Raw genomic sequence first — 1,139,489 nt, forward strand, 5'->3', positions numbered from 1 at the left:
AAAAATGATAATGATAAAAAAAAAAAGCTCTGCCCTTATATAGCTCTGTCCTCCCTCCTTTATTTTGTTGTGTCACAAATACCATCTATATAAATTGTGTGCCCAGTTACATAGATTTATAATTATTTTTTATGTATTTGTCTTTTAAATCCTGTAGGAAATAACAAGTGGAGTTATACATGAAAAATATAATAGTAGCTTTTTATTTGTCTGTGTATTTATCTTACTAGGCATCTTTATTTCTTTATATAGATTCTTGTTACTGTCTAGTGTCCTGTCATTTCAATCTAAAGGAATCCTCTTGACATTCTTGTAGAGCATGTCTAATAGTACTGAGGTCTCTCAGCTTTTGTTAATATGGGAATGTTTTGGTTTCTCTCTTATTTTTGAAGGACAGTTTTGTTGGATGTAGAATTATTGGTTGAAAAATTTAAATTTCAACAGTTTAAATATGTCATCCCATTGTCTCTGGCTCCAGTGGTCTCTGATAAGAAATTAACTGTTAATCTTATTGAAGGTCTCTTGTATGTGATGAGTTGCTTGTCTTTTGCTATTTACAAGATTCTGTCTTTGTCTTTCAGCAATTTGATTCTAATGTGTTTTCAGTGTGGATCTCTTTGAGTTTCTCCTACTTGGAGTTCCTTGAGCTTCTTGGATTTTTGGATTTGTTTTTCATCAAATTGGGGAAGTTTTTAGCTGTTTTTTCTTCAAATATTCTTTCTGCTTCATTCTCTCTCTTCTCCTTCTAGGATCCTCACAATGTTGCTGTGCTTGATGGTGTCTCACACGTCTCTTAGATGCTATTTATTTGCTTGTTTGTTTGTTTTTTTCCTGCTCTCTAGACTTGATAATTTCAGTGGTCCTATTTTTGAGTGAGAGAGACAGAGCACAAGTGGGGGAGGGGCAGAGTGAGAGGGAGACACAGAATTGCAAGCAGGCTCCAGGCTCTGAGCTGTCTGCACAGAACCTGATGTGGGGCTCAAACCCATGAATTGTGAAATCATAACCTGAGCCAAAGTCGGGTTAGCCGACTGAGCCACCCAGGTGCCTCTCAGTGGTCCTATCTTTAAGTTTGCTGATTTTTTTTCTGCCTACCCAAATCTGCTGTTGAACTCCCATAGTGAATTTCAGTTATTTTAGTTCATGAATTTCTGGATGTCTCAGCAGACTTCCAGGAGTGTTAATATGGTATTAACATGTGTTAATGAGATTTTTTTTCACTTTGGCAGTGCCATAGCACCAATTTCCCTTAACACTTTTGCTCTCAACCCAGTAGCAGCTACTTTCTGGCAAGCCTCGGGCAGTCCTCTTCTACCCATGTATAGCCTAGCCGTCAACCACAGATTTACAAGGAACCCCTCCATTGACCAACTGGGCTCCATATGTATACAGCTCTATTCTCTCCAAAGACCTAACTTTCAGATGGTAGCTCCATTAGCTGCTCTAAACTATGATCTTTGCCTCCTCATCTTAGTGGTACTACCATGCTCTACTTAGACTTTAGCTCTTTGAAACATGATTGGGCAATTGGCCTCAGTCAGACAGCTGTATGGTTGAGTGATTGTGCAGCTGACCTTATGAGTTTTCCTTCTCTCAAGGATCAGTGTTTATTATTATTATTTTAATGTATATATATATTTTGAGAGAGAGAGCAAGAGACAGAGCATGAGTGGGGGAGGGGCAGAGAGAGAGGGAGACACAGAATCTGAAGCAGGCTTCAGGCTCTGAGCTGTCAGCACAGAGCCTGATGTGGGGCTCAAAATCACGAACCATGAGATCATGACCTGAGCCAAAGTAGGACACTTAACTGACTGAGCCACTCAGGTGTGCCTCTCAGGGATCAGTCTTAAACTTCCTGCTGTCCCTGCCTGAATCATATATATTTATATATGTCCCTGCCTAGAATCATATATATATTCTAGGTTTATAGTTGTTTATGGTGGGAGGGATAGAGTGCTGTTAGCTACTCCATCATAGTTACAGGCAGAAGTTTTCCTCTTTTTTTCTTGATGAAGTGGATCATGTGTTGGCAAAGATATTGAGACAGATCTCAGGCAGAGCCAGTCACTTTCTCTGACCCTTTGCCTTTTTCAGGTTCCTATGGACAATAGGGTGATCACTTGTTAGGCTCTTCAAGTACACAGATATATGTCTTACACCCCCAATATCCTTAGCATACTCCAAATGAAGAGACTTATACTACATAAGCACTGATGGCAAAATTCTCTTGGAACCTGGAAGCCATTCCCCTTATTGTTGTTGACAAATAATATGTTCATTTCTCATTAAAAACTTAGTTCTGCCTGTATTGCCCTTTTGCAGCAAGGAAGTTAAGGTTGCCCTGTTGCTTGGTTGAGGGTGGATGGGAGCATAACATTTTCATAACGGTCTCTTTGGCTTCTTTGCTGCTGTGATTAGCACATGGACCAGACCCCTGGCCTTGGGCCTGCAGGCAAAAAGCCATATAATAAACCATGTTCCAGAAGAGAAGGACACACAAGGGATGTCTTTCAGCCCATTAGAAAGGAGGCACAGCCAAGTCAAACACCAAAACAGAGAAGTTACTCTGAGACATGCTGTATCTACAGAGGAACATGAAGCTTGGCATCTCACCAAGCTCCAAGAGCCCGCAGGCACCTCATTCATTGAAGAGACACTTAATGATTGCCTATACTGAGCCAGGCCCTGTATTGGGTTCTGTATGTACAGGATTAGGGGAAGATTCATCAAAGATATGATGCTGGAGTTGGCTTCTGGGGTCAAATCTTGGTTCCAAGGAAAACTGAGGAAAAACATTGCAACAGGCTCATCTTTCCCACGTTTCTACTTGAATAAAAGAACATACAAACTGAATGTATTTTCTAGAAAAGTACCCAGAGATTTCATTTTGGAGTGAAGCACTGTTTTGAGGTGGACCTCTAACCTTGTTTAACCTACCCATATACTCTTAGAACAGGCCCTCTCAAGAGCTCATGCCTGGTTATGTTTCCATGGCTAAAGACATGAACATGATCTGGCCTTTATGGAGTGCTGAGGACTCTTTCTTTCTCCAAGAGGTAGATGTTTAAGGTTGAGATGCTCATCCCATGTTGTAAGGTCAGGTGTGGACCTTTGAACTCCTTCCCTGAGTTACTCGTCGGATGGGGCCGTCTCTTCTTGCCCTCCTTTCACCTTTGGTTTGTGGTTGGGTTTCTCATAGGCAGAAAAGGGAAATTTCTATTATAGATGCCATGAACCTCCCTCTAGAGTGGGGACACTGCTGGCCAGCATGAACATTGCAGATATAGAGGTCCTTTGGATAAGTGAACCCACCACCCTCAAGTAAAGTCTTGGTGTTTTCTCTGAAAATGCAGTTTCTTTTGAAGCAAAGTCTTTGCAGGACCTAATGGTCCTAATGGTCCCAAGACTCCAGAGAGTTCCTAGGTTTCCAAAGATGATTTCTGCACATAAAATTTTTTTTAAAAAAATGTTTATTTATTTTTGAGAAAGATAAAGAGTGTGAGCACAAGCAGGGGAAGGGCAGAAAGAGAGAGAGAGAGAGAGAGAGAGAGAGAGAGAGAGAGAGAGACTCTAAAGCAGGCTCCAGGCTCTGAGCTGTCAGCACAGAGCCTGACATGGGACTCGAACCCACAAACCATGAGATCATGACCTGAGCTGAAGTTGGAGGCTTAACCCACTGAGTCAGCCAGGTGCCCATGGACATTTTAAAAAGTAGGTTTACAAATATATCTCTGACTTCTTTTCTCAGTCATGTTCCTGTGAGCCCTCTGGCTTGGGGGCCTGGAGTCATAGAATAAGGGAAGTCAGGCAGGGCTGTCTTGCCTGCTGGGTGTCATTTTTGGGTTCTCTTGGCCACATTGGTAGATGAAGCCTCCAGTTCTGGACCACATGCTTGTACAATGCCCTTGACCATTCCTTGTCCTGGTTTTCCCATCCTCTCTCTCTGACCCTTCCCCCAGGTTCCATAGCTCTTTTTTACTTGTATCCACTGTCCCTGGCATGATGATGCTCACATATACAGTGCTCTTCCATGGGCAGGCACAGAGTTTTGAGGAAACACAGATTGTTTTTTGGGGGCTGAGGAAAATCCATTGTCATAGATTTTGTCTGATTGTCAGAATTAACTATGATGGAAATTTGTTGATTTAGAGATGAAATAGGGGTGCCTGGGAGGCTCAGTCGGTTGAGCGTCCCATTTCGGCTCAGGTCATGATCTCACGGTTCGTGAGTTTGAGCCCCATGTTGGGCTCTGTGCTGACAGCTCAGAGCCTGGAGCCTGCTTCAGATTCTGTGTCTGCCTCTCTCTGCCCCTCCCCAGCTTGCACTCTGTCTCTCTCTTTCTCCCTCTCAAAAATAAAACATTAAAAAAATAATAAAACATTAAAAAAATTTTAAAGATGAAATATTTCAGTCTGGAAAAGATATCTTAGAAGAAGTTCTCTAAGTGGAAATATGTGGTCTGCGTGCTATGCTGTGTCTTGTAGTTGGAATGGGATTGTTGAATCAGGAGGCCAGAAGCTGCCCTGAGAAGCAGAGGGAACTGAATCACCATCATTAAAGGTTGGCAGAAACATGAGCTGTGACATTCCCAAGTGCTGGTTACAAACCTCCTCTTGGGAGAGTGGGTGTGAATCCTTGTCACAAAAGGGATACTTCTATCAACCTGCTCTGTCGTACCAAACAAGTAAACCACTTGGTAATGCTAACCAAGGCTCATCAGGGAGTAATGAGCCCAGGCTTAGAAAACGTGCTTGGCAGGAGGCGGGGCGCCTGGGCGGCTCATTTAGTTAAGCATCAAGTCTTGATTTTAGCTCAGGTCATGATCTCATGGCTGGTAAGTTTGAGCCCCATGTTGGGCTCTGTGCTGACTGTGTAGAACCTTCTTGGGATTTTCTCTCTCTCTCTCTCTCTCAAAATAAATAAACTGAAAAGGAAAGAAAAGGAATGAAAAGAAAAGAAAAGGAATGAAAAGAAAAGAAAAGGTGCTTTGGACTCTCCAGGAATGCCCCAGAAGGGGAGAGGGAGGGAGAGAAAGGGGGAATTTACAATTGCTTCTGACTCAAGTAAAAAACAACATACCTCCCCCTAAAGAGTTGCACCCACCCCAATAAATAAATAAATAAATAAATAAGTAAATAAGTAAATAAGTAAATAAATAAATAAAAATACTGAGATGTGAGCCAGTATTGGCCAAATGTATTCAAAGCATTCTGAAAGGCCAGACTTTGAGGAAAGGGTTTTCATGATGCATGAAGCACTCTAAGCCCTAATGAGTCTGATCCCTCCCTTCTGGCTCTCCTGGCACAGTGAGAGGAGGATTTTGTATAATTGGCCCTTGAAACATTATTACAATCACTTTGTGGCCTCCTTCAGCTTATTTTTAATTACAAGTTCTATTGCATTGTTAAATTATTAACTCTGACAATTACTTATCTTGGCATTTTCTTATCTTGATGAAAATGAAAACAGCGAGGTCATGTTAGCTCACTTGAGGGTTTGGTCCGCTACAAGCTTAAATTAAGCTGGGACGACTCAGCAAATGTTTGCAGAGCAGGGATGAAGCGGGCTTGCACAGGGTCTGTTAGTGGAGTCTGGGCTGAGAGGTCTCGGCACCCAAAGGTGCTTGTTTTGGGGTGGTTGGGGCCAGACCTGAGGAAGGGGAGGGGCTCTTGCACATGATGGGGGTTACCTGTGGCTTTTGCCCCTCCAACCTTGAGGAAGGGGCCTGTGCACAGGACCACTTTGAGCAGCTGTGAGAGACAGCTGGGGGCAGTCAGGAAGTGCAGGGCTTATTTGTGCCTCTCCTGATGTGTCCCAGCTCTGCTCTGGCCATCATCCCCCTTCTGTTTCTCTAAGTCCCCCTCACGTGGGGTGTGTTAGATCTCTTCTTCCCTGACTCACACTGACCCCTGGTGCCTTGCCCACAGCAGGCTCTTGGCACATGTCCACAAGTGCTGGCCATGGCACTTGTTGTCATGCTGCCTTCTGTCCAGCAGGGGGTAGTGTGACTACACTATAAAGGGGCTACCCTTTACCGATGTTGTCCGAAAAAGTGAAACTTTGGAGCTTCTGCAGGTCCTGAAAGAAGGCTTCTGACTCTAACAGGGGGGTCCGAGGCTCCCGCAGGCAACAGGGTGAAATGATTCACAGCTACATTCCCGCCTGTCCCCCAGGCTGAGGCACTTGGGGTCTGTCAGTAACAAAGTCACGTCATTCTGTGTTCAGTTCCCAGTTTCCTCTGATCCCATAGAGGCCAAAGGGCATGAGCTTGGAGAAAGAGCTTTGACCTCTGTTGGCAATGCAGATTCTATGGCAAGCACTTGGTACCTTGCTTCCTTAGAGATACACAGGTTCCCAAACCAGAGAGCCACTTAGTAGGAATTAGAGATTGGGGGTGCACCGATGCCCAGATGTGTTATATACGTCAGTGGAAGGCATACAGTTGGAAGATTGGTTGGCCATTTGGGATGATAGGTAAATCCCTAGGCTGTCTAGAGCTTCTTAGTCAGAGGCCTGTGAAAAAGTCCTGTTGTCCCCACAGCCTGGGAGCCAATTGCAACCATGGTATCATTCCCAAAGGGGAAGGGATGAGACGACTATGCAACATGGTTGGGTCAGCTCTGACTTCTTTGCCTGTGGAGGGCCAAGGTGAGAAGGTGAGGTGAGAGCTGGCTCTCACTCTGGGCAGTTTCTGTTGACCCAGCTGTCTCTGTGGTCTCGTGCTTTTGGGGAACAGGCAGGAGCGTCGCAGGAATGACTCCACAGACATTTCTTATAATACCAGGGCCGGCTCAGGACTCTGAAGGCTGACTTTCTACTTTGAGGAGGAATTTTCCGTGTCTGTGCCCAGCAAGGGTGGGGCTAGGAGACCTCCTGGATTAACTTCCATGAGGGTTCATGTCCTGGGTGCCTCCATTCAGCCCACATTTGAGGCTCTAACTCCGATGGACTTGCAGATTGATGGGGCTGCCCAACCTCTGGGTTGTAGAAGTGCTTTGGGTTCAGATGTTCAAAGTGGCCCCAAATTATCTTTATAGCTTCTCCGAATTCCACTCCTATTTTCTAGGCCCCTGTGAAAAGAAAGTGCTAATCTATCGCAGAGTGCTAACTCCCCTCCCCTCTCCAGCTATCGGCCTACTGGTAGCCAGTAGGAAAAGAGCAGTCAGAAAGTGTACCAACTGTCAAACGTCTGCATGGTCAAGGTGATGCCCACATTCTGGGCCTTTTGGTTCCTACCACCAGGCCTCACCTCGGACTGGCCTTCGCTGCACAAAGTTCTCGAATTTCAGGAAGCCATGTGTCTGTACACATGCTCAACCCAAGTCCTTTTTGAGAGATTTGCCATTCAGTGCCTGAGTAGCAGCTTAGGAGGACATATTCCCTGATTCCTGACCTGGTAGATGGGTTGGGACCTGGTTTAAAGTAATAAGAATAATGGCAATAATAATGATGATATTGATGTCTGGCAGTTTTGAGCACTTTAACACTACTTGCATCACATGGATTACCCACTTTAATTTTCACAGGAGCCTAGGATGCACCTGCTATATATACTATAGATAATATTATGTATAGATACATTAAATATATATATTAAAATATATCTTATCTACTTTCTTCAAGGTCTCCATTATATAAGGTGGAAACTTAAGTGTGGAGAGTTTAACTGGAAGGTCTTTCAGGGAGACAGTTTCTGAGGCACCAGCTGGGGAAAAGGCCCAGAGAAGGCAGGCATAGGAGTCAGAAACAAGCTTCAGATCTGTCTCCACCCCAGCTGGTTACACCCATTTGATGTGGAGCCACATGGGGCTTGGTAATTATAGCACAGCCTAGAGCCAGTGGCCAGAAGCTAAGCTTCAGTCCCCACAGTGGAGAGCCGTGGTCTCTCATGAGGTTGCCCAGACTTAAGCCAGTTCACATCAGCACAAACCACATGGCTGAAGGGGGTTCTTGGACGCATTGAGGAAGAAATCTACAACAATGCCACAACATATTTAAGTGTGTCCTGTAAACATACTCCTTCCCCAGTGGGGTCCATTGCCATTTACCAGGGGGAGTGTAGACTAAGGAAATATACAGTCCTTTTTGGGGCCACTCGACACAGAATCTTAATTTTTACTAAATCCTGGGGACTCAAAATGGCACTGTAGCCTACCAGTCAAAGAAAAGATTTATGGTGGTCAGGTGATGAATGAAGTTTTGAACAAACTTCATCTCACGTTGAGTCCATGGCATTACTCTGTGATATTACCTTAGTCTCCAAATGTATAGTGGGCAGAGACACATTCTGAAACTGGTGGAATCATTACGTAGCATCTTGACCTGTGAGTAAGAACTATTATGAGCTCTCCCCTTCCTACAAGGATAGTAAGCCAAAGCAATACTGCATTTTTGACAGGAGTTGGGGATAGGGGGAGGATTTCAGAGATTAACATGAAAGGTCCTGAAGGGTGTAGGGATAGTGGTTACTGTCATATATCTATTTAACTCATCTATTTGGCCAGTGCAGAAAGATGGTGGGTCTTAGAAAATTACTATGCATTATTGTAAACCTAAATTAGTTGGTGATTCCAATTGTGGCCACTTTTCTAGTTGTGGTAACTTTATGGGCACAGATCAACACAAACCCTGGCACCTGGTATGTAGGTTTTCAATCTGACACATACTTTACTCGTCAGAAACCCTGTTGACAGGGCACCTTGGTGGTGTCATCTCAGACTGTAATGTGGACCGTAAGGGTCGTGGCCATCTTCACATGCCACAGAACATCACATGGATCCACTGTCCTGATGAGAGCTTGCTGGTTGGGCCTGATAAGCTGCACATAGCGTCTTAGAAAGCTTCAAGACACATAGAAGCCAGAGGGTGAGAGAGTAACCCCGTGAAAATTCTCTTAAGTTTTTTGGAGTCCAGTAGTTTGGAGAATATGGGGATATTCCCTCCAAACTGGAAGAGAAGTTGCTCCATTTGCATCCCTGACCTTTAAAGAGGCACAGTGCCTTGGGGCCTTTTTGGATTTTGGAAGCAGTATGTACTACATGCTAGGATGCTGCTCTGACCTATTTATTAATTTATAAGGATTAAAGTCTCGCGCAGAGCCCAGAGCAAGAGAAGACTCTGCAGGAGGTCCAGGCAGCAGTACAAGAAGCTCTGACATGCAGCTTTAGGACCCAGCAGATCAAATGAACTTGAGGTTGTCTATGGTAAATAAGGATGCTGTGGGGAGACTCTAGTAAGCCCAACTTGGGGAATCAGGGTATCTACTGTTAGGGTTTTGAAGAAAAGCTGTTCTTTCTTTTGTGAATAGCTATTCTCTAGGACTTGAGAAATAGCCCCTGGCTTCCTACCCCTGATAGACTAGATGCTTGAATAGTCAGTGTGAGCTGCCCGTCATGCACTGGGTATTATTTGACCACCACTCCTAAGTTGGGCTTGCACAGCAACAGTCCCTCAAGTAGGGACTCTCCCTGAAAAGAAGTGGAGAGTACACATAATTGAATGAATAAGTAAGGCAAGAGTAAGTGAGTAGATACTCTTACTGCATTTCCTCCTTTTCCTCAATCTGCACCTATGGCCAAATGGGGACTTTCTTATAACGTATAGTTGACTGAGGGAAAAGAAAATTGGGCGTAGTTTACAGAAGACTCCGGAAGTTATGCTGGCACATTCTGGAAGAGGATTGCTGCAGCAGAAACTGTAATAAGGAATATTTCTGAAAGAAAGTGGTGAAAAGAAATTCTCTAAGTGGACAGAACTTCAGAAAAAGGACTCAGAGGTTGTTCTGGACTCAAAGGTGGCCTGAAGTGTGAATCTACTGTAATTCATGGGTAATGGCTAATAGGTAGGCTGGATGATACAGGACTTGGAAAGAATAGGGTCAGAAATTGGTGGCAATCTGGATAAGAGGTACATGCATAGATATCTCAGGAAGGGCACTGAGCATGAAGACTTTTGTGTCTCCTGTGGGTGCTTACCAAGTTGCATCCACTACAAGGAGGCTTTCAGTAGTCAGGTGGACATGATGACATGTTCTGTATAGAAGTTGTCAACCTCTTTCCCCAGTGAGAACCCGTGATGGAAGGAACGGAGACAGCACAGAGACTCCAAACCTGAACTTGTCTTCTTCAAGGCTGATCTGGTTATCACCACCGCTGCTAAGTGCTTAACCTACCAGCAACAGAGACCAGTGCTAAGTCCCTGATATAGCATCATTCCTTGGGATATTTGACTCCTTCCACCATGTTGGGGATCACAATTTGGGATATGGAATGCCTTCTAAGTACCACTTAGTACCACTAGTACCACTAAGTACTTCTAAGTACCACCAAGGTACTCCTCCAACATTGCTTCCCACTAAGGAACTCACTTCAACACTGTAAAAGAAGCACTGCAGTGGGTGCATACCCAAGGAATTCACTGGTCTCATCATGTGCCCCATTACCCAGAAGTAGTTGGCCTGATAAGAGGTTGAACCATGTGAAATTGCTAATGTTCAATTGTTTTTGACTTATAAAATCAGTGATTTCGATGATTCAACTCAATGTAATAGTGGAATAGCCTTTTGAATATTCATGATTAGCGCCAATTGGGAGACAACATCCTGAAAGAATGGGAATCTATCTTATTAGATGCAGTGTTTGCTTTGAATCAAGGACCAACCATGCTGGGTTCTCAGAATCCAGGGATCTGAAAATCAAGAGGTGAATGCGGGAACAACTCCCTTCACTACTCTACCCAGTACTCTCCCGGAATGGTTTTTGCTTCATGGCCCTGCAACTTTGGGCTTAGCTTGTTTTGTAGTCTTGATTTCTGAGGGAGGAATGCTTCCACCAGCAAACAAAACAATGATAACGTGTAACTGGAACTTGAGACTGCCACCTGGCCACTTTGGACTCCTCAAGAAGCTGAGCCAACAGGTGAAGAAGGAGTTTACTATCCTGGTTGGGAGGATGGATCCCAGTTACCAATAAATTCTTTGTTCTGCTTAAGTCACTTGGAGTTGGTTTTCTGTCCTTTGCAATAAAGATATACTGTAGGAGCTCTCATTAAGTACTGAGCCATAAATTAGTTTCTCTTCAGTCTCTTTGGGTTGCTCCATAGTTGGACCACAGGATACCTTAGGTAAATATTTTTTTTTTTCTCTCTTGGTGGGAGCCTCCTTTCTTGACCACACCTGGAAAGGCAGGTCGGATGACCGTGCCACCTGGAGAAAGCAGCAGAGAAGGAAGCCAAACTTTAGGTTCTCATTTAAAACATGAGAAATGAGAAAAATGTAGCAATTTCACAAATAGCAATTTATGTTTTATTCCTCTCCCAGAGCACTCAGCAAGACCTCTAGAAGCTTCTGCAATACAAAATTTGGAATTGCTTCTTTATTTCACACCTTTGCAAGCAATAGCTTAAGGTCTGAGTCAGAGCTCTAAAAGAAGTTGACATCCCCCTCTTTGCCTTGTTACAATGTCCAGTGATGCCATTAATGGGCCAGAAATGAGGTCCCACATGTCCATGTCAGGGCTTTGAGAATCTTATCTGGTGGCACAACTTTTACTCAAAATTAACGCATTGTGTGGTTTAGGGGATGAATAAACTCATTAGGGGAGCTAGCTGATGTCCTCGTTGTCACCAAACAGCATTCATTGTGTGTGTGCTTAGAATAATGTCTTTCCTAGAAGCCAAATGGGAAAATGCTCTAATGTATTTCCCTGAATTTGGCCTGCCACTATTGTAAATTACCTTGCTTAATGGACTTTGGGATTCTGTTATCTATTTGGAAACTTCTGAGCTCCTGGAGAACCAAATCAAGTGCTTTAGTCCCCAGGAAGGGAAGGCAGGCTTAGAAGATTTACAACTCCGTGAACATCATTATTGATGTCTGTTGTGTTTTGCAAACAACTTTCCTGTGGAATAAGTGCTTATGATGAGGCCGTAGGCAATTTTTTTGATAAGTCACCCTGAAATAATGACTACCAGGGCCCATAAATCTCCTCTGGAAATCAACATGCCAGGAAGGTATCTGGCAATGATCCCACCCCCACCCCCACTCCAGCTGTGTGTGGGAATCTTGCCAAGGCCCTCGGCAACCTTCCGGTCATTTACTAAGAGCAGCTAAAGTAATCATAACCACCACCACAACCACCACCACCAAAGCCCACAGCTGTAGAGCACTTTACAGCTGATGAGGGATTCGTAGGCCTTATCTCACCTGATGAGATGGGAAACTGAGGTCTGGAGAGGTCAGCCAATAGTGAGGGCAGGAAGCAGGTTGGAGGCTGGGCCTCCTGACTTGCTCCTATATAGCGTCTTTGCCCTTTACACTGGGGTGGTTAAATTGTTGGTTTTTTTTTTTTAAGTTTATTTATTTATTTTGAGAGAGAGAGAGCGAGAGCACGAATGAGCACAAGCTGGGGAGGGTCAGAAAGAGGGAGATGGAATCCCAAGCAGGCTTTGTGCCATCAGTACAGAGCCCAATGTGGGGCTTGAACCCACAAACTGTGAGATCATGACCTGAGCCAAGATCAAGTGTCAAATGCTTCACCGACTGAGCCTCCCAGATGCCCCTGGGGTGGTTAAGTTTATGTTTCAACTTAACTGGGCCATGGGTGCCCAGAGATATTGGGTCCAACATTACTTTGGGTTTCTGTGAAGGTACATTTAGGTGAGATTAACATTTGAATCAGCAGACTGAGTAAAGCAGATCGCAGTCCCTAATGTGGATGGACCTCATCCAATACTTTGCAGGACTGATTGGAACAAAGCCTGGCTTCCCCTGAGTGAAAGAATTCTCCTGCCTGATGACCTTTGAACTGGGAAATCGACTTTACAGATTTTGGACTTGCCAGACTCTATACTCATGTGAGTCAATTCCTTATGATAAACTTCTCTCTCGCTATTTATATCTCCTATTGGTTCTGTTTCTCTGGAGAACTCTAATATAACCATTTCCTCCTGGAATGTAGGTATAGGACATGCCCCGCCTGCTGGTCCTTGAGCTGGGGCACAGGCCTGAGCTTGGGGTTATGAGAAGGCCAAAATTGGTTGTGAGAGTAAAGGTTTTAAAAAATTGTTTTTAATTGTGGTGAAATACATATAACATGAACTTTACCATCTTGACTATTTTTAAGTGTAAGTGCGGTAGTGTTAAGTATATTCACACTGTTGTCTAAAGTTCTGATTAAGATTGGACTCGATAGGACTTTTTACTACCTGAAGATGAGATCATCCTCACAGTGAGAAATCATCCCAAAAGTTAAGGGATTTGCCCCAGAGGGCTCTAAGAGACGGGAAAGGAGAGCCAAGGGGGTGTGTATGCAGGTGGGAGTGAGAGAAAAATTAAAACTAAAGCTGCTGTCCATTTGTCTCTGTGGAGCAGAGGCCTTTCTTTAAGCCAGGAGCAAAGCCAGCTGCAGGGCCATGATAGCATCAGGGGGAGGAAGGGGCAGGCACAAAAAGGAAGCTTGGGAGAAGGGGGGCGGGCATCTGAGTCAAACATGGAAGGATACTGGGGTTTGAATAGTTGGAGATGGGAGAGGATGAAGGGGACTTGAGGTCGAGTGAAGTGTGAGTGATGGCCAACCTCAGCAGGTACATGGGCCTCCTCCCCTCCAGTTGCCGGTTGTGTGTCCTTGGGCCATGTGCCCCTTGGCGACCATCCACATTTCCTCCAACCTCTGCGCCCTGAGCCCAGGCCTCTGGAGGCTCTCCACTTTTGGAGGAGCACCACACAACTCCCCTTGCCCTTCCAATCCATGTCTGAGAAGCAGCATCTTATAAATAGCTGTGTTGAAAAAACTTAAATATAGCACCCCCGGAGCTTACTGACCCAGTGGCAGAGCTGTAAGTAAGTACCATCTGGGGTGTGACTAGTGGTGCTGGCGGTGCAGGAAGGGGCAGAGGGTCTGAAGTGTGGCCAGTCAGCCCTGCCTCCAGCTTCCCTGCCCCTGCATCCTGAGCATTTCCAGCAGGACTGGCCTGAAGGAGTGAGGTGGGGACCCACCAGGAGCAGGCCTACCTAGTACCCCATCACTCTTCTGATCAGAGAGACACCCTGGGGTCCTTTGTCTTGAATGGCTTCTTCTCAGAGACCATGAGATAGCAGAGGCCACAGATGGGGCTGTTTGGGGAGCAGCCAGCTTCCAGGGTCAGGCCTGGGACCTGCCAGAGGATTCCAGCTGAGCATTTAAGTCCTGGGAAGTGGGTTGCATCTCTGGTCTGGGGGGTCTGGCTCCACCCTGTTCTCAAGTACCCCCCCTCCCCACTACTGTCCTTTCCACACTGTGGCCACAGGCACTTCTTTGGGGACCTCACAAGCAACAAGCCCAGGCTCCACACGTTGTGCCTCTCCCTGCCCAGAACCCTCTCCTCTTCTTGCTTCCTCCACATCTCAATGTAAATTCTTTCCCTGACCACTGCACCCCTGCCCTGGCTGAGGGCAGGACCCCTGGCGCATGCTTGAGAGGCTCTATTTTTCCTGGGTGCCTCAGATTGCAGTAGTTATGAAGTACTCCTTGGTGTGCTGCTGGCTGAATGTTTGCTACCTTTGCAAGACCAGGAGCTCTGTGAGGGCAGGCTGTATGTGGCTTGCCCCTCCCTGGATCCCTAGCTCCTAGCACAGGGCTTGGCATGCGGTGGGTGTGCAGTCAGTGTGCAATGAATGGAAGAAAGAATAACTAGTGAAACTCACACTTCTCACACTTCTCTAGAACCAGAAGCACCCATACCCCACAGCTGAGACCTCTTTCCACCTCCCTGGAAACATCTGGCAATCTCACCCAATGAGTCCAGCTGAAGGGAATGGAAAGGGCCTGCTGGACCCCCCGAGGCCAGCAAGTTCTGAAGACACAGAGCTGGGTGTTCCAGGGTGAAGTCTTGGCCAGTGAGGGCAGTGGACGCATCACTGGCTCATGGTTGGTGCCATTGTGTCTGCCATCCATGTGGTCCCAAAGGGGACAGGGAGACCGCCCTCTACCTATAAGGCAGGCTGTGTGTGTCTGGGGGCGAGCTCCTGGGGAGGGGCACCTGTGCAGTGTAGGCCATCCAGGCTTCGGGGGGGATGTGCGAAGCTCTGGGGCATGTCAGGAGATGCAGAGATGGGCCTCAGTTCTCACATACGGAGCCTTGCCTGATGAGTCCAGGCTTTGCTGATTATGTTGGCAGCGTGATGACATGGTGATTTAGATCCTCTGCTAGAGAGCTGGATGTCTGGCACCCCTGGGCAAGCCACGACCCAGCAAGTTCCAGGGGCAAGGAAGTTTAGCCAGCAGGGAACAGCTGGTCCACCCAGGGCCGCAGGTCTCCACAGCTTACGGGGCTCCAATGTTGGAGAGGAGGAGGGTGGTGGGGAGGAGGGGGAGGGGCACCCTGACCTTGGGTCACTGGGACAGGCCCTGTCAGGCACATGTGGCCCCAACCCTGCTCTTGGAGAGGCAGGGTCCTGCCTGGAGCCAGGGCAGGGAGCCCTCTGGCCTAAGCCTCACATTCACAATCACCTCTCACATTTAGACTTCAGGAATTATTCCAAGTGAGGTTTTAATGTTAAAAGCAGTAATTTGTTAAGTGTAAGCATTTGAAACATGCCAGAGGTTTTATAGCTCCATCTTGGCATGTCTTTGGTCTTCCATCTACCAGAGGCCCAGAAACAGTGGAAGTGATCCAGACAGACCCACTGGCTGTGGGCAGCCTGGCTCAGAGGGCCTTGCTCAGGGACAGAGCCTTAGCCATGGGAGCCCTGGACCCAGTCCTGCCTTGCACACAGTTGCCTGGTGTCTCACCCACACCAGCTCTATCCAGGCCCCCAGCCTCCCTCTTGAGTTTTCACTGCCTCTTACTTACCCTGTTGGTGACAGAGGGATTCCCACCCTAAGATGCTGGCCAAACCCACAGCACCTGACACTGGACAGGTGTCAGTCATACAGACACAAAGCCTGGGGAGGGAAGACACAGCACACCATACAGGGCCACTTGGGGGTTGCATGTGGGAACAGAGTACACAACCAGGGTTTGTGAGAGGCAGGCTTTATAGCATCAAGATGATGAGGTGGTCTCCTGCTTCCATGGGAAGATGTGATTGTCTTGTTTGAATAATTGAGTGGACTGGCAAGGAACTGACACCTGCTACTCACGTGTCAGGCAGCATGTAAGATTAGGCCTGCCTTGAGGGCAGGGCGAAGGGTACAGACCAAGACTGAGCAGATAGCCATGTGTTCTGGGAGCTCAGTGGGAGCTTGGGAGGGGCTTCTGGAAGCTGCCAGGGCCCAGGAGGTCACCTAGGAAGACAAATGAAAGTTCTCCTCTTGCTGGGTATGTTCCTATGGGTACTTCTTGAGGCTGTTCCTGCTGTATTTGAACCAAGTCAAACTTATTCCCAGTAGAGGACTGCCCCATTTTTCTGGCCTAATGGAGAGCACATATGTTGGGGTATCCTTGGGCCAGGGTCTGAAGGCTAGAAGCCCAGCCATCAGGATGGTGACTGACCCTAGTAAGTGCAAGTTCAGGCTGCTGGGAGTCAGGAAGCCCCACACAGTGTTCTTTCTCCCCACTGCTCCTTCTGCCCTGCAACTCTGGATCCAGGCTCACAGGATGGCTTTGGGGGCCAGGGGCCGGGTGGAGAGATGTGGCCTCAGGGTCACACACTGCATGTGTCCATGGTTCTGCCCTGTGATCAGGATTGTTGTCTTGGCTGCTGTTGACTCTGATAAGTCAGCTCCTCCCAGTGCACCCGTCACCCTAGCAGCCTCCACACCGCCCACACCATGCCTCCTGCTTGTCTCCGCCCTGTGCAGGATGCACAGACTCTCCTGTGTCTTCCCGGAACTCATGCTAAGACTCTTCTGCCCTCCACTGGCCTTTCCCAACTCCTCTGACACTGGAGCATCTTCCCTGCAAAGTCTCATGTCCTTGTTATACCTTCCTGAAGTGTGTGTAAAAACACACAGTGCAGGGACGGTTTCTTAGGACATGAATCTGTTTTGCTTTCACCGAAAAGCTTAGGGAACTTTTCCTAAACCTGGGAAGGGGCTGGTGGTTTGGCCTGAAGGTTTTACAAGCAGCAAAAACCAGGGCCCCAGGCCTAGGTGCCGCCTAAGAACAGGAACCCAGGGAGAATGGCTGCATGCTTGGTTTGGCTGACGTCCACTCTAAATGCCAAATTGGAGTAATCAGGGAAGACAGAAGATGTTAGGATCCTTCCCGAACCTTCTGCTCTGTGCAGGACCCCCCAAGAATATGACATGACTCTAGGGAAGTAAAGAGACCTCCCTAAACCGAACAGATGCTGTGTTTCTCATCAATGTTGGTGAGTGGCATGCTTGTGAAAAAAAAAAGTAATTTGTCTTAGAAACTTTGGAAAATGTGGAAAAGTACAAAGACAACCATCCTCCCCAGAACTCCACTGCCCAGAGGGAAGCATTGTTGCTGTTCTTGTACCTCTCCCTCCAGTCATACTTGATGCACATTTATATATATGTATATATGTATATATATATATATATATATTCATTAATACACATATATATATTTTTAAAAATGTTTAAACATGCTTATTAATTTAAGAGAGAGAGAGAGAGAGAGAGAGACAGTGCGAACAGGGGAAAGACAAAGACAGAAAGACACAGAATTTGAAGCAGGGCTCCAAGCTCTGAGCTGCACAGAATCTGACACGGGGCTCAAGCCCACGAGCTGTGAGATCATGACCTGAGCCGAAGTCAGAAAAGCCCATACTTCATGAGCATTTAGATGTGGACATGTCCAGGTCACAGGATGGGGATTCCATGGGAAGGGTTTTGCTTGCTTACTTTGAGTTAACAGCTGCACCATATTCTACTCTGTGGATCTGTAATCACATAACCACTTCCCCTATTTTAGGTTATTTGGGTTGTTTCCAGATTTTTTTTTGCAATTATTAGTAATGCTGCAGTAAATATCCCAGCACGTCAATTTTTAGGTATGTCGCCAATCAAGTGATTTGTCAAATGACACCCTGCAAAGACCACCACTTGGGAGTAAAGGGGATCTCCTGACCTAGAGGTCCAAAGGCAGAGGCATGTGCCTATTTCCAGAAATCTTCCCCACAACGTTGTGGTTTTTTTTTTTAGTGGTCAAAAGTTTCCCTTTCTTGGGGCTGGTGTAGCAAGTAGGAATCCCTCTTGTCTGGCAGCCCTAACCTCACCTCATTCCACTTCACCCCACCTCCTTTTAGTTCTCCATCACTAAACTGGAAGCTAGCTATGCCTAACCTGAACAGAGCTTTGGAGACTTTGAAGAGAGAAGGGACAGGAGACAGACATTGGGGGTGAATGGAAAACCATTCTGGTAGCATTCCCTAGCCTCCCCCAAAAGCTTTTAAGGTGGATGCTTTTCTTGCCCCCAGTCGACAGATGAGAAAACTGAGGCACCAGACAGAGGCCGATTAGTTGCCCAAGGCCACAAAGTGAGTAAATGGCATTTCTGGAACATAAAAACAAGACCAACAAATCACCCCTTCCCCTGCCCCCCACATAGTGCAGAGAGGGGCTCTGATCTGAATGCAGATCATATGGTCTCTGGCAGGCTGGCTCCCGTACCCATCCGGCCCCTCCTGCTGCATTTTCTCTGCCGTGTTTCACACACCCCATCTTTCCGGTGGGTGTTCAGAACGCTCCCAATTCAGGACTGTTGAGCCTGACACTTCCTCTGCATTCATGTAGCTCAAAACTGCTGTCCACCTCCACCTACCACATCTGAAGCTGTGAGAAGGAAACTTGAAAATGCTACTGGAGCAGGAACGTCACGCTTTCCAGTGCGGGACCCATGTGACTCACTGTTGGGCTCTGAGCCTCTGGCACTGTTCCTCTGGGCGAGGGGGTCGCTGTGGCCAGAGGAGCTTTGTGAGGCTGAGATCTTTCCCGACCCACTCCCAGAAGAGAGGACACCCCAGACCTCCAAAGCTTCCTCCATAAATGCTCAGAGGAGAGGGATCCATACTGAGGGCATCCTCAGTGGCCACCACACAACCTGCACTTTCCCCAAGCCCAGGATCCTGCAAAGCTCCTGGGCCATCTTTCCAAAATTTTCTTCCCATCAAAGCCTAAGAAGCTGATGAAGAAAAAGCAGAGTGCATGGGAAGTGCTGTGGGTTGAATTGTGATCCCCAAAAGATATGTTAAATCCTAACCCCTGGTACTCCAGAATGTGATGTTATTTGGAAATAATCTGTAGATATAGTTAGTTAAGATGAAGTAATACTGGATTAGGGTGGGCCCTAAAGCCAAAGACCACGTGAGGATAAGGAGGCCACGTGAAGACACATGGAGAAGATGTCTGTGTGGTGAAGGAGAGGCTGGAGTGATGTAGCTGCGAACCAATGACTGCCACAGATTGCTGGCAATGGCCAGAAGCTAGGGCAAGGCAAGGAAGGATTGTGCCCTAGACACTCTGGAGGGAGCGTGGCCCTGCCAATGCCTCGACTTTGGATGTCTAGCCTCTGGAAGAGTGAGAGAACAAATACCTGTTTTTGTTTTTTTTTTTTTTTTAGTTTATTTCTGAGAGAGAGAGAGACAGAGACAGAGACAGAGACAGAGAGGGAGTTGGGGAAGGGCAGAGAAAGAGGGAGACACAGAATCTGAAGCAGGTTCCAAGCTCTGAGGTGTCAGAACAGAGCCCGAGTCAGGGCTTGAACTTAGAAACCCTGAGATCATGACCTGAGTCAAAGCCAGATGCTTAAGTGACCGAGCCACCCAGGCGCCCCTAAATTCCTATTGTTTTGAGCCACCTTGTTTGCGGTCATTTGTCATGGCAGCTCTGGGACACTAATACAGAGGGTGAATTGGGGTGCTGACCCCTCTGAGGCATTCCTGCTCCTGGAGGCTGTAAAGGTGTCCATAAGAGAGGAGAGAAGTGTTTTTAGAGCATGGCACCTGAACTCAGCCTCTTGGCAATCTTACTGTTCCCTCCTGGGAGTCTCCCCATCTCTTCAGAGTCTCCAAGGTGCACTGGGCCTGCTGGTGCACACCTGATGACCAAGGATTAGTCTGGCAGAGGAGTTTTTGTATGTGACAGGATCAATACTGAGATTGGACTTTGTATGTCCAAACCTGAGGGTATAAAGAAATTTTCTTTAAATCACCTTAAAAAGTTTCTGATTAGAATTTTAAATTTGTTGGGGCACTTGGGTGAATCAGTCGATTAAGTGGCTGACTCCCGATTTCAGCTTGGGTAATGCTCTCAGGGTTTGTGAGTTCGAGCTCTGCATTGGGCTCTGTGCTGACTGCTTGGAGCCTGCTTGGGATTCTCTCCCTCTCCCTCTCTGTCTCCCCCCTACCCCCTGCTCTCTCTATCTCTCTCAAAATGAATAAAAATAAACCTAAAAAAATTTTTTTTACCTTTATTCATTTTTGAGAGACAGAGAGAGACAGAGCACAAGTGGGCGAGGGGCAGAAGGAGAGGGTGGCACAGAATCCGAAGCAGGCTCCAGGCTCTGAGCTGTCAGCACAGAGCCTGATGTGGGGCTCGAACTCACAGACTGTGAGATCCTGACCTGAGCTGAAGTCAGACACTCAACTGACTGAGCCACCCAGGTGCCCCTAAATAAAAATAAACTTTAAAAAAATCATAAAAAAAGAATTTTAAGTTTGTTTATCAGTATAAGGGACTCTATATCACTCTCTATTGCCCCCCTTCCCCATCTTTGTCTCTTTTCACCAGAAAGTTAAAATAGTTAATTCATCATCATAGTTGAATGGGGGAACTACCTGATTCTCCTACTCTTTTCTTTCTCTGGGAACTGCTGGCCAGGGAGGGAATACCTGGATATTTGTACCGATGGGGAAGAACCCTGGGTCAAGCCCAGCTTAGGCCAGAGTGAGTGTTAAAGCATAACACAGTGGGGGCAGAACCTTCCCCTTTCTGAAGCCAGCCCACAACTCAGATGATGTGGATCAGGGTAAAGTTCTCATCTTCCTCTTCCTTCTTTTGTGATTTGTCAGAGTTTGAAAATCCTTCATCCCCTTTAGATTTTGGACCTTATTGGCACTGACCCACCATTTGCTTATATGCAGGGTTTTTATTGTGTCCGGCTACTCTGAACTGTAGGTCCCAGGAAGGCAGGCTGTGTCTCCAGTGCCTAGCGCATGCCTGGCACATATAAGTGATCAGGAAATAATTTATTGAGCCAATAACTTAGAAAAAGATTGTTGCTTTACAGAGATGCTTACTAACTGTGAGCTCAAATCCATGTGGAAGGCAACAGGGAGGACACAAACCCTTTTCTCTGAATAAGAACAATCATCAATACCATATACTTAGAGTGCCTTTAACTTCTTCAAAGCACTTTCATAGGTGAAATGTGGGTAAAGAGGGTGTTATAATCACCATGTCACTAATGGGGAAACTGAGGCTGTGTGGAGTGAAACGACAGACCGATGAGGACACAGGCCTGGGCAGGACTGGGACAGGAAGCCGGATCTCTCCGCTGGAGGCTGGGCCTGGTAGCCTGGATCAGTGAGGAGTGTTAAAACAGTGCTATTGACTTTGACATTGAAAAATAAAACAGTTGGCTCATTCAGCATTTTCTGAAATCTGTCCTAAGAACTTTGAGTCCTCCAAAAGCTTTGTAGGTCAGCAAACTCTGGTCTGTCTCATAGAGAATATAAGAGAATGTGTCACATTTATCTGTCAGAATCTCTGACAAGTCCTGTCCTAAGGGGCCCATTTAACCTCTTTGAGTGCTGTGTTGTCCTATGATTTTGGGCCTTAGAAACTTCCCTGACTCCTTCCTCTTTCCTTTCATTTCTAGTAATAAATAAACATTCTGCAGCAGACACCTTGCATGCTGTCAATTCTTTGGTTTCTTCCTCACAAGAAATGCTATTATTTGCCATTTTCAGACGATCTCATGAAGGGGAGGAGGGCACAGGGCAGAAACCTCATGGTTAGAGCCCCAGACGAGGCCAGTCCTCCCAGGCTCTTGGACTTAGTGATCTTCCTGCTCCCCAGGAAGGCGGGTGTCTCAGGCATAGCTGGGATCCTGGGCAGTAGAGAGAAAGAGCCCACTCCCGTCGTGGCAGCTGCCTTCCTGGAGTCCAGTGGAGCAGTCTGTAGTTAATTATTTGCTTCTCCTGGATAGCACTGCCTACGCCAACCTGCGGCTCCCTGGGCCGGATCGCACTACCCTCTCCATGCAGATTCATCTCGAACTTGTTTGATGCTTCTCCAAAGAGCTCCATCTGGTTCCCACACCATTTCTGACAGGTGGCTAACACGGCTCTCTGAAGCCCCCAGAACACCAGGAGGCATCTTCCGCAGGATTGACTTGGCTTTCATGTCATATTTCTGTCTCCCTGTCGTGTATTTGCCACGACCACAGACATTTGTATGAAAATGGAGTGTGTGTTTGTAAGGGCTCATCTGCTCAGGCTGCAGGGTGAGGAGGCGCTGGGGGGCAATCTGCGCAGCCCAGCACCCACCCACGCAGCTCTGCGGTTCCCCGCGTGAGACTTCTCTGGCCTCTGAGAGAGGGGGACGCCATCCGGCCAGGATTTATGGCCTGAGTGGGGCTCCCTGGGCCACAGTAGCATCTGCTTCAACATTGAAACAACGTCACTCTGTCTCCAAGCATATGTCCAGACCTGGGCCTTGTGGGCTGCGGGCTGCATTGTGGAGTGCTTGGCTGGACAGCAGGGCCAGACTGAGGGGCCAGGGAAGGCCAGTGGGGAGTCCTAGGGCCAAATGATTATAAACAGGCTGTTAAGGTTAGAGATGAGCCACTGAAAACACACCAAGAGAGTGTCAGGAACTGGGTGGGAGCCAGCACAGGCCCCAGCCTGATGCAAGTCAACAGTGAGTGCATCATTGCTGTCATCCTTGTGAGCATGGAACATTAGCGTTTTCAAAGCATCTTTACCTCTGTTTGGTGTTTTCGGGATGGGGTGTTATGGACTAGAAGTCCGTGTTTCCCTCAAACTCGCATATTGAAGCCCTGACCCTGCAATGTGATAGTATTTGGAGGTGGGGCCTTTGGTAGGTAATTAGGTTTAGATGAGGCCCAGAGAGTGGGGCCCCCACAATAAGATCAGTGCCCTTGTAAGAAGAGAAAGAGACAACACAGCTTCCTCTGTCCACCAGGTGAGGACACAGTGAGAAGGATTTATCTGTAAACCAGGAAGACAGCCCCCATGAGACCCTGACCATGCTGGCAGACTGATCTCAGACTTTTAGCCTCCAGACCTGTGAGAAGTGTCTGCTGATTAAGTCTCTGAGTCTTTGGCATTCTGGGACAGTAGTCTGAGCCATCTGAGGTGACAGGAAAGTGCAGCTGGCAGATGGAAGATGTCTATCTCTTCCAGGTCACACAGGCCACGTTTTCCAGCCCCAAACTCCAAACTCCTTGCCTTGCACCCGTGGGTCTTGGTCAGGGAATTGCAAGCCACAGAGAATTCCAAGGAGGGCCAGGATGGGGAGGGGCACCTCGAGGGTGGGAATGGGGGATTGTCCACTCTGATGATGGGGGCCCACTCTGTGTCTGGTTCAGAGCAGGCCTGCCTCGGGGAACCTCCTCCCCTCCATTCTCAGTCTGCATGGCTCCCCCCCCCCCCCCGCCCCCTCCAATTTCACCTCCCAGAGTGCATTAGCCCTGGCCTGGCCACCTCAGCAAATGCCTGCTGAGCACCTACTACGTGGCACTTGCTCTTTAGGGGCTGGGGATACAGCAGTGAAGAAAATAGGCAAACTTCCTTGCCTCTGTGGGGTAAGCATTCTTGTGGAGGAAGAAAGACAATAAACAAAATCAGTAAGTGAAACATCGACTGTGTTAGAAGAGTAGGGATGGTTGGGAGAAAAATAAAGGTGAGCAGGGGGAATGGGGTGTAATGAAGAGGGAACTGAATTGTGATGACAGTCAGAGAAGGGGACATTTGAGTGAAGACTTGAAGGAAGCGAGAGAAGAGCCCTGCAGAAGTCTGGTGGAGAGCAACTGACAGAGGGCACAGGAGGTGCAATGTCCCTGGGACAGCAGCACGTGGGTGCTTTTGAAGAATGGCCTGGCACCTGCAGTGAGTGGAGGCAAGGGAGAAAGGATTTGGAGGTGGGGATGGGGGAGGATTTTGGTTTTACTCAGGGGGAGATGGGAAGGTGCTGGGGGGCTCTGAGCAGACAAGTGATGATACCTCACTGTGTTTGACAGGAGCACTCTGCTGAGAGTGGGCAGTAGGGGACAAAGGTGGAAGCAGGAAGGCATATTGGGAGGCCGCTGTAGTGCAGTCCAGGTGAGAGATGGCAGCAGGAGGCCTGGACCAGCGAGAGGTAGTTGAAGGAGTCAGATTTTGAAATATTTGCCAACCATTTGGATGTGGAATGAGAGAGGAAGTGAGGATGCTTTTGGCACTAAGCAAATGGAAGGATGGATTTCCACTACCTGAGAGGTAGATGGATGTAGGAAGAACAGGCTTGTGGCAAAAAGACAGGATTTCCATCTGGGCAATCAAGGTTTTCAGCATTTATTTGAAATCCAAGTGAGGCTGGCGAGTGATCCCAGAGCTCAGGGGTGAGCCTGGGCTGGAGACATACAGTGGAGAAGGTAAGCACAGGGAGGACACTGAAGGTCATGAGACTAGAAGATACCACAAGTGGGTGATTGTCGCCAAAGAGAAGATGCCAGAGCTTGTGAGTATCCTGAGCTGGTCAGTATTAAACAGCGGGGGAGGGCGTGCCTGGGTGGCTCAGTCGGTTGAGCATATGACTTCATCTCAGGTCATGATCCTATGGTCTGTGGGTTCGAGCCTCGCGTCGGGCTCTGTGCTGACAGCTCAGGGCCTGGAGCCTGCTTTGGATTTTGTGTTTCCCTCTCTCTCTTCCCCTCCCCTGCTCATGCTCTGTCTCTCTCTCTCTGTTAAAAATAAATAAACATTAAAAAAAAAAACAGCGGGGGAGAAGGGGGAGAAAACCAGGAGGATGTGCTTGCTGGAAGCTAAGACTTGTGTTTTTCATTCCTCTGGCAACCGTGCTCGGTTCAGGCACATGACCCACGTGAGTCTAAATAGAGTATATTCATGGCTTTTATTGGAATTCTAAGGAATACGAAGCTTTCTTCCACTTCATGGTGCTTAGTTGGGGGATCTGACTGGAGTTGTTGGTAGCCGTTTTAGCCACTGGAGTGAATAGCCAGTGCAGAATCAAAATCACAGACAAAGAAGGAAACACAGCTCTGATAGACATCATCTGATAGAAAATCCTGGAGTTATAGTTTCCCAGTTTTGCTGAAGTCAGTTTGAACTGGATTTCTGTCATTTGCAACCAAAGACTTTTGACCAAAGCAGTGAGGTGTGCCCCTATTCTGATATCATTCATGTGGAAAACCACCTCACCCCCCCCCCCATTTTGAGGCTCCCCCTCCCCCAAGTTGAACCCCTGTCTTGTTTGGCATTTCTCCTCTTTCCACAGGGACATCTTACAGTAGTCAACCTTTATTTGGGGCTGAGCAAAGGGAGAATGAAGAGAAAGTCATGGAGAATGATTGAGGAGGATTTTTTGTTTGTTTGGTGGTTCATTATTGGCTTTTAAAAATTATTTTTAAAATGCATTATTCTTCATTTTTTAATTCACTTTATAATGTTTATTATTTTTATTATTATTTGCTTTATTTACTTATTTATTTTTAGAGAAGCAGATGACAGGACCATACCAGTAGTTTGACAGAGGTGAACTTGAGAAGCCGAGGCTCCCAGGCTGGTGAGCTCCTAAACTCAGGAATAGGCAGAGTGATGGCTTCAAGAGAAGTAGAAATCTTGGAGTCATGACATATTGACCTGAAGGGTTGGCGGGGAGATGGAGTCAAGGAGAACTCCTATTTTTGTTTTTTGTTTTTTTTGTTTTCTGTTTTGTTTGGTTTCTGTTTTGTCTGCAGCACGTGGGTGGACCGTGGAAAGCCACTGAGTCAGAGCAAGGGTTGAAAGGAACCAGCCCCTGGGAAGGCCCAGAGGGCCCAGTCCAGGCCTGGGCCCTTGCAGCCCCCTCCCCATACTGGCAATCTCTTGCTGTGTCCACATGTTTGCTTTTGAGGGACGTTTTCCCTCCATGCTTTGAAGCTACTTAATTCATTAGTTCTTCATCATTTATGTCCTATTTCATTATGTTATAATCTTTACAGTTGTTAATTTGCATTTCATTTCCTGCAGTGACGAAAAACCCCCAAAACTCTACCCATGAAAAATGTTATTCTTGTAAATATTAATACAAGTCACAAATGATCACCATCCAGAGCCCATTTCACGTAGCAACGGCTCCCTTCGTCTGAGGCTGGGAAGATTGCAGTAATTACCAAACTCAAGAGCTCTGCATGCCCTGAGGGCTGAACGAGGCAGACCCAGTCTTAAGCCCTGAGATAGTATTAAAAGAGGCAGAAAAAACTGCACCTGAGGACAGCCACATCCCACTCTTGTACCTAGTGTCACTCTTTTTTTTTTTTTTTTTTAAATTTTTTTTTAACGTTTATTCATCTTTGAGAGACAGAGACAGAGCATGAGCAGACAAGGGGCAGAGAGAGGGAGACACAGAATCCGAAGCAGGCTCCAGGCTCTGAGCTGTCAGCACAGAGCCCGACGCGGGGCTCGAACCCACGGACCGCGAGATCGTGACCTGAGCCGAAGTCGGACGCCCAACCGACTGAGCCACCCAGGCGCCCCCCTAGTGTCACTCTTGACCCAGACCTCACACAGTCTGCACCTGGGCCTCTCAGAGGCTCAAGAGGGACAGATGGTTGTCTCTATGCCCCACAGGTAGAGGAGAGCCTGTGCCCAAGAGGACAGAGGAGGAGAAAAGCCAAGATGAGGTGAGGCGGCCCTGGGAGGAGAGGACAGGGTGGGCAGTGGAGGAGCTGCTGTAAGTGCTCCAGTTCCAACCACCCCCCCTCATATCTTCTCTCCTGGTCCAGAATAGGACTTGTGCTTTGTGCCCTTTTAAGGAAAACCGTGTTGCAAAGAATAACTTCTTTGCATTGAAGACCAGAGATAACCAATACTTCTAGCCCCTGAACGAGTTGCTTAAGTGTCTAGACCTGGTAAGGAAAACCTGTCAGTCCTGAAGCAGTTTTGTGGCCCTGTAGGAAGTGCTGGAGCAAGCCAGGGGCTGCTGAGTCACAGCTCTGCCCGCTGGGACCCAGTGCTGTGCAGGGAGGTTAAAGCTGCAAGTGCATCCCTGCTGTGGGCCTGTGACTTAGTACTGTTCCAGACCATACCTGGGTCCCAGGTCTAACCACTGACTGGCTCCTGCCTGCACCCGACCCCAGGATGAGCCCCAGCTCTGGTTGCAGACCTGTTTGGACCCCACCTCTGATGAAGCCCTTACCCTGGGCCTTACTCTTGATCCAGTTACTGGTTCCAGATAGATTCCCCCCCCCCCCACCCCATTCCATTCACTTTTTCCCAGTATAGCCTTGGCTTTAGTGGAATGCATGGATCTCCCTTGTCACTCACATCAAGTTCACAGGTTGGTCAGACAGGGGCAGTGGCTGCTGGAAATCCCTCCCCTGGGATCCCTTTTCTCAGTGTTTGTAGTGCCCATCCCTATTCCTCCAGAACACCTTCTCCAGTCAGTCCAGCCCTCATGGACTTGTCCCGCCATGGGCAACCGGAGGGCTGGTCCCCCCTGACTTTCTGGTTTTGTGTGGTTGTCTTGCTAATATTAACAGCCCTATGGATTCTTCATAGTCCTTAGCCTCTAATCTTCTCGAAGAGGTCAGGAGATTGAAACCAGGTCATTCCATTGTGCAGAGGGCAAAGGATGCAAAGGAAGTTGCTCAAAGTCATACAACATGTAAACCACATATCTAATGGGTTTGAACCAGGTGGTCCGTGCTCTCTTTTCTTTTAAAACATTTCTTCCTTTTTTGGGGCGCCTGGGTGGCGCAGTCGGTTAAGCGTCCGACTTCAGCCAGGTCACGATCTCGCGGTCCGTGAGTTCGAGCCCCGCGTCGGGCTCTGGGCTGATGGCTCGGAGCCTGGAGCCTGTTTCCGATTCTGTGTCTCCCTCTCTCTCTGCCCCTCCCCCGTTCATGCTCTGTCTCTCTCTGTCCCAAAAATAAATAAAAAACGTTGGAAAAAAAAAAATTTAAAAAAAAAAAAAAAATAAAACATTTCTTCCTTTTTTTTTTTTTTTTGGAAGATGTTAACCCCATAGAAAAGTTGGAAGAACTGTGTTCTCCTGTTAATCGGTTGCCTTACCCACTCCACTTTTCTCTCTTTATATACAGACACCATTTACTTTTACCAAATCGTCCAGAAATGGGCTGGGACATTTGTGACACTTGACTCCTAGATGCATGGGATTCTCAAGAGCACAGATCTAATTCAGAGTCTCACTGGGCATTGAGGCTGCGAAATGGCTGTAGTGCTCCTCAGTTGAGGGCAGGCAGAAAGTCGGCTCTTTGCAGAGTCTAGAATGGTGGTCTGTGTAAGGTCTCACAATCAAAATTTGTCGGACTACTTCCTTGTGGTTAGATTCAAGCCAGACAGCTCTGTCAGGAACACTAACCGTGTAGGTGCCTCCCACTGCCCACAGGCAGGGGGCTGGTGCCTGTGCTCTTGTGGAAGTGCAGCCAGCCTCCTGGTTAGTTTGGGGGTTGCCCCATCACTCCACTGCGAACTCACTGTTCTCCCTCCTGAAGGGCTCAGGACCCACCACACACTGAGGTTGAGTGATACCCTTTTCCCCTTGATAGGCTTATTCCTGCTAGTTTTCGTGATTCTTAACTGACCTAACATTTCTAGTTCTGTCGTCTCTTCTACATTTATTAGTTGGGATTCTCTTATGAGAGATTTTTCTTTTTTTCTCTCCTTTCTTCCTTCCCTGGCCCTCTTTTTTGGAGTATCACTGTGGACTCATAGATCCCCCCCCCCCACTTCCCCCATTAAATGTGCTAGAATCTCCACAATTATCATTCTTCTTCTCCTTCCTCTTTCCTACTTCTCCCCCTCTCCTCCTCCTCCTCCTCTTCTTCTTCTTCTTCTTCTTCTTCTTCTTCTTCTTCTTCTTCTTCTTCTTCTTCTTCTTCTTCTTCTTCTTCTTCTTCTTCTTCTTCTTCTTCTTCTTCTTCTTCTTCTTCTTCTTCTTCTTCTTCTTCTCCTCCTCCTCCTCCTCCTCCTCCTCCTCCTCCTCCTCCTTCTCCTTCTTCTCCTTCTTCTTCTTCATCAGTAACCTCTCTGCCCAGCATGGAGCTCAAACTTCTGACCAGGAGATCAATAGTTGCATGCTCTACTGACTGAGCCAGCCAGGCACCCCATCACTATTCTTTTTGATGCTAAATTTGTCCCAAATTCTTGTGTCTTTTTAAAAATGTTTATTGGGGCGCCTGGGTGGCGCAGTCGGTTAAGCGTCCGACTTCAGCCAGGTCACGATCTCGCGGTCCGTGAGTTCGAGCCCTGCGTCAGGCTCTGGGCTGATGGCTTGGAGCCTGGAGCCTGCTTCCAATTCTGTGTCTCCCTCTCTCTTTGCCCCTCCCCCGTTCATGCTCTGTCTCTCTCTCTGCCCCAAAAATAAATAAAAAACGTTGAAAAAAATGTTTATTTATATTATTTTGAGAGAGAGAGAGAGAGCAAGCACATGCATGGGAGAGGGGCAAAGACAGGAAGAGAGAGAATCTCAAGTAGACTCCAGGCTGAGTGTAGAGCCTGACGAGTGCTTAATTCCCATGACTGTGAGATCATGACTGAGCCAAAATCAAGAGTCAGCTGCATAACTGACTGAGCCACCAACCCAGTAACCCCGGTTCTTGTGTCTTTGAAACATGACCCCATTAAGTCTTTGATAAGTCCCTTGCTTTCTGGTCCAAGAGCTTCCAGGTTTACTTTGTACTCTCTTTGCTCTAGAACTAGCTAGCTGCTTTTCCAAGAAGCCCTAGTTTTTTCCCCCTTTGGTCTCCTCACAAGCTGGATATAGAGAATATACCTATTTCTTATAGAATGGGCCTCTCAGAGAGATCTGTAATATAGATCTTAAATCACTATTTGAAGGTGATATCTGTGGTGATGATGGTTGTGACAAATGGAGATGACCTTTGGGCAGTAACAAATGACCAACTAGAATGCTAAGCATGAGCTCGGTTACCCATAAACCAAGGTACTGAGTGGGTTGAGCAGTGCCCCCCAGAAGATATTTCCATATTCATATTATCAGACCTGTGAATATGACCTTTTTGGAAAAAAGGATCTTTGTAGATATAATTAAGTTGAAGATCTTTTGAGGAGAGCATCTACCCAGGTCTACCCAGGACTACCCAGGTCCTAAATCCAATGATTTGGATCCTTATGAGAGAGAAGGCAGGTACAGACACTGAGGAGAAGGCCATGTAAAGATGTTACCAGAATCTACGGTTATCCAGAGATTAGTGCCTGCAGCTGCAATCCAAGGAGTGCCTAGAGTCACCAGAAGCTGGAAGGGACAAGGAATTCTCTCCTAGAGCTTTCAGAGGAAGTCTGGCCCTGTAAACAACTTGATTTTGGATGTCTGGATTCCAGAACTGTGAGAGAAGAAATTTCTGTCGTTTTAAGCTACCCAGTTTGTGGTGTTTTGTGAAGGCAGGCCCAGGAAGGTCACACTGGCGCCAAGAAAACAAAATTTGCCTGAAAAAGCATCAAGGTAGTTAACATAGAGGAAATCACAATGGTGTCAGACCTCCGTATGTTTCCACTATAGTATTGTTTTTACCTGAAATCACTGCTCAGATCCTCTAAGGTCTTGACTCAGCTCTGCCCCCATGATCCTGGTGGCTGGTGCTGTGGCCGTGGCTCTGTGGTATTTGCCATGGCCAGCAGAATGGCTGACAGAGTACCCCCAGATAGAGGGACGGCCTGCTCTGGGCCCTGCATCCAGGCATCTGAGGGGCCGCCTCTATCAGGTAGCTGACGGCCCAGCCCGACACCCCCCCCCTCCCCCCAGTGCAGAAGGCCGAGTGGCTAACTGCATCACTGATTCCCTGGTCTGTGTGCGCAGGGCCACATAAATGGAGAAGCAACACAGAAGGGTTGTGGCCTAGGGGACAAAACTAAGGTGATGCCAATGTGCTGATCTGGAGCCACTGGTAGCAGCCCCCACGGCGCAGGTTTGGGGTCCAAACAGCAAAGCTAGGTGGGGGCCGGAGGGCTAGAAGGCGTCTGATGGAAAGCTGGTGTGGTGGGGTTCAGTGGCTCAGTGCACCTGATCTAATGTGGTGAGGGGGTCTGCCGGAGGGTGTGGTGCCAAGCCCCAAAGAGTTGAGAAGGCGGGCTTGTAGCCAACCCATCCCGGTGATCGTCTGGTCTGACTCAGGGGAGTGATGGCTCTTGTGAGCGCCATGTTTCTCTCAGAAGAGTCAGGGTTAATTTCAGGTAGAGTCGTGTGTGACCTCAGGCTCTGCAGAGTGTTTTCGTCCCCTGAGTGTTTTGGGGCTTTTGAGAAGGTGGGTCTTCGAAACTGAACCAGGTCGGGGCACCTGTGTCTGGCCTCGTGGTCCGGGCCATGGGCATGAGGGAACTCCAGAGGAGTGTTTTCTGCAGAAGCCTCCCACCCCCCACCCCTGGGGCATGCAGAACGTGGGCCTTTAGACTAGAGGAGGTCAGGGGGAAATGACCTTGTGCCCAGCTCTGAAATAGTGACACTGCTATGACCCGCCTGATCTCCACTAACGGCCAAACAGAACCATAAATTCCGATTAGGAAAAGATGCTGGTTGGCAATGACATACAAAAAAGTTTGTGATTAGTGAACTGTAAAAGCTAACATGACATGCTCATAATTGGGATGTATTTACTGCTTGAAAAACACCACACTGCCATTGGGACAAAGTGACTTTGAGGGAACTTTCTAAAGGAGGCTGACACAACTTCCCTCTTTTGCTTACCAAACAGCAGTGACCATTATTGATGGTGCTTTTCAAACAGCAGCTACAGAGAGAGAGGAGCTGTGATTTCTTGTCAGAACTACTTTACGGTGTCGTATTTTCCGGGTGTTTAAGAAGCCCTGTTCATTTGCAGCATTACCCTGGGTGATTTATGGACCCTCAAAAAGCTTACTTCATTTCAATGTTTTAGACATTTCGCTTTTTTTTTTTACAACAAACCTTCTTCCAATATAATCAATGGAGGTTTCTCCATCTGGCCTGGGAGGGGAGTGCCGTGTGGGTTTATAGCAAAATCAATATGAGGATAAATGGACAGCAAAGAAAGTCCATTGTCAGGGTGGAAAGAGGCTTTTAAGTCCCTGGCCCAGTGGCAAAGCCGTCGGCAGGGGATGGTCTGGAGGCTGGCCCTGCTCAACGTGGTTGCGGTGTGGTTTCCTCACTGACCAGCCCAGAGGGGTTGGGGACAACAGCCAGGCGGTGCAGAGAGGGCTCTGCCACTCTTTAATTAAATAAGTTTCTTTGTAAACAGCCCCACTGCAAGTCTCGTTAATGTTTGATGTTGTTTGAATCTGAGTTTTCTAATTAAAGTAAACAGTGATTCCCAAACATATCAATGTTCCAACATTTGCTTTCTAGGGGATGAGAAAGCAGATGAGCAGTTCATGGTTGGGTCTAATGTCTCCTGGAGGAGACCTGGCAGCAGCAGGGGCCCCTGGAGGAGCTCCCCCAGACATGTTTGCTCACCCTCGCCCCTTAGTCAATGCCAGGGAAATCCCCTGTATTTTCTCTGAAGACATGGAGGGGCACAACATCAGGCCACTGCTTCCAGGGGGGCATAGAAGTGGAGGAATGTGTGGGGCACCCGGATGGGACCACTGTGAAGCAAATGAGGTCATTTAAGACAAGTTAAGAGTTTGCTTTATTGGAGAAGGAAAATTACAGGCCTCTTGAGGTCCCTTGGTGGAACACAGTAAATATTGAATTAATGAGCAAACATAGGACGTTCAGGTTGGAAATAAAATTTAGTTCCAGGCAGATTAGACACACATGTAGGGGATACTTCTCCCCTTGGGCAGCCTCATGGTGCAGACAGTTGCTCACTGTCCCATCGGCTCGTCTTATGTTCATTCACTCATGCGTTCACTCTCTGAACACGTGGGACAGGCCAAGGTCTGCCCAGGGCCTTGCGGACACAGTGTTGCCTAGGACAGATAGGGCTTTGCCCTCATGGAGATCATAGTCTTGGGCAAGAGTAGATTCTGAAGAAGTGAGCACAGAGACAAACATATAATTACCAACAAGAAGTATAACGAACAGCCCACTTAGCTCCCCAGTCCCCGTAAGCACCCCCAAAATCCTCCGGCCAGAGAGACCACCTCTATTCCTAATGCTTGATGGATTTTGTTCTGGCCCCTGCCAGGCTCTGCTTTCTTAGAGACTTGCTCATTTCCCTCAGTCTTTTGCTTATGAGGGAGAATTGTGTCCTTGCCAGAGCCGGTTGCAGAAATCGCCATGGATTGCTTATTTATTTTGAAACTTTACATTATAGAAATACATATACAGAAAAGTAGAGGGAATAGTATAATGAACATATATAGTATAGTGTATGTTATAATAGTATAACAGACACCCTTAGGTGTACCACGTATCTTTACTGTTTACATTCTAACATAGTTGCATCTTCTCTTTATTTCTGAAGTGTTTAAAAATAAATTACAGATATCCCTACATTTCACCCATAATGATTTCAATTTGCACCTCCAAAAACAAAGGAGATACTCATATATAACCATAATGCCATTGTGTTAGTTAGGGTTCTCCAGAGAAACAGAACCAACAGAATGTATGTAGATGCACAGAAGGAGATTTATTGTAAGGAAGTGGATCATGCAGTTATGGAGATTGAGAGTCTCAAGAGTTGCAGTTGGCAAGCTGGAGACTCAGGAGAGCTGATGGTATAGTTCCAGTCTGAAAGCCAGCAGGCTCAAGACCAAGAAGGAGCCAATGTTTCAGTCCAATGTTCCAGTCAGACAGGAAGCATTACCCCTTATTAGCAGGGTGTGTGTGTGTGTGTGTGTGTGTGTGTGTGTGTGTGTGTCAGCCTTTTTAGTCTATTCATTCCTTCAACTGATCAGACAAGGCCCACCCATGTGAGAGAGGGTAATCTGCTTTACTCTATTCAGGTATTAGTCTCATCCAAAAAACTCTCAAAGACACACTCAGAATAAGATTTGAGCAAATGTCTGAGCACCCCATGGCCCAGTCAACTGGACACATAAGATTAACCATCTTGGCCATTATTTTGCCTAAAAAAATTAACAGTCCCCTGATCTAATACCTTGTCTATATTCATATTGCCCAAACATTCTTCAGACTAGTGTCCAATCAAAGATCAAGCACTGCATTTGGTTGTTGCCCATGACCTTATGAAAAGCCCAGAAGCCAGGGTCAGTGACTCCTCCAGCCTTGCGGGGGAAGATGTTTGGATGTGGAATTTGGCTGTGGGTCTGAGAAGATAATTGTTTATTACTGAGAACAAGCACAAGTGAAGCCTCATAACACCCAGGGCTGCATGCCTGGTAATTTATGGGCTTCAGTCACAGAGCAGTTATGTCTCTAAGTGCTTTACATCGTTAATTAGCCACACCCGGGAATCCTAGCAAGGGCGAGTCAGCGTGACCAGGGTTACCTCCAGCAAAGCATAAGAAGCTGAGCTTCCCAGTAAAGGTCACCAAGCAGGTCTGAGGCTGAGTGTGGGGCAGAGGTCCCCCCAAAAGAGTCCAGGACTCTTCTTCGAGGGCTGAAGCCAAAGCCCAGCCAGAGAGGGACTGGGTACCAGGCAGCCTTGATCCAGTGTTCCCAGACTTAGGACGGATTTAGCTTCCTTCCCTACAGGGAAGCTTGGCAGGCCAGCAGCAGCAGGTGCCTGGCCCAGGGCCACATGTAGCTTCCGATTCCAGATCAGGAGAGGAGACTCCTTCTTGGAGTGTGCTCCTGCTGAGGCAAATGGCCTCTGGCTCTAGAAGGCCCTCATTCCTCTCTCTGAAGAGCAGTTCTGAGTGCCCCTGCTTGGAATTCACAGCCAGTTGCCTTTACTCCCCCTGCCACATTATTTTTCAAAGCAATGACCCAATGAAGCAATTACTGTTCCAATCGGGATGAAGATCTCTGCAGCCAAGCATGGCCTCTGCAGCATCTGTTACCCTCCTTATCTCTTCCTCAGCCTCGCCAAAGACCTTCTCCATTTTCATGCCCACTCAGATCTACGAAGGCTCCCAGAGCAAGGCCAGGGCCCCCTCGGAGTGGACACTTCCTAAGGAAGGGAGCTCCATGTTATCCAAGAGACTTTGTGAAGAAGCATTGGGTTCCATCTATGCTGTTTGACTCTGGGTGCTTTTCTCCCCTTGGAGAGCAAACTTAATTAAAACTTACATTTTATTTATAGACAAATTGTGACTACAGTCTAGAAAGAACAGTTGATGCTTGGATTGATCGTTAGTCTATGAAATGGCTGCTTGCTCCCAGATACCTTCAAGCACAGAAAATTCTGGAGCAGAAGGAGATAAGATGGGGGAGCCCACAAGTTGCTTCTGCACTGACTCTATGGCTGCACAGTGCGTGGACACTGCCACCGAAGAGGAGAGGACCGTCTTTTGTGGTGGAGGTGGAGTCCCAGCCCACTTCAGAGAATGGAGATGTCAGGCATCCTAGCGGCAGGGGGAATGTGAAATGAAGTTATGGGACCTTGCACTTGGAAACAGGTAGGGTGGGCAGGGACATTGATGCTCGGCCTTTCTCACGAGGCCTTCCGATTCCCCCACCTTTCCCCAGAAGTGGCCCCTTCAAGGTGCTCGGCTGGCTCTAGGTCAGACAGTCCCTTCTAGGCTCTCCACGTCTGCTTAGAGGAACTGGGAACAGCTGTGAGCAGCTGTGCTGTTCTGGATAGCTGCTCAAAGGAAGTTCCAGTTCCAGAAGGCTGTATGCTCTGTGACCCCATGGGCCTTAGCCGTATCTGAATGAATATGGACCAACTAGGACATGGACAACAGAGTCCTTGCTCCCCCTCGGCTGGGGTGTAAGTGCAGATGTTCTTGAGCCTCCAAAGAAGTTATAAATCCATGTGGTCACAGGTTGCTTTGCTGGGCAAAGGGGTGTGTGAGGGACCATTTTCTGACACACTGCAGAATTCCATCTAGCTGCCCTGCCTGAGGCCGCCCCAATTGCCTGCCAAGTGGGACGCAATGGGCACCCAAGCTTACAGACAAATCCCAAACCCCCGCACTTAGGACACCTAACTTCTCCCAAAGGGGGCCTGGCTTTAGAGCTGTCAAGACAATGAAGTGTTTTTGAATACTGTTGCCCGGGTGTCCCTGCAGGAAGTCTCAGAACTGTGCTCTCCCAAATCAGAAGCCAGAGCTGTGCGACTGTCATCACATTTTGTTATTCTCTGCTTGGATTTACATAACATTTCTGCAAAGTGCTTTATAATCATTTCATTAGTCATTCATTTGCTTAATTGCATAGCCTTCAATTCAGTTAGAAAATCTGAATTTAAAGTTTATTTATTTTATTTTAGAGAAAGATAGCACAAGTGGTGAAGGGGCAGAGAGAGAGGGAGAGAGAGAATCCCAAACGGGTTCCACACCCAGCATGGAGCCCGACTCAGCTCTCAGTCCCATGACCATGAAACCATGACCCAAGCTGACATCAAGAGTCAGATGCCCAACAGACTGAGCCATACAGGTGCCCCCAGTTAGAAAATCTGATTTTAAATTCAAGTTTTCATGACTGCAAGTTTAATTCAGAAAAACTTTTTTTTTTTTTTTTTAATGAAGTGGAAACATTTCCAAATTTTGAGCCCCTTCCCACCAGCAGGGACTGGTTTTGGAGTACAGAGTGAGACATCAAAATTTTAATTTTTAATTTTTTTAAATGTTTTGTTTATTTTTGAGAGATAGCGTGAGCAGGGGAGGGACAGAGAGAGAGGGAGACACAGAATCTGAAGACAGACTCCAGGCTCTGAGCTAGCTGTCAGCACAGAGCCCAAAAAAGGTCTCGAACCCATGAACTATGAGATCATGACCCAAGCCAAAGTCGGACACTCAACCGATGAGCCACCCAGGGCCCCTTAAAATTTTTTTTAACGTTTATTTGTTTTTTTGAGAGAGAGAGAGAGAGAGAGAGAAAGGCAGAGAGAGAGGGAGACAGAGGATTCAAAATGGGTTCTGTGCTGACAGCAGAGAGCCCAATGTGGGGCTTGAACCCACAAACCGTGAGATCATGACCTGAGCCAAAGGCAGACGCTTAATCGACTGAACCACCCAGGCGCCCCAGAGTGAGACATTTGAAAGCGGTGGCAGTGGTGACCTGCTTCTAAGATCTAATTTAGAACGGCCAAGAACCCCTGCGCACCACCTTGAAACAGCAGGAGCACCAGGGGGAGCACTCATGTGGCAGTCAGAACGAGTTCCATTGCTAAAGACTCAAAGGACCCACAGGGATCTATGGTTTATTGAGGGGCAAGGGTGCAACACAGCAATGGCATTATCAAAAGGAAATGTATCACTGCCAAAGGCTGCCTCACGGCACCAGGCACTACCGTCTGGAGAGTCCAGGCCTGAGCTCCAATTATCCTCTTTGTGAAAGATCATTCTGGATGCACTTTATCTCTTGGACCAAGAATCTTCAACGTGTGCACAGAACACTTCAGAACTGGGAAGTCTGAAATGGAGCCTTGGCCATGGCTTCTTAGGCCCTGCTGGTCATGTAGGCATATTTCTTTCTGTGGTACAGGCCTAATGGTAGAGGCTTTGACGGAGGTGGGGGGGGGGCAGGGAGGGGAGCTCATTGAGACCAACTGCAAATCATTAATCTTGTTGTTATCAATAAATGATGCCGTCAAGCTGGTACATAGTGCCCTGAAACTCCTCTGACTCATGGTTGCAAAGCAACGCCATTAATCAGTGAGTTTTCTGCACTGATCACGAGGTCAGCACTGTGTAGGGACACCTCTTATTTCAGTAACGTGGCTCAGGCCAATTCTAGGCCCTGCTGGAATTAACCCTCCCAGCTCAGCTCAGGGTGTGCGTGTGACCAAGAGAGAAGAGGGCATAGGTCTACTCCACCCTGCCAGAGTGAGCCTGACCGTGACTCCAGGCTGCAGTCTCTCTCCCTTCCCCTCCGGTCTCCATGTGTCACCCCCACCCCACTCTGAGCACGCAAATTTCGTTATGTCCTTACTCAGATGCCAGCCTTTTAGCAAACCCTTTCATGCATGCCCTAGTTTAAATTGTACCCCTCCCACACACTCCCTGTTCCATTTCCCTGCTTTGCCTTTTTTTTCATGTATAACTAACATATCTTGCTTATTGTCATCTATCCCACTAGAGTGTAGGTGCCACGAAGCAAGGGTTTTATCTGTGTGTTCACTGTGTCCCTATACTTAACTCAGTGAGTACCTGGCATGCCTCTGGAATGCCATGGAATGTCTCTGCTTGTTGCCTAAAATCCATCTTAGTCCCCCTGGCTTTCAGAACCCTAGACTGCACCCTCTCAAGCTGAGCCCAAACTGCCTTTTTGGTCTTTTTTTCCATTGGTTATTCCATCCCACCCAACACATACCTGCCATTTGCCAAATGCTTCCTGGTCCTTTTACACCATTCCCGCTGCCCGTCCCGCCACCCCCCTCACCTCACACATGCTGTTCACCAGCCTGGAATTCCCTCCCATTCCCCCTCTCCCTGTCACCTCCGGCACCACTGCCCCAACCCCGCTCCTCTGGCTCCGGTCCCTCCTTCAAGGCCCAGTTGGAATGTCACTTCCTCCCAAATGCTTCCTCCTACCCTGCTTCCCCAGAGCATACCCACTGTCAGAGCCCTCTCTGCTGGCCCTGCAGCCCAGCCCCACCTGTGGCTTGCTGTTCTGTGGAACACCTGCCTGGTGGGGATTGTGAGGCTTTGAGGGAAAGGCTAGGATAGGTTTTACAGGCACTGTGATGGCCACCACCATCAGGTGCCAGGCATTGGGCTGAGTGCTTGATCTGGATGATCTCATTTGTTGTGCCCATCTCCCCCCGAGGTAGGTATGTCACTATTCCCATTTTATGGAGAAGCAAATGGAGGCTCAGAGAGGCCAAGAACTTTACTGAGTGTCACACAGCTAGTAAGTTGTGGGGACAAAAGTCAGGGCCAGGTCTGACTCCAAAAACCTGTGCTCCTAACCACTCCTCTCCTGCACCTTGTCCCCCTAGCTAATGTTTTCTGTCGCCATGCTGTCGGGGGGAAAACACCACTTCTTCATACCAGTGGTTGCCCCCACCCCCAGCCTCTGACCCCTTGTTCCAGCCCCTGCTCCTGGCTGACAGATTCAGGAGAGGAAGGAGGTGTGCATGCCCTGCCCCTCTCCATTCTCTTGGTCCTGGGAGGCAGTGTGCCCCCAGACAGCATGTGCTCCTGTCTTCTCTCAGTCCTGTGGTTGTGTCCCCACCTGACAGGCTGGGAGAGCCTACCCATTTTGAGGTGGAGTTTCAGAAAGCCACTTACCATCAGATCCAAGTCATGGTCCCCAGTTCAGCCTGTTTAGAAATAAAGGTGACCTTTTGGTCTCTCCCTCGCTTTAGTATCTCCTGTATCAATTGGTTCAGGGTTCACTCAGATGAGGGGGCTGTTATCTACTGGCCCTTGAATGTGGGCTCCATCAAATATTTCCTGAATGAACTAAGGTGGGGGAAGAGAGTATGAGGAGCAGAAGGCTCAAGGCAGGGAGGAGGGTGCCTTCTTAGGTCCACAGACCTAAGGAGAGCCCTGGGACAAAGGAGAAGCTGCAGTGAGGTTCTGGGCTGGGCTCCTGAGCCCCAGAGGAGCCCATGATGGGGCTTACTGAGAGGGCGGCCAGGGAGCAGGTGGTCCCTGCAGGGCATCTCCACATGGCATTCTGAAGACAATCTCATGCATCTCTTGTGGGCCCAGCCTCCCTCTGGTTAGTGTATTGCTGGAGGCCATGGCCAGTCTGCAGGAGCAGGCGGAAGTACTCTGGGTCCTGCCTGTATGTGCTGCACCTGCCCCAAGCTCAGGCCTGGGCTTTGCAACCTTCCAGCTGGCTTATGCCTGGTATTCCTGGCTGCTCCGGCCTGTGAGGCCGTTTGGAGCTCTCATGACAGTGTCTCACCTTGCGGTCCCCTGGCCTACCCTGAGAGCAGGCTTCCTAGTCCATCTGCCTGGCTACACATGGCTGGACTGTCCTTGGAGGCTTGGAGCCTCACGGAGCCCAGAGCTGGTGGTCTAAGGTGAGGATGCTTCCCTGCGCGGGCACGACTGCTCAAAGCTGGGCACTCAGAGGCTGGGTGGCCATCCTCTCTGCCAGGTTTAGTCTGGGTGCTCGGCCCTGGGGCTTGGCAGGTGGAAGAATGCAGAGGCTCAGGGGCTTACACAGCTCAGCCAGAGCCCCCAGAACTCCCCCTCTTCCCTCAAAGAATATCCTCCAACTTTTAGTAAGGCTTATGGTGTGCAAAGCACTTTACACACGGCACCTGATTTCATTCCCGCCCCACCCCCAAGCCCTTGTTCTCCCTTTGTGGCTGGACCTGGGATCCACAGCCAGCACTGCCCTCTGGAGCTCCTGCTTCTCTCTTCCAGCCCAGAAGTGTCCCAGGCTGCTGTGGTTTCTGTGAGGACTGCTTCAGACTCATTTCATTTTCACAATGGCCATCACTTGCAGTGAGTCTACTCCGGCCAAGGGTGGGGGGCACAGTGCGGTCCAGTTCTCCAGGCGGAAGTTGGCCTTGTAGAAAAAGCCAAAGTACCTCACTTACTTTTCAAAGCAGTCTCACCTTTGGCCTATTAGTGAGCTCACCTGGCAGCATCTTTAGCAGGTGTTAGTGCTTCTCTTTTTGTAGGTGAGGGATCTGCGACCAGGGAGCATGCAGAGCCCATGGTGGCAGTCGGGGTCCTGAGGGCAGTGTTTCTCCCACCACACCTTCCTGCCTTCCACTGTGGTGAGATGTGTGTGAGGCCTGACAGGCCCCACCTGGAGCCCAGGTGTGTCTGCCCGTGGAAAATTCTGGCCAGGACTGAGTCTACCAGGTCTCCATTTCCTTTTTTGAGGGGCTGCTGTCTGCTCCTCATTAGATCCCTGATCTTGTAACTGTCACTCTGTACCTGCCTCTGGAGCCTGCGGAGCTGGAAGAGGGGGCCAGAAAGTATTGGTCATAGCCCTTGGGGGTACCTGGGATTGCTCAGGGCAAACACTTCCTACTGAGACAGAACATCCTTGACATGTCAGTGTGTTAAATGAGTAATGCCTTAAAGTTGATTTCTTACTCATGCCCAGTCCATTAGGGGTAACCCTGGTCAGGTAGCTGACTCAGTGATTCAGGGACCCAGGCTCCCTCCATGTCGTGACTCAGTTGACTTTACTGATCCACAGTCACCAAGTGGCCATCACCACTGTAGGCAGAAGGGAAAGCAGCAGGGTGACTCTCCCAGGCTTGTAAGGGGACATGTCACTTGTGCCCACTCTCTATTGGTCAGGACTCAAATGCATGGCCACATCTAACCACAGGGGCAGTTGAGAAGTGCCATTCAGCCGAAGGCTCAGTTGGGGTGGAACGCAAGTTTTGGTGAGCATACGGTTCTCTACCATAAGGCCTGGCTTGGCTATGTGGGGGCCAGCTGCAGTCTCAGCTCATGTGTCTTCCTGCTGCTTCTTGGGGTGTCTCTCAGGCTGGGTGAGCCCCTGGCTGTGGGCCTGGTGCCTTGGCAGGATCAGGGGCCCTGAGTGGTAAAGGCCAGGGTTGGGCTGGGCTCCTGCCCTGAATATATGCAGGTGGACACAGGTGAGGCCTTGTACCACTCATGGCTCCAGTACGTGATGAACCCAGCCTGCCTGTCAGAGTTGTCAGGGGAGCAAGTAAAAGTGCCCAGACAAACAGAAGGGAGGAGGAAGCAGGAAGAGGAAGTGAAGGTAGGTCACAGCTGGGCATGCCCCACGGAAAGGCTGTGGACACCCTGCCCCTAGGATGCCCAGGTAGCCAATTAATATGGCTCATTAGGCACCGCCCTGCCTTCCCTGGCCAGGCCATCCACCTTGAGCCTTTATCTGTTTATCGTGTGCTGTATACTGATCCTCCCGGGGGATCTTAACATATCAGTGGCATTTGATCCAGCACCGTTCTCCTCCAGTTAAAAATAAGGCTCATAAATTGAGGCCATGCCCTAGGGGACAACAATGTTATAAGCTCATCACCTGATGGTGTTCAAACCTAGTTACAAAAATATACAGCACCTCGGCACCAGGGAGTGAGTGACCTACTTATACCACGTGGACTGACACTAAATTGATGGGGACAACATCTAGGCCCTCATTGTGTTTTGAAATTCCTGATAACCCCATGGTCTCTGGCTCATGGCTCTTCTTAAAGCTAGAAGCCCCTAACCAGTGTGGTGTTTTTTGGCTTAATGCCACAGCAGGCCCAGTTTTGGGTCCACACAGCAAGGTGGACCCAAAGAGCACGGGTCCTTTGGGCATCTGACCAGGAGGGTTCTTGGGTGTCTTTCCTGTCTCTGCCACCAGGGTGGTGGTCCCCTGGAGTGAGGAATGAGGACTTCTAGGCATATAATCTCTTCCCTTCACTGTGCCTGGTGCCGAGGTCCCTGCAGGTTGGGGCTCTGTTGTCCTTGTTCCCATTACTCTAGTATCTATGGTCTACTGTGAGAGACCTCCTGCCTCAGAGCCTCCCCTGGGTCCAGAGCCCGAGGACACACAGAACCATCTGCTCTTTACACATTCCTTCAACAAGCGTTAAATATCTTTATCAACCTATATAGACAGAGAGATGGATAGGTACACACACACACACACACACACACACAGACATGACAGGGGTCCATGGGGGGAAAGGGAGGCACACACATGGCATGGTGTGGGGAGGTTTGCCCATGTCACTGAAGACAGGGATGGCTCCTGGGAGGAAGTGATGAAGATACCAAGCTTGAAGATGAGGAGGAGTGAACCAGGTTGGGGATAAGAACCAGGAAATGGGCTATGGATCAGAGCATGGTAGGTCAGCCGAGGTCCTGCATGGGGCCACCTAACCATAGCTGCGTGTGGCTCCTACTCTCTGTTTAAGGACCTGTGCCCAGGGCCGTGTCTTCTGACACTGCTCCTTCAGTACTCCTGGATCCAGCAGCCTGAGACACGTGTGCAGCACTCTTGCTGGGCTGAATTCAAGAATAGTTCATTTTTGGGGGCACCTTGGGTGACTCAGTCAGTTGAGCTTCTGACTTCAGCTCAGATCATGATCTCACGTTTGTGGCTTCAAGCCCCGCATTGGGCTCTGTGCTGACAGCTCGGAGCCTGGAGCCTGCTTTGGATTCTGTGTCTTCCTCTCTCTTTCTGCCCCTCCCCCTCTCACATTCTGTCTCTAAAAAATAAACATTAAAAAAGAAAAGAATAGTTCATTTTTTTAGTAACCTTCTTGAGTTCTCAAGGGTTATGTAGCTTCTCTGAGGCCACCATGTAGCTCAGAATCACCTGTTTGGTTGAGGTTGGCAAAAGTGGGGGCAAATGCCCAGGATTGTCTCTGTTCCTCCTGTGAATTTCTAATATACTCTTGATGTTCATTAAAAAAAGGAAGATCTTTGTTTTCCTGGCCAAACAAACTACAAAACCGTGAGGAGATTGCTCACTTTGGGAGTAGGGATGCCCTCCTATGTGGCATGTTTAGAAGTTGGGCCTGAGAATTTGAATTTCTTTCTGCCTGCGGCCTCCTGGTTGATCTAGCTGCCTGCACATCAGCATGTGGTCACATGGCTCTGTTGTCCAGGCCGTGGCCAGCGTGCTCTCTGTGCCAGGGCTGGCCTGACATGGCTCCAGGAGGAAGGTGCTTGGCTCCTAGGTGTTGCCATGTGGCAGAACCCTCCGGAGGTGGTCCTGTACATTGTGGGTGGGGGACTGCGATAAGGTGAAGTCGCCCAAGGCCACACAAGGAACCCACGTGTCCATCTGCAAGGCCAGCTGTCAGTCCAGCATAGATGCCTCTTCTCATTCCACGCCATAACCGCAGCACACAGTGCTTAGTTGAGGAGGGACCTCACTGTGGCGCTCGTTCTGAGGCATCCTACAGCCTGTCCACGCTGGGACTGGCCTCACCACCCCTCTTGTCATTTCCAAGGCTGCACCCAGCCTGTTTGTGGAAACACCCAGCCTTTCATACCGGCCTTAGCCAGGCAGCCTCCCCGGAGGAAGAAGCCCTCCCAAATTCTGCCCTTGCAGGACCCCTGGAAAACCTAGTATGGGAACCAGAAGAGGTTTGTAGATCTTGAAGGGCCAAACCCTGGCGTTAGGGGGCAATTAAAGAGATCATTACTGATACTAGTGTTTCCTTTGAGGAACGGTTAGATTATAATTAGGTAAATAAATGAATTGCATAACATTGGTTTTATCATGTTAAATTTATACTTTGCAAAGAGCTTCCCCAATTGGGCTGTCATTTACTTCCCTCTAACAGGATCCTATATGCCATAGGACACTATGGTTTTATAGGGTACTATGATATATAGGTACTATAATCTTATTTGGCAAAAGAGAAACAGGCCAGAGAGGCTGCTTGACTAGCTCATTTTCTCGTCCCTTCCTGGCCAAGCTGTGAAACCCTAACGCACAGCGCGCCTGTACCCATGTCCTCAGCTGTTCATCCGGGAAGCCGATCTAATACAGGCAGGGAGGTATTTTCTCTCTTCCCTCTGTGTCTCCCGTTATCAAAGTCGCAGAATGAGACAGGTGGTGGAGTGGCTCTTCTCCAGCAGAACCGCTTCAAGATCTCACCTGAGAGGTGGAGTGACTTTTGGAGTCATATGTAGTCTCTGGCCTCCACACACATTTCCCTGGACAAGAGGAGGACCATATCGCCTAACAGTGAATGTGATGGCCCCACAGCCAGACCCCCTCCAGCTCTGAGGAGCAGAAGCCAGTGTCTGGGCTTCCTCGTTCTGTTGGTTCATGACCCAGACAGGACTGAAGGGTCAGAGGGGCAGATAGAATGGTCCTGGCCCAATGTGGAAGGCAAGACTTGGGGACACCTGAAGAGAAGCAGGGACCCTTGAGGTTGGAGCATACCCTTCCCCAAAGAGGAAACACAGGCATGTCTTGGTGCAGACCCCTGGCAGTCCTTGCCAGTGCACTGCCCATCCCACAAGGGGCCCAGGGAACGGGGTTCTCCCATCTGGATGCTCAGACCTCTGTGCTTTTGCCCTCCAGTCTGCTCTGCCCAATGCATTATTAATGAGGCAGACTTCATTTCCAGTTTTTGGGTAGCTAATTTGTTCCTACAATCATGATTTCAAATATCACATGAATAATTCAGAAAATTATTTTACTGTAGTTAGATAAGCCTGTTAGCTGTCACACATCTGAATAAATTAGTTTCTCCATCCCATGGGGCATGGAGAGGAGGTGCTGGCCATGCAGCAGGGGGTCTAGCCCAGACCAGTGTAACACTCAGAACTGGGCTTCAAGAGGCCAGGTCTGCCCCGGGGACGAGGGGATAATAGGCATCGTAATTTGTCACAGAGGAGCTTGGTTGCTGCTCAGTGAGAATGGGTCAGTCACAGATGGCCATCTGTCCCCTCCACCCCCGTTTGGATTGGAGATGTGTGTGGTTGCTTAACAAGCCCTGGGTGGTACAGCCCTGTCCTTTTCCAGCTCAGAAATGCACAACAGTGTCCATCTTGCATGTGTGAAGCAGCAGGTAATCAGACAGAAAAATTCCCCCAGCCTCATCGTTCAGGAAGTTGGGCCCAGATAGAAATCTACTTGATTTTTTTTTTTTTTATTCAGCTAAGAGGAGTGATCTGGTTCCATCCCCTTATTAAATGTGTTATATTTGGGAACTTGCTTCCCTTCTCTGAGCCTCAGTTTCTTTATCTGTAAAGTGAGCACACTCTTCCTAGGATGCCTTAGCCCACGGAATTTTTGTCAGAGACTAAAACGAAGTAATGGGTGTGCAAAAACTTTGCAGACTACAGAGGGCTGCAGGGATATAAAGGTTACTGTGTACCTGCCTCCTTCAGGACAAGGACATCTCCGTGTCCCTCCTCAAATACCCAAGAAAAGGCAATTCTAGCCTTCTCCCCAAAACCCATTCTGGGATTTGAGAACCTGCCCAGTTCCCTGTTTATGGGGCGATCACTGGCCACAGGCCAGGACCTGTCTCTGACTCTGTCCTTGCATCCTTGGGATTCCATTCTCAGGAACACCCCTGGGTGGGACAATTGGTCATCTGTGCCAGAGGCAGCAAAGCTTCTGGCCCTGGGGACCGAGCTGGCTCTGGTGTAACCTTCTGTCTGAGATTCTCAGAAGAGTAGGATGCCATAGCCCCTATCAGGGAGCAGCCTGAGCATTAGAGGCAAAAAATAAATAAATAAATAAATAAATAAATAAATAAATAAATAAAAAATAAAAAAAAGGGAGAGAGAGAGAGAGAGAGAGAGAAGGTGTGGCCTGGTGGCACTTTTGCTTGTGTCTGGCATGAGTCTGGCATGATGATGGCAAGATCAGGGGCTCATTGGATGCCTGATCCAATGAGCATCCAGCTTGGTTGCTGCTCAGTGAGAATGGGTCAGTCACAGATGGCCATCTGTCCCCTCCACCCCCGTTTGGATTGGAGATGTGTGTGGTTGCTTTCACGCATCCAATTGGATGCCTGAAAGAATGACAAGTCCCTCAATGCTGTTGGGGGAACCTGGGCCACTTGCTGGGTTCCTGCTGAAGTGCAGCTGGAGTGAAAGGGTGGGGAACAGCTCGGCCTGGGCATGGGCGCAGCAGGGGAGGGGTGAGGTCAGTTGTGGTCAGGGCACCTGGCTGAGGGTAGGTGGAGGTCTGGGGTTCCCTTGGGGGAGGTGAAGAAGGAGGCTTCAGGGGCAGCAGCCAGGAGGGACAGGAGACAGGACCGGGGCCGGGGCTGTGGGGACCACGTTGAGTGCCAAGGACAGTGAGGGGAGGGGAAATGGTCAAGGGCAGCATGGCCCAGAGGTTTATCACACAGGCTCTTGGGTCAGTCCTAGTGCCACCAGTGGACAAGAGCTGTGACTTCTCTAGGCTTCCTTTTCTGTAAAGTGGATGGCACTCATCTCTGCACACTGGGCATTTGTTCTAAGAGATAACGCCCTGACAACAGTCAGCACAGTGCCTGGCATATATGGGTGCTCAGTAAGCATCAACTACCACTACTCCCCTCATCCTTGTACCTTTTCTTATGATCATCATTAGTTTTGAGGTGCTTCTCTGCTGCCCAAACGGCAGAGTTTCACCTGGTGGCCAGCCACGGGAATGGGATGTGCACGAGGCTGCCCCTCTCAAGACTCCTCCCGTGGCTGCAGGTCAATGTCGTGTGTCGCACAACCCAGATCCTGGGAGTCCAGAACCTTCTTGTTGACTCCAATCTTTGCCTCAGCTTGTTCTCAGCTCAGATGCCCCCAGGCGTGTGGACTCTCTGTATCCTTAGAGGTCCTAGGCGAATTTAGCTAATTTAGATTGTCTACTGAGGTGCCCGGTGCTGGACAAACTGGGGCCGATGGAAGATGTCCTGGGGTGTCCTCTCTTTTAGGAGGCTCCAGGACAGAGTCAGGAGAGCAGACCAGCCCAGGAAGGAGGGGTCTGCGTGGCTTTGCAGAAAAGGGGGAAGGCTCAGCTGAGATTCTGGATGCTTGCAGGGCTGCTGAGCAAGCCATTTATCAAGATCTTGGTGACAGGTGTTTAAAAGGAAAAATATTTGCCTGTGTATATTTTTTCAAAATGATTAATATTCAAATTAGTGTTGGAGATCCAAATTGGTAAAGTGTAACTAGGCAGAAAACTTCTCTCACAGCTTGTAATTTTCAGTCCATTCCACCATCCTCCTTGCCCCCCACCCCCTACCTAGTTCCCGCAAATATCTCCGGGCTTCTACAAACTTGGCCTGGAGTGGAGCAGCTCCCTGGGAATTCAGTTCTTGACTCTTAGCATGCTGTGGGCACCTGACCCTCCAGGTGGAAAGAGTGGCTTCCTTGTGACCTAGAGCCCTTGATATGCCCACGTCCTGAGAGGCTCCCCCCACCCCACTCAGGCATCTCGTGCACCCATCACCATCCAGAGGTGCCAATTCTAAGACACGGCTTTAAACATCTCACCCCCTGTTCTAGCAACATCAGTGTTACCCTGTTGCTTATGGAACAAAGCCTGAATTCCTTTTTCTGGAAATCATCATCAGGACCCAAACTAGCTTTACAGCCCTCCAACCTCCCTAGCCTCGGCTTGTCTGCCCCCACCAGCCACGGCACCCTGGGCATGAATGTATTTCCCGACTTCATGCTGCTGCTGTGGCATGGGTGTAAGTGCTTTCACTGGCCCACTTGCCCTCAGCCAAATGTAATCCCACTTGACAGTGTATGAAATGAACCAGGCGGAAGGTAGTGACTCTAGCTACTTCTGTTTCTCAGGTTTAGAGCATGTGCTAAATGTGCATCCCAGTTTAGAGACTGTTCTGAATCTTATAAGATACAAATGGAGGAAGGAAGTTAACTGCACACTTGGCTTGATAAACTTTGACAGATCTTTGTTTCTACCTTTGACTGCTTTTGTCTGAGGGGAGTTCACTGAGCATGGGCCCCATGAACCAGCCACTGGCAGACTGGTGCTACCAGTTGTCACATGCTCTAGTCACTGGCAGTCAGTGAATCCTTCCTCCATGCTGAGCATTCCCCAAGGACAAGTGTACTTGTCAATCTCCACATCCCAGCACTTAGCATCCATGCACCCATCCATCCATCCATCCATGAATCTAACTAATATTTATTAAGATCTTAATGGGTTTTAAGCCCTTTGCTAGATGTTGGGAATAGAGCAGCTAACATCCCAAATCCATTTCTTGCCCTCAAAAAGTTCCTTGTTGAGTGGCAAGGGCAGAGAGGCAAACAAGCAATTACCATACAGTATGTCAGAGGACTGTGGGAGCCATAGAAGGTGCAGACCCAGGTAGGGTGGTTGGTGAAGGAGCAGAGGGGAGGGGACAGAGAAAACTTCTAGAACCAGTGATGTCTAGGCCAGAAGAATGGGTGTTTGAGAGAGGGGGCTTTGGACTTAGGTGGCTCTGGATTTAAGCCCCAGTTCTTCAAGGTGAGGGACTATGGACCAGTGGATTAACCTTTCTGAGCCTTGGTGTCATCTTCTATGAAATGGAGATAATAATATCTATCTCCTCTGGTTTCTGGAGTGATTTAATGAAAAAATATGTGTCAGGCGTTTAGCACAGTGCCTGGCACTCAACCCTATTGAGCTGCAGCTTGAAGGGTGTGTGTCAGAAATGGCCAAAGGCAGAGTGCTTCAAGTAGCAGGACCTCCCCTAGTAGCTGGTGAGGGCAGAGTGGGGAAGATCTCAGGAGGCTTAGGCCTGGATCAGACAGCAGAGGGCGTCACTTTTGGAGTTGGGTTGGGTGTTCTGAAGCAGGTGGCTTAGTCTCCTGGAAGTCACTGGAGATGGGTAGGGAGCCAAGCCGTTCCACATCCTCGTCTGTGTAGTACTCAGAGGGAGGTCTCCAGGCCTCCATTGTTAACTGACAGATTTGCACCCAGCCACTAGCTTCAGATGGGGAGAGCAGGTGTCCTTTTCACAGGTGTGACAGGGATGAAAGCATACAAATCCTCTTAATCTCACCCTGCTCCCTGGTGAGTCCTCCCTGGCTGGAGGACTCAGCCTTTGTATGGTAAGGCCAATAGGGAGCTTTTCCCTGCCAGAGAACTGCAAGTTGAAAGCAGAAAGACTGGTGTCAGGAGGAGAGTCAGAGGAGATCAGGGGCCTGCGGGACCTGGATGGGAGAATATTTAGGGGTGGACCCGGCTGCAGGTAGGCAGCATGCAGACAGAGTGAAAGGTAGAAAAAAAAGATTTTAAGAATTTTTGCTTTGCTTTAGGAAGGGTTCTCCCTTTGGACCTAAGGGTTTAGCTTGCTTGGCAATCATATTTAATTTTTTGGGCTGGTACTTTTTGGAAAGAAAAGTTATACCCAGACTGGCTCAGGGGTCAGGCCAAGTCTACATGGTTTACATGTGAGGGCACCTGGCCCAAGAGGTAGGGCAGGTCCATGGTGACACACATGTTCAGCCAACACTCGTACCCATGCACCCCAAACTGTGCCATTTTCCCTAGAGCATGCTGGGCTGTGGGTGAAATTCCATCTACCACATTCCCAACCATAGCACAAGGGGGTTAGAAATACATGAAAAGTAATCTCGGGGTATTCCACTGAATGACATTTAAAAAAGTTGTCTTAAGGGATGCCTAAATCAAGAAGAAAACCCAGAAAAAATTGGAATAATTAAAAAAAAGCACAAACTATCAAAACTTATGGGATGTTGCCAAAATAAGACATTTAGAAAAGCTGCCCAATTCTAAATCCCTGTGTCACCAGGAAAGATTAAAAAGAAAAACAAAAACCACAGACACAGTGAGCTGCATCTCCAGATTAAAGATTTTCAGGATGTAAGAAAGAGGCTGAGAAAATTCGGAAAGCAAGCAATAATAACTCTGGATAAACAAGGCAGGAGAAATGAGTATTGATGGACAGAACCAATAATTAGGCCTTTGAGAAAATCTGCAAAGCCATTAGTCATAAACTGATCAAAGAAAGAAGAAATGTGTAAACAAATAAAACCAGAAATAGAGCATGAGATGCAACCAATAATATGAAAGACATTTGTAGGATCTTGGGAGAATACCAGTTTTATTTATATGAATAAATAGATGGTATGGATGTATATCTCCAAAAAGCCCAGAGTACAGCACCTAATGCCACTGGCATACTTGCAAAGAAAATGTGTCTTCTTTGTCACTGAGTTCTCTCAGGGCTTGAATTGTGTCCTCTACCCTGACCCTCCCCTCCCCTGCCGACCCGTCGCTCCAAATATGTTGGATGTCCTAACCCTGGTGTGTGGGAATTATGACAGTACTTGGAAATAAAGCCTTTGTTGATATAATCAAGCAAAGATGAAGTCATTAGTGTGGGCCCCATTCACGATGACTGATAGCCTTATGAGAAGAGGGGAGATGTGAGCACAGACACACAGCGAGAGCGCCTACGATGATGGGGGCAGAGATGGGAGAGATCCAGCTGTGAGCCAAGAACACGGAGGACTGACAGCCCCATCAGAGGCTAGGAAGAGAAAAGGATGGGTTCTACCCAGAGTCTACGAGGGAGCATGGCCCTGCTGACACCTTGCTTGTGGCCTGTGGCTTTCAGAACCATGAGGGAATAAATTTCTGCTGTAGCCACTCAATTTGTTACAGCAGCCGCAGGAACCTAATACAGATGCATTCCTTCCACGTGTCAGCTATTGGACCATGCAGGTCATGTTTCTATGGTCTTTAGTTTATTAGCCTTCTTGATCTGTCACTTAGGGGGGCAGAATGTACAGTCAGGGGGTATTTCTGCGCATCTTTCTTGCATCTATTTTGTGGCCTTTGTGAGCCCCATGTTTGTGTTGGGTCACCATTGTTGATTCATTGAAAAAAAATACTATTGTAACCTTGTGTATTTCATAAAATTCTTTGCTACCAAATCTACTTTATCTGCTATAATGTAACTTGTTTTTTTTTCATAGACAGTAAATATTAGGGCAATATTTTAGCATTTAGTATTTAGGGTTAGGGTTTGGTAAGGGTTTTGTTAGTCTTTCTTTTGGTAGAACTGCATGCTTATTTTGCTTTAGAATTATTCATGAACTTTCTCAAGGATGGCTTACCCAGAAGGTATTATGTGCACACACAGGATTGGCAGTAGGGACTTGGAGATGACCCTGAGTTCCTAGCTTTGCCCTCCCAGACCTCAAAATCCAAGGAAATTCTGCCAGTGGTGGCTCTTCTTTACGTAGAGAGAGGTCAGCTCATCTGCATTTCGTGTTAGAACTCAAACAGGATGGAATACTCTGCCACTGCCAGTAAAGAGAGCACGAGCAGTGGAGAAAAGCAGGATGAAAAAACAGGAGGGCAGGAGAAAGGAAGAGGGGCAAGAAAAGGGAAGAGAAAAGGAAGGGCTTGGGATCTTTGAGGATATTTAGAGAAGCAGTGTTTTCTTGTAGCCAGAGGCTTAACAGGTGACATCCTTGCTCCTGTCCAGTGGATCAGAACTAACTTGGCTGAGGTGGGATTAGTGCAGTGGGGAGCTTGCATTCTTCTTTCTAGCATCTTTATATCTAAAGTCCACTCCTGTGTGATCCATGGTCTCTGCCCTCAGGGCTCAGGGTTCATATCATCCTCTGTTCTCACCTCTACAGTAAATGGGATCTCCCAAGTCTCCCCTGTCATCATGGCTTGGAATCCCCTGGAAAATCCGTCTCCTCTGGAGCAAGGAAGTCCCCTGAGGAGACAAGGCATCTTTGGAGAACATTGCCTCATGATCTCATGTCTCTCACACCCCTGCCTTGAAAAAGCTGTGGCTCTGACACGAGAGAGAGGGCCCCACATGTCACTGCCCTTCAGGACTGTTCAGTTCAGCTGGCATGGCCTGAGCAGCTCGTGGCTGCCAGTGACAGGGGCCTGGACAGAAAGGTACTCTTCTACAAACCCAGCACTGCACACTCAGCCCTCACTTTGATTTCCAGCTCCCGTCCAGCCATAAGAGTGAGTGCATCCATCACCCCTACAGCTTCTACCCTGGAGCCTTCACAATTTAAGAGGCCTTTTCTGAAATATGCTCTATGAATAGAAGCCGTGGGTGCAAGTCCTTGTCTGGCCTTTTCTGGACTGGAATTTTGAACTTAGCCAAAAATATTTATCCTGATCTTCATGGGCCATGAGGGGGTGCCCCTAAGAGCCCATAAACTGAGCAGCATGGGAGAAGGGTGAGCAGCTCAGAAATAAGTCACCAAATTGATGGCTCTGTGCTCTGACCCTGAGCTTGTATTCTTTGAGTCCCTTCTCCACACCAGCCAGACCTACTCAGAGGGAAGAGGATGTCCATCAAGTTCATCTGGCTCTCAAGGTCAGTGGCCTGGCGAGTGAAAGGCCAGTAGACCAGAGGTGGGGCCTGGCTCAGTGACACTACCCCTTCAGGCTTGTCCCTCTGTGAGCACCCCATACTCCATCAGCACTTGAACCCCAGTTCCTGCCATCCTCAGAGACCAAACAGGAGTCCAAAGGCCAGGAAGGGGTTCAATCTGCCTGTAGTCTGGCCTCCAGAGTATCTGTCTACACACAGTTCCAGAGGGCAGGTGTGGGTATATGGCTTCCCTGGCCCCTCTTCAAGCCATCTCCCCTAGCCTCAGCCCCCTGGACCATGGCCCAAGACTCTTGCCACAGATTATCCAGAACAGTCACTGATGCTACCACTGCAGACACAGAGGGTGGCTTTGGGATACACCTAGGATATCCATTGCCATTTTTTATAGCTGGTGAACACCCATGTAAGTTTCCCTTCTCTGAATTGCCAGACACTGATAAGGGCCAGAGAGACACAGAAACCAGAATGCAAGTTAAATGTTATTTCAGATAATCCACACTCGGGAGAGATGGTGTCCCTGACAGCTCTGAAACTTTGGGAAAGCTCTGGATAGCTTAGAAACTCATGGGGAATGAAAAGGAATTCCTGTGATTTAATGCTGGGCTGTTTGTGTCAGTTTCTCAGTCCTCGTTATTCTATTTTGACCTCTCTGAATCTCCCAGGGGACCAAAACATGATCAACTTGAACTTTGGCATTTTGATCTCCCCTCATCAGACTCTTCATCCTGAGTGAGACACCCAGAGCTTTGGAACTCTCAGATGCGTTCAGTGTCTGCCTTACTGTGTGTCTAAGAGACCTCTAGCCTCTGTGAATGTGGGGAGGTGAGAGGTGGATTTGGAGGAGGCTGATGGCTGGTCACTGAGCTCCCTAGGGAAGATCACCTAAGAGGTCTGAGCTGGGCAGCCCTGTCTTGCTACCCACCCCTCCACAGCAGCACGTGCAGCCCCTGAGCCTGCCTGCACCAGGATGTCCCACCTCTGCTGCTTCCTCCACAGACTCACACATCTGCAGTCTACACCCCAGCACGTCCTGGAATGTTTGCAGTCTTGGAAGTAGTCAGAAAGCGCTAAAAATGCAGTGACAACAGCCGTTTTTGTGGGATATTTTTAAGGGTGATAGGATCGGAGAGTCATTAGTGCCAGAAATGTGGGTCTCATCTTATTTTTAAAAACAAAGTGCCACATCTCCAGATGCTCCAGCCTACACCTCAGGCCATGTCCTCAAACAGCCACACCCCTGGTGTGTGCCGAGGGCTGGGGACACGGTCAGAAATCATCCTTGTGGGATGCGCGTGTTGGTTGGGTTCCATGTCTTCACTGTTCCACCTGGGACAGAGATCCCTGTGTGAAGAGGCAAGGCTTCTCGTCGAAGCCACTTCTCCTTCCAGCTTGGGTGCATTTCACTTGAGGCTTACTCAAGGGCGTGGTGATGTTTGGGGCCCTCTGAGCATGAAGACCACACCAGGCGGAGGGGGTCCCACATGAAGCACGCATGGAGGACCCCGGTGGTCAGTGTCCAAGGCCCAGGCCCTCAGGGACTGAGCTCCATCAGCACAAACTGGAGTCCACACTTCCTGGCTCCGGAGGAGGACACAGCCCTCTTGCTTGCTCTGATGCACAGGAATAAGCAAGGAGTTTGGAGCTGGGGAGTAAAGGTTTCCCTGCTTCTGGTCAGAACTACTTCTCAGATGATTTTTTCCTCCAGATCAGTACTGCCCTACACAGATCTAATAGTGAGCCATGTAAGTAATTTAAACATTTCTCGTAGTCACATTAAAAAATGTAGAAAGGAACAGGTAACAGTAATTTGAATAATACATTTTATTTAACCCAATCTATCCAAAATGCTATCATTTCAATCTGTAACTAATATACAAAACTGTTAATGTGATAGTCTGCTTCCTTTGTACAAAGCCTTTGAAATCTCCCATGTATTTTTTTATTTCTTAAATTTTTTTAATGTTTTTATTTATTTTTGAGAGAGAAAGAGAGACAGAGACAGAGACAGAGACAGAGAAAGCACTAGCAGGGGAGGGGCAGAGAGAGAGGGAGACACAAAATCCGAAGAAGGCTCCAGGCTCTGAGCTGTTAGCACAGAGCTCGGTGCGGGGCTCGAACTCATGAACCATGAGATAGTGACCTGAGCGGAAGTCGGACACTTAACCAACAGAGCCACCCAGGCTCCCCTTCTGTGTATTTTATGTCTACACATAAATATGGTCTAGTCACCAATATTGGCTCAGTAGCCAAACATGTGGCTAGTGGTGCCCTATTGGACAGTGTAAGTCTAAAGCCTGTGCTAGGTGGGCATGTGGGAAGGGCAGCAGATGAGATGGGAATGGTCTCAGCATCTGGAGGGGCAGATAACCCATATTCCCTGGTTGCCTTTCCCAGGGGACCGAGACAGCTGGTGGTGCGGTGAATGTTGGGGCTAGTCCTTTGCACACCCTGTTTCCTCTCCAGACGACCATGCTCAGGGCAGGGTGGGTGTGGCCACGGAGCCGGTCCGGGGCCTCCAGTGGTTCCTCACACAGGCTGGAAAGGGTTCAGAGACAGCCTTGCTGGGGGTGTGGCCCTGTGAACAGAGAGCTGCTCTCACGTGGCTCTCTTTTCTCCCACAATACTGTTTCTCTGTGAGACCAGGAGCAAGGTCATTCACTCTTCAACAAATACTTCAAAGCACTGGCTGCGTGTGAGGCCCTGCTCTAAAATCTGGGAATAAATAGAGCAGTAAAAAAAACAACAACAAAAAATAGACAAAACCCCTGCTTTTATGGATTTTACTTTTTAGTTAGGGAGAAGGTGCCTAGAAAGAGACAATAAATGTTTATTGGTAGTGATGAATATTGTCTTAGGCTGGTGTAACAAAATACCATAGACTGGGTGCTTTTAAACATAGGAATTTCTCTCTCACCGTTCTGGAGGCTGGCAAGTCCAAGGTTAAGGCACCGACTGATTCAGTGTCTTTTGACGACTGGCCAGCTTCTCACTATAACCTCATGGGATGGAAGGGTCTAGGTAGCACCCTGGGGCCTCTTTTATTTATATTTTTACGTATCGTTTTTTTTAAGTGTATTTATTTATTTAGAGAGAGAGAGATAAAGTGCACACATGAGTGGGAGAGGAGTAGAGAGAGAGGTGACAGAGGATTCCAAGCAGGCTCTGCATTGTCAGCATGGGGCCCGATGCAGGGCTTGAACTCACCAACTGTGAGATCATGACCGGAGCCGAGATCAAGAGTCCAGCACTCCACTGACTGAGCCACCCAGGCGCCCTTGGGACCTTTTCTAAAAGAACACTAATCCCATTCATGAAAGGTCCACCCTCAAGACCTAATTACATCCTAAAGGCCCCACCTCCTAATGCCATCACATTGAGGGTTAGGTTTCAACAGATGAATTTGTGGAGAGACACAAACATTCAGTCCTTAGCAACCATTGAGAAGCAAAATGAAATAAGGATAGAGAAGGGGAGTGCTCAGAGGAAATGCTTACATCTGTATGTGGAGAAGCATGAGGACTCTGTAATGATAACACTGCTCAGAGACCTGAAGGGATGGTGGGAGAGAAGCAACCTCACAGAAGTCTGGGGATAGCCTGAGAGGCAGAGGGAACTGCACATTCAAAGGTCCTGGGGCAGAAGTGCACCTGGTGTGTGTGAAGAGCAGCAGGAGGCCAGGGAGCATGGAGGAGAGCAGGGGGCGGTGAGGTCAGAAAGCAGAGAAGGGCCCACATCATGGCCTTTGTAAGGATGTTGTTTTTACTCTGGGTCAGATTAAAGGCTTCTGAATGTGTGTGTGTTTTTTTTAATTAGGGCACCTACTTTATTTTGAATAAGCAAATGGGGTAAACAACCCTGAGGACTACCAGGCTGATATGAGAGCTCACACCCAACAGGACTCCCCACTTAGTTTTGGAAGGGAAGTATCTTCTGTGTGGCCAGTCCTGTCATCTACTATGACACCTTCTTATAAGGCAGGCATGGCACCAACTGACATTTGCTTCCAGTCAAAGAACCAGGTCTGGATGGGGCATTTTAGCCCTTAAATTTGGGGAGATGCTCTCACTCAAGTTAAAGTTGAATGTGTGTGGAGACATAGGGCCGCCGACTGATCTTGAAGTAGGTAAAATGAATGTGGTTTGTTCACATTCCCACAGTTGCTTTCCTATAAAAACCTTTTTTGTTTTAATTTTAGAGAGAGAATATGTGAGAGTTGAGGAGAGGGACAGATGAAGAGAGAGAGAGAGAGAGAGAGAGAGAGAGAGAGAGAGAAAATCTTAAGCAGGCTCCATGCTCAGAGCAGAGCCAGATGCAGGGGCTCTATCCCACGACCCTAGGATCATGACCTGAGCCAAAACAAGACTTCGACACTCAGCCGACTGAGCCACCCAAGTGCCCCTAAAAATCATTTTTATAATAAAGTTCACTTCATTACAACATACTCTGATCAAATAATCGGGCAAAGGAAAGCTCACGTGGCCCCAAGTCTACAATATAGAAGCAAGGAGAGAGGATAGGTTCTCTGCTGTGATCATGTTCAGGACATTCACAAGGGTGAAGGGTGAGCTAGGCCCTGGGACAGCTGCTACACTGTCTGCACCCAGAATTCCACATACTACCCCCCCCGCCCCACCACCCCCAAGCCTCAACACGCTGTCCACACCCATTCTCCCACAGATAGCCGCATGGCCTTCGTGTGGTTCTTTCCTCCAGGGTGAAGCGGTGATAAATCCCTGCAGGAAGAGTTATTATGTTTCCTTTTTTATGAAAATGTGGACCCACTTGTCCTCTTTATCTCTCACTTCATAGTACCCACTGCCATCTGGTCCGACAGGTAGTGGATCTCATCATCCAGGTGCAAATGCTGCTCAAAGAATGTCTTAATCTTTTCTTCATAATTTGGGAGTTTATCTTTGCATACGGTTATTAGGTCCATCCAGGAGCCCTTTTCGCTTTTCAGATCTTTTCTAATTCTGGATCCTTCTCATATTTTGCAGCACCCAGCTTCCAGTAAAGAACTGTGAGCTGGCACAGCTGTCCCCTGTGCCCCAGACCCTACCCCAGCACCTCCTGCTCCACCATGCCCCCCTCCCCCTCCCTCAACTCCAGCCACCTTCACCTTCCTCTTCATCAGGCTCCTCCCCCTCATCCTCTCCTCCCCCTCCGGTTGCTCCTCCCCCTTGTCCTGGCTGAAGGACACAGTGGAGTTGATTTGGGGGCAGCCCATTGCCAGAGTCTGTGTGGGGGTAGCATGAGGTGACTGCAAGCTGCCTGGACCAGGTTGTGGGGACAAGGAGGAGAGGCGTGATGCTGCTCCTGTCCTTGTTTTTGGCTCCCAGCGATAGGGCAGGGGGACCTGGCTGCCTATGTTGGGGAACCCTTGGGACAGAGACTACCTTGAGGGCCTTATGTGAGCTGAGGGGACCATCTCGGAGGAAGGCCTGTGTCTGTGACCTTCACAGTGCTCCTTTTGTGGGGCTGTGTGGTAAGTAATGTCATTAAGATGAATGTGTGTTTTGGTAAAGGGTGTAAATATATGAATAGTGTCCTCTCCAGCCCCATACATCACCCTGTGTTTATTCAGTGCCTGGTGCATAAGCTAGGAGGCATGCATTGCTATTTGGGGCTGTGAGTTTTAAAGTACATTAAAGGAGTTTACTGAAAACTCTTGGCAAACAGATAAAATACAATTACTCTAATTCCCAAGGCATTGCAGACAGAATGTCCTGGAAACCTGCAGTGTAATAATTCACAGGGAGCCGTGGCAGGCAGCCTTTGAGGCATCAGATACGCTGCTTTTGTAAACTTCAGAGGCGGCCAAGAGCTGTCCCTCGGGGGACCCTCGTGGTGTGTTTTATTAACCTCCCTGTTTCTGGCTGAGTGTCTGTGGAGGGAATCTAGCTGGCAGGGCCGGCTGCCGTGCTCAGGAGTTCTACAAGGGTCACCAGGGAGATAGGAAAGGATGGGACCTCCTGCTTCCTCTGGCTGCACCCTGCCTGTCCATGTGACCGTCAGTCTTAGGCTCTGTTAGCTAGCTGTCGGCTTGCATGATGGCAAATTCTCACTCCCTATGAAGTGGCTAAGACTCATAGCTCCTTCCTGGGAAATGGAGGCTTTTGGTGGGACACCTGGACGGAGGATCTTAGTGAGTAGATGTGTCAGCTTCCTGGAGAACTTGAGGTTGACTTCTAAGCTATATACAAAGGACCCAGGACAATTCCTGATGGCAGGGGTGAAGAGGCCACCTCATGGAACTTGGGCAAGATTCCATAGGTGCTGTGGCCTGTCTTGCTTTTTCCAACTTGCCAGGGAGATGGGGAATGCCCCCAGAGCTTGCAGACTATAGGTGCTCCTGAACACTCAGTCATCCTGGGCACCATTGCTGTTTTCCAGAGCCCAGGAAGGGCCTGGAGCTTACTGGGCAGGAGAACTTAGCTTAGAGGGTCATCAGGGGACAGCCCAGCCCCTTGGGTGAAGGCGCCTGTGCATTACTCCATGATCAAGTTCTCAGAGAAGAGCAGACCCTTGTGGGAGAAGGGCGTTTTATGAACGTTGGACACTGCATTGAAGAGACATCACAATAGCTGAAGGCTAGACAATAGCTTGAGCAGACATGTTGGGGCACCTCGAGAAGAGTGAGGTGGGATGAAAACTGTGGGAAGGGAATTTCTGGAACATACACTTCACCTGCATCAATAGTTCACTGGGAAACCGTGATCTCGCCTGTGTTGCAAAAATGTGATAATCATATCCACTTCCCCAAAGGCAAACGGCTGGGATTTACACAGCACGTGCTTCCCGGGGGGCTCTGAGAGCTAGTGAAGGCCCAGAGAGAGAGCCTGGAACCTGTGGCTGCTGTCAGGGCATGCCACATGCGCTGTCTCTTGGGAGGTGGCCCCATGGCCTCCAGCCAGAGTCCGATGTTGATGTCTCTAAACTTGGCTGCTTGTTTTCTTTTTCATTAAGGCTGTACATGAGGCTTCCAGTGGGAAATGAATATTAACTTAGTGCTGTCTAGTCAGGTGTCCTGCTCAGAGCCCAGGCAGGGCCCTGTTGGGTGTGGGGATGGGGAACACTCCACGTGGCCCACAAGGATCTAACCAGCTTCTTGTTCCAGTCCCGGGCTTATGGGGGCCTGGGAAACGGATGACTTCGGCTGGGATTGAATTGCTCCTGTAGAATGATATGTAGAGTCTCTCGTGGGAGATACAGAAATTAGGCCTACTTAACTCGACTGACCCCTTCTTAGCCATAGCCTCTGTTTGAAAGCGTTCTTTTCCATCACCAGCGAGAGTGTGTAAGTGGTGTTGCTTAAAGTAGTTGTTCGATGGGGCTACTTATTAATCTAGCATTAGTTACGGTAGTTAAGCTTTTAGAGATAATGAAATGTAAATGTGCCTCCAGAACATGCAGCGTTCTCGGAGACCAAACATTCGTGAAGAAAAATGGCTGCAGTAAGATTATGAGAATATTAATTGTGTGGATTTACATACTCTACAGATGGCAATGCAGATGCAGGGTCCAGTCAGGAGCCAGCTCAGGCCAGCAGGAAAGGGGAGCGGGGGCTTGCTTTGCTCGTCCCTTTGGGGATACCACCTTCGCTTGTTGCAGAATGTTTCCCACTGGAGTTTGACAAAAAGAGTTTACGAAGCCCTGTCCGAGGCCACATGGGGGTCCGAGGCGGAGCTGAGCCTTGGGGCTGGGAAGCCTGACTGTGAGCTCTGGCTCTTCACCAGCTGTTCCCCAGGTATGCCCCCTGGCTTTCTGGGGGGTCCACCTCGGTCCCGGTGGCAGCCTCCGTGAGTCGTGCCACATCCATCCTGACCACCTCCCTCCTCTGAGAGCCCCTCCCACCTCAAGGCAGAAAGAGCCAGCAATGATTATTCTTTAATCAAGTGTTAATTACTGAGTGCCTATGCATGCCAGGCACCGTGCCAGGCTTTGAGGTTGCTCTTACAGAGCGGACTCTAAGCAGCCAGCAAATCACCACCAAGCAGACATGCAGCTACCAACTGCGAGAAGGGCTAGGGAGGCAAAGCAAAGGCCATGGGAGGTATAGGATGATGGCAATAATAGTAACAGCTGACACTGATTATTTACTATGTGATCCACATGGTTCCAAGCACTTTAGGTGGATGACATCCTCTTATTAGCCCCCAAATTCTGTGAATTAGCTCCATTTTACAGACGAGGAAGTGGAGGCACAGAAAGGTTAAGTAACTTGCCCACAGTCACAAAGCTAGTCAGCGGCAGACCTGGGATTTGAACCAGGAATTCGGACTCCAAATTCCCTGCTGCTAAGCACTGTATTTATTGCTTCTTAAAAGAGAGAGTACATTTGGATTACACAGGAGGTAGGGAAGACTTCTCAGAGGAAACCTGTTTTTTTTTTTTTAATTTTTTTTCAACGTTTTTTATTTATTTTTGGGACAGAGAGAGACAGAGCATGAACGGGGGAGGGGCAGAGAGAGAGAGGGAGACACAGAATCGGAAACAGGCTCCAGGCTCCGAGCCATCAGCCCAGAGCCTGACGCGGGGCTCGAACTCACGGACCGCGAGATCGTGACCTGGCTGAAGTTGGACGCTTAACCGACTGCGCCACCCAGGCGCCCCTCAGAGGAAACCTGTTTTAAACTGGCCCTGAAAAGTGAGCTGGCCAGGTAGAAAGCCAGAGTGTTGGAAAGCCCTGGGAAAGGGAAGAGCTTGGAGCCTTCTGGGAGTTACTAGCATCCCTGGATGAGGCTGAGAGAGCTGGCCAGCCGGGGGAAGGTCAGTGACAAGGCCTCTGAGACTGGTGAGCTGGTAGTTCTTATCCACATGAAGTCAGGGGTTTAAGCAGGGAAGTTCAAGAATCAGTCTTTCCCTAAATAATTCCACAAGAAGGAGGTGAGGTTCTTCCTTCCCTGGATGGCAAGTCATTTTGGTGAGTTGGCATTTGGTTCATAGGTAGAGCATCTAAGTCAAGGGCAGACTGGGTGCAGAACAGGCATCTGTCAGCTTGGACAGAGTCTATTTCTAGACTTTGAAAAGGGAGGGGAGAGCCAGGATACATCACACTCAAGGTGGCACAGCACTAGTGTGGCAGGAGGGTGAGAGGCCAGTCAGCCCTGGGAGGGGTGTGTGTGTGATGCCTTCTGAGACAGGACAGTCTGTGAACACGTTAGGCACCGGCATGCACATTTATCTGCGAGGGAACTGTCCGGCTATGGCTTATTTGAAAGAAACACATTGGTTACCTTGACCTCTGGTTTTTGAGTCCGAGGACTCCTGCCTCTTAGAGGGAAATGATTCTATTTGTATCATAGAAGGAAGGGTCTTTCATGTTAAAAATGAAAAGCTAGGGCACCTAGGTGACCCAGTCAGTTAAGCATCTGACATGGGCTCAGGTCATGATCTGGCAGTTCACAAGTTCGAGCCCCCCCTCGCGCCCTGTGCTCACAGCTCAGAGCCTGGAGCCTGTTTCAGATTCTGTGTCTTCCTGTCTCTCTGCCTCTCCCCGACTAGTACTGTGTCTCTGTTTCTGTCTCTCTCTGAAAAATAAATTTAAAAAGAAGTTAAAAATGTAATTAAAAAAATTAAAAAGACTACAATGCACATCTTGCTGGCTGCCATGCACTGAAACTCAGTTGGAGATGGGGATTGTGGAAGCATCTCATTCTGGCCTAACGTGGGGTCTTTGGTGGGGAGATTTCTGTTAGTGCATAATTTTGTCAAGCTCAGTGACCAGGCCAGGGTGTGAGGCAGTGACCGGAGTGGGTGGAAAGCTGAGAATGTACAACATACTTAGAAAAAAGAGAGATATATCTGTACCTTTATATGTGTATAGAGATGTATATACTCTTATACAGTATAAGAGGTGAGAGGAAGTGAACTCTCCAGGTATAAGAAGATAGAAGTCTGGGAGTGCTTCCTGGAGGAGGCAGTTTTTGAGCTGGACTCTGTGACTCTCAGGACAGTGATCCTGAAAGCCCCAGCAGAGCAGAGGCCTAGCTCTGGGAAACATCCTACTTGTGTTAGATTCTCATGGGGTTCCATGAGTCAAGTTCAGATGGCAGCCCTCTGGACCAAGTCCAGACCCCTCATTATGCCCACTAAGGTGTGGGACTGCTGTCCCCACCTGAAGGCTCTGGAGTTCCTGTGCAGATGGAGAGGCTTAGGGGCAGGGGTCTGTGGAGGAGCAGGACAGAGACTAGCTGTATTTGTGTGGCGATTCACATCGAGGCAAACATCAAAAGTAGGCTCATCAAAAGTAGGGGCAATGATGGAGCTTACTTAGGGGTTCCTAAAGACCCCCTACACCCACCCTTTGGCTCCACTACTGTTCTAAGGGGCTGCTGCTCTGAGGCTGTTGCTGGGCTGAGGGATGTTCCCAACACCAGCCCTCTCTTCTGTTCCACGACCAAGGACACAGACAGGCACAATTTTCAAGCCACCACAGGCTGTTCTTGAAATAGAGCAACCTATATTCTTTGTCCAAATCCTAGCTACTGGCAGGACTTTTTCCTTCCACTGACTATGAGGTCCGTGAGTGCAGGGATTCCTGGTTTCATTCCCTGACAAGCTCCTAGCACATAGAACAGAGTCTGGCATGTGGTAGGCACTCAGGGAATATTTGTGGAATGAATCAATGAAGCTTTCTTATTCCTCCAGCCTTGGGACTCCCAGCAGATTTTCACGAACCTCAGTTGGCATTTATTGAGTTCATTCCTGTGCTGGGTTGAATGGATTTTTAGAGCTACAATAATGGGGACAGTCTTGGACAAACTGGAATGACTGGTCACCTAGGGCTAACATGGTGCCTGGTGCAGGGTTGGTGCCTGATAGATGGTGGCAGTTGTGTCTTGTGTGTGGGAAAAATACATGGGCAGGTAAAGGTGGCATTTGCAGGGATTTTGTGCAGGATGAGCCTGGAGTTGTATAGGAGAGGACTGATGAATTGGAGCCTTACTCTCTGGGCAATAGGGAGCCACGGTAAGTCTCTAGAGCTGCAGAGTTTCTTCTGGGGAGGCTTGGGGATTCCTATGCCAGAATCCCTGTGGGCTCCCTCTGGGCCTGCCCTTGGGAAGCTTGACAACCTGCCAAGGAGTGGGTCTCCTGCCCCTAGGTCGCAGCAAGCACCTGCTGGCCCCAGGGAATTTCTTTCTGAAACCAAGTGCCAGGAAATCCTGGTTTGGCCAGTCACCATTCCCCCATTTGAATATTCTGAATGGAGCTGATTGCCTAAATTGAAGGTATTATGTTATAATGATTGTTATAATTAAAACTATTATCATCTGAAAGAGACTAGAACATGGGAAACCACTGCAAAGACTTTTAAAGCTTTTAAAGCATGTTTTTGAACCAGATAAAAAGCGCCTTTGTGTGGAGTGTTTTAAAGAAAGGGAGTCTGTGAGTGGGCACCTGTGGGCTCTGCAATGCAGCTCCAGCCGTGGCCAGGACAGGAAGCCTGGTTCTCAGAGAGTGGGTGGGGAGAAGCGGGGATATCTGGTCAGAGTGTGGCAGTTGCCCCATTGGCCCAGGCTCCAGATGTGGCCCTTGAGCAATGGGGGCAGAGGGGGAGCTCCCGTGAGGGCTCAGGCCCAGCTGGGACTCCGCAGAAAAGCACTGTTGTGAATATGTGGGCCTGTTGAAACAGATGCCTTGCATCTATCCACATTTGGGAAGGAAAGCCCAGCCCTGGTGGGAGACAGGGGGCCCTGTCTGGGCTGGGAGATGATGGGGCCTCAGGGCCTCCCGATGGCAGTAGGAGGGGACGTAGTCACAGAGGGGTAGGCTCAGGGAGGGCCTGGGATGGCAGGACCCGGGTCCCCAGCCGTCTCCGGACTGGGCATCCTGGACCCCCATGTTCAGGCGACAGGGCTCTTGGACCTGAACCAGTGGGGATGCAGCCTGAGAGGAGCTGGGGCTGCCCCCTCTTCTAAGTCTGGTTCCTTTCCCTCTGCTTCCTACCCCCACACAGTACAGGTGTGGAAACTGAGGCTCGGAGTGGGAGACGCAGGTGAGCCGGTAGGTGGTAGGGCCGGGCTCTGGGCCCCAGCTCCAGGGTGCTGTGCCTTTCACCTTGGACCTCTCTGGCATCTGGTGATGGTGGCCATGCCAGGCAAGGTCTTCCTGGGGTTGTTCCTGTGTGCCCTGGCTCTCGTTTTGCATAAGCGCTTTGTTACCTTTTGCCCCACCTTGGCCTTAATTTTCCCGCCACCCCATTTCCTTCTTAAAGAAGAAGTTAAACAATGAATACATGAAATACCCGTTGATTTCTTGTTAAGCGATCAAACATTTTGGATGACAATGGTGAACACAGCACTGAATTCAGATGTGTGTGGGTGTGTTTGTATATATGTGTATGTAACATGTAATCTTTATGCAACCCTATGAGGTAAGTATTATTATCCCCAGTTCACAGAAGAGAAAATGGAGGGCTACATAGCTGGGCTTAGCACCCGGTTGCCTGGTCCAGAGCCTTCGTATTTGTCTGCTGTGCTTATGGAGAAAGAAGTCCTGAGGATACTTTCCCACCACCTTCCCAAGTAAAGACCACAGTCACTCTTGGGTATGTTTTCTTTCAAACCATTCTCATGAATTTACACATACACAGAATTTTTTTTTCTTTTTTATTTGAGAGAGAGAGAGAGAGAGAGAGAGGAGACAGCGAGCATGCGCACATACAGGGGAGGGGCAGAGGGAGAAAGAGAATCTTAAGCAGGCTCCACACTCACCATCAAACATGAGGTTTGATCCCACAGCCCTGGGATCATGACCTGAGCCAAAATCGAGAGTCGGATGCTCAACCGACTGAGCCACCCAGGCACACCCACATACACAGAATTTTTGTGCGTGTGTTTATGAACATAAATAGTATCACGTGGGGGCACCTGGGTGGCTCAGTCGGTGGAGCGTCTGAATTTGGCTCAAGTCGTGATCTCCCAGCTGGTGAGTTTGAGCCTGCGTCAGGCTCTGTGCTGACAGTTCAGAGCCTGCTTTGGATCCTGTGTCTCCCTCTCTCTCTCTGCCTCTCCCCTGCTTGTGTGCTCTCTCTCTTTCTCTCTCCAAAATAAATAAATAAACAGTTAAAAAATTAAAAAAAATAGTATCATTTGGTATTTATTGTTTGCAAATTGCTTCCACCACTGAACAATACATCTTGGAGATATTTTCATGCTAACACATGCCAACACCTTACTTTTTAAATGTTGCAGTGTATTCCTAAGTTTATTTATTTTTGAATATATTCCAGTGCCATAGACTGAATGTTTATGTCTCCCCAAAATTTAAATGTTGAAACCTAGTCTCTAAGGTGATAGCATTAGGAGGTGGGGCCTTTGGGCCCACAAGGGTGGGGACCTCGCAAATGAGATTAGTGCCCTTATACATGAGACTCAGAGAGCTCCCTTGGCCTTTCACCATGTGAGGACCTAGGTCAGCTGTCTATCAACCAGGAAGCGGGCCCTCACCAGACACCAAATCTGTGAGCACCTCGATCTTGGACTTCCAGCCTCTAAATCTGAGAGATAAATAAATGTCTGTTGTTGGTAAGCCACACAGTCTGGGGTAATTCTGTTATAGCAGCCTGAACAGAATAAGACAACTAGTAATTATGAAGATGTAAGTTTAGAAAAGGAGATATAGCTTTGTCACCTGGCAGTTTGGCAAACATGAGAAGGATTGCTGCCATTAAGGGTCAGCAGAGTGAGGGAGACTTTCCCACTGCTGTTGACAGCATACCCTGGGCAGCCCTCTCAGAGGACAATTTGGCAGTGTCTGTGAAAATTTAAACTGGTGCCCTTTGGTCTTGGCCACCTAGCTTCTATGTCTCTAATCTAGAGACAGATGGGCATATGTCAGCAAGGAGGCATGTCCAGTGATGTCCCCACAGCACTGCTGGTAACAGTGTAACACTGAAAACAACCTGCTGTCTTTTCTGCTCTTTTGTCTTGGCTGGATCGTAAGCTCTCCAGGTCAGATGCTGGGTCCTTGGGTGGTGCACAGCCTCCCCTGGAAGTGGGTACAGACCAGCTTTGATGCCAGGAGATCAGCAGACAATTTCTGTTTTTTGGCTTTTTAAACTTTTTAAGTCCCGGTTTGGAGTGCAAGTTTCAGAACCCAAATAGAGGCACTGGGCTTACAGAGAATGATGGTAGTGCCCTGCCCCCCTGTTCTCTGTACCCAGCTCCTGGGAACCAACAGCTTTCAGTGTTTAACTGAGTTTTTCTTCTATTTCATGTATTTTCTCCATATTTCTATACTAGTTGATTTAACTGCAATTTCTTGGTTTAAAAAAAAATTTAGATATGATCCTTTGATTTTCTTTTGTGGAAGGGGGGGGGGATTTGTAATTTTATAATGTACACAGCACCCTCTCCTGCTACCCTCTGCCCCCACCCCTGCCCCCCAGCTTTCCCTTCTCCTGCCCCTTTGAGAATGTTAAGTCTTAATTTTGGGTTAAGTCAGTATTCAGTGTTTACATTATTATCACTATGTAGCTGTTATTCACAGAGAACCATATGTAGTATGACGATTATTGTTTCTTGTACCATTTCAAATTTTCTCAGAATGATTGCCTCCATTTTTCTTTGTTTTACTTATATGAACCAATTACAAATGATTTCCCAAACTCCGTGACAGAAATGAACATCTCTGAATATTTCCAACCTATCCAGTGATGGACTTGTTTTATTTATTTGTGTATTTTTCTTTTTTTTTAAGGTTATTTATTTATTTACTTATTTTTGAGAGAGACAGAGAGAAAGAGAGCAAGTGAGTGTGAGCAGGGGAGGGGCAGAGAGAGACAGAAACACAGAATCTGAAGCAGGCTCCAGGCTCTGAGCTGTCAGCACAGAGCCCAATGCGGGGCTCGAATTTGGGAGCCATGAGATCATGAACTGAGCCGAAGCTGGGGGCTTAACAGAATGCACCACCCAGGCGCCCCAATCTGTGTATTTTTCACACAGCCCTTGTGAACCTCTGACCTGCAGGTCTTGTCCAGACAATTCTCTGTATGTAGCACCCAGATTCTTACCTGTCTCCTGTTTCTAGAGCATCCCCTACACCCTGGATCCCACTTCTTCCTCTTTGTTGGAATTTTCTCTTCTTGTCTTCAGTAACTGCCTGAGAAAGGGTGACTAGGAGGTAAGTTTTTGAAGACGTTGCTTATCTGAAAATGTCTTTATTGTAGCCTCACATTTGACTGATACTGTGGCTGACTCTGGATTGGAAATCATTTCCCTTCAGAGTTTGAAAGCATTGTTCTATTGTCTCCTGGCTTCCATTGTTGTTGAGACATCAGACATGTTTCAGATCCTGGGGTTTGTATGTGACCTGTTTATTTACTTTGGAAGATTTTAGGATTTCTCTCCAGTTCTTTGTTCTACATTTCATGGTGATATTCCTTGGAAAGGTTTAAAATTAAAAAGTTTTAAATTGACTTTCAAAGGTTAATTCATGGTGCCATACACTCGGAGGATCTGTTAAGTCTCGGAACACATTTCTTTCCATTCTGGAGCAATATCTTGTGTTAGTGTTTGGTAACTGCATCTTCTCTGTTACCTTTATTTTGTTTTTTAGTAACTTCTATTAGATGAAGGATAAGCTTGTTCGAGTAATTCTTGAATTTTCTTATCTTTCTTATTTTCTACTTTTTTTCTATTTGTTGAAGGTTTAAAAATATTATTTATAAACTGTATATATATATATATATATATATATATATATATATATATATAGTATGTGTGTGTGTGTGTGTATGTGCATGAGCAGGAGAGAGGGGCAGAGGGAGAGACAATCTTAAGCAGTCTCCATGCTCAGTGTGGAACCCGATGCAGGGCTCGATCCCATGATCCTGGGATCATGACCTGAGCCAAAATCAAGAGTTGGACGCTCAATGGACTAAGCCACTCAGATGTCCCTGAAGACTGTTTAAAATTTTTAAGTAATCTTAAAACCCATTGTAGGGCTCGAACCCACAACCTCAAGGGTCAAGTGTTGCATGCCTCACTGATGAGCCAGCCAGGAGCCCCTTTTTTTCTATTTAAAAAAATTTTTCTTATTTATTCTTGAGAATGAGACAGGGTGTAAGCAGGGGAGAAGCATAGCGAGAGGGAGACACAGAATCTAAAGCAGCCTTCAGGTTCTGAGATGTCAGCACAGAGCCCAACGCGGGGCTCAAACTCACAAACGGCGAGATCATGACCTGAGCCGAAGTCGGACACTCAACTGACTGAGCCACCCAGGCGCCCCTCTATTTTAAATGGAGATTTTTTTCTACTTTTTCAAATATTCCATTGGTGAAAAAAATTTCTGCTATCATTTTTAATTTCGAAGACTTTTTTCCCAAATGCTCACTTTATAGTCCCCTTGTTCTTATTTTATGAAATGCAGTAACTTCTAATTTTTCTGTGGGTATTAAAATACATACATTATATATTTTTTCTTCTCTTTCCTGCCATCTCTCTATTTTCTTTGGAATTCTTTTATTTCCTGTTTGCTCTCATGTGACTTTCAGTTAGAGACTTTTCTCCAATGTCTGGTGCTCTCTGGCTCTCCACACGTATCTAAGAGAGAGGCACCAGGTGCCTGCTGGAAGAAACTTGTGCTTTGTTGAGGCTTGATGATGAGTGTGACTCTGTACAGGGTGACAGGGTGGGTAGACTTGGCTATTTTCATATGGGATTCCCTGGTATCAGTATGTTTAGTTCTTTTCTCTTGGGGTGGTCATTTTCTCAAGAGAGAAATCCTTCTCTTCCCTGCCTGGAGGAAGAGCATAGGTTTGGCTGAGAACTTTCCAGAAGTTTAGTGAGAGAAGGTGGCACAAGTCTTTACCATTCAGTGTACAGACTTAGCCTTATTCCCTCTGTTTTTAATATGGTCCTTCACTCCTGTGCTCAGCTCTGTCTGCCATCCTTTAGTCCAGAAACTCTTTGAGCTCAAATCTCCAGAGAGTTGACCTGCCATCTTTGGGGAGGGTGGTCATCTTGTTAGGAGGTGTGAGTAGGATTCCTAGTTCTCATCTAGACTTTCCATGAGTCTTCCTGTGTTTAGCCCTATCTATGCCTCAGAGGTATTTGCTGCTGCTTCAAGTCCGGGGCTTTTTCTGGGTTCTGAATGGGCTTGTTCACCCAAACTCAGGCTTATGTTTCAGTTTTCTCTCATCTGCAAAGCCAGTTGGCATCTGCTTTCCAGCTTCCAAACTGTTGTTATTATATTTGTCATTCGTCATCTTCTCTTTTCTTTATCCTGGTAGGTTTCTGTCACTTTAGACCTTCACTGCTACTTTAGAGGAGTTTTTTGAGGGGTAGGAGGCAGAGATAAAGGTCTATGTTTAGTCCTCTCTATTTACCCTGAAGATCTCATTTCTTCTCTATAATGGAAGCATGAGTAGAGGCACAGCTCATCTATTATGTGTCCTCACAAGAATGGCTGTTACTATTTCCTTGCGGCATGCTGTTGTATGTTAGTAACAGAAAACCCAGCTCGAATGGCTTACACAGTAAAGGGATTCATCTCATCTAATGAGACTGTCTGAGGTGGGGCAGCTCCAGGTTTGGTAACAGTGTTACTGAGGGCACATATTCTTTCTATTCTGCGCCCCCCTCCCCCCCCACTACTGGCTCTCCTGGTCACAAAATGGCTGCTGTGTATCCACCCGTCCTTCATGTCCTTGTATAACAATGTGTGCAGGCAGAAAGCATCCTTTTATTGTTTTATTCTCTTTTTAAAAAATGCATAATCATTTTCTAGTCTGTGCAGGCTGATGTAACAAAATACCATACCCTGGGAGGAGGGCAGCTTAGAAACAGCAAGCAGGTATTCCTCACAGTTCTGGAGGCTGGTGTGTCTGGAATCATGGCACCAGAAGATTCTGTATTTGGTGAGGGTTTTCTGGTTCATAGGTGGCTGTCTTTTCACTGTTTCCTCGCTTGGCTGAAGTGAGTCTCACTTGGCTAGGCAGGGACTCTTTTATAAGGGCACTAATCCTGGGCTCTGTCCTTATGATCTAATTATCTCCCCAAAGTCCCACTGCCCAAATAGCATCACCTATGGGTTAGGATTCCATCACAGGAATTTTGGGGAAACACAAGCATTCAGATTATAGCAGATTGTTTGAATATATGTTACACAACCTGGCAAATCTAAAACACTTAAAAGGTATACAATAAAAAGTCTCTCTATTACTCCTATCTACTTACTAATAGGACTTTCTTGTTTATTCTTCCAGAATCTTTTTTAAAAAAGATTTTATTTATTTATCCTTTTATTTTTTAGAGAGAGAGCATGCATGAGTAGGGGAGGGGAGCAGAGAGAGAAAGAGAGAGAGAGAGAGAGAGGGAGAATCCTAAGCAGGCTCCACGCTCAACACAGAGCCCAACACGGATCTTGATCTTACGGATCACAATGCAAGCCAAAATCAAGAGTAGGACACTTAATAGACTGAGCCACTCAGGCGCCCCAAAGATTCTTTTAAAGTAATCTTTACATCCAGTGTGGGACTCAAGCTAACAACCCCCAAATCCAGAGTCTCATGCTCTACCGACTGAGCTCTACCAGCTAGGCTCCCTCTTCCAGAATCTTTTTATATAATGAGGCATATTAAAGCGAATATGAATGTGTGGTTTTATCTACCTCACGTCCATTTTTTTCCCCAAATGGTAGCGTACTCTAAAAATTTTTGGATACTGCGTTTTTTTTTCCACCTAGTGAAATATTTTGGTATACAAGGTACATCCTTAATATTTTATAGCTGTGTCATATTGTGTTATATGCATGTAATCTAATTTGTTGAACCAGTCATCTCTTGATAGACATTTCAGTGGTTTCCATATTTGCTATTATAATACCTTCTACAAATTTGTTAGTTTTCCTCCAGGATAAATTCCCAGAATTAGAGCTGCTGGGGCAAAAGGCATATGTATTTGTGACCCTGACAGATGTTGCCAATTGCCCTTCCTGGGGTTTATACCAGTTTATCCCACCAGCTGTGTACAAAGGGCCCGTTTCTCATACAGCAACCGAGTATGTTCTCAGCTTTTTGGATTCTTGCCCATCAAATAGGTGAAAAATGGTCCTGTGTCTCTATTTAAGAGCTAAGAAATCATTCCCGGGAGCTTCTCTGGCAGATTTGTTCTCCTGAGCAACGTCTCCTTGATCAGAATTTTGTAACGTGCCTCTTCCTAAACTGGTTGTCAGCAAAAGGAATGAAATGACTAATTGGTTTAAGGTTAATCCAGATTAACATCCTGTGGTGGGGCTGGGACAGGGGCCAGCCTTCCTACTGTATGGGTGTCTGGATGATACTGGGTTCTGTTAGCAAGGGAGATGCAGCCAATGCTATTGGTAGCATCCAGCAGTGTGTGGGGCCATTTTCCTGGTGCACCCTCCTGCTAGAGAGCTTGGCCTCCCACCCGTGCCTCCAAGGTCAGGCAAGGCTGCTTCTAGGAATCCTCATTCTCATGTGCTCAAAGCTGCTTGGCTGCCTGGGGTAGGGAGATGCTCTGCGGTTGTGGAAATAGCCTGATCTCTGATCAGATTCAATATATTCATTGCATAAGCCAGGTCAGAGAAGCATCTAGGCTTTAGAATTGGCAGAATTGGCAACCCTGGGTTCAAAGAGCCTCTCTGAGCCTCAGTTTTCTCAGTTGTAAACCTGGGCTGGGAACTTCTACTATAGTGGCTATAGGGAGGTTGAGAAGTATGTATATCATGCTATTCAGCAGAGGACAGGTCTCCTGTCTCCCAGAAGGCAGGAAAGAATATTCCAGCAGCTGTGGCCTTGGGTCTTGAGCTCAATTGTCCATGTCCCCAGGCTCAGCCAGAACCTCAAAAAAGGTGCTTGATCTATGCTTGTTGAATGAATCAGAGAACAGGAATAAATTAGTGCAAAAGCTGCTGCTACACATCCTGACAGTATTTGGCTTTTCGGCCACACTGAGGCAAAATTTCCCTTGATACCAATCTGCATTGAATCATTTACACATGCCGTGCCTTCCGATGATGTTCACTGTTTATCTACACCATCAGCTCCATATTGATTTATCAATGCCCATTTTGCACGAGGATCAATGGCTTAATTGTGTCTCTGCAGACACGAGTATACAACCTGCGTGTCGTGTAGAGCACAGCCCTGAGTTGAATATTTGCCGAAGCTTCTGTGTGCTTCTTGTGAGTTTCCCTCATGGTGCTGCTTCAATGGACAGTTCCCAAGACTTGAGTGACCAGCCATCAGCACTGTCCTGGCAGAGGTCAGGACCCTGAGAGACCTGGTGACTGTACTGGGTGTGTGTGAAGGTGTCCAAGTGGATGAGGGAGAGTCACCTTATCGGAAGAGCTTTTGGTGGGGGGTGGCTGCAGGGCTCCTGTGACCCTTCCTGGGGTGCTGTTACCCCATTTAGTGCTGCCTCTCTGGTCATTTTTCCTGTAGACTGAACACCTCAGAGCAAGGATATGTTCTAGCTTGTCTGTCTCCCCAGGATCTTCTACACACATAGTAGGGACATAATGAAGTCTGGCTGAGTGCTTGAGGATGAAACGCACCTTTTCTGGGTTTCCTTGAGGTGCTTCTAGGTGGTAGGGGAACTGGTGAGCCGAGGTGGTGGGGCTCGGGCAGTAGGTGGCGCTCTGTCAAAGTCTGCGATCCATGTCTGGGAGGAAAGGCATTCGCGAGAGCTTCAGAATTCACCCAACTTTAAAATTAAACAGAAAATGATGATTAAGCATTTTTAACTTTTTAACTCTTGGAGTTAATATTGAAAAGTCTTATAAATGGTAGGGAAGTGCAATCAATCAATTCAGAAAATGTCCATTTATGAAGCCCCTACTAAGTGCCAGGTATGGTATTAGTCTGTTAATTCTGAAGGGAGTATTCCTCTTTGTGTAACACAGCCCCATGACTAATCTATCTGTATTACTTACCTTTTAGAGGAATACATTGATGAATTGCTCTATTAAAAGAGAATAAAGGTATTTAAAGTCTTTAACGGGAAAGGAATCGCAAAGGAATTTTTAAGGCTAACTTGGAATTGTGTAGAACTTTCAGCCCATTATGTTAATTTTTTTTTGCCCCAGAAGCTGAACAGCTTAGAGGGGGAAAAAAAAATCAACCTGTTCTCATCTTGTTGCAGAAGCCGGGTAATCTTTGTCTCATCAATGCTAACAAATAGACCCCTAATAGCAGTTTGTGTTTGTAACAGTGAGAATGCTTCTCTGGAAAATATTATTAGCACTTATATTACCTTACAGATTATACTCTGGCTCAACAGAGGGTCCTAGTAAAAATATAATAGCAGATTGCAGCCGAAGGGCTCTCTATTTTTTATGTTAGAGATGCCATTATTTTGCAAAGTTGAAAGAAATTCTTGAAAACAGAGGCCCGGCACACATACAGTTGCCAGAGCCCAGGTTTGCGAGGGGGCCTGCGGCTGGGGGTGGGACTGTGGCCTGCTGTGTCCTGGGGCATCTTCTCTTGCACGTAGGGGAAGCTGGGGGAGCTGGCAGAGTCTGTAGGGGTAGAAGTGGCGTCTCCTTCCGCAGGACAGAGTGAGGATGGCTCTAAGCAAGCCATCTGGCCTGGTCCTGCTCAATGGCCATATTCCTCCCTGGACTGGCCACTGCATTGCCAGTTCCTGCTGTTGCCTCAGTACCAGTGGGGTGCTTGGTACACCTCAGGGCCTTCGCATTTCTGGATGACCCAAGTGTTGAAACTACAAGAGAAATGGGCAGAGTGGCGTGGCTAGACTAGATATCACTCAGGGACCCAGAAAGCCCTTTTCTGTGTGCCTGGGGCCACCTCTTAAATCCAGGGGCAGGAAGGAACCCAGGTTCAGGCTCATCTGAGGGCAGGACTGAGGAGGAGGAGATGTCCTTGGCCCGAGGATGCTGGTGGTGAGGCAGGGAAAGGTTTCTGGGGAGGGCAAGGGCATAAGCAAGAAATGAAGCAGGCATGAGGTTAGGGGTGTATGTAGGCCAAGGCGCAGGGTGGGGCAGGGCAGGGCAGGGCAGGCTTGACACGTTCCCAGGCTTCCAAACCCCAGGTGCACCTAGCCCAAGACCCATTTTCCATTCTTTTTGTCCTTGGATGAGCACTTAGGGCTTTTCTCTGTGCACAGACCCCTTTCCAATTCTGAAAGGGCCGTTCTCCACCTGCAGAGTGGGGGATGAAATGAGGAATGTCTCCACAGACTGCAGTGCCAGCTGATAGTGGTTCTGTGAACACGTTTTACCTGCAGAGCGTGCCTCCTCTGCAGGTGTGCTGGTTGGGCGGAGGCCTGCCCCCAGGAGCTCACAGTCCAGTGAGGAAACAGAATCACCATGTGGGGTGTTGCGGTTCACATAGGAGGCTTAGCTTGTCCATTTCTGAGTTCCCTGGTGAAGTGCAGAGCCTGGGCCACAGCGAGTCCTGATCTTGGTGACCTGAAGTGTCCTGAGGCCTTCATGAACCACGGGTGGGGGCTGGAGCTGAGCCACTTCATGCTTCAGGTAGGCAGAGGGTTGATAAATAGGAGGGGAAAGGTGTGCTAGGGGAGTGCAGCGGCAAGTGCTAAAGACTTGGCGGTGGAAAATGCAGCCATGTCAGGGGTAACCAGGCTGTCGGATGCCTGGGCTGCAGGAGCGGGGGCATTGCCTTTGGGGCCTGGATGCCAGAGTGATGTGTCTGTACGCACTTCTCCTCTGCTTTTCTGCTTGGGGACCTAAGTAAGATGTGCTTAGATGGGGTGGCATCCTAAGGCCAGAGCAACAGAGACCCCCGAGGATGCAGCTACCCCCCTCTTGGCTTCCTGGGAGGGCCTAAGAACTGCTTGGGGGACAAAGTGCTCCAGCCTGAGGCTGCCTGGCCTTGCAGACTTGCAAACCGTGACCAGGACCCCAAACCTTATTCTGGAAGGAGGAACAATACGTGGTGGTCTAACGTCAGTCTCCTGCAGGGCCAGGGGCTGCTTGTGGGGCATCACGCCCCTTGGTTGGTCGGGGAAGGAGTTCTGGCTCTCTGGGAGGAGCGTAGGATCTGGCCGCCTCTTGGCCCAGGTAACCCTATGCTGCGCCGCTGTATCTGCATGAGTGTTCTCCCTCAGGCTCTGCAAACACTCTGGAGTCTGCTGCAGAAGATGTTCTGGATGCCCAGAACTACAGGGCTGGTCAGGGGTAGGCCCTGAGAAAGGGCCCTTCAGGCCGCAAGCAGGCTCCAGACCCTGCCAGCCCACCCTGTGTGCAGTGTGAAGTGTTTTGAGGGCAGGGGTGGGAAATCAATGATCCAGCTCTGTTCTTTGCTTACAAATACGAGGCTGAACGTCCTGCCTCTCTTCAGTGCCACCACAGGTAATTTACCTCCTGGTGCTGAAGTCAGGGAAGCATCCAGGATGGGATGATTGCTCAGGGAAAGAACAAAGAAAAATAACCACCTTTTACCAAACAAGGGAATGGGGAAGGAGCTCCAGTGGAGCAAGGGAGTTGGTAAAGTGGGAGAGAGTAATGGTCACTAATCAGCTTTGGAGCATGAGAACAAAACTGGGAACAGCCAGTTTTTGTCTGAGTGACAGCATCGGAAACTCCCCACTCAAAGCCCTTTTGGTTCTGGTTCTGGTCACTCCTCTCTCCTCCCCTCACCCCAAGTGGCTGCTCTGACTTTCCCAGACCCACACTGGCTTGGTCCGGCTGGCTCTCCAGAGCAGAGGAGCTCTGATGGTTCCTTCTGGACCCAGAGCTCACCCTGTCCCCTGTGGGGACACTGCATGATGGTTGGGTCTCTGGGGTTTGGGACTATCATTTTTTTTTTAATTTTTCAATGTTTATTTTTGAGAGAGAGAGAGAGAGAGAGAGAGAGAGAGAGAGAGAGAGAGAGAGAATGAGCAGGGGAGGGGCAGAGAGAGAGGGACCCACAGAATTCAAAGCAGGCTCCAGGCTCTGAGCTGTCAGCATAGAGCCCTAAACGGGGCTGAACTCATGGGCTGTGAGATTATGACCTGAGCTGATGTCTGATGCTTAACAGACTGAGCCACCCAGGCGGCCCTAACATGTTTTTGTCTCTTTAGCTCCAGGTCTTGCCTGGGGTCTGCGATGATGCTTGGGGTATGAATGAATGAGGTAGGAGGGGATAAATTGTGACAATTTGGGGGTGACATAGCCAGCAGCGGTGCTGTGCAGGTAGTGGGGCAGGGCAGGTGTCCTGGCACAAAGTGTGAGTGCACAGTGCAGAAACACAAGTTCTCTGGAGGTTCTGTGTGGCTTGTGGCTGCTTGACATTCTCCTCTCCTATGGTAACACTGGGGCTGTTTGAGGGCATATATTTTTTCTCCCCAGCCCTATATCATCACAGTCTAGTTTAGGACTTGACAAACAGGAGTCAGTAGGAGATCAATAAATGCTTGGTGGCTAAATGAATGACTGATTGAACTTGGTGTGTTGTAAATGTATGCAAGTCCTGTTGTCTGTCTTGGCCTCCGTTTCTCCATCCATACACAGACACCGAGTTGGAGGGAATCACCTAGCTCTGTGAGGTCCCTACACTGTGACTTTGACCCTGGGCTCTGGGTGCTGTGGATTTCTCCAAGTCTCTGCCACCCTTCCTCTTCCCCCAGGGCCTAGAGAGGGTGTGGAGGGGAGGGGGAGGGCATCGTGGTTAACTTAAGGGGTAGGGATAGACACTGCAGGCCCCCAAAAGTCCCCTTGGATCCCAAGAGCTGAGCCTTGGGGCATAGCTTCCACATCCTTCTATGGCACCTACCAGGATCTAGGTGCTCAGACTTGTTGGAGGGCTGTGCCCTGGAACACATGATGGGGAGGGACGGCGCCTAATGGGGGGGCTGCCATGACTAGCTGGGCTCTGAGGGCTCATGGCTATAGGGGAGGGAAGGAGGCAGGAAAGTGGGCATAAGTTGTTTTTGAGGCTCTTCCTTTCTCATGTTCCTGGGGTGAGGCAGGGAAGAGCAGAGTCCACGCGATGGCTTAGCAAGGGGGAGAAGGTGTCTGAGCTGCTGGGACTCTGTGCCCTGCTCTTTCGGGAAAAGGGTCAGACTATCCTGATGTTCTAGGAGGAGGTGAATGGAAATCAAAGCCCCGTGCCTAGAAGACCCACAGAGCCGTACACGTGTTGAAGAGTGAGGTGCTAAATAGCACACTGGAAGTGCGTGTGTGTGGTGTGTGTTGTCTAGCAGTGGGCTTCACTGAGGATACTTGGAATTGAGTGGTGTATTAGTTTCCTAGGGATGTGGTAACACATGACTACAAACATTTCTGGAGGCCACCATCTGAAATCAAGGGGTCAGTAGGACCACGTTCCCTGAACAGCCTCTAGGGGACGATCCTTCCTTGCCTCTTCCAGCTTCTAGGAGGCTCCTGGTAGTCCCTGGCTCACGGCAGCACAGTCTCTGTCTTCACATGGCCATTGCCCTTGTGTCTCTGTATCCTTTTCTGTCTCTTTTTTTTAAAAAAAATTTTTTTTTTTTTTAAATTTTTTTTTTTTTCAACGTTTTTTATTTATTTTTGGGACAGAGAGAGACAGAGCATGAACGGGGGAGGGGCAGAGAGAGAGGGAGACACAGAATCGGAAACAGGCTCCGAGCCATCAGCCCAGAGCCTGACGCGGGGCTCGAACTCACGGACCGCGAGATCGTGACCTGGCTGAAGTCGGACGCTTAACCGACTGCGCCACCCAGGTGCCCCAAAAAATTTTTTTTTTCAACGTTTTTAAATTTATTTTTGGATAGAGAGAGACAGAGCATGAACGGGGGAGGGGCAGAGAGAGAGAGGGAGACACAGAATCGGAAACAGGCTCCAGGCTCCGAGCCATCAGCCCAGAGCCTGACGCGGGGCTCAAACTCACGGACTGCGAGATCATGACCTGGCTGAAGTCGGACCCTTAACCGACTGCGCCACCCAGGCGCCCCTCCTTTTCTGTCTCTTTAAGGACACTCTCATGGGGCGTAGGGCCCACTTCAGTGAGCAGGGTGGTCCAAACTAAGACCCGATTTCCAAATAAGATCACATTCTGAGGTTCTCGGTAGTTGTGAATTTTGGGAGAACTCATTCTCCCCGTTGCAAAGAAGGACCCTTATTTGTCTGTATCTGTAAGCCTCTTTTCCTGGGTGGCAGTTCTCCTATGAGCCGAGTTAACTATGTTTTCAGAAATAGGCAGGGGAAGGGGGCCGGGATTTTTACCACTTGGTAGGTAGACTTCTACTTCATTTATTTTCCTGTGGGCTCTACACTCAGCTGGGCCTGGGGCCCCAGAGAACACCCTTCAATCTCCCAGGCTTCTGCATATGTGTGTGGTGCGGCTCTCAGCTGTGGAAGGCAGGGGAGGGTGGTGGGGATCTTGATGCTATTTTTAAATTTATTTTATTTTTTTAACGTTTATTTATTTATTTATTTATTTATTTTTTTTTTTAATTTTTTTTTTTTCAACTTTTTTTTTTTTAATTTATTTTTGGGACAGAGAGAGACAGAGCATGAACGGGGGAGGGTCAAAGAGAGAGGGAGACACAGAATCGGAAACAGGCTCCAGGCTCCGAGCCATCAGCCCAGAGCCTGACGCGGGGCTCGAACTCACGGACCGCGAGATCATGACCTGGCTGAAGTCGGACGCTTAACCGACTGTGCCACCCAGGCGCCCCAACGTTTATTTATTTTTGAAACAGAGAGAGACAGAGCATGAATGGGGGAGGGCCAGAGAGAGGGAGACACAGAATCTGAAACAGGCTCCAGGCTCTGAGCCATCAGCACAGAGCCTGATGCGGGGCTTGAACTCACGCACCGCAAGATCATGACCTGAGCCGAAGTCGGACGCTTAACCGACTGAGCCAACCAGGTGCCCCGATGCTTTTTTTTTTTAATATTTATTTTTGAGAGACAGAGTGTGAGTGCGGGAGGGGCAGAGAGAGAGAGAAAGAGGGACCCAGAATCTGAAGCAGGCTCCAGGCTCCGAGCTGTCAGCCTAGAGCCCAATGCAGGGCTCTAACTCATGGTTTGTGAGATCATGACCTGAGCTAAAGTAGGACCCTTAGCTGACTGAGCCACTCAGGCACCCTCTGATGCTTTTTATATAGATTTTCAAGTAGTATTTCTATTTTGAATGCCCCCTGCACCCTTAGTGTCAGAGGGGCCTGAGGCCTCTGACTTCAGGGCCCATGTGGGATTGAGGAGGTGCAAATGCATTGCTCTAAGCCTTTCCCTGCCTCTGGCTTAGACCTGGTTTTCTCTGGTCAGTCACCATCTGGTTTCTAACTTCTCAAATTTTGATGCTGTTTATCTTCCATTCAGTTTATACCTTTGTGGGTATTATCCCTTTATGGTCACTCTACTAAAATCCACCAGCGGACTCTGATCACACTTAGAAGGATGCACAAATTCTGGCCATGGCCAGCCTCCCAGCCTGGGCTTCCTCACATATCACACACAAGCCCTCTGATGTCCTGAGCTCAGCCTTTGTCCTCCTCTCTCCCTAAAAATAGCAATCTTCAGAATGACCTTCCTAGCCCATTCACCCAACCATCTTTTTATTGTACTGATAGAAGGAACACGCTTCTGTGCCAGGGAGCTGGGGGGCTCCCAGTTCAGCTGAGGAAAGCAGCCACGTGGCCATGAGCTCCTCTTGGTGTTCCCTCTCCTCCTCTTCTCTCACTTTCCTTCTGCCAATTTCTCTTCTCCCTCCCCTTGTCTGTCCGGGTCTGGCCAAGAGAGATTGGAAATTTCTGGAAGGGTTCTTGGGGAGGCTGGGGAATGGGACCCTTCCCCTTGAGGCTTTCAAAGGAGCCCATACAACCTCTTTGGGTTCGGGTTTCTGTGACACGTGTAGAATGTAGAAGCTGATGATCATCTATGAAAATTCAATAAACCCGGAAAACAGCATCAGGGTTGATATCTGTAATTTAAAATAATGGATACTCAGAAATTGTTTCTCATTTATCTTTACTGCTAAGACTGTGGCATGAAAGAGACTTCATTAGGCGTAGATTTTTTGTGTGTGTGAAGAAAAAATAGTGTCATTTATCTCAATCAATGATGGATGCAGGAGGTAGCTGATGATTGTGGTTAATAAAACCCAACCAACAAAAGCTTCCATTCGTTCACAGTTTGGGACAGCTGAAGGGAGCCACGAAAACCACAGTGGGAGAGGTGCGGAAACTTTAAGTCTCATTCTGGTGTGAAAGTACTGCTCCTGGTTTTTTTAAGCAGCACACCTGGCCTGCAGTATTCAGAAATTAGGGGAGGGGGAGGGGCTGCAATATGATTGGGCCTCAAGCTGCATCTGGTCAGAGCCCCACCCTTCCCAGTATTCCTCCCTCCCCACCCAGGAGCCTTGAAGGGAAGCTGCAGGTGCAGGCCAGGTAGCAGCCCTCAGCTCCCCCCATGGGCTGTGCTTGGCTGGAGAGATGCCTCAAGTGCGTGTAGGTGTGTGTGCATGTGTATATACATATGCGTGTTTCTGCGTGTGTAGGTATGTGTCTGTGTTGTGTCCAGGATTCTCCCTCATGAGTCAGGAGCCAGCATTCCTTCATTTGCAGTATTTCCACCCCGAAATTAAAAAATCTCAGAGTTTCGTTTCTGCAAGTGATAAATTGGCAAAGTGGAAGAACATGCATGTGAGAGTGATTAATTAACTCCCCTTTGAGGACAAAGAGCACTTACTCGCCGTCTTAAACTCTTCCACACTCCCTGCTTGGCTGGAGATGGAGGGCAAGGTCCAGATCCTGCAGGGAATCTGGAAGGGGAGGTTCCACTGAAGCCCCCAAGTTTGGATCCTGTGTTGCTTTGAACATATGTTGCTTCTGTTCTGTGTGCTAGGCATGGGCTGCCCAGAGTCACTTGGGGGTGACTGTGATACAAGATGATCAGGGGCACCTGTAGTCCCGTGGGCGCCTAGCTGGCAGGGGGTTCACAGGGCGATGTCCGTTTGGCTAACTTGCGACCTCCTGTACGTCTCACCCCTGCTTCCCCCTCTTCCTGCCTCACAGGCTGCTTGTATTTCTGATTTGTTTTAGATGTGGGTCATGTGTGTGAGCCTCTTTGCCCCCTGTGTGTGCGTGCGCACACAGACACACACACACACACACAGACACACACACCTCGAAAGAGCAAGCTACAGAGGCAGGGACATCCTACTGTTAGGACATGGATCAAAGAATATTAATTGATCAAATATTAAATGCCACTTAAACGCCGCACTGAATAATTCGCCTTTTCTCATGTGAGCAACTTTGCAGCAACTGGAATGGAAGGCAGGAGTTTTCATGCTGATAACGGTGTTAGCAGGGGAGGGGAGGAAATGTTGTTTGTTTTCCTGAAGTGTTGTGAAATGTGTGAGGACCAAAGTTTTCACTTATTAAATTCAGTCCTGCAGGAATACGGTGTCACGATTTTCCATCTCAACCTGATTTTCAAAGAGTCAGGTGATGGCGACATGGAAGGCATTGAGAGGAGGAGGTGGTGGAGCCCTTGGTGGGAGCAACAGCTGCCGGGATGTGAGATGCTTTGCCTGGAGACGGGGAGACTCTAAGAACAAGCGGGAACCACCATGTAGTAGGCTGAAGCATGCCCCTCCCCAAGATATTCTTATTCTAATCCCTGGAGCCTGTGACCATGTTCTGTTACCTGGCAAGGGACTTTGCAGGAGTGGTGCAGCTGGCCCTGAGTTGGGGAGGTCAGCATGGATTATCCGGGTGAGCCCAAGGAAATCACGAAGGTCCTTTAAGAGAGAGCAGGACTTTCAGAGTCTGAGAAGGAGGTGTGATAACAGAAGCAGAGTTTGGGGTGATGCTACTGTCAGCCAAGGAATGTGGACAGCCTCCAGAAGCTGGAATAAGCAAGAAATCGTTCTCTAGGGTCTCTGGAAGAAACACAGTTGTGCTGACACGTTGCTCTTAGTCTTGTATGATTCATTTTGGACTTCTGACTTTCTGAACTGTAAGGTAATTTGTGCTGCTTTAAGCCACTAAATTTATGGTAATTTGTTACAGCAGCAATTGGAAACTGATACACGCACCTTTGAATCTCCCTGCAGCTTGCTGTGTGTCTAAAATAACACCACTGGACCCATTCTTGTGGGGGCACCTGTTGGAAGCAGGTATTCGTTATTATAATGGTAGTTAGTAATATCTGTAAGCACTTATTATGTGCCATGCTCTGTATTATATTAAGAGCTCTCCTTGGGTGCACCTGGATGGCTCAGTTGGTTAAATGTTCAACTTTGGCTAAGGTCACGATCTCACCATTCATGAGTTCGAACCCCACATCGGGCTTTCTACTGTCAATGAGGAGCCCACTTTGGATCCTCTGTACCCCTCTGTCTGCTCCCACCACCGCTTGTATTCTCTCTCTCTCAAAAATAAATAAACATCAAAAAATAAAAAGCTCTTCTTACATTAGCCTATTTAGTGCTCTTGTCAAGCCCATGGTGTCAAGCCCACTGCTATCCACACCATGTTAGTTATCCATTGCTGCCTAACAAAGTACAATTAAAAAGCCCAAACATTTATTGTCTCATATTTTTTGTGAGTCAGGATTCTGGGAAAAGCTTAGCTTGGTTGTTCTGGCTCAGGATCTCTCATGAAACTGCTGTCACCTGCCGTCAAGGTGTCTGCTGGGGTCGTCTCAAGGCTTGGCTGGCAGTGGGGCCACTTCCCAGTTCATTCACATGGTGGCTGGCAGCCTCCAGGCTCTCTGTTGTGGGCTGGAGGCTTCAGTTCCTTCTCCACAGGGGTGCTTACAGCATGGCAGCTTGAGAGAATGGGAGGGTGGGAGAGGGAAGGAAGTGGGGCAGGGGGAGAGAGAGAGAAGAGAAAGAACTCAAGAAGGAAGCCATAGTCCTTCTATCACTTAGTCTTGGAAGTGACATTCTATCATTTCCACCATATTCTATTCTTGAGAAGCTAGATTCAGGCACACTCAAGGAGAGGGGATCACACAGGAGCGTGAAAACAGGAGGTGGAGAGCATTGAAAACCATCTTAGAAACTGCCTACCATGCCCACTTTACAGATGGGATAACTGAACTCCAGAGATGTTCAGCTAGTAAGAACTAGAGCTAGAATTGGAATCCAGCTCTGGGTGAGCTCAGAGCCCATGTTCTTAACCATCAAGCTGTCATACTTTTATGAAGTCCATGTATTTAAATACTCCTTCCTGTGTCTTTAAGTGCTCCTGCCACCTTTAGATCTTGAAGGAGAGACTAGAGGTCTCTCCTTGGGGTGGTGCCCGTGGCCCTCAAGTACACCTCAGACCTAGCATGGACCACTGGGCACTGCTGTGTTTGGTTTATTGTCTGTCTGTCCTGCTGGAAGGAGTGGGGAGCCGAGTGCAAGGTGGATGCCTTTTTGCATGAATGAATGAATGAATGAATGAAGAATGAAAAGACAGACTCAAAGAGAGAAGGGTGTCCCAGCAACATGGGGCTGCAGGATGAAGGGTTTTTCTGTGATTGGGGGGGGGCATATGTTTCTGTTTGGTGGGCTCTCTGTGTGAGGTTTTCCTGCAGCCTCAGAAGCTTGCCCCTTGGCAGCTTGGTCCACCAGACCTTTGTCTCTCTGACACTATCTCTGTGGGCACCTCAGCACAGTGGGAGGAGGGGGCAACGTCTAGGGGTTAATGGGCCTTGGAGGGGTCATTCTCTCAAGGGAGAGGATCCAAGTCTGCGAAGTGGTATTTATTATACATCTCACGTGCCTCCTTCCCCTTTCCTTTTGCGGGGACGGGTGAGAGAGGGACGAAGCTCACCTGGAAGGTCACACCTAGAAGGATCTAGAAGAGAGGGAGGGGACTTCACTAGGGAGGAGACTTCTTCCTCATTGACTTAGCACACTGAAGCCTTGGTGCCTTCTTCCTTCATACCAGCCGTTGGGAACTTCTAGGCCAGTAGTTCTCAAGGTATGGTCCCTGGACCAGTAACAGCATTACTTTTCAGCCTTTTCACACTATACCTTCTGAATCAGAAACTCTGGGGTTTCTCGAGTCTGGGACCCAGGAGTCTGTCTTAATAAGCCCTCCAGGTGATACTGACACATGATAGAATCCAAGAGGCATCTCCAGGCCCTTATAAATCCTTTCAAAGCTTTTACAGTTCTTAAAATAGGACTTACCCAAAGTGAAAAATCTTCAATAAGTGAATGTGTTGGAAAACCCAGGAAAGCAATAGGATGTCTACAATTACCGAGAGTTTAGTATTAACTTACTGGTGTGGGTCACCTCATTGTTATGGGATTATGTGTGTATTCATAAACATAACATTTAGTAAAGTTGCAGTTTTACTATAAATATTGTTTCGTGTTCTGCTCCTTAAGCATTTCTGCACGTCCTAAACACTTATCCATGGCATGACTCCCTCAAAGCCCCATAGCACTCCGTTGTTGGGATGTACCTTAACTGACTGGTTCCTGGGCTGACGCATCCACTGATGTTGGCTGTGAACTCTGCTTACATAAAGTTAAAATGTAGACAGTGAATTTCTTCATGTCCCTGTCCCTTTGGGCTTGGAGGGTAGGACTGGTGAGGAGGCTCGTGAAAGTATAGGCATGGAGGCCTGGACACGGCCATGACAGTGAAGAGAAAGGGATGGCTGCCACGATTTCAGTGAGTCTCCAGAGTCAGTTTTGGGGTGAGGGGAGGCAGAGATTCAGAGTCTGTGTGAGCAACAACACACTGTAGTAGGAAGACATCTGATTCTAGTTTTGCTTGGGGAATACACCCTAAAAGACAATACCGTTCTTTCTATGCACAGAAAAATGTGTGGAAGGCTATAAACCAAAATGTTAATGTAATTTCTGAGTGTTGATGTGATGAGATATTTTCATTTTCTTCTTATTGCTTATCTATATTTTCTGAATTTTCCATAATGAGCATCCATTACTTTTGTAATAAAAACACTGAAAAGAAGACAAGGGAAGTCAGGAGGAGTAGTCGACTTGGGCAGAAGATGCTGGAAGGTTCTTTTTCAGTTTTACTGATGTGATGGCTCCTTGGGTTCTTAGACCGAGATGCAGGTCAGGATTGAAGGAGTGAATTTATGAATTTTTCTTCTTGAAATTCCCGGGAGGTCAGGGGCCAGCCAGGGCATTCTAAGGCTGGGAGAGGGCCATGGACCTCCTGTCAGTGGATCGAAGGACCCTGACTGGCTCAGAGAAAGTGCTGGTAGGGAGGGGCTCTGCAGCCGGTGCAACAAACTCTTAGGCCTGCTGTGAGTGTGTATACGTGTGTGCGCGCGTGTGTGTATATGCGTGTGTATGCACATGTGTGTGTGTGCTGATGGGGGGAGCATGGAGGCCAGCCCTGATTAGGGCTGCAGAGATCCTGGGGAACACTGTGGTGGGCCGGCAGGTGTCTGAGCCCAGACTCCTCTTCCAGATGAGGCTGATCAGGAGGGAGTCAGGGCTATTAACCTCTCCTTCGCTTGGGCTCTCACTCATCGCAATGCCCTGTGGAAGGAACCTTGAAAGACACCGCTCAAATGAGTTTCTGTGACATCTCATCTGCTGCTGTAGGGGCAGTGCTATTTATTTTATTAAAGTTCATTACTTTCAATTATGAAAGAGACAGTTTGGCGGGCTTTTGTCTTCAAAGGAATTAAACCATTTGCCGGAGACCTCTCCTCAGTGCTCAGCATTCCCGCCCTTTGGTGCAGGAAACAGTAGAGAAAACTTTTCTTCATTTGAAGGAAACACTTATCCTCTAGGGTGTGGAGAATTGAAGAACATGAACAGGCTTGGTTTGGGTAGGGGAGGAAGCAGAGGCTGCACAGAGCCAGAACATTCCCGGGGTCCTTTGAAATCTGATGCCAAAATCCTTTGTTTGCCTGGCACCTGGAGGCTGCTCTAACGGGAGAGCTTTAGAAGGTTGATGGAGCTGGCTGGAGGGACAAGAGATTAGTTGTGAGACAGCAGATCTCTCTCTTTCCCTCTTCCCTTCCATCTTCCTGACAAAATTTCTGAGTTGGGAAAAAGTGACGATGGCTGGAGCTCATCCTCGAAAGAGGCTGTGGGGTTTCCCTTAGCAGAAGCCTGCAGGGGTTTCAGCTAAAGCGTTGGCCAGGGGCCGGGGCATATGGGGCAGTGTGCTGAGATTGCACTTGTGGTCACAGGTTTGCTTTGTAGTGTTCCTCCCACAGCATTTCTGCAGAAGTCCTATTTCAGAAGCTGCGCAATCCAGGGAGTGGGGAGGGGTGGGTTTGGGCAGTAGGGTGAGGGGTTCTTGAGGCCAGCACTGCGTGTGGGAGGGGAATTGGGAGGTTGCTCTTCCCTCCCTGAGTGGAGACTCCTCCGCTCCCTCCTTTTGCTGCAAAGAGCTGGTGGTACTCATGTGACATCTCCCCAGACCACAGCCCAATTGAATGTGGCAAAGTTAGAAGTAAAGCTTGGATCATCTCTACCAAGTGGGCTTGGGGTCTTCAATTACTTTGTTGCCTTTTATTTGGACATGAAGGAAGATGGGGAGGAGGGGCTCAGGAGGAAGGGTCTGCTATTCTGTTGTGGCTGGTGGAGACACAGACAATGGTCCTGTCGCTGTCATCTGACTTCAGGCCCTGCTCATGAAAGCTGACCTTTGCTCCCTGGGACCTGTCTCCCCACCCCTGTCACTTGTTCCTGGTACATTGTACCACCTGGGCATCCGTGTTACACAGATGAGGAGACTGTCCCTAATGGCTAGGAGTGGCTCTTAGCAAAGATGTCCAGGACTAAGCAGGCTCCCAGCAGAGGGTGAGGAGGGTCTCAGGAGGGGACTTCTGTGACATACAGGAACTTGGAGTCAGGGAAGGTTTGAAGGTTGAGGAAGCACTTCTCCTGGATTCTGTAGGATCTGACAGGGTCATCTTCAGAAGGTGTTCCACGTTGCGGGGCTAGCAAGGGAGAACCCTTGGATGTGGTAGGGGGTGCAGGAGCAGGGAGAGATTCAGTGCTGGAGCAGGGGAGTGAAGGGCAGAGATAAAGTTGGGTCATCTCCCTCCCCCGTTCATGCTCTGTCTCTCTCTGTCTCAAAAATAAATAAACGTTAAAAAAAAAAAAGTTGGGTCATCTGATGGGTACTCTGGAAGGATGATAGGGAGCCTTGAGTACCATTGTAAGGAGATTTGTCATCAGACCAAGGAAGAGTGGACCCTTGGGAGGCTTGTGAGTTTGTGAGTGCCTTGATTAGAGATAGCTCCAAGATATATAGCTCATTTGATAGACTGGCCCCTGGGTCTGGGGCTGGCAGTGAAGTGAGAGGGTGTGGGCTGAGAGAAGTACCTTGGAAGCTTCTTGGAGAATGAGTGCCCTGAGCATCACCATGGATGGCATGGCCAGTGGTAAATCAGCCACATATGTCCCTAGTACCCTGACTCTATTGTCTGGAGTCTTAGCTTGGGGCCTAGGGGCCTCAGTCCTTAACTCCACTGTTAACTCTGGACCCTGAGCGACTGGAGCCTCACTGAGGGCTCCTCTCTTGTCTTGGAGAACAAGAAACCTCTTGATTGGTTGCCTGCATATCTCCCTGGGTCCAGGCCTGGAACTACTAAAGCCATCCACCCCTTCTCTGGCCCTTGTCTTCTGCTTCCCCTGTTCAGGGCCCTGAGTGTCAGATGTCAACATCCCAAGAAAACGTTTGGTGCTCTAAAGACCCGGCCAGAGAGAGGGTTCTTGGTGAACCTGAGGATGGTGGGGTGGTGGGGATGGGGGAGCCCAGGGCTGGCACTTGAAATGTGTCATTGTTTTATTAAAGTTTAAAATTTAATAAAAAATTTATGGGGAGATGTTCCAGCTCCACATACATCATTTGGTTTCTTGCTGATGCAGCATGTTGGGTACACAGCTGTGCCTCCCTGTCTCTGGACATCAAAAATGGTAGGTTTGGTGGTTACAGAGGCCTCGTGGGGTGGAGGGCAGGCTGGTGGTATGGCCCACACTTGCTAGGGCTGGCAGTGCGACTGAGCTGGGCCCAGGTCAGGCCGGGCCAGTGTCATGCCTTTGGTGCTGTTGTTGAAGATCTCAGACCTCCATTCAGGTCACCTGATGTTTCCATCTTCACTGTAGCAGCTGGTGCTTGACCAGGTGTTGGGGCACACTGAAAGTCCTGGGACACTCACATGGTGGGGCTAAAGCTGAGGAATAAAGGGACAGACTGCAGAGTCAAGCAGCAGGATCCCAACTCTGCCAGTTACTTGGTGGTGTAGTTTCTGAGCCCTTCTTCACCTGCAAAATGGCAATCGCAAGAGATACTCCCTTATTGGGTTATGGCCAGAGAAACTCGTGGGGTGCTAGGTGTGGAGCTGGCACTCAGTAAGCACTAAATAAGTGGGTTTTTTTCCTTCTTTTTATTATGGACTAGATGCCACTGGGCATCAGGTCACTGTCCCACAGAGCCTTCAGTGAAAATGAGGAGGCAGGTTCATGGACACTTGGAATACTTGGAGGCATGCTAATTACTGAGAGGAACTAAGTGTGTGCATATAATCTGGGGAGGCTTCTAGGAGGAGGTGATTTTTGATGTGGTCTTTTAGGGAGCAAGGAGGATTTCATTGGAGAGATCTAGAGACACCTGAAAAACACTATATCAGCCAGGTGACCATGGTGACATCACTGGTTATAAATCAGGTTGATGGTGTGTACCCTGGATATGTGAAGGGCACTTTCCCTCCCTAAGCCCCATCACCTCAGTCTAAACATGAGAAAAACATCAGATATATTCCAGTAGTATGGCATCCATCCTGCAAAATACCTGACCACTACCCCTCAAAACAGTCAAGGCTCAAGGCTGCTAATAACCAGGAAAGTCAGAGAAGCTCACAGCCAAGAGACTAAGGAAAGGACTAATTGTAATGTGATATCTAGATGTGATTCCAGAGTAGGAGAAGGACATTGGATGAAAACCAATAAAATCTGAGTCAAGTATGGACTTCACTTAAGGAAAAAAAAGGCTCTAAGGGGATGCCTGGGTGGCTCAGTTAAGTGCCGACTCTTAATTTCAGTACCGGTCATGATCTCATGGTTGGTGAGTTGGAGCCCCACATGAGGCTCTGTGCTGGCAGCATGGAGCCTCCTTGAGATTTTCTCTCTCCCTCTCTCTCTGCCCTGCTTGCTCTCTTTCTCTCAAAATAAATAAATAAACATAAGAAGAAACAAAGGAAAAAAGGCTCTAAGCCCATTTTTCTGAAAAAGAGCACCTGGGAAAAGACGAACATAAGACTTTCGCTGGGGATGGGGGACTGGACTGGGGGTGGGGGTATTCACAGAGGTTGAAGTCTTCAGCTGAGAGCTGGGATTCCAGCCACCACTGACGTTAATGCTCACAATGAGAACTACCATAACAATAATAATAGCAACAGTGACTAACAAGCTTGCTAACTCAAATATCTGTTGCCTTGGGCTCTATGTTTCTCAGGGTGAAGGCCCATCAGGAAAGTTTACTGACAGCTTACCCAGCATGGGGCAGGGCTTCTTGACCCCCTGACTGACCTCCAGAAGTCACAACCTGGTGAGGAGACAGGCCTCCACAGGGGGTGTGATGGGTGTTGTGGAAGGGAGCACCGCCCTAGCCCTAGCGGGAGGATGGCTGGCAGAGGGGGAACCCCCTGCCTGGTCCTGAGCCTGGCAGCCGTGAGCATGTGCATGGGTCTCTGGGAGAGTGTGCTGGGGCCCGGCACCTGCTCAGAGGCCTCCCCTCCTCAGATACACCCATATCACCTGGAACCCCGCATAGACTCTCAAAGCAGCCAGGTGGCAACGGTTTTTAAAAATCAGAGAAGTGAGTACAGTTTGGCCCAGATTCCCAATGCTGAGAGAGCAGTGAGACATTTGCATGAAGGCCTTGGAGGGTCTGGAGCTCTCTGCCGTCGTTCGTGGCTTTCCTTTTAATAGCTATTTATTTTTAAATATCTGTCTAATGTATAATACAAGCTTAGGCTCTTGAGGCCATCGTCTCCCCTTTCAGCTCTGTTTCTGAAATCCCATTTATGGAGGACAAATAGCTTTTGGGTACAAGAGTCTTTGCCTCTTCAAAGAAGCAGTTAGCGGGCTGCTCTCTTCTGGCTGTCTATCTGTGGTTAGGGCAACAAAGTGAGATTATTTTAATTCCATTTAAACTCTCTGGGGGTCTGGCTGTCTAGGGAGGCAGCTGCTGTCTTTGTTGGCTTGTTTTCCTCATAAAAGGTAGGTTTCTTGGGCATGTAGGGAGGGTAAGGCAATGGCACCAGCAGGGGGTCTGTCTCTGCCTCTTGGCCCCCATCAAGGCCTGAAGAACTGGGCCTAGCATTTCTCTGAACTTCAAAGAAGCTCTCAGCAGGATCTTTGTGGTAATGACTCAGGAGGGTATGTTTACGGAGTCTGTGATCGGTTGTGCATGTGAGTGCCCCAGGCCATCTGGTTGGCTGGATTTGTTAAGAACCTCACTCATTTCAGGAGCCACACTTTGTGGAGCACCCACTGTGCCAGTTACAGGCCACATGGAGATGCCAAGTCACTCCCCAGCTTGGTGGGGTGGTAAGTCCTAGGATATGGGAAATATGGGATGTTGGGAGAGTTCAGAGGAGAGGCACCTGGCCAAGCTGGGGAGGGCTTCCTGGAGGAGGCGGTATGTAAATTGAGCTCTATAGGATGAATAGAGGTTGTCCTGCTGATGCTTGTCTCCTCCAGCAGTGAAGCATGGGGCATAAAGTCTGCCATGGGCCTACTTTGTAAGGCGGGAATGTGCCCAAACCCATGCAGCTCAAAGGACTGTGGAGGTGATGGCGAGGGGCTGCTGGCATCAGAGTCTGCCTGGAGTGATGGGGTTGTCTCAGGCTGCGGAGAGGAGACTGAAGGTGGTCCTTAGCCTTAGACCCTTGCAACTAATTACTGGACAGAATAGTTTGGAAACAAATGGTAGTTATCCCCCAGCAAGGAGGACTCAACCAAGAGGTGAGGTAGGGGGGCCACCAGGGACCTCAAATGGTATTTCCTGTGGGGATCCTCACTGGGCGATCATTCGGGCTGTGATGACAGGTCTCAGGTCTGTAGCCAGAATTTGGGGGGAGATGGCATGGTCATCAGAACTAGCTTCCCTTTCCCCTTGTGTGAAAGGCTCTTCTTGCTTTTGTTTGACCTCACAGTGGCCCCTTCCAGTGTCTGGGGGTGCTTGATTCCTGGCTGGGGTTTGGAAGATGTCTTTTCTGGGGACCTTCTCAGGAATGTGGAGACTGTGAGGACCCCTCGCCTGGGCTCTGTGGAGTATGACTGAGACAAGACAGATGGCTTTGGCCTGGTGTCTGGAAGCCACTGGGGCACTGGTAGTGGGTTCACTGCCCCCTGGGAAGGCCAGGCCCTTGAGCTCTGTGTGTGCCTGGGCCAGGCACTGCCCTTTAGTGCCCAGAGGGGAAGCCAGGGGTGAGTTGTCGGCTCATGGTGTCTCTTATTGTGGCAGCATCATAGGACCAGGTATTGGAAAGCCCAGGACCTGGCTTAGGGATTCACTGGGTTATACTGTCAGGTCACGTAGCTTGGCTTTGCCTGTTTCTTCTCCTCCCTCAGTTTTGTCATCTTCAAATGTGGGTAACTGATAGTATGTGTGCCATTTTGTGCTTTGCCAGCATAGGATGGTATTTCAGATCTTGTGCCCCTGTTGTGCCCCTGCATTCTGCAAAGTCCCCCTCCCCCAAATCCCTACTGAACCTCAGAGATTCAGTATCCAGAATACCCACCAAGGTCTGCCTCTCTGGTGACTCTGCTCTTGAAGCACTGGAAAAAGTCAGAGCAAAGGACTTGAAGATGAACCCTGCAGCAAGCACCTCAGAATAGCTCCTCTGAGAGATTGGGATGGGCGGGCAGCACTAATTTTATCTACTGACATTTGCTCGATTCACAATGACAGCAAAAAGCCCTTCCCTGATAGGGCCAGATCCTTCTTGGTGGTTTTGGGGTGGGGGTAGAGCCTCTGCTCGCCTGGCGGACCCCCGGACACTCCGTGTGAGTATAGAGATGCCCCTGTTGGAGCCCTGTGGAAGGCTCTGGCCCCACACCAGGGAGCTGGGCATTCTTGATGGAAGATTCTCTCCAGTTTTCTGTTTTGCAGGGAAGTGAAATAGCTTGTTTCAGGTTATGTTGTTGGCAAATAGAAGAGCTGAGGTTTCCAGTTGGGACTCCCACTGCATACAACAAGTTTGTTTAATGTTTTGTGGCTGCAGTTGGACTGAATTTTGAAGGGGGCTGGTCATGCCTCTAGGCCCTGTGGTGAAGTGGATGGAGGGAAGGAAAGGGTTTTGAGAGAAGGCCAGTCCTGCTGGACAGGAGGGTGGTAATGACATAGGTAATGACCCTAATATTGGGGTGTGAAGTAGGTTGCACAGAGGCTGGCACTGGGTGTGGTGACTGCTGGGGTGAGGATCCCAGTCTGAATTTGGGTTCCCTAGCCAGTGTGGGATACCCAGGCAGACTCCTATCTGGTGGACGTGGCCACTGACAGCTGCCATGACTAGTAGATGAGAATTCATTGGCCAACAAGTCTGGAGGAAATATACATTTTCTTCTCACTGCTCAGGTCTTGTTCCCATTGATGATTTCTATAAGATGAGCATATAATGGAAAGAGAAATATGGTGAGACTCAAGCCTATTTCCTCAGCCCAGGCATAAATAATTCATCTTCCTTTTTATGTGTCTACACGGAGCTTGACCATATGCCAGTGACCATTATTTCAAGGTGGCTTGGTCTGTCATCTAGGGCCTGGTGTCAAAGACCCCATTCTGTCTCCCTTCTGTGGGGAGGGACAGCCTTCCCCTGAATGCCATGACCTGGCATCCTCCAGCTGGAAGGGCCTTGTTAGCCCCCCTCCTGCCTTTGCCAGGGACATGGCCTTACCTTGTAACTGTTGGGTCCACGGGGTCAGCAGCCACTGGCCTCATGGGCATGCAGGGCAAGGCTGTTTAGTTATCCTTTATGTTTTATAGATGAGGAAACTGAGGTTCAGAGAATAAAAGAAACTTGCCCAAGGTCACACAGCCAGTAGGTGATGGAGCAGGATGTTGATCTCAAGCGTGTGATTCCTGAGGCTGTACTCTTAACTACTCTGCTATGGAGAACACTCTAGGAGAACAGAGGAGGGTGGGCAACCCAGCCAAGGGGTGAGCATGAAGGAGAGAAAGAGGTGTTACTGGAAGTCTACTTGAGCTCTGTTCTGGTTACCAGTAACCAACCACCTACACCCCATGCTGTCAAACCACAGTCATTTACTATTATCATTTCTCCTGGTTCAGGGGGCTGGGGGTTAGGCCAGGCTCATTTGTGGGCTCTTGTTCAGGGACTCTTGTGTGGTTGCAGTTGGTTGGTGGCTGGGACAGGGTTCCTCCCTGCAGGCTTCCTCACTCACCTGTCTGGTGACAGAGGCTGGCTGCTGGCAAGGACCTCAGCAGGGGCTGTGGTAGCCTCTCCATGTAACCAGGGCTTCCCCATGCATGGCAGCTGAGTGGGGAGAAGGGTGGCCCCACGGAGTCAGGACAAGCTGCATTGTCTTTTCTGACTTAGCCTTGGGAGCAATTCAGTGTCACTTCTGCTGGACTGTTTCACTAGGAGTGAGTCACTGAGACCAGCTCATGTTCAGAGGGAGGGGAATGTGACCCCACTTCTCTATGGGGGGTGTCAAGGAATTTGCAGATGCTTCCCACAAACTCAGGATGAGAGGATAAGTGGAAGGATAAGTAAGAAGATAAGCAGAGATAAGGAGAGAAAGAGGAGGGGTGTTCCTGGCTGAGGTACCCTGAGAGCAAAGGCTTGGGAGGGAGCTTGGTGGAGTGGAGAATACTGGCGGGGTGGGGGTGGGGGCTGAGAGGCACCACGTGGGCCCTGGAAGGCAGCTGGCAGGAGAGTGGGTGTTGTCTGGTAGGGGAGGGAACTCATTCACAGCTGTGTGGTTTAATTCTGATGGGTCTATTTCCATGTAGACTGCACCCTTAACACCAAAAGCCAGTTTGTTGAATTCCTCCCTGAGCCTTGAAAGCAGCTGGGGGCCCTGGTGACTTATACCCCAGGGTTCCTGGGCAGTAGCTCTGGGCTGGAAGCTTCACCAAGGAAGATCCCATGCTGAGTCCACTGAGCTCTAGAGGGGAGACCTGGGCATCTGCCTGTTCCCATCACCTACTGGCCCACTTCCGATGTGGTGTTCCCTCCCTCCTAGCTGCTCCCGAGTGTCCAGAACCAGGGTCAGGGAGTAACTCACTGGGTAGTGGGGTTTGCTTTTTCCTGGTAATTGGGGGAGGTTAGAATAAAGGGATGGGAGCTTTTGAGGAGAAGCTGAAAAAAGTTTGAGGAAAGGCATCCTTTTGTTTGGGTATGAATCACTGCCCCTCAGCTTTTGAAAATACCTCTTCCATGCTGTGCTAACCCCTGAGGGGCTGCTCCCCTGTTCTTCCCTCCCTGGCACATACCTCAGTGCCCGAGCCAGCTGCTTCCTGACCCACTTCTCTGCTTGGCCAGGACTGGAGGCTTGGTCTAGGGAAGAGCCAGCAGACCCTCCAGGGCGTGTGAGAGAAGGGGTGTGGGGTTGGATCCTCTGTCTATACACAAAGTAGACAGTTTTCACATGGAGGTGTGATGAGGGCATTCCAAGGTGGCCCTAAGACTGCACCCCCTGTGTACACATGCTGTATAACTCTCTCCCCTTGAGTGTTAGTAGGACTTGTAAATATGATGGATGGCACTCCAGTGATTGTGTTACATTGTGTGATTCCCCGGAGGAGCATGCTGGAGAGAGGGTCTTCTACTAGCTTTGAAGGAGTAAGCTGCCCTGAGGTGGGGAGGGCCAGGTGGCTAGGACCTGAGGCCAACTCCTGCGTGTGACCCCTAGTTGATAGCCAGGAAGAAAATGGGGACCTCAGTCCTAAAGTTCAAGTGCCATCTTGATCTTGGCCTTGTGAGGCCCTGAGCAGAGAATTTGTCAGATCCGTGCCTGGACTTCTGACCTACAGAACTGTGAGGTAGTTAATGGGTGTTGTTTCAGCTGCTAAGTTTGTGGTCATTCATTTGTTATGCAGCAGTAGGAAACAAATACAGCAGGAATGCTGTGTCTGGGTTGAGGGTGGCATCTGGGCCCTTGGCAGTTAGGGCCTACAGGGGCTGTGGCTTGGGTATGGTTTGCATTGTGGCCATGGTGGCTTGGTTTGGTGGCCAGTTCTAGACCCTTGGGCCTCATGGATCACTTCCCATAGAGGCCCCGGTCACATGGCGACCCACTTTTTATGGCCTGGAACAGCCACATTTTATTGTCGAATTAGTAGGAATAACAGCAGCATTTTAGTGGCTGATTGGGAGTCATATATTAGCCATCGTATTAATAAGTGCACAGTGACAGGAGACCAGTGAGAGTGAGGAAATGAGACATGGTATTTATCCCCAGTGCAAAATCTTTTTTATTATTAAAGACACTGGGTTAACTGAGAATAGATTTAATGCCTGCCAGTAATTTTATTGGATAATCAGCAGCCCAGGGTCCCCACTCCACCATAGCCTGAGCTCTGGAACCCTTATCTAGGTCCACTGGATTCTTTGGAGGAGCCACGGGGCTGGGAGGTTACAAATGTGGGCACTTTCTTGGGACTTCCTCCTGGGCCTGCAGGTGTGCAGGCAGGACCCAGCCTGTAGCTACCTCTGGGCAGATCCTGAGCAGCCCACACAAGACAGGGAGAGTGTCTCACCCATTTGGAGATGAGCAACATGAGGTCAGGGCAAGTTCTGAGGCATCTGAAGAGAAGGATTGCAGGGAGGGCATCAGAACAGGTGCACCCAGCAGAGGGCTGTGCAGCTGGAGACAGCCAGACTTTGTGCCTCACCCTGTGCTCTGTCCCTCTGTGCTTAGCTGAGTCTGCTGCCAATGGCTCAGCCTTGGAAAGGATAGGTGTGCCTGGTACTGGCTGGTGGAGCCCCAGTCCCTGGGATGGAGGAGTTTGGGCTGTGGCCACTCCAGCGGGGGAGCATGCATTCTGGGAAGGTGACTGCACTGAAGCCCCCAGTGAGCTCTTAGGCTTTGGAATGCTGGAGAGGAGGGCTAGAGGACACAACACTAGACAGGAGACAAAAGTATAGAGCTTCCAGGAGTTGTCCAGCCAGGTCTGTTTCCTATGAACACATAAGCCCTGCAAACCTGCTTTTCTTGAGCTCTGGTCCTGCTCCCTTCCCTGCTTCTCTGTGGCTCTCATCTGAAGGGTCAGCCCTTCTTTCCTCCAAGCCTTCTCAGGGACCCTCATCTGACCCTCTCTTTGTGCCTTCTACCACCCCTTATTGCCCCCACCACAGCAGACCCTGGGAAGTAGAAGACACGTGGGGATAGGTGAGAGACTCCCTGTGGCACCGGTGACAGGGAGCATGGCATGAGAGAAAGAACATGGGCTTTGGAGTGTAAGTGCCATGGGTTTATACCCGACCCTGCACTGTGCTGCCTGGGTGACATTGACCCCAGAGGCATTGATTTCTTCGAGTCTTACTGCCCTCAGCTCCCAGACACGACTACCACCTCTACCTCCCAGGAGTTGGTTATAAGGACCAAAAGAGAAAATGAACATCTGTAAAGGACTTTGTATACTGTCTGGCACATAGTAGGTGCTTATTCTGCAGAATGTTGTTACTTCTAGAAGGACTCAGACTCCTGTTAATAAGCACCTACTATGTGGTTAATTTGCTAACTTGTTTGTTCTTTCGGCAAGTGTGTGGTTCTGGGGTTGGTGATACCATGTGTGACAGGTAGCAGGGGCTCAGTGAGTATTTATTGAGGGGATGGAGACAGAGGTTATAGACAAAGTTCCTCCTCTTTGGGGACTCAGCCTGGGAGAAGGGGTTGTGCTTGTGCTTGTGAGTGCAGATATTTTCTGGGTTTCCTCTGGCCATTTGATCTTATTTGGTGCCCATTACCAAGGAAGCCTCGATGATGTCTCCATCACTATGAGCCTGAGAAACTGCCTTCCTTATTCCTCTGTACCCTGACATGCTTTTGACCAGAGATTTTGGGGAGAGGTGACTGTGATTGTATCTTGCTTGGAAAAGGAGTGCAGACGTCAGCCCAGTGGCAGGAGGTCAGTGGAACCTTGTGGACATAGACAGCATTAGCTTAGCCTCCTGTGGGTACTAGGAGGTCTCCGTTCCCCCATGGCCCCCCAACCATGCAGTTCCCCTGCCTCTGTCTAACCCAGAGCAGACACAAAACTGCACAGCCAGTGCTCAGTTGAGAACGGAGAGATGAGCAGTCATTTTGGGGAAATCCTCATGTGCTCCTCTGGGGAACGTGAGCAGGGTTTCTGGAGAGAGGGGCCCTTTCAGGATGGTTGACAGGAAATGATTCACTTACCTTTACACTTCAGTTATTTTTGGAGTTCACATCCTTGCCTCCAGGTTGTGTGTCCTGATCTCAAATCCTGTGTAGACTGCCAGCCTGGCAGTGTTCGGGCTTGAATAGCCAGCCTTGGAAGTAGTCCATAAAACAAAGGTTGGCCTGCCGCCTGCTGCCCTGAAGTTGAAGAGAGCAGATCGAAAAGTGAGTGACTGTGGCTTGCTGGGCCTGTGAGCATGTGGAGGGCATCTCAAGGGTCCCGGAGCTGGCAGCCTCTGGGGCCCCATCGACCTTCACTTTCAGAGGCGGAGACTAGCAAGTGTCCAGAACCCCGTGATGGTTTAGCCATTCTAGAGCTGAGGACTGGAAAATCTGTGTGATTGTTTATTGCCTCCATTTTTTATTATCAGCAAAACTTTAATTACAGCTCTCACTAAACCTCCCACCTTCTGCCAGCATTTACAAGGCAATAAATTTCCCCTTCTCTCCTTACACAATCTGAACCTCCAATAGGGCAGTGCATATGCGCTGGAAGATATTGATTCCCTGAAGAAATTATAACAGCGTTTGTTCTCAAGTAAACACACAGAGAGGCTATTATAACACTGAGGAAGAGTCGATTGTCTTTGCTTTATTAAACAACTCAGCTCTCAATGGGAAGCACATCTAAATTATCAAGAGATTGGGAGAACAGATAGGCAGCGCTGCCTGGAATGAGGCTTCAAGTGGGAGAACTCTTCCCAGCAGAGGTTAGAAGGAAGGCTTTGTCCCTTTCTCCTTGCTTCTCACTCCCTCATCAAACCCATTTGCTCCTCCACCCCTCACCCCTGCAGTCCTTGAGCACTGAAGGGGCATTGATCGTGGCTCTCAGCTAGGGAGTGGGCAGCTCCCTACAAGCTGGCAGAAAAGAAGCTTGCATAAAGCCTGCCAACTGGCTAATGGCCCCATGTGTATTGGCAAACACTAAACACAAGCCTTTTAAAAACTTCTTGTTGTGTTACTGGCAGGTGGAAAAGGTTGATGCATTCATCAGCCTAATTTGGAAAATGGTACACGGCCCATCTTTTTGCTTCCAAACACCCAGAAATGCATCCCACTGAGCAAAAGAGTGATCAGCCATGACCTCGCTCCCACTAGGCAATTTGAGACAGAATATTTTATTATAAACAGCTTGGTTCCACAGTCCCACAAGAGCAGAGATGGAATCAGAAGTCTGTGGATGTTCTATTCGATGTTGATATGTTCTATATAATGTTTATGGGGTGTTAATTGGCATCCTGCTAAAAAAGAATAACTTCCCCCAAATCCATTTTCCATGATTAAATAAATTCACGAGACAAGGATGAAAAAAAATTAAACAAATACCTTTGCTGCAGCACTTTTCAGAGGCTGTATGTTAATATGCATTAAGAATCTGGAAGAGGGGAGAAATAATATGTACAGTTCTCTGTGTATATATATATTTTAACAGAATTCACATCATGTGGGATCAGAGTTTTCACAGGGCAGTCTGTGGGAAGTACTGAGCTGAGGGAATAAAGCAAGGATAGACAAGATCATGGAGAAGCGGTTTGGATTTTCTTTACTATGTTGGGTTGGAGAAACCAGTCATAGGAGTGAGTCTGAGTTGGTAGCAGGAGAGTCAGGTTGTGTCAGTTAGAGTGGCCAAAGCCTTGTGAAAATGGTGCCTGAACTCTCACTGGGTCTCTGAGAAGATTTGCCCAATACTGATCTGATAAGTGGTGCCTACTGGAAGGTGGGTTTAGCTGAACTAAAGGAAGAACTCCAAAACCAGAGATGTCCTTCACCAAAACATAGTCATGGCAGTCCTACCTTAATTAAAGACAACTCCAAGTTAATAGAGAAGGAATTACTATGTTTGGAAATGACATTCTAGTTTCTTTTGGACCAACCTGCTATCAACAACAAGTAGAGAAGCTGTGGTAGATTATATTTTCCAGATGGCCATATCAACATCTATTCCACACTGCATGCCCATGCATGTTATATCTTCTTACCACATGGCATTGACACTCCTGCACTGAGAGGTGGGTTTTATGTTTCTTCCCCTTGAACATGGATGGAACTTTGTAATAGTCTGGATGAAGAGAATGTGGTAGAAGTGAAGCTGTGTGACTTCTGACACTACGTCATAAAAGCTTCCACTGCCTCTCCTTTTCTCTCTTGCCATGGGAGCCCTGGTGTGACTTAGAAGTCTAACTAACCCGAAGCCTCCATGTTGTAGCAGTCACACGGAGAGACTACATGGAGTGAGAGATGCCTGAGGAGCCAAATGCCTGGCTATTTCAGTCTTTCCAGACTAGGTACCAGGCATGTGAGTGAAGGAGCCTAGCCAAAGACACCATATCACTGCAGCCTTATGTGGGCAGGCCAGAATCGCCCAGCTGAACTGTTTCTGAATTCCTAACCATAGTCACTGTGAGAGATAATAAGTGCTTGTTCTTTATTTGAAGCCACTGAATTTTGGGGAAATTTGTTACGCAGTCATAATTACTAGAATACAGCCCCACAAAATTAATGCAACCTGTTGAAGGCTTTGGAAAGCTAGCACAACAACAAAGGCTTGGCTCAAGGGAGCCAGTATTCTTGAAAGAAGGGAAACTCCAAAAGGAGAGCCAGACCTTTGGTGCTACTTTTACCCTCAGGTTAGTTGTGGACTCAGATGCTGAGGGGTGGATCAGAAAGTGGCTGCTGAATGGCTGAGAAGTTGAGCATAGCTTTTAGAATTTTCATGGGTCTCTGAGGGAAAATTTGCAGTTCAGGTCCCGCCAAGTAGGAAGAGCCCTGGTAAAATCCCCAAACTTTGAGCTGTAGTTCCTGAATAATAGTAAAGGTGAACCTAAAAAATGTTAGCCCTCAGACCAGCTGAAGCCTGCCTTTAAATCAGCTCAGCCACTGACTGGGGTAAGGTTATCTGTCCCTACTGTGTCTGTTATCAGAAACAAAAATGAATTTTCTTTTGAGCAAGGCAACATGATCTGGAAACTCATATTATCTCCACTATCTGGAATTTACTAAAAAATAACTAGGTGTAGGGGAACCTGGGTGGCTCAGTCGGTTAAGCGTCCAACTCGATCTCAGCCCCAGGGCATGATCTCATGGTACATGGGTTTGAGCCTTGTGTTGGGCTCTGCACTGACAGCGTGGAGCCTGCTTAGGATTCTGTCTCTTCCTCTCTCTCTGCCCCTCCTCCACTGGCACATGCACACATGCTTTGTCTCTCCCTCTCTCAAAATAGATAAACTTAAAAAAAAATAACTAGGTGTATACAAGACAAGAGCTGACTAAAAGCCAAGAAAAAATATATGATAAAATAGACTTGAAGGGAGTTTGGCAACTGAAATGATCGGACATGGACTTTAACCAACTGTAATTAATATGTTCAAGAATTTAATGGCAACAGAGAGAATTCCTCCCAAGAACTGGAAACTGTAAAATAGTCACATGGCAATTTGGGAATTGTGAAACCAATAACTGAGACTTTAAGAGAGAGATTTAACTGCATATTAGATATAGTGAAAGAGCAGATTGGCACACTGGAAGAATGATGGGTAGAAAATTTCTCATTTAAAGGATAGGAAAAAATGATAGAAAATACAGAAAAGAGCATAACAGACATGGGATATAATGAAATGGTCTGACATTTGTCATGGAGTCCCAGAAAGAGGAGAGCAGGGAGTAGAAGCAGTATTTGGAAAGATAATGGACAAGAATTTCTCCAAACTGACAGGAACATCCAGCCACAGACTCAAGAAGCATTATGAACCCTAGGTACAATAAATTGAAAGGCATACACTTAGGCGTATTGCAGTGAAACTGTTGGAAGTGAAAAGGGAATCTTTTGGAAACTGTTGGACGTGAAAAGTGAAGCATTCAGAGGGAAAAAGGACCTTCTCAGAGCAACACTGAGCATGATACTGGTTTCCAAGGAGAGGATGGAAACTTGAAGGCAGTGAAATGATGTTATTCATGATGAAAGAAAATTACTTCTGTGTTAGTCAACCTGGGATGCTAGAACAAAATACCATAAACTGTGAGGCTTAAACAACAGACATATTTTTTTCATAGTTCTGGTGGCTGGGAAGTCAAAGATCAAGGTGCTGGTAGATTTGGTTTCTGGTTAGGACTCTCTTCCTATCTTGCAGATGGCTACCTTCTTGCTGTGTTCAAACACTGGAAAGAGAGGGAGTCCTGGTGTTTTGTTTCCTGTTTGTATAAAGACACTAATTATATCATGGGGGCTCCACTCCCCATGACCTCATCTAAACCTAATTACCTCCCTAAGATCCCACCTCCAGATACCATCACATTGGATATTTATATCACATTGTAGTATGAATATCATCTGTGTTAAAGGTGTGTCCCTGGTCATCATGGAGTCCTGGGATCCAGGCAGTGTGTTCTTGCAGGCAGCAATGCTATGTCATGTTGAGGTGGTTATTTCTTTTCAGAAGGTCAGGAGCTAGTCTAGGTGACTTTTATTTGGTAGTAAGAGCAAACCTGCCTGAACCACCTGGATCCTTCTCAATTCACTTTTTTGTTTTTTACAAGTTGTTTTGTATTTTTACATAAATAATTTATGTTCAGTATAGAAAAATCTGAAAAAAATGACAAGTCAGAAGAAAAAGAATCACTCATAATCCTTCCCCTAGAGGTAATTTTTATGGTATTTCATTCCAGTCTTTCCTTATTTTCCAAAACAGGCTCTAACTACATATTATTTGGTGGCTTACTTTAAAAATTTTTTAATTATATCAAAAATACCTTTTAAAGTCAAAAAATATAGATTATACTTTTTAATTTTTAGTACCGTTTAATGTTTTTTTCTTATTCTATAATAATATGGAAAATACAGAAAAAAAGATAATTTTTTATTTAAATGAGAAGGTCAATGCTAAATGCTTAGCACAGTGCTTGACACAGTAACTTTCAATGTTCTGCACCTATTGTTACTATTATTATTCTTCACATCAGTACAGAGCTTTTTACAGCACAGGAAACATTGGTCTTAGTTTTTTATTTTTATTTTTTTTTAAAGTAGGCTCCATGCACAGTAAGGGGCTTGAAATCACGACCTTGAGATCAAGAGTCGCATGCTGTACTGACTGAACCAGCCAGGTGCCCACAAATAAAGGATTTAAGAAAATTGACATCTCTAGAGATTACTTCTATTTTTTCGTGAAAATTTCCAGTGTTTTTTTTTCATGTATATATATAATTTTTCCCTTTTTTCCCCTGTCCCAAACAAAACTAGGCTCATTATGCATGGCAGCCTTACTTTTAATGGCAGAATAGTATTCCATTGCATCAGTGTGCTATGTTATATTTACATTTCCTAACTTTTGTTCATTTACTTGTTTCTAATATTTCTTTTTTTCTTTCTTTTTTTTTTTTGCTGTTGGAAACAATGCTGCATTAATCAGTTGGGTCATCTATATTTTGTGGTGCTTATCTAGTTTTTTTCTAGAAAAAAATTCTTGCAGTTTAATTGTTTGGTCAAAGAGCATGCCCACATTTGTGTTTTTCAATTTATATTGCCACATTGCCTTTTAGAACAGTCACAATAACTTACATCCCTATTAGCACGGGGCCTCTTTACTCCTTATTCTTCCCAATATGGGTCATGGTCTTCCTTATGAGTCTTTACAAAGTTAGTAGATGGAATATGGAATCTTGATCTTTACATAGGTATATTCTGATCTCTAGTGATGTTGAACATTTTCTTATATGTGCATTGTTTGTTCGTATTTCTTTTTTTGTTAATTTCCTGGACATTCTAGGCCAATTCTGTGAGCTCAGTATAGGGACATGACTGACCTCTTTAGGTGAAGGCTTTTATCAAAAGTCTAGATTGAGTTGTGTTCAAAGTTCTTTTCTTTTTTGTTTGTTAGATCCAAAAGGATTTGTTCTAAATTGTCTGGGTTTCAAGTTATATCTGGTTTTAGAATATCTGAATTGAAAGAGCTCATGGAGGACCTTTTTTCATCTCCTGGCTTTATAGATGGGAAGATTAAGACCCAGAGAGGAAAAGGAGCATTGCCCAAAGTCACATGGCATACTTCTCCACTTCTATCTGCCTCTTTCTTTCTCAATCATGTGTTATTAAAATGTGATGCTTGGAATGATTCATTCTGTCTGGAAACATCTGCTATTTGCCACCTGTCACTTGGGCTATAGATGGAAATACTGGGTATGAGGCTAAGATTCCCTAACTGTCAATCTCATTGAATAGGACATAATAGGAGAAAGTCTAGTTTGAATGTCAATCTCCTTGAAAAGGAAGTGACCCTAAAAATTCATTGTGATTCTAATTAGATTTAGGAGATGTTGTCAAGTTTCAGAATATTTGGGGTTTGCTTTAATGAACAGATTAAAATAATTTATGTATAATTTGTGATTTTAATGAAAATAGGTAGTATAAAGTATGTTTAAAGTATTTTTGAAAAATCATTTTTCTTAATAATACTTTAATATTGCACTTTTGTCTGTTTCTCTAATTCAATTAGAAACATCCTTTGTACACAGTTTCAGAAAGGATAGGCTAGGTTTGCTGCAGTAACAAATAGCCAACAATATCAACGGCTTAAACAACAAGAGTATATTTCTTGTTCGCTCTACGTGTCCAGTGGACACTGATCATAGGCACTCATGGGCCTGGGCTGATGGAGGCTCTATCTCCACACATGTTTCTGTGTTCATCTTGGCAAGGGCAGGAGGTGCAGCAAACCACTGATTTAAAAAAAAAAGTTTGTTTATTTTGAGGTGAGGAGGGGCAGAGAAAGAGAGAGGAGAGAGAATCCCAAGCAGACTCTGCGCTGACAGAACCGTGAGATCATGACCTGAGCTGAAATTAAGAGTCAGATGCTTAACCTACTGAGTCACCCAGGTCCCCAGATCACTGGGGGTTGCCAGGGGTTGGCCAACTAGGACCTTTGGGACACATCTGACCTGTTGCCTGTTTTTGTACATTCTGCAATGTGGCAATATTTTTTATATTTTTATATTTTCAAATGGTTAAAAAAAATCAAAAGAAGAATCATATTTCATGACACCCCAAAATTATGTGAAATTCAAATTTCATTGTCCATGAATAAAACTTTATTGGAACATAGCCATACCCATTTGATTACATATTATCTATGCCTGCTTTCCTGTTATGACAGCAGAGTTGAGTAGTTGTGATATTTATCATACGATCCACAAAGCGTGAGATATATACTCTTGGGCTTTTTGTGGGAGAAGTTTGCTAACCCTTGTTTAAAAGCACCTACTAGAAACTAATACATGATACTCACCTTCACGTTTCATTAGCCAAAAGAAATCCCTTGGTCTTGCCTAACTTTGAAAGAGAGGAAAAAATGCACGTAAGGGGGTGCTCTGGAAATATTTGGTCAATAGTACTAACAACTACCCCACAGACAGAGGGAACGCAACCTTCTCCCTGGCATTGTGCTGAGAACTCGCCAATTCTTAATTAATTGAATCTGAACTAAGGATAATTTACTATAAATGTCTGTCAAAAGCCCAAATTGCCTATGTTTGTGCAGACCCTGCCCTCCCTCAGAATCACTGCAATCGATCTGTGATTATTCTCATAACTGCAATTTACAGCTTGATAACAACAGCTAGAGAAATTTATAAGCAACCCAATGAGCACTTTTAAGAAAAAAATCAATTCTAGTTCTCCGGAGTACAAGGGGACATTTAATACTGTAAATTGTCTGAGCTCAGCTAGAAAGGGAAAAAGAAAAGCATCTATTTTCTTATTCACAGACTCCTTTAGAGTAAGCGGTTTGGACCCTTATCCAGGAATGCTGTTTCCCAAACAACGCAGGAGGGGAACTATCCAGGCAGGCCCTACTTCCTGAGACAGAATAAGCCCCTCCACCTGCTTCAGATAAGTCCATCAATGCTAAGTAAACTATTAAGTAAACGAGAAATGTAATTTAAAAAAGTGATCTCAGAGCTGCTGGATTTAGACACCTTCTTACTTGCCATGAGATGCAGACACATTTTCTCCCTGGAACTCTGTGTTCACTGACACTTATGTATTTATACCACAAACAAGTGGCTTAGGCATGCCCTACCCAGGCCACTTTCTGTCCCTCAGACACAACAGAGAGCAAGACTGAGCTCCCTGCCTGGGCGGTTCCAGAACAACTGAGGCCACTGAGTCGGCCTCACTCATTAATGGCTTGCTGAAGATGTTTCCTCCCTGTCCTCTCTCCTACAAATTACAATTCCTTTCTTTTTAAAAATCTGAAAGCTCTTGTGCTTTTGCAAACCACAATTATTTGTAATGAATCATCCCCAGAGGGCACGTCTTCATGAAGTCTTGCCTACTTCCTTATGGTTCTGGCAACTGAGTAATCAGAGGATATAAGAGCCCTTATTCCCTGCCATAAAATAAGTTTATAGAGATATAATTAGCAATAGTATTATCTTCATTTGGACTTAGCCATGCTAAATGTCCTATAAGAGTTGTTTACGAGGTGATATGAATGGTAATGGTATTAATAACACTATTAGCCAGAAGTATCAATATTTCCCACCACTTGCTGCCTCCTAATGAGGCTGCGTGTGGAGTTCTGGGACAGGAATGAGCTGGTAGATTTATAGAAAGTTGTAAGGAAGCACTTAAGAGTCATTAAAAGGAATTTGGTAACCTCAAAGTGTGGGGGGCCTGTTCTTCCTTGAGTTAGTGGCACAGGGCAGGTCTCCACGTGCACAGATTCCAGTGGCCCTGGACCCATGCTGCTCTTTGCTCTCTCCAGGTCTTTGCTGATGCCCTTCTCCTGTCTGTGATTCCTGCCCACTGGTCCATCCAGACACACCTCTTTCCTTCCATGGGGCCTGGTTCTCTTGCTACCACTTCCAGGAAGCACTCGGAGAATTATTCCACCCTCTGTCGTGGACAGTCTTGGCTCATGGGCTATCTCATCTTCCTAGCAAGAGTGTGGGATCTTTGAGATGGGAGCCATGTTTCCCATTTGGTATCTCTTATAGCTCAAAGGAAGAAATAAGTACCCTCCTTTGAGATCCCACCTCCGTGCCTTTCAGCACTTTGCCTGGTCCTTATACCTCCCAGATGCCCCTGGAGATGCCCTCAGATGAAATTTAGTCTAGCAGGTCACTTTATAGATGGGGAAACTAAGGCTCAGAGCAGTGATCTATTTTGCCAGGGCCCCACACGGTGAGGGGCAGGGTGTGGAACAGTTACCAGGCCCAGCTTCTGAATGAGTGGATGGGAGTAGAGAGGAGAGTCCTTGAGCAAGTTCCAGGGTCAGACCAACGGTGATTCCGCCATGCCTCAGGATCCCAGATGTTCACCTAACTGAGGAGGACTCTCACAGAGGTGGCAGAGCAACACAGAGGCGGGAGCCCTGGGACTGGAGGCAGGAGGTCAGCGTTAGGTGCTTGCTCTGACCCTTTCAAGTCTGGCCCTGGCTGAGCCTCAGTTTCCTCCTCGGGGAAGTGTGGATGACATTCCGTCTGATGGTCTCCCTTGCGCTTGTGGGAATCCCATCCTAGGCTTGGTGGGAAAGTGCTTTGGGCTTCTGTGCTCCCCTCCCTCCCTGTCAAGTCTGAGTGGGGACAGAGGGGGAGTGTGAGATCAGATGGCAGGGTCCCTTTCCTAAGGCCCTGTCCATTCGGTGGCTAGTGGTGGCCCTCCACTTCCTCCATGTGGCAGCATTCCCAGCCCAGGCCCCTGGCAGCTGCTTCTTTTCCTGCCGAGTGGGCACCCTGGGGAGCAGAGTGGCGTGTGGCCAGCTCATCTGAGACTGACTCTGACCCATCTTCCTGATTCATGGTCAAGAAGCCTGCTGAGTTGAGGATTAGCTCATCACCATGCTGCTCCAGCTCCCCATCGCCTGCCCCTGAGCCTTGACCTCAACTTGGGCATGCAGGCCTGAGCACAAGGGAATGCTATCGGCTGCTGTGATAGTCTCATCAGCCCATCTGTCCCACAGAAGTGGACACACGCCTGTTGATCTTACCACTGGAACCCCTTTTGGGGGTCATGTCAGGAAATTCTTTGGAGGGTGTCTGAGGGCAGAGCTGGGCCAACCCCTTGTCTCCATCCAGGCAGCCTGGGTTATGACATTGGGAACTCTGCCCCTCATAATGGGTAGGGGTCTTGTCCAAGGCCTCTCTGGGAGCTTTGCTGGACCCACAGGCCCAGTGGCAGAGGGACCATGGCTGTGAAGGGGGAGGAAAGATGACGGCTCCCCACCCCTGCCCTGCAGCAGACTCCAGGGCAGAGTCTCTGGGAAAGCCGCCTTTCTTTGGCCTAGCAGTGGAGCTCTGGAAATGGCCTCTTAGGGAAGACCAGACTTTGTACAAAGAGTAGTCATGAGGTTCTTCTGTCATTTCCCAGGCTGGGCCTTTGGGAAGCAGCAGTTTGGGCTCCTTCCTATTACTCCAGGGTCAGTAGGGAGAGTGGAGCCCCCAGACCCCAGACCCAACTCCTTTGACAGCACCAGGAAAGTATCCCTCAGCTTGTGAACTCCTGAGCATTGGCCACTGTGTCAGAGTCCTCCCCCTTGGAGGACTCACCGTGGCCACACAGTAGGTGCTCAGTACACAGTAGGTACTGATTAAATGAATGAGTTAGGGCAGCACTCAGAGGAAGGATTTTTGGTCTTTGGTATCAGAAACAACCAAAGAATGTTCGAGTCTTTTCCTGGAGCAAAGTGAAAAACTCCCTCTGAGTCTCACCTAAGGGGATAGCACCTTTCTGAGGTCTCAGGTGGGTGGTTTGGGAGGGGAGTGGGCTTGAGAAACCTCACTGCCCTCTGGTCTCCCTTTGCTGTCAGGCCTGCCTGCCCCTTGTATATGGCTCCTCTTAGCCCGCTCAGATCTTATTACGCCAACATAAATTGAGTTACTACATCAAAAGCTCTTTGTTTAGCGAACCAAGCACTTTGTATTAGTTACTACATCTGTCTTGTTATTTTGCGTCATCTTTGCTGGAAGCCTGCACAAGTATCCTCGAGGAGAAAACTATAAAGACTTAAGTGATTTGTGAAATCTATTTGGTTCTTTTGGTTATTCTTAAATGGGATAAACAGCATCACTAGGGCTCCAGTGTTTGCAGGGGGGAAAACTGCGAGTCCACTGTCCCCACCCTGGTCTGGGAGGATTGTGGTACCCATGCATGGTACCCTGTACAGAAGTGGCTGAGTTTTCCCTATAATCTAATTAGGCACAGGCTGTTACCAACACTTTGTTCTTACAGAGTAGATGCAGGGAGATGAGAATTATTAAAATTGCCAATTCTTTGCATTTGTACAGTTTAAAAAATAGCACTTTTCCACGTTATAAAAATAATATGTACATTATAGAAAATATTATGTACCGTATATAAATAGACAAAGCCCAGTGAAGAACAAATCCCACATCCCAGCCCTGAGGATGAAATACTAAGGCTTCCGCGGGCAGCCTTCTAGAGGTGCTTCCAAGCATTTGTGCCTGCGTGTGTGAGTGTGAATCTATACTTCTACGTATGTACTTAAAATTGTTACAAGAATGGGATCAAAAGTATGTTTGCCTTTTATCCTCACAGCCATGGTGTCTTTGGTTCCCCAGGAAGCTGCCTGACCTGTCAGTTCACACAAAGCTTGCCTTCTTCTTGGCCATTACCCTCCCCTTGGGCATCTGTTCCAGTTAACATACAGCAGGGTGACTAAAAGCTGACTATGTGTCACCAATACCCAATACTCTCTGCCTATGGGGGGATCCAAATGAGACAGGGTTTGAGACTGAGTACCCTATGGCTTCCCTTGATGGCTTCTGAAGCTGTTCTGAGCCTCTTGGTAGCTCTTCCTTGCCAAGGGTGCTGGGATGGACATTGATGTGTCCCTGTGTGGCTGACCTCTAAGGCTTTGTGTTGAATCCTGATCCTTGAGCCCCACAGGGCCCCCAGTTGTGTCTGTACATCCTGCTCCATCCTTTATCACCCCTGGATCATTGAAGATGACCTTCTCCTGCTTGAGGATGGCCCCAGGGAGGTGTGTGACCAGCCTTGCATGCAGGGTTCAGAATTTGGGGTGGTGTGGTGTGGAAGAAACCCATGGTTCTGTGGGCCTTTTCATCTCAGGGTAGAAAACGATGCTAGAGGAGTCTATAGACTCATATATCTTCCTCCTGGCTTTAGGAAAAACTTGCCTTTTCTTTTACTATCCACTCACAAGTGATGTTAAAGAATCTCTGTCTTTCTGCTGATATATAAGAGAGTATTTGCTCAGTGTCCACCTTCCATTTTCCTAGAGAAATCAATCCTCCTTGTCAGAAACACATAGTTCCGAGACTATACATATGTCAATATCAGCTGAGCTCAGGGACAGTGTGAGGGAGACAGGCACTTGCTGGGTGGGGCACCACACTCCCTGTTCAATATTCTTTGACCTCCAAGCTCACCCTGACTTTGTTCAGTCGATTGTCCCCCTGCCGTCAGGAAGGCCTGCCCTTGAACGTGGCTGAGCGATTCATTACCTGTCAGAGGCAGCCAGGTGTGTGTGCACATGGCTGCACTGGGGGCTTGTTTAGTTGGCTTAGTAATTAAAAGCAAACAAAGCTGGGATGGAGGCCTATTGGTGTTGCTGGGGGCACTGAGGCAGAAACATGTGGGCAGGCAGCCAGTTTCTGAAGCCCAGGAAGACGAGGTGTCATGAGAGGTGACAGATAGAATGCTGGGACCTCGGAATGGGGGAAGCAAATGGGTCCAGTGCAGACCATCTTGCAAGACATATGAAGCTCTCATCCCCATCTGGGCCCGGGGTGGGACTGTCACTGAGCCTGTAGTTGGACCTTCTGTGGTGAGAGAGAAGGAGGATCAGGTCTGTTCTCAGATCACAGCCCTGCTGGGCCCTTTATTGGAATCAAACTGGGTGTTGGTGATATCCTAAGAAAGGATTGAATTTTAGTTATTCAGTTAGTAGCAGAGGTGGGATTCAAACCCAGAGCATTGTGATCCCAATGGCATTCTCTTGTTGGTATGTAATGTATTGTGTGGGTGGTCCTCCAAAAGTTATGTCCACATACCTGGAACCTGTCAATGTGACCTTATTTGGAAAAAGTATCTTTGCAGATGTAGTTAAGTTAAAAAATTTTTTTTAATGTTTTATTTATTTTTGAGACAGAGACAGAGCATGAGCAGGGGAGGGGCAGAGAGAGAGGGAGACACAGAATCTGAAGAGGCTCCAGGCTCTGAGCTGTCAGCACAGAGCCCGACATGGGGCTTGAACTCACAAACCGTGAGATCATGACCTGAGCCAAGGTTGGACGCTCAACCGACTGAGCCACCCAGGCGCCCCGCAGATGTAGTTAAGTTAAAGATCCTGAGATGGGGTGACTATCCTGTGTTATCCCAGTGAGCCCTAATGCCAATGACAAGTGTCCTTCTAAGAGAAAGGCAGAGGGAGAGTTGGTACAGACAAAGAAGAGAAGACACAGACAGGACAGGATGAGGCAGTGTGACCACTGAGGTAGAGACAGGAGTGATGTGGCCCCAAGTCAAGGAACATGGAACCACCAGAAGCTGGAAGGGGCAAGGAACAGATTGTCCCTTAGAGCCCCCTGGAGGAGTATGGCCCTGCCAGATTGCAAACTGCTGGGGCCCAGCACTGAGAGAGGCTACATTTCCGTGGTTGGAACCCACTCAGTTTGTGCTGATTTCTTATGGCAGTCCCAGGACACTGGTGCAGAGTGGCTTGGTTCATCTTAGAAGCTAGGGATTTTCAACTCCTCCTTTGCAATCTAAGAGGCATCTTTTTTGGATTTCGGGGCAGTCCTGTCCACGGTGTGGCCTGGGTGTGGAGCCATGCCTCCAGGCCTCTGAGGACATCCATGATGTCACAGACTGCCATGGTTTCAGTGTCCTTCTCCTGTCCCCTGGAGTCCCCAGCCCCAGAACACAGCAAAAGCTGACCTGATGTTGCATCTATGTTTTATGAGTGGATTTTGCTCAGCTCCGAGGTTGCTTATTTCTTGCCTGGAGGCAGCAGCAGGAAGTTGGTGCTGTTTTGGGCCTTTTGCCCCAGAGTGGCCCACTCCCCCTCAAGCTTCACTGGCAGGTGACCTCACAGGGAGGTTATAAATAGCAGCTAGGGATGGCTTCTGAGTGCCTCGAAGTGGAAGCACAATCACTTGATGACAGTTCAGTGCAGGGGGAGACAGCAGGATGCTGGGGGCTGTCTCCTCTCCTCTTCTCTGACGGTAATCAGAGCAGGCAGATGTCTCCGACAGCTGGGGCTAATGGGCTGTCAGACAGGGCCGGACCGGCCTGGGACATCCTGTGTGCTCCTTGGCCCTGGTCCAGTCCAGACCAAGGGAAATCAAGCATGGGGCCGCTGAGTGATACTGCGGACATGCTTGCAGAGAATCTGCCCCTTCTGCTGCCTGGTGAAGCCTCTCTGGGAGTTGGGGGGGGGGGTCTGCCCCATCCATCCTGGACAGTTTTCTTTTTCATTTGTGGGAAATGGTCATTTGAATTATTGATGAGAGATTAAAACTAAGCTAATTCAGTTCAATTTCTCCAATAGACAAAACTATTTATAATTAACCTAGAAGCAAAGGTCAATGCAGTCGTAAATGGCTGTGGTGGCAGGAGGAATTAAAATGAGAATCCACTTTGTGCTAAGGTGAAATTTATGCAAGGACCATCTTGAGAAGGGCTTTGAGATGAATTCGTGATTCTAGACCAAAGGATGGTACCACCTGTGAGACCTTCATCTCAGCCTTGGGATGTTTTAAGCAAAGGATGATCTGGGCTTGTTTCTTCACTATGTAGCCTTGAACAGCGAGCGAGCTGGTGGCTTCTGGGGCATGTGTCCTCCAAAGCAGCAGAAGAGCCGGGGAGCCGGGAGGGCTGAGGTCTGGTTTGAGAGCCCCTGAGTCCCTTTGTGCCCTCATCCTCTCTGTCCGTGAAACGAGGAGATGGGATCAGTGTGCCAGGCTGCTCCCTCTCTGCCACCCCACACTCCGATCCTGTAGTTGTGATGAGTGATTCTGGGGATGATGGGAGGGCTGATCCTCTGTTGTCAGATACTCAGTGCCCCCTTGAAGTTGGGGTTTTGTCTTTGGTGGTAGTCCTGGACTCACCTACTGCTGTAACTGTGACAGGTGAAAGCACTCTGCAGTCTGGCAGGAAGTGTCCCTATGTATCCCTTGCAGGTGCCCAGGTCTGCCTCTCCCTGGCCTCCAGTGTCTGCATGCTTTGGACACAAGAAGCTGGGCTTGGCTAGTTTGGCAGTGAGCATCTTGGTGAGGGGCTGGTGTGCAAGCCGTTACCTCCTGCTTGTCATAGAAAGGCACAGGGTATTCTATGCCTTGACTCTTTGACTTCCCTGATGGAGCTGAGCCATGGATCACTTGTTGTTTAATGCTGGGAAAATGTATTTAAATATTCACCACCAAACTCTAGAAGTGGCTTTCAAACATGTGTCTAGCAGCACAACCATTAAAAAATGAAGCCTTGCGAGGAAATTCAGTAAATAAGACAAAAAATAAAAGGGTGGGGGGTGCTGCTTGGCAGTGGGGAAGAAGTAGGCCTACAGTTTTCCTCTCCCCAGGGGCAGACTGCCCTCTGAGGAAACAGGAGGATTTCAGTCCCCACCCCAGTCCCAGAGGGGAATGCTCACCTTTCAGAAAACCACCCAGTGATAAGATCAGCCTCCTGATGTTAAAGCAGACAGACCCGAGACTCAGAGAGGGGAGTGGACTGGCCTGAGTGTCCCATGGGCTCCTTGCCAAGCAGGACCCTCTTGGCTTCCAGCTTGGGAGAGGGGAGTGCAGGGGCGGATGTTCTGTTTGTGACACCACACTGCCTCTCTGCATGCCGTTCTCAGCCCTGCTGGGATGCAGGTCTGATGCCTAAGGACCTGGTCTCCAGTAATTCTCCCAATGGCGCAGACCATTTGGCCTTTCTCTGTGAGGTTAATTATTTGCTTTTTTCTTTTCTTTTTTTGGCTTCCTTTTAGATGGAGTTAAAGTTTGTAGGTCCCAAGAAAGGGTATTAATATAAGCTGAAGGAATAGAAAACTGTTTCTTAAAGATGGGATCCATATTCTTTTTGAAGCAATGCCTTCCCCAGACAGATCTGTGTTTTCATGGCGGTCCTTGGAGCAGCTCCCCTGCTTCATGGCGGACCTGTGTTATTTCATGCATCTTCTCTCTCACCTCCTTAGGCTTCTGCAGTTTTGAAGTCGGCTCTCACCTCTCAGTAATGAGGAAATAAACACCGCTGCTGTTTGTGACCTCCGATTTTAATTGGATTTTAGAGCGGTTTTGAACGAATGAATGAAATTCCTGGGCTCTAAGAATAAGCTCTTCTAGTAATGAGCTGAAACTATTACATTAATTTCCTAAGGACCTCTTCCTTCCTTTGCTCAGATTGTTTGCAGACACTGGTCAATGCTGCAGATAAATTGAGGTCTCAAAAGGCTAAATTAACAATTAATCGGAAGCATCTCTCAGCCCCGCAAAATGGAAATAGTCCCTCAATTGTGAGAGGAAATCTACCTTCAGAGACCTCTTGTTATTGAAGAGGTGCACCTTGAACACATCTGGGGAGTGTGGAGTGAACTCTTGTTTATAAGGGTCTGAAGGGGCAAGGAGTGTTCATACATCAAAGACATAATTCTTCGTGTTTTGTCACATCAGCTTTTCTCTTTCTTTGTGTTAGCGCAAAGTCTGGGAGGAAAGTCATCCCCATCACTCAAGCAGGGCAGCAGGTTTGATTCAGAAATCTGCATGGGTGGCCCTCACGGTCACTGGCCTTCACTCATCCCTTCTCAACGTACCCTTCAGACTCCTGTAAGGTCCTTGGCAGCTGACACCCTGCCTTTTGTACTCCTCCCCCTGCACGCATGCTCCTGTACCTGGATTTCTGGCTGGTCTCCTTGCTGCCACTGTCTCACTCCCCATCCTGTGTGACTACGTGGCCTGTAGTTGTCTCACTCCAGAATCATCAGTGGCTCCTCACTGCCCCCGGGGAAGAAGCAGGAGCTCCTCCATGGCTTCCAGGCCCCCTTTGATGCAGTCCTGCACTTCCTTCACAGCTCCCTCTCCTCTTTCTCCGGATGCGCTCAGCTGCCTGCTGGGCTGGCTCTTCACAGTGCTCCCACCATGCCCTCACCCTTCTTCTAGTTCCTGCCCCCGAAATTTTGCTCCCACTATTTCATGGTGGCCCATAGTATTTATTGTCCAAGCCAGGGCTGTTTTGATAATGAAAGGGGACATTGTTAATAATTATGCTGGGACAATGGGTATAAGTTGGGTGGTCCCAGGAAACTAGGACAAGCATCACCTGAGCTATGTCCTCTCCTTATTCTCTTCACTTTTCGTCTCCTTTCCACCACACCCACCCCTGGCCCCAGCCTCCATGCCCCAACTAAGTTCAGCTCAGATATTCCCTGGCCTTGATGGCTCACTTCTAGGAAGCTTCTCTCGGTCGTTGGTGTTTCTAAGTTGTAAATATAAGCCTCCATGGCAGAGACGCTTTGTTCGCCTTAGCACTGTGCTTACTGTCTGAGCGCCTCCTGGGATGTGAGTGATGGTACGCGGAATAGGAGCATGGATTTTGCAGCAGGGAGAGTCCTTTCCTGTTAGTACCAAGAATGGAGCCACAGGTACAGGCACAGAAGGTCACTCAGGTGTTTTCATTCACATCTGTATTATGGTCATTTGTTATTCTTTTTGGCTTTCCAGTTTGTGCACCTCCTTATTCTTAGGGGCATTTCCACATTTTAAGGCAGAGCCTCTCTTACTCTATACAGTTGAAGATGCCCGGTACTTACTTTCTGGCTTCCCTGGTGACAGGGTGCAGGAAGAGACCATCTGGACTCCATCCTGGTGACAGCACCAGCCACGACCATGGGCAGTGGTCCTAATTGCGGCAATGCCTTGTATTGGGCTCCAGCCAGGTGTTTGAGCCTGGCCCTGGGGCACCAGTGATGAATTTTGGGGCCTAGTTCTGGAGCAGATGTGAAGATCTGTTCCTGGTAGTGTGCCTCCCAGGCTGGTTCTCTGGCCTTCTCGGGGACTGTGGGAGCGATTTAGCATTCTTTATTATAAAAAATGTTAACCGGGGGCACCTGGGTGGCTCAGTCCATTACGAGTCTGACTCTTGGTTTTGGCTTAGGTCATGATCTCACAGTTTGTGAGTTTGAGCCCTGCGTTGGGCTCTTCACTGACAGTGGGGAGCCTGCTTGGGATTCTCTCTCTCCCTTTCTCTCTGCCCCTTCCGCACTTGCTCTCTTTGTTTCTCTCTTAAAATAAATAAATAAACTGAAAAAAAAATTTTTTTAAATGTTAACCATAACAAATGTTAGAGAAAAGAAAATCACATAATAAACCTGAGCCCCTACATACTCACTGGGCAGATTCAACAATAATTTTTTTTTTTAAGCAATACTAATTTTTAAATGTTTATTTATTTTTGAGAGAGAAAGAGAGGCAGAGAGAGAGGGAGACACAGAACCAAGAGCAGGCTCCAGGCTCTGAGCTGTTAGCACAGAGCCTGATGCGGAGCTCAAACCCTCGAACCACGAGATCATGACCTGAGCCGAAGTCAGATGCTTAACCGACTGAGCCACCCTGGCACTGCAGATTCAACAATTATTTAAACTTTGTCCACCACTCCCCCCTTTTTTTCTATCATCCCCCCTTTCTTTTATCTCTTTCTGCCTAAAGAATTTTAAGAATATCTCATTCCTAATACTTCAGCATGAATTTCTAAAAAGTAAAGACTTTTTTTTTTACATAACCTCACAGTTTTCATCTTACTTAGCATGATTAACAGTAATTCTTCAATCTCACTTAGTATCCAGTCTATATTCCCCTGATTGTCTCAAGATGCCTTTTTATAGTTGAGTTTAAGTCTGGATCCACCCAGGGTCCACACTGTGCATATAGTTTTCTGTCTCAGAGGTCTCTTTCACAGTAGAATCATGTCATGTCACCGACTTGTTTTCCTGAAGAAACCAGCTCGGTTGTCCTGTAGAAGGTCTCATGTTCTAGATTCACCTGATTATTTCCTGGTGGTGGTGTCTCTGCTTGTTCCACTGTCCCTGGCCCCTCCAGTAAAGGAAAAAAAATTGATGAAGAGACTAGGGTAGATTCAGGTTTAACTGTTTTGGTAAGAATATTTGGTAGTGATGCTGCGTCACGGTGTTTGTGTCCCTACTTTTATGGCTACTGGTATGATTGGTGGATTCAGTTGTGACAGCCCGAATCCTTCATCACAAAATTGGACTTTACTCCTTACAACAGCAGGTAATCTTTGGACACTAATTTTGCACCCTCTGACTAACCAGTTCTCTAATTTTTTGAATATTTTCGCATCCATTGACCATCATTGTCTAGTCAGTGTTCTTTAGATACATTTCTTTTCTGCTTAAATCTACTAGAATGATTTGCTTACAAATAATAAGTATAAACAGTGCGGTGCCTGGGTGGCTCAGTCGGTTAAGCCTCTGACTTCAGCTCAGGTCATGATCTCACGGTTCGTGAATTTGAGCCCCGTGTCGGGCTCTGTGCTAACAGCTCGGAGCCTGGAGCCTGCTTCAGATCCTGTCTCTGTCTCTCTGCCCCTTCCCCACTCACACTCTGTCTCTCCCCCCTCTCAAAAATAAATTACATTAAGAAAATAATAGTAATTAAATTTTTGTTGTTGTTGAAAAAATTATAACAAGTGCTGGCTGTTTTACATAAAAGTATGCTATACAATCTGGGCAAAATTTTGTAGAAATAGAAATGCTTCAGTACCTCCTTGCACATCTTCAGCTATTATAAATCTCTGCTTGGTTATATTGGACTTGGTAGAACAACTCACTGTAGTCTTGTATTTGTTGTGGCAACACTAGCTGCTGTGAAAAATCAACTTCCAGATCTCAGTGGTTTTACTTCAATAGAAGCTTTGTTGTTGTTGATGTTCTTGGTTAGCAGGTAGCTTTTCCCCATGGTGTTCAAGGCCCCAGATTCTGCTCATCTGGATTCCTCTGTTCCTGAGGGCCATGTTGTTTTTGGTGTCTAGCTGGAAAGAAGAGAGAGTGGAGAATGCACACCTCCTTCTTACCTACAAGGGAAGGACGCTCATGTTTTCTTAGTCTGTTTGTGAGAATTAGTCACATGGCCAGTTCTGGATGCAGACAGGGCTGGGAATGGATTCCCTTGCTGGGTTGCCACTTCCCAGGGACCCTTCTGCCTCGTGGCAGAGGGAGCTCACATTTGCATGGACAGTTGGTTTGCTTTTCCTTCTTTAGAGCCTGGCTTTCATATATGCAATCACATATGGAAACTCACGGTGCTAATATCCCTGTCCACTGTCCTTTGTCACAGCCTTGGAGAGTGAAACTTTCATTCTGTCCCTTGGTGTCCCTGTGTCCTAGGCAGGGTCTCTTTCCAGCTGAGGCTTGGCAAGGACCAGATGAAAAAGAGATTATAACCTTTTTGTGAAAAGTCAGAATGTCATCAGGCATCCCTCAGGAAATTCTGTTCCTACTCAGAAGAAAGTTCCTTAAAAAGATTTTTTTTAAATTTATTTTTGAGAGAGACAGAGACAGAGTGCAAGTGGGGGAGGGGAGAGAGCGAGAAGGGGAGACACAGAATCTGAAACAGGCTCCAGGCTCTGAGCTGTCAGCCCAGAGCCTGATGCAGGGCTCAGACTCACAAACCACAAGATCATGACCTGAGTGGAAGTTGGAGGCTTAACTGACTGAGCTACCCAGGCGCCCCACAGAAGAAAGTTCTTTTAAGAGAGGCTTTTTCCCTTTAATTAGTATTTTCACACCTTTTTTCTTTCTTTGCCCCCTTCGTTGTGGATTCTCCAAAGTTTGACAACAGGCTGTAACATAGTTGGTATTCAAGTTTTAGAGGAAAGCCTTAAAACAAGTTTTTAGAACAGATAGCTTTCAAATAGAAGAGTGGCTTCTCTTCCAACTTCCTTGCAGGTCTGAAACTTCACCAATTAATGCCTTCTTGGAACATAGAACTTTTTTGTTAGGATATGCTATTTATTTGTAATACACCTTGCCTTGTTCTGTAATAGTTTATATATGTTTTTCTCTCTAACAAGTTGAGAAGTCCCTGGTGAGCAAGGAGATATTATGCGTCTCGGTTTCTCCTTCATCCCCAGCTCAGGGATGACCCCAAGACTGGTGAAATGCTTGCTTTTCAGTTGCCTGGAAAAGTCAACTGTGAAGCCTGAATACTCAACTCATAAAAGCTCGAGCTGTGTGTGCTTTTTGATTTGGTGGAGCGTTGTGGATTTGGGGACCTCTGGCATATGGTTGTCCCTGCAAAGTCACTCTCTGTCTTCTCTGTTGCACGGAGGCTGACAGACTCTGTAACGTAAACATCCGACCCTGGGAATGGTTGACACTGAAAGACCAGTCGGTTGTGTTCCACAGTAAACAAATAGCCATTAAGTAGGGTAGGAGGTGAGGAGGTAACACCAGCAGCAGACAACCAAGATAGTGTCCTGAGGGTGCTTCCTGCCTGAGGGGGAAGAAAACCAGCTTCCAGCATAACCAGGAGGAATGTTCGGCAGCATCTGATGGTACTATAATAGCATAAACAATGACAAGTTCCATAAACGTCACAAAAGACAGAATTTGCCTTGAAGTTCCTTCTGGGATCTAATTTGAGGGAACATCTTGGTGAGGCTGAGGTCACAAGGGAAGTGGAAATGAAAGCAGAGCAATGCGGTGTGACAGCTGGGTTCTCCCTGGGGCGGCTCTGTGGGGGAGGGGATGCTCAGTGGGAAGCCACCCTGGAGTAGATATGACTTAGCAACTGCCAGCATGCTGACCTCAGGCTCCTGCAGAATAGGAGCTCCTGCGGGCTGGGCAGAGAGAGGTTTTGGAGCAAGAAGAATGGAGTTTGAGTCTTACTTCTGCCGTTTCCGACAGTTGTGTGACCATGTGTGAGTCACCATGCACACCAGTCGACTTCACCTCATCTGAAAGTGGAGCTGAATGCTTGCTCAGGCTGCTCTGGGGATTAAATGCAGTCCCCGCTCCAAGTGCAGGAAGTGTGGCTGTCACACTGTCAGTTGATGATCAAGAAGGTGCTGGCCAGGGGAAGTTAATATTGGGTCCCCAAGCCTGAATATACTTCCTGCTCAAGGCTTTATTTAGGCTTTTAGTTTCTGAAAAACAGACCCTTTTTTCCCCCCTCAATCTGAGGTGGCAACTTGATGTTGGAAACAGGGCGTCTCATCTAGAATAATGTGTGTGGGCAGCCTGGTTTCATCTTGATCTTTGGATGTGCCATGAATTTCTCGGATCACCTAAACCTGTCTGCAATTCGAGCACTGCCATGAGTTTCGCAAGTAAAGAGCCCAAAGACAAAGACGTGTCCATTAGAGCCTGTGGATCCAGGGGCCTCTCAAGGCTGCTCTTCAGCCTGCGGAGAGGGGAAGAGGGCATTCCAGAAGGCCAAACAGAGGGTCCTGCCAGCTTAGCAGTGATACCTTGTGCTTCTCAGCCCCTGCCGAGCAGAGTGAAGAAGCAGGGTTCCAGCAGAGAGCTCTGGACATCACTAGAACCTGTTGCCTATAAACGGTCCAGGGCGAAGGTGACTCCCCAGCGGCCTTGCACCCACAAGCTATTTTTGTGCCTTCCCAGCTGGTGGGAGACAGTGTGCGTGCGTGTTTCTTTTCAAAGAGAAGTTGACTTCAGTCTCTTGTTCCAGGCAGTTCTTATTTTAGCTGAACTATGGTGTCTCTCCTCAAAGTTAAGGGAGGTGTTCACTGAGTACGTGAGACAGGGAAGCTGCAGGTAGGGAATGAAACATTGGGACAGGATCTAGAAAGCTGTGTGTGAGGGGTGGGCATGTGGGCGGAGGGCTGGACACACCTGCTTACTTCAAGAAGTCCTGTTGATCTTCCTGGAAATTGTGTGTGTGTGTGTGTGTGTGTGTGTGTGTGTGTGTGTGTGTGTGTGTGTTTTGTTTTCAGAAACATCTTTTTCTTGGAATTTTTTGCAAGGGGAGGGCTGGGTAGGGGGCTCTAAGCCGAGCCCGCTTCGGAGATGAGTGGGGAACTCTTTGTACCCACAAATGAGGTCTAATTCCTCCTTCCAGAAAAGGAGTGTGGAGAGAGAGAGAGTTTGGTGTGGGGCACCAAAAGGGGCAGGGTGCACTGACCTGTTCTGTAAGGCAGATGACGCTCAAGCCTGCCCTGGAATCGATAGAACACATTTGCAGCCTCTGTGGCCTGGACGATGATGATGTAGCTCGCACAGTACGCTTCACGAGTGGGCCTTGGGAGCTGAATTTAATTTTATGTTCGCTGGGAGATTCCAGCAGTGTGTTTCGGAGGTGTGGAATCATTATTTACAATGAGGCACTTACAGAGAAGTAGTAAAGTTAATGGAGGTTTCAGAGGAATTAGCCATGTTGCATTCCCCAGGGACATAGCTGGCTCCCCTCTTCTGGAGCTGGATCTGCTGTATGCAGAGCTACTGGGTTACTGGCCCCATGCTGGGGTTATCTGAGAATTGAAGGGCCTGGGAGCCAATCAATGAAATTGGGAAGGACCCAGAGTGGAAGAGCCCTGGGCCTTCAGACACTGGCCTGGGGCTGGGCTCTGCTGCAAAGCTGCTTCCCTGGCCAGCAGCCCCATACAGACTTGCTGCGGGTTCTGGCAGCGTGAGTGCTACTAATGCCATTGCCCCTGGTTGGCTCTGGCTGCTGCTGTGGATGGTGAGGTGTGAGTCAGCCCCGCACTCACTGTCCCTGAAGGAGTGACTGGGTGGCACCGTGGGGATGGTGACCCACTCCAGTAGGCCACATGTCGTGAGGTCCTTGGGTCGCAGCTCCTAGGGCAAGGTTGCCATGTCTACGCCTGGTTCCAGGTGTACCCGGGGTTAGGAGCATGGCAGATGTGGGTTGGAATATGAATTCTCCTGGATGACCTTGAGCATGTTATGTGGCCCCTCAAGTTTCATTTTCCATATCTCTCAAATAGGACAGTAATGATGCCAGCAGCACAGGGTTGCTGGAACGAATATGATGGACGGTATAGAAAACACTCGGTACGATGCTAGGTGCCATAGAACTCTGCTGCTTCTCCACTTTTGTCTCTCAGCTCGGCCCTCCATCTGTATGTATTTCTGGACCCTGAGTCCATGGTCTGTGTTTCCCAGGCTTCTGTGCCGGTGACTTCTTGTTGGGTTCTGTGTTAGGAGGCTCAGGAGGCAGGAAGCCTAGGGAAGCCCAGGTTTTCCTCACTCCCTTCTTCCAGTGGTGTCTCTGGGGTTGGGCAGCTCCTGTGCTGGTGGTCTTCCTCCCTGCTCCCAGCTTTCAGGGCTGAAGCCCCTCCTCTCTGCTCCGGGTAACATCATCTCCTCTCTTTGTGACCCCAGCCCCTGGGGAGGTATTGGCTCCTTGCATTTCCTGATCTCCGGGTCACCTTACCTTCTCCTTCTTGCTGTCCCAGCACCCGTGTGAGTGATTTGCTGTGTTAAATCTCTGTGTGAAGGACCTGCCATGGTTTCTCCATCCTTAACTGGACTCTGATGGATACAGTGGAACCCCCATTAATTATGACAAGAGCATGGTCTTGGAATCAGACAGGGCAAGGTTCAAATATCGAGGCTCCACCCCTTCCTCACAGTGTGACTTGAGCCTCCACATGTGCCTGTGTAGAAAGGAGATGATAACAGACCCCACTGGGAACATTTAATGAGAGAACAATAGAAGTAAAAGCACCACATGTTGTGGGAGTGGACAGTCACACAAGAGGGTATGTTTTTAGAAGTGTTTGTTACTTCCCCAGGTTGGCCCAGGGAGTGTGGGGGATGCTGCTGGAAAAGGATGTGAGGGATAGGCTTGGGCCTGGGTATTCGTGGGCAGCAGGGAGCTGTGTGGGGCCTGGAGGGCCTTGTGGAAAGAGACTGGAGCAATCTTTTTATTTTTATTTTTTTAAAGTTTACTTATTTTGAGAGAGAGAGAGGGTGAGCACACGGGTGGGGTAGGGGCAGAGAGAGATTCCCAAGCTGGCTCTGCACTGTCAGTGCAGAGCCCAGTGTGGAATTCTATCTCACGAACCATGAGATAATGACCTGAACTGAAATCAAGAGTCTGATGTGCAACCGACTGAACCACCCAGGCGCCCCTGCTGGAGCAGTCTTAATGTCCTCTCCAAGTTTAGCTTAGAACTATAGCTAAGCACCAAGGGCCAGGCCCTCCCTGGGGCCACTCTAGGAGGAGGTCACCATAAGTGCTATGGCCTCTTCTCTAAATCTCCAGGGCTCGGATAAGTGAGGATGGGTCAGTGCCTCAGCCTAGGGCATCGCTGGTAGCTGGCTTTTAAAGTCTACTTAGTCATTCATTTTACCTAATTATCCAATGACCTAACATCAGCCTATAATGTTATTTTCTGCTCAGAATGACACCCATGGGGTTTGGAGGGCTGGAATATTTTATCTGCTGCTCAATGGCCAGACTTCCTAGCACTTGCTTGCTCAGGAACCCCCCCTCCCCCCGCCCCCTCTCCCCCCCACCCTGGGGGGGCACTGGCCCCACCCTGGGGTTATCTGAGAATTGCAGGGCCAGGGAGACAATCAATGGGCCATCCCTCAGCCTCCCTGGAGTGCTGGGTCAGCATCCCCTTTGTAAATGGCTTTTCCTGGGCTTTTTATCTCAGGGAGGGGGGTCATGATGAACAGTCAGAGACTTGGCAAACCTTGTAAGAATCTGAATCAGCAGAGTTGAGACGATTTGCATCCTAAGCAGTAATGTGGCCCCACCTGACTACACCCTGTTGGGCTCTTTCTCCAGGGTGGTCCTGGAGAGCTGGAGCAGGGACTGTGTGTTCAGAAGAGCTCTGGAGGCCCAGAGTGCAAGGTCCTCCCCTACTACCTGCTGTCCCCATGGGGACGCACCTGCCTGGAAAACACCTCTCCTTTGGACAGGCCAGTTCTTGGGGTACATCTGTGCCCCCAGCCTTCGCCACACCATACACCTTGCTGGCTATGCTCTCTCCTTCCCATGAATGCATATCCTAATATTCTTTAAGGCTCTTGGGAACTTTCCCTGGGTGTTCAGATGCCTACTGACTTCCCTCCTTGCTGCTTCTATATTGTGTAACAAATACTTCATTAGGTTTTGCCTGACACGATTTTCCAGGTCTTTGCAAATGTCAGGCTGGAGTCTCTGTTGGCTTCTGTGATGCTTGGGATTGCATGACTGGCTCTATAGGGGTGTGGGTTTCCCCTTGGTGCCTAGGATACAATTCTGGGTACTCTTTCCAGAAAGAAGGGGTTTTCAGGATATTGCTCTGTGAGATAATTGCTAGTCTTTCTCTGCTTGTGGGTAGGAAGCAGCACAGACCAACGATTTCCTAATCTGGCTTTGTGCCAGAAATGCCTGGGAAAACGTTTAAAAATACAATTCCTAGACTTCACCCCTAAACATTCTGTTTTAGTAAACCTGGAGGCAGGGCCTATGAGTGTATGTTTTCAAGTCAGATTGCCAGCTAATTCTGATGTCCACATGAGTTGGCCAATCAGCCTTACAACTATGCTGCAATCTGCATTTTTGGGAATAGTCTTTTTTCAAGTATTCTGTTCCATTGCTCCCATAAGCCACTGAAATAGTCCAGAACCCTCCAGGTTTTGTTAGCCAAAGTGAATGTCTTGGGCCACTTCTCAAACATGAATAAGGTAGCAGATGTCCTCTAGGCTTCAAGTCCTGAGTTGGGAAATGGGCACTTACCCATTGAAACGATTTAATCATGAAGCTTTTGATTGCTAATTCTCTTGGAATGTAGGATTTAGCAAAGAGTAGTTCAAGAATCTCCTCTACATGATTCAGTCAGGAGGAGGCCATGGTTATACTGTGCCTGACTTGTTAGACCCTTTTCTGTCCATCCCCTTCAGCCACCAATCTTATGTTAGTCTCCATGAGCAGTGGTTTTCAACCCTGGCTGCACGTTGGAGCTGCATATGGATATCCAGGCCTTTTGCCTTGAGATTCTGATTCCAGTGGTCTGGGTGAGGCCCTGGTCTTGGTTCTGATGGGAACCTGGAATTGAGAGCACCTGGAACTAGCCATGTTCTTACATGCATCTGTGAAGTACAATGAGAGATAAATAGGAGTGAAATTTAAGAAAACGTGAACCCTTAGGTACGGTTCAGAACTTGCTTTACTAAACTCTCGTTATTCCTCATCACTGAGGTACTGTATACAGTTTTCCAGATAATTTGAAACTTTCTCTTAGCATTTTACGTTTCAAAATGACACTGATGGTGAACGTGCCCCCCGCCTCCTGCTTGCTGACCTCCCTGACCTCTGCTGTTGACCTTCTTACTTTGGCTGCTGCTTTCCCCTACCTCTACTTTTCCCTGTCTGAGCTCCTTCTGGCCCTAATTTTTTTTATTATGGAAAGTTTAATTTTCTGGTCCTCCAAGTTATCTGAGTGTCCTCTCGCCAGAACATCACAAAGAAAGGAAAGAGAGAGGCAAGTCTGTGGCCATACTTTGTTTAGCTTCACTATCCCCTTTCCAATCTGACATATCCCTGAGCTGGCTGGTATCATCCTCAGTGTGAGAGGGTCCCTGGCATGGAATAAAGATCCGTTAATCCATTATTTCCTCCACTCCTAACTCCTGTGCAATTTGGCTTCCAAAAGAGGGACATGTTCTTTATGCCAAACTTTGGAAGATTTTGCTTTTTTAATCAAGTGTGGCTTGGAGGGAGGAGTCAACATGGTGGAGAAGTAGAGGGGCCTGAAGTTCCCTTTTCCCTCAAACACAGCAGTATTGAGGCCAGAAGACTGGAATTCTAGGAATCCGGGCTACAGAGTGACAGAGACATCTCCAGGTGCCCACGGGAACAGCTTGGCAGGCCATAGGTGCATGATTGTGAATTGAGAGAGAGAAAATGGGTGGCATAGGCATTGAGGGGAGGGATCCCCTTCTGTGGAGAGACAAAAGGAAGAGAAAGAGAGGCTATGGAAATGTAGGACTGTATTTGGACAAGAGAAAAACCTCTCCAGACCACGGACCAGGGAACTGAAAAAACGGAGAAAGAATCAATCTCTAACAAGATCCAAGGTTGTGGGGCTTTCTCTGGACTGGGGCCTGCCATCCTGTACACATGCCTGGGGATGGGGGAGGAGGAGCTGGCCCTGGGCTTGGTAGTGAGCTCAGAGGTGCAGTAAGAGAGAGCAGTCTCCTACCTTGAGTGTTGTGGGAAGAAGGTATATAGTCCCTCCAAGGACAAAAGTCCCTGCAGATGACTGCCAGCCAGAGGCCCTTTGTCAGCTGGGCAGAGTGGCACTACCGTGGTGGGGCATGTGGAGAGGATCCTTTAAGACATCAGGGTTTGAATCCCAGCCAAGCACCTGGGAGGCACAGGAGACTGTGGAGTGGGACAAACTGGCCTGCTCACGCCCCCATGGCACTGTGAGGATGGCCTGAACAGAATGGTCTGGGACATCCAGTCTGGGGAGAAGAGACTGGGATGTCGCCATTTTTCACCCCATCACCAACAAGGTGGGGCTTCAGGGAACAGAAAACAGGCCGTAGTGGAGGCGGGTCCCCCCTACACCAAACCACGCCTCACCATGCCTGGTAACTGCTACCTCCTGGAGCAAGATTGACACTGAACAGACCAGACAGCCCCACCTCCAGACCAGCATAGCCACCAGTTCCAAGGCACTGTCAGATATCGGTCCAGTGGTTTTGCATTTTTATGATTTGATTCTTGGTCTCTCTCTCTGTCTCTCTGTCTCTGTCTGTCTCTCTATATAAAGAATAAATATATATTTGTGTATATATATGTTATACATATATATATATTATATATATGTATATATATGATTTTTTTCTTTATTTTCTCCCTCTTATTTCTTCCCTTCTCTATTCTGTTTGTTGGTTTGTTTAGCAGACATTTAAGTCTGTTCTTTTTGTACCTCTTCTGTATCTCCTTCTTTATTTTACTCTCTGTCTTTGGATTAAGCCATATAGTTTCTCTGATTCTCTGCCGGGTCAATTTCTTTTTCTTTTCCCCTGCCCCTGTAATTTCTCTTTTTGTATGGGATGAGTCTCCTTCCACCACCACCACCCCCTTTTTAATTTTTTTCCAGGGTTATTTCAATGAACAAATCAAAGCATACCTGGTGGAAGGTCCAAACCACCACTACAAATAGGGAGATAAAACAACCAGAGTTGCAACAACAGAGAGCAGGCAACACACTCCAAAAACACCTCCCAAAGGACTAGGCCCTGGACAAGATATGACCCTTTTTAATATAGTAGTGCTCACAGGTGCAGGACACATAACAAGCTATTAAAACATGTAAAGGACAGAGAACTAGCCAAAATGATGAAACAGAAGATTTTCCTCAAAAGAAATCCCAGGAAGAAATGACAGATAGAAAACTGCTCAAAATAGATATAAACAATATATCTGATCAAGAATTTAGAATAATAGTCATAAGGTTAATAGCTGGGCTTGAAAAAAGCATAGAAGACAGCAGAGAATCTATTGCTAGAGATCAAAGAACTAAGAAATAGTCACGACGAATTAAGAAATGTTGTAAATGGGGTGCAAAGTAAACTAGATGCAGTGACAGGAAGGAAGGAGGAAGCAGAGGGGAGAATAAGTGAAATAGAAGATAAAATTATGGAAAATGATGAAGACAATAAAAAGAGAGATAAGAAAATACTAGATACGAGGGGGAGAATTAGAGAACTAAGTGATTCAATGAAACATAATACCCATATTATAGGGGTTCCAGAAGAAGAAGAAGAAGAGAGAGAAAGGGACAAAAGGTTTACTAGAACAAACTATAGCTGGGAACTTCCCTAATCTGGGGAAGGAAGCAGAAATTAAATCCAGGAGGCACAGAGAAGTCCCTTCAGATTCAGTCAGAATAGGTCTTCATTACGGCATATTGTAGTGAAACTGGCAAAATACTAAGATAAAGAGAGAATTCTGAAAGCAGCTAGGGACACACGGGCCTTAACCTACAAGGGTAGACACATAAGGGTAGTAGAAGACTTGTCCACCGAAATTTGGCAGCCCAGAAGGGAGTTGCAGGAAATATTCAATGTGCTGAATAGGAAAAATATGCATCCAAAAATCCTTTATTCAGCAAGGCTGTCATTCAGAATAGAAGGAGAGATAAGGGCTTTCCCAGACAAAAACTGAAGAAGTTCATGACCACTAAACCAGCCCTGCAAGAGATCCTAAGGGGGACTCTGTGAGTGGAATGCTGCAAAGACTACAAAGAACCAGAGACATTAACACAAGCATGAAACCTACAAATAACACAATGACACTAAATCTATAACTTTCAGTAATCACTCTGAATGTAAATGGACTAAATGCTCCAATCAAAAGACATAGAGTATCAGAATGGATAAAAAAGATCCATCTATATGCTATCTACAAGAGACTCATTTTAGACTTGAGGACACCTTCAAATTGAAAGTGAGGGGTTGGAGAACCATCTGTCATTCTGTTGGAAGTCAAATGAAAGCTGAAGTAGCCATACATATCAGACAAACTAGATTTTAAACTAAAGGCTGTATCAAGAGATGAAGAAGGGCATTATATCATAATCAATGGAGTCTATCCATCAAGAAAAAGTTAACAATTGTAAATGTTTATGCCCCCAACTTGAAACACCTAAATATATAAATCACTTAATCACAAATATAAGCAATCATATTGATAAGAATATGGTAATTGCAGGGGACTTTAATACTCCACTTACAGAAATGGACAGATTATCTAGACAGAAAATCAGTAAAGAAACAATGACCTTGAATGGCCATTGATACACTGGACCAGATGGATTTGACAGATATATTCAGAACTTTTCATCCAAAAGCAGTAGAATACACATTCTTCTCGAGTGCACATGGAGCATTCACCAAGATAGATCACATACTGGATCACAAAACAGCCCTCAATAAATATAAAAGAATTGAGATCATACCATGCATATTTTCAGATCACAATGCTATGAAACTTGAAATCAACCACAAGAAAAAATTTAGAAAGCCTCCAAATGCAGGGATGTTAAAGAACATCCTACTAAAGAATGAATGGGTCAACCAGGCACTTAAAGAAGAAATTAAAAAATATATGGAAACAAATGAAAATGAAAACACGACAGTCCAAACCCTTTTGGATGTGGCAAAGGCAGTTCTAACAGGAAAATGCATTGCAATCCAGGCCTATCTCAAGAAATAAGAAAAATCTAAAATACAAAACCTAACCTCATACCTAAAGGAACTAGAAGCAGAACAGCAAAGAAAGCCCAAAGAAGAAAAAGAGAAATAATAAAGATTAGAGCAGAAATAAACAACATAGAATTAAAAAAGACCCCAGATCAATGAATCTAGGAGCTGGGATTTTGAAAGAATGAACAAAATTCATAGCCAGACTTAAAAAGAAAGTAGAGAGAATGCAAATAGATAAAATCATGAATGAAAGAGGAGAGATCACAACCAACACCACAGAAATATAAGCAATTATTAGAGAATACTGTGAAAAATTATATGCCAATAAACTGGACAACCTGGAAGAAATGGACAAATTGCTAGACATCCACACACTACCAAAACTCAAATGGGAAGAAATAGAAAATTTGAACAGACCCGTAACCAGTGAAGAAGTTGAATCAGTTATCAAAAGTCTCCCAACAAATAAGAGTCCTGGGGCAGATGGCTTCCCAGGGGAATTCTACCAGACATCTAAAGCAGAGTTAATACCTATTCCTCTCAAACTGTTCCAAAACATAGAAATGGAAGGAAACCTTCTGGACTCATTCTATGAAGTGAGCATTACCTTGATTCCCAAACCAAAGACCCTACTAAAAAGGAGAATTACAGACCAATATCCCTGATGAACATGGCTACAAAAATTCTCAACAAGTATATTAAAAGAATTATTCACCGTGATCAAATGAGATTCATTCCCGGGCTGCAGGAATGATTCAATATTCACAAATCAATCAATGTGATACATCACATTAATAGAAGAAAGGATAAGAACCATATGATCCTGTCACTCGATGCAGAAAAAGCATTTGACAAAATACAGTATCCTTTCTTAATACAAACTTTTAAGAAAGTTGTGATAGAAGGAACATACCCACAGCTAATATCATCCTCAATGGGGGAAAACTGAGAGCTTTCCCCCTGAGATCAGGAACGTGACAGGGATGTCCATTCTTACCACTGTTGTTTAACATAGTGTTGGAAGTCTTGGCCTCAGCAGTCAGACAACAGAATGAAATAAAAGGCATCCTAATTGGCAAAGAAGAAGTCAAACTTTCACTTTTGCAGATGGCATGATACTTTACATGGAAAACCCAAAAGCCTCCACCAAAAAGCTTCTAGAACTGATACATGAATTCAGCAAAGATGCAGGATATAAAATCAATGTACAAAAATCAGTTGCATTTCGATACACCAATAATGAAGCAACAGAAAGAGAAATCGAGAAATTGATCCCATTTACAATTGCACCAAGAACCATAAGAATATATACCTAGGAATAAATCTAATCAAAGATGTAAAAGATTTGTATGCTGAAAACTATAGAAAACTTAGGAATGATATTGAAGAAGAAACAAAGACATGGAAAAACATTCCATGCTCATGGATTGGAAGAACAAATGCTGTTCAAATGTCAATACTACACACAGCAATCTATACATTCAATGCAATCCCAATCAAAATTGCACTGGAATTCTTCTCAGAGCTAGAACAAACAATCTTAAAATTTGTATGGAACCACAAAAGACCTTGAATAGCCAATATAATGTTGGAAAATAAATACTAAGTGGGAGACATCACAGTTATGGACTTTAGCTTCTATTTCAAAGCTGTAATCATCAAGACAGTATGGTATCGGCACAAAAACAGACACATGGACCATTGGAATAGAATAGAGAACTCAGAATTGGACCCACAAAATGTATGGCCAACTAATCTTTGACAAAGCAGGTAAGAATATCCAATGGAAGAAAGAGAGTCTCTTTAGCAAATGGTGCTGGGAGAACTGGACAGCAACATGCAGAAGAATGAAACTCGACCACTTTCTTACATCATACACAAAAATAAATTCAAAATGGATGAAAGACCTAAATGTGAGACAGGAAACCATCAAAACCCTAGATGAGAAAACAGGCAACAACCTCTTTGACCTCAGCTGCAGCAACTTTTTACTCAACATGTCTCCGGAGGCAAGGGAAACAAAAGGAAAAGTAAACTATTGGGACCTCATCAAGATAAAATCTTCTGCACAGCAAAAGAAACAATCAACAAAACTTAAAGGCAACCGATGGACTAGGAGAAGATATTTGCAAATGACGTATCGGATAAAGGGTTAGTATCCAAAATTTATAAAAACTTACCAAACTCCACACCCAAAAAACAAATAATCCAGTGAAGAAATGGAATGGGCAGAAGACAGGAATATATAGTTCCCTAAAGAAAACATCACATGGCCAATAGACACGTGAAAAGATGCTCAACATCACTCATCATCAGGGAAATACAAATCAAAACTACATTGAAATATCACCTCACACTGTTCAGAGTGGCTAAAATGAATAACTCAGGCAAAAACAGATATTGGTGAGGATGTGGAGAAAGGGGAGCCCTCCTGCACTGTTGGTGGGAATGCAAACTGGCGTAGCTGCTCTAGAAAACAGTGTAGAAGTCCTCAAAAAATTAATAATAGAGTTACCCTATGACTCAGCAGTAGCACTACTAGGAATTTATCTGAAGGATATAAGAATGCTGATTCATAGCGGCACATGTACCCCAATGTTTATAGCAGTGCTCTCAACAATAGTCAAATTGTGGGAAGAGCCTAAATGTCCATCATCTGATGAATGGATAAAGAATATGTGGTTTATATATACAATGGAATACTACTTGGCAATGAGAAGGAATGAAGTCTTTCAATTTGCAGCAACATGGATGGAACTGGAGAGTATTATGCTAAGTGAAATAAGTCAGTCAGAGAAAGATACAATATGTTTTCACTCATATGTGGAATTTGAGAAACTTAACAGAAGACCATGGGGGAAGGGAAGGGGAAAAATATTTTCAATCAGAGAGGGAGGCAAACCATAAGAGACTTTTAAATACAGAGAACAAACTGAGGGTTGATGTTGGGGGGCGGTGGAGAGGGGAAAATGGGTGATGGGCATTGGAGAGGGCACTTGTTGGGATGAGCCCTGGGTGTTGTATATAAGCAATGAATCTACTGCTAAATCTACTCCTGAAGTCACGAGCACACCATATATACTGTATGTTAGCTAACCTGACAATAAATTGTATTTAAAAACATGTTAAAATCAAGTGTGGCTTCCTTACGATCTCCAAGGGGAGGATGCACGTCTTGTCTGTGCTCCCTCTTGCTCCTTTCTGTCCCTGAGCCTTGTACTAAGACCCAGCCGGCCTCACAAAACACTCACTGTATTAAATCCAGTTGAATTTCTTTCTCTTCTCCCACTGGGCTCACTCTAAGAGGCAAACATGAGGAATATTAGTGTCCAGGTTGTATGTCCTCACTTCAGCAGGCTGTCTCTGTCCTTGCTGGTGACACCCCCTAGTTTCACACTCTCTGTTGTTGGGTGTTTACCCCAGGACAAAAAGCTTGTTGTAGGAGATTTTGGTGATCCAGGGATAGGAACTGTTAATGTGAAGGTGTGCGATTCTGGCATACCCTCAGATTTCCAAATAAATCTCTTCTCTCTTTGGAATTGTTCTCTCCCTTTGCAACTGGTTTATAGGACTCATTAATTCTGCTATTAGAAACAGATCCCTATTAAAGTCAGTTAATCAACTGTGATAGTCTCTTGGTGGGCCTGGAGCCGGGAATACAGGAGCCTGATAACAACAATGTCATAGGGGAAATGCTGCTTCTGTTTTTTGGCAGATATGGGGTGACTCCTATACATGCAGAAAAATCAAGGTGCTGCAAAGGGTCTGTAACAGAAATTGAGGGAAAAGAAATAAAAATCAATGCAGACTCTATGTTTTAATCTAATGCAGGAAAACCATCATGTTAAAAGATTTGACACATGAGAACAAAATGCATTCCAGATTTGACATAATGCTTTTCTCAGTCTACTGCAGGTGAAGCTAGGTTATTCTAGAGCTACACTGTCCAATGCAATGGCACTTGAGACTTGGCTAGTCCAAATTGAGATGTTCTGTAAGTGTAAAATATATACTCGAGTTTGAAGACTTGATAGAAAGAAAATATGTGCAATAGCCGATTAATTTTTCATATTGATTCAAATGATAATTTGATAGATTAGGTTACATAAGCTACATTATTAAAATTTCACATTTTTCTTTTTTCCTTTTTAAAATGTGGCCACTGGACAATTCACTTACCTCTTTGGCTCCATTTGGGCTTGTATTATGTTCCTCTTGGATCGTGTGGAAGTGAGCTGTCCCCCTGTCGGACAGGAGGCTGATGACTTCTCCCAGAGGTGGGGATGGCTCTGTGGTTGAGATTCTCCCTAGCTGATTTGGCCTCTTCTTTGCTCATGAAGAGTCTGCTCTTCCTGGAAAGCCAGTCCCCAGAAGGTTGGTGAGATGGCCCATGGGGAAGCATCACCCATCAATTTTTTTCTGGAAGCCCCAGCCCAGCTTGTGCTTTCCCTTTGTTCAGACCAGAGGTGATACCTTGCAGGACCCAGCCTTGTGATCATACCACAGAGTGCAGAAAATATCCAAAAGACCTCTATTAAGCTCCTGCTAAGTGCAAGTTACTGTGTTGGGCGCTGGGATGCAGCGGTGAACATAGTGGATAAGCTTCAGCCCTCTTGGATCTTACACTCCAGTGGTGAAACCAGATAATAAGCCAAGTACCTAAGTAAATGAATAAGATGCCTTCAGGGAGTTATAGCTGCCTGGATGTAGGATAAAAAATGGACATTGAGTAGAAAATTATGGAGGGGGATGTGGAGAGCTATTTTAAGTTGGGTGATCTGAGGGCGTGACTTCCAAGTTGAGATCTGAATGACAAGAAGGAGCCCATCACATGGAGATGTGAAGGCTGAATGCTCTTGGCAGAAGAATCAGCTAGTGAAATGGCCCCAAGACTTGACCTAGCTTGGTGTTTGAGGACTGGGAGACTAACCAGGAGCGGTGTGATAGAAACTGAAGCTGAAGAAGTATCAGGGACAGATCGCATAGGGCCTGTGGCCACATGAAGTCATTCGGGGTTTAGTGTAAGAGACTCTGGGAGCCTCTGGAGAATTTCAGGTAGGGTGTTGAGACCATCACTCTGGCTCCTTTTTTGAGGATGGACAATAGATATGCTTGGAAGAACGAAGAACAGTGGAGGAGGTGTTTCCAGGCAAGACATGCTAGTGAGTGAACCAAATGATGCAGTGGAGGTGGAAGGAGGTGGGTTGGATTCAAGAGTTATTTTGGACATAGAGCTGCCTGGAGCAGCCAACTGTTTGGCTATGGAAGGTGAGGGAAAGAGAGACATCATGGCTGATGCTTAGATTTTTTTCCTGAGCCACTGTTTAGATGGATGGTGGCATCCTTCTCTATCTCTAGTGAAGTAGAGGAGCCTCAGAAGGGATGAGTTTTGCAAAAGGTGGGAATTAAGAGAGGATCAGGAATGCACTTTCAGACATGTCAAGATAAAGATTGCTTTAGATGTTCTTTGTGGACACGCTGAGGAGGATCTTGGGTCTGTGACCCTCGGTAGAGCTCAGGGGAAGTTCTGGGCCTGTGATGTGGAACACGGTGCCATGGGTACCTGCATTTAAAGGCACAGATCTGGCCAGGATCCCCAGGGTCTGGTGGAGTACATAGAGGTGGAGCAGGGGAAGAGGTACAAGCACAAAGGAAGGCAAATTTGATTAAAGGTGAAGAAGCCAAAGCCTCTGTCATGTTGTCTCCAGGTATGAGCTCTCAGGTTCTGGCCCTTTGATATGTGTGTTTGAGGAGTTCCTAGGGAGGCCTTATTCTTGGGCAGAGAAGAGGCCATGGCTGTGGGGATGCCACAGGCAGCTCTCTTATGGTCTCTGTATCCCAGGGTGCTCTTCAGATGCTGTGGAAACAGCTTTTGTTCAGGATAGGATTTCAGCCAGGTCTCCCTTTTTTTTTTTTTTTTTAAATTTTTTTTTTCCAATGTTTTTTATTTATTTTTGGGACAGAGAGACAGAGCATGAACGGGGGAGGGGCAGAGAGAGAGGGAGACACAGAATCGGAAACAGGCTCCAGGCTCCGAGCCATCAGCCCAGAGCCTGACGCGGGGCTCGAACTCACGGACCGCGAGATCGTGACCTGGCTGAAGTCGGACGCTTAACCGACTGCGCCACCCGGGCACCCCCAGGTCTCCCTTTTTGAGACCAGTATAGGAAAGCTTCATGGAAGAGGCAAGCCCCGAATAAGCCTTGAAGGGCAGGGAGGTTTAAGATTGGAGAGGGCCTCAGGGAACCTGGGTGGCTTAGTCCATTAAGCATCCAACTTCAGCTCATGTCATGATCTCACGGTTTGTGAGTTCAAGCCCTATGTCAGGCTCTGTGCTGAGAGCTCAGAGACTGGAGCCTGATCTGCATTCTGTGTCTCCCTCTCTCTCTCTGCCTCTCCCCTGCCATGTTCTCTCTCTCTCTCTCTCAAAAATAAATAAACATTCAAAAAATTAAAAAAAAATTGGAGAGGGCCTCATAGGTAGGAAACCAAAATTAGAGGCAGGAGTCAACATGGCATGTGTGTGTGTGTGGGGGGGTTGTGTGGGTGGGTGTGTGGGTGTGTGGGTAGGAGGGATGGGGAGAAAAGGGACTTATGAAGAAATCTAATTTAGGTAAATGAGACAAGTTGGTAAGTGCCTATATCAGAGCTCACTAACATCTTTTTTTCCAAAAGTAGTGGTTTTATATGGGTGTGTAAGGGAAATATGGCTGGATAGGTTGGTGCCTGTGTAGACATACTGTAGCACTTTTGAGGAGTGGAATGATGACATAAAGGTGGTATTTGAGGCTGTTTAATCTGGCATGGGGCAATGGGAAAGGTAAGAGAATTTTTGAAATGCAAGTATTGTAGCCATCGTGTCTAGGAGAGATCTGTAGGGCTGGAGACAAGGCATCAAACAGGTTGTTCCAGGTTGGCCACAGGATCTGATTAGCCTTGAAGTTCTGGACCAACCACCAGGTGTCCTCTGTGGGAGAGAATGATGGCCTCAGGTGTCAGGTGGTTCCAGGATTCAGATCCTTGGAAACCAGAAGCCCTGCACGGTCAGCTCTGTACAGACGAAGGCCTGAGGTGTGATTCCCAAGCTCTCTTTGCTCTCAAGAATTGGACCTGTGGAGGGAAAGTGACCATACATGGCACCCTTTATAGCACCTGTCACAACTGTGAGTGTATTGAGACTCTTCGTGTAATTATTTATAGAATGTCTCTATCACCATTCCAGCCAGACTGCCATGAGGGCACCCCAGCCTGTGTGCATCATGGTATGCCCAGACCCTAGCACTGGGTTTGGCAAATAACAGGTGCTCAATTAATGTCTATGAGTGGAAACCAGTGGTGCCCTCTAGGTCTGGACTGTCAGGCCTGGGAAGACATTTATACATAGCAGTGAGCCCTACCTTCCATGTTGCAGGCAGCTCCATATGGGAAGGAAGGGAGAGAAGAGGGTAATGCTTCCCGTGCTTAGCTCTTAACTGTCACAGAATGTCCACGGGGAGTAGAGTTCTCAGGCTCCTTCTCCCATCTTTTCCTGGGCTACGACTGGGTCTCATCTGGCCATACGGTAGTTTGGGATTTATTTTTTATAGTATTTTTAAAAATAAAAGTGTTTTGGGGTCACCCTGACTTAGGGGTGGGCATTGTTACTTTGAGCTTGTGAAACCCCAGATCTTGTTTAGACAAATTCTACTGAAAGCAGAATGCAGACCCAGGAGGGGTTGTTGGAACCCACCAACCAGCACCTGTGGTTAGCAAGAAACACTCCTGCCCTCCCTCCCCTCATCCCCCAACACTGACAGCAGCACCCACATTACCCTCCCAGGCTGCTTTACATTCTGCTAAGAAATGGTCTTTCTTGCCTCTGATCTTTGTACTTGCACTGATGCCACGCATTCTAAACGAATGCTCTTGACCAGCAGACTGAGAGCCAAGTTACTATGCCTCCTGCAGACCAAATAATTCTGGTGGTTTCACTGAATTCACTTGTTCCATTCGATTTTCCAGGTTCTGTTAGGTCTCATGTGCATGGGATGTGGGGAGGCTAAGGAGTGAAGGGCAGACTTGCTTTTGGTGAAGTTTGAGTTGTCCTGAGGTTCCGGGCTCTCTGTCTTTTCCCCCCAGTGCACAAGCACAGAGAGGACAGCTGAGTCCAATCCAGCTTTTTCCTTGACATCTTCTTTCAATGACTTTGGAGGAGGCATGAGGGAAAAAAATTCCAGAAGGCTCTGTTTCACCATCAGGCTTTCAAAGTCACTCTGAAGGATACCAGCCAACATAGCATGCTTAACGGTTCTCTTTAGTTTTTTATTTTATTTTTTTTAATACTGCAAAGTTTACACTGAGGTCTCTTAACATCTGGTCTTCCAGCTGCAGGTGTTCTCCTTGGTTCCCAGCCCCACACTAGCCCTCAAGCCTGGATGGCTTTGAGGCCAAGATGATGAGACTCATGTCTGGTAGCAGTTAACTGGCTTGGATTATCAGGACTGGAGACTGTACTTCACCACGTGTATCCCAGATCAAGCTATGTGCTTTCAGTCCACTTGAGCCTGTTCTGTCCTGGAGGTGCTCCTTCCTTCTGTCCATCTTCCCTGAATTTCGTCCTGTGGGTCCCATGTGCCCTCAGCACCCTGGCTATTTAGGAAAGCTGCATGGTGTGTTACAGGAAATGTGCTAAGCCTTAAAAATGACAGAATCTTGTGTTCCAGTTTGGAGTGGAAAGATTTATAGAAGTTTAAAATCTGACACAAGAGTTAAATATTTGACTGTGTTAAAAAATAAAATCTCAGTTGAGGATTTCATATTTTATGTCTTAAAAATGAAGTTCAATGTGTAACTGGCAAGGATATATTTGAGGCTGTGTGGTGGGGAAACCCCTACTTTCAAGGAGTTCATAGTGTCTGGTGGGTGGAGAAGCGGGGGTGGGGAAATCAGAGGTGAGAATGCAGTGTTTGAAAAAGCTGAGTGCAGGAAGTCTGGGGGTGGAGCTGGGGGTGAGCAGGATTCAGGGTGGAGACTGCAACATTTCTCCCAGAAGGTGCCATCTGGAGCATGACAAAAAGACACCATCTTACCATCAAGGGACAAGATGGGCTCATACGTGAGCAGATGCTGTCTTACTGTATGACTATGCCTCCCTTAGTTTTGTCTGGATTTTGCCATGAGAAGACATGACACTGTGTCCCTGGAAGCATCAAGAGGCAGCCCTGTGGTCCTCTTTCCCTCTTCACCTATTTACTGAAGGCCTCTGGTTTCCACTGTGTTGCTCCAACTGACCAGGGATCTATAGCTCTTTCCTGGCTACAGAGCATTCTCACTGGCTTTCAGAGGTGACAGTCAGCCAGTGGAAAGAGAGGGAACACACTTCCAATGGAGAGAAGCAGCATGACCAGCTTCTGTAAATTTTGAACATTGCCTTGTTCGGTTAAGCTTCTGTTTGCAGAACATCCTCTTTGATTATTGCGATTGTCCTCCATTTAAAGTGTGAGGAGCCCTCTTGACCCCATACAAGCCAGTCATAAAAGAATGTTTTAAGAACAACTCTCTGAAGTAGAATTCTATTTACAGAAGTGCAATTTGAACACAGTCTCCATCTATACAGGAGGGGGAGGCGAGTGGGGAGGTGAGTGGCACTCGTGGGTCATGCTTGCATTTGGAACACAGCAGCTTCCCCCAGAAGGCATGGTGCATTTTAGCTGTAATAATAAATATTAGCCCCCATCTTCCTGTTGGGAGACCAAGGAACAGAGAGAGGAGTTGTGCACATTCTTGCCAGCCTCCTCTCCTGACCCACCACACTGCTTGATGTTAAGAGGCTGTTTAACAACAAAAGGAATCCTGTTTTTGTTGCTAGGTTGATGGGATGCTCATGAATATCCATGGCACTTAAACATATTCATGAAGCGAGAGTGTGATTGACAGCCTACACCTGAAATGTTTCCTGGAGAACCTTCAAAAGGCCTCTCAGCCTTGAGCGTGGGTGTCTGCCCCCACCCAGATGGCTTCTATAAGGACTGGGCTCCTTCAGGTTACAGCTGCCTGGAGGACCACCTGGGGTACTTGTCTTTCCATTTATGCCCAGTAGATGCCTTCCTTTATCCAGGTTGTTCCGAGTCCTGCCTAGGGAAAATAAACATTTCCCCCCGTGCCTCCCCAGCTGTGGGTGGCATAACTGGTGATGGTGGCATAACAACTGGTGTGGCCAGCCTAGCAGCACCCAGGGGCCAGTTTCTCTCTGGGTCACAAGAGAGGAGGAGGTGAGAAGGCTGGTGCTCTGCAGGTGGGCACCTGTGCTTTCCTCACTAGGTATTTCTTCTAATTTGGGGTCAAAGGCAAGCTATATGCCTTCCAGGTACCCAAACTTTGGGCTCAAGATAATTCCATTTCCTTTTTCTCCAAGCAGCTCTGAGGCCTGAGAATGAAGCTACTCAGTGGTCCAGATCCTGCCCGTAGCCCCTAGTTGGAGGTGATAGGAGAATGTAGCTGTTGTGGAGGTCTCTGAAACCATGGAGCACCTGTTCTTCTTGAGTGTTGGTTTCACGGGCAGCTTCCACTCTCTGTTCCCTCATGTTTGAAACCTCAGCACTTTCTTTAAGTTTTATTTTAGAGAGAGAGAGAGAGAGAGAGAGAGAGAGAGAGAGAGAGACTGCAAGCAGGGGAGAAGGGCAGAGGGGGAGAGAGAGAGAATCTCAAGCAGACTCCATTCCCAGCACAGAGCCTGAAGTACACAACTGTGAGATCATGACCTGAGCTGAAATCAAGAGTTGGACACTGAACTGGCTGAGACACCTAGGTGACCCAAAACCTCAGCACTTTCTGAGTGAGCTCTGAATTTCCTGCATGTCCTAAAGTGGGTAGGGTAGGCGGTTCCACACATGCCACAGAATGTGTGGAGTTCTGCCACTTGATATATTGGTCAGGGTTCTCCAGAGAAACATATATATATATATGTGTGTGTGTGTGTGTGTGTGTGTGTGTGTGTATGTGTGTATATATATATATATATACACACACAGATATATATGTGCATATTTGCATATATATGTATATATATATGTATATATGCATATATATGCATATATATACATGTATATGTACACACACACACAGAATAACACAGAATATGTTCTTTCTGAGAAAGTTACTGTATAAATATAAGAGGAACTTAGGCTATCTGGAATATCAGCCTGGCTATCAGAAGGAATTAGATAAGTTGGCCCAGCAGGAAATCTTGTTCAAAAAGCCTGCTACAGCATCAGGTAAAGAGGCTTAACATCTCTAAGCAACACAGCAGTCTTCGACTGTAGTAGGTCCCAAAGCCAGTGACTTAAGAATCTTGATCTTCTCCGTTTGCCGGAAGGCTGCCTTCCTTTTCATCTGGTACTCTAATCCTCCTTGTTGCACATGGAAATAAACCAGTTTTGCAATGAAAAATAAAAATTATAACATATATAAAAAGTATATATATTTATTCTTATGTATTTATGGATGATAAGACAGATTTTATTTATTCAAGGAGCTCTTTCAATGAAATTTTGTATTCAAGGAGAGAGCTCAACTCTCTAGATGTTTATTTTAAGGAATTGGTTCACATGATGGTGGGGGATAGCAAGTCCAAAATCTGCAGGGTGGGCTGGCAGGCTGGAGACCCAGGGAAGAGTAGACAGTACAGTCGAGTCCACCAGCTACTGCTGACAGAATTGCCTCTTCTCAGGGGAGCTCAGTCTTTTTCTGTCAGGTCTTTAGCTGATTGGATGAGGCCTACCACATCATGGAGAGTAATCTGCTTTACTCAAAGTCCCCTGAGTGACTGATTTTTTAAAAAAGATTTTATTTATTTATTTTTTATTTATTTTTATTTTTGAGAGAGAGAGTGCAAGTGGGGGAGGTGCAGAGAGAGAGAGGGGGGGACAGAGGATCCCTCTGTTGACAGCAGAGAGCCCCTTGTGGGGCTTGAAATCATGAACTGTGAGATCATAATCTGAGCCAAAGTTGGATGCTCAATCAACTGAGCCACTCAGGTGCTCCTAAAGATTTTACTTTTAAGTAATCTCTGCACCCAGTGTGGAGCTTGACTCCCAGATCAAGAGTCACATGCTCTACGTTTTGAGCCAGCCAGGTGCCCCCTATGGCCCCCTGATTTAAATGTTAGTGTCATCTAAAAGGTACATTCACAGAAACATTTAGAATAGTGTTTGACCAAATATCTGGATACTGTGGCCTAGTCAAGTCACATCAATTTAACCATCACACTTGTCTTCCCTGACACTTGATGTCCGAGACTTGTTCTGACCCTGGGGTGTTACTATGTGCTGCTGGTAACTGAGCTTGACAGGTGTTTCCATAACCAGCTTCTTGGCATAGATCTTTTCAGTTGTGTTTCATCCTGGAAGAAACACCTTCCGTGGTTGGAGCTCCCAGTTTTACCCTGAGTTTGTAGCAGAGGTGATGTTCCCTCACCTTGTTTTCTTCCTGTATGACACCTTCTTGGAGGCTAGGGTCTTGGCTGATGCATCCTTGCACCTTCAGTACCTAGTACCAGAGTTTGTACCAAGGAAGAGCTTAGTAAATACTCTGGGTTGACTCTGGCAGGAGCAGCTCTGTGAGAAGTTCTCTTTATGGTTGTGGGACTTTGAGGTGCCCATGCCTCTAGTCAGTGAGCCATGTCTGCCTGCTGCCATCAGGCCACCAGTCCCTGTCCTGCATGGCCACCCTTGGAAGACCATCTGTGGGTTTTGCGCTCCTGTTGCTTGGGCCGCCTGCCTCTGATCTATTTTCCTAAGGGTGAGGGGCACATCCTATCCCTTCCGGCTAGCCTCAGCCCTGGGACCGGACCCCTGAACGTGCAGCTCATGAAAGGTTTACTGCTGTGGCTCATCAGAGAGCCAGCCCAGGCTGCATTAATAGGAAAAAAGTTAGCAAGAAGGGACCAAGAGGGTGAATTAGTCACAGAGCTTTCTGAGGGGTAGAAGACTAAACAATCAGGGTAAAATATACTGTGATAAGGAAGGCTGTCCTTTTGTTGACTGACATGCATCTCTGCTTCAAGCTATTTTAAAAATGACTATTTCATTGATAAAATGAATGTGTGGAGGTGATAAAAGAATGAATGGAAATTTACCTGTGAACGTCTCTATAATTGAGTGCCTATCTGCCAGATGAATAGTGGAAGCAAATTATCCATGATGGGACAACTCTCTGCTTTTCTAGGACTGTGCATTCTATTTTTCCTGCTCAATAGAGGACATTGTCTGCTTCACCAAATTAGCCAAACATAGATAATGTTGTCAAAGAATGGCTCCATTAGATTTCACAGACGCCTGACACCAATACAAAAGCCTCTACCCTCACAGCATTTCAACTTCAGTTTTTTCTTACATGACTCAAAAAACAAATTATTTTTGTGGGGCAGACATGATGAGTTTGACAGCTTTTTAGGACAAGATAAAAGAGGAGTTATCAATATTGGTTGGGGATCCCAGCAAATTCCATTAGGCTGTATAACTTGCGGAGGATGGAATGGGTGGGGGCACCTCTCAGAGGGGTATTTATTTTTCTTAAATGTTTATTTATTTATTTTGAGAGAGAATAAGAGCAAGTGGGGAAGGGGCGCGGGGGGCGGAGAGACAGAGAATCCCAAACAGGCTCTGCTCTGTCAGTGCAGAGCTCAATGTGGAGCTTGATCCCACAAACCGTGAGCTCATGACCTGAGCTGAAAACAAGAGTCAAATGCTTGACCCACTGAGCTACCCAGGTGCTCCTGAGAGGGATATTTCTATTCTACCCAGGGAAAACATGTTTCTGCCCATCTCTGAGAAGGAGTGAGTAGTGTGCTTCCAATGAATTTATCCCCATTTAGAAGGAGAGGGCAGCTGGAACTCCAGAAAGTGCTCCTGAACCTGGGAGATGGACACTGTAGCTCTTGTGTTCAGACCTTCCTGAGTCCTGAGCGTACAAACACAAGGCCTATGGGGTAAGTGTATCTCTGGAGATTGTGTTGAGGTGTAGGCACTGGACACAACTGAGATTTTTCTTCTTCCGTATTACTGTGGCATGGCCAGGTCTCACACTCAGATTGTAATCTTAAAAACTTGGCATAGAGTTGGAAGAAGACACAGACACAGGGGTCATTCTTGGGAGCTCCTGACCATAAGGGGTATATTTATCTGGACTCCCTATTATAAATAACAGGCAAACCCACTGGAGCCAAAAAGGATGTATACTAATTCATGTAGCTGAGAAATTTAGGAGTGGCTGCCTTCAGGCAAAGCTGGATCTAGCAATGTAAATAATGCCCTTTCTCTCAGTTTCTCCTTCTCTTGTCCCTGCTCACTCTGATGTTCATCCGAGTCTGGATCTCATTTTCTCTTAGTGCAGGTGGGCTTCTTTGACACAGTTGGGGAAGATGGCTGCTAGCAGCTCCAGGCTCGCACAATCCTAGCTTGGCCAATCAGTGGAAAGCAAGCCTCCTCTCCACATATGAGTATCTAAGCATGGAAATGATTGCCCTTGCTGGGTCAAGTGTCCACATGGACCAATTACTATGTTTGAGGAGATGCGGTACTGTAATTTTTTCAGCTTGGCACACTGCTGTGGCCAGAGGCTGAGACTGGGGCACTACGATGGATAGCCCCACAGAACTGTATGGAGAACAGGATGGATGGTTCCCCAAAGGAATCGAAGTTGCAGAAAGAGCAGCCTATTTCCGGAGTCCAAAAGAACAGGAAGAGGCTTGGGCTAGGATCATGGTGACCCGAGGCTGAGAAGAAATGACTTGTGAGAGCCCTCATCTTGGTCAGCTTCATCTCATATGTACCCAGGCATCCAGCCATGTCCTCCCTCAGCTCTGTGAAGGCTGACCAGTGTCCAGCAGGTGTAACTGAGATGGGAGCAGTTAGACATTTCCCTGGAGCATTACAAAGCTTCTTGCTACCCCCAGTTATGTTGCATTTGCCATAAACTTATTTTTAAATGCCATATTTGGCCTCTCCCAGGATCTTGTGTTTGAGGAGAACTAGACTTTTCAGCTGCATGGGTTTTATGGTGAAATGTACCCTGTTCAGAAAGGATCCAAATTTTCTCTCTCCTTTTTCCTTTCTTCTCGATTCCTTGGCTCCTGGCAACTTCCTACTTAAGATTTGCAAAATTATGCATTTACTTTATCAATATTTACTGAGAACCTATTGTAAGAAAGGCCCTGGGATCAGCCTCAAAGCAAACAAACCAGCCCTGGCCTCAAAGACCAGCAGAGAGGTCAGATAGTCAATGAAAACAACACCATCGCCCCATTGGTGAGTGCATTACTCAGTGGCTCTTGGATATGTGCTCCAAAGGGGCAGCATGGGGTGTTCAGACCATTCAGGACTGACTTGCTCATGGGGCAGGGAGGCTTCTTTGAGAAGGAGACGTTGAGCTGAGAGCTGAAGGGTGGCTGAGTTTTGGATTTTGATGAGGGGAAAGGGGTGGGGACGGGGAGAGTGTGTTTGATGCCAGGGGTCTGTGTAGGGAAATAGGAGCTGCTGCCTGGAAGGGGCTGGGTGAGTAGGCAGGATGTGGTTTGGAGGTAAAGCTGCGGGCCTCATGGATGGAGTTGGAGGGGGTGTGGTGGTAAGGAGAAGGAGAACAAGGGTGATTACAAGGCTGCAGCCCGGTGATGGCAGTGCCATTCGCTGAGGTGCATAAGGCTGGGAGGAAGCTTCTCTGGAGGAAATACCCTCAGGTGCATGTGTTGTATCTTAGACATTTTGTGTTTGAAGAGATGCCAGAGAAGCAGCTGGGTATATGGATCTGGGCCTAGAGACACAAGCGTGGGAGCTCTTGGCCCAGAGATGGTGAGGGAAGCCATCGGCACCTGTGTGTGGAGTTGGGGGAGACCAGGACTGGGTCCCCAGGAGGTGAAGCGTTTGGAGGTCAGCGAGAGGAGAAGCAGTCAGCAAACGGGTAAACCCGACTGGGCGAAGGCGACAACCTGCCTGTGATAAATCATGCCAGTGCTGCCCAGGCTGCAGATGTGCACTCTGAGGGCCCCCCAGGCACCAGGGGCCTGTCGCTGGGTGATGGATGAAGGCTGCTCCCACCCACCCACCTCCCTCCAGCGCCTACTTCCTGCCACCACCAGGTAGTCCCTCGGGAAGAGAGAAAATAGCTGAGTAGGCTCATCGTGACAGCCTTTTAAAAGTGACTTTTAAAACTTGTTATAATTGTGGATTAAAAGGCCCATTGCTCTGTTTGTGGTGGAAGAAGTCATTTTCGAAGAAATTTCTGGGGAGGTGGAGTGTTCTGGCAAATTGGCTAGGTGGCGTTTGCAGCTCCAGGCTTATATTTCAAAAGCCACTAAAAGCCCCTCAAGAAAGTGCTGCAAAGTAGTCATTTTGAGAAAGGGAAATATTTTGTGTGTGTGGTGGGGGAGGGAGGAGGAAATGCCCGCTGTCGTGCAGGTGCAATGGGCAGTGGGAGGAGGAATCGGGAGGCCCTAAGTCGCTCACACCAGGGTGCCAGGCCCACAGGGTGGCTCCTCCAGCTCTCTGCGCTCCCTGTGCATACTCCTGCCCCACCCTTGCTGCCACTGTTCCCCCATTTGGAATGACCACTTCTCAACACCATCCTTTCCAAAGTTAACCCATTTTGCGGACTCCTTTCCCCCAATCTCCCTGGCTCCTAATAGCCTTCGCTGACATCTGGGGGCCCATGACCTCTGTATGACTGCACATGTCAGTCACCCTACTGCTGCTCTCGATTGCGTACCTCTGGTTTTCCACTAGCAGGCTGTGGTATGTGCTGAGAGAGAAGGCCATTGGGGTGTGGGTGAACTCCACAGAACCTCACTGGATGCTTTTCTCCTTGCCAAGGGGTCAAGATGCTGTGAGGTTGCTGGTACTTGGCATGCATCCTGTCTCTGTCCGGGACCTTGTTACTCTCACATGGGGCTGCACCAGCAAACACAGGCAGGATGTGTGTGTGTGTGTGTGTGTGTGTGTGTGTGTGTGTGTGTGTGTGCGCGCGCACGCGCGTATGTGCGTGCGTGCACGTGCTTGGCTTTTCTATGGTTGTCAACATCAGGAAAGCTAGACAAGCTGGCCAGGAGAGGACTGCCCAGCAGAACCCCATGGGATTGAGAGATCATTCAGAGTTTGCCTATAAGCACACAACTACCTCCAGCTGGGGACCAGGCAGGAAGGGAGAATTAGGGCCTCCCCAGCCATGGCACCAGGTGTCTCCGGGTCCCAGTGGGATCCCAGGACCTGCCTCAGAGCCTTGTGCTCAGGGTGGCACTGCAGCCACCTGGGCAGGCTTCTGGGAAGACAGAGCTGCTCCCCTGCTAGGAGCTCGAGAGAGGTACAGAGAAGCAGTGCCTATGGACACTGGCTTTCAGGCCTGGAATCTCCTTGAGCCCCTGCCATGGAGCACAGTGGAGTGCTTTAGAGACCTCATGAGTTCTCTGCTGAAGATAGCTTGAGTGGCATTGGATACTGCAGCCAATTTCTAGAGTTTCGGACTAGAGAGATCCTCAGAGACACCTCAAACCCAGACTTTGTGAAGACGCCAAAGGACCCAGTGTTGGCTCCTAGGTATTGGAATTGTGAGGCTGGTGCCCACAGGGGTCTGTGTAAGTCACAGTGTCACGAGACTTGTGGTCATTTAGTCCTAGCTCCGTTCTGAGGTGAAGGGGGACCAGTGGGTCAGGTGAGGCCACAGCTGCCTACATCCTCTTCCTCCCTCTCTCCCTTTCTTCCTTTCTCCCTCTCCTTTCTGCCTGTCCATCTGTCCAACCATCCACTCTAGGCCTCTAGGCTGAGGATACAATGGCTAAGGTCCATGCCCTTGAGTGGGGGGAGACAGACAGGAACCAGACAGTTACGTGGTCTGTGTGGAGGGTGCCACTTTTGCAGAGCATGGGGCTGTAGGAGCCCATTGATCTGGAGGGACAAGAGGCTTCCTGGGATCTCAATCATCCCGGGACCTTCCCTGGTAGGACTGGGTACAGCCATCACAGGCTTTAGTGAGGGTGGTTGACCAGGAATGGAGGGGAGACCTGATATGTGCCCCTGTGTTTATAGTTTTTGTTTTGTGGTCCTCTTGTAAATGTAGGTTTGTAAGTTTTCTCTCTCTCAATGTCTCATTGTTGAGCTGACCTAAAGCCATGTCCAGGAACCACATACACAAGAAGGGTTCATGTGTTCACAATAATGAAATCTGCTATTTTTAGACACTTTCCTGGGCAGACACGTCCTCTCAGAACTGGCTTCCCTCAGCTCTCTCTCCCAGCTCCCCTGGGAAATGAGGCAGCTGGGTTAGCTGAATTTCAAAGATGATGACATTCTGAACCTCTAGAAAACACTTTTTTGGATTCCCAAAGCGCATGAATCAAAATGTTATTTTTACTTCTTTTCAGCCTGTTGAGGGGAAGCCTGTGAAGGGGCACAGCAGCCCACAGGGAGAAACCAGGCCGAGCAGCTGTGTGGGAGCAAGCCTGCATCTGAGGGTGAGTGGGGCCTGGTTAGGTTAGATGGGGGGCTGTGTTGATTTGGCTATAGGTGTTGTGGGGTCTCCACATGAAGGAAGTGCTTTTGGGCCATGTGGTCCTTGGGTGAGGAGCGAGGGATAGGGAAAAGTGTGGAATGTCTGGGCTTCTGTATGCTGGGTTCCAGAGCTTTGCTGGGTGTTTGTGGACTGTTTGACCTGAGGGTATATCTGGAGGAGGAAATGCTGCCCTGAGGTGGACCTCTGGATCAGAGAGAAGGAGCTCAGATATAGCCAGGGGAGATGGACATGAGCTGCTGCCACCCTGGGGACAGACATGGTTGAGAGTGACCCCTAAGAAGGACTAAGAGGAAGAGGGGTCATGAGGGGGATGAGAAGTCCTGGACTCAACACGGTCTGGTCTTCAGTAGAGTTAGGGATGGGCACTGTTCATTTTGAAGCTTCTTGGTTTTGTTTGTTAATCTGATAGCACGGATTATTTTTCTCTGTGGTTACAAAACACACTTTTGTGCTTATCTGAGAGACAGCTGTGTCAGGGACAATTTGGAAAGTGGTTGGGGTGGAGAATCACTGGTAAGCAGGGGTGGAGGAGAGCAGGGAGAAAAGGGGGTGCATGGGGCAGGGTCTGGAGGGTCTCAGGGGGTGTCAGCATCTTAAGTGCTTGGGAGCCGCCGTGATTCCCAGAGTACTCCAGGAGACTCCCCTCCCGCCATGACATACCTACATTCCCAAACCACCTGTCCATGTGAATACTAGCTTGGGTACTGCATTTTCCTTACTCACTGGTGGTCATTCTGGGTAGGGAACTTAAGCCTCATAGAAAAGGAGGCCTGTTTCCCAAGACCTCACAGAGACTTGGCTCCTGTGAATGTTTGTATCTCTTTCCTGAACTTCCTCTAGATAACATTTCACTCCATTCAGAGGGTCCTGTTGGGTATAAGTCTTGGGAGATGCTCTTTCAAAGCTGCCTGTGGCCCTCTGAATGATACTGGGAAATGACATATTCTCTGCTCCCGTCTTGGACATTCTTAGTGACCTTCAGTGTATCACGGGATCTGGGAAGTCCTTCTGTAAAAGAAATCTGTTAACCTTTCTTTCTTTTTAAAATTTTTAATGTTTATTTATTTTTGACAGAGAGAGAGAGAGAGAGAGAGAGAGAGAGAGCATGAGCAGGGGAGGGGCAGAGAGAGAGGGAGACACAGAATCCAAAGCAGACTCCAGGCTCTGAGCTGTCAACACAGAGCCCAACACGGGGCTTGAGTTCACAGATTGCAAGATCATGACCTGAGCCGAAGTCGGACGCTCAACCGACTGAGCCACCCAGGTGCGCCCCCACTTTTTAAAAAAATGTTTATTTATTGATTCTGAGAGAGAGAAAGAGAGCACATGCACAAGTGGGGGAGGGGCAGAGAGAGAGGGAGAGAGAGAATCTCAAGCAGGCTCTGCACTGTCAGCACAGAGCCTGATGCAGGGCTTGAACTCACAATCCCATGAGATCGTGGCCTGAACCAAAATCAAGAGTCAGGTGCTTATGCAACTGAGCCACCCATGTGCCCCTGTTAAACTTTCTTCAACCTAGTGTTTCCCAAATATATTTGACCACAGATCCCTTTTGTTACAGAAAGCCTATGAAAACCCTATGCCAGTCTCCTCCCCCAACATATGCATCTTGGAGGGCTTGATTACTCCCTCCTCTCCTGCTAACTACACTTTGAACTCCCAAGCTCTGAATTTCCTCTCCCATGGTGGAAGTTAGGCAGGGCATTTATCATTGGGCCTGCAGTGGCCTCCCCTGAGCTTGTGACGGTCCTGTGAGAGCCAGGGCACAGACGCATCTGTTCAGGCAGCACGACTCAGCTGCAGCTTGCAGGCCAGTTGCTTCCTGGTTCAGCCAGAGCAGCTGGCCCAATGGCCAATGTGTATGTTCACCTTCATGGCCAGGTGAAGCTCACCTCAGCCCAGAAAGCTCCGCAGAGAACAGGACGTGAGCAGAAACACTCCATCTGTCCAATCTCCTCTCCCTACTGCAGCAGCCCAGGCCCCAGGCTGTTCTGACTGCCTTGTTTTGCATATAGCGATGAAATATTTAAGGAAATTCTTCTCATTTTGAAAACCTTTTAGTCAAGGCACCAGGGGCAGCCTGAACATGTGACAGAAATCCCTGAAGCTTGGAGAGAGGAGCAGAGGGACATAGAAGAAGAAGGAACCACTTCAGAGGTTGGGGCTTCCACCAGAGGGGTCAGGAATGGTTCAGGGGTGGCCGTCTTCTCCCATCTTCCCCCTGATGGCCATGCAACATGGGTGCCACTGACCTGGAGCCTGAGTGGACATGGTTCTCGTGAGTGCTGGGATGGAGTCTTGGCTTGGGAGGCTTATAGTGTGTCCCTGAGAAGTAGTTGTCTCTCTCAGAGATTGGGTTTCTCCACTGATAAGACCACATGATAGTCCAGATGCTCTCTGGGGCTCCAGCATTCCATTTGGAAGCTGGTTTGTCTGTTTACATTGGTTTGTTACCAATGCTGCCTCTATTCCCAATGAGATGAATTGAATCCAGTGGCTGTCCTGGAAGGGAGGGCTGTACCTAGAAGGCTCACCCAATTGTCACCTGCGGTGGCTCACACAGACCTGGCTTTCCTGCCCACAGGATGGGGCAGCTACATGTAAGGGTCATTGTGGTGCCACATTTGTGTGCTGACCTTCTGGGGATAGCTCTATGACTTGACTTATTTTGGGTGTCCTCACAGTGTTATGTCTGCAACCCTGACTGTGTCAGGGATGGGGTCTGCTCCTGGCAGGACATAGCATTTGTAATACAAAGTGCCAGCCTCTTCAAGGCTTTGCTTGGCCCTCTGTCCTGCTTCTCCACTGCCCTGGCTCCTGGCCTGGGCAGACCTGACCTGACCCAAGTCAGAGGTGACCCTGGAATGGCCAGAGCGCCTGCAGAGCCCGAATCTGTGTCTCTCTGGTGATGCAGCCTCTCCATGTTCAAGGGCACGTGCATGCCCATCTCTCAGGGAAGGGGTGAGCAGCTCCCCCTCGGATGATTGATTAACATCCTACATTTCCCTTTGCCAAGGAGTCTCAGAAGCACACAGGCAGATGGCTTCTCTGGGAATTCCTCTGGGGAACCAGGCTTCTACAAATCCACATGTGGAAATCCAATATTCAAATGAGAGAAGAAATTGGGAAAGAAAATATGCTCTTCCCCTCTCTCAGTTAAAATCTGAATGCAGAGCTGGAGGGATCAGAAATAGCTTCCACTCTCCCATGGCTCCCCTCCCTGTCAGAGGAAGAAGAACAGACCTGGGGCTGCTTCTAACTCAGTCTGGCAAAGAGGCCTCCAAATGGCTACTGCAGGGAGATGTGAGTCCGAGGAAGGTAGCCCCAATTCAATTGAACAGGCTTTGCTTAAGCAACTGCTGTGCACTGGGACTGAGCTTGACCTAGCATGGGATCAGGTCCCATCATGTATGGCTTAAAAAGCACAGACTCTTGGCATAGATCTAGGTTCTAGTTCTGGCTCTGCCTGTTCCAGCTGCGAGACCTTGATCTAGGAGCTTAGGCTGTCTGAGCTCCAGGTTCTCAGTCTGTAAAATGGGCTCGTAATATCTGTCTCACAGGGCTATTGAAAGGATCAAATGAGTGCATGCATATGACATGTTTAGCACAGGGCCTGGCTTGGATTATAGCACACTCTCATCAATCACATGACCCCCAGGACCCCAATAGTCAGAGGAGATGTGCTCTGTGTTAGCAATGACAGAACGGAGCCCGAGGTTGGATGAGTTTTCCTAAAATCATGTGGGCTGTTACTGATAAAACAGTGCTGGGATTGGGGTCTGTCAGTTTTGCAGTAGGACAGATGTCTAGATGGGGGTCCCTGCCCAGGTGTCAGGTGGTCTCGGATGAAGAAGACACTGGTCAAGGTTGGGGGTATGCTCTGTTGTCCCTGCTTTTTGGCAGAGATTGGGCCACTAAGAACACATTTCTTACTTTAAGTGTTTTCTTCCTCCTCAAGGAAAGTGTTAATAGAATTCTCAGGCATTAGAATAGCTATCTGGATCCATTCCCCTAGGTGGGCAAAGGCAGTCTCTCTGTGGCAGGAGAATTTGGGGTCCCTTTCCCCCGAGCCCTGACCTTCCCCATCCTGCCCTGCACCCATGTTTTATGGTGTGCTGCTTGCTCTCTGGCATTTGCCTTCTCTTGTTCCTTTCCCTGAGATTTGGTCCCATTAATGTTTATGACCAAATAAAACTTGGATTGCTGCTTTGGGCCATGGGATCACTGCTGACTTGGGGAGGGACATCTAATTTAACATAATCCTGCTCCTTTGACTTTCCATGACTTCCACTGTATTCTCCTCTGGGAAGATGAGCAAAAGGAGTGGAAATGTGGTTAAAGCATAGGCCTTGCCTTCCTCTCCTTTCCTTGGTGCTGTCAGTCTGTTGCTAGGTGGGGGTGAGGTGGGACAAGAGTCAGATGGAGTGTTGGAAACACAGATTTTGTTGTATGTGGATTCCCACATGGACACAGACATGCAGGGATGAGGACCTTTGGAGACTCATGAGCTCTGGGGTGTCATGAGTGGTGTGTCAGTTGGTTTCCCGCAGAACGAGCAGGGCTGGTGGATATGTTTGATCACAGGCATGAGGTTGCCCCATTCCTTCCCTGGAGCAAAAAACTGAACAACCTAAGTCATTACTTCAAGGATAAAATCTAGTCAGACTGGTGTGTGGGACCATGTATACCCTCATGTTTGTGCCGTGTGTATCATTTTTATTTTCCTAAGTGCACAGAGTCCTGTTTGGGCTTCTTTCCAGGACTTTGGAGGAGCAGTCTTTGGGGGGGTAGGGTGGGGGCTGAGGGAGGGGAGGGCCGCACAACAGCTGCCTCAGGTGAGAAGCTGCACTTGGCTGCATCATAGAGTTGCATCTCGAGGACGGGCAGCATATTCCTTCTGGGGCCGTTGACGGGGCTGTGAGCCAGGCAGGAGGAAGGTAATTATATCATTTCATGTCACTCTTGTCTCAAGGGGCCAAATTAGCTGACTCTCCAAAACTAGGGTTTACTTTTGACTTTTTAATTTACAGTCTGATGCAGATGGATACTAGTTCACTCTTAAATTTTTTCTGGAACAGCTGAGGTGTGCCTGGCACAGTGAGCAAGACTGAGGGGAACAAACATGGGTCTGAACCCTGAAGATCTCACAGATTAGCAGGAATATGGGACAGACCACACCTGTGACAGTACTCAGGAGGATGGGAAAATGGGTGGAAGAAAGGTATGGGGAAAGTCAAGGGTAGGCACTCCTAGGTAGGATGCATAGTCTCCACGGGGGTCCGGCAGGTGGGCTGGCCTTTAGAGGACACACTTCATTTCCATAGGAGGAGAGGGGATGGTCAAGTCTTCAGGGAATGGTCTGCCCAAAACAGGTGTGCATACAGAGAGACAAGGGCTATTTGTTAAGAGGTTTTGTGGAGGAGGGTCCTGGGAAAGTGGCTGGAAGAGGTGACACCCTGAGCATTTGCAGATGCTCAAGAGGGTATTTGTTGAAGAGGTATGTGAATCAATGGATGAGCCTTCACTTATCTGACACATATTTACTGAATGAGTACTATGTACTGAACACTTTGCTAGGGGCTGGGTATGCTGCTATAAACAGGTAAATATTCTAGTAGGAGAATATAGCACACAAGTAAACATAACACATAAATAATATACGCAGCATGTTAGGAAGAACTAAGTAAGTATAAGGGGAAAAGAATGAGCAGCACCAGGTAGGGGGATGGGAGCATCAGGGGTATACATGTGTGTTTGGGCAGAGACTGCAGTTTTGACCAGGATAGCAGGGTAGGCCTCTTTGACAGGGTGACATTTTAGCAGTTGGAGAAGGATGCAAGGAATGATCTAGATGCATATTTGGGGGAAGAGCCTTTCAGGCAGAGGGAATAGCAAGTGTGTGAGAGTCTGATACAGGAGTGTGCCTGGTGTACTCAAGGAGCAGCAGAGGCCGGTGTGGCTGTAGCAGGGTGAACAAGGAGGCAGTGGTAGCAGGGAAGGCCAGAGAGCCCCTGGGGGCCTTGAAGGTCAGCATAGGGTTTGGACTTCACCCTCAGTGATGTGGGGAGCCTCTGGGAGATTTTGACTGGAAGAGAGAGATGATGTACCTTCTGGGTTTTTTTTTTTTAATGTTTATTTTTGAGAAAGAGAGAGAGAGAGAGAGAGAGAGAGAGATATCCAGGGAGGAGCAGAGAGAGAGAGGGAAACACAGAATCCGAAGCAGGCTCCAGGCTCTGAGCTGTCAGCACACAGCCTGATGTGGGGCTCGAACTCACACCCTGAAATCATGACCTGAGCCAAAGTTGGACACTCAACCAGCTGAGCCATCCGGGCACCACTGTAGCTTCTGTTTTAAAGGCATTATTCTGTGTGATGTGTGAAAACCTGACCTTTTGGGGGGGCAAGGGTGGAGGCAGAGAGGCCAGCTGGGAGGCTGCTGTGGTCTCTAGGTGAGAGGTGATGGTGGCCTGGGCTACAGTGGTGTCGTGGAAGTGGTGAGAAGTGGTTCCATTTGGGACATAGATTTCTTAACAGACTGAATGTGAGTGTGTGAGATGGGGGAGTCTAAGATCTGCTCGGGCTTCAGCCTCAGCAGCTGGGCCTGGCCAGGCTTTGGGTGGAGCACACTGGAGTTGGATCAGAGCTGATTTGATGGGCTGGAGATGCCTGTCTTGTATCTGCATGGAGATATGTGTGTGTGGGGTAGCTGGCTTTCCTCATCTAGAGTTCTGGAAAGAGGGTGGGGCTAGAGACATGAACTTAGAGGCTGTTGACTTTTAGATGGTGTTAAAGCCATGAGATGGGATGAGACCATGGGATGAGATGGGATTATAGAGAGAGGCTACCATGTTATTTAGTTTTAAGAGCCACACATTCTGTTAAGCACTTCCCAGCATCTCTGTCTTTGTCTCCACCACAACCTGATGAAATAGCAGCTATTATTTTCCCCATTTAGTGAAGAGGAACCTGAGGATCAGAAGGGTTAAGTAAATGACTCAAGATCACACAGCTCCTAAAGGTCAGAGCTACGGGTACCTGAGGGCTCAGTCAGTCGAGTGTCTGACTTTGGCTCAGGTCATGATCTCACGGTCTGTGGGTTTGAGCCCTACATCGGGCTCTGTGCTGACAGCTCAGAGCCTGGATCCCACTTCAGATTCTGTGTCTCCCTCTCTCTCTCTCTCCCTTTCTCCCACCCGCACTCTGTCTTTCTCTCAAAAATAAACATTAAATTTTTTTTTAAAAAGTCAGAGCTAGAATTTACATGTAGATCTGTCTGATTCCAAGTTATTTTTTAAATCATTGTACTTATTGGCCCTCTAAATTATAGACCTAATTCTGTGCTTGGTGGGCAATCTACTGAGGTATTTTTTTTTTCCCCACTGTGGTTTTTGAACAGAGAAGGGACTCAAAACTGTGGGCTAGCTAGGAAGATGCATCTGGAACCTGGGGGGCTCCTGAACAATGTACTGGGGAGAGGAGGTGGAGAGGTGGAGACAAGGAAATGAGTATAGAGAAGGTTTAGACCACATGGTGGGAGTTTAAAAAGGGGCCTGGAGGATGGATTTCCTGGAGGGGAGAGCCAAGTTGTGGCAAACCCAGTATTATGAACTGAATGTTTGTGTCCCCCTGAAAGTCATATGTTGAAGCCCTAACGTCCACTATGGCAAACCAAGAAAATAACTAAGGTTAGATGAGGTCATTAGGATGGGTCCCTGTCTGATATGGTTAGTGTCCTTACACAAAGCGACGCCAGAAAGCTCAGGTATGTGCTCTTTCTCTGTGTTCACACACTGAGAAAAGGACCTCATGAGGAGGAGGCCATCTGTAAGCCTGGAGGAGACCCCTCACCAGAGACTCAGTTGGCTAGAAGCTTGATCTTGGGCTTCCCAGCCTCCAGAACCGTGAGAAGTAAGTGTCTGCTGCCTCCCAGTCCGTGGTGCTGTGTTATGGCCTGAACAGGCAAATACACCCAGACCCTTTGGTAGTCTGGCTTTTTCCAGAGCTGTGTGCTTCTTGCCAGGCTGCAGGGCCTAGCAGTGTGGTAACTGGTTTCTTAAAGGACTTCTTCCTCCCACCCCCACTAAACAATTCAGTGGATTTGAATGGACCGGAAGACTTATTGAACAATTATCTGCTGATTAGCTTCCTTGTGGAGTCTAGAGAGAATTGTTGGAAGAAAATTGGTAAATTCTTTTCATTCTTAATAAAACCTAACATTATCTTGCTAATGCCTGATATTAAGAGTTCAAAGTCATCTCTACACCACTGATCTTCAAAGGAAGAGATTGCCTAATTTATTTGACAAGGCCTGAAAAAATATGGGTGAAGCTCCTTTCAGATGGGGATTTTATTTAATTTTTTAAAAATCTTTTAAGCATTTTTTTTTGTATAAAAATTGGTGTAGTTTTTTTTTTTCCATTTGAAAACACCAGCATGTGGGGGAGAGATGCAAACAAAAAACAAAAAAGATACTTTTATAACATTTTCACTGTTGAGAAAAGAAAAAAGTCATTCCACTAGAATTGAAAAGTCCAAAGATGAAATAATCTCATTTTCTTCTCTTAAAGGCTATAAAAGACCCTGCTTATGGATTCCATCTCTGTGTCCAGAGAAGCCATGTTACTCTTCAGTGGCCCAGGAGTTCAGGATTACAGAAAGATCAACCCAGGTTTCTGGGCACATAGTCTAAACAGAAGGGTGGAAACATCAGGGGATCCAAAACCTTGCCCTGCAGAAATATTGTGTGTGTGTAGGGGGGAAGGTGTGTCCCTGAGCCAGAACCCTAGAGGTACCACATCTGCTTCCTTTTACCTTCCAGAATATTGGGTTAAAAAAAAAAAGTCAAAGTGACATACTGTTTGGGGAAACTATTTTAGGAGTAAGAAAAGCTTTGACAGATTTTACTACAGATGGAAGAAGAAAACTATCAAGAAGTTCCCACCACAAGGCAAACATACTTCACTTTTCTGGAACTCCTGTAGTATAGGAGGTCAGTTTTGATTTCTTTTCCCAATAGACTAGATTGGTAGAGTAGGCATTTTGGCTAATAACCATAGGATAACCACAACCCAGGGCCCAACTCCCTATAAAGTCACCCCAGTGCCAACAAATGGTGTGTTGGTTCCTTATATCCTGCAACTGGGAAATTTCCTAATGCTTTAGATGGGAATTTAGAACACTGAATAAATTTGCAAGATGGCTGACTCCCCACTACCCTTGCCACGTTCTCACTCTTGGCTTCCACTGAATCTGCGTGTTCAGTTATGGCTTGTGCGTCCCTGAGCATTCCAAGGTCACCGAGGGGCAGGAACCCCTTCTGGGAAGGCTGGGATCCTTGCTTCCATCCCTGGTCTGAAGGGTACTCTGGTCTCATGCTGTTTGATTGAGCTACTTTTAAAGAAGGTGCAGAGAGGTAGGTGCACTCAGTGTGGTCAGCATCTTGGGAAGTGGATATTTCTGGGATCTTAATGTTTTCTCTCCTTTTCCTGAGAAAACCCTTTCTTAAAAAAAATGAGTTGTCAACTGCTCTTGAGGCCCTATAAATTGGTTCTGGCTCTGTCCATTACAGGTAGCTTCTGTGTGAAGAACCTGTATAAATCTTACTCAGTCAGGGAGTGTTTAAAATGGCAAATTTCAGAGTAAAGTTTAACAAAAACCATAAATAAAACTTCAGAAGTAATGGAAGTGTTTATAAGCATCTGTGGAATTCTGTGCTAGAACAGTGGATGCGGTTCATGTGCCAAGAGATTGACAGAGGGCTGTGTTTATGGTGGGAGAGAGAACATCCATCTTTATTTGGCCTCTGCTCAGAGGCTGGACTTGGAGAAGCGTTGGCTGTGAGCAGGGCTCGTGGCTAGGCTCATGAGGGGAGTTTATCACTGTCAGGGGCCATGGCAAGCCTGGACTCGAGAGTCGGCCAGTGGGAGAGAAACTTGCCAAGGACCAACGCCTTGAACCCACCAAGCTTCCAGACCTCCTGCGTGCCTTGCATGATGGGAGATACTAAAGTCACGGTGATCTCGGGCGCATGAGTGGTTCAGTTGGTTGAGCGTCCGACTTTTGCTCAGATCGCGATCTCACCGTTCACAGGTTTGAGCCCTGCGTCAGGCTCTGTGCTGACAGCTCAGAGCCTGAAGCCTGCTTCGGATTCTTTATCTCCCTCTCTCTGCTCCTCCCTACTTACGCTCTGTCTCTTTCTCTCTCAAAAATAAATAAACAGTAAAAAAATTTTTAAAAAATCATGGTGATCTCATAATTCTGGCACTAAGCCATGGGGCATTTGAAGCAATGTGTCTGCTCCCTGTTTTCTAGCTAAGGAAACTGAAGCAAAGGGGCGTTTGTGACTTGCCCAAGTCCTCCAGCAAGCCGCTTTTGGAGGCTGGAGTACAGCCAGTGGTTCTCAGTACCTAGCCTGAGTGGTACCTCCTACGTTTCCTTCCTTCCCATTTAATTCCACCTCTCTGAACAGTTACTGAATCTGCTCCATGCCTGGAGCTGGGCTGGGTACCAGATTGTAGGAAGATGCATCAGCATGCAAGGGTTTTTATTTTGCCTCCTTTGGTGTGCTCTCTTCCCTCCGCTGGGACTTGCGCACATAGAAGGCAGTGTAGAACAAAGCCATGGTAATTGTCACTCATCCATTCACTCATCCATTCATTCAACAAGCATTTGATGAGCACCTGCTATGTGCCAGGTTCTATGCTTGGTGCTCAGTAAGTAATAATGGGCAAGTGTTTGGTGCAAGGGAAAAGTTTGAAGGTTGGCCCAGAACGGGGGAAATTGGTGGGTGGGTGGGAGTAGGTGGAAGCTTCCTGGAGAGGTAGGGCTGAGCTGGACCCTCAAGGAAGACAGGGTTTGAACAGATGGGCAGCTTCCAGGTGGGAGAGGCAGAGCAAGCCAAGGCCCCGGGTATGAGTGTGTGTCAGATAACCAGACAGCAGGTGGGCCACTCTGGTCACTGTCACCTGTGGGATGGGGCGAGCTCAGTCCTCTGGAGCTTGTTGCTCCGGCCATTGGACTCCAGCCCGGAGTCCTTTTTTGGCTGCACCTGGGAGCTGAAATATGGGCCTCTAGTGCTGGGGGTGGTGCATGGGTGTGCTGGTGGCGATAGCTCCCTTTTTCTTTTTAATGTTTATTTATTTTTGAGACAGCCACTCTGAGACAGAGCGTGAGTGGGGGAGGAGCAGAGAGAGAGGGGGACAGAGAATCTGAAGCAGGCTCCAGGCTCTGAGCTGTAAGCAGAGAGCCCAACGTGGGACTTGAACTTACAAGCTGTGAGATCATGACCTGAGCCAAAGTCAGATGCTTACCTGACTGAGCCACCAGGCCCTCCTTGGTATGTAGCTCCATTTTCTTCTTACTCTTGCTCTTCTGGGAACGGTGCAATGTCCCGGTTCTGCCAGAAAACTATTGCATTGTGAGGCTCTCACACCAGCAACCTTTTGCTCTCTACCAGGCAGATTGGGGTCAGACTGTGACCTTTGTTCACCCTTGTCTCTTGTCCTGGTGTCCATCTTATTTCCCCCAGGTAGCCTGGGTTCTCTGAGGGTGGTCTCCACTAATCCCAAAGAGCCCAGCGTAGGCCTGGACACATGCTGAGTGTTGCCAGGTAAAACAGAAGATATTCAGTTAAATTTGAATTTCCAATAAACAGAAAATCATATTTTAGTATAAGTAGGTCCCAAATATTATATAGGTTATTGCATGCAATGTTTGGGACATAATTATATGAAGTAATTATTTGTTATTTATTTGAAATTCACATTTAGCTGGGTATCCATTAAAAAAATTTTTTTTTTAAATGTTTTTTGTTGAGATGGACACACACACACACACACACACACAGTGCAAGTGGGGGAAAGGCAGAGAGAGAGGGATTCACAGAATCTGAAGCAGGCTCCAGGCTCCAAGCTGTCAGCACAGAGCCCGATGTGGGGCTTGAACTCACGGACTGTGAGATCATGACCTGAACCGAAGTCAGACGCTCAACTGACTGAGCCACCCAGGCTCCCCTGGGTATCTATTTTTTTAAACTAAATCTGACAACTCAACCCTAAAAGGCTTGCTGATTAGTTATTGAAGCTCAAGGATTTCTGGGTTCATGGAACACACACAGTTTTAAGAATTAGATGCACCAAGAAGTATAGAATGGAGCAGAGATTAGGAGCCTACGTTCTGAATAAGACTGTCAGGTTCTCATTTACTAACCACGGGGCATTGAGCAAGTTATTTACCTGTCCAAGCCTCTGTTTTCTTATCTGTGAAATGGGAACAGTGATAGTCCCTATGTCATGAGTCAGGAATAAATGAGATAATGCCTTGCTAGCATAGTACCTGGCACTTGAAAGTCTTGACAGAGTGAAAGGCACCATTACTATTGTTACTGTCATTTTTGTTTTTGCTTTTGTTACCCTACGGGGCAAAATGCAGGTGCTCTCTAGCCGCCCCCCAAAAATCCTCTGTTCTCTCGACTCCTGCCTTTCTTTTCCTGTCCCTTGAGTGTATTTTCTAAGTGAGGCAGCCTTGGTTTCCTGAGACCTGTCAGATCTCTGTCCCTGCTGCCATGCCTCCACCTGGTATGGCTAAGTTTCTGCCCACACGTGTGGCTTGGGTAGCAAATCCTTCAGTACACTTTATAATGGGACATAGATCATTACAGATGGGACTCAGGTTTTACAAAATATTTTAGGAGGTAGATAAATTAGATCATGAAAAGTGCATAAGGGACATCAATTATGCAGGAGCCAGAAGAATGATTATAAAGTGATCTGGCCTTAGTTTTGGCCCATGAAACATTTAATGGCTGCCATTAAAGTAGAAAATATTCCTTGCTTCCTACTTGAGAGAAGTGGGCTGGTGGGGTCACCATTTTGCCCAAGGAGGGATTGTAGACCACATGATGACCTCCTTTGCCTGTGGGCGTCTGAGGAGTAAAAGGTCACTTGGGAGGAAGAGAAAACTGGTGCTGGACTTTTTGAGGTGGAGGAGTCCTGGGGCTCCAGGACCACATGGGGCCAGCTGAGGGCCTGGCTGAGAGGCTCTCCTGGCTCTCTTAATCCAGGGCAGAAAGTGCACACCAGAGTATCATGGTGGAGTTGTTAGACACCTTGAGTCCTGGTCCTCAAAAGTTCCCTGAAGCTGTCATGTTTGTCCTATCTCCTGCCCAATAGCAGTGCAGACCTGACCCTCAGTGGACTGTCACCTGCCAAATTATCTGGGCCTGGAGTCTGCTGGAGAATATGGGCATCCAGGGAGAAGGGCCAGGTGATCATGATCCCGTGAACAAACTGTCCACATCGTCTTTCTCCCCGAAGATTTGGCAAAACCATGGCTGGCCCACACATGGTTTCCATGATGGTGTGTTGTGCTTCTTCCTTTTCTCACTCCTGTGGGTGTTGGGCTGGACACGTGGCACCCCAGTTGAGCCTGTTGTGGTGTGAGGGTTTGTTACCAGGTGAAGGTATCATGACAAACATTCCCAGGCCTGCCTTCATATGGTGGGTCACTCTCGGCCATTCGGTGTCTTTTGGAATCAGGGTGTATTTCTATGCTGGTCCCTTGGAGCATAGCTAGTGACAGCCATTAGAAAGACAAGGCAAAGTGGAAATGGTGGTGGTTGCAGTACTTGCAGCCTCCAGCAGTATGCCCTTCGTGGGAGAGCTGAGCATGGTTTGCTGAGTGAGTATGCAGCAGAGTGGAGGAGTGCTTTGTGAGGGGAGACAGAATGGGAGGCGGGTGTGCCCTGTGCTGCCCACCTGTGCTACCCAGTGATGGTCTGTTCCTGCTGGAGGTCACAGGTGCGGGAATATGTTCTCATCTCCCCCGTGATCCCGTTCCCTGGAGCCTCTAGTCCTTCCTCCACAAAATCACCATTTCACTGAGTCCTGCTTATTTCTGCCTTGATGCTGGGCAAGAACACAAACTTTTTCTTGGAGCACAGGAGGCAGTGATGGGCAGTGCTCACTACTACCCCAGGCTCCTAAGATGGCAGCCCTGTGCTACCACTTGCAGGTTGGGTGGCCTTGGATAAGTTAGTCTCAGTATTCTCCACTGCAACATGGGGATACAATGGTGCCTATTGCTTATAGTGCTTACGAATTGAATTCTCGGTTGGGTGCTCTTGGAGGAATAGTGTGTTCTCTGCAGGTAGAAAGGTGGGTGTGGGACCTTTGGCCTTGCTTGGCCTTTTAGAGATAGGGGTTTGGTGGTGGGCACTTGGTCTTCTTGGCCTAAGTCTACCCATCCTTATGCTAGACTTAGTAAGTTGTCAGATTTCCTTAAATATCAGCCAGTCAACTTGCACCACTGGGTCATGAACTACTATTATTACCTACAATAGCTAACATTTGTCTAGAGCTTCTTTGCACCAGGCTAAATGTTCTGCCTGCTCTCTTTTATTTAACCTTGGAACTCGGTAGACAGGCAGCTGAAGGCTAGAGGTGTTCAGTAATGTGCTCAAGGTCACAGAACTAGTCAGTGCTGGAGGTTGGATTTGAACCTGGAAGTCCCTCTCTAGGGCAGAGAAATAACAGACATTCCTGCCCAGGAGGAGATTTCCCAAGTCCTGCCTGTAGCACACCATTCTAGAATGGGGTAGCCTGTGGTAGGGGGTGGGGGGCGGGCAGGAAGGAATTTCTACTGTTTTCTCCAGACATGGCTGAAGGAGCCCCGTGAAGGTGAATTCATTTTCTCTTGGGGTCCATCATCAGTCAACTTTCTGTAACTTGCTTTGAACTAACAACCAGTCTAGAGAGAGAAATGCTTCCCCAAACCACTAAAGGACGCCAACATGCTGGAAGGGACAAGGTGGCCCAGCACACACATGAGAGGAAGGGCACAGGGCTGCCTCAGCCATTCTGTGAGCTGATGACTGAAAAAGAATTTTAGATTTTGCTCCTTAGGCATTTTGCACAGTGAAGGGAAATTTAAGAGATTTTGCATGGAGTCCCAACAAGGCAGGAGAACTGCCATGTTGAAGGAAGCAAGGAGATGCATGAAGGTCTGTGTCTGTGGGGCTGGCATGGGTGGTTTACAGATTTCTATATAGATGATGCTCATTTACTGCCTTTGAGAGGGAAAGGTGTTATTGATAATTATGTTGAGATAGTAGGCACTAAACTAAGACTGTCCTTGGGCACAGTTGCAGATTATTGCTATTTATTTATTAAAGCAGCCCTCTGGTCTCTGATGAGTAGGACCCCTTTTGTCTGGTTTGAGTTGTGTGCCTGTTTAGAAGTCATGTGGCACATCACTTAGCTGCTCTGAGGTGGGCCATTAAAAGGCAGAGAAAGTAGGCAGAAGAAAGCCAAAGTTTCTTCCAAGGCCTGGGGGGGTCCATGCAGCATGAGCATTTAGCAGTTTTTGTGCTTGGGTTTTCCACCTACGGGGGGTTTGCTAGAGGTTTGGAGATCACTTATCACCATAAACTTTGTACTCTTGTGTGTGTGTGTGTGTGTGTCTGTGTGTGTGTGGTGGTGGTGGTGGTGCCAGTGCCGGGCACCAATGGTGCAAAGCACTAATGGAATTCTTACGGAGGGGAGTTGCCCAGCAGCTCTGAGGTCTTTCCCAGCTCCCTAAGGACGCAGGGTTCTCCCACCACCCTGCATTCTACCCAAAGAGCAATGTGAGGGCCTGATTCTAAGCTCACTTCGGGCTCAGGAGTGGTCCTTCTGACTCAGCCTGAGATGAAAACTCAGGCAAGTTCCCATTGTTTCTAAGAGCAAAAGCAGGGCTGGTTGCTGTGGCTCAGGCACCTGTTTGCTCTTGTGACAACAACCCTAACCAGCTGTATCTTGAGCTAGGTCTTTGGTTGTGCAAACCCATGTGTAAGCGTCACTGAGAGTTTGACGCAGTACGGTCACTGCTGGTTTTCTGGCTTGCGTCCTCCATCTTTGCCACTAGAGAGGGACTGAAGCGGTCCTTTCTGTCCCAGATTGGAGTCCCACAGGGAAGTGTCTTATTGGCCTGTCTCTGACCAAGCACTGAGGACAGCACGGGGAACCGCGAGGGGCCCAGCTCAGGACAGAGTTGTAGTTCTCACCATGTGCAGTAGCTGGGAATGACGGAAAGACAGAACATAGCAGCTCCACTTCCCGTCGTGGCTGCAGAGCGGAGAAGTGGCTCCTTGCAGGAGGGTGCACTTTCCAGAAGAGGGAGGGATATATCCCAGGAGGCTGTGGTGGGCCAGCACACACTTTTATCAACAGCACACGGTGATAGTTGTACGTTTTGCTGATTTGATCGAAGGGACAGTGTTTGATTTAAATGTGTATTTCCTGATTACTAGTGAGGCTCAACATTTTCCCACAGATTTTTTTTGGATATTTGCATATCTTTTGTGCATCACCCATCTGTGGCCCTTTTCTATAGCTGAGTATTTCAGAGTAGGGGTGGGTGAATCCGAGTTTGCTATTTTCTGCCGCCTTTGGTGGGTAATTGCGTCAGCTGTATTTACTCCTGCTTAGCACAAACCCATCTAAGCCTTCGGGAGACCAATGTGGAAATGCAAGAAAAATACTCTCCTCTTAATCAAATTTCTTGTATTATGAATGCTTATTAAATATTTTATGTGAGGATTGTAATTACTGATTAAGGCCAATATCAATAGCCTCGGATAATCAGTGTTTAACACTAATTAGAAGGTACTGGGTAACCCCCCAGTGAGTTGTCTATAACAGTTTGGGGATTGCCATAATTATGGGCATGCTGGCTGGGGTGTGTGTCTGTATCAAAGCCTAGTTGATGAGCAGGGTAAGTGCAGTGTGGCGGGAATCACTGCTGAATTGGGGTGCTCCCCTCAGATGAGCTGTCTTGCCTGGGGGAGGCACGGCGGTCAGTACTGTGCCCTCCTGTCTCCAGTCATGTGGTATTTGGGTTAATGAGGTTTTACTCTGAATGACGGGAGGTTTCCAGCCTGAGAAGTGGGACATAGATCACTGCCTCATCTATCTGCCTATGTGCATGTGTCTCCCCTTCCCTCCTACACACACACACACACACACACACACACACACACACACACACAACTGTTTAACCATTACTGGCTTTGTTCAGAATGGTTTCTTTTTGAGAGTTTTGCTCTGCTTCTAGAGAGGGCGATTGGACTTGTTGCAGCAAGGGACCCTGGCTGTAAAATGTCTGAGTCACACTAGCATCCCAGCTCTGGCTGCTCAATGGCTTACAGAACTTGTGGGTGGAGAAAGAGGGGCTTGGCCCTGGGGCTCAATGGCTCAGTGACAGTCCCTCCTGAGAGACTTCCTCAGCCATGGGACAGCATTTCCCTCCTTCCTGGGAAGTGGGCTAGAAACAGCCACCCGGGACCAGTAGGGGAGTTAAGAACGTGCAGTGGGGAGCCACAGGAGGAGGGACCACTCACGCTACCCATGGGTGGCTGAGTATAGTGTCGCCTCAGTGGGGAACGGGCTTTGGGGTCAGAATCCCAGCCTCACTTCCCTCCAATTCTGGGGCTTTGGAAAAGCCTTGGCACTTCTTTGGTAGGCACCTTGAGGTGGGATGTCATGGTGAGGTGAGGTCATCTGGAGCCACTCAGCCGGCCTGACTCCCTGACCACACCTCTGCCCTGCTGTGCAACTGTGACAAGTTGATTCACCTCTGAGCCTCAGCTTCCTAACATGTAACATGAGAACACTACCAGTATGTACCTCATTGGGTTATTTGGAGGATTAAGTGAGCGGTAAGGAATTTTGAGTAGTGAATAGCACACGAGTGCTCATCAAATGGAAATCCGGTAATCCCCCCCTTTACCATATAACTACCATGTCAGTTATTTGTGGTCGACTGCGGGCTGAAAAACAGATGATCTTCTTTCTGAGAAATCATCAGAAGGTCAGTGGTAGCCTAATGCCACATCACAATACCTACATTGTTCTCCCCTTTTTGCCTCACCATGCAGGCATTTTATCTGCTCATATCATCACAAGAAGGAGGGGGAGTACAGTGCAGTAAGATATTTTCAGAGAGAGAGACCACACATAGCTTTTATTACAGTATATTATTATAATTATTCTATTTTATTATTAGTTACTGTTGTTAATCTCTTACTGTGCCTAATTTATAAATCAAGCCTTATCATAGTTATGTATGTGTAGGAAAAAAATGATATATATGGGATTCAGTACTAATGACAGTTTCAGGCATCCCTTGAGGGTCTTGGAACAACACATCCCCTGTGGATAAGGGGGGATTACTGTGAATAAAAAGTTATATAAGTCGGCTGAGATGTGCTAGGCAGTACTCACCAAGTGCTCAAAATACCCACTGTGCTGGTGCTGGGGCCACAAGGTGTGAATGAGCCACACCATCCAGTGGGAGGCACAAGGCCAGCAAATAACCAGATGGTTACAGACGGTGGTTTGTGTCACAGAGAAAACTATCACTAAATCAGGGTGAGGTGGTAAAGAGTGATGGGGTAGGAGGGAAGGTTGTTTCTGGTAGTTGGAGCCAATGACATTTGAATGCACACCCAAATGAAAGGCAGGAGGGAGTCCTGGCAGGAAGCAGAAGAAAAGCAGGGGCAGAGACCCTTCACTGATGCTGGGGCTTCTCTGCCCATGTGCCTGCATGTCCCTTCCCGTGCTCTGCTCACTTCTCTTGCATGTTCCCTCCCAATCGCTTGTCCCTGTGGTTCTGTGTTGGCAAACTGACCTTAAGCTCCTGGTACTGCTTTCCCTCCACATGGAGATCAAGGATGTACCTGGGGACTTCCAGGGGGGCAGCCCTAACTGATAGCAGAAGGCTCCAGGGGTGTGCTCACCAGTTCCTTTGTTCTGGTGGGGGGTGGCCCATACTTTCCAGGGCTCCCCAGAAGTATCGTGTCCCAGTCACCCTCGGTGGGATTTTGCTAGATGGTGCTCACTCCCCTGGCCTTGTCCCCTTCTGCTCCTTCTTGCTCACTTTTTCCCCTGGTGTTTTGTGGGAATGCTTTCCTAATAAGTCCCTTTCACATGAACCTCCTATTGGCTTCTGCTTCTGGGAACCTAAGATAGACCCTGAGTCAGAAGTGAGTGTGACATGTTGAAGGGCAACTGGAAAAAAGGGTTGAAGGTAGGGAGAGGTTGAATGCAGGGGAAGCTGGAGAGGTGGGCAGGGCTGGGTCCATGGGGCCCTGTTGGCTGTGATAGATTTGAGTTTTTCCAAGAGCAATGGGAGCTTATTGGAAATTTCTAGGTGGGGGAGTATGTTATGTAATTTGTTTTATAAGGAAGGACCTCTCTGGCTACTGTGTAGAGTAGATCATTAGGGACAGGAGCGGAAGTGGGGAGACCTAGCAGGCTGCAGTGGTCACCTGGGAGAGACGGTGGGTGCCAACTAGGAGGGTGGCCAAGGGGACAGATTTGGGATTTGTTCTGAGGATTGGTAGGTGATCAATGACTGTCATGTTTAGACGCATGTGTTTTCCCAAAGTCATAGCAGGTTAAAGATTTTGAAATGAGGGCTGTGGGCCTGTCGTGGTCTCGTGGTGGTCCTGCTCCATGGGTCCTTCCCCAACCCCACCACAGACACAAGCAGAGGCCTCTCCCTCCCCCTGAGCCCTGGAGACCCTGTTGGAGCCTTTCTAGGGCATTACTTTCTACCTTATCCCAGCCGCTGGGCCCTGCCTGCGGGACTTTGAGGAGGGGTCATGTGGAAAGGCTTTGGGGCAGGATGTGAGGACTTGGGCAGATCTGGCCTCTCCCTGGGCCTGTCTCCTTGCCTTGGGCTGAAGGGAGTCAGAGGTGGGAGTGCTGAGGCCCCACGGAGGCCAATTCAGGGGCTTTTCAAAGGGATGTTTCGGAGACACCTTGCCTAGGGTGTGAAAGGCCAAGGGCTTCTTCTCTCACAGAGGGGCCCGCTGAGACCCAGCCTTAGTAAGATGGATAGAGTGGATCTAGCGTGTAGTTCAGCCTCGCACAGACGTGGAGACTCTGTGGCCTTCCTAGGGGACATTCCTCTGAGAGCAAAGGCCAGACAGAGCCCATGTCAGCTGAGATTGGGTTGCACTGGAATCCATTTTGCTTCTTCAAGTAGAGACACCATTTCCACAGAAAGCAAAACAGTTCTCAGTTCCCTTTCTTTCAGAAATTAAGTCTCTGGAATGTTAAAATACTTGGTTCTGACTTTCAGGTCCCAGGGGACAGTTCCTTAGGGAAAAAAAGCAAACAAACTCTTTACTGCATGAGACATAGAGGTCTTTGGTGAGTTTCAATGGGAGGTGGGCTGTCTTTGAGAAACCTTTTTCCCCAGGCTACACATCTTTTCATGATCTGAATATAAATAGGATGCTGCCAGGTCTATGGCTTGGTTCTCAGAACACATCTGGTGGGCAGACATGGAGAGACTGTGTTCCTGGGTGCTAGGATCTCTCCACTCGGAGATCCCCAAGACCCCAGGGAAGCCAGGAAACTCAACCTCAAGAACCTCTAGAATCCTCTGGCCGGCAAAGATCCCCAGTTTCCCCAGAAGTCATCAGTGGTGTCTGGGGAGATCTAATCTGTCTATGGGAACTTCTAAAATTAGAATATCCAAACCTCCAACCAGAAATTCCACTTCTTTTGTGTCTAGTCTAGAAACATAGTCCTAATGTGTGCAGAGTCATTTATGCAACTGTTAAGTGCATTTTGGTTCTAACAGGGACAAAATAGAAACAACCCTAAATGTCCTGAATATTAAATAAACTGTGAAATAGCCATATTAGGACCTGCTATTTAAGGTTGAAGATCCTTAAGCTAGATGTGTTTACAGTGTTGTAGAAAGACCCCCACGCTTTATTACTCAGTGGAGAAAGTAATTCACAGAATAATTTGTGTAATGTACCCTTTATGTTAAAAACCTCCCTTATATGATAACTTCATTTCTCTACATACACAAGAAGCCAGCCGAAGACAGTGATTCTCTTGGGAGGGACCTGGGATTGGGGGTGGCATCCTCAAGGGGGACTTGCGTTTTATACCTACAGTTTGAGTATTTTTAAAATGAGAATATTTTTCAAAACTACTTGTATAATTGAATAGGTTATAACAGGACATAAAGTAATTGATGCTGATTATAAGAAAATTTTAAATACAGAGAAATACCCTGTGTCCCACTATTAGCATTTTGGTACACTATTGTCTGATCTGTTTTTCCCTTATGCATTTTTACATGGTGTTAAGCATATTGGGTGTATATTTATATAAACGCATAGAATTTTGTACCCTGCTTTTTCCTCGTAGTATTTTGTCATAAACACTTTCTGTCCTGTTTCAAACTTTCTATAAATACCTTTAATAGCTGCATAAGTTTCCATTGTGTATATTTAGCCATTTCCCATTTTTCCTTACCTAGGAAATCTTCCACCAGTCTTGTGAGACACCTAAAATAGTTTCTCTTCCCATGGCTGGTACAAGGCTGGTACATGAAATGCAATCAGTGCATGCATATGTGTGATGGGAGGCTGAGTCACTGTCCTAGAGGTGCACTAGTCATGGCTCTCCTGGGGTAATTGAGGCACAAGAGTTTGGACCTCACATTCAAGCCAAAGTCTGGTGATTCAGATCAGTGGCACCTTTTGGATGCACAAGTGTCTTCTGTGAAATAATTGACAGTCGATGGCATAGAAGTATTATGGGACCCTAGAGTCTTGGATTGGAGACCTATCTCAGTACCACTTCTGTCCTCCTCTCTGGAAAACCTTTGTATGAGCCTGCAAACCATTTTATGATCTGAATACAGAAAAGGAGGTTTCTGGAGGTGTGTTCTTTAGATGATCAGTTCCATGCAGAACTCTGTGGTTTGCTCCCCAGAGGGGCCCCCTGTGGGCAGGCAAGGAGCAGAGCCATGCCCTTCCTGCCTCTAGATCTTAGTTTTTCCACTCTGAGAAATGAAGTTGCCTATGTCAATTAGGATCTCAGCAGGGAAGGTGCAGAAAACCCAAAAGGGCAATGCAAGAGAGGTTCAAGAAGTGATTGTTTACAATGACATGAGTAGTAAGGTATGGTGATGCACCCACAACTCAGAAACCATTAGTATCCTGGGCTTGAAAGAGATGGGGAAGAGGCTGTTAGGAACCCAAGGAGAAGCTGCTGGATAGAATCTGGCCATAAACTGTGATTGTAAACTGAGATTTGTCATAGAAGCAGCTGGGGGAAATAAACCTGACAGCCTCTCTTTCCTCCCATTTCCCAGTTTCCTGCTGTTATGCCCCTTGGCAAACCCAATTAAGAGCCAGAGGCAACACTGCCCCCTGGCCGGTGACCCGAGGCCCAGAGCAAGGTGGAGAAGGGTGGAGAGCACATCTGGAGGAAAAATGGAAAATATCTAGCACATTCAGCCCCTGTTCTATTCCCTTGTCAGGGAAAACCCATGGGCCTAACACCACGGAAACACAAAGTTTCATTGGCTACTGGATCTTAGTGTGATGAGGTCAATTCCATTATACTCCTGCCAGGAATCTAATGAAAATGTCACCATCTACTGGTGCCCTTTATCTAAGGTAGTGGGAAAAAAAATAAACAACCCAAAACATAGGTGTTACAGTCTACTCTGTAGCTGGTTATGAGGAATAAGATGATAATCAAAGCTTTGGTTGTTCACCATCCATTCCATGTGTCATTGATTTCTGCCGACACCTTGGCTGGTTGGCTTATATGTTTAAAAAAATTTTTTTTTCAACATTTTTTATTTATTTTTGGGACAGAGAGAGACAGAGCATGAACGGGGGAGGGGCAGAGAGAGAGGGAGACACAGAATCGGAAACAGGCTCCAGGCTCCGAGCCATCAGCCCAGAGCCTGACGCGGGGCTCGAACTCACGGACCGCGAGATCGTGACCTGGCTGAAGTCGGACGCTTAACCGACTGCGCCACCCAGGTGCCCCGGCTTATATATTTTTAACTTGGTCATGTGACCTACAACCTTTGTTCATATAGGATCAAGATAATGTTGAGTACATGAATGAGAAGCCTTTGCTCCTGCCACCCTGGCTACCTTTTACATGGGCCTATTGATCAAGTGTGGGGTGTTTGGAAAAATCGGTGATTGGCATACATAAAGACAGGTCATTTCATCCATCTGATTACTGAAAGCCTTTTGTGCCATGAATGCCCTTTGGTAAGGATATCTGTGGGACATGGATGTCTTCACACATACTCTAAATTCACTCTGAGTGACTCATTCTTTGTCACCAATATTTCAATCTTAGTCTTTCTTTGTTTCTGACTAGCTATCTACCTACTAGTGACTGACTAATCAGTATAGATGTAATAGGCTTTTTCTCCTTCCATGTGATATGGACACTTACATGCATTTCTTGAGTTTCTGAACAGGGAAGATTTCCTCTCACCATTATCTTTCAGGGTCACCCTTGAGTGGAATTGCAGTATATTCTCCATTTACTTCTGACTTGTTTAGTATACTGTGTAAGTCACCAACAAACCAGGCCATACTCACCTCCACCCCACTCTTTATTGGTTATAGAGCACTCCCTCTGAGGCGTAGGTGTGGGTTGAGGCAGGCATAGTGAAGCAGTAGGAGTAAGTTCCCTGGGAATCTGAGCTATCTGCTGTATAATCTACTCTTACCTTCTGGACCTGATCAGCTTGATCTTATATCTTGATCTATACACCATTTCCATTTGACAATGGAATTCTGTGTACTTCAAATTTTATGGTTCAGCATATCATATAGCACTCAGTTCATGAAGGATGGTTTGTGACAGAGCTACGTGGTATCTGTGGTCTGGTGTTGAGTCTTTTCCATGGCTTCCATAGGAAGCCAGAAGCTGCTTTACACATGGAGTACTATTATTAGCAGAATTATTATTCTAAAACCCTGGGGCCTGTGCTGTAGTTTTCCTATTAGGGCTTGGTAAAGACTCTATATGACATCTTTGTGTGCCACAGAATTGAATGTGCTGGGCCACCAAATAACAGAACATCAGGGAAGCTTATAGCCAGGAACTTCTCTAGAAACTTCTCTTGATCCAGGCTTCTCTCAAAACTGTAAGAGTTACCAGTTATCAAGCAAGAGGTCAGAGCAAGATGCCCAAATGTGTTATGTGTTTCCTCTACAATCCAGAGTGTCCCACTCAAGTGTTTTGCTCTTCTTTATGGTCAATGGTGGAAGGAAAAAGCAGCATTTTTGTCATTTTAGAGGGGATGTACCTAGATGTTCTAAACTGCTATACCCTTAGAAATTTCACTTATGTGTCAGGTTCTTAAATTTTTGCAGAGTTTATCACTTGTTTTCTGGCATGCATATGCCTTGCTAAAATATGCATGGTGCTTACTCATTCCTTCTCAACAGGTCCAATTAACATAATTATACAGATATAATAGACTATTGTGATTTTCTATGGTATAACAAGACATAAATTGAGACTAAATTGTGACAGAGAACAGACTATTGTAACAGAACGGGAGAGCTGGCAGAACTTTAGGATAAGATTGTGAGAACATACTGCTAACCCTGCCATGTAAAAGCAAATGGCTTCTGATTTTTTTTTTTTTTTTAATGGACTAGGGTTAGCTACATAGTAACTGCACACCAGACTTCTATGCAAGGGAACTCTGGCCCCCTTTTATGAAGATTAGGATCTGCTTCAACCAGTGTGGAAATTTGAAGAGGATACAGGGATTCAAAGTTCTCATCTCCCCCTCCCATGTACCAGGGTCTTATATGGTCTCCGCCAGTTGCCTTTACCCTAGCACAGTGTTTTACAACCTCAACACTATTGAGATTTTGGGCTAAACAATTGTGTGTGTGTGTGTGTGGGGGGGGGTGGTGGGGGTGGGAGTGGGAGAGTGGCTATTTTGTGGATTGTGGGATATTTATGGCACCTGTAGTCTCTTTCCACTAGATATCATCAGTACTGGCCACAGTTGTGACAATGCAAAATGTCTCCAGATACTACCAAATGTATCCTGGGAGGCAGATTGCTCCCAGGTGAGAACCACTGCCTTAGCATAAGTGACCTGGCAGTGATACCTCTTAATTGGTACTAAACTCTGTAATGCTTATACTTAGGCTTTATGCCTGACCCTCAGCCATATCTGCTTTGCAACATAGATAATGAGATGCTCTGTCAAAACCTGCTGTGAAATCTTCCTGATTTTCTACCTGTTCTTTTACTCAGGGATTCAAGGTTTTCATTTTGTCCTTCTCTGCGTGAATTCTCCCTACAGCAGTCAGAAGCATTTGGGGGCACCTGGATGGCTCAGTTGTTTAAGCGTCCGACTTCGGCTCAGGTCATGATTTCACAGTCCAGGAGTTTGAGCCTCACATCTGGCTCTTGACTGACAGCTCAGAGTCTGGAGCCTGCTTCAGGTTCTGTGTCTCACTCTCTCTCTCTCTCTCTGCCCCTCCCCCACTTGTGCATGCGTGCCTGCTCTCTCCCTCTCTCTTTCTGAAAAAAAAAAAAGCATTTGGCTCATCTCAGGGTTTTTGCAATCACCACTGTTACTTGATGACACAGTACCAGAGCCACCTCGGCTCCCGGCACTCTCTTCCACCTGCGGTCCATCATGTGTCATCCCGGTGATTTGAATAATTGTAATGGCATTGCTTACCACAGATTATTTCTCTCCCATCTACCCTTACAAAGAAGCTTACCCATGCTTTCATCAAATTGGTGACTAGTGCAATCCCCATATCCCATTTTTAGGGTCTATTTCCTGGGGCCACTTCCAGAACCAAGTAAGTGAAAAATGGCAGACTCAAAAAAGTGAGTAAAGAGTGGTAAAGGAAAGGTGAACCCATGAACGTGAGATCATGACCTGAGCTGAAGTCGGAAGCCTAACCAACTGAGCCACCCAGGACCCCCTAAAAATTTTTTTTATTTGAGTAGAATTGACACACCATGTTACCTTGATTTCAGCTGTACAGCATAGTGATTTGACAAATTTAGATGTGATGCTGTGCTCACCACAATTGTAGCTACCATCTGTTACCGTACAAGACTGTTACAATATCTCTGACAGTATTCCCTATGCTGTACCTTTTATTCCCATGACTTATTTGTTTCATAACTGGAAAGACTATATCTCCTTCTTTCCTTCAGCCATTTTGCCCAATCATCAATCTCTTCTGTCTATAATATGAACATTTTTTGCACTAATTTAATCTTGCAGCCCCCAAAAGAATTTTAAAAGTTACTTAATCATTTTTGGCTGGTATGTAATAAGGACATAATTTTAACTTCAAAAATGCGACCAGTATTATTAAAGTTTATATCAATTTTATTCCACAACTAGAATTTACCGATATTAATTACCTATTAGAGATTTAAAATTTTTTCCCCATTTAACAACTGATAATAATTTAATAATAATAAAAATAATAGCTAACATTTATTTTGTGCTTTCTATGTATTAGGTGTCATAGTAAGTACATCGCTGGCTTTAATTAATTTAATTAAAAATTTTTTTAATGTTTATTTTTTGAGAGAGACAGACAGACAGACAAAGTGAGAGTAGGGGATGGGCAGAAAGAAAGAGGGAGACACAGAATCTGAAGCAGACTCCAGGCTCTGAGCCATCAGCACAGAGCCCAAGGTGGGCTCAAACCCACAAACTGTGAGATCATGACCTGAGCCAAAGTTGGCTGCTTAACTGACTGAGCCACCCAGGCGCCTCTTAATTTTTAAATTAGCTAAGAAAAAGTATGCTTTGCCAACAAATTATGACATTGGTCATGTTTGTTTGGGATTGAATATACATTAAAGTGCAGACTGCAATTTAACTATGTGGTTTGAAATCCAACAGACAAAAGCCACTTTCATGACCTGGTGTTTTGGATTCCCATATTTTGCACTAAACAAATAACCCAGTGATTTATTTTGGCAATGTTTGTATTATGTGTTAAATGAAAAGATAGGAGAGACGGCATCATGCTGTTATATGCAAGCACTTGGCCACTAATAACATACTGTGTGTATGGGTAGTTATTCTCAACAAGTGAAAAGCCAAACTGGATATAATTGTCACTACATTTTCTTTTCAAACATTCAAATTTTGAAGGACTAAAGATAGCTAGATGTACTATATGTGATTTCTGATCAGATGGCTGCAACTTACTTACCTGGCAAAAAACCATCCTATGGTGATTTTGTAGAATTATTATAGTTTTTTACAGTCTTCATTAATTTGTTGTATTTTAACATCAGTGTTTCCTATGCTTCCTGACTTTAACCAATGGCCCATTATGAGCATAATGAAATAATGTATGGCTCAGAATAGGACATTTAAAAAGAGTATAATGATCGAACCCACTGTGGCAATTAGCACTTTTTCAGCTAAGTTACAAATCGATGGAGAAACTGATTTGTTAGCAGATTCATCTGACCTCCGCTATGGGCCATTCTTGTTCCTCAGTGCACATTAAGGAGCTCTTTAAATTTTAAGAAATTATTTTTTTAATTAATTAATTTATTTTGAGAGAGAGAGAGAGAGAGAGAGCATAAGCAGGGGAGGAGCAGAGAGAGAGGGAGAGAGACAGAATCTCAAGCAGACTCCGTACTGCTAGTCCAGAGCCTGATGCGGGGGTTGAATGCATAAACTGTGAGATCATGGCCTGAGCCGAAATCAAGAGTTGGACACTAGGGGCACCTGCGTTGTTTAGTTGGTTAGGTGTCTGATTTTGGCCCAGGTCATGATCTCGCAGTTTGTGGGTTTGAGCCCTGTGTCAGACTCTGTGGTGACAGCTAGGAGCCTGCAGCCTGCTTCATATTCTGTGTCTCCCTCTCTCTCTTCCTCTCCTGCTCACATTCTCTCTCTCTCTCTCTCTCTCTCTCTCTCTCCCTCCCTCCCTCCCTCCCTCTCTCTCAAAAATAAAGATGAAAAAAAAAAAAGAGTTGGACACTTACTGACTAAGCCACCCTGGTGCCCTGAGGAATTATTTTATGTATTATTTTAAATTGAAGTGGAATCCTTGTTTATGAACATGAGCCCTTGCTACCATCTGTAACCCCCAAAAGGTTTGTAGGTGGCTATTTGTGTAAGGCCGCACAGGGGTGCCTTTGGGCCTCCTCTGGTTTTGCCGCAGAAGATGCTGTGGACCACGTACTAGCTTTGCAGGAGGCAGGGCAGGGATGCTGCAGTGCCGCACAGTAGGGAGGCAGCTCCCCAGAGGCCAGTGTCCAGCCTACCAGAGCTGGAAGAGGCGCTGGAGTCATAGGGTCTCTAGGCCTTAGATATTCTATTCTGAGGAGGAAGCAATCCCAGAGATTTAGGTGTCAGAGCTGTGATGAGAGCAAGCACTGTCTCTTCTCTCCTTATAAATGATTCCACAAATGTTGGCTGTTTTGTACATTTTCCACCTCCCCTGGGGATCTCACATGCTCATTTCCTGTGTCAGGCATGATGGCTGTCTGGGTCAGTTGTGCCATGAGGTCGGCGGAGGCTGGGTGGATGGCAAAGGTGGGCATTTATCTCCGGAGTCCAAGAGTGATTTCAAATCCTCACCTCTGATGTGCACCTGGGGCCTGTTGAGCAGATTTAGGTACATGGGGTTCTCCTGTGGATTTAGACGGCAACACTCAAGGAACCTTCTTTGAAGCCAGGAGCTGCTGGTAAGGCCAGCAAGAAAAAACTGAGATGAACAAACTCTGTCCTATTTGGAGAAGCAGTGTGGCTCTCCACACAACAATCTTTGTCATCCACAGAGGACAGACCCAGAGAACCTTGAATGCAGGCCACAATGGCTATCTTTCTCTAGCGTCAAGGTGCCCCAGCAGTGGTGGAGCTAACTTCCTTGCATTGAAACACTTTTCAAAGCCTTTTAAATTGGATCTTTATTCTCTTTTCCCTTTTTTCCATAACAGAAGGCTCTCTGTTCTCAGAGGAAAGATTCAGGGTAATCTTTCTGCTGGAGGGTGGCTCTGTCTGCAACCCTGCATAGCAGATAAGCCAGGCCTGCGGTGGTGGTGCAGGCATAAAGAAAACTTTGCACAAGGATGAAACTCTCTCTGCACTTGTGCCCCTAGCAGTGGCGGGTCAAATGTTTTGGTTCTGATGGTTTTCTTCTGCAAAGTTTAGGGAAAATTCCACTTCCACTCATTCAGGGAGGTCTCTGGTCTCTCTCTTGCTCTCCCAGCTCAGGCTCAGGCTGAATGTGAGCTCAGGGTGGCTGCTGTTTCACTGGTGGTTCCTGCCCTTTGTGGGTTCACAGAGCCCTTTGGGAGTCATGGAAAGTCATGGAATATCTCCTCCACAAAATGCTCACTGCACAGGCGCACGGGGTTCTGTGAACACTTCGGCCATGGGGGTCGGTGGACCTGACCCGAGCAAAAATACAAGACAAATGGAAATCTATACACTTAGGTTGATGACATCCACAGTAGCACAGGGTCGGATCCACCCCCAGAAGTAGGCCGCTACCAGCTGCCTTCGGATGGACGGAGGGTGGCGCGGCCGGATGTGGGCCCCCTGTGGAGGATTGCCTTATGTTGAGAAGATCTGGCTGTTAAAAATCCTCTGCTTGGCGTTTCTTTTTTTGGGCTCCCAACTTTTCTTCTGTTTCACTGACTCATATTCTTCCTCCTCTTTCATCAACACAAGTATTTTTCACAGTTCTAGTGGTGGACTTTGTCCCCCCTCTCTAGATCTTCTCCTTTTTGCTATTGACTTCCCAGTGTGTTTTCAGTCCCACGTTCTCTCTTGAGCTCCACACTATTTCTACGTGCTGTGAAGATGCCTCCTAAACCCATCTTACCTCCCAAGCCCCCACCTGTTTTGTAGCCCACCTGCCCTGTCCTTTCTCTGCATTGCTTCTCCCTCCTCATGGCCTGCGGGAACCACGGGAGTCACCCCAATGGCTTCCTGGGCCACCCTGCCTGTGTGTGTGTGTGTGTGTGTGTGTGTGTGTGTGTGTGTTCCCTTCTCTCTGTCCCAGTATCATGGCCTGGTTCCCACCCCACTGTCACCCTCTGGAAAGTTACAGAATTCTTCCGTGCACCACTTAGCTGACTTATCCTTGGAATCCTATTCTGAATTGTGGCCCTGCTACCTCCTCCAGGCTTCTAAACCTTCTTTGTGCCCCAGTCCCTGTAGACCAGGAGGACCCTAGCACAGGTGCACTCAGGGCTCCCCAGGATCAGGACCCGCCTTAGCAGATGCAGTGGACCCGTGCTCATATACCTTATGTCTCAGTATATCATCACATGCACTGCCCTCCGCCTGCCAGTATGTGCGTCTCTGTGTCTCAGCACCCACTGCATGGATGTGTAAATAGTGGCTCTGGCAGCAGAACCCACTCTGCCAGGGCAGAGGGTAGGCCAGAGGTGCCAGGGAGCTAATGCCTCCCTCAACCCCCAGAGCAGTCCTCAACACCGGAATGACCGAAGAGATTGGGGCACCTGGATGGCTCAGTCGGTTGAGCGTCTGACTTCGGCTCAGGTCATGATCTTGTGGTTCATGGGTTTGAGCCCTTCATTGGGCTCTGTGCTGATAGTTTGGAGCCTGCTTGGGATTCTCTCTCCCTCTCTCTCTGCCCTTCCCCCACGCATGCTCTGTCTCTCTCTCAAAAAAAAAAAATTTAAAAAAATGATCAAAGGGAGCTGACATGTAAATACCCCACCTTCCATGTCCCTTGGGTGGGATAACTCTGAGAGGCATGTTCTGCACTGGGTCCAGAGTTGGCAACAGAGCTGAGTTCCAGCAGCCTTCAGGGCTCTGGTGTTCCCTGGAATGTTCCAAATATCCTCCTTACACTCAGGTGCTTATTTCAAGGTCTGCTTCAGTGGCAGGGGTGGGGGCGGGACCCAAATTAAGTCACCAACTGACCTTTTACTAACTACCGCCTCACAAAGGCTTTGCCATTCCCTGTCCATGGTTTAGTTCCGTTTGTCTTGTATTTTTGCTCAGGTCAGGTCCTCTACCTGGGCTGTGTTCCTGCCTCTGCCTTCTGGAATCTTACCATTTTTTGACTTCACTTAAAAGGTGGTGTCTTCTGGGAAGCCTTCCCAAGGACTCCAGCTAGCACTCCCACCACACTTACTGCTGACTTCCTTCTCTTCATTACACTGTTGTTTATTGGATTTGGGGTCTGTCTTCTCTGGAGGCATAAGGCCTTTTAAAAACATGTTTTTATTCACCCAGAGCCTGGCATTTGGACCTTCGAAAAGTGCTTGTTGAATTAAGCTCCCTCAGGTGCCCCAAATCATTGTGACTTCCTTACTTTACATTCTGAGACTTAGATTCTGAGACTCCTAGATGGGTGCCCTGCATTTTTTCTTAACTTGGAGGCAAGTTAAGTCTTCCCTTCTGAATTAACCTCCAAACTAGAGGCAACCAGTATATTCAGACAGCGAACTATGCATTAGGTGTAGGGGCTGAGGGGATGATAGGAATGCACAAGGGTGAGTCTTAAATTCAAAATGGTTACTTAAACTCCTTAGTCCAGGAGTTGGCAGACATTTTCTGTAAAGGGTCAGAAACTAAATAGCCTGACCTTTGTGGGACACACAGGGTCTCTGTCTCTTCTTCTTCTTCTACTCCCCTACCTCCTCCTCCTCCCCTCTTCCTCCTTCTTCCTTACGACTCCTTAAACATTTAAGAACCATTCTTAGTTCTCAGGCAGTGCACAAACAGGCTGTGGGTTGAGCCCTGCATCGTTCAGTGACTCATGCAGGCAGCATTTATTGAGCGCCTACTCTGTGCCTGGGCCCTTTTTGGCAAAGTTATGCCTTCTGACGCGTCACCTCTGAGCCTGGGTACATTCCTGGCAGGGTTGGAAAGATCCCCACGAAGCTGAAATGAGTTGGTGCCAACCATGGCCGCGGGCTGGGGACAGCTCAGGGAAGACCTCCTTTCCTGCACCATCCCTGTTCTTTCTCTGCATGACCAATTTCTAGCAGCATGGCCTGCTCAACTCGAGTGAGATTTTAATTTCAGCTGGAGGTCAGTGGTCCCTTCATTCATAAAGGGCTGTGCCATCTGACTGTATTTTCTGTGTAATCGTGTAATCTTATCTCTGCTTCTACTTTAGAGACAGATTCTGTATTAACTCCCTAACAGGCCCCACTCCTTCACCTCTTCCTGGCCACATTTGCTACATGTGTTCCTCCTGTTGTTACTTGCTTCCTCATCCAGTGTTCTCCACCTCTGCCCCTCCTTTCCTGCCTGTCAGGACACCCAGGGCTCTGCAGTGTCACAGGCCCAGATGTCAGCCTGGGCTCACAGCTGCTCAGTGACTGATGACGTGTCCATTCATTGATTGCAATACAGTGCTGTTTTGGACTCAAAGTTCCCTGAATGTTGGAGCCCTGCCCTGTACTATCCACCATGGCGGGTGCCTTTGTGATACACTAGATCCCTGGGTGTCCTTGCCCTCTTCACCTCCAAGGATTGAGTCATGCACGGGTTCATTTGGTCTTCGAAATAGGTAATGGAAGATAACATTTTCTTCAAAAAAACCTTCTTAGAGGCACAGATGCACAATTAAGTAGAAGCCTTCTGACTTAAATCTACCCTACCTCTTGGCTTTCTTCACTTAGTTACCCATTCTACAGAAATCCACTCTCACAAAGAGGAGAAATTAATTTGCACATCCCAGAGTTTCCCTTGGTTTGCCAGAGAATTAATTCATTGCCAGCTTTTATAAAGTAGTGAGTTCCCTTAGTGCATTTTAAGTGGTTTTTATTTGTAAGATTTTGATTCAGGTATAACTTTTCAGAAGCACAGGGAGTGCATAAAATGCGGCATATTCATGCTCACCTGGAGAAAATTGTTACCCCACATATGTAAGGAAAAAATCATTTGCAAGTCTGATGTGGATATTCTACCCCCAAATCCCACAGGGCAGTTCGTTCACATTCCAGAATGCAGATTTCTCCTATTCTTTTATCTTAAGAAGCTCACCTGTAGGAATCTGTCTTTGGAATGCAGGAAAGTCAAGATCTGAGGCTTCGGGTTGAATGCGATTTATGATCCATTGAAGGAATTCAGCAGATCATGATGGTTTTTGGACAGACCTTTTCGAGTGCTCTACCCACTGAAGAAGGCCTTGCATCAGATTTCCCTTTGCTCAGAGGTTCCTAACCTGGTGTTCTCAGACCCCAAGAGGTCCACCTCCGTGCTTCAGGGACCCACCAGCCATCTAAGAAGGCATGCTGTTTCAAGTGCCTGTGTTTATGTGCATTCTTTCAGGGAGAGTCTAAGACTTTCTTTGGATTTGTAAAGGATTTGAGACCCTAAGAAAAACTGTGGCACAGTCTCAGGAGAGGACATGCTTCACGATGTGGCCAAGAAGAGGTGATCTTTTGGCTTGTTCTCTGTGGGGTCCCAGTTCCTGGAACAGTGCTTGGTGCCTAGTCGGTGCTCTGTGCACATGTGTGTGTTGAAAGCTTCAATATGTGAATGAATAAATTAGCAGCACCAGAATGTGAACCTTGGCTGCTCTGTGATTTTAGAGTACTCTGGCAGGTATTCCTTCCAAAGGAAAGAGGCTACTTTGGATTTCCAGGAAGGCTGGGCTGGGGGCTGTGCACAGAGGAGAGAGGAAAGGCTATATCCACCAAAGACTCAAAGTGTGAATCAAAGACCCAAACTGCCTCACAAGAAATCTCAAAGCAATAATGAAAGCAAAGACTGCAAGAGGAAAGGCAAATTGGATTTCCTGAAGCTCTCTCTCTCTGAGCAGTTCCCTCTGAGCCTGGGAAAAGTTGAGCTTTGGCCAGCCCTGATGCCGGCGGCAGGGAACCTAAGAAGGTTACTTACTTCTGAGGCAACTGTGCTGGAAAGCAGCTGCCTCAGGCTGGTTTGGGCTCTGACTCTGGTGAGGAGAGCCTGGGCCAGGCTGATGCCATGTGCTTCTGTTCCAGAAGTGAGCACTGCCAAGGGCTACCTTGGGCACTGAAGGAGGCAGTCTGTTGAGGTAGAAGAGGCCCAGAACCAAGGGTCACAGGGCCTGGCTTCCAGGTTTGACTCTGGCTCATGGAACACCTTGGATCACCTGCTTCCCCCTCTGGATTTCAGTCTCTTCTATAGAAGAGTTAGCAGAGTCTGTTTTTATTCTTTCCAGGGTTAGTTGGGGGAGGTGTGCAGGAGTTGTGACTGGGTTTTATAAACCATAAACTGCAGAAGCCAGAGGTGCTGGGGAAACAGGAAACCAGCTACATGTGCTGGGCAGGGGTCCTCCTGTCTGGGGCCTGGGTCAGTGTAGTCAGACATTGTAGTCAGCTGGTCAAGCAGATGCTCCTGGTGAGCATGGGCTGTGTGAGAAGAGCATGCAGGGCAAAGTTGGCAGGAGTCTGGGAATTCATGAAGGGGGCTCAGAGCGGACGTGGTACTGTCATGAGAGACTCATTGGTTACTCAGGTGAATGGACCTTGGGCTCCATCCTTGCCCACAGCTGATCATCTTGCCCTTTTTAGAGAATAAGAGTTAGTTACTAGAGCCACTTAATTCCAAAATGCTGAGCTGAGCAAGACTGGCTTAGCCCACTCATGATGACAGAGCAGGTGCTATCTCTTTTCAAGGGTGAATGTGGCCAGTGGCCCGTTCCAGAGTTGTGGACATATTCCAGTTCATAGAAGAATTTGTGCCCAAAGTATCTGGGAATTGCCTGATTCAGAATCCTGGGAGGGAAATGAGTAATTCTCAGCATCTTGAGGTTTGGTTTAGACTGAATGACACTGTAAATAGTGCTCTTGAACCCTGAGGCTGTTTCCAAGGGGGAGGGCAGCACCATTAGGAATGGGATGAGGCCCCACTGACTTGGATGTTTAGAACCATCCTGCTAAGAAGCAGGAGGAGATAGACATTGTGATTGCTCACCAGCACCCATCCCACCTTCCCCCGGGCATAGCAGCCTCATGGTTTGGGGGACTTTGACTTGTCCAAGTCAGTCAGGGAAAACCCACTCCCTACCCTGCTCAAAAAATAGATGGAGAAATGGTTCCATCAGAGTGAAGTTTAGGGCTTTAGTTCAGTGGTCTGAGAAATGGCACTCTCTTTCCCTTTGGATGTGAAAACTGAAGTGTGAGGTCCTTGTTGTTATTGGCAGCCATTTTGTGATTATGAGGAAAGCTGATCTGAAGACAAAATTAATACATGGAGGACAGCAGAGCACATAGGATCACAAAGAAATGGAGGTGGACTTCCCAGAGATATGAATCAATAAATCTCCTTTATCATTCAAGTCAATTAGAGTTGGCTTTCAGACTCTTGCATTGAGTGCTTTCTAACTGACACACGTGGACTTGTTGGTTCCTCAGTATCTTCTCAATCCTAGAAGCCAGTGATTTGACTTTATAGTTTAATTTCCTGGGTTAGAGCCAAAAGCAGGTAGAAATGAGCATGTGCGACTAATGTTCTTCTTGGACACTGGGGCTTTGTGTTGGGGGTTAGAATGCTGGAAGCTAAATTGTGCTGGCACCTCTTTGATCCTGTCATCAAAGATATCTCTAAAAGCTTGGAGAGATGCTCTTTACATTGTTTGGACACTGGGGTCTAGAGGCTGGTCTAGCCTGTGGTTTGTTGGGGGCTGGAGATGGTCTAGCTCTAGAAGAATCCAACCTGAAAATTTACATTTGTTCTTTAAATGGTCTGTGTATTGGAAACTACTAGTGAATTGAGAAAATGATCTCTTCTAAGTTGTGTTCTTACCTCCCGGAGTCAATTATCCGTAAGTCTTAGAGCTCACTCTGGTACTTAAAATTGCACAGTTCCTAAGCCCGTATGTCAGAGGAAGTGAAACAAACAGGCTTCTGTTTTACAAATCCTCAGACGTTTCCACAAAGGCTTCCTTAACTGTCTCTGACAGTAAGAAAATTAATAGATGCAGCTGACAGCGTGTAAAATGATCATGTGTGTCGAGGTCTCAGAGGATAACATAATGTCTTCACTAGAAACGACTGGTGTGTTGTGGGCTAGTAACGCAGGAGATGGATGGATAGGAAGCCTGCCATGGGTTAAATGCCATCATTACAGGCTCTTTCAATCAGGAAATGCTGGCAAGCATCCTCAGCCTTCCTAACACTGGGCTGGGGATACAGAATCCAGGCATGCTGGATGATGGTGAAGGAGGAAAGCGTCCCTTGACCTTGAGGAGCTGCCTGGCCAAGCGAGAAAGAGAAGGCACACATACCCAACAGTCAGACACACTTTGTGGCTGTATGTGTTCTCAGAAGTCTGGAAGAAGGAAACAATTGTTGAGATCTGGGCTTTCTCAGGGGAAATGGGGCTTGAATTAGACTTCAAAGGAATTGAGCAAATTACTATTTGGACTGGAATTATGTATTATCGAATGAACCTTGAAGCAGCCATTCATTGGCTAGAGCTTGGAGATTTTATTTACCGAGAATGTTGGAATAAAATTTATTATAACAAGAATTGGCCTGCCCTGTATTTGTCCTATATTTAAAACATGTAATTTTTCACAGTAACAGCAGAGAACATGAAATTTAAATGTAGGCTTCTTTATGGAGTCCTGAAAATGACTTTTCTTCCTGGATGGAATTGGACTATTGACTGTGTTAGGTTTGGAAGTGATTGAGCAAATAGTATTTTCTATTTGATCTTATTATATTTTAATCACATTGCAAGAAATGTCAGAATAGTACAGAATGAGAAACTTCACAAGCTCATATTTCATTATGAAGTCAGTTTGTACAGAGCTTTGGAAAGGACCTCACTCACATTGATTTGCTGCGGTGATCAATTATAGCTCAGCTCTAACGGGCTGAAGCCAGTGTGCAAGGAGCTTCTACCATGCTGAGCCTGAAGGTCACTTCTCCACATCCCTCTGCCTGGAGCCAGCCATGCTCTTCCCTGTTTTATGGGGTGACTTGAATCTGGAGGCCAGTGGATGAAATACCTCTCACTGTGGCTCTGGTTTGCTAACACATTAAGTCATCACAGCTGTACAAATACTGCCTGTGGGTTGAAATATATTTTGAGACACTCAGTTTTCTTGCCCATTTTCCTCTCTTCCATATCTTCTTCCCATTCAAGAGGTAGCAAGCTTGGGGCTCTGTTGTCTCTGTGGAACTGCATGGCCAGGCTGTGAGCAGACATTGCTTTCATGACTTGTTGTCCTTTCTTTTCTAAAACCCAGAGCACATGGTGCAAGATGGGGTTTTAGCAAAAAAGGCAGAGTGCATGGGGGAGGCAAGAGGAATTCTACCCATCACCTTTAAGTGGAGATTTCCCTGTCTGGGTGCCTGAGGGCAGGTGAAAAGTCACAGATATGATGTGTCTATAGAGGTGGTGCTGCAGCCTCAGGGTCCCACATCCCTCCGTGATGGCATTGAGTAGGCAGAGAGCAGCAACTGTGCCAGACAGAGGAGGTGATGAAGTCCATGGCTAGCCAGTGATTCTGGTGGGCCTGGGAGAGTAGGAGATCCAGAATGACCCTCTGGACACTTGATGGCCAGTGACTCTGTGACTTACATTTACCACTGAAGGCGCTGTGGCCAAGGCTGACCATTCTGGTATCCTTGGTCCAACCACTCCTTCCTTGGGAGAGCCCACCTCTGCCAGCCCCTGTAGTCTCCAGGAGCAGCCTCTGTCATTCACTGATTTTCAGCAAGCTCCAGGGAAGCAGGGATGAGGATGAAGGGGGAGGGTGGAAAGGGTGCTCAGCCTGTCTGGTTCTTGCAAATACAACATTCAGTGGTGTTTTTCCTGCTGTGCTTATTAACCAGAGAAGCATAATGGGAAATGCAAAAATCATCCCCTCATGTCCTCTACAGAAGAACATAGAGTGATCTAGTGCTCAAATAGTGAACTAGTAGTTCACAGGATATCTAACAATGTTGAGGATCATTGTGTTTCTCTCAAAAATTTAAAACATTCTGGGGCACCTGGGTAGCCTCAGTTGGTTAAGCTTCCGACTCTTAATTTTGGCTCAGGTCGCGATCTCATGGTTCATGAGTTCGAGCCCTGCATTGGGCTCCATGCGGACAGTGTGGAGCCTGCTTGGGATTCATATTCTCTCTCTCTCTCTCTCTCTCTCTCTCTCTCTCTCTCTCTCTTTCCTTGCCTCCAAAGAAATAAATAAACTTGAAAAAATTTTAAAACATCCTGTGGCATTCTATCAGTGTGCTGTAGCACCTTGGGGGTGCCTTAGTGCACAGTTTGAGAATCTTAATAATAGGATTCTATTACATGAAGGTTCTGTATATTTTTTGAAACTTTTTGAATAATTGCATGGTGCTATATTTGTGTGTACCACATATGGCTTGACCCTATTGTTGGACTTTGAGGCCATTAACAACTTTTCTCTATTACAAATATTGCTACAATATATACTTTGTAGGTTAATCTTTCAGCACATTTCTGATTTTTTTTTGCAGCATTAATTCCTGGATTGGGGTGGCTAGGTCAAAAATAATCACACATTTAGGGCTGTTTATGTGAATTACCACATTTCTTTTTTTTTTTAATTTATTTTCTATTTTTTCAAATTTATATCCAAGTTAGTTAGCATATAGTACAACAATGATTTCAGGAGTAGATTCTTTAATGCCCCTTACCCATTTAGCCCATCCCCCCTCCCACAACCTCTCCAGTAATCCTCTGTTTGTTCTCCACATTTAAGAGTCTCTTATGTTTTGTCCCCCTTCCTCTTTTTATATTATTTTTGCTTCCCTGCCCTTGGGTTCATCTGTTCTGTGTCTTAAAGTCCTTATATGAGTGAAGTAATATGATATTTGTCTTTCTCTGACTAATTTCACTTAGCATAATACCCTCTAGTTACATCCACGTAGTTGCAAATGGCAGGATGTCATTCTTTTTGATTGCTGAGTAATACTCCTTTGTATATATATATATACACCGCATCTTTTTTATCCATTCATCCATCGATGGACATTTGGGCTCTTTCCATACTTTTGTTGACAGTGCTGCTATAAACATTGGGGTGCATGTGTTCCTTTGAAAAAGCACACCTGTACCCCTTGGATACATATCTAGTAGTACAATTGCTGGGTCATAGGGTAGTTCAATTTTTATTTTTTTGAGGAACCTCCATACTGTTTTCCAGAGTGGCTGCATCAGTTTGCATTCCTACCAGCAGTGCAAACGAGATCCTCTTTCTCCTCATCCTAGCCAACATCTGTTGTGGCCTGAGTTGTTAATGTTAGCCATTCTGACAGGTGTGAGGTGGTATCTCATTGTGGTTTTGATTTACATTTCCCTGATGATGAGTGATCTTGCACATTTTTCATGTGTTGGTTGGCCATCTGGATGTCTTTGGAGGTCTATTCATGTCTTTTTCCCATTTCTTCACTGTATTATTTGTTTTTTTAGGTGTTGAGTTTGATAAGTTCTTTATAGTGAATCACCATATTTCTCTGATAAGTTTGTGTCAATTTATATTCACACTATGTACGTACAGGAGGGCCTATTTTCCATATTCTCACCAACGCTTATGTATCATTCTTTTTCATCTTTGCCAGTCTGGGTCTGAAGGCAACAGCTTGTTAATTTGTGTTTCTTGGGTTATGAGGAGGCTTGAGCTTTTTTGTATGGGTGTTAGTCTTTTCTGAATTTTCTGTTTCTTTTACTCATTTTCCTATTAGAGTATGCCATGGTTTTAAAATATACCTGCACAGCACTGTCGACAATAGCCAAATTATGGAAAGAGCCCAAATACACATCCAATGGAATATTACTCAGCCATCAAAAAGAATGAAATCTTACCATTTGCAACAATGTGGATGAAGCTAGAATGTTTTATGTTCAGTGAAATAAGTCAGAGAAGGACAAATTCCATATGATTTCACTCATATATGGAATTTAAGAAACAAAGCAAAGGAAGATAGGGGAAGGGAAGGAAAAATAAAATAAGATGAAAACAGAGGGAGACAAACCATAAGAGACTCATAATTATAGAGAACAAACTGAGGGTTTCTAGAGGGGAGAAGGGTGGGGGATGGGCTAAATGGGTGATGGGCATCAAGGAGGGCCTTGTGATGAGCACTGGGTGTTGTATATAAGTCACAAATCACTGAATTCTACTCCTGAAACCAGTACTACACTACATGGTAACTAACTTGAATTTAAATAAAATCTTGGAAGTGAAAAATAAATAACTAAAAATAAAAATAAAATAAAATAAACTATACCTGCACATTCTTTGTCACTTCTTTTTCCCCAAAAGGTGGAGGCTGAGTCCCGACCTCTTAAATGTAGGCTGAACTTAGTGATTCACTGGTAAAGAACAGAATGGCAGAAGTAACAGGTGATGACATGTGCCTTCCAACTCTTGACCAGAAAAGACATTGAAATTTTTACTCTCTGAAATGGTTTGCTCCTGGGAAAGTTAGCTGCCATGTTGTGAGGACATACCAGCAGCCTTCTGAATAAGTAGTGAAAACCACATGGAGAGGAACTGAGGTCTCCTATCTAAAGGCACCATCAACTTGCCAGACACATGAGGTAGCCATCTTGGAAATGGGTCCTCCAGCCGCAGCCAAGTCTTCAGGTGACCACAGTCCTGGTTGACGCTTAACTGCACTGTCATGGGAGAGGAGTTTAGGTAAGGCCCCAGAGGTGGAGAATAAGACCTTAGCTGCCAAGTACCTCATATTCTAAAGCCAGGGGTTTGACCTGTGTTGTCTAGTACAATAGCCACCAGCCACACATGGCTCCTGAGGAGTAAATGTGACTAGTCCAATCTGAGAGACACTGTAAGTATCAAGTATAAGTTTAAAATGCACACTGGATGGGGCGCCTGGGTGGCTCAGTCGGTTAAGCGTCCGACTTCGGCTCAGGTCATGATCTCGCGGTCTGTGAGTTCGAGCCCCGCGTCGGGCTCTGTGCTGAATGCTCAGAGCCTGGAGCCTGTTTCAGATTCTGTGTCTCCCTCTGTTTCTGACCCTCCCCCATTCATGCTCTGTCTCTCTGTCTCAAAAATAAATAAACGTTAAAAAAAAATAAATAAAATGCACACTGGATTCCAGAGATGTTGTATGAGAAAACCAGTTGTAAAATATCTCATTGGCAAATTTTTATATTGCTCACACATTGAGATGGTAATATCTTAGTTTTATTGGGTTAATTAAAAAAAGTCCAACAATAGGGTCCAGTAATATGTGATATTTACAAATGTAGCACATGCTCAATCCTTTCTACCTGATTGTTGATGATAAGACTACTTTAACAGTAACTAAAAATGGGTGAAGTCAGTGATACACTGATTCTTAGCCTGCCTGGGTTAAATTCTCTGAATCTCAGCAGCCTTGTCTGCAAAATGGGGATAATAATAGTACATGCCTCAGTGGGTGGGTTATGAGGATGGAATCAGAGAATCCATGTAGAGTTCAGTGCAGTGCCTGATATATGGTAAACATGTCATAATATTTATAGCTTTTGTTTTTACTAATAATCAAAGGAGAAAATAAAGCCAAGCATCATCTTTATTTGCTTCTTTGACTTGGAGTAACCAAACTGTGTTTTAAGAGGATATGCCTACAGTCCACCTAATGAGATGCTTTATCAGCTCTGACAGAGCTCCCGGATGCCCTCATTCCATAACAGTGAGATTCATCTGCCTTTCTGATGTGTCAAGCCCTTGGATTTGAAATCCCTTGTATGCTGTACAAATTAGTTAGCTTTATTTTAAATTGTACACATGTGGAGTTACCACCTCTTGACTTCAACATTCAGATGTATGTGAAAATCATGCAAATGATGCTTCCCTGAATCAACTAGAGCCCTGGGCATCTCTGTCTGAGGTCTCTACTGCCTTGCACACCACGTTCTGTGTTTACCAATTCCTTCAACTCAGGGAAGGCTCAGGGCACCCTCAACCATCCTCCCCACTGTTCTGGCTGCTTCCCAAGGGTGGGGCCACCAGGCTCAGTTAGCTCAGCAAAGATGTGTTGCACAAGGTGTGTTTTCCTCTTTTCTCTGGGTTTAGCTAAGGCCGCCAGAGGTGGAGAATAAAAACCTTAGTGCCAACCTCATGTTCTGAAGCCAGGGTTAGACCTGCACCATCCAGTATGGTAGCCATCCAGCGAATGTGGCTGCTGAACACTGAATACAGTTAGTCCAAACTGACAGGCACTGTGAGTGTAAAATACACTGGATTCTGGAATCTTAGTATGAGAAAAATGGCTATAAATGATCCTACTAGAAATTTTTATATTGATTACACATTGAAATGGTATCTTAGCTCTATGGAGCTAGGTACATAAAATAAATTATTAAAATTAGTTTCACCTGTTTCTTTTTACATTTTGAAGGTGGCTGTTAGAAAATTTTAAATTGTATGCAAGGCCCACATTATATTTCTTGTGAACAGCACTGTGTTAGACCATCTGTTCAGGACTTGTCAAGGAGGGGGTTGCCTGGAGGAGGGGCTGAAGCTTCTGGAGATTGTTGGGGCAGAGGTCGCCCATAATAGGAAGGGAGTCAGATGGGGGCAGTGTGAGAGAGCCCCATGCAAGAGCACTCTCTGAGAGAGGTGAGCTGAACCCCAGCCCTATGGCTAGATCCCAGAAACTCCTTGCTTGGGGAGGGGCTGGAAGTGGACAGCAGGAGGAAGCACTGGTTATACCAGAGGACTGCAGGTAACAGATCCTTTCTCCATCCAGTGATAGGTAAAGGTATTTTTGAAAAAGAAAAGTAACTCTGTCCCCCACAGAAGAACTTAGCATTTAAGACCTGCTTCATCCAGACAGCACCAGAGACAAGTCACAGTGTGCCTTTTCTGCTTCTAACTTATATTCCCCTGTTCCCCCTCAAACCTGGAGGGCATTTGTGTCTGCTGGGCATGTGAGGGGAGCAAGTTGGAGTATGGAGAAGGCCCTGTTAACCCCTTTCCCACGGCAGACCAGGGCTAGGTAAAGGGGAGCCCTTGAATTGGACGAGTTTAGGTTTTTATTATCACACTGGTTTTTTGTTGTGTTTTGTTTTTTTCTTTTTGTAAACCTGGCAAAAAACCCTATTCACTTATTATGCTGTCCATGTCTTAACTCAGTGGCTGGAGTGAACCTGCTAATATGTGGGTTGAATCAAGTCCCTCCTCTGCTCAGACTGCTCCAGAAGCTTCCCTCTCACTATGAGTAAAAGCCATAGTTCTCTGACAGTCTCCGGGGCTCCACATGAGCCAGCCCCCACAACCCTTCTTTGCCACGCTCTCTACTGCTGTCCCTCCCACCCTAAGGCTAGCGCACAGGCTCCCTGGTGTCCAGGCTCATGCTCAGCCCAGCACCATGCACCTGCCCTGGCTCTGCCTGGAATGCTCTTACCTGATGTAGCTGTGCAACCTGCTTCTTTTCTGTCTTGACTCAAACATGGCTCTCCCAACCTGACTGAAGATAACCCCACTTTCCCAGCTGCCTTTCCCACTCCCAGATTGCATGTTGTTTCACTGTGTATTGCCTTTCTAACCCCTGGCATGTAAACTGTGAGAGGGCAGCAAGGTTGTTTTGTTGTGTTTTGCTGCCTGTTTTGTTCATTGCTGCATTGATGCAATGTGGGACTTAGTAGGTGTTCAGTAATATTTGTGAGCAGATGAATGGTGGCCAACAAACAGCTACAAGATTTGCCAGAGGTTTCCTCCTGGGGCAGGAAAGGTGGACTGAACACAGAAATGATTAAAGGAAGCCTCATGAGCAAGAAGATTGTTCTATGCTTGCACCCTGTTACATGCTCCTTGTGGGGTCCATAGCATCTCAGAAAGGCAGTCTGAGCCCTGAAGGTGCTCAGGACCCTGTCAACATGTAAAGCAGTAAGAACTATGACCCAGGATGGGAAGGAGCTTTGGGAAGTGATGTAGGGGCTAGAGTTTGAAGAAGCAAGTAGAGACCCATCAGGCAGGAGAAAGGGAGTCCACATTTTAGTCAGGGATGTGTGCTCAGATTTAAGGTATGCTGAGATATGGGGTGGGGTCTAGAGTGTGTGAGAGGCAGGCAGGGAGGGGAGGAGAGGACATGGGGTCTGATGGAAGAAGGCTTGTATTTTGCTGAGTTGGGTTCAGGGCCATTTCTGAGTCCAAAGAGCTGGTGAAGCAGATAACGAGAGCATCCAGGGTTTAGCAGGTGGAGGGGTAGGCTCATTGCTGCTTCTGTTGTCACAGGACCAGCTCTTGGTCATTAGAATGTTTAGAGGGAATAAAAATGATATTTATAGCCAACTGGGACAGAGGCAGGGTGCTAATCTGGTGACGACACTCCATTCCCAGGAACAAAGACCTGTAATCACAGTTCAGCACTGAATGGAGGTCCCACTAGGGGATGTGGTAAGATGTTTTCATGGCTGTGTTGTGGCTTGATGATGCACCCGTGAGAGTCGTGGCAGCCATGACCTCTCACTGGCCGACGCCGTAGGTGATTGGCTCTTCCTTGTATTCAGGTTCTCATTGGTGGCAGGCACCTAACACCCTTATTAATATATTAATTCTATTTGGAGAGGGTGGTATTCTTGTGGCACCTTTCTCAATATGGATGAAGGAAAATGGGGAGATTGGGATGAGTGTTAGTTAGCTGTTGCCATAATAAAGCTTTATAACGAAACTTCAGCAACCTCAGCGCTTGGCCACAACAAGCCCTCTCAGGCTCAAAAATATTCAGGTTGAATGTGATTCACTTCATGTAGACTGCACACGGCTAGGTGGGGCTGAGGGCACTCCATTAGATTCATATCTATTCCATGTGTGTTTCTCCTGGGGCCCAAGCTCAGAGAACAGCAGTCACCCAGAGTGGGCTCTTCTAGTGGCTTATGAACAACATGAATCAAGCTAAGCTTCATTCATCTATTTAAAACCTCTGCTCAGGTCACTTCTGCTAATCTTCTCTTGGGAGAAGCAAGTCACATGACTAAGCCCAGCACCCCAGAGGCAGGGAAGTATACTCTGCCCAAATTGGAGGGGAGGAAACTAATGGCCAAATTACCACAGGCTGCAGCACGGAGAAAGGATCACCAAGTTTAAAGATTAGGGGTCTTGTCTCAGACATTAGCAAATGCCTTAGTCTCTTTCTCGGGGACTGCACTAGGCTGAACAAGCGATTCCCAAACTTGTCCTTGTCCTAATCCCTGGAACTTGTGAATATGCTGTGTCACCTGGCAAAGGGGACTTTGCAGGTGGGATTAAGGTGAGGATCTTGAAATGTGGAGACAGGATTCTGGATTACCTTGGTGAGCCTGATATAATCACAGGGACCTTTATAAGAGGAGGTAGGAGTCAGAGAGGAGGCTGTATGACCATGTGGTGACAGAGCAGAACTGGAGAGAGAAGTCTTTTGCTGGTTTTAAAGATGGAGGAAGTAGCCACCAGCCAAGGAGTGCAGTCAACCTCTAGAGGCTGGCATGGAAGTGGATTTTCCCCTGGAGCTTCTGGAAGGAACCAATCCTGCTGATTCAACCAGCCCTTAGAGAGTTTAGCTCTCTAAGATGTATTTCTTCTGACCTTCAGAACTATTAAGAGAATAAAGTTGTATTGTTTAAACCAGTGAGTTTGTAGTAATTTTTAAAATGTGTATTTTAGTAAATTTTAGCAGACTCCCAACCTTGAAGATCCACTCCCCCACCCCCAAAATCCTGAAGGTTGAGGTACTATGAGTTTGGTGGTGTATTTTGGGATACATGTACGGTTGAGGGGCTTGGCATTTTCTCCCCTGTCACACCACACAGGGATGCCCTCCTGCTCTTGTGTGCAGCTTCCCTCCTCCTACTGCAAATGTGGAGTCATGTAGGAATAGTGGTTCATCAGTTCCCCTCTGTCCATGATGGGTGATTGGCCTTATTTTCCCTTCTCATTGGTGGAATGAGCTTAAAGCCTTATTATCTTTTGCATTCTACTAGCATTACTGGTAAAATTTGCCAATTGTATACACACCTGGAGGTAACTTGAATGTGCCATCTTACCAATGGTGGAGTATGGATAAAGCAAGGAGGACTATTTGAGAGTATGGCTCAAGAGCTGGCCACCTGAAGAAGACTGTTCTACCTGACCACAAGCACCACATATGTTAGGGAGTTAGAACCATTAAAACCTGATCTAAGATATTATGGAGTCTTGTAACTTCTTTCCTTCTTCCTTCCCTCCTCCCCTCCTTCCTTCCAGCCTGGAATAATATAATCTGATATGTTTTTTTTTAAAAAAGCTAGCTAACTGATGACTCTGTGAGGCTGAGTGGAATGGACCAAGCTGACCAGGAAAGGGGCTGGCACACTAATCTGGTGAGGGGGCAATGAGAACTCAAACCAGGACAGTAACAATTAAGACAGATTTTCTTTTTTCTCAAATTTTTTTTTCTCAAATTTTTTTTTCAACGTTTTTTATTTATTTTGGGGACAGAGAGAGACAGAGCATGAACGGGGGAGGGGCAGAGAGAGAGGGAGACACAGAATCGGAAACAGGCTCCAGGCTCTGAGCCATCAGCCCAGAGCCCGACGCGGGGCTCGAACTCACGGACCGTGAGATCGTGACCTGGCTGAAGTCGGACGCTTAACCGACTGCGCCACCCAGGCGCCCAAGACAGATTTTCAAAGTAGAATCATCGGGACCAAATGAGCTTGGTTTGGGGCCTGTTTTATTTGAGGCATGTGGTGGACAGTGCCCAGCTCCCTTCCTCAGGATGGAGGCCCTCATTCCCTCAGCTGATCTGGGTGTAGGTTGATAATGGTCCACAACTGCATCCTTTTCTTCCCTTGGCTCAAAGGAGCTTCATTGCCCAAGGAGTCATGGAAACTTGGAAGAAATGTTTCCAGAAGGATGGGAGTGAGAGTTTCTGCTGGATTTGGCAACATTGAGTCACCAGTGACTTCATCAAGAAGCGTATGAGGAGGGGCCAGGTATGAATTGTAGGGGCATGAAAAACGCATGGGAAGAGGAGCTGGACTAAGTCTTGAAGGAAAGGTAGGAATCAGGGCATGGGAATGCCTGCCAGGAAGGGGGGGATAATGTAAGCGAAGCTGAAGAAGCCACCTGGTTTGACTGGAGAGTGGGGAAGTTAGGAAGGATGGCTGGAAAAGTGGATGGTGTCCAGGTATGGCTATCTTAAATGGTAAGCTCTGGAATTAGAGCAGGATCAGACAAACTATCTCCATGCATGTGCAAATTCTTTTTTTAAATTTTTTTTTTCAACGTTTTTTATTTATTTTTGGGACAGAGAGAGACAGAGCATGAACGGGGGAGGGGCAGAGAGAGAGGGAGACACAGAATCGGAAACAGGCTCCAGGCTCCGAGCCATCAGCCCAGATCCTGACGCGGGGCTCGAACTCACGGACCGCGAGATCGTGACCTGGCTGAAGTCGGACGCTTAACCGACTGCGCCACCCAGGCGCCCCATGCATGTGCAAATTCTGTTGGGTTCAAGATACTATTCTCTAGTAGGCGCTGGGCATTTGGTCCCCAGAATGTGAAGCTGGCTGTTCACATGGATGTTTTGACTATGGTTCAAGAACTCCATGTTTATGAATGCAGGTGTCATGAATTTTCTGAAGCGCATTCCATTAAGCCCATTGAATGCCTTGATCACCTTCTTGTCCTGTCCAGTAAAACTGTTTCTAATAATTTTTACTTTAATTTTAATAAAATTATTTTCAGAGTTTAATTCTGTTTTGTGTAAATTACACAGGAAGGATTTAATACACCTATCAAATTGTATCCATGATAACTTCTGACATTCTGAATTTTTGTGTCTGTGACCACTGTTTCTATCAAAACCAATTTTCCTGGACAAATATTTGCAGATATAAATTTTAACAAGACATTTTGGTCTTTATATGTATACATAATCTCTAACAAATTTTTCAGTGTGAAATTTTAACCATTATCCATTCTATTTGGAGGAGATTATTTCTTATGATACAATTCATTATGACCAGAATACAAGGTTGATAGTTTATATTTATCTCTTCATTAATTTATTACAAAATTATGAGAGGCCAGTTTGCTGTCTTGTCTAGGATTTGGTGATTGAATGGTAAGTGCATTTGATTACTCTGTGTGCTGTGTAAATGGCCTCCTGTGTTGAGAGCAGGAAGTAAGGACACCCTGAGGGTCCTCACAGAGGGCGGGACTTCTTGCCTCAGCTCCACACCACTCTCTAGCATTGAGCGCTCACTCTGCAGTCATTGTGCTAACAGTTCACAGACATCTCACCCACTTCTCCACTCTTATCCTATTTTATAGAGGGACAAACTGCGGCATAGAGAAGTTAAGTGGCATAACTGGAATTGGAACTAAGGTTTGCCTGAATCCAAAAAGTCCACTCTTGAAACCATTGGATTATGTGGTATCTCACTGCTTAGTGGGCACTCACTTACTTCCTGGTGCTATTTGTGCAGGGAGTTGGGAGTGGGTCATGGCCAGAGAATATCTGATCCAGATCCTCGATATTGTTTTACACACACACCCACACGCACCCACACCCACACACTCACTTACTCCAAACATAGACACAAAGGCCCAGGGGAGAGAAGGGAGGAGCCCAGGGTCAAACAGCTATTGGGTGGCACAGCTGGCTACAGCCTAGGTTTCCAACATCCCCAGTGCTAGCCTCTGGTGGTGGTTGCTGCTCTGCTTAGCTCAGCTTTCTGCACAAGTGTCTTTGAATCTTCTCCAGTTCACTGCACAGCCAGTGTGATGAGGGAGGCAGGCAGTGTGAGTAGCCTGAGGCTGGGGATTCTTGGATCCCAATTTCCTTTTTGTCAGGGAAGTTGGGAGAAAATGCCCCAATGATGGGGACAGTTAAATCATCGGCTAGAAGTGACTATGTCTGTCAGTTGCCACATGGCCTTCCTAGGGTCTGACTTGTTCATTAGAAGGAGCTGAGTGGGGCCTCCAGACCTCTATCCCCGTTTATGGGATGTCAAGCAGGGAACAGGGGAGAAGGCTGCCGCTTTAGTTTGGGGGCCCAGGGACATACATCAGTTGCATTTCCCACCTCCACTGAGGTCCATTGAGTGAATAATGCACTCAGGGACTTCTGGTGTTGAAGCAATCACAGAGAAGCCTTTTTCTTGGTGCCATTATAACATATTTACTTGTTCTGATATATAAGGAATGCTGGCTCATTGTAGGACAGTTTTCCTATTTCATAAGGACCATCCTAAGTAGAATCATAACAGTATGTGGATGAGAGAGAGGTCTTATTTTTTCCTTTCTTTCTTGAAAGCCCACATTTGCACAAAGAAAGGAAGCGTGGGGCTCAGAGCATGAGAAAATTACTGCACACTTGACCTAATTAGATGGAGAGGAAATTGACTGGCTGGTAACAGGCTGGGGTGGTTTTCTCCATGTGGAATTCTGGGGTATCTGTGCTGTCAGCTCTGACCCCCAATCCCATTGTCCCCCACAATCCCTGAGCTGTGACAAATGGTCACAATTGTATATGCAAGGGAACAGCGTTTTCAAAACTCTGCATCTCAGATATTTTCCACTAGTGCTAGGAGGGCAAGCTGGTTGTGAGAGGGGGGATGTAGCTGGAAGGTCACTAAGAGAACTTGTGCGGTCAGCCTGGGCGTCCTTGCCTTTCCTGCCCTTCCTCTGCCCCCTGGGAGTCTGGGTAGGAGCCTGCAATGCTGCTAAGTTAATCATAAGGTGATGACTTGGCTCTCTGAAGCTGGACATGCTCCTTCTGGCTCTAATAGTCCACCCAAAATGAGGCCCCACATCCAAGCACCGTGTTCCGACAGACTGTTTTTAGCCTGTCAGGCAAAGGTAACCCCGAGCCCTTTTTTGCTGGTCTGCCTTCTTTGTCATCCTTTCTGGGGACCACGTGGACTTTTCCCTGGCTTGGCATCTCAGGTAACCGGCTGTCTCAGGACTGTGCACACCATCCCCCAGCCTCTCAGCAGCCTGTGCCATCCTGGAGACCCCAGGCTCCGTTAGCAGCAGAGCCGAGGAGGAAGTCTCACATCACTGACCTGCCGGTGAGTCTTCCTTTGTTTAACTCCATTAGCAGCCAACCTATTAGACTTGGGGAGATAAAGATTCCAAAACCCACCTGTGCTCCGAACAGCTTTCAGCAGAAACAGTTGGTCTGCGTTCCTTTTGCAGATAGCTCTGGGTGGAGAAAGAAGAAATTGCTGTTGTATCTCCCAAAAGCATTTTGTAAAAGGACTATTTATTGTAGGTACAGTCTATTTTGCCCGACACCTCTCAGACAGTCAATAATTCCAGTTTGTTTATGATTATCCCCACGTCCTCCCCTCCATCTGCCTCCTGAGCTTGTGCCTCTTGCTGCAGCCGCCCCACAGAACGTGGGAGCATCTGTCTCTCTAATGACCGGCCATGGCAATCTCGGCTATTCAATATGGCTAGATGAAGAAAACATTTAATTTCTACTATATGGGGCACTCCAAAGCCAGATTTGACAACTGTTCCATTGAACACTGATATTTCACAATTTCCTTTGATAACAAAAAGAAACAGTTCTTACTCCTGGAGGAATATATTTACAAGATGGGAAGTTGATAACCAGGCCACTAGAATGACAAATGGTTCTAAAATACACTGTGTATTGACATTGATGCACTACCTTCTGTGAGATGGAATTCTTCCATAGTGTCTTGTTCACAGCCTGAAGGGCCTGCGAAGCAAGGGCCTGAGTCCTGTCGCTGGGGCCTTCTTGGATTGGAGCAGAGAGCTCTTGGGTGAGGTCCCCTGGGTCAGGCATGAGTGGTAGGTATGAGCACTGAGGGAGGGAGATCCCTGGGGGCTGGGGGGGGTCTTGGGTCAGAATAATCTTCATATAGAAATGAGGTACCCTTAGGGCAGTGAAGGATGGGAAGGCCCTTGGTAAGTAGGGAGTTGCAGGGACAGGGACATGAAGGTATTCTATTTCCTACAGCCGAAAGTGAAAGGTGGTCAGTTGGGGGCCTGCACGGAGGGAGCAGCTCTGTGGGTAGGGAGAGGACTGCGGATGACTCTCAGGGCTGTGGTCTTCTGCCCGTGGCTGGGATAGATAGGTCATGGTCATGTGTGCAAGCAGAGGGAAGATATGCCTCCTGTCTCAGCTCTGTGGCTGCGGAGGGAAGGATCCCAGAGACAGGGACTAACAAGACCACCATTATTCAGGCATGCTTTTGTCCTGGGCCCTGGCTCAACATGTTGTAAGGCCAATTGACATGATGGGAGCCTGGGATGGTGGGGTGGCCATGCTTCTTGGAGCCCTCTGGGGTGGGGTTCTTGCTCCCATTCTAGAGACTTGTTTTCCTTCATGCTCTTCTCTTCCCATGAGCCATGACCGGCCCTGTGACCCAGAGAGGCACAGCCACCCTCGCCTGCCCATGCTGTTCCTGTTCATGCCATCCCCTGCCTGTCTTTCTGGGACTACACATCAGATGCCTGGGCTGTGATGGAAGGAAGTGAAATCTGGAGTCAGAGAATCTCCTTTTTTCCTCATGAAATCGCAGATATCCTCTGAGATTGAAGCGGTGAGAAATGGGCACAGAGAGTGTGCAGAGATTTTCCAAAAAAGCACTTTCCACCAACATTTTGCTTCAATTCCCCACTGCTTTGTGCTTTTTTGAATAATTAATTGGTGAAGCAAACACCTGCCCTGGATTTTTTAGGTAATTAGTAGGTCAGGCACCTACCAGAAAAGAGGATTTTTTAGGATCCCTCTGGGTACCATGTTTTCCTGGCAACACTTTGTGAAGAACCCACCTGGCTTCAACTTGCTTCTTGGGTCAAAGTAAGATTCTATTCCGATTCCCCACACCTCCCAGTAATCTTGGTCAGCTCACCCTGTGGTGGAGCGAATCCCTACAGATCTGGATTGGGAACTCCCAGAGAGAATAGGATTTTGTGACCTATTTGCCTTTGCAGCACACATTTAACTTAAGGCGAAGGTGGATTAAATAACCTTTGTTAAGGGATTTTTAACATGTCTCTTGAGCTGTTATAATGCCAGCCTTAAATATTTCTACCCTAATCTCTATTCAAGTCATTTCTAAGGCTCAGGGTGATTAGTGATTTAGTGATACTTTTATTTTTGATACTTCCACCTTAGGACAGAGCTGAGAAGGGTGGCAGGGCTTGTGGGAGGGAGCCATGCAAGCCTGGCTCCCAGTTCTGGCCCCTCATCAGTTAAATAGGCTGGTGATCCCCGCTTTATCCCCTCCACACAAGATAGGGTGTGGCAGCTTTGGGAAGGGCAAGATGTGAACATGTTATTAGGTATCAGCATCATGTGGATGGGCCTCTGCCCTTCAATTTCAGCTGTTATTTCACTTAACAGCTGGACACTGGAGCAAGCTGTGCACTGCTCAAAGGTGCTCAGCTGAGGGAGCAAATGGGGTCTAAAATCTGGTCTACACTGTGATACCAACCTGTGTGGTGGGTTATGTCTGCCAAGGGTGGTGGCACATTTTCTGATTCATACAAAAGAATAGGTTGGTGGTGGCACTGGCTAAGAACCCTCAGGCTGGTCTCAGAGCAGGGACTGGTCACTCAGAAGTCCTTACCTTGTGAATCCTGACAGGGCACCTATGCCTGAGTCCATGCACTCTGGTTCTCATTTGCCCACCTGCCCCCAGCGTTCTGCCTGTCCCCCAGTTGCCCATGCAAATTGTCTGAAGTCCACTGTCACTGCATCCCTGAAGTGCCGGGAGCCCAGCTGATGGCCTCTGCTGGGAGGTGCTGAGTGTTCAGGATGAGCTCCTGTGACTCATTGTCTACCCATAAGCAACCCACTGCCCCCAGAGGTTCCTTCACCTCTGACCCCCACCTCCTCCTGCCCCAAGACCTGGTGCTAGCACCTTGAGATGCCTATGGGTTCCTATAGTCTCATGTCTGCCCTCCACCGCGGCCTCCAAGTTTGCTCCTCCAGCTCTATCACAAGAGAGCAGCTCTTGAAAAATTTCTTACCTGTGGTCCCAGCTCTCTCTCCCTGCCTCCTTCTGCCTGTTCCCCACATGGCTGAGCAGGCAGGGCCTGGTGCTGCTACCCCCACAGTTGGAAGGCCTGATTGGGCCATGATGTTGGGTTTGTCTGTATTTAAGGAGAATCGCTTGGCTAACTCTGCTGCCTTTGGCCCAGAGCAAAGGGCCTTTCCATCTGGCCCATCTGCCCAACAACCTGAGCATCTCTCTGGGAAAGCATGCAAATCCCCAGTTAGCAATTTAGAAACTTCCTTTTGTCTTGTATGCATAATTTTCCCCCAGCGACTCCATAGGGATGGGGCAGGGGGAGGTGTCATTGGTTGAAGGCAGGGTTTAGGGGCTCAAAACTGAGTAGCTCAGCCTTTTAATTGCCCCTTGGGACTCCCTATCCATTCCCCACCAATGTGACCTAAGTCATCCTCTAGCCTCACTCCCAATTTACCCCAGGACCCAGGCAAGGTCTGAGGCCAGGAAGAAGTTGGCGGTGGCCGAGGAGCAGGGGACAGGAACTCAATCAAGGGCATACAGAAGTTTGCCAGCAGCTCTTTAGGTGCTAATAAAAACAAAAAGAAAATTAACCTACATTCATTCTCTAATCAGTAGATCTTATTAGAGCCTGGTTACATAATCTATCTTGGTTTATATTCTCTCTTAACCTTTTTTTTTTTTTTAATTGGTAACAATAGAGCTTAAGAGCCTCATGTTGGACTCATACATCTGGCTGGGGTGGGCTGATTGAGGCACTTTGTTGTAAGCATAATTCCGGGAGAACCAGAGGTCTCTGCACAAATGAGAGGTTGTTACTAACAGTGGTTGCTTTGTGTTATGGGAGTTGCAATCAGGATTGATCAGTGTTGCAGTAAAGGGCCACTAAATTACCAGGTGCCAACTGCTCTGATAGAATCATTGGGGTTGGGTTCTGTGTCCCTTAGCTATGGGCCTGCCAGAGCTAGCTAAAGAAAGTTGGAGAGGGGAAATCTTATGTTTTTATAGAATAACAGGGGTGGCACGTTTAGTACACTGGACTAGCCCTGTGCCCCAGCCTCCTAGGTCTTGCTTTCTCTGCTGTCACTGCAGTAGATGGCAGGAGGCCTCAGTCCCCAGAGGACACCTGTGGGAGAGGGCCCACATTAGGCACGATGAACAATGGGGAAAACCTGGCAGGGCTAAGGTATGGCCTCTCAGCCATGTGCTTTCATGGTCAAAGAGAAGCTTCTCATCTCTCTTCACAGCACCCCTGGTGGCCAGGAGGACTTACTGGAGCATTTCCTTCAGCCCTCAGCCTGGGGCAGAGGCTGTTTCTTCTGCTTTTTATTCTCACAGCTGGGCTACAGCGGTTGCCGATGGTCTGCCATTGTTATTTTCAATGGCTAATTTGGTCATTTTATTACCTAAATGTCTATTCCACTTCTCTCTCTCTCTTTTTTTTCTTGGAACACAGCTCTTTGCAAACTGTCGATGTCTCTTTGCAATACCCTTCTTCCTTCTGCTCTGGTTCTTATTCATTTAGGGTGGAATTGGTGTTTCATTTGATCACTGCTAGCAGTTTGGCTTTTTGGGCCAGAAATTATTTTTTTTTCTGCCTGGGGGAAAAAGTCACTATATTTAGAAAGCAATTTTCCCAGATTCAGGAGCCAAACTGATTTTGTGATTCAGAAATTAAATGGAAAAAAATTTTTTTTTTGCTTTGTAAATTTCTAATTTTCCTTCAGAAGAAATATATGAATAACTATGTGCATGTATCTGTCTGAAAGGACAGAGCCATGTTCATGAACTTTCATTTATAATCATCTCCAGTGGCCTATAAATGAGAAAGAATGACAATCACATACACGTTTAAGGCCTGTTTGCTAACTGATGTGCTCCTCAGAATGACGTATGTCTACACTTTAGAATCCCTGATTTGTAGATCTAAAATCCTTTGAAACAAGGAGTGATAAGACAGGCCTCTAGTACAGAGCCTTACTATGAGTGTTTCAAGGATAATGGGGTTGTCTCAACTGAGTGGAGTTCTTACTATTAATTTTCTTTGCTTTATTTTTTGAGGCATCAAAAAACTTGTTTTGCCTAATATATTAGCATTCATTTCTAGGCTTTGAAAACCAATCCTACTTTGAAAGGAGAGTTTTAAATTTGAAATATGAGGCCTGTATAGCGGTGCCTTGAAATCATTAACTGTCCCTTCGATATTAATTGCGGGTATATCCATCATGGGGAACTTGTTTGTCATTAATGTGAGGGGGATGCAGAAGCAGAGGCTTCTGGAACCCCTCCAGAGGTAATGTTGTCACTCAAAACTTTGTTGTGGAATCGATTTGACCTCAGAAATGGGCTGTCCCTATTGACAAAATGACAGTTGGTAGTTTTAACAAAGCTGACTAGTGGCAGTTTCAGCCAACGGGATGGGAGTAGGTTTGTGGATGAATCTGCCAGGCAGCTTCGGCCCCAAGCAAAGTTTTTGTGGGCAAGTCTCATGAGCCTGAGGGGTCAAAGGGCAGGGCACCTTGAAATTGATGTTTAATTCTACATTTCTGCCAAGGAGATGACTTATTAGCAACGCAGCCCAGCTGTCACAGGCTTGGGGAAGGTGGTGTTTATATTTGTTTGGACTGCTGGCGAAAGGAACGTCAATCTGTGTATATTCTCTATGTGAATTTAAAAATTGCAACCTGGGGTGCCTGGCTGGCTCAGTCAGAAGAGCATGAGACTCTTGATCTCAGGATTATGAGATCTACATGTTGGGTGTAGAGATTACTAAAAAATAAATAAAAACTTAAAAATTGTAACCATCCCCTCCTTTCCCACCAAGAGCCTCCATGGGTTGTTATTCTTATGTGTTTATTGACTTGCATACTATTGATTCCCTGTTGGGGCTGGTGACTTTTTACTTTTTGTTCTTATTCAGCAATTTTGCCTGTTAAATTCTAATCCGGGTCTAAAACGTTTTCCAATAAAGACAAAGCTTGGGGATCATGCAGTTGGAAGGGGAGCTAGATCCAGAGAGGGCCTGTGGGGTATATCCTTGGGAAGGGCTAAGCCTGCCCTGATGAGCAAATATCTTCACTCTGCAGACCTTTCTGGTCAAGCAGAATGGGCCAGAAGTGAGTGTCTCTTTTGAAAACGGAGTGTTTCTTTTGTACCTAAACAACCCTGGTTTCTTAAAGAATTCCATCTTCCTGGTACACATGGAGGAAGCAGGCCAGAGCTGAGTCCTCATCCATGAGAATCAACAGCCTTGATCCCAAGGATGGTAGAATTTCCCTGCCACTAACTCTCAGATTGTCCCTTTTTCAGGCCAGAAAATTTTCTGTGGCAATGCAGTCCAAGTATAGGAATATCCAATGCACTTTACTCTTCAATAAATTCAATTTAACAAACACTTATTGAGTGCCGGCTCTGTACAATTACCATGGAAACCCAAGTGGAATGTTTAAAATCCTCTGGGGGAACCATTCAGTTCCCACATGCATCCATTCTTTAGTGGACAGGAAGGTGCATCTTGGTCCAGCCCAGGCCTGGCTGAATGCTTGCATTTAGCCCAGACAGCAGAAAGGGGAGACAGATGGAGGAAAATGTGTCAGCTGATAATATGGCTTTTTGTCCCTGGTGGTGTAATGCTGGACTCCCAGGGAAGAGGGGTGAGGAGCCAGGGCTTTGATTTCTATTGGAGCAAAGAGCTGAGTTCAGTTACAGCTGCCTCTGCTTGATAGTGTCATCGCCCACACGCTCTGCATCAGGGCAGGACCTATAGAGGGGTGTCTTGGTACCTAGTGACGGCCTCATCTGTGGGCCTTGCAGCACAGCAGAGGCCATAGGCTTTCAAAGATCAAAGCCTCAATTATGTGAGGCACTTGTCACATAGGGAGAGCAGGGCTTGTGTCTGACACAGGGCTAGAAACTACAGAGTCAAGGTCCTGACAGGGGTCTTAGAAAAACCAGAGAATATCATGCCGTTTATTCTTTTTTTTTTAAGTTTATTTATTTATTTATTTATTTAGAGAAAGAGAGAGAGGCAGAGAGAGAATCCCAAGCACGCTCTGCGCTGTCAGCCCAGAGCCCAATGTGGGGCTCAAACTCACAAACTGTGAGATCATGACCTGAGCCAAAGTTAAGAGTCAAAGTTGCTCTTTGGTAAAGCCAAAGTTGCTTTACCAACTGAGCCCCCCAAGTCCCCCATGCCATTTATTCTTCTTTTTTTTAATTTTTATTTATTTTTGAGAGAGTGAGAGACAGAGTATGAGCAGGGGAGGGGCAGAGAGAGAGAGGGAGACACAGAATCTGAAGCAGGCTCCAGGCTCTGAGCTGTCAGCAGAGCCTCACGCGGGGCCTGAACTCACTAACTGCAAGATCGTGATCTGAGCTGAAGTCAGATGCTTAATGGACTGAGCCACCCAGGCGCCCCCGCCCACCCCCCTTAGCACTTATTCTGAAGAAGAGGATAGTTCCAACTGTGCTTAGCTAAGTTCCAGCTTAGAAAAGTGGAAGGTGGGATTTGACATTTAAGATCATTGTAATGATTATGAATATTTGCATTGCAAGTGACAAAAAAAAAAAGAAAAGAAAGAAAGAAAAGAAAAAAAAAGAAACAATCAAACTGGCTCAAACCATGAAGAAAATCTGCTGGTTCAGTTAATAGAAAAGTCCAGATATAACTTCAGGTAAGGATTGATCCAGGAATTCAATAATGTCACTGGGGATGCAACTTCTTTCCATTTTTCTGCACTTGCTTTTGGGTGCCTCCCTAAATGGGCCTAAGATGGCTGCCAGCAGGTACTGGGGCTCAGGCTTCCTCATCCACATCAAGCAGGAAGTAGAAACATCTTAGTATCCACTTTTCTGGCAATCCCTGAGATTCACCCTCATTGGACTAGCTTGGCTTACGTGACTGCTCCTGAACCAATCGCTGGTGGACAGAAGGAGCTCACAAGACCTACCCTTGGGGTACACAGCCAGCTTTAAGAGAACTGAATGGAAATGAGGAGCTTTTTGAGGGGGGTAAATTCCAGAAGGCAAACAATAAATGTTTACCACAGTTTCACAAAGGACGTGACTTGAATTTACTCCTACCCTTGCCTCCTAGTATCTGTTTACAGATAATGATAAATAACTTTGATTCCTAAACATCAGCAGCTACCATTTATTTGGGAATATACTATTAGATCTAAAAGAATTTAATTTGCTGAGCGCTTCATCTGAATTGCTTCATTTAATCCTTATACAAATCCCTGAGATTGTGATCATGCATGATAATCAGTCCTTTTGTACAGGTGGGGAAACCACGTTACAGAGAAGTGAAGTAATTTTTCCAAGGTCACAAAGGCAGTAAGTTGTAGAGATAGGCTTTGAACTCAGGTCTGTGACTCTGAAGTCCATGCATTTGAAGGCAGGATGCCAGAAGCACGAAGCACTGTGTCATGAATATCACAGGCTAGGGATTTACTACTCAACAGAAGGTTTGAGTCTTTTTATAGATCCTCTGCCCTTTCCAGAGAAGTGTTCTCCAGATTGCTGTGGTCTGGGGCTATTCTTGCCACTAACCTGCCCTAAGACCATGTGTCTCTGCCTTCGCTTGAGCCTGAACCACCTCACTTGTGAAAATGAGAGCTTGTATTCTATGGTTTTGCAATCATTTCTTTCTCTCTCTTTTTTTAGTTTATTTATTTTTGAGAGAGAGGCACACACACACACACAGAATCCGAAGCAGGCTCCAAGCTCCAGGGTGTCAGCACATAGCCTGACACAGGGCTCCAACTCACAATCCACAAGATCATGACCTAAGCCAAAGTCAGACCCTTAACCAACTAAGCCACCCAGGCGCCCCACTTTTGCAATCATTTCTAACTCAGACAGCCAGGGTTCTCTGCATCTGAGCTGTACTTGGGTGATTTTTGCTCTTGGGCATTAGGAGGGATTCTCCCTACATCTGGTATACTTATTCTTGGGAGAGATGATTCCCATATCAGGCTCTTGTTTTTTTCAGATAAAAAGAATACTCAAATATTTTCTTTGCTAATCCTATTGAATCTAAAAGTAGCAAATAAATCATACCCACAGATGAATTTCCAGGGGGATGATGATAAATCTGTGTGAGACACATCACATTTCAGCCTGTGGACTTTGATCTCCACTGTGCATGCTCCTGGGGTCAGTTAGCCAGCTATCTGCCTGGACACCCTGATCTCCCACCTGGTATGCACATCGTTGCCCCAGGGAGACTGCAGAGCCCACATGGACCTCTAATTCACAGGGTCCAAATGGAAGAGCCATGAGTCCCCAGAGGAGGAAACAATTTAATTTCCAGTAGCTCATTGAGACTTTCACTTGGCTTTCTCTTCATAATGTCCTTTCCACATCTCTGTCTCCTTAGGGCCACCCCTCTGAGGACTGAGAGACTCTCATTATCCAGGCATACTATGCGCTCCCATGAGTGGGTCTGCTGTGCCCCCATAAGTGGGTCTGCTGCTCCTCTGTGTGTACCAACTTTGTATAAAGGTCTGCCTGACAGCAGTTCTAGCTGAGATTTCCCTACCCATCACTGTGTAGGTATCTTTGTCACCTTGAAGACAGCTTTTATTTCTTAGTATATCATGACCCTTTCTTTTGGCACCTTGACTTTTCTTCTTTTGGAGTGGTGCTTTTGTGCTCAGCCAGTGTTTATGAGCCAACAGACTTTGGGGAGCTGAGCTTTGTGAGCACGGAGGGCATTTGTGATGATGGCTGGATGTATCCTGCCCCAATGCCTGTGTGCTCATTCCATCTCACTGGGCAGCCTTGCTTATCCCTTGGCATCATGTGGGCCAAGCACCAAGATTAATGACTGTATTTGTGTTCAGATTAATGAGCTGCTTTCTCACCATGTAGACTGACCTGAGGTTAGAGGGTGCAGGTGTCCATAGCACTGATGTCATGACCCCCATGAGAGATGGCTATGTGGGCAAAATGCCATGTTCACACTTCCCTTCTTCAGTGTCTAGAAGCAGCAGTTAATGGGATGTGGTCTATCATGATATGGGACTTTTGGTCCTGGAGAGGTGATGGTTCTTAGGATAGATAGTGCTGGAGTCTTCCAAAGATTTTAGAAGCCAATGACGAGTTGCAAAGTCCTGAATGTCTATGTAAAGACAGAAACATCTCCTAAGCCACATCTTATATCCATCTTCATTCACAAGGGCTCAGAGAGAGGTCACACTGACCCACTGTGCCATTTTGGATTAGCTTTAAAAATTTTTCTGTGACACTTTTTATTTTATTTTTTGAGAGACAAAGAGGGGCAGAGTGTAAGCAGGGGAGGGGCAGAGAGAGAGGGGACACAAAAACCAAAGTAGGCATCAGGCTCTGAGCTGCCAGCACAGGGCCTGAAGCAGGCCTCAAACCCACGAACATGAGATCACGACCTGAGCCGAAGTTGGACACTCAACTGACTGAGCCACTGGGTTGGCTTTTTAAAGAATGACCTGTGGAAAAAGGAATGCTTGAGACCACTCAATAGAGCAGGGGGGTATTGATACCACCTGTCATGTGTTGCGACAGCCTGAGCATCTTACCTGGGGGGGTGGGGGGGGCGGGCGTATGACTCTTTGGGCTCTCTGGCTCTTACAGTGTATGAAATGATGTGTTGGTTGCTCTTGGTGCCCGTCCTGACTACCTTTCCTACCAGAGTTCCCATTCCCTGGCTGCTGTGTGTTGTGAGTTCTCTAGGAATTGTGCTCTGCCAACTGGGAGCTACCTTCTCCCAAGATGTTTTACCCGCTCTGCTTCCTCCCGGGCCAGTGGCTGACAGACAAAGGGGTACAAAAGATCAGCCCACTTGACTCAAGGTGAGACCAACTTTGTGGGGGCAGTTGGTAGCACAGTGCCCAGCTGAGGTCAGACCGCAGCTGCACCCACATCCTCGCTTGCTCCTTCCTCTGCCTTGTCCTGCTCCCTAACTCTTCCCAATGCTATTTGTTGAGTCTAATAAATATTCCTGAGAATAGTTGCTCTGTAGATCACATAGACCCAAATACTGTCTTAGTTCTTGTTTCTAGGGAATCTTACCTAAGTTACCTGGTTGCCATTGACCAGGATTGTGTCATCAGCACAGGATTAATAGGGCAGCGTCCTCCATTTACGTTGGTCATGCCAGCTTCTCCTTCTTTATCTCCCCAACCCTTTCTCTCTTTACCCTTCCTTTGCTGTTTCATATGCCTGCCTGTATATTTGCCTACCCACCCATCCACTCATCCATCTACCCTTCTGTCCATCTGTCTGCTCATCCAGCCATCCTGACCTTCAAACTCTCCAGTAGGGTAAAAAGATCAGGATTCATGTTCTTCCCAGATGGAGACTGCTTGGGCCACCTATGTCACCTAGACTGGGCTTCCTTTCTATTCCTCTAGAGAATGAGTAGGGCTGGGAAACACAAGGACAGGTACCGTTGCTTCCAGCCAAGAACAGCACCTATCCATAAGGTGGAACTGGCCGTGTGAACCCAACACGACTACCTTTAGTACATTCTATACCATTTCACAAGCCTTTTATCTTAGAGGCTCACCACCTGGCCCTGGGTCACTGGCAGAAGCAGGATAAGGGGTGTTTTTCACTTATAAATGGTGTAGGAAAAATCGAGGTGAATTATCCGGCTGCTGCGTGAGTGCTTTATTGATTAGAGAGCGCCAATCAAATTAGCTGTCAGAGGAGAATGCAGATGGCACCATGTGGAATGGATTTTCTATATCCCCTAATTGCATTATTTCAATCAGTGGGTGAACATTGCATGGCCTGCGGTGGGATTTGGTGAGGGATGGAGGTGGGAAATGGGGGTGGGTTGACACACACTGTCTGGACCAGGCTGAGGATATAGGTTTGAATGTCACAAGTATTTTAATATCAAGATTGAGGTATTAACAAAATGGATCTGGGTTGGTTTATGGATTAATGCAGGGCAGGGGCCGGACTTGAAGCATGTGCTTACAGGAGAGTATGCCTCTCCTACTTTGGAGTTTGGACATGTGTCAATTTCTTGTATAAGCAGATTGAAACAACTCTCTTCTACCTTTGAAAGGTGGTATTGCTCAACATTTAGGAGCTTACATTTTGATGCAAATCTCTGTTCTCCTCCTTAACAGTTGAGTGCCCTTTAGCAGACTGCTTATCCTCTCTGATTCTCAGTTTTCTCATTTGCAAAATGGGGCTGATAATTGTACCTTCCTCACGGAGCTGTTGTGGGGATCAAAGGCAATCATGTATGCTAAGTGTTTAGCACAGCACCTGGCCCACCCTTGATGCTCAGTAAATGTGAGCTGTCTCTCCTGAAGGGCATTTGTCTTTCCTTTGGACTCTTGGAAATTTACAGGAGTTCCCAGATCAGACTGTGGGATGGCTGGTTTAATGATGGGTAAAGACCTAGAAGCGCGATTTCTGCTCTTCTCAGAAATTCTTTTTGTCTATTTATTTAATTTATATCCTTGTATTTGTTCATTTGTCTTTGGATTTGGCTCCTGCCATGAGTGGGCAAGATAAACATGTGAGCTCTTCCAAGAGACCCAGTCTGGTGGAACCTCACATCTCCTGATGGTGGGTGTATAAAAGTAATGGGAGGTGTTTTGTCGGCAGTGGTGTGGCCCTCCTCCTGCCTGGCAGTGGAGTCTGAGAGGCACAGCTGCCTCCATAATGGGATGGTGCTGGGGAAGACAATTGATCAGTGAGCTCCAACACAGTGAGTTCCATGACAGCAACTTTTCTTTGCATGGAGGCTGCTGCAAGTCCCCAGCTGAGGACCCCTGCAAACTTCTGGGCAGTGAGAAGGAAGAGGGGTAAGATCTGTGGGGCCCTAGTCTAGGCTCTGTCACCTCATTGACGTAAAAGCTCCATTTGTATCAGTAGCCTTGGGCCTGGGGTGGCAACCATGACTCCTATATGCTAGGCTCACACCTCTGGGATATCTTCAACTGTCCACGTTGTGGACACTTACTTCCTGTAATCAAAAATTGCTTCACCTCCCACTGGAGAAACTTATCTGTTCTTGGACAAGTGTGTTAGCTCTTCCAGAAGAAAGGAAGTGGTGGGTAAGGAATAGCTATAATGTGGTATCAGGAAAAGCAAGGTAAGTTCTTGGATAGTGAGAGCTACTTTCATCTCCATCACCACGGCCAAGCACATCTGGGTGGTGCAGGAAGAAGAGGGAACTGGCAGTCTTGCCAAGCTCACAAATCCTCATCCATGTGATACATCCTCAGGCACTCGGGTCACAACGGTGGCCCTGCCCAGGTCACAGAAGGAGTCAGACCACATCCACATCCCATACCCTTCACAGGTGGAGTCCACAGCCTGCAATTTGAAATGTTCTTTGTCTTACAAGAAAACCCACAAACAAGCAAACTCTAGCAAGTTCACAGTTCAGAGACTAAACTCTTCAGAGAGAAACCTCCAAGGAAATCTAATTAGGAAGCCTGTAATCCAATAAGTCTCTGTGCTCTGGGACTGTGTATCAGAGAGAAAGGGAGAGAGAGAGAGAGAGCGAGAGAGAGCGAGTAAGTGTGAGCAAGCAGGGCAGGCTGGGAGGCAGAAGCCCAGTGACTCTTTCTGTTTGGCTTGGTGAGGCAGCCTGGTCAGGACATTGATGGAATGCTCCCAGCCAGTGAACCATAGAAGAGGTGAGCACATTTTAGAGCTGTCTGGTTACCCTGAGCCCTGAGAAATGTAGACACTGCCTAGGAAGGCCTCAAGCATATCCTCAACCCCTCCTTTCCATGCACAGTAAAACCCTACCCCTCTCCACGTCATCGTAGGCACATTACCAGTGGAGGGATGCCGACTTCTCCCAGAATCATTGTCTTACTTTGTGGGATCCCTGTTTCCCACTGGCAAGGCTGGACTCTATCTGAAATCTGTGTGACACCCCGCAGCTTGGACAGCAGCAAGTTGCACAGGCAGTCAAGAGACTGCTCAGCAAAAGCAGGAGGACCAAGGGCTTTGGTTCTACTTCCCTTGTGGCCTGTCTGTTCCCTACTTTCCCTCTCCACTAGCACTTTCCTGGCTCACACACTTCTGGCACCTCTTGTCTGGTCTGTGATGCTGTGGCCCATTCACTGTGAATCCAAGTGAATGATGAAAGGGGTTACAGGTGATACAATGGATAAATAGCTAAAGACCAAAGTTCCAAAATAATTTACTTTTTTCTCACCTGGCAGATTCAAGGTTGTTGCTTTAAATCTCACTTTCCTTCTGCTGTTGTTTTCTCCCTCCCTCCCTCTCTTTCTCTCTTTCTCTTTCTTTCTTTCCTTCATTCTTTTTCTTTCTACCCCTTCCTTCCTTCCTTCCTTCCTTCCTTCCTTCCTTCCTTCCTTCCTTCCTTCCTTCCTTCCCTCTCTTTCTCTCTCTCTCTCTCAAGAAAGAAAGAGCATGCAAGCAGGGGAGGGGCAGAAGGAGAGAGAGAGAGAGAGAGAGAGAAACAGAGAGAGAATCCCAAGCAGGCTCCCTGTTCAGCACAGAGCCTGAGGTGGGGCTCAATCCCACAACTCTGAGATCATGACCTGTGGTCAGATCCTGACAGGTCAGAACCTGTGGTCCAGAAATGCCCACAGAAGTGGATCAGCCTGGGGCGCATGGGCAGCTCAGTTGGTTGAGCCTCTGACTCGATTTTGGCTCAGGTCATGATCCCAGGCTTGTGAGTTCAAACCCCATATGGGGCTCTGCACTGAGCATGAAGCCTGCTTGGGATTCATTCTCTCTCTCTCTCTCTCTCTCTCTCTCTCTCTCTCTCTCTCTCTCTCTCTCTCCTTCAACCCCTCTCTCCTGCTTGTGCATACTCCATCTCTCTCTAAAATAAAATTAAAAAAATTAAATAAAAAAAGAAGTGGGTCGGGTATACAAACACTGCTGGAATTAAAGTAATAACTGGTGTTCCGGTCTTCAAAACAACAAGGCCTAAGAGGCCTTCTTGCCTTCATTCTTACCTCTTCCAATTCATCCTCCACATTGTGGACAGAAAGAATTTTTCTAGAATGCAACTGAGCATGTCCTCCATGATTTTCTTTCCCAAAGGGTAAAGCCCACCCTCCCCAGAAGCCTCCCTGACATGGCCTGCTAGACTCTGTGTGAGGGATTTCAGTCCTGCTACCCCCAGACACAGTCCAGGTCTGTCTTTGTGGCCCCTGTTAGCGTTAAGGTGAAGGATGGTGGGGTCTGGATAAACAGGCATTTCTATCCACCATTTCTTTCTCTGCATTTCCAGCCCCAGAGACTGATGTCCTACCTTAAAGAGTCCAAAAATTGGTGGTGAAGTGAATGCTAGCTTTGGTGGTCCTGTCATGACTTAGCTTTATTTTCTCTCTCCCTCTATCACGTGAGCTGGAGCACTCATGCAGGTCTTCACAAAACACATCCCCAATGCTTAGGACCTTATAAAATGAGGGGTAGTAAAAATTCAGTTCTCTCCATTATGAAGACGTGCAGTGCTTCCTCAGTTTGCAGAGGCCCTGGTTCGCTCATGATGAAACAGACCTACACTGGCAGGTTGGCAAATATGCTTTTCTACTGCTGCAGTTGCAAAGAAAATTTCAGACCCTTGTTAACAGACTGCGACTCACAGGCAGGAAGGGAGAAGCAGAGATTAAAAATGGCAAAGGTTGTTTGGGGATGGAAAGGACAAAAAAAGAAATAAAATGAAAATAATAGAATAAAATAAAATAAGCCAGCGCAGAATGTGCTGTGGCCTTTCCTTTCTGAACTCCTTTTGATTGTAGGGGGGAGTCAGGTGCAAGGTGCCTCTGGGGCTCTGCCAGGGGACTCACTTCTGATGGATGCTGGTGACAAGGGACTCCTTGGACACTGTGAGGCTGTCAGGAGGAGAGGGAGTTCCTGAGGGGCACTTCTTGATAAGAAGCTGCTTCTGACAGCCCCACAGGGAGCCCGTGCTTTTCAAGGTCCTGCACCCACTTAGTGTCACACTCTCTGCCTGGTTTACCTAGGCTGCTGCTGATTACACACACAAGACACAAAGGAATCCAAACAGGGAAAAGATGAGAGACCTGGAAGGCAGAGAGTGAAGTTCCGGGGCTTTTGGAGAAGTGAGCAGAGCAGATGAAATGGAAGGAATAAAGATATTATAGAAGAAAACACTGAGCAGGAGAAGACACATATGTGCACATTGAAAGAACTCACCGTTCTCCAGACAGCATAAGTGAGATCTACCGCTAAATACAGCCTGGTAGCAGTTGAAAGCAAATTTTTATTATGAAAATTTCAAACATACACAGTTAACAGTAAATTCCCTTAGGAAACTGCCACCCAGATTATGACAGTCATGAAAATTTGTCCCATTTGCCTCGTTTTTAAATCTTGTTCTTTTTTCCTCTTTCATTTTGTTTCCTTTCTTCTAATTTCTCACTGAAGTATTTTATTTTTTTTTTACTGAGGTATAGTTGGCACATAACGTTATTATTAGTTTCAGGTGTACAATGTAGTGATTCGATATTTGTGTGAACTGCAAAGCAGTCACTACAATAAATATATTTAACATCTGTCACCATACATAGTTGTGAATTTATTTTCTTGTGATGAGAACTTTTAAGATTTACTCTCTTTTTAAAAAATGTTTGTTTGTTTGTTTGTTTATTTATTTATTTATTTATTTATCTAGAGGGAGGGAGAGAGAGGAGGGGCAGAGAGAGAGGGAGTCACAGAATCTGAAGCAGGCTCCAGGCTCTGAGCTGTCAGCACAGAGCTGGACACAGGGCTCAAACTCATGAACCTCGAGATCATGATCTGAGCTGAAGTTGGACAGTTAACTGACTGAGCCACCCAGGCACCCCACAGAAAATATCCATGTTTTTAGAGATGTATCCTAAATATGCAGAGAGGGGGTGCCTGGATGGCTCAGTTGGTTAAGTGTCCAACTTCGGCTCAAGTCGTGATCTCAGGGTTTGTGGGTTTGAGCCCCAAGGTGGCTCTGTGCTGACAGCATGGAGCCTGCTTTGGATCTTCTGTCTTCCTCTCTCTCTTCCCCTCCCCTGCTCATGCTCTGTCTCTATCTGTCTGTCTCTCTCTCAAAAATAAATAAACGTTAAAAATTTTTTTAAAAAAGTAAAAACATGGATATTTTCTCTCATAGCTACAATGAGATGATCATACCTACTAAAATTAACAATAACCCTTGGTATTGTCTAACACCCATCCATAATAAAATTTCCCTGAGTGTTTATAAAATGTCTTTACTGTTGGTTTGTCTTTATCACATTCCAAAACCCAAGTCTGTACGCCACCTTTGCTCTGGTGTTTTTAAGCTATGTCCTCAAATTTTTTCACACACCATTTTTTGAAAAGGTGGACACTAATTCCCCTTGCCTTGCACGTGGGCTGGATTCAGTGCTTTGCTTTTAATAAGGAATGTGGCACAAGTAACAATGTATGACTTCCGAGGCTGGACCATACACGACTGTGGATCTTTCACCTTGTGCTCTCTTGGATGGTGCTCACCATGAGGAAGCCACGTGTCATGTCTTGAGGACGCTCAACAGCCCATGGAAAGGGCCATGTGGGGAGGCACTGAGGCCTCCTACCAACATGGACTATATGCTTCCCAGCCATGTGAGCGAGCAGACTCAGAGGTGCCTCCTTGCTTCCAGCCAGACCTTCAGGTGAGTCCACGTCCTCAGCTCCCATCCTGCCTGAATCCTCATGAGACACTCTGAGCTCCCACCACCTACCTAGTATACTTCCCAGTCCCTGATCCACAAATATTTTGAGATAGTAAATGTTTATCATTGTCTGAAGCCACACAATTGTGGGGTCATTTGTCATACAATGACAGAGAAGGAAGAGTTGCAATGTTTAAAAGTCTGTTTTAAGGTAGAGCAGGCCCCCTTTTTAAAAAAATATCTTTTTTTTTCATGATATAGAAACTGAATCAGTTGTTTTACAGAATGTCCCATCATCTGGGTTGGTCTGTTAACTTCATCATTTGACTTGTTCTTCTGTCCTCTGTGTTTCCTGCAAATGGAAGTTACTTCCAGCACCTTAATTTTGGGTCACTATTTTTGACAAGAATATTTCACACGGGGTGGTTTGTGCACGAAATGATGAGTGTCAGCAAGTCCCCAGGTCTGGGTACATCACACTTAGTGGTATGAAGACTGACCCGAAGTTCAGAAGGTCTGGCAACATTTTTCAACTTCAAGGACAGAAGGGAGAGGTCCTGTATGGAAGCAGGTAGTTGGAAAAACTCAGTTTCCACCCTTGGGACATGGTTGGAATTTAAGAATTTTTTTTAATTAAAAAAAATTTTTTTAACATTTATTCATTTTTTGAGGGACAGAGGGAGACAGAGCATGAACAGGGGAGGGGCAGAGAGAGAGAGGGAGACAGAGAATCTGAAATAAGCTCCAGGCTCTGAGCTGTCAGCACAGAGCTGATGCGGGGCTTGAACTCACAAGCCATGAGATCGTGACCTGAGCTGAAGTCGGGCCCTTAACCCCTTAACCCAGGTGCCCCTTAAGAATTTTATAACCAACCAAACTGGGTGTTTTTATTACCTTTTTAAAAAAGTAGGCCTCATGCCCAGCATGGAGCCCAAATGTGGGGCTTGAACTCACGACCCTGAGATCAAGACCTGAGCTAAGATCAGTAGTCGGATGTTTGACTGAGCCACTCAGGAGTCCCCAAGCTCATGCAGAATGACTGATTCTGATAGGGAAAAGTTCAAAAATACATACCAACCACAGAGACTTGTTGGGAGAAGAATACCTTGAGGATGTATGTCATCTATTCCTGCATGTGTTAATTCAACAAATTTTTCAGAATGTCCCATGTGCTTACATAAGGGCTAGAACTTGAACTGTCCAGGAAGGAATGAAGTTAAGGACTTGAGCATAAAGAAGCTGTGTATGAGATGAGGGTCACATGGTGAGCCTGAACCAGTGACCCCCAGTGAGACCTTCGAGCGATCACCATCCATGTGCCTGGAAACTGTCCTGTTCTGGCTGCTGTGCACAGCCAGTTCAGGGGATCTCCACCTTCAAGGGTATGTGATGGTGAGTGAGGCTGGAGAGCTGGGGGAAGTCTGGGCTGTGAACAGTACTGTTTGAGGGCCTGGACGGGTAGAAAAAGAAAGAGCATCACTGTGGGAGAGCACAGTGTTCAGAGTTGGACAGGCAGCAAGAAGTGAGGGGCCGATCCCAAGTGGGCAGGAAGGGGATCCCTGGAGGAAGGCTGTGCAAAGGGAAGTGTGTGTGCTGTTCTGGTGGAGGACAGAGCCTACTGATTGGCAGATGGCTGGACTTTCTAGAAATTTCCAGCCCTGGTCCTGGGGCTGGACTAGGGATGGGAAAGGACAGTAAAAATGCTGTGGAGCAGACAGGCCATATAGATGTACAGGTAGCAGTAGCGATGGCCTCCCCAGTGCCCTCTTTATCTGCCTGATATCTTTTCTGTCAGGAGCTGTAGGGCCCTCTGACAGTGAAGTTAAATGCCCTGCAGGGCTGTCTTCCTAAGGGCCCCCAGTACTGCCCCCACAATGCAACAGGCCCTGGTTGCAGGCTCTCCCACAAGTGCTGTCATCTTCTTAGGTTAGTGAACAGGCCCAGGAGAGCCCTGGGGGGTCACAAGCTGCCTGACAGATTTCCTGCTCCTCCAGCAACTGGCTCTGCATTGACTGTAGGGGATTACACCACTGGGTCTGAGCCACCAGGCCCAGATGGCCCCTTGGGGAGCACATGGTTGGTTGCTCATGAATCCTTGGGTACCCCCCTCAGCAGCAGGGGAAGGGAGCTCATCAGATAATGCCTGAACTGGGAACAATCCTGCCCTCTGGGAATGGGGCTAGGGAGAGCTTTAGAGAAGCCAGGATCACAGATTGAGGGAGAAGACAGTGCACCCCTAGAGATAATTAGAGAGTACCCTGCTTTCTCTGAGAGTGAATCTCTGATGGGACATAAAGAAAGGGGCCAGCACGCTCACAGGTGCTGTCTTTGCTTTCTCTCTGGGTGAGCTTCTTCATGCACCTTCGGGGGATGCTCTCCCCTACTGCCTGCCAGTGTTCCTTTTGTCTTGCTTTATCTCAGTCCCTTTTTTTCTTATTGCTCCTTTCAGGAGGTAGTGTAAAAATGACTGTGACTCTGTAACTCCCTTGGCCTGCCACTCTAGTCAAACTCCAAATCCCAGGTCTGTTGGTTGTTTTTTCCCCCCTGCATATGTGTAAACTCCCAGCCTATCAGCTCTCTGAGAAACTTCCCTTCCACTTTCTAGATGCCGTGTGAAACGAGATTGGACCAGGTCTTAGAGTGTTTCTGTTTGCTGTGTGGCCTTGGGACATCTCTTGACCTCTTTGGTTTCCTGGGATGTTCTCATCTTCAGCCTGCTCTTTCTCCTTTGCTGTGTGCAGCAGTGCTGATTGACAGTGTTTTGAATCTTCTCCAGAGCGTGGATGGCTTGCTTTGTGTCCATTAATGTTTTCAGGCCAGGGCTCATCCAGTCCAGCCTGGACCAGACCAAAGTGTGAACAGGCTGTTGTTGGAAGACGTTGGATACAGATGACTTGGTCTCAACCTCCCTGAGAGTTTCCTGGGTGGGCCCCTGTGTCAGGCAAGGAACGTGACATTGTGCTATTGTGTGGTTTTTTTTTTTATCCCTTCTCTCTGCTGCTTACATGGAGGGAAACTGGGTCAGCCCTTTGCCCTGCTCCCTTACGTACACTACCTGGGGGTCCCAAGGCAGATAGGGGCAGAGCAGCCCCTGGTTCGAAAATGTCCCACTCAAGCCCAGCATCCGCACATCTAATCCTATGATCTAGTTTCCACCTCTCTTCTTCTCTGGGACACATCCAAGGCCTTAAGCGTCTCTTTCTTGGTTGTATTTCCCATATTTTGTTGTTTGTTTGTTTCATTTTCTGCTTTTTAAGTTCTACCCTGTTCTCTAATTGTTCCAGAAGCCAGACAGATGGGCTGATTTCTTTAGCCAAAATGAAATTTAAAAATCATCCAAAGTAAATGGGAGGCTCAGATGTTTCAGTTAACTTGCACGCCTCTTCACAATGGCTAGTTTGCTGTCACAAGAACTTCCTGGTTTAATAAGCCATCTGGGCCTGGCCATACCTTGCTCCAGAAGGCGTCTAGCAGCTTTGCTGGACTTGGCAAAGGACACTGTTGGCCAGAGATGACCAGATGGAATGTGAGTCCCTCCAACTTGTGTAGAATTGGGGGTGATTCAGGCTGAGTAAGACATGCCAGATCATTCTGTCCCACATCATGCATCCATTGTGTGACTGTGGGACCTGCAGACCTGAAGGGCAACACGCTGCCCTGGATCACACAGCTGGGAATAAAAGCTAGGTCTCCTGGCTTCTGGTTTAGCTCCCGTTCTTTTACATCATGGGGCCTGACACAGAGAAGTGGCTTAATAAGATCTTTCTGGAAGAAGGAACGAATGATCTTCATTAAGGGAGTTGGTGAGGAGAGCATGTTTTTTTTAATGTTTATTTTTGAGAGAGAGAGAGGGAGAGGAAGAGAGACAGAGAGAGAGAGAGAGGGAGAAGGGAGGGGAAGAGCGAGAGGGGGACAGAGGATCCAAAGTGGGCTTTGCACGGATAGCAGAGAGCCTAATGCAGGGCTAGAACTCATGAACCATAAGATCATGATCTGAGCCAAAGTCAGATACCTAACTGAGTCACATACGTGCCCTGAGAAGAGCACGGTTGACAGATGTGATCTCTTACCCTCTCTACTTTGGAACTTTCCAGCCACTTCCTTAGAAATAAGACAGGGATAAAAGTGTATCTTCCCATACCACTTTAATAAATAGCTGTTCTTTAGTTGCATGCCCCAGGGCCTCAGTTGTTTCATATAAAGGAGAATCAAGTCCTAAAAGAGGTTGCATCAGTCAGGTTAACTTCACATGAACTTTAGATTTGTGCTATAAAATTTAATTTCCTAATTATAAGTGGACAAGAGGTCTACCAGATGACCAGGTGGTCATGTTGCTCTGGTGGAGGCTCTGAGAGGCTATGGGACTGTTCTAATCATCAGAAGGTTGTCCAGCAAGCCCAGAATAAGAGCTAGGAGTGTTAGGTGTTGAGGGACCGTACCACCAATTTCATTTCTCTGCTCCTGAGATCCCTCCTAATAGCCAGGGACAGGTCTTTGTTGGAATCTGATATCCATCCCTCTGGCTTGGGGAAAGGGGTCATATAAAGAATAGGAGTCTTTCTCTATCTCCTTGCTTTGTGGTCATATCATCTTGAAATGTTCTTTTTTTTTCTTCTTCCCTACTCCATGATGTAGTAAGATGTGTCAGTTATGGTGGGCACATTGACATAACTGTAGTTATGTAGTTATGTATGCAGTTAGTTTAGTCTGTAGGCAGTAGAATATGGAGATGGGAGAAATGAATGTTACCCTGAAGTCTAGGGCTTGAAGTTGGATGTGGTAACTAGATGGACTCCAGGCTGTTTCCTGTTGCAAAAGGATGAGGTGGTAGTACCATGTTAGATGGGGGCATTTTTTGGCGTATACATGAGGAAACTCCATAATTAACACTTACTGGTCATTTACTGGGTTCCAGGCACTATGTGAAAAGTTCACGTGCGTTATTTATTTAATCCTCCCAGAGAGAGCATTGATAGGGATATTATCCCTCTTTTATGAATGAGGAAATACTCACAGGAAGTTTATTTAAAATTTTTTTTAGTGTTTATTTATTTTCAAGAGAGGGAGAGAGAGAGGGATGGAGTACAAGGAGGGGAGGGCAGAGAGAGAGGGAGACACAGAATCCGAAGCAGGCTCCAGGCTGCGAGCTGTCAGCACAGAGCCTGACATGGGGCTTGAACTTACAAACTGTGAGATCATGACCTGAGCTAAAGTCAGATGCTTAACTGACTGAGCCCCCAAGCACCCCTAGTCATAGAAAGTTTAAATATCTCTGCCACAGTCATACATTGGTCAAGCCAGGATTCAAACTGATGGCTTGGCTCCAAAGCCCAATGTTGTATGACTGTCTGGACAGTGTGTGTATGTGTGTGTGTGTGTGTGTGTGTGTGTGTGTGTGTGTGTGTGTGTACCAGTGTTCCTGAATCTACACGTGCATGTGCTAGGCAGCTGAGTGGTTGTAGGCAATGGCCTCTTTTATTTCAGGCACTTGGCATCTCCTTTACTCATTTGGTAAGCACCCCTCTTGTATTTGGGGGAGCTTCCTCTACCTGATTTCAGGGTTTGTTGCTCATAGCACTAGGCACAGCGGGCACATTCGTGGACGTTCTCCCGTGGACGTTGAATCCAGAGTGGAGTTGTTGGCATCGTGCCCTGAGGAGGTAGCCCAGGAGCTCATGCTACCCAGGGCACCACCGAGGCCGATTGGATTCCTGTCCTCCCCAGGATCTTGGATTCTCTGAGCTTCCCTTTATCTTTCTGATAAATGCCTCTTTCTTTTTTATCTTTTGTATTTCCTCAAAGCCTTTCCTTGTCTTTTCTCTTCTTTCTTTTCTCTTCCTCTCTCTTATTCCCTTCCTTCCTTGCTTGCTGCCTCCTGATAGGAATTGCTTATAGCTAAAAAACCCTATGTGATACTTAAACCGCTTTTTTTGTTTCTTCCTTTCTCACTGGTTCAGTCTGGTTGCAGACCATCCCATCTCTCAGTCACTCTTTACCATGTTGCACCTCCTAAGAGGAAGATGACCTCATCAAGTACAGTGGTATGTCTTGTAGGCTGTTTCCAGTTCTCTTTCACAAAGGAGTTTTCCTTCAAGGAAAAGGACCTCTTTTTTGTTGCATCTTCTCAATCCTATCCCTCACTGTCTAGAGGTGTCTTTCTTCTGGAGGAGCATGAGGGGCTGCTTCCAGTGATACAGTTGGGGGTAGCTTACTTACTTCAGCCTCAAATCACATGGCATTCTGCGTCTCTTTTGGGAAGGTGTCCTGATTGAAGGTGTATGGATCCCCAGGCATCCTAGCCATTCTGGCTCTGGCTAGGACACCCGGGGGCTCTGAACCTGCATCTGGGAGAATTTTGCTTCCACTGGCTCTCATCCTGAGATCCTTGAGCAATGAGGGCCATTTGGCTCTTCAGCAGTTGTTTGCTGAACACTTATGATCTGCTAAGTGCTGGAGAGGAGTCCTTCTTATCCATTCTTCTATCTCACGTGGCTCTGCCAGGCTTGGAACAATACCAGTCTGTTGAGCTAATGGTGAGGCTCCCTTTGCCAGGCCGGAAAGCCTTCTCCTCTGCAGGCCCCCTCTGCACCCACATCCAGGCTGTGGACAGAACCCCCCAGAGCTGTGGAACCTGCCATCCTCACCTTGGCCCTCTTCACCTTCCCGCTCTTCCTTTGTGTGCACGAAGGGGCAGCAAAACCTGCCTGTGGGTTACCGACGCTCCTCTTTTCTCATGCTTTTCCGGCCAGACCCTTAGTTCCCGATTTCCAGGGGTTTCCGGGGGTGGCACTGGGTTCCCTCAGGCCTGTACCTGTCCCATCCTCTTGGTTCCCCTAATGCTGTCTTGGAATCCTCTAACCACCACTTCAGCCTCTTCCTGTCTGCAGGCTCCTCACTGTCTCGTAGGTGCTGTGTTCCAAGCGTTTATTTCAGCAGGATGCACCTGCCCTTTTAAAACTAGTGTGGAATGGTTCCAGGGCCTGATTTGGGGAAGAAGTTTATGTCCTGCCATGCAGTTTTCTTCCTGGCCTCAGAAGCTAAGGTGTTGGCTGGTCTTCACCTCTCTCGCCCCAGCGAGGCCTCCTCCTCCTGCCTCCACCTCGTAGGACAGCCTCTCCTGGTCCCTGGGCTCTTCAAGAGAGCATCCACCAGACTGTCCCTTTACAGCTACCCTTATCCCACAGCCCTGGGTGACTGCTGCCCAGGTCTGTCCGGTAGGGAGCTGGGTAAAATGTGAACGACTTTCTCCTCTGGACGATGGGGATACACCTACCCCAGCAAGACCACTGCTTCAGGCACAGAAGAGGAGGTCACGGTGGCTTTTATTCACTTTAAACTAACGTTCCATTCTGTCTGCCACAATTTCTTAACCCCTGAGGGAGTAGCCATCTCTATTTCAGCTTCCATGAGGGTCAAGCTTAAACTCTTTATAGTCATTAAAATGCTTTTTGTGGTTGCCAAGTTTGCTGCCCATTGGAACTCTTTCCTTTCATTCTCTGTCATTCTGAAAGTTGATGGCTCTGTGGGTCCCTGTATCTTCTCTTTGTCTGGGGCGTAGTTAGCGCTGGATGTAGGATGTGGTTTATATAATGTGAAAACATGATTGAGGATAAAGCTATGGTCCCCCACCTGCCACCCGGCTTTGGAATGTATAGTTAACACACCGACAGGCCGCTGGCTCCCATTTGCAGCTCGGTAATAATTCAAACATTAACACTGGCAGCTCCAGGCTTTGAAAAAAAATGAAACCGCTTTTATATGAAACAGTGCTTTATCTTGCATGTGAAGTGGTGATATGCCTTTCTTAATTTCATTCAGCAAAGGCTGGGAGTAAGAGAAAGAATTGTTCAAACTGGCTTTATTTTCAATATTTGAAGTCTGATTGGTTTTACAAATTGAATCCCTTCAAACTTTTTTTGAAGCCGAAAGTGCATTATTCATCTGGGACACTCTTCCTGCACAAGGAGCTCTATTTGGAGCTGACTGCCCTGGCCCTCTTGAATCTATCCCTTCATTATTTCCAGAGACACAATGCTAAAATATGTTAAACCCCACAACTGAAAGAAATGCTCCTAGAATCTCTCTCTCTCTCTCTCTCTCTCTGTCTCTCTGTCTCTCTGTCTCTGTCTCTTTCTGTCTCTGTCTCTCTGTCTCTCTGTCTCTCTCTCTCTCTCTCTCTCTCTCACACACACACACACACACACACACACACACCCTTTTGGCTTATCTATGGGGATAAGGGAAATTGGGATAGTTTCCATAGCAGGAACATTTCCTGGGGGAGAGTGAGAATCGCCATGCCTTGGAGAGGTAGAGCTCCCCACAAGGGGCATGGATGAGAAGCTGCCTTTCTCTATGAATGGGGACCCCCTAGCTTCAGGACCACCTTTGCTGAAAGATTGTTTTCAGGCATTATCAGCTATGTTGTGCTCAGGAGTGGATGCCATCTCTGGACAACAAGTATACCAGTGTCCAAGAGGGCTGGCACTTTGGGGGTTCTCAGTTAGGTGTTGGTGACTGAGTGCTTGGCCTCGGTGGCTCATGCAATCACGCTTTAGTCCGGCTTCCTCCTTGTATGTGTGGGTGAGGTGGGCTCAGTCCCGGGGATCTAGCACAGGATACTGACTCACTCCTAGGGGTATGAATTCCACATGGGGGAGGTAGCATTAGCTACTCCCTGATATTTTCCCAGCTAACAGTGAGTAGAGTCACTCAGTCTATTAGAGAAGGTAAAAGTATAAGGATTGTCTGATGATAACATGTATTTATCTGGTTTGATCTGGGTTCTGGGTTTCAGAGCAAAGACCAAGGGAGAGAGATGATGGGGTGGGGAGTGACTGTCTTTTAAAGTTTTATCTCCTTAGTGATGTGGGTACTGACCAAATTCCCGATCTAGACCCTGCCCTCTTGTTTTTCTCGAACTTGTCTCCCCAGTGTCAACAAATGGAGGTGGCTCTGACACCCAACCAAAGTGAGACTGCCCTTTTTCAGGTGATTGACTGCAGTTTCAGAGTCCTGAAGACAGCTTCAGTCCTACACATCTGGTCACCCTCTCTCAAATCTTATGAAGGGTGCCATTAATGACAACCCCTTACAGTGGTGCACAGCTTCAATCTTTTCCAACTCTCCACATATATCACGGTGTTTTATGATCACCATTCACACTCCTGTGAGCGCCGGTGTGTGGTCCAGGCCTACTCAACCCGAATTCAGAAGACTCCAACCAGTAAACGCAAGCTGTTAGCCAGGATTTGGTAAAAGGAGGGAGTGAGGCAGGATTTTGAAGGTTGATTGTCTCTAGGATTAACTAAATGCATGGCATGTGTGCCTTAAAGATATCCCTCTCCAAAACAAAACAAATCACAGATCTGAGGAGTGGGTGGCTCATGGAGAACACATCTCTGGGTAGAACAGTCATTTACTGACAGCCTAGTGCTGCACCCCAGTAATAGGCCATTTTCCCCATCGCTGCACAGAACTAACCAACCTCCAACCTGCATCTCACTTGCATCTCTGGATCTGGTTTGAGCTTTTTTTCTGGCAAAGTCAACACAAGTGAAACTTACTATACTTCGAAGTACCCTTCAAAGATGGCGTTCTAAATTTAATATGAATGTGGAAATGACCTAGAATAGCTAAAACAATTTAGAAAGAGAAGAACAACCTCGGAGGATGTACACTGCCTGACTCTAAGACTTACCATGAAGTTACAGTAATCAAGACGGTGTGGAATTGGCAATAATTATAGACATAGAGATCAGGGAAATAGAATAGGGGCCGGAAGTAGTCCCTCACATAGGTGGTGAATTGGTTTGCAATAAATTTGCCATGGTAATTTGCTGGAGAAATGATAGTCTTTTCATCAAATGGTGCTGAAACACCTGGATACGCATATGCAAAAAAAAAAATGATCCTCAACCTTGTTGTACATAAAAATTAACTCAACGTGGGTCACAAACCTAAATGTAAATGCTGGAAGTATAAAACCTCTGGAAAAAAATGAAAGAAAAATCTTCATGAGCTCAGGATAGGCAAAGATTTGTAGGATATAAAAAGCACAGACTTGAGAAGGTAGAATTGATAAATTTGATTCCATCAAAAGTGAAATATTCTGCTCTTTTGAAGACACTTAATGAAATGAAAAGTCCAGGTTCAGATGGAGAGAGAATATTTTCGATATATGTTTCTGATGAAGATATAGTATCCAGAATGTATAAAGAATACCAGCAAGTCAACAGTACAAAGACAACCTAATTTTTTTTTTTTGATTTCAGGAATAGAATTTAGTGATTCATCACTTACATATAACACCCCATCACCCATTTAGCCCATCCCCTTACCCCCCTCCCCTCCAGCAACCTTCAGTTTGTTCTCTGCATTCAAGAGTCTCTTATGGTTTGTCTCCCTCTGTTTTTGCCTTATTTTTGCTTCCCGTCCCCTATGTTCATCTATTTTGTTTCTTAAATCTCACATAGGAGTGAAATCTTATGATATTTGTCTTTTTCTGCTTGACTTATTTCACTTAGCATAATACCCTCTAGTTCCATCCACGACAACCTAATTTTTAAAAGGACAAAAGATTTGCACAGATACTTCACATACTCACAAATATGCATGGCCAATAAACACATGAAAAGATGTTTCACATTATTTGTCACTAGGGAAGTAGAAATGAAAACCACAAGGAGGGAGATACTCCTACATGCACTTTGGAATGGCTACAATTAAGAGTTGTGGAGGGTATGGATCAATTGGACCCTTATACTTCCTCGAATGTACAAGGGTACAACTACTTTGTAAAATACTTTGGCAGTTTCTTATAAAGTTAGAGATACACTGATCATGAGACCCATTGCTTCTATTTCTGAGTATTTACTGATGTGAAATGAAGGCTCGTTCATTCTAAAACTTGTGCCTGAAAGGCGATGGTGGCTTTATTCATAATAGCTCAGGGCTGGAAACAATCCAAATGTCCAATCAGTGAATGGACAAACAAATTGTGGTATATCCACATAATGGAATACTACTCAGCAATAAAAAGGAATGTATTACTGATACGTGTAACAACATGAATGGTGCTCAGAAACATTATGTTGGGTGAAATTGGCCAAGATGCAAAGAATACATATTGTATGATATTGTTTAATTGAAACTCTAGAAAAAAACAAATGTAATCTCTGGTCACAGAAAGCTTATCAGTGTCTGCCTGGGCTTGGTGGCATTGACTGGGACAGGGCACTTGGGAACTTTTCACTGTAATGGAAACTTTCTATATTTTTATTGTAGCTGGTTACACGAATGTACACAAGTTATGTGTAAAATGGTTACATTTTATTATATGTAAGTTATGCCCCAGTAAAGTTAATTTTGAAAAAATGGTATAGTACAAAGCACATTAAAAAAATCAGTGTGTTTTTGTCATTCTATCAAAACAATAGTATTATCCTGAAGATGAGAAGCTGTTTCTCTTATAGACTTCTTTGGTGCTTCTGAAGTCAGAGCCCTATCAGCAGTGTCGTCTGTGGTAATGAGTCCCCAGGGCTTGCTCTCCAGATGGGAGTCAGAGAAAACCATTTATAGACACAGGGCAGATGCTGTAGGGTGACTCTGGCTGAGGACAGGCTCTGATTTTCAGGGATCAGGTCGGGGGATTTGCCAAAGAGCCAACTGGCCAAGTGATAGACACAGACTGAATGAAATACTGGATTAAAGGATCTTATTTCAATTTAGTTTCCCTTAAAAAAAAAGGAATTAGATTTTGCAATTCCTAATAGTTAATATTTGGGATTGATTTCTTTTTGATGATAAGCCTCATGAGAAGAGACTTTGTTGTTCTTGCTTACTACTGTATTCTTTGTGCTGAATGGAGTGCCTAGTACCTCATGGGCCTTTAATAAATATTCCGTAAATGATTGCATGAGTATACGAAGTCAGGATTCAGTAATGAATCAATTTATCCAATGCATTAGTGAAGATAAAATAGGTTGGGCTGCAGTAGTAAACACCCCCCGAAGCTCGGTGTGACTGAGACAAAAGTTTATCTTTTGCATGGAACTAGTTACATGGTCCAGCCTGACTACAAGGGGCTGGGAAACACAGTTTTCCAGGTTCCCGGAAAAGGAGGGATACGAAATGAGATCTGGTGAACACATAGCATTATGTCTGCTGTATTAAGTCTAGACTGGGTTACATTTACGTCTTAAGGCAAGCCTCTGTTGATGGCCTGAGGCTTTTTGGAAAAGTGAGACTTGCATGAAAAGAATGCAAGTCTTTCTGCCGGTCTTTATCAGATGCCATGGTCACTAGTGCTTTTATACTTTAGCTGGTGCAGGGTGCCTGGGTGGCTCAGTTGGTTTGAGAATCAGACTCTTGATTTCAGCTCAGGTCACATCTCAGTGTCATGGGATTGAGCTCTGCTTAAGATTCTCTCTCTCTCTCTCTCTCTCTCTCTCTCTCCCTCCCTCCCTCCCTCCCTCTCTCCCTCCCTCCCTCCCTCTCTCCCTCTCTCCCTCTCTCCCTCTCTCCCTCTACCCCTCTCCCCATCTTGTGCTCTCTCTCTCTCTCAAAAAATTAAAAAAAATATATATATATATATACACATACACTTTAGCTGGTGCAGTTCTTTCCATGTGGAATGCTGTCCATTTTCTTGTTGGATATGCTAAAATTCTGGTCCATTCTTAGACACTTAAGAGTAACTCCTTCCAGCGATCCATTCCTGGTCCAAGGCCATGATCAACTACACTGGATCCAGCGCTTGGTTTTAATTAACCCCTTGGTTTCTAAGGATGGTCTTCTCAATTAGTCCGTAAGCTCCTAGAGAGCTGGCATGATCCTTTCTTTCTTCACCTCACTCCCTTATCCAGCAGAGGACTAAGCACAAGGTGGATACTCAGTAAATTCATGTTTTCAGCAGACCTTGGTGTAATAAAGATGGGCAGCCTCTGCTCTGAGTTGCTGAGCCAGGGGAGCAGCCCACATTTAGCAGGGGTGGGCTGTACACAGGGCTCCTTGCCATTCTTCCAAAACTCTTGGGGCAGATGTCACAAGGCCTTCCACGATGCGACGTGGAGGGGGTATTTATTTATCTGTCATACACCCTCCAGTTCTCACTGAACCAAAGCAAACCTGGTGAGGTCAGAAGAATAAAGAGTCCTTTGGGCTATGGCTGTTTGTCCTCTGAGACATTTAAGAGCTCTGGCCTTGGGTCCCTTCATTACCATTCTAAGTGACGTTAATCTGCCCCCTGTCCCCTAAGTCTAGGCTGGAGCAGAATGAACAAAAGGCTTAATCACTCTGGTATCAAGATATTCCTTCCTGTCTGTGCAAATGTTCTTGGGTGTGTAATGTGAACATGCTGCACTCATTTGGAGCCATTGTTCTCTCTAAATGAGAAAATGCAAATGAGGCACTCAGGGTACCGCACCATAACTGGCTGCATAAAATTCTTGACATCAACATGAAGCTACTTAGCATAATTTTCCTGTTAATAAACTGCCAATTTAGTCGTTTAGGATTCAGCTTCTAAAGAATGCAACAGCATCAGGCAGGATTTTTTCCCCCCTCCTATAAGCCTGAGTTCATTATTTTGATGTTTATGTTAAAACATAGGAAATTGGAGTTTACGCGATTATTTGGACATCTTCTACTCTAATTTGTTTACTTTCAAAATTCAGGGAATCTCTGCTCATTTGAAAAGCAAAACATAATTTTTCTGAGCATTTTCTTCTACTCAGGACAAAATTTCCGTATTTAAAATGACTGAGAAACACTTTGAGGTTGTGACTGAGTACAGCCTATGCTGAAGGCATTGAACCGGGGGCTATGGCTACACTGACCCCTGTGGAGATCCTAGAGGGGACAGGAAACTTCAGAGTCAGAGGGAAGCCTTGGATGTGCTGGGGGTTCCCTGTTGCTGTGGAGGCCTCATTTCTGGAGTGCCCTTCCCAGCCCACCTTATGCTCTCTTACTGGCCGTGGGTTAGCTGTGCCAACCTCTTTGCTGGCCATCTGGCTCTTCCTTCCAGGAACATCCACTGTGTACCTGCTGTTTGCTAGTCATGGAGATGATACTGGGGAGCACATACCCTACTCAATGAATCATATGACCATAAGTTGAAATGCAAAGGAGGAGAGCAATGGTTCTCTGGGAGAGTGAGGCAAGGATCTAAGTTCCTGCCTTCAGAAGCTCATAGTCAAGATTTACTCATGTAATCATGGCTTGGCAGCAGTTTCATGAAGCTCAAATTATCTGCTTGGTTTTTCTGCTTCTCCAGATTATCACGAATAACTTGCATAGATGCAGCCTAACTAGAAATATTAGATTTTTTTAATCCTTATTTATTTTTGAGAGAGACAGAGCATGAGTGGGGAAGGAGCAGAGAGAGAGGGAGACACAGAATCTGAAACAGGCTCTGAGCTGTCAGCACAGAGCCCCATTAAGGGCTCGAACTCACAAACCGTGAGATCATGACCTGAGCTGAAGCCAGACGCTCAACCAACTGAGCCACCCAGGTGCCCCAATATTAGATATTTTTTCAGCAGCAACCCATGCCCCACACTGTTCCAGCCACCAGATATGCAGAGCTCTCGGTTTCCCAGTGAGATTGTTGGAGAGCTGCCCAGTCTGGCTCTTCGGATCATGGCCTTCCAGGTTAGGAGAGCCTGAGTTAGAACCCAGTCTACACCACTTCTCAAGCATGCATCTTGGCTCTCCTGTGTGTAAATTGAGTAACCAAGTCATGGAGTTGTCTGGGGATTAAATGGGATGGTGTAGCTCAGTGCCCAACAGGTGTACAGGACTTGATTAAGTGATAGTTACTCCATGTTCCCAGGGAGGAGGGAGCATGTCCGTTGGAAAAGAGCCATGCCTGTTGTTTTGGGTGTCTCCCATGTCAGGGCTGAGCAGGTGGGTGGTCCTTGTCAAGCTGCCTCGGATCATACTATTATTGTGTGGTTCAAACCTGGAGCTCACCTGGGGTGAGAGGGCCCCTCCTGACGAGTGCCTGGTTACTGTGGGGCACTGTGGCAGCCACTCTCTGTGGGTCTCCAGGGTCCTCTCTGTCAAGGTGAGTCAGCAGCCAGGCCCCCTCTGCGGGCTGGCCTGTGGGGTAGCATGCTGTGGGTGTGCACTGTCCACCACAATCGAGTAGCGAGGGGTCACGTGGCTTCATCCTGGCCACTTCTCTGATTTCAGCCCTGGAAGAAAACAAACATCCCCTTGCTCTTAGTTTGGTGGTTTCTATTGTCTGGGGTCTTCAGATCTTACTCAAGGAGGGAGAACAAGGCCTTGACTCCCTCCCTTCTCCCACCCCTTCCTTCAATCTAGGACCCAGCAGACAGGGGGTTGGACTGGTCCAAACAGGAGGCATCCTGGAAAGATGGAGGGATTCCAGAAGCTGTCTAGTAGTTCGCTTGAGCTCATGGTTCCTGGATTCAGTGTACCTATCCTGCTTTCCTGGGAATTATGTGGGCTCTCTGTTGCCTATTTATTTATTTACTCTTTTAATCCTAGGTTCACTTTGTCACCGTTTGTGTACTTGCTTTTGACAGTGCAAAGGGAGCATCTCTGGACCTGCAGGGTGGTGTAGCCTGGCAGGCTTAGGGCAGCTGAAGTCAGGCGAGGGAGGAGGGTCCCGAGCCATTACCTTCCCATCAGATAATGCACTTTGCTTTGTTTTTTTTTGGGTTTGTCCAAAGTGAATGCTGGAACGATTATGACAACCCACAATTTATTATCTGCTCATTCTCATAATTAACAGATTTGAAATTATCACATAAATTTACATAGATAAGCTAAAGATCAATATATCTTTATAGGTTTTAGTTTTAATTTTCAAGATAAAGTCTCAATAAAAGCTTTCTCCGAGCCCCAATCTATTTTGTCCCTGTTTTCAGCAGTGTATTCAAAGTGGTCTTTTGTGGCCAGTACCTGTTATCCTTGGAGAGCAGGTACCTCCTGGTGGATTGAAATATTGATGTTTTGAGTAGGACATAATTCCAGCCTTCCAGCGAATCTCAGACACCAGTTCTATGCTCATCTGTTCTGAGCCAGGGAGAGAGAAAGAGGTGGAGCAGCTTCTAGAACCATGCATAAGCCATGGGGCCTCCTGCAGGGGTGTGTCCTGTGCCTATGTTGACTCGAGGGCAGCCGTGCTCTGCCTGGCTTGGAGCTTGGCCACCCACTGCTGCCGGGGTCCAGCCTTCCCCCCAGCTTCCCGGGCACCTGCATCGCCCCTTGGGCATTGGCCTTCCAAGTGGCCTTGTTGGAATTGCAACCCTCATGCTGGCTGGGCCTTGGTGTCGCAATCTGCAATGGAAGGTCCCCCGGACAAATCCAAGACAAACCTAATGACTTGTAGGTTCAGCTTGTCTTTGTAGCAAAGGAGGTGGTTCCCTCCTAAATGGTCTTCACAGGCCTTTGTGCTTCTCAGTGAAGCGCAGCTTTACCTCCCGGCAGCTTTACCTCCTGGTCAGAGCTTTTTGCACGGTGACTTAACCCCCATTTTACAGACATTGAAACTGAGCCTCAGGGCACTTCTCCTGAGGTGCTTCCCAGGTCACACAGCTGGTGAGGTCGGGGGCTGGGCTCTGGATCCAGTATCTGGCTCTGGAGTCTGGACTTTGGCTCACTCTCGGGGCACCGTGCCCACCGCGGGAGCATTGAGGACAGGCTACGCCATTCAGACTCTGCTCCTCTTTCCAACCCCACCAGGCCTGGGTATGAAGTGCTACAATTGCCATATCAATACTGGGACGATGTCATTGATTTTAGTGGCATTTAGATCACAAGAGCCTGTCTGGAGCTGTGCCCCGAGATTTATGCTCCCCACATCCATTAGAGCTAATGGGGAATGTCTGCATAAATCATGAATGGCAATGGGGAGTTAGGGCTCTGAGCTGCCCTCGATGCATTTTAACTGCCAGCTCTGAATCGGAACGCTCACCCTCTCTGGCTATCATGTATTCCCTTGTATCTCACTTGGTAGTTTCCTGGAGAAGCTCCAGGTTTGGGGAGAAGAGTGTCAAAGCACCAGGTTGGATGTTTTGTAGCTGTGTGACTTTGGGTAAGTTACATCACCTCTCTGAGCTGTCCTCAGTTTTCCCCACCTGTCCTATGAAGTGAAGACCTTGGTGTGCTGCTTCCAGAAGAGTCAAAGCCCCGAGCCCAGCAAACGTGACCACTCCCTTTACTTCTGTACATTTTCCTTTCAGTGCCGGGGACCCAAGAAAGGTTACGCTGCCCTTTGGTACCTAGCTCCTCTGGCTGGGAGAATGGCCAGCTGTACGTGCTGTCCAGATCTGGAGAGCCTGTCCAGGTCAGAGGAAAGATGGGCTCTGTGTGCACCCAGTGCAGGGAGAGGCAAGGATTTCTTCTGTTCACTTGCTCATTTGTACCTGTGTTTATTTATTCATTCATTCATTTTGCAAGTTTTATTGTTCCTAACAGTATTTACTTGAAGTTTGGGGAAAGAAGTGAGGTGTGAAAACTTGGACGTTAGTCTGCTCTCACTGTATACCAGATTGCCCTGAGCGACTCAGCTGTCTGGAAGCTGGTCCTTAAAGCCTGGTTCTTTGTCTGTTTGCTTGTACACTTACCATGTTTTGGACAAGCCAGGTGTCCAGGTCCGAGTCATGCTTTTTAACCAGCTCTCTGGGCATCCCCTGCATGGTCAGGCTGGGGTGGAAGGCTGGGGTACAGACTAGTAGTTGAGAAAGGAGAAGGTGTGGGCACCACCCCGGGAAGGTGGATTTGCACCCCCTGAGCAGTAAGGAAGTTTGTATGTGATGGGTGCCCATGAAGGTCCGGGTTAAGAAGAATGAGAGAAGTGGTATCTATATATTTTATCCAGATCGGCACACTTGAGTGGCAGGGGCACTATTAATAAATACTGTGGACGGGAGATGTAAACCAGGATGGGCTCCAGCAAACTGGGACATCTGGCCTCACCATCATGTCAAGCTGAGAGGTGAAGGACGGCTTTGTGAAGAGAGGAGACTGGGCTGAGCCCGGCGGAGGGCAGCATTTGGTGTTCAGATAGCAGTTTCCCAGGAAGGCCTGGTTTGGGCAGATGCAGCCAACTGTCCTAAAGGTGAGCTTTTGGGGGATCTGCTCTTCTCTTTTTGCAAGGAACAGGCATCTGAGAGGGTTGGTGGCTGACATTTGACATGAGCACTGCCTTTCTGAGTGTGGGGCTGGAGTGCTAACTAACCCCTGCTTCTGGGTACTCCTCCCGGGGCCCTCCGTGTCTACCTCACTTCTGACCCAGGGCCCGGGATGCAGATCTTCCCGGGCTGCAGAGCATTTTAAGAAAAGTCCCCAGACTCTGCAGGGTTGTTTCTTAAACTCAGCGTCTTTCTGGTCCTCCTGCCAAGAGTGCCCCAGGGAGAGCACATCGCTTCCACAAATTTACCGAGATGTGTCACAGCCCCTTCATCTCCAAGCCAATAAAAATAAAATTGATGGCCCACATAAAAGTGACTAGACGGCCATTCTCTCAGATGGGTCCTTTCAAGCTGGCTGGGGGCATGAGTATTATGGATGAGGCTGTTGTGTCCAGAACCTTTTCACAGTGGGGTCTCTGGCCTTCCAGGTGGCTTGGGATGGGGCCTCTGGGCAGTGAGGAAGGAGCAGAATGAAGGGACAGCATGATCAGGACAAGTCACTGTCCCAGGAAGGCTGACACAGTGTGGCGCAAGCCATCACTCGGTGACACCAGCTGTGGCTGACGGCTGCCTCGCTATGCTGCACTGGGGAGAAGAAACATGTCTGAAAGTGCCCTTCCTGCTGCCAAGGCAGGAAAAATATACTGAGGAAAATATACTAAAGGAGCCAGTGTTTTTAGGATAAGTGAAGCTGGTCCCTGTAGAGGTTCTATCTCAAGTAGAAGTCAAATGTGGAGCTTGTACACAAGCAAGAGACAGGTTTTTCTGACAAAACTGCCAGCTGGCATCTCGAGATTGGAGCAGATTCTAGTGAATAAATGGGCCATTCTTTAGGGGGAACGTTTGGTTCAATCACTGAAAAAACACTCATTTCCTCCCTTGTTGTCTCAGCTCCTCCTAAAGTGGTCAGAATGAGTTTGACATGGGTGGTCTGTAATCTGGAAAGATTTCCTTCCTGCCCGTTTGTAACAGCTCTATTTCACTTTGATATTGGCCATGCATCTAAAATTTTGTGTGTAGAGTGATTTGTAAGTCATATCCCTTTTTAATTTTTATTTATTCCTAAATGTTTATTTATTTTGAGAGAGAGAGAGAGCACGTGAGCGGAAGAGAGGCAGAGAGAGAAGAGCGAGAGAGTCCTAAGTAGGCTCCATGCTGTCAGCACAGAGCCCAATGCGGGGCTCTGTCCCATGAACCGTGGGATCATGACCTGGACCGAAACCGAAAGCTGTATGCTCAACTGACTGAGCCACCCAGACGCCCCTGTTGTATCCCTTTTTAATGCTCTGGGGAGTTTGTTATGGATTGATACTATCATCAATAATGATAGATAATATATATTGAGTGCCTATAGCGTGCCAGGGGCTGCTGGGGGCAAATGTAATGGTGAACACCACCCCTCAGACCATGTTCTCATGGCACTGGTTTTCCTTTGAAGCAGAGAACCTTTGCCAGCTTTTCTTCTGGAAATTAAGGCTGAGTCCAGTTTTCCACAAATCCCATCTCAGAGAAACCCAGACGAAGGCAAACCCTTCCCCACCCCCCCCCCACCCCCGCCCCATGTTTGGGCCAGATGGGTGAGTTCCCAAGTTGTAAAAGGTAAGAATAACCAAAGGCAATGATGCAGGACACAGAGCTCTGTGCTTGGGGAGCATGAAAGCGGGATCATGCCCAGTCCCTGTTCTGAGGTCTCGTGGCCTGTCCTATGGGCCAGGTATAGCTAGCAGGCTGTGGCGCAAGGCCTGTGCAGGGGAGCAGGACAGTGGCCGGGGCCAGGAGGGGTAGGTCAGGCCCATAGGTCTGCTTCAGTGTCAGTCCAGCAATGATGTGGCTCTTGGGTAATCAGGGCAAATATCCAAAGACGGGCTGCAGGGGATGTGGCCCCTACTGTATCCCCTCACCCTTGGAAATAGAGCAGAGACCTACCCACAGGTGGAGGGGTGCCAGAGCAGGGTACTGAGGAGGTGAGAAGGGCATTGCCAGAAAACCTCCCTGGAAGGGTCTGTGACCGAGGTCCAAATAAATGCAAACCACCTATTTTAGAGAGGAGTGAAGCCACCTGGACATCACCTCCATGTCTTTAAAGAACTGAATTTCTTGCTCTCCTTCCCTCTTCCTTCCCTCTTTTCTTTCTACCCCATAGCTATTTATGGACATGTTGCACACCAGGCTCTGTTCTGTGCATTGAGGATACACATTTCTAGCTGTCAAGGAACCCACAGACAGGTTTCTAACCCGACAATCAAACAAGCCTTATGGGAGCACAGACGGGGCAAGCTGGGAATGAGGAGCTCTAAGCAAGGACGCCTCCCCTGAGGGCCGGCAGGGGGTGGGGGGTAGGGGCTGAAGCCTGGACCAGGGGAGGGTTCTGCAGTCAAAGCTCTCAGGAGGAAGCGAGTGGGGCCTATTTTGTAACCTTACCGCTGGCTGAGCCCACGCTGGGAGCTGCTGGGCTGGCTATGCCCCCCTGTGGAGTTTTACAACGGATGGATGCCTGGCTCCACCTGGAGAGGTTGCTGTAATTGGTCTGGGATGTGGCCTGTGCACTGAGTTTTAAAAGCTCCTCTGGTGAGTCTAATGAGCTGCCCAGGTGACAGCCATTGGTCAGAGTAGGGGGCAGGTTTATGTGAGTGTCAGGGAGAGAACAGAGTTCCAGTGGGGGGTGGGGAAGCCAACAGTCAGTGCAAGAGGAGGAAGAGGAGGGCCGCCAGGTGAGGGCGCTGTACGTGCAGGAGCGGGGGTACAATGAAGAGAGTCCCACAGGCCCCGGGTAGGGTTAGGAAGGAGGTAGAGGGGGAGGTGAGGAAGGGGAGGGGCAGTTGTGGCCAGGAGACGGCGAAGATCTCTGGTGAGCCAAGGCAGGGTCCTGAAGAACGGCCAGGCACACTGAGCTTGGTGTCAGGCACGGGGTAGGGCAGGCCCTTGCTGGAGACCCCCAACCGGCTTGTTGCAGATTCCCAGGAGGGAGGCCGCTGTGCAGAGTTTCAGAGGTACGGTCCAAGGCGTAATTTCTGTCTCCATAAAAGCCCAGAAAGAAGGAGGAATGTGGGCAGGGGCTGTGGGGGGCGGGTCGTATTTTCTGAAGCAAACAACTGCCTTTCATCTGCCTGGGAGGCCACGTCCCTTGGCTCTCACAGCCTCATGGAAAGCAAGGCTTAATGGTTCCTCACTTGGTCTGAGGCTGTTCCCCGCCCCACAGTGAGCTGCAATCCCAAGAGCTGTCCTCGGACCCACCTTTCCGGGGTGTGCTGTGACTTCTGTGGCATTCCTTCTGACCTTTCATGCTTCCTCTTCTAGAGAAACTTCTGGTGAGTCCTTACAGTATGTATCCCAAAGCCAGGTCACTTCTTCAGGTGCAGAGGGAGGAAAGGCGTCCTCTCTGCTGACAGCAGAGGCAGGGTTCAGTCCCGAGCTCTTGGCTCCAGGGCCCTTCAGCCTGGACCAGGCTGGGGACGTTTTACAAGCCAACTATATGTAGACTTCCTCCTGCGCCAGCATCATTCATTTTCCCCGAGTGTTTGGCATTATTTGGTTTTATTGTTGCATTTAGGTCCTGGGAGATGATTATGTTCCATGAAGTAGCGTGATTGATTGACCTTTTGAAATGTCAGCGGTAGCTCCCCAGCTCTAGGGGATTTTGTGGGCTTCATTAGCCCTCGCCTCTTGGGCCATATGAGCAAACCTCTCTTGTCTGTGATGGGCAGGGCCTCAGCGAGAAGGGAGCTTCCAGCAGGCCGGGGAGCGAGGCAACTGCTCACGGGCAGGATGCTGGAGGAACAGGGGCACCAAATCATCCCTGTCATTGAAAGAAATCAGGATCGGGTTAGGGAACAGGAGGGCGGCGGCAGGAAAAAGAGTGAGTCAGGAGATTGCCCAGATCTGCTACTGAATGGGCGCTCATCTAGTCCTGACACCCTTCTCTGTGAAAAGGGAAATACACCTAAACTTTGGGACAGTCACGGAGGCTCAGCTCCTGCTGGAGGGAATGACAGTGTGTTTATGAGCTGATAATGATGCATTGTGAGACTGTGCCTTTCCCTGTTTGCTGCTCCCAGGCCACCCTACACCTTCTCGCCTGGATGGGGGAAATTGGCTCTCCAAGGTGGGCTGTGGCTTCCCAGGGGCTTGAGGGAGACCTGGTAGGTGCCAAAGGATCAGGGTGTTTGCTTTTTGGCTGGAGGCTTCTCTGCATTGCTTCGTGTCCTTCTTCCCCTGAGCAGCACACAATGGTTTCCAAACTTGAGGGTTGTGGCACCCCAGGAGGGAGGGGTTAAGCCACCCCATTGCTGCTGTGTTGGTTGCAGGTAGAAAAACCACGCAGAAGGGGGCTGGCTGGAAGTACGTGTTTGTGAGTATTTACGTATGTACAAGTCTGTAATTCACACAGCGAAGGTTGGGTGAAATCTTCCAGCAGTCAGAAAGCTCTATTGGGTGACATTTGTGAAACTTCCCAGCACAAGAGGTGACCAAAAACCTTAGGAGAGTCCTAAATGCCTTCAGATTCATCAACGTGTGTGTTGTAGATGTTACTCTAGTCCTTGAAAAATTAGTAATTCTAGTGTGGCCACTCTGATAACTTTCTTTTAACCAAGATGATAATCAGAACACTCTTTTCCTGACTGTGCCCCATATTATCAACTTTCCATTGTTGATGGTAATGATGATACACAAGTAATTATAAGCACAGTGATAGATACCATTTCTTGAATGCTACATGTAAAGCAGGCCCTATGTGCTAAATACTTTGGATGTATTTCATTAATCATCGCAACAATCCTATATAGGCACGATTATTCCTGTTTAGCAGATGGGGTTCGGGGAGATTAATGCATCCACGATCACACAGGAAGGGCGTCTCCAAATTCTGTGCTTTTAACTGTTATGCACACAGCCTTCCCCATGCAGTGTTATTGGACACCTACTCTGTTGGCAGATGTCATGAGCACGATTGAAGGGGGCCCAGGCCCTGCCTTGAGGTCACATGCAAGACAGGAGCACACAGAGGAGAAAGGAAACAGAAACACTGCACTTGAGGTTCCTCACCATGTGGACGATTCCAATAGCTAGAATTGCCAGAGCTACCTGGTGTGTGGGTGTGCGCGTGTGTCTGAGTCAAGTTTCTGAAAGAGGGGAAACTTGATTGGGACCCTGAAAAGTGCAAGGGAGATAGTGACGACATGGGTGAAGGCTCTGGTGGGGCTCAGGGGACTGATAGCAGGTATAGAGAAAAGACAGAGGCTGTTGCTCAGGCAGGGATTGGTTTCTGTGCTGCAACCCCACATACCTGGCTTGGTCCTGATGAACCTTCCAGCAGGAGCCCTGCAGGATCAGCCCGGATCCTATGAGGGGTACTTGTGACCCAACCAAGGCAGCTCCAGGGCCAGGAGGAGAATGGGATCCATACAGAAGCCTGGTGGTGGCCAGGGCGTGTGGGAGGCAAGGCCCCTGTTGGAGAAGGAGGTGTGTGGAGCCTGTAGGCAGCCTCTTTGTCATTTCTGCAAACATGGCTAGAGTTCATGTGTGAAACACACATTCTACTAACCTTCACATCCCACCTCGGGCCTCTGGTACATTAGCAAGTATCTGGGTGCCTGTGCGATTTAGTCCCACAGAAAGAATGCATTGTCACCTGAAGTTATAACTCCCAGGGAGTGAGCAGATGCCTTTTTGTGTTCATGGCTCACAGATAAACTCTGATGGGTATGTCACTCAGATCCAGCATGCCACCTGCCTGACATCATGCCTGGCAGGCGGTGATTGTGGCATTGGTGACAGTGTGTGACCATGCCAAGCTGGCATGCTTCCTGGAGGAAGGGCGCCCCAAGCTGCTATAAATTTGGATCATGAGATGCCCCTGGCTGCATGTGGGTGTTGCCCGGATGCTTCTTGCTATGGGTCAGAAACAGCCTTGTTCCTGTTGCCCTTTTGGTGGGCATCCAGGATTCAGGACCAGCATGCTGCACCCCTTGCCCGGCCTTGACTTGTAGAGATACAGGAGTCTCATGAGCTTGGTCTCCTGGTTCTCCACTGCCCTGCTCTGCATCAGAGGGCTGTGCCTACAGGATCTCAGAATTGCCAGTTGACACTGTTGGTTAAATCAATTTCTTGGCATGGTAAGCCAAAAAAATCGAATGAATGAATGAATGAATGAATACCTTCAAACAAGTTAGTTATAGGATTGAATGCCCCTGTTTTCCCCTTCATCATGCAGATGCAGCTTTTTCCTGAGCTCTCCTCACATTTCCATTCACGAGGCTCATCTGTGTGTTTTGCCTGGCTTTGCCACACTCAGGCAGTGCTGCCCTCCTCAGCCCAGGGTCTGTTCTCTTCTCTCAGGGTCATTTTCCTGTCCCGCTGAACGGGCCTGGATGGGCCCTGCAGCTCCCACCTGTCGCCTGCCCCCCCTCCAGCGTGGTGTGCCTGCAGGTGGTCTGGAGAGGCAGAGAGGCCCCTTCCTCTGCTCATCAAGGGCTCTGCTCTGGTGGTGGTGGTGGAGAACCTCTGTGCCCTGCCCTCCCCCTGGGACAGCCCAGCCGCCATCTCTGTTGTAGGCAGTGGCTGCCTACAAGTGTGTTTCAAACAAAGTGATTTGCCTTGGTACTTTGTTCCTCTGTCGTCTTTCAGTGGAAGAACAAGGAGCCTGAATGGAGGAAAGAGAAGATCTTGCCCTTGTGCTAGTTGTGTGACCTGAGGAAGCAGCAGCTCTGCTGGGCCCCAGGCAGCTTCCCTTGCCCTCTCTGTATCCATTCCTCTGCGGTGCCTCCCTCTCAGGAAGTCCACCAGGCTTGCAAGCCAAGGGCCCTCACCGACTTCCTGACCTTCTTTTCATGCCCTGATTCTGCAGAGCCTCACGTCTCATTTTCTGTACTTTGAGGCTGTGTGTGAGGGTCCCACAGGGGCCCTGAGATCTTCTTTCACGTCCGGTTCCATCTCCTGTCTGCAGGTTTCCCCAGGTACCAACTCCTCCTCCATCCTGCTGGCCCCCGGGTCTGGCTGGGGCCGACTGCGGTCTTTTGCACTCCTTGTCATACAGAAGTGTCTGGGGAAGAACACAGCCAGCAGAGCCTCCTGGATGATCGTAAATGGAAGGGGGTGTGATTGGCAGAGGTGGGCCTGGGTGTGGAATCTTGGCTCTTGTCTAAATGATAGTGCAGAGACAGAAGGACAGAGCTCTGGGAGGCTGTAGCTGGGCCTGACCATGGCCTGGTAAATGTCTTTTCTTCCCTGGCACCTCAAAGTTGATGTCTATGCGGGAGCCCCTTTATAATGATCTAATTGGAATGGTAACGGATGTAGCATTCTGCCGCGGCTAACAGCAAGATTGGAATTGGAGGAGACGCAGAGACAAATTACCTCTGAATTTTCTTGCAGCCATAAAAGCTTTTACTGTATAGTAATTTTCCATTTCTGCTGCAGGCATATTTGCATATTGCTTAACAATTTATCTCCCGTCATTTGTCAGATATTATCCATCTCCTGTTAATAAGCTAAGACAGGTCACATTAAGACTGCAGGCCTCCTGTGCTCACCGCCGGCCTGGCTCTCCTGCCCACAGGGCCTCTCTGCTGTGGGAGCAGGAGTGACACAGCTCCATCTTGGTTCTGCCTTGGCTGCTCTGTCTGCAGCCCCTATTGCCCCTGTCCCCATGTAGACAGAACATGGAGCCTTGGCGTGTCATTTCCCTGTTTGTGTCCTTCGGAGGAAGCTCTGGTAACCCAGCTCTCCTGGAGTGGGAGCCAGGCTCTAGATTCCCCTTGTGGCTCTGGTTCCCAGTCTTTCTGAGATTCTTACCTAACTGCTTTCCCTCCTTGGACCTCTATTTTCCCACTTCTAGAACAAGGATTGTAGCATAGAGTAAACTACCTGGTTAAATAAATAAAGGCACCAAGCACCCTTTCTTCCACACTAAGATTTCCATGGAACCCCAGTATATAGAACAGGCAACTGGTGAGCTGTGTTGGGGGATAAATGGAGAATGAGGTCCCATACTTGTGCCCATTTCTAGTGACCCCCTCTTGCTTCCCCACACAGAGAGGCTCTGGGGGCCCTTCTGGCCTCTTGGGGCCGCATGGATCAGAGGTGAAGGGGCCTGGGAGAGCGTTGTCGCTGTCATCTGCCCTGACGTTCTGGGCCACCAGGCCATCAGCGTGCATGTTCAGTACCTGCTGCCGGCCTGGTTCTGGGCTTAGGCTGGAGAGTGATTTCATCTTCCACTTCTCACACTTAAGATGCTAGGGTGCTGCTCCCTCTGAGCACAGAATTGGTAGTCGCAGGTTCAGTTGGCCATCGGTGGGTAGGTTTTGAGAGGAAAGAGGAACGGTTTAATGCTGAATGTGTGATTGGATTTGCATAATTGAATTGAAATAGAATTAAAGGGTCATATGTTTACACAGCGATGCCTAAAATCAGATTGCAGTGATATGTGCTCAGTACTAAAATACTCCTCAGGGACATGTGGGTATCTGTTTCCTAGAACCTCCACAAGAGTTAGTGAAGAGTCCCTGGGAGGGATGGTGTGGGGATGCCTGTCAAGGGGTGGAGGGGTACTAAGGACAAAGGCCGAGTTTCCTGAGCCTTTCTTGCATGCCAGGTCATGTGGTAAGCGCTTGACATAGACATCCCTGTCGAATCCTCACAATGTCTGTGATGTAGGTACTGTGATTGCTCCCCTTTGATAGATAAGGACACTGAGGCTCAGAGTGGTTAAACTAGTAAGAGAGGGAGGCTGCCCTTGAACCCAGACACTGATGCCATAGAACCTGTGCTCCTAGCCATTGTCTGTGGAATGGAGTGGGGGTGAGCTCAGGCGTTCTGCCGGGAAAAACATGCAAATGTGTTCTGCTGTGTGTGCTTGGTGACCGATTCTGTGCTTTTTGCAATTCTGCTTTTGTTCCCACTTATGTGTTTGATCCCTGCTATTATTTTGATCGGGCAACAGAATGTCAAAATGTACTAATCAGAGGATGTGCGCGGGAGAACTGAAGAGAAACTGAAGAAGTGTGTGCTTCTCTGACCAGGCGCTCACCTGGCTTTCACAATCAGTCCTTAGTGTCCTCCGTAAAGCCGAGCCCTGACAGTAGTCGTAATCATGACAGAGACATGGGCATTTCTCATTGACACGAAATGTGCCTAAGGACCACTCTGTGTCTAAACTGTCAAGAGAAGCCCATCCTTCTCAAGGATGTGAGGCAGCTCTGCCATTTTGTCATTCTGACACCGTCTATGTCTGGAGGAGAGTCACGATCCCATGAAATTTCCAAACAACGGCTCGGGGTTCTTCCTACTGTACCACTGGATGCCTTCAAGGAATCTTCACACACCACTTCGTTTGGATCCTTATGAAGCCCAGCAGCCTAGGTCATGCCATACCCAGCATGTGGATGAGAAAACTGAGGCCCTGAGAGGTGAAGTGACTTCATGGAGGTCACATGGTCACTGCAATAGCAGATCAGTGAGGAGAATGGGCTTCCTGGGTTCACCTCTTGTCTCTGCCCCTTGAGAGCTGTGACCACCATAGACTGAGGTATTGTCTGGGGTCTGCCCTCCAGCCTGGGATAGAATTATATATCTGTGTCCTTGGCAAGGCAGAGTACCCACTTCCCTGACCACCGTTAGGGATACTTGGCTTGGCTGTCGCCCTGTTAGTGAACATAATGTGAGCAGAAGCTTTCAGTGTGCTGCTTTCAGTCAGCTTGCTCTCCTGTGCTACGTGATCTGCCATTTGGAAAGCTCCCTCGGAGGATGCTGGTCCTTAAGCATAGACCACAGAATGAAAACCCACACGGGCAGATGCAAATCTGACCGGGAGTCTGGAGTCCAGTCTGGTGTGGCCGAGTCTGGACTAGATGAGCCAAATTGTAGCCAACCTGCAGACTGAAAAACTAAATCGTTATTCTTATAAGGCCCTGAGATTTTTTGAAGTTATCTGTTACTCAGTAGGAACAGACTAGCACAGCGTCCTTGGGCAAATAACTCTTTGGCGCCTCCATTTCTTTGTGAAACAAATAGAAGCATGAATAGCAACCTTGCGGAGTAGTAGGGAGGCTCAGATGAAAGAAGCATAGTTCAGTTCCTGGCATATAATAATCACTCAGAGTTTTGTTTTCTGTGTGGGTAAAGTTTTCCTCAGGGTAGATTTTGATGCTAACGCTGTTGGTAGCAGAGGGGGATCCCTGACTTACGAGTAGAGGCTGATTCCAATCGATTTGGTTCCCTCCCAGCCTCCAGTGGGCCTGGGGCACTTATTAAGCACCCACTTGTACTTAATACACTTGCTGGAGCAAGTGGAATCCAACATGGATTCTTCAGACCTTGCCTGGGACTCTGGTAAGCCTGAGTGACGTCATGGTGAGTCCTTTTCCTTTTCTCTTAGTTGTTCTATATGTCCTACCCTTCCCCCTCAGAGAGGAAAAGGCTGATCCAGAGGCTGAGCTCTGGGATCCTGGGTCCCATTAGGTCTCAGGTCCCTGGGACACCACTAGTTGCCTTTCTTCTGTCTGAGTTAAGATTCTGTCCCTCGAGGCACTGATCTCGTCACCAGTACCCAGGAAAGGAGAAGTCAGAGCCATTAATGCCATGGCCCCAGGAATAAATCTCTCCCTCTGAAGAGAAGCCTCCCTCTGTGCATGCAGGCTGTGGATTTGTCTCCTTTGAGGGAGACACACCAGATCTCATGAAAACACAGCCTGGCCTCCCTGAGCCTCAGTCTACCTTGTTGGCATTGGTCACCCCTCCAGCCAAGGAGGGAACTTTGGACATCCTCTTGAGTAGATCTAGAGCCGAGGGTTCTCCAGGAGCTTTTGAGGACAGACCTGGGACCTTCTCTCCTTCCTAATAGCTTCTAATTAAGCTACTTTCCACATACTGACTCTGTGGCTATTAGGCCACACAGGCTATAGGCATGATCGTGTGTGACAGTCACAGCCCCTCCATCATGTAGTACTGTTTTTATGACTGTTTTACAGAAGAGAGAAAGGAGGCTAAGAGAGGCAAAGAGCCTTGGCCAGGGTCACCCAGCTAGTAAGTGGCAGAGCTGAGATTTGGAGGAAGGTTTGTGACTTTACACCTTACTCTTCATTGATTGTCTGCATCTGTCCATCTTTCTTTCCCCGACATCTATTAGGTAGGATCCAGCCCTTCAGTATGGATGCTCTCTGCTCTCTCTGGACGTTTCTCACTTGTGGAACAGTGTGCCTTTCATTCCCTTGATGTTCTCCTTAATACTGCCTGAACACTTCCTGGAAGCAAGGAGGGTGTGAGTTATAGTAAAGGTATGAAGCTATTGCTTCCTCTCTGTGGCTTTGACTTTGACAGTCTGGGGTTACATACTGTTCCCCCCTGTTTGGTTTCTTCTGTGGAACCATGTACAAGTTGGTGCTTAATAAGTGCCCATTGAGATAAGCGGACAGGAAAGGAAAGAGATTGTTTTCAAGAAAATGATAGAACTCCAGCTTTACACTGAAGGAAAAGGCTTGGAGTTGTCCTTTTTTGGAAAACTTTTCTTCCCCTGGTGACAGGGACAGACGCTGGGAGGGTGTGATGAGCCACTTGTTCTTAAGCAGGGAAGGAGCTGTGGCGTATCTCGGCTTGTTCTGGCATCTTGGTGACTTCACGAGGCTGTGCTGGTGCGTGGCCTCCACGTGGTCTGGAGCATGGTGACCCTCCCTGGGGCCACAGGCAGCTGGCTTTCACTTTCTCAAGCCTCCGAGGGCCAGGCACAACAGTGCTGGCCGAGGAACTTGTGTCATGCCAGAGGGGGTCTGTTTCCAATTGAGTTTATAAATTCAGCCTGTTGAAAAGAAAGAGATTCTGACAAGTGGAGCTTCAGTTTTCACTCCTCATTAGCTGTTGATGTGTCTTGGGTTTTCTTGGTAAATTCATGTGATCAGGGGAGGGGAGGGGAGCGGTAACCATCTTTTCCAAAGCTTCTGAGCACAGGGGTTGAATGTGCGTGTTCTGGGGGAGAGACACCAGCATGGCCTGGGGCAGGGGCGAGGCACTAGACTGTCCACTGTGGATGGCTGAGAGGTTGCTCTAGGGAGGGGGTGCCTAACCGGGCAGGCTGGCTTTTCCCCAGGCTTGCCAGAGTGGATCTTGGCTTGGGCTCCCTGAGGCCCTCCACATGGTGGTGGATGGGGAGAATAGGATTCTTGGGCGGTCCCTCCTGGCCCTTGGCCTGCCAGTGATGCGGGATCAGTATGCCAGGGAGCACATTTGCTGCTTATGTAATGCCTTTGCTATTCACTGGCAGAGACAAAGAAGAGTGCCACACAAAAGATGTGCCCACAGTTGCCATGGCAGTTGCTAAGCCCCCCTCACTGCCCTCTACTAAGTCCTCCTAATTGTACTGTGTTTTGAGCATTGCAGCTGAGGTGTGTGTTGTAGAGCCCCGGAGCCTCATGCTAGGATGTCAGAAGTCCTTTCCCACAGAGGGCCCTCTTAGGCAGGTTTGGGGTCAATTTAGGCTTCAGGGCTCCAGGCTATGACTCAGAAAGGGCTGCCTCTCAGCCTTGTATGTACATGTGCAAGTACACCCACACACACGCACCTAGTGCACCAACCGTTGGGGAGGTACTCGTCCCTCAGGGGGCTGCCCAGCTGGGGTCTCCTTCTCCTCCCTCCCTGTGGCCCTTCTTGCCTAATCCAGATGAATTGGAGCCGTGTGGGGAAGCTGTCCATCTGCCCATCTGTTTGCATTCGCACGCACATGCAGATATGCAACAGATCTTTCACTCAACACATACTCTTTTGAGGCTGGTCACATGTCAGGGATGTGTACAACACAGCGGTCACAGCGGTCACAGTGGACTTTCTGACAGAGGAGCTGGACATGAGTAATTAAAATGAGTGCAGCTAAAAGGCGAGTGCAGACCAGGGGCTGTGGGGCCTAGAGGAGAGGGGACCACCTGCAGGGGCCGAGGTGAGGCCGGGGAATTCTAGGAAAGGGGCAGCAACTGGGCCTGTTCACGGTCCTGTGAGCAGAGCCCCAGAAGGACAGCCACCAGGGCATCAGCAGGACCTAAGTCATAGCTCAGAGCCAGGACAGAGTCAGGATGGCCAAAGACCAAAGATGTCCCCTCCCTTACAGCCCCTACAACCAGGAGTGAACGAAGCATGTGGGGAGGGGAGGAAGGACATTGTAAAAGTCAAGAGCTTTTGGAGGCAGACAGACCTGAGTCGCCCTCCCCACGTGCTAGCTGTGTCTCTGTGTCCTCATAGTGAGGGTAAGAGCCACTTCACAGCAGCTGTGAGCACAAAGATTAAATTAGATACTAAATGTAAAACTCAGGGCACAGACTGCCATGGTATTTCAGTAGAGATGGAGCTCTGGTTGAGGTCTTATCTCCGAGGGGAACGGGTGGGAGCAGGAACCCTGGGTCAGATCACGGATGTTGCCACCCAGAACAAGCCCTGGACCGCAGGCTTTATTCTGTAGGAGGGACAAACCCTCCCAAGCTGACCTCCGTGGAGGCCGCTCACAGCCTTGCCTTCCGCGTTGCCTTTCCCACATTCTTTGCTCACTCCTGGTGTGCAGAGATGGATGTCTGTGGTCTTGGCTGTCCTGGCGGTATCCTGGAACAGAGCTGTGCTTGAGGCTCTTGCCCATGACAGGTGCAGAGGAGGGTGTGGCCGAGGTGGGTGTCTGACCTGAGTGTCAGGTGTTGTGGCCCTCAGCCCCGTCCCTACTATGGCCACTGCCCTGTAAATTCTGGGTTGTTGGCATGGAGCCTCTGAGCTCCTTGATCTTAGCAGGGAGGGCCACCTAGGTGGGAGCTACGTTTATGTACAAGTCCCTTGAAGAAAGTGATGGCTTCAGGCAAATACAAGTTCTACCTGCTTTGATATCTGGGCAGCCCACCTTTCCCTCTGACATGTTACAGCAGGGGCTATGCCTCCCTGTGCTTTGAACTTGCAGCATGGTGAGGGTGCTGGCTGTGGTGCGAGGCGCCAGTGCCTGCTAGGCGCTGTGGTAAGAGGTTGGAAGCCAGAGGGCAAGATGAGAATGTGATCACCTGGCTACATTGTTAGTGGGTGCTCAGGAGTGGGTAGCTATGACGATGTTCATGGTGATCCTCACAGGAATCCTCAACAGGCTGACTGAAGAGACCCGCGGTCGGCCAACTGCAACATCACAGCCAGGCTGCTGTGTTCACTCCCCTCTGCTGATGGGAGGGACCTGGGGATCCCAGCAGTCACCTGACACCACAACACAGGTGGCTCAAAACAAGATGAATGGTAACAGATGCTGGAGGAGAAGTGGGGACATGGAGCAAGAGGGGCGCCCTGGGTGCCTCCCGTGCATAGGGCTCCTGAGTCCGTAGCCATGGGAGAGAACACGGATTGGCACCTGCTGCCCCTGCTGGGCCCCAAGAGGGCGGGAGCCACGCGTTTCCTTCCCCACGGTGCCCCCAGCACTAGGGTGGTGCTTGGTCCATAGCACATGCTGAGTGAGTGCCTTGTGAATGAGTGTTGAGTGAGGAGAGGAGACCAGCGAGTTCCCACAAGGTAGGGATGGTGGTGCAAAGGGATCTGCGGGTCACTGAGGCCACAGACAGCCTTAGGTTCTGAGGTGCATCCAGACCTTTGTAGTGCTCACAGATGAGACTCGCCAAGGGCCCAGGGGACAGTGAGTCATGGATGTGACACCCCTTGGAAGGCAGGTCCTGTGTCTCCTTTCCTACACACTCCCCTGCACTAGACCCACAGAGCACCCTAGCACATAGGACTTGATGCTTTTCATGGCTTTGCATAGGATCAGAGGGGGCTCAAATCTGGGATTTGGAGTCTTCAAGCCTCCACACAGAACTCTGCTGGGGCTCGTGTTGCTTGGCCCAGGAAGCATTTATTTACAGCATGGTGGCCGTCACAGCACTTGGGAGGACAGAACAAGAGCAACCAAGTCAATCCATTTATCAGTAAAACGTGGCTGCTGACATTAACCCCTCCTGATCCCCTTCAAACTATCAAATCAGAATCCCCTCCTCCCTCTGGGTAGAAACAGATGCAATTTCCCCCAGGAGATGCGTAGGGTATTGTAATTTGGGAGGACTTAACATTTTTTTTTTATAATTGTATAATTTGTATATAATTCCTTGTAATAAAGTGTGATGATTATACTTGTGTTCTCATAAAAAGGCTCCCTAATCTTCTAATTATGAAAGGATGTTTTCTGGGCTCCAGAATGGGCCCTCATTAAAAGTTTTTTTTTTTTTTTTTGCTTTTACATTAAGAAAAAAATTTTTAACTTCATTTTGGAGAGACAGAGATGGAGCATGAGTGGGGCAGGGGCAGAGAGGGAGACACAGAATCTGAAGCAGGCTCCAGGCTCTGAGCTCTCAGCACAGAGCCCAATGTGGGGCTTGAATCCATGAACAGTGAGATCATGACCTGAGCCGAAGTCGGACACTTAAATGACTGAGCCACTCAGGCGTCCTTACATTTAAACAAAATTTTTTTTATGAGAGTCAGTGTCAAGTTTGGATTCTGCTAGCTGGCATATGCTTTTCAGTGGGTCCACATCTTCTTGACAAAGAGGAAATGGCCCTGTCTAGCCTCCAGCCCCATCACCCAGGAGGATGGGCCAAGAAGAAGAGAACGTTCTCATAATTGGAAATGTTTCCATATCTGCCAGAAATGTTATCACCTGAAACAGAGTCCAAAGTGGCTGACTTGGTTCCGTATGCATGAAGCAAACATTGACTGAGCCCTTGCTGTGTGCCAGGCATGGTTGTAGGTGTCCCAACATGGCATTCCCCATGTGAGCATGGACAAGACATGAATCAATATAACCATGCTAAGGAATGTGACATTGTAGCTGTGATATGAGGCACACAGTGAAACAAAAGCAGGTGATGGTGGACATGATCTGGTCAGGAAGGTCAGAGGGGGCCCCCTGAGGAAGTGATACTTGAGTTGAGCTGTGAAGAATGAGTAGGAGTTAACTGAAGAAAGGATCATGGAAGCCCTCTAAGCTCAGGGAGCAGCATGAGGTGAGAGGGAGCCTGACCTCTTCTCTTCTGAGACTTGTGGAAGACACCAGTTTTTTCTCCTCTCCCAACCTGTGGCCAGAGCAGCAAAGATCTCCTCTTCCATCAGTGTCTTCCAAAAGGAAGTTTCTGAGTTTGTTCATTTTTTCTGCTTTGCATGGAGCCATGGCTCTGGGGGCCAAATCAAGCTCTTGCTGTATCAGTCTGGGCCACCATCTCTTACCAGAGCCAACTTGGATTTGACAACTGCCTCTTCACTATGTTGCACAGCCAAAGAGATGTTCTTGTAGGACAAACGTGATCACATCATGGCCCTGCTCAAACTGCACAACAGCCTCCCACCACCACCAGATGCAGTCCTGCCAGCCTTAGAGCTCCTCAGTCTCAGGGCCTCTGTTCTGCCCACTCCACACACCCAACTTGTCTCAGACTGGGGGATGTGTCAGCTCTCCTGTCCTCAGGGCCTTTGCACATGCCATTTACTCTCCCTGGAACAGTGTCTCCCTGGTACCCCCCATTCATCTGGCAAATTCCTTCCCATCCTCCACTTCCTAGCTTAAAGTCACCTCCTCCGGGAGACCTCCCATGACAACTGCCATAGCTCCTTTCCAGCTCCTTGATCTAGGTCTCTGCTGCCCTTTGCCATAGATGGTTGTTTAGTATTGGTTTTCCCATTCTGGCCTCTCATTTCTGTGAGATCAAGCACATGTCTGTCTGATTCGCAACATAGAATGTCTTCAATGTCTACACAATACCTGTCACATGGTACGTGCTTGGCAAATGAGTGAGTGATGAAGTTACAGCTCAGGGTGATTGTGTCCTGCCTCCTCCCCCTCCCTGGGAAGTTTAGCAGAGCCCCTCATCCCTCCACAGATTCTTTCTGTTGACATCGTCTGTGGAGCATTTCTTTGCTTGAGGGGTGAGTCAATCTGGGGCACAGACAGCTCTCCCTGCAATGACCGTAGCCCCAAGAGTTCATCCACGCAGGGATGGATGGATATGAGCAAGTTTTGGCGGGAGACTTGAACCTGCAGGGAGGTCATTGGTGGCTCAGCCTTGAATCCTCTCTGGGACAGAAATGAGGAATTCAAAAATAAGTAGGAAAATGACATGAAAGGTCCATGCACCCAGGCTGTCTGCTCTGGCCATCTCAGAACTTAGATGTGAGTCAGAGCCACCTGCATGGTCACCGCTGACTTGCTGGCAGGACAAGGCCAGCTGGACGGGCCATCCATCTGGCAGAGTCTGGCCCGAGTGTTGCCAGCAATGCAGCCCCCTGGGAGAGACATTAGAGACACATTGTTTCTGGAGGCTGCAACAGAGTATATGGCTGGCAATTATGTATTTCTGATCCATTAAAGAATGCTTTGGCATAGGAAATACAGATTAGGAAGGAAATAGTAATATAATCAAATTGCATTTTTATGGAAAGGACTACATTTTTCTCTAAATAAAATTCAGTAACAAAATTTTATTTGCTTTTCCCCAGAAATGCCTTTCCAAATTGATTTTCCACAAAAACTGTGGAAAAGCAACGTGGTTAAGGGGAAGGACGATCTAGACTGGAGGAATCCGATCCAAGCATGGCATGGTTAGGACTGGCAAGCTCAAGACACCTGGGGCTCATAGCTTCCCTGATTCCCACAACACTTCTGGCTAGTTAGCTCATCTTTCACAGAGCTCTCTTTCACAGGCATACATTCTGAGCGGCCCTGTTGGGGTGGAGGAAACGTGACAGCAAAGAATGGCTTGTTCTTTCTGAGTCATCCCACTGTAATGGAGTAGCACACAGTTGTTAAGAGGAGGATTATTAGAAGAAGCAGATGGGAGGGTTAGAGTTGGAAATTGCTGGAGAGGTTGATGTGCAAATGGCCATCCCTTTGGGCAAAGGTTTGCAAAAAGGATTGTCAGTTGTCCATGCGTAGCCCCAAAACATGAATATGGAAAGTCGAAAATTCAGTTTGTCCTGCCATGGTTTGCCCTGCATCTTTATGTTTGGAAACATCTGGATCGTCATTAGAATTTATCATTCCTCCAGATGCTTCATATTCCCTACATGGGGCCAGCTGTAGGCACACAAGCAGGAATTGAAAATGATTTATTCTTTTTCTAATAACTATAATAACCTGCCAGGTTTTCAGGAGCTGTCATCACCCATCAGGTAGTTATTGATCTCTTATGCTAGGCGTATGCACGGTAAGAGAGACATATGTCATGATCCCTTTCTTAAGTGTCATCTTGTTGGAAAGACAGAATCAGTAAGCATGGCATAATTCACATTTGGTTCTCTCTGTGGTCCTAACCATGGAGGTCCTTTTTGGTTGTATGAGAGTACCAGGGGAGGCTGGTCTTTTGGACTTGGAGAACTGGATCCATACCTGATCTTATGAATGGAATATAAGATAATGAATGGGAGGAGGGGACCCTTTATGTTAGGGGAAGAAGATGGGCACATTCACAGCAGGGCACAGATAGGAAGTGAAATGTCCAGGGGGAGGTAAGAGCGCTGACCCCACTAGCCTCACGATGGCTGTGGTTGAACTTGGGGGAATAAGGAATGGTAAGCTGGACTATATGGGGTGGGGCCAGATGGACAGGGACTCAAACCCCTCAAAAAAGCTTTCCCTATATTCAGGGGACTGTGGCCCTAGAGCTGGCTCAGTTTGTGCGGGGGATCCCTCCGTGCCATAATCATAGGACTGTCTGCAGATGGAATAAATAATAGTGTGTACACATGTTCCCACACATGTACCTGAGTCCACAGAGGCTGTTGTGAAAAGAATGGAATTTTACTGAAAAGATTCACTAGGTTTGGACTAGCTGTTTGCCACTATGAATTGTCTTCAGCACGGGTTTCCAAACCTATGTAATTACTCTCAGTGGAGGAGTTTGTCTGGCCTCAACATGGGGCAGCGCTGCCTCAGGTGTTTGGACAAGGTGGGCTGTCAGGGTGTCAGGGTTCTAGAGCCAGGTCCAGGGCAGGTTGGAGGACTGGGAGAGAGGAGACTGGCCAAGAGGGCCACTTGCAAGAGAGTGGGGTGTGAGGGGCTGGGGGGGTGAGGCGGACAGCAGGGAAGATGTGAAGGACCAGGGAGAGGGGCAGATGGCAGGGGCATTGGCTGTAGTGCTCTGCTCGGGGGGACCAGCATATCAGCACCCCTTCTATTTCTGGGTGGCATCTTTCTCCAGCTGGGGCTCCCGCCATCCACACCAGGAGCTAAAGGACCGAGCAGTGTGATGGACCCGCAGGATTTTGTTTTCCAGGCTTTGTGTACTTTGGTTGCCCTTCACCCACCCACGCATCTCAGCGCCATGTTGTGGACCTGGCTTGGGGCTACTGAGGCCCCTCGGGGGACAGCACGGAAAGTCAAGGGAAATGAGTGGCCAAGTACAGGTTTCCACCCTGAGGACCATCACAACTGTGGCCCTGTAATATTTCCCATCAAAGTCACATGTTTACTGAGAAAGTCAGAGTAATTTAATTTTGTAAAAATGAGTCTCAAGTCAGACCTATTTATTCCCCTTGAAGGTTAAATCCAGTTGTCTGGCTTTTGTGTGAGCTCTGTCGACAGAATCTTTGTTCTGTCCTCAGAATGGCAGGGATGAGAAAAATGAGCAACCACTGTTTTCAGGTGAAGTCATAAAGCATTTTCAAGTCAATGACAAAGCCCAGGAATCTTTTTTTTTTTTTTTTTCTCCCAGAGAGAACAAGTTGTCTCCCAACATACATTCTCCTCATTTCTGGAACCATCACTTTTCAGCTTGGGCCCACAGCCCCTTTTCCCAGCTTTCGTGCCAGCTACCCCTGGCCATTTACTAAGTGCTGGCCTGTGGGATGTGAGCCCAGTTGATGTGAGTGTCTCCCTGGATGTGGCCTTAAAGCAGGTGCCTTCTATTTCCTCCTTTTCTCCTTCCCTTTTTGTCTGGAGTGCAGGCATGGTGGCGTGAGCTGTCCAGGACCTGAGCAGTTGGGGTGAGGGGGCAGTCACATAGAAGGAGTGTCGGTCCCCAACACTGTGAAGCCACTGTGCCATCCTGGGCTGATGAGGACCAAATAGTGGTTCAAAGGAAAATAGATGTCTCCCTAATGATGCTCCTGTTACGTTTGGATCTCTATTCACAGCAAGATCCCTTTCTGAGTAAGCATGTAAGAGCCTGGCACCATTAACCTAGATTCTCCATTATAATTCTTTTATTTGAAAATTGAATGTATACAGCTGGACAATAATAACGGTACATAAACAAACCACCTCGAGGTTTTGGCAACTCAAAACTGTTTGGGTTTGCTTCTTTTTTCTTTCTTTTCTTTTCTTTTCTTTTCTTTTCTTTTCTTTTCTTTTCTTTTCTTTTCTTTTCTTTTCTTTTCTTTTCTTTTCTTTCTTTTTGTTTTTACAACTTTTTCATTTATTTTTGAGAGAGAGAGAGAGAGACAGAGTAGGGGAGAGGCAGAGAGAAAGAGGGAGAGGATCCCAAGCAGGCTCTGCACCGTCAGCACAGGGCTCAACACAGGGCTCAAGCTCACAAACCATGCGATCACAACCTGAGCCAAAGTCAGCCGCTTAACTGACTGAGCCACCCAGGTGCCCTAAAGTGAAAGGTTTTCTAAAGCCCTGGTTTGCGGTGAGTTTTGGAAGCTCAACATCCCGGGAAGCACCTTGATTATGGGCTGATCTTAGTCCACTGTCTACCTCTGGCTATCACTGCCCTGGCCTGTCATCTCTTGCTGGATTGAAATGTAAACTCCAGGAGGACAAGGCCCTTTGTTCATGGCTTATCTCCACCCCACAGAGAGCACCTTGCAGATAATAGATGCTCAAGAAATGCTGACTGAATTAGTATACACAGAGCTCAAATTTTGTCTCCCAGCCTCTGGGCTAAAATGGCTCTCTTCCCCTCTGTCTGTTCTACCCAGAGCCATTTTCCTTAATCTTACTATCCTGCAGATCTTACCACCCACTGCTGTTCTTGCCCTAATCTGTCATTGGCTCCCTGCATGGTAGAGTCTACACTCCTTTTTTTTTTTTTTAATATATATTGTTTCATTTACATCCAAGTTAGTTAGCATATAGTGCAACAATGATTTCAAGAGTAAATTCCTTAATGCCCCTTACCCATTTAGACCATCCCCCCTCCCACAACCCCTCCAGGAACCCTCTGTTTGTTTTCTATATTTGAGAGTCTCTTATGTTTTGTCCCCCTCCCTGTTTTTATATTATTTTTGCTTCCCTTCCCTTATGTTCATCTGTTTGGTATCTTAAATTCTTCATATGAGTGAAGTCATATGATTTTTGTCTTTCTCTGAGTAATTTCGCTTAGCATAATACCCTCTAGTTTCATCCATGTAGTTGGAAATGGCAAGATGTTATTCTTTTTGATTACTGAGTAATACTCCATTGTATAGATATACCACATCTTCTTTTTCCATTCACCCATCGATGGACATTTGGGCTCTTTCCATACTTTGCCTCTTCTTGATAGTGCTGCTATAAACATGGGGGTGCCTGTGTCCCTTCAAAACAGCACACCTGTATCCCTTGGATAAATTCCTAGTAGTGCAATTTCTGGGTCATAGGGTGGTTCTATTTTTAGTTTTTTGAGGAACATCCATACTGTTTTCCAGAGTGGCTACACCAGCTTGCATTCCCACCAACAATGCAAAAGAGATCTTCTTCGTCTGCATCCTTGCTAACATCTGTTGTTGCCTGAGTTGTTAATGTTAGCCATTCTGACAGGTGTGAGGTGGTATCTCATTGTGGTTTTGACTTGTTATTTCCCTGATGATGCGTGATGTAGAGCATTTTTTCACGTGTCGGTAGGCCATCTGGATGTCTTTGGAGAAATGTCTACTCATGTCTTTTGCACATTTCTTCACTGGATTATTTGTTTTTTTGGGGTGTTGAGTTTGATAAGTTCTTTATAGATTTTGGATACTAACCCTTTGTCTGATATGTCGTTTGCAAATATCTTCTCCCATTCTGTCCATTGCCTTCTAGTTTTGCTGATTGTTTCCTTTGCTGTGCAGAAGCTTTTTATCTTGATGAGGTCCCAATAGTTCATTTTTGCTTTGGTTTCCCTTGCCTCTGGAGACGTGTTGAGTAAGAAGTTGTAGCCGAGGTCAAAGAGGTTTTTGCCTGCTTTCTCTGGTAGATTCTATACTCCTTGAGTTATGACTCATGGATCCCAGTTCCTGCTGTGTGTGCCCTAGGGCTACTGGCTTGGTCGCTGGTAAGAATTGCAGCTCACAGGCTGGGGTGCCCTTTCTTGCACCCCTACCTGTGTGGGTGCCCCCTGTTCTTGCAGTGCCAGCTCTTCCCCTCCAGGCAACTTCTCATCCTCCACTGCTGGGCCCTTGGTGGCTTTTCATCACCCACCACTGTCCTGCAGAGCTGGCCTTCCCTCTCCCTTGCTGCCCATAACACAGGTGCATTTCCATCAGAAAACTGTCTTCCTTTGAAGTCATTTCTCTGGACTCTGCCCATCTGTCACCATGGCTGCCCAAGAGCCAGACCCAGGTTACCTTATCCTCAGTTCCTGGCCCCTGAATCACAGTAGACATCAGTGAACATAATCGATGAGTAAAGGGACTCTGGTTTTATTCTCTTCTTGTAATCTCGACTAAGTCACCTCCATTATCCTCCTGGCTTCAGTTTCTTTGTGTGTGAAATGGGGTTACTAATAGTCCTTTTGACCATCTCATGTGGCCTGTGTAAGTAGTGAGGAACATGCATGGCTAAGTGTCCTCTTCTGCATGGTGTGGACATACACAGTTTTCCAAGCTGTGATAGCTTCTGAACCACATCCAACATCAACTCTGACACTGACTCACCCAGAGGGTGGGCTGCATTTATTTGTAGAAACACTTAGAATCACTTACTGTGTGTCACACACAGCTGAAACATTTTACACTATTATCTCATGTGATCCTATCTGCCACTCTCTGAGGTGGGATCTTCTCTTATCCCCATTTAATAGATGGGGGAAACTGAGGACAGCTTGCACCCATTGCTTGAGGCAGAGGTAGTGAGGAAAGGAACTGAGTCTAAATACAGGCAGTCAGTCATGCTGTGCAGTCCAGGCTGTTAACCTTTTTACCAACTACCTTTCCACAGCTCGCAAGGGCCACGGGGCTGGTAGCAGTGTCATGGCACATGTGAAGGATGGTCACAATTGTGACATCACAGGAGAGAACGGAAACTCCTAGACCGAGTCCCACATGCTGTCCAGGGGGCTCCCTACAGATGTGGCTCCAGGCGATTTCACCATAATAAATGCAGACCTCTTAATCAGGTGGTCTGACAACTATGCCATTTGCCAGGGAAATTATGCCCCTCTAGAAGTGGTTGCGGGGAGAATAAGAAAAATAAATGAGTCGGGAGTATGTCAGAGCTGATAAGCTTCAGGGGCCTGGCTGGAACACAGTGAGGACGGGCTTTTTAAAAGCAGTTGCTTGGCACAGCCATGGGAACTGGTTTCACATGCATCCATCACCAGGGAATTGCAGCCGGCTGCCTCTTGCAGTGCTGGTCGTGAGCCTGCCTCTTCTGTCTCATACCTGGCTGATTGGTCCAAACTTCCATTACTGTTATGAGTGCCTTGAATGCCCCATAGGGCTTGGGTGATCCCACTGAGTGGTCTGTGCATGAGAGAAAGCACCAGCAAGCAGCACGAATGTCCTGACTTTGCCACGTCATGGCAACAGCAAAGCGTACTGGTCCCCCTTCCGAGTGCACAGCGTTTCATGGTTTCCCAGTACGCGCACATCCCTGGCGTCATCTCCCACACTGAACACCTTGGATTTGTTTGCTTCATGTGGACACAGCCTGTGCTGGGCCCTTGGTGGCCAATGCTGTTGGTCAGAAGTTTTATTCTTCGGGCCATTTTAGCTTCTGCTAAAAGTTGTCTTCCAAACTCAGCCAGCCAAGTACTTTGCCCCAGGGTAAGGTGCCGTGTTCCTTTTGAGGTACCATATTGAAAGCCCATGAACTTCTAACTGAGTGGGGAAGGGTTAGGGTTTATCATCTCCATCCCATTTTTCTAGCAGAAGAAACAGTATTGCCATCCAGAAGCCTGGTGGCGAGGTGCTGAGTCCCTGGGGCAGGTTGTTGTCCTTTGACAATTAGACCCGTGTTTTTCTGTGGGCACTGGTTGACTGACCTTCCCAGGGCTGGACTGGCACTGCACGCTTGGTCAGGGGTTCACTGCTGCCCACTGTCTGTTAGAGAACAATTTATAGGCTCTTCAAACAAGTCCTCCGGGTGTAGAGTAACGTGACGTGGCTGCCATTTAAATCTTGTCACAAATACATCTCAGTCCCTGGAGCTTCTCTTTGGGAAGAAACAAGATGCCTAATAAAACAATGAATAATAATTCGGGGATGTTCATTATTTACAGCTGCCCCAGGTCATTCGTGAATTATGCAGCCTTCAATTAGGCTTGATTTCTTCCTTCCATGGAGTCATCTCTCCAGACTGCCATCACTGTGGGTGATATCCACACACCAGCTAATTGTACCATGAGGGCAGTTTCCCATTTCTTAAATGCTTCAAGTCCCTTGGCTGAATGCTTATGTTCCACAAACTCTACATCTCAATGATGAGTCCCTGGATGCTGAGAGGCAGAAAGAAAGACCAGAGATTAGTCTTGACAGAGAGAGTACATGCTTCTCTCTGCCAGGCATCAATGAAAGGCTTCACTGGGTACATGGGGGAGAGAATTTTAAAGGCTCTGTTGGAAGAGCCACCGGGTGAAGGAGAAGGTCAGTGCCAGTTGTCTCTCTGAGCTTGGGGAGCTCAGGGTGGCTGAGAAGCAACAAGCCAGGAAAGGGTGTGGGGTTGAATCACTTCCCAGAGCATGCCACCAGTAAGTGGCATTGGGGTGCAAGCCCTGGCTCCCCGCTGATGCTCCCCTCTCTGCAACACTCTGGGTGGATGGGGAGTGTTGGGGAGGACCGGAGGTGGGGGTGCTGGGCAGCAGCTAGCCAGGCAAGGTGAGCATCCCCCCCCCCCCCCCGCCCCACTGTCTTTTGCTTACCCGTCACTTTCAGCCCCGCGTTTGGCATGTAACTGAAAACAAGACCTTTCCCTAATGCGCAGCTTAATGATCCCTTTAATGCCGGAGCTGTAGCATCACTTCTCACTCGCGCCTGTTCCCTGTCAGCCATGGGGCATTAAACCGGTGATAAAAATGCCTTTTTGGCATGGTCCACAAACTCACCAAGAGGCTCCTGGTAGCAGTATAGCCATCCAGCATGAAATCAAGAGGCAATCACCGCAGACGATGCGAGATGAGCTATGCGCAGGAGCAATTAGGGGAGCCCACGTCCTGGGTGCTGTCCTTCAAGGTCTCCTTGCATGTACCCACTGCCCTGCCTGACGGGGAGGACTCCCACCCTGGAATCCGGCAGCCTGAGTTAGGTCCTCAGGTGAGCACTTCTCCGTTCCCTGTCTGCGTTCAGGGCAGTGGAAGATGCATCCTCACGTCTTTAATCCGATCAAACACAGCATTCCTGACCCGGAGTGGTGGGGGGGGGGGGCCCTGGGAACGCACATCCTCGGTTATGTTTTCACTCCAGAAAATATAAAACACAATCGAGAAAAAAAAAGGAGAGAAATGCCCAGTTATGAATATGCATTAACATGATGCTGCATTTGGCGCTGGAGGCGGGAGCCATTTATTTTAAGCAGATCGGATCTTGATGCATGGCCTGTGAACGTGCGGACTTCTCTGTCATGCAAACGCGCTGGGCGAGTTTGATTTATATGGTGTGGCTGTGAGGTTTTGTTCCCAATTAAAAATGAACCGAGAAAAATCATTAATTTAACTACTGTATATTAAATTTGCATTAAAACATCCGTTTGTCTATATTTATATGTGAGTTATCGAAAATGTGAGCTCGTGAATTCTAATTTTTGAGATCACATGCCAAATATTGAAGATAAATTTTATTTATCTCTGCAATTAATTCTATGAGAACAAATAGCTCTAATTTAGGGGATGGCAGATGTAACTGTCCACCAGTGCCCTCCCTGCATAGCAAATATAACATTCATCTTTTCTCATTAGGGTCCTCCCGTGCCTGGTCTCAAGATCTGCAAACCTTGGCCATGTTTCTGTACCTGGTGCTTCTAACCAACCTCAGCAGACACGCCTAGAAAATACTTGGGAAGTATGGACCCTGTCAAATCTCGTTTTTCTACTTCTCTGTGATGTGCAAAGACTTCAACCACATTCCAAAGGCTAAATAAACCTTTCTTCAAAGGTTATCTTGATATTAGCTACTCAGGTGGAAGGGTTGGTGGCTTCAACATCAGTACATGGATGGTAGGGAAGGGAGGCTGTCTCCCGATCTCTCTACCAGGGCACCAGCATTTCTGGTTAAACCTAGGACTTTGCATTTCCCCATTCTCTTTCTGCAGGAGCCACCCCACCAGCCTACTTTTCCTGGGCTGGGCACAGGTTTTGCAGGTGATAGGGCAGTCATGGGCAGTCAGGATGAGGTGCTTCTTGAGGCACATGAAACTCAGGGCTCCAGTCACATGGCTGCAGTGACCAGTGGTGTTCCAGTTGTGTTGTTCGCAGAAGTTCTGTCCATGGGACAGCCAGCCACTGTTTGCCATTACCCAGACATGTAGAAAGGGACAGCGTAGTTACTCTAAAGGCTTTCTTTAGGTGGACGGTTGCACACGTTGCCAGCACTGGTGTCTGGTATGTAAGGACTTAGGGTCTTCGTGGGCTTATGCTATATTTAGCCGTTAATTTGAGGCAGTCCCTGCCCCCAAAGAGCAAAATAGTCCATGACAAATGCAGTGTGTCGGGTGCTGTGATTAGGGCCAGACTAGGGGAGTTGGGAGCTAGAAGAGGGGCACACTTGTTCATACTTGGGAGGCTGACCACTGATTGGGTAGCTGAACTCACACTTCTTCCCCTGAAGGGTTTTCACTGCACTGAGAGTTTCTTAGAGCCATTATGATGATTGTCATGTTGGTATAAGGGCTGAATTGCCATATCCCTTCATTCCCAGACAGAAAACTGTGGGTGGGCCTTTGTGCAGAGTATGGTAGTTAGGGTAGGAGGAGTGTGTGTGTGTGTGTGTGTGTGTGTGTGTGTCAGGGGTGGGGGTCCTTTCATTATACCTTAAAATACAGTCTCACATGCCCACTGTCTCCTCTGCAAGCAGGGCTAAGCCCTCTCTTCCATGGACCCATTAGCAAAAGGCTCCTTTTCCATGCTGAGAATTGATTTCCTGTGCATGGTAGGCTGATCTCACCCCCTGAGTCTGATTCAAGGGCAGCTCTAGAGGTAGTCCTGGCCTTGGCCTCCACCGGGGCCAAGGAGCAGCTCCCCGTAGTCTCTCTTACATGAGAGGGACCCAAGTCTGAGTTTAGATTGCTGGATTCTTCAGAGACTCAGGCTACCCTGCGGCAGGTCACGGGTCATTGGTGAAACTGATCATTTTCCAACACAGTAGCTACCGGCTCTGGGAACTTTCCCCCGCCTTGCTCCTCTCTCAGGGAGGCCACTTCCTCCTTCTGATTAGCAGCATTGCCAAAATCACACTTTGTAATAATCAACCCCAGGGACACTGAGTAAAGTACCACACGTTATCAATGACAATTGTCATGTCAAGACTTTTCTTCATTTCCCTCAGTAACAGGATGATCAGACAGCTTCCCCTTTGATTTTTAAAGAGTAGATCACTCTTATATTTGGCTTTAGTACACATTAACGTGTCCGGGAACCATCACAGACTCCAGGTGGGGCCGTAGCTGAATCCTCCCCCTTGGCTCCATATGGGAAACATCTGACTTGGGGCTGTTGGAGTCAGGAAGGGGTGCAATAGTCACCTTTTATTCCACTGAGGTTGGCCAACATTTGTCTGTTTGGCCGGAGGCTGGCTCTGCTTTTGTTACCCCTCCTGGCCCAAGCATCACATCATTCAGGGGCCACTCCGAAAAGCAGGGGATAGGCGACCACTTGTCACGGCCTGGCTGGGGTCTGCCGTCCCTGGACAGATTGACAGCTGGAGCCAAAGCTAGAAGGAGGCTGAGGTTGTGGCTGGTGCACACGCCTGCTGCCTGGCCATCCCGCATTTGCCCTGCTCCGGATGACTGATGCTGCACCCCACAGGCATATGAAAATTACCTTAGACTCACACTCTTTTGGGGTATGCCTGTGCTGAGCTCACCTCGGCTGCCCTGGCTGCCCCTGCCTCCTCCAGACATCCGGGCCTCTCTAGAGAGGCCACAGCCCAAAAGGAAGGACTCTAGCTCAAGTCCCACAGATCCGGGTTCACTTCTGACTCTGCCCACGACCAGCTATGTCACCTTGAGCAAATCATTGCCTTCACTAAGCTTCAGTTTCCTCGGCTTAAAATAGGGGTGACAAATGGTATCTTTTATGAGGATAACGGGAACTAATGCACATGCCATTATCAGCGGAGGGGCTAGAACTCTGTGAGTCCTTGCAAAGGTGGGCGTTGTGATGGCAGTATTTATTCTGCTGTAAGCAGATCACGGCGTCACTTGGTGTCCACCGTTCCTCTCAGAATGTGGGACAAGGGGCCTGTAAGGTGGGGACTTCTCCTGTGGGGCTGGTAAGAGGATTTCCTTTGTTGTGTATTGAGGACTCACTGGGAATCAAGGTTGCCTATAATCATCAGTTGTTTCTTGTCCTTAGCGAGACCTTGGATGAAAAAAGATCAGAGAATGAGATCCGGTAATCCTCTAAGAAGTGGGACCATGTGTCAGGGGAACTCTGGGTAGGATGTGCTCACTTACGTTGAGAGACATCCACAGAAGTCTGCCTGGAGGAAGTGGGGCTGGAAGGATGAGGGCCACCTCCTTGGAGAGGATCCTGTGTTTGAAGCTGTACTTACTGCCCTTATGCTCAGGTGTTACGTGCCTGCTGGGTATCCTTGTTTCCCAGGTGGGGGTGGGGAGAGGTGTTGAATAAATGAATGAAAATGTGAATGGATGGATGGATGGATGAGTGGATGGATGGATGGGCGAGAAGGCCTAAAAATCTGTGCCATTTTTGTGGAATGCATTCTGGGATTCTTTATGTTGATTGTGGTGAGCCAGCAAAGAAAAGTTTTTCAAAGTGATCAGACTTAGGATTAATGGAATCAAAATAAAACAGGACTCCTACCTGTTACTCTGACATTCCAGCTCATGTCACCATCATGACTTTTTTTCTGAGCTCTCTTGAGTCTTATCCATGTATCTTACCTGGTTGGGAGGGAGAGCTCAAGGATTCTCCTGCACAAAGATTCCTCCCCTGCCCCCCAGGGCAGACCCTTGGGAAGGTAGAGGCAGGAAACTATGTGGTTTGAGGGTGAGGGAGGCAGGGTGCCCAGGGTAGAGATGAAGGGCTATCACCGTTGTCCAGGAAAGTGGGGCCTAGAATCTGGATGGGCCTGGGGCTTGAGGGGGTCAATGGGGCTAAGAGGCAGGCAGGGGCCTACATGCAGAGAGCTCCTGTGGGGAAGGGCCGCTCCCACCCACTGAGGACCTGAGTGGATACCTGTTCTGCAAATAGGTGACTGACTGGGATCCTCCTACAGGCACTCTCAGAGTTGACTTCCAGGGATTCTCATGTGAGGCCTGGAGTTAATCGAGTCCCTTTTATATCTCTGGGCCTGTGCCCCGGAGGCCCCTCCCAGCTGCACAAGGGACAAGCCTTTCTTTCAGGGCTTTTCAAGAACTTGGGTGCCCAGGTTGCTGAGAACCACTTCAAGAACATGGTCTAGTCCTCATGTTCAAGGCATCACACTTCCCACTGCAGAAAGGAGTTAACATGGCAGGCCCAACCCTGCTATCCTTAGAAAGCCCAGCTTGTATTTTTGTACTTGGGTGGTACCTGGGAACTGGGCTGGTCAGCACTTCCTTACACTGATCTGGAACTTTCCTTAAATGATGAAGGAGGCTTACTGTTCCTGGGGTGTTTGTGCCAGTGTGGTTTGTGATGAACACTTGGGTTCCTCCCAGGAATGTGGAATTTTGGTACAGGCTAGACAGAAAGAGTCTGTGTGACCAGTCCCTGCTAAAAACCTTGCTCTCAATGAGATTCCTAGGGCAGAGACATCACACAGGATACTCATCTTCCTCAGTGGGGAAAGATTAAGCTCTTGGTGAGCCTGGTGGGAGGGAGAACTCATAGAAAGTCTGCACAAGGATTCCTCCAGACTCTGCCTGTGTCTTTTCCCCGTGGGATCCAGCAGTATATCGTTACCATCCCGTCGTCATGAATCTTAGCTCTGAGCACAGCTCTGCGCTGAGTATTCTAGTGAATCTCTGAACAGGATCCTGTGGCCCTGCCACCACCAGCTTCTCCTTCTGCTGGGCTACATGTGTCTGAGGATAAGAGGCCTGCCTGCAGTCCTGTCTGTACCCTCTTCTCTTCACCTGGGCCACACATGCCATGATGGCCCATCCTGCTTGATGGGGGCTGATCACTAAAGGCCAGTCTGATGGCACTGTGAGGTGAGACCAGGCAAAGCTTATCTCAAGGATGAAAGTAATAATAACAACAATGATAACAGCACTAGTGGCAGCTACCATTTATTGGCACTTTTCTAGGGAAAGGCTTTTTGGCCCCAGAATTCCAGATCCAGTAGTGGAGGCTCTGCCCTCTAACAACATTTGATAAACTTGACCGTGGCTTCCTCTCATCAGAGTCCAGTTAGGATCCCATCAGGGAGACTGAGACCATAGCAGGGTGTTGTGCTTGCTGTGTTTCTACTGATTGTAACGGCAGAAGGCACTAGGATCCCCATGGCAGGGGACCATAGGAGACAAAATTAGGCTGTGAGAACCTGGTGGCTTGGAGTAGGCTTTGTGGGGCTGGGGCTCAGATATCTGAGGAGGGACACTGCTCAAATGGTATTGGAATCAATGGCCACTGCCAAGGTGAAGGTTATTACCGGGTCAGGCTGCCCTGAACAAGAAATTTCCTCCTCCAGACTTCTCACTTCTCCTTAGCGCCTCCACTGGTAGAACCTAGCAGGAATCCATGAGGCACAGGGGCACTGTAGTCTCCCATCCAAGCGCTGGCACCCCTTTGGTGCAGTCTACCCCTTTGGTAATGCAGTATACACACACACTTCCACACGCATGTGCGTGCACACACACATACACACACAAATTCGTGTACACATTTGTGAACTTCTGTATGACTTGGGTGCTCCCCTAACAAGATGCAATTGTCCTTGGTACAAATGACTGTGCTCTCTCCCCAGAAGGGGGAGACTCAGAAGCTTAACAGTTGCTGTATCCATACCTGGCAAAACTGATTAGTCTTTTAATTCAGTTATGATTTCACCTATCCATGCTGTAAAGGCTAAATTTTGAAGTAAATGACCACTAGTAATTCTGCTTTTAAAATATGGGAAGGAAGGGCAAAGAAAGATGAAAGTAGTTATTATGTATACATATAAAGAGGCAGGAAGGAAAATAAGCACAGCTGCTCTAGTTTGTGTTTCAGTAACTGGCCACAACTCCACAATTGATAAATACAATTCTTTTTTTTTTTTTTTTTTTTTTTGAGAGCATAAGTGAGCAAGAGGCAGAGAGAGCGAACATAAATGAGTGAGAGGCAGAGAGAGAGAGAGAGAGAGAGAGAGAGAAAGAATCCCAGGAGGGGCAGAGAGAGAAGCAGGACTCACTTGAAGCAGGGCTCAAGCTTACCCTACATGGGACTCAAACTCACAAACTGTAAGATCATGACCTGAGCCAAAGTCAGATGCTTAACAATGGAGCCACCCAGGCACCCGATAAATATAGTGCTTTTCTCTTGCTGTCTTTCCCATATTCCCTTGCCTTCAACTAGTTGGGCTTTTTTATGGATGGGTGTTCCAAATCCTAATTCCTGAAGGTGTTAATCCGCAAGGGTCCTGTCTTTTTCGGTTATAGTAGTTTTCCGTTACCTTGGGGCAGACGTGGAAGTACCAAGAAGTGCTGCAGAGAATCCCCTGATTCCAGATAGACTTTCCTACCCTTCTGGGGAGTTAGGACACACTTTCCCTTCGGCCAACAGGATCGATAATCCCAGCCCACCAGTGTTCTGTTAGTTCTAGGAGAGCCTCGTTGGCCAAGGAGCTGCCTCACCTTCCGGTTCAGCGGCATCATCGTTGCAACTGTGGTGGACATTCTTCCCTTGAGTTCTCTGACTTCTGAACAGCAGAGATCAAATCTACAAGGGTAGAAAGAGAAATTTTGTGAATGAATTATTCAGTGTAATGAGAAGAGCCACTTCATTTCTACCCTTTGATTCCAGACCCATATATTCTGGCTGTGGGGGAAATAATATCATGTATTGGTTACTGATCCACACTACATACCGCTCCCTGTAAGTCAGAATCCCAGCCTTTCTGGGCATTGTCTTAACAAATGCCCTAACTCTTAGTTTTCCACTTGCTCCCCCTACCCTGATCCTACCCTGCTATTTCTTCATGGCCTCTTTTGCTGGCTCCTTCTCTTCTCACCAGCCTCTGAATGTTGACTCATGTAGGCCTTATTCCCTGGTTCCCTTTTCTTCCATAGCTTCGCTCTATCTCCAGGTGATCTCCTTAGTCTCAGGGCTTTAAATACCTTATATACAGGGAGGATTCCCAAATTTTTATCTCCATCCCTGCCTTCTCACCCTGAAATCCACACTGATAGACATAACCAACCCTCTACTCAAGAGCTCCACTTGGATTTCAGATAGGCTTCTCAAAACGAACACGTCCAAAACTGAGCTCTGGGTCCCCCCCCTCCCCCTCCCCCTCTGTGTGCTGATGCACAGCCCTGCCCCTCCCCCGGGCTTCTCCATGTGAGTTACTGGTATAGATGGTCATATGCGCTTGTGCTCAGATCTATAATCTTGGGATTATCCTTGCTTTTCTTATACTCCCCCTCCGAGCCCTCAGCAAGCACTCTCATCTTCATCTTCAAAATAAATCCAGAGTCTGACTAGCTCTTAGTCCTCTGCTGTTACCCTCCACCCCTGCAGGGCATCATTTCTTTTGTTCGAATCATTTATTACAACAGCCCCTGAACTGGTCTCCCACCCCTGCCTGTCAAGCGTTTGTTCTCGACACAACAGCCAGAGTGATCCTTTAAAAATGCTTCTTCCTTGTACTTGTCCCCACCCAACATAATCTACATTCGTTTGTCACATTAAATTGTCTCCTTGCATTAGAACGTAAGCTCCAGGAGAGTATTGCTCTGTTCACTGCTGTCTTGGCAGCGTCTAGAATACTCCCTGCCCTGTTGTAGGTTTTCAGTAGTTATTTGTCTAAGAAATAAGTGAATAAACGCAACATCTTCTTCAGTCCTCACAATGACCCACTGAGTGGTTAAGTAACTTGACCGAATTCACTGAACTATTAAGTAGCAGATTCAGGATTTGAATTGTCTTTGGAGTCCAAAGTTATAGGTCTTAATGCTCTGGTAGACCATTCCTCATCTGTGTTTATTCCCAGCCTGCTTGGGCCCAAAGAGGATACTTCCCTAGGATCAGAAATGAAGGATGTAAATCTCTATTTATGGAGCTTTATTTTGTTTACTGGCAGGATACATTTCACAAGCCTGTGGTTGGTGTCTCCACTGAGTGGGATCCACCTCGCTCTTTAGCTACTGGTATTTCCACAGTAGACCCCTCTGGTTTCTAAATGGGCCGCTCCCTGTGAGGGCTCTGTGTGTCAGAGACCTTGGATGTTATGAGTATGCAGTCCTGTGGGCTGCCAGGGCAGAGGGCATTCCTGATTCCATATCCGTGTCCCTGGTGCACAGCTCAAGTTGTAGATAAAGCTGCTCAGGTCCTAAGGAATTCAGCTCAATGACCTCCAGACCTCAGGACGTGGGTGTTTAGATTGCCTCCCTGGAAAAGAATCTCAGCAGAAGAATTTTTATTTGAGGGCAAAGTAAATGTTTTATAAATTCAGGCTGACGTGTGTGAGAATGATTCTCCATTGGAGGGTTTCAGCTTTTCAACAGAGGCACAATTTGTCAATTTTGGTTTTACTTTTACAAGCACTATCTTTTCCGAAGTCTAAATTTGTGTGAGCACGAATGTACTAATGAAACATGACATTTTCCTCTATGAAATGCACCTTCTCCGGGGAAGGGTTTTAAAAGAGTTCATAAAACTTCTCATGGCATTTGGGAAAGCACATCATTATATCTGTAGATGTTTGGAGGCAGGACTGAAGCCCTCGTGGTGGAAAAGTACTCTGAGTAATTTAAACTATTAACATCAGAAGTCTAAACAGAATACAGAATTAGACAGGAGAAGTAAAGGGATACAAACTCCCCACCCCCTTTCCAGATTCTGATAATGGACTGGCTTGCGAGTATAAGAAATTCCCATTATGGCAATAATCACAATTTAATTTTCAGGTTGACACAAACTTGACTCAGTTTTATCGTAAGCAGCCCAAAAGAACAATCTGTCTTTTAAACATCTGAGCCTGTAGATTGAGTCAAAATCCAAATCTCATGGTGTTCTTGAATCTTCATGTAATAGAAAATTGGCAATATTAATACTAATGTTTTTTGCTGTTAGGCTCCAAATTGCTTATTATCCAACTCTTTCTAAGGCTGAGGAGAAGGCTTTCCTAAGAAAAAAGAAAAATGTGGGGAGAACAGTTACATTTCAAAGCATTTTTGAAGAGCTGGAATCTTGAAAGGAGAAACTAATTAATAAAAAAGTCCTGTTAAAAGCGGGGTTACTTTTGGAGAGCTAAGAATACATGCAGTTTAAAGTGTTTTTAACAAAAGGCATTGTTATAAGGTTTCTCTATCTGTCTGGAAGTGATTGAAGAGTATCCAGAAAAATCCCAAAGGCGGTGTTAGTCCATGGGGTTATAAGATAGCTAAAAAAAAATGTAAACCTCGTTTTATTCATACAAATTTCAGTGTTAGAATATCTTTCAGACATCCTTAGGAGAAGATACTTCTTGGAAAACAAAGAAGATGAAAGGATATTGATGCCCTCCCCTATTATTGTATTTTGCTGTGGTCTCTACCTGCCTCATATACTGTGGACAAGTAGACATTAAACATGATGATTAACGCATTCATACATTTGAGGCGCCCCCCCCCCATTCCCCTGGGGCCCGGTCATGGAATCTGGGCCTGGAAAGGGTTGTGTCTGGATGTGGAAGTCACCACGGGTGGCTGGGGCTTCAGCCATCTCAGCTGGTCCCAGAGCCTGTCAGACTTCCTGGGGCTTACTCTGGAGTTTTGCCAGGCCTTGAGGCCAGACAGCAGGGCTCCCCACTGTGGAAGCTATTGGCAAATGTGGGTGGCTCCTTTCGCCCCTCTGCTGCCAGTTGAGATGCTCACTGAGATTCACTTAGATCAGGAGTATCTTTTCACTGACACCCCCACTCAATTTTTGTGTATTTCTTGTTTTTATGCATTCCCAGTCCCGGCCAATTTAGGGTGAGGGTGATGGGCTTCTTTTGCAAACCAGCCTCTAAGGGTCACGTCTCAGGTCCTGGGGATGAACGTGACAAAGGGCTCTCTATTGGCCCAGCAAAGGAGGTAGCTGAGACCCTTTTCTTCCTGTCACCAGGCTCTGCACAGGGCTGGGCACTGACAGCAAACAGCTCTAACGCTGATACAACAAATCATCTCATGTGATCTTTAGCAACACCCCTGTGGGGCAATGGCATTAGCCTTCTTCAGATGGAAACGTGGGACGGAGAGGTGAGCAACTTGCCTGAGGTCCAGCATGAGCAGGAGGCCCAGTCTTTTCTGATCCACATGCTGTCACCGCCATCTGGGTTTCAGGGAATGAGAGGCTTTAGAATGGTGACTTCTGCTCACTCCTTCACGTAGTGATTGGGAGACGCTGACACAAATAACACCTTTGAGTGTGTGTCAATTTAAAATCATCCTTTTTCCATTTTAAATTATTCCATGTTGCTCTTTTCATTCTAAGCCCTTTGTCACATTAGAGCTTTTGTGCAAGTGGTTCCTTCTGCCCTAATGCTTTTCCTTTAGAACTCATGGAAAGAACCTGCTAATCATTCAGGTCTCTACTTCAGTGTCATTGCTTGGAGAGGCTTTCCTGGACCCCCTAGTCGGACCTACTCCCCCAGGTACCGTCACATCCCTGTTTGATTTTTTTCATAGGACTCACAGCCTGATTTTTTAAAAAACATGTTTTAATGTGTATTTATTTTTGAGAGAGAGAGAGAGAGAGAGTGAGTGAGCGCATGAGTGGGAGATGGGCAGAGAAAGAGGGAGACACAGAATCTGAAGCAGGTCCAGGCTCCCAGCTGTTAGCACAGAACCTGACTCGGGGCTCAAACTCCCAAACCATGAAACCGTGACCTGAGCTGAAGTTGGACACTTAACCGACCAAGCCACCCAGGCGCCCCTCGCAGCCTGAGTTTTAGGTTTGCGGCCTCATTGTCTGTGTCAGACCAGAACGCAGCCTCCAGAAGGGCTTGCTCACTGCAGTAAGCCAGCTACCTAGACTAGTGCCTGAAACATGCCACGGGCTCAATAAATGTGTATTGACTAGATTTCTTGGCTAAATTAATGAATATGTGATTCTAATGAGAAATCCACCAGCTCATGTCCAGAAGAATATTCCCTTTTCTCCCCTGATGCCTATGAGCACGTTCCCTCTTCTTTACCCATACGACTCATGTAATTGCTCTAAGTGTGTTCAGTTTGCACTTGTTGAGGACCGTGTGCCAGACTTGGCATTCTGGTGTATACCATCTGTGACCTCCAGGCAGCTGAAGGAGAAAGGTCTCTGCTATTTCACATCCACGAGGCTCCTTGGTCTTTACTGCTTCCTTCTCCATGTGTTTTGTCAAGATTTCTCTTGTCTTAATGGGATCTGTATTAATAGAGTTTTGCTCTCCTTATTTATTGCAGTATATGCAGGACTTTTTCCTTACTTTACGTGTGAGGTGGGTCCTTACGGTTGCCAGTGGTAGTAGAAATGATAACACTACGGCACCCTTTTATCTGAAGGCCAGAATTGCAGTGACCTCCACCATTAAAAAGATAGCTGAAAGCTTTGAAGTGCGTGAGGAAAAATATCTCATGGAGGACAAATTATCGTTATGCAGCTGATGCATTTACTTAGTGGCAAGGCAGAACATTCCTGAGTATTAGGACAGTGTGTGTCCTAGAAGGTAGTAGGATAGAAGCAGGAGTCCGTGGACATCAATGTGCAAGCCTTTCACTCACAGAGACAGCTGGAAGGCCCTCACGGTAGAGCCACTGGGAGCTCTGGGGCCATCACCACCCATCCCCCAACAACACTCATCTGTTGTTGCTGTATCACTGTCTTGCACTGTTATTACTGCTATAGTGATTATAAAAGTTTTATTAGGTTCCTAAACGCTGTTATTGAGACAAAAGCAAGAACTGCATGGTAGAAAAATTATAGTGAAAGCACAAATAGACCAGAAAGTTCTGGCATGGAGAGGAACTTGGGAGTTTGAATCTCACCCACCCTGTTTTGTTACTGCCTTTGTCCCTCTCTTCCAGCCCTTATCAAACTTGGCCTTGAATTATGGCCCCTTTTACTTATATCTTCCTCTCTTACTAGATTGCAAGTCCCTGGAGGCAGAGAGGATGTTTTATTTATTTCCTGGCCATAGCTCTGTGCACATAATAGGCCTTAGATAAGCATTTGTTGATTTGCATGGAATTAAAGTTTGGTATCTGGAAAAGTCACTTAAATTGGAGAATTCAGCGTGGAGGTTGATGAGTTGAATTTGAATTCCCAGTGGCTGATGGACCTCTTGAGATGTCAAATTAAGGGCCTCCGTTGGTTGATCAGGTGATCTTGGTGACTTGAGTTGAAGAGGCTCAAGTGGCAGGAATGCTGAGAAGCTGTGCTAATTTTAGAGGAGGAAGACCCAGCTGTGTGCAGACACTAGGGTGGCTGAGGTGGGAGGAGACACCCCAACCATGGGAGGGACCCCCGGTTGCATGAACAGTCCAGGACTGCTTAGCTGCCCAGTGCCTTGTTGAACCTCCTGAAGCACAGACAGAAGATGCTGGAGGGACCCCTCCACAGCCTCTCCCCCCTCCCCACTGCCCCACGCTTATGGCCAGGCTGGTAGGGTCTGCTCTGAGCCCGTTCTGCCAGACACCTTCAGACGGGAGGCAGAAGCCCGGCTCTCCTCCACTCTGCCTAGATGCTTTGCCTAGCAGCATTCTCTGCTGGGTGCATAGCTGAGTTCTGTGGCAAGAGGGAGGGAATGTGGCACATTGTACTTTTCTCTTATGTTCTCTCTCCTGGAACTGACACACATTGCTTCCACCTGAACATTTATTTATGTATTATTTTTATTGTTATTTATTTTTGAAGGAGAGAGAGCATGAGCAGGGGAGGGGCAGAGAGAGAGGGAGACAGAATCTGAAGCCGGCTCCAGGTTCTGAGCTGTCAGCCCAGAGCCCGATGTCAAGCTCGAACTCACAAACCATGAGATCATGACCTGACCCAAGGTCAGATGTTTGACTGAGCCACCCAGGCACCCCTCCACCTGAGTTTTGTTGTCCAAATCAGGTCCCAAGATTTCAGTCCCACGAAGTGCTTAGAAAGAGGATGGGAACAGGAAAACAGATGGCTAAAAAGCCATTTGCAATACCTGTATGACCTTAGATAGCTATGAAACTTGTTCTAAACCTTAGCGTTATCTGTGTTAGTATTTTAGTCTTCCCTAAAATAGGGATAATAACAGCACCCATCTCCTAGGTTGTTGTGAGGACTTCAAAAGATGATGCATGTGTATCAGTTACCTAGTGCTGTGTAACAAACAGTGGTGGCTTAAACAAGCACTTATTTAGCTCACAGTTTTACAGTCCAGACAGGGTTCATCTAGACAGTTTTTCGGGTCTTAGTTTGACTGTCTCCAGTTTGTGTGATTAACTGTAGGTCATCCTGGTGACTGTTTCTGGAGGTTGTCTGACTGTCAGCTGGGGGTCCCCAGCCATCTTTCATGAGGTATTTCATTCTTCAGCAGGCTAGCCCAGGTTTATTTTCCTGGTGCATTCAGGCAACCAAGAAAGAGAGCAAAAGAAAAGAAGGAGTCTTGAAGCCAAGGCTTGGAACTAGCACACCATCACGTCTTCTACATCTTATCAGCCAGCAATGCACGTTCACAAAATTGACCCAGAATGAAAGGGTGTGGATATGGGTGCCACATCTTGGACAGAGCTGTAAACCCACACTAAAAAGCTTGTGGAGACAGAGTTGGGGCCATTCGTGCAATCAGTCTACCAAAGTCTGCCCTCTGGTCAAAATTACTCACATCCTTTTTACATGCAAAATAGACTCATTCCCTTTGTTATCTAGTTAGGTCATAATGCTCAAAACCCAGGATCTTATAATCTACATAAACCCCAGATATTACACTTTAAATATAGAGACCTAATGAACAAAAAAGACAAGTGATATTTCTCTCACTTCCCCAATGTACAGTGATAGAGCAGGGACAGCATAACAGGATGGCATAATGGCCATTAATGTTCCCATTCAAAACAGAGTAGCTACTAATCCACAATCATTCTGAAATCCTTCTGGGCAGTAAAGTTGCCTGAGTTCTCCAGTCTGGGGCAGGGAGTGTTCCTTGATTTGACCATGATTCTTTGCTCTGTGAAAATGTTGCCCCAGTTCATTGTTTTCCATAGCTCTTGGCTTTACCATTTGGACCCATGGCTATGCTCTCTGAGGCATGCTTTCTTTTCTATCACACTCCAAAAAGGTCTGTGTTGGTAGCTCAGAAGTTTCCTTAGCCTGTGTCCTGGGCAGTGAAGGTCAGGGATACAGAAGACTTTTTGCATTTGGGATAGCCTTACTTCCTATTGGCCCAGGCTCACAGCACTTTAGTGGTACAGCTCATGTTAACAACATTATGGAGTATCTATATATTTTATGATAGCAATCTTCACACTGAAGAGCCACACTCATAATTATCTCAGTGTATACCTCTCTTTCTAGGGTTACTGCTGTGTTGAGATTAGGCTTCTGTAGGATCTTGCCGTTAAGCTTCCTAGAGCCCATTTGTTCATCTGGAAAACTCTACTGGGATGTGTGCTTATTCTTTCACATGTTGTAACAAAAGATCTTATAGCCGCATGCTGATTTGACCTATGGCCCCAAGCTTCATTATTTTTAATGGCTTTACTGAGGAACACTTGACATACAGTAAAGTGCACATATTTAAAAACATAAGTTTTGACATATGTGTATGCCTGTGACATCGTTACACCAATGACGATAATGAATGTATGCATGATACCCAAAAACTTTTTTGGGGACCATTTATATTACCTTCTTGTCAACCCCCTGCCCCATCCTATGCAAATACTTTCTGCTCTCTGCCCCTGAGGTTTGTGTTGAGCAAATAGCATACAGTTGCATTTCCTAGGCTTTCCATTTCAAACAGAATCATATAGTTCATAGAACTTTTTGTTTTGTTTAGATTCTTTTGCTTTAGCATATTTATTTTGGGATCATCCATATTGCTGCATTTATCAATACTTTATTCCTTTTTATTGCTGAATGGTATTCCATTGCATGGATATAGCAAAATTTGTTCATTCGATCATCTATTGACAGATATTTTGGTTGGGTCCAGGTTGGGACCATTACCTACAGAGCTGCAGTGAATATTGAAGTACAAGTCTTTTATTTCTCCTGGCTAAATGCCTAGGAGTGGTGTGGCTGGGGCACATGATAGGTATATTTTTTAATTTCTTTGTTTTTGATTTTTAGAGAGAGAGTGCACCAGCATATGTACAAGTGGAGGAGGGACAGAGGGAGGGAGAAAGAGAATCTTAAGCAGGCTCCGTGTTGTCAATGTGGAGCCTGATGCAGGGATTGATTCCATGACCCTGGAGTCATGACCTGAGCTGAAATTAAGAGTCAGACATTTAACTGACTGAGCCACTCAGACACCCCTGAATTTTTAAAAAACTTCCAAGCTTCCAGCTCTTTTCCCAAAAGAGCTGTATAAGTTAACATTTTTCACTGTAGCTAAGAGTTCCAGTGGCTCTCCATCCTCCCTGGCCCTCAGTATGGCAGTCTTGTAAATTATAGTCATGCTACACGTGTGTAATGTATCTCACTGTGGTTTTCATTTGCATTTCCCTAATGGCTAAAGATGTTGAATATTTTTTTCAAATGCTTACTTGCCATCCCTGTATCGTCTTCCAGATGATGTCGGGTCAGATTTGTGCCCATTTTAAAGTTAAATTGTTTGAGAGTTTGTACTGAGCATTCTTTATATATTGTGGATACAAGTTCTTTATAAGATACATGATTTCCATGTTCCCTCCCAGTCTGTGACTTGTCTTTTAATTCTTTTAATAGTGTTTTAGGAGAACAGAAACTTAATTTTGAAGGAATCCAATTTTTGTCAATTTGTTCTTTTAAGAGTCATATGTTTACCATTGTATCTATGATCTTTACCCAAGGTCATGGAGATTTTGTGCTGTGATTTCTACTAGAAATTTTGTAGCTTTAGGTTTTATATTTATAGGTCTGCTATGCACCTGGCTTAAATTTTTCTGTACAGTGCAAGGTATGGACCAAAGTTCTTTTTATTTTTATTGGTTGAATAATGTCACGTGATATCCAGTTGCTCGATTTCATTTGCACACAGACTACCCCTCCCCCGATGAATTGCTTTTGCACTATTGTGAAAAATCAGTTCACTGGCAAGAGCACTTCTTGACAAGGACTTCTGGAGATCTACTCCCCCACAAAAGCCATGAGAATGCTGGTAAAAATTGTCAAAATTAACTCTTTCTGAACTCTGGAAAGCAGCCAAAGGCTTGGAGCGATATGAGGCGTATTTATTAAAGAAGAACAGCCAAATCTCAGTAAATAATAGCCTTTGCTGCATTTTAACTTACTCTATCCCCATCTCCTTCTTCTTCTGTTTCCATCCCAACCCTCAGAAGCAGGACTGAAGCCCTAGCTTCAGTTACTAGGGACCTTAGATGGAGACTGGATGCCTGGCCGAAGAGAGCACCCAGGTCCTTCCTCCATACTTGGGCACCTTGGGGCTGTATGTTTAGCTGGAACACAGGGACCTTGTGGGCTGTGGCAGGGAGGGGGCCTGAGAGTGGGCTGGACCTAGGTCTTGTGCAACTAGATATATCAGGCCTGTAAGTGCGCCTTTATCAGGGAGGTGAATGGGAAGCTTTTTTTGACTGTTAACTGAGAGCAGAGAAGCTCAGCCCAGTACTTCAGAGTCCCTCTGTGTGTAATGGGGAGATCAGCCTGGGGCATGGAGTGGATGGGGTTCTAGTCCCAGGAATACCTAGGCTTTCTCTGACACAGGCTGGTGAAATCAGATCCTCAGAATTATTGCTTGATCTGGAGATAATCTCTTTTGGACTTGTCTTGGTATTGTCAAAGTGTGAGGGTGGGTACTTGAGATAACACAATAACAGGAGCCTTTACATCTTTCCGAGGCCCTGTAGGAACCCGGCTGAAGAGAGGCAGGGGGACCAAGTGGGTCTTCCTCTGTGCCCCAGGCTGGAGCTGCTCAGAGGGCAAGACATGCTGCAGCCCTTCCTGATGCCATACCACTGCAGACTGTCACAGCCCTCTTGTGAAATCACAAAAGCATAGTCCTCCTGAGTACTTTGGTTTTCAGTAGAAACAGGCCAGGGTTGTGAAGAAGACCTCAGAAAGGATGAGAATCTTGGATGCAGGTTGGCTGCCTGGAGCCTCACTTTCCATACTCAGCCTCTGATTTGGGGCCCCCTCTTGCCTCCCCCAACACTTGCCAGAAAGAACCAAGTGGCCAACCCTCCTCCCTAGGAATGGGAATTTAGAAGAGGAGCCAGAGAAGGGTCAGCAGTGTCTAGCCCTAGTGGGTGACCTTAGGCTATTGAAGAAGCCCTTTTAGAAAAGAGATTTTTTTTTTTTTTGGTGCTCTTTAAATCCTATCAGGAAAGCATCCAGTTATGCCACCTATATGACTCTCTAATTATTAAAATATCCTGAATTGTGATGCTAATAGCAAATTTGTTAAATGGAAATGAATTCTTAATGTCATAATTTGTCTTTTGCTTTTCATCTGATTCATTTTCTTTCTAGATGTCATTTCCTAAGAGCGAATGAAACTTGGAAATATTTCTTGCCCTTTCTATTGGAAACATATTTAGTAAGACTTCATTCCATCTTGGAATTTAGGGGGTCTTGTCTGAGGGCAGCCTGCCTGATGGGCTCATGCTCATTTGTTTTGGTGTCAGCTGACGCCACCCCCAACAGTCACAGCCTCATCTCCAGTGTGATGATGCCATAGGCAGAGCTGGATGTCAGCCAAGAGGGGACCCAAGCGTCCCCAGGCCCATCGGTCTTCAGTTGCTCATGAGCCATGTTAGCCAGACCTGTATGTTAGAAGGGCTTGCACAGCCCTAGCCACTCAGGCCTTTCCTGCATGTTTCAGCAGGTCCCTGGGTGTACCTCATGGACTTCCAGACCGGTTCACGCCTGCAGCTTGCTGAGCCTGAAGGAGACGGGGTTGCGTGGCATTTACAGCAGAGGAGAGAAGCTGCTTCTGTCTTCTTCATGCACCCGTCTGCAGGAACAGGTGTGCCAGCACTTAGTGAAACAAATCTCCATCTTTAGTTACAGCCCTCTCCTGGTCAGACAAAGGAGTTGGAGAAGGGTCTGATTTCCATGGTATCCACACGTCTCTATACAGAATCACTCCTACCCTCTGACACTTGCAGCTCTTTGTTCCCGCAGGATAAGTGGTCTTGCAGGGAGTCCCTCAGTCCCTGATGTGACAGGCTTGTGCTGATCCCTCCCCAAATGAATGAAGGTGCCTACAGTGACTGACCCTGTGCAGTGAGCCCGGCTCAGGTGCAAATTCCACGATGTAGCACACAGCCCATAAATACATTCACATGTTGAAAATATTCCTTAAAGTTAGATCAAGTTAGGACAGCTTTGCCTAGTGCTGACACACGGAGCCTCTTGGCCACTCACTGGTTCACTCAACACAAATATGAAAGTGAGATGAGCTGTCAGGCATGGAAGGTGAAATGAGGCCCTGATTAATCCGGACATATTGATTCACAACTGAATAGAATTTTGTTCATTCATTCAACAAATATTTATTAAGTATCTACTGTGTTACAGGCACTCTTCTAAGTGAGTGCACATAGAAGTGAGCAAAAAAGATAAAAATCTCTGCCCTCCCCTGTGTGGGGGGAGGTTATATTCTAGAAGGAAAAATAAGAAACATGTACAATATAAAGCGTGTCAAATGATGATGAGTAATATGAAGAAAGATGCAGCGGGGAAGGGAGGAGGGCTGGGAACAAGGATGTTGGACCTAGAAATAGTCAGGATGACACTGGAACAGAGACATTGTGAGGAAAGAGAACCTTGCAGATATCTGGGCAAGAGCACTCCAAGCAGAGGAACAGCCAGTGCAAACGTCCTGAGGTGGAAATAGGCCTGGTGAGCTGGAGGAGCAAACTTGCTCATCTGAGCTGAGTTGAGGAGACCTACAGGGGATGAGGTTGTAGAGAATTTTACGGGCCATTTTAAGGACTTTGCTTTGATGCTGGGTGATGTCAGAAGCCATAGGAGGTTTAGAGCACTGAGGAGACATGATCCTATGTTTTAATAGGACCATTCTGGCTGTGGTGTTAAAACGAGACTGTAGGAGGACAAGGTCAGACTCAGGGAGAAAGAAGTCCATCACAAAGATTTAGGCAGGTGATGATGGTGGCTTGGACTAGGGTAATAATGATGGAAGTGGTAACAAAAGGTTACGTTCTGGACATATTTTTGAAGGTAGGGCCCACAATGCTTACCTGATGGGTTGAAAGTGGAATGTGAGAGTAAGAGCAGAATCAAGGGTGACTGCAAGGCTTTTGCCCTGAGAAACCAGAATCACAGTGCTGCCCTTCACTGAGATGGAGGAGTGGGGGGAGGAGCAGGGTTGCAGCCCCTCAGGAACTAGGTTTTGGACATGCTCAGTTTGCAACGCCAGGAGATAACCTAGCACAGATACTAAATAGGCAATTGGCTATGTCAGCGGAGAACTCAGGGGTGGAGATGGGCATTTGGGAATCTTTAGCACTTTGATGGTCTTCATGGCCAGGGGACCACAATAGATTAGAATTCAGATCCCAGGGAAATAATGATTTTTTAAAAATACAATTCTATCCATGTTTTCAGCAAGGAAAGGGAAGCACTAAAGAAATGCTTTTCAGGAGTGCCTGGGTGGCTCGGTCAGTTAAGCGTCTGACTCGTGGTTTTGGCTCAGGTCATGATGTCATGGTCTGTGGGATCCAGCCTTGAGTTAGGCTCTGCGCTGACAGCACTAAGTCTGCTTGGGATTCTCTCTCTCCCTCTCTCCCTGCCCCTCCCCAACTCGTACTGTCACTCTCAAAATAAATAAGTAAAACTTAAAAAAAAAAAAGAAATGGTTTTCAGGATGGGAACAACTCTCTTAAATTGTGTTCTGTTTCTTTGTTCAGCTGTGTGTTTTCATTCTGAATACAAGGGAAAAAAGTTTTCACTGTTAGGGAAGGGAGATTAGCATGGAATTGCTTCAAAATCCAATTCAAACTGTGATCCCCACCTGAGGTGTTTCAGAGAGGAGAACAGCCCAGGAAAACAGGGCATTGCAGGAGAAGGCTCTTCTGTGCAGGTACGAAAGGGGGAAATGGTGCTTAGAGCTACCAGGGTTCTGGAAATAACTTTTTTTTTTTCTCAAACTGAACAGTTGAGAAGAAGCTTTTAACATTTTAAATATCCCTTAACCATGGATATTTATTTCTGTGAAGTGATTTACATATAATTATAATACCTACAGTTTTTAAGGGGAAAATACATCTTATTCTGAGCTATAGAAATAGAGTGTTGGAGGCTTTTCAGGGAATAGAGAACAATAAAATAGAAGGGAAAATATCAGAGTTCACTTTCTTTTATAATTCATTATTTTTAAGGCTCCCAAATACATTTTTTAAAAGTAGTTATGGGGACACAAGTCTATATTTTCCATCAATTTCCTAATTAAACAGGATTTGGAAAGAAAAGTGTTTTGCTCACTGATAGGATTCTTTACATTGAAGATACTATAACGTGAGTTTTATAATAGTGTAATATAATATCTGAGCAGCTTGACTGGTTCACTTGCAGATAAGATTCTGCTGCATCTTACAAGCTATTCCTTAAATGATTTATCTTTTTTTTAATTGGTGAGAAATACAACATGTAGAATGGTTTCTTATAAAACCAAACATAGTCTTGCCATATAATCCAGCAACCACACTCCTTAGTAGTTGCCCAAAGGAGTTGAAAACTTATGTCCACACAAAAATCTGCACACAAATGTTTACAGAAGCTTTATCCAGAATTAGTAAAATGTGAAAGAAACCAAGATGTCCTTCAGCAGGTGAACGAATATATAAACCATGGTACGTCCAGGCAACAGAAGATTACTCAGCACTAAAAAGAAATGAACTATCGGGCCATAAAAAGACACGGAGGAATCTGAAATACATATTACTGAAATATGAAAAGATTACACCTTCATGATCCCAACTACATGACATTCTAAAAAAGACAAAACTATATAGATCATTGGCTGCCAGGAGCAGGGGGGAAACCAGTAAGTGGAACACAGAGGATTTTTAAGGGCAATGAGAATACTTTGTGTGATACCACAATGATGGATATAGTCACGATACATTTGTCAAAACCCATAGGATGTACAACATCAAGAGTGAGCCCTAATGTGAGCTGTGCACTTGGGGTGATCATGATGTATCAATATAGGTTCATCAATTGTAACAAAGGTACTTCTGTAAAGGGGGGTGTTGATAATGGGGGAGATGATGCATGTGCGGGGGCAGGGGGTATATGGGAAATCTCTATCTTCCCTTCACTTTGGCTCTGAACCTAAAACTGTCATGAAAAAATAAAGTCTTAAAAAAAAAGGACGGAAGGGAGAAGAAAGGAAGGAGTGAAGAGAAGAAGAGAAGGAAGGAGGAATTCTTTATTCCTTCTCCTCTTCCTGCTATGACAAGATAAAAGGGGATAGGGTTGATTTCTGAGTCACCATGAAATGTGGCCTGACCCACCTCATTGGATCCCTGATGTGAATGAAAAATAAACTTTTGTTGGGTCCAGCCGCTGAGATTTAAGGGTTTAGGTATTACTGCAGCATAGCAGATCCTATCCTAACTAATACAATTCTTTTCTCAAAGCTATTCTCACACTTTGTGGAGTCTTAGGCAGTGGTGTGGTCTGGTTCCAAGAGAGCATATGTTTCAGAGAGGGGCCTCCTATGACTCCGTTTGGGCCATCGCAACACTGTTGATGGCAAGATTTCCTGAGTGGTAGTTACCAGATGGGTGTTAGAGTCAGCCTCTTCGCTCTGGCCAGGCGGGTGCATGGATATGTTGATGAGATTCAGTTTTCATCTTTTGCATGGAATTGAAGTGGTCTCAATCCCTAATCAAGGAGACATGATCTTCCGTAGAAAGAACAACATCTCATACAAAATTGTGTGTTTTGGGCCATCTTTCATCTACCTTTGAAGTGATTCATGACTCTCTAAGCTAATAAAACACCTTGCTGAAATAAAACGATCTGTCCAAGCAAATAAAAACTCTGACAGAGTTACTGGATGGCATTTCCTAGGGAGCTATAACTATGATAGCTAGTTCATTGAGAACTAAGTAGAAAACCCAAACACTGACAAAGCTGCAAAGGAGAAATGGATCCCCACTGGGGGGAGTCTGTGCCAGGAAGCACTCTGAGGTCATAAAATATATGGACTCTCAGTGTGAGAGGACTTCAAGCAGGCACCCGGGCTGGCTTCTTGCCTTGGGCATGCCACAGCCATTATTCACCAGGCTTCACATATTTACAGAGCATTCCTTTTGCATCCACCTCGTGCCAGGCTCTGTGGGGCCGAGGAACAGAGGAGGCTGTATCTCTCTTAACAGGATGCCTGTAGATCTGCTGGGGAGGTGACATTTATTTGGAGACACAATGAACCACAGAAGGGTTAATGGGCTCAGCAAAGCAGAGACATACTAATGAAGTTAAAAAATTAAAAGGGAGCTGCACTTCAATGAAAAGATCAGGGTCACCCACTTCCAGTGTCCTCATTGTCGGTATCATCTTCTCGGAGTGGGATGGGGGACACTTGATTGGGACCCCTTACAGATTCTCAACAGATGGTCATTTGATCTATGCTCACATATTTCCAGTGTCTGGGAACTTATTACCTGTCAAAGCAGGTGTGTTGGACAATTCTTTATATTGAGTTGAAAACTGCTTTCATCTAACTTCTACCTACAGATATAAGACTTGCCCTCAGGATTAATATAGTGCGAGTCTAATCTATTTCCCACACAACAGTCCTGCAGATATTTGCTCCCAGCAACCAGGCCATGTCTCCCCACACACCTTCTCTCCAGGCTGAGCTCCCAGCTTTATTCAGAAACACAACCTGGCTTCCAGACCCCTCAGCTCTGATGGCTTCTCTGGCTTGTGTGGGCTGTTAGAGGCCCTGGTGGGAGTACTGCTGCTTACATTTACCTTGGTTGCCCTGCTGACTCTCGCCCACAGCAGGTGCTAGAGTACTTGAGGCTTGAACAGTTTTACTGCTTAAACTTCTCTATTGCAGAGTGAAGCTCCTGGAAAACTCCCCTTTCTGAACTAACTCCTCCATTGTTCAAGCACGACAGAAAGGCAGGCCATGCTATTAACACCACCTGTGTGACAGCTAAGCCCACTTTCCTCCTGCCAGTAATACAGCTAAGGCCTGTGTTAACATTTCTGTTCTCAAGTGAGGAAAGCTGTTCCCTTGGCCCAATGGAAGGGTATTGATGAAGGATATTGATATCTTTTTTTTTTTCATTTACTTACTTATTTTGAGAGAGGTGGGGAGAGAGAACAAAAGAAAGAGAGAGAATCCCAAGCAAGCTACACTGTCATGGAGGCTGAACCCACGAACTGTGAGATCATGACCTGAGCAGAAACCAAGTCAGACGCTTAACCAGCTGGGCCACGCAGGTGCGCCAAGGATATCAATATCTTTAAAAATATTTTTTTAATAGTTTAAGTCTCACAAGAATTTGTAAAACTAATGCATAGATCTCATATGCATCGTTCATGCAGCTTCCTCCAGTGATAATTATGCTACCATTATGCAATGTCAAAACCAGAAAAATGGTATTGGCATTTATAACTCAGTTACAGACCTTCCCGGGATTTTACCGGCAATCCTGTATGTGTGTGTGTGTGTGTGTGTGTGTGTGTGTGTGTAGTTCTGTGATGTTTTATCACATGTGTAGATTGAATAACTTACCACAACCAGGCACAACACTGTTCTGCACACCAAAGAAGCTCTCACATTACCCCCTAGAAGTCACATCCTCCCCCCAACCCTAACCCCTGGCAACCTCTGATCTGGTCTCTATCACCATAATTCTGTCACTTTGAGAGTGCTATGTCAGTGAAATCATAGGGTATGTAAGCCTTTGAGATTGCCTTTTTTTCCCTACTCGGCATAATGCTCATGGGTATCTTTTGCTTACATGTACTCATGATCATAAAGAATTGTCTGGTTTCATATTCTTGTTTTGCACAATGTGACAAGGCCGCCTCAGTGTATACAGTTAAATAAATAAGCCATTGAGTTGAGAGTGGGAGAGTGCCTCGTGCCCCCACAGCCGGTACCTTGAGCATTGGTAGCATGAGCTGGGTGATCCCATGAGGCTCTCCTGGCTGGGCCTTGCAGGGCTCCCCTGGGCTCTGGGACAGTGAATGACATAACCCAAACTTCTGCCTCTCTCTACTGTCTCTGTCCTTTAAAACGGTAATGGTGTTCATGGCCCGAACATTTCAGTATTTTAAAAAGGCAGGCATAAAAATCAAGAGTAATTAAACTTGTCAACCTATAGGTTTTTTTCAGGGAAGCATTTTAGCAGGGACAATGGGCTGTCATATTTCTAACTCCATGGTACATGCCTTCAAAGGGGGTCTGTATTCTAAAATTGTCTGATCTAGAGAAAAGTTGTACAAATTCAGTTTCTAACCTGACTTTGTTAAACTCAGAAGTGATTAGCCTTGGAGTAAGAATACACAAAACGATTTGGCAAATAATAATATCACTGCTGAGTGTTCCCAGTGTAGATGAAAAAGTAAGGTGTGTAAAAATTGAGGATTAGATAGAAAAGAGAAATGCTCATGTTTTAGGAATGTGAATAATTGTTTAGTGGGATTATCTGTTTACAGCATTGCACTCTACGAAGAATTTGTTTTTCCCCACCTTTTGAGAAATCTGGCAAGTTTAATGGAATGCAAATTTTCTAAAGCAATCCTCAAAAAGTACATATTTCTTGGCTATAGATCAGCTAATGTGTTTCATAGGTGAATCAAAGTAAAAATCAAGGCATTTTATAGATATGATCAAACATATGTATATGATCAAGCAAACAACATAGATTCTGAAGATACAATTATTTTTTAAATTCAACAAACATTTACTGAATGCCTACTTTGTGAAATGCCTGTCTGCTAGGCATCCAATAAATATTTGTTGAACAAATGAATGAATACACAAGGACAAGTTAATAAGAATGCGACTAGATATCTTGGATTTTAAAATGAGGCAAGTGATGGCAACTTCAGGATAACACAGGAGTCCTTAAAGAATGTGTTGTGATCCACATACTTAATCACAAAGTTGTCTTTATGAACTAGAGCTTTTTGTATTTTGTTCAAACCGATTTTAAGAAAATGATTAGTAAGCAGTATGGGTTAGGTGTTCGGAATCCACTGGAAGCCACTTTGCATGTTTTCTCACCAGAGAAAACAGTGATGCTACCTCTTTTGTTGGTATGTCCAAGTTGGGCTTGAATAATAGTGCTAACTTCAGGGGTGTTCCCCAGGTCACAGTGACAGTAAAGGATGAAATCAGGGTTTGCATACAGGTGCTCGTCTCCAAAGCAGCATCCCATACCCTCTACCATTCCTATTCTTTTCTGCTCCTGTTTGTTCAGTGACGCCAGTGTGGATTGCATTTGAGGTGGGCCTCAATGGATTTGCTGTAGCTCCTCAGAAACAATAATAGCTCCTTATTTTCCATCAAAGATTTACCCCCTCAGACTCCTCCTTTGATCAGTCTAAATTAGTGAGTGCAATTGGGGATAAAGAAAATTAAGATCGCAAGCAGGTATGGAGGCAGGTGAAGCGGAGAAGTAGGAGGGCCTCGGGACCCAAGTGGTCACATTGACATCAGTTTGCCCTTACCCACTGACACAGCCTGGGGAGATGGGACAGGGTGGGGACCTTGTGAATTTTGGGTTTGTGTACTGAGAAAATGGGCTGTTGCAAGTGGCTCTATGCCAATGCAAGCCCTGTGGCCTTGACCGCACCTTGACGCACAGGATGCAGAAGACCAGTGGCCAGCAGCATGGCAGCAGTGAAGGCCAACCTCTGCTCTTGGCACCCACTGGCAAAGGAGTTCAATCCTTCCAACCTCAGCTTAGACATCACTTCATATGGAAGGATTTGCCTTGCTGGATATTCCTGAGGTGTTCTGTCTTCCCCTGCTCTCTTGTCATTACTTTTTAAACCATCTATGTTGACTGTGAGTTCTAGGAGGGCAAGGAGACCATCTGCTTGTTCACAGCTTTGTATTCAAGCATAAAAGAGGGCCTAGGGGCACCTCGGTGTCTCAGTGTGTTAAACATCTGACTCTTGGTTCCAGCTCAGGTCATGATCTCACAGTTTGTGAGTTTGAGCCCCATATCAGTCTCTGCGCTGACAGTGTGGAGCCTGCTTGGGATTCTCTCCCTTTCCCTCTCTGCCCCTCCTACATTCTGTCTCTCTCAAAATAAATAAGTAAACTTAAAACAAAAAAGAGGGCCTAGAACAGTGTAACTTCTTAGTTAATAATCATGAAATAATCTGTAATGTTTTCCCAAGCAAGGGAAGAAATAAATGTTCTGGAGACATTTCATTTACAAGGAGCAAATGAAACCTGGAGCTTCTCTTGCTCTCTCAGTTTGAACATATTGGGTATGTAGGACTCCTGGCTTTATTCCCTCAGACCCTCATTCTTTTTATGGATTTTATCTGTTTTTCTCTCTCTCTCTTTTTTTTTTTCCCTGTTCCTTGCTAACCTCTTGCTCCTTCATTTATTCCCTTCCTTTTACCCTTCCATCTCTCCGTGTCTTTGGTTTGATTTTGTCTATTTCTCTGAAATTCTTTTTCTGGAGTATAAACATACATACTGATAGCTTAAGAAATTGATAAGGGATAAAGCTATTGTTCTTTTTTTTTTTAATTTAAAAAAAAAATTTTTTTTTCAACGTTTTTTATTTATTTTTGGGACAGAGAGAGACAGAGCATGACCGGGGGAGGGGCAGAGAGAGAGGGAGACACAGAATCGGAAACAGGCTCCAGGCTCCAAGCCATCAGCCCAGAGCCTGACGCGGGGCTCGAACTCACGGACCGCGAGATCGTGACCTGGCTGAAGTCGGACGCTTAACCGACTGCGCCACCCAGGTGCCCTAAAGCTATTGTTCTTAATAACTTAGGAACAACTACTAGGACAATAAAAACAAAATGTATAATTTTCACACCAGCTGAAGAAAATTACATCCACCCAGCAGAATATACACAAAGTAAGGGAGAAAAAAAGCAGGTATGTAAAATTGGAAGCATAAAAAAGGCAGAAATAAATATTATAATATTTGTAATAAATATAATATAGTTAAAATTATAATAAATATAAATAGTTAAAACTTATTAACCAAAGTATAGACTCTCTAATTGAATTAAAAAGATAAAATCAAGCAATATATTGCTATAAGATCGATAAAACCAAAAATATACAGAAAGGATAGAAAAAATTTACCCAAAATAAGTCCAGATAAAGATTATAATATCAAAGTAATAATTTAAGACATTAGATATTACAAGGGGAAAAATAAAGGTGTTATATATTGATAAAACAAATAATATATCAAAAAATATAGTGAACATGAACATATATGTCCTATACAATATAAAGTCAAAAAACATAAAGCAACAACTGATAAATCTAGGATGAGAATAAATCAAAAGCATAGTTGAAGATTTTAAATACATCCTCTCCAATGACAGTAGTTGAAGCATATAGAAATAGGCAAAGATAGATGATCATAGTAATGTAGTTTATCTTTCCCAGTCTATCCCCAAGAAAAAAAGTACTTTCATATATACATGGAACAGACACAGATTACATCCTAGTCTACTTTAGTAAATGTAAAGGAATCAACATCATGTACACAACACAATGTTCCTGACAATGATGCAACTAAATTGAAAAAGTCCTATATCTCTAGACATAGGAAAAATACTGCCAAATATCGTTGGGCTATAAAAGTAATCAAAGAGAAACTATTAAATACTTAGAGGTGAATGGCAATGAAAACACCACACATCATATTTTATGGCTCATATTCAAATTTACTCGGAAGTAAATTTATAGCTTTAAATACTGCAGAAATTAGGAAAGAATACAAAAACAGAGTAGGGCTTTCAACTTAGCACATTCAAGAGAGAAACAAGGTAAAACCAAATAAACAAGAAGGAAGGACCTAAATAAGAATGCAGGCAGAAATAAATAAATCTAGAGAACAAAAACAAATGGGAAATGAGCAAAACTCAAAGTGTTCTTTAGGAAGACTAATGAAATAGATAAGCCTCCGGCAAGACTGGTAGGAGAGGGAGAGGAGGAAGAAAATGTGAATAAACAAAATATAAGTGAAAGAATGTGTGTACAGCTATGTGCTAATAAATTGGATGCTCTGATGAGCTACATAATATTGCAGAAAAATGTAAAAATGCTAAAAGTGGCCTGAGATCTTAGAAGTGTAACCCTTGAAGAAACCGAAGTGGAATCTTCATCACCCTTTCCAGAAAAAGCCCCAGCTCCCAATAGTTTTACAGCTATGTTCAGTCTTTCAAGGAAGAGATAATCCCATTCTTACAAAGTTGCTATAAAAAAATAGGAATGGAGAGAAAACTGTTCACATAATTTTATCCGATTACTGTGACCTTGATTCCAAAACTGGATGAAAGCAATTCAGGAAAAAGAAATTATGGGCCAATTGCACTATAAACATAGGTGTGAAAATCCTAAATATGTGAGCTAATTAGAGGTAATGGTTTAAATTGAATTTATCCAAGGAATTCTAGAAAGTTAAAGCTTTAGAAAATCTATTAATGTGATTTAATGTATTAATGGAATAAAGGAGAAAAATCGTGTCACTTTAGTAGACGCATGGGAAGCATTTGAGAAAGTTCAACTTCATGAAAAAAATAACATTATCTGAGAAAATCTGAATAAAAGGAAAATTTCCAATCTTAAAGGCTATCTACTAAAAACTTATTATTTTTTTAATGTATTTCTTACAGCATAGTTTGTGAAGGAGGAGTTTGAGGCAGCCCAAGAGTGTTGCTTTAGGAGAATGGATAAGAAAATGTAGTCTATACATTTATTTCTTAAAAAAACCCACTACACAATAATTGGTAAAAATAAACCAGGTTTATATGTGGTCATGCAAATAGAGCTTAGCACAGTGTTGAGGAAAGGAGAAGGAAGTAACATTTTGAATTATCACAACAAACATATATAAAACAACATTATATAGTTTTGTTGGATACCCCATGTCTAGTGGCATTAATGAATATGTTAGAGATCGTACCTAGCACAGGGCAGAAGAGATATGGAAATACGAGGCGAGGGGAGAGGATCAAAAAATAAAACCAGAAACGAGTCTGCACAGTGAAGCGTATGAACTGTATGATTGAAATGAACTGTGTGACTCATTCAACTTTGTGCACTCAGGACCAGAAGAAAATATTTAAAACTCCTGTCTATTCATTGAAGGTGGTAACCTAGGTACACCCCAGTATCTCCTTGGGGCTAACTTTTCTCCTGAGCACCTGGGCTCAGAGTTTCCTATCTTGCTACGTTCTGGCTGCCCACAGTGTTTCTGCATCCACTGTCCTCTTCCAGGCCGGGCCAGCCCTTCACGCCACATATATGCTGGACCCTGCCCCAGGTGTCCGGGAGGGGCTCTCCCAGAGGCCTGGAGCAGTGGAGAGGCAAAGGAAGGTGGGTGGTCACAACATTGTAACAACCAAACTCCCCATTGAGTTCTAGACTCGTGTGGCCAGCAGTCCAGTGACAGACACCTCAAAAATTTTTATTATTTTTTTAACGTTTTTATTTTTGAGACAGAGGGAGGGAGGGAGGGAAAGAGAGAGAGAGAGAGAGCGCCAGCCAGCCTGGGAGGGGCAGAAAAAGAGGGAGGCACAGAATCTGAAGCAGGCTCCAGGCTCTGAGTTGTCAGCACAGAGCCCGACACGGGCCTTGAACTCACGGACCGCGAGATCATGACCTAAGGGAAGTTGGACGCTTAACTGACTGAGCCACCCAGGCGCCCCAGATGCTTCAAATTTTAAATGTCCAAAAGTGACTTCTGGATTCTCCACCTGCTGCCCTGCACTTGTGACTCCCCTAACCCTTCCATCTCAATAAATGACTCTTCTCTTTCACTCAGACCCCACGATCATGGCATCGTTAATTCTTATCAAGTGTAAATTCACTCTATAGCCCAAATCCAACCACAATTAAAACGCCACCCTGTGAGACTATATTGCTAAGTGAAATAAGTCAGAGAGAGACAAATACCATATGATTTTACTCATATGTGGAATTTAAGAAACAAAACAAGTGAGCAAAGGGAAAAAAGAGAGACAAACTAGAGAACAAACTGATGGTTACCAGAGGGGAGGTGGGTGGGGGATGGTTGAAACAGGGGATAGAGATGAAGGAGGGCACGTGCTGAGATGAGCGCTGGGCGTGGTATGTAAGTTTTGAATCACTATATTGCACACCTGAAACTAATACAATACTGTATGTTAACCATACTAGAATTAAAAAAAAACAACAACAACAGTATGGCACACACACACACACACACACACACACACACACACACACACAAATATGCCACCCTAGTCCAAGCCAACTTGTCTGTCATCTGTACTACTGTCATGGCCTCCTAATTGGTCTCCCTTCTTTTGTTCTTGTGCCCTCCGTCTGTTTTCCACCCAGTGACCAGAATGATCTTTTAAAGACATAAACTTACTCTCTTGCATGAAAACTCCCATGGCATCCCCATCATATTTGGATTAAAATGCCAGCTCCTTTTCACGACCTATGCGGCCCTATGTGGTCTAGCCAATAGCATCCCCTCTGGCTGCTATTCCCACCACACAGTCCGGTTGAGTCCTCTCCATGGCTTTGCTGCCTGCATACACCAAGTCTGCTCTTGCCTGGCGGCCTTCACACAGGAGTCCCCTCTCCCTGGAATGCTCTCGCAGCTGCCATTGGTGCCTTTGCCACATCCCCTTGGGCCTCCACATTTCTGTGCACACAGCCTGACTTCAACCTGCCAGCAGCTGCCTTTCATTACCTGGGCAGTTTCTCTCAGAACAGGTTTCTCCTCTGCTTGTGCAAATGGCGAGTCAGACGTGCCAGAGAATGAATTCCCCCATGAAAGCAGTCCTCCAACAATGACAGGGGAGTTGGTGCATGAATACTGTAGCTCTGGCAGCCCTTTGGGTGGAAGGAGATTTGGAGGCATGTGTTTTACACTGGATCCCAGAGGCCCCAGCAGGATGAGGTTCCATGTACCCACAGGGCTAACTGACTTGATGACGCACCCATGCGAAGCTCCCTTCCCTTCTCTGTTTCACTTTCCTACCCCCCCCCCCCAACCAGGGCTTCCCGTAACTGCCTCTTTTAAAAAAAAATTTTTTTTTAGTGTTTGTTTATTTTTTAGACAGAGACACAGCATGAACGGGGAGGGTCAGAGAGAGGGAGACACAGAATCTGAAGCAGGTTACAGGCTCCGAGCTGTCAGCACAGAGCCCGACGCGGGGCTCGAACTCATAGACTATGAGATCATGACCTGAGCCGAAGTTGGATGCTTGACCGACTGAGCCATCCTGGTGCCCCTGGAACTACCTCTTAAACTGTCTGCCCATGAATCTTTGTTTCAGTTCTGCTTCTGGGAGAACCCAGACCAACACAGTACCAACTCCAACAGGTCTCCTAGAGAAGCGACATCGCACAGTGGTTAGAAGAGTGGATCCTGGGATTAGATTGCCGGGGCTTAAAAGCCTGGCCCTTCTGCTTACTCGGTAAACTTGGGCTCTTGTGCTCTATTTTCTCATCTGTCAAATGAGAAGTGATCAGAGCTATTTCAATGGGGGTGTTCAGGGGTTACAAGATACCATTTATTGAGTGTTTACTACATGCCAGGCTATGTTCTACATGAAACACGCTGATTAATGCTTTTGATCCTCATAGCAACACATTGCTGTCTGATACTATATTCCATTCACTTTGTTCACTCTTTGGTGACTGTCTCCCTCAATAGGGCCCCCAGTCCACAAGCATAGGGACTCACTGTGTAGCTGACCACTTTATGCCTAGCTCCTAGTACACTGCTCACAGCAGACACTCACGGCACATTTGTGCAGTAAGTGACTCTTAATCAACACCATTCTTAAAAGGACCTTGAAGGGTCCCCACTGTGTACCTCTCGCTGGACAACAAGATGGCATGGTTTGAAAATTGCTTTTGAAAGCATCATGTGCTGTGAGTAGGGGTGGGCATTGTGGGCTTGACTTCGGCTGTATGTGTGGAGACAGGAGTCCTGTTGGAGGCTCAGCCTTAGTCTAAGTCAGATTAGAGGTGAAGATATATAGGAAATGCTGATTCCTGAACACAGGTAGCAGTTATTGGGAGGAAGGGGTGGGCCTGATAGGTGAGGGAGGAAAGAAGGGAGATTCTGGGGTCTGAAGCCTGCTTCCAGACTACATGTAGATCCATAACAAACATAGGAGGAAACGGGTGCGGGGAAGAGATGCTGAATCTAGTTGGAAATGTGTTGGCTTTGAAGTCTGTGGGTCACCTGGTGAGGGCAGAAATACGGTCTGCAGCTTAAGACTGAGGTGACATGTGGAGATGTAAATTTGTGGGTCTGTTATGGCATGGAAGAGGTTGAAGCAGTGGAAGGGAGTGGGATCACCATGTGTCCAGAGAGAAGCCTTCTGGACTTCTTCCTCTGGAGAGAACACCAGACGGTTCGTTCTGAAGATCTAGATGGGGCCAGGGCAGCCCTGAGGACTGTGTACCCCCTGGGAAGGGCCTGAGCCCTGCCTTCTCTGTGCCTTCCTTTGCACTAGTCCTAGGTACTCTGCCTCAGGGTGTTTGCCATTTTTCTCTTCTTTTCTGTCCTTTGCCTGGAATCCCCATGGCTCTGCACTCAGCTCTGGGAGGCCTGCAGGGCAGGTTAGGGGAAATCCCTTTCATAGGACCAGCCCCATCAGCAGAGGTCCAGGAGGAAATAGAGCAAGAAGACTTCACTCAGAAGCACCAACCTTGGAAAACCTCTGGGGATATAGGCTGTGACCATTGGTGACCCAGAGCAGTGCAGAGACAGGTAGAATCACTGGCCAGGGCGCCAGTGCATGAGGACTGTCCCCAGGGGTTGGGGGGTGGTGGTGGTGGTTCAGGATATGAGCGCTGAAGTTTGGCCACCTTGACTTTGAATCTCTATTTTGTAGCCTGGTGTCTTCTGGTAGGTAACTTCTTTGAGCCTCCCAATTCTAGTATGTAAAAAAAGCAAAAGAACTGTACTCCAGAGGGCTGTCGTGAGGATTAAATAAGGTAAGTGCCCTAAAGGATTCACTATGTTGTAAGTCTCAGTCACTGGTGGCTGCTATGATTATCAAGCACACCGTTTACTCAAAGGGAAAGAGAGCCTAGAGTTAGGAACAGGCTGGGTAAGGCCACTTGGCCTGGGAGAGGCAGGGCAGTGGGGGCTGTTAGGAATTGACTGTTTGCCTAGAAACGAGTCAGTTGAGCTCCCCCGCCCCCCACCCCAACCTTTTTCCTGCCCAGGCAAGACTCTTTTTTGCAAGTGCAGAAGCAGAAGAGGAGAGGTTGAATGAGCACGTGAATGAAGGCATGAAGGAGTAAACAAGAAATAATGAGCCTTCGGTTATGGCCTATCAGCACTGACCTTTCTCCGATTTCACAGCACTGCTGAGTGTGGGGGTCGCAACTGAAATGAGGTCTGGGGAGGTCTCTCATCAGTTGCATGCGTGTGCGTGGGTGTGCGTGTGCATGCGCGTGTGCGTGCTGGCGCCTGTTGAGATTAACATGGGAATAAATCACAAATGTTTAATCTTCTTGGTCCCTTGACAGGCCAGTTAAGCAGAAGTTATCAAAGACATAATTTTACTTGTGCTTCTATTTCAGTTTCCATCCATCTTAGCGCAGACAGTGGGGGACTGTAAAGTGTCTCATGAATTAGTAAAGAGACATCAACGTATTCAGCCTTTACTGCTGTATCGACTTCATTTTAGGATTTGACCACAATAAACAGCGAAGAACTCATTTCCTGCCCAAGATGCAGAACAGTTAATCCTCAGCAGGAGAGAGAAGATTCTAGGCAGGGGCCTGAGTTGGAGCAGGGAGGGATCCTTTCCTGAGAAAGAGAGTTTCCCAGGCCGGTGTTCAAACAGGGGTGTGGGCTTATAACCCAAAGAGTTTGGGTTTCTGTGGAGACTTCCGACTTGGCCGAGTTGCCTTGCTGTGTGAGCTTCCCCTCAGAAAGCCTGTCTACTGAACAGACAGGGTCACAGGGACGAAACACTGTGTGATCTATAGAAGTCTGTGAGTCAGGATGATGAGATGTTTGAACTGGAGGGGATTTTAGAATTCCTGTCACTCCCTTCACCTTAGTTTCCCACCCACAGAAGGAGGAGGCTGAGCTCCATCACCGCTAAAGGCCCTTTTGCACTAACAACCCACGCCTTGACTCAGCCCTCATGTGCTTGGGGGTATGACCGTGCATGTGTGTGGGGGTGTCTTGTTTTGGGTAAAGCCTAAGGCAGCATTACTTGACACAGGGAGTGAGCATGTATGTACAGGGTAATTTCTGGATATATGAGCCCACTCCAGGCGTGGACTGTGGACAATTTTATAATCAAAATGAAACACCTAAAAGATGAGATGTGGGCAAGGTGCCCGTTCTTGCCATGATAGCTGTGGGCACGTCTTCTTCTTCTTTTTTTTTTAAAAAATTTTTAAACATTTTTATTTATTTTTTAGACAGGGAGAGACAGAGCATGAACAGGGGAGGGTCAGAGAGAGGGAGACACAGAATCCGAAACAGGCTCCAGGCTCTGAGCTGTCAAGCACAGAGCCCGACGCGGGGCTCGAACTCACGGACCGCAAGATCATGACCTGAGCCGAAGTCAGCCGCTTAACCGACTGAGCCACCCAGGCGCCCCTGTGGGTACGTCTTCTAATTGGTCGTGTCTTTGTCACATTTGAGTTTATCTAATATATTGATTGGAATACAGTCTGAATATCAGTGTTAAATAGCAGGAGTGGGGATTTTTGTTTTTAATTTTTAAAAGTGAGTGCTGAGTTCCTTTCTGTGGCCTACAATGTTAGTGCCTAGCAAACCCTTTGAGGCCAGAGGACATGACGCTAATGAGAATCCTGTGACTCAGGAGGCAACCGTGCTTAGCTTCTTCCTTAGACTTGTACTGGGAGGGGGACACCTGGGTGACTCAGTCGATTAAGCATCTGACTTTGGCTCAGGTCGTGATCTCATGGTTCGTGGGTTCAAGCCCTGCGTCAGGCTCTGTGCTGACCGCTCAGAGCCTGGAGCCTACTTTGCATTCTCTGTCTTCCTCTCTCTCTGCCCTTCCCCCAGTCATATTCTGTCTCTCTCTCTCTCTCTCAAAAATAAACATTAAAAAAAAGGAAAAAAGAACTACTTTTTTTTTTTAAAAAAGAATTGTACTGGATATACCCTATGTGGTAGATCAGTGCCTACTTTATTGAGTTGATATGTGATCCCTCTTTTGGAGGGATGGGGGGAGGGTGTTAGCCCAGAAAGGAATTGATCACCTTGGAAAAGTTGGGTCCTGACAATGTTTTGCCCAGAAGTGGGGACCACCAATTATTAAACTACACAGCAACTCCCTAGGGCTACTGAATTACATGGGAATGTTTGCCCTGGCACTCCTTGGCCCCCAAGTTTTTCAATTCTTATTTCTTCTTTTTTAATTTCTACTTACCACCTCCTTTACTCTCTTGCTTTTAGCTGCCACTCATTGGCATGTACCCGGTTCTAGAATTACCCCTCATTCCTTCATGGCTACTGCCACCTGTTTCTTATGAATTGGAAAATCAGATTATCAAGAATGTTAGAATTGTGTATGGCCTTAAAATAAGAGATTAAATAAACACTAAAGAGGGCAGAATGAGGCTAGAGTAAATGGATTTCAGGATTTCTGAAGAGAAATGTGCATAAAAGTTTGGCCTTTGGCACAAGGCTATGCATGTATGTTTGCCTCTTCTTGGTTCTTAGCTTTGTGCTATAACCTAGAAAGGAATAAAGAAATGACCTATGGATGTAAGGTGATTTTTCAGAAGGCTCCTCCAGAAAGACCACCATCTAGGATTTCAACATAAGCCTTCAGTTGTCTTATAGGTCCTGTGTGTGCTCGGTTATCACAGATTTCTTTATCTCTGCTCCCTGGAAGGTAAATAAGTAGTTGAGGAGTGTTTAGACCAGTGGACATTCTACCCTTTTCTGGGGTCACTTTCTCAGAGTACTTATGGGGTGAGGGATGTTGGGAGTGGTAGTCAACCTGCAGAACTCAACTTACTGAGGTGGCATGGTCATAAAACATAGACTGTTCGGTAAGTAGTGGATTGTTCAGGTATTCAGGATCTGTTTCTCAAACACTGTCTCCCCCATACCGTCTCATGGTGCCTCCACCAGAGTTAAGCCCATGGTGAGCACATGGTAGAGCCAACTGGGTGGGGTATAGATGTTAACAAATTAGATCCCACTCACTGGAAGCCTCCAATTACAGGAGACTCTTGATGCCACATGAGATACAGGACAAGCGTCTCCTTTAGAAGACCCCCTTCCCTGCTTGTGCAGGTTTTCTATGCGCATTGTTGTGTAATGATGTGTGTGGTGTTGGGGGTTAGATCTAGGTGGCCAGTGGTTCCAGTACCCCATTCGTAGGAGCTGGAGTACTTTTCCTTGGGTCCCTAAAACAACTGAAATTGGGTTAGGTTTCCATATCTGGAAAGACTTTATTGACATGGTAAAGGATGTAGGAGGACATTTCCAGATTCCTCTCTGTGCTATTGTCTTCCTCACCATGTCCATCTTCTCATCTCAGTAAATGGTACTGCATCCGCCTGGTTACTCAATATCTTGGCATCATCATTCACTAATGTCTTTCTCTCATACACCACATCCATCGATTCTCCACAATTCTATCTCCCAAATGTGTCTTCAGTCCATCTTTTTCTCTCCATCTCTGAGGGGTCACCGTAGCCCATCTTCATTGCTTATCTAGAAGACCGCAGTGGTCTATTAACTGGCTACCCTGGTCTCTCTAGATCCCCCTCCAAGCTATTTCTCACCAATAACAGAAGGGATTGACATAGAACCTTAAATTGTCTCACAGCTTTCCAGCCTCAACCACCAGATGCCTTTTCACCACAGAATAAAATGCCAAGACCTTACTATGGCCCCTAAGTCTGTGTCCTGGCCCTCCTTACCCCTCTGACCACATTCCAGTGACACTTGACTTCTTTGTTTTTCTAGAACATGCGAGTTTGTTCCCCACTTCTGGGCCGTTCGTTTGTCTCCTCTGCCTGGACACTCTTCCCTGAGAGCTTACTTTGTCTGGCTACCTCTCATCCTTCAAGTCTAAGCTCAAAGGTCACCTCTCAAAGATGCTTGCCCTGACCACCAATCTAAATAAGGTACTGTACATTTTCCTCTCAGTACATGACTGAATACATTACAGTTTGTAATGGTTTCTCTTTGTTTAGTTTTTCATTACCTGTTTGTTCCCCTAGACTATATAGTCAAAGTATAGGGACTATGTATGTGTTGATTACTGCTGCATCCTCAGAACCTAGTGTATGAGTTTCCTAGAGCTGCCATGACAAAGTACTGTAAACTGGGTGGCTTAAAACAGCAGGAATTTGTCTTCACACAGCTATGAAGATCTTAAGTCCAAAATCAAGATGTCAGCAGGGCCAGGCTCCCTTCCAGGGCTCTAGTGAGGATCCTTCCTTGCCTCATCCAGCTTCTGGTGGCTCCAGGCACTCGTTGGCTTGTACCTGTATCCAGGCTCTGCCCCCACAGTCACATTACTTTCCCCTCTTCTTTCTGTCAAATCTCCCCTGTCCCTCACTCTTTTACAGACACTTATTATTGTATTTAAAGCCCACCCGGATCATTCAGGATAAACTCCTCCTCTCAAAATTGTTAGTCACCTCTTTTGCCTTTTAAGGTCATATTGACAAGTTTTGGGGATTTGGATGTGGAGTTATCTTTTCATGGGCTGCAAGTCAGCTCACTGTACCTAGTGAAGTGCCTGGTACCTGGTAGGTGCTCCAAAAAATGTTGAATGAATGAATAAATCATAACAGCCAGGACTTCTGTGATCAGAGAAGCGAGGCAGTTTGCCTCATTGACCCTCACTCGTGATTCGACATATTTGCCTAAAGGCAAAAGGTGTCCTTTCCAAGTGAGTGCTCAGCCTGCTGCATTAGCATTTACCCACACCTCAGGTGTGTGTTTCGCCCATCATGCCAGCACCAGTGGTATCTCTCGGGCCTTCTCTTTGTTCAGAGACCCTCTGCATCTCCCATGGAGGAGGAAAAAACAGACTCCCTAATGCAAAAGGAAAGCCGATATATCAGTTAGGATCTTGAAAGGAAACAGGTTTCACCCAGATGGATCAAAAGAAGAGGTTTTAATGAGAAGACTACTGATATTGGTATGGGAAAGGTGAAGGGGAGAAACAGGGGTGGTGAGGTCACCAGTGGAAAGCTATCACCACCTTTAGGACCAAAGGGGAAGGGGGAGGATGTAATGTTGACAGAGCCCCATGAGAGCTAAGCTATGGAGGAGGAGCTATGGTCGGGGAGAGATGATGTAAAAGCAGGGGAGGAGTAGAGAAAGACCCAGCCTCTCTCTACTGGTGCTTTGCATGGGCAGAACCCAACCAGAGCCAGAGGACAAGGGAACTGGTAGGTGCTGCCCATGGCTCATAGAGGTCAGCCTCCTGGGGCACAGAGCTGGGAAGAAGACAGGGCCTGGGCCTGGGTGAGAAGCAAGTGGAAAATAACAAACAAAGCAGGTCACCAGTAACAAGTCTGGGATCAGAGAAGCAGGGGGAAGAAGGGGCTGTCACCTGCTCTAATACAAGTGAGCAGTAAATAAGAAATGTGGGATTGATCTCTCCTTTCCTCCTTCCCCTCCTATTGCCACTTCCATGTAGGCAGGGAGTCTACCTCAGTGGTTCTAACAGTGGCACTACTGTTGTCTTCCCTCTGAATGCTGGGGATAGGAAAAGCCCAGCCACCGAGCCAGCTTTGCAAAGGCTCTGGAGGATGCAGATGCTGAACAGTGGCAGAGGGAGAGGCTTGTGGAGAGCAGGGGCTGAAGCCCACCAAGGCGATACTAGTAGGCAGGGAGGGGGCTTCAGCAGGAATTTTCATTCCACTGTGGGTTTCATGGGGTCAATCCCTGTCCCTGCTACAGGATTATAAAGAAAGAGAAAACCGTAACTTTTTACTTGCATCTTGGAGCAAAGGAGAAGATGAGAACTAGAATGATCTTTCTCAGCGAGCCAGAACTTGAGTGACCAAAGAGCCACTCCAGCTGAAAGCATAGATGAGGTGTCTCCCCGGAACAGCCTGGCACCGAGCCGAATGCACGCTCCATCTCCTAGCAAAGAACATCCCTGTGGCCCTGGGAGTGACACAGTTGACAAAGTACGACACCCTTGCCCTTTCTCCCACTGTCCTTTCAGTTTGATAAGTTGCATTTAAGGAATTTCTTTTTTTTTTTTATTTACTGGCACAATAAAATGAGCTTTGGAAATGTGAGAAAGGATGAGTTGTCTCCCCGTAAAGTGCTAGAGTTAGAAAAGCTTTGTTGTGTCCTTGGGTCTTCTCTGATGCTGTTTTGTGTCTTCCTGAATTGCCTGCCAGGCTCTCGCCTCCCTCCTGCTAAGCATGAGGTAAGACCAGCTTCACTCTGTTTTCTCTCTGATCCTTGTGAGCTCTGTGGCCTGTGCTGCCTCTGGGGCAGGATCTCACTTTATTAAGCAGGACAATCAATTAGTCTTGTTCATGCTGTACTACATCATGGAGCAGTTTCTCTCAAGACAGGGCGTAGTTCTTGGGTCTATTGACAGCTCTCTGGGAGGGACGCCTTCCACCGGGCAAGCCGCTCTGCCCCGGATTGTGGGTTGAGCCCTCTGTCCATTGTAAAGAACTCCAGAGGGCCACTGTGATAGTGTGTGCCAAGCCCCCAGTTTGGGGAGTCAAGACAGAAGCCCCACAAGGGTGGCCTGGTGGACACAAGGCCTGAAGGAACATCCAGGACAGAACAGAGGTCTCCTGATTAAGACACAATGGCCCCAGGTCCAGAAAAGCTCTGAAGAACCATCATACTTTTTCTTGATCGTAGAAATACCTTTAAAGTTTGGTGGTTATAATAGTAAGTAAAACTCATTGAAACAAGAATTGTTTGAATTTCAAACAATTCAAGGATATGTGGAATAGTCAATGAGATTCCTTTACCATCTCAACCCACAGAGCTGGCTTTTCAGCACTGGCAGAGTATATGTCCAATTTTTTAAAAATTTATTTATGTATTTTTGAGAGAGAGAGAGAGAGAGAGAGAGAGAGAGAATATCCCAAGCAGGCTCTGTACTGTCAGCGCAGAGCCCGACCTGGGGCTCAAGGTCACGAACCATGAAATCATGACCTGAGCCAAAACCAAGAGTCAGACGCTTAACTGAGTGAGCTACCCAGGCACCCCCCACGTCCAAAGTTTTTAATATCTGTATCACATACACACATATATGTATGCTTGAAAGCTGGGGTCAAACCTACAGCTACCTTCCTGTATCCTACTTATTCTACCTTAGAATGTATGAACCGTCTCTTGCTTTTACATATTTTTTCAGAATACATTTCTGAAATGATGCTCACAAGTTAAATATGCAAAAGTGAATAATTGACATACATTTTCTAAGGTGATTGGTATCTCACAGCTCTCAATTATTCTGCCATCTTGTTCATATTTTCACCATTTGTTCTTACACTTTGCAGGTGAGCGCAAAGTCCAGAAGCATAAGTCCGATGAGTAACAAATCAAGGCTAAAGACTTTCTCCTTGTGGTGCCCCAGTGATTTGTTTCAATTTTATTAAGCCTCTAAAACCTTGTCTTCTTGTTGTAAATATCAACATTTTAATTTCTCTTCCTATTCACTTTTATAAGGCAACAAGGGCATGATGTGATAAAACATTCAAGGATAATTGTACAAACCTGCCTGGCCATGCTCTTTAACCTGGATTGAGGGCTGGCAGTCAGTGCCACCCTGCAGCCCTCGAGTGTACCTCCTTCTGTTGAGTTCTGAAAGTCCAAATCCAGCACCAGAGTGGCGACTTATGGGGTCCCCATGTGTGGTATTCAGAAGTGTGGTCTATTTGCAAGTTGAAATTGTGAAGTCAAGGATACCTATATCCTAGATGTCTTTCCAGGCAGTGCAGGCTAATTCTGCTCCTTAAGAAGAAAGGAGCTTAATAGAAGCAGATCAGGCGTCTTGCAGACATGTTGGGGTCAAAGAACTGTGTTCGGAGCTCTGCTTCGAGGAACTACGGCCAGACCCATGCTGCACAACTGCCCTGATAAGAAAATGCCTCCAGGAAGCCCTAGGTGCTGCAGTTGGCCCTCCTGGGACTGCATCCTAGCTGGAATCATCCCTGCCGCTAGCCCTGATACTACTTATGTGTCAGAAACTCAGCCTTACAGGTTCTAAGGCAGGCAAGCTCCACCATGCTCCTCACTAGTAAAATGCTGCCCATCTCTGAGCCTGCTTCCGCATTTCCTTCTTGAACTGTTGTGTGTTGCAGCTCATTGGCAGAACAGGTTACATACATACCTGAGTCCTGGCTGCAAAGGAGGCTGGGAGGTGGGACTTCTGGCTACTATCCTGGGGAGAGGGTATCCTAACACAGTTAATTCCCCAAACATTAGAAGGATGGGAAGCAGCTGTGAATGCAGAGAGAGAGAGAGAGAGAGAGAGAGAGAGAGAGAGAGAGAGAGAGAGACTTCTACAAGTACTCGTAGCTGTCGTGCATGATTTTAAATACTTCATGGTATTTCATTTTATGCATATACTATAATTCATTCAGCAAACCCCTTAACATACATTCAAATAATTTCCTTTATCTTGCTATTGAAAATTAAAAGCCAGGGACACCTGGGTGGCTCAGTCAGTTTAGCGTCCGACTTCAGCTCAAGCCACGATCTCACGGTCTGTGGGTTTGACCCCTGCATGGTACTGTGTGCTGACAGGTCAGAGCCTGGAGCCGGCTTCCGATTCTGGGTCTCCCTTTCTCTCGCCCCTCCCCCACTTATGCTCTGTCTCTCTCAAAAATAAATAAAATTCTAAAAATTTAAAAATTAAAAGCCATACTACAATAAACGTCTTTGTATATATGTGTGTACCTACACACACGCACACACACACACACACACACACAAATGTATTTTTATACTTTGACTTATTTTTATAGGGTTAATTCTCAGGTTTAGAAGCCCCGGTCACAGGATATTTAAAATCTTATTTTTTGATATATTGTATAACAATGTCTTCCTAAAAGCTTATTGAAGTGGCTTTCAACACAGGTCATATTTAGAGGAGTTGTCAAGTTTGGGGGGTTTTAATGATAATCAAATAATAAAATGATTAAAACATGCATATTTTTATAGAGTAGAAATTAGATATTATTGTAATTGTTAGTTATTATAACCAGAATATTTTGAATAAATGGAGTGGCCCCTTGCCCTCCTAAGGCTGGTAACGGAAAGTTAACTGTACTAGCAATTCATAGGTCTATGCATGGATTTTCCAGTCTGTCAAAAAGAGCACTGTGTGTGGGGTCTTTGTGATCCATCTCTGTGATGCTCCCATAAGCTCTTAGGAATATTGACTCCAAGTTGCTCAAAGACCACAGGGTTGCTGCTTATGGTTGTACAGTAATGATCCCATGGCTTCAGGAGGTGCTTTTTCACACTGTTCTCTAGGGAAATTGTGCCCATGGAGTTGTGCAGTGCACAACAGGTACCACATAGTACAGAGCACCTCTGCCATGCAAAGCACAAGGAGTCACTTGGAAGAGTCCTTCCAGCACTCTTTGTGGACTTTTAATTCATTTGTCTACGGTAACTGATTATGAAACATTAAGCCCGTTTCCCTTCCAGAGCAGCAAGGCAGCTAAGGTGACGGCTCCTAAGTACATAAGAAATGCATCTTGAATTCTGTGACATTTTACATTCCCAACTTTGCCCAGCGGCCAATGGCTCCTTCTTGCAAGTGACATATTGATTGTACATACGTGCAGGGTGACTATATCATTCTCCATATTTTGAGCTCATCATCTGTTATCCCATTCTTATTGTCATCCTCGGTCCAGACAGTATCAAATTGGAAGCAGTAGTGTAGAAAATTACGAACAAATCAGAAAAGACTACAGCTGTGAAATGAGTCAGGCCATTGCTCTCCACGTTTAGCATTTCCTCTGTTGTAAACACCCCACTCCTTTCTGTGCCCTGTTAGGAAGTCCCAGAGCCAGGAGGGTGCTGGGATAATCATAGCTAAACTCTGACCTTGCTTTGAAGTTAGGTATAAGGTGTCCCTGAGAGCAGCAGATTCTGCTGTCCTAGAAACCGTGTCACATCTTGGAGACCATGGGGTGGCTCACCAAGGTGTGACAGTGAGGAAGCAGGGATTGACACATGGTGATTTATGCCGCTATGAATGGCAATTTCACTCTTATAGGGCACCAGGGATGGCCTGTTCCCCCAGGTTTTATGAGATTCGCATTAATCACACCCCTCCAGGTGGGTTTGTGACCAAGGGGATAATGAAAGGATGCCATGTTGCTAGTTGGCATGAAAGTAGGCGCCGCTCCGTCAGGGTGGATAATTTCACGCATCATCAGAGTGAAAAGCCTTAACGATGGCATGTGGGCAAGGCGCACCTTGTCACCGTGAAAACCATAGGCTCCTCTGTCATTGTTCCGTGCCTGTTGTCACTTTTGTGTTTGCTTAACGTACCTGTGGTGGATGTGAATGGGGCTTGCATTTTAATGTTAATCAGAACCAGTGCAGAGTCCTTCTTCTTCGAAAAAGTCAGTTCTACTCTTTACACTGGTTCACAGAGTCTGGGCAAGGAGAATGGGGCTGGGGAATGTCCCTGTACCTGGTGCTGATCCTTCTGCATTTCTCGGAAATAACTGTGGCTGGGGATGGCCGTTTGTCTCCCACCCGGCTCGGTCCTGGACTGGTAGCACAGAGACAGTAGATGAAAGCTTGTGTGTTCCCCTTGTTGTGGGCCCACCTGAGGCTGAGCTGTGAGAGGTAGTGTAGAGGGAGAAGGAACTCCCCCTAAGAAAGGCCTGGCTGCAAGCTCCATTCCATGTGGGCTCCTCCTGTGCATTGCCCTTCCCTGCCCTTAAGAGGCCCTCCCCTTTTTCTCCAAGAGATCCTGCCCTGCCTGGAACTCTCCAACTTGCCTTAGAGCTCTGAGTTTGCTTTGGAAGCAAGGCAGGCTCTGAGGACAGGGTGAGGGCCCCTCTCACGGAAGGGGCTAGGGTTGTTACGACCTTCCAGTGTCCTCCAGGGTTACCCTATGAGCTTCATGCATCTTTTCTGTTCACTTAGGGTTGGGGAGAACCTGATGGGCTATCCACAGACCCTCCCCTCTCTGAATCTGAATGTCCTCATTCATGTATTAAATTATCCAATCAATATATACTTATGGATCTATTGCCACACTCATGTCAGGATTGAGGACACAGTAATCAACTAAATATATAAAAGTCCAGCTTTAATGGAGCTTATATTCCAGTGGGAAGAGATCAACAAAAGCAAACTATAGAGATGGTTGGAAGAAAATAAGTATCATGGGAAAAGAATAAAGTAGGGAAAGGAGACAGGCCATAGTAGGACGGGGAGGAGTGGAGGTTTTAAGTAGGCTTGTCAGGAAAGGCCTTGTGGAGTTGCAGAGCTTTGCAGAGAAGGGAGTTAACTCAGTGGGTGTCTGAGGGAAGAGCATTCTCAGGCAGGAGGGGTCTGGAGCCTGTAGGAATCACCATGAGGCCAGTGTGGCTATAACAGAGTATGGAAGGGGGAGAGAGGAGGGCACAAGTCAGAGCAATGTAAAGCTTCATTGTGGAGGGTCTTATAGACCCTTGTGAGGACTTGGGATTTTCCTTGGGGTGAAATTAGAAGTCTCCAGGAGAGGGGTGAGGAAGGGGAATGACATAGTCCAACTGATGTTGGAGAGGACAACTCTGAATTCTGTTATGAGAATAGTCCTGGGTGGGTGGATGGAGCAGGAGCTCAGTGATGCAGCTGCGTTGATGGTGGCTGGCAACAATGGGGGCATGGCTGCAAATGCAGTGACAAGCTGTCTGGTTTGGGGGAAGAGGAGCTGAGAAGATTGGCCGGTAGATTGGATTGAGATGTGAGGGAAGGGAAGAGCGAGGATGGCATTAGGGCTTGGACTGAGCCACTGGAAGGATAGAGCTTCTCTTCACCAGCTGATCTGAAAAATATTATGTGGTGCAGCTTTGGGGGTAGCCAGGCCAGGAATTCAGGCTTGAACCCCCTAAGTCCGAGATGCCTGTTAGCTCTTCAGGAGGAGATGCTCAGGGAGGTTGGATGCTGCAGCTCAGGAGAGAAGTCTGGGCTGGAGACACAAGTCTGAGCTTTCATCTCATACCAGGGGATGAAGGCCATGGAGTGAAAGCACTCTACGACAACATAGTGGGTGAAGACAGAGAAGAGATCCCAGATCTAGGAGCCAGAGTTTGTCAACATTTAGAGGAAGGAGATATAACAGGAACCAGCATAGCAGACTGAGCAGGAATGACCAGGGTACCAGGGAGAAAGAAGCCCAGGGAGAGTGATATCTCAGAAGGTGGGTGGAGGAAACATTGCTAACACAGGAAGCGATAGGCTGATCACTGGACTGCAAGTTCATGTGCACAGGGACCTTATTATGTTCTATTCTATGCTTGATCTCCAGCCCCTGAAGTAGGACCTGGCCCCTAGCAGCTGCTCACAAAAGAACATTGTTGAGTGAATAAGCAAGTCAGGTAAGATGAGGATGGAGAATTTTCCCCTAGATGTGGCCACTTGGAGGTTGTGCATGACCGTACAAGAGCAGTTTCAGAGGAGTAATGAGGATCGAAAGACTGTTTGGGGCCAGTGCAGGCATGGGACAGAGAATCGAGAAACGAGCTTGTAGCTGGAGGAGGTAAGACGTCAAGTCCATTCTGACCTGTCACATCATTAATGGGGCCATCTTCCAAGGGCTGGCTTTCATCTTGTCACTGCTGCTCTTCTATAGCATAAAGCCCAAACTCCCCTGCCACACTCCAGCTGCTATCCATCTTCTAGCCTTTGCTTTTTGCTGTCTTTCTACTCACGCTTCCATTCCAGCTGAACAGTAGATCCAGCTGTACTCATTACCAGCTGTGCAACTGTGAGCAAGTCGCTTAGCCTCTCTCTAAGCCTCAGTTTCTGGATAATTACAGTATTTTCCTCATGCAGCTGTTAAGGGAATTAAGTGCTGGTATTCAGTTGGTATTCAATAAATAACAGAAATTTTTATTCCTGTTTTTGCACATTTGCTTTTGCTGGTTCCAGTCTCCCCATAGTCCATCTATCACCATCCTCTCCAAGATCCTATTCAAGACTGTCCATTCATTTCTGCATAGTAATAATAATAGTGGTAGCAGCCAATACTTACATAGTGCTTGCTTTGCACTAAATGAATACATATATGAATTTATTTAATTCTCAGAGCAATCCTAAATGGTAGGTTCTCTTATTGTTCTTGTTCTGTAGAAAAGGAAACTGAGGCACAGCGTAGTTAGATGCCTTGTCTCAGGTTGCATAGCTTGCCAGTAGAAGAGCCAGGTGGTTTCATTCTTTTGCCATTCAGTAAGCCTTTACTGAGTGATTGCTTTGAACCAGACCCTGTACTGGACATTGGGAGTTTAGAAATGTTAAGACTTTGTCTGTGCCCTTGAGGAGCCCACAGCCTCGCCTTCCTGACCACTTAGGGCCAAGGCATATCTTTTGAACTCCCACAACGCTTATGGCCTGTCCCATTCATGGAGTGCTCAGGCTGCTGAGCGTTCCCCTGATGTTTTACTGGGTAAGCAATTTGAGCTTGGGTTTCTGTTCTGGGGCTTCTGAGTCTTAGGGTCTGAATCTTATCTTGCATATCACCAGGACTCAGTAAATATCTTCTATAAAGTGGTCGTTTGTACCAACAGTCTAAGTTGTTTATTCATTCATTCATTCATTCATTCATTCATTCAACACTTATTTATTGAGGAACTGTGATGAGCCAAGTGCTAATGTGGGTCCTGGGGACTCAGTGGTGGACAAGAGGGAGGCCCTGCCCACATGGTGCCATGCACTAAGAGCTGGCACTGGACTGCAGGAGTTTACTGCCTCCTACCCTCACACACGGTCATTCATGCCCACAGTAGGGCTTTTTCTTCTCTCTCCATGTAACTTAAATTGTACTCCCTTGGATTTTGTTGGGGGAAGAAGGAATGGTGGTAATTTCACTGGTTTTGCAAATTTAGGAGGGAGGAGTCAAGGAAATTTTAAGGAGCTGGTAGAATTCCAAATCCACACGTTTCCATGTATGAACAATGGGGATGTGTCTTTTCCAGATTTGTTGTGGAAACAGTTGGATTATTTCACTTAAAAATCACCATTATCAAGCATACAAACACAGTACTCTCTAGAGATCATCTTGTCCTCTCTGACCGTAGGAGTCCTGTTGAGTTTTAGTTATTTCATCCCCTTGCAGAATTCTGATCCTCAGAGTACATCATGCCTACGACTTATCATTGAGGCCTCCTAAAACCAATGCATTCTTACTTCTTAACTACCTTCATATGTGAAATAGCAGGGAGCTGCTTTCCACTCCAACTTTGACCTAAAGAACACATGGGATGGCAGTAAGATGTCCATGATCTCCTTCCTATGTTTTTTTTTTAAAAGAATAAAATGGATCAATAAAATACCAAGTAGAGGCAATATATGTAATGTATATTACATATTGATTATATATAAACCATGTATATTCATGTGTGTGTGTGTGTGTATATATATATATATATATATAAAACGCTAAGTTCTTGGGGTGCCTGGGTGGCTCAGTTGGTTAAGAGTCTGACTTTGGCCTAGGTCATGATCTTGCTGTTCCTGAGTTCAAGCCCCACATTGGGCTCTGTGCTGACAGCTCAGAGCCTGGAGCCTGTTTCAGATTCCGTGTCTTCTTCTCTGTCTCTGTCCCTCCCCTGATCATGCTCTGTCTCTCTCTCTCAAAAATAAATAAAAATTAAAAAAAATTATAAAAACCTAAGTTCTTGGTGAAGAAGACAATCGTCTATAATCCATTTGGCCTGCGGGAAATCTATTTTCAGGCTGCTTGCTATAGAATATGAAGGCCCTCTCTGCAGAAAGACAGACAAAAAATGTAGAGGGACAGGACATGAGGACACCACTGTACAATTATTTTCTTAATAACATGTCTGACATATCACTAATCTCAGCCAATATCATCTGTGTCAATACCTCTTGACTGCTGGTATTCCAGAGGATCCATAACAATTCAAAATTATTAATTCAAAACAATGAGTGGATTTCCACTTCTGGGAAGATAGAGAAGACAGATTTTTTTCTCTACTCTTTCCTCTAAGCACAACTTAATAACCTTGGACGATATATATGAAACAAACATAAGCAGACTCTGGAAGGTGAAGAGAAGAAGGCAGATGCATAGTACTCCAGGACTGAAGGAACATCACAGTGGTGAGTTCTCTGGGTTTTCTTTTTGCCTCATGTGTCCCAGACTTGGAACTGAAGAAGCCAACAACCTGGAAATGCCAGCAGGTATGACTGAAAAGCCCCAACAAAAGCCAGCTCTCTATAGCATAGAACCAGGAAAGGAGACAGCCTAACAAAACAGAAAACTTTTAGACACTAAACATTCTACTCCAGGCAAGTACCATAGAAAAAAGCCTATTAGCCCCACCCCATCCCTGTTCACACCAATAAAGTGTAAGTAGGGGAACCCAGATTTTGATAAGGTGCCACAGTTCCCCTACCAGAATGGTGTCAGAGAAGGCTAAGTAGGGAGTCTGGGCTTCCACTCTACCTGGCAGGAACAAGGAACTCCTTTCTTGCTGAGATGGTGTCAGAGGAGGTCTAGTGGAGTCAGGACTTTCCACCTCTGTCTCTCCCTTGGTGACAAGGTCACACTCTTTCCACCTCTCCTCACCCCATGATGTCAGTAGTAAGCATGGGTGGGCAGTAATGTGGCACTCCATTCCCTCTCTGCCAGGGAAGCCTAAGTGGGAAGTGGAATTGCCACCCCTCCTCATCAGCAATAAGGAGTCCTCCTCCGCTAAGGTGTTGGTGGAAGCTGAATAGGGAGCCTGGACTTCTACACCCACTTGACATCTATGACACCACTCCCCCTTCTTTTACTGGACCAATGTCAGAAGAAGCCAGCTAAAATAAATTTCAGTAAGATTGAGGAGTGTTGATTAACCTGACTATGGTAGTCACTTCACGAAGTTTACCTATGTCAAATAATCACATTGTACTTTAAGAAATAGAATATTCTGTTTGTCAGTTATACTTCAATAAGGGTGAAAACAAATAAGATGCACAGTGTCAAAACATAACATCCAAAATATACAGGTTTCATTCCAAAATCATTAACCATACAAAGAACCAGGAAGACCTCAAACAGTGAAAAAAATCACAGATGCCGATACTGTCATAATGGAAATATTAGAATTATCTAAAAAGATTTTAAAACAATCATGATAACATTTCAGTGAGCAATTATGAACATACTTGAAACAAGGAGAAACAAAAAACCTCAACAAATGGGTAGAAGATACAAAGAAGAACCAAATGAAAATGTTAAAACTGAAAAATATAATAACTGAAATAAAAATTTTAATGGATGGGCTCAGCACATAATGGAGTGGACAGAAGAAATGATGAAGACAGAACAATGGAATCCTCCATCTAAACAATATACAGAAAATAGACTGAAGTTAACAGAGTCTCAGGAAACTGTGGGACTATGAAAAAAAACTCTAACATTTGTATTATCAGAGTCCTGGAAGGAGAGCAGAAAGTGGTCAAGGCTTAAAAAAAGAATGCCCAAAGAAATAATGATGGAAAACATCCCAAATGGAGTAAAAGAGTTAATTTATAGATTCAAAAAGGTTAGCAACGACAAAGATGATAAATCCAAAAAAAAATGCATACCAAGACACATCATCATAGTCAAACTTCTGAAAACTAAAAACAAAAAATCTTAAAAACAGCAAGAAAAATTATACTTTATATGTCAAAACAATATGAATGACAGAGGATTTCCTATCAGAGGTTTAAGAGGCCAGGGGGCGCCTGGGTGGCTCAGTCGGTTAAGCGTCCGACTTCAGCTCAGGTCACAATCTCGCCGTCCACGAGTTTGAGTCCCGCGTCGGGCTCTGGGCTGATGGCTCAGGGCCTGGAGCCTGCTTCCGATTCTGTGTCTCCCTCTCTCTCTCTCTGCCCCTCCCCCATTCATGCTGTGTCTCTCTCTGTCTCAAAAATAAATAAACGTTAAAAAAAAATTAAAAAACAAAACAAAACAAAAAAAAGAGGCCAGAAGGAAGTGGCACAACATTTTGGACCAGTGAAAGAAACCTGTTGACCCAGAATCCTATAACCAGAGAAAATATCCTTTCAGGAATGAAGAGATAATGAAGACATTCTCAGGAAAAGGAAAAATATCTCAGGAAAAGGCAAAGAAACTTTGCCTCCAGTGGAACTACTCTTAAAAAATCTAAAGAGGGGCGCCTGGGTGGCGCAGTCGGTTAAGCGTCCGACTTCAGCCAGGTCACGATCTCGCGGTCTGTGAGTTTGAGCCCCGCGTCAGGCTCTGGGCTGATGGCTCGGAGCCTGGAGCCTGTTTCCAATTCTGTGTGTCTCCCTCTCTCTCTGCCCCTTCCCCGTTCATGCTCTGTCTCTCTCTGTCCCAAAAATAAATAAAAAACGTTGAAAAAAAATTAAAAAAAAAATCTAAAGAAAGTTTTCTAAAAGGTAAACAATTAATAAAAAAGTAATCTTGAAATATCAAGAAGGAGGAAAGAACATGTGAGCAAAAATGTGGGTACATACAACAGATTTTCCTTCTCAAATTTTCTAACTTATTTTTCATGTTTGAAGCAAAGATTGTTACAGTGTCTGATGTAGTTCTAAGTGTATGTAGAGAAAATATTTAAAACAATTATGAATGAGAATGTAAAGAGATGTAAAGGAAAGTTCCTGTACTTGAACTGATAAAATTGCTAAACCAATAAACTATATAGATTATGTATAGATGATGTAATATAGCAACCACTAAAAATCTGTATAAAGAGATATACTCCGAAACACAGATAAATCAAAATGGAACTTTAAAAATATGTGTTCCTCACAAGAAGGCAGGAAAAAAAAAGGGAAATGGAAAATGGAATACACCACAAAAAATAAAATGATAGGCTTAAACATTAACTTATCAATTAAATTTCAATAGTCTAAATATACCAATTATAAAACAGATATTCTCAGAGTAGATTAAAAAATGATCTACTATATGCCATCTTTAAGAAACTCGCTTCAAATATAATGATATAGGGAGGTTGAATGTAAAAGGATGCAAACATTATTGAAAGAAAGTCAGACTGGTTATGTTAATAGCAGATAATATAGATTTCAGAGCAAAGAAAATCTGAGAGAGTCATCATATAATGATAACAGGTTCAGTTCACCAAGAACACATAGCAATCCTGAATGTGTATGCACCAAACCACAGAGGTGCAAAATATGTGAAACAGAAACTGAGAGAACAGAAAGGAAAACAGACAACTTCACAATTATAGTTGGAGATTTCAATGCCCCTCTCTCAACAAATGATAGAATAATTAGATAGAAAATCAGCAAGGGTATAGAAAACTCAGCAGCACCATCAACCAAGAGAATCTAATCAACATTTATAGGACACTCTTCCCAACAATAACAGAATACACATTCTTTTCAAGAACATGAACTAAGGTAGACCATATCCTGGGCCAAAAACAGACCTCAGCACATTTAAAAGAATTTAAATCACGCCTTGTGTGTTCTGCAACCACAGTGGAATCATACTAGAAATCCATTACAGAAAGTTAACAGGAAAATTTTCAACACTTGGAAACAAAATAACATATTCGTAAAAAACCATGGTCACAGGGGAACTCTCAGGGAAGTAAAAATATATATTAAACTGAATGAAAAAAACAGCATATCAAAATTTGTGGGACACAAAGCAGTGGTGAGAAAGAAATTTATAGTACTAAATCCATACATTAGAAAAGAGAAAGAGTCTGAAGTAATATAAGTTTAGGAACACCTGGGTGATTCAGTCAGTTAAGTGTCCAACTCTTGATTTTAGGTCGGGTCATGATATCATGGTTTGTGGGATCAAACCCTGCATTGGGCTCCATGCTGAGAGTGTGAAGCCTGCTTGGAATTCTCTCTCTCCCTTTCTCTCTGCCTCTCCCTCTTCCTCTCTCTCTCTCTCTCTCCCTCTCCCTCTCCCTCTCCCTCTCTCCCCCAAAATAAGCAAATAAACATTAAAAAATAATCTAAGTTTATACCTTGAGAACTCAGAAAAAGAAGAGTAAAATAAACACAAAGGAAACAAAGGGAAGTAAATAATAAAAGTAACAATAGAAACTGAAAAGAGAAACCAATAGAGAATAATCAATGAAACAAAGAGATGGCTTTTTGAAAAGATCAATTAATAAAATTGACAAGTCTTTATCAAAGCTGAGAAGGAAACAAACGGAGAAAACACAAATTACGAATGTTTGGAATAAAATAAGGGATATCACTGCATACCCTAAACAATGCTACATGACTAAATTTTACAGCTTGGAGGAAATGGACCATTTTGTCAAAAACACAAACTATTACAACTCACCCCAAATTACCACCAAATCTATGCAATCTCTTCCAGAAAATAGAAGAGAAGGGAACATATATTAACTCATTTTATAATGTTACCCTGATACCGAAACCAGACAGAAACACTACAAAAAAAAGAAAGAAAACTAAAGATCAAATTTCCTCATAAGTATAGACACAAAAATCATTAACAAAGTATTAACAGAAAGCTCAGCAAAGTATGAAAAGGATTATATACCATGACCAAGCAGGGTTTATTACAGAGATGTGAAACTAGTTCAGTATTTTTTAAAAAATTGATGTAATCTACCATAGTAACAGGCTAAAGAAGAAAAATCACATGATCAAACCATGAATTCAGAAAAAGAGTTTGACAAAATTCAATGTATTCATAATAAAAACCTTTAAAAAATTGGAATACAGAGGAACCTCTTGAACTTGATAAAGATCACCTACAAAATATCTACTGTTAACCTTACACACAATAACAAAAAAATGAACACTTTCTCTCTAAGATCAGGAATAAGACAAGGATGTCTGCTGTCACTACTCCTATTCAACAACAGTGCCAGAAGTTTTATCCCATGCAATAAGGCAGGAAAAGGAAATAAGAGACAAATATATCATAAATAAGATGGCCCTATTTGAAGGTGACATGATTATCTACATAAAGAATTCCAAGTCATGTACAAAAAAATTCACAGAAATAATAAGTGAGTTCAGAAAAATTATAGGATACAAGATAACATACCAAACTCAATAGTATTTCTATATACCTAAAATTACCACATGAACACCAAAATTAAAAATACAGTACCATTTATAATTCCAAAAAGGGGGGGGCACCTGGGTGGCTCAGCCAGTTAAGTGTCCAACTCTTGATTTCAGCTCAGGTCATGATCTCACAGTCATGAGATCAAGCCTCCATGGGCTCCATGAAGGCATGGAGCATACTTAGGATTCTCTTTCTCCCTCTGCCTCTCCCTCACTTGCTTGTTCTCTCTCTCTCTCAAAAACAAAACAAAACAAGAAATAGAAGACTACAAAGTGCTCAGAAAAGAAATCAGAGCTGAAAGAAATAAAAGCAGATCTAAATAAATGGAGAGGCATGCTCAGCATAGTAAAGATGTCAATTCTCTCCACGTTGAAAGGCAGATTTGACACAGTTCCTATCAAAATCCAGGCAGGTATTTTTGTAGGTATATACAAGTTCATTATCCAATTATCCAATACAAATACTTAATTTTAAGACTTTCATAGCTATTGTGACCAAGAGTATAAAATATTGGTAGAGGATTTGACACATAAATCAATAGAATAGAATGGAGAACCTAGAAATAGACTCAGAAAATATGCTTGATTATTTTATTGTATTTTATTGAGGTGAAATTCATATAACATAAAATTAACCATTTAAAAATGAACAAATAAGTGGCATTTAGTATATTCACAGTGTTATGCAAATACCACCTTTATCTAATTCCAAACATTTTCATCATTCCCAAATAAAACCCCATAACCATTAATAGTTTTTCTTTCTGTGAGTTACCTATTCTTAGTATTTTATATAAATGGAATCACACAATGTGTGATCTTTTGCATTTGGCTGCTTTCACTTAACATATTATTTGTAAGGTTTATCCATGTTTTAACGTGTATCAATACTTCATTCCTCTTTATGGCTGAATAATATTCAGTTGTATGTATTTGCCACAAATTTTTTATCCCCCCATCCATTGATGGAGATATGTGTTGTTTCTAACTTCTGACTCTTGTCAATAGTGCTGCTATAAACATTTATATGCAAGTCTTTCTTTGAGAGCCTGTTTTCACTTTTTTGGAGTATATAACTAGGAGTGGAAATTTGGGGTCATATAGTCATTCAATGTTTAACTTTTTGACGAATGACTACACTGGTCTTCACAGCATCTAAACCTTTTTGCATTTCCACCAGCAGTGTACAAGGTTTTCAATTAGCCGTGTCCTTGCCAAAACTGGTTATTCTCCTTTTATTTTTTTTAAACATTTGTTTATTTTTTAGGGAGAGAGAGACAGAGAGAGACAGAGACAGAGAGAGAGAACAAGAGGAGGAGGGACGGAGAGAGAGGGAGACAGAGGATCTGAAATAAGCTTTGTGCTGACAGTAGCGAGACCCGATGTGGGGCTTGAACTCACAAACTGTGAGATCATGACCTGAATGGAAGTCAGATGCTCAACCAACTGAGCCACCCAGGCACCCCTCTCCTTTAAAAAAAGACAACAAACTTTTATAGCCATCCTAGTGGGTATAAAGTGGTATTTCATTATGGTTGTGATTTGAATTTCCGTAATGACTAAGAATATTGAGCTATTGAGCATCTTTTCATGTGCTTTTGGGACATTTGTAGTATCTTGTCTGGAGAAGTATCTATTCAAGTACTTTGTCTCTTTTAATTGTCTACTTTTTAATTGGGTTGTTTGTGTTTTTGTTGTTGAGTTGTAAGAGTTATTTATATATTCAGTATATTAATCACTTATCAGATACATGATTTGCAAGTATTGTCTCCCATTCTGTAAGTTGCCTTTCCATTTTCTTGATAATGTTCTTGCATTGAATGCATAAAAATGTCAATTTTTGATAAAATCCTATTTATTTATTTTTTGTTGTTGCTCATGCTTTGGGGTCATATCTAAAAATCCATCGCCAAAGCCAAGGTCAAGAAAGTTTACCCATGTGTTTTCTTCTAAGAGTTTATAGTTTTATTTCTTATATTTAGGTTTTTGATCAGTTTTGAGTTAATTTTTATAAATGGTGTGAGATAGGGGTCCAAATTAATTATTTTACATGTGGGTATGCAGTTGATCTGGTGTTACTTGTTCAAGAGACAATTCTTTTTGTGTTGAATAGTTATGGCTCCATTTTGAAAATCAATTGGTGATAGAGGCATGTTTCTGGAATCTCAGTTCTATTCCATTGGTCTATATGTCTATCCTTATGCCGGTACCACACTGTTTTGATTATTGTAGTTTTGTGGTGAGTTTTGAAATCAGGAGGTGTGAGTCCTTCATTTTTCTCTTCTTTTTAAAGACTGTTCTGGTTTTTAGGACCTTTGCAGTTCCTGCCAAACTGAGTTTTGACAAAGGAACAAAGCAATTCAATGGAGAAAAGATAGCCTTTTCAGAAAGGATGCAGGGCAATTGAACATTCTAAGGAAAAAACAAAAGTGAACCTTAAGTCTCAGACCTCATACAAGAATTCGCTCAAAAGAGGTGACAGACTTAAAGGTAAAATATAAAACTGTTAAGCTTTTATTTCAAAAAATACCTGGGATCATGGGTTTAGATTTGATACCCTTAGATATCTTTAGATATAGATCTTAAAGTAAGATCTATAAAAGGAAAAATAGATAAATTTGACTATATCAAAATTAAAAACTTTTGTTCTAGAAGATATCCTATTAAGAGGATGACAAGTAGTAGACTGAAAGAAAATAGTTGCAAACCACATATCCACAAAAAACTAGTATCTAGAAGGTATAAAGAACTCTCAAAACTCAACAGAAGAAAAACAAACATACAAAAAAGAAACCCCAAGCAATCAAATTAGGTAATGGCCAAGAGACACAAAGAGACATTTCACCTAAGAGACTATACACATAACAAATAAGCATGTAAAAAGATGTTCAACATCATTAGCCATTAGGGAAATGCAAATTAAAATCACAATGAGATATTACTACACACCTATCGGAATTACTAAAAATAAAAAAAAGTAACACCAGCAAATGCAGGCAAGAATGCAGAAAAACACAATTGCTTATGCATTGTTGGTGGGAATGTAAAATGGTACAGGTACCCTGAAAAGTAGTTTGACTATTTCTGTAAAAACTAAACATGTGACCATCATACAAACCAGCAGTTGCCCTCGTGGGTATTTATCCTAGAGAAATGAAAAATTATATTCATAAAAAACCTGTATAGAAATGTTTACAGGAACTTTATTTGTATATAGCCTCAAATGGACATAACCCAGGTGATTAAACAGATGTACTTCCATACTGTGAAATACTACTCTGTAACAGAAAGGGATAAACTACTGATAGGGGAAACAACTTGAACAAACCTTGAGGTCATTATGCTGAGTGAAAAAAGCCAATATCCAAAGACTGCATGTTGTATCATTCCCCCAATATAGTATTCTTGAGACGACAACATTATAGAAATGAGGACAGTTTCGCGATCACTAGGGGTTAGGGATGAGGAGGGAGGGGCAGAGGGAAGGAAGACACATGGTGGCTGTAAAAGGGCCATAGGAGGGATCCTTGTGGTGAATGAAAGATTCTGTACTTGGACTATATCAATGTCAATATTCTGGTTGTGCTATTACACTGTAGTTTTACAAGATGTAAAAAACAAAAAAATAGGAGGACACTGGGTAAACAGTATTTACTCTGTTTTTGATGACTGCTTTTTCTTACAACTGTATGGGAATCTGTAATTATTTCAAAATGAAAGGTTTAATTAAAAATCAGTAAGTGATACATTATTTAATTTTCTTTTACATTTGTAAGAAAAGACAGCGAGCTTGTCAGTGTATAACAAGTGAGCACACACAGTGGTTAGGTAGAGTTTAAATGAGGACAGTCATGGCTCCATCACTCGGTCTATTTCTTGGCTGAACAGCACTGACTGCAAGAATGGTTGAGACTCTTATATTTCAAATTGTTTTTCTTCTTAGACATATGTTTGATTTACGCTCATAATAGATTGTGTTTAAAGACTAGAAACATAAGGAACCTGATGATGAAATACAAGATAATTAAGAGCAAAAAATGGGAAGACTACAATCTTACTTCAGAATCACCTTCGCCAATCTGTAAATCACATTCATCTGATAAAAACTCTTCTACGGAACATCAAGATGTCTTTGGTACTTCAAAAACAGTGTTAAGGAGAGAAAATAGAGTGACAATTATGTCCAATTTAGCTTTTCATTTATTGAGAACAAAGGCTCTATCCACACCCACAATGTGCTATTTGCAGAGTGCTTGCAAATAGCGGCCTGAAATCTTTCCCCTCCTGTCATTTATAAACAAAACATGGAAATTGTAAAAATAAAACCATAGTTTTTTTAAGCATGAAATACCAGAATTTCATACATCCAATTCTTGGAAACCAGTTTCTGCCTATACTTGATGCTGTATTATGGAGTAAAACCCCAAAGTACTTTTTAGTATACATTCAGTCCCCAAACCAGATATGACATATCATTTTTTAGCATATTTATCAGAAAATTATGTCTTCTCTTTTATGATTTAATAAAAATTAAACATTGTCCACCCGTCATTAAATGATATAAAGTGAAGGGTTTTTTTGTAATGATTGTGTATTATGAATATTATTAATGATTGCATTAAAACAAACTTGAATACAGTATTTAATACAATACTCTTAATTTGTTTAAAATTTCAAATCACTCATTTGTCACATATCACACAAAAATGGCAAAGCCAGTTTAAGTTTTTTCAAGGATGGTTGTAGTGAAAAGTGTTTGCAAGTCACATATGGCTATGCAGTGATAACTGACATGTGTGCATGCATTTGTCAACTTTACAGCATCCTGTACACATGTCACTTGTTATGTGTCCACTGCCTTTCATCTAGGGCAATTAGGAAATGGAGGTTCCTGCTTAATTAAATGTTCTCCACAACTGAAAATTACTCTCTAAATATGAGCACTGGATTGGAATCCAGAGTCTTCAGTCTTTGACTAGCCTGGGGTTCTTAGATAAATAAAGTGGGACGATGACAATGTTAATCTTTCATGTTGTGTGTGTAAAGGCAGTCAAATAACGGATCAGGTTTTTGTTTACATTTTGGCTTCTTTCTCATTTGCTATGTTTTCTGCTTCAAGTAACAAAAACTCCAAACTCAACTGATTTAAGTCATGAGGAAAATAGAAACCCGAGCTAAGGCAGCTTCAGAATTGGTTATTTTAGAGGCTCAGTGACATCATTAAGGTCTTTGGCTCTTTCCCTATTCTGCCATCTTTCATGGGTCACCTTGGCTGCTCTTCGGGAAGATGGTGACCATGGGTGTAGGGGTTCCTTGTAGTTAATGATAGTATCAAGAGGGAAAAGAGGCACCATCTCTTCCCCGTGCATCTCTTTATGGTGACTTTCTGTCGCCCGTCCCTGGCCAGAACTAGGCCCCCTGGTCTCGCCTTAGCCAGTTCCTAGCAAAGAGAATGGGAGCCCCATTATTGGCTTAGAACATGCTGGACAGAATGGACATCCTGTAGGCAGGGAAGAGAGAAAGACCACATGTTGGGTTTTGATATGACAAGGGATCAGGTGAGGACTATTAAGTAAATATGCCAATAGGTTCAGAAAAGAAGCTTCTCTAGGCACCTAGTCATAGGACATGTATTTTGAGATATGTATTAGGTGCCACATATGTATACACTGTGTGTAACTGATGCAGAATGGCGTACGATTATGAGGGCAGGCTCTGAGTCAAATCCTGGCTCTGCCGTTTGCCAGACAAATTGCCTTAGATAAATTGTGTAACTTCTCTGAGCTTAACTTATCAAATGGGGACCTTATGGAGCTGTGAAAATTAGGTGATACAACACATACAAAGGGTTAGGCCCAGTGCCCAATTCATAGTTAGCAATCAATAAACGTAAGGTGCTGGTGTGGTGCCAGCGATGATAATGAGCTAAACACAGCTTTACCTCTCAACAGCTGAACAGCTGCTTTCACTCCCCTAGTCTCTCTGCCCTCCACCCAGTCAATTCTCCATACAGCAGCTAGAGGGATGTTCATGACATACAGTAGATTACGACTGTCTCCTGCCCTAAACTCCCCAATGACTCCCATCACACGTCAAATCAGATGTGAAGTCCTTGTTTATCAGAGCCTTCAGGACCTTTGTGATCTGGCCCTTGTCCTTGCCGTCTTCTTCTGCAACTGTCCACCTGGTCCCTGTGTTTAGCCACGTCAGCCTGGGTCACATCCAGCCAGATCTTCATGCCTGTTGAGCCGTCTGCCTGCATATTCTGCCCACCAGATCTTGTCATATCTTGTCCCCTCATTTCTTCACGTCTCTGCTCTAAGTGCCTCCTCATCCTCAGAATTTCTTCATCTGCCATCTATAAAACAGTCACCACTCATTTTTAAAAAAGTTTTTATTTATTTATTTTGAGAGAGACAGAGACAGCATGAATGGGGAAGGAACAGAGAGAGAGAGAGAATCCCAAGCAGGCTACGTACTGTCAGTGCAGAATCCGAAGCGGGGCTCAAACTCATGAAACCATGCGATCATGACCTGAGTTGAAACTAAGAGTCACGTACTTAATGGACTGAGCCACCCAGACACCCCTAAGACAGTCAACTTTCTTAGTCTGCATTCTCTGGAAAACAGAGCACGAGGCAAAAGCGTTACACCTTAGGAGAAGTCCAATCTCAGGAAGCAGGAACAATGAAGAAGAGAGAGCAGATATGGAAGATATGGTCCAGCTCTGTCAGCAGTACTCAGTACTTGGTCTCTGGGGCTGTCCTCAGACAGGACCCAGGGCACGGTGCATGTCAGTACAGACCACCCAGGGAAGGAAGGGAGAATGTACCTGCTGGCTTCCTCCTGTACCCTGTCTCCCACTGGTTGAGTCCTCCCCTCTGTCATGAGCTCCCCCACCCCTTTGGCTTGTGTGGAGCAGCTCCCACCCCCACAGCAGCCTCAGGGGAAGCCAGAACCCCCAGGGGTCCAGCCTGACCAGTGCACAGGCCAGTGTCTCCTTGTCAGTTGGTGCCCTGTGCAGGGGGGCTATTTGGTTTGAGGCAGTGGCAGCAACAGCAGAGGAATCTATCTCTGTGGCTGTGGGAACACCTCAGACCAGTTAATAGGGCCCCTGTGGCCAGGAAGCAGGGCAAGTGGGGGTGGGGGTAGGGGCAGAGAGAAGGTGTGGGGGTGGGGGCAGAGAGGTCGGTGTGGCTACTCAGATTTGGGGTGGTGTGTAAGCTAAGTCCAGCACCATCTTAAAGATCCCTGTCTGGCTTAGTGCTCTTCACAAAAATTAACCTTAATCCACCACAATACTGCATACGTGTTTGAATGGAGCATATAATCACAGGAATGGAGTGTCCATAAGGTAGGCACTCATCTTTCTGAATGATCTTTTTTTTTTTGTAGATTGGAATGTTATCTACCATTCTTTGATGAGTTGGAAAACAGGGTCATGGCAAATATTTGTGAGTCTGAATAAGTAAGGTTGAGTAAAGGAGGTTGGCCCCTCTCTTTGCTCTCCTCCTATCTTCTTTCCCGCTTCACCTCTCTCCCCTGTCCCCAGTAGGATGTGGTACTTAGTGGCTTGGAGGCCTGGCCTCCTCAACCCAAATTCTCCCTGTGCACATGGAGTTCCATGAGGGGCTGAGTTTCATTTCCTCCTATTTTGGGATCTTTCTCAGGCCCTGTGATCATCAGCCTGGGCCCTGGGAGTGGGGATGCGGTGTTTGTCTTGGGACTAACACCACCGTGAAGGGGCTTATTTTCCAACCCCTCCACTTTTACCATTCATAGTTCCCTTCCCCTCACTGTAGCTTTTCATTCATCCCAGCTTCTTAATTAAAATTTCCACTCATCCCTCCTTCATTGCCTTGAGAAATTTCCCAAATCACACTTAACCTCTTGAAGGAACACCTTAGTTATTTCCACGCAGTCTACTTTTCTCCCTAAACAAAAGTTAACAATTATTTCTTTACCTTTTTAAAAAATTTTTTAAGGTTTATTCATTTTTAAGAGACAGAGAGAGACAAAGCATGAGCAGGGGAGGGGCAGAGAGAGAGAGGGAGATACAGAATATGAAAGCAGGCTCCAAGCTCTGAGCTGTCCACACAGAGCTCAACGCAAGATCGTGACCTGAGCCAAAGTCAGACACTTAACTGACTCAGCCACCCAGGCACCCCTAAAGTTAACAATTATTTCTGAGTGTGATTTTAGGTCTAGAATTTTTAATTTATTGCCTCCATTCCCTTTATTTCTAGATGACTAAAAGGACCATCATTTAAGAAATGTTTAAGAAATCCTTAACATCACAGCTCTTTTTAGATCAGAGTGGCCCTAACTTCCATACATCCTAGCGAAATAAGGCATAGACTTGCAGAGTTGGAAACGGCCTCAGAAGTTCATTGAGTATGACCGCCTCCCACCCCGTCCACCTCCAGCTCCCACTTGAGACATGAAGAAATGAGGGCTGGAAAGGCTTACCCAGTGAGAGGCAGTTTTTGGACAGGCAGCAAGTGTTGAATCACAGAAAGAGCAGGAAGACCATTTCCCCTGCCTTTCCCCGCCTTCTCACTTGACCTCCCTTCCCATAGTGTTTCTGGGCACTGTCTGACCAGCCCAGGGGGACCTGACCCATAGCTAGTGACAGGGAAACACTGTGGTACAGTCCGGAGGAGGTCCCCTGCTTCTTCCTGATCCCATGCTTCTGTGTCACCTCTGGGTGGTCTGATGTGCAGCTGCAAGCCAAAATGACCTCCAGGAGGCCCATTGTTTGTTGCGTTTTTGGTAAGAGTAGAGCTAGAGAAAATGTTTTAAAACTGGTAAAGTAAATATCTATAGCAGATTGTTAAACTTCTTGGTCTTGCAAAAATACATCGGTAACTTTCTGTTGCGTGTGTGTGTCTGCCTTGTGACATCACTCACCAATCACTCAGACTAGGGGCTGGGGTAGTAATCTAGACTCATGTTTCCTTTTAACTTCTCTTTTCCAAACTTACTGAATTGTATGAATTCAAAATGTAACCTTTTGTTGTTGTTGTTACTTTGTTTTTGGTTTTTGGTTTGTTGTTGTTGTTGTTGTTTTTTTTTTTTGTTTGTTTGTTTTTTTTGTTTTGTTTTTTTGGCCAACCATCCCTGTTGGCTACTGAGAATCATCACTATGCTTGCAAGTTCTGAAACAGGGTTTCAGGCCAATTCCAAATGCTTTGTGTGGGAGTTAGCCTCCCTTGCATGTCCGGGGAGTATTTTTAAAGCAAGAATTGCCCTGAGAGGTCAAAGCATAGAGCAATGCAGAGAGGTGTCAAGGTCTACTGGCATCTGATGCCGCTTCCCTGAAGGCTTGTTTTATTTCGTCATTCACACTTCACCTTTTTTATTCCAAGGTGACTTTAATTCCACGCTTATTTTATGCACAGTAGCCACAACAGCTCACTTCAGATGTTAGCATTATCTCCAAAGGGCATTCTGTACATCTGGTTTGTAGCGGCTACATTCCCCCCTTACTCGGGAAGCAAAGGAAGTCTGTTGGAAGTCCAGTCCATGTTCACTGCACTAAACAGAGCTATTTTGGATCTTGGTCAATCTACAGACCTTGTCTTACATATGACCCAGAGTTATTAAAAAGACACACCCCAAGGCCTGCCTTGGTTATGTAATAGGGCCACTAGGCTGACTCAGGGACTTTGTGCTGAGAGCTGAGAACAGAAATCTGCTTTTTCAAACACCTCAAAGTGTGGGAGGGGAGCTAAACCCAGTCTCTGAGCTGTGGGGCTCCATCTCGTCCACGGACTTAGAATTAAATTTCAGAGGGAGGCATAGCACGTTTCCAAATTTCCTTGCTTCCTTTCATGTCCAGTCCTTCTTCTCTTTCTCCCAGGATGGAAAGTGCCATCCTTTCCCCAGTCCAGCTGCAGAGAATCTGGCCTCAAGCCAGCTTTGGAGGTTCAGTCATGGGTGGCCTTGGCAAAGACTCATGGTCAAATCTGAGAGAGCATCATTCCTGCCAAGGCCCTGGGGCACTGAGGATGGAATGGCTTTTGTCCTTTTGAGTCCAAATCACAGTTTCCACGTGGGAAGTCACAGCAACTGAGACCTGGAAGTCACCCAGGTCTCAAGCACTCCTCATTTTGCAAATGGGGAAACTGACACCTATGGCAGAGATATGACTGGCCTGGGTTACAGCCTGGCCGTGTAGGAGGGAGAGCCAGATCCCAGACCAAAGCGTGTGTGAGGGCAGGGACCAGGCTGGCTCATTCACTGATGTCTCCCCAGAACATAGCACGGGGCCTGGTACATAGCAGGGGCCCAGTAAATATGTGTTGAAGGAAAGAACAAATGTAATACCTTCTCCTCCATGTCAGTGTTTTCTTTTTCTTCTTCTCTTGACGTTTTACTAACCTTAAGAAAATCTCCTCTGTCCCCTTCTCCAGGCCAGAAGAGGTCACAGGGGCACAGACAAGGCACTGTTCCACTATACCACCAAGTTATCTGGTGCCCACCCAGCCTGAGCAGGAGGCAGTCCCTCTGAAAGACTCCTGCTCATCACCAGTCTGGCCTGGCTAGGGTCTCACGCACAAATTGATGCCAGACTTGGGCTACAGACAGACAATTGGTGGGGGAGAGGGATGCTAGTTGCTACAAAGACGTTTACAGTTTATTTGGGCACCAAGACTGATCTCTAGGTCAATTAATGAAAGCACATGACAGCTGGGTTGGGGTCTCCAAAAGCTCTGGAAGTTGAATAGGGATTCGGAAAGGTTTAGGCGTGGGGATGAGGTCAGGGCAGCAAAAACGTCTCCTTCTAAGGGAGAATAGGGGACCCTCTCATGGCAGCTTGGACGGGCTAAGTCAACATCACCTGGGACTGCCCCTGTATGCCCAGGATTTTGTAAGATGATCCTGCTGGGAGAGAGCAGATACAGAAGAGAGAAATAAAAACTTTGCTGTTTCTCAGGTTGTTGGCTGGGGGATGAGGGGAGGGTAGTGTCACTTGACTTTGCCTCTGGGGACACGTAAACAGGTAAGGTGTACTGGCCCTCCTGGGTTCCACAGCTATGGCGGCTGATTAAGACCAGTTGTGCATCTTGAGAGCACAGGCTGGGGAACTCGGTCCAGGAAGGAGCCGGAGGAGAGGAAGAAGGGGGTGTGTTGGGGAGTGGGAGGGGGTTGTAGCCTGCCGGCTTTACGAGAGCCTGGTGCGCTTGAGCCTGGGGCGGAAGCGCACACCCTCCCCCCGCGGGTGCAGAGATCGCCCTGGAGCGCTGGGAGTCCTCGCGCCCCGCGTGCGCGCCCGGCTGCTCTGCGCACCTGCCCCTGGCCCCGCTCGGGTCTGAGCAGCGGGCGGGCGAGTCGCGCACAGGTGGCGGCGATTGGGCAGGCGGGGCCCGGAGGGTGACGTCACGGGCTCCGGTCCCGGCGGCAGAAATAGGGCAGCCGCGGCGGCGGTGGTACGACAGCGGCGGCTCACAGAGCTGGAGCCGAGACAGCCTCCAGCGCGCCCGGGACCCGCCGACAGCCGGAGACACCGACCGAAGGACGCGGGGCCCGGTCGCCGCCACCGCCGCCGCGGATCGCGCCCGTCCGCCTTCGGACACCTTGTCTTCCTTCGGCCCCGGCCACCTCAGGTACGCGGGCGCGGGGAGGGTGCCAAGCCGCCGCCGCCACCATCCGGTCCCACTGCGCCCCTCTGGGGTCCCGGCGCCCGCGGCTCCGCGTCTTCCTGCAGGGCCCGGCGCGGGCGCTTGCTTGTCCTCACCATCCGCGCCGAGAGAGCCAAGTTTGCCCGGCCGGTGGGCGGCGGGCACGGGACCACGGGACTCTGGCTCGGTAGGGCTACCCGGCCCCGGCCAGGACTCGGGGGAAAGAAAGGCTCGAACGCCGAGGCTGCTGGCCCGGGTCTGCAGTAGGCACCGGAGTGACCCGGCCGGCGCGCGGAGCAGAATAGCTCGCGCCGAGCCCGCAGTCCGCGCGGGCTCCGAGACCCCGCAGGCGCCGCTCTCGGGCTTCGGCCCCCGAGCCGCCTCGGCGAGCGAGGCGAACGCAGCCCCTCCGCTCGGCTCTGTGCCCTTGGCCCGGGCTGGGGTGCGGAGCGGGCGTCCTCGCTGCCTCCTCCCTCCAGCTTTGCGGGGAAACTTGCGCGTCCGCGCTGCAGCCCGGAGGGCCCGCTGCGCCCCGCCTGGCGGTCGCTCCCCCGAGGTCCGCCGCGTCTGCACGTTGGGGCTCCGCGGAGGCTGAGGAGCAGGGACCCGGACACAGCCCCTTCCGCGAAGCCCGCTGCCCGGGATCTGCCCGGCTGGTCTCTGTTTAGAGAGAGCGGCTGCCGTTCCCTTCTGGGGAGTCACTAGGGAGCAGTTTGTTTGGGGGACATTCGGGCAGAGAGCTTGATTCTGAGAGAGCTTGTGCGGTGGATGATCTCCGCCCCTCTCTGCGCCAGCAAAGGAGACCCATTTCAAGTTTGGGGGCACCTAGGCGACACAGACAGAGCGCTGCGCTTTGGGCGCCTGTCGCCCTGAGTTGGCGGCCGAGCGCAGCGCGAGCCTTCCGGGCCCCCTGAGCTGACCAACCGGCTTCGCCGGCTCACTCGCCCGCGGCCTGCCACCTGAGGACTTCGGCGCCCGCCACTCCGGCAAGGGCAGAACCCCGCTGGAAGCAGCAGGATTTCTCACAGCGCCCGGGACGTGGCGAGCAGCCCGTGCAGCGCGCCCGTGTGCTGAAGTTCCCGGGGCCCCGCAGAGTCGGACCCTGCTAGGTCTGTATCTCGCTCGGCTAGTCAGTCCCCCTGCGCGCTCCGGACGACCCCGCTCCACATAACTGTCGCCGACGATGATGAATCGCGCTCCCGCAGCTCTCCTCCGCTCTCCTCTAGGTGTCGCTTCCTCCGAGGTTTCCCGCGAGTGGAAAACAGCGCCAGTAGCTTTGGTCGGTTCCCTTCCTAAATTTGTTGCAAGCTTGTGCACCGGGAATTATACTCGATGGGTCCCCGAGATACAAACATTCGTCGACGTTCTCTGGGCCAAACATAGACAGAATTTCATTCGGAGGTGGCACGGTAACTCTTAACCAAACGTGCACCGGGAATGGGCCTATATCGCAGTCTCTGAGGCATCGGGAAGAAATTCAGATGTTTCTCGAAACTCAAGTCCCAAGTTATTTTCCCACCACCAAGCTTAGAGGAAAGTCAGACATGACTTTTAACAGTGTCCTGTCAATCTTGGAGTGGGTGGGTTTCTGTGCTTGCCCCTTCTGGCTCTCAGGACAGGCTCAGGACTGGGTAGTGGTCAGGTAAAGGTCTCAACTGGCGAGTAAATGGTCGGGGGTGGGGGGTGGTGGTGGTGAATGATGGTGCTTCTAGGACACCAGAGCCCTAGTAACCCTAAGGCAGTAGCTCAAAGGGAAGCCATGAGCTGGTGCCCCACAGGGCTCATCTCTGATTTCCTTCCTGGTTTTGTGGGAAGGTACTGCAGCATTACTACACCATTTCTGTTTAGACACTTAAGCTGAATGTTAGCTTTCTTCCCATCCTAGGAATACAGACACCCCCTCTCCCAAGACTTTAGGCTGGGCCAAATGTCGTTCAGGATGATAGCCTACTTTATGTGTACTGTAATGTGTTGTTCCAGTGGTTTTTTGTGTGGTAGACATCTTTGATCATTTTCTATTTTTTGTTAGTTTCAGGAAAGCTATTTTTATTCCAGCCTATTCTCCTGGGCCTTGGGAGAACTTTTTTTTCCCCTCACCTGTGTCCTGGAGGTAGGTGAGGGAGGGGTAGGTAGGATTTTATAACCTTGACCCATTAGTTGCTCAGGATTCTTCTCTTGTCTTTCTCAGAGCTGCAGGATTTTTTTTTTTTTTTAAGTGATCTTCATGTTGTGATCTTTTGTTTGACAATACCATATTCCAGAAACTGGCATTGAAGAGTCAGGATTTCATAAAATCTACTTGAATTCCTACTTTACCTGTCTTGGTATTTCCCGGCCATTCAACTTGCTTGTGTTGCTTATGGGTGGTCAATTCTGTGCTTACTAACTTCGCGAAATTTGAAAGTTCTTTCAAGAGCACATCTTTTCTTACGTTTTCTTTCTCTTAATGTGTAATACAAGGCCTGGGACTTCAAGTGAAATAGAACTACAGTTGCACAAACATGGTATAATTTAAATGTTGAGACTGTGAGGGTTCCTGGAGTTCATAGGTGCGTGGGTTAAACTTCATGGTAAATAGGGGTGTCAAAGATTTACATACTGCACACAGACTAACTTAGACATTCAATTTATCGAATGTTGGAACAATTTATGAAAGATAAGAGCAGATAATTAATGGGAAATGCAGTGTAACTTCATTATGGCTTGCTGCAGGGTTAGCCTGGTCTCTTTCTGTGCCTAATTTCCTTTGGGTTGCTGTTTGAGGAACTATCTTTGGAAGTTTGAACCCCTTGTTTTTTTTCTTACAACACTCGCATATCAAAACTAGGGTTCTAAGCCTTTGAGAAGAAATGAATATGTGGGTTTGGGGTTTTTAGGTTAGAGTCAACGTGGCTTTTTTTTTTTTTTCTTTTAACTTTGGGCGGACCTACAGGGGGCTGCAGGATTTTGGCGCTCTCCAGGTGGTTTCCATCTGTTGATAGCCAACACCCCACGTGGAAAATGCAGTGAACCTAAGGTAATTGGCTAGGGCATACACTTGGTGAGTTGGAAGTGTTGGAAATTCAGGTGCCTCAGGGCCACAAACCTTACTGTTGTCTTCAAGGCTAGGGTGGTATTGCTTAGTTCTGCCAAGCCATGTTTGTAATTTGTGGTCTTGTTGGTTACAAAGAGAAGCCATTTCCATGTGGCTAATCCATAATGTCTAGTTGGGTAATGTTGCCATATTCTGGGAGAGTTGCTGGAAGAGAGTATTCAAGAATTAACTCTGCAAAAGCTCTGGGGTTCTGACTCCCTGCTGTTCCCCAACAAGGCAGGTTCCCAGAGGAGAAGGGAAGTTTGTATTAGAACCACTGCCAGGTTAGTGTCCCTGCCTCTCTCTGGCCTCTGACCCTGACGGCTTGCATGCTGGTGTGTCTTCTCTGGTGGGGCAGATTTGCAATCACCATATTCCTACCTGTTTCCCCCTAACCATTTATATTCTCAGGTCACATTTTTTCAACTTTCTTGAAAAAGCAAGTCAGTTTTCAGCATATCACATCATACAAAATCTGTAGCACATCTATAATTTTATTTATTTTTATTTATTTATTAAAAAAATTTTTTTAACGTTTATTTATTTTTGAGACAGAGAGAGACAGAGCATGAACGGGGGAGGGTCAGAGAGAGGGAGACACAGAATCTGAAACAGGCTCCAGGCTCTGAGCTGTCAGCACAGAGCCCAATGCGGGGCTCGAACTCACGGACCGTGAGATCATGACCTGAGCCGAAGTTGGCCGCTTAACCCACTGAGCCACCCAGGTGCCCCACCTCTATAATTTTAAATACAAGTAATGGCACAGGTATTGGCTTCTATTAGGAAACCAGAAAATCCTGTGCTTTACACCAGAGCAGCAGGCAGATGACCTGGTAAGCCCCATCCAGCACCAAAAAAAGCCCAGTTTGTCTTCTCCAAACAGAATGCACACATATTCCATATGTGTTTGTGATCTTATGGGGAACAAAGCCATTGTCTAGGGCTCAGGATGCCTGGATTTCAATCTAGGTTTGGCCACTGACCTGGCTTACACAGTGCATCACTTCTCTGACCTTCCAGGCCTGTGGTGTCCTGTCTGTGAAGCAGCAGCCAAGTTAGCAACTGATTTGTCTTGAGCTTGGGGAAAGTGAGGCCTGGGTGGAAAACCTCAGAGGAAGCGGGTCTTAAATATCAAGTGATTGTGCTTTATGAGTTGTTTGAAAGAAAAGGCAGTCCCTGCTCTTTTATGAGAACGATCTCCGATGGATTTATAGTCAGTCTTTGGACTCTAACATGGATTGAATGAAGCTTATAAACCTAAATTGATCTCAAAAGGAACTCTAGGTTGAAAAAGAGGGTTTGTGATATTATAGATGGTAGCTTCTTATTCCTGTAATGAGGAGATTCTTCTATTTTCTTCTGTCTGAAGGCCAACAGGGCTATTTGAAGGTGAGGAGTAATGAGTCAACGGCTCTACTTCCCTCTAAGTGCCTGTCTTCACCATGCTAGCATTGCCCGTCAGTTGAGAGGCTTCCTTGCTGCCTGGCATTCTGTACATCTCCTCCTCGTTCCTTTTCGCAACTGTATTTCTTCTTGGCCAATAAAGACAGCGGCTATGAGCACTGAGGACAGTGTGCCGAGTGGCCCCATTCTGCGGAGGGGTGCAGAGAGGAGCAGCTCGGTTCTTTCTTTGCGTTCTGCTCCTCCAGAAGGGTGCAGCTCTTGGCAGATGTCAGAGCAAAGGAGACAATCGGGGTTTCCTGTCTTGCTCTTTCTAGGCTTTCCCCGTCTTAGTAAAGCAGCTGTTTATTGAAAGAAAGTATTGCCAAGTATGGAGAGGCAGCAGAGGGTGGATGTTAAGAGCACACACCCAGAGTTCACCTGCCCAGCTTGGAGTCTCAGCTCTGCCATTTATTTGCCACGCGGCTCTGGCAGGGTACTTAGCCTCTCTGTGGCCTGTCTGCTGTGTCATCTGACGGGGGGATAATTACTGCCCTCTGCATGGAGTAGAAGTGAGGATTATGGGTTAATACCTGTAAAGCATTTAGGACAGTGCCTGTCACGTAATAATGGCTATGTTAAGTGCTAGCCTCTAGCTGGTTATTAGACAGATCATCAAAATTGATTGAGACCCAATATTAATTCTTTTTTTTAATGAACCAAAAACTATCATAAAACTTGAGTTGTAAATTTTTAGGCTGTCTCTGCTATAGATAAAATGAATTGTCAATCATGGTGAGTATAAAATGACAGTGAACATGCATCCACCGTGCAAATGAAGTCCAATCTGGTGGCTGCCGAGCTGAGCAAAATGTTACAAAGAAGCTGCCTAGGAATATTTGAGTAGTTGGTCTGACTCTCGGTTTTGCTGGTCTTTAAACAAAATCTTAGGGGAACCTCAACACAAACCCGAAAAGACCAGAGACCACCCACGTGCTGCGTGGCTGGAGCCCACACTTCCTAAAACACAATTCAAACAGCTGGTTTAATGCCAGAGGTCTGGGTGCACCCTCTAGAATAGTTTTGGAACTTGCCAAAATAACAACTGAAATGAGTGGATTTTATTTTTATGCTGTCCCATTAATAATAGAACACCAAATATAATTGGTCTTGGATTACTAGGCAAATTGAAAACTAAGTACTAGATTGCGTGGCTTGAATATTTCATAATTCCGGATGTTGACATTTATATGTTAAGTAGAGTAAGTTTTGATTATTTTGCTGTTTTTAGTTTATTTGGGCTGAAAAGCATGAAAAGGGAGAAAAGAAGACCTTTTGTATGTGTGCTTACCTCTCGAGCACTATTTGAAAGTGGAGAAGTAGGGAAGAATTACCAAAAACAAAGTAGAAAGTAATGTCTTTCTAGTTCTAGCCTGAGTGACTATTGGTACTTTTTTTTTTATTCCCAAAAGCCTGCTAACTGCTTTCTGCAGTTCTTGGGATGTGGCTCTGTGTTCAGAAGAGAATAATTTATGGAGAGTAGGGAGTTAGCCCATTTATTTTCAGAAAAAAACAGTTGCATGTAGGGAAAGACCTTTTTATTTTCTTTTAGTCCTGAATGTGATTTTTCTACTGGCTCCCCAGTCACTATAAAGAACTCACACACTGGAGCCAGAGTCCCGGGTCAGGTGCATGGGGTTGCAGGGCTGCTGGGAGTGCTCCACTCCCCTCTCCAGTATTAGAGGAAGTGGCACCCTTCCGCACAGCTGTGCCTTCTTCAGAGGAGCAGATGCTGATGGTGACGAGACCGTGACCTTCACACCGTATTTGCTGGCCACGCAGACTCTTTGCCCAGTAGTTCCAGCTTTGCCAACAGATGTCAAGGAAGAAGAAACAGATACAGGAGTGGGAGCCCATGGACTGTTTGTAAGACAAGAGACACATTCTCTTCAAAGACAGTCCTAATGTAGAAACTTGCTTTTCACAGGCCACCGTTATGCCGTAAGTTTTAGTCTGATTTCTCCTCCCTGTGGGCATTTCTGTCTCTAGCGAGGGACATAAAGCATATTTGAACAGGCAGCCAGAAGAAACTTGGGAGTCACTTTGTTGGGTGACCCTGGCATCAGCGCTAGTGATTTGTGGGATACCTCTGACCCTTCCTGTTTGAAGTAGGCATCCTTCAAAGCTGTTGCTGTGGGGGCGAACAGGGGTGGACTCCTCCATCAGCCTCTAATTTCCCTCAAGCTGCTCCTCCTTTCCCACTGGGTACCTGCTATAGACCAGCTTGAAGCCAGATCACATGGGGAATTGGCTTCCACAGAGCTCTGTGTCTTCATCTCCCAGCCAGGATCAGGATGCCGGCTGCACCACATGCAATTAAGCACTAAATTGTGTAGCGCTCACAGAAATCAATAACCCCTCCAGTTTTCTTGAGTACAAGTTGTAAATAGTCTGTGATGAGTTCTATCTACCTGGCTATGTTTCTTAGAGATACCGAAATTAAGGTTGGAATGGTTATGGTGGAAACCTTAAAGACAGACAGACAGACAGACAGACAGAGAAAGAAAGAAAGAAAGAAAGAAAGAAAGAAAGAAAGAAAGAAAGAAAGAAAGAAAGAAAGAAAGAAAAGAAAAGAAAGAGTATAGCTAATTGGACAAGTCTACTAGCCTGTGTCCTTGTCCCATTTGCACCATAGCTGGCACATGGTGGGAGTTGAGTATCTGTTGTAGCTGATCCTTAGGCCATGGGCCTCAGGAAACTTAGGTTACTGAAATTCCATTATCCATTGGGTGCTTGGACTCCTCTCCAGGAAGGAACAGTCTTGAAATGAAAATACTGAGCCTTACAGTGCCATGTTGAAACTCACTATCTTGTAAACTGAGATAGCAGCTACAAACAGGGTGCAGTACACTTAATATCATTCGTCTTCAGCATTTACTAAGCACTAATTGTATGCCTAATCCCAAAGGCTTCCTGGAAAGACTGAAGCCTGGATATGTGGTAACTGAACAGAGGTGACACATCTTCTTCACTCTAGTTCGTTCTTGGAGATGGAGTGGTAGCTGGCATGTTGGATGGGTTTGCACATAACAACTAGCATTTATAGTGTCACCACTGTGTGTCAACGCTGACCTCGTTGGCCTTCATAGCAACCCTATAAAGTACACATCTCAATGAGCCCATTTTGGAAGTGAATAAACTAAGCCTCAGAAGTACTAGAACTTCTCTCACAGTAGAACAGAAGGGTTGGTGGTAGGGTTTAAACTTAGGTCAATATGATTATATTTTGCAATACTTAATTCTGATCATTTGTCATTTTCTCAACAGACTGAACGAAATGAAACCAGGACACTTATGGCTGCATCTCACGCTGCTTGGGGTTTCCCTGCCAGCTGCACTGGGGTGGATGGATCCAGGAACCAGCAAAGGCCTGAACATGGGTGTAGGTGACTCACAGGCAGAGGTATAGTTACATAACAGATGATATGACATTCAAAACTGGCTGCTTTTCAGTGTTACCATATCTGATTTCTTCCCTACCTTGAGTTTACACCAGTTAAATTGCAGTGTGAATTAAAATTGTTCCCCGTTTTTGGTAGGGGACAGAAGGAAACATGGGTTGATATAGACAGGAGGTTTATATCACGTTGTAATAGTCTAAAATCTCTCCAATGCTAAGACTGTGCTCCGCAACCAAGCTTCTGTTGTATGGCTTGTCTTCCACAAAGACCCTCAAGAGAAGGGCCTTTTTGTATATTTAATAAAACTCTGAAAATGCAGACTCAGTGGTGGAGCACACCCATGTGAATTAATGAAGTCTTTTAATTATAAAATGTGTTTTAAGAGAGAGACTCCTTTTCACGTATACAGATAAAAAGAACCAGGCTGAGAAAGAACTGGCAAGTAGGGGTCCTAAGGGAGACTGTCTTAATGAACAGATAAGAATGATTAATGGCATGTTAGGTATATATAAATGCTTCTAAAGTGCTTGAAAAACTTATTCTCCAATGCTTCCCTGGAGAGTCTCCATACACTGCTAATTGCTTAGTGAACTTGGTCTTAAGTACTGAAGAGGATTCATCATCAATTGCAACCTAGCCCTGCTCAGGTAGTAGGCCTGATGAATTTGGAGCTCTGGGTGGGAGGGGAGTTTTTCTGCAGAAAATGCTTTGTGTGCCTAACTGTAAGAAAGAACCACAGCCTTTCATTAAAAGTACCTGGGATTTTTTTTTTGGGGGGGGGCACCTGGCTGGCTCAGTTGGTTAAGCGTCCAACTTCGGCTTGGATCATGATCTCATGGTTCATGAATTTGAGCCCCCCATTGGGCTCTGTGCTGACAGCTCAGAGCCTGGAACCTGCTTCATGTTCTAGGTTTCCCTCGCTCTCTGCCCCTCCCCCACTTGCTCGTGTACCTGTGCTTGTGCTGTCTCTCAAAAATAAATAAACATTAAAAAAGAAAGTTAAAAAATAGTACCTGGGATTTCCTTGATGATGTGGTAAATATGAAATTCCTACTTGAGCTTCTCAGGGCATTTCAGCTTCCATTGTCCTCTTTGACGCACGCCCTTTCTCTTTTCTCTGTGCTTATTTCCTATGTTATGGAAGGAGCAAGAAGAATTACCTCCAAAAGTCAATATTACCAGAGAGTGCATAACGACACACGGTATATGGACAGTAGGATTAATGCATTATTTGATCAAGAGATATGATTTCTTTCTCATTATCACTTAATTGTAATGCAATCCCAAGCCTACAAACCTTAGTTTTAGGGGAGCTTTGGAAGTAGCTGAATGCTCATGTTTGCTGTTGAAGTTTGTGTGGCTTCCTTTTGTGGTGCACAGATGATTTGAAGAGCAGCAGTATCTCTCTTGTCAAAGTCCACGAAGGACTTGACTTAACGCTCTTCGGAAAGAGCCTGGAGGCTGACTAGCTGGCTAGCGCAGCATTTCCCATATGGGAGTGGCTTAGTCATTGGACTCCTATCTACACCAAAGGAAAATGATCATTTCAGCCCTACAAACACATTGTTGAATATTTAATAACAAAGCAAACAGGCAAACACACAGATAAGCTTATTTAGTCTCCTTACTATTGGGGCTCCGTGGCCCACTGTTGTAAATCACTTATTTCAATTAAGTCAAGCCAATTAAGGTGGGATTTAGCTCGAGGTAAAGTGAAGGTAAGTTAATATCAGCCTAGGACATCTTTATCTCTGCTCTTAACACCATAATACTTTGTGCACCATCAAGAAAGCATAGATACTGCTCAGGCTGAGGAAATAAGGCTTTTTTTGGTTAGATCAGGGTGTTGATTTTCTCCTCCCGTCGGGACAGAGGCCAGGGGATGCACTTGTCTCCTGGGTCCAGGCATGTGGTTGCTTCTGAAACAGGAAGCGATGCCTCAGCAGACTCCCAAATGCAGGAACAGCTGCTTTATCGATCCAGTTCTTGTGGCTATAGATGGAATTTTCGCAAACTGTAATAACTTCTACTCACTGAGTCTGCTTTCATCAATGATTAAATGAGATGATGACAGTGCGCATGGGCCTAGGATACAGGACAGTAAATGTTCAGATAGAGCAGAACATTTATATGGAACTCTTTTGTTTGCTGATCTCTAGCATGCTTTATGCATAGCCTCTTCATGCCGTTAACTCACTAGGGTCCTCATGTCTGGGATGCCATCCCTTCTTTCCACATGTCTGAATCTTCTTCCTCCTGTGAGGCCCTGCTCTGGTTCTTGCCTTTTCTCTAGATCCCTCTTTGGGCACTCTTGGTCACATTTGATGTCTCATTCTGAACTAGTCTTTCTTCCTCTTGTTTTTTTTTTTTTTTTTTTAACTCTTTTTATTTTTAGCATGCAAATGAAGCCTAACTTACTTATGTTTCTCTTCCTTACAACGTCTAATAGTTTTTAGATCCAAGTAGAGACTCATTGTGTTTTTGAGCCAATTGGTATTCAACATTTGTTACTAGTCATGAGGTCACCCTCGTGGTTTTAAAGTCCAGATGGGACACCCAATCATTGAAGTGTGCCAGTGGGGACCTGAGTGGTCTACCCAACAAACCTGTAAGCAGTTTGCAGGCCAGGCCAGGCTGGGATCTCATCAACATCCAGGGTTTTCTTTTTGTGTTAGACATTTTGGGCAGTTTCTTCTTGGAGTTAGAGCTATTAATATATCCATAACTGACCAAACGATACCTAACTCCTCTGGCAGGTTCTTTAGAGTCTTACTTTGTGGAAGAATCATAACCAGTAGACTTTTTTGGGACTCAGTAAATAAATCAAAAAACCTTTTCAGGAGCTAAATGGTAAAATGTTTCTGTGTATGTTTCCTTCCTGATAGTAGTACTTAACAAAACATTCATTGACTTCAGAGTTTTAAGTACTGGGAAAGAATTAATAAGATTTGACTTGCCTTTAAAGGTATTTCAAAAATTACTGGAGTGTCCTAAAGGTAAATAAGGATTAAATGACCAGTGTGTATGTGTGTTCGCACATTTTTAAAGCAATGATAGCAAATGTAAATTTTGTTAAATTATTGTTTTATGTACAGAGGTGCAGTTGAAATAGCTTCAAGGAGTTTATCGTTTTACAATTGTAGATGAAAAGAAATGTAGCTGGGTGGAGTGCCTCTTTAATAAGAGCTGAGTGGCAGAATGTGGCCTAGAATACTAATGGAATTCTGAATTCAAGGGAAACAATTCTGAGAGATAGAACTTCGTGAAATTCTAAAAGAATTAAAACTTCCCCCCCTTTCCCTACACTCTGGCTGAGATAAATACAGTACTAAAATCAGTATTGGTAAAATTTTGTATCTGGGGAGACCAGGAAATTGAGAAGTGGCAGCCCCAAGGATGTGCCCCCTCCTGAGGGGCAGTCATTTGTGGAAGCGTCCCCCCTTAACTTTTTGGGCCCTGGATGTTGTGTTCCCACCATTGGCTGGGCTCTGGGATTGGCTGGTGGCCATCACACAGCCCTTAACATCCTTCTTGTGTTCTACTGTCCTTTCTCTAAATTGCTCTGACCTGCAGTTTCTAGTCCTGCCCTAAATAACTATAAACATGGGTTCCTTTTAAAATGGGCAGCTTCATATGCCCCTGTGCTTACAGACTAGAGAAAGGCTTTGAAGTCAAACACCAGGTGTTCTCAATGTATAGAAGATCTCACAGGGAAGTCTTCGAGGAATAAATGTGTCGGTGGTATCAGTAATCAGAGTGGTCACCCACCTTCCTAACCCCAGGGGTCAGCCTAAGAAAGCACAAAACGGCTCTTTGCCCTTCTTGCAAGTGTTGGTTCTTGGCGTTGCTGTCTGCTCTCAGGGGTGCTCCTGTCCCTGGGTAGATGTGGCTTCTAACACAGACACCTGGAGTGCCCTGACTCCCTTTTGCATTGGCTGGACATTCAAGAAGATGTGGGCTGCGAGACTGGGCAATAAGTTTTAAAAAATACTTCTTTGCTCTAATCCTTGTCCTTGTTCTTACACAGTTGATTGAATTTAAGACAATGCTCCCCAGCCCTTCTAGTCATGGTCTCCTCCCCATCCACAAACCATGCCCCACTCTTCTTTCTGACTGGTGACTGGGGAAGAGTAGCTGATCTTCTGCGGGCTGCGAGGTGTCTGTTAGTCACCTCTCCTTACTCTTGGCCCTCAGACTGTGGGTGTGGGGAAACCACCTCTCTCTTCCCTTTGAACATCCAAGTCCGGCTGGCATTTTCTGAACCTCATCTGCTGGCCTGAATGCATCTCTTATGGATGTTTTCTGTGGAGTCCCTATTCCCAAATACTCATAGTGCTAGTTCCAGCATTTAACTGGCTTGCTAAGATGAGATTCTTGGTCAACTATCTCAGAAAGAGGTCCAAGTGGGCTTTTCCTCAGGGTGTGGAGCATTGGGACTATACATCCTCTTGGAGGATCCAAGACCTCTGTTGCAGCTGTGGAGTGGGCATGGGGATTCAGGGCAGTCTCTTCTCTGGTTATTGAATATTCAGCCATGACTGTCTTCTTTTTTTAATTTTTTAATGTTTATTTTCGAGACACACACACACACACACACACACAGTGCAAATGGGGAGGGGCAGAGAGTGAGGGAACACAGAATCCAAAGCAGGCTCCAGGCTCTGAACTGTCGGCACAGAGCCCAACACAGGGCTCGAACTCATGAACCATGAGATCATGACCTGAGCCGAAGCTGGGTGCTTAACCATCTGAGCCACCTCGGCACTCCTGCCATGGCTGTCTTATGATTATTCTCTGTCAGCAGGTGTGGATTTTAGTTTCCCAGGTCACACTGGGGAGAGAGCACAGCCTCCCATCTGCAGATGTGTGAGTAAATCCATTCTAGGTGAAGAAGGGTGGCAAGTACCTCAAGTTCCCGCGGGAGATGAATGAGCCAGTTGCTACCTCCTGAGTTGGTATGGGCTATGGCCTACAGCAGCATCTCTTGAACTTGAGCGTCCTTGCAAAGGGCCAGGGGGTCCTGATCAAATGCTCGTGTAGTACATCTAGGATAGGGCCCCAGAGTCTGCGTTCGTCATCAGCTCCAGGTGATGCTGATACTTCTGCTCCCAGGGGTCGCTGGGTGGAAAAGCTCTAGAGGAGTCCCCCTATCCACTCTGTACACATCCAAGAAAGAGATTCTATTTAGTGATTAACACTAGCTTTTTTTTTTTTTCCTTAGCATTTGTCACTATGATGAAGCTGACTCTAGTCAGCAAAAGGAGAGAAACTTACAGGTTGCAGTCATGCTGGGAAATAGCTTGACACTAGATGGGCCTGGGGGTAGGGAGGCGAGTGGAACAGTGAGTTGAAATTGCCTGGGTTTGAGAGTCTTTTTCACCTATTTAGAAATGATCAGGTGGACAGGTAAACTTTGATCTCTGCACCCAAGGTTCCTCACTGGCTTGTGTGCAGGTGACTTAAATCCTGAGGGTCAGCCCAAGCTCCCGTGCTCCCACCTGTCACTGTCTCCATGTCACCCATGCTGGTGTCCTGCCGGGTACCTGTCCCCAAGGCCTCTGGTTTGGGGACACACTCACCAGGTTGGTGCTGTGTTGGAGGGTCTTGTTTTTATTTTTACCCTTGGACAGGGAAAGTCACTGTGTTTGTCTTTGTGTTGCATATTACTCCTCTCTGACTGCTCCCGGCAAGCCTCCTAGTCTCTACCAGTCAGTGTGCTGTGTGCCCCTTGTGTATTTTGAGATCGTAGTTAATAGAGTTTTAATTGGCTCTGAAAAGTTCTGTGACCCAGGAAAATGAACATTTATGAGTTCACAGAAAACCATTCTTCTTCCTCTTAATTTAGCATTTACTCATCTACTTCTTTTTATGCCTCTGCGGCTAAATAATCTATGCTTCTCTAGGAAACTTTCCACCCTTGTAATCAGGACATCAGGCCATGCGTTATAAATGGGGTTCTGATTTCCATTTTTCGGGGAGTTGGCAGCATCAAATCCGCCAGGCCCCAATCATCTGCGTGATTTATTCTCTATGACTTGCGGGTTATCTCTCTTGTTTACCATTTAGACCGAAGTAAATGCCGTGATGGTGTCAGACAGGCTCTAACAGGCACCCTGTGAGTGGGCTCTACTCTTCTGTCCTGCCAAACCAGGGTCATTGTCCTTCTGCTTTGACCACTGTGGTTTCTGCTACGAGTCTTCTGGGCCTTGTCTTGTCTGCAGCCACCGGGTAGGTGGAGGTCACTGGTCCCAGAGATGAAGAGGATCGGATGAGATAGGCCCTATACTCTGAGCAAGTGTCACCTGAGCAAACTGCAGTGAGACCCAGATACACTGGTGTTTGGAGGAGGAGGCATGCCCCTGTGGCCAAGAAGCCATTTGTCCATTCAGCTTTGCCTCTCTCCTGATGGGTGGCCACACGTATTTGCTTTTTGGCCTTAGGCCTTCCCTTGAGTTGGGAAGGCGTGGACCAAGAGAAACCCAGTCTCCTTCTTACTGGGATCTTCATCCTACTACTAAGAGGTATTTTAAAAAGTAAAACCTGGATATTCTCATTTAATACTTGGTCTTGATGGAGCCACTAGCTGACCCTGGAGACGAGTAGATCCTAGCCCCATGCTGTGCTTGGATGTTTCAAGGAGTGTCATGAAATTCAGAAAATAAAATTAACTTTGCTTTGGTTTAATTTTAGTCTGTTTGTCTGACAGCATTTCTGGGCTTAGTACAGAGTGGTATCACAGACTCCAGCTGTGAATAGACCCCTGCAGGGTAGAGAGGGGAACAGAATTCTGGTGGGGGTGTGGGGGGAGGGGCAGCTAGTGGTTTACCTGGGGCTTCCTCCTCTTCTTCTCCAAGGGACGGTGTCATACTCTCATGCTTTGGAGGAAGCAGTCCCCAGGGGAAGTATCTGTGTTGTAGTGAGATCTGACAGATAGGGAGGGGAGTGGTGGGGATGGGAGGGGAGGGTGGAGGCAGAGAGCTCTGAAGTATGTTTTTTGGGTCAGTAAGTGAGTGGAAGTTCCCAGCTCTGGCACTGGAGCTGAGGACAACATCAGGCATGTCCCAAATGCTAGTGATCCACCTGTGTTATCTGGGCTGGACTTCTCTCTGCGGTCCAGAGTAAAGCCGATTAGCCCTTTCACTCACTTCCAAAACTTGAAAGATGACCCACTGGGGAGAACCAAGCAGAGCCCCTTAAACACAGTAGTAATCTTCTAACTCAGAAGTGCAGTCTGCCTAAGGCTGCTGATGTCTGGGTAAGAACACAGGATGTCATTTATTCCAGGTCTAGCCTGGCACAAACTAGGTCCATGGACTTGAGTCACTCCCTTCTCTTCTCCACCCTCAGTTTCTTCATGTGGAAAGTGAGAAGGTGGCCACGATGCCAACTCAGATCCCTTTCGGTTTGTCTATAAATCTTAATGACTGGGCCCCTTTAAACTGTGTGATGGGGGGCGCCTGGGTGGCGCAGTCGGTTAAGCGTCCGACTTCAGCCAGGTCACGATCTCGCGGTCCGTGAGTTCGAGCCCTGCGTCAGGCTCTGGGCTGATGGCTCAGAGCCTGGAGCCTGTTTCCGCTTCTGTGTCTCCCTCTGTCTCTGCCCCTCCCCCGTTCATGCTCTGTCTCTCTCTGTCCCAAAAATAAATTAAAAACGTTGAAAAAAAAAAAATTAAAAAAAACAAAAACAAAAACAAAAAACTGTGTGATGAGTGTTTTAAGTGTCCTGTCAGATGCAGTTCTCCTCTTGTATTCTTGTATGGCCGTACAACACCCGGAAAATGTAAAGGTGTGGCCCATCCTTGTTTGTCTCAAGTCCTGTTGTGTGTCCCCCTTTAGGAAGGGTATAGCAATGAGGAGTTCCCTGTCACGTGATGGGGGAGGGGCATGGTGACCATTTGGGGTCTCTCTGACCAGCATTGCTTTCCTGTCGCTGCACACAGACCTGAGTCTTGACTGCAGTGTGCGTGGATGGTATATACTCCAGCACCCTGTGGGTGTCCCTGAGAGAAGGAGGAAGTTCTCAGAATACTGATCTGGAGAGAGGAACTTGAATGGCCTCTCACTCCTTGTGTAACAGGGCTAAATATTGGCCGTGAGCTGGGGACTGTGCCCTACAGAAGTGGTCCTGGACTTGGTGATTTTGCAGAGCAGAAAAATGAAAACCTTATTTTTAAAGATGAAGCTACTATGTACAATTCCTATCATCTCCTCATTTACACTTCTATTTATACTTTTTTATCTATAAAGGAAGTAAAGGCCAGACTTACACACGAAGGGGGGTGTGCCCCACAGTAGCCTTCTCCTGGTGCATGGAGATACTAGGTCTCCAGATGTAGATCCAGTGTTGTTCTCTGCGGTATCTGTCTGAATATCATGGTTAGAAAGATGTAGCTCCAAGATAGGAAAGATGGGTGCTTATCCCAGAAAGCGGTCCTTGTGCCCATGCATAGGCGGGGGGAGTCAACTTGCAGGTGTGTCACACGCAAGCACTCCTCTATGTTGGAGTGACAGGTGCGGCTGGATTTTAAAGGAAGAGTTGGGGGTGGCGCCTGGGTGGCTCAGTCGGTTAAGCGTCCGACTTCGGCTCAGGTCATGATCTCGCGGTCCGTGAGTTCGAGCCCCGGGTCAGGCTCTGTGCTTACAGCTCAGAGCCTGGAGCCTGTTTCAGATTCTGTGTCTCCCTCTCTCTCTGGCCCTCCCCCGTTCATGCTCTGTCTCTCTCTGTCTCAAAAATAAAATAAACGTTAAAAAAAATTAAAAAATTAAAGGAAGAGTGGGGTACAGGTTTCTTGATCATGGTCTTTAAAGTTTCTTCACTATCTCTTTAATCAGCTCGTGAAAAATGGCACAACACTGCTAGTTGGTTGATGATCTCTTCTGGTAAAAGGCAGTTTTATTTTTTTCCTAGCAGAGATGAAATGGAGAATGGAAGATATGTGGCCTGTGGGGTTCAGATATTCCCTCAATCAAAGGGGGCCTTTGAGCTCAACTGTGCCTGGGGCAAGGATGAGGAGAAGCTGGTGCTGGTGGGGGACTGGTGTTGACCAACACGGAATCACCTTAGAGATCACTGGCTTCCCCCATCTGTAAAAAATGCCAAGAAGGTATTTATGCAAGTGCTTGCTGGTTCATCTGGAAACCAAGTCCTTTGTTTTCCCCTCTCCTCACTGTTCCAACATAGCATTGAGTCCAATTTGAAATCTCTCTGGATGTCTTAGCTGGAGAGAAAAGCTGCCAGTGTTACTTTTGTTAAAATACTATAAAGTTTGAGTTTTCAGTTATACTCAGAAAGTGTGTGTGTGTGTGTGTGTGTGTGTGTGTGTGTGTGTGTGTGTTTTTAAGAGTTGTGAAGGAGAGGCACCTGGGTGGCTCAGTCAGTTAGGTGTTCCATTTCGGCTCAGGTCATGATCTTGTGGTTCATGAGTTTGGGCTCTGTGCTGACAGCTCAGAGCCTGCAACCTGCTTTGGATTCTGTGTCTCCCTCTCTCCCTCCCCTGCTCATGCTCTGTCTCTCTTTCTCTCAAAAATAAATAAACATTAAAAATTTTTTTAAACATATAAAAAAATAAAATAATAATAATAATAAAAAGTGTTGAGAAAGGAAGTGATCCCCCTATTTCTCACAGAAATCCTGGCCAGAGAACACCCCTGATCACCAGTGAGCCTCTCGTAGATTACTCAGTGGCTTAAGCAACCACCTCTGCTGGCCACCTACTCGTCAGCGAGGGTATTGGCAGCCTGGCCCAGCAACAGAGGTGAGAGGTGCCAACCTGACAACCCCTATTTCCGCCTCGGCCAGCGGCCTGGGCTTCTGAAGCATGGCCTCCTTTTCTGACAACATGTGTCTTCCTGCTCAGGTTGAGTCCTTCTCTGTGCTCTTGGTAGCTTGGCTGGCAGTGGGGCCGGCTCCTGCTGCGGGCAGCTCCCTGGGCCCTGGAGAGAAATGGCTGTTGCACCCCACCCCCTCCCAAACCCTGACCGCCCTACTTTGCTGACCCAACTCCGTATGTTTTCCCTTCCCCCTTTCTCCTCCAGGATGGTTATTTTAAAACCCCACAGTTGGTTTTTCCTGCTGAGGCCGATCACTTGCATGATGTGTACCTCTAGTGTCTCCAGTGCTAACTTTGCCTCCGGGGCTCCTCAAGTCAGAGGGCTCAGTGGCTCAAATCTAGTTAAGAAAGGCTCTTAGTCTTTCTGACCTCGAGGTTAGCAGTGAGTAAAATGCATATGATAACAGGGCTGATGTGGGAGTTGTGTGGTAGGACGGTGCGTGTAATACCTGGTGCAGAACGCGGCAGTCAGAGCTGCGGTTTTGTGTCCCACTAAGTCCATCAGGAGGACTGTGCACCTCTCCCTCACCACGGCCTGGCATGCCTGTCTCAGCTGTAGTACTTGCTGCTCAGTGTTGAGACCCCCGGGGGTCCTCTTTCTGGTGGAAGTTAAGTACCCTTGGGTCTGGAGCCCCAGAGGTGTCAGCGGCCAGCACGGCCTGGTACACAGTAACATGTTCAGATTTTTTTTTCTTTTTAATTTAGAGAGTGTGCACAAACGGGGTGGGGCAGAAGGAGAGAGAGAGAGAGAGAGAGAGAGAGAGAGAGAGAGAGAGAGAGAGAGAATCTTCAGCAGGCTCCACGCTCCGCACAGAGCCTGACATGGGGCTTGATCCCATGACCCTGGGGTCATGACCTGAACAGAGATCAAGAATTGGATGCTCAACTGACTGAGCCACCCAGGCACCTGGCATATTCAGACATTTAAAAAAAAAATTTTTTTTTTTAACGTTTATTTATTTTTGAGACAGAGAGAGAGCATGAACGGGGGCGGGTCAGAAAGAGGGAGACACAGAATCTGAAACAGGCTCCAGGCTCTGAGCTGTCAGCGCAGAGCCCGATGCCGGGCTCGAACTCACGGACCGCGAGATCATGACCTGAGCTGAAGTCGGACGCTTAACCGACTGAGCCACCCAGGCGCCCCCAGACATTTTTAAGGGAGTGAGTGAGTCTGTGATCTCTTATTCATTTTGGCGGCATTTCGGAATTTGGACAAGGTGACTCGAGTTTCTAGGACTCCTTACAGAAGAAGCCCCAGGAGAGACTGGACTCTGTTTGGTTTTGTTTTAGCGTAGAATCCTGTCACAATTTCCAACATCCTTAGAGTCCTGTGGGCTGTGAGTGTGGGAGGGGGTGAACCCCCGACTCACTTGCTGTCCCCTTCCTGCAGCGTTTTCTGGGGCCTGCCTGGCCCTGGCTGTCCCTTCTGTCAGGAAGCCAGCATCAGTGTGGCAGGCACATCACAACCTTGTCCCCAAGTGGGAGCCCAGAGAATGAAATGTAAGCTCAAGCAAACATAGGATGTTCTCTTTGTGCTCAGAATTTTCAGGGTCAGCAGCAGTAGCCTGTGGCTCGGGGGAGGGGAGCTGCTAAATGTCCCTACAAAGAGAGGAAGGGATGGAGGGCAGTGGGAACAAAGTTGTCTTTGGAGGTGTCATTTCATAGGTGCAAGACTCTCGATGGCTTTTCTTGATGCTTGTCTTAGGACTGTTGGAATAAAAACTTTTTAAAGCTATTCTATCATTCACATTTTGCTCTCTAAAGAAAGAAAATCACTCTTTCCCCATTCATTTCTTTTTCGAGCCTTGCATTTAAAACATGCTCAGTTTCTTCCTCTATGGTAAAGACTTCAGGTTCTGCTGATGGCACACTTTGTGCGTCCATTCCGGTGAAACAGGCTTTGATGTGGGCACACTGGGAGTTGTCAAATGGGAGAGGCCTGCCAGGTAGATGTTCTAATTGGAGTGCTTCTAGAATCTGCCCCACTGTTCCTTCTCCTCCCCCACTGTCCTCTGTTTGGTTTTTACATATGCTGTTATTTTCCCTTGAGCATTTGGCTGTGAAGAATGGGATTCTCTGCCTCATGCTTGGGTGTTCATCCCCTGGCAGTAGGGCTTAGGAGTATATCCTTGCGTCCCAAAGCACAGCTTCCTGCTTGACCTTCTCAGGATGCTATGTAGCTCCTACCTAGTATGGGGCCCTGGGCCCTGGGCTGTCTGGGTCACCTGGGGCATCTGGTGATCTTAAATCTTAGTAATCAGTATCCACTGAGCACCCAGCTGTGTGCTTGGCTCTGTCCGAGAACCAGGTGGTTGAAGAGAGATGACATCTATGAGTCTGTTCTTAGGGCTTGAGGACCCGTGGGCCAGGATGGGGTCGGGGACTGGGAGGGGGATGGAGCAGTCTGCTGTTGCTGAACGGAATCTGCATTAGCAGATGGAATTAAACACCTCTGTCAGTTGTTGATCTTTTATTACCTGTGTGTAGTGATTAAGTTAATTTCTCAATTGTAGCCTAAAGGAAATTAGGTACGTTTGTTGAGTAATAAAGGAGAAAGTAGCTGCTGCCTTCCCTGGTCCCACTGCTACATCCCTGGTCTCAGAGCAGGATGCTTGTTCTGTTAGTCCACACATTCCTCACCTCGGGTGTGACCGATGGCAGATCTAGTGTCACAGGTTGGTCCTGACCCATGATTTGGTGCTCTGGAGCCCTCAGAGGGTGGGTTGGAGGCTGGAAGAGGCTGGAGTGCCAGAGTGTCCCCCACATCGACTGGACATTATGTTGACTGCAGTAGCCACGTGGTATCCAGGGCTCAGAATTTCAACTGGAGCACCCCCAGCCCTGCAAGCTTCCAAAACTTGTTCCCTAAAACAGAGCCTCTATACCCTCTCCTAAGGCGGTCTTACCTGACATGGCCATGTCCTTTCTGGCTCCGTGCCTCCTATATCCCACCTGGATGACGAGCCTGGATGCGTGGTGGGGATGGCTGCTCACTGTTGCTGTGTGTCCTCTACCTTGCGGCACCACAGCATGTGGCATTTCCACCCCAAAGCCAGAACTGTTAGTCCAGAAGACTTAGCTGTCACACTAGGGCCCCACCTTGAGCCACATGTCCATTCTCGTCCAACTGGTTGCACCAATTGGCTTGGTAACTTTTAGTAATGAAGACCCTTCTGGGGCCATGCTCACTAGAACCAGATTATTGGTGATTCATGATGCATTCTAGATGAAGATGTATAACAAAATGTAAACCTAATCTCATTCAAAGTGACTGCTCTTGTGCTACCAGAAAAGATGGTCCTGAGCTGCATTCTATAGGAAATTCCTGTACGTGGGCTGGTGTCTCACCGTGGGATTATGAGAAGGGAGAAAGAATAAGCACAAAGAGCAATTGTAAGAAATCACCTGTATACTTGCAGTATGCTGAGCAATTAACAGAGTACAAGTCACGTTCCGTGAGCAGTAGGGGCCAAACCGTGGGTGACAGGAGGGTTTCGAGCGCAGAGGTGCTGGGAGGAGGGGAGGTTGGGAAGAAACTCATGGAGGTGGGAGGGCCTTGAAGGGGATGGTGGTGATATGTGTGGGTGGAGGACTCAAGTATGTTAGGAGGAGGAGCCCTCGAGTAGAGATGGGGATAGAATAAGACCCTATCTGGTGGGAAGGGACAGAGAAGAAATGCAGGGGTGGACATCCAGGCCCACTATTGGAGTGATAGATCAAGGACTCTGAGAGCCTGGAGCAGAATCTCCTTCCAGAGCTCACATCTAGAGAAAGGTCATTCTGAGGCCCCAAAGATGTCCTGGGCCCCACTGCAGGCCGCCTGTCACCTTGCTTCTTCCAGCCGCACTGTCTCCCGCTTCTGCTTCCTTTTCCCCTCCCTGATGTCTGTGGGGGCTGGCCTTCCCATGGAGCTGCAAACCCCTTCCTGTACCTTCACCCTCTGCCGCCAGCCCCATGGCCCTGCCGCCTCATGAGCCTACGGCTCCAGGGCCCTGGGCCACGCAGCCCAGGTCTAGTTGCTGAGAACCTGGTGCCTCCCCTCAGAGAAGCCAGGGGACGAGTCCCCACATGTGACTGGACATTTGGGAGCTCTGAGCAGGGGTGTGGGGGCAGGCCTGGGAGGCTCTAGTGAAGGAGTAGGAAAGTGGGTTAAAGTGGGGGACAAGGTGGCAAGGCTGAGAAGCCCACCTGCACCCTCTCGGTGCTCTGAGGAACATAGATGCAGATTGTTAGAAGTGTAGGCAGTTTATGGAGTTGAGCTTTGTGGTCTCGAGAGCCGTGCCCATGTGGTCTTAATTCTTTGCTCTTGTGCTTTGCCGGCCTCACTATCACTGATGTCTGACTCATCGGTGCCCTCCCCCCAGCCTCGCCACAGCAACCTGGCCTGTGTGTGCAAAACAGTTCAGAAGCCCAGCCTACCCATCCCTAGATTAGCCCCACAGACAGGTTGTAGAAAGAATGGCTGACCTCCACAGGCTGCCTCACCTCTCGACAGTCACCACCCCAACCCTCTTCTCCCTCCTGGGGCCTATGCTCCTGACACCTGGGGACTGGGTTCACGGCTTGCCCACTGAGCAGGCTCTGGGTCTTGGACATGGCCCCGTGACTCCACAGTCACGTCGCCTATGGCTGCAGGGAGTTCCTTAGTACACTTCCTCTGAGGCTTAGCTGGAATTGTTTTGGGAAGAAAGAAGAGCTCTGTGGGGGGAAGAGTCCTTGCTTTTCCAGGTGTCTCTTCTAAGAAAGTCTGCAGCCCTGTAGAATCCAGTGAGCAACATCATATTTGAGCTGTTGTGGGATAATTAGGCCAGTCATCATGGAAGGCAAGATACAGTAAATGATCTCCCAGTTGTGGGGCTGAGCCTTGCTCCCAGCCAGGTGCAAAGTCTTGTTGAATTAGCAACGTTTTTATAAAAATGAGGTCTGTTTCTGTGTAACCAGAAATTATGGAGTATTAGGGAACTGGAGACACCTCACGGAAGGGGATGACAGGGAAGGTGGCCTCCGGGGGTCTGAATGACTCTTGTTATCCTTTCCTTACAAGAATGAGGAAGTTCTCGATAGGAATTCTGGCTCCTGATACAGAATCCCTTGAATTCCGTAGTTATTCATGACAACAAAGTTAATAAGCAACTACCATTTTGTCAAAGCTTTAAGCGCATTACTTCACTGACTTCTTAAAAAGATTTTGTGAAGTTCTGTTAACTTGCTTATTAAAAAAATTTTTTTAATGTCTATTTTTGAGGGAGAGAGAGAGAGAGAAACAGAGCATGAGCAGGGGAGTGATAGAGAGGGAGACACAGAATCTGAAGCAGGATCCAGGCCCTGAGCTGTCAGCACAGAGCCTGACATGGGGCTTGAACCCAGTAGCAGTCAGATCATGACCTGAGTTGAAGTCGGCTGCTTAACCGACTGAGCCACCCAGGTGCCCCATTAACTTGCTTATTTTAAACATCTGGAGACTGAGGCTTCAGATGTAGGTCAGCTGTTTGCAGTCTCTCAAATATGACATGGTGGAGCTGGGGTTTGCACCTAGCATTCCAATGGTCACACTTATGCTCCTAACCACCACAGCGTGGTGTTTGAGGCTTTTCTTAGCCTGAAAAATACTACATGTATTTTTGAGGGTAAGAAAAGGACATTTGATGACACTGAGCTTGAAAGGCCAAAACAGAACCTATCAGGTAAGGCGTCCCTGCCTCCCAGAGGACAATGGAGCTTGAGGCAGCCTCCTGGGACTGGGCAGTGGGCAGTTTCTTGACATTCCCTGTGGAGAGTGGCAGAGCAGGTCCTGCCCTTACTCAGCCCCTGGCTCCCCAACATATACACCTTTTGCTTAGTTCTCCTACTGCGGGAAAGGGTTTCTAGGGCAGCCATGGATCCCAGCAGAATGAGCATGTCTTTGACCATTTCCTTCCAGTTCTACAAGGGGGTCTGGTGGGACTTTGCAGCCATTGTCCGGTGTGTCCCTGAGCATCTGCCCTCTTACAGGGCAGGGCCTGGCTAGGCTCACTGCTGTGCTCATGCATATGGCACTGTGGGTGTCTAGGCTCTGGATGAAGACCTAAGCATGATGATGGGTGGTGGTGTCTGTTTCTGCTTCTAAGAGTTGGCCTTGGGAAGTTCATAAGGGATGATGAAAGCTTTCTCCCTTCCTGAAGCTGGGCTCTGGGGCCTGAGGAAGGAGGCAGAGTCCCCACTCTGGTGACCAAAGAGATTACTGTCAGATAAAAGTTTTGGAGGGTCACAACACCCAGTGAGCAAGGGGGTCAGCACTGGGTTATAGCCAGAGGCAAGCTCTGTGCCTGCTCTGGAGGGGTCATCATGGAAGAAGGCGTTTGTCCCCACCAGAGGTGGGAGTGGGAGGGCAGCCCCAGGGACATGGGGCATGAAGCCTGGTCAAGCTGTGGTAGTGGGAGGTGCTTCTTCAGAGCTATGCCTACCTCATCTAGGTGGGTGTATTTACCCCAGGAGGTTGCAGCCCCCACCCCGTGGCAGGCAAGTGGTCACAGCCGCCTGTGAACAGGGAGAGAAGGTCAGCTCTGTAGGCCAGGCAGGACGCATGAAGGATACAGGAAAAGGAATCCTGGCACTGAATTGTGCTGGAGCCACTAGGCAGCCCAGAGGGTGAGAGAAACTCAGGTGTGATAGCCTAGGGTTGGTGTAAGAAGAGGTGTGAAGGGGCCCATACAGCCACGTGCTGATGGGTCATGGTTGACACTGTACCAACCACTGGAGCCTATGTACCACCCTGCCCTTCCGTGTCATTGCCCACCTGCCTCGGTGAACTCCTGCCCCCTCCTCCACTCCAGAGGCCCTGAGACATTGCCGAGCATCCTGGGCGCTGTACTCCGTGCTGGGGCATGGTGACGCCTGACGTACCCAGGATGCTGTCTGCAGGTGGGCACTGGTGAGCTACAGCAGCTGCCTGACATGGGGTGCTATTGGCTTCCCTCCTTTCTCACTTCTCACGACCATCTCCTAGCCACCACCCAGAGTCTGCTCTGACGGCCAAGGAAACAAACTCCCAGAGGCCAGTACCTTGTAGCCACTTACCCCATGTGCCGGGAGCCTTGTGGCTGCACAAAATCAGCTCGTGTGCTCCAGGCCAGTTACCCCACTCTCCCTGTCTTTGGAGAGACTTCGAGTTCTGGGTGCTGGGCCTGCCCTCCCCAGTGACCCCCAGTGGCTGTTGAGTTCTGCTGAGCCCTGGATGGCGAGGTGGCATTGCTCCCTGTGGAAAGAGCACGGTCTGCCCACACCATCTCTCTGGCTTTGCTTAAATCTTGCTGGAAAGAGAAATCTGTGCCATGGTGTGTAGGTCCTGTGCCAGTGACACCATCTCCTCTTGGTACAGCCCTGCCAGCCCCTGTGGAAGCCCTGGTGGTCCCTCAGAGGCTGTCCAGCACCACCATAAACCACAGTGACATAGGGAGTGTGAGCCTAATTTGGGGGAGAGTTCGTAAGATCTTTAGTTTGCCCAATGGTTCTCAAACACGTCTTCACATTGGTGTCACCTGTATATATTTAAAAATATACTGATGCTGGCCTGGGTCCCAACCTCAGAGATTGTCATTTAATTGGTGTGGGACACAGCTTGGGCTCTGGATTGTGTAAAGATCCCCATTTGGAAACCCCTGGGCTTGCCCGTGGAAGAAATGCAGGCAAAACAACTACTTCTCTCCTCCTTGTCCTTGTAAGCATCTGTCCTTCAGGGAGAGAGAGGATTCAGGCTCTTGGGGACACATCTTGTATGTGCCCTTGCCCTAAGCCAGGACCCCTTCTGGGAGGTGTGGGTGACTCAGGCTGACCTGGCTTCTGAACTGGCAGATGTAGGGCAGGCATTTCTCCAGCCAAGGAGTGGTGTTCAGTGTTGTTGGAACACCCCTGTTCTGTTCTCACAACCATCTCACAGGCACTGCCTCGAGTCTTGAAGCTGAGCTCCTAGAGCTGCCCACCTAAAAAGCAGGGGAAGGACAAAGTGAAAACACTGTTGGTTTTACCTGGAACTCTCAGACGGGCTAGTTACTAGGTGAATAGCAATCCAGCTATGCTGACCATGGGTGCCTTTCTTCCTGTTTGACTCTGTTATAAGCAAAAATTGAAAAAGAGCCTTATTGTGCCTTAAAGGCTTTTTAATTATATATAACTCATTTAATTTAAACTACTCTAAGTTCCATTTTTAATATAAGTTTTATAGTGGTACAATGAAAGTGCCTTCTAATCAAAGTGTGTTTGGGGATTTATCTCCCTGTACAAAAGCGGATACCCCCGGGAGGCCCAGCCAATTATTTATACAGACAGCAATAAAAAATCAGCAAGTACTGAGTGGAGGGCACGGTGGTGGAGGCTCGCAGGAGTGAAAAGGCATCAGTGAGGTTCCTTGCTGGGGGCGGGGCGGGGGGCTTTGAAGGTTGAAGGAGGCAAGTCAGCACACGCAAGCTGCCATTGTGATGGTCCCTGCCGTTTCTGGGACAAATGGTTCCCCTCTCGTTTCTCAATGCTCGTGCCTCAGCCATGGAGGGGGAAGAGCATGCAGAGTGGGGCTGGCTTCTTGGACATAAGCAATGACTGAACAGGGGAAGGTCAGGCTTAGGGACTGGTCTCAACTGTAGTCACAGCCCCCTGGAGGGGCCCTCCCTGACCACCCAGTTAAAGTAGCAAGCCTTGGGGCACCTGGGTGGCTCAGCCAGTTGAGCGTCCCAACTTTGGCTCAGGTCATGATCTCATGGTTCCTGGGATTGAGTCCCGTGTAGGCTTCTCTGCTCTCAGCACAGAGCCAGCTTCGGGTCCTCCCTCTCTCTCTCTGTTGCCCCCGCTCTTGTGCGTGCTCTTTCTGTCTCTCAAAAATAGAATACGCATTAAAAAAAATCTTTAAAGTAGCAGGTCCTTTTCCCTTCATGATTCTGCCCCCATCCCCTGTTTTATTTGTGACCCTGCTGCTTCTTACCCTGACATGTTCTGTAAATTTCATTTGCTTGTTGTCTGTCTCTTCCCGTCACATCATAAGCTTCATGGACACAGAGACTGTGGCTGTCTTGGCACTGCTGTCTTCCTAGGGCAGCAAATATTTATTGAATGAATACATGAAGGAATGAAGGGGTGAATAAATGTCAGGAGACCAGTCAGGAGCACTGCCAAGAGCCTTGGGTGCGGAGCTGCATGTCTTGTGGGGAATCACTGTGGTGGGCAGAGCAGGTGGTCCTCCCTAGGAGTCTGGGAGTGAGGAAAGAGAGGTGAAGAGAAAGTTCAGGAGATGGCCAGGAGGCTGGAAGGGCCACAGGCCAGGCTGGAGGGTGGGAGGGGAGGCGCCTGTTTCTGGGCAGAAGGAGAGAATCTGGTGAGGATGTGGAAATGGAGGAGGCTTGCCTGTCTCTCTTTGGGGGCGTGAAGTTTGCCTGTCCTTAGACATCTGCCGCTTGTGGGGTATTCATCCGTATTCCCATCAGGTGCCATTCAGGCTTGTCACCAGGCCCCCTTTTCCCACTTGACCCCACCCCACCCTGTGTCACCTACCTCCAGCCCTACTGTGTGTGGATCTGGAACTTTTAGCATCGTTATGTCAGATCATATCTGTGACACCCCTCCCCCCACGCTCCATGCAAAAAAAAGAATGAACTAGAAATTCAGACCTGAGGACTGTGCTTGGGCGAGGGGGCAGCCTTTTTTCCTGCTTTATCTTTTTATTTTCTAGACCTAGGTTATTTACTTTTTTAATAGTTTTCAGAGTGCAGGTCTGCCCCTTTCTTGGTTAAGTTTATTCCTAGGTATCCTGTTTGGTTTGATTGTACTTGGGATTGTTTTCTTTATTTCTCTTTCTTCTACTTCATTCCTGGTGTAGAGAAGTGCAACCAATTTCTGTACATGGATTTTGTATCCTGTGACCTTCCTGAATTCGTGTATCAGTTCCAGCGGTTTTTGGGTGGAGTCTTCAGGATTTCCTACATAGTGTTATCCTATTGTGTGCAAATAGTGAAATTTTTACTTCTCCTTTTCCAATTTGGATGCCTTTTATTTCTTCTTGTTTTCTGATTTCTGTGGCTGAGATTCCAGGACTCTGTTGAACAACAGTGGTGAGAGTGGACATCCCTGTCTCGTTCTTGCCCTTTGGGGGAAACTTCTCAGTTTTTCCCCATTGAATATGATGTTAGTTGTGGGCTTTTCATGTAAGGCCTTTATTTGGTTGAGGTATGTTTCCTCTAAACCTACTTTGTTGAGGGTTTTTTTTTTATCATGAATGGACGTTGTATTTTGTCAAATGTTTTTTCTGTATCTGTTTAAGTGATCCTATGGCTCTTACCCTTTCTCTTATTGATGTGATATATCACATTCATTGATTTCTGATTAATGAACCATCCTTGCAACCCAGAAATAAATCCCACTTGATTTTGATGAACAGTTTTTTAAATATGTTGTTGGATTCTGTTTGCTAATGTTTTGTTGAGGATTTACACATCTATGTTCATCAGGGATATTGGCCTGTAATTCTCTCTCTCTCTCCCTCTTTCTCTCGCTCTCTTTTGTTTGTGATGTCTTGATTGGTTTTTGGTATCAAGGTATTGCTGGCCTCATAGAATTAATTTGGAAATTTTCCTTCCTGTCCTATTTTTTTGGAATAGTTTGAGAAGAATAGGTATCAACTCTTCTTTAAATGTTTTGTAGAATTCACCTGTGAAGCCATCTGGTCCTGAACTTCTGTTTGTTGGGAGTTTTCAATTACTGATTCAATTTCATTGCTAGTAATTGCTCTGTTCAAATTGCCTATTTCTTCCTGATTCACCTTTGAAAGGTTATATGTTTCTTGGAATTTATCACTTTCTTCTAGGTTGTACAATTTGTTGACATATAATTTTTCATAATATTTCCTTATAATCTTTTCCATTTCTGTCGTGTTGGTTATTACTTCTCCTCTTTGATTTCTGATTTTGTTTGAGTTCTTTCTCTCTTTTGCGGAGTCTGGCTAAGGGTTTATGAATTTTGTTGATATTTTCAAAGAACTAACTCCTGGTTTCATTGATCTGTTCTATTGTTTTTTAAATTAGTGTCTCATTTATTTCTGCTCTAATCTTTATTTTTTCTTTCCTTCTGCTGGTTTGGGGTTTTGTTTGTTTTTCTTTTTCTAGCTCCTTGAGGTGTAAGTTGGCTTACGTATTGGTTATTCTAAACCTCATCTTGGTCTTACAGTTGGAACAGAGAAAAAAATGTGGCAGATTTGAAGATCATCTTAAACAGGTTGATGTTGAGTTATATCATCTATTGGATGGTACCTGGAGGGTATAATGAATAATTAAAATGTGAACTTCTGCCCCCTTTCCTCCTAGAGGCCATCTGTCTTCTCCTGAACACCCACAAAGTGCTCTTGATTTTCTAATGGTACATGGTCTGCTGGAACAGAGCCAGCACAGGAGAGATGCTTATTTGGTAGGACAACTAATGGACATGAAGCCTCCCAGAATGAGGAAGAGAAGGGAGAAGTTTCTGTGGAAACTTACCTAAAAAAGAGAATGTATAGGAAGTCAGGCTTCCATGACAACCAGTGTGCTCCATGACTGTCACAGAGAACCTCATTTGTACCCCCTATTCTCGCCAGGAGATCTTGAAATAATCTGATTTGATTCTTGCAATAAATTTGTTTAGGGTCTGCAATAGGCCAGGCTCTGTGCTGGGGTAAGAGATGAATGAGTGTGCACTGTGGGGGAGACAGATGCCACTCTAGTAATGGCAATCCAGTGTGCCTGTCGCTTGCTGTGGTCACCGAGCTCTGCACATAATGGGCAGCTGGCTGGTGTCCCTGGAGATTGAGGACATTTGTTAAAACCATGCCCTAGAGTGCCGAGTTAGAGCCCCATGCTGCTAACGGTTAGGATGGCCCTGCACACCATGATGGCTTGTTCTGAGGCGGAGATGTGCCTTACCTTCAAAATCAAAAAGTTAATTAGTTTTTAATTTGTTGGGTTGTCAGAGAAAGCTGGAAAGTGTCCCTCTTTCCTCCTTTGTCTCTTAATCTGACTGTGTGCAGGCGGTGGTGTTAAACTGATCAATGAGTCATTGACATTTAATCCCTCAGATGTGATTTTGTGTTTACTTGTACTGTCACTTGGGTAGGTTTGCCACAGAAGATGGCCTTAAATTCAGAGCCACCTTCTTGTTTTTAATGTCGTGAATAACCTTTAACACATAGCTTTAAATAATACCTAGAATCTAAAATCCCTAAATCCTCATAAAATATTCTATTCATTCTTTACTTACAAAATCAAGAAAATTATCATCCAGATTATCTCAATTTCTGAAGGCCTGGGAAATATCCCCATACTTTATTTCCTATCTGGTGTCTTATAATCACTATTAATACCTTTTCTCTTCAGAATATCATAGCTTTCTCCGATAACTGGTCACTCTGTGCTCCCCATCAGAAAGCACTGGGAAGAGTTGCCTAGGAGATACAGCCCATGTTTCTGAGCCGTCACCTAATTCATCCTGACTGGCTTGTCTAGTCTCCCATTTTACAGATGGGTAAACTAAAGTGGGAGTATCTGGGTGGTTCCCTCAAGGCTGTAGCTGGTGGAGCAGTCACTCATGAAATCAGATTATTCAGACCTTCTGGAAGCTGTGAGGGTCTTGTTTCACATTGTCCCTTATGGACATGATAAAACTAATGTCCCTCACAAGTATGCTACAGGGATAGTATTTGCAGGTTCATAATGATGATTTTTTTAAAAAATAAATGCCTTATACCTTAATGGTACAGAGGTTTCTTTGGTATTTTTTTCAAAATCGTTCATACATGGTCTCTTGCTTCTACCTTTTAAACTCTCTGTTCCTGTGTAAGCAGCACTTCCCTTACACAAATCGATTTATTGTTAGCTAGGACATAGAAGGGGCACAGAGTTGGCTAAGTGTATCTTTGTGGTTCAGCCCCAAAGTGTTGGAGAAGGTCACCTCCTTTGCCTGTGTGTGGCCCATGCCCAGTCCCACCCTTCTCTTTCTTGGTCTCTTGAGAAGCACAGGTGTGCTTCCCCTGATGAGGCAGTGTGTGGGCTCAGCTGGCTGAAGGTGGAAGGACCCGGCCCTGTGTCCACCTTCCAAGGCACATTGAGGTGCAGTGCTGTGATTCTGCCTCCTTTCACACACCTCAGAGGCATTAAGGCAGTGTACCAGAGAGGACACACATCCTTCTACCCTATATGGCTCCTCTGTTCTATGCGAGCTTCGAGGATAACTGCTGACCCTTGGACTAGGTGGTATTTCTCAAGAGCCCACATCTCCTTTTTTGGAGATGCCCTTGAGCACCTGCCGCAGGCTCCACATGACTGCAGGAGGCAGAGCGGATGTTCAGATTCTACCCTCCCCACGCCCCACCCCCTCAAATCCTGTTGTTTGCTGGATAATTCAGCTTGGCTTTTAAGCTAGCACTTGAGTTTAGGGTTAATCCCCTAATCCTCTTGTCATCTGGCTTTGAAGACCCAGATAGGATGTGCTGGGAAATCTAACAATGAGGCGGTTTTCCTCCTGTCTTGAACTGAACCATATAAATGAGATAAAGTGTACAGAATGGCTGGTTTGTGCTCAGTATATGGGAGTCAGTAAAGGAATATATGCTACAGAAGGCATCCCTTTATTTAGCTGTATTTTGTCAGTCCGAGTGAAGACTTTAATTGCAGAGTGGTGTCTTGCTAGCAAAAATGAGAGTGGTTAAAGTTTTTAAAATTCAAATGAATAAATGAAAAACTGTAAGAAAGGTTGTTAAAGAAGCATTAGTTTTGAGAGCATCTCAGCTCTGGAAAACTTAGAATTTAGTTGTCAGAATTTCAATAATGATTAGTTCTGTTAGCAAAGCTTTGATCTCAACAGGACCAAATGGTCTATAAATAGAGCTTGTGGACTTTGTTGTATAGCTTCTTCAGGCTTTGGGGGCCGGGGATCTGTGAAGCAGGGGCTTCTTCTGCTCTTCTGGTGCTGGGCTGAGACACTGTGTGTCCTGGGCTCACTGTCAGGACACTGGTGTGGGCAGAGGGCTGGCAGCTGGTGACCTCAGTAGCCTGTGCCATATCTGCACCAGATTCACATCTACTTTGTAAGTGGAGACCTGGCCATGTTCAGTTCCCCTCAGCTTGGTGCTTTCCTATCATTCTCTTCTTGGTAAAAGACAGGCTTTTGATCCCTGTCTTCCTAACCCACAGAGCCAGCATTTTCCCAGAAGCCACCAAATCCCATTAATATTCTGAGTGACAGACTGAGACTTTCCCTCTAACCGAGGATGGCTGGATGTGTGGATGAGGAGCTGTGCCTTCGGTCTGTGGCCATGCTCCACCTCCCTTTACCCAAGCCTGACACACGACTGAAAGCCTGAGCATCGCCTAAGGTGGACGTGACAAGGATCCAAGGATGGAATCTCAGGATCCTCATTTATACTCTTTGGTAGCTGAGACTCTGTAATAGATTTTTGGATTATGAAAAATATTACTCAGCACTCACATTATATTGATTCAAAAATAAAGATTATGCAGTTCAACTGCACAGTAAAATACAGCTTTATGGAATGGTAATTTTTTACTTAAGTTCTCCTACATTATAGTGGAAGATAATGGATTCAGGAAGGGTACAATGAGGAATAAAGCTGTTGTATTGTATTGGTTAAATGACATTTAAAATGATTTGGCTGTCAAATTCATGGAAAGGTTATGAACAGTGAATGAAAAATCTAAAATTAATTCCCTACTTCAAGAAAGTGTGATTTATACCATAATAAAATTAGATTTTTAGTTAAAGAAATTTAGTCATTAAGTAATGCCCATGCACTAACTCTCATTTATAACCATCTGGTTTGAAGCTTCTGTAGCAAATAATTTCTTCCTTAGGCAATGCATCCAGGGCCGTGGTGTCATTTATGCCAATGAATTTTATTCTATATCGTTCTGCTACAGCTTTCGGGGGGTTGCTTTTTCAAGTACTAGAAAGGCACGTTCTTATTTAGCTTCTTCAATAATTGATGGAGCTGTTGAAGTCATTTGCCTCCCCAAATGAGCCCATCACCTCTCTGCCTTAGTTGTCTTCATTAATGGTGATAACAATGACGATGGCCACCATTTGAGGACATCTATATGCCACCCACCATGCTAAGCATGGTGTCGGCTTATTATGACTTCTCTTAATCACCACAGCTATTCTGACAGGAAGTTACCATGCCTGCCTTATTTTACAGATGAACATGCTGAGGTTTAGGAAGATGAAGGAGTTCACCAAAGATGGCAGGCGCACAGCTGGCAGGAATAAGTCAGGATCCAGCCCAGATCCTCCAACTCAGAGTCTCAACGTTTAATCCCTGTCATATGTCTCCTGAATACTGGCTGAAATTTGCTCTGAGATGGCAGAGTGTGGGGGTGGGATTTCTGAGACTGAAGCGTAGCCCTGACTGGGCCACTTACTTACTACTCATGTGATGGTGAGCACACCACACCTTTTCCCTCAATAGAACCTTCCTCATATGTAAATTATTTATTCCCTCTATTCAACAGACTCCTGATTTGTACTGTTGGGTACTTTGTTCTATTTCACCTTTTATTATTATTATTATTTTTAATGTTTATTTTTGAGAGAGAGTGTGTGTGCATGCAGGGGAGGAGCAGAGAGAGTGAGAGGGAAATAAGGCAGAGAGAGAGGAAGACAAGGTCCCGGGCTATCAGCACAGAGCCCGACATGGGGATCGAGCTCATGAACCGTGAGATCATGACCTGAGCCAAAATCAAGAGTCGGACGCTTAACCTACAGAGCTACCCAGGTGCCCCTCATTTTTTAATTTTAATGGAAGCATATCCTATATAGAGCAAATTGTATATATCCTAAACGTAAGAGCTCAATGAATTTTTACAAAGTGGACACACCCATGTGACCGCCATCAAGATCACAATTTAGAACATTCTCAGCACCCCGGAAACCACCTATGTGTCCCCTCAGTTATAATCTTCTCAAAGGTGGCCACTAATCTGTCACCAGGAATTGCTTTTCTTTGCTTCTGAACATTAGAGAAATAAAATCCTACAAATTGTGCTCTTCTGTGTCTGCTTTCTTTTGCTTGACGTCAAAGTTGAAATCCTGTCTGTGAGGTTGATTTCAGTTATTGCGTATTGTATCTGTTCTCTGGCATAGCCATGAAGTTTTCCATTGTATAGATATGCCAACATTTATCTACGCCTTCTTCTTTTGGTGGGCATCTGGATGGTTCTTGGCTATTATGTGTTGCACTGTAATGGGCAGTTACATGCACTGTTTGATGCTCTTGCAGACCAGCTTATGTTGGGAACTTACCCAGGGGAGGAACCGTTGAGTTGGGAAAACAGAACTCACACTGTTTTTCTTTTAATAGAATTTAATATAGGGAATTGGTTGAACAGGTATTAAAGGATTAAAAAGGCCAAAAAAAGGAACCCCTGAGATAACTAACAGCACTGGCGGCAGGGAGCAGCTTTGGTCTGCAGGGAGGAGCCCTGTCGAACTGACACTCAGACCAGTGAGGAGACTCCTGCCAGTGCTGATTCCTCAGGAGTAGAATTAGAGTTGCTCTGTATCCTTGTGAGCATTTGATATTACTGTTTGGTTTTTTTTTTTTTTTCTGTTTGTGTATAGCAGTGTCCTGCTGTGGTTTTAACTTGGGAATTTCCTTTCCAAGGCGTTTGCTCATTTTTTAGTTATGTGATTTGTATTTGTTTATTTGCAAAACTATTTTCTATATTCTGCACGAGTACTTTGTGTACAGGTATGTGTATTGCAAATATATTACCCTTAATGGCTTGACTTTTCACTGTCTTAATCTTGTCTTATAATGAACACAAATCTTCATTTAATAAAGTCCAGTGTATCATTCTTTTCCTTTATGGTGCTACCTTTCACATCCCATTTAAGAAATTTTCACTTGCTTAAAGGTGGTGAAGATCCTCTATTAAGGTATCTTGTGGGAACATAATTGTTTTTTCTTTCACGTTGAGATCTACAGTTCACCTTGAAATACTTTTTATGTTTGTTTTAAGAGGTTTTTTTTTTTTTTCCCACATGGATATCCAGTTGATCTCCCACCATCTGTTGAAAAAAGCCATCCTATGAGCACTGGGTGTTGTATGGAAACCAATTTGACAATAAATTTCATATATTTAAAAAAATAAATAAAATAAAATATTTAAAACAAAAAAAAAGAAGAAAGCCATCCTTTTCCCATCGTATTGCATTGACACTTTTGTCATCAACCCAGAAGCTGCATATGTATGGTTTTCTGCTCAATTTCAAATTCTGTTTCCTTCCTCCCTCCCTCCCTCCCTCCCTTCTCCTTCTTAGGGAGGGATTCATCAAGTTTATTAATCTTTTCACAGAACCAACTTTTGGCTTTAAATTTTCATGGTATATATTTCCCCTCATTTTATTGATTTCTGCTCCTATCATATTTGTTTCTTACTACTTTTTGTGGACTTAAATTGTCCTTTTCCCAGCTTTCAGAGATAGATGCTTAGGTCATCGATTTCTATCCTTTACTGTTTTCTAACATATGCGTTTAAGGTTATATTTCCCTCAAAGCTCTGCTTTATCCACATCCCACACTTTCTTAAATGCCACAATTCAATTGTCATTCAGTTCAAAATGCCTTACTTCTTTTGTGATTTTCTTTTTGAAATTATGCGACATACTTATAAATCCATGGGTCAATATTTTGAGATTTTTCTCCATACCCAACTGTTATTGACCTGTAATTTAATTTCACTATAGTCACAAAACTGTATTTGTTTTCTATATGATTTTAGTAATTTGAAACTTGCTGAAACTTCTTGATGGCTCAGCATATGGTCGGTTTTTATAAATGTTGAATGGACAGTTGAGGTGAATAAGTAGTATGCAGTTGTTGGTTACAGCGTTTCATGTACATCTTTGTTATCAACCCCAAAATTGGATGTGTGTGGTTTCCTGCTCAATTTCAAATTCTTTCCTTCCATGCTTCCTTCTTCCCTCCCTCTTTCCCTCTCCCTCCCTTCCGCCCTTTCTTTCTTTCTTTCTTTCTTTCTTTCTTTCTTTCTTTCTTTCTTTCTTTCTTTCTTTCGCAATAGACGTAGGTCAAATTTGTTAATTACATGCTTGTTGAACCTTTTCCCATGTCCTTAATGTCTCTTAAACTCTTTTTAAAATTTTTCCTTCTTTATTTTCTCCCTTAAGATCTTCAATCTGATTATTTTCTGCTGCTCTAGCTTCTAGCTTACTCTTAGTTGTATTTAATCTTGTGTTAAATCCATCTGTTGAATTCTTTGGTGTTTAACTTTTAGTTCTAGAATTTTCACTTGATTCCTTTTTAATGGATTGCGATTTTATGATGAAATTCAGCATCTTTTCTTCTATTTTCCTGAGAAGATTAGTTATAATCATTCTAGAGCTTGTGTCTGATAATTCTGGAATCTGGATAAAGTATGAGTCTATCTTTGCTGTATATTTTTATTGGATTTTAGTCATTTGATCTCATCTCCTGCCATACCATAATTTTGTATTGAGTGTTGGAAATTATGTATGAAAAATTATAAAGCCTGTGGATAATTTTGTCTTCCAGAGAGGATTTACTTTTCTTTTTATTTCTTCTTTTTTAAAGTTACTTTACTTACTTTGTGAGGGGAGAAAGGGCAGCGATAGAAGGAGAGAGAGAGAATCCCAAGCAGGCTCCACGCTGTCAGCTCAGAGCCCAATGCAGGTCCTTATTCATGAACTGCAAGATTATGACCTGAGCTGAAATCAAGAGTAGGATGCTTAACCAACTGAGCCACCCCAGTGCCCCTTACTTTTGTTTTTTAGACCTAGAATACTGGCAGATCATCTTGATCTACTAGGAATAGAAATTCTTTGATAGTTTATGATCTCAACTAAAAGTCAGCTGCATTTATCAGGGTCACTTTTTCTTGGAAAAAGTCTTAGTTTTTTAGCTTGTTTGAGACTAATTTTTGCTTGTTTGTCATCCTCTTGCCTTTATATGTGCAGCTCAGACATAATCTTATAACTCAACAGGAAGCTGGGTGCAGATTATTGGGCTCACTTCCTTCTGGTTCTCCTTTCCAGGATTTCAGACCCTCAAGTTCTAGCTACTTTGATAGCCACAACTCTGGTATCTCTCAACTCAGACTTCTTTAAGCCCTAAACCATCACTTTTTTTCCCCCCAGCCTTTATGCAAAACAGTACCCTAAGAGGAAAATGTAGCACCTCAAAGGACTTTTATTCTCTCTGAATATTGACTATTTAAGTTCTGGCTGCCTTTGTTTTTCTCCCATGCCTTACAAACTTTTTTTTTTTTTTAAATCCAACTTTGCAAGCTCTTCTTTCATAGCCTGAAGTGAAAATATCTGTCATCTGATTTCACACTACCTCTATAAATTAAGTGTAGATGTGCGTAAGCTCTGTTAAGTGCATAAGGTTTGAAATTTAAATCCCAGCAGGCCACTGACCAAAACATGAGACGTTGGACAAGTTTAACCTCTCTGACCCTTTACCTCCTCCCCTTTTAATTAATATCTGAGAAATGAAGTTGAAGAAACTTTTAAAGATCTGATAATCCCATTTACTTAAACTATTTCAGAGCAGAGTTTAAGGAAAAATTCTGAATTCATTATATGAAGCTGGTATCATTTTAATTTCTAAATCTGAGAAAAATGGCACCTAAAAATAATATACCAATTTCATTTATGAATATTAATGCAAATACATTTACCATAATAACAGAATCCAGTAATATATTTTAAAAAGTGCATCGTGTTTAAGAAATGCTTATTCCAGAAACACAGAGACAGGTGAATACCATGAAGTCTATTAGGTAAGTCATCATATTAATAGTACAAGAGAGAAAAAGAATGCCATGATAACCTCCATAAATCCAGAAAAAATATTTGCTAAAACTCAACACACATTTTTAATTTTTTGTTCAACAAATAGTGAGCATCTGCTCCATTATAGTCCTGAGGATACAAGAATGAAAAAGATACTGGTGCCATCCCAACTGTCATTCCAGGGGAGGGAAACAGCCAATAAATAAACAAGTAAAAGGACAAGCCAGAACATACATTTATTTCAAAGACTCAATAAAATGTGCATGTATTTCATTAATAGGATCAACATGCCTTGGGCCAAAAGCCACCATTTTGTTTCCCTTAATAGGGAAACAGTAAAGATTTTCTTCTTAAAGTCAGAAACCAAACCAGTAGGCCCATGATGTTCACAGCATGTAACATTAGATTGAGGAATTAGCTAAAGCAATAAGACAAGAAAGACACAAGAGAACTAAGAATCGCAAAGAAAGAGAAAAAATCTTAGGTATTTGAAGATTATATAAATACATAAATGGAAACCCCAAAAGAAGCCATGGAATAACTATTTCAAGCAATAAGAAATTTAGTCAAATGGCTGGTTAAAAATCCATGTATAAAAATTAATTACAATCTTACAAACAAAAAGCAGTTAGAAAATATAATCAAAGAGAAATTCTATTTGTGATAACAAATGATATGCAAAAAAGGAATATTTAGAATACATACAGGAAAATTATAACATACTCTTGAAAGAAATGATAGTAGACTTGAACAAATTATTAAAGATACCATGTTGTTACATAAGAAGGTACAACATTGGGGCATCTGGGTGGCTCAGTCAGTTACATGACCGAATCTTGATTTCAGCTCAGGTCATGACCTCACATTTCCTGAGTTCAAGCCCCATGTCAAGCTCCTCAGCTGGCAGTGCAGAGCCTGCTTGGGATTCTCTCTCTCTATCCCTTTCTCTCTGCTCGTTCCCTGCTTGCACTTTCTCTCTCAAAATAAATAAACTAAAAAAAAAAAAAAGGAAATACTAAAACTACTTCTTTTTATTAAAAAAAAGAAGATACAGCATTATGCAGATGTCAGCTTTCCTTAATTTATCACTTTTGTGCAATTGCAATAAAACATCCATAAATTCTTCTTGAGGTGTACACATTGTTTATGCATTTCTCTTCTTCCAAAAATACTAGTTATTTCCAGGGATGTGGTGCCAACCCCTGGAGCAGAGAGCTGAGGAGCAGTATCAGAGGGGCTGGGTTAGCTCTGTGTATGACGTGCCTTGCAGCTTACATATCTGTCATAACACTTACCATTCTCTGTGTTCCCTCTTCTGAACCCTGAGCTGGTGAGTGCCCCTCCAGGAACTAGCATCCCGTAAGCTCATTTGTTTAACTGTGCTGTGCTAATGGGCTGCTGGCCTATAGCATATATTTTCCATTGGTCTCCACTTAGGCTTTTGGCTCATTACAGAGGTGGCAGTCTAAGAATGTAATTTGGGGATGGGGAACAAACTTTCCCTCCTCAGTTTCATCTCTCTTACTGCCTCTGCCTTCTGACCCCAAAAGTTTGCTAGACAAGAATGCTAAGTTGTGAAAAACATGTCGTTTGCTTAAAAAGTGCTGGTACTGAATGGTGTTCTTGGTTATGATGGTGAAAAGTTGGAGTAAGTTTGATACTTTATTTTCTCTTCTTTGGTTGCTAGCATGGCTTTTCAACTTACTCTCAACATTAAACTTTTTATCCTACACCTGTTATTTGTGCTGAATTGTGGGTACTGTTTGTTAGCTGTGAAACCACGGTATGTGTTCCCAGCCTTTTTCCCCATTACTTCTCACTGGGCCTCTTCCTGCTTCCTGAGCATACCCTGCCTTTTCTTAAGCCTTTCTCACTTCCCAGTGTACCCTCCTCCCTTACTCTTGTCTGAAAGCCTGCCCATTCTGCAGTGCTATTTTCAAAGGTTCTTTTAAAAAGGCTTTTCTTTATGTTTCCACCTGAATATGAATATACTGGTATTTTTTTTCAAGGTAAAACCACCCCTTTACTTCTCCGTAATTTGTATTTGTTCTGTAGCCTTCTGTTCAACTGTGAATGTTTTCAATGCAGAATTCTGTCTGCTTCACTTATGTAACTTCTCAAGCACTTTGCTTATTCACCTACACATAGCAGGAAGATGGGATTGAATTAAAAAATAAAACAAATCAAGGGCTTAATTTAGTTCAGTGGCACAGACTGGCTGTCCGAATTGTCTTTAGGATTTCATCCTTTGGAAACTACTGAATTGAGCATAGTCCATTGCTACATCATGCCATTGACCCACACAGGAGCACTGGGGGGTCTTCATTATGGCACCACAAATCACAACCTACTGACTGCAGGTCGGATAATTCTGGCCCTGGTCTACTTATGTTTTCCCCAAGTCCTACAGAACCTACAGTCTAGGTGGAAGATGTGGTATCAGTCTGTGACAAGGTTTTCCTTAACACTTGGTACCAGCCCAGGTTCCACATAAGGAAGACCATGAGAACTGGCTCTGTTCCTTAAAAACTGATTGATTAACAATATATTTGTTGGCTAAGCCCCCAAAGAAACAAGTTGTTTACATTTACAGATGTGTGTGTGTGTGTGTGTGTGTGTGTGTGTGTGTGTGTGTGTTGAGAGTTTAGTAGACCCAGCATTGCCGAATGTCATGTTCTTATGAGATTGTTCACCCTTTTGTGAATAAGTGAATGAGTAACAAAGGTGAGATCTTTGCAAGTATCTGTACCTATGAATTATTCTTCAGAAATACAAAATCTTTCTTTTCTTGCAGGAGTCCAGAAGCTTTGAAGTCACAAGAAGAGAAGGTAGGGAAAATGCATGCACACCCATTTCCTTCTCAGTGCTGACATTTTGGAAGTAGTCTGTTGAAGCTAAGATGAACTTCCACCTATGGGAAGCTTGTTCTTTGAAATTTCATGTGGCCTTTTCTGGGTGCTGACTGGTACTTGTCTCTGAGGACTGTAAGAACTGAAAGCCATGTTTGCTTGTGAAAATGAAGTTCTCTACCTTCAAGCATCATAGGTGAGGTCTAGGGAACTGGCTGATTACATGATCATGTTTGCAGTCTTGAGAGAAGCCTCATTTTTGAGTGAAGTTTGAAGTAATTATTTGATTTCATGAAGCGAAAACAACATCAACAATAAAAAAATCGTTTATGATTTGAAATATTTCAATATCTGGGAGAAGATGGCGTTGTGAAAAATATTTCTGATTAGATTTTTACAGCTTTAGCTAAGCTGAAATAGAAATAGCCAATTATTTTCCCTTTTGAAACAATTCCATGATGTTCATTTTCCCTACCAGTTCCTCTAGCACTTTTGTTTTCTGGTCTCTGAGGTAAATGTATATGGGTGGTGATTTCTGAAATGTCTTAGTGGAAATTGAAGTTTCCCTTACTCATTTGCAGCAGTACCTTCTGTCCATAAGAAGATGTTTTTCGTATGACTTGTGGAATCTTTGCCAATCATCTCTTTATTGCAGGGATAGAAAGATGAAGTCAGAAATCAAAGTGACTTCTTAATCTAGGGTCTGACCATGGGTTTTCGTTTTAACCACAAACTTCTCTGTAGCCCTGTCTCTAAAAAGAGTGGCAATCGAAAAAAATGTGAGCAAGTTTCTTATTGACTTCTAAATTAAATATATCCTTGGCTCATGATTAGTTCTTATTTTAAGCACCAGTATGAAAGACATAGAATGTCATGTTATCAAATTATGTTTCTAGAGCTTGGAAACCTAAGCCTTCCCTACTATCTGTATTGGTAAACGAATCCAACCTGTTGATTCCTGTTATTCATGGTGCTGGAACCCTGGATTCAAAGGATCTGGGTAATGTGGCCATAGGATGAACTTTGTGGCTTCCATTCCCCTTTGGCATCATCTCATGTTTCTTATTGATGACCATGTAAATTGGAAAGAAAATAGCCTTAAGCAGAGAAGTCAGCATGAAATTTGGTTTTGAATACTATTTAATTCATGTCAATAGCCCTGAGTATGAATTTTTGGAATTAATTTGCATTATGGAATCGCATATAACCCTGACTGTTCTGGAATTTCACTGTCCTTGTGTTCACAGTATGAAATGTCTTTAATGGTAAGGCTGGGATATGAGGAAATCATGTGTATTTTTGCTTAGAGGCATTAAAAGGCTTGATGAGACCTCAGGCTCCAAATCCAGTGAAGACTGACATTGTTAGAATATGAGCAAAGGTGTGGTTGGGCTGTGCTCTATTCATTCATAACTTCTCTTTGAAAGCAGCAGCTCTTACAACTGGCTGACTGGGAACATATACTTTGGGTTTCTACTGGCAAATTTGTCCTGACATCACGTAAACTTATTTTCTCCCATTGTGAACTGATGTCTTTCTTGCTTGTTTTTGTCAAAGTTGAGTGTTTGAGAGTTCCTGAAATAGCATACTGCCTGAATGCCAACGCATATAACCTGACAGGAAGGAAGGAAGGAAGAGTGGGACCTTACAGGTTGATTCCAAGTATTTTAAGTCCTGAGAATTCACTTGCTTGAATGGTGGGGCTGTTAATCTTCAGAAGAGTGGTACAAGTATAAAAATAATAAAAGTACTACAAATATTTCAATAAATGATTATTTCTACAGACAAAACTAAGACATTATTGGAGTGCCTGGGTGGCTCAGTTGTTTAAGTGCCCGACTTTTGATTTAGGCTCAGGTCATGACATCACAGTTCATGAGATCAAACCCCACATTGGGCTCTTCACTGACAGTGGGGAGCCTGCTTGGGATTCTCTCTCGACCTTTCTCTCTGTCCCTTCCCCTCACTCTCTCTCTCAAAATAAATAAATAAAACATTAAAAAAAAGACATTATTGTCTCATAACAACCACTTAGGGTTATTTCACAGCTAAAATTGAAAGAGCAACAATTAAGTAACACTGAATTTTTCTACCTAGTTTACCAAGCCCAGGAGATTTTGGAGAGCTCTGGAGGAGATAGCTTATGGGTCACACAATCCAAGATATTATCCCATTTAAAAATTTTTTTTTAATTTTTTTATTTTATTTTAGAGAAAAAGAGAGAGAGCATGTGCAAGCAGAGGAGAGGGGCAGAGAGGCAGAGAGGGGGAGGGAGGGAAGGAGGGAGGGAGGGAGGGAGAGCGAGAGCGAGAGCGAGAGAGAGAGAGAGAGAGAGAGAATCTCAAGCAGGCCCCATGTTCAACGCAAAGCTTGAAATGGGGCTCAGTCCCACAATACTGGGATCATGACCTGAACTGACATCAAGAGTTGGATGCTCAATAGACTGAGCCACCCTGGTGCCCCTCCCGTTTTTTGTTTTAATACTACATCTCCATCCCAGGTTCAGTGGTACACATGGATGATGAGCCACAACTTCATACTACGTGACTTTTCGAAACTGCTGGTGACAGACCAAGGCTGTGAAGTGAGAACTGAGAGAGAATTAGCAGTGGGAATGGAGTCTAGGCTAAATAGCAGTGGGGTTGGATATCATTAAGGTGACTCAAATGTACTGTGTGCCTTAGACATGCTGTCTGCCTTATTTCCTTCTGCGCTCCTCTCAGCCTTAGATCCCGTGCTGTTATGGTTCTCAGATTGTGGCCCACTTACTTGCTTCTAGCTTTGATCACACTGTTCCTGCACCCTGAACGCTCTTGGTCCCTAATCTTTGTGAAATGCCACCTCGCCCTCATATCTCCAACTGTCTTTTTTTCAAGTGTTTAACTTACTCTACCTTATCTTGGAGTTAAGGGATCCTATCATGTCATTTTCTAAGAATAGAGACCCTCACCTCATTCATCGCAGATTCTTCATGGCCCCAGTCCAGGGATCTAGTTGCTCAACAATTGTTTTCTGAATTAAGTGCAAACCACCCATTGCTAAATGTGTATTGTCTTTTCACTCTGATTCTGTTCCAGTGACACACAAGTGAGGCACTGAGTGCTTTGGTTTGAGAACGCAACTTTTTAAGGAGTGTTCTGTGGATATACATTGCATATTCTTAATTGATCAAAGTGTTCCACGTTCAGATAAGCTTTGCGTTATGGGTTGAATTGTGTCCTCAGAATAGATAGTTAATATCTTAACTCAGAACCTGTGGATGTGACCTTATTTGGAAATAGTTTTCTTGGCAAGTATGTAATCAAGTTAAGATTAGATTGTACTGGTTTAGGAGGGGGCCCTAATCCTATCAGTAATACCCTTATTAGAAGAGGGAAATGCTGGGAGAGCACCCTGTGATAATGGAGTAGAGATAGGAGGGAGGACTAGAAACCAGGGAATTTCAGAGATTGCTGGCAAGTACCACAAGCTATGAAGAAGCAAGGAAGAATCATCTAAAGCTTTCAGAAGGCATGTGGCTCTGACAAAACCTTGTTTTCTGACTTCTGGCCTCCAGAAATGTGAGAAAATAAATGTCTCTTGTTTAAAAACAGCCAGATTGTGGAGCTTTGTTGTAGCAGCCCTAGGAAAATAACGCACTTGGCCAATGCTGGACTCAATATTGCGCTGGTTGTTCCTACTTTGACTGCAGAACCTATTACACCTTTAAGATGTTAAATATGACTCACAAGTGGGTATAATATGTAACATTTCTCAAACTTAGTTTCCCATGGTGCCTTAATTTTGTTGGTTTTGACCATCTCAGGGCTGTCATCCCATGAATGTCCTTTGAAAGTCTACTCTAGGAAGTTCAGGCAGAAAGAGTGCTTCCTCAGTGCCCAGGATGAGCACATAACTTGGCTCATGTGCTTTCCATGTGCATTGCATGAACAGAATAGTGGCATAGTAATAGTAATAACTTATCAGTTCTCAAGTTTTCAGAGAGCTTTTACATTAGTCTTTCTGTCTTGTGACCCTCAGCAACCCATGACAGAGGAGAGAGGAGAGCATCTTACACATGAGACTCCTTCCTTGTTTTCCATGCTTATTTGTGGGAACTAGGGCTCCCTCTGGACCAATGTCCCTTTAATGCACTGATCCTCTCTTCTGTTCCTTTGTGCCCACTGCCAAGCCTAGAGAGCTAAGAGGGACTCTTGGAAGAAAACTGTCTGGGGGTCACTTTTTTCCAAGTTGGATTTGTGGTAAGGGCTCTCAGGGGAACCTGAAGGGAAATATATAGTATCAGGAGGTGTGGCAGGACTGCAAGACTTGTAGGATGTCTTTTGAGAAGGGCATATGCCCACCCCAGCTGACTGAGCCCTTCCTCCTTCAGGGCAGTCCTGTATCACCCTAGTTTCCCAGGACCCACCTGTGCTCACTGCGAGAAGACATGCCTGCATCTTCATCTGCTTTCCACTGCAGGTGTTCTTACCCCCCTCTAGGCATCCACAATTTAATTTCAACTTCGTCTAAGGCTTCAACCAAAGGTGCCGACTTCACCACTCCAAGACACTCCTGTGTCCATTGTGAGGGCCAGTGCTGATTGTGTCTGCCCGAATTCATCTACTCAAACCAGTACTTTTCTCTAACTGACTCCATCATGTTGAATTACACCATGAGAGAACACTTGAGTGAGCTGAGCAAGTGGCCAGGATAATTCAGCCCTTGTCAGCCATCTCTTAGGAACATGGGTAATCTATAAACTATCCCAGATGTCTGTGATTGTGTTGTGATTAGAGGCTATGAGTTTTGGGGTGGGCACCAGTGTCATACTGCATTATCCACCCTCCCAGTGATGAATCACTTACATGTTCCAGTCCAGACCAGCCTGGCCTCGCTTCCAGCAGGGCTGTGAGGGAGACCTGAGAGCAGGGATGCTGCTGTCTTCCCAGAAAAGAAAAAGAGAGGAGTGACAGTCACACAGCCCAGTGCCTCTGACTCCTTAGCAATGCAAATCGCCTAAATAAACATGACCTGCCAGTTCCCACTGTGTGACTAGAGCCTCCCTTTCTGAGAATTCTTGGAATTAGTCCCTAATTGGCAGCTGCTTCTAATAGCCCCCTTATAGTTCTCTGCATCTGGGTGAACTTCAGCTATCAAGAGTTGCATTCTGTTTACCATTAATTTTGATTTTGTTTAGCAGATGTTTTCTGGATCTCTCAGTTGCCTGCATAATCTGTCTTGGTATAATGTGAACTGGCTAATTCTCTTCTATAAAACAGATGAATAAACTCCTAGCTTCGTTTGAGGTAACTTCTTTAATGGCTGCAGATGTAGGGATTCGAGAAGGGAGCTATCTAAATTTGACTGGAGTAGTAGGTCCTTTTCAAATCAAGATTGCCATCTGGGCGAAGAGATAAAGTTTCCTTTACCATTCTACCCTCGCTCACATACAGGGGAGCTTACTAGCTCTCTCCTACAGTCAGGGGACCTCAGAAAGTTGAGTGACCTCTATCTCTTTTAGCTTCTAACCCCACAGAAATTGGCTCTTTCTGGGCAGGGCTGCCCTTTTTCAGCTGCTGGGAAACCGTATTGTACCCGCTTGCCCCAGCTCGAATGGGAAGTAGATGGCACATGTGGCACAACTTAGCCCATGTCCATTCTATCCTCTGTCAGAGTCTTTAGCATTTTGTTCAAATTTCTTGATTCCGCAATCAGAAGAACCAAACAACTCTCTTCTCCTGTTGCCTTTAAGAACTTAAGGACAACCCACCTAAAATTCCTCTCCCCAGATTAAGGTTCTCTGGCCACTGGGGTTAGAAATTGTCCTTGAGCATCACAGTCACCAACCCTTTCTATTTCCTTTCAATTAATGTTTCAGAGGAAAGCTCAGGGATTGAAGTTAGGGGCCTTTCTCAAGGATCATGCACAGCTTTAGCTAGAGGAATGTCACGCTGTGGGTCACCCCAAGCTTCTGTTCCCTGAACTTCCCCGAGATAATTCTAAGTGCCTGGGCCTGGAAAGATTAGCAGTGGACTAAGACAGCCTGAGTGAGCCTGAGTTCTCACTCCTGTCCCTATATAGGATATTCCTTGATCAGAGTTCTGCAAGGCTCTGGGTTTGTGGCTATTTCATCCTAGCCCTGGGCCATTTCAGCTCTTTGCAGTGATTTAAAAAAAAAAAAAAATTAACGTTTATTTACTTTTGAGAGACAGAGACAGAGCAGCAGTGGGGGAGGGGCAGAGAGAGAGAGGAAGACACAGAATCCAAAGCAGGCTCCAGGCTCTGAGCTGTCAGCACAGAGACCGATGCAGGGCTTGAACTCATAAACTATGAGACCATGACCTGAGCGGAAGTCAGATGCTTAACCGACGGAGCCACCTAGGCGCCCCTCTCTGCAGTGATTTAGAAGAAGCAGGACCTCGCTGGGTACAGCTCAGGACTGATGATGGCAGCTATTCGTGCTGCTGTTTGAATTGCACTTGTGTGACTCCTTGCCCGGGGCTTCAGCACCATAGGACACAGCATGGGTGGATATGGTCTGTGCTCAGAGCAGGGGGTGGTGGAGGGTGGGCAGCTCTCGTGCTGCTGTGCAGGATGAGCCCTGGGAGAGCATGGATCGTGACTCTTCTTTCTGGTCTCTCCTGCCTCTCACACAGCAAGCGCTGAAAAAGTGCTAGACGTCCGGCACATTCCAGGGCTGACTGGGCTCGATGTCATATCTGCACTTATAAGGCAAAATCACAGGTATAGGGGCTTCCTGGTTGTTTGGCTGTGGATCCCACAGCTTCAGGACGCCTTTGCCCTACCTGCTGCACTTCCTCTTCTCACCAGCGCCCTTGGAAGCCTTGCTCTCCTTAAATAGCATCCTCAGAGAGCTACTGTGCTCTTTCTGAGGACTTGTGGGTCCCTCTGTTAACAGGTACTTACAAGCTGCTGGTGCGAGTGAGGCAGATCTCTGTGGTTGTGATGGCAAGCTGTAGGGCCTTGGTAGGTCTGGACAGGGCAGTGAACTCCTGTGCAGTGAGCTGTGCTTCTCAAAGGAGTCTCCTCGGGGGTTGTGACTATACACTTTGAATATAGGTCCCTATCTGGAATGTGAGGAGGAAGAATTGAGTTCTCTGTGAAGTCATAACCCCCAAAGGATATGAACCACAGCTGATGTATCGGGACAGTGGGGTGAGGCCTTCACGAGCTCGCACAGCCGGAAACATGCTGAACTTGCCCACCTCGGCCTGAAGAGAGGGGATAATGGCACTCCTCTTAGGCCTGCTGAGGACCATCTCTGCCCTGCAGGCTCGCCTCTCTTTGAGATCCCACAGGGAAGGTTGACATTTGCCGTGTTCACCCCTTGCCTGGCCCACAACACAGAAGGAGATTTTCTGCTTTTCAGGAACCCTTGAAATTGTCTTCTCCATATAAAGACTGAAGCTCTCTTCAAACTTGTTAAGCCATTTGCCCTAGCAATATTAATGTGCCACTGGCAAGCCTCTGGGGTTAATTATCTGTGACTTCAAAATCATTTGTTTCTGTCTCTTTTGTCTCATTGCTGCTCAGTACTCTTTCTTTAATAGGAAATGAGGTACAGAGTCCAACTGACCATTATATTCTAATTCTTTTCTTGTCATCATAATTAATTCATCTTTTTAAAAGTCTTAAAAAAACAACAACCCTTCCTATTTTCAGATTGTGTTGTCTCTTAACAAATGTTTAATCTCCCCACTTCAGTGGGAACAGAGCCAAGACTAAAAATAAACTGCAAGGTGAGACATGTCATCGAAATGAGTGCGGCCTACTAGCGCTGTCTCCTGGCCCCCGCTCACTTTTAGGAACTCCCTGCCGCCCACATGTTGGCCCGTTTGTCTTGGGTGGCCGTGGTGAAGGCTTCCTGGTGTGTCCTTTTGTTCACATGCTGTGCTTGGTGAATGAGCCACAAATGCCCAGGGAGGGCTCTTGCAGATCAGGTTAAGCAAGACAGAGAGATCCTGTGCACGGCAACCCACCCAGTGGTTCTCTGCACGCGGTTTCCCTCATACTTCTTCTTGGCCAGGGCTGTCATTGGATTCCAAGAAATACGGTCTTCATGTAGAAAACTTCGTGCAAAATGTTGAATATTTCATGAAAGAAGATTAGCTTGCCTTGTGCTCTCTAGAAAGTCAGAGAACACATGCCACAGAAATGAGCAGGTTCTGCCTGACTTCTGGCTCTGCAGGGTGTTGACAGTGACCTGAAGCCTTTGGGGACAGGTGCAGTCAGCAGAGGGAGGTCTGAGTGTAGTCCAGTGGTGCCTGGTGCTGTTCAACAGGGCATCTAGGCCAGCCATTGCCCACCTGTCTTATTCTCTGGAAACTGCTGGGGAGTTCTTAGCCTCTCAGCTCCTGTCTCATCACAACAGTGTTTCTAAAGCAGTGTCTGGGAGCCTAGCATGACGATACTCCCCTGATGGTGACTTCAGTGCTTGTAGCCAGGAGGCTTCTCAGAAGCTTTCTTTTCCATTTTCCATTAGAGATACTGTTCTTTTGAGGGGGGGGGATAGGTTGGGGGGGCTTACTGTACTGGATGCTTCTAGATGGCAGCGGGCCAGGTGGGGGCACGGATGGAGATGGGGGACTTGGGCTTCACAGACAACCAGAGCTCTTGTTCAGGAGCCACCTTTTACTAGGCACCTTCTCGATTATCCATGCCTCGATTTAGGGTCAAAGCGTCGCTTCACTGCTTTCGTATAAATTCCTTAGAATTGAAGAGTTCTTGATGGAAACGATTTAACTTCAGTCCTTTACTTAATTCTCATGAACACCCTCTGATACAGGCATTGCAATTTTATTTTGTCAATAGAAAAATGTGGGAGACCCTTTGAACTCTACAGGAAACCGATCAAAGAATTTAAGTGGGCTTAACTGAAGTCTGGCAAGAAGGCACATTCTCGATGGAAATTCAGCACTGTTGGTACAGTTCTGATGGAAATTGTTCATATTCACAAACAGGAACTCGTCATTCCGCAGTTGAAGTGCAAGCAGGGTTGGGGTCGCGGGACCCCATGTGTGCTGCTGCCAGGAAGAAACAGAGACCTCCACGTTCTGAAGAAATGTGCTTTAAAGACAGAAAATCACAGGTCTGGGAAAATGAGTTGTTAGAGTAAAAATACATTTCAGTCTGTTTGTTTTACTAATTTTAGCAGTTATTTGCGTTCTCTCTCTCTCTCTCTCTCTCTCTCTCTCTCTCTCTCTCTTTTTCTGGAAGCAGCACTCCCATCCAGCTGTTCGGCTACAGCATTTGAATTTTTATCATTTGTGTAAGTCCCTGCCTATTTGGACACAAAATGGGAGTCCTGTGGCTAAGAGAGGACATTCATCTGATAGGGTCAGATCTAATCTCACACTTAGAAACTTCAGGTGAAAATAAAATGAGTTGAATTTTTTTTTTTTTTTGAGACCACAGTTCGGTAAAGCTGTGCTAGCAAATCGCTTTCCCCCTGTATACAGAATTTGGAATAATAGCACCTTATACTTGGATGGTGTCACCAGGCTGCTTTTTGCTCTCAAAGAGCTTTCTCATTTGTCATTTCATCTCATCATTGATGAGAACCTTTGTGTTAGGTAGAGGGAGGATGTTAGCATTGGTGTCTGACAAATGAGGAAACTGATGTCTACAGGTGGCCAGGGTCTCGTCCCAGGGCCCACAGCCATTTGGGGCCTGGTGGGAGATGAGGACAATCAGTCGGGAGCTCCTCCCACCTGGCTTCCTCTTTCAGTGGGAGTTTATGGCAGGGCTTTTCAAATTCAAACCCAATGGAAAAGTACAGGATTTTAGCCCTGTTTGGGCTCTTTTAAAAACAAATTATTGTAAAGACAACTTTCCTCATCTGTCAATGTAATGATTCTGTACTGTGGGGATTCAGAGTATTCAAAATGTGTGGGGAAAACGGTAAAAGTTAATCATTTTCACGGTACCTGTCTGTGGCGAGGTTTAATTATCACTTGACATATTTCACAGTTTAAGATGATGACAGTTTAAAATAGAGCCAGAGAAAGCCAGAAAATACCTTCATTACCGGGTGTCGGGTGCTGTGTCAGAGTCACCCCCAAATGCAGATGTCCCCCCCCAGACAGATAATTCTGTGGCATTTTCTGTTAGCTACAGATGTCCCAGGAACTGAAATCCAAACCAAGAACTCCATTCTGACCCTGTTGTCATCGCCCAGGGGGAGCATGGGCAAACTCTCGCAGTGCGGTTTGCTTTTTGCACCATCTTCCAGATGCTCACCTCCTCAATGCCCTCCCAGATCCAAATCTCTCATGGTCTTCTGCAGCACTACTAATGAACAAGACAATTCGCTGTGAAGTGGGCTCCGAATGAATGAATGAAAGCTATTTAGACTACAAGGGGTATGTGTCTCTGAGGGTGTTGCATGCCTTCCCGAGAGGAGAAGGCTGAGAAGCAGCTTCTGGTTGTGGTTTGCGCTGGTTGTTTAATAAGCGCAGAAAATAATTAAATAATTGTTTCTTTCCTGTGAGATTTCTGGAAGAGGAGCTGTCCAAGAGCAGACCCGTCTGTCCACATTTCAGATTTCAGTTTGGAGAGTCCCAGGAGAGGCAGCAGATGAAGCCATCTCAGAAATGCAAATGCTGTTTGACATCTATTAGTTCCATGCTTATCCATTGCTGACAGCCAGATCCATTAGGACGCCAGTGTCACGGATCAGAGACGCTTGGAATGTAGTGAGAGCCGGGCTGCCGCTGGCCAAGCCCTGTTGAGATGATCTAAGAACTCTCTGGGTGTGCCCAGCACTCTGGTCCAGGCCCCATCCCATCTCTGCGCCTCATGCTCTGGTTCCCAGGACCAGTCCCCTAGCCAGCCTTCCTGGCTGCACCCCTCCCACCGAGCAGCCTGCCTGAATGCTCTGCCTGCTGATACTCATGCCCTCCTTGAGAAGTCCGACTTGCATCTTGGCCCTGCCATTCATGGAATCTGCCATGTGATTCCCCTGCAGGTCTGGAAGGGCCCTGCAGGGTCACTCCTTATATTCCCAGGTGAGGACACAGGCTTGAACAGGTGAAGTGACCAGTGTCAAGCCCCATGGCTAGGGGGTAGCAGAGGTAGGATGTGAGGACTGAGCTGGGGTTCATAAACCTCAGGTCTCTCCATGGCTGGATTTCAGTACCTTCCCTCTTACCCTACCCTTGGGGGCATGTTTCCTTTCTCTAGAGAGGGGCACAGTGGCTAACATGCCCCAGATGCTCATCCGTCATTTCTTAGTGATGGACCTTCTGGCTGAGTTTTCTAGTTAAATTCTTGGCTTTCACTTGTGTTGAAAATATTTCTCCATATATTGTTTTCCTGTTGTGGGGAAAGGACAAAACAGGATGGGGCACATGGTGACAAATGTCATCATTAAAGCTCTCATAAGCTTCTCTGAGTTAACTTCCTTCAACCCTCTCCGTTGTCCAGCGTGGCCAGCTAGTGTGATCTTCTGTTTATAGAGGAGGAAACCCGCGCTTTTGAAGGATCAGTGGCCTGGCTGGTTGGGTGCTTCACTTAGCGGGCAGCCCTTCCAGTAGCCACTGTAATGAAATAGAGTCTTCTGTGTCTCACCGCTGTGGTTTCCTGAGGACCCTTGTCCCCAGGACTCTAGCAATAAGGCAAATCTCTAAGGCCTTTTCTGAACTGTCTGCTCTTGAGAAGCTAAGCAAGAGCAGGTGCCTCTGTGGCTGTTTGTTATGGGAGTGGGGGCAGCGGGAAGGATTGGAGGACTTGGAAAGTATACACCAGAGGCCACATACTGTGAAGCTGGGGCCATGCCTTGGAACAGAGGTGAGGGTGCTGGTCCCGACTCCTGATACAGACAGTGCCAGCTTCGTCCGGCCCCGCATTCCCGTGGCGTTCAGAGAGAGAGTCCATCTTGTGGGCTGGGAAACCCGATGGCAGAGACTAAATGGCCACTGTGGCTGCTGTCCAGGGAATGATGGGAGCCGGAAACTGTGCCCATAGGCTGCCTCACCCTGCACCCTGTGAATGCTGGGAACTCTGTGTTCTGCTCCTGTGTTTATGGCTCTGGGAAGGACTTTGGCCCACACCTGCCTCTCCTGCCTGCTGGCTTGTGTCTAAACCCACCATTACTGATTCAAACCCCTTTTCCACATAAACACTCCACAGAGTCATTTTGGATCCTAAAGGAGTCCCAGAACTCCCACCAAGACACTTCCTACCCTACCTGGGCAACTCACCAAGCCTATCTGCTTCTTTCTAAGGCTTTTCCTGAGACCCTGGAGCCCAGGGTCTGTTCTGTATTGGTTTTGTATGATAAGTTTCAAACTGGTGGTCCATGGGCCACATTCATCCTGTGGTCATACTGGACTTATACAATGTTGGTCTTCATAAGGTTTTTTTATTTTTACATTTTCAGTTGAATAATCTATACACACATGTACATACAGTGGAATATTACTCAGCAATCAAAAAGAATGAAATCTTGCCGTTTGTAACAGTGTGGATGGAACTAGAGTGTATTATGCTAAGCAAAATGAGTCAGAAAGACAGATATCACATGATTTCATTCCTATATGGAATTTCAGAAACAGATGAACATAGGGTAAGAGAAGGAAAAATAAGATAACAGAGCAGGAGGCAAACAAACCATAAGAGACTCTGAGAGAGAACAAACTGAGGGTTGCTAGAGGGGGAGGTGACTGGGGGGATGGGTTAAATGGGTGGGACATTAAGGAGGGCACTTGTTATGATGAGCACTGGGTGTTATATGTAAGTGATGAATCACCAAATTCTACTCCTGAAACCATTACTACACTATGTCAACTAATTTGAGTTTAAATTAAAAAATAATAATACAAATAAAAAAATAAAGGACAGAGTGAAATGCTTTGGTAACCCTGGGCCCACATGGCTTCATGTCAACAGCAGGCTGGAGTGAGCAATCGTGTGCTTAGAAAGTGCACATGCTCTTCTGTTTGCCACAGTCCACACTACTCCCTCGTGCCTCCTTGATCCTGAGACTAAGAGATGGAGTTTTGAAAAATAAATAAGATCAAGGTGAAATCCCAGAAGAACCATGCTTACTAAATTACCTTAGTGGCCTTCATAGGCATTTGAGTTTCCAGCTCATTTTGCACTCAGATTTATTGTTAATCACAGCACAGTAGAGCTAGATGTCACAGTTGGGGACAGTGACAAAGGGAGGAATTTAGTATGAAGGCTGAAGTAATCCTTCCAGACTCAGCCCTTCTTGAGCATCTCTGGTGTTAGCAGTGAGTCCTTTGGTTCAGGTGGTTAAGTGTTCCATTAAAATATCTACTTTTCTGATATTTATGCCTTGATCTGTACACGTTCACTTTAGGCTATAAGTGTGCAAGTAAGTTTCCAGCTTGCTAATTAACATTTGTGCCTCTTTCTGCAAGTTAGGTCTTTAAAATGGATCAGTTGCTTTAAGCATTTAAAAGACATTCCACATATATTATAAAGTAATTACTTTCCACAGATATTTCCCACTGATATTTGTTACATCTAAATATACATTTACAGTACTCACTAGACCAGAATAGTTCTGATTTATATATTTTGGTCCACTGAGCTTAAAAAAAAAAAAGAGATTAAAAAAAATTTTTTTAATGTTTATTATTAAGAGACAGATACAGAGTGTGAGCAGGGGAGAGGACAGAGAGAGGGAGAGACACAGAATTTGAACCAGGCTCCAGGCTCTGAGTTGTCAGCACAGAGCCCAACGTGGGACTCGAACTCACAAACTGTGAGATCATGATCTGAGCCGAACTCGGTCGCGTAACCAACTGAGCCAGCCAGGCGCTCCAAAAAGTGAGATTTTTAAAGTATCTTTTTAATCAGTGTATTTATTCCAAAGATTCCAAGATTCTCTTGGCTCCTCCAGAACCAGCCACATAGTATTAAAAAGATAATAAACATGGTGTGTTCTCAGAGCTGGTTTTGAATTTAATGAGAGATGACATTTCAGCCCAAGAGTAAGCATGGCTAACTTTTAATCTGGGCTCTGAAGTGTCCTGGATCCCAGAGGAGCTTCTTAACTCTCTCTGTGTCATGTTCTTAATGTGCAAAATTCAGATGATACACAGTTACTGCCCTGGTGCGGGGAGAATGAATGCTTGCTGAATAGCAAGTATTGTTTTAATAAAATAGTCTTAATTGTTTGCTTTGTACATTTTCTGCTTTATTATTTTTATTATTCTGTAACTGGTAGTTATTGGGTTCTCATTATTTCTTTATGAGTCATTTTATAAAGACCGTCTTGTGATCTATCGTTCCCTCCCACACTTGCTTTCGCCCACGTGTCATCCACAGAGGCAAGAGGTGGGCACGCAGCTTGTTCCTAATGGAGCTGGAGCCAGAAGCAACAACTTGTGGCTTGCCCCTTGCCTTCAGGAGCAGTGATTCCCAACTTGTTGGCTGCTCTGCTGTGAAGGACTGTGTGAAATCTGGGAGACTTATTTGAAAAACATCATTAGTAACAGAGAGCAAGCAGGGCCAACAGGATCTGCCTGAGGACGGTGAGCTCCCTGTTTGTCGAGAGGAGAAGATGTGCCCATCCAGTGCAGGACAGGCATCATAAGTGTGCAATGACCACATAATGTGGGGCACTGGAGAAAAGGGCAAGGAAATCATCACTGTATCATGCAAAGAAACTCACAGACCATTCTACGTTTAAGTCAGCTGCTCTGTAACGTTTCCAGCTGCCATATTACCTGAGGACTTGAACCTACTTGCCTTCCTCGTAGACTCACACATCACCTACGATTGTGTTCTCTAATCTCTAATCTCTGTGTGGTGTTGCAAATTGACGGAGACAGGCCTCGTGAGTGTGATCTAACTTATCAGCTGTGTTACTCTGGGCACGTTACTTCTGTGCTTTGGTTTTCTTACCTCTAAAATGGTAGTAATAATTGTATCTTATATGGCTGTTGTATTGATTAAATACACATAAAAAAGCTTAGCAGAGTACTGGCCAACCTTCTGAGCAGACCCCGTGTTAGCCATCATTGTTAGTGGTTATTCACCCACGTTGGGGTTGGGATTGGCTGGGATTTTGTCTTCTCAGTGAGTGGGTCTGTAGTACTGAGAACTAGGAGATCTTCAGTGAAATTAATTGGATTAGAAATCCATGGATTTAGTGGACCAAGTTACTTTCTTTCATCACACCTAAGTAATTAGATTGACCTGCTACCTTTTGAAGAGTGGGCAATAATACAATGGAAGCTTGAGAACTATTTGAGCAGGCTTTTGTTTCTGGTTGTATGGGAGACTAGTGCCTTGGCTGACTCTCTCACTTAAAGCAATTTGAAATGATGGATAAAACATTGAAATAATCTTTTAGTGACTTCATTGAGAAGACAGGAAGGTGAAGATTTCCTAAGAGCCCGAAAACTCCATGAAAGCTGAAAGTCAAGACTCTGAAGTTGCCTTTTGCTTTGAATGTGTTTGCCCAATGTGAGTGACCTTGATCTTTGATTCTTATGACCTCAAGAGAGATAGTGGACAGGAGCCAATCCTAGGATGTGTTGTTTTGTTGGGAACCCCCCTTCACCTACACTGAGACCGCAAGCGGCTACAGTTTTAGTATAAGGGTGGACTAGAAATAAATGTTCCCTGTCTCCCCTCAGGGATGAGTGAAGAAAATTTCCTCCCTCAAACTTTGGTCAAAATCTCTCCTTTCAGAACTATAGTCACTAGCTGGGTTTTCAGCTGCATTGATAAACAGGCTGGTCTGAGAAAACCTCAAGCCCAGAATTTAGTTAAAAGATGTCCTGGTTGGTAGCCCTTCGAGACACATAGTAAAGCCAATACAGGTCCTGTCCAGAAGAATCCTTCTTCAATAGAGGTCTTAAATAATTTTGACAGATTGCCATCCATAGAACATGAGCTCATAGTCAAAAATAAATATATAACAAAACTAAAAAGATACAAAAGTGAAAACCAGCAGAAGCAGAACTTCAGATATTAACAGATAAAGAAAAAAATGACCATGTGTAATATAAGATATAAAAAATGAAGGGGAACCTGGGTGGCTCAGTTGGTTAAGCGATCAACTTTGGCTCAGATCATGATCCCTTTGTTTGTGGGTTCGAGCCTCTCATCGGACTCTGTGCTAACAGCTCAGAGCCTGGAGCCTGCTTGGGATTCTGTGCCTCCCTCTCTTTGCCCCTCCCCCACTCACACTCTCTCTCAAAAATAAACCTTAAAAAAAAGATATAAAAAATGGAGCTGAGAGTAGAAACAAAGAGTAAGACTATTACAAATCACCTTGATTATTTGGAAAATAACCAAGTGTGATTTTTTAATTATTTTTTTTAATGACTATTTATTTTTGAGAACAAGACAGAGTGTGAGCATGGGAGGGGCAGAGAGAGAGGGAGGCACAGAATCCAAAGCAGGTTCTAGGCTCTGAGCTGTGAGCACAGGTTTGAGCAGGGCTCGAACTCACGAGCTGTGAGATCATGACCTGAGCCAAAGTCTGACGTTTAACGTACTGAGCACCCAGGCACCCCAACCAAGTGTAATTTCTTATTCAATTGTATATACAGTTGTATCTTATTCAATTGTATATACAGTTGTATCTTATTCAATTGTATGTACAGTTGTATCTTATTCAATTGTATATACAATTGTGTATACAAATGTAATTGTATATTCAAATTGTAATCAAAAATTGAAAAATCAGTGGATAGATTTAAGAGCAAATGAGATATAAATGAGAAGAACTTGGAGGAGTGGAAAAACAACCCTGAATGCATACAACACAGGGTGAATACACACGTTCCTCAGGTGCACAAAGAAAGTTGAAGAAGATTGCTGCAAGCTAACCCATAAAGCAATTGTTACAAAGTTACTGCCCTTGATGCAGTCAAGTAAAAAAATTTCTTAAAGAGGACCAGAAATACTCTCCTATGTTTGAAGATTAAATACTTGTCTACATAATACATGAGCGGAAGGGAAGAAAATGAGAAAAATCTAACTTAACAACAACAAATGCTACATATTACAATTTGTGGAATGCAGCTAGAGTGGAAATTAGAGCAAAATCCATCATCTTAAGTATTTCCATTAACATGGAAGAAAGGCCCAAAGTTAATGAATTAAACATACAACTCACAAAGGTAGGTAAAGACTAGTGGAGTAAACCAAGATAAAGCAGCAGAAAGTAAATACTAAAGAACAACATTAAAAAGAAATGGGTGAAATTAAAACAACAAGCACGCAGAAAGGATAAACAACGCTCGTTCTTTGAAAGGACTAATAAAACTGACAAAACTCTGCAAGAGTGTAAAGATGGAGGGAGGGAGAGAGACGGGGTAGGATAGAGAATAAATGCATACTATGAGGAATAAAACGATATAATCATTGAAGCTACGGACATTAAAATAATAACAGAATCTTTTTTTTTAACGTTTATTTATTTATTATTTTTTTTTTTTTTAATTTTTTTTTAACATTTATTTATTTTGAGACAGAGAGAGACAGAGCATGAACAGGGGAGGGGCAGAGAGAGAGGGAGACACAGAACCGGAAGCAGGCTTCAGGATCTGAGCCATCAGCCCAGAGCCCGACGCGGGGCTCAAACTCACGGAACGTGAGATTGTGACCTGAGCCGAAGTCGGACGCTTAACCGACTGAGCCACCCAGGCGCCCCAACGTTTATTTATTTTTGAGACCGAGAGAGACAGAGCATGAACGGGGGAGGGGCAGAGAGAGAGGGAGACACAGAATCGGAAGCAGGCTCCAGGCTCTGAGCCATCAGCCCAGAGCCCGACGCGGGGCTTGAACCCACGGACCGCGAGATCGTGACCTGAGCCGAAGTCGGACGCTTAACCGACTGAGCCACCCAGGCGCCCCAAGAATCTTTGACAATAAATTTGAAAGTTCTAACAGTCCAATTCCTAAAAAAAAGTAAGATAAAATCTGCCGAAACTTGAGTAGAAATTAAAAACCCAAGTAACCTTATAATCATTAAAGAAATAGATTAAGTAGAAATATTCCCATAAAGATGATACCAGATCCAGATACCCCTGGGTATTAACACACATTCAAGGACTAACAATTTCAATTCCCCATCAACAATTCCAGGGTATAGAAAAGGGGGTGTATGTATGAGACTAGAATATCCCTGATACCCAAATGTGGCAAGAAAGGTATGAAAGACAGGCAGGTTTTAAACATAGTTGTGAAAGTCCTAAGGAAAAAACCAGCCAACTGGATTTGGTAGTGTATTAATAAAAGGTAATGAACTACAGTAATTTGGGTTTTTCCCGAAAACAGAAGTTTGATCGCCACTAGAATTGTCCTGATGTATTTTACCACAGGAACCGTCTCAAGTGGAAAAGTCAGATGATCCTAGCACCGGATGTAGGGAAAGAATTTGAAAAATCTAATATTCATTCTTTCAGAAAATTATTAGAAAAGGAACACCAGCATAGAGGGGAATTAATTTAACTGAGTAAAACATAACTTAAAAAACCCAGTAGCAGACACATGAGTCAACGTATTGAATATAATAACTCCCTTAGGGAAGGGCATTATAAATACAGAACGAGGGAGGTCTGGGATGTACCCTTTGTTGTTGGACTGGAATTAGAAGTTATTAGTAAGAACTCAGTGTGTGTGCGCGCGTGCGCATGTATAACCTTTCCTAGCTTTGTCTGCTGAGACGGGTCAGAAGCATGATACTCCAACAGCAGTGAAAACTTTTAGCCCCTGGATTCTCCACTAAAAGGAACCAAGGCTTCTTGGTGAAATGGTTAATTCCACTGCTGGAGCAGAAAAAGTACAGGGTGAATCTGAAACATTATTTTGTTCCAGAAAGTAAGGCAGTGCTCGAACGATCATGGTGGCTTGTCAAAAGGATGTAATAGCCAGCTTGAAAGGGCTCCAAGGAGCCACATCTGGACAATTTGAGTCTAAAGAAAGAAAAAAGAAATAGTAGTGGATTTGTGGCAGACTGTATTTTCCAAAGACAGTTATGGTGGTATTTCCCCTTGTACATATTCTTCCTATGTGCTTTGGACACCCTTCACGCTGACAGGTATGGTTTATGTCCCATCTCCCTGAACCTGGGTGGGCTTACAGCTATGCAAGCGATGCTACGGGACTTCTGAGGCCAGATCATAAAGTCAGGGTAGCTGGAGCCCTGAGCTAACATATAAACTGTCTAACTGTCCGGAGGCAAGTCTGTTATCAGGAAGCCCAACTAGTCCATGTGGAGGGACCCTGTGAACATGTGACCAAAGAATAATGCTGCTTCAGCCGCCCTCTGACGACCACTACCTTAGAGCCCCTCAGTTAAAACCACCCAGCTGCTCCTTTGCCAAATTTCTGGCCTACAGAAATACGGAGAGGGGCGCCTGGGTGGCGCAGTCGGTTAAGCATCCGACTTCAGCCAGGTCACAATCTCGCGGTCCGTGAGTTCGAGCCCCGCGTCGGGCTCTGGGCTAATGGCTCGGAGCCTGGAGCCTGTTTCCGATTCTGTGTCTCCCCCTCTCTCTCTGCCCCTCCCCCGTTCATGCTCTGTCTCTCTGTCCCAAAAATAAAAAAAAAAAAAAAACGTTGAAAAGAAATACGGAGAAATAGTAAAATGCTTGTTGGTAGAAGCCACTGTGTTTTGTTATGATTTGTTGCATAGCAGTAGATAATCGCAGTAGATTTTAGGACCTGGGTATGGGTTAGCACCGTAACAAAAAATCAAAGCATGTAACGGTGGCTTTGGAAGGTAGGAGGAAGCAGAAAGGGCTTTGAAAAGATTACCGGTAAGAGCTTGAAGGGTCTGTGTGAGAGTGTAAGCAGAAACCCGAAAAACCCTGAGGAGGCTGTCAGTGAGAGCTTGAAGACAGTAAAGGAAAATGTTACTAAGAGTCAGGTAGAAGAGGACCCTTGACTGGGGTAGTGAATAGTTGGGCAGTATTGTGACCTGTCATAATAAAATACCGAGAGGGGTGCCTGGGTGGCTTTGTCGGTTGAGCGTCTGACTTCAGCTCAGGTCATGGTCTCACAGTTCGTGAGTTCGAGCCCCACTTCAGGCTCTCTGCTTTCAGCCCCGAGCCTGGAGCCTGCTTCAGATTCTTTCTGTGTCTCCCTCTTTGGATCCTCTGTCCCCCCCTCTCTCTGCTCCTCGCTCACTCATGCACACATTCTTTCTCTCTCTGAAAAATAAATATTTAAAAATAAATACATAAAATAATAAAACAGTGGGAAATACACCAAATGAACTCAGTGATCCAACTCAGCAGATGATCAGACAGAATACTGAAAGTCCCCCCCTGCCCCTGCACCAGGTTGCTTCTTACCTGTGATGAAACATGAGAGGGGAGCAAAGGTGCAAAGCTGTTAAATACGGAGGAGTCAGGGCTCACCACCTTTGAAAATAAAACTGCTTCTCATTCGTAACTTCTCAAAATGGCAAAAAGTGGTCACATTAAGAAAAGATTTCAGGACAAAGATAAAATCCATGAAGGATTTGTAAGATTCTTTTTTAAAACTTGAGAAAATTTTAAGGTAACAAGACCTTTCCTACCAGGGGAGAAAAAAGGTCTTTTAAAGATCTCAGGGGTGTGCCTTTCTGTTGAGCAATAGGGCTTCAAGTACCTTAAGAGGATGGCCCTCTAGCAACTTCACAGGGGGCCCAAGATCCAGCAGAGTTTATCCTGAAGAGGTTTTTGGGGTTGGCTTTTGTCTGCAAGAGTACGTATTACTCAGGCTTCTCTACATAAGCAGAACCAACAGACTGTGTTTATGTTGAAGGAGATTTAAGGAATTGAATCACATGATTATGGAGTCTGGCAAGTCCAAAATCTGATTAAGTAGTCTAGCTGGCTGGAGATACAGGAAGGAATTACAGTTTGAGTCTGCTCACAGGATTCCTTCTTGCTTGGGGGAGATGAGTTTTTGTGCTAGTCAGACCTTCAGCTGATTGGATGAGGCCCACCCACACTTACAGGATAGTCTGCTTTTCTTGAAGTTCACCAATTTAAATGTTAATCTCATTCAAAAAACACCTTCACAGAAACATCTAGAAAAATGTTTGACACACTACCTGGTCACTGTAGTGACTCAGCCAGGTAGATACACATAAACTGATACATTAAAAACTCACAGGTGAATTTTTTTTTTTTTAAAGAATTATATAAGTTTGGAATGAAAGGGACAGGGGCGGTATAAAATGAAGAGATCCCTGAATGCCCTAATGTCCATGGGTAGGAAGCAGGCTGAGAGAACTTTTAACTATAGATTTAGGCTAGTTTTTATGAAAAAGAAGGATGGTTCAGAGGGTGGGGCTGAGAGCCATGGAGAATTATTCCTGTGCAGTAGACTTGAGTCCTAATCGGGGAACTGGGAACCAAGTACCTGTTGGATTTCAGAACTGCTGTGGATCATCAGTTGAAATGTGCCTCACATTTTGTACCTTTTTAAAATGTAAATCCCTGTACATATAATTCTCCACCTATCCCACCATTATAAATTGGTGTACGTGGGGAGCAGAGTATGTATTTCCTTTGTTTGCACATCTTCCAATAAAGAGGAAGGATATGTGGACTCAAGGGACTGAACCCAAAGAGTCTTACCCGAGGAGCCTTATCTGAACCTGGACCTAATTCAGGGAACAAGATCCTAAGTTTAGTGCTGGTGCCCTAACGTGCTGGGGAATGCTAGGAAGAAGATTGCATGTGTGTCTATGGAAAGGATGTGAGTTCATATGCTCAGAGGAACGTAGCAGATTGTATTTTTTAAAGACGACCACAAGAGTATCTCTCATTACACATCTTCTCACAATGGGACTTTGAGTTTCCTTCCATCAATGGGATCTATTTCCCTCATCTTGAATCCGGGTAGCTTTGTGACTATGACGGAAGTGACGCTATATAGCCTCTAAGGCTTTGTCATGAAAAGTGACAAATCTTTAACCTTGCTGGCTGGATCACTCACATTGAAGCCCTGAACTGATGTGTAAACAGTCTGACTGCACGGAAGTTACCATCTTGTGAGGGAACCCAAATGAGCCAGTATGGGAAGACCACATGGAGAGTCTCTGAGACTACATGATGAGAGAGAGAGAGAGAGAGAGAGAGAGACTCAGCAAGCCCTCAGATGGCTGGTTCCTCACTCCTACAACTCTAGCTGTTAACCTGACTTCAGCCACACATGGGTCCTTGAGTCACAGTTAGTCCTTCCCAGACTCTTAGCCCACAGAAACTGTGGGCGATAATAAAGTAAATGTTGTTGCCTCAGCCAACTAGATTTTTGAACGATTGGTGGAGCCAAAAAGTACCTGGAACAGGATTAGAGCACATTGAATAAAATAGGGATCCATGAGTCCATCCTTACATAAATGGGTAAGTGGTGATAAAGGAAACCTGTTTACAATGCCAGATAAGAAATACAGAAGAGATGATGGTGTTAAAATAGTCATCAGTGGCTATTGACAAGCAATAGTCAGAATTTGATGAAGAACAGAATATTGACATATTCTGAAGGTACTTCTTCACCAATGAGTTTTTAATTACAAAGGGAAAATCTACCTCTACATTGGAGTCACTTGCTGGATACCAGCTTAAACATAAGATTAAAGCTAACATTGCAGGGCGCCTGGGTGGCTCAGTCAGTTAAGCGTCCAGCTTCAGCTCAGGTCATGATCTCTCAGTTCAGGAGTCCAAGCCTCACATCAGGATCTGTGCTGACAGCTCAGAGCCAGAGCCTGCTCCAGATTCTGTGTCCCCCTCTTTCTCTGCCCTTCCCCTCCTCATGTGCTGTCTCTCCCCCCACCCTAATAAACAAACAAACATTAAAAAAAAAATAAAAGCTAACCGCCAATACTGGGACAATCCAGCATCATGTGCCTCTTGATATGATGTACTGAGAGGGACAAAATATCAACTCTGTGATATTTTGTGAAAAATGTGTAACATTCTTGAGTCTTACCATGAGGAAACAGCAGTCGAATCCGGGTTGAGGGATATTGTACAAAATAACTTGGCTATGCTCTTGAAAAATATGAAGATCAAGAAACAAACAGAAAGGCTGAGGAACTGTTTCAGATAGAAGGAGACTAAGGAAACATAACAACCAAGTGCCATCTGTGATCATGGGTTGATTCTTGTACTAGGAGAGAACAGTAGCTCTAAAGAACACTATTGGGACAATTGACAAGATTTTAATATAGACTGTGGAATAGGTGATAGTATTGTAGCAATACTGATTTTTACAGTTGTACTATAGAAGGAGGTTTTGATCTTAGGAAATAAATGCTTTGGGATTAAAGGCATGTGGTGCTTTTCATTTATTCTCAGATGGTTCCCATAAAAGCATGGATATGTATTGAAACCATTCCCTTTGAGATGATGAGTAAGATAAGGGTACCTGCCTCTTCTGCTGAACAGTACACTGGAGGTCCTAGAAAAGGCAAGTAAGCTAAGGAAAAGAAATAAACAGTATCAAGACCGGAAAGGAAGAAACAAAACTCTGATTATTCACAAATTTTGGGGTTTTATAGAAAAGCCAAAAGCTTTGTGAACAAATTACTAGGATTAGCTCATGTATTTAAATAGCTCAAAATTAAAATACAAAATCCAATTGGGTTTATATATAACAGCAACAAAGAGAAATTGTAAAGATATTAAACTCACTGGAATCGAAAAGAAAACTTCCAAGAATCAATATAATTAAAATATGTAAGACGTCCATAGAAAATAGTAACAATTTATTAAAGATCAAATTAATGGATAAGAAAGCTTAATATTACAGTTTATTGTCACCTCAAATGATAAGTGTATTAACTTTTTATCAGGTTTGTGTGTACATGTGTATGTAATTTAACAAGCTCCTTCTTAAATGTAGGTAGAAAACAAAGAACCAGAAAGAGCAATGGCCATCTTGAAGAAAAATGAGGGTTCTAATATACTACCAGTGAGAACACATGTGGTATGACTCCTTTGAAAAACAGTTGGGTCTTATTTAATGTGGCTGATAGTGCTCATATGCCAGGACCCAGACATTCCACTCCCAGGTATATATTCTTAAAGAGTATATACATCCTTGTACATTTCTACTGGGAGACATGAATAGGAAAGTTCTAGAAGTTTTGTTTGTAATAGCTTAAAACCAGAATTTAAAGGTCTAGCAACAGAAGAATGTGTAAGTAAATTGCAGTATAGTCTATAGTGATTGCTATGGAGTCTATTATGATACTATAGTGATCTATTTTCTAGTGATATATAGAAGATACCTAGATGTGTGGTTAGACAGACAGTAGATAGGTAGGTAGGGAGTAGATATAGATATAGTGGATCTAGAATACTGTATCACATGGGAAATGAATGAATTACATTTACATGTGATAACATTGCTGTTATATTCTCAGGAGGGTAAGCAAAAAGAAGCAAGTTACAAAAAATGTCTTTGTATGTAAGTAAAAACTGATTTACATGGATGATCATTGTATTGTTATATGCTACTTAAATTTTATAAATATTTTGTTTCTATTCAAAAGTTAACTTTCTTTTCTTAAAATTTATTTATTTTGAGAGCAAGAGAGAGCGAGAGAGAGAGCACTCAGACAAGTGGGAGAGTAATAGAGAGGGAGAGAGAAAGAATCCTAAGCAGGCTCCACACTGTCAGTGCAGAGCCCGATGCGGGGCTTGAACTCAGAACCATGAGATCATGACCTGAGCCAAAATCCAGAGTTGGTCGCTTAACCCACTGAGCCACCCAGGCACCCCTAATTTTATTTTCTTAGAATGAATAGGTGCGGGATCTGAGGAGGGACAGGAAGAGGGAGAATCTCAAGCAGGCTCCACACCCAGCGCAGAACCCGACCTGGGGCTTGATCTCATGACCCTGAGATCATGACCTGAGCTGAAATCAAGAGTTGGATGCTTAACCAACGGAGCCACCCAGGCACCCCAGAAGTTAATTTTGAATTATTTTAAATAAATGTAAAATATTTATCACAGCAAATAATCTTGACCAAAATATTCATGGTACATCCATGCCATAACGTACCAAGCACCTATTGTCTGTGTGAAGCCCTCCGCCTGGTCCTAGGAAAGAAAGATGAGCAAGGCATGTCCCAGCCCTGGAGGAGCACAGTCTGTGTATAAATAATAATGCCGTGTCAGATGAACTGTTACAACACTCTCATGAATACAAGAGGGTTCACTGCTTCTTCTCTTCTTTCAGTCAACCAAAGTCCTGTAATTTCCAACCCAATTTCTTTTTTTTTCAATATATGAAATTTATTGTCAAATTGGTTTCCATACAACACCCAGTGCTCATCCCAAAAGGTGCCCTCCTCAATACCCATCACCCACCTTCCCCTCCCCTCCCTCCCACCCCCCATCAACCCTCAGTTTGTTCTGAGTTTTTTTTTTTTTTTTTAATTTTTTTTTTTTTTCAACATTTTTTATTTATTTTTTTGGGACAGAGAGAGACAGAGCATGAACGGGGGAGGGGCAGAGAGAGAGGGAGACACAGAATCGGAAACAGGCTCCAGGCTCCGAGCCATCAGCCCAGAGCCTGACGCGGGGCTCGAACTCACGGACCGCGAGATCGTGACCTGGCTGAAGTCGGACGCTTAACCGACTGCGCCACCCAGGCGCCCCTGTTCTGAGTTTTTAAGAGTCTTATGCTTTGGCTCTCTCCCTCTCTAATCTCTTTTTTTTTTTTCCTTCCCCTCCCCCATGGTCTTCTGTTAAGTTTCTCAGGATCCACGTAAGAGTGAAAACATATGGTATCTGTCTTTCTCTGTATGGCTTATTTCACTTAGCATCATACTCTCCAGTTCCATCCACGTTGCTATAAAGGGCCATATTTCATTCTTTCTCATTGCCACGTAGTATTCCATTGTGTATATAAACCACAATTTCTTTATCCATTCGTCAGCTGATGGATATTTAGGCTCTTTCCAGAATTTGGTTATTGTTGAAAGTGCTGCTACCAACATTGGGGTACAAGTGTCCCTATGCATCATCACTCCTGTATCCCTTTCCAACCCAATTTCTATCCTCTCGGGTCTCCTTACTTGCTCATTAAGAAGTGGGCTGATCCACGTACTTGAGGGCTGAAGAGCAGGTGGCATGGAAGGAAAGCCAGGGCAGCTGGGAGTGCAGAGGTTAAGACTATGATAGGGAGTGGCACCTGGGACAGCTGGAGGTGAGAGGGAAGGGAGGCGGGAGCAAAAACGGATGTGAGCAAATGTTACCATAAGTTGCAAATTTGTGTCTCCATAACTGTTTTAGAAAAAAGGCAGTAAAGCAGTTGTGTTATTTGTTAAAATTATTTTTGACCTTGGGGCCATTTTTCCTCAACCACATTATTCTTCCAAAGCTGGACCTTATGCGTTTGGGTTTAATAGCTACACAAGAATAGTAGTTAGCAATACGCAGAGGGTGAGAGTTCTCTAGAACTCTGTCACTAGGAATAAGAGCAATATGCCAAGGAGAAGAAATTGATCAGCATATGAGGAACTTGTTACTGTAGTTAAGTGTGTTAGACAAGATCAACAATAAATTTTCCTTGCAATTTATCCTGGGGCTTGGTCCTTCCCACTGCTTGGACCTGTTTCAGTTAGGACTAAATTGCAGACAGTAGAGCAGGACTTGGCTGAAGGAAATGGCAAAGGGCTTACCTACTGACCTTTTGTAAAACTCAGGTGATATAAAAATAATTTGCATCCAGGAGTTCAGGATGATTTCTTTAATACATAGACTGCTATTTTATAGGAGGTTTTCGTTTTTAATTTTTTTTTTGTTCTGTTTTTCACAAACAGTTCATCTTTCAAGGTGGTTTGTTCTGGCCTGTGGTCTCATTAAAGAAGTGTGGGTGAGGCGACGCAGCTCTGTTACCACAGGCTGCTCTGTCTGCAGCAGGAGGAGAGGACTGGTGGGGCTGGGGGGCAGCCAGTAGACAGAGAAGCCAGGGAGCAGGAAAGAGGGGTGATGCAGACAGGGGCTGAATCTGCCACCCCCTCTTCCTAACCGAGCATCTCAGTCAGTCTCCTCTGGGGTGGATGCTCTGGGAGATGCGTCTCTGGTGTGACGTGAAGGTGAGGGTGTAGGTCAGTGGCTCCTCAGGGGGCTTTGCTGCGTGTCTGTCCTGCCCACAGGAGGCTGGAGGAAATTGTGTGTGTGTGTGTTCGTTTCCTATTGCTGCTGTAACAAATTGCCATCAACTGGGTGGCTTAGAATAACATACATTTATTGTTAAAGTTCTGGAAGTTAGAAGTCTAAAATCACTTTCGCTGAGTAACATGAAAGTGTCAAGCCTCGTTGTGACCACTTTAATTCCATGATGAGGCTTTCTAGGCTCTCTTGTTTCCTGCATCAACTCCTTGGTCCACAGGTGCCTGCTGAGCAAGAAGTTCCCGGAACCACCTCCTGCAAGTTTCACAACAGAGATGGGGTCTGCAGGCTTTGTCCCCAGTAGGGGTGGGGGCCAACCGTGCTGGGTACGTTTCAGCCTCGAATGGCCTGTTTGCTCCAGGAACTCCAGGGCCTCTGACCAAAAGGCACAGTCAAGTTTGGTGTTCTAGGAGGCTGGCTGACCAGCCTCTCTGAAGCCAGCATGTCTGCGGATCATAATTGCCACTTCCAGCGTTGTTAATGAAAGCTCTGACCTTGGTCATCAGAGCAAGACCAGCTGTGTTTGCTGTGCAATGTGTATTTTTGCCCTCTTGTGTTGAGAGAATCAGAAGTCCCTAGGAGACAGATAAGGCTGAGTCTCAGAGCCCTCCCTCTGAAGCCTGGAGTCCTGTTTATGAGTGGTTCAGTGGTGATAGGGGTCCCAGTTCTTTCTAGTAAGGTCTTCCTTGGGAGCTCTTTACTAAGCAGAACATTGGGTTAACTAGAACACCCACCTCCCTGGCCACGTTATAGTGGATGCTTTGCCACATGACTCCATGTTGCTGCTCAAGATCAGGCCTGGAGATTATACTGCATAGGATTCTCTATGCTATGAATTCCTAAAACACGAAGCATGGAGGTGGTACTGTGTGGAGCGGTTTGTAGTGACTGCAGATTCCTGGAAGTTAAAATGGTTGGTCTTTGTGGCCTCAGACAAGAGCAAGACAGGGATTCCTTCTGGAAGCTCTAGGGGAGAATATGTTTCCTTGCATTTGCTAGTTTTTTGAGGCTACTTGCTTTCTTGGCTTGTGGCCCTACATCCCTCTGACCTCTGTTTCCCTTGTAATATCTCCTGACTCTGACCCTCCTGCCTCCTCCTTATGAGGACCATGATGATGACATTGGCCCCACCTGGGTAATTGTTCCCAAGCCCCTTAACTTAATCACATCTGCAAAGTCCCCTTTGCCACGTAAGGGAATGTGTACACAGGTCCTGGGAATTAGGTGTGGACATCTTTGAGGGCAGTTGTCTGTCTGCCACAGAGCCGGATCATGGACCATTTTCCATTGAAAGTGTATTCTGTACCCTGGTGTATTCTTGGTTTTTCTTGCCATGATAAAAAGATACAGATTATTGAAGTGTTACGTATTGTAGTGATGGCTGCCAGCAATGAGCTCACTAGAATAGTTTTTAATATCATTTGTTTGGGAATATGACTGTGAGCAAGGAGCCTCCTGGTTGCCATTCCTATCATTAACCTGTGATTTTATAAACTAAATCTTGACTGGCAAGTTGAAAAGGATCACCTTTCTATTTTCTCATTTCACACAGATTTATTTCAGGTCATAGCTCAGAATCTTAGCAAATACAATAGTCCCTCCCCCTTATCTGTGGGGGATGTGTTCCAAGACACCCAGTGGATGCCTGGAACCACAGACAGTACCAAACCCCTATGTATACTATGTGTAACCTGTACATACATACCTGTGATAAAGTTTAATGTATAGATTAGTCACAGTAAGAGATTAACATAGTAACTAAGAGTAAAACAGAATAGTTGTAACAATATGTGTTTTTAACAGTCGTCAGTTATGTGAATATAGTTTCTCTCTCCCAGAATACCTTATTGTGCTGCACTCGCCCTTCTTGTGATCATGTGAGGTGTTAAAATGCCTCCGGTGATGAGATGGAGTGGGGTGAATGATGCCAGTGTGTGATGTGGCCTCAACCCGCTGTTGCTTTCTGATCATAAGTCATAAGGAAGATCGTGTGCTTCCAGACACAGTTGACTGCGGGAGACTGAAATCAGGGAAAGTGAGACCACGGATAATGGGGGGCTGCTGTAAAATCATTTGATGCTCATTCCGTCAGCACACATTCCCCAGATTTGAGAGACCTGCTTGGAACCACGTCCCTCTAGGTAACTAGTTCAGCCTGGAGGGGCTGGGTTTCTGTATAGGGAGGCCCACACCACACCCGCTAAGCCTGGGTTCTTCCCAAGCCGATCTTCAGCAGCACAAGCAGGAAGTTCAAAGCCTCCTGAGTGAGTGACTGGCAGCAATAAATCTCAGGCTTGCGACAGGGGTCCCTCTCCTGCCGTGAGGGAGGTCCACGCCCCAGCCACCCCAGCCACCCCACCCACCTCTCCTTTCGTGCTTCTCTTGTGGTACTGGGGAGCAGGGGACTGCACTTTCTCCAAAAGTAGTACCTTGTAACACCTGGTGTATGAAAATGTGTCAGTCAGAAGGTTGTTAAGATTTTGATGGATAGATGTTGTAAGCAGCAATGTGAACACAGAGTCACATCAGTGGTCCCCAGAAAGACCCTAGGAGGGGGGTCAGTTGGGATGGGGGCGGCCCATCCTTTTTTGGGATTAGCACTCTGGTGAAGAAGCTGTCAGCACCCCTCAGGGTGCAGTGCTGTCTCTAGGTTTGTGTCCCAGGTCTGGATGCTGCCTGCTGCAGCCCGGCGACACTGGGGACGGGGGCAAGCCCTGCTTTTGTGTCCTTGCTGTTTGCAGCCCGGGTAAGTGTGGTAAGATTCCGGACCAGAGTTTGTGGGTGTTTGTGTCTACAACTCACAGACCCCACTTAGACCAGCTCATCTTGCCAGATCTCCACGCTAGGGTGCGGGCCTGGGTTCAGCTGTTACTTGGCCTTTCTCTGCCAAGATGTCTTGTGCATCTGGGGGCTTAAGGGGTCCTTGTGGTCGAGGTAGGGTCCCTAACTGTTGGTCCACCTAATAGCAGCCTAGACACACAGCAAGTTCTAAGAGGCGAAGACGGGATTCTATTTCTATAATACACTTGGATCTTCTCTGTGACACACGAGAGCATACAATGTGTGCGTCTTATCTTCTTGCCTAGACCGCCATCTCCTTGAAGCCAGGGATGATATTTTTGCTTAACTTGTGCTTGTTTACCTACCTTTCTCTTGAAGGTGCTGTTGCTAGTACAAAAATACACATTGTGTGACTCCGGATTACAGGTGGACCTGAGAACTGCTGTGGGAGCTGTCTTAGAACAGGCGAGGAGAAGGGAGCAGAGGAGGGAGCTGGGAGTCCTGCAAGGTGTTTTTAACCTGCTCTAACCTTGAAACCGAGCGTGAGCAGCGACAATACTTGGGCGGCAGTGCTCTGTGGATCATGCTGCAGTTTGGGGCTATGCTAAATTTGGGGATACGCTAAAACTATGCTGATACGCTAGTTTTCGCTGAACCTTTTTTCTTCGTTAGATCAGTGATTCCCACCCTTGGTTTTACAGCACCCCAGGGTGCCTCCAGTTGTCTCAAAGGCTGGCACAGAATTCTCAAACCATCTGCTTCAGACGAAAAACAAAAATGCAGAACACAGCAGTTTTAGCTGAGTTTGGAGGAGGGGAGGAAGAAAGTGCCACAAAATCCAAACCAGCAAATTGGGTGTCACGCTCCGAAGGTTGGAGTTGCTGCCTTAGAAAAGAGAAACGGTTATAGAAAGCCGGTGTCTCCTCGTCATGGGTTGGATCCATGTTTGGGGCACTGCTGCACAAAAAACCCACTTTACTGCTTTCTGTGCCTTTTCTATAGAAAATGAATGTTATTATAGATGAATAGTGTTGTACAAAAAAAGCATTTAGCAGAGATCTGAACCAGCAACTCTGAAGTGAATCTCTAGTGAAGCAACGCTTTCCCATTTGCTGGGTTTCCGGGGGCTCGGCTGTGGGTTTAGCACTGGAGATGCTCTGATTGGGTTTCAGGGTTTCCCAATGCTTGGTTGGGCACTTAGGGAGGCAGTGGTGCCTCAGTTTTCTCATCTGTACAATGGAGATGATGATAATACGGATCGCATGAAGTTAAGAGAATTAAACCTTAGATGGGGTGCCTCAGATCGGTGGCTCAGTCAGTTAAGCATCAAACTTCAGCTCAGATCATGATCTAGCAGTTCATGAGTTTGAGCCCCATGTCGGTCTCTGTGTGGATGGCTCAGAGCCTGGAACCTGCTTTGGAGTCTCTCTCTCTCTCTCTCTCTCTCTCTCTCTCTCTGCTCCTCCCCCACTAGTGCTCCGTCTCTGAAAAATAAACAATAAATATAAACCTTTGATGTGACCCTGGCACATAGTAAGCATTATAGAAGTGTGTGATAAATAAAATATTGACAGCCTACTGTGTACCAGGTTTGACGCTAGGCAGGTTCCTGGTAGCCCATGTCTGGTGGAAAAGGCTAAAAGACCGCTGAGTGACATACCCTGGGATGAATGCTAGTTCAGCACAGTCTTGTGTGAAGATTCGTAATTAAAACATAGATTCTGGTTCTGGCTTTGTTTGTTAATATTTTGGACAAGTTGTTTATCTTTTCCAAGCCTCCGCGTATTTATTAGGGTATGCTGGGTTACAGTGACAAATGGGCTCCAACATTTCAGTGCCTCAACACCATAGAAGTTTTCTTCTTGCTCCAGGAACGGTTCTGGGCAAGTGTTCAGATTGTCAAAGCAGCTGTCCTCTATGTGGTCATTCAGGGGCCCGGGCTGACAGCCGCTTCCAAGATCGCCTTGGGTGTCAGCGGCCCAGCCAGCCCCAGCAGCAACAATGGAGGCATGGCTCTGGGAGGTTCTCGCCAGCCAGACCTGGGGGTAGCACGCTCACTGCCATGCACATTCTGACTGAAAGGACTTACCACATCTAATGGCAAGGATGGGTGGGATAGATCATCCTGCTCTATGTTCAAAGAAAGAGAACAGGTGTTCTCTAGACATCTCCATTTGCGGATTTTTAAGGTGGAAGGTGATGTTCCCCACTGGGCTGACTTGCCCGGTTATTGGGTGTAATATCACCTGAGTTGAAATGAGCCAAGTGGTCAAAAGGAGCTGTTGCCTGGGATGTGGCGGCCTTGGCTTGCCAGAGAGCAAGGTGGGAGTAGTTTAGCCCGCATCTCAGCACCACCCCTGTGTCGTCCCCTGATGAAATCACATCAACAAATGTTGACAGAGAAATGTGCACCAGGCCCAGGCCTGGGTACTGGGAACAGAGTGGCCATATGACAAAGAGCATATATAATACAGAATCTCAGTACAGTGTGACACACACCATAAGAATACACATGGGGCATCCAGTTCAGACAAGACAGTCAAGACACCTTTCCCAAGGATGGGACGTCTACTGGAGGACAACAGAAGGGGTTGACCTGGCAGGGTCAGGGAAGGCAGGGCCAGGTGGGAGAAGGGTATCTGGAGCAGAGAGAATCCCAGGAGCAAAGCCCCGAGAGGATAAGAGTGCAGCTCGAGTGAGGAACTGAGACTCAGTGTGGCCAGATCTCAGGTCGGGAAGGAGAAGCCAAGAGACCAGACCGGGTGGTGGGCAGTGCAAAGTTTTGCAGGCCACAGTAAAGCCTCACAGGCAGCTCATCTTCCTAAGGGAAGTGCCCCTTTGTTCACTGTGGCTTATTTCTTGGAGCCACCATGGTATGTCCTAAGAATCATTGCTGAAACTGCATGTAAGCAGATGGTGTTTCACTTGCAGCCATTATTCTAGAATCACCTTCTGCCTGTCCAAGGTGGACACGGTTAACCACGTCCCTGAGGTGAATTGGCAAACATTTACCAAGGTTGTGTTGTGGTGCTTGGATGGAACCTGATGACCAGGGGTCACCCTCACTCTCAGCATAGACTAACTTAATGAGATCTGTGTTTTCACAGACTTGCAGGTAGGTGCCCAGTGCTCCTGGGTGTTGGGAGCTGAGGCCAAGCAAGGCTGAGGCTGAATTACCGTGTGGCTGCACCCCGGCCATCGGGCATCACCAGGACCCCCTTGCCTGGGCCCAGAGCTGCACCTGCCTCTCAGGGTGACGAGCCCTGCTGGTCCTCACTCCACCGTCCACTCACTCTGTTCGTGCTTCTGTTTATGTTGCACCTTAAAGTTTCTAAACAAGGAGAAAAAAGAAGGGGGAAATCAAAATGTGAATGACTCTTGCTACTCCCAGGTCCCTCAGCTATTCAGTTTACAGCTCTTACAGGATCAGTTCTGGCCTGCATTTCCAGAAATGATTCCTGGTTGTTTAACTGCAGTGTGTGTCTGGAATGCTTATAACATTGGTCAGTATTGCAGTGAACACTCACACGCACACACACAAACACACACGTGGTGAGGGAGGTGGGGATTACAACTGAGGCGGGGGGAGGGGAGAATGGGCACTGGTTGGCCCACCTGAGTTTGGGGTGAACCCTGGTTTTCAAGAGGAATGAAACAGTTTGAGAGTGATGTGTCTCGATGAGGCATCAAGCTGCATCAGTCTTCCTGGAACCTTGACTAATTTTTGATTCTCTGGTTCTGTTAGCCAAGCATTAGATGGAGTACAAAAATACACCCTTCAATTTACAGAGAAGTGGAAGGTATTCAAACACAGAAACAAAATAAAGGATAATTTTTCATCTTCCACCGAAACCTCTCATTTTCCAGCAGTGGAGAAACAAAACAAGAGCCAGTGGGAGCATGCAGTGACTGAGAAGCAGCATGTTAGCAGTCTTTTGGAGAGGGCTGCATGGGCTTGGTGAGGTGCTCTGGACAGAGCTCGGGATTCCTCTCGGTCCACATGGGTTGTGGCTTCACAGACTTAGAACGACTTGCTGCCTCCCCGTCCTTCTTTTGGGTGGAAGGCAAGGGACTGGGAAACACCTCCTCAGAGACCTTGGAAGATGAGGGGAGTCAACTGGCAACAGCATCCCCCTGAGCTCAAAATCCCAGCATGCCCACAAGCTCCCCCTTGGCCCTGCGTCTCCTATCTCCAGGTTGGCCGCCATATTTTGCTCTTTCTACTCCTCTTTGGATCCATCCCTCCTCTGCTTGCTGTCATCCCTGGTTCCCTGCAACAGCTCCTCTGCCCCCAGACTGCCACCTGGCACCACCCCACTACTTATCCACATTGTTTTTGCACACTTGACCAGCCTGGTGTAAGGTCAGAGCGTGTGGGATTAGCTAATTCACATGGAGACCTAAGTGGCTGTCGCATGGAGCTTGCGGGGAATCCTGCCTGCTCTTCTGCCCACATTTTGAGGCCATCCTTGGTGTGTCTTCATCTACCTCTCCATTGACAAGCCCCACCCTGCTCTAGCATAGTTCCTTTGTTCTGGCTCTGCATTCTGGCTTCCTCTCTTGGTAGAAAATTTCTGTTTCCTCCCAAGATCAGGCTAGAGTCTCCTCTCAGCTGCTCTCTGTTCATCTCTGTTTATCTCTCTTTTCCTCTCCACCCCACACCCACCCCTCATTGGTTAGTGCTTGGTGATGAGACTAACCCCTTGGTTTCATGAAGTGCCTCATCTCCCCAGCTATTTAGTGAGAATAAAAATAGTTAGGGTGTGTTGATTGCTTACTATGGGCCAAAGATTGGGTCCAGCCTTCCTCAAATAAATACACTCAGTAACTGTGTGGTGAATATCAGTGTCTCATTTCAGTTAGTAAAATCATACTGCCAGGAATCAAAGCTGTTTACCTGTGCTTTTAATCTGTGCCCTCACTGTGTATGCTACCTAATAGGTACTCAATGGATAGTTATTGAAAGAAGGAACAAGCCAGTATGTCTTCCCCAGGACCCTAGTGCCTGGCATGGTACAGAGCACATAATACATGCTCAACTAATAAATCTTTGTCTGACAATTTCTTTAAGTTTTTATTATAATTCCATTTAGGTAACCTACAATGTTTTATTAGCTTCAGGTGTACACCATAGTAATTTATTACTTCCATACATCACCTAGCTTTCATCACTCAACATATCTGAAGAGATTATGTGAGAATATCAACAACTCTCACTGGCTGGTGGAGTGACCCAGTGCTTTAGTTGTTTGCTAGGGATCCAGATTCTAGTCCTGGCACCCTATATTTGGCTGTGGGACCCTGGGCCCTAATCATCCTCTGACACAATTTCCTTATCTGTATGACAAGGGGTTGTGCACAGGTCCTGTGAACTCTGAAATTCTTGATGCTTTTATTTTCATTCCCTGAAGAGGTTAATTTGGACGAGGTGCTCTTTTGCTGGCAATTACACAGCTGAGACATCGCTTATTAGTGAGGATAGCATCATTGCCAAGGCCAGTACTGTTACTGATGACCGTTTACCGGTCTCAGGAGATCAGAGACTGTGAGGAGCTTGCTTAAGATGAATAAAATTTCCCCCCATCCACCATCAAATGAGACAGCTATAGATGCAGAGCTGGGGACATTCATGGGTAGGATGTTTTGAACCCACCTAATTTAGCCAGCTCTAATTCTTCCCTAAGCATCTGTGCATTCACACTGTGAAATAAAGGAGCTGCTTTCAAGTGGGACCTCTGCATTTCCATGAAGGGGAAGCCAGGATAGGCTGACCAGATATGGACACAGACAGTGGTGGGGAGAAGGAATCCAGCTCCTGGGAGCCTAGGCCTCATCAGACATCCCACTTGGACAGCTTGGTTTAGGGTTGGGATGTGTGTGATAAGCTAATTCACATGGAGATCCAAATGGCTGCCAAGGATAATTTGCATTTTTAACCGAAGAGATACATAATTAATAGAAATCCTCTAGACATCAAGTGTAATTGGACTTATCGACCCTGGGCCTGTTTTTCCAGAAGAGCAGAAAGGCTGCAATGGCACTCTTTTGGGAAGACCCCACATAGCAGGGCTTAAAAGGTGAAGTCTCACAGGTCTGTTTGATCCATGAGGTTATTGTGACATAGAGTGGTCAAGGATTCTTTAAAGCATTTGCAGACAAGTTAGCAACATTAGGTGGCTCTGAAGGGCTTTACTGAGTACAGTAAGGTCAAATTCAGTTCTGAAGTCTTATGTTCAGCAGATCTGAGTGGATGGCATCCTCCATGAAGTAGGCAGCACAGGTGAGAGACTCTGGAGGGCTTATGTTGGATGTGACCTTCTCGAGTTCAACTCTGCCTTTGAATCACTGCGGTATCACATAACCCACTTGGTGAGCTTTTCTGGAGGGTCTTCTTTGTGCCAGATATTGTGGTAGTGCTGGTCCAAAGTGGTGTGGTTTGGAGAAAGCTCAAGTTCTATGGAGCTCTGTCTGCAGCAGGCTTATCTAGGCCAGTCGGCTCTCCACCTCTATTTCCCGAACTCTGGCCATCTATGACAAGACAAGGCGACAAGTGGTACGTGTTCCTCATCAGCTCCTTGGGGTTGACAGTGTTCTGACCCTTCTGTCTTACACTGCCAGAGGCTGTGACTCTGGTTTTTTACCCTTCAGTCATCATAAAGTCTTTTCCCTTTGTCTTGTCAGACTTTGGAAAACCCCAGAGTAATGATAATAATTTATCTCCATAAGCCTTCCAGTGGCCTCCCATTATGCTGAGGATAAAATCCAATTTCTTCCCAGAGCCTGCAAGACCCTGTATGATCTCACCCTGTCTGCCTCTCCCCAGTCATCTCCTCCTGACCTCCCTCCCACTCCCTGTGCTCCAGATGCAATGACATACCTTCCTTCTGCCCCTCAAGTAGAACAAACTCGATTCCACCCTGGGCATTTGCATGTGCTACTTCCTCTGCCTAGAATGTCTCCCCTCAGGTGTTTCATGGCTGCTGCCTTCCCACCCTTGCAATCCCCTCAGGTGTGAACTCCCGGGAAGGGCCACTACTGACTTTCTCATCTCAAGGAGGCCCCCGTTGCCTTCCACCACGATTACAGTCTTTAGCTCCTTCACAGCAGCTGTTACCCAGGGTTATCTTATTTATAGCTTACGTCTGTCCAGTGAACTAGAATGTAAGCTCCAAGAGAAAAATGTCCTGTCAGAGTTGGTTACCACTATATTTCAGGTGCCTAAAATACTATCGGATGAATGGATAATTGAATGACAACGACTGCTGTTTACTGGGTAGCTATTACCTGTCAGGCTAATACATTTAATCATCATACCAATACCACGTGATGGTGCTATTACCCTTGTTGACACATGAGAAAAACAAGATTCATGTTGGTTAAGTTCACTGTCGCTTTTGTAGTAAACATAATAGCTAGGATTCAAACCCAGGTCTCTCTGGTCTGGAGACGCATGTACTATCTTTAAAGAACAAGTGGATAACTTTCTGTGTTGTCCACTTTGCAGTCAAACACTCCTGGCTCACCTGGCCTTACCTTCTTAAAGGTCCTTCCTCCAAATACAGTCACATGGAGGCTTAGGACTCAACATGTGAATTTGGGAGGGAGGGAACACAAATCAGTCCATATACCAGCATTTTCCAAATCCTTAGCTGTACCCAGCTGATTACTTCCCAGTGTCTCAGAACAAAGCATTGAGATATGTGGTCCCTGCCCTCAAGGAACGTAGAGTTGCAGGTGCTCAAATAATTGAATGGTGCGTTCTGTTAATGATTATGGGCTTTAAGAATGAATTGTGGAAGCCACTGTTGAAGCCCCTGGACTGTGAGGGGCCACTAGGGCACACACATGCAGAGAATGTGTCACTTGGGTAATCGATTAACTTAATGTTAACTGTGGCAGCCAATGAAATACTAAATGTGAAACATACTGCTGAAAATTGTTCAGGCTGCAAGTCACATCGGAGGGATGTCTGCATCGGCATTATGTCATGCTTTGGCCTCCAAAATTTAGGCAGAATGTGAAAAAGCTGGAGAGGGTCCAGAAATGCACAATAAGGGTGAATCAAGGGACAGAAAATGATGCTATGAAGGAAAGAGATAAGAGCTGTGTTTTTTATTTTTTAAATCCCAATGCCCAAGAGATTATGACAAATAGGTAATTTATTGTCTTCCAGGGTGGTTCAGGGAAGAATGCTGACCAGCTGTTTAACATTTTCTTGGAGAATTTAATAGGAGTCATGGGCTCAAGTTCAGCAGAAGAAAGGTGGAGGAGGCAGAGAAGTAATCATTTAGATTTTTAGTGTGATTAAATGCTGACTTGGATGAGCAGGAGAATTGCACTAGCTGTGGCCCTGCCCTGACAGCTATTTGTTTCGGGTGGTTACTTTGCAAGTAGACCTGGGCCTCTGTCGTTGCTCATAAATAATTTCCTCTACCAGTGTATGTCCCTGTGGGGACCTCTAGAGACCTGGACTTGTATGCCTTATCTCGCTTTTTGCAGTGTCTCCTGAAATTTTCACATCTTTGTCCCAAATGGAGCTTTATTTACATCATCTAACTGGGCCTCCTGGCATCTGTCCTCACTTGCATCACTGTGCTCTTGGGACAACCCTGCAGTTTATAAACCCATCGACGTGGAGGCAAGAGATTAAACCAGATGACCTGTGAAGCCTCTTTGTGGCCAAAACAGCTAGTGATTTTCTTGCTTAAAACTTAACAGTGGGTGCAGTGGGTGGTTGTCCACTCTGCCTCTCCATGAACGGGAATTTAATAAAAATTCTCACTAAGAATTAATGGCCATAAAGAGTTAATAGGGTCTCTCTCAGGGAGTTAATTTAGAAAGAGTTTATGGGATAATGGGCAACAAAATGGAAAAGGAAATGATGTTTATTGAGAATCATTTTTCTCTTAAAAAGAGCAGATTTACAAAGAAGCTACTGTTGTCTCCGCTTGCATCATCCATCCAGGGATTCCACAGGCTTTTGAGAGCCAGCTAGATGCCAGGCATTCTTACGGGTGCTGAGGAGAGGGTGGCAAGTGGTACAGAGTTCCTACCTCGCGGAGCTTGCAATTCCATATCGATTAGGATTTACAGTTGCAAGCAACAGAAATACAGGCGAAATTGTCTTAAGCAAGGCGAAAGGGATGTGTAAGTGGAAAGGCCGGTGACAACTGGATACAGATGTGACTGCATTCAGAGCTTAGTGGGGAAGCAAGAGATGGCCCCTTCCCTGCTGGGAGGACCTCTCCCTGGGCCACCTTGGGTCTTGGGCCCATCCTTGAACACCTCTTATGGGAGAAAAGGAAAGATCACACCTCAGTTCAAGTGGAGACCATGTTTTCCCACTGGTGCTGAGGATGAGGTCAGCACAGCCCAAGGACTAGAGCTGGTTGTTTACTCTAAAGCAGGTTCAGGATGATTGATGGGGGAAAGGGAGGAAGAGGGCACTTAGTTCCCACTATATCGTTCTTAGAGGAAGAAACAAGCTCCACAAACCTTAAATGATCCACTTGGTCACAGTAAGGAGCAGAATTCAACGTTGAACCCCTCTTGTCTTTCCCTGCCCTGTGCTCCTTCCAGAAGCAGCAGGGCAGTGTTTACCTAGTACTCTGGCAGAACAGTCTTCTTTGGTCCCTGTCTGTTCTTCTAGATGCTACAGAAACACCTTCACCCCTTCATCCCGTTGGAACTTGTCTTGCCCATGTCTCATCCTCCAGTGCCTAGCTCTTTGTTTTCCAAAATGGTGTGTAATTGTGTGTTATATATAATAAAGATATACATATATAATATACACACGTAAGACTTGACATGAGAACAACCCTGCTTTTCATTCATTGTTAAGTATAATTTGCATAGTGTTATGTTAGTTTCAGGTATACAACCTATTGATTCGACAATTTTATGCATTATTCTTTGCTCACCGTGATAAGTGTAGTTGCCACCTGAAACCATACCACATTATTATTACACCATTACTGACTACATTCCCTATGCTATACTTCTCAACACCATGACTTTTTTTATTTCATCAGTGGAAGTTTGTACCTCTTAACCTCCTTCATCTATTTCACCCCTGCTTTGACCCTTCTCCCCTCAGGCAAGCACCAGCTTATTCTCTATATTTAAGAGTCTGTTTGGGTTTTTTGTTTTGTTTTGTTTTTTTATATTCCACATATAAGTAAAATCATATGGCATTTATCTTTCTCTGTTTTCATGTAGCATAATACCCTCTATATCCATCCATGTTGTTGCACACGGCAAGATCATTCTTTTTAATGGCTGAGTAATATTCTATCATATATATATATAATGTTATGTATAAATCTAAATATATACGTGTATAAGTATATAAATATACAAACATTAATATATAAATATATAGATACATATATCATCGATGGATGGATGGATGGATGCTGGGTTGCTTCCATATCTTGGCTATTGTAAATAATATTGCTGTAAACACAGGGGTGGGTGTATGTATCTTTCCGAATTAGCGTTTTTGTATTCTTTGGGTAAATACCCAATGTAGAATTACGATCATGTGATATTTCTATTTTTAATTTTGGGGGGAAGCTCCATATTGTTTTCCACAGTGATTATACCAATTTACATTCCCACCAACAGTATACAAGGGCTCCATTTTCCCCACATCCTCGTCAACACTTGTTGTTTCTTGTCTTTTTGATGCCATCCGAACTGGTATGAGATGGTATCTCTTATGGTTTTGATTTGCACTTCCCTGATGATAAGTGATGTTGAGCATCTTTTGGTGTGTATGTTGGCTATCTGGATGTCCTCTGGAAAAATGTCTATTCAACTCTTCTCCCTATTTTTTAATTGGATTGTTTTTAGTGTGTGTTGAGTTGTATGAGTTCTTTGTATATTTTGGATGGTGACCCCTTTTCAGATATATCATTTGCTGGTATCTTCTCCCATTCACTAGGTCGCCTTTTCATTTGTTGATGGTTTCCTTTGCTATACAGAAGCTTTTTGTTTTGGTGTAGCCCCAATGGTTTAATTTTGAAAAACAACACTGTTTATAAAACTCCCTGCATTGAATACTTTCTACCCTCCACTCCTTCCTACCAGTGCCTGAGCTCAGCCCTACACTTTCTAGCAGCAGGAACCAAGCAGCTCCCCAGTTTAAGCACTTGGCACCATGTGGGACACACAGTAGGTATGCAGGGCTGTTTGCTGAATATGGAATATGCCGTTTTCTCCTCTGGGAGTACTGTGTTCCTCCTGAGAGTGGCTTGTGCCCTGTGGAAGCTCTGCCTGTCACTTGGTGCCTTGGCATATGCCCATCCCCACCTCTGCCCCCAACATGGAGCATCTCAAGGGGCAGCCCTGAGGTTGCTCTGGAGTGCTCCCCAACACCCTGCAGTGTGTAGTCCGCACTCAGTGTGTCATAGATGACTGGAATTGCTTCCCTGAGGCCACACAAAGTTGTGCAGGATTGCAGGGAGAGAAGCAGGCACAGGTCCCTCACCACTGCTCAGGATTCTTTGTTTTGGTGTCTGGTTACATTCTCTGAGAATTCTCAGCCCATCTCCCTTTCTGCTCTCTTCCCCCCTTCAGCCCCTGGTTTTGTTTTGTTTTGTTTTGTTTTTATGTACCTAAGTAATTCAACCACGTTGTAAAAGGAAAAAAAGAAGAAGGAAGGAGAGAGGGAGGAAGAGGGAAGAGGAAAAGGAAAAGAGTAAGAGAAAGAAGAGAAGAAAAATTGAGAAAAGAAATCTGGAAACCTATTCCCTGTTGCCACTTTGGTTTATTTCCTTTCAGGTTCTTTTCATGTGCATCTGTTTTATATTGCTACTTTTTTAACACAGTGGTGCCCACAGTCTAATTTAGCTGCTTGTTTATCACAAGTAATTTCATGTAATTTTTTCCTATACAAAATTTACTCTCAATCATCTGTAGCTCTCCTTGCTGGGGCTAACACCTACATCTCCTGCTTGAGTATTGTAATTAGACCCAGAATGGATGCATGTGACTTATGGGGTCGAAGGCCTGGTGCCCTCTCCTGATTAGAAGATCTTAAAGATGACTTATTTTGAATTCTTGTTCCCAACTGCGCCTGTTAGAGCAGAAATGATTCTTGCTAAACAACAAAATTCTCTATGAAAGGCAACTTGCTGCGGAAGGAGGGGTAATATCTGGTTGGAAAAGTACAGCCAGTTAATGCAGGAAAAATGCCAGAGGGGCACAGGCAACATTGTTACCGCTATTGCCCTTCTCTGAAAGGCATGCATCCGCCCAGCCGTCTCAGAATGGCTGGTGGCTGTCGGAGCTCTCCTTGGTGTTGCCGATTTGGGGAGAGCAGACTGCAAGAAACATGCCCCTTGGTGGTGGTGGCACTGCCCAGCACACACTTTTTGAGGCCAGGGAAGCACCTTGCGTGTGCCAGGTGCTGGGTGCTGGAGTAGGAGCAGACGGGGCACGGGCCCCTCACTCAGGGCTTGCACATCCGTGTGGCACCCAGCTCTGTGGGCAGCTGTCCCTGGCCCCTTAGTCATCGTGTGTGCAGGGAGCAGTGGGCATGTCCTGGCTCATAGAAGGGAAACATTTTTTAGAAAGTGCTGTAAAGAACATTGACAGGACAAGCGATAGAACACCACGAGGAGTTAGAGGTGACAGGGACACCCCATCTTTACTTGGAGGACCCTGGTACCCATGGGACAAGTAAGCCCTGGAACCCAGAACTTGGTTTCTCAAAAGTTTTTTCTTCTTTCTGGGTCTCGGCACTTTGATCTGTAACGTGGTGCCGACGATAGTCTTTATTCTCTGGCCGGCGTGATGAAAACCTACGAGGACTAACCACATACAAAGATTATTTTTAATTTTGTTCCGTGCTGTAGTGGCCAGGGAGTAATAGCCTTGGTATTGAGGTTTTGAGAGAGCTTTTTCATTTGTTTTCAGTTTCCAGACTGACATATGTGTATTTTAGTCAATTTTGAAAACACAACAAAATGCACAAAAAATATCTTTCAACTACCATGCAGGCATTAAACAGCATTACTATTTGCACATATGTCTCATCTAGGTTTTTTTCCTTACACACACGTAAAACTAACAAGCTTTTCGTACGTTTGTACTCATGGCCTCAAATACATATTCCCAATCCCTTTCTTAACATTGAGTTTGAGTACGGAAATTGTTGGGATTTGGAGAACATATCCAGAGTTTTAGATCTTTAGAAACGTAGTGTCAAGCTGCCATTTTGAAAGGTTATTTTGATTCACATCTCTACTAGAAATTCAAGATGATGCCATTTTCTCCTCACTAGTCCTTTGCTGGATGTTAATAGTCCTTAAAATCTTTGCTAATGTTAGGGCACCTGGGTGGCTCAGTCGGTTAAGTGGCTGACTTCGGCTCAGGTCATGATATTGCGGTCCGTGAGTTCGAGCCCCGCATCGGGCTCTGTGTTGATAGCTCAGAGCCTAGAGCCTGTTTCAGATGCTGTGTCCCCCTCTCTCTGACCCTCCCCCATTCATGCTCTGTCTCTCTCTGTCTCAAAAATGAATAAATGTTAAAAAAAAAATTAAAAAAAAATCTTTGCTAATGTTATATTCTGAAATGGTATTTCCCTGTATTAATGTGCCTTACTTTCATCATCAGTGATGATAAACATGTTTTTGTCTGTTTGTTGGGCACTTGTATTGATTTCTGCATGGCATGACTCTTCCTTTTCCTTTTTTTCTGTTGGTGTATCTCATCTTTTTCTCACTGATGTGTAAAGTAACAATTTAGTATATTAAAGACATCCACTTTTCAGCATAGATTTTGCAGATGTTTCCCCAATTTGTCGTTTGCCTTTTAATTTTGACTGTGATAAGCTTAACATACAGAAGGTTTTTTCCATGCTTATTTAGGCAAATTCTTCCATTTTTTTTTCTTTTTAGTATCTTGTAGGCTTAGAAAGTTCTTTCCAAACCAAGAATGATATAAATATTTATCTATACTTTCTTCTCATACTCTTACGGTATCAGTTGTTACATTTTTTAGTTTGTTGAGAATGTAATGTGTGCTGTAAGGCAGAGATCTAATTTAATTATCTCCCATGTGGTTAACTTGTTGTCCCAACACCATAAATTGAATGACATATCCTTTCTTCTTTGCTTTGAAACAGCACCTTTATCATTTGCACGCATTTCTTCATGGCTTTCTCCTCTTGTTTTGATCTGTCTGTTCCCCCTTCCGCGCCGCACTGCCCCCCTTGCTCTACCCCAGATTTTCATGTAGGATAAGTCAATACCCCATACTGCCTTTCCCAAATATTTTCTGGGAAATTGTTTTTGCATGAGTTTGAATAGTATTTGTTATATTCCGAAAAGAAACCCTGTTAGACATTTACTGGAATTGTGTTGTTAGAGGTTATGGAGAGAGAAAATTGACATTTTTACAATCTTGAATGTTTCCATTCAGAGACATAGGGTCCCTCCATTCAGTCAAGTATCCTATTTTTCTCAATAGACTTGTAATGTTCTTTGTATGTGTTTTGTATGTTTCATAGACATGTTATATTTTGGGTTTGCTGTCGTAAACTGGATTTTTTTTTTTTTTGCCATTTGATCTGCTCTTCTGTTACTTTATGTTTTAGTCAGTTGCCTGAGTCCTTAGTAAATTCTAAGACTAATTTTGTAAGTTGTGGATTTTGTCCAGAAGAGAGGATTCTTTTTCTCTCCCTCTGATGTATTTTGACTACCATTTTGTTTTCTTGTCTAATTGCAATGACTGGACTTTACAGAAAACAAAGTCATGGAATATAGTATGCGAGCATCTTTGTCTTAATGCTAAAAGTAAAAGCGCCCCTTACTTGGTGAGTCATGTTTAAAAATAATACTGTTTTTTATTTTGAGGTAGATAGTATTTATCACATAAAGCAAGCGCCATATTCCTACTTTACACTTTAAATATGTTGATCTGATACATTTACATATTATAAAATGATTATCAGTGTAGTATTAGCGAACACCACTATCTCATTATATACAGTTGCCTTTTCTTTTGTGTGACGAGAACATTTAAGATCTGCTCTCTTAGCAACTTTCAGTTATATGATACAATATTAACTGTCATCACTGTGTTGTACATTAATGATCACCAGAACTTGTTAATCTTCTAACTGGAAGTTTGTACCCTTTGATCATCTCCCTATTCCCCCCGCCCCCCCCCCACCCTCATTTCCTGTCCCTGATAACTATCACTCTACTCTCTGTTTCTCTGAGTTGGGCTCTCTAAGATCCCATATATAAGTTATATCAGACCGCATTTGCCTTTCTTTGTCTGACTTAGGTCACTTAGCAAAGTGTCCTCCAGATTTCTCCAAGTTGTTGCCAACGGCAGAATTTCCTTTTGTCATGACTGAAAAGTATTCCATCGGGTACATATGCCACGTCTTCTTTATCCCTTGATGGATACTTAGGTTATTTCCATATCTTGGCTGTTGTGAATAACACTGTGATGAACGTAATAAGTACAGATATCTCTATGAGATCCTGATTTCAATTCCTTTGGAGATATACCCAGAAATGGAATTGTGGGATCACAGGGTAGCTCTATTTTTAATTTTCTAAGGAAGCTCCATACCGTTTTCCACAGTGACTATACCCATTTACGTTCCCACCAACGGTGCACAGGGGTTCCCTTTTCTCCACAACAGATATGTTCCCTGTTGTTAAATCTCCTACAGGCAACCTTTAAATTTTTTAAGGCACTTTAAATCGATCTTCCTCTCATTCTGAAGTCCATTGAAACAATGTCTTTTGAATTTGAGTATTAATTCATTTTAATGAATTTTTAACCTCCTTTTTGTCTCCACTTTTTCTCTCCAGTCCTCTACTGCTTTTTAGTCCTTACTATTATTAGGGATTTGGAGCCAAATCAGTTTTTAAAAATTTTTGAGTCTGTCCTTAAAAAAAAAAAAAGCTGAGTTTTTCAGCCTATCAACCAACATAATAGTATTTATTTAGATTTATCTATTATTTATTTAGTGGTCTGGTTTATTGAGGATTCTTTTATAGTTTCAAGAAATCTTCTCTGGGGTTGATTGTATTAATATTACATTTTCAAACACTGCTTTTGAATGAAGGGTATGTGAGTGTCATATTGTCTGATATGTTACATATCCAAGAGTATAATCATTTTGTACATGAAACACAACTTTCCCAGCTGTATTTCTTAACTTATTTTCTCTTACAACTATATAGACATTGCTGTATCCCATCTTCCAGTATTTTGTGTTCTAGAATAAAAGCCTGAAGGAGGCCTGATTTTATTTCCTTGCAGAAAATCTGTGTTCTTCTTCTTTTGTTTTCTTGCTGCAACACTAGAACCACTTGTACTCCTGTTTGTTACTCAAATGTTTTCTTCGCGTAGGCATATATTGCTTATTTTTGTCTTCTGGAACCTGACAAACACTTCTAATCTATGCTTTGGTCTTAAGGAAAATTTTCCTCAACTGTGTTGTTTTGCCTTCTGAAATTATCTGTGTGGATGAGCTATTCCTCGCCTGCCCTCCACCTCTGTTTTCTTTCTTCTCTGTGCTTTGGGAAAGCTTCTAAAGTTTGTTTTCCGTTTCCCTGATTGAGTTCCGTACCATTTCAGTTCTGCTCTTCACTGGCTCCTATGTGGGTGTTAATTGTGCAGATTCATTCTCTGCTTCTTAAAATCTCCCCTTTTCTAAGCCACCCCACTTATGATATCCTCACCTAGTCCCTTCATCCTCTTCTATTGTGTTTTTAATTTGTTCTCTTGTCTTTTTATCTATTCTTCTGCTCTGTGGATTTCTGCTTTCTTTCAGAAACCATGACTTCTTGAGTGTTACTGAGAAGCATACATTTTGTTAAATTTTCTTCTAAATCCTAAAATAGATCATTTTCAGATGTGACTCTTAAGGATGATACTCCCTTGAGGTGCCGATTACATCCCTATACCCACCTCCACTCCTTTGCGCCAGGCCTCCTGTTGGGTTTCAATCTTTCACTCATCCCTGAAAGAGGAGCAGTGCATTCTCATTCATTGTTTGCTAATAGAGCGCTTAGATGCCCTTATCCTTGTTGGCTTTCTAGGTGTGTGGCTGGAGACAGGTGCATTAGAACCCAATCTCACCAGCAGGTTATAGGAAGAACTCAGCACCAAGTGTATCTTCTAGCCCTGCTGGGTGCTTCTCAGCCATGTAGAGCATGGCACCCATCTGGATGGGTGGCACCCATGTGGATGGGGGAGGGACGAACTGTAGTCACAGAGGGTACTACTGCTGGGGTCTCTGCCGCCACCCCCTGTGTCTAGGTGAGTTCATGGTGTCACTGCTTACATTCACAGTAAGCAGCGCTCTCTCTGACCAAAGGATGCAGTAACCTCTGTGCGGTAGAATAATGAATAAATGATGTTTCTTTGTGGAGAGTAACAGTTTTGCCCTGTTTAGAATATATATGATGTGAGTGTGTACATATATATGTGTGTGTGTGCGTGTGCTTAAAGTGTAGGATTAGGCATCATCAAAGTAAAATGCCCAGTACAAAATAGATTAGCAGAAGGTACAGCTCCGTGAAGGGGGTCCATGAGGTTGTGGAAAATATGATCCAGTTCCTAGGTATCGCTTCTTCAATCCAGTCCTACCTCTCTGTTGGTAACTAAGGTTTTTGCGGCATTCTATGCAAAACACATTGGTTTTATTTCTGAGTATAAAGGTACCTAAGTATATACATATATGTAAATGTACATATTTATCTTTTTACAGCACATAATACATAATTTATGATACAGAGTAAAAAGGGATTAAAAAGCACATGCGTGTTGCCTAAAGTGTTGTTCTGGATATGTAAAAATATAGTGGGATGATATGTACTATAAAAGTCTAATGTGTAAAACTCTTGGAAGAAGCACCCCTGTTATTTTGTGTCCGATCTGTTAAAAAAATAAATAGAAAAAAAATTCTGGATAGTCGCTCATTTCAAGTTCCACATCTCCAATCTATTTGAGATCCAAATCTTCTTAGGAAGACCACAGGTTTTTCTTCATAGGTGATTGTTCACTACCAATGTCATTTGCCAATCTGCAGTGTTTAGGGGATGCCTGGAATGGAGACCTATGAGCTGGGGGAAGTCTGTGTGGTCAGAGGTGAGTGTTGGCTATGTGTTGACTGTGTATGACAGAGACAGAGCCGAGGGGGACACACAGGTAAGAAGCCTGTGGCATCCGGACAAGGGTGAGCCCTTGATGGGGCAAAGCAAGCATCATGGGCTTGGGACTTCAGAGGAGCGATTAGCACCCCTGCCAGGTGTAGGACTTCATAGCTGGTCTTGTGGGCATTCTGGCTCTAACATCAGGGTCCAGGGTCTTTCTTAGTTAAGCTTGAAGAATGATATTGCTGTGAGGTTATATGAGGGGAGAAGGAGGCAAGGATCTTGCAGAATGCTAAAAACTCCGAGCTTAGTGGAGATCCAGAAACTGGAGCTGCACCAGGAATGCTTGGCTCCTGGGACCTGTGCAGCAGGACTCCACCTCCACTTCTCCTGCTGTATCCTCTTGCTATGTATGTCGCCTACTGCCCTGTATCTTTTCTGTGTCTCATGGCTCCTACATCCTCACAACTGAGGTCTACTCTAGCCCTTCTGGTTCCCCAGGCTCCCTCAAGACCTGTCCTGATGCTTCCTTTAAGTCTCAGATCTGGGTCAAACTGCATCATGCACTTGGTATTTTTCTCAGTTATGCATTCCTAAAATAGAAAAGCCACTTGATCCCCCTCACTTCTTCAGTATATCACCGAAGAGTCTTTGGATTTGCTGCCTTTGGGTCATATGTGCTCCTGGATCCAATTAGCTGTGGTCAAGGGAAGTCATGGCATACAAAGCATGGGTGCCTAGAGGTACCCTTTTAGCTGGGTCTTTGGTTGAGACAGTTTTCCTTAGAAGAGGCTGTGAGTGTACTGAGAATAGTGAGTGACAGGACTGGTGTAATTGAGGCAGCCTCTAGGAGGGCAGGGGCTCTGGCATAGTATGCAATCGTCTGCATTCTTGTTCTTAAGGATTTGGTTGGAAAGAAAAAATCACATGTAGCTTCATCAGTGACTGATGCTGGATATCTCAGGCTTCTGATCATGTCCTCTGTCAGGCTTGCAGGCCCATTGTAGACCACCTGTGCTGCCGAGGGATGCCACCCTAGGTTGTCGGCTGTCCAGGGGCCCTCAGTGGGCTTGGCTGTGGTTGTGATGTCCTTGACGTCACTCTCTCTGACCTTGATGGAACTCAGGGATTACATCCCAGGCCTAGTTAACTGAGTTTACAAAACTTCCTAGAGATGAACCTGAGGGTTTACCAAGCAATAGAAGTACCAGTTGCTACAGAGGCATTGTAAGAATGACTCCTACAAAGGGCACCACCCAAGAGCTATATAGCTGGCGTTCCTGTTCCCATTTTACAGATGGATCCCAAGGCCAGAAGAGATGTGTGTCAGAAGCCTGATATAATGGGATGCAGGTTTGGTTTACTGCTCTTCGATCAGTTCTGTGAGTCACCAGCAGAAACAGGAAGACAGAGCACAGAGCTTCCCACCTTCCAGAAAGGTTTCCCTAGGACTGAACAAAAACAGCACCCTCAGTAACACACACACTAAATTCTGTTCCTGTTTGCCTTTAAAATGTTTTGTTTTTTTCCCCTACTTCTCTCAGAACAAGAGATAAAATCTGGGTAGGGAGCTGAGTCTGTGGTTTTTCCTTCTGCTGGGAAAATTGATCTTGCTGAAAGCCTGTATGGCCTGTTCTAGGGAATGGCTGGGGACATTTGCTGGGTAGATACAATAATAAACCCTGGAATCATAAATTAATCATGGGCAGCTGGCAGGAAGCTACCACCTGGGTAACCAGAGCTTGTAGCCCAACCTAGGAATATTATGCACAGTCGTTGGGGCTTGAATGTTAATTTTTCATACACAGGTGGGCATAATCTCATTTGACTTACCACCTGATCTTTTGGGGTCAGTGGCTTTTGTCAACATATGATGCCTACGGGTTGTTTTGTAGAGAACCATTGTATATGGGATGTTGTTTTAGGCTCTAGCTTATTGGTTAGGAGCCCAGCACTGGGTGTCAGACAAACTAGGCTCCATAGCCTGGCCAGGCGACTTAATACCTCTGTGACCTTAGACACTGAACCTCAATTCCTCCAGCTGTGAAATGGGGCTAGTATTGGTGCCTGCCTCATAGGGTTATTGTCAAAACTAAAGGACATAAGATATATAAATATTTTGGTGCAGGGCCTGGCATTCAGTGGGCATTCAGATATTAGCTACCATTATTAAATATGGGTGAGTGGACCAGATGTCTTGCCTGCCCTCCATGTATGAATCGTGACATCTGGGACTTGTGCCAGACATCTGTCCCCAGAGCCATGTAGGCTTTCAACATGTGCATAGTCTCTGAGGTCCACGCCGGGGGTCAGAGCATGCCCGGGGTGCTGCAAGGTCAAGGCGCTCAGCCAGTGGGCACTGCCCAGGGCAGCAGGAGAAGAAGGGCTGGCACATGGTGCTGTTTCACACTGTCTTTGTGTCTTTTCTTTTTTCTGGTTGCTTACATATGTTATTGTATTAGGCCCATTATCTGTAATGAAACACTCAGTGTGTTTAGCAACCCAGATGCTATTGCAGTCCTTCGCTGAAGGACTCTGTTGTTATAAAATGAATCATTTCCAGAAGAACACAAGTGAAAGCTCCAATAGCCATGTTCCTAGGCTGAGAGCAATAACCATTTGAATAGCAAGAGGGAGCCCTTGGTGGTCCCAGCCCCTTAAAAGGTTTTCTTGGGATAAATTGGTACCTGCTGAGTGATTCACTTCTCTGTACGGGTATTTAGGGTGCTGGCTCTAATGAGTGAAGAGGAGGCAGGCACTGGGATGGCAAAGCCTCGTCTCTGATAAAGAAATTAGGAAAAGTAAAAATCTGAACAGAGCATGGAAATGAGGCAATGAGAAGGTTGGCCAAGTCTTTGCTGTGTGTGGTAAGGAAGAGAGGGCTTTGTCCCAGAAGAGTCCAGAAGCTCAGGGGAGATGATGTTTGCGGGGTGGGCAGCCCTGTGGCCATGGGCATAACTGCAGGAGGAGGGCTCCCCCACCACTGCGGGGAGCAGCTCAGCCATGGTTTGAAGGAGGCTCATGAATGCATTTTGGAAATCATTGCCAGATCTTTTGTTCTCATGTGTTGTAGTTACTTACTTACTTTTTTTTTTTATGTTTATTTATTTTTGAGAGAGAGAGAACGCAAGCAGAGGAGATGAAGAGAGAGAGGGTGACAGGGGATCTGAAGTGGTGTCTGTGTGGACAGCAGGGAGCTTGATGTGGGGCTCAGTCTCATGAACCACAAGACCATGATCTGAGCTGAAGTCAGACACTTAACCGACTGAGCCACCCAGATGCCCCACATGTGCTGTAATTACTTTCAAAAGAGGGCCTTGGATCATTGAACTGGTGAAGGCAGCTTCTGAGCTAATTCCAAAGCAGCCTTCTGGTTGACCTGCAGGGATGACCTCATGGGCCCCAGCTCTTTGCAGCCTGGTTGGGAAAACTGTAAAGAGCTCGTGCCACATGCTGCCTTGCTCATTCTTATCCAAACAAAACAGAACGAATTTTCATATCACCCACTTTTTGAAGGCCCAGCCTAATTTATATCAGATGAGCCTTGCAGAAATGCTTGCTTTTTATTTATTCAGACTGCTATTCCTCCAACAAACATGTATCTAACAAATGTTTATTGAATGACCACTTGTGTGCCAGGTACTGTTTTGAGTCCTGGGAAGAGAGGTGATTTCAATTTTCACCTCTGTGCCCATCCCCACTCTCAAGTGCACGGATATTTCTGTCATGTCTACTCTCACAGCAAGGTGGGGCAAGTGAGGAAGCAGCCTGAGCGAGGAGTAGTTACATAACTATCACAGTAAGTGGTAAATCAGAAACTAGAATTTTCATTCTTGTCCTCCATCCCTCCTGCCCACCCGGTTGAGCTTTCAGCCTTACTTCTTTCCCTCCTCTGCTCATCAACTCTTATCTGTCCCTTCTTTTGTTCCTCCAGAGCTGAGCCATCGACTTCTCAGGGTGACACATTGATGGGATCACCTCCTCTGCGCCTCTGCGTAGGCAGCTAATACTGGTTTTCTGTTACCCTTCTGTGTCTTTGCTTTTACCCTGGCTCAGGGTCAGCAGCTTGTCAAGTACATCTCTCATCTTTGGCCTCAAAAGACTCTTATGTTAGCTAGAGTCGTAGTTACATCTGGGACAAACTTTGTGACTAGGTATAAGCCTATTTCTGCCATGTCACAAATCCCCGGGAAGTCAAATGCATTGACACAGCTTTTATTTTTGGTAAAATAATCGTCAGTATTTTCTCTAAGAGGTGGGTTTGGGTGACAGCTTTGATGATCTTTCATTCCATGGGGACTTCCTGAAGTGAAAGACCCTCCCTCAGCTCCAGGGAGACCCCCATCTTGTTGGAATTGGCAGGCAGCCCTTTGCTCACCATTTGGGATCCTGCAGTTGTCTTGTCTTAAATGAACCTACTTGAAGAATGTATTTCCAAGCAAGTGGGATGGGTATTTTTGATGGGGATCGAGGAGAAATGTAGTTTATTGGATTTTATCTTGCACCTGATTTGTTTCTGCCAGACGTTGATATGCAGCCCTGATGCTGTGATTTCAGGCCTCGGGAGTATTAACGTTATAAACAACCCTCCATTGCTTCATCTGCTGGTAGGAACCTTAATTTATCACATAGATGTTAGAGTTGCAGTTTTTCATTCACTCGTAAAAAAAATCGGCAGCTATAGGGAGTGTATCCCCTCTTTTCAAAATTCACTTTAAAATATCTTCATCCCAATAGAAATAAAAATCCTGCTTAATGGCCAGGAATCTCCCCCGGGGCTTTGATTAAAAAGGAACTGCAGAGATGGGCATGTCTTCTCTTACCGTTAGTCCTTTGTGCTCATCTGACCTCAGGAAGGATATCTTGTCTTCGATCCTTACTGGGGCAGGTGCCTTCTGGGACACAGAGATTGGCCTTTGAGAACCTGCTTGCCAAAGGTGGGCTCTGAGGGCATTCACTGATTCGCCGACCTGCTGACCCCCGACCAGGAGGAAAAAGGCAGGACCCTCCTCTGTTCTTTAACTTCAGACAAGATGCCCCTTCTGCTGTGTCATTCTATTTAAAAACAGTAACGTTCATGGGGTTTTTTTCTGATTATAAAAACAAAACATGTCCTTTGTTTTAAAAAATGGAATATATAAATATATGTAGAGAGGAAGGCAAAAATTACTTGTAATCCCACCACCCAGAGACAGTCTTTGTTATCATTCTGATTTATACCTAGTCTTTTCTCTCTTAAAACATTTATGTTGTTTCCACAAAACCAGGATTTTCCTGTACATTCTATTCCATAGGCTGATTTCTTAAATTTGACACTGCATTTTTCATTTATTCTTATTTTTAAAAACATATTCTAGGGGCCCCTGGGTGCCTCATTCAGTTAAACATTTAGCCCTTAGTTTCAGCTCAGGTCATGAGCATGTGGTTCATCAGTTGGAGCCATGCATTGGGCTCTGTGCTGACAGTGTGGAGCTTGCTTGGGATTCTCTCTCTCCCTCTCTCTCTCTGCCCATCCCTCAAAATAAATCATACACACACACGCATCATATATGTATATACTGTATCTCTGCATGAAGAGACCAATGTGGTATCATGAGGCTAAAGCCGTGACTACATCCACAAGGACCTTGTCCTCATTGAGTGCTCATTCAAGGGCAAAGAGTCAGCATTAAACAAATAATTACACCAATAATCATTTGATTACAACTATAGTAAGAGCTATGATGGAGCAGAACACTAGCCTGTGGGCACCTGACCTAGTCTAGATATCAGGAAGGCTTCCCTGAGGAAGCAACGTGATGGCTAATTGCTGATAGTGGAATAAGGGTTGTTGTCTAAGTGAAGGCCTGGGGAAGAGAAGAAGGATGAGGACAGGAGCTCTGGGGGGAGCTGAGAGCAGCCAGTGTGGCTTAGATAGTGCTGAGTGGGTGGCACAGGATGACACAGGATATGTAGGCAGGGACACTACCACTCAGAGCCTCTATTAAGTGTGCTAGGTTTATCCCAAGGGTGGTGGTAAGCCATCAGTGGTTTCACTCAGGGATGTGACTTGTTAGGAAGGATTGTTCTGCTGTAAAGAATGGAGCTATGGGAAGTGGAGTTACTACAATAACCTAGAAGGGCCCAGCCAGTGATCTGGAATGGCATGGTGGTAGGGATGGAGTAAATGGGTGGCCCCTACTATTTCTTTACTGTTTAAGGAGCACTTTGATCACCAATGATAACTTGTGGTATATGGCAAGTGAGAAAGAAAGAGGCATCGAGGATGCTTCCTGGATCACTGCCTTTTGTGGCTGGGTAGAGGCCCTGGACGCTTAGGTGTGGAACCCTGGGGGAGGACCAGGACTTTGGGGGCGGGAGCTACAGGGCCCTGGTCCACATGTGCCACATTGGGTGTGCTATGGGAGAGGAGGCAGTCTGCGGGCTATTTGCCAGGTGGGATGGGAATATAACAGAGGGCCCTGGACTGAAGATACACATCTGGGAGTCATCAGCACGTGGGCAGCAAAAGAAGCCCCGAGTGGCTGAGATTGTCTGGGGCTTGAGGATGGGGTGAGAAGAAGAAGGCCTAGGACAGGGCCATCAGGCCCGAGCCTTCGAACTTCTCCATGGGAGGGTGGATGCATTAGGGCTGGCCCCCCCTGGCTCTTTCAGGCCAAGTGCGTCTGCGTTCCTTCAAGATAACTTCTCTTAGTTCTGCTTTGTGGCTTCCGGTGGAATGCTGAAGTCAGCTTGTACTGCCTCAAGGAAACTTTTCTCACATTTTCAGGAATTTTGTGAGCCAGTTGTTTAAAATTGGCCACTGTAGGAGCACTCACACCATAGACATTAGCAAATGCTACACATTAGGGCCTCTCTCTCTTTCCAGAGAGCTGGTTTTTAACCATTTACCAGCATACCACTGCTTATAACCAACCTCCATCTTTGTTTCTAGTGCTATTTTGTGGGTTTTTTCCATTGGAATCTGAGGAGAGTTATCTGTGATCTCTTACATATCTCTCTTGAAAGTCTCTGATTTTTTTCTAAATTACCAGCCCTTTCTGCTAAAAAAAAAAAAAAAAAAAGTGACTTGTTGAGATCGTGAACTTTCTCAGTCCGTATCAATTTTCTATTGCTGCTGTAATAATTTACCACAAACTTAGCAACTTGAAACAACACAAATTTGTTATCTCAAGGTTCTTAGGTTAGTAATCCATGCGGGCTTAGCTGGGTTGTCTGCTTAGGGTCTCAGAAGGCCAAAGTCTAGGGTTTCGGTTGGTCTGAGCTCCTGTCTTTGGAAGCTCTGGAAAAAAATCTACTTCTAAGCTCCTTCAGGCTGTTGGCAGGATTCAGTTCCTTGGGAAAGTAGGAGTGAGATCCCCAATTTCTTCACATGCCTTTATTTCTTCTCACATGGTCCCCCCATCTTCAGGCCAGCAACAGAATATCGAGTATTTCTCATGCTTTGAATCTCTGACTTCTCTGCCACCAGCCATAGGAAATCTCCGCCTTGAAGGGCTCCTGTCATTAGATCAGTCCCACTCAGATAATCTCCCTATCTTAAGGTTAATTGTCCCTGTCTTAATTTCCTAGGGTTGTCATAACAAAGTACCAGAAACTGGGTAGCTTAAAACATTGGATATTGATTCTCACAATTCTAGATGTTAGAAATCCAAAATCAAGGTGTCAGCAGGGATGTTCTCCCTCTGAAGCCTCTAGGGGAGGACTCTTCCTGGCCTCATCCTGCTTCTGTCAGCCCTAGACAGTCCTTATAGCAGCATCACGAGGGGTATCTCTGCGGCCATGTACATGTGACAGTCTTCCCTCTCTGTGTTTTCCTCTGTGTGTGTCTCTGTCTAAATTCTCCATGTCTTACAAGGGTACCAGTCACGTTGGATTAGGGCCTACTCTCATGACCTCATCTTATCTTGATTATATCTCCAAACACCCTGTTCCCCAATAAAGTTACATTCACAGGCACCAAGAGTTAGGATTTTACCATTATCTATTTGAGGGACCCAACTCAACCCATAGCAGTGCTATGTAATGTAACACAGTCATGGAAATGGCATCTCATCATATTGACAGGTTCCAAGGGTTAGGGCATAGACCATTTGGGAGGTGGGACATGCGTTAGCAATCTGCCTTCCACAGTCTCCTAAGATGCCCTTTAAGGAACTGGCTCATCTGCTGACTTACCTAAAAATAGATCCCTTGCTGTGCAGGGTCCTTCCCTGGATGGCATCATTTCACACCTGTTCCTCCCTCTTCCAACCTTCAATGCATTGTCTGCCTATCCCACAGGACTGTCTCTTAGCCTATACTTCTCTCTCTCCTGGCCTGGTGGAGGGAGGGGCAGGATCAGTAGAAACTTCCTGCCCGAGCTGATTAAGCTGCTTGATACAAGATCTAGTAATAAGAAGTAATTCTCCCATCCTTCAAATATGACCAATTTTGTGCTACAGTCATCAGCAAAGGGAGTTTACTCCTGTTTTTTTTTTAATTAAAAATAATTTTTTTAACGTTTTTTTATTTTTGAGACAGAGAGAGACAGAGCATGAATGGGGGAGGGTCAGAGAGAGAGGGCAACACAGAATCTGAAACAGGCTCCAGGCTCTGAGCTGTCAGCACAGAACCCGACACGGGGCTCGATCCCACGGACCGCAAGATCATGACCTGAGCCGAAGTCGGACGCTCAACCGACTGAGCCACCCAGGTTCCCCTTAAATTTTTTTTAAGACTGTGGAGTGTGTAACACATTGCTCCCCATTTTCCCTCATATGACTTTGGCAGGAGGACATTTTCCTTTCCTGGCTGCCCATAGCACCCCACTCTGCAGCTCGTGTGGAGGTGCATTTGTGTAGGCTGGAGTCGTCCCTGCTCCCCCTACCCATCCCCAACCATTTGCGGTCTCCACACTCTTTTCATCTTCCCTAGGAACACATCTCCCACTGTGAGGGATGGCCAAAATTACACGGTACCTGGTACCTCGAGGCTCCCTTTTATCTCCCCCTCCTCTAGGTGTCAAGCAAATTCAGAAGTTAGAGCACACGTTTTTCTGAAGCAAACCCGAGTCTTACGGGGATCTGTGTTTTACAGGGATGTTGAAAGCTGAGCGGCTTCCCACGGCGTGTCCAGTTTGTTCTCTTCTGGGCAATTTCCTCTGGAGAATTTAATTACGCCAGCTTATCATATGATCATGGGCTCTATCCAGAAAGGTTAGAGAGGAGAATTCGTCATTAGGAAATCCTTTTTGGAAATGGGTTTGGTTATTTTATCAGCTTTTATATCTTCAAAGGTTAACATGTTAATCAGTTACATTTTTTTTTAAGATGGCTATTTTGTGAAATAGCCTCGGAGCGTGAGCCTGAAAAATTAACGCCATCATGATTTTGTGTTTCTGCGTGCTGATCTTGGCACCCCCAGAGTCAGGAGGCTGGGACTTCTTGCTGCTGAGGCAAAGTTGTAGGCGTGTGTGCTCCGACCGGGATCCCTTAGGATGATCCTTTGTGGGTCATTCTGTGAAGACAGGATGAGGGACGGCTGCTTCTAAGAAGGGAATTGAACCCACACCCTGGTCTCCTGAACCCTTTGTTCAATGGCAGAGTCATGTAGTATGATGACCAGGGCTTGGTAAGTGTGAACAAAGTGTCAACTCTGAGGCTCATTGGTGTATACAACGGGGACATCAGCCAACTGCCACAGCCATTGTGTCTTTCTCTGCAAAGTGAGGGCTCAGGTTCTCGTGCGTGGACTTTGGGAGAGTCACAGGAGTTTGTCAAAGTGAAAGTGTAAGGAAGGCGGGGAGGAGGAGGCTGGAGAGCCAGAGCCGTGGGATGCCAGGTCCTTCCATTTAAAATGGAGTCCATGAAAGGCTCCTTGGAACTCCTTTCCTGTTCCTGTAGCAGAACAAAGATTATTCAATGCTCTAAGTGTTTATGATGCCCTCTTCATCTATAGCCTTTTGCAGGCCCATGAGAGGCGATAAAAGGAAACAGGCAGCATGGTCTGCAGCCCCTCTGGTCTAGTTGTAAAGATCAGGCTTGTACAGAGTAGGCACTAAATACGTATTGGTTGATTGAATCAAAGAATGTCAAACAAAATGGGAGAAGTCAGAATTTAGGTCCTGTCTTTCCAGAATCCCATAATCAAGCTAAAATGTGTGCTGTGGGAGGCAGGGATGGGCAGAGATCATTACCTCCTCGAGGACTTCAAAGGGATGAGAGAGAGGCATGGGGTGGCATGGCCTTCACAGCATGTCAGAGACCCCAGCTCCCCACCACGGGATTAATCTGTTGAGCCAGTGCTCAGTCATAGAAGGAATTTAAAATCCTGTAAGAGTGTGCTTCACTGAAGCAAATATAAATTGTCGCTGTTACGAAAAGCAAATTTTAAGCCGAAATGAAACCCTTGGAGGTTGTTTTATTCCTCAGTTTGAATTTGGGGGAAACAATTGGCAATTGTGGCTTGTACTGGAAGCTCCGCTCTCATATCCCTAATTGAGGAAATCTGACTTTTGCCGGGATCCACAACAAAATGAGCCTTCCACCTGTGTTACCAGAGGGCCCTACCACACATCCCAGGCCCTTTCGGGACCCAGAAGCGTGTGTAATGCTGAGAAGCCCCTGTTGAGTGGTAGGATCCCTCCAGAGAGTTTGGCAAAAGCTTGGCCTCCGATCAATCTTGGAGCTCTTTTCTTAGCTTTAAACCAGCCATTGTAGGACCAGGTTAGACAGTGATGTAAAGAGAGCTGCTTGGCAGATGTGCCGTGTGCAGTTTTTTAAACATGGCCTGGCCATGAGAAAGGCTGCACTTGAACCAGTCTGCAGTCATTTAGCTGAACTAGGCACTGATGGCTGGGATCCATTCTAACTGGTCACTGCTCATGTCACACTAGCTCAGTGTTTGGAAAATTACCTGTGGGTACAGGTAGTGTGTGTGTGTGTGTGTGTGTGTGTGTGTGTGTGTGTGTGTGTGTGGTGTGGTTTGTTAATGCTGCAAACCTGCTGGGCTTTGGGGATTCGAGGAATTCCTATATGCCCTGTTAGACATCCATGTACAATGATCATGTAGGCATTTTTACTAAACAAGGAAGACACATATTGGCAGAAGAGCTGGCAGTTTTTCCCCTGAACTCAGTCCTCACAGGCACCGCCCCTGAGCCCAGCTCTCTGAGGGAATCTGCCCATCACGGAACTCTCCAAGACCTCATTGGCCCACGAAGGAGGAGCTTTCCCTAGAAAACTCTGGACTCCAATGGAACTGAGTTCCAGTCCTCATTCTGCCACTTAAGTAGCTGTGAGACCTTGAAGTGCTCACCTTCCTTGACTTTGCTCCCTGTCAGATGGAAATAATAAAGCTAACCTCATAATAATGGGAATCATAATAATAAATGGAAGGCCCTTAGATCACTGCCTAAATGATAGTACACACTCAATAAATGGTAGCTATGGCTGCTGCTATTATTATTATTGTCATTTGCCTGATGGGCTGGGGGAGAAACCTCAGCCTGAGCCTAGGGAGTCCTGAGTTATTTCCTTGTCCCCATTCATCAGGCTTCTTCTCCCTTATATCCAGTCCTGGGGCACATAGTCCCTTCAATCCAAGGAAAAGGCAGGCTCCACCTCTGTCAGACCCCAAATCTGTGGTGTCATGTGCCCAAGAAGGTAGGCAGCCAGGGTGTTGGAGTCCACAGCCTCTGGCCTGTCATCAGGGAGCTCGGGTCTACAGGGCATTGACTTCTGGCATTTCTGATAAACCCAGAACATGATTCAGAATGAGACATATGCACATGTTCCCAGGGGCATCCATGGTCTGCCCATCCTGCCCCTGACTTTTTTTTTCCACGTTCTTTAAATGGAAGACAGAATAGAACATGCTTATACAACTTATTTTTTCAAGTAGGAGATGGTCCCAAGAAAGCCAGGATTTAGAGCAAGTTTAGAGGAAGGAGGTTTGCATGAAAGAATTTACCCAGAAGGTACTTCTGCTGAGCCCGTGCTAAGTGGTTTGTGCACCAGGCTTTTCTGTGACTTGTTGGGTCTGTTTCTAGGCACGGCACCCAACCTACACACTCATGGCACCTAGAGGTGGCTGGGGAGGGAGGCTGCTTGCAGCTCTCCTGTGACAGCCTTTAGCACCTCCCTCAAAATATACAATCAGAACAGCAAGTGTGCTGTGCATCAGGGCTTCAAGAGGAATCCTCAGGTGCCTCCCCTACCTCCAGGGCCACTGCCACCCAATTCCCCATCCTTAGAGCCTCTAGACTACCACTGGGGTTTATCCCACATTCTCTCACCTCTTTCTTCAGTGAAGTAAGGTATGAGAAAGTTTTCTGTCCCCAAGACACCCTATTTGTGGTCTTGCTTAGTAAGAATTGCCACAGAGATTGATAAGAGCTGAAATTATTACATGGTGCACCTGGGTGTCTCAGTTGGTTAAGTGTCTGACTTCAGCTCAGGTCATGATCTCCTGGTTCGTGGGTTTGAACCCCACATCAGGCTCTGTGCTGACAGCCCAGAGCCGGAAGCCTGCTTCAGATTCTCTGTCTCCCTCTCTCTCTGCCCCTCCCCAGCTTGTGCTCTGTCTCTCTCCCACAAAAATAAATAAACATTAAAAAAATTTTTTTAATTAAGAGAACTGAAATTATTACAGAGTCTGTGCATCAAAGTTGTCCTTTTAAAAGTAATATACCATGTCTTTTAAGGCCCTTTCCAATTTCCAGGGTCTTTTTCAAATTCCATAAATGGCCATTATTCATCCCTCCCTGCTTCCTCGATCCATGCCAATTCACCTACCTTTTAGTGAGCACCTGCTAGGTCTGTCTTGTGTGAGATGCTGCCCTGGCAGAACTAGAGACAGGAGTAGAAGCAAATCTAGCCACTGACTTGAGGGAGGCTCTTGGGAACCAGTACAGAACTTGGAGGGTAGTCCAGAAGGAGATGGGCGGCAGGAGACGCCGTGGCTGAGGTGATCAGGGAAGGCCCTCTGGAGGAGGAGGTAGGAGCCAGTCCCTGAGAGACAGGTGAGAGGAGAGGGTTAGGTTAGAGCTCCCCAGTACCAGAAGGTGGGCAGCTGGAGGGTATGTGAGAAGTGGCAAGGAAGAGTTAGGGTGGCTGGCACCAATGGTGGGGCTGGGGGTCGATTCTGGCCGGTCCCATATGCAGTGGATAGGAATGGGTGGAACGGTGCCATGTGCTCACTGGGAGTGGAAGAGGCTGGCAGTGTGGAACCCAGCTGAAGGTGGTTTTAGTTTCCTTGGAACCCTCGCCTCCTCTACAACACTGCCAGTCTGAAGTCATGCAGAGGCCAGCAGAGATGATATAGGACTCTCCTTGCTGCCCAGCCTTGTGTATGCATTTCCTATGGAGGCCTTCGCATCACTTCCATCATGGGCATCTATGTGGATATGGTGGCCAGAGAAACCATGTGAGAGAAGGTAAGGAGGCTTATTCCTTATCCTGGATTAATACATCATCTCTCTCAGCAAATGTGGATCTTTGCCTGTGACACAGGTCTCAGGTCTCACTAAGATTCCCTTGATTGGAGGGCCGTTGGCCAGATTTGGAAGAGAAGCCAAAACATCTGAAGCCTTAGACCTTAGACTTCTATAGACCCGGGCTCTGGAGAGGTTTAGCCTGAGAGATTGCACCAAGTGTCAGACCACAGGAATGAACAGTGCTTTCTGTCTTTCTAGGTTAGTATCCTAGAAAGCAATGTGCATTTTACCCACAAGATTGCTTTGTTTATTTAAATGTAGAAAGTGCACTACACGTGTACCACCCACCTTATTTCACACAATTATATGCCTTCTATTTAATTAAGTATAGATGGTTTTGGATTTGGAGGCGTATGTTGCAGAACTTGTATGATGGTGCAGATTGGCATGGGTGCCCAGGAGGGTAGCATCCCAAGTTGGATACTCTGGGCAGCATCAGTCCTTCTATCCCCAGCAGCAGAGCAGCCACACAGCACATCTGCCCCTCCACTGCCCCTGAACATCATGGAACCCAGAGCAACCCAGAAGACCCCTGAGCTTCCCTTCCTGAGGCCAGTCTGTGCAAATGCTCATGATTACTTGGGAAGAGAAACCTCACTCAGGGCCCAGTAACTCCTGCTTTCAACATAATTCTAACCTCCTCGATGATCTGGTTTCACAGCCTATGAGCAGTTAGCTGGAGGAATGGAGCTGCCAGAGGCAAATTCTGGCCACAGTGCAGGAGACAGATGGCAGCCCAAAAGCAAACTGCAGAAGTGGACAGAAGGTCACTTGTTTATGCAGAGTTGGCTCAGACCTCCCAACAATACTTTATTCACCCCTGGGGTGGTCCTGGCAGCAGACCTTGGGCTGATCGTTGCTGTTCACCGTCATGATCTCACTTCTCCATCTACCCTGAGAGAGTACTCAATCTCTCTCTGTAAAGGTGCTGGAATACGTAATGCCCTAGAGAAGGGGTCCTGTCCAAAATGATTTAGAATTACATTACATTTACATTACATTTAGAATGAAACAAGTTTAGGGGCGCCTGGGTTGTTCAGTCAGATAAGCATCCACCTTCAGCTCAGGTCATGACCTCATGGTTCGTGAGTTTGAGCCCTGCATCGGGATCCATGCTGACAGCTCAGAGCCTGGAGCCTGCTTCAGATTCTGTGTCTCCCTTGCTCTCTGCCCTTCCCCCACTCACCCTCTGTCTTTCTCCAAAACAAATAAGCATTAAAAAAATTTTTTTAATACAAAAAAAAAAAATGAAGCAAGTTTTGCTTGCAAAGGTCTTAAGCTCCATCGTCTGGATTATTTGCTGTCTCCTTAGAGATTTTTCACATGTGCCAGTTGTAGGATGCGATTGGTAGCACTGACTTCCCAGCATCACTATTGCCGTTCGTATCATTCCCCTCGGTGCTGGGAGCACAGCTTCTAGGTGTGACCCCTCAGGCAGATCCTTGCTCTTGCCCCTATAGTCACGGGAGAAGTAGCAGCAGAGTTTCCTAGAGCTCAGGATGACCCCCCCACCACACCCCAGCTTTGCCCTCCCAACATTGCCCTCCCCACAGGGCCCGGGTCAGGTCCCCGCCTTGCTTGGTAGTGTGTCTGCCATGTCTCGTCTCGTCTCGGCTGTGATCCCTCCATCCCAGCCAGTTTGTAAGCAAGCCAGCACTTGTGTGGGCCTTTCTCATCAATGATTCTGGCTGCTTGTTGCCCAGACTGATTCCCGTCAGGACGCTCTGGGCCGAGGCAGGAATCATCCCATCCGCATTGTTTGCTCAACACGGATATGTTTGGTTTTCTGCCTCAGAATGGAGACAGTTGCTTCTAGCCTCACCAGTCAAAATATTTACTAAGAGTAACCTGCAGCTCCAGGCCCGAGAGGATGAAAAAAACACGGTTCACTTTGCAGGTTGATCAAAGCATTTGCATGCGAGTCCCGTGCCTGTCTGTGCTTGGGACCGTGTGCTCCCGTGGAGGGCACGTGCCAGCCCCTTTTTCTCCAGGCACGGGCGGCCCACCTCCTTCTTCTACATGTTGTAACGGAAATAAATGTGTGCATAAACCAGACGATGCTCTTCAAAGGACATCAGGATTTCACACTTTTCAGATATGGTTTAGCCCCACGGAATTCAGACTAAGTTGATCTAAATCTACGCTAGGAATCCCATCAGGTCTGAGGACGCAGTTGTTGAACATTTTATCTTCAAAAACCACTACCTTTCTGTGTATTCTGTGTTGTCAGAGTATCAAGAAAAGTCTGTAAATATATTCTGAGTGTGACATTCTTTGTGTGCGGATGTCTGCTGGGGCATTGGTAACGGCACCAGTGATTCAGTGAACCTACTCCCCCTGTGATGCTGGCCTTGGAAAGCTTTCAAGGAAGTTAAATGATGCATTTGTGTGACACAAGGTTGCAAAAAAGGCATCACTACCAGTTATCACCTGAGGCAGGACAACCCTGGCATGAAGGCCTGGGTGGCAGGTAAAAGTTGCCCTCCTGTCACATATGAAATCCTCCACCATCTGAACTCTAGGGAAGTGGAAATGTCTTCCTTTTCTCTTTTCTGCTGTTGCTGCATGTTGTTAAACACATAGCAGCTGCCTGCGTTTTACCTCTCTGTTCCTCAGATTCCTTAACCGTCAAATAGCCAACAGGACTTACCTCATAAGGCTGTTGGGGAGATAAAATGTCATAGTGTGGCTAATGTGCTTAGAACAGTGCCCAGAGCATAGTAGGTCCACTGCTGTTATTACAGATGCTAGAGCCGTGTCCTTCACTGCTGGAATGGTCTTTCTTTTAACTTTGCATGGTTTGAAGCAACACCTAGCCGAGGGCTACTTTTTACCTCAGAAGAAAAGAAATACTGGGAAGAAGGGGCTGGATGATTCCATTCGTGACAGGAGGGTGATGTGAGTTGACACCAGACTGCTCCACTCTTCCTACTCCAAACATATGTAAATGCTCGGTAAAATATTAATATGAAAAAATTGTTTGTTTTCTAAATAGGCGGATTAACTCGAAGGTGAGGGAAATTCCTAGATGCCAGATGAACAGAGAACTCTCAGAGGCAGTGATGAGTGCGTGAAAACCAGCATCATGATACCCTGCAGTTTCAGGCCGCAGCGTCAGGTCTGGATATAAGCCATCAGGGTTGGTACCAGGGGCTTTAACATCCATGCCAAGATGGCAAGTGTGGCATTGCTACCAAAAGCCCCTATCTAAGACCAAAATCTCAGGGACTGCAAGCAACTAAGAAAATTTTACCTACTGAACCAATAAAGCGGCATGTAATCTGTGAGCTGCTGGAATTTGCTCCCCACATCATTGTAGGGGTCTGGATTTACACTGCTTACCTAGGGCTGAAATTCCAAACCTAGAATTAACTTGAAGACAGGTCCCAGATCAGTAGAACCATTAGGGATCCTGCAAGAAACACATGGCAAATCCATTTTATACTTTTTATGGATTAAAATGTTGGGGGTTTTTTAAATTTATTTTTGAGAGAGCTAGCGGGGGAGGGGCAGAGAGAGAGGGGGAACAGAGGATCAAAAGCAGGCTCTGCGCGGACAGCAGAGAGCCCAATGAGGGGCTTGACCTCAAGAACCGTGCGATCATGACCTGAACCAAAATTGGACACTCAACCAAGTGGAGCCACCCAGGTGCCCCTGAAAATCTAGTTTAAAGGAATACTTCCACACCAGAATTTATGGGCTGCCCATGGGAAAAAGAATACCTGAAGTTAAAATATAAGATTTCATAAAATAAACAGGCACCTGAGTGGCTCAGTTGGTTAAGCCTCTGACTCCTGGTTTCAGTTCAGGTCATGATCTTGCAGTTTGGTGAGTTTGAGCCCCACATCAGGCTCTGTGCTGACAGCATGGAGCCTGCTTGGGATTCCCTCCCTCTCTCTCTCTCTCTGCCCCTACTCTGCTCATGCTGTCTTGGTTTCTCTCAAAAATGAATGAATAAATTTAAAAAAATGTTTTTCAGATCATAAGGAGGTAATTTCCCATGAGGGAGAGTTACTAGGCTCAACACACTGGAGGGTTAGCTTCCCCAGAATCTTTAGATAATAAAACATTATAAAAGTTGCTATTTAATAATTCATGTTTGGAATGAATACAATAGTAAAAACACAGAGGGGATTTTTTAAAATTTTTTTAAATGTTTTTATTTTTGAGACAGAGAGAGACAGAGCATGAGCAGGGGTGGGGCAGAAAGAGAGGGAGACACAGAATCTGAAGTGGGCTCCCAGTTCTGAGCTGTCAGCAGAGAGCCTGATATGGGGCTCAAACTCACGGACTGTGAGATCATGACCTGAGCTGAAGTCAGATGCACAACCGACTGAGCCACCCAGGCACCCCCAGAGGGGAATTTTAAATAAAGAAATTGTAGAGGGGAAAAAAACAGGTAAATTTAGAAAAGTAGAGTTTCTAGAAATTAAAGTTATTAACATTGATAATGAATGAGTTAAAAAGCATGTTAGACATAACTAAAAAGAGAATTTTTTAGCTGGAAGGTAGCTCTGGTGGAAATTGTAAGAAAAGAACTCAGGGAGACCCAAAGATGGAAAATATAAAACAGATATTGAGAAAGAATTTTAAGACAAAGAGAGGAAACATTAGATGAGATAAAGACTAAGAATTTTTTAGAATTAAAAGAAGAAATAAATTCCTAAAGTAAGGAAGCACACCAAATTCTGAACAGGATAAATACTTACTATATCAAAGTAAAATATAGAATACCAAAGATTAAACCCAAACAAAGAGGAAAAAAAGATTAACTACAAAGGAGCAATTACGGATTCCAAACTTTTCATTGGCAACAGTGGTGGCCAGAAGGGAACTGAATAATATCTTCTAATTATGAAGGAAAATAATGAGAATTCTGTTTAATAATTAGGGCAAAATTATCTCCTGTCAGAGATGTGAGAGATTACCATTCACAAACCCTCTCTGAAAGAACTGCTAAAGCGTATACTTTTAGTAGTTTTGCGTTCCATAAAAATGGAATACAAATATCACTAGAAAGAAAGACCAGGAGGCAAACATAGGAGTAAATATAAATAAGCATTGACTTCTAGAAAAATAAGGAGTATTTGGAAATAGAAAAATATTTTTGTAGAAAAGTATCAATAAGATGAATAATTTGGGAGTGTTTAACTCTGATGTGGGAGGTGGTAAGGAAAGCATTTGAGAAGATAACAGACTTTAATAAACTTCAGATTTTAAGTAAAAATGCATAATAAAAATTTACAGGTGACTTGTAAAAGAAAAGAAACAGAATATCACTTCTGACACACAAGAGTGGGAAAGGGCAATTGGACAAATCACAATCAATTCATTGGAAGGCAGGAAAGTTGACAAAGTGAAGCAAAGGAAAAGGGAAGATTTAGTAATATACAGTAATAAAATAATACATAAATAAAATAAGATGGCAAAAATAAGTCTGAATACATCAGTAATAATTATTAATGGATTGGACTTACCTGTTAGTCAACAACAACTCTCAGATTGAATTTTTTAAATGTTTTATGCTTTTTATTATTTTTTTAAATATAATTTATTGTCATACTGGTTTCCATACAACACCCAATGCTCGTCCCAACAAGTGCCCTCCTCCATGCCCATCGCCCACTTTCCCCTCTTCCCCATCAACCCTCAGTTTGTTCTCAGTCCTTAAGAATCTCTTCAGATTGAATTTTTGAAATATAGAGATGTCCTATTTACCCATCATATCTAAATATGATGACACAAAATTTGAAATGAAATGAATGGGGAAAGGTATAGTAACACATAAATATGAGAAAATGCTTTGTGGTAGCATTAATATCAAAGTACAGCTGACCTTTGAATGACTCAGAAGTTAGGGGCACCAACCCTGCACACAGTCACAAATTCATGTGTAACTTTTGACTCCCTGCAAAACTTAACTACTAGTAACCTGTTGCCCAGAAGCCTTACCAATAACATAGTAAATTAACAACTGTCTTTTATGTTATATGTATTATATACCATATTCTTAAAATAAAGTAAGCTAGATGAAAAAAATGTTACAAAAATCATAAGGAAGAGAAAATAGTAGCTGTGTATATAGCTTATACACATACTGTAAAAAATATGTGTATAAGTAAACCCACGCAGTACAAAAGCCAACTATATACTTTAAGCGACCCTGTATTGGGTTTTTTACACACTGACAAAAGAAACAACTCACTCAGAAGACATTACCATTATGAACCTGCCTGCACTTAATATAGGTGCTAAATAGACATAAAGCAAAGCCTAGAGACTTACAGGAGAAAATTGACAAATGCACCATCATGATGGGACATTTTAACTTGCATTTCATAAAATAACCCAAGCAGACAAAAATTCATAAAAATATATATTTGGAAATTATTAATAAATATAAATAATAAGCTTACTCCAATCACTATATATGTAAGACTATGCACCTCGTATACATCCTTCACATATACAATTTAAAAAACTTACCACATTCTAGTCCAGAAAAAAACTTCTGCCCATACTAAGTAATTGATAAACCATAGTCTTTGACCAATATGTAGTAAAGTTATAAATCAGTAGCAAGAAGCCCACCACAAATCCATACATTTAGAAACTGAAAATATACTTCTGAATAATGTGAGGGTCAGAGAAGATGTAATAATGAAAATTACTGAATGTTTAGAATTGAATAATAATGTGTTTATTGTGTATCCAAGATTATAGGGTGATGCTAAAATGATACTTGGAGGGAAAGCTATGGCTTCCAATGTCATGTTATAAAGTTAGAAAAGTTGAAAATTAAAGAACCAGGAGTTTAACTTAAGAACTTTGAAAATAATAAAGAGCAGAAATTGATAAAAAAATAAAATAAACAGTAGTGATGATCCATAACAAAAATCTGGCCTCCTGAAAAAAAACTAATAAATTATGTTAAGCTCTGGTAAGACTAATAATAGTAATGCTCCTGTGCCAAAGACTTCTTTGTGCCTTATTATTATTATTTTTTTTTGCTTTAAGACTTTCTAAGTAATCTCTACACCCAACGTGGGGCTCGAACTTTCAACCCCGAGATCAAGAGTGGCATGCTCTACTGACTGAGCCAGCCAGGCACCCCTCTGTGTGCCTTATTTTTAATTCCCTTAAAAGTCAGAACAACCTAAGAGGAAGATCCATTTAATATTTCACCAACTACTGGGATGAGTGCACAACACTTCCATCGTAGGACAGTCCTTCATTTTTTTTTTAAGGCACCATATAAAAATTTTAAGCCAAAAATAAAAACCAACAACAGACATGAATGAGGCAAAAAGGGTGAGAGGTGACTTAGGAAATATACATAAACCAAGGCAGGTCAAATGCAGCTTAAAAAGAGAAAAGACAAATTTGACAAGGAGGGAGATGTCTTGTGGAATGAGATGATGGCTCCCGGCACTCAAGGTTAGCCTGGAAAAGGCCATTTCCTGGCAGGAGGGATGAGCTGTAGGAGATGATGTCATTGGCTGCAGCAACAGGCTGGAGTCTCACTCTCAGAGCAGAGGGAAGCTGCTGATCTGGCTTATGTGCCTGAGCACCCATTCAGGTGTCAGCGATGAATGGCTACTTGTCCTTCATCATCCACCATTGAGGGCCTCCAGGCCATGCAGGCAGAGTCAGGGAGTCCCCCTTGGACAACATGGAGCTGAGGAGCTAGAGGTTGTTTTGGGAGTGATGCATCGTATACCCATTGGCAAGACACAGTTTGTGCACTAAAAGGAAAGCTTTCTCCTGAGAATCTCGCCTCACTTCAATTATCAACTCGTGGCCAATCTCCTCTATTTTACACGTATAAACCATCATGTTTGAAATACTTTCATCTACGTTATCTCCTTTGATTCTCATAACAACTGTGAAAGGTAGGTTGTATAGTTTTACAGTAAAATTCTTTTGCTAACAAATTTTCATTTTAATATAAATGCCAGTTTTTAAGATAGTGAGGGAAAAGATATAAAGGATGCTAGTATGCCTTTATATGTGTCTTATTGGGTTTTGTGTATCCTAACTCATTAATAAAGGGGAAAGGAGGGGGGAAGAGAAAGCTCATGTTGGTCTCTTGAGAATGTCTCAGGAGTCTCAGCCCAACGAGGGGCACAGAGATGACAGAGCCTCTGGATGTGACCTCAGGGACACTCAAGAGTTCCTTACTTGGAGACTGCAGGCCTCCCTCCATGCCACCTGAGTTCGTCGCAGTGAAAGCCCCTTGCATACACATAAACAGCCATGTGCATATATATGATTATTACATGATCAGGTACACTTCTCCCTCACTGCACACAGTACTTGGACTTCCAACACTCACTGCAATGAGAATTTCCACTTTGGAACTAGGTTTCCACAGTGGACTAGGCTGGGTAGATGTTTCCCAGAGGTAAGTTTAAAAGGGTACTCCCCTGAGGATCCACTCCTTCATTTCTGAGGTCTAGAATTTAATGTTTGTCTTAAGAGTACTGGACAGTGCTGGGCTAGATCCCTAGCCCCCACTGTCAGGACAGGCTTCAAAGGAAGGAGGGCTCAACCTTCTAGTGACACCAGTTGTGTTCATTAAATGCCTACTGGAGGCCCCTGCCTGTGATCTGACACTCTGCCCAGTGAGGGCTTGGTGAGGTGGCCTTAGGGACAGGTCCTACAGCAGGAGCTCCCGGGTTCCTGGGCTCTGGGCATCTCAGATGGGCCATCTCCAGAAGGCATACCAGACACCAGAGGTGCAAGGTTAGGGGTCCAGAATCAGCGGGTGGAGTGAGGTGCTTGGCTTGGAAGTGGGGGACATCCTGGAGCGTGTGAGATCAGGGTGAAGCGGACCCTGGAAGCACACCAAGTTTGTTCAAAGCCTAGCTCCCACCCCCATGCCCCAAGGAGGTTTTTGCTTCAGTGTTTTCCTTTTCCTTAAGAATGAGATTGGTGCGTCACCTGGGTGGCTTAGTCAGTTAAGCATCTCACTCTTGGTTTCAGCTCAGGTCGTGATCTCAAGGTTCATGGGTTCACGCCCCTCATCAGGCTGAGCACAGAGCCTGCTTGCGATTCTCTGTCCCTCTCTCTCTGCCCCTCCCCTGCTCACGTGCACACATGCTATCTTTTTCTCTCTCTCAAAATAAATTAATAAACTTTAAAAAGAATGAAATTGGCAATGGTTTGGGAGTTTTTCTTCCAAATTTACATTTTTAATAACCTTTCTCACCCAGAGGTAAACACATCATCTCTACCCTACACTTGAAGGGAAATGCTCCATCACCAAAACTTATGGCTTTCTTACCTAAAAGACGGCTTCCCACAGTGACCATCTCATTTCTCTGGCCTTTTTAAAAATCCTAAATAACATGAGATAATTATATCAACAAAATCAAAATTATAAAACACCAGTTAAAAAAATTATAACACAATGGAATACTATGTGGCAATAAGAAAGAATGAAATATGGCCTTTTGTAGCAATGTGGATGGAGCTGCAGTGTGATGCTAAGTGAAATAAGTCATACAGAGAAAGACAGATACCGTATGTTTTCACTCTTATGTGGATCCTGAGAAACTTAACAGAGGTCCATGGGGGAGGGGAGGGGAAGGGAAAAAAAAAAGAGGTTAGAGTGGGAGAGAGCCAAAGCATAAGAGACTCTTAAAAACTGAGAACAAACTGAGGGTTGATGGGTGGGAGGGAGGGGAGGGTGGGTGATGGGTGTTGAGGAGGGCACCTTTTGGGATGAGCACTGGGTGTTGTATGGAAACCAATTTAACAATAAATTTGATATTAAAAAATTTATATGTATACATAGATACTCTAGCTACCAGTTCTTTAAAACACAGTTGTGTGCACAGAGATCCGAATTTGAGTTCCTTAACTGTCCCTCTGTGAGGCACGACCCTTGTCTCTTGGAACTCCAGACTTCCCATCTGTAAAATGATAGTGCTAGACTGGACCATTGCTTTTGGACCTCACATTCTGTAACTGGATCATAACAACAGACAGTCCGAGCCCCACAGCAGTGGAGTTGGAGGCAGACCCAGGGGTCCTGGCATTTTCTTGGGGTCAGAAACGGTCTGAGGCGCTAGCCCCCCGCATGGCTCCACAGAGGGCTCAGCCAAGCTAAGCACTGGGGCTGGCCAGTGGCGCGCGAGGGTCTGACTGCATGTTGGGGTACCTGCAGAGGGGGAAATAGCCTCCTCATGGCTGACTCCCCTTTACCAAAGCGAGGATTTGTCATCTACCGGGCACCGCGCTAAAATATTTCCATCACCAGCTCAGGACACACTTGGAACCACCTGATAAGGTAGAGCTTTGACGTTTAATAGTGAAAACCCCAGGTCCAGAGGCATTTGCACACCCGAAGTTCCAGAGATAGGCTGACAGCAGAATAGTTCCCGCAGACAGGGACCCTGCCATCATGTTCCCGGGGCCCCTGTGTGTGATGCCTCACCTCAGAGTGGCTCGTGTTCCATCATCTGCAAGGACAAACGGTGACAGCTCGGATTGCGCAGGGAAGAGAATAGCAAACAGGCAACAGCCACCAATCGTGGGCACCTGCCCACGGTGCGTGATCGCCCCGAGTGTGGCAGCCCTGGCAGCGGTGCCCGCTGGGCGCCAAGCGCAGGGAGACACAAAGGCATGGCTTGCGCAGCGAGACCACGAGTTTGTGAGGCCTCCCTTTGTTCATGTGATAAACTGCCCGAAGCGCAGCACCCTCATGAGCCCACCGGGCACTTTTGAAAGGCGTGGAGGATGTGTGTGGTGTGTGTCAGCCCCATTCCCCTTGCACACCGCCGCACACACGTAGGTGCTGTAAATGTATTGAAGTCCCCGCCCGGGCACAGTTCTGTCCGTTCCCAGCAAGTCACCCTGCCTGGGCCTCCACTTCCACATCATTTTCCATGGAGAACCTATTAGTGTGTGGGCTTTTGTGGAGCTCTAGTGTAGAGGCAGTGCCCACCAGTGTGGTCCGGGGCTCCTCCCTCCCCCACTCTCCCCGGCATGTGCCCATGGCCAGCCCATGGCCAGCCCAGCTCCCAGCCCCCGAGGCCCTTCCAGTGCCTTCCCTGGCTGTGGGCTTCAGCCCTCTCTGCAGGCCAGGAGCTGAGGCCGGGGGCTCTCTAGACCCTTCCGGTAATGCACCAGTCAGCTTTGAAGGGTCACCTGGGTGTTGTTCTTGCTTTCTTGGTGCAAGCCAGTGAAAGTAATGTGCATTGGGCGATGGCTTCTTCATAGGAAAACACATTTTTCTTCAACTTCTCTCCTGCCAAGCATTTTCAGACACTGTTGACCACTGAGCTACTTTTAAAGAAACTGAAGGACAGAACAGGGGAGGGAATGCTTGCTAGAATTATGTCCCCTTCTCCTGTTCCCTGGAGAACTCCACCTCTTTCTCCTCATCTGCCCACCCCCATCTCTCCTTCCTTCTCTCACTCGCCCTCTCTCTCTCTCTCTCCAGGTTTCCTCGAGGTCTTTCATGTTGCCTGTTCTCTCCCCATGCCCCTCTCTGCTCCTTGATGTGTCTTTCTCATAACTTCATGGTCTGCTTGTTCCTAGTCTCTCTCTCAGGGTCCCTTTCTCCTACCTTTCTGTCCCTCCCTCCCTTCCTCTCTGTGTCTCGCTGTATCTCTCAGCCCCCCTCACACACACAGACACACACGTGCATGCACACGTCCCTTGCTCAGTCTGTCTCTTGTCTGCGAGCCCATGTTTTACTAACGGTAACATGGAGATTACGTGGTCACGGGCGTGCGCTGAAGCTGCTGTGACTGCTGCTTTCCCTGGTGCCAAGCATTTTCTGCTCTCCATGGGAATATGTCCGTTTACCAGTAGGAAGACAGTCAACGTAGCCCGGAACTGGAGAATGTAGTCCATTGCCGCTTGAAGGACAGTTTTTCTTCTGCGAGAAGCCCATTGTGACAACTAATTGGTTGGGCTAAGAAGGATGCACTCCCTCAGTTAACCATCGCTCAGCCAACTTGTGCCCGTGCACAGTGGACTTCGACAGTTCAGCTTCCATCATCCACAGGCCCTGACAGCCGGAAACTGGCTGAGTTGTGCAGGGACGGGGCATTTGCCGAGAACCCGAGCTGGGTCAGCAGGCACACAGATGAAGCAGAGCCTGTGTGGGGCCTGGCTGGCCAAGCCACTCAGGCCCACGGCTTGTTTGTAGCCTCCCTGGTTCCTTCCGTTTCCATATTTGCTTCGAATGTGCTGATTGTAAATCATTTATCTCTTCTAAAGCAGGGTCAGAGGACCGCTGCAGGGCAGCGAGTCCTGGCCATACTTTCTAGTTTGAATTGCTGAGAAACTAAAGTCAAATTAGATTTCACTTTGAATGTTCCCAAATTCAGCCGCCGCTAACACAGGCCAGCCATCCTCCCAATTAGCTTCAATGGGCAAGGCTTACCTGTGTGGGAAGCAGCACCATTACCTGCCCATCAGGGCTCCCTCCTGCTTTCTCTATGAGTCTCCAGGCAGATATTTCCTTAGCATCTGTTCCCAAGAGCCAACCGTGAATGTGAACTCTGCCTCCTTACCTGTTCCAGAGCACATGCTGCTAGAACCAGTGTTCCTACAGCGGGGGCTGCTGCAGGGTCCTCTCTGTGGTCGCCAGGAGAAACTCTTGGGGCTTTGCAGTATTTCATAAATTCTTTTTTTTCTGGGTAAAGGAATGGCACCACCCAGGGCAGTCACATTTCATTTTTAAACCAAAATTCACAGTTACTGTCAAGGGTAATATAAATGTATTGAAATCTTTGACAAAGAGATGAAAACAATAGAAGAGCTAGGGAAGCTCTTTGGGGGGGGTTACCCTCCAGATCAGGCCCGAATTGAGGTGTAGCCTGAATTGCATAGCATCATTCCTGCAGCTGTAGTAAGAATGGTTACTTAGTAAATAAACAAAAGGTGCCTACATTTAGATAGCTCTAACTGCCATGTTCGTGATGTCGGTTTATCCTTATGACGACCACACAACATAAGAAGGAAGCCATCCCCATTTTACAGAAAGGGACGCTGAGGCCTTCATGCTGACATCATTTGCAGATGTGGGGCTAGCTCTGAAGTGCCCTGAATGCTGACCACAGGCTCTTATCACCGCATGATGTTGTCAGTTAAGAGACAGTAGATGAGGGGCGCCTGGGCGGCTCAGTCGGTTAAGTGTCCAACTTCAACTTAGGTCATGATCTCACAGTTCAGGAGTTCAAGCCCCGCATCGGGCTCTGTGCTGACAGCTCAGAGAGTGGAGCCTGCTTCGGATTCTGTGTCTCCCTATCTCTCTGCCCCTCCCCCGTTCATGCTCTGTGTGTGTCTCTCTCTCAGAAATAAACATTAAAAAAAAAAGTAGTGTTGCTGAGCAGCATGTAGGAAGTGCCATGGCCAAGTGCAGGTAAACTAATGGAGACCCTAGAAAGTAGAGGAGGTTGTCTTTCTGGTCAGGCACAAGCAGGTTGAGAACTTACAGGCAAGCTGTTTTCAACTTTACATGAGAGCATGTTTTCTTTGACACATGATGACTCTTATGAACATGGGAGAATATAGTTCTTCTTACATACAAGCTAGTGAGTGTCTTCTACTCTTCCTTCTTGGCTCATGAAGAAAACAGGGATTTTAAGTCTTGCTATTTCTTTAAAAAAATAAATTATCTCCTATTTGTGTAAGTGGCCTTTCTTCTAGTGTCCTCTTCAAAGTTTTATGCAAGAGGACTTTGAGTGGAAACATCCTACTCAAAAAGCTTTCTTCTTTCTACATTTCAATTTTCTGCAAAGTGGGGGCTCGGAGATGGTGATAGTACCACTTCTGGTGCCGCCTTCCATTTGCTTCCAGGGCCTGTGCCTGGGAGATGAAGAAATTGCCCAGTTTGCAGCACAGTGGAGAAGGTACCACACCCGGGGGACAGGGGAGCTGCCTGGGCCTGCTACTGAGCAGAGGGGCATCTGGGAGAGGGTGGACGGGGGCAGGGGATGGCAGAGCCCAGTTTGGGGGCACTGAAAGGCAGCCCTGGGGCTGGAGCCAGGGCATGGAGAGTGATAACTGGTGGAGGGTGGGGGGGTTGGAAGGAAGGGTGCAGAGAAAGGAGATGGGAGTGGTCGCTCCTCCTTGGTGCCCTGGCAGGCTGTGGGGAGGAACTGGGGGCGGTGGAAGCTGTAGCCAGCACCTCTGGTACAGAACGCTGGGAGGACTTGTCTGGGGGAAGGGCTAAGGGGGCTTCTTGTGTGCTGTGTGGCAGGACGGACAGCATGGATGGTTTTAGTCTTCTGCCGAGCCCCTGTCTGCCCTGCCCACAGGCTCTCCCACCTGCCCCAGACCCACTGGTGCCTCCCGCTGCCGGGCCCCACGTGCACCTTGCAAAACCACAAAAACCACTAGTGGGAGGCTCTGTAAAACAGCGGCACCAAAAGCAAACGGGCCTTCGCCTCCAGGATAAATAATGAGGCCAGTCTGAGACCAGGGTCAAGGACTGGTTGGTGGTGAAAGAACAGATGGTGGCTAGCTCGTTCATAGGGGACTTGAATGGCCTTGGAAGGTCTAGCGTTTAGAGTCCAGTTCCAGCCCCAGGCAGCATATCTCAGCCCTTGTTCTGGGGTGGACACTGGGCCTGGATGGGCTCGTCGTAACATGCACGTGCGGACGGGCATGTGTATAAGAGTGCACGCCATTTTCTGGGTGCTTGTGCTCTTTGTCTCTCTCAAGATGGCTTTGTTCCCAGAGTGCCTACAGGATTCTGTCCAGCGCCCCCGTGTGGCCCCTGTGGATTACCCCCATGGGGCAGAGGGTTGTCATTTCCGGGGGGGTGGGGGACACAGAGCCCTCTGTGGGCTTGCTCTGAGCCTCCCCCGTCTTGTCAAATTGCAGCTGATCCTTGTACTGGCTGAAGGATCCCCCATACCCTTGCCCTTCAAGGGAGGCCTTGGGACCCCCACCCTCATGTACCCCAACATCTTGCTCTCTTCTCCCTGCCCTGCAAGCCACGTGCTGTGATGGGAAAGCCCCCTTGCATCTGCTCACTCTCATGATAGCTGGGGCCTGTAGGACCTGTGTTCACGCTTGGATGGGGGACGAGCCGTGAGGTACTGCTGTGGGTAACCCCCTTGTTCTCTGGCAGGAAGTGATGGGTGTCGATGGGCAAGGCTTGGGGCCAGCCTCTGTCCGTACTGCAGCGTTCTCTGGAAGCAGGCATTTCTGTGGCTTCATGAGTGTCTGTGAAAAGCAGGAGTAACCCAGACTGACCTCTGGGCAGCCCCCACCCTTGCTAGTAATGCTTCCCAGGAGCCTGGCCATTTTCAACATTTTCTGACGTAGTCCTCACTTGCACGGGGTCAGTGCTGCTCTGCAGCATTATGCCAGGCAGGAGCCTGTATTGGACTTGGTGTCTCTTGGCATTGCAGTCTGGCTTCCTTGTTCTTTTTCAAACAAACACGTGCATGGCATTTTCTTCCCTTTTGCATCAATTAGCGTTAGCTTTTAGAGAAACTGGGGCTGAGTCTGCAGGCAGACAGTGCCTGACTGTAGTCTTGCTCATCTTTTTCAGATGTTTTTCTTTTCCACCTGGAGTTGGCTGCCTTCCCTTCCCCCCATCCCCTCCTTCTCAGGACAAATCATCCCTGGGAGCCAGGACCCAGTTCTCTTTGCCTGTTCTCATGGGTTTTTACTGCAGGGGCACCCTCTTAGATGATTTACACCCCCTGCATTATCCCTGCACTAGAGTGCCTTCTCCAGGAGCAGAACTTTGCCTCTTGAGGGTCAGTTGATTCTATCACTCCCTCCTGGTGGGGACTGCGTCTCACTTGTCATGGTTGTGAACCCAGGTGGTAGCATGGAGCCTGGCCCATAGTGAGCACTCAGTAAACACTTGTTCATTGAATGGAAAGATAAAATGTTCTTTGGAGCTGTGTGGCTAACCACCTGTGATGAATTCTTCCACAGTAATGATTGGTAGCTTGTGAATGATTAGGTTGAGAAAGAAAGCCTAGAGCCCAAACCCCAAGCGAGGGCTAAACATGTCAAGGCCGGAGAGACTTGGACTACAGGCTCACAGCTTGTGGGGGCACCAGACACATGCTTGCCCTCAGAAGTCCTCAGCAAACAGTGAGGTCCCCAGCCACTGGTGGGCTAGCTTATGAGGCGTGTTTAGCCAACAGCACTGTCCCCTCTAGCCTTGACTCTGGAGACACTGGAATTGCGAGACTATGTCCATGTCAGAGGCTGGCCCATCACACCTCCTCCAACACAGATGTATACACGGGCCTCCCATGCAGTGTGCATGGCCTACTTCTTGGTCAGGGGCCCTTCTCCTCTTTGGAAATATTGCTAAGACATGGGCAAAGACTTCAGGGGGGAGAAATCTCATTTAAAAGTCGAGTTTCTCTTCCCAGGAAACCAGAGCCCCATCATGTGCTGAAGCATTTCTTCAGGGTCATATGGAAGATCATTTGTAAGCAGAGGTTTAAGCATTAGGTAAGGGATTCTCAGGGCACTGCAGAGAGGCATCACTGGGGAACGCACAGGGACAGAGAAGGTCTATCTGGCTCTGTCAGGGCTCTATCACCTACCTTCCAAGAGCTGCAGCCACAGGCAGACATGGGCTTAACCTTGACTGAAGCCAGGCATGGCCAGGGCAAGGGGTGGCTCAGGTCAAATCAGAGAGTGCTTCCCAAAGCACTTTGTGATTTTGAAAGTTCCATGCTGTTCCAGCAATGCCTTTCACCCTTGATGCAGGAGGATGACCATGTGAGCACTTTGGTGGCATTTTAGCTCTTGAGATTCGGTGAAAAACTCGAATAGTAGTAATGGCAAAAGTTTATATTGGGCCTACTCTGCTCCAGGTTCAGATCTGAGGACAGCGATGTTGATACTAAAATCTCCATTTTATATAGTCAAGGAAACTGAGGCCTACAGAGCTAACATCATTTGCCCAAGGTCATGAACCAGTAGGTGGCAGAGCTTAGATGCAAATCCAGGCCTGTGGCTCTAGCGTCTGTGCCCCTCCCAGGTGCTTGCTGTCGGTGTGCAGGGGTGGGTATGGCCAAAGAGTCTACATTCCCTAAGATCCGTGGAAGCTTTTCCCTCTTGCTTTATGTGTTCAGTGCTTTCACAAACACCATCTCCTTTGATCCTCATGGAGAGGGATGGGATACTGTTACGATCTTTAAACAAATTTTTTTGAGTTTTGTATGCAATTCATTTTGTTTAAGCAGATGGAAGACATATTAGTTACATCACTGCATTTCCCAAAGACCCCAGAAAAAACTCATGGGATTAACATAATAGTTCATTTTTGGGTACCTGGGTAGCTCCTTCAGTTAAGTGTCCGACTTCAGGTCAGGTCATGATCTTGCATTTTGTGAGTTCGAGCCCCATGTCAAGGCATCACTGGGGAACACACTGTCTATATAGATTACCTCTTGGGATGTGTCATGTAAATGGGCTCACGCTTCCACTTTTTACCTATTGTATCATCTTCTCCGGATAGAACGAGAAACTAGGTCTCAAGAATCTTGTGCCCTCGTCACAGTTATATCATCAGTGGAGTCGGGCTAGACTCAGGAGTGACTCCTGGTTCATTCACTGATCTAAGCCCTTATATAGCTCCTTCTGTGTGCCTGGCACTAGGCTAAGTCGCGGGAGCCCTGCCATGCGCAACACACCGTGGCCCCTACTTTCCTGGGACCCCCATTCAAGTGGGGGAGACAGCAAGTAAACAAACTTATCAGACCATTACCTAGTGGTGAGTGCCATGAAGAGAGTAACATGAGAGCACGTAACAAGGCATTCCACACTTTTTCAGCATTTTTATTTTAAACTCCTCTAGATTTTCTTTCTGGTGCTTGAAATGTCTGTTTTACGTAAAGAGTTATGCAAATAATTTCACTTTACATGGAAAATGTTTAAAAGTTTGAGAAAGAAGAAATTATTTTTATCTGGATCCTTTGGGGACACACCCATGGGCTGCCTTGTGGGTGGGGTGTGGCTTCTCTCCACACGTGGTGGGGTCCATGCGCAACACCCCCCACACCAGGTTTTCCCACACTCCACCCCCACAGCCACCTGATGAGGTGGCCTCCTTTCCATTCCACAGTCTGGGCAGCTCAGGAGCCTCCAGCTGAAACTGCATTAGTGTATGTGAGCAAATTACCCCAGTTATCTGGCCATGTAGAAAGCTACGGTTTTGCTCTTCATGAAAATTTAAAATCTTGTCCTGATCTGATGGAAGGGAACAGATGAGGCAACTTGGGTGAACTCAGCCACTGTTGATCAAGCGGATGATCAACGATGCATTTCCTTGACTCAGGGGATCAATGGAGAATCATAAAGACAAAATCACAGAAGAAATTAAGATTACATTTGCAAGCTTGGAATATTGGGAATGCATTCTCAAACTGCAGCAAAATAAGTCTCTCTCTCCTGAAAATGCATTATTTATCCCCTGCCTGTTACCACAGTTACAGATGCTCCTTCCTGTGGTTTGAACCCGAGTCAGTTTTAGAGGCGGACCAGAGACAGACGACTTGTAGCTCACCAGTAAAGTTAGAATTTCAGATGAGCAGTCAAGATATTTTTAGAGTGCTTGTGTGTACAGTCACATCATAAATCGTGAGGATGAAGGTAGCTGCGTGAGCCTAAATCCAATTGGGGCCACAATGTGGGCTTTCCACAGCATACATTTTATTAAGGGAAAGAGATCGTGGGATGGGTTAGGCAGTTCATCCCCACATATCTTTCATTAGGAAAATCTTGGAGGGACATCAAGAGTGGTTTTTGGTTCAAGGGGGACCTTCGATGGAAGAACATAATTTGCTTCCTAATGAAACTCGCTCCTACAGTAATATGTACCAAATTGAGATTCAGAAAGGGAAAATTGTGCCACTGGTATTAACGGGTTGGCGTCTGCCTCAGACACCATCACTGTTGAGGCCACACAAGCCAGACGGTGGGGACTTGTCAGTATTTGAAGCATAGAGTAATGTGAAATGTCCCCCAATGAGAGGTGTGTACTTCAGTACCTGCAAACAGATTTATCAATTATCGGGCAAACTTCTGTCTGAATTCTCTGGAAAACTGGTGATTCTCAGGAATAAAAGGGGGGAAAAGCGGGGGGGGGGTGGATTTTGCCGATTTTGAAAGGTAAAGTTTGAAGAAGATTTCAGAAAAGCTGTCACTCAAGCCAATTAAAATTTCAGCAAGTTCTCTCAGAGAAGAGAGGCAGACAAAACCGTAAAGGGTCATGTCTGTTGCCCTGTATCTTCCTGAAAAGGGAAATACCAGGAATTGGCTAAGAGCAAAGGTTTGGGAGCCACACAAGCAGTTTGATTCCCAGCTCTGGCACTAACCAGTTCTGTGACCTTGGACAAGCCACCTCTGCTCTCCAGCCTCAGTTTCCTCATCTCCAAGAGGGGTGGCATCATAAGCCCTTAACTCCATGGGTTTGCTGGGAGGATTCAATGAGAGTATGAGAATCACAGAGCAGAGTAACCAGCATAAAGTAACTGCTCGGCATAATGGCAATCTATTGGAAAGACATGGAAGGAACAGAAATGGTCAAAATAGCGGAGAGAATAAGAGAAAATGGTAGAACTGTTTATTGATGGTTATGGCAAATTTGACTCTTTCCCCTGACAAATCAGAGCAATATTCTTACAGACCAACTAAGCTACTAGCAGATTTGAGGAGTGTGTTTAACACTGTCCCTCCCTTCCTTCCTTTCTTCCTTCTTAAATTTATTTTTTCCCCTCAGTGACAATTAGTGTGTCAGTTGGACAGGCACTTTAAACCGAATGTTATACCTAGTGGGTAAACACCTGTGTATCAATGGTATTAGTCTGTTGGCTTCTTGAGCAAAATGGTGATAACAGAACATGCAGAAGTCTTCAATAATAAAGTGACTTACTAAGTACATGCTAGGTGCCAGGCACAGCCCCAGGTGTTAAAACATTTTGCCAATGAGGTCAAGGTCATGGATGTAACCTTCAGAAGGGTCAGCTGGGTTTATGCTGATCTACCTGGAGGATCCCATGATGCCAGCCAGGGACTGAGTATCCTTGACCCAGGCTTATCTTGTTCCCTGACCTCATCCAGCCATTTCCTGAGATTCACACTGTGGCCCAAGAAGACACTTACCAATCAGTCTCCCAATGATAATTATAATATATGTGTGTAAATCTAAAGGTCACTCAGTGAGTGTCCCAGTGACATTGGATCAGTGAGGTCCACTCTCCATAGAAAGGGAAGCCCCTGGCTCCTGAACAGAAGAATTTGATGAGGTGGGGAAAGAGGGCTCAGGAGAACCTGGTGGAAATATCCATGGGACATCCATTGGTGAGGATGGCAAATCTGATATGTGATGTACTTTTTTCCGAGTTAGACTTTACCACAGAGCCTGGGCTATAAAATTTTCACAGAATCGTTTTCTCCACCACAACTCTGTAGCTAGCTTTCCGATCACTCATGAATATTTATGCCTCGTCTGCTTAAAATGCTTGGAGGGGGGAAAAAGAAAACTTTGTTCTCAGTCTCAAATTTTTCTGAGAGGTATAAAGGCATTGGTATAAGATGGTAACAATGTATTGCTAAACCAAGTGCTTAGACCAACACTCATTTAAAACTCACGCCTGCTTGGTATTAACACTGAATTATAATAAGGTCTACACCAGATAAGGAAATTTAGGGGGCATAAGCACAGTGCCCAAGATGTATCAGTCACTGGCTATCTGCTTCCTTCATCGTTTTGTATGGAGCTGAACATGATTTACTTAAAGCTACGTGGCAGAACTTCAGAGGGTTTTGGAGACCGATTCCATTTGGTTCAGGCCCTCACAAAGACCCTCGTCTGGGTGCTGTGCTCTTTGCTTTCCCCCAGGAAGGGAAAGCTTCTCCTCCTTTCGTCTTCTTTCAAGCTCCTTCCTCCTCCCTGAACTGGGTTCCTGCCTCCCCATGCAGCACCCTCCTGCCGCCTGCACCCTGCGGGGCAGATCCCCCCTGCTTGCCCAGACCCTTCTTGAGGGTGGATATTGAAAGGCATTTTTAATGCTCAGAGTTCCTAGAAAGCAGGAACTATCACACGCAGGCAGGAACAGGGTAGCAGAAATGGCTCGCAAATGCAGATTGATTCTCAGGCAAATTTTTGCAGTGAGGGGGGAGAGCTGATTATGCAGACCACTCCAAATTCAATCTCCTGCTTTATGTTATCGCTGGAGCCCGTGATGGAAGCACCGCCTGATAATTCAGACTTGCCTATTACTTATTCTTTATCTAGAGGAAATAAAGAGAAACAATTACCTTGGTGTGATATTCTGCCATCTCTACAAAGCCACCTGCACCTGAGACTTTGCCAGCAGTAGAAATAACGAGTTAAATGCTAAATATTTCATAGAGAAGAGAAGAGCAGGGCTATTGAAAATAAATTTAAAAGACCTTCGTGTATTCCGGTCATATATCCCTGGCATAAAACTAGTTTTCTGACAGAAGGGTTGTGGCCAGGGGAGGGGTGAGGCCCGGTGAAGGTGGGCAAGGAAAGTAGCCCTCGAAAACCCACACAAGTTCCCGTTCCCAGATGCGGGCGCCTCCTCTGCGAAGGCATCTTTGAAATGACTGAAGTCTGACTATTACTGTTGAGCCTTTTTCAATAATGAATTTTAAATTATAAATGACATTTTGTTGTGTGCTCTTCTCTTCCACCTGTTGGTAGTTAGCTGGGAAAATCGATGCAGTTGGTGTCTAGACTGAGCACGCTTCTCACGATGTTAAGCTCAGTCTCGTTTCCTTCGTTCTTAATTAAGAGCACTCCCAACGGTCTCTGACATGAATGTCTGCGCAGGCCAGGTCCTGGGAGCACAACCTCATAGCCCCCTTGACACGTACAAGCATTCCTTCCCAGTCTCTCCCTATTGGGAACAGGTTCTGGGAACTGAATATGAGAACGATTTAGGACCATGGGATGATTCCTCCCAAAGGTGGTAGGAGTGAGTACCAGCAATTAAAATTACAGGACTAGTCAGTGTTCAGTGAGACAGTTACCAGTCAAAACTACGAGGAAATTGCTGTTTGTTTATTGCATTTATAGGAAGCTGGTAAGACGGAGGAAAGATAATTTAAGAGTAATCACTGCTGTTCCAGCCCTTCCCACTGACCCTGGCTCTCCATTTTCTCTCATTGCATCAACCATTCTTGGCAATTAGGTGTGCTTTCCTTATTAATGCCAGGGTAAGGAAGCAGAAAATGAAGGCCCTTCTTCACAAATAGCTGCTTAATGTTGCAATGCCTGCCTATAAGTCATGAAAGCCATGGAGGTTTTCTCATCCCTGAGCACAGAATGCCCTTGATGACAGCTGCAGAATAGACTTATTAACTCAGATAAGCAAATCCTGGCATTTCCTGCTGGCCTGTGCACTTCCCGGACACGGGAAGTCTGAACCTATCTACTGAGCTGCCCTGTTCTCTAGCTGAGCCCTGAGCACCTGCTACTTCTCAGCAAATATTGGCTCCCTCTCCCCTCTGCCCTGTCTCCCCAGGCAGAGTGAGTCGAACTGCTGGGCATGCGGGGGGCGAGGGGTCCAGGGGCCAAAAACGGGGGCACAGAGACGTTGTGTGGGTGTCTGCCCCATTTCCTTTTTATTATCACCACTGATGCACAAAGAGTCAGGACAGGACAAAGTGGCTCCTAGCTGGGTGCAGGGTGTCCGTCTTAGGGCCTCTGTGAGTCAGAGATCAGGACTGACCAATCATGTTTGGGGAGAAAGCCATCTTTGGCAGCCTGAGGTGATGGCTGCCCAAGCGGCTAAGGGGTCAAGAGTCACCTCTTGATGCCACACTCCCCATGTCTCAGTTTCCAGGTGCAGCAGGTAGCACTGAAGAGGGGGACTAGCTCCCCTTCAGCCTCCCTGAGCCTAGAGCAAAGTAGAAGAAGAAGAAAGAAGCCTAGAAGAAAGTAGAGCGGGAAGAATCGAGGTCAAACCAGAGGCCTGTTTCCTTTATTGTAGAGTAGATCATGGCACCTCTGTGACGAGAGTTCTCCAGAAAATCTCACTCGGTTGTCACTCCTCCCTAAGTTCCCAAATGTGGAAGACACCTCTATGGATGCATCTCTAGGCAGAGGCATTGGCCTGGAGGCAGAGGGCTGGCTTCACTGACTCTTGACCCCTTAACCACTTGGGCAACCATCACCTCAGGCTGCCAAAGATGGCTTTCCCCCCAAGCAGGACAGGTCAGTCCTGATCTCTGACTCACAGAGGCCCTAAGAGGGACACCTTGCACCCAGCTAGGAGCCACTTTGTCCTGTCCTGACTGACAGGCCACGCAGTGCCCTCCTTTGCAAGCTCTCTGTAGACCATGAGTTGCAGGGATGCTTACCTGGCAGATCGCCACAAGCTCACATGCTTTGATGTGTCACTTCTACGTAGCATACCATTGATTTTTTTTTTCTTTTCATATCAGAGCCTGCCCAGTAGCATCCAGAAAGTACAGGCACAGAGCCCTAGATTGGAACATAGTGGACAGGCAAGGTTTTCTTCTCTGGAGAGGGAAATCGACAGCTGCCCCTCCTGGGAGGAAAAGTGTGTAAGAAACAGGGCAACGGGAGGTTTGTCAGAACCGGAGCTGGGTGATATAAGCTCTGCAAAGTCACACCAGCCTTCACTGAGAAAGCAGGGTCAGGGGAAGAAGGTCCACCTGCCACAGCTTGTTAGTGGTGAATGCGGGCAAGGTGAGCAATGTGAGAGAGAGGGCGCAAAGGGCGAGAATACAGGAGCCACGGTCGTTTTCCTCCAGTCCTTGCTACAGCCTGAGTGACCAGGGGAATATCGCCTTCCTGTGCGAGTTCTGATGAGCTCATCTTTTTTCTTTTAATTTTTTAACGTTTATTTATTTCTGAGACAGAGAGAGAGACAGAGCATGAGCAGAGAGAGAGGGAGACACAGAATCTGAAATAGGCTCCAGGCTCTGAGCTGTCTGCACAGAGCCCGACCTGGGGCCCGAACTCACGGACCACAAGATCATAACCTGAGTCGAAGTCGGATGCTTAAACCGACTGAGCCACCCAGGAGCCCCTCTGATGAGCTCATCTTAAAGGCTGGGGTTGTACTCCCTGGCCAAGATCTGTTCCCACCAGGGATAACATCTGGATGGCCTCTCCTCATCAGTCTGTAAACCAATTCTCAAAGCTGAAAACAAATAAATTGCATCTAATATTAGTATGAGCCTGGAGAGTCACATCATGTGCTAGTATTTCATACTGTTCTTTGTACATCCAGCACATGGACCCCTTGTGTCACTCAGTGGCCTCAGGTCCAGACAGAGTCCGGCTTTGCACCCTCCAACTGCTGCCTCTCACATATCCTCACATTCGTTCATATCATCTCTGTCGTCATCAGTTTGGTTTGGCTTAGTTTTTTTTGCCCAGAGTTCTCCTTCTGGAGCCCCTCTTTCGTGCGCCAACCTAGAATGTTCTTTTGGGTTGTACCACTCTTCCCAGGGTGTCTTGACTTTTCCATTCCTGGCTTCCATTTTCTTTTGCTGGAGTGCACCCTATGTGATTTCCTGAGAAAGTGTGCACAGGAGGTCGCCTTTCTGTTCCTCAAATGTCCGAAAGTGGTTTTGCTCTTTGTACTTGACAGCTTAGCTGGATGTAGAATTCCAAGATGGAAATTTTTCTTTTAATTGTCAGGGTGGGGTAACTCACATATCAGCGGCATAACAGACTTTGTTGTGCGCTCACATGGCAGCTGTGAAATGCTCTGCAATAGTGGGATGTGGAAGTTTTCTGCTCTAGACAATAATTCAAGGGCCTCTACAGACACTTTGTGTGTTGTGGTGTTCAAGTCACCGTGGGTAAGATGAGAGAGAGGCCCACCGGCGCTCGCCTGACCCAGCTCAGAAGCGATGGACGGTCCTACTCACGTTCCTTCTGTGAGAGCTGGTCAGATGACCCTGGCTAGACAAGGCATTAGGAAGTATCCTTTTGTATTCAGGAAGGGACAACCACATCATCATATTGGGCAAAGCCTCACCTTCAAGGAAGCAGCATCTCTGATAAAAGGCCCATGCGAGAGTGATTTCTCTTCCTGTGGGTGACCTGTTTTAATCCATCTGAAAGCCGTTAGGATCATTTCCTTATGTCCTTGAAGGTCCACAAGAGCAGGGACTTGGTTTAACTAGTGGAGCACCTGTGTCTGTAACACGGCTGGGATTAGGCAGGGGCATTGAGGCCTTTGTCTGCCAGCCAAAACCCTCTGGTAATCAAGAGAAATGATATTATAATGCAATATTTTACAAAATAAAAATTATTATAAAAAAATCCATGAAGAACAAAATAATAATAACCTTGGTGTAAGGAAATTTTGCAGGTAATATGTCTGGCTTTGTGGCCCCTTCTGTGGGCTCCTCAATCTAAGGATATGTCTCCTTCTCAAATAAAAGCAATTATAATCATTGCAGATGTTTTTTTAAACAATTCCCTTTTTCTGATTTATCTCTCCTGTCTTTCTAGAGGTCTTAGTTGGATATGTAACTTCCCGGATCAATATCATCTGCCTCGCCTTTTCTCTCAAAGTTTCTGTTTCCATGTACTTAATTCGGGAAAATTCTCATGGCTTTGCCATCCCACCTGAGTATCAGACTTTTTTATTCCAATAATCCTGCCTCTAACTTCCAAGCATACTTTCTCATTCTCCAGTTTCTAAAAGTAACATCTTGTTGAAACTGTTTGAGGATACTAGTTAGTAATTTTTTGTTTTACTTATTTATTTAAATTCGAGTTAGTTAACATACAGTGTAGTCTTGGCTTCAAGAGTAAAAACCAGTGATCCATCTCTTACATACGACACCCAATGCTCATCCCAACAAGTGCTCTCCTTAATGCCCATCACCCATTTTCCCCTCTCCCCCCATCTGCCTCCCCTCCAGCAGCCCTGTTTGTTCTCTGTATTTACGAGTCTCTTACGGTTTGCCTCCGTCTCTGTTTTTATCTTATTTTATTTTTCCTTCCCTTCCCCTAAGTTAATCTGTTGAGTTTTTCAAATTCCACATACAAGTGAAATCATATGATATCTGTCTTATCTGACTGACTTATTTCACTTAGCATAATACACTCTAGTTCCAGCCATGTTGTTGCAAATGGCAAGATTTCATTCTTTTTGATTGCCGAGTAATATTCCAATGTGTATGTGTGTGTGGGGGGGTGTGGTGTGTGTATATACACATGCACATACCACATCTTCTTTATCCATTCATCCATCCATGGATATTTGGGCTCATTCCATACTTTGGCTATTGTTAATAGTGCTGCTATAAACATGGGGGTGCATGTGCTTCTTCGAAACAGCACACCGTATCCCTTGGATAAATTCCTAGTAGTGCAATTGCTGGATGGTAGGGTAGTTTTATTTTTAATTTTTTTAGGAACTTCCATACTGTTTTCCAGAATGGCTGCACCAGTTTGCGTTCCCACCAGCAGTGCAAGAGGGTTCCCGTTTCTCCACATCCTCACCAATGTCTGTTGTTGCCTGAGTTGTTCATGTTAGCCATTCTGACAGGTGTGAGGGTTTTCTATTTGCTTTTTGCTTTTCCTTTTCCTTTGTCATGTGGATTATATTTGTGCATGGTTTTCTTCCATTGCCAGTTTTTGTTTATCCATTTGTAGTTTGCAGTCTTGCTCTATTTTATGTTGTGGGTCTGGAGATTCTCGGTTGACCATTTGAATGGGAGAATAAAGATGGTACAAATATTCTCTGGAGGCACTTGTTTTGGGACATGGCTTGCCAGTGGGTGGCTTCCACTCTAGGATGAGCAGCCTGTGAGCTGGTAGCCCTTATGTGCCAGGGTAAGGAAGGCACTAACACCCACATTAACCACCATGGTTTTCCTTGGATGACTTACTCCATTTCTGTTTTTTTGAATGTTTATTTATTTTTGAGGGAGGGAGGGAGGGAGAGAGGGAGGGAGGGAGGAAGGGAGGGAGAGAGAGAGAGAGAGAGAGAGCGAGCGAGCGAGCACAGGCAAGGGAGGGGCAGAGAGAGGGAGCCACAGAATCCGAAGCAGGCTCCAGGCTCTGAGCTGTCAGCACAGAGCCAGATGTGGAGCTCAAACTCACTAACTGTGAGATCATGACCTGAGCTGTAGTCGGATGCTGAACTGACTGAGCCACCCAGGCACTCCAGTTTATTCCATTTCTTGAGAGAAGAACCCTCCATGTGTTTTTCTGCCTAAAGGGAGTTTGGATTTCATTGTCCCCATCTGTGCCTCTGGGGAAGGTGTCTGTAGCTGCCACCTCTTGTGCACACATTCTAGGCTGTGGTGTCCTTTGCCCTGTCCACCAGTAAGATCCTTCCAGAAATGTCTTAAATCCCTTGCTCATTGAGTATCCCTCTCCCTTTCTCTTTATTTCTGTGAGTCAGTCTTTTAAGGTCATGTTACTTGAATCTCAATAGAAGGAAATCAATGCACGCGCTTACACCGTTGTTGTGAACCATCATCCTCTTTTGTTTCTAACCTGTTTGGAAGATGTGGTCTTCCAGTATCAGCGCTTGGCGTTTCAAGCTTAACATGCCCAAAGCAAAGCTGTTCTGTCCCCTCTGCCAGCTCCCAGAAGTATCTGTGTCTCCCTCAGTCATCCCCACTTCTAGGGAATGGCACTAAAATCCACCCACCTGCTTAAATTGGAAAACTGAGTCATCTGTCTGTCATCCCTTCCTTACCCGCCTCCGGTATCGAGTCCACTTGGCACCACCTGCTATATTTGTATCTCAGATCTGTCCACCTCTCCACCCTCACTGCTACCAGCCTAGACACACTGCCCCCACCCCACATGAAAGACCAGCCCCCTTCCACTGGTCCCCCATAACCCATTCTTGTGTAACAGAATGGCGGACCTGACAGCTGATTCCCTCTCATCTCCCCCAACGGCCTTTTCAGCAAAATCCAAATCCATGCTGGGCCCTTGTGCACGATCTAGCCCTTCCTACCAACCTCCTGAGTATCTGCATGTCCTCTCTGGGTGCCCACCACCCTGGCCGCCTCTTGTAGTGCCACACGGCACCCTCTTTCTCACCCTCATGCCCTATTTTAAGTCAACTACCTCTCAGTTGGTTACCTCTGAGCCACTGTTTTCTTATCACCACGCCGACTCGTTTTCTTCACGGCCCTTCTCCCAATTTGTGTTCACATGCACACCATTTGTATCGTGATGGGTTTGCTCACCCATTTATTGTTGGGTGGTGCCCTGTGCTCGTAGTACCCAGAGGGCAGGAATCGTATTGGAGTTCTTCTCAGGTATGTCCTCAGCCCCTGCATGGTGCCCAGGGGCTGTGCTCAGGAAAGGCTTCATGGGTGGATGAGGTGGGGGGCAGGCAGCAGATACTCAGCGTGGGTGGGTCTCAACCCAGCATTTGGGTCCTGGGCTCCCGGGCTGTTGTCTTCCCCTCGGGTGGACCTTTCTGGCAGGTCTTCTGCCTCTCCTGCATGCCCAGCAGGTGCAGCTGCTGGTCTTCAGAACTGGAGGTGTTGTCTATCCCTGTGCACAGAGGAGAATCTAGCTGCTTGCGTTGCCCTTCAGCCTTCTCACGTTCTGAGCCCATGCTGTTTTCCCAGCTCACACCCTCTGCTGCCCTTGCCCCTGCTCTCTGACCCAGGGATGCCACCAGTCTCCCTCACATCTTCTGTGCCACCAGCTCTCTGCATTTATTCACGTGGAGATGCTCTTTCTGCCGTACCTGCCTTGCCAAGCCTGCCCCTCTTTCAGGACTGGACAAACTGCTACCTCCTCCAGAGGTCCTCCCATATCCCTGCTCCGTAGGGGTACCCTTGCTTCCCACGTACCCTCAGCCCTTTCTTTGTGCATCTTGTTGGAGCTCATAGGTCACCCTGCCCTGTACTCGGGCCTTGGCTGTGTGACTGTGTTTCCCCTACTAAGCTGTAAGATCCGAGAGGTAAAGGGGATTGGAGCTGATTGCCCACCAAGAGCCCTTTGGTGGACGGGCAGCTCGGGAGCAGATGTGGGGAGTTTGCCCCCTGTTGGCATACACAAAATCTCGGGGCTGGGGCTAGTGTGGCTAGGGAGGTAGTGAGCAGCGATTCCGTGACTCAGTGCCCCCTCAGGCTCAGCAGGCAGCCTGAGCAAGCCTATCTGAGAAGCTGCAGGTGTGCCTCCACGAGAAAGGAGGTGATGGAGCCACGTTCACCGTCATCCATCCCTGACTCCTAGCTCTCCCTTGTACTGCTTATTGACTGACTGAGGAGTGAACCAAAACTCTCAAAGCCGTGAGCCAAGTCCAGACGGTCATTCCCAGCTGTCCTGGCCTGCTGGGCCCTGGGGCTCAGTCTAGCTCAACAAGTTGGAGCCTTCTCCAATCTGTGAGTGACCCCCTAGGCAGTAACACCCACGTGGCACTGAGGCAAGGCCTGCTAGCAGTAGCTGTCGCTCCTGGCTCACCCATGGTGGGAAGTAACTGTCTCTTCTACCTTCCCAGCCAGAGGAGCCACTAAGGGTCTGCGAAGTGAGGTGCTTGGCACCCAGCACACCTTTCTCTTGCCGAGACACCTGCCTGTGACAGGACAGGCAGATTGCGGCATAAATGATGAACCTGGAAGGAGTCTGCCAGACGCCTCCTGTGCGGTACTGAGGCTGTTCCCTGTGAGTGCCCCATTCTGAAGGCAATTAGTCTAATTACTTTTGTTATTTCAGAAAACAAATTAAACCACCCGAGTGTTTCAGGGCAGAAAAATGCCTGCAATGTGTAAGGAACATTTCAGGAGCGTTTAGCTCACAGCCAGGAGGGTCTGAACACATGTCCAGAAAGCAGGCAAAAGGGATGCATAAGGGACAGGGTTCCCAGGAGGTGGGACCTTGATGAGGTGAGCAGTCTGCCCATGGGGATCGGGGTCAGGGAAGGACCCTGCTTTTGGTCCTGCTGAAGCCGGGAAGCCACCCTGGACTCCTGCCCTCCCTCCCCCTGCCTGCTAGGTCTGTGGATTCTGTGTCCCTTTGCTTCTCCCCCTCAACACCGTTTGTGGCTGGGATTGGTAGACCAGCCACCAACTCAGCTCCTCTTCTCCCTCCCAGCTGCCCTCCTCACAGCCAACACTGGGGGCTACCTGAAACACAAGCAGATTCATTCCTAATCTGCTACTTTAAACAGCTCTGTGGCTTCTTGTACCAGACGATTCTTAGCACCAGGGAGCTAAGGAGCCAGCCTCCACCTGCAGGCCCAGCCTGCCTGCACGCAGGCCCTGGAAAACCTTCTAGTTTCCTTGTGTTTTTGCTCTGTGCTCCTTGCTGCTGGGCTTTGTCCCAGTGGCATGTGATGGGCACACGTGCGCACACACATGCACTCTGACCCTAGACCGCTGCCTGCTCCTCAGCCTTCAGACCAGTCCCCCTTGCCTTGTGAAACCTTCCCTATCATGGTGGAAAGAGTTGGGTATTTCCACCTTGGTGTGCCCTAGACCTAGGCTTCTCTCACGTGTATGTTGTGCGGTGTTCATTGTCTCTCTTTTGCCCTCACCTGACTGTGAGCAACTGAGAGGGGAAGGGCCTCACCTTGTTCATTTTATGCTCCTGGCAGGTAGCAGAAGATCTCTCCCTGCAAGAGAATTTAGCACCTGTTGCATAGAGGAGTGGATGGATGGCTGGTGAATGAATGAGTAGCCCTGAAGACTGGTAAATCCTCTTGTCCCAAGCAATCCATCCACGTGAACTCTGCCCCAAATCAGGAACTCCCCCCCCATAAGAGACACAGATTGAGTGACTCACTTGGGGGCTCTCTTCTCCACCCTGCACCAGCCTTTCCTATGTGGGAAGCGGAACGTGGTGAGCAACTTGTTCAGAGTGGGTGAGCCATTGGATGACAGAAGCCATGTCCTGTTTCCTTCCTCTCAGAACCGAGTGAGGTCCACTGATGAGACTTTGTCCTGCTCCTCTGCTAGAACAGCTGCAAACCCCAGCTCAGCCTCACCCTTAGGTGCCAGAGCCTGGTGGCTGTAGAGGTGGAAGTCTGGTCTCTTGAAAAGCCAACCACCCCCTTTGGTGTCCCCATAGGAAGATGCTGAAACACAGAGACATCCTGTTATTTCAAGTTTTCCTTGATGATGCATTTAAAAAAAAACAGAGGAAGGTGTAGCCAGGAGTTCTGTTCTCAGGGCTCACATGGTTGTCAGATCTGGAACACAGACCACCTTCACCAGAAGTACCGGGAGCATTCCTTGAAAATCAGTTTCTGGGGCCCCAGCCCAGTCCTGCTGAATCAGAATCTCTGGGATGGGATCCAGGATGGGTATTTTAAACTAGCATCCCTGGAGATTCTTCTGCAAGGGAAGGTTTAGACTCATTGCCTGAGAGATTCCAGTGGTAGTTGGAGAAGAATCTCAAATGACACAAACTTGAATCCCATACATCCTCTGTCCTCTCCGGGCCCCAGCCCAGGCCTGTTGGAGACCCATCCAGTGAGGTCAGCAGCCTTCGCCCCTTCTCTCTGAGACACTTCTCCTGCGTCTACAGAGACACATCCTGCCCCCCACATCCTCAAAACTACCTTCCGTTTTCACCATCGATATTAATTACTTGGAAGTACAGTATCCCAGTTAGAATCTATTTAAGTCATGCTTGTCTGCCTGCAGCTCTGTCAGACTCATCATCAATGCTCTTTTGTTCCCACCTTCAGCGGACGGCATTGTCCGTTAGTTTACCCTGTTCGGCTTGTTTCTCAGAACCCATGCTGAGGCCCGACTGGAAATAGCATGCCCCTTGAGTGGCAGAGGGCACTGTCCCCAAAACAGCTGGACCACCCCATGTTCCCCTGAGAGGGCTGGGCCAGTGGATGTGATTTCCCCACTCCTTCCCAGAGGAGGGAGGACTGGTTCTATGTCACATGCACCTGGGCAGTAAGGCTCTCTGTCCTTGCTAGTCTGCCTTTCCTCTAAGTCCCCCCACTGTGGGCTCAGCACCCTGCTGGGGGCTTCACCAGACAAGGGGCATGGGGCCTACCCTCAGAAAGCTCACTCTCTGTTTGGCGGGGTGGAAACAGGAAGTAACAGTGAGTAATACAGAACAGCACATGGTGCCTTCCACGTTTGTGTGCAACAGTTGTATGGCCTCAGGAAGCTCAGAGGAGACAGTTGTGGGCTGAGCCAGGTAGGTAGGGCTTTAAGAGGCAGTCAGAACTTGAGCCAGACTTTGAAGGGAAGAAGTGGTGTGGACGCTTCTGCTGGAGCTAGTGACAGACCAATGAGGTAACCAGCGTGGCATGGGCAGAAGCCAGGAGAGCTCAGCACCTGAGCTGGTGGCTCCTTTCAGGGACTAGTAGTGAGAAGTCATAGTGCCCTCTGGGCAAATTATCATTTCTCCTGAGGGAGGGGAAAGGCCTAGAAGTATGTTTTAGTTCCCAGACTATCCAAATCAAGGCAGGTCATAGAAAGGTTCAATTTAAATTACTAGTTCACTCAGCTACATTTTGTAGAAAAAGCATAAAATGTAAGAAAATGGCCTCCTCCTTCACATAACCTTTGAGAATTTTCCCATCGCATTTGGCAGTCAGATTCACCTTTTCTCTGGCCCCTGGCCACAAAGTCACCATCCCCTGCCTTCCTACACAGAAACTTCTCATCCTTTTTCACAGCTGATGCATGCATGGCTGATACTCCACTGTGGAAGTGTGGGGGCTGCTGGCTAGAGCAGGGCAGGGAGCATCCCTGGAGCTGCAGACAGCAGTCAGATGCACTTGCCCCTACAGGCTAGTCCCTCTGGTAAAGCTTTGTTGTGAAACTAGTCAATGTCTTTCTTCTGTGAAAGAGCAAACTCCTTTGAACAACTTGAACATTTAATTTTTTTTTAATGTTCATTATTTTTGAGAGAGAGACAGACAGACAGAACATGAGTGGGGGAGGTGCAGAGAGAGAAGGAGACACAGAATCCGAATCAGGCTCCAGACTCTGAGCTGTCAGCACAGAGCCCGATGTGGGGCTCGAACTCACAAACCACAAGATCATGAACTGAGCTGAAGTCGGACGCTTAACCGGCTGAACCACCCAGGCATCCCGAACAACTTGAACTTTTGAATCCTGGATTATAGTTTTGTTTAGGGTATTTGGTGGTGGAGTTGGGATTGTCTCATTATTTAACCAGAAAAACCTGCATACAGAGTCAGCCAAGAAGAATGGCTTTGCCTTTGGAGAAATGTAGCTGCTTTGAAGTCAGTCACCTGGGCTCTTTGGGGGCCTTGTCCCTAGTGTGATCGATCCGTGATCACAGCAAAGGCAGGTTCTGTGCTGTGGGTATTTTGCATGGAGGCAGGAGGGGTGGCGCTTCAGCAGCCCCGATTCAACTGTGCCACATGTGTCCAGAGCACAGCTTCCAGGGAGAACATGCGGGAGGCCTTGGAGACAAGGGGCAGCTGTGATGTGTCAGTGAACACATGCTGCAGGGATGGTGACTGTCTTGTTGGGAGGAGAGGGGACCTGAATTCAGAACAATGAACTGATGCAGACCTGGTGGAATCTGGGGCACACGAAGGCTGGGGGCTGTCCTGCTGAAGCAAGTGGGTGAGGCAGGTGAAGTCAGTCCTCACTTGCCTGCCTGCCCCTGCCTGTCTTTTTTGGTCCCTTCTATCCTTTTACCTGCCTTCAGGTGCTCAACACCTTGATTTATAAATTTAGTCATGTGCACATTCATTTGTATTTGTCCTCTCTGCCATCATCTGTCAGGAGAGGGCATCCACCATTTATACCTCACTGTATATTAGAGTCAAACTCCTTGAGATGGTATATTTGCACTTTAAACCTTAATTCTCCCAGGGGTGCCTGGGTGGCTCAGTCAGTTAAATGTCCCATTCTTGGTTTCGGCTCAGGTTACAGTCTCGCAGTTCACGAGGTTGAGCCCTGTATCAGGATCCACGCTCACAGCACAGAGCCTTCTTGAGATTCTCTCTCTCTCCTTTTCTCTTGGCCCTGCCCCTGCCCCTGCCCCTGCTCTTTCTCTCTTAAAACAAATAATAAACTTAGAAAAATAAAACTAAACCTTAATCCTCCTTGTGGTGGAAAGCTCTATCCCATATTGATATAATGATTCTGTACCAAGAGGTTGAGGAGCCAAGATGAGGTAAGAAAAGAGAGGACGCTTTGGGTAACAGACCTTTTCCCGAGCATTGCTATCTGGGACTAAGCCATCAGAAAGAAAAACAGAGGATGGATGCTGAGGGGCAATGAATGGTCAGCATTAAGGAGAAATTATTCTAACGCTTCTTAAATAATGGAAGGAAGATTTTATTTAAGACTATTGCAATAGGAGAGAGAGATTGAACTCAACTATAAACCAGGAGGGATGAGTAGGGACTGATTTATAGCCAGCAGGCAGAGTGATGGAGGGGGTGGAAGATTACTGAGGGGAACCTGGTTACATGTCAAGGGTATGGAAAAAGAGGAGTTTGATTAAATGTCGGGGGTGGGAAGAGAAGCTTGAGAGAATAATGGGAGTGGGGAGATTCTGGCCAAGTCTGCTTAGTAGGATCCTTTGCTTAGGACAAGGACAGAGCCTAGTGGAGAAGAAGGCTCAAAGGAGACTGACCAAAATTGGGTCCTGTCTTTGTCACCAGATGTTCACATGGTGGAGAGTCACCCAGAAGGCCTAGCACATTGTGGCTAAGGATGCTGGAATGGCCGCTGGCTGTTGTGATTCCTTACAGGTGCCCCATGCATGGGAAAGATGGTTTAATTCCTGAGGCCTAAAACAGACCTCCCACGGTGGTCCTCAGCCAGGCTTTGGACGCAAGTCAAGGCCAAACCCTGTTTGCTTGTGAGCTCCAGGTGAGCAAAGGGTCACTGGAGCATGTCTCCCATCCCTGAGACCCCAGGGCTTTGCCCAGGGACAGTTCATCCATTGTCTCAGGTTACAGAAGGCTCTACTCAGACTAGCTCCAACAGTAGGGCAAGTTATTTTCCTATTCCCTGTGAAGTCCTAGGGCTCCAAACCCCAGGCTACAAACCATCAATGATGTCATCAAGGCCCAGGCTCCTCACCTTGCCATCCCCTGCAGGCTGGCTGTGCCCTGCACCTGACCCTCTGCAGGAATCCCCTGCGAACAAAACAACATCCAGGGAAAGAAAAGACTCCCTCTTCTTCCTCTTTCTTCAGTGCCCGGAAGACTGCGCCTCACATTCATTGGCCAGGGTGGGATGTGTGCCCTTTTCCAAACTAATCACTGGCGTGGGAATGGATTTGGGGAGTGTCTTTCGTCTTTTGTGGGGGAAATGGAAGTTGCACAGTCAACCGTCACATCCTCACCTGTGCCACACTGAGCCATAGCGTGGAGTGTTAATAGGCTGGAAGATAAGGAAGGTGTTTTCTACCTGTTGGAATGAGAGAGAGAACAAGAGAGTCCTGGCATCAACGAGATACAGAGCTCTGCACTGCTCCTTAGGGAGCCTCCAGGGTGATGGAGAGAAGGGAGTGCCGAGGTCCCAGGCTTGTGAGCACGCCGCGAGCCCCTCACCCGGCCAGCTTTCTCTCTGAGGTTCCGTCTGCCATCAGAGCCCCAGGGATGGGAGAGCATGTCGTGGAAGCACATGTCACTGGCTCTCAGCCCCCGCTGAGGATGCAGCGGGCTGTGAGGAGCTACGTCTGTGTTTCCCCATGCCCACGGCCCCTACGTGGATGATGTCTCTGAATGACTCAGAATGAGGCCAGATGGTTTGTGAAAGTAGATGGCCCACTTGTTGCCTGACATCGCCATCACTGTGAAGTACATCGTACTTCTCACACTGTGGTTGCCAGAGGGGCTTATGTGCTTGGCGGGCTCTGCCTCCGAGCCCGCGTGGGCCTGGAGCAACTTGTCTCATGGCGGCTGAGCGCTGGAGGCGTCTCAAGTATGGTTATGGGAATGTGTGCTTCTTTTCTTATTTGAGCATCCTGGGTCTTTTGATCTTTTTTTTTTTAACTTTGTTTATTTTGAGACAGAGAGAGAGAGAGAGAGAACATGCATGCAAGAGAGGAGGGGAAGAGAGAGAAAGAGAGAGAGAATCCCAACCAGGCTCTGTGCTGTCAGCACAGAACCCAATGTGGGACTCGATCTCACCAACCATGAGATCATGACCTCAGCTGAAATCAAGAGTCAGATGCTTAACTGACTGAGCCACCCAGGCATCCCTGACCTTTTTAAATGTGTTGGGGGTGGTGGAGATCTCAAATGAAGGAAATTCATGAGATTTATTACCCAGGCTGATCAGATGGCATAGTAAGTTATCTAAATCGTATAAAATGCTTAGATAAGAATAGCTTAATAACAAATAACACTGAGCACCCAACCCTTCTCCAGGGGCACTGGTGTGAAATACGCAAACCCCCAGACTTGTCTGCTCAGGCTCCAGCAGGCTCCATGGTCTGTAACTGCAATAGAATTTTCCTGGAAATTTGGAATACTTTTGGTTTGGAGGAAAAACATCAAATCTGCATTTATCCTGAGATGTTTCAAGTACAGATTTGCAGCCACAGACTTTGCCGAGCTAAAACCGGGTGATTACACTGTGGAGTTGGGATAGGGAACAAGGAAATGTGTAAATGCCCCAATAAACTACTTAGGAATTGAATTAAGTCCCTTGCAAGAGCCCAAACTGCTGAGAATGTGCGAATCACCTCGTTGTTCCTGAAGAACCACTTCTGGAGGCAATCAGTCTGTTATGACAGAGGAGGATGGATGGCAGGTCCCAATATTGAGACACGGGATTGAAACCCACACTAGTTATGGCATTTTCCCTTTAGATTGGAAATTTTAATAGCAGAGCAGTGTCGACAGATGGAATTTGAGTAAGTGATTTGTGCAAGCAGTCCGCAATTCACAAGAGGGTTTTGTTCCCCACAGTCTGTCGTCTGCCTTCACGCCGTTGTTTGGACTTTGGAAAAGAAAATGCATTCCCCCCCCCCACCACCACAGGCATATTCCCTGGAATGTGGGTTGATTTCTAAATGAGTCTCCAAAGCTTTATTTAACCCTTAATGCAGTTAAAATTACTCTGCATATGTGGTTAATATCTGGAAACTCAGGATTATAAATAAAACAGTAACATTAAAGAGGAAATTAGGGTTTTTCCCCCCTCTTGGTCAGTGTAATCTGAAGGAAGGTGAGAAGCTAACCTTATAGGATGCAAGATTGCAAAGAGTTTGAGCTGTAGTTGGCTTCAAGCCCATATTTGTCAAATGAAGAAGCTTAGGTTCAGAGAGGTGCAGTGTTTGGCCTCAGGTCACACAGCCAGCCATTTGACTAGAGCCGAGGGCCTTTCCTGACCCAGTGCATAACACCTTTGAGAAGTTCCCAGAGAAACTACCAGATATGTTCAGGGTCCTTCAGGTTGTGTTGGGCCCCAGTGGGTATCTGTTTTTCCCAGCTTTACTGTCAGTATGCCCTGTTCCTTCATGTTGAAATGAGATGGGCCTACAACTACTATTAGGCTCCTGTAGGAATGCACCCTGGAGCTCACAGACAGAATGGAAAGAGATGAAATGTGTGTTTGTGTGAGAAACAACAGTGAGGTGAAACTGAGTGGCAACAGAAGAGTCCAGGAACTGAGACCGAGGAGGAGGCCGGTCTCCCAAGGAACGGGGGGCATTGCCTCCAGGGAGGACAGAGGGCAGACCCATCTCCCCAGCAGGTGGCACTGTCAGCCCCACAAAGCTTTGTTGCTGCCCTTGTAGGAAAGAACAGTGTGGCACAGAGGCCCACGTGTCCGTGCCGGGGAGTGGGAGAGTGTCACATGGGTCCCAGACAAAGGAAAGAGGACATGGTCACCCAGAAACATACTTCATTGTCAAGTGAAGAGCACATAGAGGCTACAACAAGAAATAAAAACCGAAGTATTTCATGTCAACAAGCCTAAGCCGGCCTTCACCTGAGCATGGCCCACTCATGGCCTCACTGTGGCCTCCTCTGTCAGATAGGCAGCCTCGGGCACCAGGAACCCACCCGTCTCTTTCCTGTCCTGTGTGACCCATCGCATCAGACTACACGCTGCTTGAGGCCAAGAGCCGTTTGGTCTTTAATTCTCTACGGTCCCCTCAAGCAGATATTAGACAATATCTATTGATTGGATTTACTCAAGTTTACAGCAGATTTCTGAGAGCAAACCAGTGTTTTTAAAATAACAATTTAAAATTTATTCTTGAACATCTAGGTAAATGATTCTTTAAAATCTAGAACTTAGGGGCACCTGGGTGGTGTCTTATTTAAGTGTCTGACTCTTGATTTCAGCTCAGGTCATAATCTCATGTGAGTTCGAGCCTCACATCAGGCTCTCCGCTGATGGTGCAGAGCCTGTTAGGGATTCTCTCTCCCTCTCACTCTCTGCCTCTTTCTTTCTCTCTCTCTCAAAGGTAAATAAATATTTAAAATAATAAAACAAAATCCAGAATTTAAGGGCCTAATCCTAATCACGTTTGGTTGCCCCAAGTATTGAGTGACTCTCCCTCTGGTATTAATTGCACCTGTCAGCTCTTGGGGCGGGGTGTTACTGATAGGTGGCCCCTGTTCCCACCCCTTCCCTGGATCCAGGGCTGTGGGAAAGCCTCCAGAACAGTTTGTGGGTTTGCATTGCTCTTTGTTTTTGGCTTCACAATAAACTTGCATGCCCTTGGTATCTGTTGGGCTGAGGAAACAGGAGAAAACAGCAAAATCTCATCAGTTTCTGGAAGTCTGCTGGCTGAAAGGTCCCCTGGAGGGTTCAGCCCCCGTACCACCCCCTCAGAGGTGGTTGGGGTCCTTTGAGAAGGGAGAAGATGACAGTGCACCCATTCTGAAGAAGGCAGAGATCTGAACTGTCTACCAGCATCAGCCCAATCTGCAGGCAGCAGAGGCTGGGATGCCTAATTTCTCTTGTGACTCTCTCACCTCTTCTAGAATGTGGCAGTGTGGGAACCTGTCCTCCACCCTCTGATGGTCTGGAGTTCCATGCCAGTGTCTCCTTCCCAGAGGGCTGGCCAAGGCCTAAGCACATAGCAGGGCGTTCAGGAAACATTTGCTCTAATCATCTAAAAAGTTGGACGGGGCGCCTGGGTGGCGCAGTTGGTTAAGCGTCCGACTTCAGCCAGGTCACGATCTCGCGGTCCGTGAGTTCGAGCCCCGCGTCAGGCTCTGGGCTGATGGCTCAGAGCCTGGAGCCTGTTTCCGATTCTGTGTCTCCCTCTCTCTCTGCCCCTCCCCCGTTCATGCTATGTCTCTCTCTGTCCCAAAAATAAATAAAAAACATTGAAAAAAAAAACATTTAAAAAGTTGGAATTTCGAACCATTGGACTTCTCAGTGGCCAGCTTTCTCTTCATGTGTAATAATACTCCTCCTACTGATAACAACAGTCACATCAGCCCCTCCTGTCTGTGAAGACACTCACTGGCTAACAGTTGCCTATCCTTTTGGGGGTACATCTCTGAGGCCTGATCATCCCTATTTTATAGCTGGGGTATAGACTTAGGGACAAATGTCATGCCAGTGTGGAGGGGCTGAGACCCTGACCTCAGGGTGCCTCTCTGGAGTTCCCATCAAGGAGAGCCCTTCTCCCCTCATGAAACACGTCAGGTGGGACACTGCCTTGGCCGGTTCCCAAAGTAACTCCCAGCTGGTGTGGAGATGGAACAGAAATGGGATGAGTGTGGCTGTGTCTACCTCAGGGTAGGGTGGTGGCGTGTGTTTCCTCCCCTGGGTACCAGCTGGCACTGTGAAACCCTGAGCAGATATTTCAAGGCCTCAATTACTATTTTCTTAAGGACAAAAATCATTCTTTTTTATTTATACATAAATAACTGTTTTCTTGAGCAGGCCCAAAGAAATGAAACACAGATGGCGATAATGTTGAAAATGTTTACCTATTTCCTCTCTGAGGACATCAGATTAGCCCTTTCTGTGGGTGGAATGTGTAATCTGCTGGAAGACAATATCATCCTTTTGATCTTGCAATACATTTTTCATATCTTTGCCGCAAAAGCTGATTATTATCGTGACATTTTTAAACAATGACTGTTCACTGTGCAGCATGGGAAGGGAAGGCTGAGCCGAACGTATAGATAGATGGATGCTTGTCGAAGGCCAGACTGTGGGAATGAATTTCCCCAGTGTTTCTTTTGCTCGGAGACATCAGCATTAACCCCTTCATCCTGTCTCGTGCACTAATTGGAATCTGATACTCAGCTGTACCAATTGGCTTTTTCTCACACTCATGAGGAGACCATTGATTAATGGCCTCATCCACTCCTTCCAAGGTTGCTGTGTCCCCTTTTCTTCAGGAAGTTAAAAATCCTTGATTACATGGCGAGAAGTGGATTGAATGGGGAAATGTATCAGGAAGGGCTTTTATGAACCATGTGGGGCATTGCAGGCTTGGGATGCTGATGATTCCTTTGTAGATGGAGCCCATAGGTGCAGTCGTTGCGGGCGGCTGCGGAGGGCTGATTGGCCCTGCTGCCTGGGCTTACCAACGGGGAAACTGACCTTTCTGAAAGGCTCCTTCTCACTGCTCACTCGCCTCCCTTCAGGGCTTTACAGCATTTCAAAGGGAAGGCATTGGATAAAGGAGAGCCCTGCAGAAGTGGAAAGAACACAGATTTCAAACATGATCCGTTCCATTTGGCTCCAGAGAATCTTGTTTGTGTGGAGGATGAGGGGGTGTCTTTCTGTGAGCCGGGTGTACCCACCTGCGTGCCCCAGGAGGCCAGTGATGTCCTGCCCAGTTGCTGAGATCCGCCAGATGCCAGGCAGGTAGCAGCCATTTGTGAGGGCTGGACTCAACCAGCAAAGGAAGGGTTAAGGTTGCCCAAACTGTTTGCATCTCCATGGCATGTGGCATGGGCACAGCCAGGCTATCTTGCAGAGTTAGAATCCCCTGCAGCCATGGGGAGGGAAGAGATAAATCATGAATGAGTTTGAAATTATATTTCCTTCTCTTGGCTTTCTTTTTTTGTTTTTTCCTTTTTCTTTTTTTTTTTTTCTTTTTGTTCCATCTCTTCCTCCCCACAATGAAAATACCCTGGGAACAATGTTACAGAAAATTGTAGGTTGTAAATTCCACCCAGTGCATTTAGCTGGAGCCTTGCTAAGGGTCTGTGGAATGGAATCTCCCCAGTCATATTTCATGAGGCCTGTCAGCAAGTTCCCACACTGTGCAGAGATCTGAAGGGCAAGAATATGAAGTCGCCAGGGTAGCAGCAGAGCCAGAGTTGGTAAGAGCACGCTCACCAGGGTCTAGGGCATTCTCCCACCTCTGTGAGCAGGCCAACGTGTGCACGGTACAGGCACATCCCACTTTAGAACCTCTCCTGTCTCAATTTGGACACAATTGGGCCTTGTTTCCTATGCTGGCCAAAGCCACAGGGAGGCAGATATCAGGCTTTACGTGGCTTGTCAACTTGTGATGCAGGATCTTTGTTTGTTTTTTAAAGCAAAACTTGGGGTGAGCTTGTACCTTGAGCATTGACAAGTCTTTCCAGGGAAGCAAAAAGGAAAGCTTCCTACTCTTGGCTCCTAACCCAAAGTCTCATTGACCACCCATTGTGGACAGCCTGAGTAGGAAAGGCCTATGTCTGGATCTCAGGCAGTGTGGGCAGGAGGCAGAGGATCAGCTTGTTGTCCACATTTGTGGCCTGGACTTTACTCACAGCCTCTGGGCTTCCTTTCTACCCACTGAGAATTTTAGTCTGGTGTGTGTGCACGTGTGTGTATGTGTGTGCATGTGCGTGCATGTGAATGATCTGCTCAAGATGTGACACAGAAATCAAAGTTACACAGAGTCCCTGAGGAATGCCTCCTAAGGCCTCTGGGGTCGTAATGGAATCAGGAAGTTATCTCCAAAAGCCTGTTCTATGTGGCTGAGGCTCTTTCTAGGAAATATCCACTGTCCCCAGAAGAATGACCCCTCCTATCCAGGACAGCACCTGTGCAACTTGCTGATGGCAGGATGCCAGGAGGGCTGCGGTCCTGGGGAGACCCAGGGACCAGTAAGCCCTCCAAGGGCCTCCCTGCACATTCAGTCTCAAGGCACTCCCTTCCTACCCCAGGAACAGGGGTCAGGACAGTTTTTCACCGAGTGGCGCCTCCCCACGAAGGAGCCCCTGTCAGGCACCGGGTCAGGAGTCCTGTTCATAGTTCCTCATCACCAACAGTCTGCCTTTGCCTTTTCACTTCTATCCCACGAACATGAGTATCTGGTTTCTACCTGACATAAAGCCTCCCCTGAGATTTTCCTCCGTCCTCCCCCTGGAGACTTTCCCTTCTGGCAGGCCTCCTTCAACGACCCTCTGCCCTCAGCCTCTGCTGGTGAAGTCTGCACGCCTGACCCTTTGTAAAAGGCCGAATTTATTTGAAAAGGCAATCAGTATAGGTTAAGAAATGTAATCAGTAAGATACATGCACATACATGTTTTAAAAACATTCCTTTCCTCTTTTGCTGTATTAGCAGCAGCCGCTACAGTGTGTCACCTCCGACCACAGGCCACCACGTCTGACAGTCTCCCATTTCTTCTTCTGGGTTAGGCATTTCCTGCCTAGTATTTTCTTGGGAAATGAAAATACCTCTGAAGATAATACGCCTGACATTTTAATATGATGGGTTTATTGTAGCAGGAAAACAAGGAAGGACCAAGGTGAGAAGCCTGGGAAGGTAAAGGAATGAAAAGGAAGGCAGGCCCAGCATGGGGGTTGCGGAATATTCCGTGCACACCTTTCTCTCCCCTCTCCCCCACCCCCCCCCCCGGCCCTGCCCACGATGCAAGCCGCTGCAGGAAGTGGCGTGTGTGTTGATCATCTTTCTGCCCCCCTCCCTCCGTGTGGAGCCTGCGGCTCACCCACCGGACCAGTCGTATAACACATAGACTTGCCCCTGAGGCACTCCAGCCTGGGGAAGAGATTGGCAGCAAAGAATAGTATAGAACAAAATACCGGGAGGAGAGCCCGGCCGATGGGACAGTGCCTGGGGAGCCCACATGTCTCTGGGTTGGGACAGTGCCTGGGGAGCCCACACGTCTCTGGGGCTCAGTAATTACAGGCTCATCCTGGCTGCTGAGGGGCTCCGCACCGAGCTAAGCCTCCACACCCCAGCCGGTGACGGGTGGCTGCCTTGTGGCCTCCCTACCCACCAGTTCCAGGGCAACGGTGCAGAGAGCTGCTCACAGCAGGGTGTAGCAGCCGTCTTGCCGGGGCCTCCCCGTGTTCCCGGCCTGCGTATAATTCCACAGCGAGAAGCATACATACCGATTCGGGGGGAAGAGATATTTTACTTGTGACAAATGGTTTGTATGTCCAGGCAGGCGTCTGCCATCTGTGTAAGCTCATGAACTCTAGCACTCGCTGCTGAACATTCAGAGTCAGGATGGAGGCTGGCGTCGCCGAGTTGGGTCTGGAGGAAGGGCTTCTTCGTTGGCACCGACTTATCATTAAGGAGGGAAAAAAAACCCAGCACCCTTTCCGATAGAGCTTGCCCAGGACTGCCTTGCCAAGTTTCATTTTTAAAAGCTCTGCAACTTTACTTAGATGTATGTGTTTTTGCTTTGTAATCAGATTTTTGCCAAACTGATATATCATTAAACCTTTGTTTTTACAATATATGCTTTATTGCAAAACTAATTTCAACAAAGTATTGCAGATGCAGTGTAATTTTTATGTCTTTGTTGTTGTTTCTTTTCTTTCTTTCTTTCTTTTTTTTTTTTTTTTTTTTTGTCTTTTTTGGTTGCTAGGGTACCAAACACTTTTGAGGAAGTAGCTTGATGGTATCTATAATATGGTGGTTTTCTGGATAAGAGATTGCATTATCCCCTTGTAATATATTTGAGCAAACTATATCCATCATGCCTCGGCTAGATAAATAAATTAAAACCTGCTGATTGAGGGAGAAATGTGATATTTCTATTACTGAGAATGGTTCGTGCTTCTCTTCCAACAGCTACTATGGGGCTGGGATGCCTCATCCTGACCCAGCTGAGGCATGTCCGCTCCAGATAGAAATGCACAGCGGCTTTCAGAGCTGTGAGAGCCCCGCCTTTGCAGCTGGCCACCCCCGCACCCCTAAGCCTGCAGCTCCTCACCCTGGCCGCTCTTCCCGTGTAGCCCTGCGATAGCTTCGGTTCCTTGCTGAGCGTGAACCGCATGCTCCACATGGTGGAGCGGGGAGCAGGGTGGGTACTGCCTGGGAGTGTGCTGGGGTCCCAGCCACGGGCTCTGAGAAGGTAGCCTGTTCCTTCTCTCCCATCTCCTTCCTCAGCTTGGCAGCCTGGGCTGGGCAGGAGTCAGGGCCAGCCCCAGTGTCTGCCCCAGGTCAGGTGCCCATCTCCTGCCATCGGACCTGGGCCCAGGAGGGCCTCGTCTTGACATGGCCAAGAGGGGCAGAAGCACAGTCTCCTGTGGGAGGGTTCTGTGCCAGGTGCAGGTGCAACTGCCAGGTGCAGCAGGGTATGGCTCCCGGGGACGCGAGTGACTGGGAGTACGTTCAAGAGTCCGTCTGGTCTCGGCACAAAAACTTGGAAAGCTGTAGTGCCGCCAATGTGCTCACAACATTGTCCCGTGATGGCCGTGGGGATGGTGATGGTGGTAGATTCAGACTTCTGGAGAGGGTGGCATGAGTAAGTCTCACCCCACTGAGGTCCCTCCCTTCCGTGGAGGTAGCCCTGCAAGAGAGAGGAAGAATCCCGTGTCCTCTTCTGCCTCCTCACAGCCTATGTTGTCATTGGATGTAGGAGAGCCACATAGGAGATACAGTGTAGCACCCTTAGATGATGGCTGGTCTTGGATCAGGATTCGTTCGTTCATTCGTTCATCCATTCATTCACTCGTTCATTCATTCGTTCGTTCGTCCGTTCAACCATTCATTCATTTTTGAGACACTGCTCTACGTTCAAGTTCACAAGGCACAAGTCACTGCCTTGGTTGCCTCACAGGGGTACTGGGAACATTGGATGACTGGTGGGACTCAGCACAGAGTGAGCCCATGGCGAAGAAGGCTGTTGTCACTGTCATGTCTGTGGTTTTGAGATGAGGTCTGAGGACAGCAGAGCTGTGTCGTGTGTGTCTCCCCAGGCAGGAATACCACCAGTACCCCCCCTCAGCTGCCTGCAGCCCTGCCTTCCAGGAAAAGACAACTCATCCTTTCCTCCCATGGCAGAAGGACTCAGAAGGCTCAGAGTGGCAAAGCCTTTCCATCCTTCCCTGTTGGAAAAGTCCCTTTTGGAATTTTTGTCCACAGCTAATTATGTCCAGGTCTATTAAAACTAACTAAATAAACCCCTCCCCAAACCAGCGGCAGAAGTCACTGGAATTGTGAGCCGTTCTTATGAAAGTTCATGTAATGCTTTCACTAGACTATTTATCATTCATGACACCTTCAGAGTTAAGCTCATGGATTCTGGGCTCAGAGTGCCTGGGTTCAAATCCTGGCTCTGCTGCTTTCAAGCTGAGTGATCTCGGGCTAATCACTTAACCTCTCGGAGCCTCAATTCCCTCCTCTGTAAAGCACAGCTAATAAGAGTACATACCTTATGAGGTGATTGTGAGGACCAAAATGAGTTCATGCACACCAACCTCTTAGAACAGTACCCAGCACCAGGGAAGCCCTGGATGGGTTAGCTGTTGTTTAGCGTTTCAGGAGGAGTTTCCATTCAAATGAGAAATGTCTGTAGAAATTGCCGGCACAGAAACCTCTTAGCTCAGGAAAATTTCCCCAGCTGCGGATCTCGCTAAGTGTATCCGTGTTGTTTTCCTCTCGTTGCTCAGTGCGACACGAACACCTTTGTCATCTTTTAGCAATTCACTTCTTTGGTTTGGTACTTGAGAGATAGGAGCAGAGGATGAGGGAACAACGGCAGTCTGCGTCTTAGACGAGCTTCCTCCTGAGCAGTCAGGCAAGAGTGACACTCGGCAGCACACCTGCAGTTACGAGTCTAGGAGGCGCTGGGCCAAGCGGCCATCCTGTGGACCGCCACCATCTCCATCTCCTGGTGGCCTTGGTGTGCAAAGGTGATGCAGCTCCTGTGGCTCCTGCGGCCAGGGTCCCGGCCGTGGCTCCTGAGCCCAGTGTTTTGCATACTCCCCGGGCTGCACCGGGGCAGCCGTCGCCCAGGGGTGTGCCGTGGCTCCCAGGAGGGCTGATAGGAGAATGGCCCTGCAACCTAGACCCAACTTGGACTTCTACGGCCACCACCCACTCCTCTGCAAGGTCAGGGGGGCTCCATCCTCTGTGTTCCTGTAGCCTGTGCATCGAGCTTATTTATGGCAGCCACAGGCACTCGGCTGGTTTGACCACCCCCCTTCCTGACACGGGGAAAAACCACGTGGCAGGCAGACAGCAGGACAGATGGGTTCTTGCCTCTGGCTCTGGCCACCTTGGTATTTGTTGCTCATGGCGCTCCTCATGTTCTCTTTCCTCGGCAAAGAGTTACAGTCATCTCGTCAGAAAAACACAAAATCCTGCCTGACCCCGACAGTTCTCCTTCCTTCTGAATTTCCCCAGGGGCCGTGAAGAAATCCCTTCCCCCTCTGCATCTCAGTTGGTCACCTCTAAGATGCTGCTGCTCTGTACCCAGCACAGTGCTCCCTGGATGCTGGCTGGCGGGTCTGTCTGCAGGTGTGTTTGTGGCTGTGTCTCAGTCCTGGTGACCTGTCGCTGCTGTTGACCTTCTCAGGCTCTCCTTTTGTACACGGCAGCCCCTCAAAATACTTCTTGATTGAAATGGAAGCCTTGGCCACTAGCCCATGCAGGTTGACCTAAATCGCACTCCTTACCTGCCAAGATCAGTTCACCCTGCCCTCCAGAGACTTTGCAAAACTGGGAGAAGACTTCCTTCTTCGGTTGCTCTCTCTCCCCTTTTAGGTTCCCTCCCTCCCTTTTCCTCCTCCTCCCTTCATCCTCTCTTCTCCCTGTCCCTCCCTTTCTTTCCCACCTGTCCCTTCTTCCCCTGTTTGCCCACTCTCTCCCTCCACTCGCCCCAAGCCCTCCCTGGGGCATGAAGAGCCAGACCACCTGGGAGTACCTGGAGCCAAGGTCTTGTCCTCATGGTCAGGGCGGGCATGGTGGGCCCCCTGTCTTGGTTAGTCTGCAGTCCCCTTTCCCCTCGTCTGTGAATGCCTTGACGGATCCGATCTGAAAAGGTGCTGGTAGGCTCCCGCATCAAGTCAGCTGCTTGCGGCGCGGAGATGACAGGTGTGATGTTTTCCTGGGGATGCCGAACTGGGAAAAGCACCATCTCCCGTCTTAATGGAGCTAATGGCGTTCCGCTCAGGACAGCTGCACTTACATCTGGTGTTAAACCACCGTTATTTAAACTTTATGATGCGAGAGGCTGCCAGCTCGTCCACTTGCAGCATATAAATTATGTCCATTGCTCATGCACTTTTTTTAACCCTGATTCTCCTGAATTATGGAAGATGGACAAGACTGGTGATGGTTCTCAGGGCTCCCTGGGGCCCTTGGGTTGTCAGAGTGCTGAGGAGCCCCTGCTGGGGTGCATGCCCGTGGTTAAGAGGAGGTGGCAGAGCTGGAGCCCAGGCCTCCCCTGAGCATGAAGTCTCGGTCTTGGCAAAGCTCCCCAGCTCTAAGGACCCCATTCCTCGAGCTCAGTAGGTTCACCCTCAGGTGACCTCTGCTTCTGCTGCCTCTTGGGGAGATCCAGACCATGGGTCGTCAAGAGGATGGGTCCTACAGCTGTCCTGCTTGTACAAGTGTCTCCTGATAGGAACTAGCTCAGTGGCTGTGGGTTTGCTTCCTGCATTTTTTCCCCAGAGGGTAGAAATCGAGGAAAGGCCGGTCTTGGTGTTTGGCAAAGAAACTGGGCAAGGCTCTAAGCAGAAAGAACTCTTCTTTCAAAGTCCACTGGCAAGTGGCTGTTCCAAAGCCACTTGCATGGTGTCTTCCCAGCAGAAAAAAACCCTTTCACCTGACCTAAACACAGGCACAGGAATCTGTATTGTAACTTCAGCTGGACAGCTGACTGCAACGTGTCCCCAGTAAAGGCCTAGTGGCACCCTAAGAGCACAGGGCCAAGGGGTGATTGCTATGGATGGATCCCTTTTCCTGGAGATGAAATCCAGTTTGCCTCCATTTCCTTTTCCTTGACTTTCCTACATTTGCCAATACTTACAAGACCTACTGGCAAAGTGAGTTGCACAGTGACATTGCAGGGAGGGGATGAGAAGTAGGTAAATCACTGGGCAAATGAACCATCTCAGGAAGCAGTGTGGGGACTGTTCATGTGGACCTTGAAGTGGGGGGTCACTGCTCACCCCAGACATCCCCTGGGGTGCGTTTTGTGGTAGGGTCTCTCCGGACCTCACCTTTCCAAGGTGTTTCCCACATTTTCCCCATGCAGAGATCACTCCTGGATACTTTATTGGGTTCCTAACCCCATTGCCCTAAACCAGCCCTAAAAACTGCCTCTCCCAGGACACAACCCATGACTCATGACTATAAAGAAAACCCACATGGCCTAGATTGTTTGGCAACTTGTGCCCTTGCCTCTGCTGTCTTCCTCCAACTCAGAAGGCTTCCACGGGGTCCCTGATTCCATGTGATTCTGCCAGCTATTGGGATGCCGCGAACACAGCCTCAGGGCCAATGCTCAGCCGAGCGTGGTAGGGGTCATCTAAGTGCTAACAGTCCATCTGACAGGGCTGGTGTCAGGAGAAGCGCTGAGGAACAGAGTATAGCAAAGGCACAACCGCCCTGCCCCGCATGACTGCTGTGGGCTCCGATGAGGTGGTGCCATGCATATACATGCTGCAGGACACACACCCGCTGGGGCGTCAGGGGACCCGGCTCTTCAGAGATGCACCCCTCCCCTTCTCAATATTGTCTCTATGCCTAGAGGCCACCATGAAACGTAAATGTTATCTAGAAGGGAAAACCTGTTAAACCATCGTCAGAATTACCTCCCAGTATAAATTAGTTGATCGGCCATTAAACATCTGGGTGTGAATTAGTCAGTCGATTACCTGAAACATTGGTGGCAGCTGTGGTTTTAAAAAGAGCCCTGTATGTGGGAACCTACATTTAAATCCCTATCTTACCTAATTTAGCGGATGGCAGGCTATATTGTGCACTTGGGGACTTTGCTCCAAAGACATGGCAGCTAGAGCCCCCCCACCCCCACCCCATCCTGAGATCCTGAGTCACCAGGTCATTATTTAACAAATACAGCAGGAGGCTGGGCCTCCCTCTGAGAAGCTCTGAGGAGCCTCTAACCTTGGAGTTGTCAGCAGTCTCTCTGAGCCTCTGTCTCTGCCTCTAAAGCAGGCGTGTTAAAGAGCTCCCCACACTGTCACGGGAGGAGACTACCACAAGCCAGGGGAAATGTGATGGAGGAACAGCCGTTACCTTGTGTGTGGCCCCACTGTGAGCCACAGGAGTGGGGATTGCCTGCCGCGTGCCATGTGTGTTGTGAGGCCATGCGTGAAGGTGTATGAGCCCCACAGCGCCGGGCACAGCCCTGGGGGGACAGGAGTGTTGCCTGAGGGTCCGGCGGCCCACGGCCATCTGTACACCTGTCCTCTGGGCAACGGAGCTGGCAGCCACACCAGGCAGGGTGGGTGCTGGGCCCCGGGCGCCCTTCCAGGTCCCTGAGGAAGGTGGCCAGGCCTGGGGAAGACAGAGCGTGCAGAGAAAGCACTTGAACCACTGTTATAGTCCCCAGAAACCCTTCTGTGGGGCAGCCCCAGGTGTTGGGGAGAGGGGGGCAGGGCAGAGAGAGGAGCACCACTGCAGCAGGGGCAGATGAGTACGTTGTTCTCTTCCCGTTCCTTCAGGACCACTGCTCACTGATAGTGTCTTCCTGGCATCTCAAGACCGAGCAAAGACTACACACAGCTCCTTTCATGCTAATGTATGAAACGTGGTATGCTTGCACATGCCGACAAAGGGTAGAAATAACAATGTCCTCATTGAAGCTATTTGAGATAAAAATCATGCCATCTGTTCCAAGGAAGAAAAAAACAACAAACGGAAAGTTCTGTTGAAAAATTAGGAAGTTTCCACCAGAATGGCGGGATTATGTAGCTCACGCTGAAATGGTATTTTAAAAATAATAGTCCTGGGCACATTGTTATTCCTTGTGCGTTTCTGTGAGCTTTATGGAATCTGAGCCCTGGGAACCTGACCCTGGATCCTGCCAAGCATATTGGCCTTGCCCCTGGGGGGCATTCTCTCAAGCATAACGTTTGGAAATTTCTGGAAGATGCATTGTATACTGCTTTGGTTTACCAAGTGAAGGTTTGCCTTGAGAATAGGCAGAATAGCACAATGGCTGAGAGGGAATCTTAGGTACCAGGTGGCCCCTTAAGCCCGTGCCTCAGCCTCCCTAGCTATAACATGGGCTGGTAATGACGCTGACCTCACAGGTAAAGCTTGTCACATGCCTAGCACACAAGTCTTTCTTGTACTTTGGCCATCACTGCTCTTCCTGCTATACCTCTGCCATGATCCCAAGGCTCTAGACCAGAACTTTCCACCTCATGCTTCCTGACCTGCCTCTGCTGCTCCACCCCTAATCGCCGGTGGTCTGAGTGCCTAGAGACTAAGGGCCAGGGAGGGGACAGGATAGATGTGCTGGGACACACAGCCAGTGAGGACCAGCTTGGAGCCTAGACCCAGCCAGAAGGAGGGGTCCAGGGGCATGCTCTGAGACAAGAAACTTCTTGAAGGACACTGGATGGGGCTGAGCCGTGGGAAGGCTGCCTGGGAGAGGACCAGCTCCAGGGCTCCCATGTGTGGGGGGTCCTGGGAGGGAGAGGCCCTGCGTGGCATGTTGGGGTAAGACTCTGCTGATAGGGGGAGACAGAGTGGGAGTGGAGTTGTTCAAAAGAATGAAGCAACTTGGGAGGAGGGATGTAGATCTGGAGCTGGAGCACATGCTCGCTAGCAGGTTCAGGAACAGAAGAGGGCAAGTAGCCTGTGGATGAGCCCAGATGGGGCTCACGTTGCTCTGAGTTCCCCACCCCCGGAATAGGGGTGGGTAGGAGGAGAGTCTCCTGTGGTGGAGAAATGAAGGTCATGACTGTAAGCACTTTTATGCCCTACAATCAATCCCTCGGGGAAATCGCTAGCCCTTGAGTTTATAAACCACATATAAACTTGTAGTATCCATTACAGAGAACTGCCAGGGGACACATGGTTTGCCTAGAACAGCACCCAGCCCCAGCCTGCCATCTGCTCCCGCATGTAAATTATCTGTGTTTTATAACCTTTCATGGAAGTTGTTTAAAGGGGGTTGTCTTTTTTTTTTCCTCTCCTTCAAAATTCAGGCATAAATTTGAAACTCAGTTAAATAATCCCCAAGAAATTCCCTCTGTTTTAAAACTGTCACAGCTCTGGCAGGCAAACAGGCAGGTCCAGGGGACCAGGAAGGCCCATACACTCTGGGGGAAGAAAGTCCCAGCTGATGCCCATTCTGGTCTACACTTGAAGAGATCAGTCTGCCTTAGCTGGTGTCTTAGAGCTTTGGCAGGTGGGGGGGGGGCACCTGGCATCTAGGTGAGGCGTTTTTCCCCCCAGGAGTCCCCTGGACAGAAGGGCCTGGCTGAGACCATGTCAGGCATCAGAACAGGCAGAGCCAGTGGGGTGGCAGCCTGGCTGTAGGTACCTGGGAGGGACAAGACTGCACCTGCACCCCATGGCCTGAGCTGCTCCAGGGTGGTAATCTGATGGCAAGTGCATGTCACATATATGGACGTCCCCACAGGGTGGTCCTTACCCAGCAAGACCATGCTGCTTGCAGCTGCCCCTCCCTTTCTCTGCTTGTTAAAGGTAGATGGTGCTCCCATGTCAGAAGAAAACAGACTTGCTCTTTAATATGGATGTAGAAACTAAATGGGATCAGAGCCAGATCTGGATTGCTGGGCCTTCAGACCGGGCTGTTTGAGAGGGGCTCAGAATTGGGGCTGGGACTTTGCTTTCTCGCTCTCTTTCTGGCCCCAGGTCTGGGCCGCCTCTCCTGCTCTGCAGCTATGCCCCAAGGTCAGTGGCAGCACTGGGAGACAGTGGAGGTTGAACAGAGATGAAAGCAGTCAGGCATTTGGCCTTCCTCCCTACTTGCACTCATGTCCTTGATTCAGAGACTTCTAGAAACCACACCAGGACAGACACCGGTTACCCACAGCTGGACTCTGTGCTGCACAGGGCTTGACACTGAGACTGTTTTCTTCCTTTTTCTCACCATCTCCAGGAAGAGGGCTGACCTTGTCTCAGAGACAGGAGGCCCGGGCCAAAAGGGAGTGTTCACCTGTATATATGCAGAGCCACTAGGAAACATGCCTCCCATCTGTGGTGCCAGGCTGGAGCCAGCAGACGTGTGGGGAACTGAGGAGTGAGGGCCAGATGTGGTTCTGAGACCGTGCAGGAAGCCCCCTTCCATGCTGCTGGGCCCTCCCTTGCCCCAACATCAGACAGTGAGAGAATTCTGCTCAAAGGTAGATGTTTAGAACATTTGGGCTTTTCCTTTCCTTTCCCAGGTGAAAATCCTTAAATGTTGTCATTTCTTCTTTAAGGCCCATTAGAAGAATCAAACTCCCCTTATCACTTTCTTGCACCTGGAAGAATCTCAGATAGGAACGGTTGTATATTTTTGGACCTTATGTGAATTTAAATTCCACATTTAGACACTACCACCCATGTTTGATTTCTAATTAGAAAGTCACACTTCCCTTAAGAACACAAGCCATCGTGCTGAAGACTTTCTGCAGAGGAGTTTGGGGATGGGTGGAAATAAAGTGTGGTCCATATGGAACAAGAATATTTCCTCAGGTGTGTTTAGTGGTAACAATTTTCTGATAAGTTGCATCTTCAGAAATACTCTCTAAAAACCATCAGATAGGACTTCACGCACTTTGTTCAATAACATACAAGATAACTGATGTTGGCTTAAGAAAAGTATGCAACTGTGTACAGCAAAAGAGTGAGGTAGTGTGTGCACTCGGGAGATGTTGGTGGTGTTAGGTCCGTGGTGTAATAGGACTCAGTGAGTGGTTTTTGTCTTGGTGACGCTGAAAGCTTGATTGAGCCTCTCTGAGTCAGGAGTGGGAGGACATGAGTTTTGGGGCCCTGTGATTATGAAGGTCACAGCACAGATGCGTGTTTGTTTTTTCTTCTCCCTTCTACCAAAGTTCAAGATGATGTACCAGTGCATGGGAGTTTTTTAAAAAAATAAATCAAAGAGCAACACCCAGGCTATATTGCATTGGTTTTGCTGAACATGCTTTTATTGACTCTGGTCAAAAACAGATGATGATTTTTCCCTTTAATCTTGATAAATAGAAGTAGGTGAAAAAAAAAAAAACCATCAACATCACATCTCTCAAGAAAAGCTGCAGAAGAGGATGATCAATAAACATGGACCTGACTTTGTACTAGCATGGACTTATTTTAGCATCTTTCGTTCTAATGACTTACTGGCAAGATATCACAACTGTGCAAGTAGCAACAGAGAGAAGCAATAGGGAGTTGAAATGGATATGTGGGCTATCATTTTGTGGTCTTATTGCTTCTTCTTGTAACCAGAGGGGGAGAGATAGCTATGATCCTGTTACCCCCTGGCACAGACATATAGCTGTCCTTGGCCACTTGGCTCTTGGGAAGTTATTCACACCTCGGATCTTCAAATGAGGCTGTTGCATGGAGGTGCCTTCTTTTTCTTCATGGAGGATCCTTCATGGCCCTGCCTCTGATGGGCATGGCTAGAGCACTTGTTGGAATTTTAAACTTAGGGAATGGGACTTTTCTAGGCTCTGCATGACAGATGGGAAGCAGGTCCCTGTCCCCATGAGCCCAGCTCACCGTCAGGGGTACAATGCCAGCAGCTCACTCGTTGACCGACAGGCTGCCCATAGCCACCCAGAGACATGACGTTTTTTCCTTGAGCATTCCTGTGTCCAAGGACCTGCCGACCTGGCCTGAAATCCATGCAAGAGAGAAGTTGTGCTCGCCTGGGAGACAGAGACCTTAACTGACCGTGCTGTTGGTGGGTGGAACGGTATCAACCAGCCTGTGAGCTGTGTATGGCTGGATATGAGACAGCGTCGCGAGCTCAAAGTCGGCAGATTTGGGTTCCCCGGTCCTGGACCTTGTCCAGGGTCCAATAGCCCTGTCTGTCACAGATGCTTGCCCCAGGTCTCCTGCTCAACAGTCTGCCCCTTGCCCTGCCCTCTGTGGGGATGGATTATCGACCTGTGACCCTCCCTCTCTGAAATTGCATATCTTTACTAAACAGTTTTGGGCCACTATAGCAGATGCCAGCAGTGCCCTGTCCTTGACACCTGGCTCTCACCCGTTCCTACACACCAAAGGCATCTAGTGCTGCCTCTCCCTTTGCCTTTCCCTGGATGCTGGGGCATGCTTGGTCTGGTCACAGGGCAGGCCAGGAGGTGCTGGGGAGTTAATGTCCCCAGGAGCAGCCCTTAGCCAACAGTGAACCTGAGGTGATGGATAAGTAGCAGCTCTGCACCCCTGGTGTGGAACCCAGAGGCATGCTCTACGTCCATCCCTGCAAGGTGCCTGCCCGGCATGTTTGAGCCCCAGTTGGCCATGGCGATAACCTGTTCGTTCATCTCCTCTCTGTCAGCCTTCATCTCTTGCTTGTTTTGTCTCCCCATCCTCTACCAGTGCTTCCTGGGATCACCTCCCATTAAACTACTTGCATTCATGTCCTTGATTCAGGGACTTCTAGAAACCACACCAGGACAGACACTGGTCACCCAAAGCTGGACTCTGTGCTACACTGGGCTTGACACTGAGACTGTTTTCTTCCTTTTTCTCACCATCTCCGGGAAGAGGGCTGACCTTGTCTCAGAGACAGGAGGCCGGGCCAAAAGGGAGTGTTCACCTGTATATATGCAGAGCCACTAGAAAACATGCCTCCCATCTGTGGTGCAGGGCTGGAGCCAGTAGACGTGTGGGGAACTGAGGAGTGAGGGCCAGATGTGGTTCTGAGACCGTGCAGGAAGCCCCCTTCCATGCTGCTGGGCTCTCTGCCATTCGCACTGTCCTTTCCTCCCTTCTCTGCTCTCCCTGCCCTCACAGAGGTTGTGTCTGCTAGTGGTCTGACCCAGGCCACCACCCTGATGCTATACCTCTAAGGAGGTGACCCCACCACTTGGAGAACCATTATACCCCTTGGCGTGGCCACCCTGGGCACCACTGCTCTGCAGACAGCAAGCTGATGCCAACGCCAACAGGTTCCCAGATGAAGTTGCTGTGTTGAGCAAGCCTGACGTTGTCCTGAGAAGCTTTGTCAACCAGGCAGGTGGAAGTGCTGAGTGCAGCCCCACGGTGGGTTGGTTGATTAGGGTTTCACCTAGGCCTGTGGAGCAGCCTCAGACAGACTATGATCCTTTCCATAAGTAGGTGCCTCGAAGTCCAAACATCTCCCTTGAATGGGCTGGCGAGACTTCTTGCAGGCATCTGTGAGTGCCCACCATCACTGAAATGGACAGACCCTGTTTCTGCACCCTCCACCTCACTCCTGGAGCCCTTCTCCCTTGCCAGAACCCAGGAGTTATTCAGCCAATAGGCAGGCCCCCACCTGTCCAGAGAAGCCTCCTGTATCCAGCTGGATGTGCCATTCTTCCTTGGCCAGGGCCTGCACTACAAGATTGTCCTTCCTTTCCCCCCCTTGCCACCTAGCTCATTCCCCATCTGCAGAGCTCTGCTCTCCAGAACTGTTGGCCCTTAGAGTGACTGAACAAGTCACATCTTCTTAGAACAGATGGATCAACATGTAACTCCTCCCAGGTGTCTGCACGCTGGTGAGAACAGTCCCTGCGGTTGAGGGACTGAATTCCCAGTGTAAGGATCTCTACCGTGTATGGTGCCAGGCTTAGGGCTGGGTCGGGGTGGGCCACACACATGAACACCCTTGTCCCCGTCCCCCTTTAGCAGAGCCCTCCATGTAGTATGGCTGCTCTGAGATGCACACCTCCCAGCCTGCCATACCATCGGGCACAGACCATCCTTGGACAGTGACACCATCTCTGCTGTCTTAGATATCTGCACCAGAGCTTAGAACAGCCATCATCCCATGTCCTTGCTGCAGAGACAAGGGACCTCTTGCCCCAGGAGGAAAGGGATGTCTCCCAGGCGTCCCATCAGTCAGCACTTGGAGATTCTTGAAGCTGGAGGAAGAAGGTGTTCTTCTTACTTGAACTTTTCTTTTCTTTTTTAATTTTTAATGTTTATTTTTGAGAGAGAAAGACAGAGCATGAGCAGGGAAGGGGCAGAGAGAGAGGAAGACACAGAATCCAAAGCAGGCCGCAGGCTCTGAGCTGTCAGCACAGAGCCTGACACAGGTTTCGAACCCAGGGCTTGAACTCACGAACTGCGAGATCATGACCTGAGCCAAAGTCGGACACTTAACAAACTGAACCACCCAGGTGGCCCTTACTCTAACTTTTGTAACTACTCCTGTCCTGAGCTATTTGTTTGTGGTTGTAGAAAGGACGGTCAGCCTCCCCCCTGACAGCAACAGGATGAAAACTGTAACATATGGTATCAATCTTCAGTCCCACCTGTGGCCTGAAATAACATTTGTGCTGATTGAAAGTAGAAAGTCATGGCCCCAAGAGTACCCAAATAATGACAGATCTGGGCCTGGTCGTGTCCAAAGGTTTCTTTTAAAAAATGCCTTATTCAATAACGGATAGATTGAAAGGGCTTACAAAGTTCTAGAAAAAGGGAAAAAAGCACTTCTAGTCCCTGCTCGTCTATCCCCACCCAACTCCACCACACCCTTGGGTGGCCAAACCGACAGTAGGAAAGCCTGGGAGGAGAGTCTGTCTCCTTGTCCTTCTCATCACAGGCTAGCATTTCCCCCTTTAAGTTTCCTTCTAGGCTGTGCTACCAGTCAGTGGAAAAAGAGAGACAATGTGACCTTACAGGTACATGATCTGTTACTTCCGCTGACCTCCTGCAGAGTGAGCAGGAGAGCTGAGAGAGCCATGTGGGGTCCCAGCCGTCTTTGAGCATCCAAGCTCATCCTGACCCTTTTGTATTTAGTAGAAGTTGTTTCTCAAAAAACTCTCTTCTTTGCCTGCAGCCTAAATACTTCCCCAAAGGCAGAGCTAACTAGACCACTTCTGTTCATCCCCCACATCTAATGCATTTAATTGGCTTGTGGTTTTTCCTCATGGTAATGTCATTCTCATGAAGTGAGAGGACATTCTCAGAATGCCTCATTCTCGGGATAGTCAGGATGATGGATTTGCAGACCCGCCTCCACTGAAACGTTTTCTCAGTCAGACTCCCTCTCTGTTCCTCACCCCGCTCACGTTTGTGATCATATGAATGCAAAGATTCTTCAGTGTCCACGCCATCCTCTTTCTCCCACTCGCTTGTCTGTTTCTCCACAGCATGTTAGTGACCTGTACATGCGTCTGTGACTTCGAGGACTTCACAGATTTCTATCCGCAACCCCATCACATGTCTTTCCACCAAGGCAGTGTATTCTCCTTCTGATCAGTACTGTCCAATCCATAGACACATCCTGGAAACAGTTTTGAAATTCACACATACACCAGAATTCTAGCATCCTGGAAGTAAAATCAAATCAATTCATGACTTCTTTCCTGTAAATATTGAATGCCAGAAGACATTGGAACAGTAGAGAGTTTTGAGAACTAAAGATTATGGTCCACCAATGTTGTGTTCTGCCTAGGTGGTACTCATGTGTGAAAGCAAGAGAAAGACATTCTCAGATATATAAGCCTTCAAATGTATATGACATCATCCTTTTTCTTATTTTAGAAAATGTACATTAAGTCATACTCCACCCCATTGATAAATGAGTCAAAACAAAGAGCTTAGAGAAATTGTGTCATAAAAGAATTGGTCATGAGATTCAAATGAGTTAAATACAGAATTAAGTATGTATAATTAGAGTAATATTAAATTTTATTAGTAATAGAGAAAGTGGAAAACTTGGCCCATAGAGCAGAAGATGAAAAAAATAATAAAGGAAAAGGACAAAGCAAGGCAACATTAGTGATAGAAATAATGAAAAAAATTTAAAAAGAAAGTTAAAGGAACAACTTCCCAATGAAAAGGCAAAGACTCCCAAATGGGCTGAAAAACAATAATGACTGGTGGCTCGGTCGGTTAAGCATCCAACTCTTGATTTCCACTCAGGTCATGATCTCACCCTTTGGTTTGTGAGTTCAAGCCCTGCACCAGGCTCTGCACTGACAGCATGTAGCCTGCTTGGGATTCTCTCCACTCTCTCTGCCCCTCTGTGCCACACTTGCTCGTGTGCTCTCTCTCTCACTCAAAAAAAATAGTTTAAAAAAAACAATAATGACCTATTTAATATTTGCATTGAATGTTGGGTAGTAAATATTCTTCCCTCAAGTGCTAATCTTAGACATCTCACCTTAGACAGTCTTCTCTTCTGACTCTGTGTTCTCACATCACCTCATCCAGACCCACAGTTTCAAGCACCACCCAGCTGCTGCAAGCTCCTACTTAGACCTCTGCTCTGATATCTACGACCATGAAGTTCAACTTCCTACTTGGTACTTGGATTTGACTGTCTCACAGGCAACTCAAACTCATAATATCCAAACCCAACCTAATGGTCTTTCTCCATCACCAACCCTCCTGCCAAAACAAAAACAAATACTGAGCACTCCTCAGCCAACATCTTTGTCTCAGTCAGTGATCCCACCATCCATCCATTTACATGAGCCAGAGATCCGGGAACCTTCTTCATCTCCAGTTTCTCTTGTGGCTGCTCAGTCCAACCCATCACCACATCTTTTTGCCTCAGACACATCCACATCTCTTCATCTCCACTACAACCATCCTCATTCAAAGTACAATTACTTCTCAGCCAGACTCTTGTAATCATATCCTAATCAATCTCCCTATATGCCCTCTTGCTCTCCCAGAGTCTCTTTTCCACCCAGCTACCAGAATGATTTCTTTTCAAAATGCAGTTGGTGATGATGTCAATCAGTGATATGCAAGTAAATGTTTAACAACCGGTTCTCCAGGGGGTGCCTGGGTGGCTCAGTAGATTAAGCAACTGACTTCAGCTCAGGTCATGATCTCATAGATTATGAGTTAAAGCCCTGCATCGGGCTCTGTGCTGACAGCTCAGAGCCTGGAGCCTGCTTCGGATTCCGTGTCTCCCTCTCTCTCTATTCCTCCCCCGCTTACACTGTGTGTGTGTGTGTGTGTGTGTGTGTGTGTGTGTGTGTGTGTCTCAAATAAACAACTGGCTCTCCAGGAAGGAAAGCTATGATAAGTTGGCATTTGCCAATTTTCATGGTGTGCACACTCCCACTATGGGTGATTTTGGGTGACCAATTCAATGATGTCCCTCCACACAGAATTGAGAAGAGAGGTGTACAGTTTTGCTCTTGTGTGCACAAGCCTTTGACACATCGTTCACAAACCTTCTGCTTAAAAACCCTTATTGACTTTTCATACTTGTAGAATCAAGGTCCAAATCCTCAGAAGGATACCTAAAAGGTGCTGCTGTATGCTCTGATCCCACTGAACCTTTCCAACCTCAACTCCTAGTGTATTCTATTTGTTCTCTGCTCCTAGCACCACCCCCCACTCCACCCCCACCCCCACCCCATCCTCCCCCTGCCTCTGGCATCAAGTTCCTTCTGGCCACAAGGTCATCCTCTGGGGTGCTCCCAGGGCCTACCACCACCATCTGGTTAACAAACACATCCTTTAGAGAATGTCTTATCCTCAAGAAAGGCTTTCCTGATCGCTGCCCCAAACTGAATGAAGTCATTCCATTATAAATGTTTGTAGCCCTTACTAGCTCATAATGCCATATACCATAAAATATATACCACCATTCCCATTTTATGTATGCTTAGGAAATTATCAATTCATGTCTGCCTTTCATACTACACTCATTTCTACGAGGGTGAGCACCATATTTGTTTTATGATTGCCATTGTTTTCCCCAATGCCTAACACTTGGTACATACAAAGTACTCTGTATATTTCTGGTGAATGAGATAATGAAAAGACAGATGCTTCATATCAAATGGCATGGGAATGGTAAAGGAAAAAAAGAGTGGGCAAAGATCTAGGAGTTAAAACACACATACACACACACACACACACACACACACACACCCCAAAGGTAGCCATTTTAGAGGCAAAGTACAATTCAAGGTAAAAACATTAAATGAGAAATAAGGAGGTTGTTTTATGGTGATAAAATCCATAAAGAAGATGCAATGGTCAAGGAGCTTTATGTACCACATAACATCAGCCATTACTGTTAGAAACAGAAGAGAAGCTAGGAGCACAGGGTTTGTCTGAGGATTGAACACACCAATGGAAACAGGCCAGAAACAAAGCTCAGGACACAGAACGCTAACAGGAAGACAGTATTTCAGATCTGTGAGAAAGGGCTAGATTATTTTCAGATGGTACTGGGACAATTGATTAAGTGTTTGTTTAGAAAAAGTGGGATTGGGGTGCCTGGGTGGCTCAGTCGGTTGAGTGTCTGACTTTGGCTTGCATCACGATCTCGCGGCTCGTGGGTTTGAGCCCAGCATTGGGCTCTGTGCTGACAGCTCAGAGCCTGGAGCCTGCTACAGATTCTGTGTCTCCCTCTCTCTCTGCCCCTTCCCTGCTTACCCTGTCTCTCTCTCTGTCTCTCAAAAATAAAATAAATGTTAAAAAGAAAAAAAAATTTTAAGAAAAAGTGGGATTGCACCATGACTCCAGTTGGATAAAACAGCTCTTCTAAAGTGCTTGTTCCAAAACATTCTTATTGGACATTAATGACCACAACAGGGAAAGCGTTCTGTAGTTAAGTAAGTTTGGGGAACACTATGGTAAGCCAGGGTAAGTGGATTTCTTTACTGCAGACATTTAAAAGTCTTTGTTGGGACTGTCTAGTAGATAATGAGAGAACTGTAGTATATCTTGTTCCCAGAATTACTGGACCACAGAATATCCCAAGACTAATGTTTTATATATTCTGCAGAAATCATTTGGGAAATGGTAGCTTCAAAAATAAAGAGTGTAGGGGCCCCTGGGTGGTTCAGTTAAGCTTCTGACTTCAGCTCAGGTCATGATCTCCTGGTTTGTGGGTTTGAGCCCCACATCGGGTTTTGTGCTGACATCTTAGAGCCTGAAGCCTGCTTTGTATTCTGTGTCTCACTCTTTCTCTGCTCCTTCCCTACTCAAACTCTGTTTCTCTCTGTCTCTCAAAAATGAATAAACATAGAAAAAAATTTTTTAAGTAAAGATTATAAAAGACCTTAAATATACACAGATATTTATATACTTGTATACAGGTGAGTGAGGCTCTCCTAAGCCAAAGAGAAAAGGAAGACACAATTAAGGAAATGGTTGATGTAGTTGATGACAGAAAATCTTTAGTCTTCTGAATATCATAAAGCAAATGAAAAACAGGGAGGGCGGAAAGTAGTTGGAGTTAGGAATGACTTCACTATGTAAAGAGCTCTTAGTAATCAATAACAGAAAATTGCCATCCAAATAGAGAAGTTGGTGAAGAGCATGAAAGGAGAGTGCATACCTGCAAAAATTCACACTTTCCTCCATGAAATATTCCTGATCACTAAATATTAGATGCTTATTTCACTAATAATCAAAATAAGGCAAGTGAAAATGGTAGCATGATACATGAGAGCATATCACAACTGATAAAATTCAGTTTGAGCAAAATAAAGTGAAATGGGAACTATCAAATGCAGTCAATGGGAATATAAAATGGTACCACCTCTCCTGCCAGTAATTTAACAGTACCTATTTATCAAGTCTCTTTTAAAAATGCCTTTGATTCGGTAATTCCACTCTAGGCAATTTATCGCAAAGAAAAAAAAGCATAGATTGCCTCAAGATTTATGTGCAGGGACATTTACTATAGCTTTGTTTATAGTAGCAGAAATATTGGAAGCAGCCCAAATGTCAACCAGTGATTGGTTAAAGAAATTATGATAGGCCCTATACGATGAGATATTATGTAGTCATTAAAAATTATAACTCATAGAAATATTCACAAAAAGAATGTTAAGTTTAAAAGCGTGATGTAAAACTACATCTAGATTCCGATTTTATAAATATATACGTGTTGGCTTATGTAACTGGAAGAGACTAGGGTAGAATCTACGAAAATGTTATTCTCTCTGAAAAATGTTCCACTTATTTTATAACCATCCTCCATACCTCCACATGTCATCCATCAACCAAGTCTTACCGTCTCCATGCCCACAGCATGCCCTGAGTCTTGCTGAATTTTCTCCTTCCCCACTCCTGTGCCCTAGTCAGAGCCACCACCATCTTTGACCCTGACAAACACAGAAGCCTCTCATTGGCCTCCCTCCCTCCTCATTTGCCCTGTTACAAGGGCAAGCTCTGTGCAATAGCCACAGTTATCTATTTGCAATGTGAATCAGATCACATTACCTCCCACTTAAAACCCTCCAGGACTTTTCCATCCCACCTTGAATAAAATCCAAAGCTCTTTCCCTTGCCAGGGCCCTCAGGCCCCTCAAGATCCCACCCAGCCTTCCTGTCTGACCTCATCCCCAACCACACTGTGGCCTCTCTGGTCCCTTCTCTCTCCTCACCCGCCCCACCTGGGCTCGGCACCTAGCTCTCTCTCTCTCTGCCTGGGATGCTCCCCTCTGCCCTTTACTTAGCCAATTCCTTCCAGTTGGGTCTCAGCTTACACGTCGCCTCCTCCGAGAGACCTCCTGATCCCACCACTGTATTTGAATTCTCTGCATAGCACTCATTACCATCTGATTTTTTTCCTTATGTGTTTTTTTTCTTTGTGTATTGTCTAAACGTCCCCCACTAGAATATAAACTCCATCACAGCCTGCTGCATTCACTTAGAACCCTGTCTTAGTAGGCAATAAATGCTAGCTGAATGCATGAACTAGAAAATGAAACCAAACATGTTTCATCAAAACTGGAGAAGTTAAATCATTGCAGCCTGCCTGGCCAACAGTCTTCAGAAAATAAAACACTCTGGAAAATCTGCAGGCTTGGAGGCGTGTCCCGCCCTCATGTGGATGCCCCATTGCCAGAGAGTGGGTAATCTCTTCCCTCTCTAACCTCCCAGACCAGAAAATGACATTAATGTCAATGGGCAGGTGGAATGGATTTGTAGTGTCCCCTGCTTTGGAAACAAATAGCACTATTAGGGTTTTGCAGGTCTCTGGGGGAATTCATCCAGGTTTTGGTGAATTCCAATGAGCTCCAGTTTTAAACATGCAAGATTTTAGGTCTGGCTTCTAGCTCACTGAAAGAGAGCTCTCTCTCTCTCTCTCTCTCTCTCTCTCTCTCTCTCTCTCTCTCTGTGTGTGTGTGTGTGTGTGTGTGTGTGTGTGTGTGTGTGTGTTTGCCTCCTAACTCCAGTAATTTCTCTTTCCCCCTGCAGCACCCTGAGAAGCCAGAGGTAGAGAGTAGAGTAGGACAAGGTGCCTTTAATTGAGATGGGCCCCAAGAAGCATTCTCCCCTCTTTGCTTGCCCCTCCTAGGACTGCTTACCAGAACTCAGCCCTGACCTCACCCTGCATGCAAGAGAGCATATCACAAAGTTGCCAGATTGTTTGTGGTTTTGACCCTGCTATAAAGGTCCCCAAAGGACACAAAGTAACATTTGTCATGTACTGTGGCATAAATTTGAAATGAGTGTGATGCAAAGGTGCTGTGTGGAAACAGATCACTGAGCTAGTGAGTGGACCTGGGCAGCCCCCCAGCATCCCATCTCACAGAGGTTTCCACTTCACACCGGAGTATAAGATCTGTAAGAGGCAGATTTTGCATGTTTTGTCCCCTGCTGAATCTCTGGTGCCTAAAACAGCACATGTATCTAGCAGATGCTTAACAGTTGTCACATGAGTTAATGACCGAGTGATAACATGTGCCCTCACTTAATGAGCACTCACTGTGTGTCTCGCCTGGCTCCATTTTCACAGCAACATGAACTCCTACCACCCCCATGAATCATGCATGCAGTGTGTGTCCATTTGAAGGTTAGTTTCCTCTGCAAGGATTTTGTCTGATCCTTGCAGTATTGAGTTGATACTGTGGGAGAAGCAGGAATATCAAGGTGAGGAGGACCTGTCTCTATGAGCTAACGTATTTAGAGAGGCAGTGCAATGTACAGAAAAACCAGTACCCAGGGAGTTGTTTTCTCTGGGTTCAAATTTCGTCTCCTTTACTAACCAGTATGAATCTGCACAAGTCACAACCTATCTGAGCCTCAGTTTCCTCATCTGTTAAAAAATAAAAAAGATGTGAGGCACCTGGGTGGCTCAGTCGGTTGAGCACCCACTCAGGGTCCATGAGTTTGAGCTCCGCATCGGGCTCTGTGCCGACAGCTCGGAGCCTGGAGCCTGCTCCAGATTCTGTGTCTCCCTCTCTGTCTGACCCTCCCCCACTCACTCTCTGTCTCTTAAAAATGAATAAATGTTTTAAAATTTTTGATTAAAAACATTTAAAAAGATGATAAAACCAACCTTGCCCAGCTTATACCTGGTATAGTGAGGCACCAGTGAGAGAAAAGATATGATTGGATTACTAGCAGATGCTCTCTTAGGTTGAAATGTTAGTTAACACTCACCTGAGATCGGTCTGTCAGTCTTTGGCCCCATTCTTGGGGGTTTGGTGTCCTTAGGTGCTTGGAGAGATTTTGCATATAAATGAGTTATTCCATATAAAATGTTGAAGTGTCTTGCACATGGTAATTACTCAATAAATATTAGTATTACCGTTACATTATCATAAGAACCCCCAGGCACTTCTTCTGGGCCCTGGACACAATTTTTGTCTGTACATAAGGTGGCCAGTGAGTGTCACTTTGGTATTCAGGTTATTTGGTACTCGGGTTATTCAGGTGGTGTACAAATTACTCCAGAACTCAGCAGCTTAAAATAGCTTTTGTATTAGATCTCACAGTTTTGTAAGGAATTTGGACCAGGTTCAGCTGGGTGATGTTTCTGCTTTAGGTGGCGTTCATTGGGGTCATTTGTTGGTGTTCAGCTACCAGCTGGGCTGTAATTGAGGGTCCTAGCCAGTGTCACTCACGTGTCTGCCACCTTGGCAGGGCCAGCTGGAAGGCTGGCTCAGCTGGACCCCTTTCTCCCCCATGTCACCTTAGAGCATTCCCACACCATCTGTACTGCAAGATAGACATTTTACGTGGTGGCCCAGGGCTCCAAAAGCCAGTGTTCCAAGATGCCCTTGTGTGAGATGCAGGGCTCCTTAGCCTTGGAAGTCCTAGTTAGGTCTGTCACATTCTTTGGTCAAGCAGGTCACTAAAGCCAGACCAGATTCAAGGGGAAGGAAGTTAGACTGCCTTCAGAGGCCCCAGAGAATTTGTTGCCATCTTTCATCTACCACAGGTGGTAACTCTGACCTGGCGGTGATGGGAGGGAAAATGAGAAGGCCACACCTGGGCTCAGTGGGAAAGAGTGGGGGGATTCCCACTGTGCGCCCTGCGAGTGGGGACATGAGTGCCCCATGTTGGCCATCCTGCCTTAGAACTTTCTTCCTCTCTCTTACCCTGTTATCTTGCCATCAACAGCTCATTCTGATTGCATTGAACTATTGTCCACCAGAGAATTTTATAGGATATTTTATCGTTCACCTCCACTCTGCCACTAGGGTGACACCTTAGATCTGTGCTGGGGTCTCGTGTCTTTATCAGCTGCCCTTTTCTCTGAGTCTTGTCCTTGGAGCCCTTTCTGAAGACATTGCTGGCCATTCTCTCTAGTTGTGTCAAGTAGAGTTGAGCAAGGCCAGCTAGGCATGTCTAATTATGGGTGTGCCCTTCAATAAATAGCGAAAAACGCAAATGATTTTGTTACCTCTTACTCTACTAAGTAGACTCACATCTACTTAGGAATTGAAATGCACATCAGGAATTTGTGGAAGGAAGGAAGGAAGGAAGGAAGGAAGGAAGGAAGGAAGGAAGGAAGAAGAGGGAGGGAAGAAGGGAGGGAGGAAGGAAGGAGGGAGAGAGGGAGGGAGGGAAGAAAGGAGGGAGGAAGGAAGGAAGGGAGGGAAAGAAGAGGAGGGAGGGAAGAAGGAGGGAGAGAAGGAGGGAAGAAGAAAGGAGGGAAGGGGGGAGGGAGGAAGGAAGGAGGGAGGGAGGAAGGAAGGAGGAAGAGAGGGAGGGAGGGAGGGAAGAAGGAGGGAAAGAGGGAGGGAAGAAGAAAGGAGGGAAGAAAGGAGGGAGGGAGGGAAGAAGGGAGGAAGGAAGGAAGGAGGGAAGGAGGAAGGGAAGCCAACCTGCTTATTATTTTGGAGGGCGACATTTCACTCTTTGTGCTGGATAGTAAGATTCTGATATGAGTTCGGCTAAAGCCACACACACAGTGAGGTCAGGCATGCCTGAACAGTTATTCCTCCACTTCTTTTGCTGGCTCATGAATGCATCTGTAACCAAACTTGTGAGGGCTCTGACTTGTCCATTCTTCTCCTGGACCCTGCTGAGTTGCCAGTGATGAACTGGAGACTTTATATTCATTTCCATGGCAACAAACATCACTGTCCTAGGGCCACTCCCCGAAACCTTTGCACATGCCACTTTCCCATTATACCCAATCCCTGGGAGATAACAGAATGTATGCAGAAGCCGCGAGACCCATCCCACAGGCCACCGTGGTGGTAGCAAGCCCAGGCTTCAGCAGATAGTGTCTGGCTCCATGGATTTACGAACAGCAGGTGAAACAAAGACAATTAACTAAATTGGTTTTTCTGCAATTGTTTCTTCTCTTGTAAAGTTTGCCCCTAGTGTGAAAATCTCACTTTCAACTAACGTTCCACCCACCCCACCCCCGACAGCTTTACATGTAGAGTGTGGAAATTGCCTGAACAAGGGGAAATTGCACCTTGCATTTCCTGAGTGCTTTGTGTATCTTGTGGCCGTCCAGTCCTTCTCAATTACTAATTATGAGCATTTATTTACACCTCACGTCTCAAGTGCTGCTGGTGTGCCCTGTACGTCTGTAACCAATGACTTGCCATTAATCAACAATCAGAGACCCAAAAACAAGAATGCGTCAACTATGGTATAGACCCAATTAACCTGAAATAGGAGAGAAGGGGCTTTAATTGTGTTACATCATGGTACAGGGTGTGCAGTGGGTTCTGGAAGACCACCAGGGGATCCTGACCTCATGCTGAGGGAGGATGCCTCATAGGGGATGGATCCTAAGCTTACCATGCTCTGTCCTCCCTCCTGAAGGAGACCAGGGAGTACAGAAATCCATAATGCAGTGAACCCAAGTGGCCTAAAATGTCTTTAAACTTAGGATCTTGGAGGTGCATGCTCAAAGGGCAGGCCTAACTTTGAGCAGGGCAGGTTATAGAAGAAGGAGCTTGGACTCAGCCCCCATCCTTAATATCTTCTCTGGGCTTCACTAAAAGAGCACAGCCCACATCATTGCCTTCATCATCATCACCCTCACTGCTGTCTTCCTCACCATTGTCTGAGTTGAGGATGAAGGGGACAGCCCTCAGCACTAGGGCTTCCTGGGAGCACATCTCCACTGACATGGACCACTAAGGGGCAAACCAGTTAAACCACATCCAGGACCCAGGTTAGGCCACTCCAGAGAAGAGATTTTTCACAAGACTATGTGCTATGAAACCTTTAATGTTTGCTTCTCCACCCCCACCCCTTCCCCATTTGTGGGTATGCTTAGAAGCCCACCTCAAAGCAAGAACAAGAGGATTGAAACCTCTACATGTGGGCAAGAGGTTGTTCACTTGTTTCTAGAAACCACAGCTGAGACCTAAGGAGGCTGCCTATAACGATGGTGTTTGCATTTCACAGAGTGACAGAGCTGGTACCTGTCTCTCAGTTTACTCTCTTAACCACTTAGTTAAGTCCAAGGGCAGGGACAGCTCCTATTGTGTTCCCACTGCATGCCAGACCTACCCTGGGGACTTAGGAATTAATAGAGGAAAGAAAAGACAACACCTTTTTGAGTCACGTTAAGGTAGGGGCGCCTGGGTGGCTCAGTCAGTGAAGCATGCAACTTTGACTCAGGTCATGATCTCGCAGTCTGTGGGTTCGAGCCCCACGTCGGGCTCTGTGCTGACAGCTTGGAGCCTGGAGCCTGCTTCAGATTCTGTGTCTCGCTCTCTCTCTGCTCCTCCCCCACTCGTGCTCTGTCTCTCAAAAATAAATAAATCTTAAAAAAAATTTGTTTTAAAAAGAGTCATGTTAAGGCAAATGGCCAAGGAAAAAGGGGCATCCAGAGTTCGGAGTCACAGGCAGGGCTGGTCTAGTAGAGGGCACAGCTAGGAGCCTCTGCCTCAGGCACCCTGGTCCCCAGGCACTCACTTCCTGTCTGTGCAAGGCCCCTGGTGCTTGGCATCCTGTGGCCACTGCCAAGCCATACACGGGCTCAACGTCCTCAGTCTACACGTCTCCCACACCAGGATGTCCTTGGCCTGGACTCACTGTGTGTGGACCTTGGGACCCAGAACAAGCCTGCCCCACCCCCTCTTCTATCATTCCCATTTTGTTGTCTCTGGGCGGAGTGCTCCTCCCTGGGGCCCAGTCACAGGTGGTAGTGGGATGAGGTCAGCAAGGTTCCAGTTCAGCTCCCTGGGACAAGCCACAGAGCCACAGATCCCAGTCCAGATGGTGCAGCTGGCCCTTGTTCCGCCATGACACATGTGACAAGTCACAGCGTAGGTCTAGCACACCCAGATACGAGAGACCGGAAGTCCTGCCCAGTTGCATACATGTTGCCTTTTATGTACACCATAGTCTATCAGGGTGTGGGTGTGTGAGAATGAAATTAGCATAGGGATAAATTTAAATCCACTCAAAATTCATTATCTTCAGAGTAGCTTATTCCCAATTTGGCACACCTCAGGTATTGTTATTCACACATTACTTGCAACTTCACGAGTGACGGAAGTTGACATCTGGTTTTAGACGGTGATTCTTCCCCCATTAGGGACTTCAGGAGAGTCCTTGAAATCGCCACCTCCCCAGCTCTATCCCTCACCTTTTTCTGTACACCTAACTTTTCCAGAAGGATCCAGCACCCAAAGCAATTGTCCTGTCCACCTCCCCAGAGAGCCCTAGGCATGTACCCTTCTCTGGTGCCAGGTGGCCAGATGAAGCCCCTGAGAAAGATGTATCACCCTCTGAACCAGCAGGGCTGATCCCCAAGTGGAAGGAGAGGCCTGGATCTGTCAGAACCCAAAGCCGTGTCTTTCCTGGATGCAGCAGCTATGGCCCCGAGGGCTTCTCAACGTGTGGTCCAGCTTTGTGACCTAAGCTCAGCCAGGGTGCCAGTGAAAAAGGCACATCCCCAGGCCCTGCCAAAGAACGACTACATCAGAGTGACTGGATGCCGAGTCCGGGGATCTGCAGTCCTACTCCCAGTTCTCTCTTCATCCCCAGTTATGCGTGTTCACAGCCACAGGTCCTGGTGAAGAGAGCTCACCAGGACGTTCCCACCAAGACGAGTGCAGTGTCTCCCAGGTCTTGGGGAGGCCTGGAGAAGGCAGTAACCCTGCTGATGGGGAAGACAAGCCCCTACCAGAAGTGTCTCCTTTTTCTCCAGCTTCTGTGTCTATTCCTTGAGAATGGGCTGTGGCTGCCAAAACTGATAAGACAAGGCGCCCTTCCAAGGACTCAGAACCTTCTGGTGGCCCCACACTGCACTGAGTACGGCTCGTAAGCCCTCTCTCCTCCTTGGACTAGGTACTGGTTGTTATCTGTACTCTGTAGCTGTAGACTGAGGCCCAGAGAGTTATGTGACTGGTCCAAGGCCACACAGCTGGCAAGAGCAGAAGTAGGGTGGTAACGTTGGACTGGCTGACTTCTGTGGTGTTGCTGCTGGGATCTTCTGGGATGTGTGAGTTAGAATGTGACTAGACAGCCTGAGACTCAGAAGTTGTTTTAGAACTTGAAATCTCTGCTTACTTTTTCCAAAACTTGTGCTGACTTTTGGAAGGAGACGTTTTAGCCTGGCTTTGGGATCTTTACCGTGACAGTGGGATTTGCTAAACTAGAAAAGGGACTTGGAGGTTCTGCCGATACGTTGTTAAAGCAAGGAACGGGGAGTCATTCTCTGGGGGGGCTGGGGAGCAGCAGAGTGGGGCACACACACACCCCCCCCCAGTACCACCATGGTCACTGCTTCTGGCAGCTTCGCCTCCACTCCCCAGCCACCTGCTGACCTGCCCCGTCAAGAGCAAAAAGCCAGGATTGATCACCCCCCGACCCACGGTGCAGCCCAGTTTCTCTGCTGCTAATTGGCTGTGCGAGCTGTGTTCTGAGTAATCAGAATTGCAAGCCTAATGATCTCTGTCAGGAGACCCCCTTCAGGACATGCTGTAATTAGGGAGCGGCAGAGCCAGCCAGGCGGTGCTGCTCGTCTGCCCGGAGCCCCCACGCGGTGACGGGCTCATTATGCAGGAGACACAAGTCCACGGCCCTGAGGGGTGGGAAGCAGGACCTCTCTCTCTCTCATCCGCAGGCTCCCGGCTACTCTTTGCTCCTTCCCTTCATGGGGGAGACCTCCCTTTGGTCAGGCATAAAGGACACCACTTGCTATTCTGGTGGCACAGTCTGGGTTTTAAGAATTTCTAGCTGGGAAAGATGGCTTTTTTGGAAATAAGCACACCCTCTTATGAACATTGAACCAATCAGGGAAGATGAGAGCTACAGGGGAAATCAAAACCAGTCCAGTTCTATCTCCTCCTTACAGAAGAGCAGGGGGCCAAGGCCAGGGAGAGCAGGGTCATGCCTGGAGGTGCTCCTCAGCACTAGACAGGGGGACTAGAGCCCAGCTGATTTGGTCCTGGTTCCCTTCCCCTCACCCCTACTTCAATCACAGACTTTTTAAAAATTTTTTATGATTACTTTTTTTACTTTTTGCGAGATAGAGACAGAGAACAAGCAGGGGAAGGGCAGAGACAGAGGGAGACCCAGAATCCAAAGCAGGCTCCAGGCTCCGAGCTGTCAGCACAGAGCCCGACATGGGACTCAAACCCACAGACACAAGATCATGACCTGAGCCAAAGTCGGATGCTCAACCACCTGAACCACACAGGCGCCCCAATCACAGACTCTTTTCCATATGTCTGTCCTCCCTTTGAAGCCCGCCCTCTGCCAGGGCGTCGTCACCTCTGGCCAGGAGGAGATCACCACTGCACCAGCAGGCTGTGGAGGTGTTGATGAGACAGTCATTGCCCTGTGACTGTGTTCAGCTCCATTTCCCCAGGACCATTGCCAGCTCGACAGCCTTTGTGTAAATCAGAATAAAAGCACCCAGTGGGCAAACAGCCTTGTAGGTTCTTGGCTTGGCAAACAGATGGCATCTCTGTACAAAGAAAATGATGTCCCTTCATCCAGACAAATTCAGCCCCCTGCTAGGAAACATAGTGGGGCAAGCTGAGTGTGGACTGGGTTCCATTCCCCACTGGACTTGTACAGTATACAGACTGCATAGCTGTATACAGCAGCCATGAAATGGACCATAAGTCTTGAGGGCAGTGTCTGTGTCTGTCTTATTCTCTCCTGTATCCCCAGGACTTAGGACTTAGCACATAGTAGGTACACAGAATTATCCAGTGAGTGGATTCATTAATTAATGCTTCTTTTTAAAGTTAAGATTTGTACTTTTTCAGAGAGGAACCCAGAAAAGCTATTCAAAGAAATGAATCTTTAATTTTTAAATTTTTCTTTATAGGAGTCTGCTGATTACTTTTCCAGGTTTTCTGCTGAACAATCTAAACTCATTCAAAATTGTTTTCCCCTATATCTGTTTCTTAATATCTCAGCACAAGTCCTGCTCTGGATAGTTGTTAAACCTCAGGCCTGGTGGTTGAATGACTTTGCCACCTGGGAAAGGCCTTGAGTGTGCCAGAGTTAAGATGCCTCGCTCTGGGCTCCTGCTAAAGTAGAAGACGACTTTGGGACAGGCCATCTGAATAGCTTAAGAATAGCTTCTGGGATAAATCTTGGCTTTTTGGTCACTTGACTGAGCTCTTTTTTTTTTAAGTGTTTATTTATTTTTGAGAGAAAGAGAAACAGAGCGCGAGTCGAGGAGGGGCAGAGAGACAGGGAGACACAGAATCTAAAGCAGGCTCCAGGCTCTGCACTGTCGGCACAGAGCCTGACGCAGGGCTCGAACCCACGAACTGGGAGATCATGACCTGAGCTGAAGTCGGACGCTCAACCAACTGAGCCACCTAGGCTCTTCCTTCAATTTTGAGCTCTTAATATTAAAAAGATGCACAAACTAAAAACTAAGTAGTAAAGTGTTTTTTAAAATTGATAAACAACGTCACCCACGAAGACTATACATCAAGCACTACAGTGTCTGGGGCATAATAACTGCTCAATAAATGAGAGCCCATAGGCCTTTCATATCAATATTCTCTTGAAATAGGTTAATCCACAGTCTAAAATCCGGACACAGTCTGATACAGGAGAAAAACTTCGAACTTTGCTATAGAAAAGATCTTTTGTTTTGTTTTTACAGATTTCCTTTTAATTACAACTAAATTAAATTAAATTTAGTTTAATTTTTTAAAAACCTAAATCCTCTTTTTATTGGGAACAGAGGACACAGCTAGCATTTTCCTGGACCCACTTGGGCAGAGACTGCTAGGTGTCTTGTGTTCATTCCTCCATGTATGCACCCCATCGGCCTTGAGGCACAGTTTATTCTCCCATTTTCCAGCCATGGAGCTCAAGATTGTCAGACTCTAAAGTGTTCTTTCCTTTCTGTGATGTTTAGCAGTGAGCCCAGCGACGGGAATGCTCTGTAGTAAACCCTGCGCCCAAATGATCAGTGGTGGGCACACAGTCACTGCCAGCTTCCCTGTGCAGCCCAGCCCTCCTCCGGGCTGTGAAGAGCAGTGGTGCCCGTCACGGGACACGGTCACCTAGCCATTAGTAGTATGTCAGCATCACCCAACAGGGAGACCACATGAGCCCGCAAACCGAGGGGAGTCGTAGGGAGCCCAGGTGCCCCTGGATGTTCTAGATAGCATAACCCGAGTGCCTGTTGGGAAAACTCCTCAAAATACGCCATTTCCTTATGTCTAATGTGTAGGATAAAAATACCACGTTTCATTCCCTGTCTTCTCTTCCCATGGTCATGTCAGGCTGTGTATTCTTCAATTCTCAGTGAACTTCCTGAATTGTCACCCAGTCCCAGGAGAGTGCTTTCGTCATCTGACATGATATTTCATAAGATTTCCTCACCTGCCCTCCTGCACTGCCCCCGGGTCGCCCCTAGAAGTCACATGATGGAATCCCTCTGCAGTGACTTTCTATCACAAAAGTTCAGCGCTGCCACCCGCCCCAGGGCTGCTGCTCGACTCAGGTCCCCCCCTGAAATGAGGGACAGGCACTCTTTCTGATGTTGTCACTTGTTCCATGGTGAGCCCTCCTGGCCCCACAGGGCAGGCATGGTCCTTTGCCCGGCGTGACGTCTGCTGGTGAGTTGGTTAGCAGTGGAGCCACAGTGTTATTCTTCACCACCACCCTCAGCAGTAGCCTCTGGGCTGTGTGCCCAGGGGGGCTCTTGTGCCAGCTTGTGGACGCCCAGCCTTTCTGTACATATCCAGTGTTCTATTATGAAAGGTTTATGCTCAGTCACATCTGTCTTCTTCCTGCTCTGTGCAGGGCACACATGGTCTCCATCATAACTCATTAGGGTAGCCTCAGAGGGGAGGAAAATGAGCTGTGTTTCTAATCCCTTTTACACCATGCCCACCATCCCCTCCCCCACCACCATGGGCCACCACCATCATTCTGTCATGGCTCAGTCACCACAGCCAACTTGACTTCACCACTCTGCCACTATCCTCACCCCAACCCCCTCTTCCCATTCCATCCCCATTCAGTCTCTCCTTCCACCTGCCCCTCTCCCGACGGTCACCACCCTTTCCAGCAAACTCCTGTTTGCATGTGGCAGGGGCTCAGTTCCTTGTGTGGTAGCAGAATCGGGCAGCACCCCGGCCTCCAAAGTTCCAGGACAGATGGGTGGAGCATCTCCTCTGCAGGGAGAACTGCATGCAGTGCCTTGGCACAGGTATAGAGATAACTAAGGTAGCAAGATGGGGGGTGGGGGGAGCTCTCCCCAGGAAGGAAGATCTTCATGCTTCAGCTCCTGCCATGCAAACAGGACAGCCGGAGGCACCGCCTGGATGGGTTTAGCACCGAAGTTTCTGCTGATGTAGATGAATGCAGGTCCGGGCTGCCGCCTCCATCAAGGTGAGCAGTGCTGAGTAGTCACAGAGGAATCGGAGGCGCCGACCAGGAAACAAGATTCCCGTTAATTTGTTCAGTCTGAGAACAAAGCCAGTGTGCCAGGCTCCAACCTGTTGTGACGGAAATACCGGGGGATCTTTTCTTTCTTCTCCATTGTCCCTGAGCAGCAACTGTACAAAGGAAACTTCAAACCTGGAGCTAAGGCTGTGGGGAGCCAGTGTGTCTCCTCTGTGCTCCCTGTCCCTCCAGCTTCGTGCTCTCGGAGCTGGAGACTGAAGGCCTCGTTCATTAGAACAATAACCTCCGGCCCCAGGAGTGTGGGTGCTCTTTCTGAGCTGTAACCACTGGAGGCACCTGAAGGAACAATAAAATGTGTGGCAAGAGTTTAAGGTTAGGCTGAATGACCTAATTGAATGCATCATCTTCAAATTAAACACCAAGCTCCTATTGCAGAAGGGGGATCGCTCGGTTTCACAAATGTCCACACTTGAGAATTGTCTAAGAATCACTTATTTCGGGTAAACATTCTTTTCTTCTTTATCCCCGCCATGCCCAGGGTGATGTCATCCAGTCCTGTGATTTTAGAATCTCGAATCCCTGCCTCCCTCTGCCACACCTTTTCCCCAGCCCCGGGCTCACAAAGCCCCTTGCTTTTCTCCCCTGGGACCCTTAATAGACCTCTCCATCCTAGTGTACTTGGAACCCATTCCTGATTTTATGCCCAAACCTAATCATCCCCCTGTTCTCCCATCTCAGGGACAACACTTGGTTATTCAGGTAAAAGCCCATGCTGCCATTCGTGACCCCTGTCTTTCGCTCATGGCACCATCCCCAGATCAGCAGCCCCACCTGAAATAGCGCATAAACCGCTGGCCCAGGCCACCGGCATCTCTTGCTTCAACAAGCACAGTCACCTCCTGAACTGCTCCCCTTCCCTTTCCTTGTGCCATCTTCCCAGTGAACCCCCCATGCAGCAGCCACAGTCCATCTTAAAAACAGAAATGATACTGGGGGCATCTGGGTGGCTCATCTGGGTAAGCTTCTGACTCTTGGTTTCGGCTCAGGTCACGATCTCATGGTGTCATGAGTTCGAGCCCCGCATCAGTCTCTGTGCTGACACTATAGAGCCTGCTTGAGATTCTCCCTCTCTCTCTTACCCTCCCCCACTCACACACTCTCTCTCTCTCTCTCTCTCAAAAAAAAAAGATAAATGAATTAAAAAAGAAAAACCAGAAATCATACTGTATGACCATCCTGCTCATAATCTTCCAGTGGCTTGTTGGCACAGTAGGGTGCAGTCAGAGCTCCCCACATGCCCTGCAGGCTCTGTCCCACCCTGGCCTCTTCTTCAGCCCCCCTTCCTGCTCTTCCTTCAAAACACCAAATTCGTCCCTGCCTTGGGGCTTGGCACTTGGTCTGTCCTCAGAGCCTCTCTGACTTGTTCCCTCATTCCATGCAAGTGCCTGCTGAAAGGCCACCTCCTCCAAGAAGCCTTCCCTGACCACCTTATCCAAATATCCCTTCACCTTCAGCTCCTTATCCCCTTTCCTGCTTCTCTTTTTCTTTCATAGCAGTTTCACTTCCTGTCTGTCACCTCCTTTCAAACTGAAGCTCCATAATGGCAGCGATTTTCTATGTTTTGGTCACTGCTGTATCTCCAGTATGTAGAAGAGAGCTTGGCCTACAGTAGTGCTCAATACAGAATGAATGAATTAATGAATGAATGAATGAATGAATGAGAAAGAAGAATGCCCACCCCAGTTTGCAGCCCCTTTCCACCTGGTTCTGTGTCCTGTGAGCAGTTATTCAAGATGACAAGATAGGCTCCCTTGTGATTCTCCCAAGAATAGCATTTAGGAACCATTTCTGAAGAGAGTGCCAAGGTGTCAGAAATGGCTCCGCTTCTGGGGCCAACTTGCCAGTGTCCCCGAGAGTCAGGGTCATGACCATCTCGTGTGTTGTACACCAAGAAAGCAGATGAAGAGCTCAGCAAACAGACTAGACAGCTACACGCACCCCAGGCCTGTGTCGTGCAGGAGGAAATGCACCAAGAGCAGGCAGGGGTGGCCAGGACTGACGACAGAATTTGTAGGGCACTGCAAAATAAAACTGTGGGGCCCCAGCTTCACCTTGCCCTAGGCCCACTGACCCACCCCACTGCAGATGGACCTCCCCCAAGGGCTTACAACCTCTGTACCAGGGGCTGCTCAGAACCTTAGTTGAAGCTGAGCCCTGAGGCCCCCACTGTTGGTACCACGGTGCTGTCAGCCTGGGTCAGGGACAGCCGCCCTCATGGCCCCTCTGAGATGCTCAGTGGTGTGCGTCCAAACAATCCCCCTCCCACCTGCCCACCCAAGCCCCTGCCAGAGGTGGAGGGCAAAAAACAATACGGACCCCCTCCCTCAACATGACCCCTTCACCACCAAAGGTGGAGGACAACAACAGAAGTTACATAGAGGAAGGCCCCCGAGGGAGGGCACCAGGCCTAAGGAGCTGGCTGCAGAGAGCCATCCAGTGGAGGCAAGGAGGCAGGGTGAGTGAGGAACACACATGACACATCCTCTGCCTTCCTGTTGGCCTTTTCTTACAGAACACACACTTTGGCGTAATTGTTCCGTATTTCAGGACAGCAACTTCAGAGCATTTAATGTCAGGCACCGGGTCCCTCCAAGTGCAGAGACCTGCATTACCGCACTAGTCACACACCCGTGAAGTCAGCTCTGTGTGTCATGCTGCAACCACAGGCCAGCCCAGGTGGCTCTGCGGTGTGAGCAGCTCTGGGGGACTTCCGGGCTCCTGTCGACTTCCTGCTGCTGTGGCATTACTGTCACTTGCAGTCACACATTTCTACTGAGGCATTTGCCCAGCAGCCCTGTCTGAGCCCCACCTCCCACCCCACCATCCTCCCACAGCCTGGAGTGGACCAGGGCCCCTCTATCCAACTGGACCTGGTGAGAAGCCCTGGATTACTGGGTGCGATTTGGATGCAATGTCAAAAATTTTTTTAATATAAAGATTTTTTTTAATTTTTTTAACATTTTTATTTATTTTTGAGAGATAGAGCACAAGCAGGGGAGGTGCAGAGAGAGAGGGAGACACAGAATCCGAAGCAGGCTCCAGACTCTAAGCTGTCTGCACAGAGCCCAACGCGGGGTTCGAACCCACAAACTGTAAGATCATGACCTGAGCCGAGGTCAGGCGCTGAACTGACTGAGCCACCCAGGCGCCCCAAAGATTTCTTAAATCTCTACTTGTGATAATTTAATCTCAAGTGTTGTCCTAGAAAAAAAGTACAATCTGAATATGGATTTTTTTTAAATTGAGGTATAATATACATGCAATGAGATGCCTATATCTTTGTGCATGATATACAAATGTATACACATTTGCATATTTGTCAAATAATACACAATTATTTGACAAATGTATACACCATCACTCAACTCAAGACATGAAACTTTCTATCTTCATGCCAAGTAATCTCAGATCCCTTTCCAGCCAACCCTTCGATACAGAGGTCATCACTGTTCCAATTCCAACCACCATAGGTAGATTAGTTCACATGTTCCTGGACTTCATGTAAGTGGAACTATACAGAAGGGATCTTGTGGCTCTGGCTTCTTTCACTCAACATAATGTTTCAGAGTCTTCTCCACATTGTTGGTAAATTAGTTTCTTCCTTTTTATTGCTGAGTAGTATTTCATTGGATGACTATACCACAGTGTACATAGTCATTCCTGTTGATGCACATGAAGTTTGTTTCCATTTGAGGACTATTAAGAATAAAGCTTCTAGGGGCACCTGGGTGGCTCAGTCGGTTGGGCGGCCAGCTTCGGCTCAGGTCATGATCTCGCTGTCCGTGAGTTCGAGCCCCACGTTGGGCTCTGTGCTGACAGCTCAGAGCCCGGAGCCTGTTTCAGATTCTATGTCTCCCTCTCTCTGACCCTCCCCGTTCATGCTCTGTCTCTCCCTGTTTCAAAAATAAATAAAACATTAAAAAAAATTTTAAAAAAAGAATAAAGCTTCTAGGAATGTTTTAGGGGCACCTGGGTGGCTCAGTCAGTTGAGCGTCCGACTTCGGCTCAGGTCATGATCTCACGGTTTGTGAGTTCGAGCCCTGCGTCCGGCTCTGTGCTGACAGCTCAGAGCCTGGAGCCTCCTTCGGATTCTGTGTCTCCCTGTCTCTTTGCCCCTCCCATGTTCATGCTCTCTCTGTTTCTCAATAATAAATAAACGTTAAATTTTTTTTAAGAGCTTCTAGGAATGTTTTGTATTTATGTCCTTTTGTGGACATAGGCTTTCATTGCCCTTAGATAAATAAATACTATGGATGGCAAATAGACACATTAAAAGATGTTCAACCTTATTAGTCATTGGGAAATGCCAGTTAAAAATACAATGATATACTATTACAATCTATTGTAATAGATCACAATCTATTCAAATGGCTAAAATTTAAGACTGATTATAGCAGGTGTTGACAAGGATGTGGGGGGGGGCAGAATACTCATATACTACTGGTGGGAAGGTTTTCTATTGTGGGGTTTTTTTTCTTACATTTATTTTTCCTCCTTTTACTTCTTTTTGGTATTCTTTCTTCTTCTTGAACTGCAAGCTTAGTTCATTGTCTTTTGAGTTCCATTATTTCTGATGAGAAGTGAAACATCATTGTTATTGTCATTTTCTTGAAGGTGATAGATCTTTTTTCCTCTGGCTACTTGTTATATTTTCTTGTTATCTTTGATTTTTAGTAGTTTGATGATTTGCCTTTGTGGTTTCCTTTGTGTTTATTTTACTTGGGGTTCACTCACCTTCTTGGATACTGCCCTGATGTATTTAAGTTTTGTAGAACTTTAATCAGTATCTTTTCAAATATTCCTTCCACCTTATTCTCTCTTCTCCTTGTAAAACTCCAATAAACATGTATGTTAGTCCTATTTCCACAGTTCTCTAATGATCTGTTGAATAGTTTTTGTCTCTGTGTTTCAATCCAGGCTTTTCTATTATTGACTTATCTTAATTTATTCATCCATTTTCCACTGTGTCCATTCAGCTTATTCTTAATAAAGTCTATTTAGTAAATCCTTTATTTCAGATATTGTGAATTCAGTTTTTATAAAAGACGTGTTCTTCTTGAGTTTAGTTCACTTAAACATATATTCCTTGTTTATTGCCCCATGACTTAAAAAAAAGGTATGAATTTTAGTTTATTGGGTGTTTTCTTATTGTTATAATGGGAACAACAATCTTCTGCAAATGTCTGTATCCTAGACAGAAGTAGAATTCTATGAAATTTCAGATGCCCTATTTTTCCCCAATATTTCCCATATTACTGGAAAATTTCAGGACAGTGCAAAAATTCTCCTATATTCACCCAAAGAGTGCATTCACATTTTGCCACCTGTCCTAATCATGTTTTTTTTAGTAAGGGAATTGAAACCAGATCACCCATGACACTTAGTTGTTATCTGTCCTCAGGCTGCTTGCTTCATTCCTTCCCTATTCTTCATATCCTTAATGTTTTTAAAGATTATAGACCAGGGGCATGTGGGTGGCTCAGTCGGTTAAGTGTCTGATTTCGGCTCAGGACATGATCTCATGGTTTATGGGTTCAAGCCCTACGTCAGGCTCTGTGCTGACAGCTCAGAGCCTGGAGCCTGCTTTGGATTCTGTGTCTCCTTCTCTCTCTGCCCCTCCCCTACTCATGCTCTGTGTGTCTCTCTCAAAAATAAATAAACATTTAAAAAATTTTTAAAGATTTTAGGCCAGTCATTTAATAATGTCCATCAATTTGGCTTTGTCTGATGTTTCCTCATGACTACATTGAGGTTATGAATTTGAGGCAAAAATATAACTGATGACAGGCTTTCTTCCCCTGTATCCCATTAAGTAGAAACTGATGGCAGCTTGTCCCATGACAGCTAATGTTAACTGATTGTTTGAATGAGGTGAAATTTTCCAGCTTTCTCCATTGTAGAGTTGCCCTATTTTCCTTTAAAACTACTAAATGCTTTATAATGAGATATTTTGAAATTGTAAATATCTTGTTAATCCCCTTTCACCCATGAGTTTTAGCATTTACTGATTTTGTTTGCCTGAAATTTTCTAATTCCATCATTTCTTCTGCATTTATTAATTGAAATTCTATAAGAAAGAATTATCTTTTTCCCCATTCACTTGCTTTTTAAAAATCAATGTAAGTTTGTAAATTCTGTTTATTCAATAGGATATTATCTGTTACTATCATTATTTATTTTTTGGTCAGAGTGTTATAGTCTTGGCCAGTGAGAGCTTCTTCAAACTGGCTTCTGTGTCTTTTTGATATGTCTCATGATTTTTTAAGTGCCTTCCTTAGTTTCTGGCTCAAAAAGATATTTGCACTCTTTTTATATTTTCCCTGCCCATTCCCTGGCACAAACCATTTCTTCAAAGAGCCTTGGTTCCCTTTAGTGGTAAATTGCATTTAGAAACCAAGACATAGAGTTAAATGTGCTCTTTACCACTGGGGTTTTGCTGCTCCCAGAAACTCTCGGAGAAGAGACATAGGAAATGTATGTACTGTATATACATATACACCTGTGTCCCAAAAGCCATGACCCATCACATAAGTACCTTGAGTGCCAGTCCATCCACAGGCCTTATCCTAGCTTCCCCTCTTTCTGTTTTTGGAACTCTCTTCTTCAGCAGGGAATCTGGCTCCCACTATCCCCAGTGTATTTTTTTATTGCTAGATCTGCCTATACATAAACTTATCTCCTGACTCCCATCAGGTTGCTGCCTCACTCAGCCACCTTCCTGTGTGGGCCCTAGACCCATCTTGCCACAACCCAGATGAGATGCCTGTCAGAACCCACTAGGCCACATCTTTTTGGTCCCTTTCCTTGGGAGGGCCTGACTTGGTCACCACTGTATTCTGCTGCCTTCCTCTGAACTGTGAATTTCTGAAACTAAACTATCTTTAGAATTTACTCTCCTTGGAATAAAAAATGAAAAGTCATTCCGGCATGTTTAGAGTTGAGATGGTAAGCATACTTTATGTCCTGAATGAAAAATAATTTCGTCTTGGTTAATATGACCTACTTAGAAGGATATTTTGATTTTTAATTCTTTGTGATTCTGCCACTTATAAGTAACATTGAGCTACTACTTATTACAGAGTGATTTCTTCCCAAGCTTTAGGTAGAAACACATCAGCGAGAGTAAAGCCCCACTTTCTGATGCTGCTGCCTCAGGAGACTAGGACCAGTCAAAGACAAGCTTCTTCTGGTCAATATAAACTAGAGATCAAATGGCATTTTAGGCCAGAGACCCACATTGTGCTGGGACTGTCTGAAGCAAAGCCTTGATTACTTAGAAGATATTTCAAACTCAGCTCAGTCTTTGCTATTTCTTTTATCAGAAGTGGTCCAAGGGGCACCTGGGTGGCCTCAGTCAGTTAAGCGTCCAACTTCAGCTCAGGTCATGATCTCACTTCGTGAGTTTGAGCCCCGCGTTGGGCTCTGTGCTGACAACTCAGAGCCTGGAGCCTGTCTTGGATTCTGTGTCTCCATATCTCCCTCTCTCTGCCTCTCTCGCACTCACGCTCTGTCTCTCTCACTCTTAAAAATAAATAAACATTAAAAAAAAAAGAAGTGGTCCAAAAGGGATTAGTCACTGACATTGTATTTGTCACCAGGCACATCTGTATGTTATGGTAAGTACTGAGAGACTCCTAGTCAGGATTTCACTGTAGAAGATAGGGGTACAGGTTATTGGTGATACCTGTGTCCTTTTATTCTCCACAGTACCTTGTAATGGGCTTTTCTTTATTGTTCAAGTTCCTCCTGATGGAAGAGTTTAAATTTGCCTTAAACAGGCAGGTGGACTCAGGAAAATTAAAATAGGCTATGTGTCAGTGACCCCAGCCTTTCCTGAGCCTTTTCTGCCACAGAACCTGTTCTCATCTGCTCTCCAAAGTGCTGAATGGTGGTGTGTTGAATATAATATCTTTGTATTTATCAGTGTTTAATTGTTGCATTCTATTTTAAAAAATTATAATCTGACTTTTGCCTCTGGCAATATGGCAGATAAATATTTGGTAAATCCTTTGAAGCATTGTTGTGCTGATGAGAAAATAAAAATAACTCAGAGGCTGAAAAACCAAGTGAAATCAGGAACCCAGAGAGGTAAAGTAGCCACGCAGCTGGCTTTGCCTTGAGGGCCTTTGCCCATATGGGTGAGTTTTAGCTTTCATTTGCACACCTCGCAGAATTCAGGGTACCAAGGACACATCCCAGGAGACTTCCAAGGGGGACATGTTTGGAAAATATGCATGTGGGAAACCAAAGAGTTACATCTACAGTGGAAGGGTGAATGAGAAAGAAACCCACCCTGTCCAAGAAACTACAAGAATATGTGCTTGTCTCAAATCTTGGCACGAGATTAGAAAGCAGCAAGGGGATAGAGCCAGAGAAAGTGCCTGATAATGCACAGTCACGTGCTGATCTCCACATGGAATTATAGTGCAGATGAAAAGCACCTGAAAGATCTCAAGCATAAATTTACTTTAACCCAGAATGATGGAATCCTTGGGTACCTGGCACAATCAGGATGAGCCTGTCTTCAAACTGTGCCTCAAAAACTTTCACAGATAAACCTTCAGGAAATGGGAGCTCATTTTAAAAAAAATGTTTAACACCATGGGCTAAAGTACCATGAGGAATCAGCATCAAGAACAAAAGGACACAGAATATAAAATATGTCTGGTTAATATCTTTAAAAGATTGAAAACAAGGTTAAAAAATCAAGAGGTTAAACAAATGACCAATCACCCTGTGCAGGACTAAATAGAATCTCTCAAAATAAAAATTCAATTTACTGACTTGGTGGGAAAGTGTAAGAGCAGATTAGAAAAAGCTGAAGAGGAAATTCAGGAGCCAGAAGGTGAATTTGGAAAAATTCCTCCAGTGCAGCACAGGAGAACTCCACATGGGAGGTCTGAACAAGAGAGGAGAGATTGAGACAGAAAGAGAACTTACAGCCCAGATCTAATCAGAATACCCAAAGAAAAGAAAAAGGAGAGGAGCAAGGGAGCAGAGATCATCTTTAAAGGTAGATGCCTGTGAGTTATCACAAACTGATGAAAGACAAGAATCCTTACTTCCAGGAAATCCAATGAATTACCAGCAGAATAAACACAGAGAAACATGCATGCTTACGTCACAGAGAAGCCGCAGAAAGCCAAAGGGATCCTGAAATTACCTACACAGGACTGAAAAGACTGTCAGCTGACATCTTAACAGCAGTGAAAGCCTAAGAGGAGAGGAAGATTCAATGCAATTGAATCAAGAGAAAAAAATCAGTAAACATAGAATTAATTACCCAGCATGAATAATTCTTCCAAATGAGGATAACAGGGATATTTTAGACACAAATAACTATGAAAAGTTGAGGCAGAAAAGGGAATGATGAGAAATAAAGATAGAAGTAAGGTGCTCTTGTCATGTATTCAGGTCAGGAAAGGAGTGTTTGGCGTTCATATGTTCTGAAGGTTCTTTATGTGAAGGGTATTTAGTTTTGGTGTGAGTAGAAGGAAGAAAATGACAGGTGAAATAAAGAGACCAAGAGGGATGTAGGGAAAGGCAATAAACAACCTAACTAGACTGTCCCAGTGGTTAATGGTATGTGTGTACATCAGGCACTATAAGGGAAAATACATGAATTGCAGGCTTATGCAAAGATGGAGGTGAAGCCCCACAGTGTAGGAGCAGAAGGATTATGTCTCAGGTAATGACTCATTTATATAAAATTCAGAAACATGTAGAACAAGCAATGTATTGGAAAGAGTGAGGTCAAATGACAAAGCAGGAGCAAAGCAATAGTAAACACAAAATTGAGGGTAACGTTTACCTCTGAGTAGAAATGAGAGCAATGCCAAGAAATTCAAAACTCAAAAAACAGTTCCTTTCCTTGAAATGGGTCAATGAGTACATAATTGTTCACTCTATTGTAATCCCGATGCTGTCCACAAGTGTGTAAATGTTCTTTCATAGCTAGTCATTATTTAATATAAATAATTTAAACATTTAGCTATTTGAATTTGATGTTTATGTGGTGTGAAATAGGGTCCCAGTGTGCTTTTATTCCAGGTGAAGAGGTACATACCTCAGAATCATCTATCACATAAATGACCCTCATGTTCCCAGTGCAGTGGTCGCTCCTGTCATACACCAAATACACACACACACACACACACACACACACACACACACACACACACACTGGGATTTATTTCTGGATTTTCTCTTCATTTTTCTTTAAGTTTATTTATCTTGAGAGAGAGAGAGAGAGAGAGAGAGAGAGAGAGAGAGAGAGAGGCAGAAAGAGAGGGAGACAGAATCCCAAGTAGGCTCTGCACTGTTCGTGCAGAGCCCGACACAGAGCTTGAATCCACGAACCGTGAGATCATGCCCTGAGCTGAAACCCAGAACCAGAAGCTTACCCAACTGAGCCACCCAGGTGCCCCTGGATCCTCTCTTCTGTTTCATTGCCACATCTGCAGTCATTGCTTTGTCTCTCCCTTGGTCAGTATCATCGATTTGATCATAGCAGTGGTGACGTTCTGGTTTCAAGTTCTGATGGTGGTTAAGGCAACAATCCTTTCTCTCTCTTTCTTTTGTTTTTTATTTTTCTTGGTTATCTGGGGGCACTTATTTTTCCAAATGAACTTCTTAAGATCGTTTTATCCAATTCTAAAAGGATTGCATTAAATTTGTAAATTTATGGTAATGTCTTTCCACCCAAGAATAATAAATGCCTTTGCATTTGTTCAAATCTTATTTTATGACCTTCAATAAGATTTTATGGTCATTTCGTATTGGTCTTATGGCTTTCTTGTTAAATTTATTCGTAAATATTTTATGGTTTTTACCATTATTATGAGTGGACTATTTTTCCCTTTTCCATTTCTAATTATTTATTGCTAATGAAGAGAAGAATGATTGATTTTGGCATATTTATCATCTGTTCAACTACCTCATCCTAATTCTCTTGCAATTTTAATATTGTCACAGGAGTCTCTTTGTCTTCTAAGTATACAGATACAGTCACCAAAAAGATATAGTTGTCGATTGCCTTTTCCAAATTTTTACTGATTATTTCATGTTCTTATCTTATTATACTTCCTTTTTGAATACAAATGCTGAAGACAGGTATCCCTGTCTGGCTCCTGCTTTTAACTGAAACAGTGGTTGGCTATGTAAGATGCCATATTTAAGGAGTTTTCCTCTATTCCTTTTTCCTTAGAGTTTTTATTTAGAATGACTACTATAGTTTAGGACTTTTATTTCTTTTTAATGTTTGTTTATTTTGAGGGAGCGAGAGCAAGCTCAAACAGGAAAGGGACAGAGAGAGAGGCAGAGAATCCCAATCAGGCTTTGCACCGCTAGTGGGGAATTCAGTGCAGGGCTCGAACCCACGAACCATGAAATCATGACCTGAGCCGAAATCAGGAGTCTGACACGTAATCTGCGCCACCCAGGCGCCCTATTTTTATTTTTGCACTGGACTTTGAGATACATCCTTGACCATGGAGGCCACTAATTTGAGTCTCAATAGTGACCGTTCTGCCCTTACATTCCCCTGATTTTCTTTTTGGCTCAAAAATCATAGCTGTCTTGGGGCACCTGGGTGGTTCAGTCAGTTAAGCATCCAACTCTTGATTTCAGCTCAGGTCATGATCTCATGGTTCGTGAGTTCGAGCCTCACATTGGTCTCTGTGCTGACAGTGTGGAGGCTGCTTGGGGTTCTTTCTTTCCCTGTTTCTCTGCCCTCCACTGCTCATACATGCTCTTTCAAAATAAATAAATAACTGGGGCGCCTGGGTGGCGCAGTCGGTTAAGCGTCCGACTTCAGCCAGGTCACGATCTCGCGGTCCGTGAGTTCGAGCCCCGCGTCAGGCTCTGGGCTGATGGCTCGGAGCCTGGAGCCTGTTTCCGATTCTGTGTCTCCCTCTCTCTCTGCCCCTCCCCTGTTCATGCTCTGTCTCTCTCTGTCCCAAAAATAAATAAAAACGTTGAAAAAAAAAATTTTTTTAAAAATAAATAAATAAATAACTTAAAAAAATCATAGCTCTCTTTAAAACCCCTCTCTGCACTGTGCTGAAGTCTCCTAGAGTTCTCGTACTATACTGTCTCTATTGAGTTGTCATCCTCCTCCTCTCGCAGGTCTAGTTCTGGTCATTCTTCCCTTTTTGGAGACCAGACCCCTCCTGTAAATGGTTATTTCCCACTGCCTGCTCACTGGGGCGCAGGTTCACATGCTGAAGGACCTTAAGGCAGTAGTGGTCTCATAAATAGTGCCTGGTTAGGAGTGGGTGGCAGACTTTAGGGTTCTCCATGTGGGAGTAGACAGGTTGTAGGGCTCCCTTGGTCTCAGGGGTAGAGCACACAGACTACCCATGGAGCCGGGAAAGCAGCCAGCCTCCCATGATACCTTGCACCCACCTGTCAGAGGCCTCAACAGCTGATTGGCTCAGGAAAGTCAGAGGGTGGGAGCTGACAAGAGAAGAAATGATATTATCTATTTGATACTGTTACTAAGCTTTGTTTTGATAATATGGCTGCTAATCCCATTGAGAGAAAAGGGCAGATCTTTGAGAAATTGACACCCTTCTGATTAGAAAGTACTGATTTTTTTTCTACACGAATAATAGATATTCTAATTGAGCTCCATTTTTAAAAAAATAACAGAATAATCAAGGAGATGATCATGCTATTCTGTCTAGTTGTGACACACATCTGTGATAAGTGATCTACCAAGGCAAGATGTTGACCTGGGGGCAGCTCTTATACAGCAGGTAAAGGGCCCTAGAAGAAAGTCGCCTCCCCTCCATGCTCGTAAGTCTGGAGCATAAATGTTGGGGAGCACCATGGTGCCTCATGCTGAGAGTCTCTGCAATAAGCCTTGAAATAATTGGAAGCAGCCCACGGTGTCATGGCCTTGAATCATTAGTTGGTAGAGAAGCAGGAAAGAACCCACATAATGAGGTATCAGCGGGAGAGTAGAGACCCATCGAGAGCGGCAACATCTGGCCCCCTCGGCTCGAAGATTCAGGGAGCCCCGAGGAGCCAGAGAAAGTGACAAGAGAGCTTGGAACCAGAAGGAAAAATGAGAGGTCTGGTGGCAGAGAATAAGACAGATGCAAACTGAAGAGGCTTTAGGCAAAGAACGGGAACTTGGGGACAGGAATACATTTGGAGGAAGTGCTCTAAAACAAAACCATTTTGCAAAAGAAACTCTCCCAAGGGCAAAAATCCTATTGTGGTTCCCATTTTCATGCAGCTTTTCTTTTTAAGAAGGTCTATGAAATAACCCTTCAGAAGCCCGTTGAGGTAGCTTGATAAGGGCAAACCGAGACACAAAGGCAAAGAAGAGATGGTTTTATTATAGCCAAAGACAGGCGAGGTAGGACACGGGCTTTTATATTCCTAAATTCACTGGCATGACATTGTTTTTCCTGTCTCACGGGATCTCTGTAGAAGCCCCTCGTGATCCTGTTGAGGAAACTGAGGCTCACACAGGAAGGAGACTTGCCTGCCCTGTGCTTTCCACGGTGCCCACTCTTTCTGCTACTCACTGTGTCTGCTTCTTTAAAACCACTGATTTCTGAGAACTTGGATCTCTGGCCGGCAAGCTTAATCAAATTCAGTCTTTCCCCTGGCACTTCCCACAGCCACTCTGTGTCAGGCCCATTACTGCACTCTAAACATAAGAAGGAGAACCTGGCTCTTGCCCTGATACCAGAGAGACATCGCCATCCCTGGCCCGAGAGCATCAAATGACTGTGAAGTCCAGCTGCTGAGGGCCCTGCCCCAGGACCCGCTGTTCTGTCTGAAGATCCAGAGAAGCAGGAGGTCCCCACCTGTGCTGTGCAAAGTGCTGTGTGCTGGCCAGCAGCCCGGAAGCCCGTCTTAGATGGAGTATGCCTACGGGAGGCCTCGGGGAGAAAGCTCTAAAAATCATGAGTCAAGCCAGTTCACCGTTGTCACACAAAGTAGAGATCAAGGTGACATCACGGCATGAAGGGCTCCCAGAAGGAAAGGAAACACACCAGGACCTGAGCGTGGTAAGCGGGCCATGGGCTGTCTTTGAAGCTGAGCTCCAGGCTCTCCTGGCAGGGTAGAGGCCCTGAGATATTGAGTGGAGCCCACAGAGGTTGGGGCAGCCATTCAGTTCTCTGCCCTCAGAATGTGTGATTTCAGGCTCCCTCACCTTGGAGGCTGGGCAGAGTTTACACAGTGCGAGCGAATCCCCAGGGCGAAATTGCAAAGGGAAGCATGTCCTTGAGACATGCTGAAGCTTGCTGTTTCGAGTCTGCCTTTTAGAGCCAGTCAGTACAACTTATATCTCAGTGTAATTATGCTCTCCTTTTCATTAAGGCGGGCCTCCTGAAGACCGTCACTAGCCCACACTTGTGTCCACTTGCGTCAGTAAAACCAAATGGCTTCATAGCTTTCGGTACTGTTCACTCTGTCACTGTTTGAATTGAACACTTATGATGTGCCAAGTTCTCTCTATGAATTATCTCAATTAGTCCTCAAAACAATCCTGTAAGCATCAAACCATCGTTGTCTTCTTTTTTAAAGTAGGTGGGGCTCCTGGGTGGCTCAGTCGGTTAAGCATTCAACTTCAGCTCAGCTCATGATCTCCTAGTTCGTGAGTTCGAGCCCCACATCGGGCTCTGTGCTGACAGCTCAGAGCCTGGAGCCTGCTTCGGATTCTGTGTCTCCATCTCTCTGTTCCTCTCCCGCTCATGCTTTGTCTCTGTCTCTCAAAAATAAAACTAAATAAAACTTTTTAAAAAAAATCAGAGGGAAAAATGGGTTGGGAACTTGGCAGGGGTCACATGGCTGACAAGGGTAGGAATTCAGGGCTTTGTCAATACTGAGGCTTAACCCTGCATCTGGTGATGCACCCCTGCCCCAGCTCACTCTTGCTCTGCACCACCAGGTGCCCTTCCCACATGGGAGTTCTCAGCTGTGACAGCAAAGCTGAGCTCAGTGGTTGGGGGCTCTGTGTCCTCCCTTCTGGGGTCTCTCTGAGGCTGGGGGCTCCAAGGACAGGAGATGCCCAGGGTAGGGGGGAAAGGTGAAACTCCATGACGGCCTTTTCAAATGACATCTATAGCTGTAGGTACTCCGTGGTACTGGGGGAAATCCCCAAAATTTGGAAATAAGGCAAAAGGCAGGTGACACATCCTCCCAGGTCACCCTCAGCAGCATTTAACAGGCTCACCCAAGGGTTGTTTATGATCTGGACGAGAGGATGCAACTCTGTTTATCTCACTAGGTGCTACTGTTTCAAGGCCCTTACTCTGCAGTTAGCTGCTAACTCATAGATTTGTACCCAGTACAAAGGTGGACTGTTTCTTCTTGGTGGAAAAAATGCCCCCAGAATTGTGTCTTCTTGTCCTGTATGTCATTCACCAGCTGTGTGCCTCACCTGGCCCGCTCAGCCCCCATTCATATACCCCTTCCATTTCTCCCCTGAACCAGCTTCTCACTCCTGTGGTCCCTTCATACATGATCAACTTGTGCTCACTTTATATTCTCATGAGAGGCATGTTTTTAAGTTTGGGGAAAGTATGCTTTGGTACAGTGTTCATCTGTGATTAGAAATAATCACCTCCAAAGGCCTTGGCCGGAAACATTGCATAGTATGTAGCCCCCAGTGGTGGGTTAGATACAGACTCCTTGGCCAGAACTGAGAGCCCACTGAAGGTTGAAGGTCTTCCCTCCCCTTTGTTCCAGGCATTTCTGACTTTGGAGTCATGGTTTGTTTTGAAGCCAGTTTGTCCAACCTCAGTTTACTATCTGTGAGCAGTGCATGTGACAAGCTGCATCAACTCCCAGAAATGGATAACCAGATATTTCTGTTAAGTGATGGGACCTAGAAAATTGGGTCACGTCTTTCAGAGCTAGTCAAAACTCTGCTTTTAAGAAGCATATGATTGTCTCAGCTTAGGCTCTCCTTTGGGGTCCCTGTGAGGAAATTGCATCTGCCCAGGGGTGACCTCAACAATCTCCAGAAAAAAAAAAAGGCTGGGGCTGGGGACAGGGGTAGGAAGGTGCTACAGCTGAGAGGCATCCCTCCCGATGGAGAGATGGGGCCGCTGGCCAAGGGTCAATGCATGACGAGGAGTGGGTTTGGCCCTGTGATGTTCAGAGACCCAAGCAGGGCTTCCTCCTATAGCTCCGTAAACATCCAGCCCTTAGAGAAGGTGTTAAATGGCCCTTCGAGCCGCATGCTCTTGGTGCATGAGCAGCAGAGATCCCGTAGGCCAGTCATGCTGATGTTTGGAGGTGTCCTGCTGATGGAGAGGCTCAGACTGTGTACCCTCCTGGCATGAATTCCACATCCCCAGCTGAGAAGATTATCTCATGATCTGGAGTGAGACTAATTGAAATCTGGGCTCTACTACCTACAGCCCATTTGTTGTCTGACCATAGGCAAATCACTTCTTGACTTGTATTTCCTCATCTGTAGCATGGGCATGTGTCTATGTACATACACACTCAGGATGAAGCCTGTGTGTCTCTTTCATAGGACTTTTATAAGGACTAAAGGAGAATTAGATGAGCTCACGTGTTCTAAGTGTTAAGCAGGACAGGCCTCAGTAAACAGTAGTTACTTCATACATTGCCCTCTCAGTCTGGGTACTGGAAACACACACCTCTCTAGGGGGAACTACAGATTCTCTTCCCATCACTTGAGTAGGAATAAGACTTTCCAGGGCAGAGATGGACCTGAAACCCCAGCACCCAGGGCACCCAAGGGTATGTCGGTTCCCACCAAGGTGGCTCATGGTGAGAGCCAGAAGGGCTCTAGAAGGTGCAAAGAGCCTTCTGGCTGGCCGGTGGGAGTATTTGAGGATGGGCCCCTTTCAGGCAGGAGTAGAGCTGGGGTGCTGAACATCAGGGCAATTAGGCCTGTCTCCAACACTCATTACTCAGGGGCTGAGAAACACTTCCAGAGAGCCAGAGTTACCCCACTTTTTCAAGGGTACACGTGGGCAAGGTGGCATCTTTGCACCTGCACTCACAGCTGCCTGAAGACTGGGTCTGCCAGGCAAGGTTTGCTTCATTGTGAGTGGGCTTCTTCCTGTGTCTGCCCCTTGCTGTGCACGCTGAGCTCCAGGGTCCACAGGCTTCTCCCTCTCCCTGGCCCCAGGGCTCTGCCCCTTCACTTTCAGGTCTCAGGGCAAATCTCACCCCCTCAACGAGGCTCCTCTGACTCCAATGGCGTTGGCCCACTGTGGTGCCCTGTTTCCTTCCTAGCATTTTTTTGTCATTTGCCCACATCTGTTTGTCGTTTGCCTGTTCACATACTTGTGTGTCTCCCTACACTGCTGTGTACTGCCCCGAGGACAGTGTCCTGGTCTGCCTTGTATCCCTGCAGCTAGAATAGGGTCTGGCACATAGGAGGTGCTCCAGAACTATTATGGCTGAAGAGGTGGATGGAGAGCTGGCAGGCATGCACTCCTGAAGCACCCCATGTTACCACCCATGTGGGGCATAGGAACCACACTGATTGGGGGAGGTGGGTTTCTGCTGGGTCTCACACAGCCTCAAGTTCTGCAGCCATGTACACGGCACTTGTGCGTTCTCTGCAATGAAGGAGTCGAAGTTCACCACTCTGTCTCCCGACCACCTTGGGCATGTCTGAGTATGTAAGTTTTCTTGGGAGGGTGGAGGTGGGGAGACCTGGGACCATTACCTACAGCTCCTGGATGGCACACCATGTATAGCTGCACACCTCTGTACACACGGCACTCTCCCAAAGGCAAGTTCTCAGCTCTAGGTCCTTAAAAAAACCGACCATGACCCTGGCCATGTGCTGCAGCTCCCTGGTGAGTGTACGGATGCTCAGGAAATAAAGCATTTGGGGGCACCTGGGTGCCTTGGTCAGTTAAGCATCCAACTCTTCATTTCAGCTCAGTTTATGATCTTCATGGTTTGGGGGATCAAGCCCCGCATCTGGGTCTGCACTGACAGCGTGGAGCCTGCTTGAGGTTCTCTCCCTGTCTCTCCGCCCCTCCCCCAGCATGCCCACTGGCTCTCTTCTATCTCTCAAAATAAATTACTTTTTAAAAAGAAAAGAAAAGGAAGCATATAATCCATCTCTAAAGGGCTATGTCTACTGACAGGTGGAACTTAGTTCCTGTACAAGGACCTGTTGTCTGCAGAAGCTGGAGACTGCTGCGCGAGGCTGGGCTCATGGCAGGCAGCAGTGAGGCTGTCACTGCAGGGCCGCTGGGTTATGGCCCTGTACATGCCTTCTGCAGCCACATTCCACTCTTCTTGGCCTGCTTTGGGCCCCACAGCGTGGGTGGGAGAGCCAACGTCTGACCTCACTGTGACTTTACGGCAGGGTGGGATAAGGTAGTGAGGATTTCAGCCCTATTCCTTTGCTGGGTGAGGAGTGAACCTCCTAAGACAGCATAATGGAGAGGGCACTCTCTGGGACAAGTTCCTAGACAGAAGTGCTGCCCTGGGAGGTCTTGCCTGAGGCAGTTAGCATCCCAAAGTAGAAGACTAGCTTCTTTCCCCTCACATGCCACCGGACACCATCCCTGAGAGGGAAGCACTCACTGATATACTTTGTGCCAGGAAACCAGTTACAGAGACTGAGTCAGAGTTTGGAAACAAAATCACTGAATTTTTGGCGCCGTGTGGGGTGGTCAGTGGTGAGAAAACAAGGGAGGGGCCCACCTCCTCTGTCTGATCCCTGGGTGGGGGTCCCATGGCCTCGGCTTCCTCTGTCCCTAAGCTGCACAACTTAACCTTTTCTGGGGGTGATGGCAGTCCCAAGTCTGTGAGTTCAAATCAAGACTCCTGGTCCGAGTCACAGAGGGGGGTCTCTAGCACCAACTGGTACAAATGGGCTTGTTTCTCTGCTGCCATAACTTTCATGTAACAATTCCCATTTCTAACTGTGTTCAGTAAATTTAATTAGTGTCTAAAAGCAGCTTATTTGGTAAGATGATCAGTTTCTAACCTGGGTAAACGACTTTCTTTATGACTATAAATTAAGCACATTATATCTTTTTCATGCATCATGGTCGTCCTCATAAATACTGTAGGCAGTTGCTGACGGTCTCACTTGGTTACCTTTCCCATTACTGTTTTATCATAGTCCCACTAGGACTGGGGAATTCATTCTGTTTTAATAACAAGGAGGAAGTGGTAACAAGGGGCTTGTTTAGTGCACAACCCACTGCTTGGTCTGTGTCTCTTTGGCCAAGGATGGGATTCCAGACCTACCTCTGTGCAGGGCGTTCCCAGCTCTTTGAGGGGCCTGCTGGCTACGGATTGGGAAAGGCAGGTACATGGCTGTACAGCTCTTTCTGCCTTAATTGCAAATAATTAGGAACCAAATATTTGCCAACCACCAATTTCCGTGTCAGAGAGAATCTGAGTGTTCTTGATGACCTCTGTAAGCACAAGTTGGCACGTGTTTTCTTAACACTAACTCTCCAGAGCACAGCCTATGGGGGAGGCCTCAGTCATACCTCCTACATGGGCACTGGAGGGCACAATGTCCATTGCTGGTATTCAGAGGCACTCACTGTGATCTGGGCCTGCCGGTGTTTCAGAGAAGAAAGGATCAGGTAGAGGGGGTTCTGCTCATCCTCTACCCTGCCATCCACTGTGGGCTGGCTTTAACTGTCTAGGCTGAATTAGGTGGTCTCTGAGTCCCTTCTTGCTCAGTCACTCCAGATTCTAGTCTCCTTTACCCCACAAGGCCCACCTCCCTGGACCTTTGTCTCCCCTTTGTGTCTCCCTCCTTCCGCCTTCCCTCCTGCCCTCCTGGAGGAGGCAAGAGGAGATGCATCCCTTAAAAGGTCCTCCCTCGGGGACATGGGGCCCCCACTACCCTCCCTATCTCAACCTCTAACCTGAGGTTTGAGCCATGGCACCAAGTCAGAATTAAGGAGGTCACCTTTGAAAACTACTCTTTCTGGGGCTGCTAGGTGGCTCAGCAGGTTGAGCGCCAGACTTTGGCTCAGGTCGTGATCTCACAGTTCATGATCTCACAGTTCATGAATTCAAGCCCCACATCAGGCTGGGCTCTCTGCTGTCAGTGTAGAGGCTGTTCCACATCCTCTGTCTCTCTCTCTCTCTGTCTCTCTCTCTCTCTCTCTCTCTCTCTCTCTCTCTCCCCCCCCTCCTGCTCACACTCTCTTTCGAAAATAAATACACATTTAAAAATGTATAAAAATAAAACTACTGTGTTTCTTAAAGCCCAAGTGTCTGGGGCTGCATGAGGACAAAGGTCCCATACCTGTAGGGCCTCCCTCATCCACAGAGTGGCACAGGCATTTTCAAGAAGGGAATCCAGAGAAGGAGTGCTCAGACTTGTACTGTCAGGAAGCACCTCAGAGAGGCCCCGGACCCCAGGGGTGAGTAGTTGGAGCTGAGTTAGCTGGAAAGTGAGTGCAGCCTGAGTGGGCAGTAGAGCCAGGGCAAATGCCCTAAAGCAGGAACTGAGAGGTCAGACACTCAGAAACATTGGCTGTGCTTCTTCAAACTGGGGCGATTAGTGAGTGCCCTTCCTGTCACATGGGGAAGTTTATTAAAACAGTGATACAACAGCACGGATTTGTGCCCTGGCTGTCTTGGGAAAGAAACAAAGGCTGGTATTTTTAGAGCCGTATTAGTTTCTTCTAATAGCCGCCAGCATTTTCCAGGGTAACCCATTTTGCAGCCACCCAGGAGAGTAGTGTTAATCAAACGCACTCTGTGGCAAAGCAGCCATCAACACGGTAGGTGGAGGGCCTCCAGCCCCTGGCCTCCTACTGCCACGCACCCTCAGCTCCCCTCTGCCTGTCAACCTTGACAGAAAGATGTACGCGGGAGCTGATGAATGCCGCCGAGCCTCCACCGTGACATGCAAACATCAGCCAAGTGGATAAAGGAGATTCACGTGCCTGCTTAGGATCCACACTTTTACACTGCTCAGAGATATTTTGACCTTCTAGTTTATTATGATTCAAGAAAAAGTCAATAATTCTTAGCTTGCCAAGGCTGGAAGAATTTAAATGAATTATTGAATCAAGCAGCTAATCTATTGATAACTGATTTTTTTTCCTTTCAAATCTAGAATGATGAAAAGCAGGCTTAACCAAAAACAAGAAAAAGAAGGTTGTTTTTCCCTCAGACATTTTAATCTCCTGGTATCAGAGTTGGGACCAAAGGTTCAGTGTTGACCTCTGGGGCCATTCTGTCTCACAGAGTATTCTGAAGATTTCTCTAAAACTTAAAAGCAAAGGCTTCTGTGGCCACAAAATCGGAATTTGTGTTTTATTTGTATTTTGATATCCCTTTCTTATTCTCAATTTCTGCTTGCTGCCATTAATGCTACATGGCAATCATCTCATTTTCTGGGCTCCTCTAGCGGAGTGGAATGATGTTTTGGGGCACTTGCCTGGCCGTTAGCCTAAGCGGACCCTTCCAGCAATAAGATGCTCTACCAGCTGCCCTGCCTACTTGGGCATGTGGGCTCCGGCACCACTGCCTCACGTCACTGTGCTCATATGTTGGGTGCAGCAGATGCCTAGCAGCATGGCAGCAGCCATGCCCAGGGTCTCAGCCTTCCTGTCCTGGCTGCAGCTTTGTGCTTGGTGCTAGAAAAGGATGGGCAGTAGAGAAAGGCTACTGGTCCCATCGCTGGTGATGTGTATCCTAGAGAACCACATTCTCCTTAGAGAGAAAGGTCAACCTCCAGCCTCTCTGCTTTGGCTGCCCCCCATCCCGAACACTTTCTCCTTTCTTACTCCACGCTGACTCCCTGGCCTCTGCAATAGCTCCCCAGTGCCTAACATACCTGACCAAACTTCCATGGCTTGGTATTCTATGTCTCCCAGAATCACACCTTGGCATCCTTCCCCTCCCCACCCCACCCCTGTACAAAACTCCTCCTCACATCAGGTCTGTCCCTGCCCTGTGGTTATGGGAGCTGTGACTCGAGCCTCTGCCTTTTGGCAAACCATCCTACTCTCAGTTGGCAGGGTCCACTGGCACTTCGCTACTGCCATGTGGTCCCCTGTTGACTCTTCCCTCCCAGGGTGGGCAGGGGTGGTGCCTGACATGCTAGGTGTGAGCCAGCCATAAAACCTGAATGCTGTACAGCAGGGTACTGCTCTTGGCATCCATGGCCACCTGCTGTCAGTAGGGCACAGACTTTTTTGGACACCCTGAGCCCCCAGGCCTTGGCTTCACTGGCAAATGCAACCACAAAGGAAGCCCATGACCCCCACCACTGAATGCTTGCAGCTGACCCTCTGTGTCTGTGTGTTTGGCAGGACTTTCTGGCCACGACGGGCTGCCAGCATCCTGTGGGAAGAAGTTCTGCAGCCGTGGGAGCAGGTGCATGCTCAGCAGAGAGACGGGGGAGCCCGAATGCCGGTGCCTGGAGGCATGCAGGCCTAGCTACATGCCTGTGTGTGGCTCCGATGGGAGGTTTTATGAGAACCATTGTGAGCTCCACCGTGCTGCTTGCTTGCTGGGGAGGAAGATCGTCATCGTCCGCAGCAAGGACTGCTTCCTTAAAGGTAGGAGGATGCCTCCTTGCCCCTTTGCTTTTGGATTTGAGGATGGATCTTCTAATGCCCTTTTGACAAATGGCTTGGGTGCTGAGTCTGCAGGTTGAATGTGTAAAGGCAGGAGAGAAAGAGGAAGGCTGGAGCTTTAGCCAAAGGATAGCAGCAGCAGCATTTCGGCGATGCATGTTTTATGTGTGTCCACCTCCAGAGATCCCCGGCCTTTAGAGGGGGCTCCTTGGAGAACAGAATCTAGGCAGACCTTTGGGATAGGGCAGGGAGGGGAAGAGAATGCTCAGGAGAAAACCCAGCACGGGCCTACAGTGGAGACAGAAAATGGGCTGCTGAGTCTCCCAGGCATCCAGAGGGGAGGGACAGAGCTCTGGCCCCTCCCTACAGGCCCCCAGGCCACAGTGGTGTGACCAGGACATCAGGGCATTCTCAGCAGCAAAGCACAGGTCTGTTGACCTGAAGCAGCCACTACCAGTGCTGCCTGCTGCCCCGTGAAGGGCCACTTTCCCACTTCCACACGTGGGCTGTGGCAGCGGGAGCACGGGAGGGACGTGTCCTAGAACCGACAGTGCTCTGCTAGGTTGAGTTTCTCCTGTGATGGGAATAGTCTTGGACACTTTCATGGCTGTGCTTATGACACTAATGCTGAGGTGCTTCAGAAATCATGAGGCACATTATGGAAATGAGGCCAAAATGAGTCCAGGAAAAATGTCCCTGGTCTGAAAGCTCTGCCCAGCCTCATGCCTGCTGATTCCCCAGCCCTGTGAGCACTAAAACACTTGACCACTCGCTCCAGCTTTATTGGCCATGTTGAATTTTATAGACTGATGTTCCGTTCTCCAGTTTCCAATATCCCCCAAATTGCATCTTTCTAAAGGTTTTTATTTCTGCATCAGAGTGTGCCCAGCCTCCCTCACCATCGGTTATTCAAACAGCATTTCTCATGTCAGGCCAGGGAAAAACCACCACCGTGAAACCTGCCTCAGTGAGGGATGATGGGGGAGAGCTGGAGAGGATGGGGGCTGCTGGTGCAAGCAGATTAGGGCTCAGTTCTGCTTCATGCTGATTGAATTTATCCACCGAATCCTTCTGATTCATTGAGGTTTTATACAGATTTTGTGAATGCCCACCTACTGAACAGCAGTACCCACAAGCTCCCAGAGAGACTTGGGGCAGCCCGGCTCTGCCACTTTCCAGCTGTGTGATCTTGGGCACATCACTCCGCTTCTCTGGGCCTTTCCCTTTGCTATAAAACGGGGCTTATTGGCAGTACAACTTGCTCTGTGGAGAAATGTAAATGAGATGCCGCATAGAAACCACCTAGCATGTGGCAGGCACGTCGCAAGTGTTGTGTATTAATGATACCTGTACTCATCTTTAATCTAACGTGGCCTCAGATGTAGAGCAGGGAGGAGAGGAGATCATGCAGGGACCACAGAGGCAGGAACAAGGACCCTGCCTAGCAGGTATGGGGCCTCCATGGCTTGTTGGTGGGTGGGATTGGGGAGTAAGGTGCTGAGGGTCAGGTCCTGTGGATCCTGGAGATGCCTAACTGGAACCAGGACTCCCCTTTTTGCAGACCTACCCCGGTGGGTCTGGATCCCATGGAGGAGCCTTCTCTGCTTCCTGCTCAGGTCAGCTCAAGTCCTAGGCAATGGGAAGGCCGGCCCGACTCTCTCCTCCAGCATTCCCACAGGGAGTGCCCAGCAAACAGGGAGGACCTATTCACCGACCCCAGGGCCTTGGCAGGGATGGGAGGCAGGCCAGCCCTAGGGAGGGGGCTTTGGGTAAGCACCTCTCCACCTTCACCAGAGCCATGGTTCCAATGGGGAGCAGGAAGAAACAGAGTGACAGAGGGCTGGGGGGTAGGGTCTTAGAAGAAAGGAGAGGGGGTAAAGGACACTATAGTACAACCCCACCTCAAGACAGCAGAATATTTAATGGCATCTTCAGCCCCACCGATGACAATTTGTCTTTTGTCCCTAATTTCCGGGGAGTTATTGATAGAGGAAACTGAAAAACACCTTGTTTTTTCATGGAAACAAAAATTCTAAATTCATCCATGTTCCATTCTCTTTTTCTACCAGTCTTTACAAAAAGAAGTTCTGACTTCATTTCCCAGTTTGATTTGCGCCCCAGAGTCTCTCTTAGGACGCTCCTTGTGGGGCCGGAGTGTGGAGAGAAAGGGGAACGTGGTGGTGGATTCCAAGGGGCCTCAGTTTAGAGCGCACCCTCCGCGGCCAGGCCCTTGTGCCCTTGGTGGGGAGGAGGGTGGGGGGGGGGGTAGGTTCTCCTGAGCACTGCATGGGTACCATGGCCCTTGTGCCCCGCAGGGGAGGAGAGGCGATATTCTAAGCCCCATTTTCAAGAAAACTTGTGGTATCACATTCCAGTTGCTATGGCAATAGAATTCCTTGTGAATGTGAAATGAAATATAACATCATTTTAGAGATCATTAGCATTTGAGAAAAGCAAAACTGAACTCAAAAGCATCGCTGCAGCTCATATTTGTAGCTTTTGATACCAGCTTTCTGGACATCCCAGGCAGGGTCTCTGTCGCCAAAAATCAGGGGGACAGTGGGATATAGGATGTCCTCTCTCTTTCTTCTGGCGGCAAAATCAGAGTCATATTTGTCGTCAGCCCCAAATACCACCAGAGAACACCAAGATAGTGGGTGGAATTCTCTGTAACTTTAACTTCTTTAGACTTTGTGTTTTAAAAGTTACCTTGTGACATGGTATTGTGTACCCGTTGGCACTTTTAAAATTGTTTTTCTGTCTCGGATTTGAATGCACGCTGTATCTCTCGTATTCTTCCAGAAGACAAGCTTGCCTTTCAGCCGTCACTCACTACACCAGGGTTGTATTATCCCAGATGATACAGTATCATAGTTGGGCAGTTTTCCAAACAAACCATGAAATTATGGAAGAAAGAAGCCTGTTAGGGCTACAGTTCTAAATGGATCTTGAGATTCCTCATCCCGTATGGTGTTTTAGGTGCATTTTGGTGCTTCAGAGGAGAGTTCCCAGGCTCGTGAAATTGGAGGAGATGATTTCCATTTTTAACCCAAAATTTAAACATACATTTAAAAATTTTTAATTTTTAAATTTAAAAATGTAACCAAAAATTTTAACCAAACATCTAAACATGTGTAAATTTAAACAGGGTCACTAACAAATCTTTAAGTGTTACTACACAACAGGGCCATAAAAACCCACCCTTTTGTTGCCAGGCACAACAGATAGGTCGTGCTGCCAAAGGACTTCCTTCTTCTTTTCTTCTTGTTGTTGCATTATTGCTGTTACTTTGAATGTTGTTGCCTTAGGAACTTAAATTAGGTCTCACTACCTCGAGGCCGGTTTCATACTTTTTGCAAGTCTTTTCTGCCCTGCCAGGGAGAGCTACTCACATTCCCATGTGGGGGCCCAGCCTTTGGTCTCACTCTGTTGGAGCAGGCCCCTGCAGCCAGGGATGTGCTAAGGCCTGAGCAAGAGCATGGTGACAGCATCCCAGGGAGGCCCAGGCTGGGGGGCAGTGTGGCACAGGCTCAAAGGTACTGGCCTGAGATCAGTCATGGGGCCATACCACACCTCACTGGACGAGGCAGGTGAGCTCTTTGTGCCTCACTTACCGCATCTGTCAAACGTGAATGCCCGTAGCACCTACCTCACATGGTGCCATGAGCAAGAAAGCAGCAGTGCCTGACCCATAGTGCGCTCTCTTCTCTAAGCAGCATCAGGATGATGGGGATGCTGTTGCAAACTTAGGGATACAACTGAGGGGCTGGTGCCGCCCTCGTGCAGCGCTGTGTATGAGCTGAGAGCTCCAGGAGGTGGGTGCTTCTGTGAATGAGGAGAGAGAAGATCATTGGTTCTCCATATTTATTTAATGAGTGGCTAGAATTTGATCTCCAAACATCCACACTAAATTCAGCTTCTCCAGCTGCCTTGCTGTTCTAGAAAGAAATGTAATGAATCCTTTAAGTTCACCTAGAGAGTTAGAGATGCAAAAGAAGATCCAATAGTCCCTAATTCTGGGTCTAGAGGAAGTTTCTGGAAAGGCTTTTGGGAACTGCCAGCTGAGGGTGAGAAGGGGCACGTCTAGGGAAGAGACAGTGAGGTGCGTCTCCAAGGGTGATTGAGGGCGCGAGGGCATCCTAGGGGTACAGTCAGGAAGGTACCTGTAGACTGAGAGAAGAGGAAGGGACTGAAATGCAGATCCTGGGGAGCACAGGTCCACGCCGGATAAAGGCAGGCATGGGAGGAAGGTGCACTGAGAAAGGCCCTCGCACCAGGCCAGGCAGTTTGCGCCCAAGCGGACTGCGTGTCTGATGAGCCAGTCCAACTTGCCCATTCCCCAGACAGGGATGCTGAGGCCCAGAGAGGGCCGGGGTTATGTGGGCTCTGCCTCACCTCTGCAGCCCGCCCTTCAGAAGCGCCCACAGCTTCCACACCGTTTGTCCCAGCAAGGCACATTCATAGCACACGCACTTGCTTTATCCTTTTCCCCGAGAGACCTCCTGGTGCAGAGGTGGAGGGCTCAGGAGCCTTGGTCCATGGGGAAGGCCTGGGCACTACTGGACTGGGGCCTACTGCCCAGGTTATCAAGAAGCCCAGGTGGGAGCTGCCCCGGGAAAGCTGGTTCAGTCATGCCAAACTCGTGGGGCCTCTGACATCACAGCACCAGACCACTCTCGCCCCTGAGAGGAAGGGTTAGGAACTCAGGATCACCCAGAGGCTGCTGGAAGGAGCCCCAGGACAAACCAGCAAAGCCTCTAACCCCAACCTGAAGGCCCTTCCTGGCTTTTTGGCACTGGCCTCCACTTTCTCTCCAAAGCCTCTTTCCTGTTTCCAATTTCTTCAAGTTGCACTTCTACTCCTGGCCCCACCCACATTGTGCCCAGAGGCCGCCGCTGCTCCTCCAATCCTGCAGAGCAATCTCCGTGTGCCCAGTGCCCTTCCTGGCCTTCGCTTTGAGCTCCACACAGGAGAGTGTGGCCATTCCCTGCCAAGCCACCCAGCTTCACAGGCGTTATCGAGTGTCTCCTGGGTGCCAGGCTGTGCTGGACCTGAGGACACCCGTATGATCAGGACTCCAGGTCTGACCTTGTGGAATTGACAGCCAAAAGAGGGGTCCACCTCCAGTCCCCAGCATTCTCGGGGCCAGTATATGGGGGCCGCTCTAGCCAGAGACACCCCCCCCCCGCAAGACATCAAGGACAAGTAGGGATCTTCATGGACTGTCCCCTGTTTCGGAGCCTCCCCCATAGATTCTGCTCTCACCAGTGCAAGCACCTGGGGGTGACTGAGCTGCAGGTTCACTGCAGCCCTTCTCCAGGGCAGCGGCCGTTGGAGCTCAGTCATCCGTTTCTCCTATCTGCTTCCACCATCAAGAAACACAACTTCACACAAACCAGTATGTTCTCGGGAGATTTCCTCTAGGTTTTATGCAAGAAAACAACTTGGTGTGTGCACCCCACAAATGTGCAAGAATGTTATCAGTGCAGCATGTACTGTGTGCTTCACAGAACTGCTGTGCTTTGGATGAATTAATTACATTCCAGTAATTAAAAATTGCTAATAAGTTACTGAGCTGAGAAAGTCTCGCACCGCGTGGATTTCACTTATGGAAACAAGCCGCAGCCTCTGAGGCCCTCGCACTGTTTCCTGCCCTTTCCTGACACCCCTCCCTCATATGTCCAACCCCTCCTCGGTCACCTCGGCCAGCTCTGGGTGTCTCCTCCTATCCCGGCCTCCCTCTAGGCACCAGTTCATGTTCCCCCTCCTCCCTTCTCTCCCACTCACCCAAGATGCTCCCCGCACTGGGTGGGTGCCTCCACTGCCCCAGCTCCCCCACACTCTGCCTGGCAGGGTCCACACCGACTCCCATCCCCATTAAGATCAGCATGTCCTAGACACCATGTCCAGATGGCACTTTCCAGGCCTGCTCTTACTGCATCCATCCCGCAGTGGCATCAGTGTTCAGGTGGCCCCAACTCTTGCTCCTGCCATTCCCAGCAGGCTCCTGCCCCCCACACTAGCTTTCCACATGTGGGTTCTCTCTGCGCCCCCCTCAGTGCTCTCCTCTTTCCTTTTCACCCCCTCACTGTTCTTGCCATGCCTTCCATGCCATTAAAACCCAACTGTATCTTCACCCCTGATCTCTCCTCCACATTTCACCTCCAGTTCAGTGCGTCCTGAATGAACTCCCCACCCCTCTCTGCTCCCTCCGTCCCTGACATTCCCATTCCTCACAGAGCATCTCTCTCATTGATAGCGACAACCTCTTCACTTTCCAGGGGAATGGACCCCAAGAGATGCTGCCTCCTTGCAGCTGAATCCCCACACCATAAAACCCCGCCAAGCTTACTTCTTTATAATTTCTCTTTTTACGTTGTTTATTTATTTTGAGAGAGAGGGAGTGGGGGAGGGGCAGAGAGAGAGGCAGAGAAAGAATCCGAACCAGGCTCCACACTATCATCACAGAGCCTGACGCAGGGCTTAATCCCACAAACTGCGAGATCGTGACCCGAGCTGAGATCAGGAGTCAGGTGTTTAACCAACTGAGCCACGCAGGTGCCCCAACTTCTCTATAATTTCTTAGCTCTGCCCCTTAGTCTCTACCTCTTCTGCTGCCACACATACCTCTCCCCACCCGCACAACCTCTGGGATCCCCTAGCTGTTCTCCCAGCTCCTAGCCACCTCCTCCTTCTTGCCCACCTTCTATATGGCTTTAAAAGCGAGCTTTCCAAGAGGTGACTTTGACCATGGCCCTCCCCTACCTTCACCTTTCCATCCATTCATTTAGCAAACATACAGCCCTTGTGAGTCAGGTGTATTCCAGGCCCTGGGGATACAGTAGTGCACAAAATGCATGTGACTCCTGCCCTGATGGCACAAGTGGTCTCTTGTCCTAAGAGATGAAGAGTTTCAAGCCATAACAAGTGCTCTGGAGGAGAATAAAGCATACACAGGGGTTGGTGAGAGCTTCTAATATGAGAAGAGACATCTGAGCAGATCCCTGAAGGAAATTGGGAGGTTAGGGAGTGAGCTGTTTGAAAATCTGGGGGAAGAGGTGGCCAGTGCAAAGACCCTGAGGCGAGAGCTCACCCAGCATATTTGGGGATCAACAAGGAGGCCAGGGTAACTGGAGCAGAGTGAGGAAGGCGAGAGAGATCTAAGTGGAAGTCAAAGGAGCCTCGTTGGCCATTGGAAGCCTAAGCTCTTAACCGCTGTTCTCTGTTTCCTTTCTCATTATTTTGCCATATCCACTAGTGGGTGGCCTGGAGGGCACCGTCCTGTTCACCACCACCCTGGAAAGCTGTGTGGTTTCTGCTGTGGCTGGAAGAGACAACCTGCCCAGGGGCTGCCAAACATCTCCAAGTTCCTTCTTTACCTGAGTTAAACCCACGGGGCCTGGGGATTTCCTGTGAGCCCCAAGCTGACCAAGGTGCCATCAGAACTTCTTCCAAGAGTAGAGGCCTCCCTCTCTTGTAACTTCTTGTCAGCCTGCCCATCTTCCCACTCTACTGAGTATCCTTATGAGTGAGGAAATATGATTTATACTTTTAGCCCTAGCACTTGGAGATGTTCCATTCATTTTTTTTGGATGAACACACAAATTGATGATTATGTGTTAAATAGGATATATGCAATCCCTTAGAGGTCCCCAAGTGAGAGAATGGGAAGCCGCATTAGAGGCCTGTGCCGTATGCATCAGAGGGTCCCAGCAAAGGAAAAGCTGGATTTATTTACATGCCCAAAGACAGGTTGGATTCTCTCTGGTGGGGGGTGGAGCATCAAGAGTATTGAAGGAACACAAGGAAAGAAGGGCACAGAAGGAGGCAGAGGAGGGGGTGACATGGAACCTCCTGTTCCCCCAAGCTTCTCTCCAGCAGGCTGCTTGGGGAAGGCCTTGCATAGAGAGAAGAGGTGCCTTTGGCTCTCTAGCTGCTTAGAACCACGTAATGGAGCCCATGGCCAACACTGGGGAGGCTCTGGATGATGATCAGGAGTCAAATGTTTAATTACTGGAGCAAGAAGAAGTTGATTTGGGACTTCTTTAAGGGTCTCGCCTATTACGCCTTCAATTAAGATCAAGACCCTGTGTAGCAGCCGCTAAATGACACTGCATATTGAATCTCTGTGCTCAAGCAGTTTATCTAATTATCTGTGTGACAAACTCAGCAGCTGTCACACCAGCCACAACTCAAATATGTTGACTCTGGGCCCCCCGGCTGCAAGTGTTTTCTGCTTACTAACAGGCTGAAGGGAAGGGCTTATGCGCTCTTCTGTGCATGTGGAATCCCTTTCAGGTTCTTCTCTTGCCTGATGATGGAAGTTGCTGAGGGAGCCATTGCTGGGGAGGATGGTGTAGGAGTTGAGCAGAGGCCTGGGGTCAGCCCCTCTCAGTTCTCAACCCTCCCTGCCTCCCCCCTAGCCCCTGCTGCTGTCATGCACGTCCAGCCTCTCTGCCTGCTCTTCTGAAGAGGGAGGCATTGGCCCAAATCGGACCATTTTTTTTTCTCCACAGAGAGGGAAGAGCATTTACCATTGTATCACATTAACTGAAATAAATCAAGGGGTTGGGGGGCAGGTGCACACAGTGACCCAGGAAGAGGTAGGTGACTGCTGATCTCCATCAGCACAGTGTGTGCATGAATGCAACCACTTAGAGGTCCCCAAGTGAGAGAATGGGAATCATGTCACTGAATGCATGCCCACGCCAATGACCCAACACTCCTGTGGAGTTGAGTCCTCAGCCAGGAGAGCCAAGGGATGGAGCTACAGAAAGCTGAGGCTCAGCCCTCTGCCACATCCTGGGGCTGGGGAGCCACCCATAGTTCCCATCGAGGGTGGACTGGTGCCCAGCCCTTTGCCAGATGTCACGGGAGAGCCATGTCTAGAACACTAATGAGGGTAGCTAGTGAAGGAAGACAGAGCTTCGCAATGACAGGTTTGGGCACCTTTGTCCTGGTAAGTCCTGTCCTGTGCCTCTCTTCTTCTTGTGTTCTCTTCTGCTTTGAAGCATTTTGATTGCTCATTAATGAAGGTAATCACAATGAAACTACTTTGGAAAAGTCTTTCTAAATAAAACTAGTAAAATTGCTTTGCTTGCGGGAAATTAAAATCACCAGACACGATGAACTCTGCCCACTTATTAGAAGCAGGGGGTCAGAATGGTGCCTTTCTCTTTGTAGCTGAAGGAGGGGTGCATCCAGTGACCTGGGAGGCACATCTGTCTACTTGTCTTCCTTAGGGAACTTCTGTTTCCTCCTCTACTGCTTGTCTTTTAGTCCATTCCCACCCATTTTAAAAAATTTATTTAGTGCTTATTTATCTTTGAGAAAGAGAGAGGACAGAGCATGAGTGGTGGAGAGGCCAAGAGACAAGGAGACACAGAATCCGAAGCAGGCTCCAGGCTCTGAGCTGTCAGCACAGAGCCTGATGTGGGGCTCAAACCCACAAACCATGAGGTCATGATATGAGCTGAAGTCAGACGCTCAACCAACGAGCCACCCAGGCACCCCATTCCCACCCATTTTGATTGCAGAGGTGTGACCAGCAGACCTGGTCCCCAGTGGTCCAGCAAGTGCCTCTGTGAGCCCAAGCCTACCCACTCATTCTGCTGACCATGCTATGTGGCTCACCCAGTGATTCATGTTTCCATTGAAATATAACAAACCGAGGTCTTTTTCACGGGGTTTTACATAGCACTTCACTTATACCCAGTTCTGTGTGCACCCTTGTAGCTGGGCCTGTCCCCTTCTGAGCCTATCCAGGGATTTCAGGAAGCCTAAATGAGAGGCACATGGGGGAAGGTATGGTGTGTCTGGTAGCTGAATCTTTCCTGATGGGGGTGGTGATCAGGAAAACGGGACTGAGGAAGAGGTCTGCGCAAAGCTGTAGAAGGAGGAATACACCAGAGTGAGGAAAAGAATTGAAAGGGGACATGCCAGGACATGGGGCAGCAGCGGGCACAGTAGCCAGAAGGATCAGCAACACATCGTCCCAGTTACATGCAGAGTTTGTTAGTTGTCCTTTCCACTCAAAACTCCAGACTTTCAAGGGAGTCTCTCTCTCAACTGTTTAGCCACAAGTGCTGGTTACAGGGAAGTGGTGACCAGCCCCCAGTGCCGACACTTTGCAGCAATGACCGTGAACAACCTGGGCAGTCTTTCCAAAGCTGAGGCAAGAGGGAAGGGAGGTGAAGCTGGACAGACCTGCCTGAACAAGAACGAAAGAGAACACAGGAGAGGAATAGCTCTCTCAGGATGCAAGGAAAGGGAAATTATTACAAAAAAACAAAACAAAAGCCCAGGAGACAGCAACTGTGTTCTCTCAATTCAAGAAAACATGAACCCTGAAATGGGATGAAAAATGGGATTATAAATTGGCTGAGCCACAGCCAAAAATGAAATGGAAGCTGGAGGAGGTAAGGAAAGACTATATGGCATCTAGAATGCTGGAGCTGAAGCGCCCCTATGTTTCATGCAGTGAAGGGGAGGATTAACAATGCAGAAATCAAACAGTTGTTCCCCACAGGGAGAGCACAAACTTGAAAACCTCTCTCAGAATGCATAGAAAAAGGAAAGAAAAAAGTAAAAAATAATAACAATAATGTGAGAAAAGATGTCCTACCTAGATAGGTAGGACAGGGATAAAAGTTTAGCTCTTGGTCATCGGTCATCTTAAAGACCCCAGAGCAAATCAAAGGGACACAGTAAGTGAGGAAAGATTGTTTTTTAAATTGCCCTGAGCCGAAAGATTCCTAAAATAAGCCCAAATGAAACTGCTAAAATTTCAGGATTTCAAAAAATTTTTCAAAGATATTTGAAGTGATCAGGCAGAGAGAAAAAGCTGGTCTTCTATAAATGAAAAAAGAAAACCAACTGGTCTTAGGCTTTTCTGCAACATTAAGAAGCAAGAAGGCAATGGAGAACATCTGTAGAGTTATGGGGTGATAATTCTATACTCTTCAAATAATGATCTCTGTGTGGAAAGAACAGAAAGGATTCTCTGATGGGCAGAGGCTCAGATAACATACCACCATGTATTCTTGGCTGGAAAAAAAATACTGAAAGATGAATCCCCAATAATCTAGGGACAAATCAAATTTGGGAAAGAGGAAAGTCATGGTACTCACAGCCTAGAGGTGAGCTAGGGACTCCTCACATGAAAAGTTGTCTAAATGGTTGTTTCAAACATGGTTACCCAAAATGGCAAAGAGAAAAGAAGTTAAATGCAGCTAATTTCTTTGACTCCCTTGTGGGGACTTCAACAGATCCTGCATAATTCTTGCCTTAGTGTGTTAAAAAGCATACATAGCTCAACTAGGAAATTTTCCATTAACTCCATCCTTCTTGCCTGGAACGAACGCAGTGCTGGCCCCAAACAAGTGTCCCAGGTTGTTGCCAGCCACACCTGGGAGCCTTTGCTCCTCTGCCTTTGCTATTTTGTCCAGAGACTGTGGGTAGGATCAGCCTTGAGTGAGGTGACCTACCCTAAGATTGGGCCTCCCATGCCTTCATCATGGTGGGTGAAGTGTGCCCCCTGCTTCCAGGAAGCTTGCTTGGGTTTGTAACTGGAATAGAAGAAAAATCCAACATGTTATAGGGCATCCTCCTCGAGCAGCAATGCTCTTACTAATGGCACATGTCACTGTGCCAGTGATGTGGCCTGGACTGTTGATTCTGAGGTCCTGATCAAAATATGTGGTTGCTTGACAAGCAAGGACTGGATAAGAGCTGAGCCACGTTGACAGAAAAAGGCCAAGAAGGCAAAAGGTCTGCCTGTTGGTAGGTAGAAGTAGAGATTGGACCCCTAAGACAGGCAGGGCTACCATGATGTAGCCATGCACAGGAGCAAGGGAGAGGCAATCAGGGTGGGCTCACGATTATGGTGGCCACCATTCATTGAGTGCCTGCCAGTCTCCTAGCCCATACCAGATGCTTTATGGGCATTAACTCCTATAATTCTCTCAGTTGGCGTTTCACTCAGGGGCAAAGAGAGGCCAAATAACTTGCCCAGTTACCGAGCTGCTAAATGAGACCTGTGACCTGCCTTCCTCTGTCACTGTGAGCCAGTGGCCCCTCCCGCAGGTGGAAGGGCCTCTCTGGGGGGCAGAGGGCTTGATGTGAAGTTGGCAGTATGCTCGAGACTCAGCCAACAAGGTGTGGGGGAGGGCAGCAGCAGGTGGAAAGACTTAATGCAGCTTCACTGTTAGTGGCTGCGCTCCTTCCTCCTCTCCTCACACTCGCCACATGCGACTACCAGACACTGCGTGTGTAAAAGTGATCTTCCCCTAAAAGGAAAAGGATAGAATGTCGCTTTCCCACAGACATCAAAGACTGTCACGGCCAGTCCTTTTAATGAAGTGAATCATATTCACACACATTCAGTCTGTAAACCCCAGTGACCGGCACCACGTGGATGTGGGAGGTGACCGCCCCACAAAGGGAGTGCCCACTCCCCACCAAGGGACAGGCGGGGACAGGCAACCTGCCATGCTTCCTGATTGCTCCATTCTGTGTCTCTACCTCCGTCTCTGTTCCTTCTTACTGGTGTCCCCACCCCATCCCCTGCCGCATTTTAGCTGCACAAAGACCTTATTTACACGCCAGGCTTGTCTCAAGAAACACTCCTCACAATTTTAAAGGAACAAACGTTCCATTTTAAAAAGTCTTGTGGATCTCAGGGCAAAACCTTTGTGGGTTTCAGGAAGACCTAATGAAGAGAGGGATCTCTAAAAAAGGTGGACAAGGCCCACTGCAGGGAAATGGGGTTTCTCTCCTATGAGAAATGACAGCGAGAGAGCACACACTAATTTAGAGAAACAGTTAACAGGAAGCAAGACGCACCCTTGAACGAGTCTGTCTAGAAGGTTGGGGAAAAAATAACCCCCACGCAGGGGCACCTCCAGGCTTCCTTTGGGTATAGCTTCACAGGGACTCAGTTGGCTACAATTATAATTCAGTATTTGCAGCATTTATTGTGATGTTACGCATGTCACCCTTTTTCAGAGACCAGAGATCAGATGGGAACAGAGAATAGGGTAAGAACTCATGTTAAACACCCATGCTAGAGGCGCCTGGGTGGCTCAGTCAGTTAAGTGTCCGACTTCAGCTCAGGTCATGATCTCACAGTTTGTGAGTTCGAATCCCACTTCGGGCTCTGTGCTCACAGCTCACAGCCTGGAGCCTGCTTTGGATTCTGTGTCTCCCTCTCTCTGCCCCTCCCCTGCTCATGCTCTGTCTCTCTCTGCCTCTCAGAAATAAACACTAAAAAAAAAAAAAACCCATGCTACCTGCCAGGCCCAGTGCTGGGTACTGTATACATTGGATCCCATTCAGTCATACGGCAGCCTTTCAGAACAAGGACTTTTATTATCCCAACTTGGCAGAGGTGGACACCAAGATCAGAGAGGTTTAGCAACTTGCCCAGGAACAAGGAGGGGAGAGCTGTCACTCATATTCACGCCTGTCTTATTTAACATGTGCTCTTTGCTTCTCCTGCTCTGTTACATCTCTCGTGTGTATCATGATTTGTGTAATTAACAGACGAAAGCAAGCCTTGGAAATCATCTGATTGTGAAAGCGCTCCCTGATTGTTGTTCAGCAACCTGGCAGATTGTGTCTGTGTTCACATTTCTTTTATGAAGGCAGCTTTTTTGTACGTGCAGCTGATGGTCACCTTGCTTTTGGCCACTCTTGCCTCAACAAAAGAATGGTGATGTTTTCTGGAAACCTTTATTCTTTTGTTGCCTTTGCTCATTCTATGCCACGCCTTCTAGGTAAAAAAGGCGAGAGACCTCACAGTAAGCAGCACCTGGTCTCCGTCTTGGTCAGGCTTGGCTGGGAACTGTGTGTGGCTCACCTCAGAGGAGCCAGGGGACAGCTAGCCTCACCCCGTGACCGGTTGGGTTCTGGGGGGTCTGGGAGCCTGTGGGGCAGCCCAAGAGGGGAGCCCTAGAGAAAGGGCTCAGACTGGTGTGATCGGGGACAGGGCCTCTCAGTCAGGAACCCGTGAGCCAACACCAAGGTATGTCCTGAACTTCCCCTCTACCTTTTTGTTCACATTCCCAGGGCAAGTAAAGTGGAGGTCCTGTCCTCAGCATTTTGTGCGTCAGGGTTATGTTTCAGGATTTGTTAGAAAAACCTGGGATTCTTATGTCTGGGCTCTTCATAACTTGGCCAGTTTTAACAGAGCCTTTCATTTATTCGAGAAATACCACTGAGCACCTACTGTGTGCCAGTCTTATTTCAGGGGCTGGGGATTCAAGAAGAGTGTGATGTGGCCCCTACCCTTGGGAAGCTCATAAAGAGCTTGTAAGGAGAGGGAGCATGTAAACCAGGGTAATGAGTCCATTACAGAAGGAATCAGGGAGGCCTCCTGGGGGAGGTACCATCCTGGCTGAGTATTAAATGATAAGTAGAATGGGTTAGACAAAGAGTAAGGGGAAGGGCCTTCTGGGCCAAGGGTTAAGGTATGAATCCAAAATGGGAAGCTCAAGCCAACAACTGCTTTGCCCAGCATGGAGCTTGAGGCAGGGAAATTCAGCAAGAGCTGAGTTTGAGAAGGACCTTTGGCCAAACCAGGGCTAGACCTCGAAAGTCAGGTTATGGAGCACAGGCTCTGTCCTGCGGGCAGGGCTCTAGGGTTTGCAACAGTCTGGCTGGTCTTTAGAAAGATCACACAGTGTCGCCAGCGTGGGAGTGGCTAGTGGTGGTGTAACCCTGGAGTCAGGGAGCCCAACAAGGAAGTGTTCCAGGCATTCAGCAGAGAGATATGGAAGCCAGAACTAGGGGAGTGGACAAAGTTGAGAACTATTCAGGAAGAGTAAATTTGACAGGACAAGGGACTGACTGGGAAGGAGGAAAGGGAGGAGATTGGGGTCAGGAGATGTCCAGGCTCCTGGTCTGGATGGATATAGGTGCCTTTCTCACTGAGGTGGAGACCCAGGAATGAGAGTCTAGAGGTTGGTGGGAAAAGTTAGCATTTGCCCTCGATTTTAGAGGTGAGGGTCCAAGGCTCTGTAGGACATCTGGTAGAGAGGAGTTAGCTTTGTCTAAAGAGCCTATACCTCTAGACCCCAGACATTCCTACCTAAAGAGGTTTTCAAATACTTTGGTTTGGCAACTCAGCCTTGCCTCCTACCCTTGTTGTGTGAGTAAGGGTTCTCCAGAAAAGCAGAACCAGTAGGGGAAGGGGACGTGTATTCTGTGTAAGGAGATTTATTATAAGGATTGGCTCACGTGATAATGTTGGCTAGGAAGTCCTAAATCTGCAGGTAGGCCAGCAGGCTGGAGACCCAGAAGGGACCAATGTTCCTGTTTGAGTCTGGAGACCATCTACTGGAGAATTCTTAGTTGAGGGAGGATTGGTTTTTTTGTTCTATTCAGACCTGAAACTGCCCAGATGAGGCCCACCCGTATCCTGGAAGGCAATCTGCTTTATTCTGAGTCCACCCACTTAGATGTTAATTGCATCTAAAACACTATCACATAAAACACCCAGAATAATATTTGAGCACATATCTAGGCACTGGTGGCCTAGCAGGTTGACACCTCCTTAACCCAGGATTGCTCTGAATGCCTTGCTTAGTCCTTGGCCAGGCCCCGTCTAACTCCGCTTTGTCAGGGGGCTCCCACTCCTACCCCATCTAGAGGGCAGGATGCTGACCCAGAAGGAAAGTGCTTGGATGTCCAGTTGGATGGAGGTGTGCATCCTTCACACCGGGGTTGGTTCAGTCTGTGTCCCTGGGCTGTATGTGGGGGGAGGGGGGCTCTTGACATCATCACCCCTGCCTGCCCTGAATCGCAAACCACCAAACCCGATCCCCCACCTAGCACCCAGGAGTTACACAGGAGGGTGGGAGGAGCAACTCCTGACCCCAGAAACCCCCACCCACCTCACCCAGCAGCCTTAGAGGTGGCTTTCTGCCAATGGCTGTTTTCCAGTAAAGTTGTTTTCTTCCTCAAGCCTAATAGTTTAAACAGTAACTGCTTGAAATTATACTTAAACACTCAAATGATAGAAGATGCAAACTGGAGGGGGAAAAGATCAAAGCAGAACCAAGACATGAGATTACTCAGGACACAAGAAAGATACACAAATGGCAGGAGATGGTGGCAGGGCACAGAGGCTGCTGATTAGATCCTAAGGCAGTTCCGTTCCTAGGAAACCTTTGTCTGGGAGCTGCACGCTTCCAGCGGTTCAGAGAGACAGGAATCGGAGTATTTGATCAGCAGCCTTGGCTGACTGGAGCGTGGGGGAGAGAGAACAGGACACGTGTGGTTCCTCCTGGAAATTGGTAACAGAGACTCCAGCAGGAGACCTGCCTCCTAATAAGGCAGAGGCCAATTAACAGAGCAAATGTTTGAGGTGTCCCCGCCAAGGGATGTGATGTCTAGTCTTCTCCCAGAGCCCCCAGGCGCTGGTCATTCAGACAGGCAGGTACAATGACTTAAGTTAATTGCAGAAAAGCTCCTTCCAGGGAAGTGGGCACTGGCTTGTCATTTAAAGGGACCAAGGTTTGCTTTTGACAAGTATCCATCCCAAGAAAGGACATGTCCTCTCTGCTTCCCACCCCTCTGCTGGTGGGGTTTTTCCCAGGGTACCTCAGAGCCAAAGGGCAAGTCTGGGAATCTGAGGACCCAGGAGAATTTTGGCAGGAGCTGTATCGGTCAAGCCTCGTCCACGGTCCAGAAGAAGGTGGCTCTTTTTCCCTTCCATGGTGTCTGCTGAGCCAAACTAGGAGCCTGCAGGATCCGGAATCCAGGGCTGATTAGGAAGGAATATAGGACTCGGACCACAAGAGAGGCTGTGACTGGGGGCCATGGGAAGCCCAGGGTAGGGCAAAGTCAAGGTGAGCTGGGCTTGCTCCGATGGGAGGAGGTGGTCGCGCTAACAGTAAGGGTCGGTTTTTTTGAAGGGGGCAGAGGGTAATGTGTCAGCACAGCCCATGTGGGGCTCCCTCAGCCTCATCTAGTGGGAACAGGAGTGGGGAAAGCTGACTGCATATCCAACTGCATGCACCCCAGTCTCCTTCCTGCTGCCCCCTCCCTGCTGCTCTCCTCCCCCCATCCCCTTCCCTGTCCACTATTCCCAGGACGCCTGCCTGGAGTGTGCCTGCAAGTATCTGAAACAAGTGGCTGGAAAGTAACATGTTTCTCAGTGAACGGGGAGTGGCACACCCCACTAGTTTTGCTTTATTTTTTTAAGTTTATTTATTTATTTTGAGAGAGACAGAGACAGCACCAGTAGGGGAGGGGCAGAGAGAGAGAGAGAAAAAGACAGAGGATCCCAAGTGCTAACAGCACAGAGCCTGTCATGGGGCTCGAACTCAGGAACCATGAGATTATGACCTGAGCGGAAAGCAAGAGTCAGACGCTTAACAGACTGAGCCATTCAGGCGCCCCTAGTTTTGACTTTTTAACTACTTAACCAGTTTCTCTAATGTTAGACTTGGTTGAAATAGTAATTGTCCGTGGTGCCCTGGGCATCGTCCCTGGTGTGAGGCAGGGGACAGAACCCCCTCCGCTCCGACTCTTCAAGGCTGTGTGAACCGTGTCCATTCTCTTAGCTTGCGAGGTTGTCCTGGGTTACGGGAATCGCTCTCCCCGCTGTTTCACTCACAAGTCTGGATCTTGAATTCAATGACTGACTCACAAAGAGCTAGTTCTCTGTGTTCTTGCCTCCCATTTAAAGTGGGAGGAGGAGGGGGTGATGAGAACTAGCAGTCCTCGGGCAGTAGGAGGGAACTGTTCCTCCATCCATGAGGAGGAGGCCGAGGCCCCAGAAGCGCCTTGGTTGTGCGGCGAGAGCAAACTCTCAGTGACCCACTAAGGGTAGACTTCTCCCTCATGCTACCGTCCAGTGTGGGTCCGTAGCCCCTCAGCTCGGCGGCTCACATACACCCACTTTGCCACTTGGACACTGCTCTTCACCACCATCGCTGATGGGGAGGGGTGGTGAGCGAGTACCCCTGTGCTGTGCTGTGCGGCGCTCTGCGGTTCCCAATCACACGTCCGTCAAAGTCACACATAAGGTCACGTCCACAAACAGACACGCGTGCTTCATCAAAACACGTTTTCCATCAAGGTCCTTCTCTCAGGCTAAGAAAAATTCCCATGGGGACGCCTGGGTGGCTCGGTTGGCTGGGCCTCAAACTCCTGATTTTGGCTCGCGTCATGATCTCTCGGTCTGTGAAGTTCGAACCCTACATCAAGCTCGGCACCGATGATGCGGAGTCTACTTGGGATTCTCTCCATCCCTCTCTCTCTGCCCCTCTCCTGCTCGCTTTCTCTGTCTCTCAAAATAAGTAAATAAACTATTTTTTAAAAAGAAAAGAAAAATTCCTATGGAGTCTGGAAGTCCTGAAAACAGACTCTAAGAGCTAGTGAGTTTAAGGCTAAAATTCCACATCTCTATCTGTACTTCAGAAGAAAACCATCTCCTTTCATATCATTTCAGTACCTTCTGGTTATCATATCTACATTTAACTTTTTGCCTACCAGGTATCCTGTATACGCAAACAGGAATGAAGAAGTCACACAAAGAAGCAGTTCTTTTAAAGTTTCCATCAGAGCAATTTGAAATTTTTAGCGTAACAAAAGCAGTTATGTCAATCATACACAGATTGCTTCCTAACAACCCTATTTTGCATCCTGAGGCCTCCAAGTGTTTAAGAATATCCACAGAATTAATATTTTATGGACAAGACTAAAAAGACTGCATTGGTTTCCAAGGTTTCTGCGCTGGGCCTGGGTGTGGGCCTGGTTCCACAAGTGTGAGTGTGCAGAAGCCTGTGTTGTCCCCTTGGCACAACAGTAATCCATTAATTGGGAGATGATAGGTAACATCATCCCTGCAGTGAACTGTAGGGACCAGGGCTGCCTTGCTCATTGCAGTAGCCTGGGCTTCATGTGGAGTAAGAATGCAATAAACACTTGCTTAGGAGAGGGAGGGAGAGCAGGGAAAGGACTGGATGTAAGCAAGCCTGGTTGTCACCTGGGTCCGCAGAACAGAAAGCAGTCGACGATGCAGAGCCCAGAAGGGACAGAGAAGACCCTAAGGGGTGGGCTTGTCTCTGTTGCTCACATGCAGCATCCCCTCAGCAGGAGGTGCCCGGGTGTCATGGAAGTATTCCCCATCTATGTTCAGCTCTTCCTCCAAGATGGGGCTCTGTGAGTCTCCGCGATTGCCTGCACGGAGGTGTGCCCGCATGCAGGGCTGACCCACAAGCACATTCCAAGGAAAGGAAGCCACCTGTTGAAAACCGCCTTTTTCTTCATTTTTTTAATTAGAAAAGATGACGTACCGACAGAAGGGAATACAAAATGTATATGTGCAGTGAGAAGAATAACCATTAAGAGAAGAACCATGTTTTAGGAATTAGGCCATGCTTTAGAAACACTCTCTTCCTCCTGCCCTGGAGGTGACCACTGTCTTCTCTGACTTCTCCAATCATTATGTTCTGGCTTTTCTTTATAGTTGTCTCACCTAAATACATGTTGAAACATGGTTGATTTTTTTCCCTAGTTTTGAAAGTCATATTAAATGGAATTGTGCCGGTAGATGTTCTTTTCTGATTCGCTGCTTTCATATTCGGGAGACTCATCCATAGAGAGTATAACTGTAGCTTGTTGGTTTGTGTTGCCGAAAATCCCCTTGTGTGAATATACCACACTGTATCCGTTCTACTTCTGACAGCCAGCCTCAGTTCCCATTTGGGGCTATTCCAAGTGATGCCGCTAGAATCATTTTCCTAGATGTCTTCTGCTGTACACATGCAACTGTTTCTCTGGTTTATGTCCCTGGGCAGCGTGCCGCTTTAGCCTTAATCGGTATCAGCATACTATTTTCCAAAATTGTCGGCCAGTTTACCCTGAAAGTAGCAGTGTATTAGAGCTCCTGCAGTTCGCATTAGTGATACTTGCGACAGCTAAACATTTTTAAGTTTTGCTAGTCAATTGACTATGATATGGTATCCTTTTGCAGTTTTCATTGGTATTTTCCTGCATACTGAGACTAAGCATCATTTCATTGGTTTATTGACCATTTTGATTTCCCCTTTTCTGAGGTACCTTCCCAGGTCTTTTGCCCTTTTTCCTATTCAATTGTTTGTCTTTTTTTACTTCATTGGTAGGAGTTCTTTATATATTCAGGATACTTATTCTTTGTTGATTACATTTATTAGAAACATATTTTTCCAACGGTGGCTCAACTTTTCAATCTGTCTTGGTTTCTTTTTAAGGATAGAAGTTCTAAATTTTAATATAGTTGGATTTATCAAAATTTTCCTTTATATTAAATATATAAATATAAAATCAACATGTTGTACACCTTGACCTTACACAATGTTCTATGTCAACTCTATCTCAATTTAAAAAACGCTTCTCTTATGGTTAGTGGATTTTGCCCCTTTTGGTTTATTTATTTATTTTTAAGTTTATTTATTTTGAGAGAGAGACAGTGAGCACACAAGCTGGGGAGGGGCAGAGAGAGGGAGAGAAAGAGAATCCCAAGCAGGCTCCACACTGCCAGTACAGAGCCCAGCATGGGGCTCGACCCCACAAACCATGAGATTATGACCTGAACTGAAGTCAAGAATTGGAGGCTTAACTGACTGAGCCACCCAGGTGCCCCAGTTTTGCTCCCTTTTAAAGAAAATCTTCCCTGCTTCCAAAGCCCAACATTATTCTACATCATCTTCTACTCTACAGTGTTGCTTTTCACATTGGATTTTCTTTAACATAATAGCTTTTTTGAGGTATCACTCACATACCATTCAGTTCACCCATCTAAAATGTACAATTCAAGTCTTTTAGTACATCCAGAGAGTTTTGCCACCACCATGATGAACAATTTTAAAACCTCTTCTTTACCTACAAAAAGAAACCCTGCACACATTAACAGACAATTCCTCATTCATTTGTCATCCCCAACTACAGCCCCACAGCCCTAGCGAGCACTAATTTACCTTCTGTTCCTATACATTTGCCTATACTAGACATTTCAGGCAATATGGAGTCTTTTGTGATTGACTTCTTTCACTTACCATAATGTTTTCAAGATTCATCCATGTTTAGCATATATCAGTACCCCATTCTTATTTGCAAAATAAGACTCTTTTGCATAGACGTACCAAATTTTATCCATTCATCAGTTGAGGGACATTTCAGCCAAAATTTCCACTTTGGGCTGTTATGAATATGGTGCTATAAACATTTGTGTACAAGTTTTTGTGTGGATATATATCATCATTTCTCTTAGCTATTTATATAGGAGTAGTGTTGCTGAGTCATATGTTAACTCTGTGTTCAACCTTTTGAGGAACTGTTTTCCAAAGTGGTGTACCATTTTACATTCCCACTAGCAGTATATGAGGGTTACAACTTCTCCATATCTTTGCCAGCAGTTGTTATTATCTGTCTTTTTAATTAGTCATCCAAACAGATATAAAAAAGTATCTCATATGGTTTTGATTTATTTACATTTCCTAGGTGGATAATGATGTTGAGTGAACATCTTCTCACGTGATTATTGGTCATTTGTATATCTTCTTCTGAAAACTGTCTATTTGTCACCTTTACCCATTTTTTAATTGGACAATTTGTCTTCTTCTCATTGAGTTGTAAGAGCTCATTATATATTCTGAACACAAGTCTCTTATGTATACACTTTGCAAATATTTTCTGCCATTCTATGGGTTCTCTTCACTCTATGTTATACTTTAAAAAGCACAAAAGTTTTAATTTTGAGGAAGCACAATGTATCTGTTTTTTCATTTGTCACTTGTGTTTTTGGTGTCATATTTAAGAAGGCTTTACCTAGCCTGAGATCACAAAGATTACTCCTATTTTTTTTTCTAAGAGGCTTATAGTTTTAGCATTTACATTTAGATCTTACATACACTTAAATCATTGAGTTAAATTTTTGCATATGATGTGATAGAAGGCCCCAGTGTCCTGCTTTTACATGTGAATATCCAGTTGTCCCAGCACCATTTATTTTAAAGACTACTCTTTCCCCCTTTGAATTATTTTGGCACACCTGTTGAAAATAAATTAACCATAATTGTAAAGGTTTATTGCTAAACTCTCAATCCTACTCCATCGATCTATATGTCTATCCATATGCTGGTACCACACTTTCTTGATTAGTGTAGCATTGTAACAAGTTTTGCCCTCAGGAAATGTGTCCTCCAACTTTGTGGATCCTCTGCAGCACTGTTTAGGCTCTTCTCTGTCCTTTGTTTCCATATGGATTTTTGGATCAGCTTGTTAATTTCTGCAAAGCAGCCAGCTGAGATTCTGATAGGCATTGCTTTGACTAAATAGATTACTTTGGGAAGTGTTGCTATCTAAACAGCATTAAGTCCTCTGATCCATGACCATGGGATGTCCTTCCATTTATTTTGGCCTTCTTTCATTTCTTTGAACATTTTTTTTATAGTTTTGGCAGTATAACTTTTATGCTTCTTTGGTTAAATTCATCCCTAAATATTTCATTTATTTTGAATTTGTTGTAAGTGGAATTGTTTTCATATTTTCATTTCCAGGATGCTTATTGCCAAGGTATAGAAATATAATTAATTTTTATATTCTGAACTTGTACCTTTCAACCTTGCTAAATTCATTTCTTAGTTCTAATATAGCTTTTTGTATTAGATAATTTATGATTATATAAAGATAATGCAGGTATAAATAGAGATGGATTTACTTCTTCCTTAATCTGAATGCCTTATATTTCATTTTCTTACCTAACTGCCCTGGCCAGAACCTCCAGTACAGTGACAAAAACAGACATACTTGTCTTGTTCCTGATCTCAGGGGAAAGCATTCATTCAGTCTTCTACCACTAATATGATGTTAGCCCTGAGTTATCCATAGATGCCCTTTATCCGGTTGAGAAGCTCTCTTCTACTTTGTTTTGTGTATATATCAAAAGGGAATGTTACATTTTATCAACTACTTTTTCTGCAACTGTTGAGATGATCATATGGTTTTTGGGTATTTTTTTTTTTGAGAGAGAGAGAGAGAGAGAGAACACAAGAGAAAAAGAGAGCGCTCGTGCTGAGGAAGGCCAGAGAGAGACTCCTAAGCAGGCTCCATACTCAGCTCTGAGCCATATGCAGGGCTCAGTCTCACCACTGTGAGATCATGACCTGACCTGAAATAAAGAGTCAGAAGCCTCACTGGCTGAGCCACCCAGGCACCCCTGTTTTTGTTGTTTTATTTTTTTTTTTTAATTTTTAATGTTTATTTATTTTTGAGTGAGAGACAGAGAGAGAGAGAGCAAGAGAGAGCATGAGAGGCGGAGGGGTAGATAGAGAAGGAGACGCAGAATCCGAAGCAGGCTCCAGGCTCTGAGCTATCAACACAGAGCCTGATGTGGGGCTCAAACTCACAGAGTGTAAGATCATGACCCGAGCCGAAGTCAGAGGCTTAACTGACTGAGCCACCCAGGCGCCCCTGTTTTTGTTTTTTTATCTACTGATACTGTATATTACATTAATTGATTTTCATATATTAAACCACTGTTAAATTCCTTGGTATGTGTGTGGTCATGATGTATAATCCCTACATGTTGCTGGATTTGATCTATTAATATTTTGTTGAAGTTTTTTTGTGTCTATTAATTATAAGAGATATTGGTCAATAATTTTGTTTTCTTGTATCTAGTTTGGGTGTCAGGGTGACACTGGTTTCACACAATGAGTTGGAAAGTGTCTTCTCCTCTTCTTTTGTGTGAATGAGTTTATGAAGAATTCATATCAGTTCTTCTTAAATGTTGGTGGATTTCACCAGTGAATCCACGTGAACCTGGGCATTGCTTTGAGGGAATTTTTTTAAATAATCAAATATCTTGTATAGATTTTCTATTTCTCCTTAAGCTAGTTTTAGTAGTTTGTGTTTTTGTACAAATTTATCCAATCCATCAGAGTTACCTAGTTTGATGGCATACAGACGTTCATATTATTACCTCATTATTCTTTGTATTCAGTAGAGTCTGTAGAAGTGTCCCCTCTTTTATTCCTGTTTTTAGTAATTGGAGACTTCTGTATTATTTCTCACCAGTCTAGCTAAAAGTTTTGTCAGTTTTGTTGATTGTTTTTTAGGAAACAACTTTTGGTCTTGTTGATTTTCTCTATTTCTCTTCTTTTTTCCACTAATTTCTGCTTTCATCTTGACTCTTTCCTTCCCCACTTGCTTTAGGTTCCATTGGCTTTTCTTTTTCCACTGTGTTGAGCTAGAAGGTTAGGCTATTAATTTGAGATTCATTTCTCTTCCAACATGGACACTCACAGTTGTGAAGTCCTTCCCCTCTAAGCTCTCTGTTCGCTGCATCCACAAGTTTTGTTATGTTGTATCTTCATTTTCATTCATCTCAGAGTATTTTCTAGTTTTCCTCCGTGATTTCTTCTGTGACCTGTTGGTTATTCATGAGTGTGTTATTTAATTTTTACGTACCTGTGACTTTCCCAAATTTAATTTTTTTATATCAATGTGTAATTACATTCTGTTGTGGTGGGAGAACATATATTATTTCAGTCATTTTAACTGTATTAAGCCTTTTTTATGGTCTAGAATGTGGTCTCCCCTAGAATGTCCATATCCACTTGAGAAAAATATGTATTCTGCTGGTTTGGGATGGAATGTTTTATAGAGCTCTCCCGGGTCTAATTGGTTTACAGTGTTGTCCATGTGTTCTATTTCTTTGTGTATCTTTTGCCTTATGGCTCCATGCATTATTAAAAGTGAATTTTGAAGCTACCAACTGTTATTGGTGAATTCCCCCTTCATTTCTGTCAGTTTTTGCTTCTTGTATTTGGGGGCTCTGTTGTTAGGTGCATATGTTTACAACTGTTAAAGCTTACAAATGAATTGATCCTTTTATCGTTATGAAATGTCCTTCTTTATCTCTAGTAACGTTTTTTTGTTTTAGAGTTTATTTTCTCTGATATTCGTATAACCACTTGTCTTTCTTATAGTTTCTTTTTCCATCCTTCTTCTTTCAACCTATTCATATATTTAATGCTAAAGAATGTCTCCTGTAGGCAACATATATTTGGATCTTGTTTTTTTCATACATTCTAACAAGTGCCGCTTTTGATTGAATTGTTTAATCCATGACATCTAATATTATCATTTATATATATACATCTACCATTTTACTTTGTTTTCTGTATGTCTCATATCATTTTGTTCCTCTCTTCATCTCTTATTGCTTTCTTTTGCATTAAGTGAATATTCTAGTGTAATATTTTAAGTTCTTTAATTAAATGTTACTATTTTTCTGTAGCTACTGTCGTACTGGTTGTTCTAGGGTTAACGGTGTACATCTTAATTTATCTGAATATACTTGAGATTTATACTAAATTCTAGTAAGATACAGAAACATTACTCCTATATACCTCTATTTCTTCTTCCGATTTTTCTGTTATTGTTGTACATATTACTTCTATATATGCTACAAACCCAACAATACATTGTCATAATTATTACTTTATATAATTTTTTCATTTAAATAAACTGAGAGGGAAAAAAAGGAGAGCAAATATATATTCATAGAACTTGTTACATAAACCTTTTATTTGTCATTTCTCGTTCTCTTCATTGTTTGTATGGATTCAAGTTACCATTTAGTATTCTTACTCCTATAAAGTTTTACACCCACCTACCCCCCTTGTGCTATTGTTGTCAAATATATTAAATTTCTATGTGGTATAGGCCCAATGATACAATTATATACATGTTGTTTCATACAGTTGCTTTTAAAATCCACTAAGACCAGAAAGGAGAGGCAATATACATTTATACTGTCTTGTATAATAACATGATTACTCTCATCAGTGCTCTTTGCTTTTTGTGTGCATTCAGATTCCCGTCTATGGTCACTTGCTTTCAGTCTGAAGACTTCACTTTAGTACTCATTGTAAGGTCGATGTACTAGCAACAAGTTATGTCAATTTTTGTTTATCTAGGAACGTCCTTACTTTCCCTTCATTTTTGAAAAATAATTTTGTTGGCTTTAACATTCTTTGTTGACGGTTTCTTTTTTCTTTTAGCACTTTGAACATGTCACCCCCACTACCTTCTGGCCTCCATTGCTTCTGATGAGAAGTCAGCTGTTCATCATATTTAGGGTTCTGTTGTGACTGACCAGTTATTTTTTCTTGATGCCTTCAAATTTTTCTCTATGTCTTTCGGCATTTTGACTCTGATGAGTCCAACTGTGGATCTCTTTGCACTTACCTTATTTGAAGTTTGTTGAGTTTCTTGGATGTGTAGATTGATGTTTTTCACCCAGTTTGGGAAGTTTTCAGTCTTTAGTTCTTTAAATATTGTTTCTCTTCTCTGTTTCCTGCTTCTGGATATTCCCATTATATGCATTCTTCTTAGTGCTATTCCATATTTCTCTGAGGCTGTGTTCATTTTCATTTTGTTTATGCTCTCCCTCCGGTAAGCTGGCTGGTCTACAGTCTAGCTTGTCACCTTTGTAGAGCTATGAGTCTCCTTTTAATCACTTACCGCCACGGTATCCATTGTTATAATAGGCTTGAACTCCTCCGTATTGTTCCAAATAAAGTCAGTTCCTCTCAGAGCTCTCCATCTTTATGGCTTGCCTCTCCCTTGCACAAAATTTCTGAACCACTGCTCCGGAGCTTGGGGCAGAGACTGTGACCCAGTTGTCTCAGAGTGATATCCCCGGTTTAATAGCAGAGTAGTAGGTGGGGATGGCAGCTTCTGATTTGCTCAGTTTGCCTCTCCAGGACTGAAACCTCTGTCCTACAAGTGAGCTAGATTGAAGGCAGCCGAGGCCCCAGTACCTCCAGCCTCTGCCATGCCAGCAGTCAAGCTTCTATCCTCAGTTGGGGCTGGATATAAACAGAGACCCCCAGATTCTTTAGCTGCCTTTTCTTGGGACATAGCCTATGCAACATGAACCCAGGAGGGATGAGAAATGCTCATGTCCCACCCTCCCAGGGAGATAGTCTAGACCATCACTGAGAGCTAGGAGCACAGGAGGTCTGTCTCCCATCCACAGTAGGGAGGGGAGGGTATGCAAGTCATGGCTCAAGTAAAATTCTCACTGTTCTTACTGAGATTTAGTGGATAGTCTTGAAAAAAATAAGTTTCTTCATGTATCGTATGCCTTATAGGACAGTTTCCAGACACTCTAAATGGCTGGTGTTTGGGTTTTTTAATCGCTTTACCAGTTACGGTTGTTTCTCTGGGAAGCATGTCTACACATCTCCTTATGCTGTCCTTCAGAAGTAGAATCCTGTTTATTTATTTATTTTTTTAATCTACTTGGAAGTCATTTTTTGGTGAGTGGTGTAAAGCACAAGCCTTTTTTTTTTTTTTTTATCCATGTGGATCCCAACTTGTGGTAGTATCATTTATTAAAAGATTAATCTATTCCCCCAGGGATCTACAATAACATTTTCCTATGGCAAATGCTCATATTTTAAGGAGCCTATTGTGGAGCTCTTTCTTATGTTCAGTTGTGCTAGTCCTAAACTAATAAGCACTGTCTTAATTACTGGGGCTTTATAATAAGTTTTGATGCCTCATAGGGAAAGCCCCTGTTCATCCTCTTCAAGAGCGTTTTGGGTGTCCTTGGCCCTTGCACCTATATATAAATTGTGTAATGGACTTATCAAGTGTGTGCCTACTGTGTGCATACACATAAAGACGCGTGCACACACTCTGTTGGAAATTTGATTTGCGCTGCCTTGAATCTGTGGGTCAGTTTGGGGTGAACTGGTATCTCTACACAACTATATCTTTTAACGTGCCCAAATCGTTATCTCTCTCCAGTTGTTTAGGTCTGAATATCAATTGACATGAGTAGTACTCCGTTCCCCAGGCCATGGATCTCTCAGAAACTTGTAACTTTTCTACTGTCTCCACTCCCTTCTCACCAGGGTTGATCTCAACTTTAAATTGTGTCAATGTGAGAGAAAGAAATTAACCTTAGAGTCTATTATTGATCCAGAAGTGACAACAAGCCACATTTCCAGACAGCTAGATGTTTTCGGTAGTTGTTTCTAATGGATCAACTCTACCCAACAGGAGCAAGAATAGAAAAAGGTACATTTTTGCCACAGGGGAGCATCTACTTTGAAGCTCCTCTGCCACTTTTTATTAACCAGTTTGTTTCCTTTCATGCTTTCACCAATAATCCAGCTATTTCTGACAATAGGGAAATAGCTTGAGGCTTTGCTCTTTCAGTCAAGACAGGGGAACCTTGATTGGGTTTTGTTTTGTTAAGTAACCATTATTGCTTTCATTTTATCGTTGTTTTTCTGATTACAAAGGTATTATGTATTATTTGCAGAAAATTTAAGAAATAAAAGTACAAAAGAGAAAAATAAAATGTGTTTACCACAAGAGAGGATCATGGATAATATTTTGGTATATAACTTTACAGCTTTTTCTTTGTGTATGTGTATATATGCACACACTTTTTCTTTCTAGGACAGTACTTTGTAACTTGATCTCTTGACTCAACAATAAGTCAAGTCATCACTTTCTTGGGAAAGGGCTCCTAGCCCAGGCAGGGCAGGGCGTGATATGGAGGAGTTCACTGCAAGTTAAGTAAACAGAGAATTCATTCAGAAGAGGCAGAGATGTTGAAATCAAAACATCCCTGAAGTTCTGCTTCATATAAACATTTAATTTTTAAAACAAAAACTTTAAGGGGGCGCCTGGGTGGCTCAGCTGGTTAAGCATCCGACTTTGGCTCAGGTCATGATCTAGAGGTTCGTGAGTTCGAGCCCCGCGTTGGGCTCTGTGTTGACAGCTCAACGCCAGGAGCCTGCTTTGGATTTTGTGTCTCCCCCTCTTTCTTCCCCTACCCTGCTCATGCTCTGCCTCTGTCTCTCAAAAGAAAAAGAAAAAAAAAACATTAAAAAATTTTTTTAAGTTTATTTATTTTGAGAGAGAGAGCACATGAGCAAGAGTGCAACATGGAGCTCAAACCCACAAGCTGTGAGATCATGACCTGAGCCAAGGTCAAAAGCTTAACCGACTGAGCTACCCAGGTGCCCCCCATATAAACATTTTAAAATGTGCTTAGTTAGCTTATGTGCCAGCTCACTCATGAAACTTATCCTACTCATTTTTTTGATGATTGACTTGTGACTCTCATAGCCTCTGAGTTTCTTCTGAATCTAAAATATCTGGCACCATGCCACCCAGCCCTGCCGCAGGCCTGAATAGTTGAAATGAGGATCTTTTATTTAAATTTGCACCAATAACATGATTGGAAAGTTTCATATTTAACCAGGATGGTGGTGCTGTCACTATTTCCATCTGGAAGGGAAAATACTAAAAGGCCATTCCCTCTGCACAACTCATGTCTATAGAGAGGAGTTGTTGATTCAGAGTTCGTCTCTGGTAAATTGTCTGTGTGCCCTGGATGCCTCGCTTCAGCTCTCCTGCTTATAGGAACTTTCCTCCACAGAGGATTTAGTGTGAATAAATGGTCTCCGTAATGACTGAGTGGGAGAAATTTGCACAACTGCCTTTAATTATAAGATAAAGTCCTTTGTGCCCAGGCCGGTAAGCCTGAACGTGGGACAATTGGGGGCAGGGGAGAGGGCAAGAGGACCTTCCCAGCACCTGTGAAATATCCCAAGTTACCACCCAGGGGTAGGTTCAGGGTTCCCTTGTCTGAGGACCTCCAAGTCAGGTCTGGCAGAGGAGTCAGCCCCTTCTGTCTGTGCTGCTGATATGCTTGCTGGGGAGAGACTTCTCAAGTTTCCCAAAGGGTGAGGGATCATTCTGAAGCTCTATGAACAGCCTTATTTAAGCCAACATGGAGAAGAATATTGCATTGTGGGCAGAGCCAGGTGAAACTTAATGCTGATGTTTTGGGGACCATCTGCGGCTCAGGTGCTGGCCACCGGGCTTGGCGTCCCCCACCTCCACGGGGACTGAGGGGCACTGTCCCCATCCCCAATGGCATGGCATAGGTTGTGACCAGGGCTCCTCAAGCAGAGAGCATGGTAGTTGTGCAGTCTACCCCAAATGGTCACTCAGCATGGGGCTGACCTCACAGACTCTTGCCTGCTCATGAGCAAAGTCATTAAGACCAGGTGATATTGGTCTTTGTGTAACACTGAGACCACTCAGATGTCTTGGTTTCTGCTGTGCGGAGACACAGCAGGAAAGCCAGTGCAGTGGGGTGTTACTGTGTAAATTGGCTTGGCCGCAGTAGCAGAATCTTCCAGCTCACCCCTTCTCACATTGCTGCTGCTGCTTGTTCATGCTGGCTCGCGGCTGTGTGTACACACAATAGGTCTCTTATTCTACAGACAGCTCATCATAGAACCCCCACCCCCACCCCGCATGGCACCATTAATCATGGACATCATATTATCATTCAAGATGTGATTCAGGGACAAGTTATCTACTGGAACAAATCCTCTCTTTCCCCATAACGTCCCAAGACCCAGAATTTAAGGTGCAGAGAACCCCCTGCATGAACTTGTAAATGCAGCAAGGCAGTCGCTGGTCTCAGAGCCCCAGTGGCTCTTCTACAAACTGCGTCCCTTCTTGGAAGGCTAGCCACACTGCTTCCATGAGGGGGCAGCTGTGGGAGAATGTGAAGCAAGGACTCACTTTCCCTCTGGACACGATTAGAGACAGTGCCCCACTTGTCATTGTCATGAATTTTCATTTCTCCCCACTAGAAGCCCAGTTCCTGCCATAACACATCACATTTGAAACGCAGATTCCTGGAACCCTCCAGAGGTCTGGGGAGGCTCCCCCATCCATTAGTGTAAGTGATGTTAATGCTACAACACCTGACTTTGATCCTGGCTAGTTTATTATTCCCACTGTGTTACTTGGAACAGATCCAAAGTAAAGTGGCATTTCTATAATTTCCCTTGGCTTTTTCCCACCTCTCAAAGTCCCTCCATGGAAGCCTGGAGGTTAGGTTCCTGCTGGCTCCCAGAGAGGTTGTTGGAACACCTGGTCGATGCTAACTAGGAAGCCTGACAATGACCCCCTCCTCATGGGGACCTCGAGGGAAGGCAGGGACACCCCACTGAGTGCCAGGTGGGACTCATGTCTAGGAGGATTCTGCCAAGTAGGTGGCCTCCAGGAGGGAAGACTAGGGTAGCATGCATTCTAGAACCCTCATCCCACGGGACAGTAAAAGCAGCACTATAGAGTTTCCCCAATAGTCCCCAGAACCTCAGCAGGAAGCACGGCCTCCCCCATAGGAGAAACAAAACTGTCTCCAAGTGTGAAGGGCCTTCACATGGAAGTTTGGTGCAGGGTGTTGGGCCCCTGGCAGGCAGACCTTGGACCTGTGGGTGGTGGCAGGGAGGCACATTTCAAATGCCCTGTTTGTCAGTATCATGAATCTCCTCTCTTACTCCCTGGAAGTAGTTTTCCACCATAAAATGGTGAGCCTTCTAACAGCTGAGGCTCACTGTGCAACAGGAATGGGCCTCCTGTCCCTGGGAAGGCTCCAGTGGAGGCTGCGAGGCTGCACCTGTCAGGGAGGGAGGGGAAGGATATCTGGCCCAGGAAGAAGGGCCGCCAGTGTCGCCTGGAGTGGCCACAAGCCTAGTGCACAGGTGTCTGCTCACACAGGCACTGCTGGACCTCACTGTTTCTTAAGCCCAAATTAGTCTATTGAAACTCTGCTCCACAAAAGAAAACAAAACCCTGGTGTCAGGTGTGACTGTCTTTTCCCCTTGCACTTCAAAGGGGTCTGGGAACAAAGAGGAAGAGGACACTCCCTTGTCTTCCCCTGCTGTTCATGCACATGAATCAGCCGCCACCTTCTGTATTATCCCGCAGCTCCTCCAATGGACAGGAGGCTTCTCCCCTCCCCCAGGGCCACTGGGACACCTGGGCAGCTTCTCCCCTCCCAGGCGGGCCTAACTCTGCCACCGAGATTCCTGTTCCCTCCCCAGACCTGAGGCCCTGTTCAGTCGAACTGGTTTTTTTGGTCATGGGGCTTTCAGGACACTAAAGAGCCCTGGCTTTAAATTCCATGAGAACTCCATGACGGGTTTCCCAGAGCAGATGTGTTCAATGCCAAGAGCGCCACCTGCTGTGAGGGCAGAGGGAAAGCATAGCCAGCTTGTGAGGAGCCCTGAAATGGGCAGGGCTTACCCGGTCAGTAGGTGCAGAGGCCCAGATCTGGTGGGCTCACCTCACTAGGTCCCCCAGCGCTAGGCCATATTGACGGATTAGGGAGAGGCACTCTTCTGAGTGCCTCAGAACGCTCAAGCCACTGCCCCATTCCTCCAAGGGCCCAGCCTGCTAACATTGCCTGAGGCTACCCAGGAGTCCTGAGGGGCTGGTGTGGTGCTGGGCCAGGGAAGCATCCTCCATGCTGGGCTCCCAGTTTGCACCCAGTCATGTCACCTGAGAGAGCAGCCTCTTACTGCCAGGTTGACTTAGCCTCCTCTCAGCCACTCCTCACATGTCCCTCCCTGTCACTGTGTAGAGCCAGTCACTTAGGACTTTGATGGGTCTTCCTTTGAACCCTCTGGCATTCTCTCCTCTGCTCTTTCCAAGAGCCACCCCCGCCATCTCTGAGGGCCGAGACTAGCTCGGAGCCCCTCTCTGGCTCCTGCCTCAGCACATGCCCACCTCCAGTCTCTCCAGCCTCCCCCGGCACCCCTTATTTCACATTCCCCCATCTGGAGCTAGTGAAACTACACGATCCAAACCCTGATGCTGCCTACAGACCAGGCTTCCTGGGCCCATGAGACTCCCTCCCCAGCCTGTCCTCATACACCCTTGCCTGGGAAGTCGGACCAGGCAAAGTCTTGACTACCCCAAGTTGCCCAGGACACAGACCTCTCCTGTCTCTCTCCAGGGCTAGGACACACCCTGTTTTCCTTTGGGTGTCCTCCAGGAGGCTTCCTGTGAGGCCCATAGCTAATGTTCCAAAAAATGAAAACTCCATCCCAGGTGCAGGCTCCTTAAATCATCTGGATTGTTCAGTCTAGTGGGACTGGTGTGGGGGTCAGATGCCAAGTGATGGGGCAGTCTCTGGCAAAGTGGCTGGGCTGGGAAAGTTAGCCTCAGCCCTGTCCGGCTGCCCACTGCCCTAACTGCCAACCACAGCTGCATTGGCCAAGTTATCTTGTCATTCCCTTGGCCTCAAGCTGAGAACTTTTGGCAGAAACCAGTTTCCTCCTCTGCACGAAGAGCTCAGAGTCTCACTGGGGCAGACAGAAAATAATTAAGGCATGAATCAAGATGATACTTTCCAAGAGAGGGTTGTAGGGCACTGACCATACACACAGAGAGAGTTCAAAGGATATGGAACAGTGAGCCCTGGGAGGTCTAGGGAAGCTGCCCCAAGGAGCTGGGGTTGGAACCCAGCAGGATGGTCCTGGCAGGACCAGCCTCAACAAAGGGGACTGATCAGCAGGGCCTCTGTCACCTGGAAATAGAAGCGGTATTCTTCCACGTCTCAAAAGTTAGGTGTCCTGTGTCCTCACCTCAGCTCTGCCTCAGCTCTGAGACTCTCTGGGGATCAGGAAGTTGGGGGGGGGGGTGGGTTTCAGTCAATCACATGTATCTAATGGGTTCACAAAGCCCTGCTGATGTCAAGTAACCTGGTGACTGAGAGAGAGGAAATCTCATGGCATGAGTACCATCTCATGGTGCCATTTCAGGCCCAGTGTGTTGATGAGAGTCTCCAAAATCTTGTCACGCAGGAGGCACACACCTGTCAGGATGGGAGCACCTAGGCTGAGGTTTTTGTGGAGAATAAGAAATCAGGCTCCAGGATGGTGGGAAGTGCTGAGCTAGGCTAGAGACTGAGGCTTGACGTTCTCACCTCACAGGGTCGTGATTTTGAACAAACCCAGTCACCCACCCTTCTCCTGGCATGTAGTGTCACTTTCTCCTTCTGTGCAATGAGAGACTGTCCTGTCTGGTGCAGCTACTTCCCTCTGTGACCTTCTGTGACTCTGCTGTGAGTGGCGTTTGACATCTCAGTGTGGGTCTCAACCAGGTCCTGCTGAGGAGCCCGGGGGCCCTGAGCACCAGGGAGGCAGTCGACAGAGCACTGGTTCTCACTCCACATGAGCAAGATGCCACTGCCATAGGCAACAACTTGCATATATGGCTTCTGGTTTTGTTTTTTTTTTAAGAGGCATGGTTTCCTTGAGCCAATCCTCAAATGCCAGGTGAGCACTGAGCTTGGGAAAATATAACGAGATTAACATTAACGAGGAAAGGGCAGACTTGGGGAGCTTGGAGGCTGGTGGTGTTTGGCAGGTCACACACAGGTGTGCTTGCCAGATTCCCATGTGGAGCCTAAGTGAACCTGGAAGCCAGTGTCCTCAGCTCCTCCATCTATTGGGGTGATTACCTATATTTGGTTCAAGATTGCTTTCCCTGCTAGAGAACAACTCGATTGCTAAAGCACCGTCTGCCAGAAAATCCCCTTTTACAGAAAAAGCCAGTTGGCGCCAGGAAAAATCCTGGCCTGCCAACTGATATTCACTCAGCGAAATAAAATGATTACAATGGGCCGGGTGATGAGCCCCAACAATGCAACCACAGTTGGGGCACAAGGAATGGATCTAGGGGACTTTGGCTTAGAGGGTCCAGGTACATCTGACGGCAAGGCCAGGGCATAGCTGCCCACAGGGCCAGATTATAGGGACTCCCGGCCATGGCTCTGTTGTAGAGTGTGTTTGCTTTCTGGCTCGGGTATCTGCATGTGATCCACACCCTGGGGAACTGGCCTGGGCATCGGGAGGCCTGAGTTCTCCCCTCACACTCCCTTCTGTTCCCTGGACCCCAATTTCTACAGAGTTAGGTAGTCCTCATGACCTCCCTAACTTCTGACACCAACTGCAAGTTTAGGAGTCCCCAAGACCACCCTCATTGTTTGATAATTTGCTGCAAGGCCTCCTAGAACTCAGAAAAAAAAAACATTATGCTCACAGTTGTGGTTTATTACAGCAGAAAGATACATACTGAAATCAGCAGAGGGAAGAGGTGGGTAGAGCAGGGGCACAGGAGAGCTCCAGCTACAGAACTCCCGACTGCCCTCTTGCAGGGGACTTATGTACCTGGTGCTTGCTTCTCCCAGCTGTGCTGTGGGAGACACGTCAAATACTGCCACCAAGAGAGCACACCTGATGAGCCTCGGTACCCAACATTTTTTTATTGGGGCTCGGTCACATACGCATGGTTGACTGCCCACACGGCTGACCTTGGTCTCCAGCCTTTTCACAGGCTGAACTGATAGATGTTTAGCTACCCTCCCCCTTCCTGCCTCACCTTGAATCTCATTGCCAGCATAGACTATCTGACGTGGCCCAAAGCTCTCAGGTCCACAAAAATATTTATCAGGCAGGACGTTGCAAGGGCTTAGAGATCACCTCCCAGAAGCCAGGAGGCAAAGGCCAGACTCTCCTCAAGACAAGGTTAATCCTTGACTGCAGTTTCCAGCTGCTCAATGAGGGGTTTCATGGCTCCTTTGGGGTCTCAGATTTGGGGTCTTGATCCTGCCTGCGCGCCCAGGTTTATCTACAGCAGATCCTGGAGAACAAAGTCCAGCCAACCAGCCGAATGCAGTGTGAGATTGTGTTAGGTTTCTTTTCAGGTACCTCCCGTGGCACCTGTGGAATTGCGTTTGATTTGTTCTCTCCCAAGGATCAGAGCTGGCGGGCCCTTTAAAACCATTAGCTTTAATTTCCTTTTCTGCTCTCCTGATCTTAGATGCTAAACTCCTGGTGTGTCCCAGTGCAGAAAACCCCGCAGTAGCAGGGAAACCTGATTCCTTGCCCTTCATTACGTCTTTCATTCTATAGCAAGGGGGAGCTGGGAGGCGAAAGATGGCCGAGCTGTGGCCGTTCAGATGTTTGTGCGTGCACGGTGCTCACAGAGAGATGCAACGTGCCAGGCGGCTGAGCCCCTTCACAGTACACTCCTGAAAACCCACATCTGATTTCGGTGGAATTAAAACAGCACCAGCCTTTCTGAGATGCTTTGGTTGGATTCCTTAAAAAAAAAACAAAAAAAAACAAAAAAAAAATTTCTAAGAATAAAACACACTGTGTGACTGTTTCTTTGTTTACCCGAGGGCTGAAGGGAGACATTCCGGGCCAAAAGCTTCCACGTTGTTTCAGAGACAACACTTCCAACTTACACATTTTTAGGTGGTGTTAAAAACAGTCTCACTGCACCCTGCAGGGATCAAGACACGTATCTCAGGCTGTTGGAACTGGCGATGTGTGCCAGATTGAGTCTACTCTCGCCATAGGGCACCTGATTCTGGGCATCTTGGCGCCTGCTCTTCCCGTGCTGTCTTACGCAGGTGTGCAAGGAGGTTTGCTCATCCCTCGCCAGCCTTGAGCTGAGCTCTTCCAGAAAAGTGGGATGTCTGTGCTCTACCAGAGTCTGCCCAAAGAATCAAACAGAGTCACCCTCAGGACAGGCCTTCAAGGGCCTGGCGTTGGATGACCAGAGTGGTTTCCTCTCATCCTGGTACTCTTTGGCTTCAGCATTTCATTACAAATCCAATTTTAAATGTATCATTGAACAGCATTAGAAGGCCCTTCACCAAAAAATTAAGCAAAAGGAACTTGTAGGATTTCTTTGGCGGTGGGAGGGAGGTTTCGCGCTAGAATATGTATTTTAAGTAGGCCTGAGTTCAAAACTTGGATCTTGAAAATGGTTTCATTGGTGCAGATGCTGCTGCTGCCTTGTGCTTGTTTAAGAAATTTCTATTTTAGATTAGGCACTTGCTGATACTTTGAATGAACAGCTGCAGTGAGTTAAAATTCTGGGTGCTGGGACTCACCTGGCTTTCATGTCACAAGAGCATGTGTTGTGTGACTTCCCAAAAATGGGTGAGGTGGGGGGCTTGGGGAAGCAGGCAGAAAAAATTACTCAGTGACCATTGAGGAGTCTAAATTCTGGGATTATTTTTTTAATGTTTGTTTATTTTTGAGAGACAGAGAGACAGCATGAGTGGGGGAGAGGCAGAGAGAGAGGAGACACAGAATCCAAAGCAGGCTCCAGGCTTTGAGCTGTCAGCACAGAGCCCAACACCGGGCTTGAACCCACGAACTGTGAGATCATGACCTCAGCTGAAGTCAGATACTTAACCAACTGAGCCACCCGGGTGCCCCTGGGATTAATTTTTAATAAACTGCACTGTTACTTTCCTTCTGTTTTAGCACAGGTAGCTGTAACAAATTACCAAAGACTAAGTGTTAAACCAGAGCTTTATTTCTTATGGTTCTAGAGGCTGAGAAGTCCCAGGTCAAAATGCCAGCAGATCCTGTGTCTGTGAGAGCATGCTTCCTGGTTTATAGATGGCCATCTTCTCGTTGTATTCTCAAATGGTGACAAACAGAGAGAGGAAGCAAGCTTTTGTGCCTGTTCTTAGAAGGGCAGCTATCTCATTCATGAGGGCTCCACCCTCATGACCTAGTTGGCCTCCCCAAAGCCCTCACCTCCAAATTCCATCACACTGGGGGATTAGGACTTCAACATATGAATTTTGGGCAGTCACGAACATTCAGTCTGTCATAGTCAGTGAACATTTATTGAGGACCTGCTGTGTACCTGTAACTGTGCCGAGAATTGGGGATGCAGTGGTGACCATGACAGACAGTGTCCTTGCCCTTGAGTTGTTTATATATGGGTAGAGTGAGACACATGAACTGACAAAAATGGTAAATGATAAAGATTCTTAAGAAACACAGGGCAATGTTCTAATGAGGAGTTTCGTGGCTAGGGTATCCTGGGGAAGACCTCCCTGAGGAGATGACATTGAGTTGAGAGCTGAATGCTGAGAAGGAGGCAGTCATGCAAAAATCTGGGGAAAGAGCGATCCTAGCCAGGGCTCAGCATGTGCAAAAGTCCTGAGACGGGAGGGAGCTTGGCATACTCAAGGACGGAAAGGCCACCCATGGCTGGAGCATTGGAACTGAAGTAAAGGGGGGCAGAAGATGAAGGCAGGGGAGACACCAGGAGCCCAAATGGATGGGGCCTTGTAGACCATGGTAAAGACTCTGGGTTGCCCATGAAGATGGGTAAGAGTGGGAGGAGTAGCCCTTCTGTGCTGGGGTCTGAGGGCTACATGTCATCCACATATTTGGTGCCATTGGAACCTGCAGGCTGCAGGATGCTAATGCAGACAGTGGATGTTAATACCCACAGCCCTGGTTCGACCTTTTCAGCATTGGGTGTTCTGATTAACTGGCCATTCTCCCTCTTCAGCACATGTAGAAGACACTTTGTTCAGGAGGAAGTTGAAATGGCCAACCCATCTAATAACAGAATATTGAAAAGGTCACAGCAGTACAGCTGAGTCCTCCAACCTACAAATCACAGAGAGCGTCCGCTCAGATAACTCATCCTCCTGACAAATCAAGGAGCAAGGGCTGAAGACTGCACAGCTGATTAGGCTCATCGGAAATCAGAGGGCCAGGGAGAAATCGATGGGAGAACGGCACTGCCCTGTGCAGGGGGTCAGGGCAGCAGGGGTGCTGATTAGTGAATCAGTAGTCGTGGGGGGGTATGCTGCCCCCTGGTGGCTGCTCAAATGACAGCAGTGTCCAGAGCTGAGCTGGAAGGCCCAGGGGAGGCTGGTACCTATCCTGCCTTCAGGCGGGGAGGTCCTGTCTTGGGGGGTTTCCAGATTAGCTGAAGGTTTTTTCTACTTTGTCACAAAAGTATTGAGACGCACCTTTCCCTAAACCACACAAAATAGAATCCTTGCCATTAAAATCCCAAAAGGTTTTTTTTTTTTTCCATTAAGGATTTTTGTAGAAATTAGCTTTTCCCAAGACCAGCCTGTGAAAGAGAGTAAGCAAGAACACTCAAAACTCAAACTCCTCATAAAATGAAGACAGGTTTATGGTTTCATTTATTATGGAGTTCCACAAACAACGTTAAAGAAAAATGACTGGCTTAATTAAAGACCGGGCAATTAACCTTCTGTGTGCTAAAATAGAGGGCTCTGTGAAGGCTTTCCACAGAAGCGTATCTTCATCTTGGAGGCAGTGGCCACGGAGAATCTTAATAGACCAGGGAAGCCAGACTAAAGTGGAAAGCTCACCTTAAAAAGAAATCTAAGAAGATTAAGAGAGGGATGAACATCAAAAATGACTCTGATTAGACCATGATAAAGGATGCTAGAATCTAAAAGGAGAAACAGGATACACAGAATATATTTTTAAAACCATAGACACAAAGATTTCATTGGGCTTTGGAGATAAGGGGGACTGACATTTTGAGAACGGTTGATTAAAAGCTTTTTGGCACAAATGCTCATTTTCAATGGGAGTTGAGCACAAAAATCCATGGAGTAAATTGAAATTGTAAATGCTAAGAGAAGACTAAAAGATTTACTGCCACAGATTCAATTAAGTGGCTAAAAAAAAAAGGTCCCATCTCCTTCAGGATTCATTTAAGCACCTGCCTCATAACCACACAATTTTCCAAACGCTGTCTGCTAATGTGTGTCAGGAGGGGTGACTAGTGCAGAAGAGCCGTGGAGTCTTGGTTATAGGACCTTAAATCAGGACTCAACAGGAGCTGGAGGCCCCCACCCCCCCTCCCACCGGCACAGGGCACCCCCTGCAGATTCTTCCCTTCGCCACCCTTCTGCCACCTAAATATGCAGGTTCCCTGTCCACTCGAAGCACATGTGCTGTTCCCTCTGGGGTCACAGGCCTTGAGACAGGAGACGTCACTGGTGACCACCGGCCACCCACCCCTCCAATAGAACCCGGCTTTAGAGGTCAACAGCACTGTGGGCCCTTGAACTCTCAGAGACAGAGCCTAGCATATTTTGACTATGTCCCCACTGGGCAGTGATCATGTCATCCACCCCGTAGGTACAATTGGTTCCATATTTCTTTTTTTTTTTTTTTAATTTTTTTTTCAACGTTTTTAATTTATTTTTGGGACAGAGAGAGACAGAGCATGAACGCGGGAGGGGCAGAGAGAGAGGGAGACACAGAATCGGAAACAGGCTCCAGGCTCCGAGCCATCAGCCCAGAGCCTGACGCGGGGCTCGAACTCACGGACCGCGAGATCGTGACCTGGCTGAAGTCGGACGCTTAACTGACTGCGCCACCCAGGCGCCCCTGGTTCCATATTTCTGAGCTGTCACTCTGCCTGCTGGTGCTGGAATGTGGTGTGTGTGGCCAGGATGCCCTGGTCGGTCAGTAGAAGTTATTTAAAGGGCACCCAGGTGGCTCAGTCCATTAAGCAACCAACTCTGGATTTCAGCTCACGTCATGATCTCGGTTCATGGGATCGAGCCCCACGTCAGGCTAGGTGCTGGTAACGCGTGGCCTGGTCAGGATTCTCTCCCTCCCTCTCTCTACCCCTCCCCTGCTTGCATGGTCTCTGTCTCTCAAAATAAGTAAATAAATAAACATTTTAAAAAATAAAATAAAAGAGGTCTGTTTCTAACAGTACATTTAAAGCCCAGAGGTGGGCTAAAATTAGCAGGAAGGTACATGAGTTATTGCCAGGTGGTGAGCGTTAATTTAATGCCCTCAGTACCACTGTCTATGAATTAAACCTGCCATGAGAAAACTGTGGTTAGCTCAGTGTGAGGCTGTCTCACTGGTGAGAAGCCTGCACAAAGCTGTGAACACCAATGGAAGAGTGAGGTGCTGAGCAGGGTGGGGGCGGCCCTCGTTTCAGGCCACCTCGGTGTGTGAAATTGCAGGTGGGCCAAGCTAGTGAGTGGGAGTTCATCCCTGTGGTACACAACCCCTGCTCAGATGCTCCTAGCCCCACAGCCATCATCCTGACCGTAACACCAAGCACACTGGAGGTCCAGGAACTGCCTCGCCTGGGACCTCTTACATGGTTGCTAAATGCTGTTGCTTTAAAAGAAACCACAAGGGAGGGAACATGAAAAGAGAATGTAGTTAAAGGCTTTAGTTGTGGCTGGCCATAAGAATGGAGGACTGGGCACCTTCCTGTGGTTGACTTCCCTTGGGGCATGCATGGCTAGGGCCAAGTGAAAGAAGGAAATCATCTCTGGTGGGGGTTTCCAGGGTGACTGGGGGAAAGAAAGCAAGCATTCAGGGGGTGCAGTGGATCACTCCAAGTGCTTCATATGCCCCAAAGGAGAAACATGGCTAGAGCTGGAGGTCCAGGGCTTCTCAGACCACCCCACCCTGTATCAAAAGTAGGTATTAAAAGAGGAGTTAGGTTAATAACTTAGAAATCAGTGAGGTTAAAAATATGAAATACAGATTTTACAACACAATACTTTACAATATAAAGTACCAACGGTTAAGAACCAGCTGCTAACAGAAAGACGGAGGCTGCTAGAAGTATCCAGGTGGGAGAGCATGAGCAGGAGGTCTCAGAGCCCTGGGACCACCTCCTGTGCACAGCCCCCTGCCCGCAGCCCATCCTTTTCCCCCACACTTGAGGGGCAGCGTGTTTCATTTTCGGTGGGAGAGGGCTGTCCTTCCAGCACATGCAGGCATACATCAGGCCCAGAGGCCTCAGCACCAGGGCCCGTCACAGAAATGCCTTTCGGCCCCACCTAGAAGGCACTGGAGTGGGGTGTGCTGGGTGAGTGAGAACCGGCAAACAAATACATGACAAATGAACAAAGGCTTCCCCGTGCACTGTTCGCAACTCCTGCAGATCCAGTGCCCCCTTTTTATAGCAAATTATTTGTAATTCCCCCTTTATTGCCCTGAACTGGAAATTATAGATAATATCATCTACTTACACATATAATTTCAAAGTAGGATGCCCTAATTGAAATATAAATGGGAAATACAAAGCAAGTAATTTGTAGTAAAATACCATGTATTTCAACATGTGGGTGCTCATGCAAGACCACAACAGAATTCATAAGGAGGTAGCCAGATGCTGGCTTCAAAGCAACCCTAACAAACGCAGCTGATGCAAGTGTACTGAACTGGCAACTAATACCATAAACAATGTGTTGCCATTGGCGAACAGCTCTTGATGAAGTTCTAAACAAAATGATGCACGCTCTCCCCTTGGAGAGAGATAGTAGTTGTATCCAGGAAAATCCCAAATATGTTAAAACCATGCACAAGATACCTTGCATTTGTGCATAACCAGAGTTAGGTCTAGGCTCACGTAATAAAATTTTACCTACTTGAATATCTATTAAGACATTCCCCCCAAATAGGGACGTATGATAATTCATTATAAAAATAAAAATAAAAAAACCCTAGCCTACGCAGTGCAGAATATCTGGCATCCCTGGTCCCTGCCCACCTGTTCAGTACTAACAGCAACCTTCCCCACCCACTACACCCCCGGTCATGGTGAAAGCCCAAAATACTCCAGTAATTTCCAGGACAACCCCTAGGAGGCAGTTCTGCCTGACCTGGAATCATCGTCTTAGAGGGAGAAGCTTGGCCCAACAAGAAGGCATTCGACAGCCCCCTTGGATCTTCTCAGGGCCATCTGGGTACACATTCCAATGCTTGGAAATTGCAGGGAACATCTTTGTGGTGGAGGAGGACGTGTAGGAGCAAGAGAAACCTGGGGGTTTGGGCCAAGGTGAACGAGTCTCACGCTCTGGGGCACTGTGTTGGTTGCTGGGCAGAGAACAGTGAAATGAGCCTCATGGAGACAGAAGACTGGAGGAGAGGGAAAATATTCGAGCTCAAGGAGGAGCAAAGGACTCACTGAGATAGCTTGCTGCTGTTGTAGACAGGAACAGCAGATGACAGAAAAGAGGATACTTCTCCATGAGGGTTGTAAATAGCAAGGATTACTGTAATCAACCATAAAATCTCAGGTGACAGATAAAGGGTTGGAGGTGAGGGGCCCCCACCCCCAGCATGGCTTTCATCTAGTTATTGGAAAGCCCTGGAAGGAAGCCAGCACTGCGCGGTTGGAATCTGAACCCCTCCTTAGAAAATTTATTAGAGCAAGAAGAGGTCAGGAGTTTTGTTTCAGACTCCGTCTCACCTGGAAGGGTGCAGGAAAAGTTAATCTGATGTTCGTCTTACTCTGAGTCATTTAACTCATTTCTAAAATTGGTTTCTTGCTCAGAGCAGAATTTTGAGGTTTATAAACTCCAAGGAGAGAAAAAAAGTTAATACACAATTGTGTTACCGTGATTGAGCAGTTTTATTCTCAAAGATTTAATTCCCCAAATTTTGCTTTAGGAAAAAAAAAATGCCACACAAGGTACAACGGCAGTTAAACCCCTGGTTAGGGAGTATTACTCACGGTGATAATTGGGAAACATGACAGAGAATGGGATATGTCATCTCGCAACAGACAAAGAGTGTCTTCAATTACTCTGGAACTTTATTTATTAGGTTTGAAGGGTAAACGCATTGCTGCTCTTAACTGCCTGAAATTAGAGCAGATTTTGAAAACATGTCCTCTTCTCTGAGCTTAGTTTTATTTTTCCTGAGCATAATTAGATGATGTAAAGAGAAGTTTACTTTTTAAATATGCCATCTCTTATTTCCCTCAAGCTGTAATCACATCAGTGGGGACTTTCCTATTGGGATTTTATTGCCTTGTCTGGTTTCCTTTTCCAACCTATCAAACTTAGTGAGTTTAAAGATTGTTCACAAAGAATGAAAGCTGCTTTATTGCAGAAAGTTTTTATTGCCTGAAAAACAAACTCTAAGAGACACTAATAGTAATGTTTATGCTTTTTAACTTGAGATCAGAGGCGAGAATATTTTCAGATTCAGATTCTGCAAAATGATCACTGGACCAAAACCCATTTCCATGTGTTAAGGTCAGGTCTTGGAGCCAGCTTTGAAATAAACAATGGAGTCTTTCTTTCTCGCCATAAAACCAGTTTTAAAAGGTCAGGGAACAGCTAGGTGCTCATAGTGGGGAAATCACCCAAAGCTCTCCTTCATATTTTAAAAAAAGGAGTTAAGAGACCATTTTGCTTTGAGGGTATGATGTAGGTAAGTGACAAAGGATAAAAAGGAAGGAGGAGCGTGTGGTGCCCTAATCTCCTGGACCTCATAGAAGAGGGAAGCCCCAGAACCTTCATCCGCCATTAGGACTGGTTGTTTCCTATGAGCGCTGCAGGAAATCTGATCTTGCAACCTGCCTCCTGGGGTCTAGAGAGCACAGGGCTCCAGCTGGAGCTCTAGACACCTGGCTCGCTCTCTGTTGGGAGCAGTTTTGAATGTAAGACCCAGCAGCCAGGAGGGTCCGGGAGAGTTCCTCCATACCTGTCCTGCCCTCTCCAGTTCTTCAGAAGTGCTTCTGTGAAGGATCCTGAGGCCACAGCCAGCAGAGGAGCAGAGAGGAAAAGGTCCCAGAAAAAGAGGTTTTAATCAAGCCGGGCGCCTGGGTGGCTCAGTCGTTTAAGCGTCCGACTCTTGATTTCGGCTCAGGTCATGATCTCACAGTGCAGTTGGTGAAATCGAGCCCCACGTTGGGCTCTGTGCTCACTCAGGGAGACTGCTTGAGATTCTCCCTCTCCCTCTCTCTCTGCCTCTTGCCCTCTCACATGTGCATGCTTTCTCTCTCTCTCTCTCTCAAAATTAAATAAAAACTTTAAAAAAGGAGTTTTAATCAAACAAAAGAACAGTAAAGATGCTAGAAAAAGCTAAATAGGGGACAGAGCGGGGGGTGGTTAACTGAAATGTATTCAGAATCTCTAAGAATAAAAACATGAATATTGCTATTAATAAGTGGCTAAATTCAGGGAATTTTCAAATATACATCACACCTATAAAGCTACCACACTAGTTAAGACAGAGAATGTTGCCGCCGCCGCCAGGGGCCTTTCTGAGTCTGTCGCCTCACCCACCAGGGCAGTTGCTAATCTGATTTCATAGTTTAGTTTTGCCTATTCTAAATTCCTTCTGGGATGACTGGGTGGCTCAGTAGGTTAAGCATCCAGCATCGGCTCAGGTCATGATCTCATGGTTCCTGAGTTGGAGCCCAGCATCGGGCTCTATCCTGACAGCTCAGGCTGGAGCCTGCTTTGGATTCTGCGTCTCCCTCAATCTCTCTCTCTCTCTCTCTCTCTTTCTCTCTGCCCCTCCCCCACTCCCACCCTGTCTCTCTCTCTCTCTCTCTCTCTCTCAAAAATAAATAAAAACTAAAAAAAAAATTTTGTTAACTTAAAACTCCTAAGCATAATCATATGTTCTGTTCTGTAAGCTTTTATCACCGATATATACATATGTATATATATATAAATACACACACACACACACACAAACACACACACACACACACACACACACACACACTGGTCCTCTCACCTGGATGGCCTCTTGTACTCAGCTGAACATTTTTAAGATTCATCAGAACATGTATTCGTCAGTGCCCTGGTCTGTCAGTCATTAGATATCCGTAGTATTTCACACTGTGGCCACACCATGAAACAGATAGACATGTCCCTGTCTCCTTGGAGTTTACTGTGCACTTTCTGACCCAGCTTTTCCACAGCCAGGAATCTGTTCCAAACCATCACAACACTGTTAAAAGGCTCAGCTGGTAGTGTAGTGCTACTTACATCGGTGATAAAAGCTTACAGAACAGAACCACGGACTAAGTATTCTACAGCAAAGAAAGGACAGAATCCTACTGCGTTGTTATAGACCATGTTCTACAAAGAAGAGCATCTGATCACGCAAGGAAATGTTGACAGTAGGTTAAGACCAGAAAGGTTATGGAACAGCCTGGATAGGATGGTCCCCTGCCCAGAAGAATTTCCAGTATGTAACCCAGAGCTGGACACTCGCTCTGGGTATCAGAAGCACAGGAGACGTATTTCCTTTTCAGTGCTTTTCTTTACATTCCAACTTGTCTTCAAGGGCTGTGTTATTTTGTAACATCTCATTAAAAAGAATTGTTCCGGGAAAATTCTCTCATCTGGAAAAAAAAGGTGGGGTGGGGGGGCGGCCTTGAGAGTGTTTGCAAATCCATCCCCCAGCTGCAGGCTTCTTCTCAGAGAAGGCGAGCCAGGTCAGGCCAAGCCCTGACAAGGGATGCAACCCAGCAGGACAGGCACCGTCACCAGAGTGAGCCCAAGGTGTCTGGAGGGGATGAGGGACGGAGGTGGAGGGGACAGGGCCCTCGGCACGGCCAGCCTGGGGCACCCTCGTCCTCCAACATAGCCCCTCCCTTGTGCAGCCTCCTTGCTCTCAGAGTCCAGCCCCTGCCGTGTGATCCTGTGGGGAGATGACGTGTGCAGAGTGACTGCTCTAATCGGCCTTCCCTGGTTAATGTTGGAGCTGATGGGTTGGATTGGGCCGTGTGGTAGGCAGAATGAGTCCCCTCCCCAAACCTGTGACTCTATCACCTTACATGCCAACGGGAACTTTGTCGTTGTGATTAAGTTCAGCCTTTTGAGATGGGGAGACTCTCCAGGTGGGCCCAGTCTCCTCACAAAGGTGCTTCCAAGTGAAAGAGGTGGAGAGAAGTACCTGTGCCTTAATTGTGGCCCAGTAAGGCCCATTTTGGACTTCTGACCCCAGATCTGTCACATAATAAGTCTGCATTGTTTTAAGCCACTTAGTGTGTGGCAGTCTCTTCAGGCAGCCGCAGGAAGCTACTACAGGTGGCCACGTCACCCTGAGGGAGGACATGGCCAAGAGCAGCAGGGCGAGGTCATGTCCTCTGGGGGGGATGTGGCAGGCCAGGCAGACAGGAGGTGATTCTGGGTCAGCGGCACACTGTGCCCAGCCAAGGCCGGAGTCAGGGCTGACTGGTCTCCCTGCCTGGGAGCTGGCCCTGGGTGTGCTGCCTCTGCCCACACGCGGCCAGCAGCAGGGAGACAGTGGCAGTAGAAGCATCCTCCGTAAGGCCCAGGGGCAAGGTGTGGTCCCGGCACACTTCTTCTTTGGGGACTTCCGTGTGAGGGCCTCCGTGCCCAAGTCACCCCCTCTGCCGTGTCCTGGGAAACAGGTGCAAGCGAGTGAGGCCCCAGGAGGCTGGTCTTCAGAAATGAGCCAGGCAGGAAGCCCCGGGATGGCAGTTGAGTCTGTGAAGCCTGGACGAAGCAGTGTGAAGGCACTGTGGTTGCAGGGGGAGGGAGGAGCAGTTCTTACTGGGTGGTTGCCTGGGAAGGCAAGTCTGAAGGAAGAATTCCTTTTTGCTTAACAGCGGGTAATGTCAGACTTTGAAGCCTTAGCTGAAATCAGCACCTTCTAAACTGCATTTTGTAAAATAGCGGAAGGCCACACATAGCTAGAAATCCATTTCCTGGCTCCCAACCAGGTCCATGTGCCTTTTTTATTTACTGCCGGTTTGTCGTTTGTATACTTACTCATTGGTATGTCTTGGGAACAGGCACTGAGGATCCAGCCAGGAGAGGGGAGGACACACGGCGCTGCCCCAGGGCTGCCCAGCCTGGAGGGGCCGAGCAAGCAGGGGACTCTCAGAGGGGGAGGGGCGGGGCCCCGAGAGCACGAACTGGAAGCGAGTGACAAACTGACAAATCATCACATTTGCTCTGCTTTGCCCTGTTCGGAGGCTAATGATGCCAACATCAGATATGCTCTCTTTCTTCCCTGACTCGCCCGTGATCTGATCTGGCCACACTGACCAGCAGCTGGCAGGCAGGTCCCTGCCCAAGGTCTGTCCGCTGGTTCCTGGTGCACCGCAGTGCCACACTCCGGCCAGGTGGGCTTCCCGGACTCCGGGGCTAATGCAGCTGCAGGCTTGCCCTGGACTGTAAAGCTGACCTGAAATGGAAAAGGGGGACTAAATGCCCCTTTTTATTCACGCAGCTGTGAGTGTACTTGAGGATGGACTGCTGGAGACAGGGGGCTCTGCGACGTGCCTGCATGGTGTCATTTGCATGCCCAGCCTCCTCGCAGAAGTCCTAAAGGCTGCATGAGCCCAAGGATCCCTGCAAGGCAGCATGGAAGGCAGAGCCAGGGCTGCCCTATGCTTGCTGCTCACAAAGTGTTTTCTGGTCTCCTGCTGCCTAGTTACCACCAGCGACCCATCAACAGGTTCCCCGTTGGCCTCTCTGGCACCTGTTCCCACCTGGAGATGATCGGGAAGTCTCCTGAAATTGCCGAGGGGCCTCCCTCCTGTCCTCTCTGGCCTAGTCTCTCCCCACCAGAAGTGGCTGGACCTCAGGTCAGGGGCCTGGCCTTGGTCACCAAGACTCTCCATAACATGCTTCTTCCTCTAAATCCTAACCTCATCCCAAATCCAGGTCTGGTTCCCCCCCTGGGCATTCCCACAGCGCCCAGAGGGGCTGTGGCTGGTGATGACCCAACTGTGTCCCCAGGGCCCAGCACAGAGTAGACACTCAGTACGTGTTTGTGCTCGATAAGAAATATTTTGCGGGGCGCCTCGGTGGCGCAGTCGGTTAAGCGTCCGACTTCAGCCAGGTCACGATCTCGCGGTCCGTGAGTTCGAGCCCCGCGTCGGGCTCTGGGCTGATGGCTCGGAGCCTGGAGCCTGTTTCCGATTCTGTGTCTCCCTCTCTCTCTGCCCCTCCCCCGTTCATGCTCTGTCTCTCTCTGTCCCAAAAATAAATTAAAAACGTTGAAAAAAAAAAAAGAAATATTTTGCAAGGCAAATAGCCCTCCCCCACATGTCTGCTTTGCCTTTTAATTGAAGACCACTCATAGCAGGGCCGCCTCACTTCTTGGCGGCAGTGAGGATCTGGAGAATGAGTCTTAACTGCCCTTCGTGACCTGAAGTCACCTTGAGACTCAGGCCCCTGTGCCTCTGTGAAAGGCCTTGAAATCCCCCCTCTTAAAAGATAAAATGCCCCACACTAGGGTTGCTGAAGAGGCCCGGACATCTCCCTCACTGAGTATCAGAGGGCTCCCAGCACTTCCTCCCACAGACCCAGGCACAGCCACGTGTGCTGGTTTCAGGGTCTCGGGAATGCAAAGGGGATCTCAGACCAGCACAAAAAAGCAAATGCTGAGTCTAACATAAAGGATGAGAAACCCTTTCTTGGCCATTAAAGCCAGAATAGCTAGAGGGTTTATCTGTGACCTTCTTTACAATGAAATTTGGCTTTGCCAAGTGCTGGTTCTGAGTTTCCACGAGAGCTTGGCGTGCCTCCTGAGGCAAAGTCGGTCATATTCAATTTAGTTCCATGCTAAGTATTGCCCATTTGTTTTCCATCTTCAAACCTTGGTAAGTCAGCTGTTGGTTAACTGGAATGCTCAGGCATCTGGAGCACTGCTCCCCCCACTGTTCTGGATACACATCTAGAGCAGGCTGTTCCCACCTGCAACTATGCATTCCGTATTTCCAGTCTTCTCATATTTGGACTCTCACTAACAGCTGCTCAGGACCAGGGACTGCTGCTGGCAGCTGGGGCTTCCTAAATTCAATTAGCAGCCAACAGAGCCCACGTCAGCCTGACAGGAGCCAGCAGGCACTGGGCAGGCATGAGGCGTGTGCCAGCATGGGCAGTGACATTTCCCACACCTGTGCAGGCACACGAATTGCTGCCATCACTTGGCTGCCGTCAGTCTGTTCACCATGGGGTGGAAAAATAGCGCTCTGGGGCTGCAGAGATAAGAGGTCTGCACGGGCACAGCCAGGGCCTTTGGATTACAAGAGTGTCACAAAGCCATCAGTCGGGAAGCTGGTGCCATCCCCGCTATGTCTAAGTGGTCCCCTTGATTAGCTGCTCAGTGCCCAGCCCTTTGCTGGCCCATTCTCCAGGGCTCCATCCTGGACCACAGAAGGGATGAGTCCGGCCTCTGTGCACAGGGGTTTGTGTGGTCTCGGTGGGAAGGGAAAGAGGATCCACACACAGTGGTACCCGGGAGGGCCCGTTGCTAAGCGACCACAGAGCTGCTGGGGGCAGAAGGCAGAGAGACCACTGCCTGGGTCACTAAGGCTCTCCATGATGTCCTCTCCATTTCAAAACATTGACACACACTCAGCCAGGAGGGCTAAGGTGGGACGCCCAGGTCTATTCTACAGAATCCATCCTACTCTGAAAACATTCACGGGAACCCTTTTGAGCAACAGTTGATCGTGTTTCCGTTTCACCAACAAGAGTTTTACTCTTCTTTTTTCCAGAGCCAAGTGAGGCCCGCTTGCGGGTATGTTGTTCTAACTCCTTCCTTTCTACCCTAGTAAGGGCTGCCCACCCAATCCAGGGTACTTGCCATGTTCCCCCCACCTTCCCCCCTGCCATGCCTCAGTATCACTTTTCTCATTCATTAGGACAGCCCTACATAATTGGGGTCATTTACAGATGACCCAATAAAGCCTGGCTCTGAAAAGCTACATGACCGGCATGAGGGCACCCAGCAGGAGTGGGGCCCAGACCAGACCCAGGCTGCTGAGCCTGCCCACAGCACAGAATAGCATCAACTCCCTGTTCTCCAAAGTCCACACCTTGGCCTCCACCCCTGTCACTCGGTAGCTCTGGTCCTGGCTGATCCTCAGCAGGAGGACAGCCAAGAAGGATGGTGCCCCCCACACTTCCCAGCATGCTTGGGGTTCCTGCCACTGCTCAAAAGAGTGAAGTCTGACAGTGTAAACCCTGAGGCCCTGTGGTGAGCAAAGTCTGTGCAGGCAACAAGCTCCCTTCCTGCATCTGAATTTGTTATTTCAGGCGTGTGTGTGTGTGTGTGTGTGTGTGTGTGTGTGTGTGCGCGCGCGCGCGCATCTGCATGTGTGAGTGTTTGTGAGTACAGCTCCTCACAGCCTCCACTGTAACCCTGTCAGGTGGCAAATTGTTAAGGAAACCCTTCCAGAAAGGCTTGATATATCATTTTGTGGCTTCGGCTGCCCCCACTCCATTCCAGCCTATCGCCATTTAAGGAGTGATGCCCACCTCCAGACACTCTCACCAGACCCTGGAGAGGGTGAGACAGAGCTTTGCCCCCTTCTGGGTGTGGAAGGGACCTGTCGTGCCCACTCCCCAGACTGGGGAGACAGTCCGGCTCCAGCCCACCTGAAGACCTTTGCTTTCTCCTCTGCAGAGGGGTTGTTTATCCCCCAAATTACCTCCAAACTGAAAAAATGATGTTCCAGAAGAGTTCCCTATGCTTCCTCCCACAGACCAGAGTGCAAACATTCTGCATTCCCTGGCTTGGCTGTGAATAGCATTTATGAGGCCTAGAAACATAAACTTCAAACACTGAGCTAACCAAAATGCATTATATTTCCACTGTGGTGGACAGGAGGGTGCCTGTTTGCAGTGGGGAGGCGGGGAGGGATTGTGTGAGAGAGAGCTGAATTCTTCCCTCCACTGGGAAGTTCGTAGATAAAGCCTCACTCCAAAGAAACAGGAAGTAGAATGCTTTTTAGGTAAATTCAGAAATAATCAAGTAGAAATAGTGAGAGAGATTGCCTCCAGGGAATAGAAATGGGAATAAGGGTGGAAAGGCTTGCCATTTTTTATAAAAAGTCTTAACTGTTAGACTCTTTAAATTATGAGCTTATGGGGGCACCTGGGTGGCTCAGTCAGTTAAGCATCCAACTCTTGATTTCAGCTCAGGTCATGCTCTCACAGTTCATGGGTTCAAGCCTCACATTGGGCTCTGCACTGACAGCACGGAGCCTGCTTGGGACTCCCCCTCTCCCTCTCTCTCTCTGCCTCTCCCCTGCTGTTTCTCAAAATAAACAAACAAACTTAAGTTATGAGCTAATGTAGGTTTGTTTAAAATATAACTTTTTAAAGGGTGCCTGGGTAGCTCAGTGGGTTAAGCAGCCAACTCTTGATATCGGCTCAGGCCATGATCTCATGGTTTGTGAGTTCGAGCCCCACATCAGGCTCTGCACAGGCAGGGCAAAGTCTGCTTGGGATTCCCTCTCCCTTTCTTTCTATTCTTCCCCTGCTTGTGCTCTCTTTTTCTCTCTCTCTCTCAAAATAAATAAAGTTAAATTAAAAAAAATATTTCCAATAAAACACATAACTTTTTGAAGTATCTTAAAAGTTTAAAGATATAAGAGTAAAAATCATCCTGAAAGAACTAAATACCCTTTTTAAAAAAGAGTAAAATGGAACTTACAGAAAAAAAGTAATTGCCATGATAAGAATTCAAAATACAGATTAGCTGAAGAGAGAATCCACAATTTGGAAGACAGCTAAAGAACTAACCCGGAGAGCAGCATAGAGAGAGAAAGAAAAGGAAACTAGGGAAGGGCAGCTAAAAGATGGATGCCAGAACAAGAGGATCCAACATCCAGTAGGAGTTAAAGAAGGTGACAGTCACAAGAATGCAAGAGGGCAGTGTTTGAAGACAACACCTGGGAATTGTCCAGAACTAAAGAAATATGTTAGTCTTCAGATTGAGAAAGTATAGTAAGTTCCAGGAAACCTGATATATGCAGACCCACGATTAAACAAATAACAGCAAAACTGTTGAACATCAAAGACAATGAGAAAAGTTTGAAAGCAACCAAACATATTACCTACAAAGAGACAACGGTTAGACTGACAGAAAACAACAGCCAGCAAGCCAATACTGAAACACAGTGGAATAATACTGGAAACTGCAAGTGGCCTCAGATGTAGGGAGGAGAAATGCAGGGGGAGGGGGGGGCAGTAGAGAGAACTGTACACAATAAAATAAAAGATTGACATAGGGCAGGTGCTGGTAGTTGCCTCTAATATCCATCTCCCCACCCCCTTAAGTAACAAAATCTCAAAGTTATCTGGACACATTGCCATTCTTTTTTTCTTTTAAGTTTTTAATGTTTATTCATTTCTGAGAGAGACAGAGTGTGAGTGGGGAGAGGCAGAGAGAGAGGGAGACACAGAATCAGAAGCAGGCTCCAAGCCTCTGAGCTGTCACTGACACAGGGCTCGACCCCACGAATTATGAGATCATGACCTGAGCTGAAGTTGGACGCTTAACCAACTGAGCCACCCAGGTGCCCCCTGGACACATTGACATTCTGACAAAAGACCACATTCCCTAGACTTCAGTATTACTAAGTTGGCCTTGCAGATAAATCTGCCAAGTGAGATGAAACAGAACTGTTACGTGAAATTTCTAGGAAGCCATCTTACTGCCCTACTTCTTCCCTTCCTCCATATTGCCGCCTGGAAGGAGGATATTTTGGCTGGTGCTGTAGCTCCATCTTGGATCCAGGAAATGGCAGAATGGAGAATGGGTTGACCCCAGGTCTATGACAAGTTGGTAGAGACACCATGCCAGCTCTGAATTTCTTCCCTCTGGATTCTTTTACATGAAAAAATAGCAAAACCTTAGAATTTGTTAAAGTCACCCTTTGGGGACTGCCTGTTACTGCAAATTTAATCTTACCTGATGCTGAAGAGCTTTTAACTGCAGGAACAAAACAGGAACCCAGACTTGAGAGAGACCTTGAGAAGGAGGAGATGGGGAGGAACAAAGGCAGGTGCTCAAGCCTGAAAGCCTGGGCAGGAGGGAGGACCTGCCTGTGTGCAGAGTGTGGACCCTTCCTGCTACAGAGAGTTCTCACAGGGCAGTGCACAATGGGAGACACCCCCCAGAGGGTCCTACCTCAAGGCCTCTAATAACCATCACCCTTGGTAGTTGCGTGACACCCTCTCCAGGAGCAGACAGAGACCACCCTGTGGGTTCTTTACCGCATGACAATTTAGAGTTGTCAAAGAGCTGAGGTGAGCTGGCTATGTTCTTAGCGTCTTTGGCACAGTGGGGTTGTGTCCCTACAAGTCAGTGGTTTTTGACTGTTTGAAGCTCCTTAGAGAGTGGGGGGCTGCAGAGAGGGGGAGACACACACACACACACACACACACACACACACACACACACACACAGGCTCTCAAGAAGGGGAGCAGCCTTGCAGTTGATTTTGTAGCAATCACAAGAGCCTGTGTTTCTTTTCCCTTCAGGACCACAGGCTGCTCCTCCCTGGGGGTGTGAGTCTCCCACAGAGGCAGGGGCCTGCACCCCAGCCTTCCCTCTACAGAATGAGGTTGTCCCAGGATGTGTTTCATTCTTTTGGACTCTGGACTTGAGAGAAGTCTTCTAAGATTTCACCGAATACAATTACAAACCCCACAAGCCCTCGTGTCCTAACTCTAACTGGCAGTTATTGAAAAGATGATGATGACTTAGATGTTTTAATTAGCCTGTGTGTAGGAGCACCGTGGTTCTGCTCATTTGAGTGAGTTGATTTCAAAGCCAGCGTGTCGTCATTAGCAGCGATGATAGGAGCCCAATCATTCAGTTTCCCTGTGGCAAGCTCCACGCTAAGGACTTCCATGCGTCATCCCACTTAATCCTCATGATTGCCCCATGAGGCGAGCTCTCCCATTATCCCAGTTTTTCAGATGGGGACACTGACAAGTAACTAGTCCACTGTCCCTCCACAAGGAAGTGGAGGAGGCAGACCCTGGGTGAGTTCTGATCTATGGGACTCCAAAGTCCTGGAAGACCAGATGAGGACACAGGGCCGCAGCTGTCCTGCTTCTTCCCACAGACCTTCTGGGAGACCCCATAGCCCTTTCTGCCCTCTGGCTCCCAGACTTAGACTTAGGGTCCCCCTAAACTAGAGGTTTACAGCCCCTCTCCTATGGCACACATCTCCTCTCTTCTGGGGCCCCCACCAACTTTTGTGGGGCTTTGATCACCTCCTTTGAGGAAAGTGGCCGTAGGGTTCCATCTGGAAAAGGGCACTAGCTATTGCCTTCACTGTTCTCCGTTCCTCTCCCCTCCCAGCCACATGACTTGATCTCCTACTTGGGGGGGCGGGGGCGGGGGTGCTGGGGGCAGGGTATGGAGGGAACAAGCTCTTAAATCCCATCCTTTCTCCCCAGCTCCACTGCTGATGCCCTAAAGTTTATGGACTCCATGGCTTTATTTCTTGCTATTAAAACCAAGATTTTAGAGCTTTAGAAATAAATTATTTTTCAAAAAGCCTGTCTTCTGCAAATTGAAAGCCTTCTTTCCAGAAAATTGTCTCTGCTGTGAGTTTTAAAAGCCAAGAATTTTACCCCTCTGTGTTCAGTGCACCATACTCTCCCCTGAGGCCCTAACACTCAGCCTCACGTCTAGTTTTAATGGCGGAAGAACTTAGGAGAAAAAATACTTTGCTGAAAATGAAAAACCACTCGCTGTCATTTTTGAAATATTCTCCTGTTCCCCTGGCGATGGCTTTGGATAAGACAGGGCCTCAGTGTCCTTGTCTTTTGAGTCAGGAGGTAATGCCACCATCCCTTGGTCTTCACGAGCTGCGGCGACCCGTGACTCTGGCGTTCCAGCAGGATATTGGTGGAGTCCTTTCGAAATGGACATTTGTGAGGAAGGGTCTGTCTGTCCTGCAATTTGAGGCAATTTGGGAAAGCCAGGATCATTCTGAGGCGTCCACACCTCCCGAACAAGATTGGGCACAAGACAAATGGTTTCACCTGAAATGAGAAGCTGGCCGTCTCAATCTGCGAGGATGTAGAATTGGGGTTGTTTGGGGCCTGATTTGTGAACTTGAATGAGGGCTTCTAGAAAGCTATTTGTGGAATTCATTGCTGTCTCTGGCTGCAGCTAACACATTCCATCTTCCATCTCCTCGGAATCAGGGATTTCACATTCCATGCATTCATAAAATACGGTGGACGGTGGACGAGGGAGCGGTGTATGACGGGTGGGGGCAGGACGATGGGGTGGGCTCAGGGAGAACCGTGGGCACCACACTGGGAACCTACCATTCACCTCCCACTGCCTAACACCAGGGTCTGCTCTTGCCTGCTTTATCCTGGCAAAACCCTCAGAGGGATTTCCTCAGACCAGTGGGGGAGGGGGTGGCTCCCCATTCATAGAGTTTTAAAAGCAAAGGGAATTTTGCACCTGAACCCTGGTCTGCACCTTTGCCCTCGTCTGCCTGCCTCCATGTATCCTCAGTTTTTGGGACTGGTCAGAGAGAGGCCTTCTGAAGGGGCCCCAAGTACTGTGAGCACAGTGCTGGGAAGAGGACTGGAGCCCTGGGTGCCAAGGCAGTGGTAGGGAAGGGTTGGGACCACCAAAGAGGAGCTAGAAAGTTTGACCAGGTTCAACTCAAGTCACAGCACATTTTAAGGGAGCTGAAGGCATCTCAGATCTTTTCTGAAACAAGGTTTTTTTTCTCTCAAACAGCCATTACACTTCTGATGCCGCCTAGGGCAACTTTCTGGATCAAAGTGTAATTTAAATTTAAAAACTGAATTAGTAAAGGAAATTAGTTTTCTAAGCTACCCTTTAATGCCCTTGGAAGAATTTGACTAATATACTCACTTCCAAGCCTTGCTTTGCTTATCTATAAGATGGGGGTAATGCCTCATGCTCTCTTTGCCTCCCGAGGCTGCTGTGATTCTCAGTAAATCCATGCATGAACTGATATATAGCTCTCTATATGTAGATAGCTCTGTATCCGTGAGAAAACCTGCTAAGCCTTCTTTTGTTTTCCGCATTAATTCCTTGGTCTACAAGGTGCTGTTTGTTGCTGAGCAGGAAGTTCCCGGAACCACCTCCTGCAAGTTTCACAACAGAGATGGGGTCTGCAGGCTTTGTCCCCGGTAGGAGTGGGGGCCGACTGTGCTGGATACGTTTTAGCCTCGAATGGCCTGTTTGCTCCAGGAGCTCCAGGGCCTTTGACCAAAGGGCACAATCAGGCTTGGTGCTCTAGGATACTGGCTGACCAGCCTCTCAGAGCCAGCGTGTCTGCAGATAGCTCCTGGCTCTGAAGCCTGGAGTCCTGTTTGTGAGCGGCCCATGGATGGAGTCTCAGTTCTTTCTAATACGGCCAACGTTGGGAGCTCTTGGCTAACCAGAAGAGTATGGGGTTAATTAGTGCACCCTCTCCCTGGCCATGATGTAGGGAGGCTTTGCCACAGAGCTACACTTCCAAAAAGGAGGCTATTTCTGTTCAAGATCAGACCTGGTGATTCTATTGCATATAATTCTCTATGCTCTGAATTTATAAAATGCACAGCTTAGAAGTGATAATGTGAGGAGGCAGTTTGTATGACTGTAGATGCCTGGAAGTTATCATGGTTGGCCTGTGTGGCCCCAGACAGGGGTTCAACGTGCTGGAAGGAACAAGGCTCTGGGGCTGCCAGGAACGGGGTTCTTCGTCTCTGCCACATCCCACGTGTATTAATTTGGGCAGGTGTCTTATGTTATGAGTGTTTCCTCATCTCTCAAATGGAGAATAGGGCTGTGTGGGGAATGAAGTAAGATGATAAATGGAAATAAGGCAGCTGTAAAATTCCTGGCTCAGAGTAAGCCCTCAATGAACAGCAGAGGCGGTTCCATCTTTATTAGTTAATCACTGTCTCATTCAAGATCCTCTTGAGGACTAAGAAGAGGAAACTGCATGGGGCTGACCTGGCCTCCAGGAAGTGAGAGTCCGGGAAGGTTGTGCCGGGTAGCCTGCACCACCTCCACCCTCCCTGTGGATCCTAAAGTGAGCCCTGGCCATGCGCACAGAGTTCACGGCCAGCCCTCCTCAGGAAAGAGGCCTGCCCGGCCACAGGGAGACCCGTTCCAGCCGGCTGTGCCAGTCAGCCTAGTCACGTGCAGATGGAACAGGCCAACAGGGATCATGAGACATGTGGGGAAAACCAAGAGCATAAAAGAGAAGAGCCAAGGTGAATGAAACAGCTAACTCTGGGGCAGGGTACCTGGGGGGCTCAGTTAAGTGACTGACTCTTGGTTTCAGCTCAGGTCATGACCTTGAGGTTCATGAGTTCAAGCCCTGCATTAGGCTCCACATTGAAAGTACAGAGCCTTCTTGAGATTCTCTCTCTCCCTCTCTCCTCTCTCTCTCTCTCAAAATAAATAAATAAACTTAAAAAAAATCCATGGGGGATATGGAACAAAAGCAAAATAGATTAATCTTTTTCTTTTTAATTTTTTTAATGTTTATTTATTATTGACAGATAGAGACAGAGCATGAGCATGGGAGGGGCAGAGAGAGAGAGGAAGACACAGAATCAGAAGCAGGCTTCAGGCTCTGAGCTGTCAGCACAGAGCCTGATGCAGGGCTTGAACTCACAAACCATGAAATCATGACCTGAGCCAAGGTCAGACGCTTTACCAACTGAGCCACCCAGGCGCTCCAAAATAGGTTAATCTAATAAACCCTTAGACTTTAGAAGATAATGTTTCTATAAAATGAGAAAGCGCTGCTAGGAAAAAGAAGACTAGAACAAGAAATAAATTTTGGAAGTTAAAATACAGTTGCTAAAATCTAAACTTCAGTAGAAGGAGTCAAAGAAAAAGTCAAAGGAAGTATCACATAATGCACATTTTAAAAGAGAAGGAAACAGAAAAACTGAGAGATATGGACAGTCAAGCCAAGGGCACCAATATCCATGGAATCAGTCAGACTAGTCACAGAGAGACTTGAGGGGGAAAATTAGGGAAAGAATAACAGAAGAAAAGTTCCAAGAGCTGAACTGACATAGACCTTCAGATGGAAAGACCCACTGAGAACCGAGCAGAAGGAATGAAAGAAGTTCGAGGACCACTTGGGTGGCTCAGTCATTGAAGCATCCAACTCTTGATATCAGCTTAGGTCATAATCTCACGGTCATGGACTTGAGCCACACATGGGGCTCCAAGCTAAGCATGGAGGCTGCCTGGGATTCTCTCTCCCTCTCCCTCTGCCTCTCCCCCCACCTCAAAAATAAATAAACTTTATTTTTTTAAATTTTTTTATTTATTTTTGAGAGAGAGAAAGAGCACAAGCAGAAGAGGGGCAGAGAGAGAGAGGAAGACACAGAATCCGAGGCATGCTCCAGGCTCTGAGCTGTCGGCACAGAGCCCAACATGGGGCTCAAACCCATGGACCGTGAGATTGTGACCTGAGCCAAAGCCAGAGAGGCTCAACCAACTAAGCCACCCAGGCACCCTTAAACAAATAAACTTTTAAAAAAAGAAGATCCACAGCTGCGTATCTCCTTGAAATCTAAGAACATCGAGGATGGAGAGAAGATTCTAAAGGCTTCCAGAGAGAAAAGACATGTCATCCACAAATACTCAAGAACCACTGTTATCACATAGACCTTGTAGACACTAGAAAGCAGTGAAACGATTGCCTTCCAATTTCTGAGGGAAAACAGTTTCTCCCTAGAATCCTATACCACATAAAGACATTCTCAGACAAGAAGGACATCAAAAATTACCTTCCTCTTGACTGACAAAGAGCAGGGATGGGGTGGGGCAGGGGAGCATAATGTAGTAAAACAGAAAAGTAATCTGAAAAGAAGAGCTGGTCCAAGAAACCGCAGAATTAATTCACGTGTGTCATGAAAGGAAATCCCAGCTAGGACAGGTGGGCCAACCACCTAGGATACGGAGGCACATCATCACATAAGAAGAGGAAGGCACAAGGTCCTGAGAACACAGTCCTCAACCAGAAAACGGATTCCATTTCACAGAAATAAGATTAAGTAGCTCTAAAAGACCTTAGTGATGTGATAAAAAAAAAAATGAATCTTTATACATTTTTCAAGGCAGTTCAAAATTCTGGGAAAATCAAATTGCCAACAAGAAAGGCCTGGATAAATATATGGCAATCTAAGATGTGTCACAATGTTGCATTATCGGAGGAAAGGGAAACAAGAGAACTATGCCCATGAAGCCTATAGCACAGTCTCCTTCAGGCAGCACAGGTGGGTCCCCTGGGCCTTCCTTCCCTCCCTGAGGTGTGGTTTGTTGTGTCTTCCTGTGGAGGATGGTTACGTCATCAGAGTATTGGTAATCTCTGTATTCTTTTGCATTTTGAGTGTCAATGTATAGAAATTTAGGCTTATTACCTATAGTTACAGAATGCAACAAGGTAAAAATTAATGTTATAGAACCTTTAGGTCAGAAATAACAGGAAGGGATCTGGGGTTGGATTTCTCCCTCAGGAAAGGGGCAGGAAAGACTGCCTAATTGATCTAAGGTTTGGGCGTCTTGTTTTTATGATATGCATATATTGCTTTCAAGCCTTTGTGAAAAGTCATGCCGCATTACACATCTGAAAAGTTTCATTCCAGCTAATTTTCACAGGCTATCTCATGCCTGTAAGAATTCACTGCATTTTCTGTTCTGTGCCTTTTACTGTATTTTTATTTATTTGCTGTTCTCCGAAGATTGTAATTTTGAATGGCTCAATATAGTTTCTCAGCTGAAAATGTCAATGTATTTCTGTAATAAAAATGCCAATATGTATGTATATATCTGGAATTAGCATAGAGATGATTAAGGCAGTTCAGTGTTGATCAATAATCATATTTGATTTAGGTTTTTTACTTTGCTTCCTTCAACCATCTTGTACTTTGGTATTTATTACCACCCACTGAGATTCTGGCCTTGACTAAATAGAAGTTGCGGGAGGAAATTCACAACCTAGCGATTGAATTCAAGTGGTGTTGCTTTCAGAATAACAATACAGAATTAGGTCTCGTAGAGTAAATAGAAGCCCAGTAAATGGAAACTGTACCCCTAATAAAAATATCTCTTACCGCCTTGAACACATCAAAACAAATATCACCAAACTGTGGCCCCCAGTGATAAACACTTTATATTTCAACTATAGGGTCAGAGTTTGTCTTTCAATTGTGCTAAGCAGTTTGACCAAAACGTGTATTTTTTGCCACCTGTGGTTTTAGAAGATCTGAAATTCTCAGACCCCAGGATTCAGAAAGATGAGAGCGTATTGGAAAAGTTCTCTATATTCCATGTTCTGTGGGACACTCTGGGCCTGCTCACGTGTTCCTCAGACAGAGAGATGGCTCTGAGCCAACCTCGAAGGGAGCCCAGACGCTGGCCAGCCTCGTGTGGCCTCCACGTCTGTGCCCAGCCCCCAGTCCTCTGCTGGCACAGCTAGTGGCCCAGAGAAGACATTCCCCATCAGAGCCAGCTTCAACTGTCCCTCTGTCCTGCTCACAGAGGACTCAGAGGGTAAATCCATAAACCTTCTGTGTTTTTCCAGAGTTGCTAGGAAAATCTATGCCTTCTGCTTTGCTTCTTGCTAATTGAAATGCAACAGACTTTTCCAGGACCTTATGGTCTGAGCCTTCATTATAACGCATATATCACATGATATAGCCGTCATCCTGAAGGGCTGGCAGGGTGCTCCCCGGACTGTTTTTTCTCAGAACGAAGGAAATGCCCCAACCCTCATGGTCAGTAGGATGATGATAGACACTGGGCTTTTCCAAGGAGAGCGGGAAGCAGCTCTCCTTGGAAGGTCAGGATCTGTGAGCACCCAGAAACAAGAGTCTTCTGGGAGACAGTTAAAAAGGCAGAATTTGGGGTGCTTTGCGTGCCATGATTGCTGTGACACAAAAACGTGCAGCTTGAAGGCAAAGGACTGAAGGGATAGAGATGGCCTTGTGGTTTGAGGTTTGAGAATTTCTGATGATTATTTTTTCCTTTTTCCATATTGTCTCATGATCCTCATGAAGCAACAACTTTGAGGGCTATGATTTAGTTGTTCGAATTTAATAGAAGTTTTCCCGGCACCTTGGGCTCTTTCTAATTTTGTAAATGAGCCACAGTGCAGCATAGGGATGAGATTCAGCCCCATTGCCTGGGTTTGAACCCTTCTTCCCTTCCCTTCCCTTCCCTTCCCTTCCCTTCCCTTCCCTTCCCTTCCCTTCCCTTCCCTTCCCTTCCCTTCTCCATCAGGGGAAAACACCCCCACTACCAACAGGCTCAGCAAAAAGGACCCTTTCACTCTTCTGTCTCCAACAGTGAGCTATGCCAGGGACACTTCCATTTCTTTTTTTTTAATACATTTTTTTAATTTATTATTTTTGAGAGAGAGAGCGTGTGGGAGGGGCAGAGAGAGAATCCCAAGCAGGCTTCACACAGTCAGAGCAGAGCCCAATACAGGGCTGAACTCATAAACTATGAGGTCATGACCTGAGGCAAAACCAAGAGTCAGATGCTTAACTGACTGAGCCACCCAGGTGCCCCAGGACACTTTCAATTCAGTAGGGGGCTACCAGCAGACACAAGCACACAAGCCTCGAAGGCAGGCATCCATGAAGGTACAGGTCTCCTTGGGGCCCATCAGCCACCCCATCCTGGGCCCTGAGTAGCTCTGCCTGATGTCCCATCTATTCTAGCTACTGCAGGTGTGAAGGCCACAGAAGAACAATCCCACCGCTTCCTGTGCCCACCAGCCCGTGCCCACATGTTATCCCTGTATCACTGCCCTCTTCTTATTCTGTGTGTACATGTGTGTGTGCACCTGCATGTGTATGTGTGTGTGCACATGTGTGCATGTGTTGTGTGCATGTGTGTGCATGTTTGTGCTTGCATGTATGTGTGCGCACATGTGTGTGCATGTGTGCATGCATGTGTGTGCATGGGTGTGCACATGTGTGTGTGGTGTTTGCATGTGAGTATGCATGTGTGTGCGTATGTGTATGTGTGTGTTTTCATGTTTGTATGCGCACATTGTGTGTGTGTGTACATGGGTGTGCACGTGTGGTGTTTGCATGTGCGTATTCATGTGCATGTGCATGCATGTGTGTGCATGTGCTTGCATATGTGTGCATGTTTGTGTGTGCATGTGCGTGCTGTGGAAGCCCAGAGGCCCTGCGGTGCCCCAGCCCTCCAGCAGCATCTTGTTGAGCAGGGCCTGCCCGGCAGGCCTTCCAGAGAAAGTCGCAGGTGGCTCCCAGTCAGGGTTCTCCCGTGTGCCTGGTCCCACACACACCACCCCTGCCAGAGCCCACAAGCAGGAGCCAACTCCCAGTGTTTTTCTTCCTTGGGTGTGTGGAGTGATAATATAGCAAATGAGCAAGTCGACAGCTTGCCTCCTTCCTGGGGTAGTGTAAGTGAAAGACGAAGGATGCTGCTCGCTCAGGGATGAGTTATGCAAGATGCCATGCTTTTCCTGACAGTGTGCTTTGCTCGGCGATGGCACCATAAGGTTCCTCTGGCTCCAAGCTGTCTTTGCTCCATCCCCTTCCCTACACTCTCTGACCCTCACAGGCCTCTCCTCACATTCCCGCTCCTGCCAATCTCTCTGGTCACATGAGGGCCTGGTACCTTCTTTCCTCCTGGTTCTAAGCCTGCTGTTCCCTGAGCTTCAAGCGATCCTGCCTCAGACTCTCCAGACCTGCCTCCCCTGGGGCAGTCCCTGCCATTAGTCCTTCCTGTCTGCTCAATGTCCGGTCCCAGCTCCCTGTCAGTTCCTGGGATCTGATGGGCCCTCTCTGGGACAGCACTGTGGACAGGCAGCTCAGGTGCTGGGAAGGTCACATGGGAAGCCGTGGGTGCCTGACAGACAGTGCTGGAGCAGCTCCTAGGCCCTCTCATGTACCTGGTCCAGGTACCTGCACTTTGGTAGACCCGGGGCCGGAGGTTGACTGCAATATGCTAAAGACTTCTGATATGTCAGTAAGATAAGTACTCTTACTGTTCTTGCATTATGGATGGCCTTCAGAGAGGTTAGGCAACTTACCTGAGATCACACAGCTTGTAGGTGGTACATCCAGGGTTCGTAGCTAGGGTTTCTTAAAGGAAGAATGTTTCACAGTGGGTGCTGGCAAGACACAAGCATCACAGATGAGCAGAGAGCAGGGCTTGGGGTAGAGGTGCAGGGAGGTAATGGGATCTGAAGTTGGTGCTAAAGTGTTGGGAGGTGGGTGTGCTCCACCTGCTGATAAGAAGAGGGAAGAGAGGAAGGAGGTTCCCGCTGAAAGCCCTCCATGACGCCTGCCTCACCCCCTTCTCCTCCTCTCCCCCCATACTCACACACACCCACCCTCACGGGGGCTTGGCAGGGAGTCCACGTATATGTGAAGTACTGGAAGAGGCTGGTGAACTTTGGCTGTGCTCTGAGGTCTGAGAGCCAGAGGCTGAACCCGGCTAGTGTCCACTGGGAAGCTGGCTGTCAGTGCAGGATGGTCCTCTAGGCTTCGTCTCAGACTGTGGGCACTGAAAGCAAATGCGTCTGAATTCCCGCACATGTGTGGGTTTTTGTTTTTGTTTTTGTTTTTCTCCTCTGGTTGTTTAGGACAGGGGCTGGAGAAGCCGCCCAGGGAGCCCTGTTGGAAGAGCCCTAAGCCTCCCTCTCTGGCTGTGTGACATCAGTGGCTGGAGGTCCCCTGGACAGTAATTTCAGAGGACCTTCACATGTCACACATGAACCTTCAGGAAGCCTCACAGTGGGTCCAAAGGCTGACTGTGTTTCCATCGACCTGAGAGCTCCTCTAAACAGAGGCCTGGGCCCCCTCTCCAGAGGGCCGGTCGGACTGAGACCCAAACAGCCCTTGTTTCCAGCCGTCTCAGGGACTGACCCTACATTTTTGTCCAGTAATCTGAGTGAATTATTTCATTCTTTCTTTATGTCCTGAGCAAACCCACATCATCATTTTATTAATGTATTTGCAATTACCAGGTAATGACTTCCAGTTTAGTGTGGTCTGCGATACAGGGACACTTAATCACATATCTGCGTGATGGGCCTTTAAGTTCTCTGGGGCCAGAAGCTTTTCCCATCAATTAAGCTTCAAAGAAATGAGTTTTAGGCTCATCTGCAACTGTATTTTTTATGTTTCTTTTATGGCTCCCCTGCTTTTCTCCTGGTGTCTTTAGAGATACCAGGAAATGTGGTGTGGGGCTGAGGTATTTATGTGATATGCAGAGAACAGGTTTATAATGGTCATTATAAAATATCAAAGTGCTTTGAAGTAGGACAGTTTATATTTCCATTACAGTCATTTCATGGGTGCCCTCCTCAGTGCCATAAGGGAAAGGGATGTTGCCCTGGAGGTGTTTTCTTTGGAAAGAAGTCACATTCCAGAACCTTCCATGGATCCCACACTCACCCCACACTGCACAGGTCTCAGGAATCTTACCCATGAACAATGGAAAGAAGATTTCCCTGCCATCCAGGGTGCTTCTCCTCTGTGTCAGGTGAGATGCTGTCCTGGGCCACTGACCCCTGCAACAGCCCCGAGGACAGATATCCCCTTTGCCCAGATGAGGAAATGGGGCTCAGGGAGAGAAGGTCTGAGCATCTCATGCATGGACCTCGTTAGTCATACTGATTCTCTCCTCTTGCCCCCACTTATGTCAAGAAGTTGGGTTTGACTAGAGAAGGTTCCAGGTAGAGGCAGAAGGCATGGAATATCTACATTCATTTAACCCAGCCATCTCAAGGACTGACCCAGTGGTTGTTCTGTGGCATCCTGGACCTGGGGTCAGAAGGAAAGGTATGTATGTCTCAATAGAAGTAACTGTGGACAAAAGTCACATGTCCATCCATTTGGTCCTTCCTTTGTTTGTCATATGCTGGCTGTGTGCTAATCACCTGCTACAGTGCCCGCTGGCTCCCAGGCCATGACAAGAAGGGTGTGGTGGACAGGGAGAGGAAGCAGAAATGATAAATGTTGGGAAGGGGGTGCCCAGGGCACTGTGAGGACACATGGGCACGTGAACCCGGCCAGGAGCAGTGGGGAAGGGAGGTACAGGGAAGCAGTGTGCCACCTGAGACCCAGAGATGATAAGGAATTTGCCCAGAGGTGATGCTGGGCCAGTTCGAGATGATGAAGGGGGCTTAGGTTTGTGAGTGTGGAGAGGCCATGTGAGGCCGGAGAGCTGCAGGCCAAAGGGAGCAGCTTGACTTTACCCTGAGGGCAATTGAAAGTCCCCCAAAGATTCCTCCAGGTGCTGAGTAGAGGGGATTCGACTGGGACAAGATTCAAGTCTGAGGGCTAACCATGGTGAAATAATCATCCAAGTAGTGTCAATGGTTTCCTTGAACTGAAATAGAGTCGGTAGCAGTGAGGGAAACTGGAGCCATCAGGAAACACTCAAGAGGCAGAAATGGCCTGAGCCAGGATCAATGGGCCAGGGATGGGTGGGATTTCAGGGGCAATGTGTGATGTGTGGTTTGGACAGCTGGGGGCTTTGGTGCAGGGCCACTGGCTGGGTCGGGATGTAAAAGAAGAGGCAATCTCGCTGGTAGGTTCAGTGTGGGCCACGTTGAGTCTGAGGTTCCTGCAGGACAATGTGGGGCGATGTCAGGCCAGCAGTGGGGTATGAGGTCTGGAGCTTAGGAGAGGGTCTGGACTGGGCAGTGCATGGACACCTCTCCAGTCTTCCCCTGCTCCAGCCCTTGATTGACAGGAGACGCTATGGGGAGCAGCCAGAAGCTCCATCTTCTCCATCCAGCTTCTGTCTCCCCTTTAACCAAAGAACCAGAAGCTCTAGAAAGCCAGAAAGGCAGTGGCAGGAGGAGCAGCCAGATACTGTCATCAGTGATGAGATGTGACAGTGCATGTGGATGCCAGAGCAGGAAGATGGAGCATGGCAGAGAGGCCATCCTGGGGGTCCCGCTCATGTCCCACCCACAGGAGCTGCTCCCGAGAGAGCACCTGGGCCTCCATCTGAGGGCCACTCACAGGCAGAGCCAGTGAGGTGCCCCATCCCTGGGCAGTTGGCACTTTTCAGAGCGTAGAGTGTACGTGGTGCGGTGCCCTGGGGCAACAGAGGCAGAAAGCGTAAACCAGACCCCTGTGGAAGTATGGCTCACCCGGCGCTCCATCATGCCATGCCCAATGCAGGCAGGGACACCAGAAGTCTCCAGCTCCATTCAGCCCAGACCCCCATGGAGCTCACATGCCAGCCAGACATTTCCCCAGGGGTGACCCAGGAGGCGGACACAACAGGGATTCAGTCTCGCACTCATACACAGCCTGTGATACACAAACACCCTCCCCTGCCAAATGCCTTCCACACACGTGCTAACCACCCAAACACTCTCTAGGGCCATACAGGTATGAATGACTTCTAGACAAGCGCCATGACTGTTTTCAACAATCTCTGTTGCTTCAAACCCCCAGGATGTTTAGTACATGTCACTTAGACGTTAAATCAACTCCACCGAGCCAGGTGATCTGGAAAAGGACTCTTCTCCGGCTCTTAGGTTTGCTTTCTGATAAATGGGATGATGATCCTTCGCTGGTGGTGTGTATTTAAAGCTCTGAGAGGTGGACAGTCTCCAGTGTGTAACATGCGGTCTGAAAACTAAAGACCTGAGCTGGGAGAAGAATCTCCTAAGACTTGAGTGGCGTTTTGAGTGTAATTATTGCCGGTGTTCCCATGCAGCAGCCCCACCTCCAAGCCAGCAGACTCCCTCATTTTGTATTTACTTTTAGTCCCACACCATTTTCTGTGATCCAATAGCTCTTCCACGTTATTTGAAAGCCATAATCACGGCCATTTGCTCCGGGGGATTTGATCCTGATAAGTGGACCCAGACCCACTCCGTGAATTCGCCATGGGCTTTGATTCAGCGTCAGTGCCCCCCAGCCACACCAGCACAGCCGCCAGCATCCTGTTTTACCTTCTCCTTTTGAAATCGAGGTGTAGAGTGTGCCCACTTTTTGCAGGGGATTCTTTACAGCCTGCTTCTTAGTTGGCAGATGTAAATTTGGCTCTGTTGTTTGGCTCACGGGGACAGAAGCCCCCACCTAAGGATGCAAGCCTGATTTCCCTTGATGGTCTGCTTGATAAGCATGCACAGCTAGTCCAGAGACAGGGCCCAGTGTGCCCATCCCAGCCTCACACTCGAGTAAGGGCGGGCTGGAGGCTCTAGGACATACTGGGAAGGACGCTTCCCAGAGCTGAGCAATGTGGGCCTGGAGCCCCCCCACCCCACACCTCCCTGAGTGCAAGCCTGCTCCAGCTGCAAGAGGGAAGGAAGGACACAGCCTAGCAGTGCCCACATTCTCATGTCCGGGAGGATTGGCCTCTTGTCCGCTCTGTGCCCCAATGCCTGGCCCAGGGCTTGTTGCACCTGCGCCCCCAGGTACATCAGGTGTCAGTGTGCCTCTTCTGACTGAGTGGGGATAGGACCTAAGCACCATTCAGGGCTGGCTGTGCTCATTCCCCCCTCCCCCCATTCCCACCTCCTCCCTCAGCTGGACAGCCCAGCTTTGCTGGGGAGGATGTAAGTGTGTTTTCTGGAGCCTCCAGATGATGGAGTTCTTCACCCCCTGCCTCTTTGGCCTGTGTTCATCCTGCGATCTACAGTTACGGTAAGCCTGGCAGTAATTCATGCGCTTGTGAGTTCACAGAGCAGGGGTGAGCTTCAGAGTCTCCCATCTCTGCCAAGCCAGGTGTTCAGACTGGTTATAAATTATCTCCTGCCTTGGAGTAAAACGCCCTCCACTCTTTCCGTGTGTTATCCGAAAGTCAGGTCGCCTAGGATCAATTAGTCTGTCCCCAGGCACCAAGTGTGGGTAACAATGCGGTCGTGGCAGGTGTAGTAACCACAGGAAAGGTCCATATGCTTCCTGTCCCTGAGGCTCCTAAATTGTTGGCACATTAGGGCCCCTCTGTTTGGCGGGCGTGTACCACATGTTGGAAAGCAAGTTAGCACCACAGGGCAGTTAATGTTGAAAATCAAGTGCGGAGTCTGGACCCTAATTGCCACAGAAAGGCGGACGGCTTTCTAGGAGTGCACGATTGAGCTGTGCCCAGAAAGATAGGCCAGGACACTGCTTCGGTTCAGAGTTATGGGCCGCAAGGCCTGCGGGCTCAACTTTGCCGTCTGTCCTGGCTGGCCAGTCAGGCATCACTGGAGCATGAGGTGTGGTTGCAGAAGGGTCCATCTTGTCCCCTCTGAGCACATGACCCTTGATGCTCATTTCTGGGCCACACAAGCCAAGCAGCCAGGGCCATGGAGTCTGAATTGCACCTGGGCCTGAGCCCTCATTTCAGTCCTCACAACCTTGGAGAGCAGGAAGAGAAAACTGAGGCAGAACAGGCCAGGGCATGGTCCATGAGAGGTTCTAGGACCTTACTCCCAGACCCCGATCCTGGGGCTCCACAGAGGTCCCCTGGGTGCCAGGGCCCATGGCACACTCTCACTGAGAACACATCGACTGGCCAGCTACCTCCACACCAATACCTCTTTGCCAAGAGTCACCCACTGCCAGCCAGGCCTGCAACATGGGGCAGTGTTCCATGGGAGGACATTTCTAGGAGGGCACCTTAGCTCTGGACTCAGCATGCATCACACACCTCACGGGAGCTGAGTGTGAAGGGGAGGCAGGACATCCCAGGCCAGCGAGGACCCCCTGACCCTCAGCCTCTTCCATTCCTTCTCCTCAAGCTGTTCAGCAAAGCACACCCTACACCCATCCTCCTCCCCAGAGACCCAGGTCTGAGCTAACAAGCAGCATCCCCAGGGAAGATAGATGACTTGGTGCCTGGCCAAAGGGATGCCCAGTCCAGGGCGATTTGACCAGAGACCAGACACGCTGCTGCTCCAGGTCAGTGACCCCCGCCTGTGAACTGCCAGCCCCTCCAGTCCCTCTTCCGCGTGCCCAGCCCTGGGCCTGGCCAAGGACGAAGCTCCTACCCAAAGCAACTAATATCTTTCAGATGCTGAGAAGCACCAGGCTGCCTCTTTTAAATAAACATATTATTGAAGTATAACACACACAGAAAATGAATAAATCACAAGAGTATAGCTCAGAGCATTTCCGGAGAGAACGCATCTTGTGACTGGCTCCCGGGGCAAGAAAGAGAATCTTACCAGCACCCGGGAGTGTCACCCGCTCGGCCTCACTCAAGTCCCCACGCAAGCGTAACTGCTGTTCAGGTTGCCTTTTGGAAGAGGAGAGGTTGTGGCAAATCAGAGAGGTGGTGAGAGCCAGCACGGTCACTTACAGGAGGCCCCAAGAAGAGGGAGGACACTTTGGAAGAAGACGGAGGAGACCAGCGGGTTAAGAAAAGCTCCACGTGAGCGTAGAAGGAAATGACCTTGTCGGTGTGGCAGACACAGACCAACTGGCATGTGAGCCCAGCACTTGGAGCACAAAGCCACTCTCTAAGAACTGAAGGGTATGGTTGCAACGTCAGCTTGGAGCTTGGACCATTTCTAGACTCTGCACAGAAAGAAGAGGCTTTGGAATGAAAGCGGTAGAAATTGTTAGTGGAGTAGAAAATAAAGATCTATTGGCCTTCAGGCTTCTTTCTGCCCCAGAGGTCAGAGGTGGGGCTGCCTCAGGCCAGGGTCCAGCTGTTCTGCCCTCCCTGAGAGCGGCTGGACTCTGGTAGCTCTGTGTCTGAGAGCCCTGAAGAGCATCTTGCAATGAGATCTTTCTAGATTTTCTTTCCTATCACGCTTAGGCACCAGCCCCCACCTGACCTAGGTCAGCTTTGGGTCACATGGAAATGCCCTTACTGAGCGTGGCTGTGGTCCCCCTGAAGGGATGCCAGCCCTGGGAAGTGACTGCCGGTCACCCCTCTCAGCTGGAGTCCCCGGAAATCCCCATCTTTGTGGCTTGCCTATTTTTCCTGGCACTGGGTGAGAAGATCAGCTCAGACCCTCGGTCTCTAGGCAAGGCTTCTGGCAGGAAGAGGCCCTCACGTCTGGGCATGTTATAGAATAGCCTGTTCTTTCCATGAATACGGCTTGTGGGGGCTCTTTGCGAGAGTGGAAGGCTAGAATTTGAAGAGAAGGGAGCCAGAGCAGGAGCAGGAAAGGCACCCAAAGAGTGTGAGCATAACATGCCAGGCAAGTGACAGCCGGGCTCAGGTCTCAGGGTGGAGAGCCTCAAGCTGTGGGCCGCTGGCCCCACCTGCCCGCCCTCAGGTGTGCTCTCAGCTGTATACATTCTCCTTGGGAGATTCCTGTCACTCCCATACCCTGTGGGTCCCAAACCCTCTGAAAGCACGTGAATCCATTTTCATGGCAGGCGAGGCAATGCCAAGGCCATTCCTGGGATCCGAGAACTTAAGAATAAGGAGGGCACAGAGGACGTAGTGATCTCCCAGCGTGGACATCTAATGAGATGCAGCACCTCCACAGATTCCCATCTCTCGGCGTGCTGCAGACTGAGCTCAACCACCAGCCGTGAGGCTCAACTGTGTCTGTAGTGAGTCAGTTTGCTGCGGGCGGAGGGGCCTTCTGAGTGTTCTGAGTGCCACACCCTGGTCTCCCCTTAGGGTCCATTGCCCACCTGGCTCCTCTCATTGCCAGGCTCTGGGTTCCGGACACGGATACAGGGCCGCTGCGCATCGGCTCAGACTCAGCCAGCCTAGGGCCAGCTTTCATCGAGATGAGTTTCTGCTGTTCCCTCCACAGGGAGCGCCTGAATTTTGATAAGTTTCCAGTATGGTTAATCCCCTGAACCAGATGCAGGGAAGAGCCATCCCATTCTCCTCCCAGCAGCTCAAGCTCTGGAAATAATCCAGACGCTACCCACCCCCCCGACCCCAAAGACTGTGCTTTTCCTTCAGAGTTGTTGTCTTTTGTTTCGTGTTGACCTGGGATTTACTGCCAATCATACTAGTCAGAGGGGTTCAGATAAATCTTCAAACGTCAGAAAACTTCTCTGAGTCATCTCAGGTCTCAAAATCTCTGGTCAGGCAATTCTTCTCTCAAATGCTATTTCCTGCCAAGCCTGTGTAAAGGCACGAATCCCTGGCTTAGAGCAGACCCTGTTTTCTGAGACCATTCTCAGGCAGTTTTCCTGTAATACCTTTCCTTCTAAAGTAAATGTCCCCTCGAGCCCAGCAAAGCTTCTACAGGTAGGGATGTGGAGTGTGTTAACATTTGAGCAGTTCTTTCCTGGAGACCTTCGCTCGGTGGCATTGATTTGCAGTCCACATGACCCTCTAACAGAAGAGGACCATCTGCGCTTGCTGCCTCTAAAACTCAGTGGCTCTTTGGTTCACCTCAGGGGCTGAGCAAACACCCCTGAGACAACACCACGGTGAGAGAAACACCACAGGCCTCACCAGGCATGTGAGACAGGGGATCGGAATGCTCCCTTGCCCTGGTCTCCTCACCTGCCGGCCCAGAGCTCTCATACCCTGTCCAGGGGTGTCCTGAAAATAGATACAGAAAAGAGCCCAGTTCTGCAGAAGGGGGGAGGGACACAGGTCCTGGCCCCTGTCTCCTTCATTGGGGCATCCGCCATCTTCCTCAGGGGCTGCCGCCAGCTGCCTTCCTGGGGCCAGGCGGGCTCTAGAGCCCAAGGGTGTGTCTCTGGGCCTTCTGCCTCCCCATGCTTAGCCTTCAAAGGCTGGGCTTGCACGCAGGTATGCACGTGTACAAAGCATATCCACAGGGCCACATATGCCCAGGTGCACCCCCATACTATTCCCAGTGTCTTAAAACTCCCGGGACTGAGGAGGCTCAAAAGAAGGCCACTACTTTTACACCCACCAGGGTGGACCCTGTCAGAAAATAATAAATGCCGACCAAGACGTGAAAAAAATTTGAACCTTTGTACCTTGTTGGTGCACATGTAAAATGGTACCGGCCACTTTGGCAAATAGTTTGGTGGTTCCTCAAAAAAATAAATAAATAAATAAAAATAGAACTACCACATGAGCCAGCAATTCTACTTCTAGATATAGACCCCCTAAAAAAAACGAAAGCTGGATCTCGAGGAGATATTTGTACATGTGTGTTTATGGCAGTGTTCTTCGTCATAGCTAAAAACCTGGAAGCGTCTGGGGCCTATGGACCAATGGATGAATAAGCAAAATGTGGTGTATGCATACAGGGGGATATTGTTCAGGCTTAAAGAAGAAGGAAATTCTGACAGGTGACAACATGGTTGAACTCTGAAGCCATCCTGTTGAGTGAAATAAACCACTCACAGAAAGATCCTGCAGGACTCCACTTGCATGAGATACTTAGTCAAAATCGTAGAGACCGAAAGTGCAGTGGTGGCTGCCGGCAGTGGATGGAGAGAATAGGGGCTGTTGTTTCATGGGTACAGAGTTTCACTTTTACAGGATGGAAAGGGTTATGGCGATGAATAGTGGTGATAGTTGCACCAAATTATGAATATATTTAATGCCACTGAAGTGTGTACTTAAAAAATGCCTAAGATAGAGGGGTGCCTAGGTGGCTCAGTCGGTTAAGCGTCCGACTTCAGCTGAGGTCATGATCTCATGATTCACGGGTTCGAGCCCCATGTCGGGCTCTGTGCTGACAGCTCAGAGCCTGGAACCTGCTTCGGATTGTCTCCCTCTCTCTCTGCCCCTCCCCCACTCACACTTGTGCGCTCTCTGTCTCTCTCTCAAAAATAAACAAACATTGAAAAAAAATTTAATGGTTAAAATAGTAAATTTTACACTATGTATATTTGACCATGATAAAAATAAATGGGTAAAAAAGAAGGCCACGGATTCTAGTTGTCACATAGATCACTTTATTTTAATCCTGTCAGACCCAAAGCCACCTTTTCATAGCAAATATTTTGTAGAACCCCCATATAATTTTGAAATGAATATGTGTCTTATTCAAACTGGGATGTAAAGGAGAAATATAAGAAAAGTAGTAGCAATAAAGTCTGCCTTTCAGTATGTAAATGTTTGGACACCAGCTGCATATACTGAGTCATAGTGGTCAGATGTCAGCACCCACCCACGGATCCTGTGAACACAACAGCTACAGACAGACCCTGTGACGGGCATGTTATGTTAACACTTTGAGTACTTAAGTGATGTTGCTTTTGGAGGTGTAATTCTCCAAAATGGTGAATACTTCTTGATAAAGTTGTAAAGAGTTTACAATACCCAGCCTAGCTGCCTCCTTGGAAAATCCTTGCAAACCCAGGGCACAAAATATTTTATATACAATAAACATATGCAATGTTTGTATAAATAACATTGCATTAGACTCTAGGCCTCTAGTAATAGAATATCTCACTTCAGTGACTGTCCACTGAGATGTTTGAAAACTTGTAGGAGATGCCAGGCCCACAGAAGTTTGTTGTACAGGACTCTGCTCCAAATGATAGATAGGATCCCTAGGGTCCCTGGCCCCACTCATTAAGGGCCGCTTAGGCCCCCCAGTCATTGTGAAAACAAAGATGCTCCCTACAAGAGTCCAGCTCACCTCCCAGGGACAGCACTGCCCCTCTTGAGATGTCTGATGGAGCCCCCTGCATGCATTGTGAGTCCACATGAGAGCAAAGTACTCCTTCTGCGGCATGCAGCCCTAGTCCTGGCCAGTGAGAGAGCCAGAGACAGCCTCAGGCCCTGCCGTGTCCCGGGCTGAGGTCCCCCTCAGCTTGGTAACCCCTCAAAGGCCATAGCATCTCAAAGCTCAAAGCAGCAACATTCCTGGACATCACTGACTCCAGAGAAGCTACATTTTCGCCATCCCAACAGCAGGACCCTTCCCTTTGGTTAGGTGTTTGGGGGGATGGAGTCTCAGGAACAAATAAATGGAATTGTCCCAGGCCAAGGGTGATGCCCACTCTCTTCCTCCTCATCCACTCCAGATTTCTGGCCTGGTGGCCGTGGCCTCATTCAGCTGTCCTGCTTCTCCTCTAGGTGCACGTGAGGGGTGGGGTGGGAGTGCACAGGCGCTGAGCTCTGGACAGGGCTGTGGGGGACCTGGAGCTTGTCGGGAGCCCGTGTCGTCCTTCCAGAAGGAATTGGTGACTTGTTAAGGATCCCGGTTGGGTGTGGGTTTCTCACTAACACAAGAGTAAAAACTCAAGCTCTTCACACCAGAAGAGCTTTAGCATTTATTCAAGTTTTCAAACGTTACTCTTTCACTCCCGGGCCACCTGATAGATGTGCCAGTCAGCCATAGAAAGTGCCTGTGGATCCCTCTCCCAGGAATCCAACCAATTTTGCTTTCTTTAATAGGAATTGAAGAGAGGATTGTAAATGTCAAATAGCAGATTGTATGGCAACATCAATTGAACCGGGCATTCATGAGGAAATGTACCATTTATCTAACAAAGGTCTGGGTGGTTTTGTTAATTTAAATTACCTGATTCTGGGGCGAAAATTGAGATGAGGCTTTGTCCACAATTCAGGCACGCATGGAGGTGGGTACTTCCCCAGCGCTGGAGAGGGCTTGGTCTGTGCTGCTGCAGTGGTCGGGGAAGGAACCCCATGGTCTGCATGGTGTGTAGGTCGAGCTCAGGCAAGGCCAAAGGCCATTGGCAGCCTCAGACCTGCAGATTCTGTTTGTGGACCCAAAGTGGGCCATGTACCTTGAATCCATGATGTTCAAAGGCAGTTGGGATGACTAATAGGGCACTCCGGAGAAAAGAAGAGAGGATATTGACCAAGGACCGTTGGCCAATGTGATGCCAGGCCCCCTTTAGGGCCTGAAAGGATGCAGGGTTGCTATGAGTGTGGTAAGCCCGTTGCTGATTCTGGAGTTGGGACTAGTGGGTGAGGAGGAGACCCAGGTGGAGTTTGGGGTGATGAAAGGGACAGGAGGCCTGAAGAGTGCCTCCAAACCACGGGCAGGCAGCTCACCAGTGAGTTCATGCCCAGTGATCATGCACACCACGGGGTGCCATGGCCAAGCTCTCTAAGACAGTGACGTTCACCCAGAAGACACAGAGGCACTGGAATGCCGTCTAAGGAGGAGGCAGACTAGGGGCGAGGACACGGCGAGAGTGTGTGGCTTGGGGCAGAAACAAAAGCAGCCCCTTAGAGGTGGGCTTTGGCAGAAAAGCCAAATTTAGAGAAAGTGCATTTCAGGAAGGGGGTACGTGGGAGCAAAATCTGCAGGCCTGATTCTGGAAGGTAGGGGAGTGGCCAGCAGCTGTAGCTCAGGTCATGGCGGAAGGATCTCCCCAGGATGCTAGAGTGCGGGTGACTGTGACCCATGTGCTCAGCAGTCACAGCCAGGAGGGGGTCAGCACATGGCATGACTTAGAGCGCACCTGTTCATGTTGGGGATTGTGAGGAGACTGTATCATGTGTGCTTCACAGTCTGCTAGACTTTCCAGAGCTTTGTGGCTTGGTCAAAGCAAAACTACATCGTGTTAGCAAAAAAGTGTCCTGAAGATAAACCCATTGATTTTGGCATTTATTGTTAATTGAGTTTTCTCAGAAATGGCAGCAGAAAGATTGTTAATGTTCATGAATTTACATCAAGTTAAACATCTGTTCCTCTTAAGCTAAACTCCAGTAAAGTTATGGCAGCTCATAAATTAGATCTGGGAGTAAAATGCTTCCTGCTCTTTGCACAGCTTAGTGGTTTCCAAATAGACCTCAGAATGACACATTGCAACTGAGGCCCGTGTCACACAACCACGTTCAGCTGTGATGTCGGTGCCAGACGATTAAGCCAGGTTTTTGCTTTGGTGGTAAAGATTGCAGCTTTATCAGACAGCAGTGACATTACTTATCAGGAGGGATGGGGACAGTGTGAGAACTAAGGCTGCTAATGTTTGCATTGGGGGTGGGGGAGAGTCTGCCCATGAGCAGACCCAACAGCGACCAAGAGCTTGTGGGCACATCCAATCTCTCCCTTGGGCCCCTCGGGGGGTTCCTGGGTGAGGGTGTCAGGATCTGAGCCTAGGGTCTGGGGCACGCTGCCAGGTTGGGGAAGGGCTAGAGTCCAGTGGATGTGGCTCAAGGGCATGACTGACTACCACGCAGTTTCTAAAGGGATGGCCTAGGTGTGGTTTTGGAAGGGAGATGTCACAGTCCACACGCTGGCATCTCTGAGCACGACCCACCAGGCCCCTCCCCAGTGCTTCCTTCCCATCTCCCTGTCCCTTAACCCACACCCGTCCCCAAAGGGATTGCTCCTGCCAGCGGCAGAGCAGTGGCCTTCATGTCGAGTAATCTGTGTCCTGCAGTCCCCTGTCCAGTAAACTTAGGCTTTGTTGGGGACTCCCAGAGTACAGGGCTGCCACCGTGCGGGATGGCTATCAGGGATTGGGGTCTTCATGGTGGCCTTGGGATTGCCCCCACCTACCACTACCCGCCAAACCACCAGGGTCCCCAGTGTCAGCTTTGTGCTCATTTGCTGACCAGAACCCTAGTGTGGAATTGGATCCTTCCCAAAGTCTGCTGTGGCTGAATTCACCCCCAGTCCTCCCCACCTGAGCTGCTGCTCCAAAGCATGGGTCCCCCCCACCCTGCTGGCCTCTTCACAGGGCTGTCCAGGCCCGTCCTGACCAGCAGTGGCAGAACAAGAGGGCAGACGCTCACATTTTCCTCCTCTCCGGAGGCAGTATCTAGGGAGCTGTGTATGCCCACCAGAGGGGACTCAGAGGAGCCACGTCTATGCAACCTAGTGTCCAGAGGGGCAACAATCCCTCTGTGGCTCACCACCTGACCACCCACCCCAAGGCTGGCCATGCCAAACTCCATTCTGTGGGGCCACCATTGCAGGTTTGGGGGGGACCCCAGTGGATGAGATAGGGTCCAAACCCCCCAGTGACCCCACGTACCATACGCTGGAGCTGCCCATGCCACACCCACATCACACACGCTGTCCTTCCACAGGAGCTGGTGTGAGTCAGGACACACCTCCCAGCCCCCTCCAGAGTTCCAGACCTTGGTCACTATGGCTCAAAGTGGCTGAGATTGTCCCCTCCTCTGGGCAGGGCTACAGCCTTCATCTGAGCCCATCTGCCGCCCCCTCCACCTAGGATTCCACAGCTGTCCAGTGAACAGACATTCAGACAGTGCCTTCTATATGCCAGACCTGCACCAAGGCCTGCCCCTGGCCCTGGGGGGCCTTCAGTCCCACAGGGCCACCTCGCAGTCAGCAGGGAGCGAATAGGAGCAGAGAGTGAGGCTGGCAAAGTGTAGCAGTAGGGAAAGGGGACCAACCCGTGGGGCACCTCTGTACCCAGAGTGGCGTGTTGGGGAGACAGACCAAAGGACTCGGTGAAGAGATGGCTGATGGTGAGGGAGAAGGAGAGACAGCCCAGGATGGCCCCTCACCACCCGCCCTTCCCTGTGCCTGGTATCTCCAGCCCACCCCTCGCCCACCTGCAGGTGCCTCCTGTATCCGGAACCTGGGCTTCCTGCAGGGGTCTTGACCGTGCACGGCCTCACACTCCATTAGAATCTGAGCTCCCCGCTGCCCGGATGGCATCTCCGCCCTGCCCTCCTATACAAACCCCCCCTCCCTTGCCTCTCGGGGGCTGCCAGCCCTACCCACATCTGGAACAGGAAGCCTCACCTGCCTCAGAGTGAAGACGGATCCTTTGAGGCCCAGTCCGGCAGGGGCACGTGTGGCTAATGGAATATTCACAATGTCTCCCTTGCTTCCCTTTGTTTTGCACTAGAAAGTGTTCCTTTGATGGACATTTAATTCCAGAGGCTGCTACCTGCTTCCTATCTCTCTTTGCTCAAAAAATTAAATGTGGATGTGCCCGTGCTCCTGCTATAATAATGTCCCTCATCGTGGTGGGAGCGCGGCTGGGATGGGAGAACATTAGAATCTTCACAGAGGGACAATTATTGAGGGAACTAGATTAATGAGGTGTCATAACAACTTAGCTAGATCTGTGGCTGACCTTTCTCATGGAGAATGGGCTTGATAAATGTAGTTCATTACCAAGTTCTGACATGAAAATAGGATCACACTCCGGGCTCCTCAGCAGGCTGATCAATATTTTATCTGCCAAAGCAGCAGGAGGAGTCCCGTACACATGCGCTGGCAGGAAGCCTGAGACCGGTGCCCAGGGGGCCACTGTGCACAGAGGGCACCCAGGCTGGCAGGAAGGTAGCTGGGTCCTTCCAATGGCCTGTCAGGATGTTCGTCTGTGTCGGGCCAACCAGGACATGAGCCTCCCTCCCTGAGAGGCCCCAGAGTGGGAGTGTCTGTGGGCAGTGGAAAGGGAGGGAGGTTTATCTACAAATACCAAGTTCATGGCCACCTGTGCCAGGCACTGGGCGTTGGCGAAGGGGATGATGACAAACGAGCCGCGGCCTGGCCCGCTTGGGGCATCAGCCCTACTTCATCCAGAGAAGCCCTCAGGCCTGGCTGACTCCTTGGGACTTTGCTACTCTCAGGGCCACAGAAGCTAGTGAGGGATTGTCATTGCCCCCCCTTCTAAGGTAGGAAGTGGAGGCTGGAAGGGCAAGGGAATGAATGCCTTTCCTGGGGTCTCACAGCTCATCAAGGCAGAACAAGATGGTCTCCTGACTCCCTGTCCAGTGCTCCGTCCAGTCTTGTGGATTATCATTAACAGGGGTTGGTATCAGGTAGACACAGCAGCCTGTGATGAAGTCATGGGCAGGGTTGTTACAGGGTGGTCCCATCACCCCTGGCTTCTCTATGAGACAGTCTACCCTGGAGCCACAAGACTCGGTACTCAGCCATATTCCCTAAGTAACTCATTCCCCATGCATTTCGCACTGTAGTGTTGCCTGTGTAAGTGTCCAGTCCGGTCCCACCTGCCTGGAACTTGCCATCCCATGGAGGGGATATGGCAGATGCTTAATACCCCATCCAGATTCCCTCATTCAACCCCACAGGTTGTGTGAAGCTTTGGTGGACCATTGCCCATAACGCTGGCTGATAGCCTCCAACCTCGGGGACCCGCATCGTCAGCCTGAGGGCACTTTAGGGCCTCAGGAGTGTGCTCAGTCCTCATTTGGGAAGTCCAGAAGTGCCAGACAGGGCAGTAGTTAATGCCCCCAAAAGCAACCCTCAGTCAACAAGGGACGGAAGTTGGTGGAAGAGTGTCCCGCACCCTCCGACCTAAGTGGAGCGACTCTGAGGCCTGCTGGACATAGTCTCTCCAAGGTTCCGTGGAACTGCGCCCCAGTTGCCCACAGTGGCCACCCCCCCTTTATTGGCTTTCCCCCACCCCAGGCTCACCTCCCTCTTCCTTCCCCTCAGTTCTTGGGGCCATCTCCAAACATACCCCTCAACCTAGATCCTTGTCTCAGGGGTTGTGCAAGCCTCCCACTCTCCAGAGTTCTCGGTGGAAATCCCACCAGCTGTGGATCTGTTAGTGAGGAAGCTTCACATTACTCGGGGCTGAGTCACACAGGCCCTGATTCGAGGCTCCCAGGAAGGGCTGACCATTGCCATTCTCACCATCATCATGGCCAGCACCCATAGGGACCCAGGGAGGCGGGTTGTGGTCCCCAGGCCTCAGCCATGCCCCCGCCACAGACCTTCTATCCAAAGGGCCGAGCGTCCAGAGGGCCAAAGATAAAGTCTAGGCAGGTGATCCCTCTCTCCCCCTGGGACCCAGGCCCACTCCAAATAGGGGCAGGGATGCTAGTTTAGACTCAGTGATGTCTCAGCAGGGCCCTGAATGAAGTCAAGAGTAAGCCACATGGAGATTTGGGTCAAGAGCATTCCAGATGGAAGGGGCAGTGAATGCCGAGCCCCGGGCAGGAGCACACTGTAGGGTCCAGTCTCTCCTTCCACATCCCCACTGCTTCATGTCCCCTGCGTGGGTTTGCTGGGTGGGGTCGGGGGTGACCCAGCTGAAGTGAAGAAGAACCCAACCCTTGAGTACTGGCCCTCTCTTGTCCAAACTGAGTAAGAGGAAGAGGAAAGTCAGAAAACAGAGGCTGTGTGGGCCAGGCCCTTGGGGTCCCCGTGAGGCAGAGGTGGGCCAGCCTGGGGCTCAGCATCTCCTTTGCAGAGGGCCCTGCTTGACCTCCTGCCAACCCTTGGGAGGGAGATTTGGAGGATGTCTTTCCTTTCTTTATATTCATCTGCACTTTCCAGACATTATTTGATAGACACATATTTCTTTTCTAATAAGATAATTGTTCAAAACCAGCAGCAGGGTGGGGAGCCTTTAGCTAAAGGCCAGGTCTGGCAGATCCACAAATGCCCGGGGCTCCCCCTGTGAGCCACTCCTGTCTGCTCCCATGGTGACACCAGGGGCGGGAAGAAAAACAAATACAACTGAGACTTGGTAAACTGGCACTCCTGCCAACCTTGCTAGCCTCTGCATTCTGGAAAGCAAGGCCTGCCTAGGGTGGGGGGAGCTTGTCAGGGGGCTGTCCTTGCTAGAGATAGAGGGTCAGAGGGCATCCCAGTGAGAGGGTTTGGACTTCAACTAAAATGACCATCTCCATGGGTGCAAAAATGGCACCATTGGGCATCTTCCCTCTGGTTCTCACAACTCCTCAAAGTTCTAGGGACACTAGAGGAGGTCGGGAACATTGGGCCAATGGTTTCGTTATCCGAGGCTAAGACTCATGTCAAGGGCAACTGCTTCTGGGGTAAAGGAGGATAAGATTCTCTCCCAGCAGCACACCACTTCATCTTGAGAGCCCGGTCCCCCACAGCCCGGGCACAGTGAGGGCTCTCAGTAAGGACAGAAGGACAAAGGAGTGCCTGACATCCTGCCTCAGCCCACACTTCCCTCCCTCCTTGCTGCTCACTCAGACCCACACCAGCTTCCTCCGGATACTTGCCCCTGCCCTGTGTTCCCTGCTGCCCGGCATGGTCTTCCTTTCTGTCCTTCCTCCTCCAGGGCTCATCCTGCAGATCCCTCCCCGAGGGAGGCTGCCTTCACCCTAGCCCCGTGAGCTCTCGGTCTGGGGGCACCTCTGACACCCAGGACTGGAAGCCCCGTTGTGTCCCAGCATGCCAGTGGCATCTGACACAGACTTTGCAAATAAATGTCGACAAAGGGTGGGAGGGGAATGGCCTGTGTGGGCCCTGGCAGGGGGCAAGCCCGGGGGCTCCAGGAGTGGACCCTTCCCCACCCCTTACGCCAGGTTCATTTCTAAACACGTAGCTACCGTCCTGAGCAGGAGGTGTGTGCGGGGCAGTGCCAAGGTGGAAAAGCCAGAAGCCTCCGAACTCGCAGTGAACTGTACGGCCGGAGGAGGAGGAGCAGGGCCTAGAGACCCTGCTGTGGACCACCTGATGGGCCCCACCTCAGTGGTTTCCCTGGCCTACTGAGGTGGGAAACCTCACGGTGGGGGCCACGGGGCTGCCTAGGGCAGCAGGTGGCTCTCAGGAGATCTGTGCCCCACCGAGGTCTGTGAGGCAGGTTGGAGGGACCCGGAAGGATGAGATGCCCCTGCCCATCCTGCTCAGCCTGGCCCATCCCTCAGGTGGCCCTGCTGTGCACGGTCCCTGCAGACGGTCCACACAGCAACCTCCTTCCCATCCACACTGCTCGTGTCCCGTGTCCTGACTTCTGCTCCATTCAACCCTGCTGGGGGTTTGGGGGGAAAAGATTGGGCCCAAACTCTTCTTCTCTGTGCCCAAAACCGACTTTTACCCGGGCCCAGGAAGAAGAACCCAGCAGGCTACCACATCTTCCCCCGGGCAGGAGTGATTCTGTAGTGGGACAAGGCCACTGATTTCAACACCATGCACTTCTGTGGACTTGAGAATCTGGTTTGCCAGCTGGGAGCCCTGAAAGCTCCCAGGAATGGATATTCCTTTCAGACCAGAGAGAGATACTAGCCAGGTTAGGGGGTTGGGAGAGCCATTCTCGTCAGAACATGGAGACTCCCAGAGAGCAAATAAATTTGATTATATTGAACACAGCAATTGATTTTTTTCTAAATAAACATGCAGGAGAAAATGGTAACAGGCATCTGTTTCTGACGAGAATCAATTGACCCCAAATTAGAAGAAAATCTAGAAACGCAAACAAGCACGAGAAAAAGTGGTTGGGCCATTGAAACTTGTCTAGTGAGGGAGGGAGGGAGACGGACAGACAGACAAACAGACTTCCCTGTGAGCCTTTCCCCACCAAGTAGCTTCCTTGTTTGTTGCTCTTCAGCAAATGTGGTTTTGGTCATGAGGAAGGGACAGTAGCTATCATTTTGTGAGCCCTTGTTCGGTGCCAAGCCAGTGCTGAGCCCTTCATGTGCGTATCTTATTTAATCTTCATAACATCCCCATGTGGAAGGCACTGTTCTCCCCACCTCACAGATGAAATCACAAGGCACATATTCAGGCAGCGGCAAACCCAGGACTCACGCTCAGTGGACTCTGGAACCAGTGCTCTCCAGCACTGCTTGATATTAACTCTCCAACCCTGAGCTGTTACCTGGTGCCCTCAACTGGCCTTGCACTTGAGGGGAAGAGCCCCAGGCCCAACAGTCCCTTCCGAGCAGCATGCATTGGCCTGGCATTCTATGGGGTAGACAGTGAGGAGCCCACGCCCATGCCCACACCCACTCCCCAGGACTTAGCAAAGCCACGTGCCATAATGCTCCCTCCCCGGGGAGGTGGGGAAGTGGGAGCGCGCGGAGCCATCCTGCTCCTCGAACAGCCCCACAGCCTCAGCTATGGGCTGAGCCCTGCGTGGTGTTCACCCTAGTGGGCCCGTCCCCAACAAGATAAACTACATCCTGTCACAGTGCATCACAGGCCTCATTTGCCAGAACACCGTGTGGTTCTGATGCCGTTCAGCAAGCATGCCTGAGATACAAGACCTAAGAGTCATGGGCCGTGTGCTTCAGTTTTAATTTCTTAAAGCTCCCTTTTGTTTCTTGGTCATAGATTGTGTACACATGTTTGTTCTGAAGTAATCCAGCTCTGGGAATGTACCTAATTAACTTAAGCAGGGGCTTATTAGTCCTGTTAACTAAAATTCCCTAATCTATGAGGCCAAGTATCCAAAAGCAGCCTTTAAGGTGGGATTAAGGCAAAGACGAGCTATTACAAAATAGAACTGGGGCCGGTTTTCCTAAATCCGCTGTGGGGCTGCCGCTGTGAATTGCCCTAGCCCAGCTTCCCCGTTGTATCTGGCACGGTTGCTCCGTGTCTGGCATATAATAGGTGTTCAATAAATATTTGTGGGATGAGCAGACCGGCTCCTTCTAGCATGGGTATCCTGCAAAGCATATATTCAGTGCTTCACTGAACCCGTATATCGATGAGATGGATTGGCAGGCCGATGGACAGACAGGCCCCATGTACTCCAGGTGCGGCCTGCACTGCCCATGCTAAATGCCCAAGACCCCCAGTGAGTGGGAGGGACAAGATTCTCTCGAGACCAACGGAGGAGCCTGGCTGCAGTAACCTCATGCTGTCTTCCAGATGACCCGTGCAGCATGGCCGACTATGCCCGCCTGAAGAATGTCCTTCTGGCGCTCCAGGCCCGCCGGCGGCCACTCCCAGATGGGGACAGCCGACAAGACCCTGCCTCTCAGAAGCGCCTCCTGGTGGAATCTCTATTTGCAGACTTGGATGCAGATGGTGACGGCCACCTCAGCAGCTCGGAACTGGCTCAGGTAGGTACAGCGTATGCTGAAAAACTGAATTACGGAAGAATCCGGTTTCCTATGCAGTGTGCAGATAAAGAGAACCGGGGAGGCCCATATGAGCACAGTCGTTCATAACTGCCTCTGTAACAGGACACTTCGGAGGCCTCTCTCCTGCAACAGCAGCCTTTCCCCCGGGAGTCGGAGAGCTTGCGTTCAGTGCCTCTGAGAATCTCTCAGTGTTTTCCCACCCGCCACCTTCAGCCAATATTTACAAACAAGCTTCGAAACGCTCTCAGCTAGCTGGCAAAATACATACTTCCGAGGGGCTAGCCTCGAATGTTTTCATCAGGAAATAAGTCTTCTCTTCTTGGAATCCTCTACTTTGCTTAGCGGGAACGTTGAAAGGAAGTAAGTCTCGCTTCCACCAAGCAGCTTGGGGGCTCTTTTTTTTTTAAACAGGATAAAAGTGGCTTTTATTTATTTTTTTTTTTTCAACGTTTTTTATTTATTTTTGGGACAGAGAGAGACAGAGCATGAACGGGGGAGGGGCAGAGAGAGAGGGAGACACAGAATCGGAAACAGGCTCCAGGCTCCGAGCCATCAGCCCAGAGCCTGACGCGGGGCTCGAACTCACGGACCGCGAGATCGTGACCTGGCTGAAGTCGGACGCTTAACCGACTGCGCCACCCAGGCGCCCCAAAAGTGGCTTTTATTTTTTAGTTTGTTAATTTGTTTTGAGAGAGAGAGAGAATGGGAGAGGGGCAGAGGGAAAGGGAGAGAGAGAATCCCAAGCAGGCTGCACCCTGTCAGTGCAAAGCCCGGCACGGGGCTCCATGCCAGGAGCTGTGAGATCATGACCTGAGGCGAAATCAAGAGTCAGATGCTTAACCGACTGAGCCACCCAGGCGCCCCCAGGACCTCGCCATTCTGTAGGGCCCGACCTGCTTTGCTTTGCAGGAAGCCCTGCCTCCCTCCGCAAGCACAGCACACATGTCCCTTTCTCCAGCTCCGAGGTGGTGCCCGGGCAGTTATTGTCTGCAGCAGAAAGTGAAGGAGTAACGCAGAGCACCAGCCCCTGCCAGCTGCTGAGAGGGCCTCTAGGATGCTGGTGGCAGACAGGCAGGCCAGGTAGGCCAGAAGAGCCTGCGTTCCTACTCCCGCTCTGCTGGTCTCCCTCGAAGGGCCTGGAGCCTCACCGGGCAGGTGCAGAGATATGCAAGGAGGGTGAGGTCAGCCTCTCCGTGTAGGCTGGTGGGGCGGGGGCAGCTGTTCCTCAGAGCCCACAGAGTGCCCACCTGGAGGACAGACAATATAGATGAGTCCCCACCTTCGATACCACTTTAAAGACATCCTTCACACGGCACAATGACCTTATCAAAGCTGCGGCCAGGTCACTAGGAAGAACTGGGCTGCAGACTGCCCTGGCACTCTGTGTGCATCCACTGTGTGCATGGCAGTAAGCAAGGCCCTTTACTAATGACATAAGAAACATAAGAGAGTCCCTTTCTGTGCTGTGTAGTAGCTAGGAACTCAGACATTCTGGTCAAGCTTCCTGAGTTCAAGCCTTGCCTCCCGTATCCACTAGCTAGTGGTTCTTAGGAGAAAACCTCACCTCTCTGGGCTTCTGTTTCTTGTCCATGACCATCACAGCATCAGCAGGTGGATGAAAGGAGCTAAGGCGTGTGAAGTGTTCGACATGGTGCCTAGCACATGGTATCCTCTCGGTAGGTGATAGGTGCTCAACATCCATGCCATCATCACTGCCTTTGTTATTATCATTTCCCCCTTCAACCTTTTGTCCATCCTCTAAGCTGGGAGGTACTCCTGTTATCCCCACTCTACAGATATTTTTAGATGAGGAAACCAAGGTTCCAAGAAATCAAGTAACTTGCCTGAGTTGTGGTCACTGTCAAGAACATGATGAACTCAGGCAAAACCCAGGTGGGCTGGGGCGGCTGGGTGGCCCAGTCAGTGAAGCATCTGACTTCAGCTCGGGTCATCATCTCATGGTTCGTGAGTTCAAGTCCCTCATCGGGTGAGCACGAGTCCTGCTTCCCCGCCCCCCCCCCCCCCCGCCCCTCATGAGATTCTCTCTCTCTCTCTCTCTCTCTCTCTCTCTCTCTCTCTCTCTCTCTCCCCTTCACTCACTTGTGCCCTCTCTCTCTCAAAAAAAAAAAAACAAACAAACCCAGGTGGGCTGATGCATATGCACCTGCTCTCCTCACAGCATGAGGGTCTCCCTGGGGGAGAATGGCTCCCACAAGAAGGCTCCACTTTGTTTTCCTAAGGTCTTTGAGGCCAGCAGGTGCCCACAAAACCCAAGTACAGAGCAGTCACCTGGAGGCTTTGCCACGCAGGGTCCCCCTCTCAAGGCCCTCTACTCCAGCCAGTCCAGAGGCTGTTTGCAGAGAGTACGTTGGGAAGCAGATTGTAAGGCACATGCAAAACCCTGCTATGCTCACTCTCCTGGGCAACACGTGCCGGTCCATCCGTATGTAGCCTGTCTCCCAGGAGGCTTGCGGCCCACGGCCTCCCAGGCACACACCATCCCAGCCCTGCCAGCCATCATGTAACTATCTCCGGGAGTACTCGGCTCCCAGCTATGGCTAAGACCCCAAGGAGCAGGGCCAGCCACCCACAGATGACCTGAGCCACTCTGGGAAAAGCCCAGGTCCTGTCAGTTACAGTTACCTTGCAAGAACAACCATCTGGCAGTTCCCTACACTACTGGCCGTTCAGGGAGCACTGAGAACAGGTGGATTTGGCTTGTCTTAGACAGAAGCGCCTGTGAGCTCTCGCCGCCCCAGCCCCATGTGGCTCCCAGGTGGCTGAGAAGTAAACAGAACCTTCCTAGTCATGTTGCTCTAACCTGGCAGGCACATGCCCCGAGGCACCTGAAGCCGTTAACAAGTATGGTAATCGGATTATGATTTGCTCTTTAAAACTTAATGTATTTAAAGTCCATTTCATAAAACTGCCAAGCAGAGCCCAGCTAAAGTGGGCCTTTCCTTGACACTGAATCAAAGGTGTTAGGGAAAAACTTGTCAGTCCTATGAAAAGTTAATCAATTTCCAATGTAGAAATAGACAAGGGGAAATTTCCATCTTTGGAAGATTGATTTCCGGCGTTCTGGTTGATCTCCCTTTTATTGAACACTTACTTGCTAGGTGAAGGGTCATTTTTTTTTTAACGTTATCACATTAAATTGCCTTTAACGTAACAGGCTAAGCTAAAACTGTTAAATAAAGAGAAAATGTCTCTGTCCCCGTCTCCCCACAAAATAAAATGAAATCACTTCCTTTCGTCTGAGATTTCGTTCTCAGCATTTTCCTTGCAAGACTTTAGTCCCGGAAAACCCAGCCTCTGGCTCCAGCTGTGTGAGGGTGCCTGGAATTTCCACCCTTAGTCACCTTTTGGCACCTGGCTGGTCATGCTGGCGAGGCCATGGCCAGAGAAAAGTTCATAAAGGCCCATCCGTAGCACCATGCCAGAATCCCAAAGGCAGACGTTTGTGCCCCTGGCAGAACGAGGCAGGCAGAGCCATGGAGCTCAAGCCAAGTCAGTAGAATGGCAGCTGCCCCTTTCTGGGGGGACAGGTGCTGTGACTAGCAGGTGCTGCCCTGAGATCTGTGAGGGCTTTTGGAGTGTGGGGGTCAGGCAGGCATGCACTGATGGAGAAGTGACCTTCCAGCTCTACGAAACTAGGAGCCTGAGGGACCTCAGCTGCGCTCAGCCACTGTTTCTTTGCTGAGTTAATCTGATCAGGCCCCTTCTCCTCCCTGTTTCCCCATCTGTAGCATGAAGGGGTAGACCAGGACCTGCAAAGATCATTCCCAATTGAGACCGTCTGGGATCTGTCCACCTGAACCCTCATCCCAACTCTGACCTGACCATTGCATGACCCTGGGAAAGTCCCTGCCCTCCCTGAGCCTCAGTTTTCTCATCTATAGAATGAGAGGGTGAGGCAAGACAAAACCAAAGAGCTTTGGGTGCTCCCCATGGCCCACTGAGCTGTCACTGGAGTCTTCACCCCTCCCTTGGGCGGTGACCACAGCCCCTCTTGGCTCCAGCCATGCCCACAGCCCTGAACTCACTCCCTGCTCTGGCCTCATCCCTTTCCTCACCCACAGCACGTGCTGAAGGAGCAGAACCTGGAGGAGGGCTTCCTGGGATGCTCACCGGGCGACCTCCTCCGATTTGATGACTACAACAACGATGGCTCCCTGACCCTCCACGAGCTCTACACAGCTTTCCGTAAGTCAGCCCCAATGAGGGGTGTGTGCGCGAATGGGCTTGTTTCCACAGGCGGGCTTGCGCCTCCCGCTTGCGGGGCTCTGGAGTCTGTCGTCAGTTGTCTCCATCATTGGTTTCTTTCATACGTGAAATCAGTTGAATTTGTTTTGCAACAAGCCTGAGCTTTAAGAAAAGGGTAAAGGAGCGTGGGTGGGAAGAAGGAACGCGCGATCTGTTCCTTTTGGGTAAAGGCCCTTCTTGGTGTCACTGGAGGAACCCAGAACTGTGATTTAAGTGTGGCTGGGAGGGCACTGCCAGATACCCGAGGGAGTCTATGACTCCAGGAGGCAGATTCTGCAGGAGCGTTCTGGAGGCTTGGCCGGGCAGGAGGAATGAGCTCCGGTAGAGAGCTCACAGAATTCAGCAGGGAGGAGAGGGGAGGGCAGTGCTGACCCCAAACTTGAGACAAGAAGGAACATTCTTGGCCTCAAAGAGATGGAACCCCTTTATGTTTCTTAAACATTCAGCCCCTGCTTAAAGCAGGTGATATGTGCATCCTGTGTGAGACACCCTTGGACATGACCTACGAGCTCACTGCTCCTACCAGCATGCCCTAGAATTTGGGGAATAGGTGTGAGACACCCCCTCTCCCCACCCACCGCCAAGGTGCAATGAGTACTCTCAAGCACAGATCCTCACATCCTCTCCCCAGCCTCAACCTCTACCTGGAGTTCGGCTTCTCAGAAAAGTATTCCTGCTTCGTGTTGACATTTCGTGCTGTTAATGCAAACATTCACAAGGCCTGAGAAGCAGTCATGATTCACTGGCAGGAAGGGCTCTTGTGGCAGATAGAGGAGGTACTCATATGACATGAGGAGAGAAACGAGTGGGACTCTTCCCTGGGGAAAGTCCATGAGCTTGACACAGGGGCAGAGAGGGCAGGAAGGGTGCCTTTCTGGTTCACAACATCCCTGTTGCCGAGGCTCAAAGTCCAACCCCCAATTACAGGGCTCTGCCTAATGTACTGTGATAGGTACCCATCGTCCTTCTCCCTGCCCACTACTGAAACTCCTATCGACGTACAGTAGTTTATAATAAGGTGCGAATGACTGGTAGGCTTAACCTGCTGTGGGAGGTGTTCGCCTTGTAGAGAAATTTATGCCTTGAAATAAATCTCTACATTTTAGGGGCACCTGGGTGGCTCAGTCGGTTGAGCGTCCGGCTTCGGCTCAGGTCATGATCTCACAGTTTGTGAGTTCGAGCCCCATGTCGGGCTCTGTGCTGACAGCTCAGAGCCCGGATAGAGCCTGTTTCGGATTCTGTGTCTCCCTCTCTCTCTGCTCCTCCCCTGCTCGTGTTCTGTCTGTCTCTCTCTCAAAAATAAATAAACATTAAAAAAAACTTTTTTAATAAATAAATCTCTACATTTTAGAATGTGTGGCAATATCAGCAACTCCCTAGACCTAGCTCATGAGAGCCAATGACTAGATTTTCAGCAATTTTGCAGGGAAACACTTGATAGCTTTAAATCAGCCATGGTGGGAGTATCTACACCACAGAAATTCATACCACACAAATGGTACAAAAGGGGGGGCACTTTCTTCCTCTGGAGAGCCAACTGTTAAGCACTGATATGCATGTCACTGGACAAGACCCTCCCTCCTGTCCTCAGTGTCCCCTCCTACAATATTCTCTCCACCTTCCCCACATAGGGACCCCCTGGTGATTCTAATCTCATAGAACATGAACAAGAAAAGAGCAGATGTCAAGGCAGATGACAGGGAGAGCATCCCTGCATGTCAGAAGAGGAGCAACCAGTGTCCTGGGCACAGCTCTGAGACATTCCCAGCAATGCTTTCTGTGCTCAGGCCTCTCTGCAAAAGATGGGAGGAAGGAAGAGGTCAATGCATAGAGCCAGGGACCCAGACTTGACTTCAGGGACTTGGAGGATGCACCAGGCATCACTACTGAGATGTCCCACGATGACATCATTAACCGGAGAATGGCACCACTTAGAACCATCCTGGTACCTGGTACCGCAGAAGCCTCTGCTCCGTGAGTTCTGTTTCTGAGAATCAGTCGGGGCCAAGGAGAAAACTGGCTTTACTCTTGAGGAAATGCAAGCATGCTGATTGCCCATGATGAAAAAGGCCTCCCTGGCCTCCCTAATGAAGGTCATTATAAACATGAGCTACCTGTGGAAAAGGAGGGATGTCATTACTTCACCTCCAGCCATATGTCTCATGCAGAGCAATGTGGGATGTGTTTCCTTCGTTCCTGGATTATTATTTGAAAAGCTTTATAATCATCATTTTTAAAGCAAATTAGAATCTGCTGTTGCCTTGGACTTGTTTTGAACCAGGCAGCCAAACCATTCATCACAGCCCAGCCCCAAAAATAGATATGCAATAAAATGTAAACTCACAGCCATTAAGGAAGCCACAAAATGAGTTAACCCAGCCATAAAGGCCTGACACGCGGCCACTCGGAGCATGAGGCATCAATGGTTTTTCAAAGTCATAGGGACTCTATATGAAATTCCCATAGCTGTGGGAATGAATTTATGGTTCAGTGAATGTTAAATAGGTAATTGAAATGAGACATATAGGTACAACTTATTACCCAGAAATCAATGGACATTAAAGAAACCTCACTAAAACTAAGAAAGTAATATCTCAAGCACTTCAGCAACAACATTTTGGATTTAATTTAAAAACTGGAGCCAATGGGCTGGCATGGGTTGAGACTTTGACATTATATTTTTCTTTTTTTGCCAGGGTCCTTGGGCACCAGGCAGGACGGGGTCTGTGGGGTACCTCCTGGCAAGACTTGGCCACTCTGTTAAAGGATGGGTCTGCAGGACCTCTGCCTGAGAAGGGGGTTGTATTAAGTTTTTGGTGTTGTGTTGGGCAGTGGGTTGGTGGAGGGGGGCGGGGTCTCCTAAATTGCATCTTCTCATGCAGCTGGCTTAGCTCAGGCTGGGCCGGTGTGTGCCATTGTCTGCAGCTGGCTGGGGGCATTGCCAGAAACCCCAAGGCTGGCAGCTGCCGTGCTCCGCTGAGCTGGTTCATGCTGGGGCTGCACCCTCTTCCTGTCTCTGCGGAACAGGTGACCCCTCCCAGGGAGGAGGGCAGAGGCCAGGTACCTCAGCCATGGGAGTCAGTCCTGTGGCTGACTGTCAGATGGAGCTAAATCTCCTACTCATCCGTCTCTGTACACTGGCGGGCGTGAAATATGAGGGTGGCCTCCCTCTCTTTCTCCATCTATCACCTGAACATTCTCTTCGAGTGGCTTTTGGCTTTCCATATCATGGCCTGATCTCGGAACTAAGGGTACAGTGTTCTCTCACCACGTGCCCTCCACCCTCCCCAGCACCACCACCCCCTCCCCATCCCCGGCCACACCGGCTGCAGAGCCACTGCTCCTCTCCTTGAGGCAGAGGCCCAGGCCCCACGGTCCTTGGTGAGCAAGATGTCCATGCATCACAATAAATTAATCTCAAAGTTGCTCGTTTAAAAAGCTTTCCAATAATGCATGTTTCTGCACTTTTCTGAATGTTTAGATTGGGATCATGGGGAAAACATATTGTTTAAATGGGGATTTTTCTTTCGCTTTCAATTCTTTACAAGCTTCTTCTGCTTTTTGGAAAGATACTTGTCCTTTTCATTGATCCTGTGAGGGCGATGTGTCGGCTGGGAAGGAAAGGTTTGAGCGGCGAGCCGGGCAGGATGCAGGGCTTCACATGCTAATGTTCTGGGGTCACAGATGCACTGTGTCACGGAGGAGAACTGCAGGCAGAGGCCTGTGTGGGAGCAGGACACCCTCCCTGCACTCCAGGCAAGCAAGACAGAACACAGTGGTTTCATCAGATTATCACACTACCTCTGTATCCAGGGCAACTCTGTGAAACAGAGGAGATGGTCACCTGGCGAATTTACCGCTGCGTTTCTGCTGTCACTGCTACAAAATGGAAGGAAGGTGCAGCTTTACCTTCCATGCTCTCATCCTCTGGAAAAAGGGGTGCCCGGCACAGGCCTGACACCGTGTCAGACACGGTACGTCAGGCAGCCCTCAAGCCAGCCTGTGCTGGGCACGGTGCTAAAGCTAAACACCCAAATCCATCTGGCTCCTTATCTGTGTAAGGGGAGTTCAGGCTCTCTTCACAGGGTGAGAATGCCGCTTTACCCTCCTCCGTTTGGTCCCTGAGTTTTCAGTCATGAGTACCAACATTTCAGAGAGCAAAACTTTATCTCTTTCATTCTTGGCTTTGGAGAGCAAGAGATACGTGTGCATGAGCCTCAGTGCCGGTGGAGGCCAAGACCACTGTTGACATGACACCCTTAACCCCAAATGGAGAAACTGGTTGCCTCACAGAGGACTTGCAAATCACGTGTCCAAAAAATCAGATTCACTGCCCTTGGTCCCTCCTGCACTCAAGGGTATAAAATAGCTAACCTGGCTCGGCCAAAGGAGGAATTGACAATCGGGAGACAAGAGGGGCTGAGAGGTGTCCCTCCCAAGGACAGAAGTGAGGGTGCTTTCTCCTCCCCTCAGGCATAGAGAGACGGCCTCCATGTGAGCTTGCTATGTGCCCCTGAAGCCAAAGCCAGTGTGCCATCTGAATGATTTTGCTTGTTAACAACACTGGAGTTAATAGTGGATTCTTAACATCGAGTCCTATAAAATGACACCTCACATTAATCATGTGTCAGCACTGTGTATTATGACCCAGTTTTACAGATGAAGAGACAAAAACTCAGCGAACTTATGTGGCTAACCCATAGTCACACAGCAGAATCATGATTGAACGCAAATATCTAGTTCCAGAAACTCCTCGTGCATTTCAACACACTTTACGACTCATTGGCATTCTCCAGTAACGAGAGTCTCACTGTCCCCACAGCGTGTTTCCCTAAATTTCACGTCTCAGCTCACTGCTCTCCTCCTCTAGGAAGTCTTCCTCGGTTTCTCTTCCTTCCACAGAGCCCCACACATCTTCCTGTGTGTGTTCACATCCCTGAGTTCACCTCTCCACAGTAACAAGGCTGTGGCCTGATGGTTCAGTGTCAAAGCTGGTTCAAATCCTCCTTCCGCCGCTTACTAGCTACATGACCTTGAACAATCCTTTACCAGAACTAAACCTGAGCTTCACGTTGCTCGTCTGTAAAATGGCTTCATGACCATCACAGACGTGTACTCAGCACTAGTAAATGCTAAGTGCTGAGTAATCATGAACCAAGTAGGTCAGGGACGGACGTGAAGATTTTTGCGTGTTTTCCCCGCAGCCCCCACTGCTCCCAGCCCCGTCACCCTGTGCCGTTGTCATTATTATCCTGCCCCAAATTAGTGTATAGGCTCCAGGATGCCAGAGGCTGTTTTGCTCTCCATGCCTATCATGGGGTCTGGCACCCAGGAAACCCTTGGCCCATGTTTGTTTACTGAGGGGATGAAGCAGACCTCTCTGCTTGCCAGAGGTCCAAACACACTGTAACTGTCACTAAAGGTCCCAGAGGGTCTTTGCACGTCTCCAGGGGAGCAGAGGAAGCACCTTGTTGGAGCCCCACAGCCAGAACCCCCACTGAGGAAGCACCGGCCAGGTTGGACCCAGCCAGCAAGGGCACCCCTGTGGCTTCCCTAGCAGCCCCAGACATTTCTGATCACCTGCATGAGTGACCGGGGTGGGAGGTGAGCCCTGATGCCCACATGGGCCTAATGCTTCCTTAATGAAGACGAAAGCTGCTTGTCCCATAAAGCTCCCATCCTGCTCCTGGGGCCACTAATTGGCCATTCAGCCCTCCTCAGGATAAGTGTTCTGTTAGGCTGTTAGGCTACCTGCCCGCTGCTTAATTACCTCTACCTCTGACAACTGTGTGTGGAGATAAGGGCTCCCGCTCAGGGCTGCCATGGAAGGAGCCTGCAGCCCACACCCCCACCCCCACCCCCCTCACACCCTGGCTGTGAGAGGACCAGGCACAGGCCCTCTGGCTCCTGCCATTCCCACCAGGAGAGTGGCTCTCATCTCTGTGCAAATCCATGTACCTTGGGACTTAATTCATCAGCATACAACATGGGGTTGTACTTCCTCTGAGTGTAGCTCCTGGGAACCTGAAGGACCCGCCAGCTCAGCCCCGGCTGGGCCCCCAGGGCCACCTCCCTCCCTCCTGAGGCCACATCACAATGGCAAAGGCAACACCCACACAGCATGCCCTCCTGAAAACTGGAGACCCTGGCCTCTCGAGGAACCGCCCCCTCCTCCCCGAAGCTGGGCCCTGGCAGAATAGGAGGGCAGGCCTCTTGAGCAAAACCCCTGAGCACAGACACCCAAGCTCCCTGACTCAGGTCAATGCCAAAAATATCAAAGGAAGCAATACTATGACTGGATCACTGTTGGAAGACAGGGCAGGTGTGCCCTGAAGCTGGTGTGGGCCGGGCTCCAGGAAAGGAGGGACAGCACCTGGGCCGGGGGTGCAGGCCTACTCTCTCCGCTCAGGTACAGTTGGAGGGCAGTGCCCATGTAAGGAGCAGGCCAGCTGACTGGAACATTTCAGGGGCACCAGGCCAGGGCAGGAAGACCACACATGGGGACAGGTTCAGAAGCAGAGACCAGAAGGGGAAGGAGGAGGAAAGCATCAGGTCGGGAAACATGCACAGAGCCTGCTCTCTGGCAGGCAACATAGCTGTGAGCGGGCCTTGCCCACAGGGAGCTTGCAGGCTGGCACACAGCAAATAAAGTAGGAGCCGGGACAGGAGAGAGGCCACCTGGCCTGGATCTGTGCAAGCCTCTCGAGCCGGCGCCCAGCCTGTGAGGCACCTGCAGGTGTGCTGGCCCAGCAAGTCCCCAGGGAGGATCCTGAGTATCAGCTAGAGCCATGCACTCAGCCCTGGAAAACCCCTGTGGCCACTAGAGCCTTCTAGTTTCCACTAATGATGGTCAGGACAGAAAAGCAAGCAGGGCTGCTGTGTAAGGAGCTGCCCCAGTGCCTGAGCTCTGTCCTCCCAGGTGCCTCTTCTCAGGGGGCACATGAGCAGCCCTCCCTCTGCCCCAGCTGTGCCCAAAAAGCCATCGGCAGCTGCTGGGCTGGGGTCGATGCTCAGTGAGTGCCTCCTCCCTGGGGAGCGGGCTGGTGGAATGGGGACCCCCGTACATCTACCAGGGCTCTGGGGTGGGGCCATCTCGCCCTCATCATGCCATGGAAGAGTCGGCTCTGAATCAGAACTGCTGTTTGCTGGCCAATTTCTGCCTCTTGGGAGTTTCGAACCCAGACGCCTCTTGCTCAGGTTTGCTTCTACCAGTTGCATTGTCGGCCTGCAGTTTCCCGCATTGTCTGGAGCTGAGTCTTCAAGCACTTTCCATTTTTAAAGATCTCAGCTGGAAGCTGTCAATGGCCTCAGTGCAGAGCAATTGAATAGTAGAAAATGAACTAATTACAGGTTGTTATTGAAAATCTATTATATACAAATTGCAAAGAAAACTCATTAAAACATGATACTTTGGTGCTTTAAAAAAAAAAAAAAAAAACCCTCCTCTTGGAGGAAGATGCAGGGGCAAGATGGCTGGATACATGTTCCTCATGTCCCAGAGTAACAATTCCCAGCAGGTCTGCAGATCAGGCTCTGGCCTCCTGTCACACAGCCCAGCCTGACATTAGGCACTACAGAGAAACCTGAAATTTTGCATGGTACAGAGAGTTCTCTGAATGTTAGTAAATACTCAGAAATGGCTGCAGAGGAAACAAAGAATTTCATTACAAAGATATAAAATGAGAACAATTTTAATGTCAGCTTCTTACCAGGATAGCACCCTATCGTCCTCATAAATGTCACTGTTTCTACAAAGCATTTGCGAGGACTTCAAAGGACTTCAACATGCAATTAAGCACTCAAGGTCACATTACCGATTTCTAAGCTTGCTCCATGGCACTGGAGTGTGGAGAAGCCTAGGGATGTGTGTGAATGGCTGAGCCGCCCAGAGCCTGGATCTCAAAGGGGCTCCTTGGATGCCGAGGCCTCTTCCCAGGCTCCAGGCAAGGGCCCAGATAGCAAGCTGAGGCCAATGCAGGGGTGCATCCCAGCCTGCTGTCTCCTGGGCCTGCCATCCGCGCCGGAGTCTCAGTGTGGGGGTGGCCCGGGTGGCAGGTGTAAGCTCTCTTAACTCTCAGGGACCCTTAGTGCTCTGAGGTGTGGAGAAGGCTCACCCCCTGTGTTTCTGAAAAAAGGGCTCTCCCCAAGGCTGTACACTTGGAGCACAAATCCCTTGGCCTCTGCCTCTGGCTTCCCTTCTCTCTAGCCGCCTGTTTTCAGGCTCTGTGATGATGCTCCTCAAAACCCTTTATCACCACCACTATGCAGGCCCAGCTCATGAGCCATGCTGGGGAGTGGAGGGGCGCATGAGGGCTCTGCTCACACGTGCATAGTGACTGAGTGCGTCAGCAGCATGTGGCCCACACTCAGGCGTGGGATTACTCACAAGCCCCAGCACCAGGGTGGCTCCTGGCAGGACGTAGCTGGAGAATTAGGCCCTGGTGACAGGCAGGACCTGGAGAGACAGAGAGAGGTGTCTTCTTCCGGGAGAGGAAAAAAGGGCAGGAGATGCCCAAGCTGCTGCTGACTGCCAGAAGCAGGCCTTCAAGTGGCAACCGAAGGGCTAGTTGGAGACCTCAGACCACAGCCAGTGACCCACCTTGGGTCTCTTCTGCATCAGCAACACCCGCTGGCTTGTTGGTCCCTACCTTATGGTGACTGTTACTCATCAACCCTCCAGCCCCAAAGGCTGACCGTGCCTCATCCTGGCCCAGGGCCCAGCCCCTCCCAGGTTCTCCCTCTGGGCAGGAAAGATGGTAAACAGTTGAAATATGGGCAGACGCCAAAAGACCAAAAGCTCCTGAGCAAAGGTCACAGCAGGAGGGTCAGGACAGCCACAAACCCAGGAGGCAGAAGAGAGGGAAGGAAAGGAAGGGCTGCATCTGAGAGAAGGTGAAGTTGTTGCCTGAAGCATTTTGTTCCAGCTGGAGAACAAGGCAGGAGCAAGAGAGAGAGGAGCCTGGAGCTTTCCAGAAGGTGGATGTTCAGCCTGTTATATAGTAGGTGCTTGATAAACATTCGCGGAAAGGATTAAAGACCATGATGGATTTGTTTGTTTGTTTTACTGGTAATAAAGAGAAAAGGTTCAGAGTGGTTGTAGCAGTTCCCAGACAGGTGGTAGAGGCCATCCTATCCCCCACACCTGGTTAGCTGCCCACAACTCCACAGTGGTGGTGGGTTGGCAGAGAAAAGAGATATGCTGTGTGATCTGCAGCCCCTCCCTCAGTTTGGAAGGCCCCCACTCGTGCTCCCTTCCACTCACTGCTGTCCTGATGGGACTTGTCTCTCCCCAAAAGCTAGCCTTCCCCCTGACCGTGCCAAGCCACCTTCAGATCCCCTTATAACTCTGGCATCTGACAAACCCTCACCAAATGCCTCCCAGAGGCTCCCAGGCTAGACACTGTAAGGGGTCCCAGGGCCAAAGGGGGGACTGGGATTTAAATGCTCTTTGCAGTAAATCAGGAACAGGGGAGGTATTGTCCACTGAAGAAGGAGGACACGTTCCGATTCTGGGTAGAAGGCAAGTCTGCTGACAACCATCTGCTCAGAGCCCCGAGTTCCTGTTCTGGCTCTCACAGGGTTTGGTAGGGTGCTGGGGGCTGCAGACTTGGGCCTCTGCTTAGGAAGGCTGCTGCCGTCGTTGGCCCGGTGGGATCCAGGTTGGTACTGGGATGAGCAAACATGCATAACTAGTTGGTTAAACTTGGGTTGGACTCAGCAGGGGCACGGGAAGGAAAATCAGTTTCGTTCTCATCTGTGCAGACTCTCCCGTGAATCCCGAAGTTTTTGTTGCCTGTGGGGCTGAGGCGGGGGATGAGCTAGGACCACCCCCATGTGTGGCTGCCACACAAAGCAGCCTTACTGTCGCCCTTTAAAACACGGGGCTACTTGGCCACGGTTTCCCACGTCCAGCTTTGGCCGGGATTCTAGCCATCTGGCACCGTCCCTTTCCTTGTCCAGCTCCACACTTGTGATCTGCCCAGGGAAGGTGGGAAGGAGCCTGGTGTGTGAGCTGCCCCAGGCAGCCGGCAAGCTGGGCCCTTAGAGAACTATTTTTCTCCAGATGGCATGGGCGTTTTGTCTTCAGACAGGTGCTTCGGGCGCAACAACTGTTTGTACACTTGTCGGGATTGCAAATCGCATCCGGGTGGGACGGAAATGGGGCCCAAAGGACTCCGCCCCCTCCATGGGTAGCAGGAGGGGTAGTGCGGGCTGGCAGGTGGCTCATCAGAGTAGCTACTCTGGGTTCTCTTGTCTTCCCAAAAGCTCTCAAGCCCTCCAGACAGGGCCATTCCTGAGCTGAGTGCTGGCCACATGCCAGACATTGCACCAGGCACCTGGCAGGTCTCCCTCCTCATCCCCTGAGTCCTAAAGGTAAGGAAACTGAGGCCCAGGGAGACTGAGGCCTGCCAATTCCAGGGTGCTGGCTACATGCCCTGCTGTAACCGGGACCCTTTGGAGTCTCCATTTCTTCCCCTAGAGACCCAGTTCCAGAGAGACCACAGTCATCTGTGACTGAGGGGGAGGACAGAGTGCGCAGTGTGCTGTTACAGAGGCCAAGGTCTCTGCACCTGCATGCCCAGTGTGGGTCCCCACATCCAAGCCCGTGTGCCGCAGGTGTTTCAGACACATTGACCCAGATCCCTTAGGACCAGTGAGCTTTAGCTCTGCAGGGAAACAGGACCCCCAGGAGCCTCCCTGTCACACAGAACAGGCATCCCCATGCTCCCTGAGTGATCAGGTCCCCCATGGAGGGATGTTTTCCTCTTAAACACAAAGCCCACTGAACACCCATCCCTTCTCAGCTCTCACAGATAAATGCACTCCCAGAGACTCCTCTTTTTAGCCCCATCCAGCCCTAGCGTTGGTCCCAACTTCAAAAGTCCGCCTCTGTGCAACAATGCTTAGAAATGCGGGGCGCCTGGGTGGCGCAGTCGGTTAAGCGTCCGACTTCAGCCAGGTCACGATCTCGCGGTCCGTGAGTTCGAGCCCCGCGTCAGGCTCTGGGCTGATGGCTCGGAGCCTGGAGCCTGTTTCCGATTCTGTGTGTCCCTCTCTCTCTGCCCCTCCCCCATTCATGCTCTGTCTCTCTCTGTACCAAAAATAAATAAAAAGCGTTGAAAAAAAAAATTAAAAAAAAAAAAAAAAAAAAAAAAGAAATGCGCTGACACTTGACAGCAGGTTCAAAGTCAGGGAGAGGACAGCTTGGAAACAGGAGTCACACGGTGCCTTTCGTGTGTGTTCAGACCGCCCCTCCCTCAGGGAAACCGGCTGACAGGCCAAGGAAGGCTGACACCAAGGAGCCGCTGGCAGGAAGCTCCAGGCTGAGTACTCTCCGGCCAGTGGCACATCGGTCCACCTGGAGGGGGTGCCATCGCTCAGCACACGGGGCATGGGGGGAACTGAACAGGTCCATGGAGGCCACCCATGGCCAGCTCAGATGTGACAAATGAGAGTGGGTCGAGAGCTGGACCCAGAGGAACCAGAGATCAAACAAGGGCATCAGGAAAGTTCCCAGGCTAACTCCTGACACCTGGAGATGCTGAGTGGACAAGTAGACCCAGTGACACTCAGAGTCTCCATGGAGATGGTGGTTGTCTTGTCTCCTGTGCCATGTCCCCACCTGGAGAGAATGGGGTGCATGTGACATGTGGGCTGAATCAGGCATCCTGCCGTGTTGTGACCATGTCTGAAGCTGTCCTCCCAGGGACCCTGGATGATGGAGGGCATGGGGCATATACAGAATCCTCATCCTGCAGAATAGTGCACAGTTGATGGCTAACACTTCCTGATGGAGCTCAGCTGAAGGAGGCAGAAAATGGGAATGTTCCCCAGCATCAGGGGGTTGGTTGCAAGGAAGATGGGGGTTTGGAAAGAGAGCAGCAGCAGAAACACCTAAAAGGAGCCTTGGAGGCAACCAGTATGCCCTAACCTATGCAAAGATCTGCCCTGTAGATGTTCTGACTGCACCCTACATGGCTTAGAGTTCCGTTCACATTTCCTGGGACCTCAACTTCCCAGCCCCACCGTCACCGAGCACCTCCCTCCCCTGGCTGCCAGTCAAGGATGCGCACACACCTTCCCCGCCAGGAGAGGCAGGGCGGGGGCCAGGGAGACCATCCAGGTGCTGGTGGCATAGTCTTCAAGGCAGCAGCAGTTTCTGCTGGACAGAGAAGTGGTTATCACCTGTACCTAATTGGAGGGGCATGTCAGTGTGCATCCGCTTTGGATGTGTTTCTTGCATACTTTAAGTTAACAAGGAAGGTATGGGCTGAGCAGAGCTCCTAAACCCCTGGAGTCAGCTCTCCATCATTCAGAGGCTGATTGCCCACTTTGGATTATTCATGCCCAGACTCCCAGCAGCCTCCCAGCAGCCTCCCAGCCTCCCTGCCTACCCCCTGCCAGCCACCTCCTGGTTAGATTTCAAAAGCAGCCCTTGAGAAGGGGAAGCAGAGACAGGAGGAAGGAACAGTCACAGCAGCTGGACGTGCTGAGGATTAATGGCTCTGGGCAGTGGAGGTTTTAGATAAGAGGAGGAACCCAGGGTTAAATGGACATAGGAGGAGGGCCGGGCTTATCCAACCATGTGGACCCACCCATCCCTGTGCACTGGTGTGCCTGTTTCCCTTTGAGGTCAGGAGAGGGTTTGGATCTTGCTTGGGGTGAAGGGCACAGACCCAGACCCAGCCCATGATCCCTGGCCTCCAGAAGGCAGCCCCAGCCCCTCTGTGGGCAGCCCTTGCTGGGCAGTTGGGTAGATGAAATATTCACAAACCCAGAGCCTAGGTGATTTGACTTTCAAAGGCTTGTGTTGGACTAGACTGGCTGCACCAAGCCTGGCCCTTTGAAGAGCAGAGGCCCTGTGATGTCTGCAAACAGAATGTGTGCCAGCGTGCCTGGGGTGTGGGAGGTGACCTTTATCACAGGAGAGCAGCATGGTCCTTACAACAGCATAGCCACGAGGGCCTTGGCCAAGGCCTCAGTCTCGCCACTGTACAGGGATGGCCTAGCGGGCATGTTCCTAATTCTTGGTCAGAGAAGCTCCAATGCCCGGGCATTTGCAGGGTGGGTGGCCTGGCAAGCAGCTGCCCCTGCCGTCCCTGCAGAGGACAATAATCTTCCAGAATGGACCGAGCCACCCCAGCAAGTGTCACATGCATCAGTACCGTGGCTTCGGTTACTGGAGAAAGCTTTCAGATGTGACAGCCCTGGCGTTGGAAGTCACAAAACCAACAGGTTGGGAAACTCTTAGGAAACATGAGTTTAAGGAAATGCCCCACGTTGAAGCAACAGGCGAATGCTTGCTCTCAGGTCTTCGTTCATGCCTAGTGCCTGCTCCAGGCGAGTTCTGGGATGGACTCTGGGAACACAGTAGTGACCCTGACAGGCCTGGCCCTCTTACTTTGTCTGTAAGTTGCTTACTCAGGAAGTAGCTGAGGCCTCGCGACAGGGAAGCCGTCCCATGATGTGTGGGCAGGCTATGGCAGCCAGCATGTGGTGCAGAGGCACGGGGCTTCGAAGCAGAGCATTACAGAACCCACGATGTGGGGCAGAGCTTGCTTCTAAAGCCATGATTCATCTTGCCTAATAAGAGCATTAATAGCTGATAAGTACTGAGTGCTTACTATGTGCCATGGTGCCGTCTAAGCGAAGTCATTAATCCTTACGGCAGTCTAGGAGGAGGAACTGTCATTAGCCCCTCTTCTCAGAAAAAACCCAAAGGCACCAAGTGCTGGAGTAATTTGCCTGCATGTCAGAGCTCGAGAGTTGCAGTCCAGGATGTGAACCTGGGAGTCTGGCTTTAGGAACCAAACTAAGCTATCCTGGCACTCATTTGTGGGGACATTTGTGGTCCCCAGCATATGCTTCAGCAGGCTCCCTGTGGCATCTCAAATTGGGCCATTGTGTGCCCTGCATGTACAGGTGGTTAGAGAGGGGGAGTGTATCCAGAGAAGGGGACACTGTCGGCCCACAAAGGCCAGCCCATGAGAAGCACCCTTATTTATAGAGTCTGCCCTACCCAGCAGAGTCTGCACAGGACTGCAGTGGGGCTTTAGGGGCCCAAACCTCAGTGGGGCCAGGACTGATTTGGAAAGCACTTTCTGAGGCTCCATGTGTCCAGTCCCAGGTTTGTGTGGGTCTGAGTGGACAAGGAGCTGGGGCCATTGGGGCACACAGTAGTCACATGTAGGAGGCAGGCGGTCAGAAGCTGTGACCAGTGGCTCTGCTATGACATTTGTTATTACTAATAACATTTATTGTTAATCAGTTCATCAGTATCTAGTGACAATGGTCCTAATGAAAAGAATACCATTCATCCCCATTTTAGAGCTGAGGAAACTGAGACATAGAAAGCTCAAGTCACCCACCTGGGAGTCAGTAGGTCAGGAATTGAAAACCAGGCACTCTGGCTCTAGCCCCCCCACCAGCACATCTCTGACAAAGTTGCGTGCACCTGAGTTGGCGCTTTGGCTTGAGGACAGATTTGAGTCCCCAACTCCACTCCTGGCAACCTAAGGCTCCCCCACTCTGTCTTTGTGCCCAATTTAACCACAAAAACTCAGTTTTCTTTCTTTCATCAGAGGACTGATTTCTCTTCTGTCTGGCAGAGATGTTATAAAAATCAATTAAGACATTTTGCACAACGCTTTTGAGATCTGGCATGTGGAATAGGACACATTAGTGCAAAACAGTTTTTGGTGATGCTGTTTGGCATGAAAACTTGTACTCTTGTCTCTTGTATAGAGCCTTTTTTTTTTTCCCACAATGTTTTCCATCAAAGGGTGCAATTACTGATTCAGGAGGGCAGCCTGTCATGGTGGAGACAGGCAGGCTCATCCCACCCGTGTGACCTCAGAGGTGTCCCTGAAGAATCTACAGCTGAGCTGGCATGACGCCGCCACCACCCCTAGCCCCAAGGTTGGCCTGCAGGTGAAAAATGCTCAGCCCTAGAGGCAGAACGCATTCACACAATAGCTACTTCCCAGCAGACACTGTTCTAGGCCATTCAGATTCTGCAGGTTTCAAAAGAGACAAAAATACTCACTCAGGGGTTGGGGGGGGTGAGGGGGTGAGGGGGTGGGGAGGACACTAGGCATGAGGTCACCTGCAGAAGACACATCCTAGCCCCTCCCAGGTAAGAACAGGTCTGGAGACTGGGGTGGCATGGGAAGGAGGAAGTGAGGTCAGAGATCCTGGGGGACCCCAGAAGCTAGCATGAGGATTTGTTTTTACCTGGGTGAAATGGAAAGCCTTTGGTGGGGGGGGGGGGGGTTCAAGTTGACGAGTGACTTTATATTTGAAAAGAATCACTCTGGCTGCTGTTCTTTGAAAAGACTGGCAGGGCAAGGGTAGAAGCAAGCAGACAGGTTAGTGAGGCTGTTGTAACAATCCAGGAGGGAGATGTGGTGGCTAGGATGGAGGTGATGGGCAGGACAGTGGTGAGAATGGTCGGATTATAGGGATATTTTGAAGGGCAGCACCAAAGATATTCGCTGAGAGGCTGGAGGTGTTAATGAGAAAAAGGGCGGGGGGGTTGGCATGGGGACTGGAAGACTAGGGTTGCCACTAACTGTGGGTGATGTAGGATTAGGCAGGGAAGAGCAGCAGTTCACATGGGAGCATACCGAGTTTGGGGTGCCTGTCAGACATCCCAGTGGTGATGTTGACTAGGCAGTTAGACATACAAGACTGAGTTCAGGGGAGAGGTTCAGGCTAGAGATGGAAACGTAGAAGTCCTCAGCATGTTGACAGTGTTGGAAGCCATGAGGTCGGATGAGGTCACTGAGTGGGTAAGGGGAGGTGGAGAAGGATATCCAAGACTAAGCCCAAAGGGTCTCCAGTGTGAAGAGGTCAGTAGACCAGGGAAGCTAGCCAAAGAGAGTAAGAAGATGCTAGAGAGGGAGGAGGGGAAACAGGCAAGGTGATGTCCTAGAAGCCAAGAGAAGAATGAGTCAGGAAGTGGTGGATTGTGCCAAATGCATCCCTGGGAGCACCAGGATGGCTCAGTTGGTTAAGCGTCCGTCTGACTCTTGGTTTCGGTTCAGGTCATGATTTCATGGCTTCGTGGGTTTGAGCCCTGTATCGGGCTATGTGCTCACAGTGCAGAGCCTGCTTGGTATTCTCTTTCTCTCCTTCTCTGTCTACCCCTCCCCGGCTTGTGCTGTCTCTGTCTCTCTCAAAATAAGTAAACAAACTTGAAAAAAAAAAAAAAAAGAGCTTGCTGGACAACAGGTATACCTTGGAGACACTGGGGATTGGTTCCAGATTACCACAGGAAGGAGATTATCACAACCAAAGTGAATCAAAGCAATTTTTTGGTTTCCCAGTATATATAAAAGTTATGTTCACACTATACTGTAGTCTATTAAATGTGCTATATAGCATTATGTCCAAAAAGATACATACCTTAATTAAAAAATACTTTATTGCTAAAAAAAAAAAATGCCAACCGTCATCTGAGTTTTCAGCAAGACATAATCACTGCTCAGAGATCACCAGAGCAAATACAATAATGAAAAAGCTTGAAACATTGCAAGAATTACCAATACATAACCCAGAGACACAAAGTGAGCAAATGCAGTTGGAAAAATGGTGCCGGTAGGCTTGCTTGGCACAGGTTGCCACGAATCTTCAGTTTGTACCAAAAAAAAAAAATACAGCATCTACAAAATAATAAAGCAAAACACAAGAAAATGAGGCGTACCTGCATTAGTTTGGAGATCTGTGGGAACGGTGCAGAGCAGTCTCCATGGAGTGGCGGGGGAAGGTTGCAAGAGCACGTGGGAAGAGAGAAACTGGAGAAACAAGGTACAGAGCACTCTTCTGTGGAGTTTTGCTGTGGCAAAGAACAGAGGAATAGGGTGGTAGCTGGAGGAACAGTAAGGTAGGGGTGGTGACAGCGTATTTGTATGTTGCTGGAAATAATCAAGTAGAAAGGGGAATATTGATGCTTTGGAAGGAAGAGGTGATATGCCTGAATCAGGTTTCTTGAGTGAGCAGGGCAGGTGCAATCTAGTGCCCAGGTGGAGGGGAGCCTCAGAGAGTGGCTGGTAGGTCCATATTAATGGGAGAAAAGCCTGGGCATGTGAGCACAGGTACAGGTAGGTGGATGTGATGGGAACGTGTGTAGATGTCTGTTTTCTCAGTGCATTGGGAAGCGGTTTGAGGAGAAGGAAAGCGTGGAACAATTGTCAAGGACAGTGGGAGGGTGAACAGATGGAGAGAAGGTTGTATGGCCCCTGGCAACATGAAAGGCCCCTTTGTGGCTCATAGTCATGAATTAAAGGGAAACCAGTGAGCAGGACATATGCTTTTCCCAGCCATGCTTACCCACACGGATGCACAAAGCACAAAGTAGGCAGATAGGTTTAACCAGGGCCGGGGTAGTGCCAAGGGCAGGCAGGGAACTGAAGGTGTGGGCAATGTATGGTTCCAGTGGTTTAACTTCCATGGAATTAAAGCTGGTGAGAAGGAAGTGACATCAGGAAGGGGGTGATGGACAGTTCAGTTGGTCAGTAGATTGTGGGTCCCAGTGGAATTGAGGAATTTTTGGAGTCTGGACACCAAAGGAATAAACTAGAAGAGGCGGGAAGTGATCAGAGAGTAGGGTGCCTGAAGATAAGATGTTTCAGGCTGCTGTTATCGTAAGGACAATGTCTAGATTCCAGGACAGTCATGGGAGTGAGGGCAGATGAGGTGGAGAGTTGGTGGTGTAATCAACTCGGCTGTTTACAACCCCTGGTGTTAACACAACAGGAGCATCCGATAGGCTATTGTCAGCCTGGGGCCACAGCCCTCTCAAATGGCCAGTCGACTGCAGCAAAGAGGGATGGTGGGTGGTCCACGGAGCATGCAAAGGTGTTTCCACCTCTCTCTGGTAGCAGGTTCTTTGAGGTGCTGTCCTGTCTTTATCCTCGTTTTACGGAAGAGGAGCTGAGGTACCAAAGAGTCAGTAAAGGGAGGTAGAGCTGAAACTCAAATCAGGGGATGGACCTCCAGAGTTGGCACCCTGGCCACTGCATGGCATACCCTCCAATGTCAGCAAGTTGGATATGAGTGAGGTGTGGCCTGTGCCCCAGGGGGTTCACTCTCTATGGGAAATGAATACATGTGCAAAGACAGGCCGAAAAGCTATCTTAGAAAGTGAGAAGGGTGTTAACACCTCTAATCACAAAAATGCTACAAGTCTTCCGAGAAGGCTGGCTGGGCTGTCATAGGCAGATATGGGAGTAGGAAAAGACATCCCAGCCAGACATGGGAAGGCCCCAGGCCACCTAGCATGGCCAGTTTCTCCCTTGTGTCACAGAGGAGCAAGAGAGAAGCAGAAAATGATGCTGGAAGGAAAGATTAGAACCAGAGCAGCAAAGACGTGTGTTGGTCAGGGAGGCTAAATGCAGTCACAGACACACCCCAGATCTCAGGGCCTTAACATGATACAGATTTATTCCCTTCCACATAACGGTGGAGTGCTGAGGCTCGGTCTATGGCCACAGGCCACACAGTGACACGGGGGCCCAGGCATCTTCAGCTTTGTGGTTCTGTCATCTCCTAGGGCCTCAGATTCTTTTCCTGGATGCCCTGTACCTGATCAATATAGAGGGACAGAGAGAGTAGAGGGCAAATTGCGTAGGAATTTTTTTGGTGGAGGGGAGGACAGCCAGGATTGGTGAGCGTTCCGTCTGACATCTGACATGGGCCAGAACTCAGTCACATGGCCACCCCTGATGGCAGGGCCAGCTGGAAAATGTAATCGAGCTATGTCTGCAGCTGGGAAAAGAATCCAGTTCAGTGAACACAGAGCAGTTCCTGCCACAGGCCCCCAGATCCAGGCCCTAGAGTTTGGGCTTGTCACGGAAGTCATGGAAACTAGGGAGGCAGGGAGGACCATGATCAAAGCTGGCTTGAGAAGGAGTCTCGCCCACAGGGGAGACTGCAGACTAGAGAACTCTCAAGGCAATAGGTGTACAAGGAGGCAGGACTGGGAGCAGAAAGGATTGCTGTTGAGAGGCCGCTGTGACCTCTCGCTGGGGAGGGTGTCCGGGGCGCAAAGGGGCTGACCCGTGAAAGATCGCTCAGATGCTTCCCGGCGGGACCAGCATGGCCTCCCGCTTCCCCGTCACCACAACCAGGGCACCAAAAGGCAGGCCTCAGCCCTGGGAAGATAAAGTGGCTGTAGGTGGCCCATGACAGTCCTCCTGGATCCACAGCCTGGCCTCAGAGAGAGGGGACAAAAGGACCTATTTTAATTTTCTTCTTGGGCCTCCATATGACAAAGGAGAAATATCACCCAACATTATTATCTCTCAGAAAATACTCTCTGGAACCATAAAAAGGGAAATACAGTGAAGCCAGACCACGGCGGCTGCCCCTTAAATCAGGAGCCTCTAAATTATCATGGTGGTGCTCTCTAATTCCTCTGGATGAAAACATTAAAGATGACAATGTCCCTTTAAATCAAATGCCCTGGGAGTTGCTGTAAAAAGTCAGCGGGCTTTTTTTTTCCCCCCCTTGTGAGGATTTTTTTTGTCTCTTTTCACCTTGTAATAAAATATAAATCATAACTTGTGGGGGCAGGCTCTACAGAGCAAGCTGTGAACATGGATTCTCTGAAAATGAAGGTGTTTTGTTAATGGGAATCATCTCATCTCGGGAAACGTGAGAGTTTCAGTGATGAGTTTGCTACTTAACTTCACACTCTTTTCTTTTTTTTTTTTTTTTTTTTTTTGGATTCACACGCTGGCCCCCAGGCCTGGCTGTGGCACCATTGTGATGAATCACGATGGCATGTTCTAGACGGCCGGCAGGCAGCTGGACCCCTCCTGCACCAGGCGCCCGGAGACCCCAGAGCCCATGTGGTGCAGGCAGGCACAGCCTTCGGAGGGAAGGGCTAGAGGCGGGGAGCTGGGCTGAGGCCCTGCAGGCTAAGCTCCTGGGTCACGCAGAGAACCCAGAAGCCAGCACAGCCCTGGGAGGAAAGGATGGGAGCCACAGGTCAGAAAACCCTGCATGCAAAGCCTCCACCATGTGGACTTGTCTTCTGGGTCCTGGTGCAGAAAAGGGGTGAGCGATGGGGAAAGAAGCATCAAGCTGACCCAAGCAAGTGCCAGGACGGCAGAACCTGCAGCGTTCGGTCTGCTTCTCTCCTCGCTCTCCCCTCCGTCTCTCATTTCCACGGGCCTGCACAGGGACTATAAGGCCCGGCAAGGCTGCGTCTGGGAAGGCAGCTGGGCCGTTGTAACCAACGTAGGAAAGCAGACTCAGGTATTTCGGAGAAGTTTTCAAGGCTGGGGTCTGAGATACAAGGGTTTGCTGATGGCCCCAGGCACCCTACTCCCTGCAGGCCCCCTCTCCTCCCTGAAGCAGCCAATCACCTTAAAGGGGCCTTCTCTCTCTCATCAACACTATGGCCCCACTCCTGGCTCTCCTGCAGCTTTTCTAGTTCCCTCAGCACCTCCCCTACACACATGTACAGACGAGGAAACTGAGGCTGCTAAAGGTTACCGTGACATATCCAATGGATATGCCTCAGTCTTCAGCAGATTTGGCTTCTCTGCTCCATCAGGCTCTGCTGACCTCTCCTTGACACATTCATTTGCCTTCCCCCTCTTCAGCCACCTCTTCACCATCTCCCCCCTGCGCTCCTGTGCTCTGCCAGCCCCTTGAACCTTTTCTGTAGAGGGCCAGGTAGCAGGTATTGTAGCCATACAGTACCTACAGTCTCTCCCCCAACTGCTGAATGCTGACATTGTGGCGTAGAAGCAGCCGTAGACCAAGGAGTGTGGTCGGGTTACAGCAAAACTTTGCACAGACGCTTACCTGAGCTTCTCTCTTCAGTCACACGCCCCCCAATGGGGGGTAGGGGGGCAGAAGGTCTTGTCCCAGCCATGCCTCCAGACCCCACTTCAGCAGCCCTCTTGTCCTCCTGGTCACTACCTGCGGACATCACACTCTGCATGTGCCCAAACTCTCTGTCCTCCCCCAAGCCCCACCTCACCTCTCTTCCTCACGCACACTCACCTTCTCCCTTAAACCCACCTCATCTGTGACATGATTGCTACATGCCGCGGAGTGGGTTGGCCAAGTCTCTGAGAGGCTGCACTGTGAGTCAGTGGGAGAAGGTTTGGAGGCGGAGGGGAGACCGAGGGCCCGGCAGAGAGACTGATGTTCAGGGACACATGGCACTATAGAGTGAGAAGCAGGGTTTGCTGGGCCCGGCTGCTGCCTGGTGGCTGCTGAAGCCAACCAACAAGCCAGGGTCTTGGCATCTCCACAGGGTTCCACAGAGTCACGTTGAAGGAAAAGAAGTCCTTGAACGCATTTGCCAGGAGCAAGCAAGACAGGTGAAGGGCGCGTATCCTGGAGCCGTGGGCGCCTCTCACGGCCTGCCCATCTCAGGTGTGATGGTTCCTGCTTCTCTGAGCCATCTGTGAGTGCTCCAGGGAGGACTATTTAAAGCCACAGGCCACCCTTCCTGTGGTTTGTGCCTTGCCTCGCCCCAGTGAGCCAATGTGACCGAGGCCCAGCCATAATGTCTGCTGCTGAAATTCAGATATCCACATCAAGATCCCTTGCAGGCCCTCCTCTCCCAGGGCTACCGACTTGCCAGGAAGCCTGGGTGTTGGGCTCAGAGAAGATTCAGGCTTGAGGCTTTTTTCTGTTTCCACATAGAGGAAGGTGGTAGGCTTCCCAAAGGCTTTGCAGGAGCTCAGCCGGATGCTGGTGCAGGAGGAGTTAAGTGGCAGGTGTAGGCGTAGAACATGCCCTCTGATTGATGCAGCTCTAAACATTCCGTTCATTTAGAGCACCACATACTTTGACCGGCTTCCCACCCCGTGCATTCAGAGATAAAATTCTGTCGTACTCATTCACCCTGCTCCTCACAATTCCGGGTGGGTGCATGTGATAATTAATCACTGAGCTGCCTTTGCAAGGGGGCACACCCGGCCCAGAGGACAGGTCCCCCCGGCCAATGCTGCGCCTGTGCCACTGCTAACAGATCGACTGCGAAGGTTTGTTTTAGGCCTCATTTTTCATCCTGGCTTCTCGGGGAAGGAACGCCATCATCACCCCTAGGTACGCAGGCCCCACTCTTGGAACCCTCGGGAAACACTGAAATTTATTTTGCCCATTTGAATACAAATGCAGTGGAGACAAAATTCTTCTTGTTTCAGAAGCCATTGCTCCATTTGTGTTTCTCATCTAGTGAACTGATGGCCAGGGAGTGTAGGAATAAACAAACCTGTGCTCAGTGTGCAGGTGAACTAAGTCCCCCATGCCGTACTGTGGTCATGTTGCCTTACCAGCCTATGGCTGGTGCTGAGCTTTGGTCAGCTCTGGAGGCGGAACAGCAGACTTGGACTATATGTGCACCAGGACAGGCTTTTGGATGGCCCAGGAGTTGGGAAAGCCAGGAGACAGGTGTCCCCAGCTGTGGGACACCTGCCCCACCGCCCTGTGGTCTCTCACTCATTCCTGGAGTCTAAAACATAGTCTTAGAGGGATTTTCCTCCAGGAGAGATTCTGGGGAAGGGAGCCATGCCCAGTCATTCATTTGGGAGGGGAGGAAGTGATGGCACAGGGCCCTGCACTTTGGGCCTCCCACCCCAGCTATGGAGATGAGGCCCATGGGCAGAAGGAAGTGCAGGAGTGTAGAATGCAAAGCCACGGGGTCTGAGTGCTAGGTGCTTTGGAATATCTTGAATATCAGCTGACTTCCTGGAAGAGGATGGGCTTGATGAATGCAGATGAGGTAGATGTAACTAGAGAGAGAAGGAAAGGGCTCTTCCTTGAGGTGAGAGAAAGGTTCAGAGGAGGCATTAGGAGACAGGGTTGAAGAATATATATTGAACGTTAATTGAGTGCTTACCGTGTTCCCAGCCTCCGTGATACAGGACTGAAGCTGGGCAGCTCTGTGGTGGGACAGTCGGAGCTGGGCCTCCAAGGCCAGGCTGGGCCAGCCTCCATCTCTGCCCTAGTCTACCCTTGGAGCTGGCAGCATCCAAGGTCCCCACTGTGACCCCAGCCCCCAAGGTGGCAGAGAAGGTGCTCACCCCATGGGCAGAGAGGGAGCTGGGTGTCCCATGACTGACTGTGCTGGGCCTTCTGGGACCATCAACGTGTTGGCAGAATAGCAGGAAGGCCAGTGCCACTGAGCTGACATTGTCCTGTCAGGTGTTCCCTCAAAGAGGGGCAGTACCTGGAGCTCCCTTGAGCAAAGGGCCTCTTCCAGGCCTTGGTGCACTTCCCCGAGCCTGGGCTTCCGGGACGGAAGGGGAGGGCAAAACACCACCTCTCAGACATGGAGAGCAGCTGCTGCAGGACCTCATATTTGTCTTTGAAGGGAGGGCAGGGCGCTATTAGCTACAATGAGACCCAGAGAGGCCAGGTGCCCCTCAGTCCTCAGATGCCTCCTTCAGTGCTGTCTAGCTGTCCTGATGGGCATGCTGCATGGGTAAGTCAGTAGAGCGGGGCCACAGTCCTTCCCATAGATACCACCAGACCTTGGTTGCACCTCAGCTCTTCAGAAACAAGGGACCCTTCAAGAAGCTTCTGTCCCAGCATCCAGGGCCATAGGGCACAAGGTAGGGGCTTGTCAAAAGCCTGCTTTTTTTTTTTTATGTTTATTCATTTTTGAAAGACAGAGAGAGACAGAGCACAAGCAGGGGTGGGGCAGAGAGAGAAGGGGACACAGAATCCAAAGCAGGCTCCAGGCTCTGAGCTGTCAGCACAGAGCCCAACGCGGGGCTCGAACTCATGAACCGTGAGATCATGACCTGAGCCGAAGTCAGATGCTTAACTGACTGAGCCACACAGGCGCCCCCAAAGCCTGCTTTGTTTTAAGTTTCTTGCTACAGGGCTCTGAGCCAGGTTTTAAGCAACTCCTGGCTGGACAGTTTCTGTGTTTGGTCTTGTGAATACTAAATGGGCCAATTTCCAGAGAAGTAACAGCATTGCCATGGACAGCTCTCTATAGGGAGTAGGCCGGAGTGGGGTCTGGGCAGACCCAGACGGGCCCTGGGAGGGGCAGGCAGTGCCGGTCCCCAGAGGTGCCTGTCCCCAAGACTTTCATTTAGGGTCCACAGACTCCACAAGGCTCCAGCCTCAGAGAGGCGAAGTCACTTGTTCTCAGGGCTATGCAGCCAGTGAGAGGTGGAGCTGGGATACTGAACGTATGTCAGTGATTTTTGAAAAGGGCAATAACTCTTCTTTACTGAGCCATTCCTCTGTGCCAGGCACTACACTAAATACTTCATACGTTTTATGTTGTTCATACCGCGGACAGGTACTGTTGTTAACCCCATTTTACAGATGAAGCAACTGCAGTCAGGCCGTAGCAGAGGTGGCACTAAAACTAAGCAAATTCAACTCCACAACACAGGGCTTTACACTACTCTATTCTGCTTCCCGGGGAGAGACCCAGAGTGCTTGTGGTGTGGCAGTCATGGAAGGCTCCTTGGAAGAAGTGACTTTTGGCATTTGAATGGCTCCAGAAGATATGTGTGATTGAAGTAAATGGCAGGCAGAACAGCGTGAGCAAAGACAGGGAGGCTAGCGGGCCCAGAACGTGTTCCCTGCCGTATCCTGGAGCGCAGGATGCAGGCCGTAGGGGGCGGTGGGAGTCATAGCAGTGAGGTCAGCCAGGGCATACAGGTCTCGAGTACCGGGCCAGGGAAAGCCATCCAAAGCTCTGGGCAGAAGAGAAGCGGGGTGAGGGCTGAGCTGGGTGGCCTCCTGTGCCATGTCTGAGAAAAGGAAATGAGCCACACAGCTTCCCCCGTCATAGGCTGGGGCCCCCGTAGCATCTCCCAGCCAACACTGATTTAAGGAAGGTGGTTGGGTTTGTTAAGTCTCCAACCCCTGCAGCACTGATCCCTTCCTCTGCAAAACAGTTACTCTGTAAAGCCTCCATACACTTAAAGCTGAGGGTTTCTGGCTGGACACAACCTGGAAAAGCGGGGGCCGCCCAGAGTCAAGGGATTGTTTTTAAGTGAAAGAGATGGAAAGAAATTTAAAATCAATACTTCTGGAATTAGGTTTTCCTTTTATAGGATTAAAAATGCTCCACCGAAGCCCAGAGGAGGAATGTGGTCTGTGGGCAGCATCAAGGTGATTAGTGTGTCTTATAACTTTCAGACGCTCACAGACGCTTTGAGTAAAAACCAAGAGAACCACAATTGCTTCTACAAAGCAGCCAAGAAGGCCCACCTGCTCATTAGGATCTGCCCAGTCACCGTGGGCCTGCTCAAATGTCATATCCTCCAAGGAGATGTCCCTCGGTGGCCTCTCTCTCGCCCTTCCTTGCTTTGATCTCATTCCCAGTGCCGTGACACGGCCTTGAGCTGGGACACTGTCTCCAGGCCCCAGAGCAGCCACACGGCTTTACCTCCTGCAGCCATAACTCACCAGGCTGTGTTTCTCTTTCCGCACAAAAAGCAGCTTCTGAGTTGATTTTTTTTAATAGAAAAAATTAAAAAGCCCTTTTGAATCATGGCCTACCTATGGGTAAGAAAGTTTTCTGTCAAGACTGAAGAGGGGATTAATTGGTAGTGGGTGGATATGTATCTAGAATGTGCTTCATAGAAACGAGATCTCTTTGGGAAAACACCGGACCTCAGTACACGTGTCTTCATGTACGTGACTTTGGAGACCCGGGAAGGTCTCCCAGAGCTCTAGGGTCTGCCGTTCCTCTGTGACGGCCATACAAGCTAACAGGTGTGCACCACAAGCCTGGCACAATGCTCACTACTTTTCACATGGTAAACCCTCACAGGATGTCTGAGGCAGATCCCACTCCAATTCCCATTTCTTAGAAGAGGATACCAAGGGCCAGAGAGGTAAAGGAATCCGTCCAAGGCCGCAGAGTCAGTATATGGTAGAGCTGGGATTAGAACTCAGGCTCCAAAGGACTGCTTGAGCCCACACCCTAGGACACTCAGCAGTCGGCCTCATTAATGACCTGTCACACACACCCGCAGGCTGCAGACTCCATGTAGACGGGCCAGGGTGCGTTCTGCTGTGCCCTAGCACCAGGAGAGGGCCTGGGGCAGAGTGGATTTATTGGTGCCTGGGGTGATGCAGCCACTGTGCTGGTGGTCAACGCTGTCAGCCCTGAGAACTCAAGCCAGGTCTTCACAGAGTCTGCTCTTGGACGTAGCTGTAGCCACGGGCCATCCCAGGGTCTATGGAAAGCTTGTTGTCACTTCCTGTTTCTGCTGCCCCAGGGGCATCCCAGCCCCAAGCTGTGTCCAGTGGTGCTGAGCTCCAACCAGCCAGGCCCTGTCTGGAGGAGAGAGACCAGATGAGCTGGAGGTCAGGGTGGCTCCCTGCAGTGACAGCACATGCATCCCTGGGACTTGGGGGACACTGGGAAATGATTCCTTTGGAGCCATGGAGGGGGAAGTGGGAGAGTTCAAGACCCCACCCCGTGGTAGTTCTAAAGATGACATTTCACAGCCAGGGAAGGGGGCGTGTCTCTCCTGCCCAGGTCGGCGAGAGACCATGGTGCTAGTGACAGCTTTGGGGAAAGGGCTGGAGGCTGACCCCTGGCTGGACGTGACCTGAACCTTACTCATTTCCCCTCATTTTGCCAAGACACTGTTCAAAACTGAAATACTCCCCATTGCAGGATTTAACTCAATCCCATCTCCATCATGAACACTCTTTTGTTTTCTCATTTCTTTTTTTTTTTTTTTTTACTGTTTATTTATTTTTGAGAGAGAGAGAGAGAGAGAGGGAGGGAGGGGCAGAGGCAGAGAGGGAGACACAGAATCTGAAGCAGGATCCAGGCTCTAAGCTGTCAGCACAGAACCTGGCCCAGTGCTCAAACCAACAAACCGCAAGATCATGACCTGAGCCGAAGTTGGATGCTTAACCAACTGAGCCACCCAGGTGCCCCTGTTTTCTCATTTCTTTCATTCATAAACGTTTCTTGGTTTCTCTCTCTTCTCTCAGAGCTCTTCCTGTTTATAATAAGAGGGCACAAGAACCCACGCAGACCTCCCTGTCCCGCCATGTCTGGTTGGCATGGCGGGGGGCAGCATCGAGGTGCCGTGCTCTGAACACTTCCACAGCTCCCTGGCAGGGCTCCCCGAGCGTCACCCATCACCTTGCACTCACCCACTCCAGAGCCTTCAATGGCTCCCTTTTTCCTGCCTCACTGAGTCTGAATGCCTCTGCCTGCTTCTTGGGTCTCATGCCCCAGGCAGCTCTGTTCACAGTGCCCTGACTCTCCTCGGCCTATGTCTTCCCATCGGTCTTTTTGCATCCCCTCTGGCACCCACCCAAGAAAAGCTTATTTGTTCAGCGGAAGGAACTGTGTCTGATTTAGTTGTCTCCCTTGCATCTGACACTGGACAGCCTCTCAGATTTTAAGTGTTACTTTATTAATCGTTTCAAAGCAGGCAGAGGGATGGAGATTGGTGGGTGGGGGGCTTATCCAGGTGTTGGATGCCTGAGTCTTCTCCAAGAGCACGGGCCAAGGACTTAGAAAAAGATCTTGTCCCCAAAGTAGAGTCAGGACCCCGACTCTGTGTGGTTATAGAGCCATACATGCCAGGCAGAACCGTGTCCGGTGCTGTGTCTGCACAGGCCAGGCAGAGTGGCAGGGGGAGGTCCAACGGGTGGGCAGCCCTGCAGATCTGCGGGGACTTCAGCCACACCCTCCAAAAGCAGGTCTGCTCATCTCACAGCGCCCACTCCCCCCATCCTTCCCCCAGCTTCTGCCCCAAGAGATACAAGTCTTAGGATCAAGAGGGAATGTCACACTACAACAATGGAAGAATGGTCTTTTTAATTGCTTGAGTCTGTTCTAATCAAAGGAAACAACACTTTGATTAGCAGCAGCCTGACCTGGGAGCATGGACCCGAAGTGTGCTTGAAGTGCAGCAGGCGCAGATGGTCTCCCCCAGGATGTGAGTGGATCAGGGTAGGACACAGGCCATCACCGGTGGCCTCCGCCACTGCCGTGCAGATGGGACTCGCACAGACGTGCTCATACAGCGCCGTGAGCCAGCACCCCCTGCCCCCCTGCCTCGTGCACACTCTCTGCAGTAGTCTGCACGAATGTCTACCGGCTCCACTCTGCACCCTCTGGCCAAACACCTCAAAGGCCTGCTCTCATTTCCCTCCCAGCAACACCTAAGATTTGCTTGCCTGATCATCTGTCACCCAGGGTCTGTATGGGCCGCGTGACATCTGACATCATTTGAGCGAGGAGCGGAGAGGGAAGTTGGAGGCAGGCTGCGTGCCTGGATCTGGAGTGTACAGTAGGGTTCTTTCACGTGGAGCTGCTGTGGCTTGTCTGTCTTATCCATCCCCTCCCACCGGCCACAGCTTTCCAAGACAGAGCCTACATCGCTGTCTACCACCAGGACAGCCAAGGGCCAGCCCCACAGCTGGATCTTCAGGGCACCCCATGGCCCTGTTAGAGCCTTAAAGAGCTCCCTCATACACACACACACAACCCCACAAGCTGGGCTCAGAGTCCAAAGGCCTCCAGGAAGGGCAAGTGGAACACGCCTTTAGGGGGCAAATGGTTTGGGATTTTTCACCCCTCCTTCAACATCTGTCGACGGGTAGCAGTCCTCAGAGGCAGGTGGCAGGTGAGAATATGGCACCTTTGCTTTGACGGGGTGCACCTCGCCCACCCAAGGCCCCAAGCTTGTGCTAATAGGCATTCCATGCCCCTCTGCTCCCTAATTACTTCTCAGAACTTGATGAGTGTCATCAGCTGTCTCTTTGAGAAGAGGAAAATGTCAGATGAGCCTGGCAAGACCGTGGTGTTTATTTAAAGACAATTATCTTCCTGGCAAAGGGGCTATTTGTTCTGTGTGGTAACTATATCAGTATGGAGCCTTCCAGAGCAAGATTCAGGGCCCCAGAGGACCTGGGTGAGTGTGACAGATGCCTGGTTCAGTAGGCTGAGCCCAGGTGAGGGTTCAGGGCTGGCCCCGCCAACCGGGCAGAATCAGCAGGCTGCACCCATGGGCCAAGTGACCCAGGTGTCTGCTTGGGGGACCACACGGCTGCCCTAGCCCTGGGGCATGAAGAGGGGATGTCAACTGGTTAGAAGGCTCTATTTCTGCCCGTTGGGAACCACTGCCGAGCCTCCAGTCTTCTCTCACAAGAGGAGTCATATGAGGAGAAAACACACCTGCTGCTAATGGGGTTAAAACGCATTATGAGTTTTCCAATTACATATTTCAGTTATTCCATGAATGTTAATTGGAACTTGACAATACAACTGTGAGTTGGCAGAAAATCAGAAATGGCAGCTTCTCTCCCAACTGCTACAAGTTCCCTGCCCCGGGACATGCACGGATGCATCAGGCAACATCTCTTAGGCCCCAGATGTTTAAGGAATGTCCACCTTGCCCTCAGCACATGGCTTGGTGCTCCTGCCACTGCTCTTCTACACTTATAGCAAAGCACTGGGCCTTTGCACATACTGTTTCCTCTGCTTGGAACCCCTCCCCTGGCCCCACTCTACCCCATCCTCTGGTCAAACTCCTTTAAGACTCAGCTCGGTTGTCCCCTGCTCAAAGTAGCCTCTGAGTACACAGAACAGATGCCCTGCCTGTGTTTCCTCACTGCTCTTAGTCTCTCATGAGAAAGAAAACTCCTCCCTAACCATTTCCCCCTCAGTCTTCAGGCCCAACACGCTCCTTCAATTTTATTGTGTTGTTACAGTCATTCAGCTCAACCCTCGGGAGAGCCCTGGAACGGGTCTGCAGCAGCCTTTAGGGAGCCCAGATGGGGAGTCCTGTGGAGCTGGTTTTCCGGTCCTCTCTGAGCCTTGGTTTTCTTGTCTGTACAGTGGGAGTCATAAGAGCACCTGCTTGGCAAGATTGTTCTGAGGGCTCAGGGAATTGTGTGTGAAGGGCTTAGCCAAGCGCAAGATAGAACACTCAGGGATAATAGCTTTTATTACTACCAATATTGGCCTTCTGGATCCAACCTATTTGGGGGTGTTTTCCTGGAAAGGAGAGTCCACACAACAGTCAACAGGGGTTGTTTGGAGACACTGAACTCATGGCCTTCAGTGGCCCTCAGGGCCGTGAACACAGCTCACAAACACCAGGCAAATGGGAGCACTGGCTGGCTCAAGGCTTTAGAGTGGGGGAGAGGGGCAGAAGGGGCTGGTGGAAGAAGCAGGACGCAAGTGATGTCCCCCCTTCAGAGCATCCCTGAAGTATCTGGTGTGCAGGCCTCACTGCTCATCCACCGAGGGTTTTCCCAGCACGTTCCGTGTGCCACACACAGGGCAGGCTGCTGGGATCCAGTGGTGAGCAAAACCATATGTGATTCCTGCCCTCAGGGAACTTACAGTCTTTGAGGAGAGAAACAGGAAAACAGTGGCGATCCCCTCGAAGTGGGGCAGTTGTGGGGAGGGGGTGCCCCCGTAAAGCATAACATAAGAGAAGAGAGCTGAAGGAAGGAGCCAGCTGTGAGTCCTGGGGAGAGGACACAGCTCTCACGAAGACCCCAGAGGTAGGATAATCTTGCCGCACTCTGGGAGACTCAGGCAGGCCCTCGGGGCTGGAACGTGGTGCTGAGGGGAACTGTCAGCGGGGAAGCAAGGAGGGTAGATTTTACTCCGCCTACAGTGGCCAGCTGCTTATTAAGTGCCCCGATTTGGGAGTGTAAGGTGCCAGGCCCTGTGAGACCAGGCAGCTGAAGTCCCTGCCCTGGGGAACCTCCCACCTAATGGGGACTGTCTTGAAGTTCTCTTTAGAAAAGAAAAAAAAAAAAAAAATTAAAAAAAAAAAAAAGTTCTCTTTGGGGGCTGGGGGCTCGGCTGTAATCTTGGCTCTAGTTCCCAGCCCCACCTGCCTGCCAGCCACATGGGCAGTCTTTCTGTTCGCAGGTGTTCCAGGAGGGCTCTGCCTCTACTGGAACCTTCTTCCCCACATACCATCAAGGCTGGCACAAGCTTATCCTCCCTGCTTTATCACAATTCACATGTGTTTTAATGTCTCTGGAGTTTTCACAGCAGGTGGAGGATGACTTTAATGTCTTGTTTGTACCACCGGGCTCAGTTTACCTTCTGAGTGGCATGGGCCGTGGCTGGGAGTTTGGGGTGCTTTCAGGAACGTGGCTCATGAATAGTCATGTCTGGGCTCCAACCTAGAGACCTGTGAGCTAACTGCATCTGCACTGAGTGGCTGGACTGAGCCAGTGGCTTGAGAGTTCAAGGTCTCCTTCCTGTGCGTTCTCCCCAGGCACGCTTGCCACTTCCCACCTGTGCCACTGTAGGTCATGTGGCCGCCGGAGGCCAAGGGCAAGGAAATGATTGGCCAGGGCTCAGAGCCTGTGGCTACATACAGGCCTGGAAGGTGTCGCGGCTTGATTTGCCCCCTGAACTCAACACAGGCCCTGTAGAAGTCTCATAGGACTCTCATGACAAACTCCTGCAAGGTGGCTCGAGATGATGTAAATTTACTTTCTCATAGTCCAGGAGGCCAGAAGTCAGCATTCGAGGTGTCTGGAGGGCCATGCTCCATGTAAAGGCTTGAAGACAGGACCCTCCCTTGCCTCTTCCAGCTTCTGCTGCCTCCTGCCGCTCCTTGGATCATAGCGGTACAACTCCAGTCTCTACCTCCATCTTCGCACGGCCTTTTGCCTAGTTTTTCCACGTCCCCTTCTTATAAGGACACCAGTCACTTGGTTTAGAGCCCACCCTAAATCCAGGATGATGTCATCTCGAGATCATCAAGTAATTACATCTGCAAAGATCCAATTCTCAAATAAGGTTATCTTCTGAGGTTCCAGTGGATGTGAATTTGGGGAGGACACTATCATCCCACTCTGGCCCCAAGGACGATGGCCGTGGCAGAGAGCTGGTGTGGGATGCGTGCCATGGGCCAGTTTGGCCCTCACAGATACATGCTAGCCATGCTAGCCATACAGGCTAGCCTCACCGCTGACCGCTCCTATGCTCGGTGGCTCCCACTCTGCCGCCATATTGGGTCCATTCAGGGGCCCCCCCAGGCTTCCTAGGAGATGTGTGATGTGGCCACCTACCCACATTCAGTCTACACCTCCTCACCAGGCTCTTAGGAAGCCAAGTGGTGGTTACAGTTTAGGATACTGGAAGTCCAGAGAACACACAGCCCTAAAGAACATCTCCACAGAAGTTAGCACCTTTCTGCATGAACCCCCAGGATCACGGCAGCACTTGAATTACACCCACACAGTATGAGTGGGTTGGCCAGAGCAGCCGAAGGGCCTCGTGGCCCATGGGGGTCAGACCCTTGTATGGCTACATCTTCAGGAGACAGTGCCCGGGACCTCCTCCCTGGTCTGGGAGCCCAGAGACCTGAATCTCACACTCAGCAAGGCTGTTGGTGCCCTGTATACCTGAGGATCCCTTGTTTTACTTATCCATCAGAAGAGCAGGGGGCCAGGTGGTGTTCAAGGGCATTTCCCTCCCTCATGGTCCTGGGTCTACAGTGTAGCAGTGCCCTTGCCCTGCTGTCAGGGGATCATTGGTGTTTTCAAGGTCAGAGTGACCCACAGACCTGTCAGAACCACCTTCCAGGGAGGGCCACTCCTCTGCAGCATGCCCCTCTGAGCCCCACACCTAGGGCCCAGTCTTTTCCTAAGAACTTCCTCATATTTCTGATGTTCCCCAGGCAGCTCCTGATGCCACCTCTGCTGGATGGCCTCCTAGGACAGACAGGAGAACAGGTCCGGGCCTCCCTTAGACTGTATTAGAGGCAAGGCGTCATTAAAACACATGTGTATTGTGACAACGCAGGGAGGATAAGCTTGTGCCAGCCTTGATGGAATGTGGGGAAGAAGGTTCCAGTAGAGGCAGAGCCCTCCTGGAACACCTGAGAACAGAGAGACTGCCCATGTGGCTGGCAGGCAGGTGGGGCTGGGAACTAGAGCCAAGATTACAGCCGAGGCATCGCAGAAGTCCTGGTGAGCCAGGGTGGGGGGCGGGAACCAGTGCAAGAGTTACATAGAGTTACAAAATCCCTTTTGCTCCAAACACACATGACATGTCAGACCCCGGAGCTCAGGGGGGCAGACCTTTGGACAGGGTGTGTGCACCCGACCCTCCGGTGGACTGCCACCTTGTAGCCGGCAGATGGAGACCTCTCAATGCTTCTGGACATCACTGCACTAATGGCATCAGCCCAGCGGCACTTTGGACAGATTGTGAGACAAGGTCTCCTCCCATATGCTGGGGATGCCCCGGGGGAGCCACGCAAATCTCTTAAGGTCCCTGGAAAGAGTTTTCCCGTCTGTAAAATAGACACACCTTCCCACTGTTGTGGAGGGCCATGTGGTCTTGGCCATGGGACTGAGCTCAGGGGGGTGCACAGCTCTGGTCACAGGGATGGGCAGGGGGTGATGAAATCTCTTGTCACATCGGCATCTTCGCAAAGAGGGCCCTGCCTTACCCAGGCTAGCTGTCCATCTTTTGCTTCACAGAGCACCAAGCGTCCTTGGTACAAACCGTGAGTAACAGTTCATAATAGGGCTTCACTCCAGTCACAGTCTCTAGAACCCTCCAGGGACTCAGCCATGTTCACGGGCTGCTTTACCCAGAACATCGGAGTTCACCCCAAGGGACAAGTCAGGCCCCGGAGGGTCCTCACCTCCAGGCAGGCTCCTCTTAGGACTTTCCCAGGGGAAGGTAGGTGGCAGCTGGCAGAGAGTAACAGTATATTTTTTTTCTCTTTATATATTATATTTACTGATTCACGTGGTAAAGTTTCTGTCGGGGGTTTTTTTCCCACTGTAATCGGCATGCTCCACACAGAATGTGCACAAATCCTAAGTGCACAAGTTCGGTGCAGGAGCCACGGACAGCCCCGTTGACTACTATTCCCAGAAACAAAAAGAGCGTCCCAGCCCGGACATCCTCCCCCGACGTGTAACTATTAACCTGTCTTTCTAATACCGTAAAGCCATTTTGCCTGTTTTTTAACTTTTTATCAGTAGAAGCATCTAGCATGACCCTTTTATAATGGTCTACTTCCTCCAAACTCTGTTGGTGAGTTTCCTCCATTGTAATTTTGTCTACAGCAGAGATCTTACCCTTTCACTGGCATCTAATACTCCATTGTACGAATATGCCACAGCTGACAGACCTGGGTTGTTTCCGGTTTGGGATAATTAGGAAGACTGCTTCTGTGAGCATTCTTGTGTAAGTCTTTGACATGCCTTCTGTTGGAAATACATCGTGGTGTAAAGTTGCTGTCTGCATAAACTAAAAGGACCTGCTAGTCTGAAATGTGCTCCTGCTGTGACATTAGGGACTTAGATGCGGGGAGGCTGGCTTTAGCCCAAGGCACCTGTTCAGGGTCAGCCAGGACACAGCCTGAAGGGGTCATTACTATTCCCACACCCCCACACAATGGCCCCTGAGAAGACCCTGGGTGTTCCTATAGGCCTCTCCCTGCCTTGGGGCCAGGGCCACTCTCCTGGAATCTGTATCGTAAATGTGACAGTTCTCTGGGAACCAGGCAAAGGGATGTGGAGCAGGAGGCAGGAGGGGAGCCAGGCTCAGACTGAGCTCTGGGGCCTTCAACTGCCAGCCTTTAGTCAGCTACCTGCTTGTGGGCGCCACCTGCCCTCCTGTCCCCTGTACCTGCCTTCCCTCCCCTCCCTGTCCCCTGGGGTCCAGCATCCATCCTGGATGGGCTTTATTGGCAGCACTGAAGGGGCAGGGCTGGGAACACCTTCTGTGCCTCCTCCCTCGGGGGACAAGAGATGCGTTTCCCTGCTGGAGGGATGCACAGACCCCACTTCGAGGGGAAATGTTGTGGTTTCTCTCTGCTGACTTAAATTACGTTTAGTATAACGTTAGTTAAATACGTACAAACATAAAACTAGGTACACGTCCCTTATGTGTAGGGCTCTTTTACAACCATAAAGCCAAAACAAATTTATAAATGAAATAAAAACAAACTGCAAAACCAATACACTTCAAATTAACTACATTAATTTAATGGCACAAATGACATTGTGTTCCTGAAACCACATCAGCACTCACAGCATGATTCTGGGGTAGCCTGCTGCCCTTCTCTGGTGTTTTCTGCTGCTTCACCATGTGCTGGGTCATGACTGAGCCCTCCCTTCAGACCGCCTCGAAACCTGTGTCAGTCCTGGTAGTCTCCGAACCTCTTTGAGCCTCTGTCTGCTCATCTGTAGCATGGAGAGAGCAGTAGTGTTTGTTGAGAGGTTACTGCCAGTTCGTATACAGACAGCACACGGCCGGGGCCGGCCGCGGGGGCAGGTGACCTAGGCAGGCCTCTGTGCTCGGTAGGGCTGCTTTGGTTTCATGCCCTGCCATCACCATCTTGGAATCCTTAGTGCTTTTGTGAACAAGGGGCTGCGTCTTCATTTCGCACTGGGCCCCCAAATGATGTAGCAGGACCTCGTCACAGCATAGAACGAGGCACACTGTTGGCACTCAGTACCCGCTAGCTGCTATTATCGGTGCCCTGAGCTTGTTACTGTGTTCAGTTTCTTCGTGACATTTTCCTCCAAAGCCAGTTTCATCTTCACATTATTTAGTACGGATTGGAGATAGGGGGTATGTGTGTTTGGTTAATTCTCGGAGCTCCGTGTGCATGCTGGGGTGAGGGCACGGGTGTCTCGACAGGGAGCATTTGCATCCTTGGTCACGTGCAGTCTGAGCACACCAACCCCGTGCAGAGCCCTCTCACCCAGGAACAGAAGCCCAGGCTTTGCTGACATTCAATCACTTCTATCATAATGGGTACAAAACGGGGCCAGGCAGCATACTGCTATTTCCCTGCAACCACTTAAGGAGGTAGTCAGAGTTTAAGGTAACAGGTTATGGAGCTGAAGACACTTTAATGGATTAGAGGTTCACACCGAGTTGCTAATTTAATTTCCCTTTTTTATTGCTGTTCTCCTAAAAAAACAGCACACATAGCCCTTTTCTGAGAGAGAGATATTAATAATCACAGCATTCTGCAAGAACAGGAAAGGGCGTTAAGATGTTGCACCGTCTCTCTATTTGTCCCTGACTTCTCAAGGCTCCTCGGCTGACTCATATAAGGGACAGACCCAGGGGATTAACTGCTCAAGGTTCTAGCATGTGGAAATGGCATTTGACCGCTGTCACAAGACTCAAGTAACATCCCGCCTGTCCAGAGCACATCTCCGAAAACAACACTCTATCAGCACCTGTTCACCGCCCTGGCCATGAGGAGTCTGCCAAAGAAAGAGGAACACTTAGGCCTTGAAGCACAGACATTAATATCCTAAGTGGCATCATCATGGAGGACTTTGTTCCCCAGGGAAAGTAAATCTCTCCTGTGGGACACTGCAGGCTGAGGACAAGGCTTGCTCCTTCGGCAGGGGGACTCTCCTGGGAGGGGCTCCCCTTGTATGCACCTGGGCTCATGCTTGGCCGGGCACAGGGGCTAAAAAGTCGATGTGGATCCTTCCCTGTCCACAAGCCCTAACGTGGTTCTCTTCCTTCCACCCACAAACCTGGGTTTCCCTTTGGCCACACAAAGGCCCGGGGACAAGTTCATGTGGTCAGGGGAAGCTGTTTCTTCCCACCAGTCACCCCTTCCTGGGCCTGCTGGGTTCCTGCAACCTCAGGGTAAGATGAGCCTCAGAGGTCATCAGTGGCTACTGTCCCCTATGAGGGCATCTGTCCCCTGTGGGAGCATCACCAACTTCTGCAGACAGACCCCCAGCGAATCCTGACCCCAAGCAGTTCTGTCCTCAGTTTAGGGGAGCCACAGGCGCAGGGAAGCCACAGCCTGGTTGCACGGGGCCCAGGCTTCAGGGTACTGGAGCTGCCCCGTCCAAGGCAGTAGCCAGTAGCTGTGTGTGGCCACGGAGCCCCTGAAATGAGGCTACTCTGGAGTGAGATGCGCACACTATGTTTGGACGCCTTCAATGGAAAAACAAAAGAAAGTACAAATATCTCATTGACTGACTTTTACATTGATTACACGCTGAAATGATATTTTGGATCTGTGGAGTTAAAGTATATTATTAGAATCAGTGTCACCTGTTTCTTTTTACTTTCTGTGACTATTAGGAAATTTAAACCAGATATGTGGCTTGTATTACATTGTATCACACTGGCATTTACTTGCCTCACATTTCATCCTGGATAGCGCTGCTCCAGAGAGAACAGAGGAAGTAACTCAAAAGTCAACCAGGAAGGTCCAGAATCCTGACAAGGAGAGAAGACACTAAACTCTCCCCTAGCAGACCCACAGCAGGTGCTTCCTTTAGCACCTGCTTGAAGTAAGAGGCGGTGGAGATAGAAACTTCTGCCAAGGGGCCCCCAAAGGGGGAACTCCGAGGCCACGCTATTACAAATACTGTCAGGATCAGAAAGTCACACTGGGTTTTCAGGGGCCACCCGACTACTAACAGATGGCCCACACTTTCATACTCGCTTCTGAGCCTTAGTACAAAATCTGGAGAAACAGTCACAGATCTGCCACCACCCCACCAGCGCCCACAGACATTGACCACTCGCAGCATCGTCTTTAGTGCTAACGCAGCGCAGTGGTTTGCAGACTAATAAATCGGAAGAGTTATTATTCCTTTAAAATGCAGACATATCTGGGGTATCCGCTTAACGATGCACATGGAATAAATTACTTTTGGAGATGACACTTTTTAATTGAATTGAACTAACAGCTTAGTAATATGTTGCAATAAGAAGAATATTAGGATGATTAAAAGATCCGAAAACTCTCACGAAAATTAAATGATTAAACGTAATGCTGAGTAAATGAACAAGCCTGTGTATATTAATCAGTGGTGGGCCTCAGCAAATGGCCGTGTAACTAAATGCGCATTACAGCCCTAAACACGCATGACTTCCCGCTCGCCCCGCACTGGCTCTCCATCATGCACTCCTTACCGCCACGCTGGGCCAGCCGCTCCTTTCACAGATAAACAATATGCGGGTAATTTAGTGAGCATGATGGCTGTAAGAGCTATTGCTTCTTGGCAAATACTTATTCCTTTGGTCGCATGCTTCAAGGTACGGACCTGTAATTAATTTTCAGTCTCTGTAACTGAAATGAAACTTTAAGGAGCAAACAACGGATAGAATTCCAGCTTCCATTCTGATAATAGGAATCAACCTCCCAGACCGTCTCCCTGTTGTACGTGTCTCTCATTTCCTGTTAAGCCAGTCACCTCTCGGGCTTTGATTTTGTTTCCCTGGGACTGTTAGGTTAGTTGGGCACGTTGGTCTTAGGAAGCAGAGGATAGAAATGTCATATTGGGAGAAAATGCTGATTGCAGAGGCCCCGTGGCCAAAGCTGGATGTTCCCAGGCTGGAGGGGGAATGGGCAGCTCTGGGAGTGTCCCAGGAGGATGTCTCCCAGTCCTTCCCTCGCTCAGCTTGGTGAAAGGACAGACCGGCCAGCCAGCACCGTGCAGGTGCCTTCAGCATGACCTAGAAAACTGATTAACTCGCCTCCTCGACTCATCCCCCGCCTGCCCAGAGATAACGCAGGTAATTTCTTTTCTGATCATATAAATCTTTCATGCCCGAGTCACACTCATAATTAGTTGCATAAAAATTCAGGTTATGACTCAGGCTGTTATTAGGAAACATGAAAACAGTGAAAAGTTTTGTTTCGCTCTCTAATACAAACTCTCAAGGTCTCTTTTTGAGAGAACAGAAGGGACATGGCATCTCATTAGGGGTAAAATTCAATTCAAATCAGGTTCTCATGGGCTGGACTTGGTGATGAATATATTTTAAAAAAGAAGAAGAAGGAGGGGGAGGGGGAAGGGGAGGGGGAGGAGGAGGAAGAGGAGGAGGAAGAGGAGGAGGAGGAGAAGGAGAAGGAGAAGAAGAAGAAGAAGAAGAAGAAGAAGAAGAAGAAGAAGAAGAAGAAGAAGAAGAAGAAAAACATACCGCTCTGTGCTTGCCCACACCCTGCAATGCCGTGACGGCATCCCCCAGGCTCCTTCCCTCAGCGGGGTTGAGAGTCCAGTACTTGCTAATGCAATGTTGCAAGAACCCCAGCAGAAGCATCTTCTCAAATGAAAATATATTCCCCAAACCAAAGTGCTGACCAAACCCGTTCTGCAGCACATCACGCTGGAAAACAATACAGTGGAATTCTATCAAGTGGATGGCTCCTAACGAACAAGTCAGCTTTCTGAAAAGTTCCAGATAAAGCACTGCAATTGTTTCAATGGCTTAGCGTCATTGACTATTAGGGGCGCTGGATTTATCTTCCCCAATTTGGCAAATTCCGAGCCCTAGAAAGGAATCGCATTCCCATAACGACCTGGGAGACCAGGGGGCTCTTCGAGGCCAATACTGGCAAGGCTTCCTCCCTCTGCAGCCACCATCCCTCCATCTGGCCCAGCTCAGATCTGAAAGCCCAGTTTACAAAACAGCACCAACCAGACTCCAAGTTAGAATTTAAGACACCCCTCAGAGTGCTAAGGGTTTCAGTTTCTCCAGAGGCTCCCTGAAGACCCAGGCCCAGGGTGCATTCCTAAACTCATACTTTCCAGATGGCACAGCGGGCCACACCTACCCAATCCTAGATCCAGCCATTCAGGTAGTCTGGGTGTTGGGTAATTTGGGGTATTTTACGGGCTGCCAGGCAGGGGAGTTTGGGGTTGTGGTGGCCTGTGCCTCACAGAATGCCAGGCGACCCCATCGTCACCTCAAGTGCAAGAGTCACACCCTCACCTCAACAGATTTCATTCCTTACTTTTCTCCGGGGCAGAAATGCTGAAAACATTAATTTGTCAAAACTGAAAGCTACGGACCTGAGCCAACAAGGAGAGAAGCAATCAAGACTTTCTCATCAGAGGAGGCAGACAGCCCCAGTGTCCTATCAAATTTAGTCCAGAATGTATTTCGCCATTATCGTAACTATGCCCTTCAGCTGCCACACAGTTTCAGGAATGGAGCACTAATACATTCTGCGGCATAGTCTCTTTATGGGGAGGACAGGATCCTGGTGCCCCTTGACAGAGAGAGAAGAATGTAGCATAATGCAACAGAACATTTTTGAAATGCTAATGTATGCTCCCGCAACTTAATTTTATTTTTTTCTTATTGGCTTTTTATATGACATTTCACAGTCCCGTAGCCTCCACAGCTAGGTCTGCATCGTAAAAATGACAACACAGTGATTTAAGGAGGAGAGCCCATCAGTGTGAAATGGATGGTGGGCTTTTAAAGTATCCGTTTAGCACCTCTTACCTGGGGTCAATGTTCATTTTCAATACATCATTAAAGCATCCTGTTAAATCACTCAGAGAGTGTCCGCGTTCTTCCTCCCCACATCCCTGTTGGATCACGGAGATAATGAAGTGGAACCCTGCAGGAAGGGCCATGTGAGGCGTGCACACTCTGTTGAGTTGGGCGCTTGCAAGGAAGGTTGACCTGATTTAAAGACTTGGAGAGGGAAGGAGAGAGAGAAGAAGACCAGGTGTGTGGGCAGTGAGATTTCCGTCCTGAAGTTGCTAGTGAGTGACTGATGGCATCAAATGCAGCCTCCTTTCTCCATCAGCTTTACAAGCACAGTGTTCACCAAGCCACTATTTATAAACATCCAAGCTGCACTCCCCCTCTGCAGCCAGCAGCCTAGCAAGATGGGAGAGGAACCACTGTGCCTTATAGAACTCTGCAGATCCCAAAGGCAGCTCTCGGGCAAATGGTGTTATGAGGTCCATCAGGGCAAAGGCCTGACTTCTAGGGACGGCTTGGACCAGGGCATCCAGCTGATTGTAAACCCCCACGTGGTGTAGGGAAGGCACAGCTTTGACCGACTCTGTGTTTAAAATCCATTTTCTGCACTGTAGCCTGATGATCTCACAGCCCAGAGCTCAGGCCACAGCAGATGAAACTCCCAGGAACAGTGAATCCAGCCTCCATTCTTGGTAAACTATGCTCATTCTAGGCCCACTGAGTGGATTTTTCCTGAAATACCCTTTTGTTCCAATCATCTGATTATCAATACCAGTGTTTCTGGCATCTGTTCCCAAAGCAAAGCCCCCTTTAAAAAACTTGACTTAAGACCAACTGGATTTGTCAGAAACTGCTGCGTATTGACTAAGATTTGATTTGAGTCCACTAAACTGATTTTGGTGCTTTTTTTTTTTTTAATGCAAACTTGTTCACTCTCAACTAGACAGTTGGTCCTAGTGAAAAGAAGTCCCCCTCCCCCACTCCCCACCCCCCGCCCACATAGCTGGCAGACACAGCACATCAGTGACACTGTTCTTTTGTTCTGGGCCTGGGTGTGGCCCAGACGCCTTCTCAACACAATGCAGTTTGGTGCACACGTTGAACCACTGGCCATCCCTGCCACCGAAGGCACAGTGAGCTGACCAAGAGGTGAATGCTGGTGTCCCAATGTCATACCAACACCTACAGTCCAGGTTTCACAAACCAACTTTCTTAATTAAAAAAATAATAATGTATTTTTAATTATTTTAATTAAAAAAATAACCCTGAGACTACTTTAGGGTTGCCACTTTTTCATTTGGCCAAGTAAGGACAAGTAGCTTTTACTATTACCAAAACCTCATAAAAAGGTGTAAGTTAGAAAGGAAATAATTTCACACTAAAGGAAAAGCACGCGCACACACACACACACACACACACACACCCCGTTGGGCCTGCTGGTTTGGTTAGTGGAGGGGAAGGCCTCGCCTGGCCCAGCCAGCTTTGTCTCCTGCCTCGAGTGCCTGGCCTCTCAGTGTGGCCCCGTCACTTCGCACAGCTGCGGGTGGCTGCAGAGAGGGCAGGTGAGCTGGCCAGTGAGTTAGGACTGTGCACTGTGACCTTTACAACAGTAAGGAGAGCCCCTGAGACACACATGTTGGAGCCATGCAGGTGCTTTCTGGAGGGTTAGAGCATGTTTTGATTGAATTCAAGCATTCTATCGGGTGGTTTACAACAGTCAGCAAACAAAGATAGCTTTTAGAAATACAGGCAAAGCTTCAAGAGGCCAGGACCTAATCTAGAAAAGCAAATACCCTTGACATCATTCGGAGCTGTGTTTGGGGTTCCACAGCCCGGAACACCTGGCTCACAGGGCTTGAGGTGCCCATTGGCACAAGTGTGGGGTGTGAGCTACCCTCCCCAGGAGTCGTGGTTGCACGTGCTTGCCCAAAGGAGCCACAGCCCTTCGCACCCCTGCCAAGCCAGTGAAGTTTGAAGGTTTGGGAAGGCATCTCCTGTGTCTAGTGACCTTTCTGGAAGCTTCCATTCTGTTCTCTGGACACCCTCCCCTGCCCCAAGCAAACCATACCCCCACCAGCTAGCATAATCTAGCAGCATCCTGAGTGTTAATGACTGATAGCCATGGTAGGCTTTACTTTCCCAGGCTCACTTCAACTATGAAGCGAGCCTTCAGTGATAGACTCAGACATCTGTTGGCAGGAAAGCCCTGCCCGACCACAGGTGCCCGAGGCCTCGCTGCGGCCCTGCTGCCTCCCTTGTGCTGATTGGCTGAAGCGTCAGAGAGAGGATCCACTCTGAAACCTTTTCCTAGTAGTAGCTCCTCTTTGGGCCTCAGCTACCTCCCCTGTGAGATAAGCATGTGCTCCCTACCAGCCACTTCATGGGGCTTACGTGGCTGTGGGTGTGGAGATGCTATGCGGTGCAGCATTATCACCTGGCCTGTGGCCCTCTGGAGCCTGGCCTGGGAGAGGCCCTGTCAGCCACCCCGTTAAGCTCTGGGGTACCTAAGCCTGTTCTCCTCCACACCTGCCCCCTTGCCTTTCACTCCTTTCCTGCCCCTCCCTAGCAGGACCTGTTGAACCAGAATCACCGGGTTTCCTGCTACTACTGTCCATCTTCCAAGGACAGTGGTCCTGCAATGGGGTCACAGAGACCCCAGGGCTAGAGCCAATGCAAGGACAGAAACTCACCCTGCCCAGCCAGCGGATCAGACCCTTCACCTTTGGGACTTATGGCAGCTTCCTCCGTGCTCTCCAAGGGCACTGGGGGAGGTGACACGCCCACGCCTTTCTCATTCCTATGGGGGTGAGCAAGGTCATGGCCTTCCTCTAGCCATTACTCTGCACCAGCGACCCCCCACCACCACCACTACGACTTCGGCTGCCACAGGCTGACCATGGGAGGGTCCTGGGCCTGCTCCAGAAGGGAACATGCCCAGCTCCCAGGCAAGCAAAGGACAAGGATAGATGGTGTCCTTTGCTTTCCGTCACCGGGGACCCCCTACTTCTTGGTCAGTGAGGGGCCAGGAAGAGGTGGGCCCCACCCCCCCTTCTCACAGAAGGACAGTCCTGAAGGCCTGGCCCTACTGAATTTCCCGGGCTCTGCTGACAGCATTGCTGGCCCACTGCCTTCTCTGTGAGGGGAGCCAGTGTGGAGGTAGCTCTGGGGGAGGGGGCTGAGGCCGGGCTGCTAAGTGGACCCTGTCCAAGCCAACCAGGCCTGTGGCCCACCAGGCAGCTGCCTCGGCTGCTCTTCAGCCAGGAGCGGGCCAGGCCTCCTCCGGAACCACATACATTTAATGGGCACATTTCCCTGGTTCCCGCCCCTCGTGTGCAGGAGCTCATTAGACCGGGTTATTTCAGGATAAGACAAAGCCATTCAGCCCACGACTCCCAGCCTATCTGCAGTACTGCCGTGACAAATGAAACTCATCTTCAGCCCCCACAGTCAGTGCCCTGGAAACCATGCTCAGCAGCCACATTGACCGCACGTGCTGTGGTCTGTGAAATCTGTGTTTGCACACAGAAGCCCCCTCCCCCGGCCACATGCTCAGACAGTTCCATCCAGCATCCGGCAGGCCCACGGTGCTGTGTAGTCACACCCTTAACAAGAGGTCACGTGCCTCATTGTGGGCCTGGGTGGGGGCCGCATGACCAGGATTGGCAGGGCTGCTGGCAGCTTCTGGGGAGAGCACATTTTGGCCAGAGTCATTCAACAATCCCCCTTGCAGGAGTGGACATGAAGGGGGAGGGAGCTACAGCAAAATGAGGCTGCTCAGCGTGTCTCCACCTCACTGTTGGGGGCAGCGTGGTCCTGCCATGGATAAACCGGAGCTCAGCCGCCCTGCAGCCCTGAGCAATTCCCTTCAGGTCTCTGAGCCACAGGATCAGGCTCCTACCCTACCAGGTGTGTGTAGCTGAGGATGGGCTCCCTCCTGTGGGGCCCATGCACAGGGGCCTGGAAAATCCAGGCGGCCATGGTCCACGGCCTTCTCCTGTCTCTCTGCATCTAGGCTGCCTCTTCTCCCTGCTTCGGTCAGCAAGCTCATTACCTCTTGACTCAGCTGATGTTTACTGGGATGGATGGGTCTGTGTGGGATGCAGGTGAAAACCAGGCAGACAGAGTTCCCACCGCTCTTGACCTGCCTACCCTCACCCCTACGCCACCGCACCCCAATTGGTGCCTCCTTCTCAGCTGACATCGGCGCATGTGGGGGCCCGTTGACCTGGTCTCCACAGAACGTGGCACGGGGCTTGCGATCATGCTTTGTTTCGAACATGAGCTGCAAGAGGATATGACCACATGGGCAGCCTGGGAAACTTCAGGCAGGTGTGGCAGGCAGAAGGGCAAGGGACTGTGTCAGTTCCCCTGGGGGCTCCAGACTATCCCCAGGTGTCGGTGAGGGCCCACAACGCGGGTCTGGAACAGGCTTCTGGTGTGGCTCTGGCCTGTGGCTAGGGGGGTGGAGGGACAGCCAAGCTAAAAGGCTTGAGGAAAAGGAGGTGACCACACCCTGGGGACAAGAGGCTGAAGGAATGAGAAAGGACGGTGAGGGTTGGGCCCAGGAGGAGGGACTGGCCGGGGAAGGTGAGGGACGGTCCAGGCCATCTAGGCTGGAGGTCCCGTAGTGATCATTGTACCAGGACCACAAGAGCTCAGGCTAGCCCCAGCCAGGAAGAGCCAGGGGTCAGGCCACAACCTGGGACTGCACAAGGTCTGGCTCCCCACAGGCACTGAGGCTGCAGGCTAGTGTGAGCCACCGTAAGAAGAGGTGGATGGATTTCCATATTCAGGTTTGCTTTCCAGCCACACCGTATCGGTGTAGCTGAGCACTTAGCTGGGTTCTGAGACAGAAATTCCACTCTCCTGAAGCACCGTGGGCTTAACAAAAGGAACTCGTGGCCACCGATGACTCCCAGTGCTTCTCAGGGACTGCTGTGCTGTCCCCGTGGTCTGCAGGGAAACCGTGGTGTGTGGTGTCCATGGGCCTGAGGGCCGGTGAAGGCCTCCTGGTGTCAGGGTCACATCCCCACCTCTGGCCTTCCCGAGACCCCTGCAGATGAGGGCTCTGGTGCACACCGGCAGGGGTGCAACCAGAAACAGCTGGGACCAGGACCTGCTGTCAGCTGCTTGGCATGAACTAGTTTCTCCAAACCCTCCCCTTCCTCATGGGCTGAAGGGGAGGTGGGAGGTGAGGCTGTGCAGGGTCATCTTGCTACAGATGGGGTTATAGTGGGCAGGAAGGGCTGCCTCACAGGGGTGCTTCAGGCAGCCGACGTCAGCATAAAGCAAGACACCTGGGGGGTGAAACTGGGGTGTCTGGAGATGGAGAAGTGGCGACGGGGCAGTGCTGGTCCTGGGGTATCTGCATGGTTTGTTCATCTGTTTGGCATAAGAGACACAGTCTCGACTCCCTAGAACCCAGATGATTATTTTATCCCAAAGACTTCCACCTTTGAACCTGAACCTGGGCCTGTTTTCGCAATGCACAAAAAAGAAACCTTGCCCGGCCTTGCACAGCTTTGGCTGCAAGTTCCTGACGTGGGCTGCGTCCCAGGGACAACCCAAACACGTCTCCACACTGGGCTTGCAGGCCTCCTGACATGGGAGCCAAGTGTCTGCGTGCTGGCTTCCACTGTAGTGTCCCCCCACCCCTGAGCCAGGGGTGCAGGGACCACTGCAGCAGCTGCAGCCTGCATGAAACTATTCAGTTGTAAGTGTAAAGTCATTCGGTGCTGTAGCCACAATCAGAACACACATGAGACGGACATCAAGGGGTCCCTACCGCTGCTAGGAACACTGGTGCCAGGACCGAATCCCAGAGGCTTCTCTTGCCCACCTCCCCCAGCCTGGCTGAAGGGCTCCGCAGAAGGGTGCAGAGACACTAACTCTTAATGTTTATTTATCTTTGAGAGAGAGAGATAGAGCTCTAGAGGGGAGGGGGCAGAGAGAGGGGACGCAGAGGAACCGAAGCAGGCCCCAGGCTCTGAGCTGTCAGCGCAGAGCCTGAAGCTGGGCTTGAACTCACGAACCATGAGTAACATCATGACCTGAGCCGAAGTCAGATGCTTAACCAACTGAGCCACCCTTGGGCCCCACGTTTAACTCTTAAATTACCTTTCTCTGACCTGTTAGCTGCTAGATTTCCTTCTTGTATTTATAACTGCTCCCCTCTCTCTCTCTAACCCCAGTGCACTAAAACGGGGCACCAGGAAGTAAAAAGCAGTGCGCTGAACTGCAGGGTGTCAGTCCTGCCACCGTTAAGCCTCTGGGCCTCGGTTTCCCTGTCCTTTACATGAGGACGGCTCTGCCAGGGGCCTGAGACCCAGGGCTGCCCACCCTACAGAAATGCTGGGTGGCTTACCCGCCAGGCATCTTCTGCCAGGGGACGGCTCCCCTACATGGGGACTGCAGGCCAGTTCTCCGATTTCAGCCCAGCGAACGATGCTTTTTCTTAAGTTGCAGAAGGTAATATGTTAAACCTTTCATTTCTTTGCTATCCTTATGATTCCTTGTTGGAACCTCTCCATTTTCGAGGGTTTGTGTGCTGAGGCAGCTCTGCCTCTGAGGCTCTCAGGGACCTCCTCTGGGTCCCGGGCAACGGCCACACCCGTTTCACCCTCAGACGCCAGAGATGTATTTGCATAAGGCTGAACTCCCCCGTGAGGTGGTGCCAACACGGCCGGCAAACATGAGAAAGCCAGGACGCTGGTGGAGCATGGCAAGGAGTTCCTTTGGGCTCAAGCTAAGTGTGGGCTCTGGAAGAGAAGGCTGGAAGTCAGGTGCCGGTGGGGCTTAAATGCCAGGCAGGTGGGAGGGAAGGGGGCCTGCACGTGGAGACCTTTCCCGGGAAGAGGCTGCTGTTTCCACCAACAATGAGGTCCTATGTGGAAGCAGTCCCGAAGGAGACAAAGAGAAAGCAGGGGACGCAGAGGGGCTCCGGGGGCAGTTTGGCTGTAACTGTAAAGAGAGGAGAGGTGAATGAGATTTTGGCTCATTCATCCCTAAAATGGACCGTTCACTCAGACAGCCTGTAGCCTCCGCGTGTGCCTGGCAAGGCAGGCACGATGTCGGGCGCGGTGAGAAGCAATTTGCCGTGGGTCAAGATGTGGAGATTTCCAAACTGACAGATGGCAGAGGAGTCTTTGGAGGGGAAACCAGAGGCATTTTTCTTACCGAGATCTGTCCTTGGACAAAGCATATATTATAGGGTTCTCTCTGAAAGATAATTTAAAGAACCTACCCAAGACAAAGAGAGAGATAAATATCCTATGCAAGGAAAAGAGATTTCTCACATCCAGATATTTTGGTGCCATGCATCTTGCCTGACACAAGGAAGGTTCCAGCAAAGGCAAATGAGTTGGTTTCTGTGTTACAACTACAATGATCATAACAGCCACTCTTTTGAGGTTTTCCCCTCCCCCCTCACCTGCCTGCATCAAGACCCCACCACCACCACCGGGCGCAGCAGGCAGGTCCACCAAGGCTGGCGTTGACAGGAGAGCATGATGGCCGAGGCCCTGTGTAAGGTTTGGCCTTGTCGGGCCAGGGCAAGGGAAGAAGGGCTTCCTCTAATCCCGTGGTATAACCACTCAGGTGCGGATTCAGACAAGGCTGTATCCTCATGTGCCTACAGGCCCTGCCTAGGACGGGCCAGTGGGAAGACATGCATTGTCAACAGATAAAATATTTGAGGGCTGTACCAATCCCGTCGTTATTGCTAACGTAACTTTTGACATGTGGGGCCACTTTTGACATATGGGGCCGGATAATTCTTTATTGTGAGGACTATTCTGTGCGTTGTAGGATGTTTATTTAGTAGCATCCCTAGCTAGTAACCACACTAGACGCCAGCAGGGAAACACCACCTCCCTCAGTCCTAACAACCAAAATTATCTCCAGACATTACCAAATGTCCCAGGGCGGGGTTTGCAAAATCGCCTTAGGTTGAGAACTGCAAACCTGTGCCAAATGGGCTTTCTCTTGTCCTTCTGCCATGAAGAGCACTTCCTCTCATCTCCTTCTGCAGCCCCCTTCTGTTCAGAAGCACAAAGCCTCTGCCTTTTCAGAAGCCAGTCTCCCCCCCCCCCCACTTACTCTCTGGGGGCTCCCTGCTCTCACTCACTCAGAGGCTTTTCTTCTAAAAGCGCCCCTCCTCTCTTCTGCATCATGCATTTCTCCCTCTCCATTTGTATCTTCCCCTGGGCTCACAAACACGACACCTGGGGAAAAAAAAATTCTTTCCATTTCTCTGCTCCCCTTCTTGACAGAACTCTTGTAAAGAACTCCTGTTCGCTCCCAGTCCATTCCAGAGATGACTTTATTCCCTAGTGCTCTAATGAAATTTTAGTGATTCCAAATGTCCAGGTCCCAAAGGCCCTCCCTGTCACCACAGCCCGTGATCAAACCTGAGTCCTGGTCTGACCAGAGCTCCTGACAGCACCAGACACAGGGAACCCACAGGTTCCTGCTCAGGGTCTGTATGACTCTGCTCATCCTCCTCCATGAAACCTTGGTGGGTCCCAGGCCTTACTTCTCAGGCCCCTCCCCTCTCCGCATAGTCCCCTGTGATCTCTCTTGGTCCCGTGGTTTTAAATATCACTTAGACATCGATGGATCCCAACATCTTATCCCTGGGCTGGACCACTCTTCTGAGCCCCAGACTCATGCAGCCAACTGCCCACCCCTCCGTCTACCAACCGCCATAAAACAGAACCTGGGTTGTACCTAAAAGGTCTGCTCTTTCTCCCTCAGCCTTTCAGCAAATGGAACCAACAGCTGCCCAGTTTTTCAGGCCAAAACCCCAGTAATAATCATCCTCGATCCCTCCATCCAGTCAGTTGGCAGATCTGTTGGCCCTGCCCCCCAACATGTGTCCCAAATCCGTCTGTCTCTCAGCACCTCTGCGGCCACTGCTGTGACCCAAGCCACCAACCCCCAGACCACAGGCCCCTAACAGATCTCCCTGCTTCCTCTGCTGCCTGTTCTGTCCACCCTCCACCCCTTCCTGAGTCCCAGCTGGCCCACCTCCTCCCCCAGCACCAGGCCTCCCCCAGCCAGTCACAGCAGTTTCTTGCCAGTATGTGCTCTAGGGGTGAGCACGAGACTCAAATCTGGCTAATGAAACCTGAGGGGAAGTCCGCACGGGACCTTCCTTGTCCTTACAGCTCACACACCAGGAAGAGGCCCTCCTCCCACCGTACGATGTAGTGCCTGCCTGCGATGCCCAGAACTGTCCAGTATGGCTGCACACTGTGGGCTGCGGGGCAGAAGAAATAGAGCCTGAGGGCCTGATGACATCCTGGACACACGAATGAACCTACCCAGGGCCTCCCCCTTAGGGAGATGACAGTCTTTCCTTATCAGTCAGCCCCGTTTCCACTCAGGGTTAACGTAGTTGAAGATGTCTCAGCCTATGCACAGATTGTCTTTAAAAGCATACATCAGGACCCTGGGTGGCTCAGTCCATTGAGCAGCTGACTTTGGCTCAGGTCACTATCTCACAGTTGGTGAGTTTGAGCCCCACATAGGGCTCTGTGCTGAGGGCACAGAGCCTGCTTCAGATCCTCTGTCTCCCTCTCTCTCTGCCCCTCCCCGCATCATTTTCTCTCTCTCTCTCTCTCTCTCTCTCTCTCTCTCTCTCTCTCTCTCAAAATAAATTAAAAAAAAGAAAAAACATAAATCAGACCAGTTGAGTCTCCTGCTTAAGATGCTCCAAGGGCTTCTCGTGCAATAAAACCCAAAGTCCCCACCATTGCCATGAGGTCCTGCCGGCCTGGCTCCTGACCTTCAGCCTCACCTCGTACCACTGCCCCCTGAGGCCTCCTCTCTCTGTGCTTCCCTTTCCCTGCCTGTGCCCATAGCATCACCATCCAGTGAGGGGCAGGGCTCCTCCAAATTCCAGCCCTGCACCCCCTGTGCCAAGGCCCAAACCAGGCTGCTAGGGGCCAACATGCCCCCACCCCACTGACCTCCTTTCCTTCCAACAGATGGATTCACTGAGCTCTCTGCCATGTTAATACTCAGTGACCAAAACTATGGCTGCTGCTTCTCAGATGGGCCTTAAAACTCGAACACAGGGGGTTACCCAGGGGGAGGACAGAGTCTGTCTATAGTTCACCCTGGACCAGGAAGTGGTGGGCCAAGGTCCTCAGGAGGCCTGCTGGTCAGGAACAGAGGCTGTGAGCCATGTTTCCTTTAAAAAAATTTTTGTTAATGTTTTTATTTTTGAGAGAGAGAGCATGCATGAGTGGGAAAGGGCCAGAGAGAGAGGGAGACAAAGAATCGGAAGCAGGTACCAGGCTCTGAGCTGTCACCACAGAACCTGACGCAGGGCTCAAACCCATGAACCGCGAGATCATGACCTGAGCTGAAGTCGAACGCTTAACTGACTGAGCCACCCAGGTGCCCCGAGTCATATTTCCTTTAAAGGCAGAAACTGCCAGGAGCTCCATGGGTGCTGGGAGCGGCAGAGCCCTCGGCCAGGCTCAGGGACCCCCCCAATCAGGAATTCATCAGAGCTGTGGCACACTCAGGAAGATTGGAATTGAAACAAAACAAATACACTGATGTAAGCTGTTCTCCAAAATGGCTTGCTTGTGCCTGTTTACCCAACGCAGCCATGACTTAGCGTTCTCCGGAGACTGGATAATTAAACAGAAAATGCACTATACTTATTTACGCTCTCACAAGACCCAATGGCTTCTCCCTGTTGCACGTGTGAAGCCGGGTTTATGCTCAGAGGCCGTGGCCCACACCGCAGGGTGGAGATGGGTAAGGCACACATCAGGGTTGGGCACCGCCTCCCCCTCCCCCCCCCCCCCCCCGTCTGGCTTCAGCCGCTTGGACTGCCTGCTGAACACTCCTCGGCCCTCAGGGCCGTAGGGAGAGCAGCCTGGACAATGGAGACTCCTGTCTGTCCCTCTTCCTGAGGCTTTTTAGTAACAGGAATGCAATTGTTAAGAAATCCCCTTCAAGCCTTTTTCACTGAAGGGGCCAAGGATATGATCATAGTCTACATTTCAGAGCAAATGCCTGAGGAAGGGTTAGAGGGTTATCAGTCAAGACAGAAACAGCACATCAAGGCTCCAGCCCACCCCACCTCAGGAAATATCATTGTATTATGCAAGAGGTCAAGCGAGGAGCACAGGAGGGAGTCAGTCCCGACACCCCTTTCACAGGGTTCTTCATCTGAATGGTGACACCCCTTTCGCAGGGCTCTTCATGTGAATGGTGTCCGAGCCCCGTCCCTTCCTCTACCTTCCTTCCCCACACTCACCACCTGCCTCTCCCTCAACTACAGCCCCAGCTTCCTAAATGGGGTCTCTGCATCCTTTCCTCCCCCGCAGCGGCCCATTGGCCTGGAGTGATCCTTCTAGTATGCAAAGCAGATCACATCCCTCCCTGACTCAAAATCCTCGAATTACCTTCCATTGCCTTAAATGAAAATCCTCAGGTCTCCCGCTAAGAAACCGTGGCCCTGCCTGTTCTGCCTGGCTGTGCAGCACCTCTCTCACTACAGGGGTGCCACACACCCCCACATTGTTCCCTGTGCTTCAGACACACTGGCCTTCTTCAGTTCCCAGAGCACTGTAAGCCCTGTCCTACCTCAGGGCCTTTGCATGAGCTGTGTCTCCGACTACGTTGCCCTTTCTCCTATTCTTGGTCTCTCTGGTTTCTCCTCTCAGGAATATCCACTGAAATGGCTCCCACCCAGACTTCTCCCACCACTCCCACTCACATCTTATTAGGCCTCCTTGCTCTTCTCTCTCTTGGCATCCTTCCTTCCCAGGCACAACACATATTATCCTGGGTCATTTATTTACACATTCTCTCCCAGCCTACCGCGAAACCCCTCTCCCTTGAACACTAATAGCGAAAGCAGTAGAAACAGCTGTGGGAGGAGAGAATAAGGTCTCTGGACAGAGGCTGTTTCGAGGATTGGAACAGGAGTCGGATCTCCTCCTGTCAGAGGATTTTGAGGGTTCCTGACCTGAATGGCAACCTCTCCAAGGCCCCTTCCACATCTCATGACAATTTCTTCTGTGGAAATACATTAACTTACATTTCTTTGTCTTCTGAAGGGGTGTATTAGGTCCTCAACACCAAATGCTGTAGAGACCCAACATCTTAGTAGCATGATGGAGTAAAGACCGATTTCTCATGCTCATCAGATCTGGTGGGCTCAGGCAGCAACAAAGAGACTGTGTTATTTGCTTTCACAAAATGCACGACCGCATGATCTCCGTGAGAGAAGAGAGTGTGGGTAATGACTGCATGAATCAGAGCGCTCCAGAGAACCAGAAACCAACAGGATGCATGGATGGATGCATGGATGCATGGAGAAAGACAGTATTATAAAGAATTGGCTCACAAGATTGTGGAGGCTAACATCCCAGCGTCTGCAATTGGTGAACTGGAGACCCAGGAGAGCCGGTGCGTTAAGGCCCAGTCTAAAAGCCAGAAGGCTCGAGACCCAGGAAAAGAAAATACTTCAGTTCAAGTCCAAAGGCAGGAAAAGACCCATGTCCCATCTTGAAGGCAGTCAGGGAGAAGGAACTCAAAACACTAAGCACTAATACTAGTAATAGTAAATGAATATAAGAACACTCAGTCTTTTTGTTCTACTTAGGTCTTCATTTGATTGGATGAGGCCCATGGACCTTAGGAAGGGCAGTCTGCTTTAGTCAGTCAACTGATTCAAATGCTAATTTCAACCAGAAACATTCTCACAGATACACCCAGAATGTTTAACCAACTCTCTGGGTTTCCCATGGCCCAATCATGTGATACAGTTAGCCATCACAGTCATTTGGGGGGTTGCTTGATGAAGCATGTTCACATCCCTCTGGTCAGAACCATGGGGTGCCTGGGTGGCTCAGTCAGTTAAGCGTCCAACTTCACATGAGCTCATAGCTCATGAGTTCGAGCCTTGTGTCGGGCTCTGTGCTGACAGCTCGGAGCCTGGAGCCTGCTTCACATTCTGTGTCTCCCTCTCTCTCTGCCCCACCCCCACTCATGCTCTGTCTCTCTCTCCTTCAAAAATAAATAAACATTTTGGGGCGCCTGGGTGGCTCAGTTGGTTGAGTGTCCGACTTCGGCTCAGGTCATGATCTCATAGTTCATGAGTTCGAGCCCCGTGTCGGGCTCTGTGCTGTCAGCTCAGAGCCTGGGGCCTGCTTCAGATTCTGTGTGTCCCTCTCTCTCTGCCCCTCCCCCACTCTGTCTCCCTCTCTCTTAAAAATAAATAAACATTAATTAAAAAGAAAAAAAAGGAGAAGGTCACATCACCCAGGGGCTCCTTGGGAGTGAGTCATGGGTCTGTCTCCTGCTCTGGGCACACAGGAAGGTCTCTACCAAGAGAGGGCAGTCACGCTGTGCAGGAGCCAAGGTCTCTCCATGGGTGTCTGTGGGCAGGCTTCAGGTACCTTCTCTCCCCACCCCACTCCTAACACTTGTCCTCCCTGCTACGCCACAAGCTCCAGGTTAGCGGGCACTGAGCCTATTCTGCTTGCCGGTATGTTCCCACTATATCCTGGCACGTAGTAGGTGCTCAATAAACAATTATTGACTGAGCACCACCCGAATGGTTCACTTGCTTAAAACTACTTATCAAGTCCCTTCTTTGTGCCAGGGATTATATTAGGCCCTCTGAGGATCCAAAAGAGATAATAGAGGTATGATCTTTGTCTGCAGCTTACCAAGGTGTTTGTTTACACCCAAGAGCAGAGTTAATAACTAAACTGTAAACAGTGGTTGCAGCAACACCAAGCAATGTAAGTCAATTGAAAAAGTAAATTACCCACAGATCTGCTGGTAATTAACAAGTTTATTGCCATCCCCAAAATTAAGCAAGCAGGAGGGGATATGACAATGACAGAAAAATTGAATCAGATTATGCCTGAAGAAACAGGATATTTTGGACGCATGCAGGTCTGGCCGGTCCAGAGCCACCTGTGCAGGCAAGACATGCTCCAGTGCTCAAAATGTACATGTCAGAATGAAAGGCCCTAAATAGGCAACCAGCTCCCAGGCCCCGGCCACACAGTTGCAGCAGATTCGGGCAAAGAGCTCCGAGCAGCAGGCTCTGGTGGAGGGAAACAGAGGACACAGCACCCCAGAGCACCTTCCCACAGGGCAAGCCAAAACAGCCCTACCCTGTACACTCCTGGTGAAGCTATCCGGTCCAGGAGGTGCTGAGATATTGCCTGTCCCCTACGCGGTCAGGAGACATGGGGTATGCACCCTCTCCCTTTGTTTCTGTTCCACCCCCCCCCCCCCCCACTTCATGGTGTGACCCTGGTCTCAGGAATGAGACCAGGTCAACAGAGTTTGCCAAACAGGTGCCACACCTACTGTGGTGGCTCCCAGGTCACCCGAGGGGCTCTTACCAGAAGCACATTATTTTACGAGGAGAACAGGGTGAGAAGAAGCTGCAGCTACAGAGATGTGTCTAAGCGCCTGGCCGGGGGTCTCTCCAGGTTATCCTGATTCCCAAGTAGGCTTCTGAGCCTGGGTTGGCCTTTCGAGGGTATTTCGACATGCAGGCAGGTTGATTGAGCTTTTGACAGAGTCTTTCCACCAAGAGCATCATTTGAAAAATGGCAAAAGTCCAGGTAGGAATGTGTTCCATTAGTGCATTTCTAACATAAGAAAACGAACGCGGACTTGACAATAATTCGAGAAATTTAATTTCTGTTGCTGTGAAGCACCAGAATCCTGCTTGAGAGGGTGCTGATGGTTTTATGAGTGTCTCATCGAGTTCAAGTCAGTGTGAGAAATAGCGCCTGTGATTAAGGAAAAGCTGTAATAGGAACTAAAACCCAATTCTCCAGAGACTGAAATTTTATGGCCGCCTGCCTTCGGGAAGGGTGTTAGCCTTGCTTATGGTGGGCCCATTAATCCCCTGCGGCCTTCTCTTCTCTCCAGGCTCCAAGGAACAGGGAGAGCCTGTGTGCAGGGAGGAGGCTGAGGGCTGGTGTCCACAGCGCCTTGTGTCTGGGCAGCCAGGTGTTTTACTGCTCTGGTTGGAAGGACCTAGAGAGCCAGGCAGGTGTTTCCCCAGAAGACTGCTGTCAGCCGGACTTGGCCTCGAGCCCACCTACTGTGTGCCAGGCACCGTGCTAGGCGCCAGGGCACCAAACAGCCCTGGGTTCACACTGCCGGACACGCACCTAGTTAGTACACCGGGAAGGTCTGTCCTGTGCTAACCAAGCCATGATGGTGTCGACGGTGATTTCAATGCGACCTGTGCCACCTCATCCATGGGAAAACAAGGGGAAGCCACGGATAGCAGAAGGCCTGGCCCATAGGGAGGTAGATGTCCCAGGGTGTGAGGAACCCCCCACTGCCTTCCCCTCCCGTGATTCCCTACCAGCCAGCCCTCCAGGGCCAGCTCTTTTTTTTTGTCTGTTTATTTATTTTGAGAGAGAGAGTGCACACGTGCACCCGCGCAAGTGGGGGAGGGGCAGAGAGAGAGAGAATCCGAAGCAGCCTCTATGCCCTGCGCAGAGCCTAACACAGGGCTCAATCTCATGACCCTGGGATTGTGACCTGAGCCAAAATCAAGGATCAGATGCTCAACCGACTGAGCCACTCAGGCACCTGTCAGGTGCCAGTTCTTACAGCAGGGACATCATCTCTCTGTGGGTGCCTTTCCCCAGCTGTGCCAGACGAGCTCCCCCTGGGCCCCTCGGACCCACAGCCCAGCCCTCCTTCACTGCCTCCACGCATTCTGGGCACGGGGCAGATCTTGTTGCCTGGGCCCCCAGAAACCTTGGCAACCTTCCCAAAGAGTAGCCCTTGGGACCGCAGGTGGTGAGGCGTGTGGGAGCGGCAGAGCAACAGCCAGCAGCCGGAAAGATCCCTGGGCGGCCCCCGTGCAGGCCGCTGCCCCGGAGGGCTCCTTCACTTCCCTCTCGTGTAACTCTTGGCTCCACAGAGCAGAGTGCAGGTCTGAGCGTAGCTGGGTCCCCTCCTGTACGCGTGTGCCCGGGCAGGAGTGGTAGGTGTGTGGTCACTGAACACCAACGAGAGCCAGCTCCACAAATTGCAGGTTGCCTGGTTCTCCTCTCGTCCCCATCACAATGTGAGGCTCAAGAGGACCATGGAGTCCCCTGTGCTGGGCCATGGTACTACTACCAACCTGTCCCCCCATAGCTCTCCCAGAGAAGGGCAGGGTCACGGACAGGCTGCAGCAGAATTCTGCTGATTCTGTCTCCACAGTGTCGTCACCATGCACCATGACGAGACTCCAGGGGGAGGCCGGGAAAGGGCAGAGGCAAGACGAGGCCCTCTCTGCATCTCTCTAGCAGTCATAGGGTATCGATCTGTCCAACACACATATGTTCTTTCTGTCGGGACATGTGTTCCCACCTCAGCACACCCAGCAACCGGTCCTGCGGTGGCCACAGGGTGCAGGCCTCGCGTGTCGGTCAGTCCTGTGACTGCGTGGTACTCCACCCACCTGGCCCCGGGGATCGCTTCGTGCAACAACCCAGGAGGCAAGTCTGACGATCACAGTTCTCTCCGATGCCTGTTTCCAGGCCTCTCAGGAAATATTGGGTCCCTTTCTCCGGGATCCCATGCACAGGGACACTGTGAGTGTGGGGCCACCACTGGGCATCTTGCAGCCAAGTGGAGAGTGCCTTGTTGGGAACCCCAGATGTCTACTGCCTCCTCCATCTGCCTTAGATTTCCCAGTTATGAGAACCAAGACCACCCTCCTTTCTTTTTCCTGATAAATTTCAGCAGGATGGTGTCTTCCAATCTTCAACAAATACCTAAATGTCCATTTATGTTAAACTTTAAGTGGCACCTGGGTGTCTCAGTCGGTTAAGCGTCCGACTTCGGCTCAGGTCATGATCTCACGGTCCGTGAGTTCAAGCCCCACATCGGCCTCTGTGCTGACAGCTCAGAGCCTGGAGCCTGCTTTGGATTCTGTGTCTCCCTCTCTCTATGCTCCACCCCCACTCACACCCTTTCTCTCTCTCTCAAAAATAATAAATAGACACTAAATAAATATATAAATAAAACCTCAAGATCCCAGAAACATCCCATAAGTTCATCTCTAGGGGCCAAGAGGGCAAGGGTCTCAGAATAGACAAATGGGATAGGCACCAGTGGGCACCATGGTGGTAACGTGGGAGGAGAATGGGGGGCGGGTCAGGGACTGTTCTGACTTCTGTGGTGGTGGAGGCTGTGGGCAGCTTTTGAGCAGGGCTATGACCTACCTTGTGCTCATGAGAACAGGGAAGATCTGGAGGGGTGAGCACACAGGAGGCTGTTGGCATCTGGGGTGGAGAGGAAGGCAAGGATTCAGGGGGCATCCTGAGGGAAGCCACTTTGGGCTTGGCAACCGTTCGTGTTAACTGTACCCCTGCGGGCACGTAGGCCAAGAGCAGAGGCAGATGGCCCTGAGGGGCAAGGAAGACACAGCTGGACAGCGCCTGGCAGAAGGGGGACGTCCACTTAGAACAATGTACTCAGCACCCCAGACCTCAAAGCAAGATGGGTCCACAGAACCCTCCCAGCCCCAGCCCTCATTTTAGTGATGTCTGATCCGAGTCTGACTGACAGGAAGGGACCTGCCCAAGGCTACTTGGCATGCCACCAGCAGAGCCAGGCCTGAAGGCCAGATGTCCAGAGCCACAGTCCAGAATCTGCTCTGCTCACTCGAGCTGCAGCCCGTGATTGATGCCTCATTTTTCCCCCTGGGAAACGACCATGGGAGGTCGCTTAGCAGGGACGTGGGGCCTGCCCAGGGAGGGTGTGTTGAACAGTAAATAATTGGGAGTAAGGGCAGAAGGAGAGCTTCGGTTGCAATAAATCTTTTCAGAATTTTTAAACCAGTCAGGGAATATTGACATGAATTAAATCCAATAAAACATTCATTTAATTAAACTTTAAGTGATCCAAATATTTGCTGTTTGGTTAATATTTGTGTAGCTGACAGGAGCAGAATTATGATGGTTCTGTCAGTACTCACGCATTCTAATTTTGCATGAGCCTTTCCTACACAAAGTGCACATTTTCACACACACAAGTGATCAGCGAAATCACTCTGGAAGGATGCCGGAACCAATCATCCCAGCGGCCGTCCCACTTGGGGTTTTGCTTTTTGTTTGTTTGGTTTTAGCCCTGTGCTAAACTGTTTGACGTCTATGACTTTTGGGGGCACCTGGGTGGCTCAGTCAGTTAAGCGTCCGACTCTTGGTTTCGGCTTAGATCATGATCTCACGGTTTTGTGGGTTCGAGCCCCACGTCGGGCTCTGCCTGTCAGCATGAGGCCCACTTGGGATTCTCTCTCTCCCTGTCTCTCTGTCCCTCCCTTGTGCCGTCTCTGTCTCTCTCAAAACAAATAAATAAACTTTAAAAAAAAAAATCTTTGACTTTGGGGCCACGCGGAGGATCCTACATTGCACATAGGTCTTACATTCCAAATGAGACCCCAGCCAACCAGAATACCTCACCTCCCCATCCCCCCCTCCAGACTCTCCCTTTCCATCCACCCAGACAGTCCCCCCATCTTTTAAGGCAGCAGTTGTCAGGCCTCAGGGTACCACAGACACCCCAGGGGTGTTTGCTAAAACCAGAATGCCCACCTGCCACCAGAGAGTCTTGTCAGCCTGGGGTGGAGGGGCAGGAATCTGCGTTGCTATCATTTGCGCCCCAGATGTGATGCTGATGGTAGGGGGACCACATCTGGAGAAGAGGAGCCCTGAAGCCCAGGGCGGCCCCGCTTCCTCCAGGGGATGATACCTGAGTGCCCAGTTCGTCTTTCCCTTGTAATTTGACTAGCATTCCAACATACAAAGAAGCTGTAGTTTCCTTTGGTAACATACCCAGCTTGTTCGCAAGCCCCACCCACCGCCATTGGGCAGGAAATAGAACCGAATGTTCAATGCGTTGTAAGGCTTAGTCTGAGCGGGCCATTCTAACAGTCCACATTAAGTAATGCTCTAAGAAAAAATGCCTCTGGCCTCCAGTCCCCAGCCGGCATCCTTAGCTGCTTCTGAACCCCAAGCTGACTTCTGACTGTGGACAGAAACATGCCGCTGTCCTAGGCCACCTTCGGTCCCCCCATGCAGACCCCCAATTGCCCTGTCTCAGGTTCTCTTGGCTGAGGTCAGCCCAGGTTCTCCTCGTGGTCTGGGGTCTGATGTCCCCCCAGAACTTGGCCTCCAGCAGCCCCGCTGGCACTACGCACCCTTGGAGTCTCCAGGGACATTTCCTTAGGACCTCAGTCTGGCAGTCCAGCACAATCTTTAGGCACAGAGGTACACAGCACCTTATGGCCCAGCCAGCATGTGGCCAGGAACCTTTGGACCTCTCCACACCACTAGAGAGCCAAAGGGGCTTTGGCAGATAAACTGGGCTCTGGCTCTGTGCCGTATGTTGTGCTCACCCCAAGGTGGGGGGTAGAAAGGAGGAGGCTTTAGCCCCCTTCCAGAGCCCCCTCACCTACATGCCACCAGGCACACCCTTCTCACCAGCTCCCTATTCTCACAATGCCCTGGGACAAGAAGGGGACGTTCCATACCCCTTCCTGTTTCCACAGAGCCTTGTGGCCAGGGAGCTTCGCGGGTCACTCGATGAGGAGAGGTACCTCCTTCTACACTCAGGGCAACTCTGGGTTCTGAGTCCTGAGGGCCAGCACAGCGCAGAAAGAGTCAAACCAGTGTAGCAAGTCTTCCCTCTCTCTCCCTCTCTCTGTCCCCTCTGAATCTCCAGAGCCTGGGTCTTGCTATAGAGTACGAGTGCCTTCTCTCTCCTGCCCTGAGCAATGAGCCTCATGACTCCGAGGTGGGAGGGCAGCAAACAGGACGTGATTTAAGAGGGGACTTGAAATGCATCACTTTAATGTTTGTAAAATATTATGCCGGTTGCATCTACATCAATCACTCGGTGCTTATCTTTCCCCGTGCGGCTCCTTCCCTGGGAGTCACATTTTTCCTGTGCATGGGTGTCCCCTCTCCACTGGCCTGTTGACTCCTTTCCTTCCCATTTCCATTTTCTCCATTTTCATCCATCATCCATCCATCCATCCATCCATCCATCCATCCATCCAACAAGCACTGATTAAGCACCTAGTGTATATTTTGTTCATCTTCATGGGCTCAGGGCTGGGCCACTGCTTGCTTGTGGCAGGGAAAGGGCTTTGCTACTCACGATCTACCCTGACTACACTTGCTGTCGGTTCACCTGCTTTGCAGGACATCACACCTGTCTCGGGTTTCACTCCCACCGCCCCCACCTTCTCCTCCCCACACACATTGGCAAGAGGGCACTAGCACAGACATGCTGCCTGGTCACAGCTCAAAAGGTCCCGCCGAGTCAGCTCCCAGCTCTGTGCCTTGCTCCACACCTGGCAAAGGGCCCCAACATTTTTGCTGGCATCCCAGAATAAACACAGATGGCTCCCCAGAGCCAGCCAGCCTGCCTCCCTCAGCTCATGCCCCCTCTGGCTGCTGCCCCAAGTGCCCTGAGTTGTAGCTCTGGGGGAGCAGTAGGGAGGAGACAGTCCTGTCAGTGGGCTGCTGACTCTCCCTCCAAGCCTGATCCCATTTTGGTATGTGAACAGCCTGAGTCTGATGAATTTTCTCATAAATCCTGAAAATTTCTAAAAGCCTGTGATTGCAAGCAAATATTTTAGGCCCTTCCCATTTGCCTAAAGAATGATCAGTCTTAATGCCAGTTATCAAGTATAAAATGGCACGATTAATAATTTGTACAGCCTGAAGTGCGCTTCGAAAAATTAAAGGCTACAGTGCATGGTTGCTGAACGGCAATCCAAATCCAAGTTCAAAGAATCCTCAGACAGAAACAAACCTTCAAAGGTCAGCCAGTTCGTTCCCCAGACTTCAGACACTGCAACCTTTAAATTGCCCCCAGATGGATGAGAAACCTGTCAGCTCAGCCAGCAGACCTTGACTGCACTAAGCAAGGCCCAGACTTCATGAGGCCCAGGAGCACAGAGCAGGGTGTCCGCGGCACATCTGGCTCTCTGGCCTCTGCGTGACAGCCCACGTTCTCGGCTCGGCTCAGCTCATAAATCCATTGCCCAAATGGTTTCCTTGCACCAGCTATGGCTCCTGACTTCTTCTGATTCACAGAGCCCTTTGAACATTTCACAGAAGTCACGGCCTCTCTCCCACGAGGAGCGTCCATCTGTACACTTAGCACATTGTAGACAGTTTCCAGGGAGCTGCAAAGCCTCCCGGCCGCTGCCCTGCAGGAAATCCCTGTAACCATTGGCCTTTGAGTGAGAACTCCACCCACTGGCTGTGCGTCTGATGACTTTCTCCTTTTCCCCTGCAGAGGTGGTTCAGCTTACCCTCGCCCCTGAGGATAGGGTCAGCGTGGCCACAGTGACCGTGGGGCTGAGTACGGTGCTGACCTGCGCCATCCGCGGAGACCTGCGACCACCCATCGTCTGGAAGCGCAATGGGCTTACCCTCAACTTCGTGGCCTTGGAAGACATCAATGTAAGTCTCTAGGCTCCGACCCTGAACGCAGACCCGCCCCAGGGACGTAACCTGCAAACTGCCTGTGGCAGTGGCACGGCCAGAGGGTTTCCTTAACGTCCCATGTTTGATGCCTTTCAAGCCTGTTGTCTGATAGCCAGAGGGACCAAAAAAATCCAACTCGCACCATGCAGAGGATAGACTGCTTGTTAACTGCAAGCCTGCTCGCCAGATCCACAATAGGAAAGGGGCGTACTGACCGGGGAGGCACGGTGGGCAGGGCGGGAGGCCTTGGTGCAGGCTGCAGCAGCGAAATTGGGCGGCAGGCGTGGGATTGGGAGGGGAGAGGTGCAGACTGCCTGAGGGAGCCCACCGTGAGGAAGGACCACGGGCCCACAGAGCAAGCACGTGGCCAGGGTGCGGGGAGGGCAATTGGCTGGAAGAGCCAGGGAAGACTGGAGACCCCACAGCTGAGCAGGATGCAGACGGCGGGGGCAAGAGGGAACGGGGATTCCCTCTGGAGGGCAGAGGTGAACCACCAGGCTGGTTTGGCTGGAGGGCAGGGACCCCATCAGGCCAGAGTGGCCTGCCCTGGGAGCCTCGTTGGCTGGCTGCGGGTGTGTGAATTTGATGAGGTGAGCAGAAGAGAGAGCAGCTGAGCACACACAGCCTACCATGACCTGCAGGGATGCTTCTGTACTGTGAGGGCCCATGCACCTGGGCCGGGCTCCTGGTGTCACCCCCAAACCAGCCTCATGACTTTGAGCAACTTCTTACACCAATCCTATCTCTTAGAAAAACAGCCTTAGCAGCACCTCCCTTCCATTGGACGTGAAGAACAAAGGGAGTAATTCAAGTATTTTTATGGGCCCAGGTCTGGCCCCAGGAGTGAGGCAACTTCCCAGAAGTTCATTGAGAAGACAGTGATGTCATCCATGGAGGGCACTGCCAGGACAGCTACAGTAACAGGAATACAAGTTTCAGGCAGAAGAGGGGGCAGTCAGGACAGGCTCAGGACAGGCTCAGGACAGGCGAGCTGGCCCAGAATGGGATGCTTGGCCCAGAGAAGGAAGACCTTGTGGTCTTGAGTGGTGAGTTCTGGGTAACTTCGCTGAGGTGGAGAGGGAGGTACTAACGCAGCAGGAGCCAGGCTGGGCCGTGTGACCCCATGAGCTCAACAAGCACAAAGGGCCAGGGTGCTCCCCTAAAAGAGACCAGTTTGGACTGCTGAGATGGAACACCATTACGGCCATCCTAGCGGCCCCGAAACGGAGTGAGCCATCAAGGAAGCAGTGAGGTCCCCATTACCAGAGGCATGCAAACTCAAGCAGGGCCGTGGTCAGCAATGCTAGTAGCCACACAAGGGCAGCTAAACCCCATAACCATGAAGATTCTTTGCAACTCTGAGACTGCTTTGTGGGGAGAGAGCCCAGCCTAAAATTCTGTAGAAACCAGGTTGGGACTCTGCTACTCACTAGGCCCTTTAGCTGCACCCTGAAGATCACAGGGAAGCAGATGGGCAGAGGGCCGGTCACCGTGGAGGTCCTGTCTTGGGCACAGCCTGGCATGGAACACCCTTCTCCCACTCTTGTCGTGTGGGGCAGGATTATTTCCTTGCAGCTTCCCCGCGGTGCTACCAACACCACCCTGCTGGGTGCTTGATAGACAGAGGCTGAGTGGGCAGAGTCCTTTGTCGTCCGAGCCTGAGATGCCCAGGCCTTGTCTGAGATCTTAGCAAGGAGAGGTACTGTCCTGTTTACAAAGATTTGGGGGGGTGTGTTTTGGGGTTCACAGGTCTGTGTGTGCAAAAGCTCTCAAGGCGGGGCATCAGCTTTAAACTGAGTTTGGCCAGTGGTGATTAATTCCAAAGTAGGATGGGCCTGCCTGTGTCTGTCTGAACATCCATGTGCATTACTTGATGATCTATTTAAAGACACCAGAAATAAAGGTGGAGGCAGAACTCCTCTTAATGCACTTGCCATCGGTTAATTAAATTACTTTGAGTGTTTTTCCCCTCCCTCGAACATGCCTCCAGCATCAACTCAATTGCATTTCTACTTTTCACAGTGAGGTTAGCAATTTGGGTTAATTGTGGGTGCAACTGGAGATTAATGGCCTCTTATTACCTCCCTGGAAACACTTGCTGCTTGTGGTCAAGTCAGCAGCCCACAAACAGGCAAGGCCCTGTGCTGCCCAGAAACCCCCACGGGAGGGTGCAGGGCACATCAGCCCCACAAGGATGCCCACCCGATGCATGCAGCCACACCACCACCACCACCACCACACACACACACACACACACACACACACACACACACACACACACTTCCCTTCACCTCAGGAGGGAAGGGAGGCACAGGCCCTGCTAGTGAATAGCACAGGCACTAAGGTCAAAGGGACCCCAGTTTAAGCCTCAGCTCCACCACATACTAGTTGAGTGACCTTGGAAAGGTCACTTGACTTCTCAAAGCCTCAGCTTCTTCCTCTGTTAAATGGGGATAATTAATAGCTTCTGCCTCATAGGGTTATAGTGAGGATGAAAAGACACATGTGATGTGTTCATATGCAGCATCCCATGCTAACTATGATCACTGTCCTTACCATTATTACTATTACTGATATTGCTACCATCGTTATTATTATTGCTGCTGCTGCTGCCAAACAACATTCTCAGCACCTTGCAGCCCGAGTCCCCGATGTCAGCCCACGGTAGCCCAATGAGTCTCCCCAGGCAGGGAGATACGACCCTGAGGTGTCCACATCAGCCTGGGACACAGTGACATTTGCCTCCAGTACATCCGGAGCAGCCCTGGGTGAGCTGTTGAACTTCTCTGAGCCTGTGGAGAAATGAGGTTGACAGTGTCCGCCTGAGATGGGCATTTTCAGGCTGAACGTATGTGTGAAGTGCCTAGCCCGGTGCCCGGCACACAGCAGGTGTTCATAAGTGGCAGCCCCACCTGGAGACAGTGATGACAGCAGCCCTCCGAGGAAATCAAGCCAGGGATGGATAGAGCCAGGGCATCAGGATTCACGGGGCATTTTTAAAGCAAGAATTGGTCAGGGAAGGGGCGCCTGGGTGGCGCAGTCGGTTAAGCGTCCGACTTCAGCCAGGTCACGATCTCGCGGTCCGTGAGTTCGAGCCCCGCGTCAGGCTCTGGGCTGATGGCTCGGAGCCTGGAGCCTGTTTCCAATTCTGTGTGTCTCCCTCTCTCTCTGCCCCTCCCCCGTTCATGCTCTGTCTCTCTCTGTCCCAAAAATAAATAAATTAAAAAAAAAACAAAAAAAAAAAACGTTGAAAAGAATTGGTCAGGGAAGAACACGCTGGGGGTAGGCGGGTGGGGCCGGGCAGCCCCGTTGGAACAAAGATTGGGGATTGAGGTGTTCTAGAGTTCTCAGCCTGTGGCATGCCCACACCCACCCAGAGATGGGTGCAGAGATGCCCACTGCAGCCAGAGATGAAATGCCATCGCCGGCTGTAATTAGCGCCTGGCACGGAGCACCGCACCTGCGAAACCCAAGGCAGGCAGATGAGAGAGCTCCGAGGGGTGTGGGCCTCCTTTCTTTGTCATTTGTATGAGACATCTTGATTGGCAACAAAATATTAATCACTTTTTCACTACTCTCTTAATGAGAACCTTTCATGGGCAACAAAATATTAATTTGTCTTGTCTTATCTGTTAAGAATTCTGTTAATGAATTCAGTCACAGAGCTATTACAGAATGCCATCCTAATGACACATGTAATTAAACTTTTCTGACTTGCAAACATCAAGGATGCCTCAAGCATCAGAATAATATTTGATCAGAAAGTAAATGTACCCCTCTAGCCTGGAGCCAAGTGAGAAGGAGCCTCTCGGATTCTCCCGTGAGCACTGTCACTGTCAGGAGCACTCACGAGTCACCCGATGTGTGCATGGCCGTCCAGATGGCGTACGTGGGGAATCATCCCCTGGATTCACTAAGCGCTGGCGATTCGCAAGCCCTGTACCAGGGTGTAGAGCAAGGACACTCTCCGCAGCCTCCAGGGGGACGCTGTATCCACAAGCACAGAATTACAACACAGCATGGCCTGTTCTATATTAGGAGGAGGGAGCCAGTTCTGGGGGCCCGAGGAAGGAGAATTTCTGGCTTCAGGGGACAGGGATAAGCAAGGGAGAGGTCTAAAGTGGCAGGATGGGGCCAGAACCTGACAGGTTTGGAATATTAACATAAAGGATCATGGCCTGTGGGAACAACAGGTTTTTACTCGGGTATTGACATGGTCAGACGTCTGTCCTGCAGCAGACCTGAGCCCCTTCTGGCCTCAGACTACATAGGCAACCAAGGAGGACCCCCAATACATCGGACCCAGAAACAATAGGAGCCCACTGGCTGGGGTCGGGGAGGGGTCTTCCTCCTCGGTAACCTCCCTAAGGGAGCAGCACCCCTGGCTGTGCAGGGCTCCCGGCTAAGCGCCGTCCCCTCTACTTCTCAAGGCTGCCGGAACGTCAGCATGGACCTGGTGCACCCCCTGGCCCTGCCTGAGCCACCCCTTTGCAGGAGGCCTCAGCTTCACTGCAGCCCAGGGCATGAGGGATCCTGTCTCAGCTGCACCTGGCAAAACAACCTCCCCACCACCCCGCCTCCGAGGAGAGGGCAGCACAGGGACCAAGGGCGCAAAGTCCCCAAAGACGGGCAGCAGCACCAGGAATTCTGCTGCACCTCCAGGCAAGGGGGCCTCTGGCTTATGCCTCCTCCTGCTTGTCAGATGAGAAATCATTAGTTTCTATTGAAGCGCATATTCCCTAGAGCTAACGAAAAACCACCTGAAATTTACTTCCTGGCCAACCGCTGGTTTGTGTAGTAAGGCAGCTGTGAGTCCCGGTGCCTTCAGACCTGGCCCTGTGGTCTCCCACCTGGGTCCCAACCCTCAAGGATCCATGGCCCATTGCCCCACCTCAGCAGCACCAGGGACTTGAGGGTGGGTCCAGGCACAGCAGCTCTGCCTGTCCTGGCTTTGGGCCCCAGCTTGAACTCCGAGCCGCCGTCCAGGAGTGTGCCCATGCTGCTGTGATAGAGGACAAGCCCTCATCCCACAGGCTCTTCCAGTGTGAGCCTGTGGTCAGCCCACCCTGGCCTGTCGCCCTGCTCTGCCCAGGTAACACATAGTCACATAGGGGAAGGGCACTCCCTTAGTCCGGCGCTGTACCCTGAGCCCACAGGGGAAGCTTGTCCTCAAGCAGTAAGATGCCTGTCACGGCAGCTATCCAAACAGACGGGACCAACGAGGCGCGTGTGGTCATATAGTCCTGTGATATGACAGGGATCTGTGGGTCATGGGAATCCCACAGAGAAGCCAGGGCCACCCCTGACCACACCTAGCCCCTGGCTTTTGCACCTGGGCCACAGAGCCTAGGCCATCCCCAGTAAGCCAACCCCCAGCCCCCATCTCCTCAGGGCTCACCGCCAGGCTCTGGGGGCCCATCTCAGAGGCATATCCATGCACTCCCTCCCCCACCCTGACCTCCATCCTAGGTATTCTGGGGGTGGAGAGGGAAAGGCTGACTCACTTTCTGCAAGAACTGAATGTGCAAAGCCATTCCGGGCCTCGGCCTTCTGCCCAGACTGTGCAGCAAATCACTCAGCATGAAGTGAAGTGAATGTCCCCAAAGCTAGTCTACACGTCCTGCCTCAACAGTGTCACCTGCCCTCCCCTCATAACTGTCTTCCTCCCTGTCCCTTATGATACTGAGGGACAGGAGACCTGCCCGTGAGGGGAGCAGAAGCAGGAAGATGACATCAGCAAAGTCACACTGCTGAATCCTTCCTAGGGTCAGTGCTGGAGTCCTAACCCATTTCCAGGGAGACCCAGGTTTAATGCCGGCCCTTTCACAAGTATGGTCTCATTGACTCTTCGCCCCAAGTCCATGAAGGAAATGGGGTGAAGCTACTCACAGGGCTCTGCACTTGCAGGGCCGGCAGTCAGCCTTGCTCTGGGGACACAACACCCAGCACCCAGCCTTGCCAAGGCCTCCCTCTGGGGCTGGATGGCCCTGCCTCCTGTCCAGCAGTACCCACTGTGGTGCCTGGGGCCCCAGCGGCATGTGTCCATCCTAAATGTGAGCCCACATGCACGACACTGCAGGGTTTCATTAGCCCACTGGGCTCTGCCCCAGCAAGAGCAGGGGCTGGAAGGCTCTGAGTGCGGCACGCGGAACTGCTTGGTCAGGAGACTCTCAGGAGGAGCAAACATGTTTCTCTTGTATTCAGCTTTTTAAAAAGCGGGGGGAGGGGGGGGCTATAACAGACCCAGTATATCTCAAACGACTTGAAAGAGCCACTCTTTTCTTTCACTGAATCTTGCTATTTGGGGCTTTCAAATGTCGGTAGGCGGAGTACAGTGATAAAAGCAAAAAAACAAAACCCATTAGAAGAAAGTATTTGTGGCAGTGTTTGAAGGATGTGTTAAAAGGTTCGCTTTTTTTCCCATGCCTAAATGGTGTAAAACCAGGAACAAATAACTCTAATGAAGCATATGCTCTCAGCCAGCTCTGCTTTGGAAGTAAGTTATTAAAAAGACCAAAAGAGAATGATTTAGGAGCTCATGACTCATTTAATTTTTATTGTCTTTATATGAACCAGTCATGAATCCATTGTAAAAAGATGAGAGGCGTTTGATTAGCATGGAGAGCTGTTTGCAACACGAAAGACAGTGGTTATAGGTTCTGCATTAAAATAATCTCATTAAACGCTTGGGTACATTTTGTTTTAAAATCTTGGAAAACAGTATACTTGAAGCCCTCGAAGGATTTGGCCAGTTCTTCCTGGCTTGTATCAGAAACCCCGGTTGCAAATGATCATCTGGCTCTTTTGAGCTTTGGGTGAGCTCAAGCCACTGGGAGTATTGGCCAGGGCTCCCGAAGAGATGCGCCCCGACCCAGGATACACCAGCTTATACAACTTGCTGGGGCTCTGCCCCACCAATTCCCTCTACTGGGCCTTTGATGTCTCAGTGGCCTCTTCAGGGTCACCTCTGTTCCTTCACAGTACTGACTTCAGAGCCTCACTTGTGCTCAGTGACCACTCGTGGCTCCATGTCAAAGGTACAGGGTCCCTCAGGGAGGTTCTGATCTAGCTTCTGGACCCTGGGTGCAGAGCCCCGAGCACCTACCCTGTGTGGGCTCTCCTCCCCAGCCCTACTCAGGGGAGCTCACGCTCAGCCTGTTTGCAGGCTTTATTAAGGGCAAGCAGTACTGCAGTAAGCAGCTTTTACACACCCCTTTGCACATGGTGTAAGTAGGTCTGTAAGATAAGTTCTTAGAAGTGGAATGACTACCCTCTTGCACTGCTGGTGGGAATGCAAACTGGTGCAGCCGCTCTGAAAAACAGTGTGGAGGCTCCTCAAAAAATTAAAAATAGACCTACCCTATGACCCAGCAATAGCACTGCTAGGAATTTACCCAAGGGATACAGGAGTGCTGATTTATAGGGGCACATGCCACCCCAATGTTTAACAGCAGCATTATCAACAACAGCCAAATTATGGAAAGATCCTAAATGTCCATCAACCGATGAACTGATAAAGAAGATGTGGTTTATATATACAATGGAATACTACTTGGTAATGACAAAGAATGAAATCCGGCCATTTGCAGCAACGTGGATAGAACTGGAGGTATTATGCTAAGTGAAATAAGTCAGGCAGAGAAAGACAGATACCATGTTTTCACTTATATGTGGATCTTGAGAAACTTAACAGAAGACCATGAGCGAGAGTAAGGTGGGGGAAAAAGTTACAGAGAGGGAAGGAGGCAAACCATAAGAGACTCTTAAATACTGAGAACAAACTGAGGGTTGATGGGGGGTGAGGGAGAGGGGAAAGTGGGTGATGGGCATTGAGGAGAGGGCACCTGTTGGGATGAGCACTGGGTGTTGTAGGGAAACCAATGTGACAATAAATTATATAAAATAATAATAATAATAATAATAATAATAATAATAAATAAAAATATAAATAAATAAAAGTAAAGGAAGTGGAATGACTATATCTGAGGGTGAGCATGTTTTCAGTTTGATGGATTTCACCAAATCTTCCTCCAAAAAAGCTGTACCAGTTTACACTCTGCTCCAGGCATACCTTGGCAGATACGGCTAGTTTGGCTCCAACTACTGCAATAACATGAATATGTTATGAAGCAGATACTACAGTAAAATGAGTCAAATGAATTTTTTGGTCTCGGTACATATAAAAGTTATGTTTACGCTATACTATAGTCTATTAAGTAAGCAATAACATATGTCTAAAAAAAGTACATACTTAATTTAAAAATACTTTATTGCTGAAAGAATGCAAACCATCATCTGAGCTTTCATTGACTGGCAATCACTGATCACCGATCACCATAACATATATAATATTGAAAAAGTTTGAAAGACTGCAAGAATTACCACATGTGACACAGAGACACTAAATGAGTAAGTACTATTGAAAAAAAGGGCCCTAATTGACTTGTTCTACACAGAGTTGCCACAAACCTTCAATTGGTAAAGAAACACAGTATCTGTGAAGGGCAATAAAACGAGATATGCCCGTATACGGTTTTAAAACAGTGTATCCAGAGAAAATTCCTGATTGCAGGCCTTCCTGGTCCCTGAAATGAACCATGGAAGGAAATTTAATCAAATACTCCCTGGAGTGTTTCAAGGACAGCAAGAATGCCGATCGGCTGTCTGGGCTCTGAGTGTGGTTCGGGTCAGAGGAGCTGATAAGGCCTTCTCAGACCGGGGATTCATGACGGAGCATCTCCCTTGAAGGGTTGCAGGTTTCCCAGGTGCAGTTTTGAGGCAGCGTGGAACTTCAGGTTATGGCTGCAGTACAGTGTATCACCAGAGTCCCCTCCTGCCCCAGCCGGGCACACCAGGCTGATCAGGTGAGGACCCAAAGCCTGCAACCCACCAGAAGGTCCCATAAGTCGCCACTTATCCACATGATACCCTGGAGTCCTGGAGTCAACAGGTGTCTGTCGTCTGGGCTCTGGGGATGGACACGCTGGATACTCAGAGCACAGGCTCTGACACGAGCTTCCTGTTCCAAGTGTCTAGACACCCATGTGCGCATGGACATTCAGGTTTGCCCCAAGGCCAAATGCTCGACATCCACACAACTGGGTCAGGATCCCCCTGATTGAATTTTGGAACCGACTGCAAAGTGAGAGGTAGCAATCCACACAAGCCCTCCCTCACTGTGACCTCAATTACAAGTTTGGGGAGTACACAAAACGACCTTCAGGCTGAATAATTTGCCAGAAGTTCTCACAGAACTTGCTGAGAGCTATTATACTCGCAGTTATGGTTTATTACAGTGGAAGAGCATAGATTAAAATCAGCCACGGGGATACCTGGCATGTTCAGCAAGGTCTCTCTATTCTGGATGGTCCAAACCCCAACTGTTCTCAACAGTATGCCATTTCTGGGATCTCCACTCCACTCACAGACTCCCAGGATATGTGATCTGCAAGGCTTGGCAGAGTCTTACCCTGAGCATCTATAAGTTAGTGTCCAGCCAGTGATTCAAGGGCCCCCCTAAGAAATTCCCTTCAAAGCCCCATCCTCTCTGCTACCCCAGCTCACAAATTCTAGGTATCTCAAGAGACCTGTGTTCTGACCTCTTTTTCCATTGCTGCCTTTCTGTGAGTGCTGGTTGTCTGTGCTACGGTTTGGAAAATGCCCTCAAACAGAGAGCTGGAGAGAGTGTGGACATCATCTCATGTTTTCCTTTCTTAAAGATCAGACACCGCGTGTTAAAATGTTCCTTCATATATTTAATCTATTTGTAGAGTTATGTTGGGTGTAAGTCTGATATCTGTTTCTCAGAATTTGAACTCCTTTATCCTCTGTTCATCGTTTCTTGTGTGGAAGCATCCGTCTGTACCATAGACTGAATGTTTATATCCCAGCAAAATTCATGTGTTCACACCTACTCCCCACTGTAAGGGTATTTGGTGGTGGGACCTGTGGGAGGTGAATAGGTCGTGAAGGTAGACCCTCATGAATGGGATTAGTGCCCTTATTAAAAGGGAGAGTCCCAGGGGCGCCTGGGTGGCTCAGTCGGTTAAGCGTCCGACTTCGGCTCAGGTCATGATCTTGCGGTTTGTGAGTTCAAGCCCCGCGTCGGGCTCTGTACTGACAGCTCAGAGCCTGGAGCCTGTTTCAGATTCCATGTCTCCCTCTCTCTCTGACCCTCCCCCATTCATGCTCTGTCTCTCTCTGTCTCAAAAATAAATAAAAACGTTAAAAAATTAAAAAAAAAAAAAAAGGGAGAGTCCTGACCCCTCCCACCATCTGTGGTTACAGCAAAAAAAGAAAAAAACAACCTTCCAAGAACCAGGAAACAGGCTCTCAACAAACACCAAATCTGCCAACACCTTGGTCTTGAACTTCTGAATTTCTGGGGTTTATAAGAAAAAAAAAAATCAGCCAAGAGAAGAAGCCTCCCTCCGCCAACACCGCCCATGAGGCAGAATCCAGGAGGGTCCAAACGCAGCGCTTCCATTGTCCATCGGTGCAGTCACGAACGTGTCCTTTTCCCAGCGTTGCCATGTAACAGCATGCACCAAGTATCGCCAGCCAGGGAAGCTCACCCAAGCCTGGTGTCCAGAGCTTCTGTGAGAGCTTGACCACGTGTTGCTCACGTGGCTGACCTCTACCTCCTAGCCCCTGGGAGACAGAGCTGGTACTGCATGGCCAGAGCCCCCATCAGAAATCACATCGTTAGGCAGTCTAGTGGCCAAAGCCCCCAGGTGAACAAAAGCCAGACCGCTCTCTGGATAACATTACTTCTTGACTACCCTTCCCCTCAGGGCTCCCTGAGAGCCAGCACAAGTGGTTAACACACCTCCATTTGTTCAGCAAACACCAGCTGAGCCACACGTTGGGGACAATACGGTGGTACACAGAGAGATAAGGTGCTTCCGCTTTGGCAGTCACAATCACAGGGGAACCTGAAAATAAAAGCCAGGTCAGCCAGTGACCGCGTACTCCCTGCAATCCCAGGGAAGCCAGGAGCTCTCCCCATGGTGATTCCTCTCACTCCTGTGGCTCGCTGGCCTGGAGCTGGGAATAAGCAAGAGAACTGACCAACTTTGGGTTGCTCACACTGAACGTGACTGTCCATAGCAGCTCCACCCTACCCTAGATGTTCAGCAGCTACTTAGGTATTGCTTTAAGTTGCAGGGACTTCTTAAGAGAACTCTGAGCAGGTGCGTGCAGAGTGGCAAGAATGTTCTATAAGGGTCTGGAAGGAAGTGACCAGCACGGAGACCGCAGTGTGGGTCAGGGTGGTCAACTACAGAGGCATGGGGGTGGGAGGGCACATGAGGGCACACGCGCATGCTCATGTGTACTGTGTGTTCACGTGGATGTTTCTGTGTGCCCACTGTGATGCATCTGGTCCTTGCTTGGTCTGGATAATGGACATGTCTGAAGCCTGGTCACCACCAAGGGGTTGCGTATTGTTCAGTGTTTGGGTCCTTTGTGTTGAAACGTTCATGCAGGAGGGACACTGGGGTGAGTGGTTCTAGGGGCCAAATCGAACCAGCATGGGACAAAGATCCTCTCCTTGACTCTTTCCTCCCCAAAGAGAGCCAGGGCAGAGGGCTCCTGAGAAGGACTCCACTACTGAGAAAGGCAGGGTCGGAAAAGCTCTGAATAAATGGTTCTAAAGTGAGTCTTAACCTGTGGCATTGACAGTATCATTAACCTAAACTCTGAAATCACCCTGGAGTCCTTGTGTTTCACATCTAGTCGCTAAATATTCAGCACTGATGGCTCATTTTCATATTACTTAGACCTGAGTCACATGTATCACTATGACAACCTGCCCCATCTACCCTCTGCTTAAATATTGTTTAATACTTAAGTCTCATTTAATTACTTTCTTTATTAAGGGCAGATACTTACAAAATAGCTTTTTAAAAGACAAAAAGTATGCCTTTTAGTAAAATTGTCTCTTTCCCAAAGACAGATGTGCATCAGTACAAAGAATGGTCTAATCTGTCATCTGTTTATTTCTGGAAGGAACCTTGATTTTGCTAATACATTTTTGTGCTTCAGAACAACAACAAAAAAAGCCATCCATAAAAAGACAATTACAGAGATGCAATCAAGCATTGATAGCAGCATTCAGACACATCTCAAAGAACATTCAGGAGAGGAAGGATTGCAGGTTTAGTATTATGTAGCTTGTTATAAATCAATTTTTAAAGTAATTTCTTCGCATCCAATGAGGTAAATTTGATTTCAGTAGCCAGTATTCATGTTCCAGAAAACAATATGCATTTTGTTCTATGATTATATGATGTCTATTGTTTTAGCCCTGACACATTATTTTATTTATTGCCCAGTCAGCTTCTCCCCAGGGCCTAAGTCACAGGCTGGTAACGACTTCGGTGCTTGAAGGAGAGCCGTAACATATCCAGCATCCCATCATGCCCTTGAAGAACTGATGCACACCCCTCAGCACCTGAGTGATCGCTCAGGAGTTGTGCCCCTGCTGCCAGTAGAAATGAGGAAAAACAGACAGAGAGGTTAAATGACGTCGTTAGGGGCTCACCAGAAGTCATCAGCCGAGCCTGGGATGGCACGCATGGGCTTTTCCGTGTCTGCCTGCTGCTCTGGGTAGAGCCTTCTCTTTGGTCAATCCCAGCCTCTGTGGCTGGCCTGAAGAACACAGCATGGAGAAGGAGATGGAGGGGGAAGCAGAGGCCACCCCATGCTGATCCCCCATGCTTGGGATCAGTTCTCTGCCTTCCTGCCAGCCGCCTCGTTTTGACCCCATGTCTCTGAACACTCAGGTGGATGGGAAGGCAAGAGGTGGGTGCCCCAGTTTGCAAACCCAGAGAACCAGAACACAGTCCCTGCGGAAAGCCTCGCTCAGCGACTTGTGCAATCCAGTTGCTGAATCACTACTGAGGGCCCAACAAATGCCAGGCCCCGTGCCAAGCACTGGGGGCACGGCAGGGAGCGCCATGCAGCACCAGAGTCCCTGCCCTCCCTGGGGAGCTCACATCCCAGTCGGAGGGAGACATACAAATGGTATGCTAAGTGGTAGTAAGTGCCAGAAAGAGAAAGAGAGAGAGGGAGAGAAAAGGGCAAGTGAGGGATGGGGGTGAGGGCTACAGGGAGGGCTCTCAACCCTATCTCAACAGTTAACATTAGAGCAGACTTCAAGGAGGGGGTGCCAACCAGACTGACCGCCTTCGGGAGGACGGGACAGGATGCCTGGAGTGCGAGCAGGTTGCCACAGTGCCAGTGTGGAAGGAGCAGGGGGGAGTGGAAGAAGGTGGGGATGGCAGGCCATCCCTGCAGACCCTCTAGTGCTGTGACTCGAAGAGAGGGGGGAGGGTCTGGCTGCCGTGTGGAGGACAGAGCAGAGGGGAAGAAGTGGGGACCCCTGCTGTCCCCCAGGTGAGAAGATGGTGCATTGGGCCACCGGGTGCAGTGGAGGTGGTGAGAGAAAATCAGAATCTGCAGACCTTGTGAAGGAGAGCTTGCTTCCTCGCCCTATGGGGACTGGGCTTTTGTTTCATTCTCTATTTAAAAAAAATTTAATATTTATTTATTTTTGAGACAGAGAGAGACAGAGCATGAATTGGGGGGGGGGGGGGTCAGAGAGAGAGAGAGAGAGACAGAGGATCCAAAGCAGGCTCCAGGCTCTGAGCTGTCAGCACAGAGCCCAACTCAGGGCTTGAGTCCAAGAACCCCAAGATCCTGACCTGAGCCGAAGTCGGATGCTTATCCAACTGAGCCACCCAGATGCCCCTTGTTTCATTTTCTGGTTTGGGAGTTTTACTTCTGAGGATTATACAAGGCAATGTGTATGAAGCTTCCCAGCACAGAGCTAAGTCTTGAAGACTGTGAGCTGGTGTTATGACCAATCCATCACTTTGCGGTTGATTTGTGGAAACCTTGGCCTTGGCGCGCTTCTCAGCCTGAGCAACCTGTCGTCCCCATTGACTGCACAGCCTCATCAAGGGGGCACCACAACCCGAGCCCGGCTTCAAGGGCCCTCCAGTGAGGAAGGGCTGTGGGTACAAAGGCTCAGGGAAGCAGGAGAAGGAAAGTGCCAGGGGGTCCCCAGCACCAGACCCCTTGCTAGCAGCTCTGGTGTTGTTCTTTGGGATGGAGTCTGCCCTAGACCCAAGCAGGTGAGATATTGAGGGGCTCCCGAGGTAGGGACCACACCCTACTTCCCTGCCCTCTTTTCAAGATGCCATCTTGCCACCAAGCCTCCAAGCAAAATCTATTTTCCTCCAGACTTAGGTTTTGACACACAAACAGCTTAGACTAGAAATATGTCAGCCCCAGAACTGACTAACCATTAACTTTTCATAAGCAACTCAGGTATGAACCCTTTATGACTCTGTTATGACACAGGACAAATCAGCTATGTGGTGTTTTATTTTTATTATGGAAGTGATAGGAATGGGGCTTTTTTAAGCAGAGCAATGCTTCAGAGAAAACTCACTGGGCTCTAGCAGCCCTCTCCAATATTTTACTCCATCGGGAATGCTGTTGTGTACTTTTTTCCCCCCCTGAAAATGCCTGCATCCATGATCCACCTTCCCCACTGTGCCCTACCCCAAGCCTCTCTCTGGGCCTGCACTCCCTCACTGGGCTAATTAGCCAGAAAACATCTTGATGGGTCGCATGATGGTTGTGGCGGGGCGCCCTGGATGGTGAGCAAGGCAGAGGGTCAGCGTTTCCAGGAGCTGCTCTGCAGCTGCCCTCTGACAACCCTTTGTGCCACGGTGATTGATAGCCTTCCCTCCCTCCTGCCACCAGATTGCTTCTATGGAAAAGGGCACAGGGAATGGCAAGAGGGATGGTTTGGTGCTGGCTCTAGGAGGTCAAGGGGAGTTTTGCATATCCTGTTAATAAGACGAAGAAGGGCGCCTAGGTGGCTCAGTCGGTTAAACATTCAAGTCTTGATTTCGGTTCAGGTCTTGATCTCACAGTTTGTGATTTCGAGCCCCGCATCGGGCTCTGTGCTGACAGTGCAGAAGCTGCGTGGAATTCTCTCTCTCTCTGCCCCTCCCGCATGTGTGCTCACTCTCTCTCTCAAAATAAATCAATAAACTTAAAAAAAAAAAAAAAGAAGAAGAAAAGTAACACACCCACGTACATCACACTTCTCACACTGGGAGAAGTATTCACGTGTGTTCTCTTGCCAGATCTCCCCAACACCCCAGGAGATGGGCAGGGCACAGGCAGGTGGAGAAACCAGAGCCCAGAGGGACGAGGGGACATTTGGTCAGTGACAGAATTCAACTAAAATCCAAGTCTCCTGAGCCCCGGTGCCGGACTTCGATCACTGCACAGCCCCGTGTTCTCACCAGTAAGCCAGGACCTCCTCCATCCTGTCAGTTCTGAGCCCCACCCCTCAAAGATGCGGAGTAGCTAAGTCCGGATCTGAATGAGGGGTGTCCCAGAAACACCCGGCAATACCACTCGCCGGCATGTCTGTATTTGGTGTCTGGCCAGGGCCCACACGGTGCCTGGTCCTGCAAGAGCGAGTGCATCGGACCCGACAGGCCCTGGGGCAGGCCCTCCTTGCCCATCGGATGCTCCTCAGGGACTCCGACCTGCCAAGGCCACCTCCTGCCCATCCTCCCCTCTACACTGGCCTAGAGGATCCCACACTGTGTGGCTGCAGAGGTCATAGAGTCTGGGCTTACTGAGTTTTTTCTTACTGAACCCCTGGCATCAGCCCCTCCTGGTTCTCTTTTATGTCTCTTCCCTAGTTTTTTGTCTGCCCTCATTTTCCTCAGGGTTCTATTCCCCTTCTCAGGTTATCTAGGTCTCTGTAAGCTGCCTGGAAGTCTTTGGGGAAGGTGGATTTGAACCAGGGGTAGGCCAAGTCTCCCTGCAAGCCAAATCTGTCCTCCCGCCTACTTTTTTAAATAAAATTTCACTGGAGCTTAGTGGTGCTCATTAATGTATGTACTGTCATGATTATCTTTGTGCTACAAGGCAGAGTTGAGTAGTTAACACAAACCCTATGGCCCACAAGGCCGAAAAGATTTGCTGTCTGTCCCTTTAAGAAAAACTTTCTCGGTTTTTTTTAATTCCAGTTAACGCACAGTGTAATATTAGTTTCAGGTGTCTAGTAGAGCGATTCAACGCTTCCATACATCACGCAGTGCTCATCACAAGTGCCCTCCTTAACCCCCATCACCTATTTCACCCATCCCCTGCCCACCTCCCCTCTGGTAACCAGCTGTTTGTTCTCTATGGTTAAGAGTCTGTTCGTTGGTTTGCCTCTCTGTCTTATTTTTTCCCTTTGCTTGTTCATTTTGTTTCTTAAATTCCCCATATGAAGGAAAGCATATGGTATTTGTCTCTCGCTGACTTGTTTCACTTAGTATATATAGTCTCTAGCTCTACCCATAGTTTTGCTAATGACAAGATTTCATTCTTTATGACTGAATAATATCCCACTGGAGATGCGTGTACCACATCTGCTTTATCCACTCATCAGGTGATGAACACTGGAGCTGTTTCCCTATCTTGGCTGTTGTAAATAATGCTCTAAATATCAGGGTGCGTGTATCCCTTTGAATCGGTCTTCTTGTATTCTTTGGCTGAATACCTCGCCGTGCGATTGCTGGATCAGAAACTACTTGTACTTTGAACTTTTTGAGGAACCTCCATGCTACTGCCCACCGTGGCTGTACCACGTTGCATTCCCACCGGCAGTGCAAGAGGGCGCCTTTTCTTCCACACCCTCAGCAGCACCTGTTGTTTTTTAGGTTGTTGATTTTAGCTCTCCTCACGGGTGTGAGATGATACCTCATTGTAGTTTTGGTTCACATTTCCCTGATAAGTGATGCTGAGCATCTTTTCATGTGCCTGTTGGCCATCTGGATGGCTTCTCTGGAGAAATGTCTGTTCGTGCCCTCTGCCCATTTTAATTGGATTATTTGTTTTGGGCGTGTCGAGTTTTGTAAGAAATACTTGCCAGCCCTAAACAAGGCTGCCCGCCAGAGCTTCTCAGCAGGTGGGTGAGAAGCCCAGGAAACCAACCGAGCAGGCCCAGGATTAGTAGGAGGGGCAAACGAGCCCAGTGATTAGAAATTGAGGGAGTGTGTGGGGAAGGTTTTCAAGCCTGGCCTCACAGGCTGAATAAGGCATTAAGTGAGTATATCAGGTCAACGCAAGCAACACAGAAGAGCGATTGGGTCCCCGCTGCCCTGGCCATCACAGCCTCGCAGGCAGCTCGGCTACAGTGTAGCAGGATTCTCACACAGAGTGACGCCGAGGCTTGTCTGTCCAGGAAGCAACTAGATTCGTCCTGCCGGCACGGGCTCAGTGGGTTCGTACCAAAAAAACTGAGTCTCAAGTGCAGCGGGGTGTAGCTTTTATGCAATTTCAACTTCTTTGTCTCCCATATTTGGTGACATATCGTCTGATTGGACACAGTGCAAATTCCAGAGTCATGTTGATTGGGCCACGTTGCCTGCCTTTGTTCTCAGGAGGCCTCCACCACATTCTTGAGGGAGGGGCTCTACCACAGCAGGGTTTCTGTTTTCTTGGAAAAGTAGGAGACCTATCTATCCTTCCCGGCCTACTCAGTGCAAAGACCGACCTCCTTGTCTTCCTCGCCCTGTGCAGGACTTCGGAGAGGATGACTCCCTCTACATCACCAAGGTGACCACCATCCACATGGGCAACTACACCTGCCACGCCTCCGGCCATGAGGAGCTCTTCCAGACCCACGTCCTGCAGGTGAATGGTTAGTAAATGGCTCCATGCATGTCGTCCCTTCAAAGCGTTCCCGAAATGCTGCTCACAGCACTCCTCCCCGTCCCATACTCTATCTTAAAGATTGTCTGAGCCCCAAGTATCTCATCCCTGTAGTAAGTAAAGGGCAGCAGTGGAGAAAGGGCAGTCTGCCGACTAGTTTCTCCGTATGGCTTCACCCGAAGCCTTCTTTGATGAGATGATCCCAGTGCAAGGGGGTGAGCTACTCAGGCAAATCACACTCAGCAGCCGGGGCTCTAGTGGAGTCCCCATAGAATGTACCGGTGCCTCAGCGACAGCCAGCTGCTGTGCTCTTGGACCCACTGAGTAGCCGACGCTGTCTACAACACAACATTCCTCTCCCAGGTGGTGTTCACCCGAATCACCTGTCAAGTGGGGAGGCATTACCTCTTACACCAGGGCCTGCTTCCCGTATGCCTCCCTAAGAGGCTCAACAAGCCTCAGTTGAGACCAAGCTAAGACAGAACCTGAGCAGGCTTGGGACATTTTTATTGCTTCTCACAGACCCCCCGTGTTGCCAGGACTCCTAGAAATTGAGAAGAATAAGCCCCTCCCGATGACAACACAAGCCATTGAAATAGCCAGTGTTTTCTGAGCACTTAGGCTGGCCAAGCCCTGTGCTAACACGTCATGTGGACTTCGCCAGTCAGTGTATTTTAACCCACGTTATGGATGAATCTCTAGGTAAGGTCACTTATCTTCAGCCACACCACTGGTGGGTGTCTTCCTAGACCCAGGACCATGCTTTGACCTGTGTCACACCACTGGATGCCCCAACCTGGCCATTTCAGCCATCAACACAAGCAGGCCATCACAGGGCCGTGGTCAGCACCTCACAGAAGTTAGATTCATCCAGCCAAGCCCAGCGGGGCTCCACTTCGACCACTGAGCAGGGCGTTCAAGTATCACAGCAGTGTGGAAACTCCAAGTCTGCCCTAGATCTTTTGTGCCAGCTGGTGGCCAGGGCTTCTGCTCTGAGATAAAGTGAGCAAGGTGTTAAGAATGATTACATAATGAGGCTCCGTTTCACTTACCTCTGGAATCAGGGTAACAAGCCATTTAAGGACAACTGGGGTGAGCTCAGCTGGTGTCTACATTTACCCTGCGGGATGTTGTAGGATTTTTATAGCCATACGTGCCTAGGCCATATCTTAGTATTTCCCTTACCCTGGGACATACTTAATTCTTTGGGGGTTTGCAGCTGTGCTTGCTGGCTTAAATCCAGGCCTACAATGAAGTCACTGGATTTCTCCAGAAATAACCCAGGGGTTCCTAGTTACAACTAGGTGAGTTAACCCAGACTAGGTTCAGAGGCCACTGTCCAGTGTAGCCGGCAGGCAGTGTCTGGGGCTCCCTGGCACCAGGGGCTGCTCCAAGGGCAGAGCACGTGCTCTGTAACAGAAAGAGGGCTTTTCCCTCTAAACCTGGCAAGGAGTGCCCGGCGTGGTACAATGTCGGTGACCACTTGGTTGTGAAACAACTCGACATGGCTCACCCCAGGTCCCTCGGGTCCTCCGATAAACCTGGACAAGGCAAATGAAGCAGTATTCACAGATTCTTAGCCTTTTATATCCTGACCCCACTTCACAAGAACGAGGGGCTTAGAGAGCTTGAACCTCTTCTCCTTTATTTCTTACAAAAGAATCTCTGAGGAGGGGGAGGGGAGCCACCTGCCAGGGAAACTGAGTGCCTCACAGGTGAGAGCCTGTACTTGCCCTGGGCCTCTGGAAGGGACTGTGTGGTCTTAGATGACTTCATATGCTAACTGGCAAGTCCATGGTGCTAAGGGCAAGTCCATGCCCTTCTGCCCCATGTCTCCCCAGACTTGTGAGTCTGTGGTCATGATCCGGGTGAGTCTGTTAGTCACACCCAATGCTGAATCCAAGAGCAAAGCCCAAACCCAGAAGCACCATGAGGTATCCCTCAGCTCCAGCTAGAGAATGAGCCCCTCCCTCCAGATGGGAAGTAGGCTATGTAGCTGTTCAGTCCCTCCCTGAACACCTCCCATCCACACCCACCAGCCCCACCATGACCTAGTCTCCACCGAAGAGGCTGCTTTTGGCCCAGGGGAGTCTACGTAAAGCAAAACCAACCGCTGAGAACCAAAAGAGGCCACTTGAGATCTATTTCCTAACTGCGGAAAGATTTAAGGCTTCTCTTCCAGCGGAAACACGATCAGTAGTCAGGAGCATGCTGGGATCTTGGTGATCAGGGTTTTTTTGTCATTAAATTGACCCTTTGTGCTTGGCCCCATGACAGCCAGGTGAGGCCACTGGAGGCGGGGGTGGGGGGGGGGTGCCTCTAGCTGCAGGAGCTCATGAAGTTCTTGGGTTGAGCTGACTCCCAGCACTTGGGGGTGACGTGTGGGTCCACTAGCCAGCTCCCTCATGGAAGCACCATGCTCAAGTAGGTGAGTTGCCTCCCAGAGACCTAAGTCCACTGCCTGCTGACCTGGAAATAAGAAGCAAGGTTTTCCGAGTGTTAGAGAAGTTAAGCTCTGTGTCAGACTGAGGGGGGGGGGGGGGGAAGTTGTATTTGGGAAGACAAGATGTTGAAAACAGAATGGTGTGAAAGACACAGTTAGGAAAGCAAATGCTGAATACCTGTGGTGTGGCATCCCCGTTTCATAAAGGAGGTGACTGGAGCTCAGAGGGATTCGGTGGTCTCAGGATCCCAGCCCTGCAGTTAGGAACCGCAAAGCACATCTTGACTCCAAAGCCCAGACTCTTAACACCTGCCCTGCCCTGCCTTACCCTACCCCTCCTTACCAGGGCATCATGTTCTTGCTATTAAAGAATCCAGATGGTGGATGCAGGTGTCAGCCATACACTGTGGAGGACAGGGGACAGGCATCCTGCCTCATGTCCCTCTGCCCCTCGTGCTGAGCTCAGGCCTGGCCAAAAACAGCTGGCAGCCAGAGCACGTGATGAAGGAGCTACAGCAGGGAATGTAGGGCCAGCCGGGCCTCAGCAGGACTGAGGTTGGCAAGCCATGTGGCTCGCTTGTCCAGCTCAGCTGGGGTTCGGCCCATCACAGTGGAGACTCCCGATGCTGCTTCAGGTCCCAGGAAGGTTGGGGTGCCATGCAAGGCTCACAGTGGCAGCAGACACAGGGAGCTTTGCAGGCTGCAGCGTGGTGCCAGAGGCTTCCTGGCGGAGCCCCTGGGAAGCTGAGGAGGCACCCTTGGTGCTCACGACAGCAGGAATGCTGCCTTGCTCAGGAGTCTCCTGAGGAAGCGGGAGAGAAGACAGGAGGAAATTCATCCCTGGGATTGGTTCCCTTTTGTCATTCATCCCAAGCATGATTGAAAACCATGAAGATCTTGAGCTGCCTGGTTAAAATTCGGTGCTGTTGCCCAGCAGTGGTGCAGGAGGTCTGGTTCAGTCCCCACTTGGCCCGGAAGTGGGCCTGTGGCTTACTGAGTGGAAGCTGTGTGTGGACACACAGTCAGGGAGCGATGTTCTGTGTCCATTCCTCCAGATAGTTTCTCTTCAGCCAGAGGGAAGGGGTTGGGGGGATGAAGACGGGAGGACAGAGGGCCCCGCCTAGTTAACTGCTTCTCTGAGTGCTCCGGAGACTCCAAGCCAATGGGCAGAGGTGCTGGGGAGTTCACATGTGGCTGGTGGGCAAAGGCACAGAGATCCCACTCCAGGGGGCAGGAACTGGGTAGGGCTTTCCACCCTAGGCACGGTGCAGCTCCCATCGGGCGACAACTCTGTCACAGAGTCAAGAGCTGAACTCTGAGCCAGAGAGACCTGGGTTCAAGTGCTTTTGGCATACAAAGAAGGCAAGTGAACATACTTATAAAATGGGAATAACAGTAGTACCTCTTGCCTTATCAGCCTGATGAGATCTGCTATATCTAAAATGCTCAGAAAATGCCTGTTTACAGTCCAGGGTGGGACAGATATGGGAGAGATTAGGGGTTATCTCAGCCATATTTCACTACAGTTTGTGGACACAGATGGTCTGAGCTGATGGCCCCTCAGAAAGCCTCCAATCCATTATACAGAGGGGAAAATCAGGGCCCAGAGAAACTTGCCAAACCAGGGATAAAATACTTCTTTCTGGAGCTGCCCCACTCCCTGATGGCAGGGGCAGGACCCCATATACAGGCTGGGCCACCACCTTCTGGGGCTTCTCCATCCACAGCTCTGCCTTGACCTGGTTGGCCTCTCTCAAATTATTAGTATGACTTCCCCATAGACCAGGCCTCCCAGAGATGAGGCCCAAACACTGACATGATTTATAACTTCATGCAAACCTCCTGCATTGCCTTCATAGGAAGGAGGGAGACCTTCAGACATAAATGATTAATCCATTAAAATAAAAACACACTCGAACTCCCCCACGGTTCAGACAAGTAAGGATTCTTTCTCAAAACACAATAATAATCTCCCAAATCTGTTTATTACTCCAGCTTGGTACTATTGTGAATGTGCCTCTTACTTAGGACATGTTTATGCTGCCTTTCACCTTGGAAATGATCCATGCTTCCCAAAGAAAACGGGCCTTTGTGTTACATATTCAAATGTTTTCATTGGAGGGTTTTGCAAATTTAAAAGAAAGTGAATGTGTTTACCCAGAATATATTAATTTCAAATGATTTTTTGGTGTGTGAATTAATACAAAGGAAGAGGGGAGATGAGGGCCAACGGAAAACAGGTGGGTCTTTGTTGCCGGCAGGAATTTGTGTGTCCCCACCACCCGCTCAGTCTCTCACAATGAAAATGTAGGACTTTTTCTGACTGGGCCCCATCCAAGTGGGGGCCAGGGCCACCAGGGTCTTTGACGCCTCCATGCCCAGTCAGCTTCTCCGGCTCTCCTGTCCTGGCAGGAGGCTGGGTCCAGAGCCCTGGCTCTAGTAGGATTCGCATGTTCTGCCCAAGGTGATCAGGGGCTTCATCCAGAGCCTGGGCCTGTTCCCCACCAGCTGTAGGATTGATGGCTGTGTCACCACACACAAGGAGGACAGTTTGGTTCTGAGGGCAGTGAGTAAGCTCCCACCCCACTGATGAGATGATTTTTTTTTTTTTCTTAAACATTGTCCTGTCAGTTTTCCAGTTAGCAAGTGGTCGGGTCAGGGCACGATGGGCTTCTCAGCGGAGCTTGTGCAAGGCAGTGAGCGAGGAAGACCCAAGGGGCCTAGGACTGTGCACAGGGTCCCTAGCTGTCCCGCTGTTGTCTCCTCCACGCCAGTCCAGCAGGACAAAGGAGGGGAGGCCTGAGCCAGCAGCTTCCTGGCCCCGAGAGCCTGCAGTCTGTGTTCACGGTGACCTGGGTCCTGCCACCCACCTGCCTTACCTCTTGGCCCCCACCCCACCCCAACTGCTACAGCCCATGAATTTGCACTGATTGTTCCCTTGGCTGACAATGCTTCCCCCTCCTTTGCTGCCAGCCCCTCGTGATCCTCCAGGTGTCATAATCTGTATCCCACAGATACGTACGAGTCTCCTGCAGGCCATTCACAGGCCACGCGTTGGAAACCCAGCAGTGAGCAGGCCAAAATCTCTGTCCTCTTGGGGCAAGTCAGAGGGTGCTAAATACTCAGGAGGAGAATGGAAAAACATATAGGGATAAGGAAAGTCAGATGAAAGGTAGAAATGGGAGAGGGGATGGCAAGTGAAAGCCTTACTGAAAAATTGACATCTCTGACATCTTTGTCAACTTGCTGGGAAAGTCACCAGTCCCTCCACAGGATCTTGGTCTGAGCAGCTGCAGGGTGGAGTGGCCATTTTCTGAGACAAGAGGAGGTTGGAGGAGCAGGTTTGGGGAAGAAAGATTGGGAGCTCATGCAGACATGATAAATGCTAAGGTGTTGTGCACCCGGTTGGGTTTCTGAGCTTGAAGGTGAAGGGACATCCGGGACCAAGGAGGTGCAGTCAGCTGTGCCAAATAGTACAGATGAGGACAGAGAACTGGACACTGGGGGCAGGGTTGGCATGTGGGGGTCGTTGGAGAAGACCCGTTTCTGTGGCGTGGTGGGGAAAATCTGATGGGACTGGCTCAAAAGGCCATGGAGGAGAGAAATTAGAGCACCCCAAATGTGGACATCTTTTCAGGGTGCTTCCAAGGAGAAAAATTGGACAGTATCGGGGAGTGAAGGTGGGGGAAAGAGGTTTGGGTTTGTTTTTTTTTTCCCAAGGTGGAAATTAAACGCTTCTCATGGGCTGATGAGAAGAATCATTAGAAAGGGGGAGAACGCTGCAGGAGTAGGAGGGATGTGCTGGGGCAATGTGTCCTGGAGGGGTGAGGAAGCATGGCGTCTGGGGACGTAAGACTCAGAACGGGACGAAGGACGAAGAAGGCTGGTGGCGGTGGTGGTGAGAACCAAGGGGTGCCTGCCCCACGTACCAGCCCACTTCAGAGGAGGAAGAGGTGAGAGAGAGAGAGCCAAGTCCCCTTAAGAGGCTGCAGGAGAAGCCATGTCGCCAGGTTTCCATTTGAGCGAGAAGGTGAAGGAACGTTCATACAAGAGTTTGAGGATATAGGACATTTTGCTGATGGCTGAACATGAGTTCCAGAAGATACAACTGAAGGTTTTGGGGATGAGGGATGCCCCAGAAGCCCAGACTTCTTGTGAATACTGACATGCTCCTGAATCAGGGGCAGGATGAAGAGTGTCCTAACCACCTCCATTTGCATAGTTGGGGCCAGACTGGGAAGGGTGAGCCTTGGAAGATGGAACACGCAGAGTTCTGAGACGATGGAGGCCACAGGAGGTGTGGTCTTAGCCCCAGGATGATTGCGGCTCACAGAGACCCATGGCCAGCAGGGGGCGCCTCTCACCATGAGAACATCTGAGCAGTATTTCAACCACTGCCAGTGCAGGTGTCTTTGCCCAGTAGACATTTATGTATTTTTAAGTGAATGACTCATTCCACACCCTTGACTTTCAGTCACATTTCACTTTGTTCTAGAATGGTGCCATGCATTTCAGTCCACAATTAGCCCTGAATTGTCATCTTCCAAGTCAGAACTGACTCAAGATCTCACCTGGAACCTGATAGGTAGAAGCAAATCCTCCAGCCCCATCCCAGACCTCCGGGACCAGACCCTGCGCAGTGGTCCCGGTGTAGTTTTAACAAGGCCTCCAGGGGATGCAGATGCACGCTTCAGTTTCAGAACTTCATGGGTCCACAGATGGTATCAAAGGTCAGGGCTGAGGCAAAGGACTGTCTTCAAGGCTGGTACTGACCACTGGCCATCTATCTGAAGAAGCCAGTCCACACACCCCCGGTTTAGATTTACCAGATCAATAGACAAACCTCCCATCAGTTGAGGCATGGGCACCATGGGTGTATGGAAGGTCAGTATTTCCTTTGTGAGGTGGAGAGTGGCTCCTACTGGGTTCTTTAAGTCTTCCCAGACCCCTGTCCCCGTGCCCCAAAAGCTCCCCCAGCCCCCACCACCCTGTAACGCTTATCACATTTGGAGTTCATTGTTTAATCACCTTCCCCAGGACAGAAGGCTCCGTGGGGATATGGACCAGTCCCATCTTCATTCATTCTTCTGTCCCTAATGCCAGCCACCGCGTGGTATTTAATAAATGTTGGCTGCGTATAATAAATTGACCGAGCTTTGTAAAACCAATCCAAGCCATTAATGTGGTGCCTGACCCAGAGGTGGGGATTCCCTCAGCAGTCCCCTGCCTCTCCCCACCCCCTCCCTGACCCCCCCCCTTGCAACGTTTGCTATTGTCCTACTTGGTAATATCTGGTGTGAAAAAGTGCCCATCATCGCTGTTGTTTTTCAAAATTTACTCAGCTGTTCTTGCACATTTTTTCTTCTGGGTAAGTTTTAGAATTCTTTTGTCAAGACCTCACCAACTGATTTGAATTGCAATTAGATTAAAGGTATGGTTTAATTTGGGGTATCTCCTTTCTTAACCCCAGTACATCTTCCTATCCCAGAAAGTCTCTCTACAATTACTCAAGTCTTTTTTTATGTCCTCAGTGAGATTTTACCATTTTTTTTTTCACTTAGGTCCACCGTATTTTCTGTCTGGTCGCTGTCAGTAAGTAAGCTATTAGTTGTGTATGTTTTGGTACTGGCCCCCGTATTGCATTCACTTATTAAACCTTACTACTTTTGGGTTCATCATCTGGAGCATATCCAGGTAAAAGACATTTTTTTCTCCATCCTTTTAATATTTGTGCTTCTCATTTCTTGCCTTCAATTGACTGTCACACCTGCTATAATGGTGAGTCTGATATTGCCTTCCTGCCTTTTCATTTTTTCTTTTTTTTCCAACTTAATATTTCACCAATCTGAAAAGGATGGTGCTGTTTCTTCTTTTTATAGAGATATTCCTCATTGTAGGAAGCGAGTATGATTCTGTTCCTATTTTATTGAGGTTTTTTTCCTCCAAGAAATTGATTTTGCATTTTTTTCAAAAGCCCTTTCAGTGCCTAGCAAGAGAATCAAATTTTGACTGCCTGTGATTTTGGATGTGATTAATTATAGATTTCCTGATAGTTAGCCACTGAAACATATTATACTTTGTCATGGTATGCGCTTTTATTACCATGCTAGACTTGATTTGCTAATACGTCCCTTGGGATTTTGGTTCATCTAGTCCTAAGTGAGTTAGGTCTGTAGTCATCCTTTTTGTGCTCTTTGGCAAGTTTTAGTGTCCAGGTTATACTAGCTTCATGACCTAATTTGCAACATCTTCTCTGTCATAGGCTATAGGAATGATCCATTCCTTCAACATACGAAAGAACCTTCCTATGAAACTAGTCAGGGTGACTTTGGGTTAGTAGCACTTTTTTCCAACCACGTTACTGATGTATAATTGATATACAAAAAAACTACACGTCCTGAATGTATACAGTTGGATGAGCTTGCACATACATGTGTACCCACGGTATTGTCAGCACGATCCCAGTAATACACATAGCCATCACCTCCAAAAGTTTCCTTGTGTCCCTTTGTTTTTGTTTTTTAGTTTTTTGTTTCTGGTAAACATGTGTAACTTGAGAGCTATCCTCTCAATGGATTTTTAAATGTACAGTACAATATTGTTGACTTGTAGGCCATGTGCTATGCAGAAGATCTCCAGGGCCCATTCATCTAGAATAAGTGAAAAGTAGCACTTGAAAGTTTTTTAAATAATCTCTTCTTGACTAATTCGTGTTGGTACTTTTAAGTTTCTTTTTCTTTCTTGAAGTATAATTGACATACAATAGCCTATTAGTTTCACTAGTACATCATAGGAATTCAATATTTTGGTATGTTATGAAATGATCCCCATGATAAATCTACTTAATAACCAGGAATGGTGGTTACGATATTATTGACTGTATTCCCTATGCTGTCTCTTACATCCCTCGACTTATTTTATAACTGGAAGTTTGTACCTCTTCATCCCCTTCACCGATTTTGCCTACTCCCCAACCTGTCTCTGCTCTGGTAACCAGCAGTTTTTCCTGTATCCGTGAATCTGTTTCTGATTTGTTTGTTGGTATGTTTTGTTTCTTAAATTCTAGGTATAAGTGAAATCATATGGTATGTGTCTTTCTCTGTCAGATTTCACTCTCTCCTTTCACTTAGCAGAATACCCTTCAGGTCCTTCATTGATGTCACAGATGGTAATATTTTATTCTTTTTTAGGGCCGAGTAATGTTGTATTGTATATATGCCTCATCTGCCTTATCCATTCCTCTATTGATGGACACTTATGTTCCTTCCCTATCTTGGCTATTGTAAATAATGCTGCAGTGAACATCAGTGTGCATGTATCTCGTCACATTGGTGTGTTTGTTCTGTTCAGATAAATACCCAGAAGTGAAATTGCTGGGTTGTATGGTAACTTGTAACTTTTTCACGAACCTCCATTCTATTTTCCATAGTGGCTGCCTGAATTTATATTCCTACCAACAGTGTACAGGGGGTTGTTGTTTCTCCACATCCTCGCCAACACTTGTTTATTGAGTTTTTGAGCTTAGCCATTCTGACAGGTATGAGATGTTAGCTCATTGCGGGTTTGATTTGCACTTCCCTGATGATGAGTGATGATGAGCATCTTTTCATATGCCTGTCGGCCATCTGGATGTCTTCTTCGTAAAAATGTCTAATCAAGTCCTCTGCCCAATTTTTAATTGGGTAGTTTGTGGATTTTTTTATATTAAGTTGTATAGGTGCTTTTTATATTTTGAATACCAACTCCTTATCGGATGTGGGATTTGCAGATATCTTCTCCCATTCTGTAGGTTGCCTTTTCATTTATTGATGGTTTCCTTTGTTGTGCAAAAGCTTTTTAGTTGGATATAATCCCATTTGTTTATTTTAACTTTTGCCCTTGCCTGAAGAGACTGGTCCAAAAATGATTGCTAATATTGATGTCAGAGAGCTTGACCACCTATGTTTTCTACTAGGAGGTTTTGGGTTTCAGGTCTTACATTCAAGTGTGTAATACATTGTGGATTTATTTTTGTATATGGTGTAAGATAGTGGCCCAATTTGGTTCTTTGGTATGTAGTTGTCCAGTTTTCCCAACACTATTTATTGAAGATTCTGTCTTTTCCCCGTTGTATATTATTGCCTTCTTTGGCATAGCTGTAGTGACCATATGTACATGGGGTTTTTTTCCTGGGCTCTCTGTACTGTTCCTTTGATCTGTGTTTCTTTTTTTCTTTCTTTCTTCCTTCCATCCTTTCTCCTTTCCTTCCTTTCTTTGTTTCTTTCTTTGCCAGTAGCAGACTATTTTCATTACTATAGTTTTATAGTATAGTTTGAAATCAGGGAGTGTGAAACCTTCAGTTTTCTTCTTCTTTCTCAACATTGCTTTGTCTATTTGGGTCTTTTGTGATCCCATACGATTTTAGGACTCTCGGGTCTTATTATTCATGATTTTGTGAATAATGCCTTTGTCATTTTGATGGGGATTGCACTGAATCTGTAGATTAGGTAGTATGGACATTTTAACAGTGATAAATTCTTCCAATCCATGAGCATGGAATGTCTTTGCATTTGTTGATGTCATCTTCAGTTTCTTTCATCAAAGTCTTACGGTTTTCAGACTACAAGTCTTTTACTTGAGGGGCACCTGGGTGGCTCAGGTCAGTTAAGTGTTTGACTTCAGCTCAGGTCATGATCTCACAGTCCATGAGTTCGAGCCCCGTGTCGGGCTCTGTGCTGACAGCTTGGAACCTGGAGCCTGCTTCAGATTCTGTGTCTCCCTCTCTCTCTGCCCCTCCCCTGCTCATGCTCTGTCTCAAAAATAAATAGAAACATTTAAAAAATGTTAAAAAAAAAAAACCAAGTCTTTTACTTGGTTGAGTTTATTCTTAGATATTGTATTCTTTTTGATACAATAGTAAATGGGATTGTTATTTTTTTAAGTTTATTTCTTTTGAGAAACAGAGAAAGTGTGAGCAGGGGAGATGCAGAGAGAGAGAGAGGGAGAGAAAGAATCTCAAGCAGGCTCTGTACTGCCAGCACAGAGCCCAACACGGGGCTTGATCTCACAACCATGAGATCATGACCTGAGCCAAAATCAAGAGTCGGGCACTCAACTGACTGAGCCACCCAGGCACTCTGGGATTGTTTTCTAAATTTCTATTTATGATAGCTTGTTATTAGTGTATAGAAATGCAACCAATTTCTTTTTGTTGATTTTGTATCCTCCAGTGTTACTGAATTCATTTATTAGTTCTGGCAGGTTTTTTGGTAGAGTCTTTAGGGTTTTCCATATTTAGTGTCATGGCATCTGCAAATAGTGACAGTTTTCTTCTTCCTTTCCAATTTGGCTGCATTTTATTTTTCTTGCCTAACTGCCATGGCTAGAATTTCCAGTACCATGTTGCGTAAAAGTGGCGAGAGTGGACATACTTGTCTTGTTCCTGATCTTACAGGAAAAGGTCTCAGCTTGTCACCATTGAGTCTGATGCTAGCTGTGGGCTTGTCATATACACCCTTTATTACATTGTGGTGCATTCTTTGTATACCCACTTTGCTGAGAGTTTTTTTCATTAAGGCTTCCTTTTAAGTGATCCATTTCGTTGGGCTTTTCATATTTATTACCTATAATTGATTACAGTATTTTCATATTTTTTATTTTTATTTTTTAATGTTTATTTTAGAGAGGGAGAGCGAGCACAACTGGGCGAGGGGGCAGAGAGAGAGAGAGAGAGAGAGAGAGAATGAATCTGAAGCAGGTTCCAGGCTCTGAACTGTCAAGCCCAACACGGAGCTTGAACTCACAGTGAGATCATGACCTGAGCTGAAGTAAGATGCTTAACTGACTGAGCCACCCAGGCGCCCCTATATTTTCATATTTTTTAATTCTCTGTGTTCTTTATTTTTTTCACTGATCTAACTTGCCAGAAATTTCGCTTACTGATTTTTATAGACATCCAAGTCTTAGATTTATTTATCAGTTCTATTCTTTTTTGACTAATTGATTCAGTCATTTCTGCTTCTTTCTCTATTGATTCTTCTCTCACCTTCTTTAAATTTACTTTATGTCTGCTAGGCAGGCTTGTATAAATAAATGGTGATCTAGCGAGAGCCCAAGTTTATTAACTCCCAGGTCACGGCTACACACATTGTAGTACTCTGGGTGTTCTCTCACCTTCTCCAACTCCCCACCAGTCTAGTGCTCCTAAGCCCCCCAGTTCTATCTCTATGCTCTTGAATTACACCCTCCTGACCAAAACTCTATGATATATCCAACTTGAACACTGTTCCTCCCTCTACCAAATTCACAGCGTAAGGAAATTGTCTAGATAAGTTACTGTTTCTTTCCTCATTGAACAAGAGAGAGAGAAGGGAGATGCACTTTCATGCTGTAAGCAGCCCTCCAGATAGGCTTTGCTAGAGCCCCATTTACCTCCTCCAGCCCAGTAGCCTGATCTGCACATCCTGGAGCTCTCCCCCAGAACCTCCAACAAAGAGAAACTGGGAAATGACTCAGATTGTATTCTTAAGTCTCTATGTGGTTGTCACAGGGTGCCTCTGAGCTCTTGTTACAAAAACAGCTCTGGGATATTCTGAAGCTGGATTCATGCCCTTTGCTGGTTGTCTGTTTGGCTTTCTCCTCAGCCCCCCAGCTTTGCCCCACAGGTAAACCAGAGAAAAGACGTGAAACTCAGAGTTAATGAGATTATTAATAGCCTCCCAAAGAGTTTTGAGAGGGAATTGCACAGTCCATGTCTCATGGGGCAATGGAGACTTTCCTTTGTCCTCAGCCCAGCCAAGCACAGGTCACTGGACACCTTGCTCACATTCTGGGATCACCAGCAGCCTCCTTCTCCATAAGCAACAACTTGTTCTACCTCTGGTCCCAAGAAAAATCTCTCTCCTAAAGTACTGAGATGCTTTCTTTTCTCAGACAATACTTCTGGGAAAATGTAGTGGCCTGCTTCAGGAAGAATCCATCTTCCACCTTTCCACAAGGTGTGTATTGAATTTAATATCCAGGTGCCTTTACATAAACTCTCACAGACCCGTTTTGGAAGTATGTAAAGTATATGGATAAGTAAGAGCCCTCGAGTCCACTGAAAATGATAATTATTTCATTTCCTGGGCCCAAAGCTACGGGTAGGAGGGAGGATCCTCCAAACAGTCTTCATTTCCTCCAGGTGCCTCTCCCACAGACGGCTCAAGTAAGAAAGGCCAGCAAGCTGTGGAGGGAGCTGACACCTTGCCCACCCACGTTTTTCTGATGAGTGGGACAGTCACATCCTTGGCCCCGAACTTGACTCCCAGGGCCCATGGCTGAGCTATGCAGGCCACACTTGCCTTCCATCCACAGTGCAGGGGGTAAGAAGTGGAGAAATAAGAGTGATCCAGTGGAATGATCAATGGACTTCCCCAGAGTGGTAATATAATTAGCAGCCCTGCCAGTCAGTGACCAGAAGTGCTTTGCGAAGCTCTTCCTGCAAAAAAATTAAGCCCCTGTCCAATGGCTTTCCCATAACAGAAATAATATATCTGAATTTTATTCATTTAGAAATAAATTTGCAGCGGCTGTTGCTCTTTACATGTAGCAGCTGAATAGCATTAAATAGTTGGATGTCTTTCTGATCATATTTAGAATAATGATGAAAGCCATGAATTACAGGGTACAAAGGCTGACATGTTTATTGCTTACGATCCATTTTATAGCCCTTTCTTCTAGGGCTTGCGTTGCTGAACAGGGTGATTGTAAGCGGGTTACAAAGACAACTCCAGACTTGCCTGTCGGTTCACCCCTCTGGAGCAGGTCTCGGAGCCAGAGCACAGGTCTGAGGCCAGGCAGGGGGCTCTCTCTGACCAGCACCAACTTGATCCACAGTCCCGCCAGTCATCCGTGTGTACCCGGAGACCCAGGCGCAGGAGCCCGGGGTGGCAGCCAGTCTGAAGTGCCATGCAGAGGGCATTCCTATGCCCAGAATCACTTGGCTGAAAAACGGCATGGACGTCTCAACCCAGATGTCGAAACAACTCTCCCTTTTAGGTAAGAACTGCCCTCAATGTCGCTGTGCTATTCCCGTCAAGTTCCAGCTGACACTTTCCCCAGGAATGGAAATGAGACTCATGATTTGTTTCTAAGTCAGATAAGCCAGACGTGTTGAGAGTGAACAAATGTCTCCCCAAATTTTCCGGCTATCTGGACCAACGCAGGTCTTGCGGGCTTTTTGAGCACAATGATGACAAACTGCCAGTCAGGTCTCATGTCACCTTCAATTTATTCAGCTCTTCCAGCCCTTCCTGGGTGTGTATCACAGATGTTGGCTGCCCTCAGCCCTGCCAAGGGGTTGTGTTTCTAACCTCAACACTGAATAGAGGGGAGACGGGAGGGGGGCACCGCGGAGAGTGGGGGGGACCCAGCTGAGCAGGCCATATTGAGCACTGTCCTTCCTCCAGCCAACGGGAGCGAACTCCACATCGGCAGTGTTCGGTATGAAGACACGGGGGCGTATACCTGCATTGCCAAAAATGAAGTGGGTGTGGACGAGGATATCTCCTCACTTTTCATCGAAGACTCTGCTAGAAAGACCCGTGAGTCCACTCTCGTCTTTAAGGTCCTCACTGAGCTGGTTGGGGGGTGTCTGGTGCAGGGGTACCAACTGACCAGAGCCAAAGCCACCAACATGAGCCCCTGAAGACAGGGGGAAGCCCCATATGTTTCTGTGCTTAAAGCTGGGAGCAGAGGTGCCCAAAGGTGAGCAGACCTTCCCTGGCAACCTAAACAAAACCCAGAGAGGGAAACTCCCTGGACAGCAGACAGAGCCCAGGACCCCAAAGAAGCTTGCATATCCTAGTCCCAGTTCTGCCTCCCGCTTGCTGTATGACTGGAACCTCTGCCCCTCCCCCAATAGAATTCTTCATACTATCCACCCACCGGCCAGTGGTGCAGACTCCATACATGATAGACTACATAGATACCAATTCATGAATTGTATCATGTGCTGCCATCCCGCCATGGCCCAGGAACTGGCCTGAGCGCACATGTACAAATAACCTTTATACTCCAGGGATAGAGCCTACCCAGCATGCCCCCCGTGCCCCCCTTGTAGCCACTGCCACCAAGTGGCTCTGCAGGTTGATTTCATAGACATGGGTGATAGACTTAGTCTCTTTCCCTTGTTCAGAGACTCCAAGCTGAGTCTTCATCATCCAACGAGATAATCACAAGTGTTTCAGATGGTCTTCCTGTGAGAATCCTAGTTGAAAATCAGCATGGCTTCTGGAAGTAATCCAGGAGCTCTGGCAGAGATGTTGTTCACTCCTGTCAACCACAGAAGTGGAGGATCCTGTTCGTTTCTGTGATCCTGGGACCTGATTTCAAAGATTGAGTAGAAATCGCAAGAGTCCCAAGACCTGGAAACGTGTGTCCAGGTTCAGAGTCCTGTCAATGTGCTGTTGCTGGGGCAGTGAGCCGTGCAGACTCTCTATGTGGCAGAGTAGGTAGCAGTATGTCCGTGAATGGAACCCTTACAGTCAAGACTCTGACATTTCTTTCTTCTTTTTTCCTTCCCTCAATCACGTTCCTGCTTCCCTATTCTCTGATGCTGTAGTTGCAAACATTCTGTGGCGAGAGGAAGGTACCAAGCTTACTTGTTGTGTGTTGTGCTTGTGATCACCTGTGCTCAGCCTTCCATCATGGGCCATCTTTCCACGAGCTACCATCTGCTTTTCCAGACACCAAGCCGTCCTCACAAGTCGAGTCCACGGGCCAGATTAGCTGGGAGGGGCGGAGGTCAATGTCGAACTCAAATGGCACACACTGAGAAGCAGATTCAAAACCTGCTAGTCTCTTTAATGGACCCCGGTCCATTAGAACTTAAAAGTGGAGAGTTGCCGTCTAAAGCTATTTGAAACTCCTCACTGAAGCAGACTACTTGGCAGGGGCTCCTGGTCAGAATGGGCCTTCAACTTTTTTCCAGGAGCTAGTACCAGTGTGGGGGTTAGTGCACACTTTGAGGCAATGGCAAAGAAAAAACCCACCACGATTTCTGTCAATGTATGTTTACATGCATAGTTTTGACATGAACAGACTTTTTTTTTTCAATATATGAAGTTTATTGTCAAATTGGTTTCCATACAACACCCAATGAACAGACTTTTTAATTTTATATTGATGAAACCATCTTCAGGTAATAGATCGGACCATAAAAATATTGTCGTTTTTATACATCGAAAATGGTCTAACACAGTTCACGTGCTTCAAAAAATAGCAGGCCCGTGTCAGAGCTGGGCTATAGAGCCTGAGTCACAGCTTGGGGTGTATGTGCATTTGTGGACCTCAGCCCAATGCAGCCGTCCACCAGAGCAGAGTTCAGATCACCTTGAGTTAACTTATTCTCCACTATCAGCAGACAGGGCATGGGGGAGGAGTATGAGAAGCCCCAGAACGTACCGTGTGATTTCAGGGCTAAACACTAAATCTCCCTCCTGCAAAACCAGCATATTTACCGTCTCATTTTTCCCTCATGAACATCACATGGTGTTAGGTAGACTCTAGCGTGTGCATGCATACCCATGCTCAGAACGGTTTCCCAAACATCAGGCACCGCAGCTCACGGTATGTCTTGAGAGCAAATCAGAAGCAAGGTCTGAAAAATGAGGACTTGCTGCCAATAGGCTTTAGGATTCCTTGGAAGAATAAATCATAGCGAAGGCCACTCACCATGGACAGTTGTCCCTTGCTGCTGCCTGAACCTAGCTAGTAGGCCGCGATATGCACAGAGAGCTTTCACCGTGTGTCTTTAAGAGGTGGTATTTTTCTAAGGTGGCTTCATACAAAGGGCTCAAGTTTCAAAAGTGGAGACCAGCAAAGCATGCAGGAGGCCCTAAGATGTGTGCAAGGCAGCCATTAGTGGCCCCCACTCAAGGCCAACTTAAGACCCACGGCTGCCTTCGGGCTTCGGGCTGGCAGGTGCCGCCCTCCTAGTAGACGATGCAGTGCTGAATCCGTTCCATCCCACCTGCACAACCAGGCTGGACAGTTCAGAGCTGGAGACGGACATACAGAAACAAAACCAAACAGGTCACAGGCTGCGGGGAACTGTCCAGTCTCACCACAAGATGTGGGATGATGAGGGCACACAAAAGCAAAGAAAGCCCCCATAGTAGAAGCTAAACTCACACAGACCCTTTCAGGGGGCTGGGTCATGAGGCCTGGTCTTCTGGGAAGTCAGGTGTTTGTTGAGCCCCACACTCCATTGCCTACTGGGAGGAAGGCACTGTGCTTGGCCTCACACGTGGCTACACCTGCAAACCCCACATGGAGTCCACTGAACTTTCAGTGTGATGCTGCATCAGAGAGCTGTCGATTTTCCAAGAGGCCCCAGGAGGCAGTTTCTGGGGTTTGTGCTTTTGCAGGGACTTTGACCCCTAGGTGTGACCAAGAGAATTTTGCCAGGTGAGAATGTCCAGAAGAGAAGGCCCTGCTGAGGCAAGATAAATGGGAACAGAGCAAATATGTGTCAAAAGCTGGGGTGCCCTGAGAGCAGAGACGGGGTGCTCATGGGGGCCACTTGGTCTGGCTCTCAGGGACAGGCTGCACAGCTCCCCAGGACTCCCCGCTGGGACCTGTGCAGGGTGCTCCCAGGCACTACTAGCTTCTGAGAGGCTGGGGTAATGCTGTTCCCAGTAGCAGGAGCCCTCCTGCCCAAAACCCCTCTCAGCACAGTTAAGACTGTGCCATGGAGTCAGGGACCTCTGTCCACACTGGGAACCACAGGCTCTGATGCTTCCTGGTCACCAACAGCTCAAGGCCCAGAAAACTGCCTACAGAGCCACTGGAAGCAAGTGAAATGGTGGCTCCTATTTGCCTGTTATATTGTTTTCTGTCTTGTTTAAAAAATTTTTTAATGTTTATATTGTTGAGAGAGAGTGAGTGAGCAGGGGAGATGCAGAGAGAGACGGAGAGAGAGAAATTTCAAGCGGGCTACACACTGTCAGTGCAGAACCTGACATGGGGCTTGAACCCACAAACCATGAAACCACGACCTGAGCCAAAACCGGGAGTCAGACACTCAACTGACTGAGCCACCCAGGCGCCCCTGTTTTACTGTTATTTAACGCTAAAAAATTTACCCAGATATCCAATTAAGTCAGTACATTGGTTTTCTCAGCATGCTAGGAAAAAGCCTGTTTTTCATAGATTTAATTTTCTTAGCGTTTGTGAAAATCTGTTTAATATTCTACCTTCATGAGAAATGAAGTAAGGGAGAAAGAGATAGGGAGGGGGATTCAAACCTCACCTATCTTTGTGCCCTGTTTACCTTTTACGGAGAGGCACGGTGAGGGGACAGAGCCCAGATCAGGGGCTCAGGGTCCAACCCCAGCTCTGGCATAAATGCAAGTAACCTCAACCAAGCCCCTTGCCTTCCTTGGACCTCAGGTATTTTGTCTTTAATAAGGGGACTGAACTAGCTCCTCCCAAGGCCCCTTCTCTGCTGGTCTGAGGGGGTGTCTCCCCAAGTGACCACAGCCCTGGGGGGTGATGGGAGCACGCAGGTGGGTGCAACCACGCAGGCTCTGTTGCCCGACACGGGGCTGCCACAAAAAAAAACAGTAAGGCAGGAGTGCCTGGGTGGCTCAGTCAGTTAAGCATCTGACTTCTGCTCAATTCATGATCTCACAGCTCGTGGGTTCGAGCCCCGCATCATGCTCTGTACTGACAGCTCAGAGCCTGAAGCCTACTTTGGATTCTGTGTCTCCCTCTCTCTCTGTCCCTCTCCCATTCACCCTGTCTCTCTCTCTCAAAAATAAACATTAAAAAAAAAAAGGGCGGGGGTGGGGGCGGAGAGGTGGGAGCAAGCTGTCTTGAAGGAGGGGTTTTCTGGCACAGGCAGGGCAGGACTAAGTTGGCACAAGGGGGTACCAGCCACAGCACTCTCAGGACCCTACATTCCGGGAGTGGTGCTCTATGTAAATGTGTTTAAAAATAAGGAGACTTTTGTTTTTCTGGTGTGATCTGATCCATCCTGATTTGACTAGTGGATAACAAGCAAACAAGGAACACTCTGACTTTCAGAAGGAAAGGGCAAATGCATGTCAAAGCCAAAGCTGTCATTTATTTGAAAATTTGTGCTGGTAGCCAACCCTCGGTGCCCTAGGACAGAGGTGTGTGTCCGGAAGGACAGCCTGGGGCCTGCAGAGCCCTTGATAGGCTGTAGTGATTTTAAGCCCTCTGGCACTTTCTCTCCTTGCTCCCCACACACCACTTGCTTATCTTACATCATCTTGCCCAGGACGTGCACTTCATGCCTTTACCACAGGCACCCAAACCGCAGGTTTCCTGTGTGCATAATGTGACATGTGACCCTGTCGAGGGGCTAGTTGCTGCGGGGTAGCATAACCATGGCTGTGTTTGCTCCTCCCAGGCCTTAGTGTGGGAAACATGTTCTATGTCTTCTCTGACGATGGCATTATCATCCTGCACCCCACGGACTGTGAGATCCAGAGGCACCTCAAACCCACTGAGAAGATCTTCATGAGCTACGTAAGTTTCTGTGCCGAGGGCACTTCCAGGTCATACACAAACACATGCTGAACACTAGTCTTTGACCAGTGTGCCCCTTGATTTCTGAAATTCCATTTGCTAGATGTGGTGTGGCTCCACATGCGTTCCAGGGCTCAGGAAGGAACACGTAGCGGAGGGTTTAAGGTCTCACTCCTTCGTCAGGCAGCACCTTCTGTGCACAGAGTCTGAGGTGATGCCCAGGGCTTACAAATGGGTTTCTGGTCCCAAGTTCACAGGGAAAGGATGGACACAGTGGTGTGAACAGCCAGCCAAACAGGTGCTGCTGGAAAGATGTACAAGGTGCACTGGAACCTTGAGGAGCAAGGCCTCTCCTGACCTGGGGAGGGCAAAGTTAGAGAAGCCTGCTGAGCAGGTGATACCTGGGCTTAGGTTTGAAGAACAAGCAGGAACTGGTGATTTCTAAAGGAAATGTCATGCACGGGGCACATAGAGGCATAAAACGTCAGGTCACATCTGGGGAATCGCAAATCCTCTGTATGCCTGGAGGGAAGCATGAATGTGAGAAAGGCCCAAGATCAGGATGACAGTAGCCAAGGGTCAAAGCTGAAGGGTTTTAATGGGATCCTCAAAGGTCTGGGGACCTCTGGAGGACCTGATATGAAGCATGGCCCTGATCAGGTTGCTTTAGAGCAGGTGCAGAGTCCCAGTGAGGGTAGTGATCAGAAGGACTGGACTAGATGCACAGAAGCAGGTGAGGAGGCTGTTGTGATTATCCAGGTGAGAGACAATGGTGACGTAGTTGAGCCAGTGCCAGTGGCAATGGGAAGAATTGAGTTGATTTCAATGCTATCACAGGTCAGATCAACAAAGACCGTGAGGGAAACCTGGAGTCTTGCTGGGAGGAGGAGAGTACTCTTCATTCAGGAGGAGAGGCGGGTTGGGGGGATACAGTTCATTCTCTTGTGAGACATGTACCACATTCCCAGTCTGCTGCTGGGTACCCCACAAGCAGGACACATAGGCTCCCCGCCAAGCAGATGACGGTGGCCTGTGATGCACTGAACTTGAGATGCCCACAGGACACAAGCATAGAAACATCCAGAAGGATAGGTATGGAGAGTGGAATGGCATCAGTGAGTTGGAGAGCCCTCTGCTCTCTAGCAGGCAAAAGAAGTAGCTTTAAGAAAGCCGGGAAAACCTGGGTCACAGAACCTAAGGAAGGCTAAGTTTACCAAAGGAAGGGGTCTTCAATGAGTCAATAGAGGAGGTTAGCTTGGAGGTTCTCAGTGGCCCCCAAGGAACCAGGGGAGAGAGTGAAACATGTGAATGCCCCAAGGTCAGAGGTGCTACAAAGTATGAGGCCAAATGCAAAGTGGCAATACAACACGCACAAAGGCTCAAGAGATCATTGCCGGCAGCAGGTCTAGGAAAGCCCTTCTAGCTCTCAAGACCCTGTCCACAGGCATCCCCTAGATGGTCCTTCCCCACCTCACCCCACCCCACCCCACCTGACTCCATGGCTCTGCCTCTCCCACTGGTATCCCACTTGGCCTTGGGTTGGTGGTTTCTTGTGTAAGGTATGACCTCTTTCACCAAACCCTAGCTACTTGAGGTTAAAACAATGCCATTAATGCAAAAGAGTCTTCTAAAGCCCCCCCCCCCCATGCCCTCCCCTTGAAGACCTACAGTGAATGAACTGGTGACCATGATGGGGTTGGAGCTCCTGGAGTAAGTGGGCGGGGCCCAGGCAAGTTCCTGCAGCCAGCTTGTCACATTGCTGTGCTGGCTGTTGGCATGTCTCAGGCTGTTGCATTTCTCACATTTGTAGCTTTGGAACAGCTGTTTTCCAGGCTATTTCACTTAAATTAATCATTTTTAAAAGTGTTACCCCTGATGAATTTTCCTTGTATGTAATGGTTGTGAAACCATCTAGAAAGAGTGGTCCTAGTTAACTTCTGGCAGTTAAGTTTAAATAATTGCGACCTGCCACATTGGCACTAATTTCTCATAGATTTGCAATAATATAACCTGTAGCTTGAGGGAAATTGCTCAGATCCCAACCATGACTCAAATTTCCAAAAAAACTAGGACAAGACATGGTAAGAGAGGTCCTCAGGTGTATCAGGCAGCACAAGACCACAGTAAGCCGTGGAACAGTCCCAAATAATAGTGTGCTCTTCTAGAAAATGCCCAACACCTCCCAAGAGCGTTGCAGTAAAACAAATCTCTTATACAAATGCCAAGTGAACAGGAGGTTGGTGCTTCCTCTTTGGGGCCCCTCTGTTGGATTAGGTGTCCCCGTTGCCCAATGGGCAGCAGCATGTGGAATAGGTAAGGACAGAGACTTCCGAACCAGGTACACTTGGGCTTAGATCCCACCTGTGTCACTGGAGGCCTCAGTGGCTTTAGGAAAGTTACCTAACCTCCCCAGCTTCTGTTTTCTCATATGTAAACTGGGATCATTGTGAGGATGAAATGTGACCATGATGACAGGCAGTGGCAAGGGTAGAAGGCAAAAAGAGCTCTGCTCCAAAGCTATTGCAGTCGCTTAGGAAAGAACTGGAAAGGAGATAAGCTCAGGGATTTAGGAGGTCGTCCCCGTAGTTCTTAGTGACTCATTTGTGGCAGATCGCACAGGAGAAGGGAGCATGCTTGGTCTTGGCTGGCCAGCTGGTGCTAAAGACTTCGCAGAGGATCAGGTAGGGAGTAGAGGAACTGCTCAGGGGTGGATGAGGGGGACCATGGGAGAACCAAGCCAGAACTGGAGAAGGTGGCTCTGAGCTAAAGACACAGACCTGGAGCCATGGGCATATGGGTACTGGCTAAAGCCAGGGCGGGAAACAAGATAGACCACCAAAGGTATGTATGAGTGGTGTGAATTGGGCACCTGAACAAAACCCTGAGGGTCATAGTTAAGGGACAGGCAGATCAAGAGGGACCATGAGGAAGACTGAGACAGAATAGAACCAGAGTCATGATGAAAAACAGGAGAATGTATATCATGAAAGATAAAACAAGGTCCCCCTTTTCACTCATGTATTCATTCAACAAGTGTATTTGAGGCACCCATTCTGTGACAGGCACTTGACTAGGTGCTAAGGACACACCAGTGAACCAAACAAATCCCCTGCTATCAAGGAGCAATCTAGTGAAAGAAGAGAGACCAAACAGACGTAGACAAATCAATGCATGAAGGTAGCAAATGATAAACGCAGCAAAGAACCTGGTGGTACCAGGTTAGAGGGTCAGAGAGGACTTCTCCATAAGGTGGCCCATAGACAGAGACCTGAAGGATTTGAGGGGATAAAGTGTGCATATATCTGGGGAAGGGCATTCCCAGCAAAGGTAACAGCCAATGAACGCCCAAGGCCCAGAGCAGGAGGGTGACACAAGGGAAGAAAAGCGTGCCATGTGCGCACACACAGTGGGTAAGGGCGGGAAAGGCTGAAGTTCAGAGAGTAGCAGGAGCCAGAGTGGGCAGGGCCCCGTAGGCTTCAGGAAAGACTTGGATCTTATTCTGAGCAAGAAGAAATATTAATAGAGTAGAGGGTGTTAAGAGGAAGAGTGAGATGGGCGGACTTACAGTGATCCCCCCAGTTTCTGTGTTGACAACATTTGGGGGAGGAACCAAGAGTGGAATCGAGAAACACAACCTGGATGCGACAGCAGTTACTCAGGCAACAGATAATGTAGCTTGAGGCAAGGTGATGGAGATGGAATCCATGAGACAAAGTCAAATTCTGAATGTGTGTGTATGACCTGGATGAGGGCTGGAGGTATATGGAGAAAAAGAGGAGTCAGAGGTGGCCTCAAGGGTTTTGGTCTCTGGAAGAAAAACAGTGGGGCTGCCATTTTGTTAATGGGATGAGCAGGATTGGGAGGTAAAACTGGGAGTTGATTTTGTACTCATGAGTTTGAGGTATGCATCAAACAGCCAAATAGAGCTAGGTGGGTGCCTGCATAATTCTGGAGTTCAGAGAAGAGGGTTGAACTAAATACAGAAATTTGGGAGTTGTAAGCATGTAGATGGTATTTGATGCTATAGGTTTGGATGAGATTAGCAAAGGGAGTGGATTTTAGAGAGGGAAAGTCATGCAGTGGCCCCTGTACGTTCTGACATTCAGGATGGGCAAACTGAGCAGGATCAAGCAACAGAGAAGGATCCCCCACTGGGGTGGGATGGAGGAGAAGGAAGCACAGAATAGCACACTGTCAGATGATGTCCCAACTTCAAATAAAAAGATGGCACAGACTTAATTTAATAACCAAGAAGTCAGTACAGAGCTCTGTGGGAGCCCTGCTGGCTTTGTGCTAAGGAAGAAGAAAGAGTAGGTCACTCTTTTGGAAGTCTGGCCACTGAAAGAAGTTTTCTCTGTGATGGGGGTGCAGAGAGGGAGAGGTTCACATGCAAGAGAGAAGAAGACAGGCCTGGAGGCTGCGGATGAAAAACCCAACAAATGGAGTTACAGCCTCACATGTGGGAGGGGATGAAAGTTGAAGGTTAAGTGAAGCTGGTGACATGGGAGGACTCATGTGCAATGTCTGTGGATTCTAAGAGAGGGACAGAGGAGGGTTAAGGGAGAGGGAACCCACACCTGGCAGGGGGGAATGAGGGATTAAGAAGATATATGGCAGCCTATCTCCTTCACAGGAAGAAATCTGTCCTCAAGTGGAAGGAAATGGCACCCAGTCATGCCAGTGGGCATCGGCAGTGAACATCAGGCACCGGTACATATACGTGGCCCAGCCAGCACTGAACAGGGTCCTCGTGGTTGATGTGCAAGCCCAGAAAGTCCTACAGGTACGTCTCTCTAAGGGAGTGAGGGGGGCTTCCGGTTCTGGGGCACAGCGGCCACATTCCTCTTGGCTTTTTGCACATTCCCCAGCTCCTACAAGAGGCAGTCAGACTAGGGGCAAGGGGCAGGGGGGAGCAAAGAAGGTTCCTGTACAGTTACTCATCAGTATTTATTGCCTACTATGGACCAAGCACTGTTCTAGGTTCTTGAAAAATAGCCATGAATGAGCAGTGAAGTCCTAGAACTTATATTCTAGTCTGTCAGACCATAAATCATAATTTTAGAGAGCTATAAATTCTAAAAGCTATTTACAGGTCAAATGTGACAGAGGAACTGGACGACTCTTTTAAAATTTTATTACCGTTTATTTTTGAGAGACAAAGCACCAGTGGGGGAGGGGCAGAAAGAGAGGGAGACACAGAATCCAAAGCAGGTTCCAGGCTCCAAGTTGTCAGCACAGAGCCCAACGGGGGGCTCAAACTCACAAACTCCTGGGGGGCTGTGAGATCATGACCTGAGCCCAAGTCAGGCGTTTAACTGACTGAGTCACCCATACACCCTACAAGACTCTTTTAAACTGGTCCTCACTCTGGAGATGAATAGATTCTGATATAAATGTCAAGTGGGACTTCCATTCTGGGAGCATAAGGAAGGCCATTGGGGCTAGAGTATAGTGAGAAGGTGGAGACTGGGATGCTATGAAGATAGGGGTAAACCAAGGCCCAAGCCATGAAGAGTTTTCATCTGGGGAATGACCTACTCTGATTTATATTTTTAAAGAATCAGTCTTTTCTTTTTTTAAATGTTTATTTATTTAGAGAGCCCACATGAGCAGGGGAGGGACAGAAAGAGAGAGAGAATCCCAAGCAGGCTCCATGCTGTTGGCACAGAGCCAGACACAGGGCTCAATCTCACAGGTGAGATCATTACCTGAGCCACAATGAGGAGTCAGATGCTTAACTGCCTGAGCCACCCAGGCACCCCTAAAGAGTCAGTCTTTTAAAGAGATTTTTAAATTTTAAACTTAGATTTTAAAATAGTCAGGCTCTGTTAGAACAGACTGCAAAGCAGAGCAGAGTTGTGGCTACTAAAATAATCCAGGCAAGAGGTGCAGACAGCATTGGAGATGGTGAGATGTGATCAGATTCTTGATAGATTTTCAATGTGGAAAGATTTCTGCTGAGTTGAATATAAATTTTCAGAGACAGGAGGCAGGCTGTTTTGGGTTTTTGTTTTTTGTTTTTTTAATCGAGAAACTGTAAACGGGCCCTGGGTGGCTCACTGGGTTAAGCATCCAACCTCTGCTCAGGTCATGATCTCACAGCTCATGAGTTCGAGCCTTGCTTTGGGCTCTGTGCTGACAGTTCTGAGCCTGGAGCCTGCTTCGATTCTGTGACTTCGTCTCTCTCTCTCTCTGCCCCTCACCCACTCACACTCTGTGCCTCTCTCAAAAATATTTAAAAAGTTGGGGTGCCTGGGTGGCGCAGTCGGTTAAGCGTCCGACTTCAGCCAGGTCACGATCTCGCGGTCCGTGAGTTCGAGCCCCGCGTCAGGCTCTGGGCTGATGGCTCGGAGCCTGGAGCCTGTTTCCGATTCTGTGTCTCCCTCTCTCTCTGCCCCTCCCCCGTTCATGCTCTGTCTCTCTCTGTCCCAAAAATAAATAAAAAACGTTGAAAAAAAATATTTAAAAAGTAAAAAAAAAAAAAAAAAATTGTAGAACGATGATGCCATGGATGGTGTGTGGTGGAATGACTAATGGCCCCAAGATGGCCACTTCCTAAACCCCAGAACCTAGGAACATCGCCTTATAGGGCAAATGGTAGTCAGCAGATAAAATTACATTATGGATTTCTACTGTGGAGCCCTGAATCCAAGTGGAAGTATCCTTATCAGAGAAAGGCAATGTGAGGACTAAAGCACACTGCTGGCTCTGAAGAAGAGGGAAGGGGCCACGAGCTAAGAAATGCAGCTCTCAAGGCTGGAAAATTCCAGAAAACACTTTCTCTCCCAGAGCCTCTAGAAGGAGCACTGCCTTGCCGACATACTTGTTCAGCCCCGTGAAATTAATTTCAGACTTTCTGCCTCCAAAACTATAAGAAAACAAATATGTGTTGTTTTAAGCTACTGAGTTTGTAGTAAGGTGTTACCACAGCAATAGGAAATGAATGTACCATATAGAGATTTAGGGCCAGTAGAAGGTGCATGCCCTGGAAGAGGTAGACAGGAAAATTAGGCATTTGGATTTAGGTCTGTTAAGTTTAAAGTGCTGTTATAAATGTAAGCAGAGATGTCAAGCGATTGGATAAACGGGTCTGGAGTCCAAGGTGAGGTCTAGGCCAGAGATGTCAGTGTGGGTATCATCACCATACAAACTGCTAAATCCATAGAGAAGAGGTCAAGGTTGGAGCCCTAAAGCACTCCAACACTTAAGGATCAGGAAGGAGAGAAGAAGCCAACAAGGAGACCAAGCAGGAGTAGCCTGAAAGGTACAAAGAAAATTGGGGGCTGCGGGGGACAAGGGGAGGATGCCAGAAACCAAAAGAAGAGTTTTTTTAAATGTTTATTTATTTTTCAGACAGAGAGAGGGTTAGAAAGCTGTGTGAGCAGGAGAGGGGCAGAGAGACAGGGAGCCAGAGGATCCAAAGCAGGCTCTGTAGGAAGCCTGACTTGGGGCTCAAACTCACAAACTCTGAGATCATGACCTGAGCCAAAGTCAGATGCTTAACCAACTGAGCCACCCAGGCACCCCAAAAGAAGAATGCCTTAAGGAAGAGTTTGTGGTCAGTGGTGTCAGATATAGCAGAGACCATTTGCATGTCACTGACCATTCAATTTGATATCATGTGGATCACCTTGGCAAGAGCAGATAAAATGAAATGGAATACAAGCTTGAGGTATTAGAGATAGTGAATACAGCCAACCATTTGGGGGAGTTTTGATGTAAATATGAGTAAAAGGAGTCAAATGAGGCAGTAGCTAGAAGAACATGCCAAAGAAACTTTTTTAGACTAGTTGACATTACAGCATATGTATGTATCTATGTATATATGTATGTATGTAATGCTAAAAAAAATATATAAAAAAAAAAACCTCCCACACATCTTGGCTTTGTTCTGCATCATTAAAGTACGCAGGAGTCATTGGAATCCAGGGCAGAGAAGTAGAGATGCTAGCTTTAGATAAAAGCACATTCTTTGATGTAACAGGAGAAAAATAGAGACTATTCAGGTATGCTTACAAATAGGTGACAGTTACATTTGGTTGTAGTTGGATGAACATCTCTTCTGGTTGAAAATCATCACTAAGCCTGGAGGTTTGGAGAGAAAGGTGAAGGTTGCACGTGAGATTGACCTGACCGGGGAACTGTTAGAGGACTGCTGGACGAAATGTGAGCAGGATTGTGTTTTACTTTCCAGCAATGCCCAGGTGCAGGGTCTTTGTAGGGAGAAATTTGGATATAAGCAGGGTTGTGGTTTCTCCTAGGCAGTACAGGAGAAGACTTTCTGTTACTGATTTTTCTGGCCAGAGAGCATACTCTCAATCATTTCAATCCTTGAAAATTCATTGAAGCTTGCTTTATGACCCAGCTGATGATCAATGGGGTAAATGCTGCATATGTACTTTACAAGAATGTGTATTCTAATGGGTGGTATAGTTTTCTATATATATGTCAATTATGTCAAGTATCTTCATTGCATTGTTCAGATCTTCTAAGTGATTTTTTCATTGTTCACGGAGTCTGTCAGGTGCTGAAAGGTGTTGTTGAAGTCCAGCACTGTGATTGTAGATTTATGTAAAATTCTACCACTTTTGCTTTAAAATTGTAATAACTTCCTGGGACAAAGACTTCTTTGTTCTTAGAAAATATCTCTATCTCTGGCAATACTTCTTGCCTGAAAGTCTATTTTTGCCTAATTCTAGTATAGACAGATGAGATTTCCTTTGATTAGTGTTAACATGGTATAATTTTCCAAACTCCATGTATTTGGGTTTCGGCCTTTATGTAGTATAATAATCTTCATCTTTGACTTGGATCATTTGATCCATTTATATTTAATGCAATTATATAGTTAAATCTTCCATTTTCTGGTTTTCTCATTTGACATAACTGTTCTGCTTTTTTCTCCTTTTTACTTTCTTTTGGATTAGTCAAACATTTTCGTTCTGTTACTATTATTACCACCATAGAGATTATAACATGCATCCTTGCCTCAATATAGTCCTGTACAAATTACTTCACTTCCCTAATAATGATAGAACCATACAACACTAACCCCTTAAACTCCTCTCCTGCCTTTTGCATTATTGTGGGAATGAATTTTAACTCTGTATATAATTTAACCCCACAAGACATGAGTTAGTATTATTTTGTATAGTTGATAGTCATTTATATTCACCTCCATATTTACTTTCTCACTACTCCTTATTCATTCCTGAAGCACACAGTTCTGTCTGGGATCGTTTTCAATGTAAATGAAGACGTTTCTTTAATAGTTCTTTTAGTGCAGATCTGCTGGCAACACATCCTGAGTTTCTGTTTGTTTAAAAATAACTTTGCCTTTTATTTTTAAAAACTATTTTCACTGGATATAGAATTCTACCTTGGTAAATTATCCTCAGCATTTTAAGATGCTGTTACCTTGTCTTCCACTGTTTTTGTTAATAGGTCACCTGTCAGTCTTATTGTCACCCTTCTGAAGGTCATGTATCATTTGTTTTGACTGCTTTTCAGATTTTCTCTTTGGTCTTTAGCAGTTTTACTGTGATGTGCCCAGGTACGGTATTCTTTGTATTTATTCTGATTTGTAAGTCCTAGTGGTTCTTGACTGTGTGGATTGATACCTTTCATCAGATTGGAATTCTTTCTTACCTCTTCTTTAGAAACTGTTAAAAAAAAAAAGTTAGATCTTTTCACTGTATGCCACATGTCTGTTTCACTCTTTTCCATTCTTTTTAGTCTCTTTGTGCTTCGAGTATGTTCTATCAATTTGTCTTTCAATTCACTAGTCCTATCTTCTGCTATGTCTAATATGGATTTAACAGAACCTAATTATTGAAATCTTAATTCCAGGTATTGCATTTTTCACTTTTGTAATTTCTACTTAAGTATATAAAATTGTAATTATGTTTCTATGGGTCACCCATGGGTCTTTCTATTGTCTTTCATATGTAGTTTTTAATCACATAGTTTGTGTAGTCATGTCTAGTAATTTTTTAAATGCCAGACACTCCATATATTAAAAAAAAGACTTGAGATGGTTGTCATCTTCCTCTGCTAGGCAGAGAGAGTAGAGAATGAATCATTTTAGTCTAATCAAGTGCTAAGTTGAATCAAGCCTGAACTGAATTTTTTAAGGCTTACTCTGCTTCTGATTTATTCCTAGACCTAGAAGTTAGCCCGTCAGGATTTTTAACTAAGAGCCTGGTATGTTCTTCAGTATCTTTTCCCTTCTATACCTTTGCTCCTCAGCATATTAAGACTGCAGAACACTGTTGTGAATTTAGGAGATTATTGGTTTAGCTCTTCAGTCTGCTTGCTACTCCACACCACCTCAGAATGAGAATGTGAAATGTGATTGGAGAAGTGTAAATAGAAAGGAGAGAGGCGGCTACAGTCCAAACACTAGGGAAGTTGTGCTGTGAAGAAGGCAGACAAATGGGGTAACTTGAATAGAATGCATAATCAAGAGAGTTTTTAAAAGAGTTGAAGAAACTAGAGACAGTGTCAAGATGGTATTATTTGTGATGGGTTAAGAAGCTCTGGGTACAGGAAGACAGTGCCAGATCCTGGAGCCTTTAGCAAATGAAGAGAAGCAACCAGGAAGCTGGCAGATGCTGGGAACAAAAAGGAGCAGGTGGAGATATGAACAAAGGACCTGCAGTACTTGAATGTAGGAAGAGGCTTCAGGGGCCAAGGGCTTTAAATTAGAGCCAAAAGAGTGAAAGGGGACTCCACAGATGATAACGAATGGAGAAGAAATTTAGGTCAGCATGGAGTGACAAAATTAAGAGTTCGGTTTTGTAGTTGTTAAATTGAGGTCATCAACAGAGGAATGAGTTCTAAAGTCATTAGAGTACAGCAAGTTATCTGAAGCCATAGAATCAGATGAACTCACCCAGAGAAAGGATGTAGACACAGAGAAGGTGGTCAAAGATGAAGACCTGAAACATGCCAACATTTTGAAATCAGAATGAGGAAGGGAAGCTAGGGAGATGGGAAGCTGAGAGAAGAGAAGCTTCCTAGAAGGGAGTAGTTAACCATGTGGAATCTTGCTGACATGTCAAAAAAAGAGGAGGATCACAAAGTGATCTATCTGACACAAAGGTCTTCAAACAGGTCAGTGGAGTAATGAAGACAGAAACTTGATGGGAATATTAAAGAGAAATGGATCATGGACTCCACAGCCAGTTCTTCAGAGAAGCTTTGACCAATGGGGGTAGAGGTGGGTTTCTCCCCCCGAAAGGGTGACATCTTTAATGAACACAGGGAGTGGCCAGGATGGAGGCCAATGACAAGAAGAGCAGGGGTCATAGTCTAGGGGTATGAGCATCATGGAGGAGAGTTCTGGAACTTAGACAACTACATATAAAAAGCAGAAAACAGTCTCCATTTGAGAGTGCCACAGGGGAAGCTCTGTTCTCCAAGGATAATAGAGTTTCAGTTACAGCAGTTAAAAAAAAAAATGTCTGCCTGAATCCTACAATCTGGGTCCCAGAGCCTCCAGCTAAAGGATGTACAGATAGAGGCTGTGCAAAGAGACAAGACAGGTGATAATGGATGATCTCTAAGTCAGTCTCAGATGACACAGAAGGAAGGGCCAACTCACCAGAATCTCAGCCAAAGACACTGAGGGTTCTAGAGTCTCCAAAACGTTTCTAGGAGCAGTGGCCGGAGGGTCCTGCAGCTGATTCCTGAGTGGTAAACGTAAAGCCTCTGGGTTTAGACTTTTGCCAAGATGGTCTTGGTCCCCTTTAAGTAAAACATGCACCAAGTTTATAAAAGGAATTAAATGACTGACAATGGTTTTATGCCTCTAAAGACAAACCCAGAAAGAGGCTTGTGCCCTGGCTTCCCAAGCAGGCTCACTGCCAACGATGCTAGGTTAGCTATCCACTCACCTGGGCAGGAAGGCCATTTACACAAAGCCAAGAAATGACCACTGTGTCAGCTGATAATAATGATGACCCACTTGTGCCTATTTTTTTTTCAAGTCCATAGGTGTGGACCCTCTGCCAGCTAAGCTGTCCTATGACAAGTCTCATGACCAAGTGTGGGTCCTGAGCTGGGGGGATGTGCACAAGTCCCAACCAAGCCTCCAGGTATGTTGAACATGTAGAAACTGACACCCCACAGGAACAGAGGACACTATCCTGTCTAATAATGTCTCTTGCTTCCCTAGGTAGCTGATCACATTTATCCAAAAACCTATCCATCAAGGTTTGAGGAGAGAGTAGGAAGTAGGAAACAACCTTGGGCCAAAGCCCCTCACAGGCAATTCACAAGGTGTCTTCAGCCAGGCCTACCTTTAAAAGATAATACTGATGATGGATAAGATTCTGATGTCAGGACAACCAGAATGTGGCTTCCAGGCCCCACCTCTCCTGATCCAGGACTTTCTTCACCTTGAGCTGGGCAGGCTGGAAAACAGTGTCAAAGCATGTGCTAGATGTGAGCCTGTAAGGAAGGAAAAGTAGGAGCACTAGTTATGTCCATAAGTGGAAGCACATTTACTGAGTGCTTACAGTATGCTAGGACACAGCAAAGTTCACTAATTTGCCCATGTCCCAACCCAGACAGTGTGGCTCTGCAGCCCAATACTCAGCCACTGCACTGTGCTTCCTCTTTGAAAGAGTTTGGTCACAGGAGCTCTGTGGGATCCCCCCCTCTCCACCTGTCAGAGAAGGTCAACATCACCCCTGTGTTGGGCGTGCCTGGCTCTGCCTTTCTCATCCAGGGATGCATTACAGAATTAAACCCTAAAAAAAAAAGTGAGTTGAATGCCTGCATTGTCCCAAAGATCTACATAGAACCATTCTAGATGCACAGAAGTTAATTCATTTCATACAGTGGATGCCTCAGCACATTAGGGTTTCATTCTCTCTCAGAACCCCAGCTGACAAGGGCTGCAGATGGAGTCAAGTTCACCCTGTTCTCAAGACTGGTAAGAGCAAAGGGACAGCTGGGTCTACAGAGGCTTCCTCCAGGGGAATACCTGCCTGCCTACCTCTGCACGGTTGGGCCAGGGGGAAGACACTACTTCATCTCCTATAAATTGAAACTATTGTCATTTGATGGATGCCATCAATGTGGGCCCCAGTGAGATGACCATAAAATCCATTACAGTGTCTAGAAGCCTGAATAAAGGTCATTCAGAGCAGAACCTAAGCCCAGGGAAATTATAATTTTTATTGGCCCTCCCTCTGGCAGCTCCAACAAAGCCTCTAAGGTAATTCAAGGGGAGGAGTCACCAAAACTTTTTTTTTGCTGAAACCAAAAATGACTGCCTAATTTAACAAGGCAGAGGAGTTGAAAAACACATGGTTTCATAGGTTATCTGTAAAAGAGAAAACATGAGCGTGGCAGTGGATTTCTCACCTGTAACAGGAGCTGGCAGACTATGGCATCTACATGGCTGAGATCCAAGAATCCTATTCCCAGCTAAGATATCCTTTACCTGGCAGGACAAAACAAAGATACAGTATGTGCAAGAATTCAGAGAGTGTATCACTCACCTGCACCCTCTAAGCAACAGATTTGAGGAAAGGATCCCAGACAAACACCAGATGAAGAAAGATCAAGAGGAGACTGATGTAAAGAATGAACCCACGGAGGAACTAAGATGGAGGAAGACAGGCTCTCTGCAAATGTGTAACAAGTTCTAAATAAGTATGTTTGAATTAAGATAGACAGGCTGAAAGAGAAATCCTGATGCCAGGCTATAACCGAAGATAAATTAATTCAGTAAAAATAATTGCATGGAGTGGAGGAAAGTGGAGGGAGTAAAAATACTTAGAAATATCTTATTGGGGTAAGAGAAGGTGTGGAGAATGCTGTTTGGAAGTAGTAGTTGGGAAGTGAGCATCTCATTATTCCAAATGTGATCAACTGAATTCTCCTAAAAGCTGTGATGATCAGACTTTGTTAGGAACAAAGGAAACTCTAACTTGTTTATAAGAAACACACATGGGGGCGCCTGGGTGGCTCAGTTGGTTAGGCATCCGACTTCGGCTCAGGTCATGATCTCACGGTCTGTGGGTTCGAGCCCCGCATCGGGCTCTGTGCTGACAGCTCAGAGCCTGGAGCCTGTTTCAGATTGTGGGTCTCCCTCTTTCTCTGACCCTCCCCTGTTCCTGCTCTCTCTCTGTCTCAAAAATAAATAAATGTTTTTAAAAAAATTTAAAAAACACACATGAAACAGAATAAAAGGTTGAATGAGGACAGGTGAACAAGAATATATTAATATTTCCACTGGTGCATATCAGGCAAGGTAGGGTTTAAGGTCACCAGCACTAAAAACAGCAAACAGATACTATGTCTCTACTATGTCTCCAGTAGCCTATAGTTATCAAGCAACATTAACAACTAAATGGCCTCAAACAAGAGCAATTAAAAATACAAGGAGAACTTGGAGCACCTGGGTAGATTTGTCAGTTAAGAGTCTGATTCTTGATCTCAGCTCAGGTCTTAAGCTCAGGGTTGTGAGTTCAAGCCCCACATTGGGTTCTGCCCTGGACATGAAACCTACTTGAAAAAATAATACAAGGAGAACTTAATTTAACATGCACTTAAATTGTCCAAAGGATATGAATGAATGACATGGGAAAACTGATTAACAATGCAACTTGGTTTAATATACACCTTTCATCTGCAGAACAGTTTTTTCACATGTCCACATACGAATAGGTTTATCTGTAACCACAAAGGATATTAACCAATCTTGTAAAAGTAGATGTTATAGGCAACATTAGCTGATGAATTAGAAACAATTAAAATAGAACCTAATAAGAAGACACTCCTATGTAACTACTGGATCAAAAAGGAAGCCAAAAGGGAAATTAGAAACACTCTCAAAAGCAATAGTAAAGCGATCATTCTACATCAAGACCAACAGGAGACAGAGAAGGCTGTAGACATGGAGTGTCTGGGTCTTAAAAGCCTGAAGAAGTACTTGTGTTAAGAACTGAGAACAAGAACAGAGTAGTGACAAGGAGAAGAATGAAATTAATATAAACAAAACCAAAGAACAAAGAGAAACAGAGAAATCCTTCACAAGCCTGGTAAAGGAACAAAGAACAAATATATAAAATGAGGCATGAGAAAAGGAGTATTACTGCAGATACAGGAGGATAAAAATAACTGGAAATTAATACATGGCAACTCTGGGGCAGCAAATTTTAAAACCTAAAATAAGTGGATGATAGCTTACAAAATGTAGCCACCTGGCCAGCTCCATCAGTAGAGCGTGCAACTCTTGATTTCGGAGTCATGAGGGTAAGCCCCACGCTGGGAGTAAACAATGACCTAACAGAAGCCCATAATAGAATAATAATTACAGGGTTTTTTTAAAGATTGAAGAGCTACCACAGAAAAACAGTTGAACTTTATCAAACCTTCAAAATATATTTTTAATATTATTTAACTATCTCCGACCACAGGGAGGATAATGTGCAGCTTCTTTGTTTTAAATAGCCAGCAAATTTTAATTATGAAAATTGACTAAAAATTGTGTAAAAAAAACAAAGCTGTAGGCTAATATCACTTAGGAATACAGAAGCAAAATTCTAAGCATGGTATTAAAAACAGAGTCCAGCAGTGCATCTAAATGCAGGGAACAAAGTCCCAGAATATGATGATGGTTCACTCTCAGGAAATCAGTCAACATTCTCTTAACAAAAGGGGGAAAAAAAACTATTATTTTCAATAAATCCTGAAAAGGCACTGAATTAAATACAGCAGACATTCTCAATGAAATAATTAAAAACACGAACAAAAAGGCAATTTCTTAAATATAATGAACCCTATTTCCCAAAAACCAAGAGCAAAGTTTGCCTAAATGGCCAAACACAACTATTACAATCAGGAATTAGGTCACAACGTCCAGCATCCCAAGTGCAGAGTCTAGGCATTGCACTGTAACAAGAAAGGGACCACATTGAATAAACCTACCTTCATCCCTACGGGCTAGGGTTAAAGAAACCACTACTCGCAAAAACTCCTGGAAATGTCAACTGGCCCAGCCCTTGGGGTGCACAATTTGGAAAGGAGAACCAAAAGCCTCAAAACAATGCTTTTTTGAATCAAGCAACTTGACTTCCAAAGGCTATGGAAGTTTTGTCCATGGGTATGGACAAAAACTTTGTTTTCAATATCCAACACTAAGGAACTGGTTAAACAGAACTTTGCTTGGACTACATGAAGGTGTTTCTATAAATGAAGCCCTTCCCTCAGAAGCCAGTGTTGGCTGGCACCTTCTTGAATCCTCCGTATCACTCCTTGGCCCACCAGTCCCAGAACCCCACACCCCCCAGCTGAGCCTCCCTTTTCACCTGGTTTTTGTCTACCCTCTTAGAGAGATGCTCAGCCTTCAGGACCCCACGTGAACTATCAAGTGACATTTCCTGATATCTAGCCACATATGTACGTCTCCATATGTGGGCTCCTGAAGCAAGCCCACAGAGCAGCAAAATTAAGGAGTTGGACAATTATCTTTTGGACACTAACATGCGGGGGAACGTGCCAGGATGCAAGGCCAAGAAGGAACTCACAACTCGTCAGACAAATGAGGCAGTCACACCCACATGAGTTCAATGGCCCGTGGTACTGCGTTTTGATGAAGTAACCTCTGAATATAGGGTGTCAGAGTGGTGAAGCGTGAGTGACACTGACCGCTGACAGCCTGTAATTTTCCATCTCTATTAGAAGCTAAAATGACAGGCCTGCGATCAAGCAGTGATTGTGTGGCTTCTTGGAATTCTCTGGCATTTTCCCCTAGACACTCCCATGATCCAGTTTCCTAATGCTGATATTTTCATGCCCAGTACCAAGAGTGTTTTTCCATGGACTTGCCATGGAAGTATCATTTGGCCATTCTAAAAAATCACAGAAAAATAACCTAATGCGGTGTGACAACTTTAGAGCTGCCCCAAGGCTGAAAATCACAGCCCTCCTCATTCCTGTCTGGCATCCTCTCTGCTTACCCCCTCCCACTTCCACCCCCCAGGAAGCATGATCCAGAAAAGACTCAAACTTCAACCCTGCCTGAGGAGGCAGGCCAGGTGTTGTTTGTTTCCCCATAAAAGCAAGAGCCAGAAGGCAGTCCTATTCTTAAAAGATAAAAGCATCCAGAACTCCAAGCCATGTGAGTTACCGAAGCCCCAACAGAGACTGTCCTCAGCCTCAGGCTGCAGAAGTCTGGACCGTGTAAGCACAGCCATATGATCAAGATCAGAGAAAGTGTCTCAGCTTTGTGTTCACAGTCTAGCCCCCCCCCCCCCTCCCGCAGCTCAGAGGGTCTGGGCTTGACCTTGTGGGCCTTCAGCCTCATCTGGCTGTGGGCCACCCACGTTTCAGGGCAATGGCCTAGAAATTGGAGGCTGACAAGCACATGAAGAAGGAAAGGGGACACAGGTTGTTGAGCATGGTGTCTCTGGCCTGGCCATGCCCAAGGCTGTGTTAGCTGATAGACACGTGCTCAACCTGACCACAGCGGGCTTTCCTGCAGGACCTCCACACTGCTCTCTTCCCACCTAATCTCCGACATCACTCGGCTCTGTTCTGCACTGCCACCGTGCCCTTCCCTGACACAGGCCCAGCAGGAACTGTCCACAGCAGAGAATGGCTCCGGCTGCCTCCTGCCAACCCCACAGAGAAAGTGGTACAAAAGAAGAAAGGGAAACAGAGGCAGCTATGCTCTGTCACTACCAATGTGTACAAAACACGGGGCCTGACTCTTGATTTCTCACAGCAGGTCCGTTGTGCAACTAGACCCCATCCCCAGCATTCTAACTGCAAGGCATCTAAATGGCTTGAGCAGCATCTTTGAATGGCATTTCTGCAGGATTCCTGCTTTCTCCAATAAACCATGGAGTCACAATTCCCATAGAACACCTCTGTGAGGGGCGCCTGGGTGGCGCAGTTGGTTAAGCGTCCGACTTCAGCCAGGTCACGATCTCGCGGTCCGTGAGTTCGAGCCCCGCGTCAGGCTCTAGGCTGATGGCTCGGAGCCTGGAGCCTGTTTCCGATTCTGTGTCTCCCTCTCTCTCTGCCCCTCCCCCGTTCATGCTCTGTCTCTCTCTGTCCCAAAAATAAATAAAAAACGTTGGAAAAAAAAAAAAAAAAAGAACACCTCTGTGAGCAGTCTATGATAGAGATGCCCAACAAATGGGCCCACACACCTGGCATCAAAGGAAAATAAGGAAGCAGTAAATACTTGCACCATTTAACATTTTCATGACTGAAAAGCTCACTCCCTCTCTTCCCAGGGTGGCCTGGGTGCTGAGAAGATGGGATTCTCAGTTGTAGGGGAGGTGGTCTCTGAGCAGAGTGATCTTTCTCTTCTGGGGACCTCTCTCAGAAGCTCCAACGTGGTCCCCACTGTGCCATCAGGGGCTGGTGATGTGTGGGCCCAGTTTTGGGTCAGACCTGCCTGCACAGGAGGGAGTGATTCAGGCATCCATACCTGTACTGCCCCTCTCCCCCAAAGGGGGAGTCCCTGCTCTGCTCCTGCCCCCCTCTCTCACACTGGGGGCATCTCTCTCTGAAGTAGCCTGTCTGCTGAGGGGCCTTACCAGCATGTGCAGGTGGTTCCAGTTTTCCCACCCCTACCTGGGTGGGCCCTCACAAGGACCCTCCCTCTGTGTTATAGGTGATCACAGAAGCCAGCACCGGCCAGGGCCAGCACCTTATCCGCACACCGTTTGCAGGAGTGGATGACTTCTTCATTCCTCCAACAAACCTCATCATCAACCATATCAGGTGAGACAGGCCCACGATGCCCTAAGGAGCCCCCATAATCCAACTCAGCCCGGCATGTGGTGCATTTGCCCACTGTGAGACCTGCTCCTTCTGTGTCTCTGTCACTCATCCTGAGCTGGCCTTGGGCTCCATCATGAGGGGACAGAAATGGACCCATCACTAGTCCTTAAGTGCCTTAGTTAAGGAAGGCACCGAGCTCCTATGGCCCTCAGAGGCCCACTGAGGACAGAAAGTCTCATCCCCAAGGTGAGGACTATAGAGAAAAGGAAACAATAGTGGTTAATGGGCCACCCTCTCCTTGTTAGACACAAAGAAACTAGTAGAAGTGGTCTTGACCCCTTTTTACACATGCAGAAACCAAGGATTAGAGAAGTTAAAACAGAGGCCAAGTTTACACATCCAGGAAGAGTCAGATGAAATACGAGGCCAAGTCTCTTTTTAGTTCCTTATTCTCTGCTGCCCACTGCCCATGGGTTTTCCAGAAGCCCCCAGAGCAGCCATGGAGAGGGCCAGCCAGGGAACAAGGCCTCTTGTTCATTCAGAACAGCCAGAACAGCCAGAACCATCCAGAACAGCCTAAAAATGGTGGCCTATGGTCTCACCTGCAAACCTCAGCTCAACCTGGCTGTTCCCCCTGCCTGTTCATTTCAGACAACCCCTAACACCTACTGTAAAGTCACCACTGCAGAAGACTCAGCCTGCCCCTTTATAAAGTCACGGAGACCGGAAGGTCGTGCCTTTCTTTTGCCTGACATCAAGTCCCTTTCTCCAGGAAGAAAGGACTCATTGTTATATATTGAAGCTGGACTTGCAAAACTAGGCCCACCCACTGATCCAAGCCCAAGAAAGAAAACAGCTCCTTTATGAACCCTACCGTGTAGACAGCACCTGGGAGGAGCCTCTAAGATTCTGGTGGTTGCTCAAGGGTGAAAAACCCCCAAAGAAGCTGAATTCAGGTGGGAGTCTAGCACATTTACAGGCTCTGCGGCACCTGGGTGTGGCGTTTTACATTCAAGTTCTTTACCAGAGTTTCATGCTCTTTCCATGCTTGATATCTTTAAGAATGCTTTAAAGATGCTTTTAAGTGGGCATTTCCCCCACTCAGAGACTCAGGTATTCAAAAGAGAAGTGTGGAAGAGATGTTTCTCTTCTTCCCATAGGCATCCACAGCACCAAAAGGCCTCTCTCAGTCAGCGATTGAGGCAGAGGCTCTCAGGTCAAAGCCAAGTCCTGCCTGGGGTCAGGCCTTCTGGCAGCTTGCCACCCACCCCCAGAGGGGAATTTCACCAAGCCCAGATGTGAGTGGCTACCGCCTGCTGGGCCCTTCCCCTCAAGCTTTGATCCAGTCCTCCCAAAAGCCCTCAGAAGGAACCGCCCTCTTCCGCATGGCAGAGGCTCTAAGAGGCCGTCCAGACACCGGGCTCTGCAGTGGGCAGGGCAGCAAGGCCACGCCAAGGCCATCTGGCTGCAAAGGTAAAAGCTGTCCTCAGCCCCCCTGCCCAAGCTTCCTCCCCCAGGGGATCAGGGATCATAACCGACACAGGAGAGGCTGCCCCTCCACCTTCCTCTCCCCGGGGGGAGGGAGCGCTGGAGGAAGCGAGTTGGCTTGCAGGGCCTGCTCAGAATCTGATTAGTCCAGAGGACAGTAGCAGCAAGCCCACCTCTGCCGTCCTCCTCCTGGCAGGCGATCGGGGGCTCTTTTCCCTCCAGGCACAGGCCCCCACTTCCCAGCTGGCAGCAGGCCTCAGGGGAGCTGATGTGAAGGCATCCCAAAGGGAGAAGCTATTGACGGCACTTGTATGCTCCTCCTTTACCATTTCTAGAGATGAGTGCGTGTTATGAGAGCAGAAATCGAGGAGCATTTGTAATGCGGCTGCCTTCATTTTCACCTCGTAGATGAATGACTGAAGAAGCCAGGCCCTGCAGGATGGTACATCTAATTAAGAAGCTGTTAGCGCACTGAAGGATTAGGATAAAGGGAAGAGAATGGATGCAATCCTTTAGAGGAATGACAGAGCCCCTCCTGACCTCAGTTCTTCCCTTCGCAGGTTCGGCTTCATCTTCAACAAGTCTGAGCCCGCAGTTCACAAAGTTGACCTGGAAACACTGGTGCTGCTCAAGACCATCAGCTTGCAGAGCCACGGCTGTGTACCACAGGCCATGGCCCACACCCACCTGGGCGGCTACTTCTTCATCCAGTGCCAACAGGATGGCCCCGCTTCTGCTGCCCCCCAGCTGCTGCTCGACAGCGTCACGGACTCCGTGCTCGGCCCCAATGGTGACGTGACTGGCACCCCACACGTGTCCCCCGACGGGCGCTTTGTGGTCAGCACTGCTGCCACCAGCCCCCAGCTGCACGTGCAGGAGATCACGCTGCAGGGGGAGATCCAGACTCTCTCTAGCCTGACAATAAGCCAGGGCATCTCCGACGTGGCCTTCCAGCACTCCTTCACCCACGGCGATCAGTACTACATCTACGCCCCCCTCGAGACAGAGCCAGACCTGCTGTTCCTGGAGCTGTCCACGGGGAAGACGGGCATGCTCAAGAACTTGAAGGAGCCGCCCACGGGGCCCGCATGGCCTTGGGGAGGGCCCCGCAGGATCGTGAGGGACAGCGGGCTCTTCGGACAGTTCCTGCTCATCCCCGCCCAAGAGTCGCTGTTTCTCGTCAACGGGAGACAAAACGCTCTGCGGTGTGAGGTGTCGGGCGTAAAGCGTGGGACCACAGTGGTGTGGGTGGGCGAGGTATGAAGGAGCCCAGGGCAGAGCCCTGGGCCACCAAGCACTGTCGAGTCCTCACACCGCAGCCCCAAGCAGGCGCCCTGTACATTTTCACGGACAAAAGCAAAACCTGTATCTGCTCTGTGGTTCAACACTGGCCTCCTTGCAAGTTTCCTAGTATAAGGTATGCGCTGCTAACCAGATTGGGGTTTTTCGTTGGGAAGTATGATTTATGCCTTGAGCTACGGTGAGAACACACGCTGCTGTGTAAAGGAATCATTTCTGTGCCCAGCTACACGCCATGTTTCCTGGGGAACGCTGCGGAACCAAGAGCTCCTGCTTTCCAGGCTGACACTTGTGTCGGTTGCCTTCATGTACTCATTGTCCGTCACAGCTGGGTCCAGCCCACCTCCCCCCGATGGAGTGGCCCCGAAGCCGGGCCTGGAAACTCAGTGCGAGCCCTGGCTTTCGCTCCAGGCATGAGAGCCACGTCTGCCCTCATTCCGGACCTTCTTTTCTCCTGCGCAGCCGCTTCATGCTTTTTTTCCATGTGACTTGGTGTAAGCCTGAGGGAGATCCAGCCAGACTTCTTGCGTCTTGGGGGATGGGGAAATCACTTACTTTATTTTGGAAATTTTGATTAAAAGATAATTTTTTATAATCTCAAATGCTAGTAAGCAGAAAGATGCTCTCCGAGGTCTGCTCTGTTCGTCCCTGCCTTAGGCCAAGTCTCTGAGAGTCACCACCCCACACCCAGAAAGAACAGTGATCATCCAGGAATAACGGTCCTCTATACCACGGACACCCTGAGTACAGATCTAGTCACCACAGTGGCAAAGACTTTGTTCTGGGCCGGGACGCAAAGAGACCAGGACAAACCCTGTGTGCCTGCTTTTTACCACTGAACGGGGATGTTTTATGAGCCGGGCCCAGTTCCCCAGATTCAGAGCAGACTGGGCTTGCCACAGGGGTGGCCTACAGAAGAGTGACCTCCTGGTGCAACACAAAGACACGTGTGGGGTCCAAGTGGCTTCTGTAGGCGATCCCTTTCAAAAATCAATTTCTTTTCTGCCTGCGGCCCTTGCACTCAGCTCTAGCATGCCCGTCATTGCATCATCACGGCACAGCACATTTCAGTCTTTTCTTACACGTGGACCCTTCTGTCCCCAATAATACACACTGCAAAACCCACAATCAGAAGGCAGAGGGAAAGGGGGAGCCAGTGGTGGGAGGGTGTGGGCTGCCAATGCTTCATGATTCCCAAATATCTCAGACAATGCTGGGCTGTCAGGGGGGCATCGAGGGAGTACAACCCAGCTGGCCCCAGGAAGACAGCTCATGTTGGAGAATGTCAGCTTTGGGTCTCCCGGCACACCCCTTTCCTTCTCCCTCGCCTCATTCACCAAAACACACTTGTATGCTTTCTGGCCTGGATGATCGGTTTTCAAGTCACGTGAAGTTGGAAGAGATGGTCTCATCATGGACACCTCACCTAGGGCAGACCACTTCACCCGCCAACATGGCCATGCTTTTCCCGCTCTGATCACTGGCTGCTTTCAGGGAAAGGAAGACACAGACCCTGCCTTGCTGTAAATACAGCTCCCTTGCACACTCACCTGAATGCCCAACCTACCTGACCCCAACTTGATTTCCTGAAATCAGCCAGTCCTGTTGTCTCACGTATCTTGGTCCATCCAACGCCTGTCCCCTCCAACTCCCAAGAGTGTGCCTAGGTATGTACATAGATACTTTAGATTTCGTTACATGTACTTGAGCTATAGCTACAGGTTGAAAGGATGGACTTCAAAAGCTGCATACTCAGTTTCCCAAGAGCTGGGATGGATGGGTGACACCTCTCACCCTTTCTTCTTCCTGCCCCAATCTCTTGACACATTCACTTCCAGACTTCCACATTTATCACTGCAGTTCTCCACTTTCACCAACTTCTCCCTTTGGAATAATCTTCCAGATGATGGCAACCCCTGGCAGAGAAAGTCTGAGCCTACCTGAGGAAGAGCCTACCACCTACCAGGTCAGGACATAAGCCCCTCGGGGTCATGGGTTCCTAAGTCAAAGACCAGTCCAATCCCAGCAGGCCTTGTGATCTGGGAGACTGCAGCATCCGTTCCTTTGCCTCATTCCTTCTGTTTCTAAGTGTGTCTGAAAAGCATTTCTGCCTCTGGCTAACTCACTGTGCAATTAACTGGAGATGCCAGCTTAGGGCTCTGGCCCAGCATTCCACACACTGTTGAATCAGAGCAGGAAATCGTAGGCCTGAAAACAGTGCAATCTGCACATTCACAAAGGCAAGAAAGTAAATGCTTTCTCATCACAGCAACTAGCCGAACTGCTGGGTGGGAGGCAGAGGAAAGGCTGGCCAGGTTGCCCCCCACCCCCCTTCCAGCCCCAGAAGCTCAGAGGAACACGGTCCCAAAGTCACTGGTGTAAGAAGTTACCACAGCAGGTGAGCCTTGCTGCCGACCAGCCGCAGCCCTCTGACAAACACACAAGATCACCTAACAACCGATACTTCACTTTAAAGAAGCACTTCATCTTAACAATGACACGTTCATAATGAACTATTTCAAAATTTACTGAATTTTGAAATAAAATTAATTTCACAAAAATTCAACATAGTATTTTTTTTTCATAACAACTCACAAATAACCTACACCTTTGCTGATATTAAGGATTTGAAATGGAGGGGCTGGTGTTCCTTCCGCCCCAGTGAGCAAAACCCTGCATGGAGGCAGTGGGTCTGAAAGCCTACCCAGCCTTCTACCGAGTGGTAGTAGTAAGAGGGAAGTGTCTGCTTGCAGGTGGCCGCACGGACCATCTGCACAGGATACCTGGGTGTGGACAACGTGCTGTGTGGCAAATGCCACCATCCCCACCCCAGCAATCCTGCCCAACAAACTCTGCCTGGGGCTGGCCCAGGCTTCTTCCCTAGGTCTCCCAGTCAATTCAAGCGTCTCACTATACCTTCCCCAAGCCCCTGGAAGTAGCTGGAAGGACCTGTGAAGTGTGGGTGGGGCCAACAACTAATCCCCAACCACAAGATGCAGAAACTTGAATCTAGACGCATCATGAACAGAGACAGAAGCTCAGCCCCTGCATGCCCCCTCCCACCTCACCCCTGCCACCTGCTGTCTTTCCCACTGCTCTGTGCAGAAAAGGGCTCCCAGCTCCAAGGAGGGCTCCCGAGGACAGCTCTTAACCCTGAAAAAAGCAGAGAACTGCCTGTTGACCTAGGGAACCTAATTGCTGAGACTCCATTTAGGAGAGCAGCCTGAAGTTGGCTTTGTGTGGCCACACCTTCTTTTCTGTTGACCAATAACCTGTGAACTAAAGGAGAATCCAGAACAGAGATGTGCAACAGATCCATTCTGGCTGTATTTTTCTACCAGAGGCTGCAACATCATCAATTCATTTCTCACTGTGTGTTTCATTCAGACACCGTGGATGCTGAACCACCCTCATCACCAAATCCCACAGCCCTGTCCTGGGCCCTTCTCTCCAGAACCAAGTCCCTTGGATTGCTGAGGCCACTTGCCCTCCCTCCCGTGCACTACTGGTCTACCTCACCTTCTCCTCCCTGTACCCAGCTCCTCTGACAGCTGCCCCCACCCAGGAAGCTGGATGGTGACGTGGGCCAACAACAATGACATGAAATCCTTTGCTGTCCTTGCCCACCCAGAACCCCAGGTCCTGTTCCACGTGCAGTCAGAACCCACTGGGACACAGCCCTTGGCCGCCCAGAATCACAACCTCCACACCCTAGCTCGCAGACCTTCCAAACGAGGTAACCAAGACCAGAGAAAGCTCACAGGTGTCAGAGAAGTCAACTGTTGTCAAACAGAAACTGTCAGACAGGAATAGAGACCATGACGTCTTGGCCAAGCTTCGTCCCTTAGAGGGCCCAAGCCACACCTCCCTCCTTCCCACTTCACTCTCAGCCTTTCTGGCTCCCCTCCTATGCTTCAGGTCTCCTGCACGTGTGCTGTGCCACAGCTCCTACAGTTCAAGGGACAACTGACCTTACTGTCACACCAGCTCCCCACAATGGCCTTTGCCCATGCTGCTAGCTAGCTTTGGAAGTCCAAGTAAGAAGTCACTCCCAGGGCCACATACTACTATTTGCTCCCAGAGGAGCACAGAGGCAGAGGAGTTTTGTTTGACAAAGTTACTAGCTGCCATGGCTTCTGTCCAAAATCATAGAGATTACAGAATAGAGAGCGGCTTAAAAGATTCAAAGGAGAAAATACATGGTGCCTATTCTCGAGGTCTGACTACAGGACCCCAAATCCCTCATGCAGCACAGGCCACTTCCTGCTTCTCTCTTCACCAGATTACCTGCCAAGTTACTTGAGAATCTGAGCATCTTATGCAGGCCTGCAGGCTTTAGGCACAGCCACACAGCCGGCAGCAGGAGCCCAGCAAGCATGGTCTCACACATTCTCTGGAGCTGTAGGAAGCAGTGGGGATTAAACCAAACACAGTGTGTGAAATTATAGAAAGTATGGGAAGAGCAGGAATTGGCCTCCAAAACTGAGAGTGAGTCTTCCTGAGCCGGCACCAAAGTGTTGAACCTGTACTTTTTGTTTTTCTTAGACAAACCCACAATTCACACGCACACGCACGCACACACACACACACACCCTTTCCAAGCTCATCTTGACCAATATGGGACCATCTGTTTCCCCTGTGGCCCTAGAGAAGGTGGACCATGCCCCAGAGGGCTCTAGAAGGCTTAGCCTGCACTGCACAAAGCACTAACTGTTGATTCGCCCCTACCCCAAGCATGGTGGCCTCTCCACATGTCACCAGGGCAGGATCAGAGAATGCTGCCCTTTGGGGACACACTCTTCAAGATCGGAGCTTCCTAGCGAGTTTCCATAGTTACCACATTCGCCTGCCAAGATCAGAGCTTCACGGCGGTCGTTGGTGGTATAGTGGTGAACACAGCTGCCTGCCAAGATCAGAGCTTCATTTGTAAAGAAGCTCAACTAGTCTCTGCTGATCACGGGGCCCAAGTGCTTTCTCTTTTAGAGAAAATTCCCTAAATCCAAACCCTTGTCTGCAGCCCAGCGTGACATCTGCCATCCGTTTAAGAGTCAGTTAAGATACTTCGGCTGCTTCAGAGGTGCAGGACGACAGGTCCATAAGCCACCACCCCAGACCCCACAGCAGCCCCTGTGGCTGGGCAGCCCCCATTTCTGGCCTGGCCCCGTCACCCCCCCCCCCCACGGTTCCCCCTCCTGCTCATACTTTCTGAAGGCCCTGTGAGATGGCCTCAAAACAGAAGTGGCCATGGAGTGTTGCTGCAGTGGTCACACACACAGTGTTTCATGCTATAGTGTAGCTGAATGGCCTTCAAGATACGAAGTCACATGCACACCCTTTGTCCCATTAAGATTCTCCTCCTCCCCCGCCTCAGAAAACTTTCAGAGCTCTTACGTCAAGGCAGATATATTATTTTGAGCAGTTGTGTAGACACCAAAATCTATTTTCTGTAATCACCAGTATTTCTCAAAAGGCCTCCTGTACTTACGATACATGTGAATTTTTCCTTGTTTATACGATATATATAAATTATTTTTAATACATCAACTTTAGAACTTTGTACCAACACAGTAACCGTACCTGGCATTTGAAATAAGTTTGTGTTTACTTTAACGTATTGCACAGTATTGAACACACCGTGTAACTGCAGTACCACTTGATATAAAGACGATTCACAAATTATCATTAAGTATTGTCAGTGTAAATGCTCTTTTTCGGAGGATTTTACAATAAAACTTGAGAAAAGTTACCGTCTGTTGCTGCCAGTCTCTGTGCAGTTGGTGAAGCGAGAAGGGGCTAAGGCAGGACCACGCACATGGTTCTCCCCATTCCCCATCACCACAGCAGGTTCTGGAAGGGCCAAGGGAAACGGCCTCTCCTCTGGCCTGCTCCGAAGTGCTGCTGAGCAAAGGCAGGCCCTTGAGCATGGTAGTCCCTTCCCCCATGTTCAAATTTCGGGTCTCCAAATGTACAACCAACATCTGGATCAAAACTTCTCTTCACCTGCCCTGGGAGACTTGCACAACTTGCCACAGTCTCTACCTCTAACTCACACACTTGACTCCAGTAACTCTTGTTCTCATTGAGGTACACTTTGCAGCTAGGAGGTAGAACATATAAAGTGCTCAGTAATCACCAAGTTACCAGGGCAGAGCACCTGCCATGGGCTAGCACTGTGCTAGGTACAGGGGAAAGAGGGCTTGACAAAGAAGACATGATTCTTGCCCTTGGTGAGTTCCGTGTCCACTGCCCCATGACTATGAGTGCAGATTCTCCAGAGAAATAGAACCAATAATGTGTGTGTTTGTGTGTGTGTGTGTGTGTGTGCGCACGCTCATGCACGCATGTAGGTGGGGGAAAGAAGGAGAGAGAGCTTTATTTATCTATCTATCTATCTATCTATCTATCTATCTGCTGGGTAGGCTGTCAGCTGGAGACCCAGGGAAGGCTTGTAGTTTGAGTCCAAAGGCCATTTGTTGGCTGAATTCTTCTGGGGAGGTCAGTCTCCTATCTTAAGGCCTTTAACTGATTACATGAGGCCCACCCACACAACAGAGGATACCTGCTTTATTCAAAGTATACTGCTTTAAATGATAACCTAGTGACAAAAACTACTTTCACAGAAGGACCTAGAAGAGTGTCTGACCAAGTATCTATCTGGGCACCATGATCCAGCCAAGTTGACACATAAAGTTAATCATCACAATGACATAAACAAGACGATGTGATGATGCTCATCTTCTCTCTTGGAAGAATAACTTGCTATGTGCCAGACACTGCAATAAACAATAATAAGAACCAGTTTTTGTTTTGTTTTGTTTATAAATTTTTAATTTTTTTTTTATTTTTGAAAGAGAGAGGTGAGTGAGTGAGTGAGTACAGGAGGGGAAGGAAGAGCAGGAGACACAGAACCCAGAACAGACTCCAGGCTCCGAGCTGTCAGACAGAGCCCAATGTGGGGCTCCAACTCATGAACCGTGAGATCATGACCTGAGCCGAATTCGGATGCTCAACCAACTGAGTCACCCAGGTGCCCGAGAACCACTTATAAAAGTTACCATTATCTACACAAGGCAAGGGTTGGTGTTATCCCCAACTCATAGAAGAGGAAATGAAAGCTCAGAGCAAAAGAGCCAGATTCAAATTCAAGTCTATAAAGCCAAAATACACTCTCTCAACCACTAAACCACTGAACCCGAGGGTACCTGTGGTACCCATCTCCACAAAAGTCAGAGCCACAGGTGCTCCAGGCCCATGACCTCACAAACCCCCTGATGGCACAGCCCACATATGGTAGGGGGTTTGCTCTGCTATAACCTCCAAAGCCAGCTGCCCAGAAGAGCCCTCAAGATTTGGGGTCTGCCCTGTCCCCTCAGGAAACAGAAAATGCACTGGAACCCAAAAACTCTGGGTAGAGAGCAGATTGCAATTGTCAGCTTGCTTGCTGCCTGCAGAGGCTGGGCTCTTCCCCGCACACACTCTGGTCATCTCTTTTGTCCTCACAAGCCCCAAGATAGCAGGCACTGGGATTGGAGGAGAGGGGGATAGCAAAGATGTAGCCGGCAACAAGACCTGCCCCAGACAGGTGGTGGCAGAAGTTTTCATCTCTACTGTGTCCTGCCCGTTCCCTCCTCAGCAGCCTGAACAGAGGCTACTTCAAGAGACATACAACGTGTGGGGCCAGCCCCATGCAGCCAGCTTTGGGAGGCCCAGGAGGGGGACAGGGTCCTTAGCTCTGCCCACAACCAGCACACCTTCCCAAGCTTCACCACGTATCCATTCTCCTGTTCAACCACCATTTTCCCAAAACTGTCTCTGAACCCAGGGCCGACCAACATGGAGGCCACAGTAAGGACAATCAAATGGATCCAATAATAAACACTGGCACTCGGGATCCTTGAGGGGACATGCAGGGGCCTTGGTTCAGAGAGGCTTTTTGGATGCAATGCATTGGAAGCCACGGGTTCAAATGGGGGGTCCGAGTAAGGACCAGTGGAGTGAGAGCCTGCCCGCTGACCCAGGAGAGAGCAGCACAGTGGCAGCATGGGCAAGACAGCCACATGAATGGAGGCCACTAAACGCAGAAGGCTGAGGTGAAGGAAAGGCCTGGGAGGGCACTGTGTTGTTATGGAGATAGAGAGCACCCTTTAGAGAGCATCCTTGGGGCTCTGGAAATCATCTTTCCAGCCGGGCTCCTGGGTGCTCAATGTCGAGGCTAAAGAGGAAGAAGGAAAGAGAGATGCTACCATTAACAGTGATGGGGCGTCCAGGACCAGAGGCCCGAAGCTGGGATCACTGTGCTCCAGGGAAGGCTGTCCACAGGGAGTCACAAAGGACTGTCAGCGCAGAGAGAGACAAAGCAGACGCCCCTAGAGGAGGCAAAGGCTGATACATCGCTGTCGTACGGATCCTTTCCTATGAGCACAGAGCCCTAGGATTCTGAGGACCAGAGATAAGCTTCTATAATGGGCTACAGAGACAAGTAAAAGAGGGGTGTCCAAATGAGTTGGGTCTGCATAAAGCGGGGTGGTGACATACCCAGTCAAGGATGGAGAATGAGTTTCTGAGAGGAAGGGGAATATCCATACATGAGAGAGGGATCTGAGAAAAAGGGCATTCCCAGACCCCAGGGGGCTGAGAAGGAACACTCAGAAGACTTGGGTCCAAATACCCCAATATGCAGGGGCCGGTGGGCCAGGAAAGAAAAAAGGAGGCTAGCTAACAGAAGATCCCAGAGCCACAATTCTAAGAGCCTGGCCTGGCTATGCCTGAATCTAAAATCATTACAAAGTTGTAAAAACTAATGTTTTTTTATGCAATCAATAGTACACTGCATTATATTCGAGTCTAGACAGATAACATCTTTATGTGCACAAAGTTATCTTATCTGTCCCAAGAAAACATGTTTGTATCCTCAGTTCCCACTTCTCCAAGGCAGCTGGCCACTTAAGCCCATCTTCTCCAGCCAGAGCTTCCTGCTGAAGTGAAGTCCGGTTACCAGACAAGAGGTGTTGGTCAGCACAGGGACCAGCTGGGAGCAGCCCAGGAAGAAGAGATGAGAGGTGACAACCAATAGGACTCACACCGTGTCCAGTGGGTAGAACACACCGCCTCAGGCAGACCTACAACGAGGAAACTTTCGGTAACCCTGGGGCACAAGAAAGAGAACCTGACTCACAGAGAGCCTGGGGAAACCTCAAAAGGAGGCACAGCCCCATTGATCAAGCTTTCTGAAAGCTCCAGGGCAATCTCAATCAACCCTTGCTCACATACTGCTAGGTAACTACTCTGAGAGTGCAAAGCCTGCTTGGGATTCTCTCTCCCTCTCTTTCCTCCCCTCCCTTGCATGCTCTCTCTCTCTCAAAACAAATAAATCTTTTAAAAAAGAGAAGAAAAAGCTGATGGTGACACCCACTCATGAGCTGCATATGTGCAAGGAAGAGGTGGTGGTACGGGGACAGGCAAGGCCAAGAAGCACACATGTGTTCAGCAACTAGGGGCCCCGTGAAGGAAACTCTCATCGCCCAGGCATAGGCAACGATGACAGGGCTGAATGTGCCTATTCCTTCCCAAGTAACTGAAGGAAGGAAGCCACACACAACAGTGACAGGAAGATGACAGAATCACAGAGGAACGCCTCCTCAGCCCCTACCTCAGAAACAATTGTCAGGCTTCCCTCCCTGGAGATATGGTGGAGCCAATGACCCCAAACAATTCTAACATTAAAAATACAGAGGGGGCAGAGTGCCTGGGTAGCTCAGTCAGTTAAGCATGCCAGTCTTGATTTCGGCTCAGGTTATGATCTCTTGGTTTTTGAGTCCAAGCCCCACGTCAGGCTCTGTGCTGACAGTGAAGAGACTGCTTGAGATTCTCCCTCTCTCCTTGCCCCCTCCCCTGCTTACACTCTGTCTTTCTCAACAACAACAAAAAAAAAATAGGGGCGCCTGGCCAGCTCAGTCAGTTGAGTGTCTGACTTCAACTCAGGTCATGATCCCATGGTTCATGAGTTCAAGCCCCAAGCCAGGCTCTGTGCTGACAGCTCAGAGCCTGGAGCCTGCTTTGGAATCTGTGTCTCCCTCTCTCTCTCTCTCTGCCCCTCCCCATCTCATGCGCTCGTTCTCTCCCTTTCTCTCTCTCTCTCAAAATAAATAAACATTAAAAACGTTTTTTAAGGGCATCTGGGTGGCTCAGTTGGTTAAGCGACTGACTTCAGCTCAGGTCATGATCTCACAGTTCGTAAGTTTGAGCCCCACATCGGGCTCTGTGCTGACAGCTCAAAGCCTGGAGCCTCCAGATTCTGTGTCTCCCTCTCTCTCTGCCCCTCCCCCACTCACACTCTGTCTCTCCCTCTCAAAAATAAATAACAGCATGGTACTGGCACAAAAACAGACACATAGGCCAATGGACATAATAGAGACTCCAGAATTGGACCCACAAAAGTATGGCTAACTAATCTTTGACAAAGCAGAAAAGAACATCCAATGGAAAAAAGTCTCTTTAACAAATGGTGCTGGGAGAACTGGACAGCAACACGCAGAAAGTTGAAACTAGACCACTTTCTTATACCATTCACAAAAATAAACTCAAAATGGATAAAGGACCTGAATGTGAGACAGGAAACCATCAAAACCCTAGAAAAGAAAGCAGGAAAAACACCTCTCTGACCTCAGCCACAGCAATTTCCTACTTGACACATCCCCAAAGGCAAGGGAATTAAAAGCAAAAATGAACTATTGGGACCTCATGAAGATAAAAAGCTTCTGCACTGCAATGGAAACAATCAGCAAAACTAAAAGGAAACTGACAGAATGCGAAAAGATATTTGCAAATGACATACCGGACAAAGGGCTAGTATCCAAAATCTATAAAGAACTCACCAAACTCCACACCCAAAAAACAAATAATCCAGTGAGGAAACGGGCAGAAAACATGAATAGACACTTCTCTAAAGATGACATCCAGATGGCCAACAGGCACATGAAAAGGTCCTCAACTTCACTCCTCATCAGGGAAATACAAATCAAAACCACACTCAGATACCACCTCACGCCAGAGTGGCTAAAATGAACAAATCAGGAGACTATAGATGCTGGAAAGGATGTGGAGAAACGGGAACCCTCTTGCACTGTTGGTGGGCATGCAAATTGGTGCAACCACTCTGGGAAACAGTGTGGAGGTTCCTCAAAAAATCAAAAATAGACCTACCCTATGACCCAGCAATAGCACTGCTAGGAATTTACCCAAGGCATACGGGAGTGCTGATGCCTAGGGGCACTTGTACCCCATGTTTATAGCAGCACTCTCAACAATAGCCAAATTATGGAAAGAGCCTAAATGTCCATCAACTGATGAATGGATAAAGAAATTGTGGTTTGTATACACAATGGAGTACTACGTGGCAATGAGAAAGAAGGAAATATGGCCTTTTGTAGCAACGTGGATAGAACTGGAGAGTGTTATGCTAAGTGAAATAAGTCATACAGAGAAAGACAGATACCATATGGTTTCACTTTTATGTGGATCCTGACAAACTTAACAGAAGACCATGGGGTAGGGGAAGGAAGGAAAAAAATGGTTAGAGAGGGAGGGAGCCAAACCATGAGAGAGTCTTAAAAACTGAGAACAAACTGAGGGTTGATGGGGGGTGGGAGGGAGGGAAGGGAGGGTGGGTGATGGGCACTGAGGAGGGCACCTTTTGGGATGAGCACTGGGTGCTGTATGGAAACCAATCTGACAATAAATTTAATTTTTAAAAAATGTTAAAAACACTGTTTAAAAAAAAAATACAAAGAAAAAAATTTTTCAAGAGAACACCTTCTTGAACACCAAGGAGGTGAGAAGAGAGTGAGAACCCACTGATGGAAGCAGGGCCTTGAGGCTACCAGTGTCATGAGAGCACTGGTCTCCCAGAGCCAAGTCAAGATTTCACTCTGACAGCCTCGGGGGCACATGGGCAGGACCTACCCAAGGTGAGAGTCTGGTGGGAACCCTCTCTCACAGGGGGCTGGGGCCTCAAAGGGCTAAACCCTCAGCTAAGGGTGAACTATAAGTCTACTGGCTGGTTCCTGCCCAAGCCCCAGAGAATTCTGAGGAAGTTACCTTAGCGCTGGGGGTGGTGAGCAGAAGGGCTAAGAGCTGGTAATCATGTCTGCACACCAAACTCAAATCACCCATGTGGCTCAAAAAAACCTTAAGCCTCAAATTCAGTTTAAGGATGTCTCAGCAATATACAAAATGGGTAACATAATTCCAGAAAGACAATAATCATTTCAAGGTACTTGGGACACAGTCATTTCGTGAGGCTCAGTAGTAGTAGGTCATATTAAGAGCTACATGAACTGCAAAAAAAAACATTAAGCCTCACCCAGTAGTGTTATCACTAATAATATTAGAATACTATGTGGATCATATATAATTTAATAATCATATATTATTATTAACATTATTTGTAGTGTTATTCTGAAGCTATGTTATGTAGTAAGCAGGATAAAGCTAAGAAGAAACAGTATCAATCAGGACAGGAGATTTTGCTGCACTAACTATCAACTTCACACCTCAGCGGACTCAAACAACAAGATTTATTTCTTGCACATGCCATACATTCAAGGAGACACTGTCAGAATGCTCTGCTCGTTATAGTTTCTCAAGGACCAAGACTGATAAATACTCCATCTCAATACGTTTCTACACTTGCTGAGGCTGGGAAAAAGAGAATGGAAGCCAGACTCATGCATTAAGTGATCTAGCCTGGAAGTGAAAATACGCTGTTTCTCCTTACACTTCATTGGCCAGAACTACGTCAAGGGGGCATATCCCACTGAAAGGGTCAGGAAGTTCAGTGTCTCACACATCCACACGCAGCTGAAAACTTATCGGTGAACAATGTTAAAAACTACCACAGGATTTATGTTAACACACAAGAAAAGAGATACAAATGTAGTCTCAAAAAAGTTCATGAAAAACCCTATAATATAAATATGGATTGGAAATATTGATATAAAGTCACATTTACGTCTCCGGTATTCCAATTATCAAAGTTGAAAAGGACAAACTACCAAAGGTCACTCAAGAAGAAACAGACTACCTGTAGAACTCTACATCTATTGAAGAAAATAAATTCACAAATGGAAACATTCCACAAAGAAAATCCTAGGCCAAATCATTTCATTGGTACATTCTGCCAAATATTTAAGAAATGGTACCAATTCTACAAAAATTCTTTCAGAAAAATATGGGGGAGGGGACGACACTTCCTGACTGATTTTGTGAGGCAAACATTATCGAGATACCAAATAAGACCAAAAAAATTACAAGGAAAACACACACACACACACACACACACACAGTACTATCTCTCAAGGACAAGAATACAGATACAAATTTCCTTAGAAACATTTTAACAATCTTAATCCAATAATATATAAATAGAATAATATATCACGAGCAAGTAGAACTTGTCCCAAAAAGCAAGATTGGATTTTCATTTGAAAATCAATATAATTTACCATACTAACAGAGTAAAAACAGAAAAAGCATGTGATCATGTCAATAGAAGCAGAAAAAGAACTTGATAAAATTCCACACTTGACCATGACAAAAACAAAAAAACTCTTAGCAAAGAAGGAAGAGAAAGAAGCATCCTCAGCCTGATAAAGGGCACCTGCTAAAACCTTACAGCTAACACCACATTTAATGGTGAAAGACTGAGAGCCTTCTGTGACTGTTCATTTTATTGTCAACCTGACTAGGTCATGGTACCCAGACAAACATTATCCTAGATGTTTCTATGAAGCTATTTTTCATGACATTAACATTTAAATCACTTGAATGAAACAAGCAGATTACCCACAGTGTAGGTGGTCTTCATACAATCAGCCGAAAGCTTTGATAGAAAAAAAGTGACCTCCTTATGGGGCACCTGGGTGGCTCAGTCCCTTGAGGGTCTGACTCTAGATTTTGGCTCAGGTCATGGGATGGGGGTCCCACATCAGGCTCCATGCTCAGTGTGTAGCCTGCTTGAGATTCTCTCTCTCCCCCTCTCCTCTACTTGTGCTCTATCTCTAAAATAATGAATGAATGAATGAATGAATGAATGAAGGCAGGAAGGCAGGATGGATGGAAGAAAAAGAAGTGACCTCCTTAGAAAGAGAGGGAATTCTGCCAGCAAACGGCCTTTGGACTCGAACTGTGGCATAAATGCCTCCCACTCTCCAGCCTGCCAGCCTACCTGCCCACGGATTTTCGACTCACCAGCCTCCACCATCACGTGAGCCAATTCCCTCAGACAGACAGACAGAAACAGAGATAGCCACCAACCCACATTCACACATACATTCTTCTGGTGGTTCTGTTTCTCTGGAGAACCGTAATACACCTTCCCTTAAGACTGTATGACAGTGAGGAGTTTATTATTTCCCACCCCCTCCTTCGCCTGCATTGTGATCCCGGAGTGAACTCCGTGCCACCCACCTCAGTGTTACGATTTATCTCCAGAGAGCTCTGGAGACAGTGGGGGTCAGGAGTGGCAAGATGGCACTTTGCCTTCGGAGTCCAGTTTCCCCTTCATTTTCACTAAGTAGAGGACTGGTGTGGGAACAACTCACCAGTGCTCATGTCAGCAGCCCTCACACATAGGCCCCCTGCACTGGCAGGGACACGGCAGGACGCCATGTTCTCACCTGGAATGCAGGAGTCCCAGCCCACACAGCCACAGCCTAGGAACCCCTTCTGCTATAGTTCCAGATACACCCTCAGGCAGCTGTCTCCCCACCTGGCAAAGCAGCTGTGGCTCACTGCCTCTGACAAGTTTCTTCAGCACTAGGAAGGCCCTGTGTCCCTAGAGTACCCGTGCCCTCCTCGAAGGCATTTGAATGCTAGCCTCCATGGAGGGATGGGGCACGGCTTCCTAGGTCCCCTGTTCCTTCACTGTCCACTCTTCCTCTGTACGAGGGTGTGAACAACTTCTTTGCGTGTCGTTCTCTGGGATCCTATAAAATCCTCTTCAACCTCTTTTGGTAGTTAACCACCTGATACTAATTAGGAATTATTGAGGGTGGGGGAAGATGGCAGCGTAGGAAGACGCTGGGCTCACCACATCCTGCTGATCACTTAGATTCCACCTACACCTGCCTAAATAACCCAGAAAACAGCCAGAAGACTAGCAGAACGGATTCTCCAAGCGTAGATGAGAGGCCCACGGAAGAGGGTAGGAAGGGTGGAGAGGCGGTGCGCGCTACACGGACTGGCCTGAGGGAGCCGGGGCGGAGGGGTGGCCCGCCCGCCAAGCAGAGCCCCCGAGTCTGGCTGGCAAAAGCGGGAGGGGCCGGATGGAGTGTGTTTGGACAGCAAGCGGGACTTAACATCTGGAAGGTTATAAGTTAACATCTCTGCTCGGAGAGCAGGAGGGCTGGAGGATAACGGGAGGGAGAGTTGTTGAGCCACGGACGACAGAGCACAGCTTGGTGGGGAACAAAGGCGCTTGCCAGCGCCATCTCCCTCGCCCATCCCCCAGCCAAAATCCCAAAGGGAACCACTTCCTGCCAGGGAGCTTGCTTGCACCGCGCAGACACCCAACGCTGTGCTTCTGCGGATCCATCCCTCCGGCAGCGGGTCTCACTCCCTCCTGGTACCGCAGGGCCCCTCCCGAAGCGGATCACCGAAGGATAAGTGAGCTGAGCCTGCCCCTCCCCGCCCTGTGCACCTTGTCGATCCACCCCAGCTAATACGCCAGATTCCCAGCACCACAAGCCTAGCAGTGTGCAAGTAGCCCAGACGGGCCACACCACCCCACAGTGAATCCTGCCCCTAGAAGAGGGGAAGAGAAGGTACACACCAGTCTGACTGTGGCCCCAGCAGTGGGCTGGGGGCAGACATCAGGTCTGACTGTGGCCCCACCCACCAACACAAGTTATTCAAGACAGCACAGGGGAAGTGCCCCGCAGTCCCGTACCACTCCAGGGACTATCCAAAATGACCAAACAGAAGAATTCCCCTGAAAAGAATCTCCACAAAATAACAACAGCTAACGAACTGATCAAAAAGGATTTAAACAATATAACAGAAAGTGAATTTAGAATAATAGTCATAAAATTAATCGCTGGGCTTGAAAACAGTATAGAGGACAGCAGAGAATCTATTGCTACAGAGATCAAGGGACTAAGGAACAGTCAGGAGGAGCTAAAAACTGCTATAAACGAGCTGCAAAATAAAATGGAAACGACCATGGCTTGGATTGAAGAGGCAGAGGAGAGAATAGGTGAACTAGAGGATAAAATTATGGAAAAAGAGGAAGCTGAGAAAAAGAGAGATAAAAAAATCCAGGAGTATGAGGGGAAAATTAGAGAACTAAGTGATGCACTAAAGAGAAATAATCTACACATAATTGGTATTCCAGAGGAGGAAGAGAGAGGGAAAGGTGCTGAAGGGGTACTTGAAGAAATCATAGCTGAGATGTTCCCTGATCTGGAGAAGGAAAAAGGCATTGAAATCCAAGAGGCACAGAGAACTCTCTTCAGACGTAACTTGAATCGATCTTCTGCACGACATATCATAGTGAAACTGGCAAAATACAAGGATAAAGACAAAATTCTGAAAGCAGCTAGGGATAAACACGCTCTAACATATAAAGGGAGACCTATAAGACTCATGACCGATCTCTCTAATGAAACTTGGCAGGCCAGAAAGAAATGGCAGGAAATCTTCAATGTGATGAACAGAAAAAATATGCAGCCGAGAATCCTTTATCCAGCAAGTCTGTCATTTAGAATAGAAGGAGAGATAAAGGTCTTCCCAAACAAACAAAAACTGAAGGAATTCGTCACCACTAAACCAGCCCTACCAGAGATCCTAAGGGGGATCCTGTAAGACAAAGTACCAGAGACATCGCTACAAGCATGAAACATACAGACATCACAATGACTCTAAACCCCTATCTTTCTATAATAACACTGAACGTAAATGGACTAAATGCACCAACCAAAAGACATAGGGTATCAGAATGGATAAAAAACAAGACCCATCTATTTGCTGTCTACAAGAGACTCATTTTAGACCTGAGGACACCTTCAGATAGAAAGTGAGGGGATGGAGAACTATTTATCATGCTACTGGAAGTCAAAAGAAAGCTTGAGTAGCCATACTTATATCAGACAAACTAGACTTTAAATTAAAGGCTGTAACAAGAGATGAAGAAGGGCATTATATAATAATTACAGGGTCTATCCATCAGGAAGAGCTAACAATTTAAATGTCTATGTGCCGAATACAGGAGCCCCTAAATATATAAAACAATTACTCACAAACACAAGCAACCTTATTGATAAGAATGTGGTAATTGCAGGGGACTTTAACACCCCACTTACAGAAATGGATAGATCATCTAGACACACGGTCAATAAAGAAACAAGGGCCCTGAATGATACATTGGATCAGATGGACTTGACAGGTATATTTAGAACTCTGCATCCCAAACAACAGAATATACTTTCTTCTTGAGTGCACATGGAACATTCTCCAAGATAGATCACATACTGGGTCACAAAACAGCCCTTCATAAGTATACAAGAATTGAGATCATACCATGCATACTTTCAGACCACAGTGCTATGAAGCTTGAAATCAACCACAGGAAAAAGTCTGGAAAACTTCCAAAAGCATGGAGGTTAAAGAACACCCTACTAAAGAATGAGTGGGTCAACCAGGCAATTAGAGAAGAAATTTAAAAATATATGGCAACAAACGAAAATGAAAATACAACAATCCAAACGCATTGGGATGCAGCGAAGGCAGTCCTGAGAGGAAAATACATTGCAATCCAAGCCTATCTCAAGAAACAAGAAAAATCCCAAATACAATATCTAACAGCACACCTAAAGGAAATAGAAGCAGAACAGCAAAGACAGCCTAAACCCAGCAGAAGAAGAGAAATAATAAAGATCAGAGCAGAAATAAACAATATAGAATCTACAAAAACTGTAGAGCAGATCAATGAAACCAAGAGTTGTTTTTTTGAAAAAAATAAACAAAATTGATAAACCACTAGCCAGGCTTCTCAAAAAGAAAAGGGAGAGGACCCAAATGGATAAAATCATGAATGAAAATGGAATTAACACAACCAATCCCTCAGAAATACAAGCAATTATCAGGGAATACTATGAAAAATTATATGCCAACAAACTGAACAACCTGGAAGAAATGGACAAATTCCTAAACACCCACATCCTTCCAAAACTCAATCAGGAGGAAACAGAAAGCTTGAACAGACCCATAACCAGCGAAGAAATTGAATCAGTTATCAAAAATCTCCCAACAAATAAGAGTCCAGGACTAGATGGCTTCCCAGGGGAGTTCTACCAGATGTTTAAAGCAGAGATAATACCTATCCTTCTCAAGCTATTCCAAAAAATAGAAAGGAAAGAAAAACTTCCAGACTTGTTCTATGAAGCCAGTATTACTTTGATTCCTAAACCAGACAGAGACCCAGTAAAAAAAGAGAACTACAGGCCAATATCCCTGATGAATATGGATGCAAAAATTCTCAATAAGATACTAGCAAATCGAATTCAACAGCTTATAAAAAGAATTATTCACCATGATCAAGTGGGATTCATTCCTGGGCTGCAGTCTGGTTCAACATTAGCAAATCAATCAATGTGATACATCACATTAATAAAAGAAAAGATAAGAACCATATGATCCTGTCAATCGATGTAGAAAAGGCCTTTGACAAAATTCAGCAACATTTTTTAATAAAAACCCTCGAGAAAGTCGGGATAGAAGGAACATACTTAAACATCATAAAAGCCATTTATGAAAAGCCCACAGCTAACATCATCCTCAATGGGGAAAAACTGAGAGCTTTTTCCCTGAGATCAGGAACACGACAGGGATGCCCACTCTCACCGCTGTTGTTTAACATGGTGTTGGAAGTTCTAGCATCAGCAATCAGACAACAAAATCAAGGCATCAAATCAAAGGCATCAAAATTGGCAAAGAGGAAGTCAAACTTTCACTTTTTGCAGATGACATGATATTATACATGGAAAATCCGATAGACTCCACCAAAAGTCTGCTAGAACTGATACATGAATTTAGCAAAATTGCAGGATACAAAATCAATGTACAGAAATCAGTTGCATTCTTATACACTAATAATGAAGCAACAGAAAGACAAATAAAGAAACTAATCCCATTCACAATTGCACTAACAAGCATAAAATACCTAGGGATAAATCTAACCAAAGATGTAAAAGATCTGTATGCTGAAAACTATAGAAACCTTATGAAGGAAATTGAAGAAGATATAAAGAAATGGAAAAACATTCCGTGCTCATGGATTGGAAAAATAAACATTGTCAAAATGTCACTACTACCTAAAGCTATCTACACACTCAATGCAATCCCAATCAAAATTGCACCAGCATTCTTCTCAAAGCTAGAAGAAGCAATCCTAAAATTCATATGGTACCACAAAAGGCCCCGAATAGCCAAAGCAATTTTGAAGAAGAAGATCAAGCAGGAGACATCACAATCCCAGACTTTAGCCTCTACTACAAAGCTGTCATCATCAAGACAGCATGGTATTGGCACAAAAACAGACACATAGACCAATGGAATAGAATAGAAACCCCAGAACTAGACCCACAAACGTATGGCCAACTAATCTTTGACAAAGCAGGAAAGAACATCCAATGGAAAAAAGTCTCTTTAAAAAATGGTGCTGGGAGAACTGGACAGCAACATGCAGAAGGATGAAACTAGACCACTTTCTCACACCATTCACAAAAATAAACTCAAAATGGATGAAGGACCTGAATGTGAGACAGGAATCCATCAAAACCCTAGAGGAGAAAGCAGGAAAAGACCTCTCTGACCTCAGTCGTAGCAATTTCTTACCTGACACATCCCCAAAGGCAAGGGAATTAAAAGCAAAAATGAACTACTGGGACCTTATGAAGATAAAAAGCTTCTGCACAGCAAGGGAAACAACCAACAAAACTAAAAGGCAACCAACGGAATGGGAAAAGATATTTGCAAATGACATATCGGACAAAGGGCTAGTATCCAAAAATCTATAAAGAGCTCACCAAACTCCACACCCGAAAAACAAATAACCCAGTGAAGAAATGGGTAGAAAACATGAATAGACATTTCTCTAAAGAAGACATCCGAATGGCCAACAGGCACATGAAAAGATGCTCAACGTCACTCCTCATCAAGGAAATACAAATCAAAACCACACTCAGGTATCACCTCACGTCAGTCAGAGTGGCCAAAATGAACAAATCAGGAGACTATAGATGCTGGACATGATGTGGAGAAACGGGAACCCTCTTGCACTCTTGGTGGGAATGCAAATTGGTGCAGCCACTCTGGAAAACAGTGTGGAGGTTCCTCAAAAAATTAAAAATAGACTTACCCTATAATCCAGCAGTAGCACTGCTAGGAATTTACCCAAGGGATACAGGACTACTGATGCATAGGGGCACTTGTACCCCAATGTTTATAGCAGCACTCTCAACAATAGCCAAATTATGGAAAGAGCCTAAATGTCCATCAACTGATGAATGGATAAAGAAATTTTGGTTTATATACACAATGGAATACTACGTGGCAATGAGAAAGAATGAAATATGGCCCTTTGTAGCAACGTGGATGGAACTGGAGAGTGTTATACTAAGTGAAATAAGTCATACAGAGAAAGACAGATACCATATGTTTTCACTCTTAGGTGGATCCTGACAAACTTAACAGAAGTCCATGGGGGAGGGGAGGGGAAGGAAAAAAAAAAGAGGTTAGAGTGGGAGAGAGCCAAAGCATAAGAGACTCTTAATAACTGAGAACAAACTGAGGGTTGATGGGGGATGGGAGGGTGGGTGATGGGTATTGAGGAGGGCACCTTTTGGGATGAGCGCTGGGAGTTGTATGGAAACCACTTTGACAATAAATTTCATATATTGAAAAAAAAAGAATTATTTATATTACATTCTGCTCTTCAAACAGTATGGATTTGACCTCCTGATTGGACCCTGGATGATGTAATTGGGAATGAGGCAACATGAGTGGGAATGCTCTCATCGCTGAATTTTGCAAAGGTGCAAAAGCAATTCAACGGAGGAAAGACAGCCTTTGCAATAAATGGCCCTAAAGCCATTGGACTCCTATAGGAAGAAAGAGGAGGAGAAGGAGGAGGAGGAGGAAGAGGAAGTAGAACAGTTTCAGCTTAAGTCAAAACAGATCATGAACTTAAACGTAAAAGATAAAACTACAATGTTTTAAAAAAAACAGCAGAAACTCATCAGGACCTAGGGCCCCTTCAGGACCTTTTGATGCCAAAAACATGATCCATAAAGGTAAATCTGACAAACTAGAATTCATCGAAATTACAAACTTTTTTTTTCAACGTTTTTTACTTATTTTTGGGACAGAGAGAGACAGAGCATGAACGGGAGAGGGGCAGAGAGAGAGGGAGACACAGACTCGGAAACAGGCTCCAGGCTCCGAGCCATCAGCCCAGAGCCTGACGCGGGGCTCGAACTCACGGACCGCGACATCGTGACCTGGCTGAAGTCGGACGCTTAACCGACTGCGCCACCCAGGCGCCCCGAAATTACAAACTTTTGCTGTGTGAAAGATCCTGTTAAAAGAATGAAAACACAAGCTATAAAGAGGGAGAAGACACTTGCAAACCATCTACCCAACAAAAGACTAGTATCTACAATACACAAAGAACACTCAACATCAACAGTAAACTAGCAAGCAATCCTATTAGAAAATGCGCAGATGGCATGAATTCCAAAATTCAAAAACATTTCATCAAAGAGGATATACACAGGGTAAGTAACACATGAAAAAGTATGCAACATCATTACCCAAAAGGGAAATGCCAGTGGAAGCCACAGTGAAGTCTCACTATATGCCTACCAGGATTACTAAAATACTACTCTCCTAAAATAAAAAATAGTGACAGCACCAAATGCTACTGAGGATACAGAACTGGACAGCTCCCACACTGCAGATGGGAACGTACCACAGTGTAGCTACTCTGGAAAACCACGGAGGAGTTCAGCTGTTTTCAATCAGTAGTACATACTACCATATGACCCACTGATTACACTCCTGGCCATCTATCCCACAGAAATGAGAACTGATCTTCACACAAAAACCCATTTACAAATGGCACCTTAATTCATAACAGCCTCAAAATGGAAGTAGCCCAGATGTTCTTCAACAGGTGAACAATTCAACAAACTGTGACACATCCAGACCCAGGAACTCTACCCAGTGGTATAGTGGAGAAAGTTCTGACACATGCAGACACATGAAACAACTGTGAAGGAGTCTCCAGAGAATGATGCTGAGTGCAAAGGTCACTATCAAAAGGCTGCGCACTGTATATATGACTCCATTCACATAACATTCCTGAAAAGGCAAAATTACAAAAATGGAGAACAGATTAATGGTTGTCAAAGATATAAAAATGGTACAAAGGTTGGAGCAAAGTGGGAATAGTTTTAAAAGGACAATGTGCAGGGCACCTGGGTTGTTCAGTCGGTTGAGCATCTGATTCTTGATTTTGGCTCAGGTCATGAGCCCAGGGTCATGTGATCGAGCCTTGCAGTGGGGCCTGCTTAAGATTCTCTCTCTCTCTCTCTCTCTCTCTCTCTCTCTCTCTGTCTCTCTCTGTCTCTCTCTCTCTCTCTCTCTCTGCCTTTCTCTCCCACTTGTGTGCTCTCTCTGAATTTATGTAATAATAATAATAAAAGTAAAACATGAGAGGCACCTGGGTGGCTCAGTCGGTTAAGCATCCAACTTCAGCTCAGGTCATGGTCTCCTGGTTTGTGAGTTCAAGCCCCATGTCAGTCTCTATGCTGACAGCTCAGAGCCTGGAGCCTGTTTCAGATTATTTGTCTCCCTCTCTCTCTGCCCCTCCCCTGCTCATGCTCTGTCTCTGTCTCCCAAAAATGAATGTTAAAAAAAAAGTTTTTTTTTTAAAGGAAAACATGAAATCCTGGTGGTGATATAAATACTGTGTCTTGACTGTATCAATGTCAATACCGTAGTCATGGTATTGTACTGTGGTTTTACAACATATTACCTTTGGATCAATCTGGATCAAGAGTCCATGGGATCTCTCTGTATTATTTCTTTGTTTTTATTTAAATAAGAAATTTATTGTCAAATTGGTTTCCATACAACACCCAGTGCTCATTCTGACAGGTGCCCTCCTCAATACCCATCACTAGCTCTCCCCTCCCTCCCACCCCCCATCAACCTTCAGTTTGTTCTCAGTTTTTAAGAGTCTTATGCTTTGGCTCCCTCCCCCTCTAATCTACAATTGATATTGTAGTAAATTACATCAATCATTTTTTCCTTGTGTTAAATCAACTTTACATTTCCAGGATTAATCCAACTTGGTCATTTTTTTTTCCTTCCTCTTTTTTTTTTTCCTTCCCCTCCCCCATGGTCTTCTGTTAAGTTTGTCAGGATCCACCTAAGAGTGAAAACATATGGTATCTGTCTTTCTCTGTATGACTTATTTCACTTAGCATAACACTCTCCAGTTCCATCCACGTTGCTACAAAAGGCCATATTTCATTCTTTCTCATTGCCACGTAGTATTCCATTGTGTATATAAACCACAATTTCTTTCTTACAACTACATGTGAACCTACAATTACCCCAAAATTTTTTTTAAATTTCAAAACTTCTAAGCCCAGATGGTGTCACTAGTAAATTCTATCAAACATTTAAGGAACATATAACACCAATTTATACAAACTCATCCTGAGAAAAGAAAGCAATCAAGATAATTCCCTATTCATGTTGTGATCCTAGAATAACTCTTTTATTTGAAAATCGACAGGATTAACCCAAGAGTGGGAAAATTACTAGCCTAGTTACTGATAATATAGATTCCAAAATCCTAAACAAAATATCAGCAAAGGAATACAGCGACTTAAAAAAAAGAATAGCACATTATGACCAAGTTGGATTAATCCTGGAAATGCAAAGTTGATTTAACACAAGGAAAAAATGATTGATGTAATTTACTACAATATCAATTTAAGGAGGAAAAACATGAGCATTTCAAGAGATGTAGTAAAAGCAATGAAAAAATACTAAATTCATTCACACTCTTGGTCTCCTCTTTGCAAAGGAGAAACACAAAGAAATTTTCTTTTGTTATAGATACTTAATTTTTTTTTAATTTACATTCAAGTTAGTTAACATATCGTGTAGTATTGGTTTCAGGAGTAGAATTTAGTGATTCATCACTTAAATAAAACACCCAGTGCTCCTCCCAACAAGTGCCCTCCTTAATGCCCATCACCCATTCAGCCCATCCCCTGCCCAACACCCTCCAGCAATCCTCAGTTTGTTCTCTGTATTTAAGAGAGTCTTATGGGTTGCCTCCCTCTCCGTTTTTATCTCATTTCTCCTTCCCTTCCCCTATGCTCGTCTGTATTGTTTCTTAAATTCCACGAGTGAAATCACGTGATATTTGTCTTTCTTTGAATGACTTACTTCGCTTAGCATAATACACTCTAGTTCTATCTACGTTGTTGCAAAGGGCAAGATTTCATTCTTTTTGATCATCATGTAATATTCTATTGTATATATCTGCATGTGTGTGTGTGTTTGTGTGTGTATATCATCAGTTGATGGACATTTGGCTCTTTCCATAATTTGGCTATTGGTGATAGTGTTGCTATCAACATGCATGTGCCCCTTTTTTTTAACTTGTTTTATTTTTTATTTCTTCAAATTTACATCCAAATTAGTTAGCATATAGTGCAACAATGATTTCAGGAGTAGATTCCTTAGTGTCCCTTACCCATTTAGCCCATCCCCCGTCCCACAACCCCTCCAGTAACCCTCAGTTTGTTCTCCATATTTATGAGTCTCTTCTGTTTTGTCCCCCTCCCTGTTTTTATATTATTTTTGTTTCCCTTCCCTTATGTTCATCTCTTTTGTCTCTTAAAGTCCTCATATGAGTGAAGTCATATGATATTTGTCTTTCTCTAATTTCACTTAGCATAATACACTCCAGTTCCATCCACGTAATTGTAAATGGCAAGATTTCATTCTTTTTGATTGCCGAGTAATACTCCATTGTATGTATGTATGTACGTTTGTATGTAAGTGTATGTGTGTGTGTGTATATATATGTATATATGTATATATATGTATATGTATGTATACATATGTATATATGTGTGTATATATACACACACACACACACACACATACACACACACACATACACACATACACACATACACACATCTTCTTTATGTATTCATCCAATGATGGACATTTGGGCTCTTTCCATACTTTGGCTATTGTTGATAGTGCTGCTATAAACATGGGGGTGTATATGTCCCTTTGAAATAGGCATGTATCCCTTTAAATCTAAATTTTTGTACCCGTGGATAAATACCTAGCAGTGCAATTGCTGGGTCATAGGGTAGCTCTATTTTTAACTTTTTGAGGAAACTCCATACTGTTTTCCAGAGCAGCTGCACCAGTTTGCATTCCTACCAGCAGTGCAAAAGAGAGCCTCTTTCTCTGCATCCTCGCCAACATCTGTTGTTGCCTGAGTTGTTAATGTTAGCCATTCTGACAGGTGTGAGCTGGTATCTCATTGTGGTTTTGATTTGTATTTCCCTGATGATGAAGAATCTTTCTTAACTGACATGAAAATCTATAGAAAACCCTCTTCATGGTAAAACACTTGAAGTGTTCCCTTTCTTTGCTTTCCAAACTGAGGTGCTTCAGGAGCGGTGGGCTTCAGTACAGGCACAGCCAGATCCACGAACCACACCACACACAATCAGTCATGAAAATGACACAGAAATGGCATCAAGAAAACCTGGTCATAAAGATATGAATCCCTTAAGGGAGGAGACCCCAAATTCTTAAGAAACATACTCTTTGCCAAGAAGCACAACCAAAAAGGCCTGAAGAGGATGCAGGCCAACAATGCCAAGGCCATGAGCGCGCACGTGCTGAAACTGTCTAGGCCCTCATCAAGCCCAAGGAACCAAGCCCAAGATCCCAAAGGGTGACAGCTGCAACCTCAGTCGACCTACCTACGCTGCTTTCCCCAAGCTCAAGAAATGGGTTCATGCCCACAATGTCAAGGTCTCAGGCTCTGCGGGTCAAAGGCCAAGGCCAAGGCTCAAACCGAGGCCCAGGTTTCAGCTCCTTCTGCAGCTCAGACTCCCACAAGTGCCCAAGCCACCACAAAGGCTCCAATGCAAAGGCTCTGTCTACCAATGTGAGGAAGAAGGACCGGTGTGACCCTGGGTCTTCTGTCTGCATGGGGCTGGGGTCCTCCTGTGCTGTTTGGACAAACAAACCTGTGACAGGAAAAAAAAAAAAAGTGCTCCCTTTCAGACAGGGAACAAGACAAAGATCCCACTATTGCCACTCCAATTCAGCCCCGAACACTGTGATCCTAGCCAGATTAATAAGACAAGAAATTAATTAGAAGGTGTAAAGATTTGAAAGAAAGAAACAAGATTATATGATTAAATGGGTAGCAAATTCAAATGAATATATATATATATATATACATATATATATATATATGATACATGATTAAAATTTATGAGGGTTTAGTAAGGTTACTGGATTAAAACAAGAGTACAACAAAATCAATTACATTTCTATATACCAGGACAAAGAGTAAAAATAAAAATTATTCTTTTGAAAGATACCCTTTACAATGGCATTTTTCCAAAAGTACCCAAGAATAAAATCAATAAAATCTACAAGATCTCTTTGAAGAGAACTTGAAATGAGAGATAGTGAAGACAGTAAGTGGAGAGATAGACCATGCTGATGAACTGGAAGATTTAATAATATAATGATGTTCAATTTTCCCCAAATGATTTACAGAATAATTACAATCTCAATCATAATTTCAAGAGGTAATTGTGACAAGCTAATTCTAAAATTTATAAAGAAGTCTGAAAGGCCACAAATAACTAAGAAATTCTTTTTTTTAAAGGCTTGGAGGGACTGGCCTTATCAAATAAAAGACTTAATATAAAAGTATGATAATTAAGACAATGTGAAATTGACCAGCATTACTCAAACATCAATGGAAGCAGGGGCACCTGCGTGGCTCAGTTGGTTGAGCGTCCGAATTCAGCTCAGGTCATGGTCTCACAGTTTGTGAGTTCGAGCCCTGCATTGGGCTCTGTGCTGACAGCTCAGAGCCTGGAACCTGCTTCAGATTCTGTGTCTCCCTCTCTCTCTGTCCCTCTCCCCCTCACACTCTCTTTCTCTCAAAATAAATAAACATTAAAAAAATTTTTTTGAAAGATCAATGGAAGTTAATAGAGAAATGAGAAAGAGATATATAAATACATGGAAATTTTATATATAGCAGGGGTAGAATTGTAGATTGGTGAGAAAAAGATGAACTTCTTTCAATAAATGGTACTAAGGAAAATGGGTATCCTTAAGGGGAAAGAAGTGGACCCTGTCTCACCCTATACAAAAAAAAATCATTTCTGGGTACATTTTACAAATTAACATTTAGAAGAAAATAAAGAACATCTTTAGGACTTTAAAGTTGGAAAAAAAAATTTTGAAAAGATACCCCAAAAAAAGATGAATAAGCCTACCGACATTAAAATTTAAAAGGTATGCTCTTGGGACGCATGGCTGGCTCAGCGGTTAAGCATCTGACCCTTGGTTTTGGGTCAGATCACGATATCATGGTTCGTGAGCTCAAGCCCCTCACTGGGCTCTGCACTTGGGATCCTCTCTTTCCCTCTCTCTCTCTGATCCTCCCCTACTCATGCTCCCTCTCTCCCTCTCAAAACAAATAAGCTTTTTTTTTAAGTTATAGGAGAATATATATATTCCTTCATTTCCACAACAAAAAGTAAACCCAGTGAGCCAACCAACATATAAAAAGATGTTCAGTCACATCAGCAATCAAGTAAATGAAATAAAATCAAGCAATGTCAGTGTATTTCAGATACAAATACATTCCAATCTGGAAAAAATTAAAATGACTAATAATAACAAATGATGGTGACCACAGAGAGCAACAAGACCACTCACCCATGGCTGGCAGAGCCCACGCCAGCACATCCGCGTTGGAAAACTTTTAGGCATTATCCTAACAAGTTTTATATGTGTGTAACCCATGCCCCAGCAATTCCACTCCTACATAAATGCACAGTAAAGACCCACACGCATGTGCAGCAAGACACATGCTCATGAAGGGGCACCTGGGTAGCCCAGTCAGTTAAGCATCTGACTTTGGCTCAGGTCATGATCTCGCAGTCTGTGAGTTCAAGCCCCATGTCAGGCTCTGTGCTGACAGCTCAGAGCCTGGATCCTGCTTTGGATTCTGTGTCTCCCTCTCTCTGCCCCTTCCCTGCTCATGCTCTATCTCTCTCTGTTTCTCAATAACAAATAAACGTTAAAAAAAAAATTTTTTTAAAGACACATGTTCATCAAGAGTCACCATAGCATTTGCTGTAATGGCAAACACTGGAAACAACTCCAATGTCTTTCAACAGGCAGAATGACAAACGCATTATGATATACTCATGTAAGAGAATACGGCAATGAAAATGAATTAAGTGCAGCTACACACAATATTAGAGGTGTCAGAAAACTAACACTGAACAAGAATAGGTATAGTCCAAAAACAGTCAAATCTCAACTAAACTGTACTTTGTCAGAGACACATAGAAGTAACAAAACTAGGAAGAGAGGCAAATAGAAAAAGACTTTCACAAAAGTCAGAATAATGAGAGAAGAGAAGAGATTACTGCTGAGAGGATACACAAAGACAATATTCTATTCCCTGACCTGGTGATGATGATTATTTTCTTTTAATGTGTATTTATTTTTGAGAGAGAGAGCACACATGAGTGGGGGAGGGGCAGAGAGAGTGAGACACAGAATCCAAAGCAGGCTCCAGGCTCTGAGACATCAGCACAGAGCCGGACGAGGGCCTCGAATCCATGAACTGCAAGATCATGACCTGAAGTCAGACACTCAGGTGACTGAGCCACCCAGGCACCCCATTATTATTTTTAATAATCGAGTATGTGTTACATGTAGTTTTCTGTATTATGTTATATCTTAAATTAAAATATTTCTTAAAAGACTTCTGTTCCCAGCAATACAGGGAACCACGTTCCCCCAACACAAAAAAATCTATTCCCACCTGGGGAATGCTGGAAAAAATACATCAAATATTCTTAAATGCAGAGCTGAAAGAAACCAAAGCTACCACACAGAGAAAGATAAATCGGAAGATAAATTATGAGCAAACTGGGATTTGGGCTTGGATACATAAGTAGGAAGAGAAATAAAACCCGGGAACCAAGCAAAGTGAGGAACTATAAACTGAACCTCTGGAATAAATATGAGATATTCAACAGGACACATTCTCAAGGAAAGACGATCCTAGAGAAAATTTTACCATTGGTTCAGAGAAACGAGGAAAAACATCAGACTCTGCATCTGGGTGAGAGAAAAAGCCTCTCTTGAAAATGAGTAGTCATGGCCCTACTCAACATGTAGATTTGGAGTTCGAATTTATACCATCCTTGTGGTTCAGGAATTTCCAAAGTGAGAAACAGGCCTAACAATTAGTGCTGGACCAGCAGCCCCAGCGAGGCACACAATGGAAACTAATAGAAAACCACTCTGAAGGGACATGCCTTCCACCCAGGCCATCCAGGATTCTCAAAGATAAACCTGTGTTCAAAATGAGCTCAAAATAAAAAATGACTCAACCACATGAGGGAAAACCCACCAGGTGCAAATGACATAAGAAACAGCAGGATAAAACCCACAAGAACTTCAGATACTAAAATAGTTTGAGAGAAAACATGTTTAAAATGATTAAAATCAAAAGAAGGAATTGAAAATCACAAAAGAAAAATAAAAAGCTGCAAAAGGAGAACAGGCCCAGATGAAAAAGAGCCAAGGGAAACTTCTATAAATGAAAAAGAGAGAAAGAGAAACGCAAAGTTCAATAAATACAGTCAAGAGCACATTAGCGCTGGGACCAAGAGCAGCAGAAATGCTCCAAATGGAACACAAAGAGATCAAGAGATGGCAGGTCTAGGACAGAGGTTAAAAATAGAGCAGACAAAATAAAAATAGCAACTCCCATCTAATAGAGAAGTCCAACTTAGGACCTAGGAGTTTGGACATAGGTGATGTTCAGCAATTATGGCTGAGAGGCGATGGAATCCACGAGCCAAAAGACTCAGAAATCTATCTCCGCGGAGCAGGAAAAGTAAAGGTAAATCCACATTCAGCGCGTATCAAAACAAGCAAACTCTGACCCCCTTCACCTATTTCCGCCATCCCCCAATTGCTGAAATCACTACAGTGCACACCAGAAACTAATATAACACTGGATGGGAATTATCCTGGATCTAAATAAACAAAGGGACACCTGGATGATTGAGTTGGTTAGGCATCTGACTTCGGCTCAGGTCATGATCCCCCGGTGCATAGGTTTGAGTGCTGCATCGGGCTCTATGCTGACAACTCAGAGCCTGGAGCCTGCTTTGGACTCTGTGTCTCCCTCTCTCTCTGCTCCTCCCCCACTCACGCTGTCTCTCTCAAAAATAAATAAACGTTAAAAAAATTAAGTAAATGAAATTTTTTTTAATTTTTAAAAAGTAAATCCATACTTGTAGTAAGACAGATCACCAAAGAGAAGAATTTCAAAGCAACCCAAGAAAGAAGACAGTCCACCTGTGAAAGAACTGCAGTCATACTGACAGATTTAACAGCAATAGGAAAATGCAAAAGATCACAGGATGAGGTCTTAACATGCCTGAAAGGAAAAGAAGGTTAATCTACAATTATCACCAGAACAACCATCAAGTGTCTACTTTCAGAAGACTGAAATTACATTGAGAAGGAAAGAAATTTGAGAAACTAATCAATGAGGATATATACATGGAGAGAGGTCCAAGAGTAAGAATTATCAACCTGAGAGAAAAGCAAAGTGAAATTAAAACAGTGGACAGCAATGATACATAACATAGAGGGAAGTCACCAAAGTTAAACATCCTGAAGTCTTTGCACTGTTCAGAGGAAGGAAAGAGGAGTGCCTGAGTGGCTAAGTCGGCTAAGCCTCTGACTTCAGGGCAGGTCATAATCTCCCAGTTTGTGAGTTTGAGCCCCAGGGCGGGCTCTGTGCTGACAGCTCAGAGCCTGGAACCTGCTTTGGATGGTGTGTCCCCCTCTCTGTCTGCCCCTTTCACTCTCATAGTCTCTCTCCAGCTCTCTCAAAAAGAAACAAACATTAGAAGAAGAAGAAGAAGAAGAAGAAGAAGAAGAAGAAGAAGAAGAAGAAGAAGAAGCAGCAGCAGCAGAAGGAGAACAAGAAGGAGAAGGAGAAGAAGGAGGAAAGATTTTTTTTTTTTGCTTTGAAACTGAATTGTAAGATTTCCAAACCAATAGATGGAGTCAAAGGGAATTAATATCACACAAAAAATAAATCTATCAATCCAACAGAAATCAAAAAAGGAGCAGATCCAAGTGGCAAAGAACTAGCATAATAAATAGAAATGACAAAATAAGAGGCTAAAAATAAATCCCAATGGCTGTAATCACAACGGAAGAAGCTTGCCAGTTGAACGTGATTACTAGATTACGTTTTAGGAATACAATTCTGTTTTACGTTGTTTGTAAGAGAAACCTGTAAGACACAAGCATACACAGAGATAAAAATAACGGATTGGAAAACACTATATAGTGTTGACCCCTTCATCAGCAAATGTCCATTAGCTGATGAAGGGGCCAACACTATATAGTATCCCCACATAGGTGGAACGTTATTCAGCTAGAAAAAAGAATGAAGTACTGGATGAACCTTGACAACATCATGCCAAGTGAAAGAAACCAGACACACCAGGGTACATCCTGTATGATTCCGTTTACAGGAAATGCCCAGAAAAAGCAAATCCATCAAGATAGAAAGTAAATGTGTGGTTCCCAAGGGCTAAGAGGGAGGAAAATGGAGACTGACAGCTAATGGGGAGTGTTTCCTTTGGAGAAGATGAAAATGTTCCGGAAATAGATAGTGATGGTCATTGCACAACTCTGTGAATATACTATAAGCCACTTAACTGTATACTTTAAAAGTGATTTTTATGGTATGATTCCATCTCAATAAAAAAAGACATATATTTAAAAGGTTAAACAATGGATTAGAATACAAGTCAGACACAAAAAAATTGTTCTACAACTCTTCTGGTCATATTAATTCCTGACAGTAGACCTTAAGACAAACATCAGGGATAAAGACAATTACTGCATGATAAAAGTGGCCATTCACCAGGCAGATAAAACAAATTTTTAAAACATAGCTTCACAATATATAAAGCAAATGTAATAGTGTTATAAGGAGGAACAGACACATTTACCATCATTTCAGGAGATTTTGACATAGCTCTTTCAATAACTGTCTTGAGCAAATAAAAACGGATAAAGATATATAAGATTTGAACCATACAATAAATACGCTTGATTCACAGATATATGCAGAACCCTGCAGTTAGAGAAAAATTCAATCTTTTCAAGCTTACGGCAAACTACACGAAAAACTAACCATGTACAATATACAATGCCACAAAAAATGTTCAATACCACAGGACCAAAATCACAAAACATGTTCTCTGAGCAGCATGTAATAAAACAGTAATCAGTAACAAGAACCTCTACACATTTGGAGAGTTAAATGTAAATTTGTAAATAATTCATATGTCAAAGAAGAAATCCCAATGGAAATCAGAAAATATTTCAGGTTGAGTTATTAGAGATATAGCTGTAAGTATTACTTGAGATAGTTTAAAGATATATATATATATATATATATATATATATATATATATCAGAGTTATTAGAGATATAGCTATAAATATTACTTGAGATAGTTTAAAGATATATATATATATATATATATATATATATATATATATATATATATATCAGAACTTGTATGATGCACAGAAGCAACAGAGAGAGAGTAATATGTACGTTCAAAAGAAATGTCTACATTAGCAAAGAATAAAGCCTCAACATCAGAGGTGTGAGCATTCAACTCAAGGAATCACAAAGAGAACAGTAAACATGAAGAAAATAGGAGGCAAAAAAGAGAAAAGAGCAGAGACGTTTTTAAGAGAAAGAAATGATAAAAAGGGATTAATAAAACCAAAAACTTGTGTTTTTTTTGCAAAAACTAATAAAATAGCAAACCCACAGGAACACTGATCAGGACAGAGTATAAACAATACAAGGAATGAAAAAAGAAGATCAAGTTACCACAGATCAGCAGAGATATTAAAAAAAAAAAACATAATGAATTACTATGAACAACTTTAAGAAATCTATATGAAAACTGATATGAAATGGACCATTTCCCAGAAAAATGGATTGCCAACACAAAGTCAAAAAGAAATGGAAACCCTGAACAAACCTATAAAAGAAAGCAAATCGATAGTTAATCTGCTCACAGAGACAAAACCAAAAACACTAGGCACAGACAGTTTAAAGAGGCAATTCTATCTTCTACAAAATGTTTCAGAAAATAGAGAAGGAAAAGCTTCTCCATTCACTTTATGAGGCTAGTAAACTCTTAAAACAAATGCCAGATGAGAACAGTGAAAGAAATGAAAATTATGGGTCAATTTCACTTATGAACAACGGAAAAATTCTAAATAAAACACTAGCAGATCAGACTTTCAAAGATAATGCCCCGTGACCCAGAAGAGCATATCCCAGTAATGTAGGCATAGACAAATTCTAATTTATTCCTGTAATTCACTACATTAAGGCATTAAAAAAGAAAAATCTCTGATCACCTCAGTAGATACTGAAAAAGCACTTGATAAAATTCAATACCCATTCATGATTTAAAAATAAATAAATAAGAGGGGCCTGGGTGTCTCAGTCGGTTTAGAGTCTGACTTCAGCTCAGTTCATGATCTCACAGTTTGTGAGTTCGAGCCCCATGTCAGGCTTCATGCTGACAGCATGGAGCCTACTGTGGATTCTTGGTCTCCCTATCTCTCTGCCCCTCCCCTGCTTGCCCTTACTCTCGCTCGCTCTCTCTTTCTCCCTCTCAAATAAAAAAATAAACATTAAAAAAAAAAAAAAACTCCTAGCCATTTAGGAAGAGGAGGAGGCTCTCTTGGGGATAAATCAGGTTTGTGAATTCTCTCCAGTAATTCCCTTTGGGTTCGAACATTAGTACTTGAAAGTGAGCAGGCAGAGGGACCTCCAAATGTCGGCCAGGCAGCATTTAATCATTGCTGGTGACCAGGGACAGTGGGATATCTGTTCTCCTTCCCCTTTCTGAATAGCAAGCCTTATTGGGCTTCATCCTGCACTTGCTTCACCACCAGTCATTTGCTGGGGGAAGGAAGGCTGGGACCTGTCTTTGAGTTCATAGGTCACCAGAGGACACAAGGATGTCAGAGAGAGCCTGCACATCACCTGAAGATCCCCTGGAATTCAATCTGCGGTAGTGACTAGGTGTGACCTGGTGTGTATCCCTTGGGGAGAGGTTATATGTGTGTGAGGAAGACTGAAGTAGCCGCTCAGCAAGTATGGGGGCTGACCGTGGCAAAAACTAACCGGCTGGTCACAAAACTCACTTCCTCTTCTTTCCAGACACATAGGTACACAGAACCCAGCCCCTGAAGTTACATGTGCAGCCAGATGACAGAGTCTGGGCCACTGGAAAGAAAGCCAAGGTGATGTGCACCACTTCCAGACCTGACCCATAAAACTCTTGCATGTGTGACCCTCCATGTTCCTTCCACTCTTCCAGGTGTCCTAGAGGCCATGCTGGAAAGAACCCGAGTCCTTTGTGTGATCAGTTAGAGAACTGGCCACCCATGAGAAACACGGAATTTGAAATTTAAGTGAGCAAGAAATCAACCTACCTTTTGCCACAGATGCTGAGATTTTCAAACCTGTTAGAGCAGCAAATACTATCTTAACTAATGGAAATAAATAAAAGCCACATCATACTTAAGGTGAAATGTTACAGTCCTTCCCTTTAGAGTCAGCAAGGAATCAAAGATGTTCACGGTCACCTCTACTTTTCTGGAGGCCCTAGCAAGTACAGTAGTCTGAATGACTGATAAATATGGGTTGGTAGGTGAATGAATGCATTGCAAACAAGCGTAAGATTGAGAAGGAAAAACAAAAATATTATCATTTACAGTAGATGTGAATAAGCTGAAAATCCAAGAGTTTCTGAAGACACAAGTAAGAGAGTTTGATGTTACCAATAAATATAAAAAAGTTACTTGTGATTGTCTATAAAGCAACAATGGATAATGTAATTTTTCAAGAATGCATCATTTCTAATATCAAAAAAAAAAAAAAGGTACCCAAGAATAAATCTAACCAAAAGGTATGTAAGTGTTTTCTAGAAAAAAAAAATTGGGGGGGGGGGGGGCAGTGCCTGGATGGCTCAGTTGATTAACGCTCAACTCTTGATTTCAGTTCAGGTCACGATCTCACAGGCATGAGATGGAGCCCCACATTAGGCTCTGCACTGGGCGGGGAGCCTACTTGAGATTCTTTCTCACCCTCTTCCCCTGCCCTTCCCCACTTGGGCTCTCGTGTTCTCGCTCTCCAAAAAAAATTTTTGTTTATAAAAGACACTTGAGCACCTGGGTGGCTCAGTTGGTTAAGCACCCGATTTCAATTCAGGTCATGATCTCACAATTCGTGGGGTCGAGTCCCACGTCAGGCTTTGTGCTGACAGCTCAGAGCCTGGAGCCCATTTGGATCCTGTGTCTCCCTCTCTCTCTGCCCCTCCCCACTCGCACTCTGTCTCTCTCTCAAAAGTAAATAAACGTTAAAAAAATGTTTTTTTTTAAGAAGACACTTAAAAGACTTATATAAATGATGATATATGCTATGTCCATGACTAGGAAGGCCCAATATTCTAAAAATAAAAGTTTTCCCCCAAGTTAATCTGTACATTTCATGCAATTCCAATCAAATCTAATCCAATTCCAATGAAGACAAACATAGCCAAGACAATCTGGAGAGTAAGGAACGGCAGAGATGATCTTAAAATAAGATTTCTCATAAAGCTATAGTAATTACAGCATTCGTATTGCTTCAGGGATGAACAAATACACCGGTGGAACTGAGCAGGAAGCCCAAAAACAAACCCACATGTACACGGGAGCGAGACACTTTGCCAAAGAGGCAGCATGGGTAACAAACCAGGCAGGAAACCTGCATGATTCAGTCAGTAGTCCTAAAACAATTAACTATCCCTATTAAAAGAAGATAGAGCAAAACTATAAAACCTTTAAAAGAGAACATAAAACATCTTCAACACTCTGGGTAAAAAGATTGCTTAAACAAGGAACTAAAATGCAAACCATAAAGGGAAAGATAAATACATGTGACTTCATTTTATACGCAGGGGGATATATATCTGAACACGCCTGCATGTGCATAAAGAAATTCAGGAAGCATGTGTAAGAAATGAATAACAGTGCTGAAGGGCTGGACAGATGGGGACAGGAGTAAAAGCCATCATTTCATTTATATTTATAGTATTGTTCACCATATGACTATACTACATATTTAAAAAATAAATTTTTAAAATGACTAACCCCAAAAGAGACCATAAGTGAAGTGAAAAGACAAGCCATCATCTGAGGCAAGATGTTCATAGTCATATAATAAAGTATTGGTACCCAGACTACATAAAGAAATTCTTAATAGAAAAACAATCCAGTAAAAAGTAGGCAAAGACCTGAACATGCAAATTACAGAAGTGAAACATGGAGGCCAATAAAAAAATGAAAGCCTACTCAATTTTGTTAATAATCAGGAAATGCTATTTAAGTTTACACTGCAAGACGATTTCACCCTCATCAGAGTGGCAGTAATTAACCAATCCAATAATACCAAGTGCTGACAAGCTCCAGGGGAAATAAGGCCTTTTAGACACTCCTAGTCCAAGTGCAAATTGGCACCACCACTTTGGAGAGCAAGTTGGCAAAATCTAATTAAGTTAAAGACGTGTGTATCCTTTAATCCAGCAGTTACATGTGGAAGTCTAGAAATTCTAATGCATATGCACAAGGCAACATTTAAAGAATGTTCCCAGTACCGCTGTTGGTAATAAAGAAAAACTGGCAACAATGTAAATGACCATCAGCGAAAGAACATATAAATAAATTGTGGGATACTCACAGAAGGGAATGGAGCATGAATCAAACAGAGCTACGAGTACTAACATGGATGAATCTTAAAAACACAACGTTGACTTTAAAAAGCAAATCACATACAGGGCGCCTGGGTGGCTCAGTCGGTTGACCATCCGACTTTGGCTCAGGTCATGATCTCAGGGTTCGGGGGTTCCAGCTCCCGGTCAGGCTCTGTGCTGACAGCATGGAGCCTGGAGTCTGCTTTGGATTCCGTGTGTCTCTCTATTCCCTCCCCTGCTCATTATCTGTCTCTCTCTGTCTCTCAAAAATAAATACACATTAAAAAGAATATCACGTAAAAATATGCACAGATGATGTCATTTATATAAAGTTTTAGAAATGTGGAACATATACTATACGTTGTCTGCTTGTATAGTCAGTCATATGTAATGATAGTACCAAAACATGATGAAGACAACCAAAAAAATCCCTGGCAGTGGTTAACTCAGGAGTGGAAGAAGAGAACGGTGAGATCTTATCCCTGCATATGTACTCTCCTATTTGTTTAATCTGAAGAAAATGAGCAAGATACAGATGTTTCACAGAGCAGAGTAGTGGATAAGAGAGTACATCAGTGTCTGTTGTATGCTTGTCCATACTTTCCTTTTTTAGGATTTTTTTATTTATTTTTTATCTTTACACCCAACATGAGGCTCTAACTCACAACCCTAAGATCAAGAGTCACGTGCTCTACCAACTGAGCCAGCCAGTCACCCCTGTCCATATTTCTCTATATAATGGACACGGTTTTTTTAAGTTTATTTTCTTATTTTGAGAGAGAGAGGAGAGAACATGCAGGGGAGGGGCAGAGAGAGACAGACAGAGAGAGAGAGAGAGAGAGAGAGAGAGAGAGAGAGAGAGAATATCCCAAGCAGGCTCTGCACTGTCAGCACAGAGCACAATGCAAGGCTCAAACCCATGAACCGTGAGATCATGACCTGAGCTAAAATCAAGAGTCAGACACTTTAACCGGCTGAGTCACCCAAGCACCCATATAATGGACACATTTTTAAAGTTAGACCCAGACTATAAATAATTTGAGAGTCTTAAGGGAATGCCATCCTTTATGCTTTACTGTATTTCCCATTTTTAAAACATTAATTCACCTGCATACTTGTTATCATGTCAAGCACAAATAAACCCATATATACCATAAGTCATAATAATCTGCTCTTTGATACAAATATGGCTCTGGATGGCAGGTATAATTTTCTACTCTTTTGTTTCCAATAATCAACAATTCATTTCAAAATTCCAAAAAGGCAAGAAAAGATAAAAAAGAATGAAGTTTCAGGGGCACCTGTGTGGCTCAGTTAAGTGTCCAACTTCAGCTCAGGTCACGATCTCATGGTTCATGAGTTCAAGCCCCACATCAGGCTCTCTACTCTCAGCGCAGAGCCTGCTTTGAATCCTCTGTCTCCCTCTCTCTCTCTCTGCTCCTCCCTTCCTTGTTCTCCCTCCCCCCCACCTCAAAAATAAATAAACATTAAAAAAAAAAAGCAATGAAGTTTCAGTTTCAAGATGATAAACTAAATCAAGGCTACAGTCTTCTCTTGCAACCAATCCATAAAAATATTGGCAAAATCCAGGGCGCATGAGTGGCTCAGTCAGTTGAGCCTCTGACTCTTGATTTCAGCTCAGGTCATGATCCCAAGGTCATGGGATTGAGCCCCACATCAGACTCTGTGCTGACTGTGGAGCCTACTTAAAATTTCCCCTCTCTCTCCCATTTCTCCTTTTGCCCCTCTTCCCCCGCTTGTGCCATCTAAAATAAAAAAGTAAAAACACAAAACTAAAATTAAAATTTACATGTTGATATTAAAAAAAGACTCCATAGGGGCGCCTGGGTGGCTCAGTCAGTTAAGCATCTGACCCTTGGTTTCAGCTCAAGCCATGACCTCACGGTTCTTGGGTTTGAGCCCCGCATTAGGTTCAGCACTGAATACAAAGCCTGCTGGGGATTCTCTCTCTCTTCCTCTTTCTGCCCCTCCTCTACTTGCACACACACTCTATCAAAATAAACTTTTTTTAATAAAATAAAATAGATTCCATAACTAAGTCGGAGAACAGGCACATCTAAAGCATGAATCAGGGGCCAGAAACTCTTCTAGAACAGGGCACCAAGGAATAGAAAGATAGAAACTACACAGGAAAACTGGTGAGGGGAAGGAGGGGGAAAAAAAAGAAGGAACATTAACCATCTGCCACAACGTGAAGTTAAATATGTGTCTGCAGAAGGAAAGGACCTAAAATAAATAAAATCTAAATGTTAAAATAAATAAATCTCACACAGACACCAACACTGCCAGATAAGAAAATACAGTATAAAGCCTCTGTGATTATAGCAGTGTGGTACTGTGCGTGAGTAAAGAGACCAATGGAATAGAAGAGAAAAATCCAGAAATATGAAAATTTAGCTTGCTTGCAGGCAGTGCCTCAAATCGATGGAGATAAGGTAGGCCTTCACTAAAAATGCTGTTGGTATACTAGATGCTCAAAGAAAAGAAGATAAAACTGGACCAGCTCTAAAAGGTCTAAAAGTAAAAACTGAAACCATACAAATCATCAGTGGAAAATCTGATACAAATCATCAGCAAAAAAATACAAAACAAAACAAAAAGAAGGGCAAATATCCAGCATAATCGAAATAAAGTGGGGAAAATTGCCCTTACTCCGACTCAAAATCCAGAAGCAATTAAAGAAAAAAAGAATGTGACTACAACCAACTCAAACTTCTACAGGATAAAAAATCAGTAGTTCTTGTGTACTAGTGCTGATTACAATACAGAGAGGGAAAAGAAACATCAGTACCATAATGTATCTTGGGATATACCTAGTAAGAAACACGCAAGAAACAGTACAACTATAAGACTAACTGAAGGATAATCAAAAATGATCTAACTGGAGAGAGAAACCGTTTTTGAGAATGGGAAGGTGTATTCTAATTATCAGTCCTCTCAAACAAACTATAAAGTCAAAGCAATCCCATTTCTAATAGCCACAAGATTTTTCAAGGAATTACACAAGATGATTCTAACATGTATATGAAGGGGGCACCTGGGTGGCTCAGTTGATTAAGCATCCGACTTCGGCTCAGGTCAGGATCTCATGGTTCCTGAGTTTGAGCCCCACATCAGGCTGTGTGCCAACAGCTCAGAGCCTGGAGCCTGCTTCAGATTCCATGTCTGCCTCTCTCTATGCCCCTCCCCCACTCTATCGCTCTCTCTCTCAAAGATAAATAAATGTTAAAAAAATGAAAAACATGTATGAAAAGGGACAGCACTTTGGAAGAAAGTTTGGTGGTTTCTTGCAAAAGTAAACATACTCCTACCATATGACTTAGCAATTGTGTTCCTTGATATTTACCCTTCAGAGATGAAAACTTATGTTCACATGAAAACCTGCCCATGGATGTTTATAGCAGCTTCATTCTTAAGTGCCAAAACTTGGCAAGAACCGAGATGTCCTTCAGTAGGAATATAGATATATAAACTGCCATATATCCAGGTGATGGAATATTATTTAGTGCTAAAAATAAATGAGCTATCAAGCTATGAAAAGACGAATAGGAACCTTAAATGCATGTCACTAAGTGAAAGAAGCCAATCTGAAAAGGTTACCTAGTGTGTAATTCCAAACTATGTGACATTCAGGAAAAGGCAAAACTATGCAGACAATACAAAGATCAGTGGCTGCCAGGGTTTAGGGAGGGAAGGTGGCAGAAATACGTAGAACACAAAGGATTTTTAGGGCAGTGCAACTCCTCAGTGTGATTCTGTCACGATGGACGTATGTCATTACACATTTGTCCAAACGCACAGAATGTACAACCCCAAAAGTGAACCCGAGTGCTAACTACTGACTGTAACAAATGCACCACTCTGCTGGGGGAGGCCGATGAGGGGGGAGGCTGTGCGTGTGTGGGGGCAGGGAGCACGTGGGAAATCTCTGTGCCTCCCCCTCAATTTCGTTAGGAAACTTAAACAGCTATAAAAAATTGTATAAATAAACATTTTTAAGTTGTTAAAAATTTAAGTGTACAAACACAGTAAAAACACATTTGAAAAGGAACAAAGGAAAAGCTTGTCTTACCAATTATCAAAATATCAACGTATGTATGAGGCACCTGGGTGGCTCGGTTGGTTAAGCATTGACTTCAGCTCAGGTCATGATCTCACACAGTTTGTGAGTTCGAGCCCCGCGTCAGACTCTGTGCTGACAGCTCAGAGCCTGGAGCCTGCTTCGGATTCTGTGTTTCCCTCTATCTCTGCCCCTCCCCAACTCATACTCTGCCTCTGTCTCTCAAAAATAAATAAACATTGAAAAAATTAAAAATAAATAAAGAAAAAACATTAAAAAATTCTTAATAAAAATATCAACATATATATCTACAGGAATGACTACTGTTTGTATGAGAGTAAGACCAGGCAAATACAGCCAAGTCCCAAAGTGGATCTATGTGTGTATAAGAGGCATCTCAAATCAGAAGTAGGAAATTGGACCTCATAATGGTATTTAGGCAAGTAATTCTCCATTAGTGGAAAAATAAAAACATATCCCATATACTGTTCTCAGAAATAAATTTGATGAAAGACTTTAACAGTATTTTTAAAAAGTCAAAGTTTTGGAAGAAACTGAAGAAAGAGAAAGTTCTTCTTAAATCACAGATATATACCTAAATTAAAAATGATACATTTGGGGGCACGCGGGTGGCTCAGTTGGTTAAGGATCTGACTCTTGGTTTCCACTCAGGTCATGATCTCACTGTTCGTGGGATCAAGCCCCGTGTCGGGCTTTGCAGTAACAGCACAGAGCCTGCTTGGGATTCTCTCCTCTCCCCATGCCCATCTCTCTGCCCCTCCCCCTCATGCTCAAGTGTGATCGCACGCACCCTGTCTCTCAAAATAAATCAAATTTAGGGGCGCTTAGGTGGCTCAGTTGGTTAAGCTTCTGACTTCAGCTCAGGCCATGATCTCATGGTTCATGAGTTCAAGCCCTACATTAGGCTCTGTGTTACAGCTCAGAGCCTGGAGACAGCTTCGGATTCTGTGTCCCCTGCTCTTTCTGCCCCTCCCCTGCTTGTGCTCTGTGTCTCTCCCTCTATCAAATAAATAAATAAATAAACATTTTTTAATTTTAATTAAAAAACTTTAAAAAATGATACATGTGGCTAAATAAAAATTTCAAGTAGGAATGGCAAAAACAACAAAAGAGCATGAAGCATCATGCTTTGTACTAAAAAGTACAACTGTCACATAGCTAACTAAGTATCCAGCCTACGTAGAGATTTCCTAGGAAAAAGATAACCCAACAGAAAAAAATGGATAGACAGGTAATTGACTGAAGAGCAAAACCACATAGACAATAAGATGAAAATATGTTACCGACACTCGTTCCAGCTTATGTTGGCTATTGGCATTCCTTGTCTTGTGGCTTCACCACTGCCTCTGGGGTCCCACTGCCTTCTCTCCTGCTTATAAGTGTCTCCCTCTGCCTCCCTCTTGTATACTTGCAGTTGCCTTTGGAGCACACCTAGATAATCCAGGAGGCTCTCCCCACTTCAAGATCTTTCATTTTATCACACTCTTTGCCATTATAAAGTCATATTCATCCTTTTGTCCTATAAGATATTCATCACAGTCTCCAGGGATTAGGATGTGATTATCCTTGTGGGACGAAGTGGCCATTATACAACGTACCACAGGCCAGCTGACTCCAGTTCCCTTGGTGTTGAATGAGGTTAGTCCTAACTATCCAGTAGGGTTGTTGTGATAATTGAATGAATTAATAAATGTGAAGCACTTAGAACAATGCACGGCTCCAGAAATAATACTTGAAGGGGTGCCTGGGTGGCTCAGTTGGTTAAGCCTCCAACTTTGGCTCAGGTCATGATCTCACAGTCCATGAGTTCAGGTTGCACATCAGGCTCTGTGCTGACAGCTAAGAGCCTGGAGCCTGCTTTGGATTCTTTCCTCTTCCTCTCCCTCTGCCCCTCTCCCCTGCTTGCACTCTGTCTCTCTCTTAAATAAAAATATATATAAATAAATAAATAAATAAATAAATAAATAAATAAATAAAAATATATATTTAGAAAAATACTGAAGGACCTTTTCAAGCAAGATGAAAAAAGCTCAACCTATAAAAAAAGAAAAGAATAATTTTATAAACTCAACTCCATTAACATTTAAGTTATCTATACAATAAAGAACTCTACCAACAAAATGAAGCTATAAACTTCAGACTGGAAGAAGGTATTTGCAAAGCACCAATGAAAGATGAGAATCTACAATGTATAAAGAACTCCTGTAAATCATGAAGAAAAAGACAACACCATAAAAAATAGGCAACAGAAAGAAACAGGCAATTCACAGAAAGGAAACATACATGACATGAAAACAAGAAATGATATTTAACCTAACTAGTAATCAGGGAAGTGCATTTAAAATTGCAGTGAAATACCATTCACTTCTACCGGGTTGGTGAAAACCTAACAAAGTAGCAATTACTGACAAGGATAGAGAGCATTCCAAGCAGGATGTTCATTAGTGTTGATACCACATTTCATCAAATCTAAAACAACACTGATTACATGATGAATCCTTATTTTGTGTATCAATAAAAGAATGGCACTGTGAAATAATTGTAAGACATCATGAATTTCAGAGATGTTAAAATGAGGGGGAAAAACTATACCTGAGACTGTATGAAATATAATAGCAAAAAAAAAAAAAACTGGAAATAGCCTGAAGTTTATCCATCACAAAATGGCTCAACAAAATGCACACTATACATTCATACAACGAAACTCTTATTGCAGCTAAAAGAACAGATCACAAAATCAGGTATTACTAAATGACAATGGCAAGCTGCAGAATCATCTCATAGAGTATAACGTTTATGTTCACATGTATGCGTGCATACACACACACACACACACACACACACTCACTCACACAAAATTACACCCAAATTTTTTTAAATTACCATTTCTGGTAGAAGGATTGCATAAATACAATTTTTCCTACTTCCCTGAATCCACACCCTGCCCATACTGACTTTGGTCTTAGCTATGAGGCTTGCTTTGGCCAATGGGGCAGGAAAAAACTTGACATAAGCAAAAGCTTGAATGAATACTTAAGGAGTTGCCTTATAGACCCTCTCAGCTACACAGAAGGAAATCTAGGAATGTTGACAACATTGTCTGACATGCCCTGAGTAGCAATAAGTAAGCCTAGAAAAAAAAAGAAGCTCTTAAAAAATTATGGGTGTGCCTTTTGGAAAATGGAGTTAAATGGCATCAGATGCATACACAAGCCACAAAGTTCTTGAGGATGTTGTTTTGTCCTAAGTGCCTCCAGACTGGGTTGAAAGTATTCAAAATGTAAAATGGCCTGTGGACAGGAAAAAGACTGAGAAATGACTCAAAGGACATATTTCTTCTTTAGGAGTGGCCGAGGGCAGTGGAGAGAAAGGTGGTGTCAAGGGCCTTGGGAAAAAAATGGAATAGCAGGCCCCTCCAAATGAGCAGCATTAGGTGCTAACCAGGGGACTTTCACCACCTCTGAAGTAGCAGGTACCTAGAAGTGAAGTCCTGACCAAAATAGGGAAACCTAGCAACATTTTTCTGGCTTGATTTTAGTAGTGCTGTGGACAGTGATGTAACATGCCTCCCATTCTTCCCCTTCTAAATGGGAATGTCCACTGCAGCTGTCCTGTTCCTGCCTCACCATGGTATTCTTGCGGGGGGGGGGGGGGGGGTAGCAGTAATTTGTATTTTTAGTTCAGAGGTCCCAACATCAAGAGATGCTGCATTCAGGAAGCCACATGAAGATGTGATGTGGATCATGAGATACTAGACTCCAAGCATAATGACATAATTGGAAAATCTTTTAGGGATACTGGACTGGGGGAGACCATATTTTGTACATGGGAGGCATGTGATTAATCCTGTGCATAGTGTGCATGACGGTAGATTGATGGCATTAACGACCCCAGGGCTTCAGGTCTCCCTGTATCTGTACCTTTTAGTAGTGCCCTCTCACATGGTGTCTGGACTTATCCATGTGATTTGCTTTAGCCAATGAGACAGCAGCAAGCTGGATACATTAAAAGCAGAGTCTTCAAAAAGGGCTTACATGTTTCCATTTCCTTTCTTGGACTCTCACAATGAAAACGTAGCCAGAATACCCTCATGGAAGAATAAGTGGAGGAGAGCTAAGTCGGTCCAGCCCAGGCCATCCAAATCAAGCAGACCACAGCCATCTGCTAGGTGATCACAAGATTAGCCCCTATCAGATGAACTACCAACCTGTAGACTCATGGATAATGGTGGTTGCTGCAAATGGCTAAGTTTTGTAATGACATGTCAAGGAATATGTGGTATGCAAAGGACTTTAGCCATACTTGTAACTTTCCTTTTTTAAGAAAGATAACAAATAATAAGATATAGATTATTTTTGTGGTTAAAGAGTTAAAATTGTCCATGTCTGAATGGCCTAAGATCAGAAATTTCAACCCTGAACATCCATTCAGAAGCAAAAAGCACCAAAAAATATTGTGCCTCCCTACCACACTTCCCCACAGACTAATATGTAACTCTTGAAATAAAAAAAAAAAAAAGACGTGAAGAGACATTCTACCAAGAAGGATATACAGATGGCACAGAAGCATAGGAAAAAAATGTTCACCATCATCGGCCATGAGGGAGACGCATATCAAGACCACAATGAGCTCACTACACCTACTAGAACAGTAACATAAATAGTAACATTGCCAAATGCTGATCAGTAGGGAGAGAAATTCAATCTCTCACACATTGCTGGTGGGAACATGAAATGGTACAGACACTCTGGAAAGCAGTTTGGCAGTTACTTTTTTTAAAAAACTAAAAATATACTAGCTACATTGGGGTGAGCATTACGGAGTTGTCGAATTACTATGTTGTACACCTGAAACTAATTTAACACTGAGGGTCAACTATCTATAAACAAGAAATATACCAATCCTATGACCCAGCAATTACATTCGACCCAAAAATCCTAGATAAAGACTTAGATCTAAACAACGCTTATATATGATTGTTCAGAGCAGATTATAAAAACAAAAAAATGGAAACAACCAAAACCTCCCTTAATAGGTAAATAATTAAACCATGATACATCCACAGCATAGAACACCACTCATCCATGAAGAGAAAGGAACTATTGATACACACAACTTGGATGCATCTCAGGGACTTGACACAGCATGAAAAAAGCCAGTCTCAAAATGTTACTTACTAGGAGATTCCATTGACATTACATTCGCAAAATGGCAAATTATGGAGATGGAAAACAGATTAGTAATTACCAAGGTTAGGGATGGTTGAGGAAAGGGGGAATGGGTTTGACTACAAAGAAGTAGCAAGAGGGAAATTTTTACAGCAATAGAATAGTTCTGTATCCCAAATGCAGTGGTATTGACACAAATCTACATGTGATAAAATGACAGAACTACAGAGACCTAATGTATCAATATCAGTTTCCTGATTTTAACACTGTACCATAATTATGTGTGATGTAATCATTAGGGAAACTGGGAGAGGGGTACACAGGACCTCTCAGGTACCATCTTAGCAACTTCCTGTGAATCCCTAACTCTTTCAAAACAAAAAGCATTAAAAATAAAAAATAATTTTAAAAACACTAAACCATAACATAAAACTTACATAAATGAGAGAAGTGCTGATTTCTAGATTTTCTGACTGTGAAACTGGAGAATGTCATCATAAGTGACCTAGCAGCCTCTAGATCTGTGTTTGTCAAACCAGAGGTCGAGATCTATTTGTGAACAGAGAACAACAGGGGCTGGCAACCAGCACTGACTATGAATGGAATAGAATAGAGTAGCCTAAAAAATATCAGAATGCAAAACAGGTAGTAGGAACAAGTACAATTTCTTGAGATTTTCATTTAAGTTTTGTATGTGGATGTGTGCACTGAGTCTCTACATAAAATGTATTTCTTACTGGGGATTACTAAAGATACAATGAGAACACACTATCTTAGAACAGTATCTTCCATTGGGCACAAAGAAGTATATATAAGGAATTCTCAGCTGGACCATGGGTAACAGAGGAAACTGGGAACTTAAGCATCCATCATCAACAGGGGAATGGCTAAAGAGATGTGGTGTGGTCACACCAGAGAACACCACTGGATTTGTTTTCTAGGGCTGCTGTCAACATAAATAAAGATGTAAACCAAGGCAGGCTTGAATTACCATAAATTGAATCTATTCAACAAGAATAGCAAAGGAACTGCAATGTGGAAAACACAGACTATAGCAAGCTACAGGCAGTCAGGGCAGTCCACCAAGGGTTCGGGGCATGTTGTGTTTATGGAAAGCAGTGCCAATGGGAGAAAGTGCAGCTGGAGTCCAAGCAGTAAGTTCACTGGTTTGAGGATGGGGAGAGATTCTTGTCAAATGTTTTTTGGTCAGGCATTTACACAACTCAGTCTCTTGGTTAAGTTCTGTTCTTCTGAGGGCACATGTGTGAAATTCTCCATTTCTATCCACTGGGTCTATTTTATTTTTTATATGTATACTTTAAGTGTATTTATTTATTTTAAGAGAGAGATAGAGAAAGAGAGAGACAGAGAGAGAGAGAGACAGAGACAGAGACAGAGACAGAGAGAGAGACAGAGAGAAAGAGAGAGAGTGTGTGTGTGTGCGTGTGTGTGTGTGTGTGTGTGTGTGCGCGCGTGCGCGCACACACGTGTGAGTGAGCAGGGGAGGGGCAGAGAGAGGAAGAGATAAAGAATCCCAAGCAGGGTCCACACTGTCAGCCAAGAGCCCAATGAGGGGCTCAAACTCAAACACCAGGAGATTATGACCTGAGCCAAAATCAAAAGTTGGATGCTCCACTGACTGAGCCACCCACATGTCCCATCCACTGGTGCTATTTTAGATTAAAATCCTTTCATGGTGCCTTCACAAATTATTACAAACTTGGTGACTTGAGACAACACAAATGTATTCTTTTACAGTATTTTCCAGAAGTCAGAAGTCTAACACAGGTCTCAGCAGACTAAACTCAAGCATCTGCAGGCTAGGTTCCATTCTGGAGGTTCTCAGGAAGAACCCATCTCCTGACCTTGAAGTTGTTCACAGAGGTTCCATTTCTTGCTGGCTCTAGACTGAGGGTCATTCCCAGTTTGTGGAGATCACTGCCTCCTTTGGTTCATGACCCCCTTCCTCCATCTTCAAAGCCAGCAACAGCAGACCTTGACACATCACATCTCTCTTACCTATCCTGCCTTCCTCTCCCTCTGTTAAGGACTAGTGATGAGACAGGTCCCACCTGGATGATCCAAAATAGTCTCCCCATCTCAAGGTCCCTACCCTTAATCACATCTGCAAAGTCCCTTTGCCATGGGAGGGAACATATTCAGAGGTTCCAGGAGTTAGAGTGTTGACATCTTGGGGATGGAGGGATATTATTCTGGCTGCAACCATGAAGCAATTTTTAAAATGAGGTAGACCTGTCGGTAGTGATAGGGCTAGATCATGGAGATATCTGTTAATGAATGTTTTGGAAGCAAGCCGTAGAATGACATATGGTATATGACCCTCTTTTGTCTTTATATAAACACATAGACATGCAATACTAAACACATAGACACCTACAAATAAATAATACAGATTTTCCATGGGCACAGAAATATAGATAGATAGATAGATAGATAGATAGATAGATAGATAGATAGATACACAGACAGACAGAATAAAGATCTAGAAGATATATACCAAACGAGGAACCATAGCAACCTCTAGGAAGGTAGGAATGGAACCAAGATTGAGCTGCTCAAAGGAAGCTACAGCCTTATTTAGGATAGTTTTCCTTTTCAAAAATGAGAATATATTTATGCACACCTTATTGGAGTAATTAAAATTATAATTTAAACATAACACAAAAGTTTATGGAAAAAAAATTTATGGAGAACCTGGTGGCTCAGTCAGTTAGGCGTCTGATTCTTGATTTTGGCTCAGGTCATGATCTCACGACCCAGCCCTACATTGGACTCCATGCTCAGCAGGAAACCTGCTTGGGATTCTCTCCCTCTCTCTCTGCCCCTCGCCACCTCTCTAAAATTTAAAAAAAATTAAAAATACAAGCATTAAAAAAAAGTAATACAAAAATTTTTAACAAGCTACTCAATTATTCTGAGAAGTCAAGCATAGAATGTCTCCTTATTGTATTCTTCATTAAAGAGAGAATTTTGTAAATTTTATTTCATATAAAAAAGAAAAAAAGAACCCAGGAAAATAGCTCCAAAAACACATTTGGCCCTCCCCTGCCCGACGGGTGTCAGCCAGAACTAGGTATTTGGTGGTTGTGGTCCCTCCTGACACCTCAAGAGTGGGCCTGAATGGGGCACCTTGGTGGCACAGTTGATTAAGCATCTCAGGTCAGAATTTCACAGCTCATCAGTTCAAGTCCCACATCAGGCTCTGCGGTGACAACTCAGAGCCTAGAGTCCTCCTTGGATTCTGTGTCTCCCTCTCTCTCTACCCCTCCCGCACCAACTCTTGGTCTCTCTCCTTAAAAAATAAATATATTTTTTAAACAATTTTAGAGGGACCTGGGTGGCTCAATCAGTTGGGCGTCGACTTTGGCTCAGGTCATGATCTCACAGTCCATGAGTTCGAGCCCCACGTCAGGCTTTGTGCTGACAGCTCGGAGCCTGGAGCCTGCTTCGGATTCTGTGTCTCCTTCTCTTTCTGCTCCTCCCCTGCCCATGATCTGTCTCTCTCCATCTCAAAAGTAAATTTAAAAAATTAAAAAATAATAATAAATAAATAATAAATAAATAAATAAATAAATAAATAAATAAATTTTAAGTAAAAAAAAAAAAGAGTGGGCCTGAATGATCAGCCATGAGAGCAAGTCCTCTGCTGTCCTCTGCCAAGGGAAAAACTCCTTTCATTTTCAAGACTGTACCCCCACATGGTCAAACATAGCCATGTTAGGAACACCTACAGTTCTCTGCCCCAAAGCCACCTTCCCACCAAAAGAGACAAGTACACACGAGCCCATAGGCCTGCTGATGACTCCAAGGGGGTATGGGCCAAGGAAAGCCCAACGCTGCTCCAGAGAGAGGAGGTCACAAGTACAGAATGGATTCACAGAGATTAAGGAGGAGCTCAAGAGCACCTGGTTAGTTGCTGTACCCCAGGCCCACGTGTACACACACACACACACACACACACACGAGGGTTAAGAGAAAGCTTCATTTTCCCCAGGTCCTGGACCCACAGTAAATCCCACTGTCTTTAATACCCATGAGAAGGAAGAGTCCACATTATCATTTACTGCACAGACTCCAATTCCAGACCTTGGTCCCGAGCATAACCCACAGGTTTCTACTAAGGCAGCTGCAGATCAAGAGTCAAGACAACGCCCAGGACCAGGTAAGGTCAGCGATACCAGACCACAAAGGTGACAGCAAAATGTATCCCATTTGCTCCACCCTCTCATCCCAGACCCCTAATGCCCTGCTGTCTCTCAACCTCACCAACCCAGGAGATTAATTTGGACCATTTATACTCAGCCTCACACACTTATAAGGGAAATCTCACACGCTTCCAGATCAACAGAGTTACAGATGAAGCAAAAAGCCTTCCTTAAGAGGCTGTCCAATGAGAAAGTACACTTTATTTTTTTAATGTTTATTTATTTTTGAGAGAGAGAGGGAGGGAGAATATGAGTGAGGGAGGGGCAGAGAGAGAGGAAAAGAGAGGATCAGAAGCAGGCTCTGAGCTGACAGCAAAGAGTCCCGATGCAGGGCTTAAACTCACAAACCTCAAGATCACGACCTGAGTTGATGTTGGACGCTCAACCAACTGAGCCCCCAGGAACCCTGAGAAAGTACACTTTAATAGGCCAGTGTAGGGATCTAGCATTAACTCAACCAGGTATTAACCCCTGCACCCTATACACACATCTTCCTAGAATTCTTTCCACCAAGAGCACTGCATAGCAAGGTTTGTAAGTCATGGAGCTGGTCAGAGGCTGAGCAGAATTCTGACTGTAAGTTTTTCCAAGTGTGGCACAAAACCCCAATGTTACAATTTTTCACAAAGAGTGAAGAATTTGACTACAGAAGCATTAAAACTTGCCTATGCCCCTGAAAAAAGAAAGCTGGAAAACGTATACAGCAACACACCCAACAAAGGACTCATTTATCAAGACTCACAGAAACCAATGAGAAAAACTCAAGAGGAAAAAGAACAGTAAACGTGAATAGATTAAGTGAAAAAAAACATACAACAGGCCAATTTCCATGCCTATATTCCTACCTCCTTGCCTGTACTGGTTTCAGCAAGATCATATCTACAAAAATTTTTTTAAAATCATATTCCCTTTGATCTAGTATGTCCACTGCAGGGATATACTCTCTGAACTTATTTGCAAAGGCTCCCCAAGAAATATATATAATTACAGTTTTGCTAATAAGAGCAAAGAAAAAAAGAACAGAACCAACCAAAGTGACCATCAATGAGACTAATTAGATAAAACTGTAGTATATTCAGGCCAGAACCACTATGCAGCTATGAAAACTGATGGGTAAGATCTGTATGTGCTGATGAAAAACAATCTCCAGGCTAAATTATTATTATCCGAAGAGGGAAAAAAAGTAAAGTGTGGAAAAATGTAATCCTCTGTTTGAGTACGGATTCATATATGCAACTATATGCCTGATTTTCCCCAGAGGGAATCCATGAGAAACTCTAACAATAGCTGTCTATGAAGAGAGGGTAGGGGAGCCTACCGAGCCTCGGTGGCTCGGTTGGTTAAATATCAGATTCTTGAATTCAGTTCAGGTCCTGACCCCAGGGCCATGGGATGGTGCACTGAGTGGGGCTCTGTGCTGAGCATGGAGTCTGCTTGGGATTTTCTCTCTCTCTGCCCTCTCCCTAGACCTACCCCCCCATTCCACCCCCTGCCCCACATGGGCACATTGTCTCACTCTCAAAAAAAAAATTGTTTCATTTGGTTAATTTTTTTTAACGTTTATTTATTTTTGAGAGAGAGAGAGTCAGAGCATGAGCAAGAGACAGATAGAGAGAGGAGATAAAGAATCCAAAGCAGGTTGCAGGCTCTGAGCTGTCAAGCACAGAGTCCAGTACAGGGCTCGAACCCACGAATCACAAGATCATGACCTGAGCCGAAGCTGGATGCTTAACCAACTGAGCCACCCAGGTGCTCTGTTTCATTTGGGTTTTGTTTTTTTTTTTTTGTTTTTTTTTTTGGTTATGGTATTGCTGGCATTTTTCCAGATACAATGAGCATAACCTATTGTTTTTCTTTCCTGCAGCTCCCTATATTAAAAGAAAAGTAGCCCATTTAAAAATATAAATACATAATTGGATGAGGTTTTGAAGGTGGGACTCACACCCGGCAGCACCTTGCCCATTTCCTGTAGTCTTTGCCGAAATCCCAGGCCATGAACTCCAGTCCAAATCACAAGATTCGCACCCTCTTCTCCTAGTGGTGCCTTCCAGCCCACTCTGGTAGCTCCACCCCAGGCACAACAATCACTACCTTGCACCAATCCTGCCTGAGAATCAAGGGAGAAAGGGCAAGAAAGAGCCTTCCAAGATGGCTGTGCCCCAGCTGAAGGTAGCCAAAAGAGAGCCTCATTCTTCACACAGAGGAACGGGTTTCTTCCCTAAGGAACTTGGCCTCCATCCAAGCCGGTGCCTGGTGCCAGGAGCCTGACCACAAATGTGAGCCATCAGTGATGACACTGCACACATGCTCTTCCAGCCAAGGTCAAGGGCCCAGTCCAGGAAGCAACATTTAAGGAGTGCCGGAGACATCCAATTTATTGGGTTCCTTTGCTCATCTTTGGTAAATGTAAAAATGCATGCCTGAAAGGCCAGCTCCCTTTGAAGACACTCATCAACTCCTTGGGTGCTTCCTTCATTCCAATTCCACACTCCGATTGTGACACAAATTGATTTTTCTGGACATTACAGGTATTTGCTGAATCTCCATGCTTCCTTGTTTGGCTCCAGGCTGGAGGAATGTCCTGGTTCTGGAGCTCATGAGGCTGACCTGGCTGGCATGCTGGTGGAACGTGATTATAAAATCTGCATTTCCCACTTCAGACATGAGCCCCAAAGGAATATCTCCTGATTATTTATGCTCCTCTTGTCTTCAGCTTCTGGAGCTATGGGAAAATCTTCTCTCTACCCATCAAGTTTTATTATCTCTTTAAAAAAATGTCCCCCTCCCCTTATCCTCAAATATCATCCATCCATCCGGGCACCTTCGTGTACTCTTGGTCAGTGGCCAAGTACTAGCAGGAAGTACAGGCCCCAGATTGGATCATGAAACTGGGGAGGCAGGAAGAGCTCAGTCTGGAAAGAGGTAAAACACAGAGGTGTGAGGTAGAGTAGTCTCAGAGCAGGGACTCACTGCACAACCAACGTGAGGATGGGCTCTAGGAGCCCCAACACAGAAGAGCTGCTTGGGGTGAAAAAGATCCAACTTTGGGGTGCCTGGGTAGCTCAGTCAGTTTAGCATTCGACTTCAGCTCAGATCGTGATCTCACAGTTTTTGGGTTCCAGCCCTGCATTGGGGTCTGTGCTGGCAGCACAGGCCCTCTGTCCCCCTCTTTCTCTGCCCTTCCCCTGCTCATGCTTTCTCTCTCCCTCTCTCAAAAATGAACAAACATTTAAAAATTAAAAAAAAAAAAAAAAAAAAGATCCAACCCCATAAGCAACCCTGCTCGGGAAGTGCCAACTTTATGTCAGGGCGCATAAGCCCAGGACTGGTGCCCCTCTAATCACTGAAGCAGGACAGACACTCTGGGGAAAACCGGGTCTTCCCAGCTGAGCCAATCTCCTGCCTAAAGCTTGGCCCCTTTGCATACAAATGCCACACCTGAAGTCCCAGATATCCACCGGAAAACCCCAAGAGAAAAAAAATGGGGCCTACAACAGGCAAACGGATGTACCTGTGACAATTTTTTGAGCGAGAGAAACTGGAAAGAGGTTGGCAAAGGCCAGGACAGAGCAAGAAAGAAGATAGGAGCACTGAACAGAGAGGGGCCAAGGCAGTGGGTTTATCTTCTCAAGGGAAACTGGGAAAGACAGCGGCATAGCAAACTCAGGGGACAGGGAGCAGAGCTGTCTGCACACATCTCCTAACCTAGGGTCAGACATGGCTTCTAAGAAAGGGAGGACCAGCCATCTCTGGTCACCCCAAGATAGGCTGAACCACCATGCTGGGACTTAGGGTTTTCCCAGACTTGAGACTTTTATACCTAAAATCAACTAAGTCCAGAGCCAATCTGAAAAGACTCTATGGATGCTGATGCATAGGGGCACTTGTGCCCCAATGTTTATAGCAGCACTTTCAACAATAGCCAAATTATGGAAAGAGCCTAAATGTCCATCAACTGACGAATAGATAAAGAAGATGTGATTTATATATATAATGGAATACTACTTGGCAATGAGAAAGAATGAAATATGGCCTTTTGTAGCAACGTGGATGGAACTGGAGAGTGTTATGCTAGGTGAAATAAGTCAGGCAGAGAAAGACAGATACCATATGTTTCCACTCATACGTGGATTCTGAGAAATTCAACAGAAGACCAGGGGAGAGGGAAGGGGGGAAAAAAGTTACAGAGAGGGAAGGAGGCAAACCATAAAAGACTCTTAAATACTGAGAACAAACTGAGGGTTGAAGGAGGCCGGGGGGTTGGGGGGAGGGGACGGTGGGTGATAGGCATTGAGGAGGGCACCTGTTGGGATGAGCACTGGGTGTTGTAGGGAAACCAATTTGACAATAAATGATATATTTTTTAAAAAATGAAAAGACCCTATGGAGAATCCAGAAGCGCAAGAGAAGTTCTCAGAGCCACCGTTCAGAGGCAAATTTCTGTCACTTTTCTTTTCAGCTCTTATAATTCCAGAATGTACTCAATCACAGGGCCCAAGTCAAGAGGCTCATAGGGCAGGGCCCCGTGAAAGGCCTTTACCCCAGTGGCCAATCCTTTTTTACAAGCTCAGTAGGCCTGCCTCACTCGGAGACAGGATGAAGGGTATGACACCAAACAAAGCTCCCAGGCTCTGTATTGCTTTGGATCCTCTCCCTTTCTGGCCCCAGCTCCCAGCCCTGACCATAGAGGAAGGAACTGGACCATCAATGCCCTCCAGGGCTGTGATCAAAGCTTTACAGATAAAGAGGCAGTGTGGGGGGGAGGGGGGTTGGACTTAACAACAACAACAAAAAGAGGTCTAAGAAATTTAACATGAATGCAAGTTGGTGGGGCTAGTGTTTCTAGCAACCAAAGACTTTTCTGGGGTCCTTACAAACCCCACGAGGGGCTGAGCATCTCTACAGCCTCGGGCTCAGGTGAAAAGGCAAAGCCAACAACTGGGTACACTTCTTTCCAAGCCAACAGCGCTCTCTGAGTTTGGGCAACACGACCCACAATGAGCCTGCCCTGCCACGCTACACCCCCACTCCTCCCACTGAGGACCCAGACTCAGCTCCTCACACCAAGAAGAAGATTCTGACTCGGGGGAACAGAAAGCCAGACGCACACATCTGCTACCAGCTCCTCAAGTCTAGGGGTATGCCCGAGGGAGCCACTGAAGGCAGGTATGAGTTTTACAGATGAGCAACCATGCTCCTGTTGTGAGTTATTGTGAAGCCCGCTGTGGGCCCTGATCAGGTCCATAAACAGAATACCATTTGTTAACCAGTCAGGTGTTACACAAAAAAATGTCCCTGTGGCTACCGGGCAACTGAATGTCTTGACCTTCAGTTTTACTTTACTAGATCAAGTCACACTGTGTTGATTTGATGTATGAATACATAAAGAATAATGAGGTGAAATATTAGTCAAAGTAAATATAATTTCACAGAGCTGGATAAACCAGGTGGAGATCTCACCCTTCAATACTTTTCCTACCTTGGCTCACTTTATCTTTCTTTTTCTCACTTGTTCTAAGAAAACTAGCTATTGAAGCTTTTGAGAGGATGCAAAAATTAAAAAAAGAAAAAGAATTCTACGATTAACAAAAAAAAAAAAAGTTTCCATCATGCTGAGGAGGGAATACATTTGTGGAAATGATGGGCATTCCAGCTGCACTAGCCAGCCATCCTCAGACTTCTCCAGAACGTGCCAAGGACACAACACCAGAGAGTGAAAGAGGCCCTGGAATGCAAAACAGGAGTGAGGTGAGACCAACTCTGCCTCTTCCCTCCCCTAACTGTTGCCTGAGCCCAGAGGGGATACACTTGTGCAGCGGTCTCCTCCCAGGACCTATAACCTGGGTGTTTGGGAGATGCTTCTGGAGCTTAAAGCACTTTCACTGTGGGCAATTCAGAACGGTGCAGGTCACCCTTTCCCTCCCTGAACACAGAACTTCTCTGCATCCAAAGGGGCGCTGAGGGAACTTTGGATAACATGCAGTGAGGGGTACTCGCAAGACCCTGCGGCCAGGAAAAGGGGGGAAGCAGCCACATTGCAAGCCAACAGCAGAGCTTAACTTCCACCCTCGGCTCTCTGCCTCTGCCTCTTCTCATCTGTCTCGGGTGCCATCGAGGCCAGCAGGACTGAGACAGCGGGCAGGACGGGGGCACTGGGAGACACGGAAACAAACAGCCTGACATGGATCCTTGGAGCTCAGAGAGACTCACAGGGCTGCCTCCCAACGGTTCTCACACCATTACCTGATGAAGTGTGTTCAATAGGTGGCAGATGACTATCTCCAGGACTCCGGCTTATCTGCCCATTAAATCAGATTGCTAATAAAGAGGTTTTAATGGGGAGTATGAATCTTAGCGCAGTAACTGTTTACCTCAAGTTTTTGTGCTACACACCCTGAAGTGAATCGCTAAACAAAAGAACATCTGTCACAGCTCTAGTCAACATTAGACAGCTGGGGCCAATCCCAGGTCCCTACCAAGCACAGAGAAGCCTCCTTGGAAGCACACAGGTACGTGCACACTCACACACACACCATGGATACACAATACAAGCGGCCCTTTCCTGCTGAGGACAGCACAGGGTCATCCAGACTTGCCACAAGATAGTCCTTCCTCACCTGCCCCCACTACCTAGAGAACCCTTAGCCACAGCAAACATCTGTCTCTCTCTCATGGCCACGGTATCACACAGTTTGGGCAGGGATATCCCAAAATCAGAAGCAAGGGAGGCACAGAGTTGGTTGGGACACCCCCCCGCCCAAGTCTTTTTGTCGAGCCACAGAGTAAATTACTCTCAGAATCAGAATCACTCATGATTCTATTGTGGGAAGAAGAGAGACCGTAGAAACCAAGTCTGTCTGGTAGCATGTGAGAGACCACAATCCCAACTCAGGAGAAGTTTGGGATTCCACATACTAACTGACCCAATACCGTAGCGACCCAGTATTTAACGTGTGTGAGGCACCAAGCCCAGCGGTGAGCATCTGCTCCATGTCATTCATTCTCACCACCACCCCGGAAGGCTGGGGTTGCCACCCCCATTCACAGATGAGAAAACCCAGCCCCAAAAAGGAAAGGGACATACCTAAGTTCACAGGGCTAATATATGAAGGAATCTGGATTCAAATCCATGTCTGAATCACTAAGCACCTTCTAGCAATTAAAACATTACATACACACACGTGTAAGTGTGCTGTGGTGACAGAAAGGACGCATTAAATGAAAGTAGATGTGGGGGCTGTGAACTTCCTGAGCTAGAGGCTATTCCTCTGTTAATACCGATGGACACTGTCGGCCACACTTCTTCCACATCAAGGCCTGCATGCTTAAGACTTGATCTCTGACCACACAACATCCCCAGGGACTTCCCCAGGACTACTGGCACTCTCAGCGCTGTGCATACAAGAACCAAGGCTAAAACACAGCATTTACACAATGATATTTTTTTGAAGAGAGAGAGACAGCAAGCAGGGGAAAGGGGCAGAGAGAGACAGAAAGAGAGTATCAAGCAGGCTCCACACTCTGCACAGAACCCAACACAGGGCTTGATCGCACCACCCTGAGATCATGACCTGAGCTGAGATTGAGAGTCAGACGTTCAACAGACTGAACCATCCAGGCACTCCATACGATACTATCTTGACACAAAGGACTCAACCAGATAGAACTAAGCTATCTCGATTTCGTCTCTAACTCAAACACTGTGGGGTTTGGAAAATCACCCGTCTACTTTGCTTATAGCCCACCAGTATGGTAAGAGGAAATAACTAGGCCTGCGACACACACGGCCCTCAGGTGCATCCAGGAATTCCTGATGAAGGACAAACCTCACAACACAACAGGGAAACGGAGTCCTGACCTGGACTCACTTGAATTTCAACACACACCCATTTCCACACAACACATCTCCTCCCTCGAGTGGGTCAGGGTGTGTTGCCTGAGCAGAGGACACTGGCAGCTGAGTCTGGGCCAGGCTTCTCGCTTCTCCTCATGCCCTCCACACACACCTGTCCCCTGCAGCCTGGGCCCAGGGGCAGCCCTGTGGGCACAGGAACCAGGGCAAACACAGGACAGACGCTGGTACATGCAGGCATAGAAGGGCCCACATGCTGTCACTCTCTCCAAGGATGGAAGTTGTGTTGAGCATTCATCCCATGCTTATTTACCAAGTGTCTAGGCAAAGGGCTGATCCTGGGGCAGCAGGGGAGAGACCCAGGCCCATGATCACACAAGCCACCAGCAGGCGGGGCAGACAGGCCAGCAAAACGGACACTCCCAGCCCGCTGTGATGAACACCGTTAGCACCCAGCCTCCTCTGAGCCTTGTGATGCTCCGGGGGTCCCATGGCCATGCATCCCATCACCACCTCATGGTCACCACCATGAGAACCAAAGACCTCCTCCTGGGGCCAGCAGCCAGAAGTGACATCAGCCTTAACAAATTTGGCCAAGGCGAATTCATGGAGACAGGGAAGGAGAAGAGGGTTACCAGGGACCCACATTGGGGGAGGCAAGGTGAGTTACTATTTAATAGGTACAGAGTATCTCTTTGGGATGAACAAGTGCTGGAAATGGAAGGCAGCAATGGTTGCACAACATCATGAATGTACTTAAGGTCACTGAGTTGTGCATACAAAAATGGTTTAAATGGGCAGTTTTATGTTACATCATTTTACAATTTTTTTTTTATTGGCCAAAGCAGGGAATCACCTCAATTGCCAGTCCTTCCTAGCCCTGGAGAATAACCAATGGTCTAAAGGTGAATCTGGAACAGAGTGGATGCCCAATATATAATAACTATCATTCTTACCATTATCAACCACATAGGTTGTCTGTGACCACCTAAGTTATGAATGAATGAGAGAATGTTTCTCAACTACCGCAAGAGAGTTTCTATCACAATTAAATATTAATTAATGCTACAATCATTGCAGAATCCCAATGGCTGACATCATACGTTTTCACATTCAAGCTCAGCTTACGCCCATCTCCCACCATAAGCTGTTTACCGTTGCTATTATTTTAGTTCCAACCACTGTGATCACTGTACTTAAAATTCAATCAGGCTTCTAATTTTAAGCATCTTTTTTGTGTACAGCGCCAACAGTTGACAAGCGTCCTGAATTTAACATCTGTTCCCAGCAGTAAATGGTTTTAATTTGAGAAGTGAAAACACATATAAGGCAATTATGAGCGACTCTCACACTGTGATTCATGGCTGTGCCACAGCATCTTCCTCCACGACGGTGACGGACTGAAGGATGGAGCCCGCAGCCAGGAGCGCTAGCAAAACATGGGAGCTACACAAGAGGCATGGACACCCCACTGCCACCAGAATGCCTTTTGACTAACAGAAAAACAACCTACTATGCTCCAAAAAACCTGCTGGACATTTTTACAGGCTTCCTCTCACGTAATCCTAGAGGAAGAGGCATTACCCCAGAACTAGGAGTAAAAACGGGGTTTCTGGGGCAACCTCATGACTCAGAAAGCCCTCTCTGGGAGTCTCATTCATGTCCACAGTCAAGAAGCCATGGAAGGTGACCCCTGACCCGGTCTTAGTTGTGCCCCATGACAGTGTTGATGTCTATGTCAAGGCTCTTGTATTCAGAGGATACAATTCCGGGGGATTCCAGCTGGAAACTAGCCAGCTGGGCTCATGGACTTGGGTCTGAACTTAGGGAAAGAGGGGATGCCAACAAAGCCAAAAGTGTTTTTCATTCAGAGTTGGGATGTAATGTACGAGCTGAGACAACGATGGGATCATTAAGCATATAGAAAGCAAGCAGCAATTTATTTGGCCTCAGTCAGATGCTAATTATATTTAAATTGGTAAACTGTGAAGGGAAATGGGCATAAAATGCTAGAAATATACCATGTTATTAAGGATGTGTGAAATCTTCAATTAGGAATTTTAATATTTGGGGGCACCTGGCTGGCTCAGTCAGTGGCAAGTACAACTCTTGATCCCAGGATTGTGAATTCAAGCCCCAGGTTGGGTGTAGAGATTACTCAAAAATACAATCTTTGAAAAAAGGAATTTGGGGATACCTGGGTAGTTCAGTTGGTCAAGGATCCGACTTCAGCTCAGGTCATGACCTCACAGTTACTGAGTTTGAGCCCCACATCGAGATCTGTGCTGACAGCTCAGAGCCCGGAGCCTGCTTCAGATTCTGTGTCTCGCTCTCTCTCTGCCCTTCCCCCACTCATGCTCTCCCCCCCCTTAAAAATAAAATAAACATTAAAAAAAAGCAATTTTAATATTTGTACCTCTCTAAAACAGAGCTCTCCTCATGCTCCAGCCTTCCCCACAGGGTCTTCTAGAACTATGGCTCCGTAATTTAAAAATTCTCTGAGATCATCATCCTCTACTCAAAAGCCTCCCTGCCTTCTCTCAAACCTAGCTTTCCATGGAGATGCCACCCCATACCCCACACCCCAGATGCTCAGGGATGGGAGGTAGAGCTCCAGTCCTCTCTGCTGTCACACCAAGACTCCCATCAATGATGACCAACTCATTCATCTAAGACTTAGGCTCATGGCAACCATCTTCTCCTCCGCCCTCATTGCTTCTCAGCTCCTAGGTGACCAGTGTCCACATAGAGGACCCATCCTGCACGCTGACCTCCACTTCCTAGACCACCTTATTCCAGTATCCTCCTCCCTCCACCCCCTTTTGGCCATCCAGAGTCACACCCAGAAACTTGTCATCTACCAAGAGCATTTGGCTATCAACGTCATTAATTCAAACATCACCTTCTGACCACACCCTCTCCTTGCAGCTTGCTGTCTCTCCACATTCTTTGGCAGCTCCAGGACCTCCATTTCTTCATCCCTTCTCTTTCTGCCCAATCCATCAGTGCGGTGCAGGTGCATGAATAGAAAAACCAATTGAAAAGATTAATAAATTAAACAAGTTTGTCTTTTTATTCATGTAAATTGGAACGCTTCTATTATTCCATTGGTCAGTATAATGCTGGCTTTGACTTGGGGTGTTTATGTACATGGTTTTTAAATATCACCTTAAGATATTATGTCAATCTATCAAGGGGTGGTCAAGGAAGGCCTTTGCTGCACTTAGGCACAAATCTGAAAGGAAGGAAAAGAGGGAGCCACATGGCTTCCTGGGTAGAACATTCCAAGCAGTACAAACACTAAATCCAAAGTCCTTGAGGTCATAGGACATTTGGTGAGTCCAAAGAACAGCAGGGAGTCCAGCAGAGCAGCAGCAGCAGATCCAACAAGGGTGACAGAGTGATAGGAGATGAAATCAAACACATGGAGCAGGCTGGAAGGAGGAGGTGAACCACCAAGAGCTTCCAAGGCCATGTGAGGGTAGTGGCTTTTACCCCAATGGGAGGGTTGTAAGCAAACTAGTGACATGACCTAACCTGCAGTTTGAAGGTCATGTTCTGACTGCTGGGTTAAGAATAGACTCCAGTGGGTAGGGGACGCCTGGGTGACTCAGTCAGTTAAGCATTTGACTCTTGATTTTGGCTCAGGTCATGACCTGACAGTTCGTGGGTTTGAGTCCCACATCAAGCTCTGTGCTGACAGCATGGAGCCGGCTTCAGACCCTTTGTCTCCCTCTTTCTCTGCCCCTTCCCACCCACCTCTCTCAAAAATAAACAAACATTTAAACAAATTTTTTTTTAAAAAGACATTTAAACAAATTAAAAAAAAAAAAATAATAGACTACAGGGCTGGCCAAGGGTGAAAGTAGGAATTTTTGGTGGCAGGCTATGACAGCAATCCAATCAAGAGATGGACAGGGAGTTAGAAGGAGTCAAAAATGGTCAGATCTATTTTGAAGATAAAAACAACTAGACGATAAAAATAGGTAGGAGATCAACATAATGAAGGAGGTGCACATGCACATGTAAAAAACCTACAAGTTACTGTTGAGTAAGAAGCACATCACAGAGCAGTACATGTGATTCTACTCAGAATAAAAAATTACATACTTACACATTCATAGGAAGACATCTGGAATGATACACACTCCACTGCTAAGAGTGGTTTCCTCTAGTAAATAAGATTAGAAGGGGCATAGGGGGAGCTCTCCTCTCTTCAATACATTTTTGGATTAAACAGTGAGCATTTATACTCATTACACATGCTGAAGGAGACAGGAGGGGTGGTGAGCACCCCTCCACATGACCAAGTGAACCCTGAGCCAGATGACCTCTTCAGAAGTAAGTCCCCAAGGAGAGTCACATATCAAATGACATAGTAGACCTAAAAATTCTGAACAGCTATTAGCTTCCTTCTCACGGTAAACAATATTGCAGGGTCCCCTCACTTCTTTGAGCTCTAGTTTCCTCACTGGTAAGACAGGGGTAATACCACCTGTGTCGCTGGAAAGCCAAGATAACGGACCTATGCCAAGTGACTACTAGCAAATCACCTGGGACACACAGGCACTCAATAAGCAGCAACCTCCGTCCCCTCCCCAGCCAGGATTCCAGGCAAGTCCAGAGGTGGGGCTGCCCCCAAAGTCTAAAAATGCTCTAGTATTCCAGTTCCAGGAAGGGAGCTGTTCTAAATGAGGTTGCAGCACCCCATCTCCCATAACAAAGAGGGTCTCCCTCAGAGCTAAGAGCCAAGTGCTTCACTCAGACCCGCTCTGGAAAAAGGCAGAGACCAACGTAGAAATATCCCCACACTAACCTCAGTGTATAGCTGGGTTCCCCAAAAGTCTAAGTCAAGGTCAGAAGTTCCTGACAATTGTGATTTTCCTCCCTTGCTTGAGAGAAGACTATGGAGGGGAGGGAAAGAAAAGCTGGATGCTATTTATCTAAAATCACTAATGCTTTCTGAGAAGCTATAAAATGTGCATGCTCTTGCCAAATGGATGTCAAAAGAGCTTTGATCTCCATTTTGGCCGGAAATGACCCGTTCCCTTCCTAATGCAGATATATGGTTTTTGTGCCTAAAATCTGCCCAGTCAGATGCACAGCACATTCTTAATTATTCTGAAATGATTAAAAACAGAGCCATAAATCTATGCTTTGACACAACATGGTGATTTGACCCCAAGACATATCATAATGGGTTATTAACAATGCTTCCCAAATCTATGGGAATTTTTTTCCAAAGCTATTCGCTAATTAATAGCTGTTCACACAATGATCACTTTTGAGTAATTATGGAACTGTGCCACATTATTTTGTGATGAGAACATAATTATGCCCATTAAAATTATTTGCATACTTTTTAACCTTCTGCCAGAAATAAATGAGGCTAGTCTACAGCTAACACAAACTTTGTGACAAAACCTAGAGGTTATCACCTCTGCGACACTTCTTGCCCAAAGCTTATTTTGTAGCCCAGAAATTTAGGATTCTTCCTTGAGCCTTTTCGGAATGCCTAGAAGCAAATGGCACTGAGAAAGTGCCTGGCAGGGGACATCTTCCGTATCTTACCAGCCTCACATCCCCATCTCTGTGACTGTCAGGCTGCTTACCCTTAGCATCCCTCATCTCAGCATGGCCCCCACACCCACCTCACCTCTCCAGTCCACCTTCCTGACTGAGCCCCTAACACCCAATTTAAGCCACCAGCCTGACCAAACTATTTCCTGTGCCCACTCCTCACTTCCTTTGACTGACTGGGACCTACTGGAAGGCAAGACCTCATCCCACGCATCCCTGTGTCCAGTAAAGCCTGTGAGACAGAACTTGCCTTGTCCAAAAGGCCATTACCAAGTGGAGGAAAGTTCAGAAAGCATCCTTCATTCCTGCTTGCATCTAAGCAGCAAGACCGGGTGGGAGATGTGGGGCTTTGCTTTTTCCTGTCTCAGGACTTTACTTTCTGTTGGGAGTACCTTAGGGTGTGCTTGAGATCGGAGGTGGGGTGGGGGGTGGGGGGGAACCTTAGAGCTTTCCCTGTAGGCTGTCCCTCCCAGGTTCTGGGAGTCTCCTGCCTTGGATTTGGGTACATCAAGAGGCCCTAAATGCATGGAACCAACTTGTACTAAAAACAGTATTCACCATTTATCGGAAATCCTAATTTAAAGGGGCACCTGGCTACTTATCTGGCAAGTGGCGATGGAGAGGGAGGCAGGTGTCCCCCTGCAGGGCACCTGCCCAACGAGCCCAGGTGGTCTCCCTCATTGCTAAGGCAGAGGCCAGCAAGGCCATCCAGCTCCTCAGCAGCCACAGCTCAGGTGTTCTGGGCTCAAAGCTCAGAGCTGTGCAGGGGCAGAAATGAAACCTTACTGCAGGTCTTTTTTATCCCAAGAACCATGTCATGGGGCGCCTGGAAGGCTAAGTGTCCAACTAAGTGTCCAACTCTTGACTTTGGCTTGACTTGAGATCACACAGTTCATGGGATGGAGCTCCACATGGGATCGAACCCCATGTCAGACTCTGCACTGTCAACACAGAGTCTGCTTGGGATTCTCTCTTTCTCTTTCTCTTTCTCTCTCTCTCTCTCTCTCTCTCTCTCTGCCCCTCCCCCACTTGTGCTCTTTCTGTCAAAATAAATAAACATTAAAAAATAAAAACCACGTCATACTTCCTCAGCCCCTGCCCCTCTGTCCGGGTAACTTGTCTCCTGCCTAGTGTTCACCTTCTTCACCTTCCAGAAGACAGCCTTCACTCCCAACCTTCTCACTCCTGTCAGCATCTCGAGCTGTGGCCACAAGAGACTTCACTGCCTAAGGGCACAGGCAAGGACGAGGGGGACAGAATTCAAAAGGGGAGATGGTCCCTAACGCTGGCCACCACACAGTCCAAGAGGAACCTCCTCTGTACACCATGGGGAGCTGATTGGGGGTGGGCAGGGAGAAGCGGTAGCAAAAGCTCACAGCTACAGCCAACCTTGTGTCCTGTCCCCTCCTGCTTCCTGTCCCCAGGAAAGGAGGCTTCCAACAGCTTCCCCCCAGTTCCCCAGATTCATTATTTCATTTGGCTAACACATACATATTACAACCCTACTATGTTCCAGGAACTGATCTAGATGTGTGGGATACATTAGAGAAAAAAACAGGAGAGATTCCTGCCTTCTATCATTTATTCATGGAGTAATTCAAAAACTCCAAAATTCAGGAGCAAAGAAGTCACAGATCAAACTGGAAACCAAACTTTCACCACCTGTGTTAAAGGTAGGTAACACTGCCTTGGAATGAAAACATTCAATTGTTCCTGAGAGAAAGAGAGAAGAACCAAAATAATCCAAGAATGATACAAGAACATTAACAAATACACTGAAGTTTGTTCTTTGGGGAAAATCAGATTAAAACAATCAAATTTCTGGCAAAAGAATTTGGCTAATGAATTTGGAGATCTCAATGACATGGAAGATTTTCTAGGGAATATGTAAATTATCAAAATGAACCCTGATAAGAATTTTTTAAGACCAATCATGAAGGAAAAAGTCACCAAATATTTACTTGCACAAAGGCTCCAGGTCACATGCTGAATTTAACTTTCAAGAAACTGCTAATTCTGGTCATACGAACTGTTCAGCCACAAAAAACAAAGTTGACCAGCAATGTAATTTAAGAAACTATCATAATGCAGACATCAAAATCTGACAAAAGAGTAAAAAAATAAAACAAAACAAAAAAACCATGGATCATCCTCACTTGTGAAAATAAGCGTTAGGATGGCCAGTGGCGCGGGTGGCAAAGAAATGCACCAAGAATGGAACAAGAAACAGGAACAGAGTTTATTCACTCTCCAGGGGACGAGAGGTTCCAGACATCAAGAGAGATGTCGTGGGGGGGGGGCTCATAGAGGGGATGCCTGGGTGTCTCAGTTGGTTAGGCATCCGATTCTTGGTTTCAGATCAGGTCATGATCTCACGGTTCATGAGAAGGAGCCCCGCATCAGGCTCTGCACTGAGCAGGGAGCCTGCTTGGGAATCTTTCTCCCTCTCTCTCTGCCCCTCCCCCCATTCACGCACACGTGTGTGCTCTCTCTCTCAAAATAAATAAACTTTTTTTTTTATGTTTACTTAGTTTTTGAGAGAGCAGAGCACCAGTGGTGGAGGGGCAGAGAGAGGGGGAAACACAGAATCGGAAACAGGCTCCAGGCTCTGAGCTGTCAGCACAGAGCCCCACGCAGGGCTCGAACTCACAGACTGGGATATCATGACCTGAGCTGAAGTCAGACACTTAACCGACTGAGCCACCCAGGCGCCCTTAAATAAATAAACTTTTTTTAAAAAGTAGAGTGGCACCTGGGTGGCTCAGTCAGTAAAGCATCTGACTTGGGCTGAGGTCATGATCTCATGGTTTGCGAGTTTGAGCCCTGCATCGGGCTCTGCGATGACAGCTCAGAGCCTGGAGCCTGTTTCAGATTCTGTGTCTCCTTCTCTTTCTGCCCCTCCCCCGTGAAAGTTCTCTATAAAAAATGTTTACTTTTTTAAAAAAAAAGAATTTCTCTTCCCTGAGAATACTGGTTCTATCAAATGATTATTTCATTATGTGACATTATCAATGACAAGAAAACAGACATATACCATCCTTGGTTATTATAAGGCATGTTTCTTTCACATTGTTGAATAATGTCTTTCAAACAACGCACAAAGTTAATATTAAGTAATTCCTACCCTCTCTTTTCCACCAAACAATCATTACATTGGTGCATCTTAGAACCACTATCTTAATTTGAGGAAATAAGATAGATCTCAAATGAATAACTCTTATCATACCTACCAGTGTGACACTTAAGTTTTGACATTAAAGTCAGGAATAAGACAGGGATGCTCATTATCACCATTGTTAGCTAAGACTGTTCAGAAGGGCCTGAGCAATACAAAAAGAAACAGCATGTAAAAATATAACTATTAAAAATGACACTATACTATTATTTTCATTCAATCACTCATGGTAACATTACATTCCTACATGTCAAGATAATTTCATCTAAAAACTTATCAGAATAAGAGAGTTCCGTATCATGGTAGTCACTAGCTGGCAAGGTGTAGTATAATGAAATAAACATATTCCTATGCTATCCCTAAGAATTTAAGTTGGTAAATCCTTTTGGAAACAATGTGGCAGCCTCTATCAGAAATCTTAAAATATTCATAAAGAAACAAACTAAAGTTAAGACCTATTAGGGCAGATACTATTGCTTTCCAAAAAGCTACTCGTGTTTCTTTCCTCCTAACAGAATCCCAACTTTGGGGAATAATGTCATGACAATGTCATGTCACCTTTTGCCAAGAATAGATCTTGGACTAGGCATTTGATGTACACCATGTAAAGGAAAGTACTAGAGACTTCAATCTCTAAAAAGAAAGATCTTAAGAAGAAACCCCTTTTGCTCCTACCCTTTTCCTTCCTTCTTGGGATTCTAACAAACAATGACCTGATGCTTAGAGACGTGGCAGCTATTTGGGGCCATGAGGAGACACACTGTCCCTGAAAAATAGAAAAGAGCTGGAAAGAGGTTGATATCACTGAGCCACTGTTCCAGCCCGTGTAGTCTTTTCTCTCAGTGTGCATCCGAATACACAGTGGATCTCCATCCATCACGGCTGTCTGACATCTTTTTAATAATCCCATGATATCTTGTTGGTTTCATATGAATGTTACCTTCTTAGACTAGGAATCCGAACATACACTTGTCAGACTTCCTTATCATTAGATTGAGGACATGGGTCCAGGTTCTGCTAATCTGACGACCCCTTCCCCCACCCCGCCCCGGCCTTGGACTTGGACTCAGAAGGGAGAGGTGAAATGAAAGCCATCTGCAAGGAGCTCGGTTGTCTAGTAGTGTGCTGTACATGGCAGCTGGTCCTTGTAGACAATCTGTGGCAGAGCTTCTAGAGTTCAAAACCTGGCATCATTAGCACAAAGCATTAGCAAGCAGCCATGGTGTTTCACTACCAAGTTCCACAATGGGATGGAGCACTGATCTTGGCTCCATTGTTCCTGGCTGTCATATCCAAGCCTAGTTCTCTCCATCACCACCCCAACTGCCAGAGCTATTTAATACCTTGTGTAAAGATTCCTTTCTCCTTATTTATCAATAGTGGATTCTCTCATTTGCAAGCAAGAACCTGAACCTATAATTACACCTCTCACAGTCTATTCCCAAAAAAATCCAAAACCCAGAAAGAGCCTTATACATAAAAGTAACTACTGTTGTATTATCTGTAATGGTGGGGAATTTTTTTTAACAACTTAGATGTCCCACAATGAGAAAACTATTAAGAAATGTGTTATGAAACCACTTGAAGTCTATAAAATTTTTGTAATAACATGGAAAACTAAAATAATGCAATAGTACAAAATTACACATAGTTGGTTATAGCCATATGAATAGTGATGAGAGTGCCATAACCATTTTCCCATTTGGGTCAAGGATTCCTTTCATAGGTCTAACAAGTCCATCCTATGGTGAACACCTTGGGGGTGTCTGCAAAGTCCATGATTCATTCCATCTTCCCTGAGAAGTTGCCTTCTCATAGCACAAGTGTGGATCCTAGCAGCCATGTTTGCCTCATGACTGTCCTCCCTCCCTGACCACAGCTGATTGGACCTTGGGAGACTACCTCACCCAAGCTGGGTCAGTGAGAATTTCTCTAGATATTGAATTCAGAATAATCCAGTTTCCTCATGTGACTGGAACTGAATGCCAGTAAGAACTCAGGTGGTCAGGATGGTCATCTTCTTATGTCCAGAGAAAGGAGAAACGCTGGCCTGCACAGCAAGAGTGGAGGGTGGGAAAGGGGAGATGGGGGGGTGGAGTCAGGGGAGGAAAAAAAGAGGGGGGTTGATGGGAGGAGACAGTAGGAAGGAGAAAGAGAGGAAGACACAGGGCACACAAGGAGGAGACAGGAAGGAGAGTCAAAGGTGGAGAGAGCAAGGGGCTGGGAGAAAGGAGGTGGGGAGAGACTGGGAGAGGAAGAACAGACAGGGAGGATAAAGAGGGGGAGACAAGAGGAGATGGCAGGGGGTTAGAGGGGGAGCAGGCATCTCTCTAGGTTCTACTCCTAGCCTGTTCCTGAGTCTGGGATTCCTTCCTGCCCTTGGGTTCCAAGAGAAATTCCTATGCCCTCAAAATAATTTATTGCTAATAACTAATTTGAGAGGGTTTCTGTGACTCAGAACCAAGGATGATTTTACTTGATTTCTAAAGGTGAAACCTCAGGATGCCATGGGCAATCTGAGGGCATCTCACCCTCAGCACCGCTGACTTCTTTTCTACCCACCCTCAACTTCCCAGGGGCCAAACCTTGCACCTCAGCCTGCACAGCCAAACTAAAGTCACCCCAAGCAAGTCTAGCCAAAGCAACCTGGTGACACCAAGCTCCCAGCTCCACTCATGGGATCGGTCAGGGTGGGGGACCAGATGAGGGGGAGAATGAGCAATAGAGTACACAGCCATTTACTAAGAACAGACTTGGGGCACGTGGGTGGCTCAGTCAGTTAAGTGTCTGACTCTTGATTTTGGCTCAGGTCTGTGGGTTTGAACCCAGCATCAGGCTCTGCACTATCAGCACAGAGCCTGCTTCTGATTCTCTGTCTCTCTCTCTCTCTCTCTCTTTCTCAAAAATAAACATTTAAAATAAAATTTCTTTAAATTTTTTTAAAAATAAGAATGGCCTTGTCTTTACTGGAAGAAAAACAAAAATTTTGGAGTTGGGAGCTGCTTTAAAGGTCTAGCCCAGAGCCAAAAGGAGCAGTGGAGAAAGGAAACTAGTCCAGAGATAGGGCATTTTGAAAAGAAATCCAATGTGAGCAGTACCTAAAAGATCCAGCCCACGAGAACAAAAATGAGTTGAAGAGAATACTTACAAAGTTTGCTGTGTAATTCCTGGTTGGCGGTCCCATTAAGAAAACCTTCAGCAAAGCTGTTCATTACCCTCATCAAGACTTTTGGAGCCTCAGGCATCTCTTTCAGATGTTTAATGGTACTGAGGTTGCCTTAATGAAAGAAGGTCCAGGGTTTTTTCTGATTTCACACTGCAGCAGGGTGCAGCAGAAAAACCAATCCATGGACTACTCAGAGTACAGAGGATGGGATTTGGTGGTTGGAATCCTAAAAATCAGAGGAAAGGGAGCCACAGAAAGGTTCATGCATTTTCTAAAGAGAGGGCTGCTGGTGACGGTACTTCTGACAGGTGCCCAGAGTCCAAGTGGGCTACAGTGTATAGAAAGGCTCCCATCGTCCATCTGTGCCATGTGCAATGGAACCTCTCCAGGAATCCTGTTTGACATGTAACTGAATTAATGGTGATGAGATGACTGCCGATCATCATGATTAAAGCCTTTACTGATGCAGAAAAGCCAGAACCTCGAAATGGCCAGACCTGCCATGCTTCCCCCACTCTGACTGCCCCCAGCAGTGACGCAGCCTAATCGGAATGGAGAACTCCATTCTCTGCTCCACACCTTCTGGGCCCCTGTCACTAGAGAGACAAACGACTTGCCACCCCAGTATCCATTCCTGCTGCCTCCACAGCGAAGATTCATATCTAGAGGTATGATGCCATCCTTTCTTCTCTCTGAAATTCATCTTCCCCAGAGGAGAAGGTCCTTCCAGGTCCAAGAAAGCACCTTCTGACAGGCCCACATCTGCATGTAGGAGGGTCGTTATCATACACCCACATGGGTCAGGAATGGTGTCTTAAAAAGAAATAATTTTCTGTCCTGATTAATATCTCTTTAAGACACTTTCTCTTCCCTCTTCCTCTCAGTAACAGTCTTGGTTTCTTCATTATTAGCAAAATCCTACAAGGTTTGTATAGAAAGATGACTGACTTTTCATAACAAATTCCCCATACACATTCCAACAAAAAAATCATCTGCACCCCCATACACATGTCCCAGCCTGCCCCCAAAAAATGACAGAAGTGGCCCACCAGGGAGCTGACAGCTCTAATGAGGGAGAGACTTGATTAGCACTTCCAAAGAAATGAGACCTCTCTGGGGAAGGCAATGAAAGCCTGGAGAAGCTCAGACATGTCTGGACAAAGCACAAGAGTAAAGGCAGAGAAACATGGTACATGCTGACCCTAAGAAGTGATGTCCTCAACTGGCCTTGGCCAATGCTTATGTTGGAACGAGCCCCCTTCATTCATCCCTTCTTGATCCTCCATCAACCCACCATTCTGATGTTCCTTTCACCTAATCACCCATCTTCCTTTTCCTGCCCCATTATTTATGCATTCTTCCAACCATCCACACAACCTCCTCTTGCCTATTTATCCAGAGATTCACCACCCACTCTTTTCATCCACACTTTCATTCACCCATTTTTTCACCCAAACACTCCTCTGTACATTAGTCTGAGCTCCATCAAACCATCCATTCCTCCATCATCCATGTTTTCAATCTCTTGGTTCATTTATGTCCACACGAAGCCATTCTGTCACCTATCTATTCACCCATGTATTCATCCAACCAGCAGACTGCATGCTACACCTATGGCCAAGTTCTGCGGCTACAGATATGAGTATGAGCTACTCCCTGCCCTCCATAAAGATCTCTTGGTCCAGTGCGGCCCAATGAAGAGGTCTTTATGAATAAAGCCCATGCAGTGAGCTTCTCTGGAGACCTAAGTGTGTGCTCTGTCTGGGATCCTGAAGCAGCTCCACCTGGCCAGCCCCATCACAGCCTGACCCCATCACAGCCTCCTAGCAGGCACAGAAGAGGGGGACAAAATCACATGCAGCACTGCAAAGACAGGAGCACCCACTTTCCAGAGCAGTGCCACTCAAGTGCCCAGACCAGGCAGGAGAGAGGGTTCTTCATAGTTGCAAAGGGCCCCTCATCTACATGGCTTCCTCTCATCAGCCTCCAGACCAAAACCAATCAATAGAATTATAGAGCAAGTCACAATCCCTATCAAAATAACACCAGCATTCTTCACAGAGCTAGAAAAACAATCCCAAAATTTGTATGTAACCAGAAAAGACCCCGAATAACCAAAGCAATCTGGAAAAAGAAAACCAAAGCTCGAGGCATCACAATCCTGGACTTCAAGCTGTATTACAAAGCTGTAATCATCAAGACAGTATGGTACTGGCACAAAAACACTCAGATCAATGGAACAGAATAGAGAACCCAGAAATGGATCCACAAATGTATGGCTAACTAATCTTTGACAAAGAATATCCAATGAAAACTTAACAGAGGACCACAGGGGAAGGAAAGGGGGGGGGGGTGAGTTACAAACAGAGAGGGAGGGAGGCAAACCCTAAGAGACTCATAAATACAGAGAACAAACTGAGGGTTGATGGGGGCGGGGAGAGGGGAAGGTGGGTGATGGGTATTGAGGAAGGCATTTGCTGGGATGAGCACTGGGTGTTGTATGGTAGCCAATTTGACAATAAATTATATTAAAAATAATTTTAAAAATAATTTAAAAAATAAGACGCTAACAAAAAAAAGAATATCCAATGGAATAAAGATGGTCTCTTCAGCACGTGGTGCTGGGAAAACTGGACAGGAACATGCAGAAGAATGAACCTGGACCACTTTCTTATACCATACACAAAAATAAACTCAAAATGGATTAAAGACCTCAATGTAAGACAGGAAGCCATCAAAATCCTCTTTGATCTTGCCCACTGCAATTTCTTACTCAACATGTCTCCAGAGGCAAGGGAAACAAAAGCAAAAATGAATGACTGGGACCTCATCAAAATAAAAAGCTTCTGCAGAGCCAAGGAAACAATCAGCAAAACTGAAAGGCAACCGACAGAATGGGAGAAGATATTTGCAAATGACTTATCAGATAAAGGGTTAGTATCCAAAATCTAGAAGAAGGTATCAAACTCAACATCCAAAAAAACAAATAATCCAGTGAAGAAAGGGCAAAAGACATGAATAGACACTTCTCCAAAGAAGACATCCAGATGGCCAACCGACACATAAAAAAATGCTCAACATCACTCATCATCAGGGAAATACAAATTAAAACCACAATGAGATACCACCTTACACCTGTCAGAATGGCTGACATTAACAACTCACGCAACAATGGATGTTGGAGAGGATTCAGAGACAGAAGACCTCTTTTGCACTGCTGGTAGGAATGCAAACTGGTACAGCCACTCTGGAAAACAATATGGAGGTTCCTCAAAAAATTAAAAATAGAACTACCCTATGACCCAGCAATTGCACTACTAGGTATCTATCCAAGGGATACAGGTGTGCTGTTTCGAAGGGACACATGCACCCCCATGTTTATAGCAGCGCTATCAACAATAGCCAAAGTATGGAAAGAGCCCAAATGTCCCTCGATGGATGAATGGATAAAGAAGATGTGGTGTGTGTGTGTGTGTGTGTGTGTGTATGTATATATATATATGTATATACACACATACACACACACACAAAGGAGTATTACTCGGCAATCAAAAAGAATGACATCTTGCTATTTGCAACTACGTGGATGGAACTAGAGGATATTATGCTAAGTGAAATTAGTCAGAGAAAGACAAATATCCTATGACTTCAGTCATATGAAGAATTTAAGATACAAACCAGATGAACATAAGGGAAGGGAAGCAAAAATAATATAAAAACAGGGAGGGGGATAAAAACCTAAGAGACTCTTAAATATAGAAAACAGAGGGTTCCTGGAGGGGTTGTGGGAGGAGGCATGGGCTAAATGGGTAAGGGGCACTAAGGAATCTACTCCTGAAATCAGTGTTGCACTATATGCTAACTTGGATGTAAATTTTAAAATAAATTAATTTTAAAAAAAGAATTAAATTGAAAAAAATAAAATAAAATAAAGTAGATGGGACACCTGGGTGGGTCAGTCAGTTGAACATCTGACTTCAGCTCAGGTCATGATCTCACAGTTCCTGAGTTCAGGCCCCACATCAGGCTCTGTGCTGACAGCTCAGAGCCTAGAATCCCACTTTGGATTCTGTGTTACTCTCTCTCTTTCTGTCCCTCCCTCGCTCATGCTCTGTCTCTTTCTCAAAAATCAATAATAAACATTAAAAAAATTTTTTAATAAAAAAAAAGTGGAAAAACAATATCTAAAGGTGGCATCCTTGGCATGATATTAACAATCTCATCAAGGGCACTAAAAAATTGCCAACAAAGAGGTTTCTTAAATCAACTTCGAAGAAAATAAATCTCAGCCCAATTTCTTATTATTAAGATCTAAATTCAAATTCACTTCACCAGACATGCCTTTCTTTATTGCTGCTCCTGAAATAGCAACCATTACCCCATTGCTCTGGCAGAGTATTCTCTTAAATATCTCTACAATTCTTAGTTGTTGTCATTTGTTTACTTGTATAATATTGGTTTCTCCTACCTGGATAGAAGTTCTTTGAGAACAGGGACTTTGAGTGTACTAAGCACAACCAAGTCTTCAATCTAGAGAGACACCTGGAATATTCAAGGGCTCAAAAGTGTTTGTAGGATGATCGAATAAATAATCCAAGGAGTTGAATCAAGAAAGAAAGGAAGAAAAGAAAGAAAAAGAAAAGAAAGAGAGAAAAAGCAAGCAAGTCATATACTTGAGGTTTTCTGGTGGCCACATTAAAAAAGAATTTTTTTAAGGTGAAATTAACTTTATTTTACTTAACTCAATATACCTAAAATATTTCAACATGTACTCAGAATGAAAATTAACAAGAAAGTATTTTATACTTTTTGTATCAAGTTCAAAATCCAGCTTGTATTTTCTGTTTACAGGACACCTCAATTCGGACCAGCCGCTTCAAGAACTCAATAGCTACGGATGACAAGCACCCACCATACAGAACAGCTCAGTTTGAGAACCCACGACCACCATTTTAAGGCCAGACCAAGACATGAGGCCACCGGAATAAACCGGGGCCTCTTTAAAATGACATTTACTTGCCAAGTGTTTGCTAAGCAGTTCATGAGAGGACCAGCTGAGCAGGGGAACGGGAAAGACAGGAAGACAAAGGACCCTGCACGACACTCACATCTCCTGCACTGCCCCTGACAAATAAGGCCCAGCCACAAACCTTCACAAGCTCTCAGCAAAACCCAGGTCTGGTGACTGGCCTCCTCCCAACCAAGGCTAGCCACCCTTGGTGGTTGCTTAACTCTGCCCTAGGAAATTTAAAGTCCCCCAGGGTGCCTGGGGGGCTCAGTCAAACTTCCAACCCTAGCTCAGATCATGATCTCACTGTTCAATTAGTGAGTTTCAGCCCCACGTCAGGCTCCGTGCTGACAGCTCAGAACCTGGAGCCAGCTTCAGATTCTGTGTCTCCTCTCTCTGTCCCTACACACACACACACACACACACACACACACACACACACACACACACTCTTTCTCTCTCTCTCTCCCAAAAATAAACATTTAAAAAAACAAGCCCCTAAAGGTAATTCCTCCCAACTAAATACAAGAAGCGTTATTCTTTCTTTTTTTAAGTTTATTTATTTATTTTGAGAGAAAGTGAGAATGAGTGGGAGAGGTGCACAAAGACAGAAAGAGAGAGAGAATCCTAAGCAGGCTCTGTGCTGTTAGGGCAGAACCCAACAGTGAGACCTGAACTCAAGAAATCTTGACCTAAGCCCACAGACCCCGACGCTTAACTGACTGACCCACTTAGGCGCCCCTATAGAAAGGGTTATTGTGACATGTGGTTTTCTCCAACTCTTGCAAGTTCAGGGCTACATAAGCTCCTGTTGGAGATAGGACTCCAGGATGCTATCCAGCCAACTCATCTCTCCACCAGCTTTATCACAACTCACATTGAATCTTCCTTCTTCCCCAGGACAGAAGATAAAGCTGGGAAAATACAGAGATATTGATCCACTGGACACAGACTTCCCAATTCTTGCATACTTGGGCTCTCGTGACTTCAGGAAAACTACCCAGCAACCAATGAGGAGGAAAGATGACCTCATTCTAGACATAAAGAAACTGAGGTGCAAAGGGGCTGAGTGACTAACAAAGTCACAGAGTGATTCAGTAAAATTGAAGTAGCAAACTCAATCCCCAATTGTCCCCTTCCCCCTCATCCTTACCCACAGAAAGCCCCTCTAGACACGGAGACTAGGCTAAGGAGAGGGTCTCAAAAGGTTACCTCTAAGGCGATGGAGCCATTCCACCCCCAGGGCAGGCCCATGAAGACGAGGCCTCACTGTCTAGTCCCACCTTCCCCTGACACTGTCACCCAGAAAGAGCACAGCTGGAGAGCCCCACCTGCAAGTTCCCTTCAACGAGCTGCAGGACTTCTCACCTCTGCGCCTCTGCCCACACCGCTCCTTCTGCCTGCCATGTTCTTCTTTCTCTTCCCTTCCCTGCTGGGCAAAGTCCTTGCAGCCTTCAAAGTTCAGCCAGACCTCAGCTCAAGGAAGCCTTCCCTGACAGCCCCAGGCAGAATGACTGCTCTGCATGCAGGTTTTCCAATGAGCAGTAACTTGTCCGTGCTTGTGTTCCAGTGCCTGTCCACACTCTGTACTCCCCGAAGGGCAGATATGGAACCTGTAACCAAAACACCAACCAATGAGCACATCAGCCAGCACACAGGAAGGAATCAGAAAATGTATATTAAAGAAGCAGATGGGAAACTTATGGCTCACTGAGAGCCTGTGTCACCAATGTGTAGGCAGGGGTCCCCCACTCAGTTGCATCCCCCTCCCATTTCTCCGGAACCCCAGGTCCCTGTCAAACCCCCAGTCCCAGTGCAGCATGGACACTGGAAAACCCCTGCACACATGTGAACAGAGGGAGTCCCTCCTGGAGTGACGATGCAGGGGGTCCCAACTTCCACATTACCTCTCTGTCCCCTTTGGAACTGTACAATTCTCCCCTCCCTACTCATACACTCAAAGTGACATCTTCTTGGCTCTCAATGAGAGATGTCAAAAGTCACAGGTAATTAATTTGCTCAAGAGCATAATGGGAGATTATTTATCTGTGTTCTCTAGAAAATGAAGGCCATAGTAGATCTTGCTGATTATATTACCCCACCGAGAGGCAGAAATAATCTTGAAGGTAGCAAATTAAATCACTACTTTGTAATTCACTAAAACAAAACTAATACCCAAAGAAATGTTTTCTCCACCGTTTTATAGCAATTTCACCATTAAACTGTCTTTGATTGCAATTCATAACAATGAATAAAGAAAAGGAAAAAGGAGATTTTTAGTCCAGCCAAGAAATTTATTCTAAGCACTAATGATTTTTCCTATAAGCAAAAACATTGGACATCGTTTCCAGAGTAGACACAGCCCACCTAAAATGAAGAGTGGGAGTTACCATGGTCACAGTGCATGAGCAAACTGCTTCATCCTCCCTCCTCCCCAGAGAAAGCCACCAAGTCCTCTTGCTGGTGCTAAAGCCTAGATGGCCCTCATCAGAACAGCCCAGATGAGTCCCCATGGCACTGCTCCTGGTATAGACTGCCAGAGAGCCCCAGACTGGGCCAGTCATCTTCTTTGGCCTTCAGAGTCCAGGAGTGTTTACGCTAAAAGGCTCCTGGATGGGGCAGGGAGCCAGTTCCAAGGGAGAAATGGGATCTGACACTGTTTAGATATCAAGCCATACAGAGGCTGGCCAGTCACTGAGGGAGAGAGGTAAGACCACTGAGTGATCTTCTTCCACAGCCCCCACTTTGAAGGAACCTGTCTCCTGGGGCCCAGAAAACCCCCAGGGTCTAGTACCTATGTGTCTGGATTCCAGAACCCCAAGCTGAGCAACCCTGTACAGCCTGGGATGGACAGACAGGAAGGAAGCTGGACACGAGGCACCTGCTAAGCTGGTTGATTCCTCCTCACTTAGACACCCCCTGCGCCATCTCCCTCACCCCTGTAGATCATATTACCATGCGACTCCCAAGTATCTGTGTCCAGCCAGCTCTCTACTACCAGTGCCAGACTAAAACAGCCAACTGGCACCTTGATAGTTCCTGTCAGACATTTCAACACCACTGCAAAGTTACAGACTTTTAAAATTCAACCATCCAAATCTGGGGTAGTGATTTTCTGCACTAAACCTGATGCTCCCGCATGAGGGAGTGGCACCTACATCCATCCAGCCATCCCACTGGGCAAGCCAGACACCTGTGTGCACCACACCTCCCCTTCCCTGGGAGCACATGCCTGCTCCCTCACCGAATCCAGGCGATTCCACTTCTTATGTGTCTCTCAAGTAAGAGCACTTTTCTGCGCACCAGCCCCCACCACCCTGGCCCAGGCCACCATCTCCCAGCTGGGGCTGGCTTCCTTTCATTCTGGCTCCGGGCATTCCATTCTCAACTAGGAGCCAGGTAAGTCACTCTGCTTAAACCCTTCAACACTACCCATTGCTCTTACGATGAACGCCATCTTTCCTCCCCAGGCCTTCATGGCTCCATTGCTCTGTGTGGTCTGGCTGCGGTCTGTGCCCCCCTTCCCACCATGGCCCCTTCTCTCTGCGCTCCAGCCACTAGCCTTCATCCAGTCCCTTGCACTCTCCTAGATACCCACCCCCCCATCACAGGGTCTTTGCCTTCCATGCCCACCTCACCTGTTTTGACAGTTATCCTTCAGGTCTCAGCTTAAACACACATCCCCATGATAGGACTTCCCTACCATGGACTTCTTCCTTACAGCACTCACTTTCACTTGTGTGCTTATTAAATGTCTGGCTCCAGTAGAAACCAAGCTCCATGAGGGCACAGACCATAGAGTCTATTTGGCTCATCACCACACCCCCAGTGAGTAGTTATTGTATCGATGAATAATAAATAAGGACAAGAGCAGGGTTTCAACACCACGGGCCAAGCATCTTTTTTTTCCTAAAGGAAGGACACACTCTCCATATGACTCAGTCCAAATGTCAGCCCCCTGTGGCCCTAGACCAACCTTTGAGCCCAACTGCAAACTGATTCTTAACATTGGCCCTTCATTTATTCCTCCCTTGAGTGAGAAAATATGGTTGGTTCAGGGCCACTTGTCTATATACTTGGACAAATACATCGTGGGGCTTTCCCAGGCACACTCTTGAGGTCCTTCTGAGGAACACTAGTGACACCAGAAGACAAGCAGCAAGACGCTTCTCTCTCAGAATGTGGGGTCACCACAACCAGAAGCACTCTACTCACCCGTGAACAGTATCGTGTGCCCCACACACACACATGCAGCACCCCATCTTCAATATCCTCAACATCTTTCAGAGAAAAACATCACCCTTAACAAACCCCAAGAAAAACCACGTGTACAGGGAGATGTTCCAGGCTGAGCTTCGCTGGGCTCACGATCTGCAAACTCAAGAACATGGTAGGTTGCTGCTCCCTCCCAGGTGTCATTCTGCCCAGACACTGAGGCATCTCCCAGGAGAGGACTTGCCCTGAGAGAAAAAAGAAGAAGCACTGTGAACTTGACCCAGAGACCAAGCCTGGTGATGTGACCCGTTCTGTCCCCAAGCATTCAACCTGAGTTCAAGCGAGAAGAGAGTCGTCAATCAAAACCAAAGGGCCCCTCTCCTACAAACACTGCAGGGCTCTGAGATGTCAGAAGTCAGGCTGCAGTACCCCCAAATGAAGAAAACATGAAAAAGGAACAGGTGCCTTCTCTTTGCCTCTGCATGAGCTCAAGGCCACATACACAAACCTAAAGTACTCAAGAAAGTGGCTCCAGGGAAAGAGGGCAGTTGCCTTCGGAACCAAGAGGCCGGGCCAGAATCATCTTGGCCCAAGGGCCCTGAAGATGAACCTGGAGGAGAAGAAAATAGGCCTCCAGACGCCACTGCGCTCCCTTGTTCGCGGACATGCAGAGCAATCACAAAGGATTTAGGGAATTCACGATGGGGACTGGCTCCTGATGAGCCAAGCTTCTAAGGAACGTGTGTGAGTATGTGCCAGCGAGGGCAGTTTCACTGCCCCAGTTAGTGTATGGAATTTGTAAAATCGAAAATGTCCCCCAGAGACTCAGACCTTCCAAAGCTAAGTCCAGAGAGACAGGTTTATGGGTCATTATTAAACTGCTGAGAAAAGGTATAAACCAGGAGAATATTAGACATAAATCAGACGAATGAGGCTGCAGCCCCATTAGTAATGGGGAGACTCAGGCACAGGTGAGCGGCGTCTGAGTCTCATGGCCACTTGGTACAGAGTGAGCAGGGGACAGGCAAGGGGGAAAGCCTGAGCCTCATGCCACTCAACCCCAACCAGCCCCAGCTCCAACACTCTGCCGCTGGGCTTCCAGCTTAGGAAGGCAGAACCAGAGTCTGGCTCACAGCAGGTGCCGTGTGAATGCTGTGGGTACAGAATGTGCTACCACAGGCAGGTGTCTCATGCTCGCGTGCTCTGACAAAGGCACCAGGAAGGCCAGGGACAGAGGGGATCAAGCCCCAAAAGAGGAAGCCCGTCTCCCGGGGAAGAAGAGCGAGTGATGGAAGATGGAAAGTGCCTGTGTGGGAGTTTGGGCTGACCCCAAACACAACACGGCCAAGGAAGCCATTCACCTGTCCATCCTGACAGCCCTCCTGCCTGGAGAAGGGAGGCCAGGAATGTTACAGAAAGGGGTTTCTCCGAAGGGGTCAAGGACTGTGGAGTATCCCCTCCTACATGAAGAGGAGAGAGGGTGCTCTGATGAGGAACGGAGGCACCTCCAAGAGGGAGACTCCAGCTAACCCCCCTAGACTTTTCCTGAACTGTGGAATCACAGGACCTGGTGCCACCACAGGCCTAGAAGCGCAGTTGGGGGAGAAGGGAGAAGACAAAAAAATCCCGATATCCATTTTACACTTGACACTAAGGCTCTCAGAGTGTTCATGAACTGTCCCAGATAAGGCAGCCAGGAAGGCTTAGCCACCTGTCTCACCTGCTTTGGGGGTGAAGCAGGGTGGAGGGTGGGGGAAGTGTGCAGGTGCCAACATCTGCTGATGTTCCCCCACCTGGACCGGATACTCCCTGAGGGCACTTCCCAGACAAACACCTCCCCAGAGTCCTCCCTCTTGGCCCAAGCGCCCCCTCCCCACTCATCTTGCACTGGAGCAGACGCCAGGAAAAGGCCAGGCTTCTGTCGGGTCCCATGGGAATCCTAGCACCAGAGGGGCGAGAGCAAGGTAGAGCGGCCCGATGGCCACCCATGCCTCCTCCCCAGCATCACTGCAGGGGGCTCGTGAGGACAGATCACAGGAAGGGAAGGACAAGCCTGTCTTCTGCCCCCACCCTCCCTCTTATCTCTGCCAGGGGTGCCAGAGACAGTCTTCTGCTGCAACAAAGCCAACACTAAGCCAGAGTGTTCCCTTTTATTTCACTTTATAAACTGCCTTTGGGTGCCTGGGTGGCTCAGTCGGTTAAGCGTCTGACTTTGGCTCAGGTCATGGTCTCATGGTTTATGAGTTCAAGCCTCATAACAGGCTCTGCACTGACAGTGTGGAGCCTGCTTGGGATTCTCTCTCCCTCTCTCTCTGCCCCTCCCTCAAACGTGCACGCACACATGTTCTCTCTCTCCTGTCTCCCTCTCCCTCTCTTTCTCTCTCTGTCCCCCAAAAAATAAACTTTAAAAAAAAATTAAAGACGGACACCTGGGTGGCTCAGTCAGTTGAGCGGCTGCCTCTTGATATCAGCTCAGGTTATGATCTCGGGGTTCGTGGGTTCAAGCCCCAAGTCGGGCTCTGTGCTGACATTGCAGAGCCTGATTGGGATTCTCTCTCTCTCCCTCTCTCTCTGCCCCTCCCCTGTTCTTAAGCTCTCTCTCTTTCAAAATAAACAAACCTTTTTTTAAAAGATTTTTAAAATAATGAATAAATAAACAAACTACTTTCCTGAGGGAAGGCATAAAATTGAAATGTAACAGATGAGTTAACATAATTCGTGTAATTTTTACCTAGGAAAGTCTTTTACCTAGGAGGGTCAGTGTGGCATGAACAAAGCTCAGGCCTTAGAATGGTTCTCTCTCAACTGAGGCCCATCTCTACCATTCATGTAATGGCCTTGGGACCACTGGTTTATTCAACAAGCATTTACTGACCACCCATGACACCCTGGGTTTGTCAGAGGCACTGGATTACATCAATGATCGGGTGACACATGGTCCCTGCCCTCCTGGAATTTATAGTCTAGGGGCTTAGGACACCAATCAACAAGATAAATACAATAAAGTAGCTCATCTCTATGACAGGCATAATTCTCAGTATTTTACATGTATTAACTCATCTAATCCTAAGAGGAAATTTCGATTATCATCTCCATTTTACACATGAGGCATAGAAGGACTAACCGACTCATCCAAGGTCACCCAGCTAAATGGGGGAATCAAGAACAAGCACAGGTGGTTCTAAGCTCTCTCTCTCAACCCCCTCACACTGCACCTCTTGTGATAAAACCTATGAAGGAAACAACAACAGGGTGATGGCAAAGACCAATTGGCAGAAGCCTTTTTACATAGGGAAACTGAGGGCACAATCTCTGAGGAGGGACAGGGACCACAAGTAAACAAGCATTGGAGCCATGGGAACCCCTGAGGAACAGCCTTTCAGACCGCAGAAACTGCAACACAAAGCCCCTGGTGCAAAGCCAAGCATGAGTGTCATCCAGAAATGCAACCCAGGCTGGTGAGGCTGGAATCCAGGGCAGGAAGAAGTGGGAGGGAATGAGGCTGGAGAGGAGGCCAGACCCGATCTTTCTGGCAAAGAGGGAGTGTTTGATTATCTTGATAAGCATTCAGTAATACATGCAACTGTTGATTCACTATATTATACACATTAAACTAACGTAATATTGTATGTTAACTATACTGGAATTAAACAAACAAACAAACAAACAAAGCAAATGTTTGATTCAAAGTACACGAAAAACCCTGAGGATGCCTGAGCAGAGAGAATGAGAAGCTCTGATTCACTCTGGTGGAAGGTGGGTGGGGCCAGGACCTTGGACACTGACCCTCCATTTCCTCATCTACAAGCCAGGTCTTTGCACATTCTAAGGCCTTTGGAGACATCCAGTAAGATAAAGCCTTACTCCTGATGGAAAACAGAGTTCTTGTGCACTCCCTGGAGGTACCAAACACGTGGAGGGTCACAGGCAGTGGGCCCCACAGTGAGGGATGGGAAGTACAGACCCAGTTCCTGAGTGAGGTCACAGCCCTAGCAGCCCAGGGAGGGCAACTCTGCATCCAGCTGGCAGACAGATCAGCCCAAGTTCCTTCCTTACCAGGTCAGCCTCTGCCACTCCAGGCAAAAAAAAAAAAAAAAAAAAGTCTTTTCCCTCCCAGATCTGCCACAGTTCTGTTGCCCGAGAGCCAAGGTTTTCTGTGGCATTTTAGTGTTAGGATGACAAATACGGATCTACACTGATCACTAGGAAACTAGCGGCAAATGTTTGGCCTCAACTCATCCCCATGGCCTGTGCCACACGCTGCCAAGATTCTTTTCCTCACTTGCCCCCTCCATGTGCACTGCCAGGAGGCTCTAAGGGTGGAGGAGCAGGGCTCAGAAGAAACTTGTGTTTCCTGGAGTGTGAATAATCCTATTAATAACCAAAGAACTTCCATTCACTGAGCCAGACATTTACCTGTAACCTGCACAATAATCCCAGGAGGTAGGCAATGTTCTTATGCCCATTTTGTGGACAAGAAAATGGAGCCCCAGAGAGGGTAAGTGACATTCCCAAGGTGACAAAGGTGACAAAGACAGGATTTTAACCTGTACCTTTCTGACTGCACAGTCTGTATTGTTTTTTTTTATTTTTTTTTAAATTTTTTTTTCAACGTTTTTTATTTATTTTTGGGACAGAGAGAGACAGACAGAGCATGAACGGGGGAGGGGCAGAGAGAGAGGGAGACACAGAATCGGAAACAGGCTCCAGGCTCCGAGCCATCAGCCCAGAGCCCGACGCGGGGCTCGAACTCACAGACCGCGAGATCGTGACCTGGCTGAAGTCGGACGCTTAACCGACTGCGCCACCCAGGCGCCCCACAGTCTGTATTGTTTATGCCTCACCAAGACGACCTTCTTACGGCAGAGACTCAGGATGGGTTTATCTGACACTGAGCCAATAGGCCTCATTTAACCTGATGGCTAAGAACAGTTAACATTTACTGAGGGCTTGCTGGGGGCCAGGTGCAGTGACAAACACTCAACATACACCATCTTGTCTCCTCTTCAAAGGGAGGTCCTACAGTTACCTCGATTTCACAAATCAGGAAGCAGAGCTCAGAGCAGCTAATTCAAGGCTCCAGTGCTGGGTCACACAGAAACGGGCCTTTGGGCTCAGGGCTGTCTGAGCGACATGATCAGCCATGTGTTTGTTGCTGAAAACCCTTAACCCTGGAGTGCTCTGGGTCAGACTGGAGTCAAGGATACCTCATGAAACCCCTCAGGGAGGCCTGCCTGGAGCTTTCCATGAAGATGAGGAAAGCTGAGCCTGTCTCCTGGCCAGACTGAAAGCAGGTGACTTGGTATATGAACTCCCCAAAGGAATGGCTCTACCTTCTGCTTTTCAGGCCAGTCAGCCAGAAGAGTCATGCCAAGGCCAGTGGACCCAAAAGAGAGGCTCCATGCCAGAGCACCCCTCTCCTCCAGAGTATGTCAAACCCTGGAGTGCAGGCTGTAGACCTGCTGGGTCCCCATTTACCCCTGTGTCCTGGGAACACCCCACCATATAAACAGAGAAATGAAATTCAGCCAGAACCTCACCCCTGAACAAAGGGCCTCCATGGGTCCTCATTGCCCAACCACAGCCCACACTGTGTCTTGCTCAGCACCTCTGCTCCTATAGGAGTTGAGGGAGGGCAGGTGGACCCAGAGGCCTGGGGGTACAACACGACAGCAATGTGAGGGGCCATGCAACATAGGGACACTGCCCACTCTCCCAGCCCCAATGGCAATATGTCGTCACCAACTTCCTCTCTCCCTTGCAGGCCCACGTAAGGAAGGAAGCCATATAGAAGCAGCTCTTTCTACTCGCTAATGCCAGGGCCCTCAAGTGCTCCTATGGACAGCCACCTGGCCCCCAGCTGTTTGGTTCTGTTCTCTCCCCTCCATCCCTAGCAGTAACGGACTACTTGTGGGACCTCTCTGGGTGTCCAGAATGGTGCTGGACCCTCCGACGCATTCCTGTTAATCCTCATACTCACCCCAGCAGATAGGACTATTATTATCACCTCCATTTGACAGGCAAGGAAACTGAGACACAGAAAACCCCAGTGCCTTGCCCATAGTCACCCAGCTCATGTGTGCTGCAGCTGCGACTGAGCCAGGTCTGTCCGGTTCCACACCTTCCCCCTTTTCCTTCAGTCCTCCAGGCAGCACAAAACATCTCTGCACCCTCATCTCTGGGGCACCAAGAGCCCAAGGGCCATCAGGTGGCAGGAACCTCTCACTGCCTCCTTCCCAAGGAACCGTACCTTCTCTCCCCTACCTCCTTCCCCCCGGGGGGCTCCTTGCAGGGCGGCCTGGGACTATCAACTCTGTGGCTGTCCAGGAAGCAGTGATGGGCCCAAGTTCAGACACTCCAAGCTCCCTGGCTACAGTGTGACAGCATCAGGCTCCCCAAATGTTGTTTACTAATAAATCCCTGAGGATTTATAATCAAGTTGATGGGGTCTAACTGATGGGTCCAGGACAAAAGGGAGCCAATTACCCGACACTCTCTGCTATGATCTTAAAACAGATGTTTGAGTGTGCAAAATGATGGCTTGTGGTTGGGAACCGCAGATACAATTCCAACCTTCCCTTTTATTGCCATTCATAAATGTTAAATGTGGCGAGATCTACATTGGAAATTCAGTTGTTGCCATTTTGTCCCAGGTTTGTGAAGCCAAGGCTACATATGGAGTCAGTGTCCTGGCGATGACTCTGCAACTCCAAGAGAAACACACAGGAAAGAACTGGCACAAAGGGCAGCCGAGGACATGCCATGCAGGGCTCAACGCTGACCACCTCGTTCCTGGAAACACGTAATTGGGGTCCCCAGCCCCTGCCCTCCCGAGTTTACACTTTGGTTGACTCAAACCGGGACTAGCAGATCGGGCCCCTCCCACCCTTCCAGAACCCAAATCGGCCAGGCCCTTGGCACATTTATACTGGCCAAAGAGGAAGGGGAGCTCTCACACATTTGGGTGTGATTTACATACAGTTATACCTGGTTCTCTGGAATCGCCCTGAACCACCACAGCAGGGACCCTGGGAAGCCAACTGTGCCACCGTCTCTGCTCACACACCTTCTCACACAACTGCCCACACAGGAGGGGGGAGGGGTAGCAGGAAAGATGAAGCAAAGGGAGTCTGGGAAGGTGGAACACTCCTGCCCAGGATTCTCAACGACAAGGTTTCTTGCTATCTTTGCTTAAGACCAGAAGCCCTTCCCAACAGACCAGCCCCTGGGCCTGCTCACAGGACAATCCCAGAAACCCTCAGCCAACCCAGCCCCAGCTCTGAGCAGGTGTGTGTGCTGGAAGGCCCTGAGAATCCCGCACAAGAAGGCGCCTTTTATGGGCTGAGTTGTGCTCCCCTGAAAAAAGGTATGTTCAAGTCCTTGCCCCCAGTACCTCAGAATGGGACCTTATTTGCAAACAGCATTTTATAGAGTTAATCAAGGTAAAATGAAGTCATGAGGATGGTGCCTAATCCAAAAGAACTGGTGTCTTTATAAAAAGGTGAAATTTGGGGGCGCCTGGGTGGTTCAGTCGGTTGAGCGGCAAACTTGGGCTCAGGTCATGATCTTGTGGTTCATGGGTTCAAGCCCCAAGTCGGGCTTTGCCCTGACAGCTTGGAGCCTGGAGCCTGCTTCAGATTCTCCTTCTCTCCCTCTGTCCCTCCCCAACTTGTGCTCTCTCTCTCTCTCTCTCAAAAATAAACATTTTTTAAAAAATAAAAAGGGGAAGTTTGGACACAGAAACACACACACACATAGGGAAGACAATGTGAGACACAGAGAGAACCCCATCCACAAGCTAAGGAACACTTGGGACTACCAGAAGCCAGGAGAGGGGCCTTCTCCCCCACAGACCTCAGAAGGGACCAGCCCTGTGAATACCCTGACTTCAGACTACAGGCCTCCAGAACTGTCAGAGAAGAAATTCAGGGCTTTGAGTCCCCTGACGTGCGGTACTGTGTTATAGCAGCCCCAGAAAACACGTACACCCACGGTCCCTGTGACACCACATTACACAACACAGCCAGAAATGGGCCATTCGCATTTTTAGGGGGCAGAGCTTTGCTGAAGGCCCTTCAAAGATCCAGGGCGCAAGCAGGCCACCCTAACATAAGCCTCCTCCAGGCCTCAGGAAGGACACTAGCAAGATGTTCACATAGTCTCATGTTTTTGTTTTTGTTTTTTCATTTTGTGTATATGTTTATTTATTTTTGAGAGAGAGAGAGACACAGCACAAGTGGGAAAGGGGAGAGAGAGAGGGAGACACAGAAACCGAAGTAGGCTCCAGGCTCTGAGGTGTCAGCGGAGCCCGAACCAGGGCTTGAACCCATGAACCATGAGATCGTGACCTGAGCCCAAGTCTGACACCTAACCAACTGACCCACCCGGGCACCCTCGTGGTCCCATGTTTGGTGTGTGGGGTGGGGGTGGGGGGGGGGTGGATTATGAACCGGGCTATTTTACCACAATCAGGGCTGAAAAGAAAAGAACATTTAATCACCACCTATTTACACTATGAATTAAGAAGGAAAAGGCCCCAAAACAGCATGCAGGGTGCATCACCGGAGCCTCCACAGAGGCTCCTTAATGTTGCCCCAGAGCCCAGTATGAGAAGGTAAGGGCATCCATTTGCACCAGGAGGAGAAAAGTGCCCCTGAGAGCAAACACAGGTCCACAAGGGAAGGAAGAGGGAGAGGGCCACGCAGAAGAGACACAAACAAGTGGCTGAAGACAACTGTCCATACGTCCTCGTACCAGGAACGGCAAACCTGTGATCTCTGACACCACAGCACTGGACTGTCTTCTTGGAGACCCAAAACAGGTATATTCCTCTTTCCCACTAGCTTGACGGACAAAGAGGAGGTCACTCACTTGTCAGGGAACCCCGCAAACAGCCTGGTCACTGCAATTATGGGTGGGGGCCAGTATTTCCACAGAAACCTCAGCCAAACCGATTTTATAGCTGGATGTCAGAAATCAGGGAGCCTGGTTGAACAAGGACAACAAATGGCCAACTTGTCTTCCAGCGAGTGATCACAGAGACCCCGGGGGCTGGAGCCCCGAGTGGCTCCGTGGTCACGCCAAACCACCCGCATCCTCACCAAAGTCCCTCCTGCAAACCACTCCCCACCCCTTCCTTATCTGGTCACTGTCAACTCGCCCTGTTCTAAGGGCCAGGAATTGGAGGAGGTGGGGGCTGTGGAGAAAAGACGTCCCCCAAATGGATTACTACTCTGCTTGTGGCTCACAAGATTCCCACTCTGAATATGTGCCACACCTTTTTTTTTTTTTTTTTTTTTTTTGAGATAGAGAGACAGCATGCGAGTGAGACAGAGAAGGAGAGGAAGAATCTCAAGCAGACTCCATGCCCAGCACAAAGCATGGCTCAATCTCATGACCCTGAGATCATGAACTGAGCTGAAATCAAAGGTCGGACGCTTCATTGACTGAAACACCCAGGCACTTTTTTTTTTTTTTTTAAGATTTTTTTAAAGTAACCTCTACACCCAACATGGGACTTGAACTCACAACTACGAGATCAAGGGTCGCAGGCTTCACCAAATTAGCCAGCCAGATGCCCTGCCATACTTTTTTTTAATACATGAAAACTGTGTGTTCCCAGAAGCAGATTCCCTTGGATTATACTCAGAACAATGTGATCCCCACTTAACCACAGAAACCTGGCCATAATCCCGGACCACCATTCTTCACAGCAAACCTCCTACCCAAGGATCACAGTCTCCCAGGGATACAGGCCTCTGCTTGTGGAGGGGAGGGGGTCCCACAGTCAGCCCAGCCTGCCACAGCTTCACACCAGCATCTCTACGGCCGGCCTGCCCCTCCTCTCCCCTCCACACAAGCAGCGGGATCTGTCTACAATGCAAATCAGACCCAGTGGTGTGTTAGCTTAAACTTTTACCAGGGTTTATCAACACCCTTGGGAAAAAAGCAAGACCCCTTTTCTCTGTGTCAAAGATACAAGGGTTCCAAGCCCCAGGAATTCTCTCCTCTAGTACTGCGGGCTGTCAGCCATCAGTACAGGTCCCGGTAGCCACATGTGGCCCCCACAGACATGAGACCCCTACTGCACTAGCTGGCCCTCTGTCGTGCCTATTCAAGTGTGCCACAGTCAGGCAGCAGCGAACCCCAGCAGAGGTGCAGGGGGCCAACCACCTCCACCCACACCCCCAGGTGCATGGGCAGGGTTGAGGATGCATTCCTCCATCCTCCTGTATCACCCAGCCCGACTCCACCTGGGTTTATTAACTCTCTCAGGGGGTCCCGTGGTCTTTCTTATAAAGTGACATTGCTCACCATGACCTCCATCTCTGATGGCATTTATCATGCTCAATTTCAAAGGGCCCCAAACCCCTCTATAAAATAAAGGCTGCAGGGCGCCTAGGTGGCTCAGTCTGTTAAGTGTCTGACTCTTGATTTCAGCTCAGGGGATGATCTCACAGTTCGTGGGTTCGAGCCCCACATTGGGCTCTGCATTGCCTGTGGATCCTGCTTTAGATTCTGTCTTCCTCTGTCCCTCCCCAACTTGTGCTCTAAGTAAATAAATAAACTTTGAAAAATAAATAAATAAAGCCTGCAAAGTGGAGTGTGGAGACATTTTATGCAACTTCACGCACTGGGCTTTTCCTTATCTCCGGGGATTCTCTGCCCTGATCTTTCCATCCTGAGCTGTCGATCCCTGCTCACCCAGGGTCAAGCCATCCCCTCTCTCTTCACTGCTTATGTAACCACCACCTACTCATCTTTGCTTCCCAGCCCCTGACTCACCCCCTCAAGCCGCTCCATAGCTCCATCCAACCCCGTCTCCGTGGTGAATTATGTGCTTATCTACAGGCCCCACTAGACTAAGGGCCACCTAAAGACAGATGTAGGCCCTGCTGATGAGTGCATCCCCAGACCAGGGCATAGTCCCATGACTGCTCAGAGAAGGTGAAGGAGAAAATAAGCCAACAAATGAAGTTCTGACTCCCCCCCCTCCCACTGAAGTCCCGCAAGCACCAGAGCCCCTCAGATGGTTCGCCATGGTTCCCAGGTAAAGCCCTCCAGTGGCCACTACTGGCCCTTCCTGAGAAGCGGGCACCATCATAGTGACGCCAGATTGTCAGGAGCCATTTAGTTTGTAAACTCAAATTAACAGGAAGCAATTTCATTAACAGTGCTGTTGATGAGTGCATTCTAATTCAGGGCTTATTTTTAAAGTGTCCTCAAAAGCTGTGCAGAGCAGGCTGAAGAGCTGAGTCTGATATAATGGAAACTGCGTGACACTGTGTGTCTCACCTGGGAATATCCATACACCAAAGCCTTATCCCTCAACTGTGAGGACGTTTCCAAGCCACAGAGCTCCCCTCCAGTTTGAGGAGGGGATGGACAGGACGTGTGCATACCTGAAAAGGGGCTTTGGGGACCGAGGTCCCAATTAGAGAAGGGAACTTAACTCAGCAAACGCTTCTCCACCCTGGAGAAGCTCTCAACGTGGCCAGGACAAAGACACACGCAGAGAAACAAATCAGACTTACCGACTCTGTGAAATCCTGGGCAAGGGGACGCACCAAGGAGATGAGCCAAAGGCCAGTTTCCCGCCACCACCCCCCCCCCCCCGCCCCTCGTAGAAGGGAGGCCCTGCGCATCAGTGATCACAAATGAAGGCAAATCATTTAGCCCAAACCACCCCCAGGGCCAGTGTAAACTGGATGTCATATTCAAAGAGACACAAAATCCTGCCGCCAGACGCAGTCTCAAAGGAATTTCAACTTTGACTTGGCATTTCTTAAGGAACACTTTGCATTTTCCTCTCTTACTACTCCTGCAACTGTACCCGAATCTCTCCCTTTCCACCTCCTGCCCACAATGGCCTTCACCCCCAGCTGTTTATTATGTCCATCAACAGCCTCATTTATTTCCCCTTTACCCATTACCCAGGCTCTCCTTCCCCAGAACAAAGCATCAGCATCACCTGGGAACTGTTAGAAATGCAAAAGCGTGGACCCCCATTGCAGATGTGCTGCATCAAAACCTCTGAGCATGGGGCCCAATGACCCGTATTTCAACAAGCTGCCACGGGATTCAGAGGCACATTTGAGTCACTTCTTTACCTCAAGGGGGAGCCCGGAAGCTGATCCACAGCAAGGGTCCCCCACCCCCATCCCTCCCCTGCCACTTCAGTTCAGTCTCTCACACCCATTCTCCTGATTAGGCATTAGAGAAATCCGGAAAACAAGCTGACGAACACAGAACTCATAGAGGCTGGTCAAGGACAGGAAACAATCCTCTTTCAAGGGATAGAAATGGAGGAAAACCCCCGGGGACACTCATACACTAGGGAACCTTGTGTCTTTCCTACCACTCAGGACTGGGGTCTCTACCATGAGGCAAGGATAAGAGACTGAATTAGGTATCCGGGGTCTCACCTTTTTTACTCCAGTCGTTGCTCCTTGGCAGCAGATGCCCAGGATTCAGATAATCACGCAGCTGCTTCCTGGGAATCTCTGTCCATAGCTCTGGAGACCCCCTACTCTCTTCGTCCCGCTTCATCGCCTTCTGGGGCCAATAATGGGATCACACAGAGCCAAGAGGAGTGGCTCAAGTCAAAACGAATGGTAGGGCCTCTGGCACCAGGTAGGAAGGATTCAGGGGTGGGGGAGGCAACACTCTCTCCCCAACCCGGGGGCTAGAGGCCCCGCCCCCAGGAGGCGGTCATTGTCTCTCTGCTCCTTGGCCTCCCTTCAGCATTTTCCTCAGGAGCCTGGGTTCTTGACAGGTAAGGAAGGACAAGAAAGGAGATTCTTCCACAGCCCGCGAATGCTTATTCTTTGCACTGCCAGTGGGACTTCAAAAGGCAAATGACGTGCCTGGCGTTCATCACACTTTTTGTGTGATGTTTGTCATGAACGTCTTCCACAACCATCATCTCATGTGATGGACAGGACTCGTGTGGTCCCCATTTTACCGAAGAAGAAACTGAGGTTCCTAGGCTTTAAGTCTTTCAGGGTCAATATGAGCTGCACGATGGGCATCACCTGGGAGATTGCTACACCTGTGGGCTCTCAAGCCCCATTCCAGCCCCACTCAACCAGAATCTGCCTTCTAGCAAGATCCCCAGCCAAGTGTGACAAGTGCTGGGCTGGGTAATTCTCCAAGGTCTGGGGTCCGTCCAACATTCGTTTGCAACTAGCGATGCCGCACTCTGAGTGATAAGAATCGAAGGGCTTACTAGCAGAAGCCCATAAAAGATCCCCTGCTTTCTGGCCGGAGGCCTCTGTTAAACCACACCTATTGTGCTTTTAGCTACTGTGAAGGAGAGGAGATGGCTGACTGTGTTCTCCAAGTTCTGGGACTACTTCAGGACTGATGGCGTTAAGGAGGCTGACCCAAGGCAAAGGAAGAGGGATGCCGCCCCCGTGTGGCAGCCTCGACATTGCAGCTCCATCGATCAGCACTAGCTGCAGGGGGCCCTCCAGAGTCTCAGCGAGCCAGTGCTACCCCAAATAATGTTCTATTCAGAGCCATTTATTTTTGGAGTCTAATTGTTAAACAACTTTCCAGAAGATTAACATTCGTCAAAATAGCTGGAGTTGGAATTCCCGGCTCTGTGCACTTCTCCTGCTTGAGCCCTTTCCTCATCCAGAAAGTGGAGACTTAGGCTTGGGATACGGTTTGAAGTCTAGTTCTAATGCTTTGGGCTTGTTATTCACTGGAAATATTATCCTTCCGTGTTCAAGCATTCCCCGAGCTCCCATACCACCTGGGGGGCCATTGTGACCCAGGCGGGGTCCACCCTTCAGTTGCAAGAGGTCGAGTAGACCAGAACAGGACCAGTCCAAGGGAAGACCACCTGCCTGGTCTGGGGCTGCCTTTACTACTGTGGGGCGCCGTACATCTTCTGAGTCCTAGCCCACACAGCCCTCCCGGTCCTCACAGCCATCTCAGCTGAGTCCTACAAGTCTCCCCACTCCTGCCGCTTGCCCTCAAAATTGCCTTGCTGAGATTCACATCTTGGAAGCTGAGTCATTGAGATGGTTTTCCAAGTGTTTGCAGTTTTCTCTTCCCCCAAGCATTAGCCAAGTCTTAACTGAATAGACCTATTTATTTAAAATTTTCAAGTGCATGTAGAAAAAAACGACGGAAGTAGTGAGTACGGGCCGGCTAACTTGTGGTAAGAAAAGGATTTTAGGTGCTCTCTCTCCCTCCATTGATCCAGGACTCCATATCCAACAGCACACCTGGACTTTGGAGAATATAAATCCCAACCAGTAAAAATGTCCAAACACAACGCTATATATCCTTAATTTTTCTGCCTGTTGTGCTTGATCCTAGGAAATCCCACCGAGGACTTGGAAGTACATACCCGCCCATTTTCCATCTCTATCCTTCCAGCAGGTGCCAAAAGTGGAATGACAGGGTCAGGATTAGCCTGGCACTTGACCATGGCTGTTGGACAAATCTGGAAAGCAGTCTGTCTTTCCCAGTCCTCTGAGGGCTCCCCTTCCCTGAGCCCTCAGAAATTGACTCCATCCTTTCTCCTCCAATAGTTACTCCTCCCACAGACAGCATGGCCATGTTTCCATTTTGCCTCCAAGCCTGCTAACGAAGTCCCCTCCTTCACTTCTCCACATATGACACCTACTCCAGATAGCAGTGTCCAGCTCACAGAGGACAAAGGCACTGATGGTCATGTCCCAGTCTGCTCCAGTCAGAAGCAAAGGAGAAGCACCACAGAAGGAATGCACTGGCCACACCAAGACAGCCATGGTCTGCAGGAAAGTGGAGGGAGGAGGCCCCACTTGCACCCAACAGTGGACCCAGGATGCTGCCCCATCTCCGTCGTCTCCAATCTGATGTCATTCCAAGTAGGCCACGCTTCCAAATACTCTCCACCTGCAACCTCACTGCACGCCTCTGAAGCCTGGCTCCCACGCTTTGGAAGTACCCCCAACAGCATCCAACCCTGCTGGCCATAGCCACCTCTCACTTTTCAAACTCCCCTCTCCTCCCTAGCCTGCCTCAAGCACCCTCACTCTCCTCTGGCAGGTGGTTTCCTCCCGAGCTCCCAATTACTCTCCCTGACACAAGCCTTCATTCCCTACACCAAGAACGCGCCCCAAGCCCCAGACTGACACCAGCATCTCCGCTGACTCCTACAGACTTGAAGCTCCACTTTTCCATCACATACATCTGCTACTCTAGGTTCAAAAGCATGGAGTCATTCCTTTAAAATTTTTCTCAACATCACAAAATTCCAAAATGCTCATTACACCAATCTTAGAAAATATAAACAAGCAAACACTGACAAACAGCAGCCACCCACAATTCTACCTTGGAAGGAAACCGTTTCATTTTGCAACATCCATCTCATTTTATGCAAACACATTTCATGTTCTTTTCAAACATGGGAAGCTGTGTGCATATTCTATAACCTACATTTCTCACGTAAAAACAGAATACTCTGGGGCCACTAGGTGGCTCAGTCGGTTAAGCATCCGACTTCGGCTCAGGTCATGATCTCGCATTTTGTGAGTTCGAGCCCCGCGTCAGGCTCTGTGCTGACAGCTCAGAGCCTGGAGCCTGCTTTGGATTGTGTACTCCCTCTCTCTCTGCCCCTCCCCGTTCGCTTTCTTTCTCAAAAATAAACATTAAAAAATTCTTAAAAATACAATATTGTTAAAGCCACTTTTAAAAGTAATGATTGAAATGTATCAAATGTACAGAGAAGCATATCATTAAAAGCCGGATCAACAAAACCTGAAGCCCCTGAAACCTGCATTGTTTTGCCATGTGATTATGCCACGAAGCTTAAATGCATTTCCAGCTTCTAACACCAGAGTTCCATCTTACTTTCCAATCTTTCCTGTTTCTTCAGTACTAGGACCTACCATTTCCCATTTCTCATTTGGCTCCTTCCTTCAAACATGGATTTTTTTTTTTTTTTTTTTTTTTAATAGGCTTCACATCCAGTGCAGAGCCCAATGCAGCGCTTCAACTCAGGAGCCTGAGATCAAGACCTGAGCTGAGATCAAGAGTCAGACGCTTACCAGACTGAGTCACCCAGGCACCCCAAACATGCATCATTTTTAAAGTCCCACTAGCTCCAACCTCTCCCAGGCCCATCTCATTCCGCACAGTTGACCATCCCTAAAACACTGTCACGCTCAAGCTAAAAGATCTAAATATCTCCCAGTGCTCCACACTAGATCCCCCTAATTGCTCAACCCCGCCACCTCCAACAGCTCTATAAAAACGCTTCAGGTGCTTGGGGCGCCTGGGTGGCGCAGTCGGTTAAGCGTCCGACTTCAGCCAGGTCACGATCTCGCGGTCCGTGAGTTCGAGCCCCGCGTCAGGCTCTGGGCTGATGGCTCGGAGCCTGGAGCCTGTTTCCGATTCTGTGTCTCCCTCTCTCTCTGCCCCTCCCCCGTTCATGCTCTGTCTCTCTCTGTCCCAAAAAATAAAATAAAAAAAAAAAACGTTGGAAAAAAAAACAAAAACGCTTCAGGTACTTAAAAAAATTCTCAAAGGCCACTGATCTAATGCCTCTGCAAGAATCCTCACCAATGCGGTGGGAGCTTTATAAGTTCGCGCTGAGCTGAAGCTGCCGCACTGCATAACCTTCACACTAGCTTTGGCTTCGCCTCCAACCCACTCTTCCTCAGTGACATGCAGGGCACTGGTTCCCCTCCTGGGTACACAGGACTGTTACTCTTTCCACATGACCCCAACACCCCTGTTGCTCTGATGACCGCTAGCTGGTTCCAGGCTTCCCACTCACTTCACCACGTGCCTACTCCTTTCCCAAGGTCAAGAGACCCATGGGAAAGCGGACCTCTGCTGAAGTCCTGAAGTCTGACCTCAGACACATCTGCTGAAAGGGACTGACACAGGCCCTACTGGTAGGCTGTGGCAGGTCAGCTCCTCCTAACACAACCAGAGCAGGACTCTGGAAGTGAGGCCTCCCACCCCCCCACCTTGTAGTCCGGGCTCTTCAGATGGCTTCATCCCCTTCCCACACTCATTACCACCCCACATTCACACACACATCTGTGTACTCACACACACTATACATCCAATGGTGGCAAGGGTTACTTACACTCACACACTCCAGGCCACGTTCTTTAACTAAAGGTGACAGCATCAGTCCTCCACGGGGCCATAACCCACCTTCTGCTGCTGTCCAAACCCTCAAAGGAAGGACAACACAAGGGATGGATCCCCACATACCAGACAACTGGGCCAAGACTCAACATGGGAGAACAGCAGTACACAAATAGAGTAACTTCTTGCCACTCAGTATACTGTGCCTCAATTGTTCTTCAGATGGGGTCTCTGACCAATGTTAAGTAGAATTTGGTTAAGAGGACTCCTACCACTGGAGTTTTTATTGAAAACACACATACACAAAATGTACACACGCGCGCGTGCACACACACACACACCTTTCATTAGGAAATTAAGGAAACCATTCCTCTGAGTGTAAGACAGGTTTCTTTTATTAATTTTTCCTAAACTTGTCTGTTTATTTAATGTTTCTCTTAGTGTAAGAACGTGACCCGGAGCTTTAACAAACCAATTTGGATAATGCAACCTGGATAAATGCTTGTCTGCAAACAAGTCCTCAATTACCATACACTCTCTGGCCTGGCCTCCAAGTTAATCCAATTGGTTTTAAGGCCTGTCTAAACAGAGAGCAAGCAGACCACATCATCTTATTTCTAGTTTAAACTTTAAACTTCAGTTTTACCCCATCCCAACACCCGCACCCTCCCCCACACAAAAAGGTTTTTTTAGAAGAAATGGCCATTAAAGGACGAGTCAGTTGCATAAGAATTGGCTTAATCCTGCAGCCAGCAAGCCAAAGTTAGCTATTGGCCTCAGCGCAGGCCAGCTGGAACTCAAAGCATGACGGGTAGCGAATGAATAGAGGACACTCTAAGAACAGGGCCAAGTCCTGGTGACAGAGGCTTCCATGTGTGCTTACACACCAACATAAATACACTTCCACCATCCTCCTCTAAGCACTGTTTCTCTAGAGCACTTCAGAAACTTGTAACACTCTGAAAGTTTTTAGTGCAGACAGGGACAGAAACTTATTCTAAATAGGCAAAGCATCTTATTTCTAACAGCATAGGCCAAAATTAACAGAGAGGCACTCTGTCACACAGATAACAAAGATCCAAAATGTAACCAATGAAGCTTCTAATAGCTTCTAAGGCAGGTACCAGCTGTAGCCTCTAATACAGGCTTCCCTTGGAGTTTCCAAATGCTTCCCTATCAACACTGCCCTATAGGGCAGTCACAGGGAATGCTTTGGTGCACCTGACATTGGCCGCACAGAAAGAATGCGATGATGGTGAAATCAGGCACCGCACTTAACACTAATTTCAGACTCACCGAGTACAATCCAGTGTATCTTAGGGGTTTTTTTGTATGATCTGTCAGCTGTTTAACACATAAATTGGCAGGTTCGTGGCAGGTATTAACACTTAACACACAGTGACTGTGAATGAGCTAAAAAGCACTTTTAACTCTTGTCCTAGGACTTCAAGCTATACTTCAAATTTACACAGAACATCTCTCACCTGAATGAGCAGGCCAGGATACAAATCTTTACACCATAATTAACAAGAATCAATTCCTCAGTTCAATTTACCATGCCTATATCCAACAATACATCTATCCAATTCTAACTTCCCAACGAGAAAATGATTTAGACTTGATGCTTGGGGCATTATAGTGAACATACTTTCAGGAATATTCTTTCTCAGGAAGAGCTTCCAGGTCCAAAATCCTCAGTTATCCACTTGCTGCAGGTGAAGGGGTCCATTTCCCCAAGAGCAGCACATGGCATTTGTAAGAGGAGCTCCTCTCCTGGGGGCGGGGGAGGAACAGGGGCGGGGGGAGGAGGAGGGGGAGGTGTCCCAGTGGAGTGAAGCAGTGGGAAGGAGCTCAGAGAGCACACTTCTCATGTTCTGCTATGTTAATTAACCCATGCCATGCCATGCTCTAGCCCTCAGAAAGAGGGGGACCCCAGCCCCATCCCCACACCAGGCAGGGAGCCTTCATGGCAATCTCTCCAACAGATTTCTGAAGCACAGTTTCCAGAGTTCCTGCCACACAGGTCACAATGAAAAGTCTGCTTGACAGGTAGTTAGAGCTTTTGCTATAGCTCAGCCTTCCAAAACAAACTTAACTTTGTGTAAGCATGATTAAACATAAAAGGAGTGAAGCAGAAGCTCGGTAAGTAAGACGAACTGGGCTTCTAAATAGTACCATTATGAAAAAGATACAATGCACTTAATTTCTGTATCTAACTATTTAGAAGTCAAAATGCTCCATACATTACCTATATCCCCTCCCCCGAAATCCCCTAAAAACTGACTAAGAAATCTCCAGTATTTGATTGCTCTAGTTGATATTTAGAACAAAGTTGACAACTTAAAGCTTTATAATAGTCTGTTTTAATATAAACAATTGTTGGAATCAATCAATGTCCATTTCAGGAAGCTTCTTGTCTGAATCCGAAGGCACAGCTGTGTCTGTACCCTGCTCGGCAGCCTGAGGGCCTGGGCTGTCTCCTTGTCCATCCACTGGTCCATTCTGCTCTGCATTTTTTTGCTCCTCTTTTGGAGGTTCCACTTTGGGTTTGGGCTTTGAAATTATAGGGCTACAGATACTCATCAGCTCCTAGAACGGCAGAAGAGAAAATCGTGGGTTCTTACAAAATAACAAATTTGACGTGACCCACTCAAATGAACCCAAGCCCACGGTCTCCCAACCAGAAGCCAGAAACTAAGATGTAGTAACGAAGTTCCCAGCTAAGTGTCACTTTAAGGATTGTTAATAATTAATAACAAGGCTGACAAGAAAAGATAATTAAATATCAAGGCTATAAATTACCTTAATTTTAGCTTCAATCTCTCTTGCCTTGACAACTGGATCCACGGTCAGACTCTGCTTGTTCTGCAGATTCAGCTTGTTATTCATCCACTCCATGGCTTCATTTGTGCTTTTCTCCACCTTCATCATGTCTGCAGCATCCAAATGGTCATACTGGTCCTCCTGCAACCAGGAGACAACCAGACAAGGGTCAAAGGATGATACTCTACCCACCCAAATATCCAGTTGTCTGCCATCTTTCAGAAAGTTACAGGCTTTTCAAAAATGAAGCACATTTAGCCCCACAATCTCAATAGAAATTCAATTCCTTAAAAAAAAATTTCAAGAAAGAGTAACCCCAATTTTTAAAATACTCAGGAAACAGACTTAAGGCCCAAATATACACATAAGATAGCAATTAAAAGACTTCAACAGCATAAAAAGCACAGGCGTGACACACAATCTTATGAAGATAATTTCACAAACATGACGTTACAGGCCATTAGATAGGAGAACTGAAGTTTAGGCATACTAGTGAGGAACCAGAACAATAACAAAAACAATTTTATAAAGGAGACCTTTCAGAAGCAAATTCTTTTTCAATAAATAAGCCCAATTTATCACTCAAAGCTTCTTACACTGACAGACCATCAAGAACCTGGACTATAGCGAGTGGTTAAGAATCCATACTTTGTGGGGCCAGACGTCAGGCCAAACCCCAGCCCCTTCAATAGTAACTTGGGAGGGGTGCCTGGGTGGCTCAGTTGGTTAAGTGTCCGACTTCGGCTCAAGTCATGATCTAACCTTTTATGAGTTCAAGCCCTACATCAGGCTCTGTGCTGACAGCTCAAAGCCTGGAGCCTGCTTCGGATCCTGTGTCTGTCTCTCTCTGCCCCTCTCACACCTGCACTCTGTGTCTCTCTCTCAAAAATAAACATTTAAAAAATTTTCCATAACAAACCAAACTGTATGCCTAATGGTTCTCAGAAAGACCAGGATAGAGCAGATTAAGTAAATGATAAGCATTTCAGAGCAAGAAAAGGAAACTGAACAATACTGCTCACTTCCAGATTCTACCTATTAAAACAGAGTAGCAAATCACAGCGTTCTTAGTAAGAGTCAATAAAATATCATACACATTACACTAACATCCAAAAAACAAAACAAAAAACCCAGCAGTATTATTGAACAATAGTTGAAAAGAAGAAAAGAAAAGAAAAGAAAAGAAAAGAAAAGAAAAGAAAAGAAAAGAAAAGAGCTGTTATGCCTCAAAACTTAACTCTACCAAAGTAAAAGTAGGGAAAGGAACAAAAAAAAAAAAATAGATACCTTGTTTTTGAAAGAGCTGATTACTTTCATATACTGTTGGATTTGTTTCCCTAGTTCTTCAAATAATTTTGGTCTTTCTTCAGATTCCTGGAATCGCATCTTAATAGGGTGACCTAGATTCTTAACAGACGAAAGAATGCTTAAACTATCAAAGTAGTATTGTCTCTACTATTACCGAGATCTACTATGGAATACATTTCATTTCCATGTGCTATATATAAAAAGCCCAATAATGCTCCCCAGCCCAGTGAAATATATCCTTAGGCTAAATATGAGAATATACCTCTATACTGGTTCCATGTGGAGCCACAGTTCAACTTGTCACTGGAGTCCTAATTTTCAAAACACAGTGGGGAGACAACCCAAAACTAGGTGCCTCCCGATAGTGATACACAATCCTAAGTATGAAGCACATGTGCCAAAAAAAGTTTGTAAATTAAATCTGAACTCTCTAGTTCTAACCATGAATTTATTAGATGGCAATAAACACCACAGAAGTAAATTAGACAGTAATAAGCAGAAAAACAAACAAAACTAGATCAGATTTTCTAGTTTTTTTGTCTTGTTTTGTTTTGTTTAATAACTAAGGGGGCAGAAAGATAACTACACAGATTGAGGAGACAAAGGAGCATGTATGGTCCTTATGAGGTTCCTGAGTCAAACTAACTAAAAAATACTTTATAAAACAACTGGAATTTGAAAACTAAATACACAGTAACATTAAAGTGGTATTAAAGGAGCGCCTGGTGGCTCAGTTGGTTAAGCATCCGACTTCAGCTCAGATTATGGTCCCACAGTTTGTGGGTTTGAGCCCCACATTGGGCTCTGTGCTGACAGCCCAGAGCCTGGAGCCTGGTTCGTATTCTGTGTCTCCCTCTCTCTCTGTCCCTCCCCTACCCACCCTCTCTCAAAAATAAACATTTAAAAAAATTTTTTAATTGAAAAATAAAAAAATAAAGGGGAGCCTGAGCGGCTCGGCCAGTTAAGCATCTGACTCTTGGTTTCGGCTAAGGTCATGCACAGTTTTTGAGTTCAACCCCCACGTCAGGCTCTGCACTGCCAGGATGGAACCTGCTTAGGATTCTCTGTCTCCCTCTCCCTCTCTCCTCCTACCCTGCTCACTCTCTCTCAAACTAAATAAACATTAAAAAAGGGGATGGGGGTGGTAGGGGGGGATACGAAAGAATTTTTTAATGTAATAATGATACATAGTTTAATGTTGCATTTTCTTTTAAATACATACTGAAATATTTTCAGATTAAATACAACACAAAAGACTTTCATCAAATACCTAGGAGTGGAAGGGAGCAAAAATGAAACAAAATTGGTCATCAACTGACAAAAGTTGAAACTACTGTTCTACTTTACTGTGTTTGAACATCGCCCATAATAAAAACTAAAACAAAAAAACTCAATCTGAAGGATCTCTCTGGAAGCTCTTAGTATCCTTCCAGAATGACAGGAAATTTGAAGGCACTGTCCTTGAGCAATTCCATTTCAGAAGGGAGTCACAATGGCCCAGTTTGACAGCAAAGTAATCCACAGAAAGGTGAAAAGTTCTTCTTGTGCATTTGCATCCTTTTGCAAACAAAGGCCTCAACCTTAGATCATTTTTTGTGTTTTTTTTTTTTTTAAATAAAGTTTTATTCAAACACAGTCACTTCATTCATTTGCAGCCCTTAACTCACAGAAAAGGCAATGACCCTGGACATGCACTAAAACATTCAGTATACCAGGAATGATCCAAGGGCCTTTAGATCTTCACCCTAACATTCTCCCAACTGAACTTTTTCAGCCCCTTCATTTTTTTGTGCTTTCAACCCTAAATTTAATGATCAGATTCTTTAATACAAAACCAGATGTTTTTGCTTTACTGAAAATCAAAGCTATATGGGGCTCCCGGGTGGCTCAGTCGGTTAAGCATCCGATTCTTGGTTTCAGCTCAGATCATGATCTCGCAGCTTCATGAGTTCAAGCCCCACATCAGACTCTGTGCTGGCAGCATGGGGCCTCCTTAAGATTCTCTCTCTCCCCCTCTCTGTCTCTGTCCCCCCACCCGACTCACGCTCTCTCTTTCTCAAAATAAATACAAATAAAAACTTAAAAAAAAAAAAGTTACATAACAACCCTCCCCCAATTGCATTACAGTGGCCTTTAGGACAGGTTTTGCTAGGTTTTCCACCTCTGTATCAAGAATCCAAACTCCTTCAGTGAAACATTTTAAGGCTAAACTCCATTTTCAGAAAAATAATTTTGTTACTACAAGGTTCTAAAACAAAGATAACGGGGGCACCTAGGTGGCTCAGTCGGTTAGGCATCCAACTTCGGCTCAGGTCACTATCTCATGGTTCTTGACCTCAAGCCCCGCATCAGTATCTGTGCTGACAGCTCAGGGCCTGGAACCTGCTGCAGAGTCTGTGTCTCCCTCTCTCTCTGCCCCTCCCCCACTCATACTTTGTCCCTCAAAAATGAATGCTAAAAAAAAAATTTTTTTTTTTTTTTTTTTTTTTTTTTTTTAATTTAAAAATGAAAGAAAAAAAAAGGAAGCACTAGGTCCAACATGGGGAATGAACTCACAACTCCCAAGATCAAGAGTCGCATGCTCTGGAGCACCTGGGTGTCTGTCTGTCTGTCTCTGTCTCTGTCTCTCTCTCCCCAGCCCCCCCCAAAATCACTTACTTTTAATTCTGCCAATTTATCAACATAAACTTGCTTTGGCTGGTCTTCTCCATCCTCATACAACCAGTTTTCAGTATCTTCTAATTTCAAGGTAAAACTGTTACGATCCTAAAGATGAATAAAATATAATTAGTGATGACAAAAATTAGTCAACTGGCCAGTGAAGTCAGAAGCACAGACTACAGCATCTGAATTCCCTTTAAAATATGGGGGGAGTAGGGAGACACAGACAACAAGACTGGCAGTATTATTTTGCTTGTTACCTGCAGACAGTTTTATAATTCTCTCTGGTACATAAGGGATAGGTTTAAAAATGTGGACACATTTGGATGTTTGAAATTTTCAGAAATACAAAAAGCATTTGAAAATATGTAAGCTATAAAAAAATAAAATCTTAAAAAAACTTTTGTAACTATGTGTAGTGACAGATGTTTAACTAGACTTACGGTCATCATTTCAGGTTTGCACATGTCACTATGTTGTACTCCTGAAACTAACATAATGTTTATGTATCAATTACGCCTCAATTTTTTAAAAGTGAAACAAAATAACAGTAAACCTCAAAGAAAAGTGAGCTGATTTTTTTTAAATACAAGGTAAATAATAGCATACAAATGTATCAAAAAGTGATGCAATAAAAACAAACAAAAAATGATGAAGACTAGCCTTTAGGAATCATTGCACTAAAAAAATACAACACTTTTCCCCCAGAAAAGCACATTTTAATCATTTGAACATATACCTACAGATGCCAGCTCCCTTTCTACCTAATACAGCCGAGGCCACTCCCAGAAAACATGGAATAGGCAGGCACATACTTACAGCTTCACTCACAAACTTCTCATACTCGCCGCTAAGCTTGTCCCTCATCTCGTACACATACTCTTCCACAGCGTTCTTGGCATCATTTCTCTCTTTCTCTAGTTTATCCTGCATGATCATCTTACCCTGAGAAAAGTACACATTAGATATTCAGACAGCTGAGACGAGGTCCTCTTAAATGTTAACTAATGTCGTCCTACAAGGAGAGAATCCTTCTTCCCCAAATCCTCTTAGCTCTGCAAATCATCCATGAATAAGAAGTGGAAATATTAGTCCTCAATAAATTATGAAGATCAACTCTGAGTTTTGTAGGTGTGCTTAGAAAAAAAAATAGGGGCGCCTGGGTGGCTCAGTCAGTTAAGCATCTGACTTCAGCTCAGGTCATGATCTCCCAGCTCCTGAGTTCGAGCCCTGTGTCGGGCTCTGTGCTGACAGCTCGGAGTCTGGAACCTGCTTCATTCAGATTGTGTCTCCTTCTCCCTCTCTGCCCTTAACCTGCTCACATTCTTATCTCTGAAAACTGAGTAAAAGTTAAAAAAAATTTTTTTATAATAAAAAATAAATAGAAATTATCAATATTTAGAAACTCAAAAGCAAAAATAAGGAAGAGAATTTAAGACAAGTGAACTTTAAGAAACTATCAGCTCAATGTCACAAGGTGGTATACTCTGCCGTATTACTACACAATGCCAAAGAAAAACATCAAATCATTCACACAGTGTAAACGCTATAAGTCTATAAAACAAATCTAAGATCCAAGGGATACATGATATTTTAAAAAAAAAAAAAAAAAAAAAAACTAACAGCAATTCATTCAATAATTTGTGCTGCAGGGTCCCAAACCTTGCATCACTCACCATAACAAGAGTTCAGTATTGACTAGCAGTAGGGAAAGGAACTAATGAACAAAATAGCACTACCACTGATGCTTTGATTTCTACTACCATCAACTTCCATGACCCACCTCATCAAACATGCCAAGCTCCCAAGTGAACAAACACACTCACACACCTGAACATGAACAATACCACCATTAAATCAAAGACGTAATGTTAAAGATCTCGTAACACAGCTTCTAGCAATATAGACATATAACCGTAAAAGAATTTTGACATTACATGGGATTTGCCCTTGCATTACCCAAAAACCTAAAATTGCTGCCTCAAGCCCCATAAAGGTCACTAGACAAAGAGTTTGAGTAGCTCTACGGCCATATTCATCAGTTAGCTGAATGTTCTAAGAGGCTGGAAATAACCACCTCATTTTCAATGTACAAGTTGAGCATCTCTCTGTCTATCTGCCATAACAGCTGATTCTCAATGGGCAGGTCCACAGTACTGGTCTTCACTTTTGCCTTCTTGGCTTGGGGTGGTTGGTCCATCTTTTTGTCTTTTGATCCAGCTTGAGAGGTCTAAAATAACAAGAAATCACTATTAACAAACATATATGGGCCACCTTAAACTTCCATTTCAAGAGTTCTTTTTGCTTTTTTATCACTTTGTATTCTAATCTCAATAACCTGGGGCTACTTCTTATAGTATCTGCAAAGTTAAAAATATAAATACTGTGAGTAGTCAAATCCACAGCCACAGAAGTAATGGTGGGTGCCAGGGGCTGGGGGTACGGGACATGTGGGAATGGGGAGTTGCTGTTTAATAGGCACAGAGTTTCCAAACGGCAAGATGAAAACGTTTAGAAGACTGGCTACATCACAAGGTAAATATACCGAATACTGCCGCACTGCATAAACACACACAAAACCTCCCATAATCCCACAATCAACACATAATCACAATTTTTTTTAACGTTTTAATGTTTTCTTTATTTTTGAGAGACAGAGCACAAGCGGGGGGGGGGGGGGGGGGGCGCGGAGGGCAAGGGAGACACAGTCTCCTAAGCAGGCTCCAGGCTCAGAGCTGTCTGCATATAGCCCGACGCAAGGCTCAAACCCAAGAGCTGTAAGATAATGACTTTAGTCAAAGTCGGACACTTAACCGACTGGGCCAGCCAGACGTCCCAACACATAATCACTATTAAATCTTCTCCAATTTTCTTCCAATCTTATCTAAACATACAGATTTGGATATGATATTAGGGAAAGATATGAATTTATGGTTCAGAAACCTATTACCAATATGATTTCCAGATTGTCTATACCAATTTACATTCTCACAAAGAATCAGACAATCCATCCACCACATCCTCGCCACAAACAAGAATTTGTTTACCATTATCTATGATTTTCTTTGGGTCAATAACCTTGGTGTGCCTGGATGGCTCAGTTAGGTATCCGAGTCTTGATTTCAGCTCAGGTCATGATCTCACTCCTGGCTTGTGAATTCAAACCTCATATTTCCATGCTGTCAATGCAGAGCCTGCTTGGGATTCTCTCTTGCTCCCTCTTTCTCTGCTCCTCTCCCACTTGCACATGAGCGCTCTCGCTCTCTCTCTCTCTCAAAATAAATACACTTTATTAAAAAAAATAGCCTTGGGGCGCCTGGGTGGCTTCAGCCAGGTCACGATCTCGCGGTCCGTGAGTTTGAGCCCCGCGTCAGGCTCTGGGCTGATGGCTCAGAGCCTGGAGCCTGTTTCCGATTCTGTGTCTCCCTCTCTGCTCCTCCCCCGTTCATGCTCTGTCTCTCTCTGTCCCAAAAATAAATAAAAAACGTTGGAAAAAAAAAAAATAGCCTTATCTCACACACTTACCTATTTCTTCATATTCCCTTGGCATTTATCAACCAACATCTCTTAGCATTTTAGTGATTTTTTTCCCTCAACTGACTTTTTCCGCTTTAACTTTGTATTATTTGTCCATATATCTATACAAGTCTTTATTGTTAAATGTATCCCTTTTTTTCCTTTGGGATAACTTTCATTGCTTTCATGCTTTCAAAGCCCTCCCTGATCCAAAGACTGGAAAAATATTCATTTGTTGTTTTGTTGTTTTTTTTAACTACCTAACTTATCTGGAATTCAATTTGCTGTATGATACAAGGCACAATTTCAAAGCCATTTCCCCCACCTCCTATCCAAGTTAAGTCAGTTTCTAAAATTTATCATTTGCATTTAATTTCATACTAGGAAAGGTGTCAGTTCTCAAGCCACGTCAACGAAGAAGCCTAACCAGCCCACTGAAATTTCCCACAGCTCCACAGCACTAGGAGGGGAAGGGACAGAGCACCTTTCCTTTCTCCTCGACAGTTCTCCATATACACACAAAGTACTACTCCCTCAGAGTGTTGCCCTCAACCACTCACCATGAATGGTTTTCTACCTTGGAAAAGGCCTATAAGTAGGCTTTTCCACTTCCTCTGACCATTATTCTTTTTTATGATTTGCACACTCACAATAATTTCAAATATACTAATAAGCAGATGTGAAAATGAGTTAACAGCACCGCCTGGGGGCCCAGTCAATTCAGCAATTCAGATCATGACTTGGTTTCAGCTCCAGTCATGATCTCACAGTTCTGTGAGTCTGAGCTCCACATCAGGCTCTGTGCTGACAGTACAGAGCCTGCTTGGAATTCTGTCTCCCTCTCTCTCTGCCCCTCCCCTGCTCTCTCTCTCTCTCAGAAATAAACTTAAAAACAAAAACTTTAAAAAAAAAAAAATGAGTTTACAGACTTAAGCCATCTACAGGTTCTGCCAAACAATCAGAAATACCTTACAAAGGTTAGACTACACATTGCAATATCCTAAGTTGAAAGAAAACACGTTTTCAATACTGACAACAAATTTAAACATGAAAACTTGGACGTCACCAAGTTAAAGAACAGGATCACAGGGGCACCTGGGCGGCTCAGTCAGTTAAGTGTCCGACTCTGGATTTGGGCTCACTCAGGTCGTGATCTTGTCGTTCATGAGATCAAGCCTCAAGTCAGGCTCCATGCTGACAGCTGTTGTGGGATCCTCTCTCTCCCTCTCTCTCTACCTGCACCACACCCACCCCCACCATGCACATGGGCGCATTCTCACTCTCTCAAGAATAATTTTAAAAAATAATAAATAAAAAAAATAGGATCATGAAGGATTCAACAGTGTTACATATATATTTTCAAATAAGTAGTTAGGATATACCTTATTATTTAAAACACTATCTTTAGACAAAAGACAAGTGTCAGAGAGATAACAAAATTTGAAAAAATTATGTCCCATTTATCAGTAAAAAATAAATTATAGGTAGGATGACTAACAGCAACAGCCATTCAGAAACCAACAAGAACCAATCACAACCTAGCAAAACTAGTTTCTGAGTACATTCTTCCCACATACCATGGACTACAGTTCAATGTTCTAGCCAAACACTTTCCAAACACACTATAAAATCTTGCTGAAAAGTTTCAAATACATGGAGAATTCCTAACACAGCTGACCCTTGAATAATACAGGTTTGAACCGCACAGGTCCATGCATATAAGGATTTCTTTTTGAAACAGTACAGTACTCCAAGTGCATGGTCTCTGCTTTATGATTTTCTTAGTAACATTTTTTCTCTAGCTTATCTTCTTGTAAGAATACAATATTTAATACATGTAACATACAAAAGGAGTTAATCAACTACTTATTTTGTGACTAGTAGGGCTTCTGGTCAACAGTAGGCCACTAGTCAACTTTTGGGGGAGCCAGACGTTATACACAGGCTTTTTACTGCATAGGGGTCAGGATCCTTAACCTGCGCATTATTCAAGGGTCAAATGCGTAACTACCTTCGAAGATGCACTATCTCAGCCAAACCATCGATGTGAAGAGATTACAAATCACATTCACAAACACTACTATGGGGCACCTGGGTAGGTTGAACACCTGACTCTTGATTTCGGCTCAGGTCATGATCTTATAGTTTGTGCGAACAAGTCCCATGCTGGGCTCCATGCCGACACCATGGAACCTGCTTGGGATTCTCTCACCCTTTCTCTGCCCCTCCCCCACTGATGCCCTCCGTCTCTCTCTCTCAAAAAAAAATAATTACACACACACACACACACACACACACACACACACACACACACACAACTTATACCTCCATTTCTTCAGACTCTGCCTTATTCTCTGCTGGCGTGTGCTGCTGCTGCTCTTCAGCATGTGGTTCCTCCTGATCCACTTGCATCTTCTGGAAAACAGGTCATATCAAATCCCGAAACTAGGAAACACTAATGAAAGAATAAGCAACCCTCCTAACACAGAGGCAAAATCACATGGTAGATAATTCCTGCTCAATTATCAGCACTCAGAATACCTAGACTCCAATTCCAGCTATGACATATGTTATCTCTAATAGGGAAGTCTTCCTCTCTGGATCTCAGTTCATATATCTGCACAAGGGAGTAACAGTTGTTATGTAAACCAGGGTGGCTGTGGAACTACTCTGTAAACCACAGCAGTGTACTTTACTACTTTGTAAACTCATCTGATGCAGTGCGGCAATATTTAACAGACGTTTCTGAAGAGAAAGGAGTTTCTTCCAGCTTCCTCATGAGTAAATTTCTCTCAAAAGTCTGGAGACTTTCAAGTTTTTAAATTAGTCTTTTCATCCTCCCAAGTACAACCACTGCATGTATTAGGGGACCTGAACACCTTCAGAATTCTGTTAAAAGAACAAAGGCTGACAATAATGATAAAGTAAAGTTTGTGGAGACCTCAATTCTTGGCTCTCAATGCCTGCAGCACATTAGAATGACCTCGGAGGCTTCTACAACTGATACCTGGGCCTTAATCCAGACCAACTCAATAAAATCTCTGGAGACTCAGTAGTTTCATAAAGCCTTGATTTTGATGCACAAGAAGGATGAGGCCCAGTGCATGATTCCAATGAGAATACAATCTACTTGTGAAAATAACTGAGACTCCAAGCATTCTTCAGTAATCAGAATCAAAAATAACTGAAAGATTGTATAAAGACGTATCTGCTTGAATAAGGGGACACGTGCAAACTCACCCTCAGCACTCTGTCACAAAGTTCCTCCCTTGCCACCCAGTAAATTTGCTAGAATTTCTAGCCAAGTCACCTCTGGTATAAAACATCCAAATTACCTCTTCCTCCTTTGCATTCTGATCTGTTTCCATTGGTTCCTCATTTTCCTCAAACTTGAGCACTTCCACTAGAGATGCACTAGACACACTGAAGATGCCATGGACATTTACTCGCACCTTGACTTTCACTTTTGAACTGGAGCCATCAGACTGAGGAGTGACTTTCTGAACTAAAAACTGAGCTAGGGACATATGAGACAAAAGAGAAAATATGACCTGAGAGGACGAATTCAAACATGAATATATGCCTATATCGCCAGGTTATGCCCATTTCCCAGTGTAAGTCAGTAACATGATGCTTCAAATACTCTTACAAGCTTACATGATCATCAGATTTCTCCTTCTTCTTTCACAAATAGTCGAACTCTTAGTACCTTGTCCTAATTAAGGATTCAAACGTCTCCTAACCCTCCAAACATTCTCTTACCATTGGTCCCTTACTACAATTCATCTTTATATGCCACTGCCAGATAAGTTCCTAAACCGATGTCACCTTCTCCACTACTGAAAAAAAAAAACAAACCCAGGGATTCCATACTGCTTCTGTCATTTACCAAAAAATTGCCATACACGGAGTCAGTTAGTATACCAGAGTTTTACTTAAGTTTTATAATCCACAAACCTCTGCAAAATATGAATGATCATTCTTATTCCAGTTTATAAATGAGGAAAACAGAGATTACCTTTCCCATAGCTTCTAAGTATCATTCACGGTATTCCTATACTTGACTCATGCATTCTAAGTCTGTAATTATCATGTAACTCTAATTTCTCTCTCTTTACCTGGTATTATTTCCAGATTGTAAGAGTTTCTGAGAGTCTATGAAGACTCTAACCAACATGGATCCATGACCTAGGGTACTGATATAACAATTTCCTAATGATTTTCTGTGTATAACTCTGTGTTATGGTCAAAACTGAATTTAACTCTTTTTCAGTACCTAGGAATATTATGTGCAAGGTATACCCACTATGTTCGTTAACCAAGAAATAACTGCCCACATAATAGGAGACCAAATTAAATAATAACCATCCTGCTAGTACTGAACTGGTAAAAAGACTGGCAAAGGTTTTTTGTGTATGAACTAAACTTCAGAATATTGTATTTGCTCTGCTATCCCAGTTCTCCCAAGTACTTTTTTTTTTTTTTTTTTAATTCCCAACTCTACTTACCTATAGCAGGATCTGGATAGGGCAAATCCTGCGGAGAGCTATAATAGGCCTCAAGAGTGAAAGGTTCCTTTCTATAAAAGGTGAGTACTTTAGAGAAAGGAGCAGCATGATTTTTTGTAAAGACTTCACAGTCACTAGATAAAGGAAAAAGACAAAAACACACCAATTTAAGATATTCCTGAACACTTTTACCAATGTCCGCTATGTTAGTAATTATAGCATGGCTCTAGTTACTCTTCTCTTGCTCTCTCATCTGGCATCATTTCCAGGATAGAAGAGCTTCCAAGGAAAATAAAAAACCGACATGTCTATCTATACATACGTATAAAATCAATTTTAAGAAAAGGAATATACTTCAATAAGCACATAAAAGGCTTCAATTATTTCAGTCGGATCAACAGGAAACTAAATAAGGACACAAATTTATTCTCAAGACTAAAGTAAGGCATCACTCTGCTTCATGCACTGTGACAAAACGTTACGGATTTGTAAAAGGTGAAACAGAGGGCAATATTTTACTCAGACCTAATACTAAGTTAACTTTAAATATAAAAATAATAAGTGGGGGCGCCTGGATGGCGCAGTCGGTTAAGCGTCCGACTTCAGCCAGGTCACGATCTCGCGGTCCGTGAGTTCGAGCCCCGCGTCAGGCTCTGGGCTGATGGCTCGGAGCCTGGAGCCTGTTTCCGATTCTGTGTCTCCCTCTCTCTCTGCCCCTCCCCCGTTCATGCTCTGGCTTTCTCTGTCCCAAAATAAATAAAACGTTGAAAAAAAAAAAATTAAAAAAAATAAATAAATAAAAATAATAAGTGTTATTACCTTGACCCTTCTTCAGCTGGAGAATTCCATCTCAGAGATATTGGATATGGTACTACATCAGTTATAGAAAATTCTCTGACTTTGAAAGCAGGCGATAAGATTGCACACTAGAATAATAATTTTTAAAAATTCCATATGACAAGTACAGACATTATGAACTATTATGAGATGTATAAATAATAACTTCAAAAAACCATCAATGGTTTTTAAGTATTTACATTAATTATTTAATGATGTCTAAGTGGTTTTAAAAACTTGTTATCATTTGTCGAATTATCTTCCAGCCATTACTTACCATTTTCCCATTAACTTAAACCTTTACTTAACTGATGTAGAAGATTACTTCATATATAGACGATTAGTATGCCAAATTCTCATAATATCTCAGGCTTACATATGCTTCTAATAAATTAATTTATCTTACTGTGTATTACAGGGTACAATTCCATTTATCAATACCACCTGTGATATCCATTTTAAAAACTAAAATTTCAGAACCTTACACCTACAGATCATCCTGAGGTGACCTCAGATTATTAGTGAATACAGAAAAGCAAAGCCATCTGGGAACAATAACCTATAAATGGCTGGCTACCTATGAAAGAAAGCTCACCTGCAACGCACAGCCTCGAGTGACCGCTTCATCAGCATTTAATGTTGTACTAAGTTCTTTTCCAAAAAATTTGCTGATCTTCTCTTTCACTGCAGGGATTCGTGTCGCACCACCAACTATCTCCACTGCATAAATATCTTCTTTCTTTAACTCTATTTTAAGATGATTAGAAGATTTAGATTAAAACAATCTTTAGTACTTTACGGGGCAGCAGGATGGCTCAGTCAGTTAAGTGTCTGACTCTTGATTTCAGCTCAGGTCATGATCGCACAATTTGTGAGACTAAGCCCCATGACGGGCTCGGCACTGACAGCATAGAGCCTGCTTAGGATTCTCTCTCTCCCTCCTTCTGCCCCTCCCACACACATATATGCATCACATGCATCCTCTCTCTCTCTCAAATAAAAAAATCTTAAAAAAATTTTTTAATTAAAAAAAAATAAATAAATTAGTACTTTGCATTGAAATAAAAGAGCAATGTAACATCTTAACACAAAGTAACTTAAAACGTAACAAAACCGCACCACTCCTTCACCCCACAGCCACCACCACCACTACCCATACATACATATACATACATACATACACACACACACACAGTCTCTCTGTCTCTCTCTCTCTCTCTCTGTCTCTCTCTCTCTTTCTCTCTGGGGGGCAGGGGGCGGGGGGGGATTCCAAGCAGGCTCAGCCTGCACAGCCAGCCAGCACAGAGCCTGATGTGGGGCTGGAACCTGTGAACTGTGAGATCATGACCTGAGCCAAAGTCGGGCGCTTAACCTCCTGAGCCACCCAGGTGACCCAAGTAGGTTATGTTTTAATGCACAAAATAACAAGGACAGTGTGGCACAATACTGGGACTTAAGAGGTGAGTGCCAGGAATACTCAATGCCCTGCAGTGTACAGACCCTGTAATCTCTGAAACAGTACCAAAGAATTGTTTAAACACCAATACTTAAGCTAGCCAAAGGAAATATAAGAGAGCCTTGAAATACTGAGTGATCCTGATGTGGCATGAAAGAAAAAGCATTCAAAGCACGTCTAGCCACCTGAATATTCCATCTAGAACATTAATAATACAGGTACGGCCTCCTTATAAAAGAAGTAAAGAAGGTGCACATCAAACGTCTTCAGTCATTCATAAAATACTAACCCCACATTTTATGCAACAAATACGATATGTTGAGAAGGGCTATTTAAAGAAATGGATATCCCAGTATGGAAAAGTACATGCCAGTGTGCCATAGTCACTCTGATTTAAGAGCTGGGCCTTTGTCAAGATGACAGTATATCTCAACACACTGAAACACTCAGCAACCAACACAACAGCGGGTTCCAAATAAAAGTATGTTGAAGGTTTTAGAAAAATTAAGGATACATTCCTAAATCAAACTTCTTTTTTTTTTTTTTTTTTTTTAATTTTTTTTTAATGTTTATTTATTTTTGAGACAGAGAGAGACAGAGCATGAACGGGGGAAGGTCAGAGAGAGAGAGGGAGACACAGAATCGGAAACAGGCTCCAGGCTCTGAGCTGTCAGCACAGAGCCCGACGCGGGGCTCGAACTCACAGACCGTGAGATCGTGACCTGAGCCGAAGTCAGATGCTTAACCGACTGAGCCACCCAGGCGCCCCCCCTAAATCAAACTTCTACTTTTAGCTAGAGATAAAATTAAAGCATCCTGTTAAAATAGCTATGTGGTTATCACATCCTCCCTTTGCTGTATTTCTCAGTCAGCAAAAGATTCACTGACAGAAAAGGCTTTAAGACTAGAATAAGCAGCAATGCAAAAGACAATTTTTACCAATAAATGAGATGCTTATATCCATCTGTGAGTCTGAATTAACTCGAGAAAATTATTAGATTTCACTGGACAATATGATCAAAAGGGTGGGGCTGGGGTGCTCCAGAGGAAAAATATAGATAACAAGAAGCTTCATGCAGCAATAAAGCAGTTCATACAATGAAAATGTATATAACTTTAACAAAAAGTTATAAATGACATTTTCCAAAGAGCCTGAATTATACAAACAACTCAGTCACAATAATACTTACTGGCCTGTTCCAAAACACTACGAAGTGGTGGCTCCACTCTAGCTAAGAGATCATCGCACATCTCCAGAAATTTGCCTCTATGAAAAAAACAGCAATAGGTTCAAATCACATTCCACTTTTATGTGGGGAATACATGGCTATAATCAAAAGGTAGGTAATAACAAGTATTGGCAAGAATGTAAAGAAATTGGACCCTTCACATATTCCTGGTGAGAATGCAAAATGGTGGCTACTTTGGCAAAGGATTTGTCAATTCCTCAAAATGTTAAACACAGTGTTACCCTATGACCCAACAATTCCACTCCAGGTATACAACCAAACTAATTGAAAACACAAGTCCACACAAAAAATTGCACATAAATATTCTTCACAACAGCCAAAAAAGTAGAAAAAAACCTAATGTCCATCAAGCAGTATTCAGGAATAAAAAGGAATGAATACAGTAACAGAGACTAATATTGGTTAAAAGATGGTTATTAAACTTTTAAAAAATTATGTGAGGTGAAAGAAGCCAATCAAAAAAGAACACATATTAGGGGCGCCCAGGTGACTCAGTGGATTAAGAGCCAACTCTTGATTTCGGCTCAGTTCATGATCTCACAGTTCGTTTCATGAGTTCAAGCTCCACATGGGGCTCTGTACTCACAGCGCGGAGCCGGCTTCAGATCCTCTGTTTCCCTCTCTCTCTGCCTCTCTCCCGCTTGAGCACTCTCTCTCGCTCTCTCTCAAAAATAAATAAAAAACATTAAAAAATTTTTTATTTTTGAGAGAGAGAGGGACAGAGAAAGGGAGACACAGAATCTGAAGCAGGCTCCAGGCTCTCAGCTGTCAGCAAAGATCCCAACGTGGGGCTCAAACCCACAAACTGTGAGATCATGACCTGAGCAGAAGTCAAACGCTTAGGTGAGCCACCCCAGCGCCCTTAAAAAAATTTTTTTTAAAAAAGAAGAAAACATATTATAGGACTCCATTTGTATGCAATGTTCAGAGTGGGCAAATCCAAAAAGCAGAAGAATAGCTGCCTAGGGCTGCAGTAGGAGAAACAGATGGTGAAAGACAGCAAATGGGTACAATTTTTTTCCTTTTTTTTTTTCCTTCAAACACTTTCAGTTTTAGGTTTACAGAGAAATATACAGAAAGTACAGAGAATTCCCACATACCCCTCACCAGCCCCCCACAATTCTCCTATTAACATCTTGCATTAGCGTGATACCTTCCCAATACAGACACATATAGTAATATACACTAGGGTTCTATAGGCTTTGACAAATGTATGATAGTAAGTATCCAGCTTGATAAAGGCGTATGGAATAGCTTCACTGCCCTAAAAATCCTATGCTCCACCTATTCATCGCTCACTCCCCCTGAAATCAAACAGCATGGAAACTTCTCAAACTGGCTTCTTTTGTTTAGAAATATGCATTTAGGGTTTCTCCAAGTTTTTTAATAGCTTGACAGCTCATCCAGGGTTTATGAGATGATGAAAATATTCTACAACTTCCTTGTGGTAATGGCTACAAATTTTGTGAATGTATTAAAACCCACTGATTACACACTTTAAGAGTATGACTTTTATGAATTGTATCTCTGAGGTACAGAATATACAACACACCAGAAGAGCCAAAATTTAAGACCACCTATGCCAATATTGATGAGGACATAAAACAACTGAATCCCTTACGTGTTGGTGACCGTTTAAAATGAGTTTTTTCCTGAGCGCCTGGGTGGCTCAGGCAGTTGAGAGTCCAACTCTTGATTCTGGTTAAGGTCATGGTTCATGAGTTGAAGCCTCACTGTCAGTGCAGAGCCTGCATAGGATTCTCTCTTCCCTCTCTCTCTCTCTGCCCCTCCCGGCTCTCGTCCACACTCTCTCTCTCAAAAATAAACATAAAAATAATTTTTTTATGTTTTTAATATGGTATTTATCTCTGAGAGAGAGAGCATGAGCAGGGGAGAGGCAGAGAGAGAAGGAGACAGAAGATCCAAAGCAGGCTCCACTCTAACAGCAGTGAGCCCACTATGGGGCTTGAACTCATGAACTGTGAGAACATGACCTGAGCCAAAGTCAGACACTCAACCAACTGAGCCACCCAGGTGCCCCATGCCCCGCCAAAAAAAATTTTATGAGTTTTTTTCCCTAATAGCAATAAAACTGGAAAAAGCCAGTGTCCATCAAGAAAACAATAACCCTATAATGGCACACTAGTCAGCACACACGAGGAACAAATGACACATGCAACAACTAAGTCAAACTCGAGTTTTATGCAAAGCAAAAGAAGTCTTACACAAAACTACATACTATATGACTGCATTTATAAGAAGTTCTAGGGGTACCTGCATAGCTCAGTGAGTTAAGCGTCCAACTCTTGGTTTCAGTTCAGGTCACGATGTCACAATCATAAGGTATAGCTCCTCCCTGAAACTGCTTGGGATTCTTTTCTCTCATTCTCTCTCTTTCACTCTCTAGGTCCCTTCCCAGCTCACACATGGGCACTCTCTCTCTCTCAAAATAAATAAACTCGAGGCGCCTGGGTGGCTCAGTCGGTTAAGCGGCCGACTTCGGCTCAGGTCATGATCTCACAGTCCGTGAGTTCGAGCCCCGCGTCAGGCTCTGTGCTGACAGCTCAGAGCCTGGAGCCTGTTTCAGATTCTGTGTCTCCCTCTCTCTGACCCTCCCCTGTTCATGCTCTGTCTCTCCCTGTCTCAAAAATAAATAAAATGTTAAAAAAAATTTTTTTTTAATAAACTCAAAAATCTTAAATTTAAAAAAAAAAAAAAAAACACTTTAAAAGTTCTAGAACAGGGAATTGTAATCTATGAGCCCCTAAAATGAAAAATCCCCTAAGTGGCTGCCCCTGGGGATGAAGGCCTGAGGAAACTTGTCCAAGGTGGTCTATTTCATGATAAGGGTACTAGTTACAAAGATGTGTGCACTTGTCAAAACCCAGCAAATGAACATTTAAAAATTGAGTGTGTCACTAAATAAAAAACCAAAAACTATAAAACACTGATTTCTGATTACTATGCATACTTTAGTATTTGGGGATAAGTATACAGATAGATGTGCACTATTTTGAGATGCACCAAAACAAATTGGTGGGTAGACAGAAGGATGAATAGATGAATAGGTACATGACAAAACAAGTACTGTTAATGTTATAAATAGAACCCAAGTGGCAGCTTAAGAATGTTCACTATAAAATTCTTTGTTGTGTTGAATACTTGAAAATATCCAACATAAAAACAATGAAAAAAAAAAGTGCAGAGAGAAGTCTAGAAAGATGTCAAAAGCAATGGTAGAGGCTTTTTGATTCTTTTTAAAATTTGTTTGGAAAAATAATTCACATAACTATAGAATTCACCCAGAGCACCAGGGTGGCTCGGTCGGTTAAGCATTCATCTCTTGATTTCTGCTCAGATCATGATCTCAGGGTCATACTGAGCCCCACATCAGGCTCCGTGCTGGCATGGAGCCTGCTTAAGACTCTCTCCTCCTCTGCCTTTCTCCCCGTTCACGCAACACTCTCATTCTAAAAAAAATTAAATTCTGAAAGAATAAAATCAAAGCACAAGAACAGAACAAGTATTGAATGATGTAATTCAAGAAAAAAACCCCTCATATTTAAATAGCTATGAAACTATATACCGAAAATGCACACTGCATACCTGGGAAAAACAGATCAAAAACCACCAGCAACAAAACCAAGTTATTTGTAAATTATCAATTAAAAGGGGGGGGGGGGGGGCATCTAACAAAAAGAACAAGTAACTGAAAAGTACACTGTCATAATCCCACAGCGATGCTATATGCCAAAGGAGAATATTATTCCATTTAAGATAATCAAGGAAAGAACAGAAGCTAAGGTTATGTTCTATCCAACCAAACGGTGGACATGGAAAACTGTCATCAACAGTCAAGAACTTATCAGAGTTCACATGTGCTATTTTTTAGAACCCCATCAGGGAAATATCCTTCCAACAACTCAAATGATGGAGAGACATTAACATAAAGTAGTAGTAACAAGCGTCAGCAACAATGTGGTGAAATTGAAACCCTTGTACACTGCTGGCGAGAATGTAAAATGGTCCAACTGCTGAGGAAAATAGTTTGGCAATTCCTCAAAAAACTAAACATAGAATTACCATATGACTCAGCAATTCCACTCCTACATTTATTCCCAAAAGAACAGAAAACAAGATAGTCAAACAAACATGTATTCATGAACAGTCACAGAAGCACCATTCACGATAACTAAAAGGTAGAAACAACCCAAAGGTCCATTAGGTGATGAAAGGATACAAAAGTGATGTTATCTATACAAACAAAATACTATTTGCCATAAAAAGCATAGAAGAACAATACATGCTACAACATGAATGGTGAACACAGATAACACGGTGTTAAAGTCAGACACAAAAATGGCAAAACACATAGTGCACACTTCTATTTACATGAAACACCCAGAATAGGTAAACCCATAGAGATTTAAAAAAAAAAAAAAAAAAAGTAGTGTTTGCCACACAAGAGAGGCAAGGGAAGATGGGAAGTAACTGCTTAATGGCTATGAGGTTTTATTTTGGGGCGATGAGAACATTCTGTCACTAGACAGAGGTGGTCACCACACAACAATGTGAATGTACTAAATGGCACAGAGTTGTTCATTTTAAAGCGTTACGTGGATTTTACCCCATCAAAAGTTAATCAGAAGAAATGCTAGATGGCGGAAATGATCTGGTTTCATTAGTTAAAAAAAAAAAAAAAAAAAGACTGCTGGTGAGCACTACAGACTAAATGAAGACAATAAACTAGAGAATATGACAGCTTTGCACTCGATGTCCATAAAATACAACTGTTGAAAACAAAAAGCACACAGGTTAATTAACTGTTTTTAGAAAGTATAAACCACTTACAAATGTCTACTTGGCTCTAATTACCACAAAACATTCTACTAACAATTTCTGGAAGATACCCTGGTACTCCTTTGCCCCCCAGACCACCCAACACATACACACACAATGCTGCTTAATAAAAATGAAAACCATCACTTTCAAGTAGAGAGGAAAGGTGATTACAAATGTGGTTACTAGGCACAGTAAATCTAATTCAAATTCGATCTCAATTTTTTGAGGATAACTGAGGCCACACTTTCCCCAAACAAGCCATCAACCATGCCTGACTTCTATCAGTAGAGTTCACGTCCTAAAGAACTTACCACTCATCATCCAAGCAACCCAACTAGACAACGGTAACATTCTGGGTATTTCTGAGGATAGCCATGAAACATCAGTAACACAGAATTCTTGCAGCACTGTATAAAAAGAGCTGCTGCCCGCAAGTGACCCTCAACTACTCAAGAACACCAATTTCTGAATCAATGACTAAATCAAATTCAGAATTATTCAGCATTAAAGCACCTTGCCCTGATTTTTTGAAAACTGGCAACTCACATATAATACATGCAGCAGCACCTGTCAAGAGCTACCAACTTACTGAAATAATGAGGTAAAAGAGATTAGTCTAAATTATTAGAATAATCAAATCCAAACTTCAGAAAACGCAGGATGCTGAATGGTCTCTACTTTTTACCTACAGAAGTTAGCTTACAACAATCACGGTAATTTCAACAATTAGCTAAATAAATGCTAATATAAGTGGAGAAAAAAATCACAGTTGAGTTTAACATTAAAATAGTGATCTGATTACCTATTCATAGTCCCAGATACATCAACATCATTCATAAAACATTCGATGCTCAAAGGGAGGTCTGAAGCATTTGCACTCATCAATTTCTTCAGTTTCTCACACTCCTGAGACAGTCGTAATAATGCACGAATTTTGGATTTTATGTCTAGCTTGTATTTCTTCCCAAATTCTTCACAGAAGTGATTTACTAACACCTCATCAAATTTTCTGCCTCCCAGTGTTGTGTCAAATGCAGTGGCCAGAACCTTAGGAAAAAAAGATAATTCAAAAATTAACCAATCAATTGAATTTTTATCATGATATATATTTAACTGGTAAATTAACAAGGGGACACATTAAGTTTGAAACAAAGTAATGTGCACATGTCATTTAATCACGGTTACAAACATTGTGAAAAAAGACACTGTAATCCCCAATTTACAGATGATGCTACAGGCCCAGATGAATCAGATCATCTGCAGGTCACAAAGCTAGTAAGTGGCAGAAGTACAACCCAAAACCCAATCCCCTCAATTCCCTCAATTCCAAAATTCAAGCTCTTTCCACTAGGCCAATCTGACTGCAAACTAAAATTACATATCCAAAGCGAAATGCAGTAACATGTCACTGCAATTCTGGTCTTCTTGCCATCACAGAACTATGATTAATATCAAAGGCCTAGCTCTATGCAGTTTACTATCAAAAAACATGCTAAAGGCTTAATTCACAGCAACTTGTAGAAATTTCATTAGCTTTCGTTATCCATTACCCAAATCTTTAGCAGATTAGAAGCAAACTAAATCTAGTTAGATTCACTAATAGAAGACAGACCAAATAAGAGATGACAGCCTTGAGGAAAAAATAAAATCAATAAAAACAATCTATTCAATGATAAATGTTGTGGGGAAATGTTGTGAAGAAAAAGAAAAACAGGGCACAGAACTGAATATAGTCTAATTACAATTTTGTTTTCTTCTAAAAACTAAAATGAAATACAGCAACCTGTTCAGAGTAGTACAACTGTGAATGTTTTTCTTTTCATGTAAATGTTTTCCAAGTTTGGGGATGTTTTCATAATAAGTAAATTTTAATTGTAACTCCAAAACTGACAAATAGCAATAAAGGATAATTAGGGAGGGAGAAAAAGGGCAGGTAATCAATAACTAATACACATCACTATGAACCAAAGCCAAAGCTAAATTATGGCCAGTAGCTTCTGTTCAAAAAGGTGAAAGTATACAATGTATTTTAGAAATAAAGCCTTTTATTAGTGAGTAAAAGTTTTAAGTACTAATAATTACACTTGGTTCATTATTTATATCTGTAAAAATCATGAACCTGTTATTATTTCCCAACCACCCCAAAGATTTTCCTTTTTATTTAACAAAAAAAAAAAAAAAAGGCCTAAAAACAATATAAATCAGAATGTTAAGTGAAACCAAGTCTAGTTTTCAAAATAACAGGACTGTAACAGAGTCTCAACACGCCCCAAATTTAACATTTATTTTCAGTCAGTCCCTCCCCAACAACCCCCAAATTTGAGGGAGAAATGCAATTTAGGCCTTGACACAAACAACCCTGATACACAACCCTAATAATTAAATAATGCACTCAAAAACTCCTTGGTTCTTAAGCAAATTCTAGATAAAATCACCTGCAGAACTGATTTTATATCCCACTGTGGAAGCAGCATATACCAGCAAATTCAAATGTTGACCAGATACTCTCTGGCCCTCTTTGTCTTTGATACTGCTAGACTTCTCAGTGTACAAAACTCTCTCCAGAGCTCTAAGGTTTCCAGAAATCTGGACTATCTCTCTCAGTCTGGTTTCTTTTTGGCCATCCAAGTTCCAGTCCCTATACTCTTTTCCCAGAACATTCAAAACCTTAAGAGCAAGAAGAGGATACCTTTGTCATCTCTTCAATCCTCAGTGTAAAATACACAAAGGGACTCAATGTTAAAGAATCCTAGTAAGCCTCTAAGGTAAGTATTATTTTCCACACATTGTAGATAAGTAAGGATCAGAAATCTTAAGAGCTTCTTCCTCAAGGTCTACACTCTCTGCTTCACACTACGCCAACTCCTGAAAAATTACAACTTCTACACTATCCCTACATACCTAGTTTCTAGTTTAAATCATTCATACTAAGCTTCCATTGATGAAACAAAACGCTTTAATATATTTTTTCAATTGTCTCCCATAAATTCCTCATTATCACACACTTGAAATCACATTTTCCAAAAATAATATACTTACTTTAAGTTTCCCTCTATTAAATGCACATACAGAAACTTGATAAGAAGAATGCCCCATGTCTACAAAAACTACATTTCTTGGTTTCTCTTCTAGGGCAGGAAGATCTTGCTTATAGATTCCATATGCAAGAGCAACTACATAAGAAAAAAATTCAATGTATCATTTAAGTAGTACATTTAAAGTTCAATTAAGTAAAAAAAAAAAAATTTATATAGTAAATAGTATGACTACACATACTATTTTAGAAAGAATCAAATTCTTCATATACTTTGTATAATTTATTCATGAGGAACATGAACTTCAAAGAATAAAATGCTGACATTCCCTTAGACTTCCTTAATGTTTCCAATTTCCAATTCCAATGACTTTGCCAATTTTTCCCAAACCACTTCCCCCAGTTTTCCAAACATATTTTCTGGGATTTCTTCTACCTTTGTGCCATCTCAACATTTCCACGTTATCTCCTTCTGGATGCTGCTTTACACCTCATAATAGAAGTGGAGAAAAGGTCGATTTTGAATCTAGGCACTGCTCTGAACACACAATATCTGCTAGCCTTCCAAACAAACGTGATTAAATATCAAAGTTAGTGCTAGGCAGATAAAGAAAAAGCACCGGTCAGATGAATTCTTCACGCGTGACACAGTAACCAAAAATACTGTGGCACACAGGTAGTAAGTGCTCCAAGCAAAATGAAGAACAAGAAACCCCAGGGTTTTAAGATTGCAGAACCATCCAGATTCAGCAAGTCAAGAATGTTAACAGTCCCTGTTACCTGCAGTAGTTTCATTCATTAATCGTAAGCAATTAAGACCAGCAATTTGTGTTGCATCCATCACTGATCGTCTTTCTGCATCGGTATAGAAACAAGGAACCTACAAAAAAAATGTGCCAGTTTACTATATGAGAGAGTCCTCATTTAAAATACACCTGCCAAAAAAACAGTACAATCGTGGGGTGTCTGGGTGGCTGAGTCAGTTAAGCTTCCAGACTCTTGATTTCAGCTCAGGTCATCATCTCACAGTACCTGGGCTCAAGTCCTGCACTGGGCAGAGCCTACTTGGGATTCTCTCTCTTTCCCTCCTTCTGCCCCTCCTCAGCTCACCTTTGTTCTCTCTCAAAAGAAATAAATAAAAAACAAATAGACAAACAGTAAAATCCAGAAATGCCCTCAAATACGTACAGCGATTTTTTCTGTATATGATCAAGGAAGTATTTCAAACCAGTAAAGTTCGAATATTCAGTAAGTACTGTTAGAACAAATGGATAGTCATACAGAAAGAAAAAAATCAAGTTGCATCCTTACTGCACACCTAATAATATATTTTAAAGATTTAACAGTTAAAAAAAAAAAAGTACTAGAAGGAAAGGGAATTTTTACCATTAGAGTAAGAAATTCTCTAACTAAAACACAAAATATAGTAGGAAAAAAAGAGAAAGAAAATATTATGTTTGAATAGCAATGCAGGAGGACAGATGGTAGCTATACTTGTGGTGAACATAGCATGATGTATAAACTTATCAAATCACTAAGTTTTACAACTGAAACTAATGTAACACAGCATGCCAACTAGAAGTAAAAAAAAAAAAAATGTTTTAAAGATTAACCTATTTGACTCATAAAAATTCTAATGACCAAATGGGGAAAAATATTTGCAACTCATATTATAAAAGGGTAGAGCTCATCTATCATATGAAGAACTACAAATCAATATGTAGACCATAAACTTAAAATGAGCAAAAGATAAGAATGTTTTACAGAAAAGGAAATACAAAAGGGCTCTTAAATTGAAAAATGTTCTCAACTTCACCTAAAGAGTAAAACATTAAAATTACATACATTATTCAACTATTATGGAATTAGCTGATTCACCAATAACTCTTCTGGTGAAGCTGTGGTCAAACAAGCTCTATCACACACTACTGGTAGAAGTTTAAATTAGTAAAATTCTTTAAAGGGCAATGAAACAACAGCTGTTGAAATTACAAATACAGAGAAACTCTCTGTCGTAACAATTTTACTTCTAGGAATTTAGCCCTAGAAACAAACATCACACATGAAAAATATCTATCTGTTCAAATTTACTCACTACAATGTAACTTTTTTTTTTTAATTCTTTACAATTAAAAAAAAACCTGGATGTGCCTGGGTGGCTCAGTCAATTAGGCATCTGACTCTTGCTCTCGGCTGAGGTCATGATCTCACACTCTGTTGAGTTCAAGCCCCACATCAGGCTCTGTGCTGATACCTCAGAGCCTGGAGTCTGCTTCAGATTCTGTGTCTCCCTTTCTCTCTGTTCCTCTCTGCTCACACTCTCTCTCAAAAACAAATAAACATCAAAAACAAATTTTTTTAAGGGGGTGGGGGGGGGGGAGAAAAATGAAAGTAAAAAAAGATATATACAAGGGCGCCTGGGTGGCTCAGTCAGTTGGGTCTGACTCTTGATGTCGACTCATGTCAGGATCCCAGGATTGTGGGACTGACCCCCGTTTCGGGTTCCATGCTGAACATGGAGCTTGCTTGGGATTCTCTCTCTCCCTCCCTCTGCCCCTCTCCCCAACTTGTGCTCTCTCAAAATAAACATTTTAAGAAAAAGGATATATACGTATTTACTTGGGTACACAAAAACCTCTGGAAAGATCTGTAACCAAGTAATAAAACTCGTAACATCTGGGAAGAAAAAACTTCCTACTAGGTAAGCAGAGGGTGCAGAAGGGCCAATTTGATTTCTGAACAATGGGGCTACTATTACCTTTCCAAAAAATTAAAGTTTATGTTTTAACAATAATCAATTGATAAATAAAGCAAAATACACCCAGGCTCTATTTATATAGCTATTAGATATAACATGATACCAAGAGCTGGGGCAGTACCTGTGCAGAAGGGTTCACAGAGGGGCCAAAGACTGCTGTCTTTGAAAGGCCTTAGAAAGGCCTGATGAAAAGGTTAGCGCTATCCTGGCACAGAGTAACTTAACTGAGAAACAGGTCACTAAATTCAAAGAAAAATCTCCCTAAATAACAAGAGTGGCTCACTACACCTAAACTGCTTATACAACATTATTTATGCTAAATAGTTACCTTCCTTCTGGGGGTCTAGAACTTTGGTACAGGTTAGGCACAAGGTACTACCTACATAACTGACCTCCAGTTAGAAATCCACAACTCCTAAGTTCAGGCAGAACTTCCCTAGTGTTGAGTATGTCACATGTTAACAAAACATGTTGCTGGAAGAATCAAGCACATCAAGAACCTTGCAAGTGGACTCTTGGAAGTCTGTACCTGGTTTCCTCCAAACAATGCCCATGTACTTTTCCCTCTGTTGATTGTGCTTTGTTATCTTTTCACTGTAATAAATCTATGCTTGAGTATGGCTATGTGGTAAGTTCTACAAATTCTCCTGGCAAGTCACTGAAACTCAGTGTAGTCTAGAGGACCCCTAACACATGACTTAATACGTCACCTCTTAACTTGATCTCAAAAGCTGGAAAAGCCACTCAGGCATTCTGCCACTGTACATAAATTTCTCTTCTACACTGGCCATATTTCAAGACCAAAGTTAGGGCACTAGGTGGGGGAAACAGGGACAAATGTGAAAATACAACAGTTAGTGAAAGGCAGAAAGCATCTAGGAAACACAAACACAGTGCCTGGACTGAATCTGAGCTCTTATGAGAAGAAGCACTTTTATTCTTTGCATCTCCAAAATATGGCACACAACAATAATCTATTTCTTCCTGACGAATGTCAGTTCTACTTTACTAGATAGCTAAGAACCAAGGAATCTACCAGACAACAGACTGCAGGACAAAACAGTCACCCAAGAGAGTCCTTGCTTTGCGGACCAATACACCAACATGAAGACAAAAGAGGCTACAGAGCTAAGATACCAAGATAACAAATGCAGAGTAAGGAGATTCAGTTGCAAAGCCAAGACATCCACCCAAATCCAACAGTTCCTAAGGACTCCACTGTCCTACAAGCACAAAGCTACACAGAGCCAGGCTGCCATCCTAAGAGGGATATGGAAAAGACAAGATCAAAATAGCAAAAATACCGAAATGGAAATGAAGAAAATGACAACATAACTGAGAGTATTCAACTAATTCAACAAATGAGTAGCTATTGTGTGCCAGGCACTGTGCTGTGTGCTAAAAGGAATCCAGGAGGAAGTGGGCTTTGAGATAAGCCTTCAAATAAGAATGGAAAAAAAAAAAAAAGAATAGAGAAGACCTGAATAAAAACTATGTGACAGAAAAGAACATCAAGAAAATGTAGCCTAGTTTGATAAATTCTTTTTTTTTTTTTTTTTTAATTTTTTTTTTCAACATTTTTTATTTATTTTTGGGACAGAGAGAGACAGAGCATGAACGGGGGAGGGGCAGAGAGAGAGGGAGACACAGAATCAGAAACAGGCTCCAGGCTCCGAGCCATCAGCCCAGAGCCTGACGCGGGGCTCGAACTCACGGACCGCGAGATCGTGACCTGACTGAAGTCGGACGCCTAACCGACTGCGCCACCCAGGCGCCCCGATAAATTCTTAAAATAATCACAACCTAAGGCAAAAAGCAATTTTATTTGCAATTAACAAGTTTCTTTTCTGTGCTTCTTCACTCAAGTCCCCAGTAAAACAAAGGGATCAAACTCACCGAAACAACACAGTCCACAACAGGCTTCTTAAGAACACTTTCTGCTGTCTCCTTCAATTTGGACAAAAGCATGGCAGTCACTTGCTCTGTAGTAAAATTTCGCTCTTCCTCCATATATTTTACCTGCAATAAAACAACAAAAGGATCTAGGCTTATTAAAGTTTCTCATGTCCTAAAAGCCTTAAAATGAGCAATATGTAACACATCATCAATGAAACATTATCTCAAGAGGGAACAAAACACTATTTAGGGAAGCAAAAATAACTTTAAAGTCACTTTTAGCTTTTTAACATGCTTGTCAAACATGAATACCTGCAGACAAGTACCATTACATAAACAATATACAGTGACCACCAACAAAACCTAAGACAATTACCTGTGCACACGTAAACTGGTATAAATCACATGACCCACACTGCACCGCTATAAAGGGGTCTGGTGGTGGAAACTCTTGCCACATGGACTAATACGTGTTTTTACTTTGTTTACTGTGGTGACTTTATGGTCATTTCCAAAATTAGGATCCAATCTAACTGGAGGACAAGTTTTTGTCCCATTTGTTCATTGCTATAGCCAACACCCAGGACAGACCTGACCCCCATAAGGACTTCTGAATTAAAGAATTTGAAGAATTTATTCATTTAATTCAAGATACGCTACGCTGCAAAAAATGTGCAACTTGGATAAGATTTGCAAACTTTAAAAGCCGAAAGACTGCCTGGGATAAGCCCCATCCCAAAGGTCCATATTTCCCCAAATACAATCCATACCACAAAACAGACCTCTCTTCTTTCCACTGCTCCAAGTGAACCCGCACCCCACCTTCTCCTTACCTCTTCACTCCCCAACCCACTCCTCATATATTCTGGCTCACCATCTAGGAGTATCTCACTTTATTGCATATGAAGATGGGAAAGTACCCCTCCCTCCCCATAAGCCTCTTTCTAAGCTGCCTCTTCTTCCCCATTTGCTTCTTAGTCAATTCCTCCACTCTTGTACTTGGATCCACTTGTCCCCCGGGTCTTTTCCCTAGTCTCCTCCTCCTTTGGCTCTTACAACATTTATTACCAATGTGGCAACACCTATCCCTATTTCTTTCCTAACTATAAGCACCCTCCATTTATTCACCTCCTTTTTTTCCCTTTTTCCCCTCCCCTGTGCTCCAGATTTATCCACTACCAGCCCATTCAAACTGTTCTGAGATTATTGCCACAGATGTCCTAAGATTAGTCTTTGGTTATCAGAATTCTTCACTTCCAAATTCAACCTAATTCTCAGCTACAACAGCACAACTGACTACCTTTTTCTTATCATCCTCATCATCTCTTACATTTGAGCCTATTCCCGTGATCATGATTTCTCCAACTGGGGTGTCTCAAACACCAAATCTCCTCTTGCTAAACTGAGTTGCCTGGAAAGCTCAATCCACCCTTCTGGATTCCTCTCACCACCTCTGAGTAGAGGGAAGAGTGTGCCCATCCTATCCATCCCTGAGCCTCTCACCTCTTTTGTATGATCAGCTCACTTAATACTTCAGAGTCTTCTGGATGTCACAGAGATACCAAAAACTAATCTCCCTTTTCCCTAAAAGAACAATACCTCTTTCCAATCTAAGTCCTATTGTCAAGAGTATGACCATACATTTCATTAGTGACTTTAAAGTGTAAATTTCTTTGCTGGTATTGCAGAAAGTCATTCACTAAAATCACACTGGAAAGACTGCTCCATCAGTAAACAAGACAAGCAGCAATGGCAGTGTTAACTTCAAACCACTACCACCCATCAGTCCAACCCATAGTAACAGTGCCACCTATCACTCCCAATCAAATTCCAGGTCATTCAAAAAAATGCCAAATGGTCTTTACTAGCTCCTAAACATTTGTTAATGTTTTCACTACAACTTGAACTCAGAATAAAAGATACAAATAAAACACTGTATTCATAAGGCATCACTTTGAGAACCTTACCTTTATCCCCGTTAATCCAGTGGGCAGCTGCACAATATCATATGCAAGGTTAGATTTTTCTGCCTCCACAAACGGATCAGAGAATGCTCGGCCATGGAATCTTTTAAACCCCTGGACTGTGTTCTTTGCATTGGAGATCACCTAAGAGAAGGAATATCAGAGTCAAAACGTAAAAAGACTAGGAGCAATTAAATTAAAAAAAAAAAAAATTCAGGGATACCAGGGTGTCTCCGTCAGTTAAGAGCCTGACTCTTGATTTCAGCTCAGGTCATGATCTCACAGTTCATGGGATCGAGCCCGACATAAGGCTGTGTGCTAACAGTTTGGAGACCGCTTGGGATTCTCTCTCATCTCTCTTTGCCCCTCCTCTGCTCGCACTAATGTGTGCTGTGCTCTCTCTCAAAATACAGTTTGAAAATAAAATTCAGCAGCCTCAGACTCAATTAGCAACATTTTAACTCCACAAAGTTTCCTTCTGAGTTCCATTTTCTTCAGCATTACACCTTTCTGTATGATCTGCTCACATGTGAAGTGAGGAATAAGGGACCTGTACAGACCATAGTGGCAGGGATGGCACTAGAGCCCAGCTTGTCCTACTTCTCCATGAAGACATGTACAAAGGGATCTGTGATTCTTAAACTTCTAATCAACATTTACATAAAATGACCTTTAATTTTTAAAAATTACCATAGTCTGTGATTCAAACTTTTCAGGAGTCAATTTGGCAATATCAATTCAGAAATTCTAGTGAAAGAAACTTAAGATTACAAAAAAAAGATAACATTAAGTACACAAAAATAAATGCAAGACAGTGACCAAGTATTATTCATAATAGGAGAAAACTGGAAACTGCATGGATGGTCAATTAACAGGACAATGGGTTAAAAAAATAAAATGTATCCATATACAGTGGGTAACATTATTTTAGAAAGTTGGAAGTAAGTGTCTATATGGTATGATCTCACTTTTAGAGTGAAGGAATCATTTAAACCCTTAGAAAGCAAAAAAGGTTATACATTAAGATACTAACAGAGATTTCTGGATAACAATACTATGTTTCACTTCCAAATTTCTTTTACTTTTGTAAGAACCGCAGAGCTCCTCTTGTCAGCGATGTTAAAAGGCAGACAGAAGTCCTTTTACAAAACAATACGAGGCCTCCAAAACCAGGCCCTACTTCAGTAGGCTGCGAAGCAGAAACTCAGTATCACAATAACTATGTCATCCTAGAAGTAGACAGGCAGTTGAGTACAAGTTAACTATTCTCAATAATGAGAGCAAGTTTCAAAACAAAAGAACTCACTGGAATTTCAGAAGGCAAGACATCCCAAACTAGTTCTCTACTTGCTATCTACTGCTTCCTAACATATATTCAACTTTTTGAAAATCAGATTATAAAACACCCAATGTGACTAAATATGTGACTAAAAATCTATTGGCTAAGCACCATTTCCATTGTCTCAGGCTTTTTTTGTTGTTGTTGTTGTTATTTATTTTTTTTTTTTTTTAGTAACCTCTACACTCAACATGGCACGCAAACTCAAGACCCCAAGATCAAGAGTTGCATGGTCTTCCGACTAAGCCAGCCAGGGGCTTTTAAATCGGAAGCCCTGCCCAGTCCAGAAAAAAGACAGGGTGCTCCAGGCTGAACCAGAAAAAAGATCAAATATGCAACTCTTTTACAGTCATTTCAGGCCCTCAAACACAGAACTCCTGGGAGTTCTGACACTCTGGTTACTCAGAAACCAACAAAGAATATCAGGTGTAAAGTAAACTAATAAAGTAAAGTAAACTAATGTCAAGTATGCTTCTACAAGTATGCTTTCCTTCTTTAAGAACCTTGATTAACAAGATCAAATCTACAAACAACAATGACTCTAAGCAGGACTAAGATGAAGACCCAAAAAGACAGACTTTAAGGAACACGTAAAATAAATGGGAATAAGTGAGCTTTGCTTAAACAAGATCTGGGCAAAATACCTCCTAGTAGCTTACATTAAACAGATTATACCGTTTATGTCATTTTAAAAAGCTATTTGCTTCTCACTCAAGCACAGGAGACTAAGATCAGACCTGTCTTTCTCAGCTGTCCACTTAGGGACTGCCATACTAGGCACGTAAAGGGCACTCCAATAACTGCTGAATGAAAAGATGGACAAAACAGAGAAGTCAGTCATTTTAGAAAAAAAAAAAGAAAAAAAAAAAAACTCTACCTGGCTTTTAGCTGCTGCTCCAATTGAACGATTCTTAGGACCAAAAGAAATGCAAGCCCTAGAAGAAAAAACATTTAAGCATCAAACCTTACTGCAACATTACATCCAGGCAGGATTACATCACCAGAGCAGGCAAGTTTTCTGAGTGTGAGGTTAAAAAGCCACATTTGTAAAAGCACACAATAAATCTGATTTTGCCCTCTCCATTGAGTACAACTATCCATGAGAATGGGCGGCATCTGGAGTCCTGTCATTTAGACTTTGAAGCACAAATCTGATGAGATAACCATCTGTCTCACAATACTACCAAGAGGTGGACCAGCCCATCTCCACTATTCTCTTATTCTTCAAGTCTGGGGCTCAAAATGCCAACACAAAATAATGTACCCCCTTACTAATACATCTTGCCTTTTCAAACAGCTTACAACCTCACCAAGTAGTCTATAAACCTGGAGAACTTCTGTCCTCCTATATATAGTAAAAGTTAACTTTAGTAACAACGATTATACAAACTGTTTACATTTATTACCTCATTAAATTCTCAAGAGTTCCATCTTATCCCTCTTTTATAGGAAAAGAAACTGAGTCCAAAAAGGTGAAGTAAACTTATCCGGGGTCACACAACTTAAAAGCAATGAAGTGAGACTCTAGATCATTTCTCCATACCTTACACCCTACCTTGGGCTCTCTCTATCTGCCCTAGACCCCTAGTTCTTCCAATTTAGAGTAACTAAGCTCTGGAGTCATATTGCCTTGGTCCAAATCTGACTATATTAAATGATCTATTGAGAATTCTTTTACTTTAATAAACTTACTAGCCCTGTGCAATCTGCCAGGAGGCTGGGCCTTTCTGTGCCTCGGTGGCCCTTTCCACCCTATAGGTTAAGAACCCCTGTGAACCGATCTCCCAGAGCAGTTGAAGGTAGCTGTGCCCTGTAGGAGTATGGCATAGCCTAGGATCTCCTCAGATATGCTCTGAACTCTAAACTCTGCAGGACTAGAATGTGCTGAATGTAGCCTCCTAGAAACAAGCTTAGCTTTTCTGCATATATATAACACTAGCCACTAAAATTTTTTTAAATGTCCCCATTACTACACAAATATCTCTATCACAGCCCATATTGCCCCTCAGAAAATGCTAATGATAATCTTATCCACTCCATTCACCCTCTCCACTCCAAAAAGGCCTTCTAGCCTAAGCCTAACAATGGTAAACTCACATCTTTTCTAAATGTCACCAGAGCTGAATTTCTAAGGTGTATCACACCAACACCTCAATCCCAACATAATTATAGGGCAACATTATTTATCTTCCATTGTTTCCTGCAGCCCTTTCTTCAAACCTTCATCTCCTCAAAATAAGCGCTGGGTCTTACAATAAAAAAACATTAATTTTCTCAACTTCATTATATATCCTGTTGAAGGTTAATTTTCTCTTCTACCTGGAGAACTCTGAAGTGGTCTTGCTTGTGATTACCTTCCAAACAAAATCAATAACCAACAAATAAAGCCCAGGTTCCTTAACTGTGGAACTTAAGACCTCTCACCAACCCAACCCCGACCCCATTTTCCACCTGCATCTCAGGCAAAGTGACCCAACACAAGTTAGTCATCCAATCCTTCTGCTTTGCTCATACCACTTTTGCCACCTGAAATGCCTTGGCCCTTCTATATGCATCTCACTCATTCTCCAGAAGCATCACCCACTCTGTCTGTGAATCCTTCCCAATGTCCTTCAAGTAAAACTTAATCTTTGGGGCGCCTGGGTGGCGCAGTCGGTTAAGCATCCGACTTCAGCCAGGTCACGATCTCGCGGTCCGTGAGTTCGAGCCCCGCGTCAGGCTCTGGGCTGATGGCTCAGAGCCTGGAGACTGTTTCCGCTTCTGTGTCTCCCTCTCTCTCTGCCCCTCCCCCGTTCATGCTCTGTCTCTCTCTGTCCCAAAAATAAATAAAAAACGTTGAAAAAAAAAATTAAAAAAAAAAAAAAAAAACTTAATCTTATTTCTACCTCTTAAAACTTACCAGAATTGGGTTAAAACTTGCTGGACTTTGGGCTATGCAATACAGAACACCTCCACCTCAAAAAATGTTCTATTACACAGAGCTGCCGTAGGTAATGTTCTCGAAGTCAGTTAACATTTTTACCTACTTTTAAAATCTACATCTGCTTTAACAGTAAATATATGGTTTTATTTTGAAATTTAACTTATAAACCTTTAAATATTTGACTAATCAGGAATTTTTCTTGTATGTGGTTTGAGGCAGGGATCTAAAATTTTTGGGGTGCCTGGGTGGCTCAGTCAGTTAAGCGTCCAACTTTGCCTCAGGTCATGATCTCACAGTTTGTGGGTTCAAGCCCCGCATAGGGCTCTATGCTGACAACTCAGAGCCTGGAGCCTGCTTTGGATTCTGTGTCTCCCTCTCTCTCTGCCCCTCCTCTGCTTGTGCTTGGTCTCTCTCTCTCTTTTTCAAAAGTAAATAAAGGTTAAAGAAAATTAAAGAAAAAAAAACTGTTTTGCACATCTTGAAAAGCTAAATAAAAGTTGGTCTCAGTTCAAATTACAGTTGACCCTTGAACAACAATGGTTTGAACTTTGGGTATTTTGTGATACAGTACAGTACTATAAATGTATTTTCTCATTATTTTCTTACTGACAATTCTTTTCTCTAGCTTACTTTGTTCTAAGAATACAGAATATAAGACATATAATGCATAAAATGTGTTGACTGTTCTTCAGTAATGCTGCCAATCAACAGTAGACTATTAATAGTTAAGTTTTTGATTAGTCAAGTTACAAGGAGATTTTTGACTATGCAAAGGATTGTCACCCCTAACCCCTAAAACTGTTCAAGAGTCAGCTGTATTCATCCTTTTTTGGCTCATACATACACACACTACTGTTACAACTTCTTACAGAACAATCAAATGTCACTACTGGAATGTCAATCTTCACCACATGATACAGCACTAACACCTCAAACAAGGCATAACTCCTGCAAGTATGTGGAAAGTCCACATTTTCCTTAGCATATCATAGAAAATCATAAATATCCTATCACTACAAAGCAAATTACACTCCACAAAGTTCTTTAATAGTAAGCCCACTGCACTAAAGAAAGAAATCCTTAGGTTTTCCACCTTGCCATCAACTTTATTGGTTTGAATACAAGCACAGTAAGAAGAGTTCAGACTCTAGAATCCGTATAATCATTATGGATCTGTCCAAATCCCTTCTCGGCCGTTCTAGCTGCATGACCTCTCTGCCGCTTAACATCTCTGAAATTCTATCTGCTCGTCTCCAAAATGGGGAAGTTAGGGCATCAGCCTTAACAGCTGAGGAGAGCAGGAGAAGGTCACTATGGCAGAAGACGGCTCCTTCTCCTACCAAAAGCAAAGATCACTCTGCCGAGAAGTCCCAGGATCATTCTAAAGATAAAGGGGCCACCAAGTAGTCTAGCGAGAATGATCACCGCAGGAATAAAGCTTGGAAGAGATGCAGTGCTTCCATGCTTCCTCTGGTGGCACCAATACCAGGTCGTGGTCCAGCTCTACCACCAGCACAGGTGTGAGCAGAGGCCCTTGCTTCTCTTTAGCATCTAGCTGCTGGGGAAGTTCCAGCGTGCCCTGCAGCTCCAGCTCCAGCAGCTCCTCTGGCTCACAGAGTCCTAGGCATGGACACAATAGACGGTGCTCCCACTTGAAATCCAAACCACCCAAAAGAGGTGAAAAGGAAAGGAAAAAGCAGAGTCCTTCCCCTAAACCAACCCAAGTGCACATCAGAAGGCTCACTAGGAACGTGAGCACGGACCACATCATGGAGACATTGTCCACCTCTGGGAAAACTTAAATGATTAACGTGCTTGTTTCTACAACCTCTACATCCTTTCTAGGATGCACCCCCATCTGTCTACAGGCTAAGCGTCTATGGAGTCTGAGAATCCAGATGAATGAGGTGTTGGACAAAGGACAAATCAATGGTCAAGAGATCACTGGCACAGCTGTGCTGGCTACCTGGCCTAGGCCGCCCCCAGGTGATTCAGCCCTCCCAGAAGAATGCAGCCACCCCCGACCATGTGGTGCCAGTCACCCCCACAAATAAAAAGACAGAGTTCCCTGAGGCGCAGGCCTCCCCGTGTGTTGGGGATGTCACTCCCCTGGCGGCTGCTGTGGCCACAGGAGCTGCTCCAGCTCCAACTCCTCCCAATAAATAGGGCCACCGAACCTCTGCGCCGTGACTTCTATCCCATCCACTTCAGTTCTGTCACTTTTCTAAGCAAAACAGGATTGGTAGGAAGCAAAGAAATTCCTTATTCAAGGTTGGCCCAAACAAAAGCAACTGAGACATTTCCTCTGACAGCAGAGTTCCAGTTGCAGGAGTATTACTGGTTTGGGGTTGTGCCCATAAAGATGCTCTCCAGTTTTCAGGAGCTCATGAGAGAGTCACTTTAGTGGCAAAGCCATCAAGGACAAGCAGGGTAGCAGTGCGGCCCCAGCCTAGGGGTATGATTTTCATTTCCACAAATGACGGAGGTCTAATCTGGTGGCCTGGTCATGCCCTTGCTTACTGGTCTGCAGGATCTCTCAGGAAGGAACGCACTTTTGAGCAGCTGCTGTTCCCGCTAGCCTGGCCCTGCTCCCCTGCTCCAGTCCTCTTCCAATGTCTAGGGTCAAACACTCCGTGTTAGTTCCCGAAAATGGTTCTATTTTTACATGTACTCATGCACACACACCCACATCCCAGGTCTGCATTTCTCTCTGAAATTGGTGAACAAGTTGAGAGCCAGCTCTGCAGAGTCATAACTGCACGGACCCCTCTATTGCAGCTGTTATTCATGGGGGGGTCTTTTGCAGGTTACCTTGGCAATATGTACAGTACTTTTTGGCTTTTATTATACAGTCAGTACTGTAAATTTTGTTTTTGAGTTTTATAACTTGTAGCATTTGGGGCACTGTGGTGTTTATACTTTACTGTGCAGAGTGAAAGGAATGTGTTGAATAAACCTGGGATTAGAATGCAGATCGGAAAAAAAATGAATAAAATGGGGAAAATTACAGCACCTACCTCATACCTGTTACCAAGATTAAATGTGGTGATCCACTTTTAAAGGGCTTATATCAGAGAATGGTACATTATAAATAATATTAGCTATTATTATAGCTCCAGTGAAGCCCTGCTTTGAGTTTCATTTAAAAATATACAAACTAATTTGCTATAAAAGTTCTGCTTCACCTTCTCAAGCTATCCATTAAAATCCAGTCAGCCATCTTCAAAATCATCTACCTAGGAGGAATAAAAAGCCCTACTTCCATTCAAAAAGAACAAATGAATGGGGGTCAATATGCCAAACAGCACAAATCGAAGGATTTTAAAAATAAAAGCTTATGCCAAGTAACCTAATATTCACATGTGAAGAAAGCCCCAAGAGACTAAGTCAAATATTAGGGCCTGTTCGAGAACCTAGTCCAGTACTTTCTAATTAGTGTAAGCTTATTGCAGAAAATTAGAAAACAAAGTACAGCAAAGAAAATAAACATCTGTAAATCCACAACCACCATCCCCACCAGGAACGGCCACTATTAGCATTTAATTAAATACTCCTACGGAATTCTAATAAATATAATAGGTCCTAAAAACACATAAGCTGAAATTCAGTTTGTTTCTCCTCAACACACCATCTGAACAACATTCAGGGGCCGAATCACCCCACTAGGATTTTTACATGGAACAAGGATAGAACAAGCTATTAAAAAGAAACATATCTACCACTCCCCACTCAACCAGGAACTTCCAAAATTTGCACAGAGCCTGCACCCAATCTTTATCTATGGCAAGAAGCCTCTCCTTCAGCCGAAAAGGTCAAGCTCCCACACCTTTCATATGCCAGGCAGTGTACTAAGCACTCTGCACTTGATTTTCCCAGGTACTCGGAAAAAAGAACTATTATTGACCCAATTTTATAAAAGAAGTTAGTGCGCCCTGAAACATAACTGGTAAATATCAGCATCTAAGATTCAAAATCCGTACCACCAGGCTCCAAGTCCCATATGTATCTGCTTCTCATACTGCCTACCAAAACCCTTAAATTTATTCCCACTTCTAAACCTTCACTTAGACCATCCCAATCCTTTCCTCCATGTGTTTTAATCCTATGTGCTCAAGCCCCATCCCTGCCTTTCCTCATCACTCCATCCCCCAGGCATGCAACCTCTCCTCTGCATTGATAGCTTAAGTCTGTACTTAATAACCTGTCCACAACTGTTCTTACTCTCTTATGCTATTTACTACTGCTTTATCTCATTCGTGTTTCCACCTAGAATGGTTACACCTCTAGGCAGCAGGAATCTTTATCTTGTACTTCCTCTCTATGCCACACAACTCCAAATCAATGCTACTAAAAACAGAGACTTGGCTACTTGACTGACATTACTTTTCCTCCACTCCCAATTACAGGTTGCTTTACATGAAATTAATTCAAATTAAGTTCAAGACTCCCCTGTTCTAATAGTTAAGTCCTAGAAATAACCATCTTTTTTTAGGCCAGAGAATAACATCATTCTCCCCTTCCTGGGTAAGAAACACTACTGACCAAATATTTATGCACATTCTAATGGGATGTTATGAACAGCTGCAATCAACACAGATCCTTAAAAGGCAGTTTCATGTTTATAAGAATGTGTAGAACTGCTCAGGATATTAAAACAGCTGTTGCTCTAATTCGCTTTCTTAACCAATATGAGAAAATGAATTTATCAACAGAATCCATAATAGTCTTTAGACTATCAAATGATAGATTTAAGCAAAAGCATCATGGAAGAGATTAATCAGACTATCTTCTGCTTACTTATCTATCCTCTGCTACTATCCTTCTATCCTCTGCTACTGCTTATCCTCTTACCCCTGAACTAGGAAGTACCTCCAAAATTAACATCTAACAGACCAAACAGCTCATACTTAAACGATACACTACTCTCAAAGCACATCAAATTCTTTTTCTTAATGTATTTTTTAAAGTTTATTTTTGAAAGAGAGAGAGAGACAGAGACAGAGAGAAAACTCAAGCAGGGGAGAAGAGAGGAAGGACAGAGGATCCGAAGGAGGCTCTGTGCTGAGAGAGAGCCCGATACGGGGCTCAAACTCACCATGAGATCATGACCTGAGCAAGATTATGACCTGAGCTGAAGTCGAAGAGTCAACCAACTGAGCCACCCAGGCACCCCTTTTCTAAGTAAAGTCCACACCCAGTGTGAAGCCCAAAGTAGAGCTTAACCTCATGAGCCTGAGATAAAGACCTGAGCAAGATCAAGAGTCAGACAAGTAACCTACTGAGCTACCCAGGAGCCCCCAGCACAGCAAATTCTTGAGGCATTAAGATTTGCACATTAAAAGCTGCAAATTATGAACCCTTAAGGCAAACTTCAATAGCTTCATTTTATTATCCTAACATAATCCACTAATGAATAGGATTAATTAAAAAAATACAAAAAGGTAGTAACAGCAATACTAGAAAATACTTGGCAATATTTACTGTGTCTGGCTTTATCTTAAAAACTTTGCGTAGTTTTAACTCATTACAATCCACACAATTCCAGTGAGAGAAATCACTTATCTTCCTGTTACAAATTAATCCTTTATATTTGTGTAAAGTATCCTGGCAGCAGTACTTTAAGCATATACAGCTGACCCCTGAACACAGGTTTGAAATGTGTGGGTCCAGTTATGCATGGATTTTTTGATACAATACAGTGGTATAAATGTATTTCCTCTATGATCTTAGTAAGATTTTCTTTTGCCTAACTTACTTTAAATAGAACATATATACAAAATTAAGTGTTAATCGACCATTTATGTTATCAGTAAGGCTTCTGGTCAACAGTGGGCTACTAGTAGTGAAGTTATTGGAATCTTTTTTGACATACAGATTTTCGACTGCACAGAAGTCAGCACCCCTGAACCCCACACTGATATACAGGGTCAACTGCATATTCTATGCCCCAGCGATTTCACATCTGGAACTCTATCCAACAGAAATAGAAGTACAGGAGCGCCTGGGTGGGTCAATTGGTTGAGCGTCCGACTGTTGATTTCAGCTCAGGTCATGATCTGAGGGTGGTTACATTGAGCCCAAAGTCCAGCTCAGCGCAGAGCACAAAGACTGCTTGGGATTCTCTCTCCCCTCTCTTTGCCCCTATCCCACTAGCTCTCTCTCTCTCTCTCTCTCTCTCTCTCTCTCTCCCTCTCAAAATAAATAATTTTTTTTTATAATTACACATTTAAGAAAGTAGATTCCTATCTATGGATGTCTAAAATATATGTGTAGAAATTTTACAAAATATAGTATGATCCTATTTATTTAAACACACCCACTCCCCTACGTATATGTGTAGAAGTCTGGAAAAAGGTATACAAGGATACACAACAAATAACAAATAATGAGAAGGACAAGAAACTTTAGCACCATAGTGTTTTTTTGTTACAACAAACATGTATCTTGTTAAGTCAAGAAAAAAAAATGTTTTAATGTAGAAAACCCAATTCAGGGGTGCCTGGGTAGCTCAGTTGGTTAAGTGCTGACTTCGGCTCAGGTCATGATCTCACAATTCATGGGTTCGAGCCCCACCTTGGGCTCTGTGCTGACAGCTCAGAGCCTGGTGCCTGTTTCGGATTCTGTGTCTCCCTCTGCCCCTCCCCCACTCGCTCCTTTCTCTCAAAAATAAACATTAAAAAAAAATTTTTTTTTAAATTTAGAACCTAATGGCATAAAGTTCCTGTCAAATAGTCTACCCACTTTGTATACAAAATTGTATTTTAGCTCATTAGTGATTCTAAGGAACTATTTTCATGATTTCTGCAATTCAACATAAGAGGGTAAATGGGATAAGCAGTCTGAACTTTAGTTAACAAAATAACTTGCCTTTTCTTTGAATCCAAAAGATCCAAGATCCACCTGCTATAATTAGCTCTATATAACATGCAAAAACAAGAACTTCATAGGAATACCTTCCTCGCACAAGTATCAATTATTGATCTCCCAGTTAACCAGAAAATACATACTTTCAGCTTTTGCTCTCTCAAAGGCAGCTAATAATAGACAATTTGGTCTCTTCAAATTTCTAATATTTCTAATGTTTTATTAGGAACTAGGGCCACAAAAAGGGTCATATAAACAATTCACACAAAGAAATTATTTCATAAGTAATTCATTTTTCTATCCTATACACTGTTCTTTTTGGAAAGTATAGCCCAATTCTTTCATAATGTTTGGCACTCCAGTAACATTTTCTTTCCAGAGCTTTAAGGTTGTACCCTTTCTACTGTAATAATCACACTAAATATAAAAATAAGCTTTTCATCTTATTGCAAAGCCTATGATCAACATCAACTTGGATGCTCCTAATTTAAAACTCCAAAATTTATCTCAAAGCCACCCACACTGCCCCCCGCATGATACTACACTAGTGGAGAGCAACATCAACTCCCCCATGAAATAATATTGCAATAACCTAAGTTAACACCCTGCTTCTTCTCTTCCCCTTCTCAGATAAATCCATTCTCCACAAAAAAAGGCATACTTTTAAAATTTAAAATCTGTCAACTCCTACTGCACCTAAATAAAAACCCTTTAACATGATTTACAAAGTCCTGCCTCACTCCAATCCATCTATCTCACAACATTCTCTCAAACGGCTCAAGAGTAGTTATGATCTTCTCAGGCAAGTGTACCAAGCTCTTTTAAATGCTTCAGGTCTTCATCACTTGTTCTGGATCAGCTCCTGGATCAGCTCTTCCTTACACCCACCCACCACCTCCATGTAAATTTCTACTCATCCTCCAGGGCCTAACTTACATTGCACTTCTTTAAGAGTATCTTCCATCCCCACCACACATCCAATTTAAATTAGGTGTCCCCACCCAGGCCTCATCATCATATTCTACACTTTCCTTTCTAGACCTTTATCACAGTTAGTAGTGACTTGTTTGTTTAGCATCTGTTTTTTTCCCCATCACCCATGCCCATGATGGCAGGATCCTATTTATTTGTCCAGAGTACCTCCAGGGCTTAGCACAATAGCTGACATATAGGAGGAACTCAATATTTCCTAAAATTTAGAAAACCTGGGGCACCTGGGTGGCTCAGTCAGTTGGGTGTCCGACTTTGGCTCAGGTCATGATCTCAATGCTCATGGGTCCAAGCCCCACGTCAGGTTCTGTGCTGACCGCTTGGAGCCCGAAGCCTGCTTCGGATTCTGTGTCTTCCCCTCTCTCTGCCCCTCCCATGCTGGTGCTCTGTCTCCCTGTCTCTCAATAATGAATAAATGTTAAATTTTTTTTATTTTTTATTTATTTTTTTTTTTTTTAATTTAGAAAGCCTGTATTTGGTGGAAAAGCAAGAGTCTCTTCTGGACAAAAGTCAACTGGATCCTCCAAAAACGGATTCCAAATACTGTTACACCTACAATTTGAAATGAGGTAATTCCAAAATAGCCAACTCTCCAAAAATTGCATCTCATTTCCACTATCACATTAAAGCAAACCTACATCATACTCTCTGTGTGCCTGAGACAAAAATCCATTTTTCCATAACTACTATAAAAAAAAAAAAAAAAAGAAAAATCAACCTTTCCACTCCCACCTTCTACTTTGGGACACCAAGAAAGAACTTTAAGCTAAGCAAAATCCCAGTTCAAAACGTATGATATCCCTAGAAGTTCCTGGAAAATATAAAATATGGGGAAAACATATAAAAAAAATCACTCAAGGGGCGCCTGGGTGGCTCAGTCTGTTAATCGTCCAACTTCGGCTCAGGTCACAATCTCACAGTTTGTGGTTCGAACCCCGTGTCAGGCTCTGTGCTGACAGTTCAGAGCCTGGAACCTGCTTTGGATTCTGTGTCTCCTTCTCTCTCTGCCCCTCCCTGCTTGCACTCTCTCTCTTCACTCTCAAAAATAAACTTTAAAAAAAAATTTTTTTTCAATTGCTCAGAAGTATCTAGACAGTATTTTATCACAGTTACATGATGTATCTGGTCACCCATCACCTAGTCTTTGAGGCAAAATTAATTCCAATTTGGAAAGACTAATCTTTTTTCTTTGTTTTTTTATTCTCAACTTCATTAACATACACTATAGTCTTGGCTTCAGGAGTAGAACCCAGGAATTCATCTCTTACACATAACCCAGTGCTCAAACCAAAAAGGCCCCTCCTTAATGCCCATCACCCATTTAACCCATCCCCCCACCCACACCACATCAGCCCTCAGTTTGTCTAATCTTTTTTTTTCTTAAAGCAACCCTTTTCATTCCAAACAATGGAATTCATGGTAAAACTGTTGTAGCTGTTGTCTTTTTTTTTTTAATTTAAAAAAAATTAAAAAAAAAAAGCCTAAGATAGCAGTCTGAAAGAAAATTCAGGAACACTATTTGTTCCAATATAGGGAATTCTCCCTGGAGAGAAATCATGTTCAAAACTAGGCAAGAAAGGACCAAAAAGTTAAAAATGTGACTCAGTGCACTATCTTTACAAATGAAGAAAACTTGGATCTAGAGAAGACAGTATCAAATAGAAAACTGATCCTTAAATAGTCAAAAACAAAAACTTCAATGCCTTGGGAAGAAAACTACACGGTATCTTTCCTGGAATGACAAATTAAAACATAAAAACCACTGTTAAAAACTGTAAAAATAGGAAGGAGTCTGACAACTAATGAATACAGGATTTCTTTTTGGAGGGATGAAAATGTTTTAAAATTGATTGTGGGGACAAACGGCACAGTTTTGGGACTACACTAAAAACGATCAAACTGTACACTTTAAGTGAGCTGACTGTACCATACGTGGGTTATACCTCAATAAAGCTGTTATAAACTATGAACAAATAGAGAAAGGGCCATCAAACCACATTTTAGCACCTGGGACGGGTTTTCAGGCAAGTGCCTGGTCTAGATAAAACAAGGGGCAGAAACTGGTCAGGTGGAAGTGTGAGCCCCTGGGCAGCAAAGATCAGACTAGTGGACAGAGCAATCTAGTTTGGCTACCAATCTGCTGAAAGGTGACAAAAGTTAGGGTGAAAAATCGGCCTTGGAACAGAAGCCCTCAAAGGGCCACCTGCCAAATAAGATAACCTAGAAAATAATAGGCTTCTTAAAAGATTTTGTCCCAGAAGAAAACAATGGATTGAAAAGTATCTCTACGGTCAACAAGCAGGCTCTTTAACCAAGGAAAGACCTGAATGAGTCAGGATTTTTTAGAGCTGTGTCTATACTGGTCCCATAACTTACTATAGATTCTAAAAGTCAAAGTGAACCCCTGAGTCATTCATTAACAATTGCGGCCAACACCCTGGTTGGAATGCATTAACTGTGAAAGTGGAACGCTGTTAGGTGTGGATGCGCACAGAATGAAAGAGAATGACCCAACATAGTTCCATATACTAAAACGAAGTGAAAAACCAATGCGAATGTAGAAGCATCAAAAAGACACTGATTTTAAGTACTTTCAGGCCGCTGTCGGCTCCAACCAGAGCCCGAGCCTCTGGTGCCCCGGCTCCCTCTCTTCCGGGTGCTGCCCCGCCCCCACTCACGTGGGATTCTGGCCGCTCCATCTTCAGACGGCCGGCAGACACCGGATCCCGTATAATTCAGCTAACTTTTATTAGGCGCCTGCTGTTTGCCAAGCTCCGAACTCTGTGGCGGGCTCAAGATAAGCTACTACGCCCTGGGCCTGCCTCTGCCCTCTAAAGGAAGAACTCGGTCCACCATACATCCCAAGCCTGCCTCCCCTCCAGGTCCTACCCATACCCTCCACTGGTACGAGTACCCACTCACAGCCTTCGCTCAACCGGCAGGCCAGTGGAAAAAGGCCTCGCCGCTGGCGCAGACACTCACGGCCAGCCGCGGCCACTATGACCTGACACCCAGTGGGAGTTCCTTACCCACCGGGGCGTCGGTTCGAAACGGAGGTGATTCCCCGGCCCGCGTTTCCCAAGGCGCGAAGGTCTCCGACCAGAGCAGGCGCTACCTCCCACCCACCCCCTCCCCGTGCACGCGGCCGGACCGGCCCACACTCACGGCGTGCAGCGGTCGCTGTACTCGTTAGCGATCGTCTCGATGCCGCCGGCGCGGGCCACAGCGACGTAGCAGCTCTGGAAGCCCAGGTCTATGCCCACCACCGACATGGCGCCGGCTACAGTTCGGGCTCGAGCCCAGGTCCGGCCAGCGAAACAGGACACGGACCCCGGCGGCGCTGGCGCGTGGAGAGCGAGCCGCGTGGGCCAGGGGATGGGGACTCGCGGGAGACGGGAGGGTGCCCTCGCGAGCGCCTAGATGTGGGAAGGAAGCCGCAGCGGAGAGCGCTGCTCAGGCCGGCTCCGGCTCAGCGGCCGCAGAGGAGGGCGCCGGTAGCGGGGGCGGAGAAGATCTCGAAAGATCTCGTCGCGACGAGAGTAAAGCTGTAGCGCGAGAACTGCGAAGGAAAGGAATGTTCTCGCGAGACGCCGGCTCAGACGCCTTTCCTTCTGAGGTTCCGCCCCCAATTGCGACAAGCGGACGTCACGTCCAGGCACGAGAACCTCGGAAGGGACAGAGCGGCGGAAAGATGCTTGGGAAGCCAATTGCGACTGCGCACGGAACCCGCCGCAGCGACTCCCCACGGCGGCAAAGAGCACTGGGGCACCTCCCCTTCCAGAAGAAAGTAGGAGGGCCGGCATGGGGCAAAATACTGAGGAGGCGCCGTTGGTCTACTTCCGCCGTTTTTCTTTATCAAAGAAGCTTCCGGTTGTGGGACGTGTTGCGCCCCCAAATGGGAGCGCAAACTAATCTTCGAAATCCAGAGAGCCTTCTCTGCTCCCCTCGGTGTAGGTCAGTCGATAGAGGACACGGACGCCCTTGAAATGCGGCCCTGAGCAGGGCCTTGGGCAGGGGCTCTGTTGAAGTCCAGGACTGCGCCCTGTCCGGCGAAGGGCAGGAATCCTCTTAGTCCCACCGCGGTGGTTTTTTCACTCAGCCGTGCCTCACCATTCTGTAGGAACCTACGTGACTTAAATCTTGAAATCTCCAGCACATTCCAAGCACCTGTCCTGAGCTAAATGCGAGGGACACGGATGAATGACACGCTACCTAGGTCCGTTCAGACCAGCTACTAAATGACAGGATTAGTCGAGGCTAAGGAATCTCACTTTAGAGCCCCTCATTTCCGCACTTATCAGATTGAGGACGGGAAGCCAGCGTGCCATCGGAAACCAGCCCTGTACAATAAGCATTTCTGATGAATTGATTGAAGAGATCTCAGCAGTGGAATCTGGACCTCCAAGTCTTCAGTAATGTGTTGTGATTTTTTTTGTCAATATTTCATGTCTTTTCCTTAAGGGTGTTAAGTGTGTAATCTTTCAAACCGCCCCCCCCCCCAAACCTGAATCCAAAACTGGTCACAAGGATAACCAAAAAAAGTAAAAGGGACGGAAGTGGAAATTGTTATGCACAAAGTGGTGGAGACTAGGACTTTGCAGAAAAGCAAAAGTCTGCTTTCAAGTTGTTAACAAAACAACAAAAACAGCAATAGAGTCTGGGTTGCTGAGAACTACAAGAATTTCTGTATTGTTGGAACCTAGCCTGAGTAGAAGATCTCAATCTCAAAGCTAGAACAATTGGACCATTTAATGAATGAGCCAAGAAAGTACATTTTCTCAAATCTGCACCACACACACACACACACACACACACGCGCGCGCACACCTCAGTCTCCTGGAGCCATGCCCAAAGGCCAGATTGTTTGCCTTTACACTTGCAAATTGCCGCACAGTTCTTACGTTTTGGCTAAACCAAATGGGCTTTGTCTTTAAAAACTAGTACTGTGGGAGCGCCTGGGTGGCTCCCTCGGTTGAGCGCCCGACTTCGGCTCCCGTCATGGTCTCGCTGCCTGTGGCTTCCAGCCTGGCGTCCGGCTCTGTGTTGACAGCTTGAAACCAGGAGCCTGCTTCGGATTCTGTGTTTCCCTCTCTCTCTGCCTCTTCCCCAGCTCACACTCTGTCTATCTCTCAAAAATAAATGAGCATTAAAAAATTGTTTTAAATAAAAACAAGTACTAGGTGCTACCTGGGGTGGGAGGTTGAAGTAGTGGGTAATGGGAGCGGAAGCAGCAAGTTTTTTTTTTTTTTTAAGTTTATTTATTTTGAGAGAGAGAGAGAGAGAGAGAGAGAGAGCAGGGGAGGGGCAGAGAGGAGAGACAGGATCCGAAGCAGGCTCTGTACTGTCAGCACAGAACCCAATGGCTGGATCCCACAAAAGGTGAGATCATGACCTGAGCCACCCAGGCAACCTAGAAAAAGCCTTTCAACAAAGAGCAGAGATGAACAGATACTCTACACCCACGTTCATAGCATTATTCACAATAAGCCAAAAGGTGAAAACAAACCAAATAACCACTGATGGAGCGATGGATATTTAACATGGTGTATGCATGCAATGGGATATTATTTAGCCGTAAAAAGGAACAAAACTGTATTATATGTTACAACATGAATGAACTTTAAAAAACATTATGCCAGGGGCACCTGGGTGGCTCTCATTCGGTTGAGCATCTGACTTCGGCTCAGATCATGATCTCACAGTTTGTGGGTTTGAGCCCTGCATCAGGCCCTATGCTGACACTCAGAGCCTGGAGCCTGCTTAAGATTCTGTCTCCCTCTCTCTCTGCCCCTCCCCAACTCGTGCTCTGTCTCTCTCTCTCTCTCTCTCTCTCTCTCTCAAAAATAAAAACGTTAAAAAAAAAAAATTTTTTTAACATTATGCCAAAAGAGGTAAATATGAAGCATCCTCACATTATAATTGCCTTTTATGAAGAGAGACTAACTTGGCATTCTTGTCCAGATGATGAAGCTCAATAATTGTTTGTGTTGCTTCTCATATGTATTTATATTGGAATGAATGTTGAAATAACATTCTAGTGAAAATCAAGTTTGGTATGTTTATTTTGAAGTAGTATTGGGGGAGTTGTTGATTTTTTTGCATCTATAGCACTGGTACTTTGAATAAAAGCTTTCAGTAGTTGCTTCCTTCATCAGAGAAGAATCCTTGAGACGGGTATACTTACTATTCCCCTGCATTAGAGAACATGTTTTCTAAATGTTGGGTGAAATCTTCATAGTTGTTACTCAATCAGAATTTGTGTTTAACTCCTATATGTCTAAGGACCGTTCTGGAGTTTTTTGTGTGTATACTTAAAATACATAGGTAAATGGTTTTCTTTCTTCTTCTTTTTTTTTTTTTAACATTTTCCAAAATAAAAACAGCCCTTTATAACCATGAAAAGTAAAATAGAATAAAAAATATGCCAAGTAAAAGAAGCCAGACAGGAAAGGACAAATTTTGTATGATTCAATTTATATGAGAAAACTAGAGGCTGTATTCAGAAAAACAACTTGAACAATGGAAACCTGCGTAAGGTAAAAGGGCCCACAGTGACCCCAGGCTGAATACAAACATGTCCTTTAGGGGACCCACATCAAAATATCCATAAGCCCTAGCTGACCAATAGGTTACTTATACCTGGGCACAAGTACCAGAAAAGGAAAATTCTACATGTTCTCATGCCTCCTTATCTTCCCATTTTAACTATAGCCCTCCACCCCCACTGCCTTTTGGCAGATAGTCTCTGCTTTGCTGTCCTGCCCACCACTTCCCTTGCAGTGTATTCAATAAACTTCTATCTCCTTTGCTCTGCCTTGGGTGAATTCTTTCACCGACCATGCCACAGGCCTCTTCCTGAGCAGGTTGCCCCACATTTGGTGGCCCCAATCCAATCAGGACACCCCTCAAAAACCAAAATAGGCAAATTCATAGAAACAAAATAGAATAATGGTTAGCAAGGGCTTGTGATTGGGGGGAATGGAGAGTTACTGTTTAATGGGTACAAAGTTTCAGTTTGGGATGGTGAAAAGTTCTGTTGATGGGTGTAGCCACACAACAATGCAAATATACTTAATGCTACTTTTTGGCATTTGTATTTGTATACTTTGTATACAAAATTTGTATACAAAGATTTGTATACTTTAAGATGGTTAAAATGTTAGTTTTATGTTTTGTGTATTTTACCACCATAAAAAGTAAAAACAACAAAAAAAGGTTGACCTTGGGGAGCTTGGGTGGCTCAGTCAGTTAAGCATCTGACTTTGGCTCAGGTCAGGATCTCACGGTTTGTAAGTCTGAGCCCAAGCATCAGGCTCTGTGCTGACAGCTCAGAGCCTGGAGCCTGCTTCAGATTCTGTGTCTCCCTCTCTCTCTCTCTGCCCCTCCCCCACTCGCTATCTCTCAAAAAATGAATAAACCTTAAAAAAAATTTTTTTTTAAAGGTTGACTTTGACTTTCCTTTTTCTTTTATTTTTCTCCTACCTAGGAGGATATCAGTGACACCAAGAACAGTATTGGCCTTTGTAATGACAAAAAGTCTTCTGCCTGTCTGCTCTGGATTGTAAGCACTGGGCAAACAGAGGCCAGACTGCCATAGGCTGAAGTGATTTTCTACCTAAACTGTCACTAGGTCTGGGTTATGGACTGTCTCTGACTTCCTTCCTGTGGGAGACCTCCCCGGGCTTTAACTAAACTGGCAAAAAAGTACTACATCCATAACTTTTTATGTTCCACCTTCATATCTACCTACCTTATTTGCCTTGGCCCTGCTTTCAGTTTAAAATACCATGGGCCCTATCTATCTTTTTAATGATTTGTCCTTCTCAAAATAAAACATAACATCAGTCACAGAGAGTACTCATCCTGCTATAAATAGTTTCCTGGATCATCCAACTTATAGTTCAAGAGGCTATTCTGGGATATTTAAGTAAATGAAGTCAGAAAAAGGGTATTTAAGAATTCCAAAGAATCTAAAATGACAAGTTTCCAAGAATCACAACTGTAAAGCAATGAAGTTGCCAAAACATTTCTTGTTGAAGGCATTGTGGTTGAAGCACAAGTTACTTTGATTCAGCAAAGCATCTTGAGAATTTTAAAAGAAGGAAGTTGTTGCATTCTTTTCTCTGGTACGATGATCAAATTTGGTTCTAAGCAATCAAGAAGATGTTTGTTTTAAATATACAGTGTTCATTAACTGCCCACCATGAGACAAGAAGTTCTCAGTTGGGAATTCATCATCTCCCCTGCCAAGTGTCTAATGGAATCCCGTCCTACACTCTGGGGGAGCTTCAGGAATTCTTTCCTTCAGGAGGAACCTACAAGCTCTGATAATGGTATTTTCCAGCCCCCTTTATATCACAGTGAGTGGACCAGTGCCTTAACCAAACCAGTACTCCTTTCTTAAACTCTAAAATTCTAGTAACTCCCTAATAGTGGTAATTACATCATCTCTAGATCCTACACCATGTGCCAGACATTGTGCTGAGTGATTTGGATATCATAATTAAATTAATATTCATAGTAGATGAATAGAGGCTATTCTGGGATATTAGGTAGATGGGTAGATCTACCCATTGGGTAGATGTTACTTTCCTGTTTAATAGATGAGAAAACTGAGACCTGAGACCAGGTTAAGGAACTGGTGACACAGCTTTCAAAACTCCTGACATCAACATTGGTCTCCTACAACTATATCATTCTTTTCTTTCAGTACATGTTCTTTGTAAAGTCTTATTAAAGTCAACATGGAAACACAAAAGAGTAAGAAAAAAGAAAAAAGAGTAAGAGAAATGATTCAACAAGTATCATTCACTGTTTACATTTTAGAACACATTTCTTCCTTTCAGTATTTTTGTTACATATGATGGTTGAATTGGGTTGTGCCTTTTTAACATTAGGTTAACCAGCCTCTCCCAAACTGTGTTCCATGGGATAGGGTTCCATCAGATAATAATAGATTAATATTGATGGGGTTTTGGGGTGGTGGGGGTTCAGGGCTGATGGCCAAGAAAGAATTCTTGAAGAAGTCTCTGGTGCAAAAAGGTGATTTTATTATAGCACGTGGACAGGACCCATGGGCAGAAAGAGCTGCATTGGGATGACTGGTTATATACTATGGAGTTGGGGGAGGTAAAAGGCAAAGGGAAGGCCTCCAGAAGGAGTTTGATATGCTAAAGAGGACTCCTAAGATACCTGAGGCCTTGCTATTTTCAAGCTAAGGTGGTTTTTCCTCTAGTAAGGCATTCATTAGGACATTAGGACATTAGGACAGTAGGGGTTTCCTCGAGAAATGTTATACTCTGTATTTGCCTCAAGTATTTGTCAATGGACTGCAGGTTATAAAGAAATTCAGGGGCGCCTGGGTGGCTCAGTCGGTTGAGCATCCTGACTTCGGCTCAGGTCATGACCTCACAGTCTGTGAGTTCGAGCCCCGCATCTGGCTCTGTGCTGAGAGCTGGGAGCCTGGATCCTGCTTCAGATTCTGTGTTTCCCTCTCTCTCTGCCCCTCCCCCGCTCATGCTCTGTCTCTCTCTCTCTCTCTGTCAAAAATAAATAATTAAAAAAAAAAAGAAATTCAATATTACCTGCCATTTCCTTCTTGCCTTTGTTCTCCATATCACTATGTGGGAGGGTGATGTTGGGGATCCAGGAAACTGAGTCTATAGGTTTCTGGAGATAAGGCTATTGATAAGATTGCCTTTTTCTTGTAATTTACAGATATTTGTAAACTGATGGAGACTCATGTCCTACATGACTGTGATCTCTATCAATTAACCATTTGTTTTCTTTCCTTTCTTTGTTCTTGGGGAGCCAGGAGTGCCTGAGGAATATCAGACACATCCCACCTGGTTATGGGGGGGTGGAGGGAGGTGGGTGAAAGTGCTAGCTTGTGCTTTGTTCTCAGCGTGCCTTATGCTCCCTCATCAAATATTACCACTTTAAAGACACTGAAAGTCCTATAGAAAATCTGTTTAACTTTGTTTAATCACAAATGCAGTATAAATATAAGAAGAAATACTATTTAGGGGGCGCCTGGGTGGCTCAGTTGGTTAAGTGGCCGACTTCAGCTCACGTTGTGATCTCGCAGTCCGTGAGTTCAAGCCCCGCATCGGGCTCTGTGCTGACAGCTCAGAGCCTGAAACCTGTTTCAGATTCTGTGCTTCCCTCTCTCTGACCCTCCCCCATTCATGCTCTGTCTCTCTCTGTCTCAAAAATAAATAAACGTTAAAAAAATTTTTTTTAATAAAAAAAAAGAAATACTATTTAAAGAATAGTAGAGCACAATTTAGTCTCCTTTTATCCTCAAGAATTTTCCCTTTTTAAAAAATGTTTGTTATATTATATATAAATAAATTATATATAGTTATATTTTTTAGAGAAAGAAAGAGCAAGCCAGGGAGGAGCAGAGAAGGAGAGAGAAATCCCAAGCAGGCTCCATGCTGCCAGTGCAGAGCCCAACAAGGGGCTCATGAACTGTAAACTCATGAACTCATAGACTCATGAGCTGTAGGACCATGACCTGAGCCAAAACCAAGAGTTGGACACTCAACTGACTGAGCCACCCAAGCAGCCCCTCAAGCATTTTTCTAATCTTAATGTGCTTTTGATATAAAAACTACCATTAAAATTCACTTGTGAGTCCAAATTGTCTGAAATTTTAGGGTCCTTCCTCACTCTATCAAACCGTCTGCTTATATAGTAGCACCATGATCTCATTCCGAAGTCCTTCCCCAAATCCTCACTTTTTTGCCCTTATTTGGTCTGAATACAGTTATTATATGGCTTGCAGTGTCATTATCAATCCCAGTCCTTTCCCTCTGTATAAACTTAAAATGCTGGATGAACTTTGCACAGATTTCTGCAGGCTACACAAGCTGATATGATCATGAAAATTTAACTCCTTTATCTAGATCCCGTAACCAACAGTAATTTTTCTGGCTTGGCTCACAACTTCCTTATCCATTGACTCAAGCCTCTCCTCAACCAGTGCAGATTCAGTCTTCTTCCACTTCTAGTAGCTGACATTCCAGCTCCACCCCAAAGTTCTCCCTGTTGAACTGGTCTGCTGAGAGCAGAAACATGACTCTGACCACACAGCTGAGCTGTACTGGGGCCTTCCTGTTCCTGAGCATAGAGGGACACCCCCCCCCCCCCCCCAGGGAGCTATCTTGCCATAGTAACAGCCACCATCTCATTTCTACAAATTACAAATCTTTCTTTTTTTTTTTTTTATTTTTGGGACAGAGAGAGACAGAGCATGAACGGGGGAGGGGCAGAGAGAGAGGGAGACACAGAATCGGAAACAGGCTCCAGGCTCCGAGCCATCAGCCCAGAGCCTGACGCGGGGCTCGAACTCACGGACCGCGAGATCGTGACCTGGCTGAAGTCGGACGCTTAACCGACTGCGCCACCCAGGCGCCCCAGAATTACAAATCTTTCTTAACAAGATCTTTCATTTTTAACAATCAAATTCATCAGGACACAGTGTATACTATGCTGGTGTCCCTTCAGCTGAATACAACCCATTTGTCAAGACAGATGCCCTTTGCTTCTTGCACTAAGACTCAGAGAAAATGATTTTTAAAGGCCCTGTGGCCTCTGGTAATAATTCACTCTTCAGGTTTCCTGATTTAAGAGGAATCTGGAGCATGGAGTGTGAATACTTATAATTTGATTAAGAATCACTGTTACAGGGCGCCTGGGTGGCTCAGTCAGATAAGTGTCTGACTTGAGCTCAGCTCATGATGTCACGGTTCATGAGTTCGAGCCCCGTGTCAGGCTCTGTGCTGACAGCTCAGAGCCTGGAGCCTGCTTCAGATTCTGTGTCTCCCTCTCTCTGCCCTGCCCTCACTTGTGCTCTTTCTCTCTCTCAAAAGTAAAGAAATAAACATTAAGAAAACTAAAAACAACAACAAAAAAAGGAATCACTGTTACTATGAACACCATTAGTTACTAGGAACAAGCTCATGTGGCAGTCTGCCCATACATTGCTTCATAACCAGAGGGGGACCATTTATTTTCTTGTTGACATGTAGTTAATGTTCCAATGCGATGTGAGTTCAAAATCTAAATATATCACAGGCGATTACAGTTTGACACTGAATGCCAGCAGCGCAAGCCCTAACTCAGAGGAGAGTGACTAACATGTTTTCCTGGCGACAGCACAGGCTTCCATCCTATGGTCAAAGGCAGCAGCAGCAGCAGCAGCAGCAGCAGGCTAAAACAAGAGTGGAGACGATATGAGCTCACTAGAAGCATCAGAGTTTCCTTTCCAGACAAGACGAAGACAAGTCTGGGAAAGGTGACCAGAAGAAGCTTCCATTATGGAGATATTACGAAATAAAAAGCATAATAAGGACAATTGTGTATTCTTGAAATACTTTGAAAGAATAAGGTACGCAGCAGAGAATAGAAATGTGATTAACCAGTCATTCTTCAAACTGGATGACCAGCCCTTTTAGAATACTATTTAGTCCTGAAATACAGCTATATTTTATGTCATTTCCACTAAAGGCAGAAGTTTATTTTTAAAGAAAGAGCAGTGGCTTAGAGCTTCTTCTCTAAAAGTGAAATGCCCTTCCAAAGTCAAGGGAACACAGTGACAATCTGGCATCTCTACGTAAATGAACATGAAGTATAGCCACGCAAATGAGGGGAAGTTCATGAATGTCTTCACCACCCCCACCCTCCATCTTGGCAGGCAAGTGGGCCCATGCACATGCACCTGTGTACAGAAACACATGTGTACATGGACACACACACACACACAACATTCCACATTTACTCTGACTGCTTAGGTGAGAGTCTTGCCCTAGAATTTTCAATGGAATTTTCTAAAGCATGCAACACATTTTCACTGCAACATTTCAAAGTGGCTGCTATGTGAGAAGCAAGGGTAGCCACATGCCCCTCATCTGTGAAGAGTAGCTCTCTTCACTAAAAGTGTGATTACTGGGTAGCAAATCCATCTTGTCAGAACTGGAATTAAAAGCAAGAACTCAAACAGATATTTGTAGAGCAACCTTTATAGCAAGAGGGAACACAATATAATGAAGCAGTAAAAATTCTGATATTTGTACCAGAAAAGACAAAGATAAACAGAAATAAAAGTCCAGAAACAAACCCATGTATGAAAATTTAGCACAAGACACATGGTATTTCAAACTAGTTGTGAGGAAGGTGATTTGCAGGCATTAGCTAACCGTTTGGGACAAAATTTTATTTTATTTTATTTTTTTAAGTGTTTATTTTTGAGAGACAGAGACAGAGACAGAATGTGAGCTGGGAAGGGGCAGAGAGAGGAGGGAGACATAGAATATGAAGCAGGCTCCAGGCTCCGAACTGTCAGCACAGAGCTGGTCACGGAACCTGAACCCACAAACTGTGGGATCATGATTTGAGCCAAAGTCAGATGCTCAATTGACTGAGCCACCCATGTGCCCCCCAAATTTTAGATCCCTACCTCAAACCACATATAAGAACAAATTCCTGATAAGTCAAATATTTAAAGGTTTATAAGTTAAATTTCAAAATAAAAACATATATTTACCAGAAAATAAAGGTGAATATATAACATATACACTTACGCAAACACAGGCACATATAGTGAACTTTTGTAAGCAGAACACCAAAAGACAAAAACAGTGAAAGCAAAGATAGAAAACACAATGAAAAAAAGACCATAAACAAAAGTAAAGTGAATAAATACAAAATTAAGAAAGGTTACCCAGATTTAGAGATAAGGCAAAAAGATTACTGCTTGCACTTTCAGTAACATTTTAAAACAACGTTTAATGAGCCTACCTAAGGGATCTATGATTCTCTAGAGAAAATGTAACTTTGTTTGACTTGCCATTTTTTGTTGATTAGGGCCCAGACTGTAAAATGAGACATTAACTTAAAAGGAGATTGATAAAGTGCAAATGGTGTTGGGGGGGGGGGGGGGCAGGGAGAGGCAAATGATTCTGTTTAGTGGAAAAGATATCTCCAAAGATAATGCTTTTATTTCCCTGTAGAATAATGACAAGTTTTGTATTTAATTTAGCAATGTGACCTCAGTATTTTTGCCTTCACTTCAGTCTCATGAGTTCTTCAATGAATCAGCTTCCCGATCCTACTGGTCCCCTCATTTATGAGTTATATATCATTGACACGTTTTTAAATTTTCAAAAACTATACTTTGTCCAGAAAAAGCTAAACATAAAACTGCCAAATGATCAAGCAATTCTATTCCTATTTATACACATAAAGGAATTAAAAGCAAGGATATCAAACAGATACTTGTAGAGCAATCTTTATAGCAGTATTATTTACAATAGCAAAATGTGGCAACAAGCCAAGTGTCCATCAACAGGTGAATAGATAAACAAAATATAGGGTATACATACAATGGAATATTATTCAGCCATAAACCAGGGATGAAATGCTGAGACATACTACATTATGAATAAACCTTGAAAGCTTTATGTTAAGGGAAATAACCCAGACACAAAAGAACAAATATTGTATGATTCCACATATATAGGGTACCTAAAAGAAGCAAATTCACAAAAGTAAAATAGGGACTACCATGGGCTATGAGGAGAAGCAAATCCATAATTTTTTTAATGTTTATTTATTTATTTTGAAAGAATGTGTGTGTATGAACAAGGGAGGGTCAGAGAGAGAAGGAGAGAGAGAATCCCAAGCAGGCTCCGTGCTGTCAGTGCAGAGCTCCCTTCAGATCCTCTCTCCCTCTCCCTCTGCCCCTCCCTGGCATGCTCTCTCTCTCAAAAATAAATAAACGTTTGTAAAGTAGAGGGAAAGAGAAGGAGTTCAGTAGACTGTTTTAGATTCTGCAGCCCTACCACCTTGGCTTGAGTACCACTTACACCATAATTGCCTGAGTACATTTAGGCAAGTAGCTTAACAGTCTCTAAGCCTCAATTTCCTCCTCTGAAAAATGGGGGAAATAATAGGCCCTACCTCATAGGGTTGATGTGATGATTAAACAAGACAGTTCATATAAAATGAGCATTGCTCGGGGCACCTGAGTGGCTCAGTTGGTTAAGAGTTCGACTCTTTTTTTTTTTTTTAATGCTTTTTAAAAATTTATTTATTTTGAAAGAGGGAGAGGTAGAGAGTGTGAGTGGAGGAGGGGCAGAGAGAGAGGAAGACAGGATCCCAAGCAGGCTCTACACTGTCAGCACAGAGCCTAACACAGGGCTCAAACTCACGAACCGTGAGATCATCACCTGATCTGAAACCAAGAGAGAGAGGCTGAACTGACTGAGCCACCCAGGCGCCCCAAGGGTCCAATTCTTGATTTCGACTCAGGTCATGATCTCACAGCTTCATGGATTCAAGCTCTGCATCAGGCTATACACTGCCAAGGTGGAGCCTACTTAGGATTCTCTCTCTCTCCCTCTCTCTGCCCCTCTCCCACTTGGAGCATGCGCTCACTCACTCTCTCTCAAAATAAATAAACTTTATAAATAAATAAATAAATAAATAAATAAATAAATAAATAAATAAATAAAATGTGCATTACCTGACACGTAGCAATTTATCAAGAAATGTTAGAGGGGTTCCTGGCTTGCTCAGTCCCTACAGCATGCAGCTCTTGATCTCAGAGTTGTAAGTTTGAGCCCCACGTTGGGTGTAGAGATTACTTAAAAGTAAAATCTTTTTTTTTTTAATTTTTTTTTAATGTTTTTATTTATTTTTTAAAAAAAAATTTTTTTTTTAACATTTATTTATTTTTGAGACAGAGAGAGACAGAGCATGAACGGGGGAGGGGCAGAGAGAGAGGGAGACACAGAATCAGAAGCAGGCTCCAGGCTCTGAGCCATCAGCCCAGAGCCCGACGCGGGGCTCGAACTCACGGACCGTGAGATCGTGACCTGAGCTGAAGTCGGATGCTCAACCGACTGAGCCACCCAGGCGCCCCTGTTTTTATTTATTTTTGAGACAGAGAGAGACAGAGCATGAATGGGGGAGGGGCAGAGAGAGAGGGAGACACAGAATCGGAAGCAGGCTCCAGGCTCTGAGCCGTCAGCCCAGAGCCCGACGCAGGGCTCGAACTCACGGACCGCGAGATCGTGACCTGAGCTGAAGTTGGCCACTTAACCGACTGAGCCACCCAGGCGCCTCAAAAGTAAAATCTTTAAGGGGCACCTGGGTGGCCCTAGCCACCTAGCTGGAGCTAGGATCTCTCTCACTGGGGAACTTTGGAGTAGGAGGTGCCTCTGAGGACACCCATACTGGACACCTGCCACCCACTGGGCATTAACACAGACACTTATCAGCATACGCTAGAGAAGCAGAGACAATGAACAAAGAGCATGTAAGTTAAACATAGAGTCTTCATCTCAGGGTCTTGATGTCAGCAGGGTTGTGAGTTCAAGTCCCATGTTGGGCTCCACAGTGGGTGTGGAACCTCCTTAAAAAAAATTTGGGGGGTTCCTGGGTGGCTCAGCTGGTTAAGCATCCAACTTTGGCTCAGGTCATGATCTCACAGTTTGTGGGTTTGAGCCCCATGTGGGGCTCTATGCTCACAGCTCAGAGCCTGGAGCCTGCTTGGGATTCTGTGTCTCCCTCTCTCTCTCTGACTCTCCCCCTACTTGTGCGCTGTCTCTCTCTCTCAAAAATAAAGCATTAAAAAAATTAAAAAGAACACTAACTTTAACAAAAAGCTTTAAGAAATAAAAAGGAAATGTTAGGAATTGTTGTTATTATAGTTATTCTAACAGGATATTGCAAGAGATTTTTCTCACTTGTCCCAGAAATGGTGATTAGGGCCCACAGACAAAAACCAAAGTGCTCACTAATCCACACCCTTAAGAAAACTGCCAGCCAAGACATTGGAGCCAGCCAATTCCCCCAAGAGAGTAGGCAGAAACAGCCAGCCTGCTTCCCATTCCAACCACCCCAACCCTCCAGTCTCTGTAGGAGAAGTGGGGAGGAGTGAAAGGGAGATGAGGAATTTGCTTTGTGGAGAGTACAGAATCACTTCAAGGTGAGAAGAGATTTCCTGCCAGTAGGAGAGAAGTGGAATGTGCTGTCTCTCAGGAAAAGACAAGTGAGACAGAGAAGTGGATGTGAAGAAGGGAGATCTCCATTCTACGCCTCTGTTGGCCATCTGCCAACACAGTGCACTAGCCAATTTCCTTCTGTGAACAAGGGAGGGACAAATAGAACAAAAGCGAAGAAAACTGGGGAGAGCTAGCTACCAGAAGGTACCAGGAGAGTAAAGCAGTGTGTCATGATAAGGGAATGTATATTTTCCCCGGATCCACTGCACAATGGAATAGGTGGCTGAACCTGACCTATCTCATTAGACCCCACCCAAGAAGACCGCTGGCTACAAGAGGGGACCCGTGCAGCAAGAGGCAACAGTTGAGAAGGAATGGTCAAGCTGGAGCTAGGATCTCTCTCACTGGGGAACTTTGGAGTAGGAGGTGCCTCTGAGGACACCTATACTGGACACCTGCCACCCACTGGGCATTAACACAGACACTTATCAGCATACGCTAGAGAAGCAGAGACAATGAACAAAGAGCATTACATACTCAGGTAAGTATGAAAGCTTTTGAGAAGAGGTTTCTATGACGTTCAGCTAAACGTATCTTAATATACTTCTTCCTCTGCAGAGCATGTACTGACTGCCCTCAACTTGCAACTTACATATTTCAAGCTCAGCCCTACACAAGGGTGAAAACTGTAGACCTTCAATTCTTTTTCTTAATGTTTATTTATTTAATTTATTTATTTGAGAGACAGAGAGAGACAGACCATGAGCAAAGGAGGGGCAGAGAAAGAGGAAAATACAGAATCCAAAGCAGGCTCCAGGCTATAAGCTGTCAGCACAGAGCCCAACTCAGGGCTCGAACCCACGATCTGTGAGATCATGACCTAAGCTGAAGATGGACGCGTAACTGACTGAGCCGCCCCAGTTCTTTTTATTTTTGTTTTAAGTTTATTTATTTCTTTTGAGAGAAAGCAAGTGGGGGAGGGGTAGAGAGAGAAGACGACATAGGATCTGAAGCAGGCTCTGTGCTGACAGCAGAGAGCCCAATGAAGGGCTTGAACTCACAAACCATGAAATCATGACCTGAGCTGAAGTCAGATGCTTAACTCACTGAGCCATCCAGGCGCCTATTCTTTTTTTTTTTTAAAGATTTTATTTTTTTAAGTTCATTTATTTTCAGAGAGAGAGAGAGAGAGAGAGAGAGAGAGAGCAGGGGAAGGGCAGAGAGAGGGAGAGGGAGCATCCCAAGCTGACAGCACAGAGCCTGACTACGGGCTTGAACTCAGGAACCATGAGATCATGACCTGAGCCAAAATCAAGAGTTGGACACTTAACTGACTGACCCACCCAGGCACCCCTCCAAGATTTTATTTTTAAGTAATCTCCACACCCAAAGCGGGGCTTGAACTCACAACCCTGAAATCAAGGGTGGCACGCTCCACCAACTGAGCCAGCCAGGTGCCCCGTAGACCTTCAGTTCTAATATAAAATTCCCAGGTGAGAGATCCTAATTGCTTCAGCCTGGATCAGTCCAGCTAGTTCAGTCAAGTATAACTGAGAATACAGGGTCACTAACACCTAGTCTCAGAGGACCATCATCATGAGGTAGAAAGGCACCCCAAAAGATGTCTCACAGTGTCGATGTAGCGAAAGAAAATGTTGTGCCCCAGAATACTAGAGAGCTGAGGAATCCAGACAGGCTTGAGTAGGCTTTGAAACCAACATTACATTGGTGGAGAGGGGAATGGGTATTTACTATTCATCAGTTTCTGGAGTTTCACAAGGTGATGTGTAGGAACTGTGGGTTTTGGAAGGGGCAGAGGGGTCTTGATCTGAGATGAAGTCAGGGAGGTCAGTGATTGCCAGAGAGAAAGAGAGTGGGGTCACCTTCCATTGAAGCCCATAAATCAACCATAAATCACGAGATGCTTGGTGTGATGGGATTTCTGGTGGGCACCTGCAACGGGAATGCAGCTTCACACATCCAAATATGACCTGGGGTAGGAACAGAGACAGAGACGCCTAAGAGGAATCAAACCGTTAAATATAGAGGGTAATCTGTGAGTTACCCCAGAGCCAGGATACTGGAGCCAAGTTTACTAAACAATCTGAGGGCACTGAAGGTTACAGTTTTACTGGCAAGTAAGTAAATAAATGAAACCATGAAGATTTCACTAACAGCAGCATGATTAAATCACTTGTGACTAAATTAAATCCAACTAACTACATGCTGGGATCATGATCCTTCACATGAGGGGGTTTTTCTCTGCTAGGTTTCCCTATCTGCAATTGGTCTGGTCAAATGGAAAGGTGAGGCATTTTAAAACCCTTTCGTGTAGTTTAGACTCTAAGATTTCCGGTACATATTTGCTTCTTTGGGCAACAGCTGGTCCAAGGAGTCAAATTTCCCTGGGACCTTGTTAGAGTGAGCTGTTTTCTCCCCATGCTCATTCATAACCCTTGAGGCCTTACAGCTCCTCAATGGTAGAAACAGAGCATTCTGTGATTCCTAAATCACATTAAGCCCAATTTGGCCTTGAAGTAGAATAGGAAAGCGGCAAGTACCTTGAAAAAAATTGTCAAAAAACGAAAATAATAAGTAGAGGCGCCTGGCTGGTTCAGTCAGTGGACCATGCCGGTACTGCTGATCTCAGGGTTGTGGGTCCGAGCCCCAAATTGGGTGCAGAATTTACTTAAAAATAAAATCTTTAAAAGGAAACACAGAATGAGTAACTTGAAATCTTACTAAAGGCTCCTTACTATTTGTGGTTTCAGTTTTAAAGCATCTATTGAAAAGAGGGAAGGGTGATTTTTCTGAGGATGGAAACATAGGATATCATTTGAGACGCCACAAACTGTTTCCACTTCTAGAAAAAGGATTCGTGGTGATTTACCAATACTATTACTATAGCGCCACTATTTAATTTTGAACAAAGGTTTGTGTTTTCTTTGGCTTTGAGGAAAAATTCTCAAATTTAGTTCCACTGGAGTTAAACTGTCACCGTTTGCCCACTGTGGAGACATTTTTTTGCTCTGCCCAGTACCCCTTCTCTTTACCATTCTGACAACAGGGGTGGGCCTAACCCAAGATGAATCATTCACAGCACTTCCTCCCACGGGGCCACAAAGATTGAACCAGAGAGAGGCAGATGAGTGTGAGACTTGGTGGGGAACTTTGTTTCTCTCTTCTCCATCTTGATAATGTTGAACACTAAGCCCTGTGTTCCTAGAAAATAGAAACGGTTAAGAAATTCCCCTGATTCATGTTCCAACTTATGGCAAAGAACCACTCTTCCTCATGTGACTTAGATAAGCCCCCCAGGTGGTCCTCCTGTTTACTTATGATAAGGCCAGACTAAAACTCTCCAAATTCCTATTCACATTGTCTTATAAACGATTATGTGAATTGTCTGTTCCCCTGAAACTAACTAGACACAAACCTTTCCTGTTGAGCTCCCTGAGACCCCTTGATTACAAAAACAATTCCAACTGTAAAATCACCCCACTGGGAAGTTGCCTACTCCTCCCTAGAAAAGTCTCCAGACAAAACTACCCTGCTGAGGCACTGATTTTCAGACCTGGGATGCTCTCCCTATTGTAATAGCCTAAATAAATCCAGTTTTCTTATTGTTCAGTATTTGTCTTTGACAGCCTGTGGAATTGTAAGGAAGTTCCCAAAATTCCAGTGGCCACATTCCCACCCATAGAGAGGGGTCTGAGGGAATGAGGCTATTACTCAGATGAAAGCAGACACTAGCTTGGGCCACCTGGGTGGCTCAGCTGGTCAAGCGTCTGACTTTGGCTCAGGACATGATCTCGTGGTTCGTGGGTTCAAGCCTCACATAGGGTTCTGTGCTGACAGCTCAGAGCCTGGAGCTTCCTTCAGATTCTGTGTCTCCCTCTCACTCTGCCCCTTCCCCACTCACTCTGTGTCTCTCTCTTCAAAATAAATAAAACAAACAAAAAAGGTAGACACTAGCTTGTCTCATAAAAGGCATCCCATCCCTGGTTCAAGGCCTAGCTGCCTAGAGCTTCCCTGCTTTGGCATCTACCAGTATTTATTCCTTAAGTCCTCTTTTTTACAATGTTCTTTTTTTTTTATTCTTGTTTCTGTCACTTCCAACCTGAATAGCCCTGAATGATAAATCCACCACATTCAAAATTACCTTGCAAGTGCAGTAAGTATATTCATATAAGAATACTGGAGATTAAAATTCATTTGAAGATTTATCAGTGATAAAAAGCCCTTCACATAAATGTTAACTAGACTTACTGTGGTCTTTTTGCAATACCTATCTTCTTCAACTCATCATAGCGTTACGTCCCATAAGACTACATCCTAATAAACCCATTGTAAGTTAACAATATTGTAAGTCAAACATTTACTGAATACACCTAACCTACAGAACATCATACCTTGGCCTTGCAGACCTTAAATGTGTTCAGAACACTTACATTATCCTAGAGTTGGACAAGATCATCTAATATAAAGCCTATTTTTTTTTTTTTTACTTTTTTAATGTTTATTTTTCAGAGAGAGAGAGAGAGAGAGAGAGACAGAGACAGAGCACGAGTGGGGAAGGGGCAGAGAGAGGGAGACACAGAACCCGAAGCATATAGAGCCAATTTAAAATAAAGTATTGAGGGGCGCCTGGGTGGCGCAGTCGGTTAAGCGTCTGACTTCAGCCAGGTCACGATCTCGCGGTCCGTGAGTTCGAGCCCCGCGTCAGGCTCTGGGCTGATGGCTCGGAGCCTGGAGCCTGTTTCCGATTCTGTGTCTCCCTCTCTCTCTGCCCCTCCCCCGTTCATGCTCTGTCTCCCTCTGTCCCAAAAATAAATTTAAAAAAAAAAAAAAAAAAACAACGTTAAAATAAAGTATTGAATGAATCAGGGAATTTATCGAATACTGTACTGAAAGTGAAAAACAACAGTTCTATGGGTACAAATGATTGTAAGCCTATCAGTCAGTTACCCACATGATCACATGGCTGACCAGAAGCTGTGGCTCACTGTCACTGCCCAGTATTAAGACAGAATATCATACTGTACATTGCTAAAGTGGGAAAAGATCAAAATTCAAAATCTGAAATACAGTTTCTATGGAATGCATACCTCTTGCACACCATCATTAATCTGAAAAATTGTAAGTCAAACCATAGTAAGTCAGAGACGTTCTGTATATATGAATATGGAATCATTATGCTGTATACCTAAAAGAAATGTTATATGTCAATCATACCTCTCCACTAAAAAAAAGTCTTGCTTGACATCTATTTTAATTCTATTGATTGATTGATTGATTGATTGATTGAGAGAGAGAGACAGCAAGCATGCATGTGGAGGGGCAGAAGGACAGGGAGAGAAAGAATCTCAAACAGCCTCCATACCCAGTGCAGAGCCCAACTAGAGGCTCAATCTCACAACCTCATTACCGAGAGATCATGACCTGAGCCACAATCAACAGTTGGGTGCTTAACTGACTGAGCCACCCAGGTACCCCTGATATCCATTTTTATTCTTTATTTTTATTATTATTTTTTTAAGTTTATTCATTTCTTTTGAGAGAGAGAGAGAGAGAGTGAGTGAAGGAAGAGGAAAGACAGGGAGAGAGAATCCCAAGCATGTTCCAACTCTTAGTGCATAGCTCTATGTGGGGCTTGAACTCACAAACCAGGAGATCATAACCTGAGCCCAAATCAAGAGTTGGCTGCTTAACCAACTGAGCCACCCAGGTGCACCTAACATCCATTTTTAAATGGCTTCATGAAACTTCACTGAAGGAATGGAAAAGAAACAGAATAGTACTTTTTAAAAAAATTTTTTATGTTTATTCATTTTTGAAAGACAGAGACAGACAGAGCACAAGCAGGGGTGGGGCAGAGAGAGAGGGGGATGCAGAAGCTGAAGCAGGCTCCAGGCTCTGAGCTGTCAGCACAGAGCCGATGCAGGGCTCCAACTCACGACTGCTAAGATCATGACCTAAGCTGAAGCTGGATGCTCAACCAACTGAGCCATCCAGGTGCCCCAGTTAGTATTTTTTAAATGCAGAGATAGAGCATGAATGTTTTATCACAAAAATCATCCCGGTTTAACAATGAACAGAAAGATATCTTACCTAAAATGGGCAAGAGTTACAAATGGTAATACTTGGAAATTGAAGCAAATCTTAATCTCCAAAGATTATTCACAATTTACCAAAGTCTCAAAAGGCTGATAAAAACTAGATAGTGCAAAAAGAAAGTCTTTATAGCAAATTTACTGACAGCAAGTACAAGGGTCTGCTGACAACCCCAGACTCTGCACTCAATCTAAACTGACATTATACAAAACGCTTCTCAATATTAAAAAAGGACTTTTAGGTTGTATTTGCTTTTTGGGGAGAAAAGCTATCTTACAATTCTTATTCATAGCACAAAGTATAATTACTATTTTCTTTCTGCTTGACATGCCACATAAAATGAATCTTGATTTGATATTTTTCTGATTAGTATTGGAATGAAAAGTGAATTAGAGGCATTTATTTTCAAGTATTTTTGAGAGTTTGGGTTTTTTTACTAACACTGGTAACTTGAAAAAATAAAGCTTTTTTCAGAAGTTTTATCTATCACAGAGAAGAGCATTTAATACTATAAAATATTACTTGCTTCACATTTTTTAAAACTTAAGATATACATTCAAAAACATGAATAAATTTTTCAAATGTTCAATCCATATATGCCTAAGGACCTATAGGTAAATTCTGTGTTTTCCTATCTGTTTTGCATTCACCAAAAGTAAGCTTTGTAAAGGTAAAAAACTTAAGAAATAATTTTGTCTAGGGGCACCTAGGTGGCTCAGTCGGTTAAGCATCTGACTTCAACTCAGGCCATAATCTCACAGTTGGTGAGTTCGAGCCCCACGTGGGGCTCTCTCTCTGCTGTCAGCACAGAGCCCACTTGGGATCCTCTGTCCCCCTCTCTCTCTGCCCCTCCACGCTCTCTTTGTCTCTCCTCTGAAAAATAAATAAATACATTTTTTTAATTAAAAAAAAATAATTTTGTCTACACTGAATAGAGAAAGTAGGTCTAATGTGAAACTCAACTTTTCAAAAAGTAAATACATTCTTCAGGGAAAGTGACACTTTTTGGAGATGCTAATGCCTGGGTGGCTCAGTGGGTTAAGCATCTGACCTCAGCTCAGGTCATGATCTCCAAGTTCCTGAGTTCCACCTCACAATGGTCTTGCTGCTAACAGGTCGGAGCCCACTTCACATCCTCTATCTTCTTCTTTCTGCCCCTCCCCTGCTCATGCTCTGCCTCTCTCTCTCAAAAATAAATAAACATTAAAAAAAATTGAAATTCCCCAAACATATATTGTCTGTGACAATTTAAAGTGTGTTACAGGGGCGCCTGGGTGACTCAGTCGGTTGAGCTCCCAACTTCAGCTCAGGTCATGATCTCGGGGTCTGTGAGTTCAAGCCCCGCGTAGGGCTCTGTGCTGATGGCTCGGAGCCTGGAGCCTGCTTTGGATTCTGTGTCCCTCTCTCTCTGCCCCTCCCCCACTCATGCTCTGTCTCTCTGTCTCAGAAATAAATAAACATTAAAAAAAATTTTTTTTAAATAATAAAATGTGTTACAATTAGTTACGGGTCAGTTATGGATATAGGAAGTAGCTATATTTCCCAAAAGAAAACTGCAAACATCTCTTTCTGTAGATAGTGGAAGGTAATACACATTATTTTTTCTTAATCTCTATGTCCAAGTTTTTCCATAATGACAATGGATTACTTGTGTTTAAAAAGGAGTGGTGGTGTCTGGGTGGCTCAGTCATTTAAGCGTCTGACTCCTGATTTCAGATCAGGTCATGATCTCACAGGTCCTGGGTTCAAGCCTCACACTGGGCTCTGCACTGACAAGCCCCACATCGGGCTCCACATCCACGTTGAGTGTGAAGCCTGCTTGGGATTTCCTCTCTCCCTCTCTCTCTGGACCTCTCCCCAGCTCACTCTCTCTCTCAAAATAAATAAATATATATATATATATATATATATATTTTAAAAAGAGTGGTTTCAAGACTAGTTAATTCAAACTAGAATAAAGTCATTTTAGTCTCAGGACCCACATTGTCGGGAAGGTGCAGTGGAGGGGGTGGGAAGCCAGAGAAGTTCAGTGAATAGGGATATGTCAAGGAGAAATATTAGAGCATCATCATTCTGAATTTCATATGAACTTTAATAAAACATTCACCATATATTTGACTTGTCAATCAAAATGACTGGATTTAGAGTACAGAAGTTTATCACCATCACCAGAAAAGGGAGACAGAGAGCTGAGATGGGGAGTTTCATTTCAGCTAATTTCCTTTCGGTTTGCTATATGCCATTTCTAAATGTTAGGTCACTGTAGGCCTTCACAAAACACTGTGACCTCTCCCACTCTATCTAGCTGTGAACAATTTACAGAAAAGATCTTGTCGAAAGGTCCTATTACAGGATGGAAAGTACATCTTTTGGTTTTTTTTCTGCTCAGGATTCATTCCTTAAGGTGTTCCTCTGATCTTCTTCCTTCTGGTGGGCTGCTAATTGTGGGACCCCACCCCTGACTAGAAGGATGGACACATGTCAGTAAAAAGTCAGGCAACCTCTTACAGGGAACTTTACTGTTGACCTAAGACAGGAGGCACACAGACACTGTAGGGGATTGAATCCAATCATCTTCTGGCAATGAGCTGAAGAAGTAGCACATAAGTTTCCCTCTAGCAAGATCTGGACTTTTTTGGTTCAAGACCCTTTCAAGGCTGGGGGTGCAATTTCTCCTTCTATACTATGATCTAGCTAATACACTGTCAATAAATTATTTGTGTATTAAACCAAAGTTTTGTTTTATTTCTCACTGTTGAATCCTCAATGATATAAGGGAATAAACCAAAATAAACCAAACTGGCTAGAGGGGCAGGAGAGGGATGTAATGGAAAAAGTTCAGGGCCAGGGGCTTTGGATAAATCACTTAACAAAAAGATGTGAAGCTTAGCACAGTGGTGGTATTGAGTCAATGAGATTTAACAGGGGCATAATTATTTCTTTTTTTTTTTAACGTTTATTTATTTTTGAGATAGAAAAACACAGCATGAGCAGGGAGGGGCAGAGAGAGGGAACGAGGGCTCGAACTCATGAACAGCAAGATCACCACCTGAAGTCAGGTGTTTAATCAAATGAGCCACCCAGGCACAATTGTTTCTAACTGAAAAATTTCCCTAATACCCTGCCTTCAGGACTTGAAATGAAGATGGCTGGGTCTCTCAGTCCCTTCATTTGTAAAGTGGGGATAAACCCAAACTCTGGTGATAAAGTCAAGTAACTCTATGGGGGAAAAACACAAAAACCCAACTGGAACAATCTTTTTTTTTTTTTTTTAAAGTAGGCTCCACGCCCAATTAAATTCATGACCCTGAGATCAATGGTGCCTGTTAAGCACAAAAGGGATTTACTAAAGAGAAGCCCTGATAACCCAAAGAGAAAACAATCAAGTCTGCGTAGTTATTCTTCTGTCTCTCCTCTCTGCTCCTCTCAGCACATCACTCACCTTCCTATTCCCCTACAGCAGATAAACTTAAATTACAAGAGAAAGGGAGTGCCTGGGTGACTCAGTGGGTTGGGCATCAGATCATTATCTCAGGTCCCAGTGTTTCAGCCGAGCATCATCGGGCTCTATGCTGACAGCTCAGAGCCTGGAGCTTGTGTCTGATATTATGTATCCCTCTCTCTCTCTGACCCTCCCCCACTCACGCTATCTCTCTCTCTCTCTCTCTCAAAAATAAACATCAAAAAAAATTTTTTTAAATAAATAAATAAATAAATAAATAAATTACGAGAAGGAACCAGCAAATCCTGGACTCACAATCACACAGCTTTATGAGCACTTCATGAAGCCATGTCACAGCAGAGTATTATATCAAGACCCAAAGACTGTGAGCAGCCCAAGCATCTCTGTCTGAAGATAAGAGAATGTGACACAACTTTTGAGTACTGTATTTAGTTTTCAAGCCATCTTGGAAACTGGGAATAACTGAGGAAGGCACCTCTCACCGGATTCCAGGGAGCTACTGGCACTGTTCTCACCCCCATGCCCAGAGGCGGATGGAAAAACCATCCTTTTTTCATTCCAGGAACCAGAGCCTCATACCCACCGAATCCCAGAAGCCCTCCTACCAGTCTTCTCGCATGGCCACTCCTCTTTACAAAACCAATAGTCTCCCCGCTCTGGATCTCTCTCTCATTTAGCCAATTTAGTCAAGTTCTCTCTCCCTCTCAAAAGGGCTACTTTTGTGGTATGCAAAAAAGCATATGAAGGGAGAGCCCGCATATGATTTTGCCCCAGGATCCAACTGTACAACACTGAGGTTTCTTGAATAGTTAGAATAACTAGTTGTAAAATATAATGAAAGGATTAAAAAAAAAAAGTTTTTTTAAACAATAGCCACCAATCTTTAAGGAAAAGACCGATTCTAAATTCCAGGAAGGGTAGGGTCAGTTTTCTCCCCTCTTCAGATCCTGGTGGGGCTAGTTTGCATTTCACTCAAAGTGAAAACACTCTGAGCAACTTCTGGTGCAGACCAGTTACATAATGTGTAGGGCGCAGTGCAAATTTAAAATGCGGGGCTCCCTGTTCAAAAGCTATTATGAATTTTAAGATGGCAGTAGCAGAGCATTAAACCAAATGTGGGATTTTTTTTTTTTAAACATTTATTTATTTTTGGGACAGAGAGAGACAGAGCATGAACGGGCGAGGGTCAGAGAGAGAGGGAGACACAGAATCCGAAGCAGGCTCCAGGCTCCAAGCTGTCAGCACAGAGCCTGACATGGGGCTCGAACTCACGGACCGCGAGATCATGACCTGAACTGAAGTCGGCCGCTTAACCGACTGAGCCACTCAGGTGCCCCAAATGTGGGATTTTTCTAAGCACGGGCCCCTGAAATGTGTACAATTTGCCCATGAAGCAGGCCCTATTCTGCTGGTCAGCTCTCCAATCACAGGTGCTCACTGACAGGTCAGGGTCAGAGCAGGGAACAACTATCCTGCCCCAAAGCAACCCAGGCCAGAGAGATGCAACTTTCCCTCCAACACATCCCTTTTACATCCATCCCTCCCCCAGTTCTTTGAGACATCTTATATAACTGGAAGACACTTGGGGAGGCTTTCCTAGAATAAAGGAATAGTCTGCCTCAAGAATAGTAAAATATTCATTCTTGCCAGATAGAAATTACTTGCAGCTTTCACAAGTTTTTAATTCCTTCAGCTGGTATCCATTCAGGTTTACAAAGCTCAGCATCTGAATTGTAGCCTAAATTCTCTGAACAAAGATGAGGATCCCTCAAGCCCATGAACCTCAATGGGAAACAACTATACTGGCTTTCTCTTGCCACTGAAAAAGCAAGTTATTATTGTATTTTGTGTGTGTGATGTATGTGACCCCTATGTTGAACTCTCAAGACGCCTTTTTTTCTTAAGTGTATTCTCATTTATTTTGAGAGAGAGAACTAACAGGGTAGGTGCAGAGAGAGGGAGAGAGCGCGAATCCCAAGCATGCTCTGCACTGTTAGTGCAGAGCCCGACATGGGGCTGGAACCCACAAACTGTGAGATCATGACCTGAGCAGAAATCAAGAGTTGGACGCCTACCCGACTGAGCCACCCAGGCACCCCATCTCAAGAGGCTTTTAATTAATTCTTGGGCTTTCTCAATGTGCAACCAAATCATCACAAATAATGCCATTTGCAGCACACCTGGGTAACTCAGTCAGTTAAGTGTCCTACTCTTGACTTTGGCTCAGGTCATGATCTCACAGTGGGAAGGAGCCTCGCATGAGGCTTATGTTCACAATGCTGAGCTTGCTCAGGATTCTCCCTCTCTCTCTCTCTCTCTTTCAAATAAATAACTGTTTTTAAAATAGTTCTTTTGTTACATCTTATTCTGTCTTTTCTTGTCTTTTCACATTTGCTATAATGAAGTTTCTTTCAAAATCAGCTGACAGATGAATCTTGTTTGGTGGGAAACTTGAAAATTTGAGAATAAAACCTTTCTAGGGAAATAAATCCCTAGGAACAATGAAGAAAAGTGGGGACAAAGAAAGATTAATTAGGAGGGACTACCTTATCAGATATCAAAGTATCTTATTGAACCATGGAAATTAAAACAATGACACATCCTGGCACAGATAGATTTTGAGAAGAAAACAGAATGCTCAAACAAACTAAACTTATACCTATTTAGTATATGAGAAGTAGCTTTTTCAAAAAAACTTATACCTATTTAGTATATGAGAAGTAGCTTTTCAAATCAATAAGTGAGAGATTTAGTAAATGGTATCTCAAAAACTAAAAATGAGGATAAAAAAAATGTTTATTTGAGGGGCGCCTGGGTGACTCAGTCGGTTGAGCATCCGACATTGGCTCAGGTCGTGATCTCACAGGTTGTAGGTTCAAGCCCCGTGTCAGGCTCTGTGCTGATAGCTCAGAGCCTGGAGCCTGCTTTGGATTCTGTGTCTCCCCCTCTCTTTGCCCCTCCCATGCTTACAGTCTGTCTCTCTGTCTCTTTAAATAAAGATTTAAAAAAATGTATTTTTAATAAAAAAAATTAAAAATTTTACTTGAGACAGAGAAAGAGAGGGGGAGGAGCAGAGAGAGAGGAAGAGAGAGAATAGCAAGCAGGCTCCACTCTCAGTATAGAGCCCCATACAGGGCTCCATCCCATGACAGTGAGACCATAACCTGAACCAAAATTAAGAGTTGGACACTTAACTGACTGAGACACCCAGGCACCCCACTATAAATGAGGAATAAGGATATAACCATAAATGTCATTAAAGAATTACAATAAAATATTTTATTTTTTATTCTTTTAAGCATTTTCTACACCCCAATGTGGGACTCTACAACCCCAAGATCAAGACTCACGTGCCCTACCAACTAAGCCAGCCAGGTGCCTCACAGAACACATTTTAATAATTTTGGGATATATAAGGCCATTCTAAGTGTTACGCAAACCCAGGAACCCATAAGGAAAAGATTGTTAAAAATGCCTATTTAACAATTTAACGTCTCAGTACATGGTAAACGATCACAAAGTTTAAAGACTACAAACAAAATAATAAAAGTATTTGTAAATCATAAAATGAAGTGTCTTTACATAAAATATTAAAAGTTTCTACAAATCCATATTAAAAAGATCAATATCCAATAGAAAAATAAGCAAAGAGGGGCACCTGGGTAGCTTAGTCAGTTAAGCGTTGACTCTTGGTTTCAGCTCAGGTCATGATCTCGTGTTTCATGGGGTCTAGCCCTGAATTGGGCTCTGCACTGACAGTGCGGGACCTGCTTGGGATTCTCTCTCTTTCGCTTTCTCCCTGCCCCTTCCCTGCTTGCGTGCTTTGTTTCTCTTTCTCTCAAAACAAATAAACTTAAAAAAAAAAAAAAAGAAAAAGAAAAGAAAAAATAGAAAATGAAAAACAAGCAAAGAATTTGATTGACAATTCATGAAAAATAAGTCTCCGATAATCATATGAAAGGTACCTAATCTCATCAATAATGATAGGTAGGAAAGAGTTTAAAAGTTTGACCATTCAGGGCTCCTGGGTGGCTCAGTCAGTTAAGCTTCCACCTTCGGCCTATGTCAGGATGTTGCTGTTGCCTAGTTTGAGCCCCGCATCAGGCTCTGTGCTGACAGCTCAGAGTCTGGAGCCTGTTTTAGATTCTGTCTCTCTGCCTCTCCCCCCACTCACACTCTCTCTCTCAAAAATAAATAAACATTTAACAACAACAACAAAAAAGTTTGATCATTCTCAGTTCTAGTGAGGAAATATGTTTGGGTAAAACCTATTTAAAAGACAATAGGTAATACCAATCAAAATTTAAAATACACATACTCTTTGACCCAGTGATTCTAGAAGATCAGATTACAGAAACAGAAGAGTGCCTGAAAATCTGTTCATCCCATCTTTTTGACAAAAGATCTAATTGTATATCAATAGGGTACTGGTTGGATAAATTGTAGAATGTCCATGTAATCCATATAACTTAACACAGAAAAAGAATAAATTAAATCTGTATGTACTGACATGGGAAAAGACATCTAGAAGTCTACTGAGAATTGAACAAAGCAAGCTGAAGAACAGAACAGATAGTAAGATTCCACTTTGCCAAGAACAAGATGTGCTCAAAGGTTAAGGGTATCTATCACCTTCTCTAACTCTCAGTGCTAAATCACTCTTTATCCCCTTACCCTGAATTCTTTAGAGTATTTATGCTCTTTGGACATTGCCTTGGCTTATTGTTTGTAGAAAGCTCCATGTGCAAAGACTTTACCTGTCCAAGGCTCTATCCTCAGTTTTGAAAACATTTTAGGTGCTTCATAAATATTAATTGAAAAAAATGAACGAACACCCAGAAACGTGCATACATACACAGCTCAAAAAGTTATATGTTTCGGGGCGCCTGGGTGGCGCAGTCGGTTAAGCGTCCGACTTCAGCCAGGTCACGATCTCGCGGTCTGTGAGTTCGAGCCCCGCGTCAGGCTCTGGGCTGATGGCTCGGAGCCTGGAGCCTGTTTCCGATTCTGTGTCTCCCTCTCTCTCTGCCCCTCCCCCGTTCATGCTCTGTCTCTCTCTGTCCCAAAAGTAAATTAAAAAAAAAAAGTTGAAAAAAAAAAAAAGTTATATGTTTCAAAGAATGTAGATTTAAGGGAATAAAATTTCCATGATCTGACACTAAATGCTAAAATAATTAATTTTAGTATCTTTTTCTACGGCGCCTGGGTGGCTCAGTCGGTTAAGCATTGGACTTTGGCTCAGATCATGATCACATCGTTTGGGGGTTGGAGTGAGGCATTAGGTTAGTTCTTTGCTGACACCTCAGAGCCTTGGAGCTTGCTTCAGATTCTTTGTCTCCCTCTCTCTCTGCCCCTCCCTGGCTTGTGCTCAGTCTCTCTGTCTCTCTCTCAAAAATAAATGTTAGAAAAAATTTAAATATATTAGTATCTTTTTCCAGTGGACAAAGTAGCTTTAGTTACATAATCTCATTTGGTCCTAATAAAATCCCTGTGAAAGAGTACAGATAGAATTAACATATATTTGCACTATAGTCGGTCTTTCAATTTATGGTTCCAATGTTGCTCAAGTCATTACTTTTTGGTTTTTTTTAAGCCCATTCCTTTTATTTTGCTCTCCAGACTCGTTTCTGAACACTGCACACTTTTATTCATATATTTATGTGTGTGTGTATAATATATATTATAATATATATTTCCCTTATTTGAGAATGTTTCTCCCGGCCTCTCCACGCAATATACCTGTACTCATTCTTCAAGGGCCTGTTCATGCAAGACAACCGGCATCATCCTTCTTTCTTAAACTAGAGACCTACACAGGAAACAAGACACACATCTACCCACCTACTGCTTACCCCAAAGGCGGCCACAGAAGCCCGCGAGGCCGGACTGGCTCCGCCCACGCAGGCGGCCGCTGGGGGTTCGAAGGGCCCGCCCCTTCCGAGGAGCTTCCCAAAACCCAGCGCGGCAGTCCGCAGCCGCGCTAAGATGGCGACTCCCATGCATCGGCTCATAGCTCGGAGACAAGCGTAAGTGAGGGCCCGATTAGGGCCGCGGGGCGGGCTGGGGGCGGGGAGAAACGCGTCAGCCGGTGAGTGAGCAGGGGCCGGGATGGCGGGCAGGTATCGGATCCTCAGTGTGGACAGGCGGAGGGTGGTCGTCTCTCTCACTTGTTGCTGCTCCGCGGGGGCTCGGCCCAGGCGATAAGTTGGGTGTCCACGGGCTAGTGATTGCGTGGAAGACGGCTGCGTAAGGTCCCCGGGGCGGGACCTAGGCTGCGAGGTGGGATAGGTGCTGTTCTGAAGAGAGCCTAGCGTTTGGTTTCCGCAAAGGGAATGCCCAGGAGTTGGGCACTAAGTGGTATGTGCCCCTTTGCCCACCCAGCCGCCCACCCCACGCGTGATCCGGGAAGCCTGAAGCCTTGATCCGACACCCTCCAGTCTCACCGACGTAAACCTTCAACTCCCTGTGAAGTCTCCAACCCAGCTGGCTTTTCCTGCCCTCTTCCTATCGCCTTCCCCAGGAACCCTGACTACAACGCCGATTTTTCTCCCCAAGTTATCCTCTCACTTTCTGCCATTCATTCTCTTCAGTAAATATTAATTTATTTTAATTAATATTTATTAAAATATTATGCCGCTGTCTTCCAGAATGTGGGTCTAAAGAAATGGAGGTGTTCAAGACCGGAAATACTGCTTTCAGGAAACTTATATTCCTTTGGTGAAAAGAGTGGAACAACTAAACATTTTAAGTAAATACAGTTGATGATAAGAACTTTGAAGGAAATAAGAGGTGATGGAAAGAAAGGTCCAGTTTAGGTTGGTTGGACTGAAAAGGAATGCCTGCAGAGGTAGCATTTGAACTGAGATCAAAAGTGTGAGAAAAGAGGTGCTCATGGGGTGGCTCAGTCCTTTGAGCATCTTGACTCAAGATTTCAGCTCAGGTGGTGATCGAGGGTCAGGATTGAGCCCTCCTTGGGCTTCCCTCTAAAAGTGGAGCCTGCTTAAGATTCTCTCTCTCATCCCCTCCCTCTCTCTGTCTTAAAAAAAAAAAAAAAAAATTAGAAAAGAGCCAGTCATGAGAGGATTTGGGGAAAGACCATCCAGATAGTGACAATTGATTTGAGACAGGAAAGAACTTTAATTTTTAAGAACTAAAAGCTGGCCACTGTGGCCATTGAGTGAGAGTCAGTGGCACAAGAGGTTTGCTGTGAACGCATAATGCAGGAATCATCCCAGACACCCCTCTCTGGTAAAGCCTTTTTTCTCTTCTACCAACATGTACACCTGAACTGCCATTTTTTCATTCTCTTGGCATTTCATGTTGTTACCATTTCCAAGTCCATAATTTATCACTCATAGTTAGCTTGCATATTTATCTGTTTCTTTTTACACTTCTGTTTTTTATTATTTTTTGTTGTTCTTCATGAATTCCACCTGTCACACCTGAGGAAGAGTTCCTTGAGCTTAAGGGTAAACACCTAGGGAGTCAAGGTAGTATGCCTCCTGGAGGAGAAGGCTTTGAAGTCCAACAATTCTGAAGTCAGGAATAGAGTGACTATAACACTCAATAGGTATGCTAAATTATGTCTACTATCAAACTCACAGATTTGATCTTTTGGGTGTTGGATTCACACTTGGATAGATCTACTCCGTTGGTCCCAAGATGGCTGCACTATCTAGGGTCCTTTATATCTGTCCAACTTCGAGTTGATGACATCTCATTGTCTAGATTGAATGTCTAGATTGAATCATGTCTATGGGATTGCCATGCTCTGATTAGCAGATCTCATTCTTTTACCAGCACAATTGGATGGATCTTTATAAATCAATGATGAGCTAGATAGGTTAGGTAGTGAATGCTAGATTGGTAAAACCAACCAATATCGACTTATATGAAGTGAGACTTAATATCTAAAGAATATTGTTATTTCTTATTTAAGAAGTGTCAGAAAGTTTAGTAAATGTTGTTTTTCTGTGGAACGCCTGTATTTGGTAAATGAGCTATACAGAAGTGAAAGACTTATCTTTAGGAGTTTCCAATCTTTTGGGGGAAGAAAATAAATGGTGTATGATAAAAAGCGGTCATGGTATAAAGACTAAGTCCTCAGGGAGTTGGAGAAGGAGACCTTTAGAAGTTAGGGAAGTCCAGTAGAGTTTAGGGAGTATTTGGGGGCAGAAAGCAGAGGAGGAACCATTATTTTTCATTTTATCTTCATCAAAAAGTTTTAATTTTGTTTATAAAGACCATATATTCCATAATAACAAATTTTAAAGTATTTTTAGTATTTAGTTAGGTGAAGTGAGAAAGTACTGTTGTCATTCTTTTTAAGAGTCTTTGGACTAATAGAGGAAAAATAATTCTTGTGGATGCTGAAGAGATGGTACTGGAATTCAGTGGACAGTTTAACAGAAAAAATGACCCCAGATAGTGCCCTGTTGATCCCAATTGAGAGGATATTAGTTGGACTAATAATAAAAAAAAAAAAAAGCCTACATTTGAACTTCCCATTCAGCAGAGTTAACTTTAAATCAATTGAAATGAAATTATTTTCACTTTGTAAATTGTAATTACATCTACTTATATGTAAGTAGATTTGTAGAATCTTGCACTATCTCGGATCATTTCTTCTGCTAAACCTTCCACTGAATTCCAGTACCATTTCTTCAGCATCTGTGAGAATTATGTAACTTTGGCTTGGGTAGGAAGGACATACCTCCTGAATCAACCTGTTACATTTTTCTATCTATCAAACAGTTTATGTTGAGCTGAAAGGAAAATAATATTGATGAAGCTAAACCCTGCTCCCTTCTAACTTTCTAGCTTTGGACCTAAACTGTGATTTTAGTCATGTAAAAACCCTAGATGTTATCCACTTGAATTGCTATCATGTCAAGCTTCCCTGTCTCGTACTTGTATTGATTTTCTGGACTTCAGTGTCAGACTTACTTTTACCCTTGTTAAATTTCATCTTGTTAAATTTCACATTGAGTTCTAGCCTGTCAAGACCTTTTTAGATCCTGATTTGGTCATTCTTTGTATTATCTATCCCTCTTAGCTTTGTGTCAGCTATAGGTTTGATAAACATGCACATCTGTATTCTGTTCTCATCCAAGTCATTTATAAAATGTTGAACACATCAGGGGCACCTGGGTGGCTCAGTCAGCTAAGCGTCCGACTTCGGCTCAGGTCATGATCTCACTGCTTGTGAGTTCCAGCCCTGCTGTCAGGCTCTGCTCTGACAGCTCAGAGCCTGGAGCCCGCTTCGGATTCTGTGTCTTCCTCTCTGCCCTTCCCCTGCTCGTGCTCGCTCTCTATCTCAAAAATAAATAAACAGTTAAAAAAAGTGTTTTTTTTAATGTTGAGCAAATTCAAACTAAAGACCAAGCCCTCAGGCCATTGCTAGATACTCCTCTATACATGTACTGTTTTAAACAGTACTCTTTTGTCCATAATGCTCAACTGATCTATTTCCTAGATGTCTTATTGAAATACATATACCCAGAAACCAATAAGAGTATTAGTCTGTAATGATTTGATACTTTGTGATCTGAGCTTCTCTTTTTGAATGGATTTAATAAATCCAGCCAGAATTTTGCCTGGAATAGATGTCAAGTTCACTGGCATAGTTTGTGGAATCTACCTTTCTCTCCACTTTGAAAGTCAAAACACCATTTGCCTACTCTCAGACTTTCAGCACCATTCACGTATGCCAGGGTTTCTCACATTACCAGTAGCAGTACAGTCATGTCACCTGGAAAATCTCTGGTATGTTGGGGAGCAGTCACTTGGGCCATGTGACTTAAACACATTCAGATGGATAGAAGGGCCCTGTTACCCACCCTACTATCTTGGGATTCAGTTCTACTCTTTTCATTCTACATATAATTGTGTTTGAGTTAAGAATGAAGAAAAATAGGGGCGCCTGGGTGGCGCAGTCGGTTAAGCGTCCGACTTCAGCCAGGTCACGATCTCGCGGTCCGTGAGTTCGAGCCCCGCGTCAGGCTCTGGGCTGATGGCTCGGAGCCTGGAGCCTGTTTCCGATTCTGTGTCTCCCTCTCTCTCTGCCCCTCCCCCGTTCATGCTCTGTCTCTCTCTGTCCCAAAATAAATAAAAAATGTTGAAAAAAAAAAAAAAAAAGAATGAAGAAAAATAAAAATAATCCTTCTTGTTCTCTTAGCCTATAACATGACATTGGTGACCAATTTGCCTAGGACCCAAAATAATGAGTCTATCCCTTCTTTTGGTTTTGTGTGCTTTATTCCACACCCTCCACGGCCCCCCATCCACCCTCCCCCCCCCCCCCAGTTCTTTGTGCTTTAGATATAACTGAAACACAAAACTATTTTGATGTTCTTGACATTTTTCACTACTCTCAGCTTTTTTCGGTAGGATATTTATTTATTTGTATTAGGTTTAGATATTTCTCTTAGGCCTTTAGCACTCTTAGGTACTCATTAGTTATATGTTACTTGGAAAAATATCTTGATTTTTTTTTTTTATGATTTCACAAGCATTCCATGTTCATTGTAGGAAAGTTAGAGAATACAGATAAAGAAAAAATGTATTATAACCCTACCCCAAAGATAATAATTTTTTACACTTTTTTTTTTTTTAAAGTTTATTTATTTATTTTGAGAGAGACAAAGATAGTGTGAATCGGGGAGGGGCAGAGAGAGAATGTCAAGTGGGCTTCGGGCTACCAGCTGCAGGGCCAGACACAGGGCTCGAACTCACAAAACTGAAATCATTACCTGAGTGAAACCAAGAGTTGGATGCTTAACCGACTGAGCCACCCAAGCACCCCAACCATTTTTTACATGTTAATGTATAACCTTTTAGGTCATTTTTTAACATTATAAATGGCCTCGTAGTGTTCTTTATGGATAAACAACTTTTTGGCCATTTCCATTGCTGTTGGATAGTTAACTCTTTTTTTTTTTTCTTGAGAATATTTGACACACAATGTTACTTTAGTTTCAGGGGTACAACATAGTGATTATAGTGATTCCACAAGTTTATACATTATGCTGTGCTCACCTCAAATGTAACTACCATCTGTCAAGTTTATCTTATAAACCATATTATACTTCCCATAATAAGTATACAACTAAATTTTTGCATATATGTATCCATTATTCTGGATTAACTGGTAAGAACATTTTTTTAAGTGTATTTATTTATTTGGAGGGGGACCAGAGAGAGGAGAGAGAGAATCCCAAGCAGACTCTGTACTATCAGCACATGGGGCTCAGTCTCACAAATTGTGAGAATATGACCTGAACCAAAGTCAAGAGTTGGAATGCTAACCGCTGAGCCACCCAGGTGTCCCAGTATGGGTATTTTTTAAAAGTCAGGTTTACTCAAAACACATGAACATATGGGAAGGTGGGGGGAAGAGAAGAGAGGGAAACAAACCACAAGAGACTCCTAATGACAAGAGAACAAACTGAGGGTTGATGGAGGGGAGGTGGATGGGGGATGGGCTACATGAGTGATGGGTATTATGGGAGGTACTTGTGGTGAGCACTGGGTGTTGTATGTAAGTGATGAGTCACTGAATTTTACTCCTGAAGCCAATATTGCATTGTATGTTAACCAGCTAAAGTAAAATTAAAAGTCAGGTTTACTGAGGTTTAATTTACATTTAGTGAGGGGCACCTGGGTGGCTTATTTAGTCAAGAGTCTAGCTCTTGGTTTGGCTCAGGTTGTGATCTCATGGTTCATGGGATCAAGCCCCACATTGGGCTCTGCGCTGACACTGTAAGGCCTGCTTGGGATTCTTTCTCCCTTTCTCTACCCCTACCCTGCTAGCATGTACACATTTCTCTCTCTCTTTCTCAAAATAAATAAAATTAAATTTAGTGAAATTCATCCTTTATATTTTTTTAAGATTATTTATTTTAGAGAGAGTGCATGAGCAGGAGGGAGGGTCCGAGGGAGAGAGAGGGGATCTTTAATTTTTTTTAAGTTTATTTATTTTGAGAGAGCCACACACACACAGAGAGTGAACAAGGGATGGGTATAGAGAGGGAGAGAGAGAGAGACAATCCTAGTCAGGCTCTGCACTGTCAATGCAGAGCCCGACTCGGGGCCCAAACACACAAACTATGAGACCATGACCTGAGCCGAAATCGAGAGTTGGACACTTATTAATCGACTGAGCCACCTAGGTGCCCCAAGAGAGAGAATCTTAATCTCCCACAACTGTGAGATCATGACCTGAGCCAAAAATTGAGTCGGACACTCAACCAACCAAGCTACCCAGATGCACCTAGATATTTTTATTTTTAAGTAATCAATACACCCATTGTAGGACTCAAACTTATAATTCTGAGATCAGGAGTCACATGCTCTACCAATTCAGCCAGCCAGGAGCCCCCAAAATTCATCCTTTTTAATGTACAGTTCTGTGAGTTCTGACAGATAACTATAGTTTTGGAAGCACCACCAAAATCAAGATATAGAAAAATTTCATCATGAAAAATTTCTTCATGACCCCTTGTAACTAAGCACTTATCAGCCTCTGGAAACCACTGATATCGCTGTAATTTTATCTTCTCCATAATGTTGTGTGCAAATAGAATCAGTCTGTAGCCTTTGAGTCCATCATCTTTCACTTGGTTAATTCCTTTGAGATCCACTAAAGTTCTTGCACATATTAATATTGCATTCTTTTTTTTTCTTTTTTATTTATTTTTGAAAGAGAGAGGGAGAAACAAGGGTAGGGGGAGAACAAGTGCATTAGGGGTGGGGGGGGGGTGCAGGGAGCGGTGGCAGGGACAGAGAACCAAAAGCGGGCTCTGTGCTGATAGCAGAGAGCCCAATGTGGAGTTCGAACCCACGAACCATGAGATCGGGACCTGAGCCAAAGTAATATGCTTAACCAACTGAGTCACCCAGGTGCCCCTCTTTTTTTAATTATTGCCAATATATCCCATTGTATGGATATACAAGTTTGTTTATCCATTTGCCAGTTTAAGGACATTTTGATTGTTTCCAGTTTGGTGTTCCTTTTGAATACAACTGCTATAAAGGTTCATGTAGTCTTTTCTGTAAACTTAAGTTTTCCTTTTTCTTTCATAAATAGCCTAAGAGTGGATTGCTTGACCATATAGTAACTAGTAATTTTACGGGAAATCTTATTAGAAATTGGCAAACTTTTCAAAAGTTCATATTTTTGCACATTGCATTCCAATTGTTCTGTACCAATTGTTGAAAAGACATTTTTCTCTACTTGATTTTTTTTTTTTAAGTTTTTAAAATTTATTTATTTTGAGAGAGACTCACACTCACAGTGTGAGTGGGGGAGGGGCAGGAAAAGAGGGAGAGAGAGAACCCCAAACTGGCTCTACGCTGCCAATGCAGATCCCAGCATGGGGCTTAATTCTACAAAGCTGTGAGATCATGACCTGAGCCAAAACCAAGACTTGGACATTTCAGCCAACTGAGCCACCCAGGTACCCCCTCCACTGAATTTCGTTTATACCTTTGTCAAAAAAACCGCTGCCCATGTATGTGTATGGATTGTATTGTGTTTCATTGATGTATTTGATTTTGTAAACACCACCCTGTGGTGATAACTGTAGCTTTATAATAAGTCTTGAAATCAGGTAGTGTTAGTCCTTTAATTTTGTTCTTTTTCAGTCATTGCAACTATTGTAGATTCTTTGCATTTTTGTATGCATTTTAGGATCAGGTTATCAATTTACATAAAAGAAACTGCTGAGATTTCAGTTGGAATTGTACTGAATCTATAGATCAGCTTTTGAAGAATGGATACCTTAACTGTTTTGAGTTTTCTTATGCATTAATCTGTGTGTGTATGTGTGTGTATTCATCTTTTTTAGGCCTTTAACTTTGCTCACCGATGTTTTATAGTTCACTGTAGAGGTGTTGGACTTTTCATCAGATTTATCTCTATGTATTGTAATAATTTTTTTTTTAATTTCAATTTTCCAATTGTTTCTTGCTAGTATATAGAAATACAGTTGACTTTTAGGGGCACCTGGGTGGCTGAGTCAGTTAAGTGTCCGACACTTGGTTTCTGCTCGGGTCATGATCTCATGGTTTGTGGGTTTGGGCCCTCAGTTGGGCTCTGCACTGACAGTGTGGAGACTGCTTGGGATTCTCTCTCTCTCCATTTCTCTCTGCCCCTCCTATACCCTCTCTAAAAATAAATAAATAAACAAAAAAAAAAAAAGAAAAGAAAGGAAATACAATTGACTTTTGTATATTGACCTTGTATCCTGTGACCTTGCTAAACTCATATATTCTTGTAGCTCTGTTTTAGATTCTTAGGGATTTTTTTAGGTAGATAATGACCATTTATACTATCTTTTTTGGGTTTTTTTGGTATGTACATTTTTAATATTTTCTTGTAGTTACCAAATGGCCCTTCAGAAAGTCTGTGCAACTTAGATTCTTACCAGCAGTTAAGAATGTATATCTTGGGGGTACCAGGGTGGCTTAGTTGGTTAAGTGTCTGTTGATTTCAGCTCAGGTTATGATCTCACAGTTCTCTGAATTTGAGCCCTGCATTGGGCTCTACACTGACAGTGCAGAGCTTGTTTAGAATTCTCTCCTCCCTTTCTCTCTGCCCTTCCCCTACTTGTACTCTCTCTGTCCTTCTCAAAATAAATAAATAAACTTTAAAAAATGAACGTATATCTTACCATATGTGGAGTGCCCATTCTCTACCTCTGCCAACAATAGGTCAATATAGCAGGCATGTCCTACTATTTTAGGTATCAAAGAAGGTCATTTCATATAAAAAAAAAAAAAAACCTGTATAATTAGAACACTTATTTGGGCTTTAGCTTAGGATATAGAAATGAAGGGGCGCCTGGGTGGCGCAGTCGGTTAAGCGTCCGACTTCAGCCAGGTCACGATCTTGCGGTCTGTGAGTTCGAGCCCCGCGTCGGGCTCTGGGCTGATGGCTCGGAGCCTGTTTCTGATTCTGTGTCTCCCTCTCTCTCTGACCCTCCCCCGCTCATGCTCTGTCTCTCTCTGTCCCAAAAATAAATAAAAAAAAAAAAAAAAAAAAGAAATGGAATATTTTTTGAATAGAGTATTCACATAGGTAGAAATAAATGCTAATGTCGTTTACTTTAAAATTAAAGGTCTGCCTCATTCAGCATTCTGTGGAGATCAGTATTTTTAGGGGTGGTTAATTAATGGTTAGAACATGTCAATCATAGATGGGCCTTAGATATTTGTGAATGTTCTATTTATAACAACAGAAAACTACACATTGCTGGTGGATAATATTTTTAATAGCTGAGATCTTAAGTTATAAGTTTATTAATTTGGGGAAAATAAACTCTGAGTTGGAGAATACTTTATTTTCTTGATTCTGAGAGGTTTCCTCACACTATCAATCATATTTTCATTGTTAGGAAATACTGTGAAAGGCTTTGAAATGGATTTCAAAAAAGGATTACTAGATGTCATGTCTAATCCACTCTTACTGGTTGTGTGACTCTGTGAGAGCCTATCCATCATTGTCTTTGAGCTATTTTATAACTTTGTAAGTTGTAGAAAACTGATAGGAAAGATTCTTACCCATACATATATGTTATGATTGATTCTTGCAATGTGACTGTTGACTAGTTTTTAACTGTCTGTAAATTCATTTCAGCATTCTTTTTTTTTTTTTTTTTCTAATGTTTGTTTATTTTTGAGAGAGGGCACATGCACTTGAGAGCTGGGGAGGGGCAGAGAGAGGGAGACAGGATCTGAAGCCAGGTTTTGTGCTGGCAGCAGAGGGCTCAATACGAAGCTCAAACCCACCAACGGTGAGATCTCAACCTGAGCCTAAGTCAGACTCTTCACCAGCTGAGCCACCTATGAACCCCCATTTCAGCATTCATGATCGAATTCTCTTTTGAACCAGTTACACCATCTTACTAGTTCCTTTATTTTTTTTAATATATGCATTTTTAATGTTTATTTTTGAGAGAGAGGGACGGAGACATTGCGAGCAGGGAAGGGGGAGAGAGGGAGACATAAAATCCCAAAGCAGGCTTCAGGATCCGAACGGTTAGCCCAGAGCCCAACGTGAGGCTCCAACCCACAAAGTGTGAGATGATGATGACCTGAACCGAAGTCAGATGCTCAACCAATTGAGCTGCCCAGGCACCCTGTTACTAGTTCCTTTATTTATCATTAAACCTTTGACATGTGTTTGTTTTGTATGTATTTGTTTTTTTGCTTGTTTTCAAGAGTTTATGCACAGGCTGTTTGTATGTATTTGTAGGAGAGTCATGATTATACACTTAAAAAAATTTTTTTTTAATGTTTATTTTTGAGAGAGAGAGAGAGAGAGATAGAGTGTGAGTAGGGGAGGAGCAGAGCGAGAGGGAGACAGAATCTGAAGCAGGCTCCAGGCTCTGTCAGCACAGAGCCCGATGCAGGGCTCAAACTCACAAACCATGAGATCATGACCTGAGCCAAAGTTGGGCATTTAACAGACTGAGCCACCCAGGCACCTGATACACTTTTGTTTTCTTAATGTTTATTTATGTTTGAGAAAGAGTGCATGAGAGCTGGGGAGGCGCAGAAAGTGGGGAGGACAGAGGATCTGAAGTGGTTTCTGTGCTGATAGCAGGGAGCCTGATATGGGGCTTGAACCCAAGAACCATAAGATCATGACCTGAGCCAAAGTCAGACACTCAACGTACTGATCTAGGTATGCCCACGATTTTACACTATTTACAAATTGTCTTTAATGTTTCTGAATATATTATTATTGGGGTGCACTTTACAATTATTTATGTTATGTGTTAAATGTGTTAATGGTTCTTTTTGCCTCAAAAGCTAATATTAAGTCCATAGAATGTTTTATGGTTGATGATTTTAAAAGTTTGCTATGACTGGGGCGCCTGGGTGGCGCAGTCGGTTAAGCGTCCGACTTCAGCCAGGTCACGATCTCGCGGTCTGTGAGTTCGAGCCCCGCGTCAGGCTCTGGGCTGATGGCTCGGAGCCTGGAGCCTGTTTCCGATTCTGTGTCTCCCTCTCTCTCTGCCCCTCCCCTGTTCATGCTCTGTCTCTCTCTGTCCCAAAAAAAAAAAAAAAAAAAAAAAAAAAAAAAAAAAAAGTTTGCTATGACATTACATGTTCAGATAAAGTCTGAAATTATCATCATGGCTCTGGAGGTTGCTTGCTGAAATTTAAGAACTATTACTAATCAAAAAGCTGGGTCTTTTTTATTATCTTTTAATACTATATCTACTGAAATAGTCTTAGTTCTTTAATTGTAACATTAGTCTTCAGATTAGGATTAAATTTTGGACAGATGCTAAAACTAAATTATCGTCAAGATTACAGAACCTGGTCCACAATGCAGGAATTAACTAATGAAAAGCCCACTATAAGCAATATATGTCCTCTTAAACACTTACCTATTTCAGTAATCGTTTTTACAAACATCTACTGAGCACCAATTATGTGTTCTCCAGAGATAAAATAGGTGACTGCTCTAGGTCAAAATTAAGAACCCAGCATCTCATCATGCAACCATGTTATGAGAAAATTTAAAGTGCCATGTATCATTAATCCAGATACAATATATAGATTGGCAATAATAACTCCCAATTAATTATGTGTTACTTTATACCACATGCCTTACTGCTTGCTATGTATACATCCTAGTGTATAGAGTGGGGATAGTTCTTTCAAACTCACTGAGTTGTTATGGAGAATAGATGTGATTATTCATAACTGATACTTAGCTAAATTCCTGGCACATGATAAATATAAGCCCTGGTTATGGTGTCATCTAATTCTCACAATAACATAGTAAAAGTGGGTATTATTGCATTTTTTAGAAGAGGAATCTAAGATTCCAAAATCAGTTTGCTAAAGAGCATACAGCTATGTAGTGAAAGAGCCAAGATTAAAAAAAAAATGTTTTAATGTTTATTTTTAAGAGAGAGACAGAGTGCAAGTGAGGGAGGGACAGAGGAGGGGGAGACACTGAATCCGAAACAGGCTCCAGGCTCTAAAGCTGTTAGCAAGAGCCTGACATGGAGCTCTAACCCACAAACCATGAGATCATGCCGTGAGCTGAAGTTGGACATTTAACTAACCAAGCCACCCAGGCACCCCAAAAGCCAAGATTTTCTAAAACCTTTGTTGTGAAATAAAGCACATGTACAAAAAAGTTCAAATGATATAACTATGCCACTTAATAAATTATTATAAAGGAACATTCTACTTGATTACCGATGTGGAAATGTTTGGGTTTGGAGTGAATGGTCAAGAAAGAATTCTTGAGGGGTGCCTGGGTGGCTCAGTTGGTTAAGCGTCTGACTTTGGCTCAGGTCATGAGCTCATGGTTCATGAGTTCAAGCCCTGCTTAGGGCTCTGTACTGACAGCTCGGAGCCTGGAGCCTGGAGCCTGCTTTGGATTCTGTCCTCCCCCGCTCTCACTCTGTCTCTCTCAAAAATAAATAAAGATTTTAAAAATTCTTTTTTTTTAATAAAAAAATAAAGTAAAATTAATTAAAATTAAATAAAAATTTTGAAAAAAGAATTCTTGAGACATCTTCACTGCAAAAAGGTGGTTTTATTAAAGAACCTGTGGCAGAAAGAGCTACACTGGGCTTGTGACAGGTGACTGCTTTTAAACTTTCAAGTTGCAAGAGTGTTAGGGACAGCATAAGTCTCCAAGGAATTTTGAAAACAAGGTTTCCAGGACCCTGAGGGTGCTAGCTGTTATTAGGAAGAGGTCATTTATTACTGTTTAGTAAACCCTCAGTCATGAGACCCTTCAGAAGATGTATATCAGTAGGCCGTATGCTTGAAGGGTAATTGCTTGAAGGGTAATTGCTCCCCTATATACAATAGGGGAGTAGAGAGAAAGGAATTTCCTAAGGAATTTCTTACATGTTTAAAGTAGAATCACAGGATCCTGAGGGATTGGAATAATGTTAAGCTAAGATTGCCTTTTGCCCTTAGTAAAGTGTCAACATCAAGGCAGCTGAGCTACCCCAGGAAGGTCACTGTTCCTGCTTGAAGGACTTGTCAATGGGTTGTAAGTAGTAAGGAAATTTAATTTTTTTCTTTTGCCTTCGTTTCCCATATCAGTTATCACCCAGATCAGGTAATAAAATTGCCAGTCTCCCAAAAGCCATTAAGGCCTTCCCACTCATGACCTTCTTCCTCCTTCCCAAACGTAATCTGTCACCTAACATTTATGGTAATATTTTCCTTGCTTCTCCTTGTGCTTTTACCATCTAACTATGCACTGGAGTTTAATTTTGCCTGTGTCTGAATTTTGTACAGAATCAGACAATTTGGATTCTTTTGAATAATCTGGCTTCTTAAATCTGTGAAGTTTGTTCATTTTTTTTGTTCTTATTTTTTTATGTTTTTATTTTATTTTCGACAGAGAAACACAGTGAGAGCGTGGGAGGGGCAGAGAGAGACAGAGACAGAATCTGAAGCAGGCTCCAGGCTCTGAGCCATCATCGCAGAGCCTGACACAGGGCCTGAACTCACCACGAAACCATGACCTGAGCTGAAATCGGATGCCCAACCAACTGAGCCACCCAGTTGCCCCTGTTCATTTTTAATATTATGAAGTATTTCACTGTATTCTGTACCATAAATTATCCATTCTACTTGGATGTTATCTCCAGGGGGTTTTTTTGTTTTTTTTTTTGTTTTTTTTTTTTACATTTATTCATTTTTTGAGAGACAGAGAGAGAGCACAAGCAGGGGAGGGGCAGAGAGAGAGGGAGACACAGATTCTGAAGCAGGCTTCAGGCTCCCAGCTATCAGCACAGAGCCCTACATGGGGCTTGAACTCACAAACCGGGAGATCATGACCTGAGCCAAAGTCGGATGCACAACCGACTGAGCCACCCAGGCACCCCTCCAGTTTTGAGGAAATTACAAATCATGCTGTTATGAATATTCTTTAGTTTTTCCCCTTCCCTTCTTGAACAAGTCACCCCTAAAGCCATTAAGTAGGGTAGAGCAAGATAGGCCTCCATGCACAGGGTTGACTTGGCTTTGGAATATTGGAGCTGAAGTGGGTAAGGAGGGCATCTACATAGATGTGTGAAGTGATCTGCAGCATCAGCAGGGTGTGGAGGGCATCCAGTGGGGGGAAGGGCCACTGCAGGGTGTCAGATCCCTAAAGTGGGGGGAAGGTCCAGTGTAGGGTATCAGATCCCAAGCAAGGTGAGGAAGGTGTCCACACAGAGGAGCAATTTAGCATAAGTTATCACCCTCATGGAGAAAATATCTACACAGGGAAGGGGAAGTGTAATTTGATATGAGGTGTCAGAGCCTAAGTGGAAAGAGAAATGTGACTCTAAATATCATCATGGCTCCATCAGTCTGATTGCAGGCCGGGACAAGGAAAGTAGATGAGCCTAAAATTTTTTGTTGTACCAGAGAGCAAGGAAGTATCCCCAAAATGAAGAAGTCATGTCAAAAGGACACAGAACCCAGCTTGAAAGGATTCCTTTCCACTGACCACATCTAGGACAATCTGAGTATCAACATAAATCATGTAACAAATTATACCTTATTGAATAAGATAGAAAAATATGAGTTCATACTGATAGATGAATAAATGAACTAAAAACTTAGTGGGCAAGATATTTATGTACTTTGAAATACCAACCCACAAAATACTTATTGTTATATCAGTTTTCACTTACAGTTGTGTGACAAATCATCCCATAAATTAGTGGCTTTTATTTATTTATTTATTTATTTATTTATTTATTTATTTAAATGTTTGTTTATTTTTGAGAGAGACAGAGTGCGAGCTGGGGAGAGGCAGAGAGAGAGAGGGAGATACAGAATCTGAAGCAGGCTCCAGGCTCTGAGCTATCAGCACAGACCCTGGTGTGGGACTCAAACTCACGAACTGTGAAATCATGACCTGAGCCAAAGTTGGATTCCTACCCAACTGAGCCACCCAGGCACCCCCTAATTTTTATTTATTCATTTTGAGAGAGAGTGAGAGAGTGCACATGCATGAGCAGAGGAGAGGCGGGGGGGGGGGGGGGGAGAGAGAGAATTCTAAGCAGGCTGTGCACCATCATCACAGAGCCCACCATGGGGCTCGATCCCACAAACAGTAAAATCATGACCTGAGCCAAAATCAAGAGTTAGACGCTTAGCCAACTGAGCCACCCAGGAGCCCCAGAACTTAGTGGCTGCAGTTATCTGAAGGCTTGATCAGGACTGGCAGATCTGTCTCCCAAGATGGCTCATTCACAGGGCTATTGGCAGGAAGCCTCAGTTCTTCACCACATGGGCCTCCCTAGAGGCTGCTTCAGTGTCTGCATGACATGTCAGCTAAGTGACTTAATCTTCAAAGTCACACCATCCTGATTTATTCTGTTAGAAGCAAGATGCTAAATCTAAGATTGCTAAATCTAAGCCACCCTCAAAGGTGGGGAATTAGGGCTTTTTTTTTTTGAAGTGAAGAGTATGAAAGAATTTGTGGACATCATTTACAACCACCACAGTTACAAAAGTACAAAAAGTAACTTTAGAATGTAAACTCTGGTCAACCCTCCTTAATCAAGGAATCAGAGTGCATATCATCAGTAATAAGACAAATTGCCATCTTGTGTCACCTGGTAGGAATATGGTGAGAAGGACACAGCCCATTTCTGTTACATTCCTGCCAAGAGGCATGGCTTGAATCTAATCATGTAGAGATCCCAGATGTGGTAGTTGACCTCCAAGATAACCCCCAATGATCCCTGCCTTCTGGCATTCACACTCTTGTGCAGTCTCCTTTCAAGTTATTCTAGGATTGGTCTGTGTGACCAACAGAGTACAGCAAAGGTGATGGTATGTCATTTTCAAGATTAGGTTATAAAAAATTATGACTTCTTTCTTAAGTTGCCTTTGTCACTCCCTCTGGGGAAAACCGTGTTGTAGGCAGCCCTATCTGTGGAGAGGTCAACAGGCAGGGAACTGAAGCTTCCTACTGATAGTCGCATGAGTGAGCTTGAAAGCAACTCAAATTGGAGCACATTCTACAAAATAACTGGCCTGTAATCTTCAAAATTGTTAAGGTCATAATAAGCAAGATACGACTAAGGAACTCATTAGACAGAAGGAAATCAAATAGACTTTACAAAGGCAACGTAGATGCTGAATTGGATTTTGCTATATGGAACATTATTGGGACGTTTGATGTCCCTTAAATGTAAGGGTCTGAAGATTAAATGGTAGGAATGTATCTATTTTAATTTCTTGAGTTTGATGGTTACTTTGTTACCTAGAAGAATATCCTAGTTTATAGAAAAATGCAATGAAATATTCTGAGTTGATGAGTCATCAGTTTGGCAGTTTACAAATGATACAGGAAAAATAGCTCTTTGAACTGTACTTAGAAGTTTTCTATAAGGGTATGATTGTTTCAAAAGTTTTAAGAGCTACATAAAGGAAAGCAATATTTTTATACATGTTATCTGGTATAGCTGTGCATTGAATTCTGTTGTATAAATACTTATGAGTGGAACTACTGGATCATAGAGTGTACATCTCTTTAACTATAGTATATTTTTTTTCAAAATGGTTGTACCGGTTTGCATTCATACACACAATGGATATGTGTTCCTCTTGCTACATAGCTAACATAGCTAATCTTTGCTAACATTTGTTATTCTCAGTTTTTAATTTTATTCTTTCTGGTACGTACGTATGCCTTGGTATCTTTGAGCATTTAATATGCTTTTCTTTGATTAGTAAAGAGCAACTTTTTTAAAGTTTATTTTAATTAATTTTGAGAAAGAGCAAGCGGGGGAGGGGCAGAGAGGGAGAGGGAGACAGAATCCTAAGCAGGTTCCATGCTGTTGGTGCATAGCCTGATGCAGGGCTTGAACTAAGAAACGGTGAGATCATGACCTGAGCCAAAATGAAGAATCAGACACTTAACCGACTGAGCCACCCAGGCACCCCTAAAGAGCAACTTTTTATATGTTTATTATTGATTTGTGTTTCCCAGGCCCATTTTTGTGCAGTCTTCCCATTTTCCACTTCATCTTATTTTTCTATGATGTGTCATTTTCTTGGTGATTTGTAACATCTTCTCCAACTTCTTGGCTTCCCTTTTTTTATTATTTATTATTTTTTAAATTTTTATTTATTTTAAAGGTTTTTTAAGTTTATTTATTTATCTTGAGAGAGACAGGGACAGCACAAGTTGGGGAGGGGCAGAGAGAAGGAGAAAGAGAATCCCAAGCAGGCTTCGCACTGCCAGTGCCGAGCCCGATGCGGGACTCAGTCCCTTGAACGGTGAGATGATGACCTGAGCCGAAACTAAGATTTAGATGCTTAACCTCCCGAGCCACCCAGACGGCCCTTCCCCTTTTTTTTCTCTCTAAATTGTTTTTTAAGTTTATTTATTTATTTTGAAAGAGAGAGTGCACGTGCATGAGAGAGTGGGGGAGGGGCAGAGAGAGAGGGAGAAAGAATCCCAAGTAGTCTCTGCACTGTTAGTGCTTGGCTTCCCTTTTTACTCTCTTTATATTATATTATATGTATACATACATATGTGTGTGTGTGTGTGTGTGTGTGTGTGTGTGTGTATAATTTATTTTTATATAGAGAGACAACCAGCAGGGAGGGGGCAGAGAGGAGGAGAGACAAAGGATCAGATGCAAGCTCCTTACTGACAGCAGAGAGCCCGACTTGCGGCTCGAATTCATGAACCATGAGGGCTCGAAGTCACAGACCACAAGACCGTGACCTGAGCCAAAGTGCGACACTTAACCGACTGAGCCAGCCAGACACCCTTTTCACTTTTTGTTCATTTGTTTGTTTATTTTTAATCTCCTCACCCAACGTGCAGTTCGGTTCAAACTCACGACCTCAAGATGATGCTCTTCCAAATGAGTCAGCCAGGTGCCCCTCCAAGTCACCTTTTTTATACCATCTTGTAAAACATGTATTCTTTGACCAGTCTGTAATCAATGTTTGTATATGGTAGAGAGTAAAGTCTCATTTTTTCCATATGTATAACCAGTTGTCCCTGTACACTTAATAACCTATCTTTTCTCCCACTGCTGTCTAGTGCCATGGTTGTCATAAAATAAGTATTCTTACATACATTAGTCTATTTTTGGGCAGTCTGTTTTGTTCCATGGGCTTGTGTATCTTTGCTCCAATTTCATATTTTTAATTGGTATAGCTGTATCATTAAGTCAATGACTTTTAATCTAAGTCTTCTCCCACTTATTCCTTTACAAGAGCATTTTGGCTATTCTTGGCCTTTTGAATTTCCATATACATTTTAGAATAAGTTGGTTAACAAAACAAACAACCTGTTTTGATTTTCATTGGCATTGCTTTGAGTCTATTGATCAGTTTGTGGAGAATGGACATTTTGAAATTACCAAGTTTTCTTGTGAACATGGTATATTTTTCCATATAGCCACTTACTTAGATGTTTAATTTCTCTCATAATGTTTATATTGTGCAAAGAACTCTTGTACATATTTTCTTTGTATCTCTATGTATTTGATACTTTTCAGGAAATTATAAATATCACCTTTTAAAATGTCATCCTAACTGTTTTTGTTATAGAAATTCTATTGACTTTTATGTGTTTACCTTGTATCTAATACAGAGTTCAGCAAACAGTCATCTGCTGAATCCTACTTGCTGCTTGTTTTGGTGGGCTCTCAAGAATGTTAATTACAGGGCACCAGGGTGGCTCAGTCAGTTAAACGTCTGACTTTGGCTCAGGTCATGAGCCAAAGGTTCATGAGTTTGAGTCCGGCATCTGGGGAGCTTGTGCCCACTTTGGGTGAGCAGGAGCCCCGCTTCAGATCAATACAACCCTGCTTCAGATGAACATGAGCCGCACTCCTCTCTTTCTTTCTCTCTCTGCCCCTCACTCACTTGCACCCTCTTTCAATTAAAAAAAAAAAAAAGAATGTTAATTACATGTATATATGTATGGTCAGTTGGATAGTAGGAAACACTAACTTTCAACCTCAAATGAGTGAAATGTTATCTTCTAGAAAAGAATTCCATTCTTCTCCCTAGTAAACCTCCTTTATGTGGAATAATTTTATTAATAACATATTTGTGGAATTGGGTTTTCTCTCATGTTAGATAAGTAGCTACATAATACCCTCAATTTTACCTCCTGATTGGCAAAGCCTAAAATTTTTGCTATCTGACTCTTTACAAAGTTTGCTGACCACAATCTGAAATCTTGCTGATCTTGTGAATTCTAATTATTTCAAAATACTTTATCTCTAGATTCTTTGGATTTGCCATGTACATAATATGTCATCAGTGAGGAATGAACATTTTATTTTTTCCTTTCCAATTCTTTTCATCTATTTGACTTTACTTGCTGCATCTTAATCCAATTTCAGGGATTATAGGATTGGGATTTTTCTTTTTCTCCTAGATGAGTAGAAGCTGAGCTGTATTCCATATACAGTTGGTTTATTCTCAGAGTATAAATCTTCAGAGACCTAACCCTGGATACATAGTTTATTTCCGTGGCTTGTTATAATGAGGTTTACCCCGCTGGGCAAACACTTCCACGCTGGGCAAACACTTCCAGCTCAAGTTGACTTAAATACAGAGCTGACTGCTGTGGATTTCCATTTTCTTCCATATTTTGGCTTGGTTAGATTCTTCACCCCGTCGTTAGTTCTCTGATGCCTCAAGCAGATTGTTAAAAATGTTTTGACTGTCTTTTCTATTTCTGAGCTGAGGAGTTGGTCTGAGTTACCTAGTCTGCCATTACTGGAATGGAATTGAGGAATGAAGATTTGAATGGAGTTCTAACTCCCAAGGTCCATGTTCTTGACTACTTAGTATCCTGCCTTCTAATTAAATCTGACATAATAAGCAAAGTATAAAATTATGTTTATATTTGACCTTAAAAATATTTACATTATGTGTACTTTTCAGGATAGAAAATGTCAAGTCAAAACCTTAAGTCCTGTATTCTATTTTCTTTCTGTTCTTTTGCTCTGCAGTGAAGCAAATAAGCAACATGTAAGATGTCAGAAATGCTTAGAATTTGGACATTGGACTTATGAATGCACAGGAAAAAGAAAATACCTACATAGGCCTTCAAGAACAGCAGAATTAAAGAAAGCTTTAAAAGAAAAAGAAAACAGATTATTATTATTACAACAAAGGTAAGTGTACATGTGGGAGTTTTTTTCTTTTTTCTTTCTTTCTTTTTTTTTTTTTTTTTTAAGTAGGCTTCAGACCCAATGCAGAGCCCAATGCAGGATCTGAACCCACAACCACAAGACCTGAGCTGAGATTAAGAGGCACACACGCAACCAACTGAGCTACCCAGGCACTCTCCAAAGGAGTATTTTTATTTATAGAATTTATTAAACAACTAAATGTCTCATGGTGGTTATCCAGATTTAGATTATAGTATAGGCTAACATTTAATGAGTGCTTACTATGTCCTAGGTGCTATATAAGCTCTTGACACCTATTAGCTTATTCGAGCATCACATCTGTACAATTAATGTACGTACTATTATCCCCATTTTACATGTGAAGAAACTGGAGCCTGGAAAAGTTCAGTTACCTGTCAGTGTCACACAGTCAGTAAGTGGAAAGATTAAGTGTTAAACCAGCCAGGCCTTGTTCTTAATCATTGTACTTTATTGACTTAACTGCCAGTGAAATGACAGCAGACTATGAGGTAGGTTATATGAGCCATCAACCTGAAAGATAAAATGGCCAGTTGTTATTTTACCAACAAAATGAGTTTATTCGGGAATAGTAAAGGCATTGCAATCCGGGACAAACAAACCATGGCAAACTATAGGCAGGTCCAGGGAACAAAGGAGAAGGGCTTGCTTTTATTGGGGAAAAGAGGAAATTGGGAAGGGCTGTTTTTGTTTTAAGTTTATTTATTTATTTTGAGAGAGATAGAAACAGTGCAAGTGGAAGAGGGGCAGAGAGAGTGGGAGAGAGAATCCCAAACAGGCTCCTCACTGCCAGCCCAGAGCCTGAAGTTGGGCTTGAACTCACGAAACAGTGAGATCATAACCTGAGTCAAAAGCAAGAGGCAGATGCTTAACCAACTGAGCCACCCAGGTGCACCAAGAAGGGCTGTTTTAAACAAAAGTCCATTGGAAGAGAATAAGAGATCAAGATTCTCATTGGACGACTGTGGCAGTTTCTCCTGGCTGTTGCTATTGCTAGACAAGAAGAAAACTGTCCTTCCTCCTGCTGGAATGGTAAAAGTAAGCTACTTCCTACTCAAGAATGCAAGGTACTATTCTTCATGTTGGGGTCTGCTGTTAATGATGAGTGGTAGTGTGTGAGAACCCCCCTTTAGAGCTTCCCAACTCCATTTTTTATCCAGTTCCCTTTATTGTTATAGAGTCGATATGGAAAGACATCCAAGATACTTAAACTAAGTATATAAATAGGGTAGAAAACAGTATATATAATATGCTATCATTTATGTTAAAAAAGAAGAGAAGGAATAATGAAATTTTTTTGGAAATATAAAAGAGTCATAATAGTGGCTCCATTCTAAAAAAAAATTTTTTTTACGTTTGTTTATTTTTGAGAGATAGATAGAGACATCACAAGCGGGGGAGAGGCAGAGAGAGAGGGAGACACAGAATCCAAAGCAGGCTCCAGGCTCTGGGCTGTCAGCACAGAGCCCGACACAGGGCCCGAACCCACGGACCAGGAGATCATGACCTGAGCTGAAGTTGGACACTCAACCAACTGAGCCACCCATGCGGCCCATCGTGGCTCCATTATAGAAGGAGAATTGGGTAGGAGGGACCTGGAAATGTGTTACTTACCCTTTTGTGTCCTTTGAATAAAGCTTTTAAAATTGCTTTGAAATAAGTAAGTAAACATGTTTTAGAAACTGAAATGAGAAGGTGTCAGGTGTACTCAGTGCTACAGATGAGAAGCAGCATCTTCATAAGGACTGTTAGCTATATAATAGTGTCTTAAACACATGGACTTTCAAGGTAGCAGTCTCCCAATTTGTGGAAATGAATACTCCTCAAGGGTTATGCAGGAATAGATAGGTAATCAATTTCTAGGTCATCAACATTCATACATACTTTTTCAAAACTAAATTTGTATGAGAACTTGCCTGCCAGTTCTCCTTTTCCATTCTCTTTCTTCATGTGTGAAAACATTTTTCAAAATAGTGGTATATGTACAAAGAAAGTGAATAGCTCTAATTATTAGGAGCAAATTCTTTTGTAATTTTTTTTTCCCCAGGAAACCTGAAGGAAGACCTAATTGAGCTGCCAATTTAAAAGTATTTTTTTAATTTATTATTTTTTTAAATGTTTATTTATTTATTTTGAGAGAGAGCACAGCAAGCACAAGCAGGGGAGGAGCAGAGAGAGAGAGAGAATCCCAAACAGGCTCCGTGCTGCCAGCACAGAGCCCGACACAGAGCTCAAACTCACAAAACATGACGTCATGACCCAAGCTGAAATCAGGAGTCAGCCACCTAACCAACTGAGCCACCCAGGTGCCCATAAAAGTGTTTTTTAATGATACATTTTTGTGACTCATGGAATACAACATTGAAGGAATTCAAACAGTAACATTGCTACAACAAAACTCTATTCCCAACTGTTGAGGTTAAGAAGGTTTCTTAGGGTCAAATCTATACAAATTAAATATAGGAATTGAATTAATGCTGAACCTTGTTGGAATTTAGCAATAAGATCCATGGATACATTAAGTGGAAAAACACTCGATGTCATTAAGAGATGCATTTCCAATAAATTTACTTTGATGTGTAATAATTATTAAAATTTGTAATGTATTGGGGCACCTGGGTGATTCAGTCAGTTAAATGTCCAACTTTTGATCCTGGCTCAGGTCATGATCTTATGATTTCATGGGTTCAAGCCCCATGTCAGGTTCTGCACTGGTGGCCTGGAGCCTGCTTGGTATTCTTTCTCTTCCTTTCTCCTTCTCTCTCTCTCAAAATAAATAAACTTTAAAATTTATAATGTATTTCTACATTGTTTTAATCAATTGTATTATCAGTAATGGTTGCTCAATTCAGAATTTTTAAACACTTTTAAAGTCTTAGGATCATATGTAATTAAAAAATACAATTTTAAGTTATGTCTCTGTTTTTATTGCCGAGAAATACTGTAAGTGATCATAAAAATCTTTGCCATAAAAATATATTAGGATACTTTCTATAGGGAAACGAGAATAAAAGTACAAGTTCAGGGGTACCTGGCTGGCTCAGTCAGTGGAGCATGTGACTCCTGATCTCAGAGTTGTGGGTTTGAACCTCATGTTGAGTATGGAGCCTACTTTAAGAAAAAGAAAATAAAAAGAAAAAAAAGTAGAAGTTCAGTGAGGAAAAAAGACAGTGTAAAAGTACCAACTGTTAAAGATAAGCTTGTTCATAATTTTTGAGTGAATTACAGGAGGTATCAAATTATTGTGGCATTTACTTTCCATTGGATACAATTACCAAATGATATAATAATTTTCTTTTGAAATTATATATATGAGATGAGTCATTACACTTTTCGTTAATATTAAAACTTGGATTTAAAAAAGGAAGAGGCAAAAAAAAGTTTTTCAAATTCTTTATTAAGAATGTAAGAGGGCTGTGCCTGGTGGCTCAGTTGGTTAAGTGTCCAACTCTTGATTTTGGCTCAGGGCATGATCTCAGTTCATGAGATTAAGCCCTGTGTCTTTCAGCTCGAAGCCTGCTTGGGATTTTCTCTGTCCCTCTCTCTCTCTCTTCCTCTCCCCTGCTGGCATATGTGCTCTCTTTCACACACACAAAATAAACATTTTTTAAGAAAAGAATGTAAGCAAAAGGGAGGCACCTGGGTAGCTCATCAGTTGAACATCTGGCTCTTGTTTTCAGCTCAGGTCATGATCCCAGGGTCATGGGATTGAGCCCTGCGTCAGGCTCTGCACTGAATATGGAGCCTACTTGGGATTCTTTCTCTCCCTTTCTCTCTGCCCCTCTCCCCTGCTTGTGCTCTGTCATTCTCTCTCTTAAAAAAAAAAAAAAAAAAGAATGTAAGCAAAAAATGTTTGAAGAGCCCTGTCCTAAAAAAATATAGGGGTGCCTGGGTGACTCAGTCAGTTGAGCCTCCGACTTCAGCTCAGGTCATGATCTCATGGTTTGTGGGTTCAAGCCCTGCATCAGGCACACTGCTATCAATGCAGAGTCCACTTCTGATCCTCTATCCCCTTCTCTCTCTGCCTTTCCCCTGCTTGTGCTCTCTCTCTTCAAAACAAACATTAAAAAAAATTTTAATAAAATAAAGTATAATAGTTGTGAATAATTTCAACATTTACTTCTGTTTTTCTAGTTGTATGGTATGAATATCTTGTTCTTAAAAATACATAAAACTAGGGGCACCTGGATGGCTCAACCAGTTAAGTGTCTGACTCTCGATTTCGGCTCAGGTTATGATCTCATGGTTGGTAAGAGCCAGCCCTGCATCGGGCTCTGTGCTGACAGTGTGGAGTCTGCTTGGGATTCTCCCTCTCTCCCTCTGTCTGCCCCTCTGCCCCTCTCAAAATAAATAAATGTTTAAAAAAAAAATACACAAAACTACATGAATTTTAGATATGGCTCTATTAGATAAAAACTGCTGATTTTTGGTTCACTGATAAAATGATGAAAGTGTATGAATCTCAGTGATCATGAATTTTTCTCGTGTGATTGACAAATGTACTCCTACCACTTATTTTACCATGAAAATAACAATTGTAGTAATTCCATTATGTGAGACAACTTTACATAAATATATATTTATATTCAAAGACTCAGAAAATAAGGATACCAACATTATCTAGGAAATACAGAGAAGTCAAGAATATAAAAATGTTAAATTTACAGGACAGTGCTATAGTAATAGAAGTAATTATGTAATTTGAAAACCCAATGTAGCATGTATATTTGGCAGAAATATAGCAGCAAACCATTTGTATATTTCATTCAAAAATCATCAGACTATGTTCTTTTTAAATAATGTGAGTAGGGGCGCCTAGGTGGCTCAGTTGGTTAAGTGTCTGACTTCAGCTCAGATCATGGTCTCATAGCTCGTGAGTTTGAGCCCTGCATCAGGCTCTGTGCTTACAGTTTGAAGCCTGGAGCCTGTTTCAGATTTTCGCTCTCTCTCTCTCTCTCTCTCTCTCTCTCTCTCTGCCCCTCCTCCTCTCGCGTTCTGTCTCTTTCAAAAATAAACGTTAAAAAAAAAAATAATGTGAGGGAACACAGTCTTGAAGTATTAAGTGTCTGGTTTTAATAATAGTAAATAACAATAACTGGAGGTACCTGGGTGACTCAGTTGGTTAAGTGTCAGAGTCTTGATCTCAGCTCAGGTCTTGATCTCGGGGTCATTAGTTCAAGTCCTACATTGGGCTCCACGCTGGTTGTGGAGTGTACTTAAAAAAAAAAAAAAAAACTAACTAAATCAAATAGTAAATAACTGAACATTTAGGGGACATGCAGAAAAAGAAATGGCTATTTTATTTCATTTTATTTTTTTTATTTTTTTATTAGAGAGAGAGTGAGTAGAGCAGGCTCTATGCCTAGTGCAGAGTCCAACACAGCGCTCCATCCCATGACCCTTGGATCATGGCCGAAATCAAGAGTCACACGCTCAACTGACTAAGCCAGTTGTCCTAGAAATGGTTATTTTGTTTTATTTTTAATTTTTTTAAATGTTTATTTATTTTTAAGAGAGACAGAGACAGAGCATGAGGAGGGGAGGGGCAGAGAGAGAGGGAGAGAGAGAATCCGAAGCAGGCTCCAGGCTCTAAAGTGTCAGCACAGAGCCCCATGTAGGACTTGAACCTGTGAACCATGAGATCATGTCCTGAGCTGAAGTTGGAGGCTCAATAGACTGAGCTACCCAGGTGCCCCCAGGAATGGTTATCTTATAGACATGTTTTTATTACTTATTTTTGAGAGAGAGTGAGAGACAGTGTGAGCAGGGAAGGGGCAGAGACAGAGGGAGACACAGAATCCGAAGGAGGCTCCAGGCTCTGAGCTGTCAGCACAGAACCCAAGGCTGGGCTAAGCTCATGAACCATGAGATCATGGCCTGAGCTGAAGTCGGAGGCTCAACCGACAGAGCCACCCAGGCGCCCCCAGAAATGGTTATTTTAAATTAAAGGTTGCTTTCCTTTTTTTTTTTTAATGAAATAGTCATTTATAAGATAATTCTGAAAACTCAAATTATAGTTGGTGTTTTACTGTTGTTTTGTTATTCCATAAGTAGTTGGTTTAGCCATGTCAACCTTAGCTCAAAACTAAAAAGAATCAAATTGGTGCACTCAGTCCTCCTAACCACCAACTTCCCTGGCTTCTAAGATACAGTTGATAATATCTGTCTTACCTTTTAAGTACTGATTAAGTTGACTGCATATATCATATGCAGCCTATAGTAGGAAACTAACTTATTGCTTATAACAAGAAAATACTGGAGTCAGTACTTGTCATGAAAGACAAAGTGTTTCTCCAATGTAAAACAGTTTTGGGGATAGCTGAAGGGTTTGCCTGAGCTGTGTATAATTACTATTAACAGGAGCTTTTCCCCCCCTCATGTTTATCAGCATCGGAGAAACTAATGTAGAAAGAAAGACGAAGAAAAAAAGGTAAGTGTGGCTTTAGGAATATTATGTAGATAATAAAGAATACTCATTGGAGGGATGAAAAGAGTGATTTTAAAACACTTGTGATAAAATTTGGATCTGAAATCTCTTGTCTGTAATTCGTGATTAAGTATCATCCCTTTTTCCTCTCTTTACCTGACTGGAATTTATTCGCTTCATTTTTCCTTTTTCTCCAACTTTCCAGAGTATACCTGGAAGTAGTAAATAATTTCTCTTAGAAATCTCTCTTATTCTATTAGAATAAGAAATATTATTAGACTGGTAAAAAAAAAAAATTGTTGACCAGCTATATATCTGGTGAGAGTAAAGATTATGAAACATTTACCATGCTCTCCAAGGCTTAAATAAACCCAACAATTACACTGCAACTTTATTCTAACATGATTCATTCTGGAGTATATTAAGAGTAGGAACACTGCTCTCGAACTCCATCCAGGAGAGTTACGTTATTAAAGTAAAACCTGCGGTTGCTGCGGGATTACTAGTCACACAGTCCCCAACGCATCACATCTAGGGATCCCGTGGTAGCCAGGCTTCAGTGTATGCATATACCTTGTTCGCCCATGAAATTGCTTTTTAAACATTCTGTGAAGGGTCAGCTTCCCCTGCATGTAACTGTTCACTGTCTAACAGGTCTAAGAGTGTCACTAGTTCCAGTAGCAATAGCAGTGACAGTTCAGCCAGCGATTCTTCATCTGAGAGTGAAGAAACATCTACCTCATCCTCCTCAGAGGACAGTGACACCGATGAAAGTTCTTCCAGTTCATCGTCTTCATCCTCCTCCACGAGCTCTTCCTCGTCCTCTGATTCAGACTCAGATTCTAGCTCTTCCAGTAGCAGCAGCACCAGCACAGAGAGCAGCTCCGAGGATGAACCACCAAAGAAGAAGAAAAAGAAATAGAATCACTCCATCCCTATTGGACTGCCGGACTGAACACATCAGTGTCATTCTCGAAAGGGAATTTAGATTGTGTTAAGGCCAGACAGGTTAACCAGTCAACATTTCTAGAGTTTGGAAGTTTCTAAATGTTTTACACATCATAAGAGCATAAAGAGTATTAATAATGGATTATGTATGTGTGTGCGTATATATATATACGTATATATATATATATATATACGTATATATATATATAAAAGACTTTTTTTATTTTAAGGGTAAATCTTGTTTTTCTTTTTTATCTTTAATATATATCTCTAAAACTTAAAGCTGAATCCAGTAAATCTGTTATTGTGATGAAACTTTTCTTTTCTCCCTGTGAAATGAATGCCACACTTTGTTACATGTTAGTGCTACGTATCAGACATGTTTTCAGGATAATGAACCACAATGTCTGGCAGTGAATTTCTCATGCTTTTGGCTGTGTTATTATGGAAGATTTACTACCTTGTTACTATAAACTTAGAGGAGTTTTCCTCTTAATAAATGTGCTCGATTTTTATGTTTATGTTCAGAAGGTTATTGGACTTCTTAAATGAAAAGCTCAAGGAACCTATTAATATATTTATGCCTTTTCATTCGTACAAGTGTCCACTTACTGTGTTATGTCATTCGTTTTCTTCTGGTTCTTAGAGTTACTCTTGTCTGAGGAAAATCAATCTAGAGGAACCTAAAAAGGAACCAAAATTCTGAAAGTACTTAGGAGTCCAATCTTGGTGCCTTTTGATAAGTTGTGTGTATCAGAAAAGAGTCACTTAAAAGTTTAATTTAACTAAAGTGATATAAATATCTTTGTGTGTTAATATGCTGTAAAAGGTAGGAGAGGAAAAGGAAGAGGAAGAAAGGTAATTTTTACCAAAACTTAGGGCGATGTTGGTTGCCTTTTATTAAGTTTTTCTAAGCATTCATAAAGATTGCCTTTTATTATTTTATTATTATTTTTGCCATTGTGATTTGACAGTTCATGGCAACTGGTCATATCTGGCGATCTACTGAGTAAATACAAATGACTTGGATTAATCTCGTGTTTACATAGCATAGACACCGTTGAAATGTAGCATGTAAGATTAAAAAGAAATACTGAACAATATTTCTTAAAAGTGATATACTCTGCTGTGGTGAAATTATTTAGTTGTGCATGACATCATTCTATGATGTCTTTTAAGCTTTTTGGAAAGAGGTATCGTTTGTAGAAAAATCTTGACTTGGGCTAAATAAGGGTTTTTAAAACTATGAATGTTGTCTTTTTTATATTTTTATGAGAAAGTAGAAAATTGCTTTTGAAAAAATGAGCTTCTATTTAAGCGTTGAAATACACGTATGTTGTAAGTTTAAGGAGCCTGTAACTCCTTGTATGTTTTATAGAACCAGCTGTTTTCAGTGGTTGTAAATAAACTCTAAAAACATCATTTCAAAGGCTCCATACAGAACGTATCAATTGACAGGTAGATTTAATAAGTTACTAATTAATCCCATTTTACAACGGTAGTCTCTGTAAGGGCATTTTTAGCAGTTAAAGAACTTGGAAGAGAAAAGAAAAGTGTACTTAGGTTGCAACACTTGCAATTAAATAAAACTCGTTTGTGCTCACGAGCTCAAGCATCAATTATCTCTTTGCTATTTTACTTAATGCTAGCTCTTATTCCTTTGGAGGGTAAGGACATTTAAGCAAATTCTAATTATTTTTATTGTTGTAACTGTTACAAGGTGTACGTGGAGAAGTACAGAAGGCAGGAATTCTATTCTTTTCTAGTCATACAATTCATTCAAAACAGAATCAGTGGCGGGGCACCTGTGGGGCAGGGTCAGTTGAGCATCCGACTCTTGATGTCCACTCAGGTCATGATCCAAGCATTGTGGGATTGAGCCCTGTGTTGGGTTCTGTGCTGAGTGTAGAGCCTGCTTGAGATTCTCTCTTTCTCTTCCTCTGACCCCCGTCCCAATACAAATAAAAACAGAAAACAGAATCAATGGCAAGGTAGAGTCTAACTTCCGAAGAGTTTCTCCATATCCTGCCTAAAAGCAAAAATTTGAAAGTTGAGTCCCTGACGTATGTCTTTTTTTTTTTTAGTGTTTCTTTATTTTTGAGGGAGAGAGAGAGAGAGAGAGTACAAGCAGGGGAGGTGCAGACAGAGAGGGAGACACAAAATCTGAAGCAGGCTCCAGTCTCAGCTGTCAGCACAGAGCCCGACACAGGGTTCGAACCCACCAACTGTGAGATCATGACCTGAGTTGAAGTCAGATGCTCAACCAACTGAGCCACTCAGCTCTCCCCCACCCTCGGCAAATGCCTTAAATGTAACATTTCTCAACCACAACCATATCAAGAAGAGTCATTAGATCACAGGTTTTCATTCCACAAACATTTCATTAGTACTTTGTCCTGGAATTAAAATATAGTTGTAGGCTACACATTAGCCCTGGTAATGGGGGGAAAAAAACGTGCAGAGAAGGTATACTTCATATTCATAGGTTTGCAGAAAAATTGCAAAAATGCTGTTGACATATATACCTCACCCAGCTTCCCCTTATGTTAGCATCTTCCATAACCATAGTTCACCAGCTTTTTTATTAATGTCCTTTTTCTGTTCCAGAGTATGACCCAGAAAATACAGTTAGCTACTAGTCAGTCTGCTACTGTCTATAACAGTTCCTCAGTATCTCCTAGTCCTTCATGCCCTTGTTGTTTTAAAAGAGTGTTTTATCAATTTTTTTTGTCTGGTGTCCCTCAGTTTGGGTTTATTGATGTTGTGATTGAATTAAGGTCGTACTTTTTGGAAGAAAATGACAGCAGTGAAGCTGTCCTCCATCCGCCCTATCACAGGATTTCTAGTGTCAATATGTCTTATTTATTATTAGTGATGTTGATTTGGTTATTTGCTTAAGGTGGTTTCAGTCAGATTTCTTCATTGTAAAGTTACCCTTTTAGTTAACAGATATCTTGGGAGAGATACTTGTGAGACCAGGCAAATTGTTACTCTATACTCACCCACGAGTTTTAGTGGATCTCATCTACAATTATTCCTGTGATGTTTTGCAAGTGGTGATGTTCTGTTTCCCTCTCTCCTACGCTAATTGGAACTCTCTAAGATTGTGCTATCTGTCTCTTCTCCACCATTTTTTACTCTTGTAATTTTTTGAAAATGCAATCGGCTTTATTAAGTAATTCATGAATTGATTAGCATTCCATCTAGCAAGTAGAGAGATGCTCCTCTCCCATTTATTTGATTTTTTTATACTGTGTACTCATGTTTATTTTGTCCTGTGAGGTAAAATCCAATAATACCGTTGTTTCTTTTGTTGTTCACATTGTTCCTCCTTTGGCTATTAGGAGAGCTCCTTCACTTTGGCTCCTTTATTCTTTAAACAAATCCTCATTGTTTCTTTGCTTGTTGGTTGGCTTTGGTATTTCCTTACATCCTGGAACCACAAGATGTTCCATGTTTGATGTTCCAGTTCAGGTCTCCCTGACCCACCTTTGGAACCAACCACTTCTCTAAGAGGTCTGCCCTAGTTTTTGATTGAAGAATGGTGTTTAGAATCCAGGATCTTGGTGCTATCTTTCTAGGTTTTCTGGATTTTGAGTAACAGTGTACTAAGGTAGTTAGACAACACATGGAATCTTGCCATTAGCTGGAAGAAAGAAGGAGCCATCACCTTCAACATTTCTCCTCTAGCTTTACTTCTCTAGGACTTCCTCAGGAGCAATGCTTTCTCTGACAACAGATGGAAGAGGCAAATTCTTTAATTAAAAATCGTCAGGGGCGCCTGGGTGGCGCAGTCGGTTAAGCGTCCGACTTCAGCCAGGTCACGATCTCGCGGTGCGTGAGTTCGAGCCCCGCGTCAGGCTCTGGGCTGATGGCTCGGAGCCTGGAGCCTGTTTCCGACTCTTTGTCTCCCTCTCTCTCTGCCCCTCCCCCGTTCATGCTCTGTCTCTCTCTGTCCCCAAAATAAATAAAAAACGTTGGAAAAAAAAAATAAAAAAAAAAATCGTCATTACTGCATCCTTTCCCCCACTATAATATATCTACATTCAGACATGGGCCAAATACCTGTTTTCTCACACCAAGCTGAGCTGTTGGCAGGGGAAGAAAAATGTTATATATATGTATGACCGTACTGCCATACCTCAGATTATGGGGCCTTAATTGGAAGAAGTTGGCCCAAAGCAATATGTCAAATTGTATGTTTGTATGCTGCCCTGCAGGTTTTTACACCCTGGGCAAATTGTGCCAGAAAAAGATTTAGATGTGGGATGTGTGTGTGTGTGTGTGTGTGTGTGTGTGTGTGTGTAAAAGAGAGGGGGAAAAGGAGAGAAATGCATCATTAAAGAGGAAAAGAGAAAGGAAAGCCAATACGATACATGGGCTGCAAATGTTAGATAAATTTTAGGAAAGGGTACAGGTGGAAGTTGAAGACCTAGAAATTGCCAGTGTTCTTGAAAAGTCTTTTATGTAACCTCAAGGGTACTTGTGCTGGCTACTCAAGGTAATCCGTAATATCAACCATAAACATAAGTAGAACGCCTGTTTGGAAGATCCTATAAAACAATGTATAATAACACTTCAATAATGGTTTCCTTGGAGTTCGCTCTCTAGCTGGGGAGACCAGACACACAGAAACCTGAACAACGAAGAGGGCTTTCAGTTAAACATGGAAAATTGAACCCATGTGTTTATTACCATTCCTCTGAAATCCAACTAATATGGCATCAAAAAACAGAAAGCATAAACACATAAGGCAAAGAGAAAGGGAGAGGAGAGGAGATGAAACACAAAAAATGACAATTCTTTCAGAAGCTGTAAAATTGATGGAATAATGGCTGCCGATTTAAACCAAGCAAGGCCAAAGCACAAGCTGGCAGTAAGAGAAAAGCAATAGGAAGCAAGGTGATTTGTGCCGCGGAACTCTGGAAAGTCTCCAAACTTGATGGCCCCATACACTTGTCAGCCAAGGTGCAGGCAAGGCTTGAAGACAAAAACACCGGTGGAAAGTTTATGTGAGAATCTGACTCTACACTCCTCTCCTGTTCGTGCTGTCTTGGTGGTTTGTTTTATATTTAATCCCTTTATCGTGAGATTTTATGAATGCATAGTAGTGAGCCCCAGTGTTCAACCTGCCATGATTAATGATTAAAATGGTTATTATGTTAATTTAAAATTAGAAATGATACAAGTTGTCATATGCTAAGAGCTACTTGGGGTGTAGACAGTAAGTGCTATTAGACCACAATGATAAATTCCTAGCTACATCTTACTCTCCCCAAAATTTTCTGGACAAAACAAGAATGAAAATCCATAGGATTGCTGAATAACTTTTTTTATATGGACATTGTGTTGCACATTTGATAAAATGATTACCTTCCTTAGGAAGTCCTGAGGGTACTCCGAAAAGGTGGTTTCTATACTAGGCAAATCCATAATAAAGTCTGGGATCACAAAACATGTAAGCCAAGGCCATTAGATATTTGCACAAAGAAATCATCTGTAACTAGCTCTCTTGAAGGGAATCATGAGTATGTGGACTAAGGAGAAAATGCTCATTCATGCAAAATTTAACAGCTATTGCTAAGTACCTGTCTCTGTCCTCCAAGGATTCACAGGCTATTAGTTGACAATTACAGTATTGCTTAAGTGATAAAAAGAAGTTTCTCGAGAGCTTAGAGTCTGAAACATTTGCTAGGAGAGTTTGGATAAGCCTTTCACAGGAGGTGTATTTGGCTGAGAAAGAATTGGTGGGCATGGCTGGAAGCCTGCTCTTGTGGACACCAGCATGGGTTGAGGCTATATGGGAGGCTGGGGGAGGGGATTGCTATATTCCCAAGGCTTATCTATCATGCTAAGGAATTTGTATTTTATCTGGGAGATGGCAGGAGAGCCTCACGTTAAAAAAAAAAAAAAAGCACACACACACAAAACATTTAAAATCTCAAGAATGTCAAGATTAGAAGTAGAGGATTAAGTGGCTTGATCTATAAGCCAACCCAAACCCCAAGACTCCACTAAGAACCAAATTGTGACCTGGGCACCTGGATGGATCAGTTGGTTGAGCATCCAACTTTAGCTCAGGTCATGATCTCAGTCTTGTGGGTTTGAGCCCCATGTCAGGCTCTGTGCTGACAGCTCAGAGCCTGGAGCCTGCTTCGGATTCTGTGTCTCCCTCTCTCTCTGCCCCTTACCTACTCCTGCTCTTTCTCTCTCAAAAAGAAATAAACATTAAAAAGCAAAACAAACAAACAAAAATTGTGACCCAAATTCTGTAATCTCTGTTTGTGATGGTATAACTTTACTTTTGGATCTGGTGTTATTAATGTAATTCTAGGAAGAAATCAAAATAATATTAGATCCTTCAGAAAATATCAAAAAAGGAGAAAAGAATAGCAGTAGAACTAGGAAGGAAAAATTAGTACAGAAATAAGGAAGAAATTAATAAAATCCATGATGTTTATTGTGTGTGTAAATATATATGTATGCGTGTGATTAAGACTCAATTATATAAAATACATTGCTTTATTTCATTAATTGATCAGCTTGTAATCAACATTTAAGTGCTCAAGAAAAATTGTTTCTTCACATGTTATTAGATTTATTGGTTTAATATCTTTAGCTTTAAGTTAAAAGAATGAGAGATATTATTGTAGGCGTCCAGAAGAGAAATGAGGATCACTGCTGGGGACTTTGGTCATCAGAGCCTTGACACAGTGACTTGTCCCCACCACTAATGCCAGAGAGAGTACACCCCCTTATAAGAGTCTCTACTGTGTGATTTGTGTGCTCTTGCTTATAATTTATGCAAACTCAAGACATTTATACACACCCAGCCTATTAACAATGAGAGCAGAAAGGAGGCGACAAATGTGACAGAACTTAATGATCAACTGATTGCAGTGGAGGGGTACCTAGGAAAGTTTCCAGATATGTTGTTTGGATAAATATTGAAACAAAAATATCCATTTTGGTACAGTTTTATTATTAAAACTATAATAGCAAATATAACCTTCACAAATATAAACCAACTCTAGCAACAGGAGAAAAGTCAGACTATTTTATTACCATAATGGAATACTACAGTTTTTCAAAATTTTCAGATCTGGGTATCTGAAAGTGTTGTCTCTAGACTTTCATGGTTACCAAATTGCTAACAGCTCTCATATTTGGATGGTAAGATTATAGATGACATTTTTTCTTTCCAATTTTTCTTTAAAACTTTAACATGGATGGAGCTAAAGAGTATACTGCTAAGTGAAATAAGTCAGTCAGAGAAAGACAAACACCATATGATTTCACTCAAATGTGGAATTTAAGAAACAAAACATGAACAAAAGGGAAAAAAAGAGAGAGAGAGAGAGAGAGACAAACCAAGAAACATTCTTAATTACAGAAAGCAAACTAAAGGTTACTAGAAGCGTGGGGATGGGTGAAACAGGTGAGGGGATTAAGGAGTTCACATGTCCTGATAAGCACTGGGTGATTATTATAAAAACTTTAAAAAAACCTTTATTGAGGTGCAGTTGATAGAATAGTCTGCATATATTGAAAGTGTATGATCTGACACATATATAGTCATAAAATCAACACCACAAGCAAGATCATTAAAACTCACCCCAAGCTTCCATGTGTCCCTTTGTAATCCTTCCCACCCATTCCACCCAGTTTACTCTATCACCCCACCCCCAATAATCCTGGATAGATTTAAACCTAATGACATCAATAATCTCATTAAATATAAATGGTCTAAACACTCTAAAAGGTAGAGATTATCAGATTGGATAAGAGAGCAAGTCATGCAACTGACCAGAAATGCACAAATAGATATGCCAATACTGATAAACAGAAAACTAGAGAGTATGTATTAATAACAAAATAGATTTCAGAAGACAGAATATTACCAGGGCTAAAGAAGGTCATTTTGTGTGGCTTTGTGGTCAATACATGAAAAGGACATAACAATCCTAAATAATTATGCACCTTATAATAGATCTTGAAAATATATGTACTGGCACAAGAACAGACACTCACATCAATGGGACAGAATAGAGAACCCAGAAATGGACCTACAAACGAATGGCCAACTAATCTTTGACAAAGCAGGAAAGAATATCCTATGGAAAAAAGACAGTCTCTTCAGCAAGTAGTGCCAGGAAAACTGGACAGTGACATGCAGAAGAATGAACCTGGACCACTTTCTTACACTGTACACCAAAATAAAATGGATGAAAGACCTAAACTTAAGATAGTAAGCCATCAAAATTCTCAAGGAGAAAGCAGGCAAAAACCTCTTTGATCTTGGCCACAGCAACTTCTTACTCAACACGTCTCCAGGGGCAAGGGAAACAAAAGCAAAAATGAACTACTGGGACCTCATCAAAATAAAAACCTTCTGCAGAGCCAAGGAAACAATCAGCAAAACTAAAAGGCAACTGACAGAGTGGGAGAAGATATTTGCAAATGACATATCAGATAAAGGGTTAGTATCCAAAATCTATAAAGAACTTATCAAACCCAACACCCACAAAACAAATAATTCAGTGAAGAAATGGGCAAAAGACATGAATAGACACTTCTCCAAAGAAGACTTCCAGATGGCCAACCGACACATGAAAAAATGCTCCACATCACTCATCATCAGGGAAATACAAATCAAAACCACAATGAGATATCATCTCACACCTGTCAAAATGGCTAACATTAACAACTCAGGCAACAACAGATGTTGATGAGGATGTGGAGAAAGAGAATCCCTTTTACATTGTTTGTGGCAATGCAAGCTGGTGCAGCTGCTCTGAAAAACAGTATGGAGGTTCCTCAAAAAGTTAAAAATAGAGCTACCCTATGACCCAGCAATCTCACTACTAGGCATTTATCCAAGGGATACAGGTGTGCTGTTTCAAAGAGACACATGCACCCCGATGTTTATAGCAGCACTATCAACAATAGCTAAAGTATGGAAAGAGCCCAAATGTCCATGGATGGATGAATGGATAAAGAAGATGTGGTATATCTATACAATGGAGTATTACTCAGCAATCAAAAAGAATGAAATCTTGCCATTTGCAACTACATGGATGGAGCTGGAAGGTATTATGCTAAGTGAAATTAGTCAGTCAGAGAAAGACAAAAATCATATGACTTCACTCATAGGAGGACTTTAAGAGATAAAACAAATGACCATAAGGGAAGGGAAACAAAAATAATATAAAAACAGGGAGGGGAAAAAACAGAAGAGGCTGATGAATATGGACAACAAACAAAGGGTTATTGGAGGGGGTGTGGGAGGGGGGATGGGCTAAAGGGGTAAGGGGCACTAAAATCACTGAAATCACTGTTGCACTATATATATGCTAACTAATTTGTATGTAAATTTAAAAAAAAGAAAATTTAAAAATTTTTTTTTTTCAACGTTTTTTATTTATTTTTGGGACAGAGAGAGACAGAACATGAACGGGGGAGGGGCAGAGAGAGAGGGAGACACAGAATTGGAAACAGGCTCCAGGCTCCGAGCCATCAGCCCAGAGCCTGACGCGGGGCTCGAACTCACGGACCGTGAGATCGTGACCTGGCTGAAGTCGGACGCTTAACCGACTGCGCCACCCAGGCGCCCCTAAAAAAAGAAAATTTAAAAAAAGAATAGAAAATATATGGAATAAAACTAATAAAAATAAAATGAAAAATAGATAAATCCATAAGTATAGTCAGAGATCTTTTTTTAATTGTTTCTAATGGGATTTTTAATTTATTTTTGAGAGGGACAGAGTGCAAGCAGGGGAGGGGCAGAGAGAGAGGGAGACACAGAATCTGAAGCTGGCTCCAGGCCCTGAGCTGTGAGACCGAGCCCAACACAGGGCCTGAACTTGTGAACTGTGAGATCATGACCTCATCTGAAGTCAGCTGCTTAACCGACTGACTGAGTCACCCAGGTGCCACTAGTCAGAGATTTCAATATCCATACTCAATATTTGATAGAACAAGGATACATAAAAATCAGTAAGGATATAGAAAACTTGAACAATACAACCAACCAATTCAGTTGAAGTTGTATTTATAGAACACTCCACCCAACAATAGCAGAATACATATTCTTTTCAAAGTGCACCCAGAGTATTTACTAAGATATGTTTACCCAGATAGTCTATGTTCCTAATCATAAAAAAGTCTCATAAATAGAAAAGGATTTAAGTCATGCAAGATATATACAAGGTATATCTGACCACAGTGGAATTAAACTAGAAATCAATAAAAGAACCATTTTTAGAAAATCCCCCAGTGTATGGAAACTGAATAATACACTTCTATACAACCCATGGGCCAAAGAAGAACTCAAAACTCCTTTTTCCTCAAAAGGAAAATTAGAAAATATTTTTAACCAAAGGTGAAAGCAAAATATACTGGTGTTTGTGAGATGCCTCTAAAACAGTACTAAGGGGAAATTTATAGTACTAAATATTAGAAAAAAAAGAAAGTTCCTAAATGAATGAGTTCAGCTTGCACCTTAAAAAACCAGCAGGGACAGGGCACCTGGGTGGCTCTGTAGGTTAACCACCCGACTTCAGCTCAGGTCATCAGCTCACCGTTGGTTTGTGAGTTCGGGCACCAAATGGGGTGAGTTTGAGCCCTGCTTCAGGCTCTGAACTGACAGTGCAGAGCCTTCATGGGATTCTCTCTCTCTCTCTCTCTCTCTCTCTCTCTCTCTCTCTCTCTCCCCCTCGCTCACTCCCGCTCTCTCTCTCTCTCTCTCTCAAAAAGAAAGAAAGAAACTAGAACAAAAATAACTAGAAGGAGGACCTGGGTGGCTCAGTCAATGAAGCTTCCGACTTCAGCTCAGGTCATGATCTCGAGGATCGTGGGTTCGAGCCCCACATCAGGCCCTACATCTACATCAGGCTCTCTGCTATCAGTATAGAGCCCGCTTTGGATCCTCTGTCCCCCTCTCTCTCCGCCCCTTCCCTGCGCACATGCTCTCTCTCTCTCTCAAAAATAGATAAATAAACTTGAAAAAAGAAACTGTAAAAAGAGGGACACCAGGGTGCTCAGTTGGTTGAAAATCTCTTTTTTAAAAAATTTTTTGTTTATTTATTTATTTTTGACAGAGACAGAGTGTGAGCAGGGGAGGAGCAGAGAGAGAGAGAGACGCCAAATCTGAAGCAGGCTCCAGGCTCTGAGCTGTCAGCACAGAGCCTGAGGTGGGTTCAAACCCACAAACTGTGAGATCATGACCTGAGCTGAAGTTGGACAATTAACCGACTGAGCCTCCAAGGCACCCCTGGTCAGGTATTCTTTGAGTATACCTAGTATGACTTGAATCCTTTTACCCTTATTGGGACTTCTTTTATGATCTGGAATATAGACTATCTTGGCAAATATAACTTTGTGGAGGTTCTGAGTGCATTCTGAAAAGAATATGTATTCTACTATTGGGTGGAGTCTTCTATAAATGTGAAGGTACAAAGTTTATGTATGTAAAAACTGAACATGAGGGGCGCCTGGGTGACTTAGTCAGTTGAGCGTTGACATTGGCTCAGGTCATGATCTCCTGGTTTGTGGGTTCAAGCCCTGCATTGGGCTCTGTGCCGACAGCTCAGAGCCTGCAACCTGCTTCGGATTCTGTATCTCCCTCTCTCTCTGCCCTTCCCCTGCTGGCTCTCTCTCTCTGTCTCCCAAAAGTGACAAATAAACATGTAAAAATTTAAAGAAAAAACTGAAAATGAAATTGAACCAATATAAAAAAATTAGATTTTATTGTTCATTAGTGGGGTTTTTCCCCCCGTGTAAACTGCTGAAAATCACTACAAACATCTGATGAGGGGCGCCTGGGTGGCTCAGTCGGTTAGACATCCGGCTTCGGCTCAGGTCATGATCTCACGGTCCGTGAGTTCAAGCCCCGTGTCGGGCTCTATGCTGATAGCTCAGAGCCTGGAGCCTGTTTCAGATTCTGTGTCTCCCTCTCTCTCTTCCCCTCCCCTGTTCATGCCCTGTCTCTCTCTGTCTCAAAAATAAATAAATGTTAAAAAAAAATTTTTTTTAAAAACATCTGATGAAAATTATGGTTTGGACTGGTATAACCAGCCTTTAAGATGGTTCCCAATGATCCTCATTTCCTGTTATTTATGCCCTTGTATAGTCCCTTCCTACACTGAATCAGGGCTGATCTAAGTAACCAGTAGGATAATACAAAAGTGACAGTGTGTGACTTCAGAGGCTAGGTCATAAAAGGCACTACATCTTCTGCCTTGTCTCTTGAAACTCTCAGTCCATGGCATGAGGGTACTCAAGCAGCCTTGTAGAGAGACCCCAGTGGAGAGGAACAGTCCTCCAATCAACAAGTGGCAGTAACCTGCCAGTCACATCTGATCCTCCAACCTAGTTAAGTCTTCAAATGATTGATTACCACCTTTCAAGAGGCCCCCTAAGCCAGAACCACCTACCAAAGCCACAGCTGCATTCCTGACCCACAGAAATTGTGAGAGTTGATAAATAGTTACTGTTGTTCTAAGCCATTAGGTTTATTTCTTAATGTTTACTTACTGTTGAGAGAGAAAGAGAGAGAGAGAGAGAGAGACAGAGAGACAGAGTACAAGCCGGGGAGGGACAGAGAGAGAAGGAGACACAGAATCCAAAGCAGACTTCAGGCTCTGAGCTATCAGCACAGAGCCTGACGGAGGGCTCAAACCCATGAACTGCAGGGTCATGACCTGAACTGAAGTTGGATGCTCAACTGACTGAGACACCCACGGGCCCCTAAGCCACTAAGTTTTGAGCCATTTGTTATGAAATAATAATTTGAAAACCCTAATATTTATATGTTTTAAAGTAAACATTTTTAAAAAAATTTTAATGTTTATTTATTTTTGAGAGAGAGAGACACACAGAGTGTGAGTGGGGGAGGGGCAGAGAGAGAGGGAGACACAGAATCTCAAGCAGGCTCCAGGCCCTGAGCTGTCAGCACAGAGCCCGACATGGGCCTCAAACTCACAAACTGTGAGATCATCACCTGAGCTAAAGTCGGAAGCTTAACCAACTGATCCACCCAGGTGCCCCAAAGGAAATGTTTATTAAAAGACCACATTTAAGTTTTTGCTCAGTGTTCATTTCTTATGAGAGGTTTTCCTAGCCAACCTAGCTAAAAAAAGTACCTGTTCTCATGCTATCCCTTTTCCCTTTTTCCTCTTCGTATTTATACCTGAAAGTTGGTCATATGCATGTATTTGTGTGTCTGTGTCTTCACTAAAATAGAAGACCCGTGATGATAAGGACTCTTGTTCACTCCTGCCTCTGCCATCCAGAATGCTTATGATGCTGTCTGGTATATGATAAGCACTCAATAGATAATTGTTGAAAGAATGAATAAATGAATGATAAATAAGATTGTTAATGTCTTCATTCACCTTAATAGTATACTTGGACTCATTTCTGGGGTGGAGGTGGGAGTGATGGGCATATAGAGACTGAGCCATGAGCAAATTTGTACTATTTTTCATAATGTTTGCATTAGAATTATTACACCAAAAAATGTTTTAGGGATGCCTGAGTGGCTCAGTTAGTGAAATCAGCGTCTGACTCTTGAGTTCAGCTTAGGTCATGAGCTCAGGGTTCGTGAGTTAGAGCCTCACATCTGGCTCTGCGCTGACAGTGTGGAGCCTGCCTGGGATTCTCTGTCTCCCTCTCTCTCTGCCCCTCCCTCTCTCTCTTTCTCTCTCAAGGAAAAAAAAAAATCTTTGGGCTGCCTGGGTGGCTCAGTTGCTTAAGCATCTGACTTTGGCTCAGATCACGAATGCAGGGCTCATGGCTTGTGAGTTCCAACCTTGTGTCAGGCTCTCCCTCTCAATGCAGAGCCTGCTTGGGATCCTCTGTCTCCCACTCTCTCTGCCCCTCCCCCACGCACGCTCGCTCACATTCTGTCTCTCAAAAATAAATAAACATTAAAAAAAAGACATCAGTTTCTTGTAAGAGATAACATTAAAAAAATGTTTTACAAAATGAAAAAAAGTAATGTTTACACCTGTGTGTTTTTTTTTAATTCACTTTTCTTAAAAGGGCATTGTGGTAGGCAGCTTCTAAAATGGCCCCCCATGACTCCTGACTTGTGGTATTCATGTCCTAGTACGTCTATTCCCAGACTGAATTGGGCTGACTTGTGCAACCAACAGAATATTGCAGAAATTGATGTGGCTTCTGAGACTATATCATAAAAGACATAGAAAATTGTAAGTGGGCTATCTCATTACAGCTGAATTTCTTCACAAAAATAAAAAATGAAAAGGAGGCTATAACCCAAGTAAGTTTCTAAATGACTCATTTGTTATCCAAGCAAAGAAAGACATTTACTGCGGGCAAGTTCATTAAATCACATTTGATTGCACAGTCAAAGAAATATATCCAGAGAAAACAAAACTGTGAGAGTATTAGCCTTTCTGTTTGAACAGTTGCTCAGATTTGAAGACAGTGAGAACAACATCAATAATCAATTAAGAAGCAAAGTAAGTGATATCAACTCGATTTCCTGGACCCTCTTTTTTTCATAATGGCTTCTTTAGTTATAAATATCATACCATAACATTTACCTGTTTACAGTGTATAGTTCAGAGTTGTACACCATCATCAGAATAAATTTCTAAATATTTTTTATCACCCCAAAAAGAAACCCTGTCCCTATGAGCAGTTTTATTCATCTCCCTCCTAACCACCCAGTAGTTGGTAAGCTTACTAATCTTGTTTCGTCTCTAGATTTGCCTGTTGCAGGCATTTCATATAAATGGAACTACATCATATATTGTTTTATGGCTCACTTCTTTCACTTAGCACAATGTTTTCAAATTTCATCTATAGTGTAGCATGTATCAGTATTTCAGCTTTTAATTGCCAAATGATATTCTATTGTATGGACATACCACAATTGTCTATCCATTCATCAGTTGGACATTTGGATTGTTTTCTATCTTGTGACTATTATGAATACTGTTGCTATGAACATTGTGTACAAGTTTTTGTGTGGATATATGTTTTGAATTCTCTTGAGTATATACCAAGGAATGGAATTTCTGGGTCATATGACAACTTTATGCTTAATGTTTTGAGAAACCAACAGACTGTTTTCCAAAGCAGCTGTACCATCTTACAATCCCAACAGCAATCTGCAAATGTTCTAATTTCTCTACATTTTACCAACACTTGTAATTATCTGTCACTTTGATTATAATCATCCTCGTGAGTATGAAGCAGTATCACATTGTGGTTTTGATTTGCATTTCCTGAATGGCTAATGTGTCGGGTATTATCTCACGTGCTTATTGACCATTTGTATATCGTCTTTAAAGAAATGTTCATTCAGGTCTTCTGCCCATTTTTTAAAACCTGAGCATTTGTCTATTCTCACTTTCTTGATGCTGTTCTTTGAAACAAAGAAGTTTTTAATTTTGATGAAGCCTAGTTTATTTATTTTTCTTTCATTGCTTGTCTTTTGGGTGTCATATTGTTTTAAGGCTCCTGGACCCAATTCCAACCTGGGAGGGGTTCCCCATACCAAACACTAAGCAATTCTTGGGTATCTGGTGGATGTCTGAGACTTCAACTGAATTCTAACACTACCCTGAGATTGCATCAGATTCTACTCATTAAGGGCTCAGTCTTACAAGACTGCCCTCTGTCCCTCACTTCAGATGCCAGACACACGCCCTAGGCTGTTACTTGTGCTTCTGACCAACCAGCTATAGATTGTGGAGGTTCCAAACAATCTCCTCCTTAGATTCTTTTAATGTACTAGAGCCGCTTGGGGCACCTTGGTGGCTCAGTCAGTTAAGCGCCTGACTTCAACTCAGGTCATGCATGATCTTGCGGTTCATGAGTTCAAGCCCCACATTGGGCTCTGTGCTGACAGCTCAGAGCCTGGATCCTGCTTCAGATTCTGTCTCCCTCTCTCTGTCCTTCCCCCCGTTCACACTCTGTCTCTCTCTCTCAAAAATAAATAAACATTTAAATAATTAAAAAAATTAATATGCTAAAGCTGCTCACAGAACTCAGGGATATAGTTACTTTCACCATTTTATTAAAGAATATTATAAATGATATGAATCAACATCCAGATGAAGAGATACATAGGGCAAGGTATGGGCAAAGGGCATAGAGCTTCCATGCCTTCTTCTGGTGTGCCACTCTCCCCAATATCAAACCCAGAAGCTCTCAGAAACAGTCCCTTGAGGTTTTTATGGGGCCTTCACTGCATAGTCATGATTGATTAAGTCATTGGCCATTGGCTGATTGGTTGAGTGAGCGGTTGGGGGGTGGGGCTGACAGTTTCAACCTTCTAAATCACATAGTTGGTCCTCCTGGCAATCAGCCTCCATCCTTCGGTGAAGCCCAAAAGTTACCTCATTAATAAACAAAAGACACCTTTATCACTCTCAACACTTAGGGAATGCTAAGGGTTTTGGAAACTGTGAACCAGAACTGTGGCTATATAACTATATATATAGGAAATGCATTTTGGTCATTCACATATTAATACATTTAAATTATAAACCACAATACCACACATCTAATAAGCCATTACCTAATCCAAGTCTTAAAATTTTACGCTCATGTTTTATAGTTTTAGCTCTTACAATTAGGTCTGATTCATTTTGAGCTAATTTTTGTATATGGTGTGAAGTAGGGGTCCAAATTCATTCATTTGTAAAAGGAAATGCAGTTGTCCCAGCAGCCTTTGTTGAAAAGACTATTTTTTTTTAATTTGTGTTTTGTTTTGTGTTTTAAGTTTATTTTTTTATTTTGAGAGAGAACGAGTGGGGGAGGGGCAGAGAGAGAGGAAGAGAAAGAGAATCCCAACTCAGGGCTTGAACTCACGAACCATGACAATATGACCTGAGCTGAAGCCAAGAGTTGGACCTGAAGCCCTGAAGCCAAGAGTGTAACCTGAAGATGAGTTGGATAAGATGTGTTACAGCTGATAGTACCAATATATGAGGAGCAGAAAAATCTCAGTTGAACAGATTTACAAACCTTTTGAAAATGTAAGGTGTTTAAAGCCTTGTGGCAAATATTTGAATTTATCATGTGTTATTGAATAAACAATGCAACAGTGATCTTTATTTGCTCTTCTGCACTTAAGCATCATAAATTCCAGGATTTTTTTTTTTTTTTTTTTTTTTTTTTTTTTTTTTTTTTTTTTGGAAATAAACCTGCATAACCTGACCTGCTGCTACGACACAGCAAGTTGATGGCTTAGTAGTGGCAAAGTGTTGTTGTGATTGCTTGAGCTCAGGACACAGATGGAACTTTTCTTTAATTGATGTTAAGATAATAAAACATAAAGTTTAACATATTGGGGCGCCTGGGTGGCTCAGTCAGTTGAGTGTCCGACTCTTGGTTTCAGCTCAGGTCATGATCCCAGGGGTGTGGGATCGAGCCCCGTGTCAGGTTCCACACTGAGCGTGGGGCCTGCCTAAGATTCTCTCCCTCTCTTCCTTTGCCCCTCTTCCCAGTTCATACACTCTCTCTCTAAAATAAAAAAGGTAAAAAAATTTAACATCTTAACCATTTTTAACTGCACATTTCAGTGGTGTTAAGTATATGCCCACTGTTGCGCAACCATTACCACCATCACCAGTATCCCTCTGCAAACCTCATTTTATCTTGCAAAACTGAAACTCTATACCCATTAAACAAAAAATCCTCATTCTCCCCGCCCCCCACCCCAGCCCCTGGCAACCACCATTCTACTTTCTGTCTCTATGACTTTAACTACTCTTGGTACTCACATAAGTGGAATGATACAATACTTGTCTTTTTTGTGATTGGCTTATTTCATTTAGCATAACATCCTCAAGGTTCATCCATGTTATAGCATGTGTCAGAGTTTTCTTCCTTTTTAAAGTTGAATAATATCCTGTTGTGTAAACATAGCACATCTTGCTTATCCATTCATTCATCGATGGATTGTGAATAATGTTGTGAGTTGCAAGTTTTCATGAATGAGAACTGCCCTTGACCACCGTTGAACACAAAATAGTTTGGGAATTAGCTTTTACTGAAGACTCAGCAATGCTTCTTAATGAGTTCAACCTAAAATCACAAAGTAAATTGTTAATATGTGAAACTTCTTCCATAGTAAAGTTATTTCAGCAACAGTAACTTTTTTGGAGTACAAGTAATGTCAAATTGCTTCATACACTTCCTGTGCTGTCAGAAGTTACAAGGAGAAGTAAAATGTGCATTAGCACACACATTTGCCGCATGTATCTTTTCTGAGCTCAAACTGCATTCCCTACAGTGTTTTCTGGACTTCAGATGTAAAGGAAATTTTCATATTTCAAAATCCACTTAACCCTACGATTGAGACTCTCCCATTCAATCTTCAATTAGAGGTGATTGCTTCTCAATGTAATGATATATTCTAAGGCATAAATCAAGAGAAGAACCTAGTAAAAATCTATACATTTTTTCCAAAAAATGAATACTCTTGTTAATATCACATGCCAACAGATTGATATCAGCATTTAGCAGTACCTATCCGTGGGAAAAGATGTTTTCAAAAGTGAAATAGATAAAACTTCGTTACAGATCAGTATTAACAGAAGAATATTTGAAAGCACTTTTTTAAAAAGTTTATTTTGAAAGAGAGAGAGTGTTTGAATGTGAGTTGGGAGGGGCAGTGAGAGAGAGAGAGAGAGAGAGAGAGAGAGAATACCAAGCAGGCTTTGCACTGTCAGCACAGAGCCCAATGTGGGGCTTGAACTCATGAACCATATGATTATGACCTGAGCTAAAGTTGGTCACTTAACTGACTGAGCCACCCAGGTGCCCCTGAACATACTTTTTTTAAATGTAAGTTCCACACCCACCATGGGGCTTCAACTCGAGACCCCAGGATCAAGATTCACATGCTGTACCGATTGAGCCAGCCTGACACTCCTGAAAGCACTTTTTTTTTTTCAACTTTTTTTAAATTTTTTTTATTTTTGAGACAGAGAGAGACAGAGCATGAATGGGGGAGGGGCAGAGAGAGAGGGAGACACAGAATCGGAAACAGGCTCCAGGCTCCGAGCCATCAGCCCAGAGCCTGACGTGGGGCTCAAACTCACGGACCGCGAGATCGTGACCTGGCTGAAGTCGGACGCTTAACCGACTGCGCCACCCAGGCGCCCCTCCTGAAAGCACTTTTGACGATAGGAAACTCTAACTTTGAATCCTAATCAAGAGAAATGTTATCCTCACTCCCTAGCAAAAAATTATTATTCTCATCAGTAGACTTGAATTACAAAACTTGCTCAATTACTATACTTTGAACTTCATCAAAAACATTTATGGAAAAAATTAAATCTATTGTTATATACTTACATAAGATCCTTGATTTTGCCACTTGGCCTGCAAAGCCTAAACTATCAACTATCTCACCTTTATAGAAAAAGCTTGCCAACTCCAGAGTGAAAAGAAGGAGCTTAAAGATCAAGTCTTAGGGTACTTCTGCTTAGAAGTCAGGAAAAGGTAAAGGATCTCTTGCAAATGAGCCTGAAAAGCAGCAGCCAGGGGGGTAAGTGGGAAATTCTGTGAGTGGGGCATCTTAAAATATAAGAGAAGAAAATGTTTCAAACCAGAGAGAATGGTCAACTGTGTTAAATGCTACTAAGGTAAAGGCAAAGATTCAACTTTTGAATCTGGCAGTGTGGTCACTGTTGATGTTCTTGGTGAGTGGTTTCAGTGCATCGTAGTAGTGGACAAGACAGAAAGGAAAAGCTCCAGAAGATTAAATAGCACACCCAAAGTATTTAGCGTTGTGCCTACCACATAGTATGTAGAGTAATTATCGAACCAGATATTGTTGTTGGTACCTTGCCCATCTCCTCTCACCTCTACCATTTAAAAAAATTTTTTTAACGCTTATTCAGTTTTGAGAGAGAGAGACAGAGCACGAGTGGGGGAGGAGCAGAGAGAGAGACACACACACACACAGGATCCAAAGCAGGCTCCAGGCTCTGAGCTGTCAGCACAGAGCCCGATGCAGGGCTCGAACCCACTGACCACGAGATCATGATCTGAGGTGAAGTCATCTTCAACATAACTACGATTCAGGAACATTTTAACCAGAAAGAGAATAATTGCAAGAAGCTTTATTGTTCATTTCAGGAACTTCTCAAAATCCCTTTTAAATGAACACAAAATTGCTCAACTTTTCAGTAGATGATCTTATTTTCTAACTTTTTTTTTTCTCATAGTACTGAATCTTTTCTATTTTTGCAGTAGATGAATTTAGATGATGGCCTACACTGTGTGATAAGCCAAATAGTGGCCCTCAGAAGATGTTCATGTACAAATCCCTGGAATCTTTCAATATGCCATGTTAAATGACAAAGGGAAGTAGGGTCAGATAGAATTAAATTGCTAATTCAGTTGACCTTAAAATAGGGAGATGATTCTGGATTATCTGAGTTGGCACACAGCAATCACAGGCATTCTCAAAATAGAAGAGGGAGACAGAATAGGAAGAGTGATGTGATTTAAGAAAGTACTCAACCAGCAATTGCTGACTTTGAAGCAATTTGAAGGTGAACAGGGGCACAAGCCAAGGGGTGTGGACATTCTCTAAAGGTTGGAAAAGGCAAAGAAAGGGATCGCCTCCTAGAGCCTACAAAAAGAAGCAGTCTTGCCAATACCTTGGTCCTAACCCAACAAGACCTGTATCAGACTTATGACTTACAAAATTATAAGATGATAAATTTGTGTTACTTTAAGTCCCTAAGTTTGTGGTGGTTTGTTATGGCAGCAATAATTAATATACTCTCCAAGACTCTTAAAAATCTTTGCTGTATCCACTAATCCTAACCTATTAGATCATGAATCTCACCAAACTCTAATCAAGCCTCTGAACTGAAAAGCCCCCCAAACTGATAAATATCGCAACTTCCCTGCTCGGAATGCTACTGAATGTTACTGAGACTGTCGGGGTACTGGTCTCTCTTACCAGTAAATGATAAACTCAGCTTTGCCTTATCACCACATTGTTTGGGTGGTATTTTTGGAGAAGAGCATTTAACAATTGTTTTATCCATGTGCCTAGAATAGTACCTGATATATGTAGGTGTTACATATATGTAACGTATACGTTACATGTTTGATACATAATGAATAAATTACGAGTTTCTAAAATAACATGGAATAATATTTGTGTAGATGAAATTGTGACTTGGTATTTCCTATACATAGATGTGACTTTCAGAAAATAATTTTAGGGATGCCTGGCTGGCTCAGTTAGTAGAGCATGTGACTCTTAATTTGGGGGTTGTGAGTTCGAGCTCCACATTTGGTGTAGAGAGTACTTAAAAATAAAATCTTTTTAAAAAACACATTAATTAAAAAAAAGGGGTAAGTTTTAAAGTCTGAATGAAATCTTGCACATGGATCAGCACATTTATATCAGCTTTATTCATTATCATTAAAAAATGGAAACTCAAATGTCCAACTCATGCATGGTTAAACAAACGAGGTTATATCCATATAATAGATTACTACTTAGCAATAAATGGGAATAAATTACTAATACATGCAACAACAATGCTGAATCTCAAAGGCATTATGCTAAGTGAAAGAAGCCAGACTTAAAAGGCTACATACTGTATGGTTCCATTTATGTCATATTCTGGAAAAGATAAAATTTTAGAGACAAGAAAGCATATGAATGGTTGCCAGGAACCCAGGTTGAGGTGAGGGGTTCATTATAAAGGAGAACAAGAGAATGTTTTGGTGTAATGGAAATGTTCTATGTCCTGATTGTAGTGGTAGTTTATATAATTGTACACATTAAAAAATATGCATTTTCTTTTTTTAAAATTTTTAATGTTTTTTATTTTATTTTTTGAGAGAGAGGGAATGTGAACAGGGCTGGGGCAGAGAGAGAGGGAGACACAGAATCCTAAGCAGGCTCCAGGCTCTGAGCTGTCAGCAAGAGTCCGACATGGGACTCAAATCCACGAATGTGAGATCATGACCTCAGCTGAAGTTGAAAGCTCAAGTGACTGACCCACCCAGACACCCTTGCATTTTCTTGTTTGTGAATTATAAAACACAGAAATCTACTCAGAATTGCTACTGAACAATATATGTTGAATACTTTATTATTTTTTTTTTTTACGTTTATTTATTTTTGAGACAGAGAGAGACAAAGCATGAACGGGGGAGGGGCAGAGAGAGAGGGAGACACAGAATTGGAAGCAGGCTCCAGGCTCGGAGCCATCAGCCCAGAGCCCGACGCGGGGCTCGAACTCACGGACCGCGAGATCCTGACCTGAGCTGAAGTCGGACGCTCAACCGACTGAGCCACCCAGGCGCCCCTATGTTGAATACTTTAAAATCTTGCATGTTAATAAAACAATCATACATTTCTGGGGTGCCTGGGTGGCTCAGTAGGTTAAGCATCTGACTTTGGCTCAGGTCATGATCTCACAGCTAGTGAGTTCAATCCCCGTGTCAGGCTCTATGCTGACAGCTCAGAACCTGGACCCTGCTTCAGATCTGTGTCTCCCTCGCTCTCTGCCCCTCCCCCACTCACACTCGGTCTCTCTCGAAACTAAAAATAAAATAAAATAAAACAACCATACATTTCTTTCATTTTTTTTTCTCTTATAGCTTTATGGTCAGTATTTTCTACTATTTCTTTATTCTGTGCAGTTGACTTACATTGTTCTGGAACATGAAAATAGAGACATTCACTTTGTTAAAATTGATGCATCTGATTAAATGACAAATAACATTTATTCCAAAATAAGTTAAGGAAACCTCTTGTAAAGTTTATTAAATATCAATTTGCATCTTCATACTTCTTTAATTATTGTGTAAAATGACAACCTTTCTTTTACTTCTCTCCATCCCCACTACCTTCCAATATAACCTTGTAAATCTTCCAAGGCAAAACTTGAAAGAAAGCAAATAAAAAAATTGGCACAACTTCTGCGGAGGACAATTTGACAGTATCTATCAAAGTTAAAAGTACCTTTTGATCTAAAGGTTCCAGGGTAAGGATTTACGTATTAGTTGCCCATCGTATGGGGTAATTAGTTATCAGTTACAGCCTAGTTTGTAATAGCTTTGGCTTGGCAACAACCTAAATGCCCACTTATAGGGGACTAAATAAATATTTGCATACAATGGAAATACTGCCGCTGGGAAGAATGAAGCAGTTCTTCATGTAGTGATAAGCGATGATGGCTAGAAGCAGAAAAACGTTCACCTTTAGCCCAGAAGGCTGACCTATAGCTTACATGGTTTCGATAAGGATCAAACATGCACTGACTCCTGAATTCTTAAAGCGTCTCATGAGTGCCTGTAAATCTCACCAACAGTTAATATTGAGGTGAATGTTAAGCACCAGAGAAATCTTCTGAAACTAGTTTTAGGAGTAGAAATTCGAGGAAGACATTTATGACCTAATACTCCCTGCAGCTCCCCTCCCCCTTGAGCACTAAGCATGTAGCCACTGCCTTCATACAGCAAAGGTACAGCTCTTTCTGCCCACAGGTTCTGACCCCAGGTTGTAATAAAAGCACCTTCTTGCACCAAAAGCCTCTCAAGAATTCTTTGTTGGCTTGTGGCCCCACATCCATATGGAAGGATACCCAGGATATTTTAAGTGAGAAAAGGAAGGAACTTAACAGTATATATAGTACATTATCTTTCCTGTAAAAAGTATGTTATCACTATATTTTCATGTTTATTTATAACATATCTTGGGAGGGATACACTAGAAAATGCCAAATGATTGCCTCCAGGACTACCATAGTTAAAGGGCAGGGATGGGAGGAGTAATTATTTTTCCTCTATTTCATCACAGTTCTTTTTGAGTTTTGCACTAATAATTTCCTCATCTATAGAGATACATAGATAATATCTATATAGATATAAAGAGTGAGGCTTAAAAATAATAGGTGGTCAGTTAAGAATTTTAAAAAGGAAAAATTATACTTTTATTGATGCTGAATTACCAGTGTTAAGGGCTGACAAAAACATTTTCATATGCACATTCCTTATAAGAGTTTATCATAAAGCTCCTCAAAAACCTTGCACCTTACCAAAAGCAATCTTTAACACGCTTTTTTCTAAATTAGTTGGTAGAAAGTAACCTCCCACCCCCTTCACGCTCCTCCCAGCTTCCTGAGGCTTCTGCACAGAAAGAAAACAAGTAAGAGGCAAGAGATTATAAAGTGTTCTTCCAATGGTGAACCAGAGGTAGTGTCTCTGAACAGTTACCAAACTGCGTTCCATGAGACCCTTTGAAAATCCTGTCTGGTCTATAACTATTATTTTACTCTCAATTAAATTATAGTTTGCCCTGACTGGCAGAATGTTAAGAGATGAAGGAAAGCGTTGAAAATGATATCCTGAAGAACAGTATTACTGGCAGAAAATGTTTGGATGACGAACAGAAAGGGCTGGAGAGCCTTCATGGAAGAAGTTCAAGCGTGGTTCTAAGCATCCTCCTGCAGTAAGTCCCTGGAGACTTCCTTTCTCCGCCGACCTGTTGAGGGCCGGGGACTCCGGGCATCAACGTCAGCACCGGGAAGTCGGTCGAAGGGGCTTCGGGTTCGCCAGATCCTCGCCAGGGGCGCACGACCTGACCCCCCGCCCCTCACCTGAGTCCCAGAACCGGTAGACCCGGCTCGGCCCGTCCCCGGTAGCGGCTACGTGCACAGAAGGGTGTGCGCGTCGCGGATCTGCAGGCCGGGTCCTGCCCGGCGGCCCTGCCCTGTGCGGCCGCCGGGCCTAGGAGGTCGGGTCTAAGCCACCGGGGTCGGTGCTCCGCCCGTCCGGCGTCGTCCGACCCCCACAGCCGCGCACGTCACGGCCCCCGTGTCGCCTCCGGTCACCGCAGGCCCAGCAGGGCCCCGCTTTTCTGGCGGGGCGGGGCGCGGCGTCGCCACGTGACGCCTCGCCCCCGCCCGGCCCTGATCACATGGGTGGCACGGCCGCTGCGTCAGTCACCGTCCTGGCTGCGGGAGTCGAGCCGCCGTCGCCGCCGCTGCCAGCGGACGGGGCGGGGATCCCGGTGCCAGGTCTTCGTCGGCCCGCCCCTGCCGCCTCAGTCGGCCGTCCCGGGCTGGGCCCGACCGTCATGGAGCGGGGCGGGACCTCCGCCTGTTCCGTGTGAGGCGCGTCGCCACCGCCCCCGCCTGCGCCTTTCCAGACCTGCCGAACCCCCGCCGCCGCCCGGAGTTCCTCGTCCTTGGCAGTCTGTCGCCGCCCCCGGGCGGGCTCGAATGCGCGTCCGGTGAAGGTGCAGGCCCGGCGCCGCCGCTGCCGCAGTTGGGAGATGGTTTGGGCCTAGCGGAGCAGGGATTGGAGGTGAGCGGGGCCGACTGACTGACGGAGGGCCGGGCCGGGCCGGGCCGGGCCTGGCCGCGGGGTGCGGGGTGGGGGTGGGGAGACGGTGAACTGGGTCCGCCTTGGGGGCTCGGGAGACCCTTCAGGCCGGGGCTGCTCGATCCGGCTTCGCCCTTCTTCTTTCCGTTTCACCCCCACCCCCGGCCTCGGAAAAAAAAACAAAACAAAAAAACACATAAGGCTAACCATCCTAACAAAAATTTCCAGAAATCCATCTTTTCACTGTTTCTCCTTTCCGCTTTCGTTTCTTAATCCATTCCAGCCCTCAGAAAATTTAGCGACAGATTCGTGATTTTTTAATATCCTTTTCAGTTTCAAGTTATTTGTAGAGAAAATAGGCCTAGATTTCTGGCTATCATTACCCAACTAGTTCTCGCTTTCCTTCTCGCGATCCTGCGCACGTCTCTCCCCCTCTCTCTCTCGCTCTTTCTCCCTCTCCCTCTCTCTCTCCCCCCCACCTCTGCAAAAAAAAAAAAAAAAAAAAAAAAAGGAAAAAAATTTCCACGTTCGGCTAGCGAAGGGGATTGACTAAAAATGGGAATGTGGGGGTGTAATACTTGAATAGCCGCCCCCCCCCCCCCCCCGCCCCTAACTTCGCAGTCGGTCTGTTACCTAGTTATCCCGATAGCTCGGGTTTGGATATTGATGTTTAGGCCTTTCCTCCAGCTGCCTGTGCCCGGGGTTAATCTCGTAATTGACGTCAGTGCTTTGTTCCTTCCACTTTGCTGTTCCTTCCACTCTTTGAGGGTGGATCTTGGGGTATAGGAGTTTAGGACTATCCTTACTGCTTTTTCTCTGACAGTGGTTATCATTTATAGGAAGTTGAAAGTACAAATCTGAAATGCTCGTGTATGGAGTTGCACTAAGACGAAGAGTTCCATTTAGGGTTCTTCTCGTAGTCAGTTGCCATTCAGAGTGGCTTTACGGAAATTTTAAACTAAGGCCATTCTCTTTTTCAGTGACCGGTATGTCTTGAGGGAACCTAAGCAATAAGTGCTTGTGAATAAGATATTTGCAAATGTGACGTTTAAGATACGTGTTGATTTTTAGGACTCATGTGTTTAAAAAAAGCTCAAAGCTTTGTTTCCATATTGATTCTGCAAAGCTTTGTGAAGTGCTTTTGTTATTTTACTGTACTTTGATTTATCAAAATTGAAATATTTATGTGAATTTTCTTAATTTGGCGTTTGATAAGAACCTTTGTGGCCTGCGAATCTGCCTGGATCTTCTTTGGTTATATGTGCATAAAGACGTGTTGGCAAGTGGCCACTTGTCTTTTAACAAAGCTGGCTTCTTTAAATTTTTCTGGTTTATTTTCCTTATTCATCACTGCATTTTTCAGTCTCTAAACATTAAAAAAAATCCTCCAGAAGTTATTTTTAATGATCTTTTAGAGTCAGTTTACCTGGGAGCAGTGATTTTTCTTTTTTTTTAAATATCAGCAGTTTCATTCAGTTTGTGGTGGCTTGTATGCTGATGACTTTGGGTTTTGTTAGCTCTGCAGGAACAGTAGGCAAATTCTACTTTAACTATAAGTTTGCATCAGGTGTGGACAAGATAGGAGGTCTGTGAATGACCCAACCTTTACTGTGTGGTTTACACACACACACACACACACACACACACACTCACAAAGAGCTTAGCTGTATTAATTGGAAAGCACTCCACAGTTTTGGGGTGTAGAGATGATTGTACAGTGCTTTGGTAAAGCTCTGTAATTAAGAATTCCTAAAGATAGAATATTTTCATTCAGATTACTTTCTCTTTGTCAGATGACATACATTCTCTGTGCTCTTGAATTGTATGCCTTTTGTAATAGCTGATATATTCTCCTTTTGTATTGTAATTTTCTGATAGGTCTCTTGTAGTGTGTTTAGAACAAGAGCTATGTTTATATCTCTCCAGTATCATCAGTATTTTACACAATTGTTAGATTGAATGTGAATGTGATATCCAATCTAAGTTTTCACAAAGGGATTATCTAAAGAAAACTGTATGAGCAAATGATCAATATTTGAAGGGGAGAAAGTAACTATCAGCTACAGAAGATGACAGAAGGTGAAGGCTTCTAAAAGTTATATATCTTACCTTTTTTGAAGAGCTAAGGTAAATGTCATACTTTATGTGTACCTGAGAGGAACAAAGAAAACAGGTATTTCTTCTTTTGGGCCATCTACTGGTTTAGAATGGAGTCCAAAATGTATGAGGCCTTTTCTTTGTAGTATTTTTCATAAAATCAAAGAAGTATTCTTACAGGTATTAAAGGCACACGCGGACAGTGACCCAGAAGTACGGTACATATTGTAAAAGTTGATGACTTAGGTTTTATTTTTTACTTTAGCTCTATTCTCCAGGTATTTTATTATAAAAACTTTTTTTAGGTCAACCGTACTCAAATTAAAAAAATTCTTTTTGGGGCGCCTGGGTGGCGCAGTCGGTTAAGCGTCCGCCTTCAGCCAGGTCACGATCTCGCGGTCCGTGAGTTCGAGCCCCGCGTCAGGCTCTGGGCTGATGGCTCGGAGCCTGGAGCCTGTTTCCGATTCTGTGTCTCCCTCTCTCTCTCTGCCCCTCCCCCGTTCATGCTCTGTCTCTCTCTGTCCCAAAAATAAATTAAAAAGTTGAAAAAAAAAATTAAAAAAAAAAATTCTTTTTAACTTTCCTATGTCATGTAAAGGTTTCCCAGCTTTTGAACTCCCAGCCCTCATTATATTTTACCCATTTCCTTTTTCGTTTCCTCTGATAAGTTGGAACGATTATATTTGATTTCTGGGAGGGTGTGTGCCAGTGTCGGTAAGTGTGAAACGAGGTGTAGTCAGTGATTAAAGCTAACCAGACCTGTTACTTTGGTGCTTTTTCCTTTGGTTCAAGCAGGTACCACTACCTGTAACTTTTTATACTGAATATCTTGGTTGCTTGAAGTGATAACTCTAGTAAATGGAAGAGGACATGATAAACACGACCGTTATGGAGTTTTGGCTGATCATCTGCATTCCTGTCTGTCTTGATGTTCATTTTCACTAGCATCACATCCTGAGAATTTTAATGGTATTGGCACACAGAAAATATTAGAACCAGTGAATTCATTTCCAAAATATTACAAAAACATTTTAATATTGAGACTACTTATTAATCCTGTTTTTTTTAATGTTTATTTTTGAGACAGAAAGAGAGAGTGAGAGTGCAGGGGAGGGGCAGAGAGAGAGGGAGACACAAAATCTGAAGCAGGCTGCAGGCTCTGGGCGATCAGTACAGAGCCCGATGCAGGGCTCAAACCTATGAACCTTGCTGAAGTTGGACGCTTAACCAACTGAGCCACCCAGACACTCCTTAATTCTCTCTCTCTTTTTTTTAAATCTTATTTATTTTGAGAGAGAGGACTAGAGAGAGAGTGTGTGATGCAAGCTCGCACACAAGCAGGAGAGGGGCAAAGAAAGAATCCTAAGTAGGTTCAGCCCTCCCAGAGCAGAGCCCAATGCAAGGATCCATCCCATGAACCTGGAGATCATGACCTGAGCTGAAATCAGGAGTTGGATGCCTAATCAACTGCACCACCCAGCCTAATTCTGTTTTTGAACAAAGAAATTTTATTTAAAATCAACTTTCAAATGGCTAAAATACAAAACTCAAGAAACAAGTATTGGTGAAAATGTGGAGAAAAAAGAATCCTTATGCACTGTTGGTGGAATTTCAAACTGGTGCAGCCACCGTGGAAGACTGTTTCCTTAAAAAATTGAAAATAGAACTACCCTGCAATCCAATAATCACACTACTGGGTATTTACCCCAAAACTTTGAAAACACTAATTTTGAGGGATACATGCATCCCTGTGTTTATTGCAGCATTATTTGCAATAGCCAACTATGGAAGCACCTCAAGTGTCCATCAATAGATAAATGGATAAAGAAGATCGGTATATATATATATATATATATATATATATATATATATATATATACACACACACACACACACAATGGAGTACTATTCAGCCATAAAAAAGAATGAAATCTTGCCATTTGCAACAACAGTACGGATGGATCTAGAGAATATGATGCTAAGTGAAATAAGCCAGAGAAAGACAGATAGCATATGATTCCTATGTGGAATTTAAGAAACAAAACAAACGAAGGAAAGAAAAAAGAGACAAGCCAAAAAATAGACTCAACTACAGAGAACAAACAGATGGTTACCAGAAGGGAGGTGGGTGGCAGGAATGGGTGAAAAAGGTGAAGGACATTAGGAATGCACTTGAAAAAAAAATTTTTTTTTAAATATAATTCCAGTATAGTTGACACAGTGCAATTGTCTTGATGAGCTCTAAGTAACATATGGAACTGTTGGATCACTATATTGTATACCTGAAACTAATATAGCAGTGTATGTTAATGACACTGGAATTTAAAAAAAAGTAGATATAGTCAAAAAATAAAAAAAAAAATGAAATCTACCTGCTTCATCATGTATATATTTTATTAAAAAATCTGTAACCTGAGGAATGTTCTGAGGGAAGGTAATTTTACCTCTTTTGTGGTGCCAAATGAACCATGGCGGTGGCTTTTAGGAGGGTAGACAAAGCTTATTATTGGGTACCATTTTAAACTATTTTTATAATTTCCTAGGATAGGTAAAAGAACCTTGTGCATTGTTTTTCCAGAGTTGTAGGTGTGTGGCAGGGGAAATCAGGGATTGACACGAATACATTGCTCTGGAAAGCCAGTATGGTTTGACTACCCATATATTGTCATGATCTACCTTGGGACTGTGCTACTCGAGGCTACTTTAGGACTGAATGGGTCTCGCATGATTTTGTTAAGTTAGAGCTGGCTAGTGAGTTACAGTTTTTCACTTTGACTTTTTCTTTTCTTGTCATTATGGTAGCGACAGTTTTATGGAGAGGTGAGTATAGGCCAGTGCTTTGCATTGACAGGACTTCTCACCTCTTTGCAATTGCTTCCATTTCTTCCATCTAAAATACCACTTTTCCTCTCTTGTTCCCTACCCTGTTAAAATTTCACTGTCTGTTAAGGCACAGTGGAAGTACCATTGTCTTCCTAAAGTTTTCCATGATTCCTTTGGATACTCCAACTGGGACCTACCTTTTTTGAATCCCTGCATCACTTTGTATCTTCCTTACTTGTTATGTTAACTAGGGGACTGTACCCTGCTGAGTGACATCTGGCACCATGTATCAGGGAAGACATACTGGTAAAATAAGGACTGTGTAATACTATTTCCTTATATATCTCTAAAAAATAAGGATTAAAACAATAATCCAACTTTTCAGTAAAGAAGTTAATACTAATTCCTTAGTGTCATCACATATTTAGTCAGTCTTCAGATTTCTCTGATTTTTGCACTTACTCATTTCTATACAATTGGGTTGATAAAGAAGCCATGTTTTTTGCCCTATGAGATTTCTCACAGTCTAAATAGTGCTGGCTGCATCCCTGTGGTATTATGTAGTATGTTCCTCAGTCCCTTGTTTTTTCTGTATATAGTAGTTACGTTTAGAAGCTTGATCCAATTGAAGCTTGACTTTTTATTTCATTTTTTTAATGTTTATTTATTTTGAAAGAGGGTGAGCCAGGAAGAGGGCAGATGCCTAACCAAGGCCACCCAGGCACCCCTTGAATTTTTATTTTGACTTTGTGTTTTTAAAATTTATTTTGAGAGATAGAGAGCAAATGCGTGAGGGGCAAAGAGAGAGGGAGAAAGAGAATCCCAAGCAGGCTCTGCACTGTCAGTGAGGCGGGGCTTGAACCCATGAATGGCAAGGTCATGACCTGAGCCTAAATCAAGAGTTGGATGCTTAACTGAGTCACCCAGGTGCCCCTGAATTTTTATTTTTATTTATTTATTTATTTATTTATTTATTTATTTTTAAAGTTTATTTTCAGAGAGAGAGAGAGAGAGAGAGAGAGAACAAGTTGAGGAGGGGCAGAGAGGGAGGGAGAGAGAACATCCCAAGCAGACTCCACACCATCAGTTCAGAGCCTGATGCAGGGCTCTTTCCCATGAACCATGAGATCATGACCTGAGTGGAAATCAAGAGTGGGAGGCTCAACCAACTGAGCCAACCAGGCACCCTCTGAATTTTTACTTTTAAATAAACTGTGTTCAAAATGGGGTTTGAACTCACGACCCCAAGATCGAGAGTTGCATGCTCTACTAACTGAGTCAGGCACCCCAAGGCTTGAATTTTTTTTTAAATGGCAAGATTACTTCATGGGTAGTGTTGTGTACTTTCTCTGCAGTCTTTTTTTTTTTTTTTTTTTTAATGTTTATTATTTTGAGAGAGAGACAGAGTGCAACCTGGGGAGGGGCAGAGAGAGGGAGACGCAGAATTTGAAGCAGGCTCCAGGCTCTGAGTTGTCAGTACAGAGCTCCACACAGGGCTTGAACTCAGGAGCTGTGAGATCATGACTTGAGCCTAAGTCAGATCCTTAGCAGATTGAGCCACCCAAGTGCCCTGTTTTGTTTTGTTTTGTTTAATGTTTTTATTTTTGAGAGAGTGTGGAGAGCACAAGCTGGGGAGGAGCAGAGAGAGGGGTACAGAGGATCTGGAGGGAAGCAGGCTCTGTGCTGACAGCAGAGAGCCCAGTATGGGACTTGAACTCACAAATAGTGAAATCATGACCTGAGCTGAAGTCCCACTTGCTACTAACTGAGCCACCCAGGTGCCCCTCCTCTGCACTCTTAAACTTTATGCCTGTCTTCTCATCCTGTTTGTGAAATTGCTCTTGCCAAGGCCGCCTGTGACTTCTTTATTGCCAAATTATATAGTTACTGCTTACTCCTTTATCTCTTTGTCTACTTACTTTTGTTAACCATTTTCTCCTTGATACTGTTTTCTTCCTGGACTCTTACAACTTTGTCCCTTTCTTCCTACCAGTTGTGTTCTTGCAGACTTAGTTCTCTGCTAATGCTTTGATATTGAAAGTTCTTGATTTTAGCCTTGGCCTTCGTTGTTTTTTTTTTTTTTTTTAATTTTTTTTTTTTTTTAGTGTTTGTTTATTTTTGACAGAGAGAGAGAGAGAGACAGAGCATGAGCGGGGGAGGGGCAGAGAGCAAGGGAGACACAGAATCCGAAGCAAACTCCAGGCTTCCAGCTGTCAGCTATCAGCACAGAGCTGGACGTGGGGCTCGAACTCACAGACCGCAAAATCATGACCTGAGCCGAAGTCAGACACTCAACCAACTGAGCCATCCAGGCACCCCCTAGCCTTGGGCTTTTGTTTTCACTCTTCTGGATGATCGCATCCATTTGTATAGCTTCAGCTATCATCTCTTAAGTGTTTTGTGGGAACCAGAACTCTTATTCAACTGAATACCTTCCTTTGGATTGTTTAGTAGGCACTTTGTTTTGGTTAGGCGAGTGACACATATCTAACTTAAACTAAAAAGAACTTGTTGAGAACATACCACATATCCCATGAATTGTAAGAAAGGCAATCAACCCACTAGAGGACAGCTAGAACTCAGGAGCAGCTGGATCCAGGGGCTGCAGATGTGGTTAGGAGTATCTCTTTATTACTCTCTAGATGTTCTTTCTCTATTCAGTTCGCCCTTGCTGCAGATGAAATTTAACACTTAACTAATACCTTTTGAGTTTTAAATTTTATATCTGCTGCTATCAGAGAGAGGCTGCCTTGATTCTCAATCTCAATTCCAGGAAAAGGATTCATTTGGTGATCTGTCCACCTGTGGAGCACAACTTTGGCTAGGGAGCTACATTGTAATAACATGTTCTAACTGGGGCACCTGGGTGGCTCAGTCATTCAAGCTTCCAACTCTTGGATTTGATTCTTGGTTTTAGCTCAGGTCATGATCTCATGGTTTGTAAGATTCTTTTTTCTCCCTCTCTGCCCGTCCCCAGTACTCGTGCATGTGCACATGCGCATGCTGTTTCTGTCTCTCTCTGCCTCTCGTGTGTATGCATGCTCTCTCAAAATAAGTAAATAAACAAACAAACAAAAAAACCCAATATGCTCTAACTGCAGCATTCCAGAGAGAAGTGGAGTAAAGGGCACTCTAAAACATAGTTGTCCCCCTCATTCATCCCATAGCTATTTAGTGCACACAGAGTCCTACTTTTATATATGCATATATATGTGTGTATATATATATATATATGTGTATATATATATATATATTAATGTTTACTTATTTACATTGAGAGAGAGAGAGCACACATGCAAGCAGAGAGGGGCAGAGAGAGAGGGAGAGAGAGAATCTCAAACAGGCTTTGCATTGTCATTGCAGAGGCTGATGCAGGGCTCGATCTCATAAACCATGAGATCATGACCTCAGCTGAAATCGAGAGTTGGATCGTTAACTGACTGAGCCACCCAGGCGCCCCTGTTGAATATGTATTTTTTTTTTAATTTTTTTTTTTTTTTTACATTTATTTATTTTTGAGACAGAGAGAGACAGAGCATGAACGGGGGAGGGGCAGAGAGAGAGGGAGACACAGAATCGGAAGCAGGCTCCAGGCTCTGAGCCATCAGCCCAGAGCCCGACGCGGGGCTCGAACTCACAGACCGTGAGATCGTGACCTGAGCCGAAGTTGGACGCTCAACTGACCGAGCAACCCAGGCGCCCCTGAATATGTATTTTTTAACATAATATAGCTATCTGCATATAACAGCAGATACCCTCATCTCTTCAATAGAGACAACCCAATTTCCATCCAAAGGCCCTTGTTCTCTGAGTCCAGATTCACACGGTGATATCCTTTGTTAATTGGTCTAGCTAGATCTGCTTTGTCACATATTTGACAAAGTTGTGGGCTAAATACTAAATTTAATCATTCCTGAGATAACTGATACATAGTTGTGGAAAAACAACAAAAACACCAACAAAACTAAAACTGTTTGGTGTGGAGGAGAGAGGAAGGTAGCATTGTTCCAAAACTTACACCATACGTTGCTAGGCAAGTACAGTGTAAGGTAAATGGCAAAACCAGCAAGTATGTGGGCCTTCATCTGTTGACTTCCTTGCAAATGGAGTGAATTCTTTGGTAAGCCAAATGAAAATTTTCAGTTCTGTCAACTAGGATTGTTTTCCTTGTCTGTTGTTTTAAGTTAAGGTTAACACTGAGAGGACATCTGGAAGGAGTTTTAAGGGAAGGCAGTTCTGTGTTGCCTTAGCATAAGGATCAGTAAGCTATGGTTAGTAGGCCCAGTGCTGCCTGCTTTTGTATGGCCTGTGAGCTAAAAATGTTTTTTATATTTTTAAATGGTGGGAAAAAAATATTGTGGCCTGTGAAAATTATAGGAAACTCAAATTCAGTGTCCGTAAATAAAGTTTTATTGGGACACAGACGACACACCCATTTGTTTCTGTGTTGTTTGTAGCTGCTTTTGCTGCTACAATAGGAGAGTGGAATAGCTGTGACCGTAGGGCCTGCAAAGCCTAAAATATTTACTCTGTGGCTTGGAAAAAGCTGGTCATCTCCTGTCTTAGCAGATCCCTGGTGGATAGTTGAGATTGAGTATTGTTTTAGGATTCAATTTAGTTTACATGGTCCCTATTTACTGTGGTGGTAGTTAGGGTTTTTTGATTGTGGAATGTGTGTGTGCATGTGTATGAATAGATATAAATAAATTTTAAAAATACATAAAAAACAGATGTGGTCTGGGCATTGGCTTAGCTTAAGTTAGGGATTCAGACTTCACTGGTCACCTGTACCTTGAAGGTACGGTGAAGGGGGGCAAGAATTTCCAGAAAAGCTGGGGGAGAGGTAAGGCTGGAAGCTCATCAGATAGTTTCAGTGAGTGTTCATCATGTACGAATTAATTCTTCTGCTTCTCAGTCAATCCCCTCACCCCCAAATCCTGCTCTTTTCCTTGCCTTGGGTAACGTACCACTGTCATCGCCTTTTCCAGAAACCTCCAAGTTGTCCTTGATTCCTCTGTTTTACTTCTCACATCTGGCTGGCCCCAAGAGTCTACTTCCTTAACATCTTTAAATTTAAATGCTTTCTCTATATTATCTGTATTCCTAGTATTACTGCCTTAATCCAGGTTTTCACTTTTCACTGATTTATTGCAGCAACCTTCTCGTTTGCTTCCTGACTTCCCTCTAAACTACAAATCTGATTTTGTCCCTTAAAACTTTTTAGTTGTGTTTCATTTTTTGTACTGTTCTTCTAACTAGGGATTCTTCTGTAACATCTGAAGCACTGCTTTGTAGCCAGCTACTCCCTTGGGAGTTTGTTGCTGTGTTTAGATGTTGTTTATTACTGTGTTTGTGCCAAGTTATAATGCATTGTACTAATGATTTTGTGGTGGTTCAGACAAGGAAAGATGGTGAGTTCAACTGGATCGTGTCATGGTAGGTTGTTAATTTAAGCCGGCCAAACCAGTAAGAGCCCTGGCATAGTAGTTAGTGTCATGTCTTCACTGTGAGATGTATCTGGTGGATCCCATCTATGTAATTAATCCATATGAAAGAGTTTGTTTACAGTATAAGTATTTTGTTCCAAATCTCAGCAGTCATTATACTGCATACACATTTACTGTAGATTTCAATTAAGTTACTTAAACCACAAATAAGATAGATTGCAAAAGTTAACAAGTGAGGACTCTTTATTCTTTTTTTTTTTTTTAAAGTTTATTTATTTATTTTGAGAGAGAAAGGGAGAGAGGAAGTCCAAGCAGAGTCCTTGTTAGTGCAGAGTCTGATGCTGGGCTTAATCTCACAAATGGTAAGATTATGACCTGAGCTGAGATCCAGTCGGACACTTAACCGACTGAGCCACCTGGGTGCCCCAGCAAGTGAGGACTCTTTAAATTTTTTTTTAATGTTTTTTATTTATTCTAGAGAGAGAGAGAAAGAGAGTGAGAGACACGGAGCAGGAATGGGGGGAGGGGCAGAGCGAGAGAGGGGCACAAAATCTGAAGCAGGCTCCAGGCTCTGACCTGTCAGCACAGAGCCCGACGCGAGGCTCGAATTCACAAGCTTGAGATCATGAACTGAGCCGAAGGTGGACACCTAACCAACTGAGCCACCCAGGTGCCCCTATTATTTTTTTTTTTTAATTTTTTTAATAAGGACCTCTAGCTGGCATGGTAGTATATGGTTGTATTTCCCTAAACTAGCAACTATAAATACTTGGAATTATTAAATCCATTTAGTATAACATATTCATAAGCATTTCCTGTGTTAGTATTATCAAAGTCATATTGTAGAAGTGGTTTGTAAATATGAAACTAGACCTGAGATAACATATTTCTAGGATCGACTACAACATTGTTCGTGAATTATTATGAATACATCATAGTCTTATATTAATGTTATTTTATTTAAAAAATGTTTTTAATGTTTATTTTTGAGAGAGAGAGCACAAGCAGGGGAGGGGCAGAGAGAAAGGGAGAATCTTGCAGAATCTGAAGCAGGCTTTAGGCTCTGAGCTGTTAGCCCAGAGCCTCATACAGGATGTGAACCCAGGAACCTCAAGATCATGACCTGAGCTGAAGTAGGAGGCTTAGCTGACTGAGCCACCCAGGTGCCCCATGTTATGTTAATGTTACTTTAAATTTTATTTTGTATTTAATTTTTAAAGTTGTTTCTGTTTTACAGTTAGGTAAAACTTAAGAGCTATAAATATAATGAGTTCATACCTAATTTTATGTTTTAGTATTTTTTTAATGTAATAAAGTCATCACTCAAGATCTGGGAGATTTCATTTTCTTTGCAGAGGTCTTTTTATATTTTCCAGATCTGATAAACAATCCCACAGGTCTGGTCTGATTTCATGTATCTCTCCAGTCTTAACTTTTATTTTGTACTCCCCCAACCCTATTTTCCACCTGTACTTGATACACCTGTATTCCCTGGTTGTGCTGTGCTCTCTCTTCTTGGCTGTTGCACTTGTTCTCTCTGCTTAGAACCAACCTCCCTCTTTTGCCTTCTTCCCTTTCCTTCCTCCTTCCCTACTGCCATCTTTCTCTAGTCTGGGTAGCTGCACCCAAATCTTGGAGATGAGTACTTTTATTTATTTGTTTTTTAAAAAATATTTTTTTAACGTTTATTCATTTTTAAGAGAGAGAGAAACAGAGTGCGAATGGGGGAGGGGCAGAGAGAGAGAGGGAGACACAATCTCAGCACAGAGCCTAATGCGGGGCTCAAACCCATGAATGGCGAGATCATGACCTGAGCCAGAGTTGGACACTTAACCTGAAGACTGAGTCACCCAGGCGCCCCAGAGTACTTTTATTTTTAATATCCTTAACATTAGTGCAGTGTCTGGCACAGTATATGCTCTGGTTAAGTAATTGGTGAATGAACTAAGAGTGTTAACATTGTACCTTATGTGTTGTATAGGTCTATACTGAAAGATAGTTTTTAAAATGACAATTGTAAAACCTTCAAAATTCCTTCTGACTTTTGTCCGAATATGTTACAAGTCTGAATTAGAAAATATTTTGAAAGTATGTTTACTCTTCTTACTTACAGTTTGATCTTTCAAAGTAAATATTCTTTGTGCCATGATAAACAACCCGTAACTTCTAAGTTATTATTAAAGAGCAGTAGCCTTAAATGGCCTTAACCTTCTTAAAGCAGTATTCCTGTTTACATTTAACTGGAACCTTATTAACAGAATTTAGAGTTAATAAAGTGGGTTAAGTTACCAACTCTTGATTGTAGCTCAGGTCATGATCTCACTCTCATGGGATTGAGCCCTGCATCAGGCTCTGTACTGAGCTTGGAGCCTGCTTGAATCCCCTGTCTGTCTCTGCCCTTCTGCTCAACTGCATGCTCTCTCTCTCTCTCTCAAAATAAATAAACTTAAAAAAAAAAAAAAAGAAACGGGGTACTTTGTTACCATCCGTTTTTTCACATATGCAAATTATGATGAAATTACTGAGAAATTCCTTTTTAGTGTGCACTCCAAGGATCTTTTGCTGTATAATGTTGTTAAACTTTTGCTTAATGTGGTATATGCATTTTTAAGTAAAAAAATTGCTTTTATTTTGCAGTTTGGACTTGTATTCTTTTCTCTTGGCTTCCTCAGGTACTGCAAATGAAAGCAGTCTTACAGTGCTCTGTTGAACAGATCATTTCTTTCTGGATGTTGTAGACTGAAATATTCAGTTTTTACACCTTCCCACTTTGCCAAGTATGATTCTGAGATTTTACAGTCTAGCACTTACATTTGGTGAACATTTGAGAGTACAGGGTTTAAGTAAAAATAGAAATTGATCATTTCTGTATGGTTTTTTTTCTTGAACATATGTTGTTTTACTTTTAGATAAACTCTTGTAGAAAAATTGCTTTAAAAGCAACAGAGTTCATTTAATATCACTATTAATGCCTTTATTGGATTGATAATATATTGAATACAGTATAAAGAAGACCTACTCTCTTATTGTTATCAGATATAATTGAAAGTCTTAGGAAATGGGAGACTATCTGTGGGTAGAAAATGATGGGCCACATCATATTTTGAAACCCAACTTTTAGTGAGTATTACCACTGACTCTTAGGGCAATAACACTACAGTTGTGACCTTTATGAAACTCATCACATGTTTTGAGTATGTGTCGTATGCCTGCCACTGTGTTAATCACCACAGGGGTTAAAGAGTAAGTGAAATGATGTTTATGTGGCTCTTACTCTCTAGAGGCTTATAATAAGGAGGTGAGTAGGGAGAGTCCCTAGAATATCAGTAAATAATCCTAATGTAATACAAGTGTTAAGTGCCAGATGAGATACAAAGAAATTCTTTGGAAAGTAAGTGATTTTAGTGACAGAGGAATCTTGGAGGGCTTTTTGGAGGAAGTGGGGTATGCAGTGAACTTTGAAATGGATGTGTTTAGAAATGGAGAGAAGGAAGGATATTCTAAGTAGAGGGACTAGTTTTTGAGTAAATATGTAGATCTGGACGTGTGTAGGTTATTTTTAGGCTCAGATAAACCCTGAAGGTTTTATAGAAATAGGTAAGAATTTAAAAAGCTGTGGACAGTTTTAAATCCTGGGATGAGAATTTAGGATTAGGATTTTCCATAGAGCTTGGAGTTTTTTATTTTTATTTTTATTTTTTACAAATTTTTTTTTAACGTTTATTTATTTTTGAGACAGAGACAGAGCATGAACGGGGGAGGGGCAGAGAGAGAGGGAGACACAGAATTGGAAGCAGGCTCCAGGCTCCGAGCCATCAGCCCAGAGCCCGACGCGGGGCTCGAACTCACGGACCGCGAGATCGTGACCTGAGCCGAAGTCGGACGCTCAACCGACTGAGCCACCCAGGCGCCCCATGGAGTTTTTGATTTTTAAGCAGAAGAATGTTTTAAGTACTTCTGTTTCATAAAAATATGAAAGTAATTATCAACTCATATATTACAGAAGTTTCCAATAGGAGACCTTAGTGGGTTTTAGATATTGCATGCTTTGAAAGCAAGAAACTGAATCAAAAGATTTTTCTCCTTCTTTTTTTTAATTTTTAATTTTTTTTAAAGTTTATTTTGAGAGAGACAGAAACAGCAGGAGACGGGGAGAGAGAGAGAGAGAGAGAGAGAGAGAGAGAGAGAATCCCAAGCAGGCTCCATGCTGTCAGCACAGTCCTATTGCAGGGATCAAACTCACAAGCCATGAGATCACAATCCAAGCTGAAGCCAAGATTGGACACTTAACCAACTGAGGCACCTAGGTGCCCCAAGGTTGTTTTCTTTCTAAAAGGAACTGTAAACTTTGACTTTTAACCATCGTTTCCACCCATTCATTCATCTTTAAAGATGAAAATAGACTTCTCAGTTTATTTGTCCATATGCTTTTAGAATTTGGTAGTAACTTTTTGAGAGAAGTTTAAACTAGTTAAATTTGGTTTGCATATTTCTCAAGTATTAGTAAAAGCCCAAGAAATATAATTTTACTTGGTTTTGGTTCTGAAAATGGTTTTGGTGTGTAAAACTGTGCAGGACTACTGGGAGAAGGAGCATTTTAGGATTATTATTGAGAGAAATATTATCTAAAAGGAAGCAGCTGGTTATAAGTAATATGAATAGTCATATTCTTATGTTCACACTTAAGTGTTGAGCATACTTGTGTGTGTAATAAACATTTCTTGAATTGAGACTTAAAATTATCTAGATTTAAAAAAAAAAAATCTTTAAGTAGGCACCACTCCCAGTGTGGGGTTTGAACTCACAACCCTGAGATGAAAAGTTGCATGTTTTACCAGTTGAGCCAGCCAGTTGCCCCTGTCTAGTATTTTAAAAAGAATACATTTATCAGTAACCCATTTGGAAAATACTGTTTCAAATGACTTCTTGAACAATTGAATGTGTGTGTAATGACATAATAAACATTGGTTGTGGTATTGTTTGACCTCTAAGATGAGGAAATGAAGTTTTGCTTTATTAGGAAAAGCTTCATAGAGAAAGTGAATTGAGTTATAGTCATAGAATCAGAGTTGTATAGCTTGGCAGATAAGTAAAGACATGTGTTTCAATTCCGATCTAAAATAATTAATGCACACATTAAGTGTCTGCTATATTAAAATTTGTTGCAGATGGTGTCTGATTTTAGTGTAATATGAGTCTTAATTATTCCAGTTTTGAAATACTGGGATTTTGTGATGTTAGGTGAAGAATCTCATGATCTCTAAGTATTATTTTATAGTGAGATAATTGCTCCTTTCTAACCAGGCCCTGAAGTTCATTAGTTTACTTACTGAAGTGATTGTCCACTAGGTTATGTTCTAGGTATGCAAGGCTGAACAAAACAGACAACATTCTCTGATCATGACCTAGTGGGAGAGGAAATATTAATGAACATCAAAAGAAGTGTATACTTAATTATGATTAGGTACTCTGAGGGAAAATGGAATTGTCTACATGAATTTCCTAATGCTGAAAAAAGCACCACAAGTTCAAGAAGCTAAAAAAAGAAAAGATGATTGGTGGCACTGGGAAGGGAGGTTATTCATAAGATATAAAATAAATCTGATGAGATAGGTGGGAGTCACGTCAAGTATGAAGTTACATCATTGCTTTGTAGGCCATTTCAGGACCTTAAAGTTTTTCCTAAGGTAAATGGAAAGCTTATTAAAATGTTTAAAGCAGGGGTTGGGTGATATGATCTGGTTTGTGTTTTAAAAAGATCTCTTTGGAGGCACCTGGATGGTTTGGTGGTTGAGCTTCTGACTCTTTTTTCTTTTTTTTTTTTTTTAACGTATATTTATTTATCTTGAGAGAGAAAGAAAGAGAGGGAAAGTGAGTGCGAGCTCATGATAGGACTCTCTGGGGAGATGGGGAGGGACAGAGAGAGAGGGAGAGAGAGAATCTCATAAACTATGAGATCATGACCTGAGCCAAAACCAAAAGTTGGACGCTTAAATGACTGAGCCACCTGTGTGCCCCTTGAGCATCCCAGTCTTGATTTTGGCTCAGGTCATGATCCTAGGGTCATGGAATTGAGCTCCACGTTGGGCTCTGCTGAGTGTGGAGCCCACTCAAGATTCTCTCTGTTCCTCTGCCCCTCTCCCCCACTCATGTTCTCTCTCTCTCTCTCTCTCTCTCAAATTAAAAAAAAAAAAAGCTACTTTTCCTCTAAAAAAAAATTAGATCACTTTGCTGTATGAAATGTGGATTAGAAAACAAGGGAACCAGGAATCCAATTGTAACATTTGTTCAAGGAGATAAAGTAATAGCTTGTTTTGACTAGTGGCTGAGCAGAAAGAAGTGAACAGATAAATTAAAAATATATTTTGGAACCAATTTGACAATAAATTTCATATATTAATAAAAAAATTTAAAAAAAAGTTATAAAAAATATATATATATTTTGGGAGGCTGTGGTTATGGGTTGGTTGTGGAGAGAGGTTAAAGGGAGGATTGAACAAGAGCAGTTGGTTGATAGGATGAGGATTACTGGAGCAGGAGTTCCTGGCAGTAGGGAAAAACAGATTAAGGAATCAATTCGGGATGTATTAAGATTGAGATCCCTCAAAGAACATGATCAAAGAGGTTCTCTATCTCAAAGAGAAAAATTTGATAATGGTGCATATTTGGGTATTTGTATTGTAGGTATATAGGTGTTTTTTTTGTTTTTTTAAGTTTGTTTATTTTAAGAGAGAGAGAGGGACAGAGAATCCCACGCAGGGTCTGCACTGTCAGCACAGAGCCTGACACTGGGTTCCATCCCACACACCTTGAGACCATGACTTAAGGTCAAGAGTCAGATGCTTAAACCACTGAGCCACCCAGGTGCCCCTGTGTACACATAGTATTTTAAGCCATGAGAATGTAAGGAGAGAATGTAGACTGAATCAGAATAAGACCCATGGCTGAGCACAGAGAAGCATCAACTTCTAAGAAGTCTGGTAGGTAAAATGGGAGGAGACCGAGGTGGTGGGAAAACTGTGAGGGCTGGAGTTGCAGAAACCAAAAGTATATTAAGGAGGAGGGAGCCTGTATGATGATGTCCTGCATTTGACGTTGTGGTCAAAGTTGAGTGAGCTCCAGAGGTGTCCGGAGGGATTCTAGTATTTGCTGTAGTAACCTCATCAGCCTGCCAAGACAGTGAATATTTGACTTCCACTTGAACTAAATCAGTTTAGATATAAGAAATTTGCCATATGACATCATAGGTGAAGAAACATACGATATATTTTGGAAATACTGATCTATTCATTAAATCTGACTGGGGACACACCTGCAACTAGAGGAACAGCTTGCGTGATCTGTGAAGATTTCTTTGATGCCTAGAATGTGTGTGATCACCTTTCAGGATTCAGTGTTTATAACAGATAACCTGGTGGTTTTGTACTGTAATGCCAATAGGGCATTTCAGAAGGTGGACACAAAAAAGAAGGAAGAACAGTTGAAGCTTCTCAAGGAGAAACATGGAATCAACACAGATCAACAAAATAAACATTTTCTGCATTTTCATGTTGGACTAAAACCTATAAATGACCACTGTCACCCTTTTTTTTTTTGTTTTTAATTAATACTGAATGTTGTGGTTTCTTGAGATTCAAAACGACATGCTTGAAATTTTGATACATGTTATGTGGATACATGTTAGAATTATTATGTGAATAAACTTGCAGCTTTTTGTTAAAAAAAAAAGTATATTAAGGAGCCATTAGTGGCTGGATGTGTTGAATGGTAGGTCAACTAAGATGATTAAGTGTCTGTTGGATTTAGTAATATGCAAATCACTAGTGATCTTGGCAAAGTGGAGTGTGGGAAGTTGAAAACAGTATGTTGGGAAGTTGGAAACAATAGAAGGTTGAATAGTGATTGGATATGTTTTGGAAAACAATTTGTCTATATCTACTAAAATTGAAGATACCATGGGCTCCTGCGTGGCTCAGTCAGTCAAGCATTTGACTCTTGGTTTTTGCTCAGGTGATGGTCTCACAGTTTGTGGGTTCAAGGCCTGCATTGGACTTTTTACGATCAGCACAGAGTCTGCTTTGGATCTTCTATCTCGCTCGTGCACATGCTCTCTCAAAACTAAACAAACATTAAAAAAAAACAACATTGAAGATGCTTGCATCCTAGAAATTCCACTTGTAGGTGTCTATTCTAGAAAAGGTTTCACTCATTGGCATAAGAGAAATGCCAATTCACTACAGCTCTGTGTTGGCAGAAAAAGGGGAAACTAAATATCCATCAACTGGACAGTGGTAAGTTGTGTGAATACACCTTGGTGAAAATAAATGTACTACAGTAACATGTATCAACATGGATTAACCTCATAACATAATGCTGAGAATTAGAAAGCCTCAGTCTTTAGAATATACCCTTTTTAAATGTTGAAAAATATGCAAAACAGTGTTAAGGATATATACATAAGTTATAAAAATATAAAAGGAATTTATGGGAATGATTATCACCAAAATCAGAATAGTGGCTCTCACTTATAAGGTGGAGTGAGCACAAGAGATGTGATCCAGTGATGGTATACAATAGCCTTTCACTATATTGGCAATGCTATATTTCCTGAGGTGGTTCGTGACTAACACAAGTGTTTATTGCTTCTTACCCTATTTCAGGTAACTTTTTATGACACGAATGGTTGCAGAGGAAGTAGAGAATCGCCAAGAGTCCTTTTGAGAAGCTTGGCCATGAACGAAAATAGAGAAGAGAAAAGATAGAATGGTAGCTGGAGAGAGAGATGGGATCAAGGAAGCCTTTTTCTTTTTCTTTCTTTTTAAGTTTATTTGTTTTTAGAGTGGGAGAGCATGAGCAGGGAAGGGGTGGAGAGAGAGAATCCCAAGCAGGCTCTGCGCTGACAGTGCAGAGCCTGATGGAGGGCGCGAACTCACGAACTGACTCACGAACTGTGAGGTCAAGACATGAGCTGAAATCAAGAGTCAGAGACTTAACCGATGGAGCCACCCAGGCACCCTGAGTCTGTTTCTTTTTTTGAAGAAGAATTTGATCTCAAGGTTCGTGAGTTCAACCCCTGTCAGGCTTTACACTGGCACCGTGGGATTGTGGCCTCTCGCTCTGCCCCTCCCCACTTGGGTGCACACTCCCTCTCTCCCTTTCTCTCTCTCTCTCTCTCTCTCTCTCTCTCTCTCTTTCTCTCAAGTATATATAAACTTTTTTTAAATAAAGGAAGAATATGCTTGGGTGCTGGTAGAAAGGATTCATTAGAGAGGGAGAAGTTGAAGTTGCTAGAGAGAAGTCAGTAACTGATAAAGGTCTAGAACGTAGTAAAATGGACATACTTGTTCTTTCACAGAAAAGAGATACTTTTTCTTTTTTACCCAGAGGAAATAAGAGAATGGATTCAGATGCTGGTAGTTTGAAAGTTCATGGTTGATTGATGAGAAAATTTCTGTCTCTTGTTTAATTTTCTGTTTTTAATCTCTGTTCACTAAGACAAGGCCATTTGTGGGATGCAAGTTAGGAGAGAGAGTCCTAGGACTCCATGAAAATACTTGTGAGAAGTAGGAAAGAACATTCATCTGTGAAAACTAGTAAGATTTTGGGAATCTTTGAGGGCCTAGTTGAGAGTGAGTTATGAAAAATGATTATAAGAAATTCTGCTTATGTATAAAGATACAACGAAGAAAGCACAACCAGAATGGAGTTATCTTTGCTTCCGTGTTTTTCATGGCAGTATTTTAAACCTAAAGGCTGTAGAAGTCTTATTTCTGACTTTGGGGCAAGATCCTTCTCTGCAAAATACTGTTTTGGGACCTGATGGTTTGTTACTATTGGCTTTGCTCTCCAGGTGTACAATATTTGTTTCTCTACCTTTTAGGAAATAACCTCTTCAGATTCTCACAGAGAAATCCTGCCAAATGAGGCCAAGGGAGATTTCAGTACACATGAGGCTTTTTGCTTTAATACAGTGCATTGTGATACAATTACAGTTTAATAGCATTTGTTGTAAACTGGATTCTAAAATGATCATGCTCTTAGCTCTAGTCTCATTTAGATTTTTAGAGTTTAAATAATTTAATAATCTGGTAGTTGAACAGCTCCATTTGTCAGTAGTATAGATGTTCTGAGACAATAATTGAAAAAAACATTGTAGTAGGTTCTGAACATCATTTGAAAGAGGCAAGTTAAAGGTCACATTTTGCTTTTAATCTTTTTAAAATTTAAATTTGAAACGTTCTAAGACTGCATGTGTTTATTAAAATATTATAGAAGGTGGCTTTCTGCTTCATTGGGAATGCACATTAAACCTTTTTTTTTTTTTTTACTGTGTGCTTATTGTAATTTTTTTATTGTGGAAAAATATCCATAACATAAAAGTTATTAGTCATTTTAAGTGTGTAGCTCAATGGCATTAAGTATATTCACAGTATTGTGAAACCATCACCATTGTCTGTTTACAGGTCTTTTTCATCATCCCAAACAAAAACTGTATACCCATTAAACATAATTCCCATTCCTCCTTATCCCTAGCCCCTGGCAACCACAATTCTCCTTTCTCTTTCTGTGAATTTTCTATGCACCTCATATAAGTGGGATCATACACTATTTGTTTTTTTGTGACTGTCCCATTTCACTTTGCGAAATATCCTCAAGGTTCATCCATGTTGTAGCATGTCAAAATTTCATTCTTTTTTAAGGCCAAATAATATTCCATTGCATATATGTGCCACATTTTGTTTATCCATTCATCTTTTGATAGACACTTGTGTTGCTTCTACCTTTTGACTGTTGTGGATAATGGGGCTATGAGCATTGGTGTACCTGAGTCCCTGCTTTCAGTTCTTTTGGGTATAGACATAGTATAATTGCCAGATCACATGAAATTCTTTTATGCTTTTTGAGTAACCACCAAACTGTTTTCCACTCCATCTGCACCATTTTACATTTCCATCAGCAATGAATGCTCAAGCATTCTAATTTCTCAACTTTCTTTTTTTTTTTTAATTTTTTTTTTTCAACGTTTTTTATTTATTTTTGGGACAGAGAGAGACAGACAGAGCATGAACGGGGGAGGGGCAGAGAGAGGGAGACACAGAATCGGAAACAGGCTCCAGGCTCCGAGCCATCAGCCCAGAGCCCGACGCGGGGCTCGAACTCACAGAGCGCGAGATCGTGACCTGGCTGAAGTTGGACGCTTAACCGACTGCGCCAACCAGGCGCCCCTCTAATTTCTCAACTTTCTTAACAGCAGTTTTTGTTTGTTTGTTTGTTTGTTTGTTTGTTTGTTTTGGTAATAGCCATCCTAATGAGTGGTGAAGTGGTATCTCATTGTGGTTTTGATTTGTGTTTCCCTAATGACTAATGATGTTGAGCGTCTTTTCATATATTGCTCATTTAAAATTTTTTAAAAACGTTTTTATTTATTTTTGAGAGTGAGAGAGAGGAAGACAGTGTGAACGGGAGAGGGTCAGAGAGAGACGGAGACCCTGAGTCAGGCTTCAGGCTCCGAGCTGTCAGCACACAGCCCAATACAGGGCTTGAACTCAAGGGCCATGAGATCATGACCTGAACCGAAGTTGGACGCTTGACCGACCAAACCACCCAGGTGCCACTATTGGTCATATTTTATTTCTCTTTTCTCTTTTAAAATTTTGTTTCCAGTGTAGGTAACAAAGTATTAATTATTTATTGGCCATTTTAATATCTTCTTTGGAGAAATATTTAAGTCCTTTGCCCATTTTTCAATTGAGTTGTCTTGGCACTCTTAATGAGAATCAGTTATAAATGTAATGTGTTTCTGGACTCTCAGTTCTATTTATTTGATTTATAGGTTTGTAGTAAGTTTTGAAATTGGAAAGTGTGTGTGACTTCCAGCTTGCTCTTTTGCAAGATTGTTTTGTCTGTTCAGGATCCTTTATATTTCCATATGAATTTTAGAATCAGATTGTCAACTTCTGCAAAGAAGTCGGCTGGGGTATTGATAACTGTGTTGAATCTGTAGAGGAGTTTAGGGAGTATGTCCATCTTAATAGTTAAATCTTCCAATCCACAGATATGAGATGTCTTTCCATTTCTTTAGGTCTTCTTTCATTTCTTTCAGTAACATTTTATAGTTTTCAGAGCATGTTTTCTTGTTTTTTGTTAAATTTATTTCTGAGTATTTTATTCCTAGTGACAATACTGCATGTGAGAAGAAAGTATATTCTATTGTTGAGTGGAGTGTTTTATATGTATCTGTTAGGACTAGTTGGCTTATTGTATTGTGTTCAGGTTCATTGTGTCAAATCCCGAGAGACTGTAATGTTTGTCTTTATTTATATTCTTTATCTCTTTAACACCAGATTATTTTAATGGTAGGAGACCTCAGTTGTTTGTGATAGGGAAAAGGCAGTTTAAGCAGAAAGTTGGAGGCCTCTTTTATTTAAGGAAATGCACTGGCCTACAGACCATCAGTAGTAAGGCCACAGATACAGAGGAGCACTTGAGAAATGAGAGTAATCAAGGATCCTTTTCAAGCTGTTAATATTCCATTATTTTTTTTAAAAACAGCTTTATAGAGATACAATTTCATAAAATTCACTTGAAAAAAAATTTTTTTTTAACATTCATCTTTGAGAGACAGAGAGAGACAGAGCGTGAGTGGGGGAGGAGCAGAGAGAGAGAGGGAGACACAGAATCTGAAACAGGCTCCAGGCTCTGAGCTGTCAGCACAGAGCCCGATGCGGGACCTGAACTCACTGACGAGATCGTGACCTGAGCCAAAGTCGGAAGCTTAACCGACTGAGCCACCAATGCGCCCCATAAAATTCACTTTTTAAGGGTACAATTGAACAGTTTTTAAATCAGTTTATAGAGTGTGCAGCCCTCATCACAGTTTAATTGTAGAACATTTCCATCACCCCAAAAACGATCTCTTATGCTCACTTGCAGTCACCCTTCATTTTTTGTTTTATCCTTTATTCTTGTGTAATGGTAAATGCTCAGATACATTCAAATGCTTCTCTCATCTAATTATTATCATCAGAGTAGTATGGGCATTTTATAAAAGATAAAACTGAAATTTAGGGAGGTTACTGAACCTAAAATGTATGTCTAATAAATAATCAGAAATAACAATCATTTATCTTTACATATCTCATGTACTAAATTACCATGCCTCAACTGTTTATAGCTCAATTGAAGTTTGGAACTTAGATTACTTTAAGGTATTTAAGAAATTAGTTAATAGGTAATTGCCTATGTTGGTTTTTGGTTACTAGACATTTTTGAGAATCGTTATTAGCAAGGATACCACTCTACATCTAGATTATCAAATAGTCCTTGCTTATAACTAAACGACAGGTATCACTTGACAATTTGAGGTACTGTGCATTGGGAGATAAAGGGTCCTGTTGAAAATTGATAACCTTTGCCTTTCCCGTGATGATTACAGAAAAATAAGGGAGGACTTCTTTTTGGTTCCAAAATATTCATCCAGTAAATAGTTATTACATACATGCCTGAGTTATTCTTCATACTCTTCTGATATTGTTATTTTTTTTTAATGTTTATTTATTTTCAGAAAGAGAGTGCAAGTGAGAGAGTACTCACACGCACAAGTGGAGGAGGACCAGAGAGTGAGGAGAGAGAGAATCCCAACCAGGCTTCATACTGTCAGCACACAGCCCAACACGTAGGGCTTGATCTCACATACTGTGAGAACAGGACCTGAAGTGAAATGAAGAGTCAGACATTTAACGCACTGAGCCACCCAGGTGCCCCTGAGATTGCTATTCTTAATCCGTCATTGCCCTTCTTTTTTCCCAAGAGGTCCTAAGAATCTTCAGAGAAATATGAATGTCTGAGAGGTGACCTCTTTCTAATTTGCATGGTTCCTCTCTAAATACAGTTTGACTTGACTGGGGCTGCTAGTGGTGGATGAGTCTTTTGTAACAAGTGAAGTGGATGGCGGGGGCTGCCAGTCAAAGCCAACTGTTTCCTTCCTTAAGTCCTCCATTCCTATGTTGTCCATAGTTGAACTCATTTTTGGTCTCTTTAGATACTGGATAAGTGAGAATTAAGATCTAGATAGCATAATATTTGTAGTATAGGAATTTAAAATTATTTATTTAGCTTAATTATAGTTACCCCACAGAAATAAAGAATGGAAAACTCCAGAGAGGCTGAGTATTTCCAGATCAAGATGAAAGAAGGAAGCAGAAACAAGTCCAGAGAGTACTGACAAATTTCTGCAACTGCAGTGCAGTTTACGTATTGCGAAGAGATTGAAAAGAGTTTAGGCATAACCTGCCAGTACAGTTTGGTGGTGATCTTGGAGGAGGAGGCAGAAGACTTGAAGTGGTACTCAGTAGAGTGAGGGTGCACACGTCAGTGTAAGATTTAATCCTATCCAGGGTGCCTGGGTGGCTCATGCGGTTAAGTGTGACACTTCAGCTCAGGTCATGATCTCATGGTTTGTGAGTTCGATCCCTGTATTGGGCTCTGTGTGGACAGCTCAGAGCCTGGAGCCTGCTTCGGATTCTTTGTCTCCTCTCTCTGTTCCTCCCCGACTCGCACTCTGTCTCTCTCTTTCTCTCTCGCTCAAAAATAAATAAAGATTAAAAAAAATTAAAAAAAAAAAGATTTAATCCTAACCTGGTATTCCTCAGTTAAGATATGTGACAAATTGAGGAAGCATAGTTATCACATAATTAAAAGACTGTCACTTTAATAGGAAAATGGACAAAAGACATGAATAGGCAGTTCACAAAAGAAGAAGTATAATGGCTAACACAAAAAAGTACAACCTAGCTATCAGAGAAATTCGGTAGAATGCAGTTGACTGTAAGATGGCCAAGAACTGTCTATGTGTCGTTTTCCGTTTTATCCCTAGCTTCTAGCCCAGTGCCTAGCAATAATGGATAGGCTCATGTATTTTATGAATGAATGAAATAAACAAATGAAATTGGATTTTTTCCCTCTTAGATTGGTGACACAATTTAAAAAGACTCATGCCCTAGGATTGAGAATGGCATGATTAAACGGCAGTCTCATTATTTTGTTGGTAGGCAATCCATTGATTCAGTCTTTTTTTTTTTTTAATCTTTATTTATTTATTTATTTATTTTTTAATTTTTTTTTATTAAAAAAAATTTTTTTTAACGTTTATTTATTTTTGAGACAGAGAGAGACAGAGCATGAACGGGGGAGGGGCAGAGAGAGAGGGAGACACAGAATCGGAAGCAGGCTCCAGGCTCTGAGCCATCAACCCAGAGCCCGATGTGGGGCTCGAACCCACGGACTGCGAGATCCTGACCTGAGCTGAAGTCGGACACTTAACCGACTGAGCCACCCAGGTGCCCCTAATCTTTATTTATTTTTGAGAGGGAGACAGAATGTGAACAAGAGCAGAGAGAGAGGGAGACACAGACTCCGAAGCAGGCTCCAGGCTCTGAGCTGTCAGCACAGAGTGTGATGCAGGGCTCGAACTCACAAACCGTGAGGTCATGACCTGAGCCGAAGTCAGACCCTTGGCTGACTGAGTCACCCAGGCCCCCCCCCCAATTGTTTTTTTTTAATTTTTAAAATATTTACTTATTATTGAGAAACAGACAGAGCATGAGCATGGGAGGAGCAGAGAGAGGGGGAGACACAGAATCCGAAGCAGGCTCCAGGCTCTGAGCTGTCAGCACAGAGCCCGACACAGGGCTCAACTCACAAACTGTGAGATCATGACCTGAGTGGAAGTCGGACGCCTTACCGACTGAGCCACCCAGGTATCCCTTTTTTAAATTTTTTAATGTTTATTATTTATTTTTGAGAGCGAGAGCGCGCACAAGCCGGGGAGGGGCAGAGAGAGAGGGAGAAACAGAATCTGAAGCAGGCTCTAGGCTCCGAGCTGTCAGCACAGAGCCCAATGCGGGGCTCAAACCCACAAACCTTGAGATCATGACCTGAGCCAAAGTTGGACACTTCACTGACTGAGCCACCCAGGCACCCCTGTTTGTTTGTTTGTGTGTTTGTTTTTGGTGTGTGTGTGTTTTAATGTTTTATTTTGGAGAGAGAGAGAGAGAGAGAGAGAGAGAGGGAATGAGTGGAGAGGGTAGAGAGAGGGAGACAGAGGATCTGAAGTGGGCTCTGCTCTGACAGCGGTGAGCCTGATGTGGGGCTCAAACTCATGGACCACAAGATCATGACCTGGGCTGAAGTTGGGTGCTCAACTGACTGGGCCACCCAGGTGTCCCTGATTCATTCATTTTGGAAAGCACTTTAGTGATATAAATTAAAAGCGATATAGCATATACCCTCACAATAGTTTCACATACATACAAATTCGCTGTAATGTCTGAAATACTAAATTCTGGATATAGCCCAACAATCTATCAGGGGCTTTCTGGTTAAACAAATACTATACAGTCAATAAAAGACTGAAAATTCATATGTATTGATGTGGAACTATGTTCATTGTTTACTAAATGAAATAAGAATCGTGTGTGTAATAATTTCTTCATGTGTATGATTATATGTGGCTCCTCACAGTATTATTTCAGGAAAGTGAAATTGTTGATGACTTTTAATTTCTAATTTATATTAAGTTTTGAGCAAAGAGTATTTGAGCAAACAGTATTGCTTTTGTAATTGGAGAAACAAAACCATTAAGGTTCATCTCTTTTGAAAAATGTGTAGGTGGAAGAATACTCCTTATTCATGTTTATATGAACAGCCAAAACATTTGCTGAGGACCAATAAAGAAGAGATAGCTAAATAGGAAGACATCCTATGTCTTATATATGAAAACTGTATATTCACATTTCAGTGTCCTGGTGTTTAGCTTGTAAGAATATTAGTTGTTACATTCTGATGTTAGTGCAGTTAGTTGAATCTAATTCTTATGGATATACTCAACACCTAACAATTCTAGTTTACCCTGAACAAAGAATGATCAGTCATACTATACGTTGTGTCGCATCTATGTATTCTCACAAAGCAGCAATTAGGGAAATTCCTCCAAGTTCATTGGCAAAGACCTGCCTCATTTGTTTATTATTAAAAAACTGTGGTTTAACTATTTAGTTAACCATTTTTTCTCTTCTTGGTCATTTCGTTATTTTCAATTGTTTTACCATTAACAGAAGTGCTTCACTAAACATCTTTGTAGCTTATGGTTGTACTGCTAATTCTGTGGGTTATATCCCCACAAGTAAGGTTGCTCGATTAAAGAGTTTATTTTTTCTGAGTTTGAAACATCACTTTACCATTTTAATGACTATGTCGTTTTAGAAAAATACTTGGCTCTTGTTAGTAAATAGAAGATTTTATTTTAAATTTTTTTTTTCAACGTTTTTTATTTATTTTTGGGACAGAGAGAGACAGAGCATGAACGGGGGAGGGGCAGAGAGAGAGGGAGACACAGAATCGGAAACAGGCTCCAGGCTCCGAGCCATCAGCCCAGAGCCTGACGCGGGGCTCGAACTCACAGACCGCGAGATCGTGACCTGGCTGAAGTCGGACGCTTAACCGACTGCGCCACCCAGGCGCCCCAGTAAATAGAAGATTTTATTTTATTTATTTATTTATTTTTTTTTTCAACGTTTTTTTATTTATTTTTGGGACAGAGAGAGACAGAGCATGAACGGGGGAGGGGCAGAGAGAGAGGGAGACACAGAATTGGAAACAGGCTCCAGGCTCCGAGCCATCAGCCCAGAGCCTGACGCGGGGCTCGAACTCACGGACCGCGAGATCGTGACCTGGCTGAAGTCGGACGCTTAACCGACTGCGCCACCCAGGCGCCCCATAGAAGATTTTAAATAAAACATTCTTTTCTCGTTGGATTGGATTTTTTAACTGTTAATATCCGATGTATCTTTGAGTTTATTTCTGGGTTTTGTTTTGCAGAGCATTTAGTTCATTTCTGTGCACTACAATGCTGTTTTGATAATGGTGATGACTTTATAGTAAGTTTTATTATCTACTGTGACAAATTCTTCTTGTTCTCTATCCAGTACTAAGTATATAATAGATGCTTCTTGTGTATTTATTAAGTTAATAAATAGATTTAATAAATAATAGATATTAATGTTTAATATTAATATCTTAATGTTTAATATTAATATCTTGTTTTAGGTTGGCACCCTTGTTACTTTAAGGGAACTGAAACTTGGCATGTTCATAGTGTCCCCTGTTAGCCAAGAATGCTATTACACTTTCTCAAGTGTAATAAACAGTGACATAGAGGACGAGTTGAGGAGATTTGGATGATCAGTTTGAACTTGGAAATATGAAGCGGGGGGGCACATGTTAGACATGAGAGAAATACTTTTTTTTTTTATATTATATGAAATTTATTGTCAAATTAGTTTCCATACAACACCCAGTGCTCATCCCAAAAGATGCCCTCTTCAAAGCCCATCACCTACCCTCCCCTCCGTCCCATCCCCCATCAACCCTCAGTTTGTTCTCAGTTTTTAAGAGTCTCTTATGCTTTGGCTCTCTCTCCCACTCTAACCTCTTTTTTTTCTTGTTTTTCCCTTCCCCTCCTCCATGGGTTTCTCAGGATCCACATAAGAGTGAAAACATATGGTATCTGTCTTTGAGAGAAATACTTTAATCTTTAGAGAAGAGACAGTTTGATAGTAAATTCCAAGGGTGAAAATGCTGGAAAGTACCCATAGTGCTCTCCTGTATAAATGTTATCACTCTTTTCCTTTTATCTTTTATTTTAAAAAATTTCAGGGGCGCCTGGGTGGCTTAGTCTCTTAAGTGTCCAACCCTTAATTTCAAGTCAGGTCATGATCTCATGGTTTGTAAGATTGAGCCCCTCATCAGGCTCTGCACTGACAGCGTAGAGCTTGCTTGGGATTCTCTCTCTCTCAAAATAAATAAACATTAAAGGAAATTTCAAACCTATATAATAAAGTATAACATATGTCTGTATTCCCTTGATCTAGATGTACCAGTTGTCAATATTTTTACTGTAATTGCCGATCCTGCTCTACTGTTCAGTTCTTGTCTGTTTTTCCCTCCTGCCCTCCCTCCCTCCTTTCTTCCAACCTCCCTGTGTGCGTGCACACTTGCATACACACATACACAGACTTTCTCTCACTCATTCACTCTCTACACATGCTAGATCTATATTTAGATGGGTGCTAAACCATTTTAGACTTGCAGACACGATGATGACATTTCACCCACATATGCTGTGTACGTCCTAAGAACCAAGGACATTCTCCTACATTACTAAATACAATATTCATAGTTCAAAAACTGAACATTGATAGGATTATCTGAAATACTGTTCATACTCAAATTTCCCAATAATGTCCTTCACAACCATTTTTCTCTCCCCAGAACTAGTGTCTGGGAAATGAAGAATCACATCCAGCCTTTAGTTGTTGTGTCTCCTTGAATATAGAAGAATATAAAAGTAACCCCAGCCTCTTTTTGTGTTTCTTTTCTTGATACTGACATCTTTGAAGAGTCCAGGCCAATTTTGCAGAATTGTTCTCAACTTAAGTTTTGTCTGCTTGTTCCTGATTAGATGCAGGTTAAATTTTTAGCAGAAAGAATACCTAGGTAGTGATATGTCTTTAGTGCCTCATTCAGTGCCGCACATGATGTTATTTTATCCCATTATTGATAATGTTAACTCTGATTACTTGATTAAGGGTATTGTTTACTTCTCTATATTAAAAAATTTTTTTCTAATTAATGGTCTATGGGGTGATACTGAATATTCTATTCCCCCCAATTTTTTCCCCAGTGGTTTTAGCATCCATTGATGGTTGTTTTGTTTGTTTTTTTGAGAGAGAGCACACATGTGTGTGCAAGCGGGGAAGGAGCAGAAGGAGTGGGAGAGAGAGAATCTTAAGCAGGGCTCATCCCACAACTGTGAGATCATAACCTGAGCCAAAATCAAGAGTGAGATGCACAACCTACTGAGCCACCCAGGTGCGCACCTATTGATGATTTTGGTCTCAATTATTACTTCAGTGTTCACAAAAAAAGTGATTTTCTAATTCTTTTATTTCTTCTATATTGATTAGTTGACATTGTTCTATAAAGAAGGCATTTACTCCCTGTTTTATTTCTCGTTCTTTTATTTTTTGCTATTATTACTGTAGACTGAGGGATTCTTTTGTTGTTGTTGTTCATTTGCTTATATTCCATTTTTGTCTTTATTTTGATGCTCATGTTTCTAAATCTGACTGATGGGAGCACCTTTTGGCTGCTTCTCATGCCCTTTTCATATGTCCCCATATGTTTTTGTGCATTTTCTTGCTGTTAAAACAAGATATTTTAAGGTCTATTTGTACTTTATCTGCTGTAGCCTTGGAATGAGCTATTTCTCCAAGAAGTCTTGTTCCATTTTCGTAGGAAATGATATTAGAAATCAGAATTTGGGTACTGAAGGTGCTTCTTTTTTCTGGGATGTCAGTGCTCACAGACGCTTTCGGTGAACAGAGCTGGAGACACTCTCAATAGACAGACAGGCAGGCAGGCAGGCAGATAGACATACAGATTTTTAAAATAAAAGCCTGTGTTCATTGTACTGCTACTAGTTCCTAGTCTTCAAAGGTTCTTTTTCTTTTTATTCCTTTCTATATTTATAATCTCTCTTCTTTCATAGTAACATGCCTGGATCCCTAGAAGTCTTGGTATATTTACTCATTTGCTCAATCTTGAAACAATGAAATTGCTATACCATTATGCTATACCATAGAATGCTGTTTGAAAAAAACATATCAACTTAACATAAGTACTTGATAGGTACTTAAGAACAGTTTACCTTAAGCAATTAAAAAATTTAGAGAATTCTCCTTTCTACTTGCTATTATGCTTTTAAAAATTATTTTATCTGGTAGTCCCACAGATTTTGTTTTGATGTAGCAATTTGCTAATTTTAACAATCCTTTTTCATTCTGGTAGTTGCAGATCTCCTGAGGGATATGCTATATAATAGCTTGCCTGTGCAGCAGAGATATACTTCTAATTGACTTATATTTAAATTTCATGTTAATTTTAAGGGAGCTCAGATTACAGGAATTATTGTTTGTGGGAAACTTTATCTTAGGCAGAGGTATTGATGTTCAAAAACACAGGAACAAATGTGGATCCAATAAATTATATGTGAAAGTAAGGCTGATCAGAAAAAAATTTGAGGGAATCTGGGTGGCTCAGTCACTTAAGCGTCTGACTCTTGGTTTTGGTTCAGGTCATGATCTTGCGGTTTGTGTGTTCGAGCCCTACGTTGGACTCTGTGCTGACATCATGGAGCCTGCTAGCAATTCTCTCTCTCCCCCTCTCTTTCTGCCCCTTCCCCACTTGCTCTCTCTGTCTCTCTCAAAATAAATAAACTTTAAAAAAAAGTTTAAAAAAATTAGAGAATAAGAGCTATAACTGGGATATTAGTTCTTATAAGCAATCATTTAATTTTGTTCTGCTTCTTGGCAGTCTTATTAAAAGGAATATTCAGTTGGATGACTTACATTGTTTAAGAAAACATTTTTGTATTGGATTATTGGAGGACTTTTATTGTGGGAATCATATCTATTTGTGTAATAAATGTACAAGTGTTTTTTGCATGATTATTTTAGCACTTTAATTAAATCATGGTTTAGGGAAGGCATTTCTTTTTTTAAAAAAATATTTCAGGAATCGAATTCAGGAAGTGTAAGGAAATTAGTATTTAACACATTCCCTAGACTCTTAGGATACAGATCACTTCATATGCTGTAGCACCATATGAAGAGGTGTAAAGGTTTATAGCGTTCTCTCTGAAACCTGATTGTTAGTGATATACACTTATTAATTGGTTCAAGTGTATTGTAGAATAATATTATGTTCTTCGGTTTCGCTCTCTGAATACTGAAGTGTAGATGTTTTCTGGTATTTATTAAAGAAAGAATCAAATACTTTTTGTGGTTCTGTATGGTACTAAGTACCAGGGAGACCAAAGAAAGCACATATTACTTCAGTACCTCAAAATAGCTTATATTCTTGTCTAAGTTTATTAGAATATTGTACACATAGAAACACCTTAATACACATTTCGAGCATTTAGATATTTTTTTGAACATTAATTTACTTTGATACTAAATTGTGCAAATCACAAAGTTTTATTTTTGAATGTTTACTTGCACTGTTCTGACCACTTATAAAAATCTTCAAGAATATATTGGTTTTGCTGTCCATTCTAATTTTACAATTATAATTTATTTCCCATCTTGATTTACTTCAATTTTCTGATTAGATTAGATTTATGAATTATAAGGCTAGAAAGGCTCTACACATACAACCTGGTTTTTCCCTTTGGTCTCTTCCAGGATTCCCCACTCCCTTTAAATAAAACCAGGATAGCTGATTTACTCTATCCCCAGGGAAGAATGTTGCAGAGTCTCTGGTAATACCTTGTCCCGGGGCTCAGCATCCTTTACGTTAACCAAAAGTCCCTGCTGCTATAAATAACGACATTTAGTTAACTAAGCAAGCAAATGACAAGAAACAAGGGAGAGGCAAATATCTCTGAAAGAGAACCTAAGAAACAACAGATAATGTGTACCCATTTACAAAATTTTAATTCATCTTCTTTGTTTTGTTCTTAGTGAAAATACAAAATGCTGTAATGTTTGTAGAAATGACCCCCTCATTTTCCCCTCCACCCCAAAAGACTGACTCTTTTTCAGTACAGTTTCGACTACTATTACTAACCCAAGTTATTTTTAAATTCTATTGCTGAAAGCCTCAGTTTTGCCATTTATTGAGGTATTTTTTTTTTAACAATTATTTTTGAGAGACAGAGACAGAGCGTGAGCAGGGGAGGGGCAGAGAGAGAGGGAGACATAGAATCTGAAGCAGGCTCCAGGCTCTGAGCTGTCAGCACAGAGCCGGATGCGGGGCTCGAACTCACAAATTATGAGATCATGACCTGAGTCGAAGTTGGACGCTTAACCAACTTAGCCACCCAGTGCCCCTGCCATTTATTGAGGTATTAATTGAAATATTAATGTATTTAGAGCAGAAATGTCGTTTTTTAGGGAATCTAGAGCAACAGCAAAGCGAGGTCAAACTGCCATAAGGATGGACACCAAGGAAGCTGTGTTTGAGACAAAAAGGAATCAAGATAAGGAGATGCAAAGTAGAGAAAAGCACTGGATACCTGGGGGAAGGGAGTGGTAGGTGGGAGTGGGTTGTGTGCCTCTAATGGCAAAGAATAGTTAGATTTCTGAAGAGGAAGCCATGAAAGGCTTATAGGAAATGCTAAGGATTTGGGTTTAAGTACTACCTTCCATAAGTTTTAGCTGACTTTTAGCTAGCTGAATTCTTTAAAAATTGATGAGGTTAAATGTTTCAATGGGGTGGATCCTAATACTCTGGGCTAGTGTTTCCTGTCTTGATAGTTATGCAAGACACTTGGTATTAGTTGGTAAAACCATTACCAGTACCCAGCTTCCGCACTAATGCCTGTTATTACTTGCAACTTGAAAGGGAATCTCTGATTGAAGCTTTAAACTCACAAAATGAGTACAGAACATTTAATTTTTCTTTTTATAATACAAAGATTGTGTTTCTCTTCTTAGCAACATGAACCGTGAAGACCGAAATGTGCTGCGTATGAAAGAACGGGAAAGGCGGAATCAGGAAATTCAGCAGGGCGAAGACGCCTTCCCACCTAGCTCTCCTCTCTTTGCTGAACCATACAAAGTTGTAAGTTGTCTTTTGAATGTTCCCCCCCCCCGCCAGTAGTGTGACAGTTTTCCTTTTAAGAAAGTGTTTAAAATTGAATTTTTATAGTAGGAAAGAGTTACTAATATGTATACCATTTAACATTTTTTCCTTTCCTCTAAATCAGAATGTCCTTTTTGGGGATAAACTTGTCATTGGAGTATAACATGCAGAAAGGTACACAAAACAAGTGTTTTAGCTGAAAGAATTTTCACAACATGAACACTCTTATATAATCAGTATCTAGATCAAGAAACAATATTGTTAGCATCAAACCCATACCTCCTTCCATCTCCCCTTTGCTATCTCATAGTCTTGAAAATGTGGTCTGGATTAACTCAAGCATTTGTCTCTATATTCTTGGCTTTACCACTAATCCTGGGCAGGCATTTCACCTTTCTGAATTAAATTAATATTTTGTAAATGGGTACACGTCATCTGCTGTTTCCTAGGTTCTTTGGGTATAACATCAATCAAAGACACTCATTTCAGATATTCTTTGTGTCTGTCTTGTTTCTTGCCATTTGCTTACTTAGTAAACTAAGTATCAATGACTATTAGTATGTTTGAATAAATGTGTTTTCACTATCAGTCTGGTTCCTTTTTCTGTTACCGTATACTAAGTTATCTTTCTTTTTTATGTGGTTAATTAACAGATTCCAATTTACGTTAAAAGCATGTTGTCAGAGACGTTCAATAAATTGAACCAATTGCTATTTTTATAGCTATCATCGTACTTGATTTGGGATTGCATAAAACAGTACATATCACTTCTGATTGACTCTAACATAGCTGTAGTGGACATAAATGTCTCTAATACTTGATTTGCCTTTGGCTTTCATTTGATCTAGCCTTACATTTTTAAAGGCTTAGGCTATGTATGGTGGCTGTAATAGTATATATTGTCACAGTAATGACCATTGTGGGTTTGCAGTAAGAGATTGAGAGTGTATTAAACTTTTTTTTCTGATGAAATATAAATATAACACATAGTTTGACTTTGTTCTTAAAACATTTGGTGTTTGTAGAAGCCATTTATGAGATCTGTAGAAGCCAATGTCCTTTAGAATATTTGTGTTTTAGCATGAATGTTTTTCACTTTCAGTGTTTGTTTTTTTTTTTTGTCACTATAAAAATTATATGTTTGGAGTTTGCTTTTGAGATGTTAACCTTAAGATAGGACATGAGGTTTCTCTTTGAAAAATCCCTTTGCATTTGAAGTTTGGAAAGTCCGTTTAGAAGCATCTTTTATTTTTGGTTATGCTAATTATATAATTTTATTTTGCAATTTTTTTGTAGACTAGCAAAGAAGATAAGCTATCAAGTCGTATTCAGAGTATGCTTGGAAATTACGATGAAATGAAGGATTTCATAGGAGACAGATCTATACCAAAGCTTGTTGCAATTCCCAAGCCTACAGTACCACCAACAGCAGATGAAAAATCGAATCCTAATTTCTTCGAACAGAGACATGGGACCTCTCATCAGAGTAGCAAATGGACTCCAGTAGGACCTGCTCCCAGTACTTCTCAGTCTCAGAAACGGTCCTCCGGCTTGCAGAGCGGACACAGTAGCCAGCGGACCAGTGCAGGTGGCAGTGGTGGCACTAATAGTAGTGGCCAGAGGCACGACCGTGACTCATACAGCAGTAGTGGGAGCAGTAGTCGGAAAAAAAGCCAGCATGGATCGGAACACTCCAAATCACGCTCTTCCAGCCCTGGAAAACCCCAGGCTGTTTCTTCATTAAGCTCCAGTCATTCCAGATCTCATGGGAATGATCACCATAGCAAGGAACATCAGCGTTCCAAATCACCTCGGGACCCTGATGCAAACTGGGATTCTCCTTCCCGTGTACCTTTTTCAAGTGGGCAACATTCGAATCAGTCTTTCCCACCTTCATTGATGTCAAAGTCCAGTTCAATGTTACAGAAACCCACTGCCTATGTGCGGCCCATGGATGGACAGGAGTCCATGGAACCAAAGCTGTCCTCTGAGCACTACAGTAGCCAATCCCATGGCAACAGCATGACCGAACTGAAGCCCAGTAGCAAAGCACATCTTACCAAGCTGAAAATACCTTCCCAACCATTGGATGTAAGTCACACATTTAAAACTTTTATTTATTTTTTAAATGTTTATTTGAGAGAGGGAGCAAGTGAGGGAGAGAGAATCCCAAGCAGGGTCCATGCTGTTAGCCCAGAGCCCGTTTCAGGGCTTGATCCCATGAACCGTGAGATCATGACCTCAGCTGAAATCAAGAATCAGATGCTGAACTGACTGAATCACCCAGGCGCCCCTAGAGCTTTTACTGTTATGACTCTGTGAAGCAGTTTGTCTCTCTGTTGTTGTTGGGTTTTTTTTTTAATGTTTATTTATTTTGAGAGAGAGTATGAGCAGGAGAGGAACAGAGAGAGGGAGAGACAGAGAGAGAGAGAGAGAGAGAGAGAGAGAGAGAGAGAGAGAGAATGCCAAGCAGACATTGCGCCGTTAGCACAGAGCCCAATGTGGGGTCAGTCTCAGGAACAATGAGATTGTGACCTGAGCCAAAATCAAGAATTAGACACTTAACTGACTGAACCACCCAGGCGCCCCTCTCTGTTTTAATGAGAAGGTGTATATATGTTTAAAAAAAGGCTTGTCATTGACTCTCAAGTGGATCCACAGACCTGTTAACTTCCCCTCTTGGGCAGTAGAGAAAATGCCATTCACTATTTTGAAATATTCAAATAACAGTTACAGAATAAAAGCACGATCTGTGAGATCAATATCTTAGATTTCCTCCTTTTGATTGTATGAAATAATACATATTGTGTTTAAAAAAATTAACTTGTTTTCTCATTGTGATACTCATGAATGAGATGTGGGCAGTGGTTCCTTGTAGGGAATGTTAAGATTTTTGAGGATTCATCCAGTTGGTAATGTTGTGTGGTTTGGTTTCCATGATCTTTTCTCTGGTTAAACTTAAAAGGTTTGAGGCAGCTGCTCTAAATTCATAGTGGTGGTTTGAAATTTACAGCATTATAACTGTATACCAAGCATCAGAATAACCAAAGAAATTGAGCATTCATTGTGAAATAGAAGTTTTATCTTTTAATGTAAATTTTAAAATAAAATTTTCAAAAGTAGTGTCAGTAACTGAAAGTCATAGTTTATAGCTTAAAACGTGGTTGAAGGGATCAAGGATAGGTAAGGTGCTATTTTGAGAACATTGAAACATTTTTCCTATGGACTTGGGAAACTGTTGTTCATGGCATGTGTCATCTAATCACTCCTTGCAAGAGAACAGTGACGTGGTTGTTTGTTCTTTCTTCAGATGACATGATCCTTGGAGGTGGATTTGAGTTCACACTTTAGCTCTCTAATTCCTGATTGTGCTTTAGAATAAACAACTTTTCCATAATTTATGAAAAGCTATATAAAATGTCCATTCTGTTCCAGACAAGTATCCTTTCAATAATATTGGTTTTATTTTGTTTGAAATGATACATTTCAGTATCATGGAATATTTTGTATATAAATAAATACTTTAAATTTTTGATAAGTTTCTCACCTGAAAAATAACATTTAAAAATTTATTTCTAATCTAAGAAAGATAGGACTTTTTAAAACTTCTGAAAAATACAAAGTTCTTTACATCCTGTACAGTTGATGATTAAAATTTTTTAAAGCTTGAAAAATTGACATTAAAGGAACTTTGTCCAAAGGTTCTAATTAGTGTGGTGATTTAGAGTAGTGGGATCAATAAATATGTCTTTAAATTTAATTCACTTTCTAGCAATGTTGTTAAATCTGTACAACAAATGATACAAATCTAATAATAAATGACTCCAAATTTAATGTGTGTTTCTTTTCCTCTTAAGGCATCTGCTTCTGGTGATGTGAGCTGTGTGGATGAAATTCTTAAAGTAAGTTGTTGATTTTTTTTTTTTTTATAGTTTCAGTCTTTTTTATTTATGATGCTCTGCTATCTTTTTCTCTCTTCTCCCCAATATTTCTCAAAGGATCTGAAGCAGGAAATTGCTTACATGCATAACCTCATTATGTCCTTAAAAAGTAATTGACTCTATTTTGCTTATTTTCATACTTAGTTTCTGAATCATTTGGTTTGTTTACTGTCTGCCCTCAAAGAACTGGTTTTGTTTGTTTTTCATTTTTAAGTAAAGCAAATTCCAGGTTTAATACTTTGCCTTGAAAAGAGGAAGAAAGCAAATATAATTGCACTTTCTAAGGCTGATCAGTTAATTTAAGTGCTAAAAAACTCAGTAATTACCAGTCAAAACATTTCATTGAAAATACTTGCTTTGTAATTCTTCTGTACATACTGGTCAAATCCTACAATGAAAGACCTCTGAATATTGCTCATTTTGAGTGTTGAGTGGAATATGTTTAAAAGTGACATGTGACCAAAATGTGTATTCCTCTTTTGGGAAAAGAAAAAGTTGTCTGTCGGAAAAAGAGAAAGTCCAGGAAATTAATGAGTGACAGTGACTGCTTTTGGCTCAATAGAGAAAAACTGTTAAGTTACATATAACTTGTACTTTTTGCATAAGCTCCTGAGTTTTTGTGTCTATATGTGCATCTCACTGTGGATACTTCTGAAAGACTACTTGCTTTGCTGCCTCCACTTTATTCTCTCCTTCCTTTCTTCAGCCCACTGCAGTCTTTGATATACTTCTATCATTCTGCTGAACCTGTTTGTCTAAGGTCATTATCTTCCCCTTCACTGGGGCTTTCATTTGAGTTCTCTGCTGTTTCTGCTGTTTTAAAGAATTTTTATTTTTTACTTCTGGAAACCTGATTCTTCCTTCCCTTGACTGTTACTATGCTTCACTGTTTTTATTTCCTTCCACCCTTGTCTCATTCTCTGCCTTTTGGAAACCTTTGTGTCTTCTCCTCTCTTTATTTATTTTTTAAATTAAAAATTAAAAAATTTTTTTATTTTAGAGAGAGAGTGGGAAAGGGGGCCTGGGGAGGAGGGAGGGAGGGAGGGAGAGAGGGAGAGAGAGAGAGAGAGAGAGAGATAGAGATAGAGAATAAATCCTTAGCATGGAGCCTGACATGGGGTTTGATTCCACAACCCTGGGATCATGACCTGAGCCAAAATCAAGACTTGGGTGCTCAACCGACTGAGTCACCCAGGTACCCCTTTTATCTTTTAAATATGGGTCCTTTTTTCTAGCTTCTCCTTTTCTTTTTGCTCTGTCTTAATTTTCCTTTATTGTTAATAGCTTCAACTATTAGCAGTTCAGTCTTTATCTCCTGCTTAGCCTCCCTTGGGTTGTGGTTTATGTCTCTTCCTTGCCTCGTAGCTGTGTGTCCATTTGCATTTCTCCCTGTTTTTTTTTAGATTCATCATGTCTAAAGGCAGATTTATTAGACTTCTTTCTATTAGTGGTACTACCATTCTCATGTGCTTATAAGTGTAAAATCTTCATTTTCTCTCATGTTCTGTTTAATCACAAAACTACATGTATGCTTTGAATACTCCTTGGAAATACCATTCCTTTATTTCCATTTCTGCCACGTTGAGCTTCAAAAATTGCAATATACAGTCCTTGCTTTGCCTTTCTGCCTTGAGTCTCCCTTTTCCTCTGTCATCTATATTGCTACCAGATTCTCTTTTTAATCCATTGTCTTCATAAGTTAATTTCCTTTTTAGAAGTTTTCAGTGAGTCTCTAAGCCCCATAGAAAGAATAGTGTCCAGCTTCAACATTCTAGACCTTCTATAGGCCGGTTCTAACCTCTTTTGCTATTGATTCACCACTTTTGCCAAATTGGTTTCACTAAGGCATATACTTACTTGCTCTTTTACCTTTTTAAAGTAAACTTGTGTGAAATATGTTTCTCCTTAGTCTTCAGTCATATATAGATTCTATTTTTTTCTTAGAATCCCAGTGAAATCCTTCTTTCCCCTATGTCAGACCATCAGATCACAAAAATAAGTCTTTCCTTTGAATCTCACATAGTGTGCATTTTTCAGTTGCCATGTATATAAAAAGTTTAACAGCATTTATCTTTTCTCTTGCATCCTCAAAAATGCATGATATTATAATACCTGGAGGAATCTTAGATTTCTTATATTTAATTACTCTTTGATGTTACTGACCATTTATTATACATTTTGTATATACAGGGCTTGGCACATGGCCTTGGGTTTAATAGGTGCTCTGACATTTAATGATGGAGTTACATAGATTTTCTGTTGAGAGTACTTTGGTATTTGAAGTGTAAAATGCACACTGAAAACCTAGAGTGCATGAGTTTCTGTTTCCTTTCCCTGTATGCAGTGTGTAAGGAACTTCTGGTCCTGACTGCCTTCATGTTTTCTTGATATTTGTAGTCCTACTGTTTCTAGGAACTCCATCATGAACTTAAAGAAAAAACGTTTTAATCTAAAAATGATACATGTTTATTGTAAAATAAAAAAAGATTAATTCAAGGCTTACTAATTGAGCACCTGCCATTATCAAGCCCTTCAGATACAGTGGTGATAATAATGATAGTATTGCACCCTTTGAATTGATGTTCTAGAGTAGGATATTGGAAATAATCAACTATGTAATATTATTTGAGAACATGAAATGCCATTGAAAATGAAAGCGTTGTAAGAAGATAAAGAGCCATTACAGTGCAGGTGGCTGTTTTATGAGGTTCAGGTAGTATAGACTGTATCACATGCCCGTGTCCCTTCCTCCTCCTGTCATTCTGTTGCCCACAGGTAGCTAGAGATTTTTTTTCATATATGAGCATTTACTAGCACATAGACTATGATTTGTATTTATCACTTAACAGTATATTGTGGACATGATTTCATATCAGTAGTTAAAATTACTCATTTTACTGTCTGGTTGGTGTTCCATTGTATGACTGTCTGGTAATTATTTCTGTGCTGTTGGATATGTAGGTTGTTTCCATTTTTTAAGCATAGGCCCCTTGAACATGTATTTTTACCTAACTATGTGGGTATAGCTACAGAGTAAATTCCTAAAAATTGTACCACTTTTAATTTATTGTATTTTCTCAGTCTACCTGATGGCTTACTTTGAGCTATATGCCAGAAATAAAACACTCCCTCCTTATTCTAAATCTGATTTTCTCTCTTTCCCCTGCTCTTCTAACATATACATTGTGATCTTATCCAAATCTCCACTTGAACATAGTTGGCATATGATTAAACAGAAGGCATTGAACGAAATCATACTTATGGCCTTGCTTGTCTGTCTTCCTTTTCATGTGCTTTTGATATCTCTCTTCTGATTTCCTCCACCTGACCAAAACTTCCTATCAGTTAATAGGTTCTGCAGCCAGACTTCCTAGGGTGCAACTGTGTGTCCATTACTTACTACGTGTATGACTTTTAATGGACAACTTCTGTGCTTCAGCTTCATCCTACGCAGAGTCAGGGTAATAACAGTATCTACCTCCTAATATCATTGTGAGTACCAAATGAGGAACAGACAGGTAAAACAGCACAATAGGTGGCCCATTACAGGCACACAGTGTTACCTCCTTTTCTTATTATTACCCCCGTCACAGCTCTCACAGCCGGCTCTTCCTCAGTAGCATTGTACTGTGTGCCTTGTGTTTGATCACAGGCTGATTTCTGTGACATTTCATGGGTTTCGGCATCCTAACTCCAAGCTTCTTGAAGCCAGGGAGTGTATATTATTTATCTTACTGTTTCCTGCCCCCATAGTGCTTTGCACACAATTGTGCTTAATTAATACTTACCGATCAAGTATGTATACTTTTGGAGGAGCTACCATGAAACCAGCATTTATAATATAAATCTGGTTTTTAGCTATGTAACTTTTATCCTTGAACTGGTTGAAAACAAACTGTAATAATTACATTTCAGGAGATGACGCATTCATGGCCTCCCCCTCTAACGGCTATTCATACACCATGCAAAACAGAACCTTCCAAATTTCCTTTTCCAACTAAGGTAAGTAAATAACATGTGTCTTTGATTCTGTTAGAAAACTCTCAATGGCTTCACTAAAATCATATGAATTCAAAATTGTCTTGCCATTCCCATTCTAGTGGGAGACAGACAATAAATAAGTGAATAAATACATAAGTTCAGATAGTGATAATTGCTATGAAGAAAATAAAACAAGATAACGGAATCAAGAGCGACTTGGATTAAGAAGTTCTTGAAAAAGCTTTGGAGGCAATTGGGAAGAGAATTATTCTTTTATCCTTTTAAAAAGGCATCAAAGTTTGTTGGAAACTGTTATGGTATTCTAAGCTGCAGGCGCTAAGGCTTCTCAGACTGTCTGAGGAACTCCTTTCCATTGGACGTAGCAACTGTAAATATGTGCTATGGATGGAGGTTCCTCAGACAACAGTTCCAAGCTCATCTACAATCAGCAGATATGCTTTTTTTTTTTTTTTACATTAATTTATATTTACACGAACAATAAAAGAATATATTTTCCTTGTGGAAGTTTGATCAGGACCCCTGATAATAGCTTTCCCCAATTTTGCCTCCTCCATCTTACCGGAGCTACTTTCATACATACCTTTGCAAGTCTTTTCATATGCATTTACATACATATATATGTGATCATTACATGTAAGCACTTTCTCATGTACTTTATTTCTGCACCAGTTTATTCTATATTTTTAATCAGCAACAGGTCTGAAAGACCTCTCCATGTTATTATGTATCTTTATTGTATACTGATAATATATTACATATAGAGGTATTTTACTTCTTTTATTTGCATCCATGGTATAAATGTATCTTAGTTGAATTATTTTACTTTGGTATCTAAGTTGTTGCCAAGTTTTCATTTCTATAAACATTGCTTTAGTGGGTATCTTTTTCATGCCTTCTTGTGTGCGTGAGGTTTTTTTTGGGTGAAAAGTAAGAAGTAGAATTATTGATTATATATTTAATATATATTCTTAAATTCCCTCCATATCAGTTGTACCAGTCAGTACTCTCACTTGTAGTCCCTATTATTCCTCACATGCACATCACCATTTGTTATTTTAAGCACCAGTCTTTTGAGTGCAAGATGGTATTCCGTTTCCAAGATTACTCATGGGGTCCATCTCTTTACACATTTGTCATCCATGTGATTTCTGTGTGGATAAATTTACCTGTTTCCTCTGCTCTTTGGCTTGCATCCTTCACTTAAAATATTTTAGGAGGATTTCTTTTTGTGTTTATTGTTTTGTGAATTCTGGATTTAATAATTTCTTCTATATGCTGTAAATGTATCTCCCAGTTAGAGTCTTTTTAAGTATTGTGGTCCAGAAGATGTTAATTTTGATGAATATGTAGAATTTTCTCTTTCACGAAGCTGTTATTTTTTAATGTCTTATTAAAGAAGCTTTCTCCTTTCCTGGGATCATAAGCACACCCCCATTTTTTATTTTAACGTAATTGCAGTTTTGAATAATTAGAACATTTCCATCACTGCCAAGTCCCCTCACGTTTCTTTGCAATCTGCCTCACCCCCACCACTGGCCCTCACAATTACTGATATGTTTCATGTAGCTGCAGATAAGTTTTGCTTTTTCTAGAATTTCACATAAATGGAAGCCATGCAGTGTGTAATTCTTTTGCATATATGTTTGCCTTCTTTTGTTCAGCATGTATTTTTGGAATTTGTCCATGTTCATGAACATATCAGTAATTTGTTCTTTTTTATTCCTGAGTTTCTTTTTATTTGTGTTGTATGAAAATACCAGAATTTGTGTATCCATTTACCTGTTGATGAACATTTGGGTCTTTTCCAGATTTGTGCTATTAAGAATAGAGTATCTATAAATAGTGACTTACAAGTCTTTGTGTGGACTTAAGTTTTCTCTTTTCTAGGGTAAATACTGGGATATATGGTAAAAAGTCAAATTGCTGAGTCATATGCTGAGTTCATATTAAGTTGATACTAACCTAATATTTTCCAAGGTGATTTTATCACGCTTTTACTTCACCCCACTCGGATCCCTCAGTAGTATATGATAGTTTGATTTGTTCTGCATCCTTGTGTACATTTGGTATTGTCTGTTGAGTTTTAGCCATTTTACTGGGCACGCAGCGGTATCTCCTACTAGTTTTAGTTTGTAATTTCCCTGATGACTAATGATGTTGAACCTCTTTTTATGAGCTTATTGACTATTCTTTTGGAAGTGCCAGTTCAAATCTTTTGCCGTGGGGTTGTGTGTGTGTGGGGGGGGGTGGTGGCCCAGCTAGGTAGGGAGTGTTATTTGTAGTTTTCTTTAATGTCTGTATTTGATTTTGGTATCTGGGAGTGCTGGCTCTTTAAAAGGAACAGGGAAAAGTTCTCTTCATCTTTATATTCTGAACTGGTTTGTGGAATTTAGTATTAATTCTTCCTTGAATGTTTTAATACACTTCAACAGCGATGCCATCTGGGCCCATAGTGGTCTTTATTGGAAGTTTTTAAATTATAATTTCAAAATTTTTATTAGATGTAAGAGCTATTCAGATGTTCTGTTCCTTGTGTCAATTTTATAATTTCCGTTTCCTCTAAGTACTCAAATTTATTGACATAGAGTTATTTGTAAATAATATAAATATTCTTTTAATGCCTCTAGGATCTCTAGTGGTCATTTTTTCCCTTTATTGGTGATTTGCATTTTCTCTCTTTTTTTCATTTTCCTTGACTAAACTAGCTAGGTTTATGAGTTTTACTGATCATTTCCAAGAACCATAGTTTACTTTTTTCAGTTTTCTATTTCTTTGTTTATTCCTTGTCTTCATTCTACTTATTGTGAGTTTCATTTACTTTTAACTTCTTTTTTTTATTTTATTTTCTTTTTTAATTTAAATTACAGTTAGGTAACATACAGTGCAATACTGGTTCCAGGAGTACTTTTCTTTTAACTTTTTCAGATGAAGGCTTAGATAGTAGATTGTAAAACCTTTCTTGTTTTCTCTAAAACTACAGTTTACCTCTGAGCCCTACTTAAGGTGTATCTCACAAATTGTGTTATATTGTTTGTATTATCATTCATTGCATAATATTTCTTTTTTTTTTTTTTTTTAATTTTTTTTCAACGTTTTTTTATTTATTTTTGGGACAGAGAGAGACAGAGCATGAACGGGGGAGGGGCAGAGAGAGAGGGAGACACAGAATCGGAAACAGGCTCCAGGCTCTGAGCCATCAGCCCAGAGCCTGACGCGGGGCTCGAACTCACAGACCGCGAGATCGTGACCTGGCTGAAGTCGGACGCTTAACCGACTGCGCCACCCAGGCGCCCCGCATAATATTTCTTTATTCCTGTGTGACTTCTTCCTTGATCCATGGGTTATTTAGAAGCATGTGGTTTTATTTTCAAATATTTGAGGATTTTCCACATACCCTTTGTTACTAATTTTCTAATTTATTTATGTTCTTGTTAGAGAATATATGCTATATAATACCAATTTTTAAAAATTTATTAAATGTTTTATGGCCATTATATGATCTTTCTTGGTGACCTTTATGTACACTATATAGAATATGTTCTGTATATATCAAATCAAGTTAGTTGAGAGTGATTAGTCATCTACATTTTTACTCACTTTCTATTCTATCAAGTAATGAAAGGAGAGTGTTGACATCTGCACCTGTATTTATGGATTTTTCTGTTTCCTCTTTGAGTTTTATCCATTTTGGGTTCATGTGTTTTGAAGCTTTGTTTATTAGGTATATACACATTTAGGATTGCTGTATCTTTCTGATAATTTGATCCCCCCCCCTTTTTTTTTTTCCATCATGAGGTGTTGGTTTTTATATCTGGTATATAGCCATTCATGCTTTCTTTTAATTTACCATTGACAAGGTTTAACGTTTTCTATTCTTTTATTTTTAATCTATTGGTGGCTTCATATTTAAATGACTTTCTTAAATGTTTATTTTGAGAGAGAGTGTGTGCACACACAGGTGTGTATGTGCAGGGAAGGGGCAGAGAGAGAGAGAGAAAGAGGGAGAAAGAATCCCAGGCGGGCTCTGTGCTGATAGCAGTGTAAGGCTCCATCTCCTGAATCTTGAGATTATGACCTGAGCTGAAATCAAGAGTCGGATGCTTGACTGACTGAGCTACCCAGGCGCCCCTGAAGTGAGTTTCTTATAGTCAGCATATAATTTGGGGTCTTGGTTTTTTAGTTTGCCGGTCTCTAGCATTTAATCTTGGAGTGTTTAAACCATTTCCTTTTAATGTAGTAATTGATATTGATATTGTAGGGTTTTTTTTTTTGTTTGTTTTTTGTTTTTATTGTAGGGATTAAATGTACCTGACAATGTTAAATGTCCTATTTGCTATTTGTTTTCCATTTGTCCCAACAATTCTTTCTTTGTTCTTTTTTTGAGGTTCTTTTGGATTGAATAATTATTTTTAATATTCTATCTGGAATTATTTAATAGGTATACTTTTTTTTTTAATTGTAAAATTAAAGCTTGAGTTTATCAAAAGACTTTGAACTTAATTTCATAGTTCTGGCTTATGAATGCAAGTCCATTCATAATTTTTTTTTAGGTGACAGTTTTATTAAGGTACATAACATACATACCATACAGTTAATTCATTTAAAACATACAGTTAACTGGTTTTTAATATATTCGTAGTTATGTAACTATAACCACAATTATTTTAGAACATTGTCATCACCACCAAAAGAAACCCTATACTACTTAGCAGTTACCCTTCTGTATCTTCCAGTCTCATACCCTAACCCCAAAGCAGTCACTACTCTACATTATTTCTCTATTCATTTGCCTCTTCTAGACATTTCATATAAATTGAAGTATACAATATGTGGTCTTTTATGACCAGATATTTTTACATCTGGCATGATTTGTTTATGTTATATATCATTATTTTGTTCCATTTTATGGCTAAATGTATATTTCATTTTATGGATATATCACATTTTGTTTATCTTTTTATCAGTTGTTTGGCATTTGGGTTGTTTTCATTTTTTGGCTATTATGAGAATTGCTGCTATAAACGTGAGTGTAGAAATGCTTGTGTAGACATATGTTTTCACTTGGTTTTATATACCTAGGAGTAGAATTGCTGGGTTATATTGTAACCGTGTTTAATCTTTTGAGGAACTACCTCATGTTTTTCCAAAGTGGTTGCTACATTTTATATTTCCACCAGCAGTGTATGAGCCTTGCAGTTTCTTCAAATCCTGGCCAAGTTGTTATTACCCTTCTAGATATTTTAAGTGGGTGTGAAGTGGTTTGCCCTTGTGATTTTGATATTAATTTCCCTGATGGCTAGTAATGTTGAGACTCTTTTTATGGGCTTCTAGGGCCTTTGTGTATCTTATCTGGAGAGATATCTGTTAGATATTTTGCTGATTTTTAATGTTTATTTATTTTTGAGAGAAAGATAGAGTGCAAGTGGGGGAGGTGCAGAGAGAGACAGAGACACAGAATCTGAAGCAGGCTCCAGGCTCTGAGCTGTCAGCACAGAGCACAATGCAGGGCTCAAACTCTTGAACTGTGAGATCATGACCTGAGTGAAGTTGGACTCTTAACCGACTGAGCCACCCAGGTATCCCATATTTTGCTGATTTTTAAATTGGGTTGTCTTTTTATTATTCATCGGAGTTTTTTGTATACCTTAGAGTGTAGTCCCTTGTCTGATGTATGATTTGCAAAAATGTTCTCCCATTCTGTGGGTTGTCTTTTTTGCTATCTTGATGGTGTTTTTTAAAGCCCAAAAATCTTTTAATTTTGATGAAGTCCAGTTTATCTTTTGTTGTTGTTTTTGTTTGTGTTTTTGATGTCATATCTAAGAAACCAGTGCACAGTTCAAAGTAATGAAGATTGACATCTATATTTTCTTATATGAATTTATAGTTTTACCTCTTATATTTAGGTTTTTGATCATTTTGAGTTAATTTTTATATTTGGTGTGAGATAAGTGTCCAACTTCATTATTTTGCATGTGCGTATCCAGTTGTCCCTGCACCATTTGTTGAGAAGACTGTTCTTTGCCCATTGAATCATGTTGGCACCCTATGGAAAATAAATTGACCATAAATGCGAGGGATTTTTGTGTACTCTTGCGTTCTTTTTCACTGACCTGTCTGTTCTTATGGCAGTGTCACACTGTCTTGATTACTATAGTTGTGTAGTAAATTTTGAAATCAGGGAAGTGTGAGTTCTCTAGACCTGTGTATATGTGTGTGTGTGGTTGCTCAAGGGTTTACAACATCATATACCACAATTATTTTAAAACAGTGTGTCATTTCACATACGGGTTAGTTGCCTTGCAACAGTTTAACTTCATTTCCCTCTTTTTATTCTTTCTGCTTTTATAATACATGTTGCTTAGCTATATGTTATAAACTTCACAATACATTATTATTTCCTACATTTTAAACAGCTGAGTATGGGGGCGCCTGGGTGGCTCAGTCGGTTAACCGTCCGACTTCGGCTCAGGTCACGATCTCGCGGTCCGTGAGTTCGAGCCCCGCGTCGGGCTCTGTGCTGACAGCTCAGAGCCTGGAGTCTGCTTCAGATTCTGTGTCTCCCTCTCGTTCTGACCCTCCCCCATTCATGCTCTGTCTCTCTCTGTCTCAAAAATAAAATAAAACATTAAAAAAAAATTTTAAACAGCTGAGTATGTTAAATGATTTTTTTAAGGATTAATGATAGCAATATACAGCACATATTTTAAATTAAATTTTATATTTTGACTTACATGTAAACCTGTGAAACCATCATCATAGTACAGTTAATAGATCAGTTACCCTCAAATGTTTCTCTTTAAATTTTTTTAATTTTAATTTTAGTTTATTTATTCATTTAAAAAATGTTTATATTTATTTTTGAAAGAGGGAGTACACAAGCAGGGGAGGGACAGAGTGAGAGAGGGAGACACAGAATCCGAAGCTGACTCCAGGCTCCAAGCTTTCAACACGAGTCTGACGTGGGGCTTGAACCCACGAGCCATGAGATCACGACCTGAGACAAAGTGGGATGCTCAACTGACTGGGCCACCCACGCACCCCTAAATTTTTCTTTTAATTCCAGTATAATTAACATAGGATTATGTTAGTTTCAGACGTACCATATAGTAATTCAACAATTCTTTACATTACTCAGTGCTCATTATGGTAAGTCTGCTCTTAATCCCTTTCACCTATTTCACCCATCCTCCTACCCATCCCACCTCTAGTAAGCATCTGTTCTCCATATTTAAGAGTCTGGGGTTTTTTTGTCTGTCCTTTCTTTGTTCATTTGTTTTCTTAAATTACAAATATGAGTGAAATCATATGGTATTTTATATTTCTCTGACTGACTTTATTACCATTATACTCTCTAGATCCAGCCATGTTGTTCACATGGCAAGATTTCATTCTTTTTTATGGCTGTGTAATATTCCATTGTATGTATATACCATCTGTTCTTTATCCATTCATCTATTGATGGATACTTGGGCCGCTTCCATGATTTGGCTGTTGGAAGTAATGCTGCAGTATACATGGGGGTTGTGTATCTTTTTGAATTAATGTTTTTGTACTCTGGGTAAATACCCAGTAGTGTGATTACTGAATCGTAGGGTAGTTCTTTTTTTAATTTTTTGAGGAACCTTCATATTCTTCCCACAGTCTCTGCACCAGTTTGCATTCCCACCAACAGTACACAAGAGTTCCCTTTTCTCCATATTCTCACCATGTGTTTCTTGTGTTTTTCACTACCACCCCTGGGACTGGCTCCTGTCTACCCCAGGCATGCACACACATGGCGGCAGCTCAGTCTGGAGAAAGTCTTTTGAAACCTCCGATTTTTAGCTCCTAAGGCTGTTTGCAAAGTAAAACTGGTGCTCTCTGTATTTCTCTTTCCCCAGTCCCTAGTCTGGAGAGGTTTTTCTCTTGTCCTAACAGTACTGCAATCCACATCTTCTCTTTCTCTCCCTTTTTTCTCTCCACTCAGGGGGATCCCTCCCCTCCATGCCCACGTTGTTTTATCTCCCCCATTTCGCATATACGCACATCTGTCCCGCCAAGCTGTCTCCATCTACCTGTGGAGATTTTTCTGTCACTCCACAGACTGATTTCATGGGTGTTCCAAGTGTTCTGACCTCAGTACTGCTGTGTTTGAGGGATGAGGGCAATCCTGGTCCCCCTCATTCTCTGCCATCTTAACTCTTGTGTTTTGGATTTTAGCCATTCTGACAGGTGTGGGATGATATCTCATTGTGGTTTTGGTTTGCATTTAACTGATGATGATTGATGTTGAGCATCTTTTCATGTGTCTGTGGGCTATCTGTATGTCTTCTTTGAAGAAATGTATGTTCCTGTCTTTTGTCCATTTTTTAATTGGATTATTTGCTTTTTGATGTTGAGTTGTATAAGTTTTTTATATATTTTGGATACTAATCCCTTATTAGATATGTCATTTGCAGATGTCTTCTCCCATTCAGTAGGTTGTCTTTTTGTTTTGTTGATTGCTTCCTCTGCTTTGCAGTTTTTTATTTTGATATAGTCCTAGTAGTTTATTTTTACTTTTGTTGCCCTTGCCTTAGGAGACATATCTAGAAAAATGTTGTGACTGACAGAGTCAGGGATATTACTGCCTGTGTTCTCTTCTTGGGTTTTTATGGTTTCAGGTCTCACATTTAGGGCTTTAATCCATTTTGAGTTTATTTAAAATACACAAAATTGGTGTGAAAGTGGTCCAATTTCATTCTTTTGCATGTAGCTGTCCAGTTTTGCCAGCACCATTTGTTGATGAGACTTTTTTCCCATTGCATATTCTTGGATCCTTCATTGTAGATTAATTAACCATATAATCATGGGTTTATTTCTGGGTTCTTTATTCTGTTCCATTGACCTATGTGCCTTTTTTTGTGCCAGTGCCACACTGTCTTGATTACTACAGCTTTGTAGTGTATCTTGAAACCTGGGGTTGTGATACCTCTAGTTTTGGTCTTTTTCAAGATTGTTGTGGCTGTTTGGGGTCTTTTGTAGTTCCATACAAATTTTAGGATTATTTGTTTTAGTTCTGTGAAAATGCTATCAGTATTTTAATAGGAATTGCATTCAGTTTGTAGATTGCTTTGGATAGTATGGATATTTTAACAGTATTTGTTCTCTGAATCCGTGATCATGGAATATCTTACCATTTGTTGGTGTTGTCTTTCCTCAGTGTTTTGTAGTTTTCAGAGTACATGTCTTTCATCTCCTTGGTTAAGTTTACTCCTAGGTATTTTATTATTTTTGGTGCAACTGTAAATGGAATTGTTTTCTTAATTTCTCTTCCTGCGACTTTGTTATTAATGTATAGAAATGCAACAGATTTCTGTGTATTGATTTTGTATCCTGTGATCTTACTGAATTAATTTATCAGATCTAGTAGTTTTTTTGGTGGAGTCTTAGGGTTTTCTGTATATCATGTCATCCTGCAAATGATGAAAGTTTTAATTCTTCCTTACCAATTTGGATATGTTTTATTTCTTTTTCTTGTCTGATTGCTGTGGCTAGGACTTCTAGTACTCTGTCAAATGAAAGTGGTGAGGGGGGACATCTCTGTCTTGTTCCTGATCTTAGGGGAAAAACTTTGTTTTTAAAAGTTACCATTGAGTATGGTAGCCAATTTGACAATAAATTTTATATTAAAAAAATAATAAAGGACCACAACACAGGTTAAAAAAAAAACAAAACTTACCATTGAGGGTGATGTTAGCTGGGGTTTTTCCTATATGGCCATTATGTTGAGGTATGCCCCCCTTAAGCCTGCTTTGTAGAAGATATTTTAACTGTGCTTTTTATTTCTTTTTTTAAATGTTTATTTCTTTATCTTGAGAGAGAGAGTGATCACAAGTGAGCGAGGGGCAGAGAGAGAGGGAAGGGATTGAATCCCAAGCAGGCTTCCCTCTGTCAGTGCAGAGTCCAACATGGGGCTTGATCTCATGAACCGTGAGATCATGACTTGAGCCAAAATCAAGAGTTGGACACTTAACTGATTGAGCCACCCAGGCACCCCTGCAGAAGATTTTTACCATGAATGGATGTTGTACTTTGTCAAATGCTTTTTCTGAATCTGTTGAAATGATCATATGGTTTTTATCCTTTGTTTTGTTGCTACACCCCAAAGGTTTACTTATGATCCTTTACAATGTTCTCTTCCTTGTACTCTCTCTACCCTTCCCATCCCTAGTCAAACACTAATCTGATTTCTGTTGCTATACATTAGTTTGCATTTTTGAGAATTGTACATAAATAGAATAATAATATATGTACTCTTTTTGGCTCTGGTTTCTTTCAGCACAGTTATTTTGAGATTCATCCATAGTATTGCATATGAAAATCATTATTTTTTATTGCTAAGTAGTGTTCACGTCTTATAATTTTACCAGTTTGTTTACCCTTTCATCTACTGATGGACATTTGGGCTATTTCTGGTTTTTAGTTAAAAATAAAGCTGCTGTAAAAATTTGTGTACAAATCTTTATATGGGCACATGCTTTTATTTCTCATCAGTAAATACCTTTTAGTAGATGGTTAATATACATTTAACTTTTAAGAATAGCTCATAATGTTTTCCAAAATGATTGAACCATATTGTATTCCTACTAGCAATATATGAGAGTTTCAGTTGCTCCCCATATTTAACCAATGCTTGTTATGGCCAGTCTTTTTAAATTTTAGGCCTTTTAGTAATTATGTAGGAGTGCCGCCTCATTGTGGTTTTAATTTATATTTCTCTAGTGACAAATGATATTGAGCACCTTTTCATGTACTTATTTGTCATTTGTATATCTTCCTTGGTGCACTTTAAAAAACTTTTGCCCATCTTTTATTGGATGTTGTCCTCTTCTTAGTGAGTTTGAGAGTGTTTTCTGTTTTCTGGCTTCAAGTCCATTATCGGATAAGAGATTTGTGTCAAAATCCCTCCAACCCCAGTAAGTAGCTTCCTTTTTCATTCTCTTAACTATATCTTTTGAAGAGGAGAAGTTGCTAGTATTGATGAGTTCCAATTCATGAGTTTCTTAGTTTACAGATCATGTTTTTTGGTGTCTAAGAAATTTTCCCTAACTCACATTCTCCTATGTATTTTTTTAAACTTCTTATAGTTTTGGGCTTTACATTTAGGTCTGTGATTCATTTTAAAGTAGTTTTTGTACATGGTACAGGTATGGAGGAAAGTTTATTTTTTGTGTATAGTTGTCCATTTTCATCATCAGTGTTTAAAAAACTTGTTTCTCTGCATGGAATTGCCTTAGCACTTGCACTTAACTATATATGTGGTGCATTTCTGACTGTATTCTATTTCATTAATCTCTTTGTCTATCATGATATCAGTACCAACCTGTCTTGATTATCTGACGTGAATAATATAAAGCGATAGTGATGTAAATCCTCCAATCATATTACCATTTTTCAAAATTATTTTGATTTTTCAAGGTCCTTTCATTTTAGTATGAATTTTACAACCACCCTGTTATTTTCAGCATAAAAGCCTTCTAGGGTTTTGATAGAGATTGCATTGGGTTTATGAATCAGCTGGGGAGAATTGCCATCTTAACAGTATTGAGTCTTCTGGCCCATAGCACTTATCTTCTTCTCTATTTACCTAGGTATAATTTAATTTGTTGTTATTTTATAGTTTTCAATATCTAGGTGTTCCACACTTTCTATCAGAGTTACCTCTAAGCATTTCATTTTTTAGTACTATTATAAATGGTATTTTGTTTAAAAATGTTCAATATATGTGGGGCCCCTGGGTGACTCAGTTGGTTAAGTATCCGACTCTTGGTTTTTGCTCAGGTCATGATCTCACAGTTTGTGGATTCGATCCTTGTGTCAGGCTCTGCGTTGACAGCAAGGACCCTGCTTGTGGTTCTCTCTCTCCCCTTCTCTCTTTGCCCCTCCCCTGCTCATCTGTCTCTCTCAAAATAAATAAACTTAAAAAAAAATTTTTTTAAGTTTATATACTTATTTGTCTTTTAATGTTTATTTTTGAGAGAGAGAGAGAGACAGAGCATGAGTGGGGGAGGGGCAGAGAGAGACAAAGGCAAAAAATCTGAAGCAGGCTCTAGGCTCTAAGCTTTCAGCACAGAGCCCAAAGTGGGACTTGAACTCACAGACTGTGAGATCATGACCTGGGCTGAAGTCGAATACTTAACTGACTGAGCCACCCAAGCACCCCAAAATAAATACACTTAAAACAAAAACTTGGAAATTTTTTTTCAGTATCTGCTTTCCCTGGCTAGTTTATAAAGATACATTTCATTTATTATTTTATTTTTTATATTGAAACCTTGATGAATGTATTTAGTTCTAGTAGCATTTTTGTAGCTACCATAGAATTTTTATTTAGACAATCATGTCATGTGTGAATAAAGGGTGTTGTTACAACTTTAGTTTCAAACCAGATGCCTCATTTCTTATTCTTGCTTTATTGCGCTGGCTAGAACCTTTAATAAAGTGTTGACTGGAAGTGGTTAGAGTAAACATTCTTGCCTTGTTTTTCATTATAGAGGGGAAAGTATTCAGTCTTTCATCATTAAGTATGATTTTAGCTGTGGAATTTTCACAGATGTCATTTATTAAATTGAGGAGGTTCCCTTCTATTCACATTTGCCTGAGTGTTCTTATCAGTAGTGCATTTTGGATTTTGTTGAATGCTTTCTTTGAATCTATTGATGTAATCATATGATTTTCCTTTTTGGTTTGTGATATGGTAAATTACATTGATTAATTTTATTTTTTTTTTTAAATTTTTTTTTTCTTTTTCAACGTTTTTTATTTATTTTTGGGACAGAGAGAGACAGAGCATGAACGGGGGAGGGGCAGAGAGAGAGGGAGACACAGAATCAGAAACAGGCTCCAGGCTCCGAGCCATCAGCCCAGAGCCTGACGCGGGGCTCGAACTCACGGACCGCGAGATCGTGACCTGGCTGAAGTCGGACGCTTAACCGACTGCGCCACCCAGGCGCCCCAACATTGATTAATTTTAAAAATTTAAACCAGTATTGCCTTCCTGGTAGAAACTTCACTTGGTTATTATATATTACCTGTTTTATATGTCGATTTGATTTTCAAAAAATTTTAAAAAATTTTTACAAAAAAAATTTACATCTATGTTTTTGGTCTGTCATTTTATTTTCTTATTATGTCTTTGCTGGGTTTTGGTATCAGAGTAATGCCAGCCTTATAGAATGAGATGGGACATAACTCCCTCCTCTATTTTCTGGAATAGTTTGTATAGAATTGGTATTATTTCTTCCTTACATGTTTGTTAGAATTCACCAGTGAAACCCTTTGAGTTTTGGGTTTTGTTTATAGTATAGTGTTTAACTCAATATTATATTTACTAATAGATCTAGGGCTATTCATATTATCTGTTTCTCTTGAATGTGTTTTGGTAGTTTGTATTTTTTCAAGCAACTTGTTCAGTTTATCTGTTGATCATGAAAGTTGTTAAATTTATTGGTATAAAGTTTTTGATTTTTGATGATATTTCTTTATTATAATTTTTATATCTCTTATGATGCCACTTCTCTTATTCCTGTTATTGGTAATTTGATTCTTCTATTTTTCTTCTGGCTTGAGGTTTTTCAGTTGTATTGATCTTCTAAAAATCTGCTTTTTCTCCTTCATTGGTTTTGGTTTTTGTTGCATTGATTTCCATTGTCATCTGTATTACTTTCTTGTTCTGCTTTCATTTTATTTTATTTATACTTCTTTTAAAAAATATTCTTAAAGAGGATGCTAAGGTTATTGATGTGAGATCTTTCTTACTTTATAATGCACGCTGTTAGTGCTATAAATTTCTCTCTATGTAACATTTTATTTGCGTCCCACAAATTCTGAAATGTGTTTTCAGTTTTATTCAGGTCAAAATGTGTTCTGATTTCCTTTTTGATTTCTTCTTTATTCCGTGGATTATTTTGAAGTGTCATTTTGTTTTTGAATATTTGGAGATTTTGCTGTATATTTTCTGTTAAAGAATATATTCTGTTACTTGTGGCTTAATTCCATTTTGGTCAGAGAACGTGCTTTGTGTGACTGGAATCCTTTTACATTTATTATAATTTATATATAATTTATATATATAATATATATATTCTTTTAGCAAATGTTTGTGTACATTTGAATATATATTTTGCTGTTGTTCATTGGAGTGTTTTGTAAATGTCAATATCAAGTTGGTTTATAGTATTCAGTTTTCTATTTTCTTACTCATTTTAATTCTACTTGTTCTATCAGTTATTGAGACTTATAGTTAATCTCCAATAAGTTTGAGTTTATGATTTTGAATTTTCTCTTGTTCCTTTCTTCATATTTTTTTTTTTTTTAACATTTATTTATTTTTGGGACAGAGAGAGACAGAGCGTGAACGGGGGAGGGGCAGAGAGAGAGGGAGACACAGAATCGGAAACAGGCTCCAGGCTCTGAGCCATCAGCCCAGAGCCCGACGCGGGGCTCGAACTCACGGACCGCGAGATCGTGACCTGGCTGAAGTTGGACGCCCAACCGACTGCGCCACCCAGGCGCCCCCCTTTCTTCATATTTTTAAGAAGTTTTTTTTTTTAGGTGCATAAACATTTGGGATTGTTATTAATTCTACATGAATGATAACCTTTATCGTTAGGAACTGACTCTTTTTAATTCTTACGATAATCTTTGCTATAAAATTTACTTTGATATTAATATAACCAGTGTAGCTTATTTTTTTAATAATTTTTTTTAACATTTATTTCTTTTTGAGAGAAAGAGAGTGTGTGCGAAGGGGAGGGGCAGAGAGACAGAAGATGCAAAGCAGGCTCCATACTTTGAGTGCAGAGCCAGACACGGGGCTGAAACTCATAAACCCACCGTGAGATCATTACCTGAGCCAAAAATCAAGAGTCAGCCACTTAATCTACTACTGAGCCACCCAGGTGCCCCTGGAGGACTCCCTTGTAACATTTTTTTTTTAATTTTTTAAAATGTTTTTATTTATGTTTGAGACAGAGACAGAGCTTGAGCAGGGGAGGGGCAGAGAGAGAGGGAGACACAGAATCTGAAGCAGGTTGCAGGCTCTGAACTGTCAGCACAGAGCCCGACACAGGGCTCGAACTCACGGAGTGTCAGATCATGACCTGAGCTGAAGTCGGACGCTTTACCGACTGAGCCACCCAGGCGCCCCTTAACATTTCTTTTAATGCTTGTCTGCTTGTGATAGATGAATGCTTTCAGCTTTTGTGTATCTGACATTTTTATTTTACCTTTTTTCTTCAGGTATTTTTGCTGATTATAGAATGCTAGGTTATAACTGTTGTCTGTTGTCTTCTGGATTGCATTGTATATGAGATACCCTTTATTGCCTTTTTTCTTTGTATATAAGGTGTCTTTTTTTTCCTTCTGGCTGCTTTTAAGATTCTTTTTGTCTCTATCACTGATTTTAAGCTCTTCACTTTTGAGTTGTCTTGGGTCTTTTCATCTTTTTTTTTTTTGTGCTCGGGGGTGACTTTTAGCTTCTTGAAACTTTGGGTTTATAGTTTTTATTACATTTGGGAAATTTTTGCCATTATTTTCTCAAGATACTTCTCTGTACTCCCTCTTCCCCTTTTCTCCTTCACTTCTAGGACTCCATTTACATATATATTAGGCCTCTTGAAGTTGTTCCATAGCTCATGAATGCACTGTTCATTTTTTAAAATCTTTTATCTTTTGTTGTTTCATTTATGGGTAGTTTCTATTGCTAAATCTTCAGTTTCAGTAATCTTTTGTTCTGTAGTGTCTAATCTGTTGTTAATCCCATTTAACATATTTTTGATCTCAGACATTATGGCTTTCATGTCTATAGATTTGATGTTTATGTGTTTATTTGTCAAGCATATATTTATTAAGTTCTTACTATGTTCCAGGTATGAGATTTGACAATGTATTTTTTTAATTGCTGATATAAACACTTTTAGTTAGAAAGCTGAGGGTAAAAGAATGATTTCAGAGGCCCAAAAGATATTGGAGATGATGAACATATAAAAGATTTTCTTTTGACACATTGTAAAAGGGAGCAGGGAAATGTGATGGTGCCAGGAAGGGTATAGTGATGTTGTCAGGTGAGTATTTTTATAAGATAAGGATTTTTTATATATCATATATATCATCTGTGCTGATCATGATGTTTTAGTAAAAAAGGAAAAACAAATGATACATGGGAAAGACAGCCGGTAACCTTAAGAAGTCTCCATTAGAGAGGTTGAGATTCAGTGCTGTGATGGAGGATATTAGCTTTAGAATAGAGCACAGTTAGGTCTTTCTTTATCATAGGAAGGAAAGCAGATTAGATGGGTGTAGTTGGAATTAGGTTGGTAGATTTTCCAATGATAGTTTGAAGCATACTAAAGCTTTTGACTGACCTTGCACATATTTACTATATGTTTGAAACACTACCTGGCAGTATTATAGATAGTACTTCAGAGGTATAGCATTGAATCTTTTTTTTTTTTTTTAAGTTTATTTTATTGATAGAGAGAGAGGATGTGAGCTGGGAGAGACAGAGAGGAGAGAGAATCTCAAGCAGGCTCTGCACTTTCAGCATGAGGTGGACACGGGGCTCGAACTTACGAACCATGAGATCATGACCTGGCCAAGATCAAGAGTCTGTCGCTCAACCGACTGAGCCACCCGGGCGTCCCTAGCATTGAATCATTGAGATGTTACCCTTGTTCTAACTAAGATTGGTATTTAACAAACACAATTAGAATAGTATGTGCCAATGCCTAGAATAGTTCCTGACATATATAGCCATTCAGTAAATGTTTGTTTACTGGATTTGGATATAAATACTCAGGTAATGTGTTTGAAATAACTTCACTTAGCTACTTAGTGATGACTGCTTTGGTTGAGTTGCTTTTATAAGTCAGGTTTTGCTTTTTTATAGTTCATCTCAGTCTCTGAATTTTTAATGAATACACCTTTGTGTATAAAACAGTTTAAAGCTTCCTACATAACTTTAATAGTTAGTTATTCATTCTTTGTGTGTTAACCATATGAACTGGGTCCACCGAGAGGACAGAAAAGGGAGAAAGTTTTGATACTTATGGAATTTGGAGATGGCATCCTAAGGATGATGGCACCAACTGGGCTTTAAAGGAGAAGTATAAGGGTGCTAGAAGCACAGGAAGGTAAGGAGCACCCAAGAGGGCAGATTTCACACTCATTAACAGATGTGAAAGAGCAGTTCACATGTGGCTAGTGGTAGAGGAGAAGTTGAGTTTAGGAACATATTTGGAGAGCTGATTTATTAAATCCTTATCATTCACTTAAACATCCTTGATCTGTGCCATTTAAAAACAGCACAACAAATAAATCCCTCTATTCCATGTTATTCTCCATCCAGTCCTCCTCTTTAGAGTTAAACTTACTTAAAAAGTGGTTCAAATTTGCTGTCTGTATGCTTTCCTTCACTTACTCCTCAACCTAGTCTGATCTTGCTTTTACACCTCACCAAAACCATTTTCATTATGACCACTAGTGGCCCATTTTGTAAATCCAGTTAATGTTCTTTATTTCTTTATTTTCATAGGGTTCTCATGAGCATTAAATATTGTTTTAGCCTATGGGGCGCCTGGATGGCTCAGTCGGTTAAGCATCTGTCTTCGACTCAGGTCATGATCTCATGGTTGGTAGGTTCGAGCGCCATGTTGGGCTCTGTGCTAACAGCTCAGAGCCTGGAGCCTGCTTCAGATTCTGTGTTTCCCTCTTTATCTGCCCCTCCCCACCTCGTGCTTTGTCTTTCTCTGTCTCCCCAAAATAAATAAACTTAAAATAATTTTTTAAATAAAAAAAATACTGTTTTAGCCTATTTCCTCCTTATCTCCCACTGTACGTTGCTCATCCAGAGTTACTTTGCTTCTCTGGCTTCTCCTTTTTCTCCTCTGTCTTTGTCTCTACCATTACGTTTTCCTGGCATTGTGCTTGGTGCTATACGAGAATACAAAAGAAGAAATGTGTTTTGCCTCAAGCTGCCCAATATTCCGTTGTGAAAACAAAGTAATAAAAAGAATGAAAAAATTCATATTAGTGTTTAAGTGCATGCACAGTTACCCACTCCATGCTTAGACCTAGATTGTCTTCTCTTTGTACCCTGTTCCTCTTCACATCGGTGTTCCACATATTTTTATCTTCATGACAATTTTTATCTTAATTCCAGACTGTATTTGAATTCCAGATACATACATCTAGTTACATACATGACACTTCTTAGATGTTGAGTTTCAGGTGCCTTTGAGACATCTTCCAGGGAGAACTTATGATTCTCCCTGCTAGTTCAAACCGAAAGGAAAGGAAAGAGGAAACAAGCATGATCCTCTTCCTGTTTCCTGTCTTAGTGAAGCTAGGAAAGCCTTGTTAGAATTATGCTTGGCACGTCCTTCCCTGTCACACCCTCTAAACTATCACCAAGTCCTAATGATTTTGCCTCCTTTAATGTATTTTAGTTCCATTCATTTTTCTCCATCTTTATTCTTGCCACTGTGGTAAGTCAGTGGTCTTCAGAGTGAAAAGCATTTGCTCCAACATTGTGTGTATATTGGAGATTGGGGACTGGGGAGAAGGGGATGAAAATTTTATAGTTGTTTTTAGTCCTAAATTTCTCTATTTTTAAGTCTACAAAAACAAAATCAAAGTAGTATTGCTTCTCTTGATCTGAATGGCAGTTAGTCACATTTTATTTCCGAGGTATTCCGAGAGAAGTTTAGGTTTTCTCATTATGGAAAAGTTGATAGACTTGCTCTCCTTTATTTGCTCTTACTGGCTCTACTATATTACAGTTTTAAATGTGCATAGTTAAGGTGATTTACACGGTATATTAACTGGTTTTAATTCATCTAATCTTCACTAATGCACAAGTGGCTTAAAAGATATACCTGCAGTGAAAGTGCTGAGTGAAAATAACAGTGAGATGCATTTGTGAGCAAACAAGAACATGACAGAGCTGAGATTTATCTTCTTCTGGTATGAACTCTTTATCTACCGCTGTACAAAGTAGAAACAAAGAAGCCATAAACAGAAAAGAAAGAAACATCGGATTATCAACAGTAGTTTGAATATGCATTTATATCATTAATCTTGCTTTTCAGTGTATAACATACCTTCAGATAGTTGCTAATGAAACTATGAAAGCATCATGGTTCATACTCACTGGTATTTTGAGTTGTGTAATAATTCAATTCAGTCCTTAAACATCCAGGTTTAGTAAAATTGTATTATAAACCTATTTTGAGGTTTTTCCCAGTGTTCTATATCTTTGTCCAAAACCTTGGTCTTTCTGCTCTAGTTAAAAATGGCTGAAATCCAATAAAGAGCAAATCTACTAAAAGGCACTTCTTTGTCAGGAAACACTGTTGAGGCAGGTTTAGAAAGCAAAGCTCAAAATTCAAGAAATAAATATTAGAATAAATCATTCAGTGTACAAAGTTAGCTCTATAGAGATGGGTGGAAGTGCCAGTGATTCTAGTCGTCTTTTTGTTAGATTCTTTTCCAGTTATTAAATTACTTGAAGAGCTACTTTTTTGTGCATCAAAGAAAGATATAACAGAGACAGTATAAATCCTGAAGTATAATGTAAATAATTTATCTCCCTCCCTCCTCCTTTTTTAATGGGGCATAAAGTACTCCCGAATCTTTTACACTAACACAGAAGCTTGTATTTTTTGCACTAACAAAAAAATTCACTGGTTGTTTCATGACATAAGTTACCTCACATAAAAATGAGTTATACCCCTTCCCCCAGCCTCCTTCCTCGGCCTGCATCTCTCCCTCCTGCAAGTCCCCAGTTTAAAAAAAAAATTTTTTTTTTTTTTTTTACAGTTATTTATTTTTGAGAGACAGGACACAAGTCGGGGAGGGGCAGAGAGAGAATGAGACACAGAATCCAAATAGGCTCCAGGCTCTAACTGTCAGCACAGAGACTGACACGGGGCTCAAATTCACAAACCGTGAGATCATGACCTGAGCCAAAGTCGGATGCTCAACCGACTGAGCCACCCAGGCACCCCTCAGATTTTACTAAACAGATGTGGTTTATGTGTATTAAATGTTCTATAATATAATCTATAAAGCCTGCGTGCTATATGATCTAGGTTTTCATGTCTTGAGTCTCATTTCTCTTGAGTCTCATTTCTCACTACCCTTCTGTACTTTTTCCTCTTGTGGACTGCCTTTAAGTCCTTTACACTACCAGTGCTCCCTATCTTTTCTGGCCTTTACATGCTGTTCTCTCTACCCTGTACACTTACCTTTCCCAGTTTACTTCCTACCTACACTTCACATCCCAACCTGAATGGTACTTGCTCAGAGAAGCCTTTGTTCATTTTCCTGGCTAGATCTGTGTGTGTGTCTCTCTCTCTCTCTTTCTCCCTTTCTCACATTCATTCACATGCTCTCTCTCTCTCTCTCTCTCTCTCTCTCCCACACACACACACAATTATAAGCTCTTAGATAATACTGTGTATGTTATTTACCTTTCATTGCACTTCTTACAATTGCCATTTTACCTTTATTTACATGAATAGTTGCAGAGATAGTCATTAACATTTTTCAGAAAAGTGTTAAGCTCCATGAGTAGAAGGCCTTTGTGTGTTTTGCCTCTTCACTTTGTTTTCCAGTACTTGGACATATGAATGGATATCGTGTGTGTCAAAGAGTTTGGGTTTAATCCCTAGGAAAAACAGAGCCATTGAAAGCCCTACGAAAAAAAGTAGTGATGACTCATACTAGGGTTTGGGCTTCAGAAAGGTTGACTGGAGACTATAGTTGAGTGAAGGAGAAAGATTAGAGCTAGAAAGTTCCATTAAATGGCCTTTGTAGATGAAAAAATGTGAGGACCTGAAGTCTTTGCAGCATAGATGAAGATGAGATGGTGTGCATTTAGTAGATGTTATGGGGACAGAATCCACTAGACTTTGAAGACCAGTAGACTGACTATTGTCAGAGGTGTTAGGGAAAGGAGTGAGAGATTACTTGAAAGTTTGGGCTATTAACATTTAGGCTCTTTACCAGGTAAATGAGTATAAGATAATTGGCAATTGAAAGCGGTGGAGGATTATTTGTATCTGCAACATAATTCACAGGAGTGACCTTGGTCACTGCTCTATTGGCAGGTTTTTTAGTAGCTTTATTGAAATATAATCCACATGCCATGCTTTTCTCCCATTTAAAGTGTACAATTAAATGGTTTTGAATATATTTACAGACTTACGGAGCCATCAAAACGGTGAATTTTAGAGCATTTTGATCATCTCAAAAAGAAACGCCCTGTTTATCTATTACCACTTCCCTCTGTCTCCTTCTCAGCCCTATGAAACCACTCATCTACTCTGTCTCCATAGATTTCCTTTTTTCTGAACATTTCATGTAAATGGAATCATACCATATGTGGTCTTTTGCAGGATTCTTTAACTTAGGATAATGTTTTCAAGGTTCTTCCAAGTTATAGAATATATCAGTACTTCATTTCTGTTTGTGGCCAAATATTCCATTGTATGGTTATATATCACATTTTACTTATAAACTCATCAGCTGATGAACATTTGAGTTGTTTTAAGCTTCGGGCTTTTGTGAATAATGGTGCTGTAAACATTTGTGTAGAAGTTTCTGGGTGGACATAATGTTTCTTTTCACTTGGTTATATACCTAGGAGTAGAATTGCAAAGTCAAATGGCAACTGTATGCTTCATCATTTGAGGAACTTCCAGAATGTTTTCCAAAGCTAGCTGAGCCAGTTTACATTCCTACTAGGCTTTCATTTTTCTCTGCATCCTTGTCGATACTTGCTGTTATCTGTTTTTGATCCTAGTCATCCTAGTAGGTGTGAAGTATTACCTTATTGTGGGTTTGATTTGCATTTTCCCCATGAGAAACGATGTCAGACAACATGTTTTCATGTGCTTATTGACCATTTGTATGTGCTTATTAACCATTTTTATATCTTCCTTGTAGAATTGTCTGTTCAGATGCTTTGCACATTTTTTTCATTGGGCTGTCTTTTTATCATTGAATTGTAAGAGCTCTTTATATATTGTAGATAGCAGTCTCTTATCAGATACATAATTGGCAGATATTTTCTCCCATTCTGTGGGTTGTTTTTTTACTTTCTTGATAGAGTTGTCCTTTGAAGTACAAAAGTTTTTAATTTTGCTGAAATCCAATTTCTTTATTTGTTTCTTTTGTGTTTTTGATGTTTTTGGTGTCGTATGTAAGAGTTCTTTGCCAAATCCAAGGTCATTAAGATTTGGCTCTAAGTTTTCTAAGAGTTTTGTAGTTTGAGCTCTTACATTTAGTTCTTTGATCCATTTTGAGTTATTTTTTTTTATATTGGCTAAGGTAAGCATCCAACTTCATTTTTTTGCTTATGGCTAGTCCATTGTCCTAACACCATTTGTTGAAAAGACTGTCATTTCCCTTATAGATGGTCTTGGAATACTTGTTGAAAATCATTTGACCATAGGTGTAGGTTTACAGTATTATTTTTAACAACAAAACTGTATTTTAGCACTCATACTATGTGGATTTCTCTTTCACAGGTAATTCTGTCATTAAAGCAAGATTTTGCTCATTTTTAAGTGGGCTTTTAGGGATGTTTGTGTAATTTTAATACATGTTGTGTTCCAAACACAATTAAACACAATTTTAATAATGTTGTGTTCCAAAGACTTAACCTAGAAAAATGCACAATTTCCATGTGTGAAAAAGGTTTTCTGATTATGAAAGTTGAGTTTGGAAAGGCATGTTTCTTTCACTGACAGTGAGATTTTGGCTTTCTTTTTACTACTGGTGCTTCCTGAGTGCCAGACATTGTACTAGTGTATGGCTTACAAAGTGGTATATGACAGTCTTTTCCTCAAGTTGCTAATTGTGTGTAAAGTATTGGGAGTGGGAAAAGCAAGGCAATATAGTGACATGTGAATGACCGTGTGAGGTTTTTAGTTCATAAAAGTGGTATCTTTTGAGTCTATATAGGTTGTACAGCTGTTTTTACTCTAGTGTAGGTTTTTAGTATTACTTTTTTTTTAATTAAACATTTTAAGACCAAGAATCTTAAATGGAAATAATTTGCTTTCCTGAAGCTCTAAATTATGATATGAGGACCATGGATGCTGCTGAAAAGAAATGAATAATAAAGGTAGACTATTAGGTAGCTTGATGTTTTTTGTGTTCAGCTCTGGGAGAGTTCATTACTGACCAGAACAATTGCTGAGGCTGATTAGATGGGATCATTAAATTCTTTGTGTTTTTTCTTTTATGCATTCTTAGGAACTCAACAGGATCTTTCATTGAATTAGCTGGAATTGAATAGTTTAGTTTAAAGCATTTTTTACTAATGAACCCTTCTCTTAATATCACTATATAATTTTGTGTCCCTTAGGAATCTCAGCAGTCCAATTTTGGCCCTGGAGAACAAAGTGAGTATTTTTTTTCTTCTTGGTTTTCATGTTAAGCTGTTAATTGAGCATTCATTTCTCATGGTCACATCATATATTGGTTTTATAATTCGTTCACGTGTCTTATCCCAGTTTTTATTATCTGAGTTTGTAATGAGTTATTATCCCAGTTTGTAATGAGTTAAACTGAATCTTGGTACATTTAAAAAATGAAAAATTATAGAGGCACCTGGGTGGCTCAGTCGTTGAGCATCCGGTTCTTGATTTCAGCTCAGGTCATGATCTCACAGTTCGTGGGATCGAACCCCACTTTAGGCTGTGCGCTGACAGCATGGATCCTGCTTAGGATTCTCTCTCTCCCCCCTCTCTCTGTGCCTCCCCCCAAAATAAATCAACATTTTTTAAAATGAAGAATTATAGATCATTGGAGATCAAATTGACTAAGTATTTCTTGAAGCAATAAGTTCAGAGTTCATGAATTCAGTTTGATGGACACCTCATAAACCCAAGAGCATTCCTCTCTCTTTCTCTATCTTTCATGAAGATAGTTGGTTCTGTGAGAGTTACACTATATGCAAGGGAAAGGGTCATTGTCACTTATTGTAGTTCTTCTCTGCCTACGTCTGTATTTATTCTTCCTGGGCCTTTAGGTCTGGGACGAAAATCTTCTGTGTGTTACAGAATCCCCCTCTACCTCCTGTCTTTTTGTTTCTGAGAAGAACTTGAGGGGTGATAGCCTTAGGGAATTTAAATGTGATCCCAAGAGATGATGGTTACGTGAATTAATGAGTGGTAAGGCCAGGAACCTTATGAATGTCTGGGCTTCCTCATATAGCTCTATAATAAAGTACATGGTTTTGCCAAGAACAGTAACTTCTTTAATAAGGTAGATTTACATTGGTAATCAGTTTTGGGATATAAAAATGTGGAACTTTTTTTTTTTTTTTTAATTTTTTTTTTCAACGTTTTTTATTTATTTTTGGGACAGAGAGAGACAGAGCATGAACGGGGGAGGGGCAGAGAGAGAGGGAGACACAGAATCGGAAACAGGCTCCAGGCTCTGAGCCATCAGCCCAGAGCCCGACGTGGGGCTCGAACTCACGGACCGCGAGATTGTGACCTGGCTGAAGTCGGACGCTTAGCCGACTGCGCCACCCAGGCGCCCCTAAAAATGTGGAACTTTTTGATGCTTAGTTTATTGTCTTTAGAGGTCTTAAAGCAAAGAGACGAAACTATGGAGAATATTCCTTTTTAATGTTAGCAAACTTTATTTGTATATCCACTTCTTGGTTTTACCTTAAACTATAGTTATAGGAATCTTTATCACTATTTAAAGATATGAAGAAAATAGCCGTAGGCCAGAAAGTTTACATTTTCTCTCTTAACAACTTTTCAAAATGTCTCCTCCTTAGTTCTGTCCTCCTCCCCCTATAACTCAGTATTGGCACATGAGATCATAAGTTGCACATACTCTTTATTACCTATATCTTTCACTTAATTTATTTTAGAGCTGTGTCTATATCGGTATAAATTCTTGCTCATTCTTTTAACATTAGCTCATTCTTTTTAACATTAAAATTGTGTATTTTATGATAATACCATCATTTATTTAACTATTCTCTTCTCGATAGATGTTTGTTTCCAGTTTTTGCTGTTACAAAACATATTACGATAAACATCTGTGTTTTAGTGTGTGTTTATGTATTTTTCCAGATATACCTGTAAGGAAAAATTTTTTTCATTATAATTGCTACGAAAGTGGATATGTGCATTTACAGTATCAGTAAAGATAATATTGCCAGATTGCCTGCCAAAAAGATTGTATGGGTTTATAGTTGGACAAGCAGCATTGGAGCTTACCTGTTTCCCCCAGTTATCTTGTATTATTGGACTCTAAAGTGTTGCCAGTTTGGTGGAGGAAGAATTCTAAATGTTTTGATTTACATTTCTTTGAGGGTATACTGATACATATTTTACAATCTAAATAGCCACACTGTAGTTGCTAATTTCTGCATTCTCTTTGTTCTAGAAAGATACAATCCTTCTTCTAAAACTTCAAATGGACACCAGTCTAAATCGTAAGTTTATTGCTTAATAAGTTTATCCGTTTTGCTAAAAGTCTATGTGTAGTGTCTGCATTCCAGAACACTTAGAAATGTGTCCTTAATCTTTTAAGGAAGGGGTATGCAAATGTTTATGTAAAGCGCCAGATAGTGAAATATTTTAGGATTTAGGGGCTAGATGGCTTTTGTCCTAACTAACCAGCTCTGCCATTGTAGCATGAAAGCAAATATAGACTATGGGTGTCGTTGTGTTCCGATAAAACTTTTTTACAAAACAAGTAGTAGTCTTTATTTGACTTGTGGGCCATAGTTTGTCTTCCCCTCCTCTGAGATTACAGATTTTTCTCATCTCTTAGAGATGTGTGTATTTGTGTTTGTGTGTAGGTTGATAGTTTTTAATAAAGAAGACCAAAAAATACAGGATTCTTCTTTGTAAGCCCTCCATTTAATTGCTAAATGTAGAATATTAAATCAGCATAGTTTGTACTATATTTGTTTTCCTACTTCTTTAGTAGAACCAGGAATATATATCAAAATGTAATCAAGCTAGTATATTGGGTGATAATAAATTCCAGGTTCAAAAGTGAACTCCTGAATTCCTGAGACCACAAGTTAACTCCATGATTAAAACAAAATTCTAAAGAAATGGTGGCCACAGTGCTAGCTTTCTAAACTACAACATACAGTCTTGATAACCTCAGCCTCTTCAGCTGAACAGAGGAAGAACTGAGTGAGAATAACTTATGTGAAATGCAACAAGTCCCCCTCACTGTTAAAGAATTCAAATTATATTCATATTTATCATACTTATTGATGTGCAAAGAATTGATAAGGGCCTACCATATATGTGTGTATCTCTTGTTGCGGAGGGAGCGAAAGCATGCAGGACCTTGAGCAGTTTGGTAAAAGCTTTGACATATCCACATGTGTGAGCAGGTTCATTGAGCTGCCATTATTAAATCATAAGGGCTGAGAGAATTCAGAGCAAGTACATTTCCTTATAGGATGTCATTCATAGACATGCACCAAGCCCTTGTCCAAAAGAAAACTCTTTTTTTCTGTCCTGCTTAACCAGGCCAGCCTTAAAACATTTTTCATAATTCTGTAATTATCTGGGTACTTTGTTTCAAGGTGATCTCTTATATGATAATCTGAATTTGGGGTCAGATTTAGAAACTCCGGTGAAGTTTTTGAGGGGAAAGTATTAATAGTTACTGAAGTGAAAGAAGATTTCCTTCCCACTGATTGGAGAGTGTCATGAAATTTTAAGAAGAAAGGTAATGGAACTGCTGGTAATGAGAAATTAAACATTTTTCTAGTCGTAGTTTTCCCTAAGCTTTGTATTAATTTTTGCTCTTCTGTAAAAAGGCAAGGAGTGTTTTGTGGGTCATTATTCAGATTTTTAATTTTAATTATGATTTTTTGGCCTTAAGGAAAAAAAAAATTTTTATGTTTATTTTTGAGAGAGAGAGAGAGAGAGAGACAGAGTGCAGGTGGGGGAGGGTGAGAGAGAGACACACACAGAATCCGAAGCAGGCACCAGGCTCTGAGCTGTTAGCACAGAGCCTACCACAGGGCTCGAACCCACAAATGCGAGATCACGACCTGAGCCAAAGTCGGATGGTTAACTGAGCCATCCAGGAGCCTCTAGGCAATTTTAAATTTGTAATTTTACTTTGGAAAGTGAATTTCAGAAATTGTCAGTTCATGTTTTTTTAATTGATTTGAATTTGATGAAGGAGGGTTTGGAACCTGGAATTTGTTTTTAATTCACACACTGTCATTTCTATTTTATAGGTAAGGTTTTTACCCCAAATTGTTACTTTTCCAGAGGGCATTCTTCTTTCATAGCAAGACATTTATGAACTAGCACTTTGACTTAGTGTTCTGGTTTTCACAGTTACCTAGTTGTATGAATCTCTTTGTGATACATGAGGGACAGTGAAAGAGAATTGGTGATATTTTCATTTTATCTTCCTTCTTTTTAGGAGTTATATCTCTCTAGTGGACTGTTGAGTATGAGTATGGTAATTTGATTTAATATGAATGAGTGTGTGTGTATGTAATTAGAGAAAAATAGAGAAAACAAGTAGAGAGAAGTTGTAGAATGTGGTTTATTTAATTAGAAAAGAAGGATATGCATTTTACTTATGGAAAAGTGAGAGCTTGTGAAAATGTTAAATTCCTACTTTTCTCACTTTGTACTCTGGATGTGAACCAAAACAGAGTAAAATTTACTGGTTCTTTTCTTTGTTTTTTAATTAAATCTTTGGCTACCACAGTGATTATTTCTAGAATGATTTGTAAATATTTAATACTCTGGTGTGCCATGATAAACTGTTACAAAAATACTAATCCTTTCTGCCTTTTCCCTTTAGTATGTTAAAAGATGACTTAAAACTAAGCAGCAGTGAAGACAGCGATGGGGAGCAGGTATGTCTACTGCTTTATGAGTTTGCCAGTTTGATACACTGTGTGTTTTCATTGTATTTGATAAGAATTATGGTTGAATGATAGATTTATGAGCCATTTATTTATTTATTTATTAAAAAAAAATTTTTTTTTTTAACGTTTATTTATTTTTGCGACAGAGAGAGACAGAGCATGAACGGGGGAGGGTCAGAGAGAGGGAGACACAGAATCTGAAACAGGCTCCAGGCTCTGAGCCGTCAGCACAGAGCCCGACGCGGGGCTCGAACCCACGGACAGTGAGATCGTGACCTGAGCTGAAGTCGGACGCTTAGCCGACTGAGCCACCCAGGCACCCCATGAGCCATTTATTTAAAAGAAGTTCCTTACTGCTTTCTGACCAGTGTAATGTTGTTTTTCTGCTCTGTCTTTAAATCTCCATTTTTTTTAATTGGCTCTTCTTTAATATTTATGGTGGATCAGAACTTACTCATGAAGCATGAGATTGTTGACAAGAACTATTAACAAATCTTTTCATCTTAGCCTGGTAATTAGTTATTCTTTAGGTAAAAACATTATGTCCTAAATGTTAGGTAAACATTGATGCATACATTAGAACTGCTAGTGTTCCTGTTAAGAGTTCAAATATTGTTCACATTAAGCAGATAGAGTGTTGTTTATTCATTCACAGATTTCCTCTCGTTTTACTTTTAGGATTGTGATAAGACAATGCCAAGGAGTACACCAGGAAGGTATGCATCCTTTTATTTTGTTTTATTTGTAGAGGTGGGAATTACCTGATAGAATTGTAGTGTTATAATAATTGACCTTACATGGGCACCTGGGTGGCTCAGTCAGGTAAGCGACTGACTTCGGCTCAGGTCATGAGCTCGGCTCACAGTTCATTAGTTGGAACCCCGTGTCCAGCTCTGTGCTGACAGCTCAGAGCCTGGAACCTGCTTCAGATTCTGTGTCTCCCTCTCTCTCTGTCCCTCCCCTGCTCACGCTCTCCCTCTCTGTCTCTCTCAAAAATAAATAAACGTTAAAAAAAAAAATTGACCTTACACAGTAAATAGTACTGTGGTGGTGATTGTACAACCGTGTAAATTAACTAAATATCATCAGATTGTAAACTTAACGTGAATGAATTCTGTGATATGTAAATCATACCTCAATAAAACCGTTTCTAAAAGGTAAGTACCAGTGGCTGAGCAGCATATTAGAAACTTTTTATGAAGTATTTATTTCATTTATAAATAAAGTTCTGAATTCATAGAATTGTAACATTATAACAGTAAACATTTTATAAAGTTGGTTTTCAGATTTGGATGTTTTCCTGTTGTCATTGTGGGAAAAAAACCCCAACTTTCTCATTTTTATGTTTTCTTTCTTTTAGTAACTCTGAACCTTCACACCATAATAGTGAAGGAGCAGATAACTCCAGGGATGATTCTAGCAGCCACAGTGGATCTGAAAGCAGCTCTGGATCTGACTCTGAGAGTGAAAGTAGTTCCAGTGACAGTGAGGCAAACGAGCCATCCCAGAGTGCATCTCCTGAGGTGAGAGGGAGACAGGGGTACCACCTTCCATGGGTCTCTCATGGCCTCTGTTGATGGCCATTTAAGACTTGATTCAAATCTAGGTGGCTAGATTTGGCCACTAAGTGGCTCAGTCATTAAGGATTTGACTTTAGGTCACGTTATGATGTCAGGGTTTCTCAGTTCGAGTCCTGTATCAGGTGAGCTCGAGCCCCACTTCGAGTGAGCCCAACTTCTCCCTCCCCCCGCCGCCCCCTCTCTCTCTCAGCCCCTTGCTCACTTGTGCCCTCTGTCTTTCAAAAAAAAAAAAAGAGTCAAATATAAAAAGTGAAGGAAAGAAGGTTAAGAAATTGAACTATGTATCTTGGAGGAACCTTCGATACTTCAGTGTCCTTGTTACTTGAATAAATATTTGGTCTAGATTAGGAATTTTATCTTTGAAGTTGGGTTCCTGACAGGAATCTTTAATGTTTAAAGGCCATTTGTAACATTAAGCTTATCTCCTCATTCAAGTGATGGGAGCTCTGATAGTCAATATTCAGCCCTTTGCTTTAGTTCAGTCAAAAGTATGAAAAACAGATGGCTCTGTGCTCTTAGACATTGTATTTTTGTTTCTGTTTTTCAGCCTGAACCACCACCAACAAACAAATGGCAACTTGATAATTGGTTGAATAAAGTGAACCCACATAAAGTGTCACCAGCGTCTTCTGTGGACAGTAACATCCCCTCATCTCAAGGCTATAAAAAGGAAGGCCGAGAACAGGGCACCGGGAATAGCTACACTGATCCAGGGGGACCTAAAGAAACAAGTTCTGCTACTCCTGGACGAGACTCCAAGACTGTCCAAAAGGGATCAGAAAGTGGGCGCGGGAGGCAGAAGTCCCCTGCACAGAGTGACAGTACAACACAGAGGAGAACTGTAGGCAAAAAACAACCCAAAAAGGCTGAGAAGGCAGCTGCTGAAGAGCCCCGGGGAGGCCTGAAGATAGAAAGTGAAACCCCTGTAGACATGGCTACCAGCATGCCTTCCAGCAGACACAAAGCAGCCACCAAAGGCTCAAGGAAACCCAATATAAAAAAAGAGTCCAAATCTTCCCCTCGACCTTCTGCAGAAAAAAAGAAATACAAGTCAACGAGTAAATCTTCCCAGAAATCAAGGGAAATCATAGAAACAGATACCTCATCCTCAGATTCGGATGAAAGCGAGAGCCTTCCTCCTTCCTCACAAACTCCTAAGTACCCTGAGAGTAACAGGACTCCCGTGAAACCCTCCTCAGTGGAGGAAGAAGATAGCTTTTTTCGGCAACGAATGTTCTCTCCTATGGAAGAGAAGGAACTTCTTTCACCCCTCAGTGAGCCTGATGACAGGTATCCACTTATTGTGAAGATTGACCTGAATCTCTTGACCAGAATACCAGGAAAGCCTTACAAAGAAACAGAGCCACCCAAGGGGGAAAAGAAAAATGTGCCAGAAAAGCACACAAGAGAGGCTCAGAAACAAGTCTCAGAAAAAGTTTCCAACAAGGGCAAGAGGAAACATAAGGTTTGTAAAGGGTTTTTGTTGTTGTTTTGTTTTTAAACATCAGAACCTGAAATGCAGTGGAAATCTCGGTAAGCCAGAAGATACCTAGTTGAGTTATAGCTGTGAGAGAAAATAGAGGGGAAACCCAAGACCCAAGTGAAGCTACAGACAGAACAGTCCTTCAGGACCACTGTGCCTCTGCCTGGCTCCTTTAATGAAGCAGGATAGTTTCTGATCAAGTAAGAAATGAGCCAGTGCTTCTTTTCAGAGTATGTGCTGGCCAGCGTATAGATGAGAGTGAAGCAGGATTGCAAACAGGCCTTCACAACATTGTTAAAATTTTGATTTTAAATGTCTTTAGTTGGGATATATATTTTCCAGGTTGTCACATTCTCTTTAAAAAAATGTTTTTTAAATGTTTATGTATATTTGAGAGAGAAAGAGAGCAGGGGAGTGGTAGAGAGAGAGGGAGACACAGAATCTGAATCAGGCTCCCGGCTCTGAGCTGTCCACACAGAGCCCGAAGCAGAGCCCAAACTCCCAAACCATGAGATCATGACTTGAGCAGAAGTTGGACGCTTAACCTACTGAGCCACCCAGGTGTCCCCAGGCTGTCACATTCTGTAACACTCTCTTCTATCTTACACCCAGACCAAGTCACACTCTTTACTAATTCCAGATAAAAAATGGGCTCATCAATTTTGGACAAATTCTTAAGAATTTCACCAATCCTCTGTACATACCTGTGCCCCAGCTTTTTTTTTCCTTTTTGACCACCTATGTCTGCAGGTTTAAAACTAAGCACATCTGCTGGCACATGGCCAACTCTTGTCCTTAAAGTCTTTTGTGATAATTTGGATTTAGAGATGATGCTTAGTATATAATGTCAGCCTTTTTAAACTGAGGAAGTGTGAAAACTCACAGATGTCTTTGATTGGAGGATAATGACATGTAATGAAAAGAGCTGAACAACTTATGTGTATAGACAGATTCTTTGGGGAAAAAACCAGCTTGATCTTTCAGGTCTAGTGAGACATTTTTAGAGGAAAGAAAATCTTAATGATTTATATTAAAAAATTTTCTTTTGAATGTTTATTTATTTTTGAGAGAGAGAGAGGGAGGGAGGGACAGAGAGAGAGGGAGACACAGTATTAGAAGCAGGTTCCAGGCTCTCAGCTGTCAGCACAGAGCCCCACACGGGGCTGGAGCCCACAAACAGTGAGATCATGACCTGAGCCAAAGTCAGACGCTCAACTGACTGAGCCACCCAGGCTCAGGTAGAGCCACCCAGTCTACCAGGTAGACTCAGAGCAAAACCCCAATCCCAGTTGACCGTGGCAATCTCACATCAGAGGATAGAAAGAATAAAGCATTTTTTAAAATGAGTGAACTGGAGGTTTTTCCTCTGTTTTTTTTCTTAAAACCACAGTACAGAAATGCAGATGATGATACATATTTGGACAAACTAGAATAATACCCTTTTTTTTAATCTTCAAAAATATACGATTTATAAAAATATGAATTTCTAGAAAACTGAAGCTTACTATTTTCAGTGCTATAGCTAATGAGTTTCCATTATTGTAGTATAGGGAAGCTTTTTAGACCAGTAAGTTTAGGGCTGCTGCCACTGTAGAGCTGCAACCTCAGATTGCTGGACTTGGGATTTAATTCATAGAATTACATGAAATAAGAGCTTATAAATAAATGATGGACTCTGCTCTTTAGAAGACTAAGGTGCTTCTTATGGAACTAAAAAATGGTCCTTTTATGCTTAAAAAGTATTACATGTTATGAGATTTGATATAATATAGAGATAGAATATGTAATGTCCATTTTACTCTTGTTTAAAATTCTACAATATATAACTTACAACAAAATCCCCTTCTCTAAAAGAAATTCTCCATACTCCTCCCCTTCCCCACATCTCATTGGCCTGTTATATTCCTCCCAAGTTTTGTTTTTTTGGTTGTTTTTTTTTTTTTTAAGAGAGCAGGGGAGGGGCAGAGAGAGGGGGAGAGTGTCTTTTTTTTTTTTTTTTTTTTTTTTTAAATTTTTTTTTCAACGTTTTTTATTTATTTTTGGGACAGAGAGAGACAGAGCATGAACGGGGGAGGGTCAGAGAGAGGGAGACACAGAATCGGAAACAGGCTCCAGGCTCCGAGCCATCAGCCCAGAGCCTGACGCGGGGCTCGAACTCACGGACCGCGAGATCGTGACCTGGCTGAAGTCGGACGCTTAACCGACTGCGCCACCCAGGCGCCCCTAGAGTGTCTTAAGCAGGCTTCATGCTCAGCACATAGCCCGACACGAGGCTCAATCTCATGACCCTGAGATCATAACCTGAGCTGAAGTCAGAAGTCAGATGCTTAACTGACTGAGCCACCTGGGAGCCCCCCCAAGTTTTTTTATATCAATACCTGTAAGTCAGATTTTGATTTTATAAAATCAGAATCAAGTTTGGAAACTTAGTAATGGTTTTTTGAGTGTCCTGACTTTGGTAAAATTGTCAGGGGTAGTTTCTGAAGATAAATCAGATGGTACTGAGAGGAGTCCCAGCTAAGAGTAATGATGGATTTAGATTATTTTTCTCATGTTTTTTTGTTTGGTTTTGGTTTTTTTTTTTTTTTATTTTTTTTTTTAACGTTTATTTTTGAGACAGAGACAGAGCATGAACGGGGGAGGATCAGAGAGGGAGACACAGAATCTGAAACAGGCTCCAGGCTCTGAGCTGTCAGCACAGAGCCCAATGCGGGGCTCGAACTCACGGACCGCGAGATCATGACCCGAGCCGAAGTCGGCCACACAACCAACTGAGCCACCCAGGCGCCCCTGTTTTGTTTTGTTTTTAATGTTTATTTATTTTTGATAGAGACACAGTGCAAGCGTGGGAGGGGCAGAGAGAGGGAGACACAGAATGTGAAGCAGGCTCCAGGCTCTTGAGCTGTCAACACAGAGCCCCATGCGGGGCTCAAACTCCTAGGCTGTGAGATCATGATCTGGGCTGAAGCCGACCGCTCAACCGACTGACCCACCCAGGTGCCCCTGGTTTTGTCTTGTTTTTAATGTTCATTTATTTTTGAGAGATAGCATGTGTGCGAGCAAGGGAGGAGGGGCAGAGAGAGAGAGAGACAGAGGATACGAAGCAGGCTCCACACTGACAACAGAGAGCCACACGTTGGGGCTCAAACTCATATCATAAACAAGAGATCATGACCCAAGCCAAAGTTGGACACTTAACCACCTGAACCACCCAGGCGCCCCCTCGTGTTTTTATGTGTCCACTTTCAATCTTTTGTGTAAGGGAACAGATTTCTTTGTTACAGTAGAATGTTTGCAATCTTGGGCCCTGATATTTGAAGCAGTAAGAAAATTTACAATCACTCAGGAAAGTAGCTTTGGTAATTATAGATAGGCTAATAGCTTTTGTTTTAGCAAAAAGAGTCTTTCAAAATCATCAGGTTTGGCTATAATAAAAAATATGGACAGTAGCAAGTATTGGCAGAGATGTGGAGGAGTTAGAATTTTATATGGTGCTGGTGGGAATATAAAATGATGTGTAGCCACTTTGGAACACAGTTTCAGCAGTTCCTCAAAAAGTTAAAGGTAGTGTTACTTAATTTTTTTTAATTTTAATTTTTTAATGTTTATTTATTTTTGAGAGAGAGAGTGCAAGCAGAAGAGGAGCAGAGAGAGAGAGAGAGAGAGAGATACAGAATCTGAAGCAGACTCCAGGCTCTGAACTGTCAGTACAGAGCCCGACGCGGGGCTTGAACCCACGAAATGTGAGATCATGACCCAAGCCGAAGTCAGATACTTAATTGGCTGAGCCACCTAGGCACCCCAGTGTTACTTTATGACCCAAAAATTCCAGTCCATTCCACTTAAGTATATACCCAAGAGAAAAGAAAACATGTCTACCCCCAAATTTATACTTGAATGTTCACAGGAGTATTGTTTGTATTAGCCAAGAAGTGGAGACAACTCAAATGGCCATTAAGTGATGAATGGGTAGATAAAATGTGGTATATGCATACAATGGAGTATATTCAGGTATGAAAACAAATGAAGTACTGTTACATGCTAAAGCATGGATGAACTTTAAAAATATACTAAGTGACAGGAGGCAGACACAAAAGACCACATATATGATTCCATTTATATAAAATGTCTAGAATAGGCAAATCTATAAAGATGAAATACATAGATCAGCGATTATTAGAGTGAAGGGAATGGGGGGAATGCCTGCTATAGGGTAGAGGGGTCTTTGAGATGTTGAAAATGTTCTAGAATTATTTGTGGTAAGGTTGTGCACTTCTGTGAATATACTAAAAGTCATTGAATTGTGTACTTTTAAAGAGTGGATTTTATTGTATGTGAGTTATATCTCAATTATAATTTCATTCTTCCTGCAAAATCATTAGGATAAAAAGATGTCATCTCAAGACTCTATAGGAAATGTATTTCAGTGTTTGGGCTCTGTTTATCTAAATAGGAGACTTCTCCACCTTGAAACTCAGTTTATTTAGCATGGCTTACATGAATTTTTTCACTTCTTATTTCTTTTCTTTTTGAAACTTACCAGGGATGAACTATTTGAGGGTGACTTGTGCTGGAAACTGAAATTAGGTGAATAAAAATCAAATGTAGTAGTTGCTTTTTTCCTATTTTTCACCCAGAATGAAGATGATAACCGAGCCAATGACAGCAAGAAACCCAAAACAGAGGACAAGAATTCAGCAGGTCACAAGCCATCCAGCAACAGAGAGTATGTCCCCCAAACATGTTACATGTGTGTTAATATGTGTATGTCATTTGCTGTTGTGTACTTCCTGATGTGCTCTTAGAATGTTCCTTTTAGTAAGTATATGTCCTATCCATGCATATGTATACATATACCAGCTAGTGGGAGATTTTATTTTTAGCTAATTGGGTCAGAAAGTTTTTAAGATTCAGTCTGTTCTTCTTTTTTTAGTGGAGTAGGGTTGAATATAGGCTAAGAATTAAACTAAAGTGTTACCACTTTCTGGCTAAATGACCAGCTTAACTGTAACTTGCAAGAGACCAATTTCTAACTTAGGAACTTATTAATATCTTCATCGTTCATCTTCTCATTTATGTAATCAGTATTTATTGAATACTTGCTGTGTGGTAGGCCAAGATTTAAGCGCTGGGTATACAACCAGAGGGTGGAAAACACATGAGATGGCCTGTCCTCATGAAATGTACACTTTTATTTTGTTTCATAGAAATCATGTGTTTTAATTAACTCAGGGAAAAATAAATTTGTCTTGAAAGCAGACAGAGAGAAATAGAAAAAAATCCATCACAGCTACATGACTGTGGAGAAATAAGGGCATTTGTTTGGTTTGGCAGGTCAACTAAGCAAAGTGCTGCAAAAGAAAAGGATTTGTTGCCTTCTCCTGCTGGACCCGTTCCTTCAAAAGATCCAAAAACAGAACATGGCTCTCGGAAGAGGACTATTAGTCAGTCATCTTCTTTAAAGTCAAGTAATAACAGCAACAAGGAGAATAGTGGCAGCAGCAAAAACAGTTCCTCCACATCAAAGCAGAAGAAGACTGAAGGGAAGACTTCCAGTAGCTCTAAGGAGGTCAAGGTAAGCCACTAGAGGCCTGAGCCTTTTGAAAAGCAATCCCATTGTCATAGGAATTCTCCAAGGTGACATTGTGCTTTGAAAATCTTGTAAACCTCTCCTTAAACTTGTAGGCCTATGTGTTTTCATCTCAAAATGTCATAATCTTGATAATGAACGTATGCGGTGATCTCAGACCGTGAAAGCAGTAAGTCATCTGCCAACATGCATATTAATTAAGACAAACACTTAATTGGAAAAGTTGGTTTTGGAAGAAAGTAGCTGATTATGATCTAATTATAAATCACTCCATTTGCTATGATCGATTGTGTATAGTTTGGAATTGGCTTTGGATTTTTTAGAATTAGATTTTACAAGCAAGTTATATTACATAAAGTGATAAGGCAACTAATTTGGCTTTGATTCATGAAGGAAATTCTTTAGGTAAATTAGCATTGGAACTATTCCTAGAGCATGATCATAACATAGGGCTTTTTTTTTTTTTTAAGTTTATTTTGAGAGAGAGAGAGTAAGTGCAAGTGGGGGAGGTGCAGAGAGAGAATCCCAAAGAGGCTCTGCACTGTCAGTGCAGAGCCAGACACGGGGGCCCAGACCCACGAACCATGAGATCTTGACCTGAGCCAGAGTCAGATGCTTAACCGACTGAGCCACCCAGGTGCCCTATAGGGGAATATTCTTAATGTTCATGGATGGAGAATTGGATCACAGAAGCTTTCTCAAGGCTATACCTTATTAGAATCTTACCCTCAGTTTTTTTACGAGGTTATTTGCATTACTTTCTGAACTGTTTTGATTGGGAGCAAACTCTGACAAAATTAAGAAAATACCTTGATTTTTTTTCTTAATGTTTATTCTTGAGAGAGAGAGAAACAGAGTGTGAGCAGGGGAGGGGCAGAGAGAGTGGAAGACACAGAATCCAAAGCAGACTCCAGGCTCTGAGCTATCAGCACAGAGCCCGATGCAGGGCTCGAACTCACGAACTGCGAGATCATGACCTGAGCTGAAGTAGGATGCTCAACCGACTGAGCCACCCAGGTGCCCCCAAATACATAGATTTTTAAGAATATAGTTCACTGGATTGTTGTTTGTGACTTGAGTAGGCAAAGGTTTGAGAGTTGAAAAAATTGCATTGGAAGTAGTTACTTGTGCTTATTAAATGTAGTAGTTAAGTCTTTGAAATTGAGGTAATTTTAATTGTGAACAACATCTGAAATTGAGATATACAGAAGACTTTTTCCGCAGTTGGACACCCTTCTGTAATGGTTTAGAGTATTAGTCCTAGTGTCCTTAAGGGACCTGACTGTCCTCTTGACCTCCTTCACCATCCCACTTCTGTGTCAACTTGCTGACTGGCTCTTTTTCTATTTTCCATCCTTTAGCTATAGGATTTGAGGTCTGTATGCTTATTTCTTGAAACCTCTTACCTCTCTCTTTTTAAATGTACTCTTTAAGTGAGCTCACCCACTCATGTGGCTTTTGTGATCTCATAGGTAAAAACTCTTACGTCTTCCTTGTTGGTTTGTCAGGTCCTTGAAAGCAGGGATTTGTATCTTATTTTGTGTTTTCTCCATTGTTTAACTTACTGGGTAATCAGGAAATATTTGTTGGATCAAGTGTAGTTATTTGGTATTCTGTTGTTGGTGACAAAATATAAAATATAGGTCCTGACCACTTTGATTCCAACACCTTAGGGCATTTTTTTTTTTTTTAATTTTTTTTTTTTTTTCAACATTTTTTATTTATTTTTGGGACAGAGAGAGACAGAGCATGAACGGGGGAGGGGCAGAGAGAGAGGGAGACACAGAATCGGAAACAGGCTCCAGGCTCTGAGCCATCAGCCCGGAGCCCGACGCGGGGCTCGAACTCACGGACCGCGAGATCGTGACCTGGCTGAAGTCGGACGCTCAACCGACTGCGCCACCCAGGCGCCCCAGGGCATTTTTAACAGTTATTAAAATCGTTAATGTTAGTCTTGGCAATTTCCAATTTAGGCAATTATATATGGGTTTATTAAAGAACACTCTATAGGCACATCTGGGGGACTCACTCGGTTAAGCTTCTGACTTCAGCTCAGGTGATGATCTTATGGTTCGTGGGTTCAAGCCCCGCATCGGGCTCTGTGCTGACAACTCATAGCCTGGAGCCTGCTTTGGATTCTGTGTCTCCCTCTCTCTATGCCCTTCCTCTGTCTGTGCTCTCTTTCAATCTCAAAAATAAATAAACATTAAAAAAAATTTTTTTAATAAAAAGAATCTGTAATTTAGTTAGAAAATGTACTTTTTCTTGTTATCACTTTGAGAATAATTAGATAATATTATTTTTGTGTTTCTACATATTTGCTCCTATTATCAAATATTTGAAATATGTTGGCATAAAGTTGTTGATTACATTCCCTTATGCTTTTGGTATTTGTAACATCTCTTATGTTTCTCTTTTGTTCTTGATATTAGTTCTCTATGCCATTTCTTTTTTTTTCCCCCTTGATTAGTATTATCAGAGGCTTATTAGTTTTACTTGTCTTTTCAAAAAAGAGCCTTTGTTTTTGTTGATTCTCTGTGGTTTACTTTTTATTTCTATTTTGTTAATTTTTAGTCTATGATTTCCTTTCTTATTCTTTTTGTTTTGCTGTTCTGTTTACTGAGGGTTTTTTTTTTTTTTTAAGTTTATTTATTTTGAGAGAGAGAGCACAAGCAAAGGAGCAGAGAGAGAGGGAAAGAGAGAATCCCAAGCAGGCCCTCCTCCCCCTGTCAGCTTGGAGCCCAATGCTGGGCTCAAACTCATGAACCGTGAGATCAAGACCTGAGCCTAAACCAAGAGTTAGATGCTTGATTGACTGAGCTACCCAGGCTCCCTCTGTTTACTTTTTTTTTTTTTAATATTTATTTTTGAGAGAGAGAGACACACACAGACAGAGTATGTGTCGGGGAGGGGCAGAGAGAGAGGGAGACACAGAATCTGAAGCAGGCTCCAGGCTCTGAGCTGTCAGCACAGAGCCTGACACGGGGCTTGAACTCACGGACTGCGAGATCATGACCTGAGCCAAAGTCAGACGCTTAACCAACTGAGCCACTCAGGTGCCCCTCTGTTCACTGACTTTTAAAGATGGAAACTTAGCTCATTAATTTTTAAATTAAGTTTAAGCCTTTTTTCTTTCTCTAACATAAGCAGTTAAGCTATATATTTTCCTTTAACTACTGTATATGTGCATCCTAGAAGATATGGAATGATTTTATAACTCAGTTTAAAATTTTTTCTAATTTCCAGTGTGATTTCATCTTTGACACTAGAGTTCTTTAAAAGTGGATTAATCAATGTCCAAACATGGAGATTTGCTGGTTATCATCTGGTTAGTGTTGCTACATTAATTGCATTGGGGCTGGAAAATTGTCTGCATGGTAGCAGTCTTTTGAAATTTGTTAAGATCTGCTTTATGAGAGGGATGCCTGGGGGGCTCAGTTGGCTAAACGTCTGACTTCAGCTTAATTCATGATCTCAAAGTTCGTGAGTTTGAGCCCTGTTTCAGGCTCTCTGCTGTTAGGGTGGAGCCTGCCTCAGATCTCTCTCCCTCTCTCTCTGCCCCTGTCCTACTTGTGCACTTGCTCTCTCTCTTTCAAAAATGTAAACATTAAAAAAAAGATTTGCTTTATGAGAGTATAGTATATGGTAGTTCTGTATTTACCAGAAAAGAATGTCTATTCTGCATATATTGTGGACAAGGAATCTGTGTAATTCACATTGATTAATCCTGTTTTCAGACCTTCTTTATGTTGATATTTTGGTCATTTTGTCCTCTTATTCCTTTTTCCACAAACTTACAAGATTTGTTTATTTCTTCTAGTTCTGCCAGGTTTTTTTGAGTTGAGATACATCATCATATATCATCATCACCATAATGATTATTTTAATTCTTTGAGGTGCATGCTGTATTGGGTAGAACTGAAAAGCTATTATCATTTAAGAAAAAAGAAATGGTTAGGTTACATGGTTCATTTTCAGTAGATTTTTAAGCACAAGCGGTAAAATTATATATTAATTGGGTTTACTAATGTTGGAACATTCATCCATTTGTAGGATAAATTCTACTTATTTACTTATCTATCTACTTATTAACTTATTATGTTTTATTATGGAAAAATGTGTATAGGGAAGTAGTTGGGAAGACAAGATCAAAGGCCCAGCATAAAGGGCTATATTGATAGAGGGTAGAATAAAGTTAAGAAGCCTAGACTTGTAAAATGGGACTGCTTCAGGGGCGCCTGGTGGCTCAGTCATTTAAGCACTTACTCTTGATTTCGGCTCAGTTCATGATCTCAGGGTCATGAGTTTGAGCCCTGCGTGGGCTTTGCACTGACAGTACAGAGATCCTGCTTGGGATTCTCTGTCTCCCCCTCTCTCTGCCCCTCCCCTGCTCACGCACACCACTCTGTCTCTCCCTCTCCCTCTCTCTCAAAATATAACTAAAATAAACATAAAAAAAAGACTCTGAAAAATAAATAAAATAAAATGTGACAGACCTGGATTCCGGGAATGCCACTTAAAAGCTGTTTGAACTTGGGTGAGTTACCCTCCTTGACACTGCTTTTTATTCTGTCCCAGTAGCAATACACATTCCATAAGGTTGTTGAAATCTTAATGACTGGCCTAAGTACTTAGTGCCTGGTAAGTAGTAAGCACACAGTAAATGTTAGATGATATTATTGCTGTTTTCAGTGACCAGTAATTATCAGTAAATTTTGTCTTAAGCACTACTACTATTTTGATAGTAGGTTTGTGTCTTCCATATGTTTCAACAAGTGTCTAGTTCAGTCATTGCCTGGTAATAGTAGACTTTGCTATTAGAATGAATGTTTTTGTTTATATAAAGTGGACCCATTCTGTTAAAAAGGACTTTTACATTGTGAAGTTGTAAATGATTATAGCAAAGAAATTAATTACTGACAGCAGTGGAATTTTTTGTACTTTTTACTAGTGGCTCAAGAAATACTTCCAGTTTAACTTTAATCACCTCAGAATTTTCAACATACGTATTTTTTCAACATTATATATTTTTTTGGTTAGGAAAAGGCTCCAAATAGCTCTTCTAACTGTCCTTCCTCTACACCAACTCCTGATGCCTCTAAGCCTCGGAGAACGAAGCTTGCCTTTGACGACAGGTGAGATAAATGTTTCTTATGCTTTGGAGAAATCATTCCAGTCAGCATGTAAGAAACTTGTTTAAAATCCTATCAGTGAACAGAAGAATTCATACTTGTGTTGTAATCCACAGAACATTTAGATTTTGATTCGAAAGGCATCTGTTCATTCTGAATCTTTCAAACAACTTGGGTAAATTAGTATCTAATACTAGGGAGCTTGATTTCTGTTTCCCTAAGTAGAAAATCTGCCATGAGTTGGCCGAAACGATTCATGCTCTTAACCCAAGAAAAGCATTTGTCAGAAAAACCTGAATTGGATGTTTAGTAGCAGGTCATGTTCTTTACTTGGGGATATGAAAACTGAGGGATGCTAGAGACTAAAATGGAAAGTATTATCTTACAAAAATATTTACTGTTCCATTTACTATAAAAATTTACATTGCAGAAATTATTCAGCAGACCATTATTTACAAGAAGCAAAAAAGCTGAAGCACAATGCAGATGCATTGGTATGTAAACATTCTCACATTTATTTAAGTTAATCAAATTAACTTAAATCTTCATTTGTGGTTTGCTCTCATAGTACATCAGTGTATTTCTCATTACCTTTATTCTCCTTTCTTCAGTCTGATAGGTTTGAGAAAGCTGTATACTATCTTGATGCTGTGGTATCTTTCATTGAATGTGGGAATGCATTAGAGAAAAATGCTCAGGAATCCAAATCCCCATTCCCTATGTATTCAGAGACAGTGGAGCTCATCAAGTAAGTGGGAAAATTTGCTGCCACGTCATTGGCAATAGTATTTCTTTGGTTCATCTTGGAAGGGGCTGATGTAGCTGTATACAGTAAAGCTAAAGAGGATGCTTAATCCTTTATTGTTCTTGGATACAGAGAATTAGATACTTCAGGGGGTATTTTTGCCTTTATTAAAGTTGGGTTCTAATGTTCTGAGGACCAAGGAAGTCATTAGATAAAGGGTTATATTATGTTTTGTGTCATCTGTTTGTTGTTTTAACTCACAGGTACACTATGAAGCTAAAGAATTACTTGGCACCTGATGCTACAGCTGCAGATAAAAGGCTCACAGTACTTTGGTAGGTGTCGGGTTCCAGCCTCTGCTAGATGACAGGCGGTTCCAGAGCAAATTATGCTGTTGTGCCCTTCGGAAAGTTATCCTTGAATCGACCTTTTGTAACCCACTCATAAATCTCAATGGGTAAAGTAGAAAATAACTCAAAATCCCTACGGAAAGATTTAACTTGTTGTCAGTCTCTGATCCATTGCCCTCCTGGCAAATCCTTGGTAGAGTAGAACTCTCCTTGTCTCACATCGTCCCTTTTCCAGGCGCTTCTTTCGGTATCCTCTCTTGTTACTCAACATACCTTTCCTCAATATACCTTTCCTTAGGGAGCAAATGTTTAGCTTGCTCAGAATAAAGAATGTGGCTTGTTGGCTTGCTCCCAGGGAGATATTACCAATTTGTTTGTTAAAAGCATTTACTTTACCTGGCACTGGGCTTAATAGCTAGGAATGTAGTGTGGATAAAGTGGCACAGTCTTCTTTGTCATGGAGTCTGGTGTCTAGTGTCAGGAGACGGAAATTAAATAATCACACAAGTATATGAATTCAGTACTTGGAAAGAAAAGTATATATAAGAGAATAGGGTGTAGGGACACGTTATCTTCAGGTAGAGGGGACATGTGCAAGAGGTGTGTGGTGGAAGGAAACAGGAAACTATCAAGGAACTACAAAGACCAGTGAGAAGTGAAAGTGACTAGAGCGGTAGACATTGGTGACCCTGCAGGGCTTTGGTCAGCCATAGTAAGGCTTACCTGCGTTGCAGCAGAGTTGTACTATGCATAGTGGAGTTCCCTGGTTTTTGTTGTTTAGTATGAGATATTTATAATTGGATCTAGAGATTCTGCTCCTCAGTGATTTTTTTAATGCATGTGTTGCAATGACATGTTGGTGTCTCATGGGTGAGGTTTTGATTTTTGAATGTCAGCAAACAGGAGACTAGTCCTCAGTCTCTTCCCCTCCTTGAGGTGTGTACCATAAAGAGCACATCTTCCAGTTTTGCCTCAGGGTTAGTGTCATTGACACTTATGCCATGGTCTGTTCACATTAGCCAGTCCTGCGCTCTTGCACGATACAAAAGTTGTCTGTGCAGATATAGCCAGAGTCTGCTGTGCTGGTAAATAAGCTGCCCTTTTCCGTTGGCCAGCCTGCGATGCCAGTCTTTGCTGTACCTGAGGCTGTTCAAACTGAAGAAGGAAAATGCTCTGAAGTACTCAAAGACACTGACAGAGCACCTGAAGGTAAGTGTGAAAAAGAGGATGGTCCATGTTCTAGGACACAAAATTTGTAAAGTCTCCTATCCCAACCCCAAAAGTGCCTTCATGTCTTGCCTTCCACAGCAAGGGTAGAGCTACTTACTGTCGGTGAACTTTCAAATAGGTTTGAGATTTCTTAAAAAGTTTTAAATCTACATATATCTGATTGTAGAACCTGTGTAGCCATATGCAATAGCACTTACTAATAATTCAAGGGATGTAGCCTCTTTTTATAATGAAACCTAATTTATACATTGCAAATGGTATTCTGTTTTACTGCCACCCTTCCTTACACTGTTACTTACATTTGTTTCCTAAACTATCTATGTTTTTTCCTGCCAGCACCACATAAATCTTCTTAAAATCCTGCCCTGGTTCTGGGTTAGAACCCTTCAGTAGCTTACTGTTGATTTCAAGGTCAGGTCCAAGCTTCTTACCCTGACCTCAAAGTCATCGAGGTCTCTTTCTCGTTCCTTATCTAAACCTCTGCTCCAGAGAAACTGTGGGTTACATCCATTCACTTTCATGCAGCCTTTGCACATAGTATGACTCCGCTCTTCTCTGAGAATTCTAAGTCTTTCAGAACCCCCAGCTGTCACCTAAGTATTGTTTTTCTGTTGCACATTTACACACACATACATTCTCTCTCTTGCTCTTACATTTTAGGTTCTTAAATTTGTAAAGATTCTTAAGGTCAGTTCTGGCCCAGTGCTTTTGAATATCTGTAGTACTTCAGAAGTTGTGTGATTTTTTTTTTTTTTTTTTAATTAAATACATTTTATTTTTTCCACAGAATTCTTACAATAATTCTCAAGCACCATCACCTGGCTTGGGAAGGTAGGTAAATTTTATTCTATAAAGTATTTTTTGTGACACAATTATTTATTTTTGTTTGCAAAAGTGGAATGGGTGGTAAGGTCTAATTTCCAAAAATGGAAAGATGACAATTCTTTAAAAATTACAACTATTTCTAATAAAGTATTTTTTAAAGTTTTCATTTTTCTGTTTATTTTTACTAAGTTGAAAATATGGTAATGAGCATAATCTTAGAAAGAGTAGAGAAGGGGATATTTCACCTGGAGAAATCTTGAGTTTTGTTTTTTTTTAATTTTTTTTTTTTTTTTTAACGTTTATTTATTTTTGAGACAGAGAGAGACAGAGCATGAACAGGGGAGGGGCAGAGAGAGAGGGAGACACAGAATCGGAAACAGGCTCCAGGCTCTGATCTGTCAGCACAGAGCCCGACGCGGGGCTCGAACTCACAGACCGTGAGATCATGACCTGAGCCGAAGTCGGACGCTTAACCGACCGAGCCACCCAGGCGCCCCATCTTGAGTTTTTTTAATAGCACCTCAGTCCTTCTCATAGTTTAATTTCCACACCTACTTGGGTTTTTATCACGATGGGATTATTGTGACTTTTCCTCCCTTCCTGTGTCACCCCCACCAAAAGGAGGCAAATTGCCATGAAAGCTTTTTTTGTGTGTAAGTTTATCTACTTAGTTATTATTTTTATCTTAACTGACTTTCTGTCTTTGCCCTTGTGTATTTTCTTAATCAAATTTCTAGTGCTAAAAGTGAAGATAAAAATATTCTTAACAAATAGCTTCCCCCCCCAACTTTTGTTTGATTTTTCTTTTTTTTTTAACGGTCTTTGGCATTTCCACAAATTTTAGTACTGCTGAAATGTACCTGTCAGAGTTCAACATGTGTTTCCTGAGAAAGATTTAATTGACAGGAAGCTTGAAATAATTGCAGTTGATTGAGAAATCTGTACCTCTTTGTCAGCTTTGAATAACTTGTTTAAACTAGGAAAATACCTGAAATGGAGTTCAAAATAAGATGTTCCTCTCTACTACCACAATTTTCTTGTGTTAAATTGCAAATTCCACCCAACTTTCTATAAAACAACTAGAAAAGTACCTATTACGTGCCAGAATAGATGGAAAGTGTGTTGAGCTGGGAGTGAGGTGATCTAACTTCTAAGTCTTTGAAGTGCTACTAACAAGGTGTGTGACCTCCTCCCTTCTTTTCCGTCAAAAGGTGGGATTTATTATTTATTACATTTATTAAAACAAAGAGTCTAGATAGGCTGATTCACCATGGGCTTTAGTGAGCTAAGTACTTACTTAGAAGGAATTGTACTTCTCTGGGAACTCTTCTAGTTTAAAAGAATCTTTAAATTTTAAAAGCTTTCATGGAAGAAGAGCCAGTAGAACATTGGTTTCATCACATTCACCATATTCATACGAATAAGCTTCCTGTTTCTCTCTGTGTAGCAAAGCTGTTGGGATGCCTTCCCCTGTATCTCCAAAGCTGTCGCCAGGCAATTCAGGAAATTATTCTTCTGGGGCCAGTAGTGCTTCAGCAAGTGGTTCTTCGGTGACCATTCCACAGAGGATCCACCAGATGGCAGCCAGCTATGTTCAGGTTACGTCCAACTTCCTCTATGCCACCGAAATTTGGGACCAAGCCGAGCAGCTTTCCAAAGAGCAAAAAGGTAGGAAGGTCAATGGAGAGACTTTGAAGGATGAAATTGTCAAAGAGAGATTTTATGATCCAGTCAAATAAGTGTCTGATCCGCATTTAGTTTATTATGCAATCGAGAGTTGATGATAATGACCATTGCTTACCAATCATACTGAATGTACTGAATTTGGAGAAAAAATACCTTTCACTGTACTGGTGACACAGACTAAACTATAAACAGTTTTTGGTCTAAGACAAATAGGCCTTTGTTTTGGCACATTAAGGACAGCGACAGTTATAAAAGTAATAAAAATATATGCTGTTAGGATGGGTGACAGTAAGTTTGACTTAGGTGTAGGATTACATGCAGACATTTTGTACACAGGAGATAGTTAATATGTAAGAAAGCACATTTGGCAGCTCCTGGCTGGCCCAGTCACAGGAGCATGCGATTCTTGGTCTTCAGGGTCATGAGTTTGAGCCCTGTGTTGGGTATAGAAATTACTAAAAGAAAAATAAATAAAACTTAAAAAAAAAAAACACATTCATACTGGATTTTTAGGTCTATTGAAAAACTTACATGGTAAAAGAGACTATAAAATAAATTATTTTCTGGCATTATTCAGTTTTAGGTTATTTGAGACTTTGTACCTTATGTTTGTTATGTCCCAAACTAAGAACATTGAGAATTATAACATATTTAAAGGTCCTAGGGAAGAATCACCATATTGTACCCTGGAGTTAATATAACAGTGTATGTTAACTCTACTGGATTTTAAATTTAAGACATAATAATAAAATACTACGGAAAAGTACTATATAAACACCATAATATTTTCATGGCTTTTATTAGCAAATATGGCAAGTGTGGCAACTATTCAGGTAGATCCTTTGTAGACCAACACTCCCATCAGTCAGTCAAGTGTCTTTCTGTCACAGTGAATTTAAATATTTATTATATAAACAGGTAATCAGATGAAGATGAATGATTCCTATCCCTAAAGAGGGATAATGGGAGGAGAAAGGTAGAAGAGGAACCCCAGCATCTAACATGAAGTTGTGTTTCTTAAAATCCAATTTTTTCTTAAAATTTTAAATACTGTCAGTGTTGCTCAGGAAAGGTTACAAAGCCAAAATTCTTATTAAGTCACTCCTGCTTTCCTTTACATTTTTTCTCTCTGATAACAGTTTTCCAGCTTCATTTTTCCTTTTTTCAATCCTCTTCTTTCATTTTTACTTTTTTGCTTGGTACTTTTCAAATACTGACTAAAGGAAAGAGGATGATGTAATGAACCCCTGTGCACCTTGCACTCAACTTCAGCTTTACCAATACAGTATTTTGCTAATCTTACTCCATCTCTTTCTGACTCCTGCTTTTCTTTTCCCCTGGAGTATTTTAAAGCAAACAACAGATATTATAACATTTCACCCCAACATACTTTGGTATATGCATCCTTGAGTGATAAGGACTTTTCAAAAACATGATCACCTTAATCACTTTAACACAGTCACCAAAATTAATAGTACTTCCTTTCTGTCACCTAATACCTAGTCTCCCATCCAGTTTCCCTTTTGTTGCAAATATGCGGGTTTTTGTTTTTTTTTTTTAAAGACAGCTCTGTTTGTTTCCAACAGAGTCCACACATCCATTGATCAGTCTCCCTCCTCTATTTTTTGGTGTTTTTGGTGGTGGGGCACTGTGCCATTTATGTTGAAGACTCAATGACACATATTCTGGATTTGACTGATTCCTTCCTCATGGTATCATTTAGCTTGCTCCTCTGTCCCCCATATTTCCTTCATACTGATTAGTTATATCTTGAGACTTGATTAGATTCAAGTTCATTATTTTAGATAATACTTCATAGGTGGTGCTCTTGATTTCCTATTATAGCATATTACAGCATATTATGAGGCATGTAATTAATGGTTATCTCTTGTTTAGTGATATTAGGATTTGACCATTGATTGAATTCAGGTGGTTTTAGCCTCAGTTTGATGTAAGATTCCCTATTAAACTTTAACTTTTTTTTCTTAATTTGCTTTAATGTTTGTTCATTTTTGAGAGAGAGACAGAGTGTGAGTGGGGGAAGGGCAAAGAGAAAGGGAGACACAGAAACTGAAGCAGGCTCCAAGCTCTCAGCTTTCAGCACAGAGCCCAGCACAGGGCTCAAACTCACGAACCATGAGATCATGACTTGAGCTGAAGTTGGATGCTTAACCGACTGAGCCACCCAGGCGCCCTCAAACTTTTACTTCTGTTTTAACATCCATTGATGGTTATTATCTATATCCATTATTCCATTAGGAAATAGGAATCTGTCTTCTGATATTCCTTCTGCATTTTTTAGGTGGCATTCTATAAAGAAGACCCTTTTTTCCTCACTGTTTGATTGTGTCTTGTGTTGAGTAGGGCCAAGTCTTCATCATGAGAATGACCCCATTTTCTCTGCACATATAAAAACTCTTTACCATCTGAGTCCTGCATCCTTCTCTGTCTTCTCCCAAAATTGCATCGGGATCAGATGTTAGGACACTTTCGTTCCGTCCTCCTCTGCACCCACCTCACATCCACATCAACCTGTATTTGTTCACATAGGAAGAATCCTTTCATTTCCATCCCTTATATTTTTAAACTATACTGTCTGAAACATGGGATTTAGTTTATCACTGTTGCATGGTATATGATTGCAGCAGAAAGTTTGGATACAGGCTGTCATAAATATCTAACCTCACAGGAGCTCTTACAGGGAAACATGCACAGAACATTGTCCTTTTTTGTACCACTTGCTTGTTACACAATAACAGTAAACAGAGACTGTTTTGAGTACATCGTAGCACTAGGTCCCCATTTTAGTAGTGTATACTGCATACTAGCAATTGATAATTTCCATTAGTGGAATTCTGCTTTTATGTATAACACTTAATGCCTAACCATACAGTCTCTTGGAAACATTTCATGACTTAGAGAAAATAATGTAGCTTGAAAGACAGAGACTGTGGGATGGATGGTTTGTTCTAAAACGTGGACGGTCATCATTTTAGTGCAGGCGGGAATCTTTGTTTTGACTTCCTATGAATACTGTTTTATAGTCTAGACCAAACTTTTAAAGCAGTGTTTGGGGAGAGCATGTGTATCATTTAATGACTCTTTTTGGTTTTCTAGAATTCTTTGCTGAACTGGATAAAGTGATGGGCCCTCTCATCTTTAATGCAAGCATCATGACAGACCTGGTTCGATATACCCGGCAGGGACTGCACTGGCTTCGCCAGGATGCCAAGTTGATATCTTGAACTGAACACATTCTCGTTGCCTCTGATTTTCTCCACAACACTGTGTCACATCACGAAGGAAAACTGCCATAACATGCCACCTAGTCGACACTAAGAATGAGGAATGGTTTTTTCCTCCCTGGTTCATGTGTGTTGTTATTTATAACCCAAAGCCATGATGTCAGTTGACCCCTTTAATATTCCCAATATGGAAAATTATTTAAATGTTTTTAAATCTGCAGCACATTGCTAAGACGGTTTCGGTGATCTGTAATAAGATTGAAATTCCAGCTGCAATTCATAACTAATCAATTGAAATCCTATTTATTTTAATTTTTTTAAGTTCCCAGATTGGGGCTAGTTTAAAACTTAATTATTTCTGCTTATGAATTTACTCTGTTGAAAATTTAGCCTAAGTTTAATGTAGGCATTTTTATTTATATACTTTTGGGAGCTTTGTTATCTAATGTCTTTTTGTGGTAGCTCTTCTAAGAGTAAGAGTTGGTTCATCTAAAACGCAGATGTGTTCTTTCTGTACCTACTACCTGATATTATTTTAAATCGTAACTACAGTTTTCTTGCAGAATTTATACTTAGTATTAAGGATATTCTTCTACACATGAAAATCATTTAAATATGAGAAGATGACATTCTCCAGAGAGAAGATGAAATGTGTCTGATTCAGTATGCATTACTTCCGGAACTGTGAATGTGTGTTAATAACACTATAGCAATCACAAGGTGACTATAGCTTGCATTTAATGCATTACAAAAGAGGGCAGGTAAACTTTCTAGGAGACGGATGTCGTGTGAAGGGTTTCATAAAAGGACAATCTTGAACTTCATGGATTTTGCTAAAACCATGTGTTCTTTTTTGTTGCTAATAACTTGACGGTTTTGAAACAGAGTTAAGTTACTGAGGGACAAACAATGATCCAGCTCCGGGGGATGTTGCCTGTATCTCTTTCGGTGATGGTGTTTGAAGGGTTAAATCTCTCTTCAGAATTCTTATTTGTAAAATGTTTTTGCCACACTAGATTGTGATGCTCTCGTGGGAGCATGCAGTGACTAATGCAGGAATGGGCTGGAGCTTTGCTGTGTGTGCTTTTGCTGTACAACTTACAGTTTATAATGCCTGAGGTAGAGATGACGTTCTCCTTTTAGACTTGTCTTGTATTGACTGCCTTTGTATTATGAGGGCCCCCTCACCAATGATTTGTGTTTCCGATGGGATCAGAAAATTCACACTAGAAAAGTATCTAATTTAGTTCAATGTTAGCTCTCTTGGGAAGGGGAGGGGAGCAGGGGTAGAGCTTAAGAAGCCAGCTCTGTAAGAGTTGTGTATCAGAGTACCTTCCCTGTAAGGTGCATATAGGCGTTAAAAGCGAGAAACGTACCGTCTGTCATCCCCCTTTCATACCCCTATCATGTCTGGTGTGCCTTAAATCTTACCTTTGAATGAAACCTTTATGGATTGTTTACAGATGAAGTTTTACACTAGGACCAGATCACCGATGTGGTTGGTCTTCAGCAGTAATAATGTTAAATTCTCTTTACTTTTTAATCTTCCTTTAGGGTCACATAAAGATTAATTATTTCAGAAAAGCTAATGCTTTGGTACATGACTTAGTCTAACCTGTTGGGTAATGCTGCTTCAAAAAATAGTTTATCCTTTTCCCCATTCCAAAAATGAATCCATCCAATCAGAAAAAAAGGATTGCCCTGCTATTTACAGATGATTGCTAAGATTTGAAGTGGGAAAGACAGGATAGAAAATCTCCCAAGCCCAGTGGTGCAGTGAGTCCTCTGTGTTTGAGTCTTTTTTACACTCATTTCTGAAGCTAGTGAACCCTCATTGTCCTATGGTTCAAATTTATAGAGCGTTTTAACTGTTTTGTACCTCGGGTTGTTTTTGCATGTCGCTGAAGATTGGAATCTAGAAATTTGGTTGAATTTAACTTTTTTCCCTTAGAGAAGTTGCCTCTGAAATCTTTCTGACTTCATCTTAGTATGTTTTAGGAACAGTTTTCCTTAAGAGGACGACTTCTCAGTGATCTAGGGTAGTTATTGAGAAACTCACCCCTGTTAGTCAAGTAGTTGTATGTCCTGTCCTTCTCTGATTGCTCTTACTCTGATTCCTTAATTTGCAGTGATGTCTTAGAAAGGGATTAAGTGTCCTCTGAGCGTTTATACTTTTCAGCAACAGCAGCCAGCTGGGTACCTCTGAATTCCAGTGTGTTCTAATCTCTTGTGTGTCCTGAAAGGCAGCAGGAGTGTTTCTGGGGTCACACTGATACTTGGTTAAAATATAGTTTCCTGCATGTTTTCTGGTGCTGCTCTAAGTTAATTCTCTCTCTGTAAAACTGTTCATTCTTAGAGAATGAATTTTTCAAGCTTTTCATCGTGGAGGGATTTTTCCCACCAGGTGGTAATGGGCAGTGGATCAAAATCGTATCCTAAATAATTGAATTTTTAATGTAATAGTCTGTGGAAACACCACTCCCTTCCCTCTGTGTCCATCTCCTCCAAAGTTGTCTGTGTCTTCATCTGCTCCAGCACAGACTTTGGACTCCTTTATAGGCCACCGTTCCTCCTTCCTCAATAGGTGTCTTCACTGTTCTGTAACCATTTAAACCTGAATTTGACAAGTGGCTAAAAACTTACTTCGTCTGAGACTTGTACTTAATATATAGTTAATTATAGAAGTAGCAACTATTTAAAAAAAACTCTATTGACTGCTCTTTAAGACCACACTTGTATGCCAGGAGGCAGCAGCCTACACCATTGGACTCTTCACAGGCATCCAGTGGACAATGGATGAAGTTGTCACATGGTAGTTTTGCCCAGCCTGGGCTGGGCTGTGGGGAACACTCCCCTCCAGGTGATTCAAGCTTCCACAGTCCAGCCCGGGGCCAGTCTGGCTGGGGAGCATTCAGCCCATTTCTTGCCTCAGGGCCACCTTTTCCTGGGCAAGTAGCCAAGAACTAACTTTATAAGAAATGAGTACTTCAGATCAATTTTCAGCTATAGTTGCTGAAGAGTGGAGAAGCTTGACCATCACGAATTTAATTCTCCAACGTAAAAGCAGTGTAGAGTAATGTGTGCACGTGCCCACAACATGCCTGTGCTCCAGGTAGCTCTCACACTGGTGGATCCATAGGCATCTGGGCTGCGCTTTGCATTCACTTGTGGCTTTATTCACTGTTGTTGTTGTTTTTAATTGTTGTTTTTTTCTTTTTCTTAAAGAAAGGTTTAATCAGCTAGATCAGACAAGCATCATTTTGTACTTAATGACAGAAACTTTGGGAAATTATATTCACTGAGTGAGCTTGCATTGTGAAGCAAGAGCCTACAAAAGGCACCTGTTCTAAATGAAAGTTCTGGTTCTGGAGGCTCGCAGCACTCTGGAGTTTCGGAGCAGCCAGTGGTTGCTCCAGTCAGTGATGCCTGATTGTGTAGAGGAGAGGTACACTGTGCACTCTTCCTAGGCGTAAGGGTATGCAACTTTGGATTTTAAAATTATGTACACATACACACTTTATATATATGTATGTATGTATGAAAACATGAAATTAGTTTGTCAAAAATGTGTGTGTTTAGTACTTTAGCTTAGTGCAACTATTTCCACATTATTTATTAAATTGATCTAAGACACTTTCTTGTTGACACCTTGAATATTAATGTTCAAGGGTGCAATGTGTATTCCTTTTAGATTGTTAAAGCTTAATTACTATGATTTGTAGTAAATTAACTTTGAGAATATATTTGAGCCCTTCGTAGTATAATAAGGGCTCTTACAGGGTGGGAAGGATTTTAATTTTCCAGTTGCTAATTGAACAAAATGGCCTCATTATGTATTTTGAATTATAGGAGTTTGCCTCTGCGTCCCAGGAACATCTGATGGGAATGACTGTTTTAGGCAGATTGTGATGATTTTTTTTAAACCTAAGTAAATCCAGAAGCAAAGCATTTCATGTTCATGTAGACTCCTATAACTCATATTCCCTAGTTATGTGGAACACAGATTTCATTTCAGTTTTCATGTATTTACATGTTGGAGAGGCAGACTTTTTTTCCAATAATAAATAACATTGCACATCTAAGGTTGCTATTCAGTAAAATAAATAGAGATAAGTGTCAAATTATTTGGAATATGTAGTGACAAGAGGCCAATGTTTTTTGTGAGCTTGTCTTTGACATACTCCGTAACGGAGAAATTCAGTTTAGACATCGAGACCCTAGAACCAGGCTGGCAAGTGACAGGAAGGAAGTTAGTAGTAGTACGTAAAGCGGATGCTGATTCTGTTCAGTTGAACCATATGGTTAATTAAAGTCACTACTCTAGAAAAGCAACGGAAGAATATCTAAATCTCTTCTTTTTGATGGAATCTGGTTACAGAATATGGCATTAGAGTTAAGTCTAAACCGAGTCTTACAGATCTTTAAGCATCCTAAAATAGCAGCCTAAAGTAATCATCACATAATGAAGTTGACTTTCGGAATGTCAGCATTGACCTCTCCTTGCCACCATTGCTCAGCTAAGCATAAATTGCCATTCTTAAAAAGAAGCAAACAAAAAAGCTTCCTAAATGAGCATGGAAAAAAAAGCTCCCACCCAGAAATTCTAGTAATATGCAGTTTTTGACCTGTTACTGTTTCCACGTGGGGTTTCTTTTCAGCTTTCAACCACTGGAATTTTCTACTGGCTATGTTCCTCTCTGGAAAATATGTTTGGAAATGCTGCCTTTCAAATCAATGCCATGGCTATCCATACTGTTGAGTTTGTTGTTACTGTTCAAGAAGTGTCCCCCTTTTAAAACTTTATGCACACACCTGGCAAATCACTGACATGAGCGTTCAACAGTACTGGGGTTTGGGGGGGGGGGCAGGGCTCACCAACAGAGCTGGCCCAGATGGCAGTGCCTAAAAAGGCACTACTTTTGAGGACCAGATGTGAGGTAGGTTGGTTAGCACGGTTATGAAAATTTCTATCTAGCCTCCGTTTTGAATGGTTTTAAGAAATTTTGTATATGGAGGATGGAAATGCTTATATATTTATTGAATCCTTTTATCTTATTTGACATTAAAATTATTTGGTGAATAATGGTTTGATATTTGGGGAGGGTTTTGGAGGGGAAGCAATGCCGCTGATAAAAAGCCTTGTTGATTTTGCAGAAAGGTACTGTTAGTGTCTGATAGGATGCCTTTGTTTTGTACATGATCCAAATCTTTGTTTTACATTTCTTTTATCCAAAATATTTAGGCATCTGACATTTTCAACCAAAATTTTAATTATATACTGTGATTTTTATTTGTTGCAATACATTAAAATTTCAGAGGTACTTTGGGGCTCAAAAGCTAGGATTTCTAAGTATGTGCATTTCACATAATAAAGCTGTTAATGGTGAGCAAAGTATTATATACTAACTAGATTTTTCCACATCTGTATAGTATATTATATGTATTTTGTGGTATTGAGATTATAGAAAGTTTAGAGTGTCAAACATGCGTTTAATGTGTATTTTTAAACAAATTTATGGCAATTAAAATATTTGGAGACAAGGGTATCACATTTCAATTTGTAAAGATCTTTTTAACTCTACTGTGTCATTAAGATGCTTTGTATAATGCCAAACCATAGCTGGAGAAACTAAGTTTAATAAATATCAAATAGATTTTCTGTATTAAAGTTTATAAACACTGTGCTCTTTAAACTTCTTCAACTCTTACTCTGCCTTTTCATGTAATTTCTCTTTTGAAGCTTAGTGTCTACTGCTTCTCTGCTTGAAGAGTCGGTCCCCTAGTCCGGCTCTCCTTTTCTGATGACAGAAATTCTGAACTTGCTGGCCATGCATCCTTTTGCGTAGATCACAGTTCACCCTGCTCCAGTAGAACTCAGAAAAGTCTTTTCTGCTGTTCTTGGGGGCTTGGGTTTTATTGTTTTATTAAACTAGATTTTCTTCTTCCAGTTCTGCCTCCTTTTCAGTCATAGACAGACTTGGGCCCATCATCGGGCAGTAAGTGCTGACACTGCCCATGTCTGAGGCCTTGCTGAAGAGTTCTGACCTGGAGCAAAGGGCCGGGATCCAGGGCCACAGCTTGTGAACTTGCCAAGGCTGATCCTCTGGCTCCTACGAAACTTTTCTCTTGCAGCCTGCCATTGTGTTCTTTATTTCTTACATGTTCACTTTCACTGTCCTTTCCAGATTGAGTAGTCTGTTACTAGGCATTGTTGGGGTTTTTCTGTAGCATACAAAATGAATCCTTTTTCCCCTCAGAAACTTGAATTTGAGACTGAAAATTTCAGTTTGAGACGTTTAATAGTATACATAGAAAAATAAACTCTAAATTGACAAGTTTAGTTAAGCTTATCTACATAACATTCTAAGAAGAAACGGAGACCAGTTTAAAGCATATATCTGTCTTTAAATATTAAAAACACAAAATTGCTTCACTTAAGTGTCTCCAGCCAAAATGCAGTTCATCAGTATTCCATAGAATGGAGCATTGTTGTAGGTGAATGCTGTCCTCTTTTCCCCCGGTGTGTACGTCATTCCTGGGCCACACTTAGGGAACAGCGTCTTTTTCTTAAGGAAAAGAAAAGGTGGTTTTTAAGACAAAGGTTTAGCAGTGCCCAGAGACATGTCTTCTGTGTTTCCTTCCTCTCCTGGCTCTATCTAACCTCAGGATAGACTGCAGAAAGGAAAGGCACCACCTTTCATGCTAACTTTGTTGAGCTGTTCTTGGTTCTCAAGTCCTGAGGGATTCTCCATGGAGCTCCCGGCTACAGCCCAGGCAGTCGCCTCTCCCAGTTTTATTCTTAGATCTGTGTGTGTGCTCTTCTGTCCTCTGCCCTTCTCCCAAGTTTTTGGAGTTACCTGCACAGCCTCGTGATACACTCAGAATCGTCTCTGCAAGAGGATCCGATGGGCCTGAGGGAAACCCCTCTCCAAAACGGAGTCATTCTCCGTGGCCTTCTCTTCATTGAACTCGGTTCCAGCATGGGAGAGCCATCTATCTGTAGGGCAAAGACCAGTAAAGCTCAGGCGTGGAAGAGGTGACCCCTTTCTGCACACCTTGGGAGAATGCTCACTGCCAGGATGCTGTAGACTCAGAGCAGAGGGACTTTTCCTCAAGGGCTGAGTCTGGTTCTCAAGTTCGGTCTACAATTCCCCACCCCCCACCCCCTGCCACACCCACCCCTCCACACCACCACAATCCCTGTACACCCACTTCTTACCTGGTCCAACAGCAGCAAGCAGATCATGAGCACCGCAAAGAGTTTGAGATGCCACATCTTGACAGGGAGGCTGTTGGAGCCTGAAATCCGGGGGCAGTTCCCACTTCCTTTTATAGACTGAAATTCACCACTTTTATGGTTGCCAGGTGAGATGGGGGCAAAGTTTATATTTGCAACCACAGTTGATGTAATAAGTTAATGTCTACCAGAGGAATGTGCTCAAGGCCTGCCTTTCAGGCACGTTGTATTTACTGATCCCTCATTTGGACTTTGATTATGTTACTGGCTTGGACGCTATTACCCATTTTACCAAAAGCACCACCCTCTCCTTCCCTTTGAAAGCCACGTGAAACCACTGAGGGAAACCAGGCACCTAGCCACATTTTGATTCCAAAATAGCTCAGTGAGGTCACCGTAATCAAAATAAAATTCTAATAGTGAGGTCTTCAAAATAGTGTTGATCCCTTTCAGACTTGTCTAGGAAAGAAGCACCAGTCTATCATGTTGCAGGCAATTGGATAAGGCCCTTAGCTCCCTTCTTTGGGAAGTTGCTTCAGCATATGTGATCTAACAGTGGCCCCAGATCCCCCTTTTGTACAGATGGACTCTCATCCAGTTATCTGCTCCAGATCGTCCCACTAGAAGAATGGACCCAGCTGTGGCAAGTTCAAAGTCTGGCCTACCTGCCTTTTCCCAGGGGAAGGGCAATCAAGACTGATGTGGGACTTACTTGAACTATGGGTGAATAGAATGAATGAGTATAGGTGGTTTTGTTTTTAAAAAATGTGAATGAGTTCTTAGCATCCTAGGTCCTAAATCAGTGGGATTGCTTGATGGTGGTGACATATGACAGCAATCCTGGAATTACAGGCTTTCTGCCCAGTAGGTGACTGGGATCGTCTGCAGAGCATAGCCTTCTAGCAGCCTCAGGGGAGCAGGCCTAGGGCTGAGATATTGCCAAAGCACAAAACGTCCATCAGCTTCTGTAGGAACAGCTGCAGATTGCTAGAACAAGAAAGTGTGTGTACCTAAGTCATGAGGTGTTATGGGTACTCCTTAAATGACATGGGCATTTTGATAAATGTGGGGGAAAGAGCTGTAACTTATGAGTAAGATTGATAGGACTTCACATCCCTCCTATGACCTGGAAGGTTAAGCCAAGACAGATGTAACAAGATTCCTTGGTGTCTCCCTAAAAACTTGGCTGATACGGGGTCCCTGGGTGGCTTAGTCGGTTGGGCAACCGACTTCAGCTCAGGTCATGATCGCACAGGTCGTGAGTTTGAGCCCTGCATTGGGCTCTGTGCCGACCGCTCAGAGCCTGGAGCCTGCTTCGGATTCTGTCTCCCCACTTCTTTGTCCGTCCCCTGCTCACACACTGTCTCTTCTCTGTCTCTCTCAAAAATAAATATTAAAAAAAAAAAAAGCTTGGCTGATACCTCTTTCCAAGGCCCTTGTTATCAGGATGGGTATTTGGTCTGAGGTTGCCTGTTCTGCAAGGTAAAGTGGAGGAGACGCAGAACAGCAGAAGATAGGACAGCATAGATGCCAATCGTCTTATTGAGGGAGCAGAGAGTGGGAAGATGGACCTCAACTGGAGCTAGGGGAGTGGGGTGTGGCCACAGATCTGACGGTCCTGGTCCCAGTCCACTGATGACCGTGCAGCCAGGCCCCGAGGGAGACACCACTACTTGCACTTTAGGAACTTGAAGAAACAGACTAGCTGGTTGCTCCTTCCCCTTAGGCCTGAGCTTGATGTTGAATCAGCCCAGGTAGGGGCTTAACCAGGAACCTCTGTGGAGTGGGGAAGAAGCTATGTGATGACCTAGTGAACATTGGGTAAGAACACAAATCTGATTAGATAAGCAAAAGACTGACAACGTGATGTCCTAGAGACAGGTCTGTGGCCTCCGTGCCAGCCTCCCCTTAAAGAGCATGATCTGCCAAATGGGATTTGGAAACTGCTAGTTCCAAACATGGTTTCTCCTCATCTTTCATTTCTGCCTTCCTCTACTCCAAGCAAAATCAAACTAGCCAATTCCCCAGGCAAGGAAAAAGCCTGAGGGTCCATTGTGTACAGGGGGATAAAGTCTTATTTATCATAATGAGTGTGACAGCACTGCAGAAGCCTTTGGGATTCAAGCCTCAATCTTGTTTGCCACCTCCCCTCACAAGAGGAAAATCCCATCAGTTCACTGCCCATGGAAGGAACCCGGTTAGGAAAAGTATTCCAAAATATGCCTACATTACCTCTGTAGTTGTTTAAGTTAAACATGGAGCAAAAATCAAAGTTTGAAAAGGAAAGTGGCATCTGGACAGCATGAAGCTGAAGTGACAGCCATTGTCCACAACCATCCCATAGCCCTTGAATAGTTGTGAATGCCTATTCCTGAAATAAATAAAAATAATCAATGGGCTCTGTACAGTCAAGTATTCGCTGAATGAATAAGCATACAACTACATCTTCCTCCAGCAGAAAGGTCTAAGCAGGCTTTAACAATCTCAGCCATAAAGAGAAAACAATGCTTGGCTGGGAGGCAGGAGCCCAGGGTCTGGGTTAACTGACCAGTGGTCAGTCCTTTCCCTTTGAGCTTCAGTCTCTTGTTCTCTCAATGAGATGGGAGGAGATCTGAGACCTCTCAACCACTGACATTTGGGGGGAGGGGGAGGTTCAAATGATTAATTTACAAGAAGAAAATGAGAAGCATGTTGGATAGCTTATAGCTCGGTAACTCTGATTACAACTCCCAGGGATTTTCTGCTGCTGTAAGTGCCGAGGATGAAATGAGAGAAAGAGGGTGTAGCTACATGAGCAGTTTGAAACACATTCCAGATGGAGAGGAGACCATTAGGGCTTGGCCGTAACTGGAGACTTTTTTGCTGTCCCTGAGCAGGACAGGTCTAATAAAAAATGAAAGACTCTGAAATCGAAAAACTCTTCCAGGTAAAATTTCAACAAAGGGTCAAAGTATATTTGCTTTTTTGCTGGCTGGAACTGGCACAGACTTCTGGCCCTACACTAGGTAGGCCTGCATCTCGAGGACTTTGTTGGCAAAGCGGAGTTCACTTCGCTGCATTCTACAGCCCAGAGATAAGAGCCCTTGTGGGGGCGGGGCAGTGCTGAGGAAAAGAAGGGCTAGATGAGTTAAGTGGTTGTGCCCTGGAAGCAGAGGACTGAGCCACAGCCAGGGCTGGAGGCTCCAAGTGGGTGGGTTATAGGCATTAAGGCCCACAGCAGTGGTCCCCTTCTTCCTTAAGAGACTTTAAAAGTTCTTTTCTTTACAGATCTCTGCAGATAGAATGGTCTCCAAAATAATCCCAGGTCCCAGTACAGTAGCACTGAGCTATGATAATGCAACACATCCCCACACACACCCCCTTCACCCACCGTCCCCATCACCCTGCTACACAGGGTTCCGTGCCCCCCCAGCTTAGAGAAGGAAGAAGCCCTTTGGTGACAGACCGCCTTCTGGCAGCCTTTAATAATTTTATTCAAAGCAGAACTTCAATAAAAGAGATTGTAGCAGGGTCTTCTCAGAGCATTCCTGGGATAAAAAGGATTCAGACCCAGACTCAGGGCCTGGTCTGTGCTGAAAAAGGGTTAAGTTTACTTTTGAGCTGTTATCTTTAAAGGAGTCAAGGAACCAAGAAGAAATAACATCTTGGGGTAAAATGGAGCCAAAAAGATGGGAGAGGGTAGCCATCTCCCCAAGGAAGTTTGAGGCTAGTCAGAGGGAAGAGGACAGGTTACTGGCCCATCAAGGCAGTGGCCCTCTGCTGGTGCCTGAACCTGTTGAAACTAAATAAAGTGAAGGAGGGGTACATTTACACCTTCAGGTCCACAGCTGCATCAGATTGTCAATAGTCTAGGACCCAAATACACAGCAAGTCCCGGGAACAAATTTGGACAGAGCCCAGGAAAACTGGACGTTTGGTGAGGCAATTTTCATCACATAGCTGTCCTTTGTTAAGCCTGCCAGACGCCTACTTATCTCTCATCTAACCATTACAACCCTATGGCTTTATATTAACACATTATCTTACTGGCAAAAAGTTCAAAGCTCAGGGATGCAGATTTCTTGCTTGTATCATACAGTGAAGAAACACAGGTTAAAGGGTATGCGCCCCAGTTCACCAGACTCCGAGGTTCTTTATCCTGCCACACAATCCAATTTCTATTAGCGTTTTTTGTTTCTAAGTATTTTAATTCTGGTTCCTGAAAGGCAAGAAGAATTGTTAGAATAAAAGAGGGGCAACTGAGTGGCTCAGCTGGTTAAACATCTGACTTTAGCTCAGGTCATGATCTCGCAGTTTATGATTTCAAGCCCCGCACTGGGCTCTGTGCTGACAGCTCAGAGGCTGGAGCCTGCTTTGGATTCAGTGTCTCCCTCTCTCTCTCTCCCTACCCCCTCACACTCTGTCTCGCTCTAAAATAAACATTTTTAAAAAATAATAAAAAGAAAAGGAGAAAAAATACAGCCTGGGCCAGAAGCTGAACTACACTGGGAAAGTTGCTGCTCTGGACCAGCAGGAAGTGTCCTAAGAAGTGAGAAAGTTTCTAGAAATGGAGCAGGGAACGAGAAGCATGTAAACTACCCATACCTACCTCTACCATCTCCTGGTGAAGGGAAAAGGGCCTTTTTACTAAAAAGAGAATTCAAAGGCTCTAGAACAAGAGTAAACTTTTCAATAAAAGGCCAGAGAGTATTTTAAGCTTTCTGGGCCATATGTGATTAAAACCATTAGCAGCCTGGTACAAGAACAGGCAATTTGCTGACACCAGCTCTAGGGGCCAGGTGGTGATCTCACCCCTGCTTTTATAGCTGACTTCCCCTCTGGCTAAGGAAGGCCTGTCTTAGGAGGAAAGGCAGTCTAGCATGGCTTTAGAAGCATCAGTGTCAGACTCTACCATCATTGGTTGTGTCATTTAGTCAAATTACTTACTCTCATTGTGCATGTGTCCTCATCTGCAAAATGTGTGCAATAATGATAATTAAAAAAAAAAAGGCAGGTGTGAGGTTTAAAGGCACGTGAAGGGCTGAGTATGTGACACACCGTAATTACAGTAGTGACCAGATCTTACTGTTATTACGGGAACAGACCCCTGGCAACCCGCGGTTCACAAATGATCTGCAGGAACAGCTGCAGCTACTTTCTTGTAGATTATAGAACAAGCACTGAGCTCAGATCCTTCACCAAACTCACTAGAGAAACTGTTTAGGACTCATGCCAGGAAGGGGAGTTCACAAACTTGAATATTAGCAGTCACATCCAAGACTTGCTCACAGAAATGGAAAATGACAACGGTGCAGTCCATAAGAAGTTTATTATGTCTTCAAGACAGTACAGTGTCGACTCCTCTCCCAGAGAAGGGCTTTCAGATGAAGGGAACCATTATCCAGATGAGTGGCTCATTTGTCATTTTCATAAGCAGCGGGATTCTTCCTCTTGGATTTTTCAAACTCCTGGGTCCCCCAGGTATAGACAAGATAAAACCCTACAAACGCTTTAAAAATCAAAAGCAAGAGTAAGCAGTGGGGTCCCAGTCTTCCTTTCTGACTCACTGCAGGTTCTGCCCTCCTGTCTCTAGTTTCCAAGAAGCAACTTTTAAACCAGATGATGAAGGAAGGTTATATCACACACTCATTTTACAGGCGACCAAAATAAAGGGCCAGCCCAGGAAAATTTGTCACCAGACCTCCCCTATCTCTTTCCTGTTGCACATTTTAAATATTTTAATGAGATAATGAAGATAATTCACAGAAACTATGCACATAACGATGCACGTAACACAAACACGTAAGTGAACACTTCTGTGGTTTTTAGCAAATTCACAACGTTGGGCTAATTTTCATCACTACCTGATGTGGATGTAACACAAACAGTTCCTCGCTACTTAGTGGGTAAAGACCTCAGAGGGAGGCGCTGGAATCACACAGGTGACCTTGCACGGGTCGTTTAAGTCGTCTGTGACTCAGTTTACTCATCGGTTAAGATAAGCAGGATGATATACTAGCACGAGGGCTTTCAGGAACACTCAGTGAGAAACCGGGCGTATCCCAAGTTGCGGAGTGCCTGCCCTACCGACAGTGCTCACGGAAGGGACCCGCTGTTGGGGTGTGATGGAAGTCCAGCCCCCCTACCCGGCCAAGGCACTCACGCGGCAGGACGCGAAGAATGCACGCCCGCGTGCGGCGCAGCACGTTGGGGATGCCCTTGCTGAAGTAGTGGGGGAAGGCGCGCTGCTCGAAGGGTGACAAGCTGTAGGTGATCACATGCCGCATCCGTGTCAGATGCCCAAACTCGCGGCCCATGGTCGTGACGGCGCCTGCAACACCGAGGGTCGACAGGCGCTTGCCTCAGTCTCCGGACGCGCCGCTTCCACCCAAGAGGTCCTCCCCGGCGCTCCCCATCCTTCCCGGCCCAGGCGCCGCCTCCACCCTCCCAGGGGCCACAACGACCGCACGACCGGACCTCACTCCCGCGCGGGGGTCACCTCGCCCTCCACAGCCTCGGGAACCACCGACCTCCTTCCGTCACTTCCGCTAACTGGAAGCCGCTCCGGGAGGCCGTGAAGTCACTTCCGGGGAATACCATTTTCCTGCCGTCTCCAGGGGGAGGCACCGTTGCTCCCCCTTCTGGAGAAGAGTGCCCGGGTCGGGTGGCCCCGTGGGTTGGCGGGGCCAAGCGCCGGCTGCGGACTCCGCGGCGGCCTTTGGGGTCCGTGGACTATCCGGCCGACTATCTCAGCCCCTTGCCTCTCCGTGCGACGGCCGGGGCCAAGGGGAACTGAGGTGGAGAGAAAGGGGCCAGCCGGCGTCAAAGGCGCTCCCGCCGAGGACCTATGGGTCCTGCGCCTGTGGAGGGCGCCCTGACGCCCGCGGTGGGGCCTCCCTACGTGACTTTGTGCGCTCTGGTCCGGCCGCTAAAGGGGTTCGGTTCTTTTCAGACCATCGGTGACGAGAATCAGTATCAGAATCAGTACCAGGGGCTTGCATCCGGGGCTTTTCTCGGCTGCCGCGGTCATAGAATGTACTGGCGGGGTGTAGACTTTCCCTGGGTAGAATAAACACGTTTCCTCAGGTAGCGCCCCAGGAGTCTTCAAGAAGTGGGCAAGCCGTTGATAACCGGCTGTTGGTGGCGGTAGGAGGACAGAGGCCACCCCCGCAGCCGCCAGCTTCCCTCCGGAAGCGCTTTCTAAGGCGGGATGCAGGGCGTCTTGTACATGTTTAGTTCATGGAATTGCCAGCCGTGTGTGTAGTAGAAGTAAGCTGTCATTCAACAGTTTAGGTGTGTTTTATGTGACCCTGCTTACCAGTCATGGGCCGGGAAGGCTTGGCATAGGCAATGAACTTAAAATTTGGAGACATAAAATTTGGAACAGTTTCATCAACCTAGGTGCTGCACAGACTGGTTCTCTATCTTATACCAGGAGTGTGGGTTGATTTCCTTCCAGTGTGATCTCATGGGTGGCGCTGGATATGCATTCGTTTCAGCCTCTTTTGGTGCACCTTCGTCCCATTTCTCTAAAACATCATCTCTCACCTAGTCTCAGCTCCAAGGCAAGAACCTAAGTACTTACATAACAAGAACAAAAACACCTCGCAAATTCTACCAGCATTTCAGTAACAAAAAACAATCTGCAAACATCTCTAAACCTTTCAATCTACATAGGTACAGATGAATATGTAGATGAAAGTAAAGAATCAAGGTATTATATTCTAAAATTAGTCAAGGTCTGGGGCGCCTGGGTGGCGCAGTCGGTTAAGCGTCCGACTTCAGCCAGGTCACGATCTCGCGGTCCGTGAGTTCGAGCCCCGCGTCAGGCTCTGGGCTGATGGCTCGGAGCCCGGAGCCTGTTTCCGATTCTGTGTCTCCCTCTCTCTCTGCCCCTCCCCCGTTCATGCTCTGTCTCTCTCTGTCCCAAAAATAAATAAAAAACGTTGAAAAAAAATTAAAAAATAAAAATTAAAAAATAAATAAAATTAGTCAAGGTCTGGGGCGCCTGGGTGGCTCAGTCCGTTAAGTGGCTGACTTCAGCTCAGGTCATGATCTCACGATTGTTCTTCGTGAGTTGGAGCCCCACAATGGGCTCTGTGCTGATAGCTCAGAGCCTGGAGCCTGCTTTGGATTCTGTGTCTCCGTCTCTCTCTGCCCCTCCCCTGCTCATGCTCTGTCTCAAAAATAAGCATTAAAAAAAATTTTTTTAATGAGTCAAGGTTAAAGGTGATGTCCATTTTAAAGCATATTGCAGCATTCCAAGTACATATTCTATACGAAGTTCCCTAAGAGAATTGGGCCATCCAATAGTTCTCTGTTCTCTGGGATTTCCATGCCAATTGTGATTTTTTTCTCTCCAAATCCACATGCAGTAAGTAATTATTCTAAGCACCTGGGAGCCAGAGAGGTGATGAGAGTGAAGGAAGAGCAAGAGTGAACCCAATACCATAAATTGAATACCAACAGGTTTTCGTATCATCATGAGTAATTTGCTTTTTTCCGTGCTTTGGAAGTTTCAGCAATACCTAGGGAACATTTTAAGAATCGTAATCTCAAAAAAGGGATGGTTTGGGGGTGCCTGTGTGGTTCAGCCGGTTAAGCGTGGGATTTCCACTCAGTTCACAATCTCGTGGTTCATGGGTTTAGGCCCTGCTGCTCCACGCTCTCAATGCAGAGCCTGCTCTGGATCTTCTGTCTCCGTCGCTCTCTGCCCCTCCCCCACTCCCTCTCTTTCTCTTTCTCTCTCTCTCTCTCCCTCAAAAATAAACATTAAAAAAAAGTTAAAAATTGTTAAGGGGGGGTTTTAAGGTCATTTCTCAATTTCTGTTGGCCTTTCAGCTTGCATAGGTAATCTACCTACGCAATGCTAACTTAAGAGGTTTTAAATGAATGCCAGAACAAAAGAGAGAGGAAAGCTAAATCACCAGATACATCAGTATCTAATGAGCACAAATTGGATAGATAGGATGTTATCAGATGTTTGATTCACAGCTGATAAGAATTATCTTCAGGTACCCATCCTTGAGGTCTGATTACAGAATTGACCCTGGCCCACCCACACACCTAAAATTTATTTAAGAGACCAACCTAAGCTCTTCTTGGCTTTTAGGAAGAAGACTGGTATGGGGAAGTGTATTCCTTGCTAGTTCTTCCAGGCCATGGCGCTTCTCAGCAACTTTTTCCTTTGGTTTTTCTGCTTTTCCTGGCTGTGTTTTCCTATTAGCCTTTGTTCTCAGGCTTCTACAGGAGAAGTTCAGATTGCAGCGGGTGCTGAATGGGAATCTAAGGCTGAACCTTGGTCTTTGGTGCAGCCTCTAGATGAAAAAGACAGATTGGGCTTTCTTCCTCCTCTCTTCAAGGTTCTGTATAATGGGCAAGGTGACGCCCCTAGGCTGCAGCCAGACTCCAGAGCTTTGCGTTACATGAAGAGACTCTATAAGTCCTTTGCTACCAAGGAGGGGATCCCTAAATCCAACAGAAGTTCTCTCTACAACACTGTTCGGCTCTTCACATCCTATGCCCAGCACAAGCAGGCTCCTGGGGACCAGGTGACAGGTGTGTAGGAGTGGAGTGGTGAATGGGTGGTGGAAAGATGATAAATTAGTTTGTGTTTCGGTTAAAGAAACAGATGGGGTTTGTTCCTTGAATTGCAGTTTACTTTGTGTAATATTTGATAACCGAAATCAAGGAAATGTGGTACTTGATCTTATGGTTTTAATATCTTCATGGATTAAGGGGTGGCGAGTCTCCTAGGATAGATGGGGTAGAGTTAGAGGGGACTTAATAGCTCTAAAGACTGAGGAGTGTTTGGTTGGAACTCAGCATCTTGTCCAAGGTCACAAAGTCAAGACTGGAAACCCGGTGTCTTGACCTCTCTTTGTTCTTCCCCTTTTACCACTGCTAACCTGGAAATGTGTCTAAAATATCCCCTAGCTATTTATTGCATTGACTGGGATGTTTTCCCCTTGTTTGTTGCTGTGAGAGGAAAGCTGGAGTCCCCATTTGGAACAGTAGGTCCTCACAACAAAGTGTTAGTCAACAGTCTGACTCAGCACCTTGGTATTGTGTGTGAAAAAGAAGTGCTTTAAAAAAAAAAATCAAAAAACAAAAACCTAAATTCATTAACTCATGACCAAAACTGTGCTGACCCAACAAGTCAGGTGGGGCTGTTTAAAATCTTTTCTTCTTCCTTGATGTCTTATTATAGTGCTTTTAGAGCCTCGATTATCAATCTCAAGTGTTCGAATTACATGATTAAATTTTCTTCATTGACCCTGTTCATTGGGCTTAGAAAGTCTTCTTAGCAAGGTTGGGGTTTTGTTTTTTGTTTTTTGGTTTTTTTTCAATATATGAAGTTTATTGTCAAATTGGTTTCCATACAACACCCAGTGCTCATCCCAAAAGGTGCCCTCCTCAATACCCATCACCCACCCTCCCCTCCCTCCCACCCCCCATCAACCCTCAGTTTGTTCTCAGCATTTAAGAGTCTCTTATGGTTTGCCTCCTTCCCTCTCTGTAACTTTTTTTCCCCTTCCCCTCCCCCATGGTCTTCTGTTAAGTTTCTCAGGATCCACATAAGAGTGAAAACATATGGTATCTGTCTTTATCTGTATGGCTTATTTCACTTAGCATCACACTCTCCAGTTCCATCCACGTTGCTACAAAGGGCCATATTTCATTCTTTCTCATAGCCACGTAGTACTCCATTGTGTATATAAGCCACAATTTTTTTATCTATTCATCATTTGATGGACATTTAGGCTCTTTCCATAATTTGGCTATTGTTGAGAGTGCTGCTATAAACATTGGGGTACAAGTGCCCCTATGCATCAGTACTCCTGTATCCCTTAGGAAGCTTGGTGTTTTTATGACCGCTTTCTCTCCAGGCACTTGCCAAGAGAAAAATATTTATTAGCTTCTGTATGTTTGGAGCAAATGATTGAGGTTGTGAAACGGAGCAATAGTTGTTTTTATTCACCACCAAAGCTGTTCTGATTTTGTGATGATAAAATATTTGCCTGTAGTTGCTGGCAGTTAGTTATGGAAGAAAGCTCTCACCCGCATTTTCTATGTAACCCCCCCTCCCTCACTTGTTGAGGCTGGATGAAGAGAGGAAGAGAAGGGAGAAAGCACTATGATCAAGTATTAATGCTGTGATTTGACTTGCTATTTCGTTTTTGTATTCAAGCACAATTCGTGGGTTGTTTTTCTTCTCAGGAGCCGTACCATCCGTGGACCTGCTATTTCACCTGGATCGTGTTACTGCCGTTGAACACTTCATCAAGTCAGTCTTGCTATTTACTTTCAGCAACTCCATTTCTTTTTCTTCTGCTGTGAAATGTGTGTGCAACCTGGTGATGAAGGAGCCCGAGTCTTCTAGCGGGAACCCCCATAGAACTCCGTCCTCATTTACCTTTGACTCCCAGTTTGAATTTAGAAAGAAATACAGATGGATTGAGGTGGATGTGACTGCTCCTCTTCAGCCTCTAGTGGCCTCCAACCAAAGAAACATTCACATGTCTGTAAATTTGACCTGTGTGAAAGCCCAGCTGCACCGCCCTTCAGCACATGACAGTCCCTTTAATGTGACTCTTCTGGTGCCCCCCTCACTGCTTTTATATCTGAACGACACGAGTGCCCAGGCTCATCACAGGTGGTATTCCCTTCACTATAAAAGGAGGCCTTCCCAAGGTGCTGGCCAGAAGAGAGGGCTGTCTGCCTGTCCCCAGGGAGAAGAGTCAGCTGAGGCTGTACGACCTTCCCGTCATCGGAGAGGTCAGGAGACTACCGGCTTGGAACCTCAGAAGCCTCTGGTTCCAGCTTCTTTCAATCTGAGCGAATACTTCAAACAGTTTCTTTTTCCCCAAAACGAGTGTGAGCTCCATGACTTTAGACTTAGTTTTAGTCAGCTGAAGTGGGACAGCTGGATCGTGGCCCCGCACAGATACAACCCTCGATACTGTAAAGGGGACTGTCCAAGGGCACTTGGACATCGGTATGGCTCGCCAGTTCACACCATGGTGCAGAATATCATCCATGAGAAGCTCGACTCCTCAGTGCCAAGACCCTCCTGTGTGCCTGCCAAATACAGTCCTCTCAGTGTTCTGACCATTGAGCCAGATGGCTCAATTGCTTACAAAGAATATGAAGATATGATAGCCACTAAGTGCACCTGTCGTTGATACTGGTTCTCTAAACTAAAACATGGAGCCTCTTCGGCAAAGAAATGCCGTGTACCTCTCTGTGCCTTCAGGAGAAAGTTCCATGTGTCAAATCTCAATGTAGTATGTCTTGTATAAGGGGGAGCCTGTGTAGATGAGCACATTGTGTGACATCGATCCATGGAAAGTGGTAACATCTTCCTGTTTAATTTCCGGGTGTAAATGAACTGTAATTATTTTGGAGGGCCCTAAATTTCTGTCCCGTGAATGATTTTTTTTTTCTTGACATTGGTATCAGAGTGCAGTAGTTGTAGTTAATGGAAGAATAAATCCCTCTCAGTGGCATAATTTTCTGTGTTTGCTTTTTTCTTTTTTTTCTTTTTCTTTTTTTTTTTTTTTAAGGATTGATTTTAAATGGCTCTTGGGGAGAGAGAAGTGTATCTACAAGCTAATCTTAACTTTTTATCTTTTTCAGAGTAAGAGGCTAGCTTACCTTACTGGGACTAGAGAGTAAGCATGTAACCCATGACTGTTGGATCAGTGTGATGGATGTGCAATATGTAATTCAGCTCATTAGCAGGCATATAAATGGGGTGGTTCACCTCAAGATAAGATTTGTCCAATTGGTTGAAAGGAAATTGCCTTGCAGATTTTTATGAGAAAATGTAAAGATTTTTAACTATTTCTTTCCTTACATATTTAAAATCTCTGACCTTATGGAATGAAGTCAAGGAGTGTTTTTTTCCTTTTTGCTCTGAGCTTGGTTTTGCAGATTTCCCTCAGCTCTCATCACTCCACCCCCACAAATTTTTTCCAGGTGGATTTGGGACCTTTGCCACTAAACTCACCTGGCAATGATTAGGTTACATTACAGAGCAAGCCTTGTTTGGATATGATGGCTTACATGTGGGTTTTCAATAAATCTACCTTGAGGGAACCCTGGAGATCCATAGTTAGGGCTGCTGGAGTGATTTCTGTTGCAGCATTTCTAACCCCCCTAGTCTACCAACCAAAGTAAATCCTAAATGCAGGATGTATTCTCATTCGTAGAGATGATCTTTTCTTAGTGATTAGTGCTTAGCCTCTAAGGAAGCCAGCTGAGATTTTGATGGGGATTGTATTGAATCTGTAGATCAGTTTGAGGAGTATTGACCTCTTAGTAATGTTAAGTCTTGTAATCCATGAGCAATGGGGGCGTTTGCTTTGATTTAGGTCTTTCTGTACTTGGGAGAGTGTAAGTTTTGAACTTGTTACGTTTAAATTCTTTTCTGTTTTACTTATTTACATATTGAGAGAGCAAGTGAGAGTGGGAGGGGGACAGAGGATCTGAAACAGGCTTTGCAGTGACAGCAGAGAGCCCGATGTATGGCTTGAACTCATGAACTGTGAGATCATGATCTGAGCTGAAGTCAGTCCCGTAACCGATTCAGCCACTCGGGCACCCCTAAGGTTAGACTGTAGGTATTCTTGATGTGATTGGGAATGGAACGGTTACATTTATTTTCCTGGTGTGCTATTGCATTCATCTCGCAAGCCTGCACATACATAAATGCTCTTACTTGCTCAAGATTTCTTCATCTGAATAATATTTTTTTTTAAATTTTTTTTTTCAACGTTTTTTATTTATTTTTGGGACAGAGAGAGACAGAGCATGAACAGGGGAGGGGCAGAGAGAGAGAGGGAGACACAGAATCGGAAACAGGCTCCAGGCTCCGAGCCATCAGCCCAGAGCCTGACGCGGGGCTCGAACTCACGGACCGCGAGATCGTGACCTGGCTGAAGTCGGACGCTTAACCGACTGCGCCACCCAGGCGCCCCTGAATAATATTTTTTAAAAATGTTTAACGAAAACTTTTTTTAAGAAGCAGACTGGGAGCATCTGGGTAGCTCCATTGGTTGGGTGTCGGACTTCACCTCAGGTCATGATCTCCAGTTGGGTGGGTTCCAGCCCTGCATGGGGCTCTGTGCTGACAGCTCAGAGCCTGGAGTCTGCATCAGATTCTGTGTCTCCCCCTCCCTTAGCCCCTCCCCCACTCCTTCTCTGTCTCTCTCTCAAAAATACTTAAAAAAAAAAAAAAAAAAAAAAAAAAAAAACTGAAAAGGGAGTTTAAATTGCCAAGTTTCCAAATAACTTTGCCATCTTGTCTAACTTGAAGTCATTATTCTTTTGTAAATGAGGCTGCCAGCCTAAGAGATACATGGTGTTTCAAGGGTTTTGTATCATCTTCTGTCGTTGGCAGTAAAAAAATAACTGGCCCAGAAAGGGCCCGAGTAATGCGGGGAATGTGCAACTGCACTTACTGGAAGGTAAGTCTCCCTAAAAGACAACTGTTTTCAAATGAACCATATGAAATTTGTATCAAAGTGTTCGTATAAACTGAGTTATTTTTCCTAGTTCTGTGATTGAGTATGGGTGTGGTCTGCATTCTGAAGGTTTAGAAAAGAGGTTATTCTGATAGAAGTTAAGTATAAGACTCAGTGCCAAAATTAGGAGCAGAGAAAAGTTGGTCATGGTAGGTGAGTTCTAAAGTTGGCTTTACTGGGGCACTTGGCTGGCTCACTGGGGGGAGCTGCCCACACTGAGCATAGAGCTTACTTTAAAGTAAAATGACGGGCGTCTGGGGGGCTCAGACGGTTAAGCGTCCGACTTCGGCTCAGGTCATGATCTCGCGGTCCACGAGTTTAAGCCCTGCGTCAGGCTCTGTGCTGACAGCTTGGAGCCTGGAGCCTGTTTCAGATTCTGTGTCTCCCTCTCTCTGACCCTCCCCTGTTCATGCTCTGTCTCTCCCTATCTCAAAAACAAACGCTAAAAAAAAAATAAAATAAATGAATTTAAAAAAATAAAGTAAAATGACAATTGACTTGGAGACTGTACTTTGATGGTACAGTTGAGTAAGGATAGCTTGAACTGCAAGTTTGATTTTTTTTTTTTCTTTCAGGCTTTATTTGTAAGTCTAGTTTCTTCATAGGACAGTGTCAATATTAAGGGAAGATCTATCTGCTAAACTTAAACTTCACAGATTGTCTTCTGCACAGTGGAGGAGGATATACTGGTCTCCCAACTGCCTCCTCCATTTGAAACCTGTTTTTCTTTCATTACTCTTAACAAAAGCTGCTACTTGAGAAAATAAATGAGGAAGGACAACGGTGATTGCAATCTGGAAATTGAAGGATGGGGCTACATCTACCTTAAATGGATGCATTGAGCTTTGGTATTTAGTCCAGATGAGATACGAGGTCACCTAATGTGATGGGTGCTCCAGTATGCCCAGGAACAATGGGGCCGGTTTTCCCTTCAGCTCTGAGTTTCCTGCTCTTTATCGGTTTAAATCAACGCCTGTGTTAAATTGAATACTTGGTCTTTTACTAACCAGTTTCAAGGGCAGCAGCCGCTGGACTTGGTTTAGAGCTCAGCTGGGACAGTGTGTGCAAAAATAAAGCTGCTCTGTCATGGGATGAAGGAGAAAGTGGGCATGGTTACATAAATGATGAAAGAAAAATGCTCAGAACTTGATTAATATCAAAATTTGAAGTAACCAAGTTTAATTTATTTGGGAGTTGTAAGTTAAAATATAAGTGAAGTGAAATTAAAACCCTTAAAATATTCTTAAAATATTTTTTTAATGTTGATTTGTTTTTGAGAGCAAGAGAGAGTGCTAGTGGGGGAGGGCAGAGAGAGAGAGAGAGAGAGAGAGAGAGACAGAATTTGAAGCAGACTCCAAGCTCTGAGCTGTTGGCCCAGAGCCTGATGTAGGGCTTGAACTCAAAAACCGTGAGATCATGACCTGAGCTGAAGTTGGACGCTTAAATGACTGAGCCACCATCGCTTCTCGGCCTTTTGGCTAAGATCAAGTGAAATGACTGAGCCACCCAGGTGCCCCAAAACCCTTAAAATATTCTTTTAAAGGATGTTAGTCCCCCAAACATCTAAGTATATAGACTGGCTGAATGGATTGATAGAAAAGTAGGCTGTTTGGTCCATTAACTGTTGTCTGAATAGAAGGCAAGAATCAACACAACCAGGAGGTATAGACAGTTGATCCTTGACCAGAACTGACAAGTAAAGCAGGTCCTCTGTGTGTTTAATGACTTTGTGATGTTGTTGTCCTTCTCAACTGGACAGGGCCTTAACTGGTTAGACTGGGGCTATTTCAGTAATCACTTAAAGAATAGGATTTTTTAGATGCCTTGACGGTATTTCTTTGTCTTACTTCAGTGTGTGATGCAATTTGTAGGGAAGAATTGAGTAAATATATGTGGATAAGGGTCAGCTGCATTTTGGGCATTTTATTGCTTCAGTGCTGTGTGTACAATTGAGCGTCCTTTATAGATCTGTCTTTGGTGCTGGTGTCTTTCCATGTTGGAATGCTATGACGGACAGTGTTAGGAGTTCACGGCCTGTGCTGGGTTCATTTTGGCTTTCTCCGAAATAATTAGCTCACTGAATAAATATTTATTGAACACCAGCTATGGGCCAGGTGCGGTGTGTGGTTAAGAACAGAGGCTGATGTTCTCATCTGCAGGAAAAATGTATCATGTACCGGAAATGGAGACTTCCTTGATGACCCTAAATTACATCAGTGAGCATTTGTTGCCACAGAACATTCTTGGGAGAATGAATAATACATCTTTAGATTACAATTCTTTTCAATCATCTTTTTCATTTTAAGGTAATGGTAGATTAACAAGCAATTGTACAATACTAGAGACATCACACAAATCTTTTATCCAGTTTTTTCAATGATCTTATCTTAGAAAACTGTTGTGTATTATCACAACTAGGATATTTTCTTGGATGGAATACAGGAGTTTTTTTTACATTGAAATCTACTTGGTTAAGGGAAATGTTGATCCTAACATCAATGAAGTTTTAATAGACCCTGGTGTTTTGAGTTATTAATCTTTTTTTTTTTTCCACTTATTTTTGAGAGTGTGAGTGGGAGAGGGACCAAGAGAGGTACAGAATCAGAGGCAGGCTCCAGGCTCTGAGCTGTCAGCACAGAGCCCGACGTGGGGCTCAAACTCACAAAATGTGAGATCATGACCTGAGCTGAAGTTGGTTGCTTAACAGAATGAGCCACTCAGTTGTAATAGTATTAAATAAGACAAACACGGCACTTGTTCTCATGGAGCTTCTATTACAGCTGGGAAAAACAGACACTATACAAATGAAGTGAATAGCCATATTCCAGAGCCTCTGGGCAGGGCAAAATTGTGTTCTAAGAACAGAAAGAACTGGGTGTGACTGGCAAGTGGAAAAGTAAAAGGACCGGTGGAATACCAAAGTGGAGAGAGAGGAGATGGAAGGAGGGTTAAAGGCCCTACCGGCCAGTGCAAAGGGACTGCCTAGGAGGGCGCACAGTGGTCAGTCAGGGGCCAGAAATCGTTGGACTCAAATTTTTTTAAATAATGTCTTTTACAAAAGTTTTTACGTCTTTATTTTTGAGAGAGGGAGAGTGAGCGGGGGAGGGGTAGAGAGGAAGACTCGACTCTGCAGACTCCAGAGGAGAGTTGTCAGGTAGAAACTATTCTGAAGGAAGGAGGGCATTTGGGTTTTAGGGGGCTATTGTCACAGCCTAAGTGAGAGATGATGCTGACCTGGATTATGGCAGTGGAGATGGGGAGGCACAGAAGTGAAAAACTTAGCATATATGTATATTTTTTTTACAGTTTTCATTTATTTTGAGATTGAGCACAAGCGGTGGAGCGGCAGAGAGAGGGGGAGAGAGAGAATCCCAAACAGGCTCTGCATTGTCAGTGCAGAGCCCCACGTGGGACTCAAACTCAAGAACCATGACCTGAGCTGAAACCAAGAGTCTGATGCTTAATCAACCGAGCCCCCAGGCGCCCCAAATTTAAGCATATTTTTTCCATGGCTTCTTGATTTTGGCAAATAGCTCTGAGGTCGTAGGATGATAGCCTTCTAGAAGGAGAAGAAACTTAGGTCCCTGTGGTGAAATGAAATGATAAAATTTAACCCATTTCCTGGCTTCATATTCCCATCCACATGAGCTACATCTTAATTAAAATTTTTTTCTGTTTGTTTTCTTCATGTATTACTTAAGCGCTTGGTTGTGTTCTGTGCCTTTCATGTTAGAGGCTTTTCTCCAATACCTTGTGTTGTCAGTTTATAAGTAGATGGCCCTAGAAAGCTGTTGGAATGTCTGCATGGACGGGCCATATGTGTTAATTATCAGGCTCTTGGGTTTGAGGTTCCTAACAGTCTCTATAGGTTTCTGCACAGTACAATTACTGAATCTTCTGAGGGGAGGAGGTGGGACAAATGCAGACTCAGCTCCTGGTGGTTCTAGGCCTCAGAAATTCAAGGGTATATGAGCTTGTATATAATTTGATTTTATCCCGATATGGCACCTTTTCTCCCAGCCTCCGCCTTGCCTGGCTTTGACTTGTTTGGAGTCTCTTTGATTGCATTCTTACACAGAACCAACCCCATTCTTCTCCGTTGGGCAGGGGTGGTCACCTAGCTGCTTGGGATGGGGCAGCGTACATTGGGATCTAATGGTTGGGTCTACCGACTTCCTCAACACACACTTGACATCATAGCTGGTTCCACTGCCTTCCATGGTACATGGCACCTTTGTTTCCTGAGCTTTCCCAGGTTTCTGTGTATGCTAGCTTTTCCTTGATCTGTCCCCGCCCCTAGCAGGTTTAGGCTTCCTTTTTCATGACCTCTGCTCACTGTCTTATAGCCAGTTTCCACCTCCCAAAATTGTGTTCGCTCTCCTCACCTATTCTTTGCCCTTAGGGGTGTATTTGATAATGGTTTGTTCTAATGGCATCGTGAGGGAGTAGGCATAAAGGCATGAGTTCAGTGCCCCACATCAAGAAGAAGTACTTTAAGTCCCATGAAAAGTCCTTGTTAAAACCTCTGCTGAGAGAAAATGGAGTAGAAAAGTGTAGGTCAAATGGTTTCATTTTTAAATGTTTCTTTAAAAAATTTTTATTTTAGAGACCGAGTGTGAGCAGGGGAGGGGCAGAGAGAGAGGGAGACACAAAATCCGAAGCAGGCTCCAGGCTCTGAGCTGTCAGCACAGAGCCTGACACGGGGCTTGAAATCAAGAACTGCGAGATCATGGCCTGAGTCGAAGTCGGATGCTCAACCGACTGAGCCCCCTAGGTGTGCCCCAAAGTGTAGAGCAAATTGTAACTCTTTTGTAATCTGCTAAGAACTTTCTGCATGTTATCTACTTGATGGCTTCCTTAAACTTCTCCATCTCATCCTTGTCCAGTCAGTTTTGGGTGAGCAAAGTGGAAGTATTTCTTAAGGCAGGAGAACATCCAATATTTGGACTGCATACCATATTTAAGATGAAAAGTACCTCATGAGATAGTATTAACTGGTAGAATTAGTTGACTACTTGCCAATAAGTAATCTGATGTCTTGCCTCAATGTAGGAAAGCTGAGTTTGGCTGTACCGTTAAAAAGGGGAAAAAAGATTTAACAGTTAACGTCATAATAAAGGCTAGTGTGCCCAACTTCCGTTGCATCATTTGCCAGGAAAATCTGTGCTGTAAAGTTAGCAAATCATGACATGGTTGGAGAAGAAAGTGATTAGGATCACAAAGTTGTCAGTGTGTCCATGCCCTTGACCATTACCAGTTCATGAAATACAAAGTGCTAAAGCAGCGTTGTGGAGGGTAAGGAATCTTGGAGATGGACTAAATTGAGGGCACACAGAGGGCTTTTCCTAGAACAGAGGGGTTCACAGGTTCGTATTTTTCACCTCTTTCTCCAACAAAACTAGAGGCAAGTAGGGTAAAAATACCCCAACAGAGCAGCGCTTGGTTTATTACCACTTATCAGGATCCTGCTGGAGGGAGAAATGGTAGACCCAGGTAATAGACTCAAGAAAACCATGAGCCCTGGAACCTTCACCTGGCTATAACTTCAGGCAACTGAGTTACCCTCTCTGAACCCAGTTTCCCCACCCATGAAATGGAAATAACAATAGTGCCCATTTCATAGGGTTGTTGGGAGGGTTACATGAGTTGATACTTGGAAAAAGCTGAGAACAGTGTCAAACAAAGAGGTTCACAGGGACTCTGCAGTAACTAAGAGGCTCTGCAGCTGTACTGCCCAACGTGCTAGTCATTAGCTCCATGTGGCTATTGAGTAAGATCTGGCTAATCAAAATTGAAATGAGCTGTGAATGTAACACACATCAGCTCTTTTAAAAGACTTAGTATGAAAAAATGTAAAATATCTAAATGTTAGGTTGATTACATATTGAAGTGATAACTTTTTGATATATTGGATCTATTTGGATATATTAGGAATGCATATATAGTTAATTAAAAATTTGTTTCATCTTGAAAAATTCTTTACTTTTTTTAATGTTAATGTATTTTTGAGAGAGCACATGAGTGGGTGAGGGGCAGAGAGAGAGGGAGACACAGAATCCGAAGCAGGCTCCAGGCCCTGAGCTGTCAGCACAGAGCCTGACGTGGGGCTGGAACTTATAAGCCATGAGGTCATGCCTGAGCTGAAGTTGGACGCTTAACTGACTGAGCCACCCAGGTGCCCCAAAATTCAACATTTTAAAGTGTATGGTTTAGTGATTCTTAATACACAAGGTTATGCAGTTACCACTATAATCTAATTCCAGGATATTTCTATCATCTTCCCCCTAAACTTCATGCCAGTTAACACTCACTACCCGTTCCGCCTACTACCTACTAATCTGCTTTCCATCTCTATGGATTCGCCTATTCTGGACATTTCATATAAATACAATCACAGAATGTGGGGGTTTTTTGGCTTTTTTTATTTAGCATAATCTCTTTAAGGTTCATCCATGTGGTAGGGTGTATCTGTATTTAATTACTTTTTATGACTGAATAGTACTCCACAGTATGGATTTGCAACAATTTCTTCATCTTTTTTTTGTTGTTAATGTTTTTTATTTTATTTTTTTTTTTTGAGAGAGAGAGACGGACAGACAGAGCCTGATGCAGGGCTCGGACTCACAAGCTGTGAGATCATAACCTGAACCGAAGTCGGATGCCTAACCAACGGAGCCACCCAGGTGACCCTCTATTCATCTTTTGATGCCCATTTGGGTTGTTTCCATTTTTTGGCTATTATGAATAATGCTGCTATAAACATGCACAAGTTTTTGTATGAACAGCTTTTCAATTCTATTGGTTATATACCGAACAGTGAAATTGCTGAGTCATAGGGTAACTCTGTTTATTTGTTTGATAAACTGACAAACTGTTTCCAAAGCAGTTGCACCATTTTACATTCCCACAAATGGTGCATGAAGATTTCAGTTTATCTACATCCTTGCCAACATTTGATGAACGCCTTTTTCATTCTCGCCGTTTTAGTGGGTGCTAAGTGGTAAATTATTGTGGTTTTGAGTTGCATTTGATATTGAGCATCTTTTCATGTCCTTATTGGCCATTTATATATATTCTTGGGAGAAATGTCTATGCAAACCCTTTGCTGGTCAAAAAAGAAGCTGGATCATTTGTCTTCTTGTTGTTGACTTGTAAGCCTGTTAAGCATATTAAGGTAAATCTAATTTGGATAAAGCACTCACTGCTCTAGAAAGACCAGATGGTTGCATTTTGGTTTTACTTTTAATTCTTTGCTGGCGTGTGTTACGTTTTTGAAAACAGCCATTGTTTGCAGACTATCTATGAGATAAGCACCAACTGCTATCTCTAATGAAGATTATTAATTTAATCCTAAGAATCATTGCAGAGGATTTAGAAACCCAAATGAAATCTCTTGGGAATTGTTGATTCCACCCTGGGCAGCAACTCCCCAGACCTCTTTTTGCTACATCCAAGCAAGTGCCTGAAACAATCTACTCTGAAAAGAAAGTAGCCCCTTCTAATGGTAAATCACATCTTTTTGTTAAAACTACCAAAAGGAGGGGGCGCCTGGGTGGCTCAGTCTGTTGAGTGTCTGACTTCGGCTTGGGTCATAACTTGCAGTCTGTGAGTTCGAGCCCCTTATCGGGCTCTGTGCTGACAGCTCAGAGTCTGGAGCCTGCTTCCGATTCTGTGTCTCCCTCTCTCTCTGCCCCTCCCCCGCTCATGCTCTGTCTCTCTCTCTCTGTCAAAAATAAATAAACATTAAAAAAAAATACCAAAAGGAGAAAGTGAAATAACAAATTGTAGAGACCTGAAGGAAATGACCAATTGAGGGTCTGATGTTGCTTTAAAGCTTGTTCCCCCAATGAGGAGATGAGGTTGAAGAAGTAGACCGATGATACCAGACCTTGTTGGCCAGCCCAAGGGCATCCCAGCCCTCCCTGGGGGAACAAGCTTTAAAACAACATTAGATCCCGGACTGGTCATTTCTTTCAGGTCTCTACAATTTCTTGCTTCACTTTCTCCTTTTGGCAGTTTCTTTTTTTTTATTTTTTTTAATGTTTATTCATTTTTGAAAGACCGAGACAGAGCACAAGCAGGGGTGGGGTGGAGAGAGAGGGGGACACAGAATCTGAAGCAGGCTCCAGGGTCCGACCTGTCAGCACAGAGCCTGATGTGGGGCTCGAATTCATGAACGCTGAGATCATGACCTGAGCTGAAGCTGGATGTTCAACCGACTGAGCCACCCAGGCGCCCCTCTCCTTTTGGTAGTTCTAACAAAAAGTCATCCAACCAGTCTGCCCATGGTCATAGCCACCAGCTCCTCTAAGGATGGCAGATAACAGGGTAGATAGGTGTTACTAGGAACAACTGTCAGTGGAAGGAAGGATGCTGCTGACTTCCTGCTGGCTCTTGGCTCCCAGGGTACATGTCCTCTGCCTCTGATTTTAAATTCTGGGCCAAGAGGTCCATGAACACACAATAACTGCTTGCTGATTGAATGACTGCTTTTACGCAATCACTTCCATAGGATGGCCACTTGGTACCTAGAATGCTGCTTATTGGACACTCTATCACACCTCCCCCAAAGCACATATACACACATGTTCATTACTGGATCCTGGAGACCAAGGCCATCCTTGGGAGGCTGCTACCAGCTGTGAACTCATGGAATGGAGGAATGACATAGCTGTTCAGCCAGGATGCAGTCTCACAGAGGTGTTCATTCAACAAGCACTGAGATTCTCAACCTGGTATGGCCAGGCATCCTTTCTTTCAAGAGCTCACATCTTTCCAATGGGGCAGATTAATAAATGACCATCTATTCTATAATGTAGAATTATATGGATCAGGGAACAATGAACTGTCCTTGGAGATATTGGAGAAGCTTCACTGAGGAGGTGATACTTGGTTGAGGGGTTGTGTAAATCAGTTCATGCTGGGTCCTACCAAGGGGACGTTTGCTAGTAGGGAGGGACCAAGAGACAGAACTTCAGCGTGCACCTAGCCCTCTCTAGGAGGTAGCTATGGGATAGAAGCCTAAGCTTCTGGGTCTCAAGGCAGGCCCACCTTGGCCTGACCTCAGCTTCAACCTTTGGTCCATGCTGGTGTGAAGAAACAGGTAGAATCCAGATTGACCCTCGTTAGTGCAGGAATAGGAAAAAGCAACCGATTGAAATCTTCTTGTCTTTGATTTTATGTTTGCTAAGGGAAATCTTGTTTTCCTTTTTGTAGCAGATATTTGTGACTTTGAACCAGGAACTTGGCTGACTTGTGTTTCTCCTGCACTGCTTTATCCTATTTCCTGAGTTGCTGGTTTTGAGACTGTGCAAGATTTGTTCAAGTGTCTCTAGCCACATCAAAGGGCCAGGATTGCATCCCCTAGCCCCCAGGAAGCTGTGGGAGATCTCTCTTGCCCTCTTTCCTGGTGGTTACTTCTTCCAGGGAAAGAGTAGCTTGCAGCACTCAAATCTGGCTAGATTTTCTCCTGGCCTAACATTGATGTCCCTGTGTTCAAAGAGGTCTTGGCTCTGTATCAGAAACTTTTTGGTTTCAGGCAATAGCAACCATTGTGCCTGACTCACTCAGAAAAAAGGAATGTATTGGAAAGAAGTGTGGTCATTCACCAAGTTGACTAGAGAGGAGAAGTAGACGATGAAAATAGGATCCAAAGGAGACTAGGCGGCAAGAGCAGGAAACAGGTAGCCCCCACCTCCAGTATCATTGCACTCGCACACTTTTGGTAGTTTTTCACCTATCCTTGTGTCTCTATGTCACTCATAGAAGAATCCCAGTCCTGGCAGGGACATTAGATTGGTCAAGCCCAGATCTCAGGGCTATATTGTGGCTGGTTGGCTTTCAAAGGAGGGGCCCTGTCTCGCCCACATAACCTGGGATTCCTCCCAAGAAAAAAGTGTTTGGATGTCCCCTGCAGCCCTGTTTGGAGGAGTAGTAAGCAAAAATTAAAAAAAAATTTTCAATATTTAGTATTTATTTTTGAGGGAGAGACAGAGCACAAGTAGAGGAGGGGCAGAGAGAGAGGGAGACACAGAATCCGAAGCAGGCTCCAGGATCTGAGCTGTCAGTACAGAGCCTGTCGCGGGGCTTGAACTCGTGAACTGCGAGATCATCTCCTGAGCTGGAGTCAGACACTTAACTGACTGAGCCACCCAAGTGCCCCTAGTAAGCAAAATTTAGTAGTAAGCTACCAACAACCATGGGAAACCCCTGGAGTATAAACCAACACTTCAAGATGAAATTGAGGGTAGGATTTAGTGGAGACTGTATTCCCCACAGGGGAGGCTGAAGTGAGGAATAATAATATATCTGATACCTTTTACTGATGGCCAACTACGAGCCTGCCATTGAATATACGTGATGAAATCTCATTTAATCTTTACCTGCCAAATGCATAGTCACATCCCTGTTTTACAGACTAGGAAATGGAGTTCCGGGAAGGTTAGGGTTTCTCCAGGGTCATACAGCTACTGGTATTCACACTCAGTCTGCCAGGTTGTGAGCTCACACTCTTCTTCCCCCTATGCTGGTTTTCCTATACCTGGGACACACTGAATTGGAGAACACATCTCTGTTCTATGGTGAGAAATCACAGGGTGGCCAATAAGCCTGTCTATGGGCCATCTCTGTTTCCTCCAGGCAATTGCTGTTAGTGGCTATTTAACCCCAGAATTCCTTTGGTGTCACTCAATAAATAGATCTAATCCCCCTTCATTGTGTTGCCTGATATGCTAGGACAGTCAAAACTAACTTTATACCTTGGTTTTTCTTTACTTTTCTCTTTTTTCCCCTAACTTGATGCTTCCCTTGAAGTACAAAGAGCAGCCAACTAGACACTGTGTGTGTTGTCACATTCACCCCCGACAGGGTCCTAAAAACACACGGACCAAGATGGAACTGGACACATGCACCCATAGGTTCCAGGACGAAGTCTCCTTTGTGTGAGTTACTGATCAGATGCATCAGTTAAAATCAGCAACATTTCGGGGTGCCTGGGTGGGTCAGTGGGTTAAGCATCTGAGTTGGTTTTGGCTCAGGCCATGTTCTCATGGTTTGTGAGATGGAGCCCCACGCCAGGCTCTGTGCTGACAGTGCAGCAGCACCTGCTTGGGATTCTCCTTCTCCCTCTCTCTCTCTGCCCCTCCTCCACTCACGCTCTCTCTCTCAAAATAAATAAACATTAAAAAAAAAATCAGCAACATTTCCTACCTAAATGTTAAGTACCCGAATGATCTGCTTCCAGAGCCAACTCACTCCACATGCACATGGCCCAATCCTGCCCCAAGTTCAGCACGTGGCTTTTGGGTACAGCTCCAGGCCCAGAGCTCTAGAACCGGATTGCTCTCCCCTTGAAAATGCTGACCAGGTGACTTCTTGGCAGGCAGAGCCCTGGGACATTTAGCTCAAACAAAGGTCACTTTTGGGAGCCAGCCCTTTGGAGACTATCCCATGCCTTGTTAGTGCCCCAGCACAGAAGAGGCAAGTTGGCCTTTCCTGGGCTTGAGCCAGCTGTTGTCGTTTCCAGGCAAGGCTCTTCTCCGGGGTTCTTGTTCAGGGTCTGAGTTTATATTCTTGAGAAACAAAATGAAGCTTAGCTGACACTTTTCATCTGGGTCCCAGGAGATGAGAAGAACAAAATAGAAAATCTCACTTGACTGCCACATATCTGTCCCGGGTCCACTGTAGGAAAAGGAGAAGAGAAGCTTCTCTCTATATCTTTCTCATTTAACGTCTCTTTTCCAAGGCTATGTGGGTAACATTTGAACGAAGGCAGACCAGGAAGATGGAATTGTCTTAGGTCTGAGGCCACACTAGCAGAGAAAAGCTGGATTATTATGGTGAAAGCAAACAGAGGTTGAGATATCATCCACTGCCTGTAGGGAAAAGGTGATATATGTGTACTCAATAGGAATGTGACAGCCCAACATTCCTACCCAAGACCTGCTGATCTGAAAGAGAACTTTCGTTTAATCCCACGATAGCTCGTCCCTACCCAGCCTTGCCCGGACCCCTTACCCATCAGAAGCTGCTACGGGAGAGGGTGGGCTCCGTTCTCTTCTTTTGGCTGTCTTTCTGTAAAGCCCTGTCTTTAAACTAGTGTGGTGAACTCACTGTATAATTAGAAAGCAAACAAACTGGCTCCAAGAGAACATTTATAATTTAGGTAAAGATTTGTGTATAAGCAATGATTCATGCTTTGTTGGATGTCTAAAAATAGACAATCTGATTTTGTTGAAAGATTTCTAGCTTCCACTGCATTTTAACCATTTCGTGACTATCTCTGAATTATTAAGACAGCTATATAGTTGCTGTCTAAAAGAAAGATAAATCTTTTGATTCAACCATGTCTATAGATTTATTGCCACCACCAAGTCAAAAGACATAAGGTTGGGAAAATATTGTCCACACACAAGGGAAAAAAAAAGTTCATTGCTTATATGAAGAGATCTTATAAATCAATAAGAAGACAATCAAATAGAAAAATGAGCAAAGGGAATTGACAGATCACAAAAGTTAATACAAATGGCTTTTAAATGTACAAAATGATGTGCAATTTCATTTATTAAAGACGTAAATGAAAGCTGCGAGATACTATTTTTGCCTTTCAGATTTCAGGCATCAAATTTTAATAATACTCTTTATTAATGAGGATGCAGGAAAATAGGCATTCTCATACATCGACAGAAATGTAGATTGGTACAGCCTCTTTGGAAGAAATTTAACAATATCAATCATATTTGAAAATTCACATACCTTGTTACATGTATCTCTTAGTATGTAACAAACTACTCCAAAACTTCATGACATTTATAATTATTTTGCTCGTGATTTTGAGGGTCAGAAATTGAGGAATGATTAGGTTGGTGGTTCTCCTCTAATTGGTATGGTGTCAGCTGAAGTGGCTGGGAGGGTCCCCTTCCAATTAATCTTTTAGGAATTTATCCTACAAACAAGTATGAGCAAAGATATATGACCAGGGGTCTTCATTAGAAAATTAGTAATAGCAAAATACAGGATTAACCTAAATGTCCATTGACAGCCCAATGTATTTATGCCCATGCAATGGAGAATCTGGTACCTATTAAAAAGAATGATACAGTGCCAGGTATTGATAGTGAATGAGCTCCGAGATATAACTTCAAATTAAAAAGTCAGTGGCACCTGGGTGGCTCAGTAGGTTAAGTGTCTGACTTCGGCTCGGGTCATGATCTCACAGCTTGTGAGTTTAAGCCCCGCATTGGGCTCTCTGCTGTCAGCATAGAGCCTGGAGCCTGTTTCACATTCTGTGTCTCCTTTTCTCTCTGCCCCTCCCCGAGCTTTCTCTCTTTCTCTCAAAAATAAATAAACACCCCCCAAAATTAAGTTACAGGAAACCTTGAAAGGTACCTCTGGAAAGAAATGTTTTTACAAGCCCTTTACAATAAACACATGGAAACTACATATGAAACCTAGCTCAGGTGCATGTTAGACTGTTGAGGACACAAAGAGAGAAGGACATTCTGACTGGGGTCTTGGTGCTACTTACTTCTCATCTTCCCCAATTACTCTCTAGTCCTGCGCAATCTGAAGTCTAAATCCTCTTCTCCTGCATGGATAGGAAAGCTATCCTTGGACATCCACATCTTGCAGTTCTTTTCACTGGTCATGTGACCATGGTCTTTGGAACCAGCCATCATGGGGTTTTGCCTCTACTTCTTATGAGCCATTTGACCAAGATATTTAATCTCCCCAAGCCTCAGTCTCCTCACTTGTAAACTGAGGGTATAATGGTACCTACTTCTCAGGAATAACAGGGTTAAAAAGATGAGTAACACAGATTTGGCACAGTGCCTGGCAGGAAGGACATAGCCTTTAGTATTTATACCATTGTCACAACATATTACCCAAATCCACAGCGGGGGGGAGGGGGGCAGGAATCTGTGGGAGACTTGGGACGTGGGCAGTTACTTAGGTATGGTTCCAACAGTTCAGATTACAAGTGCCAAGCCATGTGGAATGAGGCCCACCACCTTTCCACCCATCAGTTCCTTGAGATAAGGCCTGACCTAATGGTGAGATCTGTGGTTTCAACACCAGCTAAGCACAGTCACCTTAGGCTCTTTAAAAGTCCTCTCCCAGGGATGCCTGGGTGGCAGAGTTGGTTAAGCTCTCTACTCGATTTCAGCTCAGGTCATGATCTCATGGTTTCATGGGTTCGAGCCCTGCGTTGGGCTCTGCACACTGACCGCACAGACCACATAGAGCCTGCTTGGGATTCTCCCTCTACTCTCTCGCTGTCCCTCCCCACTCACATTCGCTTCGTCTCTCTCAAAATAAATAAATAAATTTAAGGAAAAAAAGACCTCTCCCAGGCCTGGGAAAATACTGAATTACAGAGGGGCACAGGCATTTGTTTTTTCATGTTGTAGAAAAATGTCATAAATATGTACATGCCTCCACTTTCTTTTTTTTTTTTTTTTAATTTTTTTTTATTTATTTTTGGGACAGAGAGAGACAGAGCATGAACGGGGGAGGGGCAGAGAGAGAGGGAGACACAGAATCGGAAACAGGCTCCAGGCTCCGAGCCATCAGCCCAGAGCCTGACGCAGGGCTCGAACTCACGGACCGCGAGATCGTGACCTGGCTGAAGTCGGACGCTTAACCGACTGCGCCACCCAGGCGCCCCGCCTCCACTTTCTTCATGGCCTCCACCACCACTAAAGGAGACTCAAACTTGGCAGCAGTTTCTTCTTCCCCTCCTCCAAGATTCTTTGAACTTTTGTAATAAAGAGCTAGGAATTCTTAATGCTCTCCAGTCAAAGACCGCCAGGTACACACCTGCAGTTGAACAAACTGCGTACATTGATTGCTGCAATGATGGGGAACACATGGCACGAGGAACCACTGGGCATCTCAGTAAGACACTGTTAGAAAGGACTTACAGGATTTGGGCTTGTGTTAGTGACTTTGGAGAGAGTTAAAGCAGCAGGACTTTTCTCAGTGTTTGATGCCTCAGGAAGGAGGAGTAATTCCATGATTGGGTGTAGCAATGAGTCCGATCTAGCAGGAGCAACAAGGAGAGTGAAACTAAATCTGCCATTGGTGAAGAAACAGCAGTCACTCATATTAGCCAGGACACAAGGATGTTTGGTCTTTTTTTTTTCTTTTAGTTTATTTATTTATTTTGAGAGAGCATATGCGCACAAGTAGTGGAAGGGCAGAGAGGGAGAGGGAGAGAGAGAGTCCCCAGAAGGCTCCTCAGTGTCAGTGCAGAGCCCAATGTGGGGCTGGATCTCATGAACCCTGAGATCATGACCTGGGCCGAAATCAAGAGTCGGAGGTTTAACCAACTGAGCCCCCCAGGCACCCCAAGTCATTTTTACGATGTGGACAATGTTCATGGATTGTCTGTGTTCAGATACGATTACAGAATGGTTCTGTTTTTGTCTTGACCCGTCATGGTTACAGATGGCCTTGTCTGATGCTGATGTCCTGTGGAATTGACTATGTGCAACAGGAAAACTATGAATGTCAGCTCAGCTCCTAGCAACACCGATGTCTAGCACATAAGACCAGGTCAACTTCCAGATGTCAGAAAAGGCAGAAGAGAGGAGTCAAGGACAGAAGTGGGTGGACAGGATTTCAGTTTTCTGGGAGGTAACTACAGAGCTTCTGTAGAGTATGCAAGAGAAGTAAGGGAGCAGGAAGGTTGAGTGGGTTAATAAAAATTGCTGTGGACACTATGTCCACTTTGTGGTTTTCAATAAAGATTTTTTTCCAATATAAAATTGAAAATACAAATTAAAAACTTGAGCAATTTTGAATTGGCTTTTAGTTGCTGAGATGTGTTCCCTCTATTGTAATATTGCTCTGCCACCAACCATGTGGATCAGGAGCTTAAAAGAGGAAGGCTTTCAAAGCCAAGAAGTTCTGAGCCACTGTCTTATAGCCCAGGGCTCCAGTTCCAGCTAAAGCTGATGCCTCAATAGGGGTGGTGTTTGAAGAAGGAGCAGAGACAGGGTTGCCTGGATGGCTCAGTCGGTTAAGCATCAGACTTCAACTTTGGCTCAGGTCATGATCTCACAGTTCATGAGTTTGGGCCACCATTGGGCTCTGTGCTGACAGAGCAGAGCCTGCTTGGGATTCTCTGTCTGCGTCTCTCTCTTCCTCTCTCCCCTGCTCCTGCTCTCCCTCTCAATCTCTATCAAAATAAATAAACATTAAAAAAAAAAAAAAGGGGGGCGCCTGGGTGGCTCAGTCGGTTAAGCGTCTGACTTCGTCTCAGGTCATGATCTCTCGGTCCGTGAATTCGAGCCCCGCGTCAGGCTCTGTGTTGACAGCTCAGAGCCTGGAGCCTGTTTCAGATTCTGTGTCTCCCTCTCTCTGACCCTCCCCCGTTCATGCTCTGTCTCTGTCTCAAAAATAAATAAACATTAAAAAAAAAAAAGGAGCAGAGACAGAAGGGCACAATGAGAAGCCAGGCTCAGGTGTCTGTTGTCTCCATTCCCTAGAAGATCCAAGCAGACAGAGTTCCTCAGTTTCCCAGTGCCACCACAAAGTGGTAGGTTTGATCCTTGGTCTGAATTCTGGGTCCTTGCTATTGCCACCAGCAAAACTTATCATTCAAGGATGCCAGGATGGGGGACACAGTCCCTGCCCTCAGGCACTGGAGAACTGAAAGTGCTCAGCAAAGGGCCCCTTAGTCCCTTCTAGGGATGGAGCATTTCTTGGCAGAGCCAGTAGTCACAGGATAGAGGTTTGTGAAGTAGGGACAAGGAAGGCTGAGGTCTAGCAGGGAGGAAAGCACTGCTATTGGCAGTGAATTTAGAGCATCTCTGAAGTCCGGAGAACCCCAAAGGCAAAGACTCCAAGCCTAGAGTGACCTCTATCCAAGCCACAGGAGACTTGCTTACGTGCAGCTCCTAATGGACCCACAGAAGGCAGCAGAAGCTAATACACAATGCACCCCCTGTGGTTCAGGTGGCTGGCCAGAGGGCCTAGATTAATGCGGGTAGTAGGAGAAATGGAGAAAAGGCGTGCAAAAATCGGAGATAAGAGCCTACTGTGGGAGTCAAAGAGCTGGACGAGTTTTGGAAATGGAGGATGTGGAGGGGGAGAATTGGTCCAGGAGTAACTTAGCATCTGAACTGCACACAGGAGAGGAACAGAGACACCAGCCCCCCGGGCCGATGTGTTTACTCAGCTAAGCTTGAAAGGAATTGTGGCCGTCTGGTGCCCATGGGGCCCGCTCAGGGGTTCCCTACCGAGGGGGCTGTCGGGACCCCCAGGGACCCGAGCCCGCGCACCACTGGCGCTGAAGACACGCCCGCCGGGTCAGGCGGCGCTGGAGGCGGACGGGCGAGGGCCGCGGTCGCCCTTCCTCCTCCCCCTCTCCCGCTTCTCCGGCCGGGAGTAGGAGGCTTGTGTCCGGCGGGGGAACGAGTGTCCAACCCCCGGGCCCGGGGCTAAGGCCGGAGAGCGGACCCCACGGGGTGGGGGACGGGGAGCGGGCGATCCCGGGGGCAGCGCCGCCACTCTGCGCTCCCGCCCCCGGTGGCCGGACGTGGCACCTCCCCCGCGGCGGCCGGAGCCTGGAGGTGGGGTCGGGAGCCGGAGCCCGGGGCTCTGATGTCACCGCGCGGCCGCCGGCGCCCAGGAGCGCGTCTCGGGCTGGAGTTCAGGTACGCAGCGGGGCCGGCCGGCGGGATCCCCTTCCCAGCGGGGGCAGGACGCGCCCCGCGGCGGGGAGGGCTGGGGGGTGGGGCTGGGGCGCCGCGGAGCACCCGCGAGTCGTTAGTCTGGAGGTGTTCGCCCCGCGCCTAGTCTGGACTGCACGGGTCGAGTCGGGCCCTGCGTGCGGGTACTTTTGCCTGAGCGGTCGGGGAGGACGCAGACACCGAGAGACTGAGGCTGCCGGGGGAGCGCGCCGTGTGGTCAGCGCACGCAGCGGGGTCTCTGTCCGCGACCCCCGGCTCCCGCCCTGCGGCCGCCGAGCCGCGGAACAATGCGGATCCCCCTCGCCCAAGCTCCCGCAGTCTCCCGCACGGGTCTGAGCCCTCCTTCCCCAACGCTGCACTCCACAGGAAAGGCCCCGAAATGTGCCGGCCCGCGGCCATCGGCTCTCCCGGCATCCCCGGGGTCCCGCTATCGCGCCACACCGCGTGACTCTGCCGCCCCCTGCGGTCGCCAGGTTTGCGCCTCTCTCCCGCCTCGACTCTCCAGAGCTCGAAGCTCCAGGTATGTGGCCCGCCCACGACCGCGGCCTCCTCTCCCCGGGTGCAGCCAGCATCCCGCCTTTTCTGCGCGCGGCGCGGCGCGGCCCAGAGCTCGAGTCTCTGGGGACTCCATGTGGGCTAGAGCGACGGAGAGCGGAGGCTGCGCGGGCTGCACCATTGGGGCGGACCAACCTGGAGAAAGGGCCCTCAGGGGATGGGAGAGCCCGCGGAACTTCCCCACATCTGGGGCGCTGGCATTCAAGACGCGTCCCTGGACCCAGAAGCTCACTGTGGTAGGGACACTGAGGGTGCAGGCAGTGTCCCTACCACAGTGAGCCTAGTTCTGAGGGAAGAACCATCCGAGAGGGGCGGCCTGGACAGCCTCTCCATAGAGAGGTCAAATGTGAGGTGGCCTTTGAGATAGTGTGCTTTAATTCCTGGTCATCGTTGATCATGTGAGGTTGTCTACCCTTCTGGTCACCTTACCTGTATTGGTGAGGTTTGAGGAGCCAGAAAGCTGTCTTCATCTATTTCCCTAACATCATCTCACTAAAAACCTGAGTTGGCCTGCTTGCCTCGTCCGACCTCTCTGCTGAGGTCTAGACCCACATCCCAACTTCCCAGCTTCCCAAACTTGCTACAGACACTATAAAGCCCACAGGCCCCAGACGGAATGAGCACTGGACCCCTGGCCAGTCCCCATCTCAGCTTCTTCCTTCCTGAGACTGGCACCTCTACCTCCCAGGCCTCCAGCTCTGAACACTGAAGTCATCTTGGTCTCCTTTTCCTCTCTTGCTCTTTCATTCAGGGGATGAGTATACGTGACCTCAACTGCTGTACCCCCATCTGGCAGTTTTCTAGCAAGGATTCCATGCTGCCTCCACCCCCACCCCCACCCCCACCCCCGGCTCTGGAGAGGCTAGGCAGAAGGCCTGAAGAGCTCCTTGAGCTCTAGGCTTTGGACTTCACTTCTATGTAGGTACTTGCTCTGCAGCCCCCACCCACGGCTGACACTAATGCAGGTGCTAGGGCTCCAGGGGTGCGGCCACCCCCAGCCACAGTGGCTGGCTGGACAGCAAGAGGCTCCTGCAGCCCATCAAGTGTGCAGACTCCTTGCTTTGTGTATTGAGACCCCACAACACACTGAAGGAGCTGCATCCTCATAGCACAGCAGTGAGCATCCTGCATGGTTATCAGTCTCCTGGGGCCACCGTTAGAAAAGTATCCGCAAGACAAGTTAAGGGCAAAAAGCAAACGTATGTGCACACAGTTTTATTTTCTTATCCATTTAAGCTGTTTTTATTTGGTGACCTCAGAATCCTCGGTGAACACAATAACTCACAAATAAGATAAAATTTTCAAGGCCTTTTTGGAGGAAACTTTTTTATATCTGAACAGTCACTGTTGCCTATAGATGCAGGAAGCCAACAGTGGACAGACATAGGTAGCATGAGTCAGAGAAAACAATACTCCCAAGCTGGAATCAGAATAGGAAGAGAGAGGGCTAGTGTCCAGGTGCCTAGGGTGGGTTTCCTAGAGGAGGTGACTGTCCTCACCGGAGCTGCTACTCAGAGTGGCTTCTGGTCTTCCTTAAGTCCAGACAGTGGAAACACTCTGCAAAAGAGGCCCCCAAACCTGAGCATGAGGACCAACCTGCTGGGCTGGTCTTAGTGGGCATAAAGATGCCTCCAAGTCAGCAATGTCAAGATGCTCTGGTCCCAGGTCAGCTGACAGCCACTCCTGAGAACGTTGCAGGTACTGCCTCTGCCTTCTAGGAAACACCGTATCCTCACTCCTAACTGCCCCTACTGCCCGTGACCTGCACTCTGTAGCATCTGGGGCCTTGGGGAAGGGGGTGAAGGGTGACCATGAGTTCCAGTTTAGGCAGCTCAAATAAGTCTGCTTTTCAGTACCCGCTCCAGCTGCCAGTCACCCTCCTCTGCACCCCTTACCAAGCCAGCTCAGGCAAAGCAAGCCCTTCCCCTCCCCAAAGTCTCCAGAGCCCTTATGGAACCTCAGTTTCCCAAGACTCAATGCACACCCACTCAATGCAACTCCTCCCCACTCTCTCTTCTTGGCCCTGGGGAGGTACTGATTTCTGGCCTCTCCTGCTGCACCTGTGCTTGCCTGCTCTTTTTGCTCCTGATAATGCATGAGAAACCTGGGCAGTGGCAGTTGCCTCATTCATTCTTCCCCATTCACCAGAAAAGACAACTAGGGAGAGAAGAGTGGGCAGAAGCAAAGGAGCTCTCTTCCTTCTCCACCAAAGCCACCCTCCATGCACTCATTGCAAATCTACTCCTTTCCGTGCCATTCAACAACTATTTCTTTAACATCGACCTCATGCCAGGCACTGAGGGGACAGAGATGAGTAAGTGCAGAGCCTGTGCTCTGGAAGCTCAGGGGTTGGAATGGGAAGAGGGAATCAGAATTGCAAGTAAGCCAACAATTACATAGGGTGATGAGTGCTGTGTTGGGGGGAAGCTCAGGACACTGTAGGCGGTCCCAAAAGGTCTGGAGACCTTTAAGCTGGTCCCAGTAGGAGGAGTAGCAGGACAAAGTCTGGGGTGTGAGGCTCCAAAGCAGAGACCATATTATTCTGGAATCTGCCAGTATTTTGAGAGGAGGTGAGGGTGACTGTTTCCCACAGTGGAGTTTGGGCTTTGTTGGAGGACTCAGGCAGTTGGGGGGGTGGTGTGAGGGTAAACTGACTTTCAGCAGGGTTTGCTTCTAGGAAATTGATTCTGGCTGCAGTAAGCTTGGAGGCAGGCCCAAATTCCAGGCAGGGCTCTGCTTCTTACCAGCCATGTGCCCCTGGGCAAATCATTTCCCCCTAAAAACCTCCATGTCCTCATCTGTAAAATGCAGATAGCAGTTATAAGGATCAAGATAAATATTTATATAAAGCACTGGGAACATAACTGACACAGAGGAGGAAGGGAGGCTGTGAAGCTGTCCCTACCACCTGACCTGGGTCTTCCCCCCCCCCCCCCCCTTTCTTGGCTCCCCTGTGATCTCAGAACGTTCTTGACCATTGTTTATCAGGGAAAGATCACATGGAGAAGCTAACAAAGCTGGCAGGAAGCAGCCTGGGTGGGACTGGGTTGGGGAGGGAAGGAATATGGGTACATTCTCAGCGCTCCAGGAGGTGCCAGGGTAAAGGCGGCTTCGGGCCAGGAGAACCCCAGGAGGGAATGGGCCAGTTGCCAATTCCTTCCCCTGAGCTAAGGGAGAATAGTTAAGGCCCTCAAATTCCGCTCCCAGGGGCTGGCCCCACCGCCTATATCATCCCTGACCCGGGAAATGGCAGCACTAAAGATCCTGTGACCAAAGAGGGGATGTGTAAGCACCTGGCTGTCCCTGTCGGAGTGGCCAGCCTTTCCCGGCTCCTCCCCCACGGCGCCATCTGTGTTCTTCCAGGATCCACGGAGCTGGTCTAAGCACTCACCTGTGAGCCATGGAGGCCCTGGGGCCTGGGGGCGACCGCGCCTCCCCAGCCTCGTCCACTCGCAGCCTGGACCTGCGGCGGCTGTCCGCGCGCGCCGACTCGGCCTACAGCTCTTTCTCCGCGGCCTCCGGCGCTCCAGAGCCGCGCACGCCGTCGCCTGGAACCGACCTCCTCCCTTATCTAGACTGGGACTACGTGCGCGTGGTGTGGGGTGGCCCAGCCTCCGCCGCGCCCGCCGCCGGCCTTCGGGCGTCCCCGCAGCCCCGGCCCGCGGCCGCCGCGCGCAGTGGGCTGCGGCTCCCAGAGGTCCAGGGAACGTCGGGGCCGCTCAGCCGGCAGGCCACCCCGCTGCTGTTTGCTCTGGCGGCCGAGGCGGAGGCGGAGGCGCCGGCCGTCGAGCCGCCCAGCCCACCGGCCTCGCGGGCTGCCTACCGCCAGCGGCTGCAGGGCGCGCAACGGCGAGTGCTCCGGGAGACGTCCTTCCAGCGCAAGGAGCTCCGCATGAGCCTACCCGCCCGCCTGCGGCCCGCTGCACCCGCGCGGCCCCCCGCGGCGCACCCGCGCTCCGCCTCACTTAGCCATCCGGGCGGGGAAGTGGAGCCGGGGCGCTCTGGGGCTCCCGCGCGGGGACCAGTCGGCCGGGGGCGCCTAGCCACCCAGCAGCGGAAGTGGTGCTTCTCTGAGCCAGGGAAGCTGGATCGCGTGGGTCAGGGTGGTGGATCTGTGGGGGGATGTTCGAGTGACGCCAGCTCCAGCTCTGGCTTTGCCGGGCCCGAGCCCCGGGAGCGCAGGGTGCTGGCAGAGTTGGAAGATCACCAGATCAGATGGCTGTCTGAGACGCAGCCTCGAAGTACAGAGGATCCAGAACCGCGGTCCCTGAAGTTCGGTGACGCCCATAGGCCTTCCAGTCGGAGTCGGAGCGCTTCAGGCGAAGTCTTGGCTCCCTGGGGAGGTTCAGGAGGGGTCACGCCCGTTGTTCAGGTGTGGAAGATAGGCTGCAGGCTTGGGGTAGGGGACATCTGGGAAAATGAAAACTTGAGCTACATTTCAAGCAACTGTTTGCCTTTCCAGGTTGCTCCCCAAGGAGCAGAAACCCCCAGACTGTTGTTTCAGACCAAACTTCCCAGGTGAGAGACATGGACCACCAGGGGACCAGAAGTTGGAGAGAAGCAGTTTTCATAGCTCTTGTCCAAGAAAAGAGAGGGCCCATCACCTACCCTCAGTTTGGGCCTTCTGATTTTGTCTTTTACAAACGACATCCCTTACTATTCCCCCCACCTCCCGCTGTGTCTTCTGGTGCAGCACCAAGAGCTTCCTTTCTGGTCACTGTAGTCAGTGTGGGGTCCCTTCCTCCAGGTTTCTGACTCAGAAGGAAGCTGCAGTGTTGTATCCTGCCGAGTGCCTCCAGGGCAGTCCTGCAGACCGTGAACAGAGGGTCTCAGAGACATGCCTTGGGTCTGCCCGACTCCCTTCCCTTCCTGATGATGAGGTTTTCCTGGAAGACGTCCCCTTGGTCAGAATGAGATCACCTCCAGACACCCATGTGCCCACAGGAAACCCAACCAGGTGAGTTGCCTCTTGCTTCCAAGCTGAATGAGATACCTCTTTCCCACACATAACAACAAAATTCTAGAGGGGAATGGAACCTTCTCCTAGCTGGAGCCTGGCAGCCTGGCTTGTGGGGATGGAGACAGGTGGCCCTTGGAGGCCAGTGCTTGTCTTTGGACAGAGTTTTTTCTTATTCAGTGTCTCTTCCACTTCCAGTGTCCATGTCTCTGACCAGCAGTATGAAACCAGCTTGGGCCAGGGGGTTGACCAAGCTGGAGTCCCCCCAGAGCACCCCCTCCATGAGCACCCAGAGACTGCAAGGGCAGATGACAGCTGGCGGAGGATAAATGGTTCTGTGAGCATTTCCAGGACTACATGCTGTAGCCCCCCTGGGACTGCAAATGGTGACATTCCAACCTTCAATCCCACTGGACTGCTGACCATTGACCCACTTGCAGCTACAGACCCCCTCAAACCTCTTCCAGTTGATGCCCTGGAACCTCCAGGCAACAGTACCCCAGGTGCTCCTGGCCGTACTGCCCTAGCTTGGGGCACTGGCCAGCCTGTTTCCAGGCCAACATGGCGCAGTCTGCGCCTTGAGGAGCTGGTTCAGGAGCTGGCCAGACTGGATCCCTCTATGAGTGACATACTCACTTCCTGTCCCAGTCCAGAGCCACCCCTGGGTCTGCTAGATGGGCTGATTCCTTTAGCTGAGGTCTGGGCTGCGATGAGGCCAGCCGGTGAGGAGGCTGGAAAGGACGCTGTTGGTACTCCTGAGCCAGGGTGAGTGTGGGGGGTACTAGGGACTAGGGGGATTCTAAGTCCCTGCACTCTGGTGGGTGGCGGGAAGGATAACCCAGGGAACTCTGGTTTTGTACCCATGTGCTATCTATTTAGCTCCAGCCAGCTCCGGCCAACTTCTCAGATGAGGTCTGAAAACCATACCACCCACCCTGTGCCTGACCAACCCTGTGGTCAGGGTCTCCCTGATCCAAACAGCATCGAAGCCAAGAAAGTGAGTGTGGAGGGGCTGGTGGATATTGGGTGGGGCAAGAGCCCAGAGTATGGGCTAAGAATTCAGAGTCTGGCCTCACCTTTAAGTACCCACGCCCTCCCTGCAGATGGAGCTAGCCAATCTCCTCCAAAAGATGCTGCGGGACCTTCAGGCAGAACAGGAGCGGCTGCACCGGGTGGCCCAGGCTTGGGCCAGGCGCGGGGCTGCTCTGGAGGCCGCGGTGGGCCAGACCTGTGCACCCCGCGACCTAGAGCGGTTCAGCAGGTTCATGGCCGACCTAGAGCGCGTGCTTGGCCTGCTGCTGCTGCTGGGCAGTCGCCTGGCCCGCGTGCGCCGCGCCCTGGCCCGGGAGGGCGCAGACGGCGACCCAGACGAGCAGGTGACAGAGGTTCCGGCCGGGGGAGCGCGGGGTGGTGAGGGGCCTGCCGGCTTCTGGGACCATCCTGGGAACCACGGCGCCATCTCCCTGCTTACGGCACGCTTTCCCTGCGGCTGCAGGCCTCTCTGCTGCAGCGACTCGGTCTCCTGAAACGGCAGCAGGAAGACGCCAAGGAGCTGAAGGAGCACGTGGCACGGCGCGAGCGGGCCCTGCGGGAGGTGCTGGTGAAGGCCCTGCCCGCGGAGGAGCTGCGCGCCTATCGCGCCTTGCTGGCGGGCAAGGCCGCCGTCCTGGCCCAGCAGCGCAGCCTAGACGAGCGGGTCCGGCTCCTTCAGGACCAACTGGACGCCGTCAGGAGCGACCTTGGCCGTCGTCCCCTGCCTCCCAGGATGACCTTGCCCCCAGAGACCCGTTCTCCAGATAAACCGTCCTTCCCTCCGCCCCTCATCTAATTACAGGCAGTGGGGGTGGGGAGCATTTCTCTGCGCCTCACCGACGTAACTGGGGGTGACGCTTGTTTACTCGGTGCTTTTCCCTTGGGACGGGGAAGACCCTGACCGGGTCTTCCCAGAATTCTTCTAAGTGTTTTCATGTGGTCTTACCCAAGTCTTGTGAATTATTTGGTAATTAATTTATGGATTTTTACAACTGCAGTATTTCCCCTTTTTGTGATGAGAGACTCAGTCCAGGCTGGTTGGAGGGAGAGGAGACAAATTAGAGGAGCATTTAAATTTAAGATGCAAAACGGTCTTTTTACTTGTCTTTTCTTTCTTTTTCTTAATAATAATTGATGTGAGAAATGTGTGTCACCTGGAGGAATCTTGTTTACAGACCATGGACACCAGCCTTGGCTGAGTAGAGCAAAAGAGGGATTTGTTGGAGGGCATCAGTCAGGTGTGGGAATCCCTAGGAAGACTATACAGGCTTGAAACTGGTCTCCACCAAGGGAATGCTGGGCCCTCAACTCAGTTGCCACCAGTAATCCTTCCCAGTTCTGGTGACTGCATCACTACCACAAAAGCCTAGGCCTGATTGGCTGAATCCAGGTCTCTTTTGCTGGGTTTTACCTCAAGTTGAAGGTGAGGCATGAGGGCCCTGGAAACCTAGAATGTGGGGGCTGAGGACCTGGAGAGGCAGCTGAGCTTGTATGCTAGAGAGGCTGTGGTGGGGGTGCCTTGGGGTTGGGAGTGGGAGGAAGGTGCTGGTGTGGAACGAAACAGAGGACACATACTCCCCTCCTTTTGAGCATCAGCCCTGTGTACACAGAATCAATGTTAAGTTCTCAAATATACATGTGAGAATGTGCTTTAGTATTTGCAGCTGTAAACGCCAGGGCTGAGAACACAGTTCATGCAAATGTTCGGTGTATTTTTGGAAGCTGGGCACACTAAAAGGCATGTGTATGTGTATTTAAAGCCAACTGACCCCAAAGTGAGAAATCTCTGCTTCTGGGCTTGTTTTCTGATGCGTATTGTCACTAAGTGCAACTGGTTGGGAATTTTAAATGGTCGTATTCATAACAAAGCATTAGTTATAACAGTCGGGCTATTGAGCATAGAACAATGCTAACATTGTGCCTTTTTATAAAAAACATATGGGGCTCCTGCTGAGGCAGTTGTGGGTTCTAACATTATGCTTTGCTTCTCTCCTTTGAACACTGTGGGCGGGGCCTCCGCTCCAAAGTCCTCTGCCTAGCAGGGCAGCTCGCTTTGAAATAGTCTGGATGGAATCTACTTATTTCTGCCTCTTGGCCCGTAGAGTCCCCACTGCATTCTCCCATTGTGATACTCTTAGAAAAACACTTAACAGTCATCAGGCCAACGGAAATTGTGTACTTCAGACAAAGCACTTCCAGCCCAGGATGGGCTTGAGGAGCAGTGCCTGTCATTGTTCCGTTTAACTGCACTTTGGTTCTGTCTGGGTTTTTCCACGGAGAGTTAATGAGGCTCCTGTGCTTGTCTTTACCAGATGGAGAGTACGGCCACACCTCCTGCACCCATCTTTCCGTTTTGCCTCTGTCTTCTTTCTCCCTTTTATGCCCCTTCCACACCGTTATTCCCTCAAGGTGCAAGAAGGTGCACTATACATGTTCAGCACTGGCACCACAGGCTAAGACTTTTAGCGGTGCTGTGTGAGCGGGCGCCAGAAGGCCGGTGAATTCGACCCGCCGGGGCGCTGCCAGCAGAGGGCACTGTTCTCCTTGTGATGAAGGCTACCTGTATTTCATAACGACTCGTCTGCAGCTAGCAGGACTTCTGGGCTAACCACAGGGGCTTTGCCTTCCCTGCTGAGCAGTGCTCGTTAGGCCTGACGGCTGGACCTGAGCCTTTTTGCTTCTGTCGGAAAGGAATTCTGGCCAGCCACTGGGGCCTTCATTGGAAAGTTGTTGGTTAATGAGAAGTGGGGAGCAGGGAAGCCGGGGGTGTTGATATCGAGTTAGAAGTATCAAAAAGAGCCTTACTTAGTCCCCCAGGGTGGAAAAGAGGGTTTCATGGGTCTCTTTTGGGGGTCCTGCCTGTGTCTTTTTTTTTTTTTTTAACGTTTAGTTATTTTTGAGACAGAGACAGAGCATGAACAGGGGGGACAGAGAGAGAGGGAGACACAGAATCGGAAGCAGGCTCCAGGCTCTGAGCCATCAGCCCAGAGCCTGACGTGGGGCTCGAACTCACGGACCGGGAGATCGTGACCTGAACTGAAGTCGGACGCTTAACCGACTGAGCCACCCAGGCGCCCCTGCCTCTGTGTCTTTAAGCCGTCAGCACACGCACCTGCTCGCCCCCAGCCCCGCTGCCTGCGGCGGTGTCCCTGGTTTTTTGCAGAGGGGCAGGCTTCGGCTGGCGTTGTTGCTAGGCAACAGCAGTCCCGCGGCCGCCTCCCCTGCTCCCCTAGCCCCGCCCCCGCTGCGCCTCCTAATGTGGATTTAATTAGTGTACTTTTTACCTTCAGACTGTGAATTGGAAACGGAATAGGGAAGCAGCGTTCCGCGGCGCCCCAAACCGGCGCGCAATCTGTCTGCAACAGACTGCTCTGCATACGGCGTACCTCCGGGAGCGGCTGCTGTAAACCTCAGGGATCCTCTCGGGAGCAAATCACCTTGCTATTCATGCACATGTAAATCAGAAGCTTGTGAGGGATTTAGGTCAAAGGTGGTTGAGAATTGCAGAGAGAAGAGACGGAAGGGGAATGTGGGGGCAGAGGGAGGAGGGGCAGGAGCCAGCAATTGCTGTAAAGCAATCCTCTCAACGCCCCCCACCCCGGTAGTGTTACCATCTCAGGCTGGCTACAGTTTAGACCATCACGGTAGGGGGTTTACCTCTTGTTGCAACTTAAATCAGCACCAACTGCCCTCTAGGAAGACTCCCCCCCCCACCCCCCCCGCCCCCCCCGCCCCCCCCCGCCCCCCCCCGCCCCCCCCGCCCCCCCCCCCCCCCCCCCCCCGCCTCCCGCCGCCGCCAGGAGACATCTGGACAAATTCCAACCCTTCCTCCCCACCCCCACCTGCCCGACTTGTTTCTCCATCTCTTCCTTTTTTCCTCTTCCCTGTAGTAACACCTGAGGCCACCTCTGCTTCACAGGCTCAAGTCCAGAGATGTGGTAGTTCTGGAAGGGTAAGGCCAGGACAGAGGTTCAAGGCAAAAAGCTATCTGGAGAACCATAAAGAGTCTATTTATGAAACCGTTTTAAAAGGCCAAATAATTTCTTCCAGGAAAAGGTGAAAAAAAAAGGGGAGAGAGCGGAGAATATGGGTCCTGGGTGGTCCCAGCTTTATAATTGTGTTGAGAAGTGCTTTCAGTCCAGCTGGCTGAATGACATCTGGTTAGGTCTGGAAGGCGGGGTTAGGGATGCTAGAGGAATGTGTATTAAGAAAGACATTGTGGTATCTATTTTTAACTAAAGTGATATCATACAGAACATGAGATAATCTCCTTTTGGTGGGAATATTTTTCCCAGCAGCTGCCATTGTTACTTATGTATACAGATACTAACATGGTAAAAGAGTGCTGATCATGTAAAGCAAAGCCACAAATCAGAGCTATTTGGTTTTGGAATGCAGCCAGATACCCCCATGGGACCAACTGGGCACCCCTGGTGATATTTCAGGATGGTGTTGCAGTTCCCAAGGAGCTATACCTACTTCTTTCCTATGCCCCACCCTCCTCACAGCCTGTAGGATGGGTACAGCCAGTCTTATGTCCCATGAAGGAGGGAGACAGAGTTTGGAGAATTAGGTGATTTGCCTAAGGTCACTAGATGAGTAAGGGCTGAGATAAGACCACCTCGCTTTTCTGCAGCAGGACACTGTGATGGAAAAGAGCACCAGAAAGCCATCCCTTTCTGACAGTCACTAGCTGTGAAGCCTGGACAAGATACTTACAATTTGTTGTGGTGTCAGTTTCCTTGCTTTAAAATCAAGATACTAACAGAACATACTTTATAAGGTTGAGGTTAATACTTGTGCAGTGGTTAGAAGCATGCTGGTGCTTAATAAATGCAGGCCATATGTATATCACCACATATACCCTGGTCTTCATTAGATAAGTGAGACACGTTCAAGAACAACCCCCAGCCTCCCTGAAAGGAAGTGTAAACCTTTATTTAAAAGCTTGCTCTGGGTGACTCATACACATCTATATCAATGATCAACTTCTCCTGCATTAAAAAGAGTGATTCTTTTCCCTGTGATGATTCTAGCCAGCTAAATTGTCTCAATTTATAAGCAATATTTATTTATTTATTTATTTATTTATTTATTTATTTATTTATTTAATGTCATTTGTTGGCAATACCCCTCACAGGTATACCTCCTGCTAGGCAATATATGTTACTTGAAAACTTTCCATATGCATATCAAAGTGTAATTTCCTACTGATTTACTCTATAGTTTTAGAAAGTCTTGACCTGTAAGGAAAACACACTGGTTTTTAACCTGTTTTAGGCTTATTGATCCTGAACTCCTGCCAAATGTTTTACTTCACTTGGAAGGCTTGCAGCATGCCCTTCTGAAACACAAAGATTCTTCTGGCAGCTTAAGTAACCCTCCTCTGATTTGAGTGTGCAATAAACATTAGTTCCTATTATTACTACTTTGCTGGTTTAGATTTTGTCTTTCTCCAGGCAGGTCATACCTGTGTTTGTGACCTTTGTTATACTTTTTCAGTCAAGCCTCTCTTTTACCGTAGAAAATCTCTAATATTTTATTCCATCTTCTACACCTTCAGCAACTGAGATTGCTATAATTATTGCCTCCCACAATTTTTCTGCAGAGGCAGATTTAATTTGCATTTTTAAATAATTTATGCAGTTTAGCTAGAGTTCCAAGCAAGGAAGGTAGAAAGGGTCAGATTAGAGCCTACATTCATCTTTTTTTTTTTTTTTTTTTTTTTTTTTTTTTGGTAACTGTGTATGGCTGATGCCTTTATTTTGCAGATCAATTCAAACTCTTTCAATAATAGAATGCCAGGAAGAGAATGAAGAGAAACTGAAGAAATTTAGATTAGAAGACAGAAAAATACAGTAGCAAGAGCTGTAGAATGTTGAAGGGGAGTGCATTATCACACAAGCAGGAACAAAATGAGAGACTTGTTTATTTCATTGCTTAAATCAAAACATTCCATTAAGGATTGCCTTAAATAATGTCAGATGCCTCACTGATATATATGGAAGGGGGGAGCTGCACTCTTCTCTGCCACAAGAACTATTTGATAGAAGTAATGACATGCAGACACAATTCGCAAAAGCAGAGCATTACCACAATAAGATATACAAAAAGGCTGGTTGAGCAAATAGATTCCCCATCTTTCAAAGACAGAAAGAGCCACTATAGTTACAATGTGTTGAGCCTGGGACCTCTTGGTGATATCTACAAACCTTCACAATTATAGATGTGAGCAAATGTCTGGGGAAGTTAGGCCATTCCTCTAAGTTCACTGAGCAAAGAAATTCTGCATTTGCTATTTTGGAATAAGTTGTTTGCTTTCAGATGGCTTTTATGATTATTTATCTTTGACAGAGAGAGAGAGAGACAGAGCATGAGTAGGAGAGGGGCAGAGAGAGAGGGAGACACAGAATCCCAAGCAGGCTCCAGGCTCTGGGCTGTCAGCACAGAGTCGGACGCGGGGCTCGACCCAGGCTGAAGTCAAACGCTCAACCTACTGAGCCACTCAGGCGCCCGCTTTCAGATGGCTTTTAAAGATGGATATAACATACTTTTTGTTTTTATAGAATTTTCACATAAATTAGTAGCTCTTTAAGTGTACCCACTATTATTTAACCAGTTATTTTTCTGGTGTAATGCTATGACATTTTTTTCTTTGAATATTTACGTACTGCATCGAAAGGCTCAGCCAGATTTGAAAAACCAGATTCAGGAACATGGCACAATGGTGCATTCACAAATAAATCACACTTAAAAAATTAAATATTCATGCCAAATCAAAAAAAATCACCCACCAGTGCCAAAGACATTTTGTATTTCATCATAAAGACAACCACAAATTAAAAGTATTTGCCAAAATGCCTCTTTCTCTCAGTTAAATCATTCTTTCTCCCAAGATGCACTTGCTTCCTAATATTTAGCATTCACAACTGAAATTAATTACATCCACAATGGTCACATTCTGTCTCCAAGACTCTCTAGAATCTTGAACGCCTAAAATGAGGTAGGTAAAGGTTTAAGGGTTTTGTTGGTTGGGACTAATTTCCTTTAGATCTTGATCATCTGTTTTTTAAATAGAACTCCAAAATATTTAGCAAAAGATTGAAAATGAGCATTTTGCCTAAAAATGGAAAAATATAATTTCAAAAGGCTATTATGAAAATTGTTTTACCTCATTTCAGTTTAAAAATAGGATAAAAGCATCAGATTACAAAACCACTCTGTATCTTAAAGCTCACAAACTATCCAACACCACACAACATTTAGAAACCCTTGCTCTAGTTCTGGCTTGGGAGTGTGTAGATGCAGAGGTCCGGGTAACTCATGCAGGGGCCCTTAACTTCTGATCCTAAAATTCAAGTCTCCCAAGTTCAAGCCTGATTTCTGGAATTTGTTATAGGTGGCGCTCTCTCAGATCTTGATTCCCATCTTCGCAGACAGATCAAGCTTCACGCAGAAGCTAGAGGCGTAGGCCCACCTGGGTAAAACAGGCTGCAGTGGAGAAAGCTGGAAAGGATGTAGCCACAGGTGTTGAGCCACGGTTCTGGGCAGGCTTGGACTGAGGGGCAGGCTGGGTTACATCAACCAAGCTGAGCCTCAGGGACCGTCAGGTTGTGGGAGGCAGGCTGGGCACTAGCCCAGCGAAGGGCCCCGGAGTAGGTCGACGAGAGATTTCTGAAAAAGCCGGTAGGCCACTGCGGGTCTTAGTCTTTTTACGTGGAGCCATGGGCGAGGCACCCAAGAACTTGCTCAAGGAGCCTGACTTCCTCAAGCCCCGAGCCAGGTCTTGGAGCATCAGGTCGTCGGCCAGGACACCCAGAAACGCGCTGGTGGTGGAACTGAGGATGGTGGCAGCCACTTGCACCGGGCGCCGGGTCGCAAGCGTGCCACCACTAGCTCCGGTAGCATCGAGCTCGCTAGAGCTTCGAAGGCTTGGGTCGCCGAGCAGGCGGCGGAGCGCGTAGGAGGAGCCGGGCGGCAGGTATTGGTAGGCGCGCCGCCCGCTATGGTCACGCACATGCACCTGCGCACCCAGGCGCACCACCAGCAGCACAGCGGCATCCTCGTGGCCGTGCAGAGCGGCCAGGTGCAGTGGCGTGTAGCCGCCGTGTGAGCGCGCGTTCACGTCGACAGGCGCGCCCCCGCGCCGCGCGACCTCCACCAGCTGCAGCGCCATCTCCCGGTCTCCGCTCTTGGCGGCCCAATGCAAGGCCGTGAAACCAGATATGAAGTCGCGCTTGGCCGCCAGGCCGCGGTCGCGCAGCAGCAGCCCGTGCAGCTGGTGGGTCCAGCAGCCCGCGGCCGCCCGCACTAGCCACTCGTGCTCGGTCGGCTCCAGAGGCACTGCGGACGGCGGCGGCGCCGCGGCGGGCACTTCCTCGGTGTCTGGGCTCAGCAGGCGCGGGCCGGCGCGCGACAGGCGCCTCAGGTGTGGGGAGCGGCCCGGGCCCAGACTGAGGCCCAGGCCAGACTCTTCCACCGAGAGCCGCCGCAGCAGCAGTGGGGAGCTCCGGGGGCTCGGTTCTTCCGACAGCTGCCGGCGCAGGCCCTGCTCCTCAGCCCGGATCCGGAGCGCGGAGGGGGCCGGAACGCAGCGCACCGGCAGCATGCAGGGCTTTGGCGGCGGCGCGTGCTGAGGGAGTGGTAAAGCTTCTTTCGTGGCTCCATGCCCAGGTTCCTGGTCCGGCGACTCCGCTTGGGACAAGACCTCCTCCGACGGTGACCTAGACGGCGGGGCCACGTCTGCAGAGAGTCCCTCAGAGGGCAGGGCTAGCTCAAAGGCTGGAATCTGGGAGTCGGAGGGTCCCCCTGACTGCTGGGTCAGACCTAACAACAGCTCCCCGTTCGGCTGAGTGGGCTCAGAGGCCGGAGCCCCGGGGGTGTCCTGTGGCTCTAATGGCTGGGCCAGGTCCTCAAGTGGTTCCACCAACTGCTGCTCTGCAGGCAGGGATGGAACCCCCGAGCTGGGGGTTTCCCCCTGTGAGACGGAAGTGATGTTCGACGGAGAGTCTGGTACCGCGGGGGTGCCGGGGACGCACGAGGCCAGGGGCTCTGGTCCCTCCCGGGGTCTAGGTTTCTTCCTCAGCACCACGAACTTGACGCCGTCAAACTCCCTCACCACAGCCACGTCGTTGACAAATTGCTTGAAGCGGTCCCTGCGGGCGGCACGGCCGCGCGGGTCGCCGGCATCCAGGAGCGGCTTAAAGCGGCTCACCAGATCCGAGTTGCGCACCTTGCCGCCGTGTTCCTGCAGGAAGCCCAGCACGGCCGCCTGGCTCACTCCGGCGGCCGCGGCGGCGGCCGCGGCGGCTAGCGCCATGGTCAGTCCCGTCCCGCGGGAGAGCGGAGGTTACCCCCTGCCACCCGCCCTCGGTTCCCAGCTGCCGGGGCAGGTGGACGTCGCCGCGCCCGCTGGGACCAGCCGGAGCAGAGGTTCCGGGAGTCACGTCCTCCTCCGCCACGCTCACCTGTTTTCACTGAGGCGGGACAGGCGTGACCATGAAGCTGGACCCCGGTCACGCCCGCGCCGCGGGGCCCGGGTGTCTCCTGGAGAAAGGTGCGGGGGGCCGCGGCGCGCGCCCACCGCCTCCGCCGCGCCAGGCCCCCAGTATTCGGGGTAGGTTTCTGCCTTTGTATTCTGTCCAATGGGCGCCAGGCTCCATCGCCCGTGCTCGGTGCTCGCCTTACAGGTGACGGTTGCCACCAGGGCCCCGGAGGGAGTGGGGGAGCGGAAATTATCCACTGCACCCCTCCCAAGCCGGGAATTAAAGGCGCAGTGCCATGGTTCAGCTGGCTCCCGGTTGCTAGGTGGGCGTGTTTCCCAGGGATGCCGTGGTCGACTGGAGAGGGAAGGATTTTTATTTCTATAAGGAATAGTTAACCACCACAAAATATCAGGAGATTACTTAAAAGCAATATTTTATTTAAAGACCATCGGTATCTTTCCAATTGTCGATTCCTCTGCGTTTCACAGAGGAAAACGGCTTCTTACAATCTGCAGCAAAGACAATTCATTGTGCATGGCCATGTATGTTACCCGAGGTTCAGAAGAGACGTTTTAATTTTTTTTTTTTTTTTAGTGTTTATTTATTTTTCAGACAGAGAGAGACAGAGTGCGAGCAGGGGAGGGGCAGAGAGAGAGGGAGGCACAGAATCTGAAGCAGCTCCAGGCTCTGAGCTGTCAGCACAGAGCCCGACCCAGGGCTCTAACTCACGAACCGCGGCATCATGACCTGAGCAGAAGTCGGAAGCTTAACCAACTGAGCCACCCAGGCGCCCCTAGAAGAGACGTTTTAAAAAGCAGTAGTTTCATGATAAAATAGTACATTTTCACATGGAATTTTGAGAATAAAACCACAAAAGACACAATGAAGAAGAAACATCACTTGAAATCACCATTAACGTTTTGAAATAATTGTTCTTCTCCACCATACACATGAGTATGCTGTGCTTTAAAACAAGGAAACAAAATTGTAATTGTGCTGTATTTAAAACTTTTCTTTAATACATAAATATATATTGAACACCTATTTTGTGCCAGTATCTTTTCAGGCTGTAATACATCAGTTAGCAAGACAGATAAAACCCCCTAACCTAGTAGAGCTCATGGGTTGGGGGAGGGGGAGACAGAAGTAATATGGTGCATTCGAAAATTGTATAATATGCTAGATGAATACTATGGAGAAAATAAAGCAGAGTAAAACAGAGGAGGGGCAGACTGCCATTTTGCACCCTGTGTTCAGGGTAGGACTCTTTTGAAGGTCCCATTATACAAAGACTTGAAGAGATCAGGTAGTTATGTAGCTAGGTAGAAGAAGCTTTTCAGCTGAGTAAGCCACCAGGGCAAAAAAAATAGGATCAGCTTAATTTACAAACACCATACTACAAGTAGATACCCAGAGGTGCCACTCAGTAGTTAGCGAGAATAAGACAGGAGTCAAAATGCCACACTTGAAGCATAGCTCTCTACCTTGGAACTTGCTTGACCTCTCTGCACCTCAGTTTTCTTATCTGTAAAGTGGGGATGATAATAATGCTTACCTCATCACGTTGTTGTGAGGATTAAGTGAGAAAATAAACACAAAATACTTAAAACAATACTTGGCCTACAGTGAACATTCAAATTGTTATTAGTAGTATAGCAACTATTATACTATTATCACTGACTAAAACAAAAATGAGAACAGTGAAATATGAAAGACCATCTTTTCTTTTTTTTTTTTTTTAAATTTTTTTTTTTAATGTTTTTTATTTATTTTTGAGACAGAGAGAGACAGAGCATGAACGGGGGAGGGGCAGAGAGAGAGGGAGACACAGAATCGGAAGCAGGCTCCAGGCTCTGAGCCATCAGCCCAGAGCCCGACGCGGGGCTCGAACTCGTGGACCACGAGATCGTGACCTGAGCCGAGGTCGGACGCTTAACCGACTGAGCCACCCAGGCGCCCCGAAAGACCATCTTTTCCCCAATCCCATTTCCCAGGGTGATTTCTATCTTTAGTCCTATGTCCACAATTCTTAGTATTTAATCTTTTTTCTCCCATTTCATAGTGTGAACATTTTCCTCAATGACAACATCTATTCTTTAGAAATATATGATTTTTGAGCCTATGTGGCTCGGTCAATTAAACATCTGACTTTGGCTCAGGTCATGGTTTCATACTTCGTTGGTTCGAGCCCCGGGTCCAGCTCTACACTGACGGCTCAGAGCCTGGAACCTGCTTTGGATTCTGTGTGTTTCTCTCTCCCTGCCTCTCCCCTGCTTATGCTCTCTCTCTCTCTCTCTCAAAAATAAATAGGTAAACTTTTTAAAAAACATAAAAATGTATGATTTTTAAACTAAAAAAATTTAATAACTTTAAAAAAAAAGATTTTTTTTTTTTTTTTTTTTTGAGAGAGGGAGAGTGCAAGTAGGGAAGGGGCAGAGAGAGAAGGGAACAAAAAATCCACAGGGGGCTCTGAGCTGACAGCAGACTGCCTGATGCGGGGCTCGAACTCACGATTATGAGATCATGACCTGAGCCAAAGTTGGATGCTCATCTAACTGAGCCACCCAGCTGCCCTTTAATAAAATTTTTAATGTTTATTTTTATTTATTTATTTTTTTTTTAAATTTTTTTTTTCAACGTTTTTTTATTTATTTTTGGGACAGAGAGAGACAGAGCATGAACGGGGGAGGGGCAGAGAGAGAGGGAGACACAGAATCGGAAACAGGCTCCAGGCTCCGAGCCATCAGCCCAGAGCCTGACGCGGGGCTCAAACTCACGGACCGCGAGATCGTGACCTGGCTGAAGTCGGACGCTTAACCGACCGCGCCACCCAGGCGCCCCTTTAATGTTTATTTTTGAGAGAGAGAGAGAGAGCAAGCAGGAGAGGGGCAGAGACAAAGGAGAACAGAGGAAACGAAGCAGGATCTGTGTTAACAGTAGCAAGACAAATGTTGGGCTCGGATTCACAAACTGTGAGATCATGATCTGAGCTGAAGTTGGACGCTTAACCGACTGAGCCACCCAGACGCCTCTAAAAATACATTTTTATTATGGCATCAAATAAATGTAGTAGTATTACACTTTGTTTTCTTATAGTTGGCAGTCTGTATTATTTCCAGTTTTTAATTCTTATGAATGGTGGTGCTCATATATAAAACTTTGTGCACATTTCTGATTAATTCCTTAGGATAGAATCCTACAAGTTGAATCACTAGGTCAAAGGGAATTATTTTCAAAACTCTTGAAACTTAATGCTAAACTGTTTTCCAGAAAAGTTACAGCCCCATGAAAGTACCTTGCCTTTCCCTCAATGGTGCTGAGTAGGATCTTTTAACTTGTCATTTTCGAAGGTGAAAAGTTGTATCTCACTCTAGTTCCTATTTATTTTATTACTAATGACGTTAAACTTTTCCCATCTTATTTATTGGCTATTTGAGTTTGTTCTTTTGTGAATTGCCTTTCTCCCCTTTCCCCATTCATTTTTCTTGTTGATATGTAGTTATTAACCTTTTATTATATATGTTGTCAATATTTTCCAAGTTTGTCATTTGCCTTTTAATTTTGTTTATTGATGACAACCATTTATAAATTGTAGATACTGTATCCTTTTAGCTTAAGAATGTTAGTGCAAAATCAGAAGGTACATCTCCCGGAGAGCCTGTGTGGCTCAGTCGGTTAAGCGTCTGACTTTGGCTCAGGCCATGATCTCACAGTTCGTGAGTTTGAGTCCCGCATCAGGCTCTGTGCTGACAGCTCAGGGCCTAAAGCCTGCTTCGGATTCTGTGTCTCCCTCTCTCTCTGTCCCTCCATGCTCATGCTCTGTATCTCTCAAAAATAAATAAACATTAAAAAAAAAAAAAAAGAAGGTACATCTCCCATTTAAAGGATAACTTTTAGGGGCATCTGGGTGGCTCACTGGGTTGGGTATCAGACTCTTGATTTCAGCTAAGGTCATGATCCCAGGGTCGTGGGATTGAGCCCTGAATCAGGCTCCGCACTGAGTGTGGAACCTGCGTGATTCTCTCCCTCCCTCTGCCCCTCTCCCTACCCTGCCCCCCCCCTCCGATTTGTCTCTCTCTCTCTCAAATAAAAATAAACAAATAAATAAAATAAAGGAGAACTTTTGAGGTCAATTTATTAATATTAAACAGTCTACATCAGAATCATAACAATGCCCTTCAAAGAAGTTCTTGCATTTTAAATATACAATGAGAACAGCAATCAGCTATCATTTATCTAAATAGTTATCTTTAAACTCAGCTTTTCTTTAAAGTCAGCTGAAATCCCACCCCTGTAAAGTCTTCTGCAACTGCCGCAGGTGCAGCGAGCCAGATACTCAGGGGAGAAGGCACTACCTGCCTTTGGGGAGCTCACTGCTAAGTGGACTAGAGAAAAACACAATTATGTTACCCATCCAAATGAAATCAATGCTCAATGGGCTTACCAGCAGGCAGATTCTAAAAGGCATCTGAGGTCTTCAAGAAGCAGGCTATATGAACAATATAGGCAAGGGCTTGCAGGTTAGATAGGGAAGACAGAATTAAGGGTAAATAGTCTAGTGTGTTTTCCATTTGGGTGTGTGTCAGAGAAACAGAAGATAATGTTGGAAAAATAATCTGGGGTCATGGATAGAGGCTCTTAAATTCTAGTTTGGACTTTACCCTGTTTGCAGTAGAATACCGTGGAAAGCTTGCTTTCTTTCTTTTTAAAAAGTAGCTTCGGGGCGCCTGGGTGGCGCAGTCGGTTAAGCGTCCGACTTCAGCCAGGTCACGATCTCACGGCCTGTGAGTTCGAGCCCCGCGTCAGGCTCTGTGCTGACAGCTCAGAGCCTGGAGCCTGTTTCCGATTCCGTGTCTCCCTCTCTCTCTGCCCCTCCCCTGTTCATGCTCTGTCTCTCTCTGTCCCAAAGATAAATAAAAAGCGTTGGAAAAAAAAAAAAAATTAAAAAAAAAAAAAAAAAAAGTAGCTTCGATTCTCTTTCTTTTTTCTTTTTTGGTTCTCTGAAAACATTGGGTTTATTTATTTTTTTATTATTTTTAAAGTTTTTATTTTAATTCCAGTTAGTTAACATAGAGTGTTGTTTTAGTTTCAGGTATACAATATAGTGATTCAACACTTCTGTACATCATGACAAGTGCCCTTCTTAATCCTCCTCACCTATTTCACCCATCCCCCAACCCACCTTCCCTGTGGTAACCATCAGTTTGTTCTCTATAAGCTTTAGTTATTTTCTGATCATAAAATTGATGATTATGTTTTCCCAATTCTCAATAATTTCCAAAATATAAGAGGAATGGATCACATGTTAGAGAATCATTCTTAACTTTTGTTGGTTTATTCTGCAAAGTTTTCTGTATACGTCCATAGGTATAAACACAGCCGAATATATGTTCTATACAGATGGAATTAGACCACATGTTGTTTCATGACCTATGCTTCTTTACAGCCTGCTATAACCAATGCCAGTACAGCGAATGGATGGAAGATCGGTGCTACTGGGGTGGTGGCAGGTCCCTGGGAGAGATGGTAAGGGACACTGAGCTGGGTAGGGGGTGGGCAGAAAGACAGAGATGGATGCCAAAGCTATTTCAGAAGCAGAATTGGCATTATACTGCCTGTTTTCATTCTTAGTCATATTCCCTTTGTTGTGATTTTCATTTCCATAGCTGCTTTTCACATCTTCTAAGCTTTTTCAGGACAGACTGCTGGGTGCTTTGGAGAAATCATTTTGTGATCTCATAGGAAGTGGAGCCTCAATCAACTTGGAATTTTGTTATAGGCCCCTCTCTCCAGGGGGAGGAGGGAGAAAACCCCCTGTTAAAGATCATTACTGATGTATAGAGTTTGAACTCATTCTGATTATGATCACTAAGAATAGACCAGGGATTAAATACTGATTGAAACGGAATTGCTGGTGCAAGCAAAGTCTATTGACAGTGCCTAATGGGCTCCAGGCTCTGAGCTACACAAAGCAATGTGCCCAAGGTCACAGTTTATTATTGGCTGAGCCCAATACTAATTTGTACTCGTTTGCCATTTACAATTAGATCACCGATTACGTAAAAACAATGTTCTGAATGTTTAGCAAGTAAAGGGGAAAACTCCTCAAGTAAAAATCTATCTTAAACCTTTATATTTGTGCATCTAAACATACTCGGCTTTACTGTTTTAGGTGATTACTTTATAATTCGAGCAAGCATTAAGGCGAGGTTGCCAGTGACATCCAGTTCCCCAGGCTGCTTTTAAATTTTGGTGCCTTGCTGCCAATGAGGCCACTGAATCAATTCTTCCAGCGACCAGGCAGTTTGCTCATAAATGTTAGGAAAATCAAGTATAAAATGTATATTTATAGCAAGGGTAAAATTTTATAATGTGTCTTGAACATGGGAGAAAGCAATGGAAATTTGTTTTCTATGTCATTTCTCTCATTTCTCACATCTCTCAAACATTTTTTATCTCAGTATCTTAAATTTGAAGGTCAGGGTAGAAGGCTCTTCATATTTTTTAAAGCCACATTTTAAACCATATGTAAGATTTTAAATTCTGCCTAATCTGTATTATATCATGTTATGTTGTATTGTATTGCCTCTTCCAACACACAGTATCTTTTGAACCCCATGCCTGGGCCCCACAGAGACCCATAGTGGGTGTTTCATGTTTGTGAGTGTCTGGTTGCTGTCATGGGACCAGAATAGGCCCCTTCCACTAGGCTTCATCCACCACAGTCTGGCCCCTGTACTTCCTGGCATCTCACCAAAGCGTCATCGTCGGTAAAGAAGAGTGTCTGGGGCCTCTAGGAGCTCCAAGGACATGAAGGGGATGGGCTGCCCAGAGTGGCTGTAAAGGGACTTTGCCCAGATAGCAAGTTTTTGCAGTCATGACTTCCGGAACAAATCATGTTTTGTTCTTGCTTACCAGCCCAGGGGAAGCAAGAAGGGCCTCTTTCTCATCATGCCTGTGACTTGTGAAGCTCACTCTTCTTTGAGGTCAAGAGACTTTATTTCTAAATCTTAATGACAAGTGCCAGATCCCGTGCTGTAAACTGAGTTTTTGCATCTGTGGCTCATTTTTCAGGATGCTTATCAGATTCTGCAGACTTGCTTGGTTGGTTGGTAGGGCACCCGTAGGCCTAGTCTGTGGAGACTTGGAAAGCTGTCTGGCTAGGTGAGTCATGAGGAGATGTGGTCCTTTGCTACCTTCAGTCATCCCTTCTTGGCCTGTTTTATTCTCATAGATGAGTTTTGACTCAAAAAAATTGACCCCCCAGAGGGATATTTTGGGACTCCTTTTTATTTTCAAGTGAGTCAGTGTCTAGATTAAGAGAGTTTAGTTTGAGAGGCCTGCAATGTACTATTTTAACCATTTCCTTAATTGTAAAGTGGAGTCTTTGCGTGGGTCAAGGTGAACAAAGCAGTGATCCAGAGGCCAGGTATCCATTCCACTACCGGCGCCCGGTTCACATGGGCTGAGAGAAGACAGTGCCGAATGTATGGAAGTGTGAGATCCCCCAACAGCATCTGGCTTTAAAGGTGGACAGGTAGAAACAGTTCAAATCTGAAGCCTTGTACTAGTATACTATGTTTAATTTGCCTTCTGTGTAGCAACAGGACTAAAGATAGGAAGAATTCTTAAGTATCAACTTATCCAGCTTCCTAGTCAGTGGTTCTAAGAGCTCATTAACATAGAGCTCAAAATAATTTGAAGTAAGTTACACGAACACTAACACACTGAAACTGAGACCCTCCCTTCCAGAAGGGATGTGCTGGGGGAGGAGTCCAGCTGAGGTCTGTGCAGTTGGGGTGTGGCAGGAAGTAGGAGGTGGGTGGTGGGGTGGGCAGGCAGCCAAAGGGCTAATTCCAGGTCCTCATCCAGATCTACCTGCTTGTCAGTTGGAGACTATCAGCTAAGTAAATATCGAACAGTTTTATTAACAGCCTTCAGAGTTATAATTTGTGACATGGAACAATGAGCCAGAAACAGGAAGCTGAACTCTGCCTCTCAGGCTATGGTCTGGGGAAGGAGTCATCAATAGTATGGCTTTTACTTACCTGACTGAGCATCAGTGAAATACAAGCAGTGCTACATGAAAACATAGGCCTTTTTCTGGATATCTATTCCCCGGGTGGCTTAGGCTCCCAGAAGCAAGAAGCTGTGTCTCACCAGTTGAGATAAAACTCGAAATGTTCAATAAATACGATAAGGATGGAATGGCAACGATCTGTCACATAATAGTGACTTTCTTTGATTTTTCTGTTTCAGAGTGGGGTCAGAGGACACTGTCATCAATAACTATTTCAATTTTTTTTTTTTTTTTTTTTGGTTTATTTTTGAGAGACAGAGGCAGTATAAGCGGGGGAGGAGCCGAGAGGGAGACACAGAATCTGAAGCAGTTTCCAGCTCCGAGCTGTCAGCACAGACCCCGATGTGGGGCTGGAACTCATAAACTGTGAGATCACGACCTGAACCGGAGTTGAACGCTTAACTGACTGAGCCACCCAGGCGCCCCCATCAATAACTACTGAACGGCTGGCTATTCAGTATGTTCAACAGCTATTGATAATGGTGAAACAGTAAAATTTGCCCCATGACGGTGACTCTCATCACTTTGATTGTTCCTTTTCAAAATGGGAATAGATGCTCTGTCCGCATAGCTGACTCTCGCTTGGGGGTAACCAACTTGGACCTGCTATGGTAGGTTACCTTGGTTTAAGAGGCCCCTGGTTGCAGAAGCAAGGAGTGAGGTCACGAGAGGACTGCTTCTTTTGGACTTTTCTGCATGTAGACTTCTGGTGACCTTCTCAGATATTGATGGAATGGAGGTGAGCTTGGCAAGGCTACCGGCACAAGCTACACTAACCCTGCAGGCTTGGGTTCCAGATGGGATGGCTAGAGCAAGAGCAAGGGACAAATACACAGAAGTACTTGGTGGCGGTCGGCAAGAGGAAGGGTTCCACTTCGCCATCCAGTCTCTGAAACACAAGCAATTGAAGGTTTCTCTCAGAAAAATGCTGAAGGCTGCAGCTCAGCACTGCGTTCTTTCCTCTCTCCTTCCTTTCCCGATTTTTCTTTTCTTTAGCGATGGCGACCGAATTTCCTGGGAAAAATAATCCTTTCTTTTTTAGCTGGAAAATTTTGGCAAAGTATCACAATGTTCTACTGTCCTCAGAGCTCAACATACTGGGCCTTAGAAACTTTCCAGGGGAGAGACAATAAGGCCACAGTCTGCACAGAGCCTTCTGTGTGACTGTGACAGGGAAGACAAAAACAATCATGTTAATGTTGTTGGTTAGGATTGGGTTTTTTTGCTGCTGCCTCTTTGTGATAGTTGTTCACTATTCTGTTTAAAATTTTAAAGAACATCGTTTATGTCCCCATTAAGAGAAATTGTTTATGTCTCAAAGTTAACAAATCCTGTGTCTTATTTGTCATTTTTCCATTCAGAAGGTGTAGGGGGTTGAATGGTGGCCCCCCCAAAAGATAGGTCTGTGTCCCAGAAAATGAAATGTCTATGTCCTGTGAAAGGGACCTTATCTGGAAAAAAGATCTTTGCAGATGTAATTAAGGATCTCCAGATGAGAACAACCTCGATTATCCGTTGGATGCTAAATCCAATGACACGTGTCCTAAGAGACAGAAGAGAAGTCAGAGAAAAGGAGAAGGCCACGTAAAGACGGAGGCAGAGATGGGAAAGATATAGCCGGGGAAGCCAAGGCACTACTGGAGCCACCAGAAGCTGGAAGAGGCAAGGAAGGATTCTCCCCTCATGACTTTGGAGGGAGTGTAGCCTGCTGATGCCTTGATCTTGGGTTTCTGGTCTTCAGACCTGTGAGGAACCAAATTTCTGTTGTTTTAAGCTGTCCAGTTTGTGGTAATTTGTCATGGTAGCTACAGGAAAACTAATATAGAAGGTTAGAAAAAAATTGGGGATTTATCCAAATCTTGCCGGACTGGAAGGTTCCCTCCTGAAATGGCTTTCCTCAGGACTATAGGGCTCAGATGACCCAGGGCTGTGAAGAGACCCGGCCTCAGCTAAAACCCATGGTGTGGCTGCATGTTGGAGAATCCTGGTGTGCAGATCAAATGTTGGGAGCAAAAATTCCCGGGTAGCATAAAGACACCCAGATCCCAAGGCAGGCTCCTCATTCTGGGAGGCACTGGAAGTGTTGAGATGGCAGGCCAGGAGACTCTTTTCCTCTACTTGGGAGGGGTGTTTCTTTTTTTTTTTTTAATTTTTTTTAACATTTATTTATTTTTGAGACAGAGAGAGACAGAGCATGAACGGGGGAGGGTCAGAGAGAGGGGGAGACACAGAATCAGAAGCAGGCTCCAGGCTCTGAGCTGTCAGCACAGAGCCCGACGCGGGGCTCGAACCCACAGACTGTGAGATCATGACCTGAGCCGAAGTCAGCCGCTTAACCGACTGAGCCACCCAGGTGCCCCGGGAGGGGTGTTTCTTGATAGTTCATTCACTGAACTCCTGGCCTCTGCTCCTCTTCCAGCCATGACTGACTTTGACTTTCTCAGAGCCCCCACCACCTTGCGCTGCCCGCATCTGTCCAGAAGCATCTGCAAAGTGGTATTCCAGGTAGTCATCACCAAGCTGACAGATGATAAACAAGATGAAATATCTTCATACTTCTAGCATGAAAGGATATTAGGGGACAGTTCCTATCCTCTATAAAATTGCCTGGTAGGGAAAGCAAGCACATAAAAAGAGATCTATGGGAGGATGTGTTCAGGGCTAGACAGAGATCTCTTAGCATACGGGGGTGCCCAGAGGAGGGAGCATATCTTGGGAGAATCTGAAAACTTTCTTTTTCCTTTTTATTTTATTTTTTTAAGTTTATTTTGCGAGAGACAGAGAGAGAGCATGTGGGGGAGGGGCAGAGCTAGAGGGAGAGAGGGAAAATCCCAAGCAGGAGCCCTGGAGTCAGTGTGCAGAGCCTAATGCAGGGCTCCAGCTCACAAAAGCGTGATATTGTGACCTGAGCTGAAATCAAGAGTCGGATGCTAAACTGACCGAGCATCCCTAAAATCTGAAAACTTTCTGAGAAGACAAGAGATTTGAGCCGAGTCATGACCAGAAACTCCACAGGCTGAGAAGAGAGGGAGAGGAAGGCACTCTCAGCAGAGGCATCTGCAGAAGCAAAGACATACAGTGCTCTTGTGGAATGGCAAGAAGCTCGGGGTGAAAAGAGAACAGGGGAGAGGATGGCAGGGGGTGGTAGGTGAGTGCAGAAACAGGTTGGGAGGGTGGTTGGTGCCAGACTGTTAAAGGCCTCACACATCCTCGATGACTCAAACCGAACATGTCCAAACTGAACTGGTTATCTTCTTCTCGAACCCTCTTGTCCTTCCCACCAGGGGTCTCCAGCTCATAAAAAGGGACCATCACTCACTCAGCTGGCAGAGACCCGGGCACTGGACATGGTTCTCCCAAACCCTCTTTGCTACTTCTTGAATCCATCCAGCTGTCTCCATTCCCACCAGCTGGGACATCTACAATTGTTCTCCTGCCCTGCCCCAGCCCCACCCCTTCATACCCCATCCTCCTTACTCCCATTCTGGCTTACCTCCATTCCATTCTCTGCCTGCAGCCAGAGCGATCCATTTAGAACACAGATTTAATCATATCACCTGGTCATCTATGTAAAACTGTCAATTATCTTAGGTGGCTCACAAGACCCTCTATTGTAGAGCTTCGGATCAAAGCACTACATGCTCAGAGGAGCTCATCATGGAAAGCAGTTGTGCTCCAACAAAGCCCTTCCCATCCCAGGCTTCCTTCCTAGAGACACTCTTTCTGTCTCTCTTTTCTTTTAATGTTTATTCATTTTTGAGAGAGGGAGAGAGAGAGAGATAATGTGAGTAGGGGAGGGGCAGAGAGAGAGAGAGAGAGAGAAAGAGACAGAGAATCCAAACCAGGCTCCGAGCTGCCAGCACAGAGCCCAACGCTGGGCTTGAACTCACAAACTGTGAGATCATGACCTGAGCCAAAGTCAGACACTTAACTGACTGACACATTCAGGTGCCTCCCCGCCTACAGAAACTCTTCCAGCAGTTCTGAGTTTTGTACTTCTGGTGGTTACCTCTATATCTCCAAATATTATTCTTATACTGAGGTTTCTTGGTTTATCAATCTTGAATTTCCTAGTATAGCAAGGGTATATATAAAGTATCTTTGACTTCTATTATCTTTGTCTCTCTTCTCTGTCACCAGACTATTTGTAGTTCTTCCTCAGACTTATTTTGAAACCTCAAAAAGTATACTTAAACCTTAACTTCTTGCTTCATCAATCTTGAACAGTTTTACCACTATCTTCCCCCTCTGTAAGATGAGACCATTAGAGTTCCCAGCCTACTATCCACCTTACCTGACCCAACCATTCTGTGCCTTATGCATTATGCATTTTTGTGATGTTTATTTTCCATTTAAACACAGTGAAATCTCCCATAAGCTTTTTCCAAGTTGATTTTAAAAAGAAAAAAAAACTTTGGTTTTTTACTTTGTGATAATCACCAAAAACTGTTCCGCACAGCTCCTATCTATGCTATGTTTCAGTTTGCTTCATATCTGACTCGGCATTTCTTGTCTACTTTATGGGTTTTCTGGAAATGTAATTGTCTTTTATTTCTTTCTGTTCTGTGAGTTTCCCAAACCATCAATCATACTACCTATTCTAATGAACCCCTCTCCCCAACCCCCACCTCATATCTCTGGTCATGCCCACTGGGTGGCCGCCCCAGCTTGCTGCACAGCTCTGGGCTCTCAACCTGGGACTTCCTTTAACTGGGTTAGATGCACTGTTTATGACTGTCGTATCTTTCTTTTAGTAACTGCTGAAGCATGCTATGAAGTAATTTCCTAAGAAAATGCTTGGGGGATGATTTTTTTTTTTATTTACCTTATTTCATTGTTGTTATGGGAAACTTCAAACACATATAAAAGAAGAGAAAATAATACAATGAACCCTTATATACCCATCAATCACTTCCAATAATTATCAATTCTTGGCCATCTCTATTTCACCTGTATTAGTAGCCACTTCTCACTACCCCCAGGTTATGTTCAAGGAAATCAAGTCCCAGGTATCACATCACCAGTAAATATGTAAGAATATATCTTGGGGGCACCTTGGGGGGGGGGGTAAAACATTTGACTCTAGATTTCAGCTCAGGTCATGATCTCACAGTTTGTGGGTTTGAGCCCTGCGTCCGGCTCTGTGCTGGCAGTGTGGAGCCTGCTTGGGATTCTGTCTTCCTGTCTGTCTCTCTGTGCTCCTCCCCAGCTCTCACTCAAAGTAAATAAGTAAACTTAAAAAAAAAAAAAAAGAATGGGGCACCTGGGTGGCTCAGTCTCTTAAGTGTCCAACTTCGACTTGGGTCATGATCTCATGGTTTGTGAGTTCAAGCCCCGCATCGGGCTCTGTGCTGACAGCTCAGAGCCTGGAGCCTGCTTCGGATTCTGTGTCTCCCTCTCTGCCCTTCCCCCACTAATGCTGTCTCCCTCTCTCTCTCTCTCTCTCTCTCTCTCTCTCTCTGTCTCTCAAAAATAAATAAACATTACAAAAAAGAATATATCTTGAAAAGGTACAGGCTCATTTAAAAAACATAATCACTATGCTATTAACACACCTAAAAAATAGCTATAAAATCTTAGTATCATCAAATCACCAGCAGTATTCAGATATCCCTGATGTATATAAATGTTTGCTTCTTTGAACTGGATCCAATTACATTTGTTTGATGTGCCTCTTGAGTGTCTTTGAATCTATGGTTCCTCCACCTCTTTTTCCCTTATAGTTTATTTGTTGAAGAGAATTGTTTTTTCGGTTTTGTTTTTCTTGTAAAATTTCCCACAACCTGGATTTTGCTGATTGCATTCCTGTTGTGACATTTGACACAGTCTTTGATCTTCTGTACTTCCTGTGAATTAGTCATTAAATCTAGGGTCTTGATCAGATTCAAGTTTGATTATTTTGCAAGCACTTTCTTAGGTGGTATTGTTTACTCCCAAAGAGATGCACAGTATGTCTACGTGTTTCTCTGCTAATGACATGAGCAGCCACTGGCGATCCTCGCCTACATGCATTATATTACTGCAGGTGGCAACCTGGTGATACTCTGTCACTCCTTCACTTATTAGCTGGAAGACTTCTGTAGTGGAGAGATAGGTCCCCTCATTTACTATTCAGTTACTCTGAGGTTCCTATGGGAAAGGTTGGATAAATTCCCTTTATTTACCATTTTTCAGAATAATGAGTCCCTAGCATCTCCCAAGGGCAACCTGTGAACTTATACAATTTTAGTCATGGACCTAAGCATGTTTGATGTGTTCTGATTCATTATAGTTATTATCCTTATGGATGTTCTCATCATCCCTTCTTTTGTCAGCACAAACTTTGTTCAGTTGGCTCCTGAGACTCTTGCCTTTTTCTTCCTTGGTATCTGAAATGATGGATGTTCCAGTTTCACATTATATATTTCCTGTCCTAGACATGTAATAGACTATTTCTCATTGTTACTGGGTGGGTCATATTTTCAGACCTTTTTAGTAGGTAGAGCTAGAAATGAATATTTATTTTTTAATTCATTCACTAATTTTTGGAGAGAGAGAGTGGTGGAGGGGCAGAGGGAGAAAGAATCTTAGGCAGGCTCCATGCTCAGTGTGGAGCCAACACAGAGATCGATCCCATGACCCTGGGAGCATGACCTGAGCTGCAGTCAAGAGTCAGATGCTCAATGGACTGAGCCACCCAGGTGCCCCTAGAAATGCATTTTTAGAAAGAGAAAATATATCATGAATTCACACCAAAACATCTAAATCAAATTGAAGAGTAAGGATTTTTACTTAACTTCATGGATCTTAAATCTCTTTTTTTTCCACACTCAGTATGAAGTAAGCTTTGTACCTTTTGAAATGTCTGAACAACTCTTTGTTCTCCCTTAGGCTGAATTGACAGATTGGCTTGGTAGAGAATTCTTGGGTGAAAATAGTTTTCCATGCAAGGTGCCTGGGTGGCTCAGTGGGTTGAGCATTCAACTCTTGATTTTGGCTAAAGTTATGATCTCACGTTTGTGGGTTTAGCGCAGCACGGAGCCTGCTTGGGATCTTCTCTCTTCCTCTCTCTCTTCCCTGCCCCCCTCAGTCCTGCGCACACCCTCTCTCAAAATAAACAAATAAACATTAAAAAAAAAAGAAAATAGTTTTCCGTGAGAACTTTGAAGACATGCTCCATTTTCTTCCAAGCAACCAATGTTGCTGTTAAGAAGTCTAGTGCCATTCTGCCATTTTCGTGTATAGGGCCTTATTTTATTTTATTTTGTTCATTTGAGGGAGCTTTTAGGATCTTTTCTTTATCCTTGCAGTTCTGACATATCACTATGACATATCTAGGTGTGGATCTTTTATTTATTTATTTTAGTTTTTTAGGTTTATTCTGAGGGAGAGAGAGAAAGGGAGGGGCAGAAAGAGAGAATTCCAAGCTGGCTCCACACAGTCAGGGCAGAACCTAATGCAGGGCTGGAACTCAAGATCAAGATCGGATGCTTAACCAACTTGAGCCACTCAGGTGCCCCTGGATGTGGCTAAGGTACATCTAGACAGGCTTTTTTTTAAATTTTTTTTTTTAATGTTTATTTTTGGGAGAGAGAGAGAGACAGAGTGCAAGCAGGGGAGGAACAGAGAGAGGGAGACACAGAATCCGAAGCAGGCTCCAGGCTCTGAGCTGTCAGCACAGAGCCCGATGCAGGGCTTCAACTCACAAACCACGAGATCATGACCTGAGCCGAAGTCGGACGCTTAACCGACTGAGCCACCTAGGTGCCCCATGATGCGGGCCCTTTACAATGAACCTTGATCCACACTTGCTTGGGAAGGTGAATAGGGGCAAGTATTAAATATGCAGGTGGCCAGTTACCCTCTGGCTTTTAGCTCCTCTTCTGCTGCCTGCTGTCTGTGGCGTCTGTGGTCTCTGAGTCCAGCCACTGGGAGGGTGTGTGGACAGGTGGATGCAGTCCCCTGTGTGAGGATTCTGGGCTCCACCTTCTCTGCTTCATCTCTAAACATTCATCCTTCCGCTTGCTGCCTTATGGAAATATGTTGACATCCTTTATCTGAAATCTTGCCTATATCTCCTCCTCTTCTGTACGGGAGCAGAAAGGAATATATTTTATAAATTTTTGTTATAGTTATTGTAATGGGCTCTTGGAAAGCGTGGAGGTGAACATGAACTGGAAGCCTCAGCCTCGTCCCTCAGCACTCTTCCCTGATCTCTGGCTCTTCTCAGTGCCTGCAAGGTGTCTTGCTTGCTCTGCATTCGCATTCTGTTCCTTCACCCCAGAATATTTCTCCTTCCCCACCTCCACTCGCAGAGATTTTGTGCCTGGTGACTCCTGCTCATCTTCCAGTCTGTAGCCCTTCCTTGGGGTGGTCCCTTGGCTCCTCCACTAGCTTGGGCCCCCGTCATATTCTCTGCCTTCCCCACTGCCACATCTCCAACTGCTCTCATGACCTGTCTGGTGCATGTCTCCAGACCCTGGGCCCCTTGAAGGCAGGACCTCATCTGCCGCATGCAGCACGATGTTCCTGCTTCAAAGACCTTCTCTGTGGGTAGCTAGGAGTTAATGAGTGGCCAGCGTGGCTTTGAGGAAGCTATCAGGTGGCAGTGTGGGTGACGGGCTGGAGGGAGCCATGTCAGGGAGACCGACTGGAAAGACAGAAAAGCGCTGGACTAGGGCAGAGGCAGGAGGGAGGGAGAGGTGAGCCCGGCTGTGGAGATGTTTCTGAGGACACAGTTAGGATTTGGTGACCCTTCAGAAGGAGATGAAAGACAGTGAGTGTTCAAAAGTGGCTCCACAGTGCCTGTCTTGTGAGAAGAGGAAAACAGTGCTGCTGTTTCCTGAGACAGGAAAGATTACAGAAGGGGAAGGTGCAAGTTAAGTTTGGACAAATTGAGTTTTTATGTTAGGAGGTGTTTGTGGGTCATGTGGGAAGTAGCTTCAGATGAGGCCCTGGTGCTCAAGAGAGGCACCTGGGCTGCAGCAGTGGGAGTCATGAGCTTCCAGATGATGGACGACTTGAGGGTGTGGGTGGATCCATCTAGAGAGAAGGCGTGGAAGAGCAGGCAGGAGCAGGTAGAACCCTGGGGAATCTCAGTCCTGAAGCGGCGGGTGGAGGGGAAGAGGAAGGAGTGGACAGAGAGCCGGGATGAGAGTCAGGAAAGCCAAAGGAGGAAAGAGTGTCCGAACATAAGGACGTAGGGACATGGCCGTCTCCTTGGAACACAGGGAGAAAAAAGAGCTGTACATTCTGATGAGGAGTGAAGTGCACGCATGGTGTTTGTGAAATGAACCTAGTGGTTTTATTCAACCAATATTTATTGAGGGCCTACTGATTGTCCAGGCTGCGGGGATTCATTAGTGAGCAAATCCCTGTCCTCGTGGGGTTCACAATACAGCGGGGAAGACAGATGACAAATTAGAAAAATGAAATACAGTAGTATTTAGATGACAAATACAGATGACAAATTAGAAAAATGAAATACAGCAGTATGTTAAAAGCAAGTGCTAGCATGGCAAGTGTAACTGGCAAGCACTAAGGGGAAAGAATAAAGAAGGGAAGAGGAGTAAGAAATCAGGTGGAGCTTGGGGAGGAGCTTGTACAGGGGGATGTATAGTTTTTCATGGTTTTTTGGTGTTTATTTATTTATTTTGACAGGGGAGGGGCAGAGAGAGAGAGAGAGAGAGAGGGAGAGAGAGAGAATCTCAAGCGGGTTCCATGCTGTCAGCACAGAGCCTGCCGTGGAACTTGAACTTATGAAACCATGGGATCATGACCTGACCCAAATGCTTAAACAACTGAGCCACCCAGGCGCCCTGTTGTTATTTTTTTAAATCCAAACTCTAAATGTACACAAATTTGACTTTTGTTTATGTGTGGACAGATATCTGGAAAGACATGCATGGGAGTGGAGTAGGAGGCTGGGACACTGGTCTCCCACTCTTTTTCTAAACTTTGGATACATTTGGCTCTTTTGCTCAATGAGTATAAATACCATAACAGAGAAAGTAACGGGAGCCTAGTGTGGTGTGGGTGGAGTAGGCCCCGAACTGAAAAGAAGCCACTGGTTTGGCCAATGAGAGGTCATTGGTGGCCTCAACAAGAACAGTTTCTTTGGCTTTGTGGAGACGCAGGACAGACTGACACAAGACACAAGACACACGAGTGAGCTGAAAAGTCGACTGCTCTTTCAAGAGATTGGATGGGGAAGGGAAGGAGAGAGATCAGAAGGGGCCGTGAGGGGGCAGGGGGTGAAGACAGGCTTATTTAGATGGAGGTGCCTGCCATGATGAGAAGGTGGAAGGAGGAGGGGAGGGAGAGGTTTAGGACTGTGGGAGAAGGAAGGAACTACCAGCATGGTAACAGGGAACGCCCAGAGGAAGAGCTGGGCACTACATCCGCGAGCCCAGAGGGAAGGTGGTCCAGGCAGTACTGTTGGACACAGACAGGTGTTGGGCCGGGTGAGTTGTGGAAAGCACGGCTCCGGGTAAAGGCTCTGGAGGCTGACCTATGCCCAGCAGCTTCACTTACAGCACAGCCTGTTTGCCTCTGTGTCTTGCCTGTCTGGATTTCTGTCTGCATCTCGCTCTCCTGTGAGGGAAAGTGGACTTACCCTGCGACTCCAGCACATGGTAGGCCTTTAGAAATGTTTGTTGACTGAATGAATGGATTTTCTTTGTAAAAAAGAGGTCAAGGGGTATCAGCTGAATGTGGAGGGGATGGAAGTGAGGGGGAGTGACTAATATTTGGAGCAGTGGCGTGGGGAATGGGCCAGGGCGGTGGCCGGGAGCAGGCTTAGAATTTCTAAGCAGCTCTGGGAGGGCTGCATGGAAACCTCAGGACATAGTGCTGTCAAGCAGCATGTCTTGTGATACTTTTTTCCCCTGTCATGAGACTCCAGGCAGTGCAGGAGCATGCCGAGAAAGCAGATGGGTTTTTTGTAATGTGAGTTGGCCTGCTGTCATTCTCTCAGCAGAGGCCTGGAAGAGTTCATGTCACTCCCCAAGGCCCTGGCTTCATTCCTAGAGAGTGTTTCTGCCTTGGGTGGGCTGATCCTTTGTGTTTGTCGCTGCTGTGACCAGAGCAAATTAGTGTGTAAACCTCAGCCCGAATGTCATCCCCAGGGAAGCCTTCTCCCTCCTGCTCCCTCCTCGCATCCTCCTCAGGATCATCACCCCCCTCCCTCCTGCCCCCCCCCCCCCCCCGTCCCCAGCAGGGGTACCACGAGTCCCCCTAGGAAGCCTGGGCTGGGGTGGAATCAGCTAGAGCCGAGCACACACCCCCAGGACAGGAGCCACGTTGGGACATCAGGTGTTCTCCAACAGGCTTTCAGCGGGATCGCCCAGCCACAGAGAGAAAGAACAGTGGTGTTAGCTGGGACCCAGGGTTCCGGAGACCAACAGAAAACCAAACACAGGCCGGCTAGAAGAGTGAGTCAGAGATGGGGAACAGGGTGGAGGGTGGCAGTGACAGACCAGAGCAGGTCACTGGCACCCGGTGGCTCAGGATTTGGGCTTAATAATACTGCTGCTTGTGCCTGTTTATTTGACTCCCCACATGTTTTGCTTTGCTGAGGGCAGATTCTTAATTTTTTTTTAATGTTTACTTATTTTTGAGAGAGAGAGAGAGACAGAATGCAAGCGGGGGAGACCAGAGAGATGCAGACACAGAATCTGAAGCAGTCTCCAAGCTCCAAGCTGTCAGCACAGAGCCCGACATGGGGCTCAAATTCATGAACTGTGAGATCATGACCTGAGACAAAGTCTGATGCTTGACCAACTGAGCCTGCCCCTGCTCAGGGCAGATTCTTAAAGGGGTGGCCATGTTCGGCCGTGTACTATTATAATTAATAATGTTTGTTTTCTCTCATTGGACTGTGAACTCTGGCAGCCAGTAACCATGCCTTATCCTCATGCCCCTGGCACTCAGTGCTCAGTAAATCTTTGTTTTGCGAATGACTGAATGACCTCTGTTTGGTCAGTGCCATCTATAAACCGTCTATAATCATACTGGCGTGGGCCAGCAAGATACTGAGAAGTAAGCCAGTCCTTCCCCTCCACTCCAGGAGGGGCTTAACAGAAGAGAACAAATTCTAAAGGTCCCATTTCTGCAAGTTATCAGGAAAATGCACTGTTTTATGTCAGATGAACTGTGTCTGACCTGGAATCAGAAGAACAGTCTATTTTTTTTTTTTTACTTTTAAAAAGTGTATTTATTTATTTTGAGAGACAGAGTGGGGGGAGGGCAGAGAGAGGGAGAGAGAGAGAATCCCGAGCATGCTCTGCACGGTCAGTGTGGAGCCTGATGCAGGACTCGAACTCACAAACCATGAGATTATGACCTGAGCCAAAATCAAGAGTGGGATGCTTAACCAACTAAGCCACCCAAGGCGCCTCTGTTTTATTTTATTTTTTCAGTGAACTGTAGTTGAGGCACAATGTTACATTAGTTTCAGGTGTACAACATCGTGATTGGATAACTCTCTATGTTATATATGCTCACCACAAGTGTCACTACCCTCTGTCTCCATACAATGCTGTTACAGTACCACTGACCATATTCCCTGTGCTGTCCCTTTCATCCCCGTGACTTATCCATTCCGTACCTAGGAGCCTGTACCTCCCACCCCCCGTCACCCATGTTTCGTCCCTCACCCCTGCTGCTCTGAAAACCATCAGTTTAGAATAGACCAACTTTTGTGACTTCAGGCACCTACCCAATAACCATTGTCCTCTTCTTTCTAACAGGACTCCACTTTTGTTCAGATAGCAATGCTTCCAGCCCTAAGGGACAAAACATTATTTGTTTGTCATGCGGGAAATTATCTTGATGCGATGCTGCTTCTAAGGACTCCATCCAGCAAGCTGTTCAGAGGTTATGAACAGAAGGACTCATAGACCAATTTAAGATGGTCAAATCAATCAGTTTAAGGATTCAATTGAAAGCTTGCAGGGAGAAGCAAGGGGAAAGAGTTGGAGTAGGGGAACCCACTAGGGTGAGGTGTGGACGGGGCGCAAGAAGCACACTGCCTGAGTCCTGTGTCCCATGGCGTTCACATTCTCCACCCACGCTCCCTCCCTCCCATCATCCTTCCCCACTGACAGTGTGGTCGTGAGACCCAGAGTGGAGATTGAACAAATGGGCTCAGCCGACAGAAATTTCCTGGAGCCAAAAGATGTTCTATCAAAGAAACGTGGGACCGGTAGGTACTCCTAGCTACGATCATAGCATGTGGGTAACCCTATGGGAAGCTAGGGAAGAGTACACAAGGGACCAGAACAGGATCATAATGAGGGCCACCAAGGGGCCTGGGGGTCATCCCCAGCTGAGGCTGACAGCTGTCAGTCTGGAATTAGCATGATCCTAATCTTATAACTTGGTTTTTCCATCCTTTTCTATGTGCAAGTAACATTCTTGTGTTCTTGTATCTTTTTAATCTATGTTCAACATCCATATGTTTCATTTATTCTGTGTCTAGCACTTCTTGCAAGTTACCAACTACTGTCTATACTTAACACATCTTAGGAATTTTGTCTCTCTTTTCTTTCCTTCTACAGCAGATTTAAATATTCTCAATAATTCAGCCAACACATATTATAATAGTCTAAGCCAACGTTTGGCGATCACAAACTTCTGAGTGGTCATGTGACTCATTTCTGGTCAGTGAGGCCCCAGGGGGAATTTTTACAGGGCTTCTGAAAAGATTTTTTTCTTCCCTGACAAAAGGCAAAAGCAATGTATGGAAGAAATCCTTTGTTGTGTTTCCTCTCTCCATTCATTCGGCAATGAAACAGTGGCTGGCACATAATAGGCACTCAACAAACGGTTGGTTGAATGAGTGAATGAACGGTGCCCATGCCCAGCCTTAATACCTGTGACTCTGAAATCATGCTTTGTCTTCTGATCAGACTTCACTTCTGAATCCCAGGTTGGGAAGGTCAAAGCAGGAGAGTGAAACTGAATTTTGTGATGAGCATTTAATAAAAATAACACATTAACTGCAGCTTACATTTATTGACAGTTTACTGTGTCAGGAATGGTTTTATTTATTTTTTTTTTTATTTTTTTTTCAACGTTTTTAATTTATTTTTGGGACAGAGAGAGACAGAGCATGAACGGGGGAGGGGCAGAGAGAGAGGGAGACACAGAATTGGAAACAGGCTCCAGGCTCCGAGCCATCAGCCCAGAGCCTGACGCGGGGCTCGAACTCACGGACCGCGAGATCGTGACCTGGCTGAAGTCGGACGCTTAACCGACTGCGCCACCCAGGCGCCCCAGGAATGGTTTTAAGCACATCACATCTCATCCTCACAATAAAGGTGGAGATGATTATTCTCGTTTGCACATGAGGAAACTGAGGCACAGAATGTAAATTAAGTTACCCGAGGTCATTCAGCTGGCAAGTGGTTGTAGACAGCTCAAGCTCAGAGTGCACGCACTTAGACACAATGCCAACTGTATAAGTTTCCGGCTGCTGCTGTAAAATTACAACAGTGTGGCTTTGAACAGTGCAGGTTTGTTATCCTACAGGTCTGGAGGCCAGCAGTCCAACACGGTCTTCCTGGGATAAAACCAAGGTGTTGGCAAGGCTGTGTGCAGTCCTTTGGCGGGCCGTAGGGTCCAGCACCTCTCTCTGCCTTTTCCACTTCTGGAAACTGTCTGAATTCCTTGCCTTGCGGCTCCATCATTCTGATCTCTGCTTCCACTGTTGCATCTTCTTTTCTGACACTCCTACTTCCTCTTGCAAGGCTCTTATGATTACATTAGGCCCATCTGGATAATCCAAGATAATTTCTGTCTCAATATCCTTAACTTAATCACATTTGCAAAATCCCTTTTGCCATGTAAGGGAACATATCCACAGGTTCTGGGATTAGGACAGGGATATCTTTGGGAGGTCATTATTCTGATTACTCCACCATTCCGCCCAGGCAGGTCTAATATCTTGTACCAAACCAGGTCCTGGACCGATGGGCCCCACGTTCTATAGTGGAAGTTCTGTCACACTCCGGGGAATGGAGGAGCATTCCCTCAAACCTTTGCCTGCTTTCCTAAGAGCTTTTGTCCAACCAGGAGGGAATACTTAGTAGAGCAGTACTATGGGGGTGCTTGGGTGACTCAGTCGGTTGAGCAACTGACTTCGGCTCAGGTCATGATCTCTCAGTTTGTGAGTTCGAGCCCCGCATTGGGCTCTGTGCTGACAGATCGGAGCCTGGAGCCTGCTTCGGATTCTGTGTCTCCCTCTCTCTCTGTTCCTCTCCTGCTCAGTCTCTGTCTCTCTCTGTCTCTCAAAAATAAATAAACGTTAAAAAATTTAAAAAAAAAGCAGTACTATGAACCAAATAGGTGAGTTATGGGGCCTTGGCCTCTTATTCATCAGTATATCTAGATTGGGTTCTGTACTTTAACCAGGTCCTTAGTTCTATTTTCATTCCTTAGTCAGCTGGCCTCCTCTTCTGTGTGTATGTTCTTTATTGCTAATTTGTTTTATTTCTTTCAATGTTTATTTATTTATTTTAGAGAGGGGGAGGGGCAGAGAAAGAGGAAGACAGAGAATGTAAGCAGGCTCTGCGCTGTCAGCACAGAGCTGGACGCAGGGCTTGATCCATGTGATCATGACCTGAGCTGATATCAAGAGTCAGATGCTTAACTGACTGAACCACCCAGGTTTCCCTATTTCCATTCCAAATTCAAGTTAGAGTAATTTCTCTCAGGTCCCTTGAATTCATTCCTCCAAACTCCCTGGCCAACCCCTTGGTTCCAGGTAAAACCTTACCTCTCAGCTATTTTGACTCAGAGTCACTGGTTTCTCTGGATTCCTTCCAGCACCAGCCTTTTCCAGGCTTGTTTTGTCTGTCTGATTAAACTCCCCCCAGAGATGTGGTTCTTCAGGATTCTTTGTAGCTGCAGAGGAATCCGTCGTTGAAGTGAAAGCCCGCTATATACAGCAGATGGAATGGAGCTGTTTGCAGGGTGGGGGGCAGCCCCTCCAGCTGTACCCCTTCTTCTCCCCGCTCTTCTGCACGGTGCCTCTGGGCCCAGGTTGGAAACCATCACTCCACATGCCGACTTGCTTCTCCCCAGCTAACTGTCTCCTTTCCTGATGGCTGGCTTCCTTTAGTGCCTTGGCCAGCATGAAGCATTCATTCTCTCTCCATGTCCCTCATGCTCTTTGAAGGTCACATTTTCCCAAACAAGCATGACCCTTTAACTTCTCACCTGTGTCTGGCGTGTCCCCAGGTGGGGCTTCCTCTCGCCTGCTTGTATCCCACCTGTCTGGCCTTCAGGGATGGAGGCCATGCTGAAATGGGCTGGCCTCTCCACAATGTGAGCATGTGAAGTCCTTCACTTACATAGACCACACCCCTCTGGTTACTGGACAGTCAATTTTTCCCCAGAGAATTCTCTTTTGTCACAACTACCTTGGAGGGGCAGACATGCTTCCACCTCAGGGAGGCCCAGGTTCCATGTGCCTGTTGGGGAATGGGGGTGGGGCAGGGCCGTGAGCAGGTTCTTCTGACAAGTCACATGGTGCCCCTTGGAAAGTTGGTATCTGGCCTGTCCTCAGGCTTGGAGTGGGCTGTCCTCCCCAGCAGGCAGCTCTGGACCACAGGGGTTGCTCAGGAGTCCCTACAGACTGAGGGACTGGGGACTGGTGGGTGCTTCTGTGGCTCATTTACTGAGGGCATCCTGGACCTCCTGGATCTCCTGAAACACAGGAAGCTTAAATTTCCAGGCCTCCCACTTAAGTGGGCCCCTCCCAAATTCCTTCTAAATAAATAATCACTTCCATACCTAATCTTGTGCTTATAATCGTGTATTCTTTTTCTCAAAGAAAGCCTTCCACATTCTATAAACTTCAGGCCCTATAAAACCTGGATGTAGGGGCACCTGGGTGGTTCAGTTGGTTAAGTGTCCAATTCCTGGTTTTGGCTCACGATCTCATGGTTTGTGAGTTCGAGTCTCACAGCGGGCTCGGTGCTGGCAGTGTGGAGCCTCCTTGGGATTCCCTCTCCCCGCCGCCAAAAAAAATAAATAAATAAACTTATAACAAAACAGTTAAAAGAAAACCTGGATGTGTCCCTGTGAACCATGGTCTCAGGGTTCTCCAGGGGACCCAGGGACCCATGCTCTAGGAGAGCCTCTTTTATGAAAAACAGGCAGAGATTCTCATCTCCAAGGCTTTCCTAGGCATTTGCAGTACTTTGTGAACAGGTGTCCATGACAATGTTCTGGTGGGAGGCAGGGAGCCTGGTTTTCCTTCTTATCCCATCCCCAGCATGCAGTTCCCACTGTGAACCTCTGAGGCAGGGGACAACTGGAAACCCCTGAGCTAGGGAAGGGCTTTCTGCTGGTTGCTCCCCTTGTGCCACATGGCTTCTACATCTAGCTTTGGTGTAAACTCTGTCTGGTCTTTCTGGAAGAAGGAGTCAACACAGTTCCTTCTCTTCAGGATGACTTTTCCAGCAGGCCAGGACTCCTGGTCTGGGCTTCAACATGGCAGGACTGCCCTTTGACTCTGATTCCTAAATCCAGCTTTTCAGAGTCATGACTTGCACAATGGGAGCATTTGCCTGCCTGGTTGGGACATCCTGGGACTTGTGAGCTCAGTGCCTGGGATCCAGTAGGCTTCTTGGGTCCGCTCTTGGCTTTGCATTGGTTCACATTGCAATGATACCAGTCAGATGTGAAAGCCAGTGATAGTAAACACTGTTTTTAAAAATGTGTAGGGGCACTTCAAGATATAGGTAGTGGATTAAAGCTTCCCCACAGCATTTGTCTTTCCCAGTTCCTAACAAAAGAAAGATAAACCACAGTGGAGATTTACTATCAACAGCCAACACTTTAAACTTCACATTTGGGGGGCGCCTGGGTGGCGCAGTCGGTTAAGCGTCCGACTTCAGCCAGGTCACGATCTCGCGGTCCGGTCCGTGAGTTCGAGCCCCGCGTCAGGCTCTGGGCTGATGGCTCGGAGCCTGGAGCCTGTTTCCAATTCTGTGTCTCCCTCTCTCTCTGCCCCTCCCCCGTTCATGCTCTGTCTCTCTCTGTCCCAAAAATAAATAAAAAACGTTGAAAAAAAAATTAAAAAAAAAACAAAAAAAAACAAAAAACTTCACATTTGGCAGCCAGTGAAAGATGCAGAACATTTTGGAATGACACGGAGTGGCACAACATCTCCTGCTCCCTCGCCTGTCCTGAACCTCCAGAAATGGACAAAATCCTGAACATTCTCCTTAGTGCTCCTGAACCTGAAAGGAAACATATGTGAGTCATGCCCTTACCTTCTTCCTCTTCTGAATGAATCGTATTACCAAGTGTGCTGGGGAGAAACAGGGGAAGCTGGGAGCATGACCAGTGGAGCTGACTCAGTTGGTGGAAATAAAGCATTTAGAACAATACTCCAACTTGAGAAACTGATGTAAAGCCTGGCTTATCCCCTTTCCTTGTAAAAGGTATATAGTGTCCTTCTTTCCATCCCCAGTCAGGTGACCTGAGCCTTGTGCAGGACATTAATCAGAACCTCAGGACAGAAGCACACACCAGTATTCCAACAAAGACTGCACTCTACTTTGGTTGAGTTCTTCTCTCTCCTTCCCTTCCCTTCCCTTCCCTTCCCTTCCCTTCCCTTCCCTTCCCTTCCTTCTGACTACCAAAAAGTGTACAAAATCCAAATACTCTGCCTCTCACTTACCTCAGAGGGAAAAACAGACTGGTCTCAAACAGTGGGGAGATAGTCAATGAGCCCCTCTCTCCTGCTATCATGTTCCAGCAGCCATCAAATCAAAATGAAAAGAAATGGATGCAAACACATGCAGCAAATAATAGAGAGAAAACAGTAGGCAAAAGACAAAGACTCCTCTGACCCCCCCCCCCCAAGGAAATTCCTTTCAGTTGCTTCACATAGAAAACAACTTAATAAGAATATGAATTTAATAATCCAAGGCCCGGGATGCTTGGTTGGCTCAGTTGGTTAAGCATCCAGCTCTTGGTTTCCGCTTAGGGCATGATCTCACGATTTGTGGGATCCAGCCCCGTGTTGGGTTCCACGCTGACAGCACCTGCTTGGGATTCTTTCTCTGCCCCTCCCTGCCTCATTCACTCACGTTCTCTCTCTCTCTCTCTCTCTCTCTCTCTCTCTCTCTCTCTCTCTCTGAAAATAAATAAATAAATTTGAAAAGTAATTATCAGGGGCACCTGGGTGGTTCAGTTGGTTAAGCATCCGATTTCAACTCAGGTCATGATCTCGCAGTTTGTGGGTTCGAGCCCCACATTGGGCTCTGTGCTGACAGCTCAGAGCCTGGAGCTTGCTTCAGATTCTGTGTCTCCCTCTCTCTCTGCCCCTCCCCTGCTCACACTCTGTCTCTCTCTCTCTCTCTCTCTCTCTCCCTCTCAAAAATAAATAAACATTAAAAAAATAAAAAAAAATAATTAGCAAAGTCTCAAAGATGGGATGATAGAATGAGAATCAATGACAAGGAAAAAATTGAGGACAAAAACAACATCATTATAGAACAAAGAAATAAATTAGAACTAATAAGAAAGCAATCAACCACACTGAAACTCACAGGACCGAACTAGGGCAGCTAAACAAAGTTAAGAGATTTAAGAAAGTAGAAGTAATAGAAAGGGAATGCATAGAAAGATGATCCAATATGAGGATGAATTGATATCCCTGAAGAAGAAAAACCAAAAATAGAGCCAAAAGAGAATGTCTAATGCAGCAGAAACAATAACTGCAGATTGAAAGACACATTTTGTTCCAAAAAAGCTTAATTCAGAATGTTTAATACTAAGACATGTGCTAGTTAAATTATTGAACTAAAAAAAATGATGAAAAGTGATTTCTTTAGGCATATAAGCAGGAAAAAGAGGTCACCTCTAAGGGGGAACATTCAGACTTGTCTCAGATTTCTTCCAGAGCAAAAAGAGCAAAACCTACATTATTCTAAGGGAAAGAGGGTGAGACCCAAGAATATTATACCCAGCCAAGATGATTCCAGTGTAAAGGCAACAGAGATTCTTAAACATCCAAAACCCTTCTTGAAAACACAGCTTGACGATGAAACTTAGTGCATGAAGAGATGAATTGAAATAAAGAACTTGCAAACAGAAAAGCCATGATAAAAGACTTGGAATTCATTTAAATCTAGAATATATACCAAGTAACTATGTAATTGTGTTTTTACAGAACAGAATATGTTTCTCATCAACCTGGACAATGTAGCAAGAATAATATAAGTAACAAAAGTCAGGAGACAGGGTCAAGGGAGATGTAAAAAGGGAAAGAATCCTGAGATCTAAGATGCTCCCTTAAAGTTTATTTATTTTGAGAGAGAGAGAGAGCAAACAGGAGCGGGGAAGGGGCAGAAAGGGAGAGAAAATCCCAAGCAGGCTCTGTACCGTTAGCACAGAGCCCAATGCAGAGCTCGAACTCATGAAACCATGAGATCATGACCTGAGCTGAAATCAAAAGTCCAACACTTAACTGACTGAGCCACCCAGGCCCCCCTGAAATGTATCATTTTAAAAAATGACCGAATATCTTAATGTTTTTCACCATTTTTGTTTAACCTCAGAGGTACCTTTTAACAAGTAATGTCTTTTGTGGTCAAGAAATATTATTTGAAGGTCAACTCTTCCTTCAGTTTCACTTGAAATTCTTTTAAGTTGAAGTAAAATTAAATGTAATACTTCTATTAAATAGCATCTATATTAAGGTTCAATTCTTATAAAGTATCTCTGTGATCTTTCCTCCTATCTTTATGCACAGAGAGCTTTCTGGAATGATATAATGTCATGGTCATTTCTGTGGTTGATTCTGAAAGGTCATACACAGCTGATTATGTTCTTGTTTGTTACTTTTTTATATTTTAATTTTCTGATACATCTACAAATAAAATTTTAAAATATTAAAAACAAGAATTTTTCAGGCACCTTACTGAAACAGAATAAATAGTCCCAAAGCAGATTTGGCAGAGATGGCTGCTATTTCCCAGGTGTCTACTCCCTTAACATTGTGTGGAATTTTTAGCATATATGTGATGGCCAGAATAAAGACCCTGTTTCCCAGCTCTGGCTACCATGGGGCAGCTTGTGAATCGTTTGACAGTATTTGATCATTTTCTCTTTATCACCTTCATTCCTTCCTGCTGCCTGGAATGCAGATTTCACTGTGTGGGACCATGAGGTCAGGACCTTTCAAACTAAAGCAACACACAAGGTATGTATAGAATGTCACATCACCTAGACTGCCTCTGTGGATAACATGGGAAAGAAAGAAACTTTTATCTTGTGGAAGCAATGGAACCTGATCCTAACTGATCCACAGACCTGCACATATGCATACAGAAATCTAGTCTGTGATACTATTTGCATTGTGCAGCAGTGGGGAAAGATGGAACAATTGGCTTGGTACGTGAATAAACAAATCGTGGATGGACCATCGTGGATGGACCTAAATGTGACAAAAATTTTAAAAATGCTTTGTAAGAAAATACAAAGGGAATATCTTTATGAATTTGAGAGAGGGCAGGATTTTTTAAAAAGAGGTTTTATGGGGAAAACCATACAGGAAATAATAGGTAAACTTTACAACACTAACAGTTTAAACTTTTGTATGGCAAAAGAAACCATAAATGGAAAAGACAAGCAGCAGTGAGGTCTGTCATGTTCAAGTTCAGTGTGGTGCTGGATGTGTCTGTAGGGTGGGGGCAGAGGGGTAGTCGACTAAATTTGAGGAAAGCTGCGTATTCCTTTTACCTCTCAGGTAGTGACGATGCATACTGGCTTATCAAAAGATCTAAGAACCTCTACAGAAATCTTTTTTTTTTTTTTTCCCTGTATGGAACTCAGCATTCATACACACAGTTATTTTTTTTTAATTTTTTTTTAATGTTTATTCATTTTTGAGACAGAGAGAGACAGAGCATGAACGGGGGAGGGTCACAGAGAGAGGGAGACACAGAATCTGAAACAGGCTCCAGGCTCTGAGCTGTCAGCACAGAGCCTGACGTGGGGCTCGAACCCACGGACCGTGAGATCATGACCTGAGCCGAAGTCGGACGCTTAACCGACCGAGCCACCCAGGCGCCCCAATACACACAGTTATTTAACTGTGAGACCATGGTGTGTGTGTGTGTGTGTGTGTGTGTGTGTGTGTGTATTCCATCTATGCACTTCTCTGTATGAGGAATTTGAGGAACACTTGGAAAAGTTGCCATAAGAAATAACACTTTGGCTCATGTGAGAAATGACTGTTGCATTCATCTTTATGTCCCCACAGGTAACTCTTACTCCTTCAGTAGTTTTGACCAGTAGTAGCATTGGAGGGGAAGGGAAGGGAGAGGAGGGGGAAGAGGAGGAGAAGAAGAGAGAAGAGGAAGAAGATGAAGAAGGGGAAGGAGAAGAAGAAGACGAAGATGAAGACGAAAAAGAAGAGGAAGAAGGAAAAAAGAAATCCAGGGTTTGGGGAGTAGATGTAAATTCCCCTAGTCAAGCGAACATATCCCAAGAGAAGAAAGTCAGCTGTAATCTGGGTTGTTCCTTCTCATGGCCATCAGCTGGGACTACTAGATGTAGACATTTTGAAACATGCCCAACTAAGGGAAAAAAGATCATTTTAAAAATGTTATGTTTTTATTTTTTTTTTTATTAAAAAAAATTTTTTTTCCAACGTTTTTTATTTATTTTTGGGACAGAGAGAGACAGAGCATGAACGGGGGAGGGGCAGAGAGAGAGGGAGACACAGAATCGGAAACAGGCTCCAGGTTCCGAGCCATCGGCCCAGAGCCCGACGCGGGGCTTGAACTCACGGGCCGCGAGATTGTGACCTGGCTGAAGTCGGACGCTTAACCGACTGCACCACCCAGGCGCCCCTATGTTTTTATTTTATTTTGAGAGAGAGAGAGAGAGAGAGAGAGAGAGAGACAGTGTGTAGGGGAGGGGCAGAGAGAGAGGGAGACACAGAATCTGAAGGAGGCTCCATGCTCCGAGCTGTCAGCACACAGCCTGAAGCAGGGCTTGAACTCACAAATGACGAGATCATGACCCAAGCCTAAGTTGGACACTTAAATGACTGAGCCACCCAGGTGCCCTGAAAAAAAGATCATTTTAAAGATAATTTAGGGCATATCTCAGGGAGTTGTGATGCAGAAAATGGCATTTGGGAAAGATTTCTTGCCACTTATGGTGGAAAAAAGGGAAACAGCAGAGATGGTTGAGGATGATCAATTTAACATTGATCTCATCTCTCTCTGTCTCTCTGCTCTGACATTAAGGCTTTTATAGTCTAGAGAGGGACATTTTATTAAGCGTTTTATTTCAAGTATAGCTTCTTTCTTTCTTTCTTTCTTTCTTTCTTTCTTTCTTTCTTTCTTTCTATTTTTGAGAGAGAGAGAGAGAGAGAGAGAAAACAGAGCGTGAGGTGGGGGAGTGGGGGGGAGGAGCAGAGTGGGGGGAGACACAGAATCTGAAGCAGACTCCAGGCTCTGAACTGTCAGCACAGAGCCCATTTCGGGGCTTGAACCCATGAACAGTGAGATCATGACTGGAGCCGAAGACGGACACTCAACCAACTGAGCCACCCGGGTGCCCCTCAAGTATAGTTTAAAGCCCTTGACTTATTTTGTCTCATTTAATCCTGTGACATAAGTACTCTAATTCTTATTTTTAGGATGACGAAAAAGAGGAACAGTTAATTATGTAAGGTTAAAAAATTAGCTAGGGGGGCGCCTGGGTGGCGCAGTCGGTTAAGCGTCCGACTTCAGCCAGGTCACGATCTCGCGGTCCGGTCGGTGAGTTCGAGCCCCGCGTCAGGCTCTGGGCTGATGGCTCGGAGCCTGGAGCCTGTTTCCGATTCTGTGTCTCCCTCTCTCTGCCCCTCCCCCGTTCATGCTCTGTCTCTCTCTGTCCCAAAAATAAAAATAAAAAACGTTGGAAAAAAAAATTAAAAAAAAAAAAAGTTAGCTAGGGACTGGAGGCAGGATTCCAACCCAGGCGGCTTGTTATTTGTCCACCTCACTTTGCCACCGCCCTGCCTATTTCTTGTAGATTACTACTATACAGCACGTGAAACACCATGATAGAGAGGAACAAAGTAAAAACACATTGAGTCGGAAAGGACTCAGTTCACTCTGGTGACAAGCTACAATTTGCCTGGGAGAGAAGAGAGGAGAAAGCCCTTTCTGGGAGAGAAAGTCACCTACCTCCCTGTGAGCCAGTGGAAGGGGCAGGAAGGGAGCTCCCCTTAAAACTAAGTTTTCCAAGTGCAGATATGGTCTTTGGGCACCTCTAGTCAGTACAAGTTTCTGAGTAGGAAGGACTGGCCAAGTTGTTTTTCAGGAAGATATTGGAGGTGGTGAGGAGGAGGTATGGAGGGTGGAATGACCCGAGGTGAGGCCAGTGGAGGCAAACCTTGCCATATTCCCAAAGGGAGAACAGAGAGGCAGAAGGGGAGGAAAGAAAAAGGAGCGTTTTAGATGACTTGGAGCTAAATTTTGTGTGGCTAGTCAGTGAAAAGGACGAGAGCCGGCTGAAGCCAACACTTGGGCAGAAGTGTTATTTTTCTGAGATTTGTGTGTGTTTTCAATAGTGAGTTCAGCAGAGAGAATGTGCATGCATTGGGATCCGTCATCATCTTTGCACAGAGCCTAGATTCCACTACTATGTCGCCCCAAGCCCCTGGGGCAAGCAGGGTGATGAGAACTTGCACTCTGGTGCCTTGACCGTCGAGGTGAAAAGAGCATCCTGCGAGGAGTCAACTCGCAGGAGCCCAAGGTTGGGTCCTTTCCCAGGAAGGCCGCCTGGGCAGACTCGCGGGTCCCGCCCCAGGTCCCGCCCTGGCTCCGACCAGAGCATCAGGTGGGGGCCTAGGGCACGGGAGTGCGAGGCTGAGGCGGTCTCTCCTGGCCCTGACCGGCGGCAAGTAGCCTGTCGACACTCTGCTCGGTGGTCCCAGCGCATTTGAAGCCTCGGACGGGGTGGAGGCGGCTTGGTCGGGGATACCCCTAGGGCGCACGCAGCACCCCACTGTCCTCACCATGGAACTGGTTTCCTAGCGCGCGGGGGCCCAGCCACAACCACCCCGGCTCGGCCCCAGCCTCCCAGAGACACGCGCACC

General features: G+C 45.5%; 9 protein-coding genes, 4 long non-coding RNA genes and 2 pseudogenes across 33 annotated transcripts; 8 read left to right on the plus strand and 7 right to left on the minus strand.

The window, feature by feature from the left end:
* The first annotated feature begins 147,759 nt into the window (after positions 1-147,759).
* FSTL4 (follistatin like 4) lies at positions 147,760-732,348 on the plus strand. 6 transcript variants are annotated; one of them, XM_058736382.1, is made up of 16 exons: positions 147,760-147,781; positions 331,794-331,929; positions 364,390-364,423; positions 522,463-522,711; positions 606,313-606,506; positions 610,610-610,733; positions 672,304-672,470; positions 690,099-690,219; positions 704,530-704,691; positions 705,102-705,236; positions 706,256-706,282; positions 710,072-710,190; positions 714,824-714,973; positions 722,181-722,288; positions 728,834-728,943; positions 730,992-732,348. In XM_058736382.1, the coding sequence occupies exons 2-16, from the start codon at positions 331,804-331,806 to the stop codon at positions 731,692-731,694; spliced, it is 2,529 nt and encodes an 842-aa protein (XP_058592365.1). In that variant the 5' UTR covers positions 147,760-147,781; positions 331,794-331,803; the 3' UTR covers positions 731,695-732,348. The 6 variants fall into 6 exon arrangements, with proteins under 6 accessions (XP_058592365.1, XP_058592349.1, XP_058592380.1 ...); XM_058736366.1 differs by lacking the exon at positions 147,760-147,781 and adding an exon at positions 296,104-296,260; XM_058736357.1 differs by lacking the exon at positions 147,760-147,781 and adding an exon at positions 323,740-323,998.
* LOC131515942 (uncharacterized) lies at positions 615,414-616,840 on the minus strand. The gene is made up of 2 exons (XR_009263756.1): positions 616,752-616,840; positions 615,414-615,764 (listed from the first exon to the last, which is right to left on the minus strand). It is a non-coding gene; the product is annotated as an uncharacterized LOC131515942 (long non-coding RNA).
* On the minus strand, positions 716,701-724,415 carry LOC131515939 (uncharacterized). The gene is made up of 3 exons (XR_009263755.1): positions 723,565-724,415; positions 722,493-722,945; positions 716,701-719,852 (listed from the first exon to the last, which is right to left on the minus strand). It is a non-coding gene; the product is annotated as an uncharacterized LOC131515939 (long non-coding RNA).
* Positions 732,349-828,947: 96,599 nt separating the features above from the next.
* On the minus strand, positions 828,948-877,020 carry HSPA4 (heat shock protein family A (Hsp70) member 4). Of its 3 annotated transcripts, none has more exons than XM_058736424.1 (19): positions 876,709-877,020; positions 863,644-863,701; positions 861,431-861,571; positions 859,464-859,586; positions 855,590-855,689; positions 854,815-854,948; positions 852,578-852,822; positions 846,874-846,950; positions 844,823-844,974; positions 844,210-844,316; positions 843,391-843,524; positions 842,218-842,399; positions 841,208-841,297; positions 837,444-837,596; positions 836,186-836,311; positions 835,364-835,471; positions 832,685-832,804; positions 831,377-831,538; positions 828,948-831,163 (listed from the first exon to the last, which is right to left on the minus strand). In XM_058736424.1, the coding sequence occupies exons 1-19, from the start codon at positions 876,813-876,815 to the stop codon at positions 830,960-830,962; spliced, it is 2,523 nt and encodes an 840-aa protein (XP_058592407.1). In that variant the 5' UTR covers positions 876,816-877,020; the 3' UTR covers positions 828,948-830,959. The 3 variants fall into 3 exon arrangements, with proteins under 3 accessions (XP_058592407.1, XP_058592413.1, XP_058592422.1); XM_058736430.1 differs by lacking the exon at positions 876,709-877,020 and adding an exon at positions 875,221-875,237; XM_058736439.1 differs by lacking the exon at positions 863,644-863,701 and having other exon boundaries at positions 876,709-876,841.
* Positions 866,857-868,093, plus strand: LOC131489181 (RNA-binding protein with serine-rich domain 1-like; annotated as a pseudogene).
* Positions 877,021-906,050: 29,030 nt separating the features above from the next.
* Positions 906,051-935,296, plus strand: ZCCHC10 (zinc finger CCHC-type containing 10). Its single transcript, XM_058736449.1, has 4 exons — positions 906,051-906,158; positions 926,115-926,279; positions 932,704-932,745; positions 933,397-935,296. The coding sequence occupies exons 1-4, from the start codon at positions 906,118-906,120 to the stop codon at positions 933,662-933,664; spliced, it is 516 nt and encodes a 171-aa protein (XP_058592432.1). The 5' UTR covers positions 906,051-906,117; the 3' UTR covers positions 933,665-935,296.
* Positions 935,297-945,733: 10,437 nt separating this feature from the next.
* Positions 945,734-953,347, plus strand: LOC131515966 (uncharacterized). Its single transcript, XR_009263773.1, has 2 exons — positions 945,734-946,159; positions 953,097-953,347. It is a non-coding gene; the product is annotated as an uncharacterized LOC131515966 (long non-coding RNA).
* Positions 953,348-956,449: 3,102 nt separating this feature from the next.
* Positions 956,450-959,793, minus strand: LOC131516016 (uncharacterized). The gene is made up of 2 exons (XR_009263808.1): positions 959,674-959,793; positions 956,450-959,206 (listed from the first exon to the last, which is right to left on the minus strand). It is a non-coding gene; the product is annotated as an uncharacterized LOC131516016 (long non-coding RNA).
* AFF4 (ALF transcription elongation factor 4) lies at positions 958,658-1,056,495 on the plus strand. 3 transcript variants are annotated; one of them, XM_058736465.1, is made up of 21 exons: positions 958,659-959,022; positions 992,966-993,092; positions 994,410-995,204; positions 996,971-997,015; positions 1,000,970-1,001,056; positions 1,024,452-1,024,488; positions 1,026,497-1,026,545; positions 1,028,909-1,028,963; positions 1,029,654-1,029,691; positions 1,030,336-1,030,498; positions 1,031,103-1,032,020; positions 1,036,676-1,036,764; positions 1,037,373-1,037,613; positions 1,042,669-1,042,763; positions 1,043,191-1,043,254; positions 1,043,372-1,043,508; positions 1,043,769-1,043,840; positions 1,044,971-1,045,064; positions 1,045,873-1,045,916; positions 1,047,358-1,047,578; positions 1,050,714-1,056,495. In XM_058736465.1, the coding sequence occupies exons 2-21, from the start codon at positions 992,970-992,972 to the stop codon at positions 1,050,839-1,050,841; spliced, it is 3,495 nt and encodes a 1,164-aa protein (XP_058592448.1). In that variant the 5' UTR covers positions 958,659-959,022; positions 992,966-992,969; the 3' UTR covers positions 1,050,842-1,056,495. The 3 variants fall into 3 exon arrangements, with proteins under 3 accessions (XP_058592468.1, XP_058592448.1, XP_058592458.1); XM_058736475.1 differs by lacking the exon at positions 958,659-959,022 and adding an exon at positions 983,335-983,762; XM_058736485.1 differs by lacking the exon at positions 1,000,970-1,001,056 and having other exon boundaries at positions 958,658-959,022.
* Positions 1,047,128-1,059,451, minus strand: LEAP2 (liver enriched antimicrobial peptide 2). Of its 2 annotated transcripts, none has more exons than XM_058736562.1 (3): positions 1,058,061-1,059,451; positions 1,057,699-1,057,838; positions 1,047,128-1,047,559 (listed from the first exon to the last, which is right to left on the minus strand). In XM_058736562.1, exons 1-3 carry the CDS (start codon positions 1,058,115-1,058,117, stop codon positions 1,047,526-1,047,528), a joined length of 231 nt encoding a protein of 76 aa, XP_058592545.1. In that variant the 5' UTR covers positions 1,058,118-1,059,451; the 3' UTR covers positions 1,047,128-1,047,525. The 2 variants fall into 2 exon arrangements, with proteins under 2 accessions (XP_058592545.1, XP_058592535.1); XM_058736552.1 differs by lacking the exon at positions 1,047,128-1,047,559 and adding an exon at positions 1,057,122-1,057,407 and having other exon boundaries at positions 1,058,061-1,058,503.
* Positions 1,059,452-1,063,367: 3,916 nt separating this feature from the next.
* LOC131516005 (cytochrome b-c1 complex subunit 8) lies at positions 1,063,368-1,064,661 on the minus strand. Its single transcript, XM_058736537.1, has 3 exons — positions 1,064,535-1,064,661; positions 1,064,221-1,064,388; positions 1,063,368-1,063,566 (listed from the first exon to the last, which is right to left on the minus strand). The coding sequence occupies exons 2-3, from the start codon at positions 1,064,372-1,064,374 to the stop codon at positions 1,063,472-1,063,474; spliced, it is 249 nt and encodes an 82-aa protein (XP_058592520.1). The 5' UTR covers positions 1,064,375-1,064,388; positions 1,064,535-1,064,661; the 3' UTR covers positions 1,063,368-1,063,471.
* Positions 1,064,662-1,064,687: 26 nt separating this feature from the next.
* GDF9 (growth differentiation factor 9) lies at positions 1,064,688-1,070,569 on the plus strand. 5 transcript variants are annotated; one of them, XM_058736525.1, is made up of 3 exons: positions 1,064,688-1,064,780; positions 1,067,420-1,067,615; positions 1,069,278-1,070,569. In XM_058736525.1, the coding sequence occupies exons 2-3, from the start codon at positions 1,067,483-1,067,485 to the stop codon at positions 1,070,240-1,070,242; spliced, it is 1,098 nt and encodes a 365-aa protein (XP_058592508.1). In that variant the 5' UTR covers positions 1,064,688-1,064,780; positions 1,067,420-1,067,482; the 3' UTR covers positions 1,070,243-1,070,569. The 5 variants fall into 5 exon arrangements, with proteins under 5 accessions (XP_058592508.1, XP_058592481.1, XP_058592488.1 ...); XM_058736498.1 differs by having other exon boundaries at positions 1,064,693-1,065,326; XM_058736505.1 differs by having other exon boundaries at positions 1,064,693-1,065,203.
* A 3,474-nt stretch (positions 1,070,570-1,074,043) lies between these two features.
* On the plus strand, positions 1,074,044-1,074,211 carry LOC131490151 (U2 spliceosomal RNA; annotated as a pseudogene).
* A 15,712-nt stretch (positions 1,074,212-1,089,923) lies between these two features.
* SHROOM1 (shroom family member 1) lies at positions 1,089,924-1,098,610 on the plus strand. 7 transcript variants are annotated; one of them, XM_058736625.1, is made up of 9 exons: positions 1,089,924-1,090,245; positions 1,090,648-1,090,801; positions 1,094,200-1,095,208; positions 1,095,299-1,095,354; positions 1,095,584-1,095,793; positions 1,095,992-1,096,558; positions 1,096,673-1,096,790; positions 1,096,897-1,097,169; positions 1,097,289-1,098,610. In XM_058736625.1, the coding sequence occupies exons 3-9, from the start codon at positions 1,094,237-1,094,239 to the stop codon at positions 1,097,619-1,097,621; spliced, it is 2,529 nt and encodes an 842-aa protein (XP_058592608.1). In that variant the 5' UTR covers positions 1,089,924-1,090,245; positions 1,090,648-1,090,801; positions 1,094,200-1,094,236; the 3' UTR covers positions 1,097,622-1,098,610. The 7 variants fall into 7 exon arrangements, with proteins under 7 accessions (XP_058592608.1, XP_058592567.1, XP_058592559.1 ...); XM_058736576.1 differs by having other exon boundaries at positions 1,089,925-1,090,245; positions 1,096,658-1,096,790; XM_058736599.1 differs by lacking the exons at positions 1,089,924-1,090,245; positions 1,090,648-1,090,801 and adding exons at positions 1,091,705-1,091,758; positions 1,092,985-1,093,150 and having other exon boundaries at positions 1,096,658-1,096,790.
* A 4,124-nt stretch (positions 1,098,611-1,102,734) lies between these two features.
* On the minus strand, positions 1,102,735-1,106,609 carry SOWAHA (sosondowah ankyrin repeat domain family member A). The gene has a single exon (XM_058736635.1). The coding sequence runs from the start codon at positions 1,106,142-1,106,144 to the stop codon at positions 1,104,432-1,104,434; it is 1,713 nt and encodes a 570-aa protein (XP_058592618.1). The 5' UTR covers positions 1,106,145-1,106,609; the 3' UTR covers positions 1,102,735-1,104,431.
* Positions 1,106,610-1,139,489: the final 32,880 nt, after the last annotated feature.

This window comes from Neofelis nebulosa, chromosome 1 (genome assembly GCF_028018385.1).
Source record: "Neofelis nebulosa isolate mNeoNeb1 chromosome 1, mNeoNeb1.pri, whole genome shotgun sequence".
NCBI classification, from domain to species: domain Eukaryota; kingdom Metazoa; phylum Chordata; class Mammalia; order Carnivora; family Felidae; genus Neofelis; species Neofelis nebulosa.

Coding starts and splice junctions, on each gene's coding strand:
- AFF4 (XM_058736465.1), top strand. CDS start 992,970: ATGAACCGTGAAGACCGAAATGTGCTGCGTATGAAAGAACGGGAAAGG. Junction 1,024,489..1,026,496: donor TTTTGGCCCTGGAGAACAAA/GTGAGTATTTTT, acceptor TCTTTGTTCTAG/AAAGATACAATCCTTCTTCT. Junction 1,026,546..1,028,908: donor AATGGACACCAGTCTAAATC/GTAAGTTTATTG, acceptor TTTTCCCTTTAG/TATGTTAAAAGATGACTTAA.
- ZCCHC10 (XM_058736449.1), top strand. CDS start 906,118: ATGGCGACTCCCATGCATCGGCTCATAGCTCGGAGACAAGC. Junction 906,159..926,114: donor CTCATAGCTCGGAGACAAGC/GTAAGTGAGGGC, acceptor TTTGCTCTGCAG/TGAAGCAAATAAGCAACATG. Junction 926,280..932,703: donor TTATTATTATTACAACAAAG/GTAAGTGTACAT, acceptor CATGTTTATCAG/CATCGGAGAAACTAATGTAG.
- SOWAHA (XM_058736635.1), bottom strand. CDS start 1,106,144: ATGGCGCTAGCCGCCGCGGCCGCCGCCGCGGCCGCCGGAGTGAGCCAG.
- LOC131516005 (XM_058736537.1), bottom strand. CDS start 1,064,374: ATGGGCCGCGAGTTTGGGCATCTGACACGGATGCGGCATGTGATCACC. Junction 1,063,567..1,064,220: donor CATTCTTCGCGTCCTGCCGC/GTGAGTGCCTTG, acceptor TGATTTTTAAAG/CGTTTGTAGGGTTTTATCTT.
- LEAP2 (XM_058736552.1), bottom strand. CDS start 1,058,117: ATGTGGCATCTCAAACTCTTTGCGGTGCTCATGATCTGCTTGCTGCTG. Junction 1,057,839..1,058,060: donor GCTTGCTGCTGTTGGACCAG/GTAAGAAGTGGG, acceptor TTTGCCCTACAG/ATAGATGGCTCTCCCATGCT. Junction 1,057,408..1,057,698: donor TGTATCACGAGGCTGTGCAG/GTAACTCCAAAA, acceptor CTTTTCCTTAAG/AAAAAGACGCTGTTCCCTAA.
- FSTL4 (XM_058736382.1), top strand. CDS start 331,804: ATGAAACCAGGACACTTATGGCTGCATCTCACGCTGCTTGGGGTTTCC. Junction 331,930..364,389: donor TAGGTGACTCACAGGCAGAG/GTATAGTTACAT, acceptor CTTTTCTTGCAG/GAGTCCAGAAGCTTTGAAGT. Junction 690,220..704,529: donor CCACGTCCTGCAGGTGAATG/GTTAGTAAATGG, acceptor CTTGATCCACAG/TCCCGCCAGTCATCCGTGTG.
- SHROOM1 (XM_058736584.1), top strand. CDS start 1,094,237: ATGGAGGCCCTGGGGCCTGGGGGCGACCGCGCCTCCCCAGCCTCGTCC. Junction 1,095,794..1,095,991: donor CCCACAGGAAACCCAACCAG/GTGAGTTGCCTC, acceptor TTCCACTTCCAG/TGTCCATGTCTCTGACCAGC. Junction 1,096,791..1,096,896: donor ACAGCATCGAAGCCAAGAAA/GTGAGTGTGGAG, acceptor CCCTCCCTGCAG/ATGGAGCTAGCCAATCTCCT.
- HSPA4 (XM_058736424.1), bottom strand. CDS start 876,815: ATGTCGGTGGTGGGCATAGACCTGGGCTTCCAGAGCTGCTACGTCGCT. Junction 863,702..876,708: donor TACAGCGACCGCTGCACGCC/GTGAGTGTGGGC, acceptor TTTTTCTTCTAG/GGCTTGCATTTCTTTTGGTC. Junction 835,472..836,185: donor AGAAGTTTGTGAGTGAAGCT/GTAAGTATGTGC, acceptor ATTCATCTTTAG/GATCGTAACAGTTTTACCTT.
- GDF9 (XM_058736494.1), top strand. CDS start 1,067,219: ATGGCGCTTCTCAGCAACTTTTTCCTTTGGTTTTTCTGCTTTTCCTGG. Junction 1,067,616..1,069,277: donor TCCTGGGGACCAGGTGACAG/GTGTGTAGGAGT, acceptor TTTTCTTCTCAG/GAGCCGTACCATCCGTGGAC.